The sequence below is a fragment of the Lissotriton helveticus genome, chromosome 6, assembly GCF_964261635.1.
Source record: "Lissotriton helveticus chromosome 6, aLisHel1.1, whole genome shotgun sequence".
Classification (NCBI taxonomy): Eukaryota; Metazoa; Chordata; class Amphibia; order Caudata; family Salamandridae; genus Lissotriton; species Lissotriton helveticus.
In genome coordinates, this window is record NC_136067.1 from 1,781,357,491 (window position 1) to 1,782,510,923 (window position 1,153,433).

At 43.5% G+C, this 1,153,433-nt stretch overlaps 2 protein-coding genes and 1 long non-coding RNA gene across 5 annotated transcripts; 1 reads left to right on the forward strand and 2 right to left on the reverse strand.

Moving 5' to 3' along the window:
* The first annotated feature begins 429,486 nt into the window (after positions 1 to 429,486).
* Positions 429,487 to 438,580, forward strand: LOC144763753 (zinc finger BED domain-containing protein 6-like). Its single transcript, XM_078649674.1, has 3 exons — positions 429,487 to 429,964; positions 432,292 to 436,044; positions 438,314 to 438,580. Exon 2 carries the CDS (start codon positions 432,455 to 432,457, stop codon positions 436,037 to 436,039), a length of 3,585 nt encoding a protein of 1,194 aa, XP_078505800.1. The 5' UTR covers positions 429,487 to 429,964; positions 432,292 to 432,454; the 3' UTR covers positions 436,040 to 436,044; positions 438,314 to 438,580.
* LOC144763754 (uncharacterized) lies at positions 436,887 to 439,147 on the reverse strand. The gene is made up of 3 exons (XR_013596257.1): positions 439,046 to 439,147; positions 437,668 to 437,799; positions 436,887 to 436,961 (listed from the first exon to the last, which is right to left on the reverse strand). It is a non-coding gene; the product is annotated as an uncharacterized LOC144763754 (long non-coding RNA).
* Positions 439,148 to 930,746: 491,599 nt separating this feature from the next.
* On the reverse strand, positions 930,747 to 936,081 carry SIX3 (SIX homeobox 3). 3 transcript variants are annotated; one of them, XM_078647107.1, is made up of 3 exons: positions 935,878 to 936,081; positions 935,223 to 935,832; positions 930,747 to 930,945 (listed from the first exon to the last, which is right to left on the reverse strand). In XM_078647107.1, exons 1-3 carry the CDS (start codon positions 935,960 to 935,962, stop codon positions 930,747 to 930,749), a joined length of 894 nt encoding a protein of 297 aa, XP_078503233.1. In that variant the 5' UTR covers positions 935,963 to 936,081. The 3 variants fall into 3 exon arrangements, with proteins under 3 accessions (XP_078503233.1, XP_078503231.1, XP_078503230.1); XM_078647105.1 differs by having other exon boundaries at positions 935,223 to 935,823; positions 935,869 to 936,081; XM_078647104.1 differs by having other exon boundaries at positions 935,223 to 936,081.
* Positions 936,082 to 1,153,433: the final 217,352 nt, after the last annotated feature.

Below are 1,153,433 nucleotides of genomic sequence, written 5' to 3' on the forward strand. Positions count from 1 at the left end.
CATCACCATGAGAACTGCTCCAAGCTCCTCCAAGTCAGGAAACCCATCTTAGAAAGTCCCTGACCCTCCTCTGACTGTAGCAGCCTCCCCGCACTTGTAATCTTGGTTGCTGGCCTTGTACAGTGTTATCTGCAGCCATAACACATACATGCATACCTACAGGCATAGTTAATCTTTTCAGAGGCTGAAGTCTGCTAATTGACAGCTTCTAACAAATGGCTGGTTAGCTTTCAGAAACGAGGGCTGACTTCTGCTACTGGCGAGATATCAGAACAACGCTAACTCATGAATGTCTAGCTTACTAGAGAAAATAAATGATATAAAACGAAGGGAAAAATTCAAATGCATAATGAAGCAGCTGATTGTGAAGCACTATACTAAATGTCCCCTCAATGAACGAGGTATCCAGACAAAACAACAAAACACATAAATATTCATTCAATGAAAAAAAAGTCTAAGTGCTAGTGCTGTACTTAACAACATGTTACAATTATTAAATGTACAACCTTTGGTCCAAGATTCGTGGGAATGATTTCATCATTAGCTTCTAATCCACATCTATGGGAATCGCTAGGGCTGCAAAGATTGCACATCTCAGGTGCAAGCACTGAGATTAGCATAATATGATTCTAAAACAAAAATTCATATCTTTGAATCTACTGGGGACCACGTGTCAATACTACACATCATCACAAGCACCATTCTGTGGACTTGGGTTTCCAAATTAAAATGTGAATTCTTAGCTGCAAGCAGATGAAACAGATCTAACCATTTGCATGACGAAAGAGATTTTTAAAAAATATCTTCCATCAGGTTGGCCCTCTGAAGTGTTAGGTTTCATTTTGTATGGCACAAAACGTAGAATGACTCATTTTGATGTGAAAATTCATGTCACTTAAGAAGATAAACTAGCTATTTCTGTCCATGCGGGCTCTTGTTAAGTAACTTGCTTGCTTATTTGTGTTCTAAGGAATAGAAGCACCCTGCCTGACACCATGATGGGCACTCTTTGAGCAGAGGGAAAACTCGGTCAAGCTTCCAAACACTGTGAAGCCACAGTGGGCACCACCCCTCGGATAGTCCCGGCACTAAAGGTATGCGCCCTCGTGTTCTGGTCCAGAATTTAGCACTGTCTCCCTGCCCTGCATTTTTTAAAATTTATTTTCAAGCTTCAAACTGATGTTAGACCACGGTGGGTACCAGCACTCCAGCTCTTCAGTGGGCCCAGGACTGATGGCACAGGCCCCACATCAATTATGGTCAACTGTTCTACTAGCTTATTTATCTATTCAGGTTTTAAAACCCCCTGCTGTCCCCAAGATGAATGTCACACACAATGAAGTCCATATAGGTCAAGTTTCAAACCAATGTTAAGCCACAGGTTGCCTTATCACTCTAGGAGTCCTTGCTTTGTGGCCCTGCATCATCCACAATCCCCCTCTCTTCACATCAGGGGGAGATGCCATGGGTGCACTTTCTTCCTTAAAACTCCTTGAGGCCCTCGAGAGTCAACTTCCCGCCCTAGGATCAGCATGGCAACCCTCAGGTCCCCAAACTGACTTCCACAGTCACACACACTGGTGCACGCCCAGCGCCATTGCTGACAGCAGCTCTGATTCCACACCTTGGAAATGAGAGTTGGAGAGGTCCATGATAAGACCTATTTGTGGGCAAGTGTTTTTATGGAGAGAAATTTTGACAGGTGTGATATATCCTCTTGGCCTGCTCAATGAGATTCACAATGATTTAAGAAGCCTTCCACAGTTTTGCGACCACAAGCAAAATAGATAGTAGTGCTGCAGTGGGATGAACCAAATGTGAAAAATATCCGAAACAAGCACGGGTTGGAGCAGCCTGACTCAAACAAGCTCTAGATGAGATGCGCAGCCTAAAATCCCACTCTGTATGCATTTGGGTATCTTGGAAGACACAAGCTTTCGCAGACAACTAATTCTGTCTGCAGTCAGCTTAATAAAAGAAGTACTACACAGACAAGTAAAATTAGTAAGCAATGACAATGAATTAGATTAAAGCAAGAAAGGGGAAAACAACGCAAGCAGGCTCAAATCAACCTTCATCAATGTATTTTCTCTAATAATTGGCAATATATATAAGATGCTAGTAGTTTTTAGTAGGCTACAGCTAATAATAAACCAAAAGACCAAGAAGTGTCTTCTTGAACCAAACACAGGGGGTCATTATGATGGCGGAAGGCCCGCCATCGCCAGCCGTGCAGTGGTGGGCCTTCCGTGATCGGACTGCGATTCCCCCCCCCAAAATTAGGATGGCAAGAGGAATCCGACTGTGACCATGGCAGTCGCAAAGACCGCCCGCCATGGATCTGCAACAGGCAATCGATCAGATTGCCTTGCGGAGTGGTAACCATACATAAAATGGTGGTGTGCCTAGCATGCACGTCTGCCAAATCACAATGCAGCATCCCCGCCAGCCAGTGTATGGCGGTGGGACAGCCTTTCACAGGCTGCCAGGAATTAGTTTTGGGGGCCCGTTGCAGGCCCTCCTTTTGTTGGGGGGGCTGTGGGTGCAATGGGGGGCACCCATGGTACCCCCTACATTTCACAGCACTAAGTGGCAGGCTCTGTGCGGTGCCTGCCACGTAGTGCATTGAAATCCACAACCTGCTTTTTTAGCATCACAGCGAGTGCTGTAGTCAGTAGCACATGCCGCATTGTTAAATGGCAAGATGCGACCACCATGGTAGCAGGCGCATCCTAATTTGTAGTGCCGGACCGCTGCATGCATGGCGGGCAGTTCCATTCCCCACCATGATGACAAATGGGCATAATGACCCCCTTAGTTTGTACTGGACTTACCCAAGGCCTTTATTTCATGTTCCATGTTTCATGATTCTTTTACTTTGTATTTATTTACATCCTTTTAAAATTGCAATATAAACTAAAGTCAATTATTTCTGAAGATTTTAAATATAATTAATATCTTCATTCTGTTAGAATCTTAGATACAAATCTGAAATATATATATATGATGTAATCAGTGATGTAATTTGAGATGTCATCAGTGATGTCACTGACCATGTCATGAATGATGTAATATGTGACATCATCAGCAGTGGATTGCGGGCGCGCGAGATATAGTTAGTACAACTAACTATATCAGAGGATTTTCAATGGTTTTGTACGAGTGAAATGTCCAGCTAACTATAACACCCCTAAAACCTACGTTTTTTTTTGTGAATTTCTAAGGTTTTTTAAATGCTAATTCCTAACTATATCTGGCCTGAGACCTGTGTTTTTTTCAGTGAATTTCTAAGGTTTTTTAAATGCTAAATCCTAACTATATCATGACTGAAACCTATGTTTTTTCAGTGAATTTTGAAGGTTTTGTAAATGCCAATTTTTAAATGTGTTGTTATATTTTTTTTATACTGATTTACTACATTTTTTAAACTATTTATTTTTAGATATTGTTTTAATTACATTGTAATTACATTATACATTACATTACAAAATATACTTTCACAGAATAAATTAGTTTAGTTTAAATACTTTGCAAATAGGCGACAGACTATTAAGTACAGTGGTTACAGTTGTTGCAATGGGCAACACAATTTCAAACACAATGCAACATTGACCTCAATGTATTTTTCTAGTTAAATGCAATTAGTTACTTTATGGATTACTTTTCTAACCACAGGACTGGATCCTAGATTGAGTCCTTGGGTATCTCCTGTAAACGGCTGAGTAAAGTGTTTTAGTTACAGTAGTGATTTTTAAGGAATATTATTGTATTTTAAAAGTTGACACAGAAATGTTTTCACATAGAATGACCAATGTTATCCTAGGGGAGGAAATTCACTTAGCAGGTAAGTAGTGCTATCATTACTTTTTCTTACTCAGTGGTGGATCCTGGATCCAGCACTGGTGCATCTCCTGTAAACAGTTGAAAAAATGCGTTTAAGTCATACAGGCGATTTTTAAGGAATATTTTTAGTTTGTGAAAATAGACACTTAGAATCTCTTCTGGTGAAAACCAGACAATGGATTCCTATGGAAAGAAATACTAGTTACTGGTAAGTACGGTTAGAATTACTTTTCAGGGTCAGTGCTGGGCTAAAAGATGCAGCACGGGGTTCTCTCCTGAAAACAGGTGAGTAAATCGGAATTCGTAGTTCGGATGATTTTAGGTGAATATTTTAAAGTACCAAAACTCCACACTTAGTAGAATTTCCAAGTGAAACCAGTCAATGTTAGCCTATGGAAGGCAATTCAAGATACTGTAAGTATGGTTAGAATTACTTTTCAGGATCAGTAGTGGGCTGAAAGATGCAGCACTGAGGTCTCTCCTGATAACAAGGGAGTAAATGAGAATTCATAGTTCAGCTGATTTTAGAGGATTTTTTTAAAGCTCCAAAACTTCACACTTAGAAGAATTTCCAAGTGAAACCAGTCAATATTAGCCTATGGAAGAAAATTCAAGTTACTGTAAGTACGGTTAGAATATGTGGGCTGAAAGATGCAGAACAAGCTCACCAGGTACCTCCAGTATGTGCAAGGGAGCTGCGTTGCAGAGAGGTGTTCAGAGGCCACGGCCCCTTTTTACAACACTCTGCAACGCAGCTCCGTGGCGCTTACTGGAGGAACCTGGTGGGCTAGTTGGCCCCTAGGGGACCTCTGGATTGCAGAGGAATTAATTCCCCAACCTAAAACGCGCCAGAGGGCATGTTTGCACACATATCATCGCAAGCCCTGCCCCCTACCTTCACCACTGTGCAAACGCACCCCGTAGCGCGTTCTAAGTTGGGGGATTAAGTCCCCTTGCATACTGGGGGTCCCTGGGGGCCAACTAGTCCACCAGGAACCACCAGTATGCGCCAGAGGGCTGCGTTGCACAGGGTTTAAAAAGGGGGCGTAGCCTCATTACACCTCTCTGCAACGCAGCCCTCTGGCGCGTTTCCAGAGTGTGAACTAAATCCCCTTGAATACTGAGGGTCCCTGGGGCCAACTAGCCCACCAGGAACCTCCAGTATGCGCCAGGGGGCTGCGTTGCAGAGAGGTGTGAAAAGGGGCGTGGCCTCACTACACCTCTCTGCAACGCAGCCCCCGGCGCATTTCCAGAGGGGGAACTAATTTCCCTTAAATACTGGGGGTCCCTGGGTGCCAACTAGCCCACCAGGAACCTACAGTATGCGCTAGGGGTCTGCGTTGCAGAGAGGTGTAAAAAGGGGTGTGGCCTCATTACACCTCTCTGCAACACAGCCCCCTGGTGTGTTTCCAGAGTGGGAACTAAATTCCCTTGAATACTGGGGGTCCGTGGGGGCCAACTAGCCCACCAGGAACCTCCAGTATGCGCCAGAGGTCTGCGTTGCAGAGAGGTGTGAAAAGGGTCGTGGTCTCATTACACCTCTCTGCAATGCAGACCCCTGGCATGTTTCCAGAGTGGGAACTAATTCACCTTAAATACTGGGGGACAACTAGCCCACCAGGATCCTCCAGTATGCGCCAGGGGGCTGCATTGCAGAGAGGTAATAAAAGGGGCATGGCCTCATTACACCTCTCTGCAACGCAGCCCCCTGGCGTGTTTCCAGAGGGGTAACTACTTCCCCTTGAATACTGGGGGTCCCTGGGGGCCAACTAGCCCACCAGAAACCTCCAGTATGCGCCAGGGGGCTGCATTGCAGAGAGGTGTAAAAAGGGGCGTGGCCTCATTACAACTGTCTGCAACGCAGCCCTCTGGCGCAATTCCAGAGTGGGAACTAAATCCCCTTGAATACTGGGGGTCCCTGGAGGCCAACTAGCCCACCAGGAACCTCCAGTATGCGCCAGGGGGCTGCATTGCAGAGAGGTGTAAAAAGGGGCATGGCCTCATTACAACTGTCTGCAACGCAGCCCTCTGGCGCGTTTCCAGAGTGGGAACTAAATCCCCTTGAATACTGGGGGTCCCTGGAGGCCAACTAGCCCACCAGGAACCTCCAGTATGCACCAGGGGGCTGCGTTGCAGAGAGGTGTAAAAAGGGGCATGGCCTCATTACACCTCTCTGCAACGCAGCCCCCTGGCGCGTTTGCAGAAGGGGAACTAATTCCCCTTGAAAACTGGGGGTTCCTGGGTGCTAACTAGCCCACCAGGAACCTCCAGTATGAGCCAGGGGGCTGCGTTGCAGAGAGGTGACATTTTTTGGGGGGATCAGCAGGGTACGATTCTGAGAGTGGCTGAATGGATGAGTGTGTGCTTATATCATTGATTGTATAAATGTGTAAGAATGTGCTAGTATTTGTATGAGTGATTGAGCTTGTGTGTGTATAACTGTATCAGTGATTAAATGTCAGTGTGATTAATTATTTGCATGACTGACTACGTGTGTGAGTACCTCTATGGATGAGTGGTGGTGTGTGAGTTTTTATATAGGTGTATAAGTGCATATGATAGTCCTGCACTGAGTGACCATAAGTATGAGTGACTGTAGGGGTGAGTGAGTAGATGTGTGTGTAAACCTAAGAATCAGTGAGTGTGTATGTAGTTACTGCTGTTGGAGTGTCAATAGTTTTGAGAATGGCAGTCTGTAATTCCGAGTGGGTGTATCAAAGGTTATATTAGGGTGTGAGAAGATGCACCAATTTATCACTTGGATGATGTCATCAGTGATGTAATTTGAGATGTCATCAGTGATGTTATCAGTAATGTCACTGACCATGTCATGAGTGATGTAATATGTGGCGTCATCAGCAGTGCTTTGCGGGGGCGCGATTTATAGTTAGCAGAACTAACTATAACAGAGGAATTTCTGTGGTTCTGTACGAGTGAAATGTCCAGCAAACTATAACACCCCTGAAACCTATGACTTTTCAGTGAATTGCTAAGGTATTATAAACACTAATTTCTCACTATAACATGCCTGAAACCTATATTGTTTTCATTATATTTCAAAGGTTTTTAAATGCTAATTTCTAACTATAACATGCCTGAAACCTATGTTTTTTTCAGTGAATTTCAAAGGTTTTTCAAATGCTAGTTTCTAACTATGCCTACAGAGGTAGAACATGTGAAGAAAGAAGACAAAATGCACAGAAAGAAGCAAAAGAAATGCAGAAAGAAGCAACAGAAGTCCACAAATACGAAGAAAAGTGCAGGAAGAAGCAAGACATGTGTAGAAAGAACCAACAGAGGAGCAGAAAGAGGCCTTGTTCCAAAATCATCCTGTGCCCACAACTTTTTCAGACTGGTACTGGTGGTAACTGACTCTGACTAACCAGGCCTAGAGCCAGTGCTATGATAAAAGACATTTAGAATACAGAGAATACACTAGGATACAGTGAAAACAAGGGGTGGGCGGACATCTCCGTTCCGCCCACGGAATGTGCGGAGATTTTCCCTTCCACCCTTGCGCAAAGAAGGCGGAAATTTTAGGCTAATCTCTGCACATTCTGAGGCAGAACGGAAGTTGGCCGCCCGCCCGCCTCCCGCCCGCCTTATTAAAGTATATTTAAAAGAATAAAATTAAACTTAAATAAAACTTACCTTATTGCGGGCGCATCTTTGCCCATCGCAGCTTTATCTGGGAACTGCGCATTCACGGGAGCATGCGCATGCGCAGTCCTGGCAAGGAATGCGCATGCTCCCATGCATTCAGGCAGGCGGGAGGTGGGTGGGAGGCGGGAGGCGGGCTGGCGTCGTGTAACGGAAATATGCGTAGAGGCACGGAGATTGGTTCAATCTCTGTGCCTCTCCGCGAAAGTCCCTTACGCGACTTCCGCCCACCCCTAGTGAAAACACCTGCATACACTAGGGAACACTATGCATTGGGGTACCCCTGTGATTAGCATGACCTCCTCTGTAAGGTCCTAGTACATAGTAGGGCAGGGGGATTAAAACGACTTCTTAAAAAGCGCTACGGGGCACGTTTGCACAGTGGTGAGGGGGGCCGGACGTGACATGTGTGCAAACACACCCTGTGGCCGTTTTAAGTTGGGAGATTAAGTCCCCTTGAACCCTGATGGTCCCTGGGGTCCAACTAGCCAACCAGGTACCGCCAGAGCTGTGTAACAGATAGGTGTAAAAAAGGGGTGTGGCCTCACCCACCTCTCTGTAACGCAGCTCTGTGGCGCTTACTGGAGGTACCTGGTGGGGTTGTTGACCCCAGGGACCCTCAGAACTGAAGAGGAATTAAATCCCCAACTTAAAATGCACCACAGGGTGTGTTTGCACACATGTCACATCAGGCCCCGCCCCCTCCCTTCACCATTGTGCAAACGCACCCCGTGGTGCATTTTAAGTTGGGAGATTAAGTCCCCTTGAATCCTGAGGGTCCCTGGGGTCCAACTAGCCCACGAGGTACCTCCAGTAAGCTCCACCGAGCTGTGTTGCAGAGAGGTGTAAAATGGGGCGTGGACTCTGAACACCTCTCTGCAATGCACCTCCCTGGCGTATACTGGAGGTACCTGGTGGGCTAGTTGGCCCCCAGGGTCCCTCAGAATTCAAGGGGAATTAAATCCCCAATTTACAATGCGCCATGGGGCACGTTTAAACAGTGGTAAAGGGAGGGGACAGGGCCTGTGGTCACATGTGTGCAAACATGCCCTGTGACACGTTTTAAGTTGGGGAATTAATTCCTCTTCAATCCTGAGGGTCCCTGGGCCCAACTAGCCCACCTAGCAATGGGTTGGTGGGAAAGAACAACAGCTTGGGGGGAAGAGTATGACCATTATACATATAGGTAATACTCTGGCTCCGCTTTATTGACGACCTATTCCTGATTTGGAACGGTACAACCGTGGATTTCAACAAGTATCTAGATGAACTTAATAACAATGAAATAGGATTAAGATTCACATCCACAATCAGTGACAAGGAAATAGTCTTTCTAGATACTAAGTTCTGTGTGGCAAATGGACAAATTGAAACAACAGTCCACAGCAAAACCACGGCTACGAACAGTATATTACATGGAGAAAGCTTCCATCCCACAAACCTGAAAAAAAGTATCCCTTACGGGGAATTCATCAGGATGAAAAGATACTGCTCCAACATGAAAGAGATGAATTGTAAGTACAAAGAAACTGCCAAGAGATTCCTCAAAGGAGGATACAAATACAATGATATAAAAAAAGGAGAACAAAAAGCCAGAGCTTTGAATAGAACAGAAATGTTGATCAATAAAGCGGAAGTGGACAAGACAAAAAAACAAACTGAACCTATCAGGATGATCACAACCTACAGCAAAGAGAGTCAAAACGTGAGAAGAATACTCAATAAATATTGGAATGTCCTCAAGAAGGACCCTGATATTGGTGGACAACTTGGAGAACATCCCCTAATGACCTATAGGAGACCACCCTCACTACAGGATAAATTGGTGAGAAGCCATTTTCAATTGAAAAAGAGAAAGGATTGGCTAACATCAAAACAGAGTGGTTTTAACAAATGCTATCAATGTAAGGCCTGCACTATAGGACGATCTTTGAAATCTCTGACTGACCCACATGGCAAGATCTTCAATGTGGAGGACAATATCACATGCAAAACCACATATGTGGTATACATGCTAACATGTGCATGTGGTAAAAACTATATTGTAATGACAACTTGTCCGTTACACAAAAGGATTCTTGAACATATCAGGGCCATTCAAAATGGCGACATGTCCTACGCAATAGCCAAACATATGTCTAAACATACAGGAAAAACATGGAAAGATGCTCGCTACAGCGGATTGGCGACCATCCCTCCAAATGAAAGAGGAGGGAATAGAAAACAACAACTGAGACGACTGGAGTCACGCCTGATTATTAGATTTCAAACTAAAATGCAGAGGGAACTAAATATGGACGAAGAAATGCACGTCCACCTGTGAACTGAATATGAAAGGGACATGATTAATACTGTAATAGACTGCTCGAAAAACCATTGTAGCCAGAACTGTTGCAAAAAGGTCACAACCATAGACTCTTAAGGCAATAAGCCAATACTAAGACGTGTGAACCAATTGGTATTAAATATGAATCCCTAGGCACTTAGCTCATACTAAAGATTACATTATAATGAATAGTAAATGCATTTCAACTGATGAATGTATTACTTTTTGAATATAAGTCGTTTAAAAACCCTTACAATGGTTAAATAGGAAATTCCTATTGTGGTAAGCGACAAAGATTGGTAATAGGGATCTCATCTTTACAATTGGGAATCTTGAACTATTCATATGGTGACCTCAATGATTACAAACTGTGCATCAATTATTCTGTGAAACAAACGTTTAAATTTCCAATTGTCATTATAAACTACCTCACCCAGAATGCACCATTATATGCAAATGGACAGGAAGGTATATAACTTAGAAAGAAATGATGGACTAGTAGCAACACTGTGAACAAGACCTGCGGTCGAAACGCGTAGGTGAAGGGGACTGTTTTGTAGTCTCTTGTTAAATAAACCCAACTTATCGTATTGAGCGAGTGCAGACATTAATCTTTTCTTGGTGAATAATTATGAGTGGGGGGACGTTCATCCCTGCTGTCCTGCACCGGCAGTGCAAAGCGTGCACCTTCGAGTGAACAAATTGGTGGATAATATATATATATATATATATATATATATATATATATATATATATATATTCACAAAAAAGGGACGTTATAGTTAAGTGAACATTTGACTCATATAATACCAGAGAAATTCGCCTGTTATAGTCAGTTGAGCTAACTATAACTCACGCGCCCGCAATGCACTGCTGATGATGTCACATATTACATCACTCATGACATGGTCAGTGACATCACTGATAACATCACTGATGACATCTGTAATGGCATCACTGATGACATCACTCATGACATCATCCAGTGAATGTTTGTTTCTGTAAAGTTTAAATATGTTTTATATATATATATGACTTGTGTGGTGGAGGCTGGGCACACCTATCTTTCAGATAATTGTGCTATGTAGCTCTAACTTATCTATGCGTGCTGCGTAGGTAGGCACGATGTCCCTCTCGTGCATGAACAATTAACACAACTATTCAAGCGTAAACCGCTTGACCTAACGCGCACTGTTGCACTTCCAACTGGAATACGCTTTTGTGTTATACGTATGCTACAGTTTCATTAGACAGTATCAGATTTTGACAATCAACAAACCATTATTTTGTGCTGACTTTCATCGTTATTTACTGTACATGCTTATAAACAAAACAAAAACAATTTTCAATTTCATGATATTACATCATAAACATTTCACTTTTCATGATTATGACATTTATATATGAATCATTTTGCATTACCCGCCCTATGCATTTCGGGCCTCCAGGCCCTTCTTCAGGGGCTGTATCTAGAAAATAAGAATACATTTTGTTGTAGTATTACGGTCCTTCATACATGCAGAGTGAGCAATCTAACTGCAGTTACCACTATATCTTACTACGTGATTACTTTTAGAACCAATAGTACATGAACCTTTTATGTGAAGACTCTAGTAGGTGGATGAATGTGTAGGAGAATGAATATAAATAAATATAAATAAAAGTGAGAGTGAAGAGTGAAAAATAAATGAAATGTGGAGAATGTGAAAATAGACCATCAAAGCTCGGCTGATCTCCACTGAGCTTAAGTGCCATTAGTGATTATAAAAGCACCCTTGCGTGACACTCGTGGTAAAGCAAATATCATCTGTACTGACCTTGCTGTCATATTATGACACCGGTTCAGAATGAGTGGGATGATGAATCCTATAGCGTAAAGTGGACACCGGTACATCATTAGTACTTAAAAATTTACCGGATAAAATAGAAAATCGTTAGAACTGGTCGGGTCATACCTTGAGATTCGCTCAATGTAAGTTAACTCGTTTCGCGTGTTGACCGCTGTCTCAATGGAGTTGCGCATGTTATATTCCTCGAACTGAAAAGAACGGGGGACTGCGGTTAGCATACTGTACGGAAAATATAAACAAATCGAAATCGTTGCGTCGAGGAAATTCGACTTACCGGGAGTCCTGAATAGTACTCTCGTATACAATCAAACGTCTCTGTTCTGGTCGGCTTCCGTATGCGGAGTCGCGCATGCGCATTCTATAATTGTGGGGTGGATACTAAAAACGGACTACCGAAATGTGAAGGATAAGTGAAACGTGCGCCATATTAGAAGAACTAACAGAGCGCTACTCGGATAGAGATTATAGATGGGATAGCAAAAAGTGCTATAAATGGAAAAAGTGATGCTGGGAACATGTGAAAAAATAATGAAATAAAAAATAGATAAAAATGTGTAATAACATAAGCTGGATACAAGTTTCATGACTGTTTTCTGCTGTATAAATATGCTGTGAAACAACTGTCGCACGCAGGCGACTCATGAACAATAATCATAGATAACATCCTAGATCCACTCTGTCGTTGATCCCTTTGGGATCCTGAGAATCTAGTTTCCTTATCCAAAAGATTTCCCTTTGCAATAACATTTTAGTCAGGTCCTTTCCTGGAGTGGGCTTAACTACCTCTAGTACCTGGAATTTTAACTGTGCTATGGTGTGTCTATGATTGGCCCAATGTACAGCAAGACTGCTGTTGGGATTGTTGTTGCGTATTGTGCTCTTGTGTTCGGATATACGGGTTTTGATTTTTCGCTCGGTTTTACCTACGTACATAAGTCCGCAGGGACATTTTATGGCGTATATCAAATTCATAGTGTTGCAGTCTGCGTTGTGTCTGGTTTTGATGGTTTGGCCTGTATAAGGATGCTTAACATTGTCACTCACTATGACATTGTTGCACTGTACGCAATTTTGGCATTTCTTTGTTCCTCTGAACTTCTCCTCTGCGCTCTTGGATGGTGATTTCAACATTTCTTTGATATTCCTAGATCTTTTATATGCAAAGATCGGTTTTTCTTTGAATTCTCCTTGAAAGTCATTTTCATTACTCAATAAGTCCCAGTGTTGATTTATGCTCTTCTTTATCTCTCTTGAACTGGTAGAATATTTGGATACGAAAACTTGGCGTTTCGTTTGTGGCTTATCTACGGAAGACAGTAGTGATTCTCTGGTTTTGTTTGCGATTCTGAGTTTAGTATCCTCCAATAATGTTTCAGGGTATTGTTTATCCAAATATTTCTCAGTAATGATTTCTATGTTGTTCTTGAGTGATTGAGTGTCTGTACATATCCTTTTGGCTCTCAGCATCTGTGAGTATGGTAAATTTTCAATTAGGTTTCTGGGGTGAAAACTTTTGTACATCAGTGCTGTGTTTTTGTCAGTGGATTTATGGTATACTTCTGTGTGAATTTTGGTTCCGTCTATTTGTACTAACACATCCAAGAAAGGTATTGTCTTACTTTCTATAGTTTGGGTGAACTGTAAATTCTCATCATATCTGTTAAGTTGTATGATCTTCTGTTCAAGGAGTTCTTTGTTGTTATGCCATATCAAGAAAATGTCGTCTATGTATCGACAATATAAGGTTAGATTGTCCATCCATTCATTATCTGTTAGTAGAAAAGTCTCTTCAAATCTCGCCATGTAGGTATTGGCGTATGCAGGCGCCCCAGAAAATCCCATGGATGTGCCTTTATTTTGTAAAAAGAATTCATTATCGTGCCTAAAATATCCATGATGGAGACAAAAATGAAGTAGTTCGAGTAAGAAAACTTTATCTGCTCTGAGTTTGTCTTGTTTCAGTAGTGCCCATTCTACCGCTTCAATGCCTCCTGTGTGTGGAATGGAGGTATACAATGCTTTCACATCCAATGTGCACAGTGTCATATTTTCATTAGTTTGGATAGCTGCTAGTTTTTGTAAGAAGTGGGTAGTGTCCTTGGTGTATGAGTACCATGATTGTACGAATGGTTGTAAAAAGTGGTCCAAATACTTTCCCAGGGGTTCGAAGATAGTGCCACACCCGGCCACTATCGGACGAAATGGTGGTTTATGGATGTCTTTATGGATTTTGGGCAGCATGTAGATGCTTGGTTGTTTCGGGTGCTGCACTGTGAGAAATTGTCTAGTCTTGGTGGTAATCCATTTCATTTGCTCTGCCTGATCCAATATTAGATTTAAGGTCTTTTTTAAATCTTCGATAGGGTCTTTGTCTAATTTGAGGTATATCTCAGTGTCATCAATGTGCTCTTTCAGACTGTCGTCGTAAAATTTCTGATCCATGATTACAATGGCTCCTCCTTTATCTGCTCTTTCGATCCGAATGTTTGGATTCTCGGCTAATGCTTTCAAGGCTTGTCTCTCATGTTTTGAAAAATTCATACGTTTTTGTTTGTATGTGTTAATGTTCTTAAGGTCATTCAACACGAGCCTTTCGAATGCATCAAGTATTCTATCCGAGTAGCGCTCTGTTAGTTCTTCTAATATGGCGCACGTTTCACTTATCCTTCACATTTCGGTAGTCCGTTTTTTGTATCCACCCCACAATTATAGAATGCGCATGCGCGACTCCGCATACGGAAGCCGACCAGAACAGAGACGTTTGATTGTATACGAGAGTACTATTCAGGACTCCCGGTAAGTCGAATTTCCTCGACGCAACGATTTCGATTTGTTTATATTTTCCGTACAGTATGCTAACCGCAGTCCCCCGTTCTTTTCAGTTCGAGGAATATAACATGCCGCAACTCCATTGAGACAGCGGTCAACACGCGAAACGAGTTAACTTACATTGAGCGAATCTCAAGGTATGACCCGACCAGTTCTAACGATTTTCTATTTTATCCGGTAAATTTTTAAGTACTAATGATGTACCGGTGTCCACTTTACGCTATAGGATTCATCATCCCACTCATTCTGAACCGGTGTCATAATATGACAGCAAGGTCAGTACAGATGATATTTGCTTTACCACGAGTGTCACGCAAGGGTGCTTTTATAATCACTAATGGCACTTAAGCTCAGTGGAGATCAGCCGAGCTTTGATGGTCTATTTTCACATTCTCCACATTTCATTTATTTTTCACTCTTCACTCTCACTTTTATTTATATTTATTTATATTCATTCTCCTACACATTCATCCACCTACTAGAGTCTTCACATAAAAGGTTCATGTACTATTGGTTCTAAAAGTAATCACGTAGTAAGATATAGTGGTAACTGCAGTTAGATTGCTCACTCTGCATGTATGAAGGACCGTAATACTACAACAAAATGTATTCTTATTTTCTAGATACAGCCCCTGAAGAAGGGCCTGGAGGCCCGAAATGCATAGGGCGGGCAATGCAAAATGATTCATATATAAATGTCATAATCATGAAAAGTGAAATGTTTATGATGTAATATCATGAAATTGAAAATTGTTTTTGTTTTGTTTATAAGCATGTACAGTAAATAACGATGAAAGTCAGCACAAAATAATGGTTTGTTGATTGTCAAAATCTGATACTGTCTAATGAAACTGTAGCATACGTATAACACAAAAGCGTATTCCAGTTGGAAGTGCAACAGTGCGCGTTAGGTCAAGCGGTTTACGCTTGAATAGTTGTGTTAATTGTTCATGCACGAGAGGGACATCGTGCCTACCTACGCAGCATGCATAGATAAGTTAGAGCTACATAGCACAATTATCTGAAAGATAGGTGTGCCCAGCCTCCACCACACAAGTCATATTTAAGCCCACAAGGCAGGAGCACCCACAGAAAAAAATGTCTTTTGACGCCATCACCGGTCTCACAGACAATAGAGCAACGACTCTGGCATATACTAATGATCAGGCCAAAGAAATATATTCACTAATTGAAGACATACGTTCCTTCAACACACAGGGAAGCAATCTTCCTCACCAACTGAAACAACTAGAATTTCTTACCAAACGGCGATTGAACCAACGACTGCACGCGTCTACTCTAGTACAATATCACAGAGCTAAAAGGATACCCCGTGGATTAAGAATGCCCATTAAACCCATGTTATTCAGGTTTCATACTAAAAAGGACTTTATGGATAAATGGTATGCTGTACTCAACAAATGTTCTTTAGATTTACTACTTTTACTGATTGAGGAATTAGCAGTTGTCATCAAAGAAATAACCGAAGAGATCACATTGATAGAAAATGACTTGGAAAGCCGTATGGACTCTACAGACTGGTCAAAATTTCTTGAAGAAATGAACACAAGATTGGATGTATATACCAAAGACATTCAAGAAGGCAAATTAAGGAAGTATAAACGAGATACCTTAGATTACAAACTGAACGAGGTATACACATGGGCCGAAGTTTATGCACAAAGGAGAACCTCTTTCAAAAAAACCACCAACACCTCATCTCAAGAAAGTGTGACCTCAGAAAGTGAAACGCGTACTACAAGAGCACCCCCAACCACTGAGACTGTAGAGAAAACACTTGACACCACAGCAGATCGTAACATCGAAGGAGCATCGAGTAGCAAAACGTCTTTTTCTCCACAGGACGGGGATTCAAGTCAACCGCCAGGGAAACCAAAAGGAAAACAAGGCGAGGTAAAAGAAATAACAAAACCAAACTTAAGAAGCACGAAGCAAACATAGTGGTCAACATCTCTTCCCAAGTCATCAGTAACCAACAGATTCAGACGTTGAATAAAGGCTTCAACTATGTACCTACATATCACACCAACCAACTTGAGACTGAAATTGAATTTTTTAAATTCATGCGAGTACTTCGTTTAAGATATTTCTTCATGAACATACCGGATTTTGGAACCATACGAGAAGAATCTGATTATGAAGAATTCAAACCCAAATCAACGTTTATTGCCCCTACATCGCATAAAATACTTGATGCATTCGAAAGGCTCGTGTTGAATGACCTTAAGAACATTAACACATACAAACAAAAACGTATGAATTTTTCAAAACATGAGAGACAAGCCTTGAAAGCATTAGCCGAGAATCCAAACATTCGGATCGAAAGAGCAGATAAAGGAGGAGCCATTGTAATCATGGATCAGAAATTTTACGACGACAGTCTGAAAGAGCACATTGATGACACTGAGATATACCTCAAATTAGACAAAGACCCTATCGAAGATTTAAAAAAGACCTTAAATCTAATATTGGATCAGGCAGAGCAAATGAAATGGATTACCACCAAGACTAGACAATTTCTCACAGTGCAGCACCCGAAACAACCAAGCATCTACATGCTGCCCAAAATCCATAAAGACCTCCATAAACCACCATTTCGTCCGATAGTGGCCGGGTGTGGCACTATCTTCGAACCCCTGGGAAAGTATTTGGACCACTTTTTACAACCATTCGTACTATCATGGTACTCATACACCAAGGACACTACCCACTTCTTACAAAAACTAGCAGCTATCCAAACTAATGAAAATATGACACTGTGCACATTGGATGTGAAAGCATTGTATACCTCCATTCCACACACAGGAGGCATTGAAGCGGTAGAATGGGCACTACTGAAACAAGACAAACTCAGAGCAGATAAAGTTTTCTTACTCGAACTACTTCATTTTTGTCTCCATCATGGATATTTTAAGCACGATAATGAATTCTTTTTACAAAATAAAGGCACATCCATGGGATTTTCTGGGGCGCCTGCATACGCCAATACCTACATGGCGAGATTTGAAGAGACTTTTCTACTAACAGATAATGAATGGATGGACAATCTAACCTTATATTGTCGATACATAGACGACATTTTCTTGATATGGCATAACAACAAAGAACTCCTTGAACAGAAGATCATACAACTTAACAAATATGATGAGAATTTACAGTTCACCCAAACTATAGAAAGTAAGACGATACCTTTCTTGGATGTGTTAGTACAAATAGACGGAACCAAAATTCACACAGAGGTATACCATAAATCCACTAACAAAAACACAGCACTGATGTACAAAAGTTTTCACCCCAGAAACCTAATTGAAAATTTACCATACTCACAGATGCTGAGAGCCAAAAGGATATGTACAGACACTCAATCACTCAAGAACAACATAGAAATCATTACTGAGAAATATTTGGATAAACAATACCCTGAAACATTATTGGAGGATACTAAACTCAGAATCGCAAACAAAACCAGAGAATCACTACTGTCTTCCGTAGATAAGCCACAAACGAAACGCCAAGTTTTCGTATCCAAATATTCTACCAGTTCAAGAGAGATAAAGAAGAGCATAAATCAACACTGGGACTTATTGAGTAATGAAAATGACTTTCAAGGAGAATTCAAAGAAAAACCGATCTTTGCATATAAAAGATCTAGGAATATCAAAGAAATGTTGAAATCACCATCCAAGAGCGCAGAGGAGAAGTTCAGAGGAACAAAGAAATGCCAAAATTGCGTACAGTGCAACAATGTCATAGTGAGTGACAATGTTAAGCATCCTTATACAGGCCAAACCATCAAAACCAGACACAACGCAGACTGCAACACTATGAATTTGATATACGCCATAAAATGTCCCTGCGGACTTATGTACGTAGGTAAAACCGAGCGAAAAATCAAAACCCGTATATCCGAACACAAGAGCACAATACGCAACAACAATCCCAACAGCAGTCTTGCTGTACATTGGGCCAATCATAGACACACCATAGCACAGTTAAAATTCCAGGTACTAGAGGTAGTTAAGCCCACTCCAGGAAAGGACCTGACTAAAATGTTATTGCAAAGGGAAATCTTTTGGATAAGGAAACTAGATTCTCAGGATCCCAAAGGGATCAACGACAGAGTGGATCTAGGATGTTATCTATGATTATTGTTCATGAGTCGCCTGCGTGCGACAGTTGTTTCACAGCATATTTATACAGCAGAAAACAGTCATGAAACTTGTATCCAGCTTATGTTATTACACATTTTTATCTATTTTTTATTTCATTATTTTTTCACATGTTCCCAACATCACTTTTTCCATTTATAGCACTTTTTGCTATCCCATCTATAATCTCTATCCGAGTAGCGCTCTGTTAGTTCTTCTAATATGGCGCACGTTTCACTTATCCTTCACATTTCGGTAGTCCGTTTTTAGTATCCACCCCACAATTATAGAATGCGCATGCGCGACTCCGCATACGGAAGCCGACCAGAACAGAGACGTTTGATTGTATACGAGAGTACTATTCAGGACTCCCGGTAAGTCGAATTTCCTCGACGCAACGATTTCGATTTGTTTATATTTTCCGTACAGTATGCTAACCGCAGTCCCCCGTTCTTTTCAGTTCGAGGAATATAACATGCCGCAACTCCATTGAGACAGCGGTCAACACGCGAAACGAGTTAACTTATATTGAGCGAATCTCAAGGTATGACCCGACCAATTCTAACGATTTTCTATTTTATCCGGTAAATTTTTAAGTACTAATGATGTACCGGTGTCCACTTTACGCTATAGGATTCATCATCCCACTCATTCTGAACCGGTGTCATAATATGACAGCAAGGTCAGTACAGATGATATTTGCTTTACCCCGAGTGTCACGCAAGGGTGCTTTTATAATCACTAATGGCACTTAAGCTCAGTGGAGATCAGCCGAGCTTTGATGGTCTATTTTCACATTCTCCACATTTCATTTATTTTTCACTCTTCACTCTCACTTTTATTTATATTTATTTATATTCATTCTCCTACACATTCATCCACCTACTAGAGTCTTCACATAAAAGGTTCATGTACTATTGGTTCTAAAAGTAATCACGTAGTAAGATATAGTGGTAACTGCAGTTAGATTGCTCACTCTGCATGTATGAAGGACCGTAATACTACAACAAAATGTATTCTTATTTTCCAGATACAGCCCCTGAAGAAGGGCCTGGAGGCCCGAAATGCATAGGGCGGGCAATGCAAAATGATTCATATATAAATGTCATAATCATGAAAAGTGAAATGTTTATGATGTAATATCATGAAATTGAAAATTGTTTTTGTTTTGTTTATAAGCATGTACAGTAAATAACGATGAAAGTCAGCACAAAATAATGGTTTGTTGATTGTCAAAATCTGATACTGTCTAATGAAACTGTAGCATACGTATAACACAAAAGCGTATTCCAGTTGGAAGTGCAACAGTGCGCGTTAGGTCAAGCGGTTTACGCTTGAATAGTTGTGTTAATTGTTCATGCACGAGAGGGACATCGTGCCTACCTACGCAGCACGCATAGATAAGTTAGAGCTACATAGCACAATTATCTGAAAGATAGGTGTGCCCAGCCTCCACCACACAAGTCATATTTAAGCCCACAAGGCAGGAGCACCCACAGAAAAAATGTCTTTTGACGCCATCACCGGTCTCACAGACAATAGAGCAATGACTCTGGCATATACTAATGATCAGGCCAAAGAAATATATTCACTAATTGAAGACATACGTTCCTTCAACACACAGGGAAGCAATCTTCCTCACCAACTGAAACAACTAGAATTTCTTACCAAACGGCGATTGAACCAACGACTGCACGCGTCTACTCTAGTACAATATGAATGAATGAAAAAATATTTGTAAAGCGCGCGATGGCCAAAACGGCTTCCTGGCGCTGGGAGCTCTGAAGAACCAGACAGACAGGGCCAGGAGGATTAGCAGGGGTAGGCCAGGGCAAACAGGAAAGTTTTTAGCGCTTTACGGAAATGTGAAAAGATAGGGATCGAGCGCATAGAAAGAGGAAGAGAGGTCCAGAACCGGGGGGCAAGAACAGAGAAACGGGTTCCACCAGTGCGAGTTTTTTGAAAACGGGGAACAGTGAGGAGGGCAAAAGATGATGAACGGAGAGTGCGGACAGGGTGTGAAGGGAAATCAGAGAGTTGATGAAGGCAGGTGCAGAGTGGTCAAGGGCCCGATAAACAAGGCACCCCAATTTGAACAAAGATCTCTGAGAAATGGGCAACCAATGAAGGGATTTGAGGACGGAGTAATGTGATGGGTTTTGGGCAGATGAAAGATGAGACGGGCAGCCTGGTTTTGGATAGCTTGTAAGCGGCGAGATTCATAGGCAGGAATGCCAGCGAACAAGCTATTGCCATAATCAAGGCGGGAGGTAATAAGGGCAGAAATAATGATTTTAAGAGAGTCAAAAGAAAAGAAACGAGAGATTTTCCGGATCATCCGGAGGGAAAGAAAACAGGAGGACACCACGGCACTGACCTGGCCATGCATGGACAGGTCCTGTCTGACCTTGATGCCCAAAGTTTTAACGGATGGAACGGGGGTGGGAGGGGGACCAAGAATGGAAGGCCAGAAAGCAGGGGACCAGGGGCTGGATGAGCCGCCAATCAGGACAAGCTCAGTCTTATCTGGATTGAGCCTGAGGTGGTTGGCGCTCATCCACCCAGAGATAAAGACCATGGTGGAGTGAAAAAAGGATTGCGAGTGAGAAGAAGAAGAAAGATCAAAGACGAGCTGGAGGTCGTCAGCGTAGTTATACACAGAGACCCCCAGCTCAAGAAGAGAAGAAATAAGGGGGTGGATGTAGAGATTGAAAAGAAGGGGAGAAAGGGAGGAACCTTGGGGGACCCCACAGGACACCGGGAGGGGGGAAGCAGAAAAGCCAGGAAGGTGAACGGCTTGAGAGCGACCTGTCAAAAAGGAAGTGATCCAGGAGAGAACAGAGCCTCGTATGCCCGCTGCGCTGACACGGTCCAAAAGAATGTTATGGTCGACCGTGTCAAACGCAGCGGACAAGTCGAGGAGGATCAAAGCTTGGGGAGAGTTGACGTCGGCCTTGGCTTTAAGCTCGTCAAGGACGGCTAGCACCACGGTTTCGGTCGAATGACCCGAACGGAAACCAGCTTGGTGAGAGGCCAGAAGCTGGTTCTGTTCAACATAAGCAGAGAGACAGGAAGTAACGTAAGATTCAAGAATTTTAGAAAGATAGGGGAGAAGAGAGATAGGTCTAAAGTTAGAAAGAACAGAAGAATCAAGACCAGGTTTTTTAAGAATAGGAGAAACAATAGCAGATTTAAATGAAGAAGGGACCAATCCAGTGGAAAGAGAGGCATTAAGAAGGGAGAGAGGGGTATCAGAACAGGAAGAAAAAAGGATTTTGAGAATGCGAGCAGGGGCACAGTCAGTGGGGGAGCCAGACTTAATTTTAGAGAGCAGAGCTAGAAAAGAGTCCAAAGAAAGGGGGAGAAAAGAAGAAAAGGAGCATTTGAGCGCAGAGGGAACAGAGTGAGGAGGAGTAAAAGGAGTGATCAAGATGTTAGATTTAATTTTAACAATCTTCTCAATAAAGAAGTTGTTAAGAGAAGAGCAGAGGGCCTGGGAGGGAGTGAAGTGAGGGCAAGCACGATCAGAGGTGGCCAAGTTGTTGACCACAGAAAAAATTTCTTTAGGTTTGTTGGCCGAGAGCGCCACTTGTTCGGAGAAATACTTGATCTTGGTGGCCAAGATGGCCTTCTTGTACTCCTTAAGGAGAAATTTGTATTTGGCCTTGTGGTCAGGGCAGTAACTACGGCGCCAAAGGCGCTCAGAGCGTCTAAGCTCCAATTTGAGAGTCTTGAGCTCCGGGCTAAACCAGCGGTGAGCCTCGTGAGGGCGAATGGACTTGATTAACTTAAGGGGGGCTACTAAATCACATGCGGAAGAGAGCCAATTACCGACTGCGGTAGCCTGTGAATCAAGAGAAATGCCAGTGAGATCTGGGGGGGGAAGAAGCAAGGGAGTGAGAGAGGGAGGCCAAGTCAGCACGATTCCAACTACGAGAAAAGACATTCTTGGGACGAAAGGGCTTGTGGGGGGAACCAATAGTAATAGAAAAAGAAATGAGAGAGTGATCAGACCATGTACATGGGAGGATGCTGGGGGGGGAAACTATGTCCTGGGAAGACCAGACTTGGTCCAGGATATGTCCAAGATTGTGGGTAGGGACCAAAACATGGGATTTAAGGTTGAGACAGAGGAGAGTGGCCGTGAAGTCCTTAGATGCTGGGTCCTCCCTGGGGTCGCCAGGCCAGTAGTTAAAGTCCCCAAGCAGGAGAACAGAGGAGTTATTAACCACCAGCGTGGCGAGGAGTTCCTGCAGGGAGGCCACAAACAGGGGCATGTTCAGGGGAGGGCGATAGACAAGAACAATAGTAAGAGGTGCAGACAGATTGGAAGAGCGAGCGACCAGGAAGTCCACTCCGGCGATAGGTGCTTGAGGAAGAAGCTGGAATTGAATAGCAGATCGGACAATCATGGCAACACCCCCCCCAATCTTGTCCGCGGGGCGGTCAGCCCGAAGGACATAATAAGAATGGGGAAGGATGGCAAGAATGTCGGGGAGGGAAGCCTCCGAAAACCAAGTTTCCGTTAGAAACAGAAAATCTGGGGAGTCTGTAGTTAGAAGATTAAACAGGTCAAGTTGGTGTTTGCCTGCCGAGCGAGTATTGAGGAGATAGGCAGAAGCAGTGTGAGGGGGTGATGAGGGTCCAATATCACAGAGCTAAAAGGATACCCCGTGGATTAAGAATGCCCATTAAACCCATGTTATTCAGGTTTCATACTAAAAAGGACTTTATGGATAAATGGTATGCTGTACTCAACAAATGTTCTTTAGATTTACTACTTTTACTGATTGAGGAATTAACAGTTGTCATCAAAGAAATAACCGAAGAGATCACATTGATAGAAAATGACTTGGAAAGCCGTATGGACTCTACAGACTGGTCAAAATTTCTTGAAGAAATGAACACAAGATTGGATGTATATACCAAAGACATTCAAGAAGGCAAATTAAGGAAGTATAAACGAGATACCTTAGATTACAAACTGAACGAGGTATACACATGGGCCGAAGTTTATGCACAAAGGAGAACCTCTTTCAAAAAAAACCCCAACACCTCATCTCAAGAAAGTGTGACCTCAGAAAGTGAAACGCGTACTACAAGAGCACCCCCAACCACTGAGACTGTAGAGAAAACACTTGACACCACAGCAGATCGTAACATCGAAGGAGCATCGAGTAGCAAAACGTCTTTTTCTCCACAGGACGGGGATTCAAGTCAACCCCAGGGAAACCAAAAGGAAAACAAGGCGAGGTAAAAGAAATAACAAAACCAAACTTAAGAAGCACGAAGCAAACATAGTGGTCAACATCTCTTCCCAAGTCATCAGTAACCAACAGATTCAGACGTTGAATAAAGGCTTCAACTATGTACCTACATATCACACCAACCAACTTGAGACTGAAATTGAATTTTTTAAATTCATGCGAGTACTTCGTTTAAGATATTTCTTCATGAACATACCGGATTTTGGAACCATACGAGAAGAATCTGATTATGAAGAATTCAAACCCAAATCAACCTTTATTGCCCCTACATCGCATAAAATACTTGATGCATTCGAAAGGCTTGTGTTGAATGACCATAAGAACATTAACACATACAAACAAAAACGTATGAATTTTTCAAAACATGAGAGACAAGCCTTGAAAGCATTAGCCGAGAATCCAAACATTCGGATCGAAAGAGCAGATAAAGGAGGAGCCATTGTAATCATGGATCAGAAATTTTACGACGACAGTCTGAAAGAGCACATTGATGACACTGAGATATACCTCAAATTAGACAAAGACCCTATCGAAGATTTAAAAAAGACCTTAAATCTAATATTGGATCAGGCAGAGCAAATGAAATGGATTACCACCAAGACTAGACAATTTCTCACAGTGCAGCACCCGAAACAACCAAGCATCTACATGCTGCCCAAAATCCATAAAGACCTCCATAAACCACCATTTCGTCCGATAGTGGCCGGGTGTGGCACTATCTTCGAACCCCTGGGAAAGTATTTGGACCACTTTTTACAACCATTCGTACAATCATGGTACTCATACACCAAGGACACTACCCACTTCTTACAAAAACTAGCAGCTATCCAAACTAATGAAAATATGACACTGTGCACATTGGATGTGAAAGCATTGTATACCTCCATTCCACACACAGGAGGCATTGAAGCGGTAGAATGGGCACTACTGAAACAAGACAAACTCAGAGCAGATAAAGTTTTCTTACTCGAACTACTTCATTTTTGTCTCCATCATGGATATTTTAAGCACGATAATGAATTCTTTTTACAAAATAAAGGCACATCCATGGGATTTTCTGGGGCGCCTGCATACGCCAATACCTACATGGCGAGATTTGAAGAGACTTTTCTACTAACAGATAATGAATGGATGGACAATCTAACCTTATATTGTCGATACATAGACGACATTTTCTTGATATGGCATAACAACAAAGAACTCCTTGAACAGAAGATCATACAACTTAACAGATATGATGAGAATTTACAGTTCACCCAAACTATAGAAAGTAAGACGATACCTTTCTTGGATGTGTTAGTACAAATAGACGGAACCAAAATTCACACAGAGGTATACCATAAATCCACTGACAAAAACACAGCACTGATGTACAAAAGTTTTCACCCCAGAAACCTAATTGAAAATTTACCATACTCACAGATGCTGAGAGCCAAAAGGATATGTACAGACACTCAATCACTCAAGAACAACATAGAAATCATTACTGAGAAATATTTGGATAAACAATACCCTGAAACATTATTGGAGGATACTAAACTCAGAATCGCAAACAAAACCAGAGAATCACTACTGTCTTCCGTAGATAAGCCACAAACGAAACGCCAAGTTTTCGTATCCAAATATTCTACCAGTTCAAGAGAGATAAAGAAGAGCATAAATCAACACTGGGACTTATTGAGTAATGAAAATGACTTTCAAGGAGAATTCAAAGAAAAACCGATCTTTGCATATAAAAGATCTAGGAATATCAAAGAAATGTTGAAATCACCATCCAAGAGCGCAGAGGAGAAGTTCAGAGGAACAAAGAAATGCCAAAATTGCGTACAGTGCAACAATGTCATAGTGAGTGACAATGTTAAGCATCCTTATACAGGCCAAACCATCAAAACCAGACACAACGCAGACTGCAACACTATGAATTTGATATACGCCATAAAATGTCCCTGCGGACTTATGTACGTAGGTAAAACCGAGCGAAAAATCAAAACCCGTATATCCGAACACAAGAGCACAATACGCAACAACAATCCCAACAGCAGTCTTGCTGTACATTGGGCCAATCATAGACACACCATAGCACAGTTAAAATTCCAGGTACTAGAGGTAGTTAAGCCCACTCCAGGGAAGGACCTGACTAAAATGTTATTGCAAAGGGAAATCTTTTGGATAAGGAAACTAGATTCTCAGGATCCCAAAGGGATCAACGACAGAGTGGATCTAGGATGTTATCTATGATTATTGTTCATGAGTCGCCTGCGTGCGACAGTTGTTTCACAGCATATTTATACAGCAGAAAACAGTCATGAAACTTGTATCCAGCTTATGTTATTACACATTTTTATCTATTTTTTATTTCATTATTTTTTCACATGTTCCCAACATCACTTTTTCCATTTATAGCACTTTTTGCTATCCCATCTATAATCTCTATCCGAGTAGCGCTCTGTTAGTTCTTCTAATATGGCGCACATTTCACTTATCCTTCACATTTCGGTAGTCCGTTTTTAGTATCCACCCCACAATTATAGAATGCGCATGCGCGACTCCGCATACGGAAGCCGACCAGAACAGAGACGTTTGATTGTATACGAGAGTACTATTCAGGACTCCCGGTAAGTCGAATTTCCTCGACGCAACGATTTCGATTTGTTTATATTTTCCGTACAGTATGCTAACCGCAGTCCCCCGTTCTTTTCAGTTCGAGGAATATAACATGCCGCACCTCCATTGAGACAGCGGTCAACACGCGAAACGAGTTAACTTACATTGAGCGAATCTCAAGGTATGACCCGACCAATTCTAACGATTTTCTATTTTATCCGGTAAATTTTTAAGTACTAATGATGTACCGGTGTCCACTTTACGCTATAGGATTCATCATCCCACTCATTCTGAACCGGTGTCATAATATGACAGCAAGGTCAGTACAGATGATATTTGCTTTACCCCGAGTGTCACGCAAGGGTGCTTTTATAATCACTAATGGCACTTAAGCTCAGTGGAGATCAGCCGAGCTTTGATGGTCTATTTTCACATTCTCCACATTTCATTTATTTTTCACTCTTCACTCTCACTTTTATTTATATTTATTTATATTCATTCTCCTACACATTCATCCACCTACTAGAGTCTTCACATAAAAGGTTCATGTACTATTGGTTCTAAAAGTAATCACGTAGTAAGATATAGTGGTAACTGCAGTTAGATTGCTCACTCTGCATGTATGAAGGACCGTAGTACTACAACAAAATGTATTCTTATTTTCTAGATACAGCCCCTGAAGAAGGGCCTGGAGCCCCGAAATGCATAGGGCGGGCAATGCAAAATGATTTATATATAAATGTCATAATCATGAAAAGTGAAATGTTTATGATGTAATATCATGAAATTGAAAATTGTTTTTGTTTTGTTTATAAGCATGTACAGTAAATAACGATGAAAGTCAGCACAAAATAATGGTTTGTTGATTGTCAAAATCTGATACTGTCTAATGAAACTGTAGCATACGTATAACACAAAAGCGTATTCCAGTTGGAAGTGCAACAGTGCGCGTTAGGTCAAGCGGTTTACGCTTGAATAGTTGTGTTATATATATATATATGCCAAGGTGTATTGAAGAATGAATATATTAACAAATGCCTAACGGAAACATTTTGTAGGTGCGTGACTGACTATAAGTGAGTCATTGAACATGTCTTACTGAATGCATGGGTTAGTGACTAAACTGGGTGAAAATCTGTATTAGTCTCTCCATTGGTGTGCAAACAACTGCATGGGTGCTGAATAGCTACATGAGTGTCTATATAGGTTATTGATTTGTTGTCTGAGTATCTGTATGGGTCCCTGAGTGTCTGTGTGGGTGGGTGGGTGTATGAGTCTGTGCATAGATGTCTGACTGGGTGATTCAGTGGTTGTATGGATTAAAAAGTGAATCTGGGAAGGGCTGTATGGGTGAGTTAGTGTGTCTATGGGTGTGTTGGTGAGTGAATAAAAGTCTCAGTTGTATATCTGTGATTAACTACATATGTTTTAGCCACTATATGTGAGTGTTGGAGTATATAAATGAGTATATTTGAAGAGTGGGTGTATAAATAAGTGTCTGCTTCTATCAGTGATTGTATAAGACAGTAAATATGTGTTAGTATCTGTATAAATAAGTGATGTAGTATGTCTATAAATAGCGGAGTTGGTGTGTATAACTATACGTGATTAAATGGGTATATGATTGATTCTTTGCATTACTGGCTAGGTGTGTGAGTAGGTGTGTCAGTAACTCTATGGATGACTGGCAGAGTGTGACTGCATGTATAAAAGCATGAGTGCATATTATATTCCTGTATTGATGAGTAACTACATGTATAGGTGACTGGATATGTGTGCAGACCTAGGAAATAATGCGTGCTATGTAGTATATGGCATTCTTCTTTGTATGGTTTCAAAAATAGTAGTCAGCATTTTAGAATGGTGTGTCCAACTTTATATTAGAGCATCAGTATGTGCATCAGGTTGTCACGTGGATGATGTTACGAGTGATGTCATCAGTGATTTCATTTGAGATGTCATCAGTGATGTCACTGACCATGTCATGAGTGATGTAATATGTGACATCATCAGCAGTGCATTGTGAGCGCATGAGTTATAATTAGCTCAACTAACTATAACAGGCAAATTTCTCTGGTTTTATATGAGTCAAACGTTCAACTAACTATAACGTCCCTTAAACCTATGTTTTTTTTAGTGAATTTCAAAGGTTTTTTAGATGCGAATTTCTAACTATAAGGTCTGTAAAACCTTTGGTTTTTTTCAGTGAATTTCAAAGGTTTTTTAAATGTTAATTTCATATTTTAATGTTTATAAAACCTATATTTTTTCTATCATATTTTTAAATATTTTGGAACTCTGTTATACTTCTTTTTTTTTAATTTAAAAATTATGTATCTTACCCAAAAAATATGTATATATTTTTTGGGGGGGAGAAAACTGCACTCCCATACCAGTAGCATACCAAGCTCCATCACCACATGAATCCTATCCGCCATATTGCTAAACTCGTAAATAATGCGCATTTCGTATCTAACGGGTTCGCGACATCGCATCCCGCGTAACATCATATACGCATGAAGTCACCCCAGGTGCTACTTTGGTATCCGACGGGTATGCAGTACCAAGCCACATGTTACGTCATGTACGTATGGGGTCGCGCCCCCTGCGCTTTGCGTATTCGTGAGTACACGCTGCCAGGCCCTGTGTTACGTCACAGACGTATAGTATCGCACCGGGTACGCCATTCCCTTTTTTTTGTCTCAAAATTATATTTAAATTACTTTAAACAGTATATGAGAGCACGAGAAAATCGAAATTATTTTAAACATTTATATATTTCTAACTGTAATAAACTTATATTATGATAAATATATTTCGTCAAAACCGCGTCGGGTGCGGCCTCCTTGCGCACTCGGTGCTCGATTGCGATGTGACCTTAAAAAAAAGCATTTGAATGGTTCATAACATTTCCCATTGTAACAGTTGGACAACCCCACCCATTTTACTCATTCTCCCCACAGAGTTTGATGAGAGACACCTCTTCTGCTTAGAAAGCTTTTTTGAAAAGTGTTTTCCTGTATACACATATCTCATACTACACACAGCATGCAATGATCATCTTGTTTAATATTCATGCTCTGTACATTAGCCTTCCACGTGTGATTGCTATGCATCTCAAACGTTCCATCAAAAAACAAATATGTGTTACACAATGTCCCGGGTGTGTGTGTGTGCACATTATTGTGCTACCTTTCGGCCTAGGTATTGGTGGCTCTAAGGAGTATCATCAGCCACGGGCAGACTGCACATCCTAGATCACATGCCATCTCATTAACGATAGTTTCCGCCCTCCCGTCACATGCTACACTAATCTAAATTGCACACTCTGCGAGGTCAAAACTACAAAAGAAACACACATAAGTACACTTCCTGGCCAGACAGGAACTGAACAACGCCCAGGTCCCCGGAATAATTATTCACACCCCTACGCTAGCCTGGCATACACAAGCCCAGCCCACTTTGCGTACGTATAAATAGGATAACCATGACGCCACACGTCCCTCTTCTTCCTCACTACCTCAAATTATATGCCGCATCCACCTCGCATATCACAATGCACAATAAAAAAAATGAAATGGATCCATGAGTTGCACACCATCCTGGCAATCAACACGGGCTCTAAATTGTGAGCCCTACTGCCCGTCGTCTACGAAAGGGATCCATGAGGTGTACACTCTCCTGCAATCAACACTCTATCTGAATTGTGAGCACTGCTGCCCGTAGTATTTGCTCACACAACAATGTCAGCAGGTAAGCAGAGCAGTCTGGGTGCACAGGGCCTTCAATTGAGCGCGGTGCAGCTGGAGGGCTGGGGTGCTTCAGCCTGGCTGTGCAGGTGCGAACAAACGATATTGCTGTGCGTAATGATGTGATCTCTGACCTCATTCAGTCTCATCTCTGTCTCATTTTAAAGACCTCCTGGACCGTACTGTAGGCCTGAGCCAGCGGGCAGTGTTGCCCTACAGACACCTCTTGAGCGCGGTGCTGCAGGAGGGGTGGGATACATCAGCCAGAGTGCGCACGTGCGTATAAGTGATATTGCCATGTGTTATGATGTGATCTCTGACCTACTTCAGTCACATCTCTGTCTAATTTTAAAGACCTGCTGCACCATAAGGTAGGCCTGAGCCTATGGGCAGCGCTGTCCTACAGACACCTGTTGAGCGCGATGCTGCAGGAGGGGTGGAGTGCATCACCCTGAGTGCGCACGTGCGAAAAAGGGATGTTGCCGTGCGTAATGATGTGATCTCTGACCTCATTCATTCACATCAGTCTCATCTTAAGGACCTGCTGGAGGCCTGAGCTAGCAGGCAGCGCTACCCTACAGTACAGACACGTGGCGTTGGCTTTTAGGACACTATAGTGAGCTCCTTACTAAGTGTACATGCACACAGGCTCCCGCCACTGCATTACACGTGCACATTATGCTTCTAGCATGCGCTCTGTTCCTTTGTATGTGAACGTTGGTATAACATATTATTATTTAACCTTGTGTATTCTTGTGCACTCCAACTCCTCTTTGAACCATGATTACTACTAACAGTTGGTAGATCGTACTTCAAAAACGAAGGATGCACTCAACTCCTATTTTCTATCAAGCTTGAAATAAACCTTCATTTACCTACATACGTTTCCACCATTACATTATTTCTCCCTTTTCAGACATTCCATTGATTGCCTCAAGAAGGGCGGAGTGGGAGCTGACACCCGCAATGATGCCCTGACATTCTGACACTTTCCATCGTGGTATCAAGACACCGTCCCTGACTTGAGACCTGGTCTACCGCACAAACATACCCCAGACTCGGAGCTTGCACCAACACGTCGTGGGACACACCAGTGGGGGCAGGCGAGCAGGTAAGCCTCGGTGTGCAAGACCTACAATTGAGCACAGTGCGGGGGAAGGTGTTGGGGTGCAGCACCCTGGCTGCACAGGTGCATGCAAGCGATTTTCCCGTAGCTAATAATGTAGGACTATATTATCAAAGAACGGCGATAACATTATCACCACTTTAGCGGCAGGAAATTGCAGCTAAAGCGGCGATAAGGGGTTGGCAATATGCCCTTTTGAATTCCCATAGAAGCCCAGGTTCAAACCAGAACCTGGGCATCTATGGGAATTCACAAGGGCATATTATCAACCCCTTATTGCCGCTTTAGCAGCAGTTTCCTGCAGCTTAAGTGGCGATAATGTTATCGCCCTTCCTTGATAATATGGCCCATAATCTCTGGCCTCATTAAATAGCTTTAAGGACTTGCTGAACCACACTCTTTCTCGCGGACCCCAGGGTCCTAGACAAATGGGTGATGGGAGGGTAAAAACAAAGGGCTGGGTGCAATAGGCCGATGGTCTGTCTCCTCCTCCCGCTCTTTTTTTGACTCTCCCTCCCCTTCTCCCTTCCACCCACTCCCCCTCCCTTACATTCTCACTATGGTCCTTTCGTTCGGACTACCTTTCTTTACATCTTCCACATAACACACATACTTATGTTTCATTCTCGTCTTGCAGGTTTCCTACGCTGCTTCCACTGGAGTCCAACCCACTTTTTTTATTATACTGTTTCTTCTATTAAAGTTACATTTCTATTTATTTGTGTTTTAATAAAGGTTACTTTTTTTTCAAATAAACAACTTAGTGTACAGGTCTTCTTTGTCTGACAACACTTGTCTATTATTTATTGTGAAAATCATCTGTTTATAGGAGATTGTAAGGACAAAATTATTTAATATTAGAGTGCACCTACCAAACATAATCTAACTGACTATTAGACAAATGAATCCTGGGTAATTGTACAACTGCAAGAGTTCTATGAGTGTATCACTTTATAACACCATAAGTACTGCCCGTGTGATTACAGATCAAATAAGGCACTGCCTAGGACCACCGAGGCTTCAGGGACTGCCGAGGCCCATCCTCCATATTTATATAAAGACCCGGAGTGTGGCGATCCCCGGACTTCAGTTGGCCTCGAACCCCCCGAACAATTAGTAAACAATACCCAGGAAGGTGGCGCTCCCCTAGGCTGCAAAACGTCTCTGTGCCCTTCCACGCCTAAATTGCATGTCACATTAAGATCCCCAGTCCTACAGAGACCCCGCAATATAATAATGGGATTGGCCACGGAACATTACCCTACAGGGGCCTCATTTATAAGAACGGGTGAGACCCTGCTTTTTTTGTTTTGTTTCTTCTTTTCTCTCCATTTTTACCATTCGCATCCCCTCTATTACAGTGATACAATGTTTTCCTCCTCTCGCTTCAAATTGTCAAACAAGTATTTGCTCTCACAGGGTGGAAGCCATGAAACACCCTCTAATAGTAAACACAAATGTCCCGCGAATGCACACCCCGGAACATTGTATGAGCTGTGCCTGAGAGATCGCCCTCCCTAGGACCATGATGCATTTGTTAGTATAAACGCAAATTAACACTACACATGTGTAATACAGCAACCAGAGTGTAGTGAAGAAGCAGAGGAAGCGCAAAATCTAAAAATAAAAATCCTACCAGAAGGCGGATGACATAGTTTAATGAGCCGACAACCCTGGCATGAGTAGAAACAGCTACACAAAGAAAATGGGTCTTCAGCACAACGCAAGCAATTTTGAAATATTGGTGAGTGGTGCCTTCTTTAGCCTTCTACCGCTCGTCGCCAAATTTATGTAGTGAAGAGGCTGACAGCAGTGGATCCAATAAGTAGATTTATTACAAGAAAACAAGACACCTGAAGCAACCACCAACAGGAGCAGACAGCAAAGCAAATGTCTAATCCTGCACCATGTACAAACTCCACAAGGTTCCCCTCATGACAGCCCTACATTCTAACATTACATACTTAGATTCTAGTAGAATTACATGCTAACATTCTACTATGACTTAAATCGGAATACTACACAGAGCACATGACTTTACATCAATGAGCTCATGGTTTCATCACAAGTCTTGAGACTGGTAGGGATAAGTATTTTGCTTCCCACTCCCTATATTGTATAAACGTAAACTAACACTTCTTCCACAGGTATGCTACAGCCCCCAGAGAACATCACTTTACAGCAATGAGCTCACAATTTAGGCTCACGGTTTAATCCCCGAGTCTTCACACCAGTAGGGGGGAGTAGTTCGCTTCACACTCCCTATGTATTATAAACGCATACTAACACTACTTAAACACTAATACTACAACGGCTAGTATCCTACAGCGCCCAGAGCTCTTCACTTTACAGCAATCAGCTCGGCTTCATCCCCAAGTCTTCACACTGGTAGGCGTAACTACTTCGCTTCATGCGTCCGGTACACTATCAACACACAGTAGCGGTCAGATGTTCGCCTCCCACTTCCTGTATGGTATAAACGCCTACTAACACTACTTGCACACATATGCTAAAAACACCTGACCACATCACTTTACAACAATGACCTCACGGTTGAGACTCTCGGTTTCATACCAGAGTGTAGCACCATATCATATCAGCATCATGTCACTCTGAGCAACACCACAATTTCAGACCAGTAACAGTGATAACTACCTACTGGCAACCGCCAGTAGGTAATCAAGAACAAATTACAATAGTTTCTTGATTCCTTTAGCTTTCAAAACTTCTCTCTATTAGTGTCTTTCTACTTTTCCATATAAACAGTTTTTTTAATATTCAAGTACACATCTAAGTCAGAAATGCAACGTATTCTATCAACACACTTTCTAGAACATTCTACAACACGTGGAGATTAAAAGTTCATAAATTTTTTTAAACCTATCAATATTATTTTGCAACATTTTCTCAAACATTTAATGGCATGTGCAGGTTAAAAGTTCACGATTGTTTTAAGTTCGAACAGTGTCTTCCAAATGCAAATAGCAGTTGTTGTTGAGTTGAGCAAATTTGATCCTATAATATGTACTCCATTTGCAAACTGCTTTTTCTTAACCAATCACAATGATACTTTTCCACAAAACGAATGTGCACCCTACTTTTAAAAAACAATACTTTTATTCTCCCAATCAGGTACCGTTTGTATGCGAAAAGAAACTAGTTCCCTATCTTTAAACATATCTCTTATTCTACGAAGGAACTGCATGAGCTACAGACATCTTTGCATACCTTCCAGCCATACCTTCAAAATGCTAGTGTGGATCCTAGGACATAGCTATGTTTTCTGGTGCAAGAGGTTTGCAGAACAGAGACATATTGACTTAGACCTAGGTTTACAAAATGTGGACATTAAATGGTTTAGACAGAGAGGATTGAAGTGGCACCAATTATTGCCTTTGGTTAAAACCTGTTTGCATCTCCAACACCCTGACCTCATGATTGTGCACTGTGATGGAAACAACCTTGGCACATTGACCTGGGTAGGTTTGGAAATGCTTATGAAGGACACCTTTGGACAATTGATGTCACTTTTGCCACAACCTGTCTTTGTATATTCCAATATACGCCAAAGACTGAAGTGGAAATGGTCCAAACAATTTTGTCCTCAGATTGAAAAATCTCGGGAAAAAGTCAACAAAGCTGTATCTGCATACCGCAGAGACCACAACATGGGCTCCATTTACAACAACAACATATATTTTGATATGGCAGATATATACAGAAGTGATAGAGTGCACTTCACAGATCAGGGAAACCTAGTTTCCCTGAATAACTTGAAGCTGTGCATCTGCACTTATATGTAGCTCCATCTAATGAACACAAGGGCTCTTTTTAGAGTCACCCTATAACTTACAACTTAGGCCAGCTATTTTAGGGCCATATAATGCCAACTCCCGCACCCTCGCCAAAATGTATTCTCCACACAGCTGTGGCGCAGCGACCAGACCATCTCACTTTGCAGCACAGACATCTCCTTTTGATCCCCAGCTCTACTTGAGGAACCAAAATTGAATTATGCCTAGTAAAATCCATACAAATAGTTAGTAATTCGCGTGATGTATCTATTAGTGTGGTTAAAGCATTAGAATATCGATAACCTCACACATGTAATAGTATAGAGCCTAGTGTAAGCCTTATTTTAGTTATTTGTACACTCATGAGCAAAATAGATTAACCTAACCGGCGCCATTTTGTGGCCTGGTCTGTTTGCAGTATTAGTGGAAACCTACCATTACACTTAGGGGAGCCGTTCTCTTGGGAAATAGTCTGACAATTGTAGCAAACTGCTGCTTCTGCCCGTTAGGCCTGTCAAGGTTATAGGTGGGGGTGGGCTGGATAAGCACATTCCACAACATACTGTGCGGACTCTCCTAGAGCTGGCAGAAGGGAGTCACCCTCCTCGACCTTGCTATAACGAGCTGAGCTAAACTAAGGGAGGCTTTGTGTCCCATATATGGTCTTTCCTTTGCACCAACCTGTACCAACTTGTATTTTTCCTTCTTAGGTAACGGTTTCGAAACGTAACAGTATATATGTGATCTGTTGATAATGTGCCAGCAGTCTTCTCGGCGGACCTGTAGGGGTTAGGTCGCGAGAGGCTCCTCTGGCAGAGTTTGTTTGTTTAATAAACGATTGAACCTTCTACACTGCCAACTGACTGATTATTGGTAATTGGTATTAGGGCTATTTGTAAGCATAGCTCTATTGGGTTGTATTCATTTTTTCGGTACTTCAGTTGGCGACTCCGCCGGGACTCCGCGTTGGGGTCGTCCCTCTGTAATCAGAAAAGAACGGGACATTGGGAAGGTTAATCTTGTTCGGGGGGAAGGACCGACCGAACGTACAAGTGTTGCTCCGCTCTCCCGATCGAGAGAGCCCCAGCTGCTAGTGACCTCACGCCGGAGTCCTACGGGTGTAACCCGGGAACAGACCACGTTGGTCTACAGGAGTTGGCAGTGGAGAAGCTTGCAATCGAACCTGAGTGCACCAGGTCAGTGATTTGTTTTGTCTTGTGTCGGATATCCTTTGGATTTGGAATTTGGTGGTTTGATGCCACGGAGAACTCAGAAGGGGGTCTGACGGGGCAGTATTGAGACTGCACGGGCAGACGCCCCTGTTTTGGGCTGATTCTTGGAGAATAATAGAGATTGGGACCAGACGCCTTGGTGTAACTTATTGAAGAAGTTTACACCCGGCCAGACTGCTCTCGGAAATGCTGACAGCTGAGATTGGGTAGCACTCGGACAGATCTGGAGCGGCGCTCGAAAGAGCCGGCTAAGTCAGAATAGTCCGGGAGGTGAACCAGGAAGACTGCCGAATGGTCCGTAGGTCGGTCAGTGGTTTGAAAAACCTGTGTGGCTATCTCTAGGCAGTCTAAGGACAAGACTGTTTTGATTCTGGTGTTTGATTTTGGGTCCTTTTGGAATTTCGGAAAATACATGAGTTCTCCATAGGCAGGAGTCGACGGGCTCCGCCTTCTGTTTGGAATACGTTTGTTTGTCCTCTGTGTTGATGTCAAAGACTGTTGTCGATTTATCTGTGTATAAGTGAATTTGATTGTAAACATGGCCATGTGTATAAGAGTGTTGTAAATAACATTTTTTCCTTTTTCAGCTAGAAGTAGTTAGTCTATAGTGAAAAGATGGGGGGGCAATGCCGTGTTTTAGTAAGCTATGCTTTGGCTGTATTTGCCGGAGGGGTACGAGACTGGACGAATGCCAACCGGCCCCTCGGAGGGGAGCCCCAGTCATGATATGTATTGTAAGCATGGGATTGGCCCAATCCTATTCAATACCTTATGGAATAAATACACCAAAGACAATGTAGAACTACAATGGCCAATGACGGGATCTTTTGATGAGAAAAAGTTCCAGTATTTACAAGACCGTCTGTTTGCTAAACGCAGCAGACAAGCCATGTTTGACACTCTTAACAAATGGCAGAAAGAAGCAAAAAGGAGACGTATAAGGGCAGAGAAATTAATCAAGATAAAGCAAGGACAGACCGTAACTCAAAAAGCCATTGCTCATGATAAGATTCAGACTGAACAAAATATTGAATGTTTAGATAGACAGTTTAGATTGCAGGTGGACAAAAGTTATGTGACTCGAAATGAAGCAGAAGATGAAATAGAGGATTTACTGGATGTTCGACCTCCCCCATCATATGCGCCACAACGCATATATCCCGCTGTACCTTTACACGCGGCTAGGGCGCCCTCCGCCTCCGCTCCGGAGGTGGACGTGTCTCTCACTCCTTTGGGTGCTACTCATGCCACGACTACCTCACCGAGAGACACGGCTACCCTTATCTCCGACACACGGCAGCCCCCGGGTATTTCCCGTGTCGTTTTAGCAGCACCAAGTCCTATATGGACGTCTCAATCAGCGGGTGCGACCCCTGAGGAAAGGGATTGTACCCCTTTGGGGTATCCAGGTGGGCTGAACGCTAGGCGACTATTCACGAGAGCTTCACTGGGCTATGGTGAAAAATGAGTTATAGCAGAACAGGCAGTGAAGTGGATGTGGAAGGATGTGTACACAGTGGCCGATTTGTGGAGTACCATAAGAGATCTCGAGCCGGTCATGCAGCAACATGCTTTGCACCAAATGTCTCGATATCTTATTGATGCATGGGAACAATGTTTTCAAGACGGACTAGCCCCTCAAATATTGTATGACATCTTGGTCCGAGCTCATAAGTTCCACCTAAGTCCGGTAGAAGTGTATAAAAACGTAGAGACGCTGGTGAAATACCGAGGTAGAATGTTTGTAAAAAGGCCCAACTGGAATTTTCAACATCCCATGAGGGAAGTGCATCCTATTTTCCATCCTGAGGTACCTGAAATACGTGATAATGCTAACCAAGTTACGAGAGCCCGAGAGGATGCACGGTTTCAGGAACAGTGGGTATATATGCCATGGAAGCGAAGTGAAGTCCTTGCCCTAAAATCACAGCTGCCTGACCCTCGTAAAAATCCCACCGCTTACTATAAAGAGTTAATTGAAGCCGCGGCGTCAATTGTAATGACTTTAGCTGATGTCGAATTGTTTTTCGGGCTGTTGGTCCCTGTAGATATATGGCGACAGGTTCATGACACCGATCATAGAGCAGAATTAGGGGGAACCTGGAATCAGTTGAAGGACTGGGATCGGGACCACAAGCCTGGAGACAAGCCCAGAGATGAAATTACTGCCCTCCCAGCAAAAATCATTGCCTACATGCACACGCTAATTCCCCCACGTAAAGTAGACTGGGATAAATTGACTGCTTGCAAACAGAAGAAAGACGAAGGTGTTTCTGATTTTTTCACCAGGTTTGAAGGTACTTTCATTGATTTCAGTGGACAGGACCTTGCCACAGAAGGTGGGGTCCGGTTGTTTGTAAATCGCTTCGTGACAAATTTGATACCTGAAGTCTCTGCTCGGCTGCAAGCCGCGGAAAGTACCTGGGCTACTTCTAAACCCTCCGTAATACTAAGTATGGCCCAATATTATGAGCACAGGGAAAATGAGAGTAAAGATAAAGTAGAGAAAAAGGCTAAGGATCGTAAAACATGGGTATTATTACAGCAAGTTATTCGAGGACAAGGTGGAGCGAGAGGGCCAGTATCGAGAGGGGCAGGAACAGGAAGAAGTACAGACCCTTCCCCGTCATTAGGGTTAAATCAGTGTGCTTATTGTAAACAGGAAGGACATTGGAAAGCTCAGTGTCCGTTACTGTTTGCCCAGAACGGAGCTGTACGCGGGCGGGGACGTGGTCGAGGTTGCCCGGATCGGAGTGATATGCTGAGGGAGGAAGTTGCTCACGGTAAGTCTGAACGGAACCATTTTGATAACCCTCAGGGAAGGCAATATTATAATGAGGATTACGCATTCGGGGATCAGGATGGGTATGTTCACCCATAGGACAGCCAGGGACAGAGTAGGGGCCAAATGTCGATCCCAGTCAATCAACAAGGACCCCATGTGAAAGGAGAATTGATGGGAACTTCAGAGAATTTTCTAATTGACACAGGAGCAATGAATAGTTCTGTTGCTTGATCATTGGTCCCAGGGGCGGCTCTGTCCGGGCAAAATAATGTATCAGTGGGATTTTCAGGAGTTCCGGTGGTGAGCCCCATCTCTAAACCCCTGGCTTTCACTATCGGTCCTGCTACCATCGATTCCCCCTTTTTGTTTAACTTCACATTGTGGTGAGAATTTATTAGGTCTGGATATGTTAAAGAAATTGAATGCAAAAATCTACTGTTCCCCCGATGGTGTTTACTTAATGATACAACCCCATTCTGACAATATGAAACAATGTTTTGCTAAAAATGAACCTCTTCCCCCTGAGTTCGATACAATCCCTACTGCATTATGGGCAACAGGGGATGCGGATGTCGGTAAATTAGACATCCCTCCCATCCATAATACACTGAAACCAGGTGTAAAATTGCCACGTGTACCTCAGTATATATGTATAATATTTGTAATAGTCCTATTCTCCCGATTTTGAAGAAATCCTCTTATTCTGGGTCCCCCGGGAATATTGATGCATATCATTTTGTGATAGACCTGCGGGAGGTTAATAAGATAGTAGTGCCTCTGTACCCTGTGGTGACTGATATCACTACTATACTCACAATGATCCCACCGACTGCCCAATATTTTTCGGTCATCGATCTGAAGAATGCCTTCTTCAGCATCCCAATACATCCGGATAGCCGGAAGATCTTCGGCTTCTCGTTATCTGGCCGAAGCTTTAGATTCTGTTGTGCACCTCAAGGCTATACTGAAAGTCCAAGTATCTATAGCCAGGTCCTTAAGGCCATTTTGGATGATTTGGTTTTGCCCGCAGGTAATGAACTTTTGCAATATGTGGATGACTTGTTGGTAGCGTCCGACACTGAAGAAGCTTGTAAAGATGCCACTGTTAAATTATTGCACCATCTAGCAGCTAAAGGAAATAAGGTTTACCTGTCTAAGTTTCAATATTGTCGACAGGAGGTGACCTACCTAGGTCATCTACTGTCGAAGGAGGGTAGACGTTTGACTCCTGAACAAATTACTACTATCTCTACATTGTCTGACCCTTGCACCCAGCGTGAAGTTCGTGCTTTTCTTGGCATTACCTCCTACTGTCGCCAATGGATTCCTAATTTTTCTCTTCTTGAAAAATGGTTCATATTACATTTAACCACTAAAGATGTGCATGAACCTCTCCCTTGGACTGACGAATGTCAGCATTCTTTTGATTCTTTGAAGTCTGCTCTCTGTTCTGCACCCTTCTTGGGTACTCCTGATTACCGTAAACCTTTTGTACTGTACGTGCATGAGGTTGACGGTTGCTCGCTTTCAGTGTTAACGCAAGGATTTGGTGGTAGGCAAAGACCTTGCGCTTACTTCTCGGCCACATTGGATAATGTTGCCAGAGCGCTTCCTAGCTGTCTGAGGGCCACTGCAGCTGTCGTGGTGGCCATCCGGCAGTCGGAAGGGCTCGTTCTAAATTCTAGTCTAACAGTGATGGTGCCACATGCTGTGGATGCATTGCTAAACAAAACAAAAACACAGCATCTTACAAGTGCACGCCTCACCGGTTATGAATTGATACTGTTTGCTCCACATATTACGATTATGCGATGTGCCACATTAAAACCCTGCCACATTGTTACCTCTCCCTTCGAATGAAACTACAAATGATGTACATGATTGCATATTTCGGACTGAAGAAGAAACAAAGGGGAGGATTGACCTCACTGACATTCCTCTATCTGACCCCCAAGGGGAATTATATGTGGACGGGTCTTGTTTCAAGTTAGCAGATGGCACAACAACAGCTGCATATGCAATCACTAAGCTGAAAACGGTAGTTGAGACTTATCGATTTCCCTATCGATCAGCTCAGGCTGCCGAGCTGGTGGCACTATTACGAGCCTGTGAATTAAGTGAGGGACTCGAGGTTAACATCTATACTGACAGCCAATACGCCTTCGGCATGGCCCATAGCTTTGGGCAGCTGTGGAAGGAACGAGGCTTCCTTACTTTCCATGGTCAGAAAATACAGAATGGCCCTTTGGTGTTACCATTACTTGCTGCACTGACCTTACCCAAGAAATTACCCATAATAAAATTCAGTGCCCATAATGCGGTGGTGGACGAAGTAGGGGAGGGGAATGCCTTTGCGGATCAGGTTGCTAAACAGACTGCTCAGTCCACACTTTCGGCTATGTTTGTAACGTCTTCTGCAAGATGGGTGGAGGAATCCGATTTGTTCAATAATACAATAGAGAGCGTGAAGGAAATCCAGAAAGAAGCCACTCCAGTAGAATTAGAGCGATGGGAGCAGGAAGTGGGGAGGTTGGATGAGAACAACTGTTGGGTTGATTTGACGGAAAAGCAAAGATGGTTGCTGCCTAATGCTCTGGTACAGGCAGTTGTAACTATGGCCCACGGTCCAGCTCATATTGGGGCTAAAGGTATTTGTGCTTTATTGGACCCGGTATGGAATAGCCCCAACATTCAAAGGACGGCTGTCCATTTAGTCCAATATTGTATGGTCTGTCTACAACACAATCCAGGAAAGGGAGAACGTGTTTTGAGTGGAAATTTTGCACCTCCAACTCTGCCGTTTGAAGAACTCCAGATGGATTACATCCACATGGAGCACGTCAACAACCTGAAATACGTTTTAGTAGTAGTTTGTGCCTTTAGCAAATGGATTGAGGCGTACCCAACTAAAGATAACACTGCTTTGGCTACAGCAAACGCGCTTATAAAGGAATTTATTCCGAGATAAGGATTGCCCCGTTTGATTTGGACGGACAACAGGGGACATTTCCATGGGGCCCTTGTTAAGCATATTTGTGATGGGTTGCAGATACGACAAAAATTCCATGCAGCTCGACATTCCCAGTCAGTGGGATTAGTGGAAAAATATAATGGGATTTTAAAGCTGAAAATGACTAAAATTCAGGAGAGTACTGGCTTAAAATGGCCAGACACCTTGCCCCTCGCCCTCATGTCATTACGAGTTACCCCTCATTCACGTTCTGGACTCTCCCCTTATAAAGTTATCTTTGGGCGACCTGCTAATGTATGGGGGTGCCCAGACCACGGTCATTTACTGATGTTGAATATCCTATGTTGATCGATTACCTGTATGCTTTGACTAAAGATCTGCGTTCCATTCATCAGCAGGTAGCAGGTGTACTGCAGCCCCTGCCAGAGGGCCCCGGACATCGATTGGAACCCAGTCAGTGGGTGCTGGTCAAGAAATACGAACAAGACACCAGCCTAGCTCCGAGATGGTCCAAGCCCTTTCAAAACCATCTCGCCACGCGGACGGCTGTAAAAGGTGGATGGGAAAAAGCATTGGATTCATGTCTCCCATCTGAAGCGGCTGCCATTCCCGCTTCCTTATGATCAGCAACACCCTGATGGGCTTTTGACCCAGGAGAGTGAGAGAGCCACCGCATTTGTTCCTTTTTCCGACGCCTGTGAAATAGAGCAAAGGCAAGAAGAAGGAGTGACGGGATCGGGTGAAACGGCCCCAGTTGAATCCGCAATTGCCCCTAATTCTGTCACCAATATCCCAGTAAGCAGGGGCTCTGATGAAGGAAATGTACCTTTCCCTGTGCTATTTTCTGATCTGGAAGATCCGGGTCATGTGCGTTACAACCTACGGCCAAGAAAACATCACAGTACCTCAGACGCCACGGTTAGGAGATAAGGAAAGACTTGATTAAAAAGGGTTTGCTAGATCTGCATCTGAGGTACTGGGCGAGACACTGGACTGAACTCGTTGAGAGCTGGAACTTTGGTATTTTGCTCTGTTCAGAAAGAAAGACTGTCACTTGTAAAAGGCCAGGTTGTACATCGGATCGACGACGTTTTGTTTTCTTGAGATGAACGATAGGAGTCTGCCTGTGAGACTCTAGACTCTAGACGGACACAGGGAGAGGAACCTTCTGGCAGGACGGACTGCTATTGCCCGAGTTTAATTTTGGACTTTTAGTTAGGAATGTACCCTTTTGGTTGTATTGTACCCGAAGAACAACGTCCTTTTGCACCACGATATTTGCCATTTTGTGAGCCAATGTTTTCTGCTTGGACCATGTGTGTAAAAATAGCCTTTGTGTTAGTGATAACAGTTATATTTATGAGTATATTTGTGTATTTGGAGTATAAACATCCCATGCAAGCAATGATGCCCTCTACTGTTGCCCCAACTGAGCCTTTAATGTTCACCTTAGCCCCACATAAAGAAAGACACCGCCAGACTTATGCTAAGAATGTATTTGTAGAAATGCTCCATCAGGCCCACAGTACTACTAATATGACAGACTGTTGGGTGTGTGGACTCCTGCCATCAGTTATGCATAAACATGATTTATTTCTCTCCTTGCCCTTATCATATTTAGGAAGCTGTGAAGCTTGGTACCAAATGTTCTCAGCTATGTATAACCATTATGTGGAAAACCCCAAACAGTATTCGGAGAAAGATTATAACATGATTTTAGCCCATATTAAAACCCACCAGTGATCTGATCCAGCAGGGAAGGGGGGGGGAGGGTTCACTAGACCCGAATGACTGTATGAACTTGTATACTGTTCACGAAAATAGTACTTGGTTGAACGATGAACTTTATGATTTTGCTAATTTTAATCACTCTCATACTTCCAGCAGTTTGTTACTAGAAATGTTACGAGTGAACGCGTTATGCCCATCCCTATTCTGAATACCTCCTCTACTTTCTCCGTGCAGGGAATTGGGCATGTGCAGGTTGGGAATAGTATGTGCAACTATACATATAGAATGAAAATATTTAGCAGTCCTCCATTGTTGATACCACCAAATGTGTATTTTGTATGCGGGGAAAATGCTTACACTTGGTTACCACGGGGATGGGCAGGACAATGTTACCTATCGTTTCTGTACCCTCCCGTATACATAGCACCTTCTGATTATCACAAAACTCATCAACTTCACAACACGCCGGTGGTTTCCAATAGACAGCGAAGACAGCTGGGAATGACTGAGGTGGATCAAACCGATACTTCTTTGCAACAGTTTATGGATTTTACTAAAGGATTGGTCCCTTTCTGGGGACCGATATTCAATAGTAGGGAGATAAGGCGATTGTCTAGAATAGTGGAGAATGTCATAAATATCACTACTGAGATTATGACTAACATAACTGAAGAGCTTCAGGCGACGAGACTCGTTTCTCTTCAGAACCGGATGGTTCTTGACGTCATCTTGGCCGATCGAGGAGGAGCATGCCGGGTAATCGGCAGCTCCTGTTGTGTTTACATTCCAGACTCCGCCCCCATGGTCCATTTAGCTATCCAGAAGTTGTACCGCATTGCTACCGAAATGCACATTGAAAATGGCTCGTGGTCACTGTCTAGCTGGTTTTGGGGGCTTCTGTCTACCTGGGGTTGGAAGTTGTTGATGATAGTTGCTGGAGCTGCCGGTATCCTATTTACTTGCTTCCTTTGCATGCACTGCGGTCCGGCCTGTTGCTCTTATTGTGCTACCAAATTAACAGACATGATCGTCCTTTCTCCTATCCCTTCTAAATCTCAGATGCTCCAACAGGAGATTCGTGAGTTAATGGCCATTGATGATGAAGTTTTCCGAGACTAGTAATTAGCGTGATGTATCTATTAGTGCGGTTAAAGCCTTAGAATATCGATAACCTCACACATGTAATAGTATAGAGACTAGTGTAAGCCTTATTTTAGTTATTTGTACACTCATGAGCAAAATAGATTTACCTAACCGGCGCCATTTTGTGGCCTGGTCTGGTTGCAGTATTAGTGGAAACCTACCATTACACTTAGGGGAGCCGTTCTCTTGGGAAATAGTCCACAACGTACTGTGCGGACTCTCCTAGAGCTGGCAGAAGGGAGTCACCCTCCTCGACCTTGCTATAACTAGCTGAGCTAAACTAAGGGAGGCTTTGTGTCCCATATATGGTCTTTCCTTTGCACCAACCTGTACCAACTTGTAATTTTCCTTCTAAGGTAACGGTTTCGAAACGTAACAGTATATATGTGATGTGTTGATAATGTGCCAGCAGTCTTCTCGGCGGACCTGTAGGGGTTAGGTCGCGAGAGGCTCCTCTGGCAGAGTTTGTTTGTTTAATAAACGATTGAACCTTCTACACTGCCAACTGACTGATTATTGGTAATTGGTATTAGGGCTATTTGTAAGTATAGCTCTATTGGGTTGTAATTATTTTTTCGGTACTTCATACTCACCCATAGGGGTGAGTAGTTTGCACTTTACAAATACCGTATTGATTTACCCTTGTACTCCCTATACAACCCACCTAAGCACCATACACAAGTTACAATGCTCTAAACAAAAGTTCATCCAAGTAGCTATAACTACATGCTGACACTACTTACACAGATGTGGCACAGCGGCCAGAGTACATGACTTCAAGACATATGACACACAGTTTGGGCTCACGCTTTGATCCCTGACTCCGGCAGCAGCTCAGCTTAGCAGCATGAGACTCTAGACAATACCTCACATATATTCCGTACCCCAGGACTTTCATACCAGTACGGGTCAGTACTTCGTCCTAGTAGTTATAAACACATGCTGACACTACTTCCACAACTGTAGTGCAGCAGCCACGGCACATGACTTCACAGCATAAGACACACATTTTGGGCTCACGCTTTAATCCCTGAGTCCCGCACTATCTCACCTTACCCACATCAGACTCTATGCAATACCTCAATTAATTTCCGTAGCCCACCACTTACACACCGGTAGGGGTGAATACTTCGCTTTGCACCTCCTCTATAGCACCCCTAAACACTCCACAGAGGTTACAGTGTTCCTATCCTCCTATTTCCTCCTTTTCCCCCCCTTCTTTCCCCTTACTCACTTCAACGGAATCAGAAAATGGCGGCCAAGACTTCCTAAGTGCAACTGCCCGCACCGCTTGCAGCCAATCAGCAGCAAACTCGTGCTTGTAACGCCTCAGTCAATCAGATGGCAGAATTCCCAAATATCAATATCTGTAAATTTCGATATTTCTCAAAAACTACAGAACGAATTTACACCAAATAAAGAAAAGCGTGCTTTCTTGTCCGAGACCCTTCTCCCTGCCAAATTTGGGGTAATTTCAATCACCTGTTCGACCTGTAGCCTTGTCTAAAGTTTCCTATGGAAATTAACATGGAGAAAAAATGTTTTGTGACCCCCTTTTTTCTCGCCCCCCCTTAACGAATCACCCCCAAACTTTCATCATAGGAGCTGATATCAACAAAGAATTAGTTTTGGAACTTTCGCGAAGATTCGTCAATCGGCGCCAAAGTTATTGGGAATAGAATGTTGCCATTTTCCTATGGTAACTAGGTCCTAACTGTAACTACCTACTGGCGACCGCTAGTAGGTCATAATATATATTAATATACATATATATATATGTTCCCAAAAAGCCTCCAAGCTTTAAAGCAGCACTCCGCAGGAAACTGTTCAACCGAACCTTTATTTCAAACAGAAGTGATTCAACAGGCTGGTAATTGAAATCCCTGACGCGTTTCTGTGCACACCTGCACCTTAATCATGGGGTAGGCATACTGGAACAACCGGACTGGACTGTCACGATTATTTCTAGTAGTTATAGTTCGCCAATGTTAAAATCCATTTATTTCCAGGCCTCCGGTGGGCCCCAAGTCTGTAAAATCACCTCCAACCGTGTCAAAATGTTCTGTGCTGGAACAGGCTGTGAAGGTCACAGCCACACAGACTCTTCCCAGTGTTAATGGCGGTGCTTACTTCCACGGCTGGAGCAGCCACGTTTATCATGTTCCCAAAAAGCCTCTAAGCTTTAAAGCAGCACTCTGCAGGAAACTGATCAACCAAACCTTTATTTCAAACAGAAGTGATTGAACAGGCTGGTAATTGAAATACCCGACGCGTTTCTGTGCACACCTGCACCTTAATCATGGGGTAGGCATACTGGAACAACCGGACTGGACTGTCACGATTATTTCTCCCATCATTTGCATGCTTTTCCCCAGTGAAATGCATGCTGGGCGCGGCAGTCCCAATTCTTCCCCCCTAGTGGGGTCCGTTGTTTGCACTCAGTTATAGTTCGCCAATGTTAACATCAATTTATTTCCAGCCCTCCGGTGGGCCCCAAGTCTGTAAAATCACCTCTAACCTTGTCAAAATTTCCTGCACTGGAACAGGCTGTGAAGGTCACAGCCACACAGACTCTTAATCGTGACAGTCCAGTCCGGTTGTTGCAGTATGCCTACCCCATGATTAAGGTGCAGGTGTGCACAGAAACGCGTTTACCAACAATTACCAGCCTGTTCAATCACTTCTGTTTGAAATAAAGGTTCGGTTGAACAGTTTCCTGCAGAGTGCTGCTTTAAAGCTTGTAGGCTTTTCTTTGTCTCTCAGTCTGGGAAGTTGATTTTTCAGTCATGAAAATATTCACAATTAAAATATCCAGTCCCCGCTGGAAAGATAAAAGCTATCTTTTCATTTCCTAAGCAGAGTTATTTTGTCTCGCAAGTCATTGTTTGATACACAGTTTCTCAAACTTGTTAGATATCTTCCAGCATGAATCCCATTTACCAAGAGCTCTAGCACTTTTAGATGAATGTCCAGACCTGTAGGCAGTTGATTTGTTCCCACTATGTTAAAATGCCATTTATTTTCAAACACTTTAGGAGCCTGTGAAGAAAGGTAAGTTCAGGATATTGACAACACAAGATTTTCTTGCTCACTGATGACTGCATTTTTTAGTTTTTGGGAAAAAGCTGCATAAATATACAAAAAACATAACACATAGCATATATATTTATTTGATTTTCTTTTATATATTCTTCTTCAATGGCAGAAGGTTTTAATGCTGTCCTACAAATAACAATCATACATGAGCCACTGCCAATAGCAGATAAACACAAGAGAGGGCAGGAAAGAGCAAACAGAACAGGGAAAACATACAGGTGCAGTTGAAATAGTTCAGTTTTCAGTAGATGGTGTCCTTAGCAGGGACGGCAAGGTATTCCAGGCACTAATTGCAGTTCCCATGAAAAACTCTTAGTTCTAGAGATATTTTAGAATTGCAGTTTCTGAGTGACTTAATCAATCAATCAGGCAGATTTATAAAGCACGCTACTCACCCGCTAGGGTCTCAAGGCGCTGGGAGGGGGGGTCCGCTACTGTTCGAATAGCCAGGTCTTAAGTTGTTTTCTGAAGGAGAGATGGTCCTGGGTCAGCCGAAGGTGGATGCGGAGGGAGTTCCAAGTCTTGGCCGCCAGGTAGGAGAAGGATCTTCCACCGGCGGTGGCTCTGCGAGCGCAAGGCTGGACGAGCGGAGCTGGCAGGTGGGTGTGTAGAATGTGAGGCGGTTGTTGAGGTACTTGGGTCCCAAGTCGTGGAGAGCCTTGTGTGCGGGGTGAGGAGTCTGAACGTGATCCTCTTGCTGACGGGGAGCCAGTGCAGGTCTCTCAGATGATCAGAGATATGGTCGTGGCGGGGGATGTCCAGGATGATTCGTGCAGAGGCGTTCTGTATGCGCTGGAGTCTTTTCTGGAGTTTGGCTGTGGTTCCCGCGTAGAGGGTGTTCCCGTAGTCCAGCCGGCTGGTGACGAGGGCCTGGGTGACCGTCTTCTTGGTTTCGGTGGGGATCCACCGGAAGATCTTTCGGAGCATGCGCAGGGTGTTGAAGCAGGATGACGAGACGGCGTTGACTTGTTTGGTCATCGTGAGGGAGGAGTCCAGGATGAAGCCCAGGTTGCGTGCATGGTCCGTTGGTTTGGGTGTGGTGCCCAGTGCAGTGGGCCACCAGGAGTTGTCCCAGGCGGAGGGGGATGATCCCAGGATGAGGACTTCCGTCTTGTCTGAGTTCAGTTTCAGGTGGCTGGTCTTCATCCACTCTGCGATGTCTTTCATTCCTTCCTGGAGGTTGGCTCTGGCGGTGGTGGGGTCGTTGGTGAGGGAGAGGATCAGCTGTGAGTCGTCAGCGTAGGAAATGATGTTTAGGTTGTGTTGGTGTGCGATGGCTGCGAGGGGGCCCATGTAGACGTTGAAGAGGGTGGGGCTGAGCGAGGATCCCTGAGGTACTCCGCAGATGACTTCGGTGGCCGGGGATCGGAACGGGGGGGAGGCGAACTCTCTGGGTTCTTCCGGCGAGGAACGAGATGATCCACTCCAGTGACTATTCCCTTTGCTCCTAAAACTTCTTTGACCACCAAAGCTAGTGATAGTGTGCAGTGGCTAAACCTAGACGAGGATGGGCGCACAGATGCAGAGTCCTGTAGCTTCGACTAAAAAGTTTAAATTGCAGTCTGGCTTGGATTGCTAGCCATGTAGTTCTTTATACATTGGTGATATGTGTTAAAATTTCTTTGAAGAAAGACTGTGAGCGTGGCTTTGAATAGTGAGTGAGCTGTATGATAAACCCTTGTTAGTTTGTCACCGACAGAGTCAAGGTGAAAAATGCAAGCACTACTATTTTCAGCTGGCTTAGTGTCCGGAGGTGCCTGATTTGTTGCAGAGTGTAGAAACAAGTTGGTTGAATAGCCAGTATTGATGATGTGTCGGTTGTGGTCCTTCTGACATCTGCCCCTGTGGTCCATCTGCGGCATTACAATGTGAAAAGTGAAAGGACCGTTCGCAGCACTTCCGACGGGCTCAAGGAGGCCATTGGTTCATCGGATTATACCATAATCCCCTAAATCCAGCAGGGACAATCAGAATTACGATGACAGTTTCTGACAGCCATTTCATGATAGCCTTTCCAAAACATTAAAACAACGTAAGAAAGTGTCTTTTGGGGCCCCTAGCATGGCTCCTTTCTCACCTCACCCTCTGCAATGGGGTCTGTGACGCCCTTATGGGTCCCCCCTCAACATCCCTGCACCGTGTGGCAGGTACCACATGGTGCCTACCACATGTTGCAGGGATGTTTGTAAACCTCCATTCTACAATGGGAGCTTGTGCTCTGGGCCTATTCCACTTGCTGCACAAGCTTCTATTGTAGAATGGATGTCTCCAACCACCCTATGGGCAGTTGCATCTAAATTAGGAGGTCGGAACCCCTGACCTAAGGTCGGGAGGTTCCAGAATGATACTATGTTGACATCGTAATTAGGACCTACATGGTATTGATGGTAAAACCCAAGGGTTTCACAGATGAGGAGTTGAGAGGTTTTACATTGTCAAGGTCAAGTTAATTTAGAAGAGTTTGTTCAAGTATCTGATTCAAAGGATTTTAGAGATGGAGATGGGCAAGTGGATATTGTCAAAATAGAGTTCATTTGGAAAATCTGCTTCAAATTCCTGATTGTACTTTTGAGAGTGTAATATTTAGTCACAGTTCTCAGTAGTTAGTCTGGGGAAATTATTGGATTTTCTTGAGACATGTTTTGAGGTTTATGATGTCACTAAGACCCACAGCATTTAGGTACAGTTGCATGCAATTGTCCTATTTCTAATTAGAAACATTCGAAGTATCACAGAGATATTCTAAGCAGAGATTTTTTTAAACTGGTGCTAATATTGAGCTTTCAGAATGGTAGAAAGGAAGCCAGTACAGATTATGGATGCAAAGGCACTGTCTGTATTATAAAAAGTCCAGTCTGTATTATAATGCTTTCACTTCATGAGATAACCATCTACTATGAGATAGATGTCATCAATCTAGTTTGCTAAGTTATAGATACCATCAAGTACTTTCAATGTATTTGTCTCTATGATGAATCCAGATCTGAAGCCTGACTGGAAGTTTTTGAACACAAGATTGCCTTTGATACATTTTATTAGTTGCTTGGATACTCAGCATTCAATGACTTTTCCTCCCAAGGGGTATGTTAGTAACATGTCGGTAGTTCATAAGGTTAAGGGTGCTTAGATTAAGTTCTTCTTTATTGGCGGAGGAAGGTCCCTTTAGACAAGGTAAGTATTAGAAGCCAGGTTGGTTCCAATATTTGGAAGTGGGATTTGATGGATTACACTGGGAGTACATCCTGAAAACAGCATGTAGCTTTGAGACGTTTTACTGATTTAGAAAGCAAGTTTATGTAGTAGGAATGAATGTGAAAGTGTCACAGCATTTAGATTGATAGTCATGTTTTGTGAACAGTTGTATTCCATTAAATGTGGAGTTTCTCTGTTAATATCCCTTCATTTTTGGCAATTAAGAATGCAAACATTTTTCTTCTGAGCTAAGTTTGAAATTGGGTTAGGTTTATCTATTCAATAGCTTTCATTCTTCTAAAAGCCTTCCTAGCCAACGCATGAGCAGAACCCATATAATCATTATAATACCCTCATTTGCCTATCTGTTTACTATGGCAATTTCCATTTATAGAGGTTCCATAAATGCACCCCACCATTCACTAAAATGATGGCGATCCTAAGCCAGTCTGCATTTTACTATAAACAGTTTTGCTAATGCTGCTGCTGTGAAAAACACACCCTCAAACAAGTTTACAACATTCTCCTCTAACCCCAGAATGATCAGCTTCCAAGATGGAACCATCTTTCTCCCAGTCAGAGGCTGAAACTCTCTTAAAAATGTTTTCAGATCCCCACCAAGTCCTCACAATGCATAAACATCTGATTGGTGTCACCATCCTTGAGCCACATGTGAGATCACATATGCTTCCTACATGTCTACCTTGAATTTTTTTCTGGCGCATGGTAATGACAGAGGATCAGCTTAGCATGTTGCATTTTTAGACTTGCCATACTCAGTGTACAATGGCTTATTGCTCTACTTTCAACAATCTTGACCCTGCTAATGTCTACCCTGAATACGGCTGCCAAACTTGTCGCTTGATGCTGCAAATGAACGTCTAGTATCTCAATAAGCATATCATTTAGAGAGGTTTTGTGTATCGCTTCCTTACTTAGTGGCCATCACGAGTTTCTTGGTCCAAAGTGGAGACTAACCTACACGGGCTGTAATCACCTGTTTCATTAAAACATGCAATTCCCGGATTCTCTCCCTTGCCTGCGCACAGTTTTCACCTGCTTTCAGCAACAGCATCTGGCTCTATTAATAAAACTCATAATCTTATAGTGTGGTATCGTCCATGGAGAAATCACTCCAGGTGACTTGGAATAGGGCCCTGGGTGTCCTACTCATACTCACATATAATGTGTTGCAGAGTATATCAGGCCCACATGCATGCAATCGCTCACCTTGAAAGATGCAGCTGTGTGGCTGATCCATCACAGGCACTACTTCGTTCTTATAACTATAGACAACCTCAAAAAGACTTTGACCTCCCTCAAATATGTATACTCAACTGACGTCTAATTTCACTTGCTAATAAAAATCGAATACCTTCAACAACAATCCATATGCACTTTCATACGAGTTCATCTTTATAGAGCATTACCTTTCACAAAAAAAGGAGACAAAATCATTTGGGACAAATTAGCCAACTGTAGCTTATCACTGCCTCTCTCAGCATCACTTCCTGATTGTAAGTGTGGTTCTAGACACACAAGAAATGAGAGGCAAACCTAAAACATAGAGTAGAATCCAAAGTTCTTTCTGAAGTGTACAACAAGTCTGTTTGTGCTTGATTGTCCGTTTATTTCTTTTATTTCATCTTAAGGGCAGAACAAACATACACAGCTAAGGCATTTTGCCCAAGCATGGGCTTCTTCAGGGCAGTATTCTACTAAAATCACTAGTGTTACAGTCAAACTGACAGCACCCTAGTCGTCCGTTCCGCACTAATTGTAAGCACATCAAAGGTGTAAAATTCAGCAAAGTTAATTGTTATGGGAATCACGTTTCCAACAGAGTAATCCTTAGTTCAGGTATAATTATTCATTAGGACTCAAGTCCAGTACTGTTAAAGAGTGCAGGGCACCATGGAAAATAACAGTCGAATAAAAACATACTTGATGCGTTGGTGATTGTGGGTATCCATTGGGTTCACAATACGATACCTGGCGTCAAAGGTGTCAGAAGTTATTGATATAGGTTTCAGAATAAACTTTTTGATACAAATATAACCAGAGAATGTTCATTAACATTTGCATGTATGTCAATTTAGATATTGGTATTGATAACATATATCTCATATTAGGGGTGGGCTGAGCTCACTGAGTTTCACTCCATGGAATATTGCGGGCTGACAAACAAACTCCGCAAGATTCAGTGGAGTTCTGACAACGGGCGGAAACTATGCATATATATAAACTGGACCTCCTCCCCTAACCGCCAATTATAGGAATGTTCAACCGTATAAGTGGGATTGAAGTTAGAAAAGTAAGCCTCACTCACAAATATATGTGTTTTCCCCAATGTAAGTTAGAATGAAATTAAAATAGTAAATCTGACCCCTTTCCCCAACAGTATCTCAGTTTTTTTCTCAATTGTAAGTATTATTGGAGTTAGAGTAATAATTCTGACACTTCCCTCCAAATATATGTATTTTCATCAGTAGTTTGGATTATGAATAGTAAATCTGCCCTTTTCAAATTTATAATATCCAATCTAATCTGGATTGCATTTGGAACAGCTTGCCTCATAACCCCCAAAGTATAAGTACTTGTCTCCAGTGTAAGGGAGATTAAAGTTATCGTACTAAATCTGACCTCCATTTACATATGTGCTTTAGTAATGGTGTGCAATGAGTTTAGTTAGTTAGAGATTTTAAATGTATATGTACTTTTACAAATGTTTTAATACTGAAGTCAAAATACTAAATATTAGGCAAGCATTTATATTATATTTTATAGAGATATGTTACACTGAATTTGGCTATTTTTTCTAAAAGTGTTTTAATATTCCCTTGTTAATTTAAGATATTTAACAAATGTCAAAACTTTTTAAGATACTTGTAACATTGATTTCCAATGAATCATTAATGCAATCTTGTAACCACTTGACAAGCATATCTAATGATTGGACTAAAGAAAACCAGTCTACCATGAGACAAATTTTGACCCAAGGGGCCCCAGCTATTTCAGGATGGCAAGAGAACGGGGGAGGTAGGTCCCCTCAAACTGAAATGAGGAACCTCCAGATAATAAATCTACCACCAGAAGCATGTGCATATGTGCTGGTGATTACAGGTGTTCCAGCGCTGAGGGACGGTCAAGGGAAATCCCACACACAACTGAATAATAAGTGTTTAAATTGGTTGGTTCAAGGATTACCCACCCTCAATGGCCAATGCCATTATTCACACTCGCCCAGTAAGGTGGATTGGGAGGGGACAAAAAGACCCTCCAGGTGACTGTCTGATCAATAATCTTAGGAATTCTTCAGTGGCCTATAAATTGTTATTTGGTACTAACCTTTATAAGGTGGGGTATTCTGAAATAACCCTCCTTCCATTGGGTTACTTTTATACAGCCCCAAATGGTCTTGGTGGGTGGTCAGATTTAGTTCTGCACAGCAAATGCATAGTCTCTGCAACATCTAGCCTTAAAGCAGCTCTCAATAAATGAAACACTTTTTAATGTACCAGTGAATAATATGTTTGGGCCACTAGACCAGGTTGACAGACTCAATGATGTAGAGAAGTCCTGGTTTGTAAATAGTTCTCTGATAGGGGCTAGAGGGGAATGCACATGTTGCAAGAACTCAAGAAGCTCAAGGACCCGTACTTAACAAATGAGACCTGCAAGTGTACTTCTAGTGTAGGTACCACAGTGACGGTTGTTCCAGCTATTCCACATGTTTTTAATCCTTGAAAAACAGGTCACTTACCCTTGTACAGCTGGGGAGGGGGAGGTCGGCAACCTTGATTCACCTGTTAGTGACATACTACCATTATGTAAACACCCCGAGATACAGAATCCAGCTAACCCAACCTCCGATGTACCAGAGCAGGTCCCGGACAGTGAACCTAATGATGAGGCTGTAGACAACCAGGTTCATATTGGGACTGAGATAAATGAATGGGCTAATTCTTTTTTTAAGATGATCTCTTGGAATGTTGCTGGCTTAGGCCAAAATCTTGAGAATCAGGATTGGGACTCTTACATAAACCGATTCCAGGAAACATGGCTTATGCCAAAAGTAAATAGAGCTGGTTATGCCGTTTTTAGTACTGAGGCAGTGACTAATCACAGGGGTAGAATATCTGGGGGCCTGTCGATTTGGGTAGGTGCTCTTATTAATCGTACAGTGATGAGGCTTGATGTTATATGTGTCAAAATAACAATACCTAGCGGAAGTACTATTTGCATTTATAACATCTATTCATGACCACCTGGAAATAAACAAGAATCCTTAGCTGTAGGTAATTGGCACTCATATGAATGGACTTCAGCCGGGGCATTGATAATCGTGGGGGATGACTTTAATTATCACTTTGAACCTTTAGAAAATACAAACATGACTTAATCTCTGGAAGAGGATAGAATCTGGTCTATCCCTGATCTCACCATAAACCCGATTAAAAAGTGGTCCCCCCTGGCTATTCAAAATAATGCCCTGGATTTAAGTAAGCACATACGAGCCTGCAATGGGAGGACCAAGTCTGATAGAGCTGGGACACACCTTCAAGAGCTCCAAAGGCTCAAGTTTAATTATTTATCACATCAGGATATGGCCCTTTGTTAAGGACATGATTGTAGCAATTTGACATGAGAGTGACCACAATGCTCTTGAGCTAGCCTTGGACCTCCTGATGGCAGCTTCTTCTGGTGTTCGCACCAGCCCTCTAGACAATAGTGCCTTTTGGCCCATAAAAAGCTAATGATCCATTGGCACTCAGTGGCCTAATCCGAGCAGATAGTAAGGTCCATTTATGCATACTTAGAACGGTGCCTTGGGGAACTTTGTATTATTGGCATGGACTTGTCTCAAGTAGCTGTCCTGACTAAGGTTGGAGAAGTGCATCAGTCTATATTTGAAAGACTAAAAAAGGTTTTTTTGTACGGTTCAGAGGAATCAAGGCCCAAGGAAAAGAGTTTTATCTTGGTTTTACTCCCAATGTAGAAAAGCCAAATCTGCACTGGTTAGGGCCATACTAATGGAGGGCAAAGGGCGATGAGAACCAAAAATGCAAATTATAAGATGTTACTTAGAAAGGCAAAAAGAGAGTGGGGCAATAGGAGGGGACCCAACTCCTAGAATCCACTAGAGAGAAAAATCAATCTTTGTTCTGAAAAGGTGTGGCTACAGGGAGTGTGGATGGTATTGTGGAAATGGATAATAACATCGCAGCTGATACATGGATCAACCACTTCTCCTACCTTTAATCATGTTTGCCCGGGAAACGTGGCAGAGATTTCACAGCAAGTGATTCATGGAGTGTCAACACAATCAGACACCAGAAAACTGAATTTCAGTGAATTAGTTGTCAGGAGGTTGAAGCAGCCATTGGAAAGATCATCCCAAACAAAGCCTTAGGAACAGATAAAATACCAGGGGATCTATTTGTCGCAGCGATTAATATTTGAGGGCCATATTTGACAGTAGTTTTTAATGCCATCCTAAATGGATTGAGCATTCCTGGGTTAAGGGCAGGGGCTGAAATATATCCTATATTTAGGAAGAGCTCACCATTAGACCCTACCAATTACAGGCCTAAAAGCCTTATTGACACCTCACAGACATTATTTAGAAGGGTCAGATTTCCCAGGCTCCAGTATTGGTTAGAAAACCAAGCCGTTTTATGCACCTCAAAAGCAAGCTTTAGGTCAAATACCTCTATGATAGAACCAACATTTTAGACGCCAGGTGATCTACTGCAAGAGGGATATCATTGAAAAGAGTAGGCTTTATGCAGTATTTGTATATCTTAAAGCCGCCTTTGATATGGTTCCAAGAAAAAGGTTGTGGCAGGTGCTTACAAAGATGGGTGTCTCTGAATATCTGTGTACAATCATTGAGAGGCTACACACAAACAACTACGCCCAGGTGCATTGTGGAAAGCTGGAAGAGCTGACAGATCCATTCCCTGTAGGTAAGGATGTAAGACAAGACTGTGTGATGGCCCCACCCTCTTCACATTGTGTTTGAACGACTTAGTCGAGCATCTTAATGAATGCGATAATGATGCCCCAGAGTTGGCTAACATGAGGATCCTGGCCCTCATGTTTGCTGACAATACTCTGCTTTTAGTCAAATCACCTATGGGATTCCAAAAAATACTGGATGAGTTTAGTCAGTTCTGTGCACATAGAAGACTGGAAATAAACGAAAACAAAACAAAATAAATGGTGTTCAACCCCAGGCGTTCCACTCGTTCAAAACCCACACTGGTAAGTATTACTCTTGAAAGGGTGCACCTGTTTGACTATTTAGGGAAGACCCTGGATGAAAAACTAGATTTACTCCCTTTGCACTTCTCTACTGACCCTTTCAGCTCCACGTATTAATCCATTCACTGAAGGAAAACTTAAGCAATTATAATTTCACTGTGTGTCTCTCCTTATGCTACTCCATTCATTTAGTCAGTATCCATGTGCTCATGCAGCGAAGAAGGCTTTAGGAAATGGACTGCTTTAAACTCTTATGTACTATGCATTTAGTGCTCTAAACAAGTACACAAATGTGTTTCAGGCGTAGAATTCCCCAGTCAGTATCCAAACACCGCTGCAAACACCATGTTACTTCTCTTATGCTCCTCTAGTGACCTTTTCAGCACCATGTACTAATCCATTCACTGAAGGAAAACCCAACCAATTATAAATTCACCCAGTGCCTGTGCTACTAGTAGTCTAATTATTCAGTTAGTAGTCATGTACTCATGCAGTGAGCCAGGCTTTAGGACATGGACTGCTTCAAACTCCTATGCACTATGCATGTAGTGCTTTAACCAAGTAAAAAATTGTGTTTCAGGCCTACATTTCCCCAGTTAGTATCCATACACTGCTGCAAACACCCTGTTACTTCCCCTGCGCTCCTCTAGTGACCTTTTGAGCACCATGTACCAATCCATTCACTGAGTAAAACTCTATCAATTATAAATTCACCCAGTGTCTGTGCTTGTAGTAGTCTAATTATTTAGTTAGTAGTCATGTACTCATGCAGTGAGCCAGGCTTTAGGACATAGATTGCTTCAAACTCCTATGTACTATGCATGTAGTACTCTAACCACCTTTACACTTGTTTTTCAGGCCTACAATTCCCCAGTCAGTATCCATACACTTCAGCAAACACCCTGTCACTGCTTTTGCAATCCTATAGTGACCCTTTCAGCACCGTGTATTAATCCATTCACTGAAGGAAAACTTAAGCAATTATAAATTCACCCAGTGTCTGTCCTTGTACTAGTCTAATTATTCAGTTAGTAGCCATGTACTCATGCAGTGAGCCAGGTTTTAAGACATAGATTGCTTCAAACTCCTATGCACTATGCATGTAGTGTTCTACCCCCTTTACACTTGTGTTTGAGGCTTAGAATTTCCCAGTCAGTATCCTTAGCCTTCAGCAAACACCCTGGCACTGCTCTTGCAATCCTATAGTGATCATTTCAGCACCATGTATTAATCCAGTCACTGAAGGAAAACTTAAGCAATTATAAATTCACTGAGCGTTTCTTCTTATGCTACTCTAATCATTCAGTCAGTATCCATGTACTCATGTAATGAGTCGGGCTTTAGGACATGGACTGCTTCAAACTCATTTGCACTATACATGTAGCTCCCTAACCAAGTATATAATTGTGTTTCAGGCTTAGAATTCCCCAGTCAGTATCCATACAATGCTGCAAACACCCTGTTACTCCCCTTGTGCTCCTCTAGTGACATTTTCAGCAGGTACTAATCCATTCACTGAAGGAAAACTCAACCAATTATAAATTCACCCAGTGTCTGTGCTTATAGTCGTCTAATTATTCAGTTAGTAGTCATGTACTCATGCAGTGAGGCAGGCTTTAGGACAAGGACTGCTTTAAACTTGTATGCAATATGCATGCAGTGCTCTAACCAACCTTACACATGTTTTTCAGGCCTACAATTTTTAGTCAGTATCCATACAGTCCAGCAAACAGCCTGTCACTGCTCTGACAAGCCAATAGTGACCCTTTGAGCACCATGTACTAATTCATTCACTGAAGGATAACTTAACCAATTATAAATTCTGTCAGTGTCTCTCCTTATAGTACTGTAATCATTCAGTCAGTATCCATGTAGTAATGCAGCAAGTCAGGCTTTAGGATATGGACTGTTTCAAACTCATATGCACTATGCTTGTAGTGCTCTAACCAGGTACACAATTGTGTTTCAGGCCTAAAATTCCCCAGTGCGTATCCATACACTTCAGCAAACACCCTGTCACTGCTCTTGCAATCCTATAGTGACCCTTTCAGCACCATGTATTAATCCATTCACTGAAGGAAAACTTAAGCAATTATAAATTCACTTAGTGTCTCTCCTTAAGCTACTCTAATTATTCCGTCAGTATCCATGTACGCATACAGTGAGTCATGCTTAAGGACATGGACTGCCTCAAACTCCTATGCACTATGAATATAGTGCACTAACCAAGTATATAATTGTGTTTCAGGCCTAGAATTCCCCAGTCAGTATCCATACACTGCTGCAAACACTCTGTTACTGCCCTTGTGCTTAGCTAGTGACCTTTTCAGCACCATGTACTAATCTATTCACTGAAGGAAAACTCAACCAATTATAAATTCACCCAGTGTCTGTGCTTGTAGTAGTCTAATTATTCAGTTAGTACTCATGTACTCATGCAGTGAGGCAGTCTTTAGGACATGGACTGCTTCAAACTCCTTGGTACTATGCATGAAGTGCTCTAACCACATTTACACTTGTTGTTCAGGCCTACAATTTTTCAGTCAGCATCCATACAGTCCAGCAAACACCCTGTCACTACTCTTGCAAGCCTGTAGTGACCCTTTCAGCACCATGTACTAATTCATTCCCTGAAGGAAAACTTAACCAATTATAAATTCACTCAGTGTCTCTCCTTATAGTACTGTAATCATTCAGTCAGTATCCATGAAGTGATGCAGCGAGTCAGGCTTTAGGACACGGACTGTTTCAAACTCCTATTCACTATGCATGTAGTGCTCTAACCAAGTACACAATTGTGTTTCAGGCCTACAATTCCCCAGTCAGTATCCTTAGACTTCAGCAAACACCTTGTCACTGCTCTTGCAATCCTATAGTGACCATCTCAGCACCAAGTATTAATCCATTCACCGAAGGAAAACTTAAGCAATTATAAATTCACTGAGTGTATCTCCTTATGCTACTCTAATCATTCAGTCAGTATCCATGTACTCATGCAGCGAGTCAGGCATTAGGACATGGACTGCTTCAAACTCCTGTGCACTATGCAGGTAGTGCACTACCCAAGTTTATAATTGTGTTTCAGGCCTAGAATTCCCCAGTCAATATCCATACACTGTTGCAAACACCCTGTTGCTCCCCTTGTGCTCCTCTAGTGACCTTTTTAGCACCATGTACTACTCCATTCACTAAAGGAAAACCCAACCAATTATAAATTTATCCAGTGTCTGTGCTTGTACTAGTCTAATTATTCAGTTATTAGCCATGTACTCACGCAGCAAGCCAGGCTTTATGACATGGCCTGCTTCAAACTCCTATGCACTATGCATGTAGTGCTTTAACCAAGTACACAATTGTGTTTCAGGCCTACAATTCCCCAGTCAGTATCCATACACTGCTGCAAACACCCTGTTACTCCCCTTGTGCTCCTCTAGTGACCTTTTGAACACCATGTACTAATCCATTCACTGAAGAAAAACTCAATCAATTATAAATTCACCCAGTGGCTGTGCTTGTAGTAGACTAATTATTTAGTTAGTAGTCATGTACTCATGCAGTGAGTCAGGCTTTAGTACATGGATTGGTTCAAACTCCTATGTACTATGCATGTAGTACTCTAACCACCTTTACATGTGTTTTTCAGGCCTACAATTCTCCTGTCAGTATCCATACAGTCCAGCAAACACCCTGTCACTGCTCTTGCAGGCCTATAGTTACCCTTTCAGCAACATGTACTAATCCATTCACTGAAGGAAAACGTAACCAATTATAAATTCACTGAGTGTCTCTCCTTATGCTACGATAATCATTCAGTCAGTATCTATGTAGTGATGCAGCGAGTCAGGCTTTAGGATATGGACTGCTTCAAACTCCTATGCACTATGCATGTAGTGCTTTAAGCAAGTACACAATTGTGTTTCAAACCTACAATTCCCCAGTCAGTATCCATAGACTGCTGCAAACACCCTGTTACTCCCTTTGCATTCCTATACAGTTGTGTATACACCTTAAATTACAATTTCAATTAGTGATGAGAAAAGAAAGTGGTTCAATGACTTTTTATATAGAATGTGTTTGTATACTAATAGAAAAGTATAATTTATATATTTATTAAAATACTTTTATTTATGTTTATTTTTTTACAGATAAGGTTTATCATCATTAAAATAAAGTGATCATGCCTGAAAAAGTAAGAAAGAGTATAAGGACGGAAAAAGGACAATTATTTGAAGAAAATTCAACAACAAGTATTGGATGACCAACATCATGTGGGTAAAAAGAAAATAACTCTTGGTAAGACAACTAAGGAATTTATTTAAAAACTTTCTAATGCCACAAACAGTTTGCAGAATGTTGAAACAAGTATGAATCATTCGAGCAGAAAAATAATAAAAATAACAAGAAAGGAAAAAAAGTACATTTACAGTCTAAAGATAAAACGTATGGTAAACAAAGACAAAATCAGTATAAAAACGTTTTTTAGAATAGAGTGGTACATATCTTGCTGAGAGAGGTTAAAAAATATAAACAAAGAACACTATTTTATAACTAATTTTTGTGATGTTTTTGTGGGTGAATGGAAACACAGTTCAAGTTCAGAGCCTTTCTTTAATGAAGAGAGTTATTTTCAGACCAATGATTTATTGCATGCAGTTGATACCAGTGGTCGAGCTTATGAGGTTAGAAATGGTTGTCCAATTCAGAAACAGAAGATGGTTCCCAGAAATGCAGAAGAAGTGTTAGCTGATGAAGTTCTAGGGAGACGTCCTAAAGCCCCAGTGTACACTTGGGATTGTAGTAGTGTTTGTAGTGTCCGTCAAGAATCTATTAATATTTTGCGCAATTTCTTAAGAGAATACAGTAAAAAAAGTGTTAAACAAAAGATTAAGATGTTGCAAGGACTAGACCCTTGCAGAGTGAGAAAAAGCACTGGTTTGCAAGGTCATTCTCTGGCATGTCTTTCTAGAAAAGTATGTCAAAGTGTTTTTCATAATTTCAAGATGTTAGCAGTACATCATTCTCAACTGTGGAAGTTAGTTAGAAGATTGTATTATGCAAAAAGTCAAGCACTAAAATTAAATTAATTGAACAGTGCTCTTTTGCGTGGGTCAGTTTCAGATGTTAAGAAGGTTTGTGATGAAATTGAGTTTTATTACTTTGGCCCTGAACAAGAGACTGTAGAAACTGAGACATTAATAGAAGAAAATGTTGAAGAGAATTTGCAACATACTACTACAAAAAATTTTGAGGAACAAATTACAAAGTTTAAGATGATTTCAGGTGAAAGACCAGATTATTCTTGTATTTGTTGTCGGCAAACTCACTATAAAAATCACACTAGAACTGTTGATCTGTATTTAAAAAGTGAAAGAGAAAATAATGATAAGTGGAAGGAATTTGCAATTTATTTGTTGGAAGAAAATTGTTTTGATTTGGGTTCTGATCAGCGTATTTGTAAATATTGTTACAATAAATTAGATGAGAATAAAATGCCTGCTAGAGCTGTCCATAATAATCTTGAGTTGGTAACTATTCCTCCAGAACTGTTAGATTTAAATACATATGAATCTATTCTCATTCAATTTGTGCACCCATTTCAGGTTATTGTTCGTATGGAGCCTAAAACAGGTAAATTGCTTCCTTCAGATTTACTGAGAGGATTAAAAGGAAGAGTTGTATATTTACCTCTAGATTTAAAGAAAAATGTTGAAACTATTGGTGAAGAGTGTGTAGAAAATAAATCACCAGTTATTCTAGTTAATGGCGTGCCTACTAAGAGTAAGAAAATCTGGCAGGAATTTGTGGATGCTAGGAAAGTGCAAAAGTCGAGTTTGTATCCGATAAAAAACAATGACTACTTCAAAAATGTTTATTTGGGATAAGAAGCAATACTTTGAGCAGAAGATACTGAAACGTCAAGTGGACAAATTGAATTGAAAAAGTGGACATGTCCGGAAGTGAAGAAATCTACGAACATTATAGTGTACATCCAATTCATTCTGTAGTGTAGTTCCTATTATCCCAATAGGCTCTGCGCATTGGAATAATATCTTCAATAGTATAGACCTAGGGCAGAGGTTAACTAGGTCTTCTACCGTCGATATTAGACTTAAAGTTTTGTGTTTGCCAGCTAGCTCAGAGTTCACTAGAAACGTTCTCGAATAGGCAGAGGGGGGAGTTTAACCTCCCTGGATAGACACGAAGGGATTTAGTTTCTGACAACCATAGAACATGACAACTTTGCTCTCCCCTAATCAAGAGTGTATCTCTAGAGTCGTGTGAAAACAAAAGACAACTTATTTTACTCAGTCAGTTCAGTGCATTCTTAGTTTCACCAGATTGTAGAGAAAAGGAAGAGACGGACGTGTTCAATAAAAAGATGTTATTTATTGATCAGTCTCTTTTCTCATACAAGAGAAATGAATCGCTATTATTGCAATACTTATAATTAAGTAAAGTGCATACAGTAAAGACAGAATTATAAAATAATACTGTAAAAGCATTGATATGGTTTCTGAGCCATATGATACTTTAAAATGGATAAAATAGATACATACATATATACATTTGACTAATCGTACTCAACTGGTGCTTCTAACCACGCCTACCCCAGTGTACCTGACCTAAGCCTAATACGTGGGCGGGAGTAGATAAGTAGCAGTTTAAGTTAAGTTTGTTTTGCCAAGGGACTGACTCAAGAATTCTCTGCGAGGGGTTATTTAGTTCTGTACCTGAGATCTAGAATGATGGAGGGCTGGTATCTCTTATACCAGGTCTTGATATTCCAGCTGCCTGCGAGGCCTGCTTGGAAGCGCCGGAGCTGGATTTCTCAGCAGGAGAAAGGCAGCGTCTCGTTCTCAGCGCGTCAGGAAGGCGGGGCAGCGCCTGTGGGCTTCGCTCTCTGCTGGGCTCCTCGGCACGTCTCGCTGCTCCAATCTCGTCACCACCGCATGTGTTTGCTTAAGGCAATGTCGGTAATATTTATACCTGAAAGGTGCCGAGATTGACGTAAGGATGGACATATATACGTCAATAAGGATGTCATATGAACGGGCTCGTTCGCACATTCTTTTGCTGAAGTTCTCGGTGAAATCAAAACAATGGCTATGGGAATTTCCCAGGTCGCTGTAGGTTTGATTTGTTTTGAGAACTCCGTATGCCTTATTAGGGGCTGGAGGAATATCGCTTGTCTAATTAGATTGCATGCGTTATGACCTAATCAGATAACGCGCTTCTGTGCCGTGGTGTGGCTTAATCAGATAACGGTTTTTGCACCGTTGGATGGCTGCTAGTTAATTATTAACCAAACCAGGGTCAGGAATAGGGGAATCAATACAGTACCTATAGGAATACATCACACCCACTCCACGTAGACTATGTCCATATTTACAAATCTAGGCATAGTGAAACCAGTAGCGTTTGTGTATACCGTACCACCCCAAAATACATTCATATGTATCCTGATAAATTGGAACTACGAAATATACGAAACACAATCACATGTACTATCACATGTACTATATGCACTAGCAGTCTAATAATGCTAAACATATAATGCATATTTTAAATTTATCATGAAAAAATGCGAATAAGACACATGAAATGGCTCTTAATACAGAAAAAAAAAGGGTGCGAGATCATTTCATCACAACCATAAAGTTATGTATAATAGTGCTAGAGGATAGCAAATGTCTCGTGACTACCTAAAATAGAAATTTAGTTCTCTAAGAATAATGTCTACCTTAAGCAGAAGATAAGTGTCCCAAAAAATTGTAAATATTTTTGAATTGGGGAAAAAGCTCTTGCAGTTTGAAAAAATGATGAGAAATTTTTTTTTTCCATATCGCTTGTTTTTTTTTTTTTTTAAAGTTGAAGGCCAAATTCAGCATGTAGGGAACTCCAAGTGCTAGTTTGCTCAAAGTTATTCCTGCTGCTCTGGTGAAAACATCATATCATTTAGACTGTTGAAAAAACTGTCAACAGCTTCTTGCGTAAGTTCCACTAATTCGGAAAAAGTTGTTACCATGCATTCATGAGCCAGAGCATGATTGCCTCCATTGATGTTTTGATCAGCATAGCTGACTGAAGGTCGTACCTGATCGATGCTGCTTTCATCTTGTACTTCACTACCCCTCAATCGTAGTGGTGAAGTCTCCACGAATGCCGTCATCAGGATTGGTAGCCGCTGGGGACAGCACAATGCATGAGCCGTTACCGGACCCAACAAGGTATCTGCGTCCATTGGCACATCCGATTGTAGTGCCAGACAGGTGTCCAACACGCATTCTTCGCCGCATAGCAAGCACCTTAATACAGGCATAACACAACTTTGCCACATTGGTCTAAATGAAAGAGACCAAGTCATGTTCAGGTCTCTAAGCCGGGATAGTCCAAGGATTTTAGTTACCCGGTCCCGGTAGCCAATGGCTAGGATCATTTCTTCCCTTGTCGCAGGTGTTTTGTCTGTGACATGGTTTGCCATAGCGAAATAACAGGATCAAAAATAGAATACCCGCTACTAGTCCCAAAAGGAGTGGAAGTCCGCCAAAATGGAGTTAAAGCACCCGAAAACACTGCTTTAAATACACCGGAGACACCAGTGGTATCATAAATATTTAAGATTTCGTTCAGTATTTCTGCGAAATGTATGGGGGAATTAGCTGATAATAATGAATGAATCTCTTCTGTTGTCCTTGCAACTTGGAGATCATACGTTTCTTTTGATGACGTGAGCCTGGTCGGCGTCTGTAGGAGCACAGTCTTCATTCTGCTTAAAGTATCTATTCGAATAGAAGCAATTTTCAAATCGGGCCATAACCTTCCCTCCCTGTCTGGAGAATCGTTCGGGAACAATACTCGTTCACAGCACATGACCTTCCTAGTCACGGTTATGAGATAAGGTTTTCCGGGCAGCAAACTACAACATCTGCGATCTACTATTAGAATGTAACTCCCGTTCGAGAGTCTCCTAAAGAATGGTTCTATTTGTGTTGCAGGTGTGCCTAGCTGGTAACATGAAAGGTTATTCGAAGTCCCTTCACAGGCTCCATGCAAGCTAATACCCTGACACAGAAGTGTACCGCTTAGTGATTTTGCACAATTATTGCCACTGAGAAACACTTTCTGGTCTTTATTACTGACACATTCGTATGTATAGGGCAAGTTCCATATTGACTTAATGTACCCTTTACCCAACCTTTCATACTGGCCTGCCTGTATATATTTTTGGCAGAATTGAAACTGGAAAGTAGTTATCGGAATATTTATTATTCCATGTATTATCCATTCAATGACAGGTCGTTCTGACATTGTCAATGGTAATCTCTCAAGTCTTTCAATGCTCAGAATTGTATAGACAGCACCCTTCTGCGCCAAACTGATTTGTTTATCAGTAAGGTTAAAGATATTAAATAATGACGTTGTGTTGATTAAACGCCAAGGCACATAGCCAAAACGCAGATTTTGTAACGTCCAGCCAAGCTGTACAATAGAACGCAATTGGGACTGACCGTGTTGTAACATCAGTAAGTCTTGCGTTATTATATCGATTGCTGAAGACACAATGCTGTCCAGAGAATATATTCTGGAGGACAGAGTCATTAACCCATTGTCCACCACAGAAAGTGATTTTTCCAAATTAATACGGTCAATTTCCCGTATTTTTTCTGCTGTCTCAATTTGAGTTACTTTCCAAACTTCGTTATAAGCTGCATATATAGAGGCCGCTATGAAACGTTTTTGACGCTGTTTGCTTGGTCCCATAATGAAATCACGCAAGTCAGCACCTTCTGTAAGAAAAGTTAGGTGTTGCTTAATTTCAGCCAGTGTGGACGTTTGTAGCCATTGAAGGCAGAGCTTGCCCACGCTGTAGGTGGTTACTATCCCTGGATGTTGTCTTTGGGAATATCTAGGGTCTGGCCTAGTCAATGTGAACCCCTGTATTTTGTTCAGGAATCTGTCTTGACAGTTATTCGTATCTGTGGGCCAGATCAACCATTTTTTCCATTCAGGATGTGTTCTGTTTTGGTTTAATATATGGTTTACGTCTATCACAACATCTATAGAGCTATTAATGTTCACTGTTGGCTTTGGAATAGACGGTTTGTTCAAATCTTTGATTTTGGCTAAGCCAAGACAGGTAGTTTGTTGAATAGTGTCATTCAAGAATATAATTTGTTCTGGGATCATGCAGGCTCTAAACAATGATTCTATACCTTGTACTTGTCAATCTCTTGTACCCCAAACAGTTTTTGCTTCAATATTATTGTTCCAGAAATCAAACCCAAATGTATTCATTTGCTCAAAAAATGAATCAGAATATATCAATTTTGTGTTTGTAAGCATGGTCTTCATACCTGTCTTATTTGACAATTTGAAATAAAATGTTTCTGCATTACTTGTGTTAAACCCTGAAAAGTATGAATATTTATCATAAAATGTTTTCGAGCTATCTTTTGGAGGAGTAGCACAATGTTCCCATTGGTTATAATTTAAAACATTTCTAGGTTGTGCAGATTTATGTAGATAATGGTTACCATAGTGGTTGTAGCAGAACATTTGATCATAATTAGATGAACCCTGCAAATAATCATGTTCTGTGAATTTGGCAGACATCACAAGATCAGACATCATATCATTAATACTTTCAAAGTCCCAATCATCAGCAAATGAGCTTGGTTTTACAAAGTCACTCAATGAGATCTTGAATTGGTGTGGATACTTCAGGATTTCAACCGGACCATAGATTTCATAATCAGTTTTGTCCCATGCTACACCGCCTGGTATAGGATTGGCTGTGAAGTTCACTGAAGAAAGTTCTCTTTTCTCGATGTGTGAAGATGTGTGTGGTTTAAGGACCAAGTTGATTTTCTGGCTTGCTGTGTCCATTTTAGCATATTTTCCTTCAATGAAATGTCCCAAGCATAGTACCATGATGAGCCAAAGAATGAGGATAAATGCACCGAAGGCCACCCAAAATTCAATCCATGGAGAAATCAGATAGGTTTCTTTCAGCTGTTGAAAAAGTTCCTTAGCTTTATCTTTAAATGTTTTTGTTGATGGCTGTTTCTTTGCTTCACTCAGGTCTTCAGATGAATCATCGAAGTTGATGAAGTAGCCGGATGCTGTTCTGTCAATTGTTCCAATTGCCTTTGGATTTTGCTTTGTTTCATTAGCAAAGTCTGCAGTTACATTATCATAGGTTGTTGTTTCTTGATGAAAAGCTTTGATTTGGGTTTTAAGAGGTTCAAGTTCCATTGCTTTGTTGCATAGTCCTTGTTGATTCACTGTAGATTTTCCAAATGTGATCAGTCTTCCAGTTTGAGCCTCTGTATTCGTAGCAAACATTGGTGTTCTGCTACTTCTTGGGAGTCCACTTGGCCTACTATTTGTTATCGGCCACATGATTGTGGTTTAACCAGGTCGATGGATATGACTCGGTTCTCCTTTTTACCAGCAAGGGGCGGTAGTACTACTGATCTTGTCCCGTTGATAGACAAGACAGGAACTGCTTTTCTGGAAGAAGGCCCAAATTCCTTCTTTACCGCGATCTTTTCTCTGACCAGATCCCCGACTTTTAGAATCCAGAAAGGCCTTGCTGGGACAGGTGGTTTTTCTTCAGTGGTTGTTGGCTGTTGTTTCAACTTTATGTTGCTCAGGTCTTTTCTTGTTTCATTTAAGTCCTGCAAAATAGCCAAACGATCTTTGATATCAAAGTTTTTGTTTTTAACCACTGAAGTCTGACTATCAAGATCTTGGATCATCATTCTAGTCCCGAACAATAGTTCGTACGGACTGAACCCTTTCAGAGAATTTCTTGGCAGGTTATTTAGACTACGTTGGACACTTATTAAATGTTTGACCCACCCAGCTCCCGAACCTAATACCTTTTCCGTTATAGATTGCTTTATGTCTTGGTTTTTTCTTTACACCATCCCGTATCCCTCAGGCAGGAAGTGAGAAGAGTCCCGCTATGCAATGCTCATTTGGCCATGCTTCCCCATAAGCTTTAGGGCTAAAGGGAATACATTAGTCAAAACGTAGCATGCTCCTAGCGTATATGCCATTCTAGACTCGCAAATCTTTGTATAACAGTCCAGACGTCAGCCGAGCGCTGGGGTCTACATTATAAGTGAAAATGTGTCTTTTTATGTTAATATAATGATTTTTCGTGATGGGTACTTTCTTATTGTTGTTTTTCTGGAGCGAAGTGCCATGGCAATAGTCCTCCTCGCTCGCCACTGCGATCTCTATTGCAGTCTGGGCAGTTTTTTACAAAAATGTGATGATGCAGGCTCATGCCTGGCCACCAGTACACTGATTGTAATTCTTCCAGAGAATCTTTTAGCTTAAGGTGTCTGAGACCCTCACCCATATGTGCGTCTGCTATTAACAAGCCTCTCCTGTCCGTGTTTGGAATTACTCTATCCCCCACTCCAGGGATTCGAGCAAAAGGGACTGAGTTTGCATCGATTATGTATGTATAATTGAGTGGATAATTGATCGGTAGCGCTGAGCAGTCGCCTTTTGATGACGTTTTCACCGCCAGCACAGTTTCACCATCAATGTGTTTTACTGTACGCTTTTTTGTAGCTACGGAGGCCGGTTTAGTTGCTACCGCTGTGGCTGTCTCAGCCAATGAATTCCCTGCAACGTGAACGCCATCACGCTGATGACTCACTGAATGTATCACGTGAGTTTTTGGTAGTTCTTTCTGTAAAATAACTACTTGTTCCCAAAGCACTTTTTGCTTTATTGTTGCACCTGTGTCATCTTTGTACCCGTTTTGAATTCATTTCTGTAAGTCGTTATTGTATGATTTGACGCAGTAATACGAATCGCACACTATAAGTGTCGGGAATTCGCGATCGGCATTTTCGAGCGCAATTTTTAACGCTATTATTTCAGTTTGTTGTTCTGAATTATTTTCCACTGAGTGTGTTTTTGTGAGTAGAGGTTTTAATTTACCTCCGCGCCACACTTCTTTTACAATTTCGCATGTGGCGTTGTAAGCCAGCTCTCCCCAAACTGAGGGTTGAGCATGTCCGTCTGTATATATTACACAGGCGTACTGTCTTAAAGGCAGAATGTCGATTGGCAGAGGGTATTCTCTCTCATATTCTAGATATTTTAATTCTTTCATTTCCGGGTCAAAATAGTATTTTACTTTGTCTGTAGCAACAGAATTTACCCATTGTATCCATTCTGGATTTAGTGCAGTTGTCGGTAAATTACATGGTGTTGTTAATGCCTCAAAAGCTGATTCTGCTGTTCTGACTGTAACCTGTCTACCGTCTGCTTGGTATTTTTCTTTTGCTACAGCTGTTTGAACCGCATGAACAATGTTTTCCTTAATGCTGAACCTTTTTTCAGCTTCTGTGTACAAATGTGATTTGTATGCTATTGGTACCTTCTCTCCCTCATTAGAGGTCAGGTATGTGAATCCGCATCTTCCTGGGATGACTCGAATCACAAGGTTGCGTGTGTTGTCACGTGTTTGTAATTTTGTTTTAATTAACATATCTGTTTGTAAAGATCTCAAAATTTCTGTGTGTTTTTGAGTCCAGTTGATTCTTTTAAAATCTGGTTTTATTAGATCATAGAGAGGTTTAATTCTCTCTGCATAATTTATGATGTAAGTTCTTCCGAAATTTAGGAAGCCTAGAATTGATTGTAAGTTTTTCAGTGTTCTAGGTGCTTGGATTACAGCACATTTCTCTAGGAAATTGTCGGCCAGGCTTTTGCCTTCACTTGATAGTTCATATCCTAAAAACAGGACTGTTAGATGGGCAATTCTTGACTTTTTAAAGTTGAATTTGTAACCCTCTGCTGCGAACCCAAGTATTATGGTGTTCACTCTCTTCAAGTGAGTATCCAAGTCATCATCTGTTAGATAGATGTCGTCGACATAAGATAATGCCTCGCCATCATATGTTTGAAGTAATTCTGTTACTCTCGCTGAGAATAATCCTGGGCTGTTCTTGAACCCCTGGGGCAAACAACAGAATTTTTTTTGCGTGCCATTTATTGAGAACGCCGTCAAATATCTGCTCTCTGGTGCTATATTTTGACAAAAGAATCCATTAGAAATGTCTAATGTGGTTTTGTATTTTTTGCGCACTATGTTATTCATTAGTGCAGCACTATGCGAGTTTTGTACTGCAAATGTTTTGTAACATGAGTTAAGATGTCTGTAATCCAAAACAAGACGATATGAATTGTCTGGTTTGGAGACAGGAAACAAAGGATTGTTCATTTGTGAGGTGCAAGTTTCAATCACCCCCTGGTATTCAAGTTGATCTAGGATCTCTTTTACCTGTTTTTCAGCTTCTTGCTTAATCGGGTACTGCCTCTGTGCAGTAGGTTGTGATTTTAACTGGATTTTGTGAGGAGGAGAGTCCTCATCCCATCCCACATGGTTTTTATATAAGGCAGGGGCTTGAGCTACTGCCCACTTTCTTGCAAGTGTATATTTTTTTTGAATTGGAATATGATTTGAGAAGGCAGGCATAATTATTTCTTCGCCATGTGGACACTCCCTGACAAACTCTGGAGGCCAGTCTCGTTCAGCTAGAAGGATGTCATAGCCCTTGGAGAGATTATCCCAAAATAGACCCCTTATTTTTCTAGTCTTATCCCCCTCTATACGCAATGTTATTTCATATATTTTATGAGGTTTACTAACTCTGGTATCTGCAGTTTCCACCTGAATGTATTCATTCGTGTCCACTGTCTCCAGATGATTCATAAGGACTTTGCGAGCTATGCTCACTTCTGCTGCGCTGTCTAGCATTGTCTGAGCCCATTCTCCGTTTTTCAGCTGTGTCCTTAGTATTCTCGGCATTGTTAATTACTTTAATACTGGCTACCTTCTTTTTTGGAAATTGTAATTTTTTATTCAGATGAGCAGGTTCTTTGTCTTTGGACTTGACGTGCTCTTCCCTGTGTTCTGATCGTCCTCTTCTTTCCGATTTCTGCGAGGAAGTCTGAAAAGATTGAGAGGGACGTGTATCAATATCTTGATATCTATCAGGTTTTTTTATATTATCCCTATTTCTAAGGTTGTATTTTTTCACAGAGGGCTCCCTTTGGGGAGACTTGTGTCCTTGGTCCGGAGATCTTTCTCTCCGCCGAGGAGACCTTCCTCTGGACTGGAATCTTTTTTCTTTAGGATTGGATTGTTTATTTCCATCCCAGCTCTTTTTTTGAGTGTTTAAATTATTTTTAATAAATACCTTTTCAGGACTTTCAACTAGTTGGAGTTTCACTGGTATTCCACCCAAACTATCTCTTCCTAGTTCTTCATAGGATTTTTCTATGATTCTGGCAATTTCAGATGGTTGGTCTGCTATATTTGTCTCTTTTAACCTCTGGCGAATCGCCACATTTGCTGCTTCTCCCTTTATGTTGGCTAATAATATTGCAGAGACCTGCTTGAAGTCTTTCAGTAATTTCATACCGAGAGTTAAAGCAGGTTCCGGACCGTATTCATCTTGAATCTGTTTTAGCACATCTGGTATTACTGACATGGATGGTACACCATGTGTTTTTGTTTAAATGGAAGCAAAGACTGTTCCCCAAGTGTCACAGTCCTCCACATGTGGTGCGATTTCCATTGGAAGACAGATAGTCAGAATCCTATGTTTCTCAACAGGGGTGGTATCTGGAAACACCGCCTCTATTTGAGTGATTTTTTGTGCTAGCCAGAAAGGAATTTGTTCCCGTTTTGCGGGTACTTTACCTAGACAGGACTGTATGTTCTGTGGTGTAATTTTATTTGTGTTCCCCTGATGACTGGTCAGCTGTGGAATTTTGATTGCTGGTTGGATTGTCGAAGTCCGCATTACATATTGGACTAATTGTCTATGTATTTTTATTAATTGTTTTAGCTGTGCTAAAAGATCTGGTGCAGGCATTTGTTCAATGTCTGGATGTGGTGTGTATCCGGCTAGGACCGGCCACGTTGCTCCTGGTCTACCTAGTGGACCGAGCCTGGTGATGTGATTATTATGTTTTAGGGCGCCATTAAACAAGAGCAGGTGCTCTTGGAATTTGAGTGGTATTTCCACCTCCTCGAAAGGAGTGTACTCATTAGGAGGTTCCTCTATTTTGTAATAGTGGAAGTCCTTTGTTACAGCGTTTGCTGCTGGAAAGTTTATCCATGAATAGAATACCTCTGTCTGCCGATATTCGTGTGCCTCAATTACGAATATGACTGTACCACCTCTTGGTGTCAGTCCATTTAGTTTTAGGGTTATAGATTTCCTTATGTTGACCGGGATGAGTATTATATCCGGGTCATTTTGCAGCAGAGTATTGTCTGCTACTAGGAGTTCAGCTGCTATTCTAACTGTCTCCCTTTCCTCTTCACTTTCTGTCATTTTACTGACAGGAAGGTTATTCTGTTTGTTTGCAGATCAGGTTTCTATGGAAACAAAGATTAGATGCACAATATTTTGGAACAGTGTATCCTTCAACGTTGAATAAACCAAGAACCATACATAGGAGTCTCCTCCTGCGAGGTTTGGCGGATATGACCTTTCACCCACTCCAGACGTCTTTGGAGTATTATGGGAAGAAAGGGGTCTGTGTGAAAAAGCACGACTGAGTTACTCTAATGTCTTGCGTTAGTTTTATCGCCTATCCAAACGTTGGGCGCCATGTAGTGTAGTTCCTATTATCCCAATAGGCTCTGCGCATTGGAATAATATCTTCAATAGTATAGACCTAGGGCAGAGGTTAACTAGGTCTTCTACCGTCGATATTAGACTTAAAGTTTTGTGTTTGCCAGCTAGCTCAGAGTTCACTAGAATTGTTCTCGAATAGGCAAGGTGGAGTTTAACCTCCCTGGATAGACAAGAAGGGATTTAGTTTCTGACAACCATAGAACATGACAACTTTGCTCTCCCCTAATCAAGAGTGTATCTCTAGAGTCGTGTGAAAACAAAAGACAACTTATTTTACTCAGTCAGTTCAGTGCATTCTTAGTTTCACCAGATTGTAGAGAAAAGGAAGAGACGGGCGTGTTAAATAAAAAGATGTTATTTATTGATCAGTCTCTTTTCTCATACAAGAGAAATGAATCGCTATTATTGCAATACTTATAGTTAAGTAAAGTGCATACAGTAAAGACAGAATTATAAAATAATACTGTAAAAGCATTGATATGGTTTCTGAGCCATATGATACTTTAAAATGGATAAAATAGATACATACATATATACATTTGACTAATCGTACTCAACTGGTGCTTCTAACCACGCCTACCCCAGAGTACCTGACCTAAGCCTAATACGTGGGCGGGAGTAGATAAGTAGCAGTTTAAGTTAAGTTTGTTTTGCCAAGGGACTGACTCAAGAATTCTCTGCAAGGGGTTATTTAGTTCTGTACCTGAGATCTAGAATGATGGAGGGCTGGTATCTCTTATCCCAGGTCTTGATATTCCAGCTGCCTGCGAGGGCTGCTTGGAAGCGCCGGAGCTGGATTTCTCAGCAGGAGAAAGGCAGCGTCTCGTTCTCAGCGCGTCAGGAAGGCGGGGCAGCGCCTGTGGGCTTCGCTCTCTGCTGGGCTCCTCGGCACGTCTCGCTGCTCCAATCTCGTCACCACCGCATGTGTTTTCTTAAGGCAATGTCGGTAATATTTATACCTGAAAGGTGCCGAGATTGACGTAAGGATGGACATATATACGTCAATAGGGATGTCATATGAACAGGCTCGTTCGCACATTCTTTTGCTGAAGTTCTCGGTGAAATCAAAACAATGGCTATGGGAATTTCCCAGGTCGCTGTAGGTTTGATTTGTTTTGAGAACTCCGTATGCCTTATCAGGGGCTTGAGGAATATCGCTTGTCTAATTAGATTGCATGCGTTATGACCTAATCAGATAACGCGCTTCTGTGCCGTGGTGTGGCTTAATCAGATAACGGTTTTTGCACCGTTGGATGGCTGCTAGTTAATTATTAACCCAACCAGGGTCAGGAATAGGGGAATCGATACAGTACCTATAGGAATACATCACAATTCAAAAGAAGTGATGGGGAATACTATTGAGTTATTCCAAATGAAAAAAGTGAAGGGAAGTCCCATGAGTGTATGGGAAGAAAGCTTGGAAGCTCGTTGTTTTCTGCAATTGTTCCCAACAAGAAAAGGAGGACGATAAGATGAACGACCTGTGCAGATTCCTGCATCTGAAAATCGGACAACAAGATTGTATGCAGAAGATCCAATGTTTCGACAATGTATCCCATATATATTTCATCTTTTGTTTGAGAGTGACTTGTCTGAACTTTCATATGCAGTCAATCACATATTGAAAACAGGAGTACATCTGTAAAATGTTTCTGCAAAGGATTTTATGGCTAAAGTGCACCAGTGATATGATCATTTGGAATCTCAGCTAACTAATCTGATGGCATTTCAGCGTGGGACTAATGAATATTGGTACCGTTGTCATGGAGAACTTAAATGTTTGCTAAGGAACTTAGGAACTCCTACATGGTTCCTTACCGTAAGCTGTGCTGAGTACGCTTGGGATAATTTACTTGAATTTCTTTGAGAGGCAAATTCCAATATAAATATTATTGAATACAAGACACCAGGAGAATTGTGTTCTTTGGATCCTGTTAATGTATGCAGGTATTTCAATCATAGATTTGAAGCTATGATGTCTTTTATCTGCAATAAAAAAAATCCTCCTCTTGGAGAAGTTGTGGATTTCTTTTGGAGAAAGGAGTATCAAGCAAGAGGTGCTCCTCATATACATATGCTGTTATGGATCAAGGATGCCCCCAAATTCATAACAGATTCGGGTGATACTGTTTTGTCTTTTATTCAAGAATATGCTACATGTGCTGTACCCAAAAGCACAGAAGAAAATAATTTAGGACAACAAGTCCTACGATTCCAAAGCCATCGATATGGAAAATACAGGCAACGAAAGTACAAGTCTAAGGATAAGTTCTATACCAAAGTCGTTTTGCATTTCCACGTCCTGTAATATCCAAAGGAAGAGTGAACAGTTTTATGTCAGCTATGCGACATACGATCACAAGAAAGTCTAAAAAAAATACCTACAATTTGAGGAGAAGCGAAGAATCAAATACATAAATGATTACAATCTGGTTATGCTGTCCATGTGGAATGCTAACATGGATATTCAGTACGTTGCGGACAATTCCATTGCTGTTACTCGATATGTTACATCCTACATTACAAAATCAGAAAATACGGAATTGAAAGAAATGTGGGAAGAGATTTCTCACGAGAAGAGTCTAAGTAAGAAATTATACAGTTTCAGTTTGAAGATGTTATCCCTTTGAGAAATCAGAGCATATGAATGCTCAGATCGGTTATCATCTGCAAGTCTACACTCCAAAACTAGAAGAATCATTTGGGTGAGTCTAGGTCTTGCTGCAATGCGAAATAGAGTACTTAAATCTGTACAAGAAATTTGAATATTTAGCAGACAAATATCCAGAAAGTACAGATATTTTGAAAACCAATATGTTGGACACATATTACCCAAACAGAAGTCATCATCTTAAGAACATGTGTCTCTATGAATTGCTGCAAAACTACACTTTTAAACGGAATACTACAGAGAACCTCAATGATGGAAAATATGGAGTGATTGGTTCCGAGGGATGTTGAGTGAAACAAACAAAAGAAAATTTGATTAATCACAGGAAACTGAGTTGCGACACTGCTGATAAAAGGGAATTTTACTATTTAGCCCTTTTGCAACTGCTCAAACCGTTGCGTTCAGAATTGGAACTACTTGGAGATTTTGAGAGCTATGAAGGTTCCTTCAATGCTTGTAAAGATACCATAGAATGAACTGTTTTTGCAAATTATGTGAAAATGTTGAACGATTAAATTGATCAAGAAGCTACTATTGCAGCTGGGATTGCTAGAGACAGTTCTCAAGACAGTCACAGTTCTGCTCCGCTGAGTCAAAATCCACTAGGACAACCAATTGTTGAAAATTAAGCAGCATTAGCCATGAATGAGGGGGAAACAGCAATGCATCAAGCTCAAGAAGATATAATGGACTTGGCAAACTTGGAAGAACAACTAAATGTTGAACAGGAAGAAATATATCAGCAAGTGAGACAACAGATTGACCATGCATTTCTTCATGAAAAGAAAGAATGCACATCATTTCAACCTATCTGAATGTATGTGAGTGGACAAGCTGGAACAGGAAAAAGTTTCCTAATTAAAGTAATCACCAGTTATCTTCAGAAAACAACTGAGTCACATTTGTCTTGTGTTGTAACTGCTCTAACTGTGTTGGCAGCACAAAAGCATTAAAGGAATATTAAATTGTTTACTTATGCTACCCGTGGAGCATGAAAACAAATTGGAATAACACCAGCTATCTGGAGAAACTTGTTGTGAAGTTTCAAGAGTGCTAAAGAAAAAGAAACTTCTGAATATTGATGAGGTAAGCATGGTCTCAAACTTAATGCTTGCTTTTGTGCATTTAAGAATGCAGCAAATTCTTAAAACAGAGTACGACGTGTTATTTGGAGGAAAACATGCCATAGTTTTTGGAGATCTACTGACACTTACTCCTGTAAAAAGACAACCAGTATTTAAAACAATTGCGCATGAAGACACCAGAAAGTCTTTGGGTAGCATTGGAAAAGTTAACATTTGGGCATATTTTGAATACAAGGAACTCATTACAAATATGCGACAGGCAAATGATGTTGATTACGGAACTATTCTTCAAGATATAAGAATTGGAGAACTGACAGAGCATGGCAAACATGCTTTGCAGAGTCAATTACTTTCCAATTTGTTTTCAAATGAAAATATAGTTCCTGAAAAAATATATATGAAAATTGCAGAAAACAAGTCTATCATCTGCTTAATGCCAACACTGCAAGAGTGTTCTATATTCAATGAACATCTTTTGAAGCTGGGAAATGAATAAATAATAAAAATGGAAGCCATTGATAAAATACAGCATGAAGGCATCACTATTATTTTGACAGAAAAACTAAAAACAAAATTGGATTCTTTAGAAAAATCGATATCTAAAACTGCTGGTTTAGAAAAGAATCTATATGCATGTATAAACTGTCAGGTAATTTTAAGGCGACATATGGATGTAGAAAAAGGTTTAGTAAATGGAGCAATTGACAAAGTTGTGGATTTTATTAATTATCAGAATAAAGATGGAATGGATTTTTTTTTAAATTAAATTTGATCAGATTGAAGAAATAAAACAAATTGGTCATTGTTCAGTTTTTTTTTGCTTGCCGTAGAAAACCAGTTCCACTTTCTCTGGCATATGCAGTGACTATTCACAAATCTCAAGGTTTAAGTGTAGACAGTGCTTTGGTGAACATTGGAATTACCGTGTTTGAAGAGGGTATGGCGTATGTTGCTTTGTCAACAGCAGTTAGCGACAGCTTGTAGGCGATAGCGACCGGTTTGGGGCCAGCTTTGCATGTCAGTGATATTTATCGCTAATGACATGCAAAGTGGGCGTACCCAACCTGTTAGCGACTGAAACCAGTCACTATCATCACTATCGCCTATTATCAACACAGGCGAAGCGATAAAATATTTTGCGCTAAGCGCAAATAATGCCTGCTCAGACCACTTCTTAACCTGTATATCCAATGGGAGGTGGATATTCAGGTTAAGACCCTATTGGCCATGATGCCTGAATATCGCTGGATTTCCAGCGATATTCACGCATTGAGCCGCTATCGCCGGATATTTTATCGCATTTGAGATAAACGTTGCTAATAGCACGTTACCTCTGCGATAAAATCCGGCGATGCGCGGCGATAAAAAAATAATCGCTAAGCTCATTTAGCGATAATTATCGCTATTTGTTGCTAATATGCCCCTTTGCTCTTTGTTGCATTGTATTTATGAAACAAATTGAGAACTGATAAAAGTAAAATATAAAGCGTTTGTGATCTTTGTAATCTTTTGGATGTATGTTCTGGTTCGACACAATTTTCATAAAATATCCAACAAGATGCTTAGGAACTTCTAATGTATATGCTTACCGTATTGGAAAATGAAGGAATAGAAATTGTAAATCTTTTTGGCCTTTGTTATAAATGGGAACATTATTTTGAAAATTGTATGTATACATGTAGCACTAGAAAGATTTATATATTTGACATTACCAGACTGTAAATCAGTATCTTTCAATAAACTAGTTAAAGCAGCAAATCAAAACATGGAGTGTAGCCAATGCAAATCAGAAATGTTATCAACATTATTTATACAAAGATATGAACAATATATAATTTTAATGATGCAACGTTGTACAGCTGATGGAAGAAAATTGGACACTTTAATAAAACATTGTGTAGCAAGTCAATTATCAATATCAGGAAGGACTTTTGTAGCAGTAGCAATAATTTTCCATGATGGTCCTTCCACAACATCTGGACATTACACTGCCTATCTAAAATGTGATAAAGGCTAGACATATTGTGATGATGCTCAGTTGGTTTTTGAACAACGTTTGTCAAACGAATTACCAAATTCTTACGTAATATTTTTAAAGCCAAAGCTTTAGGAACATATTTCGGCCTCTGAGGAATTTATTAATATGTATTAATATGATTACTATTGGACAATTTCAATATAAAGGATTTCAAGAATAACATTTGGCCAAAAGGAAAGGTGTATTTTTGAATTGCAGACTTTTTCTTGCACATTCTTTCAGCGTATATTTTTAAACAACAACATTTACAGTGTATATAAATTTAAGTTAGAAAATGTTCTTAGGAGTAAGCATTTTATATATGTGTGATTTGCATTATATGGCATGTTATTGAGGATGTGGTCTTGGTTTTCTTAAACAATCTTATTGATTGTTTTTTTTGCCCGCTGTTATATGATGAGTACGATTGAAATCATTGTATTAGTGAAATTCAATATATTCTGATTACAGCAAAAAAGACAAAGAAGATAATTTGTAAAATGTTAAAATTATGCTGTATTGTAAAAAATATAATATATATTATAACTGTATTTTTTCTTCTCTTTCACCGATCCTAATTCTAAAATATCAATTTTTTAAAAATTTAGATTATAAAAAACAACTGGAAAACAATGTGTAGCATTTTCTATTTCTATTACTGTAAAGGTAAGTTTAACTAAGTATTAACATGCCCAATGGCCTGTGTTTGCACACAGGTCAAGAAAGGGAAAATAGACGGAGTAGATATGTGTGGAAGGATGCTCTGTGGGCATTTTAAGTTACAGGATAAAGTTAACATGAATACTGAGTGTCACTGGTTGCCAACTAACCCCCCAGATATGTGCAGAAAGTGCCAGAGAGTTGCATTGCAGAGAGGTATAAAATGGGATATGGCTTCAGAGCACCTCTCTGCAACGCAGCTATATGGTGTTCAATAGAGAGACATAGTGGACTACTACGTTCCAAGGAGTTTGAGGATTAAAAGAGACTAAATTCTTTAAGTTAAAACATGTCACAGAGTGTGTTTGCACATGTTACATGAGGCTGCATCCCTTCCTTTCAGAATTCTATAAACATGTTCTATCACTTTGCTGAAACCTAAGTACTTATAAATGTACCTTGTTCTCTCTTTGCAGTACTGAAATTACTCTACTTATTACTCATATAGTTAAAGATTGACCTAGCCATTAACCCTAGTACAAGTTAATTTGTTTATATACTATGCCAGCAGATCTGCAAGAAGCTACAAAGTATTACTACAGTCTTGAAAACACCCAGTTTATACCTATGTAGTTTTGGAATCTCCCTGTCATAGGATATTGTGTGATCTGAAGAAACAAAAGATTTGATTGGTTCATAATATTTCCCATTGTACCTATTGAAAGACCGCAATTATTTCAATCATTCTTCTTTGAGCATCTTCGAAGACATAACTCTGTTCTTACCTCCTATCACTCTCATGCAATTTTTCAAATAATTACCTAGTAATATGTTGTTATTGTAACAGTCTGCCATTACCTAAGCACTTATGTGGCAAATGTAGAAGCATCCTGTGCTAACAATATTTCACTTTTTGTAACATAGTGATGGCACAAGACACTTTCATATTTACATAGGCAGGAAAAGGTACTCTGTGTACCTATTCTTCTGTAAATACGACCTCATCATACACACCACTTTGCATTGAAAGGGCGTTCTATAGGTGTTGTTGTGTGTGTTTGCACAGAACACTCATAGAACAAGACACATCTCCAGATTTATCAGAAATCATAAATCTGGACATGTGTGTGAATGCTGCACCATCCTCCGATTGGTGTAGCAAGGCAGAACAAGGAAAATTGTTTTCATTTCTCCTCATTTTTTCTCTTTCAATATATGCTACAATGCACAGCATACATTGAAGGACAAAAATGCCTTCACTGATTGTTTTTGTGCAGGACGTTGTGTCTTCCTGCACAAAAACAAACTCCACACAACACAGATATCCTTGCACCATGATGCAAGGGTGCATGTGTCACCACATGGCTGCAGTTTAAGCAGCAGTGCAGAGAGAAGCATAGACTTGCAACATATTCATGTACATATGTTGCATCCCTGTGCTTCGGAAGTACCACAGCACACTGGAGCTAAAGAGCTTACAGCGTCATGCTGCAGCACTTCCTTATAGTTTTGCACTTATACATTCACCATACACCACAAATGCATTCTTTCAGTTAATTATGCACTACACATACATTCTTGTAAACTTTCACACACTATCAATCAAATATAGCTCTTTTTTTAACCAGAGTAGTTAGTTCTAAAAATAACTTTTTTTTTCTATTTTGTAGTTTTATATATTTTTTAATTGTTTTGGTTTTTTTTAAAAGGAAAAAAAAGTCAACTGGACGAGCAAAACAATGAACTTAAGGGCAAAAAAAATAAAAACTCTAACAGCTATGGTTATCAAGTGCCCTGCAAACTAAATCGACAGACTGCTCCCCGTAGCACAGCAATCTATTGCATTTCACGCAGTGTACTTTTGCGTTAGCCAATTGGGGATGTATGTGTAGATTTGAGCTGGAAGTGGACGCCGCAGAAGTGCTCGGAACTTGCGGGGGTGGTGGTAGACTCCTCTTTGGCTAGGTTCACTGGATACAAAGATTGCAAGTGTTTCAGCATGCTTGCTGTGCCACACAAATATTTTTGTTGGGGTCTCCACGTGATAATACTGCTTTGCAAATTTTGCAAGTTACTTTGGTTGCATGACTTTTTTAAGTCCCTCTGGAAAATTAAAACATTTCCAGACGATGGAGATATACTTTTGGGGACGCGGTGGTTCTGGAACAAATCCTTCTTCGTTGGACTGTTCAGATTCTGAAGATTCATGCTGTTGTGAAATCATTTTTTTAAGTGACAGCAAAACCAGGTCTGCAATCCCAAAAAAATGTGGTTCTTCTTAGCACAGGTCTTCTCCCAAGGAGTGTCTAAGAAGAGTGATTGAAATGGGTGGGGTCCTTCCATAGTTAGAATAGAAAGTGTTATGAACCAATCAAATCTCTTTTTTCCTGGTCACATGGGATCCGCGTAGGGTGCGCACATGCAGCACGCACACAATGTGACTTTGCGAAATTGGATTTAAACGTAATATAGGTTTATTAAAAGTAAAAGTATATAATTTTTATGATCACATCAGAAAATGTCTTGCCCTAATATTTATATTAAATATATATATATATTTTTAGACATTAAAAAATTTCGTGGAAGTCGCTCACCCACCGTGTCCACACGTATATGACGTCACGCGGAACGGCGTGAGCGTCGCCTAACATAATACGTACATGTCGAGTATGCGCCAGGAGTCGCGTACCGCTCACATAATGATCGCGTAGGAAAATGCATACCCGTTGCACACCCTACGCGGATCCTACCCAACAATCCTAACATGGCTGCTAGGTTCCACACAGTGATCGAGAAGGTACGGTTTGGGTGCGCGACTCTTCATAAAAAATTGGAAAGAAAATAATATGAATATATAAAAAAAATAGAAAATAGAAAAAATAAAAAAATAGAATTTAAATATTAAAAAAAACTTTACAATTTTTATTAAAAATATGTAATGTAATTTAAAAAATAAGATATCTAAAAATAAAAAGAATAAAAAAATGATGTAAAACAATATGAAAAAATCAATCTAACAATTAATACATTTCAAAATTATCATTGAAAAAAACATTAGAAATTCACTGAAAAAACCCACAGGTTACAGATCTGTTATAGTTAGGAATTAGCATTTAAAAAACCTTTGAAATTCACTGAAAAAAACATAGGTTTCAGACATGTTGTAGTTAGGAATTATCATTTAAAAAACCTTAGAAATTCACAGAAAAAACCATAGGTTTTAGGGGTGTTATAGTTAGGTGGACATTTCACTCATACAAAACCATTGAAATTCCTCCGTCATAGTTAGTTGTTCTAGCTATAACTCGTGTGCACGCAATCCACTGCTGATGATGTCACATATTACATCATTCACAACATGGTCAATGACTTCATTGATGACATCACTGATGACATCTCAAATGACATCACTGATGACATCACTGATGACATCATCCATGTGACAATCTGTTACACCTCATCATACACTAGTATAACCTTTCATCACTCACTATAAAATATAAAGTACCATCTGTAAAAGAATGACACACCAAAACAACTTCCTAAAAACCCACTCAATGATTTGTAGATCTACACACACACACACACATCTAAACACTTACCTATAGATTCACTCATACATGCTGACAAACATCAATACAACACTATTAAATACAATTATACACGTATATTGACATCAGACAGCAGCACGCATCCTATTCAGTTGTGCAGCCATCCTTATTACTTATGCATACAATTGATCGTACTTACATTTACTCACCTACACACTTATTCAAAACTACTTTATTTATTCATATACATAGAAAGTCATACTTAGTGTGTTATAAATTCACTATTACAAGTATACAGTTTTCCATACAGTCACTCATACAATCACTGAATCTTATATATACTTATTTAAATGCAAGAACTGTCACATACACTGCCTTTCATATTTCTATTTTGTTGGACATGTATCATTGAGAAATATATTAACTCATTATTTCACCCATAAAGATATTCACTCACTCAAACAACTATTTCCACATGCAGTCATAACCCCATGTACCTACTAAATCAACTATTTACACATCTTTGGACAATCACACACCTTCCACCCAACCATACATACATTCACTCTCCCATACAAATAGTCACTTAACTAATTAAAAATGAATATAGAGTTTCACATAGGTAGTAACCAACTTATGCAGTAGTTTACACAACAAGACACAGATTGATACAGATATTCACACACTTTAATCACTATCCCATATATTTAGTGAGACACTTTAAATTAGTCATTTAGACAGTGAATCACACTACCAGTAGATTCTTCCTACAGACACTACTTCCACTCATCTTCAATGCAGATTCATATATATATATAATACTTATTTAAATATTGAATCAAACCACATTTACTGGATGATGTCATCAGTGATGTCATCAGTGATGTCATTTGAGATGTCATCAGTGATGTCATCAGTGATGTCACTGACCATGTCATGAATGATGTAATATGCGACAACATCTTGATTTGGAAAAAGGGGACCCCTATATGCGGCTGCAAAATTTGTCCTGGATACCCCCCACTCTTCCTCTGCGACAATAGCCAGAAAGAGCCTACACTGGCTTCCGATAGAGCACTGTATCTCTTTTAAAATCATCTGCTTAGTGCATAGTGCTCTGAAAGCTGGAACATCTGTTGGACTGGTTTCACTTCTCTCCGGCTATGTCCCCAGCAGATGTCTGCGCTCACTGCAACAAAACCTTCTGGTTATTCCTCGGTCCAAGAAGACCAGATGGGGAGGTAGAGCTTTTTCCAGTCGCCCCCCGTCTTTGGAATGCACTTCCTCTCGAACTAAAGTCTATATCCTCACTGCCCCTCTTTAAAAAGGCCCTGAAAACATGGTGTTTTAAGAAAGCCTACCAGTAATCAGCTCCTGGGACATGTAACTATTTTTGAGCTAGGCGCCTTGATGCCCTTTGGGCTTAGTTTGCGCGTTACAAATTTTCTTTCATTTCATTATATATTAAATGAACTTGCTATAAATAGGAAAGAGAAATTATAGATAAAGGTCTATAGCTGAGTTAGTCAAACTATTGACAGAAGCAATTCTAGGTCTAAGAACTCGAATGAGAACCCCCTACTTGATTTGCCAAGATTATAGTCCAAAAACCAATGTTGTAGAGCCAAAATCTGTAAAATTCATGTAATTTTATTTCGTTATAATATTTGCAATATTTTCTTTGTTTTAGATTTTATATTTAAATCAGATAGTATATATCATTATTTAGGAATCATAAAAAGCATTTGTATTCAATCAAACATTCATTATACAATAAATATATAGTGGACAGTACAAACAAAACATAGACAAAAGTAGATGGAGGCAAGGCGGTAGAAAAGACTATGCGCATTTCGGCGTTATCGCCTTCATCAGGTCACCGTCTTATTGCACTGAAAACTGATCAAATTAAGAATGTCTAATTTATATATCAGGTACTGATGGAATAGCGGTTAATGGCATGTGAAAAGATATGGGTCTCCCAAGAAAGTGAAGGTAGTTCATTATGTGCGAGTCGGATACATCATAGAATAAATTGAAGATTAGTGTCCCAGGTACGATAAAGATGAGGAAGTTATACAAATATTAACATCCTATTGGCAATGACAGATGACCTCACTAAGTTCAGTAAAATTTGATGTAAATCTGATCTAGGGACTTCCAAATCTTCGTGCCACAATATCCGATAGAAAAAGAAGGCGTATGCCCGTGAAGGGGAATCCGCAAGTGGATGAAGGGTTCCGATACGTTCCGACTGGATGCGTAATCGGAAACGACCGCCATGGACCTGTGACAACATCAGCAGTGGATTGCGGGCACACGAGTTATAGTTAGTACAACTAACTATAACGGAAGAATTTCAATGGTTTTGTACAAGTGTAATGTGCAGCTAACTATGACACCCCTAAAAGCTTTTGGTTTTTTCAGTGAATTTATATATACTATACTGTATATTACAAAAGATGAGAATAAATTCCTCCAGAATGCTCACCCCACACTACCTACGTTCTACCTCATCCCAAAAGTACATAAAGGGATAAACCCACTACAAGTACGCCCCATAATCTCTGCGATCAAAAGTTCCTTTGAAAACACGTCCAAATACGTGGATTTTTACCTGCAGGAATTCGTAACAAAATTACCCTCATACATCCAGGACTCACGTGATTTTCTGGCAAAGCTTAATGGAATTCACTGGGAAAATAACTTTGTACTCGTAACCCTAGACATTACATCCCAGTATACCTGTATAAAACACACTGATGGTCTGAATTCAGTGGAGCATTTCTTAAAACAGCGTAACACGGAATGCTATAGTCACAACAAAATGCTGCTAAAAATGATTGATTGGTGTTTATATAATAATCTGTTTTTATTTGATGGCAAAATTTACAGCCAGCTACGGGGGGTGGCTATGGGGGCATGCTTCTCCCCCAGCTACGCATGTTTACATGTGGGTTGGTGGGAGGAGCATGTCCTCAGGGGGAGCATGGGGCTCTATGTGAAAATCACATTGTAGAGCTATGGAGGTTCATTGATGATATATTCATCGTATGGAGAGGAACAGAGGGAGAAGCTGAGAAATTTGTAGATACAATCAACACAAATTCCCTCAATTTAAGGTTCACACACCATATAGAGGCCACCTCCATTAATTTCCTAGATATTCTGGTGACTATACAGGCCGGGAAAATAGAAACGAGCCTGTTCCAGAAACCCACGGCAGGAAACACGTTGCTCCATGCCAGTAGTTTTCACCCCCACCACACCATATCGAGTCTACCCTATGGTGAATTCCTTAGAATCAGGAGAGCATGTAGTACTGAGACCGCGTGCATTGAGGCACAAACCAAAGCCAGGGAACGGCTATTAGAGCGAGGCTATTCTGAGAAGAAATTGGCGATAGCCTTGCGCAAAGCCAATCAGATTGACAGAGGAACCCTATTACAGAAGAAAGCCAAGCCAAACACCAATAGTCAAGGAGAGGGACCCACCCAAGGCGAGGTTAGTCAGGAGGATAGCACGAACAGAACCTGCAGGTTCATATCCACCTTCAGCAGACAATCCCAGGCGATCAAAAATATAGTCAGCAAAGAATGGCCCATAGTGACAACTGACACTGTACTAAAAGAACTATATCAGCAGAAACCCAAATTTACATTTCGTAAAGCTCACTCCATGAGGTCAGATCTTGTAAAAACCAGCCCAGAGACTTACAGCAAGAAAGAGTGGCTGCCTGCCAGGAACGGCTTTTTTAAGTGCAGTTCATGCCGTGCCTGTAAATTTGGTATAAACACGAAATCCTACACCAATGCATTTTCAGATATTCCCATTAACATCAAGGGGCACTACACGTGCAAGACCGAATTTTCCGTATAAGTATTGAAATGCTCGTGTTGACTTGAAATATGTGGGCAGCACAAAACTACTGGTACAGGCTAGAATACTGCAACACTTGAGAGCCACGGTCAATTCTGACCCAACTTACCCCGTGGCCAGACATGTTAAACAAGAGCATGGAAATAACCTGAATGTATTGCAGTGTTTTGTGATAGACAATGTCCCTATGAGTAAAAGAGGTGGAGACAGAGAGAAATGGCTACGCCGTCTCGAGAGCAGGTACATAGTGGAGCTAGAAACTAAAAGCCCACATGGCCTTAACATCTGTGAAGACCTGCACCACTTCCTATAATAGGGTAAGATCACAATGATATCATCAGAATAGGATTGTAGTTACCGCTGTGAGTATTCCACTGGGCTGGTGGCGAGATCATGGAGTAGGTACAGAAGGGCATTTTGTTAAGGATTTTAACCATTAGGATAGTTTTGTAACCTATTTAATGTATTTAATCTATTTAATATATATCTATTTATGTATTAGGTGGCTTTGAATATATTTATTGGGTTTATAAACAACCGTGTTGCATATTTCTTTATCCTTTAGGTACGGACCCTAATTAAGTGGGTCCAAAGAGCATATACATTTTTGGGATGTTTGGAGATATAGCGTCATTGTACTAAAGATCAGTTTCCAAGCTCTGAAAGTATTGGGTTAAATCACTCATTGTCATAGTCAATGTCTATTGCTGTTAATACAGATTTAATGAATCAAAAATTAATGAATGAATAAATGTATTTGTACAGGTATGAAATTCAAAGATCAACTGTTAAACAATACTGCCCATTAACCCTGACCCTTTTTAGCTTAATGCACTTTTTTGCACTTTAGATTTATTCTAAACTTCCGGTTGGGAGTTACACTTACACATTAAGCACTTTAAATGGTTTGCACATGTTCATGCTGATCATATAATCCATAGGAGTATTAGATAAACACAGTTTGCACAATTAAGATTATGAACCATCGCTACTATGTTTAGATTCCTTCGAAATTGGAATTTAATTCTTTGCACCTCTTTGCACAGTGAGACAATCGGTTTCCTTTATCTTAAACACAGTTATATAGGTATTTATATGTTTTTTCTAAAATATGTGCATATTTTAATGGTGTGTTTTTATTAGGAACCAAGATGTTTTAGTTTGCGGTTATTAGACAAGCACTCGGGAAAATAAGAGGAATGTGTTTGAATACAAATGTAACTCTTTCTATGTGCTTGCGTATTCATTTTTTGTTTAAATATCCTTTATTGAAGTCACAGGAGGAATGAAAACATGAATGTTACAACATACATATTACTACATCTCAGAGATGTCTGTCATGTTCGCGGGGCGCGTCACACAATGCAGTAGTTCTCCGCTTCATACATCATGACAATGATTCATCACAAATGTTCCAACCGTGTTGGCGCAACAGGGAGATGACATTCCTAGATGAACAATGAAGGAAAAAAACAAAACAAAGGGGGAAAAGGAAAGGGGGAATATGGTCATCTGAAATGGAAGTGTGGTGTGTATGTCAAGTTGAGGGTGCATCGATGCAGTAGGGGCGTGCGGGCGCTATTGAACAGTGACTATCGGTGTGAGTGTAGCTCTGGGGAGGACAATGGGTCAGCTGCGGCAGGCCTTTGGTATGAGGGGAGTGTCGGGCGGGGTACCACCATGTCGGTCAGCTTGGGACGTCAGCAAGGGGCGTATTGGTGGCATCGTCCGGGTGGTCGTCATTCGTGGGGTTCTGTGCTAGTTGGCATTCCCTACGAAAGGAGCTTAGCAGTCCATCCCATAATGCCGCTATTGTGAACTGTCTTAGACCTGCTGTTTCTTCATTATGGAGGGTAGTGCTTTCCGCTCTCGCCCAGTTGTCTAGGGACGTGTGCCAGTGTTCCGTCTGGGGTGGGGTAGCTCGCTTCCAGTGTTTTGTGATCAGTCGTTTGGCCGTGAGGAGGCCAAGGTCCCAGAAATGAGAGGGGACCCTATTTAATTTGGATCGTTTATACAGGCCTAGTATGCATGCCTCCCATGTGTGTGGTATCAGCATGGCCGTGCATTTTTCCAGTATCTCTAGCACAGACCGCCAGTATGTCTGGAGCCATGGGCATCGCCACAGCATGTGTAGCAAGTCTGTTCCCTCCAGAGCACATCTCGGGCAGCCAGCTGTAGTGCCCGGGAAGTACCGGTTAATTTTGTCAGGCGAGAGGTACGCCCTATGCAGTATATAGAACTGGATCAATTTGAAGCGTGCGTTGCGGGGAATGTTCCTGGGGCCCAGTAGTACCATCTCCCACTCCTTATCTGTCCAGTCCCTCCCCCTGTCAATTGCCCATTTGTCACGGAGCGGCTGTAACGTGTGTTGCGTGTGCGACAATAGTGCTTGATACAGCCAGTGCACCACATGTGTACCGTTCCCCATGACATGTAGGCTCTGTATCAATTGATGTGTCGGTAGTTCCTCCGTGATGTTACCCCACCTTTGATGTTACCCCACCTTTGCGTGTATGCCATAATTATGGAGGCGTGCTGTAAGAACTGTCCCGCTGAGAGACCCGTGTCAGTAGCTAGTGTCACAAAAGGTATCAGGGCACCATCGGTGTACAAGTCCGCCATGGTGTCCACTCCAGTGCGAGTCCAGTGTTCCAGTGCAGTTTCCGTGACAACAGAGGTGTTTTTGGGGGTGCCTAGGAGTGGGAGTGCTGGGGCATAGGGTTTGGTGTGTCTCGTGAGCCGCAAGCTCCTGACGTAGCATCGCACCGCCACATCCACATGCAGTTGTGACGTTCTCCTCGGGTGTGTCAGGGGGTGGAATAAGGTATGTAGCTGTGTGGAGGACAGCGCATCTGTTGCCGTGGCTGTGTCCTCCAGGCGGTTTCCTGCGAGCCAGGCAGTTACCCACTGTAGTTGCGCAGCTAGATAGTAGAGTTCTAGGTTCGGCACTGCGAGGCCACCCGCATTAACCGGCGTATATAGTTTTTGCAGGGCTACTCTGGGCCTCCCTGTGTTCCACATCAGGTCCCTGATCATGGATGCTAGTTCTTTGAAGGTGCGGACCTGTACGTATACCGGGACGTTGGCGAAGTAATATAGGAGTCTTGGGAGAACAATCATTTTCGTCAATGTCACTCTGCTCGGGACATTGAGCGGTAGGGACTTCCAAAAGACAATTTGGGACCTTATGGACATTATGGCGTGTGTTAGGTTGCCGTCCAGGGTGTCCTGGGGCGTCCTGTATATATATATTCCCAGGTACTTGAACGTGGTATGATGCCACGGCACTTGTTCGCCATTAATCCTAATTTCAGGGTCCAAGATGTCGGGGTTGAACGAATACGCCCCTGATTTGGCCCAGTTTACCTTGAGGCCTGACACGTTCTCGAAGGATCGGAAGATCTCCGAGAGTTCCGGAGGTATTTGAGTGAGGTCCCTGACGTACAAGAGTAGGTCGTCCGCATATAGCGAGACTACGTGTATACCATCCGCCAGTGGGATGCCCCATCGCGTGCCCCTATTGCGCAATAGTCCTGCAAGGGGTTCTATCGCCAGGGAAAAGAGTAAAGGGGATAGTGGGAAGCCTTGTCTGGTGCCGCGTCGCACCCTAATGGCGTCGGACAGCAGCTTGCCCGTACGGACTCGCACCACAGGGTGTTTGTACAGCAATCCGACCAGTTCAATATAGTAATACCCAAGCCCGAACTTGCGCAACACAGCCAGTAGGTAGGGCCACTCGACCGAATCGAATGCCTTCTCTAGGTCTAGGACTAGGCAGCCTGACTTAGGCCAATCTTGTACTGCATATGTTTGCACTCGGAACAGCCACCGTATGTTGTGGGAGGTGCATCTAGTGGGTACAAAGCCGTTCTGGTCACTGTGTATCAAGTCGGGCACTAGGCCTGCCAGTCGTCGGGCGAGGGTCGATGCCAGTATCTTATAATCTGTGTTCAGCAGCGCTAGAGGTCTATACGAGCCGAGGAGCGTACCATCCCTACCCGGCTTGAGAAGGGACACTAGTGTCGCCTCATTCATCGACTGGGGTAAAGCCGAGTCTTCCAGTGCCGCTGCGTACACCTTGAGGAGCTCCGGGATCAGGATATCGGAGTAGGCTTTGTAGTATTCCGCCGGCAATCCATCTGGGCCGGGGGCTTTGCCATTCGAGAGGGCAAAGATGGCCTCACGGAGCTCCTCTGCTATCAACGGCGACCCTAGGTCGGCCTGTTGGTCATCCATTAGGGCAGGCAGCGCGACGCCGTCTAGATATTCAGTTATGGTGGGTGGTGTGGTTAGAAGACGGGACACATATAGCGTGCTGTAGTGCGCCACAAAGGCCTCGTGTATTTTCGCCTGGGTGTACACTTTCGGGCCAGCCACTGTTTGTATCGTCGTCACTGGCGTTGTGCGTTCTTCACGTTGTATCAGCCAAACCAGCAGTTTGCCAGGCTTGTCTCCAGTGTGGTGTGTGCGGGCTGAGTGGGCCTTGTAATTAACATTCTTCAACCTGTCAATCAGCCTGTCATGTTCCGCCCGTGCTTTCAATAAGTCGGTGGTCGCGCCCGAGGCCGCTGCCTGCTCCGCTCGCAACAAGTCTGATTCTAAGCGTCTGAGATCTGCCTCTAATTGCCGTCGGGAATGGGCCTGGGTGCCTAGACATTGCCCCCTGAGGACCACTTTAAAAGCGTCCCATTCAATCTGTGGTGTCGACGCCGTGCCCGAGTTGTCTTCGAAATATTGTGCTGTTTGCATGCAGATGGAACCTCTAAATGGGCCATCCAGTAGTAGGTCAGGCTGTAACCGCCATGTGGGTACCGGGGGCCGTGGTTGTTCCCACACCAGATCCAATAGATGTGGGTTGTGATCAGAGTGCGTGCGGCCCATGTAGCAGGTATCTGTGACATGTGTTAGGATCTCACTGGTTACCATGTACCTATCAAGGCGTACATGCAGGGTGTGCGCTCCCGAATAATATGAGTAGACTCTGGAGTGTGGATTGCGAGCGCGCCACGCATCATGTAGATCCCATTGTGCGGACCATGCCTGTAGTGCATCCGCAGTGTTCCATGCCTGTGAGTTGTGTGGTGGAGGGCGTGAGCGGTCCAGTGCTAGATCTAATGAGCTGTTGTAGACCCCGCCAAGCACCTAGGGGACTCCATGCCATGAAGCCAACGTGTGTGACAATTGGGCAAGGAAATCCGACAGCCCTGCGTTAGGCGCATACACGGAGGCCAGTACTAGTGGGTTTCCATCCAACCTGCCGTGGACCGCCACGTATCGTCCCCCGGGATCTATGTGTACGTCCAATGTGGTCCATGGAGTGCCTGGCCTAACCCACACCAGTGTCCCCCTAGCATAGGACGAGAAACCCGTAGCATATATTTGTCCACGCCACCTGCGACGTAGAGTGGGAATTTCCGTGGCGCTAAGGTGTATTTCTTGTAAGAGGGCAATTTGTATGTGGTGGCGTTTGAGGTACGAGTAGATTTGGTAACGTCGGGACGGTGTATGTATACCCCTCACATTCCACGTACATATCTTAATGGCTGACATTACAACTTTTCAACAACGTCCCTCACCCAGACCCGCCACCGCCTCCCCATGTATCCCGTGCCCGCCAGCAAACAAGCGGTCCCTGCAATCGAGTAAATACTTAAGTTAGCACACCACCTCACTGAGACCAGAGGAGGGGAAGGAAACATGGCTAACGGAACAATAAGCCAATGAACATTATGAACCTTCAAAATACCAAAAGGTCGGATGCGAAACGTGCTCCCGTCCCTACTCTCTAGGAGAGCAACAACATTTAAAGCTAAGGTGGTGTTTGTGCTACGTGCACGTGATCAGTAGTTCTGAGTCAGTATAGTCGTTGCATAAAGGCCCACTGCCTTCCCAGGAGGAATGTACCAGTTTAAGCCGCCCTTGCATACAGTAAACCCCTTTTGTATATGCATGAAATTCTGTACATTACGTGTCCCAATCGAACTGCCACCAGGCGAAGCAAAGCGTCTCCGTAGCTGCACCTCGGTCAAGCACAGGCACTCAATGTTGAGTCTTGGATTCGTGCTCACTGAGGAGGCGCCTGGAATGTGCGTGTCTCATGTGCGGCTGGTAGGGTCGGGGGTGTAGTTCGCTGCCGCGAGTGTTCCTTGCCGCGGCTGCGTTGCGGTTGTATTGGCGTGTTCCTTCAGATCCATAGCGATGGTTGTTGGCAAATGTCCCTGCAGAGTGCCGTGCTCGTCGTGCATTTAGCTGATGTAGTCCGCTGTTTGGGGAGTGACGTCTGGTCGCTCATCCGATGTTGGGGAGTCCGGCACACCATAAATGGCTTCGTCGTCGCTGTGGAGTTCCTGCGCGCCGCTGCCCGCCACGTCGCTCCGTGCAGGGGATCCGCTGAGTTCCATCACCAGGCGGAGGACGTCCTGTTTCTCCTGCCTCGTTGCGTCCGCTGGAGGGGGAGTTCTTGCCGTTGGTCGCGTCTCAGTCTGAGACCTCCGGCGGGGTCGACGCCTTCGTCTGTTGCCTCCGGATTGTCGCCGGGGCGCAGGACCTGCAGTAGTTTTGGGGTCTGTATCTACTCCGCTGTCCAACCATGCTTCCACTTCCGCGGGGTCCGTGAAGAAATGAGTCCGCTCCCCGGCCACAACCCTCAACTTCGCAGGAAACAGCAGAGAGTACTGTAGGTCTAGCTGCCGCAGTCGTTTTTTCACTGCCATAAAGTCATGCCTTTGCCTCTGGACCTGTACAGTGTAGTCCGGAAAGAACATTACCGACGCGTTTTCAATCCGGATCTCTTGGAGTTTGCGTGTTTCTCGCAGTATGGAGTCTCTGTCGCGATAGTTCATTATGCGGAGCAGCATGGGTCTCGGGTTGGAGCCTGTTGCCAGAGGTTTGGTGGCGACCCTGTGAGCGCGCTCTATCACGAAGTGTGGGGAGAGTGATCCTCTGGTAGTATGCCCTTCAGCCACTGTTCCATGTGCTCCTCTGGGGTCCTCCCTTCCCATTTCTCCGGGACCCCGACCAAGCGCATGTTGTTCCTGCGGGTCCTACCTTCCGCGTCTTCGGCTCTGTCCTCCAAGAACTCCACCCTGTTCAATAAATCCTGTATGTGCTTGTGCGACTGGTTGGCTTGAGGCTGAAGCGTCTGCATAGCACCCTCTAAGGTCATGGTGCGTTCTGCCAGTTTTGTATGGTCCGCCCTCAGGTGTGTTAGGTCGATGACCACGCTATCAATTTTGGTGGCCAGGGAGGTGCGGGTTAGGTGTATTGACTCTTCTAGCCTCTCCATCGCCGCCAGCATGGTGTCCAGCTTCGCCGCCGTTTGGTCCGGATCAGTGCTCTTCCCGGACTTGTCCATCTTGCCCTTTGGGTTCGTGCTGCCGGTCCCAGTTCGTGTTCTAGGTCCGGTAGACATCTGCACCACAGCGTTGTTTCCGTTCTAGCGGCGTGCTTCACCTCCAGAGGACCAGCTTGTGCGTGTGGTCGTCAGGCAGCGGGTGAATGGACTGTTCCGCAGTATTCGCGGCCTGCAGGTGAGCAGGCGCCTGTGTCTGTGGCTCCTTATCGGCGGCCCGCAGCATCCGGCGCCAGCTAGGACGGTGTGTCTGTGCTTGTAGGTAGCGCAGGACCAGCGCGTGTCCCCCTGTGGTGGGTCAGGGGCAGTGGTGGGCCATGCAGGCCACTTCAGCACTCACGTGGCGTAGGCAGCGTCGTGGGCGTCTTGTTTCCCCGGCCTTGGGCGCCTATGCGTTCCCACCGTTTCTTGCCAATATGCGGGCGTGTTGCAAGAGGCGTGTTGGCAGTCCGATCGTTGCCGCCGTTCAACCGCGCACCATTCACCCCTCGTGGCCGCGCAGCTCCGTCATTGCTGACCGCCTGGTGGAGGAGCAAGGCTTCAGGCACACCCGGCGGGCAGGAGTAGGCCCCTGCAGTCGGTGGATCAGCTCCGCTCTCCCCACCTCCGGTTCGTGTCGGTCAGATCGGCCCCATCCGGTCACTTTCAGCCGCTCGGCCGGTCAGGTGTCGGGGTAGCCAGTGCTCAGCATGCAGAACTTCCGGTCAGGTCAGGCCGGGCGCCGCGTTTCGTCTCTGCACCACAGCCCCGTGTGTTCGCTTTGCATGTAGGCCGCGAGTCCGGGCCTCCTACGCCAGCCGAAGCCTCGGACTATCCTGAGCGTCCCACGAGGCCGGGAGCGACGCGTGCGGTCCCAACGCCGCGGAATCTTCGGTGCGTCACGGGTGTGCCGATCTTCCCCAAAGTCGGCAGGGTGCTCAGAGGCAATGTCTCGTGGCAGCACCGGCGGCTTTCCGCCGGCTGCAGGCTGTGCTTCACCGGAGAAATGTGCCGGGAAGGGGAGCTCAGAGCGGAGCTCTACCCCAAGGCGGCCATTCCCGTTGCGCGCTTAGCCACGCCCCCCATGTGCTTGCGTATTCATAGTCTGTTCTCCATTTCCATGCATTGTGACGATCACTGATTGGTAGAAGTGTGATTTAAACTAAGGACGGTGTGAGCACTAGTTTACCAGCGAGCAAGGTGACCGGGATCGCCGAAACGCGTTTGGTAGAGGGCACAGCAAAGCACTGTATAAATGATTAAAAAATAAAATTACCAGTGGCTGCTGCTGATTTGAAGAGTCCGTCTCGCTCGTCTTCTTTGGTGTGGGGATCACTGCGCAGAGAGTGGAAATTGGATATATATATATATATATATATATATATATATTCACTGAAAAAACCATAGGTTATAGACCATATATAGTTAGGAATTAGCATTTAAAAAACCTTATTTTACTCACACAAAACCATTGAAATTCCATATATAGTTAGTTGCACTAACTATATATCGCGCACCTGCAATCCACTGCTGATGATGTCACATATTACATCATTCATGACATGGTCAGTGACATCACTGATGACATCACTGATGACATCTCAAATGACATCACTGATGACATCACTGATGACATCTCATTTGACATCAATGACCACATCACTGATGACATCATTCATGTGACAATACAATGCATCTCCTCACATTTTAATATAACCTCTGTTTCACCCAGTGTTAAATACAGAGTATAATTTTTGAAACCATTGACACACCAATACTAGTTACTACATATGTACTCACTGATTCCTACGTCTACACACACATTCACTCATTCACCCATACAATCATTCATACATACAATCACTCATCTTTACAACACTATCATATGCACTCATACACCTATACAGACACTCACACTCTGCCACTCATCCATGGAGTTACTCACACACCTAGTCAGTCCTGTAAAGAATCAATCACACTTCCATTTTCTTGTCTATACAGTTAAACATAGAGCACCTTACATTTTCAAACATATACTAACACATACTTACTTTCTTATACAATCATTGATACAAGTACACATTGATCTGCACAGAGTCACACACCTCCCAGCCAGCCACACACACACTCAGTCTCCCATACAAATACTTGGACAATCAATCAATAACCCATATAGTTAATCATATAGCTACTGATCAACACATGCAGCAGTTTACAGAACAACAGACATAATGATGCACAAATTAAGACAGTTTAGTCACTAACCCATGCACTCAGTGAGACACATTTAATCACTCACTCATACATTCAGTCATGCACCTACTAAATCCTTCGTCCAGACAGTTATACATCTACTCATTCTTCAATATGTAAAAGATATTTAAACTTTACAGAAACACACAGTCACTGGATGATGTCATCAGTGATGTCATCAGTGATGTCATTTGAGATGTCATCAGTGATGTCATCAGTGATGTCACTGACCATGTCATGAATGATGTAATATGTGACATCATCAGCAGTGGATTGCAGGTGCGCGATATATAGTTAGTGCAACTAACTATATATGGAATTTCAATGGTTTTGTGTGAGTAAAATAAGGTTTTTTAAATGCTAATTCCTAACTATATATGGTCTATAACCTATGGTTTTTTCAGTGAATTTTCAAGGTTTTGTAAATGCTAATTCCTAACTATATATGATCTATAACCTATGGTTTTTTCAGTGAATTTCAATGGTTTTTTAATAGCAAATATCATAAGCTGTCGAATGTCAAGTACGTGGTAAGTGAAAACATTTTCGTGTTTATGCACACTGATCTGCTTTGAATGGTGCCCCCCCCCTCATTTCTATTAGGAGTACTCTCTCTTTGCACATAGTGAAGGGTAGTTAACGCAGGCCTTTGCCCCCGTTGTAATACGTCGTGCCTGCTTCTCTCTCCATTTGATTGATTGTTATCCAAGTATTTACTGTTTTAGAATTGGTTCTCTTTGGTTCATTCTCTATTTACAAACAAACACAGAGCCGCAATACTCTGTTTAGTCTTTGCAGATAACGAAAAATCGTGTAAAAAAAAAAGAAAAGGAATCGAGCAAAATCAGTAGGCCACTAACGGGATCTCTTTTTGACCTCGCTAAAATAGAAACATTAGGAACAACCCCTCATGACAAATACAAAACTAGTGAAATGAACTGAACTCCACACAATGATTGCTGCAAAACAGCTCGGCTCCGCCACCCACCCCGCCCAAAATAACGATAAAGAGCGGCTGCCATGATTGGTTGCGGAATGGCCACGACGGAGCTACGAAATGGTACTGCTCTCATGCTAACCCCAGCTTCAGTCTGAAACATCCAGAAACACTGTAGACTACCAATTCGATCAGTTCCGGTAGCGCCCCAATGTAACCCGGTAGAGAAGAACTAGCCCTCCCCTCTTTGACTGATGTTTCTTGTTGCCTGTCCCTTCTGTTGTCATTTAACAGAACTATTTAGCCTGCTGAAAGGGGTTGTGTTCCGACCGCTGGTTGGTGGAGACATTTTGACTATATTCTGGACCTGCGTTGTCGCGTAATGCGTCATATGACACGCCGCGTTAGCGCATCCGGAAGTCATCCGGGGCGCGCAGCGCGTAACTTAAGCATAACAAGTCATGTGACTTGTTAATCAAACTTTTCATTGGTTCATTTTACTTTTCTTATTCTAATGATGAAAGGCTTGGTCATATGACCTAAAAATTACGCTTTTTATTACTTCCGAACATTATTTTTTCTTAAATATATGTTATAATGTTCCAGGCTAATGTACTTTCCCGGAAAATTTACAACTGTCCTGCAAGTAAAATATATTCTTTTTTCGAGAAAAAGAGCGTTTCTTCGTCCCATGACGGAGCCGTTGAGCAAAAGAGGGTCGACCTGCTGTCTTAGTCGCCGATACGCCTGAATATGAGATTCTTATCGATCACTTTATGTTGCAGGAATAGAAAACACAACAGCCCTTGACCATTTATCTTTACTGCGTTCCTTCGTATTATACCTTTTACCCTTCATGTAATTGGTCTGCTTTATTTCACTTGCCTTTTAATGATTCTAAAACAGTGACTATTATTAAAAACTTTACCAATGTATATACTACTACCATGTTTTCTTTTAAAAACCTTTATTGTGAAAATTTCATTATACAAATACGAGCCTATAACCACGTGGGCCGGCCACGGAGCAAACTGTAATCGTATATGATGAGTAGACATTTACACTGTAGAGGAACGTAACGGGCGGGCCATTAGGTTGCAAGAACTAAGGTGTCTAACAGTTACGGAATCGGTGGACGTACATTTTATAATTAAAATACGACAGGGCCAGTTACAATAAAATTATCTAGATATACATTTGCGGGCAAGTACCATGGGTGACGTTAATTCGAACTTTCAATAGTACAGTAATCAATAACACATCAGAACTTAATATCAATAGGGATGTCGAAATACTCAATCAATTCTCGTCCCCGCCCGCCATGTGCTTCAAAACTGCATACGTATCTCGTGATTTCAAGGTTCTGCAACCAGTACACAACAAGGAGTTACGAGTCCCATTTATTCCGGCGCCATTTTGGGCGAGGACGGGCAGGTCCAGGATATAGTCAAAATGTCTCTACCAACCATCGACTATGATGATGTTCATATGCTGTATTTATTAGAGTAACACTCATCTGTCCACATGAAATTAATTTGCCACAATCTAAACATGTCATTTTAATCTTTCCAAAGTTCTTCTAAATATTTGGGACCGTTTCCCTTGCCTCTGATGCTGTCAGTGCCACTTCTTTGATGAATGTACTAGCAGGTCAGGGGTTCTCCTCCAAATCTCTCTTTTATGCAGCACTATAATTAATTGGTGCCACCTCTCCATATGACGATGCATGGTATAGTTACCATAACTATATTTTTTTTTGGTTCCTCTGGAGAGTTCATCGTGGCAGATGAAGCGTGTAACGTACCGGGCATTTACCTTTTTTTGCATGTACAGGAAAGGAAAAAAAAATCGAGCGTCCGAGTTCTAAGGTGTCCCAGGGCCATTTTAGTGGACCAGGCCCAAATCCAAAGAACAGGCTGCCATTTTGAGAGTCCTGTTGCAGCCGCCTGTCGCTGTAGCATCAAGAGCAGCCGAAACTCAGCTGAATGGCAACTGAAACGGTAAAGGGGCGCCCCACTACAGCAGACGAGCCTCCACCTAGGAAGGCCCGTTCACGCCGCCTCCCCCCCCCCCCTTCGGGCACCCCACGCCGTTATTCGGAGCAGTATTGTAGGATGGCCACACCAGTGCGGCAACTTGCTAGACATCACCTCGGTGGTAACCGAATCTCAACGCCTTGTGGTGTCTTCTATTCAGAAAACATTGTTATGCTGCCTTCGACCTATTCGCCGCAAGTGCGCACACAACTCAACTGCATAGCTTGCTAGACACCACCTCGGTGCCATCCGGATCTTGGAATCTCAGCGCCTTTTGGTGTCTTCTCTTCAGAAAATATTGTTGCACTGCCTTTGGCCCCATTCGCACATCGGTCCGCTACTGACGCCATCTCACAGGCTAATGGGGCGCCGCACGCCGAGTTTCAGCATTGTAGGATGACCACACCAGTACAGCAACTTGCTAGACATCACCTCGGTGCCATCCGGATCTCGGCGCCCCACTGCAGATGAAGTGCCTCTCAACTATGAAACCACCACGGTGACATCCGGATCTTGGCGCGTTGTGCTGCCTTCGGCCTATTCGCACATCGGTCCGCTACTGACGCCATCTCACAGGCTAATGGGGCACCCCACGCCGAGTTTCAGCATTGTAGGATGACCACACCAGTACAGCAACTTGCTAGACATCACCTCGGTGCCATCCGGATCTCGGCGCCCCACTGCAGATGAAGTGCCTCTCAACTATGAAACCACCACGGTGACATCCGGATCTTGGCGCGTTGTGCTGCCTTCGACCTATTCGCACATCGGTCCGCTACTGACGCCATCTCACAGGCTAATGGTGCGCCCCACGCCGAGTTTCAGCATTGTAGGATGACCACACCAGTACAGCAACTTGCTAGACATCACCTCGGTGCCATCCGGATCTCGGCGCCCCACTTCAGATGAAGTGCCTCTCAACTATGAAACCACCACGGTGACATCCGGATCTTGGCGCGTTGTGCTGCCTTCGGCCTATTGCACATCGGTCCGCTACTGACGCCATCTCACAGACTAATGGGGCGCCCCACGCCGAGTTTCAGCATTGTAGGATGACCACACCAGTACAGCAACTTGCTAGACATCACCTCGGTGCCATCCGGATCTTGGCATCTCAGCGCCTTGTGGTGTCTTCTATTCAGAAAATATTCTTGCGCTACCTTTGCCCCATTCACACATCGGTCCGCTACTGACGCCATCTCACAGGCTAATAGGGCGCCCCACGCCGAGTTTCAGCATTGTAGGATGACCACACCAGTACAGCAACTTGCTAGACATCACCTCGGTGCCATCCGGATCTTGGCATCTCAACGCCTAGTGGTATCTTCCATACAGAAAATATTGTTGCGCTGCCTTTGGCCCCATTCGCACATCGGTCTGCAACTGACACCATCTCACAAGCCAACAGGGCGCCCCACGCCGACTTTTACCATTGTAGGATGGCCACACCAGTACAGCAACTTGCTAGACATCACCTCGGTGCCATCCGGATCTTGGCATCTCAACGCCTAGTGGTATCTTCCATACAGAAAATATTGTTGGGCTGCCTTTGACCCCATTCGCACATCGGTCCGCAACTTAGACATCACCTCGGTGCCATCCGGATCTTGGCATCTCAGCGCCTTGTGGTGTCAGTCAGAAAATATTGTTGCGCTGCCTTTGGCCCCATTCGCACATGAGTCCGCTACTGACACCATCTCACAGGCCAACAGGGCGCCCCACGCCGACTTTTACCATTGTAGGATGGCCACACCAGTGCCACAACTTGCTAGACACCACCTCGGTGCCATCCGGATCTTGGCATCTCAGCGCCTTGTGGTGTCTTCTATTCCGAAAATATTGTTGCGCTGCCTTTGGCCCCATTCGCACATCGGTCCGCTACTGCCGCCATCTCACAGGCCAACGGGGCGCCCCACGCCGACTTTCAACATTGTAGGATGGCCACACCAGTGCGGCAACTTACTAGACACCACCTCGGTGCCATCCGGATCTTGGCGCGTTGTGCTGCCTTCGGCCTATTCGCACATCGGTCCGCTACTGACGCAAACTCACAGGCCAACGGGGCGCCCCACGCCGACTTTCAGCATTGTAGGATGGCCACACCAGTGCTGCAACTTGCTGGACACCACCTCGGTGCCATCCGGATCTTGGCGCGTTGTATTGCCTTCGGCCTATTCGCACATCGGTCCGCTACTGACGCCGCCTCACGTGCCAACGTATTTTCTCCGCATTTTATACCCTATGCCGCATAACAGGTCATGTGACTTGTTTATAAAACTTTTCATTGGTTCATTTTACTTTTGGTTTCCTAATGATGGAAGGCTTGATCATATGACCTAAAAACAACACTTTTCATTGGATGAAAACTTTTTTTTTTCCCAAACGATGAAAGCCCCACCTTGTTTCTGGATGTTTCAGACTGAAGCTGGCGTCAGCATGAGAGCACCACCATCTCGTAGCTCCGTCGTGGTCATTCCGCGAGCAATCATGGCAGCCGCTCTTTATCGTTATTTTGGGCGGGGTGGGTGGCGGAGCCGAGCTGTTTTGCAGCCATCATTGTGTGGAGTTCAGTTCATTTCACTAGTTTTGTATTTGTCATGAGGGGTTGTTCCTAATGTTTCTATTTTAGCGAGGTCAAAAAGAGATCCCATTAGTGGCCTACGGATTTTGCTCGATTCCTTTTCTTTTTTTTTTACACGATTTTTCGTTATCTGCAAAGACTAAACAGAGTATTGCGACTCTGTGTTTGTTTGTAAATAGAGAATGAACCAAAGAGAACCAATTCTAAAACAGTAAATACTTGGATAACAATCAATCAAATGGGGAGAGAAGCAGGCACGACGTATTACAACGGGGGCAAAGGCCTGCGTTAACTACCCTTCACTATGTGCAAAGAGAGAGTACTCCTAATAGAAATGAGGGGGGGGGGGCACCATTCAAAGCAGATCAGTGTGCATAAACACGAAAATGTTTTCACTTACCACGTACTTGACATTCGACAGCTTATGATATTTGCTATTAAAAAACCATTGAAATTCACTGAAAAAACCATAGGTTATAGACCATATATAGTTAGGAATTAGCATTTACAAAACCTTGAAAATTCACTGAAAAAAACATAGGTTATAGACCATATATAGTTAGGAATTAGCATTTAACCCCTTCAGTGCTAATGACAAGGGTAACTCGTCATGGAGTTTCCATTGATTTCAATGGAAATTCAATGGACCTCGCACACACCCCTTAGCATCCAAGTGGTTAAAAAACCTTATTTTACTCACACAAAACCATTGAAATTCCATATATAGTTAGTTGCACTAACTATATATCGCGCACCTGCAATCCACTGCTGATGATGTCACATATTACATCATTCATGACATGGTCAGTGACATCACTGATGACATCACTGATGACATCTCAAATGACATCACTGATGACATCACTGATGACATCTCATTTGACATCAATGACCACATCACTGATGATATCATTCATGTGACAATACAATGCATCTCCTCACATTTTAATATAACCTCTGTTTCACCCAGTGTTAAATACAGAGTATAATTTTTGAAACCATTGACACACCAATACTAGTTACTACATATGTACTCACTGATTCCTACGTCTACACACACATTCACTCATTCACCCATACAATCATTCATACATACAATCACTCATCTTTACAACACTATCATATGCACTCATACACCTATACAGACACTCACACTCTGCCACTCATCCATGGAGTTACTCACACACCTAGTCAGTCCTGTAAAGAATCAATCACACTTCCATTTTCTTGTCTATACAGTTAAACATAGAGCACCTTACATTTTCAAACATATACTAACACATACTTACTTTCTTATACAATCATTGATACAAGTACACATTGATCTGCACAGAGTCACACACCTCCCAGCCAGCCACACACACACTCAGTCTCCCATACAAATACTTGGACAATCAATCAATAACCCATATAGTTAATCATATAGCTACTGATCAACACATGCAGCAGTTTACAGAACAACAGACATAATGATGCACAAATTGAGACAGTTTAGTCACTAACCCATGCACTCAGTGAGACACATTTAATCACTCACTCATACATTCAGTCATGCACCTACTAAATCCTTCGTCCAGACAGTTATACATCTACTCATTCTTCAATATGTAAAAGATATTTAAACTTTACAGAAACACACAGTCACTGGATGATGTCATCAGTGATGTCATCAGTGATGTCATTTGAGATGTCATCAGTGATGTCATCAGTGATGTCACTGACCATGTCATGAATGATGTAATATGTGACATCATCAGCAGTGGATTGCAGGTGCGCGATATATAGTTAGTGCAACTAACTATATATGGAATTTCAATGGTTTTGTGTGAGTAAAATAAGGTTTTTTAAATGCTAATTCCTAACTATATATGGTCTATAACCTATGGTTTTTTCAGTGAATTTTCAAGGTTTTGTAAATGCTAATTCCTAACTATATATGATCTATAACCTATGGTTTTTTCAGTGAATTTCAATGGTTTTTTAATAGCAAATATCATAAGCTGTCGAATGTCAAGTACGTGGTAAGTGAAAACATTTTCGTGTTTATGCACACTGATCTGCTTTGAATGGTGCCCCCCCCTCATTTCTATTAGGAGTACTCTCTCTTTGCACATAGTGAAGGGTAGTTAACGCAGGCCTTTGCCCTCGTTGTAATACATCGTGCCTGCTTCTCTCTCCATTTGATTGATTGTTATCCAAGTATTTACTGTTTTAGAATTGGTTCTCTTTGGTTCATTCTCTATTTACAAACAAACACAGAGCCGCAATACTCTGTTTAGTCTTTGCAGATAACGAAAAATCGTGTAAAAAAAAAAGAAAAGGAATCGAGCAAAATCAGTAGGCCACTAACGGGATCTCTTTTTGACCTCGCTAAAATAGAAACATTAGGAACAACCCCTCATGACAAATACAAAACTAGTGAAATGAACTGAACTCCACACAATGATGGCTGCAAAACAGCTCGGCTCCGCCACCCACCCCGCCCAAAATAACGATAAAGAGCGGCTGCCATGATTGGTTGCGGAATGGCCACGACGGAGCTACGAAATGGTACTGCTCTCATGCTAACCCCAGCTTCAGTCTGAAACATCCAGAAACACTGTAGACTACCAATTCGATCAGTTCCGGTAGCGCCCCAATGTAACCCGGTAGAGAAGAACTAGCCCTCCCCTCTTTGACTGATGTTTCTTGTTGCCTGTCCCTTCTGTTGTCATTTAACAGAACTATTTAGCCTGCTGAAAGGGGTTGTGTTCCGACCGCTGGTTGGTGGAGACATTTTGACTATATTCTGGACCTGCGTTGTCGCGTAATGCGTCATATGACGCGCCGCGTTAGCGCATCCGGAAGTCATCCGGGGCGCGCAGCGCGTAACGTAAGCATAACAAGTCATGTGACTTGTTAATCAAACTTTTCATTGGTTCATTTTACTTTTCTTATTCTAATGATGAAAGGCTTGGTCATATGACCTAAAAATTACGCTTTTTATTACTTCCGAACATTATTTTTTCTTAAATATATGTTATAATGTTCCAGGCTAATGTACTTTCCCGGAAAATTTACAACTGTCCTGCAAGTAAAATATATTCTTTTTTCGAGAAAAAGAGCGTTTCTTCGTCCCATGACGGAGCCGTTGAGCAAAAGAGGGTCGACCTGCTGTCTTAGTCGCCGATACGCCTGAATATGAGATTCTTATCGATCACTTTATGTTGCAGGAATAGAAAACACAACAGCCCTTGACCATTTATCTTTACTGCGTTCCTTCGTATTATACCTTTTACCCTTCATGTAATTGGTCTGCTTTATTTCACTTGCCTTTTAATGATTCTAAAACAGTGACTATTATTAAAAACTTTACCAATGTATATACTACTACCATGTTTTCTTTTAAAAACCTTTATTGTGAAAATTTCATTATACAAATACGAGCCTATAACCACGTGGGCCGGCCACGGAGCAAACTGTAATCGTATATGATGAGTAGACATTTACACTGTAGAGGAACGTAACGGGCGGGCCATTAGGTTGCAAGAACTAAGGTGTCTAACAGTTACGGAATCGGTGGACGTACATTTTATAATTAAAATACGACAGGGCCAGTTACAATAAAATTATCTAGATATACATTTGCGGGCAAGTACCATGGGTGACGTTAATTCGAACTTTCAATAGTACAGTAATCAATAACACATCAGAACTTAATATCAATAGGGATGTCGAAATACTCAATCAATTCTCGTCCCCGCCCGCCATGTGCTTCAAAACTGCATACGTATCTCGTGATTTCAAGGTTCTGCAACCAGTACACAACAAGGAGTTACGAGTCCCATTTATTCCGGCGCCATTTTGGGCGAGGACGGGCAGGTCCAGGATATAGTCAAAATGTCTCTACCAACCATCGACTATGATGATGTTCATATGCTGTATGTATTAGAGTAACACTCATCTGTCCACATGAAATTAATTTGCCACAATCTAAACATGTCATTTTAATCTTTCCAAAGTTCTTCTAAATATTTGGGACCGTTTCCCTTGCCTCTGATGCTGTCAGTGCCACTTCTTTGATGAATGTACTAGCAGGTCAGGGGTTCTCCTCCAAATCTCTCTTTTATGCAGCACTACAATTAATTGGTGCCACCTCTCCATATGACGATGCATGGTATAGTTACCATAACTATATTTTTTTTCGGTTCCTCTGGAGAGTTCATCGTGGCAGATGAAGCGTGTAACGTACCGGGCATTTACCTTTTTTTGCATGTACAGGAAAGGAAAAAAAAATCGAGCGTCCGAGTTCTAAGGTGTCCCAGGGCCATTTTAGTGGACCAGGCCCAAATCCAAAGAACAGGCTGCCATTTTGAGAGTCCTGTTGCAGCCGCCTGTCGCTGTAGCATCAAGAGCAGCTGAAACTCAGCTGAATGGCAACTGAAACGGTAAAGGGGCGCCCCACTACAGCAGACGAGCCTCCACCTAGGAAGGCCCGTTCACGCCGCCTCCCCTCCCCCCCTTTGGGCACCCCACGCCGTTATTCGGAGCAGTGTTGTAGGATGGCCACACCAGTGCGGCAACTTGCTAGACATCACCTCGGTGGTAACCGAATCTCAACGCCTTGTGGTGTCTTCTATTCAGAAAACATTGTTATGCTGCCTTCGACCTATTCGCCGCAAGTGCGCACACAACTCAACTGCATAGCTTGCTAGACACCACCTCGGTGCCATCCGGATCTTGGAATCTCAGCGCCTTTTGGTGTCTTCTCTTCAGAAAATATTGTTGCACTGCCTTTGGCCCCATTCGCACATCGGTCCGCTACTGACGCCATCTCACAGGCTAATGGGGCGCCCCACGCCGAGTTTCAGCATTGTAGGATGACCACACCAGTACAGCAACTTGCTAGACATCACCTCGGTGCCATCCGGATCTCGGCGCCCCACTGCAGATGAAGTGCCTCTCAACTATGAAACCACCACGGTGACATCCGGATCTTGGCGCGTTGTGCTGCCTTCGGCCTATTCGCACATCGGTCCGCTACTGACGCCATCTCACAGGCTAATGGGGCGCCCCACGCCGAGTTTCAGCATTGTAGGATGACCACACCAGTACAGCAACTTGCTAGACATCACCTCGGTGCCATCCGGATCTCGGCGCCCCACTGCAGATGAAGTGCCTCTCAACTATGAAACCACCACGGTGACATCCGGATCTTGGCGCGTTGTGCTGCCTTCGACCTATTCGCACATCGGTCCGCTACTGACGCCATCTCACAGGCTAATGGGGCGCCCCACGCCGAGTTTCAGCATTGTAGGATGACCACACCAGTACAGCAACTTGCTAGACATCACCTCGGTGCCATCCGGATCTCGGCGCCCCACTGCAGATGAAGTGCCTCTCAACTATGAAACCACCACGGTGACATCCGGATCTTGGCGCGTTGTGCTGCCTTCGGCCTATTCGCACATCGGTCCGCTACTGACGCCATCTCACAGACTAATGGGGCGCCCCATGCCGAGTTTCAGCATTGTAGGATGACCACACCAGTACAGCAACTTGCTAGACATCACCTCGGTGCCATCCGGATCTTGGCATCTCAGCGCCTTGTGGTGTCTTCTATTCAGAAAATATTCTTGCGCTACCTTTGCCCCATTCACACATCGGTCCGCTACTGACGCCATCTCACAGGCTAATAGGGCGCCCCACGCCGAGTTTCAGCATTGTAGGATGACCACACCAGTACAGCAACTTGCTAGACATCACCTCGGTGCCATCCGGATCTTGGCATCTCAACGCCTAGTGGTATCTTCCATACAGAAAATATTGTTGCGCTGCCTTTGGCCCCATTCGCACATCGGTCTGCAACTGACACCATCTCACAAGCCAACAGGGCGCCCCACGCCGACTTTTACCATTGTAGGATGGCCACACCAGTACAGCAACTTGCTAGACATCACCTCGGTGCCATCCGGATCTTGGCATCTCAACGCCTAGTGGTATCTTCCATACAGAAAATATTGTTGGGCTGCCTTTGACCCCATTCGCACATCGGTCCGCAACTTAGACATCACCTCGGTGCCATCCGGATCTTGGCATCTCAGCGCCTTGTGGTGTCAGTCAGAAAATATTGTTGCGCTGCCTTTGGCCCCATTCGCACATCAGTCCGCTACTGACACCATCTCACAGGCCAACAGGGCGCCCCACGCCGACTTTTACCATTGTAGGATGGCCACACCAGTGCCACAACTTGCTAGACACCACCTCGGTGCCATCCGGATCTTGGCATCTCAGCGCCTTGTGGTGTCTTCTATTCCGAAAATATTGTTGCGCTGCCTTTGGCCCCATTCGCACATCGGTCCGCTACTGCCGCCATCTCACAGGCCAACGGGGCGCCCCACGCCGACTTTCAACATTGTAGGATGGCCACACCAGTGCGGCAACTTACTAGACACCACCTCGGTGCCATCCGGATCTTGGCGCGTTGTGCTGCCTTCGGCCTATTCGCACATCGGTCCGCTACTGACGCAAACTCACAGGCCAACGGGGCGCCCCACGCCGACTTTCAGCATTGTAGGATGGCCACACCAGTGCTGCAACTTGCTGGACACCACCTCGGTGCCATCCGGATCTTGGCGCGTTGTATTGCCTTCGGCCTATTCGCACATCGGTCCGCTACTGACGCCGCCTCACGTGCCAACGTATTTTCTCCGCATTTTATACCCTATGCCGCATAACAGGTCATGTGACTTGTTTATAAAACTTTTCATTGGTTCATTTTACTTTTGGTTTCCTAATGATGGAAGGCTTGATCATATGACCTAAAAACAACACTTTTCATTGGATGAAAACTTTTTTTTTTCCCAAACGATGAAAGCCCCACCTTGTTTCTGGATGTTTCAGACTGAAGCTGGCGTCAGCATGAGAGCACCACCATCTCGTAGCTCCGTCGTGGTCATTCCGCGAGCAATCATGGCAGCCGCTCTTTATCGTTATTTTGGGCGGGGTGGGTGGCGGAGCCGAGCTGTTTTGCAGCCATCATTGTGTGGAGTTCAGTTCATTTCACTAGTTTTGTATTTGTCATGAGGGGTTGTTCCTAATGTTTCTATTTTAGCGAGGTCAAAAAGAGATCCCATTAGTGGCCTACGGATTTTGCTCGATTCCTTTTCTTTTTTTTTTACACGATTTTTCGTTATCTGCAAAGACTAAACAGAGTATTGCGACTCTGTGTTTGTTTGTAAATAGAGAATGAACCAAAGAGAACCAATTCTAAAACAGTAAATACTTGGATAACAATCAATCAAATGGAGAGAGAAGCAGGCACGACGTATTACAACGGGGGCAAAGGCCTGCGTTAACTACCCTTCACTATGTGCAAAGAGAGAGTACTCCTAATAGAAATGAGGGGGGGGGCACCATTCAAAGCAGATCAGTGTGCATAAACACGAAAATGTTTTCACTTACCACGTACTTGACATTCAACAGCTTATGATATTTGCTATTAAAAAACCATTGAAATTCACTGAAAAAACCATAGGTTATAGACCATATATAGTTAGGAATTAGCATTTACAAAACCTTGAAAATTCACTGAAAAAAACATAGGTTATAGACCATATATAGTTAGGAATTAGCATTTAAAAAACCTTATTTTACTCACACAAAACCATTGAAATTCCATATATAGTTAGTTGCACTAACTATATATCGCGCACCTGCAATCCACTGCTGATGATGTCACATATTACATCATTCATGACATGGTCAGTGACATCACTGATGACATCACTGATGACATCTCAAATGACATCACTGATGACATCACTGATGACATCTCATTTGACATCAATGACCACATCACTGATGATATCATTCATGTGACAATACAATGCATCTCCTCACATTTTAATATAACCTCTGTTTCACCCAGTGTTAAATACAGAGTATAATTTTTGAAACCATTGACACACCAATACTAGTTACTACATATGTACTCACTGATTCCTACGTCTACACACACATTCACTCATTCACCCATACAATCATTCATACATACAATCACTCATCTTTACAACACTATCATATGCACTCATACACCTATACAGACACTCACACTCTGCCACTCATCCATGGAGTTACTCACACACCTAGTCAGTCCTGTAAAGAATCAATCACACTTCCATTTTCTTGTCTATACAGTTAAACATAGAGCACCTTACATTTTCAAACATATACTAACACATACTTACTTTCTTATACAATCATTGATACAAGTACACATTGATCTGCACAGAGTCACACACCTCCCAGCCAGCCACACACACACTCAGTCTCCCATACAAATACTTGGACAATCAATCAATAACCCATATAGTTAATCATATAGCTACTGATCAACACATGCAGCAGTTTACAGAACAACAGACATAATGATGCACAAATTAAGACAGTTTAGTCACTAACCCATGCACTCAGTGAGACACATTTAATCACTCACTCATACATTCAGTCATGCACCTACTAAATCCTTCGTCCAGACAGTTATACATCTACTCATTCTTCAATATGTAAAAGATATTTAAACTTTACAGAAACACACAGTCACTGGATGATGTCATCAGTGATGTCATCAGTGATGTCATTTGAGATGTCATCAGTGATGTCATCAGTGATGTCACTGACCATGTCATGAATGATGTAATATGTGACATCATCAGCAGTGGATTGCAGGTGCGCGATATATAGTTAGTGCAACTATCTATATATGGAATTTCAATGGTTTTGTGTGAGTAAAATAAGGTTTTTTAAATGCTAATTCCTAACTATATATGGTCTATAACCTATGGTTTTTTCAGTGAATTTTCAAGGTTTTGTAAATGCTAATTCCTAACTATATATGATCTATAACCTATGGTTTTTTCAGTGAATTTCAATGGTTTTTTAATAGCAAATATCATAAGCTGTCGAATGTCAAGTACGTGGTAAGTGAAAACATTTTCGTGTTTATGCACACTGATCTGCTTTGAATGGTGCCCCCCCCCCTCATTTCTATTAGGAGTGCTCTCTCTTTGCACATAGTGAAGGGTAGTTAACGCAGGCCTTTGCCCCCGTTGTAATACGTCGTGCCTGCTTCTCTCTCCATTTGATTGATTGTTATCCAAGTATTTACTGTTTTAGAATTGGTTCTCTTTGGTTCATTCTCTATTTACAAACAAACACAGAGCCGCAATACTCTGTTTAGTCTTTGCAGATAACGAAAAATCGTGTAAAAAAAAAAGAAAAGGAATCGAGCAAAATCAGTAGGCCACTAACGGGATCTCTTTTTGACCTCGCTAAAATAGAAACATTAGGAACAACCCCTCATGACAAATACAAAACTAGTGAAATGAACTGAACTCCACACAATGATGGCTGCAAAACAGCTCGGCTCCGCCACCCACCCCGCCCAAAATAACGATAAAGAGCGGCTGCCATGATTGGTTGCGGAATGGCCACGACGGAGCTACGAAATGGTACTGCTCTCATGCTAACCCCAGCTTCAGTCTGAAACATCCAGAAACACTGTAGACTACCAATTCGATCAGTTCCGGTAGCGCCCCAATGTAACCCGGTAGAGAAGAACTAGCCCTCCCCTCTTTGACTGATGTTTCTTGTTGCCTGTCCCTTCTGTTGTCATTTAACAGAACTATTTAGCCTGCTGAAAGGGGTTGTGTTCCGACCGCTGGTTGGTGGAGACATTTTGACTGTATTCTGGACCTGCGTTGTCGCGTAATGCGTCATATGACGCGCCGCGTTAGCGCATCCGGAAGTCATCCGGGGCGCGCAGCGCGTAACGTAAGCATAACAAGTCATGTGACTTGTTAATCAAACTTTTCATTGGTTCATTTTACTTTTCTTATTCTAATGATGAACGGCTTGGTCATATCACCTAAAAATTACGCTTTTTATTACTTCCGAACATTATTTTTTCTTAAATATATGTTATAATGTTCCAGGCTAATGTACTTTCCCGGAAAATTTACAACTGTCCTGCAAGTAAAATATATTCTTTTTTCGAGAAAAAGAGCGTTTCTTCGTCCCATGACGGAGCCGTTGAGCAAAAGAGGGTCGACCTGCTGTCTTAGTCGCCGATACGCCTGAATATGAGATTCTTATCGATCACTTTATGTTGCAGGAATAGAAAACACAACAGCCCTTGACCATTTATCTTTACTGCGTTCCTTCGTATTATACCTTTTACCCTTCATGTAATTGGTCTGCTTTATTTCACTTGCCTTTTAATGATTCTAAAACAGTGACTATTATTAAAAACTTTACCAATGTATATACTACTACCATGTTTTCTTTTAAAAACCTTTATTGTGAAAATTTCATTATACAAATACGAGCCTATAACCACGTGGGCCGGCCACGGAGCAAACTGTAATCGTATATGATGAGTAGACATTTACACTGTAGAGGAACGTAACGGGCGGGCCATTAGGTTGCAAGAACTAAGGTGTCTAACAGTTACGGAATCGGTGGACGTACATTTTATAATTAAAATACGACAGGGCCAGTTACAATAAAATTATCTAGATATACATTTGCGGGCAAGTACCATGGGTGACGTTAATTCGAACTTTCAATAGTACAGTAATCAATAACACATCAGAACTTAATATCAATAGGGATGTCGAAATACTCAATCAATTCTCGTCCCCGCCCGCCATGTGCTTCAAAACTGCATACGTATCTCGTGATTTCAAGGTTCTGCAACCAGTACACAACAAGGAGTTACGAGTCCCATTTATTCCGGCGCCATTTTGGGCGAGGACGGGCAGGTCCAGGATAAAGTCAAAATGTCTCTACCAACCATCGACTATGATGATGTTCATATGCTGTATTTATTAGAGTAACACTCATCTGTCCACATGAAATTAATTTGCCACAATCTAAACATGTCATTTTAATCTTTCCAAAGTTCTTCTAAATATTTGGGACCGTTTCCCTTGCCTCTGATGCTGTCAGTGCCACTTCTTTGATGAATGTACTAGCAGGTCAGGGGTTCTCCTCCAAATCTCTCTTTTATGCAGCACTATAATTAATTGGTGCCACCTCTCCATATGACGATGCATGGTATAGTTACCATAACTATATTTTTTTTCGGTTCCTCTGGAGAGTTCATCGTGGCAGATGAAGCGTGTAACGTACCGGGCATTTACCTTTTTTTGCATGTACAGGAAAGGAAAAAAAAATCGAGCGTCCGAGTTCTAAGGTGTCCCAGGGCCATTTTAGTGGACCAGGCCCAAATCCAAAGAACAGGCTGCCATTTTGAGAGTCCTGTTGCAGCCGCCTGTCGCTGTAGCATCAAGAGCAGCTGAAACTCAGCTGAATGGCAACTGAAACGGTAAAGGGGCGCCCCACTACAGCAGACGAGCCTCCACCTAGGAAGGCCCGTTCACGCCGCCTCCCCCCCCCCCCTTCGGGCACCCCACGCCGTTATTCGGAGCAGTATTGTAGGATGGCCACACCAGTGCGGCAACTTGCTAGACATCACCTCGGTGGTAACCGAATCTCAACGCCTTGTGGTGTCTTCTATTCAGAAAACATTGTTATGCTGCCTTCGACCTATTCGCCGCAAGTGCGCACACAACTCAACTGCATAGCTTGCTAGACACCACCTCGGTGCCATCCGGATCTTGGAATCTCAGCGCCTTTTGGTGTCTTCTCTTCAGAAAATATTGTTGCACTGCCTTTGGCCCCATTCGCACATCGGTCCGCTACTGACGCCATCTCACAGGCTAATGGGGCGCCCCACGCCGAGTTTCAGCATTGTAGGATGACCACACCAGTACAGCAACTTGCTAGACATCACCTCGGTGCCATCCGGATCTCGGCGCCCCACTGCAGATGAAGTGCCTCTCAACTATGAAACCACCACGGTGACATCCGGATCTTGGCGCGTTGTGCTGCCTTCGGCCTATTCGCACATCGGTCCGCTACTGACGCCATCTCACAGGCTAATGGGGCGCCCCACAGCCGAGTTTCAGCATTGTAGGATGACCACACCAGTACAGCAACTTGCTAGACATCACCTCGGTGCCATCCGGATCTCGGCGCCCCACTGCAGATGAAGTGCCTCTCAACTATGAAACCACCACGGTGACATCCGGATCTTGGCGCGTTGTGCTGCCTTCGACCTATTCGCACATCGGTCCGCTACTGACGCCATCTCACAGGCTAATGGGGCGCCCCACGCCGAGTTTCAGCATTGTAGGATGACCACACCAGTACAGCAACTTGCTAGACATCACCTCGGTGCCATCCGGATCTCGGCGCCCCACTGCAGATGAAGTGCCTCTCAACTATGAAACCACCACGGTGACATCCGGATCTTGGCGCGTTGTGCTGCCTTCGGCCTATTCGCACATCGGTCCGCTACTGACGCCATCTCACAGACTAATGGGGCGCCCCATGCCGAGTTTCAGCATTGTAGGATGACCACACCAGTACAGCAACTTGCTAGACATCACCTCGGTGCCATCCGGATCTTGGCATCTCAGCGCCTTGTGGTGTCTTCTATTCAGAAAATATTCTTGCGCTACCTTTGCCCCATTCACACATCGGTCCGCTACTGACGCCATCTCACAGGCTAATAGGGCGCCCCACGCCGAGTTTCAGCATTGTAGGATGACCACACCAGTACAGCAACTTGCTAGACATCACCTCGGTGCCATCCGGATCTTGGCATCTCAACGCCTAGTGGTATCTTCCATACAGAAAATATTGTTGCGCTGCCTTTGGCCCCATTCGCACATCGGTCTGCAACTGACACCATCTCACAAGCCAACAGGGCGCCCCACGCCGACTTTTACCATTGTAGGATGGCCACACCAGTACAGCAACTTGCTAGACATCACCTCGGTGCCATCCGAATCTTGGCATCTCAACGCCTAGTGGTATCTTCCATACAGAAAATATTGTTGCGCTGCCTTTGACCCCATTCGCACATCGGTCCGCAACTTAGACATCACCTCGGTACCATCCGGATCTTTGCATCTCAGCGCCTTGTGGTGTCAGTCAGAAAATATTGTTGCGCTGCCTTTGGCCCCATTCGCACATCAGTCCGCTACTGACACCATCTCACAGGCCAACAGGGCGCCCCACGCCGACTTTTACCATTGTAGGATGGCCACACCAGTGCCACAACTTGCTAGACACTACCTCGGTGCCATCCGGATCTTGGCATCTCAGCGCCTTGTGGTGTCTTCTATTCCGAAAATATTGTTGCGCTGCCTTTGGCCCCATTCGCACATCGGTCCGCTACTGCCGCCATCTCACAGGCCAACGGGGCGCCCCACGCCGACTTTCAACATTGTAGGATGGCCACACCAGTGCGGCAACTTACTAGACACCACCTCGGTGCCATCCGGATCTTGGCGCGTTGTGCTGCCTTCGGCCTATTCGCACATCGGTCCACTACTGACGCAAACTCACAGGCCAACGGGGCGCCCCACGCCGACTTTCAGCATTGTAGGATGGCCACACCAGTGCTGCAACTTGCTGGACACCACCTCGGTGCCATCCGGATCTTGGCGCGTTGTATTGCCTTCGGCCTATTCGCACATCGGTCCGCTACTGACGCCGCCCCACCTTGTTTCTGGATGTTTCAGACTGAAGCTGGCATCAGCATGAGAGCACCACCATCTCGTAGCTCCGTCGTGGTCATTCCGCGAGCAATCATGGCAACCGCTCCCCACCAGAAGCCTACAGGAGTCGGGGGCCCCCAAAAATTTTGATAAATCCTCAAGGCGGAGGGGACGCTTTCGAGAATGGGGTCCAAGACCTAGCAGACAAGCGTCCGATTTCCAAGGTGTCCCAGGGCCATTTCAGTGGACCAGGCCCCAAAAGGAAAGAGCCTGCCGCCATTTTGAGAGTCCTGTGACAGCCGCCTATCGCTGCACCGCAAGAGTGGGCACAACTCAACTGAATTGCGGCTTTTGACACAGTGGACCAAAAACGGACGGAATGGCAAATGAAACGGTAAAGGGGCGCCCCACTACAACAGATGACACTCCACCTGGAGAAGCCCGTTCACGCCGCCTCCCCCGGGGCGCCCCACGCCGTTATTCGGAGCAGCATTGTAGGATACCAAAACCAGTGCGGCAACTTACTGCACATCATCTTGGTGCCATCGTTCTGCTGCCTTGGAACTATTCGCACAACAGTTTGCTACTGATGACCCACCCCCCGCGACGCCCCACGCCGTTATTTGCTGGGTGGCAACTTACTAGACATCACTTTAGTGTCATCTAGATTTCAGCGCGTTCTGCTGCCTTGGAACTATTCGCACAACAGTTTGCTACTGATGACCCACCCCCCGTGACGCCCCACGCCGGAAATCTGGACGTTGTGCTGCGTTGGGACTATTCGCACAGCCGACCGCTACTTCGTTGTTTTTCCCTAAAAATGTTTATATGTTATTACTATTTTTGTTTTCTTGTATATATTTATAAATTATTAAAGTTTTATAATCTTACTACTTTGTCGGAGTGCTATATATTTTTAATGTGACACATAATTGTAAAAACTTTGATGTACAAAGAGTCATCCCTGGAATCTTCCGCTTCAGGCTCGGTCCCCTCCCCAATCACAATACAGGATGGTTTTCAGATAATAGGAACGCTTCTGCTGTGACGAATCTCATCGAGTGTGGGCCTTGATCTACTATAACTCCTTTGAAGAGGGGTGATTCTTTACAGCTGGGGCCATAAACTACATCTGCAGGGCTAGCTGATAGCCTAGGACCGGCCTGGACAATCGGACACAGAGGAAGAGGAGTGTCAGAGGGTGCGGTAGTGAATAGGGCGAAAGGGAGGTGTCGGGCGGGCACAGGGTGTGATTCTCAGGGAAGAGCAGCGCAGATGGGGGGAGGTTTATTACCCATGCATAAGACAGAAAGCGGGGGTGACCACTGCCTGGGGGAGATGCTTGCGAGGGTGGGGAGCCATGCTAAGGATCGACAGCGTGCAGAGAGTGGGTCTGGTCAAGGCATCTAAAATGGCTGCCGTGCACGACAAAAGTGTGGCATTTGAAAAAAGACAAGATGGCGCAGACAATGTTTTTCAACACTTCCTGATTTCCTTCGAATCGAACGTTAACAGACGTTGGGGCATATTACCAAAGTTAAGCGATATTTATCCCTAACGATGCTTAGCAACGATTTTTTTTACCGCTAAGCATCGTCAGAAATTATCGCAGATAAACCTTGCTATTATCAAGGTTTATCGCAAATACTATAATAAACGACCGCAATGCATTAATATCGCTGAAAACTCAGCGATATTCATGCATTACCGAGCTAATGCTCTTAGCCATGTTATCCACCTCCCATTGGATAACATGGCTAAGAACTGCTCAGGGCAGGTGCTACTTTTTGGAGATATTCGCGCTTATCTCGAATATTTCCAAAAGTTGATAATAGGAGATAGCGATGTTAGCGACTGTTTCCAGTCGCTAACATCTTGGCACGCCCACTTTGCATGTCATTAGTGATAAATATCACTCACATGCAAAGTGGGGCCCAAGATGGTCGCTATCTCCTACTAGCCGTCGCTAACTGGTGTTAGCAACAGCTAGGTAATACAGATATAATTTTATCTCCGCGAAGCGGAGCGCTGTTACAGATATATATCTTGTTTTTGAACGTTAATTTCTCAAAATCCACTGAAGCACATATATTGAGACCTAGCAAAGGCACATCGAGCTACCAGTCCCTACAATTTTGCCAAGTTTTGTGCAAATCCATTCAGCCGTTCGATTATTATTATTATTTTTTTTTTGCCCCGCGGGGCCCTTTTAAAACCTCCACATCAAACCTAAGAGGTCAAGGAGGATCTACTATGCCCCCTTATGGTCATTTGCCCCTTCGCTTTGGCCTCCTCTTGTCTCTCGATCCTACCGAGAGACAAGATGGCGGCCGCTACGGACTGTTTGCAATGTTTACAGACGCCGGAGAACCAATCAGCTTCGCAAACCTCCGTTACGCGAAGCGGAGCGCTGTTACAGATATATATCTTTTTTTCAACGTTAATTTCTCAAAATCCACTGGAGCACATATATTGAGACCTAACAAAGGCACATCGGGCTACCAGTCCCTAATATTTTACCAAGTTTCGTGCAAATCCATTCAGCCGTTCGATTATTATTATTATTATTTTTTTTTGCCCCGCGGGACCCTTTTAAAACCTCCACATCAAACCTAGAGGGTCAGCGAGGATCTACTATGCCCCCTTATGGTCATTTGCCCCTTCGCTTTGGCCTCCTCTTGTCTCTCGATCCTACCGAGAGACAAGATGGCGGCCGCTACGGACTGTTTGGAATGTTGACAGACGCCGGAGAACCAATCAGCTTCGCTTCACAAAGCTCCGTTGCGCGAAAAGTACGCGTAGCCGTTATTCGGAGCAGCATTGTAGGATACCAAAACCAGTGCGGCAACTTACTGCACATCATCTTGGTGCCATCGTTCTGCTGCCTTGGAACTATTCGCACAACAGTTTGCTACTGATGACCCACCCCCCGCGACGCCCCACGCCGTTATTTGCTGGGTGGCAACTTACTAGACATCACTTTCGTGTCATCTAGATTTCAGCGCGTTCTGCTGCCTTGGAACTATTCGCACAACAGTTCGCTACTGATGACCCACCCCCCGCGACGCCCCACGCCGGAAATCTGGACGTTGTGCTGCGTTGGGACTATTCGCACAGCCGACCGCTACTTCGTTGTTTTTCCCTAAAAATGTTTATATGTTATTACTATTTTTGTTTTCTTGTATATATTTATAAATTATTAAAGTTTTATAATCTTACTACTTTGTCGGAGTGCTATATATTTTTAATGTGACACATAATTGTAAAAACTTTGATGTACAAAGAGTCATCCCTGGAATCTTCCGCTTCAGGCTCGGTCCCCTCCCCAATCACAATACAGGATGGTTTTCAGATAATAGGAACGCTTCTGCTGTGACGAATCTCCTCGAGTGTGGGCCTTGATCTACTATAACTCCTTTGAAGAGGGGTGATTCTTTACAGCTGGGGCCATAAACTACATCTGCAGGGCTAGCTGATAGCCTAGGACCGGCCTGGACAATCGGACACAGAGGAAGAGGAGTGTCAGAGGGTGCGGTAGTGAATAGGGCGAAAGGGAGGTGTCGGGCGGGCACAGGGTGTGATTCTCAGGGAAGAGCAGCGCAGATGGGGGGAGGTTTATTACCCATGCATAAGACAGAAAGCGGGGGTGACCACTGCCTGGGGGAGATGCTTGCGAGGGTGGGGAGCCATGCTAAGGATCGACAGCGTGCAGAGAGTGGGTCTGGTCAAGGCATCTAAAATGGCTGCCGTGCACGACAAAAGTGTGGCATTTGAAAAAAGACAAGATGGCGCAGACAATGTTTTTCAACACTTCCTGATTTCCTTCGAATCGAACGTTAACAGACGTTGGGGCATATTACCAAAGTTAAGCGATATTTATCCCTAACGATGCTTAGCAACGATTTTTTTTACCGCTAAGCATCGTCAGAAATTATCGCAGATAAACCTTGCTATTATCAAGGTTTATCGCAAATACTATAATAAACGACCGCAATGCATTAATATCGCTGAAAACTCAGCGATATTCATGCATTACCGAGCTAATGCTCTTAGCCATGTTATCCACCTCCCATTGGATAACATGGCTAAGAACTGCTCAGGGCAGGTGCTACTTTTTGGAGATATTCGCGCTTATCTCGAATATTTCCAAAAGTTGATAATAGGAGATAGCGATGTTAGCGACTGTTTCCAGTCGCTAACATCTTGGCACGCCCACTTTGCATGTCATTAGTGATAAATATCACTCACATGCAAAGTGGGGCCCAAGATGGTCGCTATCTCCTACTAGCCGTCGCTAACTGGTGTTAGCAACAGCTAGGTAATACAGATATAATTTTATCTCCGCGAAGCGGAGCGCTGTTACAGATATATATCTTGTTTTTGAACGTTAATTTCTCAAAATCCACTGAAGCACATATATTGAGACCTAGCAAAGGCACATCGAGCTACCAGTCCCTACAATTTTGCCAAGTTTCGTGCAAATCCATTCAGCCGTTCGATTATTATTATTATTATTTTTTTGCCCCGCGGGGCCCTTTTAAAACCTCCACATCAAACCTAAGAGGTCAAGGAGGATCTACTATGCCCCCTTATGGTCATTTGCCCCTTCGCTTTGGCCTCCTCTTGTCTCTCGATCCTACCGAGAGACAAGATGGCGGCCGCTACGGACTGTTTGCAATGTTTACAGACGCCGGAGAACCAATCAGCTTCGCAAACCTCCGTTACGCGAAGCGGAGCGCTGTTACAGATATATATCTTTTTTTCAACGTTAATTTCTCAAAATCCACTGGAGCACATATATTGAGACCTAACAAAGGCACATCGGGCTACCAGTCCCTAATATTTTACCAAGTTTCGTGCAAATCCATTCAGCCGTTCGATTATTATTATTATTATTTTTTTTTTGCCCCGCGGGACCCTTTTAAAACCTCCACATCAAACCTAGAGGGTCAGCGAGGATCTACTATGCCCCCTTATGGTCATTTGCCCCTTCGCTTTGGCCTCCTCTTGTCTCTCGATCCTACCGAGAGACAAGATGGCGGCCGCTACGGACTGTTTGGAATGTTGACAGACGCCGGAGAACCAATCAGCTTCGCTTCACAAAGCTCCGTTGCGCGAAAAGTACGCGTAGCGGAGCGCTGCCCGGTCCGCTGTTACAGATATATATCTTTTTTTGAACGTTAATTTCTCAAAATCCACTGAAGCACATATATTGAGACCTACAAAAGGCACATCGGGCTACCAGTCCCTACAATTTTGCCAAGTTTCGTGCAAATCCATTCAGCCGTTCGAGCTAAAAGTGAGGCCAACCGCCCTATGGGAAACTCAATGTTAAAAACACGTTTTGGGACCCCCCTTTTTTCTCGGCCCCCCCTTGACGAACCCCCCCAAATTTTCAGGGGCTGCTCAGAAACAAAATGTTCCATTTTCCTGAAAATTTCAGCCAATTCCGTCCACAAACGCCAAAGTTATTAGACATAGAATTTTCAAAAATCCCATAGAGAAAAAATCCTAACTATATATACCTACTGGCGACCGCCAGTAGGTAATATATATTCACTGAAAAAACCATAGGTTATAGACCATATATAGTTAGGAATTAGCATTTAAAAAACCTTATTTTACTCACACAAAACCATTGAAATTCCATATATAGTTAGTTGCACTAACTATATATCGCGCACCCGCAATCCACTGCTGATGATGTCACATATTACATCATTCATGACATGGTCAGTGACATCACTGATGACATCACTGATGACATCTCAAATGACATCACTGATGACATCACTGATGACATCATCCATTGACTGTGTGTTTCTGTAAAGTTTAAATATGTCTTACATATTGAAGAATGAGTGGATGTATAAGTGTCTGGACGAAGGATTTAGTAGGTGCATGACTGACTGTATGAGTGAGTGATTAAATGTGTCTCACTGAGTGCATGGGTTAGTGACTAAACTGTCTTAATTTGTGCATCATTATGTCTGTTGTTCTGTAAACTACTGCATGTGTTGATCAGTAGCTATATGAGTAACTATACAGGTTATTGATTGATTGTCCAAGTATTTGTATGGGAGACTGAGTGTGTGTGTGGCTGGCTGGGAGGTGTGTGACTCTGTGCAGATCAATGTGTACTTATATCAATGATTGTATAACAAGGTAAGTATGTGTTAGTATATGTTTGAAAATGTAAGGTGCTCTATGTTTAACTGTATAGACAAGAAAATGGAAGTGCGATTGATTCTTTACAGGACTGACTAGGTGTGTGAGTAACTCCATGGATGAGTGGCAGAGTGTGAGTGTCTGTATAGGTGTATGAGTGCATATGATAGTGTTGTAAAGATGAGTGATTGTATGTATGAATGATTGTATGGGTGAATGAGTGAATGTGTGTGTAGACGTAGGAATCAGTGAGTACATATGTAGTAACTAGTGTTGGTGTGTCAATGGTTTCAAAAATTATACTCTGTATTTAACACTGGGTGAAACAGAGGTTATATTAAAATGTGAGGAGATGCATTGTATTGTCACATGAATGATATCATCAGTGATGTGGTCATTGATGTCAAATGAGATGTCATCAGTGATGTCATCAGTGATGTCATTTGAGATGTCATCAGTGATGTCATCAGTGATGTCACTGACCATGTCATGAATGATGTAATATGTGACATCATCAGCAGTGGATTGTAGGTGCGCGATATATAGTTAGTGCAACTAACTATATATGGAATTTCAATGGTTTTGTGTGAGTAAAATAAGGTTTTTTAAATGCTAATTCCTAACTATATATGGTCTATAACCTATGTTTTTTTCAGTGAATTTTCAAGGTTTTGTAAATGCTAATTCCTAACTATATATGGTCTATAACCTATGGTTTTTTCAGTGAATTTCAATGTTTTTTTAATAGCAAATATCATAAGCTGTCGAATGTCAAGTACGTGGTAAGTGAAAACATTTTCGTGTTTATGCACACTGATCTGCTTTGAATTGTGCCCCCCCCTCATTTCTATTAGGAGTACTCTCTCTTTGCACATAGTGAAGGGTAGTTAACGCAGGCCTTTGCCCCCGTTGTAATACGTCGTGCCTGCTTCTCTCTCCATTTGATTGATTGTTATCCAAGTATTTACTGTTTTAGAATTGGTTCTCTTTGGTTCATTCTCTATTTACAAACAAACACAGAGTCGCAATACTCTGTTTAGTCTTTGCAGATAACGAAAAATCGTGTAAAAAAAAAAGAAAAGGAATCGAGCAAAATCCGTAGGCCACTAATGGGATCTCTTTTTGACCTCGCTAAAATAGAAACATTAGGAACAACCCCTCATGACAAATACAAAACTAGCGAAATGAACTGAACTCCACACAATGATGGCTGCAAAACAGCTCGGCTCCGCCACCCACCCCGCCCAAAATAACGATAAAGAGCGGCTGCCATGATTGGTTGCGGAATGGCCACGACGGAGCTACGAAATGGTACTGCTCTCATGCTAACCCCAGCTTCAGTCTGAAACATCCAGAAACACTGTAGACTACCAATTCGATCAGTTCCGGTAGCGCCCCAATGTAACCCGGTAGAGAAGAACTAGCCCTCCCCTCTTTGACTGATGGTTCTTGTTGCCTGTCCCTTCTGTTGTCATTTAACAGAACTATTTAGCCTGCTGAAAGGGGTTGTGTTCCGACCGCTGGTTGGTGGAGACATTTTGACTATATTCTGGACCTGCGTTGTCGCGTAATGCGTCATATGACGTGCCGCGTTAGCGCATCCGGAAGTCATCCGGGGCGCGCAGCTCGTAACGTAAGCATAACAAGTCATGTGACTTGTTAATAAAACTTTTCATTGGTTCATTTTACTTTTCTTATTCTAATGATGAAAGGCTTGGTCATATGACCTAAAAATTACGCTTTTTATTACTTCCGAACATTATTTTTTCTTAAATATATGTTATAATGTTCCAGGCTAATGTACTTTCCCGGAAAATTTACAACTGTCCTGCAAGTAAAATATATTCTTTTTTCGAGAAAAAGAGCGTTTCTTCGTCCCATGACGGAGCCGTTGAGCAAAAGAGGGTCGACCTGCTGTCTTAGTCGCCGATACGCCTGAATATGAGATTCTTATCGATCACTTTATGTTGCAGGAATAGAAAACACAACAGCCCTTGACCATTTATCTTTACTGCGTTCCTTCGTATTATACCTTTTACCCTTCATGTAATTGGTCTGCTTTATTTCACTTGCCTTTTAATGATTCTAAAACAGTGACTATTATTAAAAACTTTACCAATGTATATACTACTACCATGTTTTCTTTTAAAAACCTTTATTGTGAAAATTTCATTATACAAATACGAGCCTATAACCACGTGGGCCGGCCACGGAGCAAACTGTAATCGTATATGATGAGTAGACATTTACACTGTAGAGGAACGTAACGGGCGGGCCATTAGGTTGCAAGAACTAAGGTGTCTAACAGTTACGGAATCGGTGGACGGACATTTTATAATTAAAATACGACAGGGCCAGTTACAATAAAATTATCTAGATATACATTTGCGGGCTAGTACCATGGGTGACGTTAATTCGAACTTTCAATAGTACAGTAATCAATAACACATCAGAACTTAATATCAATAGGGATGTCGAAATATTCAATCAATTCTCGTCCCCGCCCGCCATGTGCTTCAAAACTGCATACGTATCTCGTGATTTCAAGGTTCTGCAACCAGTACACAACAAGGAGTTACGAGTCCCATTTATTCCGGCGCCATTTTGGGCGAGGACGGGCAGGTCCAGGATATAGTCAAAATGTCTCTACCAACCATCGACTATGATGATGTTCATATGCTGTATTTATTAGAGTAACACTCATCTGTCCACATGAAATTAATTTGCCACAATCTAAACATGTCATTTTAATCTTTCCAAAGTTCTTCTAAATATTTGGGACCGTTTCCCTTGCCTCTGATGCTGTCAGTGCCACTTCTTTGATGATGAATGTACTAGCAGGTCAGGGGTTCTCCTCCAAATCTCTCTTTTATGCAGCACTATAATTAATTGGTGCCACCTCTCCATATGACGATGCATGGTATAGTTACCATAACTATATTTTTTTTCGGTTCCTCTGGAGAGTTCATCGTGGCAGATGAAGCGTGTAACGTACCGGGCATTTAATTTTTTTTGCATGTACAGGAAAGGAAAAAAAAATCGAGCGTCCGAGTTCTAAGGTGTCCCAGGGCCATTTTAGTGGACCAGGCCCAAATCCAAAGAACAGGCCGCCATTTTGAGAGTCCTGTTGCAGCCGCCTGTCGCTGTAGCATCAAGAGCAGCCGAAACTCAGCTGAATAGCAACTGAAACGGTAAAGGGGCGCCCCACTACAGCAGACGAGCCTCCACCTAGGAAGGCCCGTTCACGCCGCCTCCCCCCCCCCCTTCGGGCACCCCACGCCGTTATTCGGAGCAGTATTGTAGGATGGCCACACCAGTGCGGCAACTTGCTAGACATCACCTCGGTGGTGACCGAATCTCAACGCCTTGTGGTGTCTTCTATTCAGAAAACATTGTTATGCTGCCTTCGACCTATTCGCCGCAAGTGCGCACGCAACTCAGCTGCATAGCTTGCTAGACACCACCTCGGTGCCATCCGGATCTTGGAATCTCAGCGCCTTTTGGTGTCTTCTCTTCAGAAAATATTGTTGCGCTGCCTTTGGCCCCATTCGCACATCGGTCCGCTACTGACGCCATCTCACAGGCTAATGGGGCGCCCCATGCCGAGTTTCAGCATTGTAGGATGACCACACCAGTACAGCAACTTGCTAGACATCACCTCGGTGCCATCCGGATCTCGGCGCCCCACTGCAGATGAAGTGCCTCTCAACTATGAAACCACCACGGTGACATCCGGATCTTGGCGCGTTGTGCTGCCTTCGGCCTATTCGCACATCGGTCCGCTACTGACGCCATCTCACAGGCTAATGGGGCGCCCCACGCCGAGTTTCAGCATTGTAGGATGACCACACCAGTACAGCAACTTGCTAGACATCACCTCGGTGCCTTTCGGATCTCGGCGCCCCACTGCAGATGAAGTGCCTCTCAACTTTGAAACCACCGCGGTGACATCCGGATCTTGGCGCGTTGTGCTGCCTTCGGCCTATTCGCACATCGGTCCGCTACTGACGCCATCTCACAGGCTAATGGGGCGCCCCACGCCGAGTTTCAGCATTGTAGGATGACCACACCAGTACAGCAACTTGCTAGACATCACCTCGGTGCCATCCGGATCTCGGCGCCCCACTGCAGATGAAGTGCCTCTCAACTATGAAACCACCACGGTGACATCCGGATCTTGGCGCGTTGTGCTGCCTTCGGCCTATTCGCACATCGGTCCGCTACTGACGCCATCTCACAGACTAATGGGGCGCCCCACGCCGAGATTCAGCATTGTAGGATGACCACACCAGTGCACCTTACTAGACACCACCTCGGTGCCATCCGGATCTTGGCATCTCAGCGCCTTGTGGTGTCTTCTATTCAGAAAATATTCTTGCGCTACCTTTGCCCCATTCACACATCGGTCCGCTACTGACGCCATCTCACAGGCTAATAGGGCGCCCCACGCCGAGTTTCAGCATTGTAGGATGACCACACCAGTACAGCAACTTGCTAGACATCACCTCGGTGCCATCCGGATCTCGGCGCCCCACTGCAGATGAAGTGCCTCTCAACTATGAAACCACCACGGTGACATCCGGATCTTGGCGCCTTGTGCTGGTTCCGGCCTATTCACACATCGGTCCGCTACTGACGCCATCTCACAGGCTAATGGGGCGCCCCACGCTGAGTTTCAGCATTGTAGGATGACCACACCAGTACAGCAACTTGCTAGACATCACCTCGGTGCCATCCGGATCTTGGCATCTCAACGCCTAGTGGTATCTTCCATACAGAAAATATTGTTGCGCTGCCTTTGGCCCCATTCGCACATCGGTCCGCAACTGACACCATCTCACAGGCCAACAGGGCGCCCCACGCCGACTTTTACCATTGTAGGATGGCCACACCAGTACAGCAACTTGCTAGACATCACCTCGGTGCCATCCGGATCTTGGCATCTCAGCGCCTTGTGGTGTCAGTCAGAAAATATTGTTGCGCTGCCTTTGGCCCCATTCGCACATCAGTCCGCTACTTACACCATCTCACAGGCCAACAGGGCGCCCCACGCCGACTTTTACCATTGTAGGATGGCCACACCAGTGCCACAACTTGCTAGACACCACCTCGGTGCCATCCGGATCTTGGCATCTCAGCGCCTTGTGGTGTCTTCTATTCCGAAAATATTGTTGCGCTGCCTTTGGCCCCATTCGCACATCGGTCCGCTACTGCCGCCATCTCACAGGCCAACGGGGCGCCCCACGCCGACTTTCAACATTGTAGGATGGCCACACCAGTGCGGCAACTTACTAGACACCACCTCGGTGCCATCCGGATCTTGGCGCGTTGTGCTGCCTTCGGCCTATTCGCACATCGGTCCGCTACTGACGCAAACTCACAGGCCAACGGGGCGCCCCACGCCGACTTTCAGCATTGTAGGATGGCCACACCAGTGCTGCAACTTGCTGGACACCACCTCGGTGCCATCCGGATCTTGGCGCGTTGTATTGCCTTCGGCCTATTCGCACATCGGTCCGCTACTGACGCCGCCTCACGTGCCAACGTATTTTCTCCGCATTTTATACCCTATGCCGCATAACAGGTCATGTGACTTGTTTATAAAACTTTTCATTGGTTCATTTTACTTTTGGTTTCCTAATGATGGAAGGCTTGATCATATGACCTAAAAACAACACTTTTCATTGGATGAAAACTTTTTTTTTTTCCCAAACGATGAAAGCCCCACCTTGTTTCTGGATGTTTCAGACTGAAGCTGGCGTCAGCATGAGAGCACCACCATCTCGTAGCTCCGTCGTGGTCATTCCGCGAGCAATCATGGCAACCGCTCCCCACCAGAAGCCTACAGGAGTCGGGGGCCCCCAAAACTTTTGATGAATCCTCAAGGCGGAGGGGACGCTTTCGAGAATGGGGTCCAAGACCTAGCAGACAAGCGTCCGATTTCCAAGGTGTCCCAGGGCCATTTCAGTGGACCAGGCCCAAAAAGGAAACAGCCTGCCGCCATTTTGAGAGTCCTGTGACAGCCGCCTATCGCTGCACCGCAAGAGTGGGCGCAACTCAGCTGAATTGCGGCTTTTGACACAGTGGACCAAAAACGGACGGAATGGCAACTGAAACGGTAAAGGGGCGCCCCACTACAACAGATGACACTCCACCTGGAGAGGCCCGTTCACGCCGCCTCCCCCGGGGCGCCCCACGCCGTTATTCGGAGAAGCATTGTAGGATACCAAAACCAGTGCGGCAACTTACTGGACATCACCTTGGTGCCATCGTTCTGCTGCCTTGGAACTATTCGCACAACAGTTTGCTACTGATGACCCACCCCCCGCGACGCCCCACGCCGGAAATCTGGACGTTGTGCTGCGTTGGGACTATTCGCACAGCCGACCGCTACTTCGTTGTTTTTCCCTAAAAATGTTTATATGTTATTACTGTTTTTGTTTTCTTGTATATATTTATAAGTTATTAAAGTTTTATAATCTTACTACTTTGTCGGAGTGCTATATATTTTTAATGTGACACATAATTGTAAAAACTTTGATGTACAAAGAGTCATCCCTGGAATCTTCCGCTTCAGGCTCGGTCCCCTCCCCAATCACAATACAGGATGGTTTTCAGATAATAGGAATGCGTCTGCTGTGACGGATCTCATCGAGTGTGGGCCTTGATCTACTATAACTCCTTTGAAGAGGGGTGATTCTTTACAGCTGGGGCCATAAACTACATTTGCAGGGCTAGCTGATACCCTAGGACCGGCCTGAACAATCGGACACAGAGGAAAAGGAGTGTCAGAGGGTGCGGTAGTGAATAGGGCGAAAGGGAGGTGTCGGGCGGGCACAGGGTGTGATTCTCAGGGAAGAGCAGCGCAGATGGGCGGAGGTTTATTACCCATGCATAAGACAGAGAGCGGGGGTGACCACTGCCTGGGGGAGATGCTTGCGAGGGTGGGGAGCCATGCTAAGGATCGACAGCGTGCACAGAGTGGGTCTGGTCAAGGCATCTAAAATGGCTGCCGTGCACGACAAAAGTGTGGCATTTGAAAAAAGACAAGATGGCGCAGACAATGTTTTTCAACACTTCCTGATTTCCTTCGAATCGAACGTTAACAGACGTTGGGGCATATTACCAAAGTTAAGCGATATTTATCCCTAACGATGCTTAGCAACGATTTTTTTACCGCTAAGCATCGTCAGAAATTATCGCAGATAAACCTTGCTATCGCAAATACGATAAAAAACGACCGCAATGCATTAATATCGCTGAAAACTCAGCGATATTCATGCATTACCGAGCTAATGCTCTTAGCCATGTTATCCACCTCCCATTGGATAACATGGCTAAGTACTGCTCAGGGCAGGTGCTAGCTTTTGGAGATATTCGCGCTTATCGCGAATATTTCCAAAAGTTGATAATAGGAGATAGCGATGTTAGCGACTGTTTCCAGTCGCTAACATCTTGGCATGCCCACTTTGCATGTCATTAGTGATAAATATCACTCACATGCAAAGTGGGGCCCAAGATGGTCGCTATCTCCTACTAGCCGTCGCTAACTGGTGTTAGCAACAGCTAGGTAATACAGATATAATTTTATCTCCGCAAAGCGGAGCGCTGTTACAGATATATATCTTGTTTTTGAACGTTAATTTCTCAAAATCCACTGAAGCACATATATTGAGACCTAGCAAAGGCACATCGAGCTACCAGTCCCTACAATTTTGCCAAGTTTCGTACAAATCCATTCAGCCGTTCGATTATTATTATTATTTTTTTTTTTGCCCCCCGGGGCCCTTTTAAAACCTCCACATCAAACCTAAGAGGTCAAGGAGGATCTACTATGCCCCCTTATGGTCATTTGCCCCTTCGCTTTGGCCTCCTCTTGTCTCTCGATCCTACCGAGAGACAAGATGGCGGCCGCTACGGACTGTTTGCAATGTTCACAAAATTTCAGCCAATTCCGTCCACAAACGCCAAAGTTATTAGACATAGAATTTTCAAAAATCCCATAGAGAAAAAATCCTAACTATATATACCTACTGGCGACCGCCAGTAGGTAATATATATATATATATATATATATATATATATATTCACGCTCCAAGGTTGTCCACCATGTGAGTAGCACACTGGAGCCTCCCATCGACGGGCGAGTTATATAATTGGAGAAGTGTAGCGGGTGAGCACACCGCTTCCGTTAAAGCCCCTGAAGAGAAGCAGATGGAGCTTCGAAACGCGTCGGGCAGATCCATTACGGAGCGGCGTCTACGAGCGGATCCCCGTCCTCACCTACACATAAATAAAGCTGCTGCTCGCGTGCTACTCATAAGGTGGACAACCTTGGAGCGTGAATCTATATGCGGCAGTCCAGCCGCAGAGTATGCACCACCCCGTTAACGCGGGGGTCACGGCAGTGAAGTAGCAGCTGTACATGGAATCGAGGACGGGCCCACTTGTGGAGTCCATACAGGACTTGATTGTGTGCTTTCCGTACTACACTTCCCATAAGTCTCACTGGAGCCTCCCATCGATGGGCGAGTTATATAATTGGAGAAGTGTAGCGGGTGCGCACACCGCTTCCGTTAAAGCCCCTGAAGAGAAGCAGATGGAGCTTCGAAACGCGTCGGGCAGATCCATTACGGAGCGGCGTCTACAAGCGGATCCCCGTCCTCACCTACACATAAATAAAGCTGCTGCTCGCGTGCTACTCACATGGTGGACAACCTTGGAGCGTGAATCTATATGCGGCAGTCCAGCCGCAGAGTATGCACCACCCCGTTAACGTGGGGGTCACGGCAGTGAAGTAGCAGCTGTACATGGAATCGAGGACGGGCCCACTTGTGGAGTCCATACAGGACTTGATTGTGTGCTTTCCGTACTACACTTCCCATAAGTCTCACTGGAGCCTCCCATCGACGGGCGAGTTATATAATTGGAGAAGTGTAGCGGGTGCGCACACTGCTTCCGTTAAAGCCCCTGAAGAGAAGCAGATGGAGCTTCGAAACGCGTCGGGCAGATCCATTACGGAGCGGCGTCTACAAGCGGATCCCCGTCCTCACCTACACATAAATAAAGCTGCTGCTCGCGTGCTACTCACATGGTGGACAACCTTGGAGCGTGAATCTATATGCGGCAGTCCAGCCGCAGAGTATGCACCACCCCGTTAACGTGGGGGTCACGGCAGTGAAGTAGCAGCTGTACATGGAATCGAGGACGGGCCCACTTGTGGAGTCCATACAGGACTTGATTGTGTGCTTTCCGTACTACACTTCCCATAAGTCTCACTGGAGCCTCCCATCGACGGGCGAGTTATATAATTGGAGAAGTGTAGCGGGTGCGCACACCGCTTCCGTTAAAGCCCCTGAAGAGAAGCAGATGGAGCTTCGAAACGCGTCGGGCAGATCCATTACGGAGCGGCGTCTACAAGCGGATCCCCGTCCTCACCTACACATAAATAAAGCTGCTGCTCGCGTGCTACTCATAAGGTGGACAACCTTGGAGCGTGAATATATATATATATATATATAATTTAACCCAAGAAGAACGAAAAGGGTTAGAAAACCTCTGCAATGATGATCAAATTGAGATAAAAATGGCCGATAAGGGCGGCAATATTGTGATCTGGGACAAAAGCTCATATATCATCGAGGCACACCGTCAATTGAAAGACACTAAATATTATGAAAGATTAAGAACAAATCCAACTCAAGAAATCAAGATCAAGTTAGATGAAAAATTGAGACAATGGAAATTAAACAATCTCATTGACAGTGATGAAGAAAAATACCTTACAAACAGTCACCCAATTACAGCAACAATATACTTCCTACCAAAGGTGCACAAAGATCGCAACAAACCACCAGGCAGACCAATATTATCTGCAAAGGGCTCTTTGCTGGAACCAATCTCGAATTATATTGATCATTTTCTCCAACCCCACGTAACACAACTCAGCTCATATATCCAGGATACCAACGACTTGTTGAGACGACTAGAAAACACCCCATGGCAAGAAAGTTATCAGCTAATATCGATGGATGTTGTATCATTGTAAAACATACAAAATAACCTGGGCCTCAAAGCATGCAATTACTTCCTACAACAGAGAGACATCCGGTATAAAAATCATAACCAAATGCTGTTAGATATGATGGAACTATGCCTATCACAAAATATCTTCTTATTCGGGGAAGAAATATACAGACAATGCAGTGGAACCGCGATGGGTTTTTCATTCAGTCCCAATTATGCCTGTCTCACGATGGGGTACTGGGAAAAGGAAATAGCTTGGGCCCCAGAATTTGACAAATTTACAAGCAAGGTCATGTGTTGGATAAGGTTTATAGACGACTTGTTGATTATTTGGGACGGAGCCAAAGACGAATTCCAGGAGTATTTCAACATCATCAACGCCAGTACGGCCGGATTAACTTTCACCTATGAGATCAGCAACACTGAGATCACCTTCCTGGACACTCGTATTTATATCAAGGAAAACCATATTCACACGACACTTCACAGAAAAGCAACGGCTACCAATGCAACATTGGAAGCAACCAGTTGCCACCAAGCTTCTCTTATTTCAAGTATACCATATGGAGAGTTCCTCCGAATCAGAAGGATATGTAGTGAAGATTCCGAATGGCAGGAACACAGCACCAAAGCAAAACAAAGATTCAAAAATCGTCAATACAATTGGGGAAATATCGAAAAGTGCTGGCAAAAGGCAAATGAAAAAACAAGACAGGAGTGTCTGACAAAGTCAATTGAAAAAGAAAAAACCACACGAGAACCAATTCGACTAATCATGGATTACTGAGAAAACAGCAAGGAACTTGTTAAAATAATGAGAAAAAACTGGAAAATACTCCATCTGGATGACACAGTAGGAAAAATAGTGGGCTCACATCCGGTGGTAACTTACAGAAGAGCTCCAAACCTGAAAGATCAACTGATCCACAGCCATTGTAGTATAAGCAAAAAGAAAGACTGGTTGAAAACCACAGGCTTCGTAAAATGCTATAACTGCAAAATGTGCCAAATTGCCAAACCCACCAAAGAAATACCGCTACCAGACAACAAAAAATGGCAGATAAAACAACTAATCTCCTGCACGACAGAATTTACAATCTATGGCGTTGTATGTCCATGCCCCCTGATGTATGTGGGAAGCACCAAGGGAGAGCTAAAGAAACGAATAATGGAACATGCCAGAGCAACGACACACAAGGACAGAGCGAATGCGGTGGCAAAACACATGGAGCAGAAGCACAATGCGGATTGGCAAAAACTAAAATTCTTCGGCATAGAAACGATACCGAAGAACATACGTGGAGGAGATCGTGAGAAAATCATGCGCAAAAAAGAATCGCGCCACATCTTAAACTTCAGAACTCTACATCCACACGGCCTGAACCAATCGGAGGAGTTGTACATCCACCTCGTTTAAGAAATCATAATGAGCTGGTGAAGGACAATGAGACATGAGCGATACCATGCATGGAAGGACTGAACAAACCAAGCTGTGATGAATCCCACTGGAGGGATAGAAACATACAATGGTACTAAATGGATCTCTGACAAACTGGTTGACAGTTAAGTAATCCCACTGGAGGGATGTGAATAATGTCAATATGGTCCAAAATAATAATTATTCATGATGTAATGAATAACCAAAAACATTGACTTCTGCATAAGTATTCAACTAGCGGACCTAACTTCACAAAACAGACTCTTTTTATAAAAAACTACAAAAACCATAATGCCTAGAGTAATACAGGATGTGAGGTAACATCCAATGTCATTGGTTACTTTAAAAGTTTTGAAAAAATGTAAAAAAAGTGATCGTGAGCAAGGTGCCAGGAGCACTGAAACGCGTTGATCGTTTTGTTTGTTTCCATGCTGGAATAATTTAATAAATTTAATTGTGGAAAGGCAGCGCGTGTGCGCCCATTACTTTCGTGAATTCGGAGGAGTGTGGAATATTGAACGGCGAGGTTCCGCCGTAGGGAAACGCACCCACATTGAGCGCTCGCAGTGGCTGGGAAAACAGGAACCGGCGTGTGAAGATATGTATATATATATCCAACCAAACAGGAACCAACATTAAACGGAGACCACAGGAGGCTTCAGTGATGAAAGCTCTTTATTACGTGACAGCAGCTTGCTCACAGACCATCTTCATGCACCCATAGCCTAGAGTAGAACGCCAGACGCGTTTCGAGAGTGAATCTCTTCTTCAGCGGCGTAGATCCCAAATGGAAATGAGAAGCACACTTCACCTGGGCACTCAATGTTCATATATCCCCGCCCTGGTAGGCGTGGCCGCCACATGCCTTCTGGGATACGTAGTGCCAGGAAATAGTTCCCGTGTGGGCGAGTTCTCATCTCCAACTAGTCAGGAAAATAAAAACCCTTGTGGGCTGGTATGAATTCATGTAGAGTCTCTGCTCAGCTTTGTAGGTGCTGTCTCGAGCTGCAAACGGGCACTTCCCTGAAAAGCGTCATGTTTGCGCCTCCTTCCTGGTTCGAGCATCAGTGAAGTCCAAACGGACACGCTTCGGCAGGGGGTCTCTGTTCACGACTCGGCAAGCCGTAATATATCCAACCAAACAGGAACCAACATTAAACGGAGACCACAGGAGGCTTCAGTGATGAAAGCTCTTTATTACGTGACAGCAGCTTGCTCACAGACCATCTTCATGCACCCATAGCCTAGAGTAGAACGCCGGACGCGTTTCGAGAGTGAATCTCTTCTTCAGCGGCGTAGATCCCAAATGGAAATGAGAAGCACACTTCACCTGGGCACTCAATGTTCATATATCCGTTTAAATTGGGGAAATATTTCCCCTTCAATCCTGAGAGCCCCTGGGGGCCAACTAGCCCAGCAGGTGCTTCCAGTAAGCGCCACTGCGCTGTGTTTCAGAGAGGTGGCCCAGGCCGTGCCCCGTTTTACTCCTCTCTGCAACGCAGCTCTGTGGCACTTACTGGAGGTACCTAGTGGGCTACTTGGACCCAAGGGACACTCAGGATTCAAGGGGACCTAATCTCCCAAATTAAAATGGCCACAGGGTGCATTTACACAGTGGTGAAGGGAGGGGATGGGGCCCGAGGTGACGTGTGCAAACACGCCCTGTGGCGTGTTTTAAATTGGGGAAATAATTCCCCTTCAATCCTGAGAGTCCCTGGGGGCCAACTAGCCCAGCAGGTGCTTCCAGTAAGCGCCACTGCGCTGTGTTTCAGAGAGGTTGCCCAGGCCGTGCCCCTTTTTACACCCCTCTGCAACACAGCTCTGTGGCGCTTGCTGGAGGTACCTAGTGGGCTACTTGGACCCAAGGAACACTCAGGATTCAAGGGGATTTAATCTCCTAAATTAAAACGGGCACAGGGAGCGTTTACACAGTGGTGAAGGGAGGGGATGGTGTAGGAAAGAGGCTCTATATATAGTGGACCAAAGTAAAATCAGCCGAACTACGAATTCCGATTTACTCACCTGTTATTAGAAGAGACCTCAGTGCTGCATCTTTGAGCCCAGTAGTGATCCTGAAAAGCGATTCTAACCGTACTTACCAGTAACTTGAATTTCTTTCCATAGGATATCATTGCCTGCTTTTTCTGAAAAAGTTTCTAAGTGTCGATTATTTAAACTTACAAATATTCCTCTAAAATCAGCCGAAGTACGAATTCTGATATACTCACCTGTTATCAGGAGAGACCTAAGTGCTGCATCTTTGAGCCCAGTATTGATCCTGAAAAATAATTGTAACCGTACTTACCAGTAACTTGAATTTCCTTCCGTAGGCTAACATTGACTGGTTTCACTTGGAAATTCTTCTAAGTGTGGAGTTTTGGAACATACAAATATTCCTCTAAAATCAGCAGAACTATGAATTCCGATTTACTCACCTGTTATCAGGAGAGACCTCAGTACTGCATCTTTGAGCCCAGTACTGATCCTGAAGAAAAGTAATTCTAACCGTACTTAACAGTAACTTGAATTTCCTTCCCAAGGCTAACATTGACTGGTTTCACTTGGAAATTCTTCTAAGTGTGGATTTTTGGAATTTTAAAATATTCTCATAAAAATCATCCGAACTACGAATTCCAACTTACTCACCCGTTATCAGGAGAGAACCCAGTGCTGCATCTTTTAGCCCAGCACTGACCCTGAAAAGTAATTCTAACCATACTTACCAGTAACTTGTATTTCCTTCAATAGGAAATCCATTGGCTGGTTTTCACCAGAAAAGTTTCTAAGTGTTGATTTTCACAAACTACAAATATTCCCTAAAAATCACCCGTATGACTTAAAAGTAGTCTTTCAACTGTTTACAGGAGATGCACCAGTGCTGGATCCAGGATACACCACAGAGTAAGAAAAAGTAACAATAACACTACTTACCTGCTAAAAATTTCCTCCTGTAGGATAATTGGTCATTCTATGTGAAAAAGTTTTTGTGTCAACTTTTAAAATACAATAATATTCCTTAAAAATCACTACTGTAACCAAAACGCTTTTACTCAACTGTTCACAGGAGATGTCCCAGAACTGAATCTAGGATCCAGTCCTGTGGTTAGAAAAGTAATCCATAAAGTAACTAATTGCATTTAACTAGAAATTCCCATTGAGATCAATGTTGCATTGTGTTTGAAATTGTGTTGCCCATTGCACAACTGTAACTACTGTACTTAAACGTCTATTGCCTATTTACAAAGTATTTAAACTAAAGTAATTCATTCTGATAAAGTATATTTTGTAATGTAATGTATAATGTAATTATAATGTAATTTAAAAAATAAAATCTCTAAAAATAAATAGTTTTAAAAAATGTAGTAAATCAGTATCAAAAAAATAAATATAACAATTAATACATTTAAAAATTGTCATTTACAAAACCTTTGAAATTCACTGAAAAAAACACAGGTTTCAGACATGTTATAGTTAGGAATTATCATTTGAAAAAACTTCAAAATTCACTGAAAAAACCATAAGTTTCAGACATGTTATAGTTAGGAATTAGCATTTTAAAAAACCTTAGACATTCACTGAAAAAAACATAGGTTTTAGGGGTGTTATACTTAGCTGGACATTTCACTCGTACAAAACCATTGAAATTCCTCTGTTATAGTTAGTTGCACTAAGTATAACTCACGCGCCCGCAATCCACTGCTGATGATGTCACATATTACATCATTCATGACATGGTCAGTGACATCACTGATGACATCTCAAATGAGCCCATGTAAATGATATTAATTGTCTTACCTATTGTGATTAATGCTATCCCAGACCACGGAGGGGTGGTAATAGGGAACGCCAACTCACACAATTAGAAACCAAAATCTTCCTAGAGTTCGACAGTAAGTGACCCAATGGGTTAAACAATACAGAGGATATGCACAATTTTTTGTGAAACTCTACAGTATTGGATGTTGTTTTATATCTGTGGTCCAGAGGTACTATATGAGAAGAGTACAAATTAATCTTTATCATCACCCATGATACATTTGGCAGTAATAAGAAACAATAGTAAGAGATACACAGATGATGTTCATCAATAATTTAAAATGTGTATTCTAAATGTAACATATGTCGCCATATAGAAAGGAATTTTTCCCAAATCAGACCTTTTTCAAGTATAATGAAGTTTTTAGCAAGCAATTCTATAAAATATGTCTTTTAATAGTATTTTCCTTAAATGGAATTTTACTGTTAATAATATTTATATACGTTTGCATTTTAATTATACTCGAATTGGTCTTTATGTATATATTGTATTGCACTTTATATTTATATTTTTTGCACATTTTGCACCAATTTGCACACCAACATTAATTTTTTCTTGCTGCTAAACACATTTGCACTTTACTCAAATGTTTTTACTGGATTCAACCGGAAATGAGCTCCTTTATCAATGGTAACTGAGATTTGCTGCTACTATATATGCATTGTATGACGATTTATCCTGTAATGTTTTTGCACATGAACAATATATTTATATATTTATATATGTTTGAAGCATTAGCGTATATATTTTAATAATATGTGTGTCAAATATGTGGTTTTTACTTGCAATGTGTGAACACCCAGCAAGAAACTAAAATGTACATTTTTAAAAGCGCTTCACAAAAGTCACCATACAAGCGAGTCTTTCTGCCATGGTAATCATCATGTGACACGGAGTGGTGGAGGTGGGTGGATACCAAACACTTAAAAAATGCAATGGCGATCTGTAAACCGCATGTGATCAAGGGCTTTTGAGGCCCGAAACGCTTCGTGCATGGGTTGTTGATCAAAGAATAAACATCTTGCCAGAAATACTGCGGGGTCTGAGCCTCCTTCTTCGCTGCCGCCGTGTGGAGGTTGAAAGTAGTATTTTTGAATGTGTGTATCAAAGGTTATATTACGCTGAGAGGAGGTCTGCCACTCTTTCACAAGGATGATGTCATCAGTGATGTCATCAGTGATGTCATTTGAGATATCATCAGTGATGTCATGAGTGATGTCACTGACCATGTCATGAGTGATGTAATATGTGACGTCACCAGCAGTGCATTGCGGGCGCGCGAGTTATAGTTAGCTGAACTAACTATAACGGTGGAATTTCAATGGTTTTGTTTGAGTGAAAGGTCCCGCTAACTATAACATGTGTGAAACCTATGGTTTTTTCAGTGAATTTCTAAGGTTTTTAAAATACAAATTCCCAACTATAACGTGTGTGAAACCTATGGTTTTTTCAGTGAATTTGCAAGGTTTTTTAAATGCTAATTCCCAACTATAACGTGTGTGAAACCTATGGTTTTTTCAGTGAATTTGCAAGGTTTATTAAATGCTAGTTCCTAACTATAACGTGGCTGAAACCTATGGTTTTTTCAGTGAATATATATATGCACTGGAAAACTAAACACCCACTTCCTTTACAAAGAAATGGAAAGTTTGCATCTCTGCAGCCTCTCTTATTTTTCATCTTAGACATCTTCCGCTCAATCAACACAACATCCACAAATACACACACCTACTTGCTACCATTCTTGGCTGAGCTTATCATTTATTCTTCTTTAATTCAAATTCAAAGGGCAGGCCCTTTATTCAGCCTTCTTGGTAACTACTACCCGTGGATAGCAGTGGGTAATTTGCACACTTCCGTCCTTTCTTGCGTCTTTTCTACCACACACTGGGGCAGATTTACAAGCCCCTTGCGGCACTGTTACATCATTTTTTCAAAGGGCTTGTAAATCTGCCCAACTGTGTGTACTTTATGCACTAGCTTTCTTCCTTAGATGTGGTACTTGTTTCTCTTGCTCCCACTGCTGAATCCAACACCCTATCTGTGTAGTCAGCTGGAAATCCAAAGATCCAATTCACTGACAATGCAGTGGGTAGTTTGCGTCTCTCCAGCCTTTCTTATTTTTCACATTTTTCATCTTCCATTCAATCTATACATCATACACACATATACACATCTACTTGCTGCATTCCTTAGCTGTGATTATCAACTATTCTTCTATTTTATATTCATATTCAAAGTGCATGCCCTTTATCGAGCCTTTTTGTTGTAACTACTGTTCCAGGAATTCTGCTCCTACACAGAACTGTGCATAAAGACTTAGGACCTCAGTGAATTACGGTGTACCAAAACTCACCTTACTACACAAACCCCCTACCAGACTAGCAATCAGTGACTCATTGGTTCTTTGCCCTAGAGCAAAAACACCAATGACTAGTCAACCCAGAACATGCGACTTAGATTACATCAAGTAAGGTGGATAACAAGAGCACTCTTTCATTATAGTCTTACACCAGTCCAAAACAAGAAGTAAATAAAGACACGTGCAACTTTGAAATGTTTATTTCTAACGCCATAATCTCATGCACAGTACCTTAGATAATACAACCAAACATATTATCAGAAACAAGGTTGTCAGCACTGTTACTATTCTATACAATACAACGGGGAAAAGCTTCCTATAATGCTAAAGGTAAACAAATTTAAAATATACCTACATTTCACCCTCCCTACCTAGCAGATTAGTTTACAACTACAGAAAGTCTCATAGGATTACATGGGCAGATCCATACCTCTGGTACTCAGCAGTAGTGGATCACATTCAGTTCTGCACAAACTGTCAAGATATGAATAATCTCCAACTGTGTGTAACTTTGCCTCCACAATGCATTATGAAACGTGCCAGTATCACAGGTGGCCACAGCTGCATATGTATTATGGCTCGAACCTGCGAGGATCATTCTGAATAACAGACACAGTATTCAAGATAACCTTGATGTTCCATGCTCTCACTATACACACAAAACTAAAGAGGCAGTCTACAAATCTAGCATACCAAATTATTCTCATATAAAGCAAAATACCCAGCCTTCTCTAAACAATATCACAAGTGTGTGTTGTGTGCAAAGCAGAGCAGGAAAGCAAAAATGGTGTTTAAGCTTCTAATAAACCCATGCTAACTCAACAGGGTGTGAGTGCAAGGCTCAGCCCCCCCATGACACCCTCCCTCGATCGAAGCAAGTGATATAAATGTGGGCGAATTAGGAATGCAGAGTCCAAGCCTAAAAAGCAGAGTCAAGTTCACATTTCCCCAAAAAATTATTCGCAGTTTGATAGAAAGAAGTAGCTAAATAATAAAGAATACGTAGAAAAATCATACAGTCTTAATCCAACAGCGTGTAAGCACAGTATGTAGCAACAGCCTCCAACAGGAAGTCATTGTTCCCATCTGAAAACATTTCAGCCATCCAATTCAATAGTGAGAATGAACATACATGTTCCTCAACGGCCGGAGCCTCTATCACCATCGGAGGAAAACTCGAGTCATCTTCAATGTAACTGCGTGCCAAGAACTCAAGCGCCGCTGCAAAAACATTCTAAACGTCCCATTATTCCACGTATCGCTGCTAAGGCCATAATCCCTCCGCCAGAACAGAGCAAGTCATGAACCACTAAGGGGTTCATCAGCTCGTCATAATCAGCATTGGGCGACACCGTACTGCAGAGACACAACTTCAGGGCCCAGTCGAAATCGCAGCTCAGGCAATGGAACACAGGTTGAACGCATGTGAAAAAGGAGAATCGAAACGATAATCCATAAGCTGCACTCAATATAGCCAGAGGCAGCGCTCCGTAATAACTAAGGGGCCCATTAGGATGTCGGGCGGATTGCCCCCGCCAGGCTGGCGGTAGCCACCGCCAGCCTGGCGGGGGCAATCCGCCAGACATCCTTCCCTGAATTCCCCCGCCATATTAGTATGGCGGGGGGGACCACGGCGGAAGAAAACACCGCCTGCCACTTTTCCGCCCTGGTCGCCTTGCGGGCGGGGCGGAAAATGGTGAATATGGTGGCGGTGTCTATGAGACACCGCCAGCCATATTACAATGGCAAGAGTGCAATGCCTTTCCGCGGCGGCAATGCCGCCACGGAAAGGCAGGCGGTCTTCTCTCTGGGGGCCCCCTGTGGGCCCCCACAGTGAAGGTGAGTCGGGGGTGCACACGGGGGGTACCAGTGGTACCCCCCATCATTTTCATTTCCAAAGCGGCAGGCACCGCGTGGTGCCTGCCACTTTGGAAATGAAAATGCTGTGATGTATTGTCAGCATTGTGGCGGGCGGTGCAGAGAGCATCGCCCGCCACAATGTTGAGAATACAGGATGTGCCCGCCACATCCTAATGGCACCCCCGGGGCCCCGGCCCTTAAGGCGGGCGGTCCCGTTTTCCGATAGGGTGGCGGGCGGGCAAAGCCCGCCCGCCATCCTAATGAGGCCCTAAGCATTCGGTTGCGGACCAGCAACAGTCGGGACATATTGTCGGCTGCTGCAGGATGTGCATCCATATTTATGTAAACAAATTATTAAAAGCACACCGGCAACTAATGCGAGTATTAACCGCAATCCACCAAAGATGCTGGAAAAAATCGAATGAAAAAATCCAGAAGAGACACCAAATATAGTTTGAAAAGGAGTCACAAGGCCAATGCTTCTAACTTTTAAAAAGTAAGGTAACCCCGTAGTCAAGGACGCATTAAAGATACTCTAAATTAACTCCCCAAAATTCAAGAGCACGTCTGTATTTATTAAAGCATGCACTTCTGTGAGGGTGTTTGCTACATGAAGGACAAATGTTTCTCTAGCAGATGTAAGAGCGACCTCTTTTTGAGACAATAGCGCTCTTATATGACTCATTTGGTTGACTCTGCTTTCAAGGTCGGAATCGACGGCCAGATGGAAACATTCAGCTTCCCATGCAGAGGAGTAAACACAACTTTTTTATAGCAAACCACATGCTCAGTTACCGTAATCATGTAGGCGATGCCTGCTAACATTGCACAACAATCTGCATTATTTCAAAGTAAATAACTCCCGTTTCCAGTAAACTGAATGTTGGTATGATAGCAGGTGTTGGAGTGTCTTTCAAAACTCAGTCCAAATTAGGCGCACCTTGTTTACAAGAGCCATGCAATTGTATGTGTCTACAAATTAAAGAATGATCTGGTGCTATTGTTCAATCCTTACCATTCAGATAGACTTCTTTTCCCTCCCTCAGGCACCTATATGTAAATGGTAATAACCAAGCTTCATGGAGATAAGTGCTGGCTAAAGATCCATATCAGCCTATAGCATAGTATTTTATGCAAACCTCAAACTTAAACAGATTAAAAAGTAACGTTATGATACCGTGGATAAGCCACACAGCTGAATCGGATCTCCAATGAGTGACCACTTCTAACCATTCTCATAGCGCGCCCTGTGCTCTGATTTCACAGTGAGAGAGTGATCGCATCATAGTTTGTACTGCTAAGCATTCTCAGCATACGCTACGAATACGCTTTCACGTTACACGTCGCATCAAAGCTTCCGTGTGATGTCATGTACAGCTCCCCGTACTCAAAAGACGCAAATGTTTTTAATTGTTTAAAAACATATATTCATGTATTTAATGAACATACTAACAGAAGACATTATCTAGAATAATTATGAAATAAATTTTTTTTTTAATTTCAAAAATCCTATATTACTTCTATATTGTATGAGAGGAGCTGCGTGGCCCTCCGTCTGGTGCCCTGAAGTCCACCACACCCAGAACCGGTTCATAAGAACGCGTGATCATCACCACGAAACCATTAGCACGCATATCGCTTTATCACACATGCTTTTACAACTAGTATGCATTTACCACGCATAATAAACGCATAATCTTAATAATGTCTTTGTGTTGATGGCTTACGTCCGTCAGATGAGTTTCTATGGAATACGTGTGACGAAGTCTGATAAGAACGGAGGCCAAGGACAAACACCGTGGTGTCTGTGGCACGAAATCTCATCGATCACAGACAAAATATACGGAGGGTAAAATGAAAGTAACAGGTATAATAAAAATAACAGAGGAAAACTACTAAAATGACGGTGGACAGAGTATGTAATCAACGTTTGGCGCCTCGACACTACATTTCAAATAAATAAAGATACAATATGTTTATTAATATATTACAAAAGTATAGCAGCGGAAGACACACACACGACCCGGGAAAAGAAAGCGGCAAATTTGATACCTGAAATCAGGAGAGGTATGCTTGGTGAACTTGAAGAAAAAGAAAAAAAACGTGCGCTTGCAAACAAGGCTGTGCATGCGTAGAGAGTACAACTGATGCAGAAAAGAAAACGGAAACTTTTACATACTATCATAGAAATATAGCTCTAAAAATGTCCCCCGGAATTTGCCCCCCACCGAGACCTAATGAATAAAATGTACTTCTAGTTTTTTTTTCCCTTTTCAACCGCTTACGAGTACCATATGCGGACGCCGCGATTTTTTATTTAAAACAAAACAAAAATTGACCCCAAAAATACATGTACGACCCCCTAAGCAATCCTAGAGGGTCAGGATGTTTCTACCCTGCCCCCTTTCCTTATTTCTCAACTTTATTTTACTGTTATCTTGTGACTCGGTTCTAGCGACGAACAAGATGGCTGCCAACACTTCCTGGTTTCGAATGTTGAGAGACAGTTGACAACCAATCAGCATGCAGCTCGAGCTCGTAATTGTACGGATTTCCGTACATGTACAGAACTCCGTCTCTAGATATCGATATGATTTTACTTGCAATTTTCTCAGAAACTACTGAACGGATTTACACCATTTAACAAAAAGCACAATCTAGAAATTCGCGAAGATTCGTCCACCGGCGCCAAAGTTATTCCAAATAGAATGTTTTGGATTTTCTATGGAAACTAGGTCCTAACTATAACTACCTACTGGCGACCGCCAGTAGGTAATATATATATATATGAACGCTGGATCCTGACCGCCAAGAGGTGACGGAAACAACAGGCGTAGACCTCGCATTCAACAGGTGATCAGTCAAATCAAAAACACCAAGAGCCACATCACGAAAATCTCTGCCATCAATCCATTTTTATTTTCAACAGAAGTGCAAGAGCGAGTGCCCTCCCTGACGCGTTTCGCTCCGCAGGCGGAGCTTGATCACATGACGCGTCAGGAGTAGGCCATGCATTAAATCAAAATTAAAAGCCCAAACGCCTAAAGAAACAGGATGCAAGGGTGCAACAAAGCAAAAAGGCATGCATTTTTTGGTTTAAAGACATAGTGTCCATCAAAATTTATATTATGTCAAAGTGCAAGGGGGCAAAAATAAGAGCATAGTGCTCACATGTTATGTCAACAACTAAACATTACAAAAATAAATGCAATGAATATTCACGGGGAATAAAGTGTAAATTGTCCATTGAACCAATCAAACAAGGGGATCATGAGCAGAAATTAATACCATAGAATGTAAACCAAAAATGGTCCATCACAAATGGAATAAACAGAGTGTTTAAACATGCAAGAAAAAAAAAGCATCCAAACATTCTATTCTTAATCGTTCCCCAAGCTATTGATTATGCTAATCCCGTGCAAATTGTTGACAACCCCTAACAAAAGTGCAATATGCGTCAAATGACAAAGAAAGTGCCTGAGTGCTAAAGTGCAAATGTTTTTTAGAACAATATCATAGTCCAATAAAATATCATATATTGGCTGCAGAAGACCTGGTTTGAAAAAACTCAAAATGTAAACAAGAAAGATACATTGGAACACTTCAAAATATCACGTCCTATGGATAAATCAAAGACAAAATCATCACAAAAAATGTGGATAAGGAAAAGTAGAAATAGCTCATATCATGAAAAGCAAGGTCAGAAATATACAATTCATAGAAAATGATGTAATTCATCAAAAGCATTCAAACCATTAGGGGCCCGGGTATCAAGCAACATGATGAAAAATGCCTCTTTTTGACAAAGCAATTTTTCACGATCGCCACCTCTGCCTGGATTAGCTACGGAACACAACAAAGTATACTTAAGATCTTTTAGTTTCTTGTCGTGTACCGATTTGAAATGGCGAGCCACTGGGTAATTCATATCTGAGTTAACGATCGCTCGAATGTGCTGCAGTATGCGCTGATGCGCGTGAAGTTTAGTGCTTCCAATGTATGACAAAGAGCATGTGCAGGTTAGTTGGTAGACTACAAAATCACTGCGAAATGTCAGATGTTCTCTTATTGGAATCAATCTGTCATTGAAAGCTGATTTATAATAAGTCCCATTCATAGCAAATGTGCATGCACGGCACGAAGTACACCTAAAAAAAACGGTTTTCTTAAGCCAATTGGTTTTAAGGGGCAGTTCTGGTTGAGTTCTATCTAATGCATCCTTCATAGAAGGAGCCCTCCTAAAAGTTATGGCTGGTGATTTAGGTAAAAAAGGAGCAAGGATAACATCAGTTAGTACGATTGGCCACTCCGATCGGATGAAATTGCTGATCTTAGATGTCTGTGAGCAATAAGTGGTAATAAATCGAACAGAGCCCTGTTCAATAGATTCTTGAATCCTCTTATTCTTGGGAATTAAAAGGTCCTCACGGGAGCGCGCATGCACCTTAGTCATTGCCTGATCTAAAATGGCTCTACTATAGCCCCTGCTAAGGAATCTTGACTTTGATTCCTTTAAACATTGATCTAAAATATCGGGACTACTACAGATGCGTTTAATCCTGATAAATTCACCCAAAGGTATGCTGTTGATGGTATGGAATGGATGAGCACTGCGGGCATGCAAGATGGAATTGCCCGCAGTGCTTTTTCTATGGAGTTTGGTTTGTATGGTGTCATGATCGATGTAAACCTGGACATCTAGGAATTCTGCCAAATCAGATGTAATATTGGCAGTAAACTTGAGATTCCTGTCATTCACATTTATGTCCCTGACAAATAACGCTGCTTGTTCCTTGGTACCTCGCCAAATGATGAAAATATCATCAATAAAACGCCAATAGTGCGCTAGGTGAGGGAGCCAATGTGCGTGGGTGACCCCGAGAACATGCTCCTCCCACCAGCCAACATGGAGGCAAGAGTAGCTGGGGGAGAAGCATGAACCCATGGCCACCCCGCGTTCCTGATGGTAAAAATCATTTCCAAATTGGAAATAGTTGTTAAAGAGGCACAGCCTGATCATATCCAAAAGCATAAGGTTATGATCTCTGAATCCTGCCTCTCGTCCATCCAGAAAACATTTGACTGCTTCAAGGCCCTGCTGGTGTAAAGTGCCTCAATGTCCATCACCAGGAAGCAAAAATCAGGACACCAAGTGATATTACTAACCTTAACCAAAAAATCAGTGGTGTCTTTCAAAAAAGAGGGGAGAGAAAACATATGTGATTGAAGGAAAAAATCAACATATTTGGAAATATTCTCATTCATACTACCCTGAGCAGAAATAATAGGACGGCCCGGGACAGGAATGGTGCATTTGTGAACTTTGGGTAACAAATAGAAAAGTGGAGTGATGGGATGTGAAACATTCAAAAACTTGGATTCATCCTTTGTTAGTAAGCCATTTCTAAACCAACGATTGATGTCTTTACGGGTTTGTTCATGACTATTAAGCATCACAAATTTAGTGCATTTAGTATAACATTGGGTATCACACAGTTGCCTAGTCGCTTCAGTGATGTAATCTGTTTTGGCCCAAAGCACTGTATTACCCCCCTTGTCGGCACTCTTCACAATGATCTTATCGTTACTCTGAATTTTTTTCACAAGTTTAGTGTACTGCATGTTATTGAAATCAACCTGTTTTTTCCTTTTTAGCACCGTTCTGTTAAGGGACATCAATTCTGTTATAATCCTATCACTAAAGACATCTAATGCATCTTTAGGCATCAAGGGCAAGAAAGTAGATTTGCCTCGAAAAGTGGTAGGTGGAGAGCAATTCACCTTGATAGTTTGGCTTACTGTCAAATCAGTTTGCGTGTTAATTTCGTTGTCGAGAGACAATAACGTCTGTAAACCATGCAAATGTTTCACCTGGAGAGATTCGACATTGGATGTAACCACCGCTGATTCTGCACGTGACATTGAATTATCAGGATGTAACAAAAAATATTTTTGCAATTTAATTTTCCTAATAAATTTAAAAACATCAACCCGTGCTTGAACATAGGAAAAATCATTAGGTGGACAATAAGAAAGTCCTAGAGAGAGGAGTTGTTCCTCCGCCCTAGATAGCGTCAAATCTGTCAGGTTGATTACTATATTGTCTTGCTCACTGGCTAGTTGTTCCAGTTCTTGCGAGTTTTGCCTCGCCTTCCACCTCTTTTTGGCAATTCGTTTCCTGCAGCGACGTTTTTGGCTGCCGCTTTGTCTGCTTGGGGAGGAATGTTCCGTGAGCGCAGAGAGTACCTCCGGTCCTCGCTGACAAAATTCAATTCATCAACCACAGAGAATTTAGTTAAGTCAATTGAAGTTGCAGTGGATCGTGGTAAACTGTCTTCAGAGCCACTGAAGGATGCTACTGATAAATTGTCTTGATTCGTCAAAGTAGGGCACACAATAGCCCCTGAATCAGTAGTAGTAGCAACTTGCTGCTGGGTAGACATGGCTTTGCGCTTATAAGAGTCGTACTTGCGTGAAAAAGTAAAAATACGACCTGTCGCATAGTCCTCTTTGTCTCTAGCAAACTTATTGATTTTGCGTTCTTGGATTGTTTGTTCCAGCTTAGCGAGCCTTAGGTCAATTTCCTTACGAGCATTCGCTATTAGATCAGTGTCACCTGACGTTTCCAAAAGTGCATTGATTTTCGCAATTTCAACCAACAATAATTCTCTGTCAGAGTGGGCAAATTCAGTCAAAATTAATAAATTGTTCCTTGATGATTGAAGGCTGTTTTCAGCCCATCTCTGTAGCATTTTAGGGTCCGGATTTTCGTAGGTGGGGACTATCATCACTCTTAATCCCCGGGGTACACGATTAACTTCCAAATATTTATCAAGTGACTTTTTCTCCCACCACTTGGAAAGTTCACTGCGGAGCAATTTCTCCAAAGTCTTTAACAAATCCTTGGTGGTATTACTCGCATTTGAAGTGCGGCTTTCTTGAGGAGCTGTAGAGTCTACAGAAGGTAAGTTTTCATACAGGGCTTCCGCCGCCATTTCCCTACTCCTGAGTGCGTCGGTGGACAACATAGTTGCAAAATATAATGTCACAGCCAAATATGCCGCTGGATTATTATTCAGGCTATATATATATGTATATATATTATATATATATGGGAAAGAAAAGGTTGCCCCACTGTTGGTTAGCACTCACTGGGGGTTGAAGCCATGGCAGGGAGGCAGCACTCAAATCATTTCCCCACATTTAGCCTGCCGACGCGTTTCGGGAAACTCCCTTCCTCTGGGCAGATACAGGCACTGAAAGACACAACATAGACTGCCAGATTATTCCCTCTTTTATTTCAATGCTCCCCAGGTGAGTTCATAGTATTCTGGGACTGGTAGTACCATCAAACCCAAGTGGGCGGTGCCTTGTACAATGTCCGTAAAACATTTTTAAAACACTTGTGGGACCAGCAATTGTTCAAATGGCGTCTCAACCTGTTCAAAAGGCTCCCTCAATCACGCATCTTGCAATACCAGTGTCCTTGCAGCGTCCCGCTCAGGTATCGCGGAGGTGCGAACTGTGACCTGGATCTGGCCACAATTATTGGAAAGAAAAGGTTGCCCCACTGTTGGTTCGCACTCACTGGGGGTTGAAGCCATGGCAGGGAGGTAGCACCCCGAATCATATCCCCACATTTAGCCTGCCGACACGTTTCGGGAAACTCCCTTCCTCTGGGCAGATACAGGCACTGAAAGACACAACATAGACTGCCAGATTATTCCCTCTTTTATTTCAATGCTCTCCAGGTGAGTTCATAGCATTCTGGGACTGGTAGAACCATCTAACCCAAGTGGGCGGTGCCTTGTACAATGTCTGTAAAACATTTTTAAAACACTTGTGGGACCAGCAATTGTTCAAATGGCGTCTCAACCTGTTCAAAAGGCTCCCCCAATCACGCATCTTGCAATACCAGTGTCCTTGCAGCGTACCGCTCAGGTATCGCGGAGGTGCGAGCCGTGACCTGGACCTGGCCACAATTATTGGAAAGAAAAGGTTGCCCCACTGTTGGTTCGCACTCACTGGGGGTTGAAGCCATGACAGGGAGGCATCACTCGTATCATTTCCCCACATTTAGCCTGCCGGCGCGTTTCGGGAAACTCCCTTCCTCTTGGCAGATACAGGCACTGAAAGACACAAAGTAGACTGCCAGATTATTCCCTCTTTTATTTCAATGCTCTCCAGGTGAGTTCATAGCATTCTGGGACTGGTAGTACCATCAAACCCAAGTGGGCGGTGCCTTGTACAATGTCCGTAAAACATTTTTTATATATATATATATTCACTGAAAAAAACATAGGTTTCACCCGCGTTATCGTTAAAAAATAGCATTTAAAAAACCTTTGAAATTCACTGAAAAAACATAGGTTTCACACATGTTATAGTTACTCATACAAAACCATTGAAATTCCCCCGTTATAGTTAACTATAACTCGCGCGCCCGCAATGCACTGCTGATGACATCACATATTACATCACTCATGACATGGTCAGTGATATCACTCATGACGTCACTGATGACATCTCAAATGTCATCAGTGATGTCATGAGTGTCATGGTCCCTGCCGGCTCCCCGCATCCTGCGGGAGCCGGCATTGCTTTTCTGTATGGGGAGCAGCTAACATACTGCTCTCCATACTGAAAAGCAATCGGCTTTGATTTTTGAAAGAGAGAGCAGGCTTCCTGCTCTCTCTTTCAAAAATCAAAGCAGTTTGCTGTGATAGGGTGGGAGCCGTGAAGCTCCCGCCCTACCACAGCAAACAGCAGTGTCCCGGGAGTGGGCACCCCGGTACACTGCAGGAGCCGGCCCTGAGGGGTGGTGGTCCCCAGGGCCAGCAAGGGCTCCGGGAGGGGGGCCACGCAGCCCCCTCCCAACATGTACGAAGCCCCATGGGATGGTGGTCCCCGAGGCTGGGGGGTCCGTCACAGACCCCAGTGATGTCATGAGTGATGTCACTGACCATGTCATGAGTGATGTAATATGTGACGTCATCAGCAGTGCATTGCACGCGCAAGTTATAGTGAGTCCAACTAAATATAACGTGGGAATTTCAATGGTTTTATGCGAGTAAAATTTCCACCTAACTACAACTGGTGTGAAACCTATGGGTTTTTCAGTGAATTTAATAGGTTTTTTAAATGCTAATTCCTAACTATAACTGGTGTGAAACCTATGGTTTTTTCAGTGAATATATATATATATATATATATATATCTATCTATATATATATATATATATATATATATATGTGTGTGTGTACATATAAAATTTCTATGGCAAAATGAAACCCCTCCTTTTGTTCCTTTTCAAATTAAATGTATTAAGTGTTACCACTTTATTCCAATCAAGATGACTTCAGGTGTGCCATACTTTTGTCATAAGTAAGACTGTTAGCGTTCTAGTTGTTCTTTAGAACACTCTGGGACATTCTGTCATTGGGCTATAGTTGGGCTACATCTGGCTGATATTTGGGCTACATTTGGGCTCTTTTGTCTCTGGTGGCCATCTTGGGAGACTGCATATCAGAATTTTTTTAATGAAATATAAGAGGATTTGAGAAGTCACTCAAAATGTGCCCTAATTTTTCTTTCTTCAGCACTATTCATAATTTCTATGGCAAAATGAACCCCCTCATTTTGTTCTTTTGCAAATTAAATGTTTTAAGTGTTAACACTTTATTCCAATCAAGATGACTTCAGGTGTGCCATACTTTTGTCATAAGTAAGACTGTTAGCGCTCTAGTTGTTCTTTAGAACACTCTGGGACATTCTGTCATTGGGCTATAGTTGGGCTACATCTGGCTGATATTTGGGCTACATTTGTTTTTTTTGTCTCTGGTGGCCATCTTTGGGCTACATTGGGCTACATTGGGCTACATTTGGGCTCTAACATATATATAGCCCAATGTAGCCCAATATATATTTTTTCAAAGTTAATTTTCGTAAAAACCACTGGAGCATATATCTTGAGACATAGCAAAGGCACATCGGGGTACCAGTCCCTACAATTTTGCCAAGTTTGGTGGAAATCCATTCACCCGTTCGGGCTAAAAGTGAGTCTAACCGCCGTATGGAAATTAACATGGGGAAAACACGTTTTGGGACCCCCTTTTATCTCGGCACCCGCTTGACGGATCCCCCCGAAACTTTCAGGGAAGGAGTGGAGCGCAGCGAGGCAACATTAAGGAAAATTACAGGCAGATCCCTCATTCGGCGCCAAAGTTATTCCCAATAGAATGTTGCGGATTTCCTATGGAAAACGATCCTAACTATATCTACCTACTGGCGACCGCCAGTAGGTAATATATATATATATATATTCTTTTCCCAACAATTAAAAATCAAAAGATTATGGATAAGTTATAGATAGGAAATCTTTATTTATACTTTCTTTACATAACCAACTTAAAGTATACAAGCATTAGAAATTCTCTAGTTACAACTGAAATGTATAATTTACACTCCATCAATTATAACTTACATTTATATAATTTATGCACCACCTTCAGTTTACCATAAGTTGCGCATACATCAACTATAACTTCCCTCTTTACCTGGCACTGTGTTCTCAGGAATTTTGTTATTTCGGATGTCATAAGTTTTGTTATGAATTCTATCATTTGACATACTATAACACATGTAATATGCTAGGTATAATAATAGTATGTGTGAATAGTGTAAGTAGTGTTAAAGTTAAATGTTTTAAAATAGTTATTTAGTGTGCCAAGGTAAAACATTGTAAGTATACTTTATACTACGGCACATGCAAATGAGAAGGCGCCATGTGATTGGCTAATGGCTGTGTTTCTGAATGTAAAAGGCAGCCATGTTGTTTTCAACACAGTTTGGCTGCATTCTGCATTCTGCCTTTCACTGCGTTCTGGGTTAGAGTCTTAAATATATGTAAGTAGCAGGTTTCATTGTTGTTCCCTACATATTCCCACTTTTTTAAGTTGGTAGGTAGAGAAATGTATTTACAATTTTCTATATATATTTTCAGCAATTTAGAGAGAATTGGCCATTTATTTAAATGTTTTTAAGTAGCACGGTAATTTGTAGGGAGTACAGTGGTGCTCCATAGAATTTTTTTAGAAGATTTAAACAAGTTAAATATAGAAAATATAGTGGAGTACAGAGTATTTTTTATATTTTACATTTGTTTATTTTTACGAATTCTAGGTATTGAGTTACTTCGGCAGAAGTACCACGGTACGCCATACATTTGTTTTAACTATATAGAGAGTTATTAATAGTGGGCCAGGTGTAATGCCATTTCTGAATATTTTATTATGAAAAATAGTTCTTCACAGCATTTTGCTATATTACATATATGTGCAGGTAATGTTGGGGGAAATATGATGTGATTTCGCTACCATAAACTATGCACATTTCCCATGCCCTTTACTGTTGGAGGCGGCGGAGGAGCGGGCTACATGCCCCAGCAGACCTTGCGCACGTCACCGCCTCGCCATCCTACTGCCCGGAGGCGCTAATTAAGCTGGACAAGGCTCCCGCAGCACGGGAAGCCCGTTATCCTTGGAGGGGGTGGAGGAGCGGAATACACACCCCAGGAGACCTTGCGGCAGTCGCTGCCTCATCATCTTTGCGCCCAGAGGTGCTACTTAAGTGGACAAGGCTCCCGCAAAGCGAGACGTGCCGAGACTGGGCTGGGCCTACTCTCTTGGCCCCTCGATCTGAGTGCTGTCAGTTGTTCAATACATAATTATCAGCCATGTTGAGCCCAAGGAGCCAGACAGTGCCTGGTTTTCATGCAAAGGCCAACAGAAATCCTACAGGTGAGTACCTGCCCATTATTCGAGACATTGATATTGCTCTACCCTTCTGGCAGTAGGAGGTTTCTTTGAAGAAAGACAAAATGGGGAAGAAAAAAGCAGCACCTTTGAAAACATGGAACTATAGACTCTTCCTGGCAAAAGCTGTGTGTGGCATTACGAAGGAAATAGACAGGGAGGAGAGGCGACCCTCTGTGGGCTTGGGTGGCATATTGCTTCCTACGCCGGATGAGCCCTCATGCTCAGCTACTGAAAAATCATTGGATGGAGCAACTGGCCGAGCACAGGAGGGCTCAGATGACTCCAGCCACAGCCAGAGGTATCTTAGCCCTGGGTATAATATCTGCAACAGTGGTCCTATTGCTCATAATCAAAGCACAGATCTTAGTGGTCCCCCTGCACCCAGGAGGATGTGGCAAGTCAACAAGAAAACCAAGACTGTGACGAAAGGGGTGGGTGTCACCAATGTTGACTTTAATGGTGTTGAAAGACTAAGGGCTCCTTTAAAACAAAAAATTTATTGACTGGCCTATTCACTAACCTTTGTAGTGAAATCACTAAAGTCTTGGTAGAAACCAAAGTTGCACTTGGTGGAGTTGATAAATCACTGGCTTCCCTCACCCAGGCCTCTCAGATGTCTGTCCTGCAGCAACAGACAGCCCAACTGACAAACTCCCTCACAGGGGCTCCAATCGCTACCCAGACCCCATAGTCATTCCTAGTGCATCAGAGGCCATGGCACTTGGCACAGGGTCCTGATCCTTTGGTTACCCAACCCCGACCCCGAACCTTTTCTCAAAGTGGCCTGGACCTGAACCATTGGTGTCCCCATTACAGCAACAGGTAGCAACCATGGATAGTCTATCTGCCTTAAACAGCCCCAGTTTACCAGTAATGGACATCCCCCCAGTCTGCTGCCCCTACAATGTGGTCCTAGTAGGGGTGCAAGGCCTTAGCACCTCGAGGGACGAGGTCACTGACCTATTGATTAACAAGGTAACCCATTGGTTTAGTAAACCATCAAAATGCCAGTGGTACCTGGTGGACCACAGGCATAGCCTGATGGCTAGGCGGTCCTCCTAGATTGGTCGGTCTAGGAATACATTTGAAGGCGATAGTGTGATAATTATGCTCAGATTTCCAGAACTGGTCCGCATGATGCGGTGTTACACCTCTGAATAATTTTTTTAATCAGGGATAAAGTCGCTTCCACCGGGTTTCTTCTACAGGCCTCCCTTAGTCCTATTCCTTCACACCACACTATAATTGGCAAAGGGAGTTTCACCTCCCACAGGGGATTTTTCACTTCACCTAACCCCTTTGCTCCACTGAGGGATCTTAATGATTTAGATTGACAGTGAGAGGGTGGGGTATAAGTGAATACAGTGACATGCCCATTGAGAGATCTGTGACTGGGGAGACAAATCCAGGTGAAAACATAGGCGCCAGCCATCGCCAAAGGTGCCAAAGTATCATGGGCACTGGCAGTCCTCTACTGCCCTCCCAGTCAATCAGATTTGAGTTAGTGGGGATAACTTAAATATCATGTTCTGGAATGTGGCAGGATTAGCTGCAGATTTTTCTGGAGGGCGGTGGCTCCAATTCATCAGACAATTCCACATAATTTGTATTCAGGAAACTTGGGAAACTGAAAACACTTTTATACTTCAGGACTATAAAATGTTCTTCCACCCAGCAGAGGGCTCTAGAACTGTAAGAGAAAGGGGGGCCTAATCAAGTTCATAGAACTCAGGATCCACAGTACCATGAAGTCCCGGTTGTGGGACTCTAAAGTTGTACAATGGCTTACATTAACGAGCAAATCGCATCGACTTGTTCTAATCAATTTTTATAATGCAAGACGTCAGTGCCATGGTCCGGCAAGCCTTGCAGGGTTAAGAGGGCGTCTTGAGCAATCAAAGGGGAAAGGCCTGTCGCAGGCCCAACTAATCATAGTGGGAGATTTTAATTGTCATTCATGCCCCAACTTAGCGGTGACTTGCCAAGACTGGTCCTCCTGCACAATTAGCGAGGCATTGCACATGGAACACACTATGGAAGGGCGGGAACACCCTCCTAAACACCCATGGCTTAACAACACACACACTGGACTTGCTTGCTATTTCCCCTGATTCCTCTGTGCCCCCGAACTGTAAAGGCGGCGATTGTTCAACATTTATTGATTTTATTTTTGTGTCTTTCTCCCTGAGGAGGCTTTTATCTTTTCCTTTTTTTAACATACAACAAAACCCATTTAGTGACCACAACACTTTGACCTTGGCGCTTGAAGTCCCAGGGACCCAGTCGGTACCATGAAGGATAATTGGGGGCACGATCTCTGCCACTGACCATGGAAGGCGCTTAAGGTGTTCACAAGTGAATGCTATCTCTTTTAATAAATCTCTGTTTAGCACAAGCCAGCAGGAGATTGTTACCTGTTTAGACCCACAAGCTCAGGGGGAAGAAACTATCCAGGCCTTTATTGCTTTCCCACTATTAGTTGATGGTTTGTTAACAGTCACAGCAGTCTCCTCCTGAGATAGTTTGATAGCGAGTACTCCCGGGTTCTTAGAGAGCTCAAGAGGGCCTTGAAACAGACCCCGGGAGATACATCCCGGGTGGCGGTCTACCGTAACAATTAAAAGCAGGTCATTAAGGGGGGGAAGCGTTTACTGCAAAAACTAGCTCGGGAAGATTTAGCAGAAGCATGTGAGCAAAAGGTCTGCACCCGTTTCTGGAGGGGCATCAATAACCCCTGTTTTACAGAACCGGATAAACCAGGGCTAAGTCACAACATTCCCCCAGAACAATGGAAGGCCCATTCTGAGGCAGTGTGTAATCACGGTCATAGCGAGCTACCTTTCAGGACCCAAATCCCCTCCATAGATTTGAGCCCATTCTTTTACCTTGAACGAGGTCAGATTGGGAAATGAAGGACTGTTCCAGAACGAGGCCCCGGGACCCAATTGGATTCCCCTGACCTTTTCTGTTATAACAAAGAGGTATGGGCACCATTCCTTGTCAGGGTTTTAAATGCGGCAGCAGCAACAGTTCTCCCCACATCATGGTCTACTGCCACCATTGTTCCGATTTTTAAGGAGGGAGATAGTGACAGTCCACATTGTTACTGCCCCATATCTCTTATTGATACCACAGTAAAAGTCCTTGGCCGGGTCCTACTTAACAGGTTGTCCGATGGGGCAGACTCCAACAAATATATTCGGAGGTGCAATATGGCTTCCGTGTTGGTAAATCTACTACAGATAGTGCCTGAATCTCTATCTTTTCATCATGAAATACACAATAGCTAAACCTGGTGCGCTGTTCCTGGACTTCATGGATCTCACCTCGGACTTCGAGAGGGTGAACCGCAGTAAACTTTGGAAATTGCTCAGGGACCTTGGGGTTGATCCGGCGATAATTGACATTTTAATGACCCCACATTCTCATACTACCGCTGTAATCAGATATAACCTGGAGGGGATCATTACCGATCATTTTAAATGCTCAAGTGTGGTCAGAAAGGGATGTATATTAGCTCCTTTTTTATTCACATTATATTAATGGCCTTGATTCATTCCTGATGGTCCAACAGGCCGACATACCTAGGATACATAAGAGACCGGTCTCCGTCTTGCTGTATGCTGATGACACAGTACTCCTTGTATGTACCCAGAGGGGTTTGCAGGTTTTACTTGATGGGTTTGTTTCTTTCACGAATGAGATGGATCTGTCGCCTGGCCTATCCAAATCATATAATATGGAAAACAGTTAGCAGGGTAGTAGATACAACACCTATAAAGTATGCACAAACAGTTTAGCAAAAGTCCCAGCCTTCTCTTACCTGGGTATTTTATTTGATGAGAAATCCAATTTTAAACATCTCAAGGAGGAAAATCTTTTAGCAGTGAACAGATCAATGGGAGCAATCACAAACAATGATCACAGAGTGGGCACTTGGTCACCAGGTACAATTTTAAAGTTATATAATTCTTTCTGTATTTCTAAAGCCCAATATGGCAGTGAGTATTGGGGTATATGGCGGCTAATAAACTACAAACCGCAGAAAATAAATATTTTAGGCGTATCCTGAAAGTCCCCCATAATCCTCCTCATACTAGATAATGAGGAATCAGGGATTAAGTACATCAAGGATATGGTGGCAGTCAAACCCCTGTTACATTGGTAAAGATCTGGTCCAAAGAGGAGGCAAGTTTTAACAGACTAGCAATCCAGGACTGCCTCTCACTTGATCACGCGCTAAAAATCCCTTGGTTAAAATACAATAAGGACACCTTCACCACCTTAGGTAGAGAAAATATGTTCTCCAGATATGATAAGGACATTATCAAAGAGTTGTTTTTTAAACATGCCACTGCCCATCAAGAAGATAAGGAGCTTAGAAAACCTATGGTCAGAGTGCGCACCCTGGTAAGGTTTATGCAAGGTATGGAACCTTATTTATCTGTTTTAACAAGTGCACACAATAGATTTTTAATCACTCATTTTAGATTGAGCCAAATTCAACATCTACTGGCTTCGCCCCACATATAGAAGACAGAGATCCCTGTGTCTGCGACAATAGGTCTCCACAGGATACCCTTCAGTCCGTCTTTCTTTGTAAACATTTTCAACTGTCTATTTATGGCTGTATTTATTGCTGAATAAAGATTATCATTATTATTAATATTATTGTACATTTCCCACACTCCCACTTGTGACTACTTAGTTCAAATATTCTATCAAGTGCAAATGATTCACAATTACCTCCGTGATATTCAAATTCAGTGGTGTGTCAGGTTCTGACTAGGATTTTAGCAGGATCAGACTGCCCTAAATGGCAATCAGGCAGTGCCCAATGGGCTGGTCAAAGACATCAGTGTGCAGGCCAGGTTTGTTTCACTGTCTGTGGTACTGTTTTATAGTCTGCTGGGCTCGTATTTACTGTTGATTTCCCTGAAATTAAAAACATATCAGTGCGTGCAGCAAGCTCAAATCCACGCAGTTTTCCATGTCTTGCAGAAGTACAAAATCGCCCCAATTTGCAAACATAGACCAATTTTTTAGCTATGGGTCACTTTTATTTAGGTGCCTATTTCTGACCTTGAACTGACATTTTCGGTACCATCGGACCACTTTCATTGCATGTTTCTGCACACAACATGCCGGATTAGGACAGTGTCATTCTCTTCATTTAAGTGACCGTTTTTAATGCACAGATACTTCTGCACTGTTCATCCGGTACGTTACCCTATATCATAACGGTTACGATGGAGATTAGCCTCTAATGCAATTGTTACAGAAATGCATCATTTATACATCCTTTGAACGTTAGGCAGGTTAGGTACCTCACTTTCTTTTTGATCAAAATAATTTATTGCCATTTTTAGTAATACAAAACTAAACAGAGAAGAAAACACGGAGGGAGAAGAAATAAAATATTAAGCAAGAATCATTGTCATGTCACGACATGTACATCACTGTAGCAATTATGATTATCATCAGAAGGTGCAGCTTGTTGTTTGATAAAATTGCTACAAGGGATCCCTCACCTTTAAGGTTATGAAGAGTGTGGTACCCACACCACCATTCATACAGTCACATCAGAAGCTATACAACGTGGTCAATTTCCCCTCCCCCAAGCCAGGGTTGTAAGAAATTTAAGGGCATATTATCAAGGGCCTTATCGCCGCTTTAGCTGGTCTTTTTCCCGCTAAAGTGGCCATAATTTTATCGCCCTATTAGCAGTTTGTAGGCGACAGCGAGCGGTTTGGGGCCCACTTTGCATGTCAGCGATATTTATCGCTAATGACATGCAAAGTGGGCGTACCCATCCTGTTAACGACTGAAAGCAGTCGCTAACATCGCTATCGCCTATTATCAACACAGGGGCAGCGATAAAAAAATTCATGCTAAGCGCGAATATCGCTTAAAACGAACGCCTGCTCAGACCACTTCTTAACCTTTATGTCCAATGGGAGTTGGATATTCAGGTTAAGACCCTATTGGCGTTAATGCCTGAATATCGTTGGATCACGCATTAAGCCGCTATCGCCGGATATTTTATCGCATTTGAGATAAACGTTGCTAATAGCACGTTATCTCTGCGATAAAATCCGGCGATCCACGGCAATAGAAAAAATGCCGCTAAGCTTATTTAGCAATAAATATCGCTAGTTGTTGATAATATGCCCCTTATTTTCCTTAAAAAGAAATAAAACAAGCCTTCTAAGAAAGGATGAAAAAGGGATGAAAACACAATTATTTCACACAAAAAAAGCCATAAACCCTGCCCCTCCAAAGAGAATTTCGCCGCCATAGATTCTGAATTTCCTACAACCTTTCAAGCATGACATAACTTCTGTTTCACATGTGGTTCCAAAATTACTTCGGGCTTCAGCTTGTAATCAGGATTTTCTCGTTTGAAATTAACTATAGACTAGTAAGTGTCCTTTGACACGGGAACGTTATTTTTTACGAGTTGTTCAGACCTGACTTTCCTTGCTCTATCTAGCAGAACTTTAAAATACTCCTGAATGATGGATATGCAGCGATATTAGAGCAAACATCCAAAGCTGAGCATTATGTAGTCAACAGGGAACACAGAAAATTGTTTAAAGTGCTATTTTCAAAAAATCCTCGTCCACAAAGCAATTTCACGAAGCAGTTCCTCTCAAACTTCATGACATTTTGCTGTCGCTTGCTTACTATATTCTGCAAGGAATTGTATGGTTAAGCAGGGACTTGACCAATAGATGGCAGTCAAAACCCACCGAATATGTTCAGCCCAGGAAATAAATTGAAAATCCCGACTGATAAGTGAAACAACTTAACATAGATTCAATATTTGCCTTTCATATTAAAAGAGTGAAAGGTATATGCAGCAATTAGAGAGCAATACAATGTTGCAGTGTAAACGAGATTGAGTAATCATGTAATAAATAATTCCCTTTATAATGAGTGTGGTCAATTGAAGCTACGCTACTGGAATTGATAACTATGTCATTTTAAAACTCCTCTGTCGTGTTGTTGACTCGGTAATTAACCGATATAAAGAACTGGGCGAATGAACCCCTTTGAAGAGGTACAATTGTGCTGGTAGAGAGGACCACATACATGCTTTTCTACCACCTTCACATGCATGTTTGGAACACGAGTTTTGAAATCCTCTTATATAGTCATCATGCATCGCTGCACGTTTTAGAAGGTCACTACATGTTTTGATTCTTTATGGCGAAAACTTCTGAAATTATGTTAGCATTTAAATTATACTGAAGACAGACACTAGAATTGTAATGCGAAATTCAATACCCTAGTATATAAATATTAGATGAATAAATTTAGAGATGCATATTAATAATTATGACCGAGACAACTAGACACTTGTCTTAATATCTGGGTGGATATGTACAATGAAGTGGCAGAGCTTGTCATTTGCCTCCTGGGCTTAACAACACCCTCCACCACTTCGGAAACGAAAGCTGCACCATATTCACAAGAATGTTGTGCAGTCTTGCGTTTTCCCCCTGCGATGGCGCTAAGTTTAACAACTCAGGGCCTCATTTATGAAAAGTGACGCATCGCTGTGTGAAAACAGCGATGCGTCAATTTTCATTGCGCCCTCCTTGCGACATGCTGGATGCGTCATATTTACAGTATGGCGCATCATGTAGCAAGGAGTTACAGATACATCAGTATTTCTGATGTATCTGTAGGCGCAAAAATGACGCATTGCTGGAGTGTGTCACGAAAGTGACGCAACTCCATCAATGGATCATTTCATATGGGCAAGTCCCATTTCAAATGTGCCTGCATCAGTCTTACGCTTGCTGTGAGGCAGGCGTAGGATATTGACACATTTGTGTCCTAGAAGTGACGCAGTGAAATCTTCAAGATTTCACTGCGTCACTTCTACGAGGCTTACTTGCATCAGAACGGCCACCCTGCATACATTATACCTAGTGCAGGTATAATGTGGCGCTGGGGTTTACAAAGTGACACATCTCCCTAGATGCGTCACTTTGTAAATATGACGCAAAATGGCACATTTTTTACCCTGCTGGTGGGTCACAAAAAGTGACACACCTGTGGTGCAAAAGTGACGCACGGGCTCATAAATAAGCCCCTCAGTGCCAACGCAGGCACCCTTGCACCAGAGTGCAGGGGAGGATTGGTTATGTGTGGCAAGGTGTCCCTTCCTGCACATAAAGAATCCTAAAATACTAACTTTCCTGTTTGCTGCTTCATGCTAAACATAGCGTGAGAGGGTACCTTATGTACAAGGCAACATTAAGCCACGTTAAGTGGCTTAACATTGCCTTGTACATAAGGCATAGCCCCTATCACCGCAGGAACGTCACAAAACATGACGTTCCCTTGGCGATAGGGGCTTGTATATATGCCCCTTGGTGTCTTTTCTTCGCCCTCCCCCTCCACCGCACCTCCCTTGGTGTGGCTTATTATTGTTGGGGAAGAAAGCATGTCCATTTCCGGATAGATTAGTCAAGTAGGTTTATTTGGTAAGATGTTAACAAGAGCCCCACCAGGAGCAGCCTTCCTTCTGCTCAGCCCATCTTCCAACTGACTCTCTCACCACAAACATTCCACAGCAACCTCACTCCACCTGGCTGAGCAGAAGGCATAACACATCTCCTTTCTTTATACAAAAGATAATCGAACTCTAAAAGAATGTCATACAAACTAATGCATACAAAAGAATGACATTAGAACTAATGCATGCAAAAGAATAGCATTAGAACAATTGCAAGCACATAAGCAATGTAGCAAAGGACTAAGGCTAATGCATGAAACTACAGATGGCAACATTTCACGCACAAGAAAAATAAAATTAAACAAGCAAATGAAACACAGTGAAAGGTAAAGGAGACACACATACGGCATCTCCCTTTCTAACCAGACGAAATACGCATACTACCACACAACAGAACCACAAACCTAACCCATATACCAAAAACAAGCTGGCTGGCCAGGCCAACAAGAAAGTACTCAGGGTAACAATACGAAACCATCCACACAACAGCAAGAATATCTAAGGAAATTTGGAAAATCACTCCTTACCAACTACAAAGCATCAACACTGCCATCCACCCTTACCCGTAGTAAGGATGGTAAGTGTGGAGTACCACTCAACACCAAACATATGCCATCAACACTGCCCTACACCCAAACCCATAGTTAGGGTGGCAAGTGTGGAAAAACGCTCCACACCAAACATGTAGGTCTACACAACTCTACCCCCACTCACGTAAAAAGGTAGAACGGCAAATGCTATTAATAAAAACAATCACTCTTCAAAAATATAGCACGCTCTCTGTCCATTACCCAACCCCGTAGTAAGGGTGGAAACTAGAATCACAAGTAAAAACACTCACACTTCAAAAATCTGGCTTACTTTCTGCCCTTCATCCTAACCCCATAGGCAGATTGAAAAAGCAAAACCACACTCCAAACACCAGTCAATTGGCATGTACCCTGACCTGCACCCTTACCCCATAGGTAGGGTGGAAAAACAATAATTAACACACAATATAAGGCTAAACCCTGAACTTCACAACTGCAGCAAACCCAAATAAGCAAGAAACATTTACACAGCACCATCTCACAACTGCAACTCAACATTCAGTACAAAAACAAATATCCCGGGATGTGACAGACATAAACTGCACGACACTAAGACACATTAAGGAAGAGAATACCTCTCTGAAATATACAACATGGCACTCTTCCAACACAAACTCAGACGTGCCAGTGAAAAAAAGTGCAATGCACACAATCCAGAAACCAGAAAATTAAGTAAGTACCACACCATAGGAAACAATCCGAACACACTGTCCGTAAACACAAAGACTATGAAAGAGAACGTCTTGGATGAACATTTCCTTGTTTTAGTGAAAATGTGCATGTAACATTAATACTGGGAAACGTGCAGCCTAAAAATTCCTTAAAGCAAGACTGATAAATCACACTAGAAAAGGGAAAACACAAACATTGAAAATAAGCGGATATGGTAGAACTGAGGAAGGACATTTGAAGCACACCGGTGAGCGATGTCTCGACCGAGGCCCCAGTAAAGTTTTGACCCTGTACCGCTGTTTAAATTAGACATAATCATTTAACAGCAACAAAGTAATCCCAATCTTATACAGCCTGATTACGTTGTGGCAATGACAAATCGCCACCCATACACAAAGTCAGAGCAGGCAGTACCCAAAACGGAGTTAATAATAATGGTCAAATGCATTATACAGACTGCGCACTCAGAAAAGACTTCAAGGTAACGTTGGCGAAGAGAAGGAGCTTTATTGGCCTTCACTGCTAAAAGAATGATGGCGGCACGCAGACGCGAGAGGTTCCGGGTGGCTCCGGGCAAGTATGTCTGGCTAAACATCCTCAAGCAGTGAACATCACAAGCAGCACAGACACCTCAGACCTCTTCACAGCAAGGCGCGTGACACAGCATGAAAGGTAAGGTGTGCTCGAGTCAAGAACAGGAATGTTGCGGCCTTTCAAGTGCTGCGCTACGGTCTGCTCAAGGTGCAATGTGACCACAGTTCAAAATGTTGGATATCACATTAGCAACAATTTACTCACCATGTAGTCTGGATGTCAGCATCCCTTGGTTTAAGCTCTCCTCCACAGTGACTCCGAGCTTGTAATTGGCACAGTCCAATACTGATGGTACCACGGCACATCAACGTTCTTCTTGTGTGCTAACGACATTTTCAGCACAGGTAACATGACACAACAGCTCAAATTCTCATAACCTGGCTGGCAGAAAGGCACATAGAAGAATACTGGGAATAACACTGCTGCAAAGTGTCTGTGAGGATGTAAAAGGTTCTTGTATGCCCTGGCTGTTAGGTAGACACTGGTGGGGCTAGAGGACAAACTGTCTTTATGTGCACTTCAAGTTTCCAAGGGTCCTTAAAAAATTCTTGTTTTAGTAGTTTTCTCAGCTTTGTTTAATGTAGGCTCAGTTCTGTTGAGATGTGATTTATTCCTTCCTCAGTCCACTTGCACAGGTAGGGGAATATTATCAACAAAAAGCGATATTTATCGCTAAGTAGGGTTAGCGGCAATTTTTTTATCGCCGCGCATCACGGGATTTTATCGCTGAGATAACGTGCTATTAGCAACGTTTATCTCAAAAGTGATAAAATTCCCAGCGATAGCGGCAAAATCCGTGAATATCGCTGAGAATACAGCGATATTCACGCATTGTCGCTATTATATCCACCTCCCATTGGATATAATGGCTAAGAACTGGTCTGAGCAGGTGTTAGTTTTTGGAGATATTCGAGCTTAGCCTGTGTTGGTAATAGGCGATAGCGATGTTAGCGACTGCTTTCAGTCGCTACCAGGTTGGGTACGCCCACTTGCATGTCATTAGCGATAAATATCGCTGACATGCAAAGCGGGCCCCAAACCGCTCGCTATCGCCTACAAGCTGCTTAGCGGACGAAAAAGGCCGCTAAAGCGGTGAAAATTGCCTATCGCCCCCCTTGATAATATGCCCCGTAGTTCTTCTTCAAAATCATTGCCAAAATATGTTATGGAAGAAAGCACATCCAGTTCCAGATATATTAGTCTAGTAGGTTTATTTGGTAAGATGTTAACATCCCACCAACACAGTCACACTGGCTGAGGAGCAGGTATAACAATTATGAATTTGGCTTAAAGTTAAAACCAAAAATAAATGCTTTAACGCGGACAACACCTGCCATGTCATATTTTTTTTAAATTTTCAGCCATGCTGTGCACCTTGTCTGAAAAACACATTGATGGGTGTGGCCAGGACGAGGACCCATGAATCCTTTTTTACCTAGACGGGCTTCCCACATATGTCTGCCACAGCCTGACACCAGGCCCGGGGGCAGTCAGGATAGTCTGCCGCTGACCTGGTTTCCTTAGGCTGTGGACCATGACAGTGAGTAGGCCTGCACAGCCGTACTGCAAAGAAGGCTACATGTTCGTGACCCTGTTCCTGGCGGGTGGCCGGTGTTAGGTGCCTGAGCCCAGCTTCTGGAGTCACGCGAGACTGAGGCTGCTGGGCCTTCCTTCGCCTTCGCAAATTACGGAGTCGTCACCTGCTGCATCGGTCACGGGCTCAAGAAGGGCTGCTGGAGGGGCCCGCAGCGTCCAGTGAGTCTTTTACTGCTTTGCATGGACCCTCCTTGTGCCATCGTCGGACTCCACATTATCACTTTTTCGCACGCAGTGAGTCAGCTGGGTTGGGCCCCCTCTGACATGGCCTCCTCACATCAAAACCCCCCAAACGCCTCCTCCTCTATTAAGAACATGATGTCAGCTGCAAATACATCTAGAGGTGCTGATGCAGCAGGAATTACTGATGCAGGGCTGCAAGGGAGTAGAGCCCCGGAGTTATCTTCCCTGGCAACGAAGGGTGATATCCATTCTTTCCTTCAGGAGATGAAGAGGGACATCGCAGCTATGACCAGTGACGTCACCAAGGTTGGTGCTTAAAACACAACAACAACTTCAGGGAGATGCCCTTGAGGAAAATGAGAATCGTTCCAGGTAAAATGATATCCGGATTAGGGGTGTGAGCATCCCAGAGTCCAATGCCAATTTTGACAGCTATGTCCGGGAGTTGTTCCAGCATATTCTCAAGGACTCTGAGGGCCGGGATCTTACTCTCGATCTTACTCATCATGTTTTTTCCATGTACCAACAGCGGAACTACTTGGCACCTGATGTGCTCACCAGAGTCCACTTCTTCAGAGTCAAGGAGGATATTCTGAGTGCAGGCCAGAAGATGGGCTCCATTATCTTCAGGAGTGATGATATCTCCCTCTTTCAAGACCTCTCCATCCAGACTCTGGCCAAAACCTCACAACTTTCATGATGTTTTGTTTTACCTGGTGACAAGAAAAGACAATATCACCAGGGCTTCCCGCTGTGCTTACTCTTCACCATTGACAACAAGTGGGTGTCCGTGCATTCCCCTGCTGAAGCCCACACCCTGCTGTCAAGAGAACTATACCTGAACTCCAGTATTCTGTGGGGACGATCTGGAGAGGGTCTTCAGAAGATAATTTCCCAACTCCCCGTCACCCCTGCTCCCAGAGGACTCTGAGCTCAGGAATGAAAGGGAAAGGGGAAGTGGATAACAAACAAGAGAGACTGCCACACCCTGGTGTCTTCCAAGACTTCGTCGTAGCTTTGGAAACCTGGAAAAGTAACACAACAATAATACATTCTCATAAGTCTGGGTGTATCTGAGTGTAACTTCACAAAAGTCTACTTCCACACCATGGATACCTGGAATGGGTGTGGATTGTGCTTCTCTCCAAGTAGTATTGAATAATGCAGGCTATGTAGAAGTTGAAGCTCAAATCCAGAGGATGAAATAAGGCAAATGAAGTTCAACTAACAAACCACAATTGTGAGTAAGGACATAAACTATATGCGCATATATTATAACCCTAAACACTTCTACATGGTCTGCCAGTCTATTCTGAAGATGATGATGCTGGAGCTTCTTAACGTATTATTTCTCTGGACACTTATTTTAGCTGCATTTCATACAAGTTCTCACAGGATATTGTTTTGTAAATATTGAAGACTGAGCTGCAAGCCTTCTTTCAATTGTTCACTTGAATTGACTCGTATATACTGAGTTCATAGTTTATGAAACAATTTGGAAAGTTCAAAAGGACATTTGCTATCCCAGCTTGTCAAACAAATGAGTGAACTGAATAGCCTCTCAGTTCGCAGTGGAAATGTGTTTCAACAACTTAAGCACAGGTACTGGAATAATTTTGGGCAGCTGCAACCTGTTCTCAGTCTTGACATTCTTTCACGATATGAATATTTTAAGCGCGTACAATGTTCACTGTTCAAAGCGCTCAAAAGGATACAGAACAGAAGACTGCTGCTGCCGCTGGAATCAGATAATGACCGAATTGGAATTCGGTCTCAGGAACAACTTACCTCGACTCCGGATGAAATAAATATACCGGAGGAGGCTCACTTCAATGCCGAAAATACCTCACACTGCAACCAGGCAAAACGAGACGAATTCTGTATACTTCTTCTTCCGAAATGAGAACCCAAAAGGTGGCGGCTGACGAATATAGAGACGCCTCAGCGGAGACTCTCCAGAATACAACCACTACCTCACAGAAGGCAGTTGAAGTGCGCAGCGCTCCAGAAGCGCGCGCACAAAATGGCCGCTCAAAATAAGAAAGACTAGAACGCTAACCTCCATGCTAGCGTAGTGCAATAACTGATAGGTCTTTTCCCTACATAGTTTATGCCAACCAAGTTTTTCTCCAAGGAGGAGAACGATGTAACCAGGGAAACTTCTTCGGCCTGATACCTGGTAGGGAGGCAAAAGGTAATGACACCAGGGTGGGCTTGACAGTACCCCCCACCAAAGTCCCCTCTCCAGGTTTCTGCGGGAAAGATTTGTGAAAAGCTGCCACTAACCTAGGGGCATGTACATTACAACTAGGCTCCCAAGATCTCTCCTCAGGACCGTAACCCTTCCAGTCCACCAAATAGAACAATCTACCTCTCTTCAACTTGGAATCTAAAATTCTTTTGACCTCAAACTCTTCCGAGGACTGAACTAGAACAGGAGCGGGAGGAGCTTCCTTCCTTAGATGAGGCGGACTCTTTCTCACCAAGGAAACATGAAAAGTAGGATGCATCTTCATGGAACCTGGAAGAGTGACTCTCACACTGACTGGGTTTACCATCTTTTCAACGGGAAAAGGGCCCACAAACCTGGGTTGAAACTTTCTATTCCCACGCAATCTCATGTGTTTAGTGGAAATCCAAACCAATTCTCCAGATTCAAACTGAGGACTTTCCCTTCTCTTACGATCAGCTGACCTCTTATAACTTGCCTTAGCCTTAGAAAGGTTGGAAAAAGCCAACTGATAGGATTGTTGTAAACTTAAAAGAACCTCTTGAGCTGCTGGAACCTCAACATCAATCTTCCCCACCACCATATTCGGATGCCTTCCAGAATTTAAAAAGAAGGGGGAGAAACCTGTAGCTGAGTGAATGGAGTTATTGTAAGCAAACTCCGCTGTACTAAGTAAGGATGGCCACTCGCCCTCCTGATCCATTAGATACAGACGGAGATATTGCTCCAGGTCCTGATTTACACGCTCAGTCTGTCCATCCGTTTCCGGATGAAAACTGGTGGACAGACGAGAATCAACTCCCATCCCCTTCAAAAAGGATCTCCAAAAGCGAGACACAAATTGTGGACCACGATCGGAGATCACTATCTTGGGAATTCCATGAAGCCTAACCACATGCTGAACACACAAATTGGCCAGTTGAGGTGCCGTGGGAAGGGACTTTAAAGGAATGAAGTGGCTCATCTTTGTAAACTGATCCACCACCACCCAAATTACAGTACTCCCCTGACTGGAGGGTAGGTCTACAATAAAATCCATTGATATGGTGTGCCAAGGAGATGGGGCTACCGGCAACGGCAGAAGTAAACCCTGGGGGAGCTGTCTAATGATTTTTCCTTTAACACATTGCTCACAAGTTGCTATGTACTGCCTCACCTGAGCTTCCATGCCCGGCCAGACGAATTCTCTCTTTACCAACTCCAAGGTCTTAGCAACTCCCTTGTGACCAGCCAACAAATGATCATGAAACTGCTGTATAATTCTTACTCGGAGTTCTTCACTGGGAACAAATATCTTTCCAGATTGGTAGGGTTTTCCTTCCTTTATCACGCGGTCTGGGCCTTCCTTATCCCAATTTTCAAACTTCTGTTGAGCAAACTCAGCACAAATTCTGTTGCCCAATTCATCTTCCACAGAAATTGCCACAATTTGTTCTTCAGGGATGACAAATAGCTCCACCTTATGCTCAGCTTCACTTCCTAACTCCAACCGAGACAAAGCATCCGCTTTTGCATTTGCTGCTCCTGGCTTATAGGTGAGAACAAAGTCGTAGTCTGCAAAAAAGAGCGACCACCTTAATTGACGAGGAGATAAAGTTCGAGCAGACTTCAGAAATTGCAGATTTCTATGATCAGTGAAGACCGTAATAGTATGCCTGGCTCCTAATAAATAATGCCGCCAGACCTGGAAGGTGTCCTTTACAGCCAATAGTTCCTTGTCAGCTATTGAGTAATTTATCTCTGCTGGAGTTAATTTACGAGAATGATAGGCAACCGGATGCAACTGGCCAGTGCCCCTTTGTCTCTGGGACAAGATTCCTCCAATGGCTAAATTCAAAGCGTCAGCCTCCACATAGAAGCGTTCCTTCAAGTCTGGATGCTGAAGGACGGGTGCCGTGGTGAACGCTTCTTTCAATGATTGAAAAGCTTCCTCAGTATCTGGTACCCAAACAAACTTTTCATTTTTACGCAGCAACCTAGTTATGGGACTCACTTTGCTTGAAAAATCATGAATGAACCGCCTATAGAAATTGGCAAATCCTAAAAAACTTTGTATCTCTTTTACTGATCGGGGAGCAGGACAATTCTTAATTGCTTGAAGTTTGGTGTCATCCATTGACACACCATCTGGAGATAGGATGAAACCTAAAAACTCTACTTTGGATGAATGAAATACGCACTTTTCCAGCTTCACATAAAGCTGATGTTCAAGAAGTCTTTCTAGAATGGTCCGCACATGAGTCACATGTTCCTCCCGGCTGTTGGAAAAAAACAAAATATCGTCTATGTAGACCACTGCAAATCGATCCAGGAATTTGCGAAGAATATCATTAACAAAGTGCTGGAATGCAGCTGGGGCGTTGCAAAGCCCAAAGGGCATCACCTGGTATTCAAATAATCCCAGTCTGGTGCAAAACGCTGTCTTCCATTCTTCCCCCTCAGCCATACGAACCAAATGATACGCTCCTCTGAGGTCTAATTTTGTATAGATATGAGCCTCCTTAACCTGGTCCAAGAGTTCAGAGATGAGCGGCAAAGGATAGCGATTCTTCTTGGTGACCAGATTAAGTGCTCTATAATCAATACAGATTCTTAAGGTTCCATCCTTCTTTGGAATAAAAAAGAGAGGAGAAGAAACTGGGGACTTAGATGGGCGTATGAAACCATTGGCAAGATTCTGTTCAATGTACTCCTTTAAATGCAGATTCTCAGGTTCAGATAATGCATAAATGCGACGGCATGGGAGAGAGGCTCCAGGTTCCAATTCAATGCGACAATCGTAGGCCCGATGAGGTGGCAACTTTTGAGCCTCCTGTTCATTAAACACCTCCGCCAAATCGTGATATTCTTCAGGGATCTCAGGAACTTCCAGAGCGCATATAATTTGAACTTGATCCGCCAAGCTAGAAGACTAGGTCTGATGAGGAATTTCTGAAAGGGGATGAAAACAATGATCTCGACAAAACTCAGACGTCATATCCAAAGTGCGCTTGGCCCAGTCAATCCTTGGATTATGCTCCGTAAACCAAGGCAATCCTAATATTAACTGAAACTGAGGAGCGTCAATTAAATTGAATCGGACAAAACTCTGATGATCTCCTGGGCCGTATACTGTGATGAGTTCCGTGTCTGCCACGATAGGTCCGGAAGACAGATTTGTACCATCCACGGCCCGAACTGGCTCTGGTCTAGGCTTCTTTTCAAAATGAATTCCCAAAGACTTAGCAAACTGGATGTCGCAGAAATTGCCTGTGGCTCCGGAATCAATCATGATGGAAATGTTTTCATGAGCTGCCTCACCAAACTGGATTTTACTGGACAAAATGAGATGAGGAGCTGAAGATTGTAAGGTGTTTGCTAGAGACTGTAATTTTGGAGCTGACTCTTGTGCCGCTCCCACCAGAGCAACTCCGTCTACTGGTGGAGCCGATCTTTTACCCACGTGGACGACTTTGGCTTTTTTGGACATTCTCAAACAAAATGGCCCGATTGACCACAATACATAGAAAGCTTGCCAGCTCGTCTCTTTTCTCGCTCCTCCTTGCTGAGTGGACCCCGTACTGATCCTATCTGCATGGGTTCCTCGACAAGACTCCCCCCATTGTTCTTACTCGCTTCTGGCCGAGCACGATCCAATCTGGGCGGAATCATCCGATAGTCCTTGCGCCGTTCACTCCGCCTTTCAGATTGTCGTTGATCTATTTGCAACACTAAGTCAATTAGTTCAGAAACGTCGGTTGGTCTCTTTGGAATTTGAGCCAGCCCATCCTTGAGCTCGTCCTTAAGTCCTCTATAGAAAATTGCTGCTCTCTTGGCCATGGGCCAACTAGTTTCAACAATGAGTTTGTTAAATTGAGCAATGTACGCCACCAGCTCCCTCTTTCCCTGCTTTAAATCCAACAACTCATTGTCCGTGGTTTGCGAAATAGTTCTTCTATCGAATATTCGTAAAAATTCTGCTTTGAAGTCTTCAAATTTGTAAAGCACCGGATCGTCAACTGATACCAAGGGTAAAGACCATGCCGCAGCATCCCCACTCAGGTAAGACAGAACAAACGCCACTTTGGACTGGTCCTCCTTAAACAAAATTGGTTTGCACAAAAAGTGCAAAGAGCATTGTGTCTGGAAAATTTGGGCTTTATGTGGATCTCCCTGAAATCTTTCAGGTGGGGCCAAAGGAATAGTGGGTGACATGGCATGCACCACTTGTGTAGTTAACTCTGAAGAGGACGAGGATGGTGCAAAACTCTGAAACTTGGATCTTTCAAAACTTGGATTGGGACTAATGGCTATCCCATCTAATCTCTGACGTAAATAACTAGTCTCCAGATTGGACTTCTTAATCTCTTCCTGAGTCTCACTCAGCTGTTTTTGCATACTTTCCAAAATGGAGGTCAAGGCCTTAACATCCCAACCCTCAGCCATCTCGCCCAGACAGAAGGCACTTAGATGGCACTTCAATCTGTCAAGAGGACTATACCTGAACTCCAGTATTCTGTGGGGACGATCTGGAGAGGGTCTTCAGAAGATAATTTCCCAACTCCCCGTCACCCCTGCTCCCAGAGGACTCTGAGCTCAGGAATGAAAGGGAAAGGGGAAGTGGATAACAAACAAGAGAGACTGCCACACCCTGGTGTCTTCCAAGACTTCGTCGTAGCTTTGGAAACCTGGAAAAGTAACACAACAATAATACATTCTCATAAGTCTGGGTGTATCTGAGTGTAACTTCACAAAAGTCTACTTCCACACCATGGATACCTGGAATGGGTGTGGATTGTGCTTCTCTCCAAGTAGTATTGAATAATGCAGGCTATGTAGAAGTTGAAGCTCAAATCCAGAGGATGAAATAAGGCAAATGAAGTTCAACTAACAAACCACAATTGTGAGTAAGGACATAAACTATATGCGCATATATTATAACCCTAAACACTTCTACATGGTCTGCCAGTCTATTCTGAAGATGATGATGCTGGAGCTTCTTAACGTATTATTTCTCTGGACACTTATTTTAGCTGCATTTCATACAAGTTCTCACAGGATATTGTTTTGTAAATATTGAAGACTGACCTGCAAGCCTTCTTTCAATTGTTCACTTGAATTGACTCGTATATACTGAGTTCATAGTTTATGAAACAATTTGGAAAGTTCAAAAGGACATTTGCTATCCCAGCTTGTCAAACAAATGAGTGAACTGAATAGCCTCTCAGTTCGCAGTGGAAATGTGTTTCAACAACTTAAGCACAGGTACTGGAATAATTTTGGGCAGCTGCAACCTGTTCTCAGTCTTGACATTCTTTCACGATATGAATATTTTAAGCGCGTACAATGTTCACTGTTCAAAGCGCTCAAAAGGATACAGAAAAGAAGACTGCTGCTGCCGCTGGAATCAGATAATGACCGAATTGGAATTCGGTCTCAGGAACAACTTACCTCGACTCCGGATGAAATAAATATACCGGAGAAGGCTCACTTCAATGCCGAAAATACCTCAAACTGCAACCAGGCAAAACGAGACGAATTCTGTATACTTCTTCTTCCGAAATGAGAACCCAAAAGGTGGCGGCTGACGAATATAGAGACGCCTCAGCGGAGACACTCTCCAGAATACAACCGCTACCTCACAGAAGGCAGTTGAAGTGCGCAGCGCTCCAGAAGCGCGCGCACAAAATGGCCACTCAAAATAAGAAAGACTAGAACGCTAACCTCCATGCTAGCGTAGTGCAATAACTGATAGGTCTTTTCCCTACATAGTTTATGCCAACCAAGTTTTTCTCCAAGGAGGAGAACGATGTAACCAGGGAAACTTCTTCAGCCTGATACCTGGTAGGGAGGCAAAAGGTAATGACACCAGGGTGGGCTTGACACCTGCTGTTAATGGATTCTTGTACTTAAGCTGGTGGTCCTCAGACCTTGTTCCCCCGGCTCCCAACACTCAGAAAAAAATGGCAGCAATCAACCTCCAAGACAGCCCTCAATGTGTGGCCAATTTTGAGACCACCAGGACCCTGAATGATATATCCTCTGGATGACTCTTGTCTTGGTGGTCGGTGGAAGGCCCATGGAGGTCGCAGCTGCAGACCTGTTTGCTTCTACTGATGAACCTGTTCGTCATTTTGGCACCATCCTTTGATTTCCATTGACCCTCGACAAATAGGTTATTTCTCTTTAGGCGAATGCTGTGGACTGGTGGGTGCTCCAGTACATCCTCAAGAGCTGCCCCTCTTGTTACAGCCAATGGTTATTAACTGCCTTCCCAATTGTGTTCAGTTTTTTACGTTGATTACAATGTTGTTTTCTGTGCAGTTGTAATACCCTGTATTACAGATCCAGCTTTTTTCCTTACCCACCGTTCCAGGGCTCGCATGATCTTCCAGGGCTCAATTGGTTCGGGCTTGAGAGGGATTCCACTTGGGGTGTTCACTGGGATGCTCACTCTTCAAAATATTCATGGCCTCCACAGATGATGAGCTTTCACCTCCTAGTGCTCCACCACCACACCGTCTCCTTGTAGCTTCCGGAAACACCAAGGGTCTTATCTCTCCAATGAAGCAGAAAGCACTCCTGAAATGACTCCATACTAAAGAAGTGGATGTGGCCATGCTTCAGGAGACTCATCTTCTAGCATCAGACACCAAGAGGGTTCGCTCCTACTGGTACCCTTTGCAGTTTCATGCACCCGGACCCAACAAAAGTAAGGGGGTTGCCCTTTTATTTAGGCGTGGCCTATCTATAGTGGTCGACTCATTCCATGTTGATAGAGAGAGCAGAATGGTTGGGGTGGGGGATCACATTGGATCTTGGGCAGTTAAATTTTTTCCATTAATGGTCCTAATGACAAAAAAGAGGAGTTCTATGACTTCCTCTTCCCACTGTTGAATGGCTTTGCCCAAGGTGAGCTAATCTTAGGAGGTGACTTTAATACAGTCTTAGGGCCAAATGTATGGCCATGTCATTTAGTGACTCACAAATTGCGTTCAATTTGCGAGTCGCTAAATGACATGTACAACAGTATCTGAGACACAGTTAGTGATTCCCAATGGGATAGCAAATTGCATTCCTCATGCATATTAATGAGGCACTCGCAACTTGCGACCCCATTAGGAATGGCTGGCCCTCCCAGGTATGGTAGCCTGCTGGGCTCAGCAGACCTACATGTCTGGGACTGCTTTTAAATAAAGCAGTTTCTTTTTACATCGAGCATTCAAGACCTCTTGTATATACTTTAGTGTATACTTATATGCGTATGTGCTTTTTGGGCTCTGGAGATCAGCCCTTTTCCGCTTAAGGGCTTTTTTTCTGTTCAACTGCCTCTATTTAACTATCTTGATAGAAAACAACCAGCAGAGGCCGGTAAAATACTAGGATTGCTTTCTGCTTAGGGACTTTCTTTTTTTAATTTTTCTGGCAACTGCCTCTATTTAACTTTCTTGATAGAAAACGACCAGCAGAGCTCAATAACATACCAGAATCACTTTAGCATTCTCTAGATTCCAGTCCATAGACATTGTCTTCCATGAGCACCCGTTGTCAATAATATATTTTTCAAATCTTGTATTTTAAGTGAAATGACCACTGAAGGCTCTGATTTTATATTAAAAACATAGCTTTGCACTCTACCATTTCCAGCTGAAAGGCAATATTTCTATCCATGTCTTCCCATACCAGGAGTGTCACACAGTTTGGTGCTTATTTTCCCTCCATGTTAAAGAACACTAGATGTTTCAGCACCCAGGCTAATGTGCTGCATAGCTAAATATATATATGGTCCCATAGGCAGACTGATTGAATTGGAAATGCTTGTTTTAAATGCAGCCCGTTTTCCTTAAAAGAAAATGTGATGCATTTAAAAAAGAAAAATGAACCGTACTAAGGCAGCTACTATCTACCCTGCCCCACTCTCCCCCGTAGCACACAATGCAGACGTTGTGCCAGGCACTCTTGGTGCTCCCTTCTAGACCACCAAACGTGTGGGCAGAGTTTCCACTTGACCTCATCGGATGAATTCCAGGTTAATCAACTGCTATGCTAGCCAGACTCACCCACAGTGAGGGCCAGGGATGGTAGAACCAACACTCCCTTTGAACACCCTTTTGAGCAGGTGTCCTCCAAGAAGGGCATTACCTGCCTGTACTTGATCTTCTGTGATCTCTTTCAGCCACAATGACATTCATATCAGTCACAGTGCGAACAAGATATGGGCACCACTATTTCTGATGAAGCTTGGCAGAGGTTGTGGAGAGAAGGGGCCAAGATTCCATCTGTCTGCAACAGAACGCCAATTCTTACAAACTTCTTACGCAAAGACTACTTCACTCTAGTTTGGGTGTAGACCATGGTCGGAACTCTTGACCTCTGTTGGTGGGCCTGCCACTCTAGAGGCACTTATATGCATATGTGGTGGGAATGTGTATATGTCAAACGTTTTTGGGCCGAGGTGTTTCTACTGATCTCCCAGATTTGTTCATTGACCTTACCAATGGACCTCTAGGTGGTGTTGGTGGGAGAGGCTCGGAAAGATTCTGCCTATCCATACAAAACCCCTCGGGACAAATTACTCATTTTCTTCCTATTGGCGGCTAGGCTTACCATAGCTAACCCCTGAAAGACCCCCTCCCGCCGAGGTTGGCTTTGTGGTGGACTATAATGTATGGCACTTTATGATGTGGAACGATTGACTGCTTTGGTTGCGGTCAAGATGTCTAAATTTGAGCACATCTGGTCAGCCTTTAAGTCAGATGTAAAGAAAGAAAGGGCAAAGGTGAACCCCACTAGCGTTGCACCCACTCTCCCGTGGCAAGCTCGTTTGGAGGGCTTGTCGTCATCCAAACTGGGGCATGAGGACTGACGTGTGACCATTACCAATCTTGACACCAATGCTACCTTGTCATGATGACCTTTTGGCTTGATGACTTTCTTCATGTTTGAATTACCGTTTGTATTGCTTTCCTCTATAAACCAATGTGGCGCTATTAAGCTTTGCACTTAGATCTTTGGCTTGCTCTCTATTGATGTTGTGATTACCCTGGACTTATCCTTCCAATCCCTTCCCATCCTTCCATTACCCCCCTTTTGTTTTTAAATTTTTACATGTTTGTAATGTTTTACAAAAGAAAAGAATCAATAATTAGATTTTATAGAAAAACACATTGACAAAACCATTAGATTTCGCAGAGGCAAAACTTATTGGCTTTGCCCATGCTGGTTTTAAGTAGTTACTTCGGTTAACTTCATTTCGGTTTAAAAGAAACTAATCAAAACAATATTCATTAACAATATGCAAAAGCTATTAATTTTGACATCACAGATAAAAACAAAGGAAAAAGCACAATACCGGTAACTTTTTTTAAACAAGCACTGTCAAAGCCAATATTTCTCACCTTTGAAGGAAAATGCCAATCAATTGGCTTTTCCAATTGTTTTTGCTTGTGTCAGGTGGTAGCATGTGAGAGTGCATCTGTTATGATGCATTTGCACAGCACACATTTGAACACACAGCAGATGTTCTGTTGAAGATTTCTTGACGGCCGCCATGTATGCATATATATGGACATGCTTCGAGGTGTTTGATGCAGTTTACCACTCAGACATCCAAGAGCCATGCGTGGGTATTGCATCTTCTTTGCAACCCTATAACTAACTCAGCACAGCATTATTGCATCCATTTGTTCACCCACTAACTCCTTACTCTTGCATTCAGGGGCTTGACCAGCCACAACACATTATACATAAACTCACCAAATCATAAAGATGCTCTTTTAATAATAAGTCACACATAATGCTTCTGCCAACACTTGCTTGGTGTTCAGGTATGCATACAAGGCAGTGGGATGTAGGAAGTAGTACCTTTGCGGAATAGTGGTAGTAATGTAACCAATTCATGATTAGCAAAATGTGTTGGCTTCCCTTTAGTTCTAAGTGTTCCTGACATTGACTGAGTCTTCCAGGGACCTAGCAGTTTTTTGCAGCCACTGGTATTTTAGGAAACCTCTAGCCTTCACTCTAAGTAAGTCCACCATTCCCGACAAGGGTTGCGGGGTTAGGGTAACATGATCAACTGTTGCTTACACAAACTCCTCCAGCAACTCACATCAGTTAAGTAGATGATTTATTTAACAGTAATGCAAACAAGAACATCAAATACATATCTAATGAAGTAGGATTCGGACAAGAAAAAAGGCATTCATTGAGTATGAATGTGAGCAAAAAACCAGAGACCATGAAGTTTTCAGCTTTCTGAGCTGTAACTAAATTCAGCACCTATTTGTCTGCAAAGTCCCTACTTTGCTCCAGTGTAAAAGACTGCAGGCAGAATTTGTTCTTCTAGAATTATAATTACACTAGATGCCATCTTTACAACACTGAATTACTGTTGGGTATTGTGTCCTTTGAAGCTTAAAGAGATTCTCACCATGCAGACACTTCTCTTAGTATATAAAATGTTCTAATATTAATCTTTGTGTCCTATACTAAACTGCTATATCTACAGATTTGTTTGGGGGTCTAAAAGTTGAATATTATATCACACATCTTGGACACTTGTTGGGAGCTTGTAATAGAACCCACGCCACGTTTTCCAGTGCAGCTGTTGTCACAAGAGCATGGGTGTATGGATTTCATTGCTTCAAAGAGAAGTGGGCTAACAGGAAGGGGTATTAGTGGTCAAGTTTAAACGGTGATCATTGAGGCATACCTTACAACTGTTATTTGACAGTCAGAGGTCCGTACCAAGTGATTCCTTCCCCTCCAAGCCCTTCTCCAGCAAAAATGTTATGGCTAGAATGGTGGAGTTGCATGTAATGTCCAGGTCTTGCTTCTCCTCCAGTGGTGCTTTGTAAGTGGAAGCTGGAGGGGAAGTGCAACCAGATCTTGCCACAGTGACCACCTATTGCTCAGCTGTCCTCAAAACCATGATGAGAGGTTGGGGATGTCAATGGCACAGACTCCGGCAGCTCAGACCAGAATATCAAATGACAGGTGGGGCTATAACCATGCTCTCACCTGGAACTTATGGAGATGAGACTCCATCTGGAACTGAGCATTCAGCGGTATCAGCTAGGAAACTACCCGGGGAGCTGCATGAAAGCCATATAAGCTATTGCAGTACTGCCTGTTAAAGGGACCTGAATTAAAGTCACTGATGCTACCGTATGGTGGGTGCTGTTTTTAAAATAATCTATGTGATTCTGTGGTACTACCAACACACCACAATACTGAGTAGCTCATCCACATTTGTCACAATGAGCAGCGACAAGTCAGCAGTACCACCGATACGTTACCCCCCTGTAAAGATCACTTGTCGAGAGAGGCTAATTTCTTTGTTGGTCAATGCAAAATTACATCTGTGAGATGTGAGCATCCACAAAATGCCTTTGGCTAAGTCAAAGGTGCTTGACACTTAAGCAATGCCTAAGGTGTCTGACCAAAAGTAGGCAGTGGCTGAAGTGGACTCACCCAAAGGCCAATGTCTGGGTACGCCAGACCTAAAAAGTAAGTACCAACTGATAAGAGACAGAGCAGATAGATACGTTTTTTCGGAGCATGCTTTTTGCATGGCTTTGGAAACTCCCGGTGAAGTGGAAGCAGCCAGGAGTGGCAATAAATCATGGCTATTACTGGGCTCTTATTTAGGAAGGCCTTACTGTGGAAAGGATACATCTAGGTGATTCTCTGAACTAATCAATCAATCAGGAGTTTGTTAAAGCGCGACTACTCACCCGTAAGGGTCTCAAGGCGCTAGGGGTGGGGGGAGGGTTGGGGGGGTGCAGGTTCCATTCCATCAAGGAGGGGGTCTGTCGAAGAGCCAGGTTTTGAGGTTTCTTGCGAAGATGGGGAGCGATGTTGTCTGTCTGAGGTGTCTAGGGATTTGTTACCTCATCTCACTGCCTGTTAGTGGAATAGGCCCTTCTTGGGCTTATGTTTTTGTCTTCAGTGTTGGTGGGGAGTGACAAAGCTGGGATCCTCTCATTCCTCAGTCAATGTTCACAAAAGCGATTGAAGGTAAGGAAAAGGTGTAGGAGGGTCGCTAATAGATCACAGCAGCAGGTGAGGAAATTGAAATATTTTACGAAAAATTTACTACCTAATTATATAGCAATGTGCTTTAATATTAACATAAAAATATGTAATAAAACACATAGGAAAATGTGCCATTATTAAACGTGCAAAAGTGAAAATGCTGCTTATTTTGGCAGAAAGCTCTAATTTCTATTGTTCTCTACCTGCAAGGCTCACTATTCTTTTATTCTTCTCTATCCCTTTAAGAATAATAATGCTTATCGCAAAACATTATTCTACATTATAATAGAACTGTCGAATCTGACCTCCTAGTGAAATGTGCTTCCCTTTTCCTCATACCATATGATTTCACTGTATTTATATTGTTTCTTCTTCCACATATTAATAATGAACAAGCATATTAATGAGAGAAAATGCTGGCTGCAGCTTAAATGTCATGATCTAACAAGGACATACCATGTGCAGGAAGGGAAACCTTCCTGCACATATACAATATTTCGGATGTACGTTGTTACAATGCATGCTTTTACCACGCATGCTGTTACAACGCAAGTTTTACCATGCAAGCCATTACAATGCATTGCTTTGGGGGGTGCTGGATAGTGAATAGTTTAATTTACTATTCCAACTCTAGTCCCCGTGGATAGTAGTAGGAAGGGGTTGGATAGTAAATTAAACTATTACTTATCCTAGAGCGCCCCCAGTGCAATGCGTTGTAATGGTTTTCGTGGTAAAGCCTGCGTTTTAAAAGTACCGCGTGGTAAAAGTTGCATTGAAAAGGATGTTCCCCCAATAATTCCATATAATAAAGGCACCCTTTCACTATTGTGCAAGGGTGTCTTCGTTTGCGCTAGGGAGCTTATTTTAGCACCAGCACCGGTGGCGTAACTAGGCCTTAGGCGGGGAGTGCTGGCAATTCATGTGGCTGCAACAGCCGCAGGCAAGAGCAGAGGCATTTGAGGAGGTGCTGCCGATTTGTGCGGCCACGTCGGCCGCAGGTAAGAGTGGGGGAGGGGAGCTGGGGGCCACCCCCAAAACTCATGAGGCCTATGGTGGTCCACCCCCACCGACCCCCTCTAGCTACGCCACTGACCAGCACTACGGAAAACGCAGGGGTGTGCCGTATTGTAGTAAATATGGTGCATCCTTGCATTTTGTAAAGGTGGAGCGCGACGCTGCCAAATTTGGCGCAGCTCTGTGCTCCGACATTTCATTGTAAATATGCCCCTTCATGTTTTGATTCTTTGGTTTCTGCATATTTAAGAGCAACAATACCCTATAATGTCAGTCTTGTTTGGGGCAGCCGGTCATCTCTATGGTCAAATTTGCTGCAACTTCTTGGAAAAGGTTTGAATGCGAGCCCATTACAATCCCACCCTTAATCGTTGAGAGCCCACCACGGCTCCAGATATTTTAAATAGAACAGTGTCATCAATGCTGTCAGTTCTCCAGGACCCCCGGGACACCGTCTGTTTGTTCTCCCGCCAGGTGGGAGGCGAGCACAAAGCTACTCCGTGCCCGGGGTAAGAAGAAAGCATTTTCTTGCCCGTGCTTGCTTTGAATTGCTCTCATCCCGTTGGAGCAAAAGAAAACTGATCCCGCCGGTCAGAGCAATGCCATCTCTTGCTGCACTTGCTATGGGTGCAAGCAGGGGAGCCGGAAGGGCTTTGGGGACCCTGGACCTCGCACCGAAGCTCACTATAAGGGATTAGTCATGGGGTGGCCTGGGCAGGCACTGGGGCACCTTATTTAAAAAAAAAATATATATATATATATATATGAAAAATTAAAAACTAGTTTAGGAGTGCCCCATGTGGGCATCAGGGAATGACACTTACAAATAAAAGATGCTGGTTTTTGCAGTGGAGATGTGGGAGCCCTGGAACCCTAGGACCCCCCACATAGTTATAGCTGTGTCATACTGCAGGTGGGCAGTTGGGAAAACCAAAAGATAGATTCAAAAAAACAGTTTATGCAACTTCCTGCAGGAGCAGTGAGCCAGCGGGGACACGTGGGTCCTAGGGCTCCCATTGCGGCCCGTTGTGAAAAAAAAACAGTAGGTGTCCCAGGTGGCACCAGGACACCCATCAAAAATATTAAATTACCCAAAATTGAATAATAAATGAGCACCCCATAATGCTACAGGAGGGCTATTTGCATATATTTTGTTTTTGGTGATGTCTCTAGAAGGGCAGGAATATCACCATGTTTTTTCTAATATCTGTTTGGGGACTGTTGTGACATCTGCAGTCCCTCAGAAACACTTAAAAAACATAAGTCTCCTGAGTCATTGGAACCATGACCCCAGGAGAACTTACTATATAGTTTTTTTAAAAGCCTTTCCTAGGCTGGACCTTTTGCTCTACAGCTGGGATTCCAAAACCCCCCTAGGGGTTGGTTGTATTTTATGTGTTGCAAAAGTAAAAGGCAGCACTGTGGTTTTCACCACACTTTGGATGTGTTCTGGATTAGGGCTTTGGATATAGATAAGGAGTAGGTTTTAGTGTTGTTCACTACCTATTTCCACTTTCTTAAGTGTTAATAGGTAGGTACATTTATTAATATTTGTGTGTATATATATATATATATATATATATATATATATATATATATATATATATATATATATATATAGATAGATAGATAGATAGATAGATAGATATATTTAAATGTTTCTGCAGTACGGAGCTACTACCTAGCAAGTATCATGGGGGTTACAGGAAATGTAAAAAATAAAGATGTAAAAAGTACACCGTAGTTCACTATATTTGTGCAAATATAGTGTAGTAGAGTGTGATTGTTTTTTTTACAAATTAATATCTTTTAAGTAGCGCAGTACTTATTTATTTTATTTATTTAAAATATTTATAAAGCGCGGCTGTCACCTGGCAGGCATCCTGCCGCTAGTAGCTACTCTTGTGGTTTATTGACGAGGGTGAACTAAGGCTGGCCGATTCTTTTATAGGGGTAGAGGAAAGAGCCATGTTTTTATACGTTTCCTGAAAGAGAGGAGGTTGGGGATATGGCGAATGTCGGCAGGTAGGCTGTTCCATAGCTTGGCTGCAGCTACTCTAAATGATCTACCTCCCATCCTGGCCTTCTTACATCTGGGCACTCTCACAAGGCAGGCAGTTGTGGACCTAAGTGTTCTGGTGGGGGTATACCAAGTGAACAGACGTTGAAGAGGTCTGGGTCCTATTCCATGTAGTGCTTTGAAGACCAAGCAGAGGGCCTTGAAGGCAATACGTTGCCTCAAAGGCAGCCAATGCAACTCGGCCAGTGCGGCCGTGGCCGAGGATCTCCTGGTCCATCCGAGAGCCAATTTGGCTGCTGCCGACTGGACTCGTTGGAGTCTGTCCAGTAGTGTCGCAGGAGATTCGAGCAACAGGGCATTGCAGTAGTCAAGGCGACTAAGGATAGTACACCTGACTACTAGTGCTCTGGCGGAGGATGGGAGTAGAGGCAAAACTTTGCGCAGTGAGCGCATAAGGCCAGAGCAAGTGGCGACTGTTCTTGAGACCTGAGTTTCCATGCTCAGTTGATGGTTTAGCATGACGCCCAGGTTACGAACTGTGGTGACTGGTGGAGGGTTGTTGGAGTTCTCCAGGGGCCAAAACTCATCGGGCAGAGGGCGGGGTATACGACTCGCAGGGCAGTACATCACCTCGGTTTTCGCGGAGTTGAACTGAAGTGAGTTCCGGTGCAACCAGCTTGCCGTGTCTCGTAAACAGTCATGGAAGGCTGGCAGGGAGATGGAGTCTTCGCCTTCCCACGAGAGGAGGAGCTGGGTATCGTCCGCGTAGTTTACTGTGGTCATGTTATGTGACTTAATTAACGTGACCAAAGGTTTTAAGTAAACATTAAAAAGAATCGGACTGATAGAGGAACCCTGGGGGACACCATGAGGGACCGGGGAGAAGACCGATTGGAAAGGGGGAAGGGAAACAGCCTGTTTTCTGTCACTGAGGTAAGAGTGAAACCAGATCAGGGCCGTGCCGTCGATCCCTGCCTCTCTCAGCCGCTCGAGCAGGATCCTGTGATTGACAGTATCGAATGCGGCAGATAAGTCAAGTAAAATCAGGGCCACGGCTTGGCCCCTATCTGCGCGCATTCGAAGCTCCTCCATGGCCGTGAGCACCGCGGTTTCAGTGCCATGGGCTGGGCGAAACCCAAATTGGAATTCGTCCAAAAAATGGTGCTGCTCGAGATGGGTTGAGAGGCATTTACTGACCCAGCGTTCGAGCACCTTCACCGGAAATGGCAGGAGTGATATGGGGCGGAAATTAGACAGACAATCTGGGTTTAACGTAGGTTTCTTTAGCAGCGGGGTTATAAGCGCTTGCTTCCAGGAGCGGGGAACAACGCCACAGCTCAGGGATTGGTTACAGATCATCTGGAGAGTGTGAAACAGTTCGCACCCACAAGATTTCCATATTTTCGGCGGCAGAGGGTCAAGGGGGGAACCAGAAGTGATACCTTGTGCAACTATTTCAAATTCTGTTTGAGAGATACGCGGGAAAACCAGTAGTTTATTCGTGGGAGGACATGCCTCCCTCAGAGATTCGGGAATAGTGGGGTTGATTTCAGGAAGGGTGGGGGGGGTGGATGACGGGGATGATGCCAGATTATTAATGATAGTCTCAATTTTGTCAGTAAAAAACTGAGCGAGGCTGTCACAAAGAGACTGAGAAGGAGGGATGGGGTTTTTGACACAGTCGGGGTGTAAGATATTGTCCAGAATCTGAAATATGCTTTTTGGACTGTTGGCCGCATTGGTAATGGTGGAGCAGTAATAGTTCGCTTTACTCTCTGTAATAGCGGACTTGTAGTCACGGAGTGCTTTCTTCCAGAGAATTTTGTTATTGTTGCAGTATCCGTGTCTCCACTTTCTTTCAGCTTGTTTGCAGGCTGACTTGAGGGTTTTCAAGGAGTCGTTATACCAGGGAGCCGGAGCTCTACCTTTCGGTTTACAGAGTTTGAGAGGGGCAGCAGAGTCCGCAAGGGAGGTGATTCTCGAGCTGAAGGCTCTGTAGTTATCTTCCACCGAATTGGTACTGGCGAAACTGTCCTCCACCTCGAAGATTCTGGAGGAGGTGCTGAGTTTTTCTAACGCTTTCCAGTTTCGGTACGAAAATTGCGGGGACGGGAGGGATTTGGCTTTACTTGTTGTGGCATTATTAATGTAAAGTTTAATGAGCGAGTGGTCAGTCCAACTCATAGGCAGGATGTCGCCTACTTGGGTTAGACCAGGGCTCGAGAAGATAAGGTCGAGTCGGTTGCCTGCGGAGTGAGTGGGGTCCTTTATCAGTTGTTGGAGGCCCACACTGTCGCAGGACAGCCGAAGGTTGTCTAGACCTGTGTCTAGGCTGCCGTTTGGCCAAAGGTTGAAATCTCCTAGAAGTACTAGTTTACTGTGAGAAGTTGCCATGTTGGAGATAGTCGTAAGAAGGGCTTGCTGTTGCGAAAGGGAGAATGCCCCGGGTGGGCGGTAACAGATGATTACCGTAAAAGTGTCTCCTTGGTGGCAGTTTATAGACAAACCAAAGAGCTCGATGCCGGGTGTCGGGTCTATATCTAAGGTGTTCGTTTGCCACGAGGCTTTGAAGATGACACCGACTCCGCCACCGCGGCCTTTGGGTCTAGGAAGATGGAGAATGTTAAAGTTTAACGGACAAGCGGCTGCGAGGTCAGTCTCACAGTTTGCATGTGTCCAGGTCTCAGTTAAAAAAAGTACATCTAGATGGTGTGACTCAATAAGGAGATTGATTTCGGTGGCATGTTTTGGTAAGGATCTTACATTCAAGAGGCCTCCTACAATTAGGTCCTTGTGTGTGAAGTCAGTTAGTGGGAAGGCAGTCTCTTCGAAGGTAAGCTTACCTTCCAGAGCATAGCCTCGAAGGTCGATCAAGGCAGCCCGTGTGTAGCCGCGGAATGATGGGCTATGCCGGGCAGGGTTTGTGGCGCTAGGCGCGTCCTCGGCGCGGACGAGCGCAGACGAGCTCGCCTTAAGCGCGCCTTCGGCGCGCAAACGGCGTGCCCGCTGCGCTCGTCCGCTGCGCTTCCGATATTGACACATAATTTATAGTCGTGACGGGTAGCGTAGGAGGGGGTGTGGCCAACAAGAGGTGGGCGTGGCTGTCGTCTCCCTTCGGCGGTGGATGGCGCCAAGAAACGAGTGGGTTCTAAGTCCCAGCAGCTAGTGTTCAGCTGAGGGATTGTGCAAATCAGGCAAGTATTTTAAAAGCAATGTAGTACATAGAGCAGGTTTAAAAAAAACGAAAGACAAACACCTCCCGGCTATTTTGCCTCAGGAGTAGCAGCAATGGAGCAGCGCTTGCGTACAGCGCGCTCTATTTATGTCTGCGGAGGGGGCGTGGCCAACAAGAGGTGGGCGTGGCTGTCGTCTCCCTTCGGCGGTGGATGGCGCCAAGAAACGAGTGGGTTCTAAGTCCCAGCAGCTAGTGTTCAGCTGAGGGATTGTGCAAATCAGGCAGGTATTTTAAAAGCAATGTAGTACATAGAGCAGGTTTAAAAAAAACAAAAGACAAACACCTCCCGGCTATTTTGCCTCAGGAGTAGCAGCAATGGAGCAGCGCTTGCGTACAGCGCGCTCTATTTATGTCTGCGGAGGGGGCGTGGCCAACAAGAGGTGGGCGTGGCTGTCGTCTCCCTTCGGCGGTGGATGGCGCCAAGAAACGAGTGGGTTCTAAGTCCCAGCAGCTAGTGTTCAGCTGAGGGATTGTGCAAATCAGGCAAGTATTTTAAAAGCAATGTAGTACATAGAGCAGGTTTAAAAAAAACGAAAGACAAACACCTCCCGGCTATTTTGCCTCAGGAGTAGCAGCAATGGAGCTGCTTTCTCCATTTACCACTGTAATGTGTTAATTTGTTTTTTAAGTAAATATGTAAACATTTGAAATTACTCTTTTGCACACTATGTTTGTGAAATATTGTCATGTATTCCTATAGGTTCTGAATCAATCCCCCTATTCCTGACCCTATTCTGGTTAAACTAACTATCAAGTTAACTAACAGTCAGCCCATGATGCAGATACCGTTATCTGACGCAGTCACACTACGGCACAGGAACGTGTTATCTGATTAGGTCATAACGCTTGAGATCTAATTAGACAAGCGACATTCCTCCAGCCCCTGATAAGGCATACGACGTTCTCATAACAAATCAAACCTATGACAACCTGGAAAATCCGTGCGGCCATTGTTTTGATTTCACAGAGAACTTTAGTAAAGAATGTGCTAACGAGCAAGTCATATGACATCTTTATTGACGTATCTATGTCCATCCTTACGTCAATCTCAGCACCTTTAAGGTATAAATATTGCCGATCTTGCCCTATGCAAACACACGCGTGGTGACGAGACGGAGCAGCCACACTTGCCGAAGCCGAGAGCAGGAGCAGACCCCGCTGGCAGCAGCCCCGCCTTCCTGACGCGCTGAGAGACGCGCTGCTATCTCAAGCCGAGAGACCCAGCACCGGCGCTTCTGGGCAGCCCTCGCAGGCAGCCTGGAATATCGAGAGCAGAGAAAGAGATACCATTCCTCATTCATCCTAAATTCCAGGTACAGAACTGAATAACCCCTCACAGAGAATTCTTTAGTTATTCACTTGGCAAAAACAAACTTAACTTAAACTGTAACTTTCTATTCCCGCCCACGCATTAGACTTAGGTCAGGTACACGGGGTAGGCGTATTTAGAAACACCAGTTGAGTACGTTTAGTCAAATGTATATGTGTATGTAAATATATTTTAATCATTTTAAACATCATATGGCTCAGAAACCATATCAATGTTTTTACAGTATTATTTTATACTATTGCTTTTAATGTATGCACTTTACTTAACTATAAGTATTGCAATAATATCGATCCATTTCTCTTGTACGAGAAAAGAGACTGATCAATAAATAACACCTTTTTATTGAACACGCCCGTCTCTTCCTTTTCTCTACAATCTGATGAGACTAAGAATGCACGTACTGACTGAGTAAAATAATTGCCTTGTGCTCACACGACTCTCGAGATTGACTCTTGATTAGGGGAGAGCAAAGTTGTCATGTTCTATGGTTGTCAGAAACTAAATCCCTTCTTGTCTAATCAGGGAAGTTAATTCCTCCTTGAACATTCGAGAAAGTTTCTAGCGAACTCTGAGCTACGCTGGCAAACCCAAAACTTAAGTCTAGTATCGACAGTAGTAGACCTAGTTAACGTCTGGCCTAGGCCTTTACTGCTGTAGGTATTATTCCAATGCGCAGAGCCTATTGGGAAGATAGGAACTACACTACATGGCGCCCAACGCGTTTGGAAAGGGCGATAAAACTAACGTAAGACATTTAGAGTAACTCAGTCGTGCTTTCTCACTCAGACCCCTTTTCCCAAATACTCCAAAGACGTCTGGAGTGGGTGAAAGGTAATATCCTCCAAAACCTCGCAGGAGGGAACTCCTATGTAAGGTTCTTGGTTTAGTCAACGTTGAAGGATACACTGTTCCAAAATATTGTGCATCTAATCTTTATTCCATTGAGAAACCTGATCTGCAAATAAACAAAATAACCTTTCTAACAGTAAAATGTCAGAAAGTGATGAAGAAAGAGAGGCAGTTAGATTAGCAACTGAAATCGCAGATGCTGATGCTACCATGCAAGCAGCAGACGCGGATATAATACTCATTCCGGTCATCAAAAGAAAATCTATAACTCTAAAACTTATAGAAAATGGACTGACACCTAGAGGTGGCACAGTCATTTTCGTAATTGAGGCACACGAATATCGGCAGACAGAGGTATACTATTCATGGATACATTTTCCAGCAGCAAATGCTGTAACAAAGTACTTCCACTATTACAAAATAGAGGAACCTCCTAATGAGTACACTCCTTTCGAGGAGGTGGAAGTACCACTCAAATTCCAAGAGCATTTGCTCTTATTTGATGGCGCCCTAAAACATAACAATCACATTACAAGGCTCGGTCCTTTAGGTAGACCAGGAGCAACGTGGCCGGTCTTGGCCGGATACACACCACACCCAGACATCGAAGGAATGTCTACAGGAGAGCTGTTAATACAGCTAAAACAATTACTAAAAATTCATAGACAATTAGTTCAGTATGTAATGCGGACTTCAACAATTCAGCCAGCGATTAAACTTCCACAGCTGACCCCTCACCAGGGGAACACAAATAAAATTACACCACAGAACATCCAATCCTGCCTAGGTAAAGTTCCGGCTAAACGGGAACAGATACCATTCTGGTTGGCACAGAAAATCACCCAAATAGAGGCGGTGTTTCCTGACACCACCTCGATAGAAAAACACAGGATTCTGACTATATGTCTCCCAATGGGAATCGCACCACACATAGAGGACTGTGACACTTGGGGTGCAGTCTTTGCTTCCATCTACACAAAAACGCATGGTGTTCCATCCATTTCGGTGATACCAGATGTGCTAAAACAAATTCAAGATGAATACGGTCCAGAACCAGCTTTAACTCTTGGTATGAAATTACTGAAAGACTTCAAGCAGGTCTCGGCTATATTATTAGCCAACATAAAAGGTGAAGCAGCAAACGTGGCAATCCGCCAGAGGTTAAAAGAGACAGATATAGCAGACCAACCAGCTGAAATTGCCAGAATCATAGAAAAATCCTATGAGGAACTAGGTAGAGATAGTTTAGGTGGAATACCAGTAAAACCGCAACTGACTGAAAGTCCAGAAAAAATATTTTTTAATAATAATTCACCAAAAAAGAACTGGGATGGAAACAAACAATCCAATCCAAAAGAAAAGAAATTCCAGTCCCGAGGAAGGTCTCCTAGGCGAAGGGAGAAATCTCCAAACCGAAGACAGAGGTCACCGCAGAGTGACCCCTCTGGGAATAGATATAACCTTAGAAATAGGGATAATATTAAAAAACCTGATAGATATCAAGACATTGATACACGTCCCTCTCAATCTTTTCAGAATTCCTCGCAGAAATCGGAAAGAAGAGGACGATCAGAACAAAGAGAAGAGCACGCCAAGTCCAAAGACAAGGAACCTGCTCAACTAAAAAAGAAATTACAATTTCCAAAAAAGAAGGTAGCCAGTATCAAGGTAGTTAAAAATGGCGAGAATACTGAAGACACAACTGAAAAACGGAGAATGGGCTCAGACAATGCTAGACAGCGCAGCAGAGGTGAGCATAGCTCGCAAAGTCCTTATGAATCATCTGGAGACAGTGGACACGAATGAATACCTTCAAGTGGAAACTGCAGACACCAGAGTTAGCAAGCCCCACAAGATATACGAGATAACATTACGTATAGAGGGAGATAAGACTAGGAAAATAAGGGGACTATTTTGGGATAACCTCTCCAAGGGCTATGATATCCTTCTAGCTGAAAAAGACTGGCCACCAGAGTTTGTCAGGGAGTGCCCTCATGGCGAAGAAGTAATTATGCCTGCCTTCTCGAATCAAATCCCGATTCATAAAAAATACACACTTGCTAGAAAGTGGGCAGTGGCCTTAGCACCTGCTTTATATAAAAATCATGTAGGATGGGATGAGGATTCTCCTCCTCACAAAATCCAGTTAAAATCACAACCTACTGCACAAAGGCAGTACCCAATTAAGCAAGAAGCTAAAAAACAAGTAAATGAAATACTAGATCAGCTAGAATACCAGGGGGTGATTGAAACTTGCACCTCACAAATGAACAACCCTTTGTTTCCGGTCTCCAAACCAGACAATTCATATCGTCTAGTTTTGGATTACCGACACCTTAACAATGTTGCAAAACCTTTGCAGTGCAAAACTCACACAGTGCTGCACTAATGAATAACATAGTGCGCAAAAAATACAAAACAACCTTGGACATCTCCAATGGATTCTTTTGTCAAAACATAGCACCAGAGAGCAGATATTTAACTGCATTCTCAGTAAATGGCACTCAAAAACAATTCTGTCGGTTAGCCCAGGGGTACAAGAACAGCCCGGGGGTATTCTCAGCGAGAGTAACAGAATTACTACAGCTATATGATAATGAAGCATTATCTTATGTCGATGACATTTACTTAACAGATGATGACTTGGATACTCACTTGAAAAGAGTGAACACCATAATACTTGGGTTCGCAGCAGAGGGTTACAAATTCAACTTTAAAAAATCCAGAATTGCCCATCTGACAGTCCTATTCTTAGGATATGAGTTATCAAGTGAAGGTAAAAGCCTGGCAGACAATTTCCTAGAGAAATGTGCCGTAATCCAAGCTCCTAAAACACTAAAAAACCTACAGTCAATTCTAGGCTTCCTAAATTTCGGAAGAACATACATTGCAAATTACGCAAAAAGGGTCAAACCCCTTTATGATCTAATTAAACCAGACTTTAAAAGATCCAATTGGACTCAAACACACACAGAAATTTTGAGATCCTTACAAACAGACATGCTAATTAAAACAAAATTAGAAACACGTGATAACACACGCAATCTTGTGATTCGAGTCATCCCAGGGAGATGCGGATTCACATACCTGACTTCTAATGAAGGAGAAAAGGTACCAATTGCATTCAAATCACACTTGTACACTAAGGCTGAAATGAAATTTAGCCCAACGGAAAAAATTCTTACAGCAACACAGACAGCTATAGCAAAAGAACGAGCCCTGGCACAAGGTAAACGAATAGTAATCGTAACACCAATACCAGCCTTAGAGGCGGTAACAAAGGCAAGCATTCCAAATGCTAAAGCACTCCATCCAAGATGGATACAATGGGCTAACTCTCTTGCTGCAACAGACGTGGTGTAAGAAATTGATCCTTACTTAAAAACACAAGAATTTCTCCAATATGAATTTGAATGTCCTCCGCCAACCGAAATTCTGCCTCTAGATCACTACGGCTGTATAATATATACAGACGGATCAGCACAACCCGCAGTAGGGGGTAAACAAGCTTACAGTGCTGCGTGCGCGATTGTTAAAGGTCGTTGGCACGAAGGGAAATTTAAACCAACCCTCACTAAAACACAATCCCTAGGAGATTGTACAGCTCAGCGAGCTGAACTACTAGCATTCAAGATGGCGCTTGAAAATACCGATCGAGAATTCCCCACACTCATAGTGTGTGATTCGTATTATTGCGTTCAGTCTTACAATGAATACTTGCAGATCTGGCTTCAGAACGGTTTCAAGGATGCGAAAGGTGGCACAATCAAGCATAAACTGCTCTGGGAACAAATAGCTCTTTTACAAAAAGAACTACCAAAGACTCACGTGACTCACTCACTGAGTCATCAGCGTGATGGCGTTCACGTTGTAGGGAATTCATTGGCTGAAACAGCCGCAGCGGCAGCCACTATACCGGCTCCCGTAGATCGAAAAAAGCGTACATTAAAATACATTGACGGTGAAACAATGCTGGCGGTGAAAACGTCATCAAAAGGCGACTGCTCAGCGTTACCGATCAACTATCCACTCAATTATACATACATAATCGATGCAAACTCCGTCCCTTTTGCTCGAATCCCTGGAGTGGGGGATAGAGTGATTCCAAACATGGACAGGAGAAGCTTGTTAATCGCAGACGCACATATGGGCGAGGGTCTCAGACACCTCAAACTGAAAGATTCTCTGGAAGAATTACAATCACGGTACTGGTGGCCAGGCATGAGCCTGCATTACACCATGTTTGTAAAAAACTGCCCAAACTGCAACAGAGATCGCAGTGGGGAGAGAAACAGTTTAATACCTCGTCGTATCAAGGCAGATAATATCACCAGTAAAAAGCAGGGCTTGCGATTAACATATACAGGCTAGTTTCCACTTATAATGTCGATCCTCAGCACTCGGCTGACGTCCGGACTGTTATACATAGATTTGCGAGTCTAAATGGCATATACGCTAAGGGCATGTTACGTTTGACCATTGTTTTCACTCAAGCCCACCAGCCTGGGGGGAAACATGGCCGAATGAGCACAGTCCAGCGGGAATCTTCTCACTTCCTTCCTGAGGGTACGGGATGGTGTAAAGAAAAAACCAAGGCAGAAAGCAATCTATAATGGAAAGGATATTAGGTTCGGGAGCTGGGTGGGTCAAACATCTAATAAGTGTCCAACGTAGTCTAAATAACTTGCCAAGAAATTCTCTGAAGGGATTCAGTCCGTACGAATTATTATTTGGAACTAGAATGATAATCTCTGACCTTGATAGTCAGACTTCAGTGGTTAAAGAAAAAAGCTTTGATGTCAAAGACCGTTTGGCCATTTTGCAGGACTTAAACAAAACAAGAAAAGACCTGAGCAACATACAGTTGAAACAACAGCCAACAACCACTGAAGAACCACCACCTGTCCCAGCAAGACCTGTCTGGATTCCAAAAGTCGGGGATCTAGTCAGGGAGAAGATCGCGGTAAAGAAGGAATTTGGGCCTTCTTACAGAAAAGCAGTTCCTGTCTTGTCTGTCAACGGGACAAGATCAGTTGTACTACCGCCACTTGCTGGTAAAAAGGAGAACAGAGTTGTATCCATCGACCTGGTAAAACCACAACATGTGGCCGATAACAAACAGTAGGCCAAGTGGACTCCCAATAAGTAGCAGAACACCAAGGTTAGCTACCAGTACAGAGGTCCTAACAAAGAGGCTCATCACATTCGACACGCCTACAGAAGAACAAGAAGGACTATGCAACAATGCAATAGAACTCAGACCTCTGACAACCCAAATAAAAACATTTAGCAGAGACACACCAATCTACAATGAAGTACCAAATGACAATGCAAGAAACAAAAATCCTGAAGCAATTGGAACAATTGACAGAACTGCATCCGGGTACTTCATCAACTTCGATGATTCCTCTGAAGGCTTCAGTGAATCAAAGACACAGCCATCATCAAAATCCTTTAAAGACAAAGCTAAGGAACTTTTGAACCAACTGAAAGAAACATATCTGATTTCTCCATGGATTGAATTTTGGGTGGGTTTTGGTGCATTTATCCTCATACTTTGGCTCATCATGGTATTTACTTTGGGACGCTTCATTGAGGGAAAATATGCTAAAATGGACACAGCAAGCCAGAACATCAACTTGGTCCTCAAACCACACACATCTTCACACGTCGAGAAAAGAGAACTTTCTTCAGCCAACTTCACAGCCAATCCGATACCTGGTGGGGTAGCATGGGACAACACTGACTATGAAATTTATGGTCCGGTCGAGATCCTGAAATATCCACACCAAATCAAGATCTCCTTGATTGACTTTGCAAAACCAAACTCATTTGCTGATGATTGGGACTTCGAAAGCATTAACAACATGATGTCTGATCTAGTAATGTCTGCTAAATTTACAAAACACGATTATTTGCAAGGTTCTACAAATTATGATAGTATGTATTGCTATAACCACTATGGTAATCATTTTTTGCATAAATCTGCACAACCTAGAAATGTTTTAAATTATAATCAATGGGAACATTGTGCAACACCTCCAAAAGGGAGCTCAAGAACTGTTTACGACAAATATTCATATTTTTCAGGTTTTAACACAAGTAATGCTGAAACATTTTATTATAAATTGTCAAACAAGACAGGGATGAAAACCATGATAACCAACACAAAGTTGATATATTCAGATTCATTCTTCGAAAAAATGAATACTTTTGGATTTGATTATTGGGACAAAAATGTTGATTTGAAAAGTGTTTGGGGTACAAAAGATTGGCAAGTACAGGGTATAGAAGCTTTGTTTAGAGCCTGCATGATCCCAGAACAAATGATATTTTTAAATGACACTGTTCAACAAACCACCTGTCTTGGCTTAGCCAAAATCAAAGATTTAAATAAACCGTCTATTCCAAAGCCAATAATGTTTAGCAATAACTCTGATACAGATGAAGAGATAGACGTAAACCATATATTAAACCAAAACAGAACACATCCTGATTGGAAACAATGGTTGATCTGGCCCACAGATACAAATAACTGTCAAAATAGATTCCTGAATAAAACACAGGGTTTCAAAATGACCAGGCCAGACCCTAGATATCCCCAAAGACATCACCCAGGGATAATAACAACCTACAGTGTGGGCAAATTATGCCTTCAATGGCTACAAACTTCCACACTGCCCGAAATTAAGCAACACCTAACTTTACTTACTGATGGTGCTGACTTGCGTGATTTCATAATGGGACCACGCAAACAGCGTCAAAAGCGTTTCATAGCAGCCTCTGTATATGCAGCATACAATGAGGCCTGGAAGGTTACTCAAATTGAAACAGCAGAGAGAATACGGGAAATTGACCGTATTAATTTGGAAAAATCACTTTCTGTAGTGGACAATGGGTTAATGACTCTGTCCTCCAGAATTTTTTCTTTGGACAGCATTGTGTCGTCAGCAATCGATATATTATCGCAAGACTTACTGTTATTACAACATGGTCAGTCACAATTGCGTTCTATTGTACAGCTTGGCTGGACGTTGCAAAATCTGCGTTCAGGCTATGTGCCTTGGCGTTTAATCAACACAACGTCACTATTCCAAATCTTTAACCTTACTGATAGACAAATCGGTATGGCGCAAAAGGGTGCTGATTATACAATCTTGAGCATTGAAAAACTAGAAAGATTACCAATGACAATGTCAGAACGACCTGTCAGTGAATGGATAATCCACGGAATCATAAATATTCCAATCTCAACCTTCAGGTTTCAATACTGCCAAAAATATATACAGGCTGGCATGTACGAGAAATTGGGAAAAGGGTACCTTAAAACAACTTGGAACCTGCCCTATTCACATGCATGTGTCAGTAATAAAGGACAGAAAGTGTTTCTTAGTGGCAACAATTGTGCTATGTCACTAAGCGGCACGCTTCTGTGTAACGGAATTAGTTTGCATGGAGCCTGTGAAGGGAATTCATACAACCTTTCATGTCACCAGCAAGGCGCACCTGCAACTGAAATAGAACCATTCTTTCAAAGACTCTATAATGGGAGTTACATTCTTATTGTAGACCGCAGATGTTGTAGTCTTATGCCCGGGACTCCTTATCTAGTCACTACGACGGCGAAGGTCAAGTGCTGTGGACGTTCTTTATTCCCCAGCTCCTTTCCAGACAGGGAGGCAAGGGCATGGCCCAGTTTGAAAATTACTTCTATTCGAATAGATACTTTAAGCAGAATGAAAACAGTGCTTCTTCAGACGCCGACAAGGCTCACGTCATCAAAAGAAACGTATGATCTACAAGTCGCAAGGACGACTGCAGAGATACATACATTATTATCAACTAATTCCCCCGTACATTTCGCGGAAATCCTGAGCGAAATCTTAAATATTTCTGATACCACTGGGGTCTCAAAGGTATTTAAGACAGTATTTTCGATGGCATTAACACCATTCAAAGCCATACTGGGTATTTTTCCAGATTTCGTCCATTCGATTTTTGGCGGACTTCCCCTGATCCTGGGACTAATTGCAGGAATCCTATTCTTAGTCCTTATTTTTCGTTATGGCAACCCATGTCACAGATCAAACTCTCGCGACAATGGAAGAAACGATCCTAGCCATTGGATACCGGGACCGGATATCAAAAATCCTGGGACTATCCCGGCTTAGAGACCTGAACATGACTTGGTTTCTATCATTTCGACCAATGTGGCAAAGATGTGTTTTACCTGTATTGAGATGTCTGCTATGCGGAGAAGAATGCGTGTTAGACACCTGTCTGACGCTACAATCGGATGCGCCAGTGGATGCGGATACATTGTTGGTTCCTACCAAGGTTCACGCTTTGTGCTGCCCTCAAAGGCTGCCAATCCTGATGACGGCATTCCTGGAATCTTCACCACTACGATTGAAGAGTAGTGAGGTTCAAGATGAAAGCAGCATTGAACAGGTACGACCTTCTGTCAGCAATGCGATACAGAATGTCAATGCAGACAATCATGCGCACGAATGCATGGTTACCCCTATTTCCGACTTAGTGGAACTTTCCCATGAAGCTGTTGACAGTTTTTTCGAAAGCCTTAATGATATGATGTTCTCTCCGGAACAGAAATAGAGACTTTTGAGCAAGCTCGCACACGGCGTTCCCTGAATTCGGCCTTCAACTTTAAAAATAAAGTCACATGAACAATTCTTCCCACCAGTTCACGGACAACAATTTTTTAGCAGCCCCAAATTATTTTTCACAAATTTTTCGGGACACTTATCTTCTGCTTAAAGTAAGAAACTATTCCTAGAGAACTAAGATTTCTATTTTTAGATACTTTATGAACTTTAGTTGCCCGCTGGGATGTTCACAAATATTTTATTATGTGATGAAATGGTCTCGAACTTTCTTTCTGTATAGCCATATTAAGAGCCATTTCATGTGTATTTCTCATATACCAAATAAGCAATAATGTCTACAAATGCGTAGCATAGCTTAAGTGCATACAATATATATGACTGCAATTTTTCAGTATATTTGAAAATTTCAAAATGCATTTATGTATTTTGGGGTGGTAAGGTATACACTATACTCTATAGTATGTTGTACTATGTTATACTATGCATAGATTAGTAAATATGACCATAGTTAGCGTGGAGTGGGTGTCATGTATTCCTATAGGTTCTGAATCAATCCCCCTATTCCTGACCCTATTCTGGTTAAACTAACTATCAAGTTAACTAACAGTCAGCCCATGATGCAGATACCGTTATCTGACGCAGTCACACTACGGCACAGGAACGTGTTATCTGATTAGGTCATAACGCTTGAGATCTAATTAGACAAGCGACATTCCTCCAGCCCCTGATAAGGCATACGACGTTCTCATAACAAATCAAACCTATGACAACCTGGAAAATCCGTGCGGCCATTGTTTTGATTTCACAGAGAACTTTAGTAAAGAATGTGCTAACGAGCAAGTCGTATGACATCTTTATTGACGTATCTATGTCCATCCTTACGTCAATCTAGGCACCTTTAAGGTAAAAATATTGCCGATCTTGCCCTATGCAAACACACGCGTGGTGACGAGACGGAGCAGCCACACTTGCCGAAGCCGAGAGCAGGAGCAGACCCCGCTGGCAGCAGCCCCGCCTTCCTGACGCGCTGAGAGACGCGCTGCTATCTCAAGCCGAGAGACCCAGCACCGGCGCTTCTGGGCAGCCCTCGCAGGCAGCCTGGAATATCGAGAGCAGAGAAAGAGATACCATTCCTCATTCATCCTAAATTCCAGGTACAGAACTGAATAACCCCTCACAGAGAATTCTTTAGTTATTCACTTGGCAAAAACAAACTTAACTTAAACTGTAACTTTCTATTTCCGCCCACGCATTAGACTTAGGTCAGGTACACGGGGTAGGCGTATTTAGAAACACCAGTTGAGTACGTTTAGTCAAATGTATATGTGTATGTAAATATATTTTAATCATTTTAAACATCATATGGCTCAGAAACCATATCAATGTTTTTACAGTATTATTTTATACTATTGCTTTTAATGTATGCACTTTACTTAACTATAAGTATTGCAATAATATCGATCCATTTCTCTTGTACGAGAAAAGAGACTGATCAATAAATAACACCTTTTTATTGAACACGCCCGTCTCTTCCTTTTCTCTACAATCTGATGAGACTAAGAATGCACGTACTGACTGAGTAAAATAATTGCCTTGTGCTCACATGACTCTCGAGATTGACTCTTGATTAGGGGAGAGCAAAGTTGTCATGTTCTATGGTCGTCAGAAACTAAATCCCTTCTTGTCTAATCAGGGAAGTTAATTCCTCCTTGAACATTCGAAAAAGTTTCTAGCGAACTCTGAGCTACGCTGGCAAACCCAAAACGTAAGTCTAGTATCGACAGTAGTAGACCTAGTTAACGTCTGGTCTAGGCCTTTACTGCTGTAGGTATTATTCCAATGCGCAGAGCCTATTGGGAAAATAGGAACTACACTACAATATAGTGTAGCACAGTGTATTTGTATATATATTTCAATATTTTGATACTTCCTGGTGGTATTGTGGTACATCATGATTTTTTAAAAAAATATAGAAAAACTTATATAGAATGTCTCCCACCTATAAACACTTTTATAAAAAGGAAATAGGGAAAAATATGAAACCTACTACTTATCTATATCCAAGTCCCTAACCCAGAAAACAGCCAAAGTGTGTGTAAAACAACACAACTGCCTTTTACTTTTTTTAAGGCAGCAAATCATATACTGCCTTGTCATTGGCATGTACCACAAAATACCACTGTGATATCATAATAATTTGCGAATTTTGTAGTATTTCGAGACCTTAGATATCACTAAGTTCAAAGTCATTATAACTTTAAAATTACTTACCCAACTTACCTGGTGTGCCATAAAGGATAATCTACTCACCATAATGTACAATCCTGAGAAATTTCATGAAAATCTGTTCGGGCGCTACAATCAATATAAAAGTCTATGTAAAATGCATTTGGAGAAAAAAGTGTTTTGGGTCCCCCCTTTTTTCTTTGGGCCCCCTTGATGAATCACCCAAAACTTTGCATCATCGGCCAATATAGAAAAACTTAGAGGTCTGTCATGTTTTGTGTAAATTCATCAAACAAGCGCAAGATTATTAATGATCAAGAATCCAAGGAAATACCAACTCTGGGAATCCTAATTATAGTTGAGTGTGGTTGAAATGCATTATGAGTTTATGATGCTTAAATATACTCCTGTGAGCCTGCATTGCAATCACCCTGAGTCAGCATGTCTTTCATTTTTGGCTTATTTTGGGGATGATATAATTTGAGATGTAATCAGTGATGTCATAAATTATGTCATAAAACATGTAATCAGTGATGTAATATGTGAAGTCATAAGTGGTGCATGATGTGGGCGCAAGGTATAGCTAGCTCTGGTAACTATAACTGGTGAATTTTTGTGTTTTCTTTTAGTTAAAAACATTAATGTTGTCACTGACATATTCACCTAACCAAACTGTTACTTTAATCTCTGATTTTTCAGTAAATTATACAAGTTTTTATAATATAAAGTCAACCCCCTACTGTGCATGGCCACCTCTGTATTTTCAGTAATTTTGGCCCCAGAGTTGGGCTCCCTGAGGCTTTTAGAGGCTCACGAGGGTTTATCTGCGCCTCCTCCCCTTTTTGACAAATTTGGCCCCTAGGGTGGGTGCCCTGAGATCTTTGAGTCTCAGTAAGTGGGGTTGTGTGACCCCCCTCCCCATATTCAATCATTTTGGCTCTTGGGATGGGCTCCCTGGGGCTGGTAAATGCTAGGGCCATTCACCCTCCTCCCATTCGCACTCCTCCAATTAATAAATCAAACAGTCCCTGCAGCCAATTTTTATTTTTTTACAATCCTGCTGGACTCCCCAATAGGGCCTAGGGGGTCAGGGGATTCCAGACCTGCCCCTTATATATTTTTTCTTTTACATGTTCAGGACAGCGGACTAAGTCCCAGAGACATGTAATGGTTGCCACAACATTTTTATCATTTTGCTGGCAGCAAATCAAAGCACTCACTCCTGCGAGAGTCTGACGTCTGTGGGAGCAAATTGGTCCATGGGATCAAAAAGCTCCCTGGGCCAATCAGAATGCTCGTTTTTTTTAATCGGGTTTGAGGACTGTCACCAGAGTCCCTCAAAACCAATCTTTCAGATACCGAATTACACCAAATCACAAAAAGCACAATCTGCGTACCAGGAGCTAGCTTTCTTCAAATTGAGTGTAAATCCATTCAGCAGTTTTTGCTGCAGCCATGTCTAAAGAAGTCTATAGACCTCCCTTTTTTCTTGGCCCCCACTATACAAATCACCCAAACACTTTCCATGCAAAAAATTAGTCAACATTTTTAACTTTTTATCTTTTTCAGAAAGTTTTGATGAGATTCTACAAATGGTGTGAAAGTTATTAAACTCTTTCCAATAGACACACATATATATATATATTCACTGAAAAAATACAAAGGTTACAGGGACATTATAGTTAGGAAACAGAATTAAAATAACCTTAGAAATTCACTGAAAAAATGGGGATGTTATAGTTAGGCTCAGATTTCATTCATACAAAAACCAGTGAAATTCGGCAGATATAGTTACCTGAGCTAGCTATAACGTGTGCCCCCACAATGCACTGCCAATGACCACACCTATTAAATCACTCATGTTTCAATGGTTTTGCACCAGTGAAATCTGAGCCTAACTCTAACGTCACTGTAACATTTGTTTTTTTCAGTGAATTTCTAAGTTTTTAAAATTCTATTTCCTAACTATAACGTCTGTCTAACATTTGTTTTTTGCAGTGAATTTCTAAGGTTTTTTAAATTCTATTTCTTTACTATAACGTCTGTTTAACCTTTGGTTTTTGTAGTGAACTTTTAAGGTTTTTTAAAATTCTGTGAGTGAATGTATGAGTGCCTGAGTGGGTCTGTGAGAGGGTACGTAAGTATCTGAGTGGGTCTGTGAGTGGGTGCATGAGTGTCTGAGTAGGAGCATGAGAGTCTGAGTGGGTCTGTGAGTGGGTGTCAGAGTGTCTGAGAAGGTTTGTGCGTACCTCCATGAGTGGTGAGTCTGTCTGTGAGTGCTTATATGAGTCTGAGTGGATCTGTGAGTGTGTGTGTGAGTACAATCTGTTTTGCCCTTTTCTACTCTGTTTTGCCTTTTCACTCGTTTTTCTACCCTTTCTATCTTTCACCTTTCTGCACCTCTGCTCTTTTGTGCCTTATTTCTGCCCATTTTCCCTTTCCCTCCCTCTGCTCCTTCACTCGTTTTCACTCGTTTTTCTACCCTTTCTATCTTTCACCTTTCTGCTCTTTTCTGCATCTCTGCTCTTTTGTGCCTTATTTCTGCTTATTTTTTCTTTTTTTTCTTTATCCCTTCTTTCCTCCCTTTACCTTTCCCCGCCGCTGCTGCCCCCGCAGCCCCTTCCCCCCCAGCGCGACCGGCCCAATCCAGCTCCCCTCCCCGCTCCCGCCTCCCAGCTGTCCAGCCCTCCCCGACCCAGCGGCCGCGGGCTGCGGGCACGCCGCTGGTGCACCGAAGGCGCGTCAAAGGCAAGCACGTCTGCGCCCGTCCGCGACCAGCACCAGGAACCCTGGACCTCCGCCCCGCCAACGCTACGACCCAGCAGCACTCCACGCACTCAACCCAGGCTGCAACAACAACTGCAAGCTAGCATCACCAGCCGACACCCATGGACCCTTCAGCTGTCACCACTGCCGGCACACCTGCAGCACCGCCAAGAACACGGATCCAGCACAAACCGCCCACAAGAACACAACCAAACCGAAGACCCTGCAATGCATCCTCCTCAACGTCCGATCCCTCCACAAATACGCCAAAGAAATCTGGGTCCTCCTTGACAGCACCTCCCCGGATGTAGCATTCTTCATCGAAACCTGGATCAACACCACCTCGTGACCGGACATCGCCATCGCCATCCCCCAAGGATACAAGATCTCTAGGAAGGACCGCCCCACCCACCCAGGAGGAGGAATCGCCATCGTCCACAAATCCAGCCTCCGCCTGAGCACACTCCCTGACGAGTCCACAGAACTGATGGAACACCTTCACTTCAAGATACTGGCCAGCCCCACCGCCGCCCTCCGAGGAACCCTCGTCTACCGACCCCCTGGACCCCGCGGACCCTTCGCCAACTCCATCACGGACATTATCTCCCTGCAGGCCATTGCATCCACCAACTGCACCCTGCTGAGAGACCTCAACTTCCACCTCGACAATCAACTGGACCCAACACCACATGCCTCCTGGACAACCTCCACAACATTGGACTCCGCCAGATCGTGACCGAGCCCACGCACTCAGAAGGACACACCCTTGACCCTCTCTTCACTACAGGAAACTCCATCACCTTCAGCCACAGCACCGAACTCCCATGGACCGACCCTCGTTGCATCCACTTTACCTTCAGAACACCCACCATCCACAGACACCAGCACCTGCTTCCACAAAGAAACTGGACCAAAATCGTTGACGACCAGCTCACCTCCTCACTCAACAACTCCACCCCAACCATCGCAGAAAACGACAACCCCAACACCACAGCCCGAACCCTGCATAGATGGATCTCGGACAGCACCAACACCATAGCCCCCCTCAAGAAAAACAGCAATACCCATGCCAAAAAAGCCAGATGGCTTACCACCGAACTTCGAGAATCCAGGCGCACATGCCGCCGCCTCGAAAAGGCCAGGAGAAACACCAAATCCACAGAAGCCCACAACAACTTCAGAGCCGCCACCAACGCCCACCATCAACTCATCAGAGAAACGAGGAAAAAAGCGATTGAAGACAGAATCTCCACCCACGCACACAACAGCAAGGATCTCTTCAGCATCATCAAGGAGTTCGCCCAACCCACCAGCGAGTCTACCGACATCCCTCCCTCACAAGAACTCTGCGACAAACTCAGCACCTTTTTCCACCACAAAATCAAGAGCATCTACGACAACTTCGACGAAGACAACCAACACACTGAACCCTCACCAACCACCCCCGACACCCGGAAACCAGCGATTGATGACTGGACAGCCCTCACCACCGAAGACACACTGAAGACAATGAAGTCAATCCACTCAGGGGCTCCCACGGACCCCTGCCCCCACCACATCTTCAACAGAGCCGCTGACACCATCACACCCATACTCCGCCACACCATCAACCACTCCCTGGCGACCGCCTCGTTCCCCGATGACTGGAAACACGCCGAGGTGAACCCCCTCCTAAAGAAACCCTCAGCGGACCACACCGACCTCAAAAACTACAGACCCATCTCCCTGCTCCTGTTCCCAGCGAAAGTCATCGAGAAAGCCATCAACAGCCAACTCGCCACATTCATTGAAGAACACAACATCCTCGACTCCTCCCAATCCGGCTTCAGAAAAAAACACAGTACGGAAACCGCCCTCCTCGCCGCAACAGACGACATCCGCACCCTACTGGACAAAGGAGAAACAGTAGCCCTCATCCTCCTCGACCTATCAGCCGCGTTCGACACAGTCTCCCACCGCACCCTAATACGCAGACTCTATGATGCAGGAATCCAGGACAAGACCCTCGACTGGATCTGCTCCTTCCTCTCCGGCAGGACGCAGCGGGTCAGACTCCCCCCTTTCCTCTCGGACCCCACACCTACCACCTGCGGAGTCCCCCAGGGCTCCTCCCTCAGCCCGACACTCTTCAACGTCTACATGGCTCCACTTGCCCCCATCGTCAGAACCTACGGACTCAACATCGTGTCATACGCAGACGACACCCAGCTCATCCTCTCCCTATCCAACGAGCCCAACACCGCCAGACACAACTTTCAAGAAGGCATAGAAGCCGTCGCCAAATGGATGAAAAACAGCTGCCTACAACTAAACACCAACAAAACAGAAGTACGCATCATGGGACCAAACCCCGACGCCTGGAGCGACACCTGGTGGCCCACCACCCTCGGAAACCCGCCAACCCCCACAGACCACGCACGCAACCTGGGAATCATCCTGGACTCCGAGCTCAAAATGGACCACCAGATCAACTCTGTCTCATCTTCCTGCTTCCACACCCTCCGCCTCCTTCGTAAGACCTTCAAATGGATCCCCCTCGAATACCGAAAGACAGTCACTCACGCCCTGGTCACCAGCAGACTCGACTACCGCAACGCACTCTACGCCGGAATAAACAAAAACCTCATCCACAAGCTACAGAACATCCAGAACGCCGCCGCAAGACTGGTCTTCAACCTGCCAAAATACTGCCACATCTCCCAGCACCTGCGCACACTCCACTGGCTCCCCGTCGAGGCGAGAATCACCTTTAAGATGCTCACCCAAGCACACAAGGCCCTCCACGGCCCCGGACCAGCATACCTGAACAGCCGACTCAAATTCCACGCACCCCAAAGGACCCTACGATCAGCCCAGCTCTCCTACGCCGTGGTCCCCCGCACCAGAAAGACCAGATCGCTCCTTCTCCTTCCTCGCGGCCAAAGCATGGAACGCCCTTCCGCTCCACCTCAGACAGACAACATCGCTCCCCATCTTCGCAAGAAACCTCAAAACCTGGCTCTTCGACAGACCCCCTCCTTGATGGAATGGAACCTGCCCCCCCCCACCCCTAGCGCCTTGAGACCCTTACGGGTGAGAAGTCGCGCTTTAACAAACCCCTTATTGATGATTGATTTATGGTTGATCTGCCCTCTTTTTTGCCTTTCCTGCTCATTTTTCTGCCCTCTATTTTGCCTTTTCTGCCCTCTGTTTTGCCCTCTTATGCTCCGTTTTGCCTTTTCTACTCGTTTTTCTACCCCCTTTTTGCGTGGCTGTTGATGATTCATGGGGCTACAGATGACCTGGGATGGGAGCCTCATGGCTCCCTTCCCAAATCTATTTTAATTGCTGGCCCCGGGGAGGTGGTGGTCCCGGGCCCCAGTATTTCTGTGTGCCCCCCTTCAAATATTTTATTTAGCCATGGGAAAGAGATGGTTCCCAGTGCTTCAAACAGCCCCAGGAGGGAGGTCCATGCGGCCCTGTCCATCTTAACGATAAACCCCCAGGGAAGAGGTGGTCCCTCGGGCTCCCTTGAGCCCATGGAAAGGGGTCCACGTGGCCCCCCTCTATTATAACGACAAAGCCTCGGGGAGGTGGTAGTCTCCAGGGCTCTATTCCTAATCCTAATCTCTAATCTATTATGATTTTTAGTGGAAATTTAAAAGAAAATGCTTTTTTGTCCAGGTGGAGTGCAAGGGGGACCCTAGCACCAAGGTTACGGGGTCAGGGTATTCCTACCCTGCCTCCTTTTATTTTATTTTTACTTTTTGTTTGGAACTTGGCTGAATGTGAGTCCCAAGATGGCTTACAGCACTTCTTGCTTGGAGCGTTGGCAGCCAATCAGATCTCTGCATGAGGGTTTGCATTCCTTGATAAACAAATTTGGCTGTCTTTTAATAACTCTAAAACTACTGAATAGGTTTGTACCAAATATAAAAGGGCGCTTTCTGAACCAAGTGTTACCTTTCTAACTAATTTGGTGCAATTCTGTGCAGCTGGTTGGGCTGTAGTCATGTATAAATCCCTATGAGAATTATCATGGGAAAGGCACTTTTTTTCACCCCCTCATTTTCTCAGCCTCCACTTGACAGATCACCCCGAAACTTACCCTGCACAACTAGACTCACCTTGACACTTTGTTTAGAAAGTTTTGTGAAGATTTGTCAAACGGTGTATATATATATATATATATATATATATATATATATATATATCCTCGCTCCTCAACACCAAACAATTCGGCGCACTCGCAGGCAGGTGCGACCACTTGCGGGGGTGCACCCGCATCAATATGCCAGCTCCATTTCCTCTTCACCTCGGCTTCCGCCAAAAACGAACCTCACTCGTAGGGACTTGTTACCATAAGTTTTATTCCAGTAACAGAGCAACAAGTAAACATATATATATATCACTTTAAAAATACTCATAAAAACACTCACAATGTTGGCGACGGACTCGTTTATACAATTCATAGTCATGTACAGGTTTTAACTATGTCTTTTACAACTGTGTGTTTCCAATTTTTAACATCGGTTTTTACAACTTGAAATATTCAAAAATTACCTCTTATCGACACTCATGTAGCTAGTCACCAACCCATGCAGCCAGTTATACACAAAGTGAGACACTGATAAAGATATTTTCATATTTAAACATTACTCGCTAATACATGTATTCACTAAGATACACTTAATAGGTCAGATATACAATAATTTTTACAAAAAAAAATCCATTTAGACACCTATTTACACATTTTTTCTTCCATCGACCTTTAGATATACATATATAAAACATATTTATTTTTCAGAAAGACACACATTCACTGGATGATGTCATCAGTGATGTCATTTGAGATGTCATGAGTGATGTCATGAGTGATGTCACTGACCATGTCATGAGTGATGTAATATGTGATGTCATCTGCAGTGCATTGTGGGCGCGCGAGCTATAGTTAGCTGAATTAACTATAACGTGGGAATTTCAATGGTTTTGTATGAGTGAAATGTCCAGCTAACTATAACATGTGTGAAACCTATTTTTTTCAGTGAATTTCTAAGGTTTTTTAAATGCTAATTTTGAACTATAACGTGGCTGAAACCTATGGTTTTTTAAGTGAATTTCTAAGGTTTTTTAAATGCTAATTTTGAACTATAACGTGGCTGAAACCTATGGTTTTTTCAGTGAATTTCAAAGGTTTTGTAAATGATCATTTTTAAATGTATTAATTGTTATAGTTTTTTATACTGATGTACTACATTATTTTAAACTATTTATTTTTAGATATTTTATTTTTTAAATTACATTACACATTTTTCATATAAATTGAAAAAAATGTTTTTATAAATATTGAAATTGTAATATATTTTCTTTTATTTAATATTTTTAAATTTATATTTATTTTATATAGCAGGCAATTATATCCTATGGAAGGAAATTCAAGTTACTGGTAAGTACAGTTAAATTTACTTTTCAGGAATAGTAGTGAGCTAGATTGGGGAATTAATTCCTCTTCAATCCTGAGGTCCCCTGTGAGCCAACTAGCCCACCAGGTACCTCCAGTATGCACCAGGCAGCTGTGTTGCAGAGAGTCGTTCAAAGGGCACGCCCCCTTTTTACAACACTCTGCAACACAGCTCCGTGGCGCTTACTGGAGATACCTGTTGGACTAGTTGCCCCCTAGGGGACCTCTGGATTGAACACAAATTAATTCCCCAACTTAAAATGCGCCTCAGGGCATGTTTGCACTCACATCACCTCAAGCCCCGCCCCCTACCTTCACCACTGTGCTAATGCACCCTGTAGAGTGTTCTAAGTTGGGGGATTAAGTCCCCTTGCATACTGGGGGTCCCTGGGGGCCAACTAGCCCACCGGGAACCTCCAGTATGCACCAGGAGGCTGCATTGCAGAGACGTGTAATGAGGCCACGCCCCTTTTTACAACTCTCTGCAATGCAGCCCCCGGGCGCGTTCGCAGAGGGGAAACTAATTCCCCTTGCATACTGGGGGTCCATGGGGGCCAACTAGCCCACCAGGAACCTCCAGTATGCGCCAGGGGGCTGCATTGCAGAGAGGTGTAATGAGGCCACCCTCCTTTTTACACCTCTCTGCAAAGCAGCCCCCTGGCATGTTTGCAGAGGGGGAACCAATTCCCCTTGCCTACTGTGGGTCCATGGGGGCCAACTAGCCCACCTGGAACCTACAGTATGCGCCAGGGTACTGCGTTGCTTTGCCCCGAGGGGTGGTGGTCCCCGGGGCAGTGTGGGGGGATTGGGCCCCCCCCACACTTCTTTTGCACTATGCCCCCGGGATTTGGTCCCCCTGGGGGGTAATTTGAAAAAAAGCAGACCGGGTTTTAAAAAAAAAAAATTGGGGCCTTGGGGGTCCTTGTGGAACCACCTGAGCAGGCTTAAGGGGTCAAGCTGTTCCTACCCTGCCCCCTTTTTGCGTTCTACACGTTTGTTTTTCTGCTTTCTTGTGCCTCGGTCTACCGAGCACAAGATGGCTGCCAACACTTCCTGGTTTGGAGTGTTCACAGCCAATGAGCATGCAGCTCGTACTCGGAAAGGTACGTGTACGGTACTCGTACGGTACTCGAACCCCGCGATTTTTGTCCCCCCAAAAAAATTGGGGGGGGGCCTTGGGGGTCCTTGTGGGACCCCTTTAGCAGGCCTAGGGAGTCAGGGTGTTTCTACTCTGCCCCCTTTTTGCGCTCTACAAGTTTATTTTTCTGCTTTCTTGTTCCTCAGTCTACCGAGGCACAAGATGGCTGCCAACACTTTCTGGTTTGGAGTGTTGACAGACAGTTGACAGCCAATTAGCATTCAGCTCGTGCTCGAGAAGGTACAGAGTATAGTAAGCTAACAGTAAGCTTACCGTAACACCTCCAATATATATCTATGATTTTACTTTTGATTTTCTCACTAACTACTGAACGGATTTATACCATTTAACAAAAAGGCCCATCTGCGAACAGAACTCCACCTTTTTGCCAAGTTTGGTGTAATTCCTTTCAGCCGTTCGGGCTGTAGCCCCGGCTAAAGGTCCTATGGGAAATTGCATGGGGAAAACATGTTTTGGGACCCCCCTTTTTTCTCCGCCCGCTTCACGAATCACCCCAAAACTTTCAAGGAAGGAGCGGAGCGGAGCAGGCCATCTTCTTGGAGAAATTCGCAAAGATTCGTCTACCAGCGCCAAAGTTATTTCAAGTAGAATGTTGCGGATCTCCTATGGAAACTAGGTTTTAACTATAACTACATACTGGCGACCGCCAGTAGGTAATACATACATATATATATATATATATATATATATATATATATATATATATATATTACCTACTGGCGGTCGCCAGTAGGTATATATAGTTAGGATTTTTTCTCTATGGGATTTTTGAAAATTCTATGTCTAATAACTTTGGCGTTTGTGGACGGAATTGGCTGACATTTTCAGGAAAATGGCACATTTTGTTTCTGAGCAGCCACTGAAACTTTTGGGGGGGTTCGTCAAGGGGGGGCTGAGAAAAAAGGGGGGTCCCAAAACGCGTTTTTCCCATGTTAATTTCCATAGGGCGGTTGGCCTCACTTTTAGCCCGAACGGCTGAATGGATTTGCACGAAACTTGGCAAAATTGTAGGGACTGGTAGCCCGATGTGCCTTTTGTAGGTCTCAATATATGTGCTGCAGTGGATTTTGAGAAATTAACGTTTAAAAAAAGATATATATCTGTAACAGCGGACTGGGCAGCGGCCCAGGACGCGGACTTTTCGCGCAACGGAGCTTTGTGAAGCGAAGCTGATTGGTTCTCCGGCGTCTGTCAACATTCCAAACAGTCCGTAGCGGCCGCCATCTTGTCTCTCGGTAGGATCGAGAGACAAGAGGAGGTCAAAACAAAGGGGGAAATAACTATAAGGGGGCATAGTAGATCCTCGCTGACCCTCTAGGTTTGATGTGGAGGTTTTAAAAGGGCCCCGCGGGGCAAAAAAAAATAATAATAATAATCGAACGGCTGAATGGATTTGCACGAAACTTGGCAAAATATTAGGGACTGGTAGCCCGATGTGCCTTTGCTAGGTCTCAATATATGTGCTCCAGTGGATTTTGAGAAATTAACGTTCAAAAAAAGATATATATCTGTAACAGCGCTCCGCTTCGCGTAACGGAGGTTTGCGAAGCTGATTGGTCATTCTGTCACTGGGCTATAGTTGGGCTACATCTGGCTGATATTTGGGCTACATTTGTTTTTTTGTGTGTCTGGCGGCCATCTTTGGGCTACATTGGGCTACATTGGGCTTCATTGGGCTACATTCGGCTAATTAGCAAATAGCTCATCGCAAACTAGGAATGGTAAAGAATCGCTATTTATTCCTTAAAGTTCGCTATTTAGGAAATGCAAAAAACTTTGATGATACATATGGCGGTTCATCTCTAACAAGATAAGAAGCATAGGGATACATTTATGATGACTGGCGCATCACCAGGGATGTGTTAGTCATTCTGTGCCGCTGTTCCGTCACCTATGGTGTGCTGCATTTACAATGCGGCGCATCATGGGGCAAAAACAGCACAGATGCGTGATGTATCTGTGCCGTAAAGGTGGCGCATTGCTGGAGTTGTATCGCAAGTGTGATGAAGCTCCAGCAAGGGTCGGGGGTGCCCCTGTCGCAGGGTTTCTGTTCTCACACAGAACTGTGGACAGAGGATTGGAACCTCGGCGAATGCATTGCTGGAGTTGTATCGCAAGTGTGATGAAGCTCCAGCAAGAGTCGGGGGTGCCCCTGTCGAAGGGTTTCTGTTCTCACACAGAACTGTGGACAGAGGATTGGAACCTCGGCGAATTAGGGTGTCCCAAAACTCACGTTAGTTATCAAAAACTCCTTAGCAAGCTAGGTACAGTGTCACATTGGATATAACAAACTCTCAATGTTTAGACAATTCAGAATATGAACTTATAGTACCTCAGGATACGTGGAACTCATGAACAGTCGGTCGTTATAGATTTCTTAGAAACCAGAACATGGAGTTAAGAAGAACAGATGTGTATTTGAAATGTTTATTTACTAATGCCGTCTTCTCAGGCGTAGTACCTTAGATAATAAAAGTACACATATTATCAGTAGCAAAATTACCAGCATAGTTACTAGTACATAAAAAGTGAATGGTGATAGTATGTTAACATGCTGTAAATGAATAAGAGTTAGCAACACTTATAAGCAGCCGCGGGCCGTGGAGGGAGTTACGGTGAGGCAGGGAGGCGGGGAGGGGGAGAAGCAGGGTGGAGAATACAAGTACACATATTATCAGTAGCAAAATTACCAGCATAGTTACTAGTACATAAAAAGCGAATGGTGACAGTATGTTAACATGCTGTAAATGAATAAGAGTTAGCAACACTTATAAGCAGCCGCGGGCCGTGGAGGGAGTTACGGTGGGGCAGGGAGGCGGGGAGGGGGAGGGGCAAGGTAGAGAGGGCTCCACCCTGCTTCTCCCCCTCCCCGCTTCCCTGCCCCATCGTAACTCCCTCCACGGCCCGCGGCTGCTTATATCTCACCCTCCCTAATACACATATTATATTATTTGCTAAGAAGGTCTCTTTGTGTTGGTTTAGGGCGTGCCCATACTTTAGTGTCTTAGATTTGAAGGAATCACATCAGCATACACCAGCTCTCTCTTCATGTGAACCGCATCAACTGTTGTGTATGTGTGTTCGGCAAAGCAATATAAAACCCGCCTCATGCCCAGAATTGGCAGAAGTTGCACTTATGTTATGAGTATGAAGTCGTGGAGATCAGACCTCATAACAATTCTGTATCGTGTTGTTCTTGAAACTTTAGCACTCGCTGTACAGATATAGTTTAACAAGTAAAGCAGATAGTAGACCAATAACATATTATTCTCATGTAAACCACGATGAACTACTAGGTGGAAAGCTAAAGCAACAACTAAGTGTCTTGTGCAGAAGTTGCAAAAAAGGAAAAATGGCGTTTAAACCGGTAATGAGCCCATGCTAACTTAACACGGTGTAAAGATATCCAAGACCTAGATGACACCTCCCCATGATCCGGAAACGAACTGAATAAGATAATAGAAGTGCCATCTCATGAGAGCAGATTGCAAGTTTATATGTGGACGGTCCGCAAGGTAAAGCATTAAAAACTAGGAAAATTTAATGCTAAAGAAAAATAAAACAGCCAAGTACTTTATCGAGTCTTAAGCCAATAGGCAAGGTAAATAATAAAAACTTGACAAATAAGTCAATGAATTGTCAATGAAATGCTAGTACTCAGCATATCAAACATGAAAAAGGTCTATGACATAACTGTGTATGCAAAATAAGCTGCAACAGCCTCCAATAGGAAGTCACCGTCTTCATCCGAAAACAGTTCAGCCATCCAATTTAAAAGCGGAAAAGAACATACGTGCTCTCCCAGCACCGGATCCTCTATCACCATCAGAGGACAGCTCGGTGGGTTTTCAAGAAAGCTCTGTTCCAAGAAAGACTGTGCTGCCGCCAGTAAATTCCAAGGACCAAGTAGTCCATGCATCAATGCCAACGCCATAATCCTTTCGCCAGGACAAACCAACTCGTGAGTAATGATAGGAGTCATCAGCTGATTAAAGTCGACGTCAGGAGAAACCGGTCCGCAGAGACACAAATCAATGGCCCAATCGAAATCACAGGTCAGGCAGTGAAATACAGGCTGGACACAGGTGAAGTAGGAGAATCGAAAAGATAATCCATATGCCGTGCTTAATATCGCCAACGGCATTGTGCCATAATATTCTAGCATGCGATTGCGGAACAGTGTCAGCAGCTGCAGGGTGGGAGGTTGCATAGGAGGGACATCCATATTTAAAAATGTAAAAAAGCACAAGAGCGTCCGCTGGTAATGCAAGTAAAAATGCCAATCCACGAACCAGAGTGGAGAAAATGGAATGAAAGGAAGCAGGGATGACTCCAAAGATTTTCTCAAATGAAGTCACGAGACCACTGGTAACAACTTTAAAAAAGTGCGCCAGGGACTTTGTGGAGGATGCGTTAAAGATAGTCGGAAACATGTTGCTGAAATTGAAAGGCAAATCTTAATTGAAAAGGGTGTGCACCTCTGTACGGGTGTTCGCTATGTGAAGTACGAAAGTTTCACAGGCCGAACTCAAGGCCACCTCTCTCTGAGACAAAAGAGCTCTTATTCTTGCCATGCCGTTGAAACGTGTCCCAAGGTTGGTATTTGTGGCCAGATCGAAAACTCCCTATGTTCATGTGTGGGAGGAAATAGAACATTTCTGCAGCAAATAACCCGTTCACTTACTGTTACGATAAAAGGAATACTTTTAATTAACTCAGAACAATCTTCATTATTGAGCATCAAATAACTACCATTTTCCAACAACTTGAACGTGGGGATGATAGCAGGAACTGGCGTGCCTTGCAACACGCAAGCCATATTTGGTCGGTGTTTGTTGCATGAACCGTGTAACTGTATGTGCCTACACATTAGTGAATGATCTGGCGTCTCAGTGCATTCCTCTCCATTCAGATAAACTTCTTGATCATCTTTGAAACATCTGTATGTGTATGGAAGCGACCAGACCTCATGAAGAAAAGCACTACCTAAAGGTTCATAACGACCTATTGGTATATATTTCATACAATTTGAAAACTTATATAAAGCAAAAGGCAGCGTTATTAAACCGTGGATAAGGCATGTTGCCAAAAAACCCGCAATCCTCTGCTGATGATGTCACTGAGCATGTCATGAATGATGTAATATGTGACATCATCAGCAGTGGATTACGGGTAATAGTATCTCTAGTTTACTCCCCTATAGCTGTCTTACTTTTAACATAAGTGTCTGTTTCCTTCCCTTATACTTACTGTTTTTGGTTCGCTTCCGGTTCGCGTACCGGCGAGCGAACTGGGAAGCGAACTAAGAGAAATAGAGGTTGGCACAGTTCCAAATATTGTACCAATTTTTTAATAACGGGGAGGTAGTTCTGAAAAGAACTTTTTTTTTTATTTTTCTGAACATTTTTTTACTGTTTTTGAATTTTTCGGAACAGTTTTATATTTTTTTGGGTTTTTCTTGGAGGGGGCAATGAAAACGATTCATTGTAAAGGGCTCAACAGGAGCAACAAAACAAAAAAAAGAAGTATTTATTATTTTGGGCGTTTCGTACAAACTTGCATATGATAGTCAATAGCTCTGTTGATCAGAGTGATGCTTTTTTCTCCGTAGGAAATGAATCCATCGCAAAATACGCAGATGTGTTTTACATCACCAAATCTCATTTGTATATTTGGCACCATCTCCCTGCCCTCTGGTCCCGTTACTTCCGGTACAACAGATCTTCTGGCCATAATAGGGAGATTATCTAGGTCGTTCCGAAACTGTGCAGCACTGTAGTTGTTAGGATGCCACCTAGTCATATGGCGATGCATTGTGTAGTTTCCGAAACTGTATTTTTTGTCGGTCCCTCTGGACAGTCTATCTTGACATATAAGGCAAGTTACGTATCTTGCATTTACTTTTTTCTGACCTTTGGGAATTTTAAAAAATTGCCAAATGAAGTTTTCTTTCCGGTGAGACGTCCTGGGCTGCTCAGGCAAAAACTGCCTCTCTTCGTGCTTGTCCTCCTGTTCCTCTTCTTCTTCTTCTTGTTGAATTATAACTTGAGCAGGTGGTCCACTCTTCCTTGGATGTGGTGGAGGTGGTGGGGAAGCACCAGCTGAAGCTACTAAAGAAGCCATTGCTCAGTGATCACAAAGGGTCTTTCTCTCACAATGATGAAAGTCAGAGTGAGGAAAGAAGGAGGGATTTTCATCATTTGGGAAAAACAAGAGTTCTCAACCAATCAAAAGTGTTCATTTTAGATTATATGACCTAGTCTTACATCATTAGGAAACCAAAAGTGAAATGAACCAATGAAAAGTGTTATTACCAAGTCACATGACTTGCTGTGTTTACGTTAAGCGCTTTGCAGGGCCTCCCGGTTTGCTTCCAGAAACCTGCGCTTTGCGACTCGCTTCGCGTACCAGTTCGCTAACGTAGTACGTCATATGACGTATCACGCGACAACGTGAACAACATGCGGACGGGAGGCGTCACGATGTTGTTTTGTAACGCGGCACTTGCGGTAAAGAAACGTTTACCGGCTCGCGGTCTATTTCGCGGCATCAAGGTCAGCTAACGGGAAGCTTCCCGATTTGCGAAGCGGGAACGAAGAAAAAAAAATATTTAAAAAAAAAATTATTCATAAACATATAAAATATATTTTTGGATTTAAAGAAGAATACATTTTACAGCTACAGATATTAGCTGTTAAAAAACCAATGAAATTCACAGAAAAAACCATAGGTTATGGACCATATATAGTTAGGAATTAGCATTTACAAAACCTTGAAAATTCACTGAAAAAACCATAGGTTATAGACCATATATAGTTAGGAATTAGCATTTACAAAACCTTGAAAATTCACTGAAAAAACCATAGGTTATAGACCATATATAGTTAGGAATTAGCATTTAAAAAACCTTATTTTACTCACACAAAACCATTGAAATTCCATATATAGTTAGTTGCACTAACTATATATCGCGCACCCGCAATCCACTGCTGATCATGTCACATATTACATCATTCATGACATGGTCAGTGACATCACTGATGACATCACTGATGACATCTCAAATGACATCACTGATGACATCACTGATGACATCTCAAATGACATCACTGATGACATCACTGATGACATCTCAAATGACATCACTGATGACATCACTGATGACATCTCATTTGACATTACTGATCACATCACTGATGACATCATTCATGTGATAATACGATAAACCTCTTCAGACTCTAATATAACCTTAGATACACTCAGTGTAAACAGACACTCATAGACTGTCACTCATCCATGGAGTTACTCAGACACTTAGTCAGTCATGCAAAGAATCAATCACACCTCCATTTCCTCAACTATACAGTTATACACACCTTACTTATTCAAACATATACTAAAACATATTTACTCACTTATACAATCCTGGATACAAGTTCACAATGATCCATACAGCCACTCACACATTCACTGGCTCTTATGCACAGTTATTTATATATGGTAACTCTCACATGTACTGTGTTTTACATATGTACTTACTTTGACATGTAGCACTGAGATATCCATTCACTCACCAATACACTCATGCACACAGTCAACCGCCCATACAGCTGTTTCCACATGCACTTTTGAACCCATACATCCAGTCAATCAACTGCTCACACATCTATGCAGAGAGTCATACACCTCCCAGCCACCCACACACACACTCAGTCTCCCATACAAATGCTTGGGCAACCAATCAATAACCCATACAGTTAATCATATAGCTAATGATCAACACATGCAGCAGTTTACAGAACAACAGACATAATGATGCACAAATTAAGACAGTTTAGTCACTAACCCATGCACTCAGTGAGACACATTTAATCAGTCACTCATACAGTCAGCCATGCCCCTACTAAATCCTTCATCAAGACACTTATACATCCATTCATTCTTCAATATGTAAGACATATTTTAACTTTACAGAATTATACAGTCACTGGATGACGTCATCAGTGATGTCATCAGTGATGTCATTTGAGATGTCATCAGTGATGTCACTGACCATGTCATGAATGATGTAATATGTGACATGATCAGCAGTGGATTGCGGGTGCGCGATATATAGTTAGTGCAACTAACTATATATGGAATTTCAATGGTTTTGTGTGAGTAAAATAAGGTTTTTTAAATGCTAATTCCTAACTATATATGGTCTATAACCTATGGTTTTTTCAGTGAATTTTCAAGGTTTTGTAAATGCTAATTCCTAACTATATATGGTCTATAACCTATGGTTTTTTCAGTGAATTTTCAAGGTTTTGTAAATGCTAATTCCTAACTATATATGGTCCATAACCTATGTTTTTTTCTGTGAATATATATATATATATATATATATATGTATATATATATTCACTGAAAAAACCATAGGTTATAGACCATATATAGTTAGGAATTAGCATTTAGAAAACCTTATTTTACTCACACAAAACCATTGAAATTCCATATATAGTTAGTTGCACTAACTATATATCGCGCACCCGCAATCCACTGCTGATGATGTCACATATTACATCATTCATGACATGGTCAGTGACATCACTGATGACATCACTGATGACATCTCAAATGACATCACTGATGACATCACTGATGACATCTCATTTGACATCATTCTTGTGCTAATACGATAAACCTCTTCAGACTCTAATATAACCTTAGATACACTCAGTGTATACAGACACTCACACACTGTCACTCATCCATGGAGTTACTCACACACCTAGTCAGTCATGCAAAGAAACAATCTCACCTCCATTTCCTCAACTATACAGTTATACACACCTTACTTATTCAAACATATACTAACACATATTTACTCTCTTATACAATCCCTGATACAAGTTCACAATGATCCATACAGCCACTCACACATTCAGTGGCTCTCATGCACAGTTATTTATATATGCCAACTCTCACATGTACTGTGTTTTACATATGTACTTACTATGACATGTAGCATTGAGATATCCATTCACTCATCAATACACTCATGCACACAGTCAACCGCCCATGTAGCTTTTTCCACATGCACTCTTGAACTCATACACCTAGTGAATCAACTGCTCACACATCTATGCACAGAGTCACACACCTCCCAGCCACCCCCACACAAACTCAATCTCCCATAGAAATACTTGGGCAACCAATTAATAACACATATAGCCTCTCGTATAGCTAATGATCAACACATGCAGCAGTTTACATCACAACAGACATAATGATGCACAAATTAAGACAGTTTAGTCACTAACCCATGCATTCAGTGAGACACATTTAATCACTCACTCATACAGTCAGTCACGCACCTACTAAATCCTTCATCCAGACACTTATACATCCACTCATTCTTCAATATCTAAGACATATTTTAACTTTACAGAAACATACAGTCACTGGATGTTGTCATCAGTGATGTCATTTGAGATGTCATCAGTGATGTCATCAGTGATGTCACTGACCATGTCATGAATGATGTAATATGTGACATCATCAGCAGTGGATTGCGGGTGCGCGATATATAGTTAGTGCAACTAACTATATATGGAATTTCAATGGTTTTGTGTGAGTAAAATAAGGTTTTCTAAATGCTAATTCCTAACTATATATGGTCTATAACCTATGGTTTTTTCAGTGAATTTTCAAGGTTTTGTAAATGCTAATTCCTAACTATATATGGTCTATAACCTATGGTTTTTTCTGTGAATTTCATTGGTTTTTTAACAGCTAATATCTGTAGCTGTAAAATGTATTCTTCTTTAAATCCAAAAATATATTTTATATGTTTATGAATAATTTTTTTTTTAAATATTTTTTTTTCTTCGTTCCCGCTTCGCGAATCGGGAAGCTTCCCGTTAGCTGACCTTGATGCCGCGAAATAGACCGCGAGCCGGTAAACGTTTCTTTACCGCAAGTGCCGCGTTAGAAAACAACATCGTGACGCCTCCCGTCCGCATGACGTTCCACGTTGTCGCGTGATACGTCATATGACGTGCTACGTTAGCGAACTGGTACGCGAAGCGAGTGCCAAAGCGCAGGTTTCTGGAAGCAAACCGGGAGGCCCTGCAAAGCGCTTAACGTAAACACAGCAAGTCATGTGACTTGGTAATAACACTTTTCATTGGTTCATTTCACTTTTGGTTTCCTAATGATGTAAGACTAGGTCATATAATCTAAAATGAACACTTTTGATTGGTTGAGAACTCTTGTTTTTCCCAAATGATGAAAATCCCTCCTTCTTTCCTCACTCTGACTTTCATCATTGTGAGAGAAAGACCCTTTGTGATCACTGAGCAATGGCTTCTTTAGTAGCTTCAGCTGGTGCTTCCCCACCACCTCCACCACCTCCAAGGAAGAGAGGACCACCTGCTCAAGTTGTAATTCAACAAGAAGAAGAAGAAGAGGAACAGGAGGACGAGCACGAAGAGAGGCAGTTTTTGCCTGAGCAGCCCAAGACGTCTCACCGGAAAGAAAACTTCATTTGGAAATTTTTTAAAATTCCCAAAGGTCAGAAAAAAGTAAATGCAAGATACGTAACTTGCCTTATATGTCAAGATAGACTGTCCAGAGGGACCGACAAAAAATACAGTTTCGGAAACTACACAATGCATCGCCATATGACTAGGTGGCATCCTAACAACTACAGTGCTGCACAGTTTCGGAACGACCTAGATAATCTCCCTATTATGGCCAGAAGATCTGTTGTACCGGAAGTAACGGGACCAGAGGGCAGGGAGATGGTGCCAAATATACAAATGAGATTTGGTGAAGTAAAACACACCTGCGTATTTTGCGATGGATTCATTTCCTACGGAGAAAGAAGCATCACTCTGATCAACAGAGCTATTGACTATCATATGCAAGTTTGTCCGAAACGCCCAAAATAATAAATACTTCTTTTTTTTGTTTTGTTGCTCCTGTTGAGCCCTTTACAATGAATCGTTTTCATTGCCCCCTCCAAGAAAAACCCAAAAAAATATAAAACTGTTCCGAAAAATTCAAAAACATTAAAAAAATGTTCAGAAAAATAAAAAAAAAAGTTCTTTTCAGAACTACCTCCCCGTTATTAAAAAATTGGTACAATATTTGGAACTGTGCCAACCTCTATTTCTCTTAGTTCGCTTCCTAGTTCGCTCGCTGGTACGCGAACTGGAAGCGAACCAAAAACAGTAAGTATAAGGGAAGGAAACACACACTTATGTTAAAAGAAAGACAGCTATAGGGGAGTAAACTAGAGATACTATTACCCATAATCCACTACTGATGATGTCACATATTACATCATTCATGACATGCTCAGTGACATCATCAGCAGAGGATTGCGGGTTTTTTGGCAACATGCCTTATCCACGGTTTAATAACGCTGCCTTTTGCTTTATATAAGTTTTCAAATTGTATGAAATATATACCAATAGGTCTTTATGAACCTTTAGGTAGTGCTTTTGTTCATGAGGTCTGGTCGCTTCCATACACATACAGATGTTTCAAAGATGATCAAGAAGTTTATCTGAATGGAGAGGAATGCACTGAGACGCCAGATCATTCACTAATGTGTAGGCACATACAGTTACACAATTCATGCAACAAACACCGACCAAATATGGCTTGCGTGTTGCAAGGCACGCCAGTTCCTGCTATCATCCCCACGTTCAAGTTGTTGGAAAATGGTAGTTATTTGATGCTCAATAATGAAGATTGTTCTGAGTTAATTAAAAGTATTCCTTTTATCGTAACAGTAAGTGAACGGGTTATTTGCTGCAGAAATGTTCTATTTCCTCCCACACATGAACATAGGGAGTTTTCAATCTGGCCACAAATACCAACCTTGGGACACGTTTCAACGGCATGACAAGAATAAGAGCTCTTTTGTCTCAGAGAGAGGTGGCCTTGAGTTCGGCCCGTGAAACTTTCGTACTTCACATAGCGAACACCCGTACACAGGTTTGCCTTTCAATTTCAGCAACATGTTTCCGACTATCTTTAACGCATCCTCCACAAAATCCCTGGCACACTTTTTTAAAGTTGTTACCAGTGGTCTCGTGACTTCATTTGAGAAAATCTTTGGAGTCATCCCTGCTCCCTTTCATTCCATTTTCTCCACTCTGGTTCGTGGATTGCATTTTTACTTGCATTACCAGCGGACGCTCTTGTGCTTTTTTACATTTTTAAATATGGATGTCCCTCCTATGCAACCTCCGACCCTGCAGCTGCTGACACTGTTCCGCAATCGCATGCTAGAATATTATGGCACAATGCCGTTGGCGATATTAAGCACGGCATATGGATTATCTTTTCGGTTCTCCTACTTCACCTGTGTCCAGCCTGTATTTCACTGCCTGACCTGTGATTTCGATTGGGCCATTGATTTGTGTCTCTGCGGACCGGTTTCTCCTGACGTCGACTTTAATCAGCTGATGACTCCTATCATTACTCACGAGTTGGTTTGTCCTGGCGAAAGGATTATGGCTGTGGCATTGATGCATGGACTACTTGGTCCCTGGAATTTACTGGCGGCAGCACAGTCTTTCTTGGAACACAGCTTTCTTGAAAACCCACCGAGCTGTCCTCTGATGGTGATAGAGGATCCGGTGCTGGGAGAGCACGTATGTTCTTTTCCGCTTTTAAATTGGATGGCTGAACTGTTTTCGGATGAAGACGGTGACTTCCTGTTGGAGGCTGTTGCAGCTTATTTTGCATACACAGTTATGTCATAGACCTTTTTCATGTTTCATATGCTGAGTACTAGCATTTCATTGACAATTCATTGACTTAATTGTCAAGTTTTTATTATTTACCTTGCCTATTGGCTTAAGACTCGATAAAGTACTTGGCTGTTTTATTTTTCTTTAGCATTGAATTTTCCTAGTTTTTAATGCTTTACCTTGCGGAACGTCCACATATAAACTTGCAATCTGCTCTCATGAGATGGCACTTCTATTATCTTATTCAGTTCGTTTCCGGATCATGGGGAGGTGTCATCTAGGTCCTGGATATCTTTACACCGTGTTAAGTTAGCATGGGCTCATTACCGGTTTAAACGCCATTTTTCCTTTTTTGCAACTTCTGCACACGACATTTAGTTGTTGCTTTAGCTTTCCACCTAGTAGTTCATCGTGGTTTACATGAGAATAATATGTTATTGGTCTACTATCTGCTTTACTTGTTAAACTATATCTGTACAGCGAGTGCTAAAGTTTCAAGAACAACACGATACAGAATTGTTATGAGGTCTGATCTCCACGACTTCATACTCATAACATAAGTGCAACTTCTGCCAATTCTGGGCATGAGGCGGGTTTTATATTGCTTTGCCGAACACACATACACAACAGTTGATGCGGTTCACATGAAGAGAGAGCTGGTGTATGCTGATGTGATTCCTTCAAATCTAAGACACTAAAGTATGGGCACGCCCTAAACCAACACAAAGAGACCTTCTTAGCAAATAATATAATATGTGTATTAGGGAGGGTGAGATATAAGCAGCCGCGGGCCGTGGAGGGAGTTACGGTGAGGCAGGGAGGCGGGGAGGGGGAGAAGCAGGGTGGAGCCCTCTCTACCTTGCCCCTCCCCCTCCCCGCCTCCCTGCCCCACCGTAACTCCCTCCACGGCCCGCGGCTGCTTATAAGTGTTGCTAACTCTTATTCATTTACAGCATGTTAACATACTGTCACCATTCGCTTTTTATGTACTAGTAACTATGCTGGTAATTTTGCTACTGATAATATGTGTACTTGTATTCTCCACCCTGCTTCTCCCCCTCCCCGCCTCCCTGCCTCACCGTAACTCCCTCCACGGCCCGCGGCTGCTTATAAGTGTTGCTAACTCTTATTCATTTACAGCATGTTAACATACTATCACCATTCACTTTTTATGTACTAGTAACTATGCTGGTAATTTTGCTACTGATAATATGTGTACTTTTATTATCTAAGGTACTACGCCTGAGAAGACGGCATTAGTAAATAAACATTTCAAATACACATGTGTTCTTCTTAACTCCATGTTCTGGTTTCTAAGAAATATATAACGACCGACTGTTCATGAGTTCCACGTATCCTGAGGTACTATAAGTTCATATTCTGGATTGTCTAAACATTGAGAGTTTGTTATATCCAATGTGACACTGTACCTAGCTTGCTAAATAGTTTTTGATTACTAACGTGAGTTTTGGGACACCCTAATTCGCCGAGGTTCCAATCCTCTGTCCACAGTTCTGTGTGAGAACAGAAACCCTGCGACAGGGGCACCCCCGACCCTTGCTGGAGCTTCATCACACTTGCGATACAACTCCAGCAATGCGCCACCTTTACGGCACAGATACATCACGCATCTGTGCTGTTTTTGCCCCGTGATGCGCCACATTGTAAATGCAGCACACCATAGGTGACGGAACAGCGGCACAGAATGACTAACACATCCCTGGTGATGCGCCAGTCATCATAAATCTATCCCTATGCTTCTTATCTTGTTAGAGATGAACCGCCATATGTATCATCAAAGTTATTTGCATTTCCTAAATAGCGAACTTTAAGGAATAAATAGCGATTCTTTACCATTCCTAGTTTGCGATGAGCTATTTGCTAATTAGCCGAATGTAGCCCAATGAAGCCCAATGTAGCCCAATGTAGCCCAAAGATGGCCGCCAGACACACAAAAAAACAAATGTAGCCCAAATATCAGCCAGATGTAGCCCAACTATAGCCCAGTGACAGAATGACCAATCAGCTTCGCAAACCTCCGTTACGCGAAGCAGAGCGCTGTTACAGATATATATCTTTTTTTGAACGTTAATTTCTCAAAATCCACTGGAGCACATATATTGAGACCTAGCAAAGGCACATCGGGCTACCAGTCCCTAATATTTTGCCAAGTTTCGTGCAAATCCATTCAGCCGTTCAATTATTATTTTTATTATTTTTTTTTGCCCCGCGGGGCCCTTTTAAAACCTCCACATCAAACCTAGGGGGTCAGCGAGGATCTACTATGCCCCCTTATAGTTATTTCCCCCTTTGTTTTGACCTCCTCTTGTCTCTCGATCCTACCGAGAGACAAGATGGCGGCCGCTACGGACTGTTTGGAATGTTGACAGACGCCGGAGAACCAATCAGCTTCGCTTCACAAAGCTCCGTTGCGCGAAAAGTCCGCGAACCAGAGCGCTAACCGGTCCGCTGTTACAGATATATATCTTTTTTTAAACGTTAATTTCTCAAAATCCACTGGAGCACATATATTGAGACCTACAAAAGGCACATCGGGCTACCAGTCCCTACAATTTTGCCAAGTTTCGTGCAAATCCATTCAGCCGTTCGGGCTAAAAGTGAGGCCAACCGCCCTATGGAAAACTCAATGTTAAAAACACGTTTTGGGACCCCCCTTTTTTCTCGGCCCCCACTGGACGAACCCCCCCCAAATTTTCAAGGGCTGCTCAGAAACAAAATGTGCCATTTTCCTGAAAATTTCAGCCGATTCCGTCCACAAACGCCAAAGTTATTAGACATAGAATTTTCAAAAAACCCATAGAGAAAAAATCCTAACTATATATACCTACTGGCGACCGCCAGTAGGTAATATATATATATATATATATATATATATATATAAAACGAAGGTTACAGAGATGTTATAGTTAGGGTGGCATTTTACTCATACAAAACCAGAGAAATTCAGCATTTAGAGTTAGCTGAGCTATCAATAACTTACACCCCCACAATGCACTGCTGATGACATCACATATTGCAACACTTATGACATGGTCAGTGACATCATTGATGACATCCCTGATGACATCTCAAATTACATCACTGATGACATCATTCAGTGAGCAATCTACTCACCTACTGCCGTTCTTGGACTGATTCCTGGACACGCTTTTGGGCACCTCTGTGGGACTTCGGATCCCAGCGCCCCCTGTGCTCCCAAATCGCACTAAGTACCATGATGTCGGGCTTCTGCGGGTGCTGCAGCAATCTACTCACCTACTGCTATTCTCGGACTGATTCCTGGAGCTGTTGGGCCTTGCTGTGGGACTTCATATCCCAGCTTCCTCTGCGCTCTCAAAACTTGCTAAATAGTGCGATGTCATCCTGCTGCTGGGACACACCTCGGGTGCACCGGGCAAAGCTGGGGCCAAGGGCTGGCTAGTCCGTGCCTGTCGGAGCCCGGAGGAGGCTGCCCCCGACACGTGGACCTCGAACAGGACTTTGGAAAAGACTAGGGTCCGCTGGACAGCCAGTTGAGTCCGGTGTTAAAATGGGTAAGAGGAAGAATATTAATCATCAAGGACGAGGGGCTATAGTAAACACTTTAGATGCCTTTCTGTCAAGGTTCACAAAAGTATTATTTCAGGAGATAGAGCTGACCAAGCATCGACTCTCCCTGGAGGAGGGTAGGTTATCCTGAGCAACCCCAAACCACACTTGAAGGCCCCTCTGACCCACTGGGCAGGTCGAGTCATGAACCCCTTTCACCCAGGCAAACAGTTCTCTTATAACTGCCTCTGAATTCAAATCTGATTCCCCCCCAAAGATGGACCCAGTCGCACAACCGGCAGCCAAGAGGAAAAGGGGGGGTACAAAATCAATCAGTCACAATAAATCGGAGAGCAAACAAAAAAGGGCTGCCCACATAATCTGAAAGGAATAAGCCCCACCCTCCCACCATGAAGCTCTCCCAGCCTTTAAATGCTGGAATTTGACTTGATGAGACTGGAAAATATTGTTAAGGACTCATTTGTTCCATTGACTCATAGACACACAAAAATTGAGGAAAGACTTGCAGTCTTCGTTAACAATAGCTTCTTAGGCTCAGATCTGCAATCCGTTCCCAGCCAAGGTGGAGTCTTTCCAGACCAAAGGGAATGGGTAGCAGTGCCTTCAGTCCCAAACAGCGGGGTCTTGACAGTCACCCCTCTAGCCCAACCTCAATTACTCCCACCACCCTTCCTCCCTTCGAGCCAGCTGGCAAATTTCAGGGGGGGGCAGTCATAAACTCAGAAGCAGTCCAAAGCATAATCAAGGATTAAACAACTTGAGGGGGGTGAAAGTAAAAGTCGCGGACAGGGGGTACTTATCAGGACAAACTTGACAGACTAAGGAACCTTACAACATATTAGATCTCCCTCCCTCTGCTTTCCCACTAGTTCTGGTAAATGTCCCGGTGTTGAGAAAAGTTTAAAGGGAAACTACAGTCCAACGTATGGACTAACCACTCCACTGGCTAAACACTCAGCTCTTAAATGTTAGTAGTATTAGGGGTCTGGCCAGACACATCATTATGGCCAGGAGAGTGGGGTGGGTAGGTCCCTCAACCAAGGCATTCCATGGGGATTGTGTAGTAGTAAATTTTAACAACAAACACATCACAAGGTCCTTATAGAGTTCAATCATTCTTGCAAACAATCCCTAAAAGCACTGCATATACTACTCAAAGCATTATCTCAAAACAGTGCCTTGATTGCGCCCCTTGGAAAAATTATTTAGCATTCAGGAAGTCAAGGGAGAGAACCCTGAGAGAAGAGGCATGGGAAAACGTATCAAAATCAGCTCTCACTAACAGTGGCAGTGATTTTTGAAAGACAATCAACACCCCGCTAATTAAAAATTCTGTGTATCCCACGTTGGACACTCATGTGGGCAAAGAAGCGTGGGTGGCCCATTTGGAGCAGGTTTTTGGCTCAGTGGAAACCGGGGCCATAGAAGATCCCTCCAGTATTTTCCCTTGACAGAGCAACTAACATTTACACTGGATGAGATAAAATCTGTCCTAGGGAAATGCATTGAAGGGAAGGCCCTGGGCCCAGATGGGGATACCATTGATATTTTCTTAACACACCAGGATCTGTGGGCCCCCTTCTTACAATTGTGATTAATGCAATTTCAAGAAAAGGCTCCTTAGCCTCATGGAAGTCCATTATCATTATTCGGATCTTTAAAAAGGGAGACAAAGAGAACCCTCAGAATTACAGACCTATCTTCCTACTGGACACAACCACAAAGCTAATGGGAGGACTATTGTTATACAGGATGGAGGAGTGGGCCAGGCAGAAAAATATATTGGTTGAAGTGCAGTATGGATTCCAAGACAGGAAAGATATAATAGATCAGTGCTTAAACTAAGTTTGATAATTGATAAATACACTAGCACTAAGGGTGGCCAGACTTTTATGGCATTCATGGACCTTACTGCTGTATTTGACTCTGTGTCTCACTCTAAACTGTGGAACTTAATGCACTCTATGGGGATCAAAGTTGCTATAATAAATTTCCTCCACCAATTAAACACCAGTGCAACAGCGTCCGTCCGCTATGGCAAAAACGGAGAATGCACATGCCCTTTTAAGATCACTAGGGGGGTAAGACACGGCTGTGTCCTCACAGATTTCTTTTTTTCAATCTACACAAATGGGGTCGAGGCAGCCCTTAGGGGTCAAAACCAGATGTCCCCATTTTTGATAGCCGTAACGTACCAATACTGGTGTCGGTGGACGATGCGGTACTAATTGCTAGAACAGGTCTAGCACTTCAGCCCATAATAAAGGATTACGCAGCCTTCATGTCCTCTTTGAACCTGAGGGTTAATGAATCTAAATATTTTATCCTCACTTCAGGGGCATTTACAGGCAAAAGAACACCCTGCTTCCATATTGGCACATGGAAACTGGAGGTGGTAGAATCTTTTCCATATCTTGGGGTCATGATTGGTAAAATACAATCATGGTCAAGCATGGTTGAAAATAGGGCCCTATTGATGGAGATGGGATTAAAACCTCTCAAAACAATTAAAATGGTCTACCAAGCGAAGGCAGTATCCTCTGTCTCCTATGGGGCAGGTGTGTGGGGCATGGCTCCGTAGATCGTCTTCAAAAATGTTAAGACAGATTTTTTAAGGGTATAGTTTCACTACCCAGATCTTCCCCAAACTATACTTGTCACTTAGAGCTGGGTTTGCCCTATGTGACTGATTGTATTAAGTTAGCGCCAATCATGCTATGGCACTCTATATGGCACAGGGGTACGGTCAGCCTAACACAATCTATTATAAAACATTGTCTAAACTTATATAATGCTCATAAAAGTATCTGGCCTCAGTATGTGCAGACAATTTTGGCTGAAATTGGGCATATTGAACTGTTTGATGACCCTAGTGCATGAGGCACAAATTCTCTAAGCGTGAACGTAAAATCTCTTACTTAAATAAGGCTTCCTTTGATCTACAGGAAGCAAACTTTTTAAAGAAACTAGTTATTCTGTGTCAACAAATACCTCCAATCCCAGTGGGAGAGTACTCTTCTTTAGGAATCACCAATATACCCCAGCATAGATATATCCTAACAAGATTCCAAATGAATTTAATCCCCTTGATGTTGGGTTTCCCCGCTAACAATTATAACCATTCTGACTTGTTACCCTGCCCTTACAATAAGGTATCGAAGCAGTTCGATCTCCACATAGTTTTATTTTGAGGTTTTTATAAAGAAGAATGTACAAGATTCATTCTTCCCATTTTAAGACGTTGTCATTTTAAACAATGTCATGTAGCACTTTAGTTTTTAAAGAGACTGCCCAAACTTTTTATAAGTTTTTCAATAGCTTCTTTTTTATGGGTCTGAATTAAAAGTAGGAAAAACTTGAACTTTAGCACTTCATAAAAAGGTATGGATAACATTAAATAGAGACATTCAATGAAATGAAAACTGTGAACTCTATTGATTGTTTTAAGTTCAGAAGATTTTCTCCTTTTGAATTTTAGAACTTTGTATATATGGTTGACAGTTTTTTCTATTAAATTAATGTGTATTTAATAGGCTGAGATCCACGAAATTAGAACATAAGGAAACTGTGGTTTCACTGTAGTATCCTCCCTGTTCCTTTGCACTATGAGTATTTGCACTAATTGGTTGTTTAACTGTTATTTAACTGTTTTTTTATGCAAATATGTGTTTTATAACCCCTTGAACTGTTTAAATGGTTTTATTTAAACAAATGTATGTGGATATATTATGTGATTTTTTGCTGTTTTGCTTTGCTTTTATGGATTTATATATTAATTCGAATAAAGATTTTGACTGACTGAGTCGCATACTGGGCGCGGTTCTTCGCGTTTTATACCCAAACACATTAATATATTTAAAAGTGTAACAATATAGTGAAATGAATACTTTATGTACATGTTAGAGATAGTAGTTTACTTGTAGAGTAATATAATTAATATTTACTTATGCTAAATACAAATTAAAAATGTAATTTATTCATTTCGCGGGTTCGGAATACCATCGCGCACACTACCGGCCTTACCTCCGGATCCACGTACGAATCGCGGCTCTTACGTGAATTTTAACAGTTACATTGCACATAATGCATAATATACAATTGATTATTACTTTAATATTTTGGTTTAAAATACACTGTATCTCCTTCTCTCTATCGAAGATGTAAATGCAGAATCGCTGCCCAGATGTGACTCTTTGCTTTTTATTTGTAATATTTATACATATAATAATTTTAAGTTCAAGGTTGCAGTTTTGCTAAGATAGAAAATAAAATGTATATTAATAAAAGAAAGTTATTAAAATAATTTCAGAAATCACAATACGTCCGCATCGATCGCAAATTCTGGATTCTCAAACGGGACGCAAATCTCACTTTTTAAAATAATAATATTATATATAAATATAGATTCATTTACTTCATTTTGAATAAAGAGGTAGTTATTTGTAAATAAAATAATAAAAGATACAACCAAATATCATTGAAATGTAAAATGAAAACAAATTGCGGAATTGCGTCTGTACGAGGTGGCACCGCTTTGGAGTCACGCACCCTATGTGACACAAAAAAAAGAGATTTGATTGGTTAAATATATTGTCATCCTTTACTTTGTTAGATCACACCCTCTTTCTTCTAAATTTTGGGTGTGGTTGGCAACAGTCAAACCCATTCCAGAAGAACCTATTTTGCATGTGTTTTGTTGTTTTTAGATTGCAATTTAGAAAATTTTATATGGCAACATCACAAGACCTGCATGAGGAGGAGGAGCAGACCCTTTTAAAGGAGGAAGAGGAGCAAACACGCAAGAAGAAGGAGAGTGTGGTGTGGGAATTTTTTGCCATTCCAAAGGGCCAGAAAAAAGTAAACACGCAGAAGATGACCTGCACCATATGCAAGTAAGGTGCTGTGTTGGGGTCCGAGAAGAAATATTCTTGCGGGACATATTCAATGTACAATGACATGAAGACACTGCATGAACATTGTCTTGCAAGAGCAGAACTTGCAAGACTAAACACAAATGAAGGTGGCCAAGATGCGCAGGCTTCTACATCAACACCTGGCAACAGGCTGTAGACCTTTCCACCAACTTTAACTGATTTCGTGAAAGCTGGACTTTTCTGCCAAAAATGTAATACTATTTTGAGTGAGGGGAACAGGTTGCCCAAACCATGTTGGACAACATTTACAACCATCATTGTTACATTTTTTCCCCCGAATTAGGCACGCTGTTTTGTGCTTTCTTTTGGAATACATTTTCATTAAAAAAATCTAAAAAACACAAAAAACTACAAAAAAGTTATAGCCAGCCAAAAAAATATAAAAAAAGAAAAAAAAAGAAAAAAATGGTTCTTATCTAACCACCCATTCTGGTTCAAAAAAGAAAAAAGTATATGTTGTGTGAATGGATGGGCCAATGGATAGTGTATGTGTGATTGGATGAGTGCATATGTATGGTCTGGGTGATTGGATGAGTTAATAGGTAGTGCCTGAGTGAATGGATGAGTGCAAGGGTAGTGCCTGGGTGACTGGACGAGTGCAAGGATAGTATCTGAGAGAATGGATGATTGTATGTATAGCGCCTGAGTGAATGGTTGAGTGTAAGGGTAGTGTCTGAGTGATTGCCAGACTGCATGGGTAGTGCCTGGGTGATTGGATAAGTGCATGGGTAGTGTCTGAGAGAATAGCTGACTTCCTGTGTCGTGCCTGCAGGTCTTTAAGTGGGATGAAAAAACTGGGGGTCTCTCAAAGGGGCGTGGCCAGTGTAATTAGGGGCGTGGCTTTAAAACACTTATGTTCAAAATCGATGCTTAGCATAGTGTGCCGCCCAACATGTATTTTGCTCTTTCTGTCATTGCATCCAGATATAAGATACAACAAGTAACATCATACCTACAACAAGTCAGGACTATTGGCTTTGTCAATGGGTATTAGTTGCATAAGATAAATAAGTTGCAGCTATGACGTGTTACATATAATATTGAAAACACTTCAACTTATAGCCCTGGTGACCCTAACACAATGTTGCTGCTCCTGCAGTTTAAAAAAGAGAAGGGAAATCCAGAGAGAAAAGGACTCTCTTTAAGGATTTCCCTTCCCCTACAGCTCACCGTGCATGACGTCAAGTCGTAACTTCTCCACTAGTTGAGAAGTAAGCAGTGTGGGCAGCGCACATCAATGTGCCTGCTGTCTAGAAACGGGTCTCTATCGGGCTCTGGCACCCTGGCACTTTTTTCCAGACTACAGTGACAGCTGTCATCCGGGGAAAAAAAAGGACCGCCTGTGCCAGGGCTCAAAACAGAGCCCGATAGAGACCCGTTTCGAGGCACCCTGAAAAAAACTGCCGGTGCTCAGACCCCTTGAGACCCGGCCCACTTAAAGCCCTGCGTGCCTGAGTGAATGGTTGAGTGTAATAGTGGTGCCTGGGTGATTGGATGAGTGCATGACTAGTGCCTGGGTGATTGCATGAGTTTATTTATAGTGCCTGGTTGATTCGATGAGTGCATTAGTAGTACCTGGGTGATTGCATGAGTGCATGAGTAGTGTCTGGGTGATTGGATGAGTGCATGTTAGTACCTGAGTGAATTAGAGATAACATCAACAGAATCCTTGTGTTATCTCTCTGCTGTCTATCCCATTTTAAAATGACACTTTACACGCTTTTACTATTTTTGCACTGCACTAACAAATACTCCTAATTAAAAAAATAAGAAAAAGATTCCCTTTTGCACTTACTCTTTCATGTTGGGAACTACACAAGAGGATACAACTGGATCTTATTGTTCCCCCGATTGAAATCAAGGGTGGACGTGAGACGGTTGTTTTGGAACCCTTGATGATGACACTGCGCACTTGAATGTGAAATGATGGGACACCAATTATCCTGAGGTGGTTTAAGTTTGTCTTTTTCACTTCATTATTTGTCTGCACTTTTTGGTTTTCTTTGTACTCTATCAAAGTAGTGCCTAATGTGGCGTTAGTTCTCAGATTGATTCTTTGAGGAACGTTGCTTTTAAGACCTACGGTTTCCTGTGTTTCTGTTGAATAAGAATTTGGAGGCTTGAATCCTTTATGGTCTTCATAAAATTTCCCTCTGACCCTCTGTATAGTGATTTTGAAATTGCATTATGTACTCTTACCTTTCAAGTAATTTAGATATATAATTCAATAAACCTATTTTTGAGTAAGCCGGGGGCGTACTTTGCTTCACCAGCAGAGTTTGCAGAGTTTTACCAACTCCGCGCTCCGCTGGGAACGCGAAGTTGCGGCAGAACTACGACTCCGTGGTGGAGCGGAGTACACCCTTAAGCCCCTAGTGCCATGGCCCAAAAAAGGGTAAAAAAACACTTACCTTCTCTCCTGTCATCTGCAGGCCGCCTTCCTCCTCGCTGCGGTGTCTCCTCCTGGCCGTCGTCCCCCTCCTCGCATTGCCAGTCGCAACCCCCTATGTTTAATGTCTTGTGTGAACTGTGCATGCAGGTTTTTTTATCTTTCTTTAAAAAAAAATTGTGGGGCTGGGGTGGAGCAGAGTTTTTTTTTAACTCAGTGGAACTCCGCGGAGTGCCACTCTGTATACTCCGCCCAGGGTTATTTCTTAGTAGGGATTTCCTAAGCAGCATTAAAATTGTTTTCAATCTTGAACAGTACCTAATATAAAGAAGAAAAAGAAAAATTGTTATTTAATGATGATATATTATAGAAATTATAATAATATATTTGAGAACACAACATTAATTTACAATTGCATAACATTCTCAGTTTCCCTTTTTTGCTGTTCTCAAATTGCACATAACCTCACCATAGACATTGATTTGAATGTAGAATCATCATTGAACAGCAGGGCAAAAAAACTGTTAAATTGATTGTAGAAAAAAAATATTGGCATAGTACATCATTATCAATTTGTGTAACTTTAACCCTCGGTGTAGTTTGTGTAGTAGCCCTACACGTAGCTACGCGAAGTGCACTTTGCACTACGCACGCTACACGTAGCTATGCAAACTGCGTAGTGCTGTAGGGAAAATGCTGTTTTCACTGATTGCACAGTGCCAGATGCTTGTCCGCACTGTGCAACCACTACAAACGGCATCTTGCACAGTGCAAGCGGTCGTTTTCTACTGCTGAAGTAGATTTGTACTCATGCTGCAGCTTTCTCAACGCAGACTGGTAGTTTCTCATAGCGAGCGGTCATGAGCATACGCAACCACTCGCAATGAGAAACCTGACCTCCTCGCTTTGAGAATCTCACCGGGAGGTCTATGTTCCACGCTCGAGATCGGCAACTTGATGTTGCTGATCGCGAACGAGGAAAAAGTCTTTCCAGGATGTTGATTTTGCCCAGTCGCCAACTTGATAATGAGGACCGCGAGCAAGCAAAAAATGCCCTCTACGCTACATGTTTTTGCACTATGCAACGTGCAATTCGCGTAGTGGCACAAACTACCCATGCTCCGTGAGAGTTGTATAGCCCTACGCCCAGGGTTAGTAACTGCGGGTTCTTCCTATCTAAACCTTGTTAATCACTTCTTTCATCTACAATAACTATTATTTATCACAAACATTAAAAAAAATTATAATCTCATTTACTTCTGGTACAATATTGATAACAAATATATAAACCATTTACTTTTAAACAGATTTTTCAAAATGTAATATCAATTAGGCCAAACAATAATCAAAACACTAATTATAAACATTAATAGATTGCAGTGTTTTCTAATAATTGTTCACGTCTTCTCCAGTATGCCAATCTAGGGTTGAATTCCAAGTGGGCATCATTGCAATGTGTCCATCCTTTTGTACACTTAAATAAAGTGTATAGTGTCCAGATGTTTCTGTTTTAATCAATTTGTTAAAAGCTAGTGATTTACAGTCTGCTATTGTTAAGTATAGGAATCATTCTGGTTGTATGTGAGAAGTAGAACTAAGTGAACACTCTATACAGTTATGATCCCATTTGTAACTTAGTACAAATAAGAAATCAATGTGTATACCTTTGTGCTCTAATACTCCAAGCATGAGCATTAGAAATGTTTGTGCATCTTGTTGCATGTTTAGAGGAAATGCCAATGAACCAGTACATATATCTGAAAGATGTCGAATGCCAGAAGCAGTATGTATTTTACTTTTGTCACTTACCAACTGTTAAAATGAATGATGCAGTGCAGAACAGAATCTTTTTTCACGATGTTCCATGATTTCATGATGAAGATGTAGTAAATGAAACACAACATTCATAATCACATTAGCATAATAGTTGATACCTGAACTGTTATCCAACTGGTATCCTAAAATCTCTTCATCAGTTTCCACTTTATTTTTCTTTGCACCTTCAACTTTGTCTTGAATTGATATCTTATTTTCAACCTCACATGAATGTTTGATGTATTTCCATTTTGGACACAGTGTACGTCTCTTATATATTGGATATTCACCTAAATGAGGAGCATAAATTCTTCTTAAACAATTGTAACCTCTTACGCAATTTGCGTCAGCACCAATCTTTTTCTCATCAAAATCTATCAAATACAAACAATGTTCTTACTCGAGTCAATGCAATGTATGCCATTTTCTCTTGGAAGACAGTACTTCCAATATTTACAAAAGCTCTGTCTATACTTAAACCTTCAGATTTATGAATAATTACTGTATATGCTAGAGACAGAGGATACTGTTGACTACGAAAATAAAAGTCTTTTACAAGCAAAAAACGTACAACACAACGCCCAATCTGTCTTGCCTCATTAATCTGGTCAAATTTTATAAGTAAATCTATTCCATCTCTATTTTGAAAATTAACAAAATCAACAACTTTTAAAATCGGTCCATTTACTAATCCTTCTTCTACATTCAAATTACACTGCAAAATTACTCAACAGTTTTTACATACATGTAAACTCTTTTCTAATCTTGCAGTTTTAGACACAGACTTTTCCAAAGAATCCAATTTAGCCGATAGTTTTTCAGTAAGAAGAATTGTTACTCCCTGGTGTTCAATTTTGTCAATAGCTTTAATTTCCAGAATTTATTGTTTTTCCAGTTTGAGAAATTGTTCATTAAATGTACAACACTCTTGCAGTGTAGGCATTAGGCAAACTATAGATTTTCTTTCTAAAAGCATATTGTACATTACTCCTGCCGCTGTTTTTTCAGATGTATAAAAGTTCTTTAGTAGATGACTTTCCAAAGCTCGTTTACCATGTTCGGTCAGCATACAATTTCTTATCTCTTTAAGACCAACTTTTCACACATTCTTAGCAAGTTCTTTATATTCAAACTTTAACCAAATATTTACATTCCCAAAACTTCCCAAATATTCCCTTGTGTCATCATGGAGAAGAGTTTTAAAAACAGGTTGTCCTTAAACAGGAGTAAGTTGTAGTAGATCTCCAAATACAATTAAATATTTTCCTCCAAACAGAACATTGTAATCTGTTTTTAAAATCTGTTGCATTCTCAAGTGCACACAAGGAAGAATTAAGTTTGACACCATGCTCACCTCATCAATGATTAAAAGGTTCGGTTTCTTCATTACTCTAGAGACTTAATACCAACCTTTTCCAGATAGCTTCTGATATTCTAGTTTATTAACATGTTTGACACAAAGCATAAGTAATTGATGTAAAGTAATACCTTTAATGTTGTATGCTGCTAATCCAGTTGGAGCTGTTACGACACAAGATAAATGTGATTCTGTAGTCTTCTGTAGATAACTGGTCAAAACTTTAATTAAGAAACGTTTTCCTGTTCCAGCTTGACCACTAATGTCCAATAGAATTGGTTTAAATGATGAACAGTGGCATTCTTTTTTTTCATGGAGCCAACCATGTAGTACCTGTTGTTTGACGTGTACATATATTTCTTTTTCTTCAAAATGTAGTTGTTCCTTTAACTTTTCAAGCTGAACATATACTGTTGTGCTTATGCATTGCAGTTTTGACCTCATTCATGGCTATTGCTGCTTTATTTTCAATAATTGGTGGTCCCAGTGGATCTTGAGTCAGTGGACCAGAACATTGACTGCTTTGTGAACTTTCTCTAACTATTTCTGCTGCAATGGTACCTTCTTGTTCAATCTCATCATTTAAGATTTGTAAGTAAGTTTGAAAAATTGTGCACTGAATGCTGTCTTTAGTTGCATTATAAGAATCTTCATAACAGTCAAAATCTCCAAGTAATTCTGTCTTATCTGCATTTTCACAACTCTGCTTTCTGTGATTAATAAGGTTCCCTTTGACATGGTTCACTAAACATCCATCACATTCAATCACTGCATATTTTTCTTCTTTTATATTTTATCTAACAATTTTTTAAACCTATAATGTTAAACTATTTCATAAAGACATCGGTTTTTGAGATGTGAACTCCTTTTGGGATAGTATGTATCCAACATATTAGTTTTGACAATATCAGTACTTTCTGGCTCACATTGTGCTAAGTATTCAATTTCTTGTAAAGATTTCAATACTCTTTTTCGTGTGGTGGCAAGACCTAGACTTATCCAAATGATTCCTCTTAACTTTGAATATGAACAGGCTGAGCTCAAGCGATAATGAAACTGTACAATTTCTTGCTTAGACTCTTTTCTGCCAACATTTCTGCCCACATTTCTTTCATCTCAGACTTTTCAGATTTTCTAATATAGGATGTAACATAATGAACAGCAGCAATTGAATTATCTGCAACATACTGAATAATATGTCTCATTACATCGCGATGCATTACATCGCGTGCCTTTACAACGCGGTTGTTACAATGACCGAGTTGTTATTACGCGTGGCATTTACATTGCAATTCATTACAACGGCTTACACTAGGGCGCGCCCTGGACTTAGGAATAGTAATAATTACTATTCCTACTCTAGTTTGCGTAACAGTAGGGAAGGGGATGGAATTAATTTCCAATACTTCATCACCCCCTAGTGCAAGTCATTGTAATGACTTGCGATGTAAATGTTGTTTTAGCCTCCATATAAACTATGGCCTGAAATGGGTGTACGAATTGAATAAAAATAAACTCATATACATTTAAATATGCCAGTTCCTGAGGAATAGGAACCAACTCTAAGTTGTTATGGACTGCTCTAGCTGGCATTTTGTTTTCTTCTAAGTTGTTGTAACAGTACTTACAAATAACTTGATCACTGGCCAACTCAAACTCACCTTCTACAAACAAATAAAGACCAAATTCCTGCCACTTATCATATTTTAAATATAAATAAACATTCCTACTTTCACTTCTATAGTGAGTACGTTGACAAGTAAAAAGTAAGGGCCCGATTAGGATTGCGGTGAATCCGCATCCTCCGGGCCGGCGGAAGCCACCGCCGGCCCGGAGGATGCGGATTCACCACTGCGTTGTGAGAAATTACCCCCCGCCAGATTAGGATGGCAGGGGGGTCATCTGCGGACGTGGAGACCGTCCGCCGCTTTTCCGTTGCGAGACCGCGGCGGAAAAGCTCTAAAATGGTGGCGGTGTCTATCAGACACCGCCAGCCATATTAGGATTTGCATTGGGATATGCCTTTCTGCGGCGGCAATGCCGCCACGAAAAGGCATACGTTCTTTTCTTTGGGGGCCCGTTGCAGGCCCCCAGGGTGAAGGGGAGGTGGGGATGCACATGGGGGGTACCTATGGTATCCCCCTGTATTTGCATGCAGAAAGCGGCAGGCACCACACGGTGCCTGCCGCTTTGTGCATGCAAATGCACTGCATGCTGTTTTAACATTGCGGCGGGCGCTGATTCAAGCAGCACCCGCCGCAATGTTAAAAATACAGAATGTGACCACCAGGGTGGCGGTCACATCCTAATTCGCACGGAGGATCCACCGCTGCCCCTGCGGACGGTCCCTCCACCTCTGGGGTGGCGGACAGACGCAGGTCCGTCCGCCATCCTAATAGGGCCCATAGTTTGGATTTTCAGACAAAATGGTGTTAAACTGTCATTTCTTCTGTAAAATCATCAAAACTAATCTCTTTCTCCTGTTCTTCAAAACCTACACTTATCAAACTCTCAGTTTCTCTACACTCCTCATCACAAACTTTCAGTACATCTGATAAAGAATCGTTTAAAAGAGCTTTATTCATCTCACTTAAACATAATGCATGAGATTTTACATAGTAAAGTCTCCTTACAAACTTCCGCATTTCAGAGTGGTGTACAGCTAACTTTCTTAAATGATGAAAAGTATTTTGGCACACTTTGCTTGAAAGACAAGCCAGAGAATGACCCTGCACTTAGTATATTTTCTGATTTTACATTTTTACATGGCTCTAGTCTATCTAGTAATAACTTAATCTTCTGTTTAACCCTTTTCTTTGTATATTGTAAAAACATTCATAATATGTAGATAGACTCCTGTCAAAAATTGCAAATACTGCTACAATCCTACGTATATACAGGAGCTTGTGTATGCTTTCCTTTAACCTCTTCAGCTATTACTTCTTCAACATTCATAGGAACCATTTTTTCTTTTGGAATGGGAGAGACATCTTCCACCTCATAGCATTGACCACTAGTTTCAACTGCATGTACTAATTCATCCTCTTGAAAATAACTTTCTTCATTAAAAAAGGCTCAGTACTACAAGTGTGCTTCCATTCACCAGTAAATGTTGTACAAAACTTACTTCTATTAACAAGTCTTTTTCTCGTGCTGTTCTCCTTCATAAACACCATTGTTTTATCCAATTTTCTCATTCGCTTCAATATTAGTATCAATAATTTTCATTTCAATTAAAAAAAACTGTCTACTACACTTTCAATCTATTGCTTTTTCTGATAAACTGCTGATCTTCTTTTATATTTTTATTTTTTTAATATATTTTGGATCACTCTACTTCTAAACATTCTTCTTCTTTTATCCTTACGCACTTTTTGCCTTCTTGCAATATGTGTGATTTCCCCTAAAATAATGTTGTTTTACCATGACAATTCTTCTTTTCTTTTTGATTAGTTGTAAAACTTTTCTTTTCTTTTTAAAATGATCAACATTTTTCAATCTCCGTAAAACAGTTTTAAGAAACTGTTTAGTGCTCTTACCAAAAGAGGTTTTTTTGCTCTTCTTTTAATTTCCTCTTTTCACTTTTCTTTAAGTAGTACTGTTTTTTTTGTTCTCTTGCCATTTTCAATTTTTTTCGAATTAAAGTAAATATCTAAAAAACAAAGAATAATTTCAATAATTTCTTACAAATGAATTACATATGAATATTCATAATAATCAATAAGCTGTTCCTTACAATTACATTCCTATTCTATTCATAACAAATAAATATATAGGATACTTAACTATGCACATTGGCAAAGCTCTATGAGAGTCCATGAAAAACATTTATAAATTACTGGACACTTTCATTGTCTAAATTTCTGTACAACAAGATGTATGCATTAATTTTTACTCAGATTTTAAACATTATTTTCTAGTGGTTCTATGATTGCTACTTAGGTAAATGATCTAGACTTAGCAACAAAATGCTGTAGTAGGACTTCTATGGCACCAACTTAGGTAACAGCTCTCTGCTTCTGCGACTGAATAATGTAGTAGGACTGACAAAATGTGTGCACCTGTATAATAAGCTACATATTTTTTATCTTAGGTTCATCAGCTGCACAACATGTGTTACAATACAAGTGGACATACCTCACAAGAGCACAATCCTCTCGAATTTCATGGAAAAAAATAAGAAGAAGGGTAAATAAAGGAGGGTTGGCGGCTCCAGATTTACAAGTATATGCATGGGCTTTTTGTTTAAAAAATTGCAGGATGCTATTGGGTACCCTTGTTCAATCTCAGATCGGCGGACTTTTTGGAATAATGCTGAAGATATCAGGTTATCACGAATTTGGATACTTATATAAGTTTGGAGACCCCAAGTTTTTTAAAAAGGTGAAACTTAAGACTCTGAGGGACCTGGCCGAGATCTGGTATAAAATAAGGAAAGTATTTAGGATCCCCTATTTAAGTTATATGGCTCCGATATGGGAATCTCCGGGAGCTCCTTCCTGGACAAGAGACGCTTTAGCTTTAAATTTGATAAAGGAGCCCGACTTGCAAAGATGGAAAGATTTATTTCTAGACGGAAACTTAATTTCTTGGAGTTCTTGCCAGCAAAAGTGGGGCCCAGTTTTTTCAAAATACAAGTACTTACAGATCCAAAGTTGGGCAAATCAGTCAGAATCAGGGATTGGACGGGAAAATGATTTTGAACTAAAGTTGGAGTCAATGGTTTTTAAGAAGGAAGTTGCTTGCTGGTACTGGCGAATTTTGGAAATGGAGGATGGAACATTTGATTTACCAGAGACCCTGTGGAAGAAAAGCTTGCCAAGGATCGCGACAGAAGACCAATGGCAAGTAACTATGAGCATGCTATATAGAATTGTCAAACCTGCAAACCTAAGGCGAAATGTTTTATTTACCATTCACAGGGCATACTGGTCCCCGTACAGGCTCTCTAAATTTAAGGATGGAGGAATAGTCGAATGTCCAAAATGTAAAGCTCCAAATGTCGATGACTTACATATGTTTGTATCGTGTCCGAATATCAAACAATTCTGGATTGAAGTGAGTAACTCCCTTTCCAAAGCATTGAACCAACCTATTGAGGTAAGCCCTGAATTAATTATTACCGGGAGATATGATTTACAAAATAGAGTTTTGGGTAATAATGTTAGACTTATTTTTTATGCTATGTTATTAGCACGCCGAGAGATTTGTAAATTATGGGTCTCACCATCTAGTCCTACTTTATTGGATTGGATCTTAGCCATGAGATACATGGCTAAGCTTGATATATTAGATCGCTCTAAAAGAAATAGAGGTTTTTGGATACCCTTCCTGCTACATTTTGGTTAAAGTTATATTTATGTTAAAAGTCCGATGATTAAGCCCGTGCCTGTCTAGCTGGTATATGGATCATCCGAGTACGAGGAATAGAGATGGTGGAGGACACACATCTTGGGTCGGGTGGTCAAGAAGGACAGTTGAGAGGATACCAGAACCAAAAATATGTGTTGTCTACGCCCCATAATTCTAGACCAGCCTAATAGACAATAACAGCCCAGTGGCGGATAAGTACGAAGTTATGGGCGGCAAGACGGCAAATGAGGATAAAAAAAATTTAAAAAAAAAAAAAAAAAAAGAGCACACACAACTTTAAACTTGACAGACTGCACTTCCCATTTCAAGCTGACACCTAAATTAATACGTCATACTTCGAGTATACATTTCCACAGACTCATATGCAGTAGCCTAATCACCAATCCCTCTGCCAACATGTCTTAAAGCTCACTTTTCTCTTGCTGCTTCACTATTCACTGAGTACTCAGACTGTTGGACCTAGCCAAATATAAAACAGCAACGCTTCCAATGTCACTGTTCTAAGTCTCACCATGTTTCTGAAGGCATCATTGTGTGTGTCTGTGCCTTTTGCTAGTGGCATGATATATAAAAAGAAACCTAGAAATAGTAGAATACCTATGTTTCAGACCACATGTTCTCTAAATTTGTGTGGAAGATGGTCTATGTATTCCTTTCTGCTTATAATACAGAGCATATGAGTATTGAACAGTCTATTTGAGGGGCTCTGTAACAACTACATAGGCAAGACATGTCTGCTTCTGCGACCAAATGATAGTGCAGGCTTGAGAAGATGTGTGCACCTGTATGAGAAGCTACCAGGTTTATAAGCTAGCATCTTCAGATGCACAGCACATGTCAGAATACATGTGCAAGTAGACACATACCTCACTCATGCGAGGACGCAGATCTTTAAACTTGACAGACTGCACTTCCCATTTCAAGCAGACACCTACAGTTACATGGCCTACTTCAAGTACACCTTTCCAGAGACTCATACGAAGTAGCTTAATCACTAATCCATCTGCCAACATGTCTTAAAACTCACTTTTCTCTTGCAGCTTCACTATTCACCGACTGCTCAGAATGTTGGGCCTAGCCAAATATAAAACAGCAACCCTTCCAATGTCACTGTTCTAAGTCTCACTATGTTTCTGAAGGCATCAATGCATGTGTCCCTACCTTTTCCTAGTGACATGATACATAAAAAGAATCTAGAAATAGTAGAATACCTGCGTTTCAGAGTGCATGCTCTCTAAATTTGTGTAGAAGAAGGTGTATATATTCCTTTCTGGTCATAATACAGGCCACATGGGTATTGAACAGTCTATTTGAAGGGTACTGTGACACCTACACAGATAAGACATATCTGCCTCTGTCAGCCAATGACAGAGCAGAACTAATAAGATTTGGAAACCTGTATAAAAAGCTACCAGGTTTTTGAGCTAGCATCCTCAGATGCACAGCACGTGTCAGAATACATGCACAAGTAGACGCATACCTCACTCACAGTAGCACACAGACCTTAAAACTTGACAGACTGTACTTCCCGTTTCAAGAAGACACCTAAATTTATATAGCCTAGTTCAAGTGTACCTTTCTAGAGACTCATACGAAGTAGCCTATTCACTAATCCATCTGCCAACATTCGTTGAACCTCACTTTTCTCTTGCAGCTTCACTATTCACAGACACCTCAGAATGTTGGGCCTAGCCAAATATAAACAGCAACCCTTCCCCTGTAACCATTCTAAGTCTCACTATGTTTCTGAAGGCATCAATGCATGTATTTGTGCCTTTTCCTAGTGATATCATACATAAAAAGAAACTAGAAATAGTAGAATACCTGTGTTTCATGCTCTCTAAATTTGAGTAGAAGAAGGTGTATGTATTCCTTTCTGGTCATAATCAGGGCACTTGGGTATTGCACAGTCTATTTCAGGGGTTCTGTGATACCTTCACATGTAAGACATGTCTGCCTCTGCAACCGAATGACAGAGCAGAACTGAGAAGATTTGGGCACCTGTATGACAAGCTACCAGGTTTTTAAGCTAGCATCTTCAGATGCACAACACATGCCAGAGTACATGTACAGGTAGACACATACCTCACTCATAAGAGCACGCAGACCTTTGAAGTTGACAGCCTGCACTTCCCATTTCAAGCAGACACCTAAATTTATATTGCCTACTTCGAGTGTACCTTTCCAGAGACTCATATGAAGTAACATAATCACCTATCCTTCTGCCAACATGTCTTAAACTTCACTTTTCAGTTGCTGCTTCACTATTCACCGATACCTCACAAACTAAGGCTTAGGACCAACGCTTCTCATGTCACTATTGTAAGTCTTATACTTTTAAACTAATTTCAAGTATATATGATGTTACTACGCAAACTATTACAACGCATACTTTTACAACATGATTTCTACTACGCAGCTTCCATTACAATGCACCTTTTTACAATACAAGCCATTACAACGCATTTACCATTGGAATGCGTGCTTCATAATGGATGTTTAGCACATGCAGACTTATATAGACTGGGATACCATTTAATATATCTACCAACATATTTTAAACATCAGATTTCTCTACTACTTTCATTACAGACACAGGAAGCACACATATGAGTATGTACAACCTATTTCAAACTTCATTTCAGTTCAATAAAACAGTCTACAATATACGTTCAAATCATTTGGTAACATATTTCAAACATCACATTTTGCTAATGCTTCGCAAGCTTTATAAATAATGCATTACACACTTAAAAATACCATTTCCAACACTGAAGCATTCCTACACACTACATAGCACACCTTACACATTTGCAACTCATCTTTGAAATTCTATAACAGAGTATGAAAATATCAGAAACTCTGAAAATATTTTCGTCCACCACACAATAAATGTGATGCACCACTCTCAAAAAGGTCAAACCAGTAATGGCAAATTTTCCCTCTCTTTCTGCACACAAATTTATTAAAGTAACAAATCAAAATGTTCCCTTCTGTTTTTCAAATTCTAAAACCCATTTCTATTAGTTACACATATTAACCCTTTATTACTCTGTTCTAAAAGTGCCCAATCTGGTCCAGTAATTTACTGGAGTTGCAACTCCACCGCGGTGCAGCGGTATAGCATCGCGATGGGGCTGCGGATCCTTACTTGAGTTCAAAAACCTATTTTCAATAATACTAATATTATTTTTTAAGAACACACCACTTCTAAACATAATACTGATTTGGGAAAACTTACTTTAGTAGCATATCACTTATATATGACTTGCCTTTCATATTTTAAAACCACGCTTGACTTTCAACCCTCCCCCCATTCTGCTAAATCCTAGTATCCAGAGCAAGTTTCTGTAACATTCAACTGTACCAGCAGGTCAGAAGTTCACCATATTTTCAAATTCAGCAGACTAGCTAACACATGCAAATAGCAGGTATTGTTGACTTTTGCAAGATATTAGCTTATCCTATGTATTGTACCTTTCAAACTTGTTTCTATAACCAATCAGAAAGATGCTTGTTCAGCAAAGTAACATGCATCCTATTTTTTGAGTTAACAATGTTTATCAACAACCAATCAGCTATCTGCTTTTGCTAAAACAGCATCTTCTCCACCATTTTAGATACCTCTCACTCTACCAACTGACGTACTCAGCTGCAGACATCTTTTGATTCCTTCCATACATCCCTTCAAAATGCTTACACTTTGGATTGTTAGGCACAGCTAAGTTTTCTGGGGCAAAAGGTATGCTGAACACAGAGGTATTGACAAAGACCTAGGTCTGAAAAATGTGGATATTAAATGGTTTGCGCAGAGAGGATTAAAGTGGCACCAATTGATGCCTTTGCTTAAAACCTTTTTGCATTTCCAACCCCTAACCTCATGGTTGTGCACTGTGGTTGCAATGACCTAGGCACTTTGACTGGGGTAGGATTGAAAATTCTAATGAAGGATACATTTGCACAACTGATGTTGCTTTTCCCTCACACTGTTTTTTATAGACTAATATATGCCAAAGACAGAAATGGAAGTGGTCAAATCGATTCTGTTTACAGATTGACAAAGCTAGGATGCATGTCAATAAAGCTGTTACCTCGAAGACCATAACATGATGAAGGGAACAGAGTGTTTCTCAAAAACCTTAAGCTGTATATCCAGACTTACAAGTAGCTACAAGTAAGTCATAATTATCACAACGGCTCTACTTAGAGCCACCCCATAAACCCAACAGTGAACGTTATATATTGTTTAACATAAATACTCTTTAAAGATATTTTCTGGATTCACAAACCTTTCTCACATCTGCAAAACAAAAGCACACATTCAATGTACTAACACATTAAACTTTTCAACTTTAACTTTTAATTCATATTTTTCATATTATTTCAAACTCGTTCAATTTTAATGTGATTATGAATTTCAATCAAACTAGCTCTATAAAAAAGTTCTCAACTGCAACACTACCTTCTGAATTGTATAGTATTTAATTATTTATTTAAGATGGATCTGCAAAACCACTGCAACGTTACACTGGGGGGCCCCGCTGAGAGCTGCAATAGGTTCGCGACTCCAACCATGAGAAATGTTTTATTTATTTAATGCCCCCACTTCCCTAGGATGATTTTGGCCCTGTGGACCCCATCCACTGGGTCCCAGCTTTTTTTTTTAAATGACAAATTTCTTTTAAGGAAGGGGGGCCATGTGGCCCCCTTCCCTGGGTCAATTTTTTCCCTGGGGACCCCATCCCTCAGGGCTCGGTTCAACTGAGTCATAAGATGGCTGCCAGTGCTTCCTGGTTGTCAATCAGATCGCAGGCTCGAGATTGGGAGGGTTCACATCGATATATGGATATCCGAGAAATATAAAAATTTCTCAGGAATTACTGAACTGATTTACACCACTTAACAAAAAGAGTGCTTTCTGAACCAGTAGCTACCTTTTTGCCAAATTTGGTGTAAATTCGTTCGGTATTTCCAGCTGTAGCCATGTCTAAAGTTCCCAATGGAAATTAACATGGAGAAAACAGATATTGGGACCCCCCTTTTCTCGGCCCCAGCTTGACCAATCACCCCGAAACTTTCAACACAACAGCTGAAGTAAGTGGGCCATTAGTTTTGAAAATTTTGTGAAGATTCGTCAAACAACATGAAAGATATTGGCAAAAGAAAAAAGGCTTTTTGAATAGAAACAAGGTCCTAACGAGGGAGACCGCAACAAGGGAGAGACGCATTTTGCCTGCACAGCAGGCTGTATCAATCTGTTTGGCGCCATATGAGTTGATCATTATATAGCCCTCCCCTCTCATACAGGCTTCAATAGATGTAGAGAACAGATTGCACATATATATAAAAACGTAACTGGCTAAGACAGGAAAAAATATATATAAAAGTGCATATTACAACAAATACATAAATATAATTATAATTAGTAGCAGCGCAGTGCACAGCCATCCTATTTAGCCAAAACTGTCAACATTACAGAGAATATTAATAAAGGAATTATAAGAGTGTGTTCCCTGCCCAGAGGATGAGCATATCGAAATAACGATTTCAAATGCTTAAGATGACAATTAGAAAAGTGGCGCCAAAACTTCCAAAAGCTTTTTAGCCCACCCATTCTTCAATTAATAAAACATATTGTGAAACACGTGCTAATAGTAAAATTATTTTGTGTATGTGGACCACGTATCACTCCAATGCTAGGCAACGCAACTTTCCCCTATTGCACAGATGCGGCCCACAAAATAAAATAAAGTATGGCACACAAATGCCGTGACAGCTTTGAACATATTAACAAAAGTGTGGGGCTCGTAATAGATCCATGGGGTTCAAAATACATGAGCATAGTGCTCACAGGACCGTGACGTCAGTCACCAGATGATCGCTGCTATGATAGTTGGACTACATGTCCCAGAATCCCCTCGTACAGTTTTGCAAAATCAAAATCCGAACACCAAAGTTAATGTTATATCTAAACACAATTTGTCAAGGTGAACAAGCCCCACCACCCTTCAACACTAAATGTCACCTTGTCAGATGTCACCATGGCATCAGACACTGAAGAAATACCATGCATACCATGAGTACCATATTCTCTTATCATTTTCAATATTGAACAGTAATTCATCAGTTTTCAACCAAAATTCAAAAGTGCCAATGAGAAATATGTAAATACATTTATACAAACCATACAATTGAAAACATTTCAGACCATGATTAAAACTTAGTCATAAACACAATTTCATTCAAATTGTAAAACAATTCTCAGCAACCTAGGGCTTTATGGTTTGGCTACAGGTAATGTTTACAAGATTCATTTACTCTACTTTTCACAGCTAAATGAGGTGACTGGGTGGTAAAAAAAAAATCATTCTACAAACGTTAAGTATACTTTTCATTACATGCTGCCACAGTATAAACAAAAAATTCATCAATGGCTTTATATTTTGACCCAGTGCCCCTATTCTCTTTTCATATGTGTATATTCCAAATCCTTTGATTTCATGCCCTCCATATGTGTATGTATGTACATGCGCAAAAACACATGTGGAGGAGAAAGAATGATCAATCTAAGGGGACTGTGTTGATCACATTTTTGTAACTGAAATCAAAAACATGTCCAACTTTACTATCTTAATGAAATCACCTCCCTCTGAATTATACAAAGGGTTGGATCGCGTACATGATATACTGATCTGATCACTCATGAAAATCAAAGATCTAGATGACATACGGATACAGATACTGGGGTCTATACAGTATTCAACAATAGTTTTTAGAGAACCCCTTTGTCGGTCATCAGATGCTCTCATACTTACAGAACCATCATTACCGACTTTGTGGAAAAATTTGGAAATGCCTGTTTAGTAATACCTAAAGCTAATTCGTATACTGGGTATTGCTATCTCACATGAACCTCTAACTCCTCATCCCTGTTCAATCCAAACGGGAATTTTGGGGTCTATTATGATGGCGGGTGGACAAGTCCGCCTGCCACTGCAACAGCAAAAGGGACCGCCCGCCATAGGTGCAGCGATCCGGCCATTCAAATTAGGAGGCGCCCGCCACACTGGCGGGCGCATCCCACAGTTTTTATATTGCAGCGGTCGGTGCTGTAAGCAGCACCCGCCGCAATGTGAAAAATGCATGTAGTGCATTTGCAAGCACAACGTGACAGGCACCGTGCGGTGCCTGCCACAGTGTGCATGCAAATGCAGGGTGTAGAATAGGTACCCCACATGTGCACCACCCACCCTCCCAACATCCAAAGCAAATGCTTTTCAATGGCGGCAACGTCGCTTTGGAAAGGCTGCTCTCCACCGGCATCCTGATTTGGTTGGCGGTGTCTTACAGACACAGCCATCATATTGTGTCAGTTTTCTGCCCGGTTGACGTACCGACCGGCGGAAAAGCGACAGGCGGTCTTCCCGTCCGCCGCGGACCCCCCAGTCATCCTAATGAGGTGGGGGAATCAATCATGGATGCATGGTGGCGCATCCCGCATTTTTTACATTGCGGCGGTTGGTGCTGTAAGCAGCACCCGCCACAATGTAAAAAAATGCATGCAGTGCATTTGCATGCACAATGTGATAGGCACCGCACAGTGACTTCCACCTTGAGTATTTAAATGCACCATGTGCACCCCCCCACCCCACCAACATTCTGAGGGCCCGCTAGGGGCCCCAAACTGCGAAAACCGCATGCCTTTCCATGGCAGGAAAGGCTGCTCTCTGCCAGCATCCTGATTTGGTTGGCGGTGTCTTGCAGACACTGCCACCATATTTTGGCAGTTTTCTACCTGGTCAACGTGCTGACCGGTGGAAAAGTGGCAGACGGTCTTCCCGTCCGCCGTGGACCCCCCAGCCATCCAAATGTGGTGGGGGGTCAATCATGGACGGATGGCGGGCGGGTTGCCCCCACCGGGCTATCGGTAGCTACCGCGGGCCCAGCGGGGGCGATCTGCCCACCATCCTAATAGGCCCCTAAGTCTGTAAATTCACTATATACTGTGATTCAAGCTGTCTCAGAAATCTTACTCTATCGCCATATATTCTTCTCTACTCGATTGTTGGCGAAAAATCTAAGTTTAAATGTATCACTCTCATGGTGTTGTGAGATGTGTCTTGCCACTGGATAAGTAAAATCCAAATTCCTTCCTGCTCGTTGGTGTTCTAACATGCGTTTCCTTAGAGGAAAGATAGTGCTTCCTACGTCCATGAGAGAGCAAGGGCAATGTAAAACATAGATACAGAAATCTGAGGCACAATTCAGGGACGTCATAATTTGTCTTTTATGGCCATCTGAGATTGCAAACCCCACTGTATTCAATAGTTTGTTCCAGGTTTTGCATTGGCTCCATCTAAAGAATCCCTTGGGTTGTGCAAGCCATGTAATGGGAGGGCAATTATCGGTATGATAACTTTGCAAGATGTTTCCCCATGGTTCATCCTTTTTTATATGTGATGGACAGTTTAGATGTCAGATCTGTACCTTTTACTTTTTCCTTTCTCAAAATACCTAATGATGGATATCCCAATGCTTATATATCAGATTTCTGATCATGTATGAGCAAGAAGTGTGGGCAGTGATAAACCATATGCTCTGTTTCTCCGTATTTCTGTTATCATTCGGATATAGGAGCTGATTTCTTGTCAAAATAGTAGCTTTCCTCTCTGCTACACTCAGTTTTTTTAATGTGTATCTCCTTTTTTGAAATATTTGCTTCATGTCAATGGATTGTCTTTTATGCTCAGTATTCGTACTACAGACTGTGGTAAATGATAAAATATGCCTGACCTTAATCCAAGTATAGGTTGAAAAACGAGACTTGGAGTTCAGCGCGAAGAGATGTTGTGAGACAAAATGTTGATACACCCCTCTCCACTTGCGTTGACGTAAACAAAATGGTCGTGCATGAAAGAGAGGCTTGAATTCGGTTGATAGTGAGGCTTGGGGCTCAGCGCGAACAGTCACTGTGACGCGCAGCTCTTTCTTCTCGCGTGTGACATGCAGACCTTTCTCCTCTCGCGCTGGAAGACAGAGGGGAATGACGCGCGAGAAGGAATGATGCAGGCGCAGGGAGAACGCGGGCCTCTTTTCAAACGATACAGTTTACGCACAGTTCGTTGGTCCTTCGGTGAAAGGCAGGTAAATTCCCCAGATTTGAAGAAAGTAGATTTCTTCTCCTTCTTGGACTTCTGATTTTAACGGCACTTTGTGGGTTGCTAGCGATGACTGCTGCTGTTTGTCAATTTTCTCAAAACTGTAAAAACGCTTTGTTGTCTTCAAAGAATTCAGCTCACTCTCCTTCTACTTCCTGGCCAGCACACGCCTACACCAACGTCGCCAAAATGTGGTAAATGAAGTTCAGGAGCATAGTTGTAGATTAAATAGATAATTTAATCTGAGCACAAACAGCAGTCTGCCAAACGCTTGCTGGCCAGGCACAAACTGACTCTGCAGGATTCCAAATGAGTCAGAGCCACTTAAGTTCTAGAATGGGGAATGGGGAAAGGAAGGCAGGGACCATAGAGCTGGGGAAACAAGGGATCTGGTTACAACACAGACCCTCTTGAGTTTTAACAGCTCCCCATAGGAGACACTGTTGATCAGATTCTGGAGATGATGGCTGATAAAATGAAAAAGACATCATCAGCAGTTTCCTTGTGATAAATGGTAATGTTTACCTTACCATTCTCTACCCCCAATCTCATATCAAGGAAATCAATTTGTTTTGAACTCATGGTGGTGGTAAATCTCAGATTAAAGGGATTATTATTTAACCTGCCCAAAAACACACATGCTTCTTCTTTGGGGCCATTCCACAATAGGAAAAGATCATTAATGTATCGAATCCAAATTATTACATGGCACTTGTAGTCTTGATTCTCTTCCACCCAGTCCACCTGCTCCTCCCACCAGACCATAACAAAATTTACGAAGCAGGGGCGAAACAGTTGCCCATAGCAGTTCCAATATTTTGCCTGTAGTATACCCACCACACAAAAAAATATTCTCCTTTAAGCATTATTGTATCATGTTTAGAATCACCTTATTATGCCCAAGGATACTAACTGATCTTCTTTTTAGATAATATTCACATGCCTTGGTCCCTGTTGCAATGTCATCCTGTGCCCTGGGCACTCCCCAACTTTTTGCTGACTGGTACTGGTGGTAACTGACTCTGACTGACACTGGGCTCTGCCTAACCAGGCCAGAGCCAGTGCTATGCTGAAGACACATGTAGAATACAGTGAAAACACCTACATAAACTAGGGTACACCATGGGTTAGGGTACCCCTGTGATTGGTATGGCCTCCGCTATAAGGCCCTAGTACATATAGGGCAGTGGGATGGAAACTACCTTTAAGTCCCTAGTATAGAAAAGTGCATGTCAGTGTAGAGGCCAGCAGTCTTTTCTGCACTTGCTTGTGTGCACTGCTGGGACCCGAGGTCAGTTTAAAATCAGCCGTTTTACCAAACTCGACTTCTGTGTTTGGGGCACTTAAAATGAATACACTACAATGTTTGGGCATGGTAAGGACCCTCAGGGTCTCCCCTAGGTGTTCCAGGGTGAGGGGTCAGGTCCCCTATAAAAAGGGTTTTTAAATGCCCTGGGGTTAGTGAAATTGGACATTTCATTCCCCACATTGTAGTAAAGTGCTTTCCAAAATCGACTTTTGTGCTAGGAGCACTGTGAAATGATCTGCAATATTTTGATATATTCAGAACCCCTAAAGTTTTTTCCAGGTGTTCCAGGGGAGAGGGGGGCCTCTAGGTAGAAACAGGGTCCTTATAAAACCTGTTTTATAGGCCCTGGTATTGGACAAATTGCCCAGTTAATTTCTTCATTTCAGAGCCCTAGGTTAACATTGGAAGAGGTTATTAGTTAATAACTGGAATAAGAAAAGCCATAACATTAGTATTAAAGGACTCAGTAGAATAGGAATGATAAAGCCAACAATATTGTATTGTTGAATTGTAAAATGTACAGACAAGAAGTTATAAAACTTTTTTTTGTCTGTAAGCCAAAATTAAACCCTGTACTGCTCTGCCCTGATTGGTCAGAGACAAGTGGGTGAGCCTGGCTGCTTTGAAGAGGTGATAAATGACCCCTGGGGTTAGGAAGTCTCTTGGGGAAGAGAGGTTGCTGGGCATAGGAATGCCAGAGCCAGGGGGAGGGTCACTAAATAATGCTCTTCAGGGGAAGGGAACGAAAAGCTAGGGACATCAGTTTCATTTACAGCTCTCCTCTTTGACCCAAGCCAGATGCTAGGCTTAAGAAAGGAATGAGCAGATTGAAGGGGGAGTGACTATGGAGATTAACCATCCAAGAGGTGTGTTTAGCCAGCTCTTCTCTCCCTGCTGAAAATTATGACATATTGAATTTTGGAAGAATAGTGGTTTCTGGGTTAGCATTTTGCCACACTCTGCAGAAAGAGGTCAGACCTTTGGGTGGAACCCTGCAGCCCATTGGAAAGTAGAGCCCTCCTGCTTGACCCAGAGATGTTGGAATAAGTATCTGAGAAGGGCAGAGCCCCTAAGATCTGCTGCTTGAAACTTAAGATAGCAAGGCGGGCCATGCTGGAAGTTTGATGTGCATTTCCTAAGACCTGCACTCTGAAGACTGCACTTTCTGCACCATCTCAAACTACAGCCTGTGGATTACCTTGCTGTAAAATGGACTAAAGAGTGGACTCCCTGCAAGCTACAGTTTAACAGAGCTCCCCTGGAACATCACCACCAAGAATCCTCAACCTGAAGAACTACCAGTGGATTTGAAAGGGTTTTGTCGAAGTGAATTGTGGAAATTGAAATCTTAAAGTTTCAAGGACCCTCATGGAGATTCCAGAACCTTGGCTTGTGTGTTGGATACTTTGGGCCCGCAAGAAGAACTCAGGAAGGAGTTCTAAACGAATCCAGCCTGCTAGGGGGTGCTGCACAAGACTGGCGGGAGATCTTCCAGAACAATTACTAAATGTGAATGTGTCCCTGTCAGAGGGAACAAAATGACCAAACTGGGCACTGTTGGTTTCTAGAAAGTGACTAATCTTTAAACATTCATATCTCTGGTTCTCTACAGTGGATTTTTTTTCCTTCTGCTGTCAGTTAAAAGATAAAAGTATTTCCTATTTGTATAAATTGGTGTTGGATTTTTATTGTGTGTTGTGTCTAAATTATTTACTGAAGTGTTGTGTTTAAATGCTTTACATACCTGTCTTAGAAGTTAAGCCTACCTGCTCGCAGCCAAGTTACCAAGGGTTGAGCATAGGAATCATTTTCTAAGACCTATTCTGAGCCCAATACTGTGTTAGTGGCCTTATTGCCAGTGGCAGATATATATTTGCCCCTACTACTAATCCACTTTACAAGAATCCCAAATTAGTGCTTGATGCATGTGTACAAGGATGTAACATTCATTGTTATCATTAGAAAAGATTCCAGCCCCTCCACGCTGTGTATTTTAGTAAGGAAATCCCCACTATCTCTACAATATGCAGGTCTCATTTTAATGAATGGAGTTAGAGAAAGAATTCAACATAGATCACTGTGTTTTCTAGGTAACTTTCATTTGAGGAGACAACTGGTCTTCCATGGGGGATTTTCTGTACCTCTATGTAATTTAGTTAAAACATAAAATGATGGCACCTGCGGATGATATCAGAGAAAGAAAGCTGCGGCTGGCTAGGGTTCGCACTCAAATTTCGTAGTAGAAAGTATTTTGATGATCGTGCAAATCACATCCGGGACTCGCCACACAGAAGCTCCGCTGCCAAGGCAGATGCCAAATTGTATAAGTGAAGGATGGTGCACCGAAAGAACTGATCTGTAACAGCAAAGTGATTTGGAAAAAATTCCTTTATTGTAAACGTTAAAAGGCCTCAGCCAACGCGTTTCGTCCCCAAGGGGACTTCGTCAGGGCTAGAATAAAACGTCAGTTGTAGTTGGTCAAGAAGGAGGACGAGTTGTCACTCCTACAGCAGCAGCATAATCATTCAAAAATGTGCATAGGCAATATTAATCTGCAAATGTGCGAAGAAACAGCAAGCGATGCAGCATATGTCAATCCTGTTCACCACTAAAGTAAAGTAGAGGCTTTTGAATCACTGGCTTTCCGAAGCTCGGAACTACGAACACAGTACATTCCCTTAATATGGGGCGAACTCTACTTTAGTAGAGTTGGTCAAGAACTCATCCTCCTTCTTGACCAACTACAACTGACGTTTTATTCTAGCCCTGACGAAGTCCCCATGGGGACGAAACGCGTTGGCTGAGGCCTTTTAACGTTTACAATAAAGGAATTTTTTCCAAATCACTTTGCTGTTACGGATCAGTTCTTTCGGTGCACCATCCTTCACTTATACAATTTAGCACCTGCGGATGATCTTTTTTTCAAATGTTACATTTGTAATCATCCAACAACCCCCGATCACGCCATTCAAGCAAATATTCCTGATACTGTCTCACAGCAGACTTATAAATGTCAAGAGAGATAACCTCATAATATTCAAATTGATTCAATTGTCTCACAACTTCACTTTTGTACATTGCCACATCCACTGATTGTTAAACAATTGTATTAAGTTTTTTCAACTGTAGACAATAGCAATTGTTACAAGATATGACATTAACACATTATCAGCTGTAGATGATAGCAATTGTAGCAGGATGCGACAATATTGAACTATCAACTGTAGATAATACCAATTGTAGCAGGATTAGACATTAACAAATGACAGGATTGAATTGCACTGGCTCACACTGAAGTGTGAGGGTGACTCAATGAATAATAGGGTTGGGTTACAAAACTTGGAAAAAGGAACTAGGGGTGCATGAGCGAAAATAGTGTAATGCTGCGTAACAGAATTTGGGGGGGTTCATGGAGCGGTTGTGAACTCAGATGCATTGTGATGGAGAGAGAGGGTGAACTGATGCCTGTAAATTTAACACTGTGAGGGAGGGGGATTCTCTTCAGTCAGCTCCATATACTGTATAATCATAGTATCCCAGGCAGCAGCAATAGGGCACCGCTGTATACAACAGGCCTCCTCTCAATGCAGTGCAGAGCTAAAGGCTTCTCCCCATCTAAGTAGTGCCTTATGCCATAGGGCGAGAGCCGGGGGGGTGTTGGTCCTTCCAGTGCATAGATAGTAGATGCTTGGCCAACAGGAGGGTGAGATTGGTGAATTGTACCCGAACCCAGTTTTGTTTTGTCTTTGGAAAATATCTAAGGCAGTAGCCTCCCATAAATTCAGTATGGTGAGTTCTGTGATTGTGCTCAATGAAGCATGTATTACATGCCAAAAACGTGCTATTCTAGGGCATGACATAGCATGTGCTAGAGCTTAGCAACCTGGGTGAAACATCTACTACAAGTTACATTGTCACCCAGGAACACATGATTTCAATGAGAGGGTGTAAGATAAGCCCCGTGAAGTATCATATATTTGGTATTTTTAAATGAGCATTCCTCAAAACAGTCTTAGAAGACTCCAGGGCACTAGACCAGTCAGTGTTGTGAAGAGGTCTTTTTATCTCCTTGAGCTGAACTAGAGAAATGTCCGCATGTTCCCTAATGGCTTTGTATAGCCATGTGATGAAATGTCTTCATCCAGTGCTATCCATAATTATTGGAGTGCCAGCAGGAATTGCCCATATTTTGCTAACTGTCCCAGGGGAATATTATAATCCTGATAAATATGTTCAAATGTGAGAATCTGGGCATCTTGGAAGATATCTCCCACAGTTTCTAAGTATTGTGCATGCCATTCTGACAACTGCTCATCCGTTAGTGGACCTAAGGGTCCGAGTAGACCCTGGAGGGGTATTTTGGGTGAATATGGGCAGATTTTACTCGTGAGCTGTACGAACTCTAGTTACACATTTTTGATAGTGAGGTGTAAGAGCTGGTGTAATATATAGGATGGGAATGGACCCTCTCCTGTGCTTGTCTCATAAAGGTTTATTCCTGCCAACCATCTGAATACCCATTGGAGCTGTGCTGCTAGGTAATAAGTTTCAATGCATGGTGCCCCAAGCCCACCTTGACCCACTGGCAGCTGAAGTTTTTGAAGAGCCACTCAGCTCCTCTTATCGGGCCACAGCAAGTCCCCCAATAACTGATCTAAATTATTTACAACATTTTGTAGGAGGCGGGGCAGGATGATCATTTTAGAAAATGCTATCCTGCCTGTCTGTGAATGCCAGGGGGAGCTGCTGCCAGAAGCAAATTTGAGCTCTAAGGGTTACATAGGCAGGTTTAAGGTTACCCTCAAATAGGATTATGGTATGGATGAACTCCCAGATAACAAACCTCAGATGTCTTCCAAGTTAGCAAAATGTCACCGATTTGGATCACCTGTGGGAGGGCATTGCAGTGAAATGGAAATGCACAACAATTGCCCCAGTTCACTCGGAGGCCAGCTGATCCCTTAAAGTCCCCGAAAGTAGAAAATATATTGAGGACATGTCTGCTGATGCCTCCCGTATATATAATAACAAGTCATCTGCATAGAGTGACACAGCATGTGTGCTTCTGTCAAGAGGGATACACCACCTCTGGCCCACCAAGAGAAGACAATGAGCCAACGGTTTCATGGTGATTGTAAATAGGATAGTGGACAGAGGGCAGCACTGACGTGTGCCTCAACCTATCGGAAAGGGGGGAGAAATCAGACGAACAATGAACACCCCAAATGATGGGCTTCTGTACAATAGCTTTGTGAGGGTCAGCAGGTATTGGTCTAGACCTACTGTCTGTAGATCCTCAAAGAGATACTCCCGAGATAAAGAATCAAAGACCTTCTCGAGGTCCAATATAAGGCATGCTGACTGAGGGTATTGCAGTGAAGCCTGATCCATCACATGGAAGACTAGATTAATATTATTGGACATGTTACATCCTAGAACAAATCCATTTTGGTCCAGGTGAATGAGGGCAGGAAGTATACTCAAGGACCAAATTGCTCGGGCTTTACCAAGTATTTTATAGTCTGCGCCCTACTATTGCCACTGGACGATAAGAGGAGATGCAAGTGGAATCCTTATCAGGCTTCAGCAGGGATACTAGAAGAGATCCCTGGAGGGAGGCTGGGAGCATGTCAGTGGTAAGGGCTTCATTATATATCTCAACCAAACGTGGAGCCAGGCTGACCGAGAACTGATCACAGTATTCAGTTGGAAACCCATCTAATCCTGGGGTCATATTGCGGGCTAAGTCATGTATTGTTTTCTTTACCTCGGCTATGGTAATGAGTTTGTGTAACTCCTCTCGCAGCAAAGCGTTGTCGGTGGGCAGTTGAGGGGTGTTAAGAAATGTCTAATTATGACAGAGGGTGCATCAAGAGGCCCCTTGTACATCTCGGCATAGTACGTGCTGAATGTTTGTAGTATAGCTGTTTGTGATCTCAAAATAGGGCCTGTGGCAATTTCTGTAATTGAAGAAGTATGTGTTTCCTGTTGAGTCAACCGTGCCAGTATGTGACCAGGTTTGTCACCCTCAGCGTGAATGAGGGCTGTGTATTCTGTGTTATTATAACAGCGGAGGTGTTCTACTAGTGCAGCTTGATGTTTCTTGGCATCTATCAGGGTGTGGTGTGTTGTGTCATCAAGAAGGGGGAGGTTGTCCAACACAGTCACAGCCCCATTGATGTCTCAGAGTGCCCTGGTCAGTTCCCTGTAAACCCCAGATATGTTTTGAATATAGAAGCCCCAAGTGACCATTTTAAATTATTCCCATTTAACTACATGGCTGGTGGCTGTGCCATTATTTTCTTCAAATTACTGGGATAAATGGGTATAGCAAAATACCGGGCCATCTAGTGTATCTTTGGATAACATCCAGGCAGGAACCAACGGGTGAGGAGTACCCCACTTGATATCCACTATATGTGCAGCATGTTCCGATACCAATGTCCCAGGTTGTCTGAGTGAAGAAGATGTGTAATTAAGTCCAACAAACACATAAATTGGTCTAAGCAGACAAAGAGAATATGTGGGATCAAGTAAAGAGAGTAAAGGCGTAGGTGTGGATTCTGGGTTCTCCATGCATCGTAAAGGGACCACTGTTGATCCAATCCATAAAACTGCCTGGAGTGTCGGTGAGCTGCAGCTTGAAAGAGTGGATGTGGATCAGTCAATTTAATTCAATTCAATAACACTTTATTATATTATACATACATAACCATAAAAGTACATTAAAACATGATAAAATTATTAAGAAACATATATTAATAATATTTACAATAAAAAAACAGACCGGGTACATACACATTATTTCATTGCTCTTTTTGTTAAATCATGATAGATTTTCTACACTTAAAAATATATATTTTAAAGTAGTTACAAAGGCTAACACAAATTCTTTCTCTAGCTGTTGTAGGGCCATGAATGCTGCGTGACATTGCCTCATGCCATAAGTTTTTAAAACAGGGATAATCCATCATTTCCTCTGTACAGAGTGAAATTTACCAAAAAATACCACGTGTAAGTTGATTGACTAGAGGTATCATCGGATGGGCATTTATACAGTTCTTTCAACCGGTCGTTTACGTCAGGAAAGCTTAATGATATGTGCAAGATGCCCAGGCGGAAAAGCATCAGTAAAAATCTATCAAAATCACAGGTTATCAACCCTAGGTACGGCTGCAACGTAAAGTTGTTAGTGTGAGGTTATGTGCTTGCACTGTTATTTTATTAATTTCCACACATAACCTCTGTTCACTCAAGAAGCCTAAGCATTCATTTTTAAGGTATTTCCTTGTTATCCTATTCATAGACGGGGGATCATCATAAAAATCTTGGTGACCCAAATTATATAAAAAGGATTTAACATATAGCAGCCATGTAACTTGTTTCACCCCATCCAGGCCCATACAATCTGTTAAAATCAAGCCAAGACTGGTTGAATTTTTATGATATCTTCCAGATATTGCAGCCCTAGTTCTGTGTGGCATATGAAAGAGAAGGTACTCTTTGGGACCATCAACCAAAACCTCAGGAACATATTTTCAGCTCTCTGAGTAGCGCTGACATCCACATGCCCCCAAATACCTGCTCCATAGGAAGCGACAGAGACATATTTTGCTCTATAAATATTTAGTAATTCCACCGTCTGCCTAATTTCCTGCTAAAATGAGATAGGGCTGACAGGGTCCTTATGAACAGAAATCTCCTTATTTTAACTGCCTCCGCCCATAATCCCGTACGTTCGAATAAAATTCCAAGGTAGGAAAAAGTCTTGGTGCTTTCAATCCACTTTTTATCAATAAAAATTGTTCTGCATTTTAAAGACCCCGGCCCACAATTCATTGTAAAGGTCTTGGATTAGTTAATTGTTAGGCCCCTCTCCGACATAAAATTTGTGAAACTATTAAGAAACTTTTGAAGTCCTAGTGATGTACGAGCCATGAGAACCGCATCATTTGCATATAATAATGCGGGAATGGGTCGTTTATTAGCTTCCGGTAAGTCCCTGCATTCCTGCACTAAAACCTTCTCTAGACTATTTATGTACAGTGTAAAAAGAAAGGGTGCAAGGACATAGCCTTGTCTCACACCACGCCTCACTTTAAAGTGTCTAGTGCGTTCCCCCCTGCCCCAAATCGAACCCGGGCCTGTTCCGACCTGCAAGAAGGGGGTTCATGTGTGGCTCATGCAATGGGAACAAAAACAACAGTTAGAAAACAACAAAACCATAACCAAAGCCAGCGCCTGCTGCCAACGGCCCAACACCCAAACCTTTGCTCAATGAGCCAGCACATGAAACAGAGGTGATGGCGGAGTGCCGCTCACATTGGAGAAATAGCAGAAAAGAGGCTTCAGGCAGGCAGTCCAAGTCATGGAGGCGAGACATCAGGGAGCCCCACATCTCATACTAAATTATCCTCACTCATATCACTGCAGTCAGTTTGCAGGCTCTGCAACGATTGTTGCCAGAGGGCCAATGCTGCATATGCTGCTGGTTGTTGATTCTGGTGAAGTGCATGAGGTGAGGGCTTTCTAAGAGTGTCCTCAGGCCTATTTCTAGGTCTGTTTCTCCAACCTCTCAGCCTACCCGGCTGGATTGGTTGCTACTATCTGTGGGAGTGCAACAGCTTCCCTCAAAGTGTGTTTCCACCCAGTCCCAGGCTGATTTCGGCTCAGTGAAAATGTGGTCTTGTTGGTAATGCATTACCTTTAATTTAGGTGGAAACAGTAAGGAATATTGAATATTCATTGTCCTAAAGGCGGCGCTTTACTGCAAGAAAGTAGAATCGTTGCCCTTGAGTCTGGGAATATCGATATGCGACAATGTTCATATTCCAGCTGAGTTGCACGTCCAGCCGCCTGCTGGATAGCATCTCTGCATTTGTAGTGAAGCATATTTGCCACCACTGGCGGGGGGTTGCCCCAGGTGGAAGTCTGTGGGAGGGTACCCAGTGTGGTCTTTCCATTGAGAAATGTTGTCAGAATGATTGGGTTGGTGTGAAATTCTTTGCCCACTCTTCTAGGAATTCAACCATCATTTGGGATCCCTCCACACCCTCTGGGAGACTCACTACTGGTACAGGTACAATAATGTCATCCTTTGAGGCTGCGGCTGGATGTGAGCCATTAATATCGCTTTTCTGTGTGCCTTAAGATCCCTGCCATCTAAAACAGTCACTGCGGCAAGGATGGTAGTCCGCAGCCGCTCGCCACCCCCTGCTTCCTGCTTTGGTGAAGGATAATAGTAAATGCCCCTTCCGGGGCTGGAGCTGCTCTGTCAGGCATCTGCCATCAATGGCTCTATAATTATTATTATTAATATTATTATTTATATGGCGCACGAATCATCCCCTGGGGGATCTCTCGGCACCCGGAAGCAGCAGACAGCAGTATAGAACAACTAATGCACTAGTATAGCCACGTTTTTAGTTTTTTCTTGAAATCCGCGAATGTGGAACAGTTCCGAAGATCTACTGGCAGTGCGTTCCAATATTTCGGGGTGACATAGGAGAAAGCACGTCCACCCATCCTGACCTTTTTAAATCTAGGTATTTGGAGAAGCTTCTGGCCACTGGATCTTAAATGGCGGGATGGAATGTGCCATGTTAGTTTTTCCCTTAAGTATGCTGCTGCTAGCCCCACCAGAGCTTTGAAGACCAGACACAGGAGCTTAAAAATTGCTCTTTTCCTCATGGGAAGGCAATGCAGCTTGTTCAGTAATGGGGCAGAGGGGGTGCGTGCAGGTTTATTAAGAGCTAAACGGGCCGCCGTATTTTGCACGACTTGCAGTTTGGAGAACAAATATTCCCTCATTCCTACCAACAGGGCATTTCCATAATCGAGTCTGCTGACTACAAGTGCTTGTAGCAGGACCTTTCTGGAAGACAGTGGAATCCAGGGAAAGATCTTCTTAAGCATGCGGATTAGTCCAAAGCATTTACCCGATAAGATTTTCACATACCCTTCCATGAATAATTTAGAGTCGATTAGCACACCCAAATTGTTTACCCAATTTTTGGGGTGAGGAGCTTCTCCCAGTTCCTCCGGCCACCAGTCTTTGGTCCATATCTGTTTGGCTTTGCTGAACAGTAAAATCTCAGTTTTATTTGAGTTCAATTGCAGGAAGTTCTGTTTCATCCATACTGCAATTTTGGACATGCATTTCTTAAATCTGTCTCTGGTCCCTTCAATGTCCTTCTCTATCGGGACAATAATCTGCGTGTCGTCGGCATACTAGATGGTGTGAAATCCGCATGATCTTATAACGGCAGCCAGAGACAACATGTAGATATTAAACAGTGTGGGGCTCAGCACAGAGGCCTGAGGGACCCCCTTATCCACACTTGTGGCACTGGACACAAAAGTGTCCAGTTGGACACATTGAGATCTTTCAGAGAGAAAGCTCTGTACCCAGTCCAAAGCCCTCCCCTTGACACCAATCCCCCAAATTTTCTCTAATAGGACCCTGTGGGAGATGGTGTCAAAGGCTGCAGATAGATCTAGCAGAACCAGCATGGTGGCGTCCCTTCATCCAATCGCAACCTGATGGTATCTGACACCTTCGTTAGAGCCGACTCCGTACTAAAACCTGCACGGAAGCCTGACTGCGAAGGATCAAGAAGATTATACTGTTCCAGATAGTCTGAAAGTTGCCGGTTCACCAGAGACTCCAACATTTTTGAGCATAAGGGCAAAAGAGAAATCGGCCTATAGTTTTGAAGATCCCCCTGATCAGCCGAGGGTTTTTTTGGCAAAGGTTTAATAAATGCCTTTTTCCATTTCAACGGGAAAGATGCTGAGGATATAGATAAGTTGCATATCTCCCAGATAGGGTTAGCTAACTCCAGTCCCAGGTGAGACATGATGTGGGGAGGAGCCACCTCAGCCGGAGACCCTGATTTACTGTTTTTTAATAGCCCCAGGACTTGCTCCCTTGATATGGGTATATAGAAGGGGGGTTTTACCCAGACAACGTCACTGGGACCTGGGTTCAATATGTACTGAGAGGAAGGGGTCCCAGTGTATACAGGGAGCAATTAAATACAATTCAAGTGAGTTAATCAAGAACAAGTATTTAGATCCACAAAGGTTTATTCACAGTGGGATCCAGTATATTGAATATATAGTGCATAAAATACAATCAACTGTATTAAAAGTCATACAGTGCCCCAAGGAGGGAAAGGGGAAGTGATAGTGAGTAGGTAAGGGAAGTGATGGGATTAAGTGACAGTAAAATCAATCCTTCAACGACCTGTTTATGCTATAATAAGTGTAGCAACAACTGCCATCAAACATGGCGACATTATTTGGAAAGAGGCATACAACACAAGGTACAATGTGTATACAGAATATTGGCGTGAGGTTGCCGCAATTGAGAAAACAGTCGACGTTTCGACCCTCTGAAGTTGCAGGATAGTTTAACCTTGCTGTGGGGTCTTCATCAGGACGAGGGGGTGGGGCAGAGGACCTAACAGAAGTATAATAAATTGAATTGAAATTAGAGGGTTGCTATTCCTGCCTCTAATTATCACACAGGTAGAGACGAACAAAATCCAGGATAAAGTCTATTAGATAGTTAATTATAAAGAAATGAAATCTACTATGTTTCGGAGGATCCGAGACATGGAACAGGGTAAAACCTTATTAATTGAGAAAATAGGGCGCCTGAGAGGGAAAACCAGCATGTTACACGGCGGCCCGCCACTCGCAATAGGCATTCAATAGAAGCAGGGAATCTAAGATTAAGGGCTACCAATTAACAAGAGTCCAGAAGCTGAAAAAATGATGAATAAAAAACATACCACAGGGTCAAAAGTCCGCCGTGTGGTCTTTATTAAGGATTGGAATACAGTGGAGCTGCATCTGAAATGATGAGCGTACATTAATCACATATCTGTATTATCGGGAAGCAGACATTCGAGAGGATTACAACAATGTCCGGTTGGGAACAGTGAAATCGTGCTTACCGCTGGTAGCGTCCTGTTAGGTATCAGGATACGGTAAGTTCAGACATCGTAGGGAATAAATCAGTGGGACAGAGGGACCGTAAAGAAACAGACCACTTTGGTATAATTTAAGGCGGGAGGCAGACAATGAGCGAAGCCATACTCACTCGATAGGAATGAATCGGAGAGCTCCGTGCGAAGGCAGCCGATCAATGCCGCGTTATCTGGTTTATGGAGGGAGTCATGGTAACCGGTCACGGAATAAATCAGTGGTTTGTCTGTTGGGGCAAGAACAAAGGGACCGTAAAGAAACAAACCACTTTGGTATAATTTGGGGCGGGAGGCGGACAATGAGCGAAGCCATACTCACTCGATGGGAATGAATCAGAGAGCTCCGTGCGAAGGCAGCCGATCAATGCCGCGTTTCCTGGTTTGTGGACGGAGTCATGGTAACCGGTCACGTGGTGACCTTGGAATTCATGAAAATGGAAGAAAGACTTCCAATGTCGTCTGCCATGATTACCAACATTGAAAGGTGCTTTAGTGGAGTCAAGGATTTAGAGTATCGTTTGTCCATTTGGTTTCATTGAACAATATTAAATAAATGCCAATGCGATATTAAGAAAAAATAGAAATAGAAAACCACTATAATCATAAAAACGACATGTTGGTGAAATGTGGGCGTACCTCTCAAACATGAGGGTAAAGGCCCGACCATTAGTGAATCGACAATTATAATCACATATGATTTAATTTGAGACACCGCAGTGAGACAGGGGTGTCCGTGCAACAACATTAGGGTATGGTCACATGTTGAATCTCAGAAGCAATTAAATGGAAAAATGAAACAATGAAACCCTACTTAGAGAAAAAGAGGGGTGGGATACTCATAGATTCAATGATGAAAATTTTTGAAACTAATATAAGCAAAGCAACCCCATCATGGTAGTGTAGCCAGTTGGGAGAATGAGCTGTCTAGTTCATTGAGACCTGTTTCTATTGAATTAAAAAAGTAAATCCATTTCAGTTCTCGGGTGTTTAGAATGTCAGAGATGTTGCCACCTCGTGGTCCCATCGTTGCTTTTTCAATGACCAACCATTGTAAACTTTCAGGGGGATGGGAATTCAGCTTGAAATGTTCCACTAAAGGTGCCCCTTGAACATCACATCGAATTCGGCTCATGTGTTGTAGTATACGAGCTTTTATTTTTTGCTGAGTTTGGCCAATGTAGATTTTGGGACATGGGCATACAATGGCGTAAATGATGTTGTTGGAATTGCAATTGCTGAATGATTTGAGTTTAATGGTAAGATGAAGATGTACAAACTCCTTAGTCTGAATAGTAGAATCGCAAGCCTTACAATGGCCACATTTGAAATGACCAATGACCGGTGGTAGGTTCCACATGGTGTTGATCGTAGGTTGAATGTCAGGGGATAGGAAAGAGCAGACAACATAGTCTTTAATGCTTTTGGCTTTCTTAAATGCATGAAGTGGGGTCTCAGGTTGTTTGATATCATACGATACCAAATGCCAATGCTTGTTGATGATTCCTTTGATGCTGTTACTTTTGGTATTGAAAGTGGTGACACAAACAATACGACTTTCTTCATGGTTGGTTCTATCTTTGGGAATTAATAGTTCTTCACGGGGATAGAACCAAGCTCGTTTGCGGGCTTTTTTGATCAAACGTCTTGGGTAGCCACGATTGAGCAAGCGGGTAGAAAGATCCTGTGATTCAGAGAAATAATCGTCTTTGTTTGAACAATTTCTCCGTATCCTCAGAAATTGCCCGAAAGGCAGGTTATCCCGGAGAGCGCGAGGATGATGACTGTTATAAGCCAATAGGGAATTTCTCTCAGATGCTTTTCGATATAACTTGGTACAGAGTCTTCCAGAGTGGTGATAAATAGTGACATCCAGAAAGTCAATGGTGTTGCTGTCCGATTGGATTGTAAACTTGACATATTGGGACTGTTGGTTGAGCCAAGTAAAGAAACTGTTCAGTTGGTCATGACTGCCGTTCCAAATCATTAAAATGTCATCGATGTACCTCATCCAGAGGCCCACTTGGTCTCTGAATGGGTTCAATTGGTTGAGAATAGTGTCTTCTTCAAATGCTGCCATGTACAGAATGGCTACATCAGGAGCAAAGGGAGCCCCCATTGCTACACCAGAAGTTTGAAGGTAAAACTTGTTGTCAAACAGAAAGAAATTGCGGGTCATTGCGATTTTGAGCAAAGCTACAATGAACTCTGAGGGTACTTGGACAGGTGCAGGACGTTTCTGAAGACATCTGGCTATGACTGTGAGAGCTTCCTGTTGGGGAATGCAAGTATAGAGGGAGACTACATCGCAGGTAGCTAATCTTTGGTTTGACGGATCATAGGGTATACTTTCAGTTATGTTTAAGATGTGCATCATGTCTCGAAGGTATGATGGAGTAGCCTCAGCGAGTGGTTTGATAAAAAAGTCAATGTATTTTCCCAATGGTTCCAGTATGGAGCCACAACCAGAAACAATTGGGCGACCCGGAGGGTTTACCATGCTTTTGTGGAGTTTGGGCAAAGTGTATAGTGTTGCCAGACGAGGATGTTTGTTATTCAAAAAGTGAAATTCATGCTCCGAAAGGAAGCCTAAACTGAGACCGTCCTGGGTTACTTCTAGGATCTCTGTAGCGATGGCGCTGGTGGGATCAGACCTCAACAGTTGGTAACAATTGTCGTCCTGTAGTTGACGTAGTATCTCAGATTTATAGGCAGATAGATCCTGTATAACAATTGCACCGCCTTTGTCTGCAGGCTTGATCACGACTTGATGGTTATTGGCCAATGACTGTAGAGCTGTCTTTTGGGGTTTGCTAGTGTTGTATCGAACAAAGGTTTTATCTTGGAGAACCCGTTGCACATCACGCCAGACAACAGCTTCATAGGCTAGAATCTGATTCGACATACTGTTGGCATATGGAACAAAGGTTGAAGGAGGACGCAGGCCGGTAACAGATGACTTAAGCTGTGTTACCGTGTTGCGGAAGAAGTACTTAAGTCGAATCTTTCGGAAAAATTTGTAAAGTTCTGTTCTTATTACAAAATTGTCTGGATTGTACGTAGGGACGTACGATAGTCCTTTGCTGAGTACTTGGAGTTCCTCATCAGTAAGTGTTTGGTTGGAAATGTTAACCACAGGATTGAGGGTTACAACCGGTTCCATCGATCCTACCAACGGTAGGTCTTGTTGCGAGTCACTCTTTCGCCGTGTTGTTCGGGTTGAAACCGAACTTGTTTCGAAGATTGGCCTCGTCCTCCATCCCAGTTGGTTTGATTCTGCTGGGGGCCACGTTGATTCTGACCGCGGGGCCATGAGTTGCCTCTTCCTCGGGGAGGTCGCCAAGATCCCCGACCTTGTCCTAAAAAAGGAGAGAATTGCTGGGGTGGGTAGTTGTAATCAAAATATTGGTATTGGTAACTAGGACCTGCTGAGTCTTGTTCTCCTTCGGAACTGTAGGACGAGTCAGAGAAAGTTGGATAATTCCGTCTACCTCGGTATGTTCCACGGCCTCTATTAGTGAAGCGTCCCTGTGTATCTTGTCGGTAGTAGTCGTCCTGTAGGTATGGATATGTCTTTTTTTTGTCGTATAGGCGAATATCGCAAGCCAATTTTTCAAGTTTGCGGTTTTGTGTGGTTAGGTCAAAATCAGTGAGTGTGGCTTGCAAGTTGGTTAGGGTATCCTTGGCGCTTGCAAAGTTGGTATCAGCGGATATTTCAGCTTTCAATGCAGTGATTTCAGCAGTGAGTTGTTGCACTTGATCAGCAGCCGTTTCAACGCCTAGCACCATCCAGTGGCGAGAACAATTATTTGAGATGTGGCTAAATCCTTCTCTAAATTTCGGGACTTCAATAAAGATAGCCGGTTCAATTTTAATTTGTAGTCCAACCGGAATTATGTTCTCTTTAAGATACCTAGTGAGCAAGTGGCCATGCCACCGTGTTCGCACCAGTTTCTTCTCCAGGCGCTCGAGACGAGAGATTTTATCCTTAATGAAAAATTGATTGATGGAATATCAGTTTGGAAAAAGATATTATCAGGATTTTCGAGCAATTTGTCAATGTAGTCCTCGGAGTAGGACAAAAGTTCTCTTTCTACCATATTGTGATGTTAAAAATTAATAAAAAAAAAAAAAAAGGGGGAACCTCGCAGACAGCCGTCTGCTCGAAGTAGTATATAGAAGGGGGGTTTTACCCAGACAACGTCACTGGGACCTGGGTTCAATATGTACTGAGAGGAAGGGGTCCCAGTGTATATAGGGAGCAATTAAATACAATTCAAGTGAGTTAATCAAGAACAAGTATTTAGATCCACAAAGGTTTATTCACAGTGGGATCCAGTATATTGAATATATAGTGCATAAAATACAATCAACTGTATTAAAAGTCATACAGTGCCCCAAGGAGGGAAAGGGGAAGTGATAGTGAGTAGGTAAGGGAAGTGATGGGATTAAGTGACAGTAAAATCAATCCTTCAACGACCTGTTTATGCTATAATAAGTGTAGCAACAACTGCCATCAAACATGGCGACATTATTTGGAAAGAGGCATACAACACAAGGTACAATGTATATACAGAATATTGGCGTGAGGTTGCCGTAATTGAGAAAACAGTCGACGTTTCGACCCTCTGAAGTTGCAGGATAGTTTAACCTTGCTGTGGGGTCTTCATCAGGATGAGGGGGTGGGGCAGAGGACCTAATAGAAGTATAATAAATTGAATTGAAATTAGAGGGTTGCTATTCCTGCCTCTAATTATCACACAGGTAGAGACGAACAAAATCCAGGATAAAGTCTATTAGATAGTTAATTATAAAGAAATGAAATCTACTATGTTTCGGAGGATCCGAGACATGGAACAGGGTAAAACCTTATTAATTGAGAAAATAGGGCGCCTGAGTGGGAAAACCAGCATGTTACACGGCGGCCCGCCACTCGCAATAGGCATTCAATAGAAGCAGGGAATCTAAGATTAAGGGCTACCAATTAACAAGAGTCCAGAAGCTGAAAAAATGATGAATAAAAAACATACCACAGGGTCAAAAGTCCGCCGTGTGGTCTTTATTAAGGATTGGAATACAGTGGAGCTGCATCTGAAATGATGAGCGTACATTAATCACATATCTGTATTATCGGGAAGCAGACATTCGAGAGGATTACAACAATGTCCGGTTGGGAACAGTGAAATCGTGCTTACCGCTGGTAGCGTCCTGTTAGGTATCAGGATACGGTAAGTTCAGACATCGTAGGGAATAAATCAGTGGTTTGTCTGTTGGGGCAAGAACAGAGGGACCGTAAAGAAACAGACCACTTTGGTATAATTTAAGGCGGGAGGCGGACAATGAGCGAAGCCATACTCACTCGATAGGAATGAATCGGAGAGCTCCGTGCGAAGGCAGCCGATCAATGCCGCGTTACCTGGTTTATGGAGGGAGTCATGGTAACCGGTCACGGAATAAATCAGTGGTTTGTCTGTTGGGGCAAGAACAAAGGGACCGTAAAGAAACAAACCACTTTGGTATAATTTGGGGCGGGAGGCGGACAATGAGCGAAGCCATACTCACTCGATGGGAATGAATCAGAGAGCTCCGTGCGAAGGCAGCCGATCAATGCCGCGTTTCCTGGTTTGTGGAAGGAGTCATGGTAACCGGTCACGTGGTGACCTTGGAATTCATGAAAATGGAAGAAAGACTTCCAATGTCGTCTGCCATGATTACCAACATTGAACGGTGCTTTAGTGGAGTCAAGGATTTAGAGTATCGTTTGTCCATTTGGTTTCATTGAACAATATTAAATAAATGCCAATGCGATATTAAGAAAAAATAGAAATAGAAAACCACTATAATCATAAAAACGACATGTTGGTGAAATGTGGGCGTACCTCTCAAACATGAGGGTAAAGGCCCGACCATTAGTGAATCGACAATTATAATCACATATGATTTAATTTGAGACACCGCAGTGAGACAGTGGTGTCCGTGCAACAACATTAGGGTATGGTCAATGAAACCAAATGGACAAACGATACTCTAAATCCTTGACTCCACTAAAGCACCTTTCAATGTTGGTAATCATGGCAGACGACATTGGAAGTCTTTCTTCCATTTTCATGAATTCCAAGGTCACCACGTGACCGGTTACCATGACTCCTTCCACAAACCAGGAAACGCGCATTGATCGGCTGCCTTCGCACGGAGCCCTCTGATTCATTCCCATCGAGTGAGTATGGCTTCGCTCATTGTCCGCCTCCCGCCCCAAATTATACCAAAGCGGTTTGTTTCTTTACGGTCCCTTTGTTCTTGCCCCAACAGACAAACCACTGATTTATTCCGTGACCGGTTACCATGACTCCCTCCATAAACCAGGTAACGCGGCATTGATCGGCTGCCTTCGCACGGAGCTCTCCGATTCATTCCTATCGAGTGAGTATGGCTTCGCTCATTGTCCGCCTCCCGCCTTAAATTATACCAAAGTGGTCTGTTTCTTTACGGTCCCTCTGTTCTTGCCCCAACAGACAAACCACTGATTTATTCCCTACGATGTCTGAACTTACCGTATCCTGATACCTAACAGGACGCTACCAGCGGTAAGCACGATTTCACTGTTCCCAACCGGACATTGTTGTAATCCTCTCGAATGTCTGCTTCCCGATAATACAGATATGTGATTAATGTACGCTCATCATTTCAGATGCAGCTCCACTGTATTCCAATCCTTAATAAAGACCACACGGCGGACTTTTGACCCTGTGGTATGTTTTTTATTCATCATTTTTTCAGCTTCTGGACTCTTGTTAATTGTTAGCCCTTAATCTTAGATTCCCTGCTTCTATTGAATGCCTATTGCGATTGGCGGGCCGCCGTGTAACATGCTGGTTTTCCCACTCAGGCGCCCTATTTTGTCAATTAATAAGGTTTTACCCTGTTCCATGTCTCGGATCCTCCGAAACATAGTAGATTTCATTTCTTTATAATTAACTATCTAATAGACTTTATCCTGGATTTTGTTCGTCTCTACCTGTGTGATAATTAGAGGCAGGAATAGCAACCCTCTAATTTCAATTCAATTTATTATACTTCTATTAGGTCCTCTGCCCCACCCCCTCGTCCTGATGAAGACCCCACAGCAAGGTTAAACTATCCTGCAACTTCAGAGGGTCGAAACGTCGACTGTTTTCTCAATTGCGGCAACCTCACGCCAATATTCTGTATATACATTGTACCTTGTGTTGTATGCCTCTTTCCAAATAATGTCGCCATGTTTGATGGCAGTTGTTGCTACACTTATTATAGCATAAACAGGTCGTTGAAGGATTGATTTTACTGTCACTTAATCCCATCACTTCCCTTACCTACTCACTATCACTTCCCCTTTCCCTCCTTGGGGCACTGTATGACTTTTAATACAGTTGATTGTATTTTATGCACTATATATTCAATATACTGGATCCCACTGTGAATAAACCTTTGTGGATCTAAATACTTGTTCTTGATTAACTTACTTGAATTGTATTTAATTGCTCCCTGTATACACTGGGACCCCTTCCCCTTGATATGGGATCAAAATATTCCAACTTAGGGAGCATGGGGTTATCTGGCGTCCAGGTTACTGACAAGTGCTCCGGATTTAGAGTAAAGGAGTTATAGATGTTATCTATTTTACTAGTGAAATATAAAGCAAGCTCCTCAAATAAATTTTGCGAGGGGGGGCATGCAAGATTGCACACACTGGGGGCAGAAAACTCTTTAAGTATTCTAAAGAGTTCTTTGGAGGAGTCTTTAGCTTCCACTATGCGGGTGACTAGATGTAAACGTCTGGCCATATTGTAGTTCCTGAGATAGTCCCTATGCAATACATTATAAGCTAATCTATCCTCCTTTAGTTTTGTTTTCCTCCATTTACGTTCCTTTATTCTACAAGCCGTTTTGTCTGATTTCAGGCTGTCAGAGTACCAGGGTGCCGGGGAAGGTTTTACATGTATGGTAGGGGTTTTTATAGGGGCGATAATGTCAAAAACCCGGCTCATCTCTTTCTCGAGAGTAGTGATGGCTTCATTTATGTCATTTCCCTCCTTAAAAGATGGAGGGGAGAATAAAGAGCCAAAAGTGGTAGGAGTTATTTTTCTCCACTGTCTACGGGTAACTCTACGCCCCAGAGCCTGGAACTGACTTCTATGGGCAGGGAAGGAAAAACGTAACCCCATGTGATCGGACCAACTTACTGTCAGAGGAGGTTTAGTTTTAAGTGTAGACATATTAGTGAAAATATTATCCAGAGTGTGAAGTGCTATATGGGTTGGTACATTAATTTTAGGTGAAAGCTCTAACATGTTCATAGAGGCCAGGAGATCCTCTGTATCACGATCTGTGATTGTATCAAGGTGGAAATTAAAATCCCCCACTACGAAAAAATTATCCGCATCCAGAACATATGGGGCAAGGGTTTCCAATAGTGTAGTGCAAAAGATCTTTTTATTTTCACCCGACGGGTGATACACTACTGCCCCTCTGACCTTCTGGCCACCAACCTGTTCCAAGCAACTCCATGTTAGATGAAGAGATAGTGTCCTGAATTTTTAGGTGCAGAGTGGTGCGGGTAGCTATCGCCAACCCTCCTCCCCTCTTCACTGCTCTATCCAATCTTACAACAGAGTACTCTGTGGGGAAAGCGATTGCTAGGGACGGCGCAGAGTGTGGCTGGAGCCAAGTTTCAGTGAATAAGCAGATATCCAGCTTGTGAACATCTAGCAGATCCCAGATTTCTGAGGCATGTTTGGATAACGACCTTGCATTGATATAAAAGCAGTTAACAGTTGTATCCCAGGTCTGGGCTTTATCCGGTCAGATCTGTGGAGTTTCAGTAGGGCCTGGGATTGTATGTGCCTGACCTATACTCCCTTTACAGTGAGGACAGCATCTATAAAAAACGTTGTTATCAGAAAAGGTCCTCCCTACACAGCTCAAGGGATGCATGGAAGATTTTACCTTAAGCAGCTTCTCCCGTGAGTAGATTATAATGCTGAACCCCCGTACATTACTACTCCAAAACAATCACATTTCCTCCTTTATGAAAGGTCTTATTTACCACCACGGGGTCTAATTCTAAAGTGGTCAGGGCTGTTCTCTGGGATGGAGTTAAATTATCTATATTATTCCTTGCTCTACGTCTCAAGGATATCAATTCTTTTACAATCATATCATGAAAGACATCAATATTGTCATGTGGTAAGGAGGGTATTGTTCAGAACTTGGGTTTCAAACCATTATTACTAGGAGCATTTATACCAATCCCTAAGGTATTCATTATTACTTTATCCAGATCCACATTTGTATCCTCAGAAACCCCCTCTCTGCTTAGGGATTTTAAGGCCATTAGCCCTTGTACATCACCAATTTGGATATCACTTAATAAGACATCAGGTCCCAATATATTTGTATTGTGTTGAGATATTTTATGTATATTATGTTACTTTAACTTCCTGATAAACAGGTACAAATCGATTCTAGTCTGAGTGTAATTCCACTTCGTAGTTGGGCAGTACGACAATCCCAATTCAAGCAGGAAACTTCTTCATTTGCTAAGTTCCTGCTTGACAAATTCATAACTGTTAGCTTGATGTTCAGTTCTTTTTGTTCCTCCGGCGAGATGTTCTCCCCATTTGTGGGGTTGTGCCATCTGCTTCTCCTGGTGCTACACCTTTTATTTTGCCTCTTCCTCATCCTCTTCCCCCTCCTTTCAGTGGGGTTCTGTCCTTCCTGGGTATGTCAACCTGTGTATCAATCAATATTCATTTTCAAAACCTGAGAGGTCTCCCATTCTTCTCTTACTGCATCATCATTATCTGTGCTCACATCCGAGCTTGATCCTGATGAGATGACATCTTGGTTTTTCTGCATGTCTTCTTGTCTCATTTCTTTTCTCCATGCATCATACTTTCATGCAAATGTCAGGATTCTGCACTCCACATAATCACTGTCCTCACGTTGAAATTTGTGCCGGTCTTTGATTTTCACTTCTTCCTTGTGTTTTGAGAGTCTTTCCATCATTTTAGTATTTAATTCTTTAAATGTAGCTTATTCTTCCCCCTTTTCTAGATGTTTTTTCATGTTTTTAATCTCATTGCAGATACCTGTTAAATCCAGTTCTGCATATTTAACAAGAATCTCTAACATGCTTCCCCTCAATTTTGATGTGAAGTCCATCCATTCCTCCAAGAGCCCTGGGGGCTAGACGCGTTTGTTGGAACTGTACATTTGTGCAGGCCTCTCGTAACTCTATTCACCTCTAGATATATGAGCAATAAAGTTAATTCCCAACCCTTACTGATATCTTTTTTATCAGTCTTTCCAGAGCTAACACATGCTGTTTTAAAGTCACAGTACATGTTTGTGCAGCTGTAGCTCAGCCCCCAAAACTCGTTCTTCCAGTCGCCTCATTATTGCTGAAAATAGCTTTTGCTGCCTCTAACCTCACCAAGTCACTGTCAGGCAAGTACATTGCCATATGCATAAAAAGGGATTTCAGAAGCTCGTCTGTCTAGCCCAGGGTACCCAAATCTGCCTGGTTGCCAATACCGGTACATCCGTAAATGGGAAAATACGGGTTGGTCTCCAGGAGACAATCTGGCTCTCACATCTGTGTCTCAACTAGTTAGACCCTGTAAGCTAATTCCATTCCATGGCAGCGGGAACTACCACTGTTCGTAATCTCCAACTCTCGTCACTACTGTGGTCGCAATTCACCAGGCATACTGGTGCTCCGCGGCCAGTGTGACTCCCGTTCCATATATTAAGCACACAAGATTGGCAGCTGCCGAAAAAAAAGGCGGACACTCCAATAGACTTTACAAATAATAGTGTTTCTTTATTTAGGAAAAACTGAACACACTGCTCCTCCATTGCTTTTTGGCTGTAAACAGGCCCCCACTTGACAGATCACCCCGAAACTTTCAACATAGCTGACGTGAGTGGCAAACTAATTTTGAAAATTTTGCAAGGATTCATCAGATGTCGCTAAAGTCACTGGCAAAACAAAAAACACTTTTCTTATGGAAATTAGGTCCTAACTATAATTAGCCACTGGCAACTGCCAGTAGGTAATATATTATCTACTGGTGGTCGCCAGTAGATAGTTATAGTTAGGACTACATTTCCATAGCAAAAGCGTTTTTTGATTTGCTTATAACTTTGGTGTTGTTTGAGGAATGTTTATGAAATTTCCCAAAAAAACCTCTCTTTTTAGGTCAGCTCCTATATAGAAAGTTTGCGGGTGATTCGTCAAGGGGGCTGAGAAAAAAGGCGGGTCCCAAAACGTGTTTTCTCCATGCAATTTCCTTAGGAAACTTTAGACAAGGCTACGGGTCAAACTGCTGAGCAGAATTATGCCAAATTTGGCAGGAAGAAAGGTCTTTGTCCAGAAAGCATGCTTTTGTTTAAATGAGGTAAGTTTTAGAGAAATATCCAAATTTACATATATCGATATTTGAGAATTCTGACATCTGATTGGCTGAGGTGTTACGAGCATGAGTGTGCGGCTCAATGGCTGCGAACTCTGGAAACTAGGAAGTGTTGGAAGCCATTTTGTGACTGAGTTAAAAGGCGTAGGGGGAAAAAAGAGAATAATTGTATAAGAGGGTATAGTAGGAACACTGTGGTCTTAGTTTAAGCAGTCTGTACAGTGCAGAGGCAGGGAGGTTGAATGTTTCATAGGCTCCGGAAAATACGTGGAGAAAACAATGCGCTGTATTGAGGCAAGCAGTAAGGTTGTGTAGGCTCTGGAAATCCCGTGGGGAAAACAATGCACCGTATTGTGGCAGCAGTAAGGTTGCGTAGGATCTGGAAATCCCATAGGGAAAACAATGCATTGCGGCAAGCAATGTGTAGGGTGCACACACAGGTAATGTTTAATTAGCTGAGGTGTTGCAACAACGAGCTCAATGTTCATTGCCTGCGAACAAATAAAAGTAGAAGTGTTGCCAGCCATTCCCTCCCCCTGCTCGGAGTAGCAAGGACATCTGATTGACTGACGTGTTCCAAGCAGGACCTTGCCAAGCTTAATGTTCATTCGCTGTAAACCATTGAAAGTAGAAGTGTTGCCAGCCAGTCCCTTCTCCTCTGCGGAGCATCAGGGATATCTGATTGGGTAACGTGTTCCAAGCAGGACCTACCCAAGCTTAATAGGCAGGACCTACCCACGCTTAATGTTCATTGGCTGCGAACAATTAAAAGTAGAAGTGTTGCCAGCCATTCCGTCCCCCAGTGCAGAGTAGCAGGGACATCTGATTGGCTAAGGTGTTCCAAGCAGGACCTTCCTAAGCTTAATGTTCATTGGCTGTGAAGCATTAAAAGTAGAAGTGTTGGCAGCAATTCCCTGCCCCTATGCGGAACACCATGGACATTTTATTGGCTAAAGTGTTCCGAGTACAAGTTTGCTCATTATTGGCTGGGAATGGTTCACTGTTGTGAACCATTTTGTGATGCACTTCAATGGAGTACGGGAAAACAAAGTAGTAGCAGGGAGGGTAGGAACACTATTAACTCTGTACAGTGGTCACAAGGTGGTGGACAGGAATTGTGAAGGTAAAAATGTTTTTTTTATATATTTTAAGGGTCATTTATATCATTGGCATGGGGTGTACAAATCACGGCGGAAAAATAACAGAGTGTGTTGTGGTCTTCTTTTTAATAAGTATGCAGGTGGGATACTTTCCAGGAGCACTATTTACTTATAATGTGGCGTATACTTTTCTGACAGGGAGGTGTGGTTGCGCAGCAAAAATTTTAGTTTAGGTCTGAAATAGTTTTTATTAAGCAATTACAAATATACTTTCTTTGGAAACTGACGCTGTTTATATCAAAGGGGTGACAAATAAAAATGCAATTCATAAAATATCCCTTAAGCGTGGCCACACCCTCCCTTTTTTTTGCTATAGTTTGTTAAAGTGTTGCCCCATACTCTTGATAATATAAGAGGGCATGAGTTACTTTTAGATACAGTAGAAAAGAAGTGCTACAAGAAACACTCCCGCACTACATCATCTCAGGTCACATGAACAATGACAAGTAAAAAACAGTTAAACACAAATCACTTTATATTACATAGAAATGTACGCTTTATCATTTATTACGATTTCTATTCTATCGAATTCGGGAACGTTCTGTTGTAGTGCTTAGAGGTCGCTTACTGCTCTGCTAACAAATCACATACTCTTTTAAGAATACATAGGATAGTAGTATAATAATATAAACTACTGATCCTATATATTCTATAGGGAGAAGGTGAAAAGGAACCGCAACTGAGTAAAACAGAAATTACTAAATATCATTCAGAAACGTAGGGTTTATCAAAGGTATTCACTAAGAAAGTATCTATGCAAACTATCTTTTTTTAGACTACAATTTTGAAAACATTCTCATTGTAAAAATATCTGATCAAGTAAGGTATAAAGGTCAGTAAGCTGTATTTCAGATAGGTTACTCCTGGTGCCGACAAATCTCCAATTCCTGTTCTGTGACTGTATTACACTCTATTACAATATACAGAGTGTCACTGATGCCACACAAAAAGGAAAAGGAAAATAAAGGTATGAATACAAAACAAGAGCAATACCGAAATACTTTCCAGCGGTGAATATGTTCAGAGTTTCTTTTCTCCGGGACTTCGAAATCTTTCATCTTCGCGGCGACGGGTCATAAACTTCTCTGAGATTATACTCATTCATTATACTTCATTTGTTTTCTTTTTCAGGACAAATAGACTGGGTCCCTGTGAATATTCTAATATACATATTCACACTTTAGAATTCCAAGGGGGAAGCAGAGTTAGATACCAGAAGCTGCTGACGTTACATTTAAATCTTTAGTCTTTGCGCCAATGGGTCATGTACTCCTCTGAGATTACAATGACTGTTAATATAATAATATACATATCCACAGTATATGATACCAAGGGGGAAACAGAGTAGGAAGCAGAAGCTGGTGATGTTACATATAAATCTTTAGTCTTCGCGCCGATGGGTCACCACACAGTCTGAGGTCAAGTACAGTGTTAATATTATTGTATACAAAGTCACAGTATATGAGCTCAAAGGAGCCAGAAAAGGAGCAATGTTTGCTGTATGCTGTCTGTTATTGAAAACAAGCTGCTGACATTACAGATAAAAGGTAAAAACAACCAATAACACTTTTTTCTTAATACAAATGTTTAAATATTGACAAATACCTACGTATTATAAATATCTACTATGCCGTAATCAAACAACTTACAACCCTGGAATATGTTTTGTTGCCTCAAAACAAGAACCTGACGCTAGAAAGGAGAACCCTCATCACAGAATGGACACGCGGAAATAACTCACAAAAACTAAACTAATCGAACAACAGGTGTGGTTTATACACTTTTTGGTTATTAAGTAGTACATAGAAGGAAGATGCGGCTCCACCCATTTAGATGGCACGTTTTACAGTTCACAAATGCTCACGTTTTAACTGTTTAACTTGTGCACGTGTTGGGAAAAGTTACAAAATGTGAAGCGGTGAAGGTTTCAATTTCAATCCTAACACGTATAAGGTCTTTAATATGTACATATGTTGGAGAGGTTAAATACTGTTACTCTGCAAACCATGTCATTTCCATTCTCATGACTTGTAAAGTGTACAGCTACCCCTGGGAAGGTGTGCCGGTGCTCTGGGGCATCAGGCAGATTAAGCTAGGTGTTGCCCACAGTGACATAGTGGTGGGCTAACGTGCCGCTGGAGCCAGGAATTAAACTGTGAACGTTGTTCAAAATCTGATATCAGAGCTGCTGCATCACACTTTTTCCACACTTATATTTTAATTACTGCTAATTAAGTTTTAAACATTGTTAAATTATAACTTATAACAGACTACTGTTACAGTTAGTTTTTCACTACAAAAAGTATGCACGTCTTTTTAACATTTTCTAAAAAACAATTTAGATTTCAGGGACTTTGTAGTTAGAAATTAGCCTTTATAAAACCTTTGAATTTCACTGAAAGATCATAGGTTTTACAGATGTTATAGTTAGACATTAGCATTTTAAAAAAACTTTGAAATTCACTGAAAAAAACATAGGTTTCAGGGACGTTATAGTTAGCTGGACATTTCACTCGTACAAATGTCATCTGTGATGTCATTTGAGATGTCATCATTGATGTCATCAGTGATGTCACTGACCATGCCATGAATGATGTAGTATGTGACGTCATGAGCAGTGCATTGCGGGGGCGCTAGTTATAGTTAGCGTCCGTGAAAATGACAATTAAAATATGATATTTTAAACAAACAAAACCACTGAAATTTACCAGTTATAGATGTTTCAATTAACTATAACACATGCTCTAAATTAGCTGTAACTTGTGACCCCACCATGCAGCGTGTTTTCATCAGTGATGCCAGTTGAGATGGTGCATTGATGTTATTAATGATGCAACGGAACATGTCATGAGTGATGTAATATCAGACGTAAATCGCAGTGCATGGTGAAGGCACAAGTTATAATTAATTTTGTCCACTAATTATAGTTACTTGAGACAACTTTAATTGGTAAATTTCAATTGGTGGTTTTCATAGTTTGAAATGCTATATTTTAACTGACATTTTCACCTTTCTATAATGTTGCTTTGTTGTTTTGAATGAATTTCTAAGGTATTTTTTGAAGCAAAGAAAGATATTACCATACCTATGTGACTCTTAGAGTATATACACTAGTATATGCAGTAGACCTTTGTACTCTCTACCTTTCCTATGTGACTCTTGAGTATATCCACTCGTATCTCTTCCTTGAGTGACTTTACTATTTGTACATTTGCAATTTTTCTTTCTGTTTGTATCTCTTCCTTGTGTGACTTTACATCTTGTACATTTGCAATTGTTTTCTGTTTGTATCTTATATGTAACGCATGTAATCCTTAGTCCTTATGTTCTGCAACTGGTTCTTATGTAAAGCGCTCTGACACCTTCGGGTAAAGTTTGTGCTATATAAAATCGCATTAAATAAATAATTTTTTTTTAAAACACAGCCATATCCGCATGACCAACAACCTGTTTGAGGGAACCCACCGCACACACTCAGTCCTGGCACTCTAGTGGGACACCCGTGGGAGTCCAAGGCACTCATTGGCCCCTGCCGTACACCCATAGGATGACAGAAATGCAAAATATATGTATTTTCGTTAAACTTGGGTCCACTCGACCTTCCCCTCATGGTCCAGAGTACCCTTACCCGGCACCCTTATACTTCATTTGTTTTCATTTTCAGGACAAATAGACTGGGTCCCTGTGTCCTGAAATCGCAGCAGTTTCACGTTGCAACCATCCAGTAACAGGGCAAGCTACAGTGGGAGCCCTTGCTCCTGCAAAGGTGAGGTGGCCGACAGGCAAAAAAAGTCTTCTTGCCCAATTGGATCTCTCTCATTTTTTATTTCACGCAAGCCTCTGTTGAACCCAATCATCCACATATGCAAAGCTTATGAACCTTTTTTTCTCAAAAACTACTGAACGGATTTATACCAAATCACTAAAAAGCACACTTTCTGAACCAAGATCTTGCTTTCTGACAAATGTGGTGTAATTCCATTCAGCCATTTTATCTGTAGCCCTTTTCATAAATCCCTAGGGAATTTGCATGAACAAATTGCATTTTGGGAATCCCTTTTCTCAGCCCCTGATTAACAGATCACACCAAAACTTTCCAGAAATTAGCTAAGGTGTACAGAGCACTTTTTGGAAAGTTTTGTGAAGATTCTTCAAACAGTGCCAAAATAATTAGTAAAACAAAAACTGCTTTATCTACTGTAACTAGGTTCTAACTATAACAACCCATTGGTGGGACAGACAGACAGATAGACAGATAGACAGATAGACAGATAGACAGATAGACAGATAGATAGATAGATAGATAGATAGATAGATAGATAGATAGATAGATAGATAGATAGATAGATAGATAGATAGATAGATAGATAGATAGATAGATAGATAGATAGATAGATAGATAGATAGATAGATAGATAGATAGATAGATAGATAGATAGATAGATAGATAGATCTGCACCGGGCCCTGCGTGGCTTGTCATCATAATTGCAATAATCGTCATGGCCATGTCACTTGGGTTCTGTTTGCATTTTGTTTGCATATTTCAGATGTTGCTGGGCCCATAACCAAGGCCTAATTTGAGGGGTCCTAAGGCATCCTTTTTTTTTAGTCACCTGTCTGGGAGCCTGTCAGGAGCCTCACACCTAGAAGCAAATGGAGCAGAGGGGAACAAAGGCTCACAACTTGGTAGCACGTCACACATACTTAAGAGAGGCAACTTTTCACTTTGTTAAACCTCTGTTTACAAGATATGCATGCACTGTAAGAAAGTCAGATGTGTTGGTCTCTCCCAGTATTTACACAAAATAAATGTAATTTATATAGCACTGACTACCCGCAAGAAGGCGTTGAATTAAGTACCACTATTTTTTCTTGTATATCGTAACTCTTCGCAATGCAGAGTATCAGAGCACATTACATCACACGTACATATTACAGATACAATAAATCATATGCATTTGTAAATAATTTTACTGGATGTGTTACATAAAACAGTGGGGTATTACAATGTGTAGAAGTCACATATCATCTTCCCTAGCTCACTTTGCTATATTGGAAGTTTTACAATGCAACTGCTGTGTTCAAGGCAGTAACGTAGTGTCTGAAAAGTTTCAAAGCTCCGTCCATCATCTCCTTGTGTTTGCTTTGTTCGCCCTAAGTTGGCAGCGTATGCTCAGATGTGGGTCCATTGCTCACTTTGCCACTTGATACAAGCTAGCCTGGCTGATGAGGGCTGTTAGCCCGAAACCAATCCCAGGATGCTTGTTTCCGGTCCAGGGAAGACATGGCTTGGCAGTTCGGGCTGGACTGTTCCGATGAAGCACCGGGTCAAGACTGATTTGCATATAGCTGTGTCTGAAGTGGAGTGGCGATGTGAGCTAAAGAATGATGTTGGATTCAACCCAGATATATGACTGGGGGTGAGTGTCTGAAAAGTTTCAGCGATCGGTCCATCATCTTCTTGTGTTTGCTTTGTTCGCCCTAAGTTGGCAGGGTATGCCCAAACGTTGGTCCCTTGCTCACTTTGCCACTCGATTCAGGCTAGCCTGGTTGATGAGGGCAGTTAGCCCAAAACTGGTCCCAGGATGCTTGTTTCAGGTCCAGGGAAGACATGGCTTGGCAGATAGGGCTGGACTGTTCCCATAAGGCACAGGGTCAAGAATGATTTGAATAGAGCTGTGTCTGAACTGGGGTGGCAAAGTGAGCTAAAGAATGATGATGGATTCAACCCAGATCTGTGACTGGGGGTGAGTGTCTGAAACGTTTCAGCGCTCCGTCCATCATCTCCTCGTGTTTGCTTTGTTCGCCCTAAGTTGGCAGGGTATGCCCAGATGTGGGTCCCTTGCTCACTTTGTCACTGGATTCAAGCTAGCCTGGCTGATGAAGGCTGTTAGCCCGAAACTGGTCCCAGGATGCTGGTTTACGGCCCAGGGAAGACATGGTTTGGCAGTTCAGGCTGGACTGTTCCCATGAAAGGTCTTATTTACCACCACGGGGTCTAATTCTAAAGTGGTCAGGGCTGTTCTCTGGGATGGAGTTAAATTATCTATATTATTCCTTGCTCTACGTCTCAAGGATATCAATTCTTTTACAATCATATCATGAAAGACATCAATATTGTCATGTGGTAAGGAGGGTATTGTTCAGAACTTGGGTTTCAAACCATTATTACTAGGAGCATTTATACCAATCCCTAAGGTATTCATTATTACTTTATCCAGATCCACATTTGTATCCTCAGAAACCCCCTCTCTGCTTAGGGATTTTAAGGCCATTAGCCCTTGTACATCACCAATTTGGATATCACTTAATAAGACATCAGGTCCCAATATATTTGTATTGTGTTGAGATATTTTATGCATATTATGTTACTTTAACTTCCTGATAAACAGGTACAAATCGATTCTAGTCTGAGTGTAATTCCACTTCGTAGTTGGGCAGTACGACAATCCCAATTCAAGCAGGAAACTTCTTCATTTGTTAAGTTCCTGCTTGACAAATTCATAACTGTTAGCTTGATGTTCAGTTCTTTGTGTTCCTCCGGCGAGATGTTCTCCCCATTTGTGGGGTTGCGCCATCTGCTTCTCCTGGTGCTACACCTTTTATTTTGCCTCATCCTCTTCCCCCTCCTTTCAGTGGGGTTCTGTCCTTCCTGGGTTTGTCAACCTGTGTATCAATCAATATTCATTTTCAAAACCTGAGAGGTCTCCCATTCTTCTCTTACTGCGTCATCATTATCTGTGCTCACATCCGAGCTTGATCCTGATGAGATGACATCTTGGTTTTTCTGCATGTCTTCTTGTCTCATTTCTTTTCTCCATGCATCATACTTTCATGCAAATGTCAGGATTCTGCACTCCACATAATCACTGTCCTCACGTTGAAATTTGTGACGGTTTTTGATTTTCACTTCTTCCTTGTGTTTTGAGAGTCTTTCCATCATTTTAGTATTTAATTCTTTAAATGTAGCTTATTCTTCCCCCTTTTCTAGATGTTTTTTCATGTTTTTAATCTCATTGCAGATACCTGTTAAATCCAGTTCTGCATATTTAACAAGAATCTCTAACATGCTTCCACTCAATTTTGATGTGAAGTCCATCCATTCCTCCAAGAGCCCTAGGGGCTAGACGCGTATGTTGGAACTGTACATTTGTGCAGGCCTCTCGTAACTCTAGTCACCTCTAGATATATCAGCAATAAAGTTAATTCCCAACCCTTACTGATATCTTTTTTATCAGTTTTTCCAGAGCTAACACATGCTGTTTTAAAGTCACAGTACATGTTTGTGCAGCTGTAGCTCAGCCCCCAAAACTCGTTCTTCCAGTCGCCTCATTATTGCTGAAAATAGGTTTTGCTGCCTCTACCCTCACCAAGTCACTGTCAGGCAAGTACATTGCCATATGCATAAAAAGGGATTTCAGAAGCTCGTCTGTCTAGCCCAGGGTACCCAAATCTGCCTGGTTGCCAATACCGGTACATCCGTAAATGGGAAAATACGGGTTGGTCTCCAGGAGACAATCTGGCTCTCACATCTGTGTCTCAACCAGTTAGACCCTGTAAGCTAATTCCATTCCATGACAGTGGGAACTACCACTGTTCGTATTCTCCAACTCTCGTCACTACTGTGGTCGCAATTCACCAGGCATACTGGTGCTCCGCGGCCAGTGTGACTCCCGTTCCATATATTAAGCACACAAGATTGGCAGCTGCCGAAAAAAAAGGCGGACACTCCAATAGACTTTACAAATAATAGTGTTTCTTTATTTAGGAAAAACTGAACACACTGCTCCTCCATTGCTTTTTGGCTGTAAACAGGCCCCCACTTGACAGATCACCCCGAAACTTTCAACATAGCTGAAGTGAGTGGCAAACTAATTTTGAAAATTTTGCAAGGATTCATCAGATGTCGCTAAAGTCACTGGCAAAACAAAAAACACTTTTCTTATGGAAATTAGGTCCTAACTATAATTAGCCACTGGCAACTGCCAGTAGGTAATATATTATCTACTGGTGGTTGCCAGTAGATAGTTATAGTTAGGACTACATTTCCATAGGAAAAGCGTTTTTTGATTTGCTTATAACTTTGGCGTCGTTTGAGGAATGTTTATGAAATTTCCCAAAAAAACTCTCTTTTTAGGTCAGCTCCTATATAGAAAGTTTGCGGGTGATTCGTAAAGGGGGGCTGAGAAAAAAGGCGGGTCCCAAAACGTTTTTTCTCCATGCAATTTCCTTAGGAAACTTTAGACAAGGCTACGGGTCAAACTGCTGAACAGAATTATGTCAAATTTGGCAGGAAGAAAGGTCTTTGTCCATAAAGCATGCTTTTGTTTAAATGAGGTAAGTTTTAGAGAAATATCCAAATTTACATATATCGATATTTGAGAATTCTGACATCTGATTGGCTGAGGTGTTACGAGCATGAGTGTGCGGCTCAATGGCTGCGAATTCTGGAAACTAGGAAGTGTTGGAAGCCATTTTGTGACTGAGTTAAAAGGCGTAGGGGGAAAAAAGAGAATAATTGTATAAGAGGGTATAGTAGGAACACTGTGGTCTTAGTTTAAGCAGTCTGTACGGTGCAGAGGCAGGGAGGTTGAATGTTTCGTAGGCTCCGGAAAATACGTGGAGAAAACAATGCGCTGTATTGATGCAAGCAGTAAGGTTGTGTAGGCTCTGGAAATCCCGTGGGGAAAACAATGCACCGTATTGTGGCAGCAGTAAGGTTGCGTAGGATCTGGAAATCCCATAGGGAAAACAATGCATTGCGGCAAGCAATGTGTAGGGTGCACACACAGGTAATGTTTAATTAGCTGAGGTGTTGCAACAACGAGCTCAATGTTCATTGCCTGCGAACAAATAAAAGTAGAAGTGTTGCCAGCCATTCCCTCCCCCTGCTCGGAGTAGCAAGGACATCTGATTGACTGACGTGTTCCAAGCAGGACCTTGCCAAGCTTAATGTTCATTCGCTGTAAACCATTGAAAGTAGAAGTGTTGCCAGCCAGTCCCTCCTCCTCAGCGGAGCATCAGGGATATCTGATTGGGTAACGTGTTCCAAGCAGGACCTACCCAAGCTTAATAGGCAGGACCTACCCACGCTTAATGTTCATTGGCTGCGAACAATTAAAAGTAGAAGTGTTGCCAGTCATTCCGTCCCCCAGTGCAGAGTAGCAGGGACATCTGATTGGCTAAGGTGTTCCAAGCAGGACCTTCCTAAGCTTAATGTTCATTGGCTGTGAAGCATTAAAAGTAGAAGTGTTGGCAGCAATTCCCTGCCCCTATGCGGAACACCATGGACATTTTATTGGCTAAAGTGTTCCGAGTACAAGTTTGCTCATTATTGGCTGGGAATGGTTCACTGTTGTGAACCATTTTGTGATGCACTTCAATGGAGTACGGGAAAACAAAGTAGTAGCAGGGAGGGTAGGAACACTATTAACTCTGTACAGTGGTCACAAGGTGGTGGACAGGAATTGTGAAGGTAAAAATGTTTTTATATATATTTTAAGGGCCATTTATATCATTGGCATGGGGTGTACAAATCACGGCGGAAAAATAACAGAGTGTGTTGTGGTCTTCTTTTTAATAAGTGTGCAGGTGGGATATTTTCCAGGAGCACTATTTACTTATAATGTGGCGTATACTTTTCTGACAGGGAGGTGTGGTTGCGCAGCAAGAATTTTAGTTTAGGTCTGAAATAGTTTTTATTAAGCAATTACAAATAAACTTTCTATGGAAACTGACGCTGTTTATATCAAAGGGGTGACAAATAAAAATGCAATTCATAAAATATCCCTTAAGCGTGGCCACACCCTCCCTTTTTTTTGCTATAGTTTGTTAAAGTGTTGCCCCATACTCTTGATAATATAAGAGGGCATGAGTTACTTTTAGATACAGTAGAAAAGAAGTGCTACAAGAAACACTCCCGCACTACATCATCTCAGGTCACATGAACAATGACAAGTAAAAAACAGTTAAACACAAATCACTTTATATTACATAGAAATGTACGCTTTATCATTTATTACGATTTCTATTCTATCGAATTCGGGAACGTTCTGTTGTAGTGCTTAGAGGTCGCTTACTGCTCCGCTAACAAATCACATACTCTTTTAAGAATACATAGGATAGTAGTATAATAATATAAACTACTGATCCTATATATTCTATAGGGAGAAGGTGAAAAGGAACCGCAACTGAGTAAAACAGAAATTACTAAATATCATTCAGAAACGTAGGGTTTATCAAAGGTATTCACTAAGAAAGTATCTATGCAAACTATCTTTTTTTAGACTACAATTTTGAAAAACATTCTCATTGTAAAAATATCTGATCAAGTAAGGTATAAAGGTCAGTAAGCTGTATTTCAGATAGGTTACTCCTGGTGCCGACAAATCTCCAATTCCTGTTCTGTGACTGTATGACACTCTATTACAATATACAGAGTGTCACTGATGCCACACAAAAAGGAAAAGGAAAATAAAGGTATGAACACAAAACAAGAGCAATACCGAAATACTTTCCAGCGGTGAATATGTTCAGAGCTTCTTTTCTCCGGAACTTCGAAATCTTTCATCTTCGCGGCGACGGGTCATAAACTTCTCTGAGATTATACTCATTCATTGTACTTCATTTGTTTTCTTTTTCAGGACAAATAGACTGGGTCCCTGTGAATATTCTAATATACATATTCACACTTTAGAATTCCAAGGGGGAAGCAGAGTTAGATACCAGAAGCTGCTGACATTACATTTAAATCTTTAGTCTTTGCGCCAATGGGTCATGAACTCCTCTGAGATTACAATGACTGTTAATATAATAATATACATATCCACAGTATATGATACCAAGGGGGAAACAGAGTAGGAAGCAGAAGCTGGTGATGTTACATATAAATCTTTAGTCTTCGCGCCGACGGGTCACCACACAGTCTGAGGTCAAGTACAGTGTTAATATTATTGTATACAAAGTCACAGTATATGAGCTCAAAGGAGCCAGAAAAGGAGCAATGTTTGCTGTATGCTGTCTGTTATTGAAAACAAGCTGCTGACATTACAGATAAAAGGTAAAAACAACCAATAACTCTTTTTTCTTAATACAAATGTTTAAATATTGACAAATACCTACGTATTACAAATATCTACTATGCCGTAATCAAACAACTTACAACCCTGGAATATGTTTTGTTGCCTCAAAACAAGAACCTGACGCTAGAAAGGAGAACCCTCATCACAGAATGGACACGCGGAAATAACTCACAAAAACTAAACTAATCGAACAACAGGTGTGGTTTATACACTTTTTGGTTATTAAGTAGTACATAGAAGGAAGATGCGGCTCCACCCATTTAGATGGCAGGTTTTACAGTTCACACATGCTCACGTTTTAACTGTTTAACTTGTGCACGTGTTGGGAAAAGTTACAAAATGTGAAGCGGTGAAGGTTTCAATTTCAATCCTAACACGTATAAGGTCTTTAATATGTACATATGTTGGAGAGGTTAAATACTGTTACTCTGCAAACCATGTCATTTCCATTCTCATGACTAAAAACATCTACTAATTGCCGTATTTCTAAATAGGATATATAAAAAAAATATCGCTCAGAATAGAAGGAAAAAAAATACGTGCTAATATTTCTCATCACTATGGTTTTAAATTTTAAAAATGCCAGCATTTGTAAAGTGTACAGCTACCCCTGGGAAGGTGTGCCAGTGCTCTAGGGCATCAGGAAGATTAAGCAAGGTGTTGCCCACAGTGACATAGTGGTGGGCTAACGTGCCGCTGGAGCCAGGAATTAAACTGTGAACGTTGTTCAAAATCTGATATCAGAGCTGCTGCATCACACTTTTTCCACACTTATATTTTAATTACTGCTAATTAAGTTTTAAACATTGTTAAATTATAACTTATAACAGACTACTGTTACAGTTAGTTTTTCACTACAAAAAGTATGCACGTCTTTTTAACATTTTCTAAAAAACAATATAGATTTCAGGGACTTTGTAGTTAGAAATTAGCCTTTATAAAACCTTTGAATTTCACTGAAAGATCATAGGTTTTACAGACGTTATAGTTAGACATTAGCATTTTTAAAAAACTTTGAAATTCACTGAAAAAAACATAGGTTTCAGGGACGTTATAGTTAGCTGGACATTTCACTCGTACAAATGTCATCAGTGATGTCATTTGAGATGTCATCATTGATGTCATCAGTGATGTCACTGACCATGCCATGAATGATGTAGTATGTGACGTCATGAGCAGTGCATTGCGGGGGCGCTAGTTATAGTTAGCGTCCGTGAAAATGACAATTAAAATATGATATTTTAAACAAACAAAACCACTGAAATTTACCAGTTATAGATGTTTCAATTAACTATAACACATGCTCTAAATTAGCTGTAACTTGTGACCCCACCATGCAGCGTGTTTTCATCAGTGATGCCAGTTGAGATGACGCATTGATGTTATTAATGATGCAACGGAACATGTCATGAGTGATGCAATATCAGACTTAAATCGCAGTGCATGGTGAAGGCACAAGTTATAATTAATTTTGTCTACTAATTATAGTTACTTGAGACAAATTTAATTGGTAAATTTCAATTGGTGGTTTTCATAGTTTGAAATGCTATATTTTAACTGACATTTTCACCTTTCTATAATGTTGCTCTGTTGTTTTGAATGAATTTCAAAGGTATTTTTTGAAGCAAAGAAAGATATTACCATTCCTATGTGACTCTTAGAGTATATACACTAGTATATGCAGTAGACCTTTGTACTCTCTACCTTTCCTATGTGACTCTTGAGTATATCCACTCGTATCTCTTCCTTGAGTGACTTTACTATTTGCACATTTGCAATTTTTCTTTCTGTTTGTATCTCTTCCTTGTGTGACTTTACATCTTGTACATTTGCAATTGTTTTCTGTTTGTATCTTATATGTAACGCATGTAATCCTTAGTCCTTATGTTCTGCAACTGGTTCTTATGTAAAGCGCTCTGACACCTTCGGGTAAAGTTTGTGCTATATAAAATCGCATTAAATAAATATTTTTTTTTTAAAACACAGCCATATCCGCATGACCAACAACCTGTTTGAGGGAACCCACCGCACACACTCAGTCCTGGCACTCTAGTGGGACACCCGTGGGAGTCCAAGGCACTCATTGGCCCCTGCGGTACACCCATAGGATCACAGAAATGCTAAATATATGTATTTTCGTTAAACTTGGGTCCACTCGACCTTCCCCTCATGGTCCAGAGTACCCTTACCCGGCACCCTTATACTTCATTTGTTTTCATTTTCAGGACAAATAGACTGGGTCCCTGTGTCCTGAAATCGCAGCAGTTTCACGTTGCAACCATCCAGTAACAGGGCAAGCTACAGTAGGAGCCCTTGCTCCTGCAATGGTGAGGTGGCTGACAGGCAAAAAAAGTCTTCTTGCCCAATTGGATCTCTCTCATTTTTTATTTCACGCAAGCCTCTGTTGAGCCCAACCATCCACATATGCAAAGCTTATGACCCTTTTTTTCTCAAAAACTACTCAACGGATTTATACCAAACCACTAAAAAGCACACTTTCTGGACCAAGATCTTGCTTTCTGACAAATGTGGTGTAATTCCATTCAGCCATTTTATCTGTAGCCCTTTTCATAAATCCCTAGGGAATTTGCATGAACAAATTGCATTTTGGGAACCCCTTTTCTCAGCCCCTGATTAACAGATCACACCAAAACTTTCCAGAAATTAGCTAAGGTGTACAGAGCACTTTTTGGAAAGTTTTGTGAAGATTCTTCAAACAGTGCCAAAATAATTAGTAAAACAAAAACTGCTTTATCTACTGTAACTAGGTTCTAACTATAACAACCCATTGGTGGGACAGACAGACAGATAGACAGATAGACAGATAGACAGATAGACAGATAGATAGATAGATAGATAGATAGATAGATAGATAGATAGATAGATAGATAGATAGATAGATAGATAGATAGATAGATAGATAGATAGATAGATAGATAGATAGATAGATAGATAGATAGATAGATAGATAGATAGATAGATAGATAGATAGATAGATAGATAGATAGATAGATAGATAGATAGATAGATAGATAGATCTGCACCGGGCCCTGCGTGGCTTGTCATCATAATTGCAATAATCGTCATGGCCATGTCACTTGGGTTCTGTTTGCATTTTTTTTGCATATTTCAGATGCTGCTGGGCCCATAACCAAGGCCTAATTTGAGGGGTCCTAAGGCATCCTTTTTTTTTAGTCACCTGTCTGGGAGCCTGTCAGGAGCCTCACACCTAGAAGCAAATGGAGCAGAGGGGAACAAAGGCTCACACCTTGGTAGCACGTCACACATACTTAAGAGAGGCAACTTTTCACTTTGTTAAAGCTCTGTTTACAAGATATGCATGCACTGTAAGAATGTCAGATGTGTTGGTCTCTCCCAGTATTTACACAAAATAAATGTAATTTATATAGCACTGACTACCCGCAAGGAGGCGTTGAATTAAGTACCACTATTTTTTCTTGTATATCGTAACTCTTCGCAATGCAGAGTATCAGAGCACATTACATCACACGTACATATTACAGATACAATAAATCATATGCATTTGTAAATAATTTTACTGGATGTGTTACATAAAACAGTGGGGTATTACAATGTGTAGAAGTCACATATCATCTTCCCTAGCTCACTTTGCTATATTGGAAGTTTTACAATGCAACTGCTGTGTTCAAGGCAGTAACGTAGTGTCTGAAAAGTTTCAAAGCTCCGTCCATCATCTCCTTGTGTTTGCTTTGTTTGCCCTAAGTTGGCAGCGTATGCTCAGATGTGGGTCCCTTGCTCACTTTACCACTTGATACAAGCTAGCCTGGCTGATGAGGGCTGTTAGCCCGAAACCAATCCCAGGATGCTTGTTTCCGGTCCAGGGAAGACATGGCTTGGCAGTTCGGGCTGGACTGTTCCGATGAAGCACCGGGTCAAGACTGATTTGCATATAGCTGTGTCTGAACTGGGGTGGCGATGTGAGCTAAAGAATGATGTTGGATTCAACCCAGATCTATGACTGGGGGTGAGTGTCTGAAAAGTTTCAGCGATCGGTCCATCATCTTCTTGTGTTTGCTTTATTCGCCCTAAGTTGTCAGGGTATGCCCAGACGTTGGTCCCTTGCTCACTTTGCAACTGGATTCAGGCTAGCCTGGTTGATGAGGGCAGTTAGCCCAAAACTGGTCCCAGGATGCTTGTTTCAGGTCCAGGGAAGACATGGCTTGGCAGATAGGGCTGGACTGTTCCCATAAAGCACAGGGTCAAGAATGATTTGAATAGAGCTGTGTCTGAACTGGGGTGGCAAAGTGAGCTAAAGAATGATGATGGATTCAACCCAGATCTGTGACTGGGGGTGAGTGTCTGAAACGTTTCAGCGCTCCGTCCATCATCTCCTCGTGTTTGCTTTGTTCGCCCTAAGTTGGCAGGGTATGCCCAGATGTGGGTCCCTTTCTCACTTTGTCACTGGATTCAAGCTAGCCTGGCTAATGAAGGCTGTTAGCCCGAAACTGGTCCCAGGATGCTTGTTTCCGGCCCAGGGAAGACATGGTTTGGCAGTTCAGGCTGGACTGTTCCCATGAGGCACAGGGTCAAGTCTGATTTGCATATAGTTGTGTCTGAACTGGGGTGGCGAAGGGAGCTAAAGAATGATGATAGCTTCAACCCAGATCTGTGACTGGGGGTGAGTGTCTCAAAAGTTTCAGCGCTCACGTCCATCATCGCCTGGTGTTTTCTTTGTTCGCCCTAAGTTGGCAGGGTATGCCTAGACGTGGGTCCCTTGCTCACATTGCCACTGGATTCAAGCTAGCCTGGCTGATGAGGGCTGTTAGCCCGAAACTGTTCCCAGGATGCTTGTTTCCGGTCCAGGGAAGACATGCCTTGGCAATTCGGGCTGGACTGTTCCCATGAGGCACAGGGTCAAGACTGATTTGCATATAGCTGTGTCTGAACCTGGGTGGTGAAGTGAGCTAAAGAATGAGGATGGATTCAACCCAGTTCTGTGACTGGAGGTGAGTGTCTGAAAAGATTCAGCGCTCCGTCCATCATCTCCTTGTGTTTGCTTTGTTCGCCCTATGTTGGCAGGGTATGCCCAGATGTGGGTCCCTTGCTCACTTTGCCACTGGATTCAAGCTAGCCTGGCTGATGAAGGCTGTTAGCCCGAAACTGGTCCCAGGATGCTTGTTTCTGGCCCAGGGAAGACATGGTTTGGCAGTTCAGGCTGGACTGTTCCCATGAGGCACAGGGTCAAGTCTGATTTGCATATAGCTGTGTCTGAACTGGGGTGGTGAAGTAACCTAAAGAATGATGATGGATTCAACCCAGTTCTGTGACTGGAGGTGAGTGTTGAAAAGATTCAGCACTCCGTCCATCTCCTCCTTGTGTTTGCTTTGGTCGCCCTAAATTGGCAGGGTATGCCCAGACGTGAGCCCCTTGCTCACTTTGCCACTGGATTCAAGCTAGCCTGGCTGGTGAGGGCTGTTAGCCCAAAACCGGTCCCAGGATGCTTGTTTCCAGTCCACGGAAGACATGGCTAGGCAGTTTCGGCTGGACTCTTCCATTGAGGCACAGGCTCAAGACTGATTTGCATATAGCTGTGTCTGAACTGGGGTTGAGAAGTGAGCTAAAGAATGATGCCGGATTCAACCCAGATCTGTGACTGGGGTGAGTGTCTGAAAAGTTTCAGCGCTCCATCCATCACCTCCTTGTGTTTGCTTAGGTCGCCCTAAGTTCGCAGGGTATGCCCATATGTGGGTCCCTTGCTCACTTTGCCACTGGATTCAAGCTAGCCTGGCTGATGAGGGCTGTTAGCCCAAAACCGGTCCCAGGATGCTTGTTTCTAGTCCAGGGAAGACATGGCTTGGCAATTCGGGCTGGACTGTTCCCATGAGAAACAGGGTCAAGACTGATTTGCATATAGCTGTGTCTGAACTGGGGTGGTGAAGTGAGCTAAAGAATGATGATGGATTCAACCCAGATCTGTGACTGGGGGTGAGTGTCTGAAAAGTTTCAACACTCCGTCCATCATCACCTTGTGTTTGCTTTGGTCGCCCTAAGTTGGCAGGGTATGCCCAGACGTGGGTCCCTTGCTCACTTTACCACTGGATTCAAGCTAGCCTGGCTGTTAACCCGAAACCGGTCCCAGGATGCTTGTTTCCGGTCCAGGGAAGACATGGCATGGCAGTTCGGGCTGGATTGTTCCCATGAGGCACTGGGTCAAGACTGATTTGCTTGCTTCTCCTTCAAAACTGCAACCTGCTCCAGGGTGACAGCCCTTTCACTTCACCACGGCGCCCCTCCTGTCATACTGAGTTTGTGAAGGCGCACACAGGAAACTGCATTGCACAATGACACTACCCTCTACTCCATTGAGCCATAGAGCATTGCACCAGGGTGACATCCCTCAATCATACCCGTAAACCTTACTTGGCATACAGAGGTCATGGACAGCATACAGATTTTCTGCATTCGCTTCGTGCAATTAGGCCACTAAACGAACATCTCTTTATTTCTCCAATTAGCATCAAAGGTCTATGATTTTTCTTTCATTCTTGGTGCGTGAGGTTAGAGTGTGGGTGCCAGGCAGAAGCCACATGAAAACCAAGTGGCAAAGGCATTATATATGTGGCTTAGATTCTTATTACTATATTCCAAGAAGGAGTAACTGAGAAGTGATGCAGGATTTGCTCACCATCCCAAACACATAACAATAGAAAAACAATAGGAACAAACCTCTGCCGTGCTTAGCCTATCTCTCCATACCAGCTCAAGGGGATCACCATATGATAGTAAATGGGCTCTCACCCACTGGAATTCCAAGTGGCATACTTCATCATAGAATCCTCGTCCAGATAGCTAGTGTGTCTGGGTGGGCTCAACCTTGGTAGCTAAGGAAGCTCTTTGGTTATTGGGTGAGATCCTAGATTTAAAATAGTCTAGGGTGTCGAGAGGGTTAATTTTATTTTCAGATGGCACCCTGACTGAGTTTTTTGTAGTAAATTTTACTTTATTTGATTTGGTTTAAATCATAAAAAGAGCGGGTTAACCGCTAAAACACGTAAACACTTGTGACTTAAAATTCATGAATAAATACAAATTAATTAATAAACTTTCCATTTAAAACATTTTGATCAATAAAACAAAGGGAAACTGTACAATTGGTGCCTTTAGTCTTATAGAAGTTATTCTAGCTTGAGGTATCTGATTCTTATTCTTATATTTGCTTTGAGGTGATTGTCTAAGATTTTTCAAGATCAAGTTCCGTGTCTTTCTTTTCTAGCGCTTTTGCAGCTAGACTTAAAAACTTTAATGATTTACATGCCAATTGCACTGTTGACCCTCCTAAACATTTTATTACTGCGGATCTGCAGGTCCTTATCTGCTCTTTTTTCATTAACGGCCGCAGCAGTTTTTTCCGTTTAGATGATAATGCCGGACAAATACAAAGTAAGTGGAGCACTGATTCGTCGCCTTGTCTGCAAAGGCGGCAGTCCGTTGAAAGCCAGGTGCGTTTCCATTTTGGGCTTTGATCTTTAGTTGGGTAAGCTCCTAGTCTCAATAAAATTTATTGCTGTTTCATTCGGTTTGCAAAGTGTTCCAAGAGATATGGTTGGGGCTTTAGCTTTTTATATGTCGGCAGCACCGTCCATGCATTTGTTTTCGTGGACAACACAGCTTTATCCTGATCTTGAGACATTTGGTTAACTGTTTTGTTGACCAATTGTTTGAACTCCAGGTAGGACGGTGTAGTATGCCATGCTTCCTCTAACTTTAATACCTCAATCGATTTTTTTAAGAATGAATAAACTGAATTAGTCAGTTTTGATTGCTTTTTGACCTCCAGCCAACAATAATGTACCAAAGAGTCGTCCTCTGCTGCCCGCATTCTCCAATAGTATTTGACCAGCGCTCCTTGTCTTGACATGATCTGTTTTTTTAGCCCAAATTCAAGTCTAATCCGGTCTTGAGAGATATAGCGCGGGATGTTAAACAATTTTTTGAAGAGACTAGTTTGGGCGATATTCAAGGATGTTGCATCCTTTGTATTTAAGAGTTCGGAACCGTATGTAATTGCGAGTAGAAATTTTGATGCCACGACCTTTATTAAGTGGGTAGTGGAACTGTCACTTAGTTTTTTTTGCAAGGTTTTAAATGCAAATAATAGTTGTTTAACTTTTGTTTTCCGGTGTTCTTGGTGTTACTTGTAATTAAGGTGGCTATCCAAAGTTAATCCCAAATACTTGTATGCCCCCTCGCGGTCCAAGCTGTTGCTGTTGATTGTCCAAGTGAATTTTGGTATTTTTTTCTGTGGACTAGAAAAGCACATGACCTTTGTTTTTTTTAAGTTTATCTGTAGTTGGTTTAGGTCTGTATATTCTACCAATTTGTTTATCAGTCGTTGTAGGCCGCGAGGCGTTTGGGAGAGCAGCACAATATCATCTGCATATAGCAAACTTGCTGTTCTCACATTCCCCAGTTTTGGATAATCACCTAATGTTGAACGTAGGTGATAGTCTAGATCAGCTGTATATATATTAAATAGACAGGGGGCAAAAAGGCACCCCTGTTTTAGGCCTTTGGTGGTAGTGATTTTGTTTGTTAGACTTCGACCATCTCCCATTTTTATTTGAACCCATGTTTTTGAGTAAAGGTTAATTATTGCATTCAATAGGTTTGTGGGTGCACCCCAGGATTCAATTTTTGCCCATAAGGCTTGTCTAGAGACCTTATCAAAGGCCGCCTTGAGATCCACGAAACACGCATACAATACTTTAGAATTTGTGATAGATTGGTTAGCCAGGAGTGTAACGGCGGATATGTTTGCTAAAGTGCCCATGCCGGCACGAAAGCCTGTCTGTGTGTTGGGGATCAGTTTGATGTTATTTACCCAGTCTTCTAGATCTTTAAGCAGGTTTGCAGCGTAAATTTTTCCCTCGACATCTACGAGGGCTATTAACCTGTAATTTAAGGGATTTGCACGAGCGCCTGATTTAAATATTGGATGCAAGATGCTTCCTCGCCAGGAATCGGGGATAGTACGGGACTCCAAAATATTGTCATACAGTATGGCTAGATGATTGGACCAAAATGGTAAGTCTTTTTTTAATAGGGCGTTAGGCAGACCATTAGGTCCCGGCGCCCCATCCGATCTCTGTTTTTTTATAATATTCATTACTTGTTTTTGTGGGATCTGTCTGTCGGCAACTAATTGATCTGACCCTAGTGTTTCTGTATGGTCTTGCTGCAATTTTCCTTCCATTTGTTTTTCTTGTGAATTACTGTGATGTTTCAGGTACGGCTTCCTAGTCGTGTGGTTTAGGGCCTGCGAAGTTGGTTTCAGTGTCTCTGCCTTCCTCTGCTCTCTTGTTGGAATCTCACTAAGGGTGCTGTGCTTTGGTTGTATCGCCTTCTGTATATCGTTTTCAGTGGTAGCTCTGGGGGCTGTCTGTGTATTATATGTAGCTTCTATGTGAGCTCACCATACATGCTCGGTTATATCAGAGTTGAAATGCCGATTTTTTCCATTGGATAAAACATTATTTTGGGCCCAAAACTGCTTAGAATTTTATTGTCGACTTACATAGAGCATTTTTGTCCAGAACTGCTCATTATATATACTTTTAGCGTCCCGAGTCTCTTTTTTTAGGTCCCTTTTCATTTGTTTAATTGTTGTCAGGACCTCCCGGGAAGGTTGTTGACCATGAGTTCGCATTTGTCTCAACTTTGTTTAATTTTTTATTTTTTTTATCCTTAGCGCTTTAGTATACCATTCTGACACGCTGACCCGGGCCGCTTTTTGGTTATTAGAGCTGTATGTGAACTTTCTGTTCAAGCTGTTAATTAAGGACTCCCAAGCCTCTATCCCCAGTGGTTTCGCGCCTGTAGTAGTCAGGAAAGCTGTGCAGGACTCCATGATTTTGTCTACAGTGTTTTCATTCCTTATTAACCGATTTAAATTGTACGATTGAGTAAAATGCATCAGGGCTCTTGATGGCAGAGACTTTTTTCTGAAGTCAATTAATGTGAAAGATTGGGGATAGTGGTCACTTTCTACTCTATCTATTATTTGAAAATTTGTGATGCTGGGGAATAAATCTGGATCAGCTAAGGTGAAGTCAATGGTTGCTCCCGATTTTGCCGTCCCTCTTGCAAAAGCTGCCGGGCTATCTTGTGGGCCTCGATCATTTAACGTGTATAATGCTTGTTTTCTAGCAATGCAGCGCATTTCTTGCCCGATGTGTCGCGTCTGGTTGTATTGTCGCTCCTGACGGTTATTCCATTTGGTAGGTTTTTCTCTTGGGCTTGCATCAAGTTCATGTTGAAGTCTCCAGACAATATTATGTTGACGTGTGGGTGGATTGCCTTTAGAGTTTTAATAGTGGCGGCCAATTGATGGATATCTCTCCCCTTATGCTTGTGGGCTGGGTGGATGTAGATGTTCATTATTATCAATGTACAAGTGATGTTAACTACATGTTTAATACATTGCATCCAGCTCGAGTCCAGGTCAATGTTTTCTTCTTCCCATTGGATATCTGTGGCAATGTATATTGATAAACCACCCTTGGCTCTTCCGTGTGCTGACTCCTTTTTAGCTAGATTTAAATATTCTTTGTAACCTACAATCGGGGTATGTGTTGTCTGCCAGGTTTCTTGCAACAGTAGTATATCATACTGTAGAATGAAGTCAGCAAAGTCAATCAGCCTGATTCATCAAGCTAAATTGCACTTGCAAAGGGCAAGATTCTCAGAATCTTGCCTATTGCGAGTGCAATTTTTGCATTTGGGATTCATCACCACAAATGCAAAATTCGCTATTAAAGAATTCGCACATTTGCGAAGAATTGCATTTAAGGAATCTCTATTTGAGATTCCTTAAATGCAATTCATGAATCATTTTAAAATTGCGAAATTGCAATTTTGGGCCGCTATTTACCGAGAGGTCAGACCTCGTGGTAAATAGCAAAAACTTAGAAAAATGCATTTAAATGTAGATTTTCCTAGTTATTATGACGGAAAGTCTTAATTTTATTAAAGACACGGAGGCGAGTATTATGCTTTCTTATCTTGCATTTTATTAAACAGCAGCCAAGATAAGTGTAAAACTACAGTTCCCAGAGGGCCAGGCGACAACTGGGCCATGGGAACGAGAAAAAACGAGATAACAGTAACCAATCAGAGCACACCTAATAGATAAGAGCCCACACTGACTGCGCAGCTTCCTCTTTTCGCTGAGAGACAGTCAGATAACAATAGAGAATAAAGGAAAAATAGCCATAACCAGAAAGAACGCCAAAGTCCAGGAGCAGAAGTCCTTGATCAGTTGAATCCATAGCCAAAGTCCAGGGAAAGGATCCGAAGGGGTTGGAAGAACCAGAGGAGACATCCAAGCAGGAGATGAACGGAACCGCTGGAGAGAAGATCTTTTATGAAGCAGGTGGCAAGGCCGGATTCGCTGTAGGGAGGGAGAACACATGTTAGTAGTGTAGCGGCGGGATAATACTCGCCTCCGTGTCTTTAATAAAATTAAGACTTTCCGTCATAATAACTAGGAAAATCTACATTTTATGGCAAGACTGGAGGCTCCTATTATGCTTGTTCAAAGCAAATTAATAACATCAGAAGCAACAGAATGAATAGGCTTACAATAAAACATGTGGAAAATACTGTCATTGGACCAATCTGCTGATCTCAGTATGTCCTCTAAACGGGAGCCAGCCCAAAAGGCCTTAGAAGCCATGGCTCCCCGAGCCGAATGTGCTCCGAAAACAGAGACATCAATACCGGCAAGGGACATAACCCAGCGAACCCACCTGGCCAGGGTAGGGGAGGAAACAGGAAGGTGAGGTTTGCGAAATGAAATGAGGAGATGGGAACAAGAGGGCGTTCTGAGATCAGCGGTCTTTTGTTCATACGTTTTCAAACACTGTCCCACACAAAGTTGGGGTTGATCGGGAAAATAGGGATAAAAACAGAGTCTAAGTTAGTCTTCGTGCGTCTGCGAATCTGGAACAGCACACCTGTAGGGGAAAAAAGGCGAGAAGAAACATCCAAGGCTCGAACATCAGAAACCCTTTTGATAGACACCAAGCAAAGCAACATAGTAAGTTTGGCTGACAACATTTTGAGAGACAAAGCAGAATTAGAGGGCCAATTCAAGAACAATTTAAGTACAACAGAAACATCCCACAAAAAAGTATACTTAGCCAATGGTGGTTTGGAGCATCGAACACCCTTGAGGAGGCGACAAATCAGAGGATGAGCCCCAACGGGCTTGTCATCAATGTGGGTATGATGAAGGGAGATAGCAGAGCGATAAAGGTTAATAGTCCGATAGGCCTTCCCAGCGCTGGCCTGAGAAGCTAAGAAGTTGATAACAGAACTTAAAGAGGTTGAAAAGGGATCGAGAGACCTTTCCAGACACCAGCTTGCCCAAAGAGACCAGGCGGATTTGTAGGCTTTGGAAGTTCCCGGGGCCCAGGCCTGGGTGATAAAGTGAGCAGCCTCTTGTGAAATGAGGATGTTAGAAGGGGGAGGCCGGAAACTTTCCAGGCCGACAGAGTGAGGGAGTGGTCCAGGATCAAGCTGTGACGCTCGCCGAGAGGGTTGAGAAGAAGATCGTCGAAGGATGGCAGAAGTACAGGAAAATCCATCGCCATCTCCAGAAGAACAGGGAACCAAATTTGGGCTTGCCAGAAAGGAACCACCAGTACCAGCGAGGATTCCTGGCGACGAATTTGCGCCAGCACTCTGTTGATCATGAGGAAAGGAGGAAAGGCATAATGGAGTTGACGAGACCAAACTTGTAGGAAAGCATCCGTGGCAAGAGCCAAGGGGTCTGGTCTCCAGCTGTAAAACTGGGGCAATTGGGAATTGAGGCGAGAAGCAAAGAGATCGATAGAAAAGGGACCCCATAAAGTTGAAAGAGAAAGGAAGACGGAGGGACAAAGCCTCCAGTCGCTGGAGTCGCGCAGGAACCGCGAGTGCCAATCTGCTACTGAATTGAGGTTGCCCGGAAGGTACTCCGCTGTCAAGGAGAGATGATGGGCCAGACAATATTCCCACAGACTTTTCGCTAAGTCCGCCAGGGGTTTGGACTTTGTGCCGCCGAGATGATTTATGTAACGAACCGCAGAAACATTGTCCATGCGTAAGAGTATGGAACAGCGGATCTTGTCTTTGGAAAGACTTTTGATTGCAAAGGAGCCAGCAAGCATCTCTAAACAATTTATGTGCAGTCTGGACTCCTCTCTTGACCATGCTCCTCCAGTCGAGATTGGACCACATCGGGCGCCCCAACCCGATAGACTGGCATCGGATTCCAACACAAGATCTGGGGATGTGGCGAAGATAGTGCGCCCGTTCCACGCATCTAAATGGTCTATCCACCATTGCAATTCTGTGCGGGACTCTTGGTCTAGAGCGATGACGTCTGAGTAAGCGAGACCTTGGCGAAGGTGCCTGATCTTCAAGCGTTGAAGTGCCCGGTAGTGCAGGGGGCCCGGAAATATTTCCTGAATAGAAGAAGAAAGAAGACCGACAATCCTGGCCAGAGATCTGAGAGAGATGACAGAAAGATGTAGCACCGAGGCGATTTCCGCTTTGATTTTGGAAATCTTGGAAAGGGGAAGGCGTAATGACGCCGCCACCGAATCCACTAGGAAGCCCAGAAATTCCATGTTCTGAGAAGGGACCAGAGAAGATTTCTCGAGGTTCACCAGAAAACCTAAGTCCAAAAGAAGACACTGAGTGGTCTGAAGATCTGTGAGAAGACTCTGCTTGTCTGAATTCAGGAGTAGGATATCGTCCAAGTAGATTATGAGACGGATACCAAGAGAGCGAAGAAAGGCGACCACTGGCTTCAGCAGTTTCGTGAAGCACCATGGTGCCGAGGAGAGACCAAAAGGGAGAGATGTGAAACAGTAGGTCATACCTGACCACTGGAATTGGAGAAACTTCCAGTGAGACTGGTGAATAGGAACTGTGAGATAGGCGTCTTGGAGATCCAAGCGAACCATCCAATCGCGGGGGCGAAGGGTGTCCCTCAGATGCAGGATCGTCTCCATTTTGAAATGACGATACACCACAAAGTGGTTTAACCATTTCAGGTTTATGACAGTGCGTAATTTCTTGTTCTTCTTTTGAACTAGAAAAATGGAGCTTAAAAAGCCTGTAGAGTCGTAAGGAAAAATTTGAATGGCTTGTTTTTGTAAGAGAGAGTCTATCTCGGTGGAAATGAGACTTGTCATGTGCAGAGAGAACACGGGAGGAGGAGGGGAAAAGGTCTGGACAGGAGGAGAGTAAAACTCTATAAGATAGCCTTGAACCGTGGAGAGGACCCACGGGTCTGCACTTATGGAATGCCATTTTGGTAGAAACAGTTTCAATCGACCTCCTACAGGAGGGAAAGAAGATAGGCTTACCTGGTTGATTGGAGCTGGAGTTGCGATAACCTTGACGCCCTCGGCCGCGGAAACCACGGCCTCGCTGTGGGTAAAATCGTGGCTTGTATTCTTGGGTGTTGTCGTAAGAACTCTTGGAGCCTTGATTGTAGGGACGGCCGGAAGAGCGACCCCTGCCTCGTCCGGCCCGGCCAAAAACCCGAGGGGCAAAAGTCTTTTTGATAGATTGCTGAGCTTTGTCAAGAGAGGCGAAGGTAGAGACAAAACGGCTGATGTCGCGTACCAAATTCTCCCCAAAGAGAAGACCATTCGCCTTTGAGCCGGGGTCCATAGGAGCAAGGTTGGCCAGTTTGGGATCCAATTTGATCAAAAGGCCCTTACGTCTTTCGTGGGTAATGGCAGCATTGGCGTTGCCCAGAAGACAAAAGGCACGTTGGACCCACATGGAAATGTCTTCGGCTGAAAGATCCGAACCGTCAAGACGGCCAGACTCTGCCATGTCGAAGATACGGGCTAAGGGACCCACAATGTCCAATAACTTGTCTTGACACGTTGACCATGCCTTGTCAACCCCACGACGAGGGTCCTTGCCAAATTTAGAAAAGAAGGTAAGAAGAGGTTGGTCGATGGAAGGAACGAGGGTGATCTTATCAGGAAGGGCGGGTTTGGGACACTCAGACTTCAACCTGGAACGCACAGTCGCCTCAAGAGGGAGACGAAGGCGGGCGGAAATATATTCACCAACATGGTGAGAGGGTAGCCATTCGGTCGAGTTTGGATGACGGATGGAGGACGGGTCAAACATAGGGAGACCCTCCGAGTCAAATACAGGCTCGAAGTTAAAGGTATCACATTTGGGAAGTTTCGGGGGGGGGGGGGGTCAGTGACGTCAAAGATATCAAATAGGTCGTCAGCATCAGGCATATCATCATCTGTGTCCAAGATGGTGGAAATCATTAATTTTTTCGTAGGGGACTCTGTGTGCTTAGATTTTTGCTTCTTTTTGCCCTCGGAACCGACAAACCCCTCCTTAGTAGGAGGCCTGGGAGGCACTGCGTCCTCGTCCATGAGCGAGTGAGACTCGCTAACCATAGCTGACTTTTTTGACTTGTGCACAGAAGCAGAGTGTTCCACCTTGCGTTTTCTGCTATCCCCCGCAGAATGGGCCAAAACCTTGGACAACATGCTGACCATGGAATTTTCCATATTTTTTGATAGTCTTTTCATAGACACTTCCATTGCCTGTTCAACTGAAGTATTGATAAACCTGTGAAGGTCCTGCTTGAGAGACCCATTATCCATAGAAGAGGAGTTTTCCTCCGAAGAGCTTTCATGTTCCATGACAACCAGCAGGGTAGGGAAGGGTTAATGACTGAAAAATACAGGGGGCGTGAACAGGGGAAGGGCAGGGGCGGGCCGAACTCTGAAGGAGCGAGGAGACCGGGCTGTAGGCAGTCAGGCAGCCGGCTCCGAGAAAGCGCCGAGGGAACTGAAAGCGGAGCAACCTGGAAAGCGGGAAGACAGAAAAACGGGCTCCGGCGCCGGTGAGGCAGGCGAGCTCCAAGCGGTAAGAACGTTCGCGAACAAGCGCGAAGACCGCGGAGCGGGAGAGACCACTGTAGGGGCGGGGACGGGGGAGTAAACAAGCGTGAGGCAAGCAGAACAATTTGAAATGGAAGGAAGCGCACAAGCGCTAGTCAAAGCAGCGCAACAGCGCGTGAATACAGGAGCATAAACCAGCAAGAAAAATTAAGCAGTAAACATAAATATGCATAAATAAATATGAAACAAAGCGAGCATAGATAAGAGAACACTTATCTGACTGCGAGCAGCAAGAAAAGAGGAAGCTGCGCAGTCAGTGTGGGCTCTTATCTATTAGGTGTGCTCTGATTGGTTACTGTTATCTCGTTTTTTCTCGTTCCCATGGCCCAGTTGTCGCCTGGCCCTCTGGGAACTGTAGTTTTACACTTATCTTGGCTGCTGTTTAATAAAATGCAAGATAAGAAAGCATAATAGGAGCCTCCGGTCTTGCCATAAAATGCATTTTTCTAAGTTGCATGTTACACACACACATGTCCTTTGGACATGTGTGTGCGCAACACCAATGTAGATTACATTTCAGGGGTGCTACAGGGTGTCCTTTGGACACCCCTGCACCCTTGGAATCACATCCTTATTTGCGATTAGCTAATTGCTAATCGCAAATAAGGAATAACTCCCCATGCATTCCTATGGGCCTGTAGGCCCATAGGAATGCATGGGGAGTTATTCCTTATTTGCGATTAGCAATTTGCTAATCGCAAATAAGGAACATGTAGGAATCGCAATATTTTTTGCAATTCCTACATGAATCCCGTTTTGCAAGTCCTTAATAGCGATTCCTTATGAATCGCTATTAAAGACTCGCAAAACGGGTCTTTGATGAATCTGGCAGAATATCCCCTATTTTAGAGGCTAGACCATTCACATTCCAGGAACAGATGTTAATATCCTGAGATGTTTTTGATTTTTTGGGGGATTTTGTTCATGCAGCTCCTTGTTGTGTAACTGGCGATCTCTAGTGTTGATTAACCTCTTTTTTAACTTTATCTGGGTGTGAAATTGTAATTGTAATTTGTCTTGTGAATTTGACGTCATCCTTTATTTGATCATGAGTCTCTGGGCCTTTTGCTCCTTTTAAGACACCCTCTATGTAGTTGGGGTGTTGTAGGGGACTCGGATAACGAGGAGGTTCCACCTCTTTTAGTTCTATACCCCCATTCTTCAAATGCCTCCTTGTGCCTCAAGATCTGTTCAGTGACTGAGTAGTTTATCCAGGTGGCTATTGTTTTTTCAACTCCTATTTGGTTGGGGATAGATTTGAATTCAAGTCTTTTCAGGTCACTGGATGTTATGTGGCTCAGGGCTGGTAAGGATTTGAGTAGCTTTATAATTGTACTTCGATTTAATATGTCATGAGTTCCTCTCGATTTATAATGTGGAATAAATTCTATCTGACTTTGAGCCATGAGCGGTTGTTTTTTGTTATAATCTGACTGAGTTAAAAATAGGTGGGCATGAAATAAGGAAATTAGTATCCTCTGTAACCCTGGCTCAACATGTTTTAGCGATCACACCAATGCCTCACCGGGCTAGTTGGCTTTCATCAGGACCTCACAAGGATCCTGTTAACATCCAATTTTTTTGCATTGAATTGTGAAACTTCCGTTCACTTTACCCATACATGCTAAACATACTGACCCATTTGGTTGATATGTTTGCATTTCTTTAGTAGCATCCTATTTAGAACTCCATGAGGGTAAGGAGGCATGCTAACATCCTAGATTCTTATTATACATGGTGCAACATTATAGCCTATTAGATCAAACACAAGAGAGTAAGCTGGCAAGATCACAGCTGATAAGCTGGGATTGATCCCACGTTTCCTGCTTTCACATTGTTCATATCAGCCATTACATGGATATATTTCTCCTGTTTTACATCAAATGTTAATGCTTTGTTTTTAATTCTTGGCAAATTAGATTGAAACTTGGGTGGTGGGCAGATGCCGCAACTGTGCACTTTTCACTGCAACTAAGGACGGTCTTGCATAATCGTGCTTTCTTCTCGATGACCCAGATATTCCCGTTTTGTGCATAAGTATCTTAATCTGTCACACCACAACAAAAAATGGTTTCCAAACATTTGAAATTGTATGCTTTATTTACCAGTTCCAATCACTAAATGTTGAAGAGGTGTTTTCCTTGAAAGGAAGACAAGTTGCATTTTTGTAACTAGAAATTCAAGAGTGCTGGATATGGATGTGTTAAATGTTGCCAATTTGTTACCCTGCCGAGGTATGCGTGGTTTTGTTTTTTGCCCTTCTCACACCTACCTATGTTGCAAAATGTGCAGTGTACTGTATTAAAACACAATACCACAAGTTAGCTTTGTTGTTATGATGCTCTTAGGTTTGGGAGACTGATGTAATTCAGAGTTAAGCTATCTATGAAATTAAAGATCATGTGTGCTTACTTAGGACTGGCCCTTTCAGGATGAGGTTACAGTGAACAGGTGAGTCCACAGGTCAGTGTTACTGTAGACAAGTAGGCCGTCTATGGGGCACCATGTTTGCAAGGTAACATGTCTAGAATATGCAGAGGTCTTATTAGCAAGCATAGTCTAGTGCAGATGCTGATTACTTGCAATAGTTTGTGGTGTCTCTCGCTGTTCCTACATCTCCCCACTTGGGTGGTTTTTCTATGCAAACTAGTAATATTTGCTTCGGAAGGACAATATTTTCTTGAAAGTGCTAGTTGGGACTGGGATTGCATGTGCATTTTTTTGGTAAGTTACCTTTGTCACCATTTCCTTTTCATCTTTGGATACTGTGCAGTTTACACTTATTTTGATGTAGAGCTGATACCTTTTACTTTGAAATTTATGGTCCATTTTTTCTGTGGCATTCTGTTGGTACGGATTCCGAGGTGAGCTGGTAAATGTGAGGGTTATCGAGATATAGCTATGCCAACAATAGGAACATGAGAGATATCTGCTGCTAAATGCGGAGGTGACATTTTGGGGGCAATGAGTAATTTGTAAAAACATAAATGTGGAGCCCCAAAGTTTTTTTGCTGAATGCCAAGGTTGCAATAACCTTTTTCTTTCACTACCCTAAAATTGCTTATTCTTGCAGGTTTTTTTATCCCCTTTTTGCATTCATCGTTGTTTTCTTCTCTTTCTACTTTCTTCCCTTTCTGTCTTTTTCTCTTGCTTTTGGTCATGGTCTGTTTGCAAAAAATGAGCCACAATCTCTTAAAATGAGTGCAAGTGGGTAAGGCTGAGTAACAATACTTCGCATAGGAGAGTGGTCTCACCTCTGGGGCGTGCAGGCAGCTAAAGCGATCACATCTACATGGAAATGTGCCTCATATTGAATATTATGCCTGGTTGAGGAGCCTCACGGTAGAGTTAGTTTGTTCAATCATTGGGTAAAGGAAGCTTTACACTGACAAAAGGCAACATTGTTTTATGTATAGCTTACAAAAGTGTGAATCTGATCTTAAATCAGGAGGGTTTGCATGTATACTTGAATTCCACTTAAATGCACTCATGATAAACTTTCTAAACATATATGTGAGGGCTTAAGATCTGAAGTCACTGCTTGTGATGCCACTTTCTGTAAAGTCATGGCTTTTGATTACAATTCCTATGATGTCAATTCCTGTGATGCCACGTGTGATGTCATGCGCTGTGATGTAAATTGCTGTGATGTCACTGCATACTGCCTAACTAGGTTAGTCCCCTCACTTCTTTTGTAAGGACTTGTGATCTGGCTCCAAAAGAAAGAAATATGTATCAATGGTTGCAAAGCAGAAATATGTAGACTCTAATGAAAGGTGCCTTATGTCACTGTTATTAACATAATTTCGGTAATTGTGCCTTACTTTTGTCACATTAAGTTACCGAAATCATGCATTTATGCGACATTGCGTAAAAGTACAATGAATGCACTGTGCACAGTAAAAATGTACTACAAACTCATGCAAACTACATGAAAGAAAGCGCGCAAGCAGATGTTGTTTTTAGTGATTTTGTTTTTTTTGCACTATTATCTCAGTGCGAAATGCCTCCTTTTGTCCAAAGTGGATGAAAGAACACTTGTCGCACTAAAATACAGCACACAAAGATAGTTTTGCATTCCATGTAATTTTATGTCATTTTGTGTAATTTTGCTTAAAATGTTACTAACGTTGCAAACCCAAATTACGTTTGGACACCCTTGAAATATGAGTAAGTGTTACCACTGGAACAAGTGCAATGATCACAATTCATTGAACTTGAGAATTTAGGCTACTGAAACCTTCCACAGTGATCTTACAGCTGAACTGTATAAAATACCACTACAAGGTCCACAATGCAACAAGAGACTTGAAAGCATAAAATGTTATTAAACCAAGGTACATTCCTGATACAAATTGATTCTGGTATTTTGGAGTGTAATAACAGCACACTATCATGAATTACAATTGAAACGTAATTTGATGTAGTTTTATCCTCTCTGCATTTTAATTGTACTCACATTCAAGGGTAAATGGATAATTCTTGAATAATAGAAATTAAAGTTTAAAACACAGATTTGATGGAGGGCATTATATAATTACAATTAACCTAAATATCAAAACAAATCCAAAATCACTATGTTACAAAAAAATATTTATTTTCACATATTTTTGTATAATAAAGCCATCATCCACAGGAACACCATCCGCATCACGACCAACACCGACGGCACCCTCACAACCGCTGAACACCTGCACTTCCAGATCCACACCGACCCCAAGACCACCCTCAGAGGCACCCTCATCTACAGACCCCCAGGACCACGCACACAATTCAGCGAAGACATCGCCGACTTCATCAGCCCGCACGCCCTCCCCTCCGCTGACTACATCCTCCTCGGGGACCTCAACTTCCACCTGGAGAACAACAAGGACCGCAACACCACCACCCTGCTGGACAACCTCACCAACCTCGGTCTCAAGCAGCTGGTGACCACCCCCACCCACTACGCCGGACACACACTCGACCCCGTCTTCTCATCCAGCAAAGACATCACCTTCAGCCACGCCACCGGACTCCACTGGACGGACCACAGCTGCGTCCACTTCAGCTTCAGAAGAACAACGATCCACCACCACCAGCAACAGGTTGCTCGCAGAAGCTGGAACAAGATCACAGCCGACCAGCTCGCCGCATCCCTGACCCAGCACCCTCCAACCAGCTCAGCGAACCCCAGCCAGGCCGCCAACAACCTCCCGAAGTGGATCAGCAACTGCGCAGACGACCTCGCCCCACTGAGGACCCCGCCTAAAAGACCCGGCAGCAAGAAAGCCCCATGGTTCACCGACAAACTCAAGAGCTCCAAGAAGAATTGCCGAGCCCTCGAGAGAGCCTGGCGAAGAGACCCAACCCCGGACAACATGACCACCCTCAAACTCGCCACCCGTAAGCACCATCATCTGATCCACACCACCACCAAAAAAACCGCATTCAAGGAACGACTGGACAACAACGCACACAACAGCAAGGAACTCTTCAACATCGTGAAAGAGCTCTCCAACCCCAACGCCGGAAACAACGACATCACCCCATCTCAAGACCTCTGCAACTCCCTCGCCTCCTACTTCCACAACAAGATCGCCGACATACACAACAGCTTCAGCACGCAACCAGCGCTCCCCACGACCGCACCTACGCCCCCCACCACCACCCTCCGCGCCTGGACCCCTCTCAGCACCGAAGACACCATCCGCACGATGAACTCCATCCACGCCGGATCTCCTACCGACCCCTGCCCTCACCACGTCTTCAACAAGGCTGACGCTGTCATCGCACCCCACCTGTGGGACATCATCAACACCTCCTTCGACACCGCCACCTTCCCGGAGAGCTGGAAGCACGCCGAACTCAGCGCTCTACTGAAGAAACCAACAGCAGACCCCACCGAACTCAAAAACTACCGCCCCATCTCGCTCCTCCCGTTTGCAGCCAAAGTCACCGAGAAGACCGTCAACAAGCAACTGGCTGCCTTCCTCGAGACGAATGGATCCCTCGACTTCTCACAGTCTGGCTTCCGGGCCAACCACAGCACCGAGACCGCCCTCATCGCAGCCACCGATGACATCCGAGCCCTGCTCGACAACGGAGAAACAGTGGCCCTCATCCTCTTGGACCTCTCCGCGGCATTCGACACTGTCTGCCACCACAACCTAGTGCAGCGCCTCAGCAACGCAGGAATCCAGGAGAAGGCTCTGGAGTGGATCATCTCCTTCCTCGCTGAAAGGACACAGAGAGTCCGCCTACCCCCGTTCAGATCAGAGGCCACCGAAGTCGTCTGCGGCGTCCCCCAGGGCTCCTCGCTCAGCCCCACCCTCTTCAATGTCTACATGAGCCCCCTTGCGGCCATCGCTCGCAAACACAACCTCAACATCATCTCCTACGCCGACGACACCCAGCGGATCCTCTCCCTCACCAACGACCCCGCCACCGCCAGAGCCAACCTACACGAAGGGATGAAAGACGTAGCCGAGTGGATGATGACCAGCCGCCTGAAACTGAACTCAGACAAGACGGAAGTCCTCATCCTCGGCTCCTCGTACTCCGCCTGGGACAACTCCTGGTGGCCCCCCGCCCTGGGCACCGCACCCAAACCGACAGACCACGCACGCAACCTGGGCTTCATCCTGGACCCCTCCCTCTCCATGACCAGACAAGTCAACGCCGTCTCCTCGTCCTGCTTCAACATCCTGCGCATGCTAGGTAAGATCTTCCGGTGGATCCCCACCGAGACCAGGAAGACGGTCACCCAGGCCCTTGTCACCAGCCGACTGGACTACGGCAACGCCCTCTACGCCGGAACCACCGCCAAGCTCCAGAAGAGACTCCAGCGAATCCAAAACGCCTCGGCGAGACTCATCCTCGACGTCCCCCGTCACGGCCACATCTCCGGACACCTGAGAGACCTGCACTGGCTCCCAGTCAACAAGAGAATCACCTTCCGGCTCCTCACCCACGCACACAAGGCCCTGCACAACCAAGGCCCGAGTTACCTCAACAGCCGCCTCAACTTCTACGCTCCCACACGCCAGCTCCGATCGACCAGCCACGCCCTCGCCGCCGTTCCCCGCATCCGAAGAGCCACCACAGGAGGGAGGTCCTTCTCCTACCTGGCCGCCAAGACCTGGAACTCCCTCCCGACCCAAGGCCACCTCGCCTTCAGGAAGCAGCTCAAGACCTGGCTGTTCGAGCAGTAGCGGACCCCCCTCCCAAAGCGCCTTGAGACCCTCCGGGTGAGTAGTGCGCTATATAAATGCTATGATTGATTGATTGAACTTTCATAATACATCTTGTTATGCATCTAATACAGTTTTAGTCCAAGGCAAGGTGGAAAAAAATGTATCACAATCCAATTAACAGCATGCAAATTCAATGTCCCACAAGGCAGCCTTCAAAATGTAATGTTTACAGCCGACATGTGTTTCGCAGGTGTCCCAGCTTCATCAGGGCCACAATTCTAAAGCGGAACCCTTATTTCTCATTCTCAAATGTTCAAAAGTGACAAGGAGTCTCCCTCTTAAATAAATAGTATCCTAGTCTTTCATGTATCTGGGTTTACTATAACCTCCTCACCAGTGCTTTACATGGGCCTGTACTCACCGGCACGGGGTATCAGCACTTTTTAATTATCGCCTCTTGAGAACCGTAACTTCTCCTAGGACAAGGAGAGTATCAGTACTCATGGGGGGGGCCCTTGCCTTGACACGGGTGGTGCGCTTCATGTTCTCGTGCCTCAGCAGTACTTTAAACATGACCAGCTCTGATTTTGCAATCCTGAGTTGAGTTTGCAAAGGAGCGCCAGAACAGCAGCTCTTCTCACCTTGACACAGCAATCTTGTCCTGCTTCTCTGCAACTCTTCCAGCAGCGGTGAGGCGGCAGGGTTTTTTGTTTACCCTTTGATCCTGCACAGTAGGAGTTGAGAATCCACCATAAAACTAATAGAGATGGTGTGGGGCGCATTCTTCAGGGCAGTACAGCGTTTTAGCATGCCAATGTTTTAAATGACTGTAAATGTTAGTTCATCAGCAATTTAAATTAAGCATTTTTGCTTCAATGTAAATCCCTGCTCTTGCCGCCAATTTTACGATTACCCTCAAACAAAAAAATACTTTAAAGGCAACACTATTTTTGGGGGGGTTTGGTGCATTTAAACCGCTTGTTTCCTATGGGAAAACCATGTTTAACCCAAATGTGACAGACAGCTCCATGGAATACTTCAGACTTTCAGACAGTTATGGATTTTAGCTGGTAATGCTTTTGCATGCTGGGACTTGTACACCTTTCTCATTATAAGTAAGGGTTTCTAAAAATGTCAGCATGCAAAGCTTTGATGGCAAAATTCAAAGACGTCTTTGAACATACCCTTATTATTATTATTAGGGCCATTATTCGGGCCATAACCATAGGACAGTTACTTCTGATTTTTTGTACTTTGCACTTGGATTGCTTGTATATAAAGTTTGGAAAGTTTGAAAACCTAACCCGCCCCTGGCTCCGCCCCTAGTCCTGCTCCACACTCCACCCCCCAGTCCACCACTCCTTTTGGTGAGTACCTGCACTTATTTTTTTCCATTTAAAGAACTGCTCCTCACTGTTTTTCTGTGCTCACTTTTGGCGCAGGGGAACAGAGCTACATTTTTAAATCTCTGCCTGTGGAGAACTTACTTGACATCAGCTGGACCTGGGGAAACCTACATTAAAATCGGGAAGCTTTTACCCATGTTGCTCTTTTCCTGGTGTCGATGCCTTTTATGAAGTGATAGATTTAACAACTGAATCCCCCAGTATTTTGATATAAAAATTTGAGGTCCATGCTTTCATTACTTCACATCTGGACTATGCAAATTCTTATTAACTTGGCCTTCCTGCCTTTATAGTGATATTCGCCATTTCCCGGAGGATTCCAGTCCGTCATCTCTTTCCTACTCTACATTGACTTTCGGTGCACCTTTAGGCCTTGTGTTTGGCCTACTGAGCAACAAAATGTTAAGGCCATACCTTCCCTCATAGAAAAGTATGTATTCACAGGCCTGTGCGTGCTTATGTTCCACTTGTGTGAGCCTCTTGCAGGTTCCTGCCGTCAAAAGAAGCCTGCTGGTGGTGGTCGATCATTTTCTTATATAACTGCGAAGATCTGAAACTTTCTTCCACTGTCTTAGAATTTCCCCTACATGTTTGTTGTTCGTCAGGGAAAATATCTGCTTAGTACATCATTTCTTGCCCTGCTCACTATTTCGCTTCAGCGCCGGGGTTGCAATTTGCGCTTTGTAAACTTGTTTTATTAATTCTTTCATTTTTGTCGATTTAGCATGCTTGCTTTGATGGTAAAAACAAGTGCCATTCCGATTGGGCTCCGATTTAACCCCTAAACTGCATGATACCGCCAGCTTGGCAAGTCTGCAAAGTATCGGTTGCATTTCAAAAATACGAAAAAAACACAACAGATGGGTATCAATCTGCTCGTCGTGTACTGAGGCAAAGTCTATCTAATCACAACTAATATGGCTGCTCATAAAATCAATACAGATTTTTTATTAGCCCACAGGCCTCTTCAGATCCAGGCGGTGGGTGATTACCGCACAGAATGGGGTCATTTTCTAATGAGGAGGCCCTCGGCCTCTCCCTGCTCCGCGGATCCGGGGATCCATACAGGGCAGATGGCGGGTGCTTCTCTAATGAGCTGCGATTAGCGCGGCCGAGGCAAAAAAAATAAACTTTATTTGCATATCTATGCAGTTATTCCATCTCTGAGGTGGGAATCTGCTTTCGGGGTTATGTTTGCAGACAATTGAACTGCTTGGTTTGTTGTTTTATTTCGCGTCACAGTAGAAGCTTAACGCATTCTGTTAATGGTTTCAGTGCAATACCATTAATTAGAGTGCCAATTCGGTGCCGTGCTCGTTACTGCTTCTGGCACTGAAAGGCAAACCTATATAATTGTATGTTATCGATTAGCTGAAAGTTTTTCACCTAACATCCAGGCGCTTTGGCTTTGTTCCCTGAAGCTTCCGATTTTCAAAGCTATCCGCGTTTTTTACTTTTAATATTACTGCCGTCTTTCCGCGAACGCTAATTTAGAATGAGATATGCAAGGTCTCGAAACTACGTCTCAATTTATTCGCAATTTTCACAACCTTGTGGTAGCTGATTATCACAGATTCGGCTGGGAGATAAATATACGTTATTTAGATACGACGAGTAAATTCCAATAAATGAACCTGCTAAGCTAGAGTAAAACGTTATGCTGCCATTAGAGGTAAAAAGGAGCAGATTTACTTAGGACTTAATTTTATATATATATATATATATATATATATATATATATATATATATATATATATATATATATATATATATATATATATATATATATATTCACTGAAAAAACCATAGGTTATAGACCATATATAGTTAGGAATTAGCATTTAAAAAACCTTATTTTACTCACACAAAACCATTGAAATTCCATATATAGTTAGTTGCACTAACTATATATCGCGCACCTGCAATCCACTGCTGATGATGTCACATATTACATCATTCATGACATGGTCAGTGACATCACTGATGACATCACTGATGACATCTCAAATGACATCACTGATGACATTACTGATGACAACATCCAGTGACTGTATGTTTCTGTAAAGTTAAAATGTGTCTTACATATTGAAGAATGAGTGGAAGTATAAGTGTCTGGACAAAGGATTTAGTAGGTGCATGACTGAATGTATGAGTGAGTGATTAAATGTGTCTCACTGAGTGCATGGGTTAGTGACTAAAGTGTCTTAATTTGTGCATCATTATGTCTGTTGTTCTGTAAACTGCTGCATGTGTTGATCAGTAGCTATATGATTAACTATATGGGTTACTGATTGATTGTCCAAGTATTTGTATGGGAGACTGAGTGTGTGTGTGGCTGGCTGGGAGGTGTGTGACTCTGTGCAGATCAATGTGTACTTATATCAATGATTGTATAACAAGGTAAGTATGTGTTAGTATATGTTTGAAAATGTAAGGTGCTCTATGTTTAACTGTATAGACAAGAAAATGGAAGTGTGATTGATTCTTTACAGGACTGACTAGGTGTGTGAGTAACTCCATGGATGAGTGGCAGAGTGTGAGTGTCTGTATAGGTGTATGAGTGCATATGATAGTGTTGTAAAGATGAGTGATTGTATGTATGAATGATTGTATGGGTGAATGAGTGAATGTGTGTGTAGACGTAGGAATCAGTGAGTACATATGTAGTAACTAGTATTGGTGTGTCAATGGTTTCAAAAATTATACTCTGTATTTAACACTGGGTGAAACAGAGGTTATATTAAAATGTGAGGAGATGCATTGTATTGTCACATGAATGATATCATCAGTGATGTGGTCATTGATGTCAAATGAGATGTCATCAGTGATGTCATCAGTGATGTCATTTGAGATGTCATCAGTGATGTCATCAGTGATGTCACTGACCATGTCATGAATGATGTAATATGTGACATCATCAGCAGTGGATTGCAGGTGCGCGATATATAGCTAGTGCAACTAACTATATATGGAATTTCAATGGTTTTGTGTGAGTAAAATAAGGTTTTTTAAATGCTAATTCCTAACTATATATGGTCTATAACCTATGGTTTTTTCAGTGAATTTTCAAGGTTTTGTAAATGCTAATTCCTAACTATATATGGTCTATAACCTATGGTTTTTTCAGTGAATTTCAATGGTTTTTTAATAGCAAATATCATAACCTGTCGAATGTCAAGTACGTGGTAAGTGAAAACATTTTCGTGTTTATGCACACTGATCTGCTTTGAATGGTGCCCCCCCCTCATTTCTATTAGGAGTACTCTCTCTTTGCACATAGTGAAGGGTAGTTAACGCAGGCCTTTGCCCCCGTTGTAATACGTCGTGCCTGCTTCTCTCTCCATTTGATTGATACTAAAATATTTATGTAGGTAAGGAGGGAGCTATTAAACCCTAGAGAGTAGCGGGCTTATATGTGACAAACATGACTTTGAGAAATGATAATTATTTTTGTATAGGACCTCACGAAGGCGCTGAAAACGTGTAAATTATCGAAAAAGACTGGTCGTCATTTTTCCTACAGCACTCTATACGCTGAGGTGTATTTGAACGTCAGGTAATGTCTTCACGTTATGTAAACAAATGCTATATGCCTTGTAGCTCAGAAAGATGCCAGTATGGCACACCTCTCACGGATATTTACTTAAATGTCAGGTAGCGCTCTAGATGCCTTTTTTGGGTTGAGTAACATGCTTAAAGACTTAGTGCCTTAAAAGCCAGGCCCTTTGTGATGGAGTACGCAAGTGTGTTTGAATCTCTAACACACTACAAATAGATGAATGAATGAACGCTCACAGGAGCTATTCTTACTGTATAAAAGAAATGTATTAGCTGAATTAGCGTGTGTGTGAGGGTCCACTGTATGGGTAATGAAGATTTCCTGAATACTTACTAATCTTGGTTTGTTTATTAGTCCTATCTTGTTCTGTCACCCATTTTCTCGAGCTCACCAATGCCCCCTATATTGGATACTGCCATTGTAATGAGACATCAAGGTTCTAGCTCCCCCATGTATTGACAGTCTGAAAATTGTTGTAAAAAAAGAAAGATGATGAGGATAACCAATGAGTGTCTCTCATACCTGTGAATTCTCACTATGACTATTTGTGAATTCTCACTGTGACTAGTAATGTGGCGATTAGCACTGAATATAGTACTAGAGAATGTTATTTGAAATGGGGGCTAAACACTATACTAAAAGATGTGTTTTTTCTACAGAGTGCCTGGATATCAGAAATTTTTAATTCTACTGTTGAGTACAACCCCTCCTTCCTTTTCCCTGCCCTGACGAAGGTGCGGCCTTTTTTGGGGCCCGGCACCGAAACGCGTGTCGGCGTTGAAACCATCTACCCTGAACATTTTTCCATCTATCCCCGGCCTATGGCTGAGATGAATATTCAGGATGATCTCAGAGCAAATTGTCTTTAATCTCATCTGAGCAGAATGTATGAATGAGTTTTGTTTGAGCATGATTGGGTGCGATGTTTGAAATTGTCGAAGTTTGAATGCTGGAAGGTATGATGGGTTGTGTGTATATATATGTTTTTATCTTACTATCATGAAAATTGTCTAAAAAATGACCTTGTATAATTGTGCTATATATAAAGATTTATGAAGTAAATAAAAATAAAAATGACACTTTTTCTATTAAATTGCCTCTGTCCAAACTGTATCTGGCCTTGATCTATTGGTGAGTGACTAAATGGGTGACTATTGAAAATTCCGGACTCTAATTGAGCCGATATTTGATGAAACACGGACAGATCTACCTCCTCTTTTATGTAATTTGACTGTTTTTCCCCCGCCGATCTGCCTTTTATCATACCCCGGGGGGCCCCTCACGTTGTGACTTATTTGATATATATGGTCTATAACCTATGGTTTTTTCAGTGAATTTCAATGGTTTTTTAATAGCAAATATCATAACCTGTCGAATGTCAAGTACGTGGTAAGTGAAAACATTTTCATGTTTATGCACACTGATCTGCTTTGAATGGTGCCCCCCCCCTCATTTCTATTAGGAGTACTCTCTCTTTGCACATAGTGAAGGGTAGTTAACGCAGGCCTTTGCCCCCCTTGTAATACGTCGTGCCTGCTTCTCTCTCCATTTGATTGATTGTTATCCAAGTATTTACTGTTTTAGAATTGGTTCTCTTTGGTTCATTCTCTATTTACAAACAAACACAGAGCCGCAATACTCTGTTTAGTCTTTGCAGATAACGAAAAATCGTGTTAAAAAAAAAGAAAAGGAATCGAGCAAAATCAGTAGGCCACTAACTGGATCTCTTTTTGACCTCGCTAAAATAGAAACATTAGGAACAACCCCTCATGACAAATACAAAACTAGTGAAATGAACTGAACTCCACACAATGATGGCTGTAAAACAGCTCGGCTCCGCCACCCACCCCGCCCAAAATAACGATAAAGAGCGGCTGCCATGATTGGTTGCGGAATGGCCACGACGGAGCTACGAAATGGTACTGCTCTCATGCTAACCCCAGCTTCAGTCTGAAACATCCAGAAACACTATAGACTACCAATTCGATCAGTTCCGGTAGCGCCCCAATGTAACCCGGTAGAGAAGAACTAGCCCTCCCCTCTTTGACTGATGTTTCTTGTTGCCTGTCCCTTCTGTTGTCATTTAACAGAACTATTTAGCCTGCTGAAAGGGGTTGTGTTCCGACCGCTGGTTGGTGGAGACATTTTGACTATATTGTGGACCTGCGTTGTCGCGTAATGCGTCATATGACGCGCCGCGTTAGCGCATCCGGAAGTCATCCGGGGCGCGCAGCGCGTAACGTAAGCATAACAAGTCATGTGACTTGTTAATAAAACTTTTCATTGGTTCATTTTACTTTTCTTATTGTAATGATGAAAGGCTTGGTCATATGACCTAAAAATTACGCTTTTCATTACTTCCGAACATTATTTTTTCTTAAATATATGTTATAATGTTCCAGGCTAATGTACTTTCCCGGAAATTTTACAACTGTCCTGCAAGTAAAATATATTCTTTTTTCGAGAAAAAGAGCGTTTCTTCGTCCCATGACGGAGCCGTTGAGCAAAAGAGGGTCGACCTGCTGTCTTAGTCGCCGATACGCCTGAATATGAGATTCTTATCGATCACTTTATGTTGCAGGAATAGAAAACACAACAGCCCTTGACCATTTATCTTTACTGCGTTCCTTCGTATTATACCTTTTACCCTTCATGTAATTGGTCTGCTTTATTTCACTTGCCTTTTAATGATTCTAAAACAGTGACTATTATTAAAAACTTTACCAATGTATATACTACTACCATGTTTTCTTTTAAAAACCTTTATTGTGAAAATTTCATTATACAAATACGAGCCTATAACCACGTGGGCCTGCCACGGAGCAAACTGTAATCGTATATGATGAATAGACATTTACACTGTAGAGGAACGTAACGGGCGGGCCATTAGGTTGCAAGAACTAAGGTGTCTAACAGTTACGGAATCGGTGGACGTACATTTTATAATTAAAATACGACAGGGCCAGTTACAATAAAATTATCTAGATATACATTTGCGGGCAAGTACCATGGGTGACGTTAATTCGAACTTTCAACAGTACAGTAATCAATAACACATCAGAACTTAATATCAATAGGGATGTCGAAATATTCAATCAATTCTCGTCCCCGCCCGCCATGTGCTTCAAAACTGCATACGTATCTCGTGATTTCAAGGTTCTGCAACCAGTACACAACAAGGAGTTACGAGTCCCATTTATTCCGGCGCCATTTTGGGCGAGGACGGGCAGGTCCAGGATATAGTCAAAATGTCTCTACCAACCATCGACTATGATGATGTTCATATGCTGTATTTATTAGAGTAACACTCATCTGTCCACATGAAATTAATTTGCCACAATCTAAACATGTCATTTTAATCTTTCCAAAGTTCTTCTAAATATTTGGGACCGTTTCCCTTGCCTCTGAAGCTCTCAGTGCCACTTCTTTGATGAATGTACTAGCAGGTCAGGGGTTCTCCTCCAAATCTCTCTTTTATGCAGCACTATAATTAATTGGTGCCACCTCTCCATATGACGATGCATGGTATAGTTACCACAGCTATATTTTTTTTCGGTTCCTCTGGAGAGTTCATCGTGGCAGATGAAGCGTGTAACGTACCGGGCATTTACCTTTTTTTGCATGTACAGGAAAGGAAAAAAAAATCGAGCGTCCGAGTTCTAAGGTGTCCCAGGGCCATTTTATTGGACCAGGCCCAAATCCAAAGAACAGGCCGCCATTTTGAGAGTCCTCTTGCAGCCGCCTGTCGCTGTAGCATCAAGAGCAGCCGAAACTCAGCTGAATGGCAACTGAAACGGTAAAGGGGCGCCCCACTACAGCAGACGAGCCTCCACCTAGGAAGGCCCATTCACGCCGCCTCCCCCCCCCCCTTCGGGCACCCCACGCCGTTATTCGGAGCAGTATTGTAGGATGGCCACACCAGTGCGGCAACTTGCTAGACATCACCTCGGTGGTAACCGAATCTCAACGCCTTGTGGTGTCTTCTATTCAGAAAACATTGTTATGCTGCCTTCGACCTATTCGCCGCAAGTGCGCACACAACTCAACTGCATAGCTTGCTAGACACCACCTCGGTGCCATCCGGATCTTGGAATGTCAGCGCCTTTTGGTGTCTTCTCTTCAGAAAATATTGTTGCGCTGCCTTTGGCCCCATTCGCACATCGGTCCGCTACTGACGCCATCTCACAGGCTAATGGGGCGCCCCACGCCGACTTTCAGCATTGTAGGATGACCACACCAGTACAGCAACTTGCTAGACATCACCTCGGTGCCATCCGGATCTCGGCGCCCCACTGCAGATGAAGTGCCTCTCAACTATGAAACCACCACGGTGACATCCGGATCTTGGCGCGTTGTGCTGCCTTCGGCCTATTCGCACATCGGTCCGCTACTGACGCCATCTCACAGGCTAATGGGGCGACCCACGCCGAGTTTCAGCATTGTAGGATGACCACACCAGTACAGCAACTTGCTAGACATCACCTCGGTGCCATCCGAATCTTGGCATCTCAACGCCTAGTGGTATCTTCCATACAGAAAATATTGTTACGCTGCCTTTGGCCCCATTCGCACATCAGTCCGCAACTTAGACATCACCTCGGTGCCATCCGGATCTTGGCATCTCAGCGCCTTGTGGTGTCAGTCAGAAAATATTGTTGCGCTGCCTTTGGCCCCATTCGCACATCAGTCCGCTACTGACACCATCTCACAGGCCAACAGGGCGCCCCACGCCGACTTTTACCATTGTACGATGGCCACACCAGTGCCACAACTTGCTAGACACCACCTCGGTGCCATCCGGATCTTGGCATCTCAGCGCCTTGTGGTGTCTTCAAATCAGAAAATATTGTTGCTCTGCCTTTGGCCCCATTCGCACATCGGTCCGCTACTGACGCCATCTCACAGGCCAACGGGGCGCCCCACGCCGACTTTCAACATTGTAGGATGGCCACAGAAGTGCGACAACTTACTAGACACCACCTCGGTGCCATCCGGATCTTGGCGCATTGTGCTGCCTTCGGCCTATTCGCACATCGGTCCGCTACTGACGCAAACTCACAGGCCAACGGGGCGCCCCACGCCGACTTTCAGCATTGTAGGATGGCCACACCAGTGCGGCAACTTGCTACACACCACCTCGGTGCCATCCGGATCTTGGCATCTCAGCGCCTAGTGGTGTCTTCTATTCCGAAAATATTGTTGCGCTGCCTTCGGCCCCATTCACACATCGGTCCGCTACTGACGCCATCTCACAGGCCAACGGGGCGCCCCACGCCGACTTTCAGCATTGTAGGATGGCCACACCAGTGCGGCAACTTACTAGACACCACCTCGGTGCCATCCGGATCTTGGCGCGTTGTGCTGCCTTCGGCCTATTCGCACATCGGTCCGCTACTGACGCAAACTCACAGGCCAACGGGGCGCCCCACGCCGACTTTCAGCATTGTTGGATGGCCACACCAGTGCGGCAACTTACTAGACACCACCTCGGTGCCATCCGGATCTTGGCGCGTTGTGCTGCCTTCGGCCTATTCGCACATCGGTCCGCTACTGACGCAAACTCACAGGCCAACGGGGCGCCCCACGCCGACTTTCAGCATTGTAGGATGGCCACACCAGTGCTGCAACTTGCTGGACACCACCTCGGTGCCATCCGGATCTTGGCGCGTTGTATTGCCTTCGGCCTATTCGCACATCGGTCCGCTACTGACGCCGCCTCACGTGCCAACGTATTTTCTCCGCATTTTATACCCTATGCCGCATAACAGGTCATGTGACTTGTTTATAAAACTTTTCATTGGTTCATTTTACTTTTGGTTTCCTAATGATGGAAGGCTTGATCATATGACCTAAAAACAACACTTTTCATTGGATGAAAACTTTTTTTTTTTCCCAAACGATGAAAGCCCCACCTTGTTTCTGGATGTTTCAGACTGAAGCTGGCGTCAGCATGAGAGCACCACCATCTCGTAGCTCCGTCGTGGTCATTCCGCGAGCAATCATGGCAGCCGCTCCCCACCAGAAGCCTGCAGGAGTCGGGGCCCCCAAAACTTTTGATGAATTCTCAAGGCGGAGGGGACGCTTTCGAGAATGGGGTCCAAGACCTAGCAGACAAGCGTCCGATTTCCAAGGTGTCCCAGGGCCATTTCAGTGGACCAGGCCCAAAAAGGAAAGAGCCTGCCGCCATTTTGAGAGTCCTGTGACAGCCGCCTATGGCTGCACCGCAAGAGTGGGCGCAACTCAGCTGAATTGCGGCTTTTGACACAGTGGACCAAAAGCGGACGGAATGGCAACTAAAACGGTAAAGGGGCGCCCCACTACAACAGATGACACTCCACCTGGAGAGGCCCGTTCACGCCGCCTCCCCCGGGGCGCCCCACGCCGTTATTCGGAGCAGCATTGTAGGATACCAAAACTAGTGCGGCAACTTACTGGACATCACCTTGGTGCCATCGTTCTGCTGCCTTGGAACTATTGCACAACAGTTTGCTACTGATGACCCACCCCCCGCGACGCCCCACGCCGTTATTTGCTGGGTGGCAACTTACTAGACATCACTTTCGTGTCATCTAGATTTCAGCGCGTTCTGCTGCCTTGGAACTATTCGCACAACAGTTTGCTACTGATGACCCACCCCCCGCGACGCCCCACGCCGGAAATCTGGACGTTGTGCTGCGTTGGGACTATTCGCACAGCCGACCGCTACTTCGTTGTTTTTCCCTAAAAATGTTTATATGTTATTACTATTTTTGTTTTCTTGTATATATTTATAAATTATTAAAGTTTTATAATCTTACTACTTTGTCGGAGTGCTATATATTTTTTATGTGACACATAATTGTAAAAACTTTGATGTACAAAGAGTCATCCCTGGAATCTTCCGCTTCAGGCTCGGTCCCCTCCCCAATCACAATACAGGATGGTTTTCAGATAATAGCAACGCTTCTGCTGTGACGGATCTCATCGAGTGTGGGCCTTGATCTACTATAACTCCTTTGAAGAGGGGTGATTCTTTACAGCTGTGGCCATAAACTACATCTGCAGGGCTAGCTGATACCCTAGGACCAGCCTGGATAATCGGACACAGAGGAAAAGGAGTGTCAGAGGGTGCGGTAGTGAATAGGGCGAAAGGGAGGTGTTGGGCGGGCACAGGGTGTGATTCTCAGGGAAGAGCAGCGCAGATGGGGGGAGGTTTATTACCCATGCATAAGACAGAGAGAGGGGGTGACCACTGCCTGGGGGAGATGCTTGCGAGGGTGGGGAGCCATGCTAAGGATCGACAGCGTGCACAGAGTGGGTCTGGTCAAGGCATCTAAAATGGCTGCCGTGCACGACAAAAGTGTGGCATTTGAAAAAAGACAAGATGGCGCAGACAATGTTTTTCAACACTTCCTGATTTCCTTCGAATCGAACGTTAACAGACGTTGGGGTATATTACCAAAGTTAAGCGATATTTATCCCTAACGATGCTTAGCAACGATTTTTTTACCGTCAGAAATTATCGCAGATAAACCTTGCTATTATCAAGGTTTATCGCAAATACGATAAAAAACGACCGCAATGCATTAATATCGCTGAAAACTCAGCGATATTCATGCATTACCGAGCTAATGCTCTTAGCCATGTTATCCACCTCCCATTGGATAACATGGCTAAGAACTGCTCAGGGCAGGTGCTAGCTTTTGGAGATATTCGCGCTTATCTCGAATATTTCCAAAAGTTGATAATAGGAGATAGCGATGTTAGCGACTGTTTCCAGTCGCTAACATCTTGGCATGCCTACTTTGCATGTCATTAGTGATAAATATCACTCACATGCAAAGTGGGGCCCAAGATGGTCGCTATCTCCTACTAGCCGTCGCTAACTGGTGTTAGCAACAGCTAGGTAATACAGATATAATTTTATCTCCGCGAAGCGGAGCGCTGTTACAGATATATATCTTTTTTTGAACGTTAATTTCTCAAAATCCACTGGAGCACATATATTGAGATCTAGCAAAGGCACATCGGGCTACCAGTCCCTACAATTTTGCCAAGTTTCGTGCAAATCTATTCAGCTGTTCGATTATTATTATTTTTTTTTTTTTTGCCCCGCGGGGCCCTTTTAAAACCTCCACATCAAACCTAAACGGTCAGGGAGGATCTACTATGCCCCCTTATGGTCATTTGCCCCTTCGGTTGGCCTCCGCTTGTCTCTCGATCCTACCGAGAGACAAGATGGCGGCCGCTACGGACTGTTTGGAATGTTTACAGACGCCGGAGAACCAATCAGCTTCGCTTCACAAAGCTCCGTTGCGCGAAAAGTACGCGAACTGGAGCGCTGCCCGGTCCGCTGTTACAGATATATATCTTTTTTTAAACGTTAATTTCTCAAAATCCACTGGAGCACATATATTGAGACCTACAAAAGGCACATCGGGCTACCAGTCTCTACAATTTTGCCAAGTTTCGTGCAAATCCATTCAGCCGTTCGGGCTAAAAGTGAGGCCAACCGCCCTATGGAAAACTCAATGTTAAAAACACGTTTTGGGACCCCCCTTTTTTCTCGACCCCCCCTGGACGAACCCCCCCCCAATTTTCAGGGGCTGCTCAGAAACAAAATGTGCCATTTTCCTGAAAATTTCAGCCAATTCCGTCCACAAACGCCAAAGTTATTAGACATAGAATTTTCAAAAAACCCATAGAGAAAAAATCCTAACTATATATACCTACTGTCGACCGCCAGTAGGTAATATATATATATATATATATTTATATATATATATATATAAGGACTTGTGTTGTCCTTGCGTGAGGCATGTTGTTCTAGGCAAGGCAGACCTGCCAACTTGAAAAGAAAATTCACCGTGTGAGAAGGGGGCGTGGATTAGAGGGTGGAACCTTGATACTAAGAACTACCTGAGAGGGCCATCTGCTTCCATCCCCTGCCCCCGTCGACCCCCTCCCCATTCCAAAAAATATAAAAAGTAAAAGGTTACAGAGGTTGGTCTAGACGTCCTGGGATCTTTTCACACCTCTTAAGGACATCGGCTGCTTACAGCCTTAAAATACTAATTGGAAATCCACTCTTCGAAGTGGTTTCCAACGTGCCTTGCCTGCCACCCTGTGGCATTGGATCCTCAGCGGACAACTGTGTGAAGGTAGCTGATATCGGGTGGCTCATTGTGGTACCCAGTCAGTTGGCAGATGTGGCAACGCAGTTCAATAATTGGGATTTACAAAGCGGCAAAAGGAACTTTTTGCACTGTCTTGAGTGACTTTGTAAAGAAATGCACACAGGGCTACTTAAGATGCAAGCACAAACAGTGCTGCAGGCCCATTAGTAGCATTTCATTCTCAGGCCCTGAGTACGGGCATTACCAATTTACTAGGAACATACAAATACATCAAAAATGCCAATTGGATGTAAGCCAATTTCTACCATGTTTTAAAGAAGTGAGCACAAGCACTTTAGCACTGGTTAGCAGTGGGAAAGTGAACAGAGTCCAAAAAGTCAACAAAAACATGCCCAGATCCTCACACAGCGATACAAAAGGGGATGATGAACGGAGCGTTTGAACAAATCAAACACTCACCCCCAGTCAACTGATCTGGGTTTAATCCATCACCATTCTTTAGTTCACTCAGCCACCCCAGTTCAGACATGGCTATATGCAAATCAGTCTGACCCTGTGCCTTATGAGAACAGTCCAGCCCGAACTGCCAAGCCATGTCTTCCCTGGACCGGAAACAAGCATCCTGGGACCGGTTTCAGATTCATAATCCTCATCAGCCAGGCTATCTTGAATCCAGTGGCCAAGTGAACAAGGGACTCACGTCTGAGTATACCCTGCCACACTTAGGGCGAACAAAGCGATACAAAAGGGGATGATGAACGGAGCGTTTGAACAAATCAAACACTCACCCCCAGTCAACTGATCTGGGTTTAATCCATCACCATTCTTTAGTTCACTCAGCCACCCCAGTTCAGACATGGCTATATGCAAATCAGTCTGACCCTGTGCCTTATGAGAACAGTCCAGCCCGAACTGCCAAGCCATGTCTTCCCTGGACCGGAAACAAGCATCCTGGGACCGGTTTCGGATTCATAATCCTCATCAGCTAGGCTATCTTGAATCCAGTGGCCAAGTGAACAAGGGACTCACGTCTGAGTATACCCTGCCACACTTAGGGCGAACAAAGCGATACAAAAGGGGATGATGAACGGAGCGTTTGAACAAATCAAACACTCACCCCCAGTCAACTGATCTGGGTTTAATCCATCACCATTCTTTAGTTCACTCAGCCACCCCAGTTCAGACATGGCTATATGCAAATCAGTCTGACCCTGTGCCTTATGAGAACAGTCCAGCCCGAACTGCCAAGCCATGTCTTCCCTGGACCGGAAACAAGCATCCTGGGACCGGTTTCGGATTCATAATCCTCATCAGCCAGGCTATCTTGAATCCAGTGGCCAAGTGAACAAGGGACTCACGTCTGAGTATACCCTGCCACACTTAGGGCGAACAAAGCGATACAAAAGGGGATGATGAACGGAGCGTTTGAACAAATCAAACTCTCACCCCCAGTCAACTGATCTGGGTTTAATCCATCACCATTCTTTAGTTCACTCAGCCACCCCAGTTCAGACATGGCTATATGCAAATCAGTCTGACCCTGTGCCTTATGAGAACAGTCCAGCCCGTACTGCCAAGCCATGTCTTCCCTGGACCGGAAACAAGCATCCTGGGACCGGTTTCGGATTCATAATCCTCATCAGCCAGGCTATCTTGAATCCAGTGGCCAAGTGAACAAGGGACTCACGTCTGAGTATACCCTGCCACACTTAGGGCGAACAAAGCGATACAAAAGGGGATGATGAACGGAGCGTTTGAACTAATCAAACACTCACCCCCAGTCAACTGATCTGGGTTTAATCCATCACCATTCTTTAGGTCACTCAGCCACCCCAGTTCAGACATGGCTATATGCAAATCAGTCTGACCCTGTGCCTTATGAGAACAGTCCAGCCCGAACTGCCAAGCCATGTCTTCCCTGGACCGGAAACAAGCATCCTGGGACCGGTTTCGGATTCATAATCCTCATCAGCCAGGCTATCTTGAATCCAGTGGCCAAGTGAACAAGGGACTCACGTCTGAGTATACCCTGCCACACTTAGGGCGAACAAAGCGATACAAAAGGGGATGATGAACGGAGCGTTTGAACAAATCAAACACTCACCCCCAGTCACCTGATCTGGGTTTAATCCATCACCATTCTTTAGTTCACTCAGCCACCCCAGTTCAGACATGGCTATATGCAAATCAGTCTGACCCTGTGCCTTATGAGAACAGTCCAGCCCGAACTGCCAAGCCATGTCTTCCCTGGACCGGAAACAAGCATCCTGGGACCGGTTTCGGATTCATAATCCTCATCAGCCAGGCTATCTTGAATCCAGTGGCCAAGTGAACAAGGGACTCATGTCTGAGTATACCCTGCCACACTTAGGGCGAACAAAGCGATACAAAAGGGGATGATGAACGGAGCGTTTGAACAAATCAAACACTCACCCCCAGTCAACTGATCTGGGTTTAATCCATCACCATTCTTTAGTTCACTCAGCCACCCCAGTTCAGACATGGCTATATGCAAATCAGTCTGACCCTGTGCCTTATGAGAACAGTCCAGCCCGAACTGCCAAGCCATGTCTTCCCTGGACCGGAAACAAGCATCCTGGGACCGGTTTCGGATTCATAATCCTCATCAGCCAGGCTATCTTGAATCCAGTGGCCAAGTGAACAAGGGACTCACGTCTGAGTATACCCTGCCACACTTAGGGCGAACAAAGCGATACAAAAGGGGATGATGAACGGAGCGTTTGAACAAATCAAACACTCACCCCCAGTCAACTGATCTGGGTTTAATCCATCACCATTCTTTAGTTCACTCAGCCACCCCAGTTCAGACATGGCTATATGCAAATCAGTCTGACCCTGTGCCTTATGAGAACAGTCCAGCCCGAACTGCCAAGCCATGTCTTCCCTGGACCGGAAACAAGCATCCTGGGACCGGATTCGGATTCATAATCCTCATCAGCCAGGCTATCTTGAATCCAGTGGCCAAGTGAACAAGGGACTCACGTCTGAGTATACCCTGCCACACTTAGGGCGAACAAAGCGATACAAAAGGGGATGATGAACGGAGCGTTTGAACAAATCAAACTCTCACCCCCAGTCAACTGATCTGGGTTTAATCCATCACCATTCTTTAGTTCACTCAGCCACCCCAGTTCAGACATGGCTATATGCAAATCAGTCTGACCCTGTGCCTTATGAGAACAGTCCAGCCCGTACTGCCAAGCCATGTCTTCCCTGGACCGGAAACAAGCATCCTGGGACCGGTTTCGGATTCATAATCCTCATCAGCCAGGCTATCTTGAATCCAGTGGCCAAGTGAACAAGGGACTCACGTCTGAGTATACCCTGCCACACTTAGGGCGAACAAAGCGATACAAAAGGGGATGATGAACGGAGCGTTTGAACTAATCAAACACTCACCCCCAGTCAACTGATCTGGGTTTAATCCATCACCATTCTTTAGGTCACTCAGCCACCCCAGTTCAGACATGGCTATATGCAAATCAGTCTGACCCTGTGCCTTATGAGAACAGTCCAGCCCGAACTGCCAAGCCATGTCTTCCCTGGACCGGAAACAAGCATCCTGGGACCGGTTTCGGATTCATAATCCTCATCAGCCAGGCTATCTTGAATCCAGTGGCCAAGTGAACAAGGGACTCACGTCTGAGTATACCCTGCCACACTTAGGGCGAACAAAGCGATACAAAAGGGGATGATGAACGGAGCGTTTGAACAAATCAAACACTCACCCCCAGTCACCTGATCTGGGTTTAATCCATCACCATTCTTTAGTTCACTCAGCCACCCCAGTTCAGACATGGCTATATGCAAATCAGTCTGACCCTGTGCCTTATGAGAACAGTCCAGCCCGAACTGCCAAGCCATGTCTTCCCTGGACCGGAAACAAGCATCCTGGGACCGGTTTCGGATTCATAATCCTCATCAGCCAGGCTATCTTGAATCCAGTGGCCAAGTGAACAAGGGACTCATGTCTGAGTATACCCTGCCACACTTAGGGCGAACAAAGCGATACAAAAGGGGATGATGAACGGAGCGTTTGAACAAATCAAACACTCACCCCCAGTCAACTGATCTGGGTTTAATCCATCACCATTCTTTAGTTCACTCAGCCACCCCAGTTCAGACATGGCTATATGCAAATCAGTCTGACCCTGTGCCTTATGAGAACAGTCCAGCCCGCACTGCCAAGCCATGTCTTCCCTGGACCGGAAACAAGCATCCTGGGACCGGTTTCGGATTCATAATCCTCATCAGCCAGGCTATCTTGAATCCAGTGGCCAAGTGAACAAGGGACTCACGTCTGAGTATACCCTGCCACACTTAGGGCGAACAAAGCGATACAAAAGGGGATGATGAACGGAGCGTTTGAACAAATCAAACACTCACCCCCAGTCAACTGATCTGGGTTTAATCCATCACCATTCTTTAGTTCACTCAGCCACCCCAGTTCAGACATGGCTATATGCAAATCAGTCTGACCCTGTGCCTTATGAGAACAGTCCAGCCCGAACTGCCAAGCCATGTCTTCCCTGGACCGGAAACAAGCATCCTGGGACCGGATTCGGATTCATAATCCTCATCAGCCAGGCTATCTTGAATCCAGTGGCCAAGTGAACAAGGGACTCACGTCTGAGTATACCCTGCCACACATAGGGAGAACAAAGCGATACAAAAGGGGATGATGAACGGAGCGTTTGAACAAATCAAACTCTCACCCCCAGTCAACTGATCTGGGTTTAATCCATCACCATTCTTTAGTTCACTCAGCCACCCCAGTTCAGACATGGCTATATGCAAATCAGTCTGACCCTGTGCCTTATGAGAACAGTCCAGCCCGTACTGCCAAGCCATGTCTTCCCTGGACCGGAAACAAGCATCCTGGGACCGGTTTCGGATTCATAATCCTCATCAGCCAGGCTATCTTGAATCCAGTGGCCAAGTGAACAAGGGACTCACGTCTGAGTATACCCTGCCACACTTAGGGCGAACAAAGCGATACAAAAGGGGATGATGAACGGAGCGTTTGAACAAATCAAATCTAAGTGTGGCAGGGTATGCTCAGACGTGAGTCCCTTGTTCACTTGGCCACTGGATTCAAGATAGCCTGGCTGATGAGGATTATGAATCCGAAACCGGTCCCAGGATGCTTGTTTCCGGTCCAGGGAAGACATGGCTTGGCAGTTCGGGCTGGACTGTTCCCATGAGGCACAGGGTCAGACTGATTTGCATATAGCCATGTCTGAACTGGGGTGGCTGAGTGAACTAAAGAATGGTGATGGATTAAACCCAGATCAGTTGACTGGGGGTGAGTGTTTGATTTGTTCAAACGCTCCGTCCATCATCCCCTTTTGTATCGCTTTGTTCGCCCTAAGTGTGGCAGGGTATGCTCAGACGTGAGTCCCTTGTGCACTTGGCCACTGGATTCAAGATAGCCTGGCTGATGAGGATTATGAATCCGAAACCGGTCCCAGGATGCTTGTTTCCGGTCCAGGGAAGACATGGCTTGGCAGTTCGGGCTGGACTGTTCCCATGAGGCACAGGGTCAGACTGATTTGCATATAGCCATGTCTGAACTGGGGTGGCTGAGTGAACTAAAGAATGGTGATGGATTAAACCCAGATCAGTTGACTGGGGGTGAGTGTTTGATTTGTTCAAACGCTCCGTCCATCATCCCCCTTTTGTATCGCTCAGATCCTCACACAGGCATACAACGCTCTACACAACCAAGGACCATCCTACATCAAGCATTGACTGAACTTCCACCTGCCCTTAAGAAACCTGTGCTCTGTCTCACTGCCTGTGCACCCTCAGCATTAATCACAGCCCCAGCAGGGGGAGCTCCTTCTCCTTCATTGCAGCCAAGACCTGGAACGAACTACCCCTCCACCACCGAACAGCGCTCTCCTTGCCAGACTTCAAAAAGAAGCTCAAGACCTGGCGCTTTGATAGAGACGCGGCATCTTCAGTGCTCAAATGCCCCTTGGGGGGCAAAAGTGCATTCTAAAATGCTGATTGGTTTATTGAGATACCAGGTGGGTGAAGGCAAAAAGTCTGGGGATGACCCTGCAGAAAGGGCCAAGTCCAATAGGCACCCTGTCTTCACATGCATCCTGAGGCTGGGTGCGGCTAATGGTTTAAATAAAGGTATTCAGATGACTCCTTCCTGGCTAACCCGTATTGAGAAGCTGTGTGCTTCTTGTGTCAGTGAGCATTGCAAATATGGGGAAACAACCTTTACAACGCAACTTTTACAACGCACTACCATTACAACAAAACTTTTACAACGCAACATCGATTACATCGCATGCCATTACAATGCAACCATTACAACGCATGACACTACAACACATACCACTACAACGCATGTCATTACAACGCATAGTACCCTTACACATTCCAACACTTACCCTACTGTTGCACCCCCTGGAGTTAGAATAGTAATTTTTACCCCTACACTATCCAACACTTACCCTACTGTTGCACCCCCCTGGAGTTAGAATAGTAATTTGTACCCCTACACTATCCAATACTTACAATACATGCAATGTAATGTTATGCGTTGTAATGGCATGCGTTGTAAAGGTAGTATGCGTTGTAATGGAATGCGTTGTAAAGGTAGTTTTTAAAAATTTGTTGTAATGGCATGCGTTGTATTGGAATGCGTTGTAATGGATGTTGCGTTGTAAAAAATGTGTTGTAAAGGTATGCGTTGTAAAAGTATGCATTGTAACGTCATACATCCCAAATATGTTGCCTAGGCCCTGCCCAGGGCTACGCTCAATTAGCAATAAGGAAGTCCGGCCCATACGTGCGCCTGCACGGCCAAACCTGCTCCTCTACCAGTGCAGCATCCGTCGATACAGAGGAGCTGATTTAATTCCACTCATGGCCAGAGTACAAGCTGGATGTTCCAGCAGCAGGCTAGAACTACCAGGAGCACAAGTGAATGCAGCTGTCCTACCACCCAGTGTCTGCATTGCTGAGTTAGCGATGCAGAACGCACAAGGTAAATTGCTTTATTTATTTAATTACTTACCTTACTCCGGTCTGTCGTATGTCGGACTCCATTACCCTCCCAACCCTGCCCCTCCCCTGCCCCCCTGCCCCACAGCACTCCCTCGGCGAGCCGCCACTGCACCACCTCCTTGAAAAGGAAAAGAAGCAGCACTCTCCCAGCACGACGGAGCACAACATCAGAAGCTTTGAACTGTCCCTCGGATGCATTTCAGTGAAAGGCTAAAAAGATATGTTTAATCTAGATGTCATGCTCCAACTAGTCCTGAGTCCCGCCCAACGTGGTCTGACCCGTCAGGCCACAGTCATCTCGAAGTGACAAGGACATTCAAGAAACACCCCTTGCCACATTCCTTGTAATAAAGGGACTTTGCCTCAAAGGAGCATGGAGGGTGTCATGCGACACATGCATGGGAACTGATGAAGACAGATTATCAATATATTGTGTATATGCCCGCCTTCCCAGCCACACCTCACATACAGGAAAGGGAGCAAATTGAGGAAGTACATGGCAGTAACTGCAGAAGGTCTAAGCATCCACCAACCCTAGCAGCACCACAGTAAGGAGGACTCACCCTGGTGATACCGATGACCAGAGGGGCTACTATTGCCTTCATCTGACCCCAGTGTTGGTGCAGCATGCCAACCATCGTTGGTCCAATAGGCACAATCACGTCAACCCCACGCTAAAAAAGATGAATCTATAGATTGAACAATTCATATTGCACGACATGCAAAGTGGTCACCATGCTGAAACTTTGCCAACCCTGGCAGTGATGATGATTTCGATCCGGCCTTTGTTGCGCTAAGTGGGCACTTTGATCTGCAGATCAACCCATATTACAAATGATTAAAACTGCCCCAAGTGAAGCAACACTCAGGAGAATCCATCGACTTTTTCGACGCACACCTACACAAAGCAGCTGGTATGTGCACACAAAGTGATCCACAAAAAAGTGAGTGTGGAGATAATTGAAGGGTGCCTGTCAACAATGTCTCATCCTTTGTGAACCCAGCGCAAAGCTAGAGGAGTTGCTAGTACTTGCTCACTCTCATGAACTCTCGAACAGCAGAGGTGGCACTCTCACAGACTGGCATCAAAGCAGACCCAGAGCCATCACCGAGAATCGAACCCGAAATTATAGATGTAGTGTAGAAAACAAGTTCTACCAAGACTTCAAATACACTCCAGCAGTCTCAAAACTCATGCCTGAACTGTGGGTTAAGCTTTCATCTAGTATAAAAATGCCCAACGCAAAGGAAAACGTGCTCAAGATGTAACAAGTTGAATCACTTTGCGCAAGTGTGCAAATCTATGACAGAAGCAATTCAAAGCAGACCACAGCAGATCTACCTGTGTGAACAATCACAATGAACTCCAAATGGCAGACCAAACCATGCCCAGATACTGCCACAGTGTATGATCCTGAGGAAGAAGTGGAAGTAGTCTTTTGGATGTAGTATACAGGTTGAGGGAGGAGGGTGAATAAACTCGACCATTCTGCCAGGTTGAGATCCTGGGGTCACATATCCCAAAACTAATCAACACAGCACAGTTGGTGAGCATATTGGACTACCATCAATTCCAGAGAATCCAGACACTTCGCCCATATCTGCACCATGCCCCACAAGACCAAAATGTATGCGTATCGTGAAAAGACCCCTTGTCCATCTCCTTCAATCCGATGCTACAAGTTACAACACATCTAGAGAAGTACAAACTAGGGGCATATTATCCAGGACGGGCGTTAAAATTATCACCGCTTTAGCAGCAAAAAACTGCTGCTAAAGCGGCAATAATGGGCTTATAATATGCCCTTGAGGATTCCAATAGAAGCCCATGTTCTGGTGTCAACATGGGCTTCTATTGGAATTCTCAAGGGCATATTATCAAGCATATTATCGCCGCTTTAGCAGCAGTTTTCTGCCGCTAAAGCGGAGATAATTTTAATGCCCGTCCTTGATAATATGCCCCCAGGTTTTATGTCATAAAAAACTCAGAAAGCACCCTCTTGTTCAGCTGCCACACAGTGGAAGACCTTAGTGTCATCTTCTGGGCTCACCAAATCCAAGACTGTCAAACAAAAACCCTGCTGAAATACTTCAAGCATCTGTTTCAAGGCTTAGTGTGCCTTAAAAACTATTCAATTAAGCTGCAAATTGATAAGACTGTAAAGTCAAATGTCCACTGGTACTGGCAGGTACCATTGCCCTTACGACCAAAAGTAGAAAAAGAACTGAAATGGCTAGTGGCATTAGATGTTATAGAGTGAGTGTCAGTCCCAAACCCATGTCTTCCATGATGCCTAAGCCTTAACAACCTAGCTCTGTGCATCTGTGCATTGATAGGAGACTGCTTAATCTAGCTATCCAGTGGGAGAGCATGTGCTCCCCAAACTCCACTGGCTGCCCGTCGAAAAGCACATTCAGTTCAAGGTGCTGTGTATTTCATACAAGATCCTGACGCACCAGGCCTATATGCCTGGGCTTTCGCTGAGATCTGCTGGCCTTGCGCTTGTTTGTGCACCTCGAGTTTGGAGAGCGAGGGCCGGGGGACACTCCTTTCGCTTTTTGGCGGCAAAACTTTGGAACTCGCTGCCGGCTCACATCAGAGTTATTCCAAACCTTCTGGTGTTTCGTAAGGCCATAAAGACCTGGTTTTTCCCTATGTCGGATGTTTAATCACTAGGTTGGTCTCTCATGCTCTTGTTTCTGGTTTCTGGTTGTGCTGGGGTGCCTCGTGGCTGAGGCCGCCATGCACATTACAAATCCATAAAAAAATAAATTTCACAATCCAATATTTACACTTAATGGGTAGGGGCAGACACCTCATAAGATGCTTCACTGATTCACTTTGCTCCTTTACTACTCCACACCTTCTCTCTTTAAGTCAACACTGGCAAGCAGACTTAACTCTTTCGGTGCTCATGATGAGCTCAGCTCGTCATGAGGCACAGTGGCGCTGTGCCCATGACGAGCTGAGCTCATCATAACCACGCGGGAATAATTCCCCTGCTGTGCTGGGCGTTCCATTAAACGGGCGTGGTCATGACGAGCTCAGCTCGTCATGAGCACAACGCCACCACGCAGCGTGATGAGCCGAGCTCGTCACAAGCACCGCGGCACTGCGCGCGGCCCCCCTCCGCTCCGCACCGGGGGGGGGAATTAGCCCCGTGGCGAAGGTGTTATCACGCCCTTGCACTGACAAGGAGTGGGCCGCCTTGCTGAAGGGCCCACAACACTTGCTCATAAATGCCTGGTTAAAGCTCATACAGCTCTATACAGTACACAGGGCTTATCTCACACCTGCCAATGTGAATCAGTATTATCACAGAGATGACGTAACTTGCCCACATTGGGCCCAGATAGATTCTGACTTGCTACACATTCTTTGGGCCTACCCCTACTTACATAACTACTGGACTAGTATCACATCAGGGTTATCCATCTGCACACAGCACCCAGACCTGCAGAAATGGAAAATATGTCTCCTGGGGTTGTATCGGAGGCACAAGAAACATAGGGTAACTTCCCATTTTCTAGACTTGTGGTTTATAGTGGCTAAGTGCCTTATTACCCACAGATGGAAATCCTCGGAACCCACATCATTCACAGCTTGGACGCGCTCAATGCTTAATTGGGCACAAGCCAAAAGTACAGCCCTTCATAGAGTAGACACTCTTGGACTGAGAAAGCATCCCATTGCCACATACTGGGTCACTATCTTATCTGACTTGCAGTGCAATTACTCACACAAGTTGTATGATACAGCTGTCCCCTTGGTAGGGGCCCTAGCCACATAGACTAGGAATGCTGGTTGATACTCATCAATTTTGTCCATTAAGACACCCCTCACTCTTAGCAGTGGCTACCCAACAAAAAATCTGTTGGTGAGTGGAAGAAGCCGTGGGAGACCGCCAAGTTGTGTGGTCTTCTAAGTGGTCATGTTGACTTATAATTGTTATATCACTATTAAACTGTGTAAATTTCTTCCCAACGTTGCTAGTGATCTGCCTAGTGTTTCACTTCAAATGCTTTTTTCTTTCATTGCAGAGGTTGCCATAGAGTTGTTTCATTGTACACACATAGGATAAATTTTTTGGACACATGTCCTAATTCAGGACTAAGATCTAGTATTTATCATCTTTTACAGGTTTCCTTGAGTTTACTCATTACTATAACCTAACTGTATTATTGACGTAATATATTTCTCACAATATCTTGTCAGGATTCTCTGACATTATTTCTTTCAATGTATGCTATGTTATCCATCATTGTATCGTAGAAATGAAAAATCTCAATAAACTTATTCAACAAAAAAATAAACAGGCAAGAGTAAGTACACGTGGCATAGTGAATAAGGAAGGGGTGTTGCACGGTTGGAGTGGGGGCAGTGATCAATCCAGGGTGCCAGATTCTAGAGTAAGAAGATAGTCTCTGAGTGGTTGCCAACAGTCCTTGGGCCTGGAGGTGGATTGCTGTAACTGTGCATTGTCTCCGCTGGCCTGTCAAAGTACGTCATACTCCTGAGCCAGGCTGAACTGGTGAGAACGTGGCTATTACTCCAGTGAACTGCAATTTCACGTATGGCCAGGATAAGTATCATTGATATAAATCCACGTACAGATTTAGGGATGTTGGTAGTGTATCTCAAGAGTGCTACAGTAGGGTCAGGTGTAACTACGACGTCGGTCATGGTGGAGATGAGGGAGAATACAGACATCCAGTAGCTACCTACCTGGGGGCAATCCCATGTCAGATGCGCAAAGTCGGCTTCGGGAGCGGAGCATTTGGGGCATAGGGCAGGGCATGTGGGACCTACGCTTGTGATGCCAAGAGGGGTAATGTATGCATGGTGGAGAAATCTGAAATGCAACAGTTTATGCTTGTGTTTACCAATATGTTGGTCTGAGAGCAACAGTATTTCCTTACCTTTTCCGAATGTGGGGCACCCATATCGAAACCTCCATGCCTCTCGAAACCAGACTGTGGTGTCAGGTTTCATGGTCAGGCAGATGTGATATAATCTGGAAACCAGCCGGTCCCTATCAGTGTCTGAGACGACAAGTGTCAATGGGGGAAAGTTGTCAGGTCCAAGGGGTAGGAGGGTACATGGGAATGCAGAGCGTCATAGAGCCATCTAAGGACAAAATTATTCATCTGGGAGGCATTTTAAAAGCGGGAATCATCTGCATGCTGCAGAAAATGGCCATCTGGGAAGACGTTGCCCATGGTGTGGAGATTATAATGTTAAATGGTATGCTGTATTAACTTTTCACACTGAATCCATGGGTTATTGGCTACAGGTAAGGCAGCGAAGTAGAAGAAGCCACCACTCAGCATCTGGCAAAGTTTCCACGCCCAACACACTGTGGAAATGGTCTGAATGTCCATAGGGTCTATTGAGATACCCCTGAGCAGTATGGATGAATAAGGAAGATCCCCCAGCTGGGCCCTCTCTGGCTTTAAGCAGGGAATACTGCCATCTGAGTGGTACCAATGATGTGCATAATGAAACTGAGCCACTAGATAATAGAGGTGTAAGTCCAGGACTCCCAAGCCACATGGTTGTAGGGAAGGGTAAGAGTGTCCCAGTATATATGAGGTTTGCGGCCTGCCCATATGAGCCATGCTAAAAGGCTATCGACGGTGGTAAGGAAATATTGTGTAAGTGCTATAGGAACATTTGGAAAAAGAAGAAGGACATCCAAAATAATTATTGCCACCTGTTCCGCCATGGACAGAGGAAGTCTAATTCAGCATTCTACCTGGATGGTAAAGCCATCTACGGGTGGCCATAATTAAGGTGCATTATCTGGTCTGTGTCTCAATGGAGGTGTATACCTAGATATTTAGTGCTGTCCATGTTCCAGGTTAGTGGAAATTCAATTGAAATGGGACAGACACTGTCCATAAGAGAGAAGAGTTCAGATTTTGCCCAGTTCATCTGGACACCTGTCGGACAACCAAATCACAGTATTTCTCTCACTAGGGTGAGAGGTTGTCTGAGGGGTGGTGGACAAACAGTATCATCCATGTGCATGAGATGAGGAGGGGACCATGGGTGAGCTTGAAGCAGCAATGTATATGCCCGCTTCTGAAGATGGTGGACTAGAGGATACATTGCAATAATAAATAGGAGGAGGGATAGGGGACAGTCCTGCCTTGTTCCTCTAGAAATAGGGAAAGTCTCCTTTAGGATGCCATTAACCCACAGACAGGCTACTGGGTTAGAGTATAAGAGCATAACTAAGGAGATGAACCCATAGGGGAGACCGAGTTTGGTAAGGTCACCCTCAACAAGGGCCACTCCAAGGACTCAAAAGGTTTTTCAGCATCCAAGAGTGTGACCACCGCAGGAGTTGAAGGGAACATCTTGTGTGACACCACAAATATAGTTCGAAGATTGAGGGAGGTGCATCTATATGGGACGAACCCATACTGGACAGGTGAGATAATTTGCTCCATTAATAAGGACAATCTGGTGGCCCGAATTTTGGCCAAGATCTTGTTGTCCAAATTAAGAAGCGATAATGGATGGTAGGATGTACACAAATGAAGGGCTTTGCTGGGTTTCAAAAGAAGTGTGAGTACCGCCTCACGCAGAGTGGATAGAAGATAGCCCAAGTTCAGTGATTCAGTATACATGGCTAGGAGATGTGGGGACAGTTATTGTTTAAACGCTTTATAAAATGCTGCTGTCAGGCCATCTAGACCTAGGGCCCTGGACCCATCCAGAGTGTCAATTGCCTAGATCACCTGTTATGGGTTCACAAAGGAAACAACGCTGGGCATTCGTGAGCCAGACCATAGCAATTTCCACCAAGTAAGAAGGAATTCCTGGTATACTACCAGACAAGCGAGATGTATAAAGATGTTCATAATAGCACCAGTATTCTGCCAGATACTCTCATTGTCAGTAATGGGGTACCCAAAGTCTGTGTTCAACTCAGTGACATAACCGCTGAAGTGGCTGGGGTGTAGGAGCCGCGCCAACGTGTGGCCATGCCATTCCCCTTCACCATTGTGGTGAGCAACAACGTGTTTCCCCATATATGCTAGCCCCCGGTCAACCACTTCACAAAATGTGGTCAATTAAACAGAGCGGTGATGCAATTGGGGCGTGCCACCTGGTTGAGAGGCTGCATGTTCAATATGGCGTAATTATGTTTCTATCCGCTGGAGATGAGAGTGCATATCCTGCAGGATACTGACATGTTTGATATGCATACTCCACAAATATGCACCTTAAAGACCTCCCTGTGTACAGCCTGTGTCAAGACTGTGCCTGAGTACAGGGCGAAATACCTGATGATTGCATCGCAGAGTTCACTGCGGAAAGAATTATCATGCGGTGCATCACCATGGATTCTCCAGGAGCGTGCTGACCCACCACCACAGCAAATGCGTTTGTGCAGGAGAACCGGACAGCGATGGCAGAAGTTTCACCTCTGTGGTCCAGAGTGTGGCATTGGCAGAGAGGAGCCAGTAATCCAGTGGGGTCCAGATACTTTGGAGAGGCGGAATAGAAGGTATAACCAGGAATAGAGGGGTGGCGGGTGTGCCAATAGAAATGCGAACAACGTGACAATATAGCAAACAATACATGACAAAGAAATGTACATCAAGAGGTAATAAGTAGTATAGTTATATGAGTGATATGGCAACAACAGTATGGCAAACAGTACAGTACAGTAAAGATGATACAATATGAACAGAAACTCATGGAAGACTTTGAACACTTTTCTTGGATGTTATGATTTACTATAAAAATTCATCAACCTGAGACTTGAAGACTTATTGTTGTTGATTTCAAAGAACGTTACTTTAAATGTAGATATGTATTGAAGATAATGTTTCTGTTTTTCAATATTGATCACTGATTTGTTATGTACACTCCACGTGAGTGACTTGAGCTGTGCATCAGGTTTCCCAGAGATTTATCTGGGGTATCTTTTTCCAATGTCTCTGTTCAGAGCTGCCTCCGTGCAACCTGAGTTGGAATGAAATGAAATTAATTTTTTGAACTATATCTGAGATACACCTATGTGCAGATTGATTGCTGGTTGCCATTAATCTGCTTTGCACATTACCTGTGGAAAACTGCATGATCCTGCATCAGTGTTCAGGTCCTCCAGGGTACCTATTGGGGGTCACTTCAAAGAAACGCCAGATTAATTCTCTTGCCAGCTACCTTATTTTTTTTTTAACTTTAAAATGTGTGAAAAAAATCACCCACTTCTTTTTTTCTTTCCTAACTGCCTTATTTTTTTTAACTTTAATGGTGTGAAAAAAATCACCCACTTCTTTCTTTCTTTCCTAATGTATATCCATAGTGACATCCGCTATGGGGACATATTGATTGATTGCGGCAACAGTTTAGGTCTTCTCTACCAGGATACCTGATACTCAATTCAGACAGGAATACTGTGTCCTCTCCAGGAGCCTCTATAGAGGGGCAACTATAGATCATAATCTACACTGTAAACCCTTGGGGGTCTCCAACCTTTACAGTACTGAGAGATACTTATGTTCAATGAAACACATTGAGAGCTATCAATATTATTAGTGTTGTATAAACTCCATATTTTTATATGTATATTAATTCAACCAAGCAAAAACTTTCTAATTTAATAAGCTGGGCTGCACACGGTGCTCTACTCAGAGGTAGATGGAAAGCTACAGTACCTCACGAGCTACTGGTTGGTAACCCCTGATAAAGTTAGCGCCACTTACGTGAAGGAATGTTTACTGCAAATAAATTGTGATAAGAGAAAAAAATCTCCATTACCAAAGTATCCTTGGCCTGGTGAAGTGAGAGACTTTTCCGAAATTCGATTTGGCATAGGCATGGGCATACAAATGGATGGCACATGCATTGTGTTAAAGAGTGGATGCCATTTTAAAGCGTGGATTAAGTAAAGTATGAAATAAAGATAGAATGCATGATATTTAACTGATATTAAGGAGACGCGGAGCCCTTTATTTTCTTTTATGGTGTGCCAAAATTGATTTGGATAATCTCCAGCAATTTCAAAATACAGCAGCCAGGCTTTCAATCGAGCAGTTTTTCCTATTTTATGGCACAAATTTCGCTTTCCTATATACGCAACTCTATTTCAAACATAGCATAGAAATCACAAAATAGAGGTGCAAACCTTGAATATAACTAGGACTATTGGGCAGAATCCCGAATTCCACACTGAACTGAATATTAACTTAAGTTCAGAAAATGTTTGCTTCACGCTTTGAAATGCCCTATCCTGGTTCACAGAACTGGGAGAATAGTCCATGTGCATAGAAAATTTGCGAATACAGGTACTTCACATTAGGTTAGCTTTTCTGATTTTTCTAATTTATAGTTAAGGTGACAGATTTGCAAGCCGTTCCATTATGGGTTCTCTGGTAAATGTGTATAAAGACTCACAAACGTACACATTTAAGGGTATTCCCCAACAACTAATCAGTGGGTTTTCATCGTAGGAGGCAATTGTTTTTCTAGATGGTCTGGAGAGTGATTTCACATGGGGTAAACTAGAAAACTATCTCCCAGAATAAACAACAAAAAAGAGTTTACGTATTTTTACGTTACATTTTAGCAGACAGAAACTTCCAAAGGGTGAAAATTAGTAATTTTATGCACTCAAATACTCCAGGGAGCTATGAGGGTTTTAGTTTTTCAAGAGAACTCCTAGAATTGTTTTAGAATTAAAAAAAAAATTACGTGTAAATCCTGCTGGAGCAACTTTGAGTTTTTCTGGTATGTGTATAATCCATACTACCTTTATCAACTATCAATAAATGACACCTTTTTCAGAAATGAGTAATTAACTTTATCAGAAATTAGTAAGTAACTTAAAATTATGTCTTCGTATAACTGCTAAGAATGCAATGCATTCTAAGCAAATTTGACAGGTTTCATTTTGTTTACTTAATCTTAAAGTACAGTTACTTGGAATTTTTATATAGGAACCACAGGCATTCTGAAACCCCATTCCAAGAAAGAGCATAAAAAAGAATTTGCACAAAATCAAGGTTTCTGTTGCACTCAACATGTGAGTCTCCATAAAGGCACAGTCATTATAGATTAACAAGAAATCAACCAATATTACAATCTTTGGTTGACCAACTCAAAATAGATATTTGCTGAGCTTTACATGTACACCTGCACCCTCTTCGCTCAACAGCCAGTCCTTGAAAGGAAGTCTACAGGTGGGCTGAGTAAGGGAGCCTGCTGTTCCTTCCTAGCAGGGAGGCATAGAAGAACTTGTGCTTGAGCAATGAGTGGCCCATACTTTCAACAAGGTGTGCAAAAACAAGAGTATGGCAGAGTGGGCATAAATGGGATGAAGAACATCAGAGGATCACGAAAAAAGGGCGGGATAAGGGAAGGGAGAGGGAGACCTATTGAAGTGAGAGGCATAAAGGCAGAAAGTTGGCTAAGGTGACGGGCAAACAGTGTAATTTAGGGAGTGGTTAAAGGAAGAGAAGGACAAGGGACAGGAAGAAAGGAAGGAGGAGGAGGGCATCTGCAGCTCCAGTCAGTGAGTTTCAGTGAAGGGTGATGCTCCTAGTATGTAGCCATCTTGTTTCTAGGTCCTGGATTCCTGAAGATCTCCCTGCTCTCGCTCTCTGGATTTTCATGTCTTACAACTCATCTCCTGCAGTAAGGCCTGGATGTTATTCTTTCAATTTCCTGATTTCTACTCCCCTACAGGTGTTGCTTCCCCAGTGGTAACTCCTCTAATAATTTCCGGTAGTGTTTCTGCCTCGGACATAGGGGCATATTACCAACAAGTAGCGGTATTTATAGTTAATAGGCTTAGCGACGATTTTTTTATTGCTCCCTATCGCTGGATATGTTAGCGGAGAAAACATTCTATTAGCAATGTTTTTCTCCATTGTGCTAAAATATCCAGCGATAGCGGCGAAATGCGTGAATATCGCTGAGAATACAGCGATATTCACGCATTAGCGACGAAATGTTCTTAGCCATGTTATCCACCTTCCATTGGATAACATGGCTAAGAATTGGTCTGGGCAGGTTTTAGTATTTGGAGATATTCGCGCTTAGCGTGAATATTTCCAACGCTATGCCTGCCTTGCTAATAGGCGATAGCGACGTTAACGACTGCTTTCAGTCGCTAATTGGTTGGGTACGCCCACTTTGCATGTCATTAGTGATAAACATCGCTGACATTCAAAGCGGGCCCGAACCGCTGGCTATCGCCTAAAAGCTGTCGCTAACATCACAACTTGCTAATAGGGTGATAGAATTATCGCCGCTTAGTGGCCGAAAACGGCTGCTAAATCGGCGATAATCGCCTATCGCCCCCCTTGGTAATATGCCCCATAGTCCGGGTACACCTGATTCTCTACTGCTTCCTTTTGCCCTCTGTAAATGTTGACTCAGTTCTGCCTTAACTCCACTCCTGTGCCCTGTGTTAAATTGAAGTGCCCAGTCTTTCTTCCACAGGACTTTTATCTCCAGTGAGAAATATGCATTTCCTAAACAGTGAAATTCTCTCGAAAGCAAAGGCGCTGTCATTGATGACGGGCTCAGGCACCTCGGACCTGATTGAACTTCCTCCTTCGTGAGAGGTCCGGTTTAAACTCACATCTTTCAGTGGGACTGTGGTGAGCCCCTGCAGCCTGCACAAGGAACGAGAGATGCAATTATTAAGGCTCACTTCACAAAATATGATTACATGCCTGTTTTCTGTATTCATAGGTAGTATTCGACTTAGCGTCACATGAAATGTCAAAACATTTGCATTTAGTCCCTGCCAGGCGGCTAACAAGCCCACCAGGTCCGCGGAGGCGTTGGCCTTTCGTTCTGCTGCCAGAGGACCGCTTGCCTTATTAAGCCTGGCGGGAATCTCAGTGCCTTCAAAACAACCACGACACAGAAATTGCTCTGAAGGACTTTGCTGAGTGATCTGCACGTTCTTTTATACTCACTCTGCTAGGTTTTTGGTTTGCAAACAAACTCCCACAACAGGAGTTTGTTTTTGAAAGACAACAAACAATGGTCCTGACACACAAAGTGTCATTGTGTGTGTTGGGGTCCTTATTGGATTGTTCTGCCCCAGACTGGCATGCCTCACTTGACAGGGAAATATAGTGAAATGGCCAGTTGCTGTTTCTAGGATATTCTTATGTTTCAGTGGCCCGGAGGAAGCGATGCTAACCTTGTGATACACATACTGGCCTGATGTTCTGCGCAATTGAATTGAATTTACACCATTTTTGAACTGTGCAAATCAATAGGAAATAGAATGAATGTACATATTTTGGATTTGCAATAAGGAACTTTTGAATATGCTTCAAACTCAAGCCCTTCCCCTAATTTGATATTTGTTTTTGATTAGTATACTAAGCTGAGCAAACCAGTAAAAAAGAGGGGGCACTGTGACATTGGTGGTAGTGTCACGTGAGTTTGTAATGTAGAACCTTTGTGGCTCCTGATTGACTCCATGGAACTGTGACATAAGCATTAGAGCATGGTGAGGTGAATGCAAGTTTAGAATGTTGAGTTTGCGGTTCACACAGAAGAATAAAGATGTGTTATACTAAGCTTCGTGTTTGGCATAGTCATTGACAAGTACCTGGGCTGGGTAGGACGCTACAATTGGCGACGAGATATGGAATAAATAACCCGAAGATCAGCAGTGCTCTCTCAGAGAATTTGCCGTGGCCCAGCAAATTGCTTGTGTGTGCCATGTGAACCTCCATTTAAGTGCAGAATCAACACTTGGCATATGGGGAGTCATCATCATCATCATCAATTTTATTTTGCATTTAAATAAATGCATTAAAGTACATAAAATCATAAATAATATACAACCAATAAAAATACATCTCATTCAAACAGATTTGTTTTTTAAATGTTATAATGACCTGGGGACTGTAAATGTTAAATGGAAAACAGCGGTGAGAATAAAAGACAAAGCTCTTTGCATCATTTAGCATGCACAGACAACTATAAACAGAGGACTACAAACAGTTGAAGTGGGCCCCAAGTGGTATGCACCTTTCTAGTCAATATGGCAGCTATAAAAAGGAGGCAGTCATGAAGCATATACAGTCAGTGGGAAGACAAGCGCTACAAAGGATCGTAGCATTCTGGTTACATCCTCTCCCCCTTAAAGAACTTTATCCCACAAAGTCGATAAGGACGGGGCACCCGGAGTGTCGGCTATGCAAATATAAACAGGAGAGTTTGGCCCACATTTTACTTTGTTGTCCTGCCTTGGGCTTGGAGCGCAGACTGTACCTCAAGCCAATTTTATTACAAGGGATCAGAACAGTAAAGGAGGCTGTGCAACACCTGTATGCACTGGAAACAGTGAAACACATGGCCACGTTTGGCAAATTTATTCAACAGACTCAAAGGAAAGTGATGGACTCTTCCAGCTAAATAATCAGGCCAGTTCTAGGACTGAGGTATTAGCCCGTTGAGACTGCACAGCTCACCCTATTAAGAGCAGGGAAGAGTGCGGGCTGAGAACAAATGGACTAATGATTTCTAGATTTTAATGGCTCTTCTGTTAACACAGCCTATGGTTTTAACTATTTAATCTTTTATAATAATGGACTGTGTTCTCTTGTCCTATTTTAATGGTTTTGAGTAACCAGAAATAAAACATTATCTATTCATTCATTCATTCATTCATTCATGAAGCATATATTTGGCAATTCCAATTGACGTAATACTTCAAGAGCCTGTTTATGCGACCAAAAGCTACATTTCCTCAATAATGCAATGATACATTTATTCCGCTCAACCTTATAAAATGGACAAAAAAATAAAACATGAAAAATAGATTGGTTGGAAAGACCGTCACAAGGACATGAGGACAGCTGATTTATCGAATAAGCTTGTGTATGGTAATCAACCATTAGAGAGATATATTTCAATCTAAATCCTACCAGTACAAAATGGTGCATGGTGTTAGTAACAAAAGAAAGATAAGGTGAATGTCCTGTTGCCACAAATTACAATGTTCGGTAAATAATGACTGGGATTTTGGTTTGATTTTTTAGCCATCTCTCTTTGGTGCATTTGTTAATGAAGAGTTATTTTAATATAGTTTTAGGGAAATTCAGGCACAGAGAAAGAACCTGCCCTGTAGGATCTGCAACTATGTCTCAGAGAGGTCCGAACAAACTTTACATTAAACTCCGAACCACATAGGAAACTCTCAGACAAAAGTGATCACAAATTTATGAAAAAACATTTTCATTGAAAAAATTCATTTTTCTCTCATTTGCATTTAAGTGATATACAAAAGTTCATTATCAGTAAACCAAACTGGTTAAACATATAGATACATTAATAACCCATTCAGCTACTACTCAAGGCCCACACTCCAAGTGACACAGACATACCAGCATACACACCACTCAGCTCACAAATAATACAACACTTCGCAAAGATGTCAGACATTAGGGATGAAAATGGGGACAGTTGGCATAATATCCCAGATAGTTCAGATGGTTCCCAAATGTTTTTTTCATAAATTTGTGATCCCTTTTGTCTGAGAGTTTCCTATGTGGTTCAGAGTTTAATGTAAAGTTTGTTCTGCCATCTATATGAAGCCACATTAATTTGTTCTTGTCCCTGCCCACTGCCATCACAAAAGTCTTAGATGTATTAACATATGGGCCTAACTCTGCCATGTAGGCTGAGTATACTTCAATGGAAAGCTGTAAGGACATTGGAGTTCTAGCCAGTAAAACCGCGTCATCTGCATAAAACATGATGGGCAAAAGTAGTGGGCCTGTCTCCGGAACATCCTTACATTTTACACTCAGCACCTCAGATAATTTGTTCGTATATAATGAGAAAAGAAAAGGAGCAAGGACACAGCCCTGTCTCACTCACTTTTCAATCCTGAAGAGTTTCAAGCATTCTCCCTGTTTCCCATACCGGATTACTGCCTCTGCTTCTCTATAAAGTAAAAAGAGTTATGGAGGGATCTACGCCCATTGTATCCATGATAGCCTACAATTTACTGTGGGACACTCAATCAAAGGCCGTGGATAAATTCATAAACGCCATATATAACTGCCATTTCTTTGCAGTAACATATATAGCAAGGTTGAGACATTGGTTAATTGCCCCCCCCCCTTCCTAAAGCCATATTAGGGTTCCACAAGTACATTGCTCTCACTCGGCCAGTCCTCCAGCCTATTGAGTAACAGTCCACCCATTAATTTGGCTGTACTGTCAATTGGGCAATAATTATCAGGATCTGCGCCATCTGCCTTCTTGTAAATTGGGATTATCAAAGATTGCCTCCAAGATGGCAGGGGGCAACTTTATCTATAGTGTTGAAAGCAAAGGTCAAGACCGTGGCCCACAAAGGTTTACTGGCGAGCAAAATGTCCAACGGGACCCCATCTGGGCCAGCAGCTTTCTGCACAGGCAATTGGGATAGAGCAAGATCTATTTCATCAATAGAGAAGTTCAATATTGGGGAACACAGGAGTATGGCGCCGGGGCCTCCTTCATAATATCTGACCAATTTTGTAATATTTTCAGAAAATGGTTTAACCATCTATATGGAGGTCCAGTGTTGGCCCGCTTTCCCCCTATAGAAATGGGGAATTATACACTTTCCAGAAAGCCTTACTATCTTCAGATAATGAAGCGTGTCTCAGGTCCTCCCAAGCTACGCACATAGGGCCCTTTTCCCTTCCTTCCTAGCAGATTTATATATAGCTCTAAGATTTCTAATGAGGTCTTGATTTCTTGGTTGCATTTTAAGTGCTTTACGTAGGTCAACTGAGGCTTGGGAGCAGTTTTTTTCAAACCACGTAGTAGGTGGCCGATTGTTTAGTGAGGCTAGATGGGTTAAACTGTCTCGTAAAGATGTTAACATTTTACTAAGAGCTCCAACAACTTGTTTTCCGGTAGGTAGGTCTAGACACAAATCGATCTCCTGGAAGTAGGAGGACACGATATTAGTCAATAATGAGTTAGGTTTAATTTTCTCCCATTTTAAAATATAACAATTTTTCCAGGTTATTGGCGGTTTGGGGACATGTTTAACTCCAGATTTTTTAAGGGAACACCAAATAAAAGAAAAATATATTAAAGCATGGACGCTAGATTCAGTCATCAACACCTCAAATTTCTTTGGGCTGCTACAGGAGGAGGCAGTAATGATTATAAAATTGATAGTCGAGGTAGAGCCTGTCTGATAAAATGTTGGGACCTTTTGGCCCATAGTAGTGCACATTGGTATTTCTAATTCCTCTGCCAGCCGTAACCTATTTAGTGCATTACCATAATTTTAATTGTTAAAATGGTAGATCAGATTACCCTTCAAGTCAGTTATCATGCATATACGTGGATCAGTGGGCTTACAAATATGTGTATTAAAATCACCATCCCAGACAATGGATAGTGGTCTAGTATGGAGAGAGAGGAATTCCTCCATAGTTCGCCCCAGCTCATCAACCACTTCCGATGGATTAGCAAAATTGTTGTTATATAAATTTATTAACAGTAGGTCTACCCTCTTTCGTCCTTACACCACTAAAATATGGAAGCAAGGACAGCTATTCAAAAAGACAACCTTATCGTAGGGGGCAGTATTATCAATAAGAGTTAGTAAGCCCCCTTGGGCTCTACATGAGTTCGATGGAACTGCTGGAGTAAAGAAGGAACGATATCCATTTAAGAAAATCGTGTCCAGCTTCCAAGTTTCCTGTAAACAAATAAATTAAGAGTTCCGCAGAACATTTTGCCATACCAAGCTGCCTTTTTTATTACTAAAACCTACGATATTCCATGAATGAAGTGAATTCTCTCCTTGAACTGAGTGGGATGGACACTCCCCCCTATGATAAACTGGGCGGGTGCAATGGGTTGGGAGAAGGAATATGCCAATCACAGCTATCCATATTCTCTAAAATGGAAAATCTGTTTGTTATAGTTATATTTATATTGTCCAGCTGAGATGTAATAATTAAATTATTAAATGCGGGAGGTCTCAGGCTTTGTATTTTATGTTTGTACCTAAACTGTGGCTTATAGAAAAAACCTAATGGAACAGTAAAAATATGGGACTGTGAAGAGGGTACTAAAGGTAGTTGTCGTAACAAATTCTCTACCAGCCATCAATTGTCAAAATTAAGAATGATGCAATTGTTTTCAATCGATTTTGGATCCGGCCTGACCTAAGGGATACTTCTTTCCATAATCAGATGATCTTGTATGAGGTGACCTATATTGGCAGCTTGCGACAACAAATGATGGGCCTTGGCCATTAGTTGAAGGGTTGATTCATTTTGGTTTGTTCTGAGTAGTGTAACATTTACCATAATCAATACAAAAGGACATGCTGCTGGGGGTAGATTCAGGGTCAGTGGTTTACCTCTTATCATGGAATGGGATTGCTGTTCATTATTTATGCTGTTACTTGCAACTGCTTGCACACTGGCTGTATTACCTATGAGACCCACCTTCTGCGAACAATGGCTTATATCAACGCCAGAGGGGACTGGATTCACAGTGGTTGGTTTTGCTGAGTACCCCAAACTCTTCTGCTGGATCCCAGCTGAGCTTACAGGGTTTGCAGCAAAAGTATTTTGATGACCGTGGCTCGAGTTGGATATAATTATTCCATGGTTAGAGTTTATATTGGTTGAAGCTACATAATTGGTTCCCCCTGGCTGTATCAATGATTTATTGGCTACAAGTTCAGCAAGAGTAGGATGAATAGCATCCAGTCAAGAGAAAATAGGTTCTATTAATTTTATAATGTTCACTTGGAATTCAAGTCAGTTCAGAGCCATCAAAGCCTTGCCCTCCTGAAGGGCATGACTCGCTGCTGCGCCCTGGGATGGGTTGCCCTTTCTGGGTTTTTGACGATATTGAGAGGAGCAAGCTTGGACTGACCTCTTTTCCTTTTTCCAATAGGAACAGTTGCCTGGGAAGATGGCTGGTCCGCTGTGTGACCGGATGAAGCGGGCGAAACCACTTGTGGGGGCTCACAGACGATAATCTGTTCAGCTATTGATGGTATAACATCATGAAGTTTGGTCCTAGTTTAGGTCGCCCCCCGCGCCGCACGGCCACCAGCTGCTGCGTGCGTTTCCCTCCTGCCTGCCTCGTCTGCCTCGGTCGCCGCCGGGTGACCCCGCCCCCTACCACCGAGCGGCGTGGTCTCGCTGTGCCTGCCTGACCTGCTGCTGCTTTTGCTGTGTCCCCCTCTGCTTAAGAGCCTTTGCTCATTTGTATTGCCTTGCTTTGTGGAATTGTATTATTGTTGTTGTCCAACTGTTCTGCCGCCTGATTTTCGCGCCCCCCGGTCTCCTCCCACCCGCTCCCCGCTTCCCGCCACCGCCGCTAACCACGCCCCCTTTCTTTCTGTACCCTCCCCGCTCCCGCCTCCCAGCTGCTCCGCCCTCCCTCGCACTTGGCCATATATGGCGACCGTGCGACGCAGGTGAGTGTGACCTAGTTTAGGTCGCCCCCCGCGCTGCACGGCCACCAGCTGCTGCGTGCGTTTCCCGCCTGCCTGCCTCGTCTGCCTCGGTCGCCGCCGGGTGACCACGCCCCCTACCACCGAGCGGCGTGGTCTCGCTGTGCCTGCCTGACCTGCTGCTGCTTTTGCTGTGTACCCCTCTGCTTAAGAGCCTTTGCTCATTTGTATTGCCTTGCTTTGTGGAATTGTATTATTGTTGTTGTCCAACTGTTCTGCCGCCTGATTTTCGCGCCCCCGGTCTCCTCCCACCCGCTCCCCGCTTCCCGCCACCGCCGCTAACCACGCCCCCTTTCTTTCTGTACCCTCCCCGCTCCCGCCTCCCAGCTGCTCCGCCCTCCCTCCCACTTGGCCATATATGGCGACCGTGCGACGCAGGTGAGTGTGACCTAGTTTAGGTCGCCCCCCGCGCCGCACGGCCACCAGCTGCTGCGTGCGTTTCCCGCCTGCCTGCCTCGTCTGCCTCGGTCGCCGCCGGGTGACCACGCCCCCTACCACCGAGCGGCGTGGTCTCGCTGTGCCTGCCTGACCTGCTGCTGCTTTTGCTGTGTCCCCCTCTGCTTAAGAGCCTTTGCTCATTTGTATTGCCTTGCTTTGTGGAATTGTATTATTGTTGTTGTCCAACTGTTCTGCCGCCTGATTTTCGCGCCCCCCGGTCTCCTCCCACCCGCTCCCCGCTTCCCGCCACCGCCGCTAACCACGCCCCCTTTCTTTCTGTACCCTCCCCGCTCCCGCCTCCCAGCTGCTCCGCCCTCCCTCGCACTTCGCCATATATGGCGACCGTGCGAACACGCAGTGGGCGCGCCGATTGTGCGCCGAAGGCGCGCCAAAGGTAAGCCCGTCTGCGCCCGTCCGCGCCTGGACCACGCCCAGTGCCAGGACCCCTGGCCTCCACCGACAGAAGACGACCCGACTGACCTACAACGCCGCCGAACTCATCGCACTCAACACCGGCGGCATCCCGGGATGTCACCGAGCCACCCCGAAGCACACCCACGGACCCTTCAGCTGCCACGCCTGCAAGTTCACCTGCATCCGGACCTACCCTGCACCAGCACCCGCCAAGCCGAACACCAGCAGCAACCACCTCAAGTGCATCCTGCTCAACACCCACTCCGTCCACAGACACGCCATCGAACTCTGGAACCTCCTCGACACCACAGCCCCTGACATCGCCTTCCTCACGGAGACCTGGATGAACGCCTCCTCAGCGCCCGACATCGCCATCGCCATCCCAGAGGGCTACAAGATCACCCGGAGGGACCGCACCGCCAACCAGTTGGGAGGAGGCATCGCCATCATCCACAGGGACACCATCCGCATCACGACCAACACCGACGACACCCTAACCACCGCCGAACACCTGCACTTTCAGATCCACACCGACCCGAAGACCACCCTCAGAGGCACCCTGATCTACCGACCCCCGGGACCACGCACACAATTCAGCGAGGACATCGCCGACTTCATCAGCCCGCATGCCCTCCCCTCCGCCGACTACATCCTCCTGGGGGACCTCAACTTCCACCTGTAGAACAACAGCGACCGAAACACCATCACCCTGCTCGACAACCTCGCCAACCTTGGACTCAAGCAGCTGGTGTCCACCCCCACCCACCTCGCCGGACACACACTCGACGCCGTCTTCTCATCCAGCAAAGACATCGCCTTCAGCCACGCCACAGGACTCCACTGGACGGACCACAGCTGTGTCCACTTCACCTTCAAAAGAACGACGATCCACCACCACCAGCAACAGGTTGCCCGAAGAAGCTGGAACAAGATCACAGCCGACCAGCTCACCGCTTCCCTGAGCCAGCACCCTCCTGCCGGCTCAGCGAACCCCAGCCAGGCCGCCGACAACCTCACGAAGTGGATCAGCAACTGCGCGGACGAACTCGCCCCTCTGAGGACCCCGCCCAGCAGACCCAGCAGCAGAAAAGCCCCATGGTTCACCGACGAACTCAAGAGCTCCAAGAAGAACTGCCGAGCCCTCGAGAAAGTATGGAGAAGGGAACCAACAATGGACAACATGACCACCCTCAAGCTCGCCACCCGGAAACACCACCAACTGATCCGCGCCACCAAGAAAAATGCATACAAGGACCGGCTGGACAACAACGCACACAACTGCAAGGAACTCTTCAACATCGTAAAAGAGCTCTCCAACCCCAACGCCGGAAACAACGACATCACCCCATCGCAAGACCTCTGCAACTCCCTCGCCTCCTACTTCCACAACAAGATCGCGGACATACACAACAGCTTCAGCATCCAACCAACACACACCACGACCGCAGCAACGCCACCCACCACCACCCTCCGCGCCTGGACTCCGATCAGCACCGAAGACACCGTCCGCACGATGAACTCCGTCCACTCCGGATCTCCGACCGACCCCTGCCCTCACCACGTCTTCAACAAGGCCGACGCTGTCATCGCACCCCACCTGCGGGACATTATCAACACCTCCTTCGACACCGCCACCTTCCCTGAGAGCTGGAAGCACGCCAAACTCAGCGCTCTACTCAAGAAACCTACAGCGGACCCCACCGAACTCAAGAATTACCGTCCCATCTCGCTCCTCCCGTTCCCGGCCAAAGTCATCGAGAAGACCGTCAACAAACAGCTGGCTGCCTTCCTCGAGACAAATGGATCCCTCGACCCCTCACAGTCTGGCTTCCGAGCCAACCACAGCACCGAGACCGCCCTCATCGCTGCCACCGATGACATCCGAGCCCTGATGGACAATGGAGAAACAGCGGCCCTCATCCTCCTGGACCTCTCCGCGGCATTCGACACTGTCTGCCACCGCACCCTAGTGCAGCGCCTCGGCAACGTCGGAATCCGGGAGAAGGCACTGGAATGGATCACCTCCTTCCTCGACGGAAGAACACAGAGAGTCCGCCTACCACTGTACAAGTCAGAGGCCACCGAAGTCATCTGCGGCGTCCCTCAAGGATCCTCGCTGAGTCCCACCCTCTTCAACGTCTACATGAGCCCCCTCGCGGCCATCGCACGCCAACACAACCTCAACATAATTTCCTACGCCGACGACACCCAGCTGATCCTCTCCCTGACCAACGACCCCGCCGCCGCCAGAGCCAACCTGCACGAAGGGATGAAAGATGTAGTCGAGTGGATGACGACCAGCCGCCTGAAACTGAACTCATCCTGGGCTCCTCGCCCTCCGCCTGGGACGACTCCTGGTGGCCCCCCGCCCTGGGCACCGCACCCAAACCGACGGACCACGCACGCAACCTGGGCTTCATCCTGGACTCCTCCCTCTCCATGACCAGACAAGTCAACGCCGTCTCCTCGTCATGCTTCAACATCCTGCGCATGCTACGGAAGATCTTCTGGTGGATCCCCACCGAGACCAGGAAGACTGTCACCCAGGCCCTCGTCACCAGCCGACTGGACTACGGCAACGCCCTCTATGCCGGAACCACCGCCAAGCTCCAGAAGAGACTCCAGCGGATCCAGAACGCCTCAGCCAGACTCATCCTCGACATCCCACGAAACAGCCACATCTCCGGACATCTGAGAGACCTGCACTGGCTCCCCGTCAACAAAAGAATCACCTTCCATCTCCTCACCCACGCACACAAAGCCCTACACGATCAAGGCCCGAGCTACCTCAACAACCGAATCAACTTCTACGCTCCCAAGCGCCACCTCCGATCAACCAGCCACGCCCTCGCCGCCGTCCCCCGCATCCGAAGAGCGACAACAGGAGGAAGGTCCTTCTCCTACCTGGCCGCCAAGACCTGGAACTCCCTCCCGACCGACCTGCGCCTGACCCAAGACCACCTCTCCTTCAGGAAGAAGCTCAAGACCTGGCTGTTCGAGCAGTAACGGCACCCCCCCCCCTAGCGCCTTGAGACCCTACGGGTGAGTAGTGCGCTCTATAAATGTCTTTGATTGATTGATTGATTGATGAACAGGGGGCAATCAGCCCAATTACAAACTCCCAAGCCCCCATAGACAACCTCCTTTCCGTAAGGACAATCTCTTTCTCCAGGGCAGTTGTAGCTTTAACCAAAAATGCATTTAATGAAGTCAAAGTTACCTCCTCCATAGCTACGTGGATCACCTTTTTCTTGCCCATTTTGCTGCAGCTCATTAAAAAGGCCCCATTAGAGGGAGGGTCCAGCCCAGCCTCATCTGGGCTCCGACGGGCATGGACGGGCCCACCCTTGGCCAGGGCTTTGTACGGGTATGTTCCGAGCAGCTGGAGTGTGGCACTCTTTTATGCTCGAGTCCTCTGGAGCGTGGGATGATGGGAGATGTGGTCTCCCCAGTCGTGGCGACACGGCAATCCCCACAAACAGGCTGTTGGAGGCTACACTGCCGCTGGAGCGTGGCACAGTTTTATGCGTGAGTCCTCAGGAGCAAGGGAAGATGGGAGATGCAGTCTCCCCAGCGGTGGCGACACGGAAATCCCACAAACAGGCTGTTGGCGGCTACACTGCAGTGGGAGGGTGGCACGCTTTCGTGCACGAGGCCTCAGGAGTGGGGACGATGGGAAATGTGGTCCCCCAGTGGTGGCGGCACGGCAATCCCCACAACAGGCTGTTGGTGACTACACTGCCACGGGAGCATGGTGCGCTTTTATGCGCAAGTCCTCAGGAGCAGAGGATAATGGGAGATGTGGTCTCCCCAGCGGTGGCGACATAGCAATACCCACAAACAGGCTGTTGGTGGCTACACTGCCGCGGGAGTGTGGCACACTTTTTGCGTGAGTCCTCAAGAGCAGGGGATGATGGGAGATGTGGTCTCCCCAGAAGTGGCAACACAGCAATCCCCACAAACAGGCTGTTGGTGGCTACACTGCTGTGGGAGTGTGACACGCTTTTATGCCTGAGTCCTCAGGAGCAGGGGATGATGGGAGATGTGGTCTCCCCAGTGGTAGCGATACAGCAGTCCCCACAAACAGGATGTTGGCAGCATGTGGAGTCAAAAAGTGCAGCCCCAGTTTCATCTAAAACATTTAAAGTTAATGAAAGCATCACTGAGAAGTCTACGCACTGGAGACTGAGAACCTGCAGGGAAGGTACTGCACTACTATGCAACTTAAGCCATATCTTCATACGATAAAGACGGATACAACCAGGTTTTAGAAGAACAGCAAAGTGCAAAAATGACACTGTGAACAGAAGCTCTGCGAGACATAGATCAAAAAGGTGTTATTTAGCCCAAAGAGATGACTAAAGACAAAGTGATACAAGAAACGGCAATTTGCTTACCAGTACTGCATAAGGAGAGCCAGTGTGCCACTGTGCAGGGGGATGGAACCCCAGAGAAAGCAGCTGGGGCTGTACGTGTTGAGGTGTCCATACCTGAATTGGCCCACCAGCAAAGCTGCCGGGTGGTAGGTCAGAACAACTCTCTTGGTCTCCTAAAAGCAAAGGGTTGCCATGGAGTCCAAGAGGGATGTCAAGGTTCCACAGGCTGTCCAAGATGACCCAGATGCTAGCAAAGTACAGGGCCTTAAATATGGTATGGATGATGCAGGTCCTAGCAGGTAGCAGACAGTGTTGAAAAGAACTCCACCCTCAGTGTCAGCCAATCTCATTAAATGATTACAATGCTGCTGTCTTCTTAAAACCACCACTGCCATTCAATACCACCAAAAGGTTGAATATTGGGGACAGATGGACTGCCTGGATAAAGACATTTGATAATTTCATTGATGCAATTGAAGAAGCTGATAACAAAAAGATTAACAAGTACCCTAAGAACCTAGCTCGTGAAGTTGTAAAGCAAATCATTAAAAAAATACAGCAAGCTTATGAAATTAGACAGTCAAATGAAAGCAGCCTTGAATCTCAATTCAATCCCACGCCAAATGTCGATTACAAAAGGTACATCTTTAGTCAAGAACGACAGAAAGACGATAAGACAAATTTGTTGAGAGGCTGGATATGCTTATCAAACACTGTACGTTCAATTAATTTAATGATAAAGACGTTATACTTTTCATAGTGATTGATGGATGCCTGTCAGATTCGTTCGGATGACGAATGATGAGAGAAACTTGTAGTTTGGAGCGAATTCTCATGGCTGCCATAGCTGAGGAGCCTGATAACATGGAGGCCGGAAGTGCCCACAGTGAGTCAATAATGAAGGTGAGAAACAAGCCAAAGCACAAGGCCGAGGTTCACCGAGTGAATTCTCCACAGAAAAAGAAGTTGTGCTTCAGATGTGGATTTTCATTTCTACATGAAGGTAGATGTCCCACCATTGGACAGATCTGCACTGGCTGTGGAAAGGAAAACTCTTTTGTGATGGTGTGCAAGATGAAGGAACAAGTGGGTGAGTCATGGATGTTACAGAAGTGGCGGTCGACATACACCCATATGGCCATGTGACCATATCAGGTGAGACAAATTGACACCAAACGAAGTCGATCGATATCTAATCTTTGTCAAACAGTTCTTCCATATCAATATCAGGTGAAAGTGAAGAAGATGGTTGCTCCATGTTGATGTTTACCACAGAGAAGCATACACATGTTGAACTGGCCGGATGTGAGGTAAAACACTGCTCCAAGAGAAATTGCCACAACAAAGCACTATTGTCATTCAAACATTGCCAGAAGATGACACTAAAAGTCAATAGTTGTTCCATACCTTTCATTATCGATAGTGGTGCATCAATAAATATTATGCCTGCGAAGAACTATAATGAGCTGTCTCCATTGCCCCGATTTATGCCATCGAAAACAAAAGTGCATGCATGGCTGCATCGACACCGCTAAAAAGTCAAAGTTCATTTGTAGCAATGATGAAGCATAAGAAAACAAAAGTGCAAGCAACCATTCCTTTACTTCCAGGTACGGCATCAAGCGCCAGTTTACTCACCTTCAGCACAGCTGCTGATATGGGACTGTTATCCGTGAACTATAACATGAATGCTCATCATGACATAGAAGTCAATTCCCTTTGTTGTTTCATCGGTTGGGGAAACTCACAACTATGAAAGTTCAATTACACATTAATGAGGATGTCCCTCCTGTTGCTCAAAGACACAGACAAATTGCCTTTCATTTACAGGAAGTTGTTGAAAAAGAACTTAAACTTTTACTCAAACAAAATCATTGAGCGTTCCACTAGTCCAACTCCATGGGTTTCTCCCATAGTGGTAGTACCCAAAAAGAACAATGAAGAAGCTGTACAGATCTGCATGGGTATGGATCAAGTGAACAAGGTAATTGAAAGAGAATGACAAACAGGTCCGCACATTGCCGACAAGATGACACAATTGAATGGTGCAAAGTTATTCTCTTGCCTGGATCTGAATAAAGGATATCATCAGATGGAACTCCAGGAGAATTGCAGGTACATTACAAACTTTTCTATACAATTTGGTCTGTTCCATTACAATAGACTAAGTTTTGGCGTGTCATCAGCTGCAGAGCTATTTCAAGATGTAATTTGACGTATCAAACAGTCGGTCATGAATGCTTATGGTGATGACATAGTGGTTCTCGGAGCTATACAGGAGAATGACACAGCTCTAAGGCTAGTGTGTCAGTTCCTCATTGGTACCGGTTTAACTTTGAATGTTAATAAATGTGAGCTCCATAAGACAACATGAAAATTCCTTGCCCATATCTTTTCTAAAGAGGTCATGACACGCGATCAGGCTAAAGTACAAGCGCTGTCAACTGCTGTCCCCCAAAAGGCGTTTTCATGTTATGTACATTCCTTGGCAGGGCCAGCTATTGCTCTAGGTACATATACAACTTTGCCACCATCAGTGCACCATTAATAGGCTTGACGAAAAAGAATCTTTATTTTCTTTGGTCACTTGAATGCGAGCAAAGCTTCTAGAAAATAAAGCATCCTACTGAGAACACTACTGAAATGGCATATTTTGATCCATTACTTCATACTGAGGTTGTTGTTGATGCTAGCCCTGCCGGTTTGGGCACCCTCCTTGCAAAGCACAGCAGAAACAAAAATGCTGGAAGACATATTGGGGTTAATGCAAGCCAAAGTTTGTTCCAAACTGAACACGCTTACTCTCAACCTTAGAAAGACAGTTTAACGGTAAACATTTCAAAGTATTCTTGTATGGGAAGCCCTTCACATTTGTGACCGATTATCAAGCCTTGTTGACAATATTTGGAAATCCAAAAGACAAAATGCCTCCTCGCATTGAATGATGGGGTCTGCGATTTGCAATAGTGCAACTACATCATTGTCCAGCGTCCAGAACCCTGCAGACTACTTTTCACAAGTGCCCCTGCAATTCCCTGGCATCCATTCAAAGATGACTGGAGCGTACATATGCTTCTTAGTAAAGTCAAGCATCCCAGCTGCCATTTCCTTGGAGCAAATTGTCACTGCCACAAGTCAAGATATTGACATGCTGAAACTGGGAGACATTATTACACATAAATCTTGGTACCAGCACCTTTGACCTCTTACCATTAACAGTGAATATCAAAAGTTTAAGAATGTCAAAGATGAACTGTCCATTACTGAGGTGTATGTAAGGCTGTGTGAGCACAGATGGGGACGGATGAGGAGGAGGGTGATCTTTTAATGGTGGGGTTCCTGCTCTTGTTCAAATTTTTGTTTTAAGGGGTGTCAGGTGGTGTCGCTACATGTGTCAGGATGTCCGCTGTGGGGTTCTCATTAGAACTGCCCTCCGTACGCAGGAAAGGTGCCCAAACCTGGAGGAATAGATCAGTCTGGTCCTGAAGGTTGTAAATGACTCGCTCATGGGAGGCTGTGTGTATCATGGCTACCAACCAAGCCTCTTGCGACGATGGGGTCAGTGATCTTCACTGCCGCAATGTGTATATTTTGGCGGTGGCTAGTGCTGTGTGTAGGAGGAGGCATTGTGATTTTGAATGCTCTGGGGAATTCCACAGATCATGTAGGAGAATGGGGGTGGGTGAGAGTGGAAGGTACAGAGGCATTGTACTATGTAGAACCTGGCCCACATAGGCCCAGAAGGGTTGCATTGTCGGGCATTCACATATAATATGGGTTGTGTCACAGCTGGTGTAAGCGCATCTCCACAAGGTGGCATGCAGGAGTAGTCCTGCCCTGGGCAGTTTTGTCATTGACCAGTGCCAGTTGTGGAAAATTTTGAATAAACAGAATTTCAGTCTTGCCTCCCGGGTGCCCCTGTCCAAGTTGGCCAATATCTCTACCCAGTCGTCATCCTCATAGAAGGCAGAGATCCAGGTTTGCCATCTAGTGCATAGGTCTTGCGACAGAGGCTGTAAAAATAAATGTGATGTGAGTACTTTGTACAAGCCAGATGTAACCCCTTTGTGTTTCCCCCATGTGTACAGATAAAATACTACTGTTGAGGCCTGTAGTGACAAAGGACCCGGTCCTAAACTTTTCTTCAGGCATTTGCTAAGTTGTATGTAGCTTCCGGATTGTTGCATCGAAGGGCCAAACTCTTCCCTTAATTGCGCCAATGTTTTGAAGTCACCATCATGGAGGAGATGATCTAGGGTGTGGATGCCTGTTGCTTTCCATAAGGGCCAGGACAGTGTTTGTCCTTTAATGCGTATGCTTGTATCACCCCACACGGGGGCCTTCTCATGGATTCGTGGGTTAGAACCCAACAGTCTGGTCGCCCGTTGCCAGGACTTGCGTATGGCTGACAGTATTGGATTAGTGGGGTCATGACGGCTTGTTCCTGTCCCATATAGGGCTGAAAGGCCAATTTCTGTAGAAAGCAAGTGCTTTTCTATATGTACCCGTTGCGGCATGTCAGAGGTTCCTGTTAGCATATGCGCCACTTGAGATAGCTGTAGCGTGAGGGTGAAGTGTTCTATCAATGGGAGTCTCAGTCCTCCATTAGAGCGGAGCGCTTTCAGTTTTACCACAGCAAACGAGGCCTCGCCGATCCCCACACAAAGGATTTTATCTTAGAATCTATTAGGCGTAGTGTGGACAAGGTGACCTGAAGAGGGAGCATGCCAAGGGTGTTTATGAAGCACATAAGGGTGACCATTCGCATGGCTTGTACTCTACCCCACATGGATAGCCCCAGCACCTTCCATTTTTCAAATTCGTGTTGCATCTGAGTGGGAAGGGGGCTTAAGTTATCTGCAATCATCCTCTCCATCCCCTTGTTCACCAAAACGCCCAGGTATTTAAGACGCAAAGGTTGCCAGTGGAAGAGGAATTCCTGTAGGGCTACTTTTGTAGTCCCGTTTGATATGGGTAGTGCTTCGCTTTTGTCCCAATATTTGTTGTAGCCGGGAAAAGATGAAACATCATCTATAATTTGGAGCTAGGATGGCAGGGAGCGGGGCAAATCCGTAAGAGTAAGCAGGATGCGTACAGGTAAAATTTAGATTCTCTCGTCGGGAGATGTATGCCCATGACGTTGGCCACTTGATGTATTGTGGCTGCTAGGAGCTCTATAGCCAATAGGAAGAGGAGAGCAGACAGGGGACATCCCTGATTTGTTCCCCTGCGAATCGGGAATGGGTCCAATGCAAAGCCTCCACAGTCGACTTCTTTAGTGGGATTATCATATAGAAGTTGCACGTTGGCTATAAACTGGTCCCCCAATCTGAATCGTTCCAATACTTTAAAAAGGTATTCCCACTCAAGGCAATTAAAAGCCTTCTCCGAGTTGAGTGAGAATGCCAGTGCGTCATTCCGAAGGGATTTGGTGGACCATAACGTGAGGGCCAGAGTATGCAAATGCCTGCTAGAGGAGCATCCTGGCACAAATCTTACTTGCTTATGGTGGGGCCCTGTCCTCGGCGTTACCCTTGTCGAGGGAACCCGTTCTGTCCAGGACTGGATCTCTTACCAGGTTCCAATCTCTACCTATAAGGTATTGCGAAGTGCCTATTTCCACTAGTAAGCGGTTTTGTTGAAGAAGAAATGATTTTTTACGTTCCTGTCGGGTTATAAACTGATCCCACACAGACATGAGCTTTCCCTATTCGCAACTTGATGAATGCGTATTGTCTGTCTGAGTCCGTCCATGTCTTTAACACAATGGCTGGGAGGGATTTGCGAATAAGGATCTCTACCCCACATTTGCAGATGGGGCCCATGTCGGGGGTTCCCCCCTTGCACACTGATGTGAAACACCTTTCCCAACCAGTCCCTGCTCAACATGTCAGATTCCAGTGCATCTAGATGCGTTTCCTGGAGTAATGCCATGCCCACCCATTTTGATTGGAGGTAAGTGAGTATTTTTTCCTTTGATACAGTGCGTCAGTCCATGGATATTCCATGGTATTGTGCGTTGGGGGGGAGTGTTGTTCATGCTGGTGAGGACTAGGGGGGAAGTCCGTATCAGGCATGCCCTGAAAGTGTGTTTAGGGGTCTTCAGCAGTGTGGGGGAGCGTGGGAGGTTTTGTTGGTGCTGCAAGAAAGGAGGAGGGAGGGAAGGGGGGAAGGAAAGAGATGTGGCAATGGAAAGTTATATCCCTGGCGCCCAGCAGAGCTTTTACCACCAGATTAGGTGGCTGAGGTCGATGGAGGTGGAGAGGATGGACAAAAGAGTCTGGATTGATGACATGTGAGGGGTGATGTAGCTTGCTGGGGGTTCCCAGAAGAGGAGATGTGTCGATGGTGAAGGGGGCAACTAAAAGTAGGAGTTGTATATGTTTTAGTGTAGTAGCGCTCAGGATTCTTAACTTTTAACCACGGGTCTGGGCTCACTGGAGCGCCACTGCAGAGGGGGTTCTATCGGGAGAGCAGGGTGGTAGCCAGGGCTAAATGAAAGAGTTTCTATGACCTACGGGATAGGGTGTGTATGTTATTGGCTACTGGCTTGGGGAGGTGTGCCATGATGTAGGATGGCAGTGTGTGGTAGAACATTGGTCACATCTGAGAGTACAAGAAAGGATTATATGCATGTCGCAGGTGGAGTTCATTTAGAGGCAGTATTGGCAATTGCATCAGTTGCATTATACATAACAAAACAAACATAACTAAGGCCTTATGGGCCACATCTGTGAGTAACATTTAATGAGTACATCCTTGTTAATACAACTAGGGCAATTAGCACATAAAGTATAAGTATAATAATAATTATAACCATAATGATAATGACAATGATAATGGGGACGATACTCAGCTGGCCTGTGCCTGGATGCATTTGTCCTTCACACCATATCGTCCGCGCCTCACTCAGTCTCTAGTGTTGGCGGCCCTGGTTATATTCATGGTGATAACACCAACTATAGCTGTAGCTGTAACCACAACTGGACCCTCTTTTATCTCATTCTGCATCTGGAGCGGGATTTAGAGGGGAGCAGGATTTATCTCTGTGTTGTTCCTGTGTGAAGCACTACGAGGCCTGCGGGTAGTTAGGCGCTATAGAAATCATTTTTCATTCATTCATTCAAGATAGATACATTTTGGAACCACTAGTGTTCCATCGTCTACTCTCTGGCGTCTGTTGAGAAAGTCTAGGGCCACGTTAAGTCTGTTCTGTCGAGTTATAATAGATGTCCATATCCTGTGGTTTCCTGCGTCCAGGAAGTGCTGTAAATCCTCAGGATCATAGAAGTCCTTTGAGTCTCCATTTTTGGTGATGCAGAGGGCTCAAATAGACTGTATTTGATGTCCATTTGTCGCAACTGGGGCCTCATAGAGAGGAATGCTTTTCTTTGGTCAGTGGTCTCCCTGGAGAAGTCGGCTGCATGCGGATGTCGTCACCATCATATGTGTATGAGCCTTGTGCATGTGTTTTCATCAACAATTGTCTTGCTTGTTCATGCCTTAAAAAGCAGGCGATGAGGGGTCTCAGCCGTGCTGCACAGTCTTTGCGTGGAGGGCCAATGCAGTGTGCACGCTGAATTTGTAGTGGTAGATCAAAGGAGATGTCAACCAGTTTCGGCAGCATATCACGTAAAAACGCTCTGGCATTCTGACCTTCAATTTTCTCTGGGAATCCAAAGAAGCGAACGTTATATCTCCTGCTGCGAACTTCTAAGTCGACAACTTGCTGCGGAGGAATAACAGTTCTTGATCCTTGCCTTGGACTGAGTCGAGTTGGCCCTTTATTGCCACTAGTCATTGGTCCAGTCCCTCTGCTCTTGCGTGGAACCCTACAATGTCTGCCCTGGTCGGCTTGGCCTCCGCTGCAAGAGAGGATATATTAGCGTCCATATCTTCCAATCGATGACTGACCATCGAAATTTCCTGCAAGATGCGGTCCATGGTCTTGCCTTGTGCGGGATCTGTGGTGGCTTGAGAGGAACTGCTTGCAGGAGGGTTGTATCCTTTTGTGGGCATATTGTATGATTGTTTCAGCACTTCTGCCAAAAGGAGTTGCTTGGAGGATTTGCTCCCATGTTTACAGCTGGACATTCCCCTTTAACCCCAGGAGAGTGTGCTGTAGTAGTAGTTCTGTTTTCTTTGGCCGATCCAGGCATGGACCAATCTTCTGTCTCACCGTGCTGGTACTCAGGGTGGGGGACCGTTACAGTAATGTGCTTATCTCCCAGCCTCTTTCTCCGTCATTCTTGTAGCCTTGCCCTGTCTTGGTTACCTCTGCCTTGTATTCTGGTGACCACCGCTGTGGGTCCACTTACCTGCCAGGCTGATGAGGGTGGGGGGATCATGCTTTTGGTCCCCCCTTTCTGGTTCAGATTCCTGCGGAGGTGCCTGGCAGTGTGCTAGCCTGGGCGTAGCTCAACGCCTAGATGTGAAGGGGCTGTTGGGGAACATTGGCCCCTTGAATGTTTTGGGTGGTTTAAATTCTGGCTTGATCTTTGCATCCTTGAATGCTGACCTTCACCTTAGTCGTGCCCTGTATAGCCTGGCCTGTAAATGCTTTTGTACTTAGCACCTCAATAGCTCCCCTCTCTTCATTAGTGTTCTGGGCAGTGGATGGTGAGCTAAAAGGGTCTTGCGTGTGGGTATTTGCTTTTTTGTTGCCCTCACCTGCCTTGTCCGGCTTTCTGTTTGGCCTACATTCATGTCCTGGGGGGCCAACTCACATTTGTCATAGTCATTGCCCATTGAATTAAATTAATGAGGTTATTAGCCTGGAGACCTCCGCTTTCTGTCATGGCTAACAGAAGGCCCAAGTAGTGAAGTGATATTGCTCATTTTAAGACACGACATTCGGAGCCTAAGAGAACTATGTGCCATCCATGCAAGGATAAAGTCCTGCTTGGTAAGCCACTAAGAACAAACACGTAGGAAGCTGGTGAATGATCATATTGAAGGAGATGATTTTACGTGAGCAAACACAGTATAATTGGTCTGAGTCCAGGCATTGTAAAGAGGCTTCTTGATGAACAATTTATTCCCTGTTTGATTGTATTTCTGTGTTTTCGTTACTTGTTTTTGTTTTAAAGGAGTCTGGTGTGTGAATCTTAACAGATTAGATTTCTACTGAGTAAGTTTACTCAAAGAAGAATGAGACACACAGTTCGAGCAGCCCCATGAATAAAGGATGCCAAGCTGGAGTTTCCCTCCCCAGTTCACCTCTCCCAGTGAGCAGGTGCCACAAGTACTGCTACAAGTTGGTTAGGTGATTTCGGTAGCTTTTGCAACGAACCCAACAACAGGCGAATGGATCTTGACACCCTTCTCCTTGAAAATCCAACAAAAAAACGGTGAAACAATCTTTCTTTGTATTGTGTTACTCTATTTCTATTCTATTGTGATAATCCCTACAGATGAAGTGTTCAAAAAAGAGCTGGAATGCCTGTTGTTTCAGCATCTCTTCTTGCAGATGATCCAGCTGGTTTTGATAAAGGTATGGGCCAGTGAGGGAATGGGAAAGGTAATATGGACATATTTCTTCAGGCTGTAGATGAGGCTTGCAGCAGTATATAGGTTGCCCTGCGGTATTTGGACAACATATCAGATAAAAAATATCGGGAGGAAGAACTACCACAAAATAAACATTGTGATTTATTATTATCTTGATGCACAAATGTTGTTGACAAGAATATCGTTTTTTAGGTAATATCATTTTTAATATTATTAGTTTTTAAAAATATTGTTTTCAATAAAATAGTGGTAAGAAAGATCATTTTATTATAATTTTATGTATTACTATTGATTATATAAAGGTTATTTTTTTAAATATAGCCACTAATTTCAAGTGAGAGACTTTTTTTTAAATTTGATATAATAATTTATATTGTCATGGCGGGTTGTTGGGTTTGTATGGGGATAGAGTGGGAAGTAAATTAAGTAATAATTAATTACTAATTGTTAGTTATTTAATTGATTGAATTTACATAATTTATGGAATACTTATTTATTTTATTTTTCTTTTGGTTGTGGGTTGCTGGGTTTATTAGGGTCCAGAGTGGGAAGATAATTAATAATTTGTTAACAATTTATTAATAATGTTTAATTAATTATTATTATTTTTGTAAATAACTTAAGATAAGTTACTGAATTACTATACTAATACGTTGAGTTGAGCTGAAAGTTAGTGGCACCTGCCGCTCGTCCCAATTAATATTATTCCTGCACAACCAACCCCAACCCCAGTCGTTGCTTGACGCCTCTGTGCTCCAGATCCAAGACTGTAGTCACTGAAATGGGGGTGCGCCAGGTCATAAAGTCTAGTAGTCAACAGTAGTGGAAAACAGTAGTTTATTAGAAAAACATAAATTAACAACACAAAAAATCAAACAATGAGTGACATTGCCAATGGGAAACATCAACTTGTGGATCAGAATAACTGTAGATCGTCCTAGAAATCCCCAAACTCCATATTCAGAAACCTGTTGGATAAATGAAGACAATGGTCTAGCGTTGGTATGGTCACAAACGTAATATGGTACAATGCATTGCACTTGGACAAACCGGAATGCTTACAGGTATGATCAATCCTGCACAAAATGACCGTAACAGAAGATTCTGTGGTCATAACCTTCTTAGGAAAGAAAAGAAATGTTACAACCACAGAAACTTCTGTTACGATCTCATTATACAGGATTTATCACACCTGTAAGCATCACGGTTCATTTCAGCTTCATACACCTGCATGTTCACTTCACCCACACTGCCCATAAACAGCTGGAGACCAAGCAAGGGGACCCTAGCAGGTTTTCTGCATGTGTTGGGGGTAACTGGCTGCACACATGTACTACTTGTGCCCCCTGCCGAAACTGCACACAATCACCGCAACAGAAACCACATACATTCCAACAATGTGCAGGCAGAACTGGACCATCGGGACCTGTACACTAATCTCATTGCAAACTTCTCAGGCAGTGTGCATGATTCATACATCTTTCACAAGCATCCCAGCCCTGGTCCCCAGACCAGTCCTCCGCCCACCGATGACTGCGCAACCCTGCTCACCCAGACCTCAATTCTCACCTACCACCACGGGCGTGTCTCCAAGAGGGCCCACCACGTGCCAGAGCAACCTCCTCAGCCATTGCTGGATTCTGCGGCACAAGCCCCCAGCGCATCCTGCTGCACCGCACCGAGGAGTCATGTCTGTACAGCCAGCTGCCTTTGGCGTACACGCAGTGCAGCCAAGCTCACAATTCAAATTGGGTCTTGATTGCCAGGATGAAGTATCGAGGCCTATGCATCATCGAAGGCTGCACACCAGCTCACCTCTGGTGGCACTATCTTAGTGCAGCTCAAGTCACCTCCACATGGCGTCCAAAATGCCTAGGCTGCCACCAACTCTAGGCACCTCATGTCCATCGCCACGTGGCAGGAGGCCAGTGTCCGGCAAAGTGCTTTGGATGCCACTAACTCTGTGAACCTCAAGTCATCGCCACGTTGCGGGAGGCCCGTGCATGCCAAAGTGCTTCGGCTGCCACCAACATAATAGGCACAAGGATACACCCAGATAGAGAGTGGAAATGGTGTCGAGCACGTGCGCCCGGCCCTTTTTGTTGGCAGGGTCACATGTCCTTTGACGCCTGTGCTCCATGGGTGTGGTGTGGGTGTAAACCAGCAATGAGGGAGTGGCTGTGACATGCTGACAACTAGACCTGTGATCAGCAGGTCACTACAGGGAAGCCCTTGGACATGTAGCATTGTATGTAGTTCCCTCCCTGTAAGCGTAAGAAGAGTGGGCTGGCAGAAACATGCATACTTCATGACTCTACCAATATGGCGGTTTAAATCCGCACACCCACCGAGATAGGTACACGATGGGTGCGCGACTCCACTTTTTTCTCCCCCCCAAAAAAATATTTTAATAGTTAAGACAACAGAAGACATTATATTTTTTTAATAACAAACAAAAAAACTACAAAAACTATTTTTAGGATAATAAAGTTACAAAATATCACACAAAAAAGATTCAAAATTACTAAAAAAAAACATAGGTTTAATGAACATTATAATTTAAAATTAGCATTTAAAAAACCTTTGAAATTCATTGAAATACCAAAGGTTTCCGGCACATTATAGTTAGAAATTAGCATTTAAAAAACCTTAGAAATTCACTGAAAAAACCATAGGTTTCAAGAACGTTATAGTTAGTTGGACATTTCTCTCATTCAAAACCATGGAAATTCCCCCGTAATAGTTAGTTCAGCTAACTATAGCTCGCGCCCCTGCAATGCACTGCTGATGACGTCACATATGACATTATTCATGACATGGTCAGTAACATTACTGATGAGATCACTTATGACATCTCAAATGACATCACTGATGACATCATCCACGTGAAAATCTGATCCACCTCCTCACACTCTAATATAATTTTTGATGCACCCGCTGTAAAATACAGGCTACCATTTTTAAAGCCATCGACACACCAATACCAGTTACTACATACGTACTCACTGATTCCTAGGTCTACACGCACATCCACTCATTTACCCATTCATTCACTCATACATGCAGTCACTCATCAATACAACACTATCACAAGCATTCATACACCTATGCAGACACTCACACACCACCACTCATCCAGGGTTACTCACACACCTAGTCAGTCATGCAAATATTCAATCACACTTCCATTTACTGACCTATACAGTTATACACACACCACATTACGTATTCAAACAGAAACAAATGCATACTGACTCTCTTATACATCACTGATACAAGTACACACTCATCCATATAGCCACTCTCACAATCACTGACTCTCATGTATAGTCATGTATATACTACAACTTTCACATACACTGTCTTTTACATATGTAGTTACTTGGACATGTACCATTAAGACATCCATTCACTCACCAACTCACCCATACACACACTCACTCATCCACCCATACAGCTATGTCCACATGCACTCTTGAACCCATACACACAGTGAATCAACCACTCAAACATCTATGCACAGATTTACACACCTCTGCACCCACCCACACACCAACTCAGGCACCCATACAAATACTCAGGCAACCAATTGTAACCCATATAGACACTCATGTACCTACTGACCAACCCAGGCAGCAGCTTATAAAACAACAGATAGACTAATACTGACATTCACACAGTTTAGTCACTAACCCATGCATGAAGTAAGATACATGTAATCACTCACTTAAACAGTCAGTCATGCACCTACTAGATCCTCCATTCAGACACTTATACACCCACTCATTCTTCAATACACCTTGACATATATATAATACATATTTAAACTTTAAAGAAAAACACAGTGACTGGATGATGTCATCAGTGATGTCATTTGAGATGTCATCAGTGATATCATTGACCATGTCATGAATGATGTAATATGTGACATCATCAGCAGTGCATTGCGGCGGCACGAGTTATAGTTAGCTGAACTAACTATAACGGGGGAATTTCTATGGTTTTGTATGAGTGAAATGTCCAACTAACTATAACGGCCCTGAAACCTATGTTTTTTTCAGTAAATTTCTAAGGTTTTTTAAATACTTATTTCTAACTATAACGTGCCTGAAACCTATGGTTTATTCATTGAATATTCATATATATGTATATGTATATGGGCATGTGTATATGTATAGATATATATACAGGACTTGTTTACCATACAATGTAGAGCTTTAGTAACTATGTGAATGTTTGATAACAAAAGAAATAAGAGCCTGAGTATGTTTACCATTACATTTAACTTGTGGACAAGCTATAGTAGCCAAGGAATTTGGATATATATTTGATAGGATGTGAAAGATCTTGGAGGCATTTTGTATATTTTATGCATAGCCTTGGTTCATCACTTCTATACATATATCAACAGGATTTAGCCCGATACCCACAAAGTCGGCACACTGAAATGTTAAATCAGATATTTTTCTATATGGATTTTACTTGAATTTAACTGTGTGTTTACTATGCCTGATAGTTATATGGCTTTATGAATATTTATTAATACGTTTTGCACATATTTATTTCTATTTTAGAATTATTTATATGCTATACTGTGATTGGTATTTGAAAGCTACAAAGAGTGTTTTGCCCATTTCCATGAAGTTGATAATCACATGTGTTTTACTTGGCACTAGCACTTTAAAAATGAAAAAATGACTCTGTTTTGCATCATGTGATCAAGGCCTCGTGGGAGGCACAAAGGCGTCATGGCGGAGGTGCAGGCATTTTCCCAATAAACGAAACACTTGCACTGAATCTGGGTCTGCTATTTCGTCCTTTCGACAGTTTGGCGGCGGAATCCTTTGGATATATGTGTATATATATATATCACAACGGCGTTTTTGGCAAAACCAAGCCACTTCTACGGCGAGCAACACGGCAGGGATGCCACTCCCAAAATGTCCCACCAACAACTCCAGTCACACGAGAAATAAACTCACTGGATACCGTGGCCTCAATTCTTCAAACGGTATTTATTTCAACAACGGGTAAACCCGACGCGTTTCGCAGTTAACCTCACTGCTTTCTCACGGGTGATTCAATAAAGTGCTATACACATTTTTAAAGGTACAGGGTTCAATTGATGTCAATTTCATAAACATAGTAAGCATACTTTAGTTTAACTTCCATGCATTTTTTCGAGTCAATAGCGTTTTTCAAAAGAACTTGATTTGCTTTTTATAATCCATATAACATAATTGTGAAAGACATCAATCAAATTGTTTTTGGAAGCCAAAGACATAATTTACTTGAAACAGTCCTGCCCCAGTGGGCTAACTATTGTTTTTAGTCAATTTTACCTACACGTGTAGATTCTTAAATGATAACCAAATAAACAATATCACCATGACTGTTTATCCAACAAAGTCCATGGAGTTATGCAATCTTCACAATACCGCCCCAGTGGGCATTAATATATCTGCTTTGACGATATTGCTCCAGTGAGCTCATTTTCTTAAGTTCTTTATAATCATCTTTATATGTTCCTTATTTTTCTGCAATGGAATAAACAATAAAGTCTATATTAAAAATTGAACCCATAGTGTAAAAAAATAAACAAAATGAAAACTTTAAAAGACTTTAAAAAGATACTCAGTAAGGAAGGGTGTGAATAAGGATTAGTACTTTATCTTAGATGTATTGATATCTCATCATCAAAATTTAAACCAAACGGGATCACTGTGTTGTATTTTATAATCATCTTTGACTCAAGTTTCCTTAATTCAAGTGTGCGGTTCCCTCCTCACTCTCTCAAGGGTATTGCATCCAACACACAGAATTTAAGGAGATTTTGATTCAAATTGTGTTTCTCATAAAAATGCCAGGCGACAGGATATTGTTTGTCATGTTTAGCAATTGCCCGCAAATGTTCTAGAATACGTAGTTTCGCCTTTTTAGTGGTACTCCCTATGTAAAATAATTCACATGGGCATTTCAAAGCGTAAACTGCAAATTCTGTATCACAGGAAAAATGTTTCATGATCTTGAACGCAGGTTTGTCTTTACATAATTTAACCATTTTACAATTCTGACTAAATCGGCACGTCTTGCATTTAGAGCAAGTAAAGAAACCTTGTACTGGATTCACTCTTTTTGTTTCCTTCATCTCACTTGTCATAAGCGTGTCTCTTAATGATTTGCTACGTCTAAAAGCTATAGACGGCTGTTGTCCAAGATTATCCCTCAAATCTCCATCTGTTCTAAGAACATCCCAAAACTTATTTAAACTCCTACATACCTTGCATGAATTCCCCCCTATCTCCCTGGATACTTTTCGTTCTCTACTCCAGGCTGTTGGCTCCGGTTCCCCTAATGACTGTTGCCCTCCTCAAATCCTAAGAGATGCTTTTATGGCCTGTCCCGGCCCTCCCCTTGACCTTTTAAATCGCTCACTCTCCACAGGCTCTGTCCCCTCCGCTTTTAAAAGCGCTGTGGTGGTACCTATCTTAAAAAAACCCGGCTCTGACCCTGCGGTCCTGGGCAACTACCGTCCTATCTCCCTCCTCCCTTATCTGGGGAAGGTCTTGGAAACCTATGTCACCCGATGCCTGAGCACTTTCATCGACGAAAATCATTTCCTCGATGACCAACAGGCTGGTTTCAGACCGTTCCATTCTACGGAGGCAGTGGTGGTGGCGGTTATGGACACGCTGAGACAGGGGGCTGACAAGAACATGGCCCAGGCCCTAGTGTTACTCGATCTCTCGGCCGCTTTTGACACGGTCGACCATGATATCTTGGTCGACCGTGTCAGAAATGCTGGCATCTCTGGCCTGGCCCTGTCTTGGATTGTATCCTTTCTCCAACTACGCTCCCAATCGGTACATCTGTCTTCCTTTTCTGCTCCTCGTATTTCACTTTCCTGTGGTGTTCCCCAGGGTTCTGCCTTGTCCCCTCTCTTGTTTAATCTTTATATGCAGCCCCTCCTTGTCTCTCTTCGTCATTCTTCTGTTACCACTTTTAACTATGCAGATGATCTGCAACTTATCTTTCCTATCAACCCCTCTCCTCTTTCTTGCTCTAATTTTCAAACCACAATGCTTAACATCTATGAGTGGATGAACTTCAGCCAGCTGAAGCTCAATCCGAGCAAGACAGAGTTGGTCCTGATAGGCGGGCCCCCTCACCCTTGGACTTCCAATTTCTGGCCCCCTGCCCTTGGTCCCCCTCCCTGCCCAGTCAACTCTGTGAAGAGCCTTGGTGTTACCATCTCTAGCGACCTTTCGATGCGGCCGCACATCAACGCTGTTACCTCGGCCTGCTTTTACCATCTCCGCAGAATCGGGAAGATCCGAAGGTTCCTATCACCAGAGGCTCTCACCCTTGTTATCATGGCCCTGGTCACCTCACGTTTAGACTATGCCAACTGTCTATACGTGGGGATCCCGGCATACCATCTCCAACGCCTTCAATTGGTGCAAAACCAGGCAGCCAGATTAATTTTTCAGCAGCCCAGACACCAACATGTCACTCCGCTGTTGAAAACCCTACACTGGCTCCCTGTTGCGCAACGCTGCATCTTTAAACTGGGATGTACTATTTTCAAATCTCTTTTTGCCTCTGCTCCTGTCTTTATTTCCCTCCGCTTGCACTCCTATGTTCCCTCTCGACACCTCAGATCCTCTGCTTACAATCTTTTGATCACTCCTAGGTTTAAACGCAAGAAACACGGTGGTGCCTGTTTCTCCTTTCTTGCCCCGTTCACTTGGAATTCCCTCCCTCTCTCCATCCGGCTCAGCTCCGATTACTCCTCCTTTCGCAAATCCCTGAAAACACATCTGTTCCGCCTTGCCCATGGCTAGCTGCACCCACCCCCTTGTGCCCTTATCCACTGGTCTTTGAGCGCCAAGAAACCAATTGGTGTATGTGCGCGGTATCAAATTTTTTTAACATAACATAACATAACATACCTCCCAAGCCTGGTTATGGTATGTAGTGATAAATCTCATCTCATTCTCTGTGGTCTGTTCTTTTTCTTTCACTTTCAGCAATTCGTCTCTTTTAATTAAAGCTACTTTGTCAACTGCTGATTGAATAGTTGCAAAGCTATAACCACGCTCTTTAAACCTAGTTATCATAACTTGTTCTTCCTTCTCATAATCAACTTGTGAACTGCAGTTGCGTTTAGCACGTAACAATTCCCCATAGGGAATACTGTTGATTACATTTTTTGATGACAGCTTTGGGCTAACAGTAAGCTATTTCCAGCCGTCTTCTTTCTGTGTAGTTTGCTGCATATTGCATTGTTCACAATGCTCAATTCTAGATCTAGGAATTCGATTCTCTCTTTGCTCATTTCACTAGTGAATTGTAGGTTACAATCATTTTGGTTCAGAATCCTGACAAATTCTTCTGCCTGTATTTGATCACCGTCCCAGATACAAAATATGTCGTCAATGTACCGTACCCAGAGGACGACATGCTCACGGTAGTGATTGATCTTCCGGGCCACCTGCTCCTCCCACCAGCCGAGGTAAAGACCTGCAAAGCTGGGGGCGAAGCATGTTCCCATAGCCGTCACCTGGGTCTGTTTGTATAAAACTTTATTGAAAATGAAAAAGTTATTTTTCAAACATAACGCTATCACTTCTAATACCATATCTGTATGCAACAGAAACGATAACGATCTTTCTCTCAGAAAATGTCTGCATGCGTCTACACCTGCCGCCTGAGGGATGCTAGTATAGAGGCTGCACACATCCATACTTATTAAGAGATAACTTTCTTTCCATTCAATTCCTTTGCTCTTTTTCAAAAAATCTCCTGTGTCCTTGATATAGGCAGGTAATCCCTGTACAAAGGGCTGAAGAAAGTGGTCTGCGTACTTTGACATATTTTCCAATGCACTACCTCGTGAAGACACTATAGGTCTCCCTGGTGGTACAGTGGCGTGTTTGTGGATTTTGGGCAAGAGATATAAAATTGGAATTTTGGGATCTTTACACTTCAGAAAAAGATATTCATTCTGTTCCAAAATACCATCATCTCTCCATCCCACCAATTTTTTAGACACATTTTCTATTGTTGCCTCATATTCTTTTCTTGTCACCACACAATATTTAGTACAATCCGATAGTTGTTTCAAACCTTCCTCTAAGTACATTTGTAAAGGCCAGACCACCACATTTCCCCCTTTGTCCTCCTTTTTAATCACTATGTCTCTGCGTTCTTCCAACGACCTAATGGCCTCTCTTTGAATTTTAGACAGATTTTGTTTGCTTTTAGATCCCTTCTTGTCAATGTTCTTGAGTTCTTGAATCATCCCTTTTTCGAAGCAATTTATTGCGTCATTATTTATTTGTGGGATGAAGATGGATTTAGGTTTAAAGTTACTTTTACCACTCATTCCAATGTCAATGTCCGTATTGATTAAATTCAAAAAAGGATCATCTATAAATTCTTCTACATCACCAAGTTCATGAACCACATGTAATGTTTCAATATCAAGTACATTAAGGTTTGTTGGAACCTCAGAGACATTTTGTGATTTCTTATTTTTATGGGTCTCAAACCATTTTTTCAGTTTCAACTTTCTGCTGAAATTAAAAAGATCAATTCTAGTTTCTGTATAGTTAAATTTTGAAGATGGGCAAAACGACAGTCCTTTAGCTAACACATCTAATTCAACATCAGAAAGTGAATAATTTGAAAAGTTTACCACAGTTTGGCTGTTCATTTCTTTGCTGCTTCTCTTCCCCTGGTTACCATTCCCACTGGGGTTCCTCCTGTGCTGTTTGTAGCGTAATTCCTCCCTCTTCCTCCTTTGCCTCCTCGACCACGACCTCGTATTGGGCTTTCGCTGTTGACCTGGATATTTTGGGCTCTTCCTTTTGTCATTAGCGTGATCTCTTTTAAAAAGCGTTCTTTTACCCCTTCTGCCTCACTGGGCACATTGGTTGCATTATCATTGGCTGTTGAACTGCTAGTTTCTTCCAGCACTGGTGCTTCTTCCATTTGCGGAGGTGGTGTTTTACGTTGTTTATTTTGCTCTTTCTCAGTTGTGTCTTTTCTCAAATGGTCAAACTTTTTGCTAAATGTTAGGATCTGACCGTTTTTATAATCTGCTTTATCTCTTTCAAATTTCGACAGTTTTTTAAATTTTATTTCTTCTTCAATTGTTAATAATTTTTTGTTCATTTTATTCATTTCCACATCAAATTCTTCCAAGGTATAGAGATCCTTTAATTTTGCCATTAATCCCTCAATTTCTTCGTTGAGTTTGGTACACTCCTTTTTAGCATATTTAATGAGCATTCTAAGCATGTTTCTTGAACATTCCTCGTTATTCCCCATCCATTCTTCTATCAAATCTGGATCTGGGTTCTGGAAAGTAGGGATCGTGTAAATGCGCTAACCTCGTGGTACTCGACCGACAACCACTTATTGCTGAAGGGCCATAGCTTCCCAGCCTTTCGATTGCTCTCTCTTCAAAGCTTTCCACCGTGCATCCCAGAGTTTACGCTTATCATCTATTTCACCGGTAGCATTTTGTGCTGTTGATGCGGTGGCGTCCACATTCATAGATTTAGTAAACAGCTTGCTTGCTGCCTCCTTTTGTTTACTGCTCCTCTCCGTTGCCATTATATATGTGCTGTTATTTTTATACACATTTATTATTTTTACCGTTACAGTTTCGGCTTGTACGTTTTCCGATAGTTAGCCGATACTCTGTTTACCCTCACCCGTAGTAACGTGTCTGTCAGGATGGACAAGCACATAAGCCAAACAGTCGATGCTCCGCAACGCGTTTACGGAAAAACCCTCCGGTTTCCCTTCTCTCACCCGCAGACCTCCAACATCAGTGGCGTCTCTCGTCGGTTTGATCCTCCAATCACAACACTTCGGAAGGGTGGGCTCGGATTTAGTATTCAAATCATGACGTAGTTTTTGGCAAAACCAAGCTACTTCTACGGCGGGCAACTCGGCAGGGATGCCACTCCCAAAATTTCCCACCAACAACTCCAGTCACACGAGAAATAAACTCACTGGATACCGTGGCCTCAATTCTTCAAACTGTATTTATTTCAACAATGGGTAAACCCGACGCGTTTCGCAGTTAACCTCCCTGCTTTCTCACGGGTGATTCAATAAAGTGCTATACACATTTTTAAAGGTACAGGGTTCAATTGACGTCAATTTCATAAACATAGTAAACATACTCTAGTTTAACTTCCATGCAGTTTTTTCAAGTCAATAGCGTTTTTCAAAAGAACTTGATTTGCTTTTTATAATCCATATAACATAATTGTGAAAGACATCAATCAAATTGTTTTTGTAAGCCAAAGACATCGTTTACTTGAAACAGTCCTGCCCCAGTGGGCTAACTATTGTTTTTAGTCAATTTTACCTACACATGTAGATTCTTAAATGATAACCAAATAAACAATATCACCATGACTGTTTATTCAACAAAGTCCATAGAGTTATGCAATCTTCACAATACCGCCCCAGTGGGCATTAATATATCTGCTTTGACGACAGAAAAATAAGGAACATATAAAGATGATTATGAAGATGATTATAAAGAACTTAAGAAAATGAGCTCACTGGAGCAATATCGTCAAAGCAGATATATTAATGCCCACTGGGGCTGTATTGTGAAGATTGCATAACTCTATGGACTTTGTTGGATAAACAGTCATGGTGATATTGTTTATTTGGTTATCATTTAAGAATCTAAAATGTTTAGGCAATTTTCCAGCTTGGCATGGATAGCACTGTGCTAATCTTATGCTTAAAGACTTTACTGTAGAAATGACAAAGACTTTGTACCTTTCTATCTCATAGTGGTTGGTACTGTGCTAATCCTACGCCTAAAAACCTTGATAGAAAATCAGACAATTGAGGTGAGCAAATTCAGTCATTTGAGGTGAGCAAATTTAGAGTGTTGGTGGAGTTGAGAGTGCTCTATACTGGAGCTGCTTTCCATCTAAACTTGAGATTTACCCAGAGTTCTCCGCTTCTTTTTTTGCATATATATATATCTATCTATCTATATATATATATTCGTTTCACCTCCTTCGATCAACCGGGACACTCAGACTGCGGTGCAAACTCAGGGTCAAAGGCTCCCTGCCCAGTGTATAGCGTTTCACCACACGCTCCCAAACGTAGCGTGAATGCACTCGGGAACCAGCAGTAATCACCATTCAATTAAACCATCCGACAATAGTTCGTAGATATTCAATTTATTTCCAGCATGGAAAGACAGTGCATGGAACCATATCCTACTTTTGGCCAGCTCTAGTCCACTCCTATCCTGAAATACTGAAAGTTTCACGGTGATTCATCAAGTGGGGGCTGAGAAAACAGGGGGGGTCCCAAAACGTGTTTTCCCCATGTAATTTCCTATAGGACCTTTAGCCACAGCTACAGCCCGAACGGCTGAACGGAATTACGCCAAATTTGGCATAGAGGTAGCCCTCAGCTCAGACTTGTGCCTTTTTGCTTAAATGGTGTCAATCTGTTCAGTAGTTCCTGAGAAAATTACAGTTAAAATCATTTATATATCTATATTCGAAACCAGGAACTGTTGGCAGATATTTTGTGCCTCTGTAGAAGCGAGGCTGAGGAAGTCAGTGGATTATGTGTGGAAAACGTAGAAAAGGGGCAGGGTAGAAATAAATTTACCCTCTAGACCTGCTTAGAAGGACCCACAGGGCCTACTCATTTTGTTTTTTTTAAAAATGAGCCGGCAGGGGCGTATAGGGTGCGTGGACTCTGCCGTAAAATAAATAAAATAAAATGGAGCTTTTTTGTAATTAGCCCCCGGGGGAGCTAAATACCGGGGATCGTCAGCCCCCCGGTGGAGGGAGGGGTCCAAGGTCCCCAAAGCCACGGGGACCACCACCCCCCGGGGCTTTATGTATTGTGGGAGGGGGACTGCGTGGCCCTCCTCCTGGAGCACTCGAGGGCCCCGTTACCCCCAGGGCTACAAAAAAAATGGTTGGGGGGCTGCAAGGTCTGCAAAGCCCCGGGGACCACCACTCCCCAGGGCTTTATGTATTGTGGGAGGGCCGGCTCCTGCAGTGTCCCGGGGTGTCCATCCCACCCTCCCATAGCAAGGAAATCTGTTCTCTCTTTCAAAATCTAAATCAGATTGCTTTTCCACATGGGGATCTGCATGTTAGTAGCTCCTCATGTGGAAAAGCAATGACGGCTCCCAAACACGTAAAAGTTGTGCACCAAAGGTGCCGGAGTCGCGCACCCTACAGATTATGATTTGTGCTTCCAGCGCGTGCACACCAGGGGGCCGCACTGAGCGATGTGCTGGATGGGCGACTTTTAATTTTACCGTAAAAAAATAGCTCTTATCAGTAATTTCTAATATCCTCGGGGACCCTATCTCCCGGGTTTTATAAAAAATGTTGGGGATCGTGGGGGGAGCCACAATGTCCCCACGGTCCCGCCGGCTTCCTGCGTCCTTCAGGAGCCGGCATTGCTTTTCCACATGGGGAGATGCTAACTTGCATGTGGAAACGCAATCTGGTTTGGATTTTGAAAGAGAGAACAGATTTTACTGCTGTGTCTTTCTAAATCCAAACTAAGTTTCCTATTGGAGGGTGGGAGACGCGAGACTCCTGCCCTCTCATAGCAAACAGCAGTGTCCCAAGGGTAGGTACCCCAGGACACTGCAGGAGCCGGCCCTGGGGCGTGGCGGTCCCCAGGGCCCTTGAGGGCTCCAGGCGGAGGGCCACGCAGTCTGCCTCCCACAATACACAAATCCCCGGGGTGGTGGTTCCCAGGGCTTGAGGGGGTCTTTGAGGTCCCCACACTTCTAATTTTGCAGGGGGGCCTTGGAGCCCCCCACAACCATTTATTTATTAGCCCCGGGGGTGGCTCTCAGTCTTGTATAGGAAACAGCAATGTTGAGAAAATCTTCCAGTACGATAACAAAGGATTTTGAAGTCCATTTTCGGCGTTTTTGTTGTAGTTTGCAGGGACGACAATTTTAACTCTGTCTTTGTAAATATGCCACTAAGTTTTGTAATGTCGAGAATCTAATCTTCCATTTAAATAGGCACAAAGCATTTATTGAAGTTCATTGTGAATCGTGAAGCAACACTGTCTAATTGTGATCGATAAAGAATTGAATGAGTTGTGTACTTCTTTTGCTCGTAATGTGCATAGGGGCAGATTTACAAGTTCATTGTGTTACTATTGCATTACTTTTAAGATGGGAAAAGTGACGCGAAAGTGGTTAAAGGTGTTGTAAATCTGGTTTGGATTTTCAAAGAGAGAGCAGGGTGCATCTGTAGGGTTAGTGCAGGTTAGTGTAGGGGGAACAATTACTATTCTAACTTCAGGGGGGTGCATCTGTAGGGTAAGTGCATGTTAGTGTAGGGGTAACAATTACTATTCTAACTCCAGGGGGTGCATCTGTACGGTATGTTCTGGATAGTGTATCAGTAAAAAAAAAGATTCCAACCCCAAAGTGGTGCATCTGTAGGGTATGTGCTGGATACTGTATGAGTAACAATTACTATTGCAAATCCAGGGGGTTGCATCTGTGGGGTATTTGCCGGATAGTGTATGAGTAACAATTACTATGAAAAAGAAAGGAGTTAAAGGCGAAGGAGACACGTACTTTCACAGTGTACCTGGAAGAAGAGAAAGTGACGAGAGATGATTTCCGACATGTTTAGGCTTGAGAGCCTGGTTAATCATTAAATGAGGTCTGGCAGATAAGTGCGTACTTATTCTACAAGAAGCCTTTCGGTGTCGTGCGAAAGCAAGTCATCTTCAATAATTGCATCCCGCTGCGTGTACTTGCAAGGTCATCTGATTTGTTCGTATGTTAAAAACAGAAACTTTCTACAGCTCTTTTTCATTGGTTGTGACGCATTGTAAGAAGACGTATTACCGACCAATCCCTTTCCTTGCGCAGATTTTGAAAAACATTTGATTGGCTGTTGTGTGGTTAACTCTACCTTCCTGATCCTAATGTTGATTGGCTTGGTTTTTCTATGAGACGTTACGATACCCTCACCATGTACGTAGCCCATTTTGTGACGCACTTTATTTTACAATGTGTATCAAAAACTAGGTGTGGTAGGGGGTTTTAAACTTAAACCGTGTACTCTGCTTACGAGTTTGATGACTGCAAAGGTATTTAAAAATATAATTCTATTTTCTATTGTATCATAATTGTGCTGACTTTTCTCTTTTACTCTGGAGTACTTTGTCCTTTCATTAAATGTATAATTCTTAAAAGAATCCTGGAAAGAAAAATGCACAAGTTTTCAAAATATTTTTATTAAGTCTTTTATATTCATCACATGGGGGAAATTTCATTCATTGGTATCACGTGTTGGACCACATTTTTTTTATTTTATCATAAGCACTCATTCCTTAAGTTTACATTATATAAGTGTTGCCCCATCATCTTTATTTTAATGTTAGTTTTTTTTAACTTTCAGATAAAGTAGAATAGAAGTGCTACGACAAACACTCCCTCAATACTTCATCTTTCTTTTTTATGTACATTTCATGTCATTATTACATTTTACAATCATTTTTAAAAATTGAAAGCATTAACATTAACATTAACATTTGAAGACACAATTATAATATTTTTTTTTAAAAAGTGCTTGCGAAGATAATCTTCCTGTTCTTCATGCGTGAAAATTGGTAAAAGCACTACTCAATATAAATACTTTTATCCCATTTTCACTGTAGAAGTTAAAGAGTATTTTCCTTTATTGCAAAATTTTTCCTTTTTGCGTCGATAGTGTATTTATAGTACATTTTTCAATCATTAGGAAATGCTTGCATACAACAAAAAAATAATATTTATTATTCTTTGAAATCCTCTGTTGAAAGTCATTCAACTCCACTTGAAGGATCATAAGGTTGAATGTAAATTAAAATATACATTAAAAATATGATCCCTCTGTGGAAATGAGAGATAAACTCAAGATGATGGCATCGCTCCTAATCATTACTTTGCACGTAGTAATTCCTTAATTAACCTATATTTCTTGTAGTGGTTCATTCGTCAACTCGTTAATATATTCCATTTAAACTTAATCATACCACATTCTATAATCATTTAATATTTTTGCTTTCTTTCTTAAAAATATCTAACATATACCCATTCAGATAATTTATCTCTCTTCGATATTCTTTCCTTATTGCGTCGAAATTCATCCAACACCTCTGGAGGGGACATGTTTAATGTATTTTTAAATATACATTAACAATATGTTCCCTCTGAGAAAATGATAGATATTCTCAAGATGCTTCCGCAGCCCCGAATCATTACCTTGCTTGTAGTTTCTTCACCCGTATTGAATCTCCGAAACAAAACTAATCATCCCACGGGTGTGTTTTATATAATTTTTGGTTACTTAACACTCTATGGGATCAATGTATTGCTCCTCCCACTTTTAACTCACGTTTTTCAGTTGACAGTTGTTCTCATTTCCACTGTTTTAGTACGTCACGTGTTTATGTAAACGTGCCTCTTTCCAGTCTTTTTAACTTTCGTATACTTTGTAAAATGCTTTATTTAAACTCGTTTTTCTTATTAAAACATTTCTATAGGTTTCTTTTTATACGAGTATTAATATTCATTCCCCTCTTTTTTTTTTTACTTATTATTCTAGTAACTTCCCTTTTTTTAAAACTTTTTTTATTATTCTTCATTACCCTAAACCCCTTTTTCCCTGCATCCTGTGCCAGAGATACTCTCTATTAAACTTAGAGTATTCTAATTTATATCCGTGTATTAATTTATTTAATTCCATTACTGCGAGTTTTAATGCATTTATTTATCTAATATTTGTAATCTTTCTTTATACACTGCAAGGGATACTATGAATCAGTGTCTATTTGGCAAAATTGAGAGAGAATGATTTGGTTTGTTGATGTGTTTGCAGACACATAAGTACATGTACTGTTGCAGGGAGTTAGGCTTTAGGGAATGTAGTGCTTGTAACTCTTCTGCAGTATGCATGTAGTAGTCTAACGACCTTCACACGTGTGTTTTAGGCCTACAATTTCCCAGTTGCTATCCTTACACTTCAGCAAACACTCTGTGACTGCTGCTACAATCCCATGGTGACTCTTTCAGTAGCATGTAGTAATCCTTTCAGTGAAGTCCAAGGGATACGGTTATTTGTGTAGAATCACACTGTGAGTCAGTGTTTATTTGGGAAAATTGAGAGAATGGTTTGGTTTGTTGATGTGTTTGCAGTTACATAAGTACATATACTCTTGCAGTAAGCCAGGCTTTAAGGAATGCATTGCTTCAAACTCCTATGCATTTTGCATGTAGTGGTGTAACCACCTTCACATTTGTGCTTCAGGCCTACAATCCCCCAGTCACTAGCCATATACTCCAGCAAACACAGTGTGACTGCTGTTGCAATTTCATAATGACTCTTTCAGTACCATGTAGTAATTCATTTACTAAAGTAAAAGTCAATCAATTAAGAATGTACCCAGTGTCTTTACTTATATTAATGTATTCATTCAGTCAGTAAGCATGTACTCATGCAGTAAGCCAGGCTTTAGGGAATGGAGTGATTCAAAGTGCTATGTATTATGCATGTAATGGTGTAATAACCTTCACATTTGTGCTTCAGGACTACAATTCCCAACTCACTATACATACCAGGGGTCTCAAACCAGTAGCTCGGGAGCTACTGGTAGCTCACCAGCACCCTGAAAGTAGCTCTCAGAGGTGAAGCCAAACCAAGCCAATCTCAGAGATTCTGTGTATATTAAAGAAGGTAGCACTGCTCATTTCACTACCCTTAAGAGTTACAGACAGCCAAACCAATGGCAGGGCCGTTGATAACACTCAAACACACACTGTGGTGGTGTATCAATTAATCAATTAGGGATGTTTAGAGCGCACTATTCACCTGTGAGGGTTTCCAGGTGCTGGGGGAGTATGTGGGGGGGATTAGTGCAGCTTTGGTCATTCGAAAATCCAGGTCTTAGGGCTCTTCCTGAATGCTTTCTGTGTGGGGCTTCATCTGATGCTGAGGGGGAGTTCATTCCAGGTCTTGGCTATGATGTAGGAGAAGGGTGTGCCTCCTGTCTGGTTTTGTGGATACAGAGAATTTCGGCCAAGGCCTGGTCAGCGGACTGGAGGTTTCTTTTGGGGGTGTAGAAGGAGATTGAGGTATTGGAGTCCGGTGTTGTGGAGGGCTTTATAGGTGTGTGTGAGCAGCTTGAAGGTCACTATTTTTTCGACGGGGAGCAAGTGGAGTGCTTGTTGATGCTGGGTAATGTGGTCTTGTCGTGGGATGCTGAAGATGAGTCTGGCTGTGGTGTTCTGGACAGTCTTAAGTTTCTGGAGCAGAGATTTGTTGATTCCAGCATAGAGGACAATCCCGTAGCCCAGCCTGCTGGTGATGAGTGCTTGGGTTATGGTCTTCCTTGATTCGGGGGGTGGGTCTATTTGAAGGTCTTGCTGAGTATGTGGAGGCTGTTGAAGCATGTGGAAGCTGCAGCGTTGGCCTATGGGTCTGTCATATGAAACATGTTTATCCACTTTAAATCTAAGTTGGGGAGACTTACTGCTGTGGTAATACCATGTGTGGCACACTGCATGTGATGATTTGAATGTTACTTGATTAGAAGCATTTAATATTGATAAACGTGTTCCTAGCATTCAGTTGATAACTTCACCTGGAATTTTTTGGTGGTTACTACTGATAATTGTGCTTAGGGTGGTCATAGTGTAATGTTAATACATACCCCCAGCACAACCCCTACACTTCCCAAACACCACTACACTATCCTAAACCCTAAAACACTACCTCCAGCATGAACCTCTACACCGCATAAACACCACTGCACTACCCTAAACCCTAAAACACTACCCCTACAGTAGACAAACACCATTGCACTATCCTAAACCCTAAAAAACTGCTCCCAGCACGACCCCCTACACTACACAAACACTACTGTACTACCCTAAATCTATCACCAACACGACCTCCTAGTCTGCACAAAGACCAATGCACTACCTTAAACTCTAAATCTATCCCCAGCACAACCCGTTCACTACACAAACACCACTACACTACCCAAAACCCTGAAACACTATCCCAACACTTATACAAACAGCACTTAATTTATTCATATAGATAGTAACTCATAGTTAGTGTTATAAAATCACTATTAAAAGTATACAGTTATCTATACTTTTACTCATGCAATCACTGAGTCATATGTATACTTCTTTATATACAACAAATGTCACATACGCTGCCTTTTATTTTTGTACTTTGTTGCTTTGCTTTGGCAATCTTTATTTCGGCCATATGGCCATCAAAGATGTACAATAAAACATATACAACCATTATAAAATCATCCACAATCAATACAAATTTATACATTGTAAAATTATTAATTTCTATAAAAACTACTAAAGTCACGTTTAGATTTATAGACTTAAAATTAAATGGGAACCTGCGACTTCAAGATACGGGTGCGAGTGTACCAGACATTGGTTAGAAATGTTGCTAGTGCAAAGACGATTGGACTTGAAACATCGGTTTTTAAAATTCTGTACATCGAGAGATACTCCCTACAACCAAGGTTTCTAATAAGTGGAAGGAGCCAATATTTCCTAGCTGCCTTGTAAGTTGTGCAAAACAGGACCACATGTAGATCGCTTTCCTCGGCACAGGAACATGCCAGGCACTGCTTGGGAGAGGGCGGGGTTGTCCAGGAGCTGGTGAAGGATCGTAAAGGCAAGGTGCCATATCTCCATTGGAGAAACAGCTTCCTGGCCACCACGGGGGATATAGCGTCCAAAACTCTCTCCAGCCTATATGAGTCCTTGCTCAGCACAAATGCGGATGTTAATGAGCCCTCCCTCTGGGAGTCCAAGGCAATGTCTAGTTTCTGTTCATGATAAACATTGGCCAAAGTTCTCCGTGAGATGTTAAGTGAGGCGCTTGCAGGATCAGACCAGAGATCAGCGAACCCCAGTCTCGTACAGGATTTTTGAATGTATTTTATCCAGGGGATCTGTAACGCTTTAGGATGAGTCAAAAGCTCCCTCAGTTCCGCCCTGTAAGCGGAAAGTTCTTCACTACTCCATAGCCTTCGCCAGAAGACTATGGGTCTGAGACCTAGTTCATCAGCTATTGGTCTCAATCCCAGATCCAGCCTCAGGGGAAGGAGAGGGGTGCTGGGCGGAAGTGCAACTATCTGTCTGATAAAGTTGTTCTCAGTTAGGGACAGACTACGGGAAGATGTATGGCCCCATAATTCTGCCCCGTACATAGTAGCACCCCTGGCCTGTGCCTTATAGATCTGGATGAGCGGCCCCAATGGACAGTATGTGGAGCTTTTCATCATCTGAGTGATACCCCCAGTGGTCTGTACTAGTTTAAGGTTGGCCCTATTCTGGTGTGGTCCCCAGGACATACTTTCGTTCAGGGTTACACCTAAATACTCAAAGGTGGAGACTCTCTCTAGCCGTGATGTTCCCAGGTATGGGTTCAGGCGCAGTTTTTGGCTAGGGTTCAAGACCATGAACTTAGTTTTTGCAGCATTAATTTCTAGGCCCCTGTCTGTGCAGAAGGCCACAAATGAGTCGAGTATTCTCTGGATCCCCATAGGGGTTTTGGACAGCAGCAGGGTGTCGTCTGCAAACATGATTGCAGGCACCCTGCTGCCGTTCAGTTTTGGGGCGTCGGTATATTCAGTGCCATTGAGAGATATATTTGCTCATCACCACACCCAGAAAGATATTAACTCACCCAAACAATTGTTATAACATGTAGTCTTAACGTCATATACCCACTGAATCAACTATTCACACATCTTTGGGCAGTCAGACACCCCCCCACCCAACCACACACACTTTCACTCTCCCATACTAATGCTCAGTTAAGTAATCAATAAGTAATATAGACTTTCACGTAGCTAGTAACCAACTGGTGCAGCAGTTTACAGAACAACTGACAAAGTAATACAGATATTCACACAGTTTAGACACTATCCAATATATTTAGTGAGACACTATAAATTACTCAAGTAAACAATCAATCACACTGCTACTAAATCCTTTATCCAGATTTGTTTATATCCACTCATTCTTCAATGCAGATTGCTATATATATAATAAATAGTTAAATAAGAAACCAAACCACATTCACTGGATGCTGTCATCGGTGATGTCATATGAGATGTCATCAATGATGTGATCAGTGATGTCACTAACCATGTCATGAATGATGTAATACATATACGTAAAGAGCTGCGTATGAGGGGGCCGTATTTAGAAGGAAAGGAAAAGTCACGCAGGGTAACTATTGCACTCCTTTTAAATATGGAGGAGCCACCTGCGCTACCAGTACGTCACAAAAAATGACGTACTGGTGGCGCAGGTAGCTTGTAAATCTGCAGCAGAATTGTTTTCATTTCTCCTAATTTTTTTCTTCCAATATATGCTACAATGCACAGCATATATTGTAGGAGATACATGCCTTCACTGATTGTTTTTGTGCAGGAAGGTGAGTCTTCCTGCACAAAAACAAACTCCACATGACACAGATATTCTTGCACCATGGTGCAAGGGTGCCTGTATCACCACATGCCTGCAGTTTAAGCAGCTGTGCAGAGGGAAGGACAGACTTTCAACATATTTATGTACATATGTTGCATCTCTGTGCTTCGGAAGTATCTCAGCACGCTGTAGCTAAAGAGCTTACTGTGTCATGCTACAGCTTCCTTATAGTTCTGCAGTTATACATTCACCATATACCACAAATGCATTCTTTAGTCAATTATGTAGTACGTATACATTTATGTAAACTTTCACACACTAGCATATAAATGCAGCTCTTTCTTCAACCAGAGTAGTAAGCATGGGCGTAAAATCCGCTCCGCTCGCGGATTTTTCGGATTTTCGGCAAATCCGCAATCCGCGAACGCTCGCGAATTTGTCGAAAATCCGTGAATCCGCTCGCGGCGGATTTTTTGCTTGGTTGCGGCGCGCGGCGTGGTGCACGGCGTTCACTTTCCGTCATTTTAGCGTTTGCCGAGTTGTTTTTCTTTGCGAGTGACGCGCCATTTTAGATCTTGCTGCGTGTTCCCGCGGGAGTTTGTCGCCCGCGAATACGTACTCGCGGCTTGCCACCTTGCACAGCACACCTCGCGAGAGTTCGCAATTGCGAACACGTAGTTGCGGCGGAAAGGAACAATCTCGCACTTGCGAAATAGAGATTTTGCAATTTCGCACAAGAAAATCACCAGCAAACAGGATAAACCTTCAGAAAATTATGATTTTTATCAGAATCACTCCTCAGGTTGACATTTGCATGGCCTTTTTTTTTGCAAGGAGTCCATTTTGGGGGGGGGGGAGGAAGGAAGTGCCCCACAGTCTCCAACTTCCTGTTCCTGTCCAGCAGGCTCCTCCCAGTGCTTTGTCCATCTCCTGGTCACTTTCATTTGGATCTGGAGCTGGAAGGATTACTTTTTGTGGGTGCTGCTGGATATTTGGATTTGAGGCCTTTTTGACTGTCTTTGGATCACTTTTGGATTAGAAATCAACTTTCACAAGTAAGTTTGTTTGGGGCATTACAGTTGCTGCAAGTACAATTTTGGAACTTTTTCAGAAAATTAAATAAATTATATTGTGGGTAGCCACAGTATCCAGTAGGACCAGGGTTGGTTATGGGTGCATGATACAACTGTTTTGTTGAATTTAAACACCATTGAGGCCATGGATGGGCTGGGATTGTGCAGATTTTATTGTTTTTTGTCGTTTTTTTGGGCCTGCTGGTGTGGCCCTTTGCCCAGGGGTGGTGAGTGTTGCATGGGCCTAGTCTTTCTGTGGGGTGTCTTCTTGAATTTAAACATAATTGAGGCCATGGATGGGCTGGGATTGTGCTTATTTTATTGTTTTTTGTCGTTTTTGGGGGGCTGCTGGTGTGGCCTTTTGCTTGCCCAGGGGTGGTGGTGGTGCATGGACTGAGTGTGCCTGTGGTGTTGTCTCACTCTCTTTGATGTAAACATCATGGATGGCATTGGATTGTGGTGATTTCTGGCTGTTTTTCTGTTTTTTGGGGGTGTACTGTTGATGTGGTCTGGCCATGTGGGTGGTGGTGGTGGCCATCTTGAGTGCTGGCTGGTACAGGCAACATGTGCTTGGGGTGTAAGGGGGCCATTTTGAGGAGAGGCAGTGTCTGAGGCCTGCACTTATTTTGCCTACTTTTCATCCCTTATGCCCAGGGGTAGTGAGTGTTGCATGGGCCTAGTGTTTCTGAGGGGTGTCTTCTTGAATTTAAACACCATTGAGGCCATGGATGGGCTGGGATTGTGCAGATTTTATTGTTTTATGTCGTTTTTTTGGGCCTGCTGGTGTGGCCCTTTGCCCAGGGGTGGTGAGTGTTGCATGGGCCTAGTCTTTCTGTGGGGTGTCTTCTTAAATTTAAACACCATTGAGGCCATGGATGGGCTGGGATTGTGCAGATTTTATTGGTTTTTGTCGTTTTTTTGGGCCTGCTGGTGTGGCCCTTTGCCCAGGGGTGGTGAGTGTTGCATGGGCCTAGTCTTTCTGTGGGGTGTCTTCTTGAATTTAAACATAATTGAGGCCATGGATGGGCTGGGATTGTGCTTATTTTATTGTTTTTTGTCGTTTTTGGGGGGCTGCTGGTGTGGCCTTTTGCTTGCCCAGGGGTGGTGGTGGTGCATGGACTGAGTGTGCCTGTGGTGTTGTCTCACTCTCTTTGATGTAAACATCATGGATGGCATTGGATTGTGGTGATTTCTGGCTGTTTTTCTGTTTTTTGGGGGTGTACTGTTGATGTGGACTGGCCATGTGGGTGGTGGTGGTGGCCATCTTGAGTGCTGGCTGGTACAGGCAACATGTGCTTGGGGTGTAAGGGGGCCATTTTGAGGAGAGGCAGTGTCTGAGGCCTGCACTTATTTTGCCTACTTTTCATCCCTTATGCCCAGGGGTAGTGAGTGTTGCATGGGCCTAGTGTTTCTGAGGGGTGTCTTCTTGAATTTAAACACCATTGAGGCCATGGATGGACTGGGATTGTGCAGATTTTATTGTTTTTTGTCGTTTTTTTGGGCCTGCTGGTGTGGCCCTTTGCCCAGGGGTGGTGAGTGTTGCATGGGCCTAGTCTTTCTGTGGGGTGTCTTCTTGAATTTAAACACCATTGAGGCCATGGATGGGCTGGGATTGTGCAGATTTTATTGTTTTTTGTCGTTTTTCTGGGCCTGCTGGTGTGGCCCTTTGCCCAGGGGTGGTGAGTGTTGCATGGGCCTAGTCTTTCTGTGGGGTGTCTTCTTGAATTTAAACATAATTGAGGCCATGGATGGGCTGGGATTGTGCTTATTTTATTGTTTTTTGTCGTTTTTGGGGGGCTGCTGGTGTGGCCTTTTGCTTGCCCAGGGGTGGTGGTGGTGCATGGACTGAGTGTGCCTGTGGTGTTGTCTCACTCTCTGTGATGTAAACATCATGGATGGCATTGGATTGTGGTGATTTCTGGCAGTTTTTCTGTTTTTTGGGGGTGTACTGTTGATGTGGACTGGCCATGTGGGTGGTGGTGGTGGCCATCTTGAGTGCTGGCTGGTACAGGCAACATGTGCTTGGGGTGTAAGGGGGCCATTTTGAGGAGAGGCAGCGTCTGAGGCCTGCACTTATTTTGCCTACTTTTCATCCCTTATGCCCAGGGGTAGTGAGTGTTGCATGGGCCTAGTGTTTCTGAGGGGTGTCTTCTTGAATTTAAACACCATTGAGGCCATGGATGGACTGGGATTGTGCAGATTTTATTGTTTTTTGTCGTTTTTTTGGGCCTGCTGGTGTGGCCCTTTGCCCAGGGGTGGTGAGTGTTGCATGGGCCTAGTCTTTCTGTGGGGTGTCTTCTTGAATTTAAACACCATTGAGGCCATGGATGGGCTGGGATTGTGCAGATTTTATTGTTTTTTGTCGTTTTTTTGGGCCTGCTGGTGTGGCCCTTTGCCCAGGGGTGGTGAGTGTTGCATGGGCCTAGTCTTTCTGTGGGGTGTCTTCTTGAATTTAAACATAATTGAGGCCATGGATGGGCTGGGGTTGTGCTTATTTTATTGTTTTTTGTCGTTTTTGGGGGGCTGCTGGTGTGGCCTTTTGCTTGCCCAGGGGTGGTGGTGGTGCATGGACTGAGTGTGCCTGTGGTGTTGTCTCACTCTCTTTGATGTAAACATCATGGATGGCATTGGATTGTGGTGATTTCTGGCTGTTTTTCTGTTTTTTGGGGGTGTACTGTTGATGTGGACTGGCCATGTGGGTGGTGGTGGTGGCCATCTTGAGTGCTGGCTGGTACAGGCAACATGTGCTTGGGGTGTAAGGGGGCCATTTTGAGGAGAGGCAGTGTCTGAGGCCTGCACTTATTTTGCCTACTTTTCATCCCTTATGCCCAGGGGTAGTGAGTGTTGCATACTTGCATGTCCCTAGTCTTTCTGTGGGGTGTCTTCAATGTAAACATCATGGATGGCATGGGATTGTGCTCATTTTTCTGTGTTTTGTCGATTTTTTGGGGTGTATAACTGAACTGATGTTCCTCTGTCTTCCATTGCTTTTAGGTGCACAAGAAGACTCAATAGAACCACCAGTGCCAGGAAGAAGTCCTGCAGCGGTGTGTGCAGCATAACGTCACGCGACGTCACGTCTGGACACAGAACCCTCTGCAACTCGTGCAACTGCTGCCTGCTGACCTGCTCTGAAGAAGATGGCCCCAAAAAAAGTAACCCGTAGCTCCTCTAGCAAGAAAGGTGCCAGTAAGGAGCAGAAGAAGCAAGTTACCAAGGACACTGGTGTGCCGCCCGCCCCTTTTTTTGTGAGTAAAAAAAAAAGTATGCCTGCAGCAGCTGCAGCGGGATCTGCTGGGGACCAAGCTGGCAGCAGCACCCCCGCTCCATTGGGCTCAGTGCCACCACCACCACCACGCCAACTTAAGTCCAAGCCCTTGAGTGCTGCAGAGGCAGCCAGTATACTTCTTCAATCACCATCGACCAGTGATGTTGGCTCATCGCAAGAAAGCAGCAGCAATGTCCCTCAATCAACACAGGTTGTTGTAGCTCATCTGACGAGTGTTGAACAACCACAGCGGCAACAACAATCACATGTGCAAGTACAAGCCCAAGTACATGTGGAAGGAGAGGCAGCGCAAGGAGATGCGCATGCAGAGGTGCATGGAGGGTCACAACAAGTGCCCACAATAGTTGTTCCTCCCGAAGTAGGGGCACATCAGGAAATCGACAATCAAGGCGAGGTATCATTTGAGGAAGCCACTCCTCCTGATGATCCTTCATTGTCTTCCACAACCCTAGCAAGGAAGAGATCAAGGGTGGTGTCTACATCCTCTTCAAGCACACCTCCTTCTGATGATACGGATCAAACTTGGGAACCAGCACCACAGCCGTCTGAGAGTGAGGCACACCATGATCCAACAAAGGTACTTAAGCGTAAAAGGAAGCTCGTCCAAAGTCTCAGACTTATGGAGTGTGATGAGGCTCAACAAGAAGTGGCGGATACTGCTGCTGATGAAGACTCTGCCAACGACGACCCAGTCATCATAAAGGTCACTGCAGCCCCAGCGGGCATGCAGCAAACAGACATTTTGACCCTAGCCCGAAGAGCTACTGCGCGTGATGATGATGATGATGATGTTGTCGATGAGGAGGCAGTGGAAACACCACAATCATTGGAGTTAAGTAGTACACCAACTCGTCCCGCTTCCATATTTCTTTCTGGCAAGAAGAGACCTGCGTCAACCTCGACCTTAATTAGTGGCGGTGAAAGTGGAAAACGTACAAAAGTTGGCCAATCCAGATCCTCCACTTCATCTGGCATTAGCTTCATGACCACCACCACCACCAGTATCGCCGCCTCCTCCAGGTCCCACAGACACTTCAAGTCCCCAGTTTGGGACTTCTTTACTGTTTGTCCCAAAAATCCAAGGTTTGCCATTTGTACCCTTTGTAAGCTTGCAGTTAGTCGTGGTAAGCCAGGTAGCAACTATGGTACCGGCGGCCAGAGTGGTCATCTTGACAGAAAGCACGCTGTCCAATGGTTTGCGCACCTAGCTGCGATCAAGAAAGGCCAAAATCAAGGAAACGTTGATGTTTCATCTGATGTTGACGAGCAGGAAGAAGACGTGTCAAACACTTCCCTTACACCCAGTACCCCTCTCAGCAGCACACCCAATGTGAGGCACACTAAGAGTGTTGGAGCGAGTGAGACACCAACGCACAAAAGTTCACCAGCGAGCAAAATTGGGTCAACGAAGTCATTATCAGCCCGTAAATGCTTGGTCCAGGGCAACATTAGAACAATGCTTACTTCAGAGGTGCCATATGAACGCAACCACCCACTGACGCGTCTGTATAACACTAAGCTGGCTAAAATGCTAGCTGTGGACCTTCTACCTTTTTCTTTTGTAGAAGCGGTAGGTTTTCTTGAATTAGTTGCAACGCTCTGCCCTAAATGGAAGGTTCCGAGCCGGTTCTATTTTGCCAGAGTTGCGGTTCCAGCACTACATGAAGATGTGCTGCAGGCGATTGGGGCAGCTTTGCAGAAGAGTGCTGTTCACACAATACATCTGACAACAGACATGTGGACCAGTGGCCCAGGCGATGATTACATGTGCATCACTGCACACTGGGTCTCTTTTTCAGGTGTTATAGCAAAGCTAAACGCAGGTGTTGACCCGGACCAAGTTTTCAAAGCTGCTCGGAAACATGCAACACTAGCCATGTTTGCCTTGGAGAAAAGTCACACAGCAGAAAACCTTTTGGAAGAGTTTGACAAAAAGGTGTTGTCAATGCTATCCCCCCTAAAACGCAAGATTGGTTATGTTTCCACGGATAATGGCGCCAATGTAGTTAAGGCCATGTTACAGGGTCACCATGTTAGAGTGCCGTGTTTGGCGCACTGTATCAACCTGGTAGTTCAAAAATTCTTGAGTGATAAAGAGAGTCCAGCGTTCGAGGTAATGGCCACCTGCCGCAAAATGTGCAACCATTTCAGCCATTCTTTTAAGGCCCGGAAGCATCTGCGGAGACTGCTACTTCAACGTGGAATGCCAGTGAAAGCACTCATCCAGGAGGTGGCAACACGTTGGAACTCAACCTTCTACATGCTTGAGCGTCTGCATGAGCAGTATACGGTACTCGATCACTATTTCTTGACAGAGGCTACATCTCAGAAGGAGGACCTGCGGATGAGTAAGGCGCAATGGGCCATAGTTAAAAGCCTGACAGACATGCTTCGTCCTTTTGAGTTCTTCACGCGTGCAGTCAGCCAGGAGGACTGTAATTTGGGAAAAGCTATCCCATTGTTGTGCATACTGGAGCACCAACTGATGGCGGTTTCTTCTGAGTTTGAAAAAGATGAAAAAAAAAAAAACCATTTCATTTTGTCTGAGAAATTATTACATCGCCTACGTGGTGATGAACGTCTTAAAAACATCAACTCAGATCAGCATTACATTTGTGCTACTATTCTGGATCCACGCTACAAAAAGGCGCTGGCAGACAACGCATTCTTTCCTTTCGCTGATGCAGATGTTCAAAAGTACAAACATTGGTTAGCCTGGTCAGCCAAGAGGTTTGAAAAAGAACGGCAGGTTATTGAAGGAGAAGCCAGTACATCAGCATCAGCATCAGCAGGCCATCCGCAGTCACAAGAATCCACTTCTGCACCTGTGGCTGGGGCACAAGTGACCTCTCAGCCGTTAAAGACACCGGCAACTGGATCATCTGCACCACACACAATGACAACACTAACAGTGGCTGGGGAGGAGGATTGGCTAAGTTTGATGGGGTATGGTTCTCGAAAAAATGTCACAGGCACAGCAAAAAGTAAGCAAAGTGGAGGAACAGTTGATGACCTTGAGTCGATGGTGCAGGACTATCTGAATGACTCAACAGTGGTCTTTCTTAATGAGGAGCCATTGCAGTATTGGCATGGCAAAAAACAATTGTGGCCACAGCTCTACAACCTGGCTATAAACTATTTGTCTTGCCCACTCGCAAGTGTGTCTTCTGAACGTGTTTTCAGTGCTGCTGGTGGCATTGTAACTGCCAAACGGAGCCGCCTATCGCCCAAAAATGTGGAGCGGCTGACAATGATCAAGATGAATCAGCACCTCATACCACCAGATTACAAAGTGCGAGAAAGCACGCCACATGAAGACGATGAGGACAGCAACGTAGATGAGGGGATTTTTTCTCTGTTCGGTGCCACTGACCTCATCCAGCCTGAATTTGCAGAGTATGATGACGAAATCTTGTTCTTATTCCCTGACACCGAGCCCTGAAAATGAGACAATCAATCAAGAACTTTCTTTTTCGTCCTTATTCACTTTTATTCCTGTGTGCTTTGTGTCTCTCTTTCTTTGTTTTGCACAGTTAATTTAATTCAAACTTTAATCACCTAATCCCAAAAACAAGACCATCATCAGAACTGTCTTCACTTGTTTGCTTATTGATTTGAAGGTGCCGCAGTCTACATTCCTCAGGTTCACAAGTTCTGAAGAACATGCTCCTCTATCCTCCTCCTCCAGACTGCGATTTCCCTCCAAGCAGAGTGCTGGATTACGCACAATGAAGAAAGACTCAGCACTTGTGGGGGTGTTGTACTTCTTTGCGGGTGAGTTGACGGTTTTGGGCCCATTGCTGTGAAGCTCTAATAATGGACAAAAGTGTTTTGGACCAAATATGAGGTGGAAATTTCTTGCCGTTTTTGCTGACTTGCTTGCCTTTGAGGTGCTCTTTGGCGGGGTTCCGGGGGTTTGTGTGTAATTTTTGGTGTCTGTCGAAGCACTGCTGCGACAGTCTAATCTTGATTGCATTTGCTTTTCAGGAAATCCGTGGTGGAAAACAGGAGTTATGATGATTGATGATGATGACCTAGCTGAACAGCGCGGCATTTGGAACGAAGGCCGAGAGATATTGTAAGTATGAGATTTAGCTTTTTCGCTGTTTGGGGGTGTTGTCGGGTGTTTTTTTGCGGGTGGGTTGGCGCCGGCGGGTCTTGCCTGGGGCATTCCTGGGAAGGTCTAATACCGGATACAAGTGTTTTGGACAAAATCCATAAGGAACAGCCTTTTTTTTGCCATTTCTTCAGACATCTTGCTCAATGTAGCGTTTTGGGGGGCTTCCTGCTGTTCGTGGGTGGGTTGCGGCCGGGGTCTCTTTCGAAGCACTGCTGCGACAGTCTAATCTTGATTGCATTTGCTTTTCAGGAAATCCGTGGTGGAAAACAGGAGTTATGATGATTGATGATGATGACCTAGCTGAACAGCGCGGCATTTGGAACGAAGGCCGAGAGATATTGTAAGTATGAGATTTAGCTTTTTCGCTGTTTGGGGGTGTTGTCGGGTGTTTTTTTGCGGGTGGGTTGGCGCCGGCGGGTCTTGCCTGGGGCATTCCTGGGAAGGTCTAATACCGGATACAAGTGTTTTGGACAAAATCCATAAGGAACAGCCTTTTTTTTGCCATTTCTTCAGACATCTTGCTCAATGTAGCGTTTTGGGGGGCTTCCTGCTGTTCGTGGGTGGGTTGCGGCCGGGGTCTCTGTCGAAGCACTGCTGCGACAGTCTAATCTTGATTGCATTTGCTTTTCAGGAAATCCGTGGTGGAAAACAGGAGTTATGATGATTGATGATGACCTAGCTGCACAGCGCGTTACTTTGGACCGAAGGCCGAGAGATATTGTAAGTATGAGATTTAGCTTTTTCGCTGTTTGGGGGTGTTGTCGGGTGTTTTTTTGCGGGTGGGTTGGCGCCGGCGGGTCTTGCCTGGGGCATTCCTGGGAAGGTCTAATACCGGATACAAGTGTTTTGGACAAAATCCATAAGGAACAGCCTTTTTTTTGCCATTTCTTCAGACATCTTGCTCAATGTAGCGTTTTGGGGGGCTTCCTGCTGTTCGTGGGTGGGTTGCGGCCGGGGTCTCTGTCGAAGCACTGCTGCGACAGTCTAATCTTGATTGCATTTGCTTTTCAGGAAATCCGTGGTGGAAAACAGGAGTTATGATGATTGATGATGATGACGACCTAGCTGCACAGCGCCGCGTTTGGACCGAAGGCCGAGAGACATTGTAAGTATGAGATTTAGCTTTTTCGCTGTTTGGTGGTGTTGTGTCGCGTGTTTTTTTGCGGGTGGGTTGGCGGGTCTTGCCTGGGGCATTCCTGGGAAGGTCTAATACCGGCTAGAAGTTTGTTGGACAAAATCCATAAGGAAACACCAGTTTTTGCACTTTTTGTAAGTTAGGGTTCGTTAGGGTTAGCCCTAGCAGCAGGATTGCATGTGTTTAGGGGGGTTCTATTGCAACGCGGTTCTGTTGTTGTAGAGCACTGTTGGAGCGATGCTGGCTATGGATACTTTTGCTTGCAGGCAAGTGGTTTGAATACAATCCACGGTCTGTATTTGGGTCTACTGTTACTTTCAAAGTACGTTTTGTAACCATTTTTCTGCTAGGCATCGTTTTTGGAGATATGATTGGGTTCTTCTACATTTTTGCGACTGGCTTTAGTAAGGGTCTTGGTGGGAGCATTGCTGGGAAGGTCAAATTTTGTTCTAAAACACAGTAGTACACCCACCTTGAGGGGAAAGATCCGCTATAATATTTTGGCCATACTTATTGATCCTTAAAAAGGTGACTCAGACAGAGCACGCAATTTCAAAAATATTGTACTGTCTATTAGGGAAATCAAAGTGTCACTTTTTGAACCACACAGCGTACATACCTTTTATTTATTTATCAGTGGTATTGTAATAGCACTTCCTGTTTTCCGTTCAATAATTACAGGCCGGGTTTCAGTCAACATCCGCCAGGCAGGCAGTGGACAGGGTGTCTCTTCTGTCAGTGGTCACCACCACATTGATGGACGAAGCGTCAGCTGGAATGGAGGAGTGCCGCCAATAAGAGGAATTGTTTGCTGCATGCAACTTACTTACCAATTTCAACAGGACAACTCCAACAACATACGCAATACAGATACAGTATCCATTGTTGTCTTTTATTCTATGAGTGTGACTGCATGTGCTTACCTTTACTTTGTAACCAAAGATTGTCTGTAAACTCTGTATCTTCAATTATTGTTTGTCCATGCTCTGCTTTTTTTTTCTTCTCTCAACAAAACCTACCCAAAAAGAAACCCCCATTCCCATCCATTTTACAAACCCTAACCCTCTTCCCCCGGGCTGTGTTGTTTTGCTTGATGTCTGACTAAAATGACATCAATAATTCCACACACTTGCTGGGGAGGATAAGGTGATAGCAGCAACAGGCTGGTGAAGGAATACGAGGATATCTTCTAGACTTACTCAGCTTCAGTACTATATCTTCTAGTAGTAGTAGCCAATGTCAAATAAATTCAACGCAAGTACTAGTTATACTTGCAATACTTTACCATTTGTTAGGCTACATTATGGCACTGTTCTAGTGTACTGTCACCTGCTATTTTCTCGATCGTACCGTAACCGTTGTAATGCTACAGTAAGGAGTACAAACAAGGTTTCGTTTTCTTTTTTTCCATAGGCATGCAACTGCCACTGTGTCACACCACTAGTAACACCGCAATGAGGAAATGTCACCCGCCCAGGAATGACAACGTTAATCCCCATTTCACCTGGAGCCAGCCCTGGGCCTAGCCCTAATTTCTAACACAAATTACAGGTAAGATAAGCGTTTGGTGGGAGGTAGTATAATGGAGTATTATTTCGGAGTAGACAAGAGATTGACGGTTGTACTACTAAAGTCCTACGACTGTTCAGGAAAACAAAGTTACTGTTACACCCCCGCCCCCCACCCACCAGACTGAAAAGCAGTAAAAAACAGGTATGGTCAGATAAAGTAGTTGAAAAATATATTTATTTATCCCTAACAAAATAATCTCCCTCACCCACCCTAACCCCAACGATTGTCTCTGAAACGTCCCAAAACGATCCCAACTCCCAAATCCCACCCCCCAAAAGTCTATAAAAAAAGGGCAAGGGACACTCCACTACTGGAGGGTGCTGGTGCTGGTGCATGATGCGGCATGGGCATCATACTCCTTGCGGAGGGTGGCAAGCTCGGAGCGGAGGCCCTTAACCAAGGTCTTATACCTCAGGACCTCCTGCTCCAGGTTGGACATGCGGACTCGTAGGCGGCGTTGGCGTTCCTTGCAGCTCCTGTGGGGGGCAGCTGGTATTTCGGGTGCTTGGCGGTGGCGGTCGGCTTTCTTAGCCCGGCTCGGTCCCGCTGGTTTAGTCACGGAGGAGGATGCAGTGGTCACAGTCGAAGATGTTGCCCCGCTCGACTGCGTGTCCTCCTCCTCCTCCAGGGCCACCAGCCGCCGATACTCGGCGACTGTGGCCTCCAGCCTCCGTTGCCGGGCCAATCTAGCCTGCTCCCTCCTTGTTGTTGATTTGGAAGGAGCAACTATATGAAGAAAGAAAGACATAGTCTGTAACCAATGCTCCTTATTAATAACACAAAGTGATTGAGCCGAAAGTTGGGTCACAGAGTACAAGTAGCAAATTGAAAGCACAGTACATAACTATTGAGGACAGTATCTATGTAACCTCCCACTTCTGCATCCTTGCTCTAACAGTAGTGGTAGTTTAATGAACTAATTCTACGACCACTATGGACTTCCATTACAGTCGACTATGACAGTACACCAGTCTTATTCTTCTTCTTCTCTCTTGTTTAGGGAAATGGGTACGTTATCTTATGCAAGCCGGCAGAATGACATGGACACAGCACAGTGAAGTTGCACCCGAGAAAAAAAGTTGCACACCATGATGATGGAGACAGACTTGCGTTACTGTACCGGTCCAGTACATGCAGGTGGTGAAGCTATTACTTTTCTATTACGGGTGGCACTGAGAATACTCTGTTACAAGGGCTACTGCTTAATTAATTTACCTTTCACCCTACAGTGCAAATGAGTACTAGAAAAGGAAACTGAAGAAGCTAACTAATTTGATTATCTATCACTTCACATGGGACGTATTTAATGACAGATGAGATGACTTTAGGTGCTTTGCTTAATATTGAGTGAACACAGTGATACACCCACACATGAATGACGTACTACAAGTAAACTAAAGTTATTAAGAGAGGTACGGAGTGTCCACCGTAATAACCAGATATATGCTGTGAATGCAAACGCAATACAAAGTACTGCTACTATTCATGGTAGTATTGGACACATTTACAATTTCTTTTCCTTGCCTTCCCTGCACTGGGACGGACGTGCGGGTGCGGTGGTACATGCTCTTCAAGGTAACACTTACTTCACCTGGCGACCATCTACTCTCTCTAGATACACATTTGCTATGTAAGAGTCAGAGAATACCATGCTCCAGGCATCCATTCATTCAAAGTATACGCACACATACAGTTTCTGTTTCACCCACCCAGGCTGCTGTCCTTCCACCCATCCTTGCTTCATCATTGACCCAGCCATGCACCATACCATATTCTTTCCTTCCCAGCCACCTCTGGGTCCAAGCAAACACATATCGTTCTTCTTTGCCAGCCATCATACAAGTTCGCGTCCCACTTACTTACACCCTTCTTTCGCTTTTCGTTCATCCCATCCATCACGTTCGTCTAAGAACTTATTGGGATTCTTCTCACCAAAAACTTCACAGCTAAGTCGAAGTACATTTCGAGGAGGCTACTACCTGGTTGATTTGTAATTGTAATACACCCGTGCAGAAAGCACACTATGCAGTCTTCAATCTCAATAAGTAAGGAATATATAGCTTACCTGTTTCCGCCACCACCGTTTGATCCCCCACAGGAACGGCCACCAGCTCTTCTAACGCCGCATCCTCCCCAGAGGCCTCCGAGTCCAAGTCCAACACAGCCACCTCCGCGCTGGCCCCGTCACCAGATGTTACACCTACAAAGTACATTTAAGAAAGTTAGAATACACCACTCACTACTATATAATATTTGGTCTAGGAGAAATGTTAAAAAAACAGAATACAATGTAATAATTTGTGACTGTCTACTTCATAGTAAAAATGTCCCATTTTCCAGGGAAGGCTGTTGTCTTGCTGCACTTTTATGCACAACTGATGAATGCTTGCTTTTGATTTTTAACACGCACCACTTTTTCTCCTAACAGACAGAAGCTTGACTCCTGAGTCCTAAGAACACGACCAGGATCAAGTTCAAAGTAGGTGAGAGTTCGGCTCGACCACAAGAAATGTGTCCAATTAATCGTCAGCACTAACCACTTTTCCGTTTACAGTTAAATAGTTTTATGACAAAGTAGATTTTAATAAATGTGTTTACTTTTAATAAAGCTTTTACACTTAAATAGACTCTGTGGTTTTTGTTCCTCTAGACTAGAGTGGATGAGCTAAAGGTTTTGGAATTTTTGCAAGCATGAGTGCCTCTGACACTTCTTGACTGTGCTGTGACTCCGTACTACTCTCTTGTCCTGCGTACGATAATCTAGAGATCATTGGGGATCTATAATCGGTGACTTCGGGAGCTGAATGACTCTGCCACACTATCTAGTCAGTAAGGAGACAGTGCATAGAGGTATTGCTGAATATAATGGGAGTCCAATGGAATTGCCAAATGTCCAATCTTAGTTAGCTACACAGACAGACTAATAAGAATAGTCTAGTAATACCACAGGGAGTCATATTCGAGGCAGGATAAGAATTTATATCCAGTCTACAAGAAGATCAAAGACGATTTAGAAAAAATCGAATGAGGAACGCTAGGAAAAAATAGGTACTGTTTAGTAAAATGTAAACTTACTGGGGCCAGCAAAGGAGCCCTCGCCTGCCCGATCCTGGCCTGCATCCTCAGCACCCTCCTCCTGTGTCCTCTTGCCCTTGGGGGAGCTGATGTACAACATGAAAGAAAGAAAAACCATAAAACATGGATGAGATTTTTCAACCAAATCAAACATTTCAAAAGAACAATAACAACATATTTTGGAAAAATAGCAAATAGATAGACAACTATTCCACGGGATCTATCTCATGTGGTATACTACGTTATTCGTATTGCCTGATTTGCGGAACGTTGACTTAGAAAGTTCCTATGTAACTCAATAAACAGACTACTAAAGAGGTTTGCCTAGGCCTGGCACTGCAGGCAGTAGTGCGCAACACGTGACAGACAAAGTCCATCCTGCTTGCAGATCAGTGAATACTCAAACTATCAATCCACCCGCCACCACCGCCACTATTTCTTCTGATAGCCATGTGACTGTCTAAAGGAAGGACACTGGACTTCAGTCTGTTGGGGCTGATTTATAAGTCCCTTGCGGAAGTTGCGGCTGATTTTCCTCCATTGTTGCGTGCCTTTTCTGACGCAGCGGCAGAACAAAAGACTCGCCATGGTGTTGGTGCGGCGTATATATTAAAAAAAAAAACACATATGGGCATATGGGCGATGCATCACGTTGTAAAGCCCTGCGCCATCAGGGGGCGTTCCGGCGCAAGGGAGGGCGTACCTGCGCAGGAACGAATCCTAAAAGTGGCTGAGGGAAATCTACAAGATGTCAATCAGTCATTTTTAGGACAATGATGCATGACTCAAACCCTGCGCGCTTGAAGCCGACGTACGGCTTGATGCAGCATTGGGGAGATAGGGTACCCCAGAGCATTGCTGGAGCTGCGCCATCGTTGGCACGCAACTCCAGCAATGCGCTGCCTTTACGGCACAGATGCGTAAGGCTTCTGTGACGTTTTGGGCCAATGGGTGGTGGTGGCATGGCACACAATTACTGCCGCATCCCTGCTACTTTGCAGGGATGCGCCGGTAATTGAAAATATGACCCTTACTGTCTAGCATTACGCAGTTCTTTTCTTTACAGTACACTGATACATAATTTCTCAGGCCAATGAAATGCTTCTGAACACAACATACAAAACAAAGAAGCATAGTAGCAAGCAAGGCTACTGAGAAGGAGAGCAGTGCACCTGAAAATGAAATGCATAGAAGATTTTGAAATATAATTTACCTCAATGTAATCGGCAGCATTATTGCTCTTGGTAAAGAACAAAGATTTGCAAATAACAGAGCAGGATAAAACAGAGTAGTAAATGTACTACTACTACTACTCACCAAGCCCGGGGACCTCTACGCCGAGCGCGTCCAGCAAGTCCCGCTCCCGGTCCATGACATCGGTCCAGCGGTGGGTGGCCTGGTTATATGTGCGCCGGACCCCAGAGATCTTGTACATGGCCCGGCACACCTTCTCCCACCGCTGGCGGCGCTCCCGGATGCCATAGCCGGTCGCGATCTTGCCGCCTCCCAGGATCGTCTTGGGGAGGCGGCGCTGGACATGGAAGATCAGTGCCGCCACTTCCTCCGCGCTGAAGATCTCCCTCGGGACCACTTGCTCCCCCCTTAAACGCCCGCACGGGAGCCGGGCACGGGGTGCGGGACCCTTCCCCTTCTCAGGGTGCTTCCCGGCTCCCTTTACCATGGTCTGGGCAGAAATAAACTTAAATGATAAAGAAGAAATAGAATAGTGAAGAAGAAAAGAAAAGAGTTTAAAAAAGTAGTTTAAAAGTAAATAAAAGCTGCAGAAAACACAAAAATATAGAGCTAGAAAAATAGAGGGTTAGATAATAAGTAAAATTAGATCAAAAAAACTTCAAACAAGCAAAGGATGGCAGAGATTGAGAGAGGATACAGAAAGCATGCCCAGAACCATAGCAATGAATGAGAAACAAGATGGCCGCGCCCGTTCACGACCGCGTGGGTAAGTTCGCGCGAGATTTTCCTTGCGAGTACGCGCGAAATTGTACTCGCGAGCAGCACACTTTGCGAGATTACACATAGCGGGCGGAAACGGAATTACGTCACGCCAACAAGATGGCCGCGCCCGTGTACGACCGATAGGGTAACTTGGCAAACGAATAGCTAGAAGCGCCTCGCGAACACGCGCAAGATCACGCGAACATACACGTCGCAACAAAAACAATTTTGTATTTGCACGTATTCGCGGCTTCCGAAATCGATCTCGCACGGATTCGCGCCCCAAATAACGCGCGAAATTGCAAAAAAAACGATTTTAGCTAAAATGAAAGCAATGAGCAGGTGCAAAAGTTCAAACTTAACATTAGTAACATTCAAGGTAGTGCTTCCTGATGGGCCCCTCCAGAGTTTGCAACAATTCTATGACCCTGCTATGACCCAAACAGCAGGCTCATAGAATAGCACCATAAAGGTCCTGTAAAAAAAAAATTTCACTGCAACAAAAAGCAAATTACAGATAAGGAAGGAAGCAGGTGCCAGCCAGACTGGAACTTTCAAAATTACTGACACATTAATGAAACACAAATTAATTGATGGCAGTTGAAGAAGGGCAGGTGTGCTAGCTTTTTTCAACCACCATAATCTACAGTAATAAATAAACCTAATAGGTGCCTGTGAGGATGTACTAGAGGGTGGCATGGGTGTCCCAGAGGGTGGCAGTGGTGAAACAGAGGGTGCTGTGAACCTGTGATGATAAACCAGACGTAGAAACAACATAGTCGCGGCCGTTGCAAGCCGAAAAGTAAGTTCGCAATTGCGAACTTGTCCCAAAATCGGCGCGAACACGCGCCAACACAAAAAACGGAAAAATCCGCAAATCCGCTAGAGTTCGCGGATCTTCGCGGATTGCGAATCCGTAAATACGCAAGTTCACGGATTGCCAATCCGCAAAATCCGCCCATGCTTACAGAGTAGTTAGTTCTGAAAATAACTTTTTTTTTGTTTTTTGTACTTTTATATATATATTTTTTTAAACGTTTTTTCTTTTTTTTTGGTTTTTAAAAAAATAAAAAAAGTCAACAGGACGAAAAAAACCATGACCTTTGAGGGAATAAGAAAAAAAACTAGCATAGATGGTTATCAATTGCTCTGCAAACTAGGTCTACTGATCGCTCCCCATAACAAATTAAACGATTGCACTTCACGCAGTGCATTCTAACTTTGGCGAATACGGGATGTATGTCTGGTGGTGATGTTGAAGGTGATGCCGCAGAGGTACTTGGTATTGCCGGTGGTGGAGGTGCATTTTGGCGCAGTCTTCTACATTCTTCGTGAGCATAGTTCACAGGATGCACGGATTGGAGGTGCTTGCGCATACTAGAAGTGCCACAGGAGTATTTCTTGTTTGGATCTCCTCTAAACAGTACTGCCTGTCAAATCTTGCATGTTACTGTGGTGGCATTGCATTTCTTTTGCCCTTCCGGAAAAGTAAAACATTTCCATCCGATGGATGTGTATCTTTTGGGAGGGTGAGGTTCTAGTAGAAATTGTTCAGTAAAAAAATCATCAGAATCAGATGATTCTTACAGCGGTGTAGCCATTTTTGACTCCCAAAAAGAAGTTCAGGTTTCCAATTAACAAAAAGTGACGTTCTTTTCAGAATAGGTCTTCTCCTAAGGAAGGTCTAAGAAGAGTAATTGAAATAGGTGGGGGTCTTCAATGGTTAGAACAGTAAGCGCTATAAACCAATGAAATCTTTTTTTTGTCACATGGGATCCACGTTAGGTGCGTACACGCAGCACGCATCTAGCGCAACTTCTCCAAATTGCATTTAAAAGTAATATAAGTTTATTAAAACTAAAAGAATATTATTTTTCTCCTTAATATTTATATCAATATTTTTTATTTTTTTATTTATTTATTTAATATTGGAGATTAAGTCTAAGCCACCTTTTAAACTAACTAGTTGTGAATGGTCCGCTACATGGAATATTTTACTGCATAACTCATCAATGACCCTACTATTGGTATCTATTAAAGTAACCATTCAAAAAATGCAGATGCTTAAAGCCAAGCTACAAAAAGAACTGGAATTTTTAAAGAACACAAAAAGTGACTCTGAAGTGGCAAACATACTACAGAAGATTGCAGTAGTAAAAAAGATGACTGCCAGAAATTCTATTAAAATTAAATCTGAAAAACTAAAAAGAGATATGTTAAGATTTCATATACCTCCTCTTCCAACTAACCACTTGGTAAATCATTCTGTTTTTAGAGATTTTCTTATCAGTGTAAGCCCTGTGAATAAACAGCATAAAAAGAACAGAAGATTTATAAGACAAAAAAGACTGCATAGCATCAGCCAGCTTCAACCCTTCCAGACATCTGACTCAGTTATTGACCTGACTGGAGGGCTCCTATCACCAGGTGAATTGAACCTCTTGTGTAAAGGCCTCTATTTCTGTCCCGTACCGAAGGACCATAATACGGCCAACATGATGAGAGACCTAAAAACCTTCGAGAGAAGATGCAGACTCGCAGAATACTTTTACAATAATTCTAATGTTGGTCTGCCAAGCTACCTTCCAGATCCATTTAAGAAGTTCCGCCATCCCAAATCATGGACTCCTCAATGTGGTAGAAATCCTGTTCTTGATACATACATTTTATCCATCAACAAACACATCAAGGAATCAACACCTAAAAGGATTTTTGATAACATCAGCAAAGAAGAAAGAAAAGCTCTCCACCTCCTTCAACAGAGAATGGATGTCATTATAAAACCGGCAGACAAAGGTGGTGCAGTGGTTGCCATGAAAGTAAGTGATTACATTGAGGAAGGAATGAGACAACTAATGGATACCAACACTTACAAACCTTTAGAAACTGATCCCACTGAAGATTTGAACAAAGAAATTAAAAACATGGTTGTAAGGTACAGGTGCTTAAACCTCTTTGATGAAACAACAGCAGATATACTTGTTCATCCCCAACCAAGACCTGGGAGATTTTATATGCTTCCCAAAATTCACAAAATGAATAATCCTGGCCGTCCAATCATCTCTGGCAATGACACCGCCACTGAGAGACTATCTTTATTTGTTGACCTGCACCTCCAACCCATTGTACAGGAACTTCCATCATTTGTTAAAGATATCAGTCACTTCCTTCAGATAATTGAAAAATTAAACCAAACCTACACATTTGATGATGATACTCTTCTAGCTACATTTGATGTTACATCATTATACACCAATATACCACATGAGGATGGACTTATGGCGTTATCTGAAGCTCTTAGTAAAAGAACTGTGAAAAAACTATCAACAAATGTGCTTACCAACTTTGCTAAAGTTATCCTTAAATCCAACAATTTTACATTCAATGGTAAACACTATCTGCAGATACAAGGTACTTCCATGGGTACTCGGATGGCTCCATCCTATGCAAATATCTTCATGGGCAAACTAGAGAACAGTATACTTGCTACTTCTAGCATCAAACCACTGGTATGGCTACGATACATTGATGACATATTTATAATATGGAATGCAGGAAGTAGAACATTGGAACAATTTACAGCTAATATCAACAATATCCATCCTACCATCAAATTTACCAGCAGCAATACCAAACAGAAGCATCATCTCCCTTTTCTGGATGTGCTAGTCACCATTCATGAACACAAAATTACAACTGATCTGTACCACAAGCCTACAGATGCTCATTTGTATCTAAACTGGACTTCATGTCACCCTCATCACACTAAACTGAGCATCATCTACAGCCAAGCACTCAGAATAAGTCGCATCTGCAGCAATGAGGAAACCTGTAAAGACCATCTACAGGAGCTTGCTACATTATTTAGAAGGCGAGGCTATCCTCTGCATATCCTACAGCAACAAATTGACAAGTCTTTGCAGTTACCCAGAGAAGCACTTATTTGGAATACCAACGCCAGAAACAAAAGTGACAGAACTCCATTTGTAGTTGACTATCATCCATCAGCTCCCAACTACAGAAATATAATGCAAAAAACATTTCCCTTACTGTCCACTTGTGAAAAGTTACAAAAGGTTTTTCCAAAACCGCCAGTCATTGCTTACCGCAGAGCTGCAAATTTACGATCTCTTATTGTGAGAGCTGAACTCAAGCAAGCTGTAACAAATGCAGGGGTTTATTGCTGTGACTCTAAAAGGTGCATCACGTGTGAATACCTTTTACAAACATCATCAGTTACTAGTTATGTTACCAGAAGGACCTATGCAATAAGGCAGCATCTTACATGTCGCTCAACATGCATTATTTATGTGATTCAGTGCCAACGGCAAAGCTGTAAAAAACAATATGTAGGCCAAACAATGAATGACCTCCGCACACGATTCAGGAACCACAAATCAGCAATAATTAATAAGAAAATTGACCAGCCTGTAGCCAATAATTTTAACCTTATGGATCATTCACTATCAGATTTGAAGATTTTCCCCGTGGAACATGTCTCAAAGGAAGAACTACTGGACTCCAGGGAAAACTTCTGGATGTACCGTTTAAAATCATTGCATCCAGATGGACTGAACATTACTGACAATACATCCTGATTACTGCATATCTCAAGAACTCTCAGGACTGCATTGATTCCACATTCCAAGTGGAATCTTCACTCATGATGCTTTTTGAAAATTCAGCTGTGTCATCTGTGCAGGCACTGAGCTTACCATCTTGAAACTACCTGAGGAAGGCGGAAGCTGAAACGTTGTAGTGGAAATATATTTTTGTTCTTTGATGAATATATCTGTTTGAGTCACTTCTTTCTTGGATATTTTATTTCTTTGTGACTCATTGTATCCTTTGGGATCCAGATTTTTGCCCTGGCTGGCTGTTGTTTTCTTGTGATCCATCATCTTCAAATATATATATATATATATATATTCACTGAAAAAACCACAGGTTATAGACCATATATAGTTAGGAATTAGCATTTAGAAAACCTTATTTTACTCACACAAAACCATTGAAATTCCATATATAGTTAGTTGCACTAACTATATATCGTGCACCCGCAATCCACTGCTGATGATGTCACATATTACATCATTCATGACATGGTCAGTGACATCACTGATGACATCACTGATGACATCTCAAATGACATCACTGATGACATCACTGATAACAACATCCAGTGATTTTTTGTTTCTATAAAGTTTAAATATGCCTTACATATTGAAGAATGAGTGGATGTGTAAGTGTCTGGACGAAGGATTTAGTAGGTGCATGACTGACTGTATGAGTGAGTGATTAAATGTGTCTCACTGACTGCATGGGTTAGTGACTAAACTGTCTTAATTTGTGCATCATTATGTCTGTTGTTCTGTAAACTGCTGCATGTGTTGATCAGTAGCTATATGAGTAACTATATGGGTTATTGATTGATTGCCCAAGTATTTGTATGGGAGACTGAGTGTGTGTGTGGCTAGCTGGGAGGTGTGTGACTCTGTGCAGATCAATCTGTACTTGTATCAATGATTGTATAAGAAGGTAAGTATGTGTTAGTATATGTTTGAAAATGTAAGGTGCTCTATGTTTAACTGTATAGACAAGAAAATGGAAGTGTCATTGATTCTTTACAGGACTGACTAGGTGTGTGAGTAACTCCATGGATGAGTGGCAGACTGTGAGTGTCTGTATAGGTGTATGAGTGCATATGATAGTGTTGTAAAGATGAGTGATTGTATGTATGAATGATTGTATGGGTGAATGAGTGAAGGTGTGTGTAGACGTAGCAATCAGTGAGTGCGTATGTAGTAACTAGTATTGGTGTGTCAATGGTTTCAAAAATTATACTCTCTTTTTAACACTGGGTGAAACAGAGGTTATATTAAAATGTGAGGAGATGCATTGTATTGTCACATGAATGATATCATCAGTGATGTGGTCATTGATGTCAAATGAGATGTCATCAGTGATGTCATCAGTGATGTCATTTGAGATGTCATCAGTGATGTCATCAGTGATGTCACTGACCATGTCATGAATGATGTAATATGTGACATCATCAGCAGTGGATTGCGGGTGCACGATATATAGTTAGTGCAACTAACTATATATGGAATTTCAATGGTTTTGTGTGAGTAAAATAAGGTTTTCTAAATGCTAATTCCTAACTATATATGGTCTATAACCTGTGGTTTTTTCAGTGAATTTTCAAGGTTTTGTAAATGCTAATTCCTAACTATATATGGTCTATAACCTATGGTTTTTTCTGTGAATTTCATTGGTTTTTTAACAGCTAATATCTGTAGCTGTAAAATGTATTCTTCTTTAAATCCAAAAAGATATTTTATATGTTTATGAATAATTTTTTTTTTTAATATTTTTTTTTCTTCGTTCCCGCTTCGCGAATCGGGAAGCTTCCCGTTAGCTGACCTTGATGCCGCGAAATAGACCGCGAGCCGGTAAACGTTTCTTTACCGCAAGTGCCGCGTTAGAAAACAACATCGTGACGCCTCCCGTCCGCATGACGTTTCACGTTGTCGCGTGATACGTCATATGACGTGCTACGTTAGCGAACTGGTACGCGAAGCGAGTCGCAAAGCGCAGGTTTCTGGAAGCAAACCGGGAGGCCCTGCAAAGCGCTTAACGTAAACACAGCAAGTCATGTGACTTGGTAATAACACTTTTCATTGGTTCATTTCACTTTTGGTTTCCTAATGATGTAAGACTAGGTCATATAATCTAAAATGAACACTTTTGATTGGTTGAGAACTCTTGTTTTTCCCAAATGATGAAAATCCCTCCTTCTTTCCTCACTCTGACTTTCATCATTGTGAGAGAAAGACCCTTTGTGATCACTGAGCAATGGCTTCTTTAGTAGCTTCAGCTGGTGCTTCCCCACCACCTCCACCACATCCAAGGAAGAGTGGACCACCTGCTCAAGTTATAATTCAACAAGAAGAAGAAGAAGAGGAACAGGACGACGAGCACGAAGAGAGGCAGTTTTTGCCTGAGCAGCCCAGGACGTCTCACCGGAAAGAAAACTTCATTTGGCAATTTTTTAAAATTCCCAAAGGCCAGAAAAAAGTAAATGCAAGATACGTAACTTGCCTTATATGTCAAGATAGACTGTCCAGAGGAACCGAGAAAAAATACAGTTTCGGAAACTACACAATGCATCGCCATATGACTAGGTGGCATCCTAACAACTACAGTGCTGCACAGTTTCGGAACGACCTAGATAATCTCCCTATTATGGCCAGAAGATCTGTTGTACCGGAAGTAATGGGACCAGAGGGCAGGGAGATGGTGCCAAATATACAAATTAAATTTGGTGAAGTAAAACACACCTGCGTATTTTGCGATGGATTCATTTCCTACGGAGAAAAAAGCATCACTCTGATCAACAGAGCTATTGACTATCATATGCAAGTTTGTACGAAACGCCCAAATAATAAATACTTCTTTTTTTGTTTTGTTGCTCCTGTTGAGCCCTTTACAATGAATCGTTTTCATTGCCCCCTCCAAGAAAAACCCAAAAAAATATAAAACTTCAGAAAAATTCAAAAAAAGTAAAAAAATGTTCCGAAAAATAATAAAAAAAATATAAAACAACAAAAACAATAAAAAAAAAGTTCTTTTCAGAACTACCTCCCCGTTATTAAAAAATTGGTACAATATTTGGAACTGTGCCAACCTCTATTTCTCTTAGTTCGCTTCCCAGTTCGCTCGCCGGTACGCGAACTAGAAGCGAACCAAAAACAGTAAGTATAAGGGAAGGAAACAGACACTTATGTTAAAAGAAAGACAGCTATAGGGGAGTAAACTAGAGATACTATTACCCGTAATCCACTGCTGATGATGTCACATATTACATCATTCATGACATGCTCAGTGACATCATCAGCAGAGGATTGCGGGTTTTTTGGCAACGTGCCTTATCCACGGTTTAATAACGCTGCCTTTTGCTTTATATAAGTTTTCAAATTGTATGAAATATATACCAATAGGTCGTTATGAACCTTTAGGTAGTGCTTTTCTTCATGAGGTCTGGTCGCTTCCATACACATACAGATGTTTCAAAGATGATCAAGAAGTTTATCTGAATGGAGAGGAATGCACTGAGACGCCAGATCATTCACTAATGTGTAGGCACATACAGTTACACGGTTCATGCAACAAACACCGACCAAATATGGCTTGCGTGTTGCAAGGCACGCCAGTTCCTGCTATCATCCCCACGTTCAAGTTGTTGGAAAATGGTAGTTATTTGATGCTCAATAATGAAGATTGTTCTGAGTTAATTGAAAAGGGTCTGCACCTCTGTACGGGTGTTCGCTATGTGAAGCACGAAAGTTTCACGGGCCGAACTCAAGGCCACCTCTCTCTGAGACAAAAGAGCTCTTATTCTTGCCATGCCGTTGAAATCTGTCCCAAGGTTGGTATTTGTGGCAGATTGAAAACTCCCTATGTTCATGTGTGGGAGGAAATAGAACATTTCTGCAGCAAATAACCCGTTCACTTACTGTTACGATAAAAGGAATACTTTTAATTCAGATTTGCCTTTCAATTTCAGCAAGATGGTTCCGACTATCTTTAACGCATCCTCCACAAAGACCCTGGCGCACTTTTTTAAAGTTGTTACCAGTGGTCTCGTGACTTCATTTGAGAAAATCTTTGGAGTCATCCCTGCTTCCTTTCATTCCATTTTCTCCACTCCGGTTCGTGGATTGGCATTTTTACTTGCATTACCAGCGGACGCTCTTGTGCTTTTTTACATTTTTAAATATGGATGTCCCTCCTATGCAACCTCCCACCCTGCAGCTGCTGACACTGTTCCGCAATCGCATGCTAGAATATTATGGCACAATGCCGTTGGCGATATTAAGCACGGCATATGGATTATCTTTTCGATTCTCCTACTTCACCTGTGTCCAGCCTGTATTTCACTGCCTGACCTGTGATTTCGATTGGGCCATTGATTTGTGTCTCTGCGGACCGGTTTCTCCTGACGTCGACTTTAATCAGCTGATGACTCCTATCATTACTCACGAGTTGGTTTGTCCTGGCGAAAGGATTATGGCTGTGGCATTGATGCATGGACTACTTGGTCCCTGGAATTTACTGGCGGCAGCACAGTCTTTCTTGGAACAGAGCTTTCTTGAAAACCCACCGAGCTGTCCTCTGATGGTGATAGAGGATCCGGTGCTGGGAGAGCACGTATGTTCTTTTCCGCTTTTAAATTGGATGGCTGAACTGTTTTCGGATGAAGACGGTGACTTCCTATTGGAGGCTGTTGCAGCTTATTTTGCATACACAGTTATGTCATAGACCTTTTTCATGTTTGATATGCTGAGTACTAGCATTTCATTGACAATTCATTGACTTATTTGTCAAGTTTTTATTATTTACCTTGCCTATTGGCTTAAGACTCGATAAAGTACTTGGCTGTTTTATTTTTCTTTAGCATTAAATTTTCCTAGTTTTTAATGCTTTACCTTGCGGACCGTCCACATATAAACTTGCAATCTGCTCTCATGAGATGGCACTTCTATTATCTTATTCAGTTCGTTTCCGGATCATGGGGAGGTGTCATCTAGGTCCTGGATATCTTTACACCGTGTTAAGTTAGCATGGGCTCATTACCGGTTTAAACGCCATTTTTCCTTTTTTGCAACTTCTGCACACGACACTTAGTTGTTGCTTTAGCTTTCCACCTAGTAGTTCATCGTGGTTTACATGAGAATAATATGTTATTGCTCTACTATCTGCTTTGCTTGTTAAACTATATCTGTACAGTGAGTGCTAAAGTTTCAAGAACAACACGATACAGAATTGTTATGAGGTCTGATCTCCACGACTTCATACTCATAACATAAGTGCAACTTCTGCCAATTCTGGGCATGAGGCGAGTTTTATATTGCTTTGCCGAACACACATACACAACAGTTGATGCGGTTCACATGAAGAGAGAGCTGGTGTATGCTGATGTTATTCCTTCAAATCTAAGACACTAAAGTATGGGCACGCCCTAAACCAACACAAAGAGACCTTCTTAGCAAATAATATAATATGTGTATTAGGGAGGGTGAGATATAAGCAGCCGCGGGCCGTGGAGGGAGTTACGGTGAGGCAGGGAGGCGGGGAGGGGGAGAAGCAGGGTGGAGCCCTCTCTACCTTGCCCCTCCCCCTCCCCGCCTCCCTGCCCCACCGTAACTCCCTCCACGGCCCGCGGCTGCTTATAAGTGTTGCTAACTCTTATTCATTTACAGCATGTTAACATACTGTCACCATTCGCTTTTTATGTACTAGTAACTATGCTGGTAATTTTGCTACTGATAATATGTGTACTTCTATTATCTAAGATACTACGCCTGAGAAGACGGCATTAGTAAATAAACATTTCAAATACACATGTGTTCTTCTTAACTCCATGTTCTGGTTTCTAAGAAATATATAACGACCGACTGTTCATGAGTTCCACGTATCCTGAGGTACTATAAGTTCATATTCTGGATTGTCTAAACATTGAGAGTTTGTTATATCCAATGTGACACTGTACCTAGCTTGCTAAGGAGTTTTTGATTACTAACGTGAGTTTTGGGACACCCTAATTCGCCGAGGTTCCAATCCTCTGTCCACAGTTCTGTGTGAGAACAGAAACCCTGCGACAGGGGCACCCCCGACCCTTGCTGGAGCTTCATCACACTTGCGATACAACTCCAGCAATGCGCCACCTTTACGGCACAGATACATCACGCATCTGTGCTGTTTTTGCCCCATGATGCGCCGCATTGTAAATGCAGCACACCATAGGTGACGGAACAGCGGCACAGAATGACTAACACATCCCTGGTGATGCGCCAGTCATCATAAATGTATCCCTATGCTTCTTATCTTGTTAGAGATGAACCGCCATATGTATCATCAAAGTTTTTTTGCATTTCCTAAATAGCGAACTTTAAGGAATAAATAGCGATTCTTTACCATTCCTAGTTTGCGATTAGCTATTTGCTAATTACAAATTACCCATTCATTTCCTTCACTTCCATAGGGCGGTTGGACTCACTTTTAGCTCGAACGGCTGAATGGATTTCCACGAAACTTGGCAAAATTGTAGGGACTGGTAGCCCGATGTGCCTTTGCTATGTCTCAAGATATATGCTCCAGTGGTTTTTACGAAAATTAACTTTGAAAAATATATATTGGGCTACATTGGCCTATATATATGTTGGAGCCCAAATGTAGCCCAATGTAGCCCAATGAAGCCCAATGTAGCCCAATGTAGCCCAAAGATGGCCGCCAGACACACAAAAAAACAAATGTAGCCCAAATATCAGCCAGATGTAGCCCAACTATAGCCCAGTGACAGAATGACCAATCAGCTTCGCAAACCTCCGTTACGCGAAGCGGAGCGCTGTTACAGATATATATCTTTTTTTGAACGTTAATTTCTCAAAATCCACTGGAGCACATATATTGAGACCTAGCAAAGGCACATCGGGCTACCAGTCCCTAATATTTTGCCAAGTTTCGTGCAAATCCATTCAGCCGTTCGATTATTATTATTATTATTATTTTTTGCCCCGCGGGGCCCTTTTAAAACCTCCACATCAAACCTAGGGGGTCAGCGAGGATCTACTATGCCCCCTTATAGTTATTTCCCCCTTTGTTTTGACCTCCTCTTGTCTCTCGATCCTACCGAGAGACAAGATGGCGGCCGCTACGGACTTTTTGGAATGTTGACAGACGCCGGAGAACCAATCAGCTTCGCTTCACAAAGCTCCGTTGCGCGTAAAGTACGCGAACCGGAGCGCTGCCTGGTCCGCTGTTACAGATATATATCTTTTTTTAAACGTTAATTTCTCAAAATCCACTGGAGCACATATATTGAGACCTACAAAAGGCACATCGGGCTACCAGTCCCTACAATTTTGCCAAGTTTCGTGCAAATCCATTCAGCCGTTCGGGCTAAAAGTGAGGCCAACCGCCCTATGGAAAACTCAATGTTAAAAACACGTTTTGGGACCCCCCTTTTTTCTCGGCCCCCCCTTGACGAACCCCCCCCAAATTTTCAAGGGCTGCTCAGAAACAGAATGTGCCATTTTCCTGAAAATTTCAGCCAATTCCGTCCACAAACGCCAAAGTTATTAGACATAGAATTTTCAAAAAACCCATAGAGAAAAAATCCTAACTATATATACCTACTGGCGACCGCCAGTAGGTAATATATATATATATATATATATATATATATATATATATTGTCCTTACAAAATCGTTCAGTTAAACTAAGAATGACGGCACTCAAAAGTTTATTTGGCAGACCCCCTGCCCCCTTTCAAGGGGGCAAGGGGTCTGCCAAATAAACTTGCACTGGGACGAAAGACTTTTGAGTGCCGTCATTCTTCGTTTAACTGAACGATTTTGTAAGGACTATTGACTGCGGCTCACCACCGCAAGACTGAGCACCCGGGAAGCAGTGGAGCGACGGTGGTGACGGAGCGGTTACGGAAGAAAATATATATATATATATATATTCACTGAAAAAACCATAGGTTATAGACCATATATAGTTAGGAATTAGCATTTACAAAACCTTGAAAATTCACTGAAAAAACCATAGGTTATAGACCATATATAGTTAGGAATTAGCATTTAAAAAACCTTATTTTACTCACACAAAACCATTGAAATTCCATATATAGTTAGTTGCACTAACTATATATCGCGCACCTGCAATCCACTGCTGATCATGTCACATATTACATCATTCATGACATGGTCAGTGACATCACTGATGACATCACTGATGACATCTCAAATGACATCACTGATGACATCACTGATGACAACATCCAGTGACTGTATGTTTCTGTAAAGTTAAAATATATCTTACATATTGAAGAATGAGTGGATGTATAAGTGTCTGGATGAAGGATTTAGTAGGTGCGTGACTGACTGTATGAGTGAGTGATTAAATGTGTCTCACTGAATGCATGGGTTAGTGACTAAACTGTCTTAATTTGTGCATCATTATGTCTGTTGTTCTGTAAACTGCTGCATGTGTTGATCATTAGCTATACGAGAGGCTATATGTGTTATTAATTGCTTGCCCAAGTATTTCTATGGGAGATTGAGTTTGTGTGGGGGTGGCTGGAAGGTGTGTGACTCTATGCATAGATGTGTGAACAGTTTATTCACTAGGTGTATGAGTTCAAGAGTGCATGTGGAAACAGCTACATGGGCAGTTGACTGTGTGCATGAGTGTATTGATGAGTGAATGGATATCTCAATGCTACATGTCATAGTAAGTACATATGTAAAACACAGTACATGTGAGAGTTGGCATATATAAATAACTGTGCATGAGAGCCACCGAATGAGTGAGTGGTTGTATCGATCATTGTGAACTTGTATCAGGGATTGTATAAGAGAGTAAATATGTGTTAGTATATGTTTCAATAAGTAAGGTGTGTTTAACTGTATAGTTGAAGAAATGGAGATGAGATTGTTTCTTTGCATGACTGACTGGGTGTGTGAGTAACTCCATGGATGAGTGGAAGTGTGTGAGTGTCTGTATACACTGAGTGTATCTAAGGTTATATTAGAGTCTGAAGAGGTTTATCGTATTAGCACAAGAATGATGTCAAATGAGATGTCATCAGTGATGTCATCAGTGATGTCATTTGAGATGTCATCAGTGATGTCATCAGTGATGTCACTGACCATGTCATGAATGATGTAATATGTGACATGATCAGCAGTGGATTGCAGGTGCGCGATATATAGTTAATGCAACTAACTATATATGGAATTTCAATGGTTTTGTGTGAGTAAAATAAGGTTTTTTAAATGCTAATTCCTAACTATATATGGTCTATAACCTATGGTTTTTTCAGTGAATTTTCAAGGTTTTGTAAATGCTAATTCCTAACTATATATGGTCTATAACCTATGGTTTTTTCAGTGAATTTCAATGGTTTTTTAATAGCAAATATCATAAGCTGTCGAATGTCAAGTACGTGGTAAGTAAAAACATTTTCGTGTTTATGCACACTGATCTGCTTTGAATGGTGCCCCCCCCCCCCTCATTTCTATTAGGAGTACTCTCTCTTTGCAGATAGTGAAAGGTAGTTAACGCAGGTCTTTGCCCCCATTGTAATCCGTCGTGCCTGCTTCTCTCTCCATTTGATTGATTGTTATCCAAGTATTTACTGTTTTAGAATTAGTTCTCTTTGGTTCATTCTCTATTTACAAACAAACACAGAGTCGCAATACTCTGTTTAGTCTTTGCAGATAACGAAAAATCGTGTAAAAAAAAAAGAAAAGGAATCGAGCAAAATCAGTAGGCCACTAATGGGATCTCTTTTTGACCTCACTAAAATAGAAACATTAGGAACAACCCCTCATGACAAATACAAAACTAGTGAGATGAACTGAACTCCACACAATGATGGCTGCAAAACAGCTCGGCTCCGCCACCCACCCCGCCCAAAATAACGATAAAGAACGGCTGCCATGATTGGTTGCGGAATGACCACGACGGAGCTACGAAATGGTGCTGCTCTCATGCTAACCCCAGCTTCAGTCTGAAACATCCAGAAACACTGTAGACTACCAATTCGATCAGTTCCGGTAGCGCCCCAATGTAACCCGGTAGAGAAGAACTAGCTCTCCCCTCTTTGACTGATGGTTCTTGTTGCCTGTCCCTTCTGTTGTCATTTAACAGAACTATTTAGCCTGCTGAAAGGGGTTGTGTTCCGACCGCTGGTTGGTGGAGACATTTTGACTATATTCTGTACCTGCGTTGTCGCGTAATGCGTCATATGACGCGCCGCGTTAGCGCATCCGGAAGTCATCCGGGGCGCGCAGCGCGTAACGTAAGCATAACAAGTCATGTGACTTGTTAATAAAACTTTTCATTGGTTCATTTTACTTTTCTTATTGTAATGATGAAAGGCTTGGTCATATGACCTAAAAATTACGCTTTTCATTACTTCCGAACATTATTTTTTCTTAAATATATGTTATAATGTTCCAGGCTAATGTACTTTCCCGGAAATTTTACAACTGTCCTGCAAGTAAAATATATTCTTTTTTCGAGAAAAAGAGCGTTTCTTCGTCCCATGACGGAGCCGTTGAGCAAAAGAGGGTCGACCTGCTGTCTTAGTCGCCGATACGCCTGAATATGAGATTCTTATCGATCACTTTATGTTGCAGGAATAGAAAACACAACAGCCCTTGACCATTTATCTTTACTGCGTTCCTTCGTATTATACCTTTTACCCTTCATGTAATTGGTCTGCTTTATTTCACTTGCCTTTTAATGATTCTAAAACAGTCACTATTATTAAAAACTTTACCAATGTATATACTACTACCATGTTTTCTTTTAAAAACCTTTATTGAGAAAATTTCATTATACAAATACGAGCCTATAACCACGTGGGCCTGCCACAGAGCAAACTGTAATCGTATATGATGAATAGACATTTACACTGTAGAGGAACGTAACGGGCGGGCCATTAGGTTGCAAGAACTAAGGTGTCTAACAGTTACGGAATCGGTGGACGTACATTTTATAATTAAAATACGACAGGGCCAGTTACAATAAAATTATCTAGATATACATTTGCGGGCAAGTACCATGGGTGACGTTAATTCGAACTTTCAACAGTACAGTAATCAATAACACATCAGAACTTAATATCAATAGGGATGTCGAAATATTCAATCAATTCTCGTCCCCGCCCGCCATGTGCTTCAAAACTGCATACGTATCTCGTGATTTCAAGGTTCTGCAACCAGTACACAACAAGGAGTTACGAGTCCCATTTATTCCGGCGCCATTTTGGGCGAGGACGGGCAGGTCCAGGATATAGTCAAAATGTCTCTACCAACCATCGACTATGATGATGTTCATATGCTGTATTTATTAGAGTAACACTCATCTGTCCACATGAAATTAATTTACCACAATCTAAACATGTCATTTTAATCTTTCCAAAGTTCTTCTAAATATTTGGGACCGTTTCCCTTGCCTCTGAAGCTCTCAGTGCCACTTCTTTGATGAATGTACTAGCAGGTCAGGGGTTCTCCTCCAAATCTCTCTTTTATGCAGCACTATAATTAATTGGTGCCACCTCTCCATATGACGATGCATGGTATAGTTACCACAACTATATTTTTTTTCGGTTCCTCTGGAGAGTTCATCGTGGCAGATGAAGCGTGTAACGTACCGGGCATTTACCTTTTTTTGCATGTACAGGAAAGGAAAAAAAAATCGAGCGTCCGAGTTCTAAGGTGTCCCAGGGCCATTTTGGTGGACCAGGCCCAAATCCAAAGAACAGCCATCTCACAGGCTAATGGGGCGACCCACGCCGAGTTTCAGCATTGTAGGATGACCACACAAGTACAGCAACTTGCTAGACATCACCTCGGTGCCATCCGGATCTCGGCGCCCCACTGCAGATGAAGTGCCTCTCAACTATGAAACCACCACGGTGACATCCGGATCTTGGCGCGTTGTGCTGCCTTCGGCCTATTCGCACATCGGTCCGCTACTGACGCCATCTCACAGGCTAATGGGGCGACCCACGCCGAGTTTCAGCATTGTAGGATGACCACACCAGTACAGCAACTTGCTAGACATCACCTCGGTGCCATCCGGATCTCGGCGCCCCACTGCAGATGAAGTGCCTCTCAACTATGAAACCACCACGGTGACATCCGGATCTTGGCGCGTTGTGCTGCCTTCGGCCTATTCGCACATCGGTCCGCTACTGACGCCATCTCACAGGCTAATTGGGCGACCCACGCCGAGTTTCAGCATTGTAGGATGACCACACCAGTACAGCAACTTGCTAGACATCACCTCGGTGCCATCCGGATCTCGGCGCCCCACTGCAGATGAAGTGCCTCTCAACTATGAAACCACCACGGTGACATCCGGATCTTGGCGCGTTGTGCTGCCTTCGGCCTATTCGCACATCGGTCCGCTACTGACGCCATCTCACAGGCTAATGGGGCGACCCACGCCGAGTTTCAGCATTGTAGGATGACCACACCAACTTAGACATCACCTCAGTGCCATCCGAATCTTGGCATCTCAACGCCTAGTGGTATCTTCCATACAAAAAATATTGTTACGCTGCCTTTGGCCCCATTCGCACATCAGTCCGCAACTTAGACATCACCTCGGTGCCATCCGGATCATGGCATCTCAGCGCCTTGTGGTGTCAGTCAGAAAATATTGTTGTGCTGCCTTCGGCCTATTCGCACATCGGTCCGCTACTGACGCCATCTCACAGGCCAACGGGGCGCCCCACGCCGACTTTCAACATTGTAGGATGGCCACAGAAGTGCGACAACTTACTAGACACCACCTCGGTGCCATCCGGATCTTGGCGCGTTGTGCTGCCTTCGGCCTATTCGCACATCGGTCCGCTACTGACGCAAACTCACAGGCCAACGGGGCGCCCCACGCCGACTTTCAGCATTGTAGGATGGCCACACCAGTGCGGCAACTTGCTACACACCACCTCGGTGCCATCCGGATCTTGGCGCGTAGTGAAGCTGCAGCAGCTGCAAATAAGCTTCAGACAGTGTTACAACCGCTGCTCAGAACTCTCAACTATGACACCACCTCGGTGCCATCCGGATCTTGGCGCGTTGTATTGCCTTCGGCCTATTCGCACATCGGTCCGCTACTGACGCCGCCTCACGTGCCAACGTATTTTCTCCGCATTTTATACCCTATGCCGCATAACAGGTCATGTGACTTGTTTATAAAACTTTTCATTGGTTCATTTTACTTTTGGTTTCCGAATGATGGAAGGCTTGATCATATGACCTAAAAACAACACTTTTCATTGGATGAAAACTTTTTTTTTCCCCCAAACGATGAAAGCCCCACCTTGTTTCTGGATGTTTCAGACTAAACTGGCGTCAGCATGAGAGCACCACCATCTCGTAGCTCCGTCGTGGTCATTCCGCGAGCAATCATGGCAGCCGCTCCCCACCAGAAGCCTGCAGGAGTCGGGGCCCCCAAAACTTTTGATGAATTCTCAAGGCGGAGGGGACGCTTTCGAGAATGGGGTCCAAGACCTAGCAGACAAGCGTCCGATTTCCAAGGTGTCCCAGGGCCATTTCAGTGGACCACGCCCAAAAAGGAAAGAGCCTGCCGCCATTTTGAGAGTCCTGTGGCAGCCGCCTATCGCTGCACCGCAAGAGTGGGCACAACTCAGCTGAATGGCGGATTTTGACACAGTGGACCAAAAGCGGACGGAATGGCAACTGAAACGGTAAAGGGGCGCCCCACTAAAACAGATGAGACTCCACCTGGAGAGGCCCGTTCACGCCGCCTCCCCTGGGGCGCTCCACGCCGTTATTCGGAGCAGCATTGTAGGATACCAAAACCAGTGCGGCAACTTACTGGACATCACCTTGGTGCCATCGTTCTGCTGCCTTGGAACTATTCGCACAACAGTTTGCTACTGATGAACCACCCCCCGCGACGCCCCACGCCGTTATTTGCTGGGTGGCAACTTACTAGACATCACTTTCGTGTCATCTAGATTTCGGCGCGTTCTGCTGCCTTGGAACTATTCGCACAACAGTTTGCTACTGATGACCCACCCCCCGCGACGCCCCACGCCGGAAATCTGGACGTTGTGCTGCGTTGGGACTATTCGCACAGCCGACCGCTACTTCGTTGTTTTTCTCTAAAAATGTTTATATGTTATTACTATTTTTGTTTTCTTGTATATATTTATAAATTATTAAAGTTTTATAATCTTACTACTTTGTCGGAGTGCTATATATTTTTAATGTGACACATAATTGTAAAAACTTTGATGTACAAAGAGTCATCCCTGGAATCTTCCGCTTCACGCTCGGTCCCCTCCCCAATCACAATACAGGATGGTTTTCAGATAATAGCAACGCTTCTGCTGTGACGGATCTCATCGAGTGTGGGCCTTGATCTACTATAACTCCTTTGAAGAGGGGTGATTCTTTACAGCTGTGGCCATAAACTACATCTGCAGGGCTAGCTGATAGCCTAGGACCGGCCTGGACAATCGGACACAGAGGAAAAGGAGTGTCAGAGGGTGCGGTAGTGAATAGGGCGAAAGGGAGGTGTCGGGCGGGCACAGGGTGTGATTCTCAGGGAAGAGCAGCGCAGATGGGGGGAGGTTTATTACCCATGCATAAGACAGAGAGCGGGGGTGACCACTGCCTGGGTGAGATGCTTGCGAGGGTGGGGAGCCATGCTAAGGATCGACAGCGTGCACAGAGTGGGTCTGGTCAAGGCATCTAAAATGGCTGCCGTGCACGACAAAAGTGTGGCATTTGAAAAAAGACAAGATGGCGCACACAATGTTTTTCAACAATTCCTGATTTCCTTCGAATCGAACGTTAACAGACGTTGGGGCATATTACCAAAGTTAAGCGATATTTATCCCTAACGATGCATTGCAAAGATTTTTTTACCGTCAGAAATTATCGCAGATAAACCTTGCTATTATCAAGGTTTATCGCAAATACGATAAAAAACGAGCGCAATGCATTAATATCGCTGAAAACTCCGCGATATTCATGCATTACCGAGCTAATGCTCTTAGCCATGTTATCCACCTCCCATTGGATAACATGGCTAAGAACTGCTCAGGGCAGCTGTTACTTTTTGGAGATATTCGCGCTTATCTCGAATATTTCCAAAAGTTGATAATAGGAGATAGCGATGTTAGCGACTGTTTCCAGTCGCTAACATCTTGGCATGCCCACTTTGCATGTCATTAGTGATAAATATCACTCACATGCAAAGTGGGACCCAAGATGGTCGCTATCTCCTACTAGCCGTCGCTAACTGGTGTTAGCAACAGCTAGGTAATACAGATATAATTTTATCTCCGCGAAGCGGAGCGCTGTTACAGATATATATCTTGTTTTTGAACGTTAATTTCTCAAAATGCACTGAAGCACATATATTGAGACATAGCAAAGGCACATCGGGCTACCAGTCCCTAATATTTTACCAAGTTTCGTGCAAATCCATTCAGCCGTTCGATTATTATTAATATTTTTTTTTTTTGCCCCGCGGGGCCCTTTTAAAACCTCCACATCAAACCTAGGGGGTCAGCGAGGATCTACTATGCCCCCTTATGGTCATTTGCCCCTTCGCTTTGGCCTCCTCTTGTCTCTCGATCCTACCGAGAGACAAGATGGCGGCCGCTACGTACTGTTTGGAATGTTTACAGACACCGGAGAGCCAATCAGCTTCGCTTCGCAAAGCTCCGTAACGCGAAAAGTACGCGAAGCGGTGCGCTGTTACAGATATATATCTTTTTTTGAACGTTAATTTCTCAAAATCCACTGAAGCACATATATTGAGACCTAGCAAAGGCACATCGGGCTACCAGTCCCTACAATTTTGCCAAGTTTCGTGCAAATCCATTCAGCCGTTCGATTATTATTATTATTATTTTTTTTTGCCCCGCGGGGCCCTTTTAAAACCTCCACATCAAACCTAGGGGGTCAGCGAGGATCTACTATGCCCCCTTATAGTTATTTCCCCCTTTGTTTTGACCTCCTCTTGTCTCTCGATCCTACCGAGAGACAAGATGGCGGCCGCTACGGACTGTTTGGAATGTTGACAGACGCCGGAGAACCAATCAGCTTCGCTTCACAAAGCTCCGTTGCGCGAAAAGTCCGCGAACCAGTGCGCTGCCCGGTCCGCTGTTACAGATATATATCTTTTTTTAAACGTTAATTTCTCAAAATCCACTGGAGCACATATATTGAGACCTACAAAAGGCACATCGGGCTACCAGTCCCTACAATTTTGCCAAGTTTCGTGCAAATCCATTCAGCCGTTCGGGCTAAAAGTGAGGCCAACCGCCCTATGGAAATTAACATGGGAAAAACGCGTTTTGGGACCCCCCTTTTTTCTCGGCCCCCCCTTGACGAACCCCCCCAAAATTTTCAGGGGCTGCTCAGAAACAAAATGTGCCATTTTCCTGAAAATTTCAGCCAATTCCGTCCACAAACGCCAAAGTTATTAGACATAGAATTTTCAAAAAACCCATAGAGAAAAAATCCTAACTATATATACCTACTGGCGACCGCCAGTAGGTAATATATATATATATATATATATATATATATATATATATATATATATATATTATTTATTTATTTTTGGGGGGGAAAAATGTTGTGGAAGTCGTGCACCCACCGCGTTGAACACGTAGATGACGTCATGTGGAAACACATGTGCGCGGTGTGGCGTGATACGTATATGTTGCGCATTCGGGTCGCATAGCAATCGCGCATGAAAATACGCACCCATCGCACACCCTAAGCGGATCCTACAGAACAATTGTAAAATGGCGGCTATGTTCTGTGCAGTAATCGAGAGAGGTGCGCTTTCGGTGCGGTACTGCTAATTTTTTTTTTTTTTTTTACAGAAAATATTATAAACATATTTTAAAAAATATAAAAAATATATGTATATTACATTTAAAAAATATATATATTAAAAATTTGTCATGTAATCTAAAAACTAAGATATCTAAAAATAAATATATATTTAAAAAAAATTGTAAATCAGTATCAAAGAAATAAATATAACAATGAATACATTTAAAAATTGTTATTGAAAAAATCTTTCGAAATCACTGAAAAAACCTTGGGTTTCAGGCAGGTTATAGTTAGAAATTATCATTTAAAAAACCTTAGAAAGTCACTGAAAAAAACCATAGGTTTCAAGCAGGTTATAGTTAGGAATTATCATTTAAAAAACCTTTAAAATTCACTGAAAAAACCATAGGTTTCAAGCAGGTTATAGTTAGGAATTAGCATTTAAAAAAACCTTAGAAATTTACTGAAAAAACCATGTCATTTAAGATGTCATCAGTGATGTTACTGACCATGTCATGAATGATGTAATATGTGACATCATCACTAATGGATTGCGGGCGCGAGAGTTACAGTTAGTACAACTAACTATAACGGAGGAATTTCAATGGTTTTGTTTGAGTGAAATGTCCAGCTAACTATGACATCCCTGAAACCTATTGTTTTTTCAGTGCATATATATATATATATATATCTATACTACTATAATAAAGTAAGAACTTTCAGGCTTTGAGGCGGGTAAACTCGGGAACCACAGCGCCAATCTACACACCCAAATACACCGTTGAAATCGTCAGGGTGTGTAGATGGTTATAGGCTATATAAATTTAAAAAATAAATGTTATTTACAAAATTTATGTTAAAAACAAAAAGTAGTCCCCCCAAAGTAGCGCCGGCCGCGACGTGCGTGCTCACGTCAGGAGCACGGGGAGCAGCAGCGTCCGAGGAGCGGCGGACATGGCGCGGGGGAGGAGCTGTGACGTGAGGAGCAGCGGACAGGCCAGCGGCGGTGCGAGCAGCAGAGAGGCGGACATGGCACGGGGGAGGAGTGGCGGCGGACAGGCGGTGAGGAGCAGAGCGGCGAGGAGCGGTGAACTGAGGAGCGGCGGCTGAGGTAAGGCTCTGGGGACAATGTCGGGGCGGGGGTCGGGAAAGCCAAGTGCGGGTCCGGGCTGCGGGCGGGAGTCAGGGAAGCCAAGTGCATCATTTACTGCTGCGGGCGGGGGTCCGGGCTGCGGGCGGGGGTCGGGAAAGCTAATTGCGGGTTCGGGCTGCAGGCGGGGGTCGGGGAAGCCAAGTGCATTTACTTAATTATGTTCGCAAATGGTTCTTTAACTCGCACTGAGAAGAGTTAACAAAATGCACACACCCTTTCAAATGCATGCAATACCACCATCTTGACTCATTGTTTTTTGGGCCCGATGTACATAGGTTTGGCTGTCGGGGCAGGCGGGGGTCGAAGCAGGCAGGGGACGGGGCGGGCCGGGCCCGGGCTGCTGGACAATGTCGGGGTGGGCGGGGGTCGGGGAAGCCTGATTGCTCCCGGACAAGGTCGGGACGGGCTGCTAGTACTAATATAATAAAGAGAGAGCCCAAACATTTGAGGCGGGTAATCTCAGGAACCACAGCACCAATCACAACACCCAATACAGCGTTGGAAAGGGCAGTTGCAGCAGAAGGACATAGGCTATGTAGACGCCCGCAATATACATTTAAAAGGTAAAAGAACCGTGCCAGCAAAGTAGTCCCTTGTGGGCGTGTCTGCGTTGTGCTGTGGGCGTGTGCTGGGGGCGTGACAAATGCTGGGGGCGTGTGGTACGTTCCGCCCTTCATGCCATGTCTCATATTGAGTGCTGTGGGTGTGTGCCGGGGGCGTGGGCATGTGCGGGGCGCGGGATTACGGGAAAAAAAAGCGAGCGTTGTGTCCAATATTTCATTGTTTTTTCTTCCCAGGTTCTGTACATTCCAGCTCCGGGTGTCCACCCTGCTCCCTTTAAATACCCCTGCACCCCATAATCATAACCCACCCTTACTCCTTAAAATACCCCAACACCCTTAAACACTAACCCATCTTAACCATATAAATATACCCTGTACCCCAAAACCCAAACCTATCCCTAAACCCTAAAAATACCCCTGTACCCCAAAACCCAAACCTACCCCTGAACCCTAAAAATACCCCTGTACCCCAAAACTCAAACCTAGCCCTGAACCCTTAAATACCCCTGTACCCCAAAACCCAAACCTAGCCCTGAACCCTTAAAATACCCCTGTACCCCAAAACCCAAACCTACCCCTGAACCCTAAAAATACCCCTATACCCCAAACCTAGCCCTGAACCCTAAAAATACCCCTGTACCCCAAAACCCATACCTATCCCTAAACCCTAAAACTACCCCTGTACCCCATAACCCAAAACTATATCTGAACCCTTAAAATACCCAAACACCGCAAACATATACCTCAGTACCCCAAAACATATACCCCTATACCCATACTTACCTTATACAAACATTAAAAAAACACATGCTTTTTCCATTCATGCATTTACAACGAATTTCGTTGTAAATGTATGCGTGGTAAAAGCATATAAAATGTAATGCCGTGCATTATAATGGCATTGCGGAGTCATGGTACTTTCGTAATGAAAGTATGCGGAGTGATGGTATGCGGAAAGAAAGTTGCGGAATAATGGGTGTTTACCCTCCCCCAGTAAGTACATTGGTGGCACGGCGGCCCACATCTCCAGCAACATACTCATATTTTTTCACCACCGATTTGAAAAATGCACAGGTCTCTCTCATTGATGGCCAGCACCGACACACACTTTTAGACACGCCTCCCGCCACAAGTTCTAGAATTGCGGACTTTAGAGCTGGTGAGCTACGTTCGAATCTCGGCATCAGCTCAACATCATGTGATTCCTGGGAAATCGCTTTGCCTCCCCGTGCCTACCACAAATGAATGTGTTCTTCTGTAATGTAAATTGTGCTCATGCCATGTTGTCGAGTTCGCGCTATATAATATTGCAAGGAAAAATAAAGTAGGGAAACTCGAGTTCACACTACTGAACGCGCACTCTTAAGTGCATCAGCAGTGCACTGTGAATGGGAGTGTTTCACAGGCCTGTCACAGATAAGAAATGCTATCAAAACGAAATCCTACAAAACAATATACTACTGGCCGGCAGCAATTCATACCCGGACAACGTCGGGACGGGCTGCTAGTAACCTTATAATGTTGCAAAAGCACATCACTTCAGCCAAAGATGCTAATGAAAAATGTTACATAGGGGCCAATTATGAATGCGGATAATCCGCATCCTCCGGACCGGCGGAAGCCACCGCCGGGCTGGAGGATGCGGATTATCCGCTGCGGACTGAAGAAATTCCCGCCGTCCGATTAGGATGGCAGGGGGATATTTTTTCTGTCCGCAGTTTTTCCGCCGCGGTCACCTTCCGACCGCGGTGGAAAAGCTCTAACATGTCTGGCGGTGTCTATCAGACACCACCAGGCATATAAGAGTCTTTTGTCCATTTCCATGATGTTAATAATCACATGTGTTTTAATTGGCACTAGCACTTTAAAAATGAAAAAATGACTCTGTTTTGCATCATGTGATAAAGGCCTCTTGGGAGGCACAAAGGCGTCATGGCGGAGGTGCAGGCATTTTCCCAATAAACTAAACACTTGCACTGAATCTGGGTCTGCTATTTCGTCCTTTCGACAGTTTGGCGGCGGAATCCTTTGGATATATGTGTATATATATATATATATATCACGACGTCGTTTTTGGCAAAACCAAGCCACTTCTACGGCGGGCAACACAGCAGGAATGCCACTCCCAAAATTTCCCACCAACAACTCCAGTCACACGAGAAATAAACTCACTGGATACCATGGCCTCAATTCTTCAAACGGTATTTATTTCAACAACGGGTAAACCCGACGCGTTTCGCAGTTAACCTCACTGCTTTCTCACGGGTGATTCAATAAAGTGCTATACACATTTTTAAAGGTACAGGGTTCAATTGACGTCAATTTCATAAACATAGTAAACATTCCTTAGTTTAACTTCCATGCATTTTTTCGAGTCAATAGCGTTTTTCAAAAGAACTTGATTTGATTTTTATAATCCATATAACATAATTGTGAAAGACATCAATCAAATTGTTTTTGGAAGCCAAAGACATCATTTACTTGAAACAGTCCTGCCCCAGTGGACTAACTATTGTTTTTAGTCAATTTTACCTACACTTGTAGATTCTTAAATGATAACCAAATAAACAAATTCACCATGACTGTTTATCCAACAAAGTCCATAGAGTTATGCAATCTTCACAATACCGCCCCAGTGGGCATTAATATATCTGCTTTGACGATATTGCTCCAGTAAGCTCATTTTCTTAAGTTCTTTATAATCATCTTTATATGTTCCTTATTTTTCTGCAATGGAATAAACAATAAAGTCTATATTAAAAATTGAACCCATATTGTCAAAAAATAAACAAAATGAAAACTTTAAAAGACTTTAAAAAGATACTCAGTAAGAAAGGGTGTGAATAAGGATTAGTACTTTATCTTAGATCTATTGATATCTCATCATCAAAATTTAAACCAAACGGGATCACTGTGTTGTATTTTATAATCATCTTTGACTCAAGTTTCCTTAATTCAAGTGTGCGGTTCCCTCCTCTCTCTCTCAAGGGTATTGCATCCAACACACAGAATTTAAGGAGATTTTGATTCAAATTGTGTTTCTCATAAAAATGCCGGGCGACAGGATTAACCCTGGGCGAAGAACTACGCTCCGCTCGCGGAGCTTGCGGAGTTTCGGCAGCTCCGCGTTCCGCGGAGAACGCGTAGCTGTCGATAACTCCGCGATCCGGTGCGTAGCGTAGTTCTCGCGCGCTGAATAACATTATCGCGTGCGCGGCAATGGCTTACCTTCGTTCTGCGTTCGTTTTTTCCTGGTCGCTTGTGCCACCATGTTTGGAAACACTCTCGCACAGTCCCGTGCGACTGTGCGAACGCGATAACGTCATTTTGATGCGAGATAGCGTCATAAGGACGCGCGAGGATGCTTTTTGGTAAGATCGAGTTGCCGAACACGCAGAAACTGCATTCTTGCACAGAATAACTCGCGAGCATGTTAAAACCATAATAAATTACCATTTTGGTTAGGAAAAAAAAGGCAAAAAACCTTAAAGTTGTACCTTTGGCTTTATTTTTAGGGGGGAAGGACCCCTCTTTTTGTTTCTACTCTTGTTTTGCAGAGTAAGGAGGAAGGGCTCTTGAGTTTACAACTTCCTGTTCCTGTCCACCAGGCTCCTCCCAGTGCTTTGTCCATGTGGTGCTCACTTTCCTTTGGATTTTGAGCTGGAAGGATCACTTTCTGTCTGTGTTGGCTGCATTACTGATTTACCTTGGATTTAATGAGGACTTTTTGAATTGGAATTCTCTTTTTCAAGTAAGTTTGTGTAATGTATGAGTGATGTAGACTTGTGCTTGTTTGATTTGATTTTTTTTTAACAACAGTATTCAATCCTGGAATTAAATTATTGATGGAGGCCTGTACTTTCATGAGGTCCCAAATTGTAAATTTTTTCTAACATTGCATTTTGTGGAATTTAAAATGTTTCTAATTTTTAAGCCAATATGTGACCCTAGTAGCTAGTACCCCATGTAGTTAGTGTGTAGGCATGCATGAGTTCATTTTATTAACTTTCTGTGGTTGGCCTGGCCATGTGTTGGCGGCCATTTAATGTTTCCAGCCACTTTGCTCTTGCCATAGGCCTCCAACCTTGTGGCCTACTCTGCCAGTAGGCCATAGGTACTACTCATAGGGTCATGAAAGTTAATCAACTGTTTTTGTGGTGTACCCTTAATGTGAAAAACATGGATGGCTTGGATTGATATAGAAAATCTTATTTTTATGTGTGGGGTATTTCTGGTTTTGGGTGTGTTTAAACTTTAAATACTCTGTCAATTTCTGCCATTAGGTAACCCTAGGAATACAGCTTGGGTAGTTTTGGTAACTTCGCACCATGTGAGCACGTGAACTTACATTTTTTGTCGTGTTCGCGCACTCAATGTACTTGCTCGGGAACGCGAACACGACTTTTTATTCCGTTCGCGCTGCCGAACATGCCGATTTAGCATTCTCGCGGACAATATGTCCCGAGTTGCATAAAAGTTTCTCAAAAATGTTGCAGGTCTTTCTTGTGCACCTAAAAATTCCTCATTTATGTTATGTTCTCATTTTGTTAGTACTTTTCTCTTTTTGGAGCATGGACCACTTCCATTTTCTCTCCTCTGTTATTTTTTTTTTTTTTTTGGGGTGGGGTGACCAATTTGGGCGGTGGTGTGGTGTGTCCATTTTCTGAAGCAAAGCATTGTCCCTTTGCCATAGGCATTATTGTCTGTCTTCTCTTTCTTGTCATGTTGTTGTTGGTGGCCAGGCCATGTGGTGGCGGCCATTTTGTGTATGCTTCCTTTGTGATTTATTTTGCCATGTTGTTGTTGGTGGCCAGGCCATGTGGTGGAGGCCATTTTGTAAAGTTGTCCATGTTGTTGTTGGTGGCCAGGCCCTATGGTGGTGATCTTTTTGTGTATGCTTCCTTTGTGATTTATTTTGCCATGTTGTTGTTGGTGGCCAGGCCATGTGGTGGAGGCCATTTTGTATATACATCCTTTGTGATTTTGCCATGTTGTTGTTGGTGGCCAGGCCATGTGGTGGCGGCCATTTTGTGTATGCTTCCTTTGTGATATATTTTGCCATGTTGTTGTTGGTGGCCAGGCCATGTGGTGGAGGCCATTTTGTATCTACATCCTTTGTGATTTTGCCATGTTGTTGTTGGTGGCCAGGCCATGTGGTGGCGGCCATTTTGTGTATGCTTCCTTTGTGATATATTTTGCCATGTTGTTGTCGGTGGCCAGGCCCTATGTCGGCGGCCATTTTGTGTGTCCTTCCTTTGTGCTTTTGCCATAGGCATAGGCCTCCAACCTTGTGGCCTACTCTGGCAGTAGGCCATAGGTACTACTCATAGGGTCATGAAAGTTAATCAACTGTTTTTGTGGTGTACCCTTAAATGTGAAAATCATGGATGGCTTGGATTGATATAGAAAATCTTATTTTTATGTGTGGGGTATTTCTGGTTTTGGGTGTGTTTAAACTTTAAATACTCTGTCAATTTCTGCCATTAGGTAACCCTAGGAATACAGCTTGGGTAGTTTTGGTAACTTCGCACCATGTGAGCACGTGAACTTACATTTTTTGTCGTGTTCGCGCACTCAATGTACTTGCTCGGGAACGCGAACACGACTTTTTATTCCGTTCGCGCTGCCGAACATGCCGATTTAGCATTCTCGCGGACAATATGTCCCGAGTTGCATAAAAGTTTCTCAAAAATGTTGCAGGTCTTTCTTGTGCACCCAAAAAAACAGAATTTGTCATTTGGTTGTTGTTTTGGGAGCCTGGGCAGGGGTTTCTTTGTATGTGTTTTTGCGGTGTTATGTTTACAACCTCTGTCTTAGCCATGGGCTATTTATTCCTTGCACATTAACCTGTCATGTGCAGCAGGCATCCTCGTTTTTCTGTCCATATTGGTATCTATAGGCCTGCTTCACTTTATTGGTTCTTTCTGGACTTCATGTGGCCTTTGAGCTGTGGTGCTGCTGGACTGGTATTATTAGTCTTCTGTTTTGTCTTTTATACATTGACCTGTGTGTCTTTCAATTGTTCACGTTGCCTTACTGCTTGTTTGACTGATGTTGTTCTGCCTTCTTTACTTGTAGGTGCACAAAAAAGACTGAGGAGGTGCTGGTTGTTTTTTCATCCATCGCTCGTTCTACCGCCAGACGGACGTCCTTCAGTTGGACGCCACGTGTGGTGTGTGACTCATCTGACCAGACATCTCTGCAATTTGTGCTGCTGTGAGCTGACTGACATCAGAACAAGATGGGCCCTAAGAAAGCTACCAGGTCCTCCACCACAAAGAAAGTTGCTGCGAAGAAGGAACAGCAGAAGGAAGTGTCACTTAAGTCTGGTATGGACCCCAAAACCTTTTTTGGCACCCCAAAAGGTACGCCTGCAGCAGCGGGGTCTGGGGTGCAAGCTGGGACCAGCACATCTGCATTAGTGGGGGCAAGCCAGCATCCCAGGGCCAAGCACATGATGAGGGTCGAAGAGGTAGCCAGCCTTCTGCTTGCGAGCAGTGATACTGAGCCAGAACTAAACTTATCGCTGTCTCAAAGTAGTACACAATCCACGCAAGATGGAAGTGCTCAACAACCACCGCCAGCAGTAGATGTTCAACAACCACAACCACCGCCCGCAATAGGAGTTGTTCACCCACAACCACAACCACTTCCCGCAACAGTTGTTGAACAACCACAACCACCGCCCGCAACAGTTGTTGTTGAAAAACCCCAGCCCGCAATAGTACTTCCTCAAGAACAACAACCACCATCTCCGCACCAAATAGTAGTAGTTGTTCCTCCCGAAGTCGGGGCAGTTCAGGAAGTAGAGCCTCCTTCCGAGCAAGAAGAAGAGGAAGCCACTTCTGTAGGTGATCTATTTCCTTCGAATTCACCAAGGGAAAGGAGGGTTAGTGCATCGAGTTCTTCGCAAAGCATCGCTTCCGATGACCTTGATACGGATTGGCAGCCACAACTATCTGCGCATTCAAAGGAGAGACATCCCAAGAAGACCATGCTAGGAAAAAGGAAGTTTCCAGGCAGGCTTGAACTTATGGAGGTCGATGTAGGTGAGCAGGATACTGCTGGTGATAAAGACGGGTCTGACACTGTCATCATCACAAGCGTTATTCCTGGTGCAGAGGATGTAGAGACAAACATTTTCACCCTATCCAGAAATGCTGCAATGACTGATGAGCAGGTACCACGCATAACTCCTACACACTCAACACCCACAGTAACACCAGCTCCAATTTTTTCAACAGCGAAGGCCCGGCAGCATCCGACATCCAGCAGAAGCGCCACTTCAACAGAAGGAGGTAGTGGCAGTACTAGGACTGAGCTGTCCCATAGTCAAATTCCACAATCCTCCAGTCCATCCGGCATTGGCAGTGGGTCCTCCTCTTCCTATGGCAGGAGACAAAAGTTTACCTCCCCAGTGTGGGACTTCTTTACGGTTCACCCAGTTCAGGAGAACATTGCTGTATGCACCATTTGTCATGCCAATGTTAGTCGTGGTAAGCTTGGTACAAACTATGGGACTGGAGGCCAAACGACCCATTTGAAAAAAACACACGTGATCAGGTGGGAGAACCACCTTGCAAGCTTAAAAAATGTTAGCACTCGTGTTGGTGGGGATACAGTGGTACAAGGTCCACTCATGGTTGATCAGGAGGTAGAAGAAGAGGGAGACGATGACCTTCTATCTAGGAGTGGTACACAATCGACCCCTGTCGCCAGCACTGGAGTGGTAAAGACCACATCCTCCGCATCTGCAACTTCTCAGTGGCACCAGAGTCAGCTGGAAACACCAAGGAGTGCAAAGTCTGCGATGCAAGGTGGTCCGTCTAGCACAACTCAAAGACATGCAAAGCAGCTTACCATTCCTAGCATGTTAAGGCAGGAGGGAAAGTACGAGCGGAACCACCCAGTAGCACGTTTATACAATGCCAAACTTGCGAAAATGTTAGCACTGGACCTTCTCCCATTTTCATTTGTTGAGGCTGTTGGATTTCTGGAATTAGTGGCAACCCTCTGCCCAAAATGGAACGTTCCCAGTCGCTACTATTTTGCCCGAGTGGCTGTTCCAGCACTACACCACGATGTGCTGGAATTGATTGGGAAAGCCTTACAACAGAGTGTTGTCCATTGTATCCACCTGACAACAGACATGTGGAGCAGTTGCGATGCTACAGATTTCATGTGCATCACCGCACACTGGATCTCTTTTGCAGGTGTTAAAGACAAGTTAACTTCAGGCCTCCGTGACGTTGCTGGAATTTTTAATGATACGCGCAGACATGCAACTATAGCCATGTTTGGTATGGACAAAAGTCATACTGCTGAAAACATTTTGTCTGACTTTAATGACAAGGTCTTTGAATGGCTGAAACCAAGAGGCCTTAAGATTGGTTTTGTTTCCACCGACAATGGCAGTAATGTAGTGAAGGCAATGAGAGAAGGACATTATTTCAGGGTACCCTGTTTGGCACACTGCATAAACTTAGTCGTGCAAGACTTTCTGAAAAATGAAGCCAAAGTCAGCAACATAATGGCCATCTGCAGAAGAATATGCACGCACTTTAACCATTCTTTCAAAGGACGGAAGCTGCTACGGGTCATTCAGCAAGAGCATAGGTTGCCAGTCAAAGCACTGATACAGGAGGTCCCAACACGTTGGAACTCAACTTATTTCATGCTTGAGCGTCTCTTTGAGCAGTACATCCCACTGAATGCTTATGTCATGTCAAGAAGATTAGGGGATCCTACTGTTAATCTTAAAGCCCTGACCATTGAGATGTGGCAGTGGGACCTCATTAAATGCATCACAGAGATGCTGCAACCCTTTGAGGTCTTCACACGTGCAGTTAGCAGGGAGGACTGTACTATGGGCCAAGCCATCCCATTGTTGTACATGCTTGAGCAACAGGTGAAGGAGGTCTGTGAAACATACGAAGGTGACGAACAAAAAGTTGATGCATATACCTTAGCCAAGGGCTTAGTCAACCGCTTGTGTGAAAATGTAAGGCTCAACAATATTGTGTCAGGTGAACATTACATAACTGCAACAATCTTGGATCCACGGTACAAATTATTTGTCAGCAGTAACGAAGTAATTCCATTTTCAGATGAGGATGTTGACAAGTACAAAACTTCCATAGCTGCGGAAGCTAATGAGTTAGAAACTGAACGGCTGTTACTTAAAGGCCTGCCACTGCCAGCCCAGGCCAGTCCAAGTACTCCTGACGCAAGTTCTTCACAGCGTGAGAGCAGTGCGTCTGCTTTCCAGCAGGCACCAACAGTACCAAAAGCAGCACCTACACGATCTGATTCAGCAGACCCAACCAAAAGCATAACTGATTTTTTTATACAGAAAGGGATGGGTAAGTCCGTTGCTGTTGCAAAGGGAAAAGAGGACCAGCAAAGCCGAGCACCAATGAACATTGAGCGGATGGTTCAGGCCTATCTGGATGACACAACAGAGGTGTTCATGGAGCAAAGCCCATTGGTCTATTGGTATGAAAGAAGGAGACAGTGGCCAGTGCTGAGCAGGCTGGCGATAAAGTATCTGGCTTGTCCTGTAGCCAGTGTCTCCTCTGAGCGGGTTTTCAGTGCTGCTGGTGCCATTGTCACATCGAAAAGGACTAGTCTCTCCCCCAAAAGCGTGGAGCGGCTGACAATGATAAAAATGAATCAACGCTTCATACCACCAGACTATCAAGTACGTGAATCACCGCCGGATGAAGAAAGCGAGTGTGAAGAAGACGTCCTCACTACTGGGTTACATGACCTACTTCTGTCTGAACGCACAGAGTTTGAGGACGAGCTCCTCTTCCCTGACAACTAGGACAGGTATGTTAAAGGAATGATGCAATGCATTGCATAGGATTGTTTAGCCGACTCTGAGCAAATGTGCATGGAATTAAAGTATGCTAGTAGTAACTTCAGACTCACGTGATGGGCAATTTTCCCATGTTATTTAATAATATAAATTATTTATGCACTTGTGACCCTACTACTACAGGTGCAGTCAGTACTTAATTTATCGTTCGTAGTGCATGTTCATGTTGCACAACGTACATTATTTGGTGAAACAGTCCCCCCTCCACCCCCCCAACAAACACAAATGAACTTCAAATGTTTTCTTGTGAAAATAATATCTTTGTTTTATTTTTATATTTTAATAATGATAATAGAAAAATAAAATATATAACAAATGTAACCCCCTGACCCAGAGCTGTCCCTCCCTACCCTCCCCTAACCCCAACCAAATTTCAACCCAAATGTACACCCCAACTCCCACATCCCACCCACCAACAAAAGGATTAAAAAAGGGGCAAAAAACAGGGTCCATTTCAAAGCCGGCGGGCTTTCAGGTGTTTGTCCACCAGTATTTTGACACGCTCCTCTAGACCGTCCTCCTGCTTCTTCCGCTCCTCCTCCAACTTCGCTACCCGGCGGAGAATCTTTGCTTTGAAAGCACGGCACCTACACTTGCATGCATGTGGTTGTTGTTGTTGTTGTGGGGGGGCCGCCGAAGATGTAACAATGCGGCGGCGGGCGGCTGCCTGACCACGGCGACGTAGTCCTGCAGGCTTGGGGCCCGGGGCATTGGAAGAGGCAGCAGCTGCTGCCGCCGCCTCCTCCTCCTCCTCCTCGGCCTGATCCACCAGCCGGCGGTAGGCCTCTACAATCTACAATTGCCTGCAGTTTCCGCTGCCGGGCCCGGACTGCCAACTCCTTCCTGGTTGGTTTTTGGGAAGGAGTAACTATAAAGAAAGAAACAGAATTGTTAATCCAAACTCCCCGCAAATCAAGAACACAACATTGATTCAACACATAGTGGGCGGCACAGTAGCACTAGCAAGCAAGCTGAGTACCAGAAATAGTGTTGCGTCTATCTTGAACATTCTACAGCCTCTATTCATTTTTCGGACTTTTTGTCACGGCTTTATGTCTGCCCTATTAGCATGGGTGTACTTCAACGGTCACACACATTAGAACGAACACCTGTCTTTTACATATCTCCTTTTGTTCCGGGAAGGCGGGAACACTCTCAAAGTAACATTAATTAACAGGGGGCAGCTAGTAGCACATGTCTAGTAAAGACTATAATACTTTATACCGCGCAACAAACCTTATTTGGTTTGTGTTTCACCAGCAACGACCCATGCACCCAGTCGTCCCCTCCTTCCCTTGCCTTTGGGTTTGCCCAAAACACCGCAGCTGCTGAGACTATCCACTAACCACCGGTATTGGGTGTGTCTCCCAACCACGCTGGCAGCTGTGTTTTCCCCTTTACATGCTTTAACAACAACCCATGCATCCGACTGCTATCAGGCACTTGCATTACTGTAGTGGTAATGCTTAGCATGCTAATGACAAGTAAAGGTAACATATATTTTCCAGTAGAGTACAGTGAGAAAGTTTTCCCCTCCCACCAAGTAATGCAGATCACTATTGAATGTAACTTACCATCGCCCGCCGCTGTTGGCTCCCCCCCCACTGCTGCTGGTGTAGGTGCCTCTGTTCCTCCTGTCCCCGCCGGGAGCGCTGAAGCAGCGCCGCTGTCCCCGTCGGCACTGGTCGATGGTAAGGGTTCTGCACCTATAAAAATAAGTACGCCTTTTTAGATGGATGCACAGCCCACTTTGTACTTGTTCACCAAGAATGGAGTTCTTCAAAACAGTTAAGTCCAACGTACGTAATCAGTATGAGTCCACATTGCATAGTACAGCAGAGTCACTACACATATTATTAGCATTCATTGTTATGGTATGGTACCCAAGCTCATCTCATCTGTCCTGCTACTCTAGTCCTTGGAAATTGGAAGTGAACTATGTAACCTTTGTACATCAATGTATCCAGTTTTGCGCATGTGTTAACTCGCAGCTTGTTGCGCAGTACGAGAAGACGCTCTGGGGCAACACATCATTGTTCAATGCATACACCTGAAGAGGTGGGAAAGTAAAAGGGCCCGTATTTAAGTTTTCTATGTGGATTGTGGGATACAGTTTGCTTACAGGTTACACAACTTCTTTTTAGCATGGCTGCATAAAACTGGCATAAATGTATTTAATACTGTCTAACGTGCACCACTTTTGTCATTATTTTTCGGCAGGTGAGAAGATTGCCTTCTACGAAGCGGACATTTCCATAGCTTACAAAAAAAGAGGAATATCTGACCAGTATACGTTGGTGAGAGGTCTCCGATAGTTGCCACATTTCCCTATTGTGCACTAGTAGCTGTACAAATGTTGATTACTTTATTATGCCTGTTTTAACTCTGGATTTTTTCTGGTGGGCCCTTCAACGTATTGGACGGAAGCACTTAAAAACATTGATGTTACTTACTTACTTCTAACAAAATAAAGCTTTTGAATGACCACTTTGACTCTGAAGTTTATTTTCACTGTCTGTTGTCTTAGAGACTCACACGAGTGAGTGAGCAAAAGGGGGTTTCTTAGCTAACGGTTTGTGTCCTAAAAGCATTCGGCATCTTGGTATTGGGGTTCAGGAGTGTGATTTGAACAATAGACCAATGACTCAGGCCATATAGGCTGACGTTCAGTGAATTGTGCGTTCCTCAGAGTTCTGTGACTGAGGTGTAAGTAAGGTCCAACCTGCCTATCAGTACCAACAACATCCAATTTTCGTGTGCATAGTTACATAGTTGTGCAATATGTATATAACTCCGTAGGAGATAGAAGAATACCCACAAGACTAGTAGTGGTATACTAACGTTTACAAAAATACTAGACAAACATCATTCTGGATGCCTACTTGGTTGCTGTCAATTGACAAAGCACTGCAGACACATTACAGAGGAAAAAACAAGCACTGTTGGACTTACTGGGGACAGCAGCAGGATCCGCAGTAGAGGAGCTCTGTGTAACTGGTGGTTCACCCGCCGACTCGGTCCCTGTATTCTGCTTGCCCCTGGATTCTGTGGTTCATGTAAAAATTAAAATAATAAACATAGATAAATACATTGAGTGATGTGAAACATAGACATAATTGCAAATCACACTGCTACAGTGGAACAGGCAACAAATCCATGCCAGGGGCCGCAACGCAAATATGTATCCATCCTTAGAGTATTATTACATTAAGGATATCTATTGGTGCGGTGGCCCCTGAAGTTTGGTGCCCCTGTGCAGTTGCACAGCTTGCACATGCCCCCTAGAGCCGGCCCTGGCTGAGGTAAGAAGAACAAAGTAACGTTAGCATTCTTTGCAAGAAAAGGATTCCATTCATGCAGAAGAGAAGGCCGTGAAAAAAATGCTACAATATGCAAACAACGTACAATTAATAATTATCCATCCACCGCTATTTCACTGACGGACAAAGGAAGGACAAGACTCTATTAATAGCATTAACTAACTCCAGTTCTCAGCAATAAAGAAAATCTCACATCAATAAACAGCAACAGCTAGCGCCAAGTTGAAACAACACGCAAGAGCCAGTGAAGAAGAAGAACACTGTCATACAATGACAGTAGATATACCGGAATACATCGCAAATGTAACTAGGGGCAACAGTCATCGCGTTACTTATTCAGCCAATATTTACAAAGATACAATAACAATATTTAGACAACTATATATCTATATATGTATATATATATATATATATATATATAATCTATATGTATATAAATATATATATATATATATATATATATATATACACACTTTATTTTTGGGGTAGCCACTCACCAAGACCCACAACCTCCACACCAAGCAGGTCCAACAGGTCCTGCTCACGGTCCAAAATGTCGGCCCAGCGGTGGGACAGCTGATGGTGGGTACGCCGGATACCGGAGCAGCGGAAGACTGCACGGCGCACCTTCGCCCACCGCCGGAGACGCTCTTCAATGTGCTGGTATCCGGAGCCGGGCCTGCCGCCTGCTGCCAAAGTCAAGGGGAGGTGACGTTGGATAAAAAAGACCAGGGCGGCCAACTCCTCCTCCCCAAAAAGTTGGCGGGGCGTCACTCCTGCCGGGCGCATTCTTCCGCAAGGCAGCCTGGTTTTTTTAGGCACAGCCGCCTTGCCCTTTGAGCCGCCGATTCTGCTGGCACCCTTCACCATGGTTCTGGGTGGAGGGGAGAAGGAAAGTTGAAGACAAAAAGGTTAGGGGAAGAAAGAAGAAAGATAAAAGAAGGAAGTAATATAAAACAAGAGAAAAGTTGCAAAAAAAGTGGTAAAAGTAAAAATAAAATGAGAAATATAAACCTAGGCACAGACAGAAATAGGTACGAAGTAAAGAAAGTTAGAAAAACTGAGGGAAAAGACCAGGATGGAAGAGATAGGAGTGAGATGCTGAAGTAGGCCCAAAACCATAGCCAGAGTGTGAAATCGAAGATGGCTCTGCCCGTCGCGACCGCCGCGGTAAGTTCGCGCGATATTTGACGCGATCACGCACTTTGGCAGTGCGAACGAGAAGATGAGTTCCCGAACATGTCTAACACAACGCGAACACGTTACTTGTGACCCGGAACCGGAAATAAGGGAACGCAAGCGGGCGGGACAAACCTCATTGAGTAACTTAGCGCGCTAGCTATCGCGAGCATGCAGGCAGCGCCCCGAACACGCGCACCGCGCTCCCGAAGACGAAAAACGGCGCGCGAACGGGTCTAGCAACCTACTACGCATGTCCGCGGAGCTACGCGTAGCTCGCGGAGTGCAAGTGCGTCTTCGCGTAGCTTCGCGGAGTGCGGCTACGCGAACTACGCCCAGGGTTAGACAGGATATTGTTTGTCGTGTTTAGCAATTGTCTGCAAATGTTCTAGAATACGTAGTTTCGCCTTTTTAGTGGTACTCCCTATGTAAAATAATTCACATGGGCATTTCAAAGCGTAAACTGCAAATTCTGTATCACAGGAAAAATGTTTCATGATCTTGAACGCAGGTTTGTCTTTACATAATTTAACCATTTTACAATTCTGACTAAATCGGCACGACTTACATTTAGAGCAAGTAAAGAAACCTTGTACTGGATTCACTCTTTTTGTTTCCTTAATCTCACTTGTCATAAGCGTGTCTCTGAATGATTTGCTACGTCTAAAAGTTATAGACGGCTGTTGTCCAAGATTATCCCTCAAATCTCAATCTGTTCTTAGAACATCCCAAAACTTATTTAAACTCCTACATACCTCCCAAGCCTGGTTATGGTATGTAGTGATAAATCTCATCTCATTCTCTGTGGTCTGTTCTTTTTCTTTCACTTTCAGCAATTTGTCTCTTTTAATTAAAGCTACTTTGTCAACTGCTGATTGAATAGTTGCAAAGCTATAACCACGCTCTTTAAACCTAGGTATCATAACTTGTTCTTCCTTCTCATAATCAACTTGTGAACTGCAGTTGCGTTTAGCACGTAACAATTCCCCGTAGGGAATACTGTTGATTACATTTTTTGGATGACAGCTTTGGGCTAACAGTAAGCTATTTCCAGCCGTCTTCTTTCTGTGTAGTTTGCTGCATATTGCATTGTTCACAATGCTCAATTCTAGATCTAGGAATTCGATTCTCTCTTTGCTCATTTCACTAGTGAATTGTAGGTTACAATCATTTTGGTTCAGAATCCTGACAAATTCTTCTGCCTGTATTTGATCACCGTCCCAGTCACAAAATATGTCGTCAATGTACCGTACCCAGAGGACGACATGCTCATGGTAGTGATTGATCTTCCGGGCCACCTGCTCCTCCCACCAGCCGAAGTAAAGACCTGCAAAGCTGGGGGCGAAGCATGTTCCCATAGCCGTCCCCTGGGTCTGTTTGTATAAAACTTTATTGAAAATGAAAAAGTTCTTTTTCAAACATAACGCTATCACTTCTAATACCATATCTGTATGCAACAGAAACGATAACGATCTTTCTCTCAGAAAATGTCTGCATGCGTCTACACCTGCCGCCTGAGAGATGCTAGTGTGGAGGCTGCACACATCCATACTTATTAAGAGATAACTTTCTTTCCATTCAATTCCTTTGATTTTTTTCAAAAAATCTCCTGTGTCCTTGATATAGGCAGGTAATCCCTGTACAAAGGGCTGAAGAAAGTGGTCTGCGTACTTTGACATATTTTCCAATGCACTACCTCGTGAAGACACTATAGGTCTCCCTGGTGGTACCGTGGCGTGTTTGTGGATTTTGGGCAAGAGATATAAAATCGGAATTTTGGGATCTTTACACTTCAGAAAAAGATATTCATTCTGTTCCAAAATACCATCATCTCTCCATCCCACCAATTTTTTAGACACATTTTCTATTGTTGCCTCATATTCTTTTCTTGTCACCACACAATATTTAGTACAATCCGATAGTTGTTTCAAACCTTCCTCTAAGTACATTTGTATAGGCCAGACCACCACATTTCTCCCTTTGTCCGCCTTTTTAATCACTATGTCTCTGCGTTCTTCCAACGACCTAATGGCCTCTCTTTGAATTTCAGACAGATTTTGTTTGCTTTTAGATCCTTTCTTGTCAATGTTCTTGAGTTCTTGAATCATCCCTTTTTCGAAGCAATTTATTGCGTCATTATGTATTTGTGGGATGAAGATGGATTTAGGTTTAAAGTTACTTTTACCACTCATTCCAATGTCAATGTCCGTATTGATTAAATTCAAAAAAGGATCATCTATAAATTCTTCTGCATCACCAAGTTCATGAACCACATGTAATGTTTCAATATCAAGTACATTAAGGTTTGTTGGAACCTCAGAGACATTTTGTGATTTCTTATTTTTATGGGTCGCAAACCATTTTTTCAGTTTCAACTTTCTGGTGAAATTAAAAAGATTAATTATAGTTACTGGATAGTTAAATTTTGAAGATGGGCAAAACGACAGTCCTTTAGCTAATTCAACATCAGAAAGTGAATAATTTGAAAGGTTTACCACAGTTTGGCTGTTCATTTCTTTGCTGCTTCTCTTCCCCTGGTTACCATTCCCACTGGGGTTCCTCCTGTGCTGTTTGTAGCGTAATTCCTCCCTCTTCCTCCTTTGCCTCCTCGACCACGAAATCGTATTGGGCTTTCGCTGTTGACCTGGATATTTTGGGCTCTTCCTTTTGTCATTAGCGTGATCTCTTTTAAAAAGCGTTCTTTTACCCCTTCTGCCTCACTGGGCACATTGGTTGCATTATCATTGGCTGTTGAACTGCTAGTTCCTTCCAGCACTGGTGCTTCTTCCATTTGAGGAGGTGGTGTTTTACGTTGTTTATTTTGCTCTTTATCAGTTGTGTCTTTTCTCAGATGGTCAAACTTTTTGCTAAATGTTAGGATCTGACCGTTTTTATAATCTGCTTCATCTCTTTCAAATTTCGACAGTTTTTTAAATTTAATTTCTTCTTCAATTTTTTATAATTTTTTGTTCATTTTATTCATTTCCACATCAAATTCTTCCAAGGTATAGAGGTCCTTTAATTTTGCCATTAATCCCTCAATTTCTTCGTTGAGTTGGGTACACTCCTTTTCAGCATATTTAATGAGCATTCTAAGCAAGTTTCTTGAACATTCCTCGTTATTCCCCATCCATTCTTCTATCAAATCTGGATCTGGGTTCTGGAAAGTAGGGATCGTGTAAATGCGCTAACCTCGTGGTACTGGACCGACATCCACGTATTGCTGAAGGGCCATAGCTTCCCAGCCTTTCGATTGCTCTCTCTTCAAAGCTTTCCACAGTGCATCCCAGAGTTTACGCTTATCATCTATTCCACCGGTAGCATTTTGTGCTGTTGATGCGGTGGCGTCCACATTCATAGATTTAGTAAACAGCTTGCTTGCTGCCTCCTTTCGTTTACTGCTCCTCTCCGTTGCCATTATATATGCGCTGTTATTTTTATTTTTATTTATTATTTTTACCGTTACAGTTTTGGCTTGTACGTTTTCCGATAGTTAGCCGATACTCCGTTTACCCTCACCCGTAGTAACGTGTCTGTCAGGATGGACAAGCACATAAGCCAAACAGTCGATGCTCCGCAACGCGTTTACGGAAAAACCCTCTGGTTTGCCTTCTCTCACCCGCAGAGCTCCAACATCAGTGGCGTCTCTCGTCGGTTTGATCCTCCAATCACAACACTTCGGAAGGGTGGGCTCGGATTTAGTATTCAAATCCCGACGTAGTTTTTGACAAAACCAAGCCACTTCTACGGCAGGCAACATGGCAGGGATGCCACTCCCAAAATTTTCCACCAACAACTCCAGTCACACGAGAAATAAACTCACTGGATACCGTGGCCTCAATTTTTCAAACGGTATTTATTTCAACAACGGGTAAACCCGACGCGTTTCGCAGTTAACCTCACTGCTTTCTCACGGGTGATTCAATAAAGTGCTATACACATTTTTAAAGGTACAGGGTTCAATTGACGTCAATTTCATAAACATAGTAAACATACTCTAGTTTAACTTCCATGCATTTTTTCAAGTCAATAGCGTTTTTCAAAAGAACTTGATTTGCTTTTTATAATCCATATAACATAATTGTGAAAGACATCAATCAAATTGTTTTTGGAAGCCAAAGACATCATTTACTTGAAACAGTCCTGCCCCAGTGGGCTAACTATTGTTTTTAGTCTGTTTTTAGTTAACTGCGAAACGCGTCGGGTTTACCCGTTGTTGAAATAAATACCGTTTGAAGAATTGAGGCCACGGTATCCAGTGAGTTTATTTCTCGTGTGACTGGAGTTGTTGGTGGGATATATATATATATATATATATATATATATATATATATATATATATGTTTCCCAAAGTGCCTTCGCATTGAGAGGTCACACGACATCGTCCCACCATTCGGTTTGAAGCTGCAGGCTGCTTTCCACAATGCAATATTTTCATGAGCCAACGCGTTTCAAGACTTCCTGTCTCTTCTTCAAGGGCTGCCACATCACCTCACTGAAAAAACAAGCATTGTATTAATTCATGGTTTTTATTCATTATCATGTCGTCCCAAGTGGGCGTATACTTATAACAAGAATTTTGGGACATGAAGTTCAGTGCTCGATATCATTCAGTCTTTGGTAAGTTCAGTGGTGCAATGTAATTTTGGGGCTGTATTATACCTTAGTAGGTGGCAATTGTGGGTACAGCCTCATTAAAGCAGGGGACGCTGTGCACACAGTCCTGAAAGGTTCTGGACCGACTGCCTCTGCAACCGGCTTTACAGTCCAAACCGGCTGCAGATGGTGCTCCTCTCGGCGGTAAGACCACCGCATCAGTTTTATGTTTCCCAAAGTGCCTTCGCATTGAGAGGTCACACGACATCGTCCCACCATTCGGTTTGAAGCTGCAGGCTGCTTTCCACAATGCAATATTTTCATGAGCCAACGCGTTTCAAGACTTCCTGTCTCTTCTTCAAGGGCTGCCACATCACCTCACTGAAAAAACAAGCATTGTATTAATTCATGGTTTTTATTCATTATCATGTCGTCCCAAGTGGGCGTATACTTATAACAAGAATTTTGGGACATGAAGTTCAGTGCTCGATATCATTCAGTCTTTGGTAAGTTCAGTGGTGCAATGTAATTTTGGGGCTGTATTATACCTTAGTAGGTGGCAATTGTGGGTACAGCATCATTAAAGCAGGGGACGCTGTGCACACAGTCCTGAAAGGTTCTGGACCGACTGCCTCTGCAACCGGCTTTACAGTCCAAACCGGCTGCAGATGGTGCTCCTCTCGGCGGTAAGACCACCGCATCAGTTTTATGTTTCCCAAAGTGCCTTCGCATTGAGAGGTCACACGACATCGTCCCACCATTCGGTTTGAAGCTGCTTTCCACAATGCAATATTTTCATGAGCCAACGCGTTTCAAGACTTCCTGTCTCTTCTTCAAGGGCTGCCACATCACCTCACTGAAAAAACAAGCATTGTATTAATTCATGGTTTTTATTCATTATCATGTCGTCCCAAGTGGGCGTATACTTATAACAAGAATTTTGGGACATGAAGTTCAGTGCTCGATATCATTCAGTCTTTGGTAAGTTCAGTGGTGCAATGTAATTTTGGGGCTGTATTATACCTTAGTAGGTGGCAATTGTGGGTACAGCCTCATTAAAGCAGGGGACGCTGTGCACACAGTCCTGAAAGGTTCTGGACCGACTGCCTCTGCAACCGGCTTTACAGTCCAAACCGGCTGCAGATGGTGCTCCTCTCGGCGGTAAGACCACCGCATCAGTTTTATGTTTCCCAAAGTGCCTTCGCATTGAGAGGTCACACGACATCGTCCCACCATTCGGTTTGAAGCTGCAGGCTGCTTTCCACAATGCAATATTTTCATGAGCCAACGCGTTTCAAGACTTCCTGTCTCTTCTTCAAGGGCTGCCACATCACCTCACTGAAAAAACAAGCATTGTATTAATTCATGGTTTTCATTCATTATCATGTCGTCCCAAGTGGGCGTATACTTATAACAAGAATTTTGGGACATGAAGTTCAGTGCTCGATATCATTCAGTCTTTGCTAAGTTCAGTGGTGCAATGTAATTTTGGGGCTGTATTATACCTTAATAGGTGGCAATTGTGGGTACGCTGTGCACACAGTCCTGAAAGGTTCTGGACCGACTCCCTCTGCAACCGGTTTTACCGCCGAGAGGAGCACCATCTGCAGCCGGTTTGGACTGTAAAGCCGGTTGCAGAGGCAGTCGGTCCAGAACCTTTCAGGACTGTGTGCATAGCGTCCCCTGCTTTAATGAGGCTGTACCCACAATTGCCACCTACTAAGGTATAATACAGCCCCAAAATGACATTGCACCACTGAACTTACCAAAGACTGAATGATATCGAGCACCGAACTTCATGTCCCAGAATTCTTGTTATAAGTATACGCCCACTTGGGACGGCATGATAATGAATAAAAACCATGAATTAATACAATGCTCGTTTTTTCAGTGAGGTGATGAGGCAACCCTTGAAGAAGAGACAGGAAGTCTTGAAACGCGTTGGCTCATGAAAATATTGCATTGTGGAAAGCAGCCTGCAGCTTCAAACCGAATGGTGGGACGATGTCGTGTGACCTCTCAATGCGAAGGCACTTTGGGAAACATAAAACTGATGCGGTGGTCTTACCGCCGAGAGGAGCACCATCTGCAGCCGGTTTGGACTGTAAAGCCGGTTGCAGAGGCAGTCGGTCCAGAACCTTTCAGGACTGTGTGCACAGCGTCCCCTGCTTTAATGAGGCTGTACCCACAATTGCCACCTACTAAGGTATAATACAGCCCCAAAATTACATTGCACCACTGAACTTACCAAAGACTGAATGATATCGAGCACCGAACTTCATGTCCCAGAATTCTTGTTATAAGTATACGCCCACTTGGGACGGCATGATAATGAATAAAAACCATGAATTAATACAATGCTCGTTTTTTCAGTGAGGTGATGTGGCAACCCTTGAAGAAGAGACAGGAAGTCTTGAAACGCGTTGGCTCATGAAAATATTGCATTGTGGAAAGCAGCCTGCAGCTTCAAACCGAATGGTGGGACGATGTCGTGTGACCTCTCAATGCGAAGGCACTTTGGGAAACATATATATATATATATATATATATATTCAATCACCTCCTGGAAATTCTGCGCGTAGAGAAAAAACCAGAGTGTGCAGAAGGGTTTATTAGGCACAAGGAATATTACCCAACGCGTTTCGAAGTCAGCCGACTTCTTGCTATATATATATATATATATATATATATATATATATATATATATATATATATATATATATATGTAACAAAACACAGTTCAAGAAAGCTGCACACTCCGGCCGAAATTTTAAAGATGGTTTATTTTATCATTTTAACTCAAATCCGATCAATTGTCAAACGCGTTTCAGCCTCCTGGCCTTCGTCAATGTCAGTGATTTCATGTACAGAATCAATATTCAAACATAATTCATTTTATTGGTTCACAGCAGAAATGAAAAATAGAAAGGGTGACTTGCAAGTTCGATCACCCACCTTGTGAGGTGTTGGCCATCTTAACCCTGTACAAGTTACTTATCAGAAGGCTGAGTCCAATACCATTAATGCGTTTCCCATGGTTGAATATCAACAAATATGGGCAAAAACATATCATATAAAAAATGACAGAGCAGCGGGTGGCAAAAAAAGATATAAATGCACAATTATCCGCCCTTAAATTTCTGAATAATTCATAACAATTACATGGGCTACCCACTCCCAGTCAAGTTCCATCATTCAATGTTTAAAACACAATCAAGACCTTTTAGCAATGTTTTTAAGCGTAGGAACAGCACAGTGCTTTTATTCATTTCAGGTTGGCATGGATGGGATTCTACCAATCCAAAGCTGTAATACTGTGCCTGGAGTGGTAAAAGGCTTTGGCCATTTTATAGCTCGGCATGGATAACACTGTGCTAATCCTATGCTTAAAGACTTTGTTGTAGAAATGGCAAAGACTTTGTCCTTTTCTATCTTGCGTGGATGGCATTGTGCTAATCCTATGCTTAAAAACTTTGATAGAAAATAAGACATTTGAGGTGGGCAAATTTAGAGTGTCAGTGGTGTTGAGAGTGCTCTATACTAGAGCTGCTTTCCACCTAAACTTGAGAACTACCCAGAGTTCTCTGCTTCTTTTTTGCATAATGTATGCATCATTCTATGCCTGAAAGGTTTTTTTTTACTCATACTGGGTGCTCCCTTGTGTCGGGACAAAGCTATACCTCTCTGAAGAACTCTATTTAGAGCGAAACGCTTGTTAGCGCTTGCTATTATTCAATTCAGTTTGGCTTGGATGGTATTTTACCAATCCAAAGCTGTAATACTGTGCCTGGAGTGGTAAAAGGCTTCAGCCATTTTACAGCTTGGCATGGATAGCACTGTGCTAATCATATGCTTAAAGACTTTGCAGTAGAAATGGCATAAGACTTTGTCCCTTTCTATCTCGGCGTGGATGGCACTGTGCTAATCCTACACTTAAAAACTTTGATAGAAAATAGAAAATCAGACATTTGAAGTGAGCAAAGTTAGATTATTGGTGATGTTGAGAGTGTTCTATACTGGAGCTGATGTTCACCTAAACTTGAGAACTACCCAGAGTTCTCTGCTTCTTTTTTTTGCATAATGTATGCGTCACTCTTTGCCTGAAAGGGTTTTGTTTTGACTCATACTGGGTGCTCCCTTGTGTCTGGACAAAGCTATACCTCTCTGAAGAATTTTAATGAGAGCGAAACACGTGTCAGGGGTTGCTTTTATTCATTTCAGGTTGGCTTGGATGGTATTTTACCAATTGACGCTGTAATACCGTGCCTGGAGCGGTAAAAGGCTTTGGCCATTTTACAGCTTGGCATGGATAGCACTGTGCTAATACTATGCTTAAAGACTTTGCAGTACAACTGGTATAAGACTTTGTCCCTTTCTATCTTGGCGTGGATGGCACTGTGCTAGTCCTACGCTTAAAAACTTTGATAGAAAATCAGACATTTGAGGTGAGCAAATTTAGAGTGTCGGTGGTGTTGAGGGTGCTCTATACTGGAGCTGCTTTCCACCTAAACTTGAGAACTACTCAGAGTTCTCTGCTTTTTTTTTCTTTCACTCTATGCCTCAAAGGGTTTTGTTTTGACTTATACTGGGTGCGCCCCTGTGTCGGGACAAAGCTATACCTCTCTGTAGAGCTCTAATGAGAGTGAAACAAGTGTCAGGGGTTGCTTTTATTCATTTCAGGTTGGCTGGATGTTATTTTACCAATCCAAAGCTGTAATACTGTGTCTGGAGTGGTAAAAGGTTTAGGCAATTTTCCAGCTTGGCATGGATAGCACTGTGCTAATCTTATGCTTAAAGACTTTGCTGTAGAAATGGCAAAGACTTTGTACCTTTCTATCTCATTGTGGTTGGTACTGTGCTAATCCTACGCCTAAACACTTTGATGGAAAATCAGACAATTGAGGTGAGCAAATTCAGTCATTTGAGGTGAGCAAATTTAGAGTGTTGGTGGAGTTGAGAGTGCTCTATACTGGAGCTGCTTTCCATCTAAACTTGAGATTTACCCAGAGTTCTCCGCTTCTTTTTTTGCATATATATATATATATATATATATCCTACTTTTGGCCAGCTCTAGTCCACTTCTATCCTGAAATACTGAAAGTTTCACGGTGATTCATCAAGTGGGGGCTGAGAAAACAGGGGGGGGGGGTCCCAAAACGTGTTTTCCCCATGCAATTTCCCATAGGACCTTTAGCCACAGCTACAGCCCGAACGGCTGAACGGAATTACGCCAAATTTAGCATAGAGGTAGACAGGAACTGTTGGCAGATATTTTGTGCCTCTGTAGAAGCGAGGCTGAGGAAGTCAGTGGATTATGTTTGGAAAACGTAGAAAAGGGGCAGGGTAGAAATAAATTTACCCTCTAGACCTGCTTAGAAGGACCCACAGGGCCCACTCATTTTGTTTTTTTTTTAAAAAGAGCCGGCAATTGCGTATAGGGTGCGTAGACTCTGCCGTAAAATAAATGAAATAAAATGGAGCTTTTTTTGTAATTAGCCCCCGGGGGAGCTAAATACCGGGGATCGTCAGCCCCCCGGTGGAGGGAGCGGTCCAAGGTCCCCAAAGCCACGGGGACCACCACCCCCGGGGCTTTATCTATTGTGGGAGGGGGACTGCGTGGCCCTCCTCCTGGAGCACTCAAGGGCCCCGTTACCCCCAGGGCTACAAAAAAAATGGTTGGGGGGGCTGCAAGGTCTGCAAAGCCCCGGGGACCACCACTCCCCAGGGCTTTATGTATTGTGGGAGGGCCGGCTCCTGCAGTGTCCCGGGGTGTCCATCCCACCCTCCCATAGCAAGGAAATCTGTTCTCTCTTTCAAAATCTAAATCAGATTGCTTTTCCACATGGGGAGCTGCATGTTATTAGCTCCTCATGTGGAAAAGCAATGCCGGCTCCCAAACACGTAAAAGTTGTGCACCAAAGGCGCCGGAGTCGCGCACCCTACAGATTATGATTCGTGCTTCCAGCGCGTGCACACCAGGGGGCCGCACTGAGCGATGTGGTGGATGGGCGACTTTTAATTTTACCGTAAAAAAATAGCCCTTATCAGTAATTTCTAATATCCGCGGGGACCCTATCTCCCGGGTTTTATAAAAAATGTTGGGGACCGTGGGGGAGCCACAATGTCCCCACGGTCCCGCCGGCTTCCTGCGTCCTTCAGGAGCCGGCATTGCTTTTCCACATGGGGAGATGCTAACTTGCATGTGGAAACGCAATCTGGTTTGGATTTTGAAAGAGAGAACAGATTTTACTGCTGTGTCTTTCTAAATCCAAACTAAGTTTCCTATTGGAGGGTGGGAGACGCGAGACTCATGCCCTCTCATAGCAAACAGCAGTGTCCATGGGGTAGATACCCCAGGGCACTGCAGGAGCCGGCCCTGGGGCGTGGCGGTCCCCAGGGCCCTCGAGGGCTCCAGGCGGAGGGCCACGCAGTCTGCCTCCCACAATACACAAATCCCCGGGGTGGTGGTTCCCAGGGCTTGAGGGGGTCTTTGAGGTCCCCACACTTCTAATTTTGCAGAGGGGCCTTGGAGCCCCCCACAACCATTTATTTATTAGCCCCAGGGGTGGCTCTCAGTCTTGTATAGGAAACAGCAATGTTGAGAAAATCTTCCGGTAAGATAACAAAGGATTTTGAAGTCCATTTTCGGCGTTTTTGTTGTAGTTTGAAGGGACGACAATTTTAACTCTGTCTTTGTAAATATGCCACTAAGTTTTGTAATGTCGACAACCTAATCTTCCATTTAAATAGGCACCAAGTATTTATTGAAGTTCATTGTGAATCGTGAAGCAACACTGTCTAATTGCGATCGATAAAGAATTGAATGAGTTGTGTACTTCTTTTGCTCGTAATGTGCATAGGGGCAGATTTACAAGTTCATTGTGTTACTATTGCATTACTTTTAAGATGGGAAAAGTGACGCGAAAGTGGTTAAAGGTGTTGTAAATCTGGTTTGGATTTTCAAAGAGAGAGCAGGGTGCATCTGTAGGGTTAGTGCAGGTTAGTGTAGGGGTAACAATTACTATTGCAAATCCAGGGGGTTGCATCTGTGGGGTATTTGCCAGATAGTGTATGAGTAACAATTACTATGAAAAAGAAAGGAGTTAAAGGAGAAGGAGACACGTACTTTCACGGTGTACCTGGAAGAAGAGAAAGTGACGAGAGATGATTTCCGACGTGTTTAGGCTTGAGAGCCTGGTTAATCATTAAATGAGGTCTGGCAGATAAGTGCGTACTTATTCTACAAGAAGCCTTTCGGTGTCGTGCGAAAGCAAGTCATCTTCAATAATTGCATCCCGCTGCGTGTACTTGCAAGGTCATCTGATTTGTTCGTATGTTAAAAACAGAAACTTTCTACAGCTCTTTTTCATTGGTTGTGACGCATTGTAAGAAGACGTATTACCGACCAATCCCTTTCCTTGCGCAGATTTTGAAAAACATTTTATTGGCTGTTGTGTGGTTAACTCTACCTTCCTGATCCTAATGTTGATTGGCTTGGTTTTTCTATGAGACGTTACGATACCCTCACCATGTACGTAGCCCATTTTGTGACGCACTTTATTTTACAATGTGTATCAAAAACTAGGAGTGGTAGGGTGTTTTAAACTTAAACCGTGTACTCTGCTCACGAGTTTGATGACTGCAAAGGTATTTAAAAATATTATTCTATTTTCTATTGTATCATAATTGTGCTGACTTTTCTCTTTTACTCTGGAGTACTTTGTCCTTTCATTAAATGTATAATTCTTCAAAGAATCCTGGAAAGAAAAATGCACAAGTTTTCAAAATACTTTTATTGAGTCTTTTATATTCATCACATGGGGGAAATGCTAAATCTTTTTTTCATTCATTGGTATCACGCGTTGGACCACATTTTTTTTATTTTATCATAAGCACTCATTCCTTAAGTTTACATTATATAAGTGTTGCCCCATCATCTTTATTTTAGTGTTAGTTTTTTTTAACTTTCAGATAAAGTAGAATAGAAGTGCTACGACAAACACTCCCTCAATACTTCATCTTTCTTTTTTATGTACATTTCATGTCATTATTACATTTTACAATCATTTTTAAAAATTGAAAGCATTAACATTAACATTAACATTTGAAGACACAATTATATTATTTTTTTGAAAAAAGTGCTTGCGAAGATAATCCTCCTGTTCTTCATGCGTGAAAATTGGTAAAAGCACTACTCAATATAAATACTTTTATCCCATTTTCACTGTAGAAGTTAAAGAGTATTTTCCTTTATTGCAAAATGTTTCCTTTTTGCGTCGATAGTGTATTTATAGTACATTTTTCAATCATTAGGAAATGCTTGCATACAAAAAAAAATATTATTTATTATTCTTTGAAATCCTCTGTTGAAAGTCATCCAACTCCACTTGAAGGATCATAAAGTTGAATGTAAATTAAAATATACATTAAAAATATGATCCCTCTGTGGAAATGAGAGATAAACTCAAGATGATGGCATCGCTCCTAATCATTACTTTGCACGTAGTAATTCCTTAATTAACCTATATTTCTTGTAGTGGTTCATTCGTCAACTCGTTAATATATTCCATTTAAACTTAATCATACCACATTCTATAATCATTTAATATTTTTGCTTTCTTTCTTAAAAATATCTAACATATACCCATTCAGATAATTTATCTCTCTTCGATATTCTTTCCTTATTGCGTCGAAATTCATCCAACACCTCTGGAGGGGACATGTTTAATGTATTTTTAAATATACATTAACAATATGTTCCCTCTGAGAAAATGATAGATATTCTCAAGATGCTTCCGCAGCCCCGAATCATTACCTTGCTCGTAATTTCTTCACCCGTATTGAATCTCTGAAACAAAACTAATCATCCCACGGGTGTGTTTTATATACTTTTTGGTTACTTAACACTCTATGGGATCAATGTATTGCTCCTCCCACTTTTAACTCACGTTTTTCAGTTGACAGGTGTTCTCATTTCCACTGTTTTAGTACGTCACGTGTTTATGTAAACGTGCCTCTTTCCAGTCTTTTTAACTTTCGTGTACTTTGTAAAATGCTTTATTTAAACTCGTTTTTCTTATTAAAACATTTCTATAGGTTTCTTTTTTTTATACGAGTATTAATATTCATTCCCCTCTTTTTTTTTTTACTTATTATTCTAGTAACTTCCCTTTTTTAAAACTTTTTTTATTATTCTTCATTACCCTAAACCCCTTTTTCCCTGCATCCCGTGCCAGAGATACTCTCTATTAAACTTAGAGTATTCTAATTTATAGCCGTGTATTAATTTATTTAATTCTATTACTGCGAGTCTTAATGCATTTATTTATCTAATATTTGTAATCTTTCTTTATACACTGCAAGGGATACTATGAATCAGTGTCTATATGGCAAAATTGAGAGAGAATGATTTGGTTTGTTGATGTGTTTGCAGACACATAAGTACATGTACTGTTGCAGGGAGTTAGGCTTTAGGGAATGTAGTGCTTGTAACTCTTCTGGAGTATGCATGTAGTAGTCTAACGACCTTCACACGTGTGTTTCAGGCCCACAATTTCCCAGTTGCTATCCTTACATTTCAGCAAACACTCTGTGACTGCTGCTACAATCCCATAGTGACTCTTCCAGTAGCATGTAGTAATCCTTTCAGTGAAGTCCAAGGGATACGACTATTTGTGTAGAATCACACTGTGAGTCAGTGTTTATTTGGGAAAATTGAAAGAGAATGGTTTGGTTTGTTGATGTGTTTGCAGTTACATAAGTACATAAACTCTTGCAGTAAGCCAGGCTTTAAGGAATGCATTGCTTCAAACTCCTATGCATTATGCATGTAGTGGTGTAACCACCTTCACATTTGTGCTTCAGGCCTACAATCCCCCAGTCACTAGCCATATACTCTAGCAAACACAGTGTGACAGCTGTTGCAATTTCATAATGACTCTTTCAGTACCATGTAGTAATTCATTTACTAAAGTAAAAGTCAACCAATTAAGAATGTACCCAGTGTCTTTACTTATATTAATGTATTCATTCAGTCAGTAAGCATGTACTCATGCAGTAAGCCAGGCTTTAGGGAATGGAGTGATTCAAAGTGCTATGTATTATGCATGTAATGGTGTAATAACCTTCACATTTGTGCTTCAGGACTACAATTCCCAACTCACTATACATACCAGGGGTCTCAAACCAGTAGCTCGGGAGCTACTGGTAGCTCACCAGCACCCTGAAAGTAGCTCTCAGAGGTGAAGCCAAACCAAGCCAATCTCAGAGATTCTGTGTATATTAAAGAAGGTAGCACTGCTCATTTCACTACCCTTAAGAGTAACAGACAGCCAAACCAATGGCAGGGCCGTTGATAACACTCAAACACACACTGTGGTGGGGTATCAATTAATCAATTAGGGATGTATAGAGCGCACTATTCCCCTGTGAGGGTTTCCAGGTGCTGGGGGAGTATGTGGGGGGGATTAGTGCAGCTTCGGTGATTCGAAAATCCAGGTCTTGTGGCTCTTCCTGAATGCTTTCTGTGTGGGGCTTCATCTGATGCTGAGGGGGAGTTCATTCCAGGTCTTGGCTATGATGTAGGAGAAGGGTGTGCCTCCTGTCTGGTTTTGTGGATACAGAGAATTTCGGCCAAGGCCTGGTCAGCGGACTGGAGGTTTCTTTTGGGGGTGTAGAAGGAGATTGAGGCATTGGAGTCCGGTGTTGTGGAGGGCTGTGTGAGCAGCTTGAAGGTCACTCTTTTTTCGACGGGGAGCAAGTGGAGTGCTTGTTGATGCTGGGTAATATGGTCTTGTCGTGGGATGCTGAGGATGAGTCTGGCTGCGGTGTTCTGGACAGTCTTAAGTTTCTGGAGCAGAGATTTGTTGATTCCAGCATAGAGGACAATCCCGTAGCCCAGCCAGCTGGTGATGAGTGCTTGGGTAATGGTCTTCCTTGATTCGGGGGGTGGGTCTATTTGAAGGTCTTGCTGAGTATGTGGAGGGTGTTGAAGCATGTGGAAGCTGCAGCGTTGGCCTATGGGTCTGTCATATGAAACATGTTTATCCACTTTAAATCTAAGTTGGGGAGACTTACTGCTGTGGTAATACCATTTGTGGCACACTGCATGTGATGATTTGAATGTTACTTGATTAGAAGCATTTAATATTGATAAACGTTTTCCTAGCATTCTGTTGATAACTTCACCTGGAATTTGTTTGGTGGTTACTACTGATAATTGTGCTAAGGATGGTCATAGTGTAATGTTAATACATACCCCCAGCACAACCCCTACACTTCCCAAACACCACTACACTATCCTAAACCCTAAAACACTACCTCCAGCATGAACCTCTACACCACATAAACACCACTGCACTACCCTAAACCCTAAAACACTACCCCTACAGTAGACGAACACCATTGCACTATCCTAAACCCTAAAAAACTGCTCCCAGCACCACCCCCTACACTACACAAACACTACTGTACTACCCTAAATCTATCACCTTTTCAACAAACAAGGGAACCCAATTAAGTACCAAGGACCTTGGGCAATAGATTATTCAAGAAAACAATGGTCCTTAGAAAAAGGAAACTTTCAGTACAATATCACATATAGACTCAAATAAGTACTATATCTCAAAGGTTTTCAGTGCCCAGCCGGGCCTGAATTTTAATTTCAAGTATAAAACATATATACAGTGACCATGAGGTCTGATTTAGGAATTGATAGGGTACAAGCCTGCACCTATCCAAAGTACATTCGAACAGCGTTCGAGGAAAGAAAGATAGGGATAAACAAAGAGAAAGCAAAGAAGTTCAGGCAAAAAGAACATGGGAGCCAATTGTCCCTTGCATCATTGGTATCATTCACCCGCAAATAAGGACAAACAATAACTGTAACAAAATTTGCATAATAGACAGGTTACAGAATTGTAAAAAAGTGTCGACGGCGTTTCGATCCCCCGGCTCCTATAGAACTGGGATCATCATCAGGACTTTCTAATTTATTGCCTGTAAGAACTTTTGTCATAAGCCTGTTTAAAGTAAAAGGAGGGAGAAAAGAAAGAAGATTCTTTTTACATATAACGCACTTAGTTCAGGACTTTTTCATTTCAGACAATATTTCTTGCAATTAAATCTATCACCAACACGACCTCCTAGTCTGCACAAAGACCAATGCACTACCTTAAACTCTAAATCTATCCCCAGCACAACCCGTTCACTACACAAACACCACTACACTACCCAAAACCCTAAAACACTATCCCAACACTTATACAAACAGCACTTAATGTATTCATATAGATAGTAACTCATAGTTAGTGTTATAAAATCACTATTAAAAGTATACAGTTATCTATACTTTTACTCATGCAATCACTGAGTCATATGTATACTTCTTTATATACAACAAATGTCACATACGCTGCCTTTTATTTTTGTACTTTGTTGCACATGTGCCATTGAGAGATATATTTGCTCATCACCACACCCAGAAATATATTAACTCACCCAAACAATTGTTATAACATGTAGTCTTAACGTCATATACCTACTGAATCAACTATTCACACATCTTTGGGCAGTCAGACACCCCCCCACCCAACCACACACACTTTCACTCTCCCATACTAATACTCAGTTAAGTAATCAATAAGTAATATAGACGTTCACGTAGCTAGTAACCAACTGGTGCAGCAGTTTACAGAACAACTGACAAAGTAATACAGATATTCACACAGTTTAGACACTATCCAATATATTTAGTGAGACACTACAAATTACTCAAGTAAACAATCAATCACACTGCTACTAAATCCTTTATCCAGATTTTTTTATATCCACTCATTCTTCAATGCAGATTTCTATATATATAATACATAGTTAAATAAGAAACCAAACCATATTCACTGGATGCTGTCATCGGTGAAGTCATATGAGATGTCATCAATGATGTGATCAGTGATGTCACTAACCATGTTATGAATGATGTAATACATATACGTAAAGAGCTGCGTATGAGGGGGCCGTATTTAGAAGGAAAGGAAAAGCCACGCAGGGTAACTTTTGCACTCCTTGTAAATATGGAGGAGCCACCTGCGCTACCAGTACGTCACAAAAAATGACGTATTGGTGGCGCAGGTAGCTTGTAAATCTGCAGCAGAATTGTTTTCATTTCTCCTAATTTTTTTCTTCCAATATATGCTACAATGCACAGCATATATTGTAGGAGATACATGCCTTCACTGATTGTTTTTGTGCAGGAAGGTGTGTCTTCCTGCAAAAAAACAAACTCCACATGACACAGATATTCTTGCACCATGGTGCAAGGGTGCCTGTATCACCACATGCCTGCAGTATAAGCAGCTGTGCAGAGGGAAGGACAGACTTCCAACATATTTATGTACATATGTTGCATCTCTGTGCTTCGGAAGTATCTCAGCACGCTGTAGCTAAAGAGCTTACTGTGTCATGCTACAGCACTTCCTTATAGTTCTGCAGTTATACATTCACCATATACCACAAATGCATTCTTTAGTCAATTATGTAGTACGTATACATTTATGTAAACTTTCACACACTAGCATATAAATGCAGCTCTTTCTTCAACCAGAGTAGTAAGTTCTGAAAATAACATTTTTTTTGTTTTTTGTACTTTTATATATATATTTTCTAAACGTTTTTTCTTTTTTTTGGTTTTTTAAAAAATAAAAAAAAGTCAACAGGACGAATAAAACCATGACCTTTGAGGGAATAAGAAAAAAAACTAGCATCGATGGTTATCAATTGCTCTGCAAACTAGGTCTACTGATCGCTCCCCATAACAAACTATACTATTGCACTTCACGCAGTGCATTCTAACTTTGGCGAATACGGGATGTATGTCTGGTGTTGATGTTGAAGGTGATGCTGCAGAGGTACTTGGTATTGCCGGTGGTGGAGGTGCATTTTGGCGCAGTCTTCTACATTCTTCGTGAGCATAGTTCACAGGATGCATGGATTGGAGGTGCTTGCGCATACTAGAAGTGCCACAGGAGTATTTCTTGTTTGGATCTCCTCTGAACAGTTCTGCCTGTCAAACCTTGCATGTTACTGTGGTGGCATTGCATTTCTTTTGCCCTTCCGGAAAAGTAAAACATTTCCATACGATGGATGTGTATCTTTTGGGAGGGTGAGGTTCTAGTAGAAATTGTTCAGTAAAAAAATCATCAGAATCAGATGATTCTTGCAGCGGTGTAGCCATTTTTGACTCCCAAAAATAAGTTCAGGTTTCCAATTAACAAAAAGTAACGTTCTTTTCAAGATAGGTCTTTATTAAATAAATATATATATAAATTACCTACTGGCGGTCGCCAGTAGGTAGTTATAGTTAGGATCGTTTTCCATAGGAAATCCGCAACATTCTATTGGGAATAACTTTAGGGCCGAATGAGGGATCTGCCTGTAATTTTCCTTAACTTTGCCTCGCTGCGCTCTGCTCCTTCCCTGAAAGTTTCGGGGGGATCTGTCAAGCAGGGGCCGAGATAAAAGGGGGGTCCCAAAACGTGTTTGCCCCATGTTAATTTCCATAGGGCGGTTGGACTCACTTTTAGCCCGAACGGCTGAATGGATTTCCACCAAACTTGGTAAAATTGTAGGGACTGGTACCCCGATGTGCCTTTGCTATGTCTCAAGATATATGCTCTAGTGGTTTTTACGAAAATTAACTTTGAAAAAATATATATTGGGCTACATTGTGCTATATATATGTTAGAGCCCAAATGTAGCCCAATGTAGCCCAATGTAGCCCAAAGAGGGCCACCAGAGACAAAAAAAACAAATGTAGCCCAAATATCAGCCAGATGTAGCCCAACTATAGCCCAATGACAGAATGTCCCAGAGTGTTCTAAAGAACAACTAGAGCTCTAACAGTCTTACCTATGACAAAAGTATGGCACACCTGAAGTCATCTTGATTGGAATAAAGTGTTAACACTTAAAACATTTAATTTGCAAAGGAACAAAATGAGGGGGTTCATTTTGCCATAGAAATTATGATTAGTGCTGAAGAAAGAAAAATTAGGGCACATTTTGAGTGACTTCTCAAATCCTCTTATATTTCATTAAAAAAATTCTGATATGCAGTCTCCCAAGATGGCCACCAGAGACAAAAGAGCCCAAATGTAGCCCAAATATCAGCCAGATGTAGCCTAACTATAGCCCAATGACAGAATGTCCCAGAGTGTTTTAAAGAACAACTAGAACGCTAACAGTCTTACTTATGACAAACGTATGGCACACCTGAAGTCATCTTGATTGGAATAAAGTGGTAACACTTAATACATTTAATTTGAAAAGGAACAAAATGAGGGGTTTCATTTTGCCATAGAATTTTTTTTGTTTTTTGTTTTTTTGTCCTCATTTACCTGTACCTTTTGCCCGCAGACTATATGACCAACCACCTGTTCGTGCGACTCAGAGTTGACACACTCACTATCGCCACATCTTTGGGGACCGACCTGGCGGGAGACCAAATCTGGGTTTACTGAGGATTTAGTGACGAGTGACGACCAGCCAAACCCGACACAGACTCCATCGAGGTAGGGACTACCGTGAGGTCCTTTTCTTGTCTAACGGAACTGCCACAGTGGACTCTGAAGTTTGGAGGCATAATCATAGGACCGGGGGAAAAAAATAAAAAACGGCACACTAACACCAAGAAGATAGTAGATTCCAAAAAGAGAGATTTTTACTGCTACAAGATCTAGCCAGATCTACCTTTGATGTTTCAATTAAAGATGATAGCCAGCTGGCATGTGTTGGCGCCTTGGAGTCAACCCAAAATTTACATATCTGATGCCTGGTAAGTAAAATTGCATAAAACAGTAGCAGCCTTGCTGTACCAGTCACATTATCAACCATTCCAGAGATTATCAGTGTTAATGAACAGGTTAAGGATACTTTAAGTATCGAGCCCAGTATATCCAGGACTTCCGCCCAGAAAGTCTTGATTGGAGGGCAGTCCATAAACATATGAACGTCTGATGCGCCCTGAAGACTGCACTTATTACAACATTTGCCAGCTTGGAACTTTGCCAGCTTTTGTGGTGACCAATAGGCTCTGTGCAGTGTGAAGAGATGGTTTCGCCTCAACCATGCCGGTTTGACAGTTTTATATAAAAGAGTGAATGATCTTATCCACCAGTCTTCTCCTTGAGGGAGTGTATTTTCCGCCCATATTTCATCAGGAAGGTCGAAGTCTCTGTCCACCTCTTCCGATATTGCCCAGTACCAATGTGCCACTTCTTTGCTTCCCTGAGATTTCTCCACCAGCTGTTGTTCTAACATGCTACACCTCCCCACCGTGGCATTCTTTTTAAGGAGCTCTCTAGACCAGCTTACTAGTTGTAAATATTTGAACCTTGATAGCCCAGGGCCTACCTTTTCGAACAGATTGTCCCATGATATTAATGCCCCACAAGTTAACAGGTCTCCCCATCTAGTAATCCCCCCTTCTCTTAGTGGCATCGAGAGGTTGTCACCCAGACACGGCGGGAGACCCGGGGAATTCCAGATTGGGGCCAAATTTGAGTTGTAGGCCAGCCTTGTTGACCTCTTAATCCTTGTCCAGCCTCTGGCCAGCAACTGCAAGACCTTCAACCTCACCTTCTTGAAAAACTTCTGTTCTCCAAATTTAAATAAAAACCCGTCCATTGGCAGGCCCGTTCCAGTTAACAGGGCCTTGAACATTCTCCCTACTGATGAATCTGTTGGTGTTTTCAGTAGCATTCTTGAGAATGACAACTGAAAGGCCCAAGCGTAGTATTGTATGTCTGGAAGGGAGAGCCCACCCTTTTCCCTCCTCCTCAGTTTCTTCCATGCTATCCGAGTTGCCTTATAATTCCAAACAAACGAGTTAATGTCCTGTTGACATTTCATGATTTGTTTTGGGTCAAAGGCTAGTGGAATGCTACTAAATATAAATGTAAGCTTCGGTATAATTGACATTTTTATAAGGCTTACCCTCCCATAGATCGTCAGTGGGAGAAAGGTCCATGTCTTTAGAAGCGCTCGACATTCTCGGGAAACCCGGTCCAAATTTACCTGCGCTATATTCCTAACTTCCTGGGTGATCGTAATTCCCAGATAGCGCATTGAGGAAGTTATGTCCAGTTGTGTGTTATTAATATTCCACTCCATTATTTCGGTTTTCCCCGCATTTATCTCATACCCCGAGATCTGACCAAATTCTTCTGCTCTCCTGACAACTGTTGGGTAGGCCTGAATGGGGTCTGACGTGTATATAAGAATGTCGTCTGCATACATACCCAGACGTTTCACCCATCCGCTGAACTCGAAGGGAATAATACTCTGTTCTTCTCTTATTATCTGCGCAAAAGGCTCTAGATAAAGATTAAACAGGAGCGGGGAAAGGGGACAGCCCTGCCTAGTTCCTCGTGAAATCTTAAATGACTCAGTAAGTGTGTCGTTTACTAATAACTTAGCGGTTGGAGCTCTATATAGGAGCTGGATAGTTCAGCAAAACTTCTCGCCTAGTTGGAACTTCCTTAATACTGCCGTCAGATAGGACGAATTGACCCTATCAAAGGCCTTTGTGGCATCTAATGTTAGGGTGGCCAGAGGTAAGGAAAAAGTTGTGGTGATGTCTATTGCCGCAACCAAGTCCCTAGTTAGGTCCGCCATCTGACGTCCCCTGATAAAGCCCTTTTGATCTTCATGGATTATCGAGCCGATCTCGCTTGCCAAACGTGCTGATAGAACTGCTGCGAAGATCTTATAGTCTATGTTCAGCAGCGAGATCGGCCTGTAGGACCCGCAGTCAGTTGGATCTTTACCTGGTTTTGGTATAAGGACTATGGTTGCTTCACTCCATGATTCAGGAGGCACTAACCCTTTTGTGAAGATGTTATTGAATAACTGAGTCAATGTTGTTACTAGCTCTGAACGCAAAACCCGGTATAATTCCCCTGGGAGGCCATCTGGCCCAGCCGCCTTCCCCTGCTTTAATTTACCTATCACCTTACTCACTTCCTCCTCCGATATCTCCCTATCGAGGCGGTCGATCTGATCTCCTGAAAGGGTGGGTAGCTGAATCCTAAATAGCCATAGATTTCTTGCCTGGGGGTCATCTTCAATATCTTCGGTATATATGTTTTGAAAGAACTCCTGAAAAGCCCTACCAATCTCAATGTTGGTGCTCCTAACAGTAGTGTCTCCCTCCTTACAGATGCCCTTTATAAACTTTTTAGATTTGTCTGTTTTGACTTTCCAAGCTAAAACCTTACCGGCTGCCTCTCCATATTCGAAATTCGAGATCTTACTTGCCTCCCACCTCCTCTCTACTCTTTTCTGTAGTAATTTATTCAATTCCCACTTCACTTTATTTCGCTCTTCCTGCTCTGCAGAGGTACCCCCAGAAGAACCACAGCTCCTATCTAGGCTAACCAGTTCCCGTTCTAGGTTCTTGATTTTTTCCCTATAGACTTTTCCTCTGAATGATGCACGGTTTGTAATATGCCCTCTTAAAAAAGCTTTGAGGGTTTCCCATACAATGCTTATTTCCACTGAGTCCAGATTTATTTCCAAGAAGTTTGACACTTCTTCTACCAACAGGTCGGTCTCCACCTGATCTAGGAGTATCGTCCGATCGAAAGACCATGACGGAAATATTTTTTGTTGCGTGAGTGTCAGAGAAAAAATTATCGCTGAGTCATCTGAGAGGTGGGGAGGTAAATACCGTAAACCCTTCACCATCTCTTGGATGCTGTAACTAAAAAGAGCATAATCGATCCTTGAACTGTGTTTATATTTGGGGTTCCTGTACGAAACCCCAAGAGCATTCCCCGCCCTATCTCTCCATACATCTGCCAACCCCAGAGACGACATTATGGACAACATAACGGATCTTGATTTGGACACTACCAACGCTCTGGAGTTTGAGGACTTATCAAGCTTGGGGTTCAGGACGATATTAAAGTCCCCCACCCATATGATAGGATGATTCAAAGTAACTAATGCCCCTAGGATTTTTTGGAGGTAGGATGGGTCGTCCTGGTTCGGACCGTAATACCCTACGAGTGTATAATGTTGACCATCTAACGTTATTTTGCAGACCAGCCACCTTCCACTAAGATCTTCCTCATAAGCCAAAATTTGCGCTTTTGCTGATTTTTTAAACAGGATGAGAATCCCACGGATATTGGCGGACTGGTTTGTACAAATAAATGTATGCACCCACTTCTGTGTTTTCATTATTGTTTCCACTTCTTGTTTAAGTAGGTGAGTCTCTTGTAACACTATAATCTGGGCCGGGGAATCCATGAAGTATTGTAGAATTCTATGTCTCCTCCCCTTCACTCGCAGCCCGTTGATGTTCCAGGATAAAAAATGTATTTCTGACATGTTTTTTCTCCTCTTCTAACCCTCCACAACTCTTTATCTCCCCCTCCCTTTAGCAGAGTTTTTACTCTCTCGAAGTGGCATTGTGATGTTAGTTGATATTGTTTGTGAGTGGACTTAAGAGTGTGATTGGAAAAGAAAAAAATGAATACAGGCGTCTGAGGATTTTTCATTGCACCCCCCTACCCTCCCCCCTCCCTTGGAAACCCCCCCTCACTTCTCCTGGCGTGTTGGTTTGCCAGGTTTGCGTAGGTGTGTTTGGTCTCTAACCCCGTCTACCCTCTTTTTGGTGAGACTTATTACCTGCTATTTTTAAAAGTTGGTATCCTCCATATCTCCCACACTAAGTAAAAGTGAGAGAGGAAGGGATTTTTTGTTAAAAATATATATTTTTTTTGCTATTTTGTATATTTGTATGTTTAGGTTTTATTTGTGTTTTTTCCTCTATTACCTTTTCCCTCCCTTTTCTCCTTTTTTTATAAGGAATTCGCCCTTTGAACTTTTCTTTTTTGTTTTTTTTTGTTTATATACTTTTACTTTTTTCCTTGCATTTATGCTCTAAGTTTTTCTCCTTTTTTTTTCCTTAACTCACTATTTCCTTTTAAAGGGTTAGTACTTCCCCCCCGGCCAGGTATCTGAAAGATGTATTAACGCTCCTAGAGCTTCGTTCTCCCCGCATGTTCAGAAACGGAGATAAATAGCTCATCCGCTTCCCTAGGGGAGCGAATATTGTACATCTTGTTGTTGTACATTATTTTTAGAAAAGCGGGAAACCTCATTTGTACCGTTGCCCACACTGCCCTGAGCTTGTCCATTCTTTATCCTAACTCCCACTGCCTTTCTAAGGTGACCTTTGATAGGTCTGACCGCACCTCAAATGAAAAGTCTGGGGCTTTTAACGATTTGGCTTTCAGGGCAAGGTTGAGAATCTTCTCTTTCAGGGAGTATGTCAAAAAATTCAAAAGAATTTTCCTAGGCTTCACTCTCCCAAAAATGAGGCGAAATGGGTCCCTGTGGATTCTCTGAATGTCTTTGGCCAACTCTTCCTCTGTTTCTTCCAAATTGAGGGCACCTTTTAATAGAGTTACTACGTAAGTCTTAAGATCCCCCCTTCCTTTGCTTCAGGAACCTTTAAGAGTCGTAAGTTGTTTCTTCTAGAGAAGTTCTCTAAAGATTCAACCCTTTCCCTCATCTCGTCCCCTTCTTTCCTTAAGGACTGGATCCTGACTTGTGCTGACTCCAGATTGGCTTTTAGTTCCCCTACAGATCCCTCTAGTGTCTCTGTTCTCTCTGAGAGCCCGTCTACTTTTCGCTCCAGGGTGTCGCAGGCTGTCCTGATATCACTCTGATTTTGTTTGGATTCTGCAAAACCCATCTTTATCTCTTTTCTCAGAGCAATTAGCAGATCCTCTAGGGTGGCCCCTCCTTGCTCCTCCCCCAGCTCCTTCTCCTTCTCCTTCTCCTTCTCCTTCTCCTTTTTGTGTACCTTATACTCCCCTCTTCTCCGTCACTTGTACACCTATCAACCACTCCGCCAGAGGCCTCTATTGGTGATGTATTTGCCCCAGGCACATGCCATTGTACAGGTAGATCTAGCGTGACCCCCTCTGGACCCCTCAACTCTGCCAACTTCTGTGCGGATATTTCAGGGGCTTTTATAACTGGGTTGTCTGGACTGTGGGTGACCTTTAGGACCTGAGGCAACACCTTAAAAAAGGCACGCAGCGAGGGAGTTATTCCTGAGACTGGAGCCTTCTTATCTTTCCTCCTTACCAGAGTATTAGAATCAGGGACCTGGTTACCTCCCTGTCCAGGCTCCCAGAGTTTCCCTGTATAACCAACCGTTTCACCGATAATGTCTTTGGCTGCCCCTTCTCCAAAACCGCCACTTTTGTCACTCTGGTCGGTCAGTTCTAGGGAATCCCCCACACAGTGTTCCTTGCACCATGGGCTAGCTCCCTTCCTCTTTCCTTTACCACCCCTTTTCTTCGAGGAGACTTTTCTCTTGCTGTAAGTAGTGTTTTTTGACAATTTCAAGCCCTGTTTGCTGTCAAAAATCGGGGCTGCTTTTAACCCACTGCCACCCTCTAAATTATCTGTCCAACCCCTCTCCTTACTTTCACTGTAGGTGTTGTCAATATCGCAATCCTCGCCTGCTGTTTTGGACCCGTAAGCGGTCTCTTCATGAAATGCAGCCGCTTTCAATTTCAGCTTTCTAGCGGCCGTTTTCACAGCCTCGAGCTCTCCGTTTCTTGAGTGGATACGTGTAGGTGCCGTGGATGCCGTCAGTGGGTGAGCTTTCTCACACCCTTCACCCCCTCCAACTCTGAGGCATCCGCGGGCCGCCACCCGACGTCCTCGCCGCAGCTCCACGGCTGCTCGGAACCACTGCTGCAAAGTGGTGGGAGGGGCGGGCGACGCCGGGGCTGGAGCCGCGATTACACACATCCGCCTCTGATCCTCCCCAGCAGCGTCCGAGTGGGAGTCGGCAAGAAAGAAAGAGTCTACGAGCGGTTACCGGTCACCAAAAATTAACTAAAGCTGCCCCCTCACGCCAGGACACCAAATACGGCAAGACTCTTGATGCAGGTATTTTTTGCATTGAAAAATCAGCACGCCGGGGAAGAGACCATCCCCTGCCCGAGCCGCTCTAACTCGCGGCCGCCATAGAAATTTTATATATATATATATATTCACTGAAAAAACCATAGGTTATAGACCATATATAGTTAGGGATTAGCATTTACAAAACCTTATTTTACTCGCACAAAACCATTGAAATTCGCATATATAGTTAGTTGCGCTAACTATATATCGCGCACCCGCAATACACTGCTGATGATGTCACATATTATATCATTCATGACATGGTCAGTGACATCACTGATGACATCACTGATGACAACCCAAATGACGTCACTGATGACATCACTGATGACATCAATCATGTGATAATACGATCAACCTCTTCAGACTCTAATATAACCTTAGATACATTCAGAGTAAACAGACACTCACAGACTATCACTCATCCATGGAGTTACTCACACACCTAGTCAGTCATGCACTGAATCAATCACACCTCCATTTCCTCAACTATACAGTTATACACACCTTACTTATTGAAACATATTCTAACACATATTTACTGTCTTATACAATCACTGATACAAGTTCACAATGATCCATACAGCCACTCACACATTCACTGGCTCTTATGCACAGTTATTTATATATGTCAACTCTCACATGTACTGTGTTTTACATATGTACTTACTTTGACATGTAGCACTGAGATATCCATTCACTCACCAATACACTCATGCACACAGTCAACCACCCATACAGCTGTTTCCACATGCACTTTTGAACCCATACATCTAGTGAATCAACTGCTCACACATCTATGCACAGAGTCACACACTTCCCAGCCACCCCCACACACACACTCAGTCTCCCATACAAATACTTGGGCAACCAATCAATAACCCATATAGTTACTCATATAGCTACTGATCAACACATGCAGCAGTTTTCAGAACAACAGACATAATGATGCACAAATTAAGACAGTTTAGTCACCAACCCATGCTCTCAGTGAGACACATTTAATCACTCACTCATACAGTCAGTCATGCACCTACTAAATCCTTCATCCAGACACTTATACATCCACTCATTTTTCAATATGTAAGACATATTTTAACTTTACAAAAACATACAGTCACTGGATGTCGTCATCAGTGATGTCATCAGTGATGTCACTGACCATGTCATGAATGATGTAATATGTGACATCATCAGCAGTGGATTGCGGGTGCGCGATATATAGTTAGCGCAACTAACTATATATGCGAATTTCAATGGTTTTGTGCGAGTAAAATAAGGTTTTGTAAATGCTAATCCCTAACTATATATGGTCTATAACCTATGGTTTTTTCAGTGAATTTTCAAGGTTTTTTAAATGCTAATTCCTAACTATATATGGTCTCTAACCTATGGTTTTTTCAGTGAATTTCAATGGTTTTTTAATAGCAAATATGAAAAGCTGTAAAATGTATTCTTCTTGTAAAGGAAACATATATTTTATATATTTTTGTATTATATTTATTTAATTTATTTATATTATAATTTAAATTATTTTTTATTTTTCCAGCCGGTACGCGAACCGGTAAACGTCCCGTTAGTGCAAGTACCACGTTAGAAAGCCACATCGTGACGCGTAGCGTAATCACAACGTATCGCGTTACTGCGTAATGCGCCTTATGACACCCTTCATTAGCGCACCCGGAAGCGCTCTGGAACGCGAACCAAGGCGCGAAACGCAGAGCCCCGGAAACGATCCGAGGCGCGGCGCGGAGCGCGTAACAACAGGTCATGTGACTAGTTCATAAAACTTTTCATTGGTTCATTTTACTTTTAGTTTCCTAATGATGGAACGTTTGATCATATGACGTAAAATAATCACTTTTCATTGGTTTACAACATTTTTTTTTCCCAAATGATGAAAGTCCCACTTTTTTTCTTCACTCCGACTTTCATTTTTATGAGAGAAAGACCTGTTTTTGCGTGCTTACTCATGGCATCTGTAGTAGCTGCAGCTGGTGGCTCCCCACCACCTCCACCACGACCAAAGAAGAGAGGTCCAACTGGCCAGGTCATCTTCCAACAAGAGGAGGAAGACGAGGAAGACGAGGAACAGGAGCAAGGGACAAGGGGTTTTTTGAAAGAAATGCCAAGGACGTCCCATGTTAAAGTCAATTTTATTTGGCAATTTTTTTCTTTGCCTCCACATGAAAAGAAAGTAAATGCCAGATACGTTACCTGCCTGATCTGCCACGAACAACTCTCCAGAGGGACCGAAAAAAAATATAGTTATGGTAATTATACCATGCATCGACACATGGAGAGGTGGCACCCGCTTAATTATAGTGCTGCACAAATGAGAGATTTGGTGGACAACCCCCGACCTGCCAGTACATCCACCAATGAAGTGGCACTGACAGCATCAGAGGCAAGGGAAACGGTCCCAAATATTCAGAAGAACTTTGGAAAAATTAAAATGACATGTTTAGATTGTGGCAAATTAATTTCATGTGGACAGATGAGTGTTACTCTAATAAATACAGCATATGAACATCATCAATGTTCAAAACGTCCCCGAAACTAAATTTTCTTTTTTTTTGGTTGCTCCTGTTGAGCCCTTTGTACTGAATCATTTTTGTTTCCCCCCCCTCCAAAAAAACAAAAAAAAAATATAAAACAACAAAAATTTTTAAAAAAAAGTTATTTTCAGAGCTACCTCCCCTTTATAAAAAATTGCTAGAATGTTTAGCACTCTGGCAACCTCTATTTCTTTTGGTTCGCTTCCCCGTTCGCTCCCCGGTACGCAAACCGGGAGCGAACCAAAAAAAAAAAAAAAAAAAAAGAAGAGTAAGTATAAGGGAAGTAAACAGAGAGTAATGTTAAAAGAAAGACAGCTATAGGGAGTAAACCAGAGATACTGTTTAATAGATTTATTTACCGAAGAAAAGATGGAAGAGGGTATAATTGTGAAAAACAAAATAGATAAGGAAGTGAAAGAAAAAAAAGAGAGTAGAAGAATAACAAAGAAGAGTTTCTTAGAGAATATGAGTGAATGTTCAAAATAAGATTAAAACATGTGGAATAACAGAGAGAAAAAACAGAAAGCAGAAAAGAAGAAGTAACAGAAAAAGAATAATTGAAACAGCAAAGAAATGTAAATAACATAGGGCCATATTATCAACATAGGCAATAAAAGTTTTGCAGCTTTTATCGGCAGAAATGTGTCGCTAAAGCAGCTTTTGCGGCAGAAAACTGCCGCTAAAACCACTTTTGCCGCAGTTTTCTGCCGATAAAAACAGCATTAATTTTATTGGCTGTGTTCATAATATGCCCCTTAGTGTGCTTCAACTACACAGAAAAAGCATAATGAACAAGTAGTGAAAGAGTGATCAGTCAAAGACACTAAGAGTAATAGAGATGGAGTGAGTGAACAAGAGTGAGGAACTATGAGAAGAGAGGGACTGAGAAAAGGAGTGGAAGGAGTAGAGTAAGTAGGTAATAGAGAAAGGAATGAGGGAAGTAGCAAAGGCAGGAAACTGAGGGTTAAAGAAATGAAGCTGTGGAACTAATAGTAGGTGAATGTGATAGAAATGTAACGAAAAGAGTACAAAACATTTACCTTATAATTGTCGTTAACTTACTCACTTGTTATTTTTATACTTTCAATCTGTGAAAGAGATAACAAACATTTGAAAAATATTAAAACATGTATTTAAAAATTAGAAAAGACAAGGGAAAAGATTGAAGGACAAACAGTTTTTCAACAACTTTGACACTTACAGAAGCTTCTGCTTCTCCAGGCCCCCTACACAGTCCTAAAGATATACATTTTAAACTAACAGTATCTTGATGCAGATGAAGTGAGGCCTATCTTGGAACATGGTGCATCTTTTGCACTGCTGTTGTCTCACAAAAGTGACGCAATGGCAGCGCAAAAGAGGTGCACAATCATCATAAAACTGTTCCTAACATTTTAAATGATTGTTTCATGATGGCAATAAGGTGTGTCCTATCCAGACGTTTGTTTCAGGTGAGGCCTACTCAGGGTTGCAGATCAAATTTATACTTGTTGAAGAGTACAGAGGAGATAATACATGTGCAGGCCAACCAGTAAAGTTCAGACTTCCTCTGTTTCCCTGGACAGGCCTAAACTTCATCTGCACAATGTGATTCGTAATGTTAGGAAACACAGGTAATGTATTTGAAAAACGTGCAATTTCTTTTGCTCATTTCACAATCACATCACTTGTGTTTCCTTTGGTTAGGTTTCTCATTGTGCAGATGTAGTCCAGCATATGAAAGAGTACGCACTGCATGCAACAACTTTGACACTTACTGAAGCCTCAGCTTCTCCATACCCCCTACACAGTCCTAATTATATACATTTTAAACTGACGGTATCTTGCTGGAAATGAACTGAGGCCTATCTTGCAACATGGTGCATCTTTTACACAAAAGTGACGGAACAGCGGCGTAAAAGAGGCACACAGCCTTCATAAAACTGCCCTTAACATTTTACATAATCGTTTCTAGATGCTGATAAGGTGTAACCTATCCACAGATTTGTTTCAGGTAAGTCCTACTCATGGTTGCAGATGAAATTTAGGATTGTTGAAGAATATAGAGGAGGTAATACATGTGCAGGCCTACTAACGAAGTGAGTCATGTCCACTGCACTCTTGAACAAATGTCAGACCTCCTCTGTCTCCTGGAACAGGCCTAAACCTCATCTACACAATGTGATGTGTAATGTTAGGAAACACAGGTAATATAATTGAAAAACTTGCAATTTTTTTTGCTCATTCCACAATCACATCACCTGTGTTTCCTTTGCTTAGGTATCTCATTGTGGAAATGTAGTCTATCATATGAAAGACTACGTAGAATGTGAGCACTGTATGCAACAACTTTGACACTTACAGAAGCCTCACCTTCTCCATGCCTCCTACACAGTTCTACATGTACATCATAAATACAAACAGTACAGAATTAATTATACATGTTAAATGGTTTATTTTTGCTGTTCTCAGAATGTATCAAATTTCACTAAAAACAGTGACTTGAAGGTATTCATCATATAACAGCGGGGAAAAAAAACCACAATCAAAATGATTGTGTTTAAAAAACCCATATAACATAACCAATCAGAAATCAGAACTCCTCAAAAGTAACTTACTTTCCATGACGTCGAAGGATGTCCTATGAACAGCTTACACTCGGTTGTGCTGTTTCTATTTTCAGCCCGCCACTTTCTGAAAGAAAACCTCCATCGTTTTGAAAAATATGTTACATACAATAAATGACTTCTCGCTCTCTACCACACATTTCCACAAGGCCAAATCATGTAAGAGCCATTTATAACTCTTGGAATTCTTGTAAGCAAATCCCGTCATTTTGTATTTCCGCAACTTTCAGAAAGAAAACGTTCAAGATCACTTTCACAATCCTGGACTAGTAATATCTTACCCTTCTTGCTCACTCATGTTCTACATTTCCTATGACACTGATACTGCTTACTATGAAGCAGACTTACACTACCTCTATGACTACTACAATTATTTAATTCTCTACATCACTTTTAATCACAAAGCAATATAAAACAGTAGACAGCATTGCAGACTTACATTCCCTCTACTCCATGTTTTGATTGACTGCTTGAATTAGCTTATAAAAAGAAACAGTTTTTCTGAACTCATTCAAAGTGCAGTTATTTTTCCATGACGTCAAGTGTTATGGTAAGAACTTATGTCTCTGTACTACACTTATCCTCAAGGCCAAATCGTGTAGGAGCCATTAGAACCTCTTGAAATTCCTCAGAGCACATCCCGAGATTCTTTCCCTAAAATTTTGATTTTAAAAACACCAGGTAAGAATTTTTAAGGTCATACGGCAATTTTTTTTTGAAAGTTAAAACAGAATCGTTGCAGAATGACCAGCCGTTTCTAGACTTTAAATAAGCTGTGTAATGTCCTGATGTTATTGAAGGACCGTCATGATATATAATTGCTGCAGTTACAAAAGTCCTTCCTGATATTGACAACTGCGAAGCTACAAAAATTTTAATTAAAGTTGTCAATTTTGTTCCATCAGCCCTACATCGTTGGAACATTAAAATGACATACTGGCCATATGTTCGTATAAGTAATGTTGACATCATTTCAGATTTACATTGGCTACACTCCATGTTGTGATCAGCTGCTTTTATTAGCTTATTAAAGGAGACTGATTTACTGTCTGGCAAAGTTAAATATATAAATCTTTCTGAGTCTACACTAGTAGTACTTGATACCCTACAGTTCTCGCAGTCATGCTGCCTTTGATAAGAAAGCCCAAACAGGTGATCTACATCTACACCTTCAGCATGCAATACATCAAGCATATACATTAAAAACTCCTGACAATCTTGCTGAATATTTTGAGAGAATTGTGTTTGACCTGAACATCTGTCTAACAGATTTCGAATTTCAGACACACTTTCTATTTTTGTTCTATCAGTGCTACATTTCTCTAACACAGAATTTAACAAACTGCAAAATCTGTGATCCGAATTGACCACAATCTCTTCTTTTACATTTTCTAGAGAAAACAAAACATTAACCACTACATTAGCATAGCAGTTGACACCAGAACTGTTTTCAAATTGAAAACCAACAACATCTTCAACAGAATCCTTTTTCTTTCTGCTTATAATTTCAGGTTCATCAACTTTTCGTCTTTTTGGTACAACCTCCCTAGTATTGGTCACATTTCTTCGTTTCCGGCCTACCACACGTTTCTCAAACAAAGGATATTGAGGCAAATGTGGTGCATACTCTCTTCTTAACCTATTGTATTCCTTAACACAATCTAGATCCGCACAAATGTTTGTGACATCACACTCAATCAAGTACAATCCCGATAAAGTTCTAACTCGTGACAATGCCACATATGCCATACCCTCCTTGAACACAGAACTGCCAATATTCACCAATGCACTGTCTACACTTAAACCTTGTGATTTATGGATTGTCACCGCATATGCCAAGCAAACAGGAAACTGCTTACGGCGAACATATAAGTCTTTTACAAGCAAAAATCTAGCAGAACAACGACCAATTAGCTGTACTTCCTCAATGCCATCAAATTTAATTTTTAAAAATTCAATTCCATCTCTATTTCTGTATTTCACAAAATCAACAACATTACCCATTGATCCATTTACCAGACCTCTTTCAACATGTAAATTCCTTCTTAAAATTATACGGCAATTTAAGCACACATTCAGAGTCTTTTCAAAATCTGCAGTTTTAGATATAGTCTTCTCTAATGAATCCAATTTTGTTTTCAAATTCTCAGACAAAATAATTGTTGATCCCATATGCTCTACTCTGTCAATAGCTTCCAGTTTCACAATCTCTTGGTTTTCTAAATACAACATTTTGTTGTTGAAGATGGCACATTCTGCAAGAGTTGGCATCAAACATATTCCAGATTTCTTCTCAGTAATTTTCAGAAAAATATTCTCAGGCACAACGTCTTGTTCTGGATATAAATTTGACAGTAATCGTGCATGTAAAGCTTGTTTCCCATGCTCGGTCACTTTTCCAATTCTAACATCTTGTAGAATATTCTTGTAAACTTCATCCTTCGCCTGACGCATATTTTCATGCAGTTCAGCATAATTGAAGTTTAACCATATATTGACGTTGCCAATGCTCCCTAGGCACTTCCTGGTATCTTCATGCGTGAGCATTTTGAACATAGGTTGTCCTTTCACTGGTGTCAGCTGCAGAAGATCTCCGAAAACAATGATGTGTTTGCCACCAAATAACACATCATACTCTGTTTTAAGAACTTCTTGCATTCTCAAATGCACAAAGGCAAGCATGACATTGGAAACCATGCTTACTTCGTCAATGATAAGAAGTTTCATTTTCCTCAAGACTCTTGAAACTTCACAACAAGCATCTCCAGATAACTTGTGGTATTGTAATTTGTTATCATGCTCCACTGGCAGCATCAGTAGACGATGCAAAGTAATACCTTTAATGTTATGTGCTGCCAGTCCAGTTGGAGCGGTGACAACACAAGACAGCGATGACTCAGTCCTTTCCTTCAAATAACATGAAATTGCTTTAATGAGGAAACTCTTTCCAGTTCCCGCTTCTCCACTCACGTACAGTCGGACAGGCTTCAACGATGTACATGAGCACTCTTTCTTCTCATGACTTAATCCATGATCAATTTGCTTGGTAACTTCGTCATATATTTTCCTCTGCTCAACGTTGAGTTGTCTTTCCAAGTCTTCTAAGTTAACCGCATCCTCCTGAGCATGTGCCATGGCTCTTTCCACTTCATTCATGGCAGTGGCAGCTTCATTTTCGATAACAGGTCCTCCTAGTGGATCCTGACTCAATGAAACAGAACTCTGACTGTCCTGAGAACTGTCTCTGGCAATCTCGGCTGCAATCGTTGCTTCCTGCTCGATTTCCGCATTCAACATTTCTAGATATTTGGGAAAAGCAGGACATTCTATGGTCTCCTTGGCGGCAGTGAAAGAGTCTTCATAACAGAGGAAATCTCCAAGCAGTTCCTCTTCTGCACGCCAAGGCTTGAAAAGTTGCAAAAGTGCTAAATAGAAAAACTCCTTTTTTTCAGGAGATTCGCCACTCAATTTTCGATGGTTTACCAAGTGGCATTTTCTTTGCTTGACCAGACATCCCTCACTTCCAATTATAGCATACACTCCTTTATCAATATCTTCTTTGATGTTCCTCTTGAATGTGTAATTTTGTAGAACCTCATACAGACAAACATTCTCGAGGTGACTGCTTCGATTTGGATAATATGTATCCAACATGTTGGTCTTCAAAATGTCGGTACTGTTTGGCTCCTTTTCCGCCAAATACTCAATTTCCCGCACAGGTTTCAGAACTCGATTACGCGTTGCAGCAAGACCAAGACTCGCCCAAACGATACTCCTAGATTTGGCATAGAGACTTGCTGAAGACAACCGGTCAGAACATTCGTAAGCTCCGATTTCTCGATGCGACAACATCTTCAGACTGAAACTGTACAACTTCTTACTGAGGCTCTTTTCATGGGAAATGTCCTCCCACATATCCTTCAATTCTGTCTTTTCTTTTTTGGTGATGTAAGATGTCACATACCGAGCCACGGCCATACAGTTATCAGCCACAAACTGTATATCCATGTTAGCATTCCACATGGACAAAATCACTGGGTTGTAGTCGTTGATGTACTTGGACTCTTCGTTCCTCTTCAAATTGTATGTGTTTTTAGGTGATTTCTTCATCACATTATGTCGCAGCGAAGACATCAAACTGTTCACTCTTCCTTTAGAAATCACCGGTCGTGGAAAGGCGAAACGACATTTGGTGTAGAACTTGTCCTTGTTTCTGAATTTACGACGACAGTACTTTCCGCAACGATGGCTTTGGAAGCGTAGAACTTGTTCTCTTAGGCTTTTGTCCTCCTTTGCGTTTGGAACAGCACATGTAGAATACTGTTCTATGAAACTCATCACTAAGTCTTCTGGATCTGTTCCAAATGTAGGTGCATCCTTGATCCACAGCAGCATATGTATATGAGGAGCACCTCTTGCTGGGTACTCCTTTCTCCAGAAGAAATCCAACACCTCTCCAAGAGGTGGATTCTTCTTATTCATGATGAAAGACATCATAGCTTCAAATCTATGATTGAAGTACCTGCATACATTGACTGGATCCAAAGAGCACAGTTCTCCGGGTGTCTTGAATTCGATGTTTTCGATGTTTCCATTTGCCTCTCGTAGAAATTCAAGTAAGTCTTCCCAGCCATACTCGGCACAGCTCAGAGTGAGGAACCATGTGGGAGTTCCTAAGTTCCTCAGCATACATTTTAAATCACCATGACGACGGTACCAGTACTCATTAGTACCACGCTGACACGCCATGAGATTAATCAGGTGACAATCCAAAATACTGTCTTGGACATTGACTTTATCCATAAAGTCACTTGCCGAGATGTTTTGCATCTGTATACCACTTTTCAAGATGTGGTTCACTGCATATGACAGTCCAGACAGATCGCTTTCAAACAGGAGATGAAACAAATAGGGAATGCATTGTCGAAACCTAGCATCTTCTGCATACAATCGTAAAGTCCGGTATTCAGAAGCAGGAATTTGATGAGGTCGCTCATCATATCTTCCTCCTTGACCTGTTGCAAATAGCTGTGGGAAACACCGTGCTTCCAAACTTTCCTCCCAGACACTAATGGGACTCCCTTTGGCTTGTTTCATTTGAAACAACTCAATAGCATTCCCCATGACGTCCTTGGAATGCAAAGGATGAACACTATAATGTTCATATATTTCTTCACTTTTAGAGGGTTCTACTTTCTCAATTTGACCAGCACACAAATCGCTATCCTCTTCCTCACTTACTTCCTCTTCTGCAACATATACATTCTTATAGTACTTATTATTTTTTTTCAAATACAATGTTGCCTTTTTGACTTTCCTAACATCCACTAAATCTTGCCATATTTTTCTATTCTTTGTCGGAACCCCATTAACTAAGATAACCAGAGGTTCCTCTTCTACTTTTTCTACTCCAATTGTGTTAATGTTTTTCTTCAAATCTAGAGGCAAATAAACAACTCTTCCCTTTAATCCTCTCTGTAAATCTGATGGAGGCAATTTCCCTGTCTTTGGCTCCATTCTTACAATAGCCTGAAAGGGATGGATACTTTGAATCAAAATAGATTCATAAGTATTTAAATCCTTCAATTCAGAAGGAATCTCAACCAATTCCAGATTATTATGAACCGCTCTAGCAGGCATCTGGTTTTGATTTAATTTGTTACAACAATAAGTACACACACGTTGATCCGATCCCAAATCAAAACAATTTTCTACCATCAAGTATGTAGCGAAATCCTTCCATTCACTATTATTTTCCCTTTCACTTTTTGCATATAAATCCACTAACTTAGTCTGATTCCTATAATAAGTGCGTCGACAACACACACAAGTGAAATTAGGCCTCTCACTTGATTTCTCCTGAAACGTGGCAATTTCCTTCTGAAAATTATCTGTACTGGAAACCTGTACACTATCTTCCACATTACCCTCTTCTTCTGGGTCAATTTCAACATTCTCCTCTTTACTTCCAAAGTAACAAAACTCAATTTCTTCACACATATTCTTCACATCTATTTCAGAACCATGCAAAAGAGCAGCGCATAATTGTTTAAGCATAACTGCTGGAATCTTAGCATAATATAACATTGTAACTAATTTCCTCACTTTATTATGATGCACTGCTAGCATCCTGAAATGATGAAAAACACTCTGGCATACTCTCCTGGAAAGACAAGCCAGTGAATGACCATGCAAACCTGTCACTTCTCTCACTCTGCAAGGATCTAATTCTTGCAACAACTTCATTTTCTGCTTCAAACTTTTCTTATTAAATGTCCGTACAAAATCACAAAGCAAATTGATGGAATCCTGTCGCACACTGCAAATACTACTACACTTCCAGGTGTACACAGGTCCCTTAGGACGTCTTCCTAAAACCTCATTACCTAACATCTCCTCTGCCTCTGTTGTCACAAGTTTTTCTTTTTCAACTGGACAACCATCTTTCACCTCATAAGCTCGACCGCTGGTGTCAACTGCATGCACCAAATCATTATCCTGGAAATAACTCTCCTCATTGAAAAATGCCTCACAACTTGAACTATGCATCCATTCTCCGGAAAAAACTTCACAAAAATTACTACGATTAACTATTCTCTTCCATCTACTATTTCTTTTGAAATCATAAATTGCCTTGTTTAGCTTCCTAATTCTATTGATTATCAAAATAAATAACTTTCGTTTAATTTCAAATGCCTGATCAATAATTTTCTCAACTTTTTTTTTTCTCTTATAAAAAACCACTTTCTGTTGACCTTTCTTAATATTTTTTAACAAATTGCCAATTATCCTGTTGCGGAACATTCGTTTACGAATGTTCCTAAACTGTTCTTTCCTTCTACTATCATGCACAGAGTTATCTCTTGCTCTAGCAGTAACATTTTTGGTTGGCCTTTCCTTTCCGTTTAAATTGCTTCTCTTTTTCTGGACAAAAACATTTTCTGTAGTACTACTTTTTTTTCTAGAAATGTTTCTTATGAATGTTTTCGTGGTCTTACCCGGTGCTTTCTTGGTGACTTGACGATTTTTTATTGTAGAGGACTGCTGCAGTAAATGATGGACCTGCTGTCTTTGACGTTTTGTAGCCTTTCTCATTCTCTCCTTAGTTGGCATTCTCAAAATTTGAAATGATCTGCAGTTGAATCTGTGGTAAAATATAATAAAAATTTTTATTAACCACTATTACCAAACAGTAAATCAATAACAGTCATCAAAAACTTAACACACTACTTAACATTTTTACATATAATATTTTTTAGTGCTTTGGCAAATTTAGAATACAGAAATAACAGAAAAGAAATGGAATTCTTCTTCATTTTACCTGTCCTGTTTTATATGTGAATCTGATCTAATTTTATGAGCATATTTTAATATTTTATTGAAGACACTACACATAACCTGTTTTTGAAGGTGTGTTTCATTTAAAATTAAACAGTTTACATTTTTACTTTTCATTTATTGTAAATTTAAAAAAAATATGTTTATAGTTCCATAGGCTCAAGCAGGTCAGCTTCCCACCCTATCTCATACAATTCTGACAAATCGGCATCCTCATCATATTCTTCATCATCCTCAGGATTTAAATCATCCAAGGGATCTACTTCCACTGACGTTTCAATTACAAGTTCAATGATGAGGTCGAGATCAACTGATTGCTGATTGTCACTCATGTTGATGTTGTCGTTATCTTTAACGAAAGAGAACAACAATGAGATGTTGCAGAGTAAGAGACAAATCTCAGAGATTATAATAGTAAATTTGTTTAACAAGAGTAACATTTTGCAGCTATTATTTAGCCATGTCCAGCGATGCTGAGAAGGTGAGGCCTATGTCCAAGTTTTCAATGAACAGGACTCATCTCTTCTTAACCTTGGATAAGCCTCACCGACTCTGTGTCCCCTGCTCATACTTAAATGTACAGGGGCAGATTTATGCTAAGTGGCGCATCCCCACAGATGCACCAGTTAATGTGCACCGCTGCTCTGCCACCCATAGTGTGCCACATTTACAATGTGGAGCACCATTGAGCAAAAACAGCACAGATGCGTCACGCATCTGTGCCGCAAAAGCAGCACATTGCAGGAATCATGTCATAAGCGCAACATGTCTACTGCAATGCACAGGAGGAAGCCTCACATTGCATGGTGCATCACTTCTTATGCCTGTTTCAAACAGGCGTAAGAATTTGATTCAGCAATGCTATAAAGCTGACTCAGTGAAATCTTCTAAATTTCACTGTGTTAGTTTTACAGGGCTTTCATGCAAATTAATGCATACCTTGCAACAAAACACTTATATAAAAACTGACGCAGGTTTCATGTGGCACAGGACTTTACAGCATGACACATCTGCCTAGATGCATCAAGTTGTAAATATGTCGCCACATAGCAAATCTTTTGCACCGCCGCTGCGTCACAAAAGTGACGCACAGTGACGCAAAAGAGACATACACCTATCATAAATCTGTCCCTAACATTTTAAATGATTGATTCAAGATTACGATAAAGTGTGGCCTATCCAGAGGTTTGTTTCAGGTGAGGCCTATTCAGAGTTGCAGATAAAATTTACGCTTGTTGAAGAGTACAGAAGAGATAATACATGTGAAGGCCTACCAATAAAGTAAGTCATATCCACTTCACTCTTGAACAAAGGCCAAACCTTTTCTGTGTCCATGGACAGACCTAAACTTCATCTGCACAATGTCATTCGTAAACTTAGGAAACACAGGTGATGTAATTTAAAAATGTGGAGTTTCTTTTCCTCATTTCACAATCACATCACCTGTGTTTCCTTTGCTTAGGTATCTCATAGTGCAGATGGACTCTAGCATATCAAAGAGTACACATAAGTTGATCAGTGTATACAACAAATTTGACATTCACAGAATTCAGCTTCTTATCTTGTTGGAGATGAAATGAGGCCTGTCTTGCAACATGGTACATCTTTTCCATCACTGCTGCATCCGTTTCATGTGGCACGGGACTTTACAGCATGACACATCTGCCTAGATGCATCAATTTTTAAATATGTCGCCACATAGCAAATCTTTTGCACCGCCGCTGCGTCACAAAAGTGACGCACAGTGACGCAAAAGAGTCATACACCTATCATAAATCAGTCCCTAACATGTTAAATGATTGATTCAGGATGACATTAAGGTGTGGCCTATCCAGAGGTTTGTTTAAGGTAAGGCCTACTCAGGGTTGCAGATTAAATTTACGCTTGTTGAAGAGTATAGAGGAGATAATACATGTGAAGACCTACCAATGAAGTAAGTCATGTCCACTTCACTCTTGAACAAAGGCCAGACCTCTTCTGTGTCCGTGGACAGACCTAAACCTCATCTGCACAATGTCATTCGTAAACTTAGGAAACACAGGTGATGTAATTGAAAAATGTGGAGTTTCTTTTCCTCATTTCACAATCACATCACCTGTGTTTCCTTTGCTTAGGTATCTCATAGTGCAGATGGACTCTAGCATATCAAAGAGTACACATAAGCTGAGCAGTGTATACAACAATTTTGACATTTACATAAGATTCAGCTTCTTATCTTGTTGGAGATGAAATGAGGCCTGTCTTGCAACATGGTGCATCTTTTGCATCACTGCTGCATCGGTTTCATGTGGCACGGGACTTTACAGCATGACACATCTGCCTAGATGCATCAAGTTGTAAATATGTCGCCACATAGCAAATCTTTTGCACCGCCGCTGCGTCACAAAAACGACGCACAGTGATGCAAAAGAGGCATACATGGCTATGTAAGTTAAATAATCAAAATCTAAATTTGCCAAGCACACATGGGTGTGTATTTACAAGGACCTTCCACCACGAGGAAATGTCTTTAATTAAAAAGGGAGAAATAACATCAAAGGGACTCAAATGCCTTTTAAATGTACCCCAAGCAACCTATGAAACTCTAGCAGTACATATCAAGAAACTTAAATGACTTCAATAAACGTTTTTAAACACATCAAGTAAAGCAGTTATTCAAATACATTCAAGGCAAAATGACTTAAAATGGCCTAAGACAAATGAAAGCGTTTTTTTAAGGTCCTTGCACCATTTTTGGGTCACTTTTAACATGGCTATGATAGTCAAAGAATTAAAATCTAAATTTGCCAAGCACAGATGGGGGCGTATTTACAAGGACCTTGCACCACGGGGAAAGGTCTTTAATTAAAATGAGAAAAATAACATCAGAGAGACTCAAATGCCTTTTAAATATACCCCAAGCAACCTATGAAACTCTAGCACTACATATCAAGTAAACTAATTGATTTCAAAAATCGTTTTTAAACACGTCATCTAAATCAATTATATACCTACATTCAAGGGGAAATGACTTAAAATGGCCTAAGACACATGAAAGCATTTTTTTAAGGCCCTTGCACCATTTCTGGGTCACTTTTAACATGGCTATGTTAGTCAAAGAATTAAAATCTAAATTTGCCAAGCACAGATGGGGGCATATTTACAAGGACCTTGATCCACGGGGAAAGGTCTTAAATTAAAATGGGAAAAATAACATCAGAGAGACTCAAATGCCTTATAAATATGCCCCAAGCAACCTATGAAGCTCTAGCAGTACATATCAAGAAACCTAATATTTTTAAAAAAACGATTTTAAACACATCATATAAATCAATTATATACCTACATTCAAGGGGAAATGACTTAAAATGGCCTAAGACACATGAAAGCGTTTTTTTAAGGCCCTTGCACCATTTCTGGGTCGCTTTTAACATGGCTATGTTAGTCAAAGAATTAAAATCTAAATTTGCCAAGCACAGATGGGGGCATATTTACAAGGACCTTGCTCCACGGGGAAAGGTCTTAAAATAAAATGGGAAAAATACATCAGAGAGACTCAAATGCCTTATAAATATGCCCCAAACAACCTATGAAGCTCTAGCAGTACATATCAAGAAACCTAATATTTTTCAAAAAACGATTTTAAACACATCATATAAATCAATTATATACCTACATTAATCGGGAAATGACTTACAATGCCCTAAGACACATGAAAGCGTTTTTTTAAGGGTCACTTTTAACATGGCCATGTAACTCAAAGAAACAAAATCTATTTGTAAAACACTTGACACAAAGCAACATTTTAAATACAGAACTTTCTTCATAATTTTCTCCCTAAAGCATACTATTGTGTATCTAAATTAAATGAATCTTTTCTTACCTTAGCAAATACTTTATGAATTTCAAAACAGTCTCAGAAACACGCCAATTTGTCTTCAGCAGAGCAAAAGGTATGCACTCCAGAGTCTGCAGCTATCAAAAGCACAGAAATCCTGTAATTCTTCACACATATCTCTCATGTCACCCAATCAAAACTCTTCCCTCACTTTTTTCAAATCAACACCCTTCCCCCCTCTGCCCTTTCTGCCTTTTTTGCATAGCAACCACCTCCTGAAAGACCTCTGATGTTTGCAAGTTCACACAACAATGTTTCAATTGAACTCTGAGCTCTCAGTGCACCTGCATATCCAGTGCAATCTTTCATAAAATGATTTTTTCTTGACCATTCAAATTACATCTTTCAAAGAACTCATCCATGCACCCTAACTTTCTGTTTTCAGCAATCAAAATCCACCAATCACTGCTACTGTTTCCTTAACACAGAAACTCCACAGTTTTTTTCATTTTAAACTCTTATTTTTCCAACTGCCATTTCATTGCCACACTTCATCTGACTGCAGCAGAACCTTCTCTCACCATGTTTTCTGTCTGGATTGTTGGACATAGTTACATCTATTGGGCTCAGAGGTATGCTGATAACAGAAATTTACCTAACCTCAATTTACAAGATGTGGAAATTAAGTGGTTTGGCCACAGAGGATTAAAATGTCACCAATTGATACCATTGGTGAAAACCTTTATGCATTTGCCTAAACCTGACCTGTTAATTTTGCACTGTGGAGGTAATGACTTGGGCACTTTGACTGGTGTAGGTCTGGAAATGCTTTTAAAGGACACCTTTGAGCAATTGATGGCACTTTTTCCTCAAACTGCCTTGGTATATTCAAATATATGCCAAAGACAGAAATGGAGGTGGTCGAACCAATTTTGTCCACAAATTGAGAAATCGAGGAAGCATGTAAACAAATCTGTTTCAGCTTACATGAGAGACCATGGAATGGGCTCCATGTACAACAATAACTTGCGTTAATATATGCAAGATATCTACAGAGGAGATGGAGTTCACTTCTCAGATGAAGGGAACAGAGTTTTCATTCTGAATTTAAGACTGTGCATTGGTACCTACTTATAAGTACCTAAATGTACCATAAACCCAAAAGCTCTTCTCAGAGCTACCCTACATCTGATCACTCACAGTTATTATTTTACTCTAACTTTTTTCACTAATTTTCAACAAAGTACGCTCCCAGGAGCGCTACCCGGTACGCGAACCGGAAGCTGACCGCGCGAAATTTTTTAATTTTTTTTTTTCCGCACATATGGGCCTCCTCAGCCATCCTCAGAAAACCTAGGGGGTCAAAATACGTCTACCGTGTCCCCTTCTACCCATTCTGAACATTATTTGCCCTCCATCTTGTATCTTAATTCGACCGAAACACAAAATGGTGGACTCCCGTAACGCTGGGAAGCGCTCCATTAAAAAAGGTGGGAAAGTAATTTACAGAAGAAACCCTGGAGACACTTTCACCAAATATAGATTTGCTCATACTACATACCAATCCCTACCATTTTCACAAATTTGGTTGGAATTCCATTTAGCCATTTAGCCTGTAGACCTCTCTAAATACCCTGAGGTAAATTACTTCACAAAACACATCTGAAGTGTTGGAATTGACAACCAATGAAAATGTTACTTTCTTTTCCATTTTTTTTTCCTGACATTTGATTGGTTATGTACCTAAATATAAAGGAAGAGAAGGAAACACAGCCATTTTGACTACTACTTCCTGGTGTACATTTCAATAGGATTTTCACTAAAAACTTCAACTTCTTTGTAAAGGTAAGTTGTTATTTTAAAAACTGAAGTATATTGTGCACTTTAAGTTAATATGGTAAACTTTTTCTGATAGTTATATACTATCCCTCTGTAGTAGTTATAGATTTAGATAGACTTCTCTGTTATAGTTATGGATGGAGTTAGGCTTGTCTTTTATAATTATGAATTTACTTACGTTAAATCACATACACTTTTTTATATTCCTACTTCCACTCTGATACTATACACTGCCCAAAGATAAATTCACTGTTAAAAACTGCCTATCTAAAATTAATCCCAACAGTGCCCTATCTCTACTAATATATATTTTTTTATGCAAATTTCAGGCAAAATGGAAAGCGAACAGAAAGTATCATTTGAAAATGTCCTTGCAGAGACCAACGAAGAAATCATTGATCCAAATGATATTGAATTTATGGATGAAACTTGGGACCAAGAACTACTGCAATGTGTGCAATCGGTAGATGTCCTCCTTGAAAATGAGGACATTTTACACACTCAAACATTACAAGCTATGTTCAATGAAAATAACGACATTTCAGACAGTGAAATGATACACATTTTATTAAATTTTGAAACACAATCACAATAATAAATAATTGTTTAAAAAATAAATAAATAAAAAAAAAAATCAACAAAACAAACAATCAATTAACATACAATATTTGAAAAGTCTATCATTCTTTTTTCCTTATAGTACGCTCCCCGGGCCGCTTCCCGGTTTGCGAACCGGGCGCTCCCCACGCAAAAAACCCCCAAAAAAATGTAGTTCTTTTTTTGCCCCGCTGGGCCCTTTTAAAGCCTCCACATCAAACCTAGGGGGTCAGGGAGGATCTACTATGCCCCCTTATGGTCATTTCCCCCTTTGTTTTGGCCTCCTCTTGTCTCTCGATCCTACCGAGAGACAAGATGGCAGCCGCTCCGGACTGTTTAGAATGTTGACAGACACCGGAGAGCCAATCAGCTTCGCTTCGCGAAGTTCCGTTACGCGTCAAGTACGCGAACCGGAGCGCTACCCGGGACGCTGTCACAGATATATATCTTTTTTTGAACGTTAATTTCTCAAAATCCACTGGAGCACATATATTGAGACCTAGCAAAGGCACATCGGGCTAACAGTCCCTACAATTTTGCCAAGTTTTGTGCAAATCCATTCAGCCGTTCGGGCTAAAAGTGAGGCCAACCGCCCTATGGAAATTAACATTGGAAAAACGCGTTTTGGGACCCCCCTTATTTCTCGGCCCCCCCTTGACGAACCCCCCTCAAATTTTCAGGGGCTGCTCAGAAACAAAATGTTCCATTTTCCTGAAAATGTCAGCCAATTCCGTCCACAAACGCCAAAGTTATTAGACATAGAATTTTCAAAAATCCCATAGAGAAAAAATCCTAACTATATATACCTACTGGCGACCGCCAGTAGGTAATATATATTAGTAGGTATATATAGTTAGGATTTTTTCTCCATGGGATTTTTGAAAATTCTATGTCTAATAACTTTGGCGTTTGTGGACGGAATTGGCTGACATTTTCAGGAAAATGGAACATTTTGTTTCTGAGCAGCCCCTAAAAATTTGGGGGGGTTCGTCAAGGGGGGGCCGAGAAAAAAGGGAGGTCCCAAAACGCATTTTTCCAATGTTAATTTCCATAGGGCGGTTGGCCTCACTTTTAGCCCGAACAACTGAATGGATTTGCACGAAACTTGGCAAAATTGTAGGGACTGTTAGCCCGATGTGCCTTTGCTAGGTCTCAATATATGTGCTCCAGTGGATTTTGAGAAATTAACGTTCAAAAAAAGATATATATCTGTGACAGCGTCCCGGGTAGCGCTCCGGTTCGCATACTTGACGCGTAACGGAACTTCGCGAAGCGAAGCTGATTGGCTCTCCGGTGTCTGTCAACATTCTAAACAGTCCGGAGCGGCCGCCATCTTGTCTCTTGGTAGGATCGAGAGACAAGAGGAGGCCAAAACAAAGGGGGAAATGACCATAAGGGGGCATAGTAGATCCTCCCTGACCCCCTAGGTTTGATGTGGAGGCTTTAAAAGGGCCCCGCGGGGCAAAAAAGAAATACATTTTTTTGTTGTTTTTTTTGCGTGGGGAGCGCCCGGTTCGCAAACCGGGAAGCGGCCCGGGGAGCGTACTATAAGGAAAAAAGAATGATAGACTTTTCAAATATTGTATGTTAATTGATTGTTTGTTTTGTTGATTTTTTTTTATTTTTTGATTTTTTTAAACAATTATTTATTATTGTGATTGTGTTTCAAAATGTAATAAAATGTGTATCATTTCACTGTCTGAAATGTCGTTATTTTCATTGAACATAGCTTGTAATGTTTGAGTGTGTAAAATGTCCTCATTTTCAAGGAGGACATCTACTGATTGCACACATTGCAGTAGTTCTTGGTCCCAAGTTTCATCCATAAATTCAATATCATTTTGATCAATGATTTCTTCGTTGGTCTCTGCAAGGACATTTTCAAATGATACTTTCTGTTCGCCTTCCATTTTGCCTGAAATTTGCATAAAAAAATATATATTAGTAGAGATAGGGCACTGTTGGGATTAATTTTAGATAGGCAGTTTTTAACAGTGAATTTATCTTTGGGCAGTGTATAGTATCAGAGTGGAAGTAGTAATATAAAAAAGTGTATGTGATTTAACGTAAGTAAATTCATAATTATAAAAGACAAGCCTAACTCCATCCATAACTATAACAGAGAAGTCTATCTAAATCTATAACTACTACAGAGGGATAGTATATAACTATCAGAAAAAGTTTACCATATTAACTTAAAGTGCACAATATACTTCAGTTTTTAAAATAACAACTTACCTTTACAAAGAAGTTGAAGTTTTTAGTGAAAATCCTATTGAAATGTACACCAGGAAGTAGTAGTCAAAATGGCTGTGTTTCCTTCTCTTCCTTTATATTTAGGTACATAACCAATCAAATGTCAGGAAAAAAAAATGGAAAAGAAAGTAACATTTTCATTGGTTGTCAATTCCAACACTTCAGATGTGTTTTGTGAAGTAATTTACCTCAGGGTATTTAGAGAGGTCTACAGGCTAAATGGCTAAATGGAATTCCAACCAAATTTGTGAAAATGGTAGGGATTGGTATGTAGTATGAGCAAATCTATATTTGGTGAAAGTGTCTCCAGGGTTTCTTCTGTAAATTACTTTCCCACCTTTTTTAATGGAGCGCTTCCCAGCGTTACGGGAGTCCACCATTTTGTGTTTCGGTCGAATTAAGATACAAGATGGAGGGCAAATAATGTTCAGAATGGGTAGAAGGGGACACGGTAGACGTATTTTGACCCCCTAGGTTTTCTGAGGATGGCTGAGGAGGCCCATATGTGCGAGAAAAAAACCTTTTTTTTAAAAAAATTTGCGCGGTTAGCTTCCGGTTCGCGTACCGGGTAGCGCTCCGGGGAGCGTACTTTGTTGAAAATTAGTGAAAAAAGTTAGAGTAAAATAATAATTGTGAGTGATCAGATGTAGGGTAGCTCTGAGAAGAGCTTTTGGGTTTATGGTACATTTAGGTACTTATAAGTAGGTACCAATGCATAGTCTTAAATTCAGAATGAAAACTCTGTTCCCTTCATCTGAGAAGTGAACTCCATCTCCTCTGTAGATATCTTGCATGTAGTAACGCAAGTTATTGTTGTACATGGAGCCCATTCCATGGTCTCTCATGTAAGCTGAAACAGATTTGTTTACATGCTTCCTCGATTTCTCAATTTGTGGACAAAATTGGTTCGACCACCTCCATTTCTGTCTTTGGCATATATTTGAATATACCAAGGCAGTTTGAGGAAAAAGTGCCATCAATTGCTCAAAGGTGTCCTTTAAAAGCATTTCCAGACCTACACCAGTCAAAGTGCCCAAGTCATTACCTCCACAGTGCAAAATTAACAGGTCAGGTTTAGGCAAATGCATAAAGGTTTTCACCAATGGTATCAATTGGTGACATTTTAATCCTCTGTGGCCAAACCACTTAATTTCCACATCTTGTAAATTGAGGTTAGGTAAATTTCTGTTATCAGCATACCTCTGAGCCCAATAGATGTAACTATGTCCAACAATCCAGACAGAAAACATGGTGAGAGAAGGTTCTGCTGCAGTCAGATGAAGTGTGGCAATGAAATGGCAGTTGGAAAAATAAGAGTTTAAAATGAAAAAACTGTGGAGTTTCTGTGTTAAGGAAGCAGTAGCAGTGATTGGTGGATTTTGATTGCTGAAAACAGAAAGTTAGGGTGCATGGATGAGTTCTTTTAAAGATGTAATTTGAATGGTCAAGAAAAAATCATTTTATGAAAGATTGCACTGGATATGCAGGTGCACTGAGAGTTCAGAGTTCAATTGAAACATTGTTGTGTGAACTTGCAAACATCAGAGGTCTTTCAGGAGGTGGTTGCTATGCAAAAAAAGCAGAAAGGGCAGAGGGGGGAAGGGTGTTGATTTGAAAAAAGTGAGGGAAGAGTTTTGATTGGGTGACATGAGAGATATGTGTGAAGAATTACAGCATTTCTGTGCTTTTGATAGCTGCAGACTCTGGAGTGCATACCTTTTGCTCTGCTGAAGACAAATTGGTGTGTTTCTGAGACTGTTTTGAAATTCATAAAGTATTTGCTAAGGTGAGAAAAGATTCATTTAATTTAGATACACAATAGTATGCTTTAGGGAGAAAATTATGAAGAAAGTTCTGTATTTAAAATGTTGCTTTGTGTCAAGTGTTTTACAAATAGATTTTGTTTCTTTGAGTTACATAGCCATGTTAAAAGTGACCCTTAAAAAAACGCTTTTATGTGTCTTAGGGCATTGTAAGTCATTTCCCGATGAATGTAGGTATATAATTGATTTATATGATGTGTTTAAAATCGTTTTTTGAAAAATATTAGGTTTCTTGATATGTACTGCTAGAGCTTCATAGGTTGTTTGGGGCATATTTATAAGGCATTTGAGTCTCTCTGATGTTATTTTTCCCATTTTATTTTAAGACCTTTCCCCGTGGAGCAAGGTCCTTGTAAATATGCCCCCATCTGTGCTTGGCAAATTTAGATTTTAATTCTTTGACTAACATAGCCATGTTAAAAGCGACCCAGAAAGGGTGCAAGGGCCTTAAAAAAACGCTTTCATGTGTCTTAGGCCATTTTAAGTCATTTCCCCTTGAATGTAGGTATATAATTGATTTATATGATGTGTTTAAAATCGTTTTTTGAAAAATATTAGGTTTCTTGATATGTACTGCTAGAGCTTCATAGGTTGCTTGGGGCATATTTATAAGGCATTTGAGTCTCTCTGATGTAATTTTTCCCATTTTAATTTAAGACCTTTCCCCGTGGAGCAAGGTCCTTGTAAATATGCCCCCATCTGTGCTTGGCAAATTTAGATTTTAATTCTTTGACTAACATAGCCATGTTAAAAGCGACCCAGAAATGGTGCAAGGGCCTTAAAAAACGCTTTCATGTGTCTTAGGCCATTTTAAGTCATTTCCCCTTGAATGTAGGTATATAATTGATTTAGATGACGTGTTTAAAAACGATTTTTGAAATCAATTAGTTTACTTGATATGTAGTGCTAGAGTTTCATAGGTTGCTTGGGGTATATTTAAAAGGCATTTGAGTCTCTCTGATGTTATTTTTCTCATTTTAATTAAAGACCTTTCCCCGTGGTGCAAGGTCCTTGTAAATACGCCCCCATCTGTGCTTGGCAAATTTAGATTTTAATTCTTTGACTATCATAGCCATGTTAAAAGTGACCCAAAAATGGTGCAAGGACCTTAAAAAACGCTTTCATGTGTCTTAGGCCATTTTAAGTCATTTCGCCTTGAATGTATTTGAATAACTGCTTTACTTGATGTGTTTAAAAACGTTTATTGAAGTCATTTAAGTTTCTTGATATGTACTGCTAGAGTTTCATAGGTTGCTTGGGGTACATTTAAAAGGCATTTGAGTCCCTTTGATGTTATTTCTCCCTTTTTAATTAAAGACATTTCCTCGTGGTGGAAGGTCCTTGTAAATACACACCCATGTGTGCTTGGCAAATTTAGATTTTGATTATTTAACTTACATAGCCATGTATGCCTCTTTTGCATCACTGTGCGTCATTTTTGTGACGCAGCGGCGGTGCAAAAGATTTGCTATGTGGCGACATATTTACAACTTGATGCATCTAGGCAGATGTGTCATGCTGTAAAGTCCCGTGCCACATGAAACCGATGCAGCAGTGATGCAAAAGATGCACCATGTTGCAAGACAGGCCTCATTTCATCTCCAACAAGATAAGAAGCTGAATCTTATGTAAATGTCAAAATTGTTGTATACACTGCTCAGCTTATGTGTACTCTTTGATATGCTAGAGTCCATCTGCACTATGAGATACCTAAGCAAAGGAAACACAGGTGATGTGATTGTGAAATGAGGAAAAGAAACTCCACATTTTTCAATTACATCACCTGTGTTTCCTAAGTTTACGAATGACATTGTGCAGATGAGGTTTAGGTCTGTCCACGGACACAGAAGAGGTCTGGCCTTCAAGAGTGAAGTGGACATGACTTACTTTATTGGTAGGCCTTTACATATATTATCTCCTCTGTACTCTTCAACAAGTGTAAATCTCATCTGCAACCCTGAGTAGGCCTCACCTCAAACAAACCTCTGGATAGGCCACACCTTATCGTCATCCTGAATCAATTATTTAAAATGTTAGGGACAGATTTATGATAGGTGTGTGTCTCTTTTGTGCCGCTGTGCGTCACTTTTGTGACGGACGCAGCGGCGGTGCAAAAGATTTGCTATGTGGCGACATATTTACAACTTGATGCATCTAGGCAGATGTGTCATGCTGTAAAGTCCCGTGCCACATGAAACCGATGCAGCAGTGATGTAAAACATGCACCATGTTGCAAGACAGGCCTCATTTCATCTCCAACAAGATAAGAAGCTGAATCTTCTGTAAATGTCAAAATTGTTGTATACACTGCTCAACTTATGTGTACTCTTTCATATGCTAGAGTCCATCTGCACTATGAGATACCTAAGCAAAGGAAACACAGGTGATGTGATTGTGAAATGAGGAAAAGAAACTCCACATTTTTCAATTACATCACCTGTGTTTCCTAAGTTTACGAATGACATTGTGCAGATGAGGTTTAGGTCTGTCCACGGACACAGTAGAGGTCTGGCCTTTGTTCAAGAGTGAAGTGGGCATGACTTACTTCATTGGTAGGTCTTCACATGTATTATCTCCTCTATACTCTTCAACAAGCGTAAATTTAATCTGCAACCCTGAGTAGGCCTTACCTTAAACAAACCTCTGGATAGGCCACACCTTAATGTCATCCTGAATCAATCATTTAACATGTTAGGGACTGATTTATGATAGGTGTATGACTCTTTTGCGTCACTGTGCGTCACTTTTGTGACGCAGCGGCGGTGCAAAAGATTTGCTATGTGGCGACATATTTAAAAATTGATGCATCTAGGCAGATGTGTCATGCTGTAAAGTCCCGTGCCACATGAAACCGATGCAGCAGTGATGGAAAAGATGCACCATGTTGCAAGACAGGCCTCATTTCATCTCCAACAATATAAGAAGCTGAATCTTCTGTGAATGTCAAATTTGTTGTTTACACTGATCAACTTATGTGTACTCTTTGATATGCTAGAGTCCATCTGCACTATGAGATACCTAAGCTAAGGAAACACAGGTGATGTGATTGTGAAATGAGGAAAAGAAACTCCACATTTTTCAATTACATCACCTGTGTTTCCTAAGTTTACGAATGACATTGTGCAGATGAAGTTTAGGTCTGTCCATGGACACAGAAAAGGTTTGGCCTTTGTTCAAGAGTGAAGTGGATATGACTTACTTTATTGGTAGGCCTTCACATGTATTATCTCTTCTGTACTCTTCAACAAGCGTAAATTTCATCTGCAACTGTGAATAGGCCTCACCTGAAACAAACCTCTGGATAGGCCACACTTTATCGTAATCTTGAATCAATCATTTAAAATGTTAGGGACAGATTTATGATAGGTGTATGTCTCTTTTGCGTCACTGTGCGTCACTTTTGTGACGCAGCGGCGGTGCAAAAGATTTGCTATGTGGCGACATATTTACAACTTGATGCATCTAGGCAGATGTGTCATGCTGTAAAGTCCTGTGCCACATGAAACCTGCGTCAGTTTTTATATAAGTGTTTTGTTGCAAGGTATGCATTAATTTGCATGAAAGCCCTGTAAAACTAACACAGTGAAATTTAGAAGATTTCACTGAGTCAGCTTTATAGCATTGCTGAATCAAATCCTTACGCCTGTTTGAAACAGGCATAAGAAGTGATGCACCATGCAATGTGAGGCTTCCTCCTGTGCATTGCAGTAGACATGTTGCGCTTATGACGTGATTCCTGCAATGTGCTGCTTTTGCGGCACAGATGCGTGACGCATCTGTGCTGTTTTTGCTCAATGGTGCTCCACATTGTAAATGTGGCACACTATGGGTGGCAGAGCAGCGGTGCACATTAACTGGTGCATCCGTGGGGATGCGCCACTTAGCATAAATCTGCCCCTGTACATTTAAGTATGAGCAGGGGACACAGAGTCGGTGAGGCTTATCCAAGGTTAAGAAGAGATGAGTCCTGTTCATTGAAAACTTGGACATAGGCCTCACCTTCTCAGCATCGCTGGACATGGCTAAATAATAGCTGCAAAATGTTACTCTTGTTAAACAAATTTACTATTATAATCTCTGAGATTTGTCTCTTACTCTGCAACATCTCATTGTTGTTCTCTTTCTTTAAAGATAACGACAACATCAACATGAGTGACAATCAGCAATCAGTTGATCTCGACCTCATCATTGAACTTGTAATTGAAACGTCAGTGGAAGTAGATCCCTTGGATGATTTAAATCCTAAGGATGATGAAGAATATGATGAGGATGCCGATTTGTCAGAATTGTATGAGATAGGGTGGGAAGCTGACCTGCTTGAGCCTATGGAACTATAAACATTTATTTTTAAAATTTACAATAAATGAAAAGTAAAAATGTAAACTGTTTAATTTTAAATTAAACACACCTTCAAAAACAGGTTATGTGTAGTGTCTTCAATAAAATATTAAAATATGCTCATAAAATTAGATCAGATTCACATATAAAACAGGACAGGTAAAATGAAGAAGAATTCCATTTCTTTTCTGCTATTTCTGTATTCTAAATTTGCCAAAGCACTAAAAAATATTATATGTAAAAATGTGTTAAGTAGTGTGTTAAGTTTTTGATGACTGTTATTGATTTACTGTTTGGTAATAGTGGTTAATAACATTTTTTATTATATTTTACCACAGATTCAACTGCAGATCATTTCAAATTTTGAGAATGCCAACTAAGGAGAGAATGAGAAAGGCTACAAAACGTCAAAGACAGCAGGTCCATCATTTACTGCAGCAGTCCTCTACAATAAAAAATCGTCAAGTCACCAAGAGAGCACCGGGTAAGACTACGAAAACATTCATAAGAAACATTTCTAGAAAAAAAAGTAGTACTACAGAAAATGTTTTTGTCCAGAAAAAGAGAAGCAATTTAAACGGAAAGGAAAGGCCAATCAAAAATGTTACTACTAGAGCAAGAGATAACTCTGTGCATGATAGTAGAAGGAAAGAACAGTTTAGGGACATTCGTAAACGAATGTTCCGCAACAGGATAATTGGAAATTTGTTAAAAAATATTAAGAAAGGTCAACAGAAAGTGGTTTTTTATAAGAGAAAAAAAAAAGTTGAGAAAATTATTGATCAGGCATTTGAAATTAAACGAAAGTTATTTATTTTGATAATCAATAGAATTAGGAAGCTAAACAAGGCAATTTATGATTTCAAAAGAAATAGTAGATGGAAGAGAATAGTTAATCGTAGTCATTTTTGTGAAGTTTTTTCCGGAGAATGGATGCATAGTTCAAGTTGTGAGGCATTTTTCAATGAGGAGAGTTATTTCCAGGATAATGATTTGGTGCATGCAGTTGACACCAGCGGTCGAGCTTATGAGGTGAAAGATGGTTGTCCAGTTGAAAAAGAAAAACTTGTGACAACAGAGGCAGAAGAGATGTTAGGTAATGAGGTTTTAGGAAGACGTCCTAAGGGACCTGTGTACACCTGGAAGTGTAGTAGTATTTGCAGTGTGCGACAGGATTCCATCAATTTGCTTTGTGATTTTGTACGGACATTTAATAAGAAAAGTTTGAAGCAGAAAATGAAGTTGTTGCAAGAATTAGATCCTTGCAGAGTGAGAGAAGTGACAGGTTTGCATGGTCATTCACTGGCTTGTCTTTCCAGGAGAGTATGCCAGAGTGTTTTTCATCATTTCAGGATGCTAGCAGTGCATCATAATAAAATGAGGAAATTAGTTAGAATGTTGTATTATGCTAAGAGTCCAGCAGTTATGCTTAAACAATTATGCGCTGCTCTTTTGCATGGTTCTGAAATAGATGTGAAGAATATGTGTGAAGAAATTGAGTTTTGTTACTTTGGAAGTAAAGAGGAGAATGTTGAAATTGACCCAGAAGAAGAGGGTAATGTGGAACATAGTGTACAGGTTTCCAGTACAGATAATTTTCAGAAGGAAATTGCCACGTTTCAGGTGAAATCAAGTGAGAGGCCTAATTTCACTTGTGTGTGTTGTCAACGCACTTATTATAAGAATCAGACTAAGTTAGTGGATTTATATGCAAAAAGTGAAAGGGAAAATAATAGTGAATGGAAGGATTTCGCTACATACTTGATGGTAGAAAATTTTTTGATTTGGGATCGGATCAACGTGTGTGTACTTATTGTTGTAACAAATTAAATCAAAACCAGATGCCTGCTAGAGCGGTTCATAATAATCTGGAATTGGTTGAGATTCCTTCTGAATTGAAGGATTTAAATACTTATGAATCTATTTTGATTCAAAGTATCCATCCCTTTCAGGCTATTGTAAGAATGGAGCCAAAGACAGGGAAATTGCCTCCATCAGATTTACAGAGAGGATTAAAGGGAAGAGTTGTTTATTTGCCTCTAGATTTGAAGAAAAACATTAACACAATTGGAGTAGAAAAAGTAGAAGAGGAACCTCTGGTTATCTTAGTTAATGGGGTTCCGACAAAGAATAGAAAAATATGGCAAGATTTAGTGGATGTTAGGAAAGTCAAAAAGGCAACATTGTATTTGAAAAAAAATAATAAGTACTATAAGAATGTATATGTTGCAGAAGAGGAAGTAAGTGAGGAAGAGGATAGCGATTTGTGTGCTGGTCAAATTGAGAAAGTAGAACCCTCTAAAAGTGAAGAAATATATGAACATTATAGTGTTCATCCTTTGCATTCCAAGGAAGTCATGGGGAATGCTATTGAGTTGTTTCAAATGAAACAAGCCAAAGGGAGTCCCATTAGTGTCTGGGAGGAAAGTTTGGAAGCACGGTGTTTCCCACAGCTATTTGCAACAGGTCAAGGAGGAAGATATGATGAGCGACCTCATCAAATTCCTGCTTCTGAATACCGGACTTTACGATTGTATGCAGAAGATGCTAGGTTTCGACAATGCATTCCCTATTTGTTTCATCTCCTGTTTGAAAGCGATCTGTCTGGACTGTCATATGCAGTGAACCACATCTTGAAAAGTGGTATACAGATGCAAAACATCTCGGCAAGTGACTTTATGGATAAAGTCAATGTCCAAGACAGTATTTTGGATTGTCACCTGATTAATCTCATGGCGTGTCAGCGTGGTACTAATGAGTACTGGTACCGTCGTCATGGTGATTTAAAATGTATGCTGAGGAACTTAGGAACTCCCACATGGTTCCTCACTCTGAGCTGTGCCGAGTATGGCTGGGAAGACTTACTTGAATTTCTACGAGAGGCAAATGGAAACATCGAAAACATCGAATTCAAGACACCCGGAGAACTGTGCTCTTTGGATCCAGTCAATGTATGCAGGTACTTCAATCATAGATTTGAAGCTATGATGTCTTTCATCATGAATAAGAAGAATCCACCTCTTGGAGAGGTGTTGGATTTCTTCTGGAGAAAGGAGTACCAAGCAAGAGGTGCTCCTCATATACATATGCTGCTGTGGATCAAGGATGCACCTAAATTTGGAACAGATCCAGAAGACTTAGTGATGAGTTTCATAGAACAGTATTCTACATGTGCTGTTCCAAACGCAAAGGAGGACAAAAGCCTAAGAGAACAAGTTCTACGCTTCCAAAGCCATCGTTGCGGAAAGTACTGTCGTCGTAAATTCAGAAACAAGGACAAGTTCTACACCAAATGTCGTTTCGCCTTTCCACGACCGGTGATTTCTAAAGGAAGAGTGAACAGTTTGATGTCTTCGCTGCGACATAATGTGATGAAGAAATCACCTAAAAACACATACAATTTGAAGAGGAACGAAGAGTCCAAGTACATCAACGACTACAACCCAGTGATTTTGTCCATGTGGAATGCTAACATGGATATACAGTTTGTGGCTGATAACTGTATGGCTGTGGCTCGGTATGTGACATCTTACATCACCAAAAAAGAAAAGACAGAATTGAAGGATATGTGGGAGGACATTTCCCATGAAAAGAGCCTCAGTAAGAAGTTGTACAGTTTCAGTCTGAAGATGTTGTCGCATCGAGAAATCGGAGCTTACGAATGTTCTGACCGGTTGTCTTCAGCAAGTCTCTATGCCAAATCTAGGAGTATCGTTTGGGCGAGTCTTGGTCTTGCTGCAACGCGTAATCGAGTTCTGAAACCTGTGCGGGAAATTGAGTATTTGGCGGAAAAGGAGCCAAACAGTACCGACATTTTGAAGACCAACATGTTGGATACATATTATCCAAATCGAAGCAGTCACCTCGAGAATGTTTGTCTGTATGAGGTTCTACAAAATTACATATTCAAGAGGAACATCAAAGAAGATATTGATAAAGGAGTGTATGCTGTAATTGGAAGTGAGGGATGTCTGGTCAAGCAAAGAAAATGCCACTTGGTAAACCATCGAAAATTGAGTGGCGAATCTCCTGAAAAAAAGGAGTTTTTCTATTTAGCACTTTTGCAACTTTTCAAGCCTTGGCGTGCAGAAGAGGAACTGCTTGGAGATTTCCTCTGTTATGAAGACTCTTTCACTGCCGCCAAGGAGACCATAGAATGTCCTGCTTTTCCCAAATATCTAGAAATGTTGAATGCGGAAATCGAGCAGGAAGCAACGATTGCAGCCGAGATTGCCAGAGACAGTTCTCAGGACAGTCAGAGTTCTGTTTCATTGAGTCAGGATCCACTAGGAGGACCTGTTATCGAAAATGAAGCTGCCACTGCCATGAATGAAGTGGAAAGAGCCATGGCACATGCTCAGGAGGATGCGGTTAACTTAGAAGACTTGGAAAGACAACTCAACGTTGAGCAGAGGAAAATATATGACGAAGTTACCAAGCAAATTGATCATGGATTAAGTCATGAGAAGAAAGAGTGCTCATGTACATCGTTGAAGCCTGTCCGACTGTACGTGAGTGGAGAAGCGGGAACTGGAAAGAGTTTCCTCATTAAAGCAATTTCATGTTATTTGAAGGAAAGGACTAAGTCATCGCTGTCTTGTGTTGTCACCGCTCCAACTGGACTGGCAGCACATAACATTAAAGGTATTACTTTGCATCGTCTACTGATGCTGCCAGTGGAGCATGATAACAAATTACAATACCACAAGTTATCTGGAGATGCTTGTTGTGAAGTTTCAAGAGTCTTGAGGAAAATGAAACTTCTTATCATTGACGAAGTAAGCATGGTTTCCAATGTCATGCTTGCCTTTGTGCATTTGAGAATGCAAGAAGTTCTTAAAACAGAGTATGATGTGTTATTTGGTTGCAAACACATCATTGTTTTCGGAGATCTTCTGCAGCTGACACCAGTGAAAGGACAACCTGTGTTCAAAATGCTCACGCATGAAGATACCAGGAAGTGCCTAGGGAGCATTGGCAACGTCAATATATGGTTAAACTTCAATTATGCTGAACTGCATGAAAATATGCGTCAGGCGAAGGATGAAGTTTACAAGAATATTCTACAAGATGTTAGAATTGGAAAAGTGACCGAGCATGGGAAACAAGCTTTACATGCACGATTACTGTCAAATTTATATCCAGAACAAGACGTTGTGCCTGAGAATATTTTTCTGAAAATTACTGAGAAGAAATCTGGAATATGTTTGATGCCAACTCTTGCAGAATGTGCCATCTTCAACAACAAAATGTTGTATTTAGAAAACCAAGAGATTGTGAAACTGGAAGCTATTGACAGAGTAGAGCATATGGGATCAACAATTATTTTGTCTGAGAATTTGAAAACAAAATTGGATTCATTAGAGAAGACTATATCTAAAACTGCAGGTTTTGAAAAGACTCTGAATGTGTGCTTAAATTGCCGTATAATTTTAAGAAGGAATTTACATGTTGAAAGAGGTCTGGTAAATGGATCAATGGGTAATGTTGTTGATTTTGTGAAATACAGAAATAGAGATGGAATTGAATTTTTTAAAATTAAATTTGATGGCATTGAGGAAGTACAGCTAATTTGTCGTTGTTCTGCTAGATTTTTGCTTGTAAAAGACTTATATGTTCGCCGTAAGCAGTTTCCTGTTTGCTTGGCATATGCGGTGAAAATCCATAAATCACAAGGTTTAAGTGTAGACAGTGCATTGGTGAATATTGGCAGTTCTGTGTTCAAGGAGGGTATGGCATATGTGGCATTGTCACGAGTTAGAACTTTATCAGGATTGTACTTGATTGAGTGTGATGTCACAAACATTTGTGCGGATCTAGATTGTGTTAAGGAATACAATAGGTTAAGAAGAGAGTATGCGCCACATTTGCCTCAATATCCTTTGTTTGAGAAACGTGTGGTAGGCCGGAAACGAAGAAATGTGACCAATACTAGGGAGGTTGTACCAAAAAGACGAAAAGTTGATGAACCTGAAATTATAAGCAGAAAGAAAAAGGATTCTGTTGAAGATGTTGTTGGTTTTCAATTTGAAAACAGTTCTGGTGTCATCTGCTATGCTAATGTAGTGGTTAATGTTTTGTTTTCTCTAGAAAATGTAAAAGAAGAGATTGTGGTCAATTCGGATCACAGATTTTGCAGTTTGTTAAATTCTGTGTTAGAGAAATGTAGCACTGATAGAACAAAAATAGAAAGTGTGTCTGAAATTCGAAATCTGTTAGGCAGATGTTCAGGTCAAACACAATTCTCTCAAAATATTCAGCAAGATTGTCAGGAGTTTTTAATGTATATGCTTGATGTATTGCATGCTGAAGGTGTAGATGTAGATCACCTGTTTGGGCTTTCTTATCAATGGCAGCATGACTGCGAGAACTGTAGGGTATCAAGTACTACTAGTGTAGACTCAGAAAGATTTATATATTTAACTTTGCCAGACAGTAAATCAGTCTCCTTTAATAAGCTAATAAAAGCAGCTGATCACAACATGGAGTGTAGCCAATGTAAATCTGAAATGATGTCAACATTACTTATACGAACATATGGCCAGTATGTCATTTTAATGTTCCAACGATGTAGGGCTGATGGAACAAAATTGACAACTTTAATTAAAAATTTTGTAGCTTCGCAGTTGTCAATATCAGGAAGGACTTTTGTAACTGCAGCAATTATATATCATGACGGTCCTTCAATAACATCAGGACATTACACAGCTTATTTAAAGTCTAGAAACGGCTGGTCATTCTGCAACGATTCTGTTTTAACTTTCAAAAAAATTGCTGTATGACCTTAAAAATTCTTACCTGGTGTTTTTAAAACCAAAATTTTAGGGAAAGAATCTCGGGATGTGCTCTGAGGAATTTCAAGAGGTTCTAATGGATCCTACACGATTTGGCCTTGAGGATAAGTGTAGTACAGAGACATTAGTTCTTACCATAACACTTGACGTCATGGAAAAATAACTGCACTTTGAATGAGTTCAGAAAAACTGTTTCTTTTTATAAGCTAATTCAAGCAGTCAATCAAAACATGGAGTAGAGGGAATGTAAGTCTGCAATGCTGTCTACTGTTTTATATTGCTTTGTGATTAAAAGTGATGTAGAGAATTAAATAATTGTAGTAGTCATAGAGGTAGTGTAAGTCTGCTTCATAGTAAGCAGTATCAGTGTCATAGGAAATGTAGAACATGAGTGAGCAAGAAGGGTAAGATATTACTAGTCCAGGATTGTGAAAGTGATCTTGAACGTTTTCTTTCTGAAAGTTGCGGAAATACAAAATGACGGGATTTGCTTACAAGAATTCCAAGAGTTATAAATGGCTCTTACATGATTTGGCCTTGTGGAAACGTGTGGTAGAGAGCGAGAAGTCATTTATTGTATGTAACATATTTTTCAAAACGATGGAGGTTTTCTTTCAGAAATTGGCGGGCTGAAAATAAAAACAGCACAACCGAGTGTAAGCTGTTCATAGGACATCCTTCGACGTCATGGAAAGTATGTTACTTTTGAGGAGTTCTGATTTCTGATTGGTTATGTTATATGGGTTTTTTAAACACAATCATTTTGATTGTGTTTTTTTTTCCCCGCTGTTATATGATGAATACCTTCAAGTCACTGTTTTTAGTGAAATTTGATACATTCTGAGAACAGCAAAAATAAACCATTTAACATGTATAATTAATTCTGTACTGTTTGTATTTATGATGTACATGTAGAACTGTGTAGGAGGCATGGAGAAGGTGAGGCTTCTGTAAGTGTCAAAGTTGTTGCATACAGTGCTCACATTCTACGTAGTCTTTCATATGATAGACTACATTTCCACAATGAGATACCTAAGCAAAGGAAACACAGGTGATGTGATTGTGGAATGAGCAAAAACAATTGCACGTTTTTCAATTATATTACCTGTGTTTCCTAACATTACACATCACATTGTGTAGATGAGGTTTAGGCCTGTTCCAGGAGACAGAGGAGGTCTGACATTTGTTCAAGAGTGCAGGGGACATGACTCACTTCGTTAGTAGGCCTGCACATGTATTACCTCCTCTATACTCTTCAACAATCCTAAATTTCATCTGCAACCCTGAGTAGGACTTACCTGAAACAAATCTGTGGATAGGTTACACCTTATCAGCATCTAGAAACAATTATTTAAAATGTTAAGGGCAGTTTTATGAAGGCTGTGTGCCTCTTTTACGCCGCTGTTCCGTCACTTTTGTGTAAAAGATGCACCATGTTGCAAGATAGGCCTCAGTTCATTTCCAGCAAGATACCGTCAGTTTAAAATGTATATAATTAGGACTGTGTAGGGGGTATGGAGAAGCTGAGGCTTCAGTAAGTGTCAAAGTTGTTGCATGCAGTGCGTACTCTTTCATATGCTGGACTACATCTGCACAATGAGATACCTAACCAAAGGAAACACAAGTGATGTGATTGTGAAATGAGCAAAAGAATTTGCACGTTTTTCAAATACATTACCTGTGTTTCCTAACATTACGAATCACATTGTGCAGATGAAGTTTAGGCCTGTCCAGGGAAACAGAGGAAGTCTGAACTTTACTGGTTGGCCTGCACATGTATTATCTCCTCTGTACTCTTCAACAAGTCTAAATTTGATCTGCAACCCTGAGTAGGCCATACCTGAAACAAACGTCTGGATAGGACACACCTTATTGCTATCATGAAACAATCATTTAAAATGTTAGGAACAGTTTTATGATGATTGTGCACCTCTTTTGCGCTGCCATTGCGTCACTTTTGTGAGACAACAGCAGTGCAAAAGATGCACCATGTTCCAAGATAGGCCTCACTTCATCTGCATCAAGATACTGTTAGTTTAAAATGTATATCTTTAGGACTGTGTAGGGGGCCTGGAGAAGCAGAAGCTTCTGTAAGTGTCAAAGTTGTTGAAAAACTGTTTGTCCTTCAATCTTTTCCCTTGTCTTTTCTAATTTTTAAATACATGTTTTAATATTTTTCAAATGTTTGTTATCTCTTTCACAGATTGAAAGTATAAAAATAACAAGTGAGTAAGTTAACGACAATTATAAGGTAAATGTTTTGTACTCTTTTCGTTACATTTCTATCACATTCACCTACTATTAGTTCCACAGCTTCATTTCTTTAACCCTCAGTTTCCTGCCTTTGCTACTTCCCTCATTCTTTTCTCTATTACCTACTTACTCTACTCCTTCCACTCCTTTTCTCAGTCCCTCTCTTCGCATAGTTCCTCACTCTTGTTCACTCACTCCATCTCTATTACTCTTAGTGTCTTTGACTGATCACTCTTTCACTACTTGTTCATTATGCTTTTTCTGTGTAGTTGAAGCACACTAAGGGGCATATTATGAACACAGCCAATAAAATTATTGCTGTTTTTATCGGCAGAAAACTGCGGCAAAAGTGGTTTTAGCGGCAGTTTTCTGCCGCAAAAGCGGCTTTAGCGACACATTTCTGCCGATAAAAGCTGCAAAACTTTTATTGCCTATGTTGATAATATGGCCCTATGTTATTTACATTTCTTTGCTGTTTCAATTATTATTTTTCTGTTACTTCTTCTTTTCTGCTTTCTGTTTTTTCTCTCTGTTATTCCACATGTTTTAATCTTATTTTGAACATTCACTCATATTCTCTAAGAAACTCTTCTTTGTTATTCTTCTACTCTCTTTTTTTTCTTTCACTTCCTTATCTATTTTGTTTTTCACAATTATACCCTCTTCCATCTTTTCTTCAGTAAATAAATCTATTAAACAGTATCTCTGGTTTTCTCCCTATAGCTGTCTTTCTTTTAACATTACTCTCTGTTTACTTCCCTTATACTTACTCTTCTTTTTAAAAAAAAAAATGTTTGGGTTCGCTCCCGGTTCGCGTACCGGGGAGCGAACGGGGAAGCGAACCAAAAGAAATAGAGGTTGCCAGAGTGCTAAACATTCTAGCAATTTTTTTATAAAGGGGAGGTAGTTCTGAAAAGAACTTTTTATTTTATTTTTTGTTGTTTTATATTTTTTTTGTGTTTTTTTGGAGGGGGGGGGAAACAAAAATGATTCAGTACAAAGGGCTCAACAGGAGCAACCAAAAAAAAAGAAAATTTCGTTTCGGGGACGTTTTGAACATTGATGATGTTCATATGCTGTATTTATTAGAGTAACACTCATCTGTCCACATGAAATTAATTTGCCACAATCTAAACATGTCATTTTAATTTTTCCAAAGTTCTATTCTGAATATTTGGGACCGTTTCCCTTGCCTCTGATGCTGTCAGTGCCACTTCATTGGTGGATGTACTGGCAGGTCGGGGGTTGTCCACCAAATCTCTCATTTGTGCAGCACTATAATTAAGCGGGTGCCACCTCTCCATGTGTCGATGCATGGTATAATTACCATAACTATATTTTTTTTCGGTCCCTCTGGAGAGTTGTTCGTGGCAGATCAGGCAGGTAACGTATCTGGCATTTACTTTCTTTTCATGTGGAGGCAAAGAAAAAAATTGCCAAATAAAATTGACTTTAACATGGGACGTCCTTGGCATTTCTTTCAAAAAACCCCTTGTCCCTTGCTCCTGTTCCTCTTCTTCCTCCTCTTGTTGGAGGATGACCTGGCCAGTTGGACCTCTCTTCTTTGGTCGTGGTGGAGGTGGTGGGGAGCCACCAGCTGCAGCTACTACAGATGCCATGAGTAAGCACGCAAAAACAGGTCTTTCTCTCATAAAAATGAAAGTCGGAGTGAAGAAAAAAAGTGGGACTTTCATCATTTGGGAAAAAAAATGTTGTAAACCAATGAAAAGTGATTATTTTACGTCATATGATCAAACGTTCCATCATTAGGAAACTAAAAGTAAAATGAACCAATGAAAAGTTTTATGAACTAGTCACATGACCTGTTGTTACGCGCTCCGCGCCGCGCCTCTGATCGTTTCCGGGGCTCTGCGTTTCGCGCCTTGGTTCGCGTTCCAGAGCGCTTCCGGGTGCGCTAACGAAGGGTGTCATAAGGCGCATTACGCAGTAACGCGATACGTTGTGATTACGCGACGCGTCACGATGTGGCTTTCTAACGTGGTACTTGCACTAACGGGACGTTTACCGGTTCGCGTACCGGCTGGAAAAATAAAAAATAATTTAAATTATAATATAAATTAAATTAAATAAATATAATACAAAAATATATAAAATATATTTTTCCTTTACAAGAAGAATAAATTTTACAGCTTTTCATATTTGCTATTAAAAAACCATTGAAATTCACTGAAAAAACCATAGGTTAGAGACCATATATAGTTAGGAATTAGCATTTACAAAACCTTGAAAATTCACTGAAAAAACCATAGGTTATAGACCATATATAGTTAGGGATTAGCATTTACAAAACCTTATTTTACTCGCACAAAACCATTGAAATTCGCATATATAGTTAGTTGCGCTAACTATATATCGCGCACCCGCAATCCACTGCTGATGATGTCACATATTACATCATTCATGACATGGTCAGTGACATCACTGATGACATCACTGATGACGACATCCAGTGACTGTATGTTTTTGTAAAGTTAAAATATGTCTTACATATTGAAAAATGAGTGGATGTATAAGTGTCTGGATGAAGGATTTAGTAGGTGCATGACTGACTGTATGAGTGAGTGATTAAATGTGTCTCACTGAGAGCATGGGTTGGTGACTAAACTTTCTTAATTTGTGCATCATTATGTCTGTTGTTCTGAAAACCGCTGCATGTGTTGATCAGTAGCTATATGAGTAACTATATGGGTTATTGATTGGTTGCCCAAGTATTTGTATGGGAGACTGAGTGTGTGTGTGGGGGTGGCTGGGAAGTGTGTGACTCTGTGCATAGATGTGTGAGCAGTTGATTCACTAGATGTATGGGTTCAAAAGTGCATGTGGAAACAGCTGTATGGGTGGTTGACTGTGTGCATGAGTGTATTGGTGAGTGAATGGATATCTCAGTGCTACATGTCAAAGTAAGTACATATGTAAAACACAGTACATGTGAGAGTTGACATAAATAAATAACTGTGCATAAGAGCCAGTGAATGTGTGAGTGGCTGTATGGATCATTGTGAACTTGTATCAGTGATTGTATAAGACAGTAAATATGTGTTAGAATATGTTTCAATAAGTAAGGTGTGTATAACTGTATAGTTGAGGAAATGGAGGTGTGATTGATTCAGTGCATGACTGACTAGGTGTGTGAGTAACTCCATGGATGAGTGATAGTCTGTGAGTGTCTGTTTACTCTGAATGTATCTAAGGTTATATTAGAGTCTGAAGAGGTTGATCGTATTATCACATGATTGATGTCATCAGTGATGTCATCAGTGATGTCATTTGGGTTGTCATCAGTGATGTCATCAGTGATGTCACTGACCATGTCATGAATGATGTAATATGTGACATCATCAGCAGTGGATTGCGGGTGCGTGATATATAGTTAGCGCAACTAACTATATATGCGAATTTCAATGGTTTTGTGCGACTAAAATAAGGTTTTGTAAATGCTAATCCCTAACTATATATGGTCTATAACCTATGGTTTTTTCAGTGAATTTTCAAGGAATGTGTATCTTTCTGAAAAATAAATATTTTTTATATATGTATATCTAAAGGTTGATGGAAGAATAAATGGGTAAATAAATGTCTAAAAGGATGTTTTTTTTGTGTAAAATTGATTGGTTAACTGACTTATTAAATGTACCTTAGTGAATACATATATTAGCGAGTAATGTTTACATATTTAAATATCTGTATCTGTGTCTCACTTTGTGTATAAGTGGCTGCATGGGTTGGTGAGTAGCTACATGAGTGTGTATATGGGTTATTAGTTGTTTTTTTGAGTATCAGTATCAGTGTCTGTATGGTTCGGTGGGGGATATTACTTAGAGCACAGATGCATGAATGAGTGACTCACAATTTGTATGTATTTTGAAGACAGCATGTGTGCAAGACTGTATGGGTGGATGATTGTGTGTATGGGTGGGTTAGTGAGTATGTGTTTTTATAATTGATTGTTTAAGAGAGTAAATATTTTTCCATTTCTGTAGAAGCATGTGTAGTGGTGTGTATATAGCAGTATATTCAAGTAAATGTTTTTTTGATAGTTTATTTGCATGTGTGAATTTGTGTGTGAGTAACTATATGGATGAGTATTAGTGTGTAACAGGATGTATAGGTGTATGAGTACATATGATGAGTAAGTACATGCATGAGTGACTATATAGAACTGTTGGTTAATGAGTGGATGTGTATGTAGATGTTGGAATTACCTAATAAGTTGTTGTAATTGGTATTGGTTTCTCCTTTTTAAAGAAAATGTTAGTTTCTATTTTTGAATGTGTGTGTCAAAGGTTATTTTATGCTGATAGGAGGTCTGCCTCTTTGTTACAAGGATGTTGTCATCAGTGATGTCATTTGAGATGTCATCAGTGATGTCATGAGTGATGTCACTGACCATGTCATGAGTGATGTAATATGTAACGTCATCAGCAGTGCATTGCACGCGCAAGTTATAGTGAGTCCAACTAACTATAACGTGGGAATTTCAATGGTTTTATGCGAGTAAAATTTCCACCTAACTATAACTGGTGTGAAACCTATGGTTTTTTCAGTGAAAATATATATATATATATATATATATATATATATATATATATATATATATATATATATATATATATATATAGTCCTTACAAAATCGTTCAGTTAAACGAAGAATGACGGCACTCAAAAGTTTATTTGGCAGACCCCCTGCCCCCTTTCAAGGGGGCAGGGGGTCTGCCAAATAAACTTGCACTGGGACGAAAGACTTTTGAGTGCCGTCATTCTTCGTTTAACTGAACGATTTTGTAAGGACTATTGACTGCGGCTCACCACCGCAAGACTGAGCACCCGGGAAGCAGTGGAGCGACGGCGGTGACGGAGCGGTTACGGAAGAAAATATATATATATATATATATATATATATATATATATATATATATATATATATATATATATAATTTATTTATTTATTTTGGGGGGGGGAATTTTGCGAAAGTCGTGCACCCACCGCGTTGAACACGTAGATGATGTCATGCGGAAACGCACGTGCGCGGTGTGGCGTGATACGTATATGTTGCGCATTTGGGTCGCATAGCAATCGCGCATGAAAATACGCACCCATCGCACACCCTAAGCGGATCCTACAGAACAATTGTAAAATGGCAGCTATGTTCTGTGCAGTAATCGAGAGAGGTGCGCTTTGGGTGCGGGACTGCTCAAATTTTTTTTTTAAACAGAAAATATAAAAATATATATATATTACATTTAAAAAAATATATATTAAAAATTTGTCATGTAATCTAAAAAATAAGATATCTAAAAATAAATATATATTTAAAAAAAATTGTAAATCAGTATCAAAGAAATAAATATAACAATGAATACATTTAAAAATTGTTATTGAAAAAATCTTTCGAAATCACTGAAAAAACCTTGGGTTTCAGGCAGGTTATAGTTAGGAATTATCATTTAAAAAACCTTAGAAAGTCACTGAAAAAAACCATAGGTTTCAAGCAGGTTATAATTAGGAATTATCATTTAAAAAACCTTTAAAATTCACTGAAAAAACCATAGGTTTCAAGCAGGTTATAGTTAGGAATTATCATTTAAAAAACCTTTAAAATTCACTGAAAAAACCATAGGTTTCAAGCAGGTTATAGTTAGGAATTAGCATTTAAAAAAACCTTAGAAATTTACTGAAAAAAACATGTCATTTAAGATGTCATCAGTGATGTCATCAGTGATGTCACTGACCATGTCATGAATGATGTAATATGTGACATCATCACTAATGGATTGCGGGCGCGAGAGTTACAGTTAGTACAACTAACTATAACGGAGGAATTTCAATGGTTTTGTTTGAGTGAAATGTCCAGCTAACTATGACACCCCTGAAACCTATTGTTTTTTCAGTGAATATATATATATATCTATACTACTATAATAAAGTAAGAACTTTCAGGCTTTGAGGCGGGTAAACTCGGGAACCACAGCGCCAATCTACACACCCGATACACCGTTGAAATCGTCAGGGTTTGTAGATGGTTGTAGGCTATATAAATTAAAAAAATAAACGTTATTTACAAAATTTCTGTTAAAAAAAAAAGTAGTCCCTCCAAAGTAGCGCCGGCCGCGACGTGCGTGCTCACGTCAGGAGCACGGGGAGGAGCAGCGTCCGAGGAGCGGCGGACATGGCGCGGGGAGGAGCGGTGACGTGAGGAGCAGTGGACAGGCCAGCGGCGGTGCGAGCAGCGGAGAGGCGAACATGGCACGGGGGAGGAGCGGCGGCGGACAGGCGGTGAGGAGCAGAGCGGCGAGGAGCGGTGAACTGAGGAGTGGCGGCTGAGGTAAGGCTCCGGGGACAATGTCGGGGCGGGGGCGGGAAAGCCAAGTGCGGGTCCGGGCTGCGGGCGGGGGTCAGGGAAGCCAAGTGCATCATTTATTGCTGCGGGCGGGGGTCCGGGCTGCGGGCGGGGGGCGGGAAAGCTAAGTGCGGTTCCGGGCTGCGGGCGGGGGTCGGGGAAGTCAAGTGCATTTACTTAATTATGTTCGCAAATGGTTCTTTAACTCGCACTGAGAAGAGTTAACAAAATGCACACACCCTTTCAAATGCATTCAATACCACCATCTTGACTCATTGTTTTTTGGGCCCGATGTACATAGGTTTGGCTGTCGGGGCAGGCGGGGTGGAGTTCTGGACTTTTTGGTTCCGTCCAGAGGTGTCAGGGATAACACCCGAAGACCCCGGAGTTCCACCTGTCTCGGTGCACAAACAAACAGAAACACGGGCTTCTCGATGGTGGCGTCAAAGACCAAAGGTTTATTACTGCAGGGACACAGAAGTCACAGAAACTACACATGGGCAGTATCTAGGAGCCTGTTCAATTTGTACAAAGAGGGTTGCTCCTTATATACTAAATATTGGGCTTCAGGCAAATTCTTTACATGTTACCACAGTTCTAAACATTCGTGTCTTAAACAATAAATATTTGGCGTTGCACAGGAATCGTCAACAGTATCTGATGTCAAAACATTACGAATGAGGGGGTTCCCACTAGTCCATCATAATCCCATGTCAATTCTTCATTCAAGACCCGGACCGCCTCATTGTAAATTTCGTTACCTACCCCTAATAAAGGCCCAGAAGGAAAGGAGCAGAGCCAGGTGCAGAAGATAGAAAGACAGGATAAGAAATGTTTGTGGGTCGTAAATGGGCACGGTTACCAGCTTCGGCCGCCTAATCATGATCAAGCCAACGAACACAAGAACCAGTATAGCAGGACTGGCCTCAGGCTGGGGAGGCAGTTCTTGCCGAGTCATGCTGCCACAGCGTTGCTGGCCTAAGGTGCACGTGTCACTAGCAAGGTGAATCGCCGGTTAAGGCCTACGTGTCCTTAAATAAGAAGAAGTCATTGCGTGTCCATTGACTATGTGAGGGCAAGGAATACAAAATGGCTTCCGTGTTCTAAGATGGATGCCATGGGTAAATCACAAATGTGTTGGTAACAGGAGTGTTCTTGCTCGTAGCATAACGAAAACACCAGGATATACTAAATGGATCATTTGCGGTTCACTGATACCAAAATTATGTATTTACGACAATGTTACAAACACGAGTCAAATCGTCACGGAACCTCAGACCCTCCTTTTGCCCTTACATAGGCAATTACTCAGTCTATATCAGAGTCAGAGTCTAATTCTATGCTCATTAGGTCAGTGACATGTTGTTGTATCATCATCCTGTTTCGTGCCTTTTCTCCTAATGCAGGTGGTTTTCTGAAACAGGTTGCAGCACAGAGGCTACACAGAGCGGGACCGCATTGGATAATAAGACAGCACGAGAACAGAAATACTAGGATGACACCAATAACCATCAGAACCTTCCATCCCCACGCTGATACCAGAGTCCAAAACCACTCCATGAAGGACCAGTTTCCCTTATCTACGTGTATAGAGTCGGAAATCTTATGTAGCTTAGAGATTGCTTCATAGACTGTTGGAGCATTATTTGGAATAAAGACACAGCAGCTCGATTGGATCATTCTGCATACCCCACCTCGATCTGCAAGTATTACGTCTAGAACCATACGGTTCTGCAACGTCATGAGACGATCCGCCTGAAGCTCAGCTGTTAAGTTACTAAGGGCACCTGCAGTTTCTGTAATAGTAGATTCAACTACCCGTGTTAGTTGACGAAGGTTTCTACTATTGGCCATAGGCCCCCAAAACGGAAGGAAACCTTTGAAAAAGTCTCCAGCTTCTTGGCCAGCGGTATCTTCCTTGCTGAAGACACCTCTTGCTACTCTGGTTTTGTGATAATCTGAAGAAGCAGTGTATGTCGGGGGTAACAATCGAGCAATATAACATGAACCTGAAAAGTCAGCAGGCAGCCATGTATATGCTCTGTCCTGACAAATGAAGTAGGTACCCCTAGCAGTCAGAAAGGCAGGGGAGGAGTTAGACGGAAATACGTAAGTCTCAACGCACTCACTCCTCCCTAGCTGAGCTCTCGGATTTCTCCCATTTCCTTGCAAACAGACCTGACCTCGGTGAGGCACGACCCAAACTGAAGTGGAGCTTTTACGCTTGCTTTCTCCCAAACTAAGGCGATACTCTGTAGAGTTCCAACTCAAATACACCAGTAATTCATCTCTAGGATAAGATGGAGTATTATTGACGTCTATAATCATGTCAACAATTCCCTGGACTAAAGCTTTGTTGGCTGAGTTGTATTTAGTGGACCGTGGTGGACGCGGAGGATAGATCTCAAGGGCATATGAAAAAATGGTCTGAAAGGCCTGAAATGATCCATTATAGCTGAAAGGCAAGACTAGATAGGGAATGCCTTTATCCATAGTGTGGGGTATCAAGCCACACACCCAGCAGTCTGTAGTATTAACTATCAGTTGGTGTTGATGTAAGAGCTGTACAAATGTATTGTTAATAAATTCTGAGCGTCGAGCTTGTTCGTGTTCAGGGAATGAGTGAAAAGAATGCATAGAAGAAACAGTTGAAGTAGTAGGATCAAGGGGGGGTACTGTAGTTACTGGCATAAAAATCAAATGTACACCAAAGATGATTCCACCCACCAACGTTATCAAAACAATTAAAAATGTAACTGCACATTGCATTAGAAAGCATCTGCTGTGGAGTATTCTGTACAGTCTATTTCTGCGAACATAAATTACATTTTCTCGTTGTAGCTCAGGAAGCTCCATCTTCTACGACCGTTCGCGACCACTGATGATGTGTACGTAGATGAAAATGCCTCTATCAGCCCTGGGAGTTCCCAGAACTAACAGAAAGATCGACCTTGTGTCTGACCCCCGCAGATTCAACTAGGCACACAGCCACGACCCTACGGCTACCCAGACGGCAAGGCAATTTTAAAACAAAAAGAAACAATACAAAGTATTAGCAAACTTCCTGGCTGGAGGCAATGTATAGCAAATTCAAATCTGAAAATAGGCAGTTTCCTGCTTTATTTGTCCATATTACGAGAACGTAAGTTGTATCTCAGTTTTGCAGGAGCTGTCTGATCTGGAAACAATGTATTCTCAGCTGACGTTGCAATGTTCACGTTCGCAGATGGCAAATGTTCTTTTGGTGCAGATGGCAAATGTTCATTGTTCAAAAGAGCAGTTTCAGGAGGAGAGTCAGAATTTGGTGAATCCGTGATCAGTTCTGCATCGCTGAAAGGTATGAACCTGGGGATTTGTTCCGTTTCAGAGGCACCGATTCCTTTCTTTACCCAGTTGTCGTAAGGAAGTGGCAGAGGCACACGTTTAGCATGTGTCGTATGGATCCAATTTTTCCTTCCGGCCACACGAATAGCAGTTCTCGTTGCTAGCAGGACTTGGAAAGGGCCAATGAATCTGGGCTGAAGATTTTTTGTTCTTGCAAAATTTCTGATGACCACCTGATCACCCGGTTTCAGCTGATGGCCTGGACTCTCCGGTGGCTTTGGCAATGCATCGAAAACCTGTTGGTGAATAAGACTCAATTTAGCAGTCAAGTCGAAAAGGTAATCAATTAACATTGGGTATTCCAGCTGCTTAAATTCTTTCGGCCTAGGTACCCCCCAAACATTTGCAGGGCGGCCAAAAACTATTTCGTAAGGACTAAGCCCTACTCTAGAATGTACAGTTGCTCTTGTTGATAGCAAAGCCAAAGGCAATGCGTCTGGCCAGGACAAACCCGTGGATGCTTGTATCTTAGCAAGTTTCAGTTTAAGGGTACCATTGTAACCCTCGACTAAACCCGCGGACTGGGGATGATTCGCACTATGAAATTTCTGTCTAATCCCTAGGCCGGCACACACACTCTGCATAACTTTCCCTACGAACTCACTTCCGTTATCTGACCATACAATCCGTGGCATTCCGTATCTGGGGAAGTATTCTTTAAGAAGAATTTTGGCAGTGGATAAGGCAGTGTTGTCCTTTAGCGGGTATGCTTCGATCCATCTGGAGAAAGCACAAACTACCACTAGGACGTATTTCAGATTATTGCAACGATCCATGTGAATGAAGTCTAGCTGGATCACCTCAAAGGGGCAGGAAGGAGGAGCGAAGTGACCTGCAGGTGTGGGGATTCCCTTGCCAGGATTATGCATCAAGCATACCATACAATTTCTCACCACTCTCTCTGCACACTTACTAATCCCATCATTCTTCCAGACCGGAGCCAACATCTTACAAATCCCTTTTGAACTGATGTGCGCTGTTCCATGTGCCATCGTTACTACTGCAAGCACATACGCATCAGGCAACATCCAACGCTGTTGTTCCGACAAATCAATCCAACACCCACTCGAGTCCAATTTACCCGTGCTCTCTCTCCATGCAAGTTTTTCCTCCTCAGTCGCCTCTTTCTGAATTTCTTTCACGCTTTCCACTGTGTTCTCACACATTCCAGACTCAGAAATCCATCTTGCAGACGTTGCAACATACATTCTACTCATCATATTTCTAGCTGTCTGTTTTGCAATCTCATCAGCAAAAGCATTCCCACGACCAACATCATCCGTGATTGCTTTATGAGCACTGCATTTCACAATTGCAACTTCAGTCGGCAAGGTTAGAGATTCCAACAAGTCATTAACTAGCTGACCATGTTGAATCTTAGTCCCATGGGACGTAATGAAACCTCTTTCTTTCCACAAACGGCCAAAACTATGGGCCACGCCGAACGCGTACTGACTATCTGTGAACACATTCACTCTCTTTCCCTTAGCTAAAACGCACGCTCTTGTTAGCGCGATCAATTCTGCAGCCTGGGCAGAATTCTGACTCACTCTTGCAGTCTCCACAATCATACTCAAAGTTGTTACTGCATAAGCAGCAGTCACATCACCATTCTCCAATTTGAAGCAAGACCCGTCAACATACAACGTGCCATCTGGATCTGACAACGGAGTGTCTTTTAGATCGATTCGTCCTTTTGTTTCTTCCTCAGTTTTGAAACAACAGTCGTGTGGTTCAGAATCACTCGACTCTTGGCTAGTCGGCAACAATGTTGCTGGATTCAATACATTGCATCTTTTGATCTGAATATGACTAGCTAACAGTGTCAGTTCATAACCTGATAATCTAGCACTGGTAAGGTGTTGCGTCTTGGTTCGGTTCATGAGTGTATCCACAGCATGAGGAACCATAACTACTAGCATGTTGTTCATTACTAAACCAGCAGATTGTCGAATGGAAGCTGCAGCTGCGGCTGTAGCTCTCAAGCAACTAGGCAATGCTCTAGCTACTGGATCTAATGTTGATGAAAAATACGCACAAGGGCGTTGTTTATCACCAAATTTCTGCGTCAAAACACTCAATGCACAACCTTCTCTCTCGTGGACATAGAGCGTGAATGGCTTACTGTAGTCGGGTGTACCCAATACAGGTGCTGAACACAGTGCATTTCGTAACTCAGAAAAACTCTGCTGACATTCAGCAGACCATGGTACCGGACTCGGAACACCTTTCCCAGTCAAGGCTACCAATGGTTTTGCTAGAAGAGAAAAATTTGGGATCCATTGCCTACAATATGAGGTAATACCTAAAAAGGCACGTACTTCTCTCTGCGTGCTAGGAACATTCATCTGTGTAATTGCTTTTATTCTCTCTGGGGTCAACTTCCTTCCCTCCTTTGACAAGAGATGACCTAGGTAGGTCACTTCTTGGCAGCAGTATTGCATTTTTGAAGGTGACACCTTGTGATTCAAATCTGATAAGTGATGCAATAAAGAAATCGTAGCTGTTTTGCAAGTTTCCTTGTCATCGGCAGCCACTAGAAGATCATCGACATACTGTACTAAAGCAGAACCACGAGGAAGGACGAAGGAATCTAACTGGCTTTTTAATGCTTGACTGTAAATGGATGGGCTTTCACAATAACCTTGTGGAGCGCGTTTAAATCTGAAACTTCGTCCTCCTAGAGAGAAACCGAAGATATCTCTGCTTTCCTCGGCTATCGGAATGCTGAAAAAGGCATTTTTCAAGTCGACAACTGAAAACCATGCTGCTGTAGCAGGAATCAACGTTAACAATGCAGTAATGTCTGGTACCACAGGAAACTGTGGGATCACAATTTTATTAACTTCTCTAAGATCAATTACAAACCTATATACTGGAGGCTTTGTAGGGTCAGTTCGTTTCAAAATAGGCAGTACAGGACTATTACAGACATTACCTCTAGTTTCTTCTATAACGTCTTTCTCAATCAGATCATGCACTATCAGTAGGAGAGCACGCTCACCTTCACTAGAGATTCTGTATTGTGGAATTCGTGGAAGTTTAACATTTGCTTTCAAAGTTACTACATAGGGTGGAATTTCCAATAGACCTACATCATTAGGACCAGTCGCCCAAAGAGTATCAGGGAGTGAACGCAGCTCTGGTGGGAGCGCATCCACCGACAAGTACATCGGAGAGATTATTCTTTTACCCAACGTAAGTTGTACTCCTGCTGGAGAACAGTACAATGTCGCGTACAGGCGTTTTAACAAGTCTAAACCAAGCAGATTTTCGTTACAACCTGTCGTCAAAATCAGGGGTGCTTTCAATTGACGGGGTCCAACAGAAATAGACAAAGGACCAGAAACAGGGTTGTGAACAGGGGCGCCCGAAAAACCTACTGAAACGTTTGTTGAGCCAGACAAAGGTGCGCCAGGGAGTTTTGCATGTATGATAGAACTTTTTGCTGCACCAGTATCCAACAGAAACGGTTCGACTATACCTGATGTTGCTACTGCGACATAAGGCCCACTCTGATCTACTGGTACTGATACTACTCCCTCTCTTTGTCCATGGCTGTCCTAGTATTCACTTTGCTGAACTTCCTCACTAGTTTCATAATAGTCTTCAACATGATACTGTGGAGACCTATTCTGTTGGGCAGATTGTCCATTTCGCTGGTCGAAATAATTAGAGGGGCGATCACTTGTCTGTGGAGGCATAACAACTCGTCCTCGACCTCTAGAGTTTTGTATAGAACTACCACGACCTCTCTGAGCTGCCGCAGCATTATTTTGTGCCCGAACTGGACACTCATTTTTGTAATGACCTTCCACTTTGCAATAAGCACATTGATTCCATTGGTATTGTGGCCTTTGAAAATTATAATCCGTTCTTTGATATGACCCTTGCTGCATATTAGTTTGATTCATGCGAGGCGGATAAGCTTGCTGTAAAAGTACTTTAGTTTTTAAATCTTTCGTCTTTTTATCTGATTTTTCCTTCTCTTCTTTATCCCTATTTTCATAGTACTGAGCAGTCGCAAGTATTTGCGCAGTCGTAGAGACAGCCCACGCACTTTCAGAATTCTTTAATTTACTACTAAGTTCTGGCAACAGATTGTGCACAAATTTATCAACAAATAATCTCTGGCCTCCTTCTGTGCTCATATCCTGACCACTATGATCCACGAACGTCTCTTCGAATCTTGTGAAAAAGTCGGAGACGCTTTCGTCTTTCTTTTGTTTGCACGCGGACAATTTGTCCCAGTTAACGCGCAATGCTGGCATCAAGGTTTTCATTAAATCGATTATTCTACCAGGCAAATTAGCAATTAAAGGTTCAGGTTTGGAACCACCTATTTGTTGACCATCCGCTGCAATTATAGCTGCCCAGTCACCACCTAGGGCAACTGGATGATTCTCTTTACGAATTTTAGCCCAAATTGGTTGCGGTACTACATTACCAAATAGCAGATCTATGTCAGCAAGATTCAATACACAAGCGTCAACTGTTTGAGCCAACTCTTTGTAGTACCCTGCCGGATTTTTACGCGGATCTGGCAAGGCCTGTTTCACTGCTAATACTTCAGCTCGCTTCCATGGAATATGTATCCATACTCTCTGGAATTGGGCCGGAGCGGCTGCAATACCAAGGTTTGCGTTAGCTTGCACAGCTTCACGCCAAATTGGTGGAACCTCTCTCATTGGATATTGACGATTTTGTTTTGTACTACGTTTCTCTAATTCTCTTGGTGAACGAAGGGATGGGTCATTCCTATAACTTAAAATCAGTTCCATCGCTTCTTTTATATTTTGTCCAACTATCATACCTGCAGCAAACTCTTTCTGAACATTAATTAATTCTCCTAGATTTGATTCAGGGTCATCCTCTTCCAATTCCTCACGTAGAAGGAAACACATTTCATCGAACACATATCGTTGTGTCGGTTCGTTCCATTGCATAAATGTATCTAATACATCTTGTACATTATATCTTCCAACTTTCGAAACCCATCTAAGAGCAGTGGAATCTAATATTCCTCTTTCTTCAGTACTGGGAAGCTGACTACGTCTCTGCATAGAGTCAGAGGTAGGAGTCTTAATCAGAGTTTTATAGAAGGGAGATAGAATATTAGAGACAGAATCAGTGATTCTTCGACGAACAGAAAGCGGAGTCATAATATTAGCAGAGGCAGTGAATAGAGTAGCAGTTGGAACAGATAGATCAGGAACAGTAAGAGTAGCGGGCAAAATAGCTCGTGAAGTAGCAGGTGTGAGCGACACAGGCATAGGTAAAGAAGCCGGCAACCCTAGAAGAGGGGTTGTCGAAGGAACATTAATATTGACCACAGGAGGTACAGGAACTTGATTCAGGGGAGCGGGAACAGGGACACCAGGTTGTCCAGCAACCGGTAATTGAGCATTCGGTATAGGTGGAGCCGTAGCACCCTGTGCATACGGTGGGGGTGATCGTAACAAGTAAGACAACAGGGGATCCTTTTCAGGGTCCTCTACTATCTTAGCCGTATTCGATGGCAAAGCAGGATAGCACTTATCTATCGCTAAATTACGCTCTCTATCGGCCACCTCCATCGCTTTCTCAGACTCGTTGAGTTGCAGCTGCCTAGCAGACTGTTCTAAAGTCAACTCTTGCTCTTTCTGTTCTTTCTTCAACTTTTTAATTTCTCTCTGTTTAGATTCTTTTCGCCAATAACGGAAAGAATCAAACATTGCCGGCCGGGCTTTCTTCTTAAACAACTTTCTTTCTAGATTATCGAGAACTTCAGGTTCGAAACTACCATGTAGTGGCCAACTAAGGACACCATCTTTCTCGGTGTAGCGGATCCATATCTCGTTATAAGAGATAGGGCCCACACCAAATTTGCAATATAGATCATAAAGGGGAGTTCCAATCGGAGGAACCAAACACGAGTCCTCCAACTGGGAATCACTGTTGCAACTAAAACAAGACAACATACAATTTTTCCGACTTACCATTTTATAATCCGGAACACAAAACAAACAAGACACAAACAGAAAAAAAATTCGCACTCGAACCAAGAACTTAGGCCTACCAGAACTGACAATTGTATCGATACCTGAACTGAACAGAATGATTATCGTAACCAGAATAACCAGTGATAACCTTACAGAACTGAACTGAACTGAGAACTAAAAGGATTATCCAAACAGGAGCAACCCTCACAAAATACTTAACTGAGGTACTGAAGACGTCACCAAGGAGAAACCCGTCACGTTTCGCCGTACTGAGGACTGCACCTCGGGTCCAAGACAGGGCGACGGTCAAGGCAACGGACCACTGCAGCCGTCTGAACGGGAACCCTCGTGGAAGAGAACGTCGGGGCCACTTTTGCGATATGCCGGGATCGATGAAGTGGGGCGCCTCCCTCTGAAATCTTCACACGAAGCTCCTCGAACTCTTCAGGCTTTTGGACCGGTACCGAATGACGTCGCCCCACGTTGGGCGCCAAATGGAGTTCTGGACTTTTTGGTTCCGTCCAGAGGTGTCAGGGATAACACCCGAAGACCCCGGAGTTCCACCTGTCTCGGTGCACAAACAAACAGAAACACGGGCTTCTCGATGGTGGCGTCAAAGACCAAAGGTTTATTACTGCAGGGACACAGAAGTCACAGAAACTACACATGGGCAGTATCTAGGAGCCTGTTCAATTTGTACAAAGAGGGTTGCTCCTTATATACTAAATATTGGGCTTCAGGCAAATTCTTTACATGTTACCACAGTTCTAAACATTCGTGTCTTAAACAATAAATATTTGGCGTTGCACAGGAATCGTCAACAGTATCTGATGTCAAAACATTACGAATGAGGGGGTTCCCACTAGTCCATCATAATCCCATGTCAATTCTTCATTCAAGACCCGGACCGCCTCATTGTAAATTTCGTTACCTCCCCCTAATAAAGGCCCAGAAGGAAAGGAGCAGAGCCAGGTGCAGAAGATAGAAAGACAGGATAAGAAATGTTTGTGGGTCGTAAATGGGCACGGTTACCAGCTTCGGCCGCCTAATCATGATCAAGCCAACGAACACAAGAACCAGTATAGCAGGACTGGCCTCAGGCTGGGGAGGCAGTTCTTGCCGAGTCATGCTGCCACAGCGTTGCTGGCCTAAGGTGCACGTGTCACTAGCAAGGTGAATCGCCGGTTAAGGCCTACGTGTCCTTAAATAAGAAGAAGTCATTGCGTGTCCATTGACTATGTGAGGGCAAGGAATACAAAATGGCTTCCGTGTTCTAAGATGGATGCCATGGGTAAATCACAAATGTGTTGGTAACAGGAGTGTTCTTGCTCGTAGCATAACGAAAACACCAGGATATACTAAATGGATCATTTGCGGTTCACTGATACCAAAATTATGTATTTACGACAATGTTACAAACACGAGTCAAATCGTCACGGAACCTCAGGGGGTCGAAGCAGACAGGGGACGGGGCGGGCGGGGGCCCGGGCTGCTGGACAATGTCGGGGTGGGCGGGGGCGGGGAAGCCTGATTGCTCCCGGACAAGGTCGGGACGGGCTGCTAGTACTAATATAATAAAGAGAGAGCCCAAACCTTTGAGGCGGGTAATCTCAGGAACCACAGCACCAATCACAACACCCAATACAGCGTTGGAAAGGGCAGTTGCAGCAGAAGGACATAGGCTATGCAGACGCCCACAATTTACATTTAAAAGGTAAAAGAACTGTGCCAGCAAAGTAGTCCCTTGTGGGCGTGTCTGCGTTGTGCTGTGGGCGTGACAAATGCTGGGGGCGTGTGGTACGTTCCGCCCTTCATGCCATGTCTCATATTGAGTGCTGTGGGTGTGTGCCGGGGGCGTGGGCATAAGCGGGGCGCGGGATTACGGGAAAAAAAAGCGAGCGTTGTGTCCAATATTTCATTGTTTTTTCTTCCCAGGTTCTGTCCATTCCGGCTCCGGGTGTCCACCCTGCTCCCTTTAAATACCCCTTTACCCCATAATCATAACCCACCCTTACTCCTTAAAATACCCCAACACCCTTAAACACTAACCCATATTAACCATATAAATATACCCTGTACCCCAAAACCCAAACCTATCCCTAAACCCTAAAAATACCCCTGTACCCCGAAACCCAAACCTAGCCCTGAACCCTATAAATACCCCTGTACCTCAAAACCCAAACCTACCCCTGAACCCTAAAAATACCCCTGTACCCCAAAACCCAAACCTAGCCCTGAACCCTATAAATACCCCTGTACCTCAAAACCCAAACCTACCCCTGAACCCTAAAAATACCCCTGTACCCCAAAACCCAAACCTAGCCCTGAACCCTAAAATACCCCTGTACCCCAAAACCCAAACCTAGCCCTGAACCCTTAAAATACCCCTGTACCCCAAAACCCAAACCTACCCCTGAACCCTAAAAATACCCCTGTACCCCAAAACCCAAACCTAGCCCTGAACCATAAAAATAACCCTGTACCCCAAAACCCAAACCTACCCCTGAACCCTAAAATACCCCTGTACCCCAAAATCCAAACCTAGCCCTGAACCCTAAAAATACCCCTGTTCCCCAAAACCCAAACCTAGCTCTGAACCCTTAAAATACCCCTGTACCCCAAAACCTAAACCTACCCCTGAACCCTAAAAATACCCCTATACCCCAAACTCAAACCTAACCCTGAACCCTAAAAATACCCCTGTACCCCAAAACCCATACCTATCCCTAAACCCTAAAACTACCCCTGTACCCCATAACCCAAAACTATATCTGAACCCTTAAAATACCCAAACACCCCAAAACATATACCTCAGTACCCCAAAACATATACCCCTATACCCATACTTACCTTATACAAACATTTAAAAAACACATGCTTTTACCATTCATGCATTTACATCGAATTTCGTTGTAAATGTATGCGTGGTAAAAGCATATCAAATGTAATTCCGTGCATTATAATGGCATTGCGGAGTCATGGTACTTTCGTAATGAAAGTATGCGGAGTGATGGTATGCAGAAAGAAAGTTGCGGAATAATGGGTGTTTACCCTCCCCCAGTAAGTACATTGCTGGCACGGCGGCCCACATCTCCAGCAACATACTCATATTTTTTCACTACCGATTTGAAAAATGCACAGGTCTCTCTCATTGATGGCCAGCACCGACACATACTTTTAGACACACCTCCCGCCACAAGTTCTAGAATTGCGGACTTTAGAGCTGGTGAGCTACGTTCGAATCTCGGCATCAGCTCAACATCATGTGATTCCTGGCAAATCGCTTTGTCTCCCCGTGCCTACCACAAATGAATGTGTTTTTCTGTAATGTGAATTGTGCTCATGCCATGTTGTCGAGTTCGCGCTATATAATATTGCAAGGAAAAATAAAGTAGGGAAACTCGAGTTCACACACTACTGAACGCGCACTCTTAAGTGCATCAGCAGTGCACTGTGAATCGGAGCGTTTCACAGGCCTTTCACAGATAATAAATGCTATCAAAACGAAATCCTACAAAACATTATACTACTGGCCGGCAGCAATTCATACCCGGACAATGTCGGGACGGGCTGCTAGTATATATATATATATACATATATTGCGCTCAAAACCCTCCACGTCGGGAAAGGAAAACAGCACTCCGGAGGTGACAAATAAACAGTGAGTTAATTTATTTGCAGCAAACAAACGTTTCGGCAAAAAGCCTTCCTCAGTGTTTCAACCATATACACAAAGTTCCGGTTTAAATAAAGTCATGTGTGCAAGCATGGACATTAACAAGGGAGCAGCCCGTCCTGTACCAAAATTAGCGCCATCTTGGAATGGGTTCCTAACATAGGAACTAGTGCATAATAGTACCATGGATTGGTAAACATATATATAAAATGGACAAGAGAGCAATCATATGTAAATGTAAATACAAACACAATAAGGCCGTGGATCGGCAATTGTCCCTTGACAGAAGATGCACATCGAGCAACAAGTAAATGTCACTATATTAGGAACTATGTACATGAGTTTGGCATATTTCGTTTAACGATAATTCATTTTAGTTATAATGACATCAGTTCAGACAATCAATTAATCACTAATTCGAAACAAAAGATAACCATCACAACACTAGAGACGGTCAGACATCCGTCCGGCCTGAAACAAAGATTGCTATTTATAACAAACATACTTGAAGGAAAACATTTCTCCTAAAGATATCTTAAGTTTGCTCAAAATAATTCATAGCATATATATATATATAATTCATCAGATTTTTTATTGCTATTAACAAATCTCCATGGAACTTTGCAGACCTATCCTTTTTTCTACAATGGCGGGTGATGCAAAGGTGTGTGGTGATTCGTTAAAGGGGTGTAGAGATAAAAACACATTTTTCAACCAGGATCAATTTTTTTTTTCAAAAAAACGTACCTGATTCGTATTATAACCAAATACACATTCTTGCAAATATACACTCTACAAAACACAAATTGAAATATCAAGAAGTGTTGTTTGCCCTAAACCACAACGAGTGTGGAATTCCCCCATAACCAATAACAAGTCACAATATACAAAGGGCATAGTTAGGCATGCTTACAGTGGGTAGCGGCATACTAACATTCTAACAGGCACATGCATCAATTTTGTCTTCTGCGATTCCTTAATTGTGATTTTTAAGGAATCACAATTAAGGAATCGCAAAAACCTATGCATGTAGAAATCACTTTAAAAATAGCGATTTCTAAACATTCCTTAATTGCGACTCGCAAATTGCGAATCGCAATTAAGGAATACCTCCCCATTCATTCCTATGGGCCTACAGTCCCATAGGAATGAATGGGAAGACATTCTCAATTTGCGTTTCTCAATTAGAGAATCGCAAATTGAGAATGCAATTTCAAGGGTGCCAGGGTGTCAAAAGGACACCCTGTTGCACCCCTGAAATTGATCTGTGCACATATGTTGCGCACACACATGCCCTAAGGGCATGTGTGTGCGCAACATGAAAAGTGCATTTTTCAAAGTTTTTGCAAATTACCATGAAGTTCAACTTCATGGTAATTTGCTACTCCTATTAGCGAAATCGCAATTTTTTTTACTTTGATGCATTGCATTTAAGGAATCTCAATTTAGAGATTCCTTAAATTGCGATTTTTGCATTTGGGATGATACATCCCAAATGCAAAAATACCGGTCGCAAAGGGGCAGATTCTGAGAATCTGCCCGTTTGCGACCGGTTTTTAGCTTGATGCATGTGGCTGTATATTTCTTATTCCTGCCTTGACTTTACACCTGTTTAAATTGTAGACTCCTACCGACACTTACCCAACTAAACAACGTTGGTAGCTTGGGATAGAGAGAAACATGTTTGTCATCAGCAGCACAACAGTACCAGTACTGCTGAAATCAGGATTATACTAGTGGCTTTAAATGGGAGGCTCGCATAAGGACCTCACAATGGGTCTCAAAACCCAACCAGAGATCATCAAACAAAGCACAAATCGGGAATGCTGATGGTGATTCTTAGAGAGATGCAGGGCTGGGTAAAGAGAATTGTGTTTATTCTACACCGATAACTCCTTTAAGAGCCAACCTATGGTCAGCTTTGTTAGTTATTTATGCGTTTTCACGCTTATGCCGTATTGACTAACCCCTTCAGACAACTGGCTATCGAAAATTAGCCTCTTTCCTATTGGGGTGATGTTATAAATAAAGAATGGGCAATGAGAACTGGTAGTGAAACAATTCTGGCATATGTCAGAGTGAGGCCTGCCAAGCAAGGAGCCCACGGTGGCCCGTTTTGATGGGGATATAGTATAAATACTAGTTAGACGTTTCACGAAAGATTTGCTAAACTGAGAATTCACAAAAGAAATGCAAAGTGTGTTATTCGGTAAAGATGCCCGCGAACTGGGTGGTGTGCTGTTTCGGTGGTTATGCACACTCTCTAATAGATGGCCGAGGAAATAAATGCAGACAACCATTGTTTGTTTCAATTATCTTAGCTTGTTGGTTTATTGCGTTTTTGTTAGACATGCTATCTTATCTCTAATTAATCTTTTCAGCGTGCTTTTCCTATTTCACATTAATCAGATGCAGATAAACAACTTCACTATTTTGACCCCTAGAGGGCGCTAATCTATTACATAACTAAAGATGAGAGTAATCGGGTTTGACAGGTGGGTGTTCGGATAGCAGGCACCTTTAAGCGAGAAACTGTACCAAATGTACAGGTCTATAGTCGGAATACCCAGCACCACATAAGTCAAACAAACGAGAAAAGTTCCAAATCCATCCTCAGGAGACCATCCCATAAAGCCAGTCCCACAGGTCCAGCACTCACTCCATTCACGACCTCTGCATCCACCCCTCTGATCATTAATTCCCTTCAAATACACTTCCAGGGCTCTATCTCTGTATGGCCCTAATGTCTGCTCTCTCTCTCCCTAACTCCCTCTCTTTTCTCCTTCTACCAGCACTTCCTCTCTTTATGCTCCCTGTCTGCATTGCCATAGTCTGACTTCAGCTCCTTGGAAGAGTATTATGGCTTAGCCTAAATATATGAAGAAACATGATGGATGCAACACAATTCAGTGGCTGGATTGCAGATTCAGATCCCAGCTTCTCTACCTCTCCAAAAATGTATGATCCTGAGCAAAATAATTCACCTCACCGTGCCTCACGTTTTCTATGACAGCGAAATCTGGAAGCTACTTTAAGTGATTCAAAATTAGAGTGCCATTTACAATATATTCTTCGTATATGATTGATTAAATTACATGCATTGTGCTGCATATATTGATGAAAAGGATCTTTGATTTTTTATGAGAAACACTGAGCTCCCTCATCTCACGTGCGGTCCCTAGTCCTGCTGATGCCGAAGAGAGAGAATGGGACAAGGAGAGTAATAGACATTTCTCAAAACTCTGGCGCTGGCAGGCACCTTTCATGCCACAGGTGCTGACTGCCTTTCACTTTGTAAAGAATGCTGACTCCATAGACACCTCAGTTCAGCTCATGGTCAGTGTGCAGGCCGCTCAAGGCTTCTCGGCCCACTCCTCACGGGGGTCAGGGATGAGCTGCGTTCACAGAGCATTGAAAAGTGTGTCAATAGTGCATTTCTGAGTATTCGATATAACAGGAGTATGCAGCATCGACAGAGCTTGGAAGGGTGCTAAAGGTGTAAATGCAGAGGGCCTCATTTATGAAAAGTGACGCATCGCTGCGTGAAAACAGCGATGCGTCACTTTTCACTGCGTCCTCCTTGCGACACCAATGATGCGTCATATTAACAGTATGACGCATCATGGCGCAAGAAGTTACAGATACGTCAGTATTTCTGCCGTATTTGTATGGCGCAAAAGTGACGCATTGCTGGAGTGTGTCACAAAAGTATCGTTTCACATGGGGCAAGGCCCATCAGAAAGGGCCTGCGTTAGTCTTACGCCGGCTGTGAGGCAGGCGTAAGAAATTGACGCATTTGTGTCCTAGAAGTGGCGCAGTGAAATCTTATAGATTTCACTGCGTCACTTCCATGACCCTTTCTTGCGTCAGAACGCCCCCCCTGCATACATTATATCTGGTGTAGGTATAATGTACCGCATGGGTTTACAAAGTGACGCATCTAGGTAGATGCGTCACTTTGTAAATATGGTGCAACAAGGCACATTTTTTACGCCGCTGGTGCGTCACAAAAAGTGACGCACCGGAGGCGTAAAAGTGAAGCACAGCCTCATAAATGAGGCCCAGATTGTTGAACATGTCCGCGTTGTGGCACAAATCCAGAGTTGTGCTGAGGGTAATAGGAGAGTAAATTCAGCAACTTCAACCTGTCAGTTTTGAAAAGCATTGGCGGTACTGCAGAGAGATCATATCCATGTCAAATTATGTTACCCTGCTTGCAAAAATGGAGGTGAATTGAAAGAGCTATCCAAGTACTAACCTGTGTAATCAATACGACGTTCTACTGCAGACTGGGGGGCTGTGGTGGACTAAACCCTCCCTGTCTTGGCAACGATTCTAGATGCATGCCAGGACCGAGGAGCATTGTGCAAGCTGTGTGGTAAACCCTTCACCCAGAGTCCCTCCTTACTCCAAAAGCACCTTGGTTAGAAGACTGAAAGATATTTACTGCCAACGCTATTGCTGGAGAATAAAATGAGGCAGCATCCCCATTTCACAGGCCATGAATTTAAAACGTTATGATTCAAAACACTTTATGCACTAAACACCGCACAGCATTCCTATTTACATGGCTGAACGTAGCTTCCCCATAATGCTTAGTAGGCTAGGCATCGCGTCATCTGCAACCCAATTCCTTCCTGTGCATCAAGAAAACATTTTATGAGCTCCTGGTCTGCCCTTCAGCCGAGCCCCCTTGGCACCTCTGACCTTCTGAAGGGCCCGTTCAGGGGTGGCCTACCTAAATCTCAACCCAGACAATCGCTGTTATGCGATATCCTTGCTCTTTAAAATTCATGTATGAGGTCTGCTCATCTTAGAGCAACCCTGCCTGAAGCACCACCCACTTACACTAGCCAAAGTGCCAGTCTGGGCAACCGGGCCATGTCTCCGCTCCCTGGTGCCGAATGCACTTTCGGCCAATGTCCCGAAACTTCAATATCAATGCTTGGAAGGTGAGGTAAAGGATGTGGGAAATGACCACCCGAACCGCCCCACAAAATTGCAGATTCTTTAACAAATGCTCAAAGCACTTCCTTTGAGGTCCCTATGAACCTGATGGTCTGAGTAAATGAGCCAGCCTGGGCCTGCCAGGCGACCACTATTTGTCTTTGATGGCTTCCAGTCGTGGGGCACAAGAGGGGGCAATGACGATTACAGCTGGGACACTGGTCCTATATGGCCACTATCCCCCCCCAAACAACGCCACAGCTCATAAGACGAGGTCCTTTGGCAGAAGAATGTTTGACCTCTCTCTTCTATGTGAGCAAAATGCTCCCTCTGTGTTGGTCTAAATTGCTACCCAACTGGACAGTAATCACAGAATTAGCCTTTGCGTCAACCACTTTTTTTTTATTAGGCAATAGTTTCATCAAAGACTACTTTCTATTTTGGGTACTTAAAGCATTTTTCTATAATAAATCCTACCTTTTGGCTTTGTTAATGCCTGATTTATGAGCAGCCATTGACCCTACAGTTTCTCTAAAGAGATGAGGAGTCTTTCAACAGAATGTGTTCAATAGGTAGGGCGCTAGGAAAAGAAAATTGCTAACTTCTAAGTTACAAAAGTGTGCATGTGCAGGAAGGAGCAAACAAGTGTTTACTTGGAAGGCATTTATTCATAGCGAAGACCTCTGTGTTGTAGTATAAACACGTTGGGCCTCAAATAAATTTCTACATCAAAATATATTTTCCCAGAATAACTTCAGCTACCACATTTTGTTGTAGTTAGGTCCTCTGATGGATCTTGTTCTGTGCTGAGGATTATTTAGGGAATTAACTATTATCATATGAGGACCGATTCTAAGGCCAACATGGCGGACGCGTTTGAGTAGAGCTCCATCTCTAGACCCTTACTTATCCTGCCATTTACCCTGCAAGAGGTGTTTTTCAAGCTTATGCTGCGTGGAGCCAGTGTGGGGACACAGCAGGGAGCCTCGGGAGCCCAGCAGAATCCGGCCAGAGGCAAAGGCGATGAAGACTGGCGACGAAGACTGGCGGCGAAGTGAGGCAGCGGGGACCGCGGCGGAGTGGCGCGAAAGGTGTCTGACAGCCATTGGAATTCAACGAACACTGCTACAGGAGGCTCGGCGCTGACCCGGGCCCCGGGCATTCCGTGAGCCCCGCAGAGGTACTGACGCTGCTGAAAGTGGTGAGCGGAGGGGCAGCTGACTGAAAGGCTGGAGGTGCGAACCAAGTGGACCGGGGCGCGGTGGCTCCAGCGGCTGGAGCAGATCGGGCCTGGTGCCGCCCTTGGTGCCTGAAGACCAGCGCAAGCACAGGTGAGAACCCCTAGACGCGAAGCGGCTGCCGGGCGAGGGGAGTCAAACTTGCGCTGGTGCCACTGGAACCGGATACAGCCCCCAAGCGGTGAGGAGCGGGACCCTGGGCGGACAGTGGGAGCCCCGCGAAAGCGCCATAGCTTGGCGGATGGTGGTGCCTCAAGAAGACTGGGCAGTGGCTGGTGGAGGCCCCGGAGGGGGGTCTGTGAACTGCACTGCGAGGGCAAAATGCGAAAGAAGCAGCTTTAGGAGCAAGTTGTCCAGCACAGTGGACTGCAGTTCACACCGCCCCCGAATAGACAGCGTGGGGTGAGTCTCGTGCCTGTGGCTTGGCCTGACTCGTGCAGACATGGCGCCATGGGAGTGAGGCTGCAACTGGGGGCCACGCCAGAGGAGATTGCAAGGAACTCTGTGGCGGCTCGCGGTTCTTGCCCCGGGCTGGACAGAGGTTTGGTGTCATCCGGGCCGACACGGCGCAGAGACATTGAACTGAGCAGATTGCAGTGCCGGTAGGTGTTCTTGGCTGGCTGGGTGGCCACGCTCAGCACCCTTGAGCTGTGCCCTCTTGGACGGGGTTGCGTGCAAACAGCCCGGCACATCGAGACCTGGGTGCCATTTTGTCAGGCTGCTGCACCACGCCAGGTGCGGAGACAGAGGGGACATCCTGCAGCAACTGGTGGTGGTGACTGTGACTTGCAATAGTGGTTTGGGGGTATCCTGGCTGTGAGGCTGCGGCCGGACACGCGGATGCCTGGGCGCCATCCTGGGACCAACGCCATTTTCCCCATCACTGAGGCCCGAACGTCACATTCCTGACACCCGTTCTGGACCGCGCGCAGGGGAGGCATCGGGAGCTCGCGGCAGCACTGGATGAACTGGATCCTCCCTCCTGTGACGCTGAGACACTGTCGTCCGGAGCAGATGCAAAGGAGTACGTGCCGTTTGTTGGAGCAGAGGCGTAAGTGCGGAGGCCCCGGGGGCTAGGGATGAGGGTGCACCTCCCCTGGGTTACGCGGAGCAGCGAGGCTGCCGCCTGTGACACTCACAAAGTGGACAGAGGCCACTAGAAGACGCGACTCCTACCAGTGAAGACGCCCGGTGTGGATAGGAAGGCTCCCCGCTGCCGTTGGCGTTGCAACCAAGCTGGTGAGGCATCTCTTCTCCCACTCCCTAGTGGCACGGCATCGCGCGTGGATGCCTAGGGCGCAGCAGCTGGTGATGGGCAGACTCAGGGATAAATCCCAATCCAAGCAGCAGTCGGCGGGCGATCTGGGCTCCACGCAGGAGCATAGACTGGACTGCATGGAACCGGCGGAGGATCTGGCTGCCAAAATGGACTCTGTACTGGCGGCGGTAGAGCGCATCGGAACCACTTTGGAGCAGACTAAAGTGTCCCTGGAAGCCCGGATAGCCAAGGTCACCTCTGACTTCAACCTATTACACGCAGACCACCGTAAGCTGTCAGAAACTGTCGCCATACAACGTCAGTCAATCCAAGAACTGCAGCCTGTGGTGCAAAATCACGTTTCCGCACTGCAAGATTTAACCGACAGGGTTCACATGCTGGAGGACCGCGTTGAAGACGCGGAAGGGCTCTCGCGGCACAGTAACGTCCGGGTGGTTGGACTGCCGGAGGGAGAAGAGGGGAAAGACCGAGAGTCGTATACTGAGAACTGGCTGCGGGACCTCCTGTCTCGTGGGACACTGTCCCCGCACTTTGCGGTAGAGAGAGCGCACAGAGTGCCAACACAGGCTCCGCGACCTTGCGCACAACCTCGCCCGTTCCTTTTCAAACTTCTCAACTACCGAGACCGAGAGGTGGTGCTCCGCGAAACCAGGAAGTTGGGCGATATCCAGGTGGGAAACAGCCGAGTGATGTTTTTCCCGGACTACACGGCAGTGGTGCAGAGGAGGAGAAGCACATACATGGTTGTGAAGAGGCAGCTGAGAGAGCTGGAACTACCCTACTCCCTGCTGCTCCCCTCTGGTCTCCGTGTGGTCTCTAAGGAAGGCACCCGCTTCTTCGACACCCCATCGGACGTCTGGGACTGGCTGGAAGAGACAGGACTATGGTCAGGAACGAGACCCGTAAGCCTGGAGGGAAGCGGATGGCAGGTACATCGGTCAAGGAATCGGAGAAGGAGGGGGGCTCGCCGAGGTGCGGGCCTGAGCCAGGCTGCACCCAGCTTGGAGAAGATGAGGCTGGAACGGCAAGAAGCACTCAAAGCGGTTGCGACATTGGGAGTGGCGAGCACCGCTGCCCGTTCAGATGCCCGATCACACAGTGACCCGGACACGAGTGGTTCGTCTTCTCCATCCACTGTGGTTTCAGAAGACATGGGCATGCCCATCGTGACACCCCAGACGGCTGACCCGATTACGTGACTGTACAATAAACTGGGGTGGTCCGGCAGGAGCTCCTGCCGCTGAATGTTCCTTTTTCTCATATCCTTCTACCAGAGATGTATTGCACTCTGCTGATATGTACTTTTGGCTAATTGTGCGTGCGCTGCCTTGCAGGGATGTACAGCTTGACGCTTGCAGGGGGGGTTCCCAGGCACATGAGTCAGCGGCGCTGAGCGATCAGTACACATGGGGCTCCTCTGTTGATGGCCCGCGCAGGCCCATGAGCACCTCTTCGACGCCTGGGGTCCGAGTTAGGGGTGCAATATGGTTTAATTGTTGGCAGCACGCTCACCCACATAGTCACTGTGCTGGGTTCACACAACACCAAACGGTAGATTCATTTTTGGTTTGGACGTATGCCCCGTTGGGAACTTGCCCATTTTGTTACACTGTTTGTCACTGTTCACAAGTTTCAGATGTGGCACGCAGACTTCCCCCTCCTTGCTGGTACCCATAGGTCCCCCTGGGGCGTCCCCCTGACCCCCAGGGGAAGCACTACATCCCGATGCATGACCCACACTAACATAATGACGTGGAACATCCGCGGTATGCACACCCCATCACGACGATACTCTTTCTTCTCCTATCTGCAATGACATGCGGTGGGGATTGCTCTCCTCCAAGAGACACACATGAACCAGGTGGTTGGATAGGTTCCGCAGGTGCTGGTGGGGGCAACTATATGGTACGACCTTTTTCTTCACATGCGCCAGGCGCACTGATCTGGGTGCGGGCGGTGTCCCTTTCATTTGCAAAGAGGCTCAGGTGGACCCGAGAGGATGTACTCCTTAGTGCGGGGGCGGCTGAATGGTCAGGAAGTCCTGCTGGGATCTCTATATGCGCCTAATGCGAACCAGCTCTCCTTCCCAATGAACTTAAATCACATCCTTCATCCGTATGCTGGCCTCCCCTGGTTGCTTGGCGGGGACTTTAATCTGATATTAGATGTATCCCTAGAATGATCATTTCCTCCTCTCCGAGCCACAGCGGTAAGGCCAAATGCGCAGGCGTTCGGGGACTGGCTCACACACTGGGGGGGTACATGCTCTATGGCGCGTGCAGCACCCTACAGATAAAATATACTCCTACTACTCGCCAGTGCATGACTTGCATGTCCGGCAAGACAGAATAATTGGCTCCCAATCACTGCTCCCGTTCCTGGCCAAGTCAGAATACCTGGGTAGTACACACTCAGATCATAATCCCCTGTGGTTCCAAATTAGCTGGGAGGCAGATCGACCTCCTGTACCCACTTGGAGGCTGCAGCCTGCTGCGCTCAAAGATGCTGAGTTCCGCTCTTCACTGAGTACAGCCCTCCTAGCCTACTTTGAGGAAAATGCAGGGGCGGCGAGCGATCCCATGGTGGAATGGGATGCGCACAAAGCAGCCATTCATGGGCACTGCATGGGGGCCATGTGGAACATCCGTAAAACATTGTCTGCTTCCCTGACTTGCCTAGAGCTGGAACTCCTGCAGTACGAGAGGTAGGGGGAGGGGGCTGGGGGAGATTCACGCAAGCTGAGCGACCACCGTGGTAAGCATGCAGCTCTCATGGAGCAACTACGGTGCCACAACTACGCGGCGCACACGGACAGAACGCACGCCAAGGCGGACCGAGCGGGTCGGCTGCTGGCCTGGTTAGTACATAAAGTGGGTCGCGGTGCCCCGATAGGAGCCATTTGCACTGGGGGAGGAGAGATGGTCTACACGCAGCGTGAAATACACAGAGTCCTGACTGACCATTATAAGCAGCTATACACAGCCCGCGATATTGGCCCCAGACATGTGCTGGACGAGTTCCTGGACTCTGTTACTCTACCCACGGCCTCTACGGGGCACAGAGATTCACTTAATGCCCCCATAGCACTGGAGGAAGTGGGAGACGCGATTCAAGCCTTGGCAACGGGAAAAACCCCGGGCCCAGATGGCCTGCCCGCCGAATACTACAAGGCAAATAGGGAAATTCTAGCTCCCCATCTCCTACAGTTGTACAACATAGCAATCGACACGGGCTCGTTTCCCCCATCTATGCGAGAAGCATTCCTGGTGTCCCTGCCCAAGACGGATAGAGACCCCGCAGCCTTGGGCTCCTATTGGCCATTGGCAATGCTCAACGTTGACTATGAAGTCTTTGCATAAATACTTGCAGAACGTCTGGCGCCAATGGTTACCCACTTAACCCACCCAGATCAAAACGGGTTTGTGCCAGCAAGGTCCACGTCTCTGAACCTCAGGAGCTACTTCAGGGTAGCGGCGGAGGCAACAAGGGAATGGCAAAGGGCAGGGTGCCTGGTGTTAGACCTGGAAAAGGCCTTTGACTGTCTGGAGTGGGGCTACCTATCGGTGGTGCTAGAGAGATTCGAACTGGATGTGGATTTCTTGCAGATGGTCGACCTTCTGTATTGGAACCCAGTAGTTCACGTACGATTGGGGCATTATGTCTCAGAGGCAGTGGCGGTGGGCAGGGGCACCCGGCAGGGGTGTCCTCTGTCCCGACTGCTGTTTGCACTGGCAATGGAGCCTCTGGCCGCGGCCATGAGGCAGACCCTGGGTGATGGCATTCCCCTGGGTGATGCTACCCATCAGGTATCATTATACGCCGATGACCTGCTGGTGTTTGTGAGGGATGTGGGGTGCATACCGGAGCAACTGACCCACTTGTTGCGTCGATTTGCAGCTGTCTCGGGGCTGCAGGTGAATGCAGGCAAGTCCTGCCTCTATGCATTTGGTAGCGGGATGGACGACCCGGGGTACTGTCTTGAGGGCACGAGAGTCTAATGGAAGGCTGACACCTTTAAGTATTTGGGATCCAGATCTACCGTGAACCGGCTGATTTATTTGATGGAAACCTGGGGCGGGCGGTGGCAGCGCTCAGATCTCAGATATGCTTCTGGTCCACGCTCCCGCTGACACCCACGGGCAGAATGGCTCTTGCCAAAATGGTCATGCTCCCTCGCCTCCTGTACTATTTTGTTAACCTGCCCCTATATATACTGTTCTCCTTTTTCTCCACACTCAACAAGGTCCTGCAAGACTTATCTGGGGCGCGTCCCAACACCGACTGGCACTGGGGAAACTATTTCTACCTACGGACAAGGGTGGATTGGCCGCTCCTTGCTTTGAGCACTACTATTTGGCTGCGCAGCTCCAATGGATTGCCCGCTGGCTGGCAGATAGGGGGAGAGACGACATGGCCGCAGGTGAGCCACCATACACTCTGGAGCTTGTCACTAAACTCTTTCATCCGCTGGCGGCGCCTGAGCAACCTGCCCTGCTGCTACTGGCAGTGGCGTTTAAATGCTTCCGCAGAGCACTTTTCCTCACACGAGCGGTGCTTCCCTATGCACCTGCGGTGCCCTTGGAGGGTTTGCCGGGTGGCGGGGGGTGCTCACGCGCCCCAAGTTAGAGCAGTGGCTGGAGGCATACATTCAAACGCTGGGTGACCTCTGCAGGGATGACACACTGACGCCTTATGAGACGCTGGTTTCTGAGGATGGGCTTCCTCAAGGGGGGTTCCTACTGCATCGTTCCCTAATAGCGAGAATGACGGCCAGATGGGGAGATATCACGGCGGAGCCCAAGCAGCATCTAACCATGCAATATCTACATGTTATGGGGAGGGGTAGACACCTGGCCGGTGGTTTGCTGCGTCCTTACGAACGCACACTGAGTTCAATTTGGCCCCACTTCGTGGGAAATGGGAGCAGGATCTGGGACGGGCACTCGCCGATAAGGAATGGGAGAAAATCCTCAAGAGTCCGGTGCGCATTCCCAGGAACATGCGCTTTCATCAAATCCAGCTCTACGTTGTCCACAGAGCCTATCTCACACCCGAACTAATCAACAAGTATTTCCATAGGTCTGACCTAGGTGCAGGGAGGTAGGTGCAGGCCTTCTTCACCTCTTGTGGAACTGTCCTGGGCGGGGCACCTACTGGAATGACATCAGTGAGTTACTTAGGAGCTGCACGGGGCGTGCTATCCCCTTTAATTGGCCTGAATACCATCTGCACCACTTCCAGAGGCCGCCCAAAGACAAGGTGTCGTTCCGTTTCCTAGACCTGTGGATGGTTGTGGCAACGCGCCTCCTCACGAGGAGATGGAAGGCACATGATCCGCCTAGCGTGCAGGCGTGGATTTCCTCTCTCCAGGCATGGGCCCGAGCAGAATGGACTGCCATACGCAGGGAGGAAACGGTGGCACTTCGCAGAGAACCTTTGGCAGAGCTTTGGGAGCACATACTTAATGCGCTACAGCTACCAAAAAGAACTGCGAATGAGGGGGCTGCGAGGAATTAGATAGGCACACTGGGGGATTGGAGTAAGCCGCGAGATGTTCCCATGTCCGGACACGACAAGCGCTGTCCTGCTGGGTTGTACAGGCTTATCATGCAGGAACGGTCGGGTTGGGGGGTGCACGCGCATGCGTGAGGCGGGGGGCGGGGGCCCGAGGGGGAGGGGGGATAAGAAGGAGACAAATATGAATGTATGCCTGTGTTCATGCCGCTGTTCGTTCTGACTTTCTCTTTTTCACAGTTGTTACAAACATCATCTCTGTGCGCGGCTCTGGAATACACAGGCGCCTTGCGTTGTAACCAGATTCCGGCGCTTACGCCCAATTGTTGAGCTACTTCTATTTAATGTTGTGGTGCCCACTTGACATTTTAGTTTGTAAATGAAGATATACTCGAGCATGCCAGGCGAATAAGTCATATAGAATGATGCGCCTATTGTACTGTTAAAAATTGAAATGCTAATAAACAGATTTGACAAAAAAAATGAGGACTTATTTAAAGATAATAGTTAGCATTCGTTCATTACCAAATAGATTTGCTAAGGCAGAATCTCTTAGGTTAGTACATTTGGAAACAGATAAAATGACCACAACAAATGAATGAAGCAGAATAGTATCTCAGTGGGTATTTTTATCGCATTAGAAGAAATACTCATGCCAAATTTGTATGACTTACAAAGATTTAATAAGCATTAATAAAGCTAGGAGATATCAAGTTTGAATGGAAATTACTTCCTCATTCGAGGAAAATTCCATCATGAGAAATGAGTCCTTTAAAGCATATAACCCTCATACAACCCCTAGAGATGTAAGTTCAGAAAGCGCCAAATGACCAGTTCTACTTCATGAACAGGTTCCTCTGCCCCTGTCTGCACTGCAGCGTCAGTGCCACAGCTGTTGTAAGAAACCTTCCAGACAGAAAGGTTCCTTTTGTGCAAGCATACCAGCCGGCAGCAAACACAGTATTATTTCTCAGTTTACGTTAATTTCTGGAAATCCAAATCATCAGCCTCTGTGCCATATGGTGGGTCGAGAAGGTGGGCCAAACAGAGACCGCCCCTGTTCGCACTTTAGGCAATTATACTCCACAGATTTCTGGTTTACACCCCTTGACATCAACAATTTGATCGGACCATTCTGTCCCATTGGTCAGTTTCGATAGGTTGAGATGATGCAGTAGGTAAAGTATACAAATCCGGAAGATTAGGTAATCCATTACTTTGCATTTTCCATAAGACCACTGATTTTTCTTCATACGATTCGTTATGACATCTTGGAAGTATGTGAGTAAAAGTTCTCATCCTTTGTCAGTACTTTCCCATGCATGTACTCTAGGAAGTAACAAATTTGTTGCAAGTCCGGTCAAATAAGCTACAACCGTGAAAGGAATTATTGAGTGTGAGATCACAAGTAGTAACTTTACTAAAAGTTCTCATAGGCTTCAGACTACTCTGTTCATCAGTTCATGCTAGGAAGGAAAAGAAGTTTGAGACCTATATGAAACACAGCCTGTGCACGATGAGTTTGTGCTAAAACAATGAATTTCAAATCATTGAATCAATGGCAATAGTTCTTCAATTAGGCAGGTTAATGACTTGCGACTACATCATGTAAGTATAAAGTACCCATTATAAAAAAAGGTTTTATAACGTCTCATTATTATTTCGCATATTAGTTTTGCAACTCTCTCTTCACATTACAAGTTTAATAAATCATTCTATATTTGGAAGCATAGCTAAAGTAAACCTTTAAGAAGCACAAAATATTATGTTAATTGTTTTTCTCATCAATATTAGTGCTCACATTGCACATTCCTATGTTAATGTCCATTTTCTTGATACCTAAAACAATTTTACTCATACACTTATAAGGAATTTCTAGGTTATTCATCTGTCTGTTATTGTTCATTTATGCATAAAGAAAATATATACCATTAGCTTTATTAAACTTCTCAATCGTTCATCTGTAGTTAGGTATCATCACAATCTACCATTCTGCAAGCTTTTACAATGTAGTATCTACATCAAACTTCATTTCATGCATGTTCTTAAAGCATGATAACTTGACACACATTTGCCAAATCTGTAAATTATTATCACAATTATTATTCCAGGGTGAACTCTTAGAGATCAGATGAACAATAACATCCAAGCTCTATCATCTGCTTTCAAAAGTGGGGGCTATGCCTTTAGGAGGTAATGCTCCAATAAAAAGTTAAAACCTTTTTTTCTCAAATTCAGTACATACGTATATAAAAGTGGATTAGGTTGGTTGGTTGGTTGGTTGGTTGGTTGGTTGGTTGAGAGCTTTATTCGATATGCAAAGACATCTTACAAGCATAACATACATTATAAAAACAACATTACAAAAAACTACAAGTATGTCATACATTTTAAAAAGATAAAATTCTAGGGGTCCCCCTGTAATAAATTAGCTAAAAAGGAATTAAACCGAAATGGACAATCTATTGCAGCGAATCAACCAAAAACGTTTTAAAAATTTGGAGACACCACAGACTATTAGAGGGGAGGTATCAGTCAGTAAAATACGGAGAGCCACCGAATGGATACGTGTTCCCAGATGTTTGAAAAGGGGTTTCAACCAGTATCTCCTTGGGTGGATATAGTCTGGGCACTCAAAGAGTACATGTGCCACCGTCTCGGGCCTGGCTGGGCAGCATGCGCAAAAGGGGGATAAATGAGCATGGGACTTCCACTTAGATACAGTTACTCCTAACGGGAGAGTGCCAACTCTAAACTTAAAATAAAGGACCCTATCCATTGGCTTAGTAATTAAGTCAAATGTGGGGTTCGTATAGTACCACATCCTTTATTCTGAGGAACGCTGTAGTCGAATTGCAGTGATGTGGATTCCCAATTAGTTGGCAAGAGACCCAGTCCCAGTATAGTTTTTTGAGGACTGCCTTAGGAGGAGCAGATTTTGTGTTCCAGCAATCTCCTAGACCCAATTCCAACAAAAGGTTTTTTGTGTCCCTCAGCCACTTGATCTTGTTCCAGCCCCCCATGCTCATTACTTCTGATAGGCCATCGGCATAGGATTTTAGTTCCGGGACCCTCCATATGCGGGACCATAAGAGCAATGGGCGAAGACGGGTATGGTCTTTGATACTTCTGCAGCCCAAGTCCAATAGCACCGGGACTGTAGGGGTGCTCAAGGGGAAAGCTAGGAGGTCCTTCAGCAGTTTATTTTCGGCCTTGGATAGCGAATCCAAATTGCAATGACCACATAGCTCCGCGCCATACAGGGCAGAAGTAACCCCCCTTGCCTTGTAGATCTCAATTGCAGGCGCCACTGAGGATCTGGAGGATGCATGATATTCCTTAAGTAAGGCACCCCCTACCCTTTTGTGGCAGAGAACCATCTTGTCGATGTGGGAAGACCAACTCATTTTGTCATTCAAACGTAGACCCAAATAGTCAAATTCGGACACTTTCTCCAGAGGGACCGAGTTCAAGGTGGGAGGACGACCTAGTTTCCTTGGCGGGCGTAGTATCAGATATTTCGTTTTTTCTACGTTTATCACCAGCCCTCTGGATACGCAAAAGTCCTGAAAACGGGTCAACAACTTCTGAAGCCCCTGAGGGGTCTTTGAGATAAGCAGAGTGTCGTCCGCGAACAACAATGTTGGGATCCGCACACCCCCCAGGCTGGGTGCGTCCGCAGGTTCCTGAAGCAAATGCTCCACCACACCATTTACATATAGATAAAAGAGTGTGGGCGCTAAGACGCAACCCTGTCTGACACCCCTACAGACCGGGATCCTATCTGTTGTTTCGCCGTTTCTCCCCCAACGAACCTGCGCAAAATTATTCGTATGAAGTTTGATGAGGAGAGACAAAATGTACGGGGGCAAACCCAGTCCGTGGAGAACCCTCCAGAGTTCCTCCCTGGGAACTAGGTCAAAGGCAGTCTTCAAGTCGATGAAGGCCAAATAGAGACTGCCCTTGCCCAGTTCCACCACCTTCCAGTACAGGAGTGTTAACCTAAAGACCTGCTCAATTGTGCCTGTTCCTGAGCGGAAACCTGCTTGGAAGTCCGATAGAGCTTGGTTCTCATCCACCCACTGAAGGATTCTCCCCAGAATAATTTTTCCGGCTACTTTTTGTGTAGAGTCAATCAGGCTTATTGGCCATAATTCCCTGGGATGTCTCTACTACCCTTTTTGTAAATGGGGACTACCACTGCCCCTCTCCACGACTCTGGGATCGGGCCGCCCTCCAAGATGGCATTCAAGAGGGTCGAAATCATAAGACCCCAGTCAGATGAGTATGCACGCAGTAAATCCCCTGGAAGCCCATCCGGGCCAGCAGCTTTCAATGGGACCACAGTCTTGATGGCATTCTCAACCTCCCGCGGTGTAAACAAGTCAAGGGAGCTGACCTCCAATAAAGAGGGGAATACAACTGGCTCATTTAGGGGCCCTTCTATCGCTGAGTATAAGGCCCCGAAATGATGGAACCAGCTCTGGGGTGGAATAGTACAGGTCCTCAAGGTGTCATCGGGTCTATTACGGGAACCTATCAATTTCCAAAACCCCCTGGCTTCTTTGCCTTTACTAGCAGCCAGTAAATCCGCCCAAAATTTCTCCTCCCATTCCTTCTTTGCTATCTGGATAGACTTGGAGTAGACCTTCCTAGCCTCCCTTGTCCTGAGTTGGGATTTTGCTTTTACCGCCTCAACTAGATTTTTTTTCGCCCTCCTACAATTGTGAGTATACCAGCCCTCACTTTTCTTGGCCCTTTCTCCCGCCCCAATATGCCTCTGACGCACAGTGAACAGATGCGTCAGGGCCCCAGTTAGGTCGCAAAATACTTCACAAACCTCCCCAGGCCACCACTGACTGTGCCTAAGTTGTGATGGGCTAGGGCCAGAAGTTGGGACACAGCCTCCAGTTCTCCGGCAGACAAGAGAAGTTTTGACCACTTCAGGTGCCTACCACAAAGGGATACCTCCGGCTCACCCAAGTCAACCGTGGGACTAGGTACAGGGCCCCCACTGCAAACAGACCACCAAGGAGCTAGAGTGAGGGACAACAAGTTGTGGTCGCTTTCGACTGAAGGTACTATTACCATATCCCTCACTGAGCTCCATAGACACACATCAAGCAAGATGTAATCGATTCTTGATGTGTGATTGGGCCTATTGTATGTATGGGCACCCCCCCTAGTCCTTCCATTAAGAGCCCTCAGGCCATGCTCTATACTAAGGGCATTTAGCTGCAGTGACACCTTTGACCACTTTTTGATCGGGGGCAGCTCAAGAACTGGTATCCCCCTCCTGCCATCCTCCTCATCCTGGTCCTGGGTGACATCCGAGCCCAGGGGCTCGAACGTACAATTAACATCACCTGCAACCAGGGTGTGGCCTTTGTATGGAGTTGCCCCTAACAAGTCCTCCAACAGTGCAATTGTGGGAGACTGCCTCCCCCCCTTCGTGCCTCGGGCATAGACATTGAATATATTCAAAATGACACAACCCCTGGCATCCTTCAGTATAATATTAAGCAAATCAGGACTATTTGTCTTGGTTTCCACTACCCTACAATTTAGGGATGAAGCTACCCAGATAAGGAGTCCCCCCGAAGGTCGTCCCCTACCCGAATCTGGGCAGACAGCTGGGATGGCGTAAGCAGAGTACCCAACCCTATGTACTGGCTCCCTACTCCATGTCTCCTGGAAAATGCATATGGAATACTCTTCCACTAATGCAATCCAGTCGGGCAATGCCAGTTTTATGGCTATTCCAGCAACGTTCCAGCTGAAGACCTTCAAGACTTGGTCCGTCACAGCTGGAGCGCATGGGGAAACTATCTCTTGGCGTGGAGCCACTCTATCCAAGCATGGCAGTGTTCCCCTATGACCGATAGAAACCAGGTCCCCCGAAGGGTCCAAGGTAACCAATGGTATAGTTTGAATTTTATTAGGGGAGGGGGAAATAGGTGACGTTGCAGTGCCGTGTAAAAACTCTCCCAGTTCCCCCCTACCTCAAGTCAGTGGGTCCTTGGGCCACAATTTTGGCCTAACCACCCGGTCTGGGGATAGAAGAGGGGCTCTAACATACTACGTGTTCCACCAATAGCACCTTTGCTCGTTTTCCCCATAATAGGCCTGGAGATAGCGTGGTTAGCAGCCCGCGGGTAAAAGTAGGTCAGGTCCACTGCGCTAATTCCGGGGCCACCCACCGCTTGATCTTGGGTACAGATCGATCTAGCTACTCTGCTGTCCTGGAAGTTGATAATAACGCAGTTTCCCTCCAGCTGCTTCCTGCCCTTTCCAATCCAACCCACCCTGCGGACGCCAAGGATTAATCTGTCTACGCCAGCAGGGAGTGGTTTATTTGTTTTTAACCAGTGAAGGCTTTTATTTTTTAAGGCCTGGTGGGTCTCTAGTTGGTTATCTATCAAGGGTGGGACGTTAACCAGCACAACGACATAAGGATGGCAGTCTGGGGGGAGATCAGCATAGGGAATACAAGACACTTTCTTCAATGCGGGTGCAGCTAGAAGAGGTACTGCCGAGTGGCTTTTAGTAGAATTATCTGGCAAAGCTGCCCCGTCTCCCTTGGTCTTGGCACTGTCTAGGGGTGATTGCTTAAGTTTAGGATTACATCCACCCACTGGGGCCTTTGGTTGCGTTGGTTTCTTATGCACTTTAGAAACCATAATGGTATTCCCTTGAGTTGGAATAGAATGTAGAGCGGGGCCTGCTTTGGACATAGATGGGGCAGTGGTAGTAAGAATTGGAGCCACACTTGGTGCCGTTGGGGAGACCGCCTTTGGCGGGAGTGGATCTTGCACCGGAGCAGCAACAAGTACTGTTCCTTTTCCCAAACTGCCACATGTGGAGACCTCACTACTCCTAGTCTGATGTTTAATCAGAGTTTTGAGTGAAAAGAAGTTGTCAAGAGTCGACTGCTCGAGACTATTAACTCTAGCCTCCACCCTCTTGATTTGGTCTATAATCGGTATCAGAGAGTGATTAAGCACATCAATGATTTGGTCCAGAGAAGCTGGGACCTGGATAGGAGGTGGCTTGTCGTTGATATCACGTCCCGTTACCTGGGACGGAAGCTCTCCCGACCCATCCAGATACTCAGTGCTCGGACCATTACCTAATTTTGCACCCGTGGCCCTCAACCCTTGCTTCCTGGAGCGCTTGTAAAATATGGGATGTCTACCTTTGTGTGTACTCACAACCCTTTTCCTCTTGATTTGTTTCGGGGCACCCTGGAACACACATGGCAATGAAAGACCCACAGGAGGAGCAGGGTTAGGCAATGGGGAGTTTTGACTAGTAACAGGGGAAAGAAAAGGTACAACGCACCCTCCCACAGTCTCGTCACTGGCAACACCTGGTGTTAACTGTACTACTAGGTTCTCTAGCCTGTCTATACTATCACCTATTTCAAACAACCTGGGTTGATCAGCCACTTCTAAAGAGAGTGGGGGTGGAGCCATAGTTCGGAGAGGTGACAAGGCTTTAGCCTCAGAGCCAAGAGAGGATCGTCTAGCTGGTAGGAGATCCCCGGAGAGGCGACGTTCAGTCATCGCAATCTCCTTCTCTAAGACTGCCGCTACTCTAGTTATAAACCTGTCCATAGTTCCTATCGTTGAATTTCCCCCAGCCCCTTCGCATCCAGCTCTGAGCAATTTCCCAGAGCGAGTAGACATGGTTGGGGTTTTGCCCTCTGGCAATATCACAGTACCTTTCAGGACCAGTATGGATAAAGTTAGGGACCTGGGCCAGCCCAGCCTCTGTCAGCCCCTGACTGCCACAGAGTGCCCGCCCTTTGCTCGGGCTTCGCTCGGCGTCCCGCTCGCGTCCCGCTACGCGGCTATCACGCCTTGAAAAAAGGCGTTGCGGGCGGGGGGCGTGGTGTCCAGTGGGCACGGCGGCAACTCGTGGCGCTGCGCTGAGCCTTCAGGTCAGTATAGTGCCAATCACTGACTGATCCGCCTCCCGTAACCTCCTCGCTGTTCCTTCAGTGCCGGCTTGCCCCTCGCTGACCGCGCGAAGCGGCACCCGCATAGCGGGTGCGGCGAGCGGTTGGAACAGTCAGCGGTAGCCCCTTAGGAGGGGGAAGAGCAAAATACGGATGAAGCCTCAGAGTCCACACTATGTCTCCCACAGGTACGGTGTCCCACTTGAATGCTGAGGAGTACCGGCTTTTCTGCACCTGGCCGGGCAGGGGGCGTGGTGTCCAGTGGGCGCGGCGGCAACTCGTGGCGCTGCGCTGAGCCTTCTGGTCAGTATAGTTCCAATCACTGACTGCTCCGCCTCCCGTAACCTCCTCCTGTTCCTTCAGTGCCAGCTTGCCCCTCTCTGACCGCGCGAAGCGGCACCCGCGTAGCGGGTGCGGCGAGCGGTTGGAACAGTCAGCGGTAACCCCTTAGGAGAGGGAAGAGCAAACCACGGACGAAGCCTCAGAGTCCACACTATGTCTCCCACAGGTACGGTAGGCTTACTTAACCCCTTCGCTGCGGGGTGTTTCCCCCCACCCTCGTCATGGGTGCAGCTGCACTGTGCCTCATGACGAGCTGAGCTCGTCATGAGCATAGAAGAGGTTAAAAATTGGGGCACTAGAGAGCCTACATCAAGATAGCCGCACCTTAGTTGCAGAGTGGGCTAAAGATTGGTGATGGATTAAACCCAGATCTGTTAACTGGGTGTGAGTGTTTGATTGGTTGAGATGCTCCGTCCATCACCACCCCCTTTTGTACCGCTTTGTTCGCCATAAGTTGGCAGGGTATGTTCAGACGTGAGTCCCTTGCTCACTTTGCCACTGGATTCAAGCAAGCCTGGCTGAAAATGGCTGTAATGCCAGAAACCGGTCCTAGGAAGCTTGTTTCCGGTCCAGGGAAGGCATGGCTTGGCAGTTCGGTCTGGACTGTTCCCATGAGGCACAGGATCAGACTGATTTACATATGGCCATGTGTGAACTGGGGTGGCAGAGTGGGCTAAAGAATGGTGATGGATTAAACCCAGATCTGTTGACTGGGTGTGAGTGTTTGATTGGTTCAGATGCTCCGTCCATCAACACCCCCTTTTGTACCGCTTTGTTCGCCATAAGTTGGCAGGGGATTCTCAGACGTGAGTCTCTTGCTCACTTTGCCACTGGATTCAAGCAAGCCTGGCTGAAGACTGCTGTAATGCCTGAAACCGGTCCTAGGAAGCTTGTTTCCGGTCCAGGGAAGGCATGGCTTGGCAGTTCGGTCTGGACTGTTCCCATGAGGCACAGGATCAGACTGATTTACATATGGCCATGTGTGAACTGGGGTGGCAGAGTGGGCTAAAGAATGGTGATGGATTAAACCCGGATCTGTTGACTGGGTGTGAGTGTTTGATTGGTTCAGATTCTCCGTCCATCACCACCCCCTTTTGTACCGCATTTAAAGCACTGGGCAGAATTATCTACACTCACGCTCTGCCAGTATTTACATCACAAGACACCATTGCTGGCCCGGCAAACTCATAGTCCTGTTGGTCGTGCAAGCCCATCCAAACCTCGTGGCCTGATCTCTGCTCTGGGATGCCAAATGGAGGGCTGCTGAGAGTCCTGCTGGGTTGGATTAGGCTCTAATCCAACCTACTAGCTGCCCCGTGCAGCTGCTTGGACAAATACTGGGTTCATATGACCTCATCGGATAGGTTGCTTTTTGCAAATTGCGAGTACTCATCCTCCTCATCTTGGTGGTAACATCGGTAGTGGTGCGGGTGCCCTAGCCCTAGCCAAAGTGTACTTGTCATCTCCCTGTGCACTGTCTACAATTGACAACTTCGGTAATGGGCCAGGGGTATTCAAAGCAGTGTAAACTCCCCTTCAAACAACCTAGAACTGCCCGCCATGGAGGATCTCATTCTGACACGGATGAACATGAACCTGTAGACAGCCTGGAAAATACCGGAGACATGGCGGACACTGAGGCCATAATGACAGAGATCAGAACAGGGTTCCACTCCATAGACGCCCCCATAGATACTCTAACTACCCATTTCATTGGCATCGGGGAGCGCCTAGAATACCAGAGTAATAGATTAGATACTGCAGAGATGCGCATCTCAGGCCTAGAAGACGGGGCGGTGTCCACAATGAAATGCCTGGAAAAGCGGGAATGTCTCCTCAAGACTATAAAAAAAAAAGGTTTGGAGGCGCATTCTCACAGAAATAACATCCGTATTCTTAGCATTGCGGAGACGATGAATATGGCACGCCTGGACGCTTACGTGGAGAAACTGCTCACTGAACTCTTTGATCACATCCATTTCACTTCTACTTTTGCAGTTACGAGCACACTGATCACTCGGCCAACGTTCCCCGCTGGGCACTCCCCCGCTTCCTCTTCTGGCATGATTGCTGAACTATAAAGATAGAGACACTGTCCTCTGATTGGCTTGCAAGACTGCCACTCTGAGGTATCAAGGAGCTACACTTTCATTCTTCCCAGACTTAACGTTCGCTGTACAAGAGCCAAGACGCAAATTTACTGGGCCTTAAATACTCAATTCTGTACCGAGCGCATCTCTGTGTCAAGCTTATGGGAAACCTCACTTCTTTGACACTCCTGTTGAGGCTGTAGATTTCTGCAAGCGATATGCAGTGGAATCCGTGGGGTCCGGACTGGCTACACCAGAGCGGGCATCCTCTATACCCACTTCAGGATGCTCCCCTCGGATTTGTGGCCCCATGTGGATCCATGGCCCCATTGACCGCCTCTCCCTGGGGGTGAGTCATTCAACAAATATGATCTTTCTGTGTGACGCAACTGGGAGACCACCACGGCTTAGATGATATTAACATTTCTGCAGCTCTTCTTATGGCATTAGGCTCGCTGCAACCCATATCATATCCTGCATATATTCTACATCTGTTTGGACTGCATCCTCCGAGGAGTAGCCTCCCCCTCATGGTGTATACCAATGTGTTATCAATGGGACAGTTTAGTGTTAAGTTCCATTTTAGTTCTAGGGATTTGCTAGATGGTTTCTTTGTCTGGAGTGGTTGGTGGGATGGGATCAAGTTGTTTTCATTCTACTGTGTTTTGTTTGTTTTACATTGTGCCCTCCATATCTATTGCATTCACCGCCATCATGGTTCACTCCAATACTACTGATTATTCTTCATGGCTGGAGTTTACACCCAATGGAGGGTGAAGGTTATTCCATTTATTACATGGTACATTCGGGGAACTAACAATCCATGCAAGGGTAAGCCTGTCCTCTCATATCTCTCCTGTCACAGTGCCAAAATAGCATTCTTGCTGGAAACTCACCTCCCACCAGGTAATTCTCATACATTCACACATACATGAGGCCCCAGTCGCTACTTCTCTAGCTATAGTACTTACTTGCGAGTGGTATGTATCATCATACACAAAAGTGTCCTCTTCACACTTCATAACAATTTCACAGACCCGGATGGCTGCTACATCATTTTGTCTGGCACTTCAGTAGGCAGAGACCTCTGCTGATGAACATTTATGCTGCAAACATTGACTTTGTGTTAATGCAGGTGTTGACGCAGGCCACTCTCTCGGAGGCCTTTGAGGTTTATATCCATGGTATTTGCATGTCCAAATGCACTGCCCTACATTGGGACATATGTGCCCACGTGGCCCATATAGAGTCGGCTCTGCGTGATATCGACAGGACGGATGTTCGCATGGACAGCACTCCCCAACTCCACCCCAGGTCGATTTTAATGTACTGAGTTTCATGATCTCGAGGAAAGGGAAGTGTGGTATCTGGGAAAATTTGTGGCGGCCAGGCGATATGAGGAGGGCATCCGCTCAAGGCACACACTGGCACGCCTTCTCAGCCCCAACCACCTCAGTGGGTTTGTTACAGAAAATCAAAGCACGTCTGAAATCACTTTCTCTGACAATGAGGGCATCAATGCCGATTGTAAATGATATTACGAACATTTATACAACTTTCGCTCCTCAAATGTCGAGATTGATATTGTGGATTATCTTGGAGTGATTAGTAAGCCTGGTTGTAGTCTGCGGAATTCTGCTAAGCGGAACTCCGCGCAGTGCAAAAAAAACTCTGCCGCGCTAAGTGGAGAGGCAGAGTGCATTGGATAAATGCTGTTTGCAGTGATTTTCAGTGCCAGGTGCTTGTCTGCACTGTGCAATCATCGCAAACTGTACCATGCACAACGCAAGCGGGTGCTGCTTCCTTTCTGCTGCTCGTGTAGATTTTTACTCGAGCTGCAGCTTTCTCAATGTGAATGGACAGTTTCTCAACGCGAGCGGTCACCAGCATCTGCCACCACTCGCAATGAAAAATCTGATTGCTTGCATTTAGAAATCTCGCCGTGAGGTTGATTTTCCATGCTCCCTCACGCCAACTTGATGCTGACGATCGCGAATGAGGAAAAATCTTGCCGGGAGGTGGACTTTCCTTGCTTGAGCTCGCCAACTTGACATTGACGAACACGAGCGAGGGAAAAAACTCTGTGAGCTCCGCGTAACGCGGAGTGGGGAAATCTCCACAAACTCTGAGAGCAGAGCCGAGTTCACTGCCCAGACTTAGAGATTGCCATGGTGTGGATAGCAAATGGGCAATGTGGCTTCATGTATGAGCCCATCACAAGTGAAGAGATTATTCAACCCATAGATACTATGGAGGGCTCCAAGGATCCCAGCCTAGATTACCTACTGGTGCATTTTATAAAGCTTTTATATATTTAGTTACCCCCCCAGTTACTTGCCATGTCTATGAAATTCCAGGAGACGGGCTCCATACCCCGCACATTGTGTGATGCAGTACTTCTGAAACCCGGCAAAGACCTTCACCTCTGCTCCATCCTCATATATCTCTCCTTAATTGGGATATAAAAATCTATGCCAAAATACTGGCTACACTTCTTTCCTTGTTAATGGAACAAATCATTTCTAGATTATGGGGCCGATTAGGATGGCGGACGGACTTGCGTCCGTCCGCCATCCCAGAGGTGGAGGGACCGTCCGCATGGACTGCGGAGGTCCCTCCATGCAAATCAGGATGTGACCGCCACCCTGGCGGTCACATCCTGGATATTTAACATTGCGGCGCAATGATAAAAGTGCATGTGTAACATTTACATGCACAAAGCGGCAGGCACCGCGCGGTGCCTGCCGCTTTGTGCATGTAAATGCTGGGGGGTACCATAGGTACCCCCCATGTGCACCCCCCACCCGCCTACGCCCTGGGGGCCCGCAACGGGCTCCCAAAAGCAAAAGTACACATGCTTTTCCACGGCGGAAAAACCGCCGCGGAAAAGCATGTTTACTAATGCTTCCTAATTTGGCTGGTGGTGTCTGATAGACACTGCCAGCCAAAGGAGAGTTTTTCCGCCGCGGTTGTAATCCGACCGCGGCGGAAAAGCAGCGGACAGAATCCAAGACCCACCAGCCATCGTAATGCGGCGGTGGGTCTTTGGTGACTCCGCAGAGGATTTTCCGCCTCCTCCGGGCCGGCGGTGGCTTCCGCCGGCCCGGAGGAGGCGGAAAATCCTCTATCATAATCGGCCCCATAATCTGATTTTGTCCCCTACAGATCCACCTCCTTTAACTTAAGAACAGTTGTTGCCATCTTAAACAGAGTTTCTCCAATGACCCCCATGGTAGTGATGCTATTAGATGCTGAAAAGCATTTGACTCCTTGGAGTGGACATTTCTGAAAGCCACCCTTGCAAAATTAGGTCTCACTCGCACTTTCATTGTGTCAGTGATGTTACTACATACCAATCCAATTGCTTGTTTAAGGACAAATGGCTTGATTACAGACAACTTCTCAATCACTAGGGAACCGGACAGGGTTTCCCCTTCTCTCCCCTTCTTTTTATCATTGCCATAAACCCACTGGTCCGTCATCTTCCAGAGCGCCATTTACATCGTGAACTCCAACTCACTTATGGTCCCCCTCTTAGCTTCACTCTACACAGATGATATCCTTTTATTTGTTTGACATCTCGCCAACAACCTTCCACCATTGATTCAGGAGATATATTGGTTTGGGAGCCTCTCAAGCCTCCACGTGAACTGGACCACATCCAAGCTATTCCCCTTAAATGCTAGCATGCTCCCTGTGGGTGTAGAATTCCCTTTATCATAGACTACAAACTCCACTGCATACTAAGGTATCCACGTACACATAAACAAGGGGTGAATCCTCCAGCTCAACTATGCTCCGGCCATTGACAGATTATCAACACAAGTGGAACGTTGGATAGCTCTCCTTCTCGAGTGACAATAATTAAAATGGTGTTACTCCCATGCTTTCTTCATTTGTTTTTAAATATCCCAATACCACTCCCACAACACTTCCTCCGAACACTGTGTGGCCTTCTACTACTGCTCGTTTGGGCTGGTCGTTATACACGCATTTAATGGGACACTCTTACTCTTTTGTATGACCGTGGTGGCTTTGGGATTCCTGATCTCTTTCTGTATTACCTCACTGTTCAGTGCCAATATGCACCCTGCTGGTACCATCCTCACGCCCTTATCCCCTACCTAAAACCAGAACGAGATTAGGGAGGAAATCAACTGCTTTCATCTCTCCCACCAAAGGCAATCCCTCTAGACCCAACCAACATCCAGACCCTCTCCACTGCTTGTTGTGCCTTGTGAAGGCTCCGTCGTGCTCTTGGAGGGGAGATTCTGTAATCTCCTGCTCTCCCACTGATCAACAACCCATGGCTTCCCCATACATGTGAAAAGCTTGTCCAGGTCACCCTACAACGACATGATCTCCATAATACATACTATGGGAGATGCATTCCCTGAGGGACATGTCCTCACTCACATAAACAATACTTGGACCAATTTACATTGTGAAGCCTCCATAACACCTTATGTTCTTGTGTAACCACGTGTACCATGACTCCTGATGAGTTCCCCCACTTACATTCATAATCACAGATATAGATGGCACCCATTTAAACTCCAGACTACTGCGCTTGCCTGGTCCTGAAAACTGATTTTAATATACACGTAAGGGAACCCTGGAGCGCAGATCTAGGCTATCCAATTTTTGATAATGTTTGGTCCTATTGCTGTTCCAAACCAAACTTGTGTCAGTTAATCATAGACATAAACTCTTATATTTTAAGTTCCTACACTCAGCATATATCTCCCCCACAGACATTTCTAGATTTGACTTTAAACACTCTTTCCATTGCTCTAAATGTCAGGCTTCCAATGCTGATCTTTGTGCACCTCAACTGTACTTGCCCTCTTATTAGTGAGTATTGCAATACCATCTTTTCCCTCCTCACCCAAATGACAGGCTTCACAATTCATACAGAACCCACGATGGCCTTACTGGGAAACACATAGAGCATTCCTAAATCTGCATGCAGGTTCGATTCTATAGCATTACTGCTTGCCAAGAGGAAAGTCGCCCTCCACTGGGCAGCAGACAGCCCCCTACAGAGTCAGTGTGGTTAAAATTCATGTTTTACTGCAACAAAATCAGTCAAGTCTATGCAAAACTTCAACCTTCCACGTCCAGACTCAAAGATGTCTGGCAACCCCTTCGGGATTATGTCCTCTCATTAGATTCTGACTGCACTGATTGATACTGATGGAGCGAGGTGATGAATAAAATTTTGTTCAAACTCGCAAAGTTAAACTTCCATAAAAAATGTAACAGTATTAATAAGTATGTGGTGATATTATTAATCAACTTAGTTTTAAAATTAATTCATTCAGAAATAGGTGGGATTAACCTGTGTGCTCTATGTTGCAATTGCGAAGAAACTAATAAACTAACCTTGTCTATTGTCTTTGTCAGTATTAAATGCGGCTGTTTAACTAATGGCATGTGCTTATGTTGTGTGCTTACGTTATGTCTTTTCTGTGACAAAAGCTCGTGGAGAATCCTTGCGGTCTAAAAGAAGAAGGTAGATATAAATGCTGCTTTGTGTGCTCAGCTATGTAACATAAATTAACGGGTTATTAATTAGCAAAGGGGGTGGGTAACAGAATGGGTCTCAATTCTCTAATTAACTAGCGTCTTGTGTTTGTTTGAATAATAGTTTCCGAGTGAGGCCTAAGGCATGCTAAGAAATGGCGTTACGAATCTTGTCCAGAGAGGAGCCTTGCACATATTCAGAAGTGGAAAATGTTGCCACGTTGACATTTTTGTCAGAAAAACACAGTTTAATAAGTTGTGCTAAACGTGCTCTTGGAGAAAGGCTCAAGGACAGGAAACCAGCAAGATTGCCAAGGCAAGGAAGTTGTGAACTGTAACTCGAGAGAAATGTTTCTCTTTTGAGGAAGCCAAATGACACGAAAGCAGAGGACAATAGGGCTAAAGAAAAGCCTGAACTTGGTGATGAAACGGAGATGACTTAATGTGGACTGACAGACTGACATAAGACAGCCAATGGAAAGTCTGGAATCTGATTTGCTTGGAGAAATATAAAATGTAGACAGTTTAGCTAGATAGAAAGGCATAAAACCTGACCTCATGGGCAGGAGGGCGTCTTCTCGCTTTCCGATTCCTGAATGGCGTGATGTGCTGTTGGACATTTTGGCGCACGTAAGGACAGCAGTCTTAATTGATTTTTCCTTTATAGGTGAAGAGAGAATAGTCAGGGAAATAGATTGAGGGAATGGAAACCGTTATTTTGCTTTAATTCATGCTTACTGATTTGCTTTGAAGATGTCAGTCTAATAAATCATTTCCTTATAAATGCTGCTTTCTTATTGCTAATAAAATAAAGATTCTTAATAAAATGCTCTTTCTTGAATAATAAAGTTAAAATAAAATTAGATTTTGAAACGACAAGCTGGTCTTGTTTATTCATGGTCTAGTTACCATTAGTTGATCCATTTACCTAAGTGACTTAATTAAAATGATAAATGTTTAAAACCATGGTGAGAAAAGATAAACTACAGTTGTATATAAATGTGTAAATAGTTTGTGAATAGTTCTGATTAATTAGGTCACATGATTCAGTCGCCCAAAAAATTGTCTCGTTGGTTTATGGGCCTTTGTGAGTGATTTATGATTAATGGTGAGTATTGTGGTGTTGGGTAGCGTTGGTGAGACAGTTTTTCATTAGGGGCGCTGGGTCAATTTCTTGGTAGCAGAGTTACGGTTACTATGGTAACTGACATGCTACATGGTAACTACATAGGATCGATGTTTAACATATGTTAAGTCTGTTCAGTTGTTAGATGTAGTCGAAAGGTTTTTTCCAGCAGTGTGAAAATTCCTAGTTGTGCCGGCAAGAGTAGTGTAACAGGTGAAGTTGCACAGTGCATTTGTTCTGTTTCAAAGTAGTGGTATTGTCATATATCACTAGTGTTGTGGAAGTACAGCACAAGTTTAGAGATCTTTAGGTGTGTAAGGTAGAATGTATAGTGAGGATTGTCTATGAAATTGTAGCTTTCGAGTATAGGGACTAGTGTCCTGTTTTAAAACTCACTGTGAAAAGAGTAGTAGATTTTATCCAAGCTTGAGTGAAGGGTAAGAAAGCGTCGTCTATCTTACTGGCGAGTGAGGATTTCTAGCGTGGGTTAAAGTCCTACCAAGATTCATGAATGTATGGTTAGGGATTTTTTCTGTTTGAATGTGCGTAAATGATTTTGTAATATACGATCGAGTGAAACTTTGAATTGTTACTATATGTGCTTTCGGAGAGAAACAAGTTTGTTATTACTTGTTAGATCAATGAATTTAAATATTCTGTGAGAATAGCATTGTTTATTCCACGCAAATGAATATCTGAATGACTGGGAAAGCTATCACTTTATTTAGCGAAACAGACAAATGGTTTGTTTTTGTGGAGTTACTAACTAAATTCCATTGAAAAGATTCATAAAATGTGGCACTGAGAAAATATTTTGTAAAGGAGGTGTCAGTGTCACAGCGGAGCGAGGACAGAGAAGCTGCAGCGGCAGTATACGTCACTAGTGTCGCCCTGTGATTGGCTAGCATACGTCATAGTATTCGCGCATTGATTGGCTCATGTGACTAGGCAGGCTTGCAGCTGATTGGCTTATTCTGAAAAGCAGCAATTTTATTGGTTGAACAGAATACTGACGTAGCTTAACCTGATTGGCTTGTTAGTGAGTTTTGCGCACGGATTGGTTGGTTTTGCGGAACAACAAGGAAATAGTTATGATCCATTCCGAAGTAAGCGGAATTGTTTAAAACATGGATTATTATTACATTAATGAGGAAAAGAAGCTTTCCTGGTTTCGGAAATTGAAAAATAAATTGAAACCTGACAAGAACATTGAAACGCGAGGTGGAAGATTAATTCATAAGTAGAAAACACCCCCAGCTATGACTATGGTTATCATACTTGTCTTTGGATTGAGAATTGGATGGAATATACCAAAAATGATGGTGTATTAGCATGGCCGGAAGATGGATCATTTAACATTAAGGTTTTGAAAAACTTAAGAGAAAAAATGATGGCTCTTGTACTAAGACCTAGACCTACTCAATTTTTAGCTCTAGTTGAATGGGAGGATGAAATGTTTGAATTACAACGAGAAAGTAGAGGAGTATCTAGGATTGGAGGACTAGATTTAAATAGAGAAACACATCAGGATAGAATGTGTCGATGGAGACGTGGAGACATGTGTGATGGTCTGTATCCAGCAATATTTGGTGAGGCAACTGATCAAAAGGGTGCTCAAAAGAAAAATAATAATGGTGGAGAAAGTGATTTAGAAGATGCAGTTTTAGAAGAGATTTATATTACAAAACCGAAACCGCCACCTTATCAACCAGTTTGCTCATGGTCTTCCCCAAGAGTTCCTCCAGGAACTTCCCCGAGTGCTCCTCCAAGAGAAAATATTGATGAGGCATCACCCAGATTGAATCAGAATAGTGGAAAAACTCCTGAAAGAGTAGAAACAAGATCTAATTCTAGTATATCAGGGGAAAATAGAAATTATGCTGAAACCCCAGTTCAGAGAAATGAAATCCCAAGAAATGTAATGAGAACAGAAAGATGTGAGGAATTACCAAATACCTCAGAATATTTCCAATCAAAAGATGAATTAATACAGCAGTTAACTAAAAGCATGGAAGCAGTAACAGTACCAGTAACGATTGGGCCTGTTCTTCCAGTATTTGATCAAAGAGAAGTTAAACATTCAGCTTTGACTGTTCCATTAAATGCAGAAATTCAGAAAGTGGCTGAAAAAATGTATTCAGATTTATCTGAAATTCACCGAGAGAAAACAATGATGCCTGACTTAACTTTTAATCAAAGTTTGTCAAATAAAACTCCATCTGGTGCAGAATCTGATTCTGGATCTCCGGAAAAGAGCATAAATAAAATAGATTTAACGAACACTCCACAAAGCTCAGAATTTAAATTACTTGATGTTGCTAAATTGAAGGCGGATTTGGAGGAATTGATTATTGGTACAATTGGGACTGACAATTTGAAGCTATATCAGGATGATGAATTATTATTTATTTGTAAAAGCATACAATGGAAAACGAAAACCAAGTATGATCAATTAGAGGAAATGGCTGCTTAATTAGAAGTAGATTGAAGTAGACAGAAAAATTTGCAGAAACATTATAGAGTGGATTTCTCTAAAAAAGACATTGAAAACATGAATACCACAGGAAGAATTATTCATATAAAAGATTTAATTGTGTTTCTAAAAAGATTGGGTGAATTAAGTAAGTGGAGAGTAAAATGGACAAAGAAAAGAGAGGAAGACAAAAGAGAAAGAGGAGAAGTAGCAAATGAGTTTCCAATGAGAGAAATACCAGGAGGAGAGTATGTGCATGTTCCTTGGGGAAGACAGGACATTTTACTGTTTACAAATGATTTTCCTCGGCTGAGAGAAAATCCTGTGGAATGGTATCGACAAGTAGACAGATTTGTGAAAGTTTCAAATGTTCTGTGGATTGATCTTGATGGATTCTTTGACATAATCGTCCCATCAGATCTTTGGATAGAATGTAAAATTTCTATAGATTGGCCTAAAGAAGAACCTGCTCGAGATAAGGTAACAGGGGCTCCTTCATCAGATGTTATGAATCTGTACGAAAAAGTAATTGTGTGGTTGAAAAACAAGATTCCCCCGAAAGAAGTAGATTGGGTTAAAATAGATAACAAATCAAGAACCAAAAAAATCAGTACACTCATTTTATGAAAGATTACTGCTGGTATTTAAACAATACAGTGGTTATGAAAAATTGAGTGAAAAGGATATGAGCCATTTCATATACAGATTTGTTTATGGCTTAAGACCTGAAATTGGTGAAATGATAAGATCTGGAATAGTTGGCTGGCAATCGCTCTCAGTAGATGACATTTTGAGAAAAGCAAAATATTGTAGTGATGAATTAGATGCTAAACAAAAGAAGTTAAGAGAAAAAGCTATGTGGGCACAGGTGAAAGTGGCTGAACAGCAAATAGCAACTCTAGAAAACAAAAATGTTAATCAGAATAAAGGGAAATTTAAAGGTAATTTTAATAAGCCAAGATTGATGGGAAATATTGAAGAATTAAAGCAAAAACTCCCATGTTTTAATTGCGGCGAAATTGGACACTAGAAGCGCGAATGTAAGAATCCGCCCAGAAATTTTACAAATGCATCATTAAATCCACAGATGCAGAATGAGATAAATCTGCAGCAACAGCTACAGCGACAGGTAGTGAATCAGCAAAGTCAGATACCACAACCGCCACTTCCAAACTGTGTAAATGTGCGGAGATTCAATACAGAAACAGGATCCTGCGGAGGTGAACAGGTAAACAGATCGCCAAGAGTGAATGTGCAAATGTTTCTCAACAGTATTGGTTAAAAGAAAATGGAGGGAGTGATTCTGAGGATTACTTATGACAGTGACTGAGAGAGGAGGAAGAGTGTGTACTTGGAGCCACTCTTGAGGTAGATCAGGCTGGTCCGTTTGTAAATGGTAAAGTGAATGATGTAGAAATCACTTTTCTAGTGGACACTGGTGCTACCCGTTCTACTGTTAGATCAGTGGAAATAGAAAACCTGCCTCTCTCTGGTGAGAAGATCCAAGTAGTTGGTGTAGCTAATCAACAAATTAAAACAGATTTAACAGAACCAGTTGAAGTTGAAATTGGTAAATTTAAGGATATGCATAAATTTGTAGTTTGTAACAGCAGTCCTGTAAACTTGTTAGGAAGGGACATCCTTTGTAAGACCTGTAAAATATATTGCTCACCGGATGGTATTGAGCTACAAACTCAAGAAGAAGATGGGCTTTATAAGTTAACAATGTTAATGGTTGAAGCAGAAGAAAGTAAATTATTTCCTGTAATTGATCAAAATAATCTACCTGAAGAATTAAAAGATACAGTCAATGCTAAAATGTGGGATTTCACTGGAAACGAAATGGGTTTGATGAAAAATGTAGACCCAGTAAAAATATCAGTAAAACAAGGAGTAGATTATCCAAACATTCCTCAGTATAAAATGAAAGCAGAAGTTATTGAGGGTGTCATTCCTGTAATTGATAAATTCATAAAACAAGGTGTTCTAAAAGAAATTGAAAGCAGTCCATGTAATTCACCGATTATGGGAATCAAAAAGCCAAATGGAACTTTCAGGATTGTTCAAGATCTGAGAAAGGTTAATGAAATAGTTGTTCCATGTTGCCCTGTTGTGCCAAACCCAGCGGTAATTCTTTATCAGATTCCGCATGATGCAGAATGGTACACCGTTATAGATCTTTGTAATGCATTCTTTACTGTTCCATTGCATCCAGAAAGCCAACAAATTTTTGCGTTCAGGTTCCAAGATCGTATCCTAGCATGGTGTCGTATCCCTCAAGGGTATACAGAGAGTCCATCTATTTTTAATCAGTTGCTTAAGAAATCCTTGGAAAATCTACATTTACCTGGAAAATCAACGTTAGTGCAGTATATTGATGATCTCCTTGTGGCTGCAAAAACATGAGATAACTGTGTGACAGATACCATTATTCTTTTAAATCATTTGGCAGATGAGGGACATAAAGTGTCTCCTGCAAAATTACAGTTTTGCAAACAAGAAGTAAAATACCTTGGTCACAGAATTGCAAAAGGAATCAGGCAAGTGACAACTGAGAGAATGAAAATGATTCAGGCAATGAATCCTCCAAAAACACAGAGACAAGTCAGAATGTTTCTAGGAATGGTAGGTTATTGTCGCCAATGGATTAGTGGATTTTCAGTAATTGCAAAACCACTGCAGAGATTGACAAAAGCAGACATAAAAGACCCGATTATCCTAACAGAAACTGAGTTAGAAGCTTTTGAACAGTTAAAGAAACGTTTGTGTGAAGCTCCAGCATTGGGAATGCCGGACTATGAGAAGGAGTTTGAGCTGTATTGCAGTGAAAGAGAAGGATGTGCTTTATCAGTCCTGATTCAAAGACACGGAAGATTGAGAAAGCCAATAGCATATTTCTCAGCTGTTCTTGATCCTGTTGCAAAAGCATTACCAGGCTGCTTAAAAGCAGTAGCTGCAACAAGTGTAAGCTTAGAACAAAGTGAAAGGATAATAATGGGATTCCCTGTAAAAGTATATGTACCCCATTCAGTTGAAATTCTCCTCACTAGAAGCAAAACACAGCATTTGACAAGTAACAGGTTAACAAAATATGAAACAGTTATTCTTGGATCAGATAATGTATTGATTGCAAGATGTGTGAATTTAAATCCTTTCACATTATTGCCTGATGGTACTGTAACAGAAATCAGAAATGAAAATGATATTGATCATGAATGCTTGGATGTATTAGAATATTGCACTAAACCTAGGCAGGACATAAAAGATGTCCCATTAGCTGAATCAGATTATGTTTATTTTGTTGATGGTTCATGCTTAAGAACAGATGAAGGTGTTCTAAGTGCAGCATATTCTGTCTGCACAGTTGCAGATGTAATTGAAGCCTCCTGTCTCAAAGGAATTCGTTCAGCTCAAGTAGCAGAATTGATTGCTTTGATTCGTGCATGTGAAAAAGGAAAAGAGTTAAAAGTTACCATAGTGACTGATAGTCAGTATGGGTATGGCGTAGTCCATGACTATGGCCAGCTTTGGTCTCAAAGAGGTTATTTAACTTCAGCGGGAACTCCTATCAGGAATGCAAAATTGATCAAAAGGCTGATCGATGGTATTCAGCTACCAGAGAAAATTGCTGTTGTAAAATGCACAGCACACAAGAAAGGTGATGATTACATGACAAAAGGAAATGCATATGCTGATGAAATTGCAAAATTTTGTGCAAAGAATAATATGTCCATTAATCGGGAAAAAGACAATGAACATGTTTTGAACTCACTTCTGCTAACATCTGTAGTTGAGACATGGCAAGGAGTAAAAGATTTACAAGAGGAGGCAAGTGATGAGGAAAAAGACACATGGTTAAAAGCAGGTTGCAGGCAGAGAGAAGAAGATGAGATTTGGGTTTACAAAGATGACAGACCAGTAATGCCAGATAGCATGATTGCTGACATGGCTCGAACGTATCATGGTTCAGGACATATTGGAAGAGATTCAATGATCAGATTATTTAGGCAGACATGGTACAATCCGAAGTTCAGACTAATTGCAGAATCTTTTTGTCAGAGATGCTTGATCTGCCAGCAGATTAATCCAAACAGAAAAACAGTTGTGAGCATGGGAACCATAGGACGGGAGGGTGGTCCTTTTACCAGATTACAGCTTGATTTCATTGACATGCTACCTCATAACAAGTTAAGATATGTTTTAGTGATGATCTGTCTGTTTTCAAGATGGGTGGAAGCATTCCCAACACGTCACAATGATTCAGTTACTGTGGCAAAATTGTTTTTGAGAGAAATCATACCAAGGTATGGATTTCCAGTGATGGTCGAGACTGATCGTGGCACACATTTTGAAAACAGATTGCTAAAATTGATTTGTGAAGCACTAGACATAAAGCAAAAGTTACACTGTGCTTACAGAGCAGAAGCATCAGGTGTTGTTGAACAAGTGAATGGCACAATCAAAAACAGAATAGCAAAAATGTGTTTAGCTACAGGAATGAAGTGGACTGATGCACTTCCACTTGTTTTGATGTCTTTGAGAAGTACTCCAGATAGAAAAACAGGTTTGAGCCCCCATGAAATTGTCATGGGCAGAGTTATGAGACAAGCATTTGTTCCAGTTGGTAAACTAATGAGCATTAATAATAGCGTCATATTGGATTACTGCAAGAATCTATCTGACGTGGTGACTTCTGTGTTCCATCACGTGGGAACTGAAGTGATAACAAAAGAGAAGGAACAAGCTCATGATTTGTTACCAGGAGACTGGGTGAGAACAAAAGTACATCGAAGAAGAAATTGCCTAGTACCCAGATGGCAGAAGGCAAGACAGGTGATACTTGTCACAACAAATGCAGTAAAGTATAGAGGATTGAAGAGATGGATTCATGCTAGTCACACCATACGCGTACCAGCTCCTGAAAATCCTGACGAAGGTGACACTACAGCTGATTCAGATTCTGAAGAAGAACCTGAAAGAAATCCAGATCCTGAACATCGACAAGAAGATCGACATCTGGAAAATTCAAATGCGAATGAGGCATTGAATGAAGAAATTGAAGAGATTGTGATACAAGACTCCGAAAATGATGAAGATCTGCTAGATCAAGAAGCAGAAAAAGAAGCTGAACAAGTGGTGATTCAAGATCAGGAGAGTATTGAAAAGCAGATTGGAAGCTCTGGAAGAAGGAACGAAAATTCTGAAACTGGGAGGTTGGAAGTAATTGAAGAAGAAGAAGGAGACGAAATTCCTAGTACCAGCTGTAAGGATGATCCTAACAGAGTGAAACTCCCGAGTAAAGAAGTACCTGGATCTAGAATTGACATCACAGAAAGCGAAACAGATGAAAGTGACGATGAATCCAAAGTGAAAAGTTCAAGGAAAAGAGCTTGGAGAGCACAGTGTAATCTGACTGAACCAAAGAAGAAATTATTTAGAAAAGGAGATAATTGGCCAGCTGAAAATGAGAGTCTAAAATTTAAATTAGTGAACAGATCAAAAGAGCAAGTTAATGAGGTCTCAAGTCAGAAGGTAGGAGACTCAGATAAGAAAAATCAAGCAGGAAAGAAAATAGAAGTAATAAGTCAAAGAGCAAAAAGAGTAGTAAAGCCTACTCAAAAATATAAGTCACCTGAGTGGACTTATATTATTATCCCACCAGTAGTGGAAGTGAATAGTAGTAGACAAGAAGATTTAGATGATACAAGTGATAATGATTGATTTTGTTCTGACACAGGGTTGAAGAAATTGTGTTAGGTGACACAAGGTCGAAGAAATTGTGTTAGCTGGAAAAACACATCGATGTAAGACATAAGGTCGAAGAAAAGCTGTTAGAAAATAGGGTTTTCTTTAAAAAAAAATATATAGTAAAAAAGAGGGGTGTATATTTAGTAATTTTTAAATGTTTGTTTTTTTGTTTTGAAAGGCTCTTGTTTCATAGTAAAGATGCCTTCTACTAATAATAATTCGAGATGCTCTATTGTCAGGAGATGTTGCAAAATGTATTCTATTTGTGTAATCCTAATAATTTTGGTTTGGTTGATTTTAGCTGTCATTTTTCCTTTTGGAATTGATAAGGAGGAGTATAAAACTAACATGACTAGTAAAGTTGTGGTTAAACAAGATAACCATGATATAGTAGCCAAGACTAATAAAATCATTGAGCATAAACCAGATGTTCACCAAGATAGATCTGTTGGAGATTTTTCTAGTAATACCTTTTCAAGACTTTTATCTGAATATGTTAAGGTAATGGATGTAAAAGATTGTTACGTTTGTGTGAAATTACCCACTTCTGTCTCTCAAGGGGTGACCTATAATATGCTTCCTCTTACTTATGGCATCACTTGTAGTGTAATAGCTAGTTTGTTTTATCGAACAGTATAAACAGTAGAATACTATTACTCAACTTTTGATGAGATTTTTGCAAATTTAAAAGTTGATAATAGTTTGAATAAATTGAAACATGCTAAACAGATGAGGGAATCTTTCATAGTAACTAATGAACTTACTTATGAGTATGGTTTTAGAAACAATTTAACATGTAAGTTGAGAACGGAAGAAAAATCTTTCTTAAATTTGGTAGAAGAAAGAAGGGCAATTAATAAGCGAAATGAGATGCTGAAACAGACCAAATCTAAGTTTTGGCAGATTGAAGATGAAAAGCTCAATGGTAGAACTGAGAATGTTGCAATTCATATAGACAAACCTGTTAGTGGAAAGCTTTGTATTAGAAGAGATAACACATTGTTCGATATTTATTTTGTAGGTGCAAGTCAATGTGAAGACACTTATCAAATCTTAGGGGGTTGGGGATTTAAAGGAGGTAAAGATCCAATTTTTCCTGAAATTTATTTTGTCTGTGGGAACAAAGTTTACTATAATCTCCCAGACCACTGGTACGGGACTTGTTATGTTGGTTTAGTTTTCCCAAAGATTTTTCATGTAGATAAAAATGAAAAGGGGTCATTTGAAATTGGCAAACACTTGAATAGATACAAAACGGAAAGTTTTTCTGAAATTTTGGGAGATATTTTTGGTGCAGTAATACCTTTGGTGGGTATAACCCTGAATGCAGTTAAAATCAGAAAAATGTCTACAATTGTTGATAGATTGTCTACAGATACTGCTAGTGGATTCCAATGAGTAAATACAGAACTTATTGCCATGAGAACGATGGTAATGTAGAACCATCTTGCATTAGACATTCTGCTAGCTAAAGAAGGAGGAGTTTGTGGAATTTTACATGTCCAGCATTGCTGTACATATATTCCAGATAAAAGCCAGAATATTGAGATGTATATTAAGAATATTACAGAATTACATGCTGAAGTTGTACCTTTAGAAGATGAAGATATTTCAGAACGTTTCAGCAAAAGATTTGCAGCAATCAGAAACTGATTTTTAGAGATTGGTAGTTAAATCTTAGGTAAAATACTGTGTCCATTAATTGTCATCGTTACAGTGATATTTTTGTTAAAAATAAGTTGCATGTTACACAAGAGGAAGAAATATCTAAGGGAAAAGAAAAGAATTTACAAACTCAGAAAAGAAAAAGAAATAGAATTAGAAGAGTTTCGTAGATCTCAATATGAGAGTTGCAGACAAACAGCTGAATCGAAAGTTTAGAAATACTAATATCAAGAAAGTCCAAAACATGTTCAAGGGTTAAAAAAAAATCCTAAATTTTGGGTGTTGTTTGGTGATTTTGAAATCACCAGATAAGGGAGTTGATGGAGAGAGGTGATGAATAAAAGCAAAGTTAAACTTCCATAAAAAATGTAACAGTATTAATAAGTATGTGGTGATATTATTAATCAACTTAGTTTTAAAATGCATTCATTCAGAAACACGTGGGATTAACCTATGTGCTCTATGTTGTAATTGCGAAGAAACTAATAAACTAACCTTGTCTATTGTCTTTGTCAGTATTAAATGCGGCTGGTTAACTAATGGCATGTGCTTATTTTGTGTGCTTACGTTATGTCTTTTCTGTGACAAAAGCTCGTGGAGAATCCTTGCGGTCTAAAAGAAGAAGGTACATATAAATGCTGCTTTTTGTGCTCAGCTAGGTAACATAAATTAACGGGTTATTAATTAGCAAAGGAAGTGGGTAACAGAATGAGTCTCAATTCTCTAATTAACTGGCGTCTTGTGTTTGTTTGAATAATAGTTTCCGAGTGAGGCCTTGGGCATGCTAAGAAATGGCGTTACGAATCTTGTCCAGAGAGGAGCCTTGCACATATTCAGAAGTGGAAAACTTTTGCCACGTTGACATTTTTGTCATAAAAACGCAGTTTAATAAGTTGTGCTAAACGTGCTCTTGGAGAAAGGCTCAAGGACAGGAAACCAGCAAGATTGCCAAGGAAAGGAAGTTGTGAACTGTAACTCGAGAGAAATGTTTCTCTTTTGTGGAAGCCAAATGACACGAAAGCAGAGGACAATAGGGCTAAAGAAAAGCCTGAACTTGGTGATGCAACGGAAATGACTTAGGGGGTCATTATGATGGCGGATTTTCCGCATACTCCGGGCAGGCGGAAGCCACCGCCGGCCCGGAGTATGCGGGAAATCCGCCGAGGAGGCCTGAAAGACCCACCGCCAAATCAGGATGGCTGGTGGGTCTTACAATGTGTCTGCCGCTTTTCCGCCGCGGTTGGAAGGCGACCACGGCGGAAAAGCTCTAACATGGCTGGCGGTGTCTAACAGACACCGCCAGCCATATTAGGATGTAGGGAAAGTAATGCTTTTCCGCGGTGGCTTTTCCGCCGTGGAAAAGCATACGGACAATCACTTTGGGGGCCCGTTGCGGGCCCCCTGGGTGAAGGTTGCGTGGGGGGTGCACATGGGGGGTACCTATGGTACCCCCCTGCCTTTGCGTGCACGAAGCGGCAGGCACCGCGCGGTGCCTGCCGCTTTGTGCATGCAAATGCACAGCTTTCGTTTTTTACATTGCGGCGGGTGCTGCTTCAAGCAGCACCCGCCGCAATGTAAAACATACAGGATGTGACCGCCAGGGTGGCGGTCACATCCTAATTGCCATGGAGGGACCGCCGCTGCCCATGCGGACGGTCCCTCCTACTCAGGGGTGGCGGACGGACGCAATTCCGTCCGCCATCCTAATCGGCCCCTTAATGTGGACTGACATAAGACAGCCAATGGAAAGTCTGGATTTGCTTGGAGAAATATAAAATGTAGACAGTTTAGCTAGATAGAAAGGTATAAAACCTGACCTCATGGGCAGAAGGGCGTCTTCTCGCTTTCCGATTCCTGAATGGAGTGACGTGCTGTTGGACATTTTGGCGCACGTAAGGACAGCAGTCTTAATTGATTTTTCCTTTCTAGGTGAAGAGAGAATAGTCAGGGAAATAGATTGAGGGAATGGAAACCGTTATTTTGCTTTAATTCATGCTTACTGATTTGCTTTGAAGATGTCAGTCTAATAAATCATTTCCTTATAAATGCTGCTTTCTTATTGCTAATAAAATAAAGATTCTTAATAAAATGCTCTTTCTTGAATAATAAAGTTAAAATAAAATTAGATTTTGAAACGACAAGCTGGTCTTGTTTATTCATGGTCTAGTTACCATTAGTTGATCCATTTACCTAAGTGACTTAATTAAAATGATAAATGTTTAAAACCATGGTGAGAAAAGATAAACTGCAGTTGTATATATAAAGGTGTAAATAGTTTGTGAATAGTTCTGATTAATTATGTCACATGATTCAGTGGCCCAAAAAATGGTCTAGTTGGTTTATGGCCCTTTGTGAGTGATTTTATGATTAATGGTAAGTATTGTGGTGTTGGGTAGCGTTGGTGAGACAGTTTTTCATTAGGGGCGCTGGATCAATACTTATTGTTAAGACATTACACCATGATTAATTCTCCAATCCCAATACCGGGTATATGTCCCGGCCATCCCCCAGTTTTACATCTCACCCTCATTTTCAACATCTTATCCCACTTTTGCAGTTAAATCTGTATATCTTGCATTTCAATGTCTAATATGACTCCTCATTTATGAACCTGATGTATTAAGGAGAAATTCGCAATGTCTTTTCTGTATGTTTGAATCAATAAATACAAGATAAAAAACAATATATAGGTATATATAGGTCTCACATATATATAAATATATATATATATATATACATATATATAATAAATATATATATACACACACACAGATATTCACTGAAAAAACATAGGTTTTACAGACATTATAGATAGAGATTAGCATTTAAAAAACCATAGAAATTCACTGAAAAAAAACCATAGGTTTCAGGGTTGTTATAGTTAGCTGGACATTTCACTCGTACAAAACCATAAAAATTCCACCGGTATAGTTAGTTCAGCTAACTATAACTCGCGTCCCCGCAAGGCACTGCTCATGACGTCACATATTACATCATTCAAGCATGATCAGTGACATCACTGATAACATCACTGATGACATCTCAAATGACATCACTGATGACATCATCCACGTGAAAATCTAATGCACCTCCTCACAGTCTAATATAACCTTTGATACACCCACTATAAAACACAGACTACCATTTTCAAATTTCTAAAGTTTTTTAAATGCTAATATTTTGTAAAATAGTAGTCCCTAAAAAAAAACAACTGTATACATACTGCTTTATTTATTGTTTTAATGAAACGTACATTTCTAGGTAATATGACTTCATTTATGCTTAACTGTTTTTTACTTGTTATTATTGTTGTGACCTGAGATGATGTAGTGCGGGGGTGTTTCCTGTAGCACTTTTTTTTTTAAAGACCTTTACTAGTGGCATGTATTGTTAAACACGGTTTGGTACCTATAACATTATTCAGGCTCACAGCGTAGTGATCAGCCAGATAAATAGCGTCAGTAGCAGCGTATAAATACACAGCAAGCCGCCTACAACCACTTCGGGACGGCCACGTCAAGTGAAACAGTTGGTCCTGAAATGTAACTGTTTTTCTATTTAACTATTAATACAAACAACCAGGCAGTCTATATTATTGTCCATATTTGTACGGTTGGCTCATGCATACATTTCAGCGTGTACATAACTCTGATTACATTATAGTGCTCGCAGTCTTCCACCGGGGTATCTCTCATTCCGGTACACCTTAAGAGGCATTGGCTATACAGGCCCATTATTGACGTGTACCCATGTGTACGACAGTTAATGCGGCTATCCCAGAACACCTCACATATGGGTCGCCATAGGGAGTTGCAATCCCCCACACCAGACCCTCCTGGCTGAGTAGTTTGTGGGGCCAGACCTGACGATGTAGCCTTTGGAGATCCATGGGGCCGTGCCAGCAAGTAGGATGTTGGGGTGACCAGATATCCCTGGGTCTGGATGCACTATGTAGCAATTCGGCATAATTGGTGAGTTGTTCCTGACAATAAATCATATCATGGAGCCAGATCTTAAATTTGGCTGCCCTCCCCTGCCCCACCTACAGGCTATCCGTCTCTTGGCCATGAGCAATGCAAGAGCTACATACTGGCGATGTGTCCCCAGCACATGTTTAACATAGCTCAACAAGGCCAGTAGCGGCGTGGGCTCAATATGCGTGTTGGTCATCAGAGTCAGGGCTTCAAATACATGTCCCCAATATTCACTCACTCCTGGGCATTCCCAGGCCAGGTGTAAAAAATCGACTTGTGGCGCATGGCATCTGTGACATCTATCTGTGTTACGTAACTGATACTTGTGCATCTTGACTGGTGTATAATAAAATCTATGTAAATATTTATAATGTACGATACACAGCCTGCTGCTAGCAGAGACCCGCTCAATCTGTGAGCAGAAATGTTTCCATTGGTCATCCGTCAGTGTGAATCCCAGTTCCTCTCCCCAGTGTGTGCGAGATTGCGAAGCTGATACCTCCCACTGTGTGTGGGCTATATGATATATCAGTGAGACTAGGCGTTTGGGTGATGCTTGTTGGAGGATCAAGTGCAGTGAGGCAAGTGACGGGGGCTCAGCTGGGAATTCTGAAGCCAGAGATCGGACCCCCTGTTTGAGCCTTATATACAGAAAGGCATCCAGCGGGGTTTGTTGCACACCCTGAAATACACTCTGCGAGTCCTGAAAGTGTCCACTCTGGTATAGGCCTCCCCAGGTTCTGATAGCCACCCGCTCCTGAAATTTATGAAATAGCGTTTCTTAGAGAAGGGGGATGTTTGGATGATATGTAAGTGGTAGGAGCGGGGAATAAATCATGGGGGCCTTCATTAGATGTCCAATGCGCCGCCATGCCATGATTGTAGCATTAACAGTGTTCTGTGTCCGTTCTTGGGTATTTGGAGCAGCGTAAAGGGCTCCCTCTATCGGGATCGGGTGTGCAAGCCAATGTTCTGCCGCCAATTGTGGCATGTATTTTGGTTGATTTACCCAGAAGTATACATAATGGGCCTGTGCGCTTACGTAATAAAGTTCAAAGTCTGGAATTCCAAACCCCCTGGTCAAATATGGCCTTGTTAGGACAGCCCATTGCAACCTAGGTTGCTTACCCCACCAACCAATCTGATCAGCTCTGTTTTAAGAGATTTAAATAAATGTCTTCCCGGGTAATACAGTATATTTAAAAATAGATAGAGCAATTGGGGTAGTATCACCATTTTAATTAGTGCCGCCCACCCTGCCATAGAAAGCGGCAGTGTGATCCAGCAGGCCACACAGTCCGCTATGCGGTTCAGCGCAACACTATAGTTAAGCAGCATACGTTCTTCCTTATTTCTGGTAACTCGGACACCCAGGTACCGCAACTCGTCATCGCACCACTTCAATGGGTAGTCCAATGGAAAACGCACTACTGAGTCTGTCAGTGGGAAGAGGCAGAACCTCCCCCAGTTTATCTGGATCCCCGAAAGTTTCCCAAATACAATGAATTCCCGAAGGAGCGGGTTCAAATTATGTTGGGGGTCTCTCACATATAAGGTAATATCATCGGCATATATTGAAATCAATATCTGCCTCATGTTACACCACAGGGTCTTGTCGTTATGGTGCTGTCGCAGCCTTGCCGCCAATGGTTCTGTTGCCAAGGCAAACAGCAAGGGGGACAATGGGCATCCCTGTCGGGTACCCCTAGTAATCCAGAAGGTTTGAGACGCAGGACCATTTATAAGTACCTTAGCACCTGGTCAGTGATACAGCAGTCGAATCCAAGACAAAAAAAGTGGTGGGGACCCCATCCGGAGCATTATCCCAAAAATATAATCTCACTCAATGGAATCGAAAGCCTTAGTGGCATCTAGGAAGACTGCCTCTAAGGGTAAGTCTGGGGAAACATTGTTTTAAATTGTAAAAAGAGTCCTCAGGTTATGGGAAGTGGCCCTTCCGGGGACAAATCCAGACTGATCCGGAAGAATCAAGTGTTCTAGCAACAAGCTAAGATGATTGGCAATGAGCTTCGCCAGAATTTTGGCATCACAATTGAGAAGGGAGAGTGGTCGGTAAGGACCCGCATTGGTGGGGTGGCTTCTCGGGTTTCAAAAGAGAGATAATGAGAGCTTCTCTCATGGAGGGTGGGAGGGAGCCCATTTCCAGTGAATCCTTGTAGACTTAGCACAGGATTGGGGCCATCAGATCTATATAGGTTTTGTAAAATTTTATTGGAATGCCATCCGTGCCAGTGGCCTTTCCCGATTGCATTTGCATGATGGCTTCTCTAACCTCGTCCAATTCAAAGGGAGCACACAGAAATTCACGGTGCAAGTCGCTCAACCAACCCAGGGTACATATCCCAGATATGCCTTAAGATCCAGATCATCGCCCCTGGTATTGGTATAAAGATCTGTGTAGTGGCGTGTGAAGGCCTCAAGTATGCTCGCAGTGTCCCGACAGTGTGTCCCTTTTGGCCCCTCTAATTCTACCACGTAATTGGAATAGTGTGGCCTTGTAATCGTATCTGCTAACACCTTACTGGGCCTCTCTCCCTCCCCGTACCTGCGGGCCACCCAGTGTTAGCCTCTAAACCGTGTTTCCCTTTGTGCCATATCCATGTATTCCGTAAGCTTTGCTCTGAACTAACGCTGCGTATCCCCATCCCGTCTGAGCGCTAGTGATGCTTCCAGTGCCTTGAGCTCTGAGTCCAGTCTGCGAAGTGTGCTAGTGATGTCTTTTAACACCCCCACCCCTTTAGATATGCAAACCCCTTTGAGTGTGACTTTAAATGCTTCCCAGATCATCTCCACACTCTGTACTGTGTCCTTATTTTGTTCAAAAAATCCTGTATTTCCTCACGCTGTCCTTCCTGGAAAACTATATCTTTAAAAGTATGCACACGTTGAGCCTCCAAGCACATCGTGGGGGGTTGAAGTCTGCTTAGGAGAGAGTGAGTTTAACTGGTGCATGGTCTGAGTATGTCCTAGCTAAGTGTTGTACCTTGCAGATTGCTGAGCCCAGACCTCGAGATATAATCCAATAATCTAGCCTCCCCCATGACGCGGCTTGTGCTGTGTAATGTGTCCCTTCACGTTTTAGGGGATTGGTGTGTCTCCATGCATCAAGCAATTGGTATTCAGTAATGGTATCCTGCATTACAGTGCTTGCCTTGGTGCGATGGTGGGGGGCAGGGTGAGACCTATCCAGGCTCGGAGCGTAGGTAACATTGAAATCTCCCCCCAATCATGTGATTAGAGCCTATCTCTCTGATCCCCACCCACAACGAGGTAAAAAAATCCATGGCATCTCTATTAGGTCCATAACAGCATGCTAGAGTTACTGACCCTGACCCAAGGCGCCCCCAAGCCAGGCAGTACCTCACCTGGTCGTCACTTTTTTCCTCGGATCCCTCAGCCCGCTGACGTTCCACGTAATATTATTCAGCTATTTCGTGTCTGTGTCAGTCATATGCCCATATCTTCGCAATGGTCAAGTCGCGTCTCTGTAGTGCGTCGCCCCTGTAACCATGTGTGCACTACGCATAATGTCATGTTGCCTCTCGTACCTTCCACTCATAGTCACCTGTTAACTCTGTCATCTTGGTGACAAAACCCTCTTTCCCCTCCAAATTAACCAATTCCCTTTCAACTCCCTCTCCCACCAACTCCCCCCACTGAAGCAGCCCCAACTTGCCAGTAATGCATACCCACCTGACCCACCCCATCCCTGCCCCAACAAGAACAACAGTGTAGTCCCTGCAAGCAGTATGCAGCTGACAAGCCCAGAGTTATTCCCTTTGGGGGCAGCTCTAGGTGGCATCACAGCTACCCATAGAGCACTCCGCAGCCAAAGCCGCAGGCCCTAATGGGCAGAGGGTGCCTGGTGAGCAGTTATTTTAGCACATTATGGTTCATCATTCAAATAAGACATACGTCCCCTAGTAGTACTGCCTACCAGTAGATAACTCAAGTGTCTCAAAAACAAAAACTTGTTTCAATGTTCACAGCCCGCAAAGATTGCTTCACTGCGTATTGTCTTCTGCCACTGCCAACGGGGACCATCGGGAATCCTCCGCACCACCATCAGGTCTGTTCATTTTTTTCACTTGCTTGAGGAAATCCTCCACTTGCTGCGGTTTTGTGAAGAACATCTGTTTACCCTGGTGCGCAATAATCAGGTGTGCTGGATACAAAAGTGCATAGTCAATTTGGGCCTTCCTCAGCTTATTCTTGACGTCCAAGAATTTCCGTTGTTCTTCCTGGACTACAGGCGTGAAATCAGGATAAATGGAGAATGAGTTCCCGTCGTTGCCATAAGGACAGTTTACTTCTCACAGCTCGCAGAGCCACATCCCGGTCCCTATAATTCAAAAGTCCCGCTATTATGGGCCTCGGAGTGTTGCCGGGCTGGGGCCTAGGACCCAGTGATCTATGGGCTCGCTCCACAAATAATTGGTTGGAAAAGGCTTCCGAGCCAATCGCCGTTAGTAGCATTTTCTCCACGTAGTCTTCCATCCGTCCAGTATTGGTCGTTTCTGGTATACCTAAAATGCGGATATTATTGCACCTACTGCGTGCTTCCAAGTCCTCATTCTTCGCAGCAATGATCCTCAATAGGTTATCCATGCGGGTGAGCTGCGTCATGTGCCTGGAGGTCGTGTCTTCCGAATCGGAGATACGTCTTTCTGTTTCCTTGATCCTATCCTCATGGCCATCTAGTTTGTGCGCAATGGCGTCCATTCGCAACGACATTCTATCGACCTTGTCCATTATGGTGGCAAATCCCTGTCGAACCTCGCAAAGGATGTCCTGCACTTTAGTGGACTGTCCAGCGGCCACCTCCTGAGTCCCATTTCTCCCTGCCTGTTCCTGATCCTCCTGCGCATTTCGGTTGCTTCTCTTTGCTGCGTCAAAATTCAGCTTCGGCTGCCTGGTATCCGGCTTGCCCATGTTGTCTCTAAACATGTGTATTATTGCTGCGGGTTTTCCACTCTTTCACTCCCTGTCTGGTGGTGCGACTGTTCCTTCTTTATGCGCCAGGTGTCCTCAGTAGCATTCCAGCGCTGAGGCAGTCAGTAGCGCCCAGCCAGCAGTCCCCAGTTACTCCAAACAGCAATGCCCTGATGGCCCTCTTAGTTCACAGAGCACGAACACAGCAGCCAACTCGGTATTCCCCCGCTAGGCTGCCTCCCCACACGTCATCCAGGCACTCCCTGCACAATGTGGTGGTTCTGGTGCGACTCCGCCACCTCAATCCAAGTAATGCTGCGCAGCCACTGTATTCACCACTTCGGGGGGCAACAGTCTATCCAGGGTGCCTCTTAGGTAACGGGGGCCCTTCGCAGATGCTCGATTCCAGGCGCCCGAGTTTCCCGCTACCTTATTCCTCCGCTTCATCCACCACACGGCGTCCAGGCAGCCCGTCCTATAGGAGGGTGTTCTCTTCCACGCACACAACAGGCAATTGTCTTGTAGCGGTGCTCACCTCCACCTTCAGGTTCAGTCGGGTTCTCGTCACACTCTGGCCCCGGTGCTCAATTCAAACGCTAGCGCTTCACTTGCGGCCCACTAGGAGTATCGGCCGCAGCTATCACGGCCGGTGATGCCGTGTCTTCCACCGGCACCTCAAGGCAGCTCAGCCAGACAGCCAACAGGTCCCGGCGTCATCGATTCAATGCAGGTGGGGGTTCGCAGATTACATTTAGGATCCCCCCGTAGCACAGCCTCTCAATAGCGCCTCCAAGCAGCTCTTCTCCCCGCCGCCACAGGTCGTGGGCCGGGCGCTGCACAGGTAGGCGTTGCCACTCACCATCTGATTCTTGAGCAGTGCCGTTAAGTCTGCCACGGCTCGGCTGCCATAGGGTTAGTGCCTCCATCCGCAGCCCTCGTCAACTCCGATTACCGCGCGGGGGCCGGGGGTCACGCTGCCACTCTCACCAGACAGTGTGTTCTGCGCGGCTTAGGCACCTTGTGTGCAGCCGCGGGCTGGGGTAATCACTGCAGCCGATGTCCGCCCTCCCGCAGCTCAGTCGCCTTTGTTGGGTCCCACTTCAGCAGCACTTTGTAGGGGCAGATGACGGTCGATTCTCTTGAATCTCGCTGTGGTGCAGCAGGCAGATCAGTTCTCCCAGTCGGTGGTGTCAGATACCGCAGATGATACCATTTGGCAGGATATTTAATAGGATAAGGTCACCGGGCGGCAGGAGCCTCATTTACATGAGGCCATCTTGCAAGTGCACCACCTAGCGCCAACCGTGTCTCCTGTAGCACTTCTATTCTACTTTATCTAAAAGTAACTGATGCCCTCCTATATTAACAAGAATATGGGGCAACACTTTTACAAACTATAGGCGACAAAAAAAGGAGGGTATGGCCACGCTTAAGGGATATTTCATGAATTGCATTTTTATTTGTCACCCCTCTGATATATACAGTTACACTTTCCTAAGAAAGTATGTTTGTGATTGCTTCATTAAGACTGTTTAAAACCTAGACTTATTTTTTTGCTGTACAACCACACCTACTATTTGTTTGCAAGCAAATAGTACTACCCGCGACAGAAGTAAGCACCGCACTATAACTATACATTATAAGTAAACATTGCTCCCGAGAAGTAGGTTACTCAGAACATTATTTAAATGAAGACCGCAACAGCGCGCTTTCTTTTTCAAACCCCTCCTCCATAATATAATTTTTGATCCAAAGATGTAGCACTCCCCGTCAGAAAAGTAACCACCACATTATAAGTAAATATAGCTCCTGTGAAGTATTCCACCCACAGACTTAGTAAAAAGAAGACCGCAAAACACTGTTATTTTCCCGACATGTTTTCTTAGGCCCCACGCAAATTATGTAAATGGCCCTTAAAATATATTAAAAAAACAATTTTTACCTTCACAGCCCCTGTCCACCACCTTGTGACCACTGTACAGAGTTAATAGTGTTCCTACCCTCCCCTCTACTACTTTGTTTCCCCGTACTCCTTTGAAGTGCGTCACAAAATAGCTGACAACAGTGAACCGTTCCCACCCAATAAGGAGCAAACTTGTACTCGGAACATTTTAGTCAATAAAATGTCCATGGTGTTCCGCAGAAGGGGAGGAAATGGCTGCCATCAAATCTACTTTTAATGCTTCACAGCCAATCAACATTAAGCTTGGAAAGATCCTCCTTGGAACACGTTACCCAATGAGATGTCCCTGATACTCCACGGAGGGGAAGGGAATGGCTGACAACACTTCTACTTTCAATGGATTAAAGCCAATCCACATTAAGCTTGAAAAAGTCCTCTTTGGAACACGTCAGCCAATCAGATGCCCTTCTACTATGCGGAGGGGAAGGGAATGGCTGAAAACACTTATACTTTCAATGCTTTGCAGCCAATGAACATTTAGCTCCTTGTTGGAACACCTCAGCCAATTATACATTAATTTTGTTCCGCACACAGGGAGGGAACATGCACTCCCACATAATATTACATTTCCTCTAACCAAGTGACACTATCCGTGATAAAAGTGAACACCGCATTATAAGTAAACAGTACTCCGCATCATATTAAAGGAAGGCCGCAATACAGCGCATTGTTGTTTTCCCGATATGATTTCCACAACCTACTGAACATTGCTGCAATAGCGTGCATCATTGTTTCACGGACGTGATTTCCACGGCGTACACAACATTCACACTACCTGTGTGTGCACCCTACACACTGCTTGTCGCAATAGGGTGCATTGTTTTCCCGACTGGCTTTCCAGAGGCTACGCAACCTTGCCTCAATACCGCACACCGTCGGTCCGCGGACATGATTTTCATGGCCAACGCAACATTCAAACTCCCTCCCTCTGGCCCGTACTGACTGCTTAAAGTAACTCCACAGAGTTCCTACTATACCCTCTTATACAATTTTTCTCTTTTTTTTCCCTACTCCTTTCAACGGAGTCACAAAATGGCTGCCAACACTTCCTAGTTTCAACAGTACGCAGCCAATGAGCTGCATGCTCGTGCTCGTAACCCCTCAGCCAATCAGAGGTCAGAATTCTCAAATATCAATATATCGGTAAAATGTGATATTTCTCATAAACTACTGAATGGATTTACCCCATTTACACAAAATCATGCTTTCTGGGCCAAGACCTTTCTTCCTGCCAAATTTAGCGTAATTCTGTTCAGCAGTTTGACCTGTAGTCTTGTCTAAAGTTTCTTCTGGAAATTGCATGGAGAAAACACGTTTTGAGACCCCCCTTTTTTCTCAGCCCCTCCTTGACCAATCACCCCCAAACTTTAAGGATAGCAGCTGATCAAAAAACAGAAACATTTTGGAAAATTTCGTAAAGATTCATCAAACGACGCCAGAGTTATAAGCACATGAAAAAATGCTTTTGATATGGAAATGTGGTCCTAACTATAACTCCCTACTGGCGACCGCCAGTAGGTACTATATACATATATGATAAATTGGAGTGATAAATGGCTTTTGTCATTTTACAGCTCGGCAAGGACAGCACTGTGCTAGTCCTATGCTTAATGACTTTGCTGTAGAAATGGCAAAAGACTTTGTCCTTTTCTGTCTCTGCGTGGATGGCACTGTGCTAATCCTATGCTTAAAGACTTTGATAGAAAAACAGACATTTGAGGTGAGCAGATCTAGAGTGTTGCTGGTGTTGAAAGTGCTGTAACAGGAGCTGCTTCCCACATAAACTTGAGAACTACCCAGAGTTCTTTCCTTTTTTTTTTGCATAATTTATGCGTCACTCTATGCCTGAAAGGGTTTTGTTTTGACTTGTACTGGGTGCTCCGTTGTGTCTGGACAAAGCTATACCTCGCTGAAGAGCTCTAATTAGAGCGAAACACTGAGTCTGGGGTTGCTTTTACTCATTTCAGGTTAGGATTGAGTTGGTATTTTATCAATTCAAAGCTGTAATATTGTGCCTGGAGTGATGAATGGCTTTTGTCATTTTACAGCTCGGTAAGGATAGCACTGTGCTAGTCCTATGCTTAAAGACTTTGCTGTAGAAATGGCAAAAGACTTTGTCCTTTTCTATCTCGGCATGAATGGCACTGTGCTAATCCTTTGCTTAAAGACTTTGATTGAAAAACAGACATTTGAGGTGAGCAGATCTAGAGTGTTGCTGGTGTTGAGAGTGCTCTAACAGGAGCTGCTTTCCACCTAAACTTGAGAACTACCCAGAGTTCTCTCCTTCTTTTTTGCATAATGTATGCATCACTCTATGCCTGAAAGGGTATTATTTTTATTTATACTGGGTGCTCCCTTGTGTCTGGACAAAGTTATACCTCTCTGAAGAGCTCTAATTAGAGCTAAACACTGTGTCAGGGGCTGCTTTTACACATTTCAGGTTGGCTTGAGTTGGCATTTTACCAATTCAAAGCTGTAATATTGTGCCTGGAGTGATAAATGGCTTTTGTCATTTTACAGCTCGTCAAGGACAGCACTTTGCTAGTCCTATGCTTAAAGACTTTGCTATAGAAATGGCAAAATACGTTGTCCTTTTCTATCTCGGCGTGGATGGCACTGTGCTAATCCTATGCGTAAAGACTTTGATAGAAAAACAGACATTTGAGGTCAGCAGATCTAGAATGTCGCTGGTGTTGAGAGTGCTCTAACAACGCAGTCGCCTAACCCTTGCCTCTTGCGGCGGCGTTCTATGGCAGGACGGCGGGCTCCTCAATATCGATAAAAAGGCTGATTATTCCTTGTCAAACAGCATGCTGTAGACCAAAATCAGTTATATATATATGTATATTCACTGACAAAACCATAGGTTTCACACACGTTATAGTTAAAAATGAGCATTTACAAAACCTTAGAAATTCACTGAAAAACCATTGGTTTCACACATGTTATAGTTAGCTGGACATTTCACTCATACAAAACCATTGAAATTCCCCCGTTATAGTTAACTATAACTTGCGCGTCCGCAATGCACTGCTGATGACGTCACATATTACATCAATCATGACATGGTCAGTGACATCACTCATGACATCACTGATGACATTTCAAATAACATCACTCATGACATCATCCAGTGAATGTGTGTCTTTCTGAAAAAGAAATCTGTTTTATATATGCATATGTATATCTAAAGGTTGATGGAAGAATAAATGTGTAAATAAGTGTCTAAATGGATGTTTTTTTGTGAAAATGATTGTATAACTGCCTTATTAAGTGTATCTTAGTGAATACATGTATTAGTGAGTAATGTTTAAATATGTAAATATCTGTATAAGTGTCTCACTTTGTGTATAAGTGGCTGTATGGGTTGGTGACTAGCAACATGAGTGTCGATATGGGTTATTAGTTGGTTTTTAGCGTATCAGTATGAGTGTGTGTATGGTTTGGTGAGGGGTATTACTTGTATGGGTGGATGAGTGTGTGTATGGGTGTGTTAGTGAGTGAATCACTGTCTCAATAGTATATGAGTAACTACATATGTTTTAAACTAGTATATGTGAGTACTGATGTATATAAGTGATGTATATAAGTGAGTATATGTGAGAGCAAGAGATTGTAAGAGTTCCTGTATAAATAAGTATGTGTTTCTATAACTGATTGTTTAAGAGAGTAAGTATGTGTACGATTCTGGAGAAGTAAGTGTAGTGGTGGGTGTATAGCTGTATATGCAAGTAAATGGATGTTTGATAGTTTATTTGCATGTGTGAGTTTGTGTGTGAGTAACTCTATAGATGAGTGTCGGTGTGTAATACGATGTATTGGTGTATGAGTACATATGATGAGTGAGTACATGTATGAGTGCCTATATAGAACTGTTAGTGAATGACTGGAAGTTTATGTAGATTTTAGAATTACTGAATAGGTTGTTCTAACTGGAATTGGTATTTCCATTTTTCATTTTTATTTTAGTTTCTATTTTTGAATGTGTGTATCAAGGGTTATATTATGCTATTATGCTGAGAGGACGTCTGCCACTCTTTCACAAGGATGATGTCATCAGTGATGTCATCAGTGATATCATTTGAGATGTCATCAGGGATGTCATGAGTGATGTCACTGACCATGTCATGAGTGATGTAATATGTGACATCATCAGCACTGCATTGCGGGCGCACGAGTTATAGTTAACTATAACAGGGGTATTTCAATGGTTTTGTATGAGTGAAATGTCCAGCTAACTATATTATGTGTGAAACCTATGGTTTTTCAGTGAATTTCTAAGGTTTTTTAAATGCTCATTTTTAACTATAACGTGTGTGAAACCAATGATTTTTTCAGTGAATTTCTAAGGTTTTTCAAATGCTAATTTTTAACTATAACGTGGCTGAAACCTATGGTTTTTTCAGTGAATTTCAAAGGTTTTGTAAATGATAATTTTTAAATGTATTAATTGTTATATTTTTTTATACTGATTTACTACATTACTTTAAATTATTTATTTTTAGATATTTTATTTTTTAAATTACATTACATATTTTTTATATAAATTGAAAAATAAATATTTTTAAAAATATTGAAATTGTAATATTTTTTTTATATATTTTTTTAATTGATATATATTTTATATAGCAGGCAATGATATCCTATGGCAGAAAATTCAAGTTACTGGTACATACAGTTGAAATTTACTTTTCAGGAACAGTAATGAGGTGAAAGATGCAGCACTGAGGTCTCTCCTGAAAACAGGTGAGTAAATCGGAATTCGTATTTTGGCTGATTTTTAAGGAATTTTTTAAAGTTCTAAAACTCCACACTTAGAAAAAATTTCAAGTGAAACATGTCAATGTTACCCTATAGAAGGAAATTCAAGTTACCGTAACTACGATTAGAATTACTTTTCAGGATCAGTAGTGGGCTAAAAGATGCAGCAATGAGGTCGCTCCTGATAACAGGTGAGTAAATCGGAATTCGTACTTCGGCTGATTTTAGAGGAATTTTTTAAAGTTACAAAACTCCACACTTAGAAGAATTTCCAAGTGAAACCAGTCAATGTTAGCCCATGGAAGGAAATTCAAGTTACTGTAAGTACGGTTAGAATTACTTTTCATGATCTGTAGTGTGCTCAAAGATGCAGTACTGACGTCTCTTGTGATAACAGGTGAGTAAATCGGAATTCGTAGTTCGGCTGATTTTACAGAAATATTGTGCTCAATAGTGAAGGAAGGGGGTGGGGCCTGAGGTAACATGTGTGCAAACACACACTGTGGTGTGTTTTAGGTTGGGGAATTAATTCCTCTTCAATCCTGAGGACCCCTGTGAGCCAACTAGCCCACCAGGTACCTCCAGTATGCGCCAGGGAGCTGCGTTGCAGACAGGTGTTACGGGGGCATGCCCCCTTTTTACAACACTCTGCAACGCAGCTCCGTGGTGCTTACTGGAGGTACCTGTTTGACTAGTTGGCCCCTAGGGGACCTCTGGATTGAAGAAGAAATAATTTCCCAACTTAAAACACGCCACAGAACATGTTTGCACACATATCACCTCTAGCCCCGCCCCCGACCTTCACCACTGTGCAAACACGCCCCGTACCACGTTCTAAGTTGGGGGATTAAGTCCCCTTGTATACTGGGGGTCCATAAAGGCCAACTAGCCCACCAGGAACCTCCAGTTTGCGCCAGGGGGCTGCGTTGCAGAGACGTGTAAAGAGGCCATGCCCCTTTTTACACCTCTCTGCAATGCAGCCCCCTTGCGCTTTTTCAGAGGGGGAACTAATTCCCCTTGCATACTGAGAGTCCCTGGAGGCCAACTAGCCCACCAGGAACCTCCAGTATGCGCCAGGGGGCTGCGTTGCAGAGAGGTGTAATGAGGCCCAGCCCCTTTTTACACCTCTTTGCAACGCAGCCCCTCTGCAAACGCACTGGGGGCACGTTTGCAGAGAGGTGCAGGGAGAGGGCGTGGCCTCCTACGATCCCGTTTTTTTCTATAAAAAACTTTTAAGAAGGGGGGCTGTGTAGCCCCCGTTCTTTTTCTTTTTTTTAGACCCTGGGGACATCCCCCGGGGCATGGCCAACTTTATTGAATTTTTTTGGAGGGGTGCTGCATAGCCCCCTCCTTTGCCCCCTTAAGGCCTCGGGGACCCCATCCCCGGGGCCGGCCTATTATTTGGGTTTTTTGGGAGGGGGCCGCGTGGCCCCCCTCCCGGGCCACTTCTGGCCCCTGGGACCCCATCCCCTGGGGCCTGGCCTTCCTCGTTGGGGGCCTTGGGGGGGTTCCTAAGCCCCCAATGGTCCCTCCCGGCTCCCCACATCCTGCAGGAGCCAGCATTGCTTTTCTGCAAGGGGAGCAGCTAACATGCTGCTCCCCATACAGAAAAGCAATAGGCTTTGATTTTTGAAAGAGAGAGCAGGTTGCTGTGGTAGGGTGGGGGCCGCGAGGCTCCCACCCTCCCACAGCAAACAGTAGTGTCCCGGGTGTAGGCACCCCGGGACACTGCAGGAGCCGACCCTGGGGGTGGCGGTCCCCAGGGCCATCGAGGGCTCCAGGAGGGGGGCCGCGCGGCCCCCCTCCCAACATCTAAGAAGCCCCGTGGAGTGGTGGTCCCGGGGCTGGGGGGTCCGTCACGGACCACCATATTTTGCATATTAGTGCCCCAGGAAGGCGGCGGTCCCTGGGGCGTGTTGGGGGGCTTGAGCCCCCCCACACAGGTTTTTTTTTTAAACGAAGCCCCGGGGGTGGCGGTCCCCGGGGCTCAGGGGGCCTTAGAGGCCCCCCATCATTAATGTCTTTGCCCCTGAGGGTTGCGGTCCCCGGGGCTGTGGGGGGGGCCGTGTGCCCCCCGCTAGGATAATGACTCTGAGAGAGACTGCATTCAGCTATTAATGAATACTTTGACAAGAATGTAGGCTCTGTGAAAGGGGCAGTTACACTTTGGGAAGCATTCAAGATCCCTATCAGGGGTCTGTGTTGCACACAGGCAGGCGTTTTGAAAGCAATACACACACAATTTCAGACAATACAACATATGCTACAGACTCTTGTACGTGATTATGAAACTAACTCTTGTCCTGACACCCTTGATGACATTTAGGAGCAAATCCCAAATTATAATGATATGGCATCACAGGAACTTTACTATTTGCCCAAGTGCCATGTAGCTAGAATCTATGAAGAGGGGGACACCTAGGATGCAGTTTGACCGCCAAGCTGAAGCCACCCTGGGCACACATTTACATTTTGAAAACCACTACACCTGATGGTACAAAACATTATGACACACTTTATATACAGCCCCAGATTCAAAGACGTTTTCACATGCCTATATAAGACCCAAAACTCCACTTTGGTGGAGGAGATAGTGGAATTCCTAGAGGACATGGCCCTTGCATGGCGGTACCTTGGCCAGCAAGAGTATCTGGTTCAGCCTATTACGATAGATCAAAGATGCACTAGGCATGCTACCAAGTGGTAGAGCCCAAGGCCTTGATGGATTGTCGGGCGAGCTCTGCAAAGAGTTTGCTGATATTGTGGCCCCACACCTCCATGCAGTATACAAAGAGGCATGCACAAACCAGACTTTGCCCACCTCCCTGAGGGGAGCCTTACTTATTGCACTGTTAAAACCTGATACAGCACTGGAGTACTGCGAGTCTTAGAGGCCGCTGTTTCTAATTAAGACTGATGTAAAGATTCTGGCTAAGATATTAGTGTCTTGGCTACAACCACTTCCCCCTAGTTTGGTATTGCTGAACCAATTGGTCTTCATCCCTGTGTGCTCAACTACACATAATCTTTTTGCATTATTACATCAGTTGAACCCCTCTTTTAAAGCGACAGCAGTCTTCTTGGATGCCGCTAAAGCCTTCAATTCATTTGAATGGGGATATTTGTTCACAATTCAGACCTGTATTGTGATCCCCCTGACCATCCCGAAGGTGGACTCACCTAGTATACACTGACCCAGTAGTTCGGATGCGCATTATTGGAAACACGGCTGAGGGGATACACATCCATAGGGGCAGTCAGCATGGATGCCCTTGATCACTCTGGAACCACTAGCATGTGTGATCCATCAGCGCCATGCAGCCTCTGCAATACAGTTCAGGCTGCGACCCCCTTAATATCTCCTTGTATGCGAATGACATGGTGTTGTATGTAAGAGACCCTACGACACATCTAGCAGCCTGTAATATGGGAATCCATTCGGTTTGAGACATACTCGGGCCTGAGCATTAACTGGTCTAAATCGGTAACTTTTCTTTTGACTCTCATATACGATCACACCCACTGGATTTCTCCTTGGTGTGGAACATAGATCCTGTTAAATATTTGAGAATCTGGACTGATAGGGACCCAGAATTGGTGATTTGATATAACTATGGCCCGGCCATCTCACAGCTAGAGGATCAATTGCATAGGTGGTCCAGGCTACCTCTGTTTTTAGCAGAAATTATAGCTGTCACGAAGATGGTAGTGCTACCCAAATTCCTCTATCTATTTATTAATATACCCATAGTCCTGCCACAACAATTTTTCAAAACACTCCAGGCACATATGATAACATTGGCATGGGTGGGAAAACAACACAGGATCTGTTGGGACATGCTCACACTCCCACATATGCATGGAGGCTTTGGTGCGCCAGACTTGAAAATATATTATCCATGCGCACAAGCCCACTTCACACATTATGGGTACTTTTCACACGAATACACACCACATCTTGCTGTTGTGTACGATGATGCCAACCCCATCCCCCTCAAAGCCATCCTACCACACAGGGGTGCAGATGTGGCACACGCTGAGTTCAACACAATTCATTGCACCATGAAGGCCTGGCAGGCACTTAGGTGTGAGCAAAATGGAACCACTATATGCTTCAGCAGTTCCCCTGCTGTTCCACTCAGCCATATTGGTCACACAGGAGGCAAGAATATTAGACATGCTTGGTAAGGCAGGGTGAAAAACAATGGGAGACGCATAACCCGGAGATACTTTTGTTGCTCTCCCAGACATCTCACATGCGCAGTGGCATATTTTAGAATTAATTTTCACATACTATTGGCTCCGGGCTGCCATGTGAGAGTGATACCCTCAGTTTTGCGGGAACCCCCTACACTCAGTGGACTGCAAACTTTACTAACTAGCACTACACATAGGATTATTATTGCTAAATAATATGTTTGGCACAAAATGAGAGCCCAGCAACCCCCGACCCGGTGCTGGAGCAATTGAATACTGCAAAAAACACAGTTGATGGACAGAATGTACAGCACTTGATTTGTCCTTATAACTGGTAGACTGGGTCTTTTGCTGAACACAAACTGTCATGCTCATGTCCAATTGTGACTTGCGCATTATTCACTTTAAGTGCCTTTCACAAAAGTACCTTACACCACTTAAACTGTATAAATATGGTCTGAGGGGGGATGCGGGCTGTTTCTGAAACTGAACATTGGATGGGGATTTTCTGCATATAGCTTGGTTCTGTACTCCCATCTGGTGCTTTCCGTGCACAAGTCACGGAAGCCCTGGGGAACATGAATCTGGAGCCGGTGATATGCCTCCCCCGGGTGTGTCTGCTTGGGCTAGTCAAAAATCTACAACAAGCCAACCATAAACTAATGGCAGTAGACCTGTTGTTGGTGAAAAGGAGAGTGACTATGCATTGGGGTAAACGTGGAGCACCAACTAAACAGCAATGCCTATCAGATATGGCCTTCTGAAGAGAACAATTGAAACTGTATGTAGAGGATCTACCAATACCCTCTAGACCAAAGGACATCTGGGGTCCCCTTACTGCAGTGAAACTCAATGTGCTGTCCGGTAGCCGCATGTGGCCATCCTGACCTTCACATGCGGCCCCCTGGTCAATAGCAGCACTGGACTGCTGTTTACTTGACTCAGCAATGTTATTAAAAGAATTTAAATATACAAGCAAGAGTTTTTTTAACGGGTAATTAAAGTTAAAGAAAGGAAGTAACTGGGGTACCCTGCACCCCCTTAACTTTAGGATCACCTTCATTTGATCATTTGATTTGGGCCATCAAAACCCATCTTTTCCAATAATCTGTTTTCTTTGTGCACCTTCATTCTGCATTCTGGTCAGTTCGTAGCGCCGGGACGCCCCTTGGCTGGGGCAGCCGTGCGCTATACAAATTCCCATAACATAACATAACATAACATTTTTAAAGACACCTTGCAGCAAGAATGTAAAAATATGATAACATCTCTTGAGAATTCAAAAAGTGTATTTCATGAACATGCAGGACCTTTCACCTTAGTACTACAGATGATCAGTCCATTGAGAAGTGTTTTTAGAAATGATAGTTTTCAAACATGAGTTGAGGAACATTAATTTTTGCTCTCACCCTGATAGCAATGACACACAAGGTGTTGCTGTAATATATGTACTTGTGACAACGACATTGAACAGATAATGTGATAATGCAATAATGCAATAATGTATACAGCACTAGTTGGCATTATGTTTTTGTATTTCTTGTAGACAATGCAAACAACTAATACCATATTCTTTTTATTTAAAATGAAGTGGTGCAGTAGATTGCACCAATTCATGAAAAAGAAAGCATTGCGTACACATTAGACAGATATGCTATAATATACCATAATACCCACACAAAATAACTATAAAACCATCCAAGGATATGTAATAAATTGAAAAATATGAAGACAAATTTGCCTTATTAAATACAGCAATGGTTCTTAAAGAGGTACAGTGGACCGTGCAGTTGGGGCAGCCAAAAATGGAGTGACACTTTAGTTAAGCATTAATGGGCACACACCAGAATAAATAGGTCAGTGATTGACAATGCCTTACTAGTAGGAGCACCAGAGGACTCTACCCCACCACTCAAAGTTGTCCTACTCTCAACAGCCAGGCTAATCAGTACTTCAGGAAAATCAACCCTCTACTCTATAATCTCCCCCAGCTCCATCACAGACAGGGATCAATTCATACTTTGATGACCGGCTTGTAAAGCCACATTTGATAACAATCCTCCCTATCTTGTCAATGTCCTTTCCATTCCATTCTATTCAAAAAAACTTTTTTTCGGTCACGAAGACCATAAAAGTGCAATGTCATAAAAACACAAGGAGTATGTACAATTAAACACAGGCTGATACATAATCTTACAATAGTTCATCTGTCCTTTCCATATCATGGTGTACGGGGAGCCTAAGAAAGAACAATCTCTCTCTGAGTTCCCTCCAACTTCAACATGCGCTTATCAACTCTATCCTCTCCTTAAGAGTCCTTTTAAACAATGATAATCCACCATTCGATTCAGTCTAAGATAACATGCATTTCTGATTAATAGCACCTCTTTCTAAACACAAATGTATCCATTTCTTTAAATGAAAGCTGAACACATTTGCAGTTAACATGCATTTGGCATCACCTTCTATAAAAAAAAAGTGACAATGATAAACTTGATGACAGTGACCGTGCTAATGGTTGTATGTCAGAATATTATTGACAAAAATAAGTTTAACATAAATATTGTGTCCTAAATATTGTTTATAAAACTATCACCCCATTGTGTGTAGATTTTATTTTATTAAATCTAACAGAGTGGTGTATTTGCAAACAAAGTTTATGCCAGGCACAATGTCTAGTGAAATGTTCCACCATTCACAGACAATTTATCTCTCAACAATCAAAAAACCTACCTTCCTTTCCAATCATTATTTATTTTTTTCTAAGCTACCACCACATATTTTCAAACAGCTTGAAGTCGAAAGGCGTTTTTCAGCTCTTATGTCCATCCTTTCTGAAACACAACACCACATGGTTATCCATGCTATTACATTCTTTTTTATTTCCCTTGTCTTTAGGTGAGCTACATTACAACAACTAGCTTTTACAGGCACTGTTCTACACAATACCCAATTGAGATCATTGGACTCGCACACAAATACTGATATATTGCAGGAATTACCAGACCTGAATTATAAAAGTGTCTAAATGTTATGATTGTACATGATTATGATATTGTACCATTATATGGTGTTTTGGGTTGTTTTTTAAATTTATATCACTAACTGTGGTATTACTTAACATGCTCTTTCGTTGTGTGATTTAATTCACTGTGCACCTTTGATTTGTTTGTGTTCTCCTTTAATAAAAAAAGCACATAAAGCAATTAGTGATTATAAATGACTATACATGCTTATAAAATAGCACCAAGGTTTCATCTTTAGATCTTTTAAAACTGTATTGGTTAGTTAGTAAGTCACAAATCTTTATTCGGCCAATCATGGCCATAAAAGTACAGATGATAAAAACATTTCATAAATATAGCAGCATTACAGAGTTCAAAATGCATCAGACGACTGGGAATAAAATACAGTTAGTTTCATAGAAAACATGCCAATAATAAGATACATAACAAACAGATATAAAATGGCCCGGTGGGTATCAGATAATTGATTTCGAAATTTAAAAAGTCAAAAGCAGGGTCAAATCCTCAAATACAGACATACAAAAGGGTGTATTTGTTAGTTATTTACTGCTCACACTTGTTCTCTCTATAATTGAAATTGCTTTGTACATTATATAGAGTCAAAAATGTGCTTCTTTAGAAAGAAAAGATACACATCCCTTAATAAGAAATCAACATATTGTGACAACTAAATTACAATGCACCAAAAGATATTTTGCTTGACATTGACTACATTTGCATAATCAATAGCACTTTATACATACTTGCATATTCAATAATCTTAAATATTATCTCAGTTACCTAGTGGAGACTGATGCTTTCGAACACCGCCTGTGAGAGCATGTTAATTCAAAATAATGTTAACAATGATATCTCCATGATTTTAAAAGGATTATTATAAACTGCTTTTACCAAATAACCAAATATAGATACATACTTAGGGGCCGATTAGGATGGCGGTTTTTCCACATCCTCCGGGCCGGCGGAAGTGTCCGCTGGCCTGGAGGATGCGGAAAAACCGCGGCGGAGACTCCAAAGACCCACCGCCAAATTAGGATGGCTGGTGGGTCTGGAATTCCGTCCGCCGCTTTTCCGCCGCGGTCGGCTTCCGACCGCGGCGGAAAAGCTATAACATGGCAGGCGGTGTCTATGAGACACCGTCCGCCATATTATGATGTTTGTGTAAATATGCTTTTCCACGGCGGCTTTTCCGCCATGGAAAAGCATACGGACATTCACTTTGGGGGCCCCCCTGGGTGAATGGGGGGTGGGGGGTGCACATGGGGGGTACCTATGGTACCCCCCAGCATTTGCGTACACAAAGCAGCAGGCACCGTGCGGTGCCTGCCACTTTGTGCATGTAAATGCAACACATGCATTTTTAACATTGCGGCGGGTGCAGCTTGAAGCTGCACCCGCCGCAATGTTAATAATAGAGGATGTCACCGCCACCCTGGCGGTCACATCCTAATTGCCATGGAGGGACCGCCGCTGCCCATGCGGACGGTCCCTCCTACTCAGGGGTGGCGGACGGACGCAAGTCCGTCCGCCATCCTAATCGGCCCCTTAATGTTTAAAGCGCTTAACATCAATAGTTCATTGAATGACTACTAATAAAAATGACCCACATAGTGAGATGATATAACTTGAGCTTATTGTCCTTGGAGCCTATTCACTAACTATGAGAAAATAGGTTTACTTAAGGACTACCATTATACAAAGTTTACGGGCTTACTCTAGTAATTCCTTAGCTGCCTATCCCCACGTGAAATTAGTTGCTAACAGTACAACAAGATGCATTTATTACTTGATTAAAAGTGAATTTTAACAAAGCTGTGATCTAACATGTCTGACACTTACATACCCACTATATGAACCAGAAACATAGAGGAGGTGTGATTCAACTTTTCAGACACTTAGCTGGGGTGTTGAACCTGAACTGTTAAAACAGTGTATTCTATTAAGTATTCTCTTCTTGAATTTTAAGTTGCTTTTCTTTTTTTTTCTCTTTTATTATAGCCATAGTCCTGTTGAAGCAAAGTTTTCAAAACACATGTTGACATTTGTGATGTTTATTTAACTAATTATCTTTGCAATAATGACTGAAATGTCACTAGGAAACAAGAAATATATTAGTGAAAGCTAATAAGCTTCTATGATGTTTTTAGAATAAACAATCTGTGCTATTAATGATTCAAATGTCGCTGGAAAGTTAGAAAGAAATCATTTAAAGCTATGAATATTATCTGCTCCCATTAGTGAATCATTTCTTGATATTAAGTTTTAGAAAGACTACAGTAATTTGATTTATTTTTAATATGTATGTGGTACACTAACAATCATACATTTCTTCTCAACATATTCAACCAATTATCAACCAGAATTTTCACTATCCTTTTTCATCAAGTTCAATCAACTGTCCCCTAGAATATACTTACCAATAAATTCAAAATCTTGCAACACAATCACTCATTTACAAATGGTGTTTGGACAAAATATGGAGGTGGAAATATCAGCTGTTAAAATATAAAATATTGGGACATAACAATATTGTGATACAGAAATATTGTTGTCAGTAATATTGATTTTTTTAGGTAAGTAATATAGTTTTCAAGAATATTGTTGTAATTAACGTTTTCAATAAATAGTTGTAAAAATATCAGTTTTGTAATATATCTTTATGTGTGTTCGTTTATAAATTATTTTTTGAGTTATTCTTATCATAATTGTTAATATTTGTAACTATATTTAGTTATGGTAAGTGATTTATAATGTGTTATTTAATTATATTAGTAATTTAGATTGCTGTAGATGTTTGCTATGTTTGTAGGGTTGCAGGGTTGTAAGGTGGGAAGTTATTTGGGTATAATTAAATAATTATTAATTTATAATAGATTTTTTAATAGATTGTGCAATAACGATATTTGTTAGGTGTGGGTTGGTGAGTTTGTAGGGGGTATACCATAGAAAGTTAACTAAGTCATATTTCTTTACTAACTAACAATGTATTAATAATTATTTCATTGATTGTTAATTAGGTATTTGTTAGTTGCTGGTAGGTGGGTTTGAAGGTATAAAGTGTTGGAAGTCAATTATTAATTAATACATTAATTAACTAATATGTATTACTTGATTAATTATTTAATGATTATGGCTAATCAATTATTTATATGTTATTATTTAATGATCACATATGAATGTATTCATGAATATGTAATTAACTATTTGTTATGATGCCTTTAATTATTTTAGTTATATTTTAAGTGTAGGCTGCTAGGTTAGTGGGCTGTAGAGTGGTAAGTTAAGTAATGAATAATGGCCCATTTGTTTAATTTTATAATTAATCATTCAATTTGTTAATAATTATGTTAATTGTTTAGTGATTGTTTATGTACAGTATTTTGGGGTTAAATAATAAAGTTTAAATTACCAGTTTTATATTATTACTAAATTAATAGGGTTATGTTTCATATATTTTATGTGTTTGAATTGAAGTACTTTTCCTACTGTTAAATAGACTGGCTTGGGACTAGTAAATTTACCCCTCTGAAGTCCAATACTTTCCCTACTGTTGAAAAGACTGGAGTGGGAATAGTAAAATGTACCCCTTTGAACTCCAATACTTTCCCTACAGTTGCACAGACAGGAAAGGGAATAGTACATTTTACCCCTCCGGAGTCCAATGCTTCCCCTACTGTTGCACAGACTGATGTGGGATTAATAAATGTTACTCCTCTAGAGTCCAATGCTTTCCCTACTGTTGCTCAGACTGGAATAAGAATAGTAAATGTTACCCCCCTGGAGTCCAACACTTTCCCCACTGTTGCACAGACTGGAGTGGTAATAGTAAATGTTACCCCTCCAGAGTCCAATGGTTTCCCTACTGTTACACAGATTGGAGTTTGAATAGAAATGTAAGTCCCCTGAAGTCCAGTGCTTTCCCTACTGTTGCAAGTACGGGAGTAGGAATAGTAATTTATTCTTTTCCGAAGTCCAATGCTTTCCCTACTTTTGCAAATACTGGAGTGGGAATAGTAAATGTTATCGCTCTGATGTCCAACACTTTCCGTACTGTTGCACATACCGGAGTGGGTATAGTACAAGCATTACTCCCAAATTTTAATATTTTTAAATTTTGTTTGAATACATATATAAAATCATTATGTGTTTAATTTTTTAATATTATATATATGTCTATATATTCTTTGTATAATTTAGTTTTTAATATTTTTTGTAAAACAAATGTGATATTTATTTATTTTTGCAATTTATTTACCATTTTGCTTTTTGGTTTGGTATTTTTCAAATATTTTATGTATATATATATTCACTGAAAAAACCATAGGTTATAGACCATATATAGTTAGGAATTAGCATTTACAAAACCTTGAAAATTCACTGAAAAAACCATAGGTTATAGACCATATATAGTTAGGAATTAGCATTTAAAAAACCTTATTTTACTCACACAAAACCATTGAAATTCCATATATAGTTAGTTGCACTAACTATATATCGCGCACCTGCAATCCACTGCTGATGATGTCACATATTACATCATTCATGACATGGTCAGTGACATCACTGATGACATCACTGATGACATCTCAAATGACATCACTGATGACATCACTGATGACAACATCCAGTGACTGTATGTTTCTGTAAAGTTAAAATGTGTCTTACATATTGAAGAATGAGTGGAAGTATAAGTGTCTGGACAAAGGATTTAGTAGGTGCATGACTGAATGCATGAGTGAGTGATTAAATGTGTCTCACTGAGTGCATGGGTTAGTGACTAAAGTGTCTTAATTTGTGCATCATTATGTCTGTTGTTCTGTAAACTGCTGCATGTTTTGATCAGTAGCTATATGATTAACTATATGGGTTACTGATTGATTGTCCAAGTATTTGTATGGGAGACTGAGTGTGTGTGTGGCTGGCTGGGAGGTGTGTGACTCTGTGCAGATCAATGTGTACTTGTATCAATGATTGTATAACAAGGTAAGTATGTGTTAGTATATGTTTGAAAATGTAAGGTGCTCTATGTTTAACTGTATAGACAAGAAAATGGAAGTGTCATTGATTCTTTACAGGACTGACTAGGTGTGTGAGTAACTCCATGGATGAGTGGCAGACTGTGAGTGTCTGTATAGGTGTATGAGTGCATATGATAGTGTTGTAAAGATGAGTGATTGTATGTATGAATGATAGTATGGGTGAATGAGTGAAGGTGTGTGTAGACGTAGGAATCAGTGAGTGCGTATGTAGTAACTAGTATTGGTGTGTCAATGGTTTCAAAAATTATATTCTGTATTTAACACTGGGTGAAACAGAGGTTATATTAAAATGTGAGGAGATGCATTGTATTGTCACATGAATGATATCATCAGTGATGTGGTCATTGATGTCAAATGAGATGTCATCAGTGATGTCATCAGTGATGTCATTTGAGATGTCATCAGTGATGTCATCAGTGATGTCACTGACCATGTCATGAATGATGTAATATGTGACATCATCAGCAGTGGATTGCAGGTGCGCGATATATAGTTAGTGCAACTAACTATATATGGAATTTCAATGGTTTTGTGTGAGTAAAATAAGGTTTTTTAAATGCTAATTCCTAACTATATATGGTCTATAACCTATGGTTTTTTCAGTGAATTTTCAAGGTTTTGTAAATGCTAATTCCTAACTATATATGGTCTATAACCTATGGTTTTTTCAGTGAATTTCAATGGTTTTTTAATAGCAAATATCATAAGCTGTCGAATGTCAAGTACGTGGTAAGTGAAAACATTTTCGTGTTTATGCACACTGATCTGCTTTGAATGGTGCCCCCCCCCCTCATTTCTATTAGGAGTACTCTCTCTTTGCAGATAGTGAAAGGTAGTTAACGCAGGTCTTTGCCCCCATTGTAATCCGTCGTGCCTGCTTCTCTCTCCATTTGATTCATTGTTATCCAAGTATTTACTGTTTTAGAATTAGTTCTCTTTGGTTCATTCTCTATTTACAAACAAACACAGAGTCGCAATACTCTGTTTAGTCTTTGCAGATAACGAAAAATCGTGTAAAAAAAAAGAAAAGGAATCGAGCAAAATCAGTAGGCCACTAATGGGATCTCTTTTTGACCTCGCTAAAATAGAAACATTAGGAACAACCCCTCATGACAAATACAAAACTAGTGAGATGAACTGAACTCCACACAATGATGGCTGCAAAACAGCTCTGCTCCGCCACCCACCCCGCCCAAAATAACGATAAAGAACGGCTGCCATGATTGGTTGCGGAATGACCACGACGGAGCTACGAAATGGTGCTGCTCTCATGCTAACCCCAGCTTCAGTCTGAAACATCCAGAAACACTGTAGACTACCAATTCGATCAGTTCCGGTAGCGCCCCAATGTAACCCGGTAGAGAAGAACTAGCCCTCCCCTCTTTGACTGATGGTTCTTGTTGCCTGTCCCTTCTGTTGTCATTTAACAGAACTATTTAGCCTGCTGAAAGGGGTTGTGTTCCGACCGCTGGTTGGTGGAGACATTTTGACTATATTCTGTACCTGCGTTGTCGCGTAATGCGTCATATGACGCGCCGCGTTAGCGCATCCGGAAGTCATCCGGGGCGCGCAGCGCGTAACGTAAGCATAACAAGTCATGTGACTTGTTAATAAAACTTTTCATTGGTTCATTTTACTTTTCTTATTGTAATGATGAAAGGCTTGGTCATATGACCTAAAAATTACGCTTTTCATTACTTCCGAACATTATTTTTTCTTAAATATATGTTATAATATTCCAGGCTAATGTACTTTCCCGGAAATTTTACAACTGTCCTGCAAGTAAAATATATTCTTTTTTCGAGAAAAAGAGCGTTTCTTCGTCCCATGACGGAGCCGTTGAGCAAAAGAGGGTCGACCTGCTGTCTTAGTCGCCGATACGCCTGAATATGAGATTCTTATCGATCACTTTATGTTGCAGGAATAGAAAACACAACAGCCCTTGACCATTTATCTTTACTGCGTTCCTTCGTATTATACCTTTTACCCTTCATGTAATTGGTCTGCTTTATTTCACTTGCCTTTTAATGATTCTAAAACAGTGACTATTATTAAAAACTTTACCAATGTATATACTACTACCATGTTTTCTTTTAAAAACCTTTATTGTGAAAATTTCATTATACAAATACGAGCCTATAACCACGTGGACCGGCCACGGAGCAAACTGTAATCGTATATGATGAATAGACATTTACACTGTAGAGGAACGTAACGGGCGGGCCATTAGGTTGCAAGAACTAAGGTGTCTAACAGTTACGGAATCGGTGGACGTACATTTTATAATTAAAATACGACAGGGCCAGTTACAATAAAATTATCTAGATATACATTTGCGGGCAAGTACCATGGGTGACGTTAATTCGAACTTTCAACAGTACAGTAATCAATAACACATCAGAACTTAATATCAATAGGGATGTCGAAATATTCAATCAATTCTCGTCCCCGCCCGCCATGTGCTTCAAAACTGCATACGTATCTCGTGATTTCAAGGTTCTGCAACCAGTACACAACAAGGAGTTACGAGTCCCATTTATTCTGGCGCCATTTTGGGCGAGGACGGGCAGGTCCAGGATATAGTCAAAATGTCTCTACCAACCATCGACTATGATGATGTTCATATGCTGTATTTATTAGAGTAACACTCAGATGTCCACATGAAATAAATTTGCCACAATCTAAACATGTCATTTTAATCTTTCCAAAGTTCTTCTAAATATTTGGGACCGTTTCCCTTGCCTCTGAAGCTCTCAGTGCCACTTCTTTGATGAATGTACTAGCAGGTCAGGGGTTCTCCTCCAAATCTCTCTTTTATGCAGCACTATAATTAATTGGTGCCACCTCTCCATATGACGATGCATGGTATAGTTACCACAACTATATTTTTTTTCGGTTCCTCTAGAGAGTTCATCGTGGCAGATGAAGCGTGTAACGTACCGGGCATTTACCTTTTTTTGCATGTACAGGAAAGGAAAAAAAAATCGAGCGTCCGAGTTCTAAGGTGTCCCAGGGCCATTTTAGTGGACCAGGCCCAAATCCAAAGAACAGGCCGCCATTTTGAGAGTCCTGTTGCAGCCGCCTGTCGCTGTAGCATCAAGAGCAGCCGAAACTCAGCTGAATGGCAACTGAAACGGTAAAGGGGCGCCCCACTACAGCAGACGAGCCAGGCCCAAATCCAAAGAACTGCTATCTCACAGGCTAATGGGGCGACCCACGCCGAGTTTCAGCATTGTAGGATGACCACACAAGTACAGCAACTTGCTAGACATCACCTCGGTGCCATCCGGATCTCGGCGCCCCACTGCAGATGAAGTGCCTCTCAACTATGAAACCACCACGGTGACATCCGGATCTTGGCGCGTTGTGCTGCCTTCGGCCTATTCGCACATCGGTCCGCTACTGACGCCATCTCACAGGCTAATGGGGCGACCCACGCCGAGTTTCAGCATTGTAGGATGACCACACCAGTACAGCAACTTGCTAGACATCACCTCGGTGCCATCCGGATCTCGGCGCCCCACTGCAGATGAAGTGCCTCTCAACTATGAAACCACCACGGTGACATCCGGATCTTGGCGCGTTGTGCTGCCTTCGGCCTATTCGCACATCGGTCCGCTACTGACGCCATCTCACAGGCTAATGGGGCGACCCACGCCGAGTTTCAGCATTGTAGGATGACCACACCAGTACAGCAACTTGCTAGACATCACCTCGGTGCCATCCGGATCTCGGCGCCCCACTGCAGATGAAGTGCCTCTCAACTATGAAACCACCACGGTGACATCCGGATCTTGGCGCGTTGTGCTGCCTTCGGCCTATTCGCACATCGGTCCGCTACTGACGCCATCTCACAGGCTAATGGGGTGACCCACGCCGAGTTTCAGCATTGTAGGATGACCACACCAACTTGCTAGACATCACCTCAGTGCCATCCGAATCTTGGCATCTCAACGCCTAGTGGTATCTTCCATACAAAAAATATTGTTACGCTGCCTTTGGCCCCATTCGCACATCAGTCCGCAACTTAGACATCACCTCGGTGCCATCCGGATCTTGGCATCTCAGCGCCTTGTGGTGTCAGTCAGAAAATATTGTTGTGCTGCCTTCGGCCTATTCGCACATCGGTCCGCTACTGACGCCATCTCACAGGCCAACGGGGCGCCCCACGCCGACTTTCAGCATTGTAGGATGGCCACACCAGTGCGGCAACTTGCTACACACCACCTCGGTGCCATCCGGATCTTGGCATCTCAGCGCCTTGTGGTCTCTTCTACACCGGAAATATAGTAGAAAATATTGTTGCGCTGCCTTTGGCCCCATTCACACATCAGTCCGCTACTGACACCATCTCACAGGCCAACGGGGCGCCCCACGCCGACTTTCAACATTGTAGGATGGCCACAGAAGTGCGACAACTTACTAGACACCACCTCGGTGCCATCCGGATCTTGGCGCGTTGTGCTGCCTTCGGCCTATTCGCACATCGGTCCGCTACTGACGCAAACTCACAGGCCAACGGGGCGCCCCACGCCGACTTTCAGCATTGTAGGATGGCCACACCAGTGCGGCAACTTCCTACACACCACCTCGGTGCCATCCGGATCTTGGCGCGTAGTGAAGCTGCAGCAGCTGCAAATAAGCTTCAGACAGTGTTACAACCGCTGCTCAGAACTCTCAACTATGACACCACCTCGATGCCATCCGGATCTTGGCGCGTTGTATTGCCTTCGGCCTATTCGCACATCGGTCCGCTACTGACGCCGCCTCACGTGCCAACGTATTTTCTCCGCATTTTATACCCTATGCCGCATAACAGGTCATGTGACTTGTTTATAAAACTTTTCATTGGTTCATTTTACTTTTGGTTTCCTAATGATGGAAGGCTTGATCATATGACCTAAAAACAACACTTTTCATTGGATGAAAACTTTTTTTTTCCCCCAAACGATGAAAGCCCCACCTTGTTTCTGGATGTTTCAGACTGAAGCTGGCGTCACCATGAGAGCACCACCATCTCGTAGCTCCGTCGTGGTCATTCCGCGAGCAATCATGGCAGCCGCTCCCCACCAGAAGCCTGCAGGAGTCGGGGCCCCCAAAACTTTTGATGAATTCTCAAGGCGGAGGGGACGCTTTCGAGAATGGGGTCCAAGACCTAGCAGACAAGCGTCCGATTTCCAAGGTGTCCCAGGGCCATTTCAGTGGACCAGGCCCAAAAAGGAAACAGCCTGCCGCCATTTTGAGAGTCCTGTGACAGCCGCCTATCGCTGCACCGCAAGAGTGGGCGCAACTCAGCTGAATGGCGGATTTTGACACAGTGGACCAAAAGCGGATGGAATGGCAACTGAAACGGTAAAGGGGCGCCCCACTACAACAGACGAGACTCCACCTGGAGAGGCCCGTTCACGCCGCCTCCCCCGGGGCGCTCCACGCCGTTATTCGGAGCAGCATTGTAGGATACCAAAACCAGTGCGGCAACTTACTGGACATCACCTTGGTGCCATCGTTCTGCTGCCTTGGAACTATTCGCACAACAGTTTGCTACTGATGACCCACCCCCCGCGACGCCCCACGCCGTTATTTGCTGGGTGGCAACTTACTAGACATCACTTTTGTGTCATCTAGATTTCGGCGCGTTCTGCTGCCTTGGAACTATTCGCACAACAGTTTGCTACTGATCACCCACCCCCCGCGACGCCCCACGCCGGAAATCTGGACGTTGTGCTGCGTTGGGACTATTCGCACAGCCGACCGCTACTTCGTTGTTTTTCTCTAAAAATGTTTATATGTTATTACTATTTTTGTTTTCTTGTATATATTTATAAATTATTAAAGTTTTATAATCTTACTACTTTGTCGGAGTGCTATATATTTTTAATGTGACACATAATTGTAAAAACTTTGATGTACAAAGAGTCATCCCTGGAATCTTCCGCTTCACGCTCGGTCCCCTCCCCAATCACAATACAGAATGGTTTTCAGATAATAGCAACGCTTCTGCTGTGACGGATCTCATCGAGTGTGGGCCTTGATCTACTATAACTCCTTTGAAGACGGGTGATTCTTTACAGCTGTGGCCATAAACTACATCTGCAGGGCTAGCTGATAGCCTAGGACCGGCCTGGACAATCGGACACAGAGGAAAAGGAGTGTCAGAGGGTGCGGTAGTGAATAGGGCGAAAGGGAGGTGTCGGGCGGGCACAGGGTGTGATTCTCAGGGAAGAACAGCGCAGATGGGGGGAGGTTTATTACCCATGCATAAAACAGAGAGCGGGGGTGACCACTGCCTGGGGGAGATGCTTGCGAGGGTGGGGAGCCATGCTAAGGATCGACAGCGTTCACAGAGTGGATCTGGTCAAGGCATCTAAAATGGCTGCCGTGCACGACAAAAGTGTGGCATTTGAAAAAAGACAAGATGGCGCACACAATGTTTTTCAACAATTCCTGATTTCCTTCGAATCGAACGTTAACAGACGTTGGGGCATATTACCAAAGTTAAGCGATATTTATCCCTAACGATGCATTGCAAAGATTTTTTTACCGTCAGAAATTATCGCAGATAAACCTTGCTATTATCAAGGTTTATCGCAAATACGATAAAAAACGAGCGCAATGCATTAATGTCGCTGAAAACTCCGCGATATTCATGCATTACCGAGCTAATGCTCTTAGCCATGTTATCCACCTCCCATTGGATAACATGGCTAAGAACTGCTCAGGGCAGGTGGTAGCTTTTGGAGATATTCGCGCTTATCTCGAATATTTCCAAAAGTTGATAATAGGAGATAGCGATGTTAGCGACTGTTTCCAGTCGCTAACATCTTGGCATGCCCACTTTGCATGTCATTAGTGATAAATATCACTCACATGCAAAGTGGGACCCAAGATGGTCGCTATCTCCTACTAGCCGTCGCTAACTGGTGTTAGCAACAGCTAGGTAATACACATATAATTTTATCTCCGCGAAGCGGAGCGCTGTTACAGATATATATCTTGTTTTTGAACGTTAATTTCTCAAAATGCACTGAAGCACATATATTGAGACATAGCAAAGGCACATCGGGCTACCAGTCCCTAATATTTTACCAAGTTTCGTGCAAATCCATTCAGCCGTTCGATTATTATTATTATTATTTTTTTTTGCCCCGCGGGGCCCTTTTAAAACCTCCACATCAAACCTAGGGGGTCAGCGAGGATCTACTATGCCCCCTTATGGTCATCAGCCGTTCGATTATTATTATTATTTTTTTTTTTGCCCCGCGGGGCCCTTTTAAAACCTCCACATCAAACCTAGGGGGTCAGCGAGGATCTACTATGCCCCCTTATGGTCATTTGCCCCTTCGCTTTGGCCTCCTCTTGTCTCTCGATCCTACCGAGAGACAAGATGGCGGCCGCTACGTACTGTTTGGAATGTTTACAGACACCGGAGAGCCAATCAGCTTCGCTTCGCAAAGCTCCGTAACGCGAAAAGTACGCGAAGCGGTGCGCTGTTACAGATATATATCTTTTTTTGAACGTTAATTTCTCAAAATCCACTGAAGCACATATATTGAGACCTAGCAAAGGCACATCGGGCTACCAGTCCCTACAATTTTGCCAAGTTTCGTGCAAATCCATTCAGCCGTTCGATTATTATTATTATTATTTTTTTTTGCCCCGCGGGGCCCTTTTAAAACCTCCACATCAAACCTAGGGGGTCAGCGAGGATCTACTATGCCCCCTTATAGTTATTTCCCCCTTTGTTTTGACCTCCTCTTGTCTCTCGATCCTACCGAGAGACAAGATGGCGGCCGCTACGGACTGTTTGGAATGTTGACAGACGCCGGAGAACCAATCAGCTTCGCTTCACAAAGCTCCGTTGCGCGAAAAGTCCGCGAACCAGAGCGCTAACCGGTCCGCTGTTACAGATATATATCTTTTTTTAAACGTTAATTTCTCAAAATCCACTGGAGCACATATATTGAGACCTACAAAAGGCACATCGGGCTACCAGTCCCTACAATTTTGCCAAGTTTCGTGCAAATCCATTCAGCCGTTCGGGCTAAAAGTGAGGCCAACCGCCCTATGGAAAACTCAATGTTAAAAACACGTTTTGGGACCCCCCTTTTTTCTCTGCCCCCACTGGACGAACCCCCCCCAAATTTTCAAGGGCTGCTCAGAAACAAAATGTGCCATTTTCCTGAAAATTTCAGCCGATTCCGTCCACAAACGCCAAAGTTATTAGACATAGAATTTTCAAAAAACCCATAGAGAAAAAATCCTAACTATATATACCTACTGGCGACCGCCAGTAGGTAATATATATATATATATATATATATATATATATATATATATATATATATATATATATATATTCACTGAAAAAACCATAGGTTATAGACCATATATAGTTAGGAATTAGCATTTAAAAAACCTTATTTTACTCACACAAAACCATTGAAATTCCATATATAGTTAGTTGCACTAACTATATATCGCACACCCGCAATCCACTGCTGATCATGCCACATATTACATCATTCATGACATGGTCAGTGACATCACTGATGACATCACTGATGACATCTCAAATGACATCACTGATGACATCACTGATGACAACATCCAGTGACTGTATGTTTCTGTAAAGTTAAAATATGTCTTACATATTGAAGAATGAGTGGATGTATAAGTGTCTGGATGAAGGATTTAGTAGGTGCGTGACTGACTGTATGAGTGAGTGATTAAATGTGTCTCACTGAATGCATGGGTTAGTGACTAAACTGTCTTAATTTGTGCATCATTATGTCTGTTGTGATGTAAACTGCTGCATGTGTTGATCATTAGCTATACGAGAGGCTATATGTGTTATTAATTGGTTGCCCAAGTATTTCTATGGGAGATTGAGTTTGTGTGGGGGTGGCTGGAAGGTGTGTGACTCTATGCATAGATGTGTGAGCAGTTTATTCACTAGGTGTATGAGTTCAAGACTGCATGTGGAAACAGCTACATGGGCAGTTGACTGTGTGCATGAGTGTATTGATGAGTGAATGGATATCTCAATGCTACATGTCATAGTAAGTACATATGTTAAACACAGTACATGTGAGAGTTGGCATATATAAATAACTGTGCATGAGAGCCACTGAATGAGTGAGTGGTTGTATCGATCATTGTGAACTTGTATCAGGGATTGTATAAGAGAGTAAATATGTGTTAGTATATGTTTCAATAAGTAAGGTGTGTTTAACTGTATAGTTGAAGAAATGGAGGTGAGATTGTTTCTTTGCATGACTGACTGGGTGTGTGAGTAACTCCATGGATGAGTGGCAGTGTGTGAGTGTCTGTATACACTGAGTGTATCTAAGGTTATATTAGAGTCTGAAGAGGTTTATCGTATTAGCACAAGAATGATGTCAAATGAGATGTCATCAGTGATGTCATCAGTGATGTCATTTGAGATGTCATCAGTGATGTCATCAGTGATGTCACTGACCATGTCATGAATGATGTAATATGTGACATGATCAGCAGTGGATTGCGGGTGCGCGATATATAGTTAGTGCAACTAACTATATATGGAATTTCAATGGTTTTGTGTGAGTAAAATAAGGTTTTTTAAATGCTAATTCCTAACTATATATGGTCTATAACCTATGGTTTTTTCAGTGAATTTCAATGGTTTTTTAATAGCAAATATCATAAGCTGTCGAATGTCAAGTACGTGGTAAGTAAAAACATTTTCGTGTTTATGCACACTGATCTGCTTTGAATGCTGCCCCCCACCCCTCATTTCTATTAGGAGTACTCTCTCTTTGCAGATAGTGAAGGGTAGTTAACGCAGGCCTTTGCCCCCGTTGCCCCCGTTGTAATCCGTCGTGCCTGCTTCTCTCTCCATTTGATTGATTGTTCTCTTTGGTTCATTCTCTATTTACAAACAAGCACAGAGTCGCAATACTCTGTTTAGTCTTTGCAGATAGCGAAAAATCGTGTAAAAAAACAAAAGGAATCGAGCAAAATCAGTAGGCCACTAATGGGATCTCTTTTTGACCTCCCTAAAATAGAAACATTAGGAACAACCTGTTGATAATACCAATGTGTATGTACATAAGCGGCGTTCATTTGTGTTCACAGTACCCCTTGTTGATTGTTTGAATCGAGCATTGAATTGTTCGAAGTTGATTCTCTTAAGAATCTTCTCTGCCTGCAAACGAGGAAGAATAGGAATATTCTCTCTCCCTTTGCAGATAGTGAAGGGTAGGTAACGCAAACCTTTAACACGTCGTGCCTATTTCGTTCCTCATTGATTGATTGTTTCCCCAAACATTGACTGTTTGGGAATTGGTTCTTTTTGGAGGTATTCCCTGTTTGCAAATATACGTAGGAAAATCTTTGCAAATAGTGAAAGGGTACGTAATGCGGACCTTTCTCCCCCGTTGTAATCTGTCATGCCTATCTACTCCCCACTGATTGATGCACCTGTTTCACCCGGACCATTTACTAGAGATACGTCATCTGGCCCGACCAGAGAGCACCCCTAGTGAAAAGGACATATGCAATAATAACGAAGTGATCACTGTATCCTGTTAACAGAAACTTTAGCATGAAACAACCTGGAAAGAAAAGAATAGGAAAACGAAAATCAGTAGGCCACTGATGAACATGAACTTTTATTAAACAACGAACAAAGAAACGATAACATAACGTAATGATAAAACCTATTAATGTCCTAGAAAAAAGAAAACGTTAAAATATGCCAGTGGTGAGAGACCAGAAAAACAGTAAGAGAAACCAAATCACCCCTCGCTGTCCCACCGCCTGCCACGCCAAAAAAATCGATAGACTAGGGAAAATGCAAGTCAGTAGAACATCCGCCCCCACTCTGGAAACTTCCAAGGTGGGGCAGGGTTGCGGCTACGCCCAGCCGGGAGCAGCCCATATAAGGCGGGTCCTGCTGCCACGCCTCGGCTAGGAGATCCTAACGTAGGGTGTAGCCGGAGGAGAGGCCGAGGCCAGCGGGACCTGGCCAGGGGATTGCCTTTACAACGCTGAACAGTTGCAGGGGGGGGGGAATGTCTCCTCGACCCTCCCCTCTCTCTCCCAGTCCGGCCGCGGTGGCCCTTGACAGTTTCAGGTAGTCCCGCCACATGCTCTTCCGGTCCGGCCACCAACGGTCGGGGGGCCGAGGCCGACGGGATCCGGCTGCAGCCGATAAACCAAGAAACCCGTTCATGGGGCCAGAGCCAGGGGCGTCCGGCCGACATCTACCGGAAGCCCGGCCCGAAGACGGACGGGACACTTCTTCTTTCTTGAATAATGGCTGCGACAACACTGGGGGGGGATGTCTTGCACATGCCTCCGACCCCCCCCCCCTCGTCCTCATCGCCTGGTCCGGCCATAACAAATCTCAAGCGAGACGCCGTGGGGTGCACTGGGAGGGAGAGACGGTGCGAACAGGCCTCTCCCGCCTCCCCAGGTGGAGGCTTCCCAGCTGCACCCTCAGCGCTCCAGGCGCCCGGAAAAGGGTTCTTCCACTGTGGCCATGCTGCAACGTCTCGCCCGGCAGGGTGGAGCCCGTCCGCTCATTTGACCCCGCGATCGCCAGTAGCTACCGAACTCTCAAAATGGCGGTCGACCTGGCAAGAGCGGGCCCAGCATAAAGAAATGGCCCGGTCACTGGTTGACTCCACCACCGTAGTCCTCCACGACCTTGAAGATTCTAGAGGAGCCGCGGGAGTCTCCGACCCCCGATGGGGAATGACTGCCATGATCGCCCGTGGAGTGACGAAACTGTATCCGCGGGACGTCGGCGCTCCCATGCTGGCGCCAGCCTCACTTTGAATTACTAGAATCCTGCAGACCTCAGTTCCGGTGAAAGCACAGTGTGACCCGGTAGGAAAAATTGTTGCACCCCCTCCCCTTTTTGACTGATAGTTCAAACCACCGATCCTTTCCTTTGCCCTTTTAACGGAACTTTGGACTGCCTCCCCCTCTTTTACATTTTCTAGAGAAAACAAAACATTAACCACTACATTAGCATAGCAGTTGACACCAGAACTGTATTCAAATTGAAAACCAACAACATCTTCAACAGAATCCTTTTTGTTTCTGCTGTGACCCTGCTACAGCACAGGCATTGTCCCCAGCAGTAATTCTGCAATGCCGGTAAGAATAGCTGTGGTGCCTACTGGACTCACTCACCCCCGCGGCGCCCCACGCCGTTATTTGCTGGGCGGCAACTTACTAGACATCACTTTCGTGCCATCTAGATTTCAGCGCGTTCTGCTGCCTTGGAACTATTCGCACAACAGACTGCTACTGATGACCCACCCCCAGGCAACATCTTCTGAATTTTCATAATTTGAAAGAACTAGTAACATGTCCTCATCAGGAATTCAAAAGAAATTGCCACGGTCTCTTCGTTGTTTAAATGTTTTTACTGTTTTTGTTTTGTTGTATATATTTATATGTTATTAAAGTTTTATATTCCTACTACTTTGTTGGAGTGCTATATATTTTTAATGTGACACATAATTGTAAAAACTTTGATGTACAAAGAGTCATTCCTGGAATCTTCCGCTTCAGGCTCGGTCCCCTCCCCAATCACAATACAGGATGGTTTTCAGATAGTAGGAACACGTGTGGTGTGACGGATCTCATCGGGTGTGGGCCTTGATCTACTATAACTCCTTTGAAGAGGGGTGATTCTTTACAGCTGGGGCCATAAACTACATCTGCAGGGCTAGGTGATAGCCTGGACAATCGGACACAGAGGAAGAGGAGTGTCAGAGGGTGCGGTAGTGAATAGGGCGAAAGGGAGGTGTCGGGCGGGCACAGCGTGTGATTTTCAGGGAAGAGCAGCGCAGATGGGGGGAGGTTTATTGCCGATGCATAAGACAGAGAGCGGGGGTGACCAGTGCCTGGGGAAGATGCTTGCGAGGGTGGGGAGCCATGCTACGAATCGACAGCGTGCAGAGAGTGGGTCTGGTCAAGGCATCTAAAATGGCTGCCGTGCACGACAAAAGTGTGGCATTTCAAAAAAGGCAAGATGGCGCAGACAATGTTTTTCAACACTTCCTCATTTCCTTCGAATCGAACGTTAACAGACGTTGGTGCATATTACCAAAGTTAAGCGATATTTATCGCTAACGATGCTTACCAACGAATTTTTTACCGCTAAGCATCGTCAGAAATTATCGAAGATAAACCTTGCTATTATCAAGGTTTATCGCAAATGCGATAATAAACGGCCGCAATGCATGAATATCGCTAAAAAGTCAGCGATATTCATGCATTACCGAGCTAATGCTCTTAGCCATGTTATCCACCTCCCATTGGATAACATGGCTAAGAACTGCTCAGGGCAGGTGTTACTTTTTGGAGATATTCGCGCTTAGCGCGAATATCTCAAAGTTGGTAATAGGAGATAGATATCTTGCATGTTGTAATGCAAATTATTGTGGTATATGGAACTCATACCATAATCTCTCAGGAAAGCAGAAACTGATCCTTTTGGGACCGCCTAAAAAGGCCTAGGGGGTGAGGGGTACTCTACTTTGCCCCCTTTTCACGTTCCGAACTATTTTATTTTACTCTCTTCTGTAATTACACAAAATAGCAGCGATAAGATGCATCGGAGACACACAGTGAGAGAAAGGAGGCCGGAGATGAAGAAGAGATGTCAAATACACATTGGAGATAATATAGTGGCAGAAGGGAAGTAAATATGAGTAAACTTACCATGTAACATAAAAATGTTGCACTCTATACTATAAGTCTCATTTTATACTACAATCACTTCGCTACAACCTCATAAATTAAAAATAAAAATGAATAATGTCTCAAACAATTTTTGATTTCTAAATATAAATTTATTCTTCAGAATTTTCTACATTTGAAAGAACTAGTAACATGTCCTCATCAGCAATTTCCTCATGAAAAGTCTGCAATGATGATTCTTGTAACTCTATGGTCTCCAAACATTCGATAAATTCGCCATCAACAGATTGATCAAAAAAATCATTCAAGTCATCTCCTCCTTGTGACAATATTTCATTATTGGTGCTGTCAATTTCAATCAATGTAGTGGAATCATTCAAGTCATCTCCTCGTGACAATATTTCATTATTGGTGCTCTCAATTTCAATCAATGTAGTGGAATCATTCAAGTCATCTCCTCCTTGTGACAATATTTCATTATTGGTGCTGTCCATTTCAATCAATCTAATGGAATCATACAAGCCATCTCCTCCTTGTGACAATATTTCATTATTGGTTCTCTCAATTTCAATCAATGTAGTGGAATCATTCAAGTCATCTCCTTGTGACAATATTTCATTATTGGTGCTGTCCATTTCAATCAATCTAATGGAATCATACAAGTCATCTCCTCCTTGTGACAATATTTCATTATTGGTGCTCTCAATTTCAATCAATGTAGTGGACAATTCAAAAGAAATTGCCACGGTCTCTTCATTGTGAGCCATTTTATTTTGAAATTGCTTGCTGTAAATTGCAGAAAAAAATAATCACTTTCATTTATCGTTTTTAGTAATACATAATATAAAACTAACTTTATCAAGTATTTAGTATAACAGAAGGACTGCAAATAAATAACAGAAAACATTTTTCAAATTATCTTCAAGTGTACAACATAGTTCCCCTTACAAATTAACAACTCACCTTTTTAAAAGTAGGAGAAGTGTTAGTACTGTGTAAATCAAACACCAGAAATTCACCACCAAAAATTCCTCACAAATGTACCTCAGACAGTAGTATCACAAAATGGCTGTGGTTTCCTCTCATTTGACATATATACATAACCAATTAACTTTCATCACACACAAATACAAAACCAAAGTAACATTTTAATTGGTTCTAAATTTCAACACTTTCAAATGTGTTTTCCCCATGCAATTTTCCATAGGACATTTACATACGTCTACAGCCTGAATGGCTGAACGGAATTACACCAAACTTGGCAAAATGGTACATCAAACCTAAGAGGTCAGGAAGGATCTACTGTGCCCCCTCATGGTCATTTCCCCCTTCGCTTTGGCCTCCTCTTGTCTCTCAATCCTACCGAGAGACAAGATGGCGGCCGCTACGGACTGTTTGGAATGTTGACAGACGCCGGAGAACCAATCAGCTTCGCAAAGCTCCGTAACGCGAAAAGTACGCGAAGCGGAGCGCTGTTACAGATATATATCTTTTTTTGAACGTTAATTTCTCAAAATCCACTGGAGCACACATATTGAGACCTAGCAAAGGCACATCGGGCTACCAGTCCCTAATATTTTACCAAGTTTCATGCAAATCCATTCAGCCGTTCGATTATTATTATTATTTTTTTTTTTTGCCCCGCGGGGCCCTTTTAAAACCTCCACATCAAACCTAGGGGGTCAGCGAGGATCTACTATGCCCCCTTATGGTCATTTGCCCCTTCGCTTTGGCCTCCTCTTGTCTCTCGATCCTACCGAGAGACAAGATGGCGGCCGCTACGGACTGTTTGGAATGTTTACAGACGCCGGAGAACCAATCAGCTTCGCTTCACAAAGCTCCGTTGCGCGAAAAGTACGCGTACTGGAGCGCTGCCCTGTCCGCTGTTACAGATATATATATTTTTTTAAACGTTCATTTCTCAAAATCCACTGTAGCACATATATTGAGACCTACAAAAGGCACATCGGGCTACCAGTCCCTACAATTTTGCCAAGTTTCGTGCAAATCCATTCAGCCGTTCGGGCTAAAAGTGAGGCCAACCGCCCTATGGAAAACTCAATGTTAAAAACACGTTTTGGGACCCCCCTTTTTTCTCGACCCCCCCTGGACGAACCCCCCCCCCAATTTTCAGGGGCTGCTCAGAAACAAAATGTGCCCTTTTCCTGAAAATTTCAGCCAATTCCGTCCACAAACGCCAAAGTTATTAGACATAGAATTTTCAAAAATCCCATAAAGAAAAAATCCTAACTATATATACCTACTGGCGACCGCCAGTAGGTAATATATGTATATATATATATATATATATATATATATATATATATATATATATATATATATATATATATATATTGTTCACACACCCAACAGTCCGTGTACGCTCTCAGGAACACCACAACAATAAATAGGTATCAATACTTCGGTTTATTCACACAACGCGTTTCGGCGACTTGCCTTGATCATGTGTGATAAATTGTGTGAGAAATCGTGCTTTTTTAAATAAAGTTACACATACATCAAAATAAATGTAGGACAAACGTATTTACAACCAGATATGTGTCGGCCATCTTGTAACGTCTTATATACAATTGGTATCATGGCTTTTCCCAATATTCACTGAGGTCACATTAACATGCCTAAATATGATCTTTCGTTATTGCGGCATAACATGGGTTGAATATTTATGTCTGTGATGCTGACCTTCTTTTATAACCAAATTGATAAAAGGGGGCGATGCATATTTATACCAAAGCGTGTCGGCCATCTTGTACTATCTCAAGTAGAATCTCCGTTCTGTTTGTATTTGTGATTGTTGACCAGTGTCCGAATTACTAACCAAAATGTTCGTCAGTAAGGAAAAGCACTGCATGGCATCAATGATTAATATGCATAATAGGTTATCTTCCAGTCATCTGCAATTTGTCCAAACATTATTGACAAGTGTCAGAATATACCATGGACCTGATTGCGGGTTCAACTTATATACAACCTGTTCAACAAAAAGACGGCCCACTGACAGCATCACTGTCTTGATATGCCCCTTAACATCTTTATGCTGTAATAGGCATGCTATAATGTGATCTACCAGAAAGCTTATAGACAAATATATATACACATTTTCCCGACAGTCCCATTATCTTTGCATATTATATACGTGTAACTTCTTTTGTGCTTGACTGTGAAAATAATAAAAGCTGACCGTGACCCTATGTGCCTACGAATGGACGAACAGGATGGGAAGCCCGTGATGGTGAATGAATTCATGGTGGGAGTCCCTCCCTGTTCTCCTGTAAAAAAACATACACAAAAGACTAAATTACAATTACAATAAAAAATATTCCTAGCACAGTTATTTACATGTTATAAGAGGCTGTGTTGTTATACTATTTCGACATATCTTAAGACATCCCCTTGACTCAACCAGGCATATCCTAGCTCTATCTCATAAGGTGATAAGATTTGGCAGGAAAATTCTATGAAATCTGGGGATAGGTATATGTGTTTACTCTATGAGCCCTCTTTCAGATGAACAGATAATTCCTCATCCCAGTTGAAAGTTAATTATATGTCTGGATTCATGCTGTCTGAGGGATAGTAATCTGTCACCCCCTCTCGGACTGCCATGAATTTGTTCAATCAGCATATAACTTAATACACTGGCATCCGAGTAGTGTTTGTCTTTGAAGTGTCGTGCCACTGGGTACTTCGGGTCCTGGTTGGTAATCGCCCTGCGATGTTCTAATATCCGTTTTTGGCACTGCACTTGGTACTGCCTATATACCATAGCTGACAAGGGCATTCTATGATATATACAACATAACTTGTACTACATGTGAGAAATTGTGTAATCTTCTTCCTTACACCATTATATGTCAGTTCGCTTTTGTATGTGCTGTTACTACATGCTTTGCAATGACTACACGGATAAAAACCCTGTAGCCCATGTTCTGTGTTGTTAGGATACTGCGTGATATCATTTCTAGCAACCAGATCTCTGATGTTGAGGTTCCGTCTGTAAGTGATACTCGGTCTTTTCTGTAATTGACTGCCTATGGTGTTATCTTGTTTTAAGATATTCCAATGTTTTGCAATCACTCGTTTGACTGCCTCTGATTTTTCATTGTATGTGAGTATCACTCTCGTAGTTTCATCAACTTCATCACTGTCCGTCTCCTGATCTTCTAGAGTTTGTTTTCTGTCCACTTTCTCTGCCCTCTCTATAGCCCTTTTGATAACCCAATTCGGATAACCTCGTTCTTTGAATCTATCAGCAATCAAATCTCTCTCTAAGCTGTAAGCTTCATTAGTGTTACAGTTTCTTTTAGCCCTCAACAGTTCACCAAAAGGTATACCCCATTTGAGTACCTCTGGATGACTGCTGAGGGCATGCAACACACTGTTTCCCGCTGTCTCCTTGCGGAAAAGAGAAGTGCAAACTTGATTGTTTTTGATCTCTAGGCTAACATCTAGGTACTCAACCTTTTCATTACTGATTGTACCAGATAGTTTGTTGTTATATTTGTTGGCATTCAAGTTGTTCATGAATGTTACGGCTTGTTTTTTGCTTCCCCTATAGACAATAAATAAATCGTCTATATAGCGGAGCCAGACCACCACTCTCTCAAAGTCGTCTTTCAGGGTGAGACTGCCATAGATCTCGTGCTCCGAGTATCCCATAAATAAATTAGCGAAACTGGGAGCAAAGCAAGAACCCATGGCAGTCCCATTGATCTGCCTGTAGAGGGCACCATTGAACGAAAATATATTGTTTTTTAGACAGAAGTCAATCATAGACATAATCATTACATTATGTTCAAAAAACCTGATAGGTCTGCTGCTCAGATAGAATTCACATGCTTCTAATCCTTGTTGGTGGTCAATTATAGTATACAAAGAATGTACATCAAGCACCATGAAGTTCAAATCATTTCCCCATTTCAAATGTTCTATCTTGTTGAGAACGTCTTTGGTGTCCCTTAGATAACTTGGCAATTGTACAACAAAGTCTCTAAGGAAGTGGTCCACATATTTTGAAATGTGTTCACATTCACATACACTGCCTATAGAAGAGACTATGGGACGTCCTGGAGGTTGGGTCTGGTGTTTATGCAGTTTTGGTATCAGATACAGTATGGGAAGGATAGGATGATCTTTTTTGAGATAACAGTATTCCTCCCATGTAAGTAGTCCCTCATCTCTCCACATGATGAGTTTGTCCCATATCTCTATGATACTAGCACTGTATATAGATTGCATTATTTTGACATAGAATTTTGTATCCCCTAGTTGACGCATAGCCTCAGCAATATAGTCCTCCCTGTTTAAAATTACGATATTGCCCCCCTTGTCAGCAGGGCGTATCACAATAGAAGGATCTTCTTGCATCGATTTAAGGGCTTTCCTTTGTTTCAGAGTCAGATTGTTTGGTAAATTAGCCTTGGAATTATTTCTGACTCCAAAAAACAGGCCGTAACATTCATGAACAACTTGAATGCCAACAAATATAACATCAAACTATCTGGTACAATCAGTAATGAAAAGGTTGAGTACCTAGATGTTAGCCTAGAGATCAAAAACAATCAAGTTTGCACTTCTCTTTTCCGCAAGGAGACAGCGGGACTCAGTGTGTTGCATTCCCTCAGCAGTCATCCAGAGGTACTCAAATGGAGTATACCTTTTGGTGAACTGTTGAGGGCCAAAAGAAACTGTAACACTAATGAAGCTTACAGCTTAGAGAGAGATTTGATTGCTGATAGATTCAAAGAACGAGGTTATCCGAATTGGGTTATCAAAAGGGCTATAGAGAGGGCAGAGAAAGTGGACAGAAAAAAAACTCTAGAAGATCAGGAGACGGACAGTGATGAGGTTGATGAGACTACGAGAGTGATACTCACATACAATGAAAAATCAGATGCAGTCAAACGAGTGATTGCAAAACATTGGAATATCTTAAAACAAGATAACACCATAGGCAGTCAATTACAGAAAAGACCGAGTATCACTTACAGACGGAACCTCAACATCAGAGATCTGGTTGCTAGAAATGATATCACGCAGTATCCTAACAACACAGAACATGGGCTACAGGGTTTTTATCTGTGTAGTCATTGCAAAGCATGTAGTAACAGCACGTACAAAAGCGAACTGACGTATAATAGTGTAAGGAAGAAGATTACACAATTTCTCACATGTAGTACAAGTTATGTTGTATATATCATAGAATGCCCTTGTCAGCTATGGTATATAGGCAGTACCAAGTGCAGTGCCAAAAAAAGGATATTAGAACATCGCAGGGCGATTACCAACCAGGACCCCAAGTACCCAGTGGCACGACACTTCAAAGACAAACACTACTCGGATGCCAGTGTATTAAGTTATATGCTGATTGAACAAATTCATGCCAGTCCGAGAGGGGGTGACAGATTACTATCCCTCAGACAGCATGAATCCAGACATATAATTAACTTTCAACTGGGATGAGGAATTATCTGTTCATCTGAAAGAGGGCTCATAGAGTAAACACATATACCTATCCCCAGATTTCATAGAATTTTCCTGCCAAATCTTATCACCTTATGAGATAGAGCTAGGATATGCCTGGTTGAGTCAAGGGGATGTCTTAAGATATGTCGAAATAGTATAACAACACAGCCTCTTATAACATGTAAATAACTGTGCTAGGAATATTTTTTATTGTAATTGTAATTTAGTCTTTTGTGTATGTTTTTTTACAGGAGAACAGGGAGGGACTCCCACCATGAATTCATTCACCATCACGGGATTCCCATCCTGTTTGTCCATTCGTAGGCACATAGGGTCACAGTCAGCTTTTATTATTTTCACAGTCAAGCACAAAAGAAGTTACACGTATATAATATGCAAAGATAATGGGACTGCCGGCAAAATGTGTATATATATTTGTCTATAAGCTTTCTGGTAGATCACATTATAGCATGCCTATTACAGCATAAAGATGTTAAGGGGCATATCAAGACAGTGATGCTGTCAGTGGGCCGTCTTTTTGTTGAACAGGTTGTATATAAGTTGAACCCGCAATCAAGTCCATGGTATATTCTGACACTTGTCAATAATGTTTGGACAAATTGGAGATGACTGGAATATAACCTATTATGCATTTTAATCATTGATGCCATGCGGTGCTTTTCCTTACTGACGAACATTTTGGTTAGTAATTCGGACACTGGTCAACAATCACAAATACATACAGAACGGAGATTCCACTTAAGATCTTACAAGATGGCCGACACGCTTTGGTATGAATATGCATCGCCCCCTTTTATCAATTTGGTTATAAAAGAAGGTCAGCATCACAGACATAAATATTCAACCCATGTTATGCCGCAATAACGAAAGATCATATTTAGGCATGTTAATGTGACCTCAGTGAATATTGGGAAAAGCCATGATACCAATTGTATATAAGACGTTACAAGATGGCCGACACATATCTGGTTGTAAATACGTTTGTCCTACATTTATTTTGATGTATGTGTAACTTTATTTAAAAAAGCACGATTTCTCACACAATTTATCACACGTGATCAAGGCAAGTCGCCGAAACGCGTTGTGTGAATAAACCGAAGTATTGATACTTATTTATTGTTGTGGTGTTCCTGAGAGCGTACACGGACTGTTGGGTGTGTGAACTTAATACTTACTGGCGTGCTTCATATATACATATATATATATCCAAGAAAAAGTCGCCTCTTGAAAAGAAACAACGAGAGACTCAGCGGGCAGTTAACAGGTAGGTTTATTCAGGATAATGTTGGCATGACGCGTTTCGGAATGTCTCCTTCATCAGATGCCTTATTTATTTATGTTATAATGAAACATTTTGTTTTAATAAAAGTGTTATATATTATATATATATATATATATATATATATATATATATATATATATATATATATATATTCACTGAAAAAACCATAGGTTATAGACCATATATAGTTAGGAATTAGCATTTAAAAAACCTTATTTTACTCACACAAAACCATTGAAATTCCATATATAGTTAGTTGCACTAACTATATATCGCGCACCCGCAATCCACTGCTGATCATGTCACATATTACATCATTCATGACATGGTCAGTGACATCACTGATGACATCACTGATGACATCTCAAATGACATCACTGATGACATCACTGATGACATCATCCAGTGACTGTGTGTTTCTGTAAAGTTTAAATATGTTTTACATATTGAAAAATAAGTAGATGTAGAAGTGTCTAAATAAAAGATTTAGTAGGTGCGTGACTGACTGTATGAGTGAGTGATTAGATGTGTCTCACTGAGTGCATGGGTTAGTGACTAAACTGTCTTAATGTGTGCATCATTATGTCTGTTGTTCTGTAAAGTGCTGCATGTGTTGATCAGTAGCTATATGAGTAACTATATGGGTTATTGATTGATTGTCCAAGTATTTGTATGGGAGACTGAGTGTGTGTGTGGCTGGCTGGGAGATGTGTGACTCTGTGCAGATCAATGTGTTATTGTATCAATGATTGTATAAGAGAGTAAGTATGTGTTAGTATAGGTTTGAAAATGTAAGGTACTCTATGTTTAACTGTATAGATTAAAAAATGGAAGTGTGATGGATTCTTTACAGGACTGACTAGGTGTGTGAATAACTCCATGGATGAGTGGCAGAGTGTGAGTGTCTGTATAGGTGTATGAGTGCATATGATAGTGTTGTAAAGATGAGTGATTGTATGTATGAATGATTGTATGGGTGAATAAGTGAATGTGTGTGTAGACGTAGGAATCAGTGAGTGCGTCTGTAGTAACTAGTATTGGTGTGTCAATGGTTTAAAAAATTATATTCTGTATTTAACACTGGGTGTAACAGAGGTTATATTAAAGTGTGAGGAGATGCATTATATGATGTCATCAGTGATGTAATTTGAGATGTCCTCAGTGATGTCATCAGTGATGTCATTTGAGATGTTATCAGTGATGTCATTTGAGATGTCATCAGTGATGTCATCAGTGATGTCATTTGAGATGTCATCAGTGATGTCATCAGTGATGTCACTGACCATGTCATGAATGATGTAATATGTGACATGATCAGCAGTGGATTGCGGGTGCGCGATATATAGTTAGTGCAACTAACTATATATGGAATTTCAATGGTTTTGTGTGAGTAAAATAAGGTTTTTTAAATGCTAATTCCTAACTATATATGGTCTATAACCTATGGTTTTTTCAGTGAATTTTCAAGGTTTTGTAAATGCTAATTCCTAACTATATATGGTCTATAACCTATGGTTTTTTCAGTGAATTTCAATGGTTTTTTAATAGCAAATATCATAAGCTGTCGAATGTCAAGTACGTGGTAAGTGAAAAAATTTTCGTGTTTATGCACACTGATCTGCTTTGAATGGTGCCCCCCCCCCCCTCATTTCTATTAGGAGTACTCTCTCTTTGCAGATAGTGAAAGGTAGTTAACGCAGGTCTTTGCCCCCATTGTAATCCGTCGTGCCTGCTTCTCTCTCCATTTGATTGATTGTTATCCAAGTATTTACTGTTTTAGAATTAGTTCTCTTTGGTTCATTCTCTATTTACAAACAAACACAGAGTCGCAATACTCTGTTTAGTCTTTGCAGATAACGAAAAATCGTGTAAAAAAAAAAGAAAAGGAATCGAGCAAAATCAGTAGGCCACTAATGGGATCTCTTTTTGACCTCGCTAAAATAGAAACATTAGGAACAACCCCTCATGACAAATACAAAACTAGTGAGATGAACTGAACTCCACACAATGATGGCTGCAAAACAGCTCGGCTCCGCCACCCACCCCGCCCAAAATAACGATAAAGAACGGCTGCCATGATTGGTTGCGGAATGACCACGACGGAGCTACGAAATGGTGCTGCTCTCATGCTAACCCCAGCTTCAGTCTGAAACATCCAGAAACACTGTAGACTACCAATTCGATCAGTTCCGGTAGCGCCCCAATGTAACCCGGTAGAGAAGAACTAGCTCTCCCCTCTTTGACTGATGGTTCTTGTTGCCTGTCCCTTCTGTTGTCATTTAACAGAACTATTTAGCCTGCTGAAAGGGGTTGTGTTCCGACCGCTGGTTGGTGGAGACATTTTGACTATATTCTGTACCTGCGTTGTCGCGTAATGCGTCATATGACGCGCCGCGTTAGCGCATCCGGAAGTCATCCGGGGCGCGCAGCGCGTAACGTAAGCTTAACAAGTCATGTGACTTGTTAATAAAACTTTTCATTGGTTCATTTTACTTTTCTTATTGTAATGATGAAAGGCTTGGTCATATGACCTAAAAATTACGCTTTTCATTACTTCCGAACATTATTTTTTCTTAAATATATGTTATAATGTTCCAGGCTAATGTACTTTCCCGGAAATTTTACAACTGTCCTGCAAGTAAAATATATTCTTTTTTCGAGAAAAAGAGCGTTTCTTCGTCCCATGACGGAGCCGTTGAGCAAAAGAGGGTCGACCTGCTGTCTTAGTCGCCGATACGCCTGAATATGAGATTCTTATCGATCACTTTATGTTGCAGGAATAGAAAACACAACAGCCCTTGACCATTTATCTTTACTGCGTTCCTTCGTATTATACCTTTTACCCTTCATGTAATTGGTCTGCTTTATTTCACTTGCCTTTTAATGATTCTAAAACAGTCACTATTATTAAAAACTTTACCAATGTATATACTACTACCATGTTTTCTTTTAAAAACCTTTATTGAGAAAATTTCATTATACAAATACGAGCCTATAACCACGTGGGCCTGCCACAGAGCAAACTGTAATCGTATATGATGAATAGACATTTACACTGTAGAGGAACGTAACGGGCGGGCCATTAGGTTGCAAGAACTAAGGTGTCTAACAGTTACGGAATCGGTGGACGTACATTTTATAATTAAAATACGACAGGGCCAGTTACAATAAAATTATCTAGATATACATTTGCGGGCAAGTACCATGGGTGACGTTAATTCGAACTTTCAACAGTACAGTAATCAATAACACATCAGAACTTAATATCAATAGGGATGTCGAAATATTCAATCAATTCTCGTCCCCGCCCGCCATGTGCTTCAAAACTGCATACGTATCTCGTGATTTCAAGGTTCTGCAACCAGTACACAACAAGGAGTTACGAGTCCCATTTATTCTGGCGCCATTTTGGGCGAGGACGGGCAGGTCCAGGATATAGTCAAAATGTCTCTACCAACCATCGACTATGATGATGTTCATATGCTGTATTTATTAGAGTAACACTCATCTGTCCACATGAAATTAATTTGCCACAATCTAAACATGTCATTTTAATCTTTCCAAAGTTCTTCTAAATATTTGGGACCGTTTCCCTTGCCTCTGAAGCTCTCAGTGCCACTTCTTTGATGAATGTACTAGCAGGTCAGGGGTTCTCCTCCAAATCTCTCTTTTATGCAGCACTATAATTAATTGGTGCCACCTCTCCATATGACGATGCATGGTATAGTTACCACAACTATATTTTTTTTCGGTTCCTCTGGAGAGTTCATCGTGGCAGATGAAGCGTGTAACGTACCGGGCATTTACCTTTTTTTGCATGTACAGGAAAGGAAAAAAAAATCGAGCGTCCGAGTTCTAAGGTGTCCCAGGGCCATTTTGGTGCTCCAGGCCCAAATCCAAAGAACAGCCATCTCACAGGCTAATGGGGCGACCCACGCCGAGTTTCAGCATTGTAGGATGACCACACAAGTACAGCAACTTGCTAGACATCACCTCGGTGCCATCCGGATCTCGGCGCCCCACTGCAGATGAAGTGCCTCTCAACTATGAAACCACCACGGTGACATCCGGATCTTGGCGCGTTGTGCTGCCTTCGGCCTATTCGCACATCGGTCCGCTACTGACGCCATCTCACAGGCTAATGGGGCGACCCACGCCGAGTTTCAGCATTGTAGGATGACCACACCAGTACAGCAACTTGCTAGACATCACCTCGGTGCCATCCGGATCTCGGCGCCCCACTGCAGATGAAGTGCCTCTCAACTATGAAACCACCACGGTGACATCCGGATCTTGGCGCGTTGTGCTGCCTTCGGCCTATTCGCACATCGGTCCGCTACTGACGCCATCTCACAGGCTAATGGGGCGACCCACGCCGAGTTTCAGCATTGTAGGATGACCACACCAGTACAGCAACTTGCTAGACATCACCTCGGTGCCATCCGGATCTCGGCGCCCCACTGCAGATGAAGTGCCTCTCAACTATGAAACCACCACGGTGACATCCGGATCTTGGCGCGTTGTGCTGCCTTCGGCCTATTCGCACATCGGTCCGCTACTGACGCCATCTCACAGGCTAATGGGGCGACCCACGCCGAGTTTCAGCATTGTAGGATGACCACACCAACTTGCTAGACATCACCTCAGTGCCATCCGAATCTTGGCATCTCAACGCCTAGTGGTATCTTCCATACAAAAAATATTGTTACGCTGCCTTTGGCCCCATTCGCACATCAGTCCGCAACTTAGACATCACCTCGGTGCCATCCGGATCTTGGCATCTCAGCGCCTTGTGGTGTCAGTCAGAAAATATTGTTGTGCTGCCTTCGGCCTATTCGCACATCGGTCCGCTACTGACGCCATCTCACAGGCCAACGGGGCGCCCCACGCCGACTTTCAACATTGTAGGATGGCCACAGAAGTGCGACAACTTACTAGACACCACCTCGGTGCCATCCGGATCTTGGCGCGTTGTGCTGCCTTCGGCCTATTCGCACATCGGTCCGCTACTGACGCAAACTCACAGGCCAACGGGGCGCCCCACGCCGACTTTCAGCATTGTAGGATGGCCACACCAGTGCGGCAACTTGCTACACACCACCTCGGTGCCATCCGGATCTTGGCGCGTAGTGAAGCTGCAGCAGCTGCAAATAAGCTTCAGACAGTGTTACAACCGCTGCTCAGAACTCTCAACTATGACACCACCTCGGTGCCATCCGGATCTTGGCGCGTTGTATTGCCTTCGGCCTATTCGCACATCGGTCCGCTACTGACGCCGCCTCACGTGCCAACGTATTTTCTCCGCATTTTATACCCTATGCCGCATAACAGGTCATGTGACTTGTTTATAAAACTTTTCATTGGTTCATTTTACTTTTGGTTTCCGAATGATGGAAGGCTTGATCATATGACCTAAAAACAACACTTTTCATTGGATGAAAACTTTTTTTTTCCCCCAAACGATGAAAGCCCTACCTTGTTTCTGGATGTTTCAGACTAAACTGGCGTCAGCATGAGAGCACCACCATCTCGTAGCTCCGTCGTGGTCATTCCGCGAGCAATCATGGCAGCCGCTCCCCACCAGAAGCCTGCAGGAGTCGGGGCCCCCAAAACTTTTGATGAATTCTCAAGGCGGAGGGGACGCTTTCGAGAATGGGGTCCAAGACCTAGCAGACAAGCGTCCGATTTCCAAGGTGTCCCAGGGCCATTTCAGTGGACCACGCCCAAAAAGGAAAGAGCCTGCCGCCATTTTGAGAGTCCTGTGGCAGCCGCCTATCGCTGCACCGCAAGAGTGGGCGCAACTCAGCTGAATGGCGGATTTTGACACAGTGGACCAAAAGCGGACGGAATGGCAACTGAAACGGTAAAGGGGCGCCCCACTAAAACAGATGAGACTCCACCTGGAGAGGCCCGTTCACGCCGCCTCCCCCGGGGCGCCCCACGCCGTTATTCGGAGCAGCATTGTAGGATACCAAAACCAGTGCGGCAACTTACTGGACATCACCTTGGTGCCATCGTTCTGCTGCCTTGGAACTATTCGCACAACAGTTTGCTACTGATGACCCACCCCCCGCGACGCCCCACGCCGTTATTTGCTGGGTGGCAACTTACTAGACATCACTTTCGTGTCATCTAGATTTCGGCGCGTTCTGCTGCCTTGGAACTATTCGCACAACAGTTTGCTACTGATGACCCACCCCCCGCGACGCCCCACGCCGGAAATCTGGACGTTGTGCTGCGTTGGGACTATTCGCACAGCCGACCGCTACTTCGTTGTTTTTCTCTAAAAATGTTTATATGTTATTACTATTTTTGTTTTCTTGTATATATTTATAAATTATTAAAGTTTTATAATCTTACTACTTTGTCGGAGTGCTATATATTTTTAATGTGACACATAATTGTAAAAACTTTGATGTACAAAGAGTCATCCCTGGAATCTTCCGCTTCACGCTCGGTCCCCTCCCCAATCACAATACAGGATGGTTTTCAGATAATAGCAACGCTTCTGCTGTGACGGATCTCATCGAGTGTGGGCCTTGATCTACTATAACTCCTTTGAAGAGGGGTGATTCTTTACAGCTGTGGCCATAAACTACATCTGCAGGGCTAGCTGATAGCCTAGGACCGGCCTGGACAATCGGACACAGAGGAAAAGGAGTGTCAGAGGGTGCGGTAGTGAATAGGGCGAAAGGGAGGTGTCGGGCGGGCACAGGGTGTGATTCTCAGGGAAGAGCAGCGCAGATGGGGGGAGGTTTATTACCCATGCATAAGACAGAGAGCGGGGGTGACCACTGCCTGGGTGAGATGCTTGCGAGGGTGGGGAGCCATGCTAAGGATCGACAGCGTGCACAGAGTGGGTCTGGTCAAGGCATCTAAAATGGCTGCCGTGCACGACAAAAGTGTGGCATTTGAAAAAAGACAAGATGGCGCACACAATGTTTTTCAACAATTCCTGATTTCCTTCGAATCGAACGTTAACAGACGTTGGGGCATATTACCAAAGTTAAGCGATATTTATCCCTAACGATGCATTGCAAAGATTTTTTTACCGTCAGAAATTATCGCAGATAAACCTTGCTATTATCAAGGTTTATCGCAAATACGATAAAAAACGAGCGCAATGCATTAATATCGCTGAAAACTCCGCGATATTCATGCATTACCGAGCTAATGCTCTTAGCCATGTTATCCACCTCCCATTGGATAACATGGCTAAGAACTGCTCAGGGCAGCTGTTACTTTTTGGAGATATTCGCGCTTATCTCGAATATTTCCAAAAGTTGATAATAGGAGATAGCGATGTTAGCGACTGTTTCCAGTCGCTAACATCTTGGCATGCCCACTTTGCATGTCATTAGTGATAAATATCACTCACATGCAAAGTGGGACCCAAGATGGTCGCTATCTCCTACTAGCCGTCGCTAACTGGTGTTAGCAACAGCTAGGTAATACAGATATAATTTTATCTCCGCGAAGCGGAGCGCTGTTACAGATATATATCTTGTTTTTGAACGTTAATTTCTCAAAATGCACTGAAGCACATATATTGAGACATAGCAAAGGCACATCGGGCTACCAGTCCCTAATATTTTACCAAGTTTCGTGCAAATCCATTCAGCCGTTCGATTATTATTATTATTATTTTTTTTTGCACCGCGGGGCCCTTTTAAAACCTCCACATCAAACCTAGGGGGTCAGCGAGGATCTACTATGCCCCCTTATGGTCATTTGCCCCTTCGCTTTGGCCTCCTCTTGTCTCTCGATCCTACCGAGAGACAAGATGGCGGCCGCTACGTACTGTTTGGAATGTTTACAGACACCGGAGAGCCAATCAGCTTCGCTTCGCAAAGCTCCGTAACGCGAAAAGTACGCGAAGCGGTGCGCTGTTACAGATATATATCTTTTTTTGAACGTTAATTTCTCAAAATCCACTGAAGCACATATATTGAGACCTAGCAAAGGCACATCGGGCTACCAGTCCCTACAATTTTGCCAAGTTTCGTGCAAATCCATTCAGCCGTTCGATTATTATTATTATTATTTTTTTTTGCCCCGCGGGGCCCTTTTAAAACCTCCACATCAAACCTAGGGGGTCAGCGAGGATCTACTATGCCCCCTTATAGTTATTTCCCCCTTTGTTTTGACCTCCTCTTGTCTCTCGATCCTACCGAGAGACAAGATGGCGGCCGCTACGGACTGTTTGGAATGTTGACAGACGCCGGAGAACCAATCAGCTTCGCTTCACAAAGCTCCGTTGCGCGAAAAGTCCGCGAACCAGTGCGCTGCCCGGTCCGCTGTTACAGATATATATCTTTTTTTAAACGTTAATTTCTCAAAATCCACTGGAGCACATATATTGAGACCTACAAAAGGCACATCGGGCTACCAGTCCCTACAATTTTGCCAAGTTTCGTGCAAATCCATTCAGCCGTTCGGGCTAAAAGTAAGGCCAACCGCCCTATGGAAAACTCAATGTTAAAAACACGTTTTGGGACCCCCCTTTTTTCTCGGCCCCCACTGGACGAACCCCCCCCAAATTTTCAAGGGCTGCTCAGAAACAAAATGTGCCATTTTCCTGAAAATTTCAGCCAATTCCGTCCACAAACGCCAAAGTTATTAGACATAGAATTTTCAAAAAACCCATAGAGAAAAAATCCTAACTATATATACCTACTGGCGACCGCCAGTAGGTAATATATATATATATATATATATATATATATATATATATATATTACCTACTGGCGATAGCCAGTAGGTATATATAGTTAGGATTTTTTTCCTATGGGATTTTTGAAAATTCTATGTCGAATAACTTTGGCGTTTGAGGACAGAATTGGCTGAAATTTTCAGGAAAATGGAACATTTTGTTTCTGAGCAGCCCCTGAACATTTGGGGGGGTTTCGTCAAGGGGGGGCCGAGAAAAAAGGGGGGTCCCAAAACGTGTTTTTCCCATGCAATTTTCCATAGGGCGGTTGGCCTCACTTTTAGCCTGAACGGCTGAATGGATTTACACCAAACTTGGCAAAATTGTAGGGACTGGTAGCCCGATGTGCCTTTGCTATGTCTCAAGATATAGGCTCCAGTGGTTTTTACGAAAATTAACTTTGAAAAATATATATTGGGCTACATTGGGCTATATATATGTTGGAGCCCAAATGTAGCCCAATGTAGCCCAATGTAGCCCAATGTAGCCCAAAGATGGCCACCAGAGACAAAAAAAACAAATGTAGCCCAAATATCAGCCAGATGTAGCCCAACTTTAGCCCAATGACAGAATGTCCCAGAGTGTTCTAAAGAACAACTAGAGTGCTAACAGTCCTACTTATTACAAAGGTATGGCACACCTGAAGTCATCTTGATTGGAATAAAGTGGTAACTCTTAAAACATTTAATTTAAAAATGAACAAAATGAGGGGGTTCATTTTGCCATAGAAAGTATGATTAGCGAATATATGACGAAATCCCGCATACCATCAGTCCGCAAAAAAAATCCCGCATGTACTATTAGGCCGCAAATTAAAATAACGAAAACTTTTAGAACGAATATGCCTTTAGCATACACTAAACAACTAAACTACCCTAAACCCTAAAACAGTACCCCCAGCATGACCCTACACTACGCAAACACTACAACACTACCCAAAACCCTAAAACACTACACCCCAGCATGACCCTACACTACGCAAACACTACAACACTACCCTAAACCCTAAAACACTACCCCCAGCATGACCCTACACTACACAAACACTACAACACAACCCTAAACCCTAAAACCCTACCCCCAGCATGACCCTACACTACGCAAACACTACAACACAACCCTAAACCCTAAAACACTACCCCCAGCATGACCCTACACTACGCAAACACTACAACACTACCCTAAACCCTAAAACACTACCCCCAGCATGACCCTACACTACGCAAACACTACAACACTACCCAAAACCCTAAAACACTACACCCCAGCATGACCCTACACTACGCAAACACTACAACACTACCCTAAACCCTAAAACACTACCCCCAGCATGACCCTACACTACGCAAACACTACAACACTACCCAAAACCCTAAAACACTACACCCCAGCATGACCCTACACTACGCAAACACTACAACACTACCCTAAACCCTAAAACACTACCCCCAGCATGACCCTACACTACGCAAACACTACAACACTACCCTAAACCCTAAAACACTACCCCCAGCATGACCCTACACTACGCAAACACTACAACACTACCCTAAACTCTAAAACACTACCCCCAGCATGACCCTACACTACGCAAACACTACAACACTACCCAAAACCCTAAAACACTACCCCCAGCATGACCCTACACTACGCAAACACTACAACACTACCCAAAACCCTAAAACACTACCCCCCAGCATGACCCTACACTACGCAAACACTACAACACTACCCAAAACCCTAAAACACTACCCCCAGCATGACCCTACACTACGCAAACACTACAACACTACCCAAAACCCTAAAACACTACACCCCAGCATGACCCTACACTACGCAAACACTACAACACTACCCAAAACCCTAAAACACTACACCCCAGCATGACCCTACACTACGCAAACACTACAACACTACCCAAAACCCTAAAACACTACACCCCAGCATGACCCTACACTACGCAAACACTACAACACTACCCAAAACCCTAAAACACTACCCCCAGCATGACCCTACACTACGCAAACACTACAACACTACCCAAAACCCTAAAACACTACCCCCAGCATGACCCTACACTACGCAAACACTACAACACTACCCTAAACCCTAAAACACTACACCCCAGCATGACCCTACACTACGCAAACACTACAACACTACCCAAAACCCTAAAACACTACGCCCAGCATGACCCTACACTACGCAAACACTACAACACTACCCTAAACCCTAAAACACTAGCCCCAGCATGACCCTACACTACGCAAACACTACAACACAACCCTAAGCCCTAAAACACTACCCCCAGCATGACCCTACACTACGCAAACACTACAACACTACCCTAAACCCTAAAACACTACCCCCAGCATGACCCTACACTACGCAAACACTACAACACAACCCTAAACCCTAAAACACTACCCCCAGCATGACCCTACACTAAACAACCACCACAACTCTACACTACACTAACACAACACTACACTACACAACACTACACTACACTACACAATCACTAACCCACGAAAAAATTAACACAAACTCACTTACCTCTCTCGTCATCGTGGTTTTCACAACGCAAATGCATTTACCATACATGCCTTTGAAACGTAATTCTTTGTAAAGGCATGCGCGATAAATGCACATGCGTTTTGAAAAAATGCGGGATAATGGTATGCGAGGTCAATGACCTTGCGGGATAATGGTATGCGGACTGAAAGTCTGCGGGATAAAAAATGCGGGAAAATGGCTGCAAACCATGATTAGCAGCAGACTTCCCTGGTGAGCACTAGCTTTACTACAGTGATCTAATGAGCAACTAGAGTGCTAACATTCAGAATTTATGGCAAATGTGTGACACATCTGAATGCCTTCTTGATAGAACCAAAGTAAACAAGCATTGAAAATGCAATAGATCTCGCCCTCGTTTAAGTTAAAGCCATTCTGTTTGTAATGAGGTGGCTTTTTAGCTTTGCTTTTATTAGTGTTTTTAAAACTTTCATGTAAATAACATGCATATGTATGCATATATGTATATGTATGCATGCATTTATATTTATATAGATATGCAGATTATATATGTTTATATATGTATATTACCTACTGGCGATAGCCAGTGGGTATATATAGTTAGGATTTTTTCTCTATGGGATTTCTGAAAATTCTATGTCTAATAACTTTGGCGTTTGTGGACGGAATTGGCTGAAATTTTCAGGAAAATGGCACATTTTGTTTCTGAGCAGCCCCTGATAATTTGGGGGGGTTTCGTCAAGGGGGGCCGAGAAAAAAGGGGGGTCCCAAAACGCGTTTTTCCCATTCATTTTTCCATAGGGCGGTTGGACTCACTTTTAGCTCGAACGGCTGAATAGATTTACATGAAACTTGGCAAAATTGTAGATATGGTTTGCCCGACGTGCCTTTGCTATGTCTCAATATATGTGCTCCAGTGGATTTTGAGAAATTAACGTTTAAAAAAAAATACATATCTGTGACAGCGCTCCGGTTAGCGCCCCGGTTCGCGTACCTGACGCGTAACGGAACTTCGCGAAGCGAAGCTGATTGGCTCTCCGGTGTCTGTCAACATTCTAAACAGTCCGGAGAGGCCGCCATCTTGTCTCTCGGTACGATCGAGAGACAAGATGTGGTGAAAAACGAAGGGGGAAATGAAGGAAAGGGGGCAAGGTAGACCACTCCTGACCCCCTAGGATTGATGAGGGGGATATTAAAGTCCCCCGCGATTTTTCGCGGTAGAGGCGCTTCCCGGTACGCGAACCGGGCAGCTAACCGGCAGCGTAGCCGGAGTCCGCCATCTTGTGTTTTTGGAGCGTCCGGTTCGCGTACCGGGTAGCGTCCCGGTAAGCGTAACAAGGGGAAAACCAAGAGAAACAGTAAAAACAAAATTAAGGGAATAGATTTCCAGCAAACTTGGCAAAATTGTAGGGACTGTTTGTTTGATGTGCCTTTGCAAGGCCTCAAGATATGTGCACGTGTGGATTTTGTCTAATTAAGGTTAAAAAAAATATATATATCTGTAAGCGTGCTCCGGCACGCTTACGTTACGGGTTTTGTTTGCGCTGCAGAGCCGATACGTCACGGTTATGCGACGCGTCATGAGGCGTCTCACGTGGCTACGTGATACGTCACGTAATAAAGAATATATTTTACAGCTATAGATATTAGCTTTTAAAAAACCAATGAAATTCACTGAAAAAACCATAGGTTATAGACCACATATAGTTAGGAATTTGCATTTACAAAACCTTGAAAATTCACTGAAAAAACCATAGGTTAGAGACCATATATAGTTAGCTGGACATTTTATTGACATAAAACCAATGAAATTCCATATATAGTTAGTTGCACTAACTATATATCGCGCACCCGCAATCCACTGCTGATGATGTCACATATTACATCATTCATGACATGGTCAGTGACATCACTGATGACATCACTGATGACATCTCAAATGACATCTCAAATGACATCACTGATGATATCATGACACACCAATACCAGTTACTACATACGCACTCACTGATTCCTACGTCTACACACACATTCACTCATTCACCCATACAATCACTCATACATACAGTCACTCATTATTACAACACTATCATATGCACTCATACACCTATGCAGACACTCACACACTGCCACTCATCCATGGAGTTACTCACACACCTAGTCAGTCCTGTAAAGAATCAATCACACTTCCATTTCCTCATCTATACAGTTAAACACAGAACACCATACTTCAGTGACATCACTGATGACATCACTGATGACATCTCAAATGACATCACTGATGACATCTCAAATGACATCACTGATGACATCATGACACACCAATACCAGTTACTACATACGCACTCACTGATTCCTACGTCTACACACACATTCACTCATTCACCCATACAATCACTCATACATACAGTCACTCATTATTACAACACTATCATATGCACTCATACACCTCGTCAGTCCTGTGAAGAATCAATCACACTTCGATTTCCTCATCTATACAGTTAAACACAGAACACCATACTTTTCACACATATACTAACACATACGTACTCTCTTATACAATCACTGATACAAGTACACATTGATATGCACAGAGTCACACACCTCCCAGCCAGCCACACACACACTCAGTCTTCCATACATCCACTCATTCTTCAATATGTAAAACATATTTAAACTTTACAAAAACACACAGACACTAGATGATGTCATCAGTGATGTCATTTGAGATGTCATCAGTGATGTCATCAGTGATGTCATTTGAGATGTCATCAGTGATGTCATCAGTGATGTCACTGACCATGTCATGAATGATGTAATATGTGACATCATCAGCAGTGGATTGCGGGTGCGCGATATATAGTTAGTGCAACTAACTATATATGGAATTTCATTGGTTTTATGTCAATAAAATGTCCAGCTAACTATATATGGTCTCTAACCTATGGTTTTTTCAGTGAATATATATATATATATATATATATATGTATATATATATATATATTGTTACACAAAGCAATTCCTCTTCACTGTACACTCAGATCATCCAGTGCTGACATAGATAGGGCGGAATCCAGCCCTCAATTAATAACAACAAAAAGGATGTTGCACTCCAGTAATTTTGCTATTTAGAGGTTTTTATTCCCCATAACCACCAACAGGTTTCACCATACAGGCTTGTTCAAGGTTAGGGAAGTCTGTTAAAGGTTTCCAATTTATACTACTTCTCCCATGTGCCCATTATGAGTCATTGTGGGATATGTCATTTTAGTTGTGGCGCTCACAAAGATATTAATAAATATATACAATTAGGTACAATGTTTTTTAATTCCAGTCTTGAGCATAAAATTGTTTCAATTTGTATCTTCTTTTTGTTTGGATGATCTTATATTTTAGTTTGAAATTTTCGTTGGATTCTCCTATCTCTGTACTTTTTTCCAGTCTCAGTGACTCATTTCATGTTTTACAAGCATAGTAAAGTATTAGTATACGATTAACTGGGTCCAAGGGGAATATATTATTTTGTTCACCATGTTCAGGAGATCCTGCTCGCATTCTCGCCATAGTGGCTTTGGTTAACTTGTTTAGCAGTTCATATCCGCCTGAATGGCTTATAAGTCCTTCATTGAGAAGCGAGAAGCTAGAAGCTGTGGAATCTCGCTGAGTTTTCATGTAACTCTGTGGAATTCCACAGAGTGAAACTCTGCAAGTTGTGCCCACCCCTTATAAAGATTTTAACACTGACAAAAATCTCAGCGCTCTCATCATCCTTTGCACCCACATTGCAAACTTATAATGTGCTAAAAGAATATTAATCTTAGGTGAGTAATGTTTCTCCAATTGTTTTCTACATATATTTATTTCACTCCAGCTTTCCTCCACTTCATCTTCAAAGTTAGGTAAACTATTGAACATTTCTTTCCCTGCAACTCCCACACAGCGCATTAACAGTGTTATTTTCCTTACAGCAATAAAATTGGTTCAACATTTTTCGGTGTAACAAGTAAAATCTTCAATTTGGACTGCTTCATGTGTAGTTCACCATGAGAAATTAAGTAAAAGTCATTTTGCATGGTGAACCCTCAATTAAGGAGCTAGAGTGGGAACCAGTTTAAAGAGAATTCCGGTTTACCATCACAAGCACACAGGGCTAATCCTTGCTTCCTGTGTTTTGGCTCAACAGGTTGATGGACCTTGGCCATTATAGTTGAGAAGATCCGAAGCAAATAATTGCAATTCCTCTCTAATTTAGTCAATATTGAGAGTTATTAAAGACTTTTCAGGGTTTTTAGTATTTCAAAGGTTACTAGATCATCTTTATTCAGATTCATAAGTTTTATTTGCATTAGTCCTAAACAGTCACTCTTTTAGAGGACTAATACAAAAATAATTTTTAATTCAGTTAAAATTCAATGCAGGAACAAAATCCTTTTTCTACGATTGGTGTGAAAGGTGTCAGTCAGAACACATAAACAGTTCAAGTTTGAAAGAGAGATAGATCAAGCATAAAGTCTAAAAATATATCCAAAAGTAATTAATCGATAAAGCAGAAGTTCCCACAATTAGATATTCACAAACCTCAGTACAGTCTCAAAGCACAGGAAATATGCAAGGAAAATGTGCAGTTGTAGTGTAGTTCCTATATTCCAAATAGGCTCTGTGCATTGGAACAGTGTATCCTGTAGTTTAGACGTAGGACTGAAGTCAACTAGGTCTCTACCGAATATACTAAACTTAATTGTGTGTGTGCCAGCTAGCTCAGAGGTCACTAGAAACTTTCTCGAATAAACAAGAAGGGATTCATTTCTGACAACCGCTTAAAACATGACAATTTGTTTCCCAAGAATAAGAAATATATCTCTAGAGTCGCGGAAACAATAGATAGTTATTTCACTCAGTCAATCGTGCATGCTTCGTTTCACCAGAGGTGCAGAGAAATAGAGAGACGGGCGTTTTCAATAAAAGGGTATTTATTGAACAGTCTGCAATCGTAATACTTGCTGTAAAGTACAGAACGTATAATACGAAGAGTATTATAAAATAGTACTGTAAAAGCATGATATGGTTTCTAAGCCATAAGATACCTAAAATGCATAAAATACATACAGTGATAAATAATGACTAAAAGTACTCAACTGGTGCTTTCTAAAATACGCCTACCCCGGTGTACCTAACCTAGGTCTAGTACAAGGGAAGAAGTAAGTGAGGTGTAGCCTAGTTTTAGTATTCTTTGCCAAGAATCTAATCTAAGAATTCTCTTAGGGTCTAATCAGCTCCGTACCTTGGTTTTAGAATGTAGGAGGTCTGGTATCTCTCTCTCAGGACTCGATTTCCCAGCAACCCGCAAGGGTAGCCTGGAAACACTGGAGCTGGATTTCTCAGAAGGAGAAAGTACAGCATCTCTCAGTGTGTCAGCTGGAGGGTCGGCTTCCTTCGGCACTTGCTGCAGCAGGGCGTGTCGGGCAAGTAGATAGTCGAACTGCTCCAAACCACCGTGTGTTTGTTTGGACAAGTGTAGGCATATTTATACCTTGAAGGTGCCGAGTTTGACGTAAGATTGGACATAATAACATCATCAGAGACTTAATTCTCTGAAAACTCCATGATTTCTTGGATAACTTAATATTCATGCAGGGGGAAGTCCCTGACTGCTGAAGGCGGGTTTTTCCAAGAAATCGTTCTAGATGTTCGGAACTGGTGGAAGTTGCCAAGCCGTATTAGGACTACTTGAGCTATGTCTTAATATGGTTATGATTTCTATGCCTATATAAGGATACGGTATTTTATACCTATCTAAGGGCATGAATCGGGAAACTTACCCTAGGGTCCTAAAATGCTATACAACAGTAGTAACCACAACCAATAGGATGGCAGAAGAGTGCTTAGGATCTGATGTGGAAAGAAGCGACTATTGAAGCATTAATCCACTCTAGGAACTCGTCAAAACTTAATTTTGCAGTTAAAGTTGCATCTTCTCCTCCCCTCATCCAATCATCTTTCAGGGTTCTTCCTGGGAAGAGGTTCCCTACTTATATTCTCACACCGAGCACAACAGTGTTCAGACAGTAACCTTCTAGTATGCAATTTTGTTATTTCAAATCTAAACTACACATGAGGCTTCTTCATTCAAACCATTCTTTCTCACAAATGGAACTGTTATATTCCCAAGTTAGGCCCATGTAGTGAACTGCTCATTTCTTACCTTGACCTCTTTTTTACAATAACATTTCTTCCATGCATTTTTGCACATATTTGTACACGAAAATGCCACATTCGTTTCTCTGAAACTACTTTGTTTACACATCTAGTTTTGCACAAAATGATCACGATGTCTCAAACATCATTTACAAGGCCTTGTTACGCACTATGTACAAATGTCGTTCTATCTTCATCCACGGGGCTCCAGAGCCATCTACATATCAATATCAACACTAATCCACAAAGTACACTGCAAGGCTGCTTACTATTATAAATAATGAGCATCCCAAAAGATTAGCAGAGGAGGCACTTCAGCTGACACCAAGGGTCCCTGAGACTTCACCACTCAGTGGTCTGACATCTCGTGAGGGGTGTTCAGTTCATGACCAAGACAGGGTCCTTCATTCTCTCTCGCAAGTTAATGGGTTGGATTGTCCTTTTCGGGGATTCTTGGCTTAACATCCACACACACTCTACGTACACTCAGAGTAGGGTCTGCATAGTAGGAGTAAGCCTGATTACTGCCTTGTTTATATGCCTGCATTTGTACACTGTTTTAGAACCATGGTACAGCTGTATCTACTATTTATTCTTTTGGTGCTTGTAATCACTTTCGTCTGCTTCTGTTTACTGATTATCGCAGCGCATGTATTCTATACAAGAATTTCATTGGGTCAATGAATATATTGAAAACGTCCCAGTATGTATTCTTTGTATATTTCTCTGAGCACGAGTAAGCACAGGTGGAGTGACTGAGCGAACGTTTCTGATCTGTTTCCACAATTCCTGAGTGGTCAAAGGTTGTCATGTTCAGTGGTTGCCAGAAACCGTTTGCTCCCTGGTAAAGTTAGGGGGACGTATGTGGGCACTATGAGCTAGCTGGTCTCTAGGTCAACATATCCTGTGGGGGGCCCAGAATCAGTTTAGGCACCTCGTCCAAAGTTTATGTTGTCGAACAAACGCGTGGGTCGTACGGATTAGGGGGAACTACACAACAGAACTATTTGTCCATTAATATAACGAAGCAAATGAGGTGTTAGCTAACAATGGAGTATGTTAAAATCGAAACATCTGCAGTATTGAAAGAACATTCTCTTCGAGATTTTATCTTTGGTAATAAAACTGGCATGGTAAAAGAGAAGCAAATTCAATGCATGAGCTACAGTCTATGTGATGATTCAACGTAATTCTACTTAATACCACATTCTTAACGGGTATTTTGAACTCTTCTTGCTATAAGAGGAAACATTTTTCAGAGCTATTTTAGTTAGTAAAAACATGATCATGAAAATGTCAGGAATTAAACATTATAGGCGTGTATCAGCATATTTTAGCCACTTTCTAAGCAATGCTGTTTTAAACAGTTTTGAGGTCTAGTACGTATAAGTATGGCTAGTTACTTCATTTGCTCTTTTTAATAATTTCCTTTTTTTTCATTTAAGTCTGCATGTTAATATCATACATATAATTTAACTATATTATTTTGCTTTTTGAGAAAAACGCTTCTTCAATCCCTTGTTTTGATGGTCATCTTACCCATCACATTTACACCTGTGAATTCACCAAAGCTCACTTTCCCCTTCAATTGAGTCTTTCCTTTTTCATTTTAAACTTTTGAATGGTTTTGATTTTCTGTATTCTACATTAATGCAATCATTTAATGTTATGGTTCTCTCTATTCTTTCATTCATTTCCCTGCTCTTTCATTTGTTCATTTAATATCTAAAGCCTTTGAATAAAGCAGACAAGAAAAATGTGCAAAGCTCTAGTAATAATATTGGCAAAAAAGTGCTTTCAGGACTCCTCCTCCTGCAGTGGCAAACCAACTGTAACTGGTTGTAACTCCCTTTCCAAAGTTTTCTAAAACACTAGGGAGCATATTTACAAGGGCATTGTGCCACTGGAGGGTCATTTTTTGCTAAGCTCGGGTGGCGCTATTCCCTGCTCCATATTTACACGGTGGCACTAAGCCACTTTGCGTGGCTTAACGCTGCCTTGTAAATATGGTCCTACTAGATGCATTTTTCTGTGTCAAAAAGGGCTTGCAATGGATGTTGATGTGGGCGTTCCTACCAACATCTATTGCTTTTATACACTACTCTTGATTTACAAGGATTTGTAAATCTGAGGAAGCTCCAAAAACCTAAGGCTCCCCAGGGGAGACATAAAAGTGGTGCGATGAGGAGAAATACTTTTATTTCTTTTCCATTCTTGCTCCTTCTATGTGTGCTGCGTTCTAGAGCACACATAGAAGAAGCAAAACACCATTGGTGATTGTTTTTGTGCAGGAAAGTGTCCCTTCCTGCACAACAACAGTCCCCCCTACAATACAGGAACCTTGCACCATGGTGCAAGAGTGCCTGCACTGGTGCAAGGCTACTTTTTTGCGCCAATGCAGGGGTGAGTTTAGGAATATGCTGTATTGTTATGAATACAGTACATTCCTGTACTTAGAAAATGATGCAGCTCAGCGCAGCAACATTGCTTGCGGCTTTGCACTGTGCCATCTTCTTGTAAATATGCCCCTAGATGTCTCTAATGGTTCTAATACATGTTTCAAATCAGATATGTTCTTTGCAAATCATTGTATTTCCTTATTTTTGTCTGGATTAAATGTACAGCAATGCTGAACTTTTAACATCTTGCACATGCCGCCTTTTTCTGTGAGCAAAATGTCTAATGCAGAACGATTTGGCAAAACCATGGATCAAATAGCTACTAATTCTGTGTTCACAACTAATAACACTCCATAAGTGCTGGCTGCCAACTTGTCAACAACTGTTGAAAGCTTTCTAATCTTTTCACTATTTAATATTACTCCTACCAGTGGTATATTTACATCAAAAATAACTCCCACTAATTAAGTTCCATCTTCTGCACTACATATGAATCTCTGTAATAGTGTCAATGTTAAAGCAACTATACTATGTACATGACACATCTTAGGAAATAATACAGCTACATAGAAAATACCCTCCCATTCAGCAGGTACCTGAAGATAAGCATCCTGTCCACAAACAAAACTAACTCCTGGAATGGCTGTTTCTTCTCGCTGTAAAATTTGCCATGTAACTACCATAATTCCAAATGTGTGTTTGCAATTACTATTTCCCACATGTCTGGTTCTACTTTGAGTTCTTTTTTTGTAAACAAATGTTTTTTATTTTTCTCTTCTATCTAATTTTAGCTTTGGATAAACCATTTTCTTCTTAAACTCATCTTCTTCCAAAAATATTTCAAAACATCTTCCGCCATATTCTTACTAAGTGCATTGTTAGTGTTTCTTTCCTTTAATTTCATAATGAATACTTTCTCTAAAGGCCTCATTAAGCAGGTTAGATTGTTGGCATAAGTCTTAACACTATCTATAGGCATAGATGGGTTTGGTCTGATGGCTAGGTAGACTAATGTGTCCACTGTAGGGGCATGTGTTTGACCACATAGTCACAGGTTCAAATCCCGGCGTTTGCACTGTAGATGGGTCTGGTCTGGTGGCTTAGTGTACTACTGCATCCACTGTAGGGACCTGTGTTTGACCTCATGGCAACAGGTTTAAATAGCGGTGGGTCCACTCAGCCTTTCATCCTTCCGAGGTCAATACAATGAGTACCATTGAGATGGGTAACATTAAACATATGTTACTCAACACCTTGATACCCTTGGGTGATACGTGCTCTTTACAAATACATATATTATGTTACGTTATGTTAGATGGTCTAAAATATTATCAAGCTGTGTCCATTTAGTGTGCTTGCGGGTGTAAATTCATGCTCTGTTGCAATGGTACTCTAGAGTATTAAATTATAATTTGAGTTAAAATATTCAAAATGTTCTTGCCTATATACCAATATAAGCAATATACTACATGTGATTGACTATGATAATGGCTATGGTGATAAGTAAGCTCTTCTGCAGCTGATGACGGTAACTAGGCACAGACATAACAGTACTTTTCATCCATAACCTGTGTGTACTCTTGCACTAATCAAGAAAAAAATCTAGTTGTTTAATCATATCTCTTGTAGTTTCTAAATGATGCTTTCCTCATCTGTGGTGTGTGTAAATGTTGCAGTTACATTTGTACATCAAATCTCCTCATCAGGTATAAAATAGGACTCTATTAATACTGTTGTATTTACTAATACTGCAACTAGAAAGACAACACCAATAATACATGTGCATCTATTTCGAAGGCAATACGTTTGTGGGCAGTACATTTAACTGAAATTGTACAGCAGTAAGTCAATAGTTCCGTTCAGATTTTCTCAAGCTGTTTTCTTAGGCAGTTTTCTTTAAGCTGTCTCATAGGCACAGTTTTTTTTATATTCAGAAGATCTTCATAAAGTCAACCTTAACCCTACTCCGTGTTCATCTATTCTGTAGTGGTCGTAGGCCTAAGTAAATATTCTTATCACAATTATTTTTTTATTAAAGTCTTTTGCACTTTCAGCTAATATTGTCTCAAATATCTTTTGGTCTTTTCTTCTCAAAAATCTTTTCGAACAGTTTTATCCAAATCTATTGTTTTAGAGTGATGTCATGGCTGTTCAAACTGTTCAGATTTCATCACAAAGTTCATCCACTGATATATGTAGCACTTGGTTCACGTAGCAAGTCCACTTAGTTGCAGAATACCTTCGACAAGGCACTCTTGCTCTTTTCAATCTTTGTTGATCTTCCTCTGTGTCATTTGCACCACTTGACTCTGTCTCCTCAGTGATAGTCCATGGTAAGTGATCTCCTGACACACTTGTTCTCAGTCTCCTTTGACCATAGTCTCATGCCCATTCAATGTTGCGGGTGGCTCTTTTTCTTCCAGCATTTGTTACTTTACCTGGATCCTCTGTTCATTTTGTTGTTGTCTCAGCTGCTTTCTCAAGTTGAGGTTCAGGCTCTTTTTCTTCATCAGAGACTCTAATGCCACTTTGTGAATTAACAGGAAATTGTGTCACTGCGACTGTCTGTGACTATTCACCCCTTCTTTCTCCTTGTTGCGGTCATTCTTGTGTAACTGCTCCTTGCAGTTGTTCAGTTGTTGTGACACAGTCACCTCTGCTCTTTGTTCAGGCTCAAAGCACACTATTTCTTCTTATGGATCTCTGACTCTTCGACTATGTGAAGCATGCACCCAGTTTGGTACTCTGACACATTTAACAGCACTGTTCGTTATCAAATTCACCTGGAAGGAGCCTTTCCATCTCTGCTCTAGACAAATCTTCTGAACATGCTGCTTCATCATGATCCAATCTCCAGGGTTGAGGTGTGGCACTTTTCTCAATGGGGGTCTAGCGTAGCCGCTTCAACATGGAGAGAAACAGAATGCACCACATCAGTCATCCTTGGCAGTTATTGAGTATCATGTCATCAGTGATGCTCACAAGTGCATTTGCAGGTACAGAAGGCTGCCTCATCGCACACCCTTCAAGATCTCAAGAGGAGATAACCCAGTCTTTATGTTTGGGATACTTTGGATACTCGTCAATACCAAAGGTGAAGCATCAGGCCACTTCAGTGATGCAGAAGCACAAACGTTTGCCAATCTGGACTTTATGGTACCATTAAGCTGTCCGACGATACCGGAAGCTTCAGGTCGATAGCTACAGTGCAATCTCTGCTCAATTTTTAGTGATGCATAAAGCATCTTCATGACCTCATTATTGAAATGAGTTCCATGATTTAACTTCAGAGAAACCGGCATTGCTTACTGTGGTGTTAACTCTCAATAACAGTTTTGCTACAGTGAGACTGTCGTATCTCCTTGTTGGGCAGGCTTCCACCGCTCAGCAGAAAATGCATATTATAATCAGGACATATCTCAACCCATTGCAAACAGGCATTCTCAATAAAGTCTATCTGCATTCTGTTAAAGGGACCACCTGTTATGTTATGTTAAATATATTTGTATAGTGCATGGCTGTCCAAGCACTGGGGAGTCCCAGCGTTAGCGGACGAGAGGCCAAGGAAAGGGAAGCTAGATGGATGAAAAAGACAGCCAGGTTTTAAACTGTTTTCTAAATGCCCAGACCACCTGATCTCCCTATGTGACTCAGATGAAAGGGTGTTGTTTTTCCTACATTCACTTATTGACATGTTACACAACAATGGTATAATTCTTGTGCAAGCATTCTAAATCTAGGATTAAACCAATTTTGTCTGAATAACCTCACCATTGCATCTCTCCCTAGATGTGTGTATCCATGGAAGTGCTGTGTCATAGGAAACAGCACATTTTCAGGTAATACTGGTCTCCTAACAGTTGGCATCCAAATTTAATTAGTGTTTTGTTTCACTACCTGCTCTCATCCACCCCTGTTGCTCTGCTTTTGGAAACATCTTCCTGTACTCTTTTGAGTTCCTCCCATGTATCAGTTACTGACATCAATAGTAACAAGACAGTGTCCTCTTCAGATTTACCTGTGTAGGCACCAACTCCATTAAATGTGCATGCCACTAATGCACAATACCATGCAACTACATCAGCATATCTGTTCCCAACTGCAATCTATTCATTGCCACTTCAGTGAGTTGCACATTTAACTAGCGCATCTTCTGTGGGCAACTGGAGTGCCTCCAGTAGGTTCCTCACATGCTCGCCATTTTGTATTGCTGATTCCGAGGATGTCATGAAATATCTCTGTGACCATAACCGTCTAAAGTCATGGACCACAAAAAACCAATACTGACTATCTGTAAATATGTCCCTTTTAATTGGGCTGTCAAAACTGCAAACTCTTGTAAGTATAATCAATTCTGCAACTTTTGCTGAAGTAATACCTCGAAGCCATGAAGCTTCTATAATAACATTAATGGTGCAAACAGGCTAATCTTCTCTCAGGATACCTTGTTTCTTAGACCTGAGACATGGACAAATATTATATAAGTAAGGCTCTTCCATGGGGCCATCTTTAATGTCTGGCCTTGCCTTGGTGCATAAATCTGTGACATCCAGACAATCATGTTCAACTTCATCACAAATATTTTCATTTACAGATAATAGTGTTGAGGGTTTCAAAGACACTTTGTCAGATAATGGGATCTGTTGCTCATATATTTTGAGCCTATTGTTGGTCATGTACTGTGTTTTAGTTTAGGTGAGCAATATCTTGACTGAATGAGGGGCCATAACAGTTAAAGGATGTCCCAGCACTATGCTCTCACTCCTTTTGATGCTGACACCAACAGTGGCAAACTCTTTAAGGCAGCCAGGTAGCCCTGCGGCTGCAAGGTCAAGAGAAGTTGAGAAATAAGCCACAGTTCTTTGAGCATCTACATTCACTTGATTAAGCACTGAGAGAGTAGAGGCCTCCCTCTCACAGCAAAATAATGTAAGTATCTTACTGTAATCAGGCATTCCTAGTGCTGGGGAATGATGGAGACTTTCTCTCAGCTCTAGGAAAGCTTTTAAACAAGTGTTGTCCTATGGCAGTAGATGAGGCACATATTTGTGTGTCAGCCTCAGTAAAGGCTTAGCCAACCATTCCCAAAAACGTTTTGACTTTTCTCTACGTTTAGAGTGGGTTCATTTAAAGAATAGCATCCACCCTTACTAGTAACACTTTTCTCACACCTCTCTCAATGGTATGTCCCAAGTGATAGACTTCTTTTTGACAGTATTGCTGTTTACCTGAAGACATTTTGTGTCCATTCTTGGACAGCTGAATCAATAAAGCAATAGTATCCTGTTTACAAGCCTTCCTTGTCTTTGATGCCACATGTCAGTAATCAATGTATTGCATGAGAAGCAAATTGTAGGGCATCTGTAATCAGACCCTCAAGCCTTTTGCGATTTTGCCTTTCTCTAAGTAATAGCAAAATCAGCTAAGGAGCGCAATGAACAATATTTTTATCATGTTGGCCACAAGAAAGGGTCTCCCGGCAGATGGCAAATAGTGGTGACTTCTTATTGACTGTGGCTGTATGCACACACATCACTGCATGCCTCTGTACAGCCTTAGTAGCTGCTTCAGCCTGCCACATTACAGTTTGCCCGAGAAGCCCATAAACAGGCTCAATGTTCGAGAATCCTTTTCAGGATCTATTCTCGCTCTAATCACCATGTCTGGATGTAAGAAGAATGTAAAAACAAGCTACCCTCTTTTTTAAGAAGGAACATGAGATCCCAACGAGTTGAGGTTTGAATGCTACTTAGCCGAGCCCATCTGAACCCAACACCTGCCTTGGTAATACAGACCTCAGTCACACTATTGGTGCAGACACCCTAACCGCGGTTCACACGGGCTCTCAATGCAAGCAGCTAGAAGGCTGCCTGCTATATAACAGTGCAGAGCCCCCTCGCCTTCACAAGACAAAACCCTGACGGCTCCCTTTGGCTTGATAGCAGGTAGACAGAATTAGCTTCAAGCATTCCTTCCTCTCAGAGCATATAATGGGAGAAGGCTGGAGGCTTGTCAGGTGGCCACTAAAAGTTATCCCTAACGCTGAAGACATGACAGCTTTTATTCTTAAATAGATTCTATCCACCAAAATGCTAATTAGGCTGAAATACATTACCATTTTCTAATTCAGAGAGAAGGTCTATTATACCCTCTTCCTCAACGTGTCTAGTAGAGAAGGGGGAATCAACCTCTTCCCAAGAATCACACATTGGAGACAAGAAATTCCACCAACTCTTAGGAATTACCTCTTTTTGAAGACAAGTCTGTTACATTGTATTTTATTTCTTCTGTTTACCAGACCTTTATAACTTGTGTCATTTAGTTTTCAAAGCAGATGACAAACATATTGAACGTGGATAGATAGTAGGGAAATATGTAAATGATGCAATTACATTGGTTTCAGCACCAGATATCATGATAAAATTTCCCCTTCTTTTATAGACACACCAATCAGTGGAGAAACACTTCCATGTATGAAAAAACAGACCTATTGGCTTGCCATTGCATATCATGTTTGTGCTATTCTCACACATGATACACTATATCTACCACTATCTACGCTCTTATTTAAAGCAACAGTTTGCATGGAATTAAGGCTGAAAAGGAATGATTACGAGTACAATAAAATGCTGCAATAATGCTGCAAAAGTTACATTTTGCACTGTAAAAGTCCAATTTTTTGTGCCACAAAATGTGTACATTTGTGCTGCAATATCCCGGATGGTCTAGACTCCAGATTCTTTTACAAGATCTGGTTGAAAGTGGAAGGACTCTCTCTATACCCTTGTGGGACTCGATACCATGCCAAAAGTCTCTGTTGAACACAAAAGAAAGTAAATACTGTGAATCTTCAAGCACTGACACTGAAAAGAAGGCTTGGCAAAGGTCCATGCCTGTGGACCATTCTGCAGTGCACAGCATATGAAAATGTATGGTGGTTGGATTTGGTACAATGGTACAACATAGGACAACAATGCTATTAATCTTTCGGAGTTCCTGCACAAACCAATATTTTCCATTGGGCTTCTGTTTACCCATGATTGGAGAGTTGCATGAACTCCACATGAGTTCCCTTACATTCCCTTCTCTCAACATATCTTCAATAGCGGGTGTTATTCCTGCAATAATTTCCGGTGTAAGATTGTATGGTGGTGTTCTTGGAAACACACCATTGTGTTTTAGTATGACGTCTGCACCTTTAATCAGTCTGATATCTTTCCCCGTGAAATCCCACTTGTCTGGCTACACTGTCTCTTTTAAATCAGAAGGTCATTCTTCAATAGCTCTCCCTGGGAACAGCCCTACAGATGTTTCTTGTTGAGCCATTTTAAACTTGACTTCCTCAACATATGTTTGGAATTATATGCTTTCTGGAGTACAATAAATTATGCAATTTAACTTGCACAACAAATGTCTTCTAAAACTTGGTTTGTGATTTGTGTATATGCAACTCCTACAACTTGGAACTTCTTTCCCAAGAGGGATAGATCTGGGACTTCCACTGTTCTTGCATTGAATCTGGTAGCACCAGTGTCAACTAGGAATGATGGAGTGGCTGTTTACTTCACCCTCCACAAATGGTCAACTCTGGCCTACCTCTAAGACTGCGCAAAGCGTGCAGTCTTCCTCCCCCCTCAGGCACCATCATTGGGAATTGTTGGAGCTGAAACAATCATTATCAGACACAGGAATCTGTTGAAATTAGTTCTAATACCGGTTCTGGAATAGGTTAAGTTTGCTTTAGGTAACTGGTTCAAATTAAAGCTGGGCTTTCCCATATTCTGTGGGACCATCAGGGCTTGTGGAATTGCATCATTGGGACCTGATTCTGCAATGGCTCTTGGATTTGCTAAAACTGGCATGTTTTGCATTTGCATTTGATTACCTCCCTGCATGTGTACATTTACTGTGTCTGCTAAAGAATTAAGCCCACACTCCCTCTTCCAATGCTCAATCTTGTTACAAAAATGACAAGGAGTCATTTTCTTCAGTGTTGCAAAATCCATACCAGTATTTGAATCAACAGGAACACCTCTGCTTCTTCCAAATCCCCTTTGAGTACCTTGTACTTCAGCATGTAAACCAATTACTTACATACAACCCTGATTTCCTGCAAACGACTGATTCTGAAAACCTTTTTGAGCAAAACTGAACATGAATTTCTCCTTAAGCTTTCTCTACTTCATTTCTTGTTCATCACTACAGTACTTTGCCTTTCGCAGGATTTCATCTAATGACTTTTTCTTGCCCTCAAAATCACACTCTGCGGTATGTGCAGTCTAATTACTGGTCTTAAACCAATTACAAACTGGGACATAAAGAAACCCATACCACTAGGTTTGGGATTCTCTCCCACTGTGCTGTTGAAACACCTGTAACTACTGCTCATATAAATCATGAACTGATTCCTTTGGTTCTTGTGAGGTTGTTTTAATCTTACCAATATCAATTTCTTTTGGAGGCACCTTGCCTTTCAGGAAAGTAATCACTGTTTCATATTTCTCCATGACTACAGGAGATGGTGCATTAGTGCAAGCATCTTTTGTTGGCTCTTCACGTTGACATTGTACAATCTTGCATTCAGCCCACAAATCATTTGGCAACACAATGTCAAATAATTTATTAAAATCAATCAACATTTTTGAAATTTTGAAAAAGCTGTCACCCCATGTGTACAACTATACAGGCTTGTCTCTCAATGTTGGCAAATTATTCGTAAATGCTGCAAGATCACCTCTGCCCCATGGTACATGAACATATACTCCTCCTGCTAATAACCTGTTGATTACTTTTTTATTTTCTTCATCTACCTCTGATTGTTTCTTTTTCTTTTCATGCTTCTTTGACCATTTTCTCTAAAACAAATCATCACTCCATTTATGAATGCCTTTTACTAATTCATTTATGTGTAAGTTTCAATAGCTTCATTATGAAATTGAACTATTTAACTTCTCTGTAAAGGAAAACTTTATACAAGAGCAACATCATATTTTTGAGCCAAATCAGCTAATTTATCATCTATAAATGCTGTACATCTCGTAATTTCTTTTCTCAGATAAATCAATTATTTTTCCCGATACTGGTTCAAATGTTCACATTCTAAGCATCCTCTAATAATCTTCTCTAAGTCCACTTTTAGGGCCTGTTTACGATAGCGGGATTATGCTATCCCGCCACGAAACGGAAGGCGGAAAATGGATTTGGGGGCTCGTAGCGGGCCCCTCTTAATCCTTGAGCCAGAGGAAAGAGAACTGGGAGGTGCCCCCTACATTTCCCTGTACCATGTGGCAGGCACCGGATGGTGCCTGCCACATAGTGCAGGGAAATGTAAACAGTGCAATTTTAACATTGCAGCGGATACTGCTAGCTGCAATGGTAAATATAGCAGATGCGACCGGCACAGTGACGGTTACATTGTGATACTCTCCGTGGGACCATCATCTTTTAGGTGGGCGGTCCCACTCCCCGACATGATGGTGGATGGACTGAAGTCCACCCGCCATCATAATGACCCCCTTAATTTGGAAACATCAAGCGGTCTATCCCTTTCAGGTTCTGGGGTAACTTGTTCTGCGCTCTCTGCCTTTTCAAATTCTGCAGCTTCCTCAAACTATGGTGGAAAAATTCCATCTTCAGATAAACTGGTCTCTCCCTGGGCTATTGGTATTGTAAAGACAACCCTTCCCCCTTCTCTCAGTGATTAAATTGTTTGCGGTGGATTCCAGGCAACAATCCGTGAATTCTGTGAAGTCGGAACAAACCCTGTTATAGATACTCCTCCTGTAGCTCCTTGAACTACTGCATTTGAAATTACATGAGCCAGATTCTGTGAATCTATAGTGGCTGTACTGTCACAACTCTATTAATGGGTGTTGGTACAGTTATAATTGAAGCAGTAACAGCTGGAGGCATCACTGTAGGAACATTCTCAATTCATGTAGGCACTATACTTCTTTCATTTCAAATCATTTTCAAATCTACAGGGACAGTAGCCACTATTACATCAGAAGTTGAAATACTCTCAGCAGTTGTTACAGTTTTCACTGAAGGTGGTAGATGCATGGCTAAGATTGCATCCAATATATCATCTCCCAAATCACCATCAGTATCTATCTTTGTCTCATCGTTATCTTCTTCTTCTCCCTGTGTTTTGTTCTTTTTTGATTTATCAGGTGTCCTGGTAGTAATAGCTGGGTATAATCTAGTTCCCTTGACTATGACTTTCCTCCATCTCTGTTGTTCCTCATCCCATTGAGCATTTGAATAATTATTCACTGCTCTTCTAGTCTTGGTCTGCTACTTTTCTGTTTCCATAGCACATGCTGTCTGTTCCCACATATTTAATGTGTCATACTGTGCAGTTCTAGGTGGTGGCTTCATTTTGCACAGCTGCTCTTTCAATTAATCAATAATTCTGAACTTAAATGTACCTTATCTTGGAAACTCAATGGACCCTTTTTCAGTAATCTTGCACCATTGGTGAAGCCAGAAACATGTATGCAGTCCCAATTTCTTTGTCATATGATGTGCAGGTGTACCCTCTGGAGGAGCCTCTTAACCTTCCTGTAACAGAATTGTAACATCATCTCTCACAAAGTTCTTAAATCCCTTAAGACATTTCATGATTCTCACAAAGTTCAACTATAAATGATTTAGTAATGCAATTCAAATTCAATGTTTTGATTATTTTCAATAAACGTCAGATCTCTTTCTCCAATCATGTCACAGTTTAATTCTTCAAGACTCGTTAACTAATCTCAATACGGTTTACACACAGCAACTGATCTGTTACAGCGTGGCACTCTGTGTCATCATCAACCAATTACACTGCAACAGTACACTAACCAACCAATCTCAGTACAGCACACTATGACTTATGCTCTGACTCATTGCAGCAGTTCACCCTCCCTAACAATGTCTATTCTACAAAAGTCTACAATCTTAAGCAAAAGTTAACAAACAAATCTTTGTCTGCTCTACTAAAGACAATGAAAAGGCAATTCAACAATCAGAATACTAAGGGTTTTATACCTACTGACTTTTTAACACAAAAATAATTTTCAGACAAACAAATGAGATCTCGACCAGCAGGAAAACAATCTAATCAATGTACCCTTACCCTTTGCACAATTAAGTTCTACCAACATCAATCAAGGAGTGAACTACCAGATGAACATCCTAAGGAAATTAAAACCCTTCCTGTAGATCATCATGAAGTACCAGCTACCTGCTGCTGAAACCACAGAATTTCAGCAAAAAGAAAATGTGCAACAGAGCTTTTTCGGGCATCGCACTGAAAATTTGGAATTCTCTGCCAAAGGAAATCCATCTTAATCCTTCTACCGCCTCCTTCAAAATAGAAGTGAAAACATTTCTGATGAACAAATGGGTGGCCTAATATCAAAATCATACCCTATATCGATTGACCTTACCTGGTGTACGCTTATTGTTGATCATGACTACTTCCTTCTGATCTGCTAGGGAGGTTGCGTCCTTCAATTTTTCATTCTTCTGCGATTGTATTTATGTTGTATCTGCGTTTTATCACTGTGTCTTTACTGGTCATTCACTCCTCCCCCTGTAAAAAACTGATACCCTCAAAGGTTATGCTCGCGCTATATAAAAGTTTATAAATAAATAAATAAAACATAAACTATTAGTCCAATCACAACAGATCACTATAATCCCTATCTCAATTGTGTAGTCGACAGTACTTCACGATCTTCACAACAAAATCTTAGCTGACAAGAAAACCATATAAGTGTCTTTTACACTTATTTTAATATCCCTGGATCTTAGGCTATGCCGAACCTGCTAAACTCTTCAACTTCTTAACAAACACATCACAACGTCATTCAACATGCATACTCCAACTTCAATCGATAAGGACAAAAAAAATCACAATTCACAATACATAAGCTTCTTGATACTCACAACTTCAAAACAGCAACCGCTTTTGGAAAATCGCACCTCGTCAGTCTTTAAGTTTAGCCATTGGGCTTTGGCACTTGGGCATTACTTAAACTTGGGCAAGCATTTAGAGCTCCTCTTCTCAGAACATAAACCGTCCATCTGATTCCAAATTTTGCTGGAGAGTGAACCAGTTTAAATAAAACTGATTCACCATCATAAGCACTTAGGACTAATCCCCGCTTTCGGTGCCGCTGCCTAACAGGTTGATGGGGCTTGGCACCTGTAGATAAGATCAGGAGAAAATCATCACATAAATATTAAACACAATTTCCATCTAAGTTCAGTCAATAATGAGAGTTATTAAAGATTTTCAAGGGTTTTTATTGTTTAAAAGTTTAATAGATCATCTTCATTCAGAATCATAAGTTTGATTCGTATTAGTCTCAAACAATCAATCTTTTGCAGAATTAATAAAGTAATAATGGTCAATTCAATTAACATACAATGCATTAAGCGTGTTCAGGAGAGGAAGAAAATCCCTAAACTACAAATGGGGAAAAAAGTATCAATCCATACCGATAAATAGTTCATGTTCGAAAGAGAGTGAGGTCAAGCCTTAAGCTAAAAAATATCTCCATAGGTCATCAATTGATCAAAGCAGAACTTCCCACAAAGAGATATTCATGAAACTCAATGGAGTCTCAAAGCAAAGGAAATAAGGCAAGGGAAATGTGCAGTTGCTGTAGCAAATGCAATCAATGGGATGGCAGGGGAGGGCAGAGAATCTGGCATGGAAAGAAGTGTGTGTGAAAGCATTAATCTACTCTAGGAACACGTATTATTATAAACAGTCAACATTTAGGGCCTCATTAGGATGGTGGTGGGACCACCACTGTCACCCTGTTGGTGGAGGTCCCATTGCCATTGGACCCAAATTGACTGCCCGCCACATTACAATGGCAGGTAGTTGGTAGGCGGTCAGAGACACCAACTGTCATGGATCCAACAGCCTCCTTGAGCCTGTCGGAGGGACTTGTATTTCCACAACTGTGGCGGTGTCTGCTCATGCACTGCCGTAGGGCTTACAATGTCCCTTTCCGCCTGCCTTTTCATGGTGGTTAACTTGCCATGAAAAGGCCGGCAGAAAGGGACATTGAGGGCCCGCAGCGGGCCCCCCTTCTCCCCTGGCCCTTCAACATGGGCCCTGAGGGGCATCATACATATCCCTGCACTATGTGACAGGCACCGCATGGTGCCCACTCCATAGTGCAGGGATATGTACAGAGTGTATCCTCTGTACTGGTGCATGTGCTGCTGCCCTCAGCACACGTTACAATACAAAACATATAGATTGAGACTGCCTTGAAGGCGGTCGCATCCCAATTCCTATGGAGGGACCAATGACAGCCAGTTGGGTCGTCCCATTTTCGGAAGGATGGCGGTCGAACAGAAGTCCCACCGCCATCATAATGAGGCCCTAAATGTTGCAGTTAATGTTGCATCTTCTCCTCTCATCCAATCAGCTTTCAGGTTCACCCTCGTCTGATCACAAGGAACACAATAGTGTTCAAACAGTAACCTTTGAGTATGCAACTTTGTTATTGCTAAGCCAAACTACACATGAGGCTTCTTCATTCTAGCCGTCCTTTCCCATGAACTGAACTACATTTCTATCCTTCTAATGAAGCAAATGAGGTGTTAGCTAACAATGGACTATTTGAAAAGACGAAACATCTGCAGTAATGAAAGAACATGCTCTTCAAGATTTTATCCTTGGGAATAAAACAAGTATGTTGAAAGAGAGCGAATTCAATTCATGAGCTACATTCCATGAGATTAAAGGCACTTTGAACTCTTCGTGGTATAAGAAGAAATATTTTGCAGAGCTATGTGAAACATTTATTTAATAAAAACATGATCATGGAAAGGTCAGGAATTAAACATTTAGGGCCAGATGTAGGTAGCCAAATACCGGTCGCTAACGGCCGAAAATACAGAATTTCGGCCGTTACCGACCAGAATTGGCTTCTTGAGATGTAGGAGCCAAAAATAGACCGATTCGGTAAATACAAGTCGATATTTTACTGACTCGGATTTTACTGAAAAACTGATTTTCCACCTAGGCGATAGCGCTTATGCTGTGCGGTCCTTTGTGCTCACCCCCTACCTTAATCCATCTACCAGGAGTGAGAGGCGTTACAATGTGGCATACAGAGCAACACGCAGCATTGTAGAACGCACATTTGGACTTCTAAAAAGCAGGTTCCGCTGCCTCCACAAGAGCGGAGGTGCACGGCAGTACACTCCTATCATCTGCTGTAAGATCATTGCGACCTGTGCCATGCTGCACAACCTTGCCACCAAGAAGTGGAAATGACATATCATGAGGACATTGATGATGGAGCTGAACAGCCAGAGCCCTATGCAGCAGGAGCAGCGCCAGCCACAGATGGGAGACTGAGACGGGCAGAGATCACATGCAGCTATTTCTAAGTAAGTAAGGAGACACAGCCAGGCTTTGTATGTGAATGACGTAGTTTAATGGGCACTACGGCAATTTACTGATAGCACACCATGCTACTTCAATGTCTGAATACCTCACTGAGTGGTCACAGGTTACTTCACCCTGACATGTCCTGTGGGTTGTGGGCAGCATTATTGTTTGCACCCACGCACAACAGTGCGGGATGCCCGAGGCTGGGTGGCAACGGTGGCAGTGGAGCCAGGGTCAGCAGATTGGCACCTGCTGCTTCTTCGAATGTCGGATATGGGAGTGCTACAGCTGCTCCTGCTGGTGGTGTCTTCAGTGTCCCCCACCTGTGTCCCAAGCGTTGGCTGACTGGTTTGTCAGTAGTAGTTCCATGGCAAAGGTTACTCTCCCCATCCCCCTAGACAAATCCGTGCAGCAGTGCACAATGCCATCTTCCTTGGTGACAGAGGGCTGACATAGCAGGAAGGTGGCTGTAGCAAGCCGGTTCATGGCCTTGGTGTGTTGCCGCATACACTGCCTATCCCGGCGCCTCTCTGTGTGGTCAGAATCTAGTTTCTCACAGAGAGCCATCATGCACTGCGACATGTCCCTCATTCTCTCTGCCATTTCTTTCATGCTCTCTGCCATGGAGCCAATCCCCCGGTCAATGTTGCACATCTTGGTATTTAAGTGGCACACCTGTCTCTGCACTGCTAATATTCCCTTTGCTTGCAGGCGCTGCACTTTGACCATAGTGGCCTCCAGCCCACAGAAGACCCCCCTCTCCATCCTGAGCATCGCTTCTCTCCCGTACCCTTCGGAGTCTGGCACCGGTACGCAAACCTTCAGATGCGGACTGCTGCCCAGCGTTGTCTGCCTCCAGTGGATCTGTTTGTGTGTCACCCTCCCCATCATCCTCATTGGATGTCTCCAAGATCCTGAGAGGGGGCACATCATGCCTCCTTCGCCTTACCAGTTCTGTTGAAACTGTAGTTGGTGTGGGGGAGAGTGCTGGTGGGTCCTGCCGTGGTGAGTCGTACAGCAGAGGCGACAAAGGCTGTGCTGTGGTGGGTCGCTCTGGTGTTGTTGCTGCCTGTGCTGTGGTTGTGGGTGGCAGATCAGTGATTTGCCCTGCACTTGTGCCTGCATCCTCACTCCTCTCCATTTGCAGTGTCCTCTCCTCCCTTTCCTGCGCTGTCCTGCGCGATGACTCTCCTGTGGACAGATATGAACATTGGCTCAGTGGTGATGTACACCTGTGTGTCATTATTACATCACATTCCTGTCACACAATTGCATAGTCCTCAACTGCTTCTGGATGTAGTATGTGGCATGCCTTGCTGTTTTCTGTGATGAATGTATTGATGTATGTTTCTCTGACTACGTCTCCCATGATGCATTGCAGGTAAATCCTAAAACCTGTACTGGAGTGTGATACACACAACCACATTGGGGAAGGGGGACAGGGAAGGGGGTGAGGATTGATGTCCATGCAGCTTACCTTGGTTTTTTGCAGCTCTGGCTGAACTGTCAGCATCCCCTATCCCATGGACACTCTCTGGCTCCAGGGTGGACTCCACAAGCTGCTCCAAGTCTGTTAGTGCAGGTGCCCGGTTCCTTCCTCCCCCTGTGGCACTGGCTTCATTTTTCTGTGCTGACAGCTTTTCTTTGGTTATGATCCTAAGATCATACCACCGTTTTTTCAGGTCATCAATTTCCCTTGTTGTGACCCCGATGGCATTCACCTTGGACTGGATCCCCAGCCAGGTGTTTCTTTTCACAGACTCTGCAACATGCAGAGACTGCTTACCAAAGGGCTGGGTGTGGTGTCTCACAACCTCCTCCACCAGCACCTGCAGTTCAGCTGTGCTGGATTTCAGTTGCCTTTTGCGCTCTGCTCCATCCCTCTGTGAATCCTGGGACTCCATTGTGCAGCTCAGATCAGGGAAGCCTGTTCCTCAGTGTCTCACAGCTCTCCAGAATGTTCAGTTACTTTGCACCTGCATGGGTGTGGCCACTTCCCGGTAGTGGGGTGGGGTAGATGCATTTGATTGGTTGGTTCCTCTGTTGCTTTGTTGTGGGGTGTGGTGGATGATCCTGATTGGTTGACAGGCTCAATTGGGTGTATTTTGTATTTCCGATTCGGTATTTCCGATTCGGTATTTACCGAATCGGTAAATACCGATTCGGTAATTCCCATTCATTCCTATGGGCCTGGAGGCCCATAGGGTTGAATGGGTATTACCGAATCAGTATTTTCCGAATCGGTATTTACCGAATCGGTAAATACAGAATCGGAAAATCCGAATTTTACCGAATCAGTATTTTTTACCTAAATGTTTCCTACATCTAATTTTCCGAATCTAAAATACCGAATCGATAAAATTCGGTATTTTAGAGTCGGTAAAATGGGATAACCTATATCTAGCCCTAAATAATTGCATCAGCACATTTTAGTCCAACCACTTTATGAGCAATGCTGCTTTAAACATTTTTGAGGCTTAGTCCGTGTAAGTATGGCTAGTTACTACATTTGCAGATTTTAATATTTACATTTTGTTAATTTAAGTCTGCACGTTAACATCACACATATTTTAGCTATATTACTTTGGGTTTTCCTAAAAACACCTCTTCAAAAGCAAGCACACACAAAACTGGCTTCTGACAAGATATCTGAGTAATTTCTTGTCCAACTTTTGTCGAGCATAGTTGCTATATCCATAGACACATTGACCAATAAGTAGAAGAAATACACACAAATATATGAATGAAAAGTTATACTCACCATTCAAAATCTATGCCACTTGCTTCAGGCATTTTTCCAATTCATTAATGTCACTGATTTCATGACATTTGGATTAGGGGTGGGTGGAATTTGCGTAGTCGCGCTACGCAAAGCTCTGCAAATCGGTATAAATCTCCGCGAGCATGCAAAAGATCTGCAAACACGCAGAACTGTTTGTTCCGCCCATTTGCAATGCCTTTTTCCTGTTTGCGAAAGCTGTTTGCGTGCTTGCAGAGAAATATCTTGCAAACACGCATTTTGAAAGCACGAACAAGCAAAAAATTCAGCGAATCCGTGGATCGCGGAATTTTGGGCAATTCCGCGTTCTCCACGGAATGCGAAATTACCCAAATTCCGCTAATGGAACTGAATTTACCGCCCAGGCCTAATTTGGATCAGGCAAGCAACAATGGCTTGTGCTGATGACGTCACAGGAAGAATTGTGCTGTGTCTTACAGGGCAAGGCTGCATTAGCATGCTCAGCAGAAGGAGGCTGATACTAATGGGTCTATTACGATGGTGGGTGGACGAAGTCCGCCCGCCACCGTATCGGCAAAAGGGGCCACCCACCATATGTGCGGCAGTCCTGTGATGCAGATTAGGATGCTCAAGCCACACTGGCAGGCGCATTTTTTACATTGTGGTGGGCGATGCTTGCAGCAGCACACGCTACAATCTAAAAAGGACATGTTTGGCATTTGGATACACAATGTGGCAGGCATCACGCGGTGCCTGCCATGTTGTGCATGCAAATGCAAGGTGGTACCATAGGTATCCCCTATGTGCAACACCCATCCCCCCAACACACTGGGGGCCAGCAACGGCCCACATGCAGACACCGCATGCCTTTCCATGGCGGCAACGCCACAATGGAAAGGCACATCTCCACCTGCATAATAATATGGATGGCGGTGTCTTGCAGACACCGCCATCATATTCAACCCCTTCTTTTCAGCCCGGTCGACTTGTCGAAGGGCGGAAAACTGGTGTACGGTCTTTCTGTCCGCCGGGGTCCCCCCGCCATCGTAATGTGGCAGGGGAAATGGGAGGCTGGCGGTGGGAAATGGCGATCTGCCTGATATACTAATAGACCCCTATGTATGAGGCATCAGAAGTTCAGCAGACCAATACTAAGTATGAGTACTCTGGGGTTTTCAAGAGTTCAGGCTACCAAAAATAAGATGACACTTGCATAGAGAAAAAGATATTTATATTGGGGCATAGACATGCTGCCAGTGTGAGTATGACACTATCAAATAATGCAGAAGATGTGTTGATTAAATACAAGGTTTGTTTCAAGAGTAATGCTGTTCTATAGGCAACGCCCCATCCACAAGTAGATCTTGTGTCAGCTGTCTCTAGGAATACTCACATAGTCAACTCAAACAGTCTAGAACAATACCTATAAACCTAAAACTTCCTTCACATCAATGCAAGAATAACTCCACTGGAAACGTTACAGATACCACCAGTCAGTCTAGTTTACATTCCTTTTGATATGGCTTAAAATCTAAACCAATTTATTTTTTGTTGTTTAGTCATCATTTGTGATTCCTTTATTGTGACCACCAAGGGCCCATATCAGGGTATCAGGGTGAAGGGGGTCCTCTATGGGCCAGCCTTTTCATGGCTGGTTAACCGCCATGAAATGGCCGGCCGAAAGCAGGGACATTGTAATTCCTACGGCGTAGGGGCCACTTTGATCTAACTTTAGTACAGCTGCAGGCATGCAATCCTCTCCCTCTCTCAGGCACTGTGATTGTGAACTACTCCCTGCCATTGAACCCGTCGGATGTGTGGCGGTCGGACTCTCTGCCTGCCCCCATAATGTGGGGGCGGTCTACAGGGTCCGATGGCAGTGAGACCACCACTGATGGCCTGAAGGTGGCTGTACCCTTGCCATCATTATGAGACCCTCAGTCTCACACTCAAATGTGTACTGGCATTAATTTTGCCAATGAATAAACCTAAAAAACAGTCTCTTCTTCTTCAGAAACTGTAGCTCAATACACCCATTCAGGCAAGGCGTATTTTTGATTTGGAACTCTCTTTCTCCTTGAACTTTTGGAAACTGGTGACTCCCTCCCACTAGTTTCAAAATCTCAGGCTTCTCTTCTGGTTCACAGTGTTTTCTTTTGCAAGTTATCATCCTTGAAATAGCTTCCTCAGCTCTCTCTCAGCAACAAGCTTTGTCTGTATTTCTCTCAGCTCCAAGGAAATTTGACTTGAACTCACACTCACACTCAAACTCGAACTTAAACTTTCATCAGCTTTGTCTTTGTCTATTCTGTTCACAATAAAATTCTTCTTTGCTTTGGGGATCTTTGTAACTTTAATCTTCAACTGCAACTTCTCACTGCTTGGGTCAGCGGCTACTTCTTCTTGCTTCAGCTCATGCTTTTGTCTTTTGCACTGTAACAGCTCTTTACTCTGATCTCTGTTTTGAAACTGAACAGTTTCTTTATCAGAGCTTCCACTAACCTGAAACTTTAGCCTTTCAATGTGCTTTTGCTCGTTGTCTTCACCAGTTTAAAAATGTCCAAACCCCTCACCCACTTCTGGAATCAAGCTGGAAAGACAACAGTGGCTTTGATCTTGTCTCCGAGCGCCTCTTTCTGAACAAACTAATTAATCCACTACTTCAGTAACTATAACTCTCTTTGTGTGATCAGCATGGATCTATTGTTGCACACCAGCAAACTTCACCGCTTTGTTTATCGTCAAGATCACTTGATATTGCCCCATCCAATGCTCACCCAGGCAGCCCTTCTGGACATGCTTTTGCATTGCAATTCATTCTGTAGGACTCAATCCGAGGCATTCAATAGCCTTGGATTCTTCTGTTGCCACATCCACCTGATGAAAGACAGATTTCTCCATATAAGCCAGACTCTTGCAATAATCTAGCATAATGTCATCAGTTAGTGAAACTAGTATAGCTGAAGGTACATATTTAAGACTCATTGCTCTTCCAATGAAAATCTCATAGTGTGAAGATAAACAGTCTTTTTGTTAGGATTACTTCCCATGTTCATCAAAATAAGAGGAAGGGCAGCAGGCCACTTTAAACCAGTCAAAGCAGAGACTTTTGACAATTTGTTCTTGAAAGTACCATTTGCTCTCTCAACGACAACAGAAGATTGTGGCTGCTAACTACAATGAAATATCTGGTTAATCTCAAATGCTGTGCAGATTATTTGCAAAACTTCATTCGTGAAATGGGCTCCACGATTAGTGTCAATAGAAGTCGAGAGACTGAATCTCTGTATCAACTTCCTCAACAACAATTTGACCACAGTGAGGCTGTCTGCTCCACCCATTTAGAAAACAAGCAGATAACTACCAAAATGTACTACAATCAATTGCAGTTTGTCATCTCAATGATATCCAATTGGAGTCTTGTAAATGGGCCTTCTAAATTGTCAATAGGGTACATAACAGTAACTGTTCTATTTCCTCGATTGTTTAAATGACAAGCCAAACTTTGGACGCAAACATCTTCAGCAACATTTTGAAAAGCTGTGTTTCCCCTGTACTTTTTGAAACTACAAACCAAACTATCTCTATCTACATGTGCCTTGTTATACAAATGTTTGCACATTGGATACAACATTAAATCGGGTAGAACATGTTTATGCTCAGCAGTTACATGCAAATCCTGACAATTCGTTTTGTAGCCTCACTCTTCCCATTTTCTTTTCTTATTCACTAATGCATCTTACTCCAGATCTCACAATTCACTCAAAGAAGTCTTAATCCTTAAAGAAACAATATACACTTTTTGCATTCTGTACTGAATCAGTCTTCATCTCTCTATTGTCATCCTCTTGTAAAACTGTCCCATTTTGTAATGCACCATATTTTGCCACTTGATCCGCATACTTGTTTCCAAACATGACCATATCCTTTACAGCTTTAGCAGCTATACATTTAACTACTCAATTTATTTTGGCTTTTGTATAAGTTTCAAGAAATCCAATATGTAAACACCATTTTTATCGGGGCTCCTGAAGATGTCATAAAACCTCTCTGTGACCATAGCTGACCATAGTCATGGATGACTCCAAAACCATACTGGCTGTCTGTATATATCATCACATCCAAATTCTCTGAGCAGCAAGCTCAATAAATCCAGCTCTGCCACTTGTGCTGAAGTTACGTTTAGCAGAGAAGATACTTCTATTGGTTAACTGATAAAATATTGACTAGTAAACATCGACCTACAAAAATATGGACTACAAAAATGTTGACTACCTATACTTAAACAAGTAAGTGCAAAAATATCAAACATTATGTTGTTTACAATAATATAGTTGTTTTAAATATATACAAATTAAAATATTAAAAATAAAAAATATAAAATGCTAACATTAATTCAATACAATAAGATATAGTTAATACATATTCTAACAAATATAACAAAGCAACTTTCTTTCCAAAAGTTAAACACACATACATATATATTAACACATAACTGTTTTAAAAAATACAATTATATTATCATTTAAAAAAAAAAATAATATAACAAATATATGTATGTATGTGTATATATATATATATATATTAAATGTACTTCCCACCCTGTACTCTTATAAACAAACTCCACAACCCACACCTAAAAGGTAAAAACATTACTTACACAATTAACATAATTAATTGTCAATTAAATAATTGATACTAATTAACAATTAATTATCAATTATTTTAAATTAAATTACTTTCCAACCTGTACCCCTATAAACCCCACAACCCACACATACACTTTTAATTAAAACAAATTATTTACACTATTAAAATAATTAGTTATCAAATAAATAATTAATATTAATCAAGAATTAATTCAAATTAAATTACTTCCCACCCTAAGCCTCTCTAAACCCCACAACCCGCACATGAAATTAAAATTGAAAACAATGAATTACACTATTAACATAATTAATTATTATTTGAATATTTAATATTAATAAAAACATAATCATTCATTTATTATAATTAATTTACTTCTCACTCTGTATCCCTGTAAACCCACAATCCGCTATGATACTAAAAATACAAAAAAGTACCTAAATTGAGTTTAATGACTACTAAAAAAATTACAAGTACATTAAAAAAGATAAACAATAATTATACAAAATATTTGCATCATATACATATATACCAAAATACATAACAATAATTAAAAATCGATATTATAACAACTAAATTATTGTAATCAATATTGATAACCTCTATATTTCAGAAATCAATATTACTTACCTTAAAACAGATATTCTTGACAATGATATTCTTGCTGATGATATTTCCATGTCACAATATTTTTGACTCAATATTTGTGCACGTCGAAATGTACAACTCTAGATTTTGTCTCATCACTACTTCTAATGTCTCAGAAATGGGACATACTATATATGCAGCTCTCAATGCTCTATATTAGTCTCTTAACAAGAACCATCAACAACCAATGTCAGGTCAGCCACTCCCAAAGGTGTCTCTTTAATGCATGGTCTTGGATTTGTACATAACTCAGCTCAAACAGTTATGGTCTGAGAAATTTTTCAGGTCTTCACTAGCCTTATCTGAAATAGGAAGCAGTGTTGCTGGGTTTAAAACTAAAGGCATTATTACGATGTTGGGCGGACTCATGTCCGCCCGACAACATTGCGTTCTCGGATTGACCGACCTGGTTGGTGGTCCTGACACCGCAATTACAATGCGGCCACACATGATGCAAGTTTACACTCCGACCACCTACATCATATTTGGCTGGTTAGACTGTAAACCTACCATGTTGTTGGTAAGCATCCAATGAGCGGTCAGAGGGTTACCGACAGACATCGTAATCGGCCCCTACATCTCTGAATAGAAAAGTTCTCTGCTGCAAGTATGATCTGCTCATAAAAAGTCAGGCTGCTGCCTGCAATATGTGTGGTTATTGTTCTTCTCGAAAGAGTTTCGACTAAGAGGCCGATTATGATGTTGTCAAGAAACTCTTCTGCCCAAATCGGTTTCAGAATCGTTTCTGACCGAATCGGGTTCTGCGAGTCCGACCAATTGATTACGATGCTTCCCGACATCGTTTGGTCAAACTCGCATTGACTTCGATGGGAGCCGGTGTTCCGAACGAGAACACAGGCTCCCATTGACAAAAGGGGTGGTTAGGGAAAACCCGTGCATGTACGTGAAGGGGGGACCCATGGATAGCCCCACGGTCCCAATCTGGAGTGCCCCAAGTTAAGTGGGCCCTGCTATGGGCCCCAAAAGTAAGATTCCAACACCGATCGTGTCGGAACAACTGATTCGGATAGGCTGTCCGATTCTGACATCCTAATCGCTCAGCTGTAAATGTGATCCATAGACCTCTATGAAGCAGCTCTGACTGACTTGGTTACTCCCAATGCCTTTGGGAACCGAGTTGGACAGTCCGAACGCTTTCCAGTCATCATAACTGGTCATTCAGAAAAGTGTCCAAGTCAGTCGGAAAGGCGGGTTTTGAATCAAATTCGTACGAATCAAATGCTGTTCGGTGCCTTTCCAAACGATCTCATAATTGACTCCTTAATGTGGGACATATACAATGAACGTATGTCAAATCTCTATCTCCTCACTCTGTTCAATGGCAATGCAAAAGCTGGAATTGATTAAAAAAAAACCTCTAAGACTTACAGCTACTGGATCCAACACAGCAGAAATAGATACCAATGGGTGCATTAAACCTCCATGTTTCTATGTAAGAATCTAAAGTGCACATTCATTTCTCTCATAAAAAAACATGAAAACAATAATTGTAATCAAGTATCCTGAGTACAGATGCATGACACAAACTCTCAACTTTTTAAATGCATCAATGCATTTAACATCAAATGGTATCAGATCTAGGGCATCACAACATATCAATCATGCCAATGTCTTTGGGGCTTATTTCTCATCTACCCAATTTTAACTGCAAAATCAGCTGTAACCTGATTATCAATGTATTTACTGCTGATTCCTACAATGTGAACTTCTCATCCCATAAGGGGTGGGTCTGGGACTTCTACAGAATGAACTGTGGGATTAGTAGCGCCCGTATCAATCAGAAACAAAACAGGACAGTCATTTGCTTCTGTGTTAATATATGGGCCACCTTGATCTACCTTTAGTATAGCTGCAGGTATGTAATCCTCCTCCTCCCTCAGGCACTGTGATTGTGAAGTACTCCCTGCCAACTCATTACTCAGAATCAATATATTCAGCTGGTACCCTGCACTATGGGGCATACGATTTCTCATATTGTGCTGCACAACTGGAGCTGTATGGATTGGCATTCAAAATTATGTCTGGCTCTTCACATTTTGTTCAGTATTTGCATATTCAGGCCTATCACATTATCTTTCTGCATTTGTGGATTTTGTTCTACATTTCTCTGAACCCTTTAAGGATTGTGAAGGCCTCCCTCTTCCAGTGCCTGATCTGCCCACAGAAGTGACAAGCGGTATTCTTTTTCATCTTTTCAACACTGTACCTCTTGAAAATCTGCATAAGCCTCTCGTCAAAGGCATGCACTGACTCTGAGTCTTTCAGCTCTTGTGAAGTTCTCAAAATTGTATTCGAATGTATATTAGGCCTGGGTGGTAAACTCCCCTCCGCTGGCGGAGTTTACTGAGTTTTGTCCACTCTGCACTCTGCTTGAAGCATGGAGTTCAGCATAAACTATGTCAACCGCCGCGCAGTGTAGCTTACCCGCCCAGTCATTCATTTTTCATCGAAGATGTGTTCCCATTTCAACATGCCCGCTGGATTCCATTGAATAATATACCAAAGGCTTGCTTTTCTTTTTCTATGCTATTTAACTGTCCTGGCTAAACAATTGAAGTCTAGCTCTATCTGTCAAGAGCCATCAGACTACACCTCCCATAGCACCACAAGTGGGCTGTGCAGGTGAAGAGAGGCCTGTTTGTGTGTGGGCAGTGATGGTGGCAGCAGGGACTGTCAGCGACTTAGTGTCTGCCCAGGCAGGGTTAAGCAGTGGACAGTGCCTGACTGCTCTTCCTATCCTAGTATCCCAGCTCAGACGGGCTACTTCTGCAGTGCCCAGCCTGCCCTTTCTGTCTTTAGCCCTGGAAGCAATGGAGAGTAAAGTTCCCAGCACCCTGCACCAAGGGAGGTGTATGGAGTGAATGAGTATCCACTGGAGTGTACCAAACCGGCTTCAGTTAGGATGTAGGTGACCCCGCCACAGCGCCATCAGCCTCGTCCTGCTGCTGCTGCTGGATGCCCTAGGCACAACAGCTCTGCTGCACAACCATCTTTACAATAAAGTTTATTGCCGTTCCAAACACTTGAAAGTATCAACAGCTGTGGGTACAAACAACTAATTCAGTAGCTCGTTAAAAAAATGTTTTAATTCTGAATGCATCTACATTTTTCAAATGGTGAGTTGCTTCCTCTATTTTTTTAGACGTAAATGGATTACGTTATTACTGGCAAACGTTTTACTCATGCCTCTGTGTGCCCCCTTACCCTCCTCCCTGTCCCTGATACCCACCTACCCATCACTCACCTTCCCCGACCCATTGCAGGCCAATCCCAGCTGACCCCCCCAGCTAGTGTCAGGCACGCTTCAAGTATCAGAAAAATTGGGGGGCGCTAGGTGGCGCCAAACCAAGATGGCCGCACTGTAGTGAGGCTCTCGCCAGATCGAGCCTTTCATCTATCCTTCTGTCCATCCTGACCGGGAAGAGTTATCCCATCACCTCGCCGGAGTGTCCGTGACGCTTCCCCGGACTCAGCGGTGCCAAGAGCGTCGCAATCGCCCGACTGACGGCGAAGTTATCCGCTGATCTGCTTGGAGGCGGACCTGGACATCTGCCTGTGGTCCGCCGCTCCGGGGCCAGCCTGCTAGGAGACTCTGGGGATTTGCGGCCCTCTCGGAGCTGCGGCATCATTCACCGGCGGAACGTTTCAGCGCCACCATAAACCCTACACTGATGTCTGGCTGAGGGCAGATCTCCCTGCAAGGACGGTGAGCCCTGCTTCTTTAAGACGCATATTGCGGGACAAAGCGGAAAGCCGATAACGGCGAAAAGAGAGCGAAAATCCGAAACTGTCGGCGAACTTATCTGACCAGGCACCGGCGGGACACACTGTCTGGCGCTACAACACGCTTGCATTTATAGGCTGAGGTACTGCCCTTGCAGCTGGAATAACAACTTTTTGCAAGGCTTTCGGGGACAATCTGCGCTGCAGCTATCGAGGATCGCTCATGCCCGTTCACTGCTCATAACCTCCCCCGCTGCCCACGCATCTCCGACGGCTGTCTGAACCCGACCCCAAGACCGGAGGGCTCGAATATAGAGCTAGGTGTCCGAGCGCACATTTCCGTCTGAATTAACGGAACCCGCCCGCTCTCCTGTGGTGAATCTCCCGCCGCCCCCTGCACGTTGCTTCCCACTGGGATAACGGAGCTGATTTGACCCAGCACTGTAGTCCACACCAGAGCGCATTGCAAGGGAGAAGTGGACAACCTACTGATCGCCCGCCTGCAGGTTAGGTCTCGCCCACCAGACAGGCCGTGCCCCATTGGACATCAGTGCAACACCAGCCTTACCCATCCTCAGACTTCCTGAGCCTTCCAACTGTGGCGCTACTCTCCTTTGCATTCACCTGCTGCGTCCCCGCAATCAACTCCTGCTTACACTGGGGCTAGGACGCACGAACAATCAATCCTGCTGTTAAGCAAGCCATAGGGGTCACCTCTGACCTGAACTGCACCCACAGTGCCATTTATAGGGGGTGTACTTTCAGCACTCCCTTTGCGCCCCGTCAGCTTCAGTTCGACTGGACACTGATCTTGTCACCGCACTCTGGCTACTGAAGCCACACCGGCTCCGCGCACGCTTAGACGCGACATGGGCCGCAATGACGCCAAACAAACAAAAATACCGTTTGAATCTAAGAAAAACCCCAAAAATGCGCAGGATCCTGAAGGTAGCCCTTCCGCCCGAGGACCTCCTGATGAAGACTGGAAAACCTTACTGATGAGCATGCAACAGAGCCTATCCAACATTGACTCCAAAATTGACACGATAAATACCCGCATTGACAGTGTGGTCACCAAGCTGGAACAACACGACACCAGACTTAAAGACGCGGAAGATAGGATTTCGGAACTGGAGGATGGTGCCACTACTAATAGTAGGCAAGTGACCCAAATGGACAGGCTCCTAAAAATCATTGCGGAGAAGAACGAGGATTTAGAAGCACGGTCCAGGCGCAACAACATCCGCGTCCTGGGCCTTGCGGAGTCCACCAACACGGGGAAAATGGAGGTGTTCATCGAAAATTTGGTCACCGAACTCTTTGGTAGGGAATCGTTCTCCTCGCACTTGATAGTGGAACGTGCCCACAGATCCTTAGCCGCACGCCCACCACCGGGAGCCCAACCACGTCCCATCATTGCGAGGTTCCTCAATTACAGAGACCGGGATGCGGTGCTACGTCGAGCAAGGGAGATCGGCACTGTGGGATACTGTAATACTACACTCTCATTTTTTCCAGACTTCACCCCGGCGGTGCAAGAAGCCAGGAGGAAATTCTCAGGAGTGAAAAAGAAGCTCCAAGATCAAGAGATGACGTACGCCATGCTGTACCCGGCCAAATTGAGGGTTTCCCATGGGGGCAAGCAACACTTCTTCCAAAACCCTCAACAGGTGGAGGACTTCCTTAAACAATACAGAAAAGACAAAACTAAAGGAGACGCTGAGAATCATCGCTCGAGGTCCACTTCGCCTATGAACCAGCAAGAATAGCACGCACTCAATACGGACGCTTCGCTGATGAAGAGAGGCGGCGGTCTGGGCACCAACGACCTGGTGAGGTACAATTTGACACTGCTGCTTAACTTGGTATATATATTTGATAGGCTCGATCGCCCACCTCCGTCCCACGTCAAGAGCCCGGGTGAGTACCTGGCTCCGAGTGGGTGCGAGTAAGGAGGTGGATGGCAAGTTTGGTGCCCCTAGAACGGTCCCCCGATGGGCGAGCCCCGAGATCTCCCTTCTGTCTGTAGAATGGAGGGATATGTGATATTACTTGTGTTTTCAAGTTGGGGGGAGGGGGGTATAGTTGGGATTGGGTGGGATCAGGATGCCCGGCGAGTTGGGGTTGCCGGAGTGGGAGGGAAAATGTTCCAATCAGATGCATGCATGACAGAACTGTTTATCGTTCACTCTAGGAGGTGGACATGCCAAGGGGGTAGTTGGGGATCACGTCACACATTTGATGCCAATTGTTATAAACGCGTGGGTATTGCAGACCTTTGTTACCTAGTTTTTCTGTCAGAGATATGGGCGACTTAGCTGAACCACAGTCGGCCTCGCAATTCCGTGTAACCTCCTGGAATATACGTGGGTTAAATAACCCTAGGAAGAAGAGACAGATTTTGGGGTATCTGGACAGACATGGGATATCCATAGCTATGTTGCAGGAGACACATCTGATGCCTAGCGGATCCCCATCGTTCGCTTCCAAATGGGCAATGACCAGGGTGTTCTCATCCTACTCTAATTACGCTAGAGGGGTGGCAATTCTTGTGAAGAGAGGAACACATTTCACTCCAGCAGGCACTGAGGTAGATGCTGAAGGGCGTTTTTGTATGTTATGGGGGAAATTACACACACACACAATACTGTTTGCATGTTACTATGGCCCTAGCACAGATGACTCGACAGCACTTCTCACCATGTGGGGGAAAATACAGGCCCTAGGGATAGCTCACGTAGTACTAGGGGGAGACTTCAACACGGCTCTAGTACCCGTACAAGACAGGTCACACCCACAGGCCTCTCACTACACGACTACTCAACGCTCACTATTGGGAATAGTGAACGAACACCGCCTGGTGGATGCGTGGCGACACCTACATCCCGCCGCCAAACAAGGCACCCATCACTCTGCATTCCACTCCACATGGGCCCGCCTAGACTATATATTTGTTTCAGCAGGACTGTCCCCGTGGTTAACTAAGGCGAGCCATCTGGCGCGCACGTTTTCAGATCACTCTCCGGTCCTTCTCTCCCTACACATTCCCATTACCATACCCCCTTTCCTGAACTGGCGCCTTAACCCCACACACCTAACTGACACTGCCTTTACTGCTGAATTGGAACAGGAGATCACGGAGTTCTTTGAACGGAATATTAATTCAGTTTCGAGTCTTACCACGGTTTGGGAGGCCTTCAAAGTGACGATGAGGGGGTTAGTTGTATAGCCAAGGGAGGGGGAGTTCTCAAGGCACTGCGAGCAGACATACGCAAGCTAGAATTAGAGCTTCGCCAGCTAGAGCGAGAGATTGCTAGTGGAGACAGGGAACGCGCGATGCATGCTCAGATCAGAGAAAAGCTGAACGAATACTCTGAAGCAGCAGAAAGAGAAAGCAAATTTCTGGGTAAACACTTTCAGGCTCGAATATATGGCGAAGGAGACAGACCTGGCAAAGCACTGGCCTTTGCTGTCAGAACCCCTAGGTACCAAAATTATGTCCCCACTTTACTAGACAAACACGGCACACCTCAACGGGATCCCGCAAAACAACTCCAGGTACTAACTGAACACTACACCTCGCTTTACACCTCACATAGGACTGACACACTCAACTTGCAGGACTACTTAGATGACACTGCCATTGCCTGGCTGGGACCGTCCCAGCAAAAATTCCTTCATCATGAGCTCGAACTTGATGAGATCAAGGATGCCATCATGTCCATGAAGTCTGGGAAGGCGCCGGGATCGGATGGCCTACCGATCGATTTTTATAAATCCTTCATACATGTACTAGCACCCATACTGAAACGGGTCTTCTACGCCGCGTTAGAAGAGGGCTCACTCCCCCTCACAATGCGAGAGGCACTAATAACATCACTACTGAAGCCGGGTAAGCCACCAGACCACTGCGACTCATTCCGACCTCTCTCCTTGTTAAATACTGACAGCAAGATCTTAGCTAAAGTCCTCGCTACTCGTCTCAACCTCCTTATGGAGCGGCTCGTTCTTCCAGACCAGGCAGGGTTCGTTCCGAACCGGGCCACATCTCATAATCTGCGTACTTTACAAGCTGTTTTGCAAGATATTAATCCCAGGTGCGAAGCGGCTGCTGTGTTCCTCGACGCCACAAAGGCGTTCGACTCCCTGGAATGGGATTACCTTCTTACACTTCTCAAAAGGATGGGAGTCCCCTTTAATTTTTTAGACTGGATTCGGCTGCTATATTGTAAACCCCAGGCTACGGTGCTGCTCAATGGAGCCCGTTCTGCTCCATTTGAGATCCATAGGGGCACCCGGCAGGGGTGCCCATTGTCCCCGATTCTCTTCGCGATCACCATAGAACCCCTTGCTGCTAAACTCCGACAACACCACAAACATCGCGCCCTCGCCTACCCAGAACGACAACTCCTGATCGCGCTATATGCTGATGACATGACCCTCTACGTAGACAGAGCACAAGAAAATTTAAATCCCCTACTGCGCGAAATTACCAAATTCGGAGCAATAGCGGGGGTACAGATAAACTGGGCAAAATCAGCTATGTTCCCCCTGACGGACAAAACCAAGGAGTTTCCTCTTGACTACCCCCTTGTGTGGGAATCTGAGGAAATAAAATATTTAGGAATCAGAATCACCAGGAATCGAGAGGCCCTCATCAGAGCAAATTATGGGACGGCCCTGGACAAACTGACGGACAACGTAACCAGGTGGTTACACCTTCCCTTATCTATGGCAGGCCGCATTTCCCTTATTAAAATGGTGGTCCTCCCCAAACTATTATATCTTTTTACAAACATACCATATAGTCCGGGTTCATGCTTCTTTCGCGCCCTTGACTCCCAGATGTCGCGACTGATCTGGGGAGGCAAACAGGCCAGACTCAGTTTGAAAACCCTGATGCTGCCCTACCACCAGGGAGGGTTCGAGGTCCCAGACTTCCGCAAATACTATGATTGTGCCCAGGGGCACTTCGCCTCCTACTGGTTCCATCCCCCTCCATTCATGGCCCACCTGGCAGTTGAGAATGGGTACATGAGACCAGAAAAGCCTTCAGGGTATCTTTACACTACAGTCAGTATGACCGACAGAGACCCAACTACAGTAGACTGTACTGTCAGAGCCTGGAAGCAAATTGCAGGGCATATGGGAGTACAATTCGTTTACTCACCTCTGATGGTGGTGACGAACGATCCCAGAGTGAGTGTCGCCCGAGAAGAAATAGGACGTAAATTCCTTGCCAAATGCGCCGTGTACACCTGGGGAGATCTTTATATACATGGCACTTTCCGCACGGCAGTGCAACTTTTTGGAGACAGTTCCCCCTCGATGATGGATACTTTCCTTTATGTTCGTCTCCGGCAAAACATTAAATCCGTCACGCCCAATTTCCCAGATGAACCAGAAGTTATGGCGCCTCTGCATTCCTTGCTCCAGGCAGCGGCCCCGAGGCACGTGGTCTCAATGTTGTACAAACATGTCCAGGTAGCTCCATCGCCTCCCTCCCTTAGGGCCAGGCAAGACTGGGACGCTGACCTAACCGATCCTATGACAGACGAGCAATGGGAGTTGAGCTGTTCTCATACGCACGCCGTAACAGGTAACGCTCGCCTGAGACTAATACATTATAAATTTCTGCACCGGCTCTACTTCACCCCTACCAAATTACATCGTCTAGGCCTCAGGGACGACGATCGATGTCTCCGTTGTGGCACCTCGGGTGCTGATTTTATACATCTAGCGTGGAGATGCCGTGCAGTCGCCTCATACTGGCTGGAGGTGTTCGACGCTATATCGGAGATGATTGGAATACCCATAGACCCTTGTCCTAGAACGGCATTACTCGGATTCGCTAACCCAACGATAAAGACACACCACAAATTTTTTGCACTAAGCCTTCTTTTGGCTAAACGACTGGTGGCATGTAGGAGGGGCAGAGGACGGGCACCAAAATAAAATTTAAGGACTGGCTCAGTAATATGGCTACCTGGCAGGAACAACTACACAATTATGCTGATCTCTTACCACATAAGTCCCGTCCCAAAGATCTATGGGGCCCCCTCACTTCATACCTACTTCAGTCACAGACTGATGAGGGGTCCATTGAGGGAGATAGTGGAGGGATACATAGCAGTAACAACACCGCAGCCCCCACACCTGGGCCTCGTCCAAGTTCACACTAACAATCGGCACGACTCCGCACGCACCCTCTAAATGTGCTTCCCCATCTGGAAGCTGCATACCCTGGGACCTGCTACTGAAGACGCATGTCATACAGACCGTTACGCCCCCCTCACACGAAACGCCTAGGGCACGGCGGGATTGGTTTGCGAAACGGCTGGCACCCCGCCCCCTCTTTGGGGTTTTTGTCAGTACAGCTAGTCTCACTCAGAACATTAATCACTGCAACATACCCATAGCAAAACACATTATCATACTTTCTGCATGGCAAAAATGAGAGATACCTTCCCCGAAACTGAGCTATGTCTGAAGAAGGGGTAAGGGCACGGCCGGCATGGCCCGACATTACTCGATGGAATAGAACGACAAACTCACACCCCACGCTACAAACTACACCGCGCCACTCATCCAACATAGAGGCTTCACTGGGGAAAGGGACAGAACATTATATGTTGTTAAGTTGTTTTTAAATGTTAAAAATAACCTTACTGCTTTGTTGCTCAAAAATGCAATGTGATCATGTAGATGTCACACAATCTCCTATATGACCCACATCTAAATACATCGCGGCCGGCCCGTCTGGGTTGTAGGCGGCATGCTGTGTTAAATATATGCCCCCACTGAACGTGCATGCCCGTTTTCATAAGAAACTTTATTGCTGCCGGCCCATAGATGTGGGTTGTAGGCATTGAGCTGTGTACCATGTGTTAACGACCAATAAAGGTTTTAAAAAAAAAAAAAAAAAAACCCTGAAAGACAGATGCTGGACTCCTTAGCCAATGACCGGTCTATCACCATAAAACAGGCAGACAAGGGTGGAGCTACAAAAAAAAAAAAAAAAAAAAAAAGTATCAGAAAAATTTGCAAATGGCAGACGAAAGATGTAATATCAATATGCAGGAGTAAAGTATGGGGTGGCAGAAGTCCTCCTCCTTCCACAGCAGTTTTACTCTACTCCACTCTAGTTTTATAACATAAAGAGGAGATTTTGAAATGCCACTGCTGTGCTGCGCATAGGGTCTGTATTTAAGAGAAATTAGTGCATCAATGCTCTTTAGTATGTTTTACCTTCACTGTGTGTGAGGTAAGCAAGCAGTTCTTCTACGTGTGATGCTCCTATTTAATGTGTAGGCTTGCTGCTGCCTGTGCACACATGGGAACTGGAAGACATGCCCTCTTACATTTTTGCACATGAACTATTGTGGGAAGGAAGCTTGCACTGTTTCTTCCTTACTTGGGGGCGGATTACGATGCGGTAGGTTATGGCTCTGACCATCGGTCGGAGCCATTCCTACCGCATTGTAATTTGTTGGTCGGATTCCTTTCCAACCAACATATTTGGATGCTGTTGGTCGGAAAGGAATACGATCGGTCATTCCGACTGCCATCTAACGGGCTCGGAGAGCCTTCAGACAGTCGGAATGAGTTTAGTAATCCCAAGCACAACGTCTCACCTGGACAATATTTAAAAACAGTTCAGTTTAAGGCAATGGTATCAATCCCAAATGGGGAAGGGGAAAAAAGGGAGACCACAACGTAGGTAAAGAAGGTAAGGATAAACTATAATTTCATAGTGGTTAGAAAGCACTACAGTACATGAATACAAAAAATTACCAAAACACACAAGGTGAGCACTGGTCGTGTGAGTGAAAGGGTGGGACAGCGCATTGACAAGGAGTGCAAAATTCAGTGTGAACGATGACAGAATTATAGAAAAATTCATACAAGTGGTCAAGAATGCAAGTTCTGTACAGTGTTTTTTCAAGGCGTATTCAGGTTAATAGATTGACCACGACAGCGCACGTGTTTGAGGCTGGGTAGTCAAAGGCGTTTCAACCTGAGTAATTACAGGTCATCATCAGGACAATGGTCATATGGTTTGTGGTAGTGATCTAATTAAGAGAGGAGAGGGTGAGGAGATGATAAGATCCTGGCAATCTGGTCAATCAGGGCATCTGGTCAATCTGTGGATGCCAAAACAATCCAGGAGACAAAACCATGGATGGGGAACCAGTGTGGGTTGAGATAATCCAGGCAGGGACAGCCCGGGGGCCGGGCAGTGGGCCGTTTTGAATGTGGGCCGGAGGTCCCGGGAGCAGTGGTGCGAAGTCCGTGTAAAGAGTGGTCCGATGTAAAGAAGGAATGAAGCCTCTGAATAGCGGAGCCGAGCTTGGCCGATTGAAGCTTCCAGAAGCCTTCTGGCTATATGAAATTATAGTTTATCCTTACCTTCTTTACCTACGTTGTGGTCTCCCTTTTTCCCCCCTCCCCATTTGTGATTGATACCATTGCCTTAAACTGAACTGTTTTTAAATATTGTCCAGGTGAGACATTGTGTTTGAGTTAAATCGTGCCCGGTCTCATCTGGGTTAATGGGCCTTACTCCTGTTATTGTTCCTTAGTAATCCCAAGGGCGGCTCTTTCCGCCCGAGGGATTACAATGTTGGGTTCCAACAGCCTTTCTGTGCTGACCTTTCCGACGCATTCAGGTCTGAATGTATGCTCTCATTGTAAAGAATAAGAGTGCCACCGAGCACTGTTCAGCCGCATCCGAAATGGTCAGTCAGGACTGTCACAGGAGGCCAGGCGTTCACAAGACTGAAACGATGTCGGATGAACTTAAGTTTGCCTAACATCGTAATTAGGCCCTTAGTCTCTGTGTGGTGGAAGCTTTAACGGCATGTGCTAGGTTTGGTTTATTGGAGCTAGTAAAAACAGTTGCAATTTACCAACATGAAAACTATTGCCGCCTTAGGCATGTCATGTCATTCTTGTGGCCCAGAAAAAATGGTATTGACATTGCAAAAAGTCACATGTTAGTGTTGTGTATTTAAAAGGCCAGCATGGCTGTATCACTGGCTGGCACATGTTACACCTGTGTTTCTGAAAAACTAGACTTATACACTGTCAGTCACATGCCAGCTAGAAATCGATGGCTATAAGGTCAAAGGCTATGGCACAGTAGCATAGTGCTACTTCACTCCTAATTTCTTCAACCCGGACATACTCAGCATATTTCCTGTTTAATTGAATCACACCATCTGTCCAATGGGACGTGCTCAATATGAGTTTAAAGTGAATACTAACCTCTGCTGATCAGGTGCATTAAGTTGGTACTTTGTTTTTAACATGGGTGAATACTCTGGTCACTTGTGGAACTCTGCTGAAATTTGAGAAGTTTTTTGGTAACCATGGAATTCCCGCGTAGTGAAACTCTGCAAGCTCCACCCATGTCTAATGAACATCCTTCTCAGAAGCTCATTTTTCCAAATGCTTTATCACATTCTTGCATTTGGTACTACCTCTTCAGAAGAAACCACTAGGTGTAATCCTTGCTGGTTCATGAGTAGGCCTTCCAAGAACAGCCTTACATTCAACCCACAAGTCACTAGGAACCACAATCTCAAATAACATATTCAAAGCAGTCCACAACATCTGGGAAAAATGTGTCAATCTATGCATCTCTTAATATCATTTCAATGGATTCTCTCTCGATTTCGGAAAATTGTTACTAAATGTGTACAATTCAGCTCTAGGCCATGGCACATTCACAAAATTCCCTCCAGGAACCTCTCCTAAAAGAAACTCCAAAACTGCTCCTGTGCCAACTTCCAAATCACCTGCAACACCTCTCACCCTACATCCAGTACCTTTCATTCTCTTTTTATTTGCAGTAACTTTTTTTTATCTTTCTCTATATTTTTTCAGATCATTCCAATCCCTTGTTTTCTTAATTAAATATTTAATATGGTATCTCGATGATATTAAACCCATCTCTTCAATTTCATCATGTGTCAAATCAATTTTATAATTTTGTTTTACATTTTTCATCTTGCTAATGTCTATTTCTAACTCATCAGCCAATTCCTCAAATGTGTCATATGCTTTGTTCGCACATCTGGCTGCTTCTAAAACAAAATATCTCATTTCATCAGTATTGTAAGTCAATAGTCTATTCCATTCAATATTTCCCTTCACCAAATTTAAGTTTTAGAAGGCCAGTATTAATTTGATGAGGAACTTCTTCAACCATAACTGATTTTACAAGTGTGGCAGCTTGAGTCTGTACTCCTGATTGTGTATCTCCACTTTTGCTAGGCACAGTAGCCTTCCGTATCTTTGCAAGTGCACTGGGTACCACAACAGTAGCAGTAGAAATCGGTACAACTGTGCCACCGTCCCTCCCATTGACTGTATCAGGTCCTGAACTAGGCTCACTTGTCCTTCCTGATCTAGTTGTGTATGGAGGAGATTTGAAATTCAAAAGCTCATTTATAAATGTATCCTCCTCATCAGAATCAATATTCTGCTTTTCTTTTTTATTTGTCTTGTCATTGTCACCTTTATCATTACTAATAGCAGGGAATGTTTTCACAAATGTGATCATATCCTCGCTCCAACTCTTTTCCTGCTGATAAATTTTATTCCCAAGCCAGTGTCTAAATGAACTCTTCACCTGCTTTGTCGCAATCTCTGTTGCCATGCTATCACATTTAATAAGTGTCTTGTAACTATAGGTCTAGGCATCACCTTCTTGTCATACATAGTGTGTCACAAAAATCTAGCTTCCTAAAATTAAAGGTACCCTCTAATAGAAATAGTAAACCTTTATCATGCGCAGTACATTTATTCCAGTCTAACATTCAGGTACATGTACCCACCTTCTTTCATCATCTTGTAGGCTGGCTTTCCCTCTGCATTTATTCCTGAGCCTCACCAAGTACTACAGTCATCGTAGGCTTTACTAACAAACATCCCATCTTTTCATTTAACACAAACTCAAAAAATCAACTCAAAATCACAACAAACAAGCTAGTGAACAACAATCAATGAGAGCGCATATCTGTCAAAGGTCAGCTTATCACAGAGTAGCTTCATCAACAACCAACCAACATGAGGACTACTTTGACAAACATATCACCAATCCTGGCAAAGGTCCTTGGCTGACTAATCAATCACTGCACGACTTATCTGTAAACAAGAAAACAATCACAAACCTTTTATAAATCAATAAACTAAATAAACCCTTGTCTGTGTACTCAAGAAAGGAAGGAAAAGTCAGTAAATCAAGTAAGAAAAATCAATCTAAAACATCAATTTTCAGAAACAAGAACAAAATTCAAAACAAGAGCAGAAAAGCAGAAAACTATTCATAAAGTACTACGATTCACGCTAAGCGTACTCCATCCAGCGGTAAACCACCCTAGTCAGTACACTACTCCTGTTCACTCAAGAGCAAGAATCACCAACCCAAATTAAATATGCAAATTGGAAAAGAAAACTCATAAGTTCAGAATCCCTATCAATGTGTAAGCGGTGCACTGCTCTACCAAGCATAATTGCAGATAAATATAAACATTATATCTCAAGACTTTGCATTTAATTGAATCTGTTAACAAAAACAGGCAATAGATCCAATAGAACTTCAAATGATCTTCAAAAATGTTTACAAATATGATTAACACATCAGTGCAACAGTAATGATTCCACCAATTATACCCACAATCATCTTTGTATGCCCAAATAACACAACAAAATAGAAAACCATTCTTCAAACACGTTGTCAGGTTGTAGAGGTCCTGAGATGAACAAGCCAATTGCAAACATACATGATATTCAAAGAAACTCCTTTATTTGTTAGTTAATGATTTCTATATTCAATAAATACCTTCTTATCCAGGTTTAGGGGCTTTCTGTCAGACTGTAATCAATGCAGAATGCATCTTTTATTTAGATGACAGTTCTTCTTCAGAGTTCTTTTTCTCTTCCCTCTTCCATGTGGCCTTCCTGGGAGTTTCCGCTGGTGCCCTCAGAAAGAAAACCACAGGTAAGTTTCTAGTCTAAAATTTAGCAATCAGTGTTCTTCTTTTCCTATGATTTCTGACACGTTGCCAATTAACATAAACTTAACTAATCCCTCAATTTCTGATTATGTTCTGCTCCCAGTCTTTTTGATATAATCTGAGCTATTGTTTATTAGGGCTCCCTTTACCAACTGAAAATGGCCAGTTTCTTTATCGGTTAATGAATCCATTTTTCTGGGTTTACCTTTGGTTCACTCATTAGGGCCCAATTACGATCTTGTTAGGAAGGCCTCCTGACGGGTAGCAGAATGTGCGAATGCAGTTCAGAGCCTATGTTTCTGACCGAGTCGTCACCTGTTCTGAACGACCAAGTACGATGCGAAGATCTTGTCCGCGTTGAACGAATCGTTTCCGAACCTGATCCTGTCCATCCGGCTCTTTAGGAGCTGTATCATGCCGGGCAATGGAACCGTACTCCAACCAAGCAAGTACGATGCACGATTTGGACAGCTGTATCAACTTGGTCTCAGCAAGACAAAACGGCTGTCAGAATCAAACTCTGGGTTGCTGTAGCAGGCCCCCTACACCCCGAACCCTCCGAATCGGTCAAAAGTGGGTGTGCATGGGTCCCTCTGATCCAAGCGAGCTCAGTGTGGCGGGCAACACGGGGTGCCTGCCACAGGGTATTTGCTTTTCCCCACATGCCCCTTTTTTGCTATGGGAGCCTGTGTACGTGTTGGTACACAGGCTCCCATACTGTTCAATGGGAGTCCGAACAAACTGAATCCATCAGCATACAGCTGCATCGTACTCGTTCGGTCAAACTCGCACAGCGCAATTCGCTTGGAAAGATTCGTACAGAGGGCTATCCAAGCAAGATCATATTCGGGCCCTTAGTCAGAATAAAAAATAAAAAAATTATGTAAAGGGGAAGAATATATACTTTCTAACTGACATGACGTATCACAAAAATAAGGGTCATAGAGTTTTCCCTGGTCCTGAGAAACCAAAAGAAAAGAACTGTCTTTGTTCAGAATACCTTTGTGTGCATACTTTATGAGGAAAGTGAGTAGGGTCTGGGGTGTTCTTGCAGTATCGAGTTGGCATTTTAAGGCTGAATTACTTTCCAATTTTCCCCAAAGCCGGCCCCTCGCCTTTACTACCTGCACTCTTTCACTCACCTGTGGTAGCCACGCTTATCCGGGAGCATGGCAGGCTGTCTCACTTCTCCTCTGGGCTGCGCCTGTAGTGTCCAGTGTCAGCATGTTGGTGTCTCTATCTTCGGCACCTCAGGTGCTGTTCCTTAGGCCAGGGGAATGTCAAGCCCTCTCTCACTCTCAGGTCTTCGTCTATCTGGTGATGATTTCAATTCAGTGTCTCCCACTCTGCTGTCCTGGGTGAATCTCTCTGTGGTCCTCTCCTTCCCCATTCAGAGTGCTCCTCCTTTTCCGCCCCTTCAATTTATTCATTTATTTATAAAGTTTTATATGGCGTAACCTTGATCCCAAAGGATATCAGAGCGCTTTAAAATTTGAGGGGGAGGAAGGAAACAAATCACAACAATACTAAAATAGGGAATCTAATAGGCATTGAATCATATAGTGCACACCTAACAGATCCTATATAAACCAGGGGTAATGTAGGGTGGGCTAGTCAATGATACCTAATGACATAAGGGGAGTGATGATACATAATGATGTGAGGGGGCAAATACAATAGTAACAAACAGGATTATTAACCAATACTGTAGTATTTCCAGAGCTATTAAGGTTTATAATCGTCCATCATGGTTAAGGTAAGAACTTATTCATGAGGAATCTTTTTGCTTCCAATTTGAAAGCAACCTTGGAAGTGATTATACGAATTTCCGGTGGAAGAGAGTTCCAAATTTTTGGTGCAGAGCCAGAGAATGCTCATTGGCATGTTCTCTTTTTGCGGAATATCTGAGGTTTCAAGAGGAGGGAGTTAGCACTCCTAGACGGTCTACCTCCTCCGGATAGTACTAGCTTTTTGCGCAAGGTAGTTGGGGGTTTTGAAGTAGAGGGCTTTGTGGAATAGGCAGGCAATCTTCAGGGTTTTTTTTTAAGTAAGTAAGTAACTTTATTAACTGTGCGATTACTTAAAATCTTTACAGTATAAAACACATAAACAACACCCCCCTCCAATGTACCATTCCCCAATAAAAACCCAATGTTCATCTTTAAAATAGCACCGTGGCTACGCAGGCTCTATTTACTACTTTATGTCCATTTAAAACTTCAGTTAAAAGTTTTTTTTTTTATTAAAATAATGGGTTAGCACCGTTTTGCATCTTTGCACCTCTAAGGATCAATGGTTATATAAGAGTCCAACAGGGTCGTTCTCTCCATAATAATAATTGTCATTAAGATAAATTCTTAACGGGCCCCCTGTCTGGCCCCAAGTTTGATTTAGATTCCAGTGGCCTTGCGAGAAACCCCTGAATTAGGTGACGACTAACGGGGTTGGGACACCAGATAATTTTCATTGCAGAATGACAGGACCCCTGAGTTCTGTGGCCTTTTGATGGGAATCAAGTGCAATTCTAATTTGATGGATAAACTTGCCAACCCTGGCAAGTAAACAAGTTGAGGTTTCTGAGAAGCACCAGTCCGAGGCCTCTCTGCAGGTTCTGAAGCCCAAGTCCCTTAGAGCCAGGCGCAGCAAACGATGACGATAGCTGGCCAGCTTTGAACAGTAGCATAAAAGGTGTAGCCAAGATTCTCTGTGGTAGTTGCATAACCGACAGGAGACGGTACTGTCAGTTCATGTCCATTTTGGGTTAAAATCAAAAATCTTGAGGGCCAGGAGGCGCAAGTACAGAATTTTCTTTCTTGCTTGAGCTGAAAGTGAATCTTTCAAATATGGTTGAACTTTGCCAGGAGTATATGACTTGTCCAGGGCTAATGTGAGGGAGTTGTACCGGAGTGATGAGCGATCCAGTTCAAACGAGATGATCGGACTTGGAGCTTTACAGCTTGGGCCCAGGCAGAATAAGGAATTTCCTGAAGGGGCATGCTCTTTCCCTCGATTTTCAATAGGTCTATTGCTTGTTCCAACTTTGAGAGCCATGGGGAGCCCGCTACTCTGAAAATAAATTTTAGAAAATATTTGAGATTTTTTTCAGGGGCTTTCAGTACTCTGATGTAATATTTTATTAGGTCCCCCTGTAGTACCAACTCCAGGCGGTTCAAACCTATTTCCAGCCTTAGCCTGGCGTTCCTTGCTTGTCTAGGAGCTTGTAGCACAGTCTTATAGGCTTTCATCTGGGCAGCGTTGACGACTTTCTCAAGTGCTCCTGGGAAGGCTAAGTGACCATACATGATTGCGGGAATCAGTTTTGCCCTAAGTACAGTCAGCATGGGTTCTATAGTTGGACTAACTAAGTGATGGGTTAGACGTCTGAAAGACAGGATTTTTTTGTTAATTCTCGATGTTAACTCCTTTATGTTTTTGACTGCAGTGGCCCTCTCCGACACCCATACCCCCAGATAATTGTAGGATGTGGATGTCCTGATTCGGTGCTCACCCAAAGACCATGTTGCTTGCTTTTTGTGGGGGTATTTACCAAAGATTACTATCTTGGTCTTGCTCTAGTTAATCCATAGGCTATTTTCCTTGTTGTATATTGCAAGACTGTTTAATGCTCTTTGGAGCCCCACCCTGGTGTGGTCCATGACCACTGTATCATACGCATACTGGAGAGTTCCCAGGGCCAACTTCTCCAATCTCGGAGGTACTAGGTTGGCGTCTTTCAGGGCTTGCCCCATGTCTGAAGCGTACAAGTTGAAAAGTAGGGGGGCCAAAACACAACCCTGCTTTAGTCCGGTATTAGTTTCAATTCTTGGTGTTACGATTGTTGGACTTAATTTGATCTGGACCCATGTCCCTTCATAGAGGGCTTTTATAGCTTTTAGCAGGGTTTGAGGGATCCCCCAACATTCGAGTTCTGCCCATAACCATCTTCGATTGACTCGGTCGAAGGCCGTGGAGTAATATATGAAGCAGCAAAACAGGGGCAGCTTGTTCCTAAATACGGCTTGCTTCGAGAGGTAGGAGAGCGCTATGATATTGTCCATGGTGGAGCTATTGGCCCTAAAACCAGGCTGAAAAAGCGGGAGAATGCCGTTCTTGTCCACCCAAGCCTCTAGGTCCCTTAGTAATAGGCGAGCATATACCTTGGCTTCTATATCAAGAAGGGCTATGAGCCTGTGATTAGCAGGGTTCGAGTGGTCTCCCTTCTTATGAATTGGAAATAAGACCGAGCCTTTCCCGGATGTTGGTAAAATTGCTGTGGAGAATGAATGATTGTATAGCGGGGTAAGTATGGATGCAAAAAATGCAGGAGCGGTTTTGAAGACTTGGGCGGGAATATCATTTGGGCCAGGAGCCCTTATAGTCTCCTCCACTGACCTTACAGTCTCCTCCACTGCCTTACAGTCTCCTCCACTGACCTTACAGTCTGCTCCACTGTCTTCAGTTGAATTCTAGCTTCATAGAGCAGCCAGTTTAGAGATTTTAAGACTGGGGAGATGTGGGCATTTCGCTTGGTGTCCGTGATCAATCTGGCTGCTGCACTCAGTGAAGCCTTTGGGGGGGGGCAGAGTGTATTTGGGGAGGCCTCATAGCGTAGCACTGCCATAGTCAAGCCTCAGCAGAACAAGCGCTTGGACCACTTGCTTGAAATCTGATTGAGGTAGGACGGGTTTGAGATTCCTGAGTGTTCTCAGAAGGTGGTTAGCTTCCTTGCACACGTTGCTAATATGGGTCTTCATATTCAGATGCTTGTCCAGGGTGATTCCTAGAGATTTAGGTGAGTCAATAATGCGGAGGAAGCAGTTGAAGGCGGTGAGTTGGTTCATCCAGAGGTCTATTTTAGGAGAATGTTTCGGGGGAGAAATGAGGAGGAATTCTGTTTTGGATGTGCTTAACAGGAGGTGGTTCTCAGTTAACCAGTTTTGGATAGTCAGTAGGGTGGAGTTCAGTGACGTGATGTCAGCCGGGGAGGAGATTTTCAGATAGAGTTGGGTGTCGTCTGCATACATGTGGAAGCGAATGTCCAAAGATTTTAGAACATTAGCTAAGGGTTCCAGGAGCAAATTGAAACGAATGGGAGATAAGGAGGACTGGGGATGGCAGACATAGTGAGTGGTTAGCTTTAACTCTTTGTGACCTGTGCTGCAGAAAGGACGAGAACCAATGTAACACCTGACCAGAGAGGCCGCGTTCCTCTCTGTCTCCTATCCTCTTAAGAGTTTTTCTGGTCCTTATCCTCTTTCCTCTTTCTCATTCGGTCCCTGAAAAATGAAAAGTCCCTCTTTTGTTTCCACTTTTTCCAGCTCTTCCCTATCGAAGTCAGACCAATCTTTAACTCTTTAATTTCCTTCTCTTTTAGATGGTAATAGTGGTGGCGTGCAGCAAATATTTTCAGGTGAGTCATCTACATCTATTTCTCCCAGCATAATATTTTCATTTTGACACATGTATTCTCGCATATATCACAAATGCATACACCCCACACATCAATACACCCTTTTTTCATCCTTACACTCCAACTAGTTCAGGAATGCTTAGCAAATCATTTCTGAAGAGTCTCTCAGATTCTGGACTTCTGGCAGACTTCCATGAACTCCTTCCTCCCTCGGACATTTAGGACTACTCTAGAGTTTCCACATAAAAGAGGTGCTGTTACACAAACATCCACTGCTACCATTTTTATGGGAGCTGAACTCCAATATTTTACTGCACCCAAATATTTTGATCACCCCAATATTTACCTTGGGAAGCTCAGCTCGTGCACTCTTGATCTAGTGATGAGGCATCACTCTCCTTGACATCAGGACCACAAAATTAGCTTAGTAGAGTAACAAAACAGTGACTGGGACCACTCAATAACTGAGTTCTAGATCGATGAAAAGTTAAAAGGTTTTATTACAGAATCTCAAAATAGGTATTACAGAAAAATGCAAAATATATGCTGTGAAGGCTCAGATACAGAGTACATAGTCAGAAATGAGAATCATTCCAAGTCCCAATTAAGCAACAAAAGCATAAGTGGAACACATTGCATTTTTAGGAGGAAAGAGAAAGTCGTCTAATTTATCAAAGTCCTGTGAAAAAACGAAAAGTTTTTGACTGTCAGAATCACAAAGGATACCAACAGCATCTAATGTAGAAAAGGAAAGTCTCTGGCTCATCCCCAAAACCAAGGGATTGTATTCATATTGTATGCATAGGTAATAAGCAAAATTGAACATTCAGCATGTTATGACTAGTGATGACATATATTGACAAATCAGAATGAGGATCACCACGCAAATAACTCTTTAACACTAGCCCTTTTAAGGTAGAGGGAATATTCCATTAGCTTCCACAGCAACAGCGTAGTCCAGATAGCCACAACACAATATGAAACATGATCACGGTTCAAAATACACCAGTAACATACCAATACAGTACATTGTTGTGTTGCTTTGTAGTTGCACCACAGTCATTGTTTTGGCATTGTATTGTTAAGCTTTTGTAACGTATGTTGTCGTGGTTGCTTTACAGTGTGCTCTGTTGCATTTTATTTTGCTTTTGATGTCTTGCTGTTTTATTTTGCTGTCATATAGTTTTGCACTACATTATTCGATGTTTCCAGACAAGAGCAGCCCATTCCTAAGTTTCAGTAATAGACATAATTTACTACATGAAAAGGCGCTATACCATGCCGCAGTTTTAATATTGTATATAATAGCTATCAATCTATAACCGTGTCACTGCCCATTCCTTATACAGCTCTTCTCAGACGCGCTTTATGTGACCATCCCTTTCTGCGTGTGTCACTATTTTCGAACCCCATCTTTCTTTCAATACCAACTTTTCTCTCTTCATCTTGCTCTAAGCCACATCCTCTCTGTTTTGTCTCGAGTACCTCCTCTCTCCCGCTCTTTTTACCCTTCTTTTGTCTCTCTATATCACTCTCTCGCTCTCTCCTCCACTGTTCACGTGTCACTCTCTTGAATTCAATGTGTTAGCAGCCCCTTTGGATACATTCTATGGACGGGGAAAATATACTTAATAATATGTTCACATAAAAAATGAGAGCAGCATGTTGAAATCGTCACATAAACACCCCCCCCCCCCCCCCTTGTTGTATAATGACCAGCATTATGTCAGCGCCAACACTTGAGGCTACAGCAGCCGACTTTTGAACTGGGGGACCAGGTTCGAACCACGGCCTGGGCTCAATTCTTTGGGCAAATCACTTCATCTCCTGGCGCCTAAAAAAAGTGTGAAATGTTCCGGTGCTCTCTAAAGCGCTCTAATGCTGCCGTGCCAGGTTCGCATTATAGAAAAAAAACCACACAGTTGCCTTCAGTGGGCAGCGTCCGCTCCGAAAGGACCCTGTTACAAGGGTGTAATCAAGGCTGCGGCCTGCTGCACGTTGTCAGCATATTCATTGTTGTTAGAAGACATGCACCCCGCGTCCTTGGGGAGAAGGGCTGCAATCTGCCGGAGCAGGGGTCTGTCTGGGCTCCGCGGATCCGAGATGCGTTTTGAGGCCTCGTGTTTAAGGCTGCGTGCTAAAGACCTCATTTTGTGGCTGCTGCTCGCTGCGTGGCAGACAATGGCGCAGAGTGTTTACTGACTGACCAGAAGACAATTAGCGATTCACTGGGGGGGATGTGTCACCCAAATGTCAAAGAAAAGCTAACATGACATCTGTTTTAATGGTTCCTTGCTAATAAACTCCTCCCCAATGGCGTCTTTGTGGGGACGTCAAAGATTATTTACAGAATGAGTCAATTTCTAAATGGTTTCCTGCTCACCAGGCGGAATCGCGGTAGGTGGTGGTTGTCTTTGTGGAAGAGAAAGGTGGGTGGGGTGGGTGGGGGGAAGGCTCTGTCTCTGCCTCTCACTGGGGACAGGCCCGAGGAAGGAGGGAGAGAGTGGGGTAAGATTTGAAAGATGAAGTGTGAATCATGGTCTCACGCTACAGCCAGCCCATTTAGAGCAGCAGGCAGTGTCCTCAAAACAAGCATTGGCAAAGGCAATAGATCTCGCCTAAGTTTTTACCCATGTTGTACAGCAATGTGGCTACTGTGCAGCATAGCTGAAAGTAAAAATAAAAATTTTAAAAAGTGCTGTGATGTGACCACAGCTGGCCGCGTCATACAACTTTTTTTATTGCATGGGGTGGGCAGCAAAACCAAAGGGTGTATGCGGGCAATAGTGTCAGAGAGTGTGGTGGAAAAAGCACTATGATGTGACCAGCGCTGGCCACGTCATACAGCTTTTTTTTTTTAATTGAGGAGTGGGGTTGGAGGGAATATGGAGGAAGGGGGTGGAGAGGGTCGGGAGACCATCAACACAGACAGTGTGTGCGGTCACAGGGTGTCAGGAGGGAGAGCAGCAACACGGACAGCTGGTGAGGGAAAACAACAACATGGAAAGTGGGAAGAGGCAAGCAGCAACACGAATAGCAGGAGAGGCAACCAACAACAGATGACGAGAATGGGATAGCAACAACGGAAAGAGGCATGCTACAATAAGTACAGTGGGAGAAGCGAGCAAGTAACATGGAGAGTGAAGCAACCGGGAGGGCAGGGAGTTGGGGCACCATAGCAACATGGAGGACAAGTACATGTGGGAGACTGCTGGAAGACCCACACTCTAGTAGACGGTGGAAGAGGTGTGGCGCAGTGGCCAGGGTACCTGACTCTGCACCACAGGGTTCACCGTTCGATCCCCGGAGCCGGCAACAGGTTAGCCCAGCACCATGTGACTCTGGGCAATAGCTCGCTTAATCTTCCCGACGGCCCCCAGCGCCGGGACACCTCTCCGGAAGTAGCTGTGCGCTTTACAAATACTGGTATTTCATTTCTGGTATTTCACTGTTTATACAAACAGAAAAAAGTAGCACCTGATTAAGGGAGCAGTGGAAGGACACAAGTACTTCAGGTCTTCTCCGGGGGAGGAACATACACAAGAAGGGCAAGTAAATGCCACACATGCCGACTTATGAAAAGCAAAGCAAGCAAATGATAGTAACAATGAAATCCACTCATGGTAAACAATGGGTGACTTCTAGGCCACTGTAAGTAAACAGAATGTCTCAGGAACACTGTGCCAGGCAAGACTTGCTGACCCCTATCAAGCAAAGAAATCAAAGTCACATGTAACAACTTGAATGCTCATTCACTTCTAGTCTGATTTTCTTCCTGTGTCACCTCTGTATATCTTTGGGGGTATTTTCAGATTAGAGTAAGTGCTCTGAAAAGGCTCCCATGCCTACCTACATCATAATATTCACTCAGTGAATATGATGAGAGAGAGGGAGGACAGAGGACAGGGCTGTACCGGTCTATTGGTAATATACAATGGGGTTATTGATAGAATTTGAGCAAGTGTTGGAGTGGTTTGTCAGTAGGTTTCCATAGATCAGTTAGGTTAAGGACCCAACTCAGAGAACTGTGTATATGGCCAGTGAGCGCCAATGTCCCAGGGGTACCTACCATTTACCACCAGAACATCAATTTCAAAGACAATGCCTGAACCAGCTCTTTCAGTTAGGGGTCGTAAGACCCCGGGCTGTATTTATTTTTCACATACAAAACATTTTTAGACATCAAATATTTGCAGAGTAACCACCTTATTTACAGTATCTTGTTTACAAGTGAGACCTAGCCTTAACAGAGGCTCTAGTACAAAGGTCTTCAAACCGTTTTACTCTTAGCCCCCCTAAGCCAAATGTTTTGAGGTCAGGCACCCCTTCAAAACTTTATGGCAAGGATTGGGGGAGCGGGAGGGACAAGGCTGCGTGCAGGGAGCAGGACTTATGAGATGATTTCAGGAATACTTTTTCTATAACTTATGACCGCACTAAATATGAGTCTTATAAAACAGAAAATGCATCAAAACAGATATTATCCCAAATAAACTGCTCCCCATTCTGGGGTTTTGTGAGCCCTTCACACTCTTTGACCCCAATGCAACTATACCTGCTTCACTAATAATAACTGCAGTCCTGAGTAGCAGGGTATCTCCTCTGCATCTTTTACCTCTTCCCACCATGACGGATCATCACCTCGGTCCTAATGCTTGAAAGGAAAATAAGCTCCAATGTCCCCTTTTTTAAAGTTAGACATTCATAACTGTGATGCAGTGGCCCCTTCAAATGCCTGGGCCCCAGTCCTGCTGCATCTGCTTCCTTAATGATAACTAGCATTGGCCACTTACACACTTGGCAGCAGTACCAGCTTCACTAATGAATGTCCCTTTATAAAAAAAACCACTTATATTGTCCCCTTCTTTAGGGTATCTCTCTGAAGAAGCTGTCTCTGGCCATTCGAAAACACAAAAACGAGTCTGCATACAGTGCTCCCTATTCTGGGCCTTCTCATTGACAATATCTATGAATCTCACTCCTTTCCTCTGGTTCCTAGACCATTACTGTGAGGCCCCCAAGGATCGAGAGGATTAGGGCTCCGGATCTGACTGTAACCCTGCTGGCCTTATACCTGCCACCCCAAGGACTCAGCTTTCACATAAAAACTGTCCCTGAATGGATAATACTGACTGTGAAGGAAGGAAAATCTATATGAGTTAGGGTGGGGCATTATTATGATAATCCTTCAAGTATTGAAAAAAATGCGAAAGATGTCTTAAAAGAGGCATCTTATGACAGGGCCCACCTGCCCCATACACAACTGGTAGCACTAGATCCCCTATGTTTATCCCCTGGAGAACAAAACTTTTATCTAACTTTTACCATTAATGTTCAAGCACGATTTTATCTGACTAGGTTTCGATTAAACGCATTGCACTATTTAGTGGCATTTCCAAAACAATCAGTCTGGGTTCCTATTTTATCACCCTGTCCGTGTGACAATTTGACAGCACAGAGCATGTTGCACTTTACTTTGTTTTGTCCCCTCTATAAAGAGCTGAGGGGGCAATTTTTAATCCCATTATTAATGGCAATACAACCATTTTACTTTATTTTTTATTTAGAAAGTTTTATAGAGCGCAAACAAGATCCTCACAGATATCAGAGCGCTTTACACACATATGGGATAAAAAGACAAAAAAGTCATTAACAAAGCATTTTGTGCAAAGATGAGCAAATGGTTACCCATAGAGTCAGGCAAGGCAACAAAGGTGCAAAGGTGGTCTGGCAGGTCATTGACATAAAAGGAAAGATATTGAGTCTCGAGATTTCCTTAGACTATAGTCATGTGAATTTAGCCAAGAGAATCGATCTTACTTCTTTTTTGAAGGATGCAGTGGATGATAGAAGTCTGGTTTCTGGATGGAGGGCATTCCAGATCCTGGGCGCCATCCCTGAGAAGGAGAGTTTATATGTTTTTTTCTTGTGGAATCTTTGTGGTTCAAAAGAAGATTTTCTGCACTTCTTCTGGCTCTAGAGCCATCCAAGATTGTCAATTTCTGGGCGAGGTAACTGGGCGAGTTGTGGTGTATAGCCTTATGCATCATGCACGCGATTTTCAGGTATATTCTAGCTTCGAAAGGCAGCCAGTTCAAGGATTTTAAGTCAGGAGAGATGTGTGAGCGGTTTTAATTTCCCACTGTCCTTGTCTTCGTCAACTATTTTCACTGCTGTTTTGAATTTTATTAGAGTTGCAATGTCTATAAGAAAACACTATGAACATTCATAGCAGGAGAAATTCTGAGTAATCCTTTTATACAAATTAGTTAATCGGTCGATATTGTGTGGGTGATACTAGAGAGGGATGTCTAGGGTATTTGATACTGGGGGTCATATCTCCTTTTAACATATTTGTACTTTTTCAAATGATTGTTATTACTATCTGCTTTTATTTATGTTTCTGCAACCATGATATGTCAATTTTATCTCCATAATGTATCTGTGTCAAACTTTTATGGTTCTAGTAACCAAATAAAGTGATGATGATGATAATACTGACTTTGAGGTGTCTCTGCCTGAAATTGAAGGGTGTGGTGGTAGTGCAGAAAGTTAAAAAAGCAACCAGCCTTCTTACCAGCCATTAATTATTTGAGTCACTTCAAGCCAGGGCCACTGGAATTATGAGTTTCTGCAGCAGCAGCGTTTTCCACATAATTATCAGTTTACTGCATTTATTTTAAGTATTTAGTTTTATATAGTGCGAACTAGACCCGAGAAATCGGGTATCAGAGTGCTTTACATGAGCACCAGTTTCGTTACCGAAGGACACATAATTATTTTTTTCTAGGCATGGGGAGATTAAGTGATTTGCCCAGAATCACAGGATGTTGAGCGTTGTTGCAGAGAGTCGAACTCCATTCCCCAGGTGCCAGGTCGTCCCCTCAAGCCGTAAGGCTACATAATTTTCATGATCTGCAGATTTGAAAAACAAAAACTTGATTGTAGCTCAAACTTAACAAAAGTTCCTTAAAGCATGAGAAAGTGTTCTGGAGCAGTAGAAGGCCCTTTGAAAAGATTGACTGGTAATCTTGTAGTTGCTCACTGCTGTATTTGGGTGTTAAACTGGTACTATTGAGGTGAAATAGTTCCCCTGACAGTGTTACCTTGAGTTAAAATGAAAAAATAATGCAGTAATGCTAACCACAAAATGTAGCGCATTGTGCCGCATAATTTACCTTTTCTTGCTGCATAATTTGATCAAACCTGCTGCATAAAGTTGTCCTATTCTGCAGAATAATTCCAGTGGCTCTGCTTAAAGCTTAATGGTGGGAAAGATCTATTCTTTTTGAGATGTAATGTAAGGGTGTTATCAGTTGAGATCTGGAATAGTGGAGACACTTACAAAAAAGTCCACATTAGATACAGTTTGATTACTTATTACTAAAGAGTATATTTTGTAGGAACTTGTCTTATCTCAATCACTGCATCATTTTGTAGCAGCCTAGCTTAGAGTGTAAATACTGTTTTAAAATAATGACTTACATATTCACAGTGCTTTCTGCCACAGGCTGGGACCTCATAGCACTATAAACAGTGCCATTGGAATTATGCGGCAGTAGAAGGCCATTTTATGCAGGATGGTTGACTAAATTCTGCAGCAAGCAAAGGCAAATTATGCTGCATAAGGCTGCATATTTTGTGATAGCCTTGCTGCATTATTTTGCTATTTTTACACTGGTTAACACTGTCCTGGTCTTTATTGCCCCCAATATGTACCACATTAACACCCACATATAGCAATAAGCAACAGAAAGGTGACCTTTAGAAAGGGTAACATGTTTTGCTGAATGTTTAGCAACGTTTGAACCGTTTGAGCTAGAGACACGTTTAGTTTTAAATCTGCAAACTATGCAGCAGATGATGGATTATGTGGCAAATGCAGGAAATCCATAACTATGCGCTGTGAGTGCAGGGTGAGCGTGAAAGTGAAGGGTGAGAATGAGGAGTGAATTGTCTGAATGCAGGGTGCATTCCCAGACACTTGAAGTACATCAGCATGTTATTGATGGGACGTAGGGTTTCAGATATAAATTAAACTCTTGCAATTATGGCATTATTCAGGGATTGAGGGTGAAGGAAGTAAATAATGTGCTGATCCTGCAACAAACTTCCAGTTTTATGATTAGGACTGCCAGCTCATTATTTTGATGTTGCAGACGGTACAAAAATAAACAGTCACCTAGAGCCCTATTTTCAACACTTATCAGTGCGTACTTCAAACAGCAAATATAAATAGAAAGCACTTTTAATTGTGTTCTAGGGTGGCCTGAATGATTAATGACTGATAAATAAAGGGAACAGACAGAAAAGTCACATTACAAATGAATATATATTTTTTTTATTTATAAACATATTTAGTGTCAAGACAAGGTTTTTGCAGGCTCTTTAAACATACGGGCTGGCATTTTTTCCATTGGCAACTGTACTGTATATTCCTTTTCATGAAATGCATTTTCACACTACAGCAGTAAATGTAAAATACAAATGTAAGGAATAAGCGTGGGGCCCAGAGGGTATTGGAAACAAAAAATACCTAAGCCTCAGTAACCTGTTTACAAAGGTATGCAAATGGTTTTTAACCCCATTGATGCTGCCGTCGGCTGCTGAATGTTCGGAGCACTACCTGGCTGGTACTGCGAACGTTCAACAGCTGACGTGGCCCCGCCCACTCTGTAGAACGCCCAGCACTACACCAAAATAATGGCCGCAGTAAACGGGTGAAAGACCTGTGAAAAACTCAGGGTATGCTGGAGCTAAGACTCTAGACAGTGCCCAGCCGAGCTCCCAGCAGCACACTCACTGAATTCAGGCCCCATGTAAATGAAGACAGCCTGGAAATGCAGCAAATAAACATCAATGCACTTTCAGGCCATCTTCATTTACAAGTATTTGCAGAGGCCTTTGGGCCCCCCTGGGAACCCAACCATGCCCCCCCTCCCAGGGGGCAGCACCCCACTTTTTGAAGATCTCTGCTCTAGTACATGGGAGTTACCTAACCATGCCCAGTTTGTTCCTATGAAACCATCAAAACATAACTGGATCAAGTGAAATCATGACTGTTTCTGTGACCCTTCTTCTTATACCGCCCCGGTCCAAAGAATGGGTCCCTCCTTATGGGACGACCCCACTGTCCCTCTCCCTAACTGGGAAATCTCCTGTCTCAGGAGCACTTGTGTAGGGGCCCAGCTTCCTTTTGGATTCGTAACGCAGGCACCCACTACACCCAAGTTTCTCATCCCCCAAGGACATATGCTAGCTCGTACCACCTTCGCTTGTGGTTGATAGCTAAGAACAGAATGTCAGCAACTTCCCCAAACCCCTGCGCCATTGCAATCTCCTTTTGACTTGACGGGTCCAGTGATGCAGATGTTAATTTAGTATAATAGGATGCTGTAATGGGACCCGAAGTGTCCCCACCAATCATGACCATACCCACCACAGGCCAGCATAGTTCACCTACTATCTGTCCCCCCTGTCCCCCCGTACTGTGCTCATAGGCCTAGCCAGGCCAGCAAGTTTTTTGAGAAACCTCACATTACCTTCCTTTGATAAGTGTACCCTATCCTGTAAGAAGAAACGCTCACCTTTGGTGTACCCGTGAGATATGGATGATAATCATGCTGTCCCTAATACTTAGTGTAGGTAACAGGAAAAATGGGCGCTCAGCTAATAATTTCGGCTATGTATAATTCTTGATTAGATTTAATGCTACTAGGCAGAAAGGAAAGGTTACCTAACTTCCTTACAAGTCCCCTGATTTCAGGAGAACACTAAAACAAAAGTTTCCTGCCGAGCAAAATATATCTATGGAGTAATTCCACTTCCATACAATAGGATTTCAGAAAATCAAATGTTGTCCAGTAATCAGTAAGACACTCGAACCCATCAGATTCACAATAGTCTTTATATTCAGATCAGTCTTGTGAAAAGAACATCCAATATAATTTTTCACAATGTAGATTCTTTGTCAACAACAATCATATAAGTGGATCAGCCAACACGTGTTTCGTTGTAACAACAACTTCATCAGGGCTGTAATCCAAAGGAAACAAAGTATAAACCAAAAGTAATAGTATAAGATTATAACATTATGTTAGAGGGAGTTATTCTTATTCGTTCTAACACCTCCTAAGTGACAGTAAAGCACAAAGTTCCCAAATACATCAGTGTATATGAAACATAATAAGTGTGGATCCCAGTGTCAAAATAACAGCGCACATCTAAAACATCTGGGTCTATTGCCTTTAACATATTCCTCTTATGCCACAAGTCCAAACATCATATAACAATGGAATAAAGTATTAAGTCAAACAGTACCACTTATGAAATGGTGTGAGGTAGCCTCTCACTCCGTCCTGACTGTCCTCACCAATCAAAATATTCAAATGAGGTTATTTTATCCTAATATACACTAAATCGCTTTGTGATAATTCTTAAAATAAATATTATCTATTACTAGATTACCTTTTTTAATAATAAACGATATCCATAACCATATCCATAACATCCCAGTTCTTTCTAACTGGTTGAGTGGTCTAAGACTCTTCTTATGTTTGAAAGAAGAATAAACATTTCTATGTAGCTACTTTCAAAGTCTCTAAAATTATAAAGTAAGAGCCTACAGATTGCGTTGCTTACCATTCTGTAATAAAGGTCTTGCTAGTTGGGTATATGTAGAAGATAGTATCTTGTAATCAGCGTGATGTTTACGTTTCTCTAGTAATCTATAAAGTTAAGGTTTAGAAGTTCACACACGGTAGATCTTATATCTTTATACATAGTGCCACCTTATTCAGTAACCATAATGCGCTCACCTTCAAAGAAAAAAAGTCTTAATTCCACACTTGTAATATCAAATCCGTTCCAAGTTATCAGATTCTGAAAGTAAATATAAAGGGCCATTAAGGATCTACACTCCAATTAAATCCTACGCAAAAAACGAGTTTAAAGTAAGTATAGCGTTTACCTCGTCAGAGTTCTATCTCCTCCAACTCCTAATCTCGTTCTGTGTAATCGGCGTCTATCATGAGCGCCATATTATGTATGTGCGATTCGGAAGATGGCCTTCATGAGCGCCATCTTAGGTAAGGAGTACATTAATAAATGTCGTTTTTAACTTTGTAAAATAAACAACTGTCTTGGGGTCTATATACTAAACTCATTCTGCGTTTAAAGCGAATTTTTAGCGGACAATGCGCAAACATTAGCTGTATTATCAGCGTCTGACGTGAGCGCCATCTTTTGTAAGTTGAGACTCGCGCGTTGAGTCAAGTGTTACCAACGTCTGATGTGAGCCCCATCTTTTGTAAGTTAAGTCTCACAAATTGAGACTAAGGATTGCCTTATTGAGCACATCTTAAGTCAGAGGTCTGCGTTGAATACAGTTTTAAAGCGAACAATGCGCTAACGTTATCTGTGTTGTCAGCGTCTGGCGTGACCGCCATCTTAAGGTGGCTACTATACTAGAAATCTTAATATTCAGTAGATTCAAATTATATACTCTCCGTGGCTGCAACTTTCTCTCTAGGCTGCATATTATTACGCACACCTAATCAGGTTATTCATTAGTAAATCCAAGTTCTTAATTGGTGATGACTGTCAGTGTCAAAGTTACTGGCACCCCACACCATTCTACTATAATTTTAAATTACAGAAAATTATTAAATATAACAGAAGCGGGGTTGAAAAGACAAATGCAGAAAGTACATCTTAAATCAGCAAATTCATAAAGCATCACATAAATAGTATATAACACAATCATAATTTGGTTAACATGTTTCTAAATTGCTGATATTTAATTTTCATTTACTTAGTTTTCTCCTAGATAATATTGAAGCTCTGAATCTATATTAAGCCCGTCTTCAACTGCTCTAAGGACCATAATCCATCGTGCCTCTTTTCTTCTCAGTTTAAGTAGCCTGTTTCCTCCTCGCCTATCTGGTGCCACATATTCAATACCATGGTATAGGAATTTATGTTTTTCCGTGTCATTTCCGTTCTGTACCAAATGTGAAGATATAGGGTACCTTGTATCTCCATTCTTAAGTGCCCTATAATGTTCAATCATACGTTCCCTCAGTTTCCTTACTGTGCTACCTACGTAAATTTTACCGCATAAGCAGGCAATGACATAAACAACGTATGATGTTTCACAATTAATAAATGAGTCAATGTGAAATGTCCCTGTGTTATTATAATTAAAAGTAGTTACTTTCCTCATTGCCCATCTACATGAGCTACAGTTTCCACAGTGAAAAAAACCCTTCGGGCATGTCCGGAGCCAGTCACTCTGGCTCTCCTGTACTGCTCGTTTTGGGTAACTTGGACTCACTATATTGGCAAGAGTCATTCCTTTTCTATATGTGATACTCGGCCGTTCTGTTAAGAACGGTTTCAGATCTTTATCAGAAGTTAACATTTGCCAGTGTTTGTTCATGATGTTAAATAGTTTATGACTTCCTATACCAAAGTTGGTTATCATTCGAATTTTCTGATTATTCTTAGAGGTCTCTGTTTTACTCTTAGGTTTTAGGGTATCATTTCTTTGTAAGCTGTATACTTTGCGTGCAGCTTCAGTAATAACAGTATGAGAATACCCTCTATTTTTAAATCTTCTCATCATGTCTTTTACGTTACATTGAAAGTCCTCGTCTCTAGAGCAGTTTCTTCTCGCTCTAATCATTTCCCCATAGGGGATTGATTTGATTTGGCTTTTGGGATGGCAACTATCTGCTCTAAGTAGAGCATTGCAACTAGTCTCTTTGCGAAACATTCGGCTTCCCAGTTTATTATCTTCCACAAAAAGCTCAATATCCAGAAAAGTCAGTTTTTCTTTGCTGTACTGGGTGGTGAATGACATGTTCATATCATTTGTATTCAAATATTGAAAAAACAGTTCCAGTTCATCTGATGAGCCTCTCCAGAGTAATAAACAGTCGTCTATGAATCTACCCCAGTAATAAATATGATCTATCCATCGGCTGCCCTTTGGGCCCCAAATAAGCTCCGCCTCCAATCTCCCCATGAAGAGGTTCGCGAAGGACGGAGCAAATTTAGAACCCATCGCAGTCCCAATCTTTTGTTTGTACCAGGTAGATTCAAAAAGAAAGTAATTATTCTCTAACACCATTTTAGTCATCTCTAGTAGCATAGATGTATGGTTAAGGAGTTCTACTGGTCTGTTATTCAAAAAAGTTTCAATGGCTCTTATTCCTTTCTCATGATCTATATTTGAGTAGAGAGATACCACATTCCTAAAATACATAAGAACAGAGAAAAACCTCCAGGGAGATCAATAATCTCGGGCATAGGGGGACCGACTGAGAAACTTTCACAATTCATTGACTCATACCTGAGACCGTATGTACAGAATCTGCCCTCTCATATTGATGATACGAAACATGTCCTTAATATTGTGAACGATGTATTGTGGGAGAGTGACATGATTTTGGCAAGTCTTGATGTGGTATCTCTCTACTCAAATATAGATCATGAGAAAGGAATAAGAGCCATTGAAACTTTTTTGAATAACAGACCAGTAGAACTCCTTAACCATACATCTATGCTACTAGAGATGACTAAAATGGTGTTAGAGAATAATTACTTTATTTTTGAATCTACCTGGTACAAACAAAAGATTGGGACTGCGATGGGTTCTAAATTTGCTCCGTCCTTCGCGAACCTCTTCATGGGGAGATTGGAGGCGGAGCTTATTTGGGGCCCAAAGGGCAGCCGATGGATAGATCATATTTATTACTGGGGTAGATTCATAGACGACTGTTTATTACTCTGGAGAGGCTCATCAGATGAACTGGAACTGTTTTTTCAATATTTGAATACAAATGATATGAACATGTCATTCACCACCCAGTACAGCAAAGAAAAACGGACTTTTCTGGATATTGAGCTTTTTGTGGAAGATAATAAACTGGGAAGCCGAATGTTTCGCAAAGAGACTAGTTGCAATGCTCTACTTAGAGCAGATAGTTGCCATCCCAAAAGCCAAATCAAATCAATCCCCTATGGGGAAATGATTAGAGCGAGAAGAAACTGCTCTAGAGACGAGGACTTTCAATGTAACGTAAAAGACATGATGAGAAGATTTAAAAATAGAGGGTATTCTCATACTGTTATTACTGAAGCTGCACGCAAAGTATACAGCTTACAAAGAAATGATACCCTAAAACCTAAGAGTAAAACAGAGACCTCTAAGAATAATCAGAAAATTCGAATGATAACCAACTTTGGTATAGGAAGTCATAAACTATTTAACATCATGAACAAACACTGGCAAATGTTAACTTCTGATAAAGATCTGAAACCGTTCTTAACAGAACGGCCGAGTATCACATATAGAAAAGGAATGACTCTTGCCAATATAGTGAGTCCAAGTTACCCAAAACGAGCAGTACAGGAGAGCCAGAGTGACTGGCTCCGGACATGCCCGAAGGGTTTTTTTCACTGTGGAAACTGTAGCTCATGTAGATGGGCAATGAGGAAAGTAACTACTTTTAATTATAATAACACAGGGACATTTCACATTGACTCATTTATTAATTGTGAAACATCATACGTTGTTTATGTCATTGCCTGCTTATGCGGTAAAATTTACGTAGGTAGCACAGTAAGGAAACTGAGGGAACGTATGATTGAACATTATAGGGCACTTAAGAATGGAGATACAAGGTACCCTATATCTTCACATTTGGTACAGAACGGAAATAACACGGAAAAACATAAATTCCTATACCATGGTATTGAATATGTGGCACCAGATAGGCGAGGAGGAAACAGGCTACTTAAACTGAGAAGAAAAGAGGCACGATGGATTATGGTCCTTAGAGCAGTTGAAGACGGGCTTAATATAGATTCAGAGCTTCAATATTATCTAGGAGAAAACTAAGTAAATGAAAATTAAATATCAGCAATTTAGAAACATGTTAACCAAATTATGATTGTGTTATATACTATTTATGTGATGCTTTATGAATTTGCTGATTTAAGATGTACTTTCTGCATTTGTCTTTTCAACCCCGCTTCTGTTATATTTAATAATTTTCTGTAATTTAAAATTATAGTAGAATGGTGTGGGGTGCCAGTAACTTTGACACTGACAGTCATCACCAATTAAGAACTTGGATTTACTAATGAATAACCTGATTAGGTGTGCGTAATAATATGCAGCCTAGAGAGAAAGTTGCAGCCACGGAGAGTATATAATTTGAATCTACTGAATATTAAGATTTCTAGTATAGTAGCCACCTTAAGATGGCGGTCACGCCAGACGCTGACAACACAGATAACGTTAGCGCATTGTTCGCTTTAAAACTGTATTCAACGCAGACCTCTGACTTAAGATGTGCTCAATAAGGCAATCCTTAGTCTCAATTTGTGAGACTTAACTTACAAAAGATGGGGCTCACATCAGACGTTGGTAACACTTGACTCAACGCGCGAGTCTCAACTTACAAAAGATGGCGCTCACGTCAGACGCTGATAATACAGCTAATGTTTGCGCATTGTCCGCTAAAAATTCGCTTTAAACGCAGAATGAGTTTAGTATATAGACCCCAAGACAGTTGTTTATTTTACAAAGTTAAAAACGACATTTATTAATGTACTCCTTACCTAAGATGGCGCTCATGAAGGCCATCTTCCGAATCGCACATACATAATATGGCGCTCATGATAGACGCCGATTACACAGAACGAGATTAGGAGTTGGAGGAGATAGAACTCTGACGAGGTAAACGCTATACTTACTTTAAACTCGTTTTTTGCGTAGGATTTAATTGGAGTGTAGATCCTTAATGGCCCTTTATATTTACTTTCAGAATCTGATAACTTGGAACGGATTTGATATTACAAGTGTGGAATTAAGACTTTTTTTCTTTGAAGGTGAGCGCATTATGGTTACTGAATAAGGTGGCACTATGTATAAAGATATAAGATCTACCGTGTGTGAACTTCTAAACCTTAACTTTATAGATTACTAGAGAAACGTAAACATCACGCTGATTACAAGATACTATCTTCTACATATACCCAACTAGCAAGACCTTTATTACAGAATGGTAAGCAACGCAATCTGTAGGCTCTTACTTTATAATTTTAGAGACTTTGAAAGTAGCTACATAGAAATGTTTATTCTTCTTTCAGACATAAGAAGAGTCTTAGACCACTCAACCAGTTAGAAAGAACTGGGATGTTATGGATATGGTTATGGATATCGTTTATTATTAAAAAAGGTAATCTAGTAATAGATAATATTTATTTTAAGAATTATCACAAAGCGATTTAGTGTATATTAGGATAAAATAACCTCATTTGAATATTTTGATTGGTGAGGACAGTCAGGACGGAGTGAGAGGCTACCTCACACCATTTCATAAGTGGTACTGTTTGACTTAATACTTTATTCCATTGTTATATGATGTTTGGACTTGTGGCATAAGAGGAATATGTTAAAGGCAATAGACCCAGATGTTTTAGATGTGCGCTGTTATTTTGACACTGGGATCCACACTTATTATGTTTCATATACACTGATGTATTTGGGAACTTTGTGCTTTACTGTCACTTAGGAGGTGTTAGAACGAATAAGAATAACTCCCTCTAACATAATGTTATAATCTTATACTATTACTTTTGGTTTATACTTTGTTTCCTTTGGATTACAGCCCTGATGAAGTTGTTGTTACAACGAAACACGTGTTGGCTGATCCACTTATATGATTGTTGTTGACAAAGAATCTATATTGTGAAAAATTATATTGGATGTTCTTTTCACAAGACTGATCTGAATATAAAGACTATTGTGAATTTGATGGGTTCGAGTGTCTTACTGATTACTGGACAACATTTGATTTTCTGAAATCCTATTGTATGGAAGTGGAATTACTCCATAGATATATTTTGCTCGGCAGGAAACTTTTGTCCCTAATACTTACCAACCTTCCAGTTTAATCGATTTACCAACTCATTGAACACCCTCACTGACTTACCACCTTTCCAGTTCATCCTCGGACAACTTTAGACCACACGATTGTGGCCTCTGTGGATTTCTTTGAAAGCCAACAAATTTCAGAGACAATCAGTTCAAATAAGTCTCCCCATCCTAGCTCTGTCAAATCATTGCCTCCTAAATGCACAATTATAATCCCTGGAACCATAAACCTCTGGGGCAACATTCTGGGAGAGCCTATGGAACTCATTTGCATTTTTTGTGTTATTTGGGATCTTTCAATAGCGCCATACATATCAACAGTTGGCAACATCAGAGCCCTAATACAGTGAACAATGGTATATAGTTATGTTGATTCTTCTGGCTCATGATGCAGTATATGGTGGAGTAAGTAGCATTCTTTATTGTATTATAATATTTGTACAATTCTATTTTTGTGACATTATATATATGGAATAGTAGATCTCAGCTTCCAGTGAAGATTGGGCAGTGTGGGCTCTCTAGGCACATTTGTAAGTAGTGGGATGGGGGAGTGCCCATGCTGAGTGTCAGAATCCGTCCATGTAACTCTGCCTCTCTAACAGTCTCATTCCCCAGTCTAAGGCTTGTTTCAAGTTTTTTGAGGAATAATTTATTAGAGTGAGCCTTAATGGCTGAGTTGAGGGAGTTCCTGTAGCTCATGCCCTGCATTCCTACGACTCTCCCCTGTTTTTGCAGTCTGTTTTTCTTAAGGCAGCATATCTGTTTGTTATTTGAGTACAAACTATTTCATTGGATTTAATAAGGATCAGGTTTTGTAAGCAACTTAGGCTCTTTAACTTACAATTTTGAGTCAGTTTACACCTTTGAGTAAGTATACTCCTTTTTGATATTCACAAACTGTACTTTTGCAGTAATTTTTATATACGTTTATAGGAATTTATATGCACTTGTATATTTAACTATTTTAAATAGTTAATTTAATTTAAAATTATTTATTATGTGGTTTTATTTTAAGTCCCTACTTGGGAGACATGAATGTGTGGATGTCTGGAGATGCTGTTCCTTTGTATTGTGGAATACATACTCAAACGGAATTCATCGTTTACTGAATCAATTAGTACGACAATTGGCGATGAGCTGGATTTTAACAATGAAGGAGCAAGCCGGATCATGAAAATTATTTTAGAGAAATAATTATTCGGATGGGCCAGCACCTTCAACAAAATTATAAAAAGAAAAAGAAGATTTAATTGTTGATGTATGTGTCATTTTCAAGCTTTTCTTTCAATGGAATGTACTTTGTTGAACAGTAACTGTTTTATTTTCTATACATCCAGACATGCATTACTGGCTTCAGAACCATTGGTCTCGGTTGCTTTGCAAAAGGCAAGACTGGAGTGGGAATAGTAAATCTCACCCCTCTGAATTCTAACACTTTCTCTACTGTTGCACAGCCTGAAGTGGGAATAGTAAATCTCACCCCTCCGAAGTCCAACACTTTTTCTAACATTTCGTTGTTTGAAGTGGGAATGGTAAATCTAACCACTGTGATGCCCAATACTTTCCCATCTTTTGTGCTGTTTGGAATAGGAATAATACCTGAAGTTCAATACTTTATCTACTGTAGTATTTTAGTATTTATTTCTTTCTTTCATAAGTTAATTAAAACCATTGCAATACAGTGATAAAGTTAATAAAAATTGAAACATTAAAACATCGTAAAATGGAAAGCCATAGTGCAGAACCAGCCCAGGCAAAAGGATAGAGAGTTCTAATAGAGTGCAATTACTAAGTAAGTTTGTTTAGCTCAGAGCTTATTTTTATGTTTACATTTGTCTTGTGCTCTGTGACCGGCCCCAATTGCCCAGCTGCCTCTCAAAGGTCCTTGTGTTACTGTCCTCCTGTTCTCCTCAACTTCCTTGGGCTCCATCCATGGGATGACGTCACAGTTAAAGTGCCAGTGCATTGTGATTTAGTTCAATTTGAAGGTTTCTTTTTGTGAGTAATATTTGTTGGGGGTCAGTCGTTATACTGAGTACTCCGACTTGAAAGGGTAGGAAAGAATGTTCCTTTGGTCTTGTCTAAGGTTCATACTGACTTCCCTTTAAAATATTCCAGGATCACCTTTTGGACTATCCGAAGGCCAGGTTGGGGCCCAGGGCGAGGCAAGGGCGTCCCTGATGATTTGTATGAAATGCCCGCAGCAAGCCAGGATGTAGGGCTCCCTACTGTTGTGCTGGCTGGAGTGGGAATGGTAAATGTAAACTCTCAAAAAAACAAATGCTTTCCCTACTGTTGCTTAGACTGGAATGGGAATAATAAATCTTACCCCTCAGGATTCCAATGCTTACCCTACTGTTGCACAGGCTGGAGTGGGAATATGAAATTGTACCCCTCTGAAGTCCAACACTTTCCCTACTATTGCGCTGTTTGGAATAGGAATAATAAAAGTAACCCCCGAGTTCCTACACTTTCTCTACTGTTGCATAAACTGGAGTAGGAACAGTATATCTGTTATTCCCAGACTCCAATACTTTTCATAATTTTGGTTAAATATATTTTTTTTCATACAATTTTACATTATTGTTTATCTTTCGTTAAAGAGCCTCTAGTTGGCTGTGAGTGTGCACGTTTCGGGCTCTCTCTGAGCGCCTGCTATACCATGTTAGGGCTACTAATATATCATCCGCCTGGACCCTCTAAAGAGCTTAGGACGGCATTTGTGGAAAATGTTAATATCCTGGCTATGAGGACGGCCAATTTTTGTTTTATTGGGGATCTGAATTTGCACTTAGACAATCCCCAGGAAATGGAGCTGTGTAATTATTTAGCTGATCTGGGTGCTTTTCAGGTGCTGCAACTGATCCAGAGTTCCACTCACTCTGCAGGCCATCTTTCGGAACCAGTGTTTTCAAATCTTCCTCTTTTATCAGTTCACACTCCTATTCCGGTCTGTTGGTCAGATCATTACTTGGTGCCCATGTTTCTCTCAGGGGTTATCCCTTCCCGGAAGCAACGTCAGAAGGTTGTTTTTAAACACCCCTGGCATAAACTTGATCTTGACCAATTTCTCAATCTTCTCTCCATAAATGCCTTTAGTATGCCAGACGATCCTGATGCCACTGATAAAGCACTCTCAGACTGTATTTGCAGTCCCCTTGATGCAGTTGCTCCGGCAAAGTGGTCAGTATGTCGTAACTCCAAATCCAACCCAATGGTATAATGATGATCTTGCCAGTTTGCGCAAAACCTGCAAAAGAAAGGAACAGGTGTGTAGACGGGATTATGACCCATTGAAAAAGCAGTGTTATCAAGCAGCACTTAAAAACTATCATAGGGCCATCCATACAGCGCTGGCAGTTTATTTTGCTGGCGAAATTAGTAGCAGAGGTAATCCCTCCAAAACCTTCTTTTCCATACTGAAAAGCTTGAAACAGCTGGGGGCCCCTACAGGGTCTTATATATCATGTGATGAGCAGTGTGAGGCTCTTGCCACCTTTTCTGTCCAAAAGGTGAAAAACATTTATAAGACCTTCCCTCACACTGCTATGAGTCCTGAACATGTGCCGGGACCACTCCTTACTCATACACTGGCTGTTTTCCCACTGGTATCCCTGGAGGAGCTATGGTCTCTATGTAACAAGATTAAATCCGGCTCCCCTTTGACGCCCTTAAACCTGACCAGTTCATGAGATCACTACCTGTGCTCTCGTCACCTCTGAGCCAGGTGATCAACAAATCTTTGTCTAGTTTTTATTGTTAATCCATTTGTGTCAAAAATAAAGCAGAAACCAACGCGTTTCGACAGCCTCCGCTGTCTTGGTCACGGTTAGTTTAAAAAAACAGTGTTTCCACAACTTATACACTTGGTTCAGTTTAGCAAGAAAGCACAATCACTCCCCTAGGGGCGTTACCACCGATCACATGATCATTTTGTCACATTGAGTGGTTCTAGGAATTATGGGTGATGTAGTCCACTGTAAATCCATTATATTTTGTTGTATCGCATTTTCTTTGACACATTTTAGTACATGGTGGTAAACAATTGACATCAATTATATCAAAACATTTTGTTTCATGTCGCCCTCCAGTGGGCTTTGTAAATAGTTGATGAAGCTGTTACCGCCCGATTGTGCACAAACGATTTTGTTCTATTTGTCTTACATGTGGTTGTGGTGAACCCATAAAGATAGTATTTTAGTCTGAGGTACCGCCCTCTAGTGGGCTCTTAGGAATTCTCTGTTATGTGATCAAAGATCAATGTGTATGCTTTTTTATTTATTTTGTGAGTTGGATTGTTTTGTATTCAATGTTTTGGACTCTATAGTGGTGGTGATAGTGCTTGGTTTCTATGTGGGGTTTGCTCCTTATAGAACAGTGTGTGTGGCATTATGATCTGTGAAAACGATGTGAAAATTAAAATTAAAATTCATTTGCAAAACATGATGCCATATCTCGGAACAATTTTTAAAGGTCGCAATTACAGTCTGAAATTATGTTCACAGGTGTATATAGAGTTCCTCAGATTGGTTGAGACCAAAAGGGGTCATTGTCCTAAAGTTCAGGATGTGCCTTGATTCCTTTTGCCGTAGATGTTTTTCATTGTGTCCGCCTCTGTCAGACAAGGTCATTGTCTCTATGCCCCAGAAACGTAAAAGTTTCCAATCACCGTTGTGGTGGGAGTCCATATGCTTTGCTACCGCGTTGCTTCTGTCTCTGTGTGTCGTGGCACGGGCGTGTTCCAGAATCCGTTTTTTAAGCTCGCAGATTGTGCTGCCTATGTACCTGAGTTTGCAAGGGCATTCAATCATGTAGATTGTGTATTGACTGTTGCATGTGATACATTCCCTGATCTCCCATGTTTTTTTGTTTGGCATCATTATTTCTGTTGTAGGTTTCGCAATTTCACAGGCTTTGCAATTGTAACATTTTACAAAGCCCTTGGTTTTTAGCCAGACTTTTTTTTGGGATGGTTTTCTGTAGTGACTATGAATCAGTTGATCTTGTAAGTTTCTCGCCCTCCTGTAGGTAATGACTGGATGGGTACCCATTTTTTTGCCAATTACTGGATCTAGTTGTAAAATTTTCCAGGTTTTTTTCAAAATTTGGTTGATTTTCTTTGATTCTTGGCTATAATTCAGGATCAATCTGATTGGTTCATCTTCTTGAATTTTTGTAGTTGTTTTTTGTAAACACTCAGTTCTTGTTTTTTGATTGGCTCTCTCCCAACATTTTTGAACCATTTTCTTGTTGTACTTTCGTTTTTCAAAGCGTTTGATAGTATTCTTGCTTTGTTTGTTCCATTCTTTTTCCTCACTCAGCTACCTTTTTGGACACTGAAGTCTACATAAAAAACAACTGTATTGAAACAACCCTTCACAGGAAAAACACTGCTACAAATGCAACTCTGGAGGCAACGAGTTTTCACCAGCAATCACTTATAACAAGTATACCCTACGGAGAATTTCTCCGGTTGAGAAGAATTTGCAGTGAGGAAAAAGAATGGAACAAACAAAGCAAGAATACTATCAAACGCTTTGAAAAACGAAAGTACAACAAGAAAATGGTTCAAAAATGTTGGGAGAGAGCCAATCAAAAAACAAGAACTGAGTGTTTACAAAAAACAACTACAAAAATTCAAGAAGATGAACCAATCAGATTGATCCTGAATTATAGCCAGGAAAAAAAACTGGAACATTTTACAACTAGATCCAGTAATTGGCAAAAAAATGGGTACCCATCCAGTCATTACCTACAGGAGGGCGAGAAACTTACAAGATCAACTGATTCATAGTCACTACAGAAAACCATCCCAAAAAAAAGTCTGGCTAAAAACCAAGGGCTTTGTAAAATGTTACAATTGCAAAGCCTGTGAAATTGCGAAACCTACAACAGAAATAATGATGCCAAACAAAAAAACATGGAAGATCAGGGAATGTATCACATGCAACAGTCAATACACAATCTACATGATTGAATGCCCTTGCAAACTCAGGTACATAGGCAGCACAATCTGCGAGCTTAAAAAACGGATTCTGGAACACGCCCGTGATGTCATTTGAGATGTCATCAGTGATGTCATCAGTGATGTCACTGACCATGTCATGAATGATGTAATATGTGACATGATCAGCAGTGGATTGCGGGTGCGCGATATATAGTTAGTACAACTAACTATATATGGAATTTCAATGGTTTTGTGTGAGTAAAATAAGGTTTTTTAAATGCTAATTCCTAACTATATATGGTCTATAACCTATGGTTTTTTCAGTGAATTTTCAAGGTTTTGTAAATGCTAATTCCTAACTATATATGGTCTATAACCTATGGTTTTTTCAGTGAATTTCAATGGTTTTTTAATAGCAAATATCATAAGCTGTCGAATGTCAAGTACGTGGTAAGTAAAAACATTTTCGTGTTTATGCACACTGATCTGCTTTGAATGCTGCCCCCCCCCTCATTTCTATTAGGAGTACTCTCTCTTTGCAGATAGTGAAGGGTAGTTAACGCAGGCCTTTGCCCCCGTTGTAATCCGTCGTGCCTGCTTCTCTCTCCATTTCATTGATTGTTCTCTTTGGTTCATTCTCTATTTACAAACAAGCACAGAGTCGCAATACTCTGTTTAGTCTTTGCAGATAGCGAAAAATCGTGTAAAAAAAACAAAAGGAATCGAGCAAAATCAGTAGGCCACTAATGGGATCTCTTTTTGACCTGGCTAAAATAGAAACATTAGGAACAACCTGTTGAAAATAGCAATGTGTATGTACATAAGCGGCGTTCATTTGTGTTCACAGTACCCCTTGTTGATTGTTTGAATCGAGCATTGAATTGTTCGAAGTTGGTTCTCTTAAGGATCTTCTCTGCCTGCAAACGAGGAAGAATAGGAATATTCTCTCTCCCTTTGCAGATAGTGAAAGGTAGGTAACGCAAACCTTTAACACGTCGTGCCTATTTCGTTCCTCATTGATTGATTGTTTGCCCGAACATTGACTGTTTGGGAATTGGTTCTTTTTGGAGGTATTCCCTGTTTGCAAATAAACGTAGGAAAATCTTTGCAAGTAGTGAAAGGGTAGGTAATGCGGACCTTTGTCCCCCGTTGTAATCTGTCATGCCTATCTACTCCCCACTGATTGATGCACCTGTTTCACCCGGACCATTTACTAGAGATAGGTCATCTGGCCCGACCAGAGAGCACCCCTAGTGAAAAGGACATATGCAATAATAACGAAGTGATCACTGTATCCTGTTAACAGAAACTTTAGCATGAAACAACCTGGAAAGAAAGGAATAGGAAAACGAAAATCAGTAGGCCACTGATGAACTTTTTATTAAATAACAAACAAAGAAACGATAACAATACGTAATGATAAAACCTATTATTGTCCTAGAAACAAGAAACGTTAGAAGTAAGCCCGTAATAAGAAACCTGAAAACAGTAAGAGAAACCAAGTGTGACATTGCAACGGCCACAAGGCAACGAGGCTTCATCGCCCCTCACTGCCCCAAAACGTGCCTGTCCCACCGCCTGCCACGCCCAAATAACGGCAAACTGGGAAAGATACAAGTCAGCAGACATCCGCCCCATTCTGGAAACTTTATCGGGATTGTACTTGATTGAGTGTGATGTCACAAACATTTGTGCGGATCTAGATTGTGTTAAGGAATACAATAGGTTAAGAAGAGAGTATGCTCCACATTTGCCTCAATATCCTTTGTTTGAGAAACAGGTTTCCGGCTACGCCCAGCCGGAAGCAACACATATAAGGCGGGTCCTGCTGCCAACCGTCGGCCAGGAGATCATCACGTAGGGTGTAGCCGGAGGAGAGGCCGAGGCCAGCGGGACCCGGCCAGGGGGATTGCTACGACCACCCTGGAGAGTTGCAGGGGGGGGAATGTCCGTGTCCTCGACCCTCCCCTCTCTCTCCCAGTCCGGCCACCATCAACCAGAGGCCGAGGCCGACGGGATCCGGCCGCGGTGGCGGTAACCCTGGAGAATTGCAGGTTAGACCCTCTCTCTCCCAGTCTGGGCCAGCATCCATGGAGGGCCTGGGAGTGGAGAGGCCACTGCACGAAAGGCCCAGGAGAGGCACCACACGCCAAGGCCTGCCCCACCGGATGAGCCAAGGAACCCGTTCATGGGGCCAGAGCAAAGGGCGTCCGGCCGCCATCCACCGGAGGTCCGGCCCAAAGACGGACGGGACATTTCTTCTTTCTTTTATAATGGCTGCGACAACACTGGGGGGGATGTCTTGCACATGCCTCCGACCCCCCCCCCCCCTTGTCCTCATCGCCTGGTCCGGCCATAACAAATGTCAAGCGAGACGCCGTGGGGTGCACTGGGTGGGAGAGACGGTGCGAACAGGCCTCTCCCGCCTCCCCAGGTGGAGGCTTCCCAGCTGCACCCTCAGCGCTCCAGGCGCCCAGAAAAGGGTTCTTCCACTGTGGCGATGCTGCAACGTCTCGCCCGGCAGGGTGGAGCCCGTCCGCTCATTTGACCCCGCGATCGCCAGTAGCTACCGAACTCTCAAAATGGCGGTCGACCTGGCAAGAGCGGGCCCAGCATGAAGAAATGGCCCGGTCACTGGTTGACTCCACCACCGTAGTCCTCCACGACCTTGAAGATTCTAGAGGAGCCGCGGGAGTCCCCGACCCCCGCAGACACCCCCGATGGGGAATGACTGCCATGATCGCCCGTGGAGTGACGAAACTGTAGCCGCGGGACGTCAGCGCTCCCATGCTGGCGCCAGCCTCAGTTTGAATGACTAGAAACCTGCAGACCTCAGTTCCGGTGAAAGCACAGTGTGACCCGGTAAGAAAAATTGTTGCACCCCCTCCCCTTTTTGACTGATGGTTCAAACCACCGATCCTTTCCTTTGCCCTTTTAACGGAACTTTGGACTGCCTCCCCCCCCCCCGCGGCGCCCCACGCCGTTATTTGCTGGGCGGCAACTTACTAGACATCACCTTCGTGCCATCCAGATTTCAGCGCGTTCTGCTGCCTTGGAACTATTCGCACAACAGACCGCTACTGACAACCCACCCCCCGGGACGCCCCACGCCGGATACCCAAATCAGTGCGGCACCCTGGCAACATCTTCTGAATTTTCATAATTTGAAAGAACTAGTAACAAGTCCTCATCAGGAATTTCCTCTTCAATCGTCTCATCAGGAATCTCCTCATGAAAAGTCTGCAATGATGATTCTTGTATCTCTATGGTCTCCAAACATTCGATAAATTCGCCATCAAGAGATTGATCAAAAAAATCATTCAAGTCATCTCCTCCTTATGAGAATATTTCATTATTGGTGCTGTCAATTCCATTAAATGTAGTGGATAATTCAAAAGAAATTGCCACGGTCTCTTCATTGTTTAAATGTTTTTACTGTTTTTGTTTTGTTGTATATATTTATAAGTTATTAAAGTTTTATATTCCTACTACTTTGTTGGAGTGCTATATATTTTTAATGTGACACATAATTGTAAAAACTTTGATGTACAAAGAGTCATCCCTGGAATCTTCCGCTTCAGGCTCGGTCCCCTCCCCAATCACAATACAGGATGGTTTTCAGATAGTAGGAACGCGTGTGGTTTGACGGATCTCATCGGGTGTGGGCCTTGATCTACTATAACTCCCTTGAAGAGGGGTGATTCTTTACAGCTGGGGCCATAAACTACATCTGCAGGGCTAGCTGATAGCCTGGACAATCGGACACAGAGGAAGAGGAGTGTCAGAGGGTGCGGTAGTGAATAGGGCGAAAGGGAGGTGTCGGGCGGGCACAGAGTGTGATTCTCAGGGAAGAGCAGCGCAGATGGGGGGAGGTTTATTGCCGATGCATAAGACAGAGAGCGGGGGTGACCAGTGCCTGGGGAAGATGCTTGCGAGGGTGGGGAGCCATGCTACGGATCAACAGCGTGCAGAGAGTGGGTCTGGTCAAGGCATCTAAAATGGCTGCCGTGCACGACAAAAGTGTGGCATTTCAAAAAAGGCAAGATGGCGCAGACAATGTTTTTCAACACTTCCTCATTTCCTTCGAATCGAACGTTAACAGACGTTGGTGCATATTACCAAAGTTAAGCGATATTCATGCATTACCGAGCTAATGCTCTTAGCCATGTTATCCACCTCCCATTGGATAACATGGCTAAGAACTGCTCAGGGCAGGTGTTAGTTTTTGGAGATATTCGCGCTTAGCGCGAATATCTCCAAAACTTGGTAATAGGAGATAGATATCTTGCATGTTGTAACGCAAGTTATTGTGGTATATGGAACTCATACCATAATCTCTCAGGAAAACAGAAACTGATCCTTTTGGGACCGCCTGAGAAGGCCTAGGGGGTGAGGGGTACTCTACTTTGCCCCCTTTTCACGTTCCGAACTATTTTATTTTACTCTCTTCTGTAATTACACAAAATGGCAGCGATAAGATGCATCAGACACAGACAGTGAGAGAAAGGAGGCCGGAGATGAAGAAGAGATGTCAAATACACATTGGAGATAATATAGTGGGACAAGGAAAGTAAATATGAGTAAACTTACCATGTAACATAAAAATGTTGCACTCTATACTATGTCTCATTTTATACTACAATCACTTCGCTACAACCTCATAAATTAAAAATAAAAATGAATAATGTCTCAAACAATTTTTGATTTCTAAATATAAATTTATTCTTCTGAATTTTCAAAATTTGAAAGAACTAGTAACATGTCCTCATCAGGAATTTCCTCTTCAATCATCTCATCAGGAATCTCCTCATGAAAAGTCTGCAATGATGATTCTTGTGACTCTATGGTCTCCAAACATTCGATAAATTCGCCATCAAGAGATTGATCAAAAAAATCAATCAAGTCATCTCCTCCTTGTGAGAATATTTCATTATTGGTGCTGTCAATTTCAATAAATGTAGTGGATAATTCAAAAGAAATTGCCACGGTCTCTTCATTGTGAGCCATTTTATTTTGAAATTGCTTGCTGTAAATTGCAGAAAAAAATAATCACTTTCATTTATCGTTTTTAGTAATACATAATATAAAACTAACTTTATCAAGTATTTAGTATAACAGAAGGACTGTAAATAAATAACAGAAAACATTTTTCAAATTATCTTAAAGTGTACAACATAGTTCCCCTTACAAATTAACAACTCACCTTTTTAAAAGTAGGAGAAGTGTTAGTACTGTGTAAATCAAACACCAGAAATTGAGCACCAAAAATTCCTCACAAATATACCTCAGACAGTAGTATCACAAAATGGCTGTGGTTTCCTCTCATTTTAGATATATACATAACCAATTAACTTTCATCACACACAAATACAAAACCAAAGTAACATTTTAATTGGTTCTAAATTTCAACACTTTCAAATGTGTTTTCCCCATGCAATTTTCCATAGGACATTTAGATACGTCTACAGCCTGAATGGCTGAACGGAATTACACCAAACTTGGCAAAATGGTACATCAAACCTAAGAGGTCAGGGAGGATCTACTATGCCCCCTTATGGTCATTTGCCCCTTCGCTTTGGCCTCCTCTTGTCTCTCGATCCTACCGAGAGACAAGATGGCGGCCGCTACGGACTGTTTGGAATGTTTACAGACGCCGGAGAACCAATCAGCTTCGCAAAGCTCCGTAACGCGAAAAGTACGCGAAGCGGAGCGCTGTTACAGATATATATCTTTTTTTGAACGTTAATTTCTCAGAATCCACTGGAGCACATATATTGAGACCTAGCAAAGGCACATCGGGCTACCAGTCCCTAATATTTTGCCAAGTTTCGTGCAAATCCATTCAGCCATTCGATTATTATTATATTTTTTTTTTGCCCCGCTGGGCCCTTTTAAAACCTCCACATCAAACCTAGGGGGTCAGGGAGGATCTACTATGCCCCCTTATGGTCATTTGCCCCTTCGCTTTGGCCTCCTCTTGTCTCTCGATCCTACCGAGAGACAAGATGGCGGCCGCTACGGACTGTTTGGAATGTTTACAGACGCCGGAGAACCAATCAGCTTCGCTTCACAAAGCTCCGTAACGCAAAAAGTACGCGAACTGGAGCGCTGCCCGGTCGGCTGTTACAGATATATATCTTTTTTTTAATGTTAATTTCTCAAAATCCACTGCAGCACATATATTGAGACCTAGCAAAGGCACATCGGGCTACCAGTCCCTACAATTTTGCCAAGTTTCGTGCAAATCCATTCAGCCGTTCGGGCTAAAAGTGAGGCCAACCGCCCTATGGAAAACTCAATGTTAAAAACACGTTTTGGGACCCCCCTTTTTTCTCAGCCCCCCCTTGACAAACCCCCCCCAAATTTTCAGTGGCTGCTCAGAAACAAAATGTTCCATTTTCCTGAAAATTTCAGCCAATTCCGTCCACAAACGCCAAAGTTATTAGACATAGAATTTTCAAAAATCCCATAGAGAAAAAATCCTAACTATATATACCTACTGGCGACCGCCAGTAGGTAATATATATATATATTTTTTTTTTTTCACTGAAAAAACCATAGGTTTCAGGCATGTTATAGTTAGGAATTAGCATTTTTTAAAAATTAGAAGTTCACTGAAAAAACCATATGTTGCATGTCTATGCTTCCCTCTGCAATGCTGCTTAAACTGCAGCCATGCGGTGACACAGGCACCCTTGCACCATGGTGCAAGGTTATCTGTGTCGTGCGGAGTTTGCTTTTGTGCAGGAAGACACACCTTCCTGCACAAAAACAACCAGTGAAGGTGTTTTTCTCCTTCAATGTATGCTGTGCAATGCAGCATATATTGAAAGAGAAAAAATGAGGAGAAATGAAAACAGTTCTCCTTGTTGTACCTTGCTACACCAACTGGAGGATGGTGCAGCATTCACACACATCTCCAGATTTATAATTTCTCATAAATCTGGAGATGTGTCTTGTTCTATGAGTGTTGTGTGCAGACACCCACAGCAACACCTATGGAACGCCCCTTCAACGCAAAGTGGTGTGTATGATGAGGTTGTATTCACACGGAGAAGAAAAGCTACACAGAATGCTTTTTTCTCTCCTTGTAAATATGAAAGAGTATCGTGCGCCATCAGTATGTTACAAAAAGTGACATATTGTTGGTACAGGATGCTTGTAAATCTGCCCCATAAGTGCTTAGGTATTGGCAGACTGTTACAAAAAGAACATATTGCTAGTTGATTTATTAAAAAATTGCATGAATGTGACAGGAGGTAAGCACAAAGATGCTCAAAGAAGAACGATGTTCCCATTTATAACGAAGGCCAAAAAGATTTTCAATTTCTATTCCTTCATTTTCCAATACGGCAAGCATATACATTAGAAATTCCTGAGCATCTTGTTGGATATTCTGTGTAAAGTGTGTAGAACCAGAACATATATCCAAAAGATCACGAATATCAGAAACACTTTGCATTTTACTTTTATCAGTTCTCAATTTTTCGTAAATACAATGCGACAAAGAACAAAATCTTTTTTCATGATTCTCCATAATTTGCTGTTGCAAACGTTTTAGAAAAAACCCAACATTGACTACTACTTTAGCATAGCAGTTGATACCTGAACTATTTTCAAACTGATAACCAACAATCTCTTCAATAGTGTCCTTTTCTTTTTGCTTGCAATCTCAACATTATCTTGATTTTTTTCCTTCTCTATAACTTCAATACAGATATTCTCATATCTTCTTTTTGACCTACCACACGCGTTTCAAATACAGGATATTGACCTAAATTGGGAGCATACGTTCTTCTTAACCTATTATACTCTTTTACACAGTTTGCATCTGCAGTACATTTTTGCCTACCAAAATCAATCAAAAACAAACCCGATAAAGTTCTGGCTCGGGACAAAGCAACATATGCCATACCCTCTTTAAACACGGTACTTCCAATGTTCACCAAAGCACTGTCTACACTTAATCCTTGAGATTCAAGAATAGTCACTGCATATGCCAGAGAAAGTGGAAACTGTTTTCTATGGACATATACATCTTTAACTAGCAAAAAATTAACTGAACAACGACCAATTTGTTTTACTTCTTGAATTTGATCAAATTTGATTTTTAAAATATTCAATTCCATCTCCATTTTGATAATTAACAAAATCAACAACTTTACCCATTGCTCCATTTACTAAACCTTTTTCTACATCCAAATTACGCCCTAAAATTACCCAACAGTTTACACATGCATAAAGATTCTTTTCTAAATGAGCAGTTTTAGATATCGATTTTTCTAAAGAATCCAATTTTGTTTTCAATTTTTCCATCAAAATGATAGTGATTGCTTCATGCTCTATTTTATCAATGGCTTCCATTTTTATTTTTTCTTCATTTTCTAGGATGCAAAGTTGTTAATTGAATATAGAACACTCACACAGTATTGGCATTAAGCAGATTATAGATTTATTTTCTGCAATTTTCATATATATTTTCTCAGGAACTATATTTTCATTTGGAAACAAATTCGAAAGTAGTCAACTTGGCAAAGCTTGTTTGCCATGTTCTGTTAGTACAACAATTCTTATATCTTAAAGAATAGTTCCATAATCAACATCATTTGCCTGTCGCATATTTGTAATGAGTTCTTTGTATTCAAAATATGACCAAATATTAACATTTCCAACACTTTCCAAAGACTTTCTGGTTTCTTCATACACAAGTGTTTTAAACACTGATTGTCCTTTTACGGTAGTAAGTTGCAGTAAATCTCCAAAAACTTTGACATGTTTTCCTCCAAATAAGACATCGTACTCTGTTTTAAGAATTTGCTGAATTCTTAAATGCATAAAAGCAAGCATTAAGTTTGAGACCATGCTTACCTCATCAATAATCAGAAGTTTCATTTTATTTAGCACTATTGAAACTTCATAACAAGCTTATCCAGATAGATTGTGAAATTACAATTAGTTTTCATGCTCTACAGGTAGCATAAGTAAATGATGCAATGTAATATCTTTAATGTTGTATGCTGCCAACCCAGTTGGAGCAGTTAGAACACAAGACAAATGTGAGTCAGTTGTTTTCTGTAGATAGCTGGTCAATGCTTTAATTAAGAAACTTTTTCCTGTTCCAGCTTGACCACTGACATACATTCGGATATGTTGAAATGATGTGCATGTGCATTCTTTCTTTTCATGAAGAAATCCATGGTCAATCTGTTGTCTCACTTGCTGATATATTTCTTTCTGTTCAACATTTAGTTGTTCTTCCAAATTTCCTAGGTCCATAATATCTTCTTGAACTTGATGCATTGCTGTTTCCACTTCATTCATGGCGATTGCCGCTTCATTTTCAAGAATTGGTTGTCCTAGTGGATCTTGACTCAGTGGAGCAGAACTTTGACTGTATTGAGAACTGTCTCTAGCAATCTCAGCTGCAATAGTAGCTTCTTGATCAATTTCATTGTTCAACATGTTCAGATACTTTGCAAAAACAGTACATTCTATGGTATCTTTACAAGCATTGAAGGAATCTTCATAGCTCTGAAAATCTCCAAGTAATTCCATTTCTGTACGCCACGGTTTGAACAGTTTGAACGAAAGTGCTAAATAATAAAATTCCCTTTTATCAGGAGTGTCACAACTCAGTTTTCTGTGATTAATCAAATTTACTTTCCTTTGTTTCACCAAACTTCCTTCGCAACCAATCACTGCATATTTTCCATCATTGATGTTTTCTATAGTATTCCGTTTAAAAGTGCAGTTTTGCAGCACTTCATAGCGAAATATGTTCTCAAGATGATGACTTCTATTTGGATAATATGTGTCCAACATGTTTATTTTGACAATATCTGTACTTTCCAGAGCTTTTTCTGCTAAATATTTAATTTCTTGTACAGATTTAAGTACATGATTTCGCGTTGCAGCAAGACCTAGACTCACCCAAATGATTCTTCCAGATTTTGAGTATAAACTTGCAGATGATAACCGATCTGAGCATTCATACGCTCCAATTTCTCGATGGGATAACATCTTCAAACTGAAACTGTATAATTTCTTACTAAGACTCTTCTCGTGAGAAATTTCTTCCCACATTTCTTTCAATTCCGTCTTTTCTGATTTTGTAATGTAGGATGTCACATACGGAGCAACAGCAATGGAATTATCCGCAACGTACTGAATATCCATATTAGCATTCCACATTGAGAGAATAACCGGATTATAATCATTTATGTATTTTGATTCGTCACTTCTTCTCAAATTGTATGCATTTTTTGGACTCTTTCTAGTGATGGTATGTCTCACAGCTGACATAAAACTGTTTAATCTTCCTTTGGATATTACAGGACGTGGAAATCCAAAAGGACATTTGGTATAAAACTTTTCCTTAGACTTGTACTTTCGTCGACGGTATTTTGCACATCGATGACTTTGGAATCGTAAGACTTGTTGTCTTAAGTTGTTTTCTTTTGTTCTTTTTGGTATAGCACATGTGGCATATTCTTCAATAAAAGAAAAAACAGTATCATTCGAATCAGTTCCGAATTTGGGGGCATCCTTGATCCATATCAGCATATGTATATGAGGAGCACCTCTAGCTCCAAAAGAAATCCACAACTTCTCCAAAAGGAGGATTATTTTTATTGCAGATAAAAGACATCATAGCTTTAAATCTATGATTGAAATATCTGCATACATTGACAGGATCCAAAGAGCACAATTCTCCAGGTGTCTTGTATTCAATATTTTTTATATTCGAATTTGCCTCTTGAAGAAATTCAAGTAAATCATCCCAAGTGTATTCAGCACAGCTTAGGGTAAGGAACCAAGTAGGAGTTCCTAAGTTCCTTAGCATACATTTAATTCTCCATGACGACGGTACCAATACTCATTAGTACCACGCTGACATGCCATCAAATTAGAAATATCAATATAGGACTAGCTAGGTTGTGTTAGTGAGACTCAGGGGGTACATCTGTAGGCAAACCCTTAGGTTTGGTCATGAAGCCCTCACACACCAACCTAGTTGGTGTCATGCTTCATCATCGGGCCCACCACAGTGACACCGAATGTGTCCCGGGTGTGCTGCGACTCCAGATTACTGAGGAGCTGGTATGCTCGCTGAGTGTGCAGTGATGGTGAGAAAGGAAGTGAAAAGTTAAAAGCTATACAGGTGGTCCCAGTTCCCGAGGGTAAAAGGTAAATTTAATACCTGGGCCCCTGTTAGCAAGATAAAAAGGCTGTGGACGATGTGGAGTGTATTAAGAGCTCCTACGTCCTTGCGGTCTACATGTTTCAGCCAGGCCTTTTGATTAAAACTGGCTTTCCTCAGGACCAATGAGTATGTGTGGGTGATAATAAACTATATTAAGTGACTATGTGTGGTAAAAAGTGTCGCACTCGCTAAGGTGCTGTACGTGTAAGAGGGGGATTCCCTCTACTTTACTGTACATGAAACATAGAAACAATACAGACATACAAGGGAGAACCAGTGAGAATGGTATTTACCAAAACACAACATATGGCCGACTTCTAGTGTGCGTGAGTGACCTAGAGCGGCAGATAACGTGGCCATGAGCGTGTGCCATGGCTGAGGTGAATTATGGCGGTAAAGTTTTAAACGCAGTGGCGGTGGTGGGCTACACAGCGAAACAGGCATAGCGTGAGGTACAGGTAAGTATGGTACATAATTCCTCACACTTGCTACTTGCTGTTAAAGCCTCATGGGTCACTTGGCAGGGAGGGAAAGAAGACCCTAAACGTTTGTAAAAGGTCAGAGTTAGGATGGTACCTGTTGAGAGAAAATATGCTGCTTACCCAGAGCGTCGTGTAGAGATCACTCGTTTACTCACGGTATTTCCGATCAGCGTGCTCCTGCGACCTATCGTCCTGCTCCAGTGTCCCGAGTGAGCTTGCATGCATCAGGTGTGGGCTTAAATAGCCGGTTCAAATGGTAACACCTGGAGAGGGGAGAGGGTGCGGTCGCGCTGGCTCTTAGCGCGCGTGTGCAGGGAGACAGCGGCACTCGCGTTGCGCATGCGCGGTGATGGATTTCCAGCGCATGCGTGATCAACAGAGCTCTATACATTAGCGCATGCGCATTGGCGCCGTTAGGGGTGACGAGACGCTGGACAGCAGTAGTAGTGACATGTGCCCACTAGGGCGTGTGCACAGGGGAAAAGGGCCCATTTGGGACAAGGGAAGTTTAAGAAGCATAAAAAGCAACAAATAGCAAATTGCATGGAGGCAAATACAGAGTAGGGACAGACCACGAGTCTGAGCGCAGACAGGGATACAGACTTAATGTTTTGAATAGGAATGGAGTGTTTATCTGGCTAGGGCATTCCACGGGATGGAATCGTTGAGCCCCTCTACATGGGTAGAAAGGCGGTAAATCCAGCGTTGCTCTTTGGAGAGTAGTGTTTTTTCATCGCAGCTGGATGGTGCGAATTGTTCAATGACTGTCCAGGTGAAGTCGTTCGGGGTGTGATTTTGAACGATGAAGTGCTGGGTCAGCTTGCTGATGTTTTTGCCACAGCGCATTGTACTCCTGTGTTCAGTCATCCTGGTTCTGACTTTCCTGGTAGTCATACCAATGTATCTCAAACCACAACGACAGGTGATTAAGTATATTAAGTTAGATGAGTTACAGTTGGTAAATTGTCGTTGTGTCCAGGTTTTTCCATTTTCCAATGATAATGTTTTGGAAGGGGTAGTCAGGTGGCAGACGCTGCAATTGTAACACGGTTGGTGGCCTGTTATTTCTGGTAGACCCCATGCATTCAAAATTGTCTGGCCTGTTTGTTGTTTCTTTCTCGGTCTTGTGGATACCAGTTGGTCCTTCAAATTCTGTGCTCTTTTGTATGCGAACCTGGGGGGATCCCAGTTCCTGGTTCCTGAATTGATGATCTTCCAATTTTTGCGAATTATGTTTGAGACCTGGTTTGAGGCGGTGTTATAGGTGGTAACACATGTCATGATGGATGTTTCTGGTGGTTTGACAAATGTTTCGAGAAGAGCCTCCCTGTTCTGGTTACGTGCTCTTTTGCAGGATTTTGAGATGATTCTGGATGGGTAACCACGGTCTTCCAACTTGTGGACCAAGGCTTTAGACTGGTGTTTAAAGTCGTGGAGGTTGCTACAGTTTCGGCGTATGCGCAGGAACTGTCCAAATGGCAAATTCTCCCTCAGGGGTCTGGGGTGGAAACTGTCAAAGCGCAACAAAGAGTTCCTGGATGTCGGTTTGTAGTGAGTGGTTGTTGTCAGGCCTCCCTGATCAGGTCTTATGTTGAGGTCTAGAAATGCTAGTTCAGTTGGGCTGCTGGTGCATGTGAACTTGAGAAACGGGTCAAGGTTGTTAATCCAAGTGAGGAAGTCTTTCAGTGTCTCCTCATTGCCCTCCCAGACAATGAAGATGTCGTCGATATATCGACGCCAAATAGTTATATTGGCTGAGTAGGGGTTCGTGGGGGCTTCAATGTTCGTCTGTTCAAAATGGTGGATCAATGCCATCAAATTAATCAGCTGAGATTCTAAATGATCATCTCTCTAATGTACTTTATCCATAAATTCCTTTGCTGAAACATTTTGAAGATGTACTCCTGTTTTCAATATGTGGTTGACTGCATCTGAAACTCCAGGCAAGTCACTCTCAAACAAAAGATGAAATATATACGGGATACATTGTCGAAATCTTGAATCTTCTGCATACAATCTTGTTGTCCGATATTCAGATGCAGGAATCTGCACTGATCGTTCATCATATCGTCCACTTTTTCCTGTTGGGAACAACTGCGGAAAACAACGAGCTTCCAAACTTTTTTCCCATAGACTCGTGAAACTTCCCTTTGCTTTTTTAATTTGGAATAATTCAATAGTATTCCCCATCACTTCTTTCGAATGAAGTGTATGTACACTATAATGTTGATAGATTTCTTCACTTTTGGACATGTCCACTTTTTCAATTTGACGACTTGACGTTTCAGTATCATCTCCTAAAAGTATTTCTTCTTCTCCCACATACACATTTTTATAGTACTCTTTGTTTTTTATCAGATACAATGTTGCCTTTTGCACTTTTCTTACATCCACTAATTCTTCCCAGATTCTCTTACTCTTAGTAGGAACACCATTAACTAGAATAACTAGTGGTTCATTTACTACATTCTCTACACCAATAGTTTCAATATTTTTCTTTAAATCTCGAGGTAAATATACAACTCTTCCTTTTAACCCTCTCTGTAAATCTGTAGGAGGTAATTTAATTGTTTTAGGCTCCATACGAACAATAGCTTGAAATGGGTGCACACTTTGAATCAGAATAGACTCATACGTATTTAAATCTATCAGTTCTGGAGGAATAGTTACCAACTCTAGTATATTATGGACAGCTCTAGCGGGCATTTTATTCTCGCCTAATTTGTTATAACAATATTTACAAATACGCTGCTCAGAACCCAAATCAAAACAATTCTCTACCAACAAATACATTGCAAATTCCTTCCACTAATCATTATTTTCTCTTTCACTTTTTAAATACAGATCAACAGTCCTAGTCTGATTTTTATAGAGAGTTCGCCGGCAACAAACACAAGAATAATTTGGTCTTTCACTTAAAATCACCGTAAACTTTGTAATTTGTTCTTCACATTTTTTTGTAGTAGAATGTTCCACATTCTCTTCAACATTTTCTTCTACTAATGTCTCTGTTTCTACACTCTCTTGTCCAGGAGCAAAGTAATAAAACTCAATTTCATCACAAACCTTCTTCACATCCGATACTGACCCACGCAAAAGAGCACTGTTCAACTCATTTAACATTAGTGCTGGACTTTTTGCATAATATAATCTTCTGACTAACTTCCGCATTTATTTATTTTTATTTTTTTTATTTTAGCAACTTATAAAGCGCCTGGTGACCCGAGGGCATCCCCGCGCTATAAAGATTAAATCCTGCTGAGGGGGAAAAGGGAGAAGGGTTTATTTAGGAAACAGGAGGGTTTTAAGTTTTTTCCTGAACGTCAGGTAATTGGGCTCCAGTCTGAGGGAGCGTGGGAGGGAGTTCCAACCAGTGGACGCTTTTACAGAGAAACTTCGGCCTCCGGTACGTGTCCTCTTGAATTTGGGGATATTGGCCAGGTGCTCGTTCTCAGACCGTAGAGCTCTCGGTGCTATGTAAGGGGTGACCAAGCCGCTGAGAATCGCAGGTCCCGAGCCATTGATTTGAGAATGATGTACTGCTAACATCCTGAAATGATGTAAAACACTTTGACATACTTTTCTAGAAAGACAAGCCAGACAATGACCTTGAAAACCAGTATTTTTTCTCACTCTGCAAGGATCTAGTCCTTGCAACATCTTAATCTTTTGTTTAACACTTGTTTTACTGTATTCTCGTAAGAAATTGCATAAAATATCAATAGATTCCTGTCATATACTACAAATACTACTGCAATCCCAAGTATACACTGGGGCTTTAGGACGACTCCCTAGAACTTCATCAGCTATCATTTCTTCTACATTTATGGGAACCATCTTCTCTTTGTCAATTGGACAACCATTACTAAACTCATAAGCTCGACCACTGGTATCAACTGCATGCAATAAATTATTGGTCTGAAAATAACTCTCTTCATTAAAGAAAGGCTCTGAACTTGAACTGTGTTTCCATTCAACCAAAAAAAATCACAAAAATTAGTTCTGTTAATTACTCTTTTCTTCTTACTTTTGGCCTTCATAAAATGGATTGGTTTATCTAGTGATCGAATTCTATTTAAAACTAAAATTAATAATTTCCATTTTTAATTCAAAAGTTTTCTCTACAATAATTTCTATTTCCTTCTTCATTTTATGAAACAATGTTCTTTTTTGTATTCACATATTTTATCAAATTAGAAACAACTCTATTGTAAAACATTTTCTATCTAATTTCAGCATACTGACTTTTCTTCCTTTTACCATACATTGTCTCTTTTGAATGTGATTTTCTTTTATGTACGTTTCTTTTCTTATTATACTTTTTTGTTGTTGAAGCATTCTTTGCACTTTCATCAATATCCACATTGTTTGTAGGCTTTGAACGTTTTTTGATAAATTGTGTTATTCTCTTACCGGCAGACCTATTTCTTTTCCCCGCATGTTGTTGGTATTCCAATAATTTTCTTAAAATAATAGTCCATTTTCTGTCCTTTTCTCTTTGCTGATTTCTAAGGCATGATGACTTTATTTTAATGTTGTTAAACAATATCTGTAAAAAATAAATATAAATACATTTATTTTAATATATTTATAAATTATACTTATTATACTTTTCTATTACTAGACAAACACATTGTATATAAAACCATTTAACCACTTTCTCTAGTAATCACTAATTGAAATTATAATTGAAGGTGTAAACATAAGTGTATAGGTGATTAGAGGTCTGCATGTGTAATGGACAAGGGTTTGTACCAGTGTTTGTGTTAAGCCATGGCACATGGTATGAGTACTTAGGCACTGACTAAATGATTAGAGTCCTGCAAGGAAAATGCCTGAGTGAATGTGTAAGTGTTTGTGTTTTGGTGAAGTGTTTGGATTAGTACGTGATGCTGGACGGCTGACTTGAGGAGTGCATAGGTAGTAACAGGGTGTTTGCTGGAGTGTATAGGTACTGCCTGAGTAATTGAAGATGTGAAACACAAGTGTGTAGGTGGTTAGACGACTACATGCGTCGTGGACAGGTGTTTGTACAAGTGCATGTGTTATGGCCTAGCTCACTGTATGAGTAGTTGGATACCAAAACAATGATTAGAGTACTACAAGGAGAGTGCCCGGGTGAATTTATAAGTGGTTCAGTTTTGGCGCAGTGAATGGATTAGTACATGGTACTGAATGGGTCACTACAGGAGTGCAAGGGCAGTGACAGGATGTTTGCTGGAGTGTTTGAATACTGCCTGGGGAAATGAAGGTGTGTAAGATAAGTGTATAAGTGATTAAATGACTGCATTCATAGTGGATAGAGGTTTGTAGCACTCCATGTTGTAAGGCCTTGATTACTGCATGAATACTTGGGTACTACTGAATGATTAGTGTACTGCAAGAATAATGCCTGGGTGAATTTATAAGCGGTTGGATTTTGGCACAGTGAATGGATTAGTACATGGCGCTGAATGGGTCACTAGAGGAGTGCAAGGGGAGTGACAAGCTGTTTGCTGCAGTGTATGGATACTGACTGGGGAAATGAAGGTGTGAAAAATAAGTGTGTACATGCTTAGAGGACTGCATGCATATTAGACAGAGATTTGTAGGACTCCATGTGCTAAAGCCTGGATCACTGCATGAGTACTGACTGAATGAATAGAGTACTGCAAAGAGAATGCTTGGGTAATTTTATAAGCGGTTAAGTTTTGGTGCAGTGAATAAATTAGTACATGGTGCTGAACGGGTCACTAGTTGAATGCAAGGGGAGTGACAGAGTGTTTGCTGGAGTGTATGGATACTGCCTGGGGAAATTAAGGTGTATAAGATAAGTGTGTATGTGGTTAAAGGACTGCATGCATATTCGATAAAGATTTGTAGCAGTCCATGTGCTAAGGCCTGGATCACTGCATGAGTACTTGGGTACTGATTAAATGATTAGAGTAATTCAAGGAGAATGCCTGGGTAAATTTATGAGCGGTTGGGTTTTGGCGCAGTGAATGGATTAGTATATGGTGCTGAATGTGTCACTAAAGCAGTGCAAGGTGAGTAGCAGGGTGTTTGCAGGAATCAAGGGCTACCTTTTTGCAAAATTTGGTGTAATTCCGTTCAGCAGTTCGAGCTGTAGCCGTGTCTAAAAATTCCTATGGGAAATTGCATGGGGGAAACACGTTTTGAGACCCACTTTTTTTCTCGGGCCCCACTTGCCGAATCTCCCCGAAACTTTCAAGATAGGAGTGGACCGGAGCGCCTCACGAGTTTTGAAAATTTTGCCAAGATTCGTCAATCTGCACCTAGGTCCTAACTAAAACTACCTACTGACGACCGCCATTAGGTAATATGTATATTACCTACTGGCGGTCGCCAGTAGGTAGTTATAGTTAGGACCTATTTTCAATAGGAAAATCGCAACATTCTATTCCCAATAACTTTGGCGCCGATTGACGAATGTTTGTGAAATTCATAAATCGTGGGGCGCTCCGGTCCACTCCTATCTTGAATGTGAAGGACGCGGGGAGCCGGCGGGACTGTGGGGGCATTGGGGCTCCCCCCACGGTCACCAACGGATAGGGCCTGCCCAGGGGGATGGGGTCCCCGGGGCTAGACGTGGCCTGGGAGGGGGGCCACGCGGCCTCCCCTCCCCCCCAAAAATAAAAATAAAGGCTGGCCCTGGGGATGGGGTCCCCGGGGCCAATAGAGGCCCCCTCCATAAAAAAACAAAAATATATGTGCCCATGCATCCCCCTTCCTGTTCATATTTTTTTTTTTTAAAGGAGGCCATCTAGCACACCTGGTACCTCCAGTAAGCTCCACAGGCCTGCATTGCAGAAAGATGGTCCAGGCCACGCCCCTTTTTACACCCCTCTGCAATGCAGCTCAGTGGCCTTTACTGGAGGTACCTGGTTGGCTTGTTGGTCCCCAGGGACCCTCAGGATTCAAGATGACTTAATCCTCCAACCTAAAACGTGCCACAGGGCGTTTTTGCACACTGGTGAAGGAAGGGGGCGGGGCCTGAGGTGACATGTGTGCAAACATGCCCTGTGTCGGGTTTTAAGTAGGGGGCCAACAGCCCACCAGGTACCTCCAGTAAATGCCACAGGACTGTGTTGTGGAGATGTGGTCCAGGTCACACCCCTTTTTACACCTCTCTGCAATGCAGCTCTGTGGCGCTTACTGGAAGTACCTGGTGGGCTAGTTGGAACCCAGGGACCCTCAGGTTTCAAGGGGACTTAATGCCCCAACTTAGAACGCGCCTGTCAGGGTCTGACATGCGTGTCTACCTGGATTTAGGACATACCGGACTACATCTCCCAGAAGGCCATTCTTCTGAGAGGAAGTGGAAGTGCATTTAGTCACGTGAGACGCTGGGGGGCATCGTACGTCATTCTTGTCCTGTGGTGGCAGTCATGTTTGCGGACGCCCTGTTCCCGCGGAGCAGTTGGATTTCAGGACTGCGTACTCGGACGAGATGCCAGTCCCCCTTTTGAAACAGCGGCTGCTGTTTTGGTTCACAGGACCTCCCGTACGCGTTCCGCTCGGCTGAGCGGGAACGCATAGTTTCTCCCTGATTACTTTTGTCCTCTCAGCGAGCAGGGAGACGCTGGATTGCCCCCTCCTTGCCCGGTTGGGAACCCGCTCATTTCTCCCTGATTAATTTTGTCCTCTCGGCAGGCAGGAAGAGGCTGGGTTGCCCCCTCCTGTGCCTGCCGGGACCTTTGCATGCTTATTTTCGAATACCGCTCGACAGAGCGGGTATGCCCTTCTACCATTGGTTTTCTGATTCCCGGCTGGGGATCGTGGGGTCACATATCCTGCAGCTCCTGTGGGGAGTTATTACCGGAGCCTGACCTGGAGGGCTTGATAAGTCCCTGAGAGTTTTGCTGTGTGCGGGGAGACCAGTTAGATCGGATTCATACAAATTGGATGACATAATTTGTGACTAGTTGTTTTCTTCTGTTACTGAGTATCCGAACATTGGGCTGGGTCAGCAGAGATTTCCTTGGATTATATGTTTTCTTCTTATGCTCAAGCACTTTATTGTTTATGGATGATTCAATCCCCTTTTTGCTGGTGCTGGAGATGGCTTTAATTTCAGTTCAAGGGTGGATGATTGATGGTATATATGTTGCGTACTTATCATAATTATATGAGGGTCAATTGTAGCCAAAAGGTTTAACGGTGTGTTCTTTGAACTATAGGTGAGTCCTTCCTTGCAGTGAGAGAATCATCTCGTCATATGGAAAGGAAGAAGTGTTCATCTTCTGATTAGTTACCAGGTACGGAAAAGCACCAAGCGAGAAATACTTGAGAGTAGTTAGGAAATTACTTGAATTAATGTGTGGTTTATTTGTTACAGGTATCCCTTTTCCACCACTGTTCCCACTCTATCCTATCCCTTGCTTGATTACTTCTGTACTCTGTACACATAGAATTCAGAGTACGAGGAAATCAGGAGGTGGACCCCTTTGAGAATCATCCTGATCCTAAGGAGTCCATTCATCGTGACAGCACCACGGAGCGCGTTTGCAGAGTGGTTGAGAAAGGGGGCATGGCCTTTCTCTACCTCTCACCAATCCCACTGTGTGGGGCTTACTTAGGTAAAAGGTAGACTAGTTGGCCCCTAAAGTACCCCCATCAGTGAAGGGGACCTCAATCCCCATCCAAGAACGTGCCAGGGTGCGTGTTTGTAGAGTGATGGGCAAAGTGGGCGTGGCCTGGTACGAGTACTTACCAATGCTGCTGTGTGGAACTGACTGGAGGTAATAGTAATAGTAATAGTTTGGGAAGCTGGCCCCCAAGCATGTCCTTGGGGGCAGACTACCCCTCTTGTTACCTCCAGTAAGTTCCATACAGTGGGATTGCTAAGACATCTTCGGAGTTTATGGCCCCCTTTCTCTACCACTTTGCAAACGTGCCTCGTGGCAGACTACGGGATGGGGATGAAGTCCAATTTAGTCCTGAGGGAGTTTCGGGGCCAAGAATCCCTCCTGGTACTGCCTGTAAGTCCTATGCAGCGGAATTCCTGAGCGATGGTTGGAAGCCCAGCACCCTTTCTCAACCACTCTGCAAACGCGACTACTAGTTAAAGTAGCATATTTCTGCACCTCTGACTTAGAGGTATTTTTAATCCCCCTGCCCTATTATGTACTAGGGCCTTACAGAGGAGGTCATGCTAATCACAGGGGTACCCTAACGCATAGTGTTCCCTAGTGTATGTAGGTGTTTTCACTGTATTATAAGTGTCTTTTAGCATAGAACTGGCTCTAGATCTGGTTAGTCAGAGTCAGTTACCACCGGTACCCGCCTGAAAAAGTTGTGGGCACGGGAGGATTTTGGAACATGGCCTCTTTTTGCTCCTTTGTTGGTTCTTTCTGCACGTCTTGCTTTTTCCTGCACTTTTCTTCATCTTTGTGGACTTCTGTTGCTTCTTTCTGCATTTCCTTTGTTTATTTCTGTGCGTTTTTCCTCTTTCTTCGCATGTCCTACCTCTGTAGGCATAGTTAGAAACAAGCATTTAAAAAACCTTAGAAATTCACTTAAAAAACTATAGGTTTCAGGCACGTTATAGTTTGAAATTAGCATTTAAAAAAACCTTTGAAATTCAATGAAAAAAACATAGGTTTCAGGCATGTTATAGTTAGAAATTAGCATTTAAAAAACCTTTGTAATTCACTGAAAAAAGTAAACTATAGGTTTCAGGCACATTATAGTTAGAAATTAACATTTAAAAAACCTTAGAAATTCACAGAAAAAAACATAGGTTTCACCGGCATTGTAGCTAGCTGGACATTTCACTCCTACAAAACCATTGAAATTCCCCCATTATAGTTAGTTCAGCTAACTATAACTCGCGCGCCCGCAATGCACTGCTGATGACGTCACATATTACATCACTCATGACATGGTCAGTGACAATGATATCCTATGGAAGGAAATTCAAGTTACTGGTAAGTACGGTTAAAATTACTTTTCAGGAACAGTAGTGAGCTGAAAGATGCAGCACTGAGGTCTCTCCTGATAACAGGTGAGTAAATCGGAATTCGTAGTTTGGTTGATTTTAGAGGAATTTTTTAAAGTTCCAAAACTCCACACTTAGAAGAATTTTCAAGTGAAAGCAGTCAATGTTAGCCTATGGAAGGAAATACAAGTTACTGTAAGTATGGTTAGAATTACTTTTCAGGATCAGTAGTGAGCTGAAAGATGCAGCACTGAGGTCTCTCCTGATAACAGGTGAGTAAATCTGAATTCGTAGTTCGACTGATTTTAGAGGAATTTTTTAATGTTCCAAATCTCCACACATATCAGCTTTTTAAATTACTGGCCCTGGGTATATGAGATACCACTTTACAAAGGAATGGTAGGTAAATGAAATACGCCAAGCAGGTGTAGACCAATCTTACCATGTTTACCATAGATAGCGCATGCACTTTACACTGGACAGCCGTGCTAAAGTGCCCACAGTCCTAAAACCACAAACACAATGTCAGAAAAAAGTCAAAACGTTCAGGGATGACCCTGCAAAAAGGGCCAAGTCCAACAATCAACCACTCACACTTCCGTGCAGGGAGTCATATACCCACCCACACAGACACTTAGGCATCCATACAAGTACTAGGAGAACCAATCAGTAATTCATAGAGATAATCATCTAGCTTCTCACCAACCCATGCAGTCACTGACACACCAATTGAGACACTCATACAGACATTCACACAGATTAGTCATTCTCCCATGCATTTACTAAGACACGTTTAATCACTTACTTATACAGTCAGTCGCACATCGACTAAATCATCCATTCAGACACTCATACACCCAATCATTCTTTAATACACCTTGATATATGTATATATATATATATATATATATATATATATATATATATATATATATATATATATATATATATATATATATATATATATATATATATATATCCACACAGTTGCAGGACACCCAAATTGAAGCAGCCACACGAGGTTATAAATCAGCACTTAGTTTAATGGAGGTATGCTGGCAGCTTAGGGAACAGAAGGTAACGTCATTCAAAGTCTCTCCGCCAGACGTGTTTCGAGAGCAACGTGCTCTCTTCCTCAGTGGCGTGTGTTGAAATGAATAGCAGCGCCAACATAATACGCCCAATTTTATGGATCACCTGCCCCTCGGGGCGTGGCACACACCACGGCATTCTGGATGCTGTAGTCTAAATAATTAATGTCCCAGTGGATGCGCTCGCTATTCAATTGTAAACAACTTGATATTGTCCCAGTGGGCTGGCGTCACCAATAAGTTCAAAGATGCCCTGCTTTGTTGCCTCCATTAGTGCGAGAGCGAGTATCTCCCTGCTAAAGCCTCTTCTCTCACCTCTTCCTTCAACGAGTGCGACACCAGTCAGGGGCCCGCTCAGGACCCGCTCACAAGCGGAAGGGCTTGGTTCGCGACCGGGAACAGCCGCTCAAAATCCACACAGTTGCAGGACACCCAAATTGAAGCAGCCACACGAGGTTATAAATCAGCACTTAGTTTAATGGAGGTAAGCTGGCAGCTTAGGGAACAGAAGGTAACGTCATTCAAAGTCTCTCCGCCAGACGCGTTTCGATAGCAACGTGCTCTCTTCCTCAGTGGCGTGTGTTGAAATGAATAGCAGCGCCAACATAATACGCCCAATTTTATGGATCACCTGCCCCTCGGGGCGTGGCACACACCACGGCATTCTGGATGCTGTAGTCTAAATAATTAATGTCCCAGTGGATGCGCTCGCTATTCAATTGTAAACAACTTGATAATGTCCCAGTGGGCTGGCGTCACCAATAAGTTCAAAGATGCCCTGCTTTGTTGCCTCCATTAGTGCGAGAGCGAGTATCTCCCTGCTAAAGCCTCTTCTCTCACCTCTTCCTTCAACGAGTGCGACCCCAGTCAGGGGCCCGCTCAGGACCCGCTCACAAGCGGAAGGGCTTGCTTCGCGACCAGGAACAGCCGCTCAAAATCCACACAGTTGCAGGACACCCAAATTGACGCCCTAGTTTGAAAAGCAGATGTAGTGAACAAGGCGGCAACGCCGAAACGCGTCTAAGCAGACACTGATCCTTGAATAAAAGTTTGGATTCAGACCCACGGAGTCAGCGCCTTCTTCCAATCGTACAAGCATGGTATGAAAGAATAAATAGGGTGGAAGTCCTTGAAACCCAACGCTGACCCTCCTCGATAAGGATGCTCTGAGCATAGAAGGACGCCTGCTGGTATCTCTTTGAAACAAGACACTCAGAGCCCCCCGGAGCCTGCAAGAGCAAAAGAACCCGAGTAACCTGCCAAAACAGTGGAACGCTATCTGCCTGGAGATTGACGACGGCTGGAGAGTAGTCGGAGATTTCCAGGTAAGACAGCTGACAGCTGGAAGTAGCGGGAAGCGGGTATGATGTGTTCGGCTCATGGGAGAGGGAGACCCGGTGTTTGAGCAATATACACACGGGCAGTGGATCTATACAAACTAAAAATTGTACTGAAGATACTATCAGGATGTCTGTCGAATGGGAAAGGGAAAGAGAGGAAGCAGCTGTTGACGTATTTACAGACACTGATACAGGCATATGCGGCAAAAAACCTCCCAATGCCCAGGCACAGCCTGTAACGCTGGATGAAACAAAGAAACTACTAATGGAATTGGAAAAACTCCTCAAGAAAGAGACCGGGAAATGGTGGGAAGTCAAATCTCTTACAAGGTATCTTGAAGTTGGGAGAATCCCTAGAGGGCTCAGAATCCTAGTAGCCCCCACATATGAAGACCCCGACCCGGCAATGTTACAAAAGTGGGCAGACAACAGTGCCAAATCGTCGGAAAATATGCTAAAAATCCTAGTTGAATTTGCAGTAAGCGACAGACAAAAAATGATAACTCGCATTAATGAAATAATGAAGCTACTCGAACAGAAACCAAACCAAGATGAAATAACTAAGAGCCTCAATGAAATCAAAGAAAGAGTACTTAAACTGGAAACAGAAATCAAAGAACGCAAAGCGATAAAGTTCCAACGTGATCGCAACGACTACATGAGCGGAAGGATTTACACATTCGCCCAAAAATATGACAAAATAAGACAACAATCATCCAAACCACAGTCAAATGAGGCGAATGTGACAGTGGAAATGAGTGAGAATGAAATCAGCTCAGAGTACGAAACAGATGGGGAAAGTATCCACAGTACCGCCACAGGTACAGCAGGCCCACCGCCAACTCCGGCCCAAGAACTGGCTTTTTTACGGACACAGCGCCTCAGAACACTGAGGCCCCGTTTCCCTTCAAAACAAGAGTCAGGAGCAGACAGAGGGAAGACACACAACAAAAACCAGAAACAACAACCAAAAGCCGGCGAAGAAAAAACAGACGGTGGAGAAAAACAAGGCCAAAATCGACAACAGAACAAGCAACAAAACAGACGATACAGACGCCGATAATGGAAGTACAAAATGAAGCAGACAACACAGTCATTAACTTAACAGATATGGAGTTCAATGCACAGGAACTATCTATTTTATCCCTAGGACTTTCGTACTGTTCTAACACAAACTTTGATTATGCCCAGACCCGCATTGATTTGTTTCAATACGTTCGTAAACTCAAATTGCAAAAATACTTTATTAATGCCAAAAAACGCCCAACTGTGATGGCACAAATGCAAAATTCAGATCGCAATCTATCAGTGGCCAATATGGAAGCTCTAGAAACTTTAATCGATTTGGAACAAGAAAATGTAGAGGATGATATCACACCCAGTGGAGTAGCAAGCATGTCAGATTTTAGCATATATGATTGAGTCAAAACGTCATTCAAACCCAAATCACAATTCATGCCTTTGATGCCGAAAGATAACCTAGATCTATTTTCTGATAATGTAATAAAAGAGCTCAAGGATTTGTCACTACTGAGTACAAGGGAATATTGGAAAGAAAATGAAGACCACAGAAGGAAATATAACAATCTAATGGCAAGAATTAAATCAAGATCAGATGTCGTGGTCAGATGGTCAGACAAAGGGGGCAATGTAGTACTCTGGCCCCTACAAATGTACAATACAGAAGCCCTCAGTCAACTCCAGGACAAAGAGTGCTACATGCGAGTAAGCCCCACTCACAACATAGGCATACAAGAAAAGTTTCACAATGAACTATACAGGTGGAAAAGTATGGGGCTCATCAGCAAGGATGAGTTCAATTACCTAAAAAACGACTACCCAGTGACACCACAACTGTATTTAATTCCTAAGGTGCACAAAAATGAAAAGACACCACCCGGAAGGCCGATAATATCAGCAATTGGCAGCCTCTTTGAGAAAACCAGCATCTTCATTGACTCTTTTCTACAACCTGAAGTGAAAAAGCTCCCGGCCTATGTTAGAGACACGAGTGATTTTTTGTCTAAAATCTTTGACATAGAATGGCATGACAACTATCAATTCATGACATTGGATGTACAATCACTATATACCAGTATTAGACACACTGATGGACTCAAAGCTATGAAATACTACTTGGGCAGTAGACCTATTGAACTTTTCCGCCATACAGAAATGCTACTAGAGATGGCTGAGTGGGTGTTGACAAATAACACGTTTATTTTTGATAGATTACACTATAAACAGCTACAGGGCTCAGCCATGGGTACTTGCTTCTCCCCCAGCTATGCGAATCTGCATATGGGCTGGTGGGAGGAGCAAGTACTAAAAGTTAAGCATGCTGAAACCATGAAAAACAATGTAATAATGTATAGAAGATACATTGACGACATTTTCATCTTGTGGCGGGGAAGTGTTGAAGAGGCAGAATGTTTTGCTTTGACTTTGAATGAAAATGCTTTAAATCTGAAATTTACATGTAACACCAATGCTGACCATATCCAATTTCTAGATCTAGAGCTATATGTACAAAACAACAAAATACAGACACGCACATATAGAAAACCTACTGCAGGAAATTCCCTACTGCATGCGCACAGCTTCCATCCCACGCCACTTAAACAGTCAATTCCCTATGCCGAGTGTCTGAGAATGACTCGGAATTGCAGCACCATTGAAGGACTCACTAGTGCCAAACAGGAGCTTTTCACAAGACTCAGAAAGAGGGGGTACACCGCCAGCACTTGTGAGCGGGCCGAAGAGAAATGCAGAGGCAAAAACAGAAAAGATCTAATTTTCCCCGAATCCAGGGCAAAAGTAGGAGATGAGAACATTGAGAGAAATCCCCCAAGACTGATCACCGGATACAACAGATACCACAGTAATCTGAGAAAAATCCTTAGAAGACATTGGCCCTTAGTTCGAGGCGATGCTAACATAGGAAACTTAGTGGGAAAAAGCCCTTCGATAACTTTTCGGAAGGCAAAGTCGATGAGGAATGAAATAGTATGCAATGCGCCAGTTCTCAAAAAATCAAAGAATTGGCTAGATTCCCAGAAAGGCTTCAGGAAATGCTCAAAGTGCAAAGCATGCACGCACGGTGTAAACACTACCACAGTGCAGGTTCCATTTAGGACAAAACCTTTCATTTTGAGGGAAGCCTTCACGTGCAAAACAGACTTCGCAATATATGTGCTGGTATGTACATGTGGCAAAAGATATGTAGGGTCTACAATTCATCCAGCTCACGTACGGATCCTACAACACTTAAGAGCAATTGCCAACAATGATCCGGCGTATCCTGTGGCCAGACACATACATGAGGCTCACCCAGGCAATATCAGTAACATAAAATACTTTGTTATTGATAGCATTCCAAAAAACCCAAGGGGAGGCAATCGCCCATTGGCGTTACGCCGTTTGGAGTCTAGGTACATCTTACTCCTAAACTCCAAGATCCCATTCGGTCTGAATGCGGATGAAGCCTTAAGTGTCCATCTATAGCAACAGTATTACTTTATGTCCTCTCTTTCCCCAGTACCACTCGTTTAACATCTGCAGTTCACGTACTACTAAACTCACAGGTTTACACAGGGGCACGCCAGAGCACAGAGCACATTACCAGACACTTATGCCAGGAATACACATCACGTCTTCACATTCACTTTTAAAGTTAGTTATTCACCAATACGCTTTAGTTTGCATCACCACCTTGTGCTCCCTAGTTATCAGATCTAACACAATAATTTTAATTTTGTCCCTCAGTAAATTATTCCCGTTTACCCTTCTGGAAATCTCTGGCGAGCCATCAGCGGACCAGCGCAACTTGGCCTAATCAATCTGACGCACACCCACTAGGGTATAATTACACGCACTATATTATGTGGGGTTATGTACCATTAGGTGCTTCGCCGAATCTTTGCCTTACGAGTCAAATAAATTCCCCAGCAGAATGTGTTCCACTGCGGCGCATTTGTAAGCGTCAATCATGTCTGTCCCTCCATACAAACACCGCATTTGCCTGCAGCGTTATTGTAAACACTTACTTTGTGACTGTCTTTAATTAGACTTGATAATTTCTGTCTAGGTGCACTTGTGTAGTACTCAGATTTTCACATACCGTCACATCAAACCAACTTCGCATTCGCCTGCATCGCATACCCACTAGGATATAATTACACGCACTATATTATGTGGGTTTTTTGTACCATTAGGTGCCTCGCCGAATCAATGCCTTACAAGTAAAATAATTTCCATAGCGGAATGTGTTCCATTGCTCGGCGCATTTGTAAGCGTCAATCAAATGTGTCCCTTCATACAAACATCGCTTTCGCCTGCAGCGTTATTATAAACACTTACTGTGTGACTGTCTATATAATTAGTCTTGATAATTTCTGTCTACGCGCACTTGTGTAGTACTCAGACTGTCACATACAAACATCAAACCAACTCCGCATTCGCCTGCAGCGATATTTAAACACTTATTGTTTGACTTCTAACATCATTCAGAATAGATTTCCTACGCACATGTGCAGCACGCAGGCTGTTCGCATACCGTTAGGAAATCGCATTTGGTTGAAGGGTACCGCGCGAGCCATCCGTCTCCAATGCAACTTGTCTCGTGTACTAAAAACGCGCCCAGCATACACACGAGGCATCTGCAGTGCAATGAAACACAGGCAAACCAGAAGGGCTACCACTTTGGGACCTTTATGGGGAACTTTCATGGGAAGAATAGTGGGAAACTTTAGCGTGGTGTGGTAATTACCATTTATTTCGTTTCACTAATAAATATGACTGAGGTTTAAAGTATAACCTTATTTTGGCTGTGAATTAACATGCTATATGTAAAAAATAGTCATATATCCATATATGTTGTATTATAAGCACATGTTGACACAGAGGGGTTGGTGAATAATGTTATAGGTGAAAAAGTTTTAAAATGATAATGATTTCTGAAACAATGCTCACCCTGGTTATATAAAATGTGCAAAATAATAATTATGTAAAATGTTAAATAATTATGTAAAACAGGTTAAGCCAAACTGTAACCATGGCAAATTTCCAGTTCCAACCTGTATTGTAATTGAAAGACACGCCCAGGGGCTGTAGCATATATAAACGCCCTAGTTTGAAATGCAGATGTAGTGAACAAGGCGGCAACGCCGAAACGCGTCTAAGCAGACACTGATCCTTGAATAAAAGTTTGGATTCAGACCCACGGAGTCAGCGCCTTCTTCCAATCGTACAAGCATGGTATGAAAGAATATATATATATATATATATATATATATATACGCTCCGTGGGGTGACCAAAAGTAAGCAGCACTCTGCACACATCTGCTTTTCCCCATAAAAGCATCTTTATTGGTATAAACAACCTTCTTTACAGTCCATAAAAGCAAGAAACCGCAGCCTGACGTGTTTCGTGTTTCACTTCCTCAGAGGCTGTCGCGGTTCAAAGGAACATGGGCGTTTCCACAGCTCCCTAATTATCCACATCGTACGCTGTGTATCAGCTGCTCTGTATGAGAACTACGTTAGGATTTCTGGGAGATGTAGTTCGTTTCTAGTCCACAGATGGATGCTCCTTGAATTAACTTTGCACATTAAAGGCCCTGAATGAGCCCCCTGGAAAGCTGGTTGTTCTCAATCCATGGATGTGTGCTCCACGTAGGTGAGCTCCGTGTATCAGTGCTCCGTGGCCCTCCATACATCCGAGGGGGTGCCCGCTCGGCGACTGGACTGCCGCCTTAAATATACGCTCCGTGGGGTGACCAAAAGTAAGCAGCACTCTGCACACATCTGCTTTTCCCCATAAAAGCTTCTTTATTAGTTTAAACAACCTTCTTTACAGTCCATAAAAGCAAGAAACCGCAGCCTGCCGCGTTTCGTGTTTCACTACCTCAGAGGCTGTCGCGGTTCAAAGGAACATGGGCGTTTCCACAGCTCCCTAATTATCCACATTGTACGCTGTGTATCAGCTGCTCTGTATGAGAACTACGTTAGGATTTCTGGGAGATGTAGTTAGTTTCTAGTCCACAGATGGATGCTCCTTGAATTAACTTTGCACATTAAAGGCCCTGAATGAGCCCCCTGGAAAGCTGGCTGTTCTCAATCCATGGATGTGTGCTCCACGTAGGTGAGCTTCGTATATCAGTGCTCCGTGGCCCTCCATACATCCGAGGCGGTGCGCGCTCGGCGACTGGACTGCCGCCTTAAATATTCGCTCCGTGGGGTGACCAACAGTAAGCAGCACTCTGCACACATCTGCTTTTCCCCATAAAAGCATCTTTATTGGTATAAACAACCTTCTTTACAGTCCATAAAAGCAAGAAACCGCAGCCTGACGCGTTTCGTGTTTCACTTCCTCAGAGGCTGTCGCGGTTCAAAGGAACATGGGCGTTTCCACAGCTCCCTAATTATCCACATCGTACGCTGTGTATCAGCTGCTCTGTATGAGAACTACGTTAGGATTTCTGGGAGATGTGGTTCGTTTCTAGTCCACAGATGGATGCTCCTTGAATTAACTTTGCACATTAAAGGCCCTGAATGAGCCCCCTGGAAAGCTGGTTGTTCTCAATCCATGGATGTGTGCTCCACGTACATGAGCTCCGTGTATCAGTGCTCCGTGGCCCTCCATACATCCGAGGCAGTGCCCGCTCGGCGACTGGACTGCCGCCTTAAATATACGCTCCGTGGGGTGACCAAAAGTAAGCAGCACTCTGCACACATCTGCTTTTCCCCATAAAAGCATCTTTATTGGTATAAACAACCTTCTTTACAGTCCATAAAAGCAAGAAACCGCAGCCTGACGCGTTCGTGTTTCACTTCCTCAGAGGCTGTCGTGGTTCAAAGGAACATGGGCGTTTCCACAGCTCCCTAATTATCCACATCGTACGCTGTGTATCAGCTGCTCTGTATGAGAACTACGTTAGGATTTCTGGGAGATGTAGTTCGTTTCTAGTCCACAGATGGATGCTCCTTGAATTAACTTTGCACATTAAAGGCCCTGAATGAGCCCCCTGGAAAGCTGGTTGTTCTCAAACCATGGATGTGTGCTCCACGTAGGTGAGCTCCGTGTATCAGTGCTCCGTGGCCCTCCATACATACGAGGCGGTGCCCGCTCGGCGACTGGACTGCCGCCTTAAATATACGCTCCGTGGGGTGACCAAAAGTAAGCAGCAGTCTGCACACATCTGCTTTTCCCCATAAAAGCATCTTTATTGGTATAAACAACCTTCTTTACAGTCCATAAAAGCAAGAAACCGCAGCCTGTCGCGTTTCGTGTTTCACTTCCTCAGAGGCTGTCGCGGTTCAAAGCAACATGGGCGTTTCCACAGCTCCCTAATTATCCACATCGTACGCTGTGTATCAGCTGCTCTGTATGAGAACTACGTTAGGATTTCTGGGAGATGTAGTTCGTTTCTCGTCCACAGATGGATGCTCCTTGAAATAACTTTGCACATTAAAGGCCCTGAATGAGCCCCCTGGAAAGCTGGTTGTTCTCAATCCATGGATGTGTGCTCCACGTAGATGAGCTCCGTGTATCAGTGCTCCGTGGCCCTCCATACATCCGAGGCGGTGCCCGATCGGCGACTGGACTGCTGCCTTAAATATACGCTCTGTGGGGTGACCAAAAGTAAGCAGCACTCTGCACACATCTGCTTTTCCCCATAAAAGCATCTTTATTGGTATAAACAACCTTCTTTACAGTCCATAAAAGCAAGAAACCGCAGCCTGGCGCATTTCGTGTTTCACTTCCTCAGAGGCTGTCGCGGTTCAAAGGAACATGGGCATTTCCACAGCTCTCTAATTATCCACATCGTACGCTGTGTATCAGCTGCTCTGTATGAGAACTACGTTAGGATTTCTGGGAGATGTAGTTCGTTTCTAGTCCACAGATGGATGCTCCTTGAATTAACTTTGCACAATAAAGCCCCTGAATGAGCCCCCTGGAAAGCTGGTTGTTCTCAATCCATGGATGTGTGCTCCACGTAGGTGAGCTCCGTGTATTAGTTCTCCGTGGCCCTCCATACATCCGAGGCGGTGCTCGCTCGGCGACTGGACTGCCGCCTTAAATATACGCTCCATGGGGTGACCGAAAGTAAGCAGCACTCTGCACACATCTGCTTTTCCCCATAAAAGCATCTTTATTGGTATAAACAACCTTCTTTACAGTCCATAAAAGCAAGAAACCGCAGCCTGCCGCGTTTCGTGTTTCACTTTCTCAGAGGCTGTCGCCGTTCAAAGGAACATGGGCGCTTCCACAGCTCCCTAATTATCCACATCGTACGCTGTGTATCAGCTGCTCTGTATGAGAACTACGTTAGGATTTCTGGGAGATGTAGTTTGTTTCTAGTCCACAGATGGATGCTCCTTGAATTAACTTTGCACATTAAAGGCCCTGAATGAGCCCCCTGGAAAGCTGGTTGTTCTCAATCCATGGATGTGTGCTCCACGTAGGTGAGCTCCGTGTATCAGTGCTCCGTGGCCCTCCATACATCCGAGGCGGTGCCCGCTCGGCGACTGGACTGCCGCCTTAAATATACGCTCCGTGGGGTAACCAAAAGTAAGCAGCACTCTGCACACATCTGCTTTTCCCCATAAAAGCATCTTTATTGGTATAAACAACCTTCTTTACAGTCCATAAAAGCAAGTAACCGCAGCCTGACGCGTTTCGTGTTTCACTTCCTCAGAGGCTGTCGCGGTTCAAAGGAACATGGGCGTTTCCACAGCTCCCTAATTATCCACATCGTACGCTGTGTATCAGCTGCTCTGTATGAGAACTACGTTAGGATTTCTGGGAGATGTAGTTCGTTTCTAGTCCACAGATGGATGCTCCTTGAATTAACTTTGCACATTAAAGGCCCTGAATGAGCCCCCTGGAAAGCTGGTTGTACTCAATCCATGGATGTGTGCTCCACGTAGGTGAGCTCCGTGTATCAGTGCTCCGTGGCCCACCATACATCCGAGGCGGTGCGCGCTCGGCGACTGGACTGCCGCCTTAAATATTCGCTCCGTGGGGTGACCAAAAGTAAGCAGCACTCTGCACACATCTGCTTTTCCCCATAAAAGCATCTTTATTGGTATAAACAACCTTCTTTACAGTCCATAAAAGCAAGAAACCGCAGCCTGACGCGTTTCGTGTTTCACTTCCTCAGAGGCTGTCGCGGTTCAAAGGAACATGGGTGTTTCCACAGCTCCCTAATTATCCACATTGTACGCTGTGTATCAGCTGCTCTGTATGAGAACTACGTTAGGATTTCTGGGAGATGTGGTTCGTTTCTAGTCCACAGATGGATGCTCCTTGAATTAACTTTGCACATTAAAGGCCCTGAATGAGCCCCCTGGAAAGCTGGTTGTTCTCAATCCATGGATGTGTGCTCCACGTACGTGAGCTCCTTGTATCAGTGCTCCGTGGCCCTCCATACATCCGAGGCAGTGCCCGCTCGGCGACTGGACTGCCGCCTTAAATATACGCTCCGTGGGTGACCAAAAGTAAGCAGCACTCTGCACACATCTGCTTTTCCCCATAAAAGCATCTTTATTGGTATAAACAACCTTCTTTACAGTCCATAAAAGCAAGAAACCGCAGCCTGACGCGTTCGTGTTTCACTTCCTCAGAGGCTGTCGCGGTTCAAAGGAACATGGGCGTTTCCACAGCTCCCTAATTATCCACATCGTACGCTGTGTATCAGCTGCTCTGTATGAGAACTACGTTAGGATTTCTGGGAGATGTAGTTCGTTTCTAGTCCACAGATGGATGCTCCTTGAATTACCTTTGCACATTAAAGGCCCTGAATGAGCCCCCTGGAAAGCTGGTTGTTCTCAATCCATGGATGTGTGCTCCACGTAGGTGAGCTCCGTGTATCAGTGCTCCGTGGCCCTCCATACATCCGAGGCGGTGCCCGCTCGGCGACTGGACTGCCGCCTTAAATATACGCTCCGTGGGGTGACCAAAAGTAAGCAGCACTCTGCACACATCTGCTTTTCCCCATAAAAGCATCTTTATTGGTATAAACAACCTTCTTTACAGTCCATAAAAGCAAGAAACCGCAGCCTGTCGTGTTTCGTGTTTCACTTCCTCAGAGGCTGTCGCGGTTCAAAGGAACATGGGCGTTTCCACAGCTCCCTAATTATCCACATCGTACGCTGTGTATCAGCTGCTCTGTATGAGAACTACGTTAGGATTTCTGGAAGATGTAGTTCGTTTCTAGTCCACAGATGGATGCTCCTTGAATTAACTTTGCACATTAAAGGCCCTGAATGAGCCCCCTGGAAAGCTGGTTGTTCTCAATCCATGAATGTGTGCTCCACGTAGATGAGCTCCGTGTATCAGTGCTCCGTGGCCCTCCATACATCCGAGGCAGTGCCCGCTCGGCGACTGGACTGCTGCCTTAAATATACGCTCCGTGGGGTGACCAAAAGTAAGCAGCACTCTGCAGACTTCTGCTTTTCCCCATAAAAGCATCTTTATTGGTATAAACAACCTTCTTTACAGTCCATAAAAGCAAGAAACCGCAGCCTGCCGCGTTTCGTGTTTCACTTTCTAAGAGGCTGTCGCCGTTCAAAGGAACATGGGCGTTGCCACAGCTCCCTAATTATCCACATCGTACGCTGTGTATCAGCTGCTCTGTATGAGAACTACGTTAGGATTTCTGGGAGATGTAGTTCGTTTCTAGTCCACAGATGGATGCTCCTTGAATTAACTTTGCACATTAAAGGCCCTGAATGAGCCCCCTGGAAAGCTGGTTGTTCTCAATCCATGGATGTGTGCTCCACGTAGATGAGCTCCGTGTATCAGTGCTCCGTGGCCCTCCATACATCCGAGGCGGTGCCCGCTCGGCGACTGGACTGCCGCCTTAAATATACGCTCCGTGGGGTGACCAAAAGTAAGCAGCACTCTGCACACATCTGCTTTTCCCCATAAAAGCATCTTTATTGGTATAAACAACCTTCTTTACAGTCCATAAAAGCAAGAAACCGCAGCCTGACGCGTTTCGTGTTTCACTTCCTCAGAGGCTGTCGCGGTTCAAAGGAACATGGGCATTTCCACAGCTCCCTAATTATCCACATCGTACGCTGTGTATCAGCTGCTCTGTATGAGAACTACGTTAGGATTTCTGGGAGATGTAGTTCGTTTCTAGTCCACAGATGGATGCTCCTTGAATTAACTTTGCACATTAAAGGCCCTGAATGAGCCCCCTGGAAAGCTGGTTGTTCTCAATCCATGGATGTGTGCTCCACGTAGGTGAGCTCCGTGTATCAGTGCTCCGTGGCCCTCCATACATCCGAGGCGGTGCCCGCTCGGCGACTGGACTGCCGCCTTAAATATACGCTCCGTGGGGTGACCAAAAGTAAGCAGCACTCTGTACACATCTGCTTTTCCCCATAAAAGCATCTTTATTGGTATAAACAACCTTCTTTACAGTCCATAAAAGCAAGAAACCGCAGCCTGGCGCGTTTCGTGTTTCACTTCCTCAGAGGCTGTCGCGGTTCAAAGGAACATGGGCGTTTCCACAGCTCCCTAATTATCCACATCGTACGCTGTGTATCAGCTGCTCTGTATGAGAACCACGTTAGGATTTCTGGGAGATGTAGTTCGTTTCTAGTCCACAGATGGATGCTCCTTGAATTAACTTTGCACATTAAAGGCCCTGAATGAGCCCCCTGGAAAGCTGGTTGTTCTCAATCCATGGATGTGTGCTCCACATAGGTGAGCTCCGTGTATCAGTGCTCCGTGGCCCTCCATACATCCGAGGCGGTGCCCGCTTAGCGACTGGACTGCCGTCTTAAATATACGCTCCGTGGGGTGACCAAAAGTAAGCAGCACTCTGCACACATCTGCTTTTCCCCATAAAAGCATCTTTATTGGTATAAACAACCTTCAATCCGAGTTGGTGTTGACGGGTGGTTCATCCAGCCCCTGGTCTTCTCTTTTCTGGCCCCCTGTACTGGGCCCCTCTCCTGTACCCACTACCTCTGTTAAAACCCTTGGCATAAAACTTAACTCTCAACTCACCCTTCATTCCCAGGTCAGTTCCGTGGTATCTTCTTCTTTCCTTTCATTGCGCACTATTCGCAGGGTGTCCCGTTTCTTTACCTTCTCTGCTCTCAAACTTATCATCTTGGCCATGGTGGTGTCCCGCCCTATATGCAGGTATTCCTGCATATAGTCTACGGCGTTTGCAGCAGATACAAAACCAGGCGGCCCACCTGGTCTTCAATCTTCCGAAATTTCACCATTCCTCCCCCCTCTTGAAATCTCTACACTGGCTCCCTGTGCGAGCTCGGGTTCAATTCAAGCTCGCCTCCATCACTTTCTTGGCTCGACTGGGCTTGGCACCCGCATTCATCTCTTCTGAGATTACCCCCTATGTTCCCACCAGGGAACTACTCTCTTCCTCTCAGTCCCTCCTCACCATCCCTCGCTATCGGAGAAAGAAGTGGGGAGGCTCGAAATTTGCTACCCTTGCCCCGATCCTGTGGAATTCCCTCCCCCTTGAACTCCGTTCCTTCACTCTGTACTCGCAATTTCGTAAACACCTCAAGGCTTACCTGTTCACTAAGGCCTTTGACTAAATTCCCAATAGCTTCCCTTGTCTCTTAGCCCCGGATCTTATCAGTTGTAGCGCCAAGAAACCGCAGGTGTATGTGCGCTTTATAAGTAATTTTAAACTCAAACTTCTTTACAGTCCATAAAAGCAAGAAACCGCAGCCTGACGCGTTTCGTGTTTCACTTCCTCAGAGGCTGTCGCAGTTCAAAGGAACATGGGCGTTTCCACAGCTCCCTAATTATCCACATCGTACGCTGTGTATCAGCTGCTCTATATGAGAACTACGTTAGGATTTCTGGGAGATGTAGTTCGTTTCTAGTCCACAGATGGATGCTCCTTGAATTAACTTTGCACATTAAAGGCCCTGAATGAGCCCCCTGGAAAGCTGGTTGTTCTCAATCCATGGATGTGTGCTCCACGTAGGTGAGCTCCGTGTATCAGTGCTCCGTGGCCCTCCATACATCCGAGGCGGTGCCCGCTCGGCGACTGGACTGCCGCCTTAAATATACGCTCCGTGGGGTGACCAAAAGTAAGCAGCACTCTGCACACATCTGCTTTTCCCCATAAAAGCATCTTTATTGGTATAAACAACCTTCTTTACAGTCCATAAAAGCAAGAAACCGCAGCCTGGCGCGTTTCGTGTTTCACTTCCTCAGCCTGGTCTTCAATCTTCCGAAATTTCACCATTCCTCCCCCCTCTTGAAATCTCTACACTGGCTCCCTGTGCGAGCTCGGGTTCAATTCAAGCTCGCCTCCATCACTTTCTTGGCTCGACTGGGCTTGGCACCCGCATTCATCTCTTCTGAGATTACCCCCTATGTTCCCACCAGGGAACTACGCTCTTCCTCTCAGTCCCTCCTCACCATCCCTCGCTATTGGAGAAAGAAGTGGGGAGGCTCGAAATTTGCTACCCTTGCCCCGATCCTGTGGAATTCCCTCCCCCTTGAACTCCGTTCCTTCACTCTGTACTCGCAATTTCGTAAACACCTCAAGGCTTACCTGTTCACTAAGGCCTTTGACTAAATTCCCAATAGCTTCCCTTGTCTCTTAGCCCCGGATCTTATCAGTTGTAGCGCCAAGAAACCGCAGGTGTATGTGCGCTTTATAAGTAATTTTAAACTCAAACTTCTTTACAGTCCATAAAAGCAAGAAACCGCAGCCTGACGCGTTTCGTGTTTCACTTCCTCAGAGGCTGTCGCAGTTCAAAGGAACATGGGCGTTTCCACAGCTCCCTAATTATCCACATCGTACGCTGTGTATCAGCTGCTCTGTATGAGAACTACGAATTAATGTGTGGTTTATTTGTTACAGGTATCCCTTTTCCACCACTGTTCCCACCCTATCCTATCCCTTGCTTGATTACTTCTGTACTCTGTACACATAGAATTCAGCCAGAGTACGAGGAAATCAGGAGGTGGACCCCTTTGAGCATCATCCTGATCCTAAGGAGTCCATTCATCGTGACAGCACCACAGAGCGCGTTTGCAGAGTGGTTGAGAAAGGGGGCATGGCCTTTATCTACCTCTCACCAATCCCACTGTGTGGGGCTTACTTAGGTAAAAGGTAGGCTAGTTGGCCCCTAAAGTACCCCCATCAGTGAAGGGGACCTCAATCCCCATCCAAGAACGTGCCAGGGTGCTTGTTTGTAGAGTGATGGGCAAAGTGGGCGTGGCCTGGTACGAGTACTTACCAATGCTGCTGTGTGGAACTGACTGGAGGTAATAGTAATAGTAATAATTTGGGAAGCTGGCCCCCAAGCATGTCCTTGGGGGCAGACTACCCCTCTTGTTACCTACAGTAAGTTCCATACAGTGGGATTGCTAAGACATCTTCGGAGTCTATGGCCCCCTTTCTCTACCACTTTGCAAACGTGCCTCGTGGCAGACTACGGGATGGGGATGAAGTCCAATTTAGTCCTGAGGGAGTTTGGGGGCCAAGAATCCCTCCTGGTACCGCCTGTAAGTCCTATGCTGCGGAATTCCTGAGCGATGGTTGGAAGCCCAGCACCCTTTCTCAACCACTCTGCAAACGCGACTACTAGTTAAAGTAGCATATTTCTTCACCTCTGACTTAGAGGTATTTTTAATCCCCCTGCCCTATTATGTACTAGGGCCTTACAGAGGAGGTCATGCTAATCACAGGGGTACCCTAACGCATAGTGTTCTCTAGTGTATGTAGGTGTTTTCACTGTATTATAAGTGTCTTTTAGCATAGAACTGGCTCTAGATCTGGTTAGTCAGAGTCAGTTACCACCAGTACCCGCCTGAAAAAGTTGTGGGCACGGGAGGATTTTGCAACATGGCCTCTTTTTGCTCCTTTGTTGGTTCTTTCTGCACGTCTTGCTTTTTCCTGCACTTTTCTTCATCTTTGTGGACTTCTGTTGCTTCTTTCTGCATTTCCTTTGTTTATTTCTGTGCGTTTTTCCTCTTTCTTCACATGTCCTACCTCTGTAGGCATAGTTAGAAACAAGCATTTAAAAAACCTTAGAAATTCACTTAAAAAACCATAGGTTTCAGGCACGTTATAGTTTGAAATTAGCATTTAAAAAAACCTTTGAAATTCAATGAAAAAAACATAGGTTTCAGGCATGTTATAGTTAGAAATTAGCATTTAAAAAACCTTTGTAATTCACTGAAAAAAGTAAACCATAGGTTTCAGGCACATTATAGTTAGAAATTAACATTTAAAAAACCTTAGAAATTCACAGAAAAAACCATAGGTTTCACCGGCATTGTAGCTAGCTGGACATTTCACTCCTACAAAACTATTGAAATTCCCCCATTATAGTTAGTTCAGCTAACTATAACTCGCGCACCCGCAATGCACTGCTGATGACGTCACATATTACATCACTCATGACATGGTCAGTGACAATGATATCCTATGGAAGGAAATTCAAGTTACTGGTAAGTACGGTTAAAATTACTTTTCAGGAACAGTAGTGAGTTGAAAGATGCAGCACTGAGGTCTCTCCTGATAACAGGTGAGTAAATCGGAATTCGTAGTTCGACTGATTTTAGAGGAATTTTTTAATGTTCCAAATCTCCACACATATCAGATTTTTAAATTACTGGCCCTGGGTATATGAGATACCACTTTACAAAGGAATGGTAGGTAAATGAAATACGCCAAACAGGTGTAGACCAATCTTACCATGTTTACCATAGATAGCGCATGCACTTTACACTGGACAGCCGTGCTAAAGTGCCCACAGTCCTAAAACCACAAACACAATGTCAGAAAAAAGTCTAGAAGGAAGGCAAAACGTTCAGGGATGACCCTGCAAAAAAGGGCCACGTCCAACAATCAACCACTCACACTTCCGTGCAGGGAGTCATATACCCACCCACACAGACACTTAGGCATCCATACAAGTACTCAGACAACCAATCAGTAACTCATAGAGATATTCATCTAGCTTCTCACCAACCCATGCAGTCACTGACACACCAATTGAGACACTCATACAGACATTCACACAGATTAGTCATTCTCCCATGCATTCACAAAGACACGTTTAATCACTTATTTATACAGTCAGTCGCACATCGACTAAATCATCCATTCAGACACTCATACACCCAATCATTCTTTAATACACCTTGATATCTATATATATATATATTCACTGAAAAAACCATAGGTTATAGACCATATATAGTTAGGAATTAGCATTTACAAAACCTTGAAAATTCACTGAAAAAACCATAGGTTATAGACCATATATAGTTAGGAATTAGCATTTACTAAACCTTATTTTACTCACACAAAACCATTGAAATTCCATATATAGTTAGTTGCACTAACTATATATCGCGCACCCGCAATCCACTGCTGATGATGTCACATATTACATCATTCATGACATGGTCAGTGACATCACTGATGACATCACTGATGACATCTCAAATGACATCACTGATGACATCACTGATGACATCTCAAATGACATCACTGATGACATCATGACACACCAATACCAGTTACTACATACGCACTCACTGATTCCTACGTCTACACACACATTCACTCATTCACCCATACAATAACTCATACATACAGTCACTTATTATTACAACACTATCATATGCACTCATACACCTATGCAGACAGTCACACACTGCCACTCATCCATGGAGTTACTCACACACCAAGTCAGTCCTGTAAAGAATCAATCACACTTCCATTTCTTCATCTATACAGTTAAACACAGAACACCATACTTCAGTGACATCACTGATGACATCACTAATGACATCTGAAATGACATCACTGATGACATCTCAAATGACATCACTGATGACATCATGACACACCAATACCAGTTACTACATACGCACTCACTGATTCGTACGTCTACACACACATTCACTCATTCACCCATACAATTACTCATACATACAGTCAGTTATTATTAGAACACTATCATATGCACTCATACACCTAGTCAGTCCTGTGAAGAATCAATCACACTTCGATTTCCTCATCTATAGTTAAACACAGAACACCATACTTTTCACACATATACTAACACATACTTACTCTCTTATACAATCACTGATACAAGTACACATTGATATGCACAGAGTCACACACCTCCCAGCCAGCCACACACACACTCAGTCTTCCATACATCCAGTCATTCTTCAATATGTAAAACGTATTTAAACTTTACAAAAACACACAGACACTAGATGATGTCATCAGTGATGTCATTTGAGATGTCATCAGTGATGTCATCAGTGATGTCACTGACCATGTCATGAATGATGTAATATGTGACATCATCAGCAGTGGATTGCGGGTGCGCGATATATAGTTAGTGCAACTAACTATATATGGAATTTCAATGGTTTTGTGTGAGTAAAATAAGGTTTAGTAAATGCTAATTCCTAACTATATATGGTCTATAACCTATGGTTTTTTCAGTGAATTTTCAAGGTTTTGTAAATGCTAATTCCTAACTATATATGGTCTATAACCTATGGTTTTTTCAGTGAATTTCATTGGTTTTTTAACAGCTAATATCTGTAGCTGTAAAATTTATTCTTCTTTAAATCCAAAAATATATTTTATATGTTTATGAATAATTATTTTTTTAAATATTTTTTTTTCTTCGTTCCCGCTTCGCGAATCGGGAACCTTACAGTAAAAAAATGTTCAGAAAAATAAAAAAAAAAGTTCTTTTCAGAACTACCTCCCCGTTATTAAAAAATTGGTACAATATTTGGAACTGTGCCAACCTCTATTTCTCTTAGTTCGCTTCCTAGTTCGCTCGCTGGTACGCGAACTGGAAGCGAACCAAAAACAGTAAGTATAAGGGAAGGAAACACACACTTATGTTAAAAGAAAGACAGCTATAGGGGAGTAAACTAGAGATACTATTACCCATAATCCACTACTGATGATGTCACATATTACATCATTCATGACATGCTCAGTGACATCATCAGCAGAGGATTGCGGGTTTTTTGGCAACATGCCTTATCGACGGTTTAATAACGCTGCCTTTTGCTTTATATAAGTTTTCAAATTGTATGAAATATATACCAATAGGTCTTTATGAACCTTTAGGTAGTGCTTTTGTTCATGAGGTCTGGTCGCTTCCATACACATACAGATGTTTCAAAGATGATCAAGAAGTTTATCTGAATGGAGAGGAATGCACTGAGACGCCAGATCATTCACTAATGTGTAGGCACATACAGTTACACGATTCATGCAACAAACAGCGACCAAATATGGCTTGCGTGATGCAAGGCACGCCAGTTCCTGCTATCATCCCCACGTTCAAGTTGTTGGAAAATGGTAGTTATTTGATGCTCAATAATGAAGATTGTTCTGAGTTAATTAAAAGTATTCCTTTTATCGTAACAGTAAGTGAACGGGTTATTTGCTGCAGAAATGTTCTATTTCCTCCCACACATGAACATAGGGAGTTTTCAATCTGGCCACAAATACCAACCTTGGGACACGTTTCAACAGCATGACAAGAATAAGAGCTCTTTTGTCTCAGAGAGAGGTGGCCTTGAGTTCGGCCCGTGAAACTTTCGTACTTCACATAGCGAACACCCGTACACAGGTTTGCCTTTCAATTTCAGCAACATGTTTCCGACTATCTTTAACGCATCCTCCACAAAATCCCTGGCACACTTTTTTAAAGTTGTTACCAGTGGTCTCGTGACTTCATTTGAGAAAATCTTTGGAGTCATCCCTGCTCCCTTTCATTCCATTTTCTCCACTCTGGTTCGTGGATTGCATTTTTACTTGCATTACCAGCGGACGCTCTTGTACTTTTTTACATTTTTAAATATGGATGTCCCTCCTATGCAACCTCCGACCCTGCAGCTGCTGACACTGTTCCGCAATCGCATGCTAGAATATTATGGCACAATGCCGTTGGCGATATTAAGCACGGCATATGGATTATCTTTTCGGTTCTCCTACTTCACCTGTGTCCAGCCTGTATTTCACTGCCTGACCTGTGATTTCGATTGGGCCATTGATTTGTGTCTCTGCGGACCGGTTTCTCCTGACGTCGACTTTAATCAGCTGATGACTCCTATCATTACTCACGAGTTGATTTGTCCTGGCGAAAGGATTATGGCTGTGGCATTGATGCATGGACTACTTGGTCCCTGGAATTTACTGGCGGCAGCACAGTCTTTCTTGGAACACAGCTTTCTTGAAAACCCACCGAGCTGTCCTCTGATGGTGATAGAGGATCCGGTGCTGGGAGAGCACGTATGTTCTTTTCCGCTTTTAAATTGGATGGCTGAACTGTTTTCGGATGAAGACGGTGACTTCCTGTTGGAGGCTGTTGCAGCTTATTTTGCATACACAGTTATGTCATAGACCTTTTTCATGTTTCATATGCTGAGTACTAGCATTTCATTGACAATTCATTGACTTAATTGTCAAGTTTTTATTATTTACCTTGCCTATTGGCTTAAGACTCGATAAAGTACTTGGCTGTTTTATTTTTCTTTAGCATTGAATTTTCCTAGTTTTTAATGCTTTACCTTGCGGACCGTCCACATATAAACTTGCAATCTGCTCTCATGAGATGGCACTTCTATTATCTTATTCAGTTCGTTTCCGGATCATGAGGAGGTGTCATCTAGGTCCTGGATATCTTTACACCGTGTTAAGTTAGCATGGGCTCATTACCGGTTTAAACGCCATTTTTCCTTTTTTGCAACTTCTGCACACGACATTTAGTTGTTGCTTTAGCTTTCCACCTAGTAGTTCATCGTGGTTTACATGAGAATAATATGTTATTGGTCTACTATCTGCTTTACTTGTTAAACTATATCTGTACAGCGAGTGCTAAAGTTTCAAGAACAACACGGTACAGAATTGTTATGAGGTCTGATCTCCACGACTTCATACTCATAACATAAGTGCAACTTCTGCCAATTCTGGGCATGAGGCGGGTTTTATATTGCTTTGCCGAACACACATACACAACAGTTGATGCGGTTCACATGAAGAGAGAGCTGGTGTATGCTGATGTGATTCCTTCAAATCTAAGACACTAAAGTATGGGCACGCCCTAAACCAACACAAAGAGACCTTCTTAGCAAATAATATAATATGTGTATTAGGGAGGGTGAGATATAAGCAGCCGCGGGCCGTGGAGGGAGTTACGGTGAGGCAGGGAGGCGGGGAGGGGGAGAAGCAGGGTGGAGCCCTCTCTACCTTGCCCCTCCCCCTCCCCGCCTCCCTGCCCCACCGTAACTCCCTCCACGGCCCGCGGCTGCTTATAAGTGTTGCTAACTCTTATTCATTTACAGCATGTTAACATACTGTCACCATTCGCTTTTTATGTACTAGTAACTATGCTGGTAATTTTGCTACTGATAATATGTGTACTTGTATTCTCCACCCTGCTTCTCCCCCTCCCCGCCTCCATGCCTCACCGTAACTCCCTCCACGGCCCGCGGCTGCTTATAAGTGTTGCTAACTCTTATTCATTTACAGCATGTTAACATACTATCACCATTCACTTTTTATGTACTAGTAACTATGCTGGTAATTTTGCTACTGATAATATGTGTACTTTTATTATCTAAGGTACTACGCCTGAGAAGACGGCATTAGTAAATAAACATTTCAAATACACATGTGTTCTTCTTAACTCCATGTTCTGGTTTCTAAGAAATATATAACGACCGACTGTTCATGAGTTCCACGTATCCTGAGGTACTATAAGTTCATATTCTGGATTGTCTAAACATTGAGAGTTTGTTATATCCAATGTGACACTGTACCTAGCTTGCTAAATAGTTTTTGATTACTAACGTGAGTTTTGGGACACCCTAATTCGCCGAGGTTCCAATCCTCTGTCCACAGTTCTGTGTGAGAACAGAAACCCTGCGACAGGGGCACCCCCGACCCTTGCTGGAGCTTCATCACACTTGCGATACAACTCCAGCAATGCGCCACCTTTACGGCACAGATACATCACGCATCTGTGCTGTTTTTGCCCCGTGATGCGCCGCATTGTAAATGCAGCACACCATAGGTGACGGAACAGCGGCACAGAATGACTAACACATCCCTGGTGATGCGCCAGTCATCATAAATCTATCCCTATGCTTCTTATCTTGTTAGAGATGAACCGCCATATGTATCATCAAAGTTATTTGCATTTCCTAAATAGCGAACTTTAAGGAATAAATAGCGATTCTTTACCATTCCTAGTTTGCGATGAGCTATTTGCTAATTAGCCGAATGTAGCCCAATGAAGCCCAATGTAGCCCAATGTAGCCCAAAGATGGCCGCCAGACACACAAAAAAACAAATGTAGCCCAAATATCAGCCAGATGTAGCCCAACTATAGCCCAGTGACAGAATGACCAATCAGCTTCGCAAACCTCCGTTACGCGAAGCGGAGCGCTGTTACAGATATATATCTTTTTTTGAACGTTAATTTCTCAAAATCCACTGGAGCACATATATTGAGACCTAGCAAAGGCACATCGGGCTACCAGTCCCTAATATTTTGCCAAGTTTCGTGCAAATCCATTCAGCCGTTCAATTATTATTTTTATTATTTTTTTTTGCCCCGCGGGGCCCTTTTAAAACCTCCACATCAAACCTAGGGGGTCAGCGAGGATCTACTATGCCCCCTTATAGTTATTTCCCCCTTTGTTTTGACCTCCTCTTGTCTCTCGATCCTACCGAGAGACAAGATGGCGGCCGCTACGGACTGTTTGGAATGTTGACAGACGCCGGAGAACCAATCAGCTTCGCTTCACAAAGCTCCGTTGCGCGAAAAGTCCGCGAACCAGAGCGCTAACCGGTCCGCTGTTACAGATATATATCTTTTTTTAAACGTTAATTTCTCAAAATCCACTGGAGCACATATATTGAGACCTACAAAAGGCACATCGGGCTACCAGTCCCTACAATTTTGCCAAGTTTCGTGCAAATCCATTCAGCCGTTCGGGCTAAAAGTGAGGCCAACCGCCCTATGGAAAACTCAATGTTAAAAACACGTTTTGGGACCCCCCTTTTTTCTCGGCCCCCCCTTGACGAACCCCCCCCAAATTTTCAAGGGCTGCTCAGAAACAAAATGTGCCATTTTCCTGAAAATTTCAGCCAATTCCGTCCACAAACGCCAAAGTTATTAGACATAGAATTTTCAAAAAACCCATAGAGAAAAAATCCTAACTATATATACCTACTGGCGACCGCCAGTAGGTAATATATATATACGCTCCGTGGGGTGACCAAAAGTAAGCAGCACTCTGCACACATCTGCTTTTCCCCATAAAAGAATCTTTATTGGTATAAACAACCTCCTTTACAGTCCATAAAAGCAAGAAACCGCAGCCTGACGCGTTTCGTGTTTCACTTCCTCAGAGGCTGTCGCGGTTCAAAGGAACATGGGCGTTTCCACAGCTCCCTAATTATCCACATTGTACGCTGTGTATCAGCTGCTCTGTATGAGAACTACGTTAGGATTTCTGGGAGATGTAGTTCGTTTCTAGTCCACAGATGGATGCTCCTTGAATTAACTTTGCACATTAAAGGCCCTGAATGAGCCCCCTGGAAAGCTGGTTGTTCTCAATCCATGGATGTGTGCTCCACATAGGTGAGCTCCGTGTATCAGTGCTCCGTGGCCCTCCATACATCCGAGGCGGTGCCCGCTCGGCGACTGGACTGCCGCCTTAAATATACGCTCCGTGGGGTGACCAAAAGTAAGCAGCACTCTGCACACATCTGCTTTTCCCCATAAAAGCATCTTTATTGGTATAAACAACCTTCTTTACAGTCCATAAAAGCAAGAAACCGCAGCCTGACGCGTTTCGTGTTTCACTTCCTCAGAGGCTGTCGCAGTTCAAAGGAACATGGGCGTTTCCACAGCTCCCTAATTATCCACATCGTATGCTGGGTATCAGCTGCTCTGTATGAGAACTACGTTAGGATTTCTGGGAGATGTAGTTCGTTTCTAGTCCACAGATGGATGCTCCTTGAATTAACTTTGCACATTAAAGGCCCTGAATGAGCCCCCTGGAAAGCTGGTTGTTCTCAATCCATGGATGTGTGCTCCACGTAGGTGAGCTCCGTGTATCAGTGCTCCGTGGCCCTCCATACATCCGAGGCGGTGCCCGCTCGGCGACTGGACTGCCGCCTTAAATATACGCTCCGTGGGGTGACCAAAAGTAAGCAGCACTCTGCACACATCTGCTTTTCCCCATAAAAGCATCTTTATTGGTATAAACAACCTTCTTTACAGTCCATAAAAGCAAGAAACCGCAGCCTGGCGCGTTTCGTGTTTCACTTCCTCAGAGGCTGTCGCGGTTCAAAGGAACATGGGCGTTTCCACAGCTCCCTAATTATCCACATCGTACGCTGTGTATCAGCTGCTCTGTATGAGAACTACGTTAGGATTTCTGGGAGATGTAGTTCGTTTCTAGTCCACAGATGGATGCTCCTTGAATTAACTTTGCACATTAAAGGCCCTGAATGAGCCCCCTGGAAAGCTGGTTGTTCTCAATCCATGGATGTGTGCTCCACATAGGTGAGCTCCGTGTATCAGTGCTCCGTGGCCCTCCATACATCCGAGGCGGTGCCCGCTTAGCGACTGGACTGCCGCCTTAAATATACGCTCCGTGGGGTGACCAAAAGTAAGCAGCACTCTGCACACATCTGCTTTTCCCCATAAAAGCATCTTTATTGGTATAAACAACCTTCAATCCGAGTTGGTGTTGACGGGTGGTTCATCCAGCCCCTGGTCTTCTCTTTTCTGGCCCCCTGTACTGGGCCCCTCTCCTGTACCCACTACCTCTGTTAAAACCCTTGGCATAAAACTTAACTCTCAACTCACCCTTCATTCCCAGGTCAGTTCCGTGGTATCTTCTTCTTTTCATTCATTGCGCACTATTCGCAGGGTGTCCCGTTTCTTTACCTTCTCTGCTCTCAAACTTATCATCTTGGCCATGGTGGTGTCCCGCCTGGATTAGGGCAACGCCCTATATGCAGGTATTCCTGCATATAGTCTACGGCGTTTGCAGCAGATACAAAACCAGGCGGCCCGCCTGGTCTTCAATCTTCCGAAATTTCACCATTCCTCCCCCCTCTTGAAATCTCTACACTGGCTCCCTGTGCGAGCTCGGGTTCAATTCAAGCTCGCCTCCATCACTTTCTTGGCTCGACTGGGCTTGGCACCCGCATTCATCTCTTCTGAGATTACCCCCTATGTTCCCACCAGGGAACTACGCTCTTCCTCTCAGTCCCTCCTCACCATCCCTCGCTATCGGAGAAAGAAGTGGGGAGGCTCGAAATTTGCTACCCTTGCCCCGATCCTGTGGAATTCCCTCCCCCTTGAACTCCGTTCCTTCACTCTGTACTCGCAATTTCGTAAACACCTCAAGGCTTACCTGTTCACTAAGGCCTTTGACTAAATTCCCAATAGCTTCCCTTGTCTCTTAGCCCCGGATCTTATCAGTTGTAGCGCCAAGAAACCGCAGGTGTATGTGCGCTTTATAAGTAATTTTAAACTCAAACTTCTTTACAGTCCATAAAAGCAAGAAACCGCAGCCTGGCGCGTTTCGTGTTTCACTTCCTCAGAGGCTGTCGTGGTTCAAAGGAATATGGGCGTTTCCACAGCTCCCTAATTATCCACATCGTACGCTGTGTATCAGCTGCTCTGTATGAGAACTACGTTAGGATTTCTGGGAGATGTAGTTTGTTTCTAGTCCACAGATGGATGCTCCTTGAATTAACTTTGCACATTAAAGGCCCTGAATGAGCCCCCTGGAAAGCTGGTTGTTCTCAATCCATGGATGTGTGCTCCACGTAGGTGAGCTCCGTGTATCAATGCTCCGTGGCCCTCCATACATCCGAGGCGGTGCCCGCTCGGCGACGGGACTGCCGCCCTAAATATAGGCTCCGTGGGGTGACCAAAAGTAAGCAGCACTCTGCACACATCTGCTTTTCCCCATAAAAGCATCTTTATTGGTATAAACAACCTTCTTTACAGTCCATAAAAGCAAGAAACCGCAGCCTGACGCGTTTCGTGTTTCACTTCCTCAGAGGCTGTCGCAGTTCAAAGGAACATGGGCGTTTCCACAGCTCCCTAATTATCCACATCGTACGCTGTGTATCAGCTGCTCTGTATGAGAACTACGTTAGGATTTCTGGGAGATGTAGTTCATTTCTAGTCCACAGATGGATGCTCCTTGAATTAACTTTGCACATTAAAGGCCCTGAATGAGCCCCCTGGAAAGCTGGTTGTTCTTAATCCATGGGTGTGTGCTCCACGTAGGTGAGCTCCGTGTATCAGTGCTCCGTGGCCCTCCATACATCCAAGGCGGTGCCCGCTCGGCGACTGGATTGCCGCCTTAAATATACGCTCCGTGGGGTGACCAAAAGTAAGCAGCACTCTGCACACATCTGCTTTTCCCCATAAAAGCATCTTTATTGGTATAAACAACCTTCTTTACAGTCCATAAAAGCAAGAAACCGCAGCCTGACGCGTTTCGTGTTTCACTTCCTCAGAGGCTGTTGCGGTTCAAAGGAACATGGGCGTTTCCACAGCTCCCTAATTATCCACATCGTACGCTGTGTATCAGCTGCTCTGTATGAGAACTACGTTAGGATTTCTGGGAGATGTAATTCGTTTCTAGTCCACAGATGGATGCTCCTTGAATTAACTTTGCACATTGAAGGCCCTGAATGAGCCCCCTGGAAAGCTGGTTGTTCTCAATCCATGGATGTGTGCTCCACGTAGGTGAGCTCCGTGTATCAGTGCTCCGTGTCCCTCCATACATCCGAGGCGGTGCCCGCTCGGCGACTGGACTGCCGCCTTAAATATACACTCCGTGGGGTGACCAAAAGTAAGCAGCACTCTGCAAACATCTGCTTTTCCCAATAAAAGCATCTTTATTGGTATAAACAACCTTCTTTACAGTCCATAAAAGCAAGAAACCACAGCCTGACGCGTTTCGTGTTTCACTTCCTCAGAGGCTGTCGCGGTTCAAAGGAACATGGGCGTTTCCACAGCTCCCTAATTATCCACATCGTACGCTGTGTATCAGCTGCTCTGTATGAGAACTAGGTTAGGATTTCTGGGAGATGTAGTTTGTTTCTAGTCCACAGATGGATGCTCCTTGAATTAACTTTGCACATTAAAGACCCTGAATGAGCCCCCTGGAAAGCTGGTTGTGCTCAATCCATGGATGTGTGCTCCACGTAGGTGAGCTCCGTGTATCAGTGCTCCGTGGCCCTCCATACATCCGAGGCGGTGCCCGCTCGGCGACTGGACTGCCGCCTTAAATATACGCTCCGTGGGGTGACCAAAAGTAAGCAGCACTCTGCAAACATCTGCTTTTCCCTATAAAAGCTTCTTTATTAGTTTAAACAACCTTCTTTTCAGTCCATAAAAGCAAGAAACCGCAGCCTGACGCGTTTTGTGTTTCACTTCCTCAGAGGCTGTCGCGGTTCAAAGGAACATGGGCGTTTCCACAGCTCCCTAATTATCCACATCGTACGCTGTGTATCAGCTGCTCTGTATGAGAACTACGTTAGGATTTCTGGGAGATGTAGTTTGTTTCTAGTCCACAGATGGATGCTCCTTGAATTAACTTTGCACATTAAAGGCCCTGAATGAGCCTCCTGGAAAGCTGGTTGTTCTCAATCCATGGATGTGTGCTCCACGTAGGTGAGCTCCGTGTATCAGTGCTCCGTGGCCCTCCATACATCCGAGGCGGTGCCCGCTCAGCGACTGGACTGCCGCCTTAAATATACGCTCTGTGGGGTGACCAAAAGTAAGCAGCACTCAGCACACATCTGCTTTTCCCCATAAAAGCATTTTTATTGGTATAAACAACCTTCTTTACAGTCCATAAAAGCAAGAAACCGCAGCCTGACGCGTTTCGTGTTTCACTTCCTCAGAGGCTGTTGCCTTTCAAAGGAACATTGGCGTTTCCACAGCTCCCTAATTATCCACATCGTACGCTGTGTATCAGCTGCTCTGTATGAGAACTACGTTAGGATTTCTGGGAGATGTAGTTCGTTTCTAGTCCACAGATGGATGCTCCTTGAATTAACTTTGCACATTAAAGGCCCTGAATGAGCCCCCTGGAAAGCTGGTTGTTCTCAATCCATGGATGTGTGCTCCACGGAGGTGAGCTCCGTGTATCAGTGCTCCGTGGCCCTCCATACATCCGAGGCAGTGCCCGCTCGGCGACTGGACTTCCGCCTTAAATATACGCTCCGTGGGGTGACCAAAAGTAAGCAGCACTCTGCACACATCTGCTTTTCCCCATTAAAGCATCTTTATTGGTATAAACAACCTTCTTTACAGACCATAAAAGCAAGAAACCGCAGCCTGACGCGTTTCGTGTTTCACTTCCTCAGAGGCTGTCGCGGTTCAAAGGAACATGGGCGTTTCCACAGCTCACTAATTATCCACATCATACGCTGTGTATCAGCTGCTCTGTATGAGAACTACGTTAGGATTTCTGGGAGATGTAGTTCGTTTCTAGTCCACAGATGGATGCTCCTTGAATTAACTTTGCACATTAAAGGCCCTGAATGAGCCCCCTGGAAAGCTGGTTGTGCTCAATCCATGGATGTGTGCTCCACGTAGGTGAGCTCCGTGTATCAGTGCTCCGTGGCCCTCCATACATCCGAGGCGGTGCCCGCTCGGCGACTGGACTGCCGCCTTAAATATACGCTCCGTGGGGTGACCAAAAGTAAGCAGCACTCTGCAAACATCTGCTTTTCCCTATAAAAGCTTCTTTATTAGTTTAAACAACCTTCTTTTCAGTCCATAAAAGCAAGAAACCGCAGCCTGACGCGTTTCGTGTTTCACTTCCTCAGAGGCTGTCGCGGTTCAAAGGAACATGGGCGTTTCCACAGCTCCCTAATTATCCACATCGTACGCTGTGTATCAGCTGCTCTGTATGAGAACTACGTTAGGATTTCTGGGAGATGTAGTTTGTTTCTAGTCCACAGATGGATGCTCCTTGAATTAACTTTGCACATTAAAGGCCCTGAATGAGCCTCCTGGAAAGCTGGTTGTTCTCAATCCATGGATGTGTGCTCCACGTAGGTGAGCTCCGTGTATCAGTGCTCCGTGGCCCTCCATACATCCGAGGCGGTGCCCGCTCAGCGACTGGACTGCCGCCTTAAATATACGCTCTGTGGGGTGACCAAAAGTAAGCAGCACTCAGCACACATCTGCTTTTCCCCATAAAAGCATTTTTATTGGTATAAACAACCTTCTTTACAGTCCATAAAAGCAAGAAACTGCAGCCTGACGCGTTTCGTGTTTCACTTCCTCAGAGGCTGTTGCCTTTCAAAGGAACATTGGCGTTTCCACAGCTCCCTAATTATCCACATCGTACGCTGTGTATCAGCTGCTCTGTATGAGAACTACGTTAGGATTTCTGGGAGATGTAGTTCGTTTCTAGTCCACAGATGGATGCTCCTTGAATTAACTTTGCACATTAAAGGCCCTGAATGAGCCCCCTGGAAAGCTGGTTGTTCTCAATCCATGGATGTGTGCTCCACGTAGGTGAGCTCCGTGTATCAGTGCTCCGTGGCCCTCCATACATCCGAGGCAGTGCCCGCTCGGCGACTGGACTTCCGCCTTAAATATACGCTCCGTGGGGTGACCAAAAGTAAGCAGCACTCTGCACACATCTGCTTTTCCCCATTAAAGCATCTTTATTGGTATAAACAACCTTCTTTACAGTCCATAAAAGCAAGAAACCGCAGCCTGACGCGTTTCGTGTTTCACTTCCTCAGAGGCTGTCGCGGTTCAAAGGAACATGGGCGTTTCCACAGCTCACTAATTATCCACATCATACGCTGTGTATCAGCTGCTCTGTATGAGAACTACGTTAGGATTTCTGGGAGATGTAGTTCGTTTCTAGTCCACAGATGGATGCTCCTTGAATTAACTTTGCACATTAAAGGCCCTGAATGAGCCCCCTGGAAAGCTGGTTGTTCTCAATCCATGGATGTGTGCTCCACGTAGGTGAGCTCCGTGTATCAGTGCTCCGTGGCCCTCCATACATCCGAGGCGGTGCCCGCTCGGCGACTGGACTGCCGCCTTAAATATACGCTCCGTGGGGTGACCAAAAGTAAGCAGCACTCTGCACACATCTGCTTTTCCCCATAAAAGCATCTTTATTGGTATAAACAACCTTCTTTACAGTCCATAAAAGCAAGAAACCGCAGCCTGATGCGTTTCGTGTTTCACTTCCTCAGAGGCTGTCGCGGTTCAAAGGAACATGGGCGTTTCCACAGCTCCCTAATTATCCACATCGTACGCTGTGTATCAGCTGCTCTGTATGAGAACTATGTTAGGATTTCTGGGAGATGTAGTTTGTTTCTAGTCCACAGATGGATGCTCCTTGAATTAACTTTGCACATTAAAGGCCCTGAATGAGCCCCCTGGAAAGCTGGTTGTTCTCAATCCATGGATGTGTGCTCACGTAGGTGAGCCCCGTGTATCAGTGCTCCGTGGCCCTCCATACATCCGAGGCAGTGCCCGCTCAGCGACTGGACTGCCGCCTTAAATATACGCTCCGTGGGGTGACCAAAAGTAAGCAGCACTCTGCACACATCTGCTTTTCCCCATAAAAGCATCTTTATTGGTATAAACAACCTTCTTTACAGTCCATAAAAGCAAGAAACCGCAGCCTGACGCGTTTCGTGTTTCACTTCCTCAGAGGCTGTCGCGGTTCAAAGGAACATGGGCATTTCCACAGCTCCCTAATTATCCACATCGTACGCTGTGTATCAGCTGCTCTGTATGAGAACTACGTTAGGATTTCTGGGAGGGCCTTTAATGTGCAAAGTTAATTCAAGGAGCATCCATCTGTGGACTAGAAACGAACTACATCTCCCAACTCCCAACTCCCGCAGGATGCAGGGAGTCGGCAGGGACCGTGGGGGCTTGGGGACACCCCCACGACCCCTAACAAGGAGGGCCAGGCCCCGGGGGATGGGGTCCCCGGGGCCAAAAATGGTCATAGCAGCCCCCCTCCAAATTACATATTTTTTTTAAAAAGGCCCATGTCCCGGGGGATGGGGTCCCCGGGGCAGAGTATGGCCTTGGAAGGGGGGCCCCGCGGTCCCCTTCCCGATTTAAAAAAATATAATATTTGGAAGCAGGCCCTGGGGGATGGGGTCCCCAGGGCCAAAAAAAAAGAAAAAGAAGGGGGGCTACACAGTCCTTCTTCTTAAAAGTACATTTTAAAAAAACAGGATCGGGAGGAGGCCACGCCCCCTTCCTGCACCTCTCTGCAAACGTGCCAGGGTGAACTAATTCCCCTTGCATACTGGGGGTCCCTGGGGGCCAACAAGCCCACCAGGTGCCTCCAGTATGGGCCAGGGGGCTACGCTGCATAAAACATTTAAGAAATAAATACTTTAAAACAATGTAGTAAATCAGTATAAAAAAATATAACAATTAATACATTTAAAAATTATTATTTACAAAACTTTTGAAATTTACTGAAAAAACCATAGGTTTCAGCCACGTTAGTTAGGAATTAGCATTTAAAAAACCTTAGAAATTCACTGAAAAAAAACATAAGTTTCACACATGTTATAGTTAGCTGGACATTTCACTCATACAAAACCATTGAAATTCCCCCATTATAGTTAGTTCAGCTAACTATAACTTGCACGCCCGCAATGCACTGCTGATGACGTCACATATTACATCACTCGTGACATGGTCAGTGACATCACTCATGACATCACTGATGACATCTCAAATGACATCACTGATTACATCACTGATAACATCATCCTTGTGAAAGAGGGTCAGACCTCCTCTCAGTGTAATATAACCGTTGATACACACATTCAAAAATAGAAACTAACATTTTCAAAACAATGGAGATACCAATACCAGTTACAACAACCTATTCAATAATTGCAAAATCTACATACACATCCACTCATTCACCAACAGTTCTATATAGTCACTCATACATGTACTCACTCATCATATGTACTCATATACCTATACATCCTGTTGCACAACGATACCCATCCATAGAGTTACTCCACACATACTCACACTTGCAAATAAACTATCAAACATCCATTTACTTGGATATACAGCTAGACAAACAATACCACACTTACTTCTACAGAAAAGTACACATACTTACTCTCTTAAACAATCACTTATAGAAACACATACTTATTTATACAGGAACTCTTCCAAACTCTCACTCTCCTATATACTCATTACTCACTTATATACATAAATACTCACATATACTAGTTTAGAACATATGTCCTTACTCATAAAGACACTAATGAGACAGTCATCCACTCACTAACACACCCATACACACACTCATCCACCCATACAGTCCTGCACACATGCTGTCTTCAAAACACATACAAACAGTGAGTCACTCATTCATGCATCTATGTGCAAAGTAATATCCCCCACCGAACGATACAGACACTCATACTGATCCTCAAAAAAACAACTAATAACCCATATACACACTCATGTAGCTACTCACCAACCCATGCAACCACTTATACACAAAGTGAGACACTGATACAGATATTTCAATATTTAAACATTATTCACTAATACATGTATTCACTAAGATACACTTAATAAGTCAGTTATACAATGAATTTTACAAAAAAAACATCCATTTAGACACTTATTTACCCATTTATTCTTCCATCGACCTTTAGAGATACATATATGAAAAATATTTATTTTTTAGAAAAACACACATTCACTGGCTGATATCATCCAAACATCCATTTGTTTGCATATACAGCTATACACACACCACTACACTTACTTTTACAGAAACGTACACATACTTACTCTCTTAAACAATGAGTGATAGAAACACATACTTATTTATACAGGAACTTTTTGAATTTGTCACTGTCATATATCCTTACTTATATACATCGATACTCACACATGTTTAAAACATATGTACTTAGTCATAAAGACACTATTGAGGCAGTCATTCACTCACTAGCACACCCATACACACATTCATCCACCCGTGCAGTCCTGCACACATGCTGTCTTCAAAACACATACAAACAGTGAGTTAGTCATTCATGCATCTGTTTCCTAAGTAATACCCACCGCCAAACCATACAGACACTCATTCTGATACTCAAAAAAACAATTAATAACCCATATAGACACTCGTGTATCTACTCACCAACCCATGCAGCCACTTATACACAAAGTGAGACACTGATACATATATTTACATATTTAAACATTACTCGCTAATACATGTATTCACTAAGATACACAAAATAAGTCAGTCATAGAATGAAATTTACAAAGAAAACATCCATTTAGACACTTATTTACCCATGTATTCTTCCATCGACCTTTAGATATACATATATAAAAATATTTATTTTTCTGAAAGACACACATTCAGTGGATGATGTCTTCAGTGATGTCATCAGTGATGTCATTTGAGATGTCATCAGTGATGTCATCAGTGATGTCACTGACCATGTCATGAGTGATGTTATATGTGACGTCATCAGCAGTGCATTGCGGGCGTCCAAGTTATAGTTAGCTGAGCTAACTATAACAGAGGAATTTCAAAGGATTTGTATGAGAGAAATGTTCAGCTAACTATAACGTGTGAAAACTAGGTTTTTTTCAATGAATTTACATGTTTTTTTAAATGCTAATACCTAACTATAACGTGTGTGAAACCTATGGTTTTTTCAATAAATTTGCAAGGTTTTTTAAATGCTAATTCCTAACTATAACGTGTGTGAAACCTATGGTTTTTTCAGTGAATTTCAAAGGTTTTGTAAATGATAAATTATAAATGTAATAATTATTATGTCTTTCTTTTCACACTAGTTTCTTATATTTTTAATATAAATATTTATATGTATTTAATTTGTTATATTATATTTCATATTCCTATTATAAAATAATAACAAAACGAAATTGCAAAGTAATTTTTGGATTAATTATTGCTTGACTTCGGTTGCAAGTATAACACAACTCCAGCAATGCTCTGGGGCCCTATGCTCACAAAGCTGTATCAATCCTTACACCTGTTTCAAACATGTGCAAGGTTTTGACGCAGCATAAGCTCAAAAGTGACTGAATGAAATGTTATAAATTTCACTCAGTCACTTTTAGGAGGCGTTGCTGCCCCCCTTCTGCACAGGAAAGCCTCTTCTGGCACAAGATTTACAATGTAATGCACCCTCCAGATGCGTCACATTGTTAATAGCACACAACATGGCACATCTTTTGCACCACCGCTGTGTCACAAAAATGACACAACGGCTGTGTAAAAGAGGCACAAGGGGATTGTAAATCCGCCCCTAACACATACAAATTCACCCAGGCAGTTTCACCTGCAGCGCAAATTGAAGCATAGACTTCTAACATAATAATGTACATATGTTACATTCAAGTGCTTCGCACATACTACAGTATACTATAGGTAAACACCTTATAGATTTATGCTGGACCACTTCCTTAAAGCTCTACACTTTCACATTCTCCATTCACTAGTAATATATTCATTCATTCATTTATGAACTACACATTCATTCTGACAAACTTTTACACACTAACATAGAAATATAGTTCTTTCTTTGACCAGTGAAGGTAGTTCTAAAAATAACAGTTTTTTTTGCTTTGTATTTTTTGTGTGTTTTCTCAACAAATTCCAACCGGAACAAAAGAATGAAAAAAAAAAAAACTAATGTCGAGGACAGCAATGATCCTGTATCCTGCATTTTATCAGGTCGATAGACTGTTCCCCATAACACAAAAGTTGATCGCAATAAATGCAAAGAAATTTAACTTTAGCAAAGTCAGAATCAATATGTGGGTGTGGACTGCTTGCTGAAAATACTGCCGCAGATGTTGTGCTTGGTGTAGCAGCAGGTGGGTTCTCGTGCAACCTCCGTCTTTCATCTCGAGCAAAGTTCTTGAGGTGCAAGTTCTTCACGTGTCGTACCATATTTGCTGTGCCAAAGGAGTATTTTTTACATGGATCACCCCTTGAAAGAGTTGTTTGGCAAATTTTACAGGTTACTTTTGCAGCATTAACGTTTTTTTGACCTTCTGGAAAAGTGAAAAACTCCAAATTAGAGCTTCTTTCCTCTTCTTTGGAGCTTCCTAAGAAATGAAATCTCCCTCTGAAGAACTGCTGGAAGATGACTCCATTGCTCTTACTATGATGATCTTCCTTCTATTTGAGAAGATTCTCACAACAAATGCTTCTTCTTACAAAGTCAAAGTCGAATAATTATAACGGGACGGAACTTTCAACACTCGCAATAGGAAAAGTTACAAACCAATCAAATCTCTACTTTTAAAGTCACATGGCTTTGCGTACGCTTATGATGGGCTTGCGCAGCTCTTGCAATACGAGTACGCATGATCTTCTACCGCGATTTGTGTAATTCTTTTTAAAAGTAATATAGGATTATTAAAAGTATTTTAAAAAATCATAGTTTCCCAAATGTCTGCCCTTAGTATCTACATGAAATACATACGTTTTAAACCAAGTAGAAACATTGCTCCCTTTCGCGTACAGAACGCTGTACATGATGTCACACCGAAGCTTTAATGCGACGCGTAACGTCAAAGCATATTCGTACCGTATGCGCGGGTACACACTGAGTATGATAAACAGTACAAACTATGGTGCGATCACCCTCTCAGTGACAAATCAGAGCTCAGGGTTGGCTAAGGAAAATGATTAAATGTGCTGACTCAATGCAGATCCGATTTCGGGCCTGCCTCTGCATACATTATAACACCGCCCACATCTCTCTCTGTTGTTAATTGTTGGTGCACACTCTCATACTTGCACATGCGCGGTGCACGCCCGCCCACACTACCCACATCCCACCACCAAGCATGCTTGCTATCCTTTAGCCTGGAAACCAATACACTAGCCAATGTGATGTCCCCCAGGGCCATCATTCTTATAGACCGCGAAAACGCTACCAATGATGGCCCTGGGCTTGGTTTGGTCAGCCCCCGCGGTTCCCATATAATGCGGGCACTGACGTAGGCACGCTCTCTTTTGCCTGCCTCTGCTGCAATGACAGACAGACTGTCGAAAACACCCCAAACTCAGCAAAACCGCAACCTTTCAAGACATGACAAAAGATGACAGAAACAAAGGTAAGAGTAGACGTCACAACATTAGCCTCCAATGTAAATTGTTTATGCATAATACTATTTTTGTTATTCTTTATATGGCTTTCCTACCCCTCAATGGTTTTAAATTGTATTTACACAATTGAAATATTTCTTTATAAGTCACAAGGTCCTATACACCTCTAATCCTAAAAATTGTGCGTGCATAAATTTCTGTGTCGTATTTCTGTACTACGCCACGTGCTTAGGCCTCTATTATTATTAATTGTGCGTCCATGATAGTATTTTTTTCTGCGTCACGAGGCCGTCCCAGGCCTTTATTAACTTATTGATCTTCCTTTGTTTGCTGGAGCTGAAACAGTCTTAACTACGGAATATTAAGAACCCACATTAAAATTCATTTTTGATAGTAGTTATGCAACTCAGTTTACGATGACTAATCAAAACGTCCTTTTGTTTCCTTCAGCAAACATCCTTCAGAAGCAACAGCAATGGAATTCTCTGCAACTTATTGAAAATACTTTGACGTATAGAAGCAGAGTTCAAGTCGAGTGATGAACTCCGGTGGCCGCACTCTTTATACAAGGTAAGCACAGCAACCTATATATACAATGCCTTCATAGCAATGCATTAGAAATAACTCGCCATAACGGGTGTCAGTAATGCAGTAGGCACTTCCATATAGACACCACTTGAACGCGGCACTATAACAAGTAAAATGTACCAGCTACACTGCACTCGTGAAACTGTAGTGTAACTTTTATTTAGGAAAGGAGAGAGGGCCATATTATCAAACCTTGGCAACAGAATTATCGCCACTTTATCAGCAGGACAGTGGCGATAATGGGTTTGAATATATACTCTATGGAATTCCAATCGAAGCTCATGTTAGATGTGAAGGACATGTGACATGAGCTTCGATTGGAATTCCATAGAACATATTATCAAACCCATTATCGCCACTTTAGCAACACTTTTCTGCCAATAAAGTGGCAATAATTTTTGTCGCCAAAGGCTTGATATTATGGCCAAGAGTGCGTAGTGTACAGCAGCTTCTCTGTAAAATGTATAATTACCTCCAAGCAGTGACAACAGATAGGTTACAACAATCTGACAAACAGATCATCAACCTTATTACGCCACTTTTGAGTCACTTTTAACATGGGTAAAGTGATGCAAAGAGCTAGTAAATCTACGTCTGGTTCAACAAAAAATCTCAACTCCAGACTCTGCGACACAGTTTTAATGTTGTTTTCTCTCTCTCTCTCACTCTCTGTGACATCATTTCTCTATCTCTCTTAAACTTAGACACTGCTGTCTACTTGGACGTGTAGAAGATCATCCCACCTGAAGTTGTCCATCCCAGTGGCTGCAGTGTTTGGCCGCAAGCTTAATACAACGGTAAGCACAGAGGCCTAGATCTACAAATCCTTCTTGGAATCCATTAGAAATAAGTCGCCATAACGGGCGTCAGTAACGCAATAGGCACTTCCATATAGACACCACTTGAACGCGGCACTACAACAAGTAAAATGTACCAGGTACACTGCACTCGTAAAACTGGAGTGTTAGCTTTATTTGTGAAACGAGAGAGGTCAATATTTTCAACCCTTGGCGACAAAATTATGGCCACGTTATCGGCAGCAAACTGCCGCTAAAGTGGCCATAATGGTTTGATAATATGCTCTATGGAGTTCCATTCGAAGCTCATGTTAGATGTGAAGGACATCTGACATGAGCTTTGATTGGAATTCCTTAGAGCATATTATCAAACCCATTATCGCCACTTTAGCGACACTTTCCTGCCGGTAAAGTGGCAATAATATTTGTCGCCAAAGGCTTGATATTATGGCCCAGAGTGCGTAGTGTACAGCAGCTTCTCTGTAAAATGTATAATTAGCTCCGAGCAGTGACAACAGATAGGTTACAACAGTCTGACAAACAGATCATCAACCTTATTACGTCACTTTTGAGTCACTTTTAACATGGGCAAAGTGATGCAAAGAGCTAGTAAATCTACGTCTGGTTCAACAAAAAATCTCAACTCCAGACTCTGCGCCACAGTTTTAATGTTGTTTTCTCTCTCTCTCACTCTCTGTGACATCATTTCTCTATCTCTCCTAAGCTTAGACACTGCTGTCTACTTGGGCGTGTAGAAGATCATCCCACCTGAAGTTGTCCATCCCAGTGGCTGCAGTGTTTGGCCGCAAGCTTAATACAACGGTAAGCACAGAGGCCTGGATCTACAAATCCTTCATAGGAATGCATTAGAAATAAGTCGCCATAACGGGCGTCAGTAACGCAATAGGCACTTCCATATAGACACCACTTGAACGCGGCACTATAACAGAACAGGAATATACGAGTCACACTGCACACGTAAAACTGTAGAGTTACCACAACTTGTAATGCTTCAGCTCATTTACTCACATCTACATAATTCTAAACTCTACTTTTCTTTTTTCTTTTGCAGATTACCAATCGGACACCTTTTGGAATCCATTTCACAATTTCTTTATAACATTGTTTAACTTTTTTTGCCAGTTCTAATATAGTTATAATTGAGTTTTGTTTAAATGTATTGTTTAATAAAAGTTAATTGAGTTTCATTTATAATTATTGTTTAATAAAAGTTAATAAAAAAGACTACACACTTCTTTTATTTTGTGGGGGAGGGGTATGACGGTCCACAATAAAAATAATGTTGGAATACTATAGTAAGATATTCAAGACTAGGATTGAAAACTACTGAGTTCTAACTAACTGATATAATAAATACAACAGTGAGAAACTACTAAAATGGCGGTGGACGGAGTACGTAATCAACGTTTGGCGCCTCGGCACTACCTTTCAAATAAATATATAAAAAATATGACTATTAATACTGTACAAAAGTACAGCACCGGATGAATCACACGAACCGGGAAAAGAAAGCGACAGATTTACTAACTGATATAAACAAAGGTTTGCTTGTTGAACTTGAAGAAAAAAACGTGAACTTCGAAACGACGCTGAGCATGCGAAGAGAGTACAACTGCTACACCAAAAAAAAGGAAAGCTTTACATACAAAAGGCGATACATTATCGCCGCTTTTATTGACAGAAAACTGCCGATAAAGCAGCGATAATGTGCTTGATAATAGGCCCTTATAACTTTCCATAGCAGCCCAGGTGCTGATCTTAACTTAGGCTGCTATGGTTATCCACAAGTACATATTATCAAGCCCATTATCTCCGCTTTATCAGCAGTTTCCTGCCACTAAATGGGACGATAATGTATCGCCTTTTGTTGACAATATAGACCATTGCTCTTTTTTTTCATCAGTAAACTTAGATGCATATTATCAAGGACCGGTGTTAAAATTATCGCAGTTTTATTGGCAAGAAACTGCTGATAAAATGGCGATAATGAGCTTCATAATACGGCCCGTTATTTCCCATAGAACCCCATGTTAGCACCAGAATATACGCTTCTATGGGAATTTACAAGGACGTATTATCAAGCCCACCCTCCCAACATTAATAAAAAACTCCAGACAATGCATGTACCCGGAGCTGGAAGGTCATTTTACATATCACTGCCCCAGAAAGGTGGCGTTCCCCACGACGTGTACAGGGAGAGAGAGAGACATCAAAACATCTATTTTTTTTTTAAAGACCCGAGGGGTGCCCCTCACCGAGACTGCGGGGAGTAGGACTGTAATCCCCCCCCGCATACTTCAAAATAAAACCAGAGGAGTGCCGTTCCCCAGTGCTCGGGGTACCTTACAAGCCCCCATTATGCAGAAAAATTGCCCCCGTAATTTAACTCCAGGACCTAATGAATAAAACGGACTTAGACTTTTTTTTTCACCTTTTCCACCACGTACAAGTACTGCACAATTACCCCGCCATTTTCTATTTTTTTTAAATAAAAATTGAGCCTAAAGATCCATGTACCACCCCCTGACCAAGACTATATGCTCAGAATGTTTCTACCCTGCCCCCTTTCCTTATTTCTCAACTTTGTTTTACTGTTTTCTTGTGACTCTGCTCTTCTGACAAACAACATGGCTGCCAATACTTCCTGGTTTGGAGTATTGACAGCCAATCAGCATGCAGCTCCTTCTCGTAATTGTCGGTATTTACATACGCGTGCGCCGCAATTTTTCTTTATAAAGAATAGAGCCTAAACATCGATATATGACCCCCTAAGCAAGCCTAGAGGGTCAGAATATCTCTACCCTACCCCTTTCCCTTATTTCTCAACTTTGTTTTACTGTTTTCTTGTGACTGGGTTCTAGCGAGGCACAAAATGGCTGCCAACACTTCCTGGTTTCGAGTGTTGACAGACAGTTCACAGCCAATCAGCATGCAGCTCGCGCTCGTAATTGAACAGATTTCAGTACGCGTACTGAACTCCGACTCTAGATATCGATATGATTTTACTTGCAATGTTCTCAGAAACTACTGAACGGATTTACACCATTTAACAAAAAGCACAATCTGTGAACAGAACTCTACCTCTCTGCCAAATTTCGTGTAATTCCGTTCAGCCGTTCGGGCTGTAGCCCTGGCTAAAGGTCCCTATGGAAAATTGCATGGGGAAAACACGTTTTGGGACCCCCCTTTTTTTCTCAGCCCCCACTTGACGAATCACCCCCAAACTTTCAGGGAAGGAGCATAACCGAGCCAGCCATTTTCTTAGAGAAATTCACGAAGATTTGTCCACCGACCCCAAAGTTATTCCAAATAGAATGTTGTGGATTTCCTATGGAAACTAGGTCCTAACTATAACTACCTACTGGCGACCGCCAGTAGGTAATATATATATATATAGAGACCCTCTCATGAAGTGGCCGTGACAACAGTTGGAACATTTTGAATTGTTGCCGAGGAGTCGGAGGTTTGCACGGCCCATCACAGAAGCCTCAGAGAAACAACAAGCAGCTGGGAACATCGGACACGAACAGCACAGAGAGACGCTGATGCTGTAAACTGTGCCTAACAGCTGTGATATCTCGGGGGCAGTTGCTGAGGGAATACGGACTTTGGAGTGCCACTTGGTTTAAAAATGTGAAGCCCCATCAACCTGGAACAGTTTGCAAGCCCGCTGCACTCTGGGACTAGGAGTCCCCAACACTGATGCGAGCACAGCAATCTGCCTCAGGTGAGCCCGCCACCACTTGGAAGGAGGTGCTTAAAAGAAAGTCGTTGTGATGGGTGCTACACTGCTTAAGGAGTATGGTGTTTTGAGAAAGGCACTGACCGAAACTAGTTAATGCCAAGATTCCTGAATAAATACCTTCAATTGAGCCCGTGGTGTGTCTCTTGCCGTCTTCTTGATGGGAGAGGTGAATGAATTGATATTTACGCGGATCCAACAACGCGCACAAGAGACCCTCTCATGAAGTGGCCGTGACAACAGTTGGAACATTTTGAATTGTTGCCGAGGAGTCGGAGGTTTGCACGGCCCGCCACAGAAGCCTCAGAGAAACAACAAGCAGCTGGGAACATTGGACACGAACAGCACAGAGAGACGCTGATGCTGTAAACTGTGCCTAACAGCTGTGATATCTCGGGGGCAGTGGCTGAGGGAATACGGATTTTGAAGTGCCACTTGGTTTAAAAATGTGAAGCCCCATCAAGTGGAACAGTTTGCAAGCCCGCTGCACTCTGGGACTAGGAGTCCCCAACACTGATGCGAGCACAGCAATCTGCCTCAGGTGAGCCCGCGACCTCTTGGAAGGAGGTGCTTAAAAGAAAGTCGTTGTGATGGGAGCTTCACTGCTTAAGGAGTATGGCGTTTTGAGAAAGGTACTGACCGAAACTAGTTAATGCCAAGATTCCTGAATAAATACCTTCAATTGAACCCGTGGTGTGTCTCTTGCAGTCTTCTTGATGGGAGAGGTGAATGAATTGATATTTACGCCGATTCAACAACGCGCACAAGAGACCCTCTCATGAAGTGGCTGTGACAACAGTTGGAACATTTTGAATTGTTGCCGAGGAGTCGGAGGTTTGCACGGCCGGCCCATAAGCCTCAGAGAAACAACAAGCAGCTGGTAACATCGGACACGAACAGCACAGAGAGACGCTGATGCTGTAAACTGTGCCTAACAGCTGTGATATCTCGGGGCAGTGGCTGAGGGAAAACGGACTTTGAAGTGCCACTTGGTTTAAAAATGTGAAGCCCCATCAACCTGAAACATTCTGCAAGCCCGCTGCACTCTGGGACTAGGAGTCCCCAACACTGATGCGAGCACAGCAATCTGCCTCAGGTGAGCCCGCCACCACTTGGAAGGAGGTGCTTAAAAGAAAGTCGTTGTGATGGGAGCTACACTGCTTAAGGAGTATGGCGTTTTGAGAAAGGCACTGACCGAAACTAGTTAATGCCAAGATTCCTGAATAAATACCTTCAATTGAACCCGTGGTGTGTCTCTTGCAGTCTTCTTGATGGGAGAGGTGAATGAATTGATATATATATATATATATATATATATATATATATATATATATATATATATATATATATATATATATTCACTGAAAAAAACATAGGTTTCAGGCCTTATATAGTTAGGAATTAGCATTTAAAAAACCTTTAAAATTCACTCAAAAAACTATAAGTTAGCTGGACATTTCACTCATACAAAACCATTGAAATTGCTCCTATATAGTTAGTTGTACTAACTATATTTCGCTCACCCACAATCCACTGCTGATGATGTCACATAGTACATCATTCATGACATGGTCAGTGACATCACTGATGACATCTCAAATGACATCACTGATGACATCATCCAGTGAATGTGGTTTGCTTCGTTATTTAAATATGCATTATATAAATAGCAATTTGCATTGAAGAATGAGTGGATATATAAAAATTAATATTTGGATGGAGGATTTAGTAGCAGTGTAATTGACTGTCAACTTGACCAATTTATAGTGTCTCACTAAATATAGTGGATAGTGACTAAACTGTTTGAATAGCTGTATCACTTTGTCAGTTGTTGTGTAAACTGGTTCTCCAGTTGGTTACTAGCTATGTGAAAGTCTGTATTAGTTATTGATTAGTTAACTGAGTATTTGTATGGGACACTGAATGTGTGTGTGGTTCGGTGGGGGGGGGGTGTGACTGCCCAAAGATGTGTGAATAGTTGATTCACTAGATATATGAAGTTAAAACTACATGTTCTAACAGTTGTTTGGGTGAGTGAATATCTTTATGGGTGTGGTGATGAGCAAATATATTTCTCAATGGTACATGTCCAACAAACTAGAAAAATAAAAGGCAGTGTATGTGTCAGTTGTTGTATATTAATAAGTATACATAAGACTTGTGTGAGTGACTGTATGGATAACTTTATACTTGTAATAATGATTTTATAATTCACTAAGTATGACTTACTATCTAAATGAATAGATGAAGTTGTGTTTGTATAAGTGTGTAGCTAAGTAAATATGTAAGTATGATCCATTGTTTGCATAAGTGAGTAGGATGACTTCATATGTGAATAGGATGTGTGCTGGTGTGTAATGTCGATTTAGGTGTATAAGTATTTTTGATAGTGTTCTATTTTTCATTGACAGCATGTATGAGTGAATCTACAGGTAAGTGATTAGATGTGTGTATACATCTATGAATCACTGAGTGGGTTTTTAGATACTTGTATTGCTGTAACAATGGATTCAAATATGATACTCTGTATTTTACAAAGAGTGATGAAAGATTTTACTAGTGTATGAAAAGGTGTATGTGATTGTCACGTGGATGATGTCATCAGTGATGTCATCAGTGATGTCATTTGAGATGTCATCAGTGATGTCACTGACCATGTCATGAATGATGTAATATGTGACATCATCAGCAGTGGATTGCGGGTGCGCGAAATATAGTTAGTACAACTAACTATATAGGAGCAATATCAATGGTTTTGTATGAGTGAAATGTCCAGCTAACTATAACACCCCTAAAACGTATAGTTTTTTGAGTGAATTTTAAAGGTTTTTTAAATGCTAATTCCTAACTATATAAGGCCTGAAACCTATGGTTTTTTCAGTGAATTTCAAAGGTTTTTTAAATGCTAATTCCTAACTATATAAGGCCTGAAACCTATGGTTTTTTCAGTGAATTTGCAAGGTTTTTTAAATGCTAATTCCTAACTATATAAGGCCTGAAACCTATGTTTTTTTCAGTGAATTTCAAAGGTGTTTTTAATGCTAATTCCTAACTATATAAGACCTGAAAGCCCACCAGGAATCTCCAGTATGTGCCAGGGGACTGCATTGCAGAGAGGTGTAATGAAGCCACGCCCCTTTTTACACCTCTCTGCAACGCATCCCCCGTGCTTGTTTGAAGAGGGGAAACTAATTCCCCTTGCATACTGGGGGCCCCTAGGGGCCAACTAGCCCACCGTGAACCTCCAGTATGCGCCAGGGGGCTGCATTGCAGAGGTGTAATGAGGCTATGCCCCTTGTTACACCTCTCTGCAACGCAGCCCCCTGGCGCGTTTGCAGAGGGGGAACTAATTCCCCTTGCATACTGGGGGTCCCTGGGGGCCAACTAGCCCACAAGGAGCCTCCAGTATACGCCAGGGGGCTGCATTGCAGAGAGGTGTAATGAGGCCACACCCTTTTTTACACCTCTCTGCAACGCAGCCCCCGTGCATGTTTGAAGAGGGGGAACTAATTCCCCTTGCATACTGGGGGTCCCTGGGGGCCAACTAGCCCACCTAAAACCTCCAGTATGCGCCAGGGGGCTGCATTGCACAGAGGTGTAATGAGGCTATGCCTCTTTTTACACCTCTCTGCAACGCAGGCCACTGGCGCGTTTGCAGAAGGGGGACTAATTGCCCTGGCATACTGGGGGTCCCTGGGTCATATCTGCCCAAACGCCGAAATTCCGAACGATTGAAAATTACTTTTCTTGAGAAACATTTGGATTTGGATTATCATGTACTATACTTTGGAATTTTTGAAAGACTGACTTTGAGGATGCTATAAATTACTCAAGTCTGCCCGAATTGTGTGGGTAACATTGATACCTAGTCACTTTGAATAAGAATGTACTTACGTCTCGTCTAACATTTGGAAGAAATATCTAGTTATATGACAACAGGATACCGACATAACTTGAAGGAAATAAGAACGCCCTGAAGAAGTTCTGTTGTACAAAACAAATCGCGTCAGCTGGCTGTGGTACATAAACTTAAGGAAAATTAAAGCATTTGAATATACACCAAGATTCAGCTCTTCAATAAAGACTCTAAGTGATATGATTTGATTGGACTTTTTGTGCAAGTGGTGCTGTGCCAAACTTTGGAATATTCTCCACTACTCTCTACTACGTACTCTCTACTACTCCACTACTCTCTAATACTCACTCTCTACTACTCATTCTCTACTACTCTACTACTCTCTACTATCAATCAATCAATCAATCAACCCTCTCTCTACTACTCACTCCCTACTATTCACTATCTACTACCCTCTACTACTCACTCTCTACTACTCTCTACTCTCTACTACTCACTCTCTACTACTCTCTCTCTACTACTCACTCGTTACTACTCACTATCTACTACTCTCTACTACTCACTCTCTACTTCGCACTCTCTACTACTCTCTACTACTCACTCTCTACTACTCACTATCTACTACTCTCTACTACTCACTCTCTACTACTCTCTACTCTCTACTACTCACTCTCTACTACTCTCTCTCTACTACTCACTCGTTACTACTCACTATCTACTACTCTCTACTACTCACTCTCTACTTCGCACTCTCTACTACTCTCTACTACTCACTCTCTACTACTCTCTCTCTACTACTCTCTACTACTCACTCTCTACTACTCACTCTCTACTACTCTCTACTACTCACTCTCTACTACTCTCTCTACTACTCTCTACTACTCACTCTCTACTACTCTCTACTACTCACTCTTTACTACTCTCTACTACTCACTCTCTACTGCTCTCTACTACTCACTCTACTACTTACTCTCTACTACTCTCTACTACTCACTCTCTACTACTCACTCTACTATTCACTCTACTACTCTGTACTACTCACTCTCTGCTACTCTCTCTACTGCTCTCTATTACTCTCTACTACTCACTCTCTACTCTATTACTCACTCTCTCCTCTCTAACTCTCTACCTCTCTCTACTTCTTTCTCTACTAGTCTCTACCTCTCTACCTCTACCTCTCTACCTCTACCTCTCTACCTCTACACCTCTACCTCTCTACCTCTCTCTACACGCACACATATACACATATATATATGCATATGCATTTATGTATGTTTATATATATATATACATACATATATAAACATATATAATCTGCATATCTATATAAATACAAATATAAATGCATGCATACATATACATATATGCATACATTTGCATGTTATTTCCATGAAAGTTTTAAAAACACTAATAAAAGCAAAGCTAAAAAGCTACCTCATTACAAACAGAATGGCTTTAACTTAAGCGAGGGCGAGATCTATTGCATTTTCAATGCTTGTTTACTTTGGTTCCATCAAGAAGGCATTCAGATGTGTCACATATTTGCCATAAATTCTGAATGTTAGCACTCTAGTTGCTCATTAGATCACTGTAGTAAAGCTACTGCTCACCAGGGAATTCTGCTGCTAATCATACTTTCTATGGCAAAATGAACCCCCTCATTTTGTTCCTTTTTAAATTAAATGTTTTCAGACTTACCACTTCATTCCAATCAAGATGGCTTCTGGTGTGCCATACTTTTGTCATAAGAAAGACTGTTAGCGCTCTAGTTGTTCTTTAGAACACTCTGGGACATTCTGTCATTGGGCTATACTTGGGCTACATCTGGGTGATATTTGGGCTACATTTGGGCTCTTTTGTCTCTGGTGGCCATCTTGGGAGACTGCATGTCAGAATTTTTTAATGAAATAGAAGAGGATTTGGGAAGTCACTCAAAATGTGCCCTCATTTTTCTTTCTGCAGCAGTAATCATACTTTCTATGGCAAAATATACCCCCTCCTTTTGTTCCTTTTTAAAATAAATGTTTTAAGAGTTACCACTTTATTCCAATCAAGATGGCTTCAGGTGTGCCATACCTTTGTAATAAGTAGGACTGTTAGCGCTCTAGTTGTTCTTTAGAACACTCTAGGAGTCTGCAGTAGAACACAAAGGAATCAACTGACAGTCTCTGTCCTTGTTGGATGTACATGTTTTCCTGAGAATGTCAGACTTCATTCTCACATGACTGAGAAAGATAATGTGAATTTACAGAAAATATGCTTTCAGTTTAGCTTATAGATTCCCTTCCAAACCACTGTGGGAAAAGCATGAAATAATAGTTTTCTTTCAAACATGATTCATGATATCCCAGCAGAAGGCTTTTTCACATGGTAAAATCACCTTAGAACACACCACAATTCCTAAAATGAGTATGGTACCATCAACAAATGATTTATAATGTAACTAAAGTCCTAAAACCTTCTATTAACTGCAATGCTTTTTAATGAGGTGCTATCATGTATATTGGTCCCAAGATGGCTGCCAACACTTCTTGGATGAAGGCTGAAAGTCAATCAGATCTCACGTTGAGATGTGTGGTTAGGCTCTGCCCAAATATATATGTGTTTTTGAAGTTAATTTTCATAAAAACCACTGGAGCAACTTCCACCAAATATAGCAAAGGCACTTCTGCGTACCAGTCCCTACAATTTTGCCAAGTTTGGTGTATTTCCGTTCAGCGGTTCGGGCTGTAGCCTTGTCAGAACATCCTATGAAAATTAACATGGGGAAAACACGTTTTGGGACCCCCCCTTTTTTTTTCTCAGACCCCACTTCACGAATCTCCACGAAACTTTCAGGGAAGGAGCGCAGCGGAGCTGGCCAAAATTTTGGAAAATTACATGCAAATTCCTCAACAGGCGCCAAAGTTATTTTCAATAGAATGTTGCAGATTTCCTATGGTAGCTAGGTCCTAAATATATATACCTACTGGCTATCACCAGTAGGTAATATATATATATATATAAGCATTCAAGCACGCAGCAAACAACACGCTTTGACGAATCCATGTGCTGGCCAATAATTTATTAAAGTCAGCCCTTCGGACGTGTTTCGCCTGACCAGCAGGCTTGATCACCGAAGTCTTATGTCTCATGGCGGCCATTATAAACGCTGTGCAACACACAATCAATCACATGGCATTTGGACTACAAAGGAGAGTGTCATGGATAACAGACTAATAGTTCGTAGAGCAGACTACAATGTACACATATTAATAAATCAGGACCATGCATTATAGCAAGTTCCAAAATAACTGTGAGGAATTTTCATCGAGTGAAATGCAATTTAAACACCATTACGTACGTATTCCACACCTCGCATTATACTTAAAGTGTTCTCGCTCTTCTTTTTTTTTTTTTTATTCCAAGATTTTATTAAAGGAAACTTTATTAGTCCTCAATCTAACTCCTGTCTGACATTCGCGTTTTAGTCATGCTGAAATTATTAATAGGGCATACGCGCAAGTGCGCCTGAGATTTCTGGAGCCCTTTCCGTTTTAAACACAACCATACTGCCCCAGTGGGCTGAATAGCCCTTCGTTATCTCCATTTTATGTCTTACTGCTGCTCACAATAAATCTTGCCCCAGTGGGCTTATTTACTAACCACTTTGTGTCACTCTCCTTACTTCACCAAAACCCCTATTTTTCCCGTGTAACCAAGTGCAAAATTACAGAATAGAAATCATACATAAAACCTTTAAAATCGAACTTATGGGGACTGCCATATCCATTCGATAAATACCATAGTTGTCTAATTCATACTAGATTGTTACAGGGACCCTTACAGGTGAATGATTAAGTCCTCTTCTAAATTCAGCCCAGTCGGAGCTTTTGTGTTGAGCTCCACAATATAACGTGATTCGAGGCGTCTTAGTTTTTTCTCCCTGTCTCCACCTCGGATACTTTATGGAACACTATCTATGACAAAGTAACTTAGCCCTGAGTCATTTTTGTTGTGTTCTAGCTCGAAGTGGCGTGTGACTGGGTATGCTTTATCTGCATTCCGCATGGCCCTCATATGCTGTAAGATCCTTACGTGGGCAGCGTGGATTGTGCTACCCACATATTTCAGGCCACAAGGGCACTGAAGGACGTAGACGGCATATTTTGTTTTGCACGAATAGCAGCCTCTTATCTTTTTCACTATTTTCGAAAGGCCCGGTGTATAAGTCTGTGTATTTTTCCCTTGCCTACAGGCTTTACATTTAGAACATTTCACAAACTCCGGTTTTCTCTTGAGCCAGGTGGAACCACCCACACTAGATTTTTGTGGAAGCATATTGGAGACTACCATCTGCTTAAGGGATCTGGCTTTCCTAAATGTTATTGCAGGTTTTTTTTGCACTAATGGCTGCAATACCGGATCATTGTAGATTAGGTGCCAGTGTCTATTAAGAATGTTTCTGACCTCTCTATGCTTCCGGTTGTAGGTGGTAATCATTCTGGCTTGGTTATTTGGGGCATTACGTTTGCTCTGTGCTTTACTTTCGTTAAACAGAATGTCTTCCCTACTTCTTTTCTTAGCTTTGGTGATAGAACTCTGAATGTTGTCATCGGTGTATCCTCTTTCCTTAAACCGTGAGCTAAGTGTAGTAAGTTCTACTTCCAAATTTGTTGTATACCACTACAATTGCGTATAGCTCTTAGGCTCTCCCCATAAGGGATACTTTTTATGAGACTCTTCGGGTGGAAACTTGCTGCATGGAGCAGCGTGTACCCTGCCGTCGGTTTCCTATACATATTTGAGTGGAGTTTGGAGTCTTTGACAAACACTGTTAGATCTAAGAAATTTAGGGCCCGATGTAGGTGGCCATTACCGGTCGGTAACGGCCGAATTCGGCTGTTACCGACCGGTAAATGGGTCATTGAGATGTAGGGGGCTATATTTTACAGAATTTGTAAATTTACTGATTTGGTAAATTTACCGATTCTGTAAAATACCGAATCAGTAATTTTACCGATTCGGAAAATTCCTGACGTAGGTAGCACTGTTTCCAGTGCTACAGACCTTTTAGATTCGGTATTTTACCACCCAATCCAATTGGGTGGTGAAATACCGAATCCAGGTGTGCATGCACATCTGTGCATGCGCACCTGTGCCATGTGGCACACAGACATGCCCTAAGGGCATGTGACACACAGACATGCCCTTAGGGCATGTCTGTGTGCCACATGGCACACATGCCCGTCTTTGGGGTGCTCGAGGGTGTCAAAGTGACACCCCCTGCACCCTTGCAAAATTCAGTATTTACCGATTCGGTAAATACCGAATCGGTAATGCCCATTGATTCCTATGGGCTTCAATGCCCATAGGAATCAATGATATATAATAAATGAAGGGGACCCAGTCGCTATTTATTTCTACTGCTTTATTTTATTTTGAGCAGGTTTCACCCAACTTTTTCAAACTTCGTGGGTGTTTATGATTTATTTATTCATAACCACTTTTACAAGTTACTTCACTCGGATGAACCAGTGTATTTGTCCGAGGGTTATTTTTGTCAAACACCAGAGGCTAATGTTTTATATACAATTTATACAAACAACATTCAAACTAACCATTTAGACAAAAACACTTTGCATTGCTATACATGATTACCTATATTTATATAAAATATACAACACACTCCTATTGAACCCTACTAACAATTTTTACTGCCAGACCGTTGCTATATTACTTCAATGTAATTAGGGACTGGCTGCGCCAGGGCATGCCTTTTTCATGCACCTTTCTGTGTGAGATCACAACATTCAACTAATGGCCCTTAGCGCATTAAATATTCAAGAACGAATCAAGTATTAAGCAAGCCGACGCGTTTCCAAGCCTATGTATTGCTCACTAGGCTTTTCTTCAGGGCTTCTGTTAGTTGGGTACCTAAAAGAAAAATTAGATTAAAATCTTATTTCCATAACAAAGAAAACACAAGATTTTGACTATACCACTCTTGTAATTGACTATTATACATATCATAGTTGTTCCCCATTTCTTTTTCTGAAATTTTGATGTAATTACTACGATTATTCAGTTGTTTATAGGCTTCATTTAAATATTTCTCTTTATTCCAAAGGACAATGTTCCCACCTTTGTCCGCATCCCGTACTATACAGTTTTTATCCATTTTCAACTTAGTAATTAAGGCATCAAACTCTTTTTCTTGCTTTGTGAAAACTTTAACACAACCATAAGATTTATTGTGAGCAGCAGTAAGACATAAAATGGAGATAACAAATGGCTATTTAGCCCACTGGGGCAGTATGGTTGGGTTTAAAACGGAAAGGGCTCCAGAAATCTCAGACGCACTTGCGCATATGCCCTATTAATAATTTCAGCATGACTAAAACGCTAATGTCAGACAGGAGTTAGATTGAGGACTAATAAAGTTTTCTTTAATAAAATCTCGGAAATATTTTTTTTAAAAAGAAGAGCGAGAACACTTTAAGTATAATGCGAGGTGTGGAATATGTACGTATGGTGTTTAAATTGCATTTCACTCGATGTAAATTCCTCACAGTTATTTTGGAACTTGTTAAAATGCATGGTCCTGATTCATTAACCGCATGCGCGCTAGCGGGTTTTCCCGCTGTGCGCTGAGATTTTGAAAATCGCGCGTTACGTGACAAAGTCAGCTCGTCATGCGCGTAGCGCAGGTAACGCCCATGACGAGCTGGCTTTGTCATGCGCGTCGAAGGGGTTAATATGTGTACATTGTAGTCTGCTCTACTAACTACTAGTCTGTTATCCATGACACTCTCCTTTGTAGTCCAAATATCACGTGATTGATTGTGTGGTGCACAGTGTTTATAATGGCTGCTATGAGACACAAGACTTCGGTGATCAAGCATGCGGGTCAGGCGAAACGCGTCCTGTTAAAATCTAGATTGCGACGTAAACATTATCGGCGCCATCTTGTCCCCTTTTAGCTCAAACATGCGCGTAAATAGCAGCCATTTTGAACACCATGGCCTCTCTGCCCACTACCGATAGCTCGCGCATCTCTCTCTCTCTCTCTCTCTGACCCCGCCAGCATCCCCCGCACGCTGACAGCCCACGTTCTCACATGCTTGGGCCATAAACCACCCCTTCAGCGCGGCCTTGCCTCGGAGCCACATTCCGCATCCGACTAACACCTCCCACCGTCCCTTTAATGATCACGCATCCTTTGATGAACCCCCTTCCTCTGTGCCCGATTGTCCCGCCCGATCCCAGGCCATCACCTAGCCCCGCGGATACAGTTTATTGCCCCTTACAGTAGGAAGCTGTCCTTCTTCGAAGAATCTATGAATGATAAAGGCCCCCACCCCATGAGATCCGATCAGCCGCGCACATTCCGGGAGCCGGAGGGATATCCAGCTGCGAGATAGTCATCACCTACTGAGATCAGGGTGTCGAAAATTAGTACGTTTTGGTGAACATTATCTGCGCCATCTTGCCTCTTCCCCTGATGCCACACTTTTGTCGTGCGCGCCCGCCATTTTAAGATGCCCCGATCAGAACAAACCCTTTTGCATGCCGCTGGCCCCTGACATAGCCCTTTGCCTTCGCTAAGCCTGCACGCTGACCAACCCCCTGCTTGCACCTGCCTTGAGTCATAAACCCCTCTTCGGCGCTGCTCTGCCCCAGGCCCTCATCCTGTTCCCAGCGCGACACCTCCCTGCTTTCCTTTCATGATCTCCGGCCCTTAGATGCAAACCCCCTTTTTCCCCGTGTGCCCGTTTTGTCCTCCCCGTTCCCAAGCCGACACCCAGCTCTGCCGATACCATCCTTGCCCCTCCCCGTACAATAGAAAGCTTCCCCCATCAAAGAATCCCCGGGTTGATCAAAGCCCCCCACCCCATGAGACCCGATCAAACCCCCCACATTCCGTGAATCGGCGGATTATCCAGCTGCGCGATGCTCATCACCTGTTGTGACTAGGGTGGGGACTTCAACTGTAAATGTGTGTGGGAACGGGCCCAAAGGGGAGTTTCGAGAATGTCTTTTCCGTACATCAAAGCTTTAACATGTATGTGTAATCTACAATAAAGTCATAAATGTGGGTATAAGAGGCCAGGCCTCAGAAATAAAGTTAGAGCACCTCAGAACGATACCTTCTGTCCGTTTCGTTGTGTTCTCCTCCGGAGAGAATAAAGAAAACCTTGTTTCCTGCTTTCCAGTCTCCAGCGCCTGCCTCTTCATTTGATTTAATAACTAGAAGGTCACAGAGGCAATACCGCCGGGCAAATATCGATTGTCCCCGACCCGATTGAACTTTTTACAATTGGCGTCCCAAGCGTGGGGCCCATCAGCGACTCGTGGATCCAGTGGGAGAGGTCCCGACGACAGAGTGAACGACTGCAACGATCGGGAGAGCTCTTGCCCAATAGACCCTCGTCTGGCAGCCGATCATCCGAACTTCACTAGTTCCGAACAGACCTCTCTCGAGTGATCTACGGTCCTGACTGGGAACCATCAGGAGTGCCGTGAAAAATACGAGAAAAAGAGGACGATCGGGCGCTGGATTCGGAAGACAAGAAACTGTCCACATGGTCCGGGTAAGGTCGTGTTGCCACGACAAGTTGCGAAAAATTTGTTTGATTGCTTGATTGTTCAAAATACTAGTATTGCTCGTTTTATTTTTATTTTTTTTATTTGGAGATTCACTGTCTGCAAACAGAGAAACAACAGGCTCTCTCTCTTTGCAAGCAGTGGAGGATAGGTAGGGTAGCAGCCGTGCTTGTCTCCTTTCTCCCCCACTTAATAATTGCTTGAAACTGAACTGTTGTTCGCAAAATATTGTTTCCTGGAGATTCCCTGTCTGCAAACAGGGAAGTGACCACCCTTTTTGCAGATAGTGAAAAGGGTAGGTAACGCAGATCTTTGCGGTCCTACTCATTCTCCCCATTGTCATTTGTCGGTCTTTTGGTTTTTGATCCATGAGGTATTCACTACCTGCAAACAACGTAGAATAGAAATATTCTGTCTAGTCTTTGCACCTAGTGATAAGATAGGCAGTGCTGACTTTTTAGTCCCTCGTTACGAGCCGTCATGTCTGTCTTCTCCCCACTGATAAATAGCCTGTTTAGCCCGGACCGGGTGCTAGAGGTGGACCATATAGCTCCACTAGAAGGCACCCCTAATAAGGACATGTTCATAAACTATGGGTTAGTCACCATAGCTTATAATAAATTATGGCACAGGTATACCGAAGATAGCCAAGACAAACAGTGGCCACTGGCAGGATCCTTTGACCTTGATAAAATAGAAACGTTAGAAATAGCCCTTCGAAATAATAAGACGACGCCAATTATGCTCGACAGTCTCGGTATGTGGCGCAGAGAGGCTACGAAACGACAGAGAAAAGACGAGGATAAACCAAGTAGGGAAATATACCGACAGGACAACCCCAGGACACCGCTACCCACAACTTATCCCCCGACACTATGCAAAGGACGACCAGACTTAGGGTCAGACCAATGCGCTTTTTGTAGGTATGTCGGACACTGGAAAGCCCAATGCCCGACTCTACTGAGCGTGAGTAAAGGCAAAGGGCCGACAAGAACGACAGACCGACAGTACGAGAAAAGGCGCGAGACAGAGAAGAACCCGACTTACATAGACAGACCAGACAGAACCACCACGTTTGATTATGCCCGATGGCACAGATTTCGCCAGGAAAATCTCAGCGGCATGCTCAAGTTCTCCTAGGTCGGGCAATGTCAAGACGGGAACCCAGCCTCGTTTAAAATTCACAGACGGAAAGAGATAATTATGACCAATAACTGTTTTTATATTTGTCTTGGGTCTTTGTATGTCGTACTTGTACTGTCCCCCGTCTGAGTTCGTGTGTATGTAATGTACAAATCTGCGTCATCCCTCTACACGTGTTTCCGTGTTACTCGACCCCTGTTAGCAGAAACTTAGCATAAAAGCAACCTGGAAAGAAAGAAATGATAAAACAAAATCCGTAGACCATTAATAAACTTGAACTTTTAATTTAACACAACAAACAAGGAATAATAACGATAAACTGTAGAAAATGAAAGTCAAACAGAACATTCGCCCCCCCCCATTCTGGAACCTTCCAAAGTAGGGCAGGGTTACGGCTACGCCCAACCAACGGCAACCCATATAAGGCGAGCCCCGCCGCCAACTCTTGGTCAGGAAATCTTAACGTATGGGGGAGCCGGAGGAGAGGCAGGAGCCCGCAGCCTGGGCATTTGCAGGTAGTCCCGCCACATGTCTCCTTGGCCGGCCGCAACGGGCCTGGAAAGACTAAGGTAGTCCCGCCACATGTCAAGAGGAGAACGAGGCACCTCTTCCTTTTCTCTTCCGTCACAGCCGCAGCAGTCCTGGACGGCGGGATGTCCTGCACGTACCTCCACAACAATTTGTCCAAGTTGGGCTGGGAGGGAAAGGCGACGCGGACGAGCCTCTCCCACCTCCACTGGTAGGAGGTTTCCCAGCCCCCAGCCCGACGCCGAACACCCCCAGTCAGGCGATGGTGCCCATACTTCCACAGCACCGGACACACCATGGTGGCACCCCAGTACTTGCGCAGCACCGAACGTACAATGGTGGCACCCCAGTATTTGCGCAGCACCAAACGTACAATGGTGGCACTTGGGGAACACCGGATGTGGAGAGGCCTTCATGCGGGGCGATGAAAAGGAGCGGCGTGGAGTGCACCGGGAGAAGGAGACGATGTGAACGAGTCTCCCTCGCCCCCCAGGTGGGGGCATCACAGCTGCACCCCAGCTGAACGTCCCGCTCTCACAAAACAGGGACCTCTTCCTTTCACTCCGAAGGGTCTCTTCCATTCTTGCAAACTCGACGAGAGTGGCCCCTGTAGGGCCTCAAAATGGCGTCTGGATCCGCTGGAAGGCGGGCCCCGGCCACTAGAGTAACTTTGGCCAGCCGTATAACTCGAACATTTGTCCCATGGAGCACGAGCCCCCATCTCCGACAGCATCTCCGCAGCCTTGAAGATCATACAAAGGTCCCCGGCGGAACCTTCGGCCTTTGCAGGTTTCCGGTAAGGGACGGCTGCCTTGATCGCCAACGAAACAAACATGACATTGCCACACCTTCTGTTAGCGTGAATTGTAGAACTGCCGAAAAGGACTCTGGTCCAAACTGCCAGTAATGGAAACATTTCCCCCTGATGCTGCTTCCGGACTGTGCCGGCCCCGCCCAAAATGGCGCTGGTATCAATCGGAACTTACGAACACCTCGTGGTGTTCATTCGCACTAATATAAACTTGATGTTCTGAGATTTTATATGATCCTTTGTACACTTGGCTAGAAAAGACAAAGAGAACTCACTCGACGAACAGTATGAAAAGATCCCCGTTACAAATGTTGATTACAAATGTACAATGTATTATATTTTTATAACTGATGTAAACCTCATTTACGACGCACACGTACGGTATGCATATAGGAAATCTGATTACAACTATTATGATTATGCTTCTAAATTATGAAAATATATGCCCCCGAACCCCCAGCCAATTAATAGACGTTTTAGTCTCTTACAAATGAATGAGTAAAACTTTCCGATGTTTTTATTGTTGCAAACGACACCCCCCACTGTACGCACTTTAGCCCTTGCCACGACCGACCAAATACGACCGCACCCTCATAATCCATATGCTGAAATGATTTTGCAAAATAAAGTCTTTGAAACTATGGACGGGTATTGCATGCTTTATTTTAAAACAATATGGGATGGGTGGGAAAGTTCTTTTCTGTGCACCCTACTCTGCTCTCTCTTTAAGGTTAAAAGAAGATGGTTGCCCAGCCCTGGAGGACGGATCGGATCGACAACACGACACCCCGCCTTCAAAAGTACGCGACTGACTCATGAACTCTCGCGTAGAAGAAGACCTTGACTTCCAAGGATGGGTAAAACGAATGGTGTAAATGAGGGAATGTAAAAGGAGGGTGAAATGAAATAATGTAAATATTATAAAGTACAACGTTCCAAAGTAGCAGGGACCCAAGAACCGAAGAACTTTAGAACGCCACGGCGTTGAAAGAGGTTTAAGGATCCCGATAGTGAGATATATCCTTTGACTAGATACCTCGCACTAGGCACCTCTGGTTTCCTTTTTATGTTTCCCCGCACACGCCCTACATGAACACACTACCCCCCTCGACTCCGGAAACCATATCCCCGGGGACCCTGCCCCAAGGAGGAAAGACGAGTAAGAGGTAAGTAAAGGACTTATGAATCCATGTATTTGAATGCGCGCGAATGCTGTCTCCCCCACCCCCCCCCCTTTTTTCCTCCCTCTGCAGGTTACATCAGAGATTACAGCCAAGGTGTGGCGAAGATCTGAGACCTTGCCATGTCTAAATACACGAAATGGACTAGCGCCGCAGGGTGGTGTCTAAGCACGCCTGCAAACTACTCACGTATCGAACAGACCCGGAAAATTAGCACAACTTGATAGAAAGTGATCACCCTTAAACCAGACCGGACGAATGAACCCATGTCACGTATGATGCGAAACTGTGAGGGAATGTGTGTGTGTGTGACTGAGGCGTTGACCCAACTGGTCAAAGGACCGAGAATGCGAGAAAGTGCGACAAAATGGTACCTCCTTTTTCCTTCTTTCCTTTTCTCAAAGCACGTCCCCTCTACCCTGTCTAATGCTCAAACTGCATGATTACAAGATTCTAACGCGGACTCGTGAATACCCTTTACTGTGTAATGCCCTAAATAGCCTTTCTTGAATACACTGCCACCCTCTCTGTTGCACGTGTACTATTTAGCCTGCCGTTGCACTCTCTCTCTCTCTCTCTCTCTCTCTCTCTCTCTCTCTCTCTCTCTCTCTCTCTCTCTCTCTCTCTCTCTCTCTCTCTCTCTCACTCTCTCTCTCTCTCTATTTTTTTTTTTTTCACTACCACTCTTCCGAGTGGTTAGCCCCGAAATTGGCAGATTGCCACCCCTAGCACACCACCTAATTGGCTCCAAAATACCGTCAGTATTTGCACAAACGCTCGTCTTTAATACAATCACCCTGAGGCCGCGTCATTACCTCTCCTTTTCCGCTAGAAGTCAATGAACCCAGGTTGGGCCGTAAGGGAAAGGACAGGTAAGACAACAGAGGTTCCCTAATCTGACCCGAAATAAGGGAACTACATGTCAACGGCTCCTATAGTATAAAACAAGGACCTCAGAATACGCGACCCTCCCCTCCCCGAATTGTCGCAATACCCAAGCCGAGAAAAAATGATCACCCCCGTTACCTCCCCTGTATATGTCCCTGGTTGTTTCCCATAAAACCCCTGTCCTTCCTGATTAAGTAATCGGGCTGAAAAAGGTTACGTAGGATCCAGAATGATGTTTTACAAGGTTAACAGATTAGCCCAAGGTAAAGAAATAACCGAAATGAACCCCGTAGTAGTTTAAAAGCAGGATGCATCTATAGAAAGGAGATGTTTTAGTCATGTTCGTCTCTCAGCAAAATACCTGTGTAGTACCATGTTGATGACTCACAGTACCCTTTGTAAATGTAGAACTCTAGAGAACAGCATATCCTCGCCAGGTTCGTCTCACGAAGGTGGGTCACCATCAGATGAACTGTCGTGAACTAATTATGAAGGAAAGTCATAAGTAAATCCAACAGGCCCGTCACCGGTCATTTCATATGTCAGTTGTGAGAACGAGCATTTTCATTCTTTGCCTGGAGCTGGGAGAGAAATAGACTTTTTGATTATCTTCATTTGCAAATTTTCTAAAGACTGTCTTTTCAAACTTGTTTAAGGGTACTGCTGTTGGAGGAGAGAAGGACCGGATGTGGGAGCACGAGGCCTGACTGCAGACTGAGGAACACCTGCGACATTAGCCAAGGCGAGACCACGACAGAAAAGAGCTGCAGGACGAGGCACTGTTTTCGACAGCATGAAAAGAAAGGGTCGACCTGATGCCCCTGCTCGACGTCCAGTGCCTGTCGACAAGTCCCCGCTCTCTGAATTCTGTCACACGCCCGCCTATTTGAAGTCTCTCGTTCCCCTAGTTTGTTCCCAATTTGGCCTTGCTCCATCCCCCTTTTTCCTCTGACCTACCCTATGGACTGTTTTGAACGCTCTTCTTCCATCGGAACTTTCTGACAATCACCTCAAAGGACACAGGGCAAAAAGGGACCTTACCGACCAGAAACGCGAGGAAAGGGTCGTGCCCTGCAACGCAGAACTTAGAACAGAGCTGGACTCGTAGCTCCACCGCCGGTGCTCAACAGCGCCAACGAAAGACCACAAAGAACAATGAGAACTCGTAAAACTTCGAACATTTGACATCCACAATCACCGTTTTTGCTATGCCTCATTTCTCTCCCAGCCGCCATTGTATTGATCCTGCTCCAATCCAAATCTGAAATATGTAATAACCTGCCAGTTCACGTTATGATATGTACTTGCTGTTCGCTACAGAACCGTTTTTTGTATTACATTCCTATGACTTTCCTGCTGAACAAGTTTATCAAAGTTTATCAAATAGACCCGCCTCCTGAAAACTAGAAATGTTAAAATGTATTGTTTACAACTCTTTCCACCTAGGGTTCCTACCGTTTTCCTTCTCATGCCCACCACAATAGTCCCGAGTAGAAAATGAACCAGCAAGATGTCTTGAATATGTTAAAGGGAGGACTGTCGAAAATTAGTACGTTTTGGTGAACATTATCTGCGCCATCTTGCCTCTTCCCCTGATGCCACACTTTTGTCGTGCGCGCCCGCCATTTTAAGATGCCCCGATCAGAACAAACCCTTTTGCATGCCGCTGGCCCCTGACATAGCCCTTTGCCTTCGCTAAGCCTGCACGCTGACCAACCCCCTGCTTGCACCTGCCTTGAGTCATAAACCCCTCTTCGGCGCTGCTCTGCCCCAGGCCCTCATCCTGTTCCCAGCGCGACACCTCCCTGCTTTCCTTTCATGATCTCCGGCCCTTAGATGCAAACCCCCTTTTTCCCCGTGTGCCCGTTTTGTCCTCCCCGTTCCCAAGCCGACACCCAGCTCTGCCGATACCATCCTTGCCCCTCCCCGTACAATAGAAAGCTTCCCCCATCAAAGAATCCCCGGGTTGATCAAAGCCCCCCACCCCATGAGACCCGATCAAACCCCCCACATTCCGTGAATCGGCGGATTATCCAGCTGCGCGATGCTCATCACCTGTTGTGACTAGGGTGGGGACTTCAACTGTAAATGTGTGTGGGAACGGGCCCAAAGGGGAGTTTCGAGAATGTCTTTTCCGTACATCAAAGCTTTAACATGTATGTGTAATCTACAATAAAGTCATAAATGTGGGTATAAGAGGCCAGGCCTCAGAAATACAGTTAGAGCACCTCAGAACGATACCTTCTGTCCGTTTCGTTGTGTTCTCCTCCGGAGAGAATAAAGAAAACCTTGTTTCCTGCTTTCCAGTCTCCAGCGCCTGCCTCTTCATTTGATTTAATAACTAGAAGGTCACAGAGGCAATACCGCCGGGCAAATATCGATTGTCCCCGACCCGATTGAACTTTTTACAAGGGTGGGACTTTTACTGTAAACATGTGTGGGAACGGGTTTGGAGCGGAGATTCCGAGGATGCCTTTCCGTACATCAAAGCATTAACAAGAATGTGTTCTATGTAGTAAAGCAATAAACCTGTGTATAAGAGGCCAGGCCCCAAGGATGCGTTTAGAGCACCTCGAGAAGATACCCTGTTGTCTGATTTGACGTGTTCTGCTCCGTCGGAATAAACTCCTGTTTCCTGCCTTCTGTCTCCAGCACCTGCCTCTTTGTTTGGTAATCTCGAAATGGTATGAGAGGCGGCTAACGCCGGGCAAATACTGAAGGGTTCTTGGTCGAATTCGGCCCTACCATTCAACAATTGGCGTCCCAAACGTGGGGCCCATCAGCGACGCGTGGATCCAGTGGGAGAGGTCCCAACGACAGAGTGATCGACTGCAACGATCGGGAAGAGCTCCTGCCCGATAGACCCTCGTCTGGCAGCCGATCATCCGAACTTCACCGGTTCCGAGCAGACCTCTCTCGAGTGATCTACGGTCCTGACTGGGAACCATCAGGAGTGCCACAGCAATTACGGAGAACGGAGGATGATCAGGCGCTGGAAGCGGAAGACGAGAAACTGTCCATGCGGTCCGGGTAAGGTCGTGTAACACGACGAATTGCGAATTGATTGTTTGATTGTTTGAAAATACTAGTATTACTCATTTGATTGTTTCTGAGAGATTCTCTATTTGCAAACAAGCACGGAGTCGCCATACTCTGTTTAGTCTTTGCAGATAGTGAAGGGTAGGTAACGCAGGCCTTTGCCCCCGTTGTAACCCGTCGTGCCTACTTCCCTCTCCATTTGATTGATTGTTATCCAAGCATTTACTGTTTTGGAATTGGTTCTTTTTGGATCATTCTCTATTTACAAAAAAGCACAGAGTCGCAATACTCTGTTTAGTCCTTGTGAATAGTGAAGGATAGGTAACGCAGGCTTTTGCCCCGTTGTAATCCGTCGTGCCTATTTTTATCCCTCATTTGATTGATTGTTTATCCGAACATTGATCGTTCGGAATTGGTTCTCTTTGGGTTATTCTCTATTCACAAATAAGCACAGGGTCGCAATACTCTGTTTAGTCTTTGCGGATAGTGAAGGATAGGTAGTGCAGACTTTTGTCCCCTTTGTAACCCGTCATGCCTGTCTTCGCCCCGTTTGTTGGTAGTTGGTTCAGCCCGGACCGCTTATTAGAGGTGAACCATCCGGCTCCACTGGAGGGCACCCCTAATAAGGACATGTTTACTAAATATGGACTAGTCACCGTGGCTTATAGCAAGCTGTGGCATAAATACACGAGAAAGGATCAGGGAAGTCAGTGGCCATTGATAGGGTCCTTTGATAACGACAAAATAAACGCGCTGGAAACAGCCCTTTATGACAATAAGACAACACCCACTATGCTCGATAGCTTCGGCATGTGGCGCAAAGAAACAGAACAACGAAAGAAAAGGAATGAGGTCAGGTTAGAAAAGGAATTACGCAAGGCAGCTCACCTGGCCGCTAACAAATTAAAGGAAGAAATAAAAGAAAGAGAGGAAACCAAGCTAAAACAAGATTCCGAATCATCAGGCCAGTGTCCCGTCAGGACACCCTCTACACTTTACCCCGAGCTACCTTCGAAACAGCGAACGAACCATGATTTACTACTAGGTCCCCCGATCATCTACATGCCCCCTCCATACGCCCCTTCCCAACCCTTAGCACAACACCCGCAACCCCCAACGACAGGCGAGAGTAGTGCCGGAGCCTCGGTCCTCATGGCCTCTGCGCCGACCGAATCCCTTGCATTCAGCGCAGCACAGGCAGCAACTTCAGGTGCTCCCGAAGTGGGGAGGAAAGACCCCGCGAGATTGAATAGATTAAGCAAGGACGAACGAGCTGGGATCGATAAGATCGTAAAGACACTGGTGGTGCGAAAGGAGAATGAGGATTATATAATGGATATGTACCATACATATGCCAATAGCCACAGGCGACACTTTGTCGTACGCCTTTGTTACCATACCGTTAATGCCCACGAAGACCGCTACCAAGGAAAAGGCCCTGAAAACCTAACGACTCTGTATAGGAAAATTGATATCGGAGATGGGGACGAGTGTGACGTGACGAACCTCTTCACGCGTACGCTTGAAGTTCTTCGCCACCTCACGGAACTGAAACCAGAAACTAACACCACGACTTCTGCAGTGACTGAAGCCAGAGTAGAAAAAATTGACACCATGATGCCCATAAAGGAGGCCGCCCCCTATTGGGTTCCCCCACGAGGACTGGGAACACACGACGATATTAATCACCAAGATGCGAGAGGGAGGGTAGTTTACAACTGGGTTTACCAACCATGGGATCAGCAAGACATCCTGACCTTCCGAAAGTCCTTGCCTGATCTGCGAAAGAACCCCACAGCCTTCTATACAGAATTAGCCACCGCTCTGGGTTCAACGATTATGACCCTAGTGGATATCGATTTGCTTTTCGGGTTATGTCTGCCAGCTGATGTGTGGAAGCAAATCCGGAAAGTCGACCACCTTGAGCTGTTCGGACATACCTGGGTACAACTCGGTGATGTCGATAAACAGCGAGAGCCAGGACAGAAACCTATGAAAGCCATTCTAGACCTACCAGATAAGATCGTGCAGAAACTAAAAACCTTAGTCCCAGAAAGGAAAGTGGACTGGTCAGTAGTAACGGCCTGTCGCCAGAAACCCCAGGAAGACGTATCAGAATACTTCTCCCGGTTTGAAACGGTGTTCTCCGATTACAGCGGCCAGGACATGACCACTGCAACCGGACATCACTTGTTTGTCCAAAACTATGTGAAAGGCCTGACACCAGAAGTCTCGCAGAAACTACAGACTAGTGAGAGTAGTTGGGCGGCCTCCAAGCCCGCAGCTATCCTTCAGATGGCTCAATACTATGAGCGACAAAAGAACGAGAACGATCAAGCGACTGAGAAAAAGAAAAAGGACTTGAAAGAGAGGGTAATGATTGCTCAGTTGCAAGGGGTGACTATAGGAAGGGAACAGTATAGAGGGAACTACCAGTCGAATGCTCCTAGAAATCCACCCCCTAGAGACCGCACACCCGCACCCGGCGCTCCACGAACAGACCTCGATGAGAATCAGTGTGCGTTTCGCAAAGGATATGGCCATTGGAAATCTCAATGTCCAGTTCTGCTGAAAGCACTCAGAAATAAAGACACGAGAGACGTAGCGGGCGGGCCGAGAAATAGAGGACAGGGACGAGGGCACCTAAACGACACCAACAATGACAGGCCTGGTAGACCGAACACATTTGACCGTCCCTGACAGAATCAGTGCCAACAGTCTGACTGCGACAATGCCCACGACTTTGCATAGGACTGCCAAGGGCAAGGAAGGGATCCAGTCGAGCTCTATGTTGACCATCAAGGCCCTTATGTCACCGCTAAGGTCCTAGGTACGAAGTCTCCATTTCTGGTAGATACTGGTGCAACACGTAGTGCGTTGTCTAAGCGATTGATTCCCAGGGCACCCTTGTCTGGCTCACATGTGACATCAATAGATTTTGATGGAACGCCCTCCACTAATCCCTTGTCCACACCGATCTCTTTTAATTTGGACAATAACACCACTGACACGACGTTTTTGCTCTCTTCCAACACCCCGGATGCCATTATGGGACTTGACTTATTGAAACACTTTCGAGCTACTATTAGGTGTTCACAAGACGGAGTTCGAGTCATTCTGTACGACAACCCAACACTGCTCAGATCTTGCCGCACACAACGCATGTTCTCTATCACTGACACTGATTTGTCCTTGCTCGACACCCTACCTCTGTACCTATGGGCAAAGACTGACTCAGACGTAGGACGCATGATGATAGACCCTGTACACATAACTGTTCGACAGGACGCAGTACTCCCCAAACTCCCGCAGTATCGGATATCGCCCGAAGGCGAGAAGGCGTTGGTAAAAATCATCCAGTCCCTGGTAGATGCAGGAGTGGTAGAAGAAGTAGTTAGCAATGTTTGCAACAGCCCTATCCTACCCATTGTGAAGAAGCAGGGTGAGGGAGATGAAAAAGCGTACCGCTTCATCATCGACCTACGAGAAGTCAACAAAGTGGTTGTACCCCAGTACCCTGTAGTCTCAGACATCACCACCATTCTGACCCTGATTCCTTCCACTGCCACCACCTTCACGGTAATCGACCACAAGAACGCATTCTTCTCCATCCCCATTTACGCGGACAGCCGCTACCTTTTCGACTTCACTTTAAAATCCCGCTCATACAGATTTTGCAGAGCACCCCAGGGCTACACTGAAAGTCCCAGCATCTACAGCCAGGCCCTCAAGAGACAGCTGGACGCAGTCCAATTGCCGGATGGAGTGGTGTTGATACAGTACGTCGATGATATCCTTTTGGCGGCCGACACCACCCCACTTGCGGTCACAGCCACCATCCAACTCCTGCACTTCCTCGCGGAAAATGGCCACAAGGTCTCCAAGAAGAAGTTGCAATTCTGCCAACCCCAGGTCACCTACCTAGGCCACCTCTTGTCCAAAGATGGGAGAAAGCTCACACCCGATCGAATACAGGCTATTCTAGAGACCCCTATCCCTAAAACCCCGAAGCAAGTCCGCTCTTTGGTGGGCCTCACCTCCTTCTGCCGACAATGGTTGCCAAATTTCAGCCTCATTGTGAAACCACTACTTTCCCTACTGGCTAAAGATGTCCCCATTCCGCTCCTGTGGACCCCTGAATGTCAATCCTCCTTCAAGGAACTGCGAGACTCCCTTTGTTCAGCGCCCGTCCTAGGAACCCCTGATTATACAAAGCCCTTCTCTCTCTACACTCACGAAAGGGAGGGATGTGCTTTGTCTGTCCTGACTCAGTCCATTGGCCCCAAACAACGACCATGTGCCTATTTCTCTGCCACTCTTGACCCTGTAGCAAGAGCTTTGCCTGCCTGCCTTCGAGCAGTAGCCGCTGCTGCTGTCTCTATCCGACAAAGTGAGGGAATCGTACTCTCGAATTCCCTCACGGTACTAGTGCCTCATGCTGTTGACACCCTCCTAAACCAGACAAAGACACAACACCTGACCAGCGCGCGACTGACTGGGTACGAACTGACACTGCTCGCACCTCACATCACGTTGAAACGATGCACCACACTGAACCCAGCCACCTTGCTGCCTCTGCCTGAGAACGATCCCGATGTGCCCCCAATACATGACTGTGTGACCCTCACGGACGAACAGACTAGGAGTAGAGTTGACCTCCGAGACACTGCCTTCCCAAACCCTGACGGAGAGCTATGGGTGGACGGCTCTTGCATTAAACTCCCCGACGGCACCACCTCAGCTGCCTATGCAGTTACCACAGCCCGAACTGTAGTTGAAACCGCCCGCATCACGCAACGATCCGCCCAGGCGGCAGAACTGATTGCCCTCACACGAGCATGTATCCTAGCACAGGGGATGACAGCAAACATTTACACGGACAGCCAGTATGCCTTCGGGGTGGTTCATCATTTTGGGCTCTTATGGAAGGAGAGGGGATTTCTGACATCTCATGGTACACCCATCCTGCACGGAGATCTAGTCTCCGCTCTGACTGAAGCGGTTCATCTCCCCAAACAACTTGCCGTAATCAAATGCCAAGCACACAAAAAGGTGACAGACATCATTGGGCAGGGAACTGCACTGGCCGACATCACTGCCCGAACCACAGCTGAGAACAGGACGACGACTCGCATGTACGTGACTAGGTCACAAACAGAAAAATGGACGGACGCTAGGGAAACTATTAGGGACATCCAAATGGCCAGCTCACCACAAGAATTGACTGAATGGGCACGGGTGGGATTAAAAGATGATGAAGGCTGCTGGCGGACAAAAGACACGAACAAATGGTTGCTACCCAACTCGTATCTGATCCCCATACTGACTATGGCTCATTCCCCTGCACACATAGGATCTGCCCCTATGACCGAACTTGTCTCCTGAGTTTGGCATAACGATAGAATTGCAGACTCGGCCAAATGATTAGTCCAGCAATGTCTAGTCTGCCTGAAACACAACCCTGGGAAAGGAACTGTCGTACCCCGGGGAGGGTTTGGGGTCCCCAACCATCCATTTGAAGTCCTACAGATGGACTATATCCAGTTAGAGAGATGTCAAGGACTGAAGTATGTACTTGTTGTTGTGTGCGCTTTTAGCAAATGGGTGGAAGCCTACCCAACGCGTGACAACACTGCTATTGCCACTGCAAAAGTACTACTGAAAGAGTTCTTCCCTCGCTACGGCCTTTGCCGTATTTTATGGAGTGACAATGGCCCCCATTTTGTAGCCGAGGTTATCCAGCTCATCCTGAAAGGACTGGGGGTACGACAGAAATTCCACGCAGTTTTCCACCCCCAATCTGCTGGACTGGTCGAGCGGCACAATGCCACATTGAAACTAAAACTGGCGAAAATAGTGGGTACCACAGGACTAAAATGGCCAGACGCTCTTCCCCTAGCATTGCTGTCAATGCGTTCCACCCCCACCAAACACCACTTGACCCCTTACGAGGTCGTTTTCGGCCGACCCATGAGTATCTGGTCCGCACCCAAACCAACATCTATTCACGACGTCCCAGACGTCCTAATGTCTGACTACCTGTATAACCTAACTAAAACACTGTCTGTTATTCATCATCAGGTGCTGCAGGCCATCCCCGATGCTTCCAGGGGCCCCGGACATGCCATCCGGCCTGGAGATTTCATCCTGATTCGGAACTTCCAGCGGGAGAAGAGTCTGGAACCTCGCTGGACGGGCCACTGGCAAGTCTTGATCACCACCCAAACAGCTCTTCGAGTGGAGGGGAAGCGAAATTGGCTGCATGCACATCATTGCAAGAAAATCTCTCCGACCCTGACGTCGACCGAAGACGTGACCACCCAAGAAGAGCTCCTGAACAAAGACCGACCATCCCTGAGCTGCTACCCTGAGACAGAGACACTCGAATTGGCGAAATTCCCTGATCCCACTGTGCCATCCAGAGAAGGGTATATCCTGCGACGAAAGGAGGGAGCTTCAGCTAAGTAGACCACTGACTAAGTTATCATTCTCAGAGCGGTGGCCTAACACAACAAAGGCTGCCAGGAGAGAGACCAAACGAAGTCTGTGGTTCTGCCCACTACCGAGCACCTTGAAGTTGATGGAAGCGCCCGATACGAAGATGATGGAAGCAACCGGACATCCGAAGACCCGCTACAGGAACCCGAAAACTGACAGTTTGCACAGCTCAAAGACTATTGCTCTTCTTATCACTCTTCTCTTTTGCCTCCTCCTCATGACTACCTTCTGGATCGTGGAAGAGAACGCACCGGCTCATAAGACATTTCTAACGACTGCGCAGCCTACCACCATGAAAGAACACTACCTGGTCTCTCTTTCACCTCAAATCCAAGAAAGGCGTAAGGAGTTCTGGAACAACTCCTTCGTACAGTTGCTGCACCAACACAACCTTGCTGCAAATGCCACGAATTGCTGGATCTGTGGGTTGATACCACATGCCACCGGACATTCCATTCCCTTCATCCCTTCACCTTTCTCTGTTCACGGCTCCTGCCTTGCCTGGCTGATCCTCTTGCAAGAGAGCTACAGAGACAACGCCACTTCCAGCGAAACTATGTCACATTTTTATCATGGAGTCTGGCTGAACAAAACCGGGAGAGTTGCTGCTCCTTTTTGCCCTCTATCCTCCAATGCCTCTGTTCACATGGACATCCCCGTCAAAGAAAGGGTGGAGATGCAAATATTCAACAATCCAGCCAGACCCACCTTCTCCTACCTCCGGAAACGAACAGCTGCCACCCTGACTGTGGCCCTATCTGTCGTCAATGTCTCGGGCCTCGTATGCATCACTGGCCGTGGGACACAAATGGTGGGCCACAGCACTTGCCGCATCACCAGAACTTTGTACTCAACCGACCCACCCTCTTTTGTCACCTCTCCAAACATGTACTTCGTCTGTGGTACAAAAGCCTACACCTGGCTCCCAAAGGGCTGGGGGGGTACTTGCTACATAGCCTTCATCCTTCCTCCAACCTATGTGGCTCCGGCAAACCATCACCGACAGAGATGAGCAAAGGACATCGAGCAGGCCGACTCCACTGGAGCACAATTCTTGGATGCAATGAAAGGGCTCGTTCCACTTTGGGGTCCGATGGCGAACAGTCGTGCCATTCGACATTTATCCCAGGCAGTCGAGACAACGATGAACATTACAGCTGGTATCCTCACAAACAATACAGCCGAGCTTCAGGCGGTCCGTCTGGTGGCTCTTCAAAACCTTCTTGTTCTGGATTTGGTTCTGGCGGACCGTGGAGGAGCATGTCGTATCATCGGGTCCAGCTGTTGTACCTACATACCAGACAATTCACCCTCCGTTTACAAAGCTATCGAACACCTCCACAGACTCTCCTCAGAAGTTCACCAGGAACAAGAAGGATGGTGGCTCGGGAGTTGGTTCTGGAATACTGTAAAAGACTGGGGATTGAGGTTGCTCATGATTGCACTGATACCTATCGTTGTAATATGCGGACTCTGCCTGGGTATTCAATGCTTGCCACCTCTGTGTTCACTATTTGCTAACTGTGTGTGCCCTAAGACTCCGAACTTTGAAGCTGAACGTATGAAAGCTTTGTACGATGTAGAAATCCGTAATAAGGAGGGGAATAGACATAAATTGACAAGCTGGCTAGATATGTTGAAAAGGGAGGACTGTTAAAATCTAGATTGCGACGTAAACATTATCGGCGCCATCTTGTCCCCTTTTAGCTCAAACATGCGCGTAAATAGCAGCCATTTTGAAAACCATGGCCTCTCTGCCCACTACCGATAGCTCGCGCATCTCTCTCTCTCTCTCTCTCTCTGACCCCGCCAGCATCCCCCGCGCGCTGACAGCCCACGTTCTCACATGCTTGGGCCATAAACCACCCCTTCAGCGCGGCCTTGCCTCGGAGCCACATTCCACATCCGACTAACACCTCCCACCGTCCCTTTAATGATCACGCATCCTTTGATGAATCCCCTTCCTCTGTGCCCGATTGTCCCGCCCGATCCCAGGCCATCACCTAGCCCCGCGTATACAGTTTATTGCCCCTTACAGTAGGAAGCTGTCCTTCTTCGAAAAATCTATGAATGATAAAGGCCCCACCCCATGAGATCCGATCAGCCGCGCACATTCCGGGAGCCGGAGGGATATCCAGCTGCGCGATAGTCATCACCTACTGAGATCAGGGTGGGACTTTTACTGTAAACATGTGTGGGAATGGGTTTGGAGCGGAGATTCCGAGGATGCCTTTCCGTACATCAAAGCATTAACAAGAATGTGTTCTATGTAGTAAAGCAATAAACCTGTGTATAAGAGGCCAGGCCCCAAGGATGCGTTTAGAGCACCTCGAGAAGATACCCTGTTGTCTGATTTGACGTGTTCTGCTCCGTCGGAATAAACTCCTGTTTCCTGCCTTCTGTCTCCAGCGCCTGCCTCTTTGTTTGGTAATCTCGAAATGGTATGAGAGGCGGCTAACGCCGGGCAAATACTGAAGGGTTCTTGGTCGAATTCGGCCCTACCATTCAACAGTCTGAAGGGCTGACTTTAATAAATTATTGGCCAGCCCATTGTGTCATCAAAGCATGGTGTTTGCTGCGTGCTTGAATGCTAATACTGAGGACCTGACTACGGAGGTCTTTTTTCGACGACGACACACTCGCTGATAAGGCAGGCGACGGCGTATCCCGTGGTGAGGAGTGGGAAAATATATATATATATATATATATATATATATATATATATATATATATATATATATATATATATATATATATGTTCACACCAATTGCCCTTAAGCTCGGAGAGGGCACACAGAGCAGTCCTTGCCATGGGAGAGGAGCACCATTTCCGAAGGTCGAGTTGCAGACCGGATGGATGTGGCTTGGAAAGGCTTGGATTGTAAACTGTCTTCGTTCCTCAAGCGTGCAGTCCCATGGCTCAAACAGCTTGCAGTCTCTTGATCCTACCTACTATAGGATGAACAATGCTCTTAAAGGACACAGATACAATGAACCTACTATAGGTATTCTAAGAAATGGTCACCATCGGAACCACAAGTACCAGCATGCCATCAGGCATTTTCTGGTGTGCCACGCCCACTGGGGGCGGAGTTGTCAATAAAATAAAGATTAAAATCAAGACAAGACTAGTGAGCCGTCATTGTTCCTGTGCAGTAGCCCATGAAGAAGAGGCGTTTGCCTCGAAACGCGTCGGCAATAAGGATTTTAAGGATTTGTGAAATGGATCCAAAAAACTGCAAGCAGCCTCGAGGTGCAGACCGAATGGTAGGGACTGCCCTGTGTGCCCTCTCCGAGCTGAAGGGCAATTGGTGTGAACATATATATATATATATATATAAATATATATATATATATATATATATATATATATATATATATATATATATATATATATATATATATATATATATATATATATATATATTACCTACTGGCGGTCGCCAGTAGGTAGTTATAGTTAGGATCGTTTTCCATAGGAAATCCGCAATATTCTATTGGGAATAACTTTGGCGCCGAATGAGGGATCTGCATGTAATTTTCCTTAACTTTGCCTCCCTGCTTTCCGCTCCTTCCCTGAAAGTTTCGAGGGGATCCGTCAAGCGGGAGCCGAGATAAAAGGGGGGTCCCAAAACGTGTTTTCCCCATGTTAATTTCCATAGTGCGGTTGGACTCACTTTTAGCCCGAACGGCTGAATGGATTTCCAACAAACTTGGCAAAATTGTAGGGACTGGTACCCCGATGTGCCTTTGCTATGTCTCAAGATATATGCTCCAGTGGTTTTTACGAAAATTAACTTTGAAAAAATATATATTGGGCTACATTGGGCTATATATATGTTAGAGCCCAAATGTAGCCCAATGTAGCCCAATGTAGCCCAATGTAGCCCAAAGATGGCCACCAGAGACACAAACAAACAAATGTAGCCCACATATCAGCCAGATGTAGCCCAACTATAGCCCAATGACAGAATGTCCCAGAGTGTTCTAAAGAACAACTAGAGCGCTAACAGTCTTACTTATGACAAAAGTATGGCACACCTGAAGTCATCTTGATTGGAATAAAGTGTTAACACTTAAAACATTTAATTTGCAAAGGAACAAAATGAGGGGGTTCATTTTGCCATAGAAATTATGATTAGTGCTGAAGAAAGAAAAATTAGGGCACATTTTGAGTGACTTCTCAAATACTCTTATATTTCATTAAAAAAATTCTGATATGCAGTCTCCCAAGATGGCCACCAGAGACAAAAGAGCCCAAATGTAGCCCAAATATCAGCCAGATGTAGCCCAACTATAGCCCAATGACAGAATGTCCCAGAGTGTTCTAAAGAACAACTAGAACGCTAACAGTCTTACTTATGACAAAAGTATGGCACACCTGAAGTCATCTTGATTGGAATAAAGTGGTAACACTTAATACATTTAATTTGAAAAGGAACAAAATGAGGGGTTTCATTTTGCCATAGAAATTTTATATATATATATATATATATATATATATATATATATATATTACCTACTGGCGGTCGCCAGTAGGTATATATAGTTAGGATTTTTTCTCTATGGGTTTTTTGAAAATTCTATGTCTAATAACTTTGGCGTTTGTGGACGGAATCGGCTGAAATTTTCAGGAAAATGGCACATTTTGTTTCTGAGCAGCCCTTGAAAATTTGGGGGGGGTTCGTCCAGTGGGGGCCGAGAAAAAAGGGGGGTCCCAAAACGTGTTTTTAACATTGAGTTTTCCATAGGGCGGTTGGCCTCACTTTTAGCCCGAACGGCTGAATGGATTTGCACGAAACTTGGCAAAATTGTAGGGACTGGTAGCCCGATGTGCCTTTTGTAGGTCTCAATATATGTGCTCCAGTGGATTTTGAGAAATTAACGTTTAAAAAAAGATATATATCTGTAACAGCGGACCGGGCAGCGTCCCAGGACGCGTACTTTTCGCGCAACGGAGCTTTGTGAAGCGAAGCTGATTGGTTCTCCGGCGTCTGTCAACATTCCAAACAGTCCGTAGCGGCCGCCATCTTGTCTCTCGGTAGGATCGAGAGACAAGAGGAGGTCAAAACAAAGGGGGAAATAACTATAAGGGGGCATAGTAGATCCTCGCTGACCCCCTAGGTTTGATGTGGAGGTTTTAAAAGGGCCCCGCGGGGCAAAAAAAAATAATAATAATAATAATCGAACGGCTGAATGGATTTGCACGAAACTTGGCAAAATTGTAGGGACTGGTAGCCCGATGTGCCTTTGCTAGGTCTCAATATATGTGCTTCAGTGGATTTTGAGAAATTAACGTTCAAAAAAAGATATATATCTGTAACAGCGCACCGCTTCGCGTACTTTTCGCGTTACGGAGCTTTGCGAAGCGAAGCTGATTGGCTCTCCGGTGTCTGTAAACATTCCAAACAGTACGTAGCGGCCGCCATCTTGTCTCTCGGTAGGATCGAGAGACAAGAGGAGGCCAAAGCGAAGGGGCAAATGACCATAAGGGGGCATAGTAGATCCTCGCTGACCCCCTAGGTTTGATGTGGAGGTTTTAAAAGGGCCCCGCGGGGCAAAAAAAAAAATAATAATAATAATCGAACGGCTGATGACCATAAGGGGGCATAGTAGATCCTCGCTGACCCCCTAGGTTTGATGTGGAGGTTTTAAAAGGGCCCCGCGGGGCAAAAAAAAATAATAATAATAATAATCGAACGGCTGAATGGATTTGCACGAAACTTGGTAAAATATTAGGGACTGGTAGCCCGATGTGCCTTTGCTATGTCTCAATATATGTGCTTCAGTGCATTTTGAGAAATTAACGTTCAAAAACAAGATATATATCTGTAACAGCGCTCCGCTTCGCGGAGATAAAATTATATGTGTATTACCTAGCTGTTGCTAACACCAGTTAGCGACGGCTAGTAGGAGATAGCGACCATCTTGGGTCCCACTTTGCATGTGAGTGATATTTATCACTAATGACATGCAAAGTGGGCATGCCAAGATGTTAGCGACTGGAAACAGTCGCTAACATCGCTATCTCCTATTATCAACTTTTGGAAATATTCGAGATAAGCGCGAATATCTCCAAAAAGTAACAGCTGCCCTGAGCAGTTCTTAGCCATGTTATCCAATGGGAGGTGGATAACATGGCTAAGAGCATTAGCTCGGTAATGCATGAATATCGCGGAGTTTTCAGCGACATTAATGCATTGCGCTCGTTTTTTATCGTATTTGCGATAAACCTTGATAATAGCAAGGTTTATCTGCGATAATTTCTGACGGTAAAAAAATCGTTGCTAAGCATCGTTAGGGATAAATATCGCTTAACCTTGGTAATATGCCCCAACGTCTGTTAACGTTCGATTCGAAGGAAATCAGGAATTGTTGAAAAACATTGTGTGCGCCATCTTGTCTTTTTTCAAATGCCACACTTTTGTCGTGCACGGCAGCCATTTTAGATGCCTTGACCAGATCCACTCTGTGAACGCTGTCGATCCTTAGCATGGCTCCCCACCCTCGCAAGCATCTCCCCCAGGCAGTGGTCACCCCCGCTCTCTGTTTTATGCATGGGTAATAAACCTCCCCCCATCTGCGCTGTTCTTCCCTGAGAATCACACCCTGTGCCCGCCCGACACCTCCCTTTCGCCCTATTCACTACCGCACCCTCTGACACTCCTTTTCCTCTGTGTCCGATTGTCCAGGCCGGTCCTAGGCTATCAGCTAGCCCTGCAGATGTAGTTTATGGCCACAGCTGTAAAGAATCACCCGTCTTCAAAGGAGTTATAGTAGATCAAGGCCCACACTCGATGAGATCCGTCACAGCAGAAGCGTTGCTATTATCTGAAAACCATTCTGTATTGTGATTGGGGAGGGGACCGAGCGTGAAGCGGAAGATTCCAGGGATGACTCTTTGTACATCAAAGTTTTTACAATTATGTGTCACATTAAAAATATATAGCACTCCGACAAAGTAGTAAGATTATAAAACTTTAATAATTTATAAATATATACAAGAAAACAAAAATAGTAATAACATATAAACATTTTTAGAGAAAAACAACGAAGTAGCGGTCGGCTGTGCGAATAGTCCCAACGCAGCACAACGTCCAGATTTCCGGCGTGGGGCGTCGCGGGGGGTGGGTGATCAGTAGCAAACTGTTGTGCGAATAGTTCCAAGGCAGCAGAACGCGCCGAAATCTAGATGACACAAAAGTGATGTCTAGTAAGTTGCCACCCAGCAAATAACGGCGTGGGGCGTCGCGGGGGGTGGGTCATCAGTAGCAAACTGTTGTGCGAATAGTTCCAAGGCAGCAGAACGATGGCACCAAGGTGATGTCCAGTAAGTTGCCGCACTGGTTTTGGTATCCTACAATGCTGCTCCGAATAACGGCGTGGGGCGCCCCGGGGGAGGCGGCGTGAACGGGCCTCTCCAGGTGGAGTCTCGTCTGTTGTAGTGGGGCGCCCCTTTACCGTTTCAGTTGCCATTCCGTCCGCTTTTGGTCCACTGTGTCAAAATCCGCCATTCAGCTGAGTTGCGCCCACTCTTGCGGTGCAGCGATAGGCGGCTGTCACAGGACTCTCAAAATGGCGGCAGGCTGTTTCCTTTTTGGGCCTGGTCCACTGAAATGGCCCTGGGACACCTTGGAAATCGGACGCTTGTCTGCTAGGTCTTGGACCCCATTCTCGAAAGCGTCCCCTCCGCCTTGAGAATTCATCAAAAGTTTTGGGGGCCCCGACTCCTGCAGGCTTCTGGTGGGGAGCGGCTGCCATGATTGCTCGCGGAATGACCACGACGGAGCTACGAGATGGTGGTGCTCTCATGGTGACGCCAGCTTCAGTCTGAAACATCCAGAAACAAGGTGGGGCTTTCATCGTTTGGGGGAAAAAAAAAGTTTTCATCCAATGAAAAGTGTTGTTTTTAGGTCATATGATCAAGCCTTCCATCATTAGGAAACCAAAAGTAAAATGAACCAATGAAAAGTTTTATAAACAAGTCACATGACCTGTTATGCGGCATAGGGTATAAAATGCGGAGAAAATACGTTGGCACGTGAGGCGGCGTCAGTAGCGGACCGATGTGCGAATAGGCCGAAGGCAATACAACGCGCCAAGATCCGGATGGCATCGAGGTGGTGTCATAGTTGAGAGTTCTGAGCAGCGGTTGTAACACTGTCTGAAGCTTATTTGCATCTGCTGCAGCTTCACTACGCGCCAAGATCCGGATGGCACCGAGGTGGTGTGTAGGAAGTTGCCGCACTGGTGTGGCCATCCTACAATGCTGAAAGTCGGCGTGGGGCGCCCCGTTGGCCTGTGAGTTTGCGTCAGTAGCGGACCGATGTGCGAATAGGCCGAAGGCAGCACAACGCGCCAAGATCCGGATGGCACCGAGGTGGTGTCTAGTAAGTTGTCGCACTTCTGTGGCCATCCTACAATGTTGAAAGTCGGCGTGGGGCGCCCCGTTGGCCTGTGAGATGGTGTCAGTAGCGGACTGATGTGTGAATGGGGCCAAAGGCAGCGCAACAATATTTTCTACTATATTTCCGGTGTAGAAGAGACCACAAGGCGCTGAGATGCCAAGATCCGGATGGCACCGAGGTGGTGTCTTGCAAGTTGTGGTACTGGTGTGGCCATCCTACAATGCTGAAAGTCGGCGTGGGGCGCCCCGTTGGCCTGTGAGATGGCGTCAGTAGCGGACCGATGTGCGAATAGGCCGAAGGCAGCACAACAATATTTTCTGACTGACACCACAAGGCGCTGAGATGCCAAGATCCGGATGGCACCGAGGTGATGTCTAAGTTGCGGACTGATGTGCGAATGGGGCCAAAGGCAGCGTAACAATATTTTTTGTATGGAAGATACCACTAGGCGTTGAGATGCCAAGATTCGGATGGCACTGAGGTGATGTCTAGCAAGTTGGTGTGGTCATCCTACAATGCTGAAACTCGGCGTGGGTCACCCCATTAGCCTGTGAGATGGCGTCAGTAGCGGACCGATGTGCGAATAGGCCGAAGGCAGCACAACGCGCCAAGATCCGGATGTCACCGTGGTGGTTTCATAGTTGAGAGGCACTTCATCTGCAGTGGGGCGCCGAGATCCGGATGGCACCGAGGTGATGTCTAGCAAGTTGCTGTACTGGTGTGGTCATCCTACAATGCTGAAACTCGGCGTGGGTCGCCCCATTAGCCTGTGAGATGGCGTCAGTAGCGGACCGATGTGCGAATAGGCCGAAGGCAGCACAACGCGCCAAGATCCGGATGTCACCGTGGTGGTTTCATAGTTGAGAGGCACTTCATCTGCAGTGGGGCGCCGAGATCCGGATGGCACCGAGGTGATGTCTAGCAAGTTGCTGTACTGGTGTGGTCATCCTACAATGCTGAAACTCGGCGTGGGTCGCCCCATTAGCCTGTGAGATGGCGTCAGTAGCGGACCGATGTGCGAATAGGCCGAAGGCAGCACAACGCGCCAAGATCCGGATGTCACCGTGGTGGTTTCATAGTTGAGAGGCACTTCATCTGCAGTGGGGCGCCGAGATCCGGATGGCACCGAGGTGATGTCTAGCAAGTTGCTGTACTTGTGTGGTCATCCTACAATGCTGAAACTCGGCGTGGGTCGCCCCATTAGCCTGTGAGATAGCAGTTCTTTGGATTTGGGCCTGGCTCGTCTGCTGTAGTGGGGCGCCCCTTTACCGTTTCAGTTGCCATTCAGCTGAGTTTCGGCTGCTCTTGATGCTACAGCGACAGGCGGCTGCAACAGGACTCTCAAAATGGCGGCCTGTTCTTTGGATTTGGGCCTGGTCCACTAAAATGGCCCTGGGACACCTTAGAACTCGGACGCTCGATTTTTTTTTCCTTTCCTGTACATGCAAAAAAAGGTAAATGCCCGGTACGTTACACGCTTCATCTGCCACGATGAACTCTCTAGAGGAACCGAAAAAAAATATAGTTGTGGTAACTATACCATGCATTGTCATATGGAGAGGTGGCACCAATTAATTATAGTGCTGCATAAAAGAGATTTGGAGGAGAACCCCTGACCTGCTAGTACATTCATCAAAGAAGTGGCACTGAGAGCTTCAGAGGCAAGGGAAACGGTCCCAAATATTTAGAAGAACTTTGGAAAGATTAAAATGACATGTTTAGATTGTGGCAAATTTATTTCATGTGGACATCTGAGTGTTACTCTAATAAATACAGTATATGAACATCATCATAGTCGATGGTTGGTAGAGACATTTTGACTATATCCTGGACCTGCCCGTCCTCGCCCAAAATGGCGCCAGAATAAATGGGACTCGTAACTCCTTGTTGTGTACTGGTTGCAGAACCTTGAAATCACGAGATACGTATGCAGTTTTGAAGCACATGGCGGGCGGGGACGAGAATTGATTGAATATTTCGACATCCCTATTGATATTAAGTTCTGATGTGTTATTGATTACTGTACTGTTGAAAGTTCGAATTAACGTCACCCATGGTACTTGCCCGCAAATGTATATCTAGATAATTTTATTGTAACTGGCCCTGTCGTATTTTAATTATAAAATGTACGTCCACCGATTCCGTAACTGTTAGACACCTTAGTTCTTGCAACCTAATGGCCCGCCCGTTACGTTCCTCTACAGTGTAAATGTCTATTTATCATATACGATTACAGTTTGCTCCGTGGCCGGCCCACGTGGTTATAGGCTCGTATTTGTATAATGAAATTTTCACAATAAAGGTTTTTAAAAGAAAACATGGTAGTAGTATATACATTGGTAAAGTTTTTAATAATAGTCACTGTTTTAGAATCATTAAAAGGCAAGTGAAATAAAGCAGACCAATTACATGAAGGGTAAAAGGTATAATACGAAGGAACGCAGTAAAGATAAATGGTCAAGGGCTGTTGTGTTTTCTATTCCTGCAACATAAAGTGATCGATAAGAATCTCATATTCAGGCGTATCGGCGACTAAGACAGCAGGTCGACCCTCTTTTGCTCAACGGCTCCGTCATGGGACGAAGAAACGCTCTTTTTCTCGAAAAAAGAATATATTTTACTTGCAGGACAGTTGTAAAATTTCCGGGAAAGTACATTAGCCTGGAACATTATAACATATATTTAAGAAAAAATAATGTTCGGAAGTAATGAAAAGCGTAATTTTTAGGTCATATGACCAAGCCTTTCATCATTACAATAAGAAAAGTAAAATGAACCAATGAAAAGTTTTATTAACAAGTCACATGACTTGTTATGCTTACGTTACGCGCTGCGCGCCCCGGATGACTTCCGGATGCGCTAACGCGGCGCGTCATATGACGCATTACGCGACAACGCAGGTACAGAATATAGTCAAAATGTCTCCACCAACCAGCGGTCGGAACACAACCCCTTTCAGCAGGCTAAATAGTTCTGTTAAATGACAACAGAAGGGACAGGCAACAAGAACCATCAGTCAAAGAGGGGAGGGCTAGTTCTTCTCTACCGGGTTACATTGGGGCGCTACCGGAACTGATCGAATTGGTAGTCTACAGTGTTTCTGGATGTTTCAGACTGAAGCTGGGGTTAGCATGAGAGCAGCACCATTTCGTAGCTCCGTCGTGGTCATTCCGCAACCAATCATGGCAGCCGTTCTTTATCGTTATTTTGGGCGGGGTGGGTGGCGGAGCAGAGCTGTTTTGCAGCCATCATTGTGTGGAGTTCAGTTCATCTCACTAGTTTTGTATTTGTCATGAGGGGTTGTTCCTAATGTTTCTATTTTAGCGAGGTCAAAAAGAGATCCCATTAGTGGCCTACTGATTTTGCTCGATTCCTTTTCTTTTTTTTTACACGATTTTTCGTTATCTGCAAAGACTAAACAGAGTATTGCGACTCTGTGTTTGTTTGTAAATAGAGAATGAACCAAAGAGAACTAATTCTAAAACAGTAAATACTTGGATAACAATGAATCAAATGGAGAGAGAAGCAGGCACGACGGATTACAATGGGGGCAAAGACCTGCGTTAACTACCTTTCACTATCTGCAAAGAGAGAGTACTCCTAATAGAAATGAGGGGGGGGGGCACCATTCAAAGCAGATCAGTGTGCATAAACACGAAAATGTTTTCACTTACCACGTACTTGACATTCGACAGCTTATGATATTTGCTATTAAAAAACCATTGAAATTCACTGAAAAAACCATAGGTTATAGACCATATATAGTTAGGAATTAGCATTTACAAAACCTTGAAAATTCACTGAAAAAACCATAGGTTATAGACCATATATAGTTAGGAATTAGCATTTAAAAAACCTTATTTTACTCACACAAAACCATTGAAATTCCATATATAGTTAGTTGCACTAACTATATATCGCGCACCTGCAATCCACTGCTGATGATGTCACATATTACATCATTCATGACATGGTCAGTGACATCACTGATGACATCACTGATGACATCTCAAATGACATCACTGATGACATCACTGATGACAACATCCAGTGACTGTATGTTTCTGTAAAGTTAAAATGTGTCTTACATATTGAAGAATGAGTGGAAGTATAAGTGTCTGGACAAAGGATTTAGTAGGTGCATGACTGAATGCATGAGTGAGTGATTAAATGTGTCTCACTGAGTGCATGGGTTAGTGACTAAAGTGTCTTAATTTGTGCATCATTATGTCTGTTGTTCTGTAAACTGCTGCATGTTTTGATCAGTAGCTATATGATTAACTATATGGGTTACTGATTGATTGTCCAAGTATTTGTATGGGAGACTGAGTGTGTGTGTGGCTGGCTGGGAGGTGTGTGACTCTGTGCAGATCAATGTGTACTTGTATCAATGATTGTATAACAAGGTAAGTATGTGTTAGTATATGTTTGAAAATGTAAGGTGCTCTATGTTTAACTGTATAGACAAGAAAATGGAAGTGTCATTGATTCTTTACAGGACTGACTAGGTGTGTGAGTAACTCCATGGATGAGTGGCAGACTGTGAGTGTCTGTATAGGTGTATGAGTGCATATGATAGTGTTGTAAAGATGAGTGATTGTATGTATGAATGATAGTATGGGTGAATGAGTGAAGGTGTGTGTAGACGTAGGAATCAGTGAGTGCGTATGTAGTAACTAGTATTGGTGTGTCAATGGTTTCAAAAATTATATTCTGTATTTAACACTGGGTGAAACAGAGGTTATATTAAAATGTGAGGAGATGCATTGTATTGTCACATGAATGATATCATCAGTGATGTGGTCATTGATGTCAAATGAGATGTCATCAGTGATGTCATCAGTGATGTCATTTGAGATGTCATCAGTGATGTCATCAGTGATGTCACTGACCATGTCATGAATGATGTAATATGTGACATCATCAGCAGTGGATTGCGGGTGCGCAATATATAGTTAGTGCAACTAACTATATATGGAATTTCAATGGTTTTGTGTGAGTAAAATAAGGTTTTTTAAATGCTAATTCCTAACTATATATGGTCTATAACCTATGGTTTTTTCAGTGATATTCACTGAAAAAACCATAGGTTATAGACCATATATAGTTAGGAATTAGCATTTAAAAAACCTTATTTTACTCACACAAAACCATTGAAATTCCATATATAGTTAGTTGCACTAACTATATATCGCGCACCCGCAATCCACTGCTGATGATGTCACATATTACATCATTCATGACATGGTCAGTGACATCACTGATGACATCACTGATGACATCTCAAATGACATCACTGATGACATCACTGATGACAACATCCAGTGACTATGTTTCTGTAAAGTTAAAATATGTCTTACATATTGAAGAATGAGTGGATGTATAAGTGTCTGGACGAAGGATTTAGTAGGTGCATGACTGAATGTATGAGTGAGTGATTAAATGTGTCTCACTGAGTGCATGGGTTAGTGACTAAACTGTCTTAATTTGTGCATCATTATGTCTGTTGTTCTGTAAACTGCTGCATGTGTTGATCAGTAGCTATATGAGTAACTATATGGGTTATTGATTGATTGCCCAAGTATTTGCATGGGAGACTGAGTGTGTGTGTGGCTGGATGGGAGGTGTGTGACTCTGTACAGATCAATGTGTACTTGTATCAATGATTGTATAAGAGAGTAAGTATGTGTTAGTATATGGTTGAAAACGTAAGGTGCTCTATGTTTAACTGTATAGAGTAGAAAATGGAAGTGTGATTGATTCTTTACAGGACTGACTAGGTGTGTGAGTAACTCCATGGATGAGTGGCAGAGTGTGAGTGTCTGTATAGGTGTATGAGTGCATATGATTGTGTTGTAAACATGAGTGATTGTATGTATGAATGATTGTATGGGTGAATGAGTGAATGTGTGTGTAGACGTAGGAATCAGTGAGTACGTATGTAGTAACTAGTATTGGTGTGTCAATGGTTTCAAAAATTATACTCTGTTTTTAACACTGGGTGAAACAGAGGTTATATTAAAATGTGAGGAGATGCATTGTATTGTCACATGAATGATATCATCAGTGATGTGGTCATTGATGTCAAATGAGATGTCATCAGTGATGTCATCAGTGATGTCATTTGAGATGTCATCAGTGATGTCATCAGTGATGTCACTGACCATGTCATGAATGATGTAATATGTGACATCATCAGCAGTGGATTGCGGGTGCGCAATATATAGTTAGTGCAACTAACTATATATGGAATTTCAATGGTTTTGTGTGAGTAAAATAAGGTTTTTTAAATGCTAATTCCTAACTATATATGGTCTATAACCTATGGTTTTTTCAGTGAATTTTCAAGGTTTTGTAAATGCTAATTCCTAACTATATATGGTCTATAACCTATGGTTTTTTCAGTGAATTTCAATGGTTTTTTAATAGCAAATATCATAAGCTGTCGAATGTCAAGTACGTGGTAAGAATTTTTTTTTTCGTGTTTATGCACACTGATCTGCTTTGATTGCTGCCCCCCACCCCTCATTTCTATTAGGAGTACTCTCTCTTTGCAGATAGTGAAGGGTAGTTAACGCAGCCCTTTCCCCCTTTGTAATCCGTCGTGCCTGCTTCTCTCTCCATTTGATTGATTGTTCTCTTTGGTTCATTCTCTATTTACAAACAAGCACAGAGTCGCAATACTCTGTTTAGTCTTTGCAGATAGCGAAAAATCGTGTAAAAAAACAAAAGGAATCGAGCAAAATCAGTAGGCCACTAATGGGATCTCTTTTGACCTCGCTAAAATAGAAACATTAGGAACAACCTGTTGAAAATAGCAATGCGTATGTATATAAGCGGCGTTCATTTGTGTTCACAGTACCCCTTGTTGATTGTTTCAATCGAGCATTGAATTGTTCGAAGTTAATTCTCTTAACGATCTTCTCTACCTGCAAACGAGGAAGAATAGGAATATTCTATCTCCCTTTGCAGATAGTGAAGGGTAGGTAACGCAAGCCTTTAACACGTCGTACCTATTTCATTCCTCATTGATTGATTGATTGTCCGAACATTGACTGTTTGGGAATTAGTTCTTTTTGGAGGTATTCCCTGTTTGCAAATAAACGTAGGAAAATCTTTGCAAGTAGTGAAAGGGAACGTAATGCGGACCGTTCTCCCCCGTTGTAATCTGTCATGCCTATCTACTCCCCACTGATTGATGCACCTTTTTCACCCGGACCATTTACTAGAGATACGTCATCTGGCCCGACCAGAGAGCACCCCTAGTGAAAAGGACATATGCAATAATAACGAAGTGATCACTGTATCCTGTTAACAGAAACTTTACCATGAAACAACCTGGAAAGAAAAAAATAGGAAAACGAAAATCAGTAGGCCACTGATGAACATGAACTTTTATTAAACAACGAACAAAGAAACGATAACATAACGTAATGATAAAACCTATTAATGTCCTAGAAACAAGAAAACGTTAAAATATGCCAGTGGTGAGAGACCAGAAAAACAGTAAGAGAAACCAAATCACCCCTCGCTGTCCCACCGCCTGCCACGCCAAAAAAATCGATAGACTAGGGAAAATGCAAGTCAGTAGAACATCCACCCCCACTCTGGAAACTTCCAAGGTGGGGCAGGGTTCCGGCTACGCCCAGCCGGGAGCAGCCCATATAAGGCAGGTCCTGCTGCCACGCCTCGGCCAGGAGATCCTAACGTAGGGTGTAGCCGGAGGAGAGGCCGAGACCAGCGGGACCCGGCCAGGGGATTGCCTTTACAACGCTGAACAGTTGCAGGGGGGGGGAATGTCTCCTCGACCCTCCCCGCTCTCTCCCAGTCCGGCCGCGGTGGCCCTTGAGAGTTGCAGGTAGTCCCGCCACATGCTCTTCCGGTCCGACCACCAACGGTCGGGGGGCCGAGGCCGACGGGATCCGGCTGCAGCCGATAAACCAAGAAACCCGTTACTGGGGCCAGAGCCAGGGGCGTCCGGCCGACATCCACCGGAAGCCCGGCCCGAAGACGGACGGGACACTTCTTTCTTTTATAATGGCTGCGACAACACTGGAGGGGGATGTCTTGCACATGCCTCCGACCCCCCCCCCGTCCTCATCGCCTGGTCCGGCCATAACAAATCTCAAGCGAGACGCCGTGGGGTGCACTGGGAGGGAGAGACGGTGCGAACAGGCCTCTCCCGCCTCCCCAGGTGGAGGCTTCCCAGCTGCACCCTCAGCGCTCCAGGCGGTGGCATCCTAACAACTACAGTGCTGCACAGTTTCGGAACGACCTAGATAACGGTTCTTCCACTGTGGCCATGCTGCAACGTCTCGCCCGGCAGGGTGGAGCCCGTCCGCTCATGTGACCCCGCGATCGCCGGTAGCTGCCGAACTCTCAAAATGGCGGTCGACCTGGCAAGAGCGGGCCCAACATAAAGAAATGGCCCGGTCACTGGTTGACTCCACCACCGTAGTCCTCCACGACCTTGAAGATTCTAGAGGAGCCGCGGGAGTCTCCGACCCCCGATGGGGAATGACTGCCATGATCGCCCGTGGAGTGACGAAACTGTATCCGCGGGACGTCGGCGCTCCCATGCTGGCGCCAGCCTCACTTTGAATTACTACAATCCTGCAGACCTCACTTCCGGTGAAAGCACAGTGTGACCCGGTAGGAAAAATTATTGCACCCCCTCCCCTTTTTGACTGATAGTTCAAACCACCGATCCTTTCCTTTGCCCTTTTAACGGAACTTTGGACTGCCTCCCCCTCTTTTACATTTTCTAGAGAAAACAAAACATTAACCACTACATTAGCATAGCAGTTGACACCAGAACTGTTTTCAAATTGAAAACCAACAACATCTTCAACAGAATCCTTTTTGTTTCTGCTGTGACCCTGCTACAGCACAGGCATTGTCCCCAGCAGTAATTCTGCAATGCCGGTAAGAATAGCTGTGGTGCCTACTGGACTCACTCACCCCCGCGGCGCCCCACGCCGTTTTTTGCTGGGCGGCAACTTACTAGACATCACTTTCGTGCCATCTAGATTTCAGCGCGTTCTGCTGCCTTGGAACTATTCGCACAACAGACCGCTACTGACAAGAATATTTCATTATTGGTGCTGTCAATTTCAATAAATCTATTGGATAATTAAAAAGAAATTGCCACGGTCTCTTCGTTGTTTAAATGTTTTTACTGTTTTTGTTTTGTTGTATATATTTATATGTTATTAAAGTTTTATATTCCTACTACTTTGTTGGAGTGCTATATATTTTTAATGTGACACATAATTGTAAAAACTTTGATGTACAAAGAGTCATTCCTGGAATCTTCCGCTTCAGGCTCGGTCCCCTCCCCAATCACAATACAGGATGGTTTTCAGATAGTAGGAACGCGTGTGCTGTGACGGATCACATCGGGTGTGGGCCTTGATCTACTATAACTCCTTTGAAGAGGGGTGATTCTTTACAGCTGGGGCCATAAACTACATCTGCAGGGCTAGCTGATAGCCTAGGACCGGCCTGGACATTCGGACACAGAGGAAGAGGAGTGTCAGAGGGTGCGGTAGTGAATAGGGCGAAAGGGAGGTGTCGGGCGGGCACAGAGTGTGATTCTCAGGGAAGAGCAGCGCAGATGGGGGAAGGTTTATTGCCCATGCATAAGACAGAGAGCGGTGGTGACCAGTGCCTGGGGGAGATGCTTACGAGGGTGAGGAGCCATGCTACGAATCGACAGCGTGCAGAGAGTGGGTCTGGTCAAGACATCTAAAATGGCTGCCGTGCACGACAAAAGTGTGGCATTTCAAAAAAGGCAAGATGGCGCAGACAATGTTTTTCAACACTTCCTCATTTCCTTCGAATCGAACGTTAACAGACGTTGGGGCATATTACCAAAGTTAAGCGATATTTATCGCTAACGATGCTTACCAACCAATTTTTTACCACTAAGCATCGTCAGAAATTATCGAAGATAAACCTTACTATTATCAAGGTTTATCGCAAATGCGATAATAAACGGCCGCAATGCATGAATATCGCTAAAAACTCAGCGATATTCATGCATTACCGAGCTAATACTCTTAGCCATGTTATCCACCTCCCATTGGATAACATGGCTAAGAACTGCTCAGGGCAGGTGTTACTTTTTGGAGATATTCGCGCTTAGCGCGAATATCTCCAAAAGTTGGTAATAGGAGATAGATATCTTGCATGTTGTAATGCAAGTTATTGTGGTATATGGAACTCATACCATAATCTCTCAGGAAAGCAGAAACTGATCCTTTTGGGACCGCCTAAAAAGGCCTAGGGGGTGAGGAGTACTCTACTTTGCCCCCTTTTCACGTTCCGAACTATTTTATTTTACTCTCTTCTGTAATTACACAAAATACCAGCGATAAGATGCATCGGAGACACACAGTGAGAGAAAGGAGGCCGGAGATGAAGAAGACATGTCAAATACACATTGGAGATAATATAGTGGCAGAAGGGAAGTAAATATGAGTAAACTTACCATGTAACATAAAAATGTTGCACTCTATACTATAAGTCTCATTTTATACTACAATCACTTCGCTACAACCTCATAAATTAAAAATAAAAATGAATAATGTCTCAAACAATTTTTGATTTCTAAATATAAATTTATTCTTCAGAATTTTCTAAATTTGAAAGAACTAGTAACATGTCCTCATCAGTAATTTCCTCTTCAATCATCTCATCTGGAATCTCCTCATTAAAAGTCTGCAATGATGATTCTTGTAACTCTATGGTCTCCAAACACTCGATAAATTCGCCATCAAGAGATTGATCAAAAAAATCATTCAAGTCATCTCCTCCTTCTGACAATATTTCATTATTGGTGCTGTCAATTTCAATCAATGTAGTGGAATCATTCAAGTCATCTCCTCGTGACAATATTTCATTATTGGTGCTCTCAATTTCAATCAATGTAGTGGAATCATTCAAGTCATCTCCTCCTTGTGACAATATTTCATTATTGGTGCTGTCCATTTCAATCAATCTAATGGAATCATACAAGCCATCTCCTCCTTGTGACAATATTTCATTATTGGTGCTCTCAATTTCAATCAATGTAGTGGAATCATTCAAGTCATCTCCTTGTGACAATATTTCATTCTTGGTGCTGTCCATTTCAATCAACCTAATGGAATCATACAAGTCATGTCCTCCTTGTGACAATATTTCATTATTGGTTCTCTCAATTTCAATCAATGTGTTGGACAATTCAAAAGAAATTGCCACGGTCTCTTCATTGTGAGCCATTTTATTTTGAAATTGCTTGCTGTAAATTGCAGAAAAAAATAATCACTTTCATTTATCGTCTTTAGTAATACATAATATAAAACTAACTTTATCAAGTATTTAGTATAACAGAAGGACTGCAAATAAATAACAGAAAACATTTTTCAAATTATCTTCAAGTGTACAACATAGTTCCCCATACAAATTAACAACTCACCTTTTTAAAAGTAGCAGAAGTGTTAGTACTGTGTAAATCAAACACCAGAAATTCACCACCAAAAATTCCTCACAAATGTACCTCAGACAGTAGTATCACAAAATGGCTGTGGTTTCCTCTCATTTGACATATATACATAACCAATTAACTTTCATCACACACAAATACAAAACCAAAGTAACATTTTAATTGGTTCTAAATTTCAACACTTTCAAATGTGTTTTCCCCATGCAATTTTCCATAGGACATTTACATACGTCTACAGACTGAATGGCTGAACGGAATTACACCAAACTTGGCAAAATGGTACATCAAACCTAAGAGGTCAGGAAGGATCTACTATGCCCCCTTATGGTCATTTCCCCCTTCGCTTTGGCCTCCTCTTGTCTCTCAATCCTACCGAGGGACAAGATGGCGGCCGCTACGGACTGTTTGGAATGTTGACAGACGCCGGAGAACCAATCAGCTTCGCAAAGCTCCGTAACGCGAAAAGTACGCGAAGCGGAGCGCTGTTACAGATATATATCTTTTTTTCAACGTTAATTTCTCAAAATCCACTGGAGCACATATATTGAGACCTAGCAAAGGCACATCGGGCTACCAGTCCCTAATATTTTGCCAAGTTTCGTGCAAATCCATTCAGCTATTCGATTATTATTATTTTGTTTTTTTTTTGCCCCGCGGGGCCCTTTTAAAACCTCCACATCAAACCTAGGGGGTCAGCGAGGATCTACTATGCCCCCTTATAGTTATTTCCCCCTTTGTTTTGACCTCCTCTTGTCTCTCGATCCTACCGAGAGACAAGATGGCGGCCGCTACGGACTGTTTGGAATGTTGACAGACGCCGGAGAACCAATCAGCTTCGCTTCACAAAGCTCCGTTGCGCGAAAAGTCCGCGAACCAGAGCGCTAACCGGTCCGCTGTTACAGATATATATCTTTTTTTAAACGTTAATTTCTCAAAATCCACTGGAGCACATATATTGAGACCTACAAAAGGCACATCGGGCTACCAGTCCCTACAATTTTGCCAAGTTTCGTGCAAATCCATTCAGCCGTTCGGGCTAAAAGTGAGGCCAACCGCCCTATGGAAAACTCAATGTTAAAAACACGTTTTGGGACCCCCCTTTTTTCTCGGCCCCCACTGGACGAACCCCCCCCAAATTTTCAAGGGCTGCTCAGAAACAAAATGTGCCATTTTCCTGAAAATTTCAGCCGATTCCGTCCACAAACGCCAAAGTTATTAGACATAGAATTTTCAAAAAACCCATAGAGAAAAAATCCTAACTATATATACCTACTGGCGACCGCCAGTAGATAATATATATATATATATATATATATATATATCGTGCACACCGCCGTCTCGCCTAGCTCTGGAGTAGCAACCAGCCAAGGTAAGGACCACTCGGACACGGACCAATAAAGTTTCTTTTTCTTTTAAATTTATTTAGTGCAGAAAATGTCCATGACGTTTCGGCTCCACGAGCCTTGTTCACATGACAATGTTTGTTTGTCGGTGTCCACCTTTTAAAGTGCCAGTGATAATTACATTGATTGCACGTGTAAGTGTTTTGAGCATAGACATAGAAAACATACTTCGTTGGAATTTTCAACCAATATATCAAACAGGTAATTCATTTCATATCAGTAAAATACCAATGATGCTCGTAGTACAAAGGACAAAATAAATGTAAATGATTAGATAATAAATGACTAAAGATATAAGGGGTTCAATCCATAACATTTAACATCCGTACTTATATATAAATAATTGTACAGACAAATAGATTAATTTATCCTGCACTATTCAAGTCTTGATTTTTGGGTAAATTACAAGTATTTGCTCAAGATTGCAGACACAAATTTTAAGTCATTTTAAAATTCCATCTCCAATGTACCATAAACTCCATTGTATAGTGTAGAATACACATGGTCATGTTGGATACACAATACAGTTGTTACTGTCAATAATAAAGAGATAAAGTGCAAATGCCTATTTTGGTATAATACCAAATTGTGCAAATATGCTCATTAATTTTTAAAATGTCAAATATGTGCAAAATAGCTAATAAATGTGCAAAAACCGCAATGTGTGCAAAATGCGCAAAATTCAACTATCATCCAGTTGTGTTGACCAAGTATCTACACTGATATTATTTACAAAGGAAATCCATATATAAGGCATCAAAATACTAAAATAAACAACTGTATATCCATAGTATTAATGTTGTATTGGTTAAGTAGATAATCCGGGGTAAAGCTTAGAGTACAGCCTGCCACCCTGTACCCTATTAGTTTATATCCCCATTTTCCAAATAAAGAAACATGTTATTTTCCTTAGTCCTGCTCAATGATCATAAGTGAATAAAATACTGTGTCTAATATTAACAGACTGACTGGGAATAAAGACCCACCACAGTCCAAATATTAGATATAAATGCCACCACCTAATCAAATAATTTCACCTATCTAACAGCTACTGCAATTTATTAGAATTTCATCTAACCTCCACATGGTTCTTCCACAGAATCCCCCAGCCGGGTGATTCTTATAAAAGAAATCCAAAATGGGGAGTCCCTGCTAGTTCTAACGGCAATTACATTCTTTGTTTTGTATTACATCAAGGCAAGCATGTATATAAGTCCTCCGTTACGTTAAGGCCCATAGGTGACTTGGTATTAAGAAGTAGAATGTATTTAGTCTCCAGTTTCCTCAATTTAGCATTCCTGTCACCCCCTCTCCTGCTGCTCATGATTGAATCAATTACCCAGTATCTATGCTGAGTGTTGTCACTGCGATGGTACTCTCTAAAATGTCGGGCCACTGGATAGGTGTTATCACTGTTGTTAATGGCCCGCAGATGTTGGAGAATACGTATGTGAACAGCATTCTTCGTACTGCCCACATATTTAAGTAAGCAGGGGCATTCCAATATATACACCGCATATTCGGTTTTGCATGTTAATACCTGGGTGATAGAATGTTGAATATTGGTGAACCCGTCCCTGTAGGTTTTCGTGTTTTGTCCATGGATGCAAGCTTTGCAGGTTTTGCATCTATAAAAACCTTTATTGTCCTCCCACCAGGAAGATTTAATATAGGGTTCTGGATTAGTAACCACTACATGATCTCGCAGTGACGGAGCCCTGCTGAATGTGAGGGATACTAGCTTCGGGAGACTATTGCCTATAATAGTGTCGTGGGTAACCAAAGGCCAGTGTTTATTGAGTATTTTCCGAATCTGTTGATGTTGTCTGTTAAATCCAGTAATCACTTGAAAACAATTTTTATCACCAGGAGTCTCAGCTGCTATATTATCAAATTTCCCCTCAAGCCTGCTGCTATTCCCGGTCAGAAGTACCTCCCGAGATACAGCCATAGATTTGTCTTTGGCTCTCTGAATCAAATGCTTCGAGTAACCTCTCTCCAAAAAACGAGTGGTACTCTGGTCCTGTGCTCAAATCAAATCAAATCAAATAAGCTTTATTCGATATTTCAAAGAATATCATACAAGCATTCATAGTAAAATAAAAATATACAACAATACATTTAATCAATTCATTAAAATAGAATAAAATAGGAAAATTTATAAGAAATTTATAAGAAAAATGTTACCATTTTAAAAAGAGATCAGGGGAACCAAACTTTTCATAAATAAAAATATTATACAAAATTATAATAAAAAAGAAAACAAAATTTTTACGTTGGCCCTTGTACAAGCAACATACGTTTTAAAAAGCAACATATTATCTATAGGTTAAACAGAATTTACTGATCCTAAGATTATAATTTTCTAAATGGATTACATAATGACAGTTCTAATGTAACGTGAAAGGGTTGAATTGGGAAAAGTAGCTATAGTTAAAACTGCTTTGCGGTAAAACATATTGATTAAAGGGAACGATACTGTACTCATTTGGTGAGCAAAATCTATAACCCAGCTCAGTGTTATTATCAACAGTTTGTTTCCGAGAGGGGGTATATGATTCACTTGGATAAAAATCGTGTAGGTCCCAAGTTGTTATGGGACCATCACCTTCTTGAGGCTGCCAAGACTGGAGGTAGGGAACAACTTGTCTGCACCTAAATCTAATTAGGACCATGTCGCCGCAAATATCTTTTCGAAGGGGACCCAACCAACCCACTCTCCTCACACTGACTATCCTGCCATCAAGGTTATGGGGTAAGGGTCTATTTTTCGATAGCCAAAACTTGACTTTGTTTAGCAGGTCGGTGGTTCTCTCAGGTTTTCCATGTTTCAGTGGAGGGACCCCCGAGAGGATGGACACAAATGGAGCGGCCTCTGGGGGAAGATTAATGCGAGGAGTCTTAGTACATTTTATTCTGGACTTGACATTGCGATCCATAACAAGTATGGGTGGTGCCTTAGGAACAAGTGGACACACAGTAGTAGGGACTGTTACTTGTGTGGGGGGGGCTATATTTTGGATAGTTTGGTTGGGTGAATTAAAAAGACCAGCATGGGGCGGACAATTAGATGTTACAGTGTAGGAAGATTGTGCCAGATTGAGTTTAACAGTTTTCTCAATCCCCGTCAGTCTATCCCCCAGGGTGTTAATTTTTTCGATCAGGGGATGGATAATAGTTTGGATCAGTTGTTCGATCATGGCCAATAAAGCCAATTGGGAAGAGGATGGTGAATCATCTAGTTTTTTAACCACCTCTGGAGTTAACAGAGCAGTAAAAACAGGCAGGTTTATATCTGGGGACGCATTTTGTAATTTCGATATTTTAGTTTGGGACCCACTTTCCCCAATCCCGTCGTGTTTCCTTTTAGCAGATTTAGCCTTAACAGGTGTTGTACTTTGGGCATTAGATTTTATTGGTGTAGGTAGACACCCCTGTATGCTAACGCTGCAGGCTTGCGGGCTAATGTTTGTTGCCGGATGGGGTGATGTAACAGGGGTATACCTAATATTGCACATACTATTTAATTCGTCTAGCCAGGAGAGATTAGACGCTGTATTGGATGTTTTTGAAGGGGGTTCCATGCTAGTAAGGGTATATATGAGCTGAACTGTAGAAATAGTTATAACAACAGTACTATACGTTCGTTTTTACCGAATTGTCAATTGGGTGCCCGTCTTATATCTTAAGGCATTAGTTCAACCAGAAAGATGTAACAGTTTCTAGGCGAAAGTAGTAGTCAATGGAATAGACAATCAATGGCTTTACCTCCTCCTTAATGGCCAAGGGGGGTGGCCCGTCCCGTCCTCCTCTGGCCTCTGAGGGCCACAGAGGGCCCGCCCTTTGCCCGGGCTTAGCCCGGCGCTCCCGCGCACTCTCGCGCAGCGAGCGACTGGCTTGGTTATATTGGAGATCAAGGCGTCCGGGGGGGCGGGGCTAACAGGGGGCGCAGACCAGCTGTCAAAGGTCAGGCAGGGACTCCTGGGGAAGCGAGTCCCTGCAGCACTACTCTCCCGTGCTGGTAAAAGTTCCTTTCGTCCCACGCACACTCAAAGACCCAGGGCAGTTTCTCCAGGCGGTGTCTCTGACCGCGCAGCGGCACCCGCGAAGCGGGTGCGGCCAGTCGTAGTGGCAAACAGGAAGGTAAATGACAGCGTCCCACGAAGGTCTCCCAGGCTGTATACAGAGGCTCCCACTTGCACCAGGGAAGAAAGACAATATTTAAAGGTGTGTGCCATCCGGGGGGCGGGGCTAACAGGGGGCGCAGACCAGCTGTCAAAGGTCAGGCAGGGACTCCTGGGGAAGCGAGTCCCTGCAGCGCTACTCTCCCGTGCTGGTAAAAGTTCCTTTCGTCCCACGCACACTCAAAGACCCAGGGCAGTTTCTCCAGGCGGTGTCTCTGACCGCGCAGCGGCACCCGCGCAGCGGCACCCGCGAAGCGGGTGCGGCCAGTCGTAGTGGCAAACAGGAAGGTAAATGACAGCGTCCCACGAAGGTCTCCCAGGCTGTATACAGAGGCTCCCACTTGCACCAGGGAAGAAAGACAATATTTAAAGGTGTGTGCCGTCCGGGGGGCGGGGCTAACAGGGGGCGCAGACCAGCTGTCAAAGGTCAGGCAGGGACTCCTGGGGAAGCGAGTCCCTGCAGCGCTACTCTCCCGTGCTGGTAAAAGTTCCTTTCGTCCCACGCACACTCAAAGACCCAGGGCAGTTTCTCCAGGCGGTGTCTCTGACCGCGCAGCGGCACCCGCGAAGCGGGTGCGGCCAGTCGTAGTGGCAAACAGGAAGGTAAATGACAGCGTCCCACGAAGGTCTCCCAGGCTGTATACAGAGGCTCCCACTTGCACCAGGGAAGAAAGACAATATTTAAAGGTGTGTGCCGTCCGGGGGGCGGGGCTAACAGGGGGCGCAGACCAGCTGTCAAAGGTCAGGCAGGGACTCCTGGGGAAGCGAGTCCCTGCAGCGCTACTCTCCCGTGCTGGTAAAAGTTCCTTTCGTCCCACGCACACTCAAAGACCCAGGGCAGTTTCTCCAGGCGGTGTCTCTGACCGCGCAGCGGCACCCGCGAAGCGGGTGCGGCCAGTCGTAGTGGCAAACAGGAAGGTAAATGACAGCGTCCCACGAAGGTCTCCCAGGCTGTATACAGAGGCTGCTCTCTTTAAGTCAATAGGATTGCTACATATGCGTCTTAATCGCAACATCTCCCCATAGGGGATACTTGATATCAAATGAGGTGGGTGTGAACTGGCCGCATGTAGTATGCTGTTGCCAGCAGTCGCTTTTCGGAAAATTTTAGATTCCAACCGGCCATCCCTTATATACAATTCAGTGTCAAGAAACGTCACACTGTCCTGACTCAGTGTCGCTGTAAATCTCAAATTCAGTTCATTATTATTGATATCATCAATAAATTTGAGTGCATCAACCTTGCTGCCCCGCCAGATTACCAAAAGATCGTCTATGAATCGAAACCACGCAACTAAATTGTTGCGAATATTGTGGCGGTACTCATGGCCCAGGACCAGCTCCTCCCAAGCTCCCATGTGTAAACATGCAAAGCTTGGGGAGAAGCTGGCCCCCATTGCCACGCCCTGTAGTTGGCGATACAATTGTTGGTTAAAAAGGAAAACATTGTTGACAAGGCAAAATTTTAACATCTCTAATAGCATCACATTATGGTCATGTTCATTAGTATCCCTTCTATATATATATATATATATATTCACTGAAAAAACCATAGGTTTCACACCGGTTATAGTTAGGAATTAGCATTTAAAAAACCTATTAAATTCACTGAAAAAACCATAGGTTTCATATCAGTTATAGTTAGGTGGAAATTTTACTCGCATAAAACCATTGAAATTCCCACGTTATAGTTAGTTGGACTCACTATAACTTGCGCGTGCAATGCACTGCTGATGACGTCACATATTACATCACTCATGACATGGTCAGTGACATCACTCATGACATCACTGATGACATCTCAAATGACATCACTGATGACATCATCCAGTGAATGTGTATCTTTCTGAAAAATAAATATTTTTTATATATGTATATCTAAAGGTTGATGGAAGAATAAATGGGTAAATCAATGTCTAAATGGATGGTTTTTTGTGTAAAATTGATTGGTTAACTGACTTATTAAATGTATCTTAGTGAATACATATATTAGCGAGTAATGTTTAAATATTTAAATATCTGTATCTGTGTCTCACTTTGTGTATAAGTGGCTGCATGGGTTGGTGAGTAGCTACATGAGTGTGTATATGGGTTATTAGTTGTTTTTTTGAGTATCAGTATCAGTGTCTGTATGGTTCGGTGGGGGATATTACTTAGAGCACAGATGCATGAATGAGTGACTCACTATTTGTATGTATTTTGAAGACAGCATGTGTGCAAGACTATATGGGTGGATGATTGTGTGTATGGGTGGGTTAGTGAGTATGTGTTTTTATAATTGATTGTTTAAGAGAGTAAATATGTTTCTGTTTCTGGAGAAGTATGTGTAGTGGTGTGTATATAGCAGTATAATCAAGTAAATGGTTTTTTGATAGTTTATTTGCATGTGTGAATTTGTGTGTGAGTAACTATATGGATGAGTATTAGTGTGTAACAGGATGTATAGGTGTATGAGTACATATGATGAGTAAGTACATGCATGAGTGACTATATAGAACTGTTGGTGAATGAGTGGATGTGTATGTAGATGTTGGAATTACCTAATAAGTTGTTGTAATTGGTATTGGTTTCTCCTTTTTTAAGAAAATGTTAGTTTCTATTTTTGAATGTGTGTGTCAAAGGTTATTTTATGCTGATAGGAGGTCTGCCACTTTGTCACAAGGATGTTGTCATCAGTGATGTCATTTGAGATGTAATCAGTGATGTCATGAGTGATGTCACTGACCATGTCATGAGTGATGTAATATGTGACGTCATCAGCAGTGCATTGCACGCGCAAGTTATAGTGAGTCCAACTAACTATAACGTGGGAATTTCAATGGTTTTATGCGATTAAAATTTCCACCTAACTATAACTGGTGTGAAACCTATGGTTTTTTCAGTGAATATATATATATATATATATATATATATATATATATATTCACTGAAAAAAACCATTGGTTTCAGGTAGGTTATAGTTAGGAATTAGCATTTAAAAAACCTTGGATATTCACTGAAAAAATCATAGGTTTTAGGGGTGTTATAGTTAGCTGGACATTTCACTCATACAAAACCATTGAAATTCCTCAGTTATAGTTAGTTGTACTAACTGTAACTCTCGCCCCTGCAATCCACTGGTGATGATGTCACATATTACATCATTCATGACATGGTCAGTGACATCACTGATGACATCACTGATGACATCTCAAATACAACTAACTATAACCAAGGAATTTCAATGTTTTTGTAAGAGTGAAAGTCCAGCTAACTATAACACCCCTAAAACCTATGTTTTTTCAGTGAATTTCTAAGGTTTTTTAAATGCTAATTCCTAACTATAACCTACCTGAAACCAATGGGTTTTTCAGTGAATTTCAAAGGTTTTTTAAATGCTAATTCCTAACTATAACCTGCCTGAACCCTATGTTTTTTTCAGTGAATTTCAAAGATTTTTTAAATGACAATTCCTACTTATAATGTTGATCACTTTCTCATATTTTCAGCAAGAAACCATATCTGCAATGCCACCTAAAAAATCAGTCAACAGTTCCACTTACCACTAACAAATTAACATCAACATTTAACTACTGTGACAAAATTCAAAAAGTCCATTCAAAAACATGGTTCTGCTGTGATCAGTTATGAAGACAGGGCCTGTCCCCAACGGTCCAACACACACATGCAGGATACAGTCTCTCTTAAGTGCTGAAGTGCCCAAATGGTAATGGGGTGTAAGGGTAGGCGGCCCATGCAGGTGATTACAGGTGAGTGGGCCCCTTCCTTTCCTCCTGTGTGAGACAAGAACAGAAAAAAATAAAAGTTAAAAGGGTGTGTATTCAAGTATCTACCTCAAATAAACGGCTACATTGTGATAATTAAAAACAAACAATATACGTGGATGTTACTGTTCTACTACTGTAAAGGAGGAAAAAGAGGAACAGAACAGCATGTACATACAATATAAAAGGTACAAGGGAGCATACAGGTAGCATGCCCGTAGGCCAGTCAAGTGCGAGGATCTAGCAGCATTGAAAATTTAAAACGTGAGAAAGGAGAGAGAGGAGAAAACTTTCCTCAAAGGACAAGAGGATAAAAGGTTGGCTCTCGTAGTGTCCTATGCAAGGAACTTCTCCTATTTGAGGTGTATAGCTAGTTCCTCGTCCTGGTTAAGTCCCCCTGGGGGTCTCTGTTTGGAAGTTGATGATATATTTTTACTCCCTCTATCTCAATGTGAGAACCCTATTACCTCCTCAGGACCCTCTGTTCACCTGTTCAAGGATGAAGCAAAGACTGGATGCATTTGAAAAGTGTCTTTCCTGACAATGGCGTGCTACAGAGTATTTTTGGTCACAGTGGGTGATAGCTTTGTAATGCGTGTTTTGGCCATCAGTGTGGAAGAGCCAATATACCAGAGATTGCATGTGCATTCTAAGGCGTCCACAACAAACGTAGAGCTGCATGTAAGGAATTGTGTTATTTCCTTTCTCACCCCGTTGTACTCAACATGGTTGCGGAATTTGCTATTATTGCAGGCCTTACAAAGCCTGCAAGGGAACCTTGTAGGTTTCTGTCAGGATAGATCGTGATATCACTGTGTAATAACAGGTCCCTAATACTTTTGCCTCTCCTATATGTTACATTCGGTCTGTCGAGTAGAGTGTCACCGATGGTGTTGTCGGTTTTGAGTATGATCCAGTTTTGTGTCAGGATGCGCTTGATGTCATTGGAGTCTGAACTAAAAGTCATGATCATCCTAGTGTTCTCCCCGTCTCTATTCGTGTCTGAATCTGGTATGTCAGCAATGGCCAGAGATATGTCCATGGCGTCAGCCCTCTCTTTGGCTTTCTTGAGCACTGAATTTGGGTAACGCCTCTCCCTGAAGAGTTCAACCATGGTGTCCCTTTCTAGTAGGTATGCCTCTTCTGTGTTGCAATTTCTCTTAGCCATCAGAAGCTCCCCATAAGGGATGCTCCATTTGAGAGCCTCTGGATGCCTGCTGAGGGCAAGGAGAACACTGTTGCCAGCTGTCGATTTTCTGTATAGAGATGTATGGACTTGATTGTGCTTGATCTCTAAGCTGACATCTAAGTACTCTGTTTTTTTGTCACTAATGCTTCACTCAGCTTGATGTTCAGATCATTAACATTGAGATTATCAATGAACGATTGAGCCTCATTGTCGGGGACCTACCCAGATGATAAACAAGTCATCAGTGTAGCGTAGCCACATCGATACATGAATGAGGTCATTCTGAAAATTGGGATCAGAGAAAATGTCTTCCTCCCAGCTTCCCATGAACAGATTAGCAAAGCTGGGAGTAAAGCAAGATCCTATCACAGTGCTGGTTGTTTGACAGTATAGGGTACCATTGAACATGAAGATATTGTTTTTGAGACAATACTCTATCATATCCAAGGTCATCCGGCTATGTTCACAGATTCTCAAGGGTCTACTATTGAGATAATGTGCGCATGCCTCAAGACGGTGCTGGTGGTCTATGATGGTGTAAAGACTATGCACATCAAGGGTGATGAACCAATGGTCATCCCCCCACTATATGTTCTTTATTTTCTTCAGGAAGTTCTTTGTGTCCATAATGTAGCTCCGAAGTGTGCTGACATGGTCCCTAAGAAAATGATCGACATACTTATAAATGGGTTCTGATGCACTCCCCCATGATGAAACAATCGGTTGCCCTGGGGGGTTCCAAGGGTTCTTGTGTACTTTCGGAAGGAGGTAAAGGACAGGAAGTACTGGATGATCCTTCTTTAAATAACAAATTTCCTCCCATTCAAGAATGCCCTTATCTCTCCACATCGACAGGAGATCCCAGATGGTGGTGATACTGGTATTGTAATCATGCATACTGATGGGCATATAAAACTTGGTATCATCAAGTTGTCTGTGAGCCTCAGCTATGTGTAGATCCCTGTCCAGGATGACAACATTGCCACCCTTGTCCGCTGGGCGGATGACAATCCTCAGAGAAAGATCTTAATATTTGTCTTTGTTCAGATGTAAGATTGTTGTCACCATTGTGTCTCCTCCTGTTTGCATAATGTCTAAACTTGTTGAATGCCCTGCCAACACAATCTTGAAATGTATCAATGCTATTGTGGAATCAGCTAGTTAAGAATGTAGGTTTGGGCCTGAAGCCATTGGAGGCCGCTGCATCAGTCACGATGTCATGTTCAGCTACTATTTGTGTTGTGCCGATGGTGGGATCAAATCCATCATCTACCTGGTCAAGTTCGATCATAGTGATCAGAGTGTCGATGTCACCTATTTCGAGACCTGTTTTCCCTGTAGTGGTGTTGGAGTTGGTATCCCTCATGTACCTGTCCTCTTAAGTGTGTGCCACTTCTTAAGTTTTAATTTACGGACAAATTTAAACAGGTCAATTCTGGCATTCGTGTAATTAAAGGGGTAGGAAGGACAGAAAGAGAGTCCTATACATAAGGTTTGTTTTTCAACATCTTTCATGGGTCTTTTCGAAAGGTTGATAATAGTTCTATTGACCGTGGTTAAATCCATTAGAAGGCTTTCCTGGCGCGTTGTTTGTTTCCCATGCCGCCATGTCCTCTGCCTCTTCTGCCACCGTTGTCGGATTCTTGTTCGTCTGTTCCCACGTTTCCTCGTCCCCTGCCCCATCCTCGACCTCTCTGGCCCCTTTTTTGGGGATCGGGTGTCCCTTGCAGTCTGGCATCCCCGGCACCGGGTCCGGTACTCGTCTAAAAAAGTCAGTGTGCATGGACTACGTTCTTTCATTGGGGTATTGTTCACTGACTTGTCGGATTCAGTCCCAGTGGCCGTTGATCCTTCTGTGGTTGTTGGTTCCATGTTATTAGTTTACAGACAACTCCTCAAGCATTTTCAGATTTGGTGTCTCATATTTGGGAGTCGTGAAAATTCTTAGACCTCTTGGTGCCATAGCTTGATCCACATAATTTTGTAGTGAGATGGCTTCCCACCACTTAAGATATTTCTGCCCTTTTCAGCTTTTCAAGTTTGCATAGTTTGTCTTCAATGGGTTGTGTGGGATTAATTGTGCTGCCACTTTTGGATGGTGGCATTGGTTTCCTTGTGAAGATGGCCTGAGCAGCTTCCCTTTTTCTTCCTCTATCTCCATTGTGCACAAGATTAGGTGGACAAATGTTTCAAAGCGGAGTATGTGTATACCTCCTGTAAAATGCCAGGCTCTCTCTGCCTTATACAGTCCCAAGCCCAAAATCGACGTGTGGGAGTCAACTGGAAATGAGTGACTGACGTGATGCAAGAATGTGAGAAGGAAATTCTAGCTCAAAATCGGTAGAAGGTCTGTGTGCCCAAAGCATGTACAAATGAAGTGGAGTAAGAGTTTCCGCGGTCTATCAAGAACCCCGTCCACCCCGGGAAATGGAGATGACACCCACCCTCCAATTGGTGTCACAACCCCCTCGCACTAGGGACGGAAAGTGCTGACTCCCGCTTACCTCTCAGTCTCTCACTCCGATCTCGTTCAGCATCCACGTAGTCGTCTTCCTCCAAATAAGTAACAGCCAGTCCAGCTGCAGTCCTCAGTTTAAATTCACACAAAAGATGCTCCTTCCGAACTGTCTGGGGCCCTATGAGAGTGGCGCACACGCCGGCGGAGCACACCGGACAACAGTATTCCCAAAGTCTTTTGCAGTACAGTGCACTCTCAGTAATGCACAACTCCGCCAAAGTTGAAAATCCACAGTTTATTCCACAATGCATTTTGATTCAAAAGAATCTGATCACGTTAAACGTGCACCCAAACAGAAAGACTAAAATAGCCTACCAGTGTCGAAAGAGAAAAAGGACCAATGCAAAATACATGGCGGACATGTTGTAGTGGTATCACAGGAGTCGAATAAATGTAAAATAATACAAACACATTGTAAGAGTACATATGTGACATTCCCCAAAGGAAACATGGAAATGTAAAATACGATATACAACACAAAGGAGTTAGTCAGAAAAAAACTCTTTTAGCTCTGAATGAGTGCTCACCAGACTCAGCTATCTTGCCGAGCATTCGGCATGAATGTGAATACACTCAGCCCACCCCTTTGGCAGAGTCTCGTCATCTGGAAAACACAGGAGTAGAGTCCATGCAGCCTATGTTGCTCATAAGCTAACAAGATTGGATACTGGACTATTTGCTCCGGATGAACTCGGCCAAAGTGCTTTACAGAATATGTGAGTACTGATGGTGTGCAGTGCTAAGGTGAACGTGAAAATTTTTAAATGACTATAAGGACGAAAAATATGTTTATTAGAGATCGTCTGAATGCCATAAATAAAAACAACCTGATAGTATGAAACAAATTTACTATCTCATGGCAATAGGTGAGGTCAACATGTTTCAGCCGCTATGGCAATATTACGCGGCTTTCTTCAGGACCTAGTTGATGATAAGTGCTACTGCAAAAATACAATTTTGGATGTGAAAAACATTTCAATCTCTCAATCAGTGTTTGAAAAAGGAATGAACATATCCGTGGTCTAAGACCACCCTAATGAAACCGGATCGTGTGCTCGTGTAGGTAGGTACTCTTCTTTCCTAAGGTAAAACACAACAAAGGGAAGTTGAATTGAGACGTGGAGAGCAAAACAATCTGAGCAAAGAGAAATTATCTAAATGTCAGTTCTAAACATAACTGACACTGCCTGCCCTATGGGTGGATTCATACACAAATGTTGTGTTTTTAAACAGTTTTCAAGAGAACTCTAAATATGGTTACTCACCCAACTTGCTGTGGGAGTATGCCTCACCTTACCCGGCAACTGCTCGGTGGTTGAGGCCCCGCTCTGTTTGTAAGCAAAATCAGGGAATAAAGATGATATAATCATGCAACATAGTCCCTTACTTTTACTTTTATATCAAATAAAATTATACAAAACCAAAATCAAATATAAAATCTAGATGCTCTAACACTATGCTGAAAAATGCAGGTCGGCCCCCTAAGATGCTGTAAGTTGCTTTGTGATGGGGGAAAAACTATATATAGTAGACGATTTTAACTTTATGTGAAGAGGTGGTCAATACAAGCTGGTATATATGGTCATTCTTCATAAGTATGTCCAGTTAATCCTAGTTTCAAGTATCCATGCCAGTGTTTTCGCAGGATAGGCAAGGAAAGGTAATGAGAGTATTCCAACATGGAAATTTCACTATGGTTTCTGTCTTGTGGGTATAACCTACATTTAATCACTAATCTTGTGACTGAACCTCAAAAGGAGATGATGATAAGGAGGAGAAGATACAGAATGAAGAGCCCTCCAACCCTGCCTCCTTACCTGTCTGTCAGTACCCCCTATCTGGCTCCGAGCCGAAGGGAAGGTACCAGACGGCAGGAGATTGGTTCTTTTTATAGTGTCTCTAATTGGTGGAATCAGCGCTCGTGATTCAATTGGCCAATGCGCATTTGCATTGTTTAAAACGGCCCCCTGGTAAAGTCGGGCGTGTTCTCATCAGCGCTATTATGTGTGCGACTGGGCATGTGTGAGGCAAGCGCACGACCCTGTGCAACTCGCGCGCATGCGTGTTCCGCAGTGTATTGAGGACTGCGCATGCGCGTTTGCAAGAGACAGTACTGTCCGGTGGCAGAGTCAGCACAGGGCCTCATAGCGAAAATCGGGGCACGTGCTTGTGAATGTTAATTCCATGGCGCAACTTCATGAAATAATTATACAATGTTGAAAACAACACGTATTTAAAGCGTGTGATGTTTATTTGAGGTAGTATGCTTATGGTGAAACATTTTTGGGCAACAGCTCTGCGAGAACATTATTGGATATATGCTGGTGCATAAAATGCATACGTTTAGAGATGAAAATAGATCGAAGCATAACCCATTGATTCATTGATTGAACACTCGGTCATATCGATGAAGTCATAGTTTATTCCTGCCCGTAAAAAAGAAGAAGAAAAGAAAGTGGTGCACCTACACTTGAGGGAATGTTAGTATGCCTATATTACTACAGCTGTAAATGCCACTAACTTCTAAGATCTTTACATAAACAAATCAGCGAAACTAATGTGTTATAAGAACCAGTTGGGGTGTTAGTGACACTTTCAATCTATGACATACCATTTTATGATAAAAGTAAATATAAAATTGGTATTCTAGGGGTTTATAGAATGACAAGACCACCATTAAGATACAATTTAGGATGTTTTCATGTGTGGTGGGGAAGTCAGTCACTAGGATTTGAATGGCTCATAGTGGTCCTTATATGTCGATATTTAAATGAGACATACTCATGAGAATCACTGCTTCTAAATTCTCTGACATAGTTATAACCAAGATCCATCAAACGACAGTTATGAGTATGGTCTATTGGGGGTCGTGTTTTTCACAACGACACCCAAGGAATATTATCGTTGAGACCATGCGTATCGCATCTGAGTTTGAAGATCCACTTCTGTTCTTTAATGAACAGAAATTTTGAAATGTCAATCACATGTGATGGAATGTAAGGGCGTTCCAGAACCAACCATCTCATGTCGTCCGCTCTCTGTTTAAGTGCCAGAAAGTGATTTGTCAGGCGCGTAGATTGTTTGTTGCAGCGAACCGTGCTCTTATGCTCATTGATACGCAATTTCACTTTGCTGGTGGTGTGACCTATGTATTTCAGTGAGCATGGACATGTGATCATGTAAATGACACGGTCTGAATTACAGTTCGTATGGGTTTTGAGAATCCATGGCCTTCCTGTACGTATATCTACGGATTCTGTCTTAGCAGTCTGTGGGCACACACTGCACGAGCCGCATGGGTAATATCCTCGTACTGGTGGGAGGTCCCAAAGGGTGTTGGTATCATTGCTTGACTGTGACCTGGGTCATGTGTGTATCAGGCTGTCGCGCAGGCTTGGACCTTTCTTAAATGAAAATAAAGGCATGGGAATATTCTCCGTGGCGACATTAAGGATCTTCCAGTGTCTGCGCACAGTCTTCTGAACTCCATTAGATAGTGTGCAGAACATGGCTACAAAGGTCAGCCTGTCTGTCATGGGTTTACTGATGCTGTGATCTAGCAGAGCATCCCGGTTGCTGTTGGCAGCCCTCTTCCAAGCACGCCGCACAAGGCGTTTAGGATAATCACGTGCCTGCAGTTGCGATGCTAATACGGTTGCATGCTTCTCAAAGAGCTCTGTTGTTGAACAGTTCCTACAGATCCTTAGGAACTGGCCTACGGGTAGATTTTATCGCAGGGCTTTGGGGTGATAACTTTTGAATGCCAGAAGGGAGTTTCTAGCCATTGGTTTTTTGAAAAGTTCACTCTGTAGTTTCCCATTCTCCGGAAAGATGGAGATATCCAGAAACGAAAGTCTGACCTTACTAAACTCAATGGTAAACCTCAAAAAGGGGTTTTGTTGGTTAAGCCAGGCGTGAAAGGCCTGAATCTCGAGGGCAGTGCCCCGCCATACCACCAAGATGTCATCTATGTACCTCTTCCACAGCACCACCTGATGGAAAAAGGGCCTGCATTTTTCAGCAGAGTGTTAGAGCGTCTAGATTTTATATTTGATTTTGGTTTTGTATAATTTTACTTGATATAAAAGTAAAAGTAAGGGACTATGTTGCATGATTATATCATCTTTGTGTCCTGATTGTGCTTACAAACAGAGCGGGGCCTCAACCACCGAGCAGTTGCCGGGTAAGGTGAGGCATACTCCCACAGCAAGTTGGGTGAGTAACCATATTTAGAGTTCTCTTGAAAAATGTTTAAAAACACAACGTTTGTGTATGAAGCCACCCATAGGGCAGGCAGTGTCAGTTATGTTTAGAACTGACATTTAGATAATTTTTCTTTGCTCAGATTGTTTTGCTCTCCACGTCTCAGTTCAACTTCCCTTTGTTGTGTTTTACCTTAGGAAAGAAGAGTACATACCTACACGAACACACGATCTGGTTTCGGTAGGGTGGTCTTAGACCACGGATATGTTCATTCCTTTTTCAAACACTGATTGAGAGATTGAAATGTTTTTCTCATCCAAAATTGTATTTTTGCAGTAGCACTTATCATCAACTAGGTCCTGAAGAAAGCCGGGTAATATTGCCATAGCGGCTGAAACATGTTGACCTCACCTATTGCCATGAGATAGTAAATTTGTTTCATACTATCAGGTTGTTTTTATTTATGGCACTCAAACGATCTCTAATAAACATATTTTTCGTCCTTATAGTCATTTAACATTTTTCACGTTCACCTTAGCACTGCACACCATCAGTACTCACATATTCTGTAAAGCACTTTGGCCGAGTTCATCCGGAGTAAAAAGTCCAGTATCCAATCTTGTTAGCTTATGAGCAACATAGGCTGCATGGACTCTACTCCTGTGTTTTCCAGATGACGAGGCTCCGCCAAAGGGGTGGGCTGATGGAATTCACATTCATGCCCAATGCTGGGCAAGATATCTGAGTCTGGTGACCACTCATTCAGAGCTAAAAGAGTTTTTTTTCTAACCGAATAGACTGACTAACTCCTTTGTTTTTTATATGTGTTGAAGTAGGGGTATGGAGTTTTAGTTGGTCAATAAACATTATCCCTTAGACCCTTGTGTATATCTTTTGATTTCTAATGTAAAATATGATACCAGTTGTTATAAAACAGAACATGTGCATGCACAGTCCCCGCAGTTGATGTTGGTGTGCATGCCCAAAACAAAGAAAACTTTATCAGTGTCTAGAGTTGCTAACACGATGTGTTGATAGACAATTATGGTGTCAGTCTATACTGCCGTGTCACTAGAGGATATCCAAGTCCAAGTGGACAGTCACAGCCTACGGCATGTTAGTGCCTAATGTTGATTGGTGCGCAAGTGCATGAAAGGTGCCAACAACAAGTGCATGACTGTGTAAAACAAAAGGTACACTTATGTCATGATGGTAGATTCCTGTGGGAAATGAGAGAGCTCCAGTTACCACCAAAAAACTGATGGGCAAGTGCCCCTTATCAAAGGCCAGAGCTAAACTAAATAACGGGCAAGTACCCTAAGACTAGTGTGACAAAATTCAAAAAGTCCATTCAAAAACATGGTCCTACTGTGATCAGTTATGGAGACAGGGCCCAGTCCCCAAACGGTCCAACGCACACATGCAGGATACAGTCTCTCTTAAGTGCTGAAGTGCCCAAATGGAAAGGGGGTGAAAGGGTAGGCGGCCCATGCAGGTGATTACAGGTGAGTGGACCCCTTCCTTTCCTCCTGTGTAAGACAAGAACAGAAAAATTTTTTTTTAAAGGGTGTGGATTCAAGTATCCACCTCAAATAAACAGGAAAATTGTGACAATTACAAACAATCAATAAACTTGGATGTTACTGATCTACTACTGTAAAGGAGGAAAAAAGAGGAACAGAACAGCATGTATATACAATATAAAAGGTACAAGTAGAATGCCCGTAGGCCAGTCAAGTGCGAGGATCTAGCAGCATTGAAAATCAAAAATGTGAGAAAGGAGAGAGAGGAGAAAACGTTCCTCCAAGTACAAGAAGGTAAAAGGTTAGCTCTTGTAGTGTCCTATGCAAGGAACTACTCCTATTTGAGGTGTATAGCTAGTTCCTCATCCTGGTTGAGTCCCACAAGGGTCTTGGCTTAGAAGTTGATGATATTCAGGTCATCACATAACTTTTTCATATACGTAGCTGAACCGCTGCTAATACAAATAATATCACTCCAATCTTTGTTAAACTTGGTAAGAACTCTCTGCAGCAGCATTCCAAGTGACATGGCGGTGGGGCTGCCAGAGGTGCCTCAAAGGCAAGAGGGGGCAGCAGGGCCCCCTCTGTACGACCGACTTCTCAGAAGGATTCCATTCTTAGATAAGATGGGACCGTCCCAGCAACACCGGGAGAGCTGAAAAATGCAAACAATCTCAGAGCAAAGGGTCAGCCGCCAGGACCTCTGACCCAGTCCCGCCCTCCCCATGGTCGGAGAGCAGAGAAGGGGGCAGTGAAGCCCGAGCAGACATCCACATGGGGCAGAATGAGGCAGAGAGGCCGAGAAGCAGTGCGCAGAAGGAAGGAAGAAATGGGTTCATAGGAGAAGCTGGATACATGAAAGGAAAGGCACTGGCAGTCACAGACAGATAACGGGCGGAGAACGAGATCGTAAAAAAAATACAATGTGCAATAGTCAACAAAAGAGACTGTCCAAGAGGAAAATAGGAAACGGGAAAGCATGTGGAGACAAAAGGAAACAGGACAGACCCTTTGCATCTGAGAACTACATGGAGAAAAAAACAGAAAGATGAATTGGCATGAAAAACCGGAACGAGGTAAATCTACAAGGAGAAAATAATCCACAGAAGCAAATGATGTATAATTTAAATGACAAGAAGTAAAGAATCGGGAACCTGTCGGAGCAAATGAAAGATGAGAACCTACAAGAGTGAAAATGTGTAACACACCAACCCATGTTAAAAAAGAAATAGACAGAAAACAACATTGTGGAAATTGAAACAGGCAGAAGGAAACTACCAGGAGACAAACAAAAGAAACAGGACAGTACAATTAGACAATGGGGATCAGAAAACACCTATATGGAGAAAATGAAAAATGGCACGAGTGAGTATTTTAAAATGGAACAGATACTGGAACCTGTAAGAAGCTACACATAACTAAAAAGAAAACGGTACCAAAATTAAAGAGGCAGTAAAAAAAATCAAATAAAAAAAATCTTTATTTAGATATAACACAGATATCTTTAAAAGAGGAATACAGTGTTCACAATATGTACCAAATATTAAAATAAATACAAAAGGGCGATCAATAATTATCAGTCGTAATAAAAATAGAGGTCATCCACGTCTTAAGCCTCCTTGTTCTATTACATTTAAAAGTAGAGTTTAAAAACACTAATATGTAGTGAACCAAAGGGAAGGTTGGTTAGCACATAATATACAAAACTCTTCACCCCTTTTATGTTACTCTCGCAATCAGTAGTATCATGCATATAAAAACAACCCAATATTTTTAGGGATAGTGCGCATGCTCTTCCGTTTTGTCCTCCTTAGAAGTTGGGATATATTATAAGGTGAGTTAAGTGGTTAAAAAGAATAAGGGGGAAGCTTAATGGGACCTCTTTTGCTTAAAATTACGATATGCTTGCTGAATGAAGCTTGCTAGTCTTATATTTAGGACTGTGTTTTCAGGGTTTAAAGCCACAATAATGGCTTGCCCCCAGGTCCGGACGCCCAACCTATTCCATTCAGCTTTTAGTTTGCACCTGCGTTGGGAATTAAAAAGTGGGCAGAGGCAGACCACATGCAGCAGGGTTTCAGCCGTTTTACCACACCCTCTACATGTTGGATCTTCCACCGTGTGGCGCCAGGAAGGCAGGTCTTGCAAAAAGCGCCAGTCACCCATCCTAATAGCTATAAGGCTACGTTTTAGGTACAGTGAATACGTACAGGACAGGTAGGTGGCGGGGGCTAGCCGTCTATACGAGTTTATGAGCGCCCAGGCGTGGCTACGCTTCGCAAAGAATGCTTTATCTGTGGTGAGTGATCTCGTTCTCACACATTTTTTAATGGCCTTTTTAAATGCTGTCTGACTGGGGTTAAGGGCCCATAGGTCACTCGCTGTCATTTGATGAATGGCATCCTTGAAAAGGCGACCAAACATTCCACCTGGATTTTTCTGGGTGATTTCTAGCCAGACTAAAGATTCTAATGTGCCTGAGTCTGCTTGTCTCAGTTTGTGACAAAGATTTAGGTAAGAGCCGACGTTGGAAGCCTCATAGTTTAATAACCCCATCTCTAATCTTATCTGTGCTGCGGATGCAGAATTTGGCAACTGGAGAACTCTTTTATATATTCTGGTCGTATGTTGGTTTAAAGCGATGTTCAGTTTGCCCCTGAATATCTCTATGCCGTATGATAGAGTAGGGACAATTTTCGCTCTCATGACTTCCAAAAGGGGCGTTAGTGTTGGGCCTGAGAGATTTTTGGAGAGCTTACCTAGCGACACCGCAAGGGTCGTGGCTTTAATCACGATCTCATTCCGCTGTTTTACAAGATTACATCTGGAGTCCAGATGGACACCTAGGTATTTATACGACTGGCCTATGGCGAGACGTGAATTGTTAAATGACCACCCGCCACCGGCGTGTCATTTTTTACCAAGGAGGACAACTTGCGTTTTCTTAAGGTTGACCTCTAGTTGATTCGTAGTTGTATAACTGAGCAGTTTGTCGAGAAGCCTTTGCAGCCCAACCCTTGTGAGGCTAAGGAGAACCAGGTCATCGCGTACAAAAGATTACTTAAAGCCATGCCTCCCACCTTTGGGGGATGACTGATTGTATCGTCCAGAGTGCCTGACAGGTCTGATATGAACAGGTTGAAGAGAAGTGGGGCCAGCACACATCCCTGCTTCACGCCTCTAGTTGTCATTATTTTCCGCGAGAGATGTGTGCCAGACCCCAACTTCCCCCGAACCCAGGTACGGGAGTGTAGTTGAATAATTGTCTCCAGTAGTTTATCGGGGATCCCCCAATTCCTTAGTTTTTCCGAGAGAGCCGCCCTGGGGACCCTGTCAAATGCTGCTTTGAAATCGACAAAGCAGCAAAGCACTGATCTGGATGTTAAAAGTGCTTTATCGACAATGGTTGACACTGCTAATAGGTTGGTCATGGTCTCTGAGTTAGCAACTAACCCTGTCTGGTTCATCAGTATCCTGTTATTTTCCTTTGCCCATAGCCTCAGGTCCTACAAATGTAGGCCTGCGTAGTGCTTAGCCTCCATGTCCAGGAGGGCAATGAGTCTGTAGTTGTTCGGCGAGGCGTGAGATCCAGATTTATGGATTGGGTGGATTATGGCTCCCCGCCATGACTCAGGGATTGTAGCAGTTTTCAAAGCATAATTAAAAAGGTTTGTTAATGTTCCTGACCAGAAGACTATGTCGGATTTGAACAGATTCTGTGGCAGGCCATTTGGGCCCGGTGCTCCGTCTGGTCTTGCTTTTGTCACTGCTGTAGCTACCCTTTCCTGAGTCACCCCAAGGTCTTCGTTGACAGAATATAAGTGCGCAGACTCTCTTGGGGGGCTGAATCCTATTGGTCCTGGGTGTTCTGAAGATCTGAAGTGGTCGATAAGGAATGTTACCCAATCCGATTCTTGGATATTTGCTGATCCAAAGCTCGATGTACTCCGATTTATCTGGTTTATTAAGGCCCAAAATGTTCTTGAATTTTTATTCTTGCTCTCCCACACCAATTTGCACCAGAGTTGGTTTTCGTGCAACTGTTTGTCTTTAATCATCGCCAACCTGAAAGACTTTTGGGCGGTTTGGTAATGGTTTAAGCGTTCACTGTTCCCCGGGCATTTAGCAAGTAGCCGCAAAGCGTTGTTTCTGGCTTTCTTAAGTAACTTTGTCTGTATTGACAATTTGAACTTGCGATGCTCAATTGGCCTTTGGGCCTGCTGTTTTGCTGGGAAATGGTTGGTCAGGTGAGAGCAGAGCGTCGACCATGTCGCAATCATTGGGACATCTTGGTCAATTCCGCCTCTTATGATGACCATGCTTTCTTGTAGGATGTTCGGGCTGATATCTTCAGTCCACATGAGGCGCTTAAGGTTCTCCGTGTGTATTCCCCAGCAGGTTGAAGGAGCAGGTTTATGGTTTACCGGTTTTGTATTGAAGGATATGACCTGGGGCCTATGGTCACTTTCGGTTCATGGGTGAATACGGAAGCTAGCCAGACAGTGAAGCAAGGCTGAGTTGCAGATGGTGTAGTCCAAGTAAGATTGCTTACTGCCATTTGTCCAAGACCAGCTTGGAGGAGTGTCACCCGCCGACCTGCCGTTGATTACTAAATAACCTGCACTGTAAAATCGCATCACACAGAGTTCGCCCAATCCGCAATGGGGTTGATTGGGCAGTTTAGATTGTGTCACGGCCTCGGTGAACGAAAATAAAAAAGGCCCTTCAGAGTCGGATAATTTGCCTTGGAATAAGTTAGTATTGAAATCTCCCGTGACAATACAGTCTGCGTTAAGGTGTTCCGCTGCTATGTCGCTCATAATTTCCGTTAGATGAGACAGATGGTCTTTTTTTGTGCGCGTACTTGGGTTGATGTGCACGTTTAGAAGGTAAAGAGAGCGCTGATTCCTCCATGAGCTGATTTTGACCCCGAGTAGCCATTCTTCGTCTATGGATAGTCGTGACATTGGGCCTTTTAAGTTGTTTGATATGTATATTGACAGGCCCCCTTTAGAGTGACCATAGCGGCTATCCCTGAGTGCTGGTTTCCATAGCTTAGTGAAGCCAATAACGGGGCATCCTTGTGAGGACCAGGTTTCCTGCATGGCTATTACTGCGTGTTCGCATAGGAAGGAAAGAGTTTCAGGGTACATGATCTTCTGCTGAAGTCCGCTTATATTCCAGGAGCACATTAAAAAGGTGGAATCTACTTGTGGGTTAAGCACAGTTGCTGATGGGGCAGCTAAGGAGATTGGCTTTCCCTGGGTTTTGTGATTGAGGCCCCTGGGTTCCACTTCGAACGGTCATTCTAGACTTTTAGATGACAGAATGGCTGGAAGCCACTCCCAACCTTGACTTGTATCGACATAGGAGACCACTGTTGGAGGGGTTATGTGATGTTCTTTGGGTCCTGATGCGTTTTTTAAAATCAAATACGGTCTGGAGTGTTCCTCTGGTCTGGTGAATCCAGCTTTTCGAGGTGGGGTTGGCTGGTTTGATAATGCAATGGGGTAGCCTGGAGTGGCATATGAGTACACTCGGATGCCCCAGTCCCGCAGGGTGGCCTTATGGTCCAAGAATGCTCCTGCCCAGCTGGCCGACTTAAGACACACCAGGGTTACCTCAGATGGTTAGATGCCTCTTGGAGGGAGGAATTCGATGGATACAATATCGTCCGATACCAGGCCTGCAAGCCCCGGGATACCGTCCGCTAGTTTTATTATGTTCGACCTGTTGAGGATGTCGTCCCGGCCTTTTGATTTATATTCCGGTGCCAGCAGAATGTAAAAGTATGGTGGATCTTTTTTGTTCTCGTTGTTTTTTGCACTTGAGGCCGTCTTATTAGGTTTGTTAGGTAACAGGCCTGCGTCTAGTTCCTGCTCCTGTTGCGATGGGCGATGGGATGCCTTTCACAAAGGCTGACTTTTCTGGAAGGGTTGTTTTTTTGATTATGAATTGTTTTTTGTGAGTTTCGGTCTTGGTATTGTGGAGTCCACCCATGTCGGAGTGGAGGCTAACACTGAATTAGGTTTTGCTTGGGTCACTATGGGCCCAGGTAAGCTTTGATCATTGGTTTTCATCCTTGCCTTTTCAATAACAGTGCTTGGCTCGTCTGTTGCTGTTCGCACCGCACGTTTGATTAGATCATGGGAACTCCCCGCATTTGGTTTGGAGGTAGGTACTAGTGGGTCCCCTTTAAGATTGTTGACGCTAGTGTTTACTGGGGGTGATGGTACAACTGTCTCACTTGAGGCTTTTTTGCTAGCCGCCATTTCAAAGAGGGGAAAAAATTTTGGGTGGACGGCTGTTGCTTTTGCCCTTATTTTGTTTCTCTGTTTGCGCAAGCGTTTGCGCTCTCTCTTACTGCAGGGTGATGGGAGAGCTGGTAGTCCTTCCAGTTTAGAGGAGGCCGGAGTCGCTGAACTGGCCGTTGGGCCTGTCACTTGATGGTCCGTGCTGGTTGTGCGCCCACTTAAGGCCCTGGCGTTTTCGATCATCGCTTTGGTCGAGTCAAGGCCCATTGATGCTGGTTGGGGTTGGCCAGATTTTAACTGCTCACTCAGTTGGTTTGGACAGGGAACTGTTCCCCCACTTGACTTGGTGCATTTGTTTGCGAAGGTCCATGGGTTATCATGATCTTGGATCGTGTCTGGCTTTTTTTGCGATTGCGAATGGGGGTTATGGGTGGGTTGCCTCCCTTCAGCTATTTGACTTCTTTTATTACACTAGTTACAAAGTCTGGAAGGAAAGAAAGTGAATCAAAGATTGGGAAGCAGCAACAGACCGACTGCATGAGCTTTGTCGAGGCTTGCGCTCCTAGTATTAAGTTATTCAGTTTATCAAGTTTGTTATCGATCCCTGCCGTGAACCTAGCAAGGGTGTTCAAGAGATCAACCTGCACATCCAGTTTGCCCGAGTGGTAATTTAATGCATTGACTGTTTGTTGGAAGGTTTGAAGAAGTTGAGGCCAGACTCCAGTTTCTATAAGTTCTTCTTGGTTGGGCTTTAGGTTTGGCGTGTGATCGGCGGGGTTTTGGTTGTCTTTGAAGTAGAATGATAGATCCGCTAAGAGCTGGTCATTAGGATCGGGTTTTTTGAGCGGTTTTTGTGGAGATGTCGTTATTGCTACTGATGGTAAAAATGCATTATGCTGGGGGCTCAACACGTCCGGTGGCTCCTTGGGTGCACATTTGATTTGAGGTGGGTAAGACAGTTGTGGAATGATATTGTGTGCCTGCGTATTTTGTGCATGGATTTGTGCAAGGTTTAGTTGACAATGGGGAGCCATGATTGGTTCCTTTGGTACGACTATATCTTGTCGGGGGGATGATATAGGTGTTTCCGGTTTATGAATTTGATCTATAGAAAAACTTGGGTTATGCTGTAAACTCACCGGAGAGGTTTCCAGCGGACATACTCCTTGCGTATCCTCTGCAATAGGTGAGAGTTGCTGACCGGATTGTGGCTCTAAGTGGTAACTAAAAAGATTTTGTTTGAAGTTTGCACTCCCCAGCCGGGCCGGGGTCGAGTCGTTGGGTGCTGATGAAAAATGTAGACTCCCGGAGGTTGAGTTAACTCCTTAGTTTTCATTGGCCACCGTAGTGGAGATGGCAGTTGTAGGGAGGGCGTACTTATTTCGGCCCGCTGGTTGTACCGAGGCTACAAGGTTGGTTGACTCCTGAGGCTGTGGGGCCGGCCGTCACTCGACAAACTCAGTGGGGGGGAGGCGGGAGGAGCAGCCTCAGAGCTGGAAAAAGCAGACGGCTGCCCACACGGCCGGCTAGCTAAGCAGGTGGGTGAGAGTGAGTGGCGCAGGAGCGGACGCCGACCACTACTAGGGAAGGATACCTACAAGGCTATTGAGCCTATTGAGCAGACACGGCAGGGCAGACGCGAGTTGTACCGACAGGGGGAATAATTTAGCATGCGGCGATGTGTGGTTCAGAACGGGGGTGAGGGCTGTGCAAAGGGATACAGCCTTACCGTTTGAACTAACCAACCAGGCGCCCCGCTCACTAATGACCACGGCAGCGGCGGGGGCAGTGGAGACGGTTGCACGCCTCTCCCCACCCTCACCTCCTCCCGCACTTTTCTTGTCCGCTTGTCCGCTTACCGGTATGCCACCACTGTCTTCCAAAACCCGGTCCTGACAATGCCGACGGAGCCCCGGGGGAAAGCAGAAGTCGGCCTCCTGGCTCACAGCGGCTCGCCTCAGCCTCAATCTCGCTGCAGTCTCCGTCCACTCCACTCCGCCCACCTCACCTCTCCAACCCCGCCTGATGACGCGTTTGATCAAGCAGCTGCAGTTCCGTTAGTGGGACGCGGCCGAACAGGCAGTAACATAAGAAGAAAACAAGTAAAGATTTAGGGGTCGATTCCGATTCGGGAAAAAAACCGTCCATACGATTTGTATCCGGAGACCTCTCTGTACGAATCGTACCCGTCCGTCCGAGTCGCGAAGTACGATCCGTATTCCGTTAATCCGTCCGAATCGTCGCGATCCGTACGTATTGCAAGGCTGAAACCGTGAACCGTACGACTCGTACACATACCATACGACTCGTACACATGCCGTACGACCCGACGAGTATGATCCGGACCGGGGTATGAGGACGCGATTCGTACGGTCCACGTCAGGTAAGGGCGAGTCGTACGGAAAAGCACACAAACACATATACACCGTACGGTCCGTACCCCCCATAATCGCAGGGGTACGCACCGTACCCCTGCGATCATGGGGTGTACGAGCCGTACCCCCATTGTACGATCGGTGTACGAGCCGTACCCCCACCGTACAATGGGGGTACGGCTCGTACACCGATCGTACATGGGGTACGGCTCGTACACCGATCGTACAATGGGGGTACGGCTCGTACACAGATCGTACAATGGGGGTACGGCTCGTACACCGATCGCACATGGGGTACGGCTCGTACACCGATCGTACATGGGGTACGGCTCGTACACCGATCGTACATGGGGTACGGCTCGTACACCGATCGTACAATGGGGTACGGCTCGTACACCGATCGTACAATGGGGGTACGGCTCGTACACCGAGGCGCGAACTCTGCTTTTACGGCTGTTTTCAGCTCCCGTAGAAAAAGGGTCGTACGGTGCGTACCCGACACGTATCGTACTTGCTGGGTCGTAAAAACCAGCCGCGAACCGTACAAATGTCGCGTACAACGGGTTCCGAGGGAGAATCGTACGGAGATTAGAGTCGTACGGTGTCTTGTACGACTCGTACGGAGTACAGCTCCTGGTACGAATCGTACTTTGTCGTACGTACGGGACGTTTACAGGTACGATTCGTACGGGGAAAAACCGCTCCGTACGACGATTCGGAGCGCTTTTTACCGGATCGGAATCGACCCCATAATATAAAGAAATAACACAGACCAAAATAAGGGAAAACAGGAATTAAATGGTGAGTGGGCATAAAAGAAAAAAAAAGAAAAAGAAGTAAATAGACGAAGAAAAATGTAAAGGAAGAAAAAGCAACAGCATCAAAACAATAATAGGAATACATTAAAATAAATAAATTAAGAATAGGGGTTTGAGAGAAACTAGCAACAAATATGCCAAAACAAAGATGAAATATCCAAAAAGATAAAAGTAGAAAAAAGAAAATCAGTAAGACTTCACACCAAGACTGTGACCTCGCGCCTACCCCAGATCTCCTCCACCCTTCCCCAGTTTAGCAATACGGTTTCCCACAGTTAGTTTACCTACGGCTCTCATAATTTATATAAATAAATTATGCATGTCTCTTGTAACACTATCTATTTTATGATAGCCTCAAACTCTCTAAAAGTATGAATTGGCATTTGGCCCACCATCATAATTAATTTTCCTTATTACAACCAATTTAACTTATCTGTAAGATTCATTTCAGAGTTATTCAAATCTCACTCTTTATATTACCTCAATTCTCCACATTTGTAATGTGCTCTTTTAAGGGAATGCAATTGTATATATGCCATTCAGGTATCTACCTGCATCAGTAGTCTATGTTTATGCAAGTGCACATAACCAGATCCCGCTCTGCTTCCAGCAAGGATGAACATTGTATGGGGGGACAAGATATTATATCAAAATTGTTTTTGCCTTACCAAAAAGAAAGCATTTTGTGCACCCATGTTTAACATACACTTGAAATAAACCAAGGTTGTGTGTGTTTCGACTGAGGGATTGACGAGGGAACCCAGAGGCGCAACTAGAGCCAAATTCGGGGGGGGGGCTACTAAAGATTTCGGGAGGGGCTGATTCTTCCAGCAATATGCAGAGTGGAGATGTAGGGGCTCTAAGAAGAGGTGAAAACACAACAAAGCCTTGTTAGCAAGTAAATGGTCTTTTAAAGACATGTGAAGTACTCGGGTGCAGCTGTGTGTGTGGCAGGGAATTTGTCTCAGTCGGGCTGACACACACGACTGGAGTCAATTCAAAAGAATATTTAAAAAATTTAAAAAAAATTAAAAACATAAAAGCTATTTTTTATTAGAATTTTATTTAAACAAAAACATTATTTATTACATTAATGTAATAGTTTTTATTTCCTACCCTATAACACCACACAATTCCTAACCCACTTTTTAAAAAATATATATCCATTATTAACATAATGATCAATTAAACAAATATTATGAACTAATTTCTTTTAAAACAAATACAAATGTATTTACTCTCCAAACGTTACCCCTATAAAAACACAACACAGATACAAAATAACAATAAACACATAACATAAATATTTATCAATTGATAAATTAATATTTATAATCACCTAATTATTAATTAATTAAACATAAATTACTTTCCATCCTCTACCCCAATAATCACCGTAACCAACACTTAAAAATCATTACACAATTTCCATGACTAATTTTGCATTAATAAATTAATATCAATTAACATCTTAATAATTAATTTAAAATAATTTACTTCCCACCCTTTACCACTCTAAATCCCACAACTTAAATCAAAAAGTAATTACACAATTGCCATATTTTAATTGTAGTTAATGAATTAACATTAATCAACAAACAATTATTAATTAATTATAAATACATTACTTCCCACCCTATTCTCCTATAAACCCCACCACCCACTCCTAAAAATTTTCATAATTAACATAATTCATTACAAATTAATTAATTATTAATATTTGACATTCAATAAAAAATATTTAATAATAAAATAACTCCCATAATTAACACTATGGGGTCGATTCCGATTCGGGAAACTAATCCGTACGACGATTCGAATTCATAGCCCTTTCCGTACGAATCGTACAAATCTGTCCGAATTGCGTAGTACGATCCGTAGGAAAATAATACGTCCGAATCTTTGCGAACCGTACGAAAAGCAAGGGTAAATCCGTACGACATGGACCCTCACAGTGAACCATATGAATCGTAAACATGCCGTAAGACCCGCCAAGTACGATCCGGACCGGGGAATGAGTACGCGATTCGTACTGTAAACGTCGCGTATGAGCAATTCGTACGGAGAGCCACACAATCACATACACACCGTACCCCTACGATCATGGGTTGTACGAACTGTACCCCTATGATCATGGCGTGTAGGAACCGTACCCCTACAATCATGGGATGTACAAACCGTACCCCTACGATCATGGGGTGTACAAACCGTACCCCTACGATCATGGGGTATACGAACCGTACCCAGGGGGTCCATTTTGTACGCATTTCAAGTCGAATTCTGCTTTTCCGGATGTTTTGAGCTCCCGTAGAAAAAGAGCCGTACTAAGGGGTCCATTAGGATGTCGGGCGGATTTCCTCCGCCAGGCTGGCGGTGGCTACCGCTAGCCTGGCGGAGGAAATCAGCCCGACATCCACAGCCCAAATCCCCCCCGCCATATTAGTATGGCGGGGTGGACCGCGGCGGTGAGAAACACCGCCCGCATGTTTACCGCCCCGGTCGCCTGGCGGCCGGGGCGGAAAACGAGTAACATGGTGGCGGTGTCTGTTAGACACCGCCCGCCATATTACAATGGGCTTACACTAATGCATTTCCGTGGCGGCAATGCCGCCACGGAAAGGCATGCGGAGACTCCCTGCGGGGCCCGTTGCGGGCCCCCTGGGAGTCCCTGGCTTGGGGGGTTGCACATGGGGGGTACCTATGGTACCCCCCGCATTTCAAAGTGCATCATGGCAGGCACCGCGCGGTGCCTGTCATGTTGCACTTAGAAATGCACAACGTGCACGTTTAACAAGGCGGCGGGCGGAGATTACTGCTCCGCCCGCCGCAATGGCAACAATACAGGATGCGCCCGCCTGTGTGGCGGGCGCATCCTAATGCACATTTCGGGACCCCCGCCCTCGAGGCGGGCGGTCCCGTTTCCCGATAGGGTGGCGGGCGGGCAAAGCCCGCCCGCCATCCTAATGGCCCCCTAAGTGCTGACTATACGAATCGTACTTGCTAGTTCGGAAAATGTTGCTATAATCCGTACGGACATCGCGTACTGCGTGTTCCGAATGCCATTCGTACGGATTATTGAGTCGTACGGGCTTTGGTACGATTCAGACGGAGAACTGCTTTGGGTACGCATTGTACTACATCGTACGTGCGGGGACGTTCGAGGATACGATTCGTACAGGAAAAATGCTCCATATGGCTATTCGTACGGGATTTTACCAAATTGCAATCAGCCCCTATACAATTTAAATTAAATAAATATTAAACATAAACTATTAATACTTTCATTATAATTAAATTACTTCCCACCCTATTCCCCTATAAACCCACAATCCACTCCTAAAAAAATGACACAATTAACATAATTGCCAATTAAATAAGTATTCATATGTATCTGCCAATTAATTAATAATTAATCATAACTTAATTCCCAGTTCAAACAATAACATCTAAATTAAATAAATTCTGATACATAAAAAAAATATAATTAATGTATTATAATTAAATTACTTCCCACCCTATTGCCCTATAGGCCCACAACCCGCTTGTAACAAAATGACACAACATAATTGCCAATTAATTAATTAAAAATAATTAACAACTAATTAATAAATAATTAATAATAAAATAATTCCCACAATGAACACTATAAAATCTAAATTAAATAAATACTAATGCATAAAAAATAGTCATTAATTTCTTATAATTAAATTATTTACCACCCTATTCTCCTACAAACCCACAACCCGCTACAGAACTTAAAAAAGGAAACATTTAATTAATATAAAATTAATAATTACAAAAAATGTAACACATATATTTAAAAACAAAAAGATTCTTATACAAAAAAATAGATCACATACTTTTAAAATACATACTAAAATACATAACACTAATTAAAACACCAACATTTTAAACAACTATATTTTTGCAAATGATATTAACAACTTAGATATTTCCAAAAATGATATTTCTTACCTGCAAGTCGATATTCTTGACCACAATATTCTTCCTGTCAAAATGTTTGTATCACGATATTTTAAACTCGATATTTGTGTATGTCGACATTTTAAACTTGATATTCTGTCTGTGCACCCAGAGTTTTGTAGCAGAGTTAGCTGGGAATTTGAAGAAGCCCTCTACCATTAATCCCAGGGCTTTCTCATGGGCAATGTCTAGTAGTGTCACAACCAAGTGTCCCATTACGATGGCCACGGTAACGGAAAACGGGACCAACCGCCAGAGGTGCGACGGTCCTGCGAGACAATTAGGATGCAACCAGCACCCTGGCAGTCACATCCAGCATCATTATCATTGCGGCAGGTGGTGCTGTAAGCAGCACCCGCTGCAATGTTAAAGTGGCATGTTGTGGAAAAGTAAATTTTGCCATGTTCTGTGTCCCTACGCCTCATCCATCTTATGTTATGTGTGCATGACCAATATGCATATGTTATTCCCCATGTCCGATTAATGACGCAATTACGGTTGTGTCCACCTCTAGTATGCCAGTTTCCAGTCCTCGTGAATACTACGAATATCAGGCCTATGTAAAGTTACGTTGCCATGTTTCTCAGTGTGCACGTTATTCCATTATAAAGTCCCCGTTTCCAGGCCTCAAAAGGGCCCGGACATCAGATTCAGCTCCTGTCCCCTGAAAGCCTCGCTAAGGAGCGATACAGCCCCCACCTGTATCCTCGACCTTTCACTTACTTCCTGCCAAGCAGTGCCCGGTGCAGCTTGGCTCTGCCTCTGAGTCTGCCAAAAGTATGTTATAGTTCCAGTTATCAGTTCAGTCCTCCTTCTCTGCATTCCTAAGCTACTGAACTGCATCAATAGTTTCCGTCATTGTCTAGCCTTCTCGGCTCCATGTTAGAGAAATACTGCATTTACTGGTCATTTAATATTCCTCATCACGCACTACATGTAGAATAATGCATGGTCCAGTCTTAGAATCAAGTTAGCTTTTCCCCTCATGACTTCTAGTTCATATCAACATGTTCCCTAAACATCAGATACTAGATAGGGTTTAGGTACATGTCGCTCCGACCCTCCAGACTCTAGTCTCTGCTCCTAGCACAGAGTTCATAGCCCCCAGCTTCTCCTAGTAACACGTCATTGCCAGTTTGCGCGCACCACTAGGTTAGAGGTCCCGGCTCCTTAGGTAGCCCCCTCCTATGTTTCCGCCCATTCATGACATATTCTGTTACGTATGCACCACATGTCTATGTATACGCCCAGTTACACCTACTTTTACTGTTATCTTTCGCGACTGCTACGCGTCACGCCTTCTGCTCCACCCACTGCTACGCCTACTGCAATGTAATGCTATGTGTTTGCGTTATGTATATAAGTTCATGTATTGTTATTAAAAGTTAGCGCGCTCATCCCAGACCCAGCCCCAGCAGCTGCTGGGCCTCTGTTCCTATGCAGGTCGTCCTGATCCTGTCCTTATGCTGTAATAAACCTGCAAAAGCTCCTACTACCTCGAATCTTGACTCTTATTTTATTGAGCTATCTGTTATGCTATATGCCTAGTCAAAAATAGGGTATTATTTATTTATTTACCACATAATGGTGCCCGAACAGGGACTTGCCCTTTCCCCACGCGTCGGTGAAGCCACGCCGACCCCCTGACCCTCTGCAGCCGTGACGGAACCATACCGGCCAAGTGCAGATATTTCTGCTTCAAGTATCCCTCAGGCCCACGGAGGAGACGGAGGAGGCGGTCCAGCATCCAAACGAGACGGTGGAGGAACGCGGCGAGTCCCGACCAGAGCCCAAGCCAAGAGTCCAAGGTCCGAGGTATCCGGAGGCCCACCCGTAACTGAAGTCCGAAGTTCGTCGTCCGTCGTCGTAGCAGTCCAGTCCAGTCCGAGGCCTTCCGTTCTTGCTGCCCGGTGAGTACCGTTACTGGGGTGGTATCTAGACAGGGTCACTTTAATTGACTCTGGTCTGTGGGTTGGTGGTACACAGTCCCACAAACGAAGTGTCCACTTCGGTGGATGCGGGTTCTGACGTGTCTCTTTATGAGACCGGTAAATGTCGTACTGTTACAGCAGTGCATCTAGTAACTCTAGTCTGTTCAGTTCTCGAGAAATTCTGTTCTGTTTCTGTTCTCAGTATTTCCAGGTAATATTCTGTTCGAACTGTTATTTATAATGTTTTTCATGTATTTCAATGTTGTGGTATGAGTGCGACGTGATTTCGTGTTTTTATTGTGTATTGTATTGTGTCTAGATTACAGTTCAGTCATGCCTATATTTTCCAAATTACGTCAGTTAAAAACTAGAAAGGGTTTGTTAGAAGCAGCAGTTCCTGTCCCGCCCAGGGACAGTCCAGGTCATTTTATGTATCAGAAACATGGCATAAGCGCCATATTGTATTTAGATTTATGGGTAGAGTATACCAAACAGTTAGAAGAAAAGTATAGATGGCCCGTATCGGGTACATGGGATCCCGAATGTATCATGCGAGTAGAAGAAGCATTATGGAAAAAGAAAGCCAGACAGTCACAGAAAGATGCCATCGAGTTATGGCGCAAGGAAGCTCATAAAAGAACCGAAAAGGAAGTCAGAAAGTCAGAGTTAAGTAGAGAATCCCAAGAACGAGCCCAAGAAAGAGAATTAATCGAGATAGGTGAACAAGTCAAAGCCGAACAGTCAGACAGACAGAGGCATGCCCTTATTAAGGGTATGTATCCTCTTCTTGCCGAGGGCTTGCCAAAAGCGACCCCAGAGGCATCCAGTAATTTCCCGCCACCATTAGTTCCGACCAAGCTACGTCACAAACCGACCGCAGCTGATATTTTTATTTCGTCCTATTTGGACGACACAGTCCCTGAATATGCAAATCCTGTTCGCGCTCCGCCAGTCCCTGTAAATCAGGTAGCTTCTGCTCCTCCAGCCACCGGGGTACCCTTAACAGCACCCCCGGTCCAGCCCGCCATACAAGTCCAGCCCACGTTACAATTACCGACCCTGCCAGCACGAAAAGCATCAGTTGATGATTCTGGCTTAGGGGCCACAGGAGGAGGTCTTCCTCAAACCCCGCCGCCACACAAGCGTTTAACATTACTCGAATTACATGCTCAAGCGTTACAGCGTACGCCCAAACATCAGTCTGTCACAGAGATCAGGCAAACCCTTACCGAATGTGTCTATGATCCAGTTCCAGGCGAATATAATATGGTTTTATATTCCTTACGTGTAAGGAGAGTGACCGAGTATCTAGTCACCTTGCCGAATATGAAAGAAGATCTAGACAGAATATATCGTTTCATCCGTACAGGGGATGATCCAGAAAGTATTAGTGATGCCATGTCCCAAAGGAAAGCTGAAATCCAGCGTATGATATTAAAGTTCTTAATTAACTGTCTAATAAGAGAACAAGATTACCCGTCTACAGATCCAGTCGAAATGAAAACTCTAACAAAGTGGAGTGATAATATAGCCGAGGGAAAGCACAATACCATTAGTGCCATGGAAGGTATGTACAAGAAAATCCATAAAGAAATAATAAAGATACACGAACAGCGTAAAGCAGCACAAGTAAGCGAGAAAGAAAGTACCTCTGATCCTGAAGAGGAAGACGACGAGAATCCCGCCAGAATAGCGTATGTAGGAAAATCTAGATTTCCAGATCGCCATTTACGTCTAGAACGCAAGTCTATTTTCCATCATCCAGCACCAGAACAAGGTTCCCTAGAACAAGTATTTCAAGCTACCGATCACATTCTGAAATCACGAATCGGTTATAGTGAATTAAGTACCATGCATGAACAAGAAATAGCCCGATCAGCAGTCCGATGGATTACTGATTCTACCACTTTTCCAGACGAAATAGTGGCACAAATGTTTCTGAAATTGCCCCCAGCCGAGCAGCGACTGGTGGGTATGTATATGATTCAGCACCTCATTACTTTATATGAGGGTCAGCACTCTGATCCAGGTCCGTTACACGATGTCCTGAACGAGTTACTCCAGTATAGATGGAGAGGTCTAGGTACCGATTTAATTAGTGTCATTCTAGAACAGCGTCACAAATATAGAACGTTCCTGAACCCGCATTTTGTTCATGTCTCACCCCCAGAAAGTAAATCATTCTACATAGACAGACAGAATCCGTTACGAGAAGTCCACCCAGTCCAAGGGGCGGGTGGCGAAATGCAACGAGTATTTGTATACACTCCGATTTCAAAGATGGAACTTCTCGAGATGAAGAAATTAATTCCCTGTCATGACAAAGATCCAGCAGGGTTCCATAGAGAATTAAAAGACATGCTCCGTATGGGAGAATACACTTACCCAGATATCATTAAAATGTTAAAGGTTCTGTTACCCGCAGGGGTGTATGAAAAGCTAAAGGAAAAGGAATGGGAGGTGGGAGAGAAAAAGATCGATTGGGCAGCTCTAGAAGCTGAAGACAAGGCACGAGTACCAGGTACCGGTCTTGGAGATAAATGTAAAGAATTACCAGAATTATTGATTCAAGTTTTACCCAGATTATTGACAACGAGAAAAGAAGACTGGGATGCAATCTCAGCCTGTAAACAGAAGCAAGATGAAGATATTAGTGATTTTTATTCTAGATTTGAAAAATGTTTCAGTATTAACAGTGGTCTCAAGACAAGTAGTGAGTCATACCCTCATCTTTTTGTTACTAAATTAGTCGAGAATTCAAGTCCACAAATTAAAAATCGAGTCTTGAAAGTCGAAAGCACCTGGCAAGCAAATACTCCGTCCCAGATGCTCCAGATGCTCCAGTACCACCAGAATAGAATCAGGGAAGAGCAAGAACACGAAAGAAAACGTATGAAAGACACGAAAATGAAAGTGCTAGTTGCACAATCTGTTCCTCAAAACAGTCAGAAGAGGGGTCCGAGTCAAGCCAGTCATCCTGCAGCTCCCGTTAAAGGGAACTGCAATTATTGTAAACAGCCAGGTCATTTTATAAACGAGTGTGCAGTTCTGAAACATAACATAGCTACTGGTAAGACTAAAGAAAGACCACGTCCGCCTAGACAAGAACAAATTTCACAGACTCCCCAGTCACAGAATGCACAACAGACAGTTACAGTACCGCAGCCTATTGCTGCAACACAGCATGTTACATCGCAGATGTACCAGTATGCTCAGACAGAGTATCCAGAGTACCAGCCATATTCATGAAACAGCCTAGAGAGGGAGGTAGGCTTGCCTCTCATCGAGATACCTGTAGATCAGGAAGGTCCCTATGTTCACAGTCAAGTATTAGGGAAAGACAGAAAGTTTTTGATCGATACAGGGGCAAGTAGGACCACAATTAGTCATGCCGAAGTTCCAGGGGCTCCGCTCTCAGGCTCAAGAAATGTTTCCCTTGGATTTTCAGGAAAGCCAATAGTTAACGAGATTTCCAAACCAGTTACTCTAGAAATAGGTCCATTGTCCCGTACTACTGATCTGTTACTTACTAAGTCATGTCCAGAAAATCTGTTAGGCATTAAAACACTGAAAGAGTTAGGTGCAGTCATATGCTGTTCCCCAGAGGGAATACGATTGTTCCTACGTGACTTTAAGGGTCACTATGTATTACGAGATTTTGACTCCAGACTGTCTAATGTTCCGCAGCATTTATGGGCGCAAGGTCCAACTGATGTAGGTTACATGCAAATCACACCCCATCGTGTGACTCTCAAACCAGGTGTAGTGTTACCACGAATCAGACAGTACAGATTGCCACCCGAGGCTGTAGCAGCCTTATCCAAAATTATTGACGAGCTCATAGCTCAAGGAGTAGTTGTAGAAACTGACTCCAATGTATGTAATTCTCCGATCATTCCAGTCATGAAACGTACTGATCCAAATGCACCCCCAGTATATCGATTAGTGATTGATTTACGAGAGCTTAACAAATGTATTATTCCACAGTACCCAGTTGTCCCAGACATCTCTTCCCTATTAACAGCCATTGATTCCGAAGCCATGTTCTTCACTGTCATTGACCTCAAGAATGCATTTTTTAGTGTTCCAATTCATCCAGACAGCCAGTTTCTTTTCGGATTTTGTTTAAATGGAAGGAGCTATATGTTCACACGCGCTCCTCAAGGTTTCACAGAAAGCCCTAGTATTTACAGTCAAGCACTCAAGAGACAACTAGACAATATTCACATGCCAACTGACACTGCCCTGCTCCAGTATGTCGATGATCTACTGATCACAGCCCGTTCTGAACATGATTGCGAGCGAGCATCACTTACAGTTTTGTATTTCTTAGCCGAGATGGGGCACAAGGTGTCACCTTCGAAGCTTCAATTCTGTGTCCAGCAAGTGGTTTACTTAGGACACTTGCTGTCCAAGAGGGGTAGGCAGTTGACACCAGACCGTATCCGGTTAATAGCGAGTCTTCCCCAGCCCAGAACCCAGAAGGAGGTACGTGCTTTTATCGGCCTCACTTCTTATTGCAGACAATGGATTCCTCAGTATGCATTTCTAGCCAAGCCACTGATACAGTTAACGACACAGGAGGCAGCCGTATCGACTGTTCTCCCTTGGACATCTGAACATACACTTAGTTTCAACGAGTTAAAGAAAGCTCTATGCCAAGCTCCAGTTCTAGCTACACCGAACTACAGTAAGCCTTTTACACTTTTCGTTACCGAACGAGAAGGTACAGCATTATCTGTTCTCACACAAGATCAAGCAGGACAATACAAGCCCTGTGCTTATTTTTCGAGCACACTAGATCCAGTCGCCCAGGCGTTGCCTGCGTGCCTCAAGTCAGTTGCAGCCACAGCACTAGCTATCAGACAAAGTGATTCCATAGTCTTAGGACACTCCCTGACAGTACAAGTCCCACATTCAGTAGAAGTTCTTTTAAATGATCTAGCAGACCGCACAGCCAAGCTTACAGCACAGACTCCAGACAGTCCAGTTAACCTGACACATACTCCAGATCCGACTACATGCATGACAGTTAAGGACCCTACACAAGATGTCATAGATATCCAGTTACATGCTACTCCCGATGAAATCAAGAAATGGTCCGAACAAGGAGGGGTCCAGACAGATCAAGGATGGTTAACGAAGGGTAGAGCCACATGGTTTCTCCCCGACTCTATGGTTCAAGTCATTATCAATACCGCACATAGTCCCGCACATTTAGGAGAAAAAGCTATGTTAGACAGTATCCAGAACATTTGGTTCAACAAGCATTTACGAGCTGCAGCCAAGCAGAAAGTCCGTACCTGTATGATATGTTGTCAGTTTAATCCAGGTAAAAGTGTTCCGGTGGAACAAGGTGGTTTCCAGCCTCCTGACCACCCTTTTGAGGTCCTCCAGATGGATTATATTCAGATGGAGCGATGTCGAGGTTTCAAGTATGTCCTTGTAGTTGTATGTGCTTTGTCCAGGTGGACAGAAGCATATCCAGTCCCAGATTACACAGCCGCGACCACTGCCAAGCAGTTGGTTCGTGAATTCTTCCCTCGATATGGACTCCCTAGAGTCGTATATTCTGATAACGGTCAGCCATTCTCATCTGAACTCATGAAGCACGTTTCCCTGCTGTTAGGGTACCGGTGGAAGTTCCATTGTGTACGCCATCCTGAAGCAGCCGGTCTAGTCGAGAGACATAATCAGACTCTGAAAATCCGCATTGCCAAAGTTTGTAAAGAAAAAGGTGTGGACTGGCTAGTAGCTCTGCCAGTCGCTTTGTTTTATATGCGCATGGTTGCACATTCCAGATCAGGTCTGTCCCCGTATGAGGTCGTATTCGGCCGCCCCCCTAACATGTGGGGTACTCCTAGACCCCGAAGTATTACCGATGTTTCATGTAATATGCTGACAGATTACCTAGCTTCCTTGATGTCTGCCCTCAACTCATGTCGTTCACAGGTTGCCGCCGCATTTCCAGACAATACCGAGGTGGCACCGCATGAAATCGTTCCAGGTTCCCTAGTGATGGTCCGGAATTTTGACAGATCAAGTCCGCTGGAGCCCCGATGGAAGGAGCCCCGTCAGGTCCTCCTCACCACCCGTACAGCCGTGAAGTTGGAAGGCCGGAAAGGATGGCTACACCTTTCTCATGTTAAACTTTTTAAAGGATTGAAACCCGTTTCTAAAAACATTTTCCAGGATATCAAGGACTGCCAAAATATTGCTCTCAAGGACTGTCCCGCAAATGACATTGCTACAACCCCTCCCTTGTTAGAGAAAACTCCGCAGCAGGAGTATAAGTTAAAGCTCCGGTCTAGTAAAATAAGTCAGTCAGTTTGATTGTATAAGTCCTCCCCTAGGTGAAACGGTTAGACTGTTTCTGACATGTATAAAATAGACCCCCATAGTGAGAGAGTCAGTTTAAACTCAATTCAATGTATCGTTTTTCTGAGTTTCATATTATTTCTCAGCATTATGATTTCCTGCACCAGCTATGCGTTCTATCTGTATTTTCCAGTTCCTCATGTAAATATGTCTGCTAATGCTACAGTAGAGCACACGTTTAGTGATCTGCCTCCTCACGAATATTCATACCGCCTCGCTATGCGCAACAATTCATTCATCCGTATGTTACATTACTCACACCAGACCAGCAATGCCACTAATTGTTGGGTGTGTGGTCGACTCCCCCCTTTCCAGACATCAAAGGGAGTTCTGCCACTTTTTCCTTATCCATTCTCACATAATGGTTCGTGTGGAGCATGGTCCACGTTAACGTCATCTTCAACAGATATGTCTTTTCTTAACAGTACATGTTTCCCAGACAAGCAAGGTCTCCCCCACAGAACAGGTTTAGATCTAGAAAATGAAGTATATAATTTAGGTAATTATTCGTCGAATTTCATGGTCCTGAATGTTCAGTTTGATCCTACTCCAGACTTACCTGCTATTTCAGTACTACCAGTCAAAGGCGAATTATGTGTCCGTAATTATGGTTCTGTACATGTAGGACATAGTGAATGTACTACTATTGTCAAGTATAGTGACAGTGGGAAATCTATTTTCAAAGCTTCACGTCATTCCTATTTTATTTGTGGTCAAACTGCATATGTTCGTCTGCCCCTCGATTGGGAGGGAACCTGTTACATTGCCTTCCTACTGCCACCTGTTTTCCTAGCCCCATCTGATTATCACAGAAACACACATCTAGTACACATTAGACATAGAAGGGAGTCCCCAATTGTCGATTATACTGAAACTGCTCTAGAACAGTATACAGATTTCAATAAAGGTTTCTTCTTCTTCGTAGGACCTGTCCAGAATAGTAAACTGATCCGTAGGTTAACAAGAACCCTTGAAGCTGTAGTAAATGAGACTGCCTCTGCTCTAGGTAACTTAACCGAAGAGCAATCTGCTATGAGATTTGTCGTTTTGCAAAATCGTCTCGTCCTTGACGTCATACTGGCCGATAGGGGCGGGGCCTGTAGAGTCATCGGATCTAGTTGCTGCATTTTCATTCCAAATAACGCGCCGTCTGTTTATTCAGCTATAACCAGACTCCATAAAATTGCCCATCTGTTACACCAAGATCCAGGCACCTGGACATGGTCCGGTTGGTTCTGGAATATAATTTCCGCATGGGGATGGAAAATCCTGTTCTTTCTAGGTATTGCAGTAGCGATCATATTTAGCTGCTGCCTTTGTATACAATGTGGCCCTGCGATTTGCGGCATTTGTGCTACCTCTTGTATTCCTAGTCCCAAGCCCCGTTCTAAGTCCCGTTCCAGGATAATTCGAGACGAGCAAATGATACTGTATGAAATGATAGATGGTATCATGAAAATCGATGTTTCCTGATGTGAACGTAGTGACAAGGAGGGAATGTGGAAAAGTAAATTTTGCCATGTTCTGTGTCCCTACGCCTCATCCATCTTATGTTATGTGTGCATGACCAATATGCATATGTTATTCCCCATGTCCGATTAATGACGCAATTACGGTTGTGTCCACCTCTAGTATGCCAGTTTCCAGTCCTCGTGAATACTACGAATATCAGGCCTATGTAAAGTTACGTTGCCATGTTTCTCAGTGTGCACGTTATTCCATTATAAAGTCCCCGTTTCCAGGCCTCAAAAGGGCCCGGACATCAGATTCAGCTCCTGTCCCCTGAAAGCCTCGCTAAGGAGCGATACAGCCCCCACCTGTATCCTCGACCTTTCACTTACTTCCTGCCAAGCAGTGCCCGGTGCAGCTTGGCTCTGCCTCTGAGTCTGCCAAAAGTATGTTATAGTTCCAGTTATCAGTTCAGTCCTCCTTCTCTGCATTCCTAAGCTACTGAACTGCATCAATAGTTTCCGTCATTGTCTAGCCTTCTCGGCTCCATGTTAGAGAAATACTGCATTTACTGGTCATTTAATATTCCTCATCACGCACTACATGTAGAATAATGCATGGTCCAGTCTTAGAATCAAGTTAGCTTTTCCCCTCATGACTTCTAGTTCATATCAACATGTTCCCTAAACATCAGATACTAGATAGGGTTTAGGTACATGTCGCTCCGACCCTCCAGACTCTAGTCTCTGCTCCTAGCACAGAGTTCATAGCCCCCAGCTTCTCCTAGTAACACGTCATTGCCAGTTTGCGCGCACCACTAGGTTAGAGGTCCCGGCTCCTTAGGTAGCCCCCTCCTATGTTTCCGCCCATTCATGACATATTCTGTTACGTATGCACCACATGTCTATGTATACGCCCAGTTACACCTACTTTTACTGTTATCTTTCGCGACTGCTACGCGTCACGCCTTCTGCTCCACCCACTGCTACGCCTACTGCAATGTAATGCTATGTGTTTGCGTTATGTATATAAGTTCATGTATTGTTATTAAAAGTTAGCGCGCTCATCCCAGACCCAGCCCCAGCAGCTGCTGGGCCTCTGTTCCTATGCAGGTCGTCCTGATCCTGTCCTTATGCTGTAATAAACCTGCAAAAGCTCCTACTACCTCGAATCTTGACTCTTATTTTATTGAGCTATCTGTTATGCTATATGCCTAGTCAAAAATAGGGTATTATTTATTTATTTACCACAATGTGGTGCATTGCCTGCCACCTTGTGCATGGCAATGAAGAAGGGGTACCATAGGTACCCCCCAAGTGCAGCCACCCACCCCACCCCCCCACCCGGGGGCCTGCAACGGGCCCTAAAGTGATTTACTATATGCCTTTCCTTGGCGGAGTCTACGCCATGGAAAGGCATACCCACCGCAGGCATCATAATATGAATTGCGGTGCCTGCTGGTCGGGCGGTGGCGATCCGCCCACCATCATAATAGGCCCCCGAGTGTCCTTCTTAGCTTCTGAGCAGTCAAAAAAGGATTAGGATAAAAACAATGGGCAATGGATAAAAGGGAATCATCTACAGGGAAAGAAAGGAACATGATTCACAGTTAAATGTTAAAATGTGTGAAGGGGAATTAGGGCAGGTGGATGCTGACACCTTCAAGGGTATCGAGGAAAAAAGAAACCAAACCTTCAAAACCTGGTAACTTCACTTACCATGGGCCTGCTGAAGTAAAACAGATAGATTTGGAAGCTGGACTTTATTGAAGTCTTCTCGTTGGTTTGGGCAAATATGAGAGAACTAGAGACAAAAGAAAAGGAATGAAAAGATTCAGCAAAAGATAAGAAGCAAAACATTCAGGAGAATATTACTCACTGGTTGTTCTGATTCAGTGTGTATATAAGGGTGATATTAGAGAGGAAGTCAGACCTTGCCAGGCCAATGGTTTTCTAGGTGTCAGGAATCGTGGCATTGTACAGAAAGAAATTACCAAGTTGTTAGTGCGATAGTTCAGGGAAGTAAAATGAGAGGTTCAAGGGTTGACCGGCACAGGATAAGATCCATGGATTTACCCTGGAAGACACTTGTGAGGCAGAAATCTTCCAAGAAGGTGATCGCCCCTGGTAATAAGGTCAATGCTCCAGTCTTTTCCTCCTGACACGCGAGAGCAGTAGAGCTGTGTAAAGTGTACGTGCATCCACTTCAATTGCAAACTTCAATGAAGATTCTTCAGGAGACCAGTGGCATTTTCTGGACCAGACAAATCTGAGAATTAGAGCAGTGAGTTGGGATAGTTTCTATTGCGCCTGTCTGACAGGTAGAGTTAGTGTTTGTTTGAAGTTCCATTTCCTCTTTCTGTGACTGTAAAGAAAGAAAAAACAAGGAAAGTTAAGTCAGCAGTGCATCAAAATGTACCTTTCTTTGAGACATTTTTGAAGAGTATTAACTTACCTGTCACCTCAGCACCTGAATCCGCAAGTACTCTAAGGAAAAAAAGAAAATAATTTACAATTATTCGGAAATCAATATTCTGTTGAGTACTACGAATGTGAAAGATGAAAATATGATTCTAGAGTGTTTCCTAGTGCCTGCTATATACTCTTTAATCTTTACATAATAATAAAAGAAAGCAAGAAATAATTTTAGTAAAAAGAAAAAATACAAATAATTTAGAAAGAAGTGACAGGAAAAGTAGATAAAAATCAAAGAAAGAAAAGATAGAAGAGACGCTAAAGCCAGTCTAAAAGGGGTATGTCTAGTGATAAGTGAAAGGAATTAAAAGAATGAGTATGTTTTGAGTAAAGAGAGAAGAAATGTGTTCTATTGCTTTGCAGTGTTCAAAATCTTCCATTAAGACATTTAGAAGCAGAATTGGAAGCTGTAAACACCTTTAAGAAGTAGATAAGGCAGTCCCTTCTCATTTCCCAATCCCCTTTCCCCTCTGGAAACTTCTTATCCTTCCCTTATCAACTACTGGGAACTTAAGGAGGATTCTAGAGGGGCATTGGGTTAGAGCATCATTCTGCTCCTGTGAAGGTCTATAACTTCAGAGAGTAACTCTTGACATTAAGCAAATAATATTCTGAAAGTGCATCATGATTATTGGGGCACAGCATGGTTGGCCTATGACCATGATTTTAGGTGGACAGGGTTGGACTTACCAGACATTGGGTGGGACCAAGCTGAAGTGAAAGTGTAGTTGAACTCACTGTCGCATAAGCATTCACTTAGGCAGCATTCCTTGTGCCAGCAGCATATGGAGGTACAAAAAGCATTCTTTCTGGGAAGTCAATAGAAAGCTGTGTTCACCTTTAAACGGCCCTGTAAGATCAAGCATGTGTGTTCCTTCGGTGGTCTCCCTGCACATGCAAAGTTCAAATGTGTCACAAAGACTAAATAAAAAGGAACAGAGTCCAGAAAACCTCCCAACTAGGTCATTTCTTCCCACAGGATCACTGAAATATTATCGACAGACAATATATCGAGTAGCCAAAATATCGTTGAAAAAATATCGACAACATTAATATCGAGTTTCTATACTTAATTAACAAACTACAAAAATATCGAGAACAAAATATCGATTATAAAAAATATCGATATCAGTAATATAGACAACCAATATATCGACTACAAATATATCGTTTTTAAGCTAAATAAACCTAACACTACAAAAATATCGTCAGCAAATATATAGACAACAAAAATATCGACTTTTGAAGAATATCAACGCTGTTTTATCAACATTAAATATGTAAAAAACATTATAATTAATCTTGTAAAATACATTACACAATCTAAATAATTATTACATGTTAAAATACATTTTTTGACAACATTTAAAATTTTTAACATTTTTCTAACATATCATGAAAACATTGCTATAAATATATAAATTTTTCTAAATCATTCTACATATATCACATTATTTGTACATATATTTAATATAAATGTTATTACTAACCAGCTTTAATGCAAAACTCTTCACAAATCACTAATCCCACATTAACAAACAAACCAATTAATTGTAAAAAAATTCAAACTATCCAATAAAATGCTCGCTTTCTTCTAACAACCAATCAAATGAGAGGACACAAAAAATACACACTATAAAAGAAGTACTTGCCTACTACAATTTGTTCCTGCTAACTCTACAGAAAGAAGAAGGCAACACTTTGACGAACTTGTTCCTGATGAATCTACATTCCAAATCAAGATTGCTACCAAATTATTCAAGTAAGTTAATAAATATTTTTATAATGCACAAGTAGTATGCTAAAGTTTTTACTCTATCTCCTAACTGTTTAAATAACATTTATTTCTCTCATTCAACATTTTTTATATAGACATCTCCTAAACACATCAAAAAACAGACTGCTATTTCTTTACCACTAATTACTGATTGTAAGTATATATAAATTGTCTCTAATACACCAACTGCTGTTGTTAAAATATATTTTCTAATAGCCATTCATATTTACTCTATCTCCTTAACAGATAATCAGAAAAACATCCTAATTCTACTCAACTTAATTTAAAGATACAAAAGTTACACAAGTAAGTATATGCTTAAATTTCCTAAAAGGCACGAAAATACTAAATCTATTTTCTAAACAGCATTTCTTTTTTTTCTATCTTCCTTACAGATATTCTTAAGACATCCTACATCTACTATACCAAAGGCAAAGACTACACAATTTAAAAATGTAAGTATATTTTAATAATTCTTAAAACACCCTAAAATGCTAAAACTATCTTCTAAACACCATTTAATATTTATTCTATCTTCTCTACAGTTATTCAGAAGACATCCTACATCTACTCTAACTAAAGCAAAGACTACACAATTTAAACAAGTAAGTATATATATTTACTTCCTAGAAGTGCCTAAAGCTATAAATCTATTTACTAATAAGCATTTATTGTTTATTCTATCTTCTCTACAGATATTCACATTACATCCTTCATCTACTCCACCAAAAACAAACACTCAACCATTTCAAAAAGTAAGTATATCTAATAATGTCCTAAAAATGCCCTAAAAAGCTAAATATAATACAGTTTTCTCCTAAAAAATCTCACTTTTTTTTTAAGTTGCTTATAATTTTTTACTTTCCCTACCAACAGGAAAACAAGAAGAACATACAATAAAAAGATTGAAAACACAGTTTCTGCATTTCTCAAAACAAGATTTACCAACTGTAAGTATAAACAGGGAAATATAAATGCATAAATCACAATCTAAATTATTTTACATTTACACATGTTTCTTTATCTTTCCTAGAACAAGTAATACAAAATGACTGAAGGTGCAGAATTTGTAATGTCACAAAAAATAAATTATTGTTATGTTAGATGGGGTATGTTTATAATCAAGAAAGACAAACAGGAAGAAAAGTATTCTGGAAATGCACCAAATACTATTCAAACAAATGCTACGGTAGGGCTACTACTGAAGACACAAATGTATTATTTACCAGAGAACACAACCACCCCCCCAATGTCACAGAGATAGAGATAAGGGATGCTTTGGAAACTATAAAAACAGCTAGCACAGGGAGTGACATACCTACCACCCAAATTCTAAAAGAGGAACTGTTAAAAATTCCAGCCCATGCTTCAGGACAGCTACCCTCAATTGACTCCCTTAAACGCACAATAGCACGCACAAAAAGACTAACTACCACAACACAACCTAACCCTACAACCTTTGAAGAAATTATAATTTCCCCAGAAATGAGCGTAACACACAGTAATGACAAATTTATACTTTTTGACAATGAAAGCCCCACAAACAGAATAATAATGTTTGCAACTGCTACAAAATTAAGGAAAATACAACAATGTGAACAATGGATGATGGATGGGACTTTTAAACCATGTCCCAAACCATTTTATCAATTATATACCATACATGGATTATACCATCACTACAATATCCCTTTTATTTACTGTTTGTTACCTAACAAACAACAAAATACATATACAGAAATATTAAATGTAATCAAAAGTGAAATCAATAATTATTTTCCCCAAAAAATAATTATTGATTTCGAGCTAGCTATGATCAATAGCATTTTAAAAACATTTCCCCACACAGCAATCCAAGGTTGCTACTATCACTTCAATCAAAGTATATGGAGACATCTCCAGAAATCCACCTTAAGCATGCAATACTCAACTGATAGCACCTTTGCATATCAAGTAAAAAAATTAATAGCACTAGCCTATGTTCCAGTTACTGATGTAGCAGAACACTACAACTTACTAATTGACAGCACATACTACAAAAAGTATGAAGAAAAACTGGCCCCACTACTGGACTATTTTGAGGATACTTGGGTGGGAAGGTTACATAGATCTGGCCACCGACGCCAACCTAAATTCCACATACCTTGGTGGAATGTATATCTAAGTACATTAAACCAAGAGGCAAAAACTAATAACAGTGTGGAAGGATGGCACAATGCATTCCAAGCTACCACTACAAGAGCCAAACCCACCTTCCAAAATCTAATAGAAGCTTTGAAAAAAGAACAAAGCTACCAAGAACTAAGGATAGAACAATCTGTTACACAAATTGGACCAAAACTAACCAAACAAACCAAACAAATGTTCAGACTCCTACAAAGCCAAGTGATACTATATCCTTCAACCAGAGGTCTAGAGTACCTATCACTAATAGCTAAAAGGCTACTATAAATTATCAGATCAAAATTAACAACAACTTCTAATAATTACTTTAAAGGAAAAAAAAATACAATTTTCATTTAAAAATAAATAATACATATTTGTGTAACATATTTACAAATTGTCAAAAACATTTCGTTCACAAATATGCAATATTTAAAATTACATCAAACATGGCTATGACATTTAAATCGACATTTCCCACCCACATAAAATAAATTAGAAACACTCACAATTTTTGTAGCAGAAGATGACGTAATCCAACCATGTATAATCCATACAATCCCTTACAATCCAGTACAAATCCATTTTGGGAAACCCTCAAAAACCCGGAAAAAAAAAATTTGAATTTGTAAAAAAACGCTCAAGTAAATCCCGATAAAACAAGTGTGGACACTTAGTAATTTAAAGTGATATACACACACCTTGTAAAAAATCTGTAACGCATATTCTTCTCCCAATCCAAATCGACACCCTACAAAACCCCGAAAATTTGTAAAATATTTTTAAAAACGCTCGAGGAAACGCGTACTAAACCAAGTGTGTGGAATTCATTTAAAACATAAACATACACACACTTATTTTAAAAAAACGCACTATGTTCTCCTAATCCATTTAAAACGAACAACCATAAAAACCTGAAAAATAGTACACAATAATAAAAATCGCTCCAGAAAATCACGAAAAAAGGAGAGAGATGTTAAAATATTACATTTATTAGTAATGCACTCTTTTCTCCAAAAAAAAAACCGCATCCTTCCATAGAATTATACAGGGAAGTTCCGGAACCTGTAAAAAAGTATACATAAAGTAACCCACCCACACAAACCCCCAAAGATTCCAAAATACACATTAAAATTAACGTTAAACATGTTTAAACACATATCCTAAGCATAAAATTACAATAAGCCTCAAACATAACCGACGCCTCCGTAACTACGGATTTTCACCTAAAACATACCAAAACCACGACTACATACACACAATTACACTATAAACTTCTAATATACTCTCAAACACTACTACTCTCTAATAAATATAACTTAAAATTCACCTTACCTTTCTCCACGCGAAGCAGATCCCAACCGCGAGCTTCTCCAGTCCAGAATGAGGCAAAATAACCTTACGCGGTAAAAAAGTAGTCCCCTTAAACCATATTAGAAAGGTAATAATACGAAATACAATGTTCTAATAACAAATAAAATACATACCCACACTTATAATTTATAAGAAAATTTAGTAAGACAAATTACAATTTAATTAGCTTAGATATCCTTTCTTAATATTAAATAATATGAATAGAATATTATTTAATAATATTATTACAAATATATATAAATTGTAATAAATATATATAAAAGATGTAATGTTTATTTCTATTTATAATAAATAATTTTTCCTTTATTTAAGTGAATGTAGATTTTTAATACATATTTAAATTAATAATATAAATAAAGAAGAAATATTATTTATTTACATTATTAATATAAGTTGAATATGTCAATAAAAATAAATACAATTACAACTCTAACATTGAGTTACTATTTGCTGAAAGTTTTTTTAAATTAGTAAAAAATGTGACTATTACAGAACAATTGTAAATTAATTATAATAATTAATATAAAATATTAATTATTATTATTAATTATTCTATCCATGTATGTATATAAAATAAATTCTTCTGAAACATTATATCCAACTAATTAATTGTATTACTATTTCATATAGTATTATGAATAATGTTTTTTGCCAAAATTATTGTATACATATAACAAAAAATAATGTTTTTTTATTGTTTATTAAGAACATTGTATGTAATATCTATCAAAGTACTTTACAGTGTTATTTGTATAAAATCTTTAAAACATATATTTACTTTCTTATGAATTAATATTAATTAATATATCAATAATTTTTATTTAATAATATTAATATATAATATATTAACATTATTAAATAAATATTTAACAGTATGTTAAAAAATGTGATTATTTGTTAAAAATATTACTATTTGTTGCACAAATATAAGTATTAAAACTGTTCATATTTCTTGTATAAATACTGTAAAAAAGATTTTTTTTTAAATGTACAACAATTATAAATCTAAATATTTGTAATTCAATACATGCTATTTTCCTAAATACTTATATTAAAAGTTCATTTGTATTAATATTGTACTGTACATATTATAAATACAAGTTAACAATAAAAAATTTATAAACATCCATGTGTACTTATTATGACACAGTTATGTTAAAATTTGTGGAAAGCTGCTGGACACTGACCACTTATAATTTACTATTCTAACTCCAGTCAAGCAAATATCAGTGAAGATGCTGGACACTTACCAATTATTATTTATTATTCCACCTCCAGTCAAGCAAATATCAGAGAAGGTGCTAGACACTGAGCAATGATAATTTACTATTCCAACTCCAGTCAGGCTAATATCAGGGAAGGTGCTGGACACTTACCAATTATTATTTATTATTCCACCTCCAGTCAAGCAAATATCAGAGAAGGAGCTGGACACTGACCAATGATAATTTACTGTTCCAACTCCAGTCAGGCTAATATCAGGGAAGGTGCTGGACACTGACCAATTATAATTTAATATTCCAACTCCAGTCAAGCAAATATCAGTGAAGGTGCTGGACACTGACCAATTATAATTTACTATTCCAACTCCAGTCAAGCTAATATCAGGGAAGGTGCTGGAATCTGACCAATTATAATTTACTATTCCAACTCCAGTCAGGCAAATATCACGGAAGGTGCTGGACACTGACCAATTATCATTTACTATTCCAACTCCAGTCAAGCAAATATCAGGGAAGGTGCTGGACACTGACCAATTATAATTTACTATTCCAACTCCAGTCAAGCAAATATCAGGGAAGGTGCTGGACACTGACCAATTATAATTTACTATTCCAACTCCAGTCAGGCAAATATCTGGGAAGGTGCTGGACACTGACCAATTATAATTTACTATACCAACTCCAGTCAAGCAAATATCAGGGAAGGTGCTGGACACTGACCAATTATAAATTACTATTCCAACTCCAGTCAGGCAAATATCAGGGAAGGTGCTGGACACTGACCAATTATAAATTACTATTCCAACTCCAGTCAGGCATATATATATATTTATTTTTCTATAGTTTCAAATTGTACATAATTATTTAAAAAATAACTCATATTTGTGAATATTGTTAGATTTTTGTTAAATATTGTTATTGACCTAATTAAATATCATAAAATTTGTCTAAATTTTTTAAATATTTTTTAATTTTATTTAAAAACATATATTTTATTTATTTATTTTTTAAAAAAATTAAATTTATAAATTAATTTTTTTTTTACAATTATCTAATTGTATTATTATTTAATCATCTTTTCTACATATTTATATATATATTTAGATATTTATTATAAAACAAATATAAAAAATAATTTAAATTAAAAAAAATAAAAAAATTAAAAAATGTTTAAAATATTTTTATAATTGTGTACTATTTACAATTGTTAACATATTATTATATAAAAATTATAATATTTTATTAAAAAAAAAAATTATTTCTTCCAATTTATTTTACATTATATTTGTATTTTTTTTGTATTAATTTTTTTTTAAATATTTTATAGTAAAAATGTATATAAACAACTAGTTTTCTAATTCAAATGTAATAAATATTTTTTATTAATAAAATATCTAAATTGTATTAAAAAAATTATATAAATCTATCATTTTTTTAAATTACTCCCCACCCTTATCCCCTATTAACCCAACATCCCGCTCCTAAACATTAACATATATATTAATATATTTATATATTTTTAAGTTTTGTATTTTAAAATATTAAAAATAATAATTACTATTTAAACATTGCTTTAATGTTATAAATGTTTGTAAAATATTTAAATTATATAAAAAAATATTTATTACATTTTTTATTTATAAAAATGTTAATAAAAATATCTACAAATGTTAATACATTTTTATATTTTTCGATCATATTTTTAAATTACTCCCCACCCTTATCCCCTATTAACCCAACATCCCGCTCCTAAACATGAACAATTCTTTATATATTTATATAATTAATATTTTTTTTTGTATTATTATAATTAATATTTACTATTTTTACATTTTTTTTATTATTATTTACATTTTATCTGTGCATTTTCAATATTTTTTACTATTACTAATATTCGATATTAATACTACTCGATATTTTTGTCACGATATTTTTGTACTCGATATTTTTTTTACATTAAATGTGACGATATTTTCTAACTCGATATTCTTAATGTCGATATTTCCCTAACATCGATATTTTTTACTCGATATTTTGTCCTTTCGATATTTTTGAGTCGATATTATGACTAGTTACCCTTCCCACACTAGTAAGGCTAGATATTTTTGCATTGGATAAACTTTTACCCTAGCAGGATAGTGTTCATGTGTCGTAATAAGGTTTCTCTCAAGGTTTCAGGATGCAAGAGTCAGTTATTCACTACAAACCCCATTGCAAGAACCAATTACCGGTGCATGCTCACCCAGGTGTATTGGACAGAAACTTCAGAAAGAAAAGGTTTTTGTGGGGTGCTTTGTGGCACCTCTGCTCAAGCGTTTTGTATGTTCTCTTTTGATGGGCTGTGCAGTATCCTGTGATTATTTTAAACAGTTTAGCTTATGGCTTGAGTGGATTTTCTCCTCAAAGTCTTTATTGGGCAATGTTGCACACTATTTAGATGATTTTCTCTTCATGGGAGTGGTCCAGGTCCCTCTCTGATTGTGCCACCTTATTGTAAGAACTGAGTGTCTCTATAGCAATAAAAGAAAACTAAGGGTCTCACCACAAGTATGACATTTTAGGGATTTAGATTGAATGAGACTCGATTGAAGAGGAGTATAGACGGTATCAAGGGATAATCACCACCATCATGCAGTCAATTGAGTTAGTGTGGTCACAAAACAAAATTATGCTGCACCAGCTCCAAGCCTTAGAGGGCCAGCTGAGTTTTGCTTTAAGACTTATTCCTATGGCTTGCCACTTTCCTCACTCCATTGCCTGGTCAATGACAGGTTTGACACAGAAGCATTATCACACGGGGTTGGTGACAGAAGAAGGGACAATTGGAACATTTTTATCAGGTTGTTTTTTACCCAGTTCAATGGTTGTGTGATTTAGCTCTCCCTTCTGGTGTCCAATGAGGTGTTAGATCTGTACAATGATGCTGCTGGCAGCATTGACTTAGGGGTAGTACTAGGTAGCCAGTGGGGCAAGGAAGATTGGCCTTTGTCTTGGCAGGAGGAAGGCTTGACCAAAATACTGCCTTTTTGGAATTATTCTCTATAATTATCACAGTGTCTATATTGGTTTAGCAACTTCAGGAACAAGAGTGTTGAGGCCATTCACAGACAGAAGGCCTTGTGTAGATCTGCTTTGAGGTTATTGAGGCTAGCAATGTACCTGGGATCTTCAACAATGCAGCTGGTGCTTTGCCACGTTCCAAGCTACTGGATATCCAGAAGTACCACCCTAGTGCAGCAGAATAGATGACAGATGATCCCGGAGGATCTTTGGAGGACTGGTGTCCTGCCTTGCCAGACTTAGTAACAGCGTCAATTATGAAGCACACACAGTGCCTCTAAAAGAGCTTTTCAAAATGACAGGACATTTTGAAGAGAAAAGAGGGCAGTAACCTTTTTTCTCTGCAGTCTCTGTGCACTGTGAAATCAGGGGTAACAAATGTTGTATGTCTGGGTACTGGTCACAGCCATTGGGTTTTTCAAATGTGCCATGGGCCTGGGATATGGTGAGTAGCTTCTTATTGAAGACAGTATTGGAATTGGACTAGGTTATCTGTAGAGAGAAAGGATGCAGGGAGACTCCTCAACATAACAAAACATTTTGAAGTTCTATCTTGCTTGCACGTGGTATGCAGCACACCATATGAGGTGAGGCTGTTCTCCTTTAACTTTGTGATAGCCTGTTTTGGGGATTTTCACATAGGTGAACTGACGCAGAAATCAAACAGGAGCAATTTGGTGGGATGTAGTGACAAGATGTACAAGTACCTGATGGGAAACTGGCCGTCTGTTTGACAGTACAAAAATTGATGTTAAGAAAAGGAGCTATCACTGAATTGTTGGCCACCCCCTCACTATTCAATTTACTGCTTTCATACATGCAGGTTTAGTTAACCTTGGTTCCTGACTTGGAGATTCCCATGGTGTTCATTCATCAAAATCATTACCATTATGAATATCATTATACGTTTTCTGCAGTTTTAGTCACAATCCTTAAAGCAGTTGGCATTTACCCTGACAACTATTCCACCCCTCCTTCACAATAAATTTAGGCACCATGGCATTAGGTGGAAGTCAAGAATATTGGGCGGCAGCCATCTTCTTGCTTTAGGCGCTCTGTCCACTCTGAGTTACTGTAATTGTTTTTTTAGCATCTTCATGTGTTCTGCCCTTATTCTTTCATTGTAATGATGTAAGCTAGGACTGTATGGGTCAATGTCATCCTTGGTCGCATTACAGTTGCAACAGCTCTGCAAGCGTATTTCAGCGACTTTGTGGAATGCCTTCTTCATGTAGTAAGGTGTAGCCTGTTTAAAAGTCATGTGGAACCTCAGTCATTTCTTTGTTCAGAGGGCAGTTTGCCAGTTGCAACAGCTCTGTAAGCTTAAGCCAGCTCTGTAAGACAGCAGCTTTGATCAATGTGTTCTACAGGTGGTCAAGCGTATGTGATTTGGAGGTGGTACAATTCCACTTATCTCCTGATCTCATCATCGTGCATTTGGGTGATAATGACTTATTAAAAAAGGGCCAGAAGGAGTTGCGGGAATGTGTTCTGAGTGAGCTCTCCTGGCTAAGGTGGTCATTCCTCGAGCCTTTCATAACTTGGTCACATATGATCCAGAGGTGGGTGTGGAGGAAAGGCACAAAATCCAGGCCAATCACTGTGTCTATATGTGTACTAATTCAGAGATGGCCCAGTGTGCAGGAATGGGTTGCTTATGGCACATTCCTTATAACTCACATAGTATACTAAGGTGGGTGTGAAGTGCAGTCCAGAAACCCAGGGCAATCAATGAAGCTTAAGGCATATGCCTCATAATTGCTGAGAAGTGACCAAATGTTCTATAGGAGTGGGGCTCCCTTGTAAGAAAGAGAGATGTGCTATTTTATTGATACTATTTGGGTGACTGCAGCATTTCTGTTAGTTGGTAGGAGGGTAAAAGACCTATGGGCCCTCATCACCTTTGTGGCAGGATAGCGGGTCACAACAACAGCTACATTTTAAATATAGTTGACCTCTTCACCATCACCTTTAGAACAGCACTGAGGTGGTAGCAGTCTTTGTCCTTCAAAGTGATCCATACAAGTCTCTGAGACAGACTCACAGTGTATATAGCAGCAGAGAGCATAGGATGTAGCTGAACAGTCACATAGCATGGGGTAGACCCCATGTTACCTGGTGGTAGGGAGGAGTGGGTTCATGGCAGATGTTTGGTTGGGGACTCCCCTCAGAGATGGGAGGTGGTTTCAGCTGTGTGGTCCACAAAGAATATACATTTAGTGAGTGCCCTCAGTGCTGTGTAATGCATCATGGGACCATAGTTTGTAAATAGAAGTAAATGATTAGTCTCTATCTTAGAAAGATTGTAACTGTTGGTTACAGATACCTACGTGTCAAGATATATTGAAGTCTGAATTGTTATTAAAGTTTTTTATCGATCTCATTTAAAAAATTTATTCTCTTCCTGTAATGTTTGTGATGGTCCATTTCTCTCTTCCTACAACCAGCTTTGACTGCCTACGCCTGGGAGTAACTTGTGCCCCTCTACGTTCCTTCTAAATGAGGACTCTCTTAAATAGCCTCCGAATGTGATACTCACTAACTACTCCCTTCACTTCCTCTTCCCCTCTACTCTCTACCCATTCTGCTGAGCACATTTAGAACATGCTTCGCAATGTAGTTTCACTGAATGTGAATGGCCTCACAAATTATGCTAAACTGACAAAAGTTATTTTGTACTTGGACTCTAAAAGTGCGATTGTGGCCCTCCTTCAGGAGATCCACCTACCCTGCCCAGAATTCAAGATCCCAATTCCCTGTACGGTGTTGCAGTCTCGGACTGATGAGGAATTTTCACTAAATTGAGTCTGGGTACCAGGGTGGTCATGGTGGGCTCTATACATGGTTTAATGGGTGATCAGACATGCCCCTTTCTATAACTTAATTGCATCATTACTGAAATCCTCCTCATCCACATGCATCTTGGAGGTGTGCTGGTGCAGCAGCAACAGGGGTCCTGAGGTGATTGACCTTTAGCACCAGCTTTGATTGTGTGACCCCCCAGCAGCAAACCTAATCTTTGTTACGGCCACAATAATTACATACCTGAACTGTCTCTTGCTCCTGCATTCAGCCTGTGGAGAGATGAGTCGGCAGGCTATGGGGAGGGGTCTAGAAGGGCCCCTTGTTTCCCCAACCCTGTGACTTGCTTCACGCCATTCCTGAGATTCAGGGCAACTACCAAACAGAGGAATCAGCTGCCCCTATCACATCAGCCTCATCCTTCTGCAGTTCCTCTATTAGGAGGAGGACAGCACCTGAGTTAGTTGAGAAGATCTTGCGGTCTTTCATGTGAGTAGTCTTCTTTTCGATGGTGGGAGCCTTGGTGGTTCTGCCCGTGTGGATACTCCTGGTCGGAGGTGGCAAGACCGCCATTACAAATGATCTGTTCCTCATTTCTTTGGACATTTTTGTGCCATCCTGTACTAGGGTACACTTGGCTTCCTTCTGTTAACCCAGTGCCTTAGCAGTACATTTGGACTTAAGGTGGGACCCTTCATGGACTATGGCCCTGCAGAACCCAGTCCACCACTGTTATGGTTTCAGGCAAGTCTCCTAGACAGCTTCTGTTCTCAGAGGCTGTGGGAGGGGGGGGGGTGAAATCAACAGCCACGCAGCAGCTCCCATGACTCTGTTGCTTCAACATGAAATACTGTGCAAAAACAGGAGACAAGAGGTGTTTGCACAGGAACAGTTTGTTTAATTAAACAATACAGATGGGAGATCAGCCACAGGCATAGGGTCTGAGGACTGTCTCAATTTAAAATCAGTCTAACATGGGTTCTTCTACAGTTCATTCAATGCAATAAAAATACTTCAGGTGATTCATTTTTGGTATGGAATGCGAACTTCTGTCTTTGGGGTCATAAATGAATGTATTGGATGAGGAATCCAGGTGGGCCTCAACCTAGTGTAGACACAACACAGGCAGTGGGTACTGTGTCCAGATTAAGCATGGGCGGATTTTGCGAAATGGCAATCCGCGAAATTGCGTATTTACGGATTCGCAATCCGCAAAATCCGCGAACTCTCGCGAATTTTGCGGATTCCTTTTTTTTGTGTTCGCAAGTGTTTCTGCCATTTCGCAAGGGTTTTTTACCAGTTCGCAAACGCGAACTTACTTGTCGGGTAGCAACAGTCGCGACCATGTTGTTTCTACGTCTGGTTCATCACAGCACCCTCTGTTTCACCACTGCCACCCTCTGTTTCACCACTGCCACCCTCTGGCTCACCCATGCCACCCTCTGGCTCACCCATGCCACCCTCTAGTTCATCACTGTAGATTATGGGGGGAAAAGCACACCTGCCCAGCCTCAACTGACATGAATGAATTAGGGGCTGATTAATGTGTCACTGAATTTGAACTTCCAGGCTGGCACCTGCTTCCTTATCTGTAATTGCTTTCTGTTGCAGTGTAATTTGTTTAACAGGACCTTTGTTGTATACTTATAGCTATTCTCTGAGCCTGCTGTGAGGGTCAGAGCAGGGTCATAGAATAGTTGCAAGTAGGCAACTGAACTCTGAAGGGGCCCCTCAGGAAGCACTACAGGGAATGGTTACTAATGATAAGATTGAATTTTTGCACCTGCTGAGTGCTTTCAGTTTTGCAAAAATCCAAATATCCAGCAGCATCCACAAAAAGTAATCCTTCCAGGTCAAGATCCAAATCAAAGTGACCAGCACATGAAGAAAGCACTGGGAGGAGCCTGCTGGACAGGAGCAGGAAGTTGGAGACTGTGGGGCACTTCCTTCCTCCCACCCCCCCACTCCCCAAAATGGACTCCTTGCAAAAAAAAGTGCAGGCAAATGTCAACCTGAGGAGTTATTCTGATAAAAAATCATAATTTTCAAGGTTTATGCTGCCTGCTGGTGGATTTCTTGTGTGAAATTGCAAATTTTGCAATCTCGCAATTGCGAGATTGTCGCTGCCCGCCGCATCTACGTGTTCGCAAGTGTTTACTCCCGCGAAATTGTATAGTATTCTAGTTGGCAAGTGCGACCAAGCAAAAAATCCGCTTCGCACGGATTTACGAATTTTCGGCAAGTTCGCGAGAGTTCGCGGATTGCGAATTTGCCGAAAATCCGCAAAATCCGCGAGCGGAACGGATTTTACGCCCATGCTTAGTCCAGATGTCTGACTTGGGGAGCGCATGATTACTGTGTGTGCTGTGTATGCTGTGTCCTGATTTGCTAAGTGTTCCTAACTTCCTGTGGTATCTGACTTTATGGTGCTTTGGGAACGAGCGCACCCCTCCGGCCATGTGTGATTTATTGGGGCAAATCTCCCCGGACCATTGTGGTTTCGCTTCGCTATCTGTGGGATTGGTCTGTCATTTCCTGTTTGCACGTTTGTCTGCAGGCTCAGTGTCACCCCACCTGCGACCTGTCAATCAGTGACCATGGATCTGGGTCTCAGAGCCTACCTGACTTTGTATTTCTGAATCGGGGTTGACATGGAGCTCACAATGGGTGAATTTGTCAATAAAGATGTGATTTTGTTCATATACATGAAAGTATCGTTATTCATATTGACATCAACTATTTCAATATTAACATCCCTTCCTCTTGTTGAATTTTCAACTACACTATCAAACCCATACTTCATGACAGTTAATTTATAGGGGGACTGTTGTTCTTGGGTTTTGACAATTACTACTTTCCTAGTTACTTTTATTTTACCCAGTTTGGGGACTGTGCTTTTACAGCAGGAAATCCTCGGTTGCACAGAACCCCACACCAAAAAGAACATGATGAAAATCAGCAACAATATTGGGCACAATCCGGAAAGCCACTGGGGGAGCCAGGAGATCTACTTCGAGAACCACTCCTGCTCAGGGGCCCCTCCCTCCTCACCCATGTCTCTTTGTGAACAGTGCAGTGCTTGGATGGCAAGATTCAATGTCCCATTATCTTGGTCATTCCCTGGGATAAACGTGCATCAGGACGCACCAATTTTGGCACACACCCCTCCCTCCATCACGGTCATTAAGTCTAACACATACCGATTCAACAAAAAATCCAAAATCTAAAATTATGGTTATTTGTTATTAAAAACCATATACATACATAAAATCCACAGCATAATCACCAATATAATATGTGTAAAATCAATTAATCTCCACTTCAGGCAATCTAAGTACTAGTGTGACCATCACAGGCACACCAAGCCAAGTCTAAAAATACAACAAGGTAAAAATATTGAAAATGTAACTAATATAAAACCATTGGCTTTCCTGTATCATGCATATGAGTGCAGGGAGATCACTAAGAGTACATTATTAAACTGATAACTAGATATACGATCCTGAGCTAACAAGGATCATGCAACCTGTGGAGCACGCAAAAATCCACAGGTTACTGTGCAAAAGGCAGTGTAGGCAATCTCAAAGGCAGCTGTGTGAAAGAGCAGTGTCAACCTGCTTGATAAAGCAGTGACTGGATTGCAAAGGAGACATACTTTTTAACGCACTCTTATCTGTCAAGAAGGCTAAAGTGCCTATTGCATCCATTAAAACAGCAATGCAAGGGAAACATTTACTATGCAAATAGCGAGTTGAGAGTGTTGTGTATATCCCTTTTCTAACTTGTGGTTGGCATTCAAGTTAGAATTTTAACCTGTTTGTTAGAAGTTGCTAAACACTGCACCAAGCGAATGTTCAACATAAAATTCTTTGGATTTAAAGCCTCTATGGCCGCGCCCTACAGGTTCTAACAACTAAGGCTAAAAACACCTTGAGCAGCAGTGACCTCTGGTATCCTAGCATTTCTGGGTATACACAAAGTACATGTATAAACGTTTATTTTGCCTGACGACACAAGCGGCACAGTGCATCCTCCGGCTGGGCCTCTTTCTGCCACTTGGGAACAAAGTGGTGGGTGGCATCCAGGTCGCATCCTAATCAATTTCTGCCTGATGGCCAGTGGCAAGGCTGCCTCAAAATAGGGCTGTCCTTGCTTGAGTCATATGAATCCATCACTAACCACCCATGTGATCGTTTTACCAGTCTAGTTTTATTTTCCAACCTGCTTTTCTGCATTATGCATTGGTCACATATTTTTTAAAGGTATAGCCACCCGTGTTCAGTTGCCAAATGTCTAGGATTCCAAGATTCTGTATACTTTCCTGTAGGTATTTGGCAAATTGACCTTTCCTCCTTGTCAGGTTTAACCATGCCCAGAATAGTTTAGACAGCGATCCCTCCGGGGCACTCTATAGTCGATGGCAGCACATCAGGAAGTCCTCTTGCCTGGCTAGTGATTGTTTTCTCTAGAGCAAATTCCAGTCCAACCTTACATTTGTATTGTGTGCTTCTTGAGCAGAACCGCATGGTTACCCAGCATTATCTCTAATCCATAAGGTAAGGTTGGAATTAGATTTGATTTGATAACTATTATCAGTGCCTTTAGTTATGACCCCACAGTCTTTTCCACAGATTTTAGAAGGCACTGTTTTAAGCATCTTTTTTTTGCAGTGATAGCTTTTTTTTGTGTGGTAAAAGAATTTTGTGAGTCCAATTTAAATCCCAAGTAGGTGTATGTTGCAACTTCGTCAGCGTTGGACCCGTTTGTGCACCATTTCCCATTTTTCACTATTTGTCGTTTTAGCAGTATAATTTTAGTTTTCTTAAGGTTAATTTCCAACTGCTTCTTTTCTGAGTACTCAGTAAACCTATTGATCAGCCTCTGTAGGCTCACACAAGTGTTACTTAATAGCAGTAGGTCATCTGCATACAAGATTGTATTCAACTGTTGAGACTCTAGGCTTGATACATGCAAAACCACTTCTGCCAGGGAGGCTGGGAGATCCCTGATGAACAAATTAAACAACAGCATTGCCAATACGCATCCCTGTTCCAAATAAAGGGAGGTGTTATTTTTCTGGATAAATGGCACCCATCCCTCATCTTGATCTTTATCCAGGTCTTTGTGTATATCAGCTGGATGGCCCTTAAAAGGTTTTGTGGAATTCCCCAACATGATAGTTTTTCCCAAAGCAGGCCTCTGGTGACAGAGTCAAAGGCTGATTGAGAGTTCTCAAAACACACGAAAAGCAGTGTCCCAGTGTTGAAAGCTCTTTTTGTTATGAAGTCCATAGCCATCAAGTTTTTTGTGGTTCCTTGCTTTTAAGTGAACTCTGTTTGGTTTAGTGACAGCCTTCTTGCCTCCTTCACCCACTCCTGTAGACCTAGCAGTAATAATGTTGAAATGTATATGAGGTCCACATCGAGCAGTGACGTCACCCTGCAATTGCTAAGGGATGCAGCTATACCTCCCTTGAAAATGAGATGGATCAAGGAGCCTCTCCAGCTTTCCGGTATACTTTCCATCAGCAATATTTGCTTAAACATTAGGTTCAGAAAACCAGTCCAGGTTGTGGTGTTGTACTTGAGGAGAGCAGATGGTATGCCATTAGGGCCAGGAGCACAGCTGGGCCTCAAGTTCTCAATTATTTTTACCAATCCCTTCATTGAGAAATCTAGGCGTTCCGTGGAGTGGTATAGGATGTCAGAATCACCATTGTCATTGGTTGTCAAGGTCACCAACTCATGTGGACCTACTCTGTGATCTTTGAGATGTAGGGATAAACCAGGGCCCACGGCAGAATGATTGTCCTTGTCTCCTTCATAATGTGTTCTTAGAAATGTCATCCATTCTTCCTCACTTATGTTAGTGTTGCTTGTAGCTCTAGGGCCCTTATAGAGCTTGTTGAGCAATTTCCCGAAACTTCTATGGTCATTTCGTTTGGAGGAGTGGAGAAGTTTTGCACACAGTGCTCTCTTTTTTTTTAGCAGCCATTCCAACGTTTTTAGGCTCTTAAGCTCCATTCATAGGCATTTTAGTAATACTAAATCCTGTGGTGAGCGCGGCAACTGACGTAGTACTTTATTGATCCTTGACCTGATGAGGCGAACCGTCTTTGGCTGGATGATAAAAGGCTTGTGGGTAAAATGTTTACCTTTCTCCAGATTGTTGGGTGGATATCTTGCTGCTAGGGTCTCCAAGAGGCATTCCCATGCCTTTGTTGGGTTCTCCTCACTAGACAGAATTTCCCTCAGGATTTCCTCGGTCTCACTTGCCAAGCCCCAAATGTTGTCTGTGCTCCATTTGAGAGGTTTAAGATTTTTGGTGGGTGCTTCAGCCTGCACTATCCACCCCTGATCTTGTAGGGACACATTGGTTCGTAGAAATTTTTCGGGTGATGGTCACTCTCAGTGCTGTGCTCAATTTGAAGTAAACTACTTCACTAAACAGTCTAGCTATCACCACCGTATAGTCGATGTGGGAGACTGTCTTACATGAATACCTTTTCCAGGTGGGTGGGATGCCCCCCGTGAGGCTCTATTGAGTAATACCAGACCATTTGCTTTGCAAGCCTTCAAGAGCCTTTTCCCAAACTTGTCATGGTGTCTATGCAGGGGGTGACATTGTACCAGCAGCACATGTAACATATCATCAGCAGCCTCATGTTTGTCTTTGTAATGTTTCAGATTGAAATCTCCGGAAATTACCAGGTTTGCCATTTGCGTATCCCGTTTTCACTCCAGGAGAAGCTTGACCAGTTTCTCCACTATTTTTTATTTTTCTCTCAGGTTGCTATAAATATTAGTAACAACACACAGGGGATGCTAAGGGTCTAGAAAGAAACTAAAAAATGCTAAACACTCGAATGTAGTGTGAAGAAGTAGGTATTCTAAGGAGAGAACAGCAGTGTGAAAGAATAGGATATAGAAAATAGAAAATAGAAAAAACCCATCAACCCACCCATTGGCGGAGTCTCATCATCTGGGTTATAGTTGAAGACTGGTATCTACTAGGCACCTCACTAGACCTGTGTCGAGGAATGCTAGTATTAGATCCACCAGTAAGAGAGACAGCCAACAGGATATATTGGTAGGCTGAAGGAGAAAAAGAGTTGCAGTGCTCAAAAGAGTGTGTAATGTAAGAAAAAAGTGCAAAATATAAAATTGCCTGTTATGATGCCAAGATATAACTTTATTGGGGGGCGGTCAACACAATGGCAAAATTAAAAGCAGAGTGATGATAGTGTGTCAAATCAATGTACTACTATCAGTTGAAGGTGATAACGTCAACATGTTTCAGCCTGGCATGGCTTTCTTCAGGACCTATGAATATACACTACTGCAACAGTGAAAAAAAGAAAGTAAAAATAATGTAGACCTACCAGTAAAGATTTACTATATGGTATTCTCATGTCGATGTGACCAGAACTCTCCCATAATAATTATGGAGAAGGCCTCACCTTGCCTGGCACTCGCTCAGGTCAAAAGAGGCCCCGCTCTGTCCGTCGTTGCCTCGGTCATGCGTCTGACCCCTCGGCTCGGCATACAATATAAGGTTGCCCCTTACCTTTTAGCCAGGTGTATCCACCCACATCAGTATCCCAGATTTCCAGACATGGTGTGTCTATGCTTTAATTCTGCCCTCCCCTACAAGACCCATTTCCCTTCATATCATTGAGCTAGATGGCCCTACACAGGAACTCAAAGTCAGCGGTCCACTTGTTGTTAAAGACTACTCCCCCAAATATGCTAAAGGAAAACCTTGGACCACAAATAAAGGCTGGAGCAGATGTGTTTGTGCATTGCGCTGGGGGTTTTGCCAACTCCAAAATCTATTTTCTGGGAAGTCTTGGGGCCAAACAATATCCTCCTCTAAGGTGCTCTTCTTGCGCATCCTGTCTAGCTCAGTTTGACTAACTCTAGACTCAGTGAAAAGGTATAGAGCTGTTGAGTTGGTCTCGTAACAGGTCAGATTGTTTTTTACTCTGTGGGGTTCTACCTTGTTGGGCTTGATTTTGGCCCTGATTCTGCATAGGAATAAGTGGAGAAGGAATTTAGCTTTTTTAGTTTTCTACGATAGGATAAGTAAAGTTGATCTGCGTCTACTGCATTCCATATCAGTGAACACACATAACTCGACCTGGCTGATGTCTTGTAGCCCACAGCAGTCATGTGCTGATACCATATGTTATGTAAAAGGATGCTGTGTACTTCATGTGGAATGCTAGTGTTTGGGTTGGTGTAGTTATAAGTAGGGTTCCTGGTACTTTCGTAATTATTTTTTTAACATTTCTTTTTCTGTATTTATCTATATTTATTTGTTCACTCATCTTATTGGTATTTATCCATATTTTTTGTGTTTTATGAACAGATGTGGTAATAACTTGGATATTTCAGCATTTATTTAGCAGATAAATGTGAACTTATACTTTGATGCCTGTTAGGTTTTAGCTAGGCCTCGGCGGAGCTCAAGTTTTACTCAGCGGAATTACACTGAGTTACCCAAAACCTCAGCCAAATTTTGTTGAGTTCCGTTAGTGGGTGGAGTATTGCTCGACCCCCCCTAATAAAATCCCCCTTGATGCTGAGAGTAGTTGGGGGCAAGAGCCCCTCCTGTTACCATCAGTGAGTCTCACACAGAGGGTTGCTGAAACCTCTTTGGAGGCTCTGCCCCCTTCTCAACCACTCTGCAAAAGCACCTCCTGGCACACCACTGATTGGGGGATGAAGTCCCCTCTGTTGTTCAGGGTACTTGGGGGCCAAGAACCTCTATTGTTGCCACCAGTAAGTTAAGTCCCCTACAGCAGAATTGCTGAGGCCTCGTCAAAGGCCCGACCCCTTTCTCAAGCACTGTGCAAATGCCCCTCCTGGTGTCTTACTGGACGGAGGATGAAGTACCCTTGACTACTGAGGGTGGTTGGGGCCAAGAATCCCTATTGTTGCCACCAGTAAGTCCCCCACAGCAGGATTAATAGGACCTCATCGGAGGCCCCACCCCATTTCTCAACCAATCTGCAAATGCACCTCCTGGTGCACTTCTGGTTGGGGGATGAAGTCCCCTTGGCTTCTGAGGGTTCTTGGAGGCCAAGAACCCCTATTGTTGCAACAAGTAAGTACCCCACAGTGGGATTGCTGAGACCATGTCGGAGGCCCCACGACCTTCCTCAACCACTCGGCAAACGCTCCTCCTGGCTTGCTACTGGCTGGGGGATGAAGTCCCCTTGGCTGCTGGCGGTCGTTGGGGGCCAAGAACACCTATTATTACCACTACAAAAAAGTCCCACACAGTAAGATTGCTGAGATGTTATGTTATGTTATGTTATGGAATATTTATATAGCGCCTATCACCGCCGGTCTCTAAGCGCTTAACAGAAAAAACATAACACACTGGTACCCATAGAGCCCACGGCTGATACACCGCCTAAACTGTCATCAATGCCTTTCTGAATAGATGGGTTTTCAGTTTTTTTCTGAAGGGTAGTAGCTGTGGTTCTTCCTTCAGGGTGGCCGGGAGCTCATTCCACAGTTGCGGAAGAAGCACAGACAGGGCCCTGCCTCCTCTAGTTTTTAGTTTGAACCTGGGTTGAAACAAATTGGAAGTTGTTCCTGAACGCAAAGGTCTCCCATAAACATACCTCTTCAGACGTTGCTTGATGTACTCTGGGGCTTTCCCAAAGAGTCCCTTATGGGCCACACAGAGACATTTAAACTGGACTCGAAATTTCACTGGAAGCCAGTGCAACTTCTGAAGCAGGGGGGTTGCGTGCGAGTTTCTGGGCAGGGAGTGGATCAGCCTAGCTGCATCGTTCTGTACTACCTGCAGCTTCTTCAACAGCTTCTGTGGCAGGCCAAGATATAAGGCATTGCCATAATCAAGTCTCGAAATGACTGTGGCAGATACGATCGATTGCAGGGTGGAGGCAGATAAGATGGGGACTAGCTTTCGTAATTGCCTCAACACACCTATGCAAGATCCGACCACAGCAGAAACTTGAGGGGCCATTGAGAGGTCCGCATCGATCCTCAGCCCCAGGCTTTTTACCACTGAACCAGGAGAAGGGGTGGCTCCTAACTCTGGGGGCCAATACAGGTCACTCCAGGGATTCTCTCGGTTGCTGATCACCAGCACCTCCGTTTTGTCGGCATTCACTTTCAACAGATTGTTAGTCATCCAGTTGACCGTGAAGCTGAGCAAATTTCTCACTGATTCCTGGGCCTCTTTGGTATCATCCAGCTGGACCAATAGCTGGGTGTCATCTGCGTAGTTGAAAATTTCGCAGTTCATACTCATGAGCTCCTCCACCAATGGTTGTAAATAGATATTGAAAAGCAGGGGGGATAGGGCCGACCCCTGGGGCACCCCCCAAGTCACATCACTGATCCCAGACAACTGGTCTCCCAACTGCACTCTCTGAGTTCGGCCTGACAGGAAGGATTCCAGCCACTTTAGCACCTGGCCTGAGATCCCCAGGTTCGCGATACGGTCCAGCAAGATGGTGTGGCTGACCGTATCAAAAGCCGCTGATAAGTCTAGGAGAATCAGGGCGCATGGCTGTTTATTGTCTGCCCTGACTCTCAGCTCATCGGCGACTGAGGCCATGACTAATTCTGTGCTATGTTGGGGCCGAAACCCAGCCGATCATCAGAGGCCCTGCTCCCTTTCTCTACCACTCTGCAAACGCACCTCCTGGTGCACTACTGTGTGGGGGATGAAGTTCCCTTGGCTGCTGAGGGTCGTTGGGGGTCAAAAACTCCGATTGTTGCCACCAGTAAGCCCCACACAGCTGAATTGCTAAGGCATTCTTGGAGGCCCCGCTTCCTTTCACCAACACTCTGCAAACGTGCTTCCTGCTTCTCTACTAGTTGGGGAAGAAATCCCCTTGGCTACTGGTGGTCATTGGGAGGGAAGAGCTCCTATTGCTACCACCAGTAAGTCTCACACAGCAGAATTGCTGGGATCATTGGAGGCCTCAACCCCTTTCTCAATCACTCTGCAAACGCGCCTCCTGTAGCACTATTGGTTGGGGGATGAAGTCCCCTTGGCTGCTGAGGATCGTTGAGGGCCAAGAACCCCTATTGTTGCCACCAGTAAGTCTTACACAGCAAGATTGCTGAGCTCTCATCAGATGCCCTTCCTCCTTTCTCAACCACTCTGCAAACCTGCATCCTGGCACACTACTGGTTGGGGAATGAGGTCCCCTTGGCTGCTGAGGATCTTTGGGAACCAATAATCGCTAATAGTTCCACCAGTAAGTCCCACCCAGCGGGATTGCTGAGATCGCGGAGGCCCTAGCCCCTTTCTACACCACTCTGAAAATGCACCTCCTACTCCTTACTGAGGGTTGTTGGGGGCCTAGAGCCCCAGTTGTTACCACTAGGGAGTCCCACACACCAGGATTGCTGAAATCGTCAGTGGCCCCGCTCCATTTCTCAATCACTCTGCAAACACGCCTCCTAGAGCATTACTGGTACAAAAGGGGGTGGTGATGGACGGAGCATCTGAACCAATCAAACACTCACACCCAGTCAAAAGATCTGGGTTTGATCCATCACCGTTCTTTAGCCCACTCTGCCACCCCAGTTCAGACATGGCCATATGCAAATCAGTCTGACCCTGTGCCTCATGGGAACAGTCCAGCCCGAACTGCCAAGCCATGCCTTCCCTGGACCGGAAACAAGCTTCCGAGGACCGGTTTCTGGCATTACAGCCGTCTTCAGCCCGGCTTGCTTGGATCCTGTGGCAAAGTGAGCAAGGGACTCACGTCTGAGCATACCCTGCCACACTTATGGCGGCCAAAGCGGTACAAAAGGGGGTGGTGATGGACGGAGCATCTGAACCAATCAAACACTCACACCCAGTCAAAAGATCTGGGTTTGATCCATCACCGTTCTTTAGCCCACTCTGCCACCCCAGTTCAGACATGGCCATATGCAAATCAGTCTGACCCTGTGCCTCATGGGAACAGTCCAGCCCGAACTGCCAAGCCATGCCTTCCCTGGACCGGAAACAAGCTTCCGAGGACCGGTTTCTGGCATTACTGCCGTCTTCAGCCCGGCTTGCTTGAATCCAGTGGCAAAGTGAGCAAGGGACTCACGTCTGATCATATTCTGCCACACTTATGGCGGCCAAAGCGGTACAAAAGGGGGTGGTGATGGACGGAGCATCTGAACCAATCAAACACTCACACCCAGTCAAAAGACCTGGGTTTGATCCATCACCGTTCTTTAGCCCACTCTGTCACCCCAGTTCAGACATGGCCATATGCAAATCAGTCTGACCCTGTGCCTCATGGGAACAGTCCAGCCCGAACTGCCAAGCCATGCCTTCCCTGGACCTGAAACAAGCTTCCGAGGACCGGTTTCTGGCATTACAGCCGTCTTCAGCCCGGCTTGCTTGAATCCAGTGGCAAAGTGAGCAAGGGACTCACGTCTGAGCATACCCTGCCACACTTATGGCGGCCAAAGCGGTACAAAAGGGGGTGGTGATGGACGGAGTATCTGAACCAATCAAACAATCACACCCAGTCAAAAGATCTTGGTTTGATCCATCACCATTCTTTAGCCCACTCTGCCACCCCAGTTCAGACATGGCCATATGCAAATCAGTTTGACCCTGTGCCTCATGGGAACAGTCCAGCCCGAACTGCCAAGCCATGCCTTCCCTGGACCGGAAACAAGCTTCCGAGGACCGGTTTCTGGCATACAGCCGTCTTCAGCCCGGCTTGCTTGAATCCAGTGGCAAAGTGAGCAAGGGACTCACGTCTGATCATACCCTGCCACACTTATGGCGGCCAAAGCGGTACAAAAGGGGGTGGTGGTGGACGGAGCATCTGAACCAATCAAACACTCACACCCAGTCAAAAGATCTGGGTTTGATCCATCACCGTTCTTTAGCCCACTCTGCCACCCCAGCTCAGACATGGCCATATGCAAATCAGTCTGACCCTGTGCCTCATGGGAACAGTCCAGCCCGAACTGCCAAGCCATGCCTTCCCTGGACCGGAAACAAGCTTCCGAGGACCGGTTTCTGGCATTACAGCCGTCTTCAGCCCGGCTTGCTTGAATCCAGTGGCAAAGTGAGCAAGGGACTCACGTCTGAGCATACCCTGCCACACTTATGGACGCCAAAGCGGGACAAAAGGGGGTGGTGATGGACGATGGGTGGTGATTGGTTCAGATGCTCCGTCAATCACCACCCCCTTTTGTACTCCTAGAGCATTACTGGCAGGGTTTGAAGTCTCCTTGCCTGATGATGGTTGTTTGGGGCCAGGAACCTCTAGTGTAACCACCCCTAGGTTCCACATAGCTGGATTGCCGAGTCCTTGATAGAGGCCATGCACCTTTTCTCAACAACTCTGCAAATTGGCCTCCTGGTGCACTACAGGTTGGGTCATAAAATCCCCTTGGCTGCTGAGGGTTTCTGGGGGCCGAGAACCCCTATTGTTAACACCAGTAAGTCCCACACAGCGGGATTGTTGAGACCTCGTCGGAGGCCCTGCTCTCTTTCTCAACTACTCTGCAAAAGCTCCTCCGGGTGCACACTGGTTGAGGGATGAAGTCCCTTTGGCTGCTGAGGGTCATTGCGGGCCAAGACCCCTATTGTTACCACAAGTAAGTCCCCTACAGCCTAAGCAGGATGGATGAGACCTTGTTGGAGGCCCAGTCCACTTTCTCAACCACTCCGTAAACACACCTCCTGGCACACTACTGGTTGGGGGATAAAGTCCCCTTGGCTGCTAAGGGTCAATGGTGGCCAAGAACCCCTCCTCTTACAACCAGTAAAGTCCCACACAGCAGGATTGCTGAGAGCTCATTGGAGGCCACACCCCTTTCTCTAAATGTGCGTCCTGGCGCACTAATGGTTGGGAGATGAAGCCTAGGGGTGGAGGCACTGAAAAAACTGCTCCGATGGCTGGCAGGCAGGCAGGGTTTCTGCCGAACTCCACCTTGCAAGCTGAGTACAGAGTGGCAAAACTACACGAACTACACTTGGCTGGCAGAGTTTACCACCCACCCCTAGTATTAACACATTGCACAGTAATAAATAACAAAACAATAAAAAAAAAAACATTGCAAAATTATCATAATAGCACAAATACATGTTGAGATATGCAGGAATTTAAGCACATCTCATTGAGCTTTGTAACTCGCTATGTGGCCAATATGTATAGCTAAATATGTACAGCAATGGCCTGAAAGTCATTAACCTAGACATTGAGAGTCTCTCAAAAGAAGCCACATTTTCTGTATTTTTCCACTTTTTAAAATAAAGACAGAAAACACAATGTTTTCTGTTGGTATTTATCTGTAAAATACAGTAAAAACTGAAAACAGGGTAACGCTAATTATAAGTGACATGATAGAGATCCCTAAGCAAGTGCTGTGATAGTTTTTGAACAGTCTCCATTTGGCCATGTGGTTCTTTAGCAGTGAATAGGTGCAACAGCACCCAAACTAGACAGAGGTACATAGAAGTGCAATAATACATAACTTGCTAGTTAACATTGCAGGTCTTGGTATGGATCTAGGGGAGATGTCTGTGGTCCTCCAGAGATTGGGTTTTTTTGTTCAACATTTCAATGGACAAAAGTTTGCAGTGTTTTTCGTCATTATGATTCAGACACTTTGGGCTGATGATGTGGCAGCTGAAAGGTGGTGCAGTTGGAGGTTTGATTGCAGATCTGTTGGATAGGAACTTGGTTCATTTGTTAATTCAGAAAATCATTGCATGTGTGCCATCATTAATTATCTTTTCTTCGGGGTTCCTGTATCTCTCTCAGGGGTGTGTTTTCCACACTTCATTTATGCAATTTTTAGTGAGGCACTGGAAGGTGGACCCAATTGTGCTATCTTTTTGATCGTTAAACTTAAAGGTGGATTATTGGTGATAAAATTAATGATTCCATTTTATGAGCCTTCGGACATAACTGGGTGCTTGGATTAGTGTCAAATGTTTACGGAGTAGTCTTGTGATCATAGGGGTGGATTGTATTAGTTTGTATCTGGGGTTTTAATGGGTGCCACCAGTTTTCCAAGACCCTGTCTCTCCTGGTGTGTGTGCATGGGGGTGCCATTAGTGCAGGCTGCTTTCAACCTGCATGTGCATAGGACTGAGAGAGGAGGGCATGTTGCTGTTAAGTATTGTTGATGGTTGTAACATGCCCTGAGATCATGTGTATGTATTTTACTCTGTTCTCGGCATGGGCGTGCAACTTGCCCCTGCCTTGTGGCGTCAGATATCTTGCCCCCACCCTTTCTCTAGAGACTAGTTTTTGGACTAACTTTGGGCTCCTTTAGTTGGTTTTGGGCACCTACCTAGATATCGCTTATATGCTATTAGCATTAACTAAGTCTTGTTTGTCCTCCACTTTGTTACCGGGGTCCATATCCGTTCACCCATTGCCCGTTTACTAATACCTTTGGATTCATATAAGCATATTTCAATATTATGTATCCCCAACATTCTGGTAAGCCACATCTGGAAAGATGGAGGATTTACATCTTTCCACGCAGCTGAGATCAATATACGAAAAACAGCAACGAAAATAAACATTAGGGTTGCTTCATCTTTTCCCAATTTCAGATTGGCGCCAATACCTGTAATCATCAGCGTCAGGGTTAGTAAGATATTAAGACCGGTTAGGCCTTCCCAAAATCTCAACATCTCTTTTTTGATAGACTCAAGACATTTACAAGAAAAAAACATGTGCATTAAATCTGCTTGACTCTCTTTACAACGGGGGCAATTATCGTTTTCTATCAAGCCCCAGGCATATAATTTCGATGGTGTATGATACAAATTAAAAAATGTTTTATAATGCTGTGCACGTAGATTGGATGCTCTTAATACCCGTTTATTCAGAATCAAAGCTAGGTCTACATCTACCTCAGGGTCATTTAATTTGGCAGACCAATTAGTTTCCATGTTTTCCAAATCGTCAGGGATAGCTTCTAATAAACAACTGTATATGGTCTTGATCTTGTTTCTGTCTCTGTCTAAAAGCTTAATCATTGGGGATTCATGTGAAGAATAGACTCTAGGTCTTAAAGTTTGTATAGTTCTGGCTATTTGACCATAGAAAAGCCAATGACTTCTAGGAATACCATATCTCCTCTGAAGTACATCAAATCCCAAAACCTTGCCTCCTTCCATAATATCTCCCAGAGTAGTTATTCCCATTCTACTCCAAATCAAAAAGTTCATATCACCTTTTAACTGAAAGAAAATACTAGAGTTACGTAGCAGTAGGTGGGGATTAATTCTTGAAACATGAAAACATTTTAACACTATATTCCAAGTCTGCCACATACTTAACAAAATCTTTAGTCCAGTATTTTTGTAAAATCTCCGTTCTAATTCCCCCCAAAACAATCCTTGCGCTCTATCACCCATAAGCATTCTAAAGATTGGGGTTGGGTTATCTTCTACTAAAGGTCCGGTTCTTGTCTCTACTTTTGACTGAACTAAAGTACGCATTTGGAGCAAAAGACATGACCAGTGGTATAACCGTACATTCGGTAAGGCCATACCCCCCCTTTCATGCGGAAGAGACATAACATTGGTGGATCGCCTTATCCTTCCATATTGCTATATAAATCTTATGAATGTAGACTCCAGACTTTTCAGGATTTTTTCTTCGATTAGTAGTGGAATTGCTCTGAATAGATACAGCACACGGGGAAACATTGACATTTTAACAGCATTAATCCTCCCAACCAGGGAGAGATGAAGTACATCAATTCTCCTTAATTCTTTATCAATTGCATCCATTAAGAGGGTATAATTCTCTTCGCCAATTTTATCCACTGAAGCGTTGATCTTAACTCCAAGATAGGTTGCTGATTCGACAAATCTATAATCAGTTTAAAAAATATTTTTTGAACATATAATCTGAGTTTTTGTATCGTTTAGCAAGTATCCTGATTTTGAGCCGAAATCTTTTGCCAACTGAGCCAGGATAGGTAGTGCCTGCTGTGGATTGGTGGTAATTACAGTGAGGTCATCGGCATACGCCAACATTTTATTAGAATACCCATTGTAGACAACTGGCTGAATTCCGGGATTAGCTAAAATCTCCTGAATAAGGGGGTAAATGTATAGGGCAAAGAGAATCGGGGAGCAGGGGCAACCTTGACGCATCCCTCTCTTGATGTTTATTATCCCTGATTTCTCCCCATTAACCGTCACCGTGGCTCTCGGTTCCCCCAGCACTCCCCTCTGTCGAATCACATCTTTTCAGTACATTTGGATCTGTGGTTCCTGGCACGTGCCTAGGGACTTCTAACTAGCCAACATGCTCCAGTCACCAGTTTGGAGGTGTACAGCACAGCAACTAGACTTTGTCAATCTTAAAAACCTGAGGGAAAGGAAAGAAAACACTTTCAGGATCATAAGAATGTTGGGAGATGAGCCCAAGGCTAAGAACTGTCGCTGAAATTAGCCTAGGGATGATGACTGGACAGGGATGGCCTCACAAATCTGGGAAATCTGGCTAACCTGGTGAACTTCATGACTGACCCGATGCCCTGTGGGTGCCTCACAACTTTTTGTTTCTTGTGCGTGTGCGATGGAGGTTATGGGATCTTCACTATCCTAGGCATACAGGAAACCTGGCTCCCGTCACTTGAGGAAAGCTTCATTTTAGAGCTAAAAGAGGGCCTCCCTTTTTGGCCGGAGGCTTCTAGTCTTTTGGGGGTGCTATTGGAACTTAACGCCAGGAAGGAACTTTCGTCCCCGGCCGAATGCCCGAGAAGATGGACCTTTCATCTTGGTAATTGGAATGCATACCTATTGACTTTGGATGTGGGGACCTGGGTGCCTGTTTGTAAGTACTTTGTCTGCAAGCTGTCCCTTCATCAGACTGCCCTCCCCCTGGGGTGTGGTCAGCTAAACCTGCCTTGGGGGATCAGCAGCAGAGTAGGGCCTTGGCTCCAGCAGGCACCCTTAATGGTGAACTTTAGTGAGGATACCTGGTGACAGAATACATAGAGCAACCCTAAATACCCAGATGCAGGTAAAAGTTTGTATTCCCAACGTTGTCTCATTGGTCCGTCATTTGGTTTTAGTACAGTTAATTTTGGGATGTGGGTGAATGGGTGGTATTTTAATCTGGGGTTTTAGCATTAGTTTGCTGGTGGGAAAAACACAGGCCCTTCTTGGCCAAACACAAGTTACAGCTAATCTCCCAGGTCCAAATCTTTTTCCCAAATGTCTTAATCACACCTTGTATCACATCCAGGGGCCAAGTGTACCATCTATGTCACTCCCAGCGGTCCAAGCATACCGGCTGTGTCACGCTCAGCAGAAAAGCGTACCATCTGTGTTATGCCCAGCGGTCGAAGCAACCAACCTCCTCTCACCCTTTTCAGATACCAACTGTGTTGAGAAACCAGTGGCACTGAGAAAACCCTTTTATTAAAATAAGATTGAGGTGCCAAATCCGCCCAATCAGGATAGCCTAACACAAAAACAGCGTCCTGGGAGCCATAAAGGGCTATATAAATAAAATAAATATTCAACTTTCTTAGCATGCTGGCCGTCCCAAAGGCATCCTGTGTGCCCTGTGCACCCCCATTTTATGCTGAAGTATACTGGTGGTAACTGACTCTGACTGTGCCCTGGCTCTGTTGACAGGCACAGGCCAGTGCTATGTTGAAAACACAAGTGAAAACACACACATGAATTAGGCTACACTATGTGTTAGGATACACTTATAAATGGCATGACCTACCCTACAGGTCCCTAGTAAATAATAGGGTGGGGGGTTGAAACTACCTATAAGACCCTAGTTCATGGTAGGGCCTGGAAGTTTAAAGGCCAGCAGCCTTTGTTGCACTTGCATGTGTGAACTGCTGAGTGCCTGAGGTCAATTTAAAAGCAGTCCTACTCTGCAGCACTCTTTTTAAATGTACATTGTGTCCAAACTCGATGTTAGTGGTAGTGGCACTTACAAAGTGATAATCAACATTATTTTTACATATTCGGTAACCTCAGGGTCTCCCCTAGGTGTCCCAGGGATGGGTGGTCATGTAATTATAAGCAGGGTCCTTATAAAAATGTTTTATATGCCCTGGGGGTAGAAAAATTGCACATTTCACTTACCCTGTTGTAGTAAAGTCCCTCCCAAAGTCGACTTTGGTGCTATGAGCACTGTGGGGTGAGGATCCATATGTTTATTACATATTCAGGACCCCAAGGTCTCCTCTGGGAGTCTCAGGTGTGGGGGGCATGTAACTCTGGGCAGGGGCTTTATAAAGGATGGTTTATATGCCCTAGTGATGGAGAAATTGCACATTTCATTTCCCCCATTGTAGATAGCTAACCCGTTAGGATAACATTGCAATAGTTTATGGATGCATAAATATTGCTGCTAGGAACTGAATAAATATCATTCAAAGACTCAGAAGAATGGTATTGATACCACAAGCAATATGCCATTGCTGAATGTATGCTAAATTGTACAGAAAAGAAGTTATAAGCCTTTCTTGTCTGTAAGCCAAAATTCTGCCTGCTTTCAGTCTTCCCTTATTGGTCAGAGTTAAAAGGATTAGCAAGGCTGCTTTGATGAACTGGCTCAACAGGGGAGAGGATATCTGCTGGAGAGGGCTCTGCTGCACAAGAATGCCAGAGCAAGGGGTAGAGATCATAAATAAGGCTCCTGGGGCCAGATGTAGGTAAGGTTTTACCGGTCGGTAACGGCCGAATTCGGCCGTTACCGACCGGTAAAAGGAATTTGAGATGTAGGGGGCAGAATCGGTAAATTTACCGTTCGGTAAATTTACCGATCGGTAATTTTACCGAATCTGTAAATATACCGGTCGGTAAATTTACCGACCGGTATATTTACAGAATCTGTAAAATCGATATGTAGGTGGGACTCTTATGAGTCCCACAAGGCCTAAGAAATCGGTATTTTACCATCAAATTCAATTTGATGGTGAAATACCGATTCAGGTGTGCATGCACATGTGTGCATGCACACCTGTGCCATATGACAGGCAGACCTGCCCTTAGGGCAGGTATGCCTGCCATATGGCCCCCGAACCTTTTTTGGGGGTGCTAGAGGGTGTCAAAGTGACACCCCCTGCACCCTTGCCAAAAATCGGTATTTACCGATCGGTAAATACCGACCGGTAATGCCCCATTCATTCCTATGGGCTTCAAAGCCCATAGGAATGAATGGGGCATTACCGGTCGGTATTTACCGAATCGGTAAATACCAATTCTTAACGATTCGGTAAATGGAACATCTGGATGTTCCTACATACCCCCACTTCTTATTTACCGATTCTTAATTACCGAATCGGTAAAATTCGGTAATTAAGAATCTGTAAATAAGTTTTACCTACATCTGGGCCCTGGTTTTCCATTTTTACCGATTTTTACAGATAATTACAGACAGAAAACAAAGTGTTTCCTGTATGTATTTATTTTTAAAAGCGGAATTATGCAGGAAAGTGTGCTTCTTGCTGGTGACTCTCCATGCTGTTTTTCATGATTTCTAGGACAACAGCTGGGCAGGGCAGATAGGCAGCATGGGAAGCTAAAAATAGGTTGAGATTTCCCTAAATGCAGGTGTATGGTAACATATATTTGATTATAATTAGGGCTCCCTGTTTTCAGTTTTTACTGATTTTTACAGATAAATACAGACAGAAATCCATTTATTTTACTGTCAGTATTTATTTTTAAATACATCGAAATATGCAAAATAGGTCTTCTTTGGGTGATTTTTTCCATAGTCAGTCATGAGTGACAGGTCAGTAGGAGTACATATTGGGCCTGATTCACAGAACTAACTTAAGACAAAATACTACACTTGCTACTTATGGTATTCACAGAAGTTAGGATTTTGTCTTAAGTTTGTCTTAAGACAGACTTAAGACAGACTTAAGACAAAATCCTAACTTAAGGCTGTCTTAAGTCTGTCTTAAGTTTGTCTTAAGACAAACTTAAGACAAAATCCTAACTTCTGTGAATACCAAAAGTAGTAAGTTTGAGATTTTGTCTTAAGTTAGTTCTGTGAATCAGGCCCATTGAGAGGTAGAGAAGATGAAAAAAGGCAGTAGATTTACAAATAAGTTCAGATCTACAGTTATTGATACTATTCGACAATACAAGTGTTTTCAGCTAACGCTATTGCACTGTATACTGCTGAAATCTTTTGGACATTCAAATGCGAGTATACATTTATCAGTCAAATAATTGTGGAAAAATACCCATTGCAGCTTCATTTATATAGAAAACATCAAATGAAAATGGATGAATAGAGAAAAAATTAGCAAAAAATAAATATGGATAAATACAGACGGACATGTCAAAAAAATAAATACCATAAAACCGGGAGCCCTAATTATAATGCTCATATTTACCTGAAGGTGTAGTGTTTTGCTATATTCGGCTGCTTAATTTGCTAAAACGCAACAGGCAGCAAAGTATGAGTGCCTGTTTATCAGTTAAATAAATGTGGAAATATACCCTTTTATGATGCCATATATTCGCAAAACACAAAATAAATATGGATTAATACCAATAATACAGGCAAAAAATATATATTGATAAAAACCGGGAGCCCTAATCATAAAGCATGAGGCTTCAAAGGAGGAACAGGACAAGCATGTATACTGGGTCTGCCTACCCCCATCCCCTCTGAAACGGCCAGATGGCAGAAGGAAGGAACCTGCAGATGTTAGGGGGAGGAGAGTTATACCTCAGTGGAGATTGGTTTAGCTAGTTCTTGCTCCTCTGCTGAGATTTTAGCCATGATGAATTTTAGAGGAAAGGTGCTTTCTGGGACAAGAATATGCCACACTTTGGGGGGAACATGGCGGCCAGCTAGCGAGCACGGCCGCGAGCTCTGACGCTCCGACAAACGATGTTGATGCATCGTTTGTCGGAGCGTCACTGAATGATTTTCAAAAACTGATCTCACATACCTCAGTTTATGGCCTTACTATTTGCGGTGCTGTGGGAATCGACTTTGGCACCTCCGACGCTACGCAGGAGGGCTTGGCTGTTCTGCCCGGGGTCGGCTCCCCTCTGCTACGCACTGCGTATCAGCTGTGGAGAAGTCGATAGGCGACAGCGCGTTTGGGCTTCCGGGTTGCTGGAGCAGCAGGGGATGTGTGCGAGACCAGTAGTCCTGCTGAGCTGGCAGATAAAGAGCCACAAAGACCACAAGGACTACAAGGAGGTGAGGGGGACTAAAGGGGGGTGATGTTTGGAAGGGGAGAAGAGTGCAGTTCTTGCACAACTTGAACAGGATAAAACCTCTCAGGTCCAGTATTTAGGCATAATAATCATATGACCCCAAAAAGGCAGCAGAGGACCCCTTTAGGAAGAAAAAGAGTCTCCAAAAGGCTGGTGACTCAGGTGTAGAAAGGAAGGGCGTAGTGGAACCTGGAAGGAACAATCAAGCATTGATACACCTACCAACCTTCCAGGGATTAACTCTGTAACTGAAATTGTAGGAACTGGTACATACAGATATTCTCAGCGAAATACAGAGTGTGCACACTTATTAGCCCAAGGAGAGGGGTAACCTAATAGGGATAAAGGTTTAAGTTTAACACTAGTTTCCCACCCTTGGTAGTGCAAAAGAAGACTGCCTCATTGTGGACAGATACAATTGGAAGACCGGAGTGGGTGCCAAGAAATAATAAAATTAATTTAGGGAAAATTAGAGTCACACCATAATTAAGGTCATACTTTAAAAAAAGAAACAGAGCAGCTAAACAAACCCCCCTCTCCAGACCCCAAAACAGCTAAACCAGTCATGACTACGATAAGGTCCCCCGGGGGTCAGCAAACACAGCCAGTACTCTTGACTGACCTCCCCATGTCTATTAGGTTTACTATTCCATCGGAGGATGATATGGGTGTGGGTATGGGGGTGCCCCCAATACATACTCCCCTGGAAAATGAAATGGTTTCCAGTGATCAGATGGCAAATGCAAAGACAAATGCACAGATTCCAGGTATGGGATTTTTTTTTTTTTGCAGAGTTTTATATAGCGCGAACTAGAACCGAACCGAATCAGTTATCAGAGCGCTTTACATAGCACCAGTTACGTTACATGAGGACACACTTTCATTTTAGGCACGGGGAGATTAAGTGATTTGCCCAGAATCACAGGGGGTTTTTGGCGTCGTTACCGAGACTCGAACCCAGATCCCCAGGTCCGAGGTCGAGCGCCTTCGCCGTTAGGCCAACCCCTCTCCCCTAATTGATTAGTTAGGGATTGATGTTAATGTTGCTTTCAAAAGAGATAATACTAGAACAAAGGTACCCCTTGATCAAGATTGTGTGGTCTGGGAGAAAAGGGGAAACAAACACTGCAAATATATGGACCTCCCACTCGACCACCCACTAATTCGCTTTGACCAAGACTGGCTCTATTGGGCTATCCCTCAATAATATGAGATTCAACAATGGCTCTTACAGAGGACGTATACTTTACTTACTTCTTAGAAAAATATTTTTATTTTGTTTTTCTTTCATCTCATTTTTTTCATTTGTTCTTGTAGTACCATTTCATAAATAGTGAGACAAACATTTTTTTCTTTTTTTACAATCTATATATACAAAAATTCAAAAAAGCATGATAATATCTATAACCAATTTACAGATCAAAAATGAATAATTCAATAAATATTGTCAAAATAACCAAACAGTGCATAAATATCCCCTTACCAGAGTCACAATCGTACCAACCTCACATACAATTAAAGCATACCAAACAAACTTGTGCACACATCACAATACATTCATCAATTTCCAGCTGCGAAATGGCTTGTGAATCATAACTCATGGTGATTAAATCTTCTTAAATGTCCATGGTTAATCAGCCTGCTGGAAACAACCAGGCCATCACATGTTTCGGTGGTGAGCTGATTTGAACCACCTTCTTCAGGACTGCTTACTCTTATGAATTTAAATGCAGCGGAGGTAAGGTAGGAAATCCCTTGGTTTTTGTCCTGCTTGTTATCAGTTGTGCATATAGGCACTCAGATGTTCCTCTTTCTCTTCTGGCAAAGGCTGGCTTTTGTCAGTTATCGTTGCAATAAGTGCAGTCACTTAGGGCACTCTGTTATCCTTTAATTAAAATATCCTTTCACCAGCCGCTGAATTCTTTTTAATTTCCCATCTGACTCAGGCTGGCTCATAACAATGTGTGCCACTGCTGCAATAGTCGCTGTGGCTATTGAAAACTCAGTAGTTAGTTCTCTTGTTAATTATAACTTTTAAAGGTATGTCACGTGAATGCCAGATCCATAGTTATAGAACCACAATAGTTTCTTTTAGAACATAGTCTCTGCTCTATAGCTTACTTCACCTTCACCACTCGCCTTGCCTGAATCTGTTTGCGCAAACAGATTCAGGCGAGGCGAGTGGTGAAGGTTCTATAACTATGGATCTGGCATTCGTGTGACATACCTTTAAAATCACATTAATGCACAAAAAGGCACATAAATAGGTACATGAAATCGGTCGGAGCGTGGGAGCATCCGGGGTTAATGGGCTACCCTATATGGATCATGGGAGGGTTCCCCAGGGTTGGTGGGTGGGGGTTAAATGTTTAGGGTTGCACATTTTCATTTGTAATTAGGTCCACTGGGTAGGGAGCATTAGGAAAAAAATACAAAATAAAATATCCTCATGCATGACATTAGCCAAAACACTAGCAGGAGGTGATCAGAGAGTAAGGGGAAATAGGAGATGAATAATCAGCAAATTAGAATACTATATTGGAATCTAAATGGCCTGAGAGTGCACAGGAGAAGGAGAAAGATCATAGAACTAATTAAGCTCTCTGAAAATGACATAATAATATTGCAGGAGAAACATCTTTGACAAGAGGAATGGGACAGGATTCTTAAATCAAATAAGTGGGTAATACAGTCGATATGCACTCATCAAACATGTAATATCAAAGGAGTAGCCGTATTATTTTAAAAATTAGCACATTTCATTTGTAATTAGGTGCACTGGGTAGGGAGCATTAGGAAAAAAATACAAAATAAAATATCCTCATGCATGACATTAGCCAAAACACTAGCAGGAGGTGATCAGAGAGTAAGGGAAAATAGGAGATGAATAATCAGCAAATTAGAATACTATATTGGAATCTAAATGGCCTGAGAGTGCACAGGAGAAGGAGAAAGATCCTAGAACTAATTAAGCTCTCTGAAAATGACATAATAATATTGCAGGAGAAACATCTTTGACAAGAGGAATGGGACAGGATTCTTAAATCAAATAAGTGGGTAATACAGTCGATATGCACTAATCAAACATGTAATATCAAAGGAGTAGCCGTATTATTTTAAAAATTAGCAAACGCTAAAATAGAGAGCTCCATGGTGGACAGAGGGGGTAGATGGGTAATAGTCAACATCAAAATTGACAAGTTAGGATTTACATTGGTAGGATATTATGGTCCCTATGTGGATGACCCGTCCACTCTCAATGAGCTATACAGGTACCTCTTAGATGCTAAGTATAATATCATCATGGGATTTTTTTTTTCAATATTTTAATGAATCCTGCCCTGGATAGATATTCAACTAAGCACACAGTCAATGCCCAAAACATAGGAAAGAGTATACAGCAATGGTCAAGAATCTTGGCTTATTGGACATTTGGAGACTCAATGCTGGCACTTTGAAAGAGTTTACGTATCGGAATAAGAAGTACTCACATGCTTCCAGAATAGCTCTAATCCTTGTTGATGTAAGATTGATTAAAAACATTCTTAGGGTTACGCACCAGAAGGAGCATCTTTCAGATCACGCAGCAGTGAGGTTAGCAATCTCTATGGGAAAACAACAAACTGAATATAGATGGACATTAGAGAGAACACTTTTGGGGAACCAGAAGGTGGTAGATGCTCTAAAAAAAGATGTGGCAGAATGTTTTGAAATAAATGGAGAGTCTGCAGCACCACACATTGTGTTGATTACTTTTAAGGCCTATCTCCGAGGGAGATTAACAAGCTATGCAGCATTTAGAAGGAAAGAATGGAGAAAGGAGTTAAGAGAAGAAGAGATTAATATCAAAAAGTGCAGAGAAATCCCCTTGATTGTCACACTACCGCTTTAACAAACGAGCTCCAGGGTAAGCTAAATGAGGCTAAAGAACAACTAGTGTGGGATGCCAGCAAAATGGCCCACTATGAATATGGGGAAGGGTGTGGGAATCTTCTTGCATGGAAGACAAAGCAAGACCATCTGAGAAATGAGATCAAAGATGTGCAGGTTGGTGCTGCCCAAGAACGATGTGTGGATGACCATATTATTGAGATGGCTTATAGAGATTTCTTCCAAGACTTATATATGGAAGATACGAAGGCCACCCAAACAGAATTGAATGAATGGTTGAAGAAGATCCTCTCCCTCCGGTAGACATTAATCAACAATTATTTCTAAATCAAGAACTTACCACCCTAGAGAAAGAGAACTCTAGTGCCCATTTAAAAAGAGGGCATGCGGCAGGAGTTGTATAAAGTCTTAAAAGAAATGTTGGTTCCACACCTAAATAAATTACTGAATAGAATTTTTGTTCATCATTCACCTTTTCCAGCCTTGTAGGAAGAGGCAGTTATAACACTAATTTTAAAACCAACTAAGGACCCCTTGAAGTGTGAGTCTTATAGACCGATCTCACTATTGAATAGTGAATAAAACATTTCTACACAAATATTAGCTACAAGGTTAAATAGTGTTTTAGGTGACATTATACATGAGAACCAAAAGGGCTTTATGAAACACAGGCAGCTCTATAATCTAACACATGATTTGGTTAGTGCAATCGACATAGCAACCACAACTAAGTTTCCCTTATTTGTCATAATGACCCACACGCGTAAGCTGGCCTTACTCATATGGAGTCATTGAACGAAATGACCTAGGCACCAATTTCTTGGAAGCTATTCGATCAATATATGATGCACCAACAGGAAGGCTAGTGGTAAATGGGTCCCTTTCACCTAAGTTCATGATAGGACGTAGCACCAGACAGGGGTGCTCCCTGTCACCTCTACTTTTTAATTTGTACATCGAACCCTTGCAAGGAGAATCAGGTCAGAAAATGGGATCCCACTTCTAGATATCTGGATTGGGCAAAAAGGGAAGCATTACACGCTGACGATCTGTTTATCTACACATCCAGTCTGGAGGCATCAGTACCTCTTATAATGGGAATAACTGAAGCTTTTGGGAAAATCTCTGGCTATTTAGTAAATAAGGAATAAATGGAGACCATGACATGGAATGGTTTAGCAAACTCTCTATCAGAAAAGCCAGAGATCAGATATCTTGGGGGAAGAATAGTCAAGGACTTGGATAAGTTGGCTTTCATCAATTTTAATAGAATTTATTTGGAAACCAAGAAACTTTTGGAATCATGAATGCAGTTACCTCTGTCAATCCTGAGTAGAGCAAATTTGGATAAGATGATGATCCTCCCTAAATGTACTTTAATCTTTAATACCTTACCGCTACACTTTAAGACAGAACGATTTAGGAAATTGCAAGGAGACTTGAGCAGTTTTGTATGGAAAAACAAAGCAGTGCGAATAGCCTGGAAAAAACTGTGCAAAAAGAAAATAGATGGGGGGATAGCATTACCGGATTTTCAATTGTATCATCGGGCTTTTTTTCTTAAAAACACCATACATCTTCTAATGGACAATACAAAAAGTATCCCTCCTCATTTGCGGATTTTGACAATGAATCTTCCGGATGAAGGAAACTCCTTCTCATTTAAATACGGTCATACCAAATATTTTTTTTTAATCAAGTTCAAGGTGCTACAGCAGCCTGTAAAGTATGGGTTCAAGTAAAACGGATCTTGGGAATACCTTACTATAGCTGCAGTGCCCCTATCTGGAATTTAGCAGGCACTCCTGAGCGTTTCTTGGATGCCTTACCTTTATCAGCAGCGGGTTTGACAAATGGAGGCAGCTGTTCGATCAAGGCTCACTGATGTAATGGGATATATTAGCATTGAAAACTAACATAACATCACATAACATAACATAACAGGTGTATTTGTAAAGCGCACAATTACCCGTAGGTGTCTTGCCGCTGAATAACAGATGTTTAATTGTTACCCAACTAAATTGTATTCATTTTATCGACCTCAGATGGATGAAAGGCTGAGTGGACCCGCCGGGATTTGATCCTGTGACCATGAGGTCGAACACAGGCCCTTGCAGTGGACGCATTAGTCCTCTGAGCCACCATACCCGGCTCCACTTCGCACTTTCAAGTTTTAAACATCTTCAATTAACAAGCTGGTCACACAATCAGCTGCAAACTGCACTGGAAACAGAGTGGGATGGTGAGTAGTAAAAGATCAAACCTATGTGAAGGAGGTATCCAAATGGTATTGGATGTTGGTGGAAACAGAGGACCGCTCCCTGACGGTGCCAGAGGAGATATGGAGATTGGACATGCCGGAGTCAGATATACAACGTTTATGGCAAGTATCAATGGCCACACTCTGGCTAACAGTTAGATCCGCACCATTGAGAAGGAACCATCTTTGTGTCTTCAAAGAAGCTATCTAAGATGGGTGGAAGCAAGAGAAGACAATGCCTTAAGTGTGTGATGAAAAATGCGGATGATGTCCACTTGCTATGGCAATGTTCGGTAATCTAAATCTTCTGGCATGAGGTGGGTGAGTTTGCATTTAGAATCCTTGAGGACAAAATAGAGGTAAGCCTTGAACTGGTTATATTTGGGATCTCACTCAGGGGTGGCACAATCCATCTACTGAAGAAATCGCAGGCCCATCTGCTATATGTAATGATAATAACTGTATGCAGGGAAATTTGCATGAAATGGGTAGTTCATCATGCACCATCACTGAGTGGGATGATTGCATTTGTCAGATATACTTGCAGGTTTGATTGTATAAAGGGGTCTGTTAAAAGAATAAGAATGTAGGGTCCACTACGGGTCACATATGGGGAAACACCTTATTTGAATACATATTCCTAATATTTCTAACTTGTCCAATGATTAAGACACATTTCAATTATGAAAGAGAATGGTGTGGTCGTGCAAATCTCCAGCATATATAGTTTGAAGAAGGCCCTACGGATTTCAAAACTAAGCTATTTTGAATATTTGTCTCAGGGAGACCTCTTTATTACTTATATCATAGGCCAGTATAATTTATGAGGACACTTTGGATACATTTGTCATTCTCTGGGTAGTTGCCTCGCACCTACAGGAGTGCTCTTCAGCTTGACCCAAGACAACACTGGATAACATGTGAGAGGTGCAGAGGCTCTCTGATATGCTGCTTGAAACTCAGAGTAGAAGAAGAATTTGCCATGCTGGAAACTTGATTTCCACTATCAGGCCCTGCATTTTGACTGACTGTGCCTGTTGCACTTTCTGGAACTGCAGACCTGTGGATGTACCTTGCTTCACGGTGGGCATGTGTGTCGGACGGCCGGGGGCCGTCCAAACTGCGCACACATCATTTGTTTCTGCACCATGGCAGACATAAGTGGCTAAAGAGGAACTTCAGGAAGAAGTTCCAGACATTTGGAGTAGTTTGGAGCAACTTTGAAAAAAGCTCCATAAGGTAACTGACTCAACTGCGAGAGCCAAGCCGGCCACCTTCAGCCGTGACCTGGCCAGGATTCCAGGTTCATCCCGCTGAAGAGCTCCGGAGGTCTGACTTCCAGAGTTTGACCGGGAGCGCCCTGAATGTCAAGCTGGCAAACCCTCTCTCAACCCGGACTGGTGAAGAGTGTTGAGGGACCTCAGAAGAAAAAGCTCCAGAAAAGTTTGTTAGTCCGAAGGTAAGAATTTGTCTGCAACCTACCGCTTGGTGTAGCCGCACTGGGCTCCATCACGGTTGGCCTCAAACTTTGACTTTGGCCCAGGCAAACGCAACCAGATGTCCCAGAGTGGTTCTATGTGCCAGGCTACCAGGGGGTGAGCAGGGGTTATCCAAGAGTGTGTCCCTCCTTAACCTGACTAAAAGCTAGGGTCCCTGTTTGGACTAAGGTACCTTCCTCGGTCAACTAGAGTCCCCCAGTTCTTACAGACATGAAACCACAGTTGTTAATCTGCAAACATAATGGACAGAGTGGGGGGACCTGAGTCACTCTTGTGTGGCAGACTATTATACTGAAAAAATAAATACCGCTAATAAGGACCAAGGGGATTTTAAAGACCAGGCTCTGGCAGATTCCCCAGATATGTTAAACAACAAATATGCCAGAGGGTCTAGAGAAAGAACTTCAAACAAAAGCACGCTCTTCACCCAAACTGTTCATTTATGCATGTGTGTTGACAAACTAAGGTCATGCCTATAGTGGTCAACCAAGGATGCCCATCAGTCACCATACGGAACCGCCCTTCATCATTTGGGATTCCGAACAAGACCAACTACAGGAGTACCCCTGTACTATCATGATGGAGGGTCCAGATGTATATAAAGGTACCTTTAACCAATCAAGTAGATCGTGTTGTGATCTTGTGTATTCAATATAGAAAATCGTAGCACACATGTAATATACGGGGACTGATGTTTGCAGTGCACAAAAATATGTGTGAAAAAAATTATATTAAGAAAATGTGATTAAAAGTGGATGAGAGGATACTAATAACTTTATTCTGGTGCTACCCCAACCTCCACTATTAAAAAGTAGTTACTGTCAGTCACTATAATACGGACTGTCTGAATAGTTTTAAATGGTCAACATGTTTCAGCAATATACGACATAGTTGTCATTGCTTTCTTCAGGACCGTGTCTAGTAATAGCTACTGCAAATGATAGTGAAAAAAAGAAACCAAAATCCGTGCTCAAAGATCAGAACAGATACGGACATCCCCTGAGTTCACTAGGGGTCCATGTTGTTTCTATTCACTCTTCCAAGTCGTATGAAGATTACTACAAGGAAAAACACATGAAACCAGAAAGAAGAGTACTTAGCGTGCAAAGTTTAGTTTGTGACTTGAAAGTATAAATTCTTGTTAACGTGAAGTGACCATGTTACGTGTCACTGGCACAATCTCAGTGCATATATCCAAATATTGGCTCTGGTTCTTAAAAAATACCAATCTTGTATCAGAAAAGGCCCCCTTACCGTACTTGTAAGAGGACAACACCTCACCCCACCTGGCCACGGCTCAGGAAAAGGGGAAGCACCGCTCTGTGGCAAAGGGAAAAAAACAAACAGAACTCTGTTATCCAAATCCCCTGCACCATGTCTGAATTTATCCAACTGTCTGCATAATCGATCGACAATCCACTGCACACTGTTGGCATTTATTCTCAAATGTTGGAAAACTCAGATCACTTGTTTTCGACACCAACATTACGAGAACAATACCTAACGCTGATCGTTTGCAAAGCCTGAGAGTCGCGTGTCATAAATAAGCTGGCATCGAGCCAAGACTTAAAGGACGCATGTTTAAAGTAAGCAGATGCGCTTGAAAAAGTAAGCGTCAGGCATTCATACTAAAATGCTGCTTTAACAGGGAAAGAACCGTATCCTCGCCTACCTTTCCATCGGTACTTCACCACTCGGCATCCAAGCCGATCGGGGAGGTGCCGCGGCCGGCTGAAGCAAGGGATTATAACCCCGTGCGTGATTGGTCAGAAGGCCGATCACGTGGTCCGTTGTTTTGATGACGTGCTGAGTTAGTTAAAAAGAGGTTGCTGATAGGATCAGCACCCTTAGTTGTCAGCCAATCACCAATGAAGACGATGTTTAGAAGGCAAGCCCATTAACCCTTTGCTAAACCCTTCGTGACTTATTGAAATAAAAACTTTATTCACCAAGATTGAGTAAACAAACAAGATGTTACATGTTATGTGGGTTAAATCGCGTGTGTATGATGGCAAAAAAATATAAGCCAAAGCTGTTTCACTGCATCCAACGCAAGTAAGAGCGTGAACATTGGCAGTAGTCAAAGCTGATCTTTATCTATCTTTTTTTGTTCTCTTTTACTCAGAGTGTGTCAAAGAAGTGGAGAGACAATAGTAGGCGAATTTTATTGATATAGATCAACAGATGTTTATATTCTATGCTCAGTACTGCTGTCAATCTCTCATTTTTGCTTATTGGACAAAATATCCCACATATATGTATGGTTTTTCTATGACTGTCCACACAAAGGCTGTTGAAGAGTGACGTGCTTCAAGAAAATGATTTGTCAACTTGGTAGCCTGTCTCTGACACCTAATGGTGCTTTTATGCTCAGAGATCCTGACCTTGATTTTACGGGTCGTCATACCTATGTATCTGAGACCACAAGGACAGGTGATCAGATACACAAGATTATCGCTATTGCAATTGGTGAATTTGGTTTGGATCCACGGCCTAGACGTTCCTATGTCTATTTCTGTTGTCTTCATTGTTTGAGGGCAAGCTTGACAAGTGCCACAGGGGTGGTGGCCACTTTGTGTGGACAGTCATAGAAAAACCATACATTCCATCACATGTTTCAGATGTGTCTAAATATCTATTGCTCAAGGAACAAAAATGGGTGTTCAAAATGGGAACTAACCGGACTGGGTTGAATGATGATATACCCTGGTCGACTTTATGATCTACGGTCTATATAACTGTTCCCTTCTGAATATCCATATTTTAGAATATCCACATTACTGATTCATATATGTGGGATATTTTGTCCAATAAGCAAAAATGAGAGATTGACAGCAGTACTGAGCATAGAATATAAACATCTGTTGATCTATATCAATAAAATTCGCCTACTATTGTCTCTCCACTTCTTTGACACACTCTGAGTAAAAGAGAACAAAAAAAGATAGATAAAGATCAGCTTTGACTACTGCCAATGTTCACGCTCTTACTTGCGTTGGATGCAGTGAAACAGCTTAGGCTTATATTTTTTTGCCATCATATATTTTTTTGCCATCATACACACGCGATTTAACCCACATAACATGTAACATCTTGTTTGTTTACTCAATCTTGGTGAATAAAGTTTTTATTTCAATAAGTCACGAAGGGTTTAGCAAAGGGTTAATGGGCTTGCCTTCTAAACATCGTCTTCATTGGTGATTGGCTGACAACTAAGGGTGCTGATCCTATCAGCAACCTCTTTTTAACTAACTCAGCACGTCATCAAAACAACGGACCACGTGATCGGCCTTCTGACCAATCACGCACGGGGTTATAATCCCTTGCTTCAGCCGGCCGCGGCACCTCCCCGATCGGCTTGGATGCCGAGTGGTGGAGTACCGACGGAAAGGTAGGCGAGGATACGGTTCTTTCCCTGTTAAAGCAGCATTTTAGTATGAATGCCTGACGCTTACTTTTTCAAGCGCATCTGCTTACTTTAAACATGCGTCCTTTAAGTCTTGGCTCGATGCCAGCTTACTTATGACACGCGACTCTCAGGCTTTGCAAACGATCAGCGTTAGGTATTGTTCTCGTAATGTTGGTGTCGAAAACAAGTGATCTGAGTTTTCCAACATTTGAGAATAAATGCCAACAGTGTGCAGTGGATTGTCGATCGATTATGCAGACAGTTGGATAAATTCAGACATGGTGCAGGGGATTTGGATAACAGAGTTCTGTTTGTTTTTTTCCCTTTGCCACAGAGCGGTGCTTCCCCTTTTCCTGAGCCGTGGCCAGGTGGGGTGAGGTGTTGTCCTCTTACAAGTACGGTAAGGGGGCCTTTTCTGATACAAGATTGGTATTTTTTAAGAACCAGAGCCAATATTTGGATATATGTACTGAGATTGTGCCAGTGACACGTAACATGGTCACTTCACGTTAACAAGAATTTATACTTTTAAGTCACAAACTAAACTTTGCACGCTAAGTACTCTTCTTTCTGGTTTCATGTGTTTTTCCTTGTAGTAATCTTCATACGACTTGGAAGAATAGAAACAACATGGACCCCTAGTGAACTCAGGTGATGTCCGTATCTGTTCTGATCTTTGAGCACGGATTTTGGTTTCTTTTTTTCACTATCATTTGCAGTAGCTATTACTAGACACGGTCCTGAAGAAAGCAATGACAACTATGTCGTATATTGCTGAAACATGTGGACCATTTAAAACTATTCAGACAGTCCGTATTATAGTGACTGACAGTAACTACTTTTTAATAGTGGATGTTGGGGTAGCACCAGAATAAAGTTATTAGTATCCTCTCATCCACTTTTAATCACATTTTCTTAATATAATTTTTTTCACACATATTTTTGTGCACTGCAAACATCAATCCCCGTATATTACATGTGTGCTACGATTTTCTATATTGAATACACAAGATCACAACACGATCTACTTGATTGGTTAAAGGTACCTTTATATACATCTGGACCCTCCATCATGATATTACAGGGGTACTCCTGTAGTTGGTCTTGTTCGGAATCCCAAATGATGAAGGGCGGTTCCGTATGGTGACTGATGGGCATCCTTGGTTGACCACTATAGGCATGACCTTAGTTTGTCAACACACATGCATAAATGAACAGTTTGGGTGAAGAGCGTGCTTTTGTTTGAAGTTCTTTCTCTAGACCCTTCGGCATATTTGTTGTTAGACTATTATACTGCCCTCCACCTTCCACAAATAGCATATTTTTGGGCTGGGGACGAGAGACATGCCCCTGTCAGTCCATCCAGAGAGGCAGATCACACACAGTAGACTTAATATTCAACTACTTTATCAATGCAAAACACCCCCTCTCTCCTTCCCCACCTTATACTACAGGACTGGTTGGCAGCCCAGAAACAACTACAGATCAGCACCAGGCTTCATGCTCAGGCATCATTATGGAAAAATTCCAATATTCCATTGGGCGATAATGCAAGGACAAGGGATATGCATCCTAAACCACTTGATACCCAAGGTGAACCTTAAAACCTTTACTATGCTGAGACCGGAATTTAACCTGCCCACATTGCAGGAATGACACTACATCAACACAAACAATGTCTATGCAGGGCTTTGGGGAAAGAACCATGACACATTCCTGATTCAGCCATTGCACCTGAAGCATTGGGGCCTTTATAAAGGAGTGATGTCTGGGTGCCATACCTTGATAATCTGACCTTTGCACTCTTACGACCTCCTTTCTTCTCTACATACATGGTGGCACCGTTCTCTCTGGCTAACCTACTAAGAGACCGATTGGGAGGAGATTCTCAAGATTGCAAAATAAAGGGATGTGTGAATCCAGAATGAAATTCCGCCTGTTTAAGATGCTCCAGGACTGGTATTGAACACCCCAGAAGCTCATGCCGGCAGGGCTTCTCTCTCACTCAAACTGATTGAGATGCAACCAACAGGGCTGTGACACGGCATGTTTTATATGGCTGCTCTGCCATCAAACACCTCTGGCTTCAAATAGGTGCTACACTGGACCTCTCACTCAACATACCTTTACACATGAATGTGAAACTCGCGCTATTGCATGCCACAGCCATTACCTACATTCACAGGACATCAGAGGCGTCTTTTAACCTCTGCTTTGACTGGTGGGTGGCAAGCTGTGCATTCTGAGACATTTGAAAGCACCACATCTCTCCATATATGATGAATAGTTGGAAGAAATTTCTGAGACAGCCACTTACAAGTGCCTCAATGGGGAGCGTAGCCACACATGGTGGCCAAAAGGGTGAGTTCTTGAGTGGCTCCTGCTGGCTCCATGCTATCCTGCATAATCCTGCCCTACATGTTGACTACACTGTCCAGATTAAAACCCTCTACAAAGTGGGGGGCTGTTGGCGATCTTGGGGGCCATCCTGCCTGACCTGGTGGGGCCCCTGAGGTTAGGAGAGGCCGCAAGGAGATTCGGAGGAAGCGCATCTGTGTAGTGTGTTGGTGGGCCTCCTGGGCCTGAAGTGGGCAGCTCACCTGGAGTGCTGCTGCTGCGAGGACACAGGCTTGATAACGACACACAGTGGGGTGTGGGCACATCTGGGGAGCCTCTCTTCCTACAACCTGATCTCTCCTGCCGCCTGGCTATGCACGGAATCGCCAAAGGAGCAGTGTGTTGTGCATTGAAAGTGCTCTGTAGTTTGGGAGCGCCCATCTTACTTGTCCCCTGTCCGGAGAAGGGCTTGCGGCCAGAGCTGTTGGTGGCCCAAGGGGTATGCAGATCAGGTTCTGGGGGCCCTAGGAGCTGAACAAGGGCACTATGAGGAAGTGTGGCATTCGACTGCTTGGGCCTGAAATCTATGGACTGCCAGACACTCTCTGAGGTGGTAAGGAAAGGTGCCAAACAAAAGTTAACTGCTAGGTCTGGGCAAGTCTGGTGCCCCCTTGCTCTCTCTGGTTCTACCTCACCCCCGACCAAGCATAGAGCAACCAAGGAGAGTGGTGAGATGGATGAGGGGGGCGCCTCGGGTCCACCTGGACGGAGATGCCTGTATCATGGTGTGGTGCTGGGGGGGTCGGAGAGCCTGAGCTGTAGGAAGGCAGCCTCAGTGAAGTGAATAAGCCGGAGCCCCCATCCCTTCATCTGCTTTGGGCCACCAGGAGGGCAGGAATTCATGTTGTAAGGGCACTCGAGAAGCAGGTCCCTGGATTGCGCCAAAAGGGAAGACCAGGACCAGTGAGCCGGAGCCTGGGCCTCTGCGCAAGGAGAAGGGAGGACCAGGATGAGAGCCAGGTAAAAGGCTAGCACATGGAGCCAGTGAAGACAGCTCCCTGCTGAGTTCACCCTCTGTGGGACCAGGATGGCAAAGACAAGTGTTCCCAGTGGGGGTGCCACCAGGAGCAAAAAGAGGCCTAAATGTTGCAAATCGGCTTCCTGGGGGCCGAGATACGCCCCCCAGAAGGTAGGCGACCTTTGACCTCTGAGAGAACTGTCGACAAAGCATGTGGGGCTCCGCCGCCGGTCCTAGATGTGCCGCCGGGGTGGGACCATTCCTGGTGCTGCCCAAGAGCAAAGGGAAAGTGGGGGGGCGCTCCCGCACTCCCCGTGAACCAGCCCCAGGGGGGCCAGGAGCCTACCCTGGCCCCCAATGAAGAGAAAGTTGGGGAGTGCCATCGAGCACCCCATGAAAGGGCCCAGAGGGTACCAGGAGCCTACCCTGGCCCCCAAACAAGCAGAAGCTGGGAGCACCATTGAGCTCCCCGTGAAGTGAGCTCCAGGAGCCCGGGACCCCCAACTCCAGGCCCTGCCAAAGCTGAAGTCAGGGAGCACAGTTGTGCTCCCTGTGAACAGTACTGGGGCCCGGGACCCCCAACTCCAGGCCCCTGGTGCTGCAGTATGGAGGGGGGAGCACCGCTGCACTCCCCCGAGCGAGCGAAACCGAAGCCAAGGAGAGCCATCGCACTCCCCATGAAAAACTCAGAGGGGCCCGAGACCCCCAACTCTGGGCCCCAGTGATGCCAAGAGGAGGGGGGAGTGCCATCGCACTTCCTGCCGCAGGAGGAAGACAGGGGGAGTGCGGTCGCACTCCCCTGAGGACCCGCCGGTCAGGATGCAGCCGCCATGTCTGCCCGCAGGAGCGGGCAGACCAGAATAGAAGCACTGGCTCCTACGACCGCACACGGGGGTGCGGACGAGAAGCAAGCCAGAGCAGCCAGGGGTGGGCCCCCCAGGCTGCAATCATCTCCTCATGTGCTGGAAATGCGAGGTGCCCGGGTGGAACCAGGGCCCTGAGAAAAGGAAACGCGACAGGAGAGGCCGGGGGTGGGCTCCCCGAGCTGCTACAAGCTCACCTGACAAAAGGGGTCCAGGTGGGACCGGGCCCCCAATGAGCTTGTGAAGCCGCATGAAGCTGAACTCAGACAAGACGGAAGTCCTCATCATCGGCCCCACTCCCTCGGCGTGGGACGACTCCTGGTGGCCGACCGCACTAGGAGCAGCACCAACACCCACTGACCATGCACGCAACCTAGGTTTCATCCTCGACTCAACACTCTCCATGACCAAGCAGGTCAACGCCATCTCATCCTCCTGCTTCAACCCCCTCTGCATGCTCCGCAAGATCTACAGGTGGCTCCCCACCAAAACAAGAAGAACGGTCACCCAGGCCCTCGTCAACAGCAGTCTAGACTACGGCAACGCCATCTACGCAGGAGCCTTGGCAAAACTCCTGAAACGACTACAACACAAACAGAACGCCTCCGCATGCTTGATCCTCAACCTCCCTCGCTGCAGCCACATCACACCCAACCTAAAAGACCTGCACTGGCTTCCTGTCAACAAGAGGATCACCTTCAAGTTCCTCACCCACGCACACAAAATACTCCACAACAACGGCACCGACATACCTCAACAGCCGACTCACCTTCTACACCCCGAACCGCCAGCTCCGCTCCGCCGACCTCGCCCTCGCCACTGTACCCCGCATCCGGAGAACGAACTATGGGGGGCAGATCATTCTCCCACCTCGCCGCCAAAACCTGGAACACCCTCCCCATCCTCCTACAGCAGACCCAGGACCTTCTCACCTTCAGGAGCCTACTCAAGACCTGGTCTTTCGAGCAGTAACAGCACCCCTCCCCTCATCACCTTGAGACCCTCACGGATGAGTAGTGCGCTTTACAAATGCTTTGATTGATTGATTGATTGAAGCGGCATGAGGGCGCCAGCCAGGCAGTGTGGCTCTCCCCAGAGCAGCAGGAGAGCCACTGCTCTGTTATGCAGGAAAAAGAAGAAAGCGCCCCATAATGCCCTGCAGTGCTTGTGCAGGCCTGCACAGAAAAGCAGCTTGTTCTCGGCTTGTGGTGGCCCCAGAAGGATGGGGTCACCGCCAAATGTCTACAATGGTGCAAGGGAGCTGCAGGAGCACCGCATCCTCCCCCAGCACAAAGATGTAAAGTCCCTCCCAAAGTTTCTGGGGGACTTGGAAGAACCAACCCCTCTAGGGCTCGGCCATGACTCAATATTCTCCTGTGGCTGGAACTTTTGTTCTTCAGCTGGGGGTGCTTTTGGGACTGCATCAGGGGTGAAAGGCTGAGCTGGGGATGTCTGTAGAAGGGCATCCTCTGGAGATGAAGAGGTGCAATTGCACAAGAAGTGCAGTTACCTAATGTTATTTCTTTTGTGGGACTGAAAGTCACATGTGTAATGTGAAGTCATAAGCAAAGTGGGGTTATGTTGCTGGACATTCCTGCTAAAGTGTCTGGCTGTATATACTTAATCCTGGATTATAACTGTGATGCCTTTTAGGGGCTGTGATTGCAATGCATTATAACTGTTATCAGCTATGATAAGTACCTCATTTTAAGTAATGCCTAAACATGTATTCTTGCTGCTGCGTTAGGTGAGGAACAACCCAGAAGGTTAGCCACTAAGGTGTATATTGTAGGGTCAGTATGAGATGTTCTGTCAGGGTGATGTGTCACCATGGCAGGTGTACCCATTTTAAATGCTTGTTGAGATAATGGGGCGGGTCGCCACTTGGATTGTGCCAGTGGGCAAGGCCCTCACTTCATGTTATGTTCAACCCACTGCATTAGGGGGCAAGAGGATGTGCATACATGGGAGTGGTGGTACAAGGCCCCAACTCCCCTGCGGGAGAGGTGGGAATGTTACGCAATGTCACAAAGTAATTCCAACAGCTTATGTACATTTGTAAATTGTGGCATCGTTTTGATTAGTGTGTGTGTGTAATGAATATACTCTTCCTTTTATAAAGCAAAGTACAGACTGGACAATCAAGTATTGAGTGTTATTTCTGCGTACTGGTCAATGGCAATTACTAGCCCACACCACCTCTCTTGAGTAAGCCTTAAACTCTCTGCAACGCTACACTCTGAGAGTCAAGCGCTACAATGGGGTGTTTGGTTCCCAGTGAAGGACAAATGTAGTCATGTTATTTGTAAGTATGGGCGTAAAATTTGTTCCGCTTACGGAATTTGCGAATTTTTGGCAATTTCGCGATCCACGAATTGCGCAAAATTGCCCAAAAATCCGCAATTCGCGAGTTGGTGGATTTTTTTTCTTGTTCGCGGTTCAAAACTATAATTTCGCGCACGCGGCATTGACTTACCATGATTTTGTGTTCGCTGATGAGTTTTCCTCCCTGTTCGCATGTGCTGCGAGATTTTAGTAGCTGGCCGAGCGACGCCGCAATCCCGAAAACGTCATTGCGACCCAAAACCGGAAATTGCGAACGCGTCATTGTGTTGTGTAGGAATCTAGGACTCTAGTGTAATTTTCACGATTCATGCCGATATATAGGTATAAATTACCCGACCCTTATATAGGCATAGAAATCATTACCATATTTAGACTGAGCCCATGCAGCCCAAATACGGCATGGCTACTTCCACTAAGTTCCGACAATCAACAACGATTTCTTAGAAAAACCTGCCTTCAGCAGCTAGGGACTTCCCCTTGCCTGAATACTAATTTATCTAGGAAATCATGGAGTTTTCAAAGAACTGAGTCTTTTTATGACGTTATTATGTCCAATCATACGTCAAACTCGGCACCTTCAAGGAATAAATATGCCTACATTTGCCCAGACAAACACACAGTGATTTGGAGCAGTTCGACTATCTATTTGCCCGACGCGCCCTGCAGCAGCAAGTGCCGAAGGAAGCCGACCCTCCAGCTGACGCACTGAGAGACGCTGTCTTTTCTCCTGCCGAGAAATCAAGCTCCAGTGTTTCCAGGCTACCCCTGCGGGTTGCTGGGAAATCGAGTCCTGAGAGAGAGATACAAGACCTCCTTCATTCTAAAACCAAGGTACGGAGCTGATTAGACACTTAGGGCCAGATGTAGGTAGCCAAATACCGGTCGGTAATGGCCGATTTCGGCCGTTACCGACCGGTATTTGGCTTTTGAGATGTAGGTGGGTCGGAATTTACAGAATCGGTATATTTACCGATTCGGTAAATTTACCACTTCGGTATTTTACCGAATCGGTAAACATACCGATTCTGTAAATCCATATGTAGATGACACTCCTGAGAGTGCCACGGGCCCTTAAGAGTCGGTATTTTACCACCCAATCCTATTGGGTGGTAAAATACTGAATTCAGGTGTGCATGCACATCTGTGCATGCACACCTGTGCAATGTGACACACAGACATGCCCTTAGGGCATGCATGTGTGCCACATGGCACACAAGCCTGTAGTTGGGGTGCTAGAGGGTGTCAAAGTGACACCCCCTGCACCCTTGCAGGATTCTGTATTTACCGATTCTGTAAATACCGAATCTGTATTTCCCATTGATTCCTATGGGCTTCAAGGCCCATAGGAATCAATGTGAAATACAGATTCGGTATTTACAGAATCGCTAAATACCGACTCTTACAGAATCGGTAATTTTTTACCTACATCTGCCTCCTTCAATTTACCTACTCTTAAATACCGATTCGGTATGGGTCGGTATTTAAGAGTCGGTAAATCGAAATTACCTACATCTGGCCCTTAAAGAATTCTTGGAATAGATTCTTGGCAAAGATTACTAAACTTAAAACTACACCTCACTTACTTCTTCCCTCGTACTAGACTTAGGTTAGGTACACCGGGGTAGGCGTATTTTAGAAGCACCAGTTGGGTACTTTTAGTCATTTGTATCACTGTATGTATTTTATGTATTTTATGGCTTAGAAACCATATCATGATTTTACAGTATTATTTTATAATACTCTTTGTGCTGTACACATTGTACTTTATAACCAGTATCACGATTGTAGCAGTACATTTCTTATGCTTGAGAAAGAAGACTGTTCAATAAATACTTTTTATTGAAAACGCCCGTCTCTCTATTTCTCAGCACCTCTGGTGAAACGAAGCATGCATGATTGACTGAGTAAAATAGCTATCTATTGTTTCTGCGAATCTAGAGATTGATTTCTTATTCTTGGGAAACAAAGTTGTCATGTTTATGCGGTTGTCAGAAACGAATCCCTTCTTGTGAATTCGAGAAAGTTTCTAGTGACCTCTGAGTTAGCTGGCACTCAGAATTAAGTTTAATATATTCGGTAGAGACCTAGTCGACCTCAGTCCTACGTCTAAACTACAGGATATATTATACTAATGTGCAGAGCCTATTGGAAATATAGGAACTACACTACAATTGCGGCCCGAAACAGGAAATTGCAAACGTGAATATGTCATTGTGACCCAAAACAGGAAAACGACATCGCGAGTAGGTTGTTTAAGTGGAGACAACATGTTCGCGACCGTTGCGACCGCATGTGCAAGTTCTCGTTCCCGAACTGGTAAAAAAATCTCGCAAACTCGCAATAAAAAATTTGCTAGCTCGCGGAATTTGGCGGATTTTTGCGATTCGCGATTACGAATTTGCGCGAATTCACGTATCGCAAATTCACAAATTCCGCCCATGCTTAGTTATTTATGCAGGCCTCACAAGTACCGCCTCATTTTCCAACAATCGCCAATAGTGTGGGCAGGTGACTTTAATTGCATCCTGGATGGAGATAGGGACCGGCACCCACCACAGAGTCCCTTATCCCGTCACGTGAAATCTAGGATTTCTTGACAGCTGGGGTACTTTTGACCTGCAGTCGAGGGAGTATACCTATCATTCCCTTATGCCTGATATGTATAGCCTGTTGGACATGCTACTGAGAGCAGGGGTGGACCACGGAGTGCTAAGTACAGTTGAACATCTAGGAAGGTTCCTCTCTAATTGTACACCAGTGCTTCTCTGGTTATGATGGGGAGGGGACGTGCATGCCGTTAGGCATTGGCATATGTGTCCTTTAAATCCCTCTGTCTTGTCTTCAAAGCCCCGCATGGGCTTGGGCCTAGCTCTTTGCAAGCCATGTTTGCCTGGTACACCCCAACCAGAGCACTGCGCTCAGCATCTGCTTGTTTGGTGAGAGTGCCTAGATTTAAGAAGGCTAGGGCCGGGGGCAGATCTTTCGGAGTTGCTGCTCCCAAACTCTGGAATAGTCTGCCTTTGGAGATTCGTCAAACGGAGGAACTTCTCCCTTTTAGGAAACGGGTCAAAACCTGGCTGTTTACGAAAGCTAAACCTGCCGGACACCGCTCTCTGCTACTTTTCGTGCTGCCACTTCGTGAAGCCACCGCGCCAGGATGCCTGTAGGGTGATAGCTGCGCTGTACAAATGTCTTAAATAAATAAATAAAATATGCCTCCTGAACTCCTGACAGACTCGGCTTGCAGAGAGACACTGGCAACCACACTCGAGGAACACCTGGAGCACAACTCGGGCACTACTGCCTCCAAGGCTACCGAGTGGGATGCCCTTAACGCTGTAATACGGGGGTCTGCATGGGGACCACTTGTGGAGTCCTGAGACAACTAATAGCCGACATTGGGGAACAGGGACAGCAATTGGCAGATCTTCAGTAGGAAGAGGCAGGCTCTGCATCCATGAGCAGGCAGATTCTGAATGCCCAGCGCTCCCTACAATATTTGTGGGAATCTCTACGCAAGCCCCCTCTTACATCCTAGCGGCAATGCCTGCAGAGAGAGGGCAATAAGTAAGGCTGGGTCCGGGCCTGGATACAGAAACAGGAACTGGAAATCCCACCCATACTGCAGTTACGGACACCGGACAGGCAATTGGTGATGAACCGACATGACATCCTGAAGGTCCTCATGACACATTCACAGCGTTTATCACATTAAAGACAATGACTGGCTGGATATGGCAGAGGTGTTCCTTGCAGGAGTAGGCCTGTGGCATCTCTTACCTGACAGGCTGCACGATCTGGAAGAGGCCCTTACATTGGAGGAACAAAGATCTGCCCTGCGGGAGTTGAATCAGGCCAAGGCCCCCCATGGAGATGATTTCCCTGTTGAATTCTTTTAAACCTACTCTGTGACAGTCACGTAGAAACTCCTGGAGGTTTTCACTGAGGCACAGAAGGCCAGGACACTGACCCCTACCATGTGCAAGTACATAATTTTCTAATGTTAAGCCTGGGGAAACCTCGATGACCCCGCCTCATATCAATCACTCATCATGATAAGTTCTCTGTAAATTGCTGGCCAAGAACTTGCAGGGAGTGGTGAGTGACCTGGTCCATGAGTGCCGGTGTGGGTTTATGTCTGTGTGCAGCACAGCTCACAACCATCAATGGTTAACTCACGTACTACATGAGACCACAGGAGAGGATCAGGACATGGGACTCATATCGATTGATGTGGAAAAGGCATTCCATATAGTCAAGTGGAGTTATCTCATGAGGTTGCTGTCAGAGATGGGATTTGGACTGGGTGCAACTGCTTTATATGAACCCTAGGGCCTGTATCAGGGTGGAGGAAGGTATCGGGGCCTCCTGGTCTGTAGAGAGAGGCGTCCACGAGGGCTGTCCCCTTTCGCCACTCCTGTTTGCCCTGGCAGTAGAGCCTATGGTGATCTTGCTGCGCAGGGGACCTGGAACCCTGGGTAATACGGGTGAGAGAGCTGAATCACGTCATCTAATTATATGCTGATGATGCGTTGATGTATGTCCAATCACCTACAGTGGCGGTGTCCTTGCTGATGCGACATATGGCGGATTTTGGAGAGAGTTCTGTCCTGCAAGTCAATGTTAGGATGACTTTGTTTTTCCCGGTGGGGAGACTGGCATCAGTGCCTCCTGAACTGTTGACCGGCCTTGGGCTCCTGTGGGAGGGGGAGAGCTTTCGATATTTAGGACTGATGGTCACGCATACAATGGTTGCGCCAGAATGTGGATAGAGTTTTCCCTTTCGGTTATGGGTTGAGCGACTATTGCTAAGATGGTCTTCCTCCAGAGAACTCACTGCTCTCCCTTGCAGGAAAACTTTTACAAAAACTCAACAGTTTGCTTATCTCTCTTGTGTGGGCGAGAAAGCGCAGCAAGGTAGCCCTGTCGGTCCTGAAAAGAGGCATGGGGGAGCGGGGTTTGGCTCTCCCAGATATGCAACTCTATTATTTTGCAGCACATCTACAGCATGCAGCCAGATTGCTGAAGGAACTGATAACTGGGAAAAAAGGCTGTTGCGGGGTTTGCTTCGGAAGGATACACAGACACGTCTACTGATGATGGGTGCCAATTTGATGTTCCGGTTCCCTACTTGGCACAGCACACAGCACGGATATTGGAGACAGTGGTAAGGAAGGTACTGTGTAATGCCCCTTTTGACAGGGAGTTACCACTATGGAACATTAAACCCTTTTGATCCATAGAGCAGGACATGTCCATGGACAGATGGAGGGAGAGGGGATGCCTCCTGGGAGGTGACTCATACCCAGGGGAAGTTTTTCTCACCTTACAGGAAGCGCAGGATGCATTTAAGGTGAGGCAGGGGCACTTCCTGCACTATGCAAAGCTAGAAAATACGGCAAAGGATATATGGCGCACTCACCCAGCAGCTCGACTGTCCTCTCAGATATTGGGCAGATTTGATTAGATGGGGAGTGGTTAGACACCTCATTACACTCTTCTACAAGGCCAGCAAGAGAGATACAACAAAGCTCAATTAGAGTGAGGGAGGCATGGAAGGCGGACTCATGGGCACCCCTTGAGGATTTGGATTGGGATCATGCATGTGGCCTGGTGAGGGTGGTTTCCTGCAACAACAGCTTTAAATTATTACACTTCAATTTTTACACCAGTCGCGGCCCCATGACTCGTGGATGGGGTGGTGGGGGTGGTGGGGCTGTTACGCAGGGAGGGGGGGGTCACGCGGGGGTAATTTAATTAAAAAATAATAATATTTAAACGTACCTTTCCGCTGCCAGCTGGGTCCCGCGTCTTCTCTGCTCTCCTGTTCTCCAGGAACAGGAAGCAGAAGCAGGCAGCCAGGCTTCCTCCCTCCTCTAAGCCAATCACAATGCTGCAAGCATCGTTGTGTTTGGTCTGGACGCCACCCAGCCAGCGGCTCATGGGGTGGCCATTTTCTCCATGTAGGCTGCATTGCATTGCAGCCTACATGGAGAAAAGGCAGAGTGCGCATGACTGGTTTGGGTGGCCCCAGGGGGCCGACCAAACAGTCTATGCGCACTCAGGAGTGAGCAGGCACACCACTCCTCCATTGCCCTGCTCTCAGAGCAGCCCCGCCTACCTGCCCGCCCGCAACCAAACATAAAATGGTAATAACAGAAAGTTATTAGCATTTTATGTTTCTGCTTCTCACACTGCGAGAAGCAGTGGGGCGACCCTCCTCCGCCCTTGTGGAGGAGCCGCCCCTGTTTTACACTGCACTTGCATGACACTGTCTTGGCTAAATAAAAAACACTTGAACAGGGATGCGAAATTTATGCATTGCGAGGAGGAGAGTGACACTTCTTTGCATCTGGCATGGCAATGCGCAGAGGTATGCAACTTTTATCGTGAGGTGGTGCCTAGAATTATGGCGGCCACAAGCATTGACGTGTATGGTAAACCTGGGGATTGCCGTTTGGGAATAGTAAAGAAGCCATGGGGATGCAAATAATCGTACAATTTCCTACAGCTGGCTCTGCTCCTGGCCAAACCTGGAGTGGCAATAGGTTGGATGGGGTCCTGGGTGCCGAGTGCAGACATGTGGGTTAGGTATGTGCTCGAATGGGGGATCATGGAAGAGCAACACATATGTCTCTCCTGTATTGACAAAAAAACTGCTGAGGTTGCGGCAGGATGGAGACTGGTGTAGAACGATTTTAACAAACACGGGGACTCAGACATTGATTCTGACCAGGGAGAACAGGTAACATGGATGTATACAAAATTTTTGTTGAATACAGGACCTTTGGTTACTCATTTTATCTCAAAGTCTTGGTATATGTAATAATGCTTACTCTGTATTGACTTTCATCTTCAGGAATACTAGGGGGCATATTAACAAGGCGGCGCTATAAAATGTTACTGCCTTATCAGCAAAGACACACTATTGCGTGTTTTGCTGACTTAGCGTTCGTTTCCAGCACATCTAACTTTGCATTGCTAATGAGATGCAAAGTAGGCGTGGCTGTGAAACCAACCAGGGAAAATATCACGAAGACAGCTTCGCGATATTAACAAGGATGGGTAGCGATTATTTAAATCGCGTTAAGTATACCTTGACGCAGAAATTTAACGTTTGTTAAATTCCTGAATAAGGCATACTTAACATAGGGGGTGGATTCTGTGGCTAAGACCGCAGGCCCTATCATCTAGGATATCGCTGTTTTCAACCACGGAAAACAGAGATATCCACACGATCTCTGGAATTTTTATCGCCTCTGCGAAGCGCGTTGTTGCTAACGCGCTAACCGGGCAATAAAACCAGAGATAGCCGGAGACAAATATGCAAGCGCTAAGCGCGCTTTGCGATATTTATCGCAGGCCCTTATTAATATGTCCCGTAATTAACCCTGGGCGTAGTGTGCGGAGTGGGGCTCCGCGGAGCTACGCGAAGTGGGCGCACAACTACGCCCACCCGCGCACTCCGCGTAGCCCCACTCCGCGCCGCCCGCCTCCCTCCCGCCCTCCCTAAATACATAAATAAATGTATAAAAAGCTTTTAAAAACACTTACCTTGTCTGCCGCGTCCCCGGGGCTCCCTCTCGCCGTCCCGCCGTTCGCGCCGCCACCGAATCGGATCCTAATGCGCATGCGCGGGCGGCCGCGCATGCGCATTCCTCACGAGAAATGCGCATGCGCGGCCGCCCGCGCATGCGCATTAGGATCCGAAATGGCGGCGCGCATCGCGGGACGGCGAGAGGGAGCCCCGGGGACGCGGCAGACAAGGTAAGTGTATTAAAAAGCTTTTTATACATTTATTTATGTATTTAGGGAGGGCGGGAGGGAGGCGGGTGGCGGCCGGCTACGCACCGTCTGCGGAGCGCGCGTAGTGCCGCCTGGCTACGCCGGCTACGCAAAATGCGTAGGAGGCGGCACTCCGTGCACGGAGCGTAGCTGGCCGCCCAGGCTTACCCGTAATGTGTAGAACAGCAACTGCACTTGATGATATGCACTAAATGTTATGTTTCTTTGTGACAATAAATGCAAAAATTGTGGGGGGTTTTAATGAGTGCTTTATTAATAAATTATTTAATAAATTACAGGACAACTTGACATATTTTTTAGCATTGGCTCACCAGTCATTGATCGCTCCTCAGCCAACATAGCTGTTGTTGGATGCCTAGCACTCCTGGAGGAGCGGGGGTGGGAGGGTATGGTAATTCTAAGGATCTGTCCTACCTGGTTTCTTTCGGACCCCTACTTAGGTACCATCTGCACATGCTGGGCACTTTCTATATGGTCTTGTGCCCTTTGCTTTTGTTGCACTTTATTGTTTCTAACTTGGCAACCAGTGTTTTGACTTCCTTCTTGCTAGTTCATACTATATTGTTTGAAAGTGCGTTGTAATTCTTGTTAAACTAAAACCAGTAAAGAATTTTGACAAAAATAGGAATCGTATTTTGCAACATCCGGGAGGGAATGATTAGGTGCTTTTAAAATGCAACCAATTTTTTAATCTGCGGGTGGAGGTAGAGGTGGGGGACAGAGCGGCATATTTACAAGCCCCTATCACCACAACAGCATCACTTTTCTGGACGTTGTGGTAGCGATAGGGGCTTCGCCTTATTCACAAGGCGGTGTTAAGCCACTTAATGAGGCTTAACCCCGCCTTGTGAATAAGGCATCCTATCACGTTATACTTAGTGTGAAAGGGGCGGTCAATGGGTGTAGTGGTGGGCGTTCCACCGCAACACCCATTGATTTTGATGCTGCCCCATATTTACAAGGGTGGCGTATATATGGGGCAGCGCCAAAATTAAGACCAGGGAAAACCTGGTCTTACCCTGGGAAAATGGGGAGAAACTATTTATTTCTCCTTGTTTTTGCTGTTTCTATGTGTGCTGCATTGTACAGCACACATAGAAACAGCAAAACACCATTGATTGTTTATGTGTAGGAAGGTGGCCATCCCTACACATAAAATATCATTAAAAAAATTACATTTTGCAACTTCTATGTGTGCTGCATTAAGCAGCACATCTAGAAGTTTCAAAACGCCATTTCAGATTGTTTATGTGCAGGAAGGGACACCTTCCTGCACATAAACAATTATTCCCCTCAACGCAGGCACCATTGCACTACAACTGCGTTGGCGCTAGGCAGCTAAATTAGCACCAGCACAGGGGAAATGCAAGGCTGCACTGTATTCCTGTAAATATGGTACAGCCCTGCATTTCAGAAGTGGCTGAGCGCTGCATTAAGCCAAGGAGGTTAACGCAACACTCCCCCACTTCCTTGTAAATAGACCACAGAGTATCTCAGACTTATCCCAGTATGGTAGTCCGGCTCAGGTTAAGAGCACTCATGTGTTCTGTGGCATGGTATGGCCCAGTGTCAGTCTGGGATGGAAAATAGGGAACCAAATTAAAAGTGGTCCCCCATTCGTGAATCAGAAAGCTCAATAAGGGGCCAACACATTTGCAAATCAGGGTAGATTTAATCTTGTAAAGACACGCTGTACAGGTATTTTGCAATGTAAGGCAGACAGCGTGAATTTGTGCTTGTTGTAGGCAATGTATGTGGCAATGTCAGAGAAATCCATAGTTAAAACCTGTCCACCAGAACATAGAGCAGGCCCACAGCAGACACAAAATCAACCCATACCCTGATTCGTGGAACCAGCCCTTCGGACACTGCCAGAGTGCCCTATAGTGAAGTACACAAAAAAGTGATGCTATATAAAAGGTGATGAACGATTCGATTCGATTCATTTTAGCCATTGGTAATTACTCAGCAATGCATCCCTGTCCATTTACGCATTTTGCACAGCATACAACCCTAGTTTTGATCCAGCCATAGGCAAATCAGTTTTGTTCCTGCTCCAATGGGAACAGTCCAGCCAGACTGTCAGGCCAGGTTTTCCCTGAACAGGAACTACAGCAACATAGGACTGGTTTCATACTGATTAGGACTCATCAACCAGGTACAGCTTAGTTCCAGTGACACCGTGTGCACCCCAAATCTGGGCATATCCCTCACACTAAGGGCAACACACTAAAGTATTTTAAAAAAGCTGCATCCCAGTCCATTCCTATTTCGCACACCATACCACCTCACTTTGGACCCAGCAATATGCAAATCAGTCTTGAACCTGAGCCAATGGGATTAGTACAGCCTGAACTTCCACTGACCCCGGCCAGGACCACCTTACGCTGGAGGTCACTGCCAACGTGCGCTGGGCGAGTCATAACAAAGCAATGTCTTGGCCTCGGTTTGTAAGGGGGTGAGAAGATATACCATCAAACGCATATGTATACACAGGAGCCCCTCTTACGTGTACACGTAGAGCACTTTCCCGCCCTTTCAACCTCTGACCCCTCTACTACTGAGAATAAACTCTGTAATTAGCGCCGTCTTCCGACACTACGGGCCCTGCGGAGAATTGCTGTTTAACAATGTCCTTAAATTAGTTGTGATGCTAAACACTAGCCTGATAATCCAGCGTTTGCAGCCATCTCCACGCTGGAAGGACTCCAGTGATGTGTCATCTCTTCTCACACAGGGGAGGCTGTCACGGGCCACCGTCGAGTTGTGCTTTCTCGTGCCAACACCCTCCCTCTTCCCCGCCCAAGTGCAGAGCTCCGAAAAAAACGAGGGTGCGTTAATTAGGCGGCAATGTATGTACACCGTCTGGGCCGCAAATATTTAGAAATAAACCGCCTGGTTTAGTGAGATGAGATCTTAATATGCAGCGAGTGACATCTGACGCCGCCACCAAGAGGCCGGTGTGCTTCAGTGTGTGTCGGTGTATTTGTGTGAAAGAGTGAGCACACTGCACGCGCGGAAGGACGGATGGGCGGAAGGATGCATGGACGGATGGGTGTGTGGATGGACGGAGGGATGGGAGGGGTGGGTGGATGGACGGACGGATGGATGGATGGGTGGGTGGATGGACGGACGGATGGATGGGTGGGTGGACGGATGGGTGAGTGGATGGACGGACGGACGGATGGGAGGGGTGGGTGGACGGACGGACGGATGGGAGGGGTGGGTGGATAGACGGACGGTTGGATGGGTGGGTGGATGGATCGATCAGAGGTGCAAAGAAGAAATGAGCGAATGTTATAAATGAATATATAACTGCCGGTGGCCAGCACCTACCTTGTTCTTGATTGTGATCTGTGCATTAAGTAGAAACTGTGGGAAACAAGTATATTGTTTTCTAGGATTTTATTTCTCCATTTGAGATCCATTCCATGTCACACAAAAAAAATCAATCCAAAGGAAATGCCGTAAATACATGAACGGGCTACCAACCCACTGGGAGGAAAATCAGATTCAGGGTAAATAGGAGCAGGATCTCAAAGAGGAAATGGATGTTCCGCGAACCTGCTTTTTTCCATCCATTCCACGCCCGTCTTGTCCAACTGCACAGGCAGTGAGTGAGCAGTGCGCGGTCTGTGCTGCGCAGGTCAGAGACTGCGCAAACTGCGCGCTGCTGTGTGCGCGCTTCACGCGGAACTCGCGCTCTCGCGCCTGCGGTGCGTTTTGCAGTGAAATCGGCTCTTACAGCTGCAGCGTCACATGGCCGCCGTCTGCCTGCGATTCCAATTTAAAGTTCAAACGTGCGGCTTATGTGCTGCTGAGCTGGTATCATGGGCCCTGCCAGTGACCCCTCAATTACTATTTAATAGAATTACACTTTTAAATCCCAATAGTCTTAAACAACCTTCTACCAAAGCGGGGAAGGGACCAAAGAAGGAAAAGTTGGTTCTGAGAGGCCTCCCGACTTACCTCGAGCCCATTAGTGACCTATTGCATAATGAAAGGGGAATAGGCGGCTTGGATTGGTCCCGATGCGCCTTGTTATGGTGCGCAGAGTAACAGGCTTAATACACGGCCTCAGAAAGCCAGAAACGGAAATTAAAAATGATTTAAGAGAACATGCACAAATGGCCACAGTCTTCTGCCGCATAAGTATCTATTCCCCTCCGTCACGTTCCCGGCAGTATCTCAGGAGAAGCAGGCCCCTGTTGATGACATAACGGGTAGGACGTCCACAAGAAGTGGAGAGCAGGGCCGACTTTAGGGAGTTTGGACCGGTACAGCTGCACCTGTCGCTGGCCTTGGGGCGGGGTCGCTACCTTTAGAAATAACTTGTGGGTTTAAAAGACGCTGCTGCAGAGTACCTTACGCTGCTGCAGAGTACCTTACGCTGCTGCAGAGTACCTTTTCTGGCCAGCAGTTTTCAGGCAACCATAAAAATGTCAAGATAAGGCTGGTGACTAATTTTCCTACCGGAGAGAGATCGGAGTTTTGTCTAGTGGCAGTTTTGACTCAAAATACAATAAGTACTGCAGCAGGTTAAGGTTCCTTGCTGTAAAACATTTGCACCATGAAGATTACAGAATTCTATTTTACATAGCTCAGTAAATTACTGCCTTTGATCCTTTTGTAACTTGCAGTTCATAAGTCACAATCCTACTCTAGCACAGTCAGCTGTGAACTGCCATGAAAGAGATGCATGCAGGCTGCAAGATATAGGTTAGAATATTATGATATTTCACCAGTTTCTAATTTTCCTAATGTTGAAAAAAATAGGTTTTGGGTTATAAATACATTTTTATTAGTAACACCAAACCCAACCACTGTCTTACTTTTAAATTGTGAGTTACGCTTCTCAAGACCAAGCACTCTACAAATTTAGGGGCAGATTTACAATAACTGGCGCATCCCTGCATATCAGCAGGGATGCGCCAGTTATTGTGCGCCATGCCTCCGCCACCATGGATGAGCCGCATTTACAATGCGGCACACCATGGGGCAAAAATAGCACAGATGCGTCACGCATCTGTTCTGTAAAAGCGGCGCATTGCTAGAGTTGTGTCGTAAGCGCGACGCAGCTACAGCAATGCTCTGGGGGGCCCTATTGTTAGAATGCTGCGTCAATCCTTACGCCTGCTTCAAGCAGGCGCAGGGTTTTGACGCAGCATGGGCCCAAAAGTAACTGAGTGAAATCTTGTAGATTTCACTCAGCCACTTTTAGGGGGGCGTTCCTGCACCGGAACGCCCCCCCCCTGCGCAGGAACACCTACTTCTGGTGCAGGGCTGTACAACGTGACGCATCTGCCAGATGCATCACGTTGCAAGTACCCCGCACCATGGTGCATCCTTTGCGCCACCGCTGCATCACAAAAGTGACGCAACGGCGGCGCAAGGGGCTTGTAAATCTGCCCTATAATGCCTGTGAATGACATGTGGCTTCTACACACATTTCCTGCACACTGATGTACACATGTGTGATTAATTGTCTCTGTATAATATTTTGTGATGTAAAGTGCTCTAACACCTTCCGGTGGAAGGAGTAGCGCTGTCAAACAAATGAAATACATGTGAAGCAGGTGTTATGTAAGGATGAAGGCCACAGTTACAAGGTTCTAGTGAGGGAATCTGGGAAGAAGGTGGTTATGAGGGTGGGTGGGGCGCCAACAAAGGTTGTCTCACTGCACCACCAAAGCTAAAAGGCCCTGGTCGTGACGAACACACGGTAAGGGTAGACCATTCACCACACACCCATCTTTAAAACGGTGGGGCCTGTACTTGGGATGGTCACCTGCTTCACAGACAGGATTTTTGTGTATTCCGTTTCATAAATATGACCTTCTTTGCACCCAGAAAGACGGCGCTTACAAGACAAAGCTCGAGTGCCCCGTGGTGGCGTCGGCTTCCTCTTGCAGCAAATATATGACGTCATCACCGTGCTGCCGCCTCTGCGTCAATCTCGCGCCCTATACTGGCCCACGACTATGTAAAGCACAGGCTAAGTCAATCTCACGCGCCAGTGCCACCCACAGATGGGCTTGGTGCGGCTGAAGGCCTTGTCTGCCGTGAGGGAGTCTGGGTCAGAGCGCGTCACTTCCGGAAGCAATGTGTGCGAACGGTAGTACTTGCGTCATGCGTACATGCGTCATGAGGCCCAGACGTTGGAATGCGTGCCATTCTTTTTGTGTGAGGAAGGGTGGCGCCACGTCCGTGCACGTGGGTCAGCTCATCGACCCCCTCTACCAGCCACACAGTCACACATGCAGTGCTCTGCCTTGGCCCTGCTCATCAGATTACAAGGGTCCCCGTAAAACCTCGAGGGGCGCGGGCCTGTAAACATTTGAACATCTTCACAGTCCTGAACAATTCAAAGAGTCTGATCGTTCTCGAGTGTGCGCGAGGAGACGGCGTATAGGTGCACTTGCTGCCGGGGAGGAGTGGTGGTGATTGTGGTGGAAGTAGGGGGAGCGCACAGAATAGCAGCGCTCCTCCTCAAACCACCTCTGAAATCCATGCAAAGTGTGACTCCTCTGCATTGTTCTTTGCCGCTGCGTGTGGTTAGGTGGATCTGTATGCAAACGTGTGTATAGAAGCCCAGTTTCCCATGAGTGCATGTGTCTGCAATCTGCATGCATCCTCTGTAAACAGACACACCAGATTGCCACTGTGTGTGCACGTATGTAAGCGTATGCAATGACGCCTGAAGCAAGCCCACTTCCTGATGGGTGTCCCTATGTGTTTGCATGGAAACACATGTGTCTATCTAAGCCTGTTTGACTCTGCATGCAGACATATGTGTATAAACAAGGCCCCTCCCCGAAGTGTGCGCATAGGTATGCATGTGCAAACATGTATACACATGCCCACTTGCCGGCATTGACCTTTTGCGCGCATATGTGTGCATGTCGACATATGTGCAAAAGCACACCTGCCTGCCTCTGTGCGCATAATGTCTGCGCATGGAGATCTATTTCTTATAACAAGTCCTCTTACCGACGTGTGCTCACAGGTGTGTGCATTCATCGCACACATATCTGTACAAACCAGCCCTTTGCCGTGCGCTCATAGTAGGTGTTTTGAAGCTCATGAATATACAAGTCCTCTTGCCGCTGGGTATGCGTATGCAAGTGCATGCAACATACGTATAAAATACAGAATCCGGAGACATGCGCATGAGTGCATGCACACTGCCTTCACTGCCCCCTGCAGCCCGGGCTGCTATTGCAGCAGGGTGACTTAACAGCAAGGACCCGGGCTGTGTTACTGTGTGCTGATAACCATTGAAAAGACCTGGGCCGGGGCTGGTTCAGGTACTCACATGTGTACATGCAGGCTGAGAGCACGCGCGCGCATGCACACATTCTCAGACACTTTCTCCCAAAACGTTTACACATTTAGCCATCGAAAAACCCTGCGCCCACCCTATGCATCCACTTACCGTCCCTTTGAGATGCCAGCTCTCTCGATGCTCACAATTCCTGCTCAACCCCTTCAAGGCGCTTTCTCCAAAACTGTCCGGTTCAGCAATCTCCCCCGTCCATCCCCAGTCAACAAATGCCAGCTTCGCAACAACATTGTCTGCAGACCCACAACCTAACCGCTTTCTAAAATACCCCACCCACCGAACCAATAAAAAAGAACAATGTTAGAATAATAATAATAATAAGCTGAAAAAACAAATATGTTGCCTTAAATAATTCCGTTTGCTGGTCGCTTTTCATTTTAGAAAAAACAGAGCAGAAGAATGAAACATGAATCCGCAGTATTCGTTTTCCTTGTTTAAATTGCAGCTGTAATTGTGATCTGCAAACTATGCAGGAATAACTCAGATGTAACACTCATTACAGGTGAGCAACTACGCATTTCAATATTACAGGTCACTAGAGACGCCGAAAGTGGACATTTATAAAGAAAATAAAAAACGTAGAGATTTTATATGTGTGTGTTGGTGCGGAGAGCATAGATACATAAATATACGCCTATTTATAGAGAGATAAAGGGAGCTATCCATAGATATTTGTGTGTGTGTGTGTGTATATATATATATTCATATATACATATATAGAGATATATAAAAATGTATTCAACGTTTGAGTGTGTTCAGTGCACGAAATGTTGATTAAGCAATGGTACAAGATTAAAAAGGATACAGAGAAGTCTGGGGCTGCCATTATGAGGATGAAACCAATTTCTCACAGGCAGCCTTCAAATATGGAAAATATTTAATTTGTCCTGTGAAATTTTGTTCTGGAAAATGTTTCACAGGTTCCTCATAGCTTTTAGTTTCATTGAAATATTCACAGCCCCAAACCCCCAAACCACTTTGCGTAGTTTTACTGGTTTCTTGTGTTTAATAAACACCCTATTTATCAAAGTCTTCTTTCTACAGACAGAAAATGCTTTCTTTTTAACAAAAAAGACAGGCTCCCCCCCCCCCCACTCCCCCCAAACTAAAATCCATAACTGCCCACACGTATTTCCTCCTCTACATGTATTAGTGAAAAGAAAAGAAATGTGACCTGTTGATGTATGGTATTTAGAGCAATTGTACTAATCAACACACATTCCCATATTGTTTACTACAAAGCAAATGTCAAATGTTATGTTGCTTCACCAGTACAGCAAAAGTGACGTGAAAAATATCCTATTTACTACCTCACAGATTACAGATTGCAATGAATTTATATGAGGAAATAGCGTTTCTAATACCCACAAGGTCTTTTCAACGGGAGTTTATTGCACAAAGTAAACCCCTTGCCTTGTGATTTGGTTAGCTACTTTTAAAAAAAACACATACACATGAAACATTGCAGTGTCATGACATAACCCTTTCACGCACATGCTCAGAGTGTAAAACATTATTTATTAGCATTATTGGGGGATGTTAGGGGCATTATGACCCACCCATTGCATCATGTCTCATGACGAATGGGTGGATATTTGCAGACGGTTAAATCCCACTGAAGAGACTTTATGGCTATTTGGAGAGTTGCTTCTTTTTCTGTGTATAGTAGTTGTTACATGCAACCTGTGGAGCAATAAAAAGTGTTTTTTATGTGAGTTGTGCTGTGGTAATGCGTTCTAAGCAAACCTTTGCACCATAGCCACAAATGTGTGAATATGCTTACAATATTGCAATAACACTTGTTATTGGACGACAGTTATTTGTACTGCATGGTGTGTGTGTGTGTGTGTGTGTGTGGTGTGCTATTTGTTTCCATTGTCGAGGGGCATGACTCAAGAGAAACGAAGCATGGGGTGAGTCATGACCCTTCTCTCCAAACTGGTAATAAATTTAATTTTACAGCCTGCCCATCTGCAAATATAATGTATGCCACGACCTTTGTTTCATGTACATTTGTTTAAACAAAAAGTATTTAACCAAAATCCCGGATTCAAGGGGTTCCATTTGTTTAGCAAAGTAGAAATACACTGAGCAGATATTGTGACTCTTAGGTTGTTATTTTTCTGTGTAAAGTAATTTTGAAATGCAATGTTAGACATTGAAAAGCATTCTTCATATGTCAGTTTTGCTGTACTGTGGCAATAAACACGAGCTTGACCTTTGCACTGCAGGAATAACGGCGATGATGCAGGTTTCCGAGTACAGTTGCTCTAAATGACGAGTTAATGGGTCAGATATATTTCCACTGCCATGGTATACACATATATATTCCACACGTGATAAGGAGGCACAGAATGCAAGCTGCTAGTTGTTTCTGCTGCTGAGCGCGGGTCAGGGATTGTCTAACAATGCCCTTCCCGCCAACAGGGATTGTGATTGGATATTATTCTATATATCTGCATTTGTTATTTGTTCATGTTATTGTTACTTTCCTAGAAGGGGTATACAACATGAATAGAAATAGATCGGCCCTGTGAGAACGGGGCTGTTTCTATTCTTTGGACAGCGATTGTCCAACGGAAACTGGACACACAGAGCGCACGCCTTACACACACCGTTTACATAAGATAGCATCTCGACTTTACACAGTAGTAATACAAGTCCATTCGGATGTCATTGTGTCACTTGTTTTCATGAATTTGATTCTTTCAGCCATATTAATTTTCCCAAGTGGCATTTAAGCATGAATGTATACACACGCACATATATATCCTAACATTTACAAATGTGTATGTGTGTGTATATATATATATATATATATATATATATATATATATATATATATATATATATATATATATATTGACAAAGGCTTCAGTGAAGCCGAAACGCGTCTCTTTTTACTACGAGGTCGAGTGGGACCCAGAAAATAAAGAAGGCCATATGCAAAACGTCCTCGAGTACGTGCCTTCTTCCTTGCAGGAATGGGATGATGTGTTTTAATATATATAATATATATATATATATATATATATATATATATATATATATATATATATATATATATATACACAGATGTACATACATGTACACATAAATGCATATCTGGCTCGTGCGCAAAGTTGTAGACAGCCGGTGCGTGCTCACTCCTAGACCACAACCCCCCACGCCCTCCCCCGTGAATCCCAGCCAGCGCTGCGAGGGGCTCGATAAGCGCTGCATGAATACACACGAATAGAAAGTTGTGCTCAGCTAAGCGAGGAAATGGGAGGCAGGGCACCGAGGTGCACAGCTTTCTTTCACTCCGGCCCGGCTCTCACCTCATGTGCGCCGAGGCTTGGGGGGATCCCTTCTGCGGGTGGGGGCTTCGATTATCGGCAGACGTCGCCCTTTTGGGCTCTGTCTGCGAGGAGAGGGGCGATCGATTATCTAGAAATGGTCAAGGGGTGGGCAGGCGCCCATCCTTGGGCCTGTCTGTGAGGAGAGGCGGGGGCAATCGATTATCGAAGCGATGGGGGCAGGGCGGGGCCTCCTCGGAAGGGTCTGTCAGCGAGGAAACCTTCGATTATCCGAGAAACCAGGGAGAGGCGAATTTCAGGCAAAGTCAGTAAAAACGAGGGCACATTTGCGCTCTCCAGTCCAAATGCTCCATTAAATCTGATTTGACTGCCAATCAAAGGCCGGCGCTCAAGAGGCTTCTGTACAATTCATGACCACATACACACGCTTCGCGGCCCTGATATCACCCACTAGTAAACACGGGAATGCACCATGAAAGCTCGTCAGCGGTACGGACAGTGTGTGCGGGCATCGTCTGCCAACCCACTGTATCCCCCACGCATTAACATTGGCTGAAGCCGGCCTGCTCCCTGCCCCGGACAGTGGCAGCAGGGGGCGTGCGTCGTCTTTACACTCTCACTCCGGCCACTGCCCACTCCTAAAGGCCTGGCTGAGAACACACTGACACACCCCCACTGCATCTGACAGACCTGGGACATTTAACAGGGGTAAGTTCGGAAACCGCTCCCAACCAGTGGCCCTATCCTTCCGGCTACAGATAAGTGTAGGGCTGAGGGGCTGCTGGCAGTGCTTAATTTGTTCCGGTATTTGCCGGTGCTCTGCACCGGGCGCTACTTTCTAAACACCAGCAAGTATTTATCCACCCGGTGTGGCGCTGTGTGCGTGCTTTTCTTTTAGCAGGATGAATCTGAGTAGTGTTTAACGGTCTGATTTCCATTTTTATAAAAATAGCATTTCTTACTGCCCTCACCAGCAGTTTGAAGTAGTGGCAGGAGCTGTGGGCAGTGCCAGCTGCAGCACACCACCTAGAAATACTTTGGCCCCTAGCGCTTTTTTTCTATTGTTTTTTCTTTTTTTTTTTTTTTACAAATTAAGCACTGGGGCAACCCTACTTCAGAAGGCGCCTGCATCGGGAGCTTTCTTTATCTGTAACTATTCCTTTAATTGTTGCGATCTCTTTGGGAGAGAAGGTTCGGAGCAAGAAGGCTCAGCACCTACTTTCACCTTGATTAAATCACATCCTTCGGATAATCTGTACATCGCCATCGTTGAGTTGGGGGTTACCGACCCTGGCCCCCCTTCCCAGTGCTTAAATCCTGTCCGATCCACTGTGTGCATGAAATATAGGCACCAGTACCTATTAAAACGTGGTCTGCTTGGATCGAGGGGGGGGGGGGGCGAAGATACTGGGTGAGTGACGGCACGAACTATGCCCTAATTTGACTCAGTCTGCGTCAGCCCCTTTCAAGTGAAGTTGACCCCCCCCCCCCCCCCCCCCCCGTGGCCCAATTGAACTTAGAATTGGCTCCAAGTTTACACACATGACCACAACGTGTGGTCTCGGGCACATCAAGTAATCTATGTTTAACGCATTCCCATTATTTTCCCCATATTAAAAGTATGTGGAAACGATTAATTCCATATTTACGGTACTCGGGTGATATATTTTTTATTTATTTATGACCTAGGAGTGTCTTGCTCTGCAGTACACAATTGGCATGTGGCTGGTAGAAAGTATTGGCACGTGTGACAGGCCGTGCTATGTATAGTCCCCGTGGGCCCACGTGCAGCGCGTTTCTGGGGATGTCAGGACAGTGCACGTTTCCTAACACTAGTTACAGTTTTCTGGCCGCCACGTTGTTGGCGCCTGAAGTCTTTCAGAACACACAAGGCCGTGTGCTTAAGAACACAGAGTGTTTGCTACCATGCATAAACACATATTGGAAGGTTGTGAGCGACTGCACACCTCCTGCACTTACACAACCCCTTGACGTTTTGTGTCCAAATTTTATGTGACACATTTACGCAACGGAAACAAGGAAAACGGAATGTAAACACAAGGATAGCAATGTTGTGAAAAGGATCTCGTGTTCAGTTTATCAAACTTTCGCCTGGTGTCTACCCCTCGTCAATTGTGAGACTTGTGTTCTCAGATGCCAGCGACAGCGATAATATTCTGTCAGGAGCGCGCTGTATCCTCACTGTAAGCGCCTAAATGCGAGTCCTAACTGGAGAAGCGCTATCGTCTTGAGGACGGACCTGTCCTGCTCCTTGACTTACAAGACCCTAAACTCGTCTGCTGACCCAGAGTCGCTGGCATTGGCACCCTTCATAAATATCTAATTGCTCCGTTAAGAATACTTCAGCAAATTGATCAGGTAAAAATGAATTATTACTGGCTAGTACATGTTTATAGTGCTTAATACGGGATTAAGGGCATTTCTAAAACCACAGGATTTGAGCACTTATTTAAAACCGTGGTTCAGAGGGGGAAAAATGAATGTGCTGAGGATCACTCATCCGACCGGATAGTGAAGCCGAGATTGCAATGCATACTTACTGTCTCTACTATCACCGACAGACACGTTGGGAACCCATTTCATGCTACAGTTTCATAAATAATTTTACCCTGCAATTACCGCAGCAGCTCTTGCACCTGGGTCGCCATAATACGCATTAAGAAAAAAACGGCGCTATTACAAGGCTTTAGGCGCTAGGAACATAGCCGCACAACATTCCCCTAAGAGAGTGAACACGCGAGGAAAGATGCACAGACCGCAGGGCGAACCCCAACCACAAAACAACACCAGATATAGAAGAAGCAGGGTACCTTTTAAAAAATAATATGCTGTTTATTAGAGTCCAACACAGGGTCATTCTGGAATTAACATTTCCGATGACTTTGGTATAACAATAATAATTAGACTAAATATATTATGGCAGATCGCTTACAAAACGATAACTTAAAACGCATAATTCCTTGGCTTTACCAGAGGCGCGTGGACCGGACTGAAAGTGGCCCTCGCATTCTACACAGGGTGTCCACGTGCTGAAGCAACGCACAAGAATACTATTTATATATATATATATAAATATAATGTAATACTTACAGGGTGTGTGTGCAGAGTGTGAGGAGGGGATAGGAAGGAGTGGGGCGGCTGCGCGTGGTCTCTGCTAGTTCAAATTCCAGGTCAATCGCATTATTTACAAATTCGTTTAAGTCACCAGTAAAGAGTAAAAAATACAAATGGATAAGTATTTAATTTTCACAAAAAGAGGAGAGAAATTTAATATTTAGCTACTTTACTTCTTCCAACCAGTTCCCAGATTTCAAACGACTAGCTCAGGGTTTAGTTGAAAATGAATATTGCTTCACATGTCACCGTTTCACGTTGTGGTTCCCTTTCCTTTACACCACACAGCTGAAAAGGGTGCTCGCAGTGGGATGTTTGGTTGATGGCCCGCCCTCCCTCTGGGGAAACTACAAAATCGTGTCAGCCAGTAGGCATTGCTGGCACGTCAGCAACACTTGGAATTGTCACTCCTTTCAACAAGGTATCTGAGGGAGATGTTGAGGAATAGGCCCTTCTCTTGCTCCCCTGCCTCCCGGTGTGGAGGCCACTTTATGTTAGGAATGGGGTCGTGCGGGTGGGGGAAGTAATCAGCTACCACACACAAATACAAAAAGAACGGAAGTGACGTTTTGTTCCGCGTTTGGACAAAACATTCCTGGTGCTCCTGCTCAGCCCGCTTGAGTTGAAAATGGCGTTTTCAAGTAAAAACACGTCCTTTTAATTCATCTGGCGTCGAGCTCGGCTGAGGGGCCGCCCGGGGCAGAAGTTTCTCCCCGGGAGAGAGGGTGCTGCCACAGCACTTAGTCATTCAAATAAAAACTCCCTCCACGAGATTTGCTTGGTGTGTTTCGACCGGTGGAGGCTGCGAGCATTGGAGGTTCGGGCACTGTGGCGGTGGTGTGTGTGTGTGTGTGTGTGGGGGGGGGGGGTCTCTGTTTACATTTAGAGCTGAGCATAGGTATATAACCACCTCCCGCCTCACGGGGTTCACCAGTGGCCTACAAGTTGGAGACCCCCGGGTGAAATGCGCAGGGCCGGAGGCTCCCCGGATAAATATTTTGGCACCTGTAAGAAGTGGTGGACGGACGAAGTGGGAGAGTGGTGGGGGGGGTCAAGTGTGGAGGCTAGAGAATGGAAGATATCTCGTGACGGGCTCCTGATCAGCTGCGACTTTGTGCTTGATAAAATGTGTTTTCATATTACAGCTATAGAGATGCACCTGCTCTCGCGCGCGCTTGTCCACATGCCACAAGCCTGTACTTCCCAAGACACGTCTGCAAGGATCACACCCCCTTTTTGCTATGTACAACGGAATCCAACAATTCCACAGTTGCTGCTCCACTCAGTTCGCACTGAGCCCAGCAACTTAAACCTGACTTTGGCCACATTATTTCTAATTTGCTTGTTTTCTGCTTTTTGCGCCGTCTCCATAAACGTGTCGCTACTTCGAATGAAAAAAGACTCATCTTTTATAAAAAGTGGACAAAAACACCAACATCGCTGGATACATAAGAAAATGGAATACTGTATTTGATTTAGAAAGTTCTTTTTACATATAGATAAACACGCAAGTTAAGGAAACAATGGCCAGCGCCCGAGGGAGCTTAGCGGGGGCCGTAAGCTGCTATCAGATTCTCAGCAGAGTCTTTGCATAAAATGACTACAGCTGGCTCCTAAGCTCTCCAGAGCCCGGGGGCTCCTGGGCCCCCGGGGGCGGACAGTCAGGTTTGTCTGGGAACGGTAAGTGCGGGAGAGAGCGAGCGACGAGTGGGCATAGTGGAAGAAGTGGGGGGATGAAACAAAGAAAGAGAGAAGGGGCGAGAGGAGGAGGAAGGATAGAAAGATGAGAGATGGAGAGAGGGGAAAAGAAATCGAGAGAAATAGAAGAGAGACGAGGGAGAAAACAGATGCTCACAGACGGAGAAACAGCACGAGAGGGGTTGTGTGGAGATATAGAGAGAGAAATAAAAAAAAGACTGAGAGGGGGGGCAGCGACAGAGAGAGAAAACATGGGAAAGGTGACAAAAGAAAGATAAAAGTGATATATCAGGACAAATGCGAGATAAAAGGACAGAGCGTAACAGAACGAGCTCGCAAGAGAGATGGAGAGAGCAATGAAGACAGTGAGGCAAATGGAGGAGAGTGAAACAGAGCGGGAGATATGAAAGAGAGGGCAGGGGGAAGACACGAGCCGGGGAAGGAAGGCTAGGTGTAAATAATAGAGATAGTACAGAGATAAAGTGAGAGGGCGATTGAGCTAGACAATGAAAGATAAGAGAGAGGAAATGTGCGCACCAGGATTGGAGAAAGGAAGAAAAAGAAAGTGGGGCAAAGGGAGCAAAAAAAGATGAAGGTGAGAAACAGAAAAAAATAATTTAAAAAATGCAGCAAGTGTAACAGAAATAGATGATTCACTAATTAGGACATTTTGAGTGAGAGAAAAAAGAGTTAGAAAGTGGGACTAAGACAAAGAGACGAATGGAGCGGGAAAGTAGAGACTGACAGCGAGGTATGAGAGTGAGAGAAGAGAGTGAATGGGAGAAATGGGCGAAGCTAGGAGAGAGAAATGAAAGTGTGAGAGAAAAGGCAAGGAAACATGGCAGGGACAAGAGTGAAAAGAGGGAGGCGAGGGTAAACAAGGGGCGTCTTCGGATCCATTTACAAGCATTTCTACACATATATTACAAGCTGGGAAAATGACCGCAATCATTTCAGATATACATAATTCATATAAAATTTTGAAATAAAAATAAAAATCTGTTTACAGTCATAAACTTTTCTTTTTTCCACATTGACCAGTACCCACACAGGCAGTGACAGAAGTGTAGATAAAAGGTGCTTACGAAGAAAATGATTGTCTGCTGAACAAAAATAAAAAACAAACTGAGGATTGCATCTTGGCTGACCATCACTTGGACTAAACAGAGAAGAAAGGGAACCCAACAAAAAAAGGCGACAGGGGGTGTCTGACTTCCCTCTCTGCGGAGTTTCTGGTTCAGGGTCGGAACGGAGTTGGGCAGAGTGTTTCCCAGATATCAAGTTTGAATCATCATGCAAGCGGGTCAGCGTCCGTCCGTCTGTCCGTGGGCGGCGCGGGCCGGGGTCGTGTCCGTGAAGAGTGCAAGTTGTCACGTGCCCCGTCGGTGTGCCCAAGTTCAGGTCCATGGCGGCTCTCCGAGTCCGTGTCCCTGATGCCTCGGTGGAGTCTGTCTGTCTGTCTGTCTGGGCCGGGCCCGGATCATACCTCACACTCGGACTCGTCGCTGGAGGTGACCGAGAGGATGGACGTGCCCGTGTCCGCTCGCTCGGCCAGGCTGGATACGCTGGTGGTGGGGCTGGCGGCCGCCGTGGAGGGGGACTCGGCCGAGCTGTGCGTCGGGCAGCCGGGGTCTGCCAGGGAGCGCAGGCCGCTCTGTCCTATCGCCTGGTGCTGGAGCCTGGAGCCGGCGAGGTGCGAGAGAGAGGGGGAGAAACAACACGGCAAGGTCAGAGTGTTTGTAGGCAAGAGAAACGCAACACTGCAAACAAATCACTGAACACAACACGGCAAACAAATCACTGGACACAACACGGCAAACAAATCACTGAACACAGCACGCAAACAAATCACTGGACACAACACTCAAACAGATCACCGAACACACAGCACGGCAAACACAACACGCAAACAAATCACTGGACACAACACACAAACAAATCACTAAACCCAACACGCAAACAAATCACCGAACACACAACACACAAACAAGATCACTGACCACACAACACGGCAAACAAATCACTAAAAACAACACAGAGATGACTGCCACCAACTTACAGCCTGAACACAGTGCAGCGGGAAAACAACAACAAAGTCCAGGTACTGCTCCAGTCATCTCCCAAAGCAAAGCAGTTCCAACCGGGAGACTCTCAACACACCCTGGAGTCACCACCACCGTCTTCACACACCCACACCAAAGAAAGATACGGCCACACCACTTCGAATCGACAGCCTCCACACGCACTCTGGCCGGGGGTCACAAGGACAGACCCAAAGCTCGGCCACACAAAGAACCACAAGCATCAGGGCTAAGAATCTCAAACATATTCTACCAGTTACCACCACTGCCACAAAGCACACTAAAAGACGGCACCGCAACAACTCTACACCCACACCCACCAATGTACCCTGACCAAACCACACACATCAAAAGAAAAAAAAAGGTAACACACCCAAGGACGGATCTCACATTAAATGCTAACAGGTATTATCGCAGCCACAAACACACCACACACGGCAAAGCACTTACAGTGCCCCCACACACTAAAAATCACCATTGCTGCCACTAAGAAAACAACAACAAAAACAGAGCGTGGAAACGTGCACTCTCACGGTGCACCCTGTGCCAGAGGTCACTAGCACATCCAGCAAACACATCAAAACAAAGCACTGCAACAACTCCAGCTGAGCTTTTATAGACTCCACACAACTAACAAAACACGGCAAGTTCGGCAACATCTCCAAATGAGAGTCTCCCAGCACATTCTAAAGATGCCACCCCACACCAAAAAGGTATCACAACAACTCCTCTGACGGAGAACGGCCTCAAACCTTCAATCACGTCTCCTGTACCTTAAATACCACCAGCAACACACACAGCAAAAATGACACACACAGTTTACCAGCTGCCTGCACTGCCCCAAACAGACACTAAAGATGGCTCAAGTACTGCCCAGGGAGGGTCCTTGTGCAAAACCAACTTGACTCCAACGTCCCCACCAGAGCAGTGCAACGTGTACCCGCCCGAGACTGTTGTGGAGGAGAGACGCCAAGTCACCCAGGGGTTGTGATTCGGTGGCCATTCCTACACTATTTGTCCCAAATGGAAATGGTGCAATGGTGCACCAATATAAGTGTGTTTGTGTGTCTATCTGTGTATGCATTTTGGATGTTTGACACATAATTCCACAATAACTTAGGGCCATATGTGCGAACACATTTCCCCATTGATACACAATTAATAAAACCCATCACAGACAGGGCCCTTACTTCTGCACTCTGCTGCACTTGCAAGAAGGCCACTTTTAAAGGGGCGCGGTTGTCATAACTGTGAGCCCAGCACTACCCCGGGCACTGCCAGAGAAGAGCCAGTGAGCTGGCATTGCGGTCGGATGTGGCAACAGCATCATTTTAAGTCCCCCTGCCACCAGAAACCAGGATGAGCAGCCTGAACCCCGCAGCAACCTCCTCAAGACACCCCCGCCCCATCTGGCGCGGAGAATGACCACCCTTCACCACTTGTCGTGACCTGGGGGAGCTGCAGGCTGCCCTCGCACCCAGCAGTGAGGGGGAAGGTGGCACAGCGCGGCCTGAAAGAGAGCGACTGTGCCCAGGGACAGTAAAAAAGAGAAGCTCGGAGGTCCCACGAGCGGGTACTCTCAGCAGCCACGAGTGGTCTGCTGCTGCCCGTGTGAATTGACGCTGCTCAGTCACAGGTTGGCTGAGATGACCCCGGACGGTACCGCTCAACTCAGCGTTGCTGCTTCCCCCGGGGTCCTGCGCCCCTCAAGACAGGCTGGCTGCCTCCTGACTCCCCCAGAGCCCTGCACCCCTCAAGGGAACCTGCCTGCTGCCTCCCCCGGGGTCCTGCACCCCTTCTCAAGTGAGGCTGCCTGCCCCGGAGCCCCGTAACCCTTCTCATGGGAGGTTGTCTGCCCCGGAGCCCCGCACCCCTTCTCAAGGGAGGCCCGCTAAACTTCCTCTCAGCAGGCCCCGAGTCGTGAGCCCCCGGCTCCCCCGGCGCGGGCATTACCGCGCTTGTGTACATGCCATAATTACACGAGTGCCCCCGTGTCTGCTTACAGACGGGATTACTGCGCCCACCAGGTGGACGCCGTGTTGACATCTCACACCGAGCACGTCCACGCAGCAAACAACCCGCATGCACACGGTAAAGCTGCCGGATGCTTGAAACAAGGCACAAACACGCAGAAAAACTACCACAACAATCATGCAATGAACCTGAAAATATGCACCCCGTTGCAGGTTTATCAAAACAGTTACACTCAATCCCAGGCAAACATTGCTTTATTTATGCAAACGATTAACTCAACGGTCATGTCTACAAATCGAAGACCACAAGCATTATTGAGGGAAATTAACTTTCTAAAATAATGAGCATTGTATGTTTCAATGACACTCTACAAGAAACAACACTGAACATGCACGTAATTCAACTAGTAACACGGGTGTAAAGTCCTCAACAGACACCCGCCCTGCCCCACGTACTTCCGTACTTCTCTGGATTTCGCAAAGGAATCCCATTCAGGCCGAAATAAATAAAAGTCCTTATTTAAAGGAAAGTGACCCATTTCCCGCTTTCTTTTTATGGAGCAAGAAGTGCCTTGTACTTTGCATAAGAGCTCACTTATATATGCACATATGTGTAGATGCATATCCAAAATATTTATAAAAATACGTGCATTTAAAAACTCAAGAGCAGGCGTAAAGGTGTGTTGAATGTATATACATAAATATATATATTAAAATTGTTTGCCTATGGTTGCTACTTTTACAAATGGATAAAGCGTGTTATTTTAACTCATCTACAGTCTTTAATAAGTACGCGATTTGTCAGTGTTTGGGAATTAATTTGCCAAACAAAGGGACTGCTTTTGTTTACACCCATGCTGTGCTAATTAAACAGAAAACATTGCGCGTGCAATCACCTTAAATGCTGCCTTTGTCTGAGCAGGGAAGGGACCGCCGTACACGCCAAAAAACAAGGAAACTTATTTTAGAATATTTGTGTAAGAAGTGCCAATGCATATTCGCTTCACATGCAGTTACTTTTTTCTGTTTGTAATAATTTTTTCAACATAATATCCAAACAGTTCGCCCACTGAAAAGTATACCTTTGGGGGAAAATGTAAGAGTACTGCGGTTACAGTGCTCTGATCTACAATGGGAAGGTTACATTATTAGTGACTTTATTCATTTCTCCCGCTGCGCTGCACGCAGCTACAGTCGGTGGACGAATTTCAACAAATCCCAGCCTAAAGCAAGTGCTGCATCGCCACACCGTAGGTTGAACAGCTCAGATATCCAAAATAAAGTTGGCAGAATAACAAAGGAATACGTTTTAATCTAAGCTGTTGGGCGATTATATCCGCTTTGTTAAAATAAAATTTCTCGTGTAATTTATACTTGGGCTTGAGGGAATTTTTCCTAAATTTGTGCAACTTTCTTTTCAAGTTTTTAGGCTGGCAGTGGGCGCCTGGAGTGGATAAATGACGCACTATTAGCCGTCTGAACTTTATTTGACATAAATACTTCTGGAGGTACTGAGCATGCTCGATTTAGGTGAGAGTGTGAGGTTTAATTGCATTTAATAGCATTCCCCGTGCCAGCATCTGGAAACACACGCCTGGAAAAGGGAGGAATCATGCCCGCACCGTCCTGCGTGGGGGAAAGGACGATTTAAAAGGGCAAAGAAAACCAGTAGAGCTCCGTGAGCGTGTTTTGTTGAAATAAGTGGACTTCTCTCGCCTAAGTCAGGGGGGGAGACATTTCATGCTTCTGTTTCCCACGGATAGCCGCGGCCCAGAGGGCAGGTTTCAATGGGTGGCAGGGCCAGTGCGCCTCGCATACATTTCTGCTCCAGCCAGAACCCCCACATTCACTCCCTGCCGCCCCCCCCCGCCGCCTCTGGAAGAGTTTTTCCCGGACACATACCTGTTCTTGGCCGCCGCCGCCCTGTCCCGCTGCCGCCGGTTCTTGAACCAGTTGCCCACCTGCGTGGGGGTGAGGCCGGTGGCCTGCGCCAGCTCCCGCTTCTTGCTGGGGTTGGGGTAGGGGTCCTGCAGGTACCACTCCCGCAGCAGGCTGCGCGTCCGCTCCTTGAAGCAGTGCGTCTTCTGCTCGCCGTCCCAGATGGTGCGCGGCAGCGGGAACTTCTTGCGCACCCGGTACTTGTCCACGGGCCCCAGCGGCCGGCCGCGCAGCTTCTCCGCCTCTTGGTAGTGCGCCTCCAGCCACATGGCCTGCAGCTTGCCGTGCGACTCCTTGGTGAACTTGTGGTTCTCCAGGATGTGGTAGAGGTCGCGGAAGCTGCCCGTGTGGAAGGCCACCACGGCCCGGGCGCGCAGGATGGACTCGTGCTTGTTGATGGCCTCGCACGCCCCGGGGGCCACCGGCAGCGACCACAGGAAGCGGCCCAGCCGCTCGATGTCCCCCGTCTCCTCCAGCGTCTCGCACACGCTGGCCACCTGCTCGGGCGAGAAGTTCAGGGTGGGCAGCTGGAACATGGACAGCTCTTCCGGGGCCCGGGAGCCACCTCCTCCGCCTCCTCCGCCACCGCCACCTCCGCCGCCGACGCCACTGCCGCCGCCTGCCAGGAGCAGCGAGGAGCGGTCCGGGAAGTTTGGCAAAAAGAAATGGGTGGGATAGAGCTCTAAAGGGGACCTGAAAACCATGGGAATGACCTGAGCGAGGTGCAATGACCAGGGAGAAAGAGCACACAATGCAACACACACACACACAAAAAGCAGCAACTGAGGGACAGGCGAGATTTCAGTGATTCAAGGGCAATCGCCTAATGACAACAGCCTCATGATATCTCCCCTAAATCCGCCGTGAGTGCAGCATTGAAACATTTTGTTTCGCTTTTCTATTGGTCTTCCCGGTGTCGTTGTGGGGTTGCCATGGCTGCGCTGCCAATCACTGTCAGGCGTGCCAATCATAGGCTCGTACGTAAGAGGCTGTTACCACTCGGCCCTCGGCGCAGGGGGAGGGAAGTGGCTGAGAGCAGGAGGAGGAGGAGGATGCTGTGTTTTGTGTGTTTTATTTTATCTGTGCCTGGCATTGGGCTCTCCCTGCACCCAAGGATGCGCGCAAGAGCTGGGCAGGCACTCTTTTTTTGAATGGGACGAGCAATTAGAGGGTGGAATATTATTGTGCTCTTAACGAGGCTCGTTAGAGCTAAGGAGCTGCAGGGGGGTGCCGTGTGTACGGGGGTAGATAAATGGGCACCACTGGAATATACACGCCGGGATAAAGGGCCCCTGGCTGAGGCAGTTTACACATGACTTGCACGTACTTTCACTTCATTCTGCCCATCTGAGCATTAATAGTGTCGGGGAAGAAAGGAGAGATGAGATCATTTGGAAGCTGCCTCCCGGAGCCGGCGACCCCGGTGTCTGCGTGCGCGCGGCGGACCCCGGGGTGGCAGAGGGCACCGCTCTGCCCCTGCTGGGAGCTCGCAGGCGCCCCTGCACTCTGCGCAGGACACCCCTCCCCGCTGTTTGGTTTAACCCGTTGGTGTCCCGCGCCGCCCATGCCCTTTTTGGCCACCAGTGGGGCTGACAGTGTTGATCTTAGCGTGATGTCTCTTTCCAGCTCTGTCAGCTGGCAGTGCCGTGTGCTGTGCTCGCTGCCCCGGCTGCGCCGACGCCTCTCCCCGCGCCCAGCCCTCGCTCCAGTTCAGCTCAGAGTTACACTTTTAGTTTGTTTTAGCCGCTGCTGCTGGAGTTGTTTTCGTTGCGTACGTGCAGCCAGCTCCAGCGTCTAGGAGTTTAAGGACTGACCTCTTAGAATCGGTCTGAGACGACCCTAGCGGAGACAGAGACTTCATAGCACGCAAATAGTTACATGTGGATGAAGTGTGGCTAGCAGACACGTGTGTAGAGAGCCATCCGGGCTCTCACATACATTGTATCCTTACACGCACGCACGCACACGCAACCTTGGGGCGGGCTCGCCCCTCGGTATAAATAAACAAGCGGAAGACCGCTCGGGGTCTTTCCGGCTGAGTGCAAGCAAGTGTTGGTGTAGTTATTCAGTGCATATACATACACGTGGTAGGCCCAGCCTCACCACTCTACATTGGCGACGAGGCCGGTGTACCTGGACCCGCGTGTGTCTGCCTCGCGCGGCGGTGCCTGCCGCTGTGCTGCTCTGGCCCCGTGCGCCTGAGACCCGCCCACGCGTCTCCCGTGAGGGTGCGCCTTCGGCTGGCGGGACTCGGGACCGGCGGAAGCTGACGTGCGGCTGGGTGAAGGTCCTGCGGGTGAGTGCTCATCTGCCCCGCTTGCGCGGCCCCTGCCTTCCGCACTCCGCCTGCCACCGCGGAGGAGGCGCGCCTGCTGACTGCAGGCCCGGCGAGCGCCACGTGACGACCCGCCCTGGGCCCGCCCTCGCTCTTCGGAGCTGCCGCGCATGAGGCGCCCTTGCAGAGGCGCGCGCTAGGCACGACGCCAGGCCCCTCCTGCTGTGCTCCTGCCCTCGTGGGGCGAAGGGACGTTCTCACGGACTGTGAGTCAATTAATGGGAACATTTGAAGGTGTCAACACGCTCAAAAAAAAAATTAAATCAAATAAGGAAAAAGGCAACAAGCATTGGCACATGCAACAAGGCATCTCCATTCACATTGGCTCCCACAAGGCCGTGCATCATTGTCCTTGCCGCCACAGCTGGTCCCTGGGGTCCTATCCATCGCCACTGCTGACTCTTCCCGCGTCACGCCCTAAGGCGCCTCGAAACGCTGCGTGGCCTGCGCCCCTGCCCTGCGCCTCACGCCGCCGCCATCCCGGAAAGCACCAGCAAGGCCAGAGTGACGCCTCGCCATGAACAACGGCGCTCCAGGAGCGGTCCAAGACGGGGCTGGCCAGCCCCCCCAGCAGCAGCCAGCTGCGCCCGCCGCTCAACCACAGGCTCAAGCACAGGCCGGAGCAGGCGCCCCTGCAGGTCCTCACGCACCCGCGCCCCATGCGCATCAGCACGCCGGCGTAGCACCCATACCGCCATTCAGCGAATCAGCAGACCCGGCAACGGCGGCCGTCCGCTGGAGAGCATGGGTCGGACGCCTCAATCTGTACTTCAGGGGCACAAGAGAAACCGACGGTACGGTGAAGAGGTCGCTCCTCATTCTCTATGGGGGTCAAGAGATCTATGACTTATTTGAATCGCTCCCGAACACTGGAGCCGAGGACAACTATGACGCCGCAGTCGCGGCCCTCAACGCGCACTTTGACCCTCAGTTGAACAATGATTTTGAAAAATTCAAATTCAAGCGCGCATGGCAGCTGGACTCCGAGTCAGTCGACATGTACTACACTCGACTCCGACGGCTCGCGAGCACGTGTCCCTTCATCAACCCTCGCGACGAAATCAGGGACCAGATCATCGTCGGCTGCAAATCTAAGTTGCTGAGAAAGCTGATCCTCCGACAGCCGGGGATCACCTTAGACGAGATCCTCATCCTGGCAAGGTCGCACGAGTTGTCGGATGCCCGGGCGGAGGAGATGGAGGTCGCGCTGCGCACCCCGGTGATCGCCCCGTCTGGGGCAAGGGCCCCGGCCATCAAGGAAGAGCGAGTGGAGGTGATCCAAAGAAGATTCCCGCCAGCAAGGCTGCGGGGTGGCCCGCCAAGGGACAGCCAGTGCGGGTACTGTGGTGTGGACCATCCTTCCACGGCCACGTGTGGTGCCAGAGGCAAGACGTGCCTCAAGTGTGGGCGCATGAATCACTTCGCTGCTGTCTGCCGGGGAGGGAAGTTCCGGGCAGCAGGCCCGCGCGCCAGAACGGTGACCCAACGAGTCCGACAGCTGTCTCTTGACCAGGAGAGACCCCCTCCCGACACGGAGGCTCAAGACCGCCGGCCCAGATATGAGGACGACGAAGACGATGAGGTGTATGTCATCTCCTACGTGAGCAGGGCATCCACGAAAAGGCGACCGCCTCCAATGTGTTCCGTCTCAGTGGACGGGACGAGTGTCAACGCGCTGATAGACACCGGGGCGTCCGTGAACGTCATGGACTCGGACCAGTATGAGCGCATGTCCCCAAAGCCGACGCTAGCACCGTCCGCGGCACGCATCTACACCTATGGCGGGACAGAGCCCATGCCTCTTCGTGGAGTGATTCAAACCACAGTAGTCAACGGAGAATATTCGACTGTGACCAGATTCCACATCACCGAGGGCAAGAAAGGCACCCTCCTGAGCTGCCACACAGCAGAGGATCTGGGACTGGTGTTTTTCGCCAACCAAGTACACCAGGCTCACGCTGACTTCATGTTAAAGGACTTCCCAGAGCTGTTCAAAGGCCTCGGCAAGCTCAAGGGTAAAAAGTTTAAGCTACACATTGATGCGACGGTGAAACCTGTCGCTCTCAGACACCGGCGAGTACCGTTTAACCTCAGGCCCCAAGTTGAGGAAGAGCTTCGCAAGCTTGAGGAGTTGGGAGTGATCGAGAAAGTGTCGGGCCCGACACCCTGGGTCTCGCCCCTGGTGGTTGCCCCAAAACCGAAGCAGCCGGGAGCCATACGTCTGTGCGTGGACATGAGGCTCCCCAACACCGCTGTCAAGCGCGAACGACACATCACCCCCACTATGGACGATATTATAGCTGACCTCAACGGGGCGAAATGGTTTTCCAAATTAGACCTCAACTCCGGATATCACCAGCTGGAGCTAGAGCCGGCTAGCAGGTACATCACCACGTTTTCGACGCACGTGGGGCTGCGTCGCTACACTCGGCTCAGTTTTGGCGTCTCGTCGGCCGCCGAGGTCTTCCAGAACGCCATTCGCGAGGTGCTCTCCGGACTAAAAGGGGTGATCAACCTGAGTGATGACATCCTAGTTTACTCAACGACCCTAGAGGAGCATCACGCCAACTTGAGGGCGACTCTGCAGAGACTCGCCGATAGCGGCCTCACCCTCCACCGCGCTAAATGTGCCTTCTATCAGGAGTCAGTGGACTTCTTTGGATATATCTTTACGAGGGAAGGCCTTAAAGTCGACCCTAAGAAGGCCGAAGCCATCAAAGCGGCCAGCACGCCTAGAAGTCAAACAGAAGTCCGCAGTTTTCTGGGCATGGCCACGTACTGTGGCCGGTTTATCCCGAACCTGGCCGACTTAGCGGAGCCTCTCCGTGCCCTCACCCGTGCTGATCAGAAATGGGACTGGACTGCTGCTGCACACAAGGCGTTCCAGGACGTCAAGGCCAGTCTGCTTGACGATACCGTCATGGCCTACTTCCAGCCACGGAGACGGACCGAGTTGATAGTCGATGCCAGCCCAGTGGGATTGGGAGCCGTGCTGCTGCAGGAGTATGGGCCGGAAGAGTGGAAGCCTGTCGCCTATGCCAGCAAGGCCCTGTCCGACACGGAGACCAGGTATGCCCAAATTGAAAGGGAGGCGCTGGCCATCAAGTGGGCATGCCAGCACTTTCACCTCTATCTCTGTGGACAGGACTTCACGGTGGTCACAGACCATAAACCCCTGTTGCCCCTCTTTGCGGGGACATCCCGGCTTGCTCCCCCACGCATCGAGAGGTGGGCTGTCCAGCTGCAGGGTTACCGGTTCAAGGTGGTGTTCAGGCCAGGAGCACACAACCCTGCCGACTACTTGTCGCGTCATCCGGATGTCACACCCCCACCGGCCCTCGATGCTGAAGGAGATGAAGTGGAGGAGATAGTGCACATGGTCACCCTAGCGGCGTGCCCCGAGAACATGTCGCTCCAGGAAATTAGCGACGCCACTGCGACGGACGAGACCCTGGCGAAGGTTAGGGAGGCACTCGAAGGAAATCGTTGGGCCCATTTCCTTGATGGCGCTTCGTGCCTCCGGCCGGAGGTGCGTCATGCCAGGCAGCAGCTGTGGCAGATACGGAGTGAACTTAGCGTCGGAGATGAGGGGGTGGTGCTGCGTGGGCACCTCATCGTCATGCCCGAAAGCCTCCAGCAACGAGCCCTGAGCCTGGCTCACGTGGGACACCAAGGGATGGCAAAGACCAAGGCCCGCCTGAGGAGCAAGGTGTGGTTTCCCGCGATGGACAGCCAGGTGGAAGCCATGATACAGGCCTGCCACGCATGCACGATCACGGGCGGAGACCCTGCCCCAGCGCCCGTGCTCACGGAAGAAGCGCCCCAGGCCCCGTGGGCTCAACTCAGCATAGACTTTGGCAGTTTTCCAGACGGGCGGCACATGCTAGTGCTGGTAGACTCTTTTTCCAAATTCCCAGTTGTGGAAGTCATCGCATCCACTGCGTTCCCGCAGGTCAAGAAAGTCCTAAACCGAGTGTTTGCTACGATGGGGCTTCCTGAAGAAATCAAGTCCGATAATGGGCCCCCCTTTCAAGGGAGAGAGTTTCAGGCTTACTTGGAGGCTCTCCGGATCAAACATCGGAAAATCACACCCCTGTGGCCTCAAGCCAACGGGGAAGTCGAGAGGTTGATGCGGACATTAAACAGAGCGCTGCGGATTGCGGTGGATAATGGCGAAGACCCGGAGGCCGCCCTGGACGACTTCCTTGGAGCCTATCGGCAGACACCCCACTCAACGACAAAGTGTGCTCCCTCTCATGTTCTGTTCAAGCGAGCTCCAAGGGATGGCATTCCCACTGTCAACACGTGGGTGCCGGGAGAAAGGGACGCTGAGGCCATACAGGCCCGGCGACAGGCCACCAACATCAAAGCAAGCGCACATCGGCATGCCAAAGAACCAGCCCTCCGGCAGGGGGACACTGTCGTTGTCAAGGATCGCCATCCTGGGTGGAAGTTTCGGACTCCTTTTGAGCCAGAAGTGTGGACAGTGGAGCGAGTGCAAGGGACTATGATTACAGCTAGGAGGAATGGCCAAACCGTGACGAGGAATGCCTCATGTTTCAAGAAGGTACTGGACAATGTCAATGTGCGTCAACGGACCGAGGGAATGGAACATGGAGACCAAGAAAACATGGACTTTGATAATTGTTCTGATCCAACTCCTACTCTGCCGCGAATGGCCACCCCACCAAGGCCAGTGTCACCAGGCCCTGCGGCCGGGAGGAGTCAGCCAAGGGTCGAGGATGCGAGCGAGGGTCCGAGGACAACCCCGGCTGGGGTTGTCGAACTACCTCGGACCCAGGATCGTCGCTACAACCTGCGGCCCAATCCTAGGCCGAGTCAACGGTTGTTGGACTTTGCTTGTTCGTCTCCATGAGTAAGAGACTATGAATGTGCCTGCAGAAAGAGACTAAAATAAAGGAGGGATGTAGAGAGCCATCCGGGCTCTCACATACATTGTATCCTTACACGCACGCACGCACACGCAACCTTGGGGCGGGCTCGCCCCTCGGTATAAATAAACAAGCGGAAGACCGCTCGGGGTCTTTCCGGCTGAGTGCAAGCAAGTGTTGGTGTAGTTATTCAGTGCATATACATACACGTGGTAGGCCCAGCCTCACCACTCTACAACGTGCACACCTTCTTTATAAACAGCCCCGATCTTTCCATCGCACACAGTACCCATACCGCACACATTCACAATGAGGGAAGCGTGCACCCCACACACACAAGGACACCCGCATACGCAGGGAGACCCACACAGATGCGCACACAAACAGAAACATACAAAAACACAGCCACACACTGGCCCACACAGGTGTCCACAAATACGCAAACATCGACACTGTAACAACTCAGGCACACCATCCTCCCCCCCCCCCCCACACACAGATGCACACACATGCCGAAACGCACAGAGGCAGAAATGTAGACACACACAGACACGCCGACAGGCGCACAAGCCTTTAACACAAGGGGGCCGATAAACATCAACTCACGGAGCCAAACAAACATGCATCTACACGCAAACCCGACAACCACCCACACAAGCGGTCAGACACACACAAACACGTGCCCTACACAGTCTGACTGCCCGCTTGACTTCGCTGCCATGCAACTCGTTTTGCCAGGAGGTATGCCGCTTGTAAGCAGACTTAATCAGCCGCTCGGGCCGGCAGCCCTTTGTCGGGTTTATGTGGCTGTGGGGGTGTGATGTGCAGAGATTTGCACGGGTCAGGAGCGCCTTTCCAGCCGCACCGTGTATATTTAGAGGGGACTTTTCCTGGTGTTAAAAAGTGTACACTCTGAATGGACCCACACACAGTAGCAAACAATGGCGGCATTGTGGGTGCATGTACAACGCGCATTGAAACGCGGCGTCCAGACTTCAACTAATCTGTCCTCAATAAAGCTGAAATAATTATCCTAAGCCGCCTTCCTAGAAGAAGAAAAAAAATCATTGAGGAATTCAAAAACTTGAAAAAAAAACAGATCTGTTCTGCATTCCGATGGAGCTCTGGAAGCCGCGCACGGAGCCCGCATTACCTCCCAGCATCAATGGGACAGAAAGGCGATATTACATTTAAAATGCGAAAACATGGCGTGACTTGGCCCTGGCGAGGGTAGAAATAACCGCTCTCGGTGGCGGGTGCTCGCGAGCCGGGCTCCTAAACTGCTGGCGAGCCTTTCAGAGGGCGCTGCTCGTGAGATAATGCCAAGTGGCAGCTGAATGGGGGCAGTGGGAAGGCCCAGCCGACCGGAAGAATTTCACTGTATTACACATTCATCGCCCTTCCACTAAACTGCCATCAGCGCAGCTACATGTCTTCCTCGTGGGGGGGGGGGGGGGGGGGCGAAGGGGGGAGAGAATAGCACCGCATCTTGACTTTCCAGTTTACACTTCTGTGGGCTTGGGTTACGTTTGTTTTTCTCGGGCGGCGAGCTCTCGCGCCCGGCCTGCACGGGTGCATTGTGAAGGTCAGTGCGTGGTGAAGGTGTGCGAGGGAGGGGCCCTGTGGAGCTGTGTAGATTGGAGTCAATTGCCTGCGAACGCTCCCGCTGCCCAGACAAGGGTGATGAGTTAGCGCACTAGTCTATATTCCAGGATATGTATTGAAAAGTGCTCCACTTGGGGCCCCATCTGTGAAGTGTGTCTTTAATGCAACATGTTCATAAAAAAAAGTCGCGAACAGTTGATTAGTGTGGGTAGCAGCTGTGTTGGTAGAATTTGGGCTGGCCTTGGCTGTCCTGAGAAGCCCCTTCGAGAGGTGCGCTCCGGTGTTCCCCGCTGCCTCAGCCCTGCGCCCAGGCTGCGCTCTTGCGCGCATCACACACAAGTGGCTCGCTGGCGAAGACGCGCAGCCTCTTGGAAGGCAGTCCGTGCCTTTCTGAGCATTTGTAGATCTCACGTGTGAGCTGTCAGTATTTCATGCCGGGAGGGTGCAGCCTGCAGTTAGTTCTTGTAGGCAGCTGGAGAGGCAGCCCTCCCGAGCCTCTTAGGGGGCACAGTCTCCTGTCCTGAAGGGCGCGGGCGGGGGCGCGGAGGCTCCCCACCTTTGTGCGCCCGGGAGGGACCGGGACTCGCCGACAGGGAGAGCCGGGGCTGAGAGCGGTGGCACGGCAAGAAATCACACCGGCAGAGGAGCAGACAAAAGGCGGGCGGCGGAGCTCTGCGCACTGGACGCCATAGATGCTTTCTCGCCCCTGTAAGTGCGGCCTTCAAGCCAGGGCCCCGGTCGGCAGCCAGCTCCAGGCGTTCCTCAGCACTTTTAAGGTGGAGGTCCTACAGTTGGAGGGTGCCCGTTTTTAACCTTTATATATGTGCCATGTCTATTTCCCAGTCACTTGCGCTGGCTCTTACAGTTGAACATACCTTCCTTGGAATCTTCAAGAACTTCCAAGACTGGCAGTGCCAGGGTCAAAGAGAACCCAGAAACAGGGGCCCTAATGCAGACGAGGAAAGGTTCTCTCCCAGGGCCCCGGGTGATGAGCAGAGACAGCCATGAGTAATGCTGTAGGCCCTCGCGCCAGGGCCCCGGCTCCACTGCACGCGCTGCACTATTGCTAGCTAGGCCGCTGTGCGCTCAGATGAGCTTTCTGCCACGAGTAGTTAGGGACCAGGGGTGGTTGCATGCGTGAGTACGAGCGGGTGCATGTGCGCGTATTTGTGAGTGATGCGTAATTCTTGTGTGCGCGTGATTGTGCCTGGTGAAAGACTTTAGGACAGATGTCTCCTGAAATCTGTAATAACTATCTCCTAAAAAGCTTCAAGTGAGATGTCAACTTGCTTGAAGCAAATTAAATATGAGAGCGAATTCAGCAAACCATCCAGTCCAAAGCACCGTCTGCGCGCGCTGTGGAGTGCGTCTCACCGCTTCGAAGAACCCCCCACGGCCGACTCAGGCCCACTGTAAAGTTTCCCACGAGGCCGGCAGGTGCGGAAACATGTGGTTTTAGATGCGAAATGACCCGACTAATTCTGTTTTCCAGCGCCTCCACGGTACCAGTGGACTCAAGCCAGTGGACGCAAGCATGCTCATGATAAATACATTCGTGAAGGAAGGTAGGACATTTAATGTATTCATTTATTTAAAGCATTTATAAGCGCTTACACTCGTAGGTTTCAAAGCGCTGGTTTGCACATTGATGACATGTTTGTGGCAGATCCCTGCAAATTCATCTTTTTTAAAACGTTTTGTAAAACGCTGTGTATTGTTTTTAAGCCCTGGCTCACCAGGCAAGTGTTTCCTGCTTGGTAACACTAGGAACTGAAATAAAATATATTTTATGCAACTAATATATATGCGTGGGGAAACCCTATTTTACAATGAATAGGCCGGACGCTCAGGGTATTAGGAATGTCTTGTCCAGGCGTCCGAGCAGACATATGTAAAGTGTTCAGGACACAAGCACTCCCCAAATATATCCTACAGATATTCACCCAATAACATGCATAAATCACTGCCCTATCCGTCAATGCGAGTTTACATTTAAACTCCTTGCTGCTGTGCGGATGTCAGCAAAATGTCGTGAAAAAAATCAAAGAAATAGGGGACAAGTGAGTCAGCAAGGCCGGCCTCCCCTCAGAAATGTAAATGAAATATTAAGCGATAATCCCGATTAATAGGAAATTGAGGGCTGGCCCTGCAGATAAGCACGAGCCGTGGAAATAAACACCGTCCCTCCGAAGTTAATGCCGCAATTGAGGAAAGTGACGAAGGCAGCGCGTGCAGTGGCAGCGCGAGCTGACATATTAACAACCCCCAGCAGCAGTCGGGTGACTGGCGTGTCATTAAGGCATCACGCTGCTTTAATAATTCTGTCACAAGCGCGGAAAAAAACGTCGCCGAGTTTTCTTTTTTAGCATATTGAACCTGTAAAAACATAATTATGTTTGTGGGGCAGGACAGGCAGGCACGACAAGCGCAAAAAGGTTAGTGGGAAAAAAACCGAGCTTCGGAGAGAATTGCTCGCACAGCCCGGGTTCGAATAGCGAGCCGACAGTAAACAACCACAAAGTTGCTTCAACTTTATCCCCTGCGAAAAAAAAGTTCCTAGTGCGGCGGAAAATGTGAATATGTTATGAGCCGCTTTTAGTGACCCTCATTAAGCGGGCTTCCTGCTAAGGGGGCCCCCGGTGGCACAAGAAAGCGGCCCCATCAGAGCATTTGCACGCCTTGTTAGCCGGGCTAATGACGCCTCGCCACACACTGGGGGCACAGGACCCTCAATGCAGTTTACCTCACGTCAACTCGTTACTTCTAATGACGCGCGCCACAAGAGGGGCCTGCCTGGGAGGGAGCCCGCGAAGCGCCCGGGGGGAGTTGCGATGTAAAGACTGCCCCTCCCCGGCCAGGCCACCACCCAAGATCCCTGCAGCCACCCCTGTGCCAGAGCTGGGCACACTTTAGTGCACCTTAAGTCAACAAGTATTTCTGCTGTGTGCGCACGCTGTGTGCAGGACGCGTGGGTCGTGGCGCCCTTACCAAGGGGGTGCCCTCCGCTTTACCGTCGACCTCAGGGGCATCTAGGTGCAATTTGGCCCCTAGGGGCCTCATTTTACTATCTGTGTGTATTTCCTAATATTGAGGTAAAACAATCACAACAAATTGTTGCCGGGGTTAGAGCGAGGTGGGAGGTTGAGTGAACAACGAGGAGAAACAAGGAGAAACAAGAAAATCAGACGCCAAGGCCGACCCATCTGATGCCTAGATTGCACAGAGGGTTCTCAGTGCGCCTCGACGCTGACCCTGCTCCCACTAATATTGAGGCCACGTCACATATACACAGACAGGTGCGGCGGGCCGGCGAGACCACCAATCAGAGAGCCCAAGAGTCCAGAGCAGGTCGTTTGACCCCACAGACTAGTCTTGGCCTTTGCCCCGCTCCGTACACGGATCCCCACAGACTTTATTTCCACTGCGAGGCGCAAGGAGAGCCGGCGACCACAACTGCTGCGCAAACACCACCCCCCACCCCCCACCCCCTCCGCACGGCGCAGCGCGCCACTAAAATCCATACTTCCATTGATCCTCTAAAAAGGACACTCGTCCAAATCAAATCACATCGTGAAAGGGACACACCGCAGCTATTACCCATTAACTGAGCAATTGTGATTCTTCGGGACAGTAGTTTTTATTAACCGTGAAGAGGCGTGAGTGCCCCGTGGTATTATCGTATTCTGCTTAAGCTGCAGTCAAGCCAAAGAAGGATATATATATATATATATATATATATATATATATATATATATATATATATATATATATATATATATATATATATATATATATATATATATATATATATATATATATATATATATATACACACATATATGTATATACACATACACACACACATACATAAATATATATGTGTGTGTGTGCGTATAGATAGCGATAGTAAAATACAATTGTACACTGCACACGTTCTAAAATATATATTTTATATCTATCTATTTATCGAGAATTTTGTTAGGCTAAATGTAGTAATCCACACTCATTGTGAGGAACAATATTTTTTTAATGGAAAACAACATTAAAAAGGCATTGATACAAATGAACATGGGTGGACTCGAACAGGTGGTGTAGTCCTGAAACACACAGACATAGGCAGATAAAGTGGGCGAGATAAAGCTCTCCGTGTATCTCTCTAGAATGATAGTTAGACAACCTTTACAAACAATCAAACAAAATTGCACAGCACGAATGTCAGTTTTACTGTGTTTGATGTGCGCCGTGTCCATTTAGTGCCAGATCAAATCTATTCTGCATTTTTTTTAAATTTTGGTGTCAATAGCTAAAGTCTGCTGTTGACTGGCTGAATGTGATGACGTTATACCAAGGATCATTTTACGTAATTTCACCCCTTAAACACTTAACAATTGCCATTAAAATGACATATTTAAATATTATCCATATATCTTTTTTTCTCGATTTAAGGAGACATGTGATAACAGATTTTTACTATGAGGCTTATTTGTTATATACATAGAGGAACACTCACATACGCACGCAGAGACACCCACTTAAGTGTCTGTGCGCGCGCTCGTGTGTGGTCAGAATTCCTTAATTTTTTAAAAACATTACAAAATAAATTGCAAGCAAACATGCGATCCATGTTATATTTTTGTACTTTATATGTTGATTAATTAATTACTTGACACCATCCATGCAGGCTGCCTTTCCTCTAAATGCGCGGGCACCACTGTATCTTCCACGTTTTAAGTATAACATGTCTATGTTTATGCGTGTGCATCCGACAGTATAAAATGCACCAGTAGGTGGTGCACGACGCATTGATTGTGCTTGTGAGTGAACAGAGGAACTGGTCCCTGAACGGGAAAGGGGCGCTCTTGTCATGTTATCCCTTCTCCTTCTCTTTTAGGCTGTTGATGGCATTTAACGCCTTCTGCCTCTCAATAATATTGTATATGAACTCTAAGAACAGGAAAGCCATTGGAATATAATTATAATTTCTTAAGATAATTCTTACGAAATTGTAGGGACTTCTTAAGATTTATTTATTTTCAACCAACGTTTTAGACAAATTAAATTAAAAAGAAGCACTTTTTATTTACTCAAAAGATTGCGTAGGGAAGATAGTGTTTGCTAATCAAAGTTCAAACTAGGGTTTTTTTTACATTTGGGAAAACGTCTTAATTTATTTTCGGTAAACGATTTAGTCTGCCCTGGTCACCTTCCTGCTGGTCGAGCACTTCCCGTGTGACGCCAGGCATTTCTCACAGAGTCCATCCTGACCTGCCACTGGCAGGTGAACGTGCGCGCGCAGACGTGTGGCACGTTGGCCTCAAGATGCGCGTGCGAGAGAGGAATGCAAGACTGGGGTGGGGTGAATCAGAAATTTCCCAATCAAAAAACAGTATGCCGAAGGATGGAAGGACGATCAAGGTTAGGAATACACTGTTCCCACGCGGAGCAGGTTCAATACTGGTTTTCAGTGGGCCCCTGTACAAGTTTCTAATAAAACAACAAAACAACATAACAACAAGTTAAATCCTTTCAAACGAGGAGGACGATAAAAACCAACAATGGCATGGGAGACCCGATTCAGGGCTTCTAGACCCAACTCTCCAGCCAAGGATGTATTTATTTGGAGGTGTGTTTGAGGGGGGGGGGGTCGAGGGTCACACCCCATGCCTTTAAGCTAGCCCCTGCGGATGTCACTCTGAGCTGGAAACCCGTGAGCAGCCGCTGTTCTTCAGCATTGTTTGGAATTGTGCTGCACACAAGGAAAACAACTGAGCTCCGCCATTTTGTTCTGATGGCTTCATTAGATTGTGTATTCATCTCATTGTTATGCTTTTGAAGAAAAAGCGGTTTCTAATTCTTCTACAGCAGCAAGCTCTGATGTGCCGTTTCAGCTCGGTGAGAGAGTGCACAAAGGCAAGAGATTCGTCGTAGTCAAGAGCTAAATGGCGAGTGCTGGGTGATCAGAAAGGTCTGTCAGTCTATCCCTCTATTCATCCATACGCTTACACACCCATCCCTGGCCATGCACCCCCTCGGACAACCATCACTAATTTCAATCATCCATCTATCCATCCATTCATCCATCCTCCTTTTTATTCTATTCATCTGTTTGCTTATCTATCTATCTATCTATCTATCTATCTATCTATCTATCTATCTATCTATCTATCTATCTATCTATCTATCTATCTATCTATCTATCTATCTATCTATCTATCTATCTATCTTCCATCCATCCATCTATCCGTACTTCCTTTTTAGGTATTTATCTGTTCTTTAATCCATCCACCCATCCATCCATCCATCCATCCATCCATCCATCCACCCATCCGTCCATCCATCCATCCACCCATACATCCATCCATCTCCTCCCTTTTCATCTATTCATCTGTTCTTTCATCCAGCCACGCATCCCTCTGTCCGTCTGTCCGTCCATCCATCCAACCATACATCTATTCATCTGTTCTTTCATCCATCCACCCTTTCGTCCGCCCATCCATCCATCCATCCATCTATCTATTCATCTGTTCTTTCATCCATCCATCCATCCGCCCGTCCGTCCGTCCATCCATCCATCCATCCATCCATCCATCCATCCATCCATCCATCCATCCATCCATCCATCCACCCTTTTCATTTATTCATCTGTTCTTTCATCCATTCACCCGTCTGTCCATCCATCCACCCATCCACCAATCCACCTACCCATCCATCCATCCATCCATCCATCCATCCATGTATGCATCCATCCATCCACCCATCCACCCATCCATCCATCCACCCATACATCCATCCATCTCTCTCCGTTCTTTTCATCTATTCATCTGTTCTTTCATCCAGCCACGCATCCCTCTGTCCGTCCATCCGTCCAGCCATCCATCTATTCATCTGTTCTTTCATCCATCCACCTGTCCGTCCGCCCATCCATCCATCCATCCATCCATCCATCCATCCATCCATCCATCCATCCATCTATTCATCTGTTCTTTCATCCATCCACCCATCCGTCCGTCCGTCCGTCCATCCATCCATCCATCCATCCATCCATCCATCCATCCATCCATCCGTCCGTCCGTCCGTCCGTCCATCCATCCATCCATCCATCCATCCATCCATCCATCCATCCATCCATCCATCCAATCATCCATCCATCTATCCATCCATCTATCCATCCACCCATCCATCCATCCATCCATCATCCATCTATTCTCCCTTTTCATTTATTCATCTATTCTTTCATCCATTCACCCGTCTGTCCATCCATCCACCCATACACCCATCCACCCATCCACCTACCCATCCATCCATCCACCCATCCATCCATCCAATCATCCATCCAATCATCATTCCATCCATCCATCCATCCATCCATCCATCCATCCTCCCTTTTCATCTATTCATCGTTTCTTTCATCGATTCACCCGTCTGTCCATCCATCCATTCATCCTCCCTATTGATCTGTTCTCTCATCCGTCCATCTGGCCTTCCATCCATTCACCCGTCCGTCCTTTCTTCTGTCTGTCTGTCTGTCCGTCCTCCATCCATCCATCCATCCATTTGCATTGCTTTTCACTATTGCAACAACCACGAGTGCTTATATTCCTATTATTCTGTGTAATTGGCCATTGAGAGACTGGTTGAACCAGGATTGTGAAATAAAAATTCGGGGCAAAATGCAAATGAGAATGCAAAACGAAAACAATATACTTAATAGATAAACATGGAAGTAGGTAGGAAGGGTGTTGAAAGGATGTGCAGCCGAGCCATGTGGTTAACACGTTGGCATAACATGGCTATACACAAGGCCACCAGCTCCACGCGAGAACTTCACATGATACGAGTTCCCCAGTTTGAGCGGGCACCGTTCACCCATGCCTGACATGCTCCTGCCGGCTGGCATATGGCAATCACGGATATCCGAATACAATATTTGGAAAAAGGAAGTGCAACGGAGAGTAGTTTTCTTTTTTAATGTATGGGAAAATAATGCGTTTACACAGACGGAAAATGGGAAAAATAGGGCCTTACATGGGTTTTGAGCCCATAGGCCCCGGATCCCCCAGCATGCTCCACACCCGCCTACCCACCGAAACAAGCACTTGGGAACAGGTGGGTTTAAAAGGCCATGTTTAATTACACTTCATAAACATGACATGTAAATCGTTTATACATTTCTCAAATTATGAGCAACATCCCTCCTTTATTATCAACTCTTCTTCATCAACTTTATTATACGTTTCAACTTGTATTTATTTTGCTCATAACTTCTTGCTTCCCCCAGCACCAAGGGGCCTTCAGGTTCGCATCCCCCAAGTAACGATGCCCGCGCCAGGTGCAACCCACCTGCGCCCCCCGAGCGATGGGCCCCAGCCCTCGGGTCCTTGTCCGCCATTTCCAGGGCCCCACCTCTCATCCACCACGCTGCTAGGAGGCTCGTACCTGACGCCCTTGCCTCCCCAGCCGGTGGTCTCCATCCCCCTGCGGAGAGCTTACCCTCTCTCCCCTCAGTGCTGGCGTAGGGAGTGCGCAAGGCGGACTCCACTCCATTTTTCCAGTCTATCAGTGTTCAAATGTCTCTTTTCCGCAACGCACCCTCCAAATCACTGCCTCAAGGGACGGGTGGGTGGGAGATTAAACTAGCTGACTAACGGACAGGAAGTGGGCGATCAGGTCCGGCGCAGGCGGGGAAAGAGGCCGAGTTGACCGTGACCCAGACCTAAATAGGTCATGGCCTCTGCCCCACGCCCCCACCGGACGTGCGTCACCCGCCCCCTGACCCGGAAGTACTTCCCAGGATGGCTGCCCATAGGGCAGCCTCCTGGGACCTAAGAACCAATGGCGGCGCGGTGTGGGCCGGGGGGCCGGGCCCTAAAGGCGGGCTCGTCTAGCCTCGCCCTTGGTATAGGCCCCGGATCCCCCAGCATGCTCCACACCCGCCTACCCACCGAAACAAGCACTTGGGAACAGGTGGGTTTAAAAGGCCATGTTTAATTACACTTCATAAACATGACATGTAAATCGTTTATACATTTCTCAAATTATGAGCAACATCCCTCCTTTATTATCAACTCTTCTTCATCAACTTTATTATACGTTTCAACTTGTATTTATTTTGCTCATAACTTCTTGCTTCCCCCAGCACCAAGGGGCCTTCAGGTTCGCATCCCCCAAGTAACGATGCCCGCGCCAGGTGCAACCCACCTGCGCCCCCCGAGCGATGGGACCCAGCCCTCGGGTCCTTGTCCGCCATTTCCAGGGCCCCACCTCTCATCCACCACGCTGCTAGGAGGCTCGTACCTGACGCCCTTGCCTCCCCAGCCGGTGGTCTCCATCCCCCTGCGGAGAGCTTACCCTCTCTCCCCTCAGTGCTGGCGTAGGGAGTGCGCAAGGCGGACTCCACTCCATTTTTCCAGTCTATCAGTGTTCAAATGTCTCTTTTCCGCCACAAGGGAGACTAGGGCCCTCAGGTCCGTCGCCCTTCCCCCCTGCCGCCAAGTTCAGCACAAATGACCAAATGCCTTGAATCCAAGCATCCATACCAATGTCCGACAGATGCACCCCATCCTGGTGAAACATTTCAGATCCCGAGATCATCCTGTGCGGGAGATGTAGCAAGCGGCCCTTTCCTGAGCACATCTTTGCCAATTCTCCGTTGAGACGCCTCACAGACACATTCACCGGGTACGGACGGATCCCATTGCCCCACCATCGTCGTGGGATCATGCATGACCATGCTATCCTGGCATGGGGGAAGGTTCGCCCCAGCCAAGCAAATTCTGTAAGTAGTGCCTCTTTGACTGCGAGGCGGCCCCTGTCGACCATGTCGTTGCCGCCCAAGTGTAAGATGACCAATGCGGGAGACTGCCTCTCGCGCCCCTTGATGTCTTCCACCAGCCGCCGCAGGTGCCGAATCCGCATTCCTCCCACACCATGCCACAAAAACTCCGTCCCTTCCAGCCCGGGTGGCTTCCGCACTCGCCGTTGCCGCAGTCGCACCGCTGCCCGTCGAACGAACGAGTGTCCCAATACCCACACCACCTTCCCGGGCATACTAGTAATCGGAGAGGAAATAGAAAAGTCAGACATGGGCATGGCAATACACGACGTCATAGCAATTCGGGCCTTACATATCGTTTAAAGCAGTCGGACGACCAACGGCCCACCTTCTTCACAGCCTTGGAAGAAAACCCTGCCCCTGCCGCCAATGTGGCAGCGCCTATCCTGAATGAATGGGATGAATAACCCGAATCCCCAAGGCCCAGGTCACCCAGAGCCACCCGAAGTACAGCCTTGAATTGGTATTGCGAGACACACTCACCCCCCTCATGAATGAACAAGGCCTGACTCTTCTCCCCCGGGCGGATGGCCAGGTATGCCTGCATACAGGCTACCGGGCACACAGGCGCATCAGGCGCAGGGCCCAACTGGATCCAGGCCCCTTTTCCCAGCTGGTCGGTCTTAGACTTTCTGAGGAATACCTCCATGGTCCCTGCTCTAAAATTGAGATCCCTGAACTGCAGCCCCCCATTATGATCATTGCGAGAGGACCCCACGATCTCCCCCAGACGAAACGCCCCATAAAAGGCTAACAAGAAGACTGCAGAGAATAAAGTGCTCTCAAAGGCAGAGGTGCACCGCCTAGGGAGGGCGTCTAGCATACTCTTCAAAGTCCCCACGTCCAAGGGCCGTCTACTGTCCCGCTTAGGGCCTTCCCTCCTAGCCCACCCAGTCAATGCTCTCTTGACTACATAAGACATCCCTGGATCATACAAGCCCGCCAATCTGGCAAAGAATCCCACAGAAGTGACGTGCGTTCTGGCATAAGAGAGTGACCTGCCCTGGTCACAGATGTACTGAAGAAAGTGAAACATAGCTTGATCAGAATGCCAACATGAGAAACCCGCCTCTTGCACCAATGTCCTGTAATACAAAAAACTCTGCTGATACGATTTCCGAGTGCGGTCACTCAATGAGGCACCTACCAGCCCCGCTAAAGCGGGGCTCCAATCCTCCACAGTGATGGTGGGAACACCGTCCTCTGATCCTCCGCTCCAGGATGGAACCTCCGAAATTCCTGCAGCTTGGAACGAGACAAAGCATCAGCAGCATGATTGTCGACCCCTGGAATGTGTGCTGCCTTAAACGTTAAATTCAACCTCAAACATGCCAACACCAACTGTTTCAACAATCTCAGCACATTCTTACACGTGGCCCCCTGTCGGTTAATGGCTTCAACCACAGACATGTTGTCTGACCAAAATATCACTGATCTGTTCCTGAAGTGCTCTGCCCAAACAGACACCGCCACCAGTATGGGGAACAACTCCAAAAAGGCTACATTTCTTGTCAAACCTGTTTTGTGCCACTCTTCGGGCCACTCCGCCCCGCACCACTTAGGCCCGAGGATAGCCCCAAAGCCAACGCTGCCTGCCGCATCCGTGAATAATCCCAACTCAGAGTTGGACACCGGGGCGGACGGCCAGACAACTGTGCCATTGAAATTTGCTAAGAAATCTCGCCACACTCTCAAATCTCCCTTCACCTCGGCCCGTAGGCGCACTCTGTGGTGCTTCTGCGTTAGGCCCACCATCGCCCTGGCAATAGATCTAGAAAAGGGGCGACCCATGGGGATGATCCTGAGGGCGAAGTTTAGCTGTCCAACCACAACCTGAAGCTGGTGTAAAGTCACCTTTGTACAAGCCAAGACCGCATCAATGGCCTGGGAAAAAACCTTCACTTTGTCTTGTGGTAACCTGCATTCCCCCGCCACCGTGTCAATTTCAATCCCCAGAAAAGTCATGCATGTATCGGGGCCCACTGTCTTGCCCGGGGCCAACGGAATATTAAATTCCCTGAACAAGGCCACCAGTTGGTCCAACGCCTGATTACAAGCTGTTGAGGCGGCTGGTCCCATGACCATGAAGTGATCTAAATAATGCACAACCTCCCTGCACCCTGTCTTATGAGAAAACAACCATTGGAGCGTGCAACTAAAGGTCTCAAAATACTTGCAGGAGACAGCACAACCCATGGGCATACACTTATCATAGTAAAACTGTTGGTTCAGTTGGAATCCCAACAGGTGATAATCCTCCGGGTGAACAGGCAACAGGCGAAAAGCGGATTCTATGTCTGTCTTGGCCATGATGGCGCCAGGCCCTAGTGACCTCACTTTATTCAAAGCTACGTCGAAGGACGAGTAAGATACTGAACACAAAGTTGGGTCGATAGCATCGTTCACAGACTCTCCCTTGGGGGCAGATAAGTTATGGATCATCCTGAATTGCCCCGGTTCCTTCTTCGGTACTACCCCTAGAGGTGAGCAGACAAAGCCTGGAAGCGGGGGGGCCCCGAACGGGCCCGCTACACGCCCCGCACTAAGCTCCTTCCTTACCTTCAACTCAACTACCGCAGGCATCGCCCTTGCAGATAAAAGATTACTGCAAAACTGAACCGGGGGGACCCCAAGTGCCGGAATGCGAAACCCCTCTGAGAACCCTGAGTACAAGAGTTTGGCTGCTGACCGGTCTGGATACTGATTCAGCCAAAAAACCAGTTTCCCAATGTCCACCGGGGTGGGCAGCTTATGGCTGGGAGGGCTTAACCTCTTTGCCCCCCCCTCCCCGTTCCTTGGATTTTTTAATGCACTTGAATTCGGGATGTGAGGGGTGCCCGCAAAAGGAGCATGCGTGCTTGAACTTGCACTTGTCCGGCGGCCAGGTGCACACCTTCCTGTTAAATTGCCAACATGTCCCCCGCTTCTCCCCAGGTCCCCCCTGGGATGTCCGAAAGGGCTGTCTATTGTTTTGCGACCCACATGCTTTGGCATTCACACTTTCCAACCATACATTGACCTCCACCTGGTCCCAACCCATGTCTGGGTCCTGCACCTTCTCCCATCTGAAATCCCTATCATAGTCCAGCCAGGCTGTCCCTCCATGCGTCGTGTGCGCCTTCAAAATCCTATGCATATAGTACACCAATGGCCCCGCCAACTCTGGCTTCTTCTCAATAACTACTGTTATAAACACCTGGAAACCAAAGAGCCAATTCGTGATAGATTCTTCCACCCTAGGTCTCCTATCCTTAGAGGAGTTATCCTTACCCTCCTTGTCCTTACTCTCCACTTCCATTCTCTTGGGCCTAATCAATGCAAATATATCCACGAATTCCCCCTTCCAAATTTTTTCCTTCATATCGGGAGATACGTGTGTAGCCAGGCGGCCTGGTTTAGACAAGACATATCCCTGGCCACCCCCCGCAATCGCTCCCCCCCCGGGCTCCAGGCCCTTCATCTCAGGCTTACCTCCTGGAGTACTAGGGGCGCAAGCAGGGGCCGCCACCACGGATGGTGCCACCGGGGCATTCAGAGACTGAGTCCTGGCTAACAGCGCCAATTGTTCCTTGATCTCGCCCAGGGGGCCCTCATCCTTATTCCCAGAGACCCAAGGCGTGACTGCCGGGACCAAGGTCGGTGCCACGGCTATTGGAGGAGGAGGGGGCGCTGCACCCGGAGCTCGGGTGAGCGCCTTCAGGGCATTTAAGATTTCCCCCAAAGCGCCACCAGTCCCAGCGCCCTCGAGTTGGGGCGGGGCGGGCGGGCTTACTACCACTGGCGGGGGCACTGCCACCTTCTCAGGAAGCACCGGGGGGGATCCCAGCGCCGCTATTGCCCCCAAGATTTCTTTCAAGATGCCACCTGTAGGCTCAGAGGCCGGGGGTATCGCCGGAGCACCTGGTGCCGCTGGGGGAACAACAGGCGCTTGTGGCGCAGGTAGAGGGGCCCCTGGCGCTAGTGGTGCAGGCGAAGGAATTACGGGCGCTTGTGGCGCAGAAACAGGAATTACTGGAGCTAGAGGCGCCGCCAACGGAGTTACTGGCGCCTGGGGCGCAGGAAGAGGAGCTACTGGTGCATGCGGCGCCAATGGGGGGGCAATCGTTACTAACGGTTCCAAAGGAACCCTCGGAGGGGGGGGCGGCCCCGAGCCCCCACCGCTCCCTTTCTTCTTCTGCACTCGTTTGCCCCTAGGATTCTGTGCCCTCGGTTTCTTGGGCAGGGGAGGGAACGCCGCTTTGGGCGGGACCCCCTGCCTGCGTGGGCGCTCAGCAATGTTCGGGGTCTCCCCCTCCGGGTCGGAATGGGGCCCATCGGACTCTCCTTCACTGCTCTCGTTGTTAAACTTCTGGAGGAGCAAGGCCAGTAACTGCGCAATCTCAGGGTCTTTGCCCTTGCGCTTATGGCTCTGCCCCCTGGGTGCCATGGTACCTTCTTTGCACCGCTAACTACCACTCCGGATCCCGCTACCCCTCTCCCTCGCCCCACACCCACCCTGCCGCCAGGCGACGGCGCCGGAGCTCTGCTGCCCTTCTCTAGGCAGCTGCAGGCGAGCACGGGCCCGCACCACGCTCTCTGCTCCCAACACCTCACCAGGATGCAGCAGGAGGAAGCGACAAACAAGCCCCGGACCCGCGCCCGCCCCCAGCCTCAGCTAACCCCGGCACCTCACCTGGCGACCCGGTCGGCGCTCTCTCCTCCGCCGCCCGTCGAGGTTCGTCGGCACTCCGTCTTTGTCCTTCTCCGGGGGTCAGACTATGGGGCGGGGAAGCTACTGGGCCACCTAAGTTTTTTTAAAAATTAAATTAGATTAAACTAGCTGACTAACGGACAGGGAGTGGGCGATCAGGTCCGGCGCAGGCGGGGAAAGAGGCCGAGTTGACCGTGACCCAGACCTAAATAGGTCATGGCCTCTGCCCCACGCCCCCACCGGACGTGCGTCACCCGCCCCCTGACCCGGAAGTACTTCCCAGGATGGCTGCCCATAGGGCAGCCTCCTGGGACCTAAGAACCAATGGTGGCGCGGTGTGGGCCGGGGGGCCGGGCCCTAAAGGCGGGCTCGTCTAGCCTCGCCCTTGGTATTCGCAGGGTTCAGATAGCTTGCACCGAGTCTATACCGGCCGGTAGGTGAGGCTTCAGGAGCCTTCCATCAGGTACCACCCTTCCTCTCTAGCCCCCAACACGACAGTGCCCTCTTTCCTGCCTTCCACACCCCTTGGGATTCAGCAGCAACACCTCAGCTGGCTACAAGTCCAGTCTCCACCCCCATCGGTGCAGCGGGTGCATGGGCACCGGCGCTCTCTCGGCGGGCTGCTTATGAAAGACCCTGTACACAGTAATATCCGTGGAGCTTGAGAGAGGAGCGCCCTGTCCTCTAAGAGATATGTCACACACTGTCATTAGGTCTACACCAGGTCCAGCCTCCACTCTCCATCGGTGCAGCGGGTGCATGGGCACCGGCGCTCTCTCACCGAGCTGCTTAGGAAAGACCCTGGGGCAGATTTATGATGACTGGCGCATCCCTGGGGATGCGCCAGTCATCCTGCGCCGCTGCTCTGCCACCCATGGTGCGCCGCATTTATAATGCGGCGCACCATGGGGCAACAACGGCACAGATGCGTGACGCATCTGTGCCGTAAAGGTGGCGCATTCCTGGAGCTGCGTCACAAGCGCGACGCAGCTCCAGCAAGGCTCGGGGGTGCCCCATCTCCACAATGCTGCGTCAAGACCTACGCCTGCTTCAAGCAGGCGCAGGGTTTTAACGCAGCTGTGTCCTGAAAGTGACTGAGTGAAATCTCATAGATTTCACTCAGCCACTTTTAGGAGGCGTTCCTGCGCAGGAACGCCCCCCCCCCTGTGCCGGAACGCCTCCTTAAGGCGCAGGGCTTTACAACGTGATGCATCTCCTAGATGCGTCACGTTGTAAATAGGGCGCATTGTTTGCGCCGCCGTTGCGTCAAATAAAGTGACGCACCGGCGGCGCAAGGCCTTCATAAATCTGCCCCCCTGTATACAGTAGTATTGCAGGGACCATGAGAGAAGAGTGCACTGTCCTCTCAGAGATACATCACACACTGACATTAGGCCTGCGCCAGGTCCTGTCTTTTACACGTTAACGTCTAAGTACTGTATTTTTAGATATATAATTGTGTAGTAATGATGTTCCATGAGTAGAGATGATGAAGCAGACAAAGTCGAGGTGTCTCTTTGTAAGATATTTATTAGGTCTTTAACATCAGTGGTAGCAGCCACGCCAGTAGCAACCTGCCTGCTGCTCAGCCCATCTTCTAACAGTCAACACTCAAACCAGGCACCCAAACATTCCACTCATGTCCATCACACCAACATTCCACACAGAACACTCACACTGGCGGAGCAGCTAGGAACCAGGTAACAGGGAACATTATAACACAACATGAAGATTTTATATTATCTCCTCCCTTTAAAATTGAAGAAAAATGAAACCAAACTAAAAAGAAAACAACTATACACAAGAAAGTACAAATGAAGTCAATAGTTCATAACCCAGGGAACGAAGACTAAACAAGGAGGAAAGAAAAGTGGAAAGATACATACGAAATATCACACATCCTCCTCCTTTAATAAACAGAACCCCCAGGATTTTGCGGCCTGGATTAACAAATTTAGCGGCACAAATATGGAAATTTAGCGGCACAAATATGGAAATTTAGCGGCATTTTTGCGGCACTTTATTTTACTCATAATCATTCATTTTCAGCCTGAAATCAATGGAAGCTGTTTTAGCAGAGTATGCCACTTTGAAATAGGCATGTTTAAAGTGTCTGCAGCTCTTGGGAAGCACAGCACCAGTCCTAACCTTGTGGGAGGGAGCAGTATTTATCCCTGGGATGTTCTAGTGCCATGTATGCACCCCTATTGAAGCATCGCTGCCTACGGATTCGAGAGGCAGGACACCTCTTCCTCAGGCAGCCTCTTTTGCCAATTGTGGGTGCCGCTGATGCCCAGCAATATTGGTAGCAACATAATATTTTTTTTATTTGCTACAAAGATATTGGTAACAGATGAAAAATGTGACAGTAAATCTGTTATAGGTTACTCAATTGGTTACATAGAGGCTACATTTTAAGATACCTTACAGGGTTAGGATACCTGTAGTAGAGACCATTGAGTGCCCTACAATTTCGAGGGGATTTTAATATAGGTAAGATAACTTTTGTTCCAAGCCCTCCTACTGCCTGCCCGTTGCGGCACCCAGCCGAATACAAACAGCTTGCAGGCGCTGCAGAGTTATCAGACAGCATTTTTCTCTGGGAAATTAGCTGCCGGAGTGAGATCAGGTGGGTTCCTCCTACTTTCCAGCACTGGTTGCCAGAAATTGATAGTTCATGTAGCCTGATAATTGTAGTTTTCTTGTCGGTTACTTTGAATAGTGCATTCTGCACAGTCAGGAAACCTTTTGTCATGCAGTTGCAAGGCTCAATGGCCACCGCCCGTCTTCCCTTTCCTTGGAATTGTGTGAGCAAGAGTATTGACACCCTGATGCCTGCAAAGGCCTATCAAATAAGGCACACATAATGACATTGTAAACAGCTGTACTTTCAACACAGACCAAAAATAATGCTGTTATTTCCATTTCAAGCGTTGACTCATTCCTTCTCTCTCTTTTAATTTTCTTGCTTTTCTGTTATTTTTCTCAATCCTTGTTGCTCCTCTTCTTTTACTCTGTTTTCATTGCCCGATCCCTTTCTCTTCATTTCCTTCCTCCCCTTTCTCTTTTCTCGTTTTCAGTTTTGTTCTTGCTTTCATCACTTCTCATCCCTATAATTCCCACTCCAGTGCTTCTTATCCTTATCATTCTCTTTCAAATCCTCTTTCCTCCTTACTCGCTCTGTTCTCTTCTTCATAGTTTTTTCTCTTTTTCACTCCAATTGACTGCCTCAGTTCATTTCAGTGCACGGCTCTTCCTTTCATGCCTTTCCCTCCTGCTTTCAGTTTGTCCTTCCTGCCTCTCTCGCACATTCACTTCCCGCACTTCTCCTTTGTCTTCCCATCTCTTCTATCTTTGTCTCTCGTTTATATTCCATCTCCCCACCTCTCCTCCTCTTCCTTCCTCTTTGCCTCCCTCCCCCACTTCAGCTCTCAAGCTCTCACCGCCCCCCTCTATTTGTGCTCGGGGAAACTTTTACTCATTCTCTTCGCATCTCTATTCTCCTGTCCCACCGCTCTCTACATCTTGTAATCTTTCTCCCTTCTTCTCCCATCTCTTCTTCTCCTCTCTTCCCCATCTCATCCTCGTTCTGTCCCCCTCAAGGCCTCTCCCTTCCCTCCCCTCTTTAGCCTTGGCCTCCTTTCGCACACCTAATTCTTCTATCTCATCTCTCCTTTGCCATCTCTATATTCCTTCCCACCCTCACCAACTCACACTCACACCTTCCATTTCTTTTCAACCTTCCCATTTCTAGCTCCTTCACTCTTCCTTCACATCTCACACTTCTCTCCCCTTCTTGTCTCTTCACCTTTCCCCCTCCTCCAGTCGCTTCCCCTCGCCTCTACATCATCCAGCCCTCCCCCGTTTGTGCCCCTTCACTCTTTCTCCCGCTCCCTCTCTTCCTCTTCCAATTCCAATCCTCATCCTCTCGTCTCATTCGCAGCTCCCCCCCCTCTCCACGCCGCTCATCTTTCTGTCTCTCGCGGTTTATTCTTCAGTTAAACGCCCACAGTTTATTCTTCATTTAAATGCCTGAACTTTATTCTTCAGTTAAATGCCCGCTGTTTATTCTTCATTTAAATGCCTGAACTTTAGTCTTCAGTTATTTGCCCGCAGTTTATTCTTCATTTAAATGCCTGAACTTTATTCTTCATTTAAATGACCGCAGTTGTCGCTCGTCACATCGGCCCCTCCTCCCCCCCACACCTCCTTCGCCTGCTCCCCCACAGGATGCTCCGAGATTCACCATGGGTGGGAGGGGGGCGGGGTTTACATCTAGGAGTGAAGCCATCCCATGCTCCCCACGAGGGCGATTTGCAGGAATACACACGTGGGGCCGACATTCCAGCAGGTCCGTCGTGATCTGCTAAAAAGAAACCTCTCCCAGCTCCTGAAACATAAGACATTGTTGAAACGTTTATCTGCTGATGCATGCAAAGGCCTAACAAATTGGCAACACATATTGACATTGCAGACAGCTGTCCTGTTAGCAAAGACACCTAAAAGGGGCCTCCTTCCAAGAGAAGACCAACCGTCCAAATTTCGCGGGCAGTTTTGTAAAAAATCGCGGCATTTTTACAAAACTGCAGATTTCGCGATTTTTTTGCAAATCGCGAAATCCTGGAGGGTATGTATAAAGAAATGAATACACCGACACAAAGTGAGAAATCACAACACTGCAAAGAGAAACAGGGGAGAAGCGCACCCCCAGAACACTAATACCAAGGGTGGACTACACCCATGTGTTTACTCCTCACGTAAGGAGCAAATCCATGTTTAATGGGAAGAAGGGACTGTAACCCAACTTCCTACCCGTCAAATACGGGACCAAACCCAATACACAACATGAAACCCCTAATGCAAACTGCAAATGGGACTAACACCCATTAGAAACTGAGTAGGTGGGACAAGACCCACTACAACAAACAACATGTGAAGCACAAGGTGACTTAAACACACAACACGACCAAGGTGAAGCACATGGTGACTTACACACACAACATGACCAAAGTGAAGCACTTGGTGGCTTACACACACTAGGAACATGACAACCTTGCGTTAAGTGGAACTACAACCCATTCCTTGCGTGAAAGGGAAACAAACCCCTTAAGCCAACCGTCATGTAAGGGTACAGTGGCTTATAGTGTGGACATGGGACTAAAACCCATTCCTTGCATGAAAGGAAACAAAAACCTTGGCCAACCTTCATGTAAGGGTACAGTGGCTTACTATGTGGAAGTGGGACTAAAACCCCTTCCAATTCCCCAAGAAAGGGATATGAGCTTTGGAAAGAAAAACATGCCCAAAACACATAAAATACAATAATGACCAGCCTCTTGTATGGAACGATAAACCCACCCAACATATGGAAATGGGTTTACAAAACACAAAATCAATCCCAACAATGACACATAAATAAGCAAATGAACTTGTATGACACTATGGAACACACAGGTGAGTGACTCCTCACCCGAAAAATGCACCTCTTGGCACATACATAGTCTTAATGATCCGGTGAAAAGCAACACAATCCAAATATGCCACTAGGAGCTGAAATAAAGTCTAAACCATGGAGAAATACTATTGAGACTCACAAGAAGAATATAGTTGGGAACTCAAGTAAACAGCTTCCGACAGGCTCAATGTACATGACGTAAGACTATTTTCATTAGACGTGTCTCTAGGACAGAGTGAGCAACCCTAGAGCCCTCTACATTACCCATGAAGCTGGCTCCGTAGGCAGCAAAAAATCTCCATGATGACAACACAAGGAGATATTGAACCACATGACGCTGCAGGCGGCTTTGTAATCCAAACCATCCTTGCTCACTTCATGGCCGGCAGGCACCTTGGGGCATATTATCAAGGGGGGGGCGATAGGCAATTTTCGCCGCTTTAGCGGCTGTTTTTGTCCGCTAAGCGGCGATAATACTCTCGCCCTATTAGCAAGCTGTCGCTAACAGCAGTTAGTGACAGCTTGTAGGCGATAGTGAGCGGTTTGGGGCCCGCTTTGCATGTCAGCGATATTTATCGCTAATGACATGCAAAGTGGGCGTACCCAACCTGTTAGCGACTGAAAGCAGTCGCTAACATCGCTATCGCCTATTACCAACACAGGCGTAGCGATGGAAATATTCACGCTAAGCGCGAATATCCCCAAAAACTAACACCTGCTCAGACCAGTTCTTAGCCATTATATCCAATAGGAGGTGGATATGCTGGCTAAGACCCTGTTAGCGATAATGCGTGAATATCTCTGTATTCTCAGCGATATTCACGGATTTTGACGCTATCGCCGAGAATTTTATCGCTTTTGAGATAAACGTTGCTAATAGCACGTTATCTCAGCGATAAAATCCCGTGATGCACGGTGATAACAAATTGCCGCTAACCCTACTTAGCGATAAATATCGCTTTTTGTTGATAATATGCCCCCTTGTGTCTACACACAGCTCCGGGATTTGCTTTGTGCCAAAAGTCCAAAATGGCTGCGCGCAAGAGATGCAGAGCCCATTGGATCAAGGCTCATTGCTGTGGAAAGCGTCCTAGTTCAGCAAAAAGCTGCGTAAAAGCAAAGACGTCATAGAGGATCCCCCAGATCCTCCGTGCGGCACCATCTACCCGGTAAGTTGCGCAAGCAATAAGTAAAGCGGAGCGTAACAGTTTTTACCTGCCTAAAAGTAGGCGAGTCATTTTAGTATTAAAAACCAATTGAAAGCAGAATTTTCTTCACCTTGATGGCCCCCTCTCGCTGGAGACAGAGAGACAAAGCCATAGAAAGACACAATAAATTGCATGAAGTTTAAAACACTCAGAAAGCTGCCGGTAGAGGGTTTTCACGATATGCCTCATCTTGTTCAGCTGCAGCCACCTGGTAGGAGCTGATGTCCCACACACAGGTGTATCCAGTCAAGAGAACTGAGATCTAGCCACCTACACTACCTGGTCACCCCCACCTATAAGAAACTCGGGATTGGAGGCCACAGGTTCTCTATCACAGTTCCACATGCTTGGAACACACTCCCTTTGGAAATTAGGCAGTACTCTATCTACACCAAATTTAGGCAACTCCTGAAGACTTGGTTGTTTACACAGGCTTACCAGTATTAAGGACTTATGATATCTCAGTACCTAGCGCCAAGAGACCTCCCCGATGATCGTGCGCTCTAAAAACAGCCAATAACATAACATAACAACATAACACGGGTGTATCCACAAAAAAAAATCAATAGAAAACAATGCAAGGTTGGCACCAGTAATTTTCCTCAGGTCCAACGCTGACCTGGACCATAGAGATAAACACGTAGGCACAGTGAACAGCAAACACCATCTAATAGACAATGCATAGTAGACCGTGGGACTTGTACAGTATCAAAAAACGAAGTTGCTAGCTTTTCTTGAAGGCACAATTCTTGAAGATGTAACCACATGAAGCAGAGCACAGCATGCCTTGGCTGGAGCTGTCCGATGTAAAGGCCATTGGTGGGGCTACAAGACGTGCTGCTCCAGTTTCATTTGTTTCTTTTTGTGGCTTCTTAAGTTTCAACACTACCTCTTGGAAGTCTACTTGCGCCGTATGTGTGGCCTCTTGTGACCAAGTCTTGATGAGATTTGTTTCTTGTGTTGTCTGCGCTTGTAATTCTTGTAGCTTCTTTCCAACATGTAGACAATTTGTAAACGGCATCTTTAGCTTCCTTAAGACCCTTTTAGAGCATGAGAAAGTCTCCAGATCGTTGCCAAAATGTAGTAATGATGTTCAATGAGTAGAGGTGATGAACTCGAGGTAGCTGAGTGGTCTCTTTGTAAGATATTTATTAGGTCTTTAACATCAGTTGTAGCAGCCCCTCCAGGAGCAGCCTGCCTGCTGCTCAGCCCATCTTCCAACTGTCAACACTCACACCAGGCACCTAAACATTCCACTCATGTCGATCACACCAACATTCCACACAGAACACTCACACTGGCTGAGCAGCTAGGAACCAGGTAACAGGGAACATTATAACACAACATGAAGATACTGCAAATTATTTCACCGACTAATGCAAATATCAGTGTAAGACTACACGTGCAGTTATATTGTAGAAAAACATAGGTCTGAGGTAGTTATATTGTAGAAGAAAATAGGTCTGAGGATGTGCAAAATTGCCCCCACCTTTTCCCCGAAGGACTGAAAACTAGAATTCTATTTCTTTGGCTAGTGTGGGCCATATTTGTTTACACCAGAATAGAAATGATTTGTGGACAGGGCCTGGGTTGTCAGTTATCACATTCCTCTGCTTGTGGGGGTTGGACCATTCTTTCTTCTAATGTTGCAGGGGTGTTGTTAGCACTTAGCCCTTGATTAATTCCTTGAGGCAACTCCTGGTGCCTCCATTTTGCCTCTATACTAGCAGAAAAGAAGCAATTTGGCTCAGGACAGTCAACAGCAAGAGGGACTGAGCAGGTCGCCTTTGCAACCTTTTGCTTGATCTATTTACCCAAGTGCCCAAATGTGATACAAGTCAGGCCTGCCCAAAGAAAATTCACAGGCCTGAAGTTTTGTGCATCAACAGACATGTTAAACACACAGGAACAAAGGGTTTTTATTTCTCTTCCCTTCCAGCAATAAGCCAGTGAGACTTAAGAAAATGTCACATACCCTGGGGATCAGTTTACACAAGTGAGAAAACCCAATCTTGTATTTCAAATTGTGTCACGCTGTTAGAAATTGGATTTTTGGTAGGCTAGGGCATGTGCCAAAGCCAGCCGGAACCACCACTCTGGTCAGGATAAGGGAGTTGCACTCCTAAAATTACTGCTCACCCCCTTGGTAGCTTGGCATGAGCAGTCAGGCTTATCTTAGAGGCAGAGTGTAAAGCATTTGCACATAACCAACAGCACTACAAAAGGACACCACACCAGTTTAGAAAAATATCCAATATTTTTATATACTTAAGACAAGACCAAAACTGATAAAAACCCACAATACAGTACTCAAAAATCTTCAGTTATCAAATTATGGTTGAAAAACAGTTCCTTGATGTCGATAGCTCTGTCTGGGGCTATCACAGAGTCAAATAAATCCAAACAGTTCTGATTGACTGCGGCATTGCGTGCCAGCTACGGTGTCAGGAAGACCCGCAAACAGTACCTTTTAGAAATGCAGGGCGCTGGAGACCTCTCGCTGAGCATCCGAAAGTACAGCATCTCCAGGCGTCGGTTCCGGAGGTCGGTTTCGGAGTCGTCGGGGCCCTAAAAATCATGCACGTTGCAGATCAAACTTCTCTCTGTTGAAGTCAGGAGCACTGGCGTCGGCAGGCATCGGGTGCTGCGGTGCGAAGTGCAGTGGTGTGGCATGCGGTGCCCTCAGGTCATGGTGTGAGCAGCGGCTCAGTGGCAGCATCATATGGCGTCATCGGTGAGACCAGGGTCGCGGTGCAAAGTGAATGCGGTGCTCGTCGCGGTGCTGGCAGGTCACGGTGCAAGCATCGATTATGTTGTTGCTAAAGCGATGTCGATGGCTGACAAACTAGAGTCGATGGTACCGGCGACGGTAGGCCAAGGCTGCGGTGCGGGATGAGGGCGGTGCGTCGTGTAACTTTATGAGCGGTACCCTTGAACCACGGTGCAAGCAGTGGCGTAGGTTTCAGCGTGGAGCTTCATCATCTGGGATACCAAGGCATCATCGTGAAGCGAGGCGGTGTGGGGTGCGGTGCCCACAGGTCGCGGTGTGATCAGCGGCTTGGTGGCGGCATCAGCAGGCGTCATTCTCTGCGGTGCCCTCTGCTTTGCCTTCAGGACACAGTCGGTAGCGGCGTCGTAGACGCTGTCGGGTTGCATTTTCTTCTGTTGCAGCACAAAACACACAGTCCCCAGTGCTGAGGACAGAAGAGCTTGAAGTCTTTGCTGTTCCTGAGACTTCTTGAACAGAGGGCAAGCTCTTCCTCAAGCCCTTGGAGAAACTCACAAAAGTAGATTGCAGAAAGTTTAGTTAAGTCCTTTCACTACCCAAGACAGAAAAAGGAAATGCAGGCCAACACAGCAAAGCACACAACAAATGTGTAATTCCTCCTCACAGCTCTTCTTCTTGGGAATCTTCTTGATCCAAAAGAGTTCCAAAGTTCAGGGGTCTGGGCCCCAATATTTATATGTCCAAATCCTTTGATCTTTTGGTCAGAGAGTGTCTGTGCCCAGCCAGAACGAGTTCTGCCTTCTCTGATGTGACTTCCTGGCACGATGTGGAGATGGCATAGTCAGGGGTAGACCAGGCCCTTTGAGGTGCAAGGAAATCTCCTCTCCAGCTCTCTGTCATACTAAACCCAGACAGGCAATCCAAATTCCAGCAGAGGCACACAGGATGACTGAGCAAGAAAATACCTATTTTCTAAAAGGGGTATTTTCAAACACAGAATGTAAAAACCACCTTCACTAAAGGATGCATCTTTAGATTCCGAGTTCATGCATACTAAACTTTTTTTTTCCTACCTAATTCCCCGGGCCAGTTATGTTTATAAGATGCTATAAACGAACTCCCCATTCTGTCCTAAGGGGAACAGATAGCCTTGCAATAGCGAAAAACGAAATTGGCCGTAATTCACTATCAAGACATGCACACACTCCAGGGCATGTCGTACCTTTCACATACACTACGCCCGGCCCACAGGGGTACCTGGGGCCTACCTTAGGGGAAGCTGACATGTAAAAAAAGGGAAGGTGAGCGAGTGGCAAGTGTGTGCACTGGCCAAGTCGCCATGGCAGTTACAAACTGCACGCAGATTCCCCAATGGTGGGTCTGAGTTACCTTTTCAGGGCTACTCACGTGGGTGGCATGATCAGAGCTGCAGGCCCAGTAGTAGCTTGTGAGTCACAGGCCCTGGCACAATCAGTGCGCTTTACTAGGGACTAACAAGTAAATCAAATATCCAATCATGAAAACACCAATATATAACACAATTTACCACAGGAGCACTTACACTTTACCACTGATCAGCAGTGAGAAGAGTGCACGGAAACACTACGCCAGCAAAAATAGAGTCAAAACCCGGAGGTCAGAAAGCAAAAACTCAGGGGAAACACGCTGACAGATTCCAAGTCTAACACACGCTAATATTTTTTCATGCAGTATTGTTGTTTTTATATGTATATGATCAAGAATGTATTGCTATTTTCTGATCCAATATGGATATCGTTTTGCATTGGTTTAAAACATCCAGTAGCTCTGAGTGTGCTTGTCAATTTTCATGGTTGAAGTAGACCCAAAAGCCATGTTACTACATTTTCTAGAAGCTCAATCTCACTTTCAAACCTAGCAAAAGGAAGACAGAGTTTAGGAGAATAATGAGCCCAGGATGGTATTTATTAATTATGCCTCCTCCTCAAAGATTCCTTGTGCTTACCCAGAGAGAAGATCCTGCCCACCCCTGATCATTAGATACGTTTTTGCTAACATTAAGTTTCTGTCAGGTGATTAGGTTCACTAGGCTTGCATTGAGAAAAAGCATATATTACAGGCTAGCCACTTTGTAGTTGTACTTAAGTCTGCTTTTGAATTGGAGGAGTATTTTTTGTTTTGCTACGAACTTTGACGCTATATGGCAAATCTTCACAAAACTTTCCCCCCAAAAGTTAATCCACCTCAGCTCCTTCATTAAAAATTTAAGGGTGATTTTTCAATAGGGGGCCATGAAAAGGGTGCATCCTAAAACACTATTTATTTGTAGCTATGCAATTTCAATAAGGAAAATTAAACAACACTACAGAAAAAATGGCTGTACAGAATTACTCTAGAAAGCGTGTTTTTGGTGATTTTTTTGTAAATTATTTCAGGTGTGGTAGAGAAATTAAGGTTTAAAAAATAACAATATCTAGAACTGCAGGTCTCCTGAGGAAATGTTTTGGGAGTCCATCGGGAAAAAAGCTAATAAAAGCGTACGGATTAGTTGGGACCATGGGACCTAGAGAGGTTCCTTCGAATGACAGCTCTCATTGGCTGGCCACAACACGAGGAGACATGTTGCAGCTGCTGCTACAGGACTTGGGGACTCGATCCCAGAGGCCTGATAAATAACTGTAAAAAATAAAGAAGGGGTAAGGGTAACCTGACCCCATAGCGCTTGTGGGTCTGATGCAGGGGGGCAAGGTCCCAGTGAGATACTACAAATGGCCATGATGAAAAAGAAAATATATTTTTTAGTTGCTGCTATCCTGATGAGCCATTGCAACGTTCCCTTGTATTACTGCTGGAGGCCAGCAGGACCCAAAAACATAAAAAAAAAAAAAGAAGAATATTGGGTGGGGTCTGTGGGCTGTTGGCTTTTCTCTGTCAGCGGGGGCTGGACGCAGGGTCTGCAATGCGTAGCAGGGAGTTAGATTCCCGCATGGGGATTTGCGCACAGCCTGGACTGTGGCCAGTCCCTGTGGTCAATCACATGCCATGCACAGCCTACGGTTGTGTGTGGCAGGGGATTGACTGCCCACATGGGCTTGAATCCAGGCCTTGTGGCCAATCCCCTGTCACACACGGTCGAAGGCCATGCCTGGTGGAGGGTTCACAGCAGACGTATCAAATTGAGATATCTAATATCCGTAAGGTAATAAGATTTTAACTCACGTTAAAAAAGCCTTAGAAAGTCGCTGAAAAAACAAATTTAAAGTGGCGTTGTAGGTAGATCTTCTTATAATAAAAAATCTACCATTTTAAAACCAACTGAAATTCAAAAGTTAAATGTTTCTGACCTAAGAGTAACCACACCACTGTGATGCTTATGACCGCACACATTACATCACTGATGACATGTATAATCTATAGAGGTGCAAGTTATGCATAGGTTAGTTACATGTGGCTGGTGAATTTCATTATTTTATTTAGTTTTAAAACTGTATTTTTCATTAGCGACCATACTCATTCATGTTAGTAAAACATTATGAAATGCAGAGAAACTTGCTATTTACGATAGCAGCCAATCTGCCAGATAACTCCAAACAGATGATCAACTGCAGATTCACCACAGTGTTCAAATGAACATCTAGAGTGCTAACATTCTGAATTTATGACAAAAGTGTGGCCCACCTGACTGCCATCTTGATGGAATAAAAGCTAAACAACTGAAAGCAGTTACAACAGAGTATACTAGAGTAATTGATGATACAAGGAGGTTCGCTTTGGTATAAAAATTATGGTTGGTGCTCTAGAGACCTAAAATGAGGGCACATCTCCTATGAACTCTTAAATATATTCCTCATCCATTTCAATAAAGCATTCTGACACATAGAGCGAGACTTGTACTCTATCACCCGCAGAAGTCTTTCATTTAACTCCCCAGCAATTAAATGCAGCGCTACCACAGAGTTCTAATGACCAAGTAGAACACTCACATTGTGTATTCAAGACAACATTGAGGCACTCCTGAATGCCATTTTGTTGGAATAGGAGCTGCTGAATTTAAAGCATTTTCTGATGAGAAGGTTACTATGATACAATTTCTAAATGGTTGTCGTTTTTTAACGTACACAATCTTAGAGTAGGCTTGTATTTTTGAGACGTTAACTTCAGGACGGATATTTCAAGGGATTATGGACCCGTTCTATGTTAATTTCCACACATGCATTTGATAAAATAGAGATTCATGTGTTAGATCTCAATTTGCATAGGATGGAAAATTATCAATTTTCAATTTAACTATACATTAAGTTATTTTTTTGGTTGATATTAGAGTATTTTGCTGCTATATTTATATCTGCATTTTTAACAATTCCTTTTAGATATTTATACATTCATGTATTGATATTTTAGACAGATATACTTCCATCCTTTTATTTATAATAAGAACAACATGATGTTTATCTTACAATGTTTAATATGTGCATATCTGCATTTAAGCAGTAAGTGATTGAGGCAATATTTCCTCTATTTCTATGATAGCAATATTGGATTTCAGCACTAGCACTTTAAAAGGAGCACATACGCCCCTGCACGTTGTCATGTGATCAAGGGCCTGCTTGGCTCGAAACGCGTAATGGTGGTGTGGTAAGGAGCTTAATAAACAAATCAGCACCAGTACCTGGGTTCGTCTCGTCTGTCAACCTGCGTGACTGCTGGAGACGTCTGTATGCCGAATATATATATATATATATATATATATATATATATATATATATATATATATATATATATATATATATATATATACTGTTTTTTTAGATATATTTAATTTTGTATCTTTTTTACTCAGATTAATTAAAATTTCGCAGGCATTATGCGCACGTTTGGTAAATGCACTTGCACTTTATCTTTTGGTTGTTCTTAGCACTTGTGCACTTTAGTTGGACTAAGGAGGACAATGGCCAGCATTCCATGGATTATATAGTTATTGTTTACATGGTATCATTGGTAGCGCTGTACAACAATATTATTATAGTTATTAACGGCGTACTCTGTTACAATCTTAAGCCATTACAGATGTGAATATTTATTATCAATTTTAGCATCGTTTTTAGGCTCAGAGTATTTTATGCCATGTCAATTTTTGTATTTACTTGCACTGTGCTTTTAGTCTCTTTTTTAATTCATTTGCTGTACAAACATAGTATGTCCTCTATGTCCATGCACCATGTGTTTTGTATCAACCTCGTCTATTGCACAGTATAAATACACCACCATTGGTCATTCTTTGTCATGTGATCAAGGCTGTGGCAACACAGCCGAAACGCGTCATGCTGGTGGACACCACTTGAAATAACTACTTTGGTGTCTGTGAGTTCCGTACCTGAGGAGAAGATACAGCGATTTGGGGCTGCATTTTTCAGGACTAGAAGTTCATCTATATATATATATATATATATATATATATATATATATATATATATATATATATATATATATATATATATATATATATATGAACAAGAAGAGTTGCCTCCAAAGAAGAAGCCACACCACGGCAAGTTAGACCTTTTATTTGTAGAATGCAGGGTAGACAGACCAGCTGCTCCTTCGCATAATGTTTTTCAGCCAAACGAGTTTCGGGCGTTCTGTTGCCCTTGTTCACTGGCAGGGGGAAAAGGCAACAAACGCATCACCTGCGCAAATTTGAATGTCCTGCCCCAGTGGGCATATGTGCGACTTGCATGCTGGTAACTGTAGTGCGTTTAATGTTCACCCTTGTTCAAAGAGAAGCACACTTGGCTTTTTACACCCTGGGAGCTGCATGTCAGCAGCTCCCTGGGTGTAAAAACAATGCTGGCTCCCACAGGAGGCGGGAGCCGGCCGGGACCACAGGGTCTTCAGGTTTATCACATGGTCCCCAACCAGCTGGCCACGCCCCGGGATGGGGTCCCCGGGGCCGAAATGGCCCGCGAGGGGTTGTTTGTCCCTCTCCCTTTTAAAGTTTATTTTTTTTAAAGGCCAGGCCGAGGAGGATAGCGTTCCTGGGCCAAAATTGTCCTGAGAGGGGGTACCCCTCCTGTTTAAAAAAAAAAGAGTCAGACCCCGGGGGATGGGTTCACCAGGACCCAAAATGGTTTAGGCAAGAAGCGCAACATGGCCCCCTTTCTAAAAGATAGGAAGAAAACAAATGAAGCCAGCAATTCGCAGAGGCCTTACCCCATTCTCCCCTACAATGCAAACACACCTATTGGCCCATTCCTGGTTGGGCGATGAAGTCCCCTTGGTTGCTGAGGATCCTTAGGGGCCAACAAGGCCTCCTGTTACCTCCAGTAAGCCCCACACAGTGGGATTGCTGAGAGGTGGTCGGAGGCCACACCCCCTTTCTCCACCAGTCAGTAAACGTGCTTCCTGAGGGCCTCAGGACTAAAGTAGACTTCATCCCCCAAGCAACAGTGCGCCAGGAGGCGCGTTTGCAGAGTGGTGGAGAAAGGGGGTGTGGCCTCCAACAACCTCTTAGCAATTCAGCTGTGTGTGTCTTAATGAAGGTAACAGGAGGGCTACTTTGCCCCAAGGACCCTCAATAACCAAGGGGTCTTCATCCCCCTAGTAGTAGTGCACCACCAGGCATGTTTGCAGAGTGGTACTTACTGGAGGTAACAGGAGAGGTGGTTGGGCCCCGAGAATGTCCTTGGGGGCCAACTTCCCCTACTGTTACCTCCAGTAAGTCCCATACAGCAGGCTTGCTAAGAGGTCTTTGGAGGTCATGCCCCATTTCTCCACCACTTTGTAATTGTGGCTCCACTTGTGGTGCACTAATGGTTGAGAATAAAGTCCACTTTACTCCTGAGGGACCTTAAGGGCCAAGAAGCCCTCGTGCTACCTCCTGTAAGTCCTACATGGTTGTATTCCTGAGAGCTGGTCAGAGGGCCCAGCCCCCTTTTCCCACCACTCTGCAAAAGAGATCACTAGTTAAAAAAAGAAATTCACTGAAAAACCCCAAATGTTACAGGGATGTTGTAGTTAACAAATTCAATTAAAACAACTAGAAATTTACTAAAAAAACAAAGGTTACAGGGACGTTATAGTTAACAAATACAATTAAAAAAAATCTTAGAAATTCACTGAAAAAAAGGTTACAATGACGGTTATAGTTAGCAAATAAAATGTATAAACCCTAAAAATTCTGTGAAAAAAACAAAGGTTACAGGGACGGTATAGTTAGGCTTACATTTCACTCATACAAAACCAGTTAAAAAAAACAACGAAATTCAGTGAACCAAAGGTTACAGGGACGTTATAGTTAGCAAATAGAATTTAAAATACCTTAGAAATTCACTGAAAAAACAAAGGTTACAGTGACGTTAAAGTTAGCAAATACAATTTAAAAAACCTTAGAAAATCACTAACAAGACAAAAGTTACAGGGATGTTATAGTTCAAAAACGGTAAAAAGTCAGTGAAAACAGGGACATTACAGTTAGGCTAAAATTTTACTTGCACAAAACCAGAGAAATTCAGTTGTTATAGTTACCTGAGTTAACTAGAACCTATGCCCCCGCAATGCACTGCTTATGACCTCACATATTACATGACTCATGACATGGTCAGCGACACATTGATGACATCTCAAATGACATCACTGATAATATCAGTGATGACATCATCCACAGCATCTCTGATGACACCCTTGTAGAATGTTTTATACACCCACTGACACTCCGACACAACAATTCACAAACCCATTCAAAGAGATATACCAGTACTTATACACCCTCTCGTTGATTCATAGAGCTACACACACATCCACTCACTCACTCATACTGCCAGTCATATACCCATACACTCACTAACACAGCCATTGACATATCTACTCATACACAAATACAGGCACTCACACACTGAGTCACCATAGAATGACTCACACATTTGGACATTCGCCCATACAGTCAATCACATAGCCTCTTACTCACCCAACCAGTTACACAACTCCACTTACGTACTCATACAAATACTAACACGTTCTCACTCACCTATATAGTCGGCGACAGAAGCATGTACTCATCCATATAGCCATTCTCATATTCACTCACTCACTCACACATTCAGTCCCTCATATACCCTGTCACTCACCTATACTGCCTTTCACATACACAATTACTCAACCATACTGACAGATAAATGCAATTACCAACACAACCATACAGACACATACTCACTCATACAGATTCTCTGATATGCTGTACCCCATACAGCCACTGACTCACCCACTCACATATCCATACAGGCAGCCACATACTTCCTCACCCACACACACAGACACCCAGATAACTATGGAGGTAGTCAGACAACCAGTCAATCACTTATATAGCCGTTAATGTACCCACTAACACACTCATAGAACCACTTAGACATCATCTCACAGACAGCTATACTCATTTACACAACCAGTCACTGACCTCTACATTAACTGAGATACCCAATCACTCACTTATACAGTCAGTCATGCACCCACTGAGACACCACTATACCTTAGTGTATATACTTAACACTCATAAACATTTTAAAAACAGTCACTGGATGATGTCTTCACTGATATCATCAGTGATGTCATTTAAGATGTCATCAGTGATGTCACTGACCATGCCATGAGTGATGTAATATGTGAGGACATAAGCAGTGCATTGTGGGGGCACTAGTTATAGTTAACTAGCGGCTGAATTTCTCAGGTTTTGTATGAGTGAAATATCAGCCTAACTATAACGTCCCTGTAACCTTTGGTTTTTTCACTGAATACATATATATAAACATATATATTTTCACTGAAAAAAACAAACAAAGGTTACAGGGAAATTATAGTGAGGCTCAGATTTCACTCATAAAACACATAGAAATTCATTAGTTATAGTTACCTGAGCTAAGTATAACTTATGCCCCCATAATGCACTGCTTATCACCTCACATATTACATCACTCATGACAGGGTCATGACATGTTAGGAGATGTGCGCCCAGGTGCCAGAATACAGTGGCAAGATGGGCAATGAGCTCAAGTGCAAAGGAGGAGGACAACTACTCCAATACTTGGTTTGCTATGTGCTCCTACAATGATGTTGTTCTAAGGGCTTGGACAGCACTTAAAAAAGTGATAGACACCCATCGAGGACACAATAAACAGTAAAATTAAGGTCTCAGCAGGCCGCATAACAGTCAGGCAGGGAAAAGGGATTGTGCTAAAAATAAGTAAAAAAGATTCAGGCTATCTCCAAAATCCTGGTCATTTAAGATTAAGGACTTTCAAGGGTATAGTTTTCAGGTTCATCAGGCTATCTGGCATAGTTTGTCTTCCATAAAAAATATGCTACACAAGAGTAACCCCGAGGATTATAATGCACACTTAGGGTCAGTTAGGAAGTGCTTGGATCGTACAGACCAGGCCACAAGGAAAAATCTGCAATACAATGAGCCATGAGGAGTGAGTTGTGAGGATCCTATGGGCCACCTGAAATTTGTCAATACCCAGGGTGAGGCACTTGGGGCAAATTTATTTGGGGCGAGGGCGCAAATAAAACAGACAAAAACATAAAGTGATAAATATCCTCACGCTTGAAGGCACATTATTTACAGGCGGCTGTAATGGAGCCATCCTATGACCAGTTGCTGGTAAAAGCCTCCAAAGGAAGGTTTCCAAAGCAGAATCTGAAATATAGGTTTTTCACCTTGGGTGGTGATGGTGGTGGAGGGGGGTAATCTCATCAAGCTAACCCTCACAATTATGGCCCGGTTTAGAGGTCAGGAATAGCAGTGACAATCAAATAAGATAATTTGAATGGCGCCATTTGTCCACTTTCAATTTCCAGTAAGTTGTCTTTGGGGTGGTCTTGGAGTTGGAGGTGATACATTCGGTAGAGATGTAAAAGGACCGCCAACCCAATTTTGCAAAGCAGTCCTTGAGATGACTGAACCACTTGATATTATTGACTGTACCCAGGCTCCTAATTTCAGAAACTTATTTCTGGTACAAATCCATTTCTTGATTGGACCAAAGTCTGATTCAATAAAGGAGGGGTCCTAAGGCAGCAAGATGGTCTATGCTTTTGTGGGCAAAATCACAGATAATAGGAAGATTAGGAGCCAACTGAGGAAGTTTGGGCATGGCTTTGGGAAACGTTCAATTTTAGCAAGCTGGTCTTTGAATGTCCCCAAATCTCAGCGTCACAGAGCACTGCCGTTATATATATATGTGAACAAGGCTGCTGTGATGCAGCCTAAACGCGTCATGCTGACTAACAGAGAAATATAGCACTAGAAGTGGAAATCATCGCGCTTTTGTGGTCTGTACCTGAGGTGACTGCTGGATATTTGCTGTGATTCAGGACTGTTGTTGCAATATATATATATATATATATATATATATGTATATATATATATATATATATATATCTTACCTACTGGTGATAGCCAGTAGGTATATATAGTTAGGATTGTTTTCCATAGGGAAATCGCAACATTCTATTGGGAATAGCTTTGGCGCCGGTTGAGGAATCTTGGTGAAATTTTCCTTAACTTTGCCTCGCGGCGCTCCGGTCCTTCCCTGAAAGTTTGGGGGGGATTCGTCAAGCGGGGGCCGAGATAAAAGGGGGGTCCCAAAACGTGTTTTCCCCATGTTAATTTCCATAGGGCGGTTGGACTCACTTTTAGCCCGAAAGGCTGAATGGTTTTCCACCAAACTTGGCAAAATTGTAGGGACTGGTAGCCCGATGTGCCTTTGCTATGTCTCAAGATATGTGCTCCAGTGGTTTTTACGAAAATTAACTTTGAAAAATATATATTGGGCTACATTGGGCTATATATATGTTAGAGCCCAAATGTAGCCCAATGTAGCCCAATGTAGCCCAATGTAGCCCAATGTAGCCCAAAGATGGCCACCAGAGACAAAAAAAAACAAATGTAGCCCAAATATCAGCCTGATGTAGCCCAACTATAGCCCAATGACAGAATGTCCCAGAGTGTTCTAAAGAACAACTAGAGCGCTAACAGTCTTACTTATGACAAAAGTATGGCACACCTGAAGTCATCTTGATCGGAGTAAAGTGTTAACACTTAAAACATTTAATTTGCAAAGGAACAAAATGAGGGGGTTCATTTTGCCATAGAAATTATGATTAGTGCTGAAGAAAGAAAAATTAGGGCACATTTTGAATGACTTCTCAAATCCTCTTATATTTCATTAAAAAAATTCTGATATGCAGTCTTCCAAGATGGCCACCAGAGACAAAAGAGCCTGTGATTAAAAACTCTGTTAGCAAAGCAGGCCTTTGAGATTTAAAAAACGTTTTAATATATAAAAACGTTATCCGCTAATAGAATTAGCATTTAAAAAACCTTGCGAATTCAATGAAAAAACCATAGGTTTCAGGCCTTATATAGTTAGGAATTAGCATTTAAAAAACCTTGCGAATTCACTGAAAAAACCATAGGTTTCAGGCCTTATATAGTTAGGAATTAGCATTTAAAAAACCTTTGAAATTCACTGAAAAAACCATAGGTTTCAGGCCTTATATAGTTAGGAATTAGCATTTAAAAAAACCTTGCAAATTCACTGAAAAAACCATAGGTTTCAGGCCTTATATAGTTAGGAATTAGCATTTAAAAAACCTTTGAAATTCACTGAAAAAACCATAGGTTTCAGGCCTTATATAGTTAGGAATTAGCATTTAAAAAACCTTGCAAATTCACTGAAAAAACCATAGGTTTCAGGCCTTATATAGTTAGGAATTAGCATTTAAAAAACCTTTGAAATTCACTGAAAAAACCATAGGTTTCAGGAGTTATATAGTTAGGAATTAGCTTTTAAAAAACCTTTGAAATTCACTCAAAAAACTATAAGTTTTAGTGGTGTTATAGTTAGCTGGACATTTTACTCATACAAAACCATTGAAATTGCTCCTATATAGTTAGTTGTACTAACTATATTTCGCGCACCCGCAATCCACTGCTGATGATGTCACATATTAGATCATTCATGACATAGTCAGTGACATCACTGATGACATCTCAAATGACATCACTGATGACATCACTGATGACATCATCCAGTGAATGTGGTTTGCTTCGATGTCCAGCTAACTATAACACCACTAAAACTTATAGTTTTTTGAGTGAATTTCAAAGGTTTTTTAAAAGCTAATTCCTAACTATATAACTCCTGAAACCTATGGTTTTTTCAGTGTCTCTGCACAATTTGACAAAGCCCTAGGGCGAAACGCGTCGTTGCTGTGAAGTTCCCGTAATAAATCTTCTTTGGAACTACCCCCTATGAGTGCTACATTCTTTATGGACTGAGGATCCTTGGATGTTTGGAGCTTGGATTATTTTAACGGGCACACCCCCGTTCTGTGTGCACCCGCTCACGTGTGCATCTGGCTGGTGTTTGGAAGCGGAGCTATATATATATATATATATATATATATATATATATATATATATATATATATATATATATATATATATATATATTTATATATATTTATATATATATATATATATATATATATATATATATATATATATATATATATATATATATATATATATATATATATATATATTCCAATGAAAGAGCTCCTGCTGGAAACCCCTCGCCTTCTCCTGGGGTGGCCCGTTGCCGGCAGAGCGGGCGGTAATAAATATCCACAAATGCATTATGTATACAGTTTACGTGCAATTGAGCAAGATACAATAATTACAGATAATGTTCTTAGACAATGTAAATACTGTGATTATTCAGTGTAAAGGCATACGTATTCACCACGCCAAGATGGAGCTTACACTTTTGGGTTTTTCGAAGTCCTCTTTTGATTACCATGATCTGTCATTGACTTGAAATACGACAAACTTTAAGCATACTGGTGTGTGATCAAGCGCTCTATGGAGTGCAAAACGCGCCACGTAAGGTTTATGGCGTGAATAAACCTTGTCACTTGAATCACCTCGGCGACTGTCGTTATTTTCACCCGAGTGCTCGCTTTGGAACGCCGTTCTTTGTGGATATATATATATATGCGCGTTTATAAGTTTCCTTTCAATTCAATTCAATTTCATATATATATACATATATATATATATATATATTCACTGAAAAAACCATAGGTTATAGACCATATATAGTTAGGAATTAGCATTTACAAAACCTTGAAAATTCACTGAAAAAACCATAGGTTATAGACCATATATAGTTAGGAATTAGCATTTAAAAAACCTTATTTTACTCCCACAAAACCATTGAAATTCCATATATAGTTAGTTGCACTAACTATATATCGCGCACCCGCAATCCACTGCTGATCATGTCACATATTACATCATTCATGACATGGTCAGTGACATCACTGATGACATCACTGATGACATCTCAAATGACATCACTGATGACATCACTGATGACAACATCCAGTGACTGTATGTTTCTGTAAAGTTAAAATATGTCTTACATATTGAAGAATGAGTGGAAGTATAAGTGTCTGGACGAAGGATTTAGTAGGTGCATGACTGAATTTATGAGTGAGTGATTAAATGTGTCTCACTGAGTGCATAGGTTAGTGACTAAACTGTCTTAATTTGTGCATCAGTATGTCTGTTGTTCTGTAAACTGCTGCATGTGTTGATCAGTAGCTATATAAGTAACTATATGGGTTATTGATTGATTGTCCAAGTATTTGTATGGGAGACTGAGTGTGTGTGTGGCTGGCTGGGAGGTGTGTGACTCTGTGCAGATCAATGTGTACTTGTATCAATGATTGTATAAGAGAGTAAGTATGTGTTAGTATATGTTTGAAAATGTAAGGTACTCTATGTTTAAATGGAAAATGGAAAAAATAGAAAATGGAAGTGTGATTGATTCTTTACAGGACTGATAAGGTGTGTGAGTAACTCCATGGATGAGTGGCAGAGTGTGAGTGTCTGTATAGGTGTATGAGTGCATATGATAGTGTTGTAAAGATGAGTGATTGTATGTATGAATGATTGTATGGGTGAATGAGTGAATGTGTGTGTAGACGTAGGAATCAGTGAGTGCGTATGTAGTAACTAGTATTGGTGTGTCAATGGTTTCAAAAATTATACTCTGTATTTAACACTGGGTGAAACAGAGGTTATATTAAAATGTGAGGAGATGCATTGTATTGTCACATGAATGATATCATCAGTGATGTGGTCATTGATGTCAAATGAGATGTCATCAGTGATGTCATCAGTGATGTCATTTGAGATGTCATCAGTGATGTCATCAGTGATGTCACTGACCATGTCATGAATGATGTAATATGTGACATGATCAGCAGTGGATTGCGGGTGCGCGATATATAGTTAGTGCAACTAACTATATATGGAATTTCAATGGTTTTGTGGGAGTAAAATAAGGTTTTTTAAATGCTAATTCCTAACTATATATGGTCTATAACCTATGGTTTTTTCAGTGAATTTTCAAGGTTTTGTAAATGCTAATTCCTAACTATATATGGTCTATAACCTATGGTTTTTTCAGTGAATTTCAATGGTTTTTTAATAGCAAATATCATAAGCTGTCGAATGTCAAGTACGTGGTAAGTGAAAACATTTTCGTGTTTATGCACACTGATCTGCTTTGAATGGTGCCCCCCCCCCCTCATTTCTATTAGGAGTACTCTCTCTTTGCAGATAGTGAAAGGTAGTTAACGCAGGCCTTTGCCCCCGTTGTAATCCGTCGTGCCTGCTTCTCTCTCCATTTGATTGATTGTTATCCAAGTATTTACTGTTTTAGAATTAGTTCTCTTTGGTTCATTCTCTATTTACAAACAAACACAGAGTCGCAATACTCTGTTTAGTCTTTGCAGATAACGAAAAATCGTGTAAAAAAAAAGAAAAGGAATCGAGCAAAATCAGTAGGCCACTAATGGGATCTCTTTTTGACCTCGCTAAAATAGAAACATTAGGAACAACCCCTCATGACAAATACAAAACTAGTGAGATGAACTGAACTCCACACAATGATGGCTGCAAAACAGCTCGGCTCCGCCACCCACCCCGCCCAAAATAACGATAAAGAGCGGCTGCCATGATTGGTTGCGGAATGGCCACAACGGAGCTACGAAATGGTGCTGCTCTCATGCTAACCCCAGCTTCGGTCTGAAACATCCAGAAACACTGTAGACTACCAATTCGATCAGTTCCGGTAGCGCCCCAATGTAACCCGGTAGAGAAGAACTAGCCCTCCCCTCTTTGACTGATGGTTCTTGTTGCCTGTCCCTTCTGTTGTCATTTAACAGAACTATTTAGCCTGCTGAAAGGGGTTGTGTTTCGACCGCTGGTTGGTGGAGACATTTTGACTATATTCTGGACCTGCGTTGTCGCGTAATGCGTCATATGACGCGCCGCGTTAGCGCATCCGGAAGTCATCCGGGGCGCGCAGCGCGTAACGTAAGCATAACAAGTCATGTGACTTGTTAATAAAACTTTTCATTGGTTCATTTTACTTTTCTTATTCTAATGATGAAAGCCTTGGTCATATCACCTAAAAATTACGCTTTTAATTACTTCCGAACATTATTTTCTCTTAAATATATGTTATAATGTTCCAGGCTAATGTACTTTCCCGGAAATTTTACAACTGTCCTGCAAGTAAAATATATTCTTTTTTCAAGAAAAAGAGCGTTTCTTCGTCCCATGACGGAGCCGTTGAGCAAAAGAGGGTCGACCTGCTGTCTTAGTCGCCGATACGCCTGAATATGAGATTCTTATCGATCACTTTATTTTGCAGGAATAGAAAACACAACAGCCCTTGACCATTTATCTTTACTGCGTTCCTTCGTATTATACCTTTTACCCTTCATGTAATTGGTCTGCTTTATTTCACTTGCCTTTTAATGATTCTAAAACAGTGACTATTATTAAAAACTTTACCAATGTATACACTACTACCATGTTTTCTTTTAAAAACCTTTATTGTGATAATTTCATTATACAAATACGAGCCTATAACCACGTGGGCCTGCCACGGAGCAAACTGTAATCGTATATGATGAATAGACATTTACACTGTAGAGGAACGTAACGGGCGGGCCATTAGGTTGCAAAAACTAAGGTGTCTAACAGTTACGGAATCGGTGGACGTACATTTTATAATTAAAATACGACAGGGCCAGTTACAATAAAATTATCTAGATATACATTTGCGGGCAAGTACCATGGGTGACGTTAATTCGAATTTTCAACAGTACAGTAATCAATAACACATCAGAACTTAATATCAATAGGGATGTCGAAATATTCAATCAATTCTCGTCCCCGCCCGCCATGTGCTTCAAAACTGCATACGTATCTCGTGATTTCAAGGTTCTGCAACCAGTACACAACAAGGAGTTACGAGTCCCATTTATTCCGGCGCCATTTTGGGCGAGGACGGGCAGGTCCAGGATATAGTCAAAATGTCTCTACCAACCATCGACTATGATGATGTTCATATGCTGTATTTATTAGAGTAACACTCATCTGCCCACATGAAATTAATTTACCACAATCTAAACATGTCATTTTAATCTTTCCAAAGTTCTTCTAAATATTTGGGACCGTTTCCCTTGCCTCTGAAGCTCTCAGTGCCACTTCTTTGATGAATGTACTAGCAGGTCAGGGGTTCTCCTCCAAATCTCTCTTTTATGCAGCACTATAATTAATTGGTGCCACCTCTCCATATGACGATGCATGGTATAGTTACCACAACTATATTTTTTTTCGGTTCCTCTGGAGAGTTCATCGTGGCAGATGAAGCGTGTAACATACCGGGCATTTACCTTTTTTTGCATGTACAGGAAAGGAAAAAAAAATCGAGCGTCCGAGTTCTAAGGTGTCCCAGGGCCATTTTAGTGGACCAGGCCCAAATCCAAAGAACAGCCATCTCACAGGCTAATGGGGCGACCCACGCCGAGTTTCAGCATTGTAGGATGACCACACAAGTACAGCAACTTGCTAGACATCACCTCGGTGCCATCCGGATCTCGGCGCCCCACTGCAGATGAAGTGCCTCTCAACTATGAAACCACCACGGTGACATCCGGATCTTGGCGCGTTGTGCTGCCTTCGGCCTATTCGCACATCGGTCCGCTACTGACGCCATCTCACAGGCTAATGGGGTGACCCACGCCGAGTTTCAGCATTGTAGGATGACCACACCAACTTGCTAGACATCACCTCGGTGCCATCCGAATCTTGGCATCTCAACGCCTAGTGGTATCTTCCATACAGAAAATATTGTTACGCTGCCTTTGGCCCCATTCGCACATCAGTCCGCAACTTAGACATCACCTCGATGCCATCCGGATCTTGGCATCTCAGCGCCTTGTGGTGTCAGTCAGAAAATATTGTTGCGCTGCCTTTGGCCCCATTCGCACATCAGTCCGCTACTGACACCATCTCACAGGCCAATAGGGCGCCCCACGCCGACTTTTACCATTGTACGATGGCCACACCAGTGGCACAACTTGCTAGACATCACCTCGGTGCCATCCGAATCTTGGCATCTCAACGCCTAGTGGTATCTTCCATACAGAAAATCTTGTTACGCTACCTTTGGCCCCATTCGCACATCGGTCCGCAACTTAGACATCACCTCGGTGCCATCCGGATCTTGGCATCTCAGCGCCTTGTGGTGTATTCTCTTCAGAAAATATTGTTGAGCTGCCTTTGGCCCCATTCGCACATCGGTCCGCAACTTACACATCACCTCGGTGCCATCCGGATCTTGGCATCTCAGCGCCTTGTGGTGTCTTCTACTCCGGAAATATAGTAGAAAATATTGTTGCGCTGCCTTTGGCCCCATTCACACATCAGTCCGCTACTGACACCATCTCACAGGCCAACAGGGCGCCCCACGCCGACTTTTACCATTGTACGATGGCCACACCAGTGCCACAACTTGCTAGACACCACCTCGGTGCCATCCGGATCTTGGCATCTCAGCGCCTTGTGGTGTCTTCAAATCAGAAAATATTGTTGCGCTGCCTTTGGCCCCATTCGCACATCGGTCCGCTACTGACGCCATCTCACAGGCCAACGGGGCGCCCCACGCCGACTTTCAGCATTGTAGGATGGCCACACCAGTGCGGCAACTTACTAGACACCACCTCGGTGCCATCCGGATCTTGGCGCGTTGTGCTGCCTTCGGCCTATTCGCACATCGGTCCACTACTGACGCAAACTCACAGGCCAACGGGGCGCCCCACGCCGACTTTCAGCATTGTAGGATGGCCACACCAGTGCTGCAACTTGCTGGACACCACCTCGGTGCCATCCGGATCTTGGCGCGTTGTGTTGCCTTCGGCCTATTCGCACATCGGTCCGCTACTGACGCCGCCTCACGTGCCAACGTATTTTCTCCGCATTTTACACCCTATGCCGCATAACAGGTCATGTGACTTGTTTATAAAACTTTTCATTGGTTCATTTTACTTTTGGTTTCCTAATGATGGAAGGCATGATCATGTGACCTAAAAACAACACTTTTCATAGGATGAAAACTTTTTTTTTTTCCCAAACGATGAAAGCCCCACCTTGTTTCTGGATGTTTCAGACTGAAGCTGGCGTCAGCATGAAAGCACCACCATCTCGTAGCTCAGTCGTGGTCATTCCGCGAGCAATCATGGCAGCCGCTCCCCACCAGAAGCCTGCAGGAGTCGGAGCCCCCAAAACTTTTGATGAATTCTCAAGGCGGAGGGGACGCTTTCGAGAATGGGGTCCAAGACCTAGCAGACAAGCGTCCGATTTCCAAGGTGTCCCGGGGCCATTTCAGTGGACCAGGCCCAAAAAGGAAACAGCCTGCCGCCATTTTGAGAGTCCTGTGACAGCCGCCTATCGCTGCACCGCAAGAGTGGGCGCAACTCAGCTGAATTGCGGCTTTTGACACAGTGGACCAAAAACGGACGGAATGGCAACTGAAACGGTAAAGGGGCGCCCCACTACAACAGATGACACTCCACCTGGAGAGGCCCGTTCACGCCGCCTCCCCCGGGGCGCTCCACGCCGTTATTCGGAGCAGCATTGTAGGATACCAAAACCAGTGCGGCAACTTACTGGACATCACCTTGGTGCCATCGTTCTGCTGCCTTGGAACTATTCGCACAACAGTTTGCTACTGATGACCCACCCCCCGCGACGCCCCATGCCGTTATTTGCTGGGTGGCAACTTACTAGACATCACTTTCGTGTCATCTAGATTTCGGCGCGTTCTGCTGCCTTGGAACTATTCGCACAACAGTTTGCTACTGATGACCCACCCCCCGCGACGCCCCACGCCGGAAATCTGGACGTTGTGCTGCGTTGGGACTATTCGCACAGCCGACCGCTACTTCGTTGTTTTTCCCTAAAAATGTTTATATGTTATTACTATTTTTGTTTTCTTGTATATATTTATAAATTATTAAAGTTTTATAATCTTACTACTTTGTCGGAGTGCTATATATTTTTAATGTGACACATAATTGTAAAAACTTTGATGTACAAACAGTCATCCCTGGAATCTTCCGCTTCAGGCTCAGTCCCCTCCCCAATCACAATACAGGATGGTTTTCAGATAATAGCAACGCTTCTGCTGTGACGGATCTCATCGAGTGTGGGCCTTGATCTACTATAACTCCTTTGAAGAGGGGTGATTCTTTACAGCTGTGGCCATAAACTACATCTGCAGGGCTAGCTGATACCCTAGGACCAGCCTGGACAATCGGACACAGAGGAAAAGGAGTGTCAGAGGGTGCGGTAGTGAATAGGGCGAAAGGGAGGTGTCGGGCGGGCACAGGGTGTCATTCTCAGGGAACAGCAGCGCAGATGGGGGAGGTTTATTACCCATGCATAAGACAGAGAGCGGGGGTGACCACTGCCTGGGGGAGATGCTTGCGAGGGTGGGGAGCCATGCTAAGGATCGACAGCGTGCACAGAGTGGGTCTGGTCAAGGCATCTAAAATGGCTGCCGTGCACGACAAAAGTGTGGCATTTGAAAAAAGACAAGATGGCGCAGACAATGTTTTTCAACACTTCCTGATTTCCTTCGAATCGAACGTTAACAGACGTTGGGGCATATTACCAAAGTTAAGCGATATTTATCCCTAACGATGCTTAGCAACGATTTTTTTACCGTCAGAAATTATCGCAGATAAACCTTGCTATTATCAAGGTTTATCGGAAATACGATAAAAAACGACCGCAATGCATTAATATCGCTGAAAACTCAGCGATATTCATGCATTACCGAACTAATGCTCTTAGCCATGTTATCCACCTCCCATTGGATAACATGGCTAAGAACTGCTCAGGGCAGGTGGTAGCTTTTGGAGATATTCGCCCTTATCTCGAATATTTCCAAAAGTTGATAATAGGAGATAGCGATGTTAGCGACTGTTTCCAGTCGCTAACATCTTGGCATGCCCACTTTGCATGTCATTAGTGATAAATATCACTCACATGCAAAGTGGGGCCCAAGATGGTCGCTATCTTCTACTAGCCGTCGCTAACTGGTGTTAGCAACAGCTAGGTAATACACATATAATTTTATCTCCGCGAAGCGGAGCGCTGTTACAGATATATATCTTGTTTCTGAACGTTAATTTCTCAAAATGCACTGAAGCACATATATTGAGACCTAGCAAAGGCACATCGGGCTACCAGTCCCTACAATTTTGCTAAGTTTCGTGCAAATCCATTCAGCTGTTCGATCCTACCGAGAGACAAGATGGCGGCCGCTACGGACTGTTTGGAATGTTTACAGACACCGGAGAGCCAATCAGCTTCGCTTCGCAAAGCTCCGTAACACGAAAAGTACGCGAAGCGGTGCGCTGTTACAGATATATACCTTTTTTTGAACGTTAATTTCTCAAAATCCACTGGAGCACATATATTGAGATCTAGCAAAGGCACATCGGGCTACCAGTCCCTACAATTTTGCCAAGTTTCGTGCAAATCCATTCAGCTGTTCGATTATTATTATTTTTATTTTTTTTTGCCCCGCGGGGCCCTTTTAAAACCTCCACATCAAACCTAGGGGGTGAGCGACAATGTACTATGCCCCCTTATGGTCATTTGCCCCTTCGCTTTGGCCTCCTCTTGTCTCTCGATCCTACCGAGAGACAAGATGGCGGCCGCTACGGACTGTTTGGAATGTTGACAGACGCCGGAGAACCAATCAGCTGCGCTTCACAAAGCTCCGTTGCGCGAAAAGTACGCGTAGCGGAGCGCTGCCCAGTCCGCTGTTACAGATATATATCTTTTTTTGAACATTAATTTCTCAAAATCCACTGAAGCACATATATTGAGACCTACAAAAGGCACATCGGGCTACCAGTCCCTACAATTTTGCCAAGTTTCGTGCAAATCCATTCAGCCGTTCGGGCTAAAAGTGAGGCCAACCGCCCTATGGAAATTAACATGGGAAAAACGCGTTTTGGGACCCCCCTTTTTTCTCGGCCCCCCCTTGACGAACCCCCCCAAAATTTTCAGGGGCTGCTCAGAAACAAAATGTGCCATTTTCCTGAAAATTTCAGCCAATTCCGTCCACAAACGCCAAAGTTATTAGACATAGAATTTTCAAAAAACCCATAGAGAAAAAATCCTAACTATATATACCTACTGGCGACCGCCAGTAGGTAATATATATATATATATATATATATATGTATATTTTGGTAATTGGAACAATGAATTATCAGTTTAACTAATGAATGGCATTGCAATTTACTGTCCCCCAGATCCATTATTATATCCGCCGCGATACAACAACATAAAATGTATTGATGACCCATACATTGAGAGATACCACGATTGGGTGAATAGGAGAATTATGATCTAAATGGCCTAGAATATTAAGGTTATGATTGTAGGCTTAGGCAGAACTTTGCATAAATGCACGGTTTTGCACATGTCCTTCGGACTTAGCATTTAAGCTTTTATTATGTCATGCATGTAAGTAGGAACCAAATGTGACATTATATCTTTGGTCCGTAAAGACAGATATGAATAACGTGTATTTTACTGTTATTTATGTATTTATGAATTTTATATTTAACTGCCCAATCGATTTTGGTGTCTCCAGCCTTTTTGACAACTATGATTTGTTGTAATATATTTTCTATGTCTATGGATGGCGATGTCACATGATGCACTTTCAAATTTTGCACTGTCACTTTAAAAACTGCAACTTACCAGAGTCACATTGTCATGTGAACAAGCCTCTGAGGAGGCGAAACGTTATGGCGGTTTGCAACTAAATAAAAAAATCTGCACGGAAACTTTGGTCCGTGTCTGCGTTGCCGCGGTGGGAGATATATATATATATATATGTATATATGTATCTGTTAGCGCTGCTGTGACCTTCACTTGAATAAAGTACCTCTTGCCAGAAATTTGGGATTCGTTGGTTTTTTCCTGGGACAGAACAACAACTGGCATTCCCAAGGTGAACCTACATCGTTTGATATATATATATATTCACTGAAAAAACCATAGGTTATAGACCATATATAGTTAGGAATTAGCATTTACAAAACCTTGAAAATTCACTGAAAAAACCATAGGTTATAGACCATATATAGTTAGGAATTAGCATTTAAAAAACCTTATTTTACTCACACAAAACCATTGAAATTCCATATATAGTTAGTTGCACTAACTATATATCGCGCACCCGCAATCCACTGCTGATCATGTCACATATTACATCATTCATGACATGGTCAGTGACATCACTGATGACATCACTGATGACATCTCAAATGACATCACTGATGACATCACTGATGACAACATCCAGTGACTGTATGTTTCTGTAAAGTTAAAATATGTCTTACATATTGAAGAATGAGTGGATGTATAAGTGTCTGGATGAAGGATTTAGTAGGTGCGTGACTGACTGTATGAGTGAGTGATTAAATGTGTCTCACTGAATGCATGGGTTAGTGACTAAACTGTCTTAATTTGTGCATCATTATGTCTGTTGTTCTGTAAACTGCTGCATGTGTTGATCAATAGCTATACGAGAGGCTATATGTGTTATTAATTGGTTGCCCAAGTATTTTTATGGGAGATTGAGTTTGTGTGGGGGTGGCTGGAAGGTGTGTGACTCTATGCATAGATGTGTGAGCAGTTTATTCACGAGGTGTATGAGTTCAAGAGTGCATGTGGAAACAGCTACATGGGCAGTTGACTGTGTGCATGAGTGTATTGATGAGTGAATGGATATCTCAATGCTACATGTCATAGTAAGTACATATGTAAAACACAGTACATGTGAGAGTTGGCATATATAAATAACTGTGCATGAGAGCCACTGAATGAGTGAGTGGTTGTATCGATCATTGTGAACTTGTATCAGGGATTGTATAAGAGAGTAAATATGTGTTAGTATATGTTTCAATAAGTAAGGTGTGTTTAACTGTATAGTTGAGGAAATGGAGGTGAGATTGTTTCTTTGCATGACTGACTGGGTGTGTGAGTAACTCCATGGATGAGTGGCAGTGTGTGAGTGTCTGTATACACTGAGTGTATCTAAGGTTATATTAGAGTCTGAAGAGGTTTATCGTATTAGCACAAGAATGATGTCAAATGAGATGTCATCAGTGATGTCATCAGTGATGTCATTTGAGATGTCATCAGTGATGTCATCAGTGATGTCACTGACCATGTCATGAATGATGTAATATGTGACATGATCAGCAGTGGATTGCGGGTGCGCGATATATAGTTAGTGCAACTAACTATATATGGAATTTCAATGGTTTTGTGTGAGTAAAATAAGGTTTTTTAAATGCTAATTCCTAACTATATATGGTCTATAACCTATGGTTTTTTCAGTGAATTTTCAAGGTTTTGTAAATGCTAATTCCTAACTATATATGGTCTATAACCTATGGTTTTTTCAGTGAATTTCAATGGTTTTTAAATAGCAAATATCATAAGCTGTCGAATGTCAAGTACGTGGTAAGTGAAAACATTTTCGTGTTTATGCACACTGATCTGCTTTGAATGGTGCCCCCCCCCCTCATTTCTATTAGGAGTACTCTCTCTTTGCAGATAGTGAAAGGTAGTTAACGCAGGCCTTTGCCCCCGTTGTAATCCGTCGTGCCTGCTTCTCTCTCCATTTGATTGATTGTTATCCAAGTATTTACTGTTTTAGAATTAGTTCTCTTTGGTTCATTCTCTATTTACAAACAAACACAGAGTCGCAATACTCTGTTTAGTCTTTGCAGATAACGAAAAATCGTGTAAAAAAAAAGAAAAGGAATCGAGCAAAATCAGTAGGCCACTAATGGGATCTCTTTTTGACCTCGCTAAAATAGAAACATTAGGAACAACCCCTCATGACAAATACAAAACTAGTGAGATGAACTGAACTCCACACAATGATGGCTGCAAAACAGCTCGGCTCCGCCACCCACTCCGCCCAAAATAACGATAAAGAACGGCTGCCATGATTGGTTGCGGAATGACCACGACGGAGCTACAAAATGGTGCTGCTCTCATGCTAACCCCAGCTTCAGTCTGAAACATCCAGAAACACTGTAGACTACCAATTCGATCAGTTCCGGTAGCGCCCCAATGTAACCCGGTAGAGAAGAACTAGCCCTCCCCTCTTTGACTAATGGTTCTTGTTGCCTGTCCCTTCTGTTGTCATTTAACAGAACTATTTAGCCTGCTGAAAGGGGTTGTGTTCCGACCGCTGGTTGGTGGAGACATTTTGACTATATTCTGTACCTGCGTTGTCGCGTAATGCGTCATATGACGCGCCGCGTTAGCGCATCCGGTAGTCCTCCGGGGCGCGCAGCGCGTAACGTAAGCATAACAAGTCATGTGACTTGTTAATAAAACTTTTCATTGGTTCATTTTACTTTTCTTATTGTAATGATGAAAGGCTTGGTCATATGACCTAAAAATTACGCTTTTCATTACTTCCGAACATTATTTTTTCTTAAATATATGTTATAATGTTCCAGGCTAATGTACTTTCCCGGAAATTTTACAACTGTCCTGCAAGTAAAATATATTCTTTTTTCGAGAAAAAGAGCGTTTCTTCGTCCCATGACGGAGCCGTTGAGCAAAAGAGGGTCGACCTGCTGTCTTAGTCGCCGATACGCCTGAATATGAGATTCTTATCGATCACTTTATGTTGCAGGAATAGAAAACACAACAGCCCTTGACCATTTATCTTTACTGCGTTCCTTCGTATTATACCTTTTACCCTTCATGTAATTGGTCTGCTTTATTTCACTTGCCTTTTAATGATTCTAAAACAGTCACTATTATTAAAAACTTTACCAATGTATATACTACTACCATGTTTTCTTTTAAAAACCTTTATTGTGAAAATTTCATTATACAAATACGAGCCTATAACCACGTGGGCCTGCCACAGAGCAAACTGTAATCGTATATGATGAATAGACATTTACACTGTAGAGGAACGTAACGGGCGGGCCATTAGGTTGCAAGAACTAAGGTGTCTAACAGTTACGGAATCGGTGGACGTACATTTTATAATTAAAATACGACAGGGCCAGTTACAATAAAATTATCTAGATATACATTTGCGGGCAAGTACCATGGGTGACGTTAATTCGAACTTTCAACAGTACAGTAATCAATAACACATCAGAACTTAATATCAATAGGGATGTCGAAATAGTCAATCAATTCTCGTCCCCGCCCGCCATGTGCTTCAAAACTGCATACGTATCTCGTGATTTCAAGGTTCTGCAACCAGTACACAACAAGGAGTTACGAGTCCCATTTATTCCGGCGCCATTTTGGGCGAGGACGGGCAGGTCCAGGATATAGTCAAAATGTCTCTACCAACCATCGACTATGATGATGTTCATATGCTGTATTTATTAGAGTAACACTCATCTGTCCACATGAAATTAATTTGCCACAATCTAAACATGTCATTTTAATCTTTCCAAAGTTCTTCTAAATATTTGGGACCGTTTCCCTTGCCTCTGAAGCACTCAGTGCCACTTCTTTGATGAATGTACTAGCAGGTCAGGGGTTCTCCTCCAAATCTCTCTTTTATGCAGCACTATAATTAATTGGTGCCACCTCTCCATATGACGATGCATGGTATAGTTACCACAACTATATTTTTTTTCGGTTCCTCTGGAGAGTTCATCGTGGCAGATGAAGCGTGTAACGTACCGGCCATTTACCTTTTTTTGCATGTACATGAAAGGAAAAAAAAATCGAGCGTCCGAGTTCTAAGGTGTCCCAGGGCCATTTTAGTGGACCAGGCCCAAATCCAAAGAACAGGCCGCCATTTTGAGAGTCCTCTTGCAGCCGCCTGTCGCTGTAGCATCAAGAGCAGCCGAAACTCAGCTGAATGGCAACTGAAACGGTAAAGGGGCGCCCCACTACAGCAGACGAGCCTCCACCTAGGAAGGCCCATTCACGCCGGCTCCCCCCCCCTTCGGGCACCCCACGCCGTTATTCGGAGCAGTATTGTAGGATGGCCACACCAGTGCGGCAACTTGCTAGACATCACCTCGGTGGTAACCGAATCTCAACGCCTTGTGGTGTCTTCTATTCAAAAAACATTGTTATGCTGCCTTCGACCTATTCGCCGCAAGTGCGCACACAACTCAACTGCATAGCTCGCTAGACACCACCTCGGTGCCATCCGGATCTTGGAATGTCAGCACCTTTTGGTGTCTTCTCTTCAGAAAATATTGTTGCGCTGCCTTTGGCCCCATTCGCACATCAGTCCGCTACTGACGCCATCTCACAGGCTAATGGGGCGCCCCACGCCGACTTTCAGCATTGTAGAATGACCACACCAGTACAGCAACTTGCTAGACATCACCTCGGTGCCATCCGGATCTCGGCGCCCCACTGCAGATGAAGTGCCTCTCAACTATGAAACCACCACGGTGACATCCGGATCTTGGCGCGTTGTGCTGCCTTCGGCCTATTCGCACATCGGTCCGCTACTGACGCCATCTCACAGGCTAATGGGGCGACCCACGCCGAGTTTCAGCATTGTAGGATGACCACACCAGTACAGCAACTTGCTAGACATCACCTCGGTGCCATCCGAATCTTGGCATCTCAACGCCTAGTGGTATCTTCCATACAAAAAATATTGTTACGCTGCCTTTGGCCCCATTCGCACATCAGTCCGCAACTTAGACATCACCTCGGTGCCATCCGGATCTTGGCATCTCAGCGCCTTGTGGTGTCAGTCAGAAAATATTGTTGCGCTGCCTTTGGCCCCATTCGCACATCGGTCCGCTACTGACGCCATCTCACAGGCCAACGGGGCGCCCCACGCCGACTTTCAACATTGTAGGATGGCCACAGAAGTGCGACAACTTACTAGACACCACCTCGGTGCCATCCGGATCTTGGCGCGTTGTGCTGCCTTCGGCCTATTCGCACATCGGTCCGCTACTGACGCCATCTCACAGGCCAACGGGGCGCCCCACGCCGACTTTCAGCATTGTTGGATGGCCACACCAGTGCGGCAACTTACTAGACACCACCTCGGTGCCATCCGGATCTTGGCGCGTTGTGCTGCCTTCGGCCTATTCGCACATCGGTCCGCTACTGACGCAAACTCACAGGCCAACGGGGCGCCCCACGCCGACTTTCAGCATTGTAGGATGGCCACACCAGTGCTGCAACTTGCTGGACACCACCTCGGTGCCATCCGGATCTTGGCGCGTTGTATTGCCTTCGGCCTATTCGCACATCGGTCCGCTACTGACGCCGCCTCACGTACCAACGTATTTTCTCCGCATTTTATACCCTATGCCGCATAACAGGTCATGTGACTTGTTTATAAAACTTTTCATTGGTTCATTTTACTTTTGGTTTCCTAATGATGGAAGGCTTGATCATATGACCTAAAAACAACACTTTTCATTGGATGAAAACTTTTTTTTTTTCCCAAACGATGAAAGCCCCACCTTGTTTCTGGATGTTTCAGACTAAACTGGCGTCAGCATGAGAGCACCACCATCTCGTAGCTCCGTCGTGGTCATTCCGCGAGCAATCATGGCAGCCGCTCCCCACCAGAAGCCTGCAGGAGTCGGGGCCCCCAAAACTTTTGATGAATTCTCAAGGCGGAGGGGACGCTTTCGAGAATGGGGTCCAAGACCTAGCAGACAAGCGTCCGATTTCCAAGGTGTCCCAGGGCCATTTCAGTGGACCAGGCCCAAAAAGGAAAGAGCCTGCCGCCATTTTGAGAGTCCTGTGACAGCCGCCTATCGCTGCACCGCAAGAGTGGGCGCAACTCAGCTGAATTGCGGCTTTTGACACAGTGGACCAAAAACGGACGGAATGGCAACTGAAACGGTAAAGGGGCGCCCCACTACAACAGATGACACTCCACCTGGAGAGGCCCGTTCACGCCGCCTCCCCCGGGGCGCCCCACGCCGTTATTCGGAGCAGCATTGTAGGATACCAAAACCAGTGCGGCAACTTACTGGACATCACCTTGGTGCCATCGTTCTGCTGCCTTGGAACTATTCGCACAACAGTTTGCTACTGATGACCCACCCCCCGCGACGCCCCACGCCGTTATTTGCTGGGTGGCAACTTACTAGACATCACTTTCGTGTCATCTAGATTTCGGCGCGTTCTGCTGCCTTGGAACTATTCGCACAACAGTTTGCTACTGATGACCCACCCCCCGCGACGCCCCACGCTGGAAATCTGGACGTTGTGCTGCGTTGGGACTATTCGCACAGCCGACCGCTACTTCGTTGTTTTTCCCTAAAAATGTTTATATGTTATTACTATTTTTGTTTTCTTGTATATATTTATAAATTATTAAAGTTTTATAATCTTACTACTTTGTCGGAGTGCTATATATTTTTAATGTGACACATAATTGTAAAAACTTTGATGTACAAAGAGTCATCCCTGGAATCTTCCGCTTCACGCTCGGTCCCCTCCCCAATCACAATACAGGATGGTTTTCAGATAATAGCAACGCTTCTGCTGTGACGGATCTCATCGAGTGTGGGCCTTGATCTACTATAACTCCTTTGAAGAGGGGTGATTCTTTACAGCTGTGGCCATAAACTACATCTGCAGGGCTAGCTGATAGCCTAGGACCGGCCTGGACAATCGGACACAGAGGAAAAGGAGTGTCAGAGGGTGCGGTAGTGAATAGGGCGAAAGGGAGGTGTCGGGCGGGCACAGGGTGTGATTCTCAGGGAAGAGCAGCGCAGATGGGGGGAGGTTTATTACCCATGCATAAGACAGAGAGCGGGGGTGACCACTGCCTGGGTGAGATGCTTGCGAGGGTGGGGAGCCATGCTAAGGATCGACAGCGTGCACAGAGTGGGTCTGGTCAAGGCATCTAAAATGGCTGCCGTGCACGACAAAAGTGTGGCATTTGAAAAAAGACAAGATGGCGCAGACAATGTTTTTCAACACTTCCTGATTTCCTTCGAATCGAACGTTAACAGACGTTGGGGCATATTACCAAAGTTAAGCGATATTTATCCCTAACGATGCATTGCAAAGATTTTTTTACCGTCAGAAATTATCGCAGATAAACCTTGCTATTATCAAGGTTTATCGCAAATACGATAAAAAACGACCGCAATGCATTAATATCGCTGAAAACTCAGCGATATTCATGCATTACCGAGCTAATGCTCTTAGCCATGTTATCCACCTCCCATTGGATAACATGGCTAAGAACTGCTCAGGGCAGCTGTTACTTTTTGGAGATATTCGCGCTTATCTCGAATATTTCCAAAAGTTGATAATAGGAGATAGCGATGTTAGCGACTGTTTCCAGTCGCTAACATCTTGGCATGCCCACTTTACATGTCATTAGTGATAAATATCACTCACATGCAAAGTGGGGCCCAAGATGGTCGCTATCTCCTACTAGCCGTCGCTAACTGGTGTTAGCAACAGCTAGGTAATACAGATATAATTTTATCTCCGTGAAGCGGAGCGCTGTTACAGATATATATCTTGTTTTTGAACGTTAATTTCTCAAAATGCACTGAAGCACATATATTGAGACCTAGCAAAGGCACATCGGGCTACCAGTCCCTAATATTTTACCTAGTTTCGTGCAAATCCATTCAGCCGTTCGATTATTATTATTATTTATTTTTTTTGCCCCGCGGGGCCCTTTTAAAACCTCCACATCAAACCTAGTGGGTCAGCGAGGATCTACTATGCCCCCTTATGGTCATTTGCCCCTTCGCTTTGGCCTCCTCTTGTCTCTCGATCCTACCGAGAGACAAGATGGCGGCCGCTACGTACTGTTTGGAATGTTTACAGACACCGGAGAGCCAATCAGCTTCGCTTCGCAAAGCTCCGTAACGCGAAAAGTACGCGAAGCGGTGCGCTGTTACAGATATATATCTTTTTTTGAACGTTAATTTCTCAAAATCCACTGAAGCACATATATTGAGACCTAGCAAAGGCACATCGGGCTACCAGTCCCTACAATTTTGCCAAGTTTCGTGCAAATCCATTCAGCCGTTCGATTATTATTATTATTTTTTTTTTGCCCCGCGGGGCCCTTTTAAAACCTCCACATCAAACCTAGGGGGTCAGCGAGGATCTACTATTCCCCCTTATGGTCATTTGCCCCTTCGCTTTGGCCTCCTCTTGTCTCTCGATCCTACCGAGAGACAAGATGGCGGCCGCTACGGACTGTTTGGAATGTTGACAGACGCCGGAGAACCAATCAGCTTCGCTTCACAAAGCTCCGTTGCGCCTGGAGCGCTGCCCGGTCCGCTGTTACAGATATATATCTTTTTTTAAACGTTAATTTCTCAAATTCCACTGTAGCACATATATTGAGACCTACAAAAGGCACATCGGGCTACCAGTCCCTACAATTTTGCCAAGTTTCGTGCAAATCCATTCAGCCGTTCGGGCTAAAAGTGAGGCCAACCGCCCTATGGAAAACTCAATGTTAAAAACACGTTTTGGGACCCCCCTTTTTTCTCGACCCCCCCTGGACGAACCCCCCCCAATTTTCAGGGGCTGCTCAGAAACAAAATGTGCCATTTTCCTGAAAATTTCAGCCAATTCCGTCCACAAACGCCAAAGTTATTAGACATAGAATTTTCAAAAAACCCATAGAGAAAAAATCCTAACTATATATACCTACTGGCGACCGCCAGTAGGTAATATATATATATATATATATATAGATATATATATATTCACTGAAAGAACCATAGGTTTCAGGCCTGATATAGTTAGGAATTAGCATTTAAAAAAACCTTGAAAATTCACTGAAAAAACTGTAGATTTTAGGGGTGTTATAGTTAGCTGGACATTTCACTCATACAAAACCATTGAAATTCCTCCGATATAATTAGTTGTACTAACTATATCTCGCGCGCCCGCAATCCACTGCTGATGATGTCACATATTACATCATTCATGACATGGTCAGTGACATCACTGATGACATCTCAAATGACATCACTGATGCACGGTGCGTGCTTATAGATATATATTTTTTCTCTTTTAATTTTCTCAGGAACTACTGGAGGGATTTACACCATTTAAGCAAAAGCGTGATCTGCGAATCAGACTGTACCATTTTGCCAAATTTCTTGTAATTCCGTTCAGCCATTCGGGCTGTAGTCGTGTCTAAACGTCCTATTGAAAATAACATGGGGAAAACATGTTTTGGGACCCCCCTTTTTTCTCAGCCCCGACTTGACGAATCCCCCCATAACTTTCAGGGAAGGAGCGGAGCGGAGCAGACCATCTTCTTTGAGAAATTCCCAAAGATTCATCAACCGGCGCCAAAGTTATTCCAAATAGAATGTTGTGGATTTCCTATGGAAACTAGGTCCTAAATATATCTACCTACTGGCGACGGTCAGTAGGTAATATATATATATATATATATATATATATATATATATATATATATATATATATATATATATATATATATATATACATATATGGGAGGAGCGGGTGCCCAGGACCTACCGGAGTGGATCCGACTCAGGGCAGGTCATAAAGTGGTACCGGTATATCGATGATTTATTCATCATCTGGCAGGGAAATACTGAGTCAGCCAATCGATATATCGATCTCCTCAACAATAATCAGGTCAATCTTAGATTCTCGGGCACAGTTAGTCCAGCGGCAGTGGACTACCTGGACCTGAGGATCTATGTTGAGGAGAAGACTTTACAAGCCACTCTTTTCCGCAAATCCACGGCGGGAAATTCGATACTCTTCGCTAGCAGCAGTCATCCACCCAAACTCGTCCAAAGCATTCCCTATGGGGAATTGCTTAGGCTAAGAACAAATTGTTCAAAAGACAACGAGTTTGAGAAAGCTGCAGCAGCAAGCATTGCAAGATTCAGAGTCAGGGGATATGATCCTGCCACCCTTGACAGTACACTACAAAAGGTGAGAGGCGTACATTGAAAACAATTGCTTACTGGCAGTAAGAGGGCTTCAACTGAGGTAGGTAAGTTCCGGATGGTAACGCCCTACTCAGCCGAGGCAAATCACCTCAAGAAAATGCTCCGTAAGAACTGGCCCATTCTCCTATCAGATACCATCATTGGTATGGGCATTCCCCCTCAACGTTTTGTTACCTTTAAAAGAGCGAGATCCCTGAGGGATATCTTGGTTAAAAGTCACCTAGATAAATTGCCTGAAAAAGTAAGCGGCCTAAAACAGATGATGGGCTTTTTTCCTTGCAGTAAATGCAAGGCCTGCGCAAACAGCAGGAGGGTGTTGACATATAAAATACCAGATGCAGGGATTACAAAAAAGATCACGAAGTTCATCACCTGCATGACACCCTTCGTTGTGTATTGTTTGATGTGCCCGTGCGGTCTCCGATATATAGGGAGTACCGTTAACCCAGTAAAGATGCTGGTGTTAGAACACATGCGGGCCATCGACAAAAATGATCAGGCATACCCGGTTGCGCGCCACTTTGCAGACAAACACAGTAGGGACCGCAACCAGTTACAATATTTTGGTTTGAATTTTGTAGCCCAGAGTCCGAGGGGTGGAGACAGATTGAAGAAGTTGCGTAGATTAGAATCACGCTACATCATAGATCTGCACACTAAACACCCGCAAGGCTTGAACTGTGGGGAGGAACTGACAGTCCATATAGCTTAAAATTGAGGTAAATCCATAGAACAGTAGGAATGGGGTATTAGATGTTTTTACCTGGAGTTTTCATCTTGGGTTTTACATATTGCTTTACAACATAATCATGAACCTGATTAGAATGTGTCTAAAGATTGGATATGATCAGAGTATCCTGGGAGAATGAATTACTATCTTCATGTCTCTTTAAGTGTCTTGATTAGCGTATGTAAGCAATGAATTGAGAAATATACCAATGTGTAAATATTGGATAATTTGATGTCTTGCCTTGATGTGACATGCATCTAGATGAATTTCTTTATAATTTAACAGTAATATGTTCACGCATTCCAACTATCTATGATTAGTCACAGTTATCCCGATCTGTGGTGTGATTGGGATCGCATATGGAAGGATATTAGCCGATCCACGGCTCTATTAGTGAACTTTCATCGATGGTGATGCATTGCAATATATGTTATATCATTATGAAATTAACTATTTGCTCAATTTTGATTCGGAAATTCTATTTATTTAAACAAGGAATCATGACACATCATTAAATTGATAAATTGTCGAATAATGGAGGATTTGTACATGCAATATAACATGTTATAAAATGGCGCCCACATTAGCAGTGGAACGCGAGTCCTTCCTTAATTTTGATAGCTGGAATGTAAATAAAACATGGCGTTTCATATTAGTGCCGGTAACATCGAGAAAGGCACTTATGCCGAAACGCGTAATGTTGCTGTTGCTGTAAATAAAAGAAACTTGCCTTTCAAGCTACCCGGAGTGCGGTTTTCCTTGGGTACGTCAGTACAGTCAGGATTTGAGCTGAATATATATATATATATATATATATATATATATATATATATATATATATATATATATATATATATTTTCACAGAAAAAACCATAGGTTATAGACCATATATAGTTAGGAATTAGCATTTACAAAACCTTGAAAATTCACTGAAAAAACCATAGGTTATAGACCATATATAGTCAGGAATTAGCATTTAAAAAAACTTTTTTTTACTCACACAAAACCATTGAAATTCCATATATAGTTAGTTGTACTAACTATATATCGCGCACCCGCAATCCACTGCTGATCATGTCACATATTACATCATTCATGACATGGTCAGTGACATCAGTGATGACATCACTGATGACATCACTGATGACATCTCAAATGACATCACTGATGACATCACTGATGACAACATCCAGTGACTGTATGTTTCTGTAAAGTTAAAATATGTCTTACATATTGAAGAATGAGTGGATTTATAAGTGTCTGGATGAAGGATTTATTAGGTGCATGACTGACTGTATGAGTGACTGATTAAATGTGTCTCACTGAGTGCATGGGTTAGTGACTAAACTGTTTTAATTTGTGCATCATTATGTCTGTTGTTCTGTAAACTGCTGCATGTGTTGATCAGTAGCTATATGAGTAACTATATGGGTTATTGGTTGATTGCCTAAGTATTTGTATGGGAGACTGAGTGTGTGTGTGGGTGGCTGGGAGGTGTATAACTCTGTGCATAGATGTGTGAGCAGTTGATTCACTAGATGTATGGGTTCAAAAGTGCATGTGGAAACAGCTGTATGGGCGGTTGACTGTGTGCATGAGTGTATTGGTGAGTGAATGGATATCTAAGTGCTACATTTCAAAGTAAGTACATATGTAAAACACAGTACATGTGAGAGTTGACATATATAAATAACTATGCATAAGAGCCAGTGAATGTGTGAGTGGCTGTATGGATCATTGTGAACTTGTATCAGGGATTGTATAAGAGAGTAAATATGTGTTAGTATATGTTTGAATAAGTAAGGTGTGTATAACTGTATAGTTGAGGAAATGGATGTGAGATTGATTCTTTGCATGACTGACTAGGTGTGTGAGTAACTCCATGGATGAGTGACAGTCTGTAAGTGTCTGTTTACACTGAGTGTATCTAAGTTTTTATTAGAGTCTGAAGAGATTCATCGTATTATCACATGACTAATGTCATCAGTGATGTCATCAGTGATGTCTTTTGAGATGTGATCAGTGATGTCATCAGTGATGTCATCGGTGATGTCATTTGAGATGTCATCAATGATGTCATCAGTGATGTCATCAGTGATATCATCAATGATGTCATTTGAGATGTCATCAGTGATGTCATCAGTGATGTCATTTGAGATGTCATCAGTGATGTCATCAGTGATGTCATCAGTGATGTCACTGACCATGTCATGAATGATGTAATATGTGACATGATCAGCAGTGGATTGCGGGTGCGCGATATATAGTTAGTACAACTAACTATATATGGAATTTCAATGGTTTTGTGTGAGTAAAAAAAAGGTTTTTTAAATGCTAATTCCTAATTATATATGGTATATAACCTATGGTTTTTTCAGTGAATTTTCAAGGTTTTGTAAATGCTAATTCCTAACTATATATGGTCTATAACCTATGGTTTTTTCTGTGAATTTCAATGGTTTTTTAATAGCAAATATCAAAAGCTTTAAAATGTATTCTTCTTTAAATCAAAAAATATATTTTATATGTTTATTAATAAAAAAAAATTGTATTAATATGTTTTGGTTCGCTCCCGGTCCGCGAACCGGGTAGCTTCCCGTTAGCTCAATTTGGTGCCGCGACTCGGTACGCGAACCGGTAAACGTTCCGTTAGCGGAACTGCCGCATTAGAAATCAACATCGTGTCGCGTCGCGGAAGCGCGACGTATCGCGTTGTTGCGTAATGCGTCTTATGACGCGCCGCGTTAGCGCACCCGGAAGTGCTCCGGTACGCGAACCGAGGCGCGAAGCGCAGCTCCCCGGAAGCGATCCGGGGCGCGGCCCGCAGCGCCTAACGTAAGCGTAACAGGTCATGTGACTTGTTAATAAAACTTTTCATTGGTTCATTTCACTTTTGGTTTCCTAATGATGTAAGGCTAGGTCATGTGACCTAAAAATAACACTTTTCATTGGTTTAGAACTATTTTTTTTCCAAAATGATGAAAGCCCCCACCTTTTTTCTCACTCTGACTTTCAACTTTGTGAAAGGAAGACCTATTTTGCCTTGTAGAAAATGGCTTCAGTAGTAGCTGCAGCTGGTGCACCCCCACCACCACCACCACCACCAAGGAAGAGAGGACCACCTCCACAGTTCCTTCCCAACACAGAGGAGGAAGAGTATGAAGAAGAGGAAGAGGAAGTACAGCCAAGACAGTTTTTACGTGAGGAGCCCCGGATATCTCACCACAAAAATAGTTTTATTTGGCAGTTTTTTTCTTTTCCTCAAGGACAAAAAAAAGTGAATGCTCGCTATGTGACATGCCTCATATGCAAAGAAGATTTATCTAGAGGCACAAATAAAAAGTATAGTTTCGGCAACTATACTATGCACCGTCATATGCAGAGGTGGCATCCACTGAATTACAGCATGGCAGAGATGCGTGACCTCCAAGACAACCCACCAACTCCTGTGGCCAGTACATCGGCACAGGTAACTCTGTCGGGGCCAGAGGCACGGGAAACAGTGCCAAACATTCAAGAAAATTTTGTGCACATGAAGATAGTGTGTCTTTATTGTGGTAACTTACTCTCATGTGCAAATCTGAGCATCAATTTGATAAACAGAGCATATGAAAACCACAAATGCTCAAAACGCCCCAAAAAATAATTTTTTTTTTTGCTCCTGTTGAGCCCTTTCTAATGCCTGTTTTTCGTTGTTTCCCCCCAAAAAAACGAAATAAAACATAAAATTGTTCAAAAAATACAAAAAACCCCAAAAAATGTTCAGAAAAATAAAAATAAAATATAAAACAACAAAAACATAAAAAAAAGTTCTTTTCAGAACTACCTCCCCTTTATAAAAAAATTGCTAGAATGTTTAGCACTCTGGCAACCTCTATTTCTTTTGGTTCGCTTCCCGGTTCGCTCCCCGGTACGCGAACCGGGAGCGAACCAAACATTTTTTTAAAAAAAAAGAAGAGTAAGTATAAGGGAAGTAAACAGAGAGTAATGTTAAAAGAAAGACAGCTATAGTGACTAAACCAGAGATACTGTTTAATAGATCTATTTACCGAAGAAAAGATGGAAGAGGGTATAATTGTGAAAAACAAAATAGATAAGGAAGTGAAAGAAAAAAAGGAGAGTAGAAGAATAACAAAGAAGAGTTTCTTAGAGAATGTGAGTGAATGTTCAAAATAAGATTAAAACATGTGGAATAACAGAGAGAAAAACAGAAAGCAGAAAAGAAGAAGTAACAGAAAAGGAATAATTGAAACAGCAAAGAAATGTAAATAACATAGGGGCATATTATCAACATAGGCAATAAAAGTTTTGCAGCTTTTATTGGCAGAAATGTGTCGCTAAAGCCGCTTTTGCGGCAGAAAACTGCCGCTAAAGCCGCTTTTGCAGCAGTTTTCTGCCGATAAAAGCAGCAATAATTTTATTGGCTGTGTTCATAATATGCCCCTTAGTGTGCTTCAACTACACAGAGAAAGCATAATGAACAAGTAGTGAAAGAGTGATCAGTCAGAGACAGTGAGAGTAATAGAGACGGAGTGAGTGAACAAGAGTGAGGAACTATGAGAAGAGAGGGACTGAGAAAAGGAGTGGAAGGAGTAGATTAAGTAAGTAATAGAGAAAGGAATGAGGGAAGTAGCAAAGGCAGGAAAGTGAGGGTTAAAGAAATGAAACAGTGGAACTAATAGTAGTTAAATGTGATAGAAATGTAATGAAAAGAGTACAAAACATTTACCTTATAATTGTCGTTAACTTAGTCACTTGTTATTTTTATACTTTCAATCTGTGAAAGAGAGAACAAACATTTGAAAAATATTAAAACATGTATTTAAAAATTAGAAAATACAAGGGAAAAGATTGAAGGACAAACAGTTTTTCAACAACTTTGACACTTACAGAAGCCTCTGCTTCTCCAGGCCCCCTACACAGTCCTAAAGATATACATTTTAAACTAACAGTATCTTGATGCCGATGAAGTGAGGCCTATCTTGGAACATGGTGCATCTTTTGCACTGCTGTTGTCTCACAAAAGTGACGCAATGGCAGCGCAAAAGAGGTGCACAATCATCATAAAACTGTTCCTAACATTTTAAATGATTATTTCAGGATGGCAATAAGGTGTGTCCTATCCAGACGTTTGTTTCAGGTGAGGCCTACTCAGGGTTGCAGATGAAATTTAGGCTTGTTGAAGAGTACAGAGGAGATAATACATGTGCAGGCCTACCAATAAAGTTCAGACCTCCTCTGTTTCCCTGGACAAGCCTAAACTTCATCTGCACAATGTGATTCGTAATGTTAGGAAACACAGGTAATGTATTTGAAAAACTTGCAATTTCTTTTGCTCATTTCACAATCACATCACTTGTGTTTCCTTTGGTTAGGTATCTCATTGTGCAGATGTAGTCCAGCATATGAAAGAGTACGCACTGCATGCAACAACTTTGACACTTACTGAAGCCTCAGCTTCTGCATGCCCCCTACACAGTCCTAATTATATACATTTTAAAGTGACGGTATCTTGCTGGAAATGAACTGAGGCCTATCTTGCAACATGGTGCATCTTTTACACAAAAGTGACGGAACAGCGGCGCAAAAGAGGCACACAGCCTTCATAAAACTGCCCTTAACATTTTAAATGATTGTTTCTAAATGCTGATAAGGTGTAGCCTATCCACAGATTTCTTTCAGGTGAGTCCTACTCAGTTTTGCAGATGAAATTTAGCTTCTTGAAAAGTACAGAGGAGATAATACATGTGCAGGCCTACCAACGAAGTGAGTCATGTCCACTGCACTCTTGAACAAAGGCCAGACCTCCTCTATCTCTCTGGACAGGCCTAAACCTCATCTGCACAATGTGATTCGTAATGTTAGGAAACTCAGGTAATGTAATTGAAAAATGTGGAGTTTCTTTTCCTCATTTCACAATCACATCACCTGTGTTTCCTTTGCTTAGGTATCTCATTGTGGAAATGCAGTCTATCATATGAAAGACTATGTAGAATGTGAGCACTGTATGCAACAACTTTGACACTTACAGAAGCCTCAGCTTCTTCATGTCTACTACACATTTCTAAATGTATATCATAAATATAAAAAGTACAGAATTAATTATACATGTTAAATGGTTTATTTTTGCTGTTCTCAGAATTGATCAAATTTCACTAAAAACAGTGACTTGAAGGTATTCATCATATAACAGCGGGGAAAAAAAACACAATCAAAATGATTGTGTTTAAAAAACCCATACAACATGACAAATCAGAAATCAGAACTCCTTAAAATTAACTTACTTTCCATGACGTTGAATGATGTCCTATGAACAGCTTACACTCTGTTGTGCTGCTATTATTTTCAGCCCGCCACTTTCTGAAAGAAAACCTCCATCGTTTTGAAAAATATGTTACATACAATAAATGACTTCTCGCTCTCTACCACACGTTTCCACAAGGCCAAATCGTGTAAGAGCCATTTATAACTCTTGGAATTCTTCTAAGCAAATCCCGTCATTTTGTATTTCCGCAACTTTGAGAAAGAAAACGTTCAAGATCACTTTCAGAATCCTGGACTAGTAATATCTTACCCTTCTTGATCACTCATGTTCCACATTTCCTATGACACTGATACTGCTTACTATGAAGCAGACTTACACTATCTCTATGACTACTACAATTATTTAATTCTCTACATCACTTTTAATCACAAAGCAATTTAAAACAGTAGATAAAATTATATCAACCCCTTGAATCATTATAGACCAGTTACCTACCCTAAATTCTCTTTTCTGAAAACAGAAAGTAAGAATATTTTTAAGTAAAAAGGCAACATTGTATCGTAGTCAAATAGGAATCATTTACGAAACAGCAGCTTTTTTTACATTTTCAATAAGCTGTGTAATAAGCGGATCTTGTCAAAGGACCATCATGTCATATAATAGCTGCAGTTAAAAATGTTCTTCCTAAAATAAACGACTGTGTAGCAACAACATTTGTAATTAAAGTTGAAGACTTACTTTCATCAGGTTTATATAGTTGGAATTTTAAAATGACATTATAACCAAAAGTTTGGTCAAATAATCTAGACAGCATTGCAGACTTACATTACCTCTACTCCATGTTTTTATTGGCTGCTTGAATTAGCTTATAAAAAGAAACAGTTTTTCTGAACTCATTCAAAGTGCAGCTATTTTTCCATGACGTCAAGTGTTATGGTAAGAACACCGTTTGCTTTGGGAAATACTCTGTTGTCCTTTAACTAATCCGTGCCCACCACTTTCTGTAAGAAAACCTTCTTTTTTTCCAGGAACTATTTAAAACTCAAAAATAACTTTTGACTCTGTACTACACTTATCCTCAAGGCCAAATTGTGTAGGAGCCATTAGAACCTCTTGAAATTCCTCAGAGCAAATCCTGAGATTCCTTCCCTAAAATTTTGGTTTTAAAAACACCAGGTAAGAATTTTTAAGGTCAAAAGGCAAATTTTTTTAAAAGTTAAAACAGAATCATTGCAGAATGACCAGCCATTTCTAGTCTTTAAATAAGCTGTGTAATGTCCTGATGTTATTGAAGGACCGTCATGATATATAATTGCTGCAGTTACAAAAGTCCTTCCTGATATTGACAACTGTGAAGCCACAAAATTTTTAATCAAAGTTGTCCATTTTGTTCCATCAGGCCTACATCGTTGGAACATTAAAATAACATACTGGCCATATGTTCGTATAAATAATGTTGACAACATTTCAGACTTACATTGGCTACACTCCATGTTGTGATCAGCTGCTTTTACTAGCTTATTAAAGGACACTGATTTACTGTCTGGCAAAGTTAAATATATACATTTTTCTGAGTCTACACTAGTAGTACTTGATACCCTACAGTTCTCGCAGTCATGCTGCCATTGATAAGAAAGCCCAAACAGGTGATCTACATCTACACCTTCATCATGCAATACATCAAGCATATACATTAAAAACTCCTGACAATCTTGCTGAATGTTTTGAGAGAATTGTGTTTGACCTGAACATCTGTCTAACAGATTTCGAATTTCAGACACACTTTCTATTTTTGTTCTATCAGTGCTACATTTCTCTAACACAGAATTCAACAAACTGCAAAATCTCTGATCCGAATTGACCACAATCTCTTGTTTTAAAGTTTCTAGAGAAAACAAAACATTAACCACTACATTAGCATAGCAGTTGACACCAGAACTGTTTTCAAATTGAAAACCAACAACATCTTCAACAAAATCCTTTTCCTTTCTGCTTATAATTTCTGGTTCATCGACTTTTTGTCTTTTTGCTACAACCTCCCTACTATTGGTCACATTTCTTCGTTTCCGGCCTACCACACGTTTCTCAAACAAAGGATATTGAGGCAGATGTGGCGCATACTCTCTTCTTAACCTATTGTATTCCTTAACACAGTCTAGATCCGCACAAATGTTTGTGACATCACACTCAATCAAGTACAATCCCGATAAAGTTCTGACTCGTGACAATGCCACATATGCCATACCCTCCTTGAACACAGAACTGCCAATATTCACCAATGCACTGTCTACACTTAAACCTTGCGATTTATGGATTGTCACCGCATATGCCAAGCAAACAGGAAACTGCTTACGGCGAACATATAAGTCTTTCACAAGCAAAAACCTAGGAGAGCAATGACCAATTAGCTGTACTTCGTCAATGCCATCAAATGTAATTTTTAAAAATTCAATTTCATCCCTATTTCTGTATTTCACAAAATCAACAACATTACCCATTGATCCATTTACCAGACCTCTTTCAACATGTATATTCCTTCTTAAAATTATACGGCAATTTAAGCACACATTCAGAGTCTTTTCAAAACCCGCAGTTTTAGATATACTCTTCTCTAATGAATCCAATTTTGATTTCAAATTCTCAGACAAAATAATTGTTGATCCCATATGCTCTACTCTGTCAATAGCTTCCAGTTTCACAATATCTTGGTTTTCTAAATACAACATTTTGTTGTTGAAGATGGCACATTCTGCAAGAGTTGGCATCAAACATATTCCAGATTTCTTCTCAGTAATTTTCTGAAAAATATTCTCAGGCACAACGTCTTGTTCTGGATACAAATTTGACAGTAATCGTGCATGTAAAGCTTCTTTCCCATGCTCGGTCACTTTTCCGATTCTAACATCTTGTAGAATATTCTTGTAATCTTCATCCTTCGCCTGACGCATATTTTCATGCAGTTCAGCATAATTGAAGTTTAACCATATATTGACGTTGCCAATGCTCCCTAGGCACTTCCTGGTATCTTCATGCATGAGCATTTTGAACACAGGTTGTCCTTTCACTGGTGTCAGCTGCAGAAGATCACCGAAAACAATGATGTGTTTGCCACCAAATAACACATCATACTCTGTTTTGAGAACTTCTTGCATTCTCAAATGCACAAAGGCAAGCATGACATTGGAAACCATGCTTACTTCGTCAATGATAAGAAGTTTCATTTTCTTCAAGACTCTTGAAACTTCACAACAAGCATCTCCAGATAACTTGTGGTATTGTAATTTGTTATCATGCTCCACTGGCAGCATCAGTAGACGATGCAAAGTAATACCTTTAATGTTATGTGCTGCCAGTCCAGTTGGAGCGGTGACAACACAAGACAGCGATGACTCAGTCCTTTTCTGCAAATAACATGAAATTGCTTTAATGAGGAAACATTTTCCAGTTCCCGCTTCTCCATTCACGTACAGTCGGACAGGTTTCAATGACGTACATGAGCACTCTTTCTTCTCATGACTTAATCCATGATCAATTTGGTTGGTAACTTCGTCATATATTTTCCTCTGCTCAATGTTGAGTTTTCTTTCCAAGTCTTCTAAGTTAACCGCATCCTCCTGAGCATGTGCCATGGCTCTTTCCACTTCAATCATGGCAGTGGCAGCTTCATTTTCGATAACTGGTCCTCCTAGTGGATCCTGACTCAATGAAACAGAACTCTGACTGTCCTCAGAACTGTCTCTAGCAATCTCGGCTGCAATCGTTGCTTCCTGCTCGATTTCCGCATTCAACATTTCTAGATATTTGAGAAAAACAGGACATTCTATGGTCTCCTTGGCGGCATTGAAAGAGTCTTCGTAACAGAGGAAATCTCCAAGCAGTTCCTCTTCTGCATGCCAAGGCTTGAAAAGTTGCAAAAGTGCTAAATAGAAAAACTCTTTTTTTTTAGGAGATTCGCCACTCAATTTTCGATGGTTTACCAAGTGGCATTTTCTTTGCTTGACGAGACATCCCTCACTTCCAATTACAGCATACACTCCTTTATCAATATCTTCTTTGATGTTCCTCTTGAATATGTAATTTTGTAGAACCTCATACAGACAAACATTCTCGAGGTGTCTGCTTCTATTTGGATAATATGTATCCAACATGTTGGTCTTCAAAATATCAGTACTGTTTGGCTCCTTTTCCGCCAAATACTCAATTTCCCGCACAGGTTTCAGAACTCGATTACGCGTTGCAGCAAGACCAAGACTCGCCCAAACGATACTCTTGGATTTGGCATAGAGACTTGCTGAAGACAACCGGTCAGAACATTCGTAAGCTCCGATTTCTCGATGTGACAACATCTTCAGACTGAAACTGTACAACTTCTTACTGAGGCTCTTTTCATGGGAAATGTCCTCCCACATATCCTTCAATTCTGTCTTTTCTTTTTTGGTGATGTAAGATGTCACATACCGAGCCACAGCCATACAGTTATCAGCCACGAACTGTATATCCATGTTAGCATTCCACATGGACAAAATCACTGGGTTGTAGTCGTTGATATACTTGGACTCTTCGTTCCTTTTCAAATTGTATGTGTTTTTAGGTGATTTCTTCATCACATTATGTCGCAGCGAAGACATCAAACTGTTCACTCTTCCTTTAGAAATCACCGGTCGTGGAAAGGCGAAACGACATTTGGTGTAGAACTTGTCCTTGTTTCTGAATTTACGACGACAGTACTTTCCGCAACAATGGCTTTGGAAGCGTAGAACTTGTTCTCTTAGGCTTTTTTCCTCCTTTGCGTTTGGAACAGCACATGTAGAATACTGTTCTGTGAAACTCATCACTAAGTCTTCTGGATCTGTTCCAAATTTAGGTGCATCCTTGATCCACAGCAGCATATGTATATGAGGAGCACCTCTTGCTTGGTACTCCTTTCTCCAGAAGAAATCCAACACCTCTCCAAGAGGTGGATTTCTCTTGTTCATGATGAAAGACATCATAGCTTCAAATCTATGATTGAAGTACCTGCATACATTCACTGGATCCAAAGAGCACAGTTCTCCGGGTGTCTTGAATTCGATATTTTCAATGTTTCCATTTGCCTCTCGTAGAAATTCAAGTAGGTCTTCCCAGCCATACTCGGCACAGCTGAGAGTGAGGAACCATGTGGGAGTTCCTAAGTTCCTCAGCATACATTTTAAATCACCATGACGACAGTACCAGTACTCATTAGTACCACGCTGACACGCCATGAGATTAATCAGGTGAGAATCCAAAATACTGTCTTGCACATTGACTTTATCCATAAAGTCACTTGCCGAGATATTTTGCAGCTGTACACCACTTTTCAAGATGTGGTTCACTGCATATGACAGTCCAGACAGATCGCTTTCAAACAGGAGATGAAACAAATAGGGAATGCATTGTCGAAACCTAGGATCTTCTGCATACAATCGTAAAGTCCGGTATTCAGAAGCAGGAATTTGATGAGTTCGCTCATCATATCTTCCTCCTTGACCTGTTGGAAATAGCTGTGGGAAACACCGACCTTCCAAACTTTCCTCCCAAACACTAATGGGACTCCCTTTGGCTTGTTTCATTTGAAACAACTCAATAGCATTCCCCATGACTTCCTTGGAATGCAAAGGATGAACACTATAATGTTCATATATTTCTTCACTTTTAGAGGGTTCTACTTTCTCAATTTGACCAGCACACAAATCGCTATCCTCTTCTTCACTTACTTCCTCTTCTGCAACATATACATTCTTATAGTACTTATTGTTTTTTTTCAAATACAATGTTGCCTTTTTGACTTTCCTAACATCCACTAAAATTTTGCCATATTTTCTTACTCTTTGTCGGAACCCCATTAACTAAGATAACCAGAGGTTCCTCTTCCACTTTTTCTACTCCAATTGTATTAATGTTTTTCTTCAAATCTAGAGGCAAATAAACAAGTCTTCCCTTTAATCCTCTCTGTAAATCTGATGGAGGCAATTTCCCTGTCTTTGGCTCCATTCTTACAATAGCCTGAAAGGGATGGATACTTTGAATCAAAATAGATTCATAAGTATTTAAATCCTTCAATTCAGAAGGAATCTCAACCAATTCCAGATTATTATGAACCGCTCTAGCAGGCATCTGGTTTTGATTTAGTTTGTTACAACAATAAGTACACACACGTTGATCCAATCCCAAATCAAAACAATTTTCTACCATCAAGTATGTTGCAAAATCCTTCCATTCACTATTATTTTCCCTTTCACTTTTTGCATATAAATCCACTAACTTAGTCTGATTCTTATAATGGGTGCGTCGACAACACACACAAGTGAAATTAGGCCTCTCACTTGATTTCACCTGAAACGTGGCAATTTCCTTCTGAAAATTATCTGTACTGGAAACCTGTACACTATCTTCCACATTACCCTCTTCTTCTGGGTCAATTTCAACATTCTCCTCTTTACTTCCAAAGTAACAAAACTCAATTTCTTCACAAATATTCTTCACATCTATTTCAGAACCATGCAAAAGAGCAGTGCATAATTGTTTAGGCATAACTGCTGGACTCTTAGCATAATACAACATTCTAACTAATTTCCTCACTTTATTATGATGCACTGCTAGCATCCTGAAATGATGAAAAACACTCTGGCATACTCTCCTGGAAAGACAAGCCAGTGAATGACCATGCAAACCTGTCACTTCTCTCACTCTGCAAGGATCTAATTCTTGCAACAACTTCATTTTCTGCTTCAAACTTTTCTTATTAAATGTCCGTACAAAATCACAAAGCAAATTGATGGAATCCTGTCGCACACTGCAAATACTACTACACTTCCAGGTGTACACAGGTCCCTTAGGACGTCTTCCTAAAACCTCATTACTAACACCTCTTCTGCCTCTGTTGTCACAAGTTTTTCTTTTTCAACTGGACAACCATCTTTCACCTCATAAGCTCGACCACTGATGTCAACTGCATGCACCAAATCATTATCCTGGAAATAACTCTCCTCATTAAAAAATGCCTCACAACTTGAACTATGCATCCATTCTCCTGAAAAAACTTCACAAAAATTACTACGATTAACTGTTCTCTTCCATCTACTATTTGTTTTGAAATCATAAATTGCCTTGTTTAGCTTCCTAATTCTATTGATTATCAAAATAAATAACTTTCGCTTAATTTCAAGTGCCTGATCAATAACTTTCTCAATTTTTTTTTCTCTTATAAAAAACCACTTTCTGCTGACCTTTCTTAATATTTTTTAACAAATTGCCAATTATCCTGTTGCGGAACATTCGTCTACGAATGTCCCTAAACTGATTTTTCCTTCTACTACCATGCACAGAGTTATCTCCTGCTCTAGCAGTAACATTTTTGATTGGCCTTCCCTTTCCGTTTAAATTGCTTCTCTTTTTCTGGACTAAAACATTTTCTGTAGTACTACTTTTTTTTCTACAAATGTTTCTTATGAATGATTTCTTTATCCTACCCGGACCTTTCTTGGTGACTTGACAAGTTTTTATTGTAGAGGTCTGCTGCAATAATTTTTTAAGCTGCTGTCTTTGATGTTTGGTAGCCTTTCGCCTTCTGTCATTCGAAGGCATTCTTTAATTTTGAAATGATCTGCAGTTGAATCTGTGGTAAAATATAATAAAAAATGTTATTAACCACTATTAGCAAACAGTAAATCAATAACAGTCATCAAAAATTTAACACACTACTTGTCATTTTTAGTGCATTGGCAAATTTAGAAATCACAAATAGTAGCAAAGAAATGGAATGTTTCTACATTTTACCTGTGCTGTTTTATATGTGAATCTGATCTAAATTTATGAGCATATTTTACTATTTCATTAAAGACACTACACATAACCTGTTTTTGAAGTTGTGTTTAATTTTAAATGAAACGGTTTACATTTTTACTTTTCATTTCAAGTAAATTTTAAAAATAAATGTTTATAGTTCCATAGGCTCAAGCAGGTCAGCTTCCCACCCCATGTCATACAATTCTGACAAATCGGCATCCTCATCATGTTCTTCATCATCCTCAGGATTTAAATCATCCAAGGGATCTACTTCCACTGACGTTTCAATTACAAGTTCAATGATAAGGTCGAGATCAACTGATTGCTCATTATCACTCATGGTTGATGTTGTCGTTATCTTTAAAGAAAGAGAACAACAATGAGATGTTGCAGAGTAAGAGACAAATCTCAGAGATTATAATAGTAAAATTTTTTAACAAGAGTAACATTTTGCAGCTATTATTTAGCCATGTCCAGCGATGCTGAGGAGGTGAGGCCTATGTCCAAGTTTTCAGTGAACAGGACTCATCTCTTCTTAACCTTGGATAAGCCTCACCGACTCTGTGTCCCCTGCTCATACTTAAATGTAAAGGGGCAGATTTATGTTAACTGGCGCATCCCCACGGATGCACCAGTTAATGTGCACCGCTGCTCTGCCACCCATGGTGTGCCGCATTTATAATGTGGAGCACCATTGAGCAAAAACAGCACAGATGCGTCACGCATCTGTGCTGCAAAAGCAGCACATTGCAGGAATCACGTCGTAAGCGCGACATGTCTACTGCAATGCACAGGAGGAAGCCTCACATTGCATGGTGCATCACTCCTTATGCCTGTTTCAAACAGGTGTAAGGATTTGATTCAGCAATGCTATAAAGCTGACTCAGTGAAATCTTCTACATTTCACTGTGTTAGTTTTACAGGGCTTTCATGCAAATAAATGCATACCCTGCAACAAAACACCTATATGAAAACTGACGCAGGTTTCATGTGGCACAGGACTTTACAGCATGACACATCTGCCTAGATGCATCAAGTTGTAAATATGTCGCCACATAGCAAATCTTTTGCACCGCCGCTGCGTCACAAAAGTGACGCACAGTGACGCAAAAGAGGCACACACCTATCATAAATCTGTCCCTAACATTTTAAATGATTGATTCAGGATGACGATAAGGTGTGGCCTATCCAGAGGTTTGTTTAAGGTGAGGCCTACTCAGGGTTGCAGATGAAATTTACACTTGTTGAAGAGTACAGAGGAGATAATACATGTGAAGGCCTACCAATGAAGTAAGTCATGTCCACTTCACTCTTGAACAAAGGCCAGACCTCTTCTGTGTCCGTGGACAGGCCTAAACCTCATCTGCACAATGTCATTCGTAAACTTAGGAAACACAGGTGATGTAATTGAAAAATGTGGAGTTTCTTTTCCTCATTTCACAATCACATCACCTGTGTTTCCTTTGCTTAGGTATCTCATAGTGCAGATGGAGTCTAGCATATCAAAGAGTACACAGAAGTTCAGCAGTGTATACAACAATTTTGACATTTACAGAAGATTCAGCTTCTTATCTTGTTGGAGATGAAGTGAGGCCTGTCTTGCAACATGGTGCATCTTTTGCATCACTGCTGCATCGGTTTCATGTGGCACGGGACTTTACAGCATGACACATCTGCCTAGATGCATCAAGTTTTAAATATGTCGCCACATAGCAAATCTTTTGCACCGCCGCTGCGTCACAAAAGTGACGCACAGTGACGCAAAAGAGGCATACACCTATCATAAATCTGTCCCTAACATTTTAAATGATTGATTCAGGATGACGATAAGGTGTGGCCTATCCAGAGGTTTGTTTAAGGTGAGGCCTACTCAGGGTTGCAGATGAAATGTACGCTTGTTGAAGAGTACAGAGGAGATAATACATGTGAAGGCCTACCAATGAAGTAAGTCATGTCCACTTCACTCTTGAACAAAGGCCAGACCTCTTCTGTGTCCGTGGACAGGCCTAAACCTCATCTGCACAATGTCATTCGTAAACTTAGGAAACACAGGTGATGTAATTGAAAAATGTGGAGTTTCTTTTCCTCATTTCACAATCACATCACCTGTGTTTCCTTTGCTTAGGTATCTCATAGTGCAGATGGAGTCTAGCATATCAAAGAGTACACAGAAGTTCAGCAGTGTATACAACAATTTTGACATTTACAGAAGATTCAGCTTCTTATCTTGTTGGAGATGAAGTGAGGCCTGTCTTGCAACATGGTGCATCTTTTGCATCACTGCTGCATCGGTTTCATGTGGCACGGGACTTTACAGCATGACACATCTGCCTAGATGCATCAAGTTGTAAATATGTCGCCACATAGCAAATCTTTTGCACCGCCGCTGCGTCAAAAAAGTGACGCACAGTGACGCAAAAGAGGCATACACCTATCATAAATCTGTCCCTAACATTTTAAATGATTGATTCAGGATGACGATAAGGTGTGGCCTATCCAGAGGTTTGTTTAAGGTGAGGCCTACTTAGGGTTGCAGATGAAATTTACGCTTGTTGAAGAGTACAGAGGAGATAATACATGTGAAGGCCTACCAATGAAGTAAGTCATGTCCACTTCACTCTTGAACAAAGGCCAGACCTCTTCTGTGTCCGTGGACAGGCCTAAACCTCATCTGCACAATGTCATTCGTAAACTTAGGAAACACAGGTGATGTAATTGAAAAATGTGGAGTTTCTTTTCCTCATTTCACAATCACATCACCTGTGTTTCCTTTGCTTAGGTATCTCATAGTGCAGATGGAGTCTAGCATATCAAAGAGTACACAGAAGTTCAGCAGTGTATACAACAACTTTGACATTTACAGAAGATTCAGCTTCTTATCTTGTTGGAGATGAAGTGAGGCCTGTCTTGCAACATGGTGCATCTTTTGCATCACTGCTGCATCGGTTTCATGTGGCACGGGACTTTACAGCATGACACATCTGCCTAGATGCATCAAGTTGTAAATATTTCGCCACATAGCAAATCTTTTGCACCGCCGCTGCGTCACAAAATTGACGCACAGTGACGCAAAAGAGGCATACACCTATCATAAATCTGTCCCTAACATTTTAAATGATTGATTCAGGATGACCATAAGGTGTGGCCTATCCAGAGGTTTGTTTAAGGTGAGGCCTACTCAGGGTTGCAGATGAAATTTACGCTTGTTGAAGAGTACAGAGGAGATAATACATGTGAAGGCCTACCAATGAAGTAAGTCATGTCCACTTCACTCTTGAACAAAGGCCAGACCTCTTCTGTGTCCGTGGACAGGCCTAAACCTCATCTGCACAATGTCATTCGTAAACTTAGGAAACACAGGTGATGTAATTGAAAAATGTGGAGTTTCTTTTCCTCATTTCACAATCACATCACCTGTGTTTCCTTTGCTTAGGTATCTCATAGTGCAGATGGAGTCTAGCATATCAAAGACTACGCAGAAGGTGAGAACTGTATGGAACATGGCTATGTAAGTCAAATAATCAAAATCTAAATTTGCCAAGCACACATGGGGGTGTATTTACAAGGACCTTCCACCACGGGGAAATGTCTTTAATTAAAATGGGAAAAATAACATCAAAGGGACTCAAATGCCTTTTAAATATACCCCAAGCAACCTATGAAACTCTAGCACTACATATCAAGAAACCTAATTGATTTCAAAAATCGTTTTTAAACACATCATCTAAATCGATTATATACCTACATTCAAGGGGAAATGACTTAAAATGGCCTAAGACACATGAAAGCGTTTTTTTAAGGCCCTTGCACCATTTTTGGGTCGTTTTTAACATGGCTATGTTAGTCAAAGAATTAAAATCTAAATTTGCCAAGCACAGATGGGGGCATATTTACAAGGAACTTGCACCACGGGGAAAGGTCTTAAATTAAAATGGGAAAAATAACATCAGAGAGACTCAAATGCCTTATAAATATGCCCGAAGCAACCTATGAAACTCTAGCACTACATATCCAGAAACCTAATTGATGTCAAAAAACGTTTTAAAACACATCATCTAAATCAATTATATACCTACATTCATCGGGAAGTGACTTAAAATGCCCTAAGACACATGAAAGCGTTTTTTTTAAGCCCTTGCTCCATTTTTGGATCACTTTTAACATGGCTATGTAAGTCAAATAATCAAGATCTAAATTTGCCAAGCACAGATGGGGGCGTATTTACAAGGACCTTGCACCACAGTGAAATGTCTTAAATTAAAATGGGAAAAATAACATCAGAGAGACTCAAAGGCCTTATAAATATGCCCCAAGCAACCTATGAAGCTCTAGCAGTACATATCAAGAAACCTAATTGTTTTCAAAAATCATTTTTAAACACATCATCTAAATCAATTATATACCTACATTCAAGGGGAAATGACTTAAAATGGCCTAAGACACATGAAAGCGTTTTTTTTAAGGCCCTTGCAACATTTTTGGGTCACTTTTAACATGGCAATGTTAGTCAAAGAATTAAAATCTAAATTTGCCAAGCACAGATGGGGGCATATTTACAAGGACCTTGCACCACGGGGAAAGGTCTTAAATTAAAATGGGAAAAATTACATCAAAGGAACTCAAAAGCCTTGAAAATATGCCCCAAGCAACCTATGAAACTCTAGCAGTACATATCAAGAAACCTAATTGATTTCAAAAAACGTTTTTAAACACATCTTGTGAAGCAATTATATTCATACATTCATGGGGAAGTGAGTTAAAATACCCTAAGACACATGAAAGCATTTTTGTAAGACCCTTGCACTATTTTTGCGTCACTTTTAACATGGCTATGTAACACAAAGAAACAAAATCTATTTGTAAAACACTTGACACGAAGCAACATTTTAAATACACAACTTTCTTCATAATTTTCTCCCTAAACCATACTATTCTCTATCTAATTTAAATGAATCTTTTCTCACCTTAGCAAATACTTTATGAGTTTCAAAACAGTCTCAGAAACACACCAATTTGTCTTTAGCAGAGCAAAAGGTATGCACTCCAGAGTCTGCAGCCATAGAAAGCACAGAAAAGCTGTAATTCATCACACATATCTCTCATGTCACCCAATCAAAACTCTTCCCTCACTTTTTTCAAATCAACACCCTTCCCCCTCTGCCCTTTCTGCCTTTGTTGCATAGCAACCACCTCCTGAAAGACCTCTGATGTTTGCAAGTTCACACAACAATGTTTCAATTGAACTCTGAACTCTTTCATAAAATGATTTTTTCTTGACCATTCAAATTACATCTTTCAAAGAACTCATCCATGCACCCTAACTTTCTGTTTTCAGCAATCAAAATCCACCAATCACTGCTACTGCTTTATTAACACAGAAACTCCACAGTTTTTTTCATTTTAAACTCTTATTTTTTCAAGTGCCATTTCATTGCCACACTTCATCTGACTGCAGCAGAACCTCCTCTCACCATGTTTTCTGTCTGGATTGTTGGACATAGTTACATCTACTGGGCTCAAAGGTATGCTGATAACAGAAATTTACCTAACCTCAATTTACAAAATGTGGAAATCAAGTGGATTGCCCACAGAGGATTAAAATGTCACCAATTGATACCATTGGTGAAAACCTTTTTGCATTTGCCAAAACCTGACCTGTTAATTGTGCACTGTGGAGGTAATGACTTGGGCACTTTGACTGGGGTAGGTCTGGAAATGCTTTTAAAGGACACCTTTGAGCAATTGATGGCACTTTTTCCTCAAACTGCCTTGGTATATTCAAATATATGCCAAAGACATAAATGGAGGTGGTCGAACCAATTTTGTCCACAAATTGAGAAATCGAGGAAGCATGTAAATAAGTCTGTTTCAGCTTACATGAGAGACCATGGAATGGGCTCCATGTACAACAATAACTTGCGTTACTACATGCAAGATATCTACAGAGGAGATGGAGTTCACTTCTCAAATGAGGGGAACAGAATTTTCATCCTCAATTTAAGACTGTGCATTGCTACCTACTTGTAGGTACCTATATCAGCCACAGGACCCAAAAGCTCTTTTCAGAGCTACCCTACATCTGATCACTCACAATTATTATTTTACTCTAACTTTTTTCACTAATTTTCAAAAAAGTACGCTCCCCGGAGCGCTACCCGGTACGCGCACCGGACGCTAACCGTGCGAAATTTTTTTAAAAAATGTTTTTTTTTCGCACATATGGGCCTCCTCAGCCACCCTCAGAAAACCTAGGGGGTCAAGATACGTCTACCGTGCCCCCTTCTACCCATTCTGAACATTATTTGCCCTCCATCTTGTATCTTAATTCGACCGAAACACAAAATGGTGGACTCCCGTAACGCTGCCGGTTCGCATACCGGGGCGCGCACCGTGAAGCGCTCCATTAAAAAAGGTGGGAAAGTAATTTACAGAAAAAACCCTGGAGACAATGTCACCAAATATAGATTAACTCATACTACATACCAATCCCTACCATTTTCACAAATTTGGTTGGAATACCATTTAGCCATTTAGCCTGTAGACCTCTCTAAATACCCTGAGGTAAATTACTTCACAAAACACATCTGAAGTGTTGGAATTGACAACTAATTAAAATGTTACTTTCATTTTCTACTTTTTTTACCTGACATTTGATTGGTTATATACCTGAATATATATAAAAAAAGAGAGAAAAACACAGCCATTTTGACTACTACTTCCTGAACTACATTGCAAGATCATTTTCACTCACAACTTAAACTTGTTTTTAAAAGGTAAGATATTATTTTATAAATTTGAAAACATTTTCAGATAGTTATATACTATCCCTCTGTAAGAGTTAGACATTGAGAAAGGCTTGTTTATTATAATTATGGATTGATTTAGGTTTCTGTGGTATAATTATGAATTTACATAGGTTTTTTCACAGGCACTTTTTAATAGTACTACTTCATGCCTCAAAAGTACCTGTCTGAACTTAAACCCAACAGTGCCCTATCTCTACTGATATATTTCTTTTTTATTCAAATTTCAGCACAAAAATGCAAGGAGAACAGAACGTTTCCTTTGAAATTGTCCTAGACATGCACAATGAGGAAATAATTGAACCCATTGACTTGGAATTCATGGATGAATCACGAGACCATGAACTTCTACAATGTGTAGAATCTGTGGATTGTTTACTTCATTATGATGACGGTCAAATGTGGGAAGTTATGTTCACTCAACAAGAGGACATATCGGACAGTCAAATGTTAGACGTTCTATTAAATTTTGAAAAACAATCCGAAAAATAAAATTATATTTAATATTAAAAAATTGTTTGAGTCTTTAATCATTTTTATATGTAATTCATAAACTAGTACCAAATTGATTATAATGTAAATTCATACTTATAGTATACTGTGCACAATTCCAAAAATACATTTATATTTAATAATCATTAATACTGCTACTTAAATAAAAAAAAAATGAAAAAAACAACAAAAAGAACAATCAATAAACATACAATATTTCAAAATATCATAGTCTATCATTCTTTTTTCCTTATAGTACGCTCCCCGGACCGCTTCCCGGTGCGCGTACCGGGTGCTCCCCACGCAAAAAAAACAACATTTTTTTTTTTTTTTGCCCCGCGGGGCCCTTTTAAAGCCCCCACATCAAACCTAGGGGGTAAGGGAGGATCTACTATGCCCCCTTATGGTCATTTCCCCCTTTGTTTTGGCCTCCTCTTGTCTCTCGATCATACCGAGAGACAAGATGGCGGCCGCTCCGGACTGTTTAGAATGTTGACAGACACCGGAGAGCCAATCAGCTTCGCTTCGCGAAGTTCCGTTACGCGTCAGGTACGCGAACCGGGGCGCTGCCCGGAGCGCGCTTACAGATATATATATATTTTTGAACGTTAATTTCTCAAAATCCACTGGAGCACATATATTGAGACCTAGCAAAGGCACATCGGGCTACCAGTCCCTACAATTTTGCCAAGTTTCGTGCAAATCCATTCAGCCGTTCGGGCTAAAAGTGAGGCCAACCGCCCTATGGAAATTAACATGGGAAAAACGCGTTTTGGGACCCCCCTTTTTTCTCGGCCCCCCTTGACGACCCCCCCCAAAATTTCAGTGGCTGCTCAGAAACAAAATGTTCCATTTTCCTGAAAATTTCAGCCAATTCCGTCCACAAACGCCAAAGTTATTAGACATAGAATTTTCAAAAATCCCATAGAGAAAAAATCCTAACTATATATACCTACTGGCGACCGCCAGTAGGTAATATATATATATATATGTATATATATATATATATATGTATATATATATATATATGTATGTATATATATATATATATATGTGCAAGTGGGTCTCTCCTCTGAAGAAGAAAAGACGCAGCAGCCCGGAGGGGGAAGTGTAAGGAGGGGCTTTATTAAAACAAATAGCAGTCTGGTGGCAGCGAATGCATTTCGGCACATTAGCCTTCCTCAGCGCCCAGCACCTGACAGAATGTCTCAAAAAGCCTGCCTGCCGCTTGTTGATGTAGGCGCCACTCCGCTCCTCCCCCATGCGATTCCGCTCACCTGTTGCGGCGTTGTGCATCTACGCACCACAACTCCCAGAATGCATCATGTTCACACAATCCGGGTCGGTGTAATGGGGAAGGGTAAATGATGTTCCAAATGGTATGATGAGTCGGAGGCGAGGAAAAAAGCGGCAGGGTTTGATGGGCTGATTCGGGTTGTTCCGTAAAACAAAGTCACTCCTTGGGCCCCCTCAAACTGTCAGTCCTTCCAGCAGAGCGAAGTGTAGAGCAGGGGCGTGGTGCCCAAAGAGAGGTATGCAACCTCAACCACTCTGGATCACCTTGCAAGAGGGACGGGTTCCGGACCAATCCATAACTGGAAAGAAGAGCAAGAAGCCGTGAGGCTGGCCAGTGAAGTCCGGACCCAAAGGCGACAGGGGCTATCTGCAGTGCGCCTCTGGCTGTGCGCAAGAATATGTGCAAGTGGGTCCCTCCTCTGAAGAAGAAAAGACGCAGCAGCCCGGAGGGGAAGTGTATATATATATATATATATATATATATATATATATATATATATATATATATATACGAAACACTCCAAACAACCTCCAGCAAGCGGGTACAGCAGCGCTCGCAAGGAAGGAGACGGACCACAAAGCTCAGGTACGATGTTTTATTTCACCCAAACGTTTAGCAGTGACGCGTTTCGAGCTTAAAAAGCTCTTGTTCACACTGAATCTCATTACTTTTTAAATGCTGTGTGACACACACCCACCTTCACTACGTGGCTTCACATGTGACCATAGAAAGTGAAGAAATACATGTTGTTTTTCTTTCTGAGTAATTCATATTACAAAATCTGATATGACAACTAGAATTTTGTAAACATAGACCTTAAATGCATCTTAACATTTTCTGTGGCATATTTCAGTTAGAAATTAGTCATTATCAAAACACAGCCATTTTTTTCTATGGATAATCATAACACACAAACAAGCGGATGCTTAAGTATAGCCAATGCATACATCACTTAATATATATATATATATATATATATATATATATATATATATATATATATATATATATATATATATATATTTCAACACTGCAACTTTATCGGTTAGAAAAGAAGTCAGCTCGAGCCCAAATCCATTAAGCGTGAAGTTTATTAACCACACAGAATGCCAAAAACACCCGACGCGTTTTGGTGCAGCCGCACCTTGGTCACGGGTAACAGTGTTTTTTTCTTTCACGCGTTTTAAAGTAAACAACAAAATAACATAAAGGTAGGACTACTCGTCCTCACAAAAGTTTATTTACCCACATTATGGCGGCCATATTTGAATATGTTTGTTTAAACAGACAAGTATGTAACCCAGTTACCACAGTGATTTAAGAGCAACTCATATGTCGAAAGTGTAAACTCAAAATCAAAGCGACATAACATTTCATATAACAATGTTAATGAGCTGAGTGTAAAACATGATAATTCATTCTAGATGACAGTGCATCAGAATATTGTTAATACATATCGCCCCAGTGGGCTTTCACACTCTGAATGTGATTTGTGTCTCACATTTCAATCAAGCCCCTGTGGGCTGTTTAAATCAACTTAAAATGAATAGTCACTGTAAATTAGTTCGCACTAATTTACAGTGACTATTCATTTTCATATGAGTTGCTCTTAAATCACTGTGGTAACTGGGTTACATACTTGTCTGTTTAAACAAACATATTCAAATATGGCCGCCATAATGTGGGTAAACAAACTTTTGTGAGGACGAGTAGTCCTACCTTTATGTTATTTTGTTGTTTACTTTAAAACGCGTGAAAGAAAAAAACACTGTTACCCGTGACCAAGGTGCGGCTGCACCGAAACGCGTCGGGTGTTTTTGGCATTCTGTGTGGTTAATAAACTTCACGCTTAATGGATTTGGGCTCGAGCTGACTTCTTTTCTAACCGATAAAGTTGCAGTGTTGAAATTAATAGGGGGTCGCCTCCCCGCTCGAGCTCGCCGCCGCAAGCAGGCTGGGGGACTGGCGAACTTTGCTGATATATATACATATATATATATATATATATATATATATATATATATATATATATATATTACCTACTGGCGGTTGCCAGTAGGTAGTTATAGTTAGGACCTATTGGAAATTCGCAACATTCTATTTGCAATAACTTTGGAGCCGGTTGGCGAATCTTCATGAAATTTTCAAAACTTGTGGGGCGCTTCGGTGCACTCCTATCCTGATAGTTTGGGGGGATTCGTCAAGTGGGGGCTGAAAAAAAAGGGGGTACCAAAACGTTTTTTCCCCTTGCAATTTCCGAAAGGAACCTTTAGTCGCAGCTACAGCCCGAACTGCTGAACGGGATTACACCAAATTTGGCAAAGAGGTAGTCCTTGGTTCAGACTTGTGCCTTTTTGTTTAATGGTGTAAATATGTTTAGTAGTTTTTTTAAATATTAAAGGAAAAAAATATATTTATCTGGGCGGAGCCTGACGACACATCTCTTCGTGAGATCTGATTGGCTGTCAGCAATTCATCCAAGAAGTGTTGGTAGCCATCTTGGGACCAATATACATGATAGCACCTCATTAAAAATCATTGCAGTTAATAAAAGGTTTTAAGACTTTAGTTACATTATAAATCATTTGTTGATGGTACCATACTCATTTTAGGAATTGTGGTGTGTTCTAAGGTGATTTTACCATGTGAAAAGGCCTTCTGCTGGGTTATCATGTTTGAGAGAAAACTATTTTCTCATGCTTTTCCCATAGATGTTTGGAAGGTGATCTATAAGCTAAACTGAGAGCATATTTTCTGTATATTCACATTATCTTTCTCAGTCATGTGAGAATGAAGACTGACATTCTCAGTAAAACATGTACAGCCAACAAGGGCAGAGACTGTCAGTTGATTCCTTTGTGTTCTCCTGCAGCTTCCCAGAGTGATCTAAAGAATAACTAGAGTGTTAACAGCCTTACTTATGACAAAAGTATAGCACACCTGAAGCCATCTTGATTGGAATAAAGTGGTAACTCTTAAAACATTTAATTTAAAAAGGAACTAAATTAGGGGGTTCATTTTGTCAAAGAAAGTATGATTAGTGCTATAGAAAGAAAAATGATGGAACATTTTGAGTGACTTCTCAAATCCTCTTCTATTTCATTAAAAGAAATTCTGACATGCAGACTGAAACATGTACTTTCAGTACCAGCAGCAGACTTCCCCGGTGAGCAGTAGCTATACTAAAGTGATCTAATGAGCAACTAGAGTGCTAACATTCAGAATTTATGGCAAATGTGTGACACATCTGAATGCCTTCTTGATGGAACCAAAGTAAAAACTGAAAGTATTTCCTACTGCGGAGACTGTAGCAAATGAGTAAATTAGGAAACTTCATAACAAATAAGTCTTCCAAGATGGCCGCCAGAGAAAAAAGAGCCCAAATGTAGCACAAATATCACCCAGATGTAGCCCAAGTATAGCCCAATGGCAGAATGTCCCAGAGTGTTCTAAAGAACAACTAGAGTGCTAACTGTGATCTACTTCTTTATTACGACGTCTTGAAAGAGTCAGAGGGTGCCTTAGCTTTAGGTATTGCTTTACATAAGCAGAATATCCCTGAATTAGAAGATATGGTAGCTAAACATCGGGCGAATATTATGGGCTTATGGAATTTGGAGAATGCTAGAAAATAATTAATATTCAAGGGACAAAATCATGAATATGGGGAGACTATTGGCAAACGGTTGGCGCTACGGGTGCGTATGACGGAGTCTGCACGATCTATTCATATGTTGAAGGACCGGAGTGGCAATCTGTGCAGCAGATATTGTCTATTTTTCATCAATTCTACACTGATTTATATACACAACAGGGAGGAACAGAGGGGAGTGAAAGTCCTTTGTGGCAGGAAGGGCTTCCACAGCTTGATCGAGTGAAAGGGAGGCGATTGGATACTCCTATTACCATGACAGAACTAGAAAGAGCTGTTAAGAGTTTTGCTTTAGGAAAAGCTGCAGGGCCTGATAAAATCCCGGCACAAGTATACAAGCTTTTTTTTTATCAAATAAAAAAAGAGATGCTAAGTGTTTTTCAGGCCACACAAGAGGAACATCCGCCTAAATCCTGGTCAGAAGCCACGGTTGTAGTTTTTTGCAAAAAGGGCAAAGAACCTGATCTGGTGGGTTCATATCGCCCGATCTCGCTAATAAATTGAGATAACAAGATATATTCCAAGATTTTTGCGAATTGGTTTTCTAAAGTTATTAGTTCGCTAGTATCGCCAAATCAACATTGTTTTATACCTTCGCGAGGAACGGTTTCGCATGTGAATAAAGTAATACCTTTATTTGATATATCAAGTGTTGGTTTTCGGTTTGATTTTATTAGACGCGGAGAAGGCGTTTGATCATGTGGAATGGGAATAACTATGGAAATTGATGTATCGCATTGGATTTGGTAGCAAATTTATGACTGCATTACAGGCTCTTTATATGACACCGATTGCTAGAATGTCGGCCATGGGTTTGCAATCTGATGCTGTAAGTATCACTCGTGGTACGAGGCAAGGTTGTCCTTGTTCTCCCCTTTTGTTTGACCTCTATATTAATACTTTTGTAGATCAGTTAAGAAATAACCCCAGTATTAAACCCTTTTCGGTATTTGATTATCAATTTTCCATTTTTGCATACGCAGATGATATTGCTGTAACCTCTTGGACCCCTTTTTAGCACTGACAGAGATTCAATGATTAGCAACAGTATTTGGCCAACTATCTGGCTACAAATTAAATGTGGCTAAAACACAAATTTTGTGCTCTGATAGTATAGTTTGGTCAGATGCTAGCGTTGTAAAAGAGGTGACGTATCTGGGCATAAAAATAAGGGCATCAATGCATGAGGTTATTGAAGTGAATTGGAATTCTTTACTGCGTAGTATCAGTGAATCATTAGACAAATGGGGACACCTGCATTTTACGCTAATTGGACGTAGCAGTATTATTAAAATGAATATTCTCCCTAAAGTTTTATATTTATTTCGTTCAATCCCTTTGGAAGTGACTGTTACCCAGTTACAACAACTTCAATCGATATGTGGAAAGTTTTTATGGGCCCCTGGTAAACCTAGGTGTGCAATGCGGTTTATGATGTTATCAGTTGCTAGAGGGGGGCTAGCTATACCTGACTTTACTTTGTATTTTTATACTTGTTTTTTGCTAAAAGTGCGGGTTTTAATAACTGGTGAGGGTGTTAGGAGTAAAGCTGAGGTGCCGATAATCTTCGAAATACTTTTGGACCCCATTGCTAGACAGTGTTTGTTTAAAGAAGTCGATGGGAGCTACTACAAACGCACACAGTTTAAAGTATTAAACAGTGCTTTTAAAGTATGGAAAAGAATTAAGAAACTTGACTCATTGGAGAAAATATCTTATTATACACGACTGAATGCTGCAAAGGTTTTGCCATCTAATTTTTGGGGATAATATTGTATATAGTTGGAGAAATAAAGGAGTCTTAAAATTCGGGCATTTTCTCTCCTCAGGGGGGGGGGTGCTTAAGCCTTTTGAAGAGATGGTTAGATATTTTGATCTGCCCAGATTTCAGTGTTTTTAATTCCTTCAGATTAGGGATTTTTTGGTAAAGTTAAAAGTTGCTTTAGTTCCCAAACCTCTTATTGAAATGGTTAGGCGTCAGGAAAAAATCGGGGTGGTATATCAAATATTATTGTCGTATAAAGCTGATGATCTTGACAAGTATACTGCAAAATGGTCAATAATTTTGGTTGAGCCAAATATGTCTATTGAGAAGGTCATAGACTACTCCAAGGAAGTATTAATGTCGGCTAAAATTGAAGGCATAGGTTTTTAAAACTACATTTGATTAATAATATACCCCCGCTCGAATGCTCATATGGGGGGCTGAGTCTGATGGAAGATGTTTTCGATGTGGGGAAGAGAATGCAGATAGTCTGCATGTTTTCTACAGTTGCAGAAAACTACACAGGGTTATATCAGATATAGAGAAATGTTTGTGTACATTTATCGGTCCGATGAGAATTACTTCTACAATTATGTTATTAGGGATGGAGTTTGCAAATAACCAATCACACTCGGTGTATAAGCATTGACATTTGATATTTATTGCTATGTCAGTTGCTCGCTTATGTATTGCTTCAGAATAGCTGCAAAAAGAACCTCCCACATTCGAGCTATGGCGGGCTACGATGTATAATTTATATAAGTTAGAATGGAGTTTATTTGCTGTTAAGGGGGTTGAAAAACCGTAGATCGGCTTAGGTATCTGGGGGGCATTTCGCGATCATTTTGGTTCTTGAAGAGATTATGATTTGATGTTGTATTTTTTCTTTGCTTTGCTTTGTATGTGTAATTTGCTGCTGTGGAGCTAATAAATAATTTTTTTTTAAAAACAGATGTAGCCCAAATATAGCCCAATGACAGAATGTCCCAGAGTGTTCTAAAGAACAACTAGAGCGCTAACAGTCTTACTTATGACAAAAGTATGGAACACCTGAAGCCAAATTGATTGGAATAAAGTGGTAACACTTAAACATTTAAATTGCAAAGTAACATAATGAGGGGCTTCATTTTGCCATAGAAATTATGATTAGGGCTGAAGAAAGAAAAACTAGGGCACATTTTGACTTCTCGTATCCTCTTCTATTTGAGGGGCTTCATTTTGCCATAGAAATTATGATTAGGGCTGAAGAAAGAAAAATTAGGGCACATTTTGACTTCTCGAATCCTCTTCTATTTCATAAAAAAATTGTAACATGCAGACTGAAACATGCACTTTGAATACCAGCAGCAGACTTCCCTGGTGAGCAATAGCTTTACAACAGTGATCTAATGAGCAGCTAGAGTGCTAACATTCAGAATTTATGGCAAATGTGTGACACATCCGAATGCCTTCTTGATGGAACCAAAGTAAAAAACTGAAAGTATTTCTTACTGAGGAGACTGTAGTAAGTGAGGAAATTAGATAACTTCATAACAAATAAGTCTCCCAAGATGGCCACCAAAGACAAAAGAGCCCAAATTTAGCACAAATATCACCCAGATGTAGCCCAAGTATAGCCCAATTACAGAATGTCCCAGAGTGTTCTGAAGAACAACTAGAGAGCTAACAGTCTTAGTTATGACAACAGTATGGAACACCTGAAGCCATCTTGATTGGAATAAAGTGGTGACATTTAAAACATTTTATTTGCAAAGAAACAAAATGAGGGACTTCATGTTGCCATAGAAATTATGATTAATGCTGCAGAAAGAAAAATTAGGGCACATTTTGACTTCTCCATTCCTCTTCTATTTCATTAAAAAATTCTAACATGCAGACTGAAACATGCACTTTGAATACCAGCAGCAGGCTTCCCTGGTGAGCAGTAGCTTTACTACAGTGATCTAATGAGCAACTAGAGTGCTAACATTCAGAATTTATGGCACATGTGTGACACATCTGAATGCCTTTTTGATGGAACCAAAGTAAAAAACTGAAAGTTTTTCCTACTGAGGAGACTGTAGTAAATAAGGAAATTAGGAAACTTCCTAACAAATAAGTCTCCCAAGATGGCCACCAGAGACAAAGAGCCCAAATGTAACACAAATATCACCCAGACGTAGCCCAAGTATAGCCCGATGACAGAATGTCCCAGAGTGTTCTAAAGAACAACTAGAGCGCTAACAGTCTTACTTATGACAAAAGTATAGAACACCTGAAGCCGTCTTGATTGGAATAAAGTGGTAAGCCTTAAAACATTTAATTTGCAAAGGAACAAAATGAGGGGCTTCATTTTGCCATAGAAATTATGATTAGTGCTGCAGAAAGAAAAATTAGGGCAAATTTTGACTTCTCAAATCCTCTTCTATTTCATTAAAAAATTCTAACATGCAGACTAAAACATGCACTTTGAATACCAGCAGCAGACTGCCCTGGTGAGCAGTAGCTTTACTATAGTGATCTAATGAGCAACTAGAGTGCTAACATTCTGAATTTATGGCAAATGTGTGACCCCGCTGCTCCACTGTCTGAGATGACTCAGCCGGATCTCTGGACTGCAATTTTCCCTTGCCAGGCGTGATGGTCTCCAGCTGCTCAGCCCCAGGAGTTCTGCTGGCCTCCGTCCCTGCACAGTAAGTCCTCTGCGGGCCTGGCATTGACCCCGCTGCTCCTCTTGCCACCAGAACTCCGCCAACTGTCACCACCTGATGCGCCCAACCACAATTCTTCTTCACGGTCCCCCTGATGATTTACACCCCTGATAAGCCATGCTCCAAATTGCGCCTCCATGACCCGGGCGCTCCGACCTTTCCCCCACTGGGGAATCTGACCCGCATTAGCATTCTTCTCCGAGACGTGACCCACGAAAACGACACAAAATGGCCCACTACACAATTCAACAGACCGAAAAAAAAAAACACTAACATTTAAAATACAAACAGAGTAAGGACCAAAAATGCAACAGGCTGGCTTCTCAGCATTGGGAACATCGTCTAGCTGCCTGACATCATAATGGTGGCTGGACCAATCGCAATCACTCCCCCACTGGTCGAATACCTACAAAATCCACCCCAATCGATGCCCACTACAGAGCTCACGATAAAAGCCACTGGATAAAAAAACGAAAAAAAAACCAAGCAGAGCCGGATCCAAAGCTCAACAGGCAGGCTGTCTCCAATATTGGGAGCACCCAGTCACGACATTGATGCCTGACATCAAAATGGCGACCTGACTTGCACTATATATATCGTTCCCACCAGGTTGGACCTAGAAAAGAAGAGAAACAACAAAGTAGAGGAACACTTTACAAGACTGTTGACATCACACAGGAATTCCGGCTGTTTAAGAGGTTTGCTCCCAAGAACCTCTGACATCTTCCCAGACTAAATCTTTATGGCTGCAAAATAATAAGCCATCATATGGAAAAAGGATATCTTGGAGAGCGAGACTCCTCTAGATCTAACAACTAACCACAGAGAAGAGGCTCCCATCTGTGCTTGAGAAGCAGGAGTGCGATGATCTGAACTCCATACGACTACCCCAGGTGACAGAGTAAGGAAGTAGTCTCTCCAGGGAGACCAGGGTGGAGCACCTCCATGCACTAGACCTAGTGAATTGGCCAGACAGGGAAATAGATGCCGATCGCAGCGCTTGCAGATAACGTCCGTCACCTGGTACCTTAGGACTCTCACCACGAAGGAACCCAGCAAGCACTACAGGATCAGCGTCATGGTGGTCCCCCGAGAATACCAACTTCCTTAACATTCCCCAGTCGCACAGCCCACCTCCCGGCTGAACTCACACAATGGCTCCAGACATGCCAGCTCCACCCAACCAAATTCTACCGACCCACATGAAACCTCACAGCGTGAACGCATACACTAACAAATTCCCCCCAACCTCTCTCCCAAAGCGAGATGAAATTTCAAGCAGGAACTGATCAGATAGTACAGAGAAACCCTATTTACTGACATAAAGGTCTGATTAAGATTGACTTAATCTTTCACACCAAGAACAGAAGACTGGATCACCACACTCAGATCAACACTCTACAGCTCCAAAACCTCAACCACCTCACATAGCTGCAAACTAACCTCCTCGCTCCCTAATCGTTCATCAATGAGAGGGGTCACATCCGTTACCATCTACACTAATGGCACAACAATAACCTTGACGCTTTTGGCTCCCACTTCCCCACACTCCGCTCTCCTCTCCCCCCACCTGCCTCGTCCTGACCCATCCCACCTCCCACTCAATACCAACCGGCCCCAACAGGAAACATAAAGTACCTACATCCCACCCCTCGCCCCGCCTCCTCCCTCCCAGAAGCCACCTCTCAATACAGCACCTCCACAAAGCGTGCCCTCCATCTCTATAAGGACAACTTAAATCCTCGTCCTAATAGGAACCACCCACCCCATTCCTACGACCATGATCTGCCGACATTTAATCACACTAGCACTCACCCAGATCTCAGAAATTCGAACTCACTTCGTCTCCCAATACACCCCCCCAAGTTCACCAAAGATGACCATAGGTCCCTCTCACGGAGTAATATACAACATGTCATAAACTCGACCCGTACCACTCAGGGTGACACCTACCATAATGCCTCAACCTATACTCTGGACTGCATGGCGCAGCGTCTCGCTTTTCTCGAAAGCCAGATAGACTTGATTGCCCAAGGCTTGACCGAAATCCTCTCCAATCTAGATAAGACTAGCAGGCCTCAACAATCCACGCCCTGCAGACCCTCCCCCCAACACAAACCACCATAAGTGCCCTACCCGGCCCATAGCATCCCCCTTAACCCGGGTACAGAGACTCTCAAGAACGGATATGGAAGCGCGGCCTCTAAATTCCCAAGAAAACACAGACCTACCCACTAGAGCCCAAAGACGCTCAAACTCCAATTTCAAGCGTCTGTCCTCAAGACCCACCAGACACATAGCGGCAATGTCTGGCAAAGAAGCGGTCGATCTTGCCTCTTCATATGATACACCTCCCACTGACTCCCCTAAATCCAAGATCCAAGTTATCACTGGCTTTGGGAAAGACCCTCCCTGCACATAAACCCCCTAGACCGCCCTTCCTCACCTCCCTACCTAGGGCGACCAAGGAAATAAAGTACCCAAACACCGAAGAGCTGTCCACAAACTGCTTGCTCATCAATTGCAGGTCGGCGTCTATGCATGCAACTGAATTAGCAGAAGCCATACTTTCGCAAAACATTGACATTGCGTTCATCATGGAGACCTGGCTCAACAAACTCTCCTCCCCTTGCCTAGACATGCTTGTGCCACCAGGCTTTTCCATTATTAACAAAGACAGAAAAAACCAACGTGGGGGAGGGGTAGCTTTCATTCATAAAGACAACATTGCCATCAAGGAAATAGAATCTTGCAAATACAACTACTTTGAATGTCTTACAGCCAACATGAAGACCAAAGATAATGGAACTCTGCTCTGTCACCTTCTTTATCATCCACCAGGCAACACCTTCGCATTTGGGGAACACTTATCTGACCTGATCGCTCACTGTGCACTCGGAGATGCCAACAATCTAATTCTTGGGGACCTTAACCTACGGTGGAATGAAACTAACAACCTGCTTATTCACTATCCAATCTCCTCTGTGATAACAACTTAACCCAACATTGCACGGATGAGACACACTACAAAGTAGCGATCCAAAGTAGCGATCCTGGATGCTATCATAGCTCAAAGAGACAATCACATACTCCCTGTGGACTGGTCAGACCACCACATGATCTTATTTCAAATCAACCAACAAACTCTAGCTCAAACACCTACGCAAAACCCCCCCAAATGGACCAGAAACCTCTCCCAGGTTCCCATAGCAGTCCTTGAAGAAAGGATAAGTTTGCTTCTTCCCAGGTCCTACGACCACCTCTACACAAGCGAACTCACCTAACAACACAACGCAAAGTTAGTGGTTATGCTTGATCAGCTAGTGCCTCTTAAGCAGAAAAAAGACTGAGTCATCCCGTCCAGGTCATGGTTCAACTCTGACCTTAATACTGAAAGGTGAAAACTAACAGCCAAAGAAAGAAGCTGGAGGAATTACCCTACCTCCATCCTCCGCGAACAACTCAAATCAGCTCGCAGGAAATACAATAACCACATCAAAAACAAGAAATCCTCCTTCTTCTGCTCTGCGTTTGACAGCGCAAAAATAGACCCAAAGAGCTATATTACATCATATGGCAAAAAACCTCCAAGCCTGTGACCTCTTCTATACAGGCATCCAAAGAACTATGCAACACATTTGCCAACCTCTTCATTGATAAGATCACGAAAATCGAACTATCACTTGACGTCAGCGATACACACCCTACTGAGAGCATCACGTCTGGGACGCTCGATATCGCTCCCTATCTCTTGACCAACTCATGGCTAAGCTTCCGTCCCATGCAAGAATCGTAGATAATCACACCGATCGCTACCTCCAAACCCTCAGCCCATATCCTAGATCCCATTCCTCCCCTACTGACTAAAAAACGGAAGCGCTCCCTAGCACCGCTTTGGTGCGCGATCATAAATAGCTCCTTGTAAAATGGAGTCGTTCCAGACTGCCTTAAAGTAGGACAAGTCTCTCCATTACTTAAAACCCTGGCCTCGACACTACAGAGCTGAATAATTACAGACCTGTCTCTAACATCCCCCTTCTGTCCAAAGTCTTAGAAAAATGCGTACTCCAACAACTAACCCAACACCTGGACAACATCAACCTCCTGGACTCCCATCAATCTGGCTTCAAAAAAGGCTGTAGCACTGAAACCGCTATCCTCAACATCATCGACGATATTCATAAATCACTTGACTCTGACCAATGCTGCCTCCTCATTCTCCTCGACCTCTCGGCAGCATTCGATACAGTAGATCATAATCTGCTCCTCTGGGCGCTCCAAGAAAGAGACGGTCTTGGAGAAGCGGTCCTCCAATGGTTCTCCTCTTTCCTGCACAATCGCACTCAAAAAATAAAAATCAAAACCTTCGCCTTTGACCTCCACCCAGTCAACAAGGGAGTACCTCAAGGCTCAGTGCTATCCCCACAACTCTTTAACATCTACATGGAACCTCTCACTAAACTACACAAAACAGCCAACATTTGTTTCCATCTCTATACTGACGACACTCAGATATATCTGGAAACCACCTCCCTCAGAGACATTCAAAGACTCGATGAAGTTCTGAGAGATATTCAACACTGGCTGTCATGCAATCACCTCAAACTAAACCCTGACAATACAGAGACTCTCCTCATTTCGAATAAAGAAGAAACCCCCCCAAATTGCCAAATGGCTAAAGGCAGTCGATGCGCTCAAAGGGAATCTCACACTGGCAGACTCTGTCAAATCATTAGGCATCACTCTAGACCCGAAACTGAGCATGACAGGTCACATCAAGAACTCGGCCAAGAGCGCCTTCCTTAACCTCAAACTTCTGAACAAGATAAAACCTTTCATTCCGCCAAATGACCTCAAACAGGCCACCCAAACCCTGGTACTGTCAAGACTGGACTGTGGGAACGCAGTCCTCTCACGAATACCAAAATCCCATCTGGCTCCCATCAAAAAAACGCTTCATGCGGCAGCCAGAATGATCACTGGCATCAAGAAATTTGACCACATTTCTCCTGCACTCAGGGAACTCAAATGGCTTCCAGTCGAAAAGCAGACCAGCTGCAGAACTGCCTGCCTCACGCATAAAGCCCTACATACCGGCAAACCTGAATATCTGGCAAAATAACTCAAAAAAGCCGGTCAGGCCAGAAACCTCAGAAGCTCAAACTCCCTCCTACTTATCCCACCAAAAACTCAAAAACAAAAAACCGCGGATCGATCCTTCGCAGGGAGTGCTCCAAAAATCTGCAACTCTATCCCCCCACACATCAGAACCACTACCTCTTTTGTAAAATTCAAAAGCCAACTCAAAATCCTATTCCTCAACCACTCCCTAGGGAATCAATAGGACTAATCGGAACAAGAAAGCGGACAATCTCCACTGCTGCAACCCGGAGACTACGAAGGACTCCCTAGTTAAAGACTATCCGGCACCGTCACCTTGTCGCTCCTTTGTCTTTTGTTTTTTGTATTTTGTGAATCTATGCAATGTACCTGATGTAAAGCGCTCTGATACCCTAGGGTCTGGCTAGCGCTATATAAAAGTTCTTTAATCAAAAAATACACATCTGAATGCCTTCTTGATGGAATAAAAGTAAAAAAAACTGAAAGTATTTCCTGCTGAGGAGACTGTAGTAAATGAGGAAATTAGGAAACTTCATAACAAATAAGTCTCCGAAGATGGCCACCATAGACAAAAGAGCCCAAATGTAGCACAAATATCACCCAGATGTAGCCCAAGTATAGCCCAATGAGAGAATGTCCCAGAGTGTTCTAAAGAAAAACTAGAGCGCTAACAGTCTTACTTATGACAAAAGTATGGAACACCTGAAGCCATCTTGATTGGAATAAAGTGGTAACACTTAAAACATTTCATTTGCAAAGGAACAAAATGAGGGGCTTCATTTTGCCATTGAAATTATGATTAGTGCTGCAGAAAGAAAAAATAGGGCACATTTTGACTTCTCAAATCCTCCTCTATTTCATTAAATAATTCTAACATGCAGACTGAAACTTGCACTTTGAATACCAGCAGCAGACTTCCCTGGTGAGCAGTAGCTTCACTACAATGATCTAATGAGAAACTAGAGTGATAACATTCAGAATTTATGGCAAATGTGTGACACGTCTGAATGCCTTCTTGATGGAACCAAAGTAAAAAAACTGAAAGTATTTCCTACTGAGGAGACTGTAGTAAATGAGGAAATTAGGAAACTTCATAACAAATAAGTGTTCGAGACATGGGTCCCGTGCTCTCCATGCCACTGGAGTCAAGTGTCGCGTACCATAATGCGCATGTGTTCCGAATGCGTGGGAGCAGGAGTTGCATCATCACGTAATAATAAATGCATATGTATATGTATATGATGTAACTAAAAAAACACGCAGCTGTCACACAACTTTTCTAAAATGGTGGCTAGAATCCGCGCACCCACTGTGATGTGTACGCTTTGAAAAAAAATTGGAAAAAAATGTCAAAAGAAAATAATATAAATATATTAAAAGAAAAAAAATTTGAAACAATATTTCAATTTGATTTAAAAACATTTTTTTTGCAATTTTCAGAAAACTATATAATGTTATTTAATGAATAAAATATTCATAAACAGTAAAAAAAACTGTAGAAAATCAGTACAAAAAAATAGGTATACCTACTATTACACTTAAAAATTAGCATTTTAATAACCTTTGAAATTCATTGACAACACCATAGGTGTCAGAGACTTTATAATTAGAAATTAGCATTTAAAAAACCTTTCAAATTCACTGGAAAAACCAAAGGTTTCACGCACATTATAGTTAGAAATTAGCATTTCAAAAACCTTAGAAATTCACTGAAAAACCATAGGTTTCAGGGACGTTATAGTTAGCTGGACATTTCACTCGTACAAAACCATTGAAATTCCCCCGTTATAGTTAGTTCAGCTAACTATAACTCACGCGCCCGCAATGCACTGCTGATGACTTCACATATTACATCACTCATGACATGGTCAGTGACATCACTCATGACATCCCTGATGACATCTCAAGTGCTGAGATCCTGCCACAACTGTACAGCCTTTGCCATGACTGAGGTGGCTCTTTTTGAATTTGGCCCTAAGTGTGTTACTGGCCCCGAAAACTATCAGAAGAAGAAAGTGACTACAAGGGAGCAAAGCCAGAAGTGACACATAAATCTTGCCCATGGCCAGGAAGACTAGTGCTGCAGCTGCTGATGTGAGAGTTGGAGATGCTTCATCACTGCCAATGCGAAAGCAATAATTGGCCCGTAGGTCTCTGGCACCGTCCAGGAGACCTCACCTGCCATCATTGCTCCCTGTCTCCCCCTCTCCGTTCATCCTAGAGAAGCAAGCAATCAATCAATTTTTTCATCATTAAATGCTTATAATATAAGATCATGAAAGTACAAAAAAGTTCAGTTAACAACATCTATACAAAAGAAGAAAAGAAGAAAATATTTTATACATAGAAGGATAAAATAGATAAAAGGATCAGTAAACGTCATTAGAGAACAATTAGTAAAAAAACAGCTGATGGGAACAGTTTAAAATTCATTCTCAGATAATGTGCAATTTCCTAATTTTTTTGTGATTGGATTAAAAAGTCCACCACAGAAAAATAAGCCATATGATTAGGAAAGGATTGTAGAAAATATATTGCAACACAACATTGTTTAAAATAATATTTACTCAAGGGCAGAATAAATCTTTTACGTGGTTCTGCATAAAATGTGCAAAAAAATAAAATATGTAGATTTGATTGTGCAGAAACGCCATCGCAAGGACAGAATGGTAATTCATTTAAGGAATAAATTCCAGCTGGATGGGCCAACCTACATGGAATTACATTCAAACGGAATCTAGTTAGAAAAAATCTGTGACGTGAATTTGTCACAGTTAGAATATAGACCTTCCTGAACCATTGGACTTTCTAAATATGCTTTGACCGATACTTTTGTACTGTTTGCTTTCAGACTTGCTTTTGCCCTTAGTTTAAGGAAACACAATTTTATCTCCCTTTTTGAGAACTTCAAACAGTCACCAGGGACAGCAAATAAACTTTCTAAACCTAAAGAGAAAAAGGTAAATTTAATATAGGAGATCCACGGGATCCTATGGGCATTTTCCTGGGATAGGTAGTCTTCAATTAGCTTTTGAGTGATATGGACAGATTCCCTTCTCCATATAGAATGCCACAACATTATTGGAGCCAAGGCAATTGTATCGGTCACATATGGGACATGCAATTCTGCATGGAAAGTAAAATTGGAGCAGCTTATGGGGAGGCCCACTAGTTTTTTCCAAAATGTGTCCTCCATAATTTGTAGGACAGAGGGGTTAATGTAGCCCCACATGCCTACCCCGTAAGTTGCTACCAAAATTGATTTGCTGCATAAACTTTTTGTTGCCATATCAATGGGGTTAAGCCCTAATTTTTCAATAAGTGAGTGGAGAGCAATAATGCTTCTCTCAAGTGACAAACCCCTAGTGGCAAGCATATTTGACCATGATAGTTGCCTATCAAACATTATACCTAAGTAGGAAAAGTTATCAGTATGGGCTATTTTCTGGCTAGATTTACGGAAGTTTGGGACCTTCCTATTTTTGCTGCCAGTAATGAGAATAAACCACTTGGTCTCATTAGTTTTCAGCCCTAGTTTTTGCATATAGATTACATAGATATCTAGTAGCTTTTGAAGGGCGAGGCCGTGTGGGCAATTATCACCGCAACATCAGCATACAGGAGAATTGGGGTGCGAACGTTGTTAATTTTGGGGACGTCTGGTATTGAGTCCAGCAGGGGAGCTTCCACCCCATTGGTGTAAATAGAAAAAAGAAATGGGGCGAGCACACAACCGAGCCGGACCCCCTGTTAATTGGAAATGCCTTGGTGCTCTCCCCCTCTCTCCTGTATCTGACGCAGGCTGTGGCTGATGAGTAGAGCTGCCTTATGAAAGATATAATAGACTCTTCTATGCCCATTTCTTCCATTATCCTCTATAGACGTTGATGTGCCACACAGTCAAACACTGCCGACAAGTCCATAAAAGCCAAGTATAATCTTTCAGATTTTACTTGAGATTACTTGGCGATTAATAGGCTTAAATTAGGGCACTGGTCCTGAGAGCTCATTCCCTTTTTGAAGCCGTATTGGACTGGGATTAAAACCTTATTGATCGCTGTCCACTCCTCTAGTCTGTTTAATAAGACCCTCCCCATTAGTTTTTTTGTGCTATCTAGCAACAAAATTGGCCTATAGTTTTTGGCCTCAGCTTTTTCCCCTTTCTTGTAGATTGGAACTAAAATAGATTTCTTCCATGAGTCTGGTGGACCCACCTTAGCTATTACATTAAAGACATTTGTCAGCACATGCTAATGAATGTCTGTCTTTGTCCTAAAATGTTTTACCCAGTGGTAAACCGCTGACTCAAACAAGTCTCACATGCATCTACGGCCCTGCTTCCACGTTACCGGATGGCAAACTGCTGACTCAAACAAGTCTCATACGGTTCTGTGGTCAAGCTTCCACCTTACCCAATCTTGGTTTACAGAAGATCTCAGGAGCTGGGGTGCTTCTCTCCCCAACTCTCCACAATGAGCAGCTTGCACTGCTCACTTTCCACGGTTTGGCACTGTTAGCACGCTAAGGGCAACACTAAGCATGGGCGTAAAATCCGCTCCGATCGCGGATTTTTCGGATGTTCGGCAAATTCGCAATCCGCGAACTCTCGCGAATTTGTCGAAAATCCGTGAATCCGCTCGCGGCGGATTTTTTGCTTGGTTGCGGCGCGCGGCGTGGTGCACAGCGTTCACTTTCCGTCATTTTAGCGTTTGCCGAGTTGTTTTTCTTTGCGAGTGACGCGCCATTTTAGATCTTGCTGCGTGTTCCCGCGGGAGTTTGTCGCCCGCGAATACGTACTCGCGGCTTGCCACCTTGCACAGCACACCTCGCGAGAGTTCGCAATTGCGAACACGTAGTTGCGGCGGAAAGGAACAATCTCGCACTTGCGAAATAGAGATTTTGCAATTTCGCACAAGAAAATCACCAGCAAACAGGATAAACCTTCAGAAAATTATGATTTTTATCAGAATCACTCCTCAGGTTGACATTTGCATGGCCTTTTTTTTTGCAAGGAGTCCATTTTGGGGGGGGGGAGGAAGGAAGTGCCCCACAGTCTCCAACTTCCTGTTCCTGTCCAGCAGGCTCCTCCCAGTGCTTTGTCCATCTCCTGGTCACTTTCATTTGGATCTGGAGCAGGAAGGATTACTTTTTGTGGGTGCTGCTGGATATTTGGATTTGAGGCCTTTTTGACTGTCTTTGGATCACTTTTGGATTAGAAATCAACTTTCACAAGTAAGTTTGTTTGGGGCATTACAGTTGCTGCAAGTACAATTTTGGAACTTTTTCAGAAAATTAAATAAATTATATTGTGGGTAGCCACAGTATCCAGTAGGACCAGGGTTGGTTATGGGTGCATGATACAACTGTTTTGTTGAATTTAAACACCATTGAGGCCATGGATGGGCTGGGATTGTGCAGATTTCATTGTTTTTTGTCGTTTTTTTGGGCCTGCTGGTGTGGCCCTTTGCCCAGGGGTGGTGAGTGTTGCATGGGCCTAGTCTTTCTGTGGGGTGTCTTCTTGAATTTAAACATAATTGAGGCCATGGATGGGCTGGGATTGTGCTTATTTTATTGTTTTTTGTCGTTTTTGGGGGGCTGCTGGTGTGGCCTTTTGCTTGCCCAGGGGTGGTGGTGGTGCATGGACTGAGTGTGCCTGTGGTGTTGTCTCACTCTCTTTGATGTAAACATCATGGATGGCATTGGATTGTGGTGATTTCTGGCTGTTTTTCTGTTTTTTGGGGGTGTACTGTTGATGTGGTCTGGCCATGTGGGTGGTGGTGGTGGCCATCTTGAGTGCTGGCTGGTACAGGCAACATGTGCTTGGGGTGTAAGGGGGCCATTTTGAGGAGAGGCAGTGTCTGAGGCCTGCACTTATTTTGCCTACTTTTCATCCCTTATGCCCAGGGGTAGTGAGTGTTGCATGGGCCTAGTGTTTCTGAGGGGTGTCTTCTTGAATTTAAACACCATTGAGGCCATGGATGGGCTGGGATTGTGCAGATTTAATTGTTTTTTGTCGTTTTTTTGGGCCTGCTGGTGTGGCCCTTTGCCCAGGGGTGGTGAGTGTTGCATGGGCCTAGTCTTTCTGTGGGGTGTCTTCTTGAATTTAAACACCATTGAGGCCATGGATGGGCTGGGATTGTGCAGATTTTGTTGGTTTTTGTCGTTTTTTTGGGCCTGCTGGTGTGGCCCTTTGCCCAGGGGTGGTGAGTGTTGCATGGGCCTAGTCTTTCTGTGGGGTGTCTTCTTGAATTTAAACATAATTGAGGCCATGGATGGGCTGGGATTGTGCTTATTTTATTGTTTTTTGTCGTTTTTGGGGGGCTGCTGGTGTGGCCTTTTGCTTGCCCAGGGGTGGTGGTGGTGCATGGACTGAGTGTGCCTGTGGTGTGGTCTCACTCTCTTTGATGTAAACATCATGGATGGCATTGGATTGTGGTGATTTCTGGCTGTTTTTCTGTTTTTTGGGGGTGTACTGTTGATGTGGACTGGCCATGTGGGTGGTGGTGGTGGCCATCTTGAGTGCTGGCTGGTACAGGCAACATGTGCTTGGGGTGTAAGGGGGCCATTTTGAGGAGAGGCAGTGTCTGAGGCCTGCACTTATTTTGCCTACTTTTCATCCCTTATGCCCAGGGGTAGTGAGTGTTGCATGGGCCTAGTGTTTCTGAGGGGTGTCTTCTTGAATTTAAACACCATTGAGGCCATGGATGGGCTGGGATTGTGCAGATTTTATTGTTTTTAGTCGTTTTTCTGGGCCTGCTGGTGTGGCCCTTTGCCCAGGGGTGGTGAGTGTTGCATGGGCCTAGTCTTTCTGTGGGGTGTCTTCTTGAATTTAAACATAATTGAGGCCATGGATGGGTTGGGATTGTGCTTATTTTATTGTTTTTTGTCGTTTTTGGGGGGCTGCTGGTGTGGCCTTTTGCTTGCCCAGGGGTGGGGTGCATGGACTGAGTGTGCCTGTGGTGTGGTCTCACTCTCTTTGATGTAAACATCATGGATGGCATTGGATTGTGGTGATTTCTGGCTGTTTTTCTGTTTTTTGGGGGTGTACTGTTGATGTGGACTGGCCATGTGGGTGGTGGTGGTGGCCATCTTGAGTGCTGGCTGGTACAGGCAACATGTGCTTGGGGTGTAAGGGGGCCATTTTGAGGAGAGGCAGTGTCTGAGGCCTGCACTTATTTTGCCTACTTTTCATCCCTTATGCCCAGGGGTAGTGAGTGTTGCATGGGCCTAGTGTTTCTGAGGGGTGTCTTCTTGAATTTAAACACCATTGAGGCCATGGATGGGCTGGGATTGTGCAGATTTTATTGTTTTTTGTCGTTTTTTTGGGCCTGCTGGTGTGGCCCTTTGCCCAGGGGTGGTGAGTGTTGCATGGGCCTAGTCTTTCTGTGGGGTGTCTTCTTGAATTTAAACACCATTGAGGCCATGGATGGGCTGGGATTGTGCAGATTTTATTGGTTTTTGTCGTTTTTTTGGGCCTGCTGGTGTGGCCCTTTGCCCAGGGGTGGTGAGTGTTGCATGGGCCTAGTCTTTCTGTGGGATGTCTTCTTGAATTTAAACATAATTGAGGCCATGGATGGGCTGGGATTGTGCTTATTTTATTGTTTTTTGTCGTTTTTGGGGGGCTGCTGGTGTGGCCTTTTGCTTGCCCAGGGGTGGTGGTGGTGCATGGACTGAGTGTGCCTGTGGTGTTGTCTCACTCTCTTTGATGTAAACATCATGGATGGCATTGGATTGTGGTGATTTCTGGCTGTTTTTCTGTTTTTTGGGGGTGTACTGTTGATGTGGACTGGCCATGTGGGTGGTGGTGGTGGCCATCTGGGTGGAGAAGTGTGGCTCAGGGGTGGAGAAGTGTGGCTCAGGGGTTAGAGGCAGCAGACCTGGAAGCTGAGATCGGTCCTGGACCAGGGTTCAATTCCCCGCCTTGGCGGGTCTTGGGCTAAAAATTCCACGGACCCGATAATTCTCGCCCCGGTGCCTCCTCGACTCACGGGTTCACACTCTGCGACTCTGGGCAATAGCTTGCTTAATCTCCACAACGGCCCCTCGCGGCGGGATGCCTGACTTTCACCTTGTGGATACCCTGCTATCTCACAGGGGAATACCAGGAAGGGTTCCCTAAGCAAGCGCCGGGAAACCCACTGCGGGTAGCTGTGCGCTATATAAGCTCAACTACATTTACATTTACATTTACATCTTGAGTGCTGGCTGGTACAGGCAACATGTGCTTGGGGTGTAGGGGGCCATTTTGAGGAGAGGCAGTGTCTGAGGCCTGCACTTATTTTGCCTACTTTTCATCCCTTATGCCCAGGGGTAGTGAGTGTTGCATACTTGCATGTCCCTAGTCTTTCTGTGGGGTGTCTTCAATGTAAACATCATGGATGGCATGGGATTGTGCTCATTTTTCTGTGTTTTGTCGATTTTTTGGGGTGTATAACTGAACTGATGTTCCTCTGTCTTCCATTGCTTTTAGGTGCACAAGAAGACTCAATAGAACCACCAGTGCCAGGAAGAAGTCCTGCAGCGGTGTGTGCAGCATAACGTCACGCGACGTCACGTCTGGACACAGAACCCTCTGCAACTCGTGCAACTGCTGCCTGCTGACCTGCTCTGAAGAAGATGGCCCCAAAAAAAGTAACCCGTAGCTCCTCTAGCAAGAAAGGTGCCAGTAAGGAGCAGAAGAAGCAAGTTACCAAGGACACTGGTGTGCCGCCCGCCCCTTTTTTTGTGAGTAAAAAAAAAAGTATGCCTGCAGCAGCTGCAGCGGGATCTGCTGGGGACCAAGCTGGCAGCAGCACCCCCGCTCCATTGGGCTCAGTGCCACCACCACCACCACGCCAACTTAAGTCCAAGCCCTTGAGTGCTGCAGAGGCAGCCAGTATACTTCTTCAATCACCATCGACCAGTGATGTTGGCTCATCGCAAGAAAGCAGCAGCAATGTCCCTCAATCAACACAGGTTGTTGTAGCTCATCTGACGAGTGTTGAACAACCACAGCGGCAACAACAATCACATGTGCAAGTACAAGCCCAAGTACATGTGGAAGGAGAGGCAGCGCAAGGAGATGCGCAAGCAGAGGTGCATGGAGGGTCACAACAAGTGCCCACAATAGTTGTTCCTCCCGAAGTAGGGGCACATCAGGAAATCGACAATCAAGGCGAGGTATCATTTGAGGAAGCCACTCCTCCTGATGATCCTTCATTGTCTTCCACACCCCTAGCAAGGAAGAGATCAAGGGTGGTGTCTACATCCTCTTCAAGCACACCTCCTTCTGATGATACGGATCAAACTTGGGAACAAACAAAGGTAGTTAAGCGTAAAAGGAAGCTCGTCCAAAGTCTCAGAGTTATGGAGTGTGATGAGTCTCAACAAGAAGTGGCGGATACTGCTGCTGATGAAGACTCTGCCAACGACGACCCAGTCATCATAAAGGTCACTGCAGCCCCAGCGGGCATGCAGCAAACAGACATTTTGACCCTAGCCCGAAGAGCTGCTGAGCGTGATGATGATGTTGTCGATGAGGAGGCAGTGGAAACACCACAATCATTGGAGTTAAGTAGTACACCAACTCGTCCCGCTTCCATATTTCTTTCTGGCAAGAAGAGACCTCCGTCAATCTCGACCTTAATTAGTGGCGGTGAAAGTGCAAAACGTACAAAAGTTGGGCAATCCACATCCTCCACTTCATCTGGCATTAGCTTCATGACCACCACCACCAGTATCGCCGCCTCCTCCATGTCCCACAGACACTTCAAGTCCCCAGTTTGGGACTTCTTTACTGTTTGTCCAAAAAATCCAAAGTTTGCCATTTGTACCATTTGTAAGCAAGCAGTTAGTCGTGGTAAGCCAGGTACCAACTATGGTACCGGAGGCCAGAGAGGTCATCTTAGGAGACAGCACACTGTCAAATGGTTTGCGCACCTAGATGCGATCAAGAAAGGCCAAATTCAAGGAAACGTTGATGTTTCATCTGATGATGACGAGCAGGAAGAAGACGTGTCAAACACTTCCCTTACACCCAGTACCCCTGTCAGCAGCACACCCAATGTGAGGCACACTAAGAGTGTTGGAGCGAGTGAGACACCAACGCACAAAAGTTCACCAGCGAGCAAAATTGGGTCAACGAAGTCATTATCAGCCCGTAAATGCTTGGTCCAGGGCAACATTAGAACAATGCTTACTTCAGACGTGCCATATGAACGCAACCACCCACTGACGCGTCTGTATAACACTAAGCTGGCTAAAATGCTAGCTGTGGACCTTCTACCTTTTTCTTTTGTAGAAGCGGTAGGTTTTCTTGAATTAGTGGCAACGCTCTGCCCTAAATGGAAGGTTCCGAGCCGGTTCTATTTTGCCAGAGTTGCGGTTCCAGCACTACATGAAGATGTGCTGCAGGCGATTGGGGCAGCTTTGCAGAAGAGTGCTGTTCACACAATACATCTGACAACAGACATGTGGACCAGTGGCCCAGGCGATGATTACATGTGCATCACTGCACACTGGGTCTCTTTTTCAGGTGTTATAGCAAAGCTAAACGCAGGTGTTGACCCGGACCAAGTTTTCAAAGCTGCTCGGAAACATGCAACACTAGCCATGTTTGGCTTGGAGAAAAGTCACACAGCAGAAAACCTTTTGGAAGAGTTTGACAAAAAGGTCTTGACAATGCTATCCCCCCTAAAACGCAAGTTTGGTTATGTTTCCACGGATAATGGCGCCAATGTAGTTAAGGCCATGTCGAAGGGTGACCATGTTAGAGTGCCGTGTTTGGCGCACTGTATCAACCTGGTAGTTCAAAAATTCTTGAGTGATAAAGAGAGTCCAGCGTTCGAGGTAATGGCCACCTGCCGCAAAATGTGCAACCATTTCAGCCATTCTTTTAAGGCCCGGAAGCATCTGCGGAGACTGCTACTTGAACGTGGAATGCCAGTGAAAGCACTCATCCAGGAGGTGGCAACACGTTGGAACTCAACCTTCTACATGCTTGAGCGTCTGTATGAGCAGTATACGGTACTCGATCACTATTTCTTGACAGAGGCTACATCTCAGAAGGAGGACCTGCGGATGAGTAAGGCGCAATGGGCCATAGTTAAAAGCCTGACAGACATGCTTCGTCCTTTTGAGTTCTTCACGCGTGCAGTCAGCCAGGAGGACTGTAATTTGGGAAAAGCTATCCCATTGTTGTGCATACTGGAGCACCAACTGATGGCGGTTTCTTCTGAGTTTCAAAAAGATGAAAAAAAAAAAACCCATTTCATTTTGTCTGAGAAATTATTACATCGCCTACGTGGTGATGAACGTCTTAAAAACATCAACTCAGATCAGCATTACATTTGTGCTACTATTCTGGATCCACGCTACAAAAAGGCGCTGGCAGACAACGCATTCTTTCCTTTCGCTGATGCAGATGTTCAAAAGTACAAACATTGGTTAGCCTGGTCAGCCAAGAGGTTTGAAAAAGAACGGCAGGTTATTGAAGGAGAAGCCAGTACATCAGCATCAGCATCAGCAGGCCATCCGCAGTCACAAGAATCCACTTCTGCACCTGTGGCTGGGGCACAAGTGACCTCTCAGCCGTTAAAGACACCGGCAACTGGATCATCTGCACCACACACAATGACAACACTAACAGTGGCTGGGGAGGAGGATTGGCTAAGTTTGATGGGGTATGGTTCTCGAAAAAATGTCACAGCCAGCACAGCAAAAAGTAAGCAAAGTGGAGGAACAGTTGATGACCTTGAGTCGATGGTGCAGGACTATCTGAATGACTCAACAGTGGTCTTTCTTAATGAGGAGCCATTGCAGTATTGGCATGGCAAAAAACAATTGTGGCCACAGCTCTACAACCTGGCTATAAACTATTTGTCTTGCCCACTCGCAAGTGTGTCTTCTGAACGTGTTTTCAGTGCTGCTGGTGGCATTGTAACTCCCAAACGGAGCCGCCTCTCGCCCAAAAATGTGGAGCGGCTGACAATGATCAAGATGAATCAGCACCTCATACCACCAGATTACAAAGTACGAGAAAGCACGCCGCATGAAGACGAGGAGGACAGCAACGTAGATGAGGGGATTTTTTCTCTGTTCGGTGCCACTGACCTCATCCAGCCTGAATTCGCAGAGTATGATGACGAAATCTTGTTCTTATTCCCTGACACCGAGCCCTGAAAATGAGACAATCAATCAAGAACTTTCTTTTTCGTCCTTATTCACTTTTATTCCTGTGTGCTTTGTGTCTCTCTTTCTTTGTTTTGCACAGTTAATTTAATTCAAACTTTAATCACCTAATCCCAAAAACAAGACCATCATCAGAACTGTCTTCACTTGTTTGCTTATTGATTTGAAGGTGCCGCAGTCTACATTCCTCAGGTTCACAAGTTCTGAAGAACATGCTCCTCTATCCTCCTCCTCCAGACTGCGATTTCCCTCCAAGCAGAGTGCTGGATTACGCACAATGAAGAAAGACTCAGCACTTGTGGGGGTGTTGTACTTCTTTGCGGGTGAGTTGACGGTTTTGGGCCCATTGCTGTGAAGCTCTAATAATGGACAAAAGTGTTTTGGACCAAATATGAGGTGGAAATTTCTTGCCGTTTTTGCTGACTTGCTTGCCTTTGAGGTGCTCTTTGGCGGGGTTCCGGGGGTTTGTGTGTAATTTTTGGTGTCTGTCGAAGCACTGCTGCGACAGTCTAATCTTGATTGCATTTGCTTTTCAGGAAATCCGTGGTGGAAAACAGGAGTTATGATGATTGATGATGATGACGACCTAGCTGCACAGCGCCGCGTTTGGACCGAAGGCCGAGAGACATTGTAAGTATGAGATTTAGCTTTTCCGCTGTTTGGGGGTGTTGTGTCGGGTGTTTTTTTGCGGGTGGGTTGGCGGGTCTTGCCTGGGGCATTCCTGGGAAGGTCTAATACCGGATACAAGTGTTTTGGACAAAATCCATAAGGAACAGCCTTTTTTTTGCCATTTCTTCAGACATCTTGCTCAATGTAGCGTTTTGGGGGGCTTCCTGCTGTTCGTGGGTGGGTTGCGGCCGGGGTCTCTGTCGAAGCACTGCTGCGACAGTCTAATCTTGATTGCATTTGCTTTTCAGGAAATCCGTGGTGGAAAACAGGAGTTATGATGATTGATGATGACCTAGCTGCACAGCGCGTTACTTTGGACCGAAGGCCGAGAGATATTGTAAGTATGAGATTTAGCTTTTTCGCTGTTTGGGGGTGTTGTCGCGTGTTTTTTTGCGGGTGGGTTGGCGGGTCTTGGCTGGGGCATTCCTGGGAAGGTCTAATGCCGGATAGAAGTGTTTTGGACAAAATCCTTAAGGAAAAGCCTTTTTTTTGCCATTTCTTCAGACATCTTGCTCAATGTAGCGTTTTGGGGGGCTTCCTGCTGTTCGTGGGTGGGTTGCGGCCGGGGTCTCTGTCGAAGCACTGCTGCGACAGTCTAATCTTGATTGCATTTGCTTTTCAGGAAATCCGTGGTGGAAAACAGGAGTTATGATGATTGATGATGACCTAGCTGCACAGCGCGTTACTTTGGACCGAAGGCCGAGAGATATTGTAAGTATGAGATTTAGCTTTTTCGCTGTTTGGGGGTGTTGTCGCGTGTGTTTTTGCGTGTGGGTTGGCGGGTCTTGCCTGGGGCATTCCTGGGAAGGTCTAATACCGGCTAGAAGTTTGTTGGACAAAATCCATAAGGAAACACCAGTTTTGGCACTTTTTGTAAGTTAGGGTTCGTTAGGGTTAGCCCTAGCAGCAGGATTGCATGTGTTTAGGGGGGTTCAATTGCAACGCGGTTCTGTTGTTGTAGAGCACTGTTGGAGCGATGCTGGCTATGGATACTTTTGCTTGCAGGCAAGTGGTTTGAATACAATCCACGGTCTGTATTTGGGTCTACTGTTACTTTCAAAGTACGTTTTGTAACCATTTTTCTGCTAGGCATCGTTTTTGGAGATATGATTGGGTTCTTCTACATTTTTGCGACTGGCTTTAGTAAGGGTCTTGGTGGGAGCATTGCTGGGAAGGTCAAATTTTGTTCTAAAACACAGTAGTACACCCACCTTGAGGGGAAAGATCCGCTATAATATTTTGGCCATACTTATTGATCCTTAAAAAGGTGACTCAGACAGAGCACGCAATTTCAAAAATATTGTACTGTCTATTAGGGAAATCAAAGTGTCACTTTTTGAACCACACAGCGTACATACCTTTTATTTATTTATCAGTGGTATTGTAATAGCACTTCCTGTTTTCCGTTCAATAATTACAGGCCGGGTTTCAGTCAACATCCGCCAGGCAGGCAGTGGACAGGGTGTCTCTTCTGTCAGTGGTCACCACCACATTGATGGACGAAGCGTCAGCTGGAATGGAGGAGTGCCGCCAATAAGAGGAATTGTTTGCTGCATGCAACTTACTTACCAATTTCAACAGGACAACTCCAACAACATACGCAATACAGATACAGTATCCATTGTTGTCTTTTATTCTATGAGTGTGACTGCATGTGCTTACCTTTAGTTTGTAACCAAAGATTGTCTGTAAACTCTGTATCTTCAATTATTGTTTGTCCATGCTCTGCTTTTTTTTTCTTCTCTCAACAAAACCTACCCAAAAAGAAACCCCCATTCCCATCCATTTTACAAACCCTAACCTCTTCCCCCGGGCTGTGTTGTTTTGCTTGATGTCTGACTAAAATGACATCAATAATTCCACACACTTGCTGGGGAGGATAAGGTGATAGCAGCAACAGGCTGGTGAAGGAATACGAGGATATCTTCTAGACTTACTCAGCTTCAGTACTATATCTTCTAGTAGTAGTAGCCAATGTCAAATAAATTCAACGCAAGTACTAGTTATACTTGCAATACTTTACCATTTGTTAGGCTACATTATGGCACTGTTCTAGTGTACTGTCACCTGCTATTTTCTCGATCGTACCGTAACCGTTGTAATGCTACAGTAAGGAGTACAAACAAGGTTTCGTTTTCTTTTTTTCCATAGGCATGCAACTGCCACTGTGTCACACCACTAGTACCACCGCAATGAGGAAATGTCACCCGCCCAGGAATGACAACGTTAATCCCCATTTCACCTGGAGCCAGCCCTGGGCCTAGCCCTAATTTCTAACACAAATTACAGGTAAGATAAGCGTTTGGTGGGAGGTAGTATAATGGAGTATTATTTCGGAGTAGACAAGAGATTGACGGTTGTACTACTAAAGTCCTACGACTGTTCAGGAAAACAAAGTTACTGTTACACCCCCGCCCCCCACCCACCAGACTGAAAAGCAGTAAAAAACAGGTATGGTCAGATAAAGTTGAAAAATATATTTATTTATCCCTAACAAAATAATCTCCCTCACCCACCCTAACCCCAACGATTGTCTCTGAAACGTCCCAAAACGATCCCAACTCCCAAATCCCACCCCCCAAAAGTCTATAAAAAAAGGGCAAGGGACACTCCACTACTGGAGGGTGCTGGTGCTGGTGCATGATGCGGCATGGGCATCATACTCCTTGCGGAGGGTGGCAAGCTCGGAGCGGAGGCCCTTAACCAAGGTCTTATACCTCAGGACCTCCTGCTCCAGGTTGGACATGCGGACTCGTAGGCGGCGTTGGCGTTCCTTGCAGCTCCTGTGGGGGGCAGCTGGTATTTCGGTTGCTTGGCGGTGGCGGTCGGCTTTCTTAGCCCGGCTCGGTCCCGCTGGCTTAGTCACGGAGGAGGATGCAGTGGTCACAGTCGAAGATGTTGCCCCGCTCGACTGCGTGTCCTCCTCCTCCTCCAGGGCCACCAGCCGCCGATACTCGGCGACTGTGGCCTCCAGCCTCCGTTGCCGGGCCAATCTAGCCTGCTCCCTCCTTGTTGTTGATTTGGAAGGAGCAACTATATGAAGAAAGAAAGACATAGTCTGTAACCAATGCTCCTTATTAATAACACAAAGTGATTGAGCCGAAAGTTGGGTCACAGAGTACAAGTAGCAAATTGAAAGCACAGTACATAACTATTGAGGACAGTATCTATGTAACCTCCCACTTCTGCATCCTTGCTCTAACAGTAGTGGTAGTTTAATGAACTAATTCTACGACCACTATGGACTTCCATTACAGTCGACTATGACAGTACACCAGTCTTATTCTTCTTCTTCTCTCTTGTTTAGGGAAATGGGTACGTTATCTTATGCAAGCCGGCAGAATGACATGGACACAGCACAGTGAAGTTGCACCCGAGAAAAAAAGTTGCACACCATGATGATGGAGACAGACTTGCGTTACTGTACCGGTCCAGTACATGCAGGTGGTGAAGCTATTACTTTTCTATTACGGGTGGCACTGAGAATACTCTGTTACAAGGGCTACTGCTTAATTAATTTACCTTTCACCCTACAGTGCAAATGAGTACTAGAAAAGGAAACTGAAGAAGCTAACTAATTTGATTATCTATCACTTCACATGGGACGTATTTAATGACAGATGAGATGACTTTAGGTGCTTTGCTTAATATTGAGTGAACAGTGATACACCCACACATGAATGACGTACTACAAGTAAACTAAAGTTATTAAGAGAGGTACGGAGTGTCCACCGTAATAACCAGATATATGCTGTGAATGCAAACGCAATACAAAGTACTGCTACTATTCATGGTAGTATTGGACACATTTACAATTTCTTTTCCTTGCCTTCCCTGCACTGGGACGGACGTGCGGGTGCGGTGGTACATGCTCTTCAAGGTAACACTTACTTCACCTGGCGACCATCTACTCTCTCTAGATACACATGTGCTATGTAAGAGTCAGAGAATACCATGCTCCAGGCATCCATTCAGTCAAAGTATACGCACACATACAGTTTCTGTTTCACCCACCCAGGCTGCTGTCCTTCCACCCATCCTTGCTTCATCATTGACCCAGCCATGCACCATACCATATTCTTTCCTTCCCAGCCACCTCTGGGTCCAAGCAAACACATATCGTTCTTCTTTGCCAGCCATCATACAAGTTCGCGTCCCACTTACTTACACCCTTCTTTCGCTTTTCGTTCATCCCATCCATCACGTTCGTCTAAGAACTTATTGGGATTCTTCTCACCAAAAACTTCACAGCTAAGTCGAAGTACATTTCGAGGAGGCTACTACCTGGTTGATTTGTAATTGTAATACACCCGTGCAGAAAGCACACTATGCAGTCTTCAATCTCAATAAGTAAGGAATATATAGCTTACCTGTTTCCGCCACCACCGTTTGATCCCCCACAGGAACGGCCACCAGCTCTTCTAACGCCGCCTCCTCCCCAGAGGCCTCCGAGTCCAAGTCCAACACAGCCACCTCCGCGCTGGCCCCGTCACCAGATGTTACACCTACAAAGTACATTTAAGAATGTTAGAATACACCACTCACTACTATATAATATTTGGTCTAGGAGAAATGTTAAAAAAACAGAATACAATGTAATAATTTGTGACTGTCTACTCCATAGTAAAAATGTCCCATTTTCCAGGGAAGGCTGTTGTCTTGCTGCACTTTTATGCACAACTGATGAATGCTTGCTTTTGATTTTTAACACGCACCACTTTTTCTCCTAACAGACAGAAGCTTGACTCCTGAGTCCTAAGAACACGACCAGGATCAAGTTCAAACTAGGTGAGAGTTCGGCTCGACCACAAGAAATGTGTCCAATTAATCGTCAGCACTAACCACTTTTCCGTTTACAGTTAAATAGTTTTATGACAAAGTAGATTTTAATAAATGTGTTTACTTTTAATAAAGCTTTTACACTTAAATAGACTCTGTGGTTTTTGTTCCTCTAGACTAGAGTGGATGAGCTAAAGGTTTTGGAATTTTTGCAAGCATGAGTGCCTCTGACACTTCTTGACTGTGCTGTGACTCCGTACTACTCTCTTGTCCTGCGTACGATAATCTAGAGATCATTGGGGATCTATAATCGGTGACTTCGGGAGCTGAATGACTCTGCCACACTATCTAGTCAGTAAGGAGACAGTGCATAGAGGTATTGCTGAATATAATGGGAGTCCAATGGAATTGCCAAATGTCCAATCTTAGTTAGCTACACAGACAGACTAATAAGAATAGTCTAGTAATACCACAGGGAGTCATATTCGAGGCAGGATAAGAATTTATATCCAGTCTACAAGAAGATCAAAGACGATTTAGAAAAAATCGAATGAGGAACGCTAGGAAAAAATAGGTACTGTTTATTAAAATGTAAACTTACTGGGGCCAGCAAAGGAGCCCTCGCCTGCCCGATCCTGGCCTGCATCCTCAGCACCCTTCCTCCTGTGTCCTCTTGCCCTTGGGGGGAGCTGATGTACAACATGAAAGAAAGAAAAACCAGAAAACATGGATGAGATTTTTCAACCAAATCAAACATTTCAAAAGAACAATAACAACATATTTTGGAAAAATAGCAAATAGATAGACAACTATTCCACGGGATCTATCTCATGTGGTATACTACGTTATTCGTATTGCCTGATTTGCGGAACGTTGACTTAGAAAGTTCCTATGTAACTCAATAAACAGACTACTAAAGAGGTTTGCCTAGGCCTGGCACTGCAGGCAGCAGTGCGCAACACGTGACAGACAAAGTCCATCCTGCTTGCAGATCAGTGAATACTCAAACTATCAATCCACCCGCCACCACCGCCACTATTTCTTCTGATAGCCATGTGACTGTCTAAAGGAAGGACTGGACTTCAGTCTGTTGGGGCTGATTTATAAGTCCCTTGCGGAAGTTGCGGCTGATTTTCCTCCATTGTTGCGTGCCTTTTCTGACACTGCGGCAGAACAAAAGACTCGCCATGGTGTTGGTGCGGCGTATATATTAAAAAAAAAAACACATATGGGCATATGGGCGATGCATCACGTTGTAAAGCCCTGCGCCATCAGGGGGCGTTCCGGCGCAAGGGAGGGCGTACCTGCGCAGGAACGAATCCTAAAAGTGGCTGAGGGAAATCTACAAGATGTCAATCAGTCATTTTTAGGACAATGATGCATGACTCAAACCCTGCGCGCTTGAAGCCGACGTACGGCTTGATGCAGCATTGGGGAGATAGGGTACCCCAGAGCATTGCTGGAGCTGCGCCATCGTTGGCACGCAACTCCAGCAATGCGCTGCCTTTACGGCACAGATGCGTAAGGCTTCTGTGACGTTTTGGGCCAATGGGTGGTGGTGGCATGGCACACAATTACTGCCGCATCCCTGCTACTTTGCAGGGATGCGCCGGTAATTGAAAATATGACCCTTACTGTCTAGCATTACGCAGTTCTTTTCTTTACAGTACACTCATACATAATTTCTCAGGCCAATGAAATGCTTCTGAACACAACATACAAAACAAAGAAGCATAGTAGCAAGCAAGGCTACTGAGAAGGAGAGCAGTGCACCTGAAAATGAAATGCATAGAAGATTTTGAAATATAATTTACCTCAATGTAATCGGCAGCATTATTGCTCTTGGTAAAGAACAAAGATTTGCAAATAACAGAGCAGGATAAAACAGAGTAGTAAATGTACTACTACTACTACTCACCAAGCCCGGGGACCTCTACGCCGAGCGCGTCCAGCAAGTCCCGCTCCCGGTCCATGACATCGGTCCAGCGGTGGGTGGCCTGGTTATATGTGCGCCGGACCCCAGAGATCTTGTACATGGCCCGGCACACCTTCTCCCACCGCTGGCGGCGCTCCCGGATGCCATACCCGGTCGCGATCTTGCCGCCTCCCAGGATCGTCTTGGGGAGGCGGCGCTGGACGTGGAAGATCAGTGCCGCCACTTCCTCCGCGCTGAAGATCTCCCTCGGGACCACTTGCTCCCCCCTTAAACGCCCGCACGGGAGCCGGGCACGGGGTGCGGGACCCTTCCCCTTCTCAGGGTGCTTCCCGGCTCCCTTTACCATGGTCTGGGCAGAAATAAACTTAAATGATAAAGAAGAAATAGAATAGTGAAGAAGAAAAGAAAAGAGTTTAAAAAAGTAGTTTAAAAGTAAATAAAAGCTGCAGAAAACACAAAAATATAGAGCTAGAAAAATAGAGGGTTAGATAATAAGTAAAATTAGATCAAAAAAACTTCAAACAATCAAAGGATGGCAGAGATTGAGAGAGGATACAGAAAGCATGCCCAGAACCATAGCAATGAATGAGAAACAAGATGGCCGCGCCCGTTCAAGACCGCGTGGGTAAGTTCGCGCGAGATTTTCCTTGCGAGTACGCGCGAAATTGTACTAGCGAGCAGCACACTTTGCGAGATTACACATAGCGGGCGGAAACGGAATTACGTCACGCCAACAAGATGGCCGCGCCCGTGTACGACCGATAGGGTAACTTGGCAAACGAATAGCTAGAAGCGCCTCGCGAACACGCGCAAGATCACGCGAACATACACGTCGCAACAAAAACAATTTTGTATTCGCACGTATTCGCGGCTTCCGAAATCGATCTCGCACGGATTCGCGCCCCAAATAACGCGCGAAATTGCAAAAAAAACGATTTTAGCTAAAATGAAAGCAATGAGCAGGTGCAAAAGTTCAAACTTAACATTAGTAACATTCAAGGTAGTGCTTCCTGATGGGCCCCTCCAGAGTTTGCAACAATTCTATGACCCTGCTATGACCCAAACAGCAGGCTCATAGAATAGCACCATAAAGGTCCTGTAAAAAAAAAATTTCACTGCAACAAAAAGCAAATTACAGATAAGGAAGGAAGCAGGTGCCAGCCAGACTGGAACTTTCAAAATTACTGACACATTAATGAAACACAAATTAATTGATGGCAGTTGAAGAAGGGCAGGTGTGCTTGCTTTTTTCAACCACCATAATCTACAGTGATAAATAAACCTAATAGGTGCCAGTGAGGATGTACTAGAGGGTGGCATGGGTGTCCCAGAGGGTGGCAGTGGTGAAACAGAGGGTGCTGTGAACCTGTGATGATAAACCAGACGTAGAAACAACATAGTCGCGGCCGTTGCAAGCCGAAAAGTAAGTTCGCAATTGCGAACTTGTCCCAAAATCGGCGCGAACACGCGCCAACACAAAAAACGGAAAAATCCGCAAATCCGCTAGAGTTCGCGGATCTTCGCGGATTGCGAATCCGTAAATCCGCAATTTCGCGTACGCGAGATCCGCTAGATCCGCCCATGCTTAGGCAACACACAATTTTGGCTTTGAAGTGCAGTGGCCCCTTCTTCGTTGCAGTTCCTACTTGTAAGTCGGCGAAGCAGCAGCAATTCTGCAGACAGTTTTTGGACTGTCCTGTGGACTCTTTCAACAAGGCGTTAGTTCAATCTTAGTGGCCAGTCGTTGTGTTTGGGGGACAATGATACAGGTGACAGCCCCAACCAGGTTGAATTCTCTGAGCAACAACACCAAAAGTCTCAGTGACCACCTGGACATACAAAGATGCGGTCAAAGACATGGACGACGTCCCACATTCTGAAATACATGGGAGATGGCCCCAACAGTTTCATTAACAAATGGAGACAGTCCTAGTGGTCCTGTCATGGAGTTCCCACTAATCCGTAGGATCTGTGTGTATTTTGGACAACATAAACTTTGAGCAAGGTGCCTAGATTGATTCCGAGCACCCCCTAGGATATGTTGGCCTAGAGACCAGCTAGCTCACAGTGCCATCACAAGCCCCCCGAACCTTACCAGGGAGCAAATGTTTTCTGGCAACCACTGAACGAGACAACTCTGACCCCTGTGGGATTATGGTAACAGATCAGAACCTTTTGCTCAGTAACTCATGCTTATTTGTACTCAGACAAATATACAGAATACACGGTGGGATGTTTCAATATATTTATTGAACCAACATTATTCTTGTATAGAATACATTTGAGGTGTTAGAATCAGTAGACAGAAGCAGATGAAAGTGATTACAAGCACCAAAAGAGTGATTGTAGATATATTTCAGCTATGGTGCTAAAACAGAGTAGCTATGCAGGCATATAAACAAGACTGTAATCAGGCGTACTCTTACTATGCAAACCCTACTCTGGGTGGACCTAGAGTGTGTGTAGGTGTGAAGTCAAGAATCCAACCCCATTACCTGGCGGGTGGAGAATGTAGGAGCCCATCTTGGTCACAAACTGGATACCTTCTCATGGAGCTGTCGGACCTCTGCATGGTGAAGTCTCAGCATGCAGGGACTCTCGGTTTCTGCTGAAGGGCTTTCTCTGCTAATCTTTTGGGATGCTCATGGTTTATAATAGAAAGCATCCTTGAGATGTGCGTATAGATTAGGGATGTTATGGATATGTCGATAGCCCTGTCGATGAAAATAGACCCACATTTGTACATAGTGCATCACGAGGCCTTGTACATAGTGTTCAAGGCATTGTGATAATGTTATGCAAAGCTAGTTGTGCAAAAAAAGTACTTTCAGAGAAAATAACCCAACATTATTGCGCCAGCAAAAATGTGCAAAAGTTGCAGCAGAAATGTAATTGTGCAACATTAAGACAATTTAAGAAAAATGTGAAGCTCCGTTACTTGGGCCTAACCCGGTCACATAAGAGTCCCGCCCAGAACATGGGGATCATAGACACAGGTGATGGCCCCAGTGTGGACCACAACACCGAGTGACAGCTCACAACTTCATGGCTTTGAGGTTGCCAACTTCCACACAAGAGTAGACTGCTCTCTCGCATCACTTGTCCCTACTGGATCAGGAACCTCACACTCTGCTCACTGAGTCCCTCTCATCAGGATCTCTGCTGTTCCTTGCTCCCCTAGGTTCTCTCCTCATAGGGTACACTGGTCTTAGCTGTCCGGCAGAAGGCTAGTGCTCTAGGCAGAAAGCAAATGTGTGTGGCTCATTGGTCATGTCCCCTAATCCAGATGAGAGTCTTACAGACCTTGATACCCAGTCCTGGGTCCAGGAGCAAGACATCTTGATGATTTCCCCCCTCTTGATGATACAGTGCTGTTCAGGAAAGTATGGGGTTCTTCCAGACATAAGTGACTAAGTGTCTAATGTTTAGAATGTATGTTGGTGGGGTTACCTCCTTTGAAGTGCTTTCTCATTTGTACCGCCCTGTGTAAAAAAAACCACTGTCTGCCACAGCAGGAATGGCTCCACTTCTGAATGTCCCACAACATAGTCTAAAGGAGTAACCATGGATCGCACCCAGCTGTCAGCCTCCACTGAAATATGCATCATAAAAAAAACTTCTCTGGTACTGCCAACCTTATCAATCCCATCATCTCTTTGATAGTGCGCCCATGCCCCACTGATGACTAACTTTTTGTGAAATCAAAGTGCCTTTTGGGCGGAGAGAAGAGCCTCTTCTGCACTTCCTTCAGTGTGCTTGTCCCACCCCAGCCTCAGGAATGTCAGCAAGACACATTTCCTGTCTGGTGGGTCCAGTCCTCACATCTCCAGCCTCTCCAGGCTACCAAAATGGAAACCACAGGCCACCATACTATGTACCACCCATAGGCCTGCACATTCAACCAGCATGCACATGCAGGTGTCATGCACTGTTTAGTGCGCCCTGCAATCCATGCAGGCCAAGGTGAGTTAAGTACACAGCGACAGAACCTTTTACAAGTGGGCCAGTAGGCCCCACTCTAGTTACACAGGTAAAAAGACATATTCACTTTACTGATTCTACTGAACACAAAACAGGTCTGCTGCCACCATTGCACTTGTCTCATTTAACTCTAGGTAAGGGCAGTTGCCCTCTACCTTCAAAAGTGTAGCGTTTAGTTTGTCTCTCCAGGTCTAGGCAGACCACATTACCGTGAGACAAGCTTTGGTCATGTTGCACAAATAATGTCCATGTTCACAGATGATCAAAAATCAGTACGTGGGATCCAGATTTTGAAGCAGCCTGAGTAGTTAGGGCAGCTGTGCACATCTGGCACTACGCAGGGGATTTTTCCATCCCGGCAGATGTGCACAAGGCAGCCACTTTAAGGAGAATGGTAGTCATTAGGAGAATGTCTATAGCTGATTCAATGAACTATGAGCAAATGAAGAAATCTGTAATAAGATGATTTGGGCTGAATCCAGCGCAGTCCTTCAGCAATTCAAAGAAAACAAGAGGGCAGATGGTGTTCTGCTGAAACCTGGGTTCATGTGTATTGCAGGATAAGAATGAGGAAGGTGAGAGGGATGGAGGAAAAGGATTTTTTGCCCTTAACTAGTTGATGATGAATGCTCAATTCAAGAAGGAATGCTCTTCCCCAATAAGGCAATACCTATCTGACTAGATAGAAAAGTATCCAGAGAAACTTTCAAGGTTGATTAATAAGTGGTTAATTAACAGGATTAACAAAGGTTTAGAGCTGCATGGTTCTAAGCCAAAGAGAGAGGTGGGGACTCTCAATAGATTAGATTCAAACTGGTGAGTGAGGCCCAGAGCAGGCCCCAGTGGAGGACACAAGATAAAAGGGAATTTGGTTTCACATTGAGAACACAAATAAAAGGTAGAATGGAAAATGTATTTTAAGTACAATGTGATTACTTGGTATAGGTGTTTCAGGTAGGGGCACTACAAAGCGGAATGTAAGTTGAAAGACCTGCACCCATTATTGTGATTATGTTGACTATGGGTGTGGAGACACTAGCGGGTCAGTGGCACTTATGCCAGTAGCAAGGGAAGTTAACCAGATACTCTAAATCACATTCCATGGGATTTGTGTGTTGGAAGGTGTCAATGGTAAAATAACTCCCGCCCTGAGTGATACAGGTGCTTACAGGTCCTTAGCTGAGAGGAAATGTCTCAATCCTGAGGAGATCTGTTTTGTAAACCAGTAGGGATGACATGGAGAACCTGACTGCCCAAGTGTAGCTAGAAGTCAATGGCAAGTAGGTCATGGCTGATGCAGGGGTATGAGGGAATCAAGGAACAGGATGTCTCGTGGGCAAATGATCTAAACTGGCCCCTGATTTAGTACCAGGATTAGAAACCTACATGGTTCGGACCAAGTCACCTGTGTTGACAAGAGCACAGGTGGCACATCAGTCTTGTAAATAGTCTGGGACCATCCCAGATTTGCAAGAACCAGAGAAGGGTAGAGAGTGGATCAATGCAGATGCTGGGAAAACACAGGCTGTGGTGTCCATCATCCCTGCTCTAGACAGGGATGAAGAAAAGACACCAAAAGTGGATGATGTGTTTGAGTCTGGGTCAAAGCTGGTGGTGCAACGTTTGTACTGATCAATAAGGAATTGTACCAGGCATATTTTGAGTACCCTATACTTGTGGGGCCTCATAAAGATGCCCAGTAACAGGCCAGCAATAGAGTGATTGGAAGACATTGCTTTGGCTTGATGGATAGACTGATGTTTAGAGATCCTGTTAATCCTGAGCCAGGAGCTAGGAAGAGGGTTGCAGTTCCCATAGTGCTCATTGATTTCCTGTTGTCAGTGTCCCACAAAGGGCTTTTGCATGTTGTTTTCTCATAAACAAGACCCAAGATAGGTTGGACTCTTTTCTCTATTGGCCAGGATTGGATTGAGAAACAAATAATTGTTGTGTAGACTGGTGTAACTTAACAAAGGAGTGCCACATTAGGAAGTAAGACCAGGCACCGTTGGTGCCACTACGATTAGTAGGTGTTGCTTTTGAGTGGTTGGGCATTGACATTGTTGGTCCATTTGAACCCTCAACATCAGGCAACAAGTATACCTTGGCTGCGGTAGAGCAAGCTACTGGTTATCCAGAAGTGATGCCACTGAAAAGCACAACTACTAAGATGGTAGCACCTTCTCTCCTAGGATCTTTTACAGGGATGGGATACCTGATGAAATGTAAATGTATTGCTATTTTGTTTGTGCTTTGTTCTTATGTTAAGTTAGCATTTGCGGCACCATTTTATGTTCGACCGCCATTTTAAATCATGTTGTCAGCTACATATTCTCTGACTCAAGAAGCAGATGTGGAAATGTTAATTTCTCCAAGGTTAGGCCTTGATTTTTGCAATATCACAAAAGACAATCAAACCAGCCAATCTCAGAAGGAATCATTTGTTTACAGCATACAGAGTGTACTGGCCTCTGGCTAAACTTTCTAGGATATCAGCCGAGAGATATTACTGCCCGAAATGTAAGCTGTTGGCAGCTGATGACCTGCACATGTTTTTTGAGTGCCCTCAAATTACTAGTTACTGGAGACAGGTGTGCGGCTTTCTAGAAGAGGTTTTATTAACATCTATTACCTGCTGCCTCAGACTGATCATCTTCGGTCTCCCACAAGGGTACTCAATGAACAATCCAGCCACACAATTCCTTTTCTATGTTATTGTCATCGCAAGGAGGGAAATATGTAGAGAGTGGAAGTCGGAGACCCCCCAAAATTTACAGAGTGCTTGAGGAATATTATGATGATAAGTCAGTCGGACATGGCATGTGGTGGAGAAAGTGCTATTAAGGTGTGGTTAGTTTTAAAAACTTGGGCCGAAAAATGACTGAAGTCCAATGATTATGCCAAAGGCTTATGGTCTGGTCCTCCCGGGTACCGTTGCGATGGGGAGTTGGACAAGGAAACAGCCTACCTCTCGGTGAACTCTGTATGCTCCTCAAGGGCGGAATCCAAGAAGACTTAGTGTGTAAGAGGCTTGGAGTGATCCCACTTAGAGAGTATATTTTCTGGTGGCATGTATGAGGACAAAAAAAAAGAAGAAAAAAAAAAAAGGTTAGGCCTTGATCTGCTTATGAATACACTGTTCTTATTATTGCATTCCTTTCCCATAGATAGGGCCTTCTCCCACTAGCCTAGCGATAGACACAAACAGAATGACCTTGTCAATAAGATAATTTGTGCCCGGTCTCAGAGTCAAAAATCATCTTACTGTACTTCTTTATTTTAGCTGCACCTGCTAGTAGATTTCCATTAGGGGCGGGAAACGCTTGGTTCAGAAAACGTACATAATGTATCTCTATGTTTGCTGAAGTCAGTCCCTCTGCAGCAATCCTAGGAGGCTGGTCAGACTGGACTCTGCTCAAGTGTATATGAATAAAATATACTTGGTTTGTATTCTTTACTTTCTGACTGACTCTTCATTTGTATGTAAGGCTGAGAGGTGGTCATGAGTGAACATGGTCACTTCCTTCATAGCTAAGGAGGATGGTAGTTTACCACAAGTAACAATATCCCTGTTTTTGTTAGGCCCAGTAAAGGTTTCAGTAATTTAAACTTGAGCTGAATCCCTGGTAGCTATGGCCCAGAGCAGACGGGATTAACTTTAAAAAAATGTGCAAAGCAATTAGAAGTACCAAAACAGTTACAAAGTTGAAAGCACAACACAATAAAATTCAGACTCCAATTTATAAAAATAGAGATTAATTTAATGAACAAAATAACACCAAAATGACAATCCAATAAGGACAACTTCGAAGGGGAAACATCCTTTACCACGCGGATTTTACTCCGCGTGGCCTTTACAACACGTCCCTTACAACGCAAGTCGTTACCACGACTTGCGCTGGAGGGCGCTAAAGGATTAAAAATAGTAAATTTACTATCCCAACACCTTCCCTAGTGTCCACGGGGACTGGTGTTAGAATAGTAAATTATACTATTCGAAATCCGCACCCCCAACGCAAGTCGTGGTAACGACTTGCGTTGTAAGGGACGCGGTGTAAAGGGATGCGTTGTGACGGTACGCATCGTACCGTCATACATCCCAACTGAAGATATGAATTTTTAATTTATTAAATAAAAATAGAGCCAAAAAGTGTTAAGCACCAACTACAGTTGCCTGGTGGAACTTCCCAGTACCTAGTTGAGATTTAAGGTTGACCATAATGGAGCATGGGTCGGATACAAAAACCTAGTCAGAAGTTTTACCTTTTGACTTAAGGCCTTATTACGAGATTGGTGGTCCTCCTGCTGCACCACCACCGATGTGTCCACAGGAGGACTGCCAAGCCTGTGGTGCGCCCGCCTACCAGATTCTGAGTTGAATCCAGGGCAGGTAGGCAGTGCTGCTTTGGTCTCTCAGCGGCTGCTGTGTTAGGCTCATAGGAGAGCCTTAACAGAAGTCCACAACCGTGACAGCTCCTGTAGCACGTTTCTGCATGGTGTGGCATGCACCATATCATGTATGCCACACAGTGCAGAAAAGGAGGTGCAATTCCTGAGTGGCACTACATGTGCCCCCCTGCATGCACCTCCAGGCCAAGAATAGGGGGCCCGTTGTCTCTCCACCACCCTTTAAAAGGCGGGCTCACTGCCATGAAATGGGTAGTAAAAAGCCAACTTAGAAAAAGGCATGGCGGTGCTACAGCGACAGTGTCAGCATATTTCTTCTTCTTTCCACTGTGCAATTGTTGAGAGATCCTGTATCCTGGCAGAGGTGGCAGTCCCCTGCAGGCAGACCTGTATTAGTGGCGATGGTCGGACCAGCCCCGCAAGTACGGTGGTCCTGAGTATCGCCGTACTCATAATAAGGCCTTTAGCCTCTGAAATGGATGTCAAAAATCATCTGAGGGGCAAGGCAGCAGGCAGTGGCTGAGAAGGGCTCCAAGAGGCTGGATATTCATTAAACAAGGTCCCAATGAGGCAGATGATTTTTGGTGGGGAAGCTCAGTGAGTGAAAATGTCATATTTTGCATCCACATACGGTCCCTCACCAGCCAGACACTTTTGGCACTTTGACCTGGTGAAGATTTCTACCTTTGGACTATATGACATTTTTGGAGCTTAGATTCCGTCAGTGGGTCAAAACTGAATGTTGTAGCTAAATAGGACCCCACAAAGCCAGATAGCTTCTCTGTGACATACCACTGAAACAAATTTGCTGCTGTAGAATAACTCTGAATGGGAGCATTCTGAATCTTTTCCTAATGGCAATGCAGCTTCATTGGATTGACTTTGCAAATTTGTCCCAGCCCTCTGGAGGTCTTTGGGACTGTTATACCTGGCATCACTGGTGTGGTTCCCCCTGACTTTTTTGCCTTCAGACCTCTTGCTTGTGCTGGCTTCATTTTGTTGGCCTTAGTACTCAGGGCATTTTACCACTTCTTACCAGTGCTAAAGTGCTTGTGCTCTTTTCCTAGAATACTGTAACATTGGTTCTACCCAAATGGCATATTTAATTCACTTATAAGTCCCTAGTAGCGTGCACTACCTGTGCCCAGGGCCTGTAAATTAAATGCTACTAGTGGCCCAACTGCACTGATTTTGCCACTACTTAAGTAGTCATTTGAGCATGTCTCAGGCATACCATTGCAGAGCCTGCATGTGCAGATTTAACCTGCCATGTCGACCTGGCAAAATAAACCTTTTGCCAGGTCCAAACCTTCCTTTTTATTACATATAAGTAGGGCTCCCTGTTTTCCATTTTTACTGATTTTTACAGATAAATACCGACAGAAAACAATGTGCTTTCTGTCTGCATTTATTTTTAAAAGTGGATAAATACAGAAAATGGTGCCTCATTTAAGTAATTCTCCGTGCAGTCTTTCATGAATTATAGACCAGCAGCTGAGCAGATAGACAGCAAGGGAAATTAAAAAGGATGATTTTTTTTTAAATAACAGAATATGTCACGTACATGTATGGTATTGTAGTGTAGTTCCTATTTTCCCAATAGGCTCTGCGCATTGGAATAATATCTTCAATAGTATAGACGTAGGACTGTGGTTAACTAGGTCTTCTACTGACGATATTAGACTTAAAGGTATGTGTGCCAGCTAGCTCAGAGTTCACTAGAAACTTTCTCGAATAGGCAAGGAGGAGTTTAACCTCCCTGGATAGACAAGAAGGGATTTAGTTTCTGACAACCATAGAACATGACAACTTTGCTCTCCCCTAATCAAGAGTATATTTCTAGAGTCGTGTGAAAACAAAAGACAACTATTTTACTCAGTCAGTACGTGCATTCTTAGTTTCACCAGTTTGTAGAGAAATAAGAGATGGGCGTGGTTCAATAAAAAGATGTTATTTATTGATCAGTCTCTTTTCTCATACAAGAGAAATGAATCGCTATTATTGCAATACTTATAGTTAAGTAAAGTGCATACAGTAAAAACAGAATTATAAAATAATACTGTAAAAGCATTTATATGGTTTCTTAGCCATATGATACTTAAAATGGATAAAAGGTATACATACATATATACATTGACTAATCGTACTCAACTGGTGCTTCTAACTACGCCTACCCCGGTGTACCTGACCTAAGCCTAATACTTGGGAGGGAGTAAGTAAGTAGCAGTTTAAGTTAAGTTTGTTTTGCCAATAATCTGACTCAAGAATTCTCTGTAAGGGGTTAGTCAGTTCAGTACCTGGGATTTAGAAGGCTGGAGGGTTGGTATCTCTGTCTCAGGACTCGATATCCCAGTTACCCGCGAGGGCGGCTGGAAACGCCGGAGGCTGGATTTCTCGGCAGGAGAAAAGGCAGCGTCTCTCTCAGCGCGTCAAAAGGGAGGGGCAGCGTCCGTTGGCTTTTCTGCATCAGCTGGGCTCTCCGGCAAGTAGCGCTGCTCCAAGCTCGTCACCACCGTGTCTTAGCTTAGGGCAGCGTTGGTATATTTATACCTGAAAGGTGCCGTGTTTGACGTAAGGATGGACATAAGACGTCAGCAAGAATGTCATAAGGACTGGTCGTTCTTACATTCTTTGCAGGAGTTCTCGAGCGAAATAAAAACAATGGCTGCGGGGATTTCCCAGGTCTGTTGGAGGTTTGATTTGTTTTGAGAACTCGGTGTGCTTCTCTAGGGGGCTGAAGGGATAGTGCTTGCTTAATGTGACAGCATGCGCTATGACCTAATCTGAAGACGGGTTTCTGTGCCGGTGTATGGACATTAGTGAATTAATAACCGGACAAGGGTCAGAAATAGGAGTATCAATATAGGTACCTAGATAAACACACTACACCCACTCCACGAATTTATGTACATATTTACTAACCTAAGCAATAGTAAACATAACTAACAGTGCATGTGTATACTGGACCACCCCAAAAACATTTTTTTTTTTGTTGAAAAAATGGTGTATGCGAAATGCACGAAATGAGTATAGGTACTGTATGCATTCAAGCAGTATAATCATTCAAAAGGAGATGCACATTTTATATCGGCATGAATGATTTGCGAAATTACACATGAAATGGCTCTTGATACCGAAAAAAAAATTGCGAGACCATCTCATCACATGTAAACACAATTAATTGCATATAAACTAGAGGTTCTAAGAATAGAAGTTCTGTTCTCTAAGAATAGTTTTACTTTAAGCAGAAGATAAGTGCCAAAAAGGTAAATATTTTGGAATTTGGAAAAAAGTTTTCGCTATTCAGGGGAGAAGAGAAAAAATAGTTCATAGTCACTTTGTTTTCAAAAGACTGAAGGCCAAATTCAGAGTTCAGGGAACGCCGTGTGCAAGTTTGTTTAAAATCATTCTCTCTGTTCCGGTGAAAACATCATTTCAGATAGATTTTCGAAAAAACAGTCTACAGCTTCTGGTGAGAGTTCGACTAGGTTAGAAAATGTCGCTACCATGCAGTCATGCGCATGATTGCTTTCACTGATGGTTTGATCAGAACTGCTTACAGAAGGTCATACCTGGTCGATGCTGCTTTCATCTTGTACTTCACTACCCTTCAATCGTAGTGGTGAAGTTTCCACGAATGCCGTCATCAGGATAGGTAGCGCTGGGGACAGCACAATGCATGAGCCTTTACCGGACCCAACAAAGTATCTGCATCCAATGGTACGTCTGATTGTAGTGTAAGACAGGTGTCCAACACGCATTCTTCGCCGCATAGCATGCACCTTAATACAGGCATAACACAATTCTGCCAGATGGGTCTGAATGAAAGAAACCAGGTCATATTTAGATCTCGTAGCCGGGCTAAGCCAAGGACTTTAGTTATGCGGTCCCGGTAGCGGATAGCTAGGATTGTTTCTTCCATTGTAGCTGGAGTCTTGTCTGTGACATGACTTGCCATAACGAAGCAAGAGTAGCAAGAATAAAATGCCTGCTATGAGTCCCAACAGGAGTGGAAGTCCGCCAAAGATGGAATGGACAAAATTTGGAAAAATACCCAGGATCGCTTTGAATGGTGTTAGAGCGCCTGAAAAAACTGTCTTAAATACACTTGCGATACCACTTGTATCAGAAATATTTAAGATTTCGTTCAGCATTTCTGCGAAGTGTAGGGGGCAATTTGTTGATAACATTGAATGAATCTCTGCTGTTGTCCTTGCAACTTGGAGATCATACGTTTCTTTTGATGACGTCAACTGGGTTGGCGTCTGTAGGAGCACAGTCTTCATTCTGCTTAAAGTATCAATTCGAATAGAAGAGATTTTTAAACTGGGCCATAACCTTCCCCCCCTGTCTGGAGCATCATTCGGGAACAATACTCTTTCACAGCACATGACCCTGGCAGTCACGCTTATGAGATAAGGTTTTCCTGGCAGCAAGCCACAACATCTATGATCTACAATTAGAATGTAACTCCCGTTCGAAAGTCTTCTAAAGAATGGTTCTATTTGTGTTGCAGGTGTGCCTAACTGGTGACATGAAAGGTTATTCGAAGTCCCTTCACAGGCCCCATGTAAACTAATACCCTGACACAGAAGTATGCCACTGAGTGATTTTTCACAATTATTACCACTAAGGAATACACTCTGTCCGTTGTTACTGACACATGTGTGTGTATAGGGCAAGTTCCATGTGGACTTAATGTATCCTTTACCCAACCTTTCATACTGGCCTGCCTGTATATATTTTTGGCAGTATTGAAACTGGAAAGTTGTTATCGGAATATTTATTATCCCATGTATTATCCATTCAATGACAGGTCGTTCTGACATTGTCAATGGTAATCTATCAAGTTTTTCAATGCTCAGAATTGTATAGTCAGCACCCTTTTGTGCCAAACTGATTTGTTTATCAGTAAGGTTAAAGATATTAAATAGTGACGTTGTGTTGATTAAACGCCAAGGCACATAGCCTGAACGCAGATTTTGTAACGTCCAGCCAAGCTGTACAATAGAACGCAATTGAGACTGACCGTGTTGCAACATCAGTAAGTCTTGTTCTATTATATCGATTGCAGAAGATACAATACTGTCCAGTGAATATATTCTGGAAGACAGAGTCATTAACCCATTGTCCACAACAGAAAGTGATTTTTCCAAATTAACACGGTCAATTTCCCGTATTTTTTCTGCTGTCTCAATTTGAGTTACTTTCCAAGCTTCGTTGTAAGCTGCATATATAGAGGCCGCTATGAAACGTTTTAGACGCTGTTTGCGTGGTCCCATGATGAAATCACGCAAGTCAGCACCTTCTTTAAGTAAAGTTAAGTGTTGCTTAATTTCTGACAGTGTGGATGTATGAAGCCATTGAAGGCAGAGTTTCCCCACACTATAAGTAGTTACAATCCCTGGATGTTGTCTCTGGGAGTATCTTGGGTCTGGCCTGGTCAATGTGAACCCCTGTATTTTGTTCAGGAATCTGTCTTGACAGTTATTTGTGTCTGTGGGCCAGATCAACCATTTTTTCCAATCAGCATGTGTTCTGTTTTGGTTTAAAATATGGGATACGTCTATCTCAACCTCCGTAGTGCTATTACTGTTAGGTGTTGGTTTTGGAATAGACGGTTTATTTAAGTCTTTAATTCTGGCTAGGCCAAGACAGGATGTTTGTTGAATTGTATCATTCAAAAATATCATTTGTTCTGGGATCAAGCAGGCTCTAAATAATGATTCTATACCTTGCACTTGCCAATCTTTTGTGCCCCAGATTGTTTTCGTTTCAATGTTATTGTTCCAGAAATCAAAACCGAAGGTATTCATTTTTTCAAAGAATGAGTCTGAATATATCAATTTTGTGTTTGTAAGGCCCAGAACTTCCTCCAATGCAATGTGACTAAAACCGAAGTCATGTTGTTTGGAGGGGCCACCCTGCTTTGGTCCCCGGACTGGTGGCCACTTGAGCTAGGACCTGTCCCCGTGCCAAAACAGACCATCAAAAATTTGGGAGTACGCCTAGACCAAACATTGACACTAAAAGACCATGTCAACCAAGTCACGGGAATTTGATTCCGAGTAATTGGACTCCTACGACGCATCTTCCCCTTCCTGCCTGACACCCACAGGAAAACGCTGGTACAAGCACTGGTCATCGGACGGGTAGACTATTGTAATGGCCTACTCATCTCTGCCAATCAAGAACAATTGTGCAGATTGCAAGTGGTGCAGAACACTGCAGCAAGACTCATCTTGAATGCCCCTCCCCGAACCCCATCACGCCCACTCCTCTCTTACCTTCACTGGCTCCCGGTGAGACAACGCGTCAACTTCAAACTATGTTGCATAATGCATAAGTGTATATATGGGTCCGGTCCCAAATACCTAAGAGACGTCTTTGTCCCTTACTCTCCTGGACGTGCCCTGCGCTCCAGTAACACCATGTTGATGCAAGTGCCCAGAGTGACCAGAGCAAGACAGGGAGGCCGGGCCCCCTCACTCAAAGGCCCCTTGTTATGGAACTCCCTGCCTCCACAGCTTAGACAAATCCCTAATCTCCTCTCCTTTAGGAAAAAATTAAAAACATACCTATTTACCCTAGATTAATTTCCTCCTGCTTCCCTACACTGTTATCTCCTAATATGTTTTTCAACCCTTACAGAAGCTAGGCGCGGAGATACCCCTTCGGGGCTGATTCAGGCGCATTATAAGAATATAAATAAATAAATAAATAAAAGCATGGTTTTCACTCCTGTCGTATTTAACAATTTGAAATAAAATGATTCTGCATTACTTGTGTTGAACCCTGAAAAGTATGAATATTTATCAAAATCTGTCTTTGAACTGCCTTTTGGTGGAGTTGCACAATGTTCCCATTGGTTAAATTTTAAAACATTTCTAGGTAGAGTAGATTTATGCAGATAATGGTTACCATAATGGTTATAACAAAACATTTGATCGTAATTAGATGAACCTTGCAAATAATCATGTTCTGTAAATTTAGCTGACATTACTAGATCAGACATCATATCATTAATACTTTCAAAGTCCCAATCATCAGCGAATGTGCTTGGTTTTTACAAAGTCACTTAATGAAATCTTGAATTGATGAGGATACTTCAGGAGCTCAACCGGACCATAGATTTCGTAATCAGTTTTGTCCCATGCTACCCCACCGGGTATAGGATTGGCTGTGAAGTTTACTGAAGAAAGATCTCTTTTCTCGATGTGTGAAGACTTGTGTGGTTTCAGGACCAAGTTGATGTTCTGACTTGCTGTGTCCATTGTAACATATTTTCCCTCAATGAAGTGTCCCAAGCATAGTACCATGATGAGCCAAAGTATGAGGATGAATACTCCAAGTGCCACCCATAGTTCAATCCACGGAGAAATTAGATAGGTTTCTTTTAGTTGATGAAAGAGTACCTTTGCTTTATCTTTAAGAGTGTTTGTTGTCGGCTGTTCCTCAGGTTCACTTGGATCCTCAGAAAAATCATCGAAGTTGTGAAGTAGCCTGATGCTGTTCTGTCAATTGTTTCAATTGCTTCTTGATTCCTTTTTGTTTTTGGAATTTTCTTCGTTTCATTAGCATAGTCTGTGGTTACATCATTGTAGACTGGTGTTTCTTGATTTAAGATTTTAATTTGGGTTTCAAGAGGTTTAAGTTCCATGGCTTTTTGTTGCCTAGTCCTTGTTGATTCACTGTAAGTTTACCAATTGTGATTAGTCTTTCAGTTTGAACCTCTGTGTTTGTAGCAAACTTTGGTGTTCTGCTACTTCTTGGGAGTCCACTTGGCCTACTACTTGTTATCGGCCACATGATTGTGGTTTAACCAGGTCGATGGATACAACTCGGTTCTCCTTTTTACCAGCAAGGGGCGGTAGTACTACTGATCTTGTCCCGTTGACAGACAAGACAGGAACTGCTTTTCTGTAAGAAGGCCCAAATTCCTTCTTTACCGCGATCTTTTCTCTGACCAGATCCCCGATTTTTGGAATCCAGACAGGCCTTGCTGGGACAGGTGGTTTCTCTTCAGTGGCTGTTGGCTGTTGCTTCAACTTTATGTTGCTCAGGTCTTTTCTCTTTTTGTTTAAGTCCTGTAAAATAGCCAAACGATCTTTGATATCAAAGCATTTTTCTTTAACCACTGAAGTTTGATTTTCAAGGTCCTGGATTAACATTCTAGTCCCAAACAATAGTTCATACGGACTGAGACCTCTCAGAGAATTTCTTGGCAGATTATTAAGACTACGTTGGACACTTATTAAATGTTTGACCCACCCAGCTCCTGAACCTAATACCTTTGCTGGGATAGATTGCTCTATGCCCTGGTTTTTTCTTTACACCATCCCGTTTCCCTCAGGAAGGAGGTGACAAGAGTACCGCAATGCTATGCCCATGCCGGCCATGTCCGTCTCATACGCTCGAGAGCTAAAAAGCAGGACCCTGGTCAGAAAGTAGCATGCAAATTGCGTATATGCCATTATAGACTCGCAAATCTTCGTATAACAGTTCAGACGTCAGCCGAGAGCTGGGGTCTATATTTTAAGTGAAAATAGTCTCTACATGTTAATATGACGCATTATTCATACTGGGTATTTCATGTCGATAGCCTAATCCTTATTGGGTGAAACGCCATGGCAGTACACCGTCTCGGTCAACACTGCGATCTCTGTTGCAGTATTGATGAAAAAGGGTTCAGGCAGATCAGGTCGTTTTACCCCCTTTCTAGGTTTGCCCGGCGTTAGCCGCTTCTCACCCAACTCACAATTACCAAATAAAGAGGCAGGCGCTGGAGACTGGAAGGCAGGAAACAGGAGTTTATTTCCGACGGAACAGAACACGTCTAATCAGACAACAGGGTATCTTCTCGAGGTGCTCTCACAACATCTCTGAGGCCTGGCCTCTTATACACAGTTTTACGGCTTTATTGCATACATTACATCCGTAACATTTCTTTGAAGTACAGGAAGACATCCTCGGAATCCCCGGCTCAGGCCCGTTCCCACACACATCTACAGTAGGAGTTCCTACCCCTAATCTCGGCATGATAGCTACCGCGCAGCTGGACATTCCGCTGGGAACAGAAATGCAGGCGATTGGTCGGATCTAGGGGTGTGAGGGCATTGATTAATCCCCGCTCCTTTGATGTGAGGTGAGGTCCTACTGTAGGGCAATAAACTGCATCTGCCGGGTGAAGTGATGGCCTGGGATCGGGCCGAACAATCGGGCAAGGAGGTAGAGGTTATCAAAGGGCCTGTTTTATGAATGAGATGAAAGGGTGTGGGGGTTCAGCACGGGATGCGGCTCGGAGGCAGGGTTGCGCTGGAGGTGTGTTTAGGGCTCAAGCAGGAGGGATCGGGGGCTGTCAGAGCGCGGGGGATGCTTGCGAGGCCGGAGAGTGAGGGGGAGAGAGACGCGCTGGCTATCAGCAGTGGGCAGAGAAGCCATGGCATTCAAAATGGCTGCTGTTTACGTGCCCGTACGAGTCTGGAAAAGGGACAAGATGGCGCCGATTATGTTTATGTCACAGCCTAGATTTCAACAGTCCTCCCTTTTCAACATATCTAGCCAGCTTGTCAATTTACGTCAATCCCCATTATATTACGTATTTTGATATCATACAAAGCTTTCATACGTTCAGCTTCGAAATTCGGAGTCTTAGGGCACATGCAGTCAGTAATGAGTGAACACAAAGGGGGCAAGCATTGAATACCTAGGCAACACCCACACAGTACCACGACCGGTATCAATATAAAGGTAAACAACCTCCATCCCCAGTCCTTCAAAGTACCCCAGAACCAGCTCCCAAGCGACCATCCTTCCTGCTCCTGGTGAACCTCCGAGGAAAGTCTGTGGAGGTGTTCGATTGCTTTGTAGACTGAGGGCGAGTTATCTGGCACGTAGGTGCAACAGCTAGACCCGATGATGCGGCATGCTCCTCCATGGTCGGCTAGAACCACGTCTAGAACAAGGCGGTTCTGAAGAGCCACCAGGCGGACTGCCTGAAGCTCGGCCGTATTGTTAGTGAGGATGCCAGCCGTGATGTTCATGGTCGTTTCTACTGCCTGGGTCAGGTGTCGGATGGCGCGACTGTTTGCCATTGGGCCCCACAGAGGAACAAGTCCTTTTATTGCATCCAGGAACTGTGCTCCGGTGGAGTCGGCTTGTTCAATGTCTTTTGCGCGTTTCTGCCGGTGATGGTTTGCTGGGGCCACGTACGTTGGAGGGAGAACGAAGGCAATGTAGCAAGTACCCCCCCCAACTTTTTGGAAGCCAAGTGTAAGCTTTGGTGCCACAAACAAAGTACATATTCAGAGAAGCAACAAAGGAGGGGGGATCAATTGAGTCCAATGTTCTGGTGATGTGGCAGGAACTGTGGCCCACCAGCTGTGTTCCCAGGCCTTCAAGGCACACGAGGCCCGTGACATTGATAACAGACAGAGCCACAGTCAGAGTGGCAGCAGTTCGTTTCCGTAGGTAGGAGAAGGTGGGTCTGACTGGATTATGGACCACCTGCATTTCAACTCGTTCCTTGGCAGGGATGTCCATCTGGAAGGAGGGACCAGAGGTCAAAGGACAAAAGGGAGCAGATGTTTTTCCGGTTTTGTTCAGCCAGAACCCATGGTAGAAGTGTGACACTGTTTGACCTGAAGTGGCGTTGTCCTTGTAGCTCTCTTGCAAGAGAATCAACCAGGCAAGGCAGGAGCCGTGAACTGAGAAAGGGGAAGGGATGAAAGGGATGGAGTGTCCGGTGGCATGCGGGAGCAACCCGCAGATCCAGCAGTTGGTGGCGTTGGCGGCAAGGTTGTGTTGGTGCAGCAGTTGCACGAAGGAATTGTTCCAGAATTCCTTACGCCTTTCTCGGAGCTGAGGCGAAAGGGAGATCAGGTGATGCTCTTTCATAGTGGTTGGCTGTGCAGTGGTCAGCAATATCTGATGAGCGGGTGCGCTCTCTTCCACGATCCAGAAGGAAGTCATGAGGAGGAGGCAAAAGAGGAGGACAATGAAAAGAGCAATTGTCTTCGATTTGTGTATACTGTCAGTCTTTGGGTTTCGATAACGGGTATTTCCTGTTGCTTCCGTCGTCTTCTTATCTGGCGCTTCCATCATCTTCTTATCTGGCGCTTCGATCATCTTCAAGGTGCTCGGTAGTGGGCAGAACCGCTGACTTCGTTTAGCCTCTCTTCGGGTAACCCTTGGTTGTGTTTAGGCTACCGTTCTGAGATTCAACTTAGTCTGTGGTCTACTTAGCCGAAGCTCCCTCCTTTCGACGCAGGAAATACCCTTCCCTGGATGGCACAGTGGGATCAGAGAATTTTGCAAGTTCGAGTGCCTCGGTGTCAGGATAACAGTTCAATGATGGCCGGTCTTTGTTCAGCAGTTCTTCTTGAGTGCTGACGTTTTCTGTCGTGGTCAGGGTCGAGGAGACCTTCTTGCAGTGGTGTGCATGCAGCCAGTGTCGCTTCCCCTCCACTCGAAGAGCCGTTCGGGTGGTAATCAGTACTTGCCAGGGGCCCGTCCACCGGGGTTCCAGACTCTTCGTCCGTTGGAAATTCCGGATCAGCACATAATCTCCCGGTTGGATATCGTGACCCGGACCCCTGGAAGCATCGGGGATGGCCTGCTGCACCTGCTGATGAATGACAGACAACGTTTTAGTCAATTTGCACAAGTAATCAGACAGTAGGACGTCCGGGACGTCGTGAATGGAGGTCGGTTTAGGGGCAGTCCAGAGGTTCATCGGTCGCCCAAATACAATCTCGTAGGGGGTCAAATGGTGCTTAGTGGGAGTGGAGCGCATCGATAGCAATGCCAGTGGGAGGGCATCTGGCCATTTAAGTCCTGTGGAGGCCACTATCTTTGACAGTTTTAATTTCAGTGTGGCGTTGTGTCGCTCAACTAAGCCAGCAGATTGGGGGTGAAAAACTGCATGAAACCTCTGTTTTACACCCAACCCTTTCAAGATTAGTTGGATAACTTCAGCTATGAAGTGGGGGCCGTTGTCGCTCCATAGAATTCGACAAAGACCGTAGCGAGGGAAAAACTCTTTCAGCAGTACCTTGGCAGTGGTCATGGCAGTGTTATCACGGGTTGGATAGGCTTCTACCCATTTGCTGAAAGCACACACAATGACTAATACATACTTCAGGCTTTGGCATCTTTCTAGTTGGATGTAGTCCATCTGGAGGACCTCAAAAGGATGGTCGGGGACCCCAAACCCTCCCCGGGGTACCACAGTTCCTTTCCCAGGGTTGTGTTGCAAACAGATAAGGCATTGCTGGACCAGGCGTCTGGCTGAGTCGGGGATTTTGTCGTTGTGCCAGACCTTGGAGATAAGTTCGATCATGGGGGCTGATCCTATGTGCGCAGGGGAGTGAGCCATAGTCAGTAAGGGGATCAGGTATGAATTGGGTAGCAACCATTTGTTTGTGTCTTTTGTCCGCCAGCAGCCTTCCTCGTCTTTCAATCCCACCCGTGCCCATTCAGTCAATTCGTGTGGTGAGCTGGCCATCTGGATGTCCCTAATCGTTTCCCTAGCGTCAGTCCATTTTTCTGCCTGTGACCTGGTCACATACATGCGGGTCGTCGTCCTATTCTCAGCTGTGGTTCGGGCAGTGATGTCGGCCAGCGCGTTTCCCTGACCGACTAAGTCTGTCACCTTCTTGTGTGCCTGGCATTTGATTACCGCTAATCGTTTGGGAAGGAGAACTGCTTCAATCAGGGCGGAGACTAAATCTCCGTGGAGGATGGGCGTGCCGTGGGACGTCAAGAATCCCCTTTCCCTCCATAAGAGTCCGAAATGGTGAACCACTCCGAAGGCGTACAGGCTGTCTGTGTAAATGTTTGCAGTAGTCCCTGTCGCTATAATACATGCTCGTGTGATGGCAATCAGTTCTGCCGCCTGTGCGGATCGTTGCGTGATGCGGGCGGTTTCAACTATAGCTCGGGCTGTGGTAACTGCATAGGCAGCTGAGGTGGTGCCGTCGGGGAGTTTTATGCAAGAGCCGTCTACCCATAGCTCTCCGTCGGGGTCTGTGAAGGCGGTGTCTCGGAGGTCAACCCTACTCCTAGTCTGTTTGTCTGTGAGGGTCACACAGTCATGTATAGGGGGGACGTTCGGGTCATTTTCAGGCAGGGGCAACAAGGTGGCTGGGTTCAGTGTGGTGCATCTTTTCAGCGTAATGTGGGGTGCAAGCAGGGTTAGTTCGTACCCGGTCAGTCGTGCGCTGGTCAGGTGTTGCGTCTTAGTCTGGTTTAGGAGGGTGTCAACAGCATGGGGCACTAATACCGTGAGGGAATTCGAGAGTACGATCCCCTCACTTTGTCGGATAGAGACAGCAGCGGCAGCTACGGCTCGAAGGCAGGCAGGCAAGGCTCTCGCTACGGGGTCGAGGGTGGCAGAGAAATAGGCACATGGTCGTTGCTTGGGGCCAATAGTTTGCGTCAGGACAGACAAGGCGCACCCCTCCCTTTCGTGAGTGTAGAGAGAGAAGGGTTTGGTGTAATCGGGGGTTCCTAGGACTGGCGCAGAACAAAGGGCGTCTCTAAGCTCTTTGAAGGAGGATTGGCATTCGGGGGTCCAAGGGAGTGGGAAGGGGACATCTTTGGCTAGTAGGGAAAGTAGTGGCTTTACAATGAGGCTGAAATTTGGCAACCACTGCCGGCAGAAGGAGGTGAGGCCTACCAGGGAGCGGACTTGTTTCTGGGTCTTTGGGACGGGGGTTTCTAGAATGGCCTGAATTCGATCGGGTGTAAGCTTTCTCCCGTCTTTAGACAAGAGGTGGCCTAGGTAGGTGACCTGGGGTTGGCAGAATTGCAACTTCTTTTTGGAGACCTTGTGGCCATTTTCCGCGAGGAAGTGCAGGAGTTGGATGGTAGCTGTGACTGCAAGTGGAGTGGTGTCGGCCGCCAAAAGGATGTCATCAACGTACTGTATCAACACCACTCCCTCCGGCAGCTGAACGGCGTCCAGCTGTCTCTTGAGGGCCTGGCTATAGATGCTGGGACTTTCTGTGTAGCCTTGGGGAGCTCTACAAAATCTATATGAGCGGGATTTTAACATGAAGCCGAAAAGGTGGCGGCTGTCCGGGTGGATGGGGATGGAGAAGAAAGCGTTTTTGAGGTCTATTACAGTGAAGGTGGTGGCTGTGGAAGGAATCAGGGTCAGAATGGTGGCGATATCTGAGACTACAGGGTACTGAGGTACAACTACCTTGTTGACCTCTCGCAGGTCGATGATGAAGCAGTACGCTTTCTCATCTCCCTCACCCTGCTTCTTCACAATGGGTAGGATAGGGCTGTTGCAATTATTGCTGACTACTTCCTCTACCACTCCTGCCTCTACCAGGGACTAGATAATCATTACCAGTGCCTTCTCACCTTCGGGCGATATCCGATATTGTGGGAGTTTTGGGAGTATCGCATCTTGGCGGACAGTTATGCGCACGGGGTCGATCATCATTCATCCTACATCAGCGTCAGTTTTAGCCCATAGATACAGAGGTAGAGAGTCAAGTAAGGATGCGTCAGCGTCAGAGATGGAGAACATGTGTCGTGCGTGATGAGGTCTGAGCAGAGTCGGGTTATCGTAAAGAATGACTCGAACTCCGTCCTGTGAACACCTGATAGTAGCTCGGAAATGCTTTAGTAAATCAAGTCCCATAATGGCATCGGGGGTGTTGGAGGAAAGCAGAAACGTCGTGTCAGTGGGGTTACTGTCCAAGTCGAAGGAAACAGGGCGTTCCATCAAAGCCTATTGATGTTATGTGTGAGCCAGACAAGGGTGCCCTTGGAATCAGTCGTTTAGATAACGCACTACGTGTTGCGCCAGTGTCTACCAGAAATGGAGACTTTGTACCTAGGACCTTAGCGGTGACGTAAGGACCTTGCTGGTCAACATAGAGCTCAACTGGATCCCTCCCTTGCCCTTGGCAGTCCTATGCAAAGTCGTGAGTGTTGTCGCAGTCAGACTGTTGGCACTGATTCTGTCGGGGCGGTCAAATGTGTTCGGTCTGCCAGGTCTGTCATTGTTGGTGTCGTGGGTGTGCCCTCGTCCCTGCCCTCTAGTCTTGGGGCCATTTGCCATGTCCCTTGTCTCTTTATTTTTAATCATTTCCAGGAGGACCGGGCATTGAGACTTCCAATGGCCAAATCCTTTGCAAAACGCACACTGGTTCTCATCGAGGTCTGTTCGTGGAGCGCCGGGTGTGGGTGTGCGGTCTCTAGGGGGTGCATTTGGTTGGTAGTTTCCTCTATACCATTCCCTTCCTGTCGTCACTCCCTGCAATTGAGCAATCATCACTCGTTCTTTCAAGTCCTTTTTCTTTTTCTCAGTCGCCCTCTCGTTCTCGTTCTTTTGGTGTTCGTAATACTGAGCCATCTGAAGGATAGCTGCAGGTTTGGAGGCCCCCCAACTACTCTCGCTCGTCTGTAACTTTTGGGAGACCTCTTGCGATAGACCCTTTACGTAGTTTTGCACGAATAGGTGTTGTCCGGTTGCAGTGGTCATGTCTTGGCCACTGTAGTCGGAGAACACCGTCTCAAATCGGGAAAAGTATTCTGATACGTCTTCCTGGGGTTTCTGACGGCAAGCCGTGACTACCGACCAGTCTACCTTCTTCTCTGGGATCAATGTCTTTAGCTTCTGAACTATTTTGTCCGGGAGTTCCAGTATGTCTTTTACAGGTTTCTTTCCGGGCTCCCGTTGCCTATCTAGTTCACTGAGTTGATTCCAGGTATGTTCGAACAGATCTGTGTGGTCGGTTTTCCGGATTTGCTTCCACACGTCAGCCGGCAGACATAACCCGAAAAACAAGTCAATGTCCGCTAGAGTCATTATGGTTGAGCCCAAGGCTGTACCTAGTTCGGTATAAAATGCTGTCGGGTTCTTTCTTAAATCGGGCAGGGTTTGCCTAAAAGTTAAAATATCTTGCCGATCCCATGGTTGATAAACCCAGTTGTACACAACCCTCCCCTTTGCATCTGCATGGTCGATATCGTCGTTCGTTCCCTGACCTCGTGGGGGAACCCAGTAGGGGGCGGCTTCTCTGATAGGCATCATAGTGTTGCCTACTTCTGATGAGGACCCAGTCGTCTCGGGAACTGTACTCTTAACTTCTGGTTTCTGTTCCGTGAGGTGGCGGAAAACCTCAAGCGTTTGCATGAAGAGGTCCGCCGCGTCACGCTCGGCCTCGTCTCCAATATCGACTTTTCTATATAACGCTGTCAGTTTAGCAGGACCCCGATTCTGATACCTATCCTCATATGCGTTCAGAGTGTGGTAACTAAACCGTAAAATGAAATGCCGTCTGTGGCTACCAGCATGTGAATTGTGCATATCCATCGTGTATTCTTCGCTCTCCTTCCGGTCTACCAGTGCCTTTACTATCTTGTCAATTCCCTCCCGTTCATCTTTGCTCAATCTATTCGGTCTAGCCGGTGGCTGCTTGTTAGTCTCGGGTTCATCTCATGTTGTTACTAATGCGGCCGGAGCGGAGGCCGTGAGGGCTGGGGCACTAGCTTCATGGTTATTCTCATTTGCACTCGGAGCTGGCAAGTGCTGTACTAGGGGTTGGGAGGGGGCATATGGGGGGGGGCATATAGATGATCAGAGGACCTAGCAGCAGCTCATCGTTCGCCCGTTGTTTGGAGGTCAGCTCAGGGTAGAGCGTAGAGAGGGTCCTAACAGGACACTGGCCTGTCGACTCAGATTCCTGTTTTTGTCTGGCTTCCTCCCTTTCTTTTATCTCTTCTTCTAGTTTCTTAGCGGCCAGGTGGGCTGCCTTTCGTAACTCTTTTCTTATTCTCGCTTCTTCTCTTTTCTTTCGTTGCTCTGCTTCTTTGCGCCACATGCCGAAACTATCAAGCATAGTGGGCGTGGTTTTATTGTTACAAAGGGCTGTTTCCAGCACGCTTATTTTTGTGTCATCGAAGGATCCTATCAGTGGCCACTGACTTTCCTGATCCTTTTTAGTATATTTATTCCATAACTTACTATAAGCTACGGCGACTAGTCCATATTTTAAAAACATATCCTTATTAGGGGTGCCTTCCAGAGGAGCCGGATGATCCACCTCTAATAGGCGGTCCGGGCTGAACCAACTACTGACCAATGGGGAGAAGATAGGCATGACGGGTTACAACGGGGACAAAAGTCTGCACTACCTATCCTTCACTACTTTGTGAAGACTGGACAGAATATTTCTATTCTGCAGTATTCGCAAAATAGGGAATACCCAAAGAGAGAACCAATATCGAACAATTAATGTCCGTTCAATCAAACAATCAGTGGCGAGAAAGAAATAGGCACGACGGTTTACAATGGGGGCAAAAGCCTGCGTTACCTATTCTTCACTATCTGCAAAGGAGGACAGAATACTTTTATCCTTCCCCGTTTGTAGACAGAGAATTCTCGAGAAAACAATCCTCGAACAAACAATGTTCGGGCAAACAATCAATCAGTGGGGGAGAAAGATAGGCACGACGGATTACAACGGGGGCAAAAGCCTGCGTTACCTACCCTTCACTACCTGCAAAGGAAGAGAGAATACTTCTATCCCTCTCAGTTTGCAGACAGAGAATCTCCAAGAGAACCAACAATTCGGAGAGTAATACTAGTATTTTCCAATCAAACAATCAAATATTTCCCAGTTTGTCGTGTTACACGACCTTACCCGGACCGTATGGACAGTTTCTCGTCTTCCGCTTCCAGCGCCCGATCGTCCTCTATTCTCCGTAATTGCTGTGGCACTCCTGATGGTTCCCAGTCAGGACCGTAGATCACTCGAGAGAGGTCTGCTCGGAACCAGTGAAGTTCGGATGATCGGCTGCCAGACGAGGGTCTATCGGGCAGGTGCACTTCCCGATCGTTGCAGTCGTTCACTCCGTCGTCGGGACCTCTCCCACTGGATCCACGTGTCGCTGATGGGCCCCACGTTTGGGACGCCAATTGATGAAAAAGGGTTCAGGCAGATCAGGTCGTTTTACCCCCTTTCAAGGTTTGCCCGGCGTTAGCCGCTTCTCACCCAACTCACGATTACCAAATAAAGAGGCAGGCGCTGGAGACTGGAAGGCAGGAAACAGGAGTTTATTTCCGACGGAACAGAACACGTCAAATCAGACAACAGGGTATCTTCTCGAGGTGCTCTCACAACATCTCTGAGGCCTGGCCTCTTATACACAGTTTTACGGCTTTATTGCATACATTACATCCGTAACATTTCTTTGAAGTACAGGAAGACATCCTCGGAATCCCCGGCTCAGGCCCGTTCCCACACACATCTACAGTAGGAGTTCCTACCCCTAATCTCGGCATGATAGCTACCGCGCAGCTGGACATTCCGCTGGGAACAGAAATGCGGGCGATTGGTCGGATCTAGGGGTGTGAGGGCATTGATTAATCCCCGCTCCTTTGATGTGAGGTGAGGTCCTACTGTAGGGCAATAAACTGCATCTGCCGGGTGAAGTGATGGCCTGGGATCGGGCCGAACAATCGGGCAAGGAGGAAGAGGTTATCAAAGGGCCTGTTTTATGAATGAGATGAAAGGGTGTGGGGGTTCAGCACGGGATGCGGCTCGGAGGCAGGGTTGCGCTGGAGGTGTGTTTAGGGCTCAAGCAGGAGGGATCGGGGGCTGTCAGAGCGCGGGGGATGCTTGCGAGGCCGGAGAGTGAGGGGGAGAGAGACGCGCTGGCTATCAGCAGTGGGCAGAGAGGCCATGGCATTCAAAATGGCTGCTGTTTACGTGCCCGTACGAGTCTGGAAAAGGGACAAGATGGCGCGAGATTATGTTTATGTCACAGCCTAGATTTCAACAGTCTGGGCAGTTTTTTGCAAATATATGATGTTGCAGGCTCATTCCTGGCCACCAGTATGTTGATTGTAATTCTTCTAGAGAATCCTTAAGTGTAAGGTGTCTAAGACCCTCACCCATATGTGCGTCTGCTATTAACAAGCCTCTCCTGTCCATGTTTGGAATCACTCTATCCCCCACTCCAGGGATTGGAGCAAAAGGAACGGAGTTTGCATCGATTATGTATGTATAATTGAGTGGATACATGAGGGGTAGCGCTGAGCAGTCGCCTTTTGATGACTTTTTACCGCCAGCATTGTTTCCCCGTCAATGTATTTTACTGAACGCTTTTTTGTAGCTACGGAAGCCGATTTAGTTGGTTCCGCTGTGGCTGTCTCAGCCAATGAATTCCCTGCAACGTGAACGACATCACGCTGATGACTCAGTGAGTGTATCACGTGAGTCTTTGGTAGTTCTTTCTTTAAAAGAACTATTTGTTCCCAAAGCGATTTTTGCTTTATTGTTGCACCTGTGTCATCTTTGTACCCGTTTTCAACCCATTTCTGCAAGTCGTTATTGTATGATTTTACGCAGTAATATGAATCGCTCACTATTAGTGTCGGGAATTCGCGATCCGCATTATCTTACGCCATTTTTAACGCTATTATGTCAGTTTGTTGTTCTGAATTGTTTTCCACTGAGTGTGTTTTTGAAAACAGAGGTCTTAATTTACCTCCGTGCCACACATCTTTTGTAATCTCGCATGTGGCATATATAAGCTTGTTCACCCCAAACTGAGGGCTGAGCATGTCCGTCTGTATGTATTACACAGGCATACTGTCGTACGGGCAGAATGTCGATTGGCAGAGGATATTCTCTTTCATATTCTAGATTTTTTAATTTTGTCAACTCTGGATCAAAATAGTATTTCACTCTGTCTGTAGCAAGAGAATCTTCCCATTGTATCCATCTAGGATTCAGTGCCATAGTAGGTCAATTACATGGGGTTGTTAATGCCTCAAAGGCTGATTCCGCTGTTCTGACTGTAATTTGTCTGCCGTCAGCTTGGTATCTTTCCCTTGCTACAGCTGTTTGAACCGCGTGAACAATGTTTTCCTTAATGCCGAATGTTTTTTCAGCTTCTGTGTACAAATGTGATTTGTATGTTATTGGTACCTTTTCTCCCTCATTTGAGGTTAGGTATGTGAATCCGCATCTTCCTGGGATGACTCGAATCACAAGGTTGCGTGTGTTATCGCGTGTTTGCAGTTTTGTTTTAACTAACATGTCTGTTTGTAAAGATCTCAAAATTTCTGTGTGTTTTTGAGTCCAATTGATTCTTTTAAAATCTGGTTTTATTAGATCATAGAGAGGTTTAACCCTCTCTGCATAGTTTATAATGTAAGTTCTTCCGAAATTCAGGAAACCTAGAATTGATTGCAAGTTTTTCAGTGTTCTAGGTGCTTGGATTACAGCACATTTCTCTAGGAAATTGTCAGCCAGGCTTTTGCCTTCACTTGATAATTCATATCCTAAGAATAGGACAGTCAGATGGGCAATTCTTGACTTCTTGAAGTTGAATTTGTAACCCTCTGCTGCGAACCCAAGTATTATGGTGTTCACTCTTTTCAAGTGAGTATCCAAGTCATCATCTGTTAGATAGATGTCATCGACATAAGATAATGCCTCATCATCATACATTTGTAGTAATTCTGTTACTCTCGCTGAGAATAATCCTGGGCTGTTCTTGAACCCTTGGGGCAAACGACAGAAATTTTTCTGCGAGCCATTTATTGAGAAAGCGGTCAAATATCTGCTTTCTGGTGCTATATTTTGACAAAAGAATCCATTAGAGATGTCTAATATTGTTTTGTATTTTTTGCGCACTATGCTATTCATTAGTGCTGCACTGTGTGAGTTTTGTACTGCAAACGTTTTGCAGCATGAGTTAAGGTGTCTGTAGTCCAAAACTAAACGATATGAATCATCTGGTTTGGAGACAGGAAACAAAGTATTGTTCATTTGTGAGGTGCATGTTTCAATCACCCCCTGGTATTCAAGTTGATCTAAGATCTCCCTGACCTGTTTTTGAGCTTTTTGCTTAATTGGGTACTGCCTCTGTGCAGTTGGTTGAGATTTTAACTGGATCTTGTGAGGAGGAGAGTCCTCATCCCATCCCACATAATTTTTATATAATGCAGGAGCCTGGGCTACTGCCCACTTTCTTGCAAGTGTATATTTTTTATGAATTGGAATATGATTTGAGAAGGCAGGCGTAATCATTTCTTCGCCATGAGGGCACTCCCTGACAAACTCTGGTGGCCAGTCTTTTTCAGCTAGAAGGATGTCATAGCCCTTGGAGAGATTATGCCAAAATAGACCCCTTATTTTCCTAGTCTTATCTCCCTCTATACGTAAAGTTATTTCATATTTTATGAGGTTTGCTAACTCTGGTATCTGCAGTTTCCACCTGAATGAACTCATTCGGGTCCACTGTCTCCAGATGATTCATCAGGATCTTGCGAGCTATGCTCACTTCTGCTGCGCTGTCTAGCATGGTCTGAGCCCACTCTCCGTTTTTCAGCTGAGTCCTCAGGATCCTTGGCATGTTTGAATATTTTAATGCTGGCTAGCTTCTTCTTTGGAAATTGTAACTTTTTACTATGATGAGCAGGTTCTTTGTCTTTGGACTTGACGAGCTCTTCCCTGTGTTCTGACCGTCCTCTTCTTTCCGATTTCTGCGAGGAAGTCTGAAAAGATCGAGAGGGACGTGTATCAATATCTTGATATCTATCAGGTTTCTTCAAATTATCCCTATTTCTAAGGTTGTATTTTTTCTCAGAGGGCTCCCTCTGGGGAGACTTGTGTCCTTGGTCCGGAGATTTTTCTCTCCGCCGAGGAGACCTTCCTCTGGACTGGAATCTTTTTTCTTTGGGAGTGGATTGTTTATTTCCATCCCATTTCTTTTTTGAAGTGTTTAGATTATTTTTAATAAATACCTTTTCAGGATTTTCTATTAGTTGGGGTTTCACTAGTTTCCCACCCAAACTATCTCTTCCTAGTTCTTCATAGGATTTTTCTATGATTCTGGCAAGTTCAAATGGTTGGTCTGCTATGTCTGTTTCCTTCAATCTTTGGCGGATCGCCACATTTGCTGCTTCCCCTTTTATGTTTGCTAGTAATATTGCCGAGACCTGCTTGAAGTCTTTCAGTAATTTCATACCCAGAGTTAAAGCAGGTTCCGGACCGTATTCATTTTGAATTTGTTTTAGCACCTCTGGTATTACCGCCATGGACGGAACACCATGTGTTTTTGTGTAAATGGAAGCAAAGACTGTACCCCAAGTGTCACAGTCCTCCACATGTGGTGCGATCCCCATTGGGAGACAGAAAGTCAGAATTCTGTGTTTCTCCACAGGTGTGGTATCTGGAAATACCGCCTCTATTTGAGTGATTTTTTGTGCTAACCAGAATGGAATTTGTTCCCGTTTAATGGGTACTTTACCTAGACAGGACTGTATGTTCTGTGGTGTGATTTTATTTGTGTTCCCCTGATGAGGGGTCAGCTGTGAAATTTTAATCGCTGGCTGGACCATTGAAGTCCGCATTACATATTGGACTAGTTGTCTGTGTATTTTAATCAGTTGTTTTAACTGTGTTAAAAGTTCTGTTATTGACATTTTTTCAATGTCTGGATGTGGTGTTTATCCGGCTAGAACCGGCCACGTCGCTCCTGGTCTACCTAGTGGACCGAGCCTGGTGATGTGATCATTATGTTTTAGGGCGCCTTTAAACCAGAGCAGGTGCTCTTGGTATTTGAGTGGTATTTCCACCTCCTCGAAAGGGGTGTACTCATCCGGAGGTTCCTCTATCTTGTAATAATGGAACTCCTTTGTTACAGCGTTTGCTGCTGGAAAATTTATCCATGAATAGAATACCTCTGTCTGCCGATATTTGTGTGTCTCAATTACGAATATGACTGTACCACCTCTCGGTGTTAGTCCATTTTCTATAAGTTTTAAAGTTATAGTTTTTCTTATGCTGACTGGGATGAGTATTGCACCGGGTCTTGCTGTAGGAGACTTGTGTCTTCCTCTAGGAGTTGAGCTGCTATTCTAGCTGCCTCCCTATCTTCTTCAGTTTCTGACATTTTACTGTCAAGAAGGGTTTTTGTTGCAGATCACGTTTTCAAGGAAACAAAGATTAGATGCACAATATTTTGGAACACTGTATCCTTCAACGTTGAATAAACCAAAAACCATACATAGGAGTCTCCTCCTACTAAGTTTGGCAGATTTAACCTTTCACCCACTCCAGACGTCTTTGGCGTTTTATGGGAAAAAAGGGTCTGTGTGAAAAAGCACGACTGAGTTACTCTAATGTCTTGCGTTAGATTTATCGCCTATCCAAACCGTTGGGCGCCATGTAGTGTAGTTCCTATTTTCCCAATAAGCTCTGCGCATTGGAATAATATCTTCAATAGTATAGACGTAGGACTGTGGTTAACTAGGTCTTCTACTGACGATATTAGACTTAAAGTTATGTGTGCCAGCTAGCTCAGAGTTCACTAGAAACTTTCTCGAATAGGCAAGGAGGAGTTTAACCTCCCTGGATAGACAAGAAGGGATTTAGTTTCTGACAACCATAGAACATGACAACTTTGCTCTCCCCTAATCAAGAGTATATCTCTAGAGTCGTGTGAAAACAAAAGACAACTATTTTACTCAGTCAGTACGTGCATTCTTAGTATCACCAGTTTGTAGAGAAATAAGAGATGGGCGTGGTTCAATAAAAAGATGTTATTTATTGATCAGTCTCTTTTCTCATACAAGAGAAATGAATCGCTATTATTGCAATACTTATAGTTAAGTAAAGTGCATACAGTAAAAACAGAATTATAAAATAATACTGTAAAAGCATTTATATGGTTTCTTAGCCATATGATACTTAAAATGGATAAAAGGTATACATACATATATACATTGACTAATCGTACTCAACTGGTGCTTCTAACTACGCCTACCCCGGTGTACCTGACCTAAGCCTAATACTTGGGAGGGAGTAAGTAAGTAGCAGTTTAAGTTAAGTTTGTTTTGCCAAGAATCTGACTCAAGAATTCTCTGTAAGGGGTTAGTCAGTTCAGTACCTGGGATTTGGAAGGCTGGAGGGTTGGTATCTCTGTCTCAGGACTCGATATCCCAGTTACCCGCGAGGGCGGCTGGAAACGCCGGAGGCTGGATTTCTCGGCAGGAGAAAAGGCAGCGTCTCTCTCAGCGCGTCAAAAGGGAGGGGCAGCGTCCGTGGGCTTTTCTGCATCAGCTGGGCTCTCCGGCAAGTAGCGCTGCTCCAAGCTCGTCACCACCGTGTCTTAGCTTAGGGCAGCGTTGGTATATTTATACCTGAAAGGTGCCGTGTTTGACGTAAGGATGGACATAAGACGTCAGCAAGAATGTCATAAGGACTGGTCGTTCTTACATTCTTTGCAGGAGTTCTCGAGCGAAATAAAAACAATGGCTGCGGGGATTTCCCAGGTCTGTTGGAGGTTTGATTTGTTTTGAGAACTCGGTGTGCTTCTCTAGGGGGCTGAAGGGATAGTGCTTGCTTAATGTGACAGCATGCGCTATGACCTAATCTGAAGACGGGTTTCTGTGCCGGTGTATGGACATTAGTGAATTAATAACCGGACAAGGGTCAGAAATAGGAGTATCAATATAGGTACCTAGATAAACACACTACAGTATAATGCTAGTATTTACTATTGGATGTACTGTTATGTAAAATTGGGCAGCCTGAATAGCTAAAAAGGACAGACATCATAGTATGAGTGAATGACTATTAGTTAAATAGATACGGAAATGTACAGTTTTACAACTTCTTATATACGAAGAACACAAAAAAAATGGATAAATACAGATAAAATGTCAAAAAATAAATATGGATAAATACAGACAGAAATGGCCCAAAAATAAATACCATAAAACCGGGATCCCTACATATAAGTCATCCCTATGGTAGGCCCTAGACAGCCCCATAGGGAATGGTGCAGTGTATTTAAAATATTGGAGATGACATTGTTTTACGTTTTACATGTCCTGGTAGTGGAAAACTCTTACATTTGGTTTTCACTACTGCAAAGGCCTATCTCTTCCATAATGCAACATTGGTGTTGCATTATTACATTTTATAAGTGTAATTTCCAAATGAGAAGAGATAACCCGTTCATATTTGGTGCCTCAGGAATCCCAATTTAAAATTCTAAATTATAGTGAGGTCGAATTTTAAATTACAGTTCTCAAAATACCATTTTTTGAAGGTTTGTATTCTCTTGCCTTAGCCATTTGGTACCTGCAGCCTGGCTCTGGTCACATGACTGGGTGAAGTTGACAGCTGGGCTTTGTGTATTCCTCCTAGATAGCCACACAAAATGGGAGCATCAGGTTTAAATAGAGGCACCATTACTGACTGGATGCGAGGGAGGAACTATTCCCAACTTCACTTACACCTGAATAGGCTGCATCCTGTCTCCACACAAATACCCCCTGTACTTAGTCTGCAGCCAAGGTAAGGAAGGCAGGGCATAATTTCACTTCAAGTGCATGCTTCTAGAAGCTTCTCCCCAACTTCAAAGGCACACCTGTGTATAAAACGAAGACCTCAGACACCACATCACCATGCAGAATCAATTCATCGCCACTGCTGCATGGATTGGCAGTGGTTTCTTAAGTTCTTGGAATCGACAAATCTCCTTGAAAGTGTGGCACATCCACTAACCAGGTCATTGCATCTCTTGTCAACAGCAGCCTCAACAATGGTGCTGGACTCTGAATCACAGTATTGCAGCCCCTTGGAACCGATACGTTATCAGCTGCATGCTCCATCCCCAGCGCCGGACCTCACATCACAAGCTCTGTTGATGGGATTCTCTGTGATGACGCAACAGGACCTCGCACCGCAGCCTCGCTGCATCTCAGAACCAATGCATCACTCCAGCTGCACGGCACATCTTCAATGCAAATCCTCGCAATACTCCACAACCAGGATTTAAGGTACTGTGTTCAATGAGCCTAGATGGGTCCCTGTAGCCAGCCCACGCTCCAGCATAGTTGGCCTGAACTTGCGACTTTGTCCCAGTCTGGAGCGACCAGATATCCAGAGTTGGCGCTTTGTGCTTTTTGATGCAATTTTTACCCAAAACTTTAAAATTCTATATCTTTTATTGTTCTAATTGAATTTTTGATGTTTTTGTCTTGTTTTATTTATTAAAGAAAGCTCTATTTTCCTAACTTGGTGTGGGATCCTTTTTGAGCGGAGCTTTCGCTGTTTTATTGTTTAAAGTGTTGCACAAATACTTTGCGCATTGCCTCTAAGTTATGCCTGACTGCTCTATGCCAAGCTACCAGGGGTTTGAGCACAGGCTCATTTAGGGCTTACTTGTGCCTTACCCTGGCTAGGATTGTGGTTGCTGCTTGAACAGGGCTCACACCCCAGTCAAACATTAGCCCAATTTCTAACAGGAACCAAATTGTTTCTAAGTCCCGGGTTTTTGTAGATGTTAGGAGGAGTATATTTTTACAGAGTAAATGCTCCCAGTACCACAGGAACTACACTTGGGTGTCTAGACTCACTACAGTAGAAGTCATCAGTAAGCTCCAGGTTAGGTCCAGTTGGAACTTTTCAGCCGAGTTCTTCAGGAAAGGGGCTTCTAGTAGCTTGGTGTGTCCCTGCTAATTGTACACTTGGAGTTTACTCCTTTATTCCATGAACAAATGGGAGTCGAACCAGCCTTTCAGGTCTTCTTACAGTTCTCAACAGCATGTGTAGTCCTTCTTCCACAGGTCCAGTAGTGTTCTGAGGAGGGTGCCCAGGGGGGGCCACATTTAAGTCTGCCACTGGACTGTGGGTGGGGGGGACTCCTCCCTCCCCAACCAGCAGGAAGAAACTTTCAATGGGTAACTATATATATGTTTGCACCAGCTCCTGTGTGCCCTACAAACCCACAGTACCCCTATCTACCTAAATCCAAAATGGCAGAAACTTCCTTCTAGTGTGCTGAGCTCCTGTGAGGTTTGGCCTAGGAAAGCAGCAACCCCTCCTCTGTGGTCACTCAAACTGGTTCTGAGGTCGCTTCCCTCCCAATGATATTAGCGCCTGGCTGACTAGGGGAACAAAGGAGGGGACAGGCCGGGGTATTATCAACATCTACCTGTAAACAGGGTATACCTCTTTGAAGCTGGAACAGACACCTCACCACACCCAAGGCCTTTGTTGCAGCTCTTGGAACAAGTGTACACCTCCCCAAAGCGACTATTCAGCTTCTGGGTGACAGTTGGAAGCTCATGCACATGGACAGCCAGAGGTTTTAGGCTGGTAAAATAGGACTTTGTAAATATAAAATATTTAGTACAATTTCGATTTTACCTTTTAATTGGGTTTGTAATAATTATTTTTAGGAGTTCAAAAATTAGTGTTGTAGTTGTTTTCTAAAAAAAAACACAGTTGATGGACAGAATGTAGAACAATGTCATACATTCACCCAGGTACAAGGATCTGGGCCTAAATCCATCGTTGTTTTGCACTCCACACCACCCTGGGTTAGACACTGGCTATATGCAAATCAGCTCTGACCCTGTGCCTCATGGGAACAGTCCAGTCCGAACTACCAAGCCATGTCTTTCCCAGACCGGAATCAAGCATCCAAGGACCGGTTTCTGGCTATCAGCCTTCATCAGCCTGGATAGCTTGACTCCAGTGGTGTGGAGTGCCTGGGACTCACTTCTGAGCATACCCAGCCCACTCGGGGTGAAAATTGCAAAAAAACACAGTTGATGGACAGAATGTAGAACAATGACATACATTCACCCCAGTACAAGGATCTGGGCCTAAATCCATCGTTTTTTTTGCACTCCACACCACCCTGGGTTAGACACTGGCTATATGCAAATCAGCTCTGACCCTGTGCCTCATGGGAACAGTCCAGTCCGAACTACCAAGCCATGTCTTTCCCAGACCGGAATCAAGCATCCAAGGACCAGTTTCTCGCTATCAGCCTTCATCAGCCTGGATAGCTTGACTCCAGTGGTGTGGAGAGCCTGGGACTCACGTCTGAGCATACCCAGCCCACTCGGGGTGAAAATTGCAAAAAAACACAGTTGATGGACAGAATGTAGAACAATGTCATACATTCACCCAAGTACAAGGATCTGGGCCTAAATCCATCGTTTTTTTGCACTCCACACCACCCTGGGTTAGACACTGGCTATATGCAAATCAGCTCTGACCCTGTGCCTCATGGGAACAGTCCAGTCCGAACTACCAAGCCATGTCTTTCCCAGACCGGAATCAAGCATCCAAGGACCGGTTTCTGGCTATCAGCCTTCATCAGCCTGGATAGCTTGACTCCAGTGGTGTGGAGAGTCTGGGACTCACGTCTGAGCAAACCCAGCCCACTCGGGGTGAAAATTGCAAAAAAACACAGTTGATGGACAGAATGTAGAACAATGTCATACATTCACCCCAGTACAAGGATCTGGGCCTAAATCCATTGTTTTTTGCACTCCACACAACCCTGGGTTAGACACTGGCTATATGCAAATCAGCTCTGACCCTGTGCCTCATGGGAACAGTCCAGTCCGAACTACCAAGCCATGTCTTTCCCAGACCGGAATCAAATATCCAAGGACCGGTTTCTGGCTATCAGCCTTCATCAGCCTGGATAGCTTGACTCCAGTGGTGTGGAGAGCCTGGGACTCACGTCTGAGCATACCCAGCCCACTCGGGGTGAAAATTGCAAAAAAACACAGTTGATGGACAAAATGTAGAACAATGTCATACATTCACCCCAGTACAAGGATCTGGGCCTAAATCCATCGTTTATTTGCACTCCACACCACCTTGGTTTAGACACTGGCTATATGCAAATCAGCTCTGACCCAGTGCCTCATGGGAACAGTCCAGTCCGAACTACCAAGCCATGTCTTTCCCAGACCGGAATCAAGCATCCAAGGACCGGTTTCTGGCTATCAGCCTTCATCAGCCTGGATAGCTTGACTCCAGTGGTGTGGAGAGCCTGGGACTCACGTCTGAGCATACCCAGCCCACTCCGGGTGAAAATTGCAAAAAAACACAGTTGATGGACAGAATGTAGAACAATGTCATACATTCACCCCAGTACAAGGATCTGGGCCTAAATCCATCGTTTTTTTGCACTCCACACCACCCTGGGTTAGACACTGGCTATATGCAAATCAGCTCTGACCCTGTGCCTCATGGGAACAGTCCAGTCCGAACTACCAAGCCATGTCTTTCCCAGACCGGAATCAAGCATCCAAGGACCGGTTTCTGGCTTTCAACCTTCATCAGCCTGGATAGCTTGACTCCAGTGGTGTGGAGTGCCTGGGACTCACTTCTGAGCATACCCAGCCCACTCGGGGTGAAAATTGCAAAAAAACACAGTTGATGGACAGAATGTAGAACAATGTCATACATTCACCCCAGTACAAGGATCTGGGCCTAAATCCATCGTTTTTTTGCACTCCACACCACACTGGGTTAGACACTGGCTATATGCAAATCAGCTCTGACCCTGTGCCTCATGGGAACAGTCCAGTCCGAACTACCAAGCCATGTCTTTCCCAGACCGGAATCAAGCATCCAAGGACCAGTTTCTCGCTATCAGCCTTCATCAGCCTGGATAGCTTGACTCCAGTGGTGTGGAGAGCCTGGGACTCACGTCTGAGCATACCCAGCCCACTCGGGGTGAAAATTGCAAAAAAACACAGTTGATGGACAGAATGTAGAACAATGTCATACATTCACCCCAGTACAAGGATCTGGGCCTAAATCCATCGTTTTTTTGCACTCCACACCACCCTGGGTTAGACACTGGCTATATGCAAATCAGCTCTGACCCTGTGCCTCATGGGAACAGTCCAGTCCGAACTACCAAGCCATGTCTTTCCCAGACCGGAATCAAGCATCCAAGGACCGGTTTCTGGCTATCAGCCTTCATCAGCCTGGATAGCTTGACTCCAGTGGTGTGGAGAGTCTGGGACTCACGTCTGAGCAAACCCAGCCCACTCGGGGTGAAAATTGCAAAAAAACACAGTTGATGGACAGAATGTAGAACAATGTCATACATTCACCCCAGTACAAGGATCTGGGCCTAAATCCATTGTTTTTTGCACTCCACACAACCCTGGGTTAGACACTGGCTATATGCAAATCATCTCTGACCCTGTGCCTCATGGGAACAGTCCAGTCCGAACTACCAAGCCATGTCTTTCCCAGACCGGAATCAAGCATCCAAGGACCGGTTTCTGGCTATCAGCCTTCATCAGCCTGGATAGCTTGACTCCAGTGGTGTGGAGAGCCTGGGACTCACGTCTGAGCATACCCAGCCCACTCGGGGTGAAAATTGCAAAAAAACACAGTTGATGGACAGAATGTAGAACAATGTCATACATTCACCCCAGTACAAGGATCTGGGCCTAAATCCATCGTTTATTTGCACTCCACACCACCCTGGTTTAGACACTGGCTATATGCAAATCAGCTCTGACCCAGTGCCTCATGGGAACAGTCCAGTCCGAACTACCAAGCCATGTCTTTCCCAGACCGGAATCAAGCATCCAAGGACCGGTTTCTGGCTATCAGCCTTCATCAGCCTGGATAGCTTGACTCCAGTGGTGTGGAGAGCCTGGGACTCACGTCTGAGCATACCCAGCCCACTCGGGGTGAAAATTGCAAAAAAACACAGTTGATGGACATAATGTAGAACAATGTCATACATTCACCCCAGTACAAGGATCTGGGCCTAAATCCATCGTTTATTTGCACTCCACACCCTCCTGGTTTAGACACTGGCTATATGCAAATCAGCTCTGACCCAGTGCCTCATGGGGACAGTCCAGTCCGAACTACCAAGCCATGTCTTTCCCAGACCGGAATCAAGAATCCAAGGACCGGTTTCTGGCTATCAGCCTTCATCAGCCTGGATAGCTTGACTCCAGTGGTGTGGAGAGCCTGGGACTCACGTCTGAGCATACCCAGCCCACTCGGGGTGAAAATTGCAAAAAAACACAGTTGATGGACAGAATGTAGAACAATGTCATACATTCACCCCAGTACAAGGATCTGGGCCTAAATCCATCGTTTTTTTGAACTCCACACCACCCTGGGTTAGACACTGGCTATATGCAAATCAGCTCTGACCCTGTGCCTCATGGGAACAGTCCAGTCCGAACTACCAAGCCACGTCTTTCCCAGACCGGAATCAAGCATCCAAGGAGCGGTTTCTGGCTATCAGCCTTCATCAGCCTGGATAGCTTGACTCCAGTGGTGTGGAGAGCCTGGGACTCACGTCTGAGCATACCCAGCCCACTCGGGGTGAAAATTGCAAAAAAACACGGTTGATGGACAGAATGTAGAACAATGTCATACATTCACCCCAGTACAAGGATCTGGGCCTAAATCCATCGTTTTTTTGCACTCCACACTACCCTGGGTTAGACACTGGCTATATGAAATCAGCTCTGACCCTGTGCCTCATGGGAACAGTCCAGTCCGAACTACCAAGCCATGTCTTTCCCAGACCGGAATCAAGCATCCAAGGACCGGTTTCTGGCTATCAGCCTTCATCAGCCTGGATAGCTTGACTCCAGTGGTGTGGAGAGCCTGGGACTCACGTCTGAGCATACCCAGCCCACTCGGGGTGAAAATTGCAAAAAAACACAGTTGATGGACAGAATGTAGAACAATGTCATACATTCACCCCAGTACAAGGATCTGGGCCTAAATCCATCGTTTATTTGCACTCCACACCACCCTGGTTTAGACACTGGCTATATGCAAATCAGCTCTGACCCAGTGCCTCATGGGAACAGTCCAGTCCGAACTACCAAGCCATGTCTTTCCCAGACCGGAATCAAGCATCCAAGGACCGGTTTCTGGCTATCAGCCTTCATCAGCCTGGATAGCTTGACTCCAGTGGTGTGGAGAGCCTGGGACTCACGTCTGAGCATACCCAGCCCACTCGGGGTGAAAATTGCAAAAAAACACAGTTGATGGACATAATGTAGAACAATGTCATACATTCACCCCAGTACAAGGATCTGGGCCTAAATCCATCGTTTATTTGCACTCCACACCCTCCTGGTTTAGACACTGGCTATATGCAAATCAGCTCTGACCCAGTGCCTCATGGGGACAGTCCAGTCCGAACTACCAAGCCATGTCTTTCCCAGACCGGAATCAAGAATCCAAGGACCGGTTTCTGGCTATCAGCCTTCATCAGCCTGGATAGCTTGACTCCAGTGGTGTGGAGAGCCTGGGACTCACGTCTGAGCATACCCAGCCCACTCGGGGTGAAAATTGCAAAAAAACACAGTTGATGGACAGAATGTAGAACAATGTCATACATTCACCCCAGTACAAGGATCTGGGCCTAAATCCATCGTTTTTTTGAACTCCACACCACCCTGGGTTAGACACTGGCTATATGCAAATCAGCTCTGACCCTGTGCCTCATGGGAACAGTCCAGTCCGAACTACCAAGCCACGTCTTTCCCAGACCGGAATCAAGCATCCAAGGAGCGGTTTCTGGCTATCAGCCTTCATCAGCCTGGATAGCTTGACTCCAGTGGTGTGGAGAGCCTGGGACTCACGTCTGAGCATACCCAGCCCACTCGGGGTGAAAATTGCAAAAAAACACGGTTGATGGACAGAATGTAGAACAATGTCATACATTCACCCCAGTACAAGGATCTGGGCCTAAATCCATCGTTTTTTTGCACTCCACACCACCCTGGGTTAGACACTGGCTATATGAAATCAGCTCTGACCCTGTGCCTCATGGGAACAGTCCAGTCCGAACTACCAAGCCATGTCTTTCCCAGACCGGAATCAAGCATCCAAGGACCGGTTTCTGGCTATCAGCCTTCATCAGCCTGGATAGCTTGACTCCAGTGGTGTGGAGAGCCCGGGACTCACGTCTGAGCATACCCAGCCCACTCGGGGTGGGTATGCTTTAACTTTAACATGTCAGACTTTTAAATAGCATGTACCCTGCCTCCTGGGTATTGAATGCCTGGATAGGGGTGAGTTATTAATATTTAAAATGTGAGTTTAGGTCTGTAACAAAAGGTTATTTTGGCATATCTAAATTGTGGCTTTAAGCTGCACAGAAAGGCTACATTGGTAGGCCTGCTGTCAAGTCTATACTGTCACTGTAGTGGGTGGAACAATGTGTGCTACAATAAACTAGTGACATTTAACTTACCGGCTCCTGGTGTAATTTGTACCTTAGACTAGGGACTTATAGGTAATTTAAATTACCAACTAGGAGTATTTGCAGTTTTGGCAAGTTTTAGGGATCAGAGCACATGTACAGAAGATTCCTTTGCAGAGCCTCAGTAAACAGAGGCAAAAAAACAGCAGCATCAGATTAAAAAATGGGGGTCACCATCCAAAAAAAGCATTTTACTACACTGTAGTGGCCACTGCTATAATAGCAGTCGCCAATATGCCGCTTGCCATCCAGTGACCGGATTCCTGACCCGCCGCTCATTTAGACGCTTGCGGCTCCATTTCAAAGTGACCCCCCACAACTTTGGTCAGATCACCTCAGTCATTGAAAGGACTACTCCACATCCTACCTAATACTAGGTCCGGACATCGCTCATGGTCACACATGGATTGCCCATCCCTCATTGCGCACTGCTCTGCTCCCTGCTCTTGACATAAGTTAATTACAGGCAAAATCTTTTCAGGCACTATATTCTGTAAAGCCCTGATGATGATCCAATATCTATGTTAAGGATAGAAACGAGGTTGACAAAGTTGTTAACCTTATACACTGTGATTTATGTGCTACATTATGTGTAAAGGTGACCTCCCACAATTGTTGTCTGTTCCACTGTAATGACTTGATACAGACAAGCGCATGCTGCCTGTGCCTTCTCTTGTATTCCCTTGTTATGTGAGTTTATGGATACAGTCTTGTGTCCCAATGTTATTAATTCACATGTGTTGTACATTTTATATAACTGTATATTAAATTGCCTTTTTTTCTGGCTGGATCAAAGGCTAACATACAGTACCAATTGGGGCTATATTTATTTAATTCTAATCATTGTTTACTCAAGGACCGCTGTCTACTATATCTTCATAGCATATGACCTGCAGGCCAGTTGGTTAGTAGAAAGGTGTTATGAGACACTTATGAGCATGATGGGAACTCTGCCAGAGAATCTCAAAAGGAAGTGGGATCTTCTCGTGACATATCCTTTGTTCACTGGGAGAGTGATTCCATAAAAAGGCGTTGGGCTCAGTCCCTTAGGACTAGTGTTTTGGCACCCAGTATATGGCCTACTCAGGGTAGGGAAGTTTGGGAAGGATCTTCAGTGTCACCCAGGAAAGATGAGGTGGACTACATGATTAGCCTGAGGAAGTTGAGTGCACAATACGAGTCAGGTGAAACAAAACTTCAAGCAAGCCATCTGACTGATAACCTGACTGGTACAAGCAGAGTCAGTACTCGGAAGGTGCTTTAGCTGAAGGCCACGTGTCTCGGAGCTTCAAAAGATAACTGGTGTGGGTCATATAAGGTAATGAAGAACTTTTCTGAGATACATTATTTTGTGGGTGCACATGCTGTTCAAGAGGAGAAGAGCACGGAAGCGCTGCGGGCAGGAAAGGCTTGCAGCCGTGAAGTGGGAATACCTTTGCTGGATCTTATTTTAGCTGTGGCTGGACTCTGTTTTTAAACCCTTCACGACCCGCCCTGCATCTAGAGCCTGATTTTCAAGGACCTCGGGGCTTTCATCGCCGTTGCTGTCGGGGCAGGGACTGCGAGACCCAGGGTGCTTAGCGCATCATCACCTCAGCGCACCTGGTGTCTCTTCCGCCCCCAGCTCCCTCGCGGCAATAAACGGCTCGCGGCCCCCGCTACGCGGGAGCCGCTCGCAGCCGTGAAGTGGGAATACCTTTGCTGGATCTTATTTTAGCCGTGGCTGGACTCTGTTTTTAAACCCTTCACGACCCGCCCTGCATCTGGAGCCTGATTTTCAAGGACCTCGGGGCTTTCATCGCCGTTGCTGTCGGGGCAGGGACTGCGAGACCCAGGGTGCTCAGCGCATCATCACCTCAGCGCACCTGGTGTCTCTTCCCGCCCCCAGCTCCCTCGTGGCAATAAACGGCTCGCGGCCCCCGCTCCGCGGGAGCCGCTCGCAGCCGTGAAGTGGGAATACCTTTGCTGGATCTTATTTTAGCCGTGGCTGGACTCTGTTTTTAAACCCTTCACGACCCGCCCTGCATCTGGAGCCTGATTTTCAAGGACCTCGGGGCTTTCATCGCCGTTGCTGTCAGGGCAGGGACTGCGAGACCCAGGGTGCTTAGCGCATCATCACCTCAGCGCACCTGGTGTCTCTTCCCGCCCCCAGCTCCCTTGCGGCAATAAACGGCTCGCGACCGTGAAGTGGGAATACCTTTGCTGGATCTTATTTTAGCCGTGGCTGGACTCTGTTTTTAAACCCTTCACGACCCGCCCTGCATCTGGAGCCTGATTTTCAAGGACCTCGGGGCTTTCATCGCTGTTGCTGTCGGGGCAGGGACTGCGAGACCCAAGGTGCTTAGCGCATCATCACCTCAGCGCACCTGGTGTCTCTTCCCGCCCCCAACTCCCTTATTTAAACCCTTTTAACCCTGCGCTCGCAGGACGCGCGTGGTACACAGCCCGGGGCTAAGCCCGGGCAAAGGGCGGGCCCTCTGAGGGATTTTGTATAGTCTTAGACAATTCTTTGCCTCATATTTCGCTTATTTTTTATTTTGTATAGTCTTAGACAATTCTTTGCCTCATATTTCGGCTAGGCTAGTTGGTCTCATCTAGTTACAGTAGCATTGTGGTTTTTCTTCATGTTCCCTATGTGGTATAAATTTGATTGTGTCATATGCTGATATTAGTATTGTTTAAAAGGTATGTCCTCCCGCGAAACTCGCAAGGCTGCGGCAGGAGCTAAAAACAAAACCAAAAAATTGACTAACACATTAGATAATTTTATTTTACGTACAAATTCTTTAATTGACCAGGGTATTGTCCTTATGGAAAGGAGGGTATCACAAGACCTTGCTCAGGCCAAAAGATCGTCATTAGGGAGTATAGCTTCTGCACGTACTCCGACCAAAGCTATGAGTAATTCTGCTCCACTTCCATTGCAGGATGAATCTGTGACCCTTAGTTCTCCTGAGCCCCAAACTCCCCTTCTAGATCCTCCTCTTGTATCCTTATTCATTTCTCCAACACCGACCCCTCTTTCCAACAACCTAGTAGTTACATCTGTTTTGGTTCATAGAGAGAATATTCATTCCAAAAGCGATACACTGACAGGAGCAACCCAGCGATACACTGACAGGAGCAACCCACGTTCCCAGGTGACTGGTGCAATTTCAACTAACCAAAACACGCTGGGTCCTTTAGGAAATGTGGCTTGCGCCAGTGGTAGTATTAAGGAGGGAAGGGTTTCCCTGGCTTCTTCTTCAGGGAATGCAAAGGCACAGTATGTTTCTCATCCCCTACCAATGGGCATTCCTGATGATACAGTTTCGAACATTAGCCTGGTCAGTATCCTGGATAATAACAGTTCTGATGAATCTTTAGAAGATCCTGAGGACGAGAATGCATCATTCTTAAGCTCTCTAACTGCCCTTTTTAGGTCCTTACTTCTGCCCCTGGAGAATAGACTTCAAGGGATAGAACATCACCTCCAGGCCCTTTGCCAGGAGCTAAAACCCAAGGGGGGAAATATCGCCAAAGGGGATTCTAATACACCAGCCCCCATCGGCAAACCACCGTCTCTGGCTTAGACTCATCTTGCAGGGGATAATCCTATTTCTAAGAAACGTCTGTCTAAAACCCCCTCTCAAAAAGATAATAAAGCCTGTTCTAGTAAGCCAGCTCCTACCGTCCCAACTAAACCTCAGAAACCAGCTGACCCCGTTACTTTAGGCCCTAATCCCCCCTCTTCTCATTTTGAGAAACCTAGGGTACGGCGGAACATTAGTTTACCACCTGACGCTTCTCCCTATGTGATAGTTTTAACAGGTGTCCCGGAGCTTACACCTGCTACCTCTGAACCCTTTTGGGCACTTAAAAACAAAGTTTGCTATTGGTTAAATAGGAACTTTCCTCCTCCACCGAATACTAATAACAAAATGCTTAAGGTGGAGAGGGCCCCATGGGTAGGAGAAAATAAGAAAAATTTACAGGGAGATTGTGTCGTGGTAACATTTGAAGACCCGCGATTAGTGGAATATATTTGCTCTGGGTCCCGATGTAAAAACGATTCCATGATTTTGGTTAAACCCCTGTCATACTTTTATATGTTCCCGGAACACTGTGACAACAGGTGGAGTTGGTTGAGGGTACCTAACCATGAACAAGATAGGATGAGACCCGAACACTTGGGGGGCAGCACCCTTGTAATTGGGGCGGGGATGGTAACGGAGGTTGGAACACAATACGAAAAGGTGCAGGGAGGTCCACCAATGGACATAAACAGTTTAATGAGGAGTGGTTGGGCCCACAGCTTAATTATCCAATCTCATGTTATAATCGTTTCAGTGGTGTGGAGGGAGTTGATTGACTCCCATCCCAGTCCTCTGGTCGATTGGGTAAAAGGGAAGTGTTAGTTACCACCGGAGATCAATCTAATCTAACTATGGTCGGCTCAGCCAGTTCAGGAAACACTAGACTAGGTCCAGGGGAACTAGAACCCAGTATCTTGGGCATAACCAGGGCAGCATCTGTAGTCTCCATTCCCATTAACATCTTGTCATGGAATATAGCAGGACTAAAAAAAAAATCTTGCTAACCCTGAATGGAATGACTTTATTAACGATTTCCATATATGTATGTTCCAAGAAACCTGGTGCCTGTACAATACAAAAATGGTTATTCCACCTTTTTCATGCCTGCAGTCACTGGGGGAAAAGGTCGCCCATCTGGTGGCCTTCTTATTTGGGTTAAGGTGAACCTGAACTATACCGTTACCACCCATAAAACTGACTCTAATGACATTCTGTATATCACCCTTACGAGTCAGTCCGGGGGTTTTAAATTTGAAATTTTTTGTATTTACGCTAGAGGCCTCCAAGGTGGGGTTGCCTCACCTACAATAGAGCTGCTAGTTGGAAGGTTATCAGAACTACCACCCAGATCGAAAATATTAGTAGGGGGGGATTTCAATTGCACTTTTGAACCCCTAGATGATGAAGAGACTTTGGGTTTAAACTTAGAGGACTGGAGAGAGTCTATACCTCCTTTAGCTCTCGTACCCATTAAGAAATGGACATTCAGAGCAATCCAGCTGAATGCTCTGGTAGTAGAACATAACTTACGGGCTCTAAATGGACGGACCTTGTCAGATCGCGATGGTGCAATGACCTATAACAGGCTAGGTTGCCCATCTCGAATTGACTATATTCTTTTAGATATACAATCATGGTCTGCCCTAGTAGATATGGAGGTAAGGCAATCTTCAGATAGTGACCACAATCCACTATGCATGAAAATTCATTGGGAAAATGGGATTGATAAATCCGAAAAACCATTGATGATTACTAAGGAGGATTATCCCACTAATAATAACCAGAAATTAAAATGGAATGTGGTCAAGTGTGAAGAGGAGAAACTTAAAAACATCAAAGAGTTAGTCTCAGTAGAAACCTGTAGCCTTATAGCTATGGCTCTAGCAATACCCAACTCTGACGGGTCCAATCTGCTAGTCTCCTACAAGAATTTAATAACCAAACTAGGAGCTTTTTTTTGTAAAAGGCCCCAGGAGAATCCAAGGTTTACCCATGAATCCTTAAAGAGCAACCCCATGTATTCGGCAAACTGTAGGGAAAAAAGAAAAGCTATTACTTTAGCGATCAAAAGCAGGGACCCGGTAGCAGTCCGAATGGCTAGAAAGGAGTACCGCAACAGTATAACATTAGCCAAAAAGGACTCGGAGGAGGAGCACTGGCAGCAGCTTAAGACTGCAGCCCGTGGGAAAAATTCCATTATTTTTTGGAAATTAATCAATGCTTTTGATAGAAGGGGGTTAGAGCCAATTTTAAATCACATAACTGAACAGCAATGGTATTCCCACTTTTTAAACTTATATTGCGAGGATAGCCTCAAGGGACACACGATATCTCCATTCGTTGAAATCCAAAGTAAGATCTGTACGAAGTCAAACCCCAAGGACCACTCGTTTTCTCAGCTTGAGGTACAGGATGCCATCTCAAAAATATTACCTGGGAAGGCGGCTGGCCCAGAAGGCCTCCCGGGGGATCTGCTACTGCATGATCCCAAATTATGGTCAGATTTCATAGCATGTCTAATGAATTTAATACAGCTTGGTCATTCGGTCCCAGAATCCTGGAAGGGCGCAGAGGTCATTACCATATATAAGAAAGGCGATAGAGAGGACCCTGCCAACTACAGACCAATAAGTCTAATAGATACCATCCAAAAGGTAGTTGGCAGGGTCATCATAAATAGAACTGAAGCCTGGCTCTTGGATAAGGACATTCTGTCCCATTTCCAGGCAGGGTTTAGGCGTAACATCGGTGCAATGGACCAGGTTTTTAGATTTTGTGCAGTCTATTGGAAGTCAGTAACAATTACTAAGGGCAGCTTATATCTGGCTTTCATAGACTTGAAAACAGCATTTGATGTTATACCACGTACTAAGCTCTGGACAGTCTTATCTGATATGGGTTTCCCCGGCTACCTGCTGCAGTTTATTATTAAACTCCACAAAGGGAATTATGCAAGGATTCGCTGGGGAAGTCAGGGACAACTGACAGGGAGGGTACCGGTCAACAGAGGAGTGCGGCAGGGATGTGTGATGGCTCCAACTCTGTTCTCCCTCTTTATAAACGGGGTGGTGGACCATCTAAGGGAGGACCCTACGGATGCCCCCGTCCTTGCCGGGGAGAAAACACCTACACTCCTCTTTGCTGACGATACCCTCTTGATGTCCAAAACCCTTATGGGCTTGCAGAGATTACTTGATCGTTTCAGTGATTTCTGTAAAGCTCGAGGGTTAACAATTAACACCTTAAAAACCAAGCTGATGGAATTATCTGCTAATAAAAAGCATAGGAAGGCTAATCTCTCCCTGAGTGGCACCCCTCTCGAGTTAGTGGATGATTGTGATTACCTTGGAGTGAGGCTTTGTAATAAAATGAGATGGAACTCCCATATTTCTAAAATGGTTTTAAACCTTAAAAGGGCTTCTGGGGCGATATTAATGAACCAGCATCTTTCTATTAGTAGACCCATAGCCCCGGCTTTGGCAGTCTATGAGCGGAAAGCTCGAGCATCGGCAGTTTACGGTTCTGAACTCTGGGGCATGGAGAACACCAAAGTACTGGCTGTGGTCAAGAACAAGTTTATGAAAAACATAGTCTCGCTGCCCCAATCGACCCCTTTGAAACCATTATTTTTTTACATGGGCCAAAGATCGATTTCTGATTTAGTCAAAATCCGCCCATTGTTATTTTGGGTACGCCTCAGAAGGATCCCCGAACTAGCTAATTATGCTCTAGTGCTGGATGAGCTAATTAGATTGAATACAGCCAATAAAATAAAATGGTTGAACAAATTAAAGACCTTGGTGATATCTATAGGTCTGGGCGACTCTTGGACTACTCAACCCCCCCCCCCCGAAACAAGTTGTTAAAAAACTATATTGAGATTGGGTTGAGGTAAATGAACTAACTAACTCAAACTGGGGTTCATTAACGAATAACTTCCTTGAACACAAGTCCTCCAGGAAGTTAGAGTCATTTTTGGATTTTATTCAGACTCCCCGTAATAGATCTTTGTTCCTGAAATTAAGATATGGCACCCTTCCTCTTAACACGTTCTTGGAAGGGTGGAAGGACAGGAGGGAATCTGACCTAAAATGCCCAGGTTGTTCATGTCTCAAAGAATCCCTTGGCCATTTTTTGTTTGCTTGTATTGCTTACAAGCAGGCTAGAATAAAATGGCTGAAGCCGGTTTGTAGAGAGCTAGGAGTCAGGGACTACAGAACAGCTTTGCGCATTATTTCAACAAATACAACTTCTATGTATATTGTTTGTGGAGTCGCTAAATATTTGCCAAGCGCTTGGTACACTAGGTCTAAATTGTTACCCAAAGTTTGATCAGTTTTAGCAAGGAAAATTCCTTCTTATATATGTTCCATTTCATTTATTATCTGTTTTAAGTAAATACTATTTTAAATGTAATGAGATTTGTAATAATCGTAATACTGCTCATGTATTTGTGTATGTTAGAATGTCTGTACTTTTATGAAATTTCTTTTTCGAATAAAGTATTACAAACGGAAAAGAGGGTGTTTAATGTGAGACAAATAAGCCTTACCTCTCAAAGGAATTTACGACAAACATCCTGGGCAAAGACAGATAAGGTTGCGAATAATTAATATAGTTCTGTGGAGGTGTACAAACTGTACCTAAACTGACTTATGGGAAGCAAAACGAATCTAGAGAGGTGCTGAGACTATTTTACCATCTCTTTTCAATGGCCCGAAGATTGACACCTGCCTCTGTACATTACATAAATATAAAGAATAGTTTCCCCGTGAAGAGCAAGGTTTACAGAACATCAGGCCAAGTTCAAGAATTCAACCTTGGTGTCTAAGCAAGGATGCACAGACTTATGTTTTTGTGTGGTCCACCGACCCCTCAATGAAGTGATCAGCTGAAGCTAGTGGACTGACAGGGTGCTGTTCTCTTCTTGACTATCTTTAAACTGACTTGTGACTCTTGAAAACCATTCCAGCACCTACTGATAAGGAAATTACTGCATTATCTATGCCCGAGAGATTGTACCATTTTAGAGCCACGCCTTTTGGACTCAAGAATATTATGTTATGTTAAAGGTACTTATTGAGCGTACGTACACCATACGGTTTCATGGCTCTAAGGTCAGGTGATCCAAAAGCCAGACTTTTCCAATAGTGGAATAAAGTTCTGGGTAGTCTGATCAGTGAGGGATATCTGGAGAACTGACACACACACACACACACATAAATATATCAACACAGTCTAACCGGCGTGATCCCTCCTTCAGTCGCGGAAAGAAACAACACAGGAGCCGTGGCCTCTATTCTTGGTGCAGTTTATTCAGAACACAACATCCTACGCTTTTCGGAGTAAAATTACTCCTTCTTCACGGGCAAGAATGTGCATTTCATTTTTTTTGCTTAAACAATTCTTTATTCAGCATATTTTAAGTTTTGTCCCTTCCCACCCTTTGTCCCTCCCCAGCCCATGCCCTTCTGGCTTTTGAACATTTTTGGTCAGGAATTCTATTATAACAGCATAAATATATACACTTATTACACCAAATTTTGCTAAGATATTGTAACATACAATGGAAGACATACTAGTACATAGTCATAGACGAGAGGGAAAGAAGAAAAAGAATAAAGTAATTAGATAATTAGATAAATAAATTATAGAAGTTAGAGATATTTATTCTCTGTTTCCATACCTACTCGTCCGTTCGTTTGCAAGTTATTAAGTCATGTTAATTCCACACGGCTTATAAATTATAAATTAACTATTGCCTATCAATATTCATTATCTTGCAGCCAATTGATTAAGGGACGCCATATCTCGAGACGCTTTTTTTTCTATGTGTCCCCTTTCTCCTGTATATAGCTATTTCTAGGCTATAGCTAGCTAGCAGTCTTGATCGCCACTGTTGGAATAGTGGAGGTGTAGGATCCAGCCATCCGGTTGCTAGACAAATCCTAAAGATGGCCATAGATATGGATATCAGGCCCTGTGTTTCCCTAGATCTTAGACCTTGTTCTAGTCCCAACATTATTTCTGTTGTCGTGATAACAACTGGAATTTGAAAAATTTCAGAAAGAAATTTAGAGATTTCTGATCTGATAATAGTTAGTGAATTGCATGTGGCAAATATGTGTACTATGTCGGCGGCATGTGTAGCACATCTTGGACAATTCGTGCCTTTCCCCATACTCCATTTGGCGATCTGAGATGGTGTGTAATATAGTTGAAAGAAAGTTTTATAATATTGAGCCTGTAATTTCGTGGATATTAGTGATGTTTGAGAGAATTGAAATGCTGATTGTACGCCGTCTATAGTGATATTTAATTTGTTTTGCCATTTGAGACTATGTCTATCCAGATCATCTGGTAGCAGTGAGATTAAAGTTTTATAGATATCTCCTATTTTGATAGGAATCTTGCCTCTAATAGCTTCTATTATCGGAACTTTCTGGAACTCAGCCCTGCCTCCCCCTTTTTTTATTATGAAGTCTCTTATTTGGAGGTATTTAAAAAAATCCCTATGTTCAAGCCCAAATTCCATCTTTAATTTCTCGAAAGATTTAATGGCCAATGGTGAAAAAAATACCCCCAAATGTGTAATCCCGGTATTGATCCATCTAATCATGCACGTATCCTGAAATATTCCTGGGAGGTTATGATTTCGGATGAGACTGGTGTAATGAGAGTATCTACCGATTCCTAATATTTTACGGATGTTAGACCAAGCGTTGTAAATACCTAACAGTGTTTTAAATCGCACTTTTTTGAAGTGGTTGTCATATGTTAGTCGCCACAAATGATCACCAGTTTCTGCTCCCAAAATAAGTCTACACGGAGTAGGGACGTCCCCTTCAACAATTGGAAAACCATCCGACATGAGTAAGCCTTTACTGTAACTCATCAATGTAGCCCACCAATATATTTTAAGATTTGGGGCTGCAAGACCCCCTCTCATTCTTGGAAGTGAGATATGCTTATATGCTCTGCGTGTTTTTTGATATCCCCATATGAATCGAGAAAAGAGCGTATCTATTTGTTTGAATATTAGTAGATCAAAATTTAAGCATATGGTGCGAAAAAAATATAAACATTTCGGTAAATAAATCAATTTGATAACATTACATCTCCCTATAAGAGTTAGATGTAAATTGTTTAGTTTACTGAGGCTGTCCGATGATTGCTTTAGAAGCGGGTCTATGTTGATTTTAACAAGTTCATCCAAATTAGAGGTAATATTAACGCCGAGATATGTAGCATTTCCCACTATTCTTTCATCGGTTAAGTTGATATTTTTGTTGATTATTATCTGAGTTCTAGTTTCATTTAATTTATATCCAGAGATTTCTCCAAAGCGTGAGGCCTCTTTTTCTAACAGCTTTATTGTTATACAGGGATTGCTTGTGGTGATCGCGATGTCATCAGCGTAAGCTAATGTTTTAGTATTTCCGTTCGGTGTTATTATTGGTAAGATATTTTGATTACATTCTAATTTACTGATAAAGGGATCGATGAAAATTGCAAATAATAGGGGGAGCATGGACAGCCTTGTCTGGTTCCCCTAGTTACTTTGATCTTGCCCGTCATTCCGCCATTTATCATCACAACGGCTTCTGGTTTATAATATAAGCTCCGAATAGCGTTAATGAATTGATCTCCAATTCCACTCTTTGTCATGGCTGTCCAAAGATATTCCCAGGAGACCCTATCGAATGCTTTTTCTGCATCCAATAATATAAGTGCCATAGGATCTCCTGTGACCTCTGTTATATCGAATAGTGTAATCACCCTTTGTATGTGGTCTGTAGTTGAGCGACCGGGGACAAATCCATGTTGTCGTACCGATACGATTTTATGAATGATCGGGGCTAATCGGGTGGCTAACATCTTGAAGTAGATTTTTGAATCGCAGTTAATCAAAGTTATGGGGCGGTATGATCCGAGTTCAGTTGGATCCTTGTTTTTTTTGGGGAAAATTACTATTTTTGCCATTGACCAAGATTTTGGTGGTTTTCCCGTTATGAATACTTGAATCATGAGAGCCGTAAGTATTATTTTAAGTGGTTTGTAAAATTTTACATAAAATTCGACCGGTATACCGTCCAATCCTGCGGCTTTCCCTGAAGGCAAGCTGTTAATAGAGAGTAGAATCTCGATCCATTGGGGTATAGCTTCAAGGCTGTCATGATCATTTTGTGAACATTTAGGTCTCGATTCTTGGTCTAAATATGTATTGATTAGATGTTGATTTTTATCTGTCTCTGTATATAAATTTTGATAATATGCCTGAAATTCTGCTTTAATTACTTCTGGGTCTTGCGTTAATAGATTATTTTTATCTTTGATTTCTTTTATAGTATTTATGATATTCTGATTTCTTGTGCGGATAGCTAAATGATGCTCACTTAATTCGTAAGCCTTTTCTTTATTTGAGGTAGCCTTATCAATAGCTCTTGTAGCAAAGATTTCAATTATTCTGTTTTTGGCTATTGTTACCTTTTGCAGTATACTTTCAATATTTTGACCCGCTGCAACAGTTTTTACAAGTTCCTCCTCAGCTTCGGCTAGTTTCCCATTTAATTCAGTTATTGTTTGTTTTTTTTCCTTATTATATCTTATGGAGAATCGGATTGTTTCACCCCTGATAGCAGCTTTGAGTGTGTCCCAGACAACATCTAGGGATGTACTGCCTATATTATCTTCAAGAAATTCTGGTATCCATTTTTCCATCATTTGACAGTATTTTTCGTTCATTAATAGTATCCTTTCAAATGTCCAACTAACCTGATCTTGCTGTATTTTATCAATATCTATTTTTAAAAGCAAGGGATTATGATCCGAAAACACCATAGGTAGTCTTTCCAGGTTGCACCTTGTCATGATATTATTTGAGACCAGCATATAATCCAGTCTTGAGAATGTATGATGGGGATGTGAAAAATAGGTGTATCCCATATTTTGGGGGAACTTATATTGCCATAAATCTGTTAATCCCTGTGTTTTACATAATGTTACGAATTCCCTAAATACCCTAGGTTTCCTACCGTTTATTTGAAGTTTTGATCATGAGTCCAATCTGACGGTAGGTTTAGATTGAAGTCCCCACACATAGCAATCGGTAATGGCCAGTCGGATAATTTGCTGGTGATAAATTCCAGAAGATCTTTATCGTCAGTAACGCATCCATAGATAGAGCAGATAGTTATACGCTTCCCAGCCCCATAGATATATTCGGCGATCACCCATCTCCCGAATTTATCTGCTGCAGTGCGGGGAAATTTGATTTCTTTATCTGTTGCCAGGATAGCAACTCCGCGGGTTTTTGTGGTTTGTGTTGTGGCTGTGATCAATGTATACCCCAAAGTTTGTAGTAGTTTTTTTTCCCGACCTTCTATATGCGCCTCTTGGAGGCAAATAATATTGGCTCCAATTGATCGAAGAGCTATAGCTACATTTTGCCTTTTACGTATATCATTTAGTCCACAGATATTAGCAGAAACAATTTTTAATGAGGCCATCGAAATTTGGTATCTTTTTCTAGGTATTTTGGCTGTCCAAGTTGTGTTTGTGGCCTAGACGAAAAATTACTAGTATGTCTGATCTTATTAGTAGTTAGTAATGTATACCGGAAGAGCCCCGCCCCCTCCCCCCTATCCCTTTCCATCCCTCCCTGCTCTCTATGAGTGAGCCCTTCCCCCCCTTACTTGAGGCGTCTTGGGTCATGGTTCTCCCAAGTGTGGGTGTCTGGGCGGTCCGGTCTTCCCTGCCCACTCTGAGGCCCAGCATCTAAACCTTAGATGACCCGCTATAAAAGTAGATAAGTGTTCATACAAATGTACGATTATTTATTCCTACTCTATTTGAGTTCAGATAAAGAATATGAAAAAAAAGGGATGGGAAAACAAAGGGTAGAGAATTACGTTATTCGGTTCCCATCCACCTCCCGCCAGATTATCCCTGAAGAATCATTAAGTCTTTTAGATTTGACATCATATCGGAGTTTTACAGTCTTTGTCTTTAATTACACTTTAGGATTAGTTGTGGGTTTTGGGGAACGAAGAGGGCCAGTCTCAGTAAGTTCTTTCAAATAAGCCTCTGCCATGATTTCGCTTGTAAAGCTTTTTGTAGCTCCTTTATAAATGATTTTCAGACGTGCAGGGTTTTGCAGATATACGGTGGCACCTATTTTTTCAAAAGGGGCAAAAAGTTGTCGCAACCTCCACCTGCGCTCTACTGTTGCATGAGCAAAGTCAGGGCATACAAAGAAACTGAATCCTTTAAATTTTCTTTGACTAGTGGGTCTGGCAATATCGTAGATGATTTCTCGTAAAAGGAAGTTCCCAAAATGGACCAGCATAGCTCTTGGGTATTTATTTGCCTTGTGCGAGTATTTTGGGGCTGTGAGGGGAAAGCGATGAGCCCGTTGGATCTCTCGCTCTAAATCCCACGATTGTATTTCTGGGAGGGCTGTTTTTAAGAGTTCCGATATGAACCCCTTTGGATCGTTTCCTTCTACTCCTTCTGGGATTCCCAGAATTCGTAAGTTATTTCTTCTTCCTCTGTTTTCCAAGCTCTCCACTTTGATCATAAGATCTTCAATTATACCTGACTGCTGCTTTTCCTTAGTTTGCAGATTGAGTACATCTGACTCGAGGTTCTCTGTACGAGTTTCAATTGATTTCATTCTATCCACTATTTCTGAACAAGTATTGTCGATTTTTTGGATAGAGCCCTGTAGTTTTTGAATTGCAGCATGATTCCATTGATTATCTGTTTTCACGTCCGCATGAAAGTGCTTTATAGACTCGAGGACATCATTCAAGGATGTTTCTGGATGGTTTTTTAATCTTACACTATCATTATCCTTATTTTCGCTTCCTCCTTCTTCAGAATGTGCATTTCAATAAGGATAATAAAGTAAAGTAATGTGTCACGTGATAGTAAACATAAACAAAATACTTTGACTTAGTACATCTCATCCATTACGTTTTAGTTCAACAATATCAGAACTCCTATTGGTTTAAACGTGCCAAATTCACATTTGTTTTTTTCGCTTGTGGCCCCAAGTATAAACGACAATCAAAAAATGAAATTCATACTCTCATATCAATTATTCAACATAAACGAGATTTTGTTTCAAAATTAATAATTGCAGTTTATTCAATAAATTTGAAAAATTTTCAGTTTCAATGTTTGCAAGTTTTCGGGTACAACATTAGGAAAAATAGCAGGTTTGGGACACGAACCTACGGTCTCAAAAGAGAACATTTCCTAAAGCCGATTAGTGCCTTGCGCTAAGTAAGTAGCGATCTCAAATTTGGCAAATTTTGATATCATCACCCTGTTGGATCCCAGCATATTTCACATACATATAAAATGAAACTTGTGCTTATAATGTACCCAAATCTAAATTGCTTATGAAGTCTTAATCAGCAAAAAATATTGCCCAAGTGGGCCATATCTACACTTATGTGCGAGTAAAGTTCATCATGATGAGTTAAGGCCAAATCAAATCTTGCCCCAGTGGGCTAATGATTTCTTGATCACAAGTGGAGTCCATAATCAATCATTCTTGTATACAGGTCTGTAACAGATAAGATGACAAAGACAAGGTTCTATTAAAATCTCCACAACCTAAATAAAACGGTTGTGAAGTTTAAAACACACGAATTCTAAAAACAGCAGTCAGAAATTGTAAGCAGCAAAAAACACATTTGATTAACCACACATTTAGTCACCATGTAAATGTACAGACAATTCTTCGTCCATATTTAACCCATGTGGCACTATGGTATTAAATCTGATAATTAATTTGGACTCCAATTTTCTAAGTTCCAACAATCTATTCCCTCCTCTTATATTGGGGGAGATGCAGTCAATAACTTCAAATTTGACAAGATTGGCATTGCTTTTATGGTACTCTTGGAAGTGGCGAGCGACCGGATACGTTTTGTCATTTTTTTATGGCCCTAAGATGTTCCAACACACGTTTTTTGCCTTTATGAATGGTACTCCCAATGTAATACTTCAAATATGGGCATTTCAGGGTGTAGATAGCGTATTCAGTATTGCAATTAAGGTGTTTTTGAATGACCCATGGAGCTCCATTCTTGTCAAATTTCAAGGTTTTGACACTGCTACTAAATTTACAGGCTTTACATTGCTTGCAGGTAAAAAAGCCTTTTACCGCATTACATTTTTTGGGGTTTTGGATCATGTTGCTACACAAGTGATCCCGTAGTGATTTAGGTTTACGAAAGGTCAGAGAAGGGTGATCTCCTATGTATTCCTTAAGATCATCATCGGTCTTTAAGACCTCCCAAAATTTCTTGAGGCTCTTCTTCACTTCCCATGCTTGTGTATTATAGGTTGTTATGAATCTTATGAATTCTTTAGGTTTACTTTGAGATTCCTCAACCTTGGGGAATATAAGATCTTGGTGATTCAAGGTATCGACTTTTGTGATGGCCTCTTTAATGCTTTTAGGGCTGTAGCCTCGTGTCAGGAATCTTTCGCTCATAATTACTTTTTCTTTCTCGAATTTGTCAGTAGTACTACAATTCCTACGGGCACGTAATAGTTCCCCAAATGGTATGCTGTGTATCAAATTGAGCGCATGAAGTAAGCTGTTGCCAGCCGTGGTTTTCCTATACAATGAACTTTCAATGGTATTGTTTCTTATCTCTAGTTTAAGATCTAGAAATTCCATGGTGTCAGTACTTATCTGATGTGTAAATTGGAGATTGAGCTGATTTTCATTCAATGCCTCCACAAATTGGTTAGCTGGTGTTTCAGTACCACTCCATACACAGAATATATCGCCTATATAGCGCAACCAGAGGACGGCGTGGTCTTTGAATAATCCGATCTTGTGGACAACCTGCTCCTCCCACCAGCCAAGGTAAAGACCTGCAAAGCTGGGGGCGAAGCAGGTTCCCATCGCCGTCCCCTGGATTTGTTTGTAGATATTGTTGTCAAACAGAAAAAAATAGTTGCACAAACATAGCTCAATCATTTTAAGCAACATTTCGGTGTGATGAAGAAAGCACAAAGATCTGTTCTGGAAAAAATGGCTGCATGCTTCTAGACCCAATAGTTGCGGAATACTCGTATACAAAGTACAAACATCTAGGCCTAGCATAAGGTAATTAGGGGACCACTCAGTGTCACTAATCTGTCTTAAGGAGTCACTTGTGTCGAGGACAAAGGATGGAAGAGATTGAACCATAGGTTGTAGGAAAAAATCTACATATTTTGAAGTTTTCTCCAAGGCACTCCCACAGGAAGAAACAATAGGCCTCCCCGGTGGTCTCTGAGCATTTTTATGCAATTTGGGAAGCAAATATAAAACCGTCAGTTTCGGATATTTGCAAGCCAGATATAAAAATTCATCATTGGTTAATATACAGTCATCTTTCCACTTAGTGATTTGATTAGATACATTCATCATTGCTTGATCGTACACTGTTCTAGTTGACAAGCAGTATCTACTGGTGTCTGATAACTGTAGATTCCCCTCTTCTCTATGCATATCAAGGGGCCAGATAACTACGTTGCCCCCTTTGTCACTTTGTTTGATGACAAAGTCTCGGTTGGATTCTAGTTCATTTAGTGCTTTTATGTGTTGTTTGTTCAAATTACTTCTTGTATACATTTTACGAGAATTCAGTCTTTTTAATTCATTGACCATTCCTTTTTCAAAACAATTGATTGCTTCACAGTTGATTTGTGGTAGAAACACCGACTTCGGTTTGAAGGGGGTTGCTGCCATCAAATCCAGGGTTAAATCGCTGTTAGCTGCATTTAAAAGGGGATCATCGACCCACCCCTCAACTTCAGCCAACTCATGCACTGTATGTAAAGTCTCAATGTCCCCTATTTGGAGAGCTGGTTGATCACTAAACCTCATGGTGGGGGGTTTAGTAGATTTGTTCGTGAACCACTTTTTGAGTTTCAATTTACGTATGTAATGGAATAAGTCAATTCTTGTTTCGGTTTAGTTAAAATTAGAAGTTGGGCAAAAAGATAAGCCTAACATTAAAACCTCTAATTCATCTTCATTTAGAGTGTAATTAGAAAGATTTACCACTGTCTTGATCTTCATATTTTCTTGGCGAACTTGACCCTCGTTCTTGTTCCCACAGGGCTGTCTGACTGTATAGAGTAGTTTTGTTTTTTGCCTCCTCTTCCTCCTCTTCCACGCCCTCTTACCGGGCTGTCGCTGTGGGCCATTGTACTTGACCTTTCTCTGGCCATCAACTCGTACTCCCTTAAAAAACGCGCTTTTACTATTTCCGCATCTTCACTGTACAGATCTGGTGTCGTTTCAGTGTCACACTGCATAATTTGTTCCGTTATTTGTGACACTGCACCAGTGGAAACCGAAGCTTCTTCTCCTCCAGTTGCTCCTTGTACTGGACCTTCGTTGGATTTTATTTGAGTAATGTTTTCACTCCTTAATTTGTCAAACTTTTTTCCAAAGGTTAGAATTTGACCCTTCTTATAGTCAATTTCGTCCCTTTCGAACTTGGATAGTTTTTTCATTTTGATTTCTTCTTCAAGTTTCTCAAGCCGCTTTTTCATTTTATCCATCTCAGTATTAAACTCATCTTCACTGTAAAGTTCCTTTAATTTTACAATTATTAATTCACTTTCTTGCGTCATTTTTACGCTTTCCTTTTCGGCAAACTTGATTAGTATCTTCAACATATTCATCGAGCAAATATGATTATTGTCCATCCATTCCGATATTAACTCTGGATCAGGTTGTTGGAGTGTTGGAGTAATGAAAATACGCAATCCCCGAGGCATCCTGTTACAATCCACATAGTGTTGCAGGGCCCTGGCCTCCCACCATTTAGATTGCTCTTTTTTGAGCACTCTCCATAATAAAACCCAAAGCTTTTTCTTGTTCATCACACTGTTGGGGGCGGTTGTTGTTTTGTCACCGCCTTTGTCAATGTGTGTGGTTTTATCAAACAGTTTGCTTGCTGCTGCCTTCCGCTTGCTGTTTCTTGTGTCTGCCATGTTTAGTTTACGGTTCACTACAAACTCGTAAATCCCGATGTTTGCGGGCTGCACGTGTAATGTCGCTGGCTGGTTGTTAATCACCTCAGCGTTACTCCGATTGCCACGATATCGTTCCCCACTTTGTGCAACGCCCGTGATGTGTTTGGCCGGCTCACCTGCAAGGTCCGAGTTGGGAGATCGCAGCTCCCTGCTTCCCCCTTCTTCGCTCGCCGCGTACTCCGGTTTCGCACACGTCCGGCTGCCTCGTGCAAAGTGGCGTCTTCGAGTGGGCAAGGGTTTTCAAAAACGTGAACACAGAGTTGTGGCTGTTCCCCAAGCTTCTGTTTCGGCTGGCACACGGCAGGGGTAGCCACCCCCTTTAATACCAACACAGTCTAACCGGCGTGATCCCTCCTTCAGTAGCGGAAAGAAACAACACAGGAGCCGTGGCCGCTATTCTTGGTGCAGTTTATTCAGAACACAACGTCCTACGCGTTTTGGAGTAAAATTACTCCTTCTTCAAGGGCAAGAATGTGCGTTTCAATAAGGATAATAAAGTAAAGCACACGCCCACCAAGGGACCTGTATTAATTGGTTCATCCGTAAATATGGTGTAAATACGAGTGCTTCTTGGTTGTAAAGCCCCTGACGACGGGTGAAATTCCCAGAAACGCGTTGGGCTACAGAAATGCCAGGTGGAGAGGCGCACTGCACGTGAAGCCCGGAGGGGAGGAGGACTGTCGTGTGCCTCCCGAAATAGCTTCAGGCACATTGGGAAACATATATATATATATATTCACAGAAAAAACCATAGGTTATAGACCATATATAGTTAGGAATTAGCATTTACAAAACCTTGAAAATTCACTGAAAAAACCATAGGTTATAGACCATATATAGTTAGGAATTAGCATTTAGAAAACCTTATTTTACTCACACAAAACCATTGAAATTCCATATATAGTTAGTTGCACTAACTATATATCGCGCACCCGCAATCCACTGCTGATGATGTCACATATTACATCATTCATGACATGGTCAGTGACATCACTGATGACATCACTGATGACATCTCAAATGACATCACTGATGACATCACTGATGACATCTCATTTGACATCATTCTTGTGCTAATACGATAAACCTCTTCAGACTCTAATATAACCTTAGATACACTCAGTGTATACAGACACTCACACACTGTCACTCATCCATGGAGTTACTCACACACCTAGTCAGTCATGCAAAGAAACAATCTCACCTCCATTTCCTCAACTATACAGTTATACACACCTTACTTATTCAAACATATACTAACACATATTTACTCTCTTATACAATCCCTGATACAAGTTCACAATGATCCATACAGCCACTCACACATTCAGTGGCTCTCATGCACAGTTATTTATATATGCCAACTCTCACATGTACTGTGTTTTACATATGTACTTACTATGACATGTAGCATTGAGATATCCATTCACTCATCAATACACTCATGCACACAGTCAACCGTCCATGTAGCTTTTTCCACATGCACTCTTGAACTCATACACCTAGTGAATCAACTGCTCACACATCTATGCACAGAGTCACACACCTCCCAGCCACCCCCACACAAACTCAATCTCCCATAGAAATACTTGGGCAACCAATTAATAACACATATAGCCTCTCGTATAGCTAATGATCAACACATGCAGCAGTTTACATCACAACAGACATAATGATGCACAAATTAAGACAGTTTAGTCACTAACTCATGCATTCAGTGAGACACATTTAATCACTCACTCATACAGTCAGTCACGCACCTACTAAATCCTTCATCCAGACACTTATACATCCACTCATTCTTCAATATCTAAGACATATTTTAACTTTACAGAAACATACAGTCACTGGATGTTGTCATCAGTGATGTCATTTGAGATGTCATCAGTGATGTCATCAGTGATGTCACTGACCATGTCATGAATGATGTAATATGTGACATCATCAGCAGTGGATTGCGGGTGCGCGATATATAGTTAGTGCAACTAACTATATATGGAATTTCAATGGTTTTGTGTGAGTAAAATAAGGTTTTCTAAATGCTAATTCCTAACTATATATGGTCTATAACCTATGGTTTTTTCAGTGAATTTTCAAGGTTTTGTAAATGCTAATTCCTAACTATATATGGTCTATAACCTATGGTTTTTTCTGTGAATTTCATTGGTTTTTTAACAGCTAATATCTGTAGCTGTAAAATGTATTCTTCTTTAAATCCAAAAATATATTTTATATGTTTATGAATACATTTTTTTTTAAATATTTTTTTTTCTTCGTTCCCGCTTCGCGAATCGGGAAGCTTCCCGTTAGCTGACCTTGATGCCGCGAAATAGACCGCGAGCCGGTAAACGTTTCTTTACCGCAAGTGCCGCGTTAGAAAACAACATCGTGACGCCTCCCGTCCGCATGACGTTTCACGTTGTCGCGTGATACGTCATATGACGTGCTACGTTAGCGAACTGGTACGCGAAGCGAGTCGCAAAGCGCAGGTTTCTGGAAGCAAACCGGGAGGCCCTGCAAAGCGCTTAACGTAAACACAGCAAGTCATGTGACTTGGTAATAACACTTTTCATTGGTTCATTTCACTTTTGGTTTCCTAATGATGTAAGACTAGGTCATATAATCTAAAATGAACACTTTTGATTGGTTGAGAACTCTTGTTTTTCCCAAATGATGAAAATCCCTCCTTCTTTCCTCACTCTGACTTTCATCATTGTGAGAGAAAGACCCTTTGTGATCACTGAGCAATGGCTTCTTTAGTAGCTTCAGCTGGTGCTTCCCCACCACCTCCACCACATCCAAGGAAGAGTGGACCACCTGCTCAAGTTGTAATTCAACAAGAAGAAGAAGAAGAGGAACAGGAGGACGAGCACGAAGAGAGGCAGTTTTTGCCTGAGCAGCCCAGGACGTCTCACCGGAAAGAAAACTTCATTTGGCAATTTTTTTAAATTCCCAAAGGTCAGAAAAAAGTAAATGCAAGATACGTAACTTGCCTTATATGTCAAGATAGACTGTCCAGAGGGACCGACAAAAAATACAGTTTCGGAAACTACACAATGCATCGCCATATGACTAGGTGGCATCCTAACAACTACAGTGCTGCACAGTTTCGGAACGACCTAGATAATCTCCCTATTATGGCCAGAAGATCTGTTGTACCAGAAGTAACGGGACCAGAGGGCAGGGAGATGGTGCCAAATATACAAATGAGATTTGGTGATGTAAAACACACCTGCGCATTTTGCGATGGATTCATTTCCTACGGAGAAAAAAGCATCACTCTGATCAACAGAGCTATTGACTATCATATGCAAGTTTGTCCGAAACGCCCAAAATAATAAATACTTATTTTTTTTGTTTTGTTGCTCCTGTTGAGCCCTTTACAATGAATCGTTTTCATTGCCCCCTCCAAGAAAAACCCAAAAAAATATAAAACTGTTCCGAAAAATTCAAAAACAGTAAAAAAATGTTCAGAAAAAAAAAAAAAAGTTCTTTTCAGAACTACCTCCCCGTTATTTAAAAATTGGTACAATATTTGGAACTGTGCCAACCTCTATTTCTCTTAGTTCGCTTCCTAGTTCGCTCGCTGGTACGCGAACTGGAAGCGAACCAAAAACAGTAAATATAAGGGAAGGAAACACACACTTATGTTAAAAGAAAGACAGCTATAGGGGAGTAAACTAGAGATACCATTACCCGTAATCCACTGCTGATGATGTCACATATTACATCATTCATGACATGCTCAGTGACATCATCAGCAGAGGATTGCGGGTTTTTTGGCAACATGCCTTATCCACGGTTTAATAACGCTGCCTTTTGCTTTATATACGTTTTCAAATTGTATGAAATATATACCAATAGGTCGTTATGAACCTTTAGGTAGTGCTTTTCTTCATGAGGTCTGGTCGCTTCCATACACATACAGATGTTTCAAAGATGATCAAGAAGTTTATCTGAATGGAGAGGAATGCACTGAGACGCCAGATCATTCACTAATGTGTAGGCACATACAGTTACACGATTCATGCAACAAACACCGACCAAATATGGCTTGCGTGTTGCAAGGCACGCCAGTTCCTGCTATCATCCCCACGTTCAAGTTGTTGGAAAATGGTAGTTATTTGATGCTCAATACTGAAGATTGTTCTGAGTTAATTAAAAGTATTCCTTTTATCGTAACAGTAAGTGAACGGGTTATTTGCTGCAGAAATGTTCTATTTCCTCCCACACATGAACATAGGGAGTTTTCAATCTGGCCACAAATACCAACCTTGGGACACGTTTCAACGGCATGGCAAGAATAAGAGCTCTTTTGTCTCAGAGAGAGGTGGCCTTGAGTTCGGCCCGTGAAACTTTCGTACTTCACATAGCGAACACCCGTACACAGGTTTGCCTTTCAATTTCAGCAACATGTTTCCGACTATCTTTAACGCATCCTCCACAAAATCCCTGGCACACTTTTTTAAAGTTGTTACCAGTGGTCTCGTGACTTCATTTGAGAAAATCTTTGGAGTCATCCCTGCTTCCTTTCATTGTATTTTCTGCACTCTGGTTCGTGGATTGGCATTTTTACTTGCATTACCAGCGGACGCTCTTGTGCTTTTTTACATTTTTAAATATGGATGTCCCTCCTATGCAACCTCCGACCCTGCAGCTGCTGACACTGTTCCGCAATCGCATGCTAGAATATTATGGCACAATGCCGTTGGCGATATTAAGCACGGCATATGGATTATCTTTTCGGTTCTCCTACTTCACCTGTGTCCAGCCTGTATTTCACTGCCTGACCTGTGATTTCGATTGGGCCATTGATTTGTGTCTCTGCGGACCGGTTTCTCCTGACGTCGACTTTAATCAGCTGATGACTCCTATCATTACTCACGAGTTGGTTTGTCCTGGCGAAAGGATTATGGCTGTGGCATTGATGCATGGACTACTTGGTCCCTGGAATTTACTGGCGGCAGCACAGTCTTTCTTGGAACAGAGCTTTCTTGAAAACCCACCGAGCTGTCCTCTGATGGTGATAGAGGATCCGGTGCTGGGAGAGCACGTATGTTCTTTTCCGCTTTTAAATTGGATGGCTGAACTGTTTTCGGATGAAGACGGTGACTTCCTATTGGAGGCTGTTGCAGCTTATTTTGCATACACAGTTATGTCATAGACCTTTTTCATGTTTGATATGCTGAGTACTAGCATTTCATTGACAATTCATTGACTTATTTGTCAAGTTTTTATTATTTACCTTGCCTATTGGCTTAAGACTCGATAAAGTACTTGGCTGTTTTATTTTTCTTTAGCATTAAATTTTCCTAGTTTTTAATGCTTTACCTTGCGGACCGTCCACATATAAACTTGCAATCTGCTCTCATGAGATGGCACTTCTATTATCTTATTCAGTTCGTTTCCGGATCATGAGGAGGTGTCATCTAGGTCCTGGATATCTTTACACCGTGTTAAGTTAGCATGGGCTCATTACCGGTTTAAACGCCATTTTTCCTTTTTTGCAACTTCTGCACACGACACTTAGTTGTTGCTTTAGCTTTCCACCTAGTAGTTCATCGTGGTTTACATGAGAATAATATGTTATTGGTCTACTATCTGCTTTACTTGTTAAACTATATCTGTACAGCGAGTGCTAAAGTTTCAAGAACAACACGATACAGAATTGTTATGAGGTCTGATCTCCACGACTTCATACTCATAACATAAGTGCAACTTCTGCCAATTCTGGGCATGAGGCGGGTTTTATATTGCTTTGCCGAACACACATACACAACAGTTGATGCGGTTCACATGAAGAGAGAGCTGGTGTATGCTGATGTGAATCCTTCAAATCTAAGACACTAAAGTATGGGCACGCCCTAAACCAACACAAAGAGACCTTCTTAGCAAATAATATAATATGTGTATTAGGGAGGGTGAGATATAAGCAGCCGCGGGCCGTGGAGGGAGTTACGATGGGGCAGGGAGGCGGGGAGGGGGAGAAGCAGGGTGGAGCCCTCTCTACCTTGCCCCTCCCCCTCCCCGCCTCCCTGCCCCACCGTAACTCCCTCCACGGCCCGCGGCTGCTTATAAGTGTTGCTAACTCTTATTCATTTACAGCATGTTAACATACTGTCACCATTCGCTTTTTATGTACTAGTAACTATGCTGGTAATTTTGCTACTGATAATATGTGTACTTGTATTCTCCACCCTGCTTCTCCCCCTCCCCGCCTCCCTGCCTCACCGTAACTCCCTCCACGGCCCGCGGCTGCTTATAAGTGTTGCTAACTCTTATTCATTTACAGCATGTTAACATACTATCACCATTCACTTTTTATGTACTAGTAACTATGCTGGTAATTTTGCTACTGATAATATGTGTACTTTTATTATCTAAGGTACTACGCCTGAGAAGACGGCATTAGTAAATAAACATTTCAAATACACATCTGTTCTTCTTAACTCCATGTTCTGGTTTCTAAGAAATCTATAACGACCGACTGTTCATGAGTTCCACGTATCCTGAGGTACTATAAGTTCATATTCTGGATTGTCTAAACATTGAGAGTTTGTTATATCCAATGTGACACTGTACCTAGCTTGCTAAATAGTTTTTGATTACTAACGTGAGTTTTGGGACACCCTAATTCGCCGAGGTTCCAATCCTCTGTCCACAGTTCTGTGTGAGAACAGAAACCCTGCGACAGGGGCACCCCCGACCCTTGCTGGAGCTTCATCACACTTGCGATACAACTCCAGCAATGCATTCGCCGAGGTTCCAATCCTCTGTCCACAGTTCTGTGTGAGAACAGAAACCCTGCGACAGGGGCACCCCCGACCCTTGCTGGAGCTTCATCACACTTGCGATACAACTCCAGCAATGCGCCACCTTTACGGCACAGATACATCACGCATCTGTGCTGTTTTTGCCCCATGATGCGCCGCATTGTAAATGCAGCACACCATAGGTGACGGAACAGCGGCACAGAATGACTAACACATCCCTGGTGATGCGCCAGTCATCATAAATGTATCCCTATGCTTCTTATCTTGTTAGAGATGAACCGCCATATGTATCATCAAAGTTATTTGCATTTCCTAAATAGCGAACTTTAAGGAATAAATAGCGATTCTTTACCATTCCTAGTTTGCGATGAGCTATTTGCTAATTAGCCGAATGTAGCCCAATGAAGCCCAATGTAGCCCAATGTAGCCCAAAGATGGCCGCCAGACACACAAAAAACAAATGTAGCCCAAATATCAGCCAGATGTAGCCCAACTATAGCCCAGTGACAGAATGACCAATCAGCTTCGCAAACCTCCGTTACGCGAAGCGGAGCGCTGTTACAGATATATATCTTTTTTTGAACGTTAATTTCTCAAAATCCACTGGAGCACATATATTGAGACCTAGCAAAGGCACATCGGGCTACCAGTCCCTAATATTTTGCCAAGTTTCGTGCAAATCCATTCAGCCGTTCAATTATTATTATTATTATTTTTTTTTGCCCCGCGGGGCCCTTTTAAAACCTCCACATCAAACCTAGGGGGTCAGCGAGGATCTACTATGCCCCCTTATAGTTATTTCCCCCTTTGTTTTGACCTCCTCTTGTCTCTCGATCCTACCGAGAGACAAGATGGCGGCCGCTACGGACTGTTTGGAATGTTGACAGACGCCGGAGAACCAATCAGCTTCGCTTCACAAAGCTCCGTTGCGCGAAAAGTCCGCGAACCAGTGCGCTGCCCGGTCCGCTGTTACAGATATATATCTTTTTTTAAACGTTAATTTCTCAAAATCCACTGGAGCACATATATTGAGACCTACAAAAGGCACATCGGGCTACCAGTCCCTACAATTTTGCCAAGTTTCATGCAAATCCATTCAGCCGTTCGGGCTAAAAGTGAGGCCAACCGCCCTATGGAAAACTCAATGTTAAAAACACGTTTTGGGACCCCCCTTTTTTCTCGGCCCCCACTGGACGAACCCCCCCCAAATTTTCAAGGGCTGCTCAGAAACAAAATGTGCCATTTTCCTGAAAATTTCAGCCAATTCCGTCCACAAACGCCAAAGTTATTAGACATAGAATTTTCAAAAAACCCATAGAGAAAAAATCCTAACTATATATACCTACTGGCGACCGCCAGTAGGTAATATATATATATATATATATATATATATATATATATATATATATATATATATATATATATATATATATATACCCATGCTCTGTGTTTCTAACTGCAGGTGGAACTGGGATCTTGACTTTTTATTTGGCTTCAGAATAAAAGTAATCAAATGAATGCACAGAGATCTAGTCCTATCCCTGGAAATGCAAAGTCCAGAATCTGTCCTGTGATCTGGAAGGGCCCACAAAGGGGCCGATTCCGATTCGGGAAAAAACGCTCCGAATAGCCGTTCGGAGCGTTTTTCCCGTACGAATAGTACCCTGCAACGTCCCCCGTATGTACCACGAAGTACGATTCGTACCAGGAGCTGAGACCGTACAACTCTAATCTCCGTACGATTCTCCTTTGGAACCCGCTGTACGTGACATCTGTACGGTTCATGGCTGGTTTTTACGACCCAGCAAGTACGATACGTGTCGGGTACGCACCGTACGACCCTTTTACTACGGGAGCTGAAAACAGCCATAAAAGCAGAGTTCGCGCCGAAACAGGTGCGGAACGGTCCCCCAGGTACGTTGCATATCCCCCATGATCGCTGGGGTACGGTGCGGTGGGTGCGGATGGGTGTACGTACCGTACCCCATGTACGATGGGTGTACGCACCGTACCCCATGTACGATGAGTGTATGCACCGTACCCCATGTACGATGAGTGTACGCACCATACCCCATGTAAGATGGGTGTACGCACTGTACCCCATCGTACATGGGGTACGGTGCGTACACCCATGGTACATGGGGTACGGTGCGTACACCCATCGTACATGGTGTACGGTGCATGCACCCCATGATCGCAGGGGTACGCACCGTACCCCTGCGATCATGGGGTGTACGGACTGCACGGTGTGTATGTGTTAGTGTGCTTTTCCGTACAACTCGCCCTTACCTGATGTGGACCGTACGAATCGTGTCCTCATACCCCAGTCCAGATCGTACTCATCGGGTCGTACGGCATGTGTACGAGTCGTACCGCATGTCTACGAGTCATATGGTTCACGGTTTCAGCCTTGCAATACGTACGGATCGTGACGATTCGGACGGATTCACGGAATACGGATCGTACTACGCGACTCGGACGGACGAGTACGATTCATACGGAGAGGGCTCCGGATACAAATCGTACGGACGTTTTTTTCCCCGAATCGGAATCGACCCCAAAGTGTGTCTTTATAGCAGGAATGGGGCTACTGGCCAGGCCCAGGGAAAGTTACAGAAAGCAGAGTTTTTGTGAATCATTAGGCTGTCAAGATATTTTTCTTTGTGTCAAGCAGAGTACTGATCCCTCTAGTGTAATGTTATCCTGTTATTTGAATTTCAAATCTTTACGCTAACGTTCCATGTGTGTGTTAAGTGTGTGTACATGCACTGAGTATATAGCAAATCCATGGCATCTGTGTGGCGAGTGCCTGCATATTTGGATAAGTGATATCCATTTTTAATGGCCCCTGATTTACTATGAGGCACAATGGATGGAAGATACTGCTTCCAGAGACAGTGGAAGTATATTTACTGCTGTCCCGTAGTTCGAGAGTGGAGATCCACAAACTGAATTATAGGAGCATAGAGGATGGCTACACTAAGAAAATCAGTGAGGGCCTTGTTAGACTGTCGATTAAATTTGCCTGCGCACTGCCATTAGGCAGACGGTAGGGGTCACTGATGGAACTGCAGTTTTTGTTTTTCAAATTGGTTACGTTTCTAGGTAGAGCCTGACATTTTGTCTGTCTCTCCAGGTAGAGCCTGACATTTTGTCTGTCTCTCCTCCCTGCATCAAGGAGGCTGATGTCAGCCTGGTGCACAGATCACACACTTCAGTGAGGTCTTCTTTTGGAAGCTCTTGCTTTAAATCAGTGTCAATGCTTTCTGCTGTGAAAGTGATCACCTTGCACAAATGTAGTGCTTGAGGAACAACCAGAAAGAAAGCCAACTCAAACTGGTTCTGATCCCTTAGTCAGTAGATGAACACCCTCTGCATGAAGATAGGTATAGAAGTGAGAACCAAACCACCTCTCTTATTTCCAATTCTTCTTAACCAAGGAAGGGAGTACTACTCAGAGTACTAAAATGACTGCGGTGTGACCAGGGCTGATTTCTAAGATGAAGTTAGTCTCTCAGAGATAAGGGGACATCAACTGAAGCCTGCACTTTACTTGGAAGAACCTGGGTGTTTGTAAAGAGCCTAAAACTTGTTTACCTGCTGAGAGGGGGTAGAAGTATAATATGCAAGCTGGACCCCAGAATAAGAATAAACTAATTTGTTAATTCACAGAAGGAAATATTTGTTATAGATGACGTCTACTCAAGTGTCCCTGTTAGATACAATTCTTATAGAAATTTGTATAAAGAGAAGGAACACCACCTTATGGTTGTGGACCAGGAGACATCCTCAGACATGCAGGGAGTGCCTTAATGGAAGCAACAGATGGTAACTACAGAATCCTAATACTGTGTTACGTGATTATCATTAAGTGCTCGGCCCGTACTTAGGGGAGGCATAATGTTCATCAGAGGGGAGTGTTAGTTCAAAGCCAACCCTCTTAAGTTGCTGATGATGGGAAATGTAGAAAAAGCCTACAGGTAGCTAATCCGATCACTATGTCTAGTTGTTGGAAGGATGTATAGCTACAGTGCTAGGGTAGTGTCTTCCACTAAGTGGGTAATGAAAACAATGTTAAACGAATATGCGTAGGTGAGTTGTGATATTACCCCTTGTATCCTGCACATATTAAAGTCAGTATGACATGTTAGGTCCTGCTTAAGATGTGGTAGATATATTTGGGTTAATTGCAGTAAGGGTAGAGACAATTTCATAAGTACCAAGTGGAGTCTCCAAGTAATCTTAATTCCACCTATAAATACACAATGACAATGTCTTCTTGGTAACGTAAACACCCAGTGCAGACCACTGAGAGTGTACACAATCAGATACACAGGTTAATGTATGTACCTGGATCCAAGTAGAGAAATATCAGTAGCGAACTACCAAGGATGCCATGGACCATGGTGCCAGCAAGATAAATGACCCCTTTGCCTGTGGTTGGGGTAGCAAAAAACAGCAATGCCCGGGTTCAAAGAGTCCCTGAGGGCTCTTGGCCCCTGTGCATTTGTATCTGCCACACCAATGGTGGCTACGACTCTGGAGGAAATGCTTAGTGGTTCTACTTGAAATGTAATAATGGTGCAATATGATTTTCTGGGAAAACAAATTTGCTTTTGCATAAAAAGTAAACAGATTCACTAAGTTTCACTAAAAGAAGCTTATGCTTAGTAGTTAATAGTATTCTGTCAATTACACCACCAACTCTAAATTATACCGCAATAGAAAGTATAAACAACTTCACAAAACAATGCCAGCAGAAACAAAAAAAAGATTTACTTGCTCAGCAAAATAAAGGGACTGTCTAGTGTCAGGAGTAAAACAGAATGAGAATTTTGGGTTATTTTTGTAATTTCATTGCAATGTTGTATATATTTTATGAGTTCATTTTTTATGTTGTTTATTTTGCTTTATTTTATTTAAAATATTTTTCAAATAATTCACTTTTTTTTAGTATATAAAGCTGATATTTTTGTCCTCCATATTTTTCCACTATAATTTTGTATCACAATGTTTTTGCCTTTGATGTTATGTCAAAGAAGCCAGTTATTTCTTGCTTTGTTTTTGAGAAAGTTATTGGATGGCATGATTATGTTTTAGGCTTGTAAAAATGTATACAGAAATTATTTGATTTATGTCCTTAAGAAGGTAGAATAAATCGATAGAGCTACAGAAACATGGCTTCAAATTACATAGATTTACCACTGCTATTACATTAAACAATTTATTGATGAGGAACAAATTACATTTTGTGCACTGATAAAGAAAAGCAGGTTGTTAGTATGAAATGTTGGCTGGTAAGAATGTGAGTTAATGCAGCCAAGGGTGATTCAAATTCTTTTCAAATGTTGTGAGTATATGTTAGCCAATATCTTTTATATTTTTAGCTAAAATAAATATTTGTATCAGTCAAAAATAAAAGAGCATATTGTTGATATACAGTGATGTGACAGCGTCTGATTTAAAACTATTACACACACCGTTCTACTGGTGTTGTTATCACTATGTGTTCCTATGATTACTGTTCTTTGAATAATAATTAAATAAGGACTGTTTAGTCCAATAAGCATTCACTTTTTTTTTTGGTCCTCATTCGCCAATAAATAGAACAGAGCTGCTGGAATCACTCCTGTGGCCTCCCTCTCGAAAGCACCAACTGGAGCACTCTGTAGCTGATTGGAGGTGCTTTACACAAAACCTCACTGTGTAAATGTTCTGAAACCTGGGCATCCTACAGAACCAGGGAGGTAAAGTATGTCAAGTGTAAAGGCTTAATCATTGGACCCAGCTGTTCATTGATCGCGAGAGGAGATCCAAGCCTCACAGAGGCACCAAAAGTCTAGCCTATTTTTGTTCGTACAAAGTTTTTTCACCAATTTAACTCTATCTAATTTCATCGTGTATTTAATAGAGATAATCCAATCTAGAAAGGAGGGGGGAATATCTTGTATCCACTTTTTACAGACTTCTCTTCTTGCCAACAGGATCAAATATAGGCATTACTTATTTGTCTATCTAGGGAGCATCTCAATTTCTGGTAATAGGCCAAAAAACACTAAAAGTTAGCTTACCTGAGTGTTGAGACCCAACATATCTTCAATAACTTTTATTACATCCGCCCAAAAACGTTGGAGCATGGGACACTCCAGGAACATATGAATATCATCCGCTTCAGCAAAATGGCACTTCAGGCATTTAGGTAATGGACCTTTAGAAAACTTTGCGAGTTTGTGGGGAGACCAGTACACCCTGTGAATACACAAGATAGGTTTCCTTTTCAAATACAAAGGCTGCACTGTAGCATACAAAATGTCAAGAGATACTTGCCATATATCATTAAGATGGACGCCAGGCAAGCTCTCTCCCCACACCTCCGTTGGTAGATTAAATTCTCCTTCCTCCAGTCCAGCATTAACCAATAAATGGTCGATTGCGCCATCTTCTTCCTGGTCTTTTTCCAAAGAACATTTTCTAGTTTGTTTACTTTGCCCACATCTGTCCCAATGTTCTGATGCCAGCTTCTTAATTGCCAGTATTAAAATTTTGAGAGCTATTATCCGTAAGAAAAGACAGATCTTTCCATGATAACAAAGACTCTCCTGAAACTAATTGTCCCCAGCACCGAATACCAGCATCTATCAGCAGAGTAGACAAGGAGTCTCTAGTCCATTCAGGTGATCCTGGAGAGTTCCAGATAGGGGCAAGAGCACTAAAGTAACTCATCTTCAAAACTTTTCTGACCTTTGCCCAGGTACCAGCCAATTCCTGTAGTATCTTTAGTTGCACCTTTTTAAAAAATCTTGTATCCCCATATTTATGTAAAATAAAACCTTGATTTTCGTTTTCAACATCTACAAGCATTGCCTTAAACATTACCCCTACATCCGACTCATCTGGGATACCCAGAAGACGTTTCCCTCCACTCAAAGATAAGGCTCTGGCATATACAACTAAATCTGGTAGGCACAGCCCCCCTTGTTCTTCTTCCTACGCAATTTCTTCCACGAAATTCTAATCGCTTCAGAGGCCCAAATAAAGGTGTTACATTTAGACTGAAGAGATCTTAAGCTTTTTTCATTAAATGCCAGAGGGATATTTTGTAATACAAAGATTAACTTAGGCAGAAGCATCATTTTTATTAAATTAACTCTGCCAACCAGAGTTAGAGGCAAGTAAGCCCATGCCGTCAGGGAAGATTTTATTTCCTTAGCAATCCTTTACAAATTTAGTTCTGGAATCTCAGCGATATTTTAGCTGATCTGTATTCCTAGATCTCTAATTATTCTCTTTATTGGATGGGAACAAGTACTCAGGTTCCATACCATACACTCAGTTTTTGTGGCATTGATTTCATATCCTGAGATGTTACCGAACCTATTTGCTTCCTCGTATATCAACGGGATTGAGACATTGGGGTCTGGGGTCAAAAACATTAAATCATCGGCGTATAACGCCACCTTTTTGTCCCAATCCTTGAATTTGAAAGATTTTATGCCTGAGTTCGATCTAATTTTTTCAGCAAGGGGCTCTATGTATAGATTAAAAAGCATCGGGAATAAAGGACACACCTGTCTGGTGCCTCTCTTGATTTTAACAGGAGCAGACAAATTCCCATTCACTAAAATTCTTGTTGTGGGAGATTGGTATAATAATGAGACAGACCTACAAAAGTTTTTCCCTAAGTTGTACTCTTTTAGTATATATTCTCTATAAACCCAATTGACGCTATCAAAAGCTTTTGTAGCGTCTAACTTTATTATGGCTAGTGGGCAATTATAAACAGTAGCTATATCTATTGCCCCTATCAAATTATACATAAGTTCAGCTATGCCTCTACCTTTAATAAATCCCCTTTGATCCCTATGCAAAACATCGTCTGCTACCCCATTTAACCTCTCTGCCAATATTCTTGCGTAGATCTTATAATCAATATTGAGCAGAGACATGGGTCCGTATGAATCCCAAGATCTTGGTGACTCAGAGGGTTTAAGGATTAGGGAGACCGTGGCTTCATTCCATGAGGGAGGAATGTCACCTCCTTTTTCAAAACTATGAGCAAAAAGTGTAGTCAGAACTGTAGAGAGAACATCCCTTAAAGCTTTATAGAGTTCCGCAGGTAGCCCATCCGGGCCTGCGGCCTTCCCTTTTTTTGCCCAGATCAACAGCTTTCACTACCTCTGAACTGGAGATCGGAAGATCCATATTCTGAGCCTTAACATCGGAGATATTATTGATAGGGGTGTAGCCCAGCCAATCTTTAATCCCACTTGGTTGAACATTCAGGTCCTCCCGATATACTTCATCAAAATGAAGCTGAAAGGCCTTGGTGATTTTGTCTGGGGTCTCAAGTGTAATAAGCATTCACTTTTTGACTGAGAAAATGAAAGAGGAGTTTGCCATTTTGACTAGTTATAGCAAACTCTGTCCCCTCTAACTTGCATCACAGGCGACCCAGAACCTCCAATGGCTTGACCGGAAGAGTTACTATGACTTGTGATCCATCACCCTCTATCCTGTGTTAGTACGTTATGCCACACTGCTTAAACAAAATCAACATTTCGAGGTACACAATAAGAAAAAGTTCCATTGCTCAGCATTCACAGAAAGACTTCAAAAACTACTAGTAACTTGTCGTATGTGCCACATAGAAAGTCCATAAAGGAATTAACTACTATCACACATAGCACAATTAAAATGTCCAGCCTACTTCAGTTAATGCAAACATATATTTTACATTGCCCAGTAACTGGCACTAATATATTGTGAGGTGTACCACCATCACTCAGTGCCAACTTACCAATGTTACAATTTCTGCACCAGGTGCGCTGACATACGTTCACAAAACATAAATTGTTCCTTTGATGGGCACTATTAGCATGGGTACTCCTTTCCCAATCAAGCATGAAGTAAATATTGGGTGCATCAGGTATTTCTTAGATGCAGCTAGCTGTGGGTTGATAGCAGTACTGTGCACGATTGTGTTAGCCACCGACAGCTCCGTTGTAACCTGCTCAGGCTACCTAATTAATAGCCAGAGACCACAAGCATTCACACTTAACGTTCTTGGTATAGCAAATTCCACTTGGTTAGCCCCTGCTAGCCATTGTTTTACAGGCAGTGACACTTCTGACGTACTTAGCCACCACCTCATGTTTGAAAGCTCTATGGGGCTTATTTACAAGCCTCTTCCGCCACTTTTGCGCCATTTTTAACATGGGAAAAGTGACGTAAAGGTGGCACAAGGGACTTGTAAATTAGTCCCTATGTGAGGAATTCAACATTACTTGTATCATTTCTGAAGGCCTTTCTCATGAGAACGCTGTACACCTACAAAGATTTAACTGTTTTGTTTCTGTCATGTATGTTCCATTAGTGCATGTATGTAAAATCTATTTTAAAAAACATATATGTGGCGATTATATAGGGGTACCTTTCTCGCTTTTTCTTGTGATATATAACACTTTCAATATTTTTGCCTAATAAATGTGCTCTTGAGTCATATGTGTATGAAGGATTCTTCTTCAGCAAACCTGGTGCTTCAGCCAGGACTCCCTACCCTCAACTGAAATGGGTAGATAGATAGTTGGACAGGAATCCACACAATGACCTCCAGTGCCAAGGTAAGGGTAGAGATTTTTCCAGGAAGTGGGGTTGTGAAATGCCCTATGATTGACGGGCCCATCAGACCATACAGCTTTAGTGAGGTTAGAATTCATGAAATATGAACTCGGATAAAGTTAGTTCTCTTTTGACATTGTTGAAGATATTCAAGCATGTCATCTTGGTAGGAGATGATTGGTCAACCCACTTTGGTTACGTAGATTAGTGGTGAGTTCCAGGAGTTTGGAGTGAAATAAAGCAAAAGGGCTCTAGAAATAGTGTGGAAAGGGAAAGATAGGCATGAGCACCAAGACCCAAGCACAGCCTCTGTAAAGATGAATGTGTGTGTGAGAAAGGCTCATTGACCCAGCCGCCCTGGGACTTCTGCAAGCTTCACAGCTGGGACCAAAGAGTTCTTATTCAAGGCCAACAGTGTGCTTGAGCTAAAGATACTTTCCACCCTCCCTCCATGTGAACTGGTAGAGAAATATCAGTTAAGTCCTACAAGGGTTTGTGACTTACCTTTTGTTGCATCGCTTGCAGAAGGATTTAGATGTACCTTGACATTATTTATGCAGTAGATATATAAACTAAAAGTATCATGCTCACTTTGATATTCTTTTATTCCTGAAGTATATATTTTATGTTTATCCGTTTTATTGAACTTTAACCTTTGACTCATTTCCCGAATCGAAGGCGACTGAACATTTTTTCTTGCATTATGTCACGTCTTGTTGTATATTATAACTGGGGCGTCCATTTTGAGTTTGGTTGAGTCACAATTGTTCTTACTTGCAGCTCATTTTCTGGACTCTGTATATTCAATACCTGCGCTCAGCGAGTGGTACTGAGACCTGAGAAGACTTTGGGCAGCATCTCCAGCACCCCCAAAAAAGTGTTGCTCTCTACTGAAGAAGGACAATCATCCTGAAACACGTGTCTAGAGATACACAGCACTGGCTGCACCAAGAAGGGTGAAAAACTAAAGCCTGACACCGAAGAAAGTGTTATCATGCACTGCATTTATTATGATGCATCGGGACAAACTGAGTGCTGGAGTGTGAGGCAGTGTGCGCCCATCCCCCTCACTTCTCCAGTTCCTGTTTACATTTTTTGCTCTTCACCTGGCTGCTTGGCCTTGACAGCTGGAAGTTTTTTTCTCTTCGGATTTTTTCTTCCTGTTGGACATTATTTTCTGGAGCAATACTAGATTCCCTATTCATCTGGCATTATTTCTGGAGATAGTAGGTTGTTCCTATGCACCAGGAAATCTAACTACCTGTTGCCAATAAGGCCTGCTTTTGACAGATCCCTTGTTTCCCTGTTCTCCTTTGACCATACCTCCGTGCAAGTGGTGAGCTGCAGCACACGGCTGGCAGACACTTCTATGTTTTCCTAAGAGTGAATGAGAAGTAGAAGCCAGGAATAGGTACTAAAAATATCCAGACTAGAAAGGCCCCCAGAAAACCAGTCTACTACCCATGCGATATACCACAAGTACGGAACGAGCACATGCAGGTATTTAAAACAGTAGGTAGGATTCACTAATGAGGATGGGGAGAAGCCCATTCCAAAGTAAGGCACCTTTGACCTAGAGTGCTTACAAAATTTGAGAAAAAGACTAAAATATCTCAAGACTAAAATAAATGCGGAGCACTGGTCAGTCTTACAAAATTGGTATGAGGAAGCAAACAAAGGAAGCACGAGTCACATGTATGAGTAATGAAAGAGACTCACGAGAGACTCAAATTCCAGGTCAGTCACTTGAGGGAGAGGGTTTGGGCATGCACACCTACAGCCCTGCCACATCTTTAGTAATTTCCCAAAATGACTTATTAGAAACAGATGAGAACTAGAGGGGGGACTATGTTGATGTTTTAGATTTCCGAATATCAGCAGGAAATGCAAAGAGTGCCCCAGCGGAAGCACCCAGAAATGGGGCAGCATAGGCTCATCATCCAACTCTTGGGAGACAGGTTGGACAGGAATGGACAAGCAAACACAGAAAGCACTGTGATAGGTGCAGCTAACAGTGCGGCTGACAACAGATCATCGGAGGATGGTCAACAAAGAGTCTGGCTGAATTGGTTACTGTTGCCAATGATGTGCGATGCTTTGAGGATAGAAAAAGGAAACTAGTGAATCTAAGTTGATATCTTTACAAATCCAATAATTCAACAGACGGTCAAAGGGAGGGGCAGGAGAGTGATGAATCGACTAGAGACATGTGTGGTGAAGGTGTGTGGGGGGGGCGAGAGGATCATAAGCCAGGAAGGGGAGGCAGGGAAGCAGCTTTAGTTGTCGAAAAGTGTGACGATGGAAATAGGATTGCTCCAACTTGACTGCAGGTGCACCCATGCAAATAAATCAGTCCAAACTCACCAGTTATCCCAAAATCAGTCCTCTGTTTGGGCCAATCTGAGCGGTGCTAATTGCCTCATGAATGCATTAATACCGGCTGATTGGAACAGTTCTTATGTAAAATGTGTGATTAATAGTAAACCAACCTTCGGCTTCATTGACTCTGGAGCTCGCCAATCGGCTCTTAAAGCCTAACTATGAATTCCCTTCTGTACTTTTCAGGCTTCTTTATTGATGCACTTAACTTTTCAACGCAATGGTACCCTACCACATAACTAAGCCTATTTCAATTATCCTGCGTCACATACCTGACTTAAGGGTGAAGAGGGGCTTAGCATCTTTGCTTACATCCCAGGAAGAGATGTGTTATATAAACTGCATTGCACTGTGTATCGTTCCAATGATTGTGTTTACATGAATGTGCCAAGGACAAATGGGAATGAAACGTTTGCGATTTTAAGGGAATCCGAAGAGTACACTGAGAAATCGGAAAAACCTTCCAATGAACCAGAGTCTGTTAATGAAGTATTAGGAAGTTTCACTCTACTCTGTGGTCTGAACATGTGAATGATGTTGGCTGTGTTGTCTCAGTGGAGCCCATCAATATCAAATCAACCCATAAAGAAACTACAGTACTGTAGTGTCCTAGCCACAGAGGACACAGACTCAGGTGCAGGAGTCACTATGTTCCGTTTATTCACGTCGTCCCTTTTTCACTCTCAGGCTACAACTGCCCTTTCCAGGAAATGACTCCAGCTCTTCCCCTGTCCCTCCCTCATCCCGCCTCCTCAGCCGAGGAGGTCCTAGTGCCCACAGCAAACATTACATCTCCCCCTTTCTTAACAAAATGAACTAGTCCAAGCTTCTTTCAACATATAACTAAAGAAAAATGTCACATAGTTACAGTTCTTCAATCAGATGACTCGGTTTCTTGATGACTCGGCGGGGATGGGTCTGGACATCCAGACCGTCAGATTCTCTTCCATCAGAGATCACTCTCGACATCTGGTCCCTGGTTTCAGTCTCACTAGGTCTCGTTTCTCCATTGACAGGGCCAGTAAGCAGGTCATTAACTTGAGGACTGCATTTCTGAAAGTGCGCCACATTCCGGGTGATTCTCTTCGCATCCGATTCAGCAGTGATCATGGTTCCTTTTTCTTTGGTGACTACTAGTGGAGTTTCATGATAACGACAGTCTGTTTTCTTTTGCTGTTCTTGTTTTACTAGTACCAGTCACCTTCTTGAATCAGGGAGGGTGCCACTCGCCGACGGCGATCCGCATAAGTCTTCATCCTTTCCTTCTTGAGTCGGTCAGTGACAGCTATGTCATCTAGATCAGAGTCTTGTGACACTGCTCCTTCCTTCCAGTCAATCATGGGTATTCTGGTGCGACCCGTTCCCTCAGTGCTCTCTTGGTGGCCACGATACCTCTGTGACCTTCATGTGCCAGATTAATAATGCCTTGCCGTCAGTGTCTTGGGATAAGTATTCGATTGTCTGGTAAGAGCAGGCCATTGGTGGCTACCGACTGTTCCTCTTTCACGTGCTTGAAAACTGCAAGTTCATGTCTGTCAATTGAACTGTTAGTGGGGTTGACATCTAAGTGCCTCCAGTCATTGTTATGTATGCGACGCTTGACGTCTTGTAGAGTGACATCTTCAAGAGTGGCATCCAGGATGGCTTCCAGCGGGACGGCTGGTGGCCAGGCCTGATCTACCACAAAACATACATATTCCTTGGCCACAGACGGTCTACACTTGCTTGTCTCTTTGGGGTACCTTGACATGTAATCAGCAGGGTTTTCTGCTTTTCCGGGCTTGTGCACAATCGTATAAGTGTATTCTTGGAGGCGAAGACCCCAGCGTTCTATTCTCTGTGGCATTTTAGCTCTAGGGTTGCCAAAGATAGTAATGAGGGCCTGATGATCGGTGATCAGTGTGAAATGTTTTCCATATATAAAAATGTGGAAATGCTCACAGGCACACACAACAGCCAAGCTTTCTTTCTCGGGCTGTGAATATGCCTTCTCCGTCTCAGTCAGGCTTCTGCTGGCATAGGCAATTATATACCGTTGGTCACTTTCAGATTCATATTGAGCTAGAATAGCTCCCAGCCCCACGGGACTGGCGTCAACAGTGATTTCTGTCTTCTTCTTCCGATCAAAATAAGCAATTTTGTCAGCTGACTCCACGCCGCTTTAATTTAGTTGAATGCCTGTTCACAGCCTGCCGACCATTGGAACGGGTGACCTTGTTTTGTGAGTTGTCTCAGGGGATAGCTGATGGTTGCATAGTCCTATACCGGGCACAGTAGCTGGTCATCCCTAAAAAGGAGCGAACATCTCCTGCATCACAAGGACTGGGAGTATCATTCAAAGCAGCCACTTTGTCTGGATCCGGTCTCATCCCTGCCTGTGAGAATATATGGCCAAAGAACTTCAACGTGGACTTATGGAACTCACACTTTGCTTTATTTAACGTGAGGTTGGCTTCCATTAATGCATGACAGACTCGTTCTAGGGCGGTGTCATGTTCTTGTGTCGTGGACCCATAAACCAGGATATCATCACTGTAATTTGGGGCACTAGGGATGTGATGAATTATTTTTCGAATGGCTTCTTGAAAAATTTCAGCGGCAGAGGACACGCCAAAGCTGAGTCTCTTGTACCTGAAGAGACCAATATGGGTTGAGAAAGTTATGATGTAACGCGACTGCTCGTGCAACTCTAGTTGGTGGTAACCTTTATTGAGATCCAGTTTGGAGAATATCTTTGCTCCGTTAAGAGATGCAATCATGTCACTGATATGTGGCCCGGTGTGCCTTTCCCTTTCAATGGCGGTGTTGGGCGCCCTCATATCAACACACAGACGGACTTTGTCAGGTTCACCCTCCTTCGGCACGGGAAGCTGGAAAATCATCATGCACTGGTAAAATTCAACCGAGAAGTTTGCAAACATGCCCTCCACCAAGGCGATAATGGGGTGGCACACCTGATGCTTCCACTGCTGGCTTCCATCATCCTGGAAGGCTGACGAAAGCGACTTTTGTCCACGTGACTCGGATCAGCTTCTGCTATTGACAAGAAGACAAAAGTCTTTATTCAGTGGAGTAAGACGGAAGCTTTTCGTTGTTCCGGAGCCTGTAGTAGCAAGACATGCAGCATTAGGTGTTCTGAATGGACTTGCTGTAAAGCAACTTTGACAAGAACAGAGAGAAACGCTTGATTACCAGCACTGTGGACATGTACTTGTAAGGGAAAAAAAAACAGCTCACAGAGAAAAAGTAGTGCGATTAGTGTTTTTTGGTGTCCAGAAGTGATGTTTCATCTCTCTCCTATTGTCATGGTTGAGAATTCAACTGATGGCTGGGAGCTGAGCAGTGCTTCATTGATTTTGAATGACATTCATTCATGTTCAGAAAACATGTCACAGAGGCACTGAACATGAGAGGTGCTCTTTGTCTGGAACAGGGGGGGTCTCACACAACATGTCAGGTGTAGGTGTTCTTGGCAATACGTTTTTTTTGGTACCCATGGTGTAGTTGCTCAAGTTGTAAGAACTAAGAAAATTGCTGGTTCTTATTGTAAGCACCATGAATATTCCAACTTGAAGTACAGTACTCTGTTTGGCACCAAGCGGGAGAGAGGGGCTATAGAAGGAGGGAACAGTTGATATGTACTCTAACTTAGAGCCACACTTGAAACTTGGCAGTATTAAAGTTATGGCACCATTAAGTTTCTTAACAGCAGGGTGTGTGCTTGAGCCTATATTATTCTATGCAAATAATCAGCTTATGCACGCTTAGGAAGCTGCCATTGGAGTGTCATTTTTTTGCTGATCTGGTCATCCTTCAGTGTGAGATGTCTGTGATTATTTTCAATGAGGGCTGCAGTGAACCCTCTGGCAAAGGCTCCTGGCATGGATCACAACATGAATTGTGTGAGGCCAGCTTTTCATGAAGTTCATTGTCTAAGCCTCATCCTGTTTAAGGATAATGAAATAAAGGTAGGACTGGAGGGTCTGTCTACTGGATGCTTACTTTACCTGTGTGTCGGAGCTCAGTCTGATGCCCGTTTACAAAGAATAGAAGACTACAATTATTTTAAAGGGGTGAAATCAGGCTCTTTGAACGTAGACTGTGCAAGGAGAGCTCCCCGTAATGGGGCAGGGAACTGAATTTGAGTCTCCTGACATGTTTTAGTCTAATAGAGGTGTTTGTCAGGTAACCTTGCTTGTGGAACCTGAGAGTTTTTTGCCTTCTGCAACAGCATTGTTTTTTCGTCCATGTCATCTTTTTGCAAAGTTATTTTTCAGTACAAATAATACGTGTTTTGGGGAAAAGCTATATACAAAGTTGTTGCGCGAAAATGTTACACTAAGAAACGTTTTGCAGTTACACTAGCCTCTCTGGTGCTGGGGGTGTCACAGGAAGCTATTATTTATTATTATTAATCCATAGTGTGCATGTAATGTAGTGGCGAAGAGTGTATATCTGCTTCCTTCCCACATTTACTGAGGCATGTTTAGGGATCATGCTTGGTACATTATTTTGGTTCTTAATCTTTGATGTTTAGTGGTGTGTTGGATTGGTAATATCTTTCACATTGGTATAATGTGGTTTATGGGCATATTTGAGGCGTCTTTTAGTAATGTAAATTAGAACGGTGTTAGTTTTTCCTTTTGTGCACTTAGAAGTGTATGCAGAAATAGATATGAATTGTGAGTGTTGTTTATGTGCATGTGACCCAAGTTCTTAGTAAGCAAGTGAGTGTTCGTCCTGTGGGATTGTCATATTCGATTCTACTTCAGTGTGGGGTTTGTAAAAAATGTTTCAAACTTTCTCTGGGTTGCGATGTGCGACTGTGTGTGAAGGTATGAATGAGGCTGGGAAGCCCCATCTTGAGGGAGTCTGCTTGGTTTCGGGTTCTGTTCAAACCCAGGCATGAGAGCTGCCTGTCAAACACACCAGTGCTGGAGCTCAGAAAGCTTCACCCTGCGCTGAACACTGTTCCTGAGAATTGGCTGAAGATTCACCTGTTTCTGCCCTTTATTTATCCTTGGATGACAGATGCAACCGTCACTTCCGGAGCCCCTTCTCTGTTAAGGGCAGGGTCTCATTTTCAGGTTCCTGGAGAATTTCAGCTGACTTTCCCAGCTAGATCTTTGATATGGCCAATGAGCAGCGAGCAGGGTAAAACTGGGTGTGTCCTGGCAGAGGGTTGAAAACAAAGAAATAAGCAGGAAGTATTCTCACTGTCTACTAAATATACCCATCGTCAGTGACATTGTCAAGGAGAAGAGAAGCGTAAAGGGGGCGGGGCAATACTAAAATGAGAGATCACCACCCACCCTCCAGCTACTGGAGGCTGGACTGCTTCAAAGGCCGGGCATTGGAATGCTCCAAGGTTTCCCTCAATTAACAAAGAACCTAAGTCAAGCTTGCCTCAATCAGCTTCTATTTTGTGAGCCGTACACACAAGATTTTCCAAGATGGATTTCTTCTCGTACAGTAAACAGGGTACAAGACGAGGGCAAACGCGGGTAGAGGGGGTCTACTCACTGGTTTCACAGGGTGGACGCCCTCTACACTGCAAAGAGGTTGGGCCCCACAGAAATAAGCTGAACTTATAATTGTAAATTGTCTGCGTGATTTTCAGACACTGGGACAATTTCAGCAACACCTGCAGTTGTCTGCTTTTGCTCTGAGAAATAAGGTGGGGGCGGGGAAGGGGCTTATTAGATTCCAGCTCGCCCATAACAAAAGCCAAAGTTAAGGGCCCATCAGCCCTCCTTTTGTTGGAGTATCCTGGCTGGAAGCTATGGGGAGCCTCACACCTAGACTTAATGGAAGGGAAACAAAGGTTTGCAGCTTGTTTTCAATTTACAGGTACATAAGAGAGGCATGCTTCTGACTTTGTTCAGTCCTTGTATATGAGAGATATGAATGCACTGTAAGATTGTCAGATGCTTTGGTCTGTCCCAGTATTTACACAAATAACAATTGAAATGACACTATTTTGTTTTAGTTCTTCTATAGCACTTTTGCGCTGCTCATCCCAATGCAGGGTGTCATTGCGCTTTACATCACATGTACACTTTATACATTGACAGTAAATCATATATGTGTATATCAATATATAGGATGTGTTACACAAGACAGTGAGGGTTACAAGGTGTAAGAGCCATGTGTCCTTTATAGCTCACTTTCCTATATTTGGAGGATTACATTTTATGAACTGCAAGTAACAAAATGATCTCTGTTTTAAAAGCAGTATCCCACTTATCCATTTACATAACATAAAACATTGTCATTTGTATGTTACATAATGTGCTTTTCAGGAGACATATTAACCCTTCATGCAACTTTGATTCAAAACTGGAAGTAGGCACAACACAGATCTCTCCAGCAAATACGTTAACCTCCAGAGTTCAGTCACCATTAATATTCTTCCGTGTGATTTAGCTGGCACACAAAGTTCTCTGCAGCAGGTGCCTTAAACCCATAAGATATTTTAAAATGCAGACTTTGCAACCAATTAAGCATAACAGATTTACTGCTACATTTCTCCTTGTTGCTAATGTTTTTGTGGCAGGGTTTTAAAAAATAAATATATAAGTTGGTGCCCAGATTTTGCATCTGAGTTGCGCCAATATTTTGGCACAACCCCAATGAAAAATCTAATTTGTTAAATATTGTAATGTGCTCAAATGTACCTATGATAGACCTGCTAAATATATGTAAGGTCTTAAGATCTGATGTCACTTCCTGGGAGTTCATGGATTGTGATTCCACTTCCTGTGATGCCACGTGTGATGTTGCATGTCATGATGTCATGCACTGTGATGTCACGCACCAATCTATGCTCTGCCTACCACATGCACGTGGAGTAAACATGCTCCCTCCTTTTGTGTCACGTATGGCCACTTATGATAGAGCATTACTTAAATGTCCAAATTTCTGTGTAATTCAAGAGCTTCCACTGTTCTGGGTGAAGCAAATTTTAGCTACTTCTGCAATGCAGCAAACACCAAGTTTAATATTGATTTTTTCAATCAATGATTTTGATCAAAATAAATTGTCACGCCTTACAAGTTTACAATCAGCATTACAACAAACATTGATTACTGGGCTGCAATGGTGTTCATTAGAGTGCTCAACTCTGGTCGCCTGTGGCGGATGTATGATGTTACAACGCGATCAAAATGATCGCGGTACATCACAACGCATCTTTTACAATGCAAGTCGTTACCACGACTTGCGCTGTTGGGTGCTGGACTTAGGATTAGTAAGATTTACTATTCCAACTCCAGCCTACTTACAGTAGGGAAGGTGTTGGAATAGTAAATCTACTATTCATTAGTCTAGAGCGCCTTCCAGCGCAAGTCGTGGTAACGACTTGCGTTGTAAAAGATGCGTCGTAATGGCCCTGCGGTGTTTTTGACCGCGTTGTAAAGGTTATTTACCCCTGTGGCCACATTAGTATTAGACCCAAAATGAGCACTAAGTACATTCTGTTAGAACTTTTGTCTATTGCTGTATTTGGGTGTTAACTGATACTAATGAGATGGAACCAATGCCCAGACAGTGTTAACAAGTGTAAAAAGGACAAAATAATGAAGTAATGTTATCGCAAAATGTGCTGCATTATGCTGCATAATTTGGATTTTCTTGTTTTATAATCTACTGAACCCTGCAGCATAATTTGCCCCCCCCTTGCTTCATAATTCCAGTGGCCCTGCTTGTAAGTTACCCCTAAGATAGGCCTTAAAGGCTCAGAGGGGGTAGTACCTCCATCTCAAGCCCTTGACCATGTGAAATGGCTCCGCTCCCCAACACCAGGCTGCTTCTGGAGCACACTAGGAAGTGAGACCAGGGACAAAAGCCTCTGATGAAACATGAGTCGATGCTCCTGAGCCTGTGAGACTGTCCCTCCCAGGGTTTGCGCTCTTGTTTCTGTCACGTCACCTTAGTGCTGGTCTAGGAAGCATTGGAAGGAGAGTCCGTCTATAGCTGAGAAGAGTTATTGCTGCGCTGTGCTAAAACACCACAAGGGCGACCCGGGCAATAAGGTCCTTCACCCCCTCCATCAAAGAACAGTGACTGTGAAAAGGCTGAAATGTCATCGATAAAGAGATTAGTTCCTGCATCTGACAAACACACTCCATGTTTGTGAAACATGTGCTCACCCCTGATTAATTTGTGCAGGATATTCCATAATTGCCCTGGTCCATGGCACAATTTTTCAATTTTTGCATTACGATGCCACACAGATACATTCATGGCCCTGGACTAAACCTGTCTACCCCAAACACGATGTGGCAACATCTGGGACCATGTGATGATAGCATTAGTAATTGTCCATCCTAGCCAAGCAAACTTGATCGGGATGGATTGTTTCAAGTCCTCTCAACCCAGCTGAACCAGGTAATTATCCCCAATATGCACAACAACCAGATCTGGGAACTGCAGTCCCACACGAGCTGTCATGTCCTCCACGAGAGGACGTAGCTGTGATATCTTTAGGACACAGCACCATCTGAAGAGAATGTTCTGGAGGCATAGAGTATGGATCATATGGCGGTATTTAAAATGTCCTCTTTTTATATTAATATAATGTGACATACAGAGCTGTTGCAGCCGACACACTGCGTGCTGTACGAAGGAATGGCTGAGCACCCAAACAACATTTGATGGCATACCTTCTAAAGCAAAGGAGAAAAGAGAGGGGTAAGGAACCAGCAGTGACCATACAACCATGAAGACCACTCTGCTTACTCCAAAAGCCTAGTGCGAACATAGCCTTCAAAACATGCCGATGACCATCTGCAGATCCTCTTAGCTGCTTGCTGAGAAAGCACTGCACCCACAGTGAAGGTGGCTGCTCCTAATCTAAATGAGTGCAAGGAATACTCCAAGGGATCTAAGCCAATATTTCTCAAGGATGTGGCCATGACATCAGAGAACTGGTAGTGTGACAGGAACAACAGAATCACTGGACAAGGACAATTTCAAAGTGTCCTCCAAGGGCGAACACGGCCGAACAAGGGAAATGGAAACAAAAGCCCTAGAGAATGAGAAGAATAGTCAAGAGACTTTGGCACCCTCAACAAAGAGTAACATCGAGGAAGCTCTGGCAAGATCGGTTACAAAGGAAGCCGAAAGCAGAAAATGACCATGGAGGGGGAAACAGAAGCCAGAACAGAAGGACCCTTAACAAGGAGGGTGAAGAAAAAGCTGAAGAAACAGTTGAAGAGATCAGAAATGAAAAGAATATCCATCCTGCCAGCAATGCTGAACAGCCATAGACCAGAGGAGAAAAGTATCTCACTTCCACTCTATCCGATTTTCAATCCCAAACAAAAGATCAAGAGCCAGCTCCCGCCGGCAGACATAGAAAAGGCCGAAAAAAGAGAAAGGGATGACGTAAAACAACACGGCGGGGTTCAAGAAATCCAGGCTGACCAGGCGGACCTATCGCACCAAGCAGTGTTGGCATCAATGGCCGTCCCGGCGATAACAAACAAGGTCAGCATGGGTAAGGAGGACGCCGCCACACAAATAAGGCTCTATGCCCTATTGGAACTGGAGGGTCACAAAGACCCCATGGAGTACATTACATCCCCACCGATGGAGCAAAAGCATACTGCTAGCACGCTGGGAGATAACTACAGGGCGGAAAATGTACAATATTGGTGAACATTGATCAAACCCCCCCACATTTTGAGATCAAGCAGCAAGTGCAATGGGGGGCCACACAAACAAATACATTTTTCTGAACCATCTACCTTACACGAGGTAACGCTTACCCCCAGGTACCATAAGGAAGGGCCTCACAACATCTTAAATAGAACTAATATCTTTGGCCAGGTCAAATTACTGTCTCAGATCACATCGGAAAATATATAGTGGGTAAGGTTCAAAAGAACACAAGGAGACAGCCACGGCGATTCAACCGTCCTGGGCTTTTGCTAGCGTTCCCTCCAACGGGCAGTCCTTGGTGAAGCCCAACAATTCACAAGTTGGGGCATAGAAGTAACAGAACCCACTCAATCTAATTATCTCTTTGTCCTCATACCTCAAATAGAGGGGACTACAACAATCCTGAAAGGCACCACCCTCAATAGGAAACGAGGAGAACACTTAAATGATCGCTCTAAAACACCAACAAATGTTTCTATTTTTCAAAAAGACAATCTGCGAAGAGTGCTAATGGGTCAACCGAAACAGGTCACAAGAGGTGACAGCTGGCAACAGCACCCCTAGCCAAAATTGAGTGCTCACTAGAGAAGGAAGGGCAACTTTGGTGCAGACAGATCAATACCAAGGCCAAAAATCAGACCTCCACAAAGAATTCACCCTCATATCATGGAACAGGGTTAAACAAAAAAGTAGGGATCAAGAAAGTACTGGACTACTTTGCAAAAGGGGACATTATTTGCTGTCAAGAAACGTGGTTAAGGACATCAACACCCATAGTGGGATTTCATGAACATCGGATTAATGCTACAAAAAAAAATCTTCGGACATCCATCGGACGGTCTCTCTATCTTTATAAGCCACTCGAGAAAACTCAAGCCCACAGAAATAAGAGTAAACTCCCCTGACCTGCAAGCAATGACAATCGCTGGGCTAAGGGAGGGACACCTGCCGTTTAATCTGCTGGTCATGAACTGTTATATCAACCCGACACTGACTACTGCCAGTATGGAATCTCTCACCAACACGCTGGAAGATATATTAATAAAATATGAGCACTACAATGTAATCATCGCAGGAGACTTTAACTTGAGAGACTTGGAAAGTACCCCGGGAAAACTAAATAAAGGGCACAAGGCAGGCCCATTGCTCTATCTTCTTAAAAATGTCAAACTCTACTCAACCCACTTCCTGATGAAACTACGAACACCCTCATGGTGCTCTAAACCATCATTTTGGAATATATCCACTATAGACTATATCTTAATCAACGAGAAAACAGCTGATAGGTTGGAAGAATGTGCAAGATTCAGTTTAGGAACGGAAGCAGCAGAGCTCCAGAAAATGTTGGGAGAAACCACAGGAGACAAACATTTCCAAGCCATTAAAAGAATAAAATGGACAACCTCTCTCGAAGGGAAAATGCAGGAGTGGGCATCATGGTGGCAGACTCGCGGACCACGGGAGACCGAATCAGAGGTTGTAGGTCACTAGGAAGAATTGACCGAAGACCTATGGCGGAAGCTGGGCAAAAATCAGTGTAAAAAACTTTCTGTCTCAATGCCCATACTTCAAAGAACTCACAGACACTGAAGTGCCTAAGACAATGTAAAGGAGCGCTAATGAAGGCACTTAGAAGTAGGAAGAAAGGAGGAACATCGGCAGAGGGGGCCTCTATAGCTGCACTAAGAGTCGCCTTCAGGAAGAAAGAAGCACCCAGATTCATCAATGTCAAAATCTGCGATTTCTAAATTGCGAAAAATAGCGAATCGCAATTTAGAAATCACAGAATGGCATTCATGACAATATGCGAGAAAAAAAAGTGATTCGCAATCGTCCGCAATCGGCAATTGCGACTTCACAGAAATCGCTAAAATTTCGCAGAATCGGCCGATACCCGTGTTGAAATTGCGATTTCGCAATTACCGAAATCGCAAATTGTGATCTCGCTAATTGCGAGATCGCAAAAACAAGAAGTCGCATTCAGAGCACAGTGATGACATCACAACCAGGAAGTAGGCAGGTTCCACCCTCATTCAGCAGTGAGAGCCTGAAGTGGAATCAGCATTGCCAGAGCTCCCCTCCAGAGTGCCCACAGGTGAAAACCAGGAGACACCCAAGTGGCCAGCATGTCACAGGAAGCTGCAGGAGAAACTTCCACTGGAAGAAAACGGAAAATTAAATTTTCCGAGCAAGAGCTCGAATATTTGATCCAGGGAGTCTGCAAGGACCATAATCGTCTCTTTGGTAGAGACTCCCGAAGGGTGCCTGAAGCCGATAAAAGGCGGATATGGCTGCGCATCCGCGCAAAAGTGAACTCTGTGGGGGTGACTCAGCGCACTGTCGATGAGATCAAGAAACGTTGGTACGATCTCAGAGGGCGGGCAAAGGAGAAGATTGCTGAGAGGCTGGGGGAGAGTGCTGCGACAGGTGGAGGGGAACCCACTGTCCCACCAAACACACCACTCGAGGACAGAGTCGAGGACACCATTAATCCGCAGGCATGCGTGGGGGTGATCCAGCTGGACTCCCCCTGACCCACACAAGATACACAAGGTAAGTGCCATGCGACTGCGGCCCCCTGTCCCCTAACAATGTCCAAGACTCCAGATCATCCCATTCCAAACCCCAGTCATGCAGCCAAAGAACACCACAAAAGCGCTATTGCATTGTGGGAGATGTAGTCCGGCCACAATTACCATCTAGCCCCATTAAGCTAGACCTGTTTAGTGAGAGTCTATCCAACAGTGAGTCAGGGAATTGTAGTCTGCAGGCATGTAGGAAGATCAAATGTTGAAGAAACATGTAACTAATCAACGTCCACTTTACATCACAGGTGGCGCAGAAGTCCCCAGTTCCGACAGTGAGGCCCTGCTAATTGATGAAATCCCAGAGGACACTGAGGGAGACTTAAATCCATCACCACAGCCAGGACCATCAGGGCAAGCTGCCGCACCAGCGGTCATTCCACCACCTGCCCCTGTGGACAGTGCCACCTCTGCGCCAACAGGCGCAGCAGTACCACAGCGCGTCACACAACCACCAGTGGTGCTGTCAACACCAGCAGCATCACGCCGACAAACCCGCCGCCCTGCGGCTGTCAGGAGCCTGTCAAGCGGACTGGTGAGGGAGCAGCACAACAACACATCCCGTGCTGGCAGGGGAGCAAACGTGCGACCAGGTGGGCTCTCTATTGAGCGCCGTATGCTCCATGTACATCAAACCCAAGCCCGTCATCTGGCGGCTATACACCTCCAATTAAATAAGACCGCCAGGAATGTTGGTCAGATGTCTGACCGCATGGAGAGGATGACAGTTGCTATGGAGGCCAACACCCCGGCCATGTACAGACAGCGCAACCTCTACCGACGCAGACACCGGCAGTTGCTGACCCGCCTGTCAGCATACACGCGGTCCAATTACATAATTGGCAACGCGACCTCCCAGCTCTCGCGACGCTCCTTGGCCATGCAGGTCCAAATGGTCCAGTGTTGTCAGGACGTTGCGAGAGCTCTGGAGCAGGTGACAACAGCAGTACAGGTCATGCATGCAACTGTCCATGGCCAGGCGGGGGGGTGACGACACCAGTGAGGCTACTTCCAGCCATAGTAGCCAGTCCGTGCCACCGGTGCTAGCACCCCGCCGCAGCATTAGGCCCTCTGCTGCCTCACGGCCGAATCAGGAGGAGGATGGTGAAACGAGGTTGGGAGCATCTGCCCGGAGGCGGCATTGAACAATTGAACATTACCAATAGGGGCCATGCTGCTGCTACAAGCATGCCCTCCACAGGAACATGGGACATATGACGAAATATGTCAATCATGTAACAGTTTGGGAAATCCCCACTTTATTGTGCTGTAAAAATAACATACATGCTGTCTAACTTAATCTGACTCATGTCATTATTACTATTGTCATGCATGAGTGAAGTTATGGGTGTGGGGAGTGGGTGCACTAGAAATAGTTCATGCAGATTTGGTTACGGCGCCTGTGTCCTTCTGCAGGATTCTCCCCGCGTGCGTGACGCACATGTGCAGGTGGTTGGTTGTCCCCTTCCAACTCACTGCCAGAGATGTCAACAGGTATCCTGCGCTTGGTAGCAATGTTGTGGAGGATTGCACACACGGCCACGATGCGGCAGCAGACCTCAGGATCGTATTTCATGGCCCCACCAGTCTTGTGCAGTATGTGAAATCTGCGTTTCAAAAGGCCAAATGTCCTCTCAATGCAATTTCTTGTGCGTATGTGTGCAGCATTGTAACGCCGTTGCTGTGGTGTTGCAGGGTTGAGGTATGGGGTGAGGAGGTACTCACGGAGAGCGTAGCCGCTGTCACCTGTATGATAGGAGCAGAGGGTGAGTGCCTGTTCTGCGCAGCTACATTATCACAGTGTACTATTGTGGGTCATGTGTACTTACCTAGTAGGTGTCCTTCTCCAAAGTCTCCCCTGGCCAGTCGTGTATGAATGCCGCTGTGCCGGAATATGAAGGAGTCATGTGTGCTCCCCGGGTACTGTGCCACTATGTCCGTGATGATTGTCTTGGCATTGCACACCATCTGGATATTTAGAGAGTGGTAGCACTTGCGGTTGCGATACATGTATTCCGTTTGTGCTGGTGGGCAGATGTGGATGTGGGTAGAGTCAATGCATCCTATGATATGTGGAAATTGTGCTACGTTGTAAAATTGTAGCTTGGTGTCATTCAAGTCCTGTTGGCTCGTGGGGAATGAGATGTAGTGGTGTAGACGGGTCAGCATTGCATCCAGGAAACTCCTTAGGCAGCGGGACATGGTGGGCTGGGATATCCCCACTGCAACAGCGACTATCCCCTGGAAGCTTCGGAGGCCAGAAGGTGTAGGCTGCACAATACCTGGACGTGTGTGGGCACGGCATTGGTCCTCCTTGTTGGGTGCTGCATCAGGGGGTCTAGGTCCCGGATCAGCTTGATGATCATTGCCCCATTCAGGCGGTACTGAGCATAAATGTTCTCCCTGGTTTGGCCCAGAAGGGTGACCCGCTTGCGGAATATCCGCTCCTGGATCCTACATCTGTTCCGTGCTGCTCGCTGTAGCCGTCGCCGCCTCACCACCATGTAGAGTCCTGGCATTGTGAGAGTCCTCATGCTCCAGCTGCATGTCCTTAAGTGTGTTTGGTCAGGCCTGCACCTGTTGGTAGTTTGTTAATGTTTTTTTGAATATTTTTTTGTTTCCTTACTGGTTACCACCTGGTTTCGGTTCTCCTTAAATTGCGCGTCGCAAATTGCGATTTTCAGGTTTTTCCGCATTTAGCGAATTTCCATGAATAGCTATAGCGATTATTTTGCGAGTTCGCAATTGAATTCGCAGAATCCATGGTTTCTCGCCATTTCAGAATCGCAAATGGGCTTCTTCAAGGATTCTGCGAATTCGCTAAATTTCTTTTGCGAATTCGCATTTTTGGTATTTTCACTATCATGAATTTCTTTTATTCAAATTGCGATCGCAATTGCTAATTTGCAGCTATTGCGATCGCAATTTGGCTTCATGAATCTAGCTTTAGGGGAGCAAAAGAGGAAAGAGATGGAGCAAAAAGGGCGCACGGTATTGCCCTGCTAAAGGAAAAGAACAATGCTAAATTATGGAGGTATATCAACCGCCTGAGCTCTCAATCTAATAGCAGGGAGAACAACATTGAAAGCAATGAGTGGGAAGTGTACGTAAGGGGATTATATACCAGAGGCATACCAGCTACAGTGCAAGCCCCCCGAAGAACATCCGGGGGTAGGAACCTCCCTGAGCATACAGACGTAGCAGGGCAAACAAAGCTTGAGGGCGTTGGTTTCATGGAAGCTGAAATAACGATGAAGATTAGGAAAATGAGGAATGACGGGCGCCAGGCCCAAATGGCATTCCAGCAATGGCTTTAAAAACAGCTCAGAAAGTATTTCCCACAGTCCTCACCCCTATATAGGTTTTCATATGCAACAGCAGTAATTCCACACTCATGGAAGGGATCTATCCTCTTCCCTATTTACAAGAAAGGCGACCATTCCAACCCCCAAACTATAGACTAGTGGCCCTGCTGGATGTAGAAGCCAAAGCTTTTGCCAAACTACTACTGAGAGATCTAGAGGATTGGGCTAACAACAATGAAATACTCCCATTCTACCAGACCGGCTTCAGGAAAAATAGCGCAACAACAGATAATATCATGGCCCTGGCCTACCTCTCAAAACGTGCTGTGAAAGTCAGGCATCCAACGCTGTTCTGCTCTTTTATTTATTACAGCACAGCTTTTGATAAAGTCGATAGGGGCAAACTCTGGGGAAAACTGTCATCCTGGAGGGTACTTCCTAAGCTATTGAAAGCCATCATATACCTTCATGAGGGGACCAGGGTACAAGTCAAGATAAGCCCCACAGCTCTATCAGCAAAAGTTGAAACCAACAATGGACTGAAGCAGGGTTGCGTTCTGGTCCCCCTACTATTCAATCTCTACACTGCAGATATGGGGGTAGCCCTGAAAGAGGCAAGTCTAGTCCCACCAAGACTGGGCAAGGCGAGAATGGCAATTCTACTGTATGCAGGTGACATCGTACTTATAGACCACACAAGGGTGGGCCTCCAAATAGCCCTTAAAGAGCTGGGAAAGTACAACAAGGAAAATCACCTGACAGTTAATCAAGGTAAAACAAAGATAATGATACTTGGCAGATACCCGCATAAAAAACAAGCGGTCTGGAAGATGGAAGACCACCAAATTGGGACCACCGCAGCCTACAACTATCTCGGAGTTTGACTAAACGAGAGGGCAACATCGGCAACTCATACAAAACACCTAATTGCTAAAATCAAGAGTACTTTTTTCAATGAGACTCCTAAGCCAATGCCTAACTAGCCCCACAACTGATCCCATGCGGAAGGTCCTCAGGGCAAAACTAATTCCGGCCATTAACAATGGTCACTTGGCATTTCCAGGAGCTTCAGACAAACTTATAGCAGCAGCACAGGTCAAAGCCCACAAGATCGTGCTGCAAGTACCCAGCAATGCCAGAAATACGAGATTACGGCTGGAACTAGGATTCGGCAGACCGGAACTGGTCCTCCGGGAGATCTGATAAAGTATTATATTGGAGTCCTTAAAGCACCACTCTTAAACATCATTTGGCAACAATTTTCAGAGAAGAGGTCTCCCCCTGGCACACTAAGCTGGGCAAAGCAATAGAGACCTTAAACTTAGATCAAAACAGTTTGTCCCTAACAGATATCTCGCACAAGGCTTGGTCGAATACCATGAAACGGCAGGTCCGCCCCATCTCTTATGAAAAGGATCTAACAGCACTCCGACAAAACACCTATACGAAGGCATTGGAAGAATCTTACTCCCTGGGGAAAACCCAACCTAAAAGAAGCACTAGGGGCCCAGGCACGCAAGAAAATCCAATTTATGAGGCTAACAGCCCTCAGAAATGGGGACTTCAATCCAGCATGGACACGAACAGACGGAGTCGTTTCATGTCGCCTATGCAACTACCAATGGGAATCTTGGCTTCATTTATTATGCTGTTGCCCAAAATTTACCAATGAACGACAGAGGCTGCTTCATCCCATTCTAAGAACTCTTGGCATCAGAACTTGCAAGAAGGCATCAGACTGGTGCTTCTCGGAAATAAGTACACACCACCTATGCCAGAGCAGCAAAATGTATTTACCAGATCGGACAAACTCTAAATGCTAGAGTGTAATGGATTTTACTCCAGCTCTTAAAATTTAGAGTTGATTAATGGGCCAACAAGGTGCTTCCGTAACATCAATGGGCAAAGAAGACCTCGCCCGCTACTTCAAGTGCTCTGTCTGGAACATTGCCGCATCAAAACTAAGTTCCCAGATTGAAAGCTGAAAGGTCCCTGTAACACAAGTTTGACTGTCGGAACGGGGCTTTTAATCTCACAGGGGGCACCGGGAGGGGGGGAAAGGGTTGGTGGGTAAGGGGGGTTGAGTTCCAATTTTAGCTTTTTTACTGTAATGATTTTAAATAATGGAATGGTTGACAATAAATCAATCAATCAATGGCAGTGTGACAGGCAATCACCATTCTCGTGAATAAACAACGTGGACCATTCCCCACTAGGGCATTGCGGAAGATACAGCTTAAAATGGAAGACTGAGCATGTCAGAATTCCAGGGGGTGAGGCCTAGAGATAAATGAGAGTTCCCATATCCACTTGATCAGACTTAAATCTGCTCGGCCTGATATTTAATATATCATTCCCACTGTGGATGTCTGAAAACTGTAAGCCCCCGGACTGGTCATGCTTGGAGTTGCCAACCAGCTTGCTGACTCTACAGG

Bases quoted from the DNA above. Each gene is read 5' to 3' on its own strand.
- SIX3 (XM_078647104.1), bottom strand. From the start codon at position 935,962: ATGGTTTTCAGGTCCCCTTTAGAGCTCTATCCCACCCATTTCTTTTTG. The intron at 930,946-935,222 runs GTATGTGTCCGG...CGCCGGCTCCAG, and splicing joins GCGGCGGCGGCCAAGAACAG to GCTCCAGCACCAGGCGATAG.
- LOC144763753 (XM_078649674.1), top strand. From the start codon at position 432,455: ATGGGCCCTAAGAAAGCTACCAGGTCCTCCACCACAAAGAAAGTTGCT.